At 47.5% G+C, this 1153433-nt stretch overlaps 2 protein-coding genes, 4 long non-coding RNA genes and 1 other non-coding gene across 18 annotated transcripts; 4 read left to right on the forward strand and 3 right to left on the reverse strand.

Annotated features, from left to right (window-relative positions):
- The first annotated feature begins 1012 nt into the window (after positions 1 to 1012).
- On the forward strand, positions 1013 to 8364 carry LOC143845197 (uncharacterized). Of its 2 annotated transcripts, XM_077353404.1 has the most exons (5): positions 1013 to 1489; positions 5949 to 6053; positions 6736 to 7044; positions 7311 to 7516; positions 8074 to 8364. In XM_077353404.1, the coding sequence occupies exons 1-3, from the start codon at positions 1468 to 1470 to the stop codon at positions 7032 to 7034; spliced, it is 426 nt and encodes a 141-aa protein (XP_077209519.1). In that variant the 5' UTR covers positions 1013 to 1467; the 3' UTR covers positions 7035 to 7044; positions 7311 to 7516; positions 8074 to 8364. The 2 variants fall into 2 exon arrangements, with proteins under 2 accessions (XP_077209519.1, XP_077209518.1); XM_077353403.1 differs by having other exon boundaries at positions 6736 to 7516.
- A 2166-nt stretch (positions 8365 to 10530) lies between these two features.
- Positions 10531 to 66333, reverse strand: LOC143845198 (uncharacterized). Its single transcript, XR_013234311.1, has 5 exons — positions 66195 to 66333; positions 57965 to 58065; positions 57189 to 57237; positions 13886 to 13960; positions 10531 to 12315 (listed from the first exon to the last, which is right to left on the reverse strand). It is a non-coding gene; the product is annotated as an uncharacterized LOC143845198 (long non-coding RNA).
- A 27379-nt stretch (positions 66334 to 93712) lies between these two features.
- CDH12 (cadherin 12) lies at positions 93713 to 967005 on the reverse strand. 9 transcript variants are annotated; one of them, XM_077353396.1, is made up of 14 exons: positions 966876 to 967005; positions 871148 to 871236; positions 676047 to 676138; positions 290016 to 290428; positions 219484 to 219778; positions 176837 to 176956; positions 170566 to 170733; positions 149459 to 149646; positions 127975 to 128228; positions 110880 to 111016; positions 107537 to 107658; positions 99990 to 100107; positions 98281 to 98532; positions 93713 to 95050 (listed from the first exon to the last, which is right to left on the reverse strand). In XM_077353396.1, exons 4-14 carry the CDS (start codon positions 290244 to 290246, stop codon positions 94551 to 94553), a joined length of 2385 nt encoding a protein of 794 aa, XP_077209511.1. In that variant the 5' UTR covers positions 290247 to 290428; positions 676047 to 676138; positions 871148 to 871236; positions 966876 to 967005; the 3' UTR covers positions 93713 to 94550. The 9 variants fall into 9 exon arrangements, with proteins under 9 accessions (XP_077209511.1, XP_077209510.1, XP_077209508.1 ...); XM_077353395.1 differs by having other exon boundaries at positions 676047 to 676141; XM_077353393.1 differs by lacking the exon at positions 966876 to 967005 and adding an exon at positions 966156 to 966409.
- On the forward strand, positions 627327 to 644952 carry LOC143844294 (uncharacterized). 3 transcript variants are annotated; one of them, XR_013233932.1, is made up of 3 exons: positions 627327 to 627369; positions 643777 to 643940; positions 644833 to 644952. It is a non-coding gene; the product is annotated as an uncharacterized LOC143844294 (long non-coding RNA). The 3 variants fall into 3 exon arrangements; XR_013233931.1 differs by lacking the exon at positions 627327 to 627369 and adding an exon at positions 632448 to 632545; XR_013233933.1 differs by lacking the exon at positions 627327 to 627369 and adding an exon at positions 643530 to 643642.
- LOC143845291 (U6 spliceosomal RNA) lies at positions 727829 to 727937 on the reverse strand. The gene has a single exon (XR_013234346.1). It is a non-coding gene; the product is annotated as a U6 spliceosomal RNA (small nuclear RNA).
- LOC143844296 (uncharacterized) lies at positions 764244 to 766664 on the forward strand. The gene is made up of 3 exons (XR_013233935.1): positions 764244 to 764339; positions 765621 to 765747; positions 766583 to 766664. It is a non-coding gene; the product is annotated as an uncharacterized LOC143844296 (long non-coding RNA).
- On the forward strand, positions 829310 to 832173 carry LOC143845199 (uncharacterized). The gene is made up of 4 exons (XR_013234312.1): positions 829310 to 829510; positions 830188 to 830496; positions 830758 to 830963; positions 831538 to 832173. It is a non-coding gene; the product is annotated as an uncharacterized LOC143845199 (long non-coding RNA).
- Positions 967006 to 1153433: the final 186428 nt, after the last annotated feature.

The following is a 1153433-nucleotide window of genomic DNA, read 5'->3' on the forward strand; positions in this document are numbered from 1 at the left end:
CACAAAGACAAAAGGACTAGCCGGTTCCTGATTGGTGGTGGGCAGTCGGGGACACGTTCATTGGCCAAACGAGGTCACATGTCACGTTTAAAACTCCTCGGGCGGGAACAGGATCTGCCCCTAATGGCCAGATTGGCGCTCTTATTGTTTGACTTCTCGCATGCGCTGATGAAATTACACACGAGAAGAGCAGCATGGACATGCAGCAGGAGCCATTTTACTGAAATGTCCGCCATTACACAAACGCATGCCGGTGTCCACCCAGAGCAAGTTCAACAGTACTCGACAGTTCCCCAATAATATTCGCCAGCCAAAGCTTAAATCAATCAAACATGACATTTGACTGGCGAATATTCGTTGGCACGCTCAGGGGAAAGTTTTTTAAAATGAACGTGGGACGGCGACTCCGCTAGCCGGAGGTCTAGCCGCCGATGGAAGGGGTTGTCCGCACCCCAGCACAACCACGCACCCGGAACCACACAAACACCCACTACACATAAACCGCCCCTCATGATATCACATCGCATCATATCTATTGAACCCCTCAAAGCTGTACAGGAGACTGCGTTCGGCGAATGTTCGTTGCAACGCTCAGGGGAAAGTTTTTTTAAATGCTCCCTGTACGTTTACTCCGCTAGGTCTGGCCGATGGTAGACGGGGTTTTAAGCTTTGGGCATGTTTTGCGTGACGGTGTGTGCTACTGTGCTTTTGAAATACTATTGTGCTGTTCGGGCACAATTTCCGAAAGTGATCGTGCTGGAAAGCCAGGCGATGTCTCGTTGCCTTGTTGATCTGTGCTCGGTCCGAGAAAAAAAAATGGCGAACAGTTCGCCGGAAGTTTGGAGGACAGGCTCAGGAGGAGGGACTTTGAAGAAACCGCAACAATGTTAACGCACAGGTCTTTATCGCTAGTGTTGCAGATTGTTTGCAAGAGTGTAGCGCTTTCCGGAGGGTGAATCCACTTTTTGGGATTCCCCTAAAAGCGCTACAACGAAGCGCTTTTTGCTGATCGGTTTCAGGAGTGTTGCAGATTGTCTACGACGTCGTGCGTTATGGCAAATCAATAGCGTTACCAATTGGCAACCATTGTGCGATTTTGAAGCCGTGCAAAAAGCCCCTAGGAGTTCTCCAGGCTGCCCACAGAGGCCGGAAACCAAGAAGTGTCTCCCAGGCAGGGGGAACAAATCCCTGCCGAATTCCCCTAATCACCCCTAACTCCTTCTCCCCCCCACCCCTCTTCTATCTCAGGCCAACAGCTCCTGGTTGGTGACTCCTTCTGCCTGCCCTGAGGACCTCTCCTGTCCTCAGCACAGGCCTCTCCAAGGCTCCTTCCTGCCTCTGCCTCACTGGCTGCAGGGTTGCCATGGGGATGGCCCGAACCAGCCTCGCATCACAATCCGTCTGGAGGGACATCCTGCCTCCCAAAACTGGTGGGGGCATTTGCACCAGTACTCTGGAGCTGGAGAGATGTGGCGGATTAAAACGAATGGTGAGTCCAGCTTGGAAGATTTCCAAATCTTCCAAATATTGTTATACCGTTATATTGTGCTGTTATTTTGGTTACAATTATTAGTTATCAGTAATACATGTTACAGACTGTTTTATGTATCGTTCTCTGTTATGATGTAAACCGCCCTGAGCCTCCAGGGAGGGCGGTATATAAGTATGATAAATAAATAAAATAAATAAATAAATAAAATCACATAATTGTAGAATTGTAGAATGAGAGAGTTGGAAGGGACCTCCTGGGTCATCTAGTCCAACCCCCTGCACTATGCAATAACACAATACACAATACCTTTATTGGCATAAAGCAGATTAGCAAAATGAACAGAGACAGTCAGGATACATCAAGCAGTTTAAGTTTAAAAACTGAAGACAAAAATTCAGCCGTAATAAAGGTGACATTGGCATCCTTATCACTCAAGAAAAATTGGCAGATCAGGTCTTTTGAATGATTTGTCCATTTGGGTATAAGCGGTATAACGTGCCTTCGCTGGACAATAAACAAGGGACAATCCAGTAAGATATGCTGCATGGTGTCAGGAGTGTTCAATTCACAGGGACATAGTCTATTTTTGAAAGGAATCTTGCCAAATCTCCCTTGTAATACTTTGGATGGAAAGACACTGAGCCAAGCAAGCGAAAACGCTCTGCAATAAAGGGGATTTGCCAAGTTATAGAAATAAGCCGGCATTATCCCATGCTTCACTTGGAGACCAAGAGCATGGGGAGAGCAAATTGCCGGGACAGAGGGATGGACTTTTTGGAATTCCTGATCGAGGAGCCTTTGTTTAATTTGGCGCATAATGGAAGATTCATTCAGAGATAAGATGTAATTGTAGTCAATGCCAATTTGTTGGAGTGTAGTCAGGATGGTAGAGAACCATTTAAATTTGAAAGAGTCTCTCAATAAACAGGCCAATAGACTATCTGATTGAACCCTAAAATGCAGTTTTAGCAATATTTGAAGGTAGAAATCCAGGCCTTAGTTTCGAGAAGATTATGGCCGATTTCGAGACATAAGGAGGAGTAAGGAACACAATTTGGAGTTCCCCAAATCTGCCGGAAAAAGGCAGGCTGTAACCTTTCCAAGTTTTTGTTAAAAGCTGAGATCCACAGAGGGATGCCGTATAAAATTTGGGGGAGAATTTTTGAGTCAAACACACGACAGGCAGCTGGGACAAACTGATTACCTTTGGGGAAGAAAAAACGGTTTAGATGGCTAGTAGAACATTTAGCCTGCAAAATAATCCTATTTCTATGTTTGGTCCAGTGCAAATTATGTTGGAAGGTGATTCCTAAGTATTTGAACCATTTGACCTGCTCAGTTTGATGACCACCAATACGCCAGTTTAAGGGGGGGGGGGGGCCTTTTGTGCAAAGACCATCACTTTGGTTTTTTCGAAGTTAATCAATAGGTCATTAAGTTGGCAACATTTATAGAAAGCGTTGATATATCTATTCAGACCAATTCTGGAATAGGAAAGCAAGACTGTATCATCAGCATATAGAAGAAGTGGGACTGGCAGTTTCTCTGGTTTGGGAGGATGACCATTGATGAGTCTTAGGGTTTTTGGAAGGTCGTGCAAAAAAAGGTTAAATGAATGAGGAGCAATGAGGACACAGCCTTGTTTAACTCCTCTCAGGATGGGGATTTGCGTAGTTAGATGACCCTTTTCAGTAGTTAGATGACCCTGCTGATTCTCTTCCTAGCTGGATGAAATTGAAAACCTTATCCAGCAACTAAAACTAGGCAAATCCCCAGGCCCCGCTGGACTACCAGCTGAGTTTTTTAAACTAAACTCTAACTGGTGGAAACCACTTCTGGCTATCCTTTTTACAGCTACTGACCATTTACAAAAAAGGTGGTTCTAGCTCTCCAGTAAATTATCGTCCTATTAGCCTTCTACGTATCGCCAGTAAAAGGTACGCCAAACATCTAGAACTTAAGCTACTGGATTGGGTGACTTCAAATGACCTAATAGGTCCCGAACAAATTGGCTTCACTAAAAATTGTTCTACTCTAGACCACTGTTTAGCCCTCTATTCTCCTGCACTATGCAGGACACTCCCAACCGTCTCGCTCACCCACTGTAACCTGCCACCCCCTCAAACCTTCTCAGAATCAGCCTCTCCGTCAGATGGCTCTCCAGCCTCTGCTTAAACATTTCCAAAGATGGAGAACCCACCACCTCCTGGGGAAGCCTGTTCCACTGAGAAACCATTCTGTCACGAACTTCTTTTGAAGGTTTAGATGGAATTTAGAATCCTAGAGTGGGAAGGGACCTCCTGGGTCATCTAGTCCAACGCCCTGCACTATGAAGGACACTCCCAACCCTCTCGCTCACCCACTGTCACCTGCCACCCCCTCAAACCTTCACAGAATCAGCCTCTCCGTCAGATGGCTCTCCAGCCTCTGTTTAAACATTTCCAAAGATGGAGAACCCACCACCTCCCGAGGAAGCCTATTCCACCAAGAAACCGCCCTAACTGTCAGGAACTTCTCCAGATTTTTAGACGGAATTTCTTTTGCATTAATTTCATCCCATTGTTTCCGGTACGTCCCTCAAGGGCAATAGAGAACAACTCTGTTCCATCCTCTACATTAGCGATCCCTAACCTGTGGGCCGCGGACCACATGTGGTCCGTCGACTAATTGGAGGTGGGCCGTGAAAGACGTCTTCTCCCCCACCCCCAGCCCTTTACTTCATCCCCCCCCCCCGGCCCTTTACAACACACTTCGGGTGTCCTTGTCTCCCATGACTCCCAGATGGGACTATCTCGTTGCAGAGAAACAAGCTCAGGGTTCCCATTGATTTGTCATTGTCATGAGTTAAAATTTCCATGAAAATAAAATGTTCCTTATGTTCATTGTTGTGGCGTGTCTGTATATTGTTTTGAAGGGATGTTTAAACATTACCATAGCGATCAGAGAGCGTTAGGGCAGTGGTTGAGAGTAGAGGAGTAAACTACCCCCCCCCCCACCGGGCCTCAGTAAAATTGTCAAGCGTTGAGTGGTCCCCGGTGATAAAAAGGTTGGGGACCACTGCTCTACACGGCAGCCTTTTAAATACTTGAAGATGGTTATCAGATCCCCTCTCAGTCGTCTCCTCTCGAGGCTAAATAGGCCAAGCTCCCCCAACCTTTCCTTATATGTCTTGGTCTCCAAACCCTTCACCATCTTTGTTGCCTCCACGTGACGCTGAACCAGAGCAGAGTAAAGAGCAGAGTACCATCACCTCCCCCATCCTATATTGGTGTAGACGGCTTTTCCTACCTAAATGCAGAACTCTACATTTACTTTGGAGGCTAAGACCACATTTACAATTCATGTAAGACCAGCCAAAGGCTCCATCTCAGTTAATTCCTTGCTTAGAGTCTCTCAGGTCAGGAAACTCCTCTTCCCTCTCCTCCTCCCTGAGAAGCCAGCCTCCGAGGGAAGCCTAGAAAGGGTGTTTCAGGGTCAGTCCCAGGAACTCAATCCTTTGGGGCACCCTTGGAAGGAACTTCAGCCTCAGCACAAGTCCCAAGGAGGAAAAGGTTCAGGGGCGTGGAGAGAGGGTCGCCTGAGCCCAACCTCCACCGGGGAAAACCCCTTTCTGTCCCACTCTCATTCCCTGATTGAGGAACCCAGAAGGGACTCCTGGAGTCTTTCAGAATCTGAGTCGTTCTGCGAAGGGGTCTGTGGAGGTCAGGTCTGGGAAGATGTCTCTCCGTCTGAGTAAGCTGCTCAGGAATGGACAACCTTGTGTTGTGTACTCTGCCATGCACAAGCTCCATTCCTGGGGAGGCCAGACGTTGAGGGGCAGGTTTCTCCTCTGACTGAGGCCTGGAGGAAGGAGCAGCTCAACCGGGGAGGGAGGCTGACAAGGGAGGGTTTCCAGCCGTAGCTCAAGGCCACCCATCCGAAGGGCTTCCTGAGAGTAGCCTGTCTTTCTTCTGGAGAGCCAAGAGATGGAGGGAGTTTTGGGAGTTAGCCCCGCCCATTTCTCCCCCAGGTTTCCACTAACCTCTTGGCTACAGAGGTCTGAGAACTGCTCTTTGGGGTCAGAATTTCCCGCAGGTCATTTCGGGTTAGAATTCCTGTCACCCCCCACAACTTCCTCCTGGATGCTGTCAGGAGTTTCCTCCAAGTGAGCAACATGACTTGGAGTGGTCCTCTGAAGATGAGAGGGTTGCCTGGGTCAAAAGCCTCAGCTCCTGTAGTCAGTCTGCTTTCTGGCAGGAGAGGGTGCATTATCCTCTTCCTCCTCCTCCTCCTCCTCCTCCTCCTTGGAAAATAAGCCAGCTCCTTGGCCGGCAGTTCCCGGGAGGTTGAGGGACTGGAAGGAACAAGGGAACTCTCTAGCGGAGGAAGAAGGGGGACTCCGAGAGGGAGGTCTCCCCCTAGCCGATGTGGGATCATTAGCAAGCTCAGTTCTCATCCAACTCCACTCTTTTTCCAGAAAATGTTGAATTCCTTCTGGAAGGGAAAAGGGTCTACATATATGGCGTAAACACCCCCCTGGATGGAGCACCTGGCCGCCTGCCCCCAATTTTAAAGACCAACGGTAAGCGTTTCCAGCTGCCAGAGAAACAGCAGAAACCCCATGCCCTGGGGAGTGAAGTTTTCAGAGCACCTGCCCCAGCACAAGAACCCCCCCCCAAATGGGCCCATGATGGATTGTGACTGAAAGGGGGGGGTTCAGGAAGGGGGGGTTCAGCTGAGGACTGAAAGAGCAGACAGGCTTAGCTTGACATGCTTAGAGAGAAATAGACACCTGCAGCCAAAGACCCACAAGGTCTCCCTGTAGAGATGACCTCTCAAGAGCCCACCCAGGAAAGGGGCCAGTACTTCCCCTGGAGGGGAGGGGGAGAGGGAGAGCTCAGAGTGCCCCCAGGAAACCCCAAAGGGTTCTCTTTCCACCCCCCACATGAGCAGGACACCAGGGAGGGGGTGTGCCCCAAATGAGAGGAGATCTGGGGTCTGGAGCTGGTCAGAGCCACAAGCTCCCTCTGAGGCCCTAACTCAGCCTGAGGTCCTCCCGCTGCCCCACAGGGGCTCAGCAACAAGAACGGGCTGTGACAAGGACCTGCAGGGGCTGCTGAGATTCCCGCAGTGCAAAAGGCAGAGGGTGGGGGCCACTCGGGGTTTCTTGACTGTGCCCAAGGGAAGAGCCCTGGGAAGAGCTTGGGAGGCTCGTTTTGTCCAGGGACTCCGTTAATTTTGGTGTTCTTGTTTTTAATTTCCAGTGGCGGCCAGGAAGAACAACCCCCCGCGGATGGAGGATCGGGGTGTGGACTGCACTAAGCTGGCGGGGGGTGGGAAGGCGGGCCCTGGCTCAAAGCGGGTCTGTTTTCCACAGCTCGACCGCGAGCCAGGGCCCCCCGCCCCCCCTCCAGCAGCAGCCACACCCCCAGGAAGACCTCCGCTCTTCCCCCCACTGGACAACACCGCCCTGGTGGCTCGACACCAGGGCCTGAGGGGGAAGAGCGGCACCCTCCATCCGCGGCAGGGAGCTCCACTTCCGGGGAGGCAAAGAAGGTGGTAGGCGGGAGGAGGTAAGTACTTTTAGCTGGCCAGAGCCACCAGTTCCCTCCAAGGCCTTAATCCAGCCTGAGGCCCTCCTGCTGCTCCACGGGGGCTTAGCAATAGGCGGGAGGAGGACTCTGACAAGGCCCCATATGGACTGCTGAGATTTCAGCATCCGAAAGGCAGAGGGTTGAGGCCGCTCGGGATTTCTGACTGTGCCCAAGAGAAGAGCCCCTGGGAGAGCTTGGGAGGCTCCTTTCCCCCCAGTGACCCTGTTCCTGTTTTTAATTTCCAGAGGCAGCCAGGAACGCCAACGTGAACGATAGGGCTGCAGGCGGGGGCTGGGAAGGCAAGCCCTAAGAACACCTACACTCTTCCCCCCAGCGAAGAACACCCCCCTAGTGTGATGACACCAGGGCCTGCGGGGGAACAGCGGCTCCCTCCATCCGCGGCAGGGAGCTCCGCTTCCGGGGAGGAGAAAGAGGTGCTAGGCGGGAGGAGGTAAGTACTTTCAGCTGGGAGAGTGGGGGGTGGGGAGGGGGTGGGCAACATGGGAAGGGCTGGGGGTGGGGCAGTGGCCAAGTCGTCCGTCCTTCTGTTCAGGGGACAGCAGCTCCAGAAGGCCGGACCAAGAACAAGGGACGGAAAGGAAACCCAGAGTTTCTGCCTTAGCATCTGGAAGACATAAGGACAGTCGGGCTTCATCGGGAGCGGGTGGGCCCTCCTGGGGAGGGAGGGAGTGAAGCAGAGGCCAGAGGGCTGGTCTGCCCTCACGTAGGTCACAAGCCAGAAAGAAGGCCGGAAGTCCTGTTTTCAGCCTTGTTTTGATCCCGCAAGTGTGAAACGTGATGTTTATTTCCCAGTGTTGCTGGGGAATAGTTTTGTAGCTACAACAGTCCTGGCCAGGGCCTAATGCCCTTCTTGGGGCAGTTCTACTTTTTGTTGCAACTACTCCAGCAAGGAGTTTGCTTTGCCCACTCCGGTTTCTGTCCCACGCTTTCTGTCTTAAAGAGCCCTTTGCCATGGCAGATGCCCAAGCAGCCTCCCTTCTCTCCTAGGTATTGGTGTGCACAACATAATCAGAGTCCAGGAGCACCTTTAAGACCAACAAAGATGTATTCCAGGCGTGAGCTTTCGAGATCAAGCACTCTTCCTCAGACTATGAACTACCATCATGACAGTGGGAAAATAAGGCAAATGTTAAACCTGTTTAATTAGTACACTGTGGAAATTATCTGGAAGGGGTTCGTGGTGACGCAGACCTGTCCTTCTTCACACCTCTGGAACAGTCAAAGAATGCCTTGTTTTTTCTGAAGCCCTTCTGTTTGTCTAAATAAAAAAAACTCATTCTACGAAGGTCTAATGTGTGCATCTTTTTCCCAGGTGAAACAGGCAGAAATAAAATTCATCATCCCTTGAGCAACATACCAGTCAAACGGTGTGAGAAAACTGGTTTGCCCTCTACAGGGTCATGCGAGGCTGATATTGCTGCCAGGTGCACTTTAAGAGCGGAGTCAGGAGTCAGAGAGGAGTTCAGGCAGGCAAATAAGTAAACATCTAATGGAGTGAGCAGGATTCCAGAGTGACGCCAGGTGTTGCTGACCACTCCGCCAACATTAGCCACTTTGCAGCATATGAGGGTCTTGTAGCAGGATGCCTTGCAGCCTCCAAAATCTGACCAACCCTGTCTGCATCAGTGGCCTATTTGCCAGGCTGTGAGGTGGAGGGGATGGGGTTGGGGGACAGGTGACCCTCCCAATGCAGGAGGTCCTCTTGCTGGAGAGGGGAATGTACCTTCCTCGAGGAAGGTGAAAAAGAGACGGGAACCAAGTTTTTTGGGCCCCAAAGGGTGTTATTGCTATGCAGTCTGGATTGTCTGTGCTTTACTTGGTCATCCTTCTGCTAATGAGTCTGAAGGGAGGGAAGGCATAGAAATGGGCTCTTTCCATCTCCTGAGGAAAGCGTCCCCCAGGGAAGCGGGATCCAGACCTCCCCTGGGGCAGAACTGTTGGCATTTTGTGTTGTCGGCAGTGAGAAAGAGTTCTCCACAGTGAGAAAGATCTCCACAGTTGGGATCTTAATCTGATGAGCTCTAACATTCTGTCATCCTCTCTACTGCGACGGCTCAGCCTCATACATTTGACCAGCTTTTTCCTGAAGGTTTTGCATTCTTGGTCAAACCAGCCATTATTGGGGCAGGATAACAGCTTTAGAGGTTTATTGTTGATAAGCAGAGGTTTGATCAAGCTAATAATTTTGTCGTAGGGTCCTATGGCGTCATGGCCAGGCTGTAAAAGGGCTGAATTCAGGGATTTAAGGTCATCACTAGTCAGAGCTTGAGCTATGTTGTTTTGTACCCGCTCAAAGTTGAACATACACAATTGTACCAGAGCTTGCAATACATCCAACATGGTGTCGTGGTTAGGAGCGCAGATTTCTAATCCGGCGAGCTGGGTTTGATTTCTCCTTTTCCACGTGCAGCCAGCTGGGTGGCCTTGGGCTTGCCACAGAACTGATAAAGCTGCTTTGACCGAGCAGGATATCAGGGCTCTCCCAGCCTCACCTACGTCACAGGAGAAGAAAGGGAAGGCGATTAGAAGCTGCTTTGAGACTCTTCGGGTAGAGAAAAGCAGTATATAAGATCCAACTCTTCTTCATATGCCAACTTTGCTACCACATATACCAGAAAATGCAATCACTAGAGCTAACAACATCACCTACACCATCAAAGGGTTATTCATATGCTCATCTATAGAATCATAGAATCATAGAGTTGGAAGGGGCCATACAGGCCATCTAGTCCAACCCCCTGCTCAACGCAGGATCAGCCCTAAGCATCCTAAAGCATCCAAGAAAAGTGTGTATCCAACCTTTGCTTGAAGACTGCCAGTAAGGGGGAGCTCACCACCTCCTTAGGCAGCCTATTCCACTGCTGAACTACTCTGACTGTGAAAAACTTTTTCCTGATATCTAGCCTATATCATTGTACTTGAAGTTTAAACCCATTACTGCGTGTCCTCTCCTCTGCAGCCAGCAGAAACAGCATCCTGCCCTCCTCCAAGTGACAACCTTTCAAATACTTAAAGAGGGCTATCATGTCCCCTCTCAACCTCCTTTTCTCCAGGCTGAACATTCCCAAGTCCCTCAACCTATCTTCATAGGGCTTGGTCCCTTGGCCCCAGATCATCCTCGTCGCTCTCCTCTGTACCCTTTCAATTTTATCTACGTCCTTCTTGAAGTGAGGCCTCCAGAACTGCACACAGTACTCCAGGTGTGGTCTGACCAGTACCGTATACAATGGGACTATGACATCTTGTATAATTATATATGCCATCAAATACCAGCAATGCCCTTCTATTCTCTGCACAAGGCAAACAGGGCAAACCCTCCGCTAAAGGATAAAGAGATACAAATATGACATCAAGAATCACAAGACTAAGAAACCTGTAGGAGACCATCCAGGACATGCAATGGGTCACCTCAAAGTAGCTTTTTTATTACTTAAGGACTTCAAGAACAGACTGCAAAAGGATATTGCTGAGCTGCAAGTTCTTCCAACACTCAAATTCCCCAGGACTCAACAAGAACATTAGTTTCTTATTTCACTACATATTCTAGCCTCATTCGACCCTTATATCTACATTCTTCACAGTTCCCCAGAAGGGAAATATGTCCTCTTAATTTTATTTTTATTTTTTCTGCAATGTTAGAATTGAATAGGAGATTGCAATGTAACATAATGAATAGTAGAATATTATGCAAAAGGGAATGGTAGATCGGTACGTCATTCTCTGGTCTGGGGACAGGGAGAGAACTCGACACAGCCAATCCCTCTGCTTCAAAAAAGAAGATGTTGTAAAAATGATGCCATGCTTGAGAGGAGATGGATGGAGCATAAATAAATTATCAGGTTTTCTGCACCTGCAGATATGGATGAAGGATGCGGGCCTCAGTCCAACATACTGCCTTGTCCTTTATGAGGCTACTTAAAACAGCGAAGCAGCAACATAAATGGAAATCAGATTGGCAGAAAGGCACATTTAATCCCATTCTAGATGATCTGGAGCTCAGCTTTTATTAATATAGTTCCTTTGTGCATGCTAATGAGAACCGAGTTCACGAAGGTGAACTGTCTGGCAATATTTCTACAGCAATGAAACGGCAGGCCAGAATCAGACATTATAAATATAACCATTGGAGCAGAAATGCTCTCTAGTTAAAGTTATTGCCTTATACGCAAAACAGAAAACACAGGAACACTAAAACTGCCGAAATCCATATTTCCCAGAGTGAATAAAATGTTCAAGAACATAAAGTACTGAAATCAACAAATATGCCTTTCCTTGTGGCTCTGAGGCCGCTCAGATATGCAGGCAGCACCCGTTACAAATAATATCACTTACTGAAACGGAGGTGGGGTTTAACAGGTCTCACTGGCTCACGGCATGTAGCTCCATTCAAAGGTCACAAAACTGGTAAAGCCAGACTAAACATTTCACCTCCCTGTCAGTTTGGTTTTTTAAGAATGACTGGTCTGGGAATAGCATTGATTCCCAGATTGCAACTCAAATGGAATGGATAGAAACCCATTCAGAAATCCTGGGTGCACCTGGGTGCACCCTCTCAATCCCCTTTCATTGCACTTTGTGACTGGATTTTATTCTGTGAAATTACAAAATCCACTGGAAAATGGTCACTGAAGTGGATTGAAACGGCATTACTTGGCACAGGCTTCCTTTCATGAAAGAGCCCTGGGGTTTTGTGACAGCCCTGGAAAGCTTTCGCCCATTGGGTGGGAGCCTGGAGGGTGTGGGAAGGAGCGGGACTTCAGCTCTACAACTCTATGCTGGCTTAGGCAACTGGTGTCCAGAGAGATAGTATTCTCATTTTAATTTAACTGTGCAGGGAGATGAAGTGGCATAGGTCTGCTGTGGCCCTGTTTCTGTAGCTGGGGGGTGAGGTTACGGAGCAAGCATAAGCCTGCCCTAGCCCTGTTCCTGGTTGGAGATGGGGTGGGAGCAATGGAGTGCCATAGGGTTGCCCCAGCCCTGTCTCTGCAGGCTCCCACTGCAGGCTCCCTTGGGTGAAGAAGAGCAAACTGGAGGCCAGCCCAGAGGACAAGTATGGTTCTCTTCACAAACCATCTGAAAATATCTCTGTGCTGTCACTTCCTGTGCTGTGGATGTGGACTGGTGATGTCACATCTGATGGGAATGTCTGAGTGGTGTCACTTCTGGTAACATGTGACTTCTGGCGACATGGCAGAAAGATGTGGCCCTCTGACATCGCTTCTTGGAAGCCTGAAAAATGAGATACAGTTCAGAACATTGATGACGTTCATATTTCAGTGGGTTCTATGTTTATTTATTTAATATATGCTTGGGACTTTCTTTCAAGCCTTTCAGGATGGAGTTAATGGCTCTTCCTTGCTGCATTTTGTCCACTTAGAAACCCTATGAGCGGAGAGAGTGACTGGCCCCAGGTCACCCAGCAAGCTTCATGGGAGAGTGGAGATCTGGGTCTAGTATGACACCTTAACAATTACCCTACACCGGTTCAGTGATCTGTGGCACTTACAATGTGAGCTTATGCAGAGTTACACCCTCCTAAACCCAATGCCAGTTTGGTGTAGTGGTTAGGAGTGTGGACTTCTATTCTGTCATGCCGGGTTCGATTCTGCACTCCCCCACATGCAGCCAGCTGGGTGACCTTGGGCTCCAGAATGTGAGCCGCTTTGAAACTCCTTTGGGTAGAGAAAAGCAGCGTATAAGAATCAACTCTTCTTCTTCTTCTTCTTCTTCAACTGACGTAAGAAGAATATAATCCTTTTTAGGATTATACCATCACATAATGTATTTCTCTGCTTGATCATTACTAGGCATGTGAGATTTGATCTAGCCAAATTTTTCCTTGATTCGGGCCCCACTTGGCCAAATCCTGGTCAAATCCAGTCTGAGTCATCATTTCCCAACAAGTTTAAATAGCCAAATCAACCTTGTTCTAATCACCAAATTGCGGTTGGGTGTGATTCAGCAATTCAAGCAAGTGGCCAATTAAACTTTAATTGGAAGAGAAAGGGGCAAAAGTTTCCCTATTTCTCTTTACCAGGGTCTAGGGTGGGGGTTGAGATAAAGACCACAAATGTGCAGCATCAATGCAGAAACATGTCCTCAAAAGAATCCCCCAGTTGCAAAAAGATTGGGTCAGGGAGTTCAATTCCAGGGGCACATTTCATCTCCATTATCTCCTGTGATGAGGGGGGAAGCCGGATTCTCTGGTTTGTTCTCACTGTAGGAAACAATAGAGGTGGAGGGACACTCTTTTTGGGTGCCCCTCAAACTGGACCCCCGGTCCAATCTTTTTGTAACTTGATTTTTTTTTTTTTGAGAAGAGACCCAGACAGTCATACTGAAAGTTTGCCTCCTCCGCCTCTAACCCTCACTCACCCCCCAGATCCTGGAGAAGACCTTACACCGCCAGACTCCCTCCCACTCTCCCCCCACTGCTGCCACCCCAGGAGCCCCTTCTACCTATCAGAACCCGCCAATGCAAGTCCCAGGCTGACCCCCAGCCCATCACCAAACTGCTCACCCCACATTTGAGTAGCCACTCCCCAGGAGTCCTGATGGGTGGGCTGGTGACTAGAGAGGAGGCCCGCCCATCCAACCCACATCCTCCTTGTGCATGGGGAAGGCCAGCAATGGAAGGAGCTCTGCAGCTGGCCCAGAGGAGCGAGAGGCCGGAAGCAGGTGCACTCCATGCTGGCCTGCAGCTTAACAAGCCCCAAGCAATGGGCAGGCGTTGTTGGAAGGTTCAGTTTTCCTAAACTTTATTGGGGAGCCCTTCCATCAGCCCCTGCTGGTGTCTCACCTTTCTGTTGTTGGCAGAATATCCGAGTTCCTCCATATGCTCTTATCTAAGCACGCAGACTTCCTAAGTGAGAGTCTGAAGGGAAGGGAGGGAGACATAACCTAAGCTTTCCTCCCAGCAATGATTGTAATTACTAACAAACACAGCTCGTTTTATGTGCCTTTTCCACATTTCCTTATTTTTGCCCATGATGCTTAAAATACTAAATTACATTTAAACATCCTTAATTGCACTCTTATGAAAGGCCTGCTTACTTTTAAAGCATCACTCTCTTTTCCCCAGGTAATTGGGAAAGGACAAAATTGCTTCTGCTCTTAGACCATTTAATTGCACCACACAAATACCGTTTAATGGAATGGTAGCTTTTGTTCCGTTTTTAATTCAAGACCAATCCTCCCCTTCCCCTCTGCCGTGTGAAAGAGAAAAGTGTACATTTTGTCACCTCCTGCTGACCCCCTTCTTCACATTTTCTCGCTTTAAAACTATTGCTCTAAAAATTGAAGTCGTTTCCAATAAAAACTCTTTCACAAGCTTCACTCGCTAATATTCCAGAGTAGAGAACTGTTTGGAAAGAACATCAAGGACTGGTGTTTACAGAAGGCAGAAAGGTTTAAACTAGGCAAAAGTCAAGCAAAAGTGCTTAAATTAATAATTATCTTTCTTTCCCTCTGTAGGTATGTATTTATAAGTTAGTGTTACCAACCACCAGGTGTTAGCTGGAAATCTCCTGCTAAGACAATTGATCTTTAGATGACGCACATCAGTTCCCCTAGAGAGAACAGCTGCGTTGGAAGGAGGATTCTCTGGCATTTTGCTCCATTGAAGTAGCTCCCTTCTGAAATCCCAATGGCCTCAGTCTCCATGCCTCCAAAGCTCCAGGTATTTGCCAACTCAGAGCTGGCAACCCCAGTGTCTGTGTCCCTCTGTGTGTAGTGGATGGTTCAGCAAGCCAGAAGACTCCCCTGTTGACCTCCATGGGGTACCAGAATGTTGAGTGCCTGAGCTCTTCAGCGCTCCCCTAACCCTCATCAAATGGAAGCTTTCCCCCATGAAGCCTATTCTAACCTGTCTTTGTATTGTTTCTAAGGATTCCAATGGGTGCCAACTTTATATATGAACAACTGCATGGTGAAGGAGATGGCAGGGGGGGGGGGGAGGAAGCAACACTGAAAATAAACACTGAAAATAAACATGACCTCAAAGTGACTACAGAGGCCCATTCCGCACAGGTTAAATGTAGCAGGAGTGTGGCAAATTTTAAAGGCTACTAATTTGCAGTTATGCATGACGTCGCACACAATCTGCCACACTCCTGAAACCAATCAGCAAAAAGCGCTTCGTTGTAGCGGTTAAAGGGAAATCTAGAAAAGTGGATTCACCCTCCAAAAAGCGCTACACTCTTGCAAACAATCTGCAACAGTAGCGGGAAAGACCTGTGCGTTAACATTGTTGCGGTTCCAGCCAAGTCCCTCCCCCTGGCTCTCTCCTCTGAACTTCTGGCGAAGCAATTGCCATTTTTTTTTCTCGGAGCGAGCAGAAAGCAACGAACCGGCGAGCCTTCATTCACCCAGCAAGGCTTCTCCGGCTACAGTCCCTCTACAGAGCTGCTTTAAAGCTTCCCTCAAGTCACCAAGCACAACACAGCCAACAAGTTCGCTTTATTTTCAGCCGAAAATCGCGCCTGTGCAAGGGGGGGATTTTTTTTCACTCGGGGGAGCGTGGCAACGATGAATCAGCATCTCACACGCCAGCTGCCAGCTAGATGGGTCTCTACGTTAGGAGGAATCAAGGAATCAAGGAATCAAGGCATATTCGTTGCAACATGTGTTTTTCTTTAAACCTGTGCTTAAAGGGAAAGGGGCTTTTCGGGAGCATGATAACGGCCGCTCATTGGCTGTTCGTCTGATTGACGGCCAGGGGCGGGACAAAGCACAGAAAAAATCGCTTCCTGGATAGCGATTTTTGGCGAGACCGGAAATCTGTGGGAAACGATTGAAACGCTACTGGATTCCACTACAAAGGCAGGTATGCATAACGAATAGCACTTTTAAAAATAGCGTTTCCGCTTTAAGGAACCAATTGGCAACATTGGTACTTGTGCAGAATGGGCCAGAGTTTTGCCGCAAAACCAGAGCATCACCGCCAGACATCCCCAATGGGCACGCATCATTTCCTGGTCACATAAATATACAGCATTTAATTTTAGCAAACTCCCATGTTTGGAGGGGTAATCCCTCCACCCGCTGGCGAGCTGGTTGGCAGTGGGGAAGTGAGGTCTGAAAGCAGGAGACCCCCACCCTCCTGAGCATGGTATAGTGGTGGGAGACCCCGCATTAAGTCCTCACAGTGCTATGGAAGTTTGCTGGGTGACCCTGACCCCCTCTCAACCTAGTGAACTCATTAAAGTGGTTGGGAGGATGAAATGGATGGGGGGGTCAAGAAATGGAGGAGGGGTAATGATGCTGTTGCTCTAAACTGCGTTGAATGCCCCTTGGGGAGACATATTGAAATGAATAAAAGAGTGGTGCCATCTTCCTTGAATCCGAGTTAGCCAGGAGAGAGGCGTTTTTAGACATTTCTAAACAGAATGATATCAGTGGGGGCATGTTTGTTACTCATAGACCCCTCCCCCCTAGGTGGCTTTCCTGTTATTTATTTGCTTGTTTAATTTGTAACCCTTCCCCCTCTCCTCAACAGAAGCCTCAGGGTGGTTCACAACATGCACAGCATTGCAATAAAACTTAAAGTAGCCAATAAAGCTGATAAATACTAATAAACAAAATAAAATATATTCTGATTAAAATTTCCACTGGTCAACAGTTCTGGAAGAAATCTGCACAGCCATCCAGCTCACCCTTTCTCTTCACTATTTTTATTGATGTTAATCACATTGATGGCTTATTGTTAGTTGTTTTTTAGCTGTTTTATGTTGTGAACCACTCCACTACTACTACTACTACTGCTGCTGCTGCTGCTGCTGCTGCTGCTGCTGCTGCTGCTGCTACTACTACTACTACTACTACTACTACTACTGATATGCTGGACAAAAAGAAGGCAGACTTGCATGCCCTACAGTAGCTCCCACAGGGTATCAACCTTCTCAGGGAGCTGGTTCCAGAAGGCAGAGGCAGCTGCCAAGGAAGAACTTTGCCCTAATGGATGACAAATTGTCTGTTCGTGGATGAGGCTCCTTCAGTAGGCCCCATGGGGAGGCCCAAACAGAGTGAGGACTCCTGCCTCACATGCTGGCACACTGTACTCCATAATCAATAGTACACCGCAACAGTGAAGGCTTGGGAGCAAGCCAGACACAGGAGCACCCTGGCCAGAAACACTGCCAGGACAGAATCAACCTTGGAAACTAGGTCATGCCTCAGCTTGTCCTCTGCTACAGGTTGGAATTTCAGGTACCTTTGGACTCTGACATCTCCCCCCCTTCCCATAGTTTTGCTGACAACGGGTTTGGCCAAGGGCTTTTGGGCAATTTCGTTGTCTTCTACCCATGAGTCACCCTTGGCCACTCTGCCAGGGGTTAATCCCATCTCTCAGTCAATAGATAGCACCATCTCTAGGATGTTTCCTTTTGTCCAGGGCCATCAAGAGCCATCTCAGGCTCCGGCTAGTTCTGCCCAGCACCAGACTCAGTGGAAATTTCCAACTAGCCTCCCAACTGGCTTACAGCACGTAGGTCTCCCTCCCCAAAACCCTATATAAACAGTAGCTTTAGCAGGCCGCCTCATGTATTTTGGATATGAGACCCATTTGAAACACCCTGCGCACTCCCCGTGCAACCTGCTTTCACTTGCCTGTCTATAGGAAAGAGTATACTGGACCTTCTTTTCCTCCCCTATTCTTCTCTATATGACTGCTTGCTAAGTGTGGTAGATATATTTATAATTTTCTTTCCAATAAAGACTATTCTTATTATTTTTACTATATACCTGTTGTCCGCCTTGAGTTCTTAAGGGTACAAGTACCTCGCAGACATAGGCAAATGATCCATTTTCACTATATTACTAATCTCTCGCACAGCTTTCCCCCCCCCCACTGCTGAATACACATGTGTCACCAGACAGGTGTATATGTGGTTCCTGGTAACAGAGGGGATTCATTTCACGAGGGGCACTCCTGAAGGTACGAGGGTCTCAAGATCTTTTGGGGCTTTATAGCGGCAAACCAAGACTTGGCACTGGAAGCTAATAGGGAACCGGTGCAGCTACCTCAAGACTGGAGCTGTATGACCTGATCTTCTCAGCATTTCTGAAGAGGAAATGGCAGCTATTCGTTTGACCTCTGTAGCTTCTAATTTGACACAGCAACAATCTGCACTTTATTGCTCAGTTATATATCTGGCAGTAGGAAGTACGTTTGCGTTGGTGGTACGGGGGTGGGAACCGGAGCTCCCTTTCTAGATAATAAACTCATCTTTATTCCTTCTCCATCTACCAGAAAGCTTTATTCTTGTCTTTTTTATACACACAGCAGCACAGAGCAAGAGAAGAAAGATACAGCAAGCCCCCTGAGAAAAGCCAGCGGCAGACATAGGAATTCGAACATCACCAGCCCTTTGTTTCTTTACACATCCAACCATCATCTGGAAAGCCAGCAGAACTCTAATGCAACAATCCTAAAATATGGAGAATCCTGGGGCCCCACAGACACCAAAGCTACAATCCTGCACACAAAGTCCGAGTCCAGTGGCACATTTAAGACCAAAAAAATTTAATTCCGGGTATAAATTTCCATGTTCCAGAATTACAACTGATTTCCAGAATACGGAGATCAGTTTCCCAAAAGATAACACCAAACAACATCCAACAGGCACCCTCAAGGGAAACCTCCCCATGAAGAATATTATCCATGGACTATGCCGGAAAGTTTGCACTGATTGCACTGAGATGAGTTTAAAGTTTTAATGTTTGCATTGAGATGAGTTTTAAAGGCTTTAATGTTATTAATGTTAATTAAGTTATATTTGTAATTATTGTTGTACACTGCCTGGAACAGGTCTGGGAGGACGAGAGGTTTCTCACAGATTGCCACAACAACAGACCTTGACTTGGTGCTAAGATTACTTTACTGGAAATTACGAGCTGATCAAAACTTTGCTAAAACTGAGGAGAGATGGCAAAAGGGTTCTTGACATCAGGCAGTATATAAATCAAATACATACATCCTTATCCATGGTTCCTCTATATATTTGTGAAACAGCCTAGGGGTGGAACGTGTCCAGCTGTCCGAGTTGGAATAGGGCCAATCCTGCCCCTACAGCTCCCTCCCTCCCTGTACGTTAGTCACATTCCTCTCAGCCATGCCAGAGACAAAGAGAGGCACACAGAGCCCTGCCACAGGGCCCTCATTCCCTCCTATCGCTCCTGCAGCGAGGGAGGCAGAGGGAGACACAGAAAGAGCTGCCCCAAGCTGCTAACAGAGACACAGAGAGAGCCACCCCTGCTGCATTGAAGGGACAGAGAAACAGACAGAGAGAGCTGCCCCAAACTGCACAACAACCCTCCCTCCCTCCTACAAACCATCCCCAATTACCTCCTATGCCTTCTGCTGCGAGGCACACCAAGACATGCAGGGAGAGGGAGAGGGAGACACATACAGAGAGAGATCTGCACCTCCTGCTGTTCCCTGGGTCCTAGCGCCCATTGCATTCCTGCTTGCAATGGGCTTTCTCCCTAGTACGTAGGTACGTACGTACGTACGTACATACATACATACATACATACATACATACATACATACATACATACACACATGCAAGGACATCTTTGGGTGGTGGGCTGTATAGCATTATACCCCACTGAGTTCCTGTCTCCAAATCTGTCAGATCTGAAGCTGGTGACCCCAGGACTCACATTTATAATGCAACCCTAAGCAGCATTAAAACCTCTGAGCCCCACTGGCTCCTCCAGTCTTGGATGTAGTGCTACCAGTTCTAACTTGGGGGATTCTTGGAGGTTCTGGGGTGGTGCTTGGGGAATGCAGAGCTTGGGGAAGGAAGGGAGCTCAGTCGATATGTGATTCCACAGAGACCGCACTCTGAAGTTTCCATTTTCGGCAGTGAATCGATGCTGGTCATCTGCAAATGCTTTGTGGTTGCACAAGAACTCCAGGGATCACCTGGGGCCTTATCGCACAGGGATCTTTGTTGCAAATTGTTTGCGGAATGAAAAATCGCCATTTAAAATAGTGGAATTCGTCGTTATGCATACCTGCCTTTGTAGTGGAATCAGTTGCGTTTTTTAGCGTTTCCCACAGGCTTCCGGTCTCGGCAGAAATCGCTAGAAAGGAAGCGCTATTGCCAAGCTCGTCCCGCCCCTGGCCGTCAAGCAGCCAATGGGCAGCCGTTAGCATGCTCCCAAACAGCCCCTTTCCCTTTAAGAAAGGTTTAAAAAAAAAAAAAAAACGACCCATAGCAATGAATCTAGGTAGATTCGTTGCTACGGAGAGACCCATCCAGCTGCCTAATGTGAGCTGTCGTTTGATTGTATGATCATTTGCACGCTGCCTCGAGTGATAAAAAAAAAAATCCCCCCCCTCTCACGGGCACGATTTTCGGCTGAATTTATTTGTAAAAAATAAAGGGACTTTATTTCAGCAAACGGGCTTTTCAGTTGTTTGTGCTTAGTGACTAAAGGTGAAGGACTGAAGCCAGGGAAGCCTCTAAACAGAAAGAGGCTCGCCGGTGCGTTTATCCCCGCTCGCTCGGAGAAAAAAAAATGGCGATCGCTTCGCCGGAAGTTTGGAGGAGAGAGCCAGGGGGAGGGACTTTGAAGAACCAGCAACAATGGTAACGCACAGATCTTTAGCGCTACTGTTGCAGATTGGTTGCAGGAGTGTATCGCTATCCGGAGGGTGAATCCACTTTTCTGGATTCCCCTGAAAGCGTCACAACGAAGCGCTTTTTGCTGATTGGTTTCAGGATTGTTGCAGATTGTCTACGACGTCGTGGGTTATGGCAAATTAGTAGCGTTTCCAAATAGCAACCATTCTGCTACTTTGAAGCCGTGCGAAATGGCCCCTGGAGTTTAGCAGGCATCTTCAGAAGGGCATAAGGCCTGTATTAGGACTACATAGCAGGGTTGCCATCTCCTGGAGATTTGGGGGCAGTGCCTGTGACAGGCAGAGTTTGGAGAGTGATGTTTCTCCAGAATTTATGCTATACTGGTAGATAACCCTCCTACACTGCCAGTCTCTTTAAGGGGTCAGAATATATAGGTCAGGGATTTATTTTGCTGCCATGAGCTCCCTCCTTCTCCATATACCATAATTAATCCCCTCCAAATCTGACAATGTTTACATTTTGTTGCTCCATGCGTGCCCTATTCAATTGCCTTCATCTAATTTATAATTTCAAAGTACGCTATACCAGGATATATGTGTCATCAGAGACCATGTTTGGGTTCCCCTGGGTTATTGCTCCTGAATCCCTGCTTGGAACCCCTGAATAAATTCCCAGACCGGTGGGTCCTGGAGGTTGGATGCCCCATCAGAAAACCAGACCTTGTAAAAATGTATATAAACTGTTATTGAATCAAAACAAGAAATAACTATGTATCACAGTCTCTTTAGCTCAGCAACAACAAAAAACAAGAAGAGGCTAACTTTTCTTTGATAGCTTTTTACTCCTTGGCATCAGGTGGATCTTGGGTTCAGTCAAGGCTGTTCTTCTCAGGAACTTTCCAGATGATGTTGGCAACTATTTCTATTTTCCCACTCCCATCTAGTTATACAACTAACCTTCGGTTACCAAGATTTGCTCAATTACCACATTCTCACATCCAGCCTTAAAAGTGGTTGCAGGAAGAATGAAGCCACCAAGGCCTGCAAGCCGAACTGGGGCTTCTCATCTTCAACCCAGGAGGGGCAATTAGGGTGCTGAGTATATAACGTCTGTTCCTATTTCCACTTAAATACTATTTGTACGTCTTCAGAGAGGCTCACAAAATATTAAACTCATAAAATCAGTAGCATTAAGTGAAGAATAGAAGCAACATTAAAACAAGATTCAGCAAGAAATGAGCCACTACAGAAGGCCTGGAAAAATAAAAAAAAATCTAAAGAATGTTGTGGCTCTTCTAAGACCAATTCTGCACGGGGGTGGGGGGAGGGGGAGGCCAGGCCAGCACTCTTATGGCGCTGGGACAAATCCCTGTGGCTACATGACATTGGTGCCAGCTCAGTCCCCCTCCTGCCCACACCCAGTTTAGGCCCAACATTGCCCCGTGGGAAAGGAACGCAGCTATTTCCATGTTTCCTAATTCCCCATGAGTGCCAAAAAGGCATGCAGGCCCCAACAGTGACAAGAAACGCTCCATTTGGCTCTGCGGCATTTCATGACACTGCAGGGTCAAATGGAGCATAAAAAAAAATTATTTGCACGAAGGTGGGATTGAATTGTTACCCAATCCCACCTTTGTGCAAATAATCCCCCCCCCCCGCCCACCAGAGCGGAAACTTTCCATCCCGGCTGTGCTGTGGGGCACAGTAAACCAGGGTGGACCGTGTTTGCTGCAGTAAATGGTCCCCCACAGGACACAGGAAGCGGTGGAGTCTGCTGCTCTTCTGCAACACACCAGAGGCGACCTGGAGCAACACGACTGGTGTGGAATTGGTCTAAAAAGAGCAAAGGGCATTCTATAATATGTAGGCTACCCACACGGAAACAGTACTCCTTAGGGATCCTAACTTGGGCTCCTTTTGTGACACGTCTGCATTGCTACCTAACATTGTCAACAAGGGTTGCGCGCTCCAACATGCTCCAGCAAGCACTGAAACCAGAGGTGGCCAGCACCGCCAGTGCCTCCCCTCCCCTCCCCTCCCCTCCCCTCCCCTCGGTCTTGGGTGCTTGCTGAAGGGGCCGAAGCGCGGCAGAGTTCGCAACTCTAGTGTAAACTACATCCCAGACCACTTAACATTTCATGCTCAAAAGCTCACCCTTTTTTCATCTCTGTTTGAGAGTTTGTTTTCAAATCTCTGTCCTCCAAACCCCTCTGCTTGGCTCATTGGTTGTCCAAGACTGTTAATTGTACTTGATTTACACTACTGTGAGTAGATTTTCCCTTTAAATCTAATTATCCTCCCTTACCAAAATCTATCCTGGAGAGGAAGAAGCTCATAAAACCTCATAGAATCATAGAGGCCATACAGGCCATCTAGTCAAACCCTTGCTCAGTGCAGGATCGGCCTAAAGCTTTCATAAGTATCTGCCCAGTTGCTGCTTGAAAACTGTCAGTGAGGGAGAGCTCATCACCTCTTTAGACAGCCTGCGAAAGTTGGACCATAAGGATGGCCAAGCGCCAAAGAATTGAGGCTTATGAACTCTGGTGCTGGAGAAGAGTCTTGCGGAAACCTTGGACTGCAAGGCGAACAAACCGGTCAGTCCTAGAGGTGATTAGCCCTGCCTGCTCCTTAGAAGGCCAGATCCTGAAGATGAAGCTCAAATACTTTGGCCACCTCAAGAGAAGGAAGGACTCCCTGGAGAAGAGCCTAATGCTGGGAGCGATTGAGGGCAAAAGAAGAAGGGGACGACAGAGAATGAGGTGGCTGGATGGAGTCACTGAAGCAGTCGATGAGAGCTTAAATGGACTCCGGGGAATGGTAGAGGACAGGAAGGCCTGAAGGATCATTGTCCATGGGGTCATGATGGGTTGGACATGACTTCGCACCTAACAATTTCGCTGCTGAACTACTCTAGTTGTACATTCCCCCCTCCCAAAAATTCTAGCTGGCACCGTTCAAATATAGTCACTGCTACAGATCCTCTCCTCTGCTGTCAACGGGAACCTTTCCCTACCCTCCTCTAAAGTGACCTTTCAGATACTTAAAGAGGGCTATCATGTCCCCTCTCAACCTCCTTTTCTCCAGGCTGAACATTCCCAAGTCCCTCAACCTATCTTCATAGGGCTTGGTCCCCAAGTCCCAGATCATTCTTGTGCTCTCCTCTGTACCCCCTTAATTTTGTCCACATCCTTTTTGAGGTGAGGCATTCAGAACGGCACACAGGATTCCAGGTGCCGTCTGACCAATGTGGCATACAGCAGGGCTGTGACATCTTGCAGTTTTGATACATCCCAAGACTGCATCTGCCTACTTTACTGCCACCTCACACTGTCTGCTCATATTTATCTTACAGTCCCCAAGTACCCCAAGAGCTCATTCGCACACACTGCTACTCAATTTGAGGCTTTTCTGCTAGCAAAAGAGGCAGTTTTGTTTAAAGATGAGTTCATTCTCATATCAGTCCGTTCACAAACAAAATGTCATCCTAAGTACACCTTGAGTTCATCCTTTATAAAGCAAGCAAAGGGTTAGGGCCTAGTGTTTCAAAGAGAGTTTATCAGTTCTGTTTCCAGCTTGGTGTAGTAGTTAAGAGCGGTGACTTCTCATTTGTGTTGGTTGTGAACTGCAATGTGGCCATGCTACCTTCTAACCCTGCCGCTTCTGCAGAGAATATTCCACTAGAAGAATGAAGGACCATGATTCCATGCTTCTCCATCTGACTGGCATGCAGAAGGCCCCGTGGTCAGTGCCCAGGCAGGTCCCATTACAAGGGTCAAGTGGCAGGTGATATTCAGGATCTGAACCTGAGAACCGTATGACCGACGCTGCTCCCCCAAGCAACGCTGCTTCATTCAATGAGAAATCTTTTTTCCTTCTTCAAAGACTAAGCTGTAGAGAATAGTTGTTTTTCGTGCATTTCTATGATAAAAAGAGACAAGGCCTGAATGCCAGGGGTAGTCAAACTGCGGCCCTCCAGATGTCCATGGACGACAATTCCCAGGAGGGGGCTCCTGGGAATTGTAGTCCATGGACATCTGGAGGGCCGCAGTTTGACTACCCCTGCTGTACGCAATGACAGGGGCAGCCTGAGCGGCTTGTGGCTGCATCTTAAAGGAAGAGCAGGTTCCCGTGCATGATGGCACGGAGCAAGAATTGTGGCGCAAGAATATAATTGAGTCCTGTTCTCCAGCATTCTGTTCAACTGATTAGTAGGCAAATCTTGAAGAAGGAACCCTGAGTGTAGCACCGCAGTAGATTCAAAATGACTTCTTTTATTCCTGTCAAGTCACTTTGCCACGAGTTATTTTCGTGGTCGTGTCTGCTCTGCCTAGGTAATAGGGACACTGTTTGGTTGCATTGTCTGTGCAGCCTGTAAAGATATATTTTTTGCTGGAGACAATTTCGAGAAACATGTCAATATCTCAACGTTTAAACTAGGGTTGTGTGCTTCGGCACAGTTCCGCCACCTCGGTGATCACTGAAGCCCGAGGCAGCATGGAGAGAAGGGGCACCGGCTGGCGCACACACACACCCTCCTCTCTGCACCACAGTGCTGGCTTCCTACATGCCGCTTCGGGCTTTGGTGATCACCGAGGTGGCTGAACTGCACCAAAGCGCACAACCCTAGTTGAAACAACGCCCCCCCTCTCCTCCACAGAGAGAGTGAGAGAGGCACCACTGCTTTGGTTGGCTTTCTCTGCTTAAGAGCTGGGTTGGGAGAACGTCTCTTCGGCTGCTCCATCCTGATCCCACCATTTTCCTGCAGTCCTCATCCTGATAATTAACTGAATCAGAATTCTTTTATGGTCCAAGACCAGTCATAGAAAGGACATATAGCATAACATGTAGGTGCAAACTTAAATGGACTCCGGGGAATGGTAGAGGACAGGAAGGCCTGGAGGATCATTGTCCATGGGGTCGCGATGGGTCGGACACGACTTCGCACATAACAACATAGCATAACATATTACATAAATTGGTAAAACCTCATTCATTAAAAGCCTGTCCTGGTGAGGGCCTAGAAGCCTTGGTCTTCCTGGGTTCAAACATCACCCCTAAGAGATTAATGCTATCTACTAGCTTTTCTTCTCCTTCAGTACTTTGGTCCTTCAGACCCTCTTGCAGGTTTCTGAGGCACTTGTCTCCATCAGCATATTGAAGATCACAGATCTTAAATTTGTCTTCATTCACTTTAGCTCCCATGGCCCTTTTGTGGACCTTTAGATGGATTCTTATTTTCTCCAAGTCTCTTTCTGTTCATCCTATGACGTACGAGTCATCTGCATGGGCCACTGCTTTCAGTACATGCTTACTGATCTTGATTCCTTGAATTTCTGTGTCCCTGTGGATTTTCCTCAAAAAGAGGATCCAGCATCAGTACATGCAGAAGAAGAAGAAGAAGAAGAAGAAGAAGAAGAAGAAGAAGAAGAAGAAGAAGAAGAAGAAGAAGAAGAAGAAGAAGAAGAAGAAGAAGAAGAGTTGGTTCTTATATGCCGCTTTTCTCTAACCGAAGGAGGCTCAAAGCGGCTTACAGTTGCTCAGTCAGAACAGTTTTACCAGTGCCGTGGTGAGCCCAGGGTCACCCCACTTCCAAGCAAATATTGTTTTGTTCTCACACCCCTTAATATGAGCTCCAATGTGCCATTGTTTTAAGATTATGCTTCATAAAGACTGAACCAAGGCCAAACTGTTTCCCCAAACAATTTTAATGATGGAAAAGAACTGTTAGCATATCATCAGAGAGACATCTCTGAACTGTTGTTCAAACCAATACCTAGTTCCCCATTACCTAAGGGCCAATGGAAAGTTCAGCTAACAACTACAATCTTAATCAAAATGTGATTAAGTAAATAGATCAGCCTAAAGATATTCAGACCTCTGTGACACTTAAAGGAAAGACAAATGACTTAACCTATAAAGTGATGCCACATAACATACTAACCAACGCTTTATGAAACTATAGGCATCTAAAGAGATTAGACATTGATAGCTCTACGAGACAGGCTCCGCTCAACCCCTTAGGGATGCCAACTCCAGCCCTCTGGGCTGACTTTCCAATTCCCACATCCAAGGCACTTTGCTCCCACACTGCCCTCTGAGAACATGGGAGTGCAGGAGTTATCTTTGGACCCAAGGCCCAGCCCAAACATGCAGGCGAGATCATCGCTGGCCATCTGCCCCATCCCTGGGAACAGAACACACAATGGACAGCTTCCCCTTCTCAGCGAGGCATGCTGGGAGACGAGCCAAGGCAGTGGCCTAACTGAGCAAAGCTGGAGCGAGGACTTATGGGCAAAACCACAGCTAGTATGTTGAACTACAGAAGCCCTCCAGAAGCCCTCCAGAAGGCCACTGTGCACGAGGTCCAAAAAATCCAGAATCATGACACAAGCAGCTCATCTTCGGAGGGCCAGCTTTGGGTGCCCCAACCATCTGAGATTAAGTGGCTGGCAATGCAGGAGAGGGCCTTCTCAGGAGTGGCACCCAAAGTCTAACACTTTCTCCCCAGGGAGATTTGCCTGAACTTTTCCATTACTGTGTCCTGTTTGTTTGTTTCACTTGGCATTCCCTCAGAGGTCCCTGTTGTGTTTTTAATCTTTTGTATTTATTTTAAGCTCTGATTCTAAGTTATTTTAGTGATGCATATCTATGTTGCTATTATTGGCTTTATTTTTTATTTAAATGTTCTAATTCATTAGCTGCCTTGGTGGCCCTAGGGGTGAGGTAAAAATCATGTGAGGTAAAAAAAAAATATTTCATTAATCCTCACATAGCTGTAGTTTATGACAATCTCTCTTCAGATACTAGATTCAGCGGCGTCCTTGACTTTAAGAAACTAAATATGTATCTTGACTTAAAAGTTCATTAGGATCACAGGATGTGCTTCCCTTAAGCAGGTGAAGCCCCACTGGTTTCCTATGCTTAATTCCCCCATGAAAGTGATGGCATTGAATCTTACCTTAATCTGTGTTGACAGAGGGATATTGAGGCAATTAAAAAAATTAAAACACTAAAATGTTCTTAACAGCATTCTCTTGAAAGAGCCTCCCAAGGCCTATATGCCTCTAGAGGAGGAGATACTAATGGGGGGGGGGGGGTCTATCCCACATTTCCTTTCAGCCATTGGCAAAAACCATAGCTAGTCCATATAGATCAGGGGTAGTCAAACTGCGGCCCTCCAGATGTCCATGGACTACAATTCCCAGGAGCCCCCTGCCAGCATTCGCTGGCAGGGGGCTCCTGGGAATTGTAGTCCATGGACATCTGGAGGGCCGCAGTTTGACTACCCCTGAATTATAGATGGTACCTGATGACTGTTGAATGCCACAGCGAGAGGGAGAGAAGGGTCTTGCCTTCACTGCAAAGGAAGTTCCCAGAGAGACCACAGGTTGACGACATCAGAAGAGCCCTGCTGGATCAGACCTTTGGTCCCTCAAATCCAGCTTCCTGTCTCACACAGTGGGCAAGCAGTTCCTCTGGATGGCCAACAGCTGGGCATAGAGCAGGGGTGGCCAAACTATGGTTGGTAGATGCTCATGGGAACATCTGGAGAGCTTGTTTGACCACCCTGACAAAAAGGCTAAGATCTTCAGAAGAACCCTGCTGGTCAGACCAGTGGCCCATCTAGTCAAGCCTCCTATCCCACACAATACCCAACTAGTTCCTCTAGATCAGTGGTCTGCAACCTTTTCCAGGCTGCGGGCCAGCGGCGGCGGGGAGGGCAAATGCCCGGCCACGCATGCCACGCATGCGGCCACGCATGGCATGAAACGCGCATGCGCGACCCGGCCGCACATGGCGCAAACGCGGATGCGTGGCACGGTGTGGCTCTGCGGAGGCAGGGAGCCATGGCCCAGTGCCAGGGCCTTCACGGCCCAGCACCAGGCTGTGGCCCAGTGGTTGGGGACCACCGCTCTAGATGACCAACAACTGGGTTGAAGCCTCCCCCTGATGCTCTTTCCTGGCTCTGGGTTTTAGCAGTTGAAAATGGGCTTTGAAAGGGGAAGGTGCCGGGAAGACTCACGGTGTAGGAAGGCTGCGTGTCTTTCTCCACTGCGAGTCCCCTGGCGGGCGAGGCTGGGCCAAGCAGGCAATGAGCGCGGCTCCCCATGGCCTCCTTGGCCGTTGAGTGGCACTCGGAGGGGTGAATCAGGAGCCGCTTCGCGGCTCCTGATTCGCCCCTCCGAGTTTTTATCCCGGACAGGGCCCACCCTGTCTCCTCCCCCTTAGGGCTTAGCGCTTTATTTAGACCCCTCCGCAGGAGCGGTTTAAAGATTCTGTTCTAAGCCCCCCGTGGACTAGCAGTGAAAAGTGCCCTAAAAGTCTAACAAACAAACAAATAAATAAATGGCCCTTTCAGCTATGTCCACTAAAATCTACCCCAGTTAGAACATTTTCAACAGTGATGAACAGCAGCACATTTTTAGTGCAAAACACACCAATGCTGAGACTAGCTAACCCTTAGTTAAAGTTTGCTTTTTGCTAAGTGACTGTCCTACAGTCGAGGTTAGCAAACAATGCACTTTATTTCCAAGATCTGGTCTTGCGATTAATCCAATTATCTTCCTTTCTATAGGAAAAGAAGTGATTATATTGGAATGGTTTTGTTTCCTGCAGTAAAGTAATTTTCTGCATGACCAGCAATAATGTAATGGGGGGATTTTAATAAGAGGCAATTATTTTTAAAATTAAACTTTAACCAGAATGCAGATTGTTATAATTTGGCAGAGATGTACACAAAATTAAGAGCCCCTTTAGAAACAGTTAACCTTCCCAAATGCTCCGGGGAGTCCTGTAACATGGTGTCCTCTGTCTATTTACTTGCTATAGTAACCACAAAAGTTCAACACTGCTTCTTTTTTAAAATGTTTTTTAACATACTGTTTAGTCTGTTCGGCCATTTAGAGGCTTACGATATCAGAGGACCATAATTGCTAGAGCAATGGACAGATTAAAAATACCGATAATGCACTGTAATTTCTCCTGAAGAATTGGAAGGCTGAGTTTCTACTAAGTTCTATTTTAATTTGGACATATTCCCTGCAAATTAGTTGACACTATTTTGGCACTATCTGCATGCAAGAGGATTCCCACTTCAGGGAATTTTGTGCCATCCCATCATTTGCCTCCCGGCTTCTCCCGTTTGCATGTTTCATGGTGCCTGCTTGGTTCTCCTATCTTCAGAGACTAAAAAGAATCAAAGTGTTGTGAATGGAACAGAAAAAAGAGTAGAGGCTTTTTCCCTTCAATTTCTGACCGTTTAGCAAAGTTCTCTCTGGGCAGGTGCTTTTGTTTCTGGTGTGATATTCCAGTGTCAAATGGGAGGAAAGCAATTAAGCCCCTTTTGTTTATTAAACTGAACGAGTTGTCACATAAACATCATTTTTAGGCAAAATGTGAATCAAATTTGGGATTTTTTTAATCAGGTGAACCACCAAAGGGATTTTGAGGAAGACCCATGTGAGGGCTCTAATTCCGAACGTGGCCACTCCCTAAATCCATGGATCAGGGCCATGTAAAAATGAAAGACAGCTTTCTACAGGGATGGGAGGTTGCTTAGCAGGAAAATGTGAATTGTAAAAAAAAATTGAGGCATATATAAAAGGTAAAGGTATCCCCTGTGCAAGCACCGGGTCATGTCTGACCCTTGGGGTGGCGCCCTCTAGCGTTTTCATGGCAGACTCAATACGGGGTGGTTTGCCAGTGCCTTCCCCAGTCATTACCATTTACCCCCCAGCAAGCTACCGACCTCGGAAGGATGGAAGGCTGAGTCAACCTTGAGCTGGCTGCTGGGATCGAACCCCCAGCCTCATGGGCAGAGATTCAGACTGCATGTCTGCTGCCTTACCACTCTGCCACAAGAGGCTCTACCTATACCTATACCTATACCTATACCTATACCTATACCTATACCTATACCTATGAGCGGAATGCACAGGATTATCTCATGGGATCTCAGTAGTTAGGATTGCCAAAGCAACTCCAATAATCCAAAATGGCTGCTGCGGTTTCATTTCTACGCTTTGGGTGAGGCAGGGAAAGAAGGATTGAGAAGGCAGGCCAGAAAGGGCAGGACAAGTAAAAAGACGGACATAGGGGAGAGGAAGAAAATACAAAATGGAGCAGAGTGGGGGAACGGGGGCTGGAGGGAGTCAATGAAGGAAGCAAAACAGAAAATCTGCAAGAGCGGAGGAAGGATTGACAGGCTAGAGAGCGATGGGTGTGCAGTTCCCGACAGATTAAAGAGGGATCAAAACACCTGCAGAACAGAAAAGGGAAGTCGGTGAAGCCGGAAGAAAGGAAGGGACCAGGAAAAAGGGATCTGAGCCTCCGGGGAGGGCGGTATATAAGTATGATAGATAAACAAACAAACAAACACAAAGAGCAAAATGGAGAAGACTGAGATGGGAAATGAAGACAGGTTGGGAAAGACAATCAGCTAAACAGACCCCGCCCCCCGCCCCCCCCGGTCATGGGAGAGGGCTTCCAAACTCTGAAACAAATTTGGAGGTTCATCTTGTAAACATCTAAGAAATTTAAAGAGGAGAGATAAAATAAAGGCCCGAGAATTCTTTCTGGGGTGTTCTCACATTAGTAGTTATAAAGTACCATGGATGTTCTTTGATAGCTTGAAAATACACCTGCACTAACATTTGGTGAATGTAAATGAAGTCTCTGTTCAAAGATGACCAATCCATTCAGTATTCTTTCATTTTCTGGCAGTTATAATTACTGTATATTGCTCAAAAACTATTTGTCCAAATTATTCTAGAGTGAATCTAAAAAACACAATGCAATCCATTAATGATGCTTACACTCATATTAATTGACTGATTTGCCTCTAAGATTACCTAGGAATTTATTAGGAGTGAATCATTAGACAAGCACCATTTACTTCACTTGTACACATCATCTAGCCAAGTGCTGACTGAAAAGCCCACTTCAAAGTATAATGAAAGTGTTGCTGCCTTTGTGATAACTTGCCATGGCAGAAAGGAAGCAAGAAGATCACTTAATAAGTGTCAAAAGTATAATTTGTTCCTTCCTTTATGCATATTTTATCTTCTTCACTGATCTTATGTACTACATGGAATAAAGTTCAGGTTGGCACTCGATTAATGAGATATTTGCTACAATATAAATGAGGATGCTAGCTGATCTGCATTGCCATGAGGCACACGATGGATTAATATAATTCCCCACTTCTACCATAAACTCAATTCATCCGTGTTTACAGAAGAAAATGTATTATCAGGATCATGCTTCAGTGGGATTTTGGATTATGCTCGCATTAGGTCAGGATAACGGAAGGCATCCATTATGGGGAGCTATCATGAAATGCAGGTTAAATAGAATCCCTTTTAAGAGTCATTGTTTGGTGGTGAGAGACCTTTTGGTCATTTCAAAGTTAAATATTAGTCAAGTCCTGCGATGCTAGCTAATATTTTTTAAATATTCCTTTAGTTTTACATATATACATATATATTCTTTGTGGTTGTTAAGTTGCCTTTATAGGACCATTGGATAAATATCTGGAGCAGAAGTCCATCAATAGCTGTTAGCTATTATAGGTCTGAGCCTCTTGTGGCGCAGAGTGGTAAGGCAGCAGACATGCAGTCTGAAAGCTCTGACCATGAGGCTGGGAGTTCGATCCCAGCAGCCGGCTCAAGGTTGACAGCCTTCCATCCTTCCGAGGTAGGTAAAATGAGTACCCAGCTTGCTGATGGGGGGTAAAACAGTAATGACTGGGGAAGGCACTGGCAAACCACCCCGTATTGAGTCTGCCAAGAAAACGCTAGAGGACATCACCCCAAGGGTCAGACATGAGATACAGGGGATACCTTTACCTTTACCTTTATTACAGGTCTTTAGGCTATTATAGGCATACTATGTCTGGGGCAGTGATGCTCTGTATTCTTGGTGCCTGGGGAGAAACGGTGTTCTGGCTCCACTGGCAGACCTCCTGATGACCCCTAGATTTTGACCACTGTGGGACAGAGTGGTGGACTGGATGCTTCATTGGCCTGATCCAGCATGGCTTCTCTTATGTTCTTATTGCTTTTTTAGATGACAGCCTTCAGTCCTTCAGCAGACAGAGCATGTGCTTTACCACAAAGTCATACCCAATTTCAATCAAAACAAAAAAGGAGAAAGGGAAGCTTGTGTGTACAGTTAGTTTGTAGTTTCAGGCAGGTAGCCATGCTTTTCTGCAATAGGAAAACAAGAATTGAGTCCAGGGTGTAAACTGCACGGAGCTTTTATTCCAATCCCAGGTCGATTCAGTCCCTGCCCTCTACACAGACTGCGATTTCCGTTTTGATTTGGGGCGATTTAAATTTTCTTTCTGCAGCAAGAAGGAGTGATCCGGAGTGACCCTACCTTTATTGTGCAATATCTTGGAGTGCTTTTAATGCTCAGTATTTTTTTAAATCACATTGTTTTGAATCTGGGCTCTCCTCCGTGGTAGAGAACCCATGATTGGCCATAGGTGGTCCTGTGACAAACTTGCCTTAAAGGAGAAGCCCCTAATTTATCTCAATTTCTGTCCGTCTTGGATTTTTTTTTTCTGCCTTCTTCGATCCTCTCCCCCCCCCTTTAGGAAAAGAAAGGATTTTTTCCTCCCTCCTCTGACTTCTTCGATCCCCCCCTTCAAGGAAACAAAGAAAGAGTCTCCATTTGCCTCCCCCCCCTTCTGAACCTCCCTAACCACGTGCAGAACACTTTCCTGTTTCAATGGGGAGGGGGGGAGGAAGACTCGAGTTCAAATCGATCTGAATTCAACAGGATTGACAATGGAATAAACGAAGTAAGTGCAGACTCTGCCCTGTGGTAGCTTTGACTACAACAAGAAGTCCAGGGTATATATTTTTGACAATAACATCTCCCTTCATCAGATATGTGGGTGGAATGTTGCAAACCATCTTGTCTTAAGACCATATTTCCATTAATGTGGGCTATTGGTGCATCCGGCAGGTCTCTTCTAGCTGATAGTCTTAGATGTGAGTTGCTCTTACGACAGGGTCACAAAAGCCTTTGGTATCCCTTGATAGAGGGAAGGTGTGAAGGCACTTTCCTGCAGCTGTTATTTAGGCAAGCCGAGAGGGAAGCAACCTTGAAAGGGAGAGATTGAAATGAGTAGCTGTGTTGGTCTGAAGTAGCACAATAAAATCAGAGTCCAGGAGCACCTTTAAGACCAACAAAGATTTATTCAAGGCGTGAGCTTTCGAGTGCAAGCAAGTGTCTGACGGAGGGTGCTTGCTACTGGACTCTGATTTTATCGAAAGGGAGAGATTGGATAGGTGCTGACACCTCTCTTTGAAATGCATAGCTGAGGCAAGGGGAGGGGGGAAGTGCTCCTGGGCTAGAGGGTGAGGCCAGAGCGGGGCCCGGGAGGATTGGGAAATTAGCAGCCCATGAAGAGGGTGTGTGGGGCAGGAACCAGGGGCTCATGACGTGACAAAGGAGAATATACTGATAGACAACGTAGTGTTATACCAGGGGTAGTCAAACTGCGGCCCTCCAGATGTCCATGGACTACAATTCCCAGGAGCCCCCTGCCAGCGAATGCTGGCAGGGGGCTCCTGGGAATTGTAGTCCATGGACATCTGGAGGGCCGCAGTTATACTGATGCACTGGACTCACGGTGGGGATCTGAGTTCAAGTGTCGCCTTATCCAAGGAGATCACTGGAAGACCTAGGGCCAATTGATAACTTTTCCATGTAACCCTCACTGCCCAGGTTTTTATGAGGACAAAACGGAGGAAGAGAAATCAACACTCCCTGAGCTCTTATTGCATGGGCCAGAGCTGTGATAGTTTGCTTTCATCTGGACAGACTTCCAGTTTGAAGGATCACAAACAGCCAGCAGAGATGGGCATTTGCCAGGGAGTGTCCATGGGTGGGGAAAGGCTTAAACATTCTCCCACCCTTTGCTTTCCCCTTGTGATGCTGTTCCTTAAGTACAAAAGCCATAGAGCACAAATAGTGCTTTAAAATGGCCTCTATGAAAGAAAATCTACATGTGACACTAATGGGGCTCAGATTGTGTGCTGGCTGGAAAAAAGATGTCACTGCTTATTTCTCCCAGAAGTAGCAATTTGTGTCACATGAAATGGCTGCTATTTTTTGTTGGGGGTGTTGCTGGTTACAATTAGGACTGAAGAGAATGTGTGCAGCAGAGACTGTCTATCAAAGTGATCTTTTTCAAAATTTCCACTTCTAGAGAACCATTTTCACTTTGACAAATCTGCTGAATGACCTTTGCCATTTTTGCGGTGATTCTCTTCAAGCGAGGCATTGAGGCAGAGACTGTTGGGCATTCCCACTGGGTGAACCAGTGACACACTCAAAAATACAATTAATGTTAATACTTTGCATTAGTTATTTGTTTTTATGTTGCTTTTACCCTATTGGTTTTAATGTTGTAAGCCTTTGCAAGTGAACGGCAACCAAACAATCAAATAAATAAATACAACCTTTGGTTATGAACCAGGAGCTAGAGGGATGGGACCATTTGGTGTCTACACTCCAAGCAAACTAACTGAAGTAACTGAGCAGAGACTACTCTGTTTCCCACATTTTGGACCTCTTGTGGCGCAGAGTGGTAAGGCAGCAGACATGCAGTCTGAAAGCTCCTGCCCATGAGGCTGGGAGTTCAATCCCAGCAGCCGGCTCAAGGTTGACTCAGCCTTCCATCCTTCCGAGGTCGGTAAAATGAGTACCCAGCTTGCTGGGGGGGAAACGGTAATGACTGGGGAAGGCACTGGCAAACCACCCCGAATTGAGTCTGCCATGAAAACGCTAGAGGGCGTCACCCCAAGGGTCTAAATCTAAATACAACGGGCGCTAGACCAGGGAGCCCCCGGGAGTCGCGCGGCGAGAGGCTCCGCGCGACTGCCGGGGGCTCCCTGGTCTAGCGCCCGCTGTATTTAGATTACACCGGGCTTGGTTACTAGTCCATTCATGAACACTATATCTCTACTTCTTGAAGGGGTGGATCCAGCAGAATGGAAAGAAAACCATGTGATGTAGGATTTTATTGCAGATTTCTTCAGGTATTGCCCAGTGTGTTATGCCAAAGCTGTTAGATTTATAGGTAGCAGGATGATACTTTCGGAATAAAGCACTTTCCTCACTTGTGTACTGTTACTTCATTCTGCATGTGTTTTTCTCACTCAAGGAATTGATTCTATTTTACACTATTTTATGTCAAGCTGATTTAAACTGCAGGTTTCTATCTTTAACACTTTTGCTCCCTTTTATAAAATGGAAACAATCTTCTGGGAGGAGACTGTCCAGGGCCCTGTCCATCCAGTGCATCCCTTCTGATTGGCCAGAGACAGAGGCCAGAGTCAGGGGCACTGGCCTGGAGAGGGGGTGACCGAGGGGCCTGCCTGCTGCTGCCCTCAATGCCAGAAAACCTCTGCTGCTTGGGAGTGGGCAACGAGGCAACGACTGCTGCTCTGGGTCGGGGGCCGAGGGACTGCTGGCTGCCCCTCAGAGCTCTCAGCCCCACTTCTCTCAGAGGGGGTCTGTTATGGGGAAAGGGAAAAAAGGCAATTTTAACCTGCTTAGGGACAGCTGAGGCCTGCTGGGTGATTGTGGGCCATTCAAGTTCTCTCAGAGCTCTCATTCCCACTTCTCTCATAGGGGGTCTGTTATGGGAAGAGGAAGAAAAGGCAATCTTAATCTTCTTAGACATCTGATGCCTACTGGGTGACTATAGGCCATTCCAGTTCTCTCACAGACCCATTTCCCTATGGTGACCAGATTTTAAGATTAGTAAAGAGGGTCGCCATTGACCGGGCAGTTGCTAATCTCCAGGCACACCCTGGAGGTCTGGAACACCTTGGTGACACCAGGGGGTTGCCAACCTCCAGGTAGGGACTGGAGACTTCAAGGGGTGAATTGAGTTCATGAGCAACACTGACAGTAATTTGAAACAAGGGTGATTTACCAAGTTTTCTTGGAAATTCACATTCTCTGTGAAACCTGGGGCCGTTCCACATTTGTCCAAAATAGCACAATGGTTACAAATTGAAATCGCTACAGTTTTGCCGTTATGCACAACGTCGTTGACAATCTGCAACACTCCTGAAACCGATCCGCAAAAAGCGCTTCGTTGTAGCGCTTTCAGGGAAATCCCAAAAAGTGGATTCACCCTCCGGAAAGCGCTACACTCCTGCAACCAATCTGCAACACTAGCAGAAAAGTTCTGTGCGTTACCATTGTTGCGGTTTCTGCAAAGTCCCTCCCCCTGGCTCTCTCCTCTGATCTTCCGGCGAAACGATCGCCATTTTTTTTTCTCCGAGCGAGCGGAGATCAACGCACCGGCGAGCCTTCGTTTACCCAGTGAGGCTTCCCCGGCTGCAGTCCCACTGTTTAAAGTCACCAAGCACAAGCAACACAAAGGCCCATTTGCTGGTTTAATTTCCCTTTATTTTTCACACTATTTTCGGCCGAAAATCGCGCCCGTGGGGGGGGGTATTTATTTTTCACTCGGGGGGAGCGTGGCAATGATGAAACGGCAGCTCAAACACCACCTGCTAGCTGGACGGGTCTCTCCGTTGCAACAAATCAACGCAGATTCATTGCAACGTGTGTGTGTGTGTGTGTGTGTGTGTTTTAAACCTTCCTTAAAGGGAAAGGGGCTGTTTGGGAGCATGATAACGGCCGCCTATTGGCTCCTTGACGGCCAGGGGCGGGACACAGCTCAGCAATATCGCTTCCTGGCTAGCGATTTTTGCCGAGACCGGAAACCTGTGGGAAACTATAGAAACGCAACTGGATTGCACTACAAAGGCAGTTATGCGTTACGCCGAATTCCACTATTTGAAATGGCGATTTTTCGTTCCGCAAACAATTTGCAACATGGATCCCGGTGTGGAATGGCCCCTGGTTTTTCAAGAGGAATAAAATTATATCCAAGATAAGGCAGATCTGAAGTCCCTGGTCTGGTTTTCTACTAATTTCTGTCTTGTCGGGATTAAGTTTCAGTTTGTTCATCCTGATCACTATTATTGCCTCTAATCATTGATTTAGAATATCAACTGCATCTCTCAGAGTTCTCAGCCCCACTTCTCTCATAGGGTGTCTGTTATGGGGAGAGGGAGAAAAGGCGATTTTAAACTGCTAAGAGACACCTGAGGCCTGCTGGGTGACTGTAGGCCATTCCAGTTCTCTCAGAGATCTCAATTCCACTTCCCTCACAGGGTGTCTGTTATGGGGAGAGGGAGAAAAGGCGATTTTAAACTGCTTAGAGACAACTGAGGCCTGTTGGGTGACTCTGAGCCATTCCAGTTCTCTCAGAGCTCTCAGCCCCACTTCTCTCATAGGGTGTCTGTTATGGGGAGAGGGAGAAAAGGCGATTTTAAACTGCTTAGAGACAACTGAGGCCTGTTGGGTGACTGTGAGCCATTCCAGTTCTCTCAGAGTTCTCAGCCCCACTTCTCTCATAGGGTGTCTGTTATGGGGAGAGGGAGAAAAGGCGATTTTAAACTGCTTAGAGACCACTGAGGCCTGCTGGGTGACTGTGAGCCATTCCAGTTCTCTCTGAGTTCTCAGCTCCACTTCTCTCACAGGGTGTCTGTTATGGGGAAATAGAGAAAAGGCGATTTTAAATTGCTTAGAGACAACTGAGGCCTACTGGGTAATTGTGGGCCATTCCAGTTCTCTCAGAGTTATCAGCCACACTTCTCTCAGAGGGTGTCTGTTATGGGGAGAGGGAGAAAAGGCGATTTTAAACTGCTTAGAGACAACTGAGGCCGGCTGGGTGACTGTGAGCCATTCCAGTTCTCTCAGAGCTCTCAGCCCCACTTCTCTCAGAGGGTGTCTGTTATGGGGAGAGGGAGAAAAGGCGATTTTAAACTGCTTAGAGACAACTGAGGCCTGCTGGGTGACTGTGAGCCATTCCAGTTCTCTCAGAGCTCTCAGCCCCACTTCTCTCAGAGGGTGTCTGTTACGGGGAGAGGGAGAAAAGGCGATTTTAAACTGCTTAGAAACAACTGAAGCCTGCTGGGTGACTGTGAGCCATTCCACTTCTCTCAGAGCTCTCAGCCCCACTTGTCTCATGTTATGGGGAGAAGAAGAATAGGCGATTTTAAACTGTTTAGAGACAACTGAGGCCTGCTGCGTGACTGTGAGCCATTCCAGTTCTCTTTGAGTTCTCAGCCCCACTTCTCTCAGAGGGTGTCTGTTATGGGGAGAGGGAGAAAAGGCGATTTTAAACTGCTTAGAGACAACTGGGGCCTGCTGGGTGACTGTGAGCCATTCCAGTTCTCTCAGAGATCTCAGCCCCACTTCTCTCAGAGGGAGTCTGTTATGGGGAGAGGGAGAAAAGGCGATTTTAAACTGCTTAGAGACAACTGAGGACTGCTGGGTGACTGTGAGTCATTCCAGTTCTCTCAGAGCTCTCAGCCCCACTTCTCTCAGAGGGTGTCTGTTATGGGGAGAGGGAGAAAAGGCGATTTAAAACTGCTTAGAGAGAACTGAGGCCTGCTGGGTGACTGTGGGCCATCCCAGTTCTCTCAGAGCTCACATCCCCACTTCTCTCAGAGGGTGTCTGTTATGGGGAGAGGGAGAAAAGGTGATTTAAAACTGCTTAGAAACAACTGGGGCCTGCTGGGTGACTGTGAGCCCTTCCAGTTCTCTCAGAGCTCTCAGCCCCACTTGTCTCATGTTATGGGGAGAGGAAGAAAAGGCGATTTTAAACTGCTTAGAGACAACTGAGGCCTGCTGGGTTACTGTGAGCCATTCCAGTTAATTCGGAATTCTCAGCCCCACTTCTCTCAGAGGGTGTCTGTTATGGGGAGAGGGAGAAAAGGCGATTTTAAACTGCTTAGAGACAACTGAGGCTTGCTGGGTGACTGAGACCCATTCCAGTTCTCTCAGAGCTCTCAGCCCCACTTGTCTCATGTTATGGGGAGAGGAAGAAAAGGCGATTTTAAACTGCTTAGAGACAACTGAGGCCTGCTGGGTTACTGTGAGCCATTCCAGTTATCTCGGAATTCTCAGCCCCACTTCTCTGAAAGGGTGTCTGTTATGGGGAGAGGGAGAAAAGGCGATTTTAAACTGCTTAGAGACAACTGAGGCCTGCTGAGTGACTGTGGGCCATTCCAGTTCTCTCAGAGTTCTCAGCCCCAATTCTCTCAGAGGGTGTCTGTTATGGGGAGAGGGAGAAAAGGCGATTTTAAACTGCTTAGAGACAACTGAGGACTGCTGGGTGACTGTGAGTCATTCCAGTTCTCTCAGAGCTCTCAGCCCCACTTCTCTCAGAGGGTGTCTGTTATGGGGAGAGGGAGAAAAGGCGATTTAAAACTGCTTAGAGAGAACTGAGGCCTGCTGGGTGACTGTGGGCCATCCCAGTTCTCTCAGAGCTCACATCCCCACTTCTCTCAGAGGGTGTCTGTTATGGGGAGAGGGAGAAAAGGTGATTTAAAACTGCTTAGAAACAACTGGGGCCTGCTGGGTGACTGTGAGCCCTTCCAGTTCTCTCAGAGCTCTCAGCCCCACTTGTCTCATGTTATGGGGAGAGGAAGAAAAGGCGATTTTAAACGGCTTAGAGACAACTGAGGCCTGCTGGGTTACTGTGAGCCATTCCAGTTATCTCGGAATTCTCAGCCCCACTTCTCTCAGAGGGTGTCTGTTATGGGGAGAGGGAGAAAAGGCGATTTTAAACTGCTTAGAGACAACTGAGGCTTGCTGGGTGACTGAGACCCATTCCAGTTCTCTCAGAGCTCTCAGCCCCACTTGTCTCATGTTATGGGGAGAGGAAGAAAAGGCGATTTTAAACTGCTTAGAGACAACTGAGGCCTGCTGGGTTACTGTGAGCCATTCCAGTTATCTCGGAATTCTCAGCCCCACTTCTCTGAGAGGGTGTCTGTTATGGGGAGAGGGAGAAAAGGCGATTTTAAACTGCTTAGAGACAACTGAGGCCTGCTGAGTGACTGTGGGCCATTCCAGTTCTCTCAGAGTTCTCAGCCCCAATTCTCTCAGAGGGTGTCTGTTATGGGGAGAGGGAGAAAAGGCGATTTAAAACTGCTTAGAGAGAACTGAGGCCTGCTGGGTGGCTGTGGGCCATCCCAGTTCTCTCAGAGCTCACATCCCCACTTCTCTCAGAGGGTGTCTGTTATGGGGAGAGGGAGAAAAGGTGATTTAAAACTGCTTAGAAACAACTGGGGCCTGCTGGGTGACTGTGAGCCCTTCCAGTACTCTCAGAGCTCTCAACCCCACTTGTCTCATGTTATGGGGAGAAGAAGAAAAGGCGTGCTGGGTGACTGTGAGAAATTCCAGTTCTCTTTGAGTTCTCTGCCCCACTTCTCTCAGAGGGTGTCTGTTATGGGGAGAGGGAGAAAAGGCGATTTTAAACTGCTTAGAGACAACTGAGGCCTGCTGGGTGACTGTGAGCCATTCCAGTTCTCTCAGAGCTCTCAGCCCCACTTCTCTCAGAGGGTGTCTGTTATGGGGAGAGGAAGAAAAGGCGATTTTAAACTGCTTAGAGACAACTGAGGACTGCTGGGTGACTGTGAGTCATTCCAGTTCTCTCAGAGCTCTCAGCTCCACTTCTCTCAGAGGGTGTCTGTTATAGGGAGAGGGAGAAAAGGCGATTTAAAACTGCTTAGAGAGGCCTGCTGGGTGACTGTGGGCCATCCCAGTTCTCTCAGAGCTCACATCCCCACTTCTCTCAGAGGGTGTCTGTTATGGGGAGAGGGAGAAAAGGTGATTTAAAACTGCTTAGAAACAACTGGGGCCTGCTGGGTGACTGTGAGCCCTTCCAGTTCTCTCAGAGCTCTCAGCCCCACTTGTCTCATGTTATGGGGAGAGGAAGTAAAGGCGATTTTAAACTGCTTAGAGACAACTGAGGCCTGCTGGGTTACTGTGACCCATTCCAGTTCTCTCGGAGTTCTCAGCCCCACTTCTCTCAGAGGGTGTCTGTTATGGGGAGAGGGAGAAAAGGCGATTTTAAACTGCTTAGAGACAACTGAGGCCTGCTGGGTGACTGTGAGGCATTCCAGTTCTCTCAGAGCTCTCAGCCCCACTTCTCTCAGAGGGTGTCTGTTATGGGGAGAGGGAGAAAAGGCGATTTTAAACTGCTTAGAGACAACTGAGGCCTGCTGGGTGACTGTGAGGCATTCCAGTTCTCTCAGAGCTCTCAGCCGCACTTCTCTCAGAGGGTGTCTGTTACGGGGAGAGGGAGAAAAGTCGATTTTAAACTGCTTATAGACAACTGAGGCCTGCTGGGTGACTGTGAGCCATTCCAGTTCTCTCAGAGCTCTCAGCCCCACTTGTCTCATGTTATGGGGAGAAGAAGAAAAGGCGATTTTAAACTGTTTAGAGACAACTGAGGCCTGCTGGGTGACTGTGAGCCATTCCAGTTCTCTCAGAGCTCTCAGCCCCACTTCTCTCAGAGGGTGTCTGTTATGGGGAGAGGGAGAAAAGGCGATTTAAAACTGCTTAGAGAGGCCTGCTGGGTGACTGTGGGCCATCCCAGTTCTCTCAGAGCTCACATCCCCACTTCTCTCAGAGGGTGTCTGTTATGGGGAGAGGGACAAAAGGCGATTTTAAACTGCTTAGAGACAACTGAGGACTGCTGGGTGACTGTGAGTCATTCCAGTTCTCTCAGAGCTCTCAGCTCCACTTCTCTCAGAGGGTGTCTGTTATAGGGAGAGGGAGAAAAGGCGATTTAAAACGGCTTAGAGAGGCCTGCTGGGTGACTGTGGGCCATCCCAGTTCTCTCAGATCTCACATCCCCACTTCTCTCAGAGGGTGTCTGTTATGGGGAGACGGAGAAAAGGTGATTTAAAACTGCTTAGAAACAACTGGGGCCTGCTGGGTGACTGTGAGCCCTTCCAGTTCTCTCAGAGCTCTCAGCCCCACTTGTCTCATGTTATGGGGAGAGGAAGTAAAGGCGATTTTAAACTGCTTAGAGACAACTGAGGCCTGCTGGGTTACTGTGAGCCATTCCAGTTCTCTCAGAGCTCTCAGCCCCACTTGTCTCATGTTATGGGGAGAAGAAGAAAAGGCGATTTTAAACTGTTTAGAGACAACTGAGGCCTGCTGCGTGACTGTGAGACATTCCAGTTCTCTTTGAGTTCTCAGCCCCACTTCTCTCAGAGGGTGTCTGTTATGGGGAGAGGGAGAAGGCGATTTTAAACTGCTTAGAGACAACTGAGGCCTGTTGGGTGACTGTGAGTCATTCCAGTTCTCTCAGAGCTCTCAGCCCCACTTCTCTCAGAGGGTGTCTGTTATGGGGAGAGGGAGAAAAGGCGATTTAAAACTGCTTAGAGACAACTGAGGATTTCTGGGTAACTGTGAGTCATTCCAGTTCTCTCAGAGCTCTCAGCCTCACTTCTCTCAGAGGGTTTCTGTTATGGGGAGAGGGAGAAAAGGTGATTTAAAACTGCTTAGAAACAACTGGGGCCTGCTGGGTGACTGTGAGCCATTCCAGTTCTCTCAGAGCTCTCAGCCCCACTCGTCTCATGTTATGGGGAGAGGAAGAAAAGGGGATTTTAAACTGCTTAAAGACAACTGAGGCCTGCTGGGTGACTGTGGGCCATCCCAGTTCTCTCAGAGCTCTCAGCCCCACTTCTCTCAGAGGGTGTCTGTTATGGGGAGAGGGAGAAAAGGCGGTTTAAAACTGCTTAGAGAGAACTGGGGCCTGCTGGGTGACTGTGAGCCATTCCAGTTCTCTCAGAGCTCTCAGCCCCACTTCTCTCAGAGGGTGTCTGTTATGGGGAGAGGGAGAAAAGGCGATTTTAAACTGCTTAGAGACAACTGAGGCCTGCTGGGTGACTGTGAGGCATTCCAGTTCTCTCAGAGCTCTCAGCCCCACTTCTCTCAGAGGGTGTCTGTTATGGGGAGAGGGAGAAAAGGCGATTTTAAACTGCTTAGAGACAACTGAGGCCTGCTGGGTGACTGTGAGGCATTCCAGTTCTCTCAGAGCTCTCAGCCCCACTTCTCTCAGAGGGTGTCTGTTACGGGGAGAGGGAGAAAAGTCGATTTTAAACTGCTTATAGACAACTGAGGCCTGCTGGGTGACTGTGAGCCATTCCAGTTCTCTCAGAGCTCTCAGCCCCACTTGTCTCATGTTATGGGGAGAAGAAGAAAAGGCGATTTTAAACTGTTTAGAGACAACTGAGGCCTGCTGGGTGACTGTGAGCCATTCCAGTTCTCTCAGAGCTCTCAGCCCCACTTCTCTCAGAGGGTGTCTGTTATGGGGAGAGGGAGAAAAGGCGATTTAAAACTGCTTAGAGAGGCCTGCTGGGTGACTGTGGGCCATCCCAGTTCTCTCAGAGCTCACATCCCCACTTCTCTCAGAGGGTGTCTGTTATGGGGAGAGGGAGAAAAGGTGATTTAAAACTGCTTAGAAACAACTGGGGCCTGCTGGGTGACTGTGAGCCCTTCCAGTTCTCTCAGAGCTCTCAGCCCCACTTGTCTCATGTTATGGGGAGAGGAAGAAAAGGCGATTTTAAACTGCTTAGAGACAACTGAGGCCTGCTGGGTTACTGTGAGCCATTCCAGTTATCTCGGAATTCTCAGCCCCACTTCTCTCAGAGGGTGTCTGTTATGGGGAGAGGGAGAAAAGGCGATTTTAAACTGCTTAGAGACAACTGAGGCTTGCTGGGTGACTGAGACCCATTCCAGTTCTCTCAGAGCTCTCAGCCCCACTTGTCTCATGTTATGGGGAGAGGAAGAAAAGGCGATTTTAAACTGCTTAGAGACAACTGAGGCCTGCTGGGTTACTGTGAGCCATTCCAGTTATCTCGGAATTCTCAGCCCCACTTTTCTGAGAGGATGTCTGTTATGGGGAGAGGGAGAAAAGGCGATTTTAAACTGCTTAGAGACAACTGAGGCCTGCTGGGTGACTGTGAGCCATTGCAGTTCTCTCAGAGCTCTCAGCCCCACTTCTCTCAGAAACTGTCTGTTATGGGGAGAGGGAGAAAAGGCGATTTTAAACTGCTTAGAGACAACTGAGGCTTGCTGGGTGACTGAGACCCATTCCAGTTCTCTCAGAGCTCTCAGCCCCACTTGTCTCATGTTATGGGGAGAGGGAGAAAAGGCGATTTAAAACTGCTTAGAGAGAACTGAGGCCTGCTGGGTGGCTGTGGGCCATCCCAGTTCTCTCAGAGCTCACATCCCCACTTCCCTCAGAGGGTGTCTGTTATGGGGAGAGGGAGAAAAGGTGATTTAAAACTGCTTAGAAACAACTGGGGCCTGCTGGGTGACTGTGAGCCCTTCCAGTACTCTCAGAGCTCTCAGCCCCACTTGTCTCATGTTATGGGGAGAAGAAGAAAAGGCGTGCTGGGTGACTGTGAGCCATTCCAGTTCTCTTTGAGTTCTCAGCCCCACTTCTCTCAGAGGGTGTCTGTTATGGGGAGAGGGAGAAAAGGCGGTTTTAAACTGCTTAGAGACAACTGAGGCCTGCTGGGTGACTGTGAGCCATTCCAGTTCTCTCAGAGCTCTCAGCCCCACTTCTCTCAGAGGGTGTCTGTTATGGGGAGAGGGAGAAAAGGCGATTTTAAACTGCTTAGAGACAACTGAGGCCTGCTGGGTTACTGTGAGCCATTCCAGTTCTCTCAGAGCTCTCAGCCCCACTTCTCTCAGAGGGTGTCTGTTATGGGGAGAGGGAGAAAAGGCGATTTTAAACTGCTTAGAGACAACTGAGGCCTGTTGGGTGACTGTGAGTCATTCCAGTTCTCTCAGAGCTCTCAGCCCCACTTCTCTCAGAGGGTGTCTGTTATGGGGAGAGGGAGAAAAGGCGATTTAAAACTGCTTAGAGACAACTGGGGCCTGCTGGGTGACTGTGAGCCATTCCAGTTCTCTCAGAGATCTCAGCCCCACTTCTCTCAGAGGGTGTCTGTTATGGGGAGAGGGAGAAAAGGCGATTTTAAACTGCTTAGAGACAAGTGAGGACTGCTGGGTGACTGTGAGTCATTCCAGTTCTCTCAGAGCTCTCAGCCCCACTTCTCTCAGAGGGTTTCTGTTATGGGGAGAGGGAGAAAAGGCGATTTAAAACTGCTTAGAGAGAACTGAGGCCTGCTGGGTGACTGTGAGTCATTCCAGTTCTCTCAGAGCTCTCAGCCCCACTTCTCTCAGAGGGTGTCTGTTATGGGGAGAGGGAGAAAAGGTGATTTAAAACTGCTTAGAAACAACTGGGGCCTGCTGGGTGACTGTGAGCCCTTCCAGTTCTCTCAGAGCTCTCAGCCCCACTTGTCTCATGTTATGGGGAGAAGAAGAAAAGGCGATTTTAAACTGCTTAGAGACAACTGAGGCCTGCTGGGTGACTGTGAGCCATTCCAGTTCTCTTTGAGTTCTCAGCCCCACTTCTCTCAGAGGGTGTCTGTTATGGGGAGAGGGAGAAAAGGCGATTTTATACTGCTTAGAGACAACTGGGGCCTGCTGGGTGACTGTGAGCCATTCCAGTTCTCTCAGAGATCTCAGCCCCACTTCTCTCAGAGGGTGTCTGTTATGGGGAGAGGGAGAAAAGGCGATTTTAAACTGCTTAGAGACAACTGAGGACTGCTGGGTGACTGTGAGTCATTCCAGTTCTCTCAGAGCTCTCAGCCCCACTTCTCTCAGAGGGTGTCTGTTATGGGGAGAGGGAGAAAAGGCGATTTAAAACTGCTTAGAGAGAACTGAGGCCTGCTGGGTGGCTGTGGGCCATCCCAGTTCTCTCAGAGCTCACATCCCCACTTCTCTCAGAGGGTGTCTGTTATGGGGAGAGGGAGAAAAGGTGATTTAAAACTGCTTAGAAACAACTGGGGCCTGCTGGGTGACTGTGAGCCCTTCCAGTACTCTCAGAGCTCTCAGCCCCACTTGTCTCATGTTATGGGGAGAAGAAGAAAAGGCGTGCTGGGTGACTGTGAGCCATTCCAGTTCTCTTTGAGTTCTCAGCCCCACTTCTCTCAGAGGGTGTCTGTTATGGGGAGAGGGAGAAAAGGCGATTTTAAACTGCTTAGAGACAACTGAGGCTTGCTGGGTGACTGAGACCCATTCCAGTTCTCTCAGAGCTCTCAGCCCCACTTGTCTCATGTTATGGGGAGAAGAAGAAAAGGCGATTTTAAACTGCTTAGAGACAACTGAGGCCTGCTGGGTAACTGTGAACCATTCCAGTTCTCTTTGAGTTCTCAGCCCCACTTCTCTCAGAGGGTGTCTGTTATGGGGAGAGGGAGAAAAGGCGATTTTAAACTGCTTATAGACAACTGAGGCCTGCTGGGTGACTGTGAGCCATTCCAGTTCTCTCAGAGCTCTCAGCCCCACTTCTTTCAGAGAGTGTCTGTTATGGGGAGAGGGAGAAAAGGCGATTTTAAACTGCTTAGAGACAACTGAGGCCTGCTGGGTTACTGTGAGCCATTCCAGTTCTCTCAGAGCTCTCAGCCCCACTTCTCTCAGAGGGTGTCTGTTATGGGGAGAGGGACAAAAGGCGATTTTAAACTGCTTAGAGACAACTGAGGCCTGTTGGGTGACTGTGAGTCATTCCAGTTCTCTCAGAGCTCAAAGCCCCACTTCTCTCAGAGGGTGTCTGTTATGGGGAGAGGGAGAAAAGGCGATTTAAAACTGCTTAGAGACAACTGAGGATTTCTGGGTAACTGTGAGTCATTCCAGTTCTCTCAGAGCTCTCAGCCTCACTTCTCTCAGAGGGTTTCTGTTATGGGGAGAGGGAGAAAAGGTGATTTAAAACTGCTAAGAAACAACTGGGGCCTGGTGGGTGACTGTGAGCCATTCCAGTTCTCTCAGAGCTCTCAGCCCCACTTGTCTCATGTTATGGGGAGAGGAAGAAAAGGCGATTTTAAACTGCTTAGAGACAACTGAGGCCTGTTGGGTGACTGTGAGTCATTCCAGTTCTCTCAGAGCTCTCAGCCCCACTTATCTCAGAGGGTGTCTGTTATGGGGAGAGGGAGAAAAGGCGATTTAAAACTGCTTAGAGACAACTGAGGACTGCTGGGTGACTGTGAGTCATTCCAGTTCTCTCAGAGCTCTCAGCCCCACTTCTCTCAGAGGGTGTCTGTTATGGGGAGAGGGAGAAAAGGCGATTTAAAACTGCTTAGAGAGGCCTGCTGGGTGACTGTGGGCCATCCCAGTTCTCTCAGAGGGTGTCTGTTATGGGGAGAGGGAGAAAAGGTGATTTAAAACTGCTTAGAAAAAACTGGGGCCTGCTGGGTGACTGTGAGCCCTTCCAGTTCTCTCAGAGCTCTCAGCCCCACTTGTCTCATGTTATGGGGAGAGGAAGAAAAGGCGATTTTAAACTGCTTAGAGACAACTGAGGCCTGCTGGGTTACTGTGACCCATTCCAGTTATCTCGGAGTTCTCAGCCCCACTTCTCTCAGAGGGTGTCTGTTATGGGGAGAGGGAGAAAAGGCGATTTTAAACTGCTTAGAGACAACTGAGGCCTGCTGGGTGACTGAGCCATTCCAGTTCTCTCAGAGCTCTCAGCCCCACTTCTTTCAGAGGGTGTCTGTTGTGGGGAGAGGGAGAAAAGGCGATTTTAAACTGCTTAGAGACAACTGGGGCCTGCTGGGTGGCTGTGAGCCATTCCAGTTCTCTCAGAGCTCACATCCCCACTTCTCTCAGAGGGTGTCTGTAATGGGGAGAGGGAGAAAAGGTGATTTAAAACTGCTTAGAAACAACTGGGGCCTGCTGGGTGACTGTGAGCCCTTCCAGTACTCTCAGAGCTCTCAGCCCCACTTGTCTCATGTTATGGGGAGAGGGAGAAAAGGCGATTTTTAAACTGCTTAGAGACAACTGAGGCCTGTTGGGTGACTGTGAGTCATTCCAGTTCTCTCAGAGCTCTCAGCCCCACTTCTCTCAGAGGGTGTCTGTTATGGGGAGAGGGAGAAAAGGCGATTTAAAACTGCTTAGAGAGGCCTGCTGGGTGACTGTGGGCCATCCCAGTTCTCTCAGAGCTCACATCCCCACTTCTCTCAGAGGGTGTCTGTTATGGGGAGAGGGAGAAAAGGTGATTTAAAACTGCTTAGAAACAACTGGGGCCTGCTGGGTGACTGTGAGCCCTTCCAGTTCTCTCAGAGCTCTCAGCCCCTCTTGTCTCATGTTATGGGGAGAGGAAGAAAAGGCGATTTTAAACTGCTTAGAGACAACTGAGGCCTGCTGGGTGACTTTGAGCCATTCCAGTTCTCTCAGAGCTCTCAGCCCCACTTCTCTCAGAGGGTGTCTGTTATGGGGAGAGGGAGAAAAGGCGATGTTAAACTGTTTAGAGACAACTGAGGCCTGCTGGGTTACTGTGAGGCATTCCAGTTCTCTCAGAGCTCTCAGCCCCACTTGTCTCAGAGGGTGTCTGTTATGGGGAGAGGGAGAAAAGGCGATTTTAAACTGCTTAGAGACAACTGAGGCCTGTTGGTTGACTGTGAGTCATTTCAGTTCTCTCAGAGCTCTCAGCCCCACTTCTCTCAGAGGGTGTCTGTTATGGGGAGAGGGAGAAAAGGCGATTTAAAACTGCTTAGAGACAACTGAGGACTTCTGGGTAACTGTGAGTCATTCCAGTTCTCTCAGAGCTCTCAGCCTCACTTCTCTCAGAGGGTGTCTGTTATGGGGAAAGGGAGAAAAGGTGATTTAAAACTGCTTAGAAACAACTGGGGCCTGCTGGGTGACTGTGAGCCATTCCAGTTCTCTCAGAGCTCTCAGCCCCACTTCTCTCAGAGGGTGTCTGTTATGGGGAGAGGGAGAAAAGGCGATTTTAAACTGCTTAGAGACAACTGAGGCCTGCTAGGTTACTGTGAGCCATTCCAGTTCTCTCAGAGCTCTCAGCCCCACTTCTCTCAGAGGGTGTCTGTTATGGGGAGAGGGACAAAAGGCGATTTTAAACTGCTTAGAGACAACTGAGGCCTGTTGGGTGACTGTGAGTCATTCCAGTTCTCTCAGAGCTCAAAGCCCCACTTCTCTCAGAGGGTGTCTGTTATGGGGAGAGGGAGAAAAGGCGATTTAAAACTGCTTAGAGACAACTGAGGCCTGTTGGGTAACTGTGAGTCATTCCAGTTCTCTCAGAGCTCTCAGCCTCACTTCTCTCAGAGGGTTTCTGTTATGGGGAGAGGGAGAAAAGGTGATTTAAAACTGCTTAGAAACAACTGGGGCCTGCTGGGTCATTCCAGTTCCAGGCCTGCTGGGTGACTGTGAGCCATTCCAGTTCTCTCAGAGCTCTCAGCCCCACTTGTCTCATGTTATGGGGAGAGGAAGAAAAGGCGATTTTAAACTGCTTAGAGGCAACTGAGGCCTGCTGGGTGAGTGTGGGCCATCCCAGTTCTCTCAGAGCTCTCAGCCCCACTTCTCTCAGAGGGTGTCTGTTATGGGGAGAGGGACAAAAGGCGATTTTAAACTGCTTAGAGACAACTGAGGCCTGTTGGGTGACTGTGAGTCATTCCAGTTCTCTCAGAGCTCTCAGCCCCACTTATCTCAGAGGGTGTCTGTTATGGGGAGAGGGAGAAAAGGCGATTTAAAACTGCTTAGAGACAACTGAGGACTGCTGGGTGACTGTGAGTCATTCCAGTTCTCTCAGAGCTCTCAGCCCCACTTCTCTCAGAGGGTGTCTGTTATGGGGAGAGGGAGAAAAGGCGATTTAAAACTGCTTAGAGAGGCCTGCTGGGTGACTGTGGGCCATCCCAGTTCTCTCAGAGGGTGTCTGTTATGGGGAGAGGGAGAAAAGGTGATTTAAAACTGCTTAGAAACAACTGGGGCCTGCTGGGTGACTGTGAGCCATTCCAGTTCTCTCAGAGCTCTCAGCCCCACTTGTCTCATGTTATGGGGAGAGGAAGAAAAGGCGATTTTAAACTGCTTAGAGACAACTGAGGCCTGCTGGGTTACTGTGACCCATTCCAGTTATCTCGGAGTTCTCAGCCCCACTTCTCTCAGAGGGTGTCTGTTATGGGGAGAGGGAGAAAAGGCGATTTTAAACTGCTTAGAGACAACTGAGGCCTGCTGGGTGACTGAGCCATTCCAGTTCTCTCAGAGCTCTCAGCCCCACTTCTTTCAGAGGGTGTCTGTTGTGGGGAGAGGGAGAAAAGGCGATTTTAAACTGCTTAGAGACAACTGGGGCCTGCTGGGTGGCTGTGAGCCATTCCAGTTCTCTCAGAGCTCACATCCCCACTTCTCTCAGAGGGTGTCTGTAATGGGGAGAGGGAGAAAAGGTGATTTAAAACTGCTTAGAGAGGCCTGCTGGGTGACTGTGGGCCATCCCAGTTCTCTCAGAGCTCACATCCCCACTTCTCTCAGAGGGTGTCTGTTATGGGGAGAGGGAGAAAAGGTGATTTAAAACTGCTTAGAAACAACTGGGGCCTGCTGGGTGACTGTGAGCCCTTCCAGTTCTCTCAGAGCTTTCAGCCCCACTTGTCTCATGTTATGGGGAGAGGAAGAAAAGGCGATTTTAAACTGCTTAGAGACAACTGAGGCCTGCTGGGTTACTGTGACCCATTCCAGTTATCTCGGAGTTCTCAGCCCCACTTCTCTCAGAGGGTGTCTGTTATGGGGAGAGGGAAAAAAGGCGATTTTAAACTGCTTAGAGACAACTGAGGCCTGCTGGGTGACTGAGCCATTCCAGTTCTCTCAGAGCTCTCAGCCCCACTTCTTTCAGAGGGTGTCTGTTGTGGGGAGAGGGAGAAAAGGCGATTTTAAACTGCTTAGAGACAACTGGGGCCTGCTGGGTGGCTGTGAGCCATTCCAGTTCTCTCAGAGCTCACATCCCCACTTCTCTCAGAGGGTGTCTGTAATGGGGAGAGGGAGAAAAGGTGATTTAAAACTGCTTAGAGAGGCCTGCTGGGTGACTGTGGGCCATCCCAGTTCTCTCAGAGCTCACATCCCCACTTCTCTCAGAGGGTGTCTGTTATGGGGAGAGGGAGAAAAGGTGATTTAAAACTGCTTAGAAACAACTGGGGCCTGCTGGGTGACTGTGAGCCCTTCCAGTTCTCTCAGAGCTTTCAGCCCCACTTGTCTCATGTTATGGGGAGAGGAAGAAAAGGCGATTTTAAACTGCTTAGAGACAACTGAGGCCTGCTGGGTTACTGTGACCCATTCCAGTTATCTCGGAGTTCTCAGCCCCACTTCTCTCAGAGGGTGTCTGTTATGGGGAGAGGGAGAAAAGGCGATTTTAAACTGCTTAGAGACAACTGAGGCCTGCTGGGTGACTGAGCCATTCCAGTTCTCTCAGAGCTCTCAGCCCCACTTCTTTCAGAGGGTGTCTGTTGTGGGGAGAGGGATAAAAGGCGATTTTAAACTGCTTAGAGACAACTGGGGCCTGCTGGGTGACTGTGAGCCATTCCAGTTCTCTCAGAGCTCTCAGCCCCACTTGTCTCATGTTATGGGGAGAAGAAGAAAAGGCGATTTTAAACTGCTTAGAGACAACTGAGGCCTGCTGGGTGACTGTGAGCCATTCCAGTTCTCTTTGAGTTCTCAGCCCCACTTCTCTCAGAGGGTGTCTGTTATGGGGAGAGGGAGCCATTCCAGTTCTGTGAGCCATTCCAGTTCTCTCAGAGCTCTCAGCCCCACTTGTCTCATGTTATGGGGAGAGGAAGAAAAAGAGATTTTAAACTGCTTAGAGACAACTGAGGCCTGTTGGGTGACTGTGAGTCATTTCAGTTCTCTCAGAGCTCTCAGCCCCACTTGTCTCATGTTATGGGGAGAGGAAGAAAAGGCGATTTTAAACTGCTTACAGACAACTGAGGCCTGCTGGGTGACTGTGAGCCATTCCAATTCTCTCTGAGTTCTGAGCCCCACTTCTCTCAGAGGGTGTCTGTTATGGGGAGGGGGAGAAAAGGCGATTTTAAACGGTTTAGAGACAACTGAGGCCTTCTGGGTGACTGTAGGCCATTCCAGTTCTCTTAGTGCTCTCAGCCCCACTTCTCTCAGAGGGTGTCTGTTATGGGGAGAGGGAGAAAAGGCGATTTTAAACTGCTTAAGAGACAACTGATGCCTGCTGGGTGACTGTAAGCCATTCCAGTTCCCTCAGAGCTCTCAGCCCCACTTCTCTCAGAGGGTGTCTGTTATGGGGAGAGGGAGAAAAGGCGATTTTAAACTTCTTAGAGGCAACTGGGGCCTGCTTGGTGACTGTGGGCCAAACCAGTTCTCTCAGAGCTCTCAGCCCTTCTCTCATAGGGTGTTTGTTATGGGGATAGAAAGGTAATTTTAAACTGCTTACAGAAACCTGAGGCCTGCTGGGTTACTGTGACTCATTCTAGTTCTATCAGAGCTCTCAGCCCCACTTTTCTTTTAGGGTGTCGGTTATGGTGAGAGGAAGGGAAGGCGATTTTAAACTTCTTAGACACCTGAGGCCTGCTGGGTGACTGTGAGCCATTCCCAGTTCTCTCAGAGCTCTCAGCTGTACTTCACTCACAGGTTGTCTACTGTGGGGAGATGAAGGGAAAATGTGTTTGTAAACTGCTTTGTGATTCCTTTTGGTAGTAAACAACAGGGTACAAATATCCATCTTCTAAGAGGCAACAGTGAAAGAAGCATGTGGCCACATAACATTATATGAACAGTTAAAAAAATGGAGGCAGAAGGAGTAGGGCCACAGAACTGGAAGGAATTGGTAGCCATGTAATCTCCCGCTAAGAAGAGTCTCCAGTCTGATTTTCCCTTCACATATCTGAGGACATGGAAAGCTCATCTGTAGCCACTATGCCACAATTCCCAAGGGTCAGTCCTCTCCCACACTCAATGAACATTCCACACCACAGGTTCTTGACACCCATATCTCCACACCCACGCCCTCATTTGCCACCATGCCACCACAATCTCCCACACGACACACACATTCAACCCCATGCCCTTACAGACTGGACAACTCCCCCCCTTCCTCTTCCCACTGCCAAGCTCTCTCTAGCTTAATCACTCTCTTCCTTTCTACCTCCTTCTCTCTTTGTTATTTTCTTCCTTCCCCCTGCTAGCACCCATTGTGTCAGCTACAACGGGCTTTAATTCTAGTGCTGGACATAAAGCAGTGCAAGATTATATTGACCACTAGAGAGAGCAAAGCACCTGTTGAACAGAAAAGGGCTTGTTGCTTAAGAAAGGGAATGAATTGTTAAGGAACTGCATGCTAACGTATTGGCATTCTAACCATCTCACTAAACTAGGATGATGAGAGATCATGAGAGCATATCTTGCCTTCATGGAGGTTAGTCAAAGAGGCAGGAAGAGAAGACGTTAAACTCTGAGATGGGATTGGAAGTGAAGAGCTGTGGGCCTGTCCCGTTATACCAGGAGTCCATATGGGGCAGTTATTATTAAGGGGGATAGGTCAGTTTCCTCTGTCTCTCTCACCACTTGTCTGAGCATTAGTCTCTGTGTTATTTGACCAATGAAGAAGCCCCTGTGGGTCAAAACATGTTTGGTTATTGGTTAAAAATATCCATTTGATCCTGTTGGGCTGTACAAGGATATATGAGTACCACCAACAAGAGTTGTCCAACAAAACGTTTAGTTAAAAAAGCAACAGCTAATCAGAAATCATTAATCATGATGCTGTAGCAAGTATTCACAAGTCTGTCTGCCCAGGAAAATCTAGCTGCAAATTATTGCTACAGCACAACACAGAATCCAATGATGTATGTAAACAGACATATATCTACGGTTGACAAGCTCCAGGTGGGATAGTGGTTTAAGGGCCTCAAACTCTAATCTGGAGTTTGATTCACCACTAAGAATGTGCCCCCCCCCCAAAAAAAATCCTGCCATTTCAGGTTCGGCCAAAACCAATTCAGGCTGAATCCAAATCACACAAATGACCCTTCACTTTTTCAGATTTGGCCGAATCTAAAACTTTTGGTGGGGGTTTCTGTGGAAATGCTCCTCCCCATTCCCAGGCAGCAGAAAGCATCTCAATTATCTGAGAAGGGGGGAGAGCACCCACCAAAGAGCTTGGGAAGCATTAAAAGGGAGTGGTACACCTGTCATTATCAGCAGTTTGGTGGGTTGAGAAAGCAAGGGGCAGGCCTGTTTAAATTTCAGAGATGGATGGTTTGACTCGTACCTGAATCAGCATTGATCACTCATGTCTGTCTCCTCCACATGCAGCCCGGTAGGTATGGCTGAGAGAGCTTGAAGAGAACTGTGATTACACAAGATCAGCCCTACCTCACATGGCGGCTCTTCTGAGGAAAGGGAGAAGAGGCCATTATAAGTCACTTTGCATCTTCTTTGGGCAGTGAATAAAAAGGAAAGGTAAAGGTATCCCCTGTGCAAGCACCGAGTCATGTCTGACCCTTGGGGTGACGCCCTCCAGCGTTTTCATGGCAGACTCAATACGGGGTGGTTTGCCAGTGCCTTCCCCAGTCATCACCGTTTACCCCCCAGCAAGCTGGTTACTTATTTTACCGACCTCGGAAGGATGGAAGGCTGAGTCAACCTTGAGCCGGCTGCTGGGATTGAACTCCCAGCCTCATGGGCAGACCTTTCAGACTGCATGTCTGCTGCCTTGCCACTCTGCGCCACAAGAGGCTCTTGGGCAGTGAATAGCAGGGTATAAAAACCAATTCTTCTTCAGGTGGTACTTGGATGTCTCCTGAGATTGCAGTTGATCTTTAGACAACAAAGATTAGTTCCCTTTGAGAAAATGGCAGCCGTGGATGGTGAACTCTCTAGCTTTATACCACACCGAAGCCCCTCCCCTCCCCAAACCCCACACTGCACAGGGTTCACCCAAAAACCTATATTATATACAAACAAAAATGTCATTAATAACTTAAATCCAGATTAAAATCATGAATCCATCTATGGGATGTTGTATCTACAACTCCAAAGAATTACATTAATGGTGACATGTTATGACCAGTGACCAAATGCATTTCGACTCAGAGGGTCATCTTCAGTGATCAGGTAAATATTGCACACACACAAACCCCTTCAGCATCCCGTATATGATACCATAAAGGCCACGAAGGTATTGTTTGAATCCTGAAATGGATTTTTAAAAAATTATGTAAGAGTACATAATTTTTTTGTTACATGAAAAGTGGTGCCCCAAACAATATTTACAATCCAGTTCTCAGAGGTTATGAAGCTCAGAGTCAGAAATCATAGTTACTAAGAACCACCATTCTGTAAAGGAAAACCATTTCGGAACAACTACTATGCCATAATAAAGGTCAGAAAGATTTCTAGAAGTTTTCAGGTACAGAGTTGTTCTGGGCCCAAGTAAAATTCTTTTTGTGCGTTCTCTTGTGTATAGACAAAAGTGAAGATGTTACAGAAAGTAGATTGAGGTATATTAGATCTATATTATAGGCATTAGGGAAGATGATGCAGTTACCTTAGGAATGAGTAAACAGTCCTATAACGCTGTGAGGGAGAAGAGAGAGAATGGGGCGGGAGGAACCAAAGTGATACTGTTCTGCCAAAGATTATTTAAAAATTTATGCCTGCAGTATAATAGATTGCAGATTATTGTCTTTATCGAAACAAACACAACGAGTCGATTTGCTCACTGAGTCCATCAGTTGCCAAAGATCTGAACTGGTAGATCCAGAGTGACTCTTTCCTTCAGCTGCCAGAAGAGTGGATTGGCAAGAATGGAGACTTCTGCCACCAAGAGGTGTAGCTCCTTACAAGTGTGATTGCAGCTTACAAAGTGCTGGATGATAGGAACCAAAATATTTGTATTCCTAATATATAGCTTCTTTGTTTGCAGATACAAGTTTTAGGGGGTTGAGACTGTAGGGTTGTAAGGCCCCAGGATGTAGGGTTGGGTGCTTCAGCTGCCACCACTCCGCCGCAGCGTCCCCGCCCCAACACCCCCACCTGGCCACGATCCCTCCCACCCAATCCACCCTTCTCCCTGCCCAACCAACCCCGCACATCGCCGCCGTGCTCCCCCCCTCTGCCCTGGAGCACCGAGCGACAGACCTGTTGCCATCTTCTGCCTTCCCCCCCAAAAACTCCCCTCCTCCACCACGGATCCCTTGAGCCTCTCACCCGTTGCCCTCTTCAGACGAACACCCCCCAACACTTCCCACTGTAATTGGCCCCCACTTCCCCCGCGCCGCGCCGCGCACTCACGCACCCACCCCTCTCTACCCCACGCTCTTCCCCCCCTTACCACTCCCCCCCACCCTTCACAACACCCCCTCCTTCCCCCCTCCCCTCCCAGTCCACCTACCTACCTTCCTGCCTTCCTTCCTGCCTTCCTTCCTTCTTCCTTCCTGACTTCCTCTATTTCTCTATCTACTTCCTGCCTCTCTCTCTCCCTCACTTCCTCTCTTTCCCTCTTCCTGTCTTTCTGCCTTTCTGCCTTCCTTCCTTCCTCCCTTTTATCCATCCCTTCACCCGCCCCTTGCCCCCCTTTCTCACTCCCATCCCTCCTTCCCTCTTCTACCTTCCTTTGGTGCCTTATTTGTGTCCTATCCACTAGCACCCACAGTATTTTACCTACAGCAGGCTTAATTTCTAGTAAATATATACAAACTTTCTCTTTTTAGAAGTAAACATGCCATGTTGATGTATAGCCAAAAAAATGCAGGTCTTCCATGTTCTGCTAATATGTCTCAAGATGATCGGCCCGTTGGGCTTCCCTTACCGAATGTCTTAGACAGGGCTGATGCTCCATGATTCGGACCTTCAAAGACCTGTATGAAATCCCAATGTACAATAATTGGCACCAACATATTACACAATTAGTCACATTCCTGAACACGCAGTTTATGGAGGAGTTCACCTTGCTCTTAAATCCATTCTCCAGATTTACAAACTCCTCAAATGGTAACATCATTTTTACATACATTACACGAACCACATTGAAATTTCCCCAAGGTAGCTTTCTTTAAAACGCATTGCTATAAGAACATTATTTCTAGACGCTGGATTTAGGATTGCCAAGCCATACCTTATTTGCGTGGAAAAGAAGTCATAATATTCAAGAACTAGCGACTCTGAGGGTGAGCTATAGCAACCCCCCTCTCCCTCTCTCCCTCTCAGCCCAGGCCATTCCAGCCGAGCTCCCTTTTCCCCAGGGACGGTGTTCTGATAAGAACTTTGTCCATGGTTGCTGGAGGGAGATGGGTGGAGGGTTGCATCTTGCCCAGTGCGACTGGCTGCTAGTTCTGTCAAGGAGAGATTTTTCTGTGGGCTTTCCCCATTTTGGAGAAGGCTGGGAACAAAGACTGTTGGCAGATTTTCTAGCACAGAGCTGGACTGTAAATTACTTTCAGTGAGTCAGAATAGGAGATGTTTTAACTCGCAACGGATTTATTCCAAGAGTGTACTTGTTTCTATTTTATATGCTTTTGCAGGAGCCTTAATAAATATATATTTTATAAGAAATGTATTGGTGTGATTCAGCTTGTACTCCCGTACCTGTGGGACCCTGAGAATTGAGCACGAAACAACAGAATGCTTGATGAGCCATCCCAGGAAACAGACTTGCTGCTGAACTCCCCTTGGTTTTGGGCATGGTTCTGAGGAAACAAAATTAGATTTTGTTTTTAATATTCAGTGATTGCAAATTCAGTAAAGTATTAAAAATGGTCTGGCTTATAAGGAATAAATATAGCCACCGATAATGGGCAATTGTATTGCAAGCAAAATGAGGTTAGTTTCTTATGGTTAATGATCTGGAAATGACTTCAGCATGGCACCGGCTAGCCAATCGATACCTTTATACAATAAAATGCAAATCATATTGCTGCAAGCTGTTGACAAGAGATGCCTCTTGCCCACCTGATCCACCCTCCCAGCACAGAAAAATCTTTTCCTTTCTTGTTTTTCTACAGGAAAATTTATAATTATAATTTATTGAGAGAAAAGATTCCCTTTGGGACAACTTTCCCTTCCCTTCTAGCCATTCAATTTAACATCATTGAAGATTGGAGCTTCTCTCTTTCATGTTTCAGTTGTTTTGCAGTGCTATCCAAGCCCTCTGAATTCAGTGGGCGTAGAAGGGTTCAGCGCTGCTTGGGACTGCACTGGTATGATTGTGGAAAAGAAAGGAAAATAATAATATCAGTAATGTTGTTGTTAGGTGCGAAGTCGTGTCCGACCCATCGCGACCCCATGGACAATGATCCTCCAGGCCTTCCTGTCCTCTACCATTCCCCGGAGTCCATTTAGGTTTGCACCGATTGCTTCAGTGACTCCATCCAGCCACCTCATTCTCTGTCGTCCCCTTCTTCTTTTGCCCTCGATCGCACCCAGCATTAGGCTCTTCTCCAGGGAGTCCTTCCTTCTCATGAGGTGGCCAAAGTATTTGAGTTTCATCTTCAGAATCTGGCCTTCTAAGGAGCACTCAGGGCTGATCTCCTCTAGGACTGACCGGTTTGTTCGCCTTGCAGGCCAAGGGACTCGCAAGAGTCTTCTCCAGAACCAGAGTTCAAAAACCTCAATTCTTTGACGCTCGGCCTTCCTTATGGTCCAACTTTCACAGCCATACATTGCAACTGGGAATACCATAGCCTTGACTAAACGCACTTTTTTTGGCAAGGTGATGTCTCTGCTTTTTAGGATGCTGTCTAGATTTGCCATAGCTTTCCTCCCCAGGATCAAGCGTATTTTAATTTCTTTGCTGCAGTCCCTATCTGCAGTGATCTTGGAGCCCAGGAAAATAAAATCTGTCACTATCTCAATTTCTTCCCCATCTATTTGCCAGGAACTGAGAGGGCCGGATGCCATGATCTTTGTTTTCTTGATGTTGAGTTTCAAGCCAACTTTTGCACTCTCCTCCTTCACCCGCATCAACAGGCTCTTTAGTTCCTCTTCACTTTCTGCCATTAGAGTGGTATCATCTGCATATCTGAGGCTGTTGATATTTTCCCCTGCAATCTTGATCCCAATTTGTGACTCCTCTAATCCCACCTTTCTCATGATGTGCTCTGCATACAAGTTAAATAGGCAAGGCGACAGTATACAGCCTTGAGAACTCCTTTCTCAATTTTGAACCAATCAGTGATTCCATGTTCAGTTCTCACTGTTGCTTCTTGACCTCCATATAAGTTTCTCAAGAGACAAATAAGATGCTCTGGTATTCCCATCTCTTTAATAACTTGCCACAATTTGTTGTGCTCCACACAATCAAAGGCTTTAGCATAGTCAATGAAGCAGAAGTAGATGTTCTTCTGGAACTCCCTAGCTTTCTCCATGATCCAGCGTATGTTGGCAATTTGATCTCTAGTTCCTCTGCCTTTTCGAAATCCTGCCTGTACTTCTGGACGTTCTCGGTCCACATATTGCTGGAGCCTAGCTTGTATGATTTTGAGCATAACTTTGCTAGCATGAGAAATGAGTGCAATGGTGCGGTAGTTTGAACATTCTTTGGCATTGCTCTTCTTTGGGATTGGAATGTAAACTGACCTTTTCCAATCCTGTGGCCATTGTAGAGTTTTCCAAATTTGCTGGCATATTGAGTGTAGCACTTTTACTGCATCGTCTTTTAAGATTTTGAATAGTTCAACTAGAATGCTGTCACCACCACTAGCTTTATTATTGCTCAGACTTCCTAAGGCCCATTTGACTTCACATTCCAGGATGTCTGGCTCCAGGTCAGTAACTACCCCATTGTGGTTATCAGGGATGTTAAGCTTGCTCTTGTATAGTTCTTCTTTATAATTTTGACACCTTTTAAAAATCTCTTCTGCTTCTGTGAGATCCCTACCATTTTGGTCCCTTATCATACCCATACCCAATATCATACCCAATATCAGTAATACAAAATATAAAAACAAACCGTAGCGAGCTTGAAGGCAGAGCATGAATGTGTGAATGACCTAGGAACACTGCATTGATTTTTTTTTAAACCTCGGCACTGGAAAGCAAAGCAAATAATTCCCATCCCCACTCAGCCCTTTGAGCTGCCAAAGTAACCCGACGCTCAACCTCTGTGAGGGGGGTCGGTGACAACAGGGGTGGGGTGAGAGTGCTGAGGGGAAAGACATGCAGTTGACTGGAGGGAGGCTGCCTGAGGGGAGGGGATGAGGATGACACAATTGAGTTGGTGAAGGGGACGGTTAAGGAAATGAGGTAGGGCTTAACATGAGCAAAGATGGGTGGGGAGAAGAGTTTCAAAACAAAGGAAATGACTTGAGGGAGTTAATGGAGGATCTGTGGAAGTTGCTAGGAGAGAAGGGTGAGTAACAGGAAACTGAGGACGTATAAGGTTGCTGCCACCCTCACCCTGGCCACTGGCAGTAGATGGTGGGAGTCGGATTGCCAATTCCAGGCTGGGAAACTCCTGGAGACCTGCAGATAGAGACTAGGGAGAATGGAAACCTTAGCAGGGTACAATTCCATAGACTCCCCCCTCCAAAGCATCCATTTTCTGTTTCTGCTGGCTGCAGAGGACACGCAGTAATGGGTTTAAACTACAAGTACAACGATATAGGCTAGATATCAGGAAAAAGTTTTTCACAGTCAGAGTAGTTCAGCAGTGGAATAGGCTGCCTAAGGAGGTGGTGAGCTCCCCCTCACTGGCAGTCTTCAAGCAAAGGTTGGATACACACTTTTCTTGGATGCTTTAGGATGCTTAGGGCTGATCCTGCGTTGAACAGGGGGTTGGACTAGATGGCCTGGATGGCCCCTTCCAACTCTATGATTCTATGATTCTATGATTTTCTCCAGGGGAACTGCGCTGGGTCCCATGGGGGGGGGGGGGGGCTGGGCAGCCATTACTCCTTCTCCCACTCACTTCCCCAGACTCTTGAGGTCCCACCTCCAAATGTCAAGGAACATTCCTATCCCAGGGGTCACCAACCTCCAGGTGCAGCCTGGAGACCTTCTGGAATTGGAGTTCATCTACAGACTATAGAGATCAACTTCTGAGGGGGAAATTCCCTGGAGAAATGAGATGCTGGGGAGGGGAGACTGTGGCCTTGTGCCCCAGAGAGGTCCAGGGATGTCAAACTCCGGGGAGACCTGATGATCCCCCAGAATAACAGCTCTTTATCAGAATGCAGAGATCAGTTCCCCTGGAGAAAAGAGCTGCTTGGGAGTGGGACCTGCGGCCTTGTACCCCACAGAGGTCCAGGGATGCCAGCCTCCAGGGGTCACCTGGGGATCCCTCAGGACGACAACTCTTCATCAGACTGCAGAGATCAATGAAGTTGGAATTGTTCCAAATCTATGACCAATTCCACACAGAAGCGCAAACCTCATTCTGCTTCCTGCTTGCAAACGCGCAGTTAGAAGCAGCACGTTTATAAGCTTTCTCATGAGAGACCCCTCCTGTGTTTTCTCTCTGCCTCATTGCAGCTTTTTACCTCTCAACATAGCTGTAAGGGGAAACAAGCCGAACTTCTCCCCCTACTGCTTGGCTTGTCTATTGCAGCAAGCCGCCAATCACAGCACAGCGGCTCTCCCAGGGAGTCAAACTCCCCCCCCCCCCCAGCAATTCAGAAGTGCCTTTTTTAAAGGCACTTCTGCATTGCTACTCAGTAATGCCACAACACAGAAACATATTTATTTTAAAAATTAACATGTCCACATTGCTATGGAGAAACACCAGAACGACAAAGCATTCCTCCCCATTTTAGGATTCATGGTGTTTTGGATTCTATTTATGTCTTGATAGATTTGTGAGAGGCTGGAAATGGTAACTGGACCCCAAAGAGTAATTTTGTGTATGCAATAGACTTAAAAACAAAGAGCACACACACCTGGGTGATTGGGAGAGGGCTGCTTCATCACGTGCCCCCTCTTCTTTTCCCATTCATTCCTCACTTCATTCCCATTCATTCCTGCTTAGGGCTAGTCCTGCGTTGAGCAGGGGGTTGGACTAGATGGCCTGTATGGCCCCTTCCAACTCTATGATTCTATGATTCTATGATTCTATGATTCACCGCCAGAAAGCACAAATGGGACTGTGTTTTGTCTGCCTGATCCCCAACAGACCGTGGACACTTTTCAGAAGATTTTATTTTTTGACAAAGTAGCTTTGTGGTCTCTCAGCAATGCAGACCGCGCCATTAAAAAAATTGAGAGGGGAGGGCTGGTACGAGGGTAGGACAATACTACAGAGACTATTGTGCCTTTCCCCCTCCATACGGGCTTGCCCCTGGTTGCTCCCTGATGAGTAGCGCGATAGGAGGTGGCAAATCCAGTTTGGGCAATTTCTCTCATCTTGAGGCAAATCTGGTCAAACTTGAGCCAGCCTCTGGACAGCCTCAGGGTGCAGATGACATCATGTGGAGGAGGCTCTAAAACGCACCAGCAAACAAAAGCTGTCCAGAGACAGATTCCTCATGCAGAAATGGTCTATAATATTATGGCCTCAGTTTCACTGATTCAGCCACACCAATCCACTGAACCACTGGTCATCAGAGGGTGTGCCGTTTTCCTTGGCAAATGCCAATAGAATGCATCCACATTATATGAGGTACTTGGTACAATGAAATAGCCTTCTCTGTTATCGCTTTTGTAATAAGGACTACAAATTGTTATTGAAGCCTACATCAAGCAGTCATAAACAATTTACTTGCAGATATTAATAAGGACATACTGTATGCCCTACAGATTTATCACACAATCAAAATAATGTAAAGCACAGATAAGTTCAAGGATACTGCATGTCTTCAAAAAATTTTAAGGCCAGCTAACCCTTCATAGAACATGTTTTTAAGAGGAAATTCTATCCAAAGTTGTAGCCATAAAGGGGGGGGGGGGACAGATTTGATCCATTCTTAGTTTTTATAGTTGGGGATGAATATGACTGATCTTTTTCCTTAGTATAAGAGGGAGTGGGGAAACTTTGGCAAAAGGTACAATACTTATTGAATTCCACAAAGCACATTTTAATAGTTCAGAATAATATTTGTGGAGACGCAGTAATCTATAGCCTCCTGCATGAAATATGCAAGTTTAGTTCAAAGCATCTTGAACTGGTTACTGTCAAATTTCACTGTGAATGAAGTTCAAGACTAGATGTAGCATTTAAATCCAAGGGTTAGGTTCAAAAGAGTACCTTGGGAAGGAAGTCTTTCTGGAACCATACATGCAATATTATCACTGAGGGAACAGGGCTTGCAGGACCTCTTCCTGGGGCTTGTAAGGGATACGAGGGACAGCCCTTCAATGGCTGATCTCCTTCCTCCAGGATCGTGGACAGAGAGTTGCAACAGGAGAGAAAACATCAGACCGCCAGCAACTTACTTGTGGAGTCCCACAAGGAGCGGTCCTCTCTCCTATCCTGTTCAACATCTTCATGCGCCCTCTCGCACAACTGGTACGGAAGTTTGAGCTGGGTTGCCACCAATATGCAGATGACACCCAGCTCTTCCTCCTGATGGATGGCCGCCCTGACTCTCCCCTGGAAGCATTAGCCAGCTGCCTGGAAGCAGTGACGAGATGGCTCAAGCAGAGTCGTCTGAAGCTCAATCCTTCAAAGATGGAGGTCCTGTGGCTGGGTAGGAAGGGCCCATGCGAGGAAGCACGCCTGCCTACCCTGGATGGCGTGCAGCTCTCCACGGCTCACTCCGCCAGGAACCTAGGCGTGATTCTGGACGCCTCCCTCACAATGGAAGCCCAGATCACAAAGGTAGCGCGGCTGGCATTCTACCACCTCCGCCAAGCCAAGCTACTAGCACCCTACCTGGCCCCGGAACACCTAGCCACAGTGATCCATGCGACAGTCACCTCTAGACTGGACTTTTGTAACTCGTTTTATGCAGGCCTGCCCTTAGTCTTGACCTGGAAACTACAGCTGGTTCAAAATGCAGCGGCCAGGATCCTCACTGCAACACCGTAGAGGTCCCACATCTGGCCCATTCTCCATCAGCTGCAATGGTTACCAGTTGAATTCCGGATCAGACTAAAGGTTCTGGTAATTACCTTCAAGGCCCTACGCGGTCAGGGCCCAGTGTACTTGAGGGACCGCCTCCCCGCCTATGCCCCCAAAAGAGCTCTGCGCTCTACTGCCTCCAATCAGCTAAGGATCCCTGGCCCTAAAGAAGTCCGTCTGGTCTCGACCAGGGCCAGAGTATTCTCTGTTCTGGCCCCTACCTGGTGGAACAAGCTCCCAGAGGAGATCAGGGCCCTGATGGAGCTTAAACAGTTCTGCAGGGCCTGCAAAAAGGAGCTCCTCCACCAGGCATTTGGCCGAGACCAGACGTAATCAATCAGCGACCAAGGGCCCCTGCTCCCCCCCACCCCCCCCTCAGAATCCCATCAACAAGCCCTGGACCTGTTTGTATTACTATATTGTTTACTGTTATACTGTGCTGTTATTTGGTTACAATTATTAGTTATCAGTTATACATGTTTTACAGACTGTTTTATGTATTGTTCTCTGTTATAATGTAAACCGCCCTGAGCCTCCGGGGAGGGCGGTATAGAAGTATGATAAACAAACAAACAAACAAACAAACAAACAAACAAACAAATAAATGGTTGTTGAAATATCAGATTTCAACCTTTCTGCAAAAGAAAAAAATCAATAACAAATATATAGACCACTTTGAGGAGTTAATTGATAATATAGATACAATAGAAGGGGAATCAAAAAATATAAGTTATTATTAGATCAAGGAAAATCAACCACCCAGTCAATTAAAAATGTGGGAAATAGAAAAATACCAAGATTAATTGGAGGCACTGGAATACAATATTTATGCAAGTTCCCAAGTCCATATCAAGAAAAGTCCAAGAACATGGTACTATTTCTGGCCAGATAAACCATGGTCTGATCATGAGCATTTTTGGCTGAGGTTCCATCCCTCTGCTTGTGTGTGTGTGTGTGAGAGAGAGAGAGAGAGAGAAAGAGAGACCATTCCACTTCCTGACCTAGAGACTAGGGACTTAAATTTTGTACTCAGGTGCTAAAACCTGGTTTCTTTCCCCCTCTAGTGTTTTTATAACTGAGGCTCTGAGGACTGCCTAATTTCCACTCTTCAGTGAGGGCACATGGCCTAGACTCAGGGTGCTATCCTGCACTCACTTGGCCTATCTTGAGGTGATCATACGAAGGAACTGCATAGTAGGCCTGATGATAACTACTAAGAATCAGGTTTATTTCACTGGTTTGGTTAGGGGCTTTGTGTTGTCCTTCCCTCCAGCTCTCTCACTATTCTGATAACAAAATTACTACAGAGCTGTGGCCTGAGAAAGCATTAACGGTTACAAATTTGGTTCCTTGTTTGACAAATTCAGACTGGGAATAAAAAGGATTTTAACTGTTTTGGGGGAGAACAATACTGAAAATAACACAGAGCAAATAAGCTTCCTCTGTTCTAATGTTTTGGACAGGAACAGCACCCAAACTCTACCTATCTTCAAAATATCTAAGACCAGTGTCAGACCTCTGTCAAACTCTGAATAAGCAGCCTTGCTGTTAAAGAAAATCTCTTTATGGAAGAAAATAGCAAACAAAGTGCCAAGTGCTTCCTTGCTAGAACTAAAGGGCAAGCTTACAAACATAACTTTTATGTTTTCCATGAGACTCCTCTCCCCATGCGACGTGCACTGTGAAACGTAGGCACTACAAAGCATTCCTAATCTATGCATGTACAAAGTTAGAGCAATAGAAAACACTCTGGGAGAAAGAGGCCAGCTTCCCCTTTCACGTAGGGGTCTGTGGAAACATATTAGACAATGAAAGCATACTAACTTGTCAAAGTGGAAAGGGGACATCAGAACAGGAAATGTGAACATGGTACAACTCATGGCAAGACCATGAGAACAGCTAAACAGGCAACAGATGAACAGGGTCTTGAAAACCCGCTGGCCTCCTAACTTCTCCCACCAAACTCCAACTCTGTCAGTTGATCAGCAGGTAAACTGCCAAACATCTCCTCCCTCCTCCTTTCCCACATTCCAGTCCACCATCTGCAAGTGACCGGATTGGGGGAGGGGAGTGTCCTGAAACTAGCCATCCATCACAGGGGTTTCAAACTCTGTACTTATCCAGGTTTTGTCTGCTCAAAGTTTTTTAAAACAAAAAACAAAAACAGAAAGGTAGAGTATCATAGACTACCCAAGTACAGTGAAGCCCCAAAAGCAATTAGTTTCTCTACCACTTTTAACTTATTTAATTTGATTTTCAATGATAATACCTTTCAAAACATCCTTAATTATAATTAACACAAGTTTGCTATTGACATTCCAGGGTTCAATGTCAAACAAGTATCTTAGAAGCAGAGATTACCTGGATAAAAGAGCTCAGGTTCATGCTGATAAGAAGAAAAGGCTCTAGCAGGCCCCACTTGTAGGGAAACAGCAGCGTAGCCACTCCCCACAACTCTGTGCTTTTATACTTTTGTTAAGGGTTCAGGTTGAAGCACCAAAACACCCAACCCTAGGAAGACTGCATGTTAGCGGACTTGTTCTTGAGAAATGCAGGGCATGTTTTTTTTCCTTTTTACTAAATATGAATTAATGGGGGTTTGAAATATAGATAGAGGTATCTATATTTCTATCAAATAGAAAATACACTTTTTAAGCCCTGAGAGTTTGGTGGCTCATAAAAAGTCACCTTCTCTAAGCCTTTTTCTGCACTGGAGCTAACCCCCAAATGGGCTCTTTTAATGGTTTGTCTCCAACAGGTCCTGGCAGACCAACCTGGTCTCCTTCTTTGGCCAAGCGACAGGCTCACGAGATCATTCAAACTCAATTGATGTTGAAACTCAATTGATGTTGTTTACCTGGATTTTCCACTTTTGCTGCCTTGTCATGGCAAAAGGGTTTGCGTAGCTCAGTGAAGCTATGAGCTATGCCGTGCAGAGCCACCCAAGACAGACAGGTCATAGCCGAGAGCTCTGACAAAAGGTGATCCACTGGAGAAGGAAATGGCAAACCACTCCAGTATCTTTGCCATGAAAACTCTATGGACAGGTTCAAAAGTCAAAACAATATGATGCCGGAAGATGAGCCACTCGGGTCAGTAGGTGTACAATATGCTACTGGGGATGAGCAGACGGCTAGTACGAGTAGCGCCAGAATGAATGAAGCAACTGGGCCAAAGCCGAAAGGACGGTCAGTTGTGGAGGGAACTGGTGGTGAAAAGACAGTCCGATGATGTAAAGACTTTTTTTCCATAGGAACCTGGAGCATCGCATCCATGAATCAAGGCAAGTTGGACGTGGTCAAATAAGAGATGACAAGACTGAACATCGACATTTTAGGAATGAGTGAACTAAAATGGACAGGAATGGGTGAATTTAATTCAGATGACCATCAGGTATACTACTGTGGGCAAGAGTCTCTCAGAAGAAATGGAGTAGCCTTCATAACCAATAAAAAAGGGGTATTGGGACTTTTGGACTAGTCTTTGTCCTAGGTCCCTCCAGAAATAAACAGATCTGCAGAGTAACAGATTGTTTGCAGTTATTAGTTTCCTTTTGTGGATGAGGCACAGACCCAGACTCACAGTGCTTTGAGGTTTAAAAGGAATAATCAATTAATATTTATTTATGGTCATTCAGGTCAAAATTCAAATACATGCAATTTTAAAACTAAGAAAAAGGAATAATCTTTACTGGAAAGATTATACAGAATATATATCATATTCGTTATCTTCAGTCTCCTTACTGAAACAGTGCACGAAGGAACACATTGCAATCCTTTATGGCTGGGCTGCAAACAGAGTATATGCCTACACATCAGAAAATGGGGAGACCTGAAAGTTTAATAGAGGATTCCTTCCTCCTCACTAACAGAGATCCTTCTCTTCCTGAAGAAGGAAGAAATGGGTTGTGGCCCATCTTAAACAATAGGATCTTCCAGGCCATGTGAAGTAGAATTTCCCCAGAATATGGCTCCAGGTCCTGGCATTCTTACCAGTGACTATTAGTTTCACTAGTGAGCACATGGGTACAGTTTAGCAATTTAACAGCTTAACAACAGCCCTTCAAGGTTGACATCACCAAATTACTTGCTGATTGTCATATCCATCCTCCTGTTTTGAACAGGAGAGTTGAGCTAGAGGTTTATTGAGCCCTACCCCCTCCCCTGACAAAATTCCTGAGATTTCTCTGAACCTTCCCCTGCCTCCTTGGCCAGGTATTATAGCTTGGAGAGGCCCTTTCTCCCCCGCTGTGAGAACTCACTCTTATCTACCAGGGTCCTTGGTCTGTTTAGGGGATACTGGAAATTTACTGCTGGGATCTACAGGCAGATGTCTCCAGCTATTTGCGCCTTTTTAGAACAATAGGCTTTTCCTATGTGAACTCCTCTTCCTGCCTAAACTGCCCCCCTATATATGCCACTACGGGGGCTACCATCCTTGTCTCTACCAATGCATTCTGCATTTGCCATGCTTTTCCTGTTTCGCCTGATGGAAATCCTACAATAAAGCCTGACTTCTTAGCACCACATGTGTCTGGAGCAGCTTTGTATGAGGAGGTCTCTTATGGTCGAGCAGACCAGCCCATGGGCCGTGACACTGATTGTAATTCCAGCAAAGAGCATGAAGAGGGAATGAGATGTCCCCTTTCCCAAAGCAAATACAGACACTTTAGGCCCAACATTGGGCCCAACACTTAATGCAGAAGGACAGATACAAAATTTAAATTAAGAAAAGAAATTCAATAAGAAATAACAAGATTTGTCAGTACTGTGGAAATGGTATAACGTAATACAAGCTGTCCTCTCTGACTTCATTTCTTCCTTTTTATGCATAGCTGGGATTGATAGATACTACTCATAGATTTATTAAAATACAGCTGCAAGCCAGCTATAAATCTCACACCATTTGCAAAACCATAATCCAACAAATCATGGTAGTGTCCATCATTAAAAACACTTAAAATCAAACATTTAAAACATCATAAAACTGTAAAAACACGTCAAGATCACCTAAGGCAAATTTCCAATCGCACGGTTTTGCGTGCTTTGCATGCTCTGGCGCAGTCATTGGCTATTTGTTTGGGGCCCTCAGTATTTCCCCCGGAGAGGAGCTCCTAATTTCCCCTTCCTCAGAGTCACCAGGAATCCGGGCAAGAGGGGAGTGATGGTTTTATTTCACACCAAGTGAGCATCTGAAGGGGACATGCTGCACGGTCTCCAATTCCCTGCCTCCACATATACAGATTCTCTCTGCTTTTGGAAATTTTTATAGCACCCCTCAAGCAAAGCAGATGGTAAAGCAGAGCACCTCGCAGGAATAAATGCCCTCCTGTGGTTCTTAATTTCCAGAAAGGACAGAGAAGCTGCTGGTTTCCAAATATATCTGTTTTTGGGGGTGACGGGGCGTGAACTTGGGCCATCTTGACAGGTTTAGTTGGTGCTCTGTGCCATTAATCCTTTTTTGAATGACTTGCCTTGCTTGGTCATTGCCCAGCTCCGGTAAAGCTTGTGCAGAGAATCCAAGGCTTAAGATCCTTCCTTCCTTCCTTCCTTCCTTCCTTCCTTCCTTCCTTCCTTCCTTCCTTCCTTCCTTCCTTCCTTCCTTCCTTCCTTCCTTCCTTCCTTCCTTCCTTCTGTCTGCTGCCGCCATCTAGATTTTAAATTGTCTTGAATAATTAGGGGTAGCCCACCATTTGGGAAATAGTGGGCCTTGAGCTAAACGATAATAGATAAAAAGCCCATTCTGGCATCAATCTTCTGCACGCCAATTTCTAGGCAGATAATAGGTCCATTCCGCACCAGTTAAAAGTAGCAGAAGTCTTACAAATGGTAAACGCTACAAATCTGACATTCCGCATGATGTCCCACACAATCTGCAACACTCCTGCAACACTAGCGCTAAAATTGCTTCATTGTAGCGATTTCCAAGAAATTGGGAAAAGTGGATTCACCCTCAGAAAATTGCTACACTCCTGCCAACAACCTGCAACACTTGCAAAAAAGACATGTGCGTTCTCAATGTAGCAGTTTCAACAAAGTCCCTCCCGCTGGCTCTCTCCTCCGAACTTCCAGCGAAGTGATCGGCATTTTTTTCCCCCCTCCGAGCGAGCGGGGAAAGCAATGAACCAGAGAAACTTGATTCACCCAGCGAGGCTTCTCTGGCTACAGTCCCTCCACAGAAGTGCTTTAAAGCTCCCCTAAGTCCCCAAGCACAACACAGCCCCCTGTTTGCCAGTTCCCTTTAATTTCGGGCAAAAATCGCGTCCATGCAGGGGGGGGATTTTTTTTTCACTCGGGGGAGCGTGGTAATGATGACTCGCCAGCTCACACGCCAGCTAGATTAGGAAGAATCAAGGCATATTTGTTGAAACATGTGTGTGTGTTTTTTTTAAACCTGTGCTTAAAGGGAAAGGGGCTTTTCGGGAGCATGATAACAACCGCCCATTGGCTGTTCATTTGATTGACGGCCATAGCTTCCTTTCTAGCGATTCCTGCGAGACCGGAAACCTGTGGGGAACGAATGAAATACTACTGGATTCCACTACAAATGAAGGTATGCAGAACGCCAAGATTCCACTATTTAAAATACTGTTATTGCTTTGTGAAAGCAATTGGCAACATTGGTCCTTGTGCGGAATGGGCCATAGAGTTAGAGACACATTTAGGGACTTGTATTACAGCTCTAAGAAACTTAGACTGCATATACTTTAACAAGGAAGGGAACCAAAGGAATGTTCCATACAACAGCTGTGCAATTGTTTTGCCTGGAATAGTTTAAGAGCGGTTGGAACAGAATGGGCTCCCTTTCATGGGGAAATGTTTATTATATTGTGCAAGGATCCCATGTACTAAAGGGGGAAGAAATCCCCCAGTGCACATGGTCCACCCCAGAGTTCTGTGTATGCATGCACAACCCTGGGGCATTAAGGGTCCACTGTGCCTCACCGCGGGATAATGGCACAATACTATCCCACCATCGTGGGGGTGGAAAATTGCCCCATTTGGCTCTGCTTCACTGCAAAGCACCATGGAGCAGAATGGGATGCTTTCTGTCCCTATTGGGACACCATAGGTGTGGGGAGAAGCCAGGCTTGGTAGATGCAACTCTTCCCTGTATGCACTGGCCTGGCATAGCCACCAATGGCATCTGCATCACAAAATGGAATGCTGAAATAGCAGCATTCCCTTAACGCAGGGCATTGGAGGCCCTAAAGTGGGCCACGGCTGGGCAGGAGCTGAGCCGGCAGCGATGTCATGCATCACCAGGGACTTGCCCCGCTGTCATGTATACAACGGCCTGGCCTTTTCCCCACTTGCATAATGGGTCATTGAGTTCACACCAGAGCTCCATACCAAGCACTTTCTGCTCCATCATTCTCTTTTGGAAAAGGATCTAACTCGATCTCTCCATTTATTATCTATCATCTATCTAGAGACAGACAGCTAGATATAGATTAGCCAGCCAGTGAGATCAATAGACTGAGATAGAGACAGATAGATGTATCTCCAAAAGAGAGTTAACAGTTGCATTCTAACTGAATGACTGACCAGAAAGTGCCTGGTACAAAGCTCCAGTGTGAACTCCGTAGGTAACCTGTGGCAGACAGCTGTGTCTCAACTTCATCTGTTTACTAGAGATGCCATGAACTCCACAGTGAGCTTGCACACTAACGCCCAACCCTAGTAGCTGTGAGCCTTCAAGTTGCCACTGGCTAGTGGCCGCCCCAACAAGGGGCTTTCCTGACAGTTGAGAAGCAGGGATGGTTTCTCATGCTGCAGTTGTACGTTTTCAGGAAGGATCCGTTATGAATAGAAAACATCTGACCACGTGGGTTGGTCCTTAACTGTGGCTTTGGCCACATGCTCTGGTCCGTCATAGACATTGTTCTTCTGAGCCAGGCAACTGGTCTGTCCAGCCCAGTTGTCCCTCTGGTGGAGGTTCTCTCAGCATCTTTTAGCTGAAGATGCCGAGACTGAAACTAGGATGTTCTTCGGAGCACTTATTCCAGGTGGTGGCTGGAGATTCTTCTTGGATTAAAAACTGGTCTCCAGATGACATGGACAGCTCACCTGAGGAAGATGGATTCTTTGGAAGGGGAACCCTCTGTCATTATCCCCCACTGAAGTCTCTCCTGTCCCCAAACCCCACCTCCACAGGCCCCGAAATCTTCAGAACTGCAACCCTAGATGTTCTTCATGCGTGCCATGTGCTCTCTCGTCAAGCCACAGTTTGGCCACCCTGCTATAGAGGAATCCAATCAGCGTTTGCTGGCAGGGGCTCATGGGAACTGTAGTCCATGGACATCTGGAGGGCCGCAGTTTGACTACCCCTGCTCTAGGGTGTCAATTGCTGTGCCTATAATGAGTAATCTATTAAGACACAATTTTAAAAACTCCCTAGGCAAAGAAACACCAGCTGCATGTGCAGAAATGCTTCCAGAACATCTGATGTCCTGATGCTCATATCATCTCTGAATGGTGGGTTTGTCTCCGAGGGAGTGGGTTATGAGTTCAGATGCTCCAGGCCACAGTCTGCAACTTCCTGGAATGATTCACTTGATTGGGTCCCTGACAACTGGTCAAATGTAAGCAAAAAATGGGCTGTGTACACACATCAAAGGCAGAGGGCACTCATTGGTTTTTCCAAAGCTTTGAAGTTGCTTTATTGCTATGAAGTTTGATCAGGGAATCTGCCTGGAAATGAATCCATTCATGACTCCCCCACAAACCCCCACAAACTGTTCTTAAAAACTTCATGCCAGTTGGCCTGCCATGAACTTCAGAACCAGCCAAAATCCATCACGAATTTTAGTCCATGTCAGTGGTGGCCAAACTGTGGATCTCCAGATTTCTGTGGACTAAAAATCTCATGGGAATTGTGGTCCACGGACATCTGGAGAGCCTCAGTTTGGCCAGCCCTGGTCCATGTGCTGTTCGTGCCCATCCCTAATCCCTGACCTGGTGATTCAGGCTCATCGGATCTCAGAACAGGGTTGGCCCTAGTTAGTATCTGGTTGGGAGGCCATCAGAGAGTATCAAGGAATGCCAGCACCGACCACCCTTGGAGGGCTCTTGTGTTGAAAGCCCAGTGTGGTCACCGGCTGTGACTGGAGGGCACTTTGTGGCTGGTTTCCTGTTGCTACTTTGTAAGCTGGTTTGATCCTGCACTGAGAACTGTGTGTTAAAAGCACTCAAATAAATACATAGAATTCTCTTGAAATTCCCCAGAGCTCTTCCTGTACATCTCCCCTCCACACTCATCGTGGCTCTTCTGACTGATGAAGAGGATGCGTTCATAATTTCTAAAAGCCAAAAAAAAGATGGTATGTGTGTGTGGGGGGGGGGGAGGAGATGGATACACTCTGTCTCTCATTACTTTCTGTGGTGGAGGCAACAATCGGTTTGGCCTCAGCCCCCCCCCCCTTTAAACCGTCAGCTCGGAGAGATGCCCAAGGTGTTTGGCATCTAGCATAGGCCGTGAACTTTGTGGCTTGCCGTGCCGATGTGCCAAGCAGGCCTCTTCTAACTCAGCCTAACAAAAATGCCATCCAGTTTTCTTATCGGAAAATAGACAGCTTCCTTCTTATCATTACGCTTTTCACCGCCTGCTGCGGAATTGGAGGCGAGCAGAGAGGGGGCAGGGAGGAGGAGCGCATAAAGACGGCATCCCAAGTGCTGTTGCTCAATGAGCTTGCGTGGCCCTGCATGATTCCAGCGCAACAGCTCAGCAAACACGGTAGTCCTGACGGGAATCTCTGCGCTGTGGAAACACATGCCAGGGTCTCCCCTGTCACTCCACAGACCTCTGCGGCCTGCATGCATAATTAAAATCACGTGACTACAGAAAATCGGGCACCATTCTGACTGCTTTTGTTTAATTGCTTTTGTAACGGTGGGGGGCAAACCAATCCCCCACCCCCAAGTTTAGGTTATTCAGATGCACAGGTCATGTTGCCCCCTAGGGTTGCCAGGTCCCCCCTCGCCATCGACAGGGTATGGGGGGTGGGGTGGCCAAATCCACGTTTGGAGACTCCTGGAGATTGGGGGAGGAGCCTGGGGAGGACAGGGACCTCAGTGGGGTACAAAGTCACAGTGTCCCCCCCTCCAAAGTAGTGTCCCCCCCTCCCCTTTTCTCCAGGGGATCTGGTCTCTGTAGTCTGGAGAACGCTGCCCTTCCCGGGGATCCCTGGGTCCCACCAGGAGGCTGGCCCCTCTACCTCTCTCCTGCACGGTAGGCCACCTTTACCTCCGTGATCTGCTTACTGGTGGCCCTTGGAGGCTGTGCTGGTGGCCAGGAGGGACCTGGCAGCCCTGTGGCTGACCTTTAAGCTCCCAAAAGGGTTTGAGAACAGTCTGCTAATGACCCTGCCTACAAAGGTCAAAGGTCAGACAAACATGAGAACCCAGGACTTCCCAGCAGGCTCTAGAAAAGCAACAGTGCAGCTTTGAAAACTGTTTGCTGGAGGGAAACGGGGCATCAATTTGTCAACTAGGAAGTGTTAATGAGATCTCTGGCAAGCTCTTTTGACAAGGCCACACACAGGAGACAGACCTTCAGTGCAGTTCATATTTTTAGCTGGGTAAATAAATATAGGAGATAAAGAAGGAGTCTCTGGCAAAGAATTAGCTGCAGGTGCAGAGGCATGAGGGCAATTTTAGGAAAACTCATTTTAGAACAATAATTAAAAAAAACATAATGTGATCGCTGGCAGGTTTGATGCTAGGATGGCAGGATAAAGAGGGCGACTGCAGTCCTGGCAGGGAGAAGAGACAAGCTGCAAATCTTTGATGGTGCATTTGTAATGTTAATAGTGCACAAGGGGCACACACACAAACACACACAGACACACAAAAGCACTGCCAGAATAATAATAATGATAATAAAAATAAGAGTGCCCCACTTCTTACTTCCTGGAGTCTCAAAACAGCTTACCCTTCCTCTCCCAGCTTGATGTCGTGGTTAAGAACAACAGCTTCTAGTCTGGCAAGCCAGGTTTGATTCCCTGCTCTCCCACGTGCAGACAGCTGGGTGGCCTTGGGTTAGTCATAGTCCTGTTAGAGCTGTTCTCACAGAGTAGTTTTGTCAGAGCTCTCTGAGCCCCACCTACCTCACAGGGAGTCTGTTGTGAGGGGAGAAAGGCGACTGTAAGCCGCTTTGAGACTTCTTCGGGTACAGTAAGGCTGCATATAAGAAGCAACTCTTCTTCTCCTTCTTTCCACAACAGGTAAAGAGCTCTGAGAGCAATTGTGGCTGGGCCAAGGTCACTCAGCTGGCTGCATGCAGAAGAGGAGTGGGGAATCAAATCTAGTTCTCCAGATTGGAGGCTTCACACCAGGCTGACTGACTCTCATAAAACAACGTGAAGCCAAGGAAACTAACTGCAACCTTGGAAACTCTATTTTGGGCAATGGTATAATTTTTGTAGTGAGCCTGAGGAAAGCTGCTCACTATTACAAAATGTCAGCTAAGACCTTCTGACATCAATTTAGAGAAGTAGAACAGAGTTGCCAGCTCTAGGTTGGGAAAATCTGGAGATTTGGAGCCTGGGGAGGGTGCAGTTTGGAGAGGGGAGGAGCCTCAGCGGGATCTAATGCCTCCCAAACAGCCATTTTCTCCACAGGTCATCTGGAGATCAGTCACAATAACGGAAGATCTCCAGGTTCTATTTGGAAGTTGGCAACCCCAGTGTGGAAGCAAGCACCCAATACACTTCCTTTTTCTGCCACCTGGATAACGTTAGAAGGCCTGGACAATGGGGAAGAAGTCCAACATGGAGGTCTTTGTTTGAAACATTGGCCATGCTGTCAATAGACTCTTCCAGTGGGATCCAGAGCTTCTGATGCTGCCTGAAAAGTTCAGATACTGAAGTGGCTCCAATGCAAGTGGGGCAACATTAAAGAGACTAATGTACTTCTTGAGAGGTTTAGAATAGTCAACCTGTGGTCCTCCACATGTTCATGGACTACAATTCCCAGGAGCCCCTGCCAGCAGGTTGACTACCCCTGGTCTAGAATACAGGCATGGAGTATAAATATACAAGTCAATGTTCCTGTGCAATGGAGACTCTATGCTTCCTATTAGCCCCTGCAATTGGTAAAAACCCAGGTGCCGTTTTACAGGCCCTGTGGAACTGCAAAAGCTTGTTGAAAGAATTATGAACATGTTCTTGGTCTCTCCTTGATGGGAGGAATATTTTTTGACAAGGACATAAAGACCAGGGTGTATTTTTTGCCATAAGGTCAAGAGCATAAAGGCCAGAGCATATATCCAGCCATCCACAAACCTCATGGACTGGGACTTGCCTACTTTCCTTTCCAGCTCACTGAAGCGTCCAACATTTTGTTCCTGTGGGTCAGTGGAAATTAATGGAAATGCATGGTTAGGCACATGGCTTCCAGACAATATAAGGCTTTTGCAAAGCTGTATGCTCTCTGGGATAAGAAGACAAGCTCAAGAATTGTCTAGCTCCTTTCCCCTAAATCCTTGAAATGCTTGTCCACGGTTCTTTGAAGCCTTTGGGGCTATTTGTTTAGCACTGTTTCAAGGTGTCATTAATGTCTATAACCTAGACAAAATACACGGAAACCATATTCTGCACATAAACATAACTTCATTTTACACCAAATTACAACTTAGATCTTGTCAGTAAAAATAGCCCCCCCCCCCATCGTATGCCAGGGATAGATACAATTGCTAATCCAAATTCGAATAGAACCGAAGGGACATCATTACTTTTAGGAAGAAGTCCTAATTCCAATATGTGACCAGAAACGCACACGTGTAGAACTAGCAGTGGGGAATTTTTGCGAGAAGTTTGGTAACGTAGCAAAATGGATCATTTGCCAATGTTTACGAGGTGATTGCATCCTTTTGAACTCAAGGCAGAGAACAGATAGCTATACTAAAATAATAACAGTCTTTATTGGAAGGAAACCAATAAAAGAAATAGGCAAAAATATATCCAGCACACTAGTATTTGAGCAGATAGGAAAATAAAGGGGGACGGGAGTTGCAATCAGTACATTTACTGGTCCCGTAGAGCAGTGAGGTCAGAGAATGGGTCGACATGACCAGCGCCCATACGAATGGGTTCTGAATCAGAAGCACAATTTAGCTTGGCAAAGCCAGAGTTTTTATGGGTTTTGGGGTCATGCTGAGATTGTAATGGAGGTGTGAAAGGGGCATGGTGAGTGCGTGATGGGATTTTCCATAGGTAAGAAGTTGTGAAATGATCTGCCCAGGTCTGGAGATGGGCATTAATGGGTCTATTCAAAAGGAACCATCCTGTCAGTGGGTTTATCTATGGAGATGGGGGAAGCGATTTCCCCTGGCAGATTGGCCCAGGGTGAGTCACAAGGGTAAGACGAAGGAGCCCAAAGGCAAACAGGACGTTACCAGCCACTGGATCAGCAGTACATTGAGATGTGTGAGTGTGTGTGGGGGAGACGGAGGAGTTCGGTTGAATCTGTCCTTCTGAACCTGTAGCGCAGGGCAGGCTTGTGTGTGGGTGCTAAGATGGAGTCTGGCCCAGGAGGGTCTAGGCCAGGGGTAGTCAAACTGCGGCCCTCCAGATGTCCATGGACTACAATTCCCAGGAGCCCCCTGCCAGCATTCGCTGGCAGGGGGCTCCTGGGAATTGTAGTCCATGGACATCTGGAGGGCCGCAGTTTGACTACCCCTGGTCTAGGCAGACTTTAACAGGGTCTGGCTTTGGCACAAGCCGAGACTATGGAGGAGTGCCAAGGTTGAGGAAGACAGTGAGCCAGTCTGTAGGGCAGGGTCCTGCCATACGTAACAAGTAACCACTCAGGGCTAGGAATGAGTTTGTATTTCTCATCCCATGGTGCTTAGACATTTTTTCAAATTATTTCGATATCAGTAAATCTGCAACATGCATCCACCTGTGTGCTTTGCACATCTAAATGTCGTGTAAGTTGACTACAAAACCATGCAAGAAAATATGCATGCAGTGCAAATGAAGCAAGGAAAGTGGGTCTCCTCAGAATCCTACTAAAATCAGTTCCATAGGGCTTATCCCAAGGAAGTGTCCTTGCTATGGTGCTGTAATTTACACATTCATAGAGAAGGCCTTGATTTCTAAACCTTGTTGTTGCCTGTCCAGGGGAACAGGCTGGCCTCTGTGTGAGACAGGATGCTGGACAAGATCCAGCAGGGCTTTTCTTATATTCTTCTCAGGGGAAGCCTTGGCTTCTCTGCCCTGTTTCTGTCTGCCCCAAGGAAATGATGGGCCACTGTAGGAGGGCCACTGTATGCTGGGCTAGATGGACCAATGGTCTGATCCAGCAGGGCGTTTCTTATGTTTTTGCAATAGACTCTCAACCTAGGAATGTCTTTGGAATGTCTATTTATTGCTCCCTGAGATTAATGAATACTGCTTTTTACTATCAAGAATAATTGAGCTCCCCCATTCTTCATTTTTCTTCAGTTTAAACACTTGGTTCTGGGCTGTTAGTTAAGCAAACACCCAATTATCTTCATCTGGGTTGTTAAGAGCTAAAGCAATAAACTGAATAATGATTTGCTCTGACAGAAAACAGGGTTTGGTGGGGGTGGAAGGTCAGCCCTCTTGCAGGCAAAGCTCATAGCAGGTCGGGTGTGGCTGCTGGCAATCCAGTGGCTTTGCTTGTTTGTCTGTCTGTCCATCCATCTGTCCTGACAGCCATCTTGGGGTGGGGTACATCAAATAAAATCAACATAGTTAAAAAACAGTTCTATAATTATCTAAATTATCTAAAACTTGGTGTCACATACTTCCTATCTCACTCACATTGCTTGCCCCATTAGTTGCCAGAACTAGATAGCACAGGAGGCCCAGCCTCTACCCAGTGCCTGGTGGAAGAGCTCCATTTTACAGGCCTGCAGGACTGAGTTAGTGTCTCTTCCAGGAGCTCATTCCATGAGGTGGGGGTCAGGACTGAAAAGGCCCTAGATGTGGTCAAGGCCAAGTGCACCCCTTGTGGGCTGGGGACCACCAGCCTGTTGGAATTGGCAGACCTCAATGCTCTTCAGGGGTATACTTGGAGAGGTGGTCCCAAGTATGATGGGCCCAGACCATGAATGGCCATAAAGGTCAAAACCAACACCTTGAACCTAATTCAGTTCTCCATTGGAAGCCAAGGCAGTTGTGACCCTGTTGGTGGGCCACCTGACGGCACCTGGGTTTAGCCACTGTGTGACACAGAATGTGGGACTAGGTGAGCCTTTGGCCTGATCCAACACGGCTTTTCCTATGTTCGTATGGGAGTGACATTGCTGCGGAAGATCTATAACGGGTGGGTTAATTAATATGTCTATTTTATTTCATTAAGTCAGATGTGTTGCTGATTCTTTCCCAGAAGAAAAAAGAAGAGTTGGTTTTTATATGCCACTTTTCTCTACCTGAAGGAGTCTCAAAGCAGCTTACAGTCCCCTTTCCTCTCTCCAAAACATACACCCTGTGGGGTAGGTGGGACTGAGAGAGCCCTGATATCACTGCTCGGTCAGAACAGTTTTATCAGTGCTTGGTGAGCCCAAGGTCACCCAGCTGGCTGCATGTGGGGGAGTGCGGAATCAAACTGGGCTCAGCGGATTAGAAGTTCACCCTCCTAACCACTACACCGAGCTGGCCCAAAATTTGGAGGGTAGGTCAATGATTTTCACTTGTAGAGTATGGGTATCTTTTACCAGATTAGCTCTAGTGTCAATGCTCCAGGAAAGGGTATAGACAGATATCTCTTTTGCTACAATACATACAACTTTGTCACAATAGTATCAAATCCAGAACAAGAAATAGCAAATAAAAGCAAGAAGTAAAATCTCTAAAAGGTGTCCTTAGAGAAGAGAAAACATCCTGGTACCCAGTGTTTATCTCTGTGTGTGCCAATTCCAGCGTTAACATTCATGGCTTTTCTGCACGCAGTAAATATAATGAAATGCTTACCTAATTCCAGCCGCTCTGCGTGACGTCGCCCACATCCAGCGTCTGGGCAGGAAACTGCTCGCTACATCCTCCATGAGAAGAGAAATTGCATAAAGTGGATTCACCAACCTAAAAAGCCCTAGCTACTGGAGGACAACCAGCAAGCAACCAGCAGAGTGAAGGTATGGAGGCTCAAATGTGCTAAAGTTGCCTGCCTCGTCCTGCCCTCACACCCGCCTCCCTCTCCCTTGATCCTGGTGATGGGAATTTCTTTTTTTAAATGGCTAATTTACTGGAGCAATGAATAGGCAGACACGCATGCAGGTGATGCCAAAAATCTGTACACAGCCCGTGGCGCCACGGGCGCCACTGACTGTATAAAGGAGTAAGGGGTAGTGGAGAGGAGTTAGGGCGGGACCGGTCCTGGATAAAAACTCGGAGGGGCCAATCAGGAGCCGCGAAGCGGCTCCTGATTGGCCCCTCCAAGTGTCCATCCCGCCCGAAGCAGGCAATGGGGAGCCGCGCAAAGCGCGGCTCCCCATTCCCTGCTTCACTCGCACAGCGACAGGTGAGCGCTTCGGGGGCCGTTCGCCGTTTGGGGAGGGTGGGGGTGGTGGGAGCCGGCCTTCTCTCGGCCTCCGAAGCACCCTCGCGGCAGCGAGGGCGCTCCGGAGGCCGAGAGAACGCCGTTCGCCGCTGGGGGAGGGTGGGGGTGGTTGGAGTCGGCCTTCTCTCGGCCCTGGCAGCGGCCTCGCCCGGCGAGCCCGCTCCCGGGGCCGACAGGACGCCGTGGGAGCCTTTGGGGAGGGGGGGGGCGGGAGCCTCCTTTCCCAGCCCCCCTTTTCCCTCCGGCTTCTGCCGGGGCTGAGCTCTCCCTCGCAATCGCGAGGGAGATCTCCTCCCCGACAGAAGCCTCCTTTCCCAGCCCCCCTTTTCCCTCCGGCTTCTGCCGGGGACGGGCTCTCCCCCCCAGCCCATCTAGCGCCCATTTTATTGCAAATTAAAATGGGCTTGAAATCTAGTAAAATAATATTTCTTTCAAAGTTGTAACACAAAGCATGCCTCTCAAAAGTTTTCTCCCCACCCCCCAAAAAAATCAGGAATGATATTAAATTTTAGATGTATCAAAGGACTCATGATCCCAAAAGAGATGGTGTTAAAAAAGCACTATGCATCTATGATTCAATGCAAAGGCATTGCAACTGAGAAGTATGAATTTTTTAAAAATAGCAGCCATCGCAGGACCTTTAAACTGTTGGAGAAAGGGGATTGGCTGCCTGAATTGATTGACAGGCAGATTCGAGTTGCATCTAAGGCACATTGCTCTCTTCTGCCATTTCTGCCATTTCCAGCAGCATATGTGGAGGGCAAGACACACAAAAAGGCAGCAGACAAAGGCAAGAAAGCAAAAGGGTAAGGAGGGGCTGGGAAGCGCAAAAAAATTAGTGCTTTGCCATTGGTGTAACGCTATTTTTATTGATGTGTGGAAATGGCCTCATGTTATACCAACCGTATTAAATCTTGTGAGAAATAAATAGATTACTTGAGCAAAGTGAAAACCCCAAAGAGTGAGAAACTGCCAGTCATGGTTGAAACCTGCAAAGACCAGTTGTTGCTTGAAGTATCTTTACTAGGCAGTGAAAAGTCATAGCTCTTCCGTTGTTCTTACCTTTCTGTGTTTGTGAATGTGGGTTTATGCTGCATAATGGGAGACCCTCTCTTGTCTGGGTGGTCACTTGCATGGATGCAGCCTTCCTCAGAATTGGAAGGAGCCCTTTAAAGGTGTGGCAGACCTGAAGGATATTTACAAAGAAAGCTGGAAGGCATCTAGAAACCTGTTTGCAACTTTCGAGACCTTACTATAACAGGCTAAATGAGGCCAATGATTGTGCTAAGAAATTTTGCCAAACCTGTGTACATAATTCATTTTTTCTTTTTCTCTATAACTTTCTCTATAACTCCCCCAAGCCCCATTGCTTATACACTGTTTGGAAACAGCTGGCCAGGATCTTTGACCTGCATATAATTGAAAAAGTCCACTCTTGGCCCTTATAACTGAAAATGGCAGAGCTTCCTTCTCTCTCTCCGCTTTCTAATCAAATGTCATCCCTTCATCTCTCCTTGACAAGGACCCCACACCACTGACCCAAGATTCCTGAGATAAATCCTGGCAGGTGTCAGAACCAGGTTGGTTCTGCCAAATGACTGTGGTTTTACCGTATGTTTCCAACCTGTTCCCCCCCCTCTTATCCTGTGTACCTATGGAGCTTTGCTATGCAAATTGCCCACGGGGGGGAGGGGACTGCTGTGTATTGTAGCATCTGTTGGCATCTACTGAACCCTTGATCTGTAAAAGCTGTGGGATCTCCAGTTCTCGCCTGGAGATCCCTGGGCCTGGACAAAGTCTAATAGCCAATTGGAATGTTGTTTCCCTTTCATGTGCATGCCTATGCTATTTAGTTCGTTATGGTTAGCTGCCTCTAGGGAGTTATGGCTGCACCCTAACCCCCCCCCCCGTAGTATCTGTCCTAGGGTTTCACGGAGAGAGGCCCCTTGTTTTCCCTTTGAAGCTTCCCACGGTTATTGGATCCCACAAGGGGATCCCCCCATGTATTTCTGCCATGATATATGTTCTATCGGTTTAGTAGGTATTAGGGTTGGGGGCTTCAGCCCGAAACGGCCATTCGTTCCCAATGCAGCCAGCGCCACATCGCACTGTGGAGGGGGGAGGGAAGGCGTGGGCGGGCCGATGCCCGCACCTCCCCTCCCCCCCATGGCGCAGCGCTGGCTGCATCAAGAATGAACAGCCACTTTGGACAATGAAGCACCCAACCCTACTAGGTATCCTTAGGCATTATTCATAGAATCATAGAATCCTAGAGTTGGAAGGGGCCATACAGGCCATCTAGTCCAACCCCCTGCTCAACGCAGGATCAGCCCTAAGCATCCTAAAGCATCCAAGAAAAGTGTGTATCCAACCTTTGCTTGAAGACTGCCAGTGAGGGGGAGCTCACCACCTCCTTAGGCAGCCTATTGCACTGCTGAACTACTCTGACTGTGAAAAAAAAATGTATGCCCTGATGTTTATTTGTTTATAATATATATGCATACATATTCCTTCACCCCTCCCCCGTCTTTCACGCCCCTGTGTCACCTCGCCCATTTGATCCTTTAGTTCCCAGGAGTGCCTGTTCTATTGATGTCCAGCCTGTTGCATACCATGGTTACATATTATGACTCCCTTTGAAGGGTGCCTGGTTGGATTCCCAGTACCCCAAGTCTATTGAGTCAGACCTGATTATGCTGTTGCAGGGCACTTTCACTTTTAATAAAGAAACTTTGTATCAAGAACAAGTTTGCTTATTCAGAGTCAACCTCACAGCAGGCTTTTGTCACCTGGATCATCCTGCCAAGCCATACGGATTTCAAAAATAGATGTGTGGTAAAATGTTGCACGGAACTCATGGCACGATGGTTTGAGAGAAGTGCCAGCTGCCACAACAGACAGGGGCCAGAGAAGGATGACTGTCAAAACCTCTTATCACATGCTTTGGCCAGTTTCCTTTATTGTACCCTTTGTTGTACCTTTACATCTGCCTGAAGCTGCTTTTGACCCCTTGTGATTCATGGTTGTAGGTATGAAAGAAGCTAGTCTGATGCTGCTGGGATTCCGGCCTCTGGGTTGTTGTCATAACTATGGAAACTTGAAGCCTTAAAGAGAAAACATGCTGACCAAGACCAGCTTTTACTTTTGGTGCACCATGGAGCAACTGGACAGTTTTGCACCCAAAGTTGGGGACTGGCAGCGACCAAGATTATTAAGGGGTAATTTTTCCAAGAGGGATCAGCAAGAGATGTGAGAGATGCTCACATTGTTGTTTAGTCAATAAAGAGATTTTCTTCAATACAACTTGCTTATTGAGAGCACTTGGTTGCAACCTCACAATGACCCAGGTTTGAATCACAGCTTCTACTACAGAACCTTGCTGGGTGACCTTGGACTTAAAATCATATAATCCTAGAATTGAAAGGGGCCATACAGGCCATCTAGTCCAATCCCCTGTTCAATGCAAGATCAGCCTCAAGCTCCCAGGATATCTGTTCAGCCGCTGCTTCAAGACTGCCAGTGAGGGGGAGCTCACCACCTCCTTAGGCAACTGATTCTGCTGTTAAACTACTCTAACTGTAAATCCCCCCCCCAATATTGTTCTCCATGTAGTTTAAACCCATTACTGAGTGTCCTCTCCTTTGCTGCCAACAGGAACCTTTCCCTGCCCTCCTCTAAGTGACACCCTTTCATATCCTTAAAGACAGTGATCCTGTCCCCTCTCAACCTCCTCTTCTCCAGGCTGAACATTCCTAAGTCCCTCAGCCTTTCCTCATGGGACTTGGTCCCAGGGCTTGACCTAAGATCATTCTCATCACTCTTCTCTGAACCTTCTCAATTTTGTCCACGTCCTTTTGGAAGTGAGGCCTCCAGAGCTGCTCACAGTACTCCAGGTGTGACCAATGTGGTAAACAGCAGACTAGGACTGTGATTTTGATGTGATGCCCCTGTTGACACAGCTCAAGAGTTCATTTGCCTTCTTTATTGCTGCATCACACTGTCTGCTCATATTTAGCTTACAATCCACAAGTATCCCAAGATCACGTTCACCCACACTGCTAGCCAGAAGTATATCTCCCATCCAGTAGGCATGCTTCTCATGTTTGTGACCCAGATGTAGAACTCTGCATTTATCCTTATTTAATTGCACCTTGTTCTCATTTGCCCACTTTTCCAGCATGTTCAGACCTTGTTGAACTCTATCTCTTTCTTCTGGGGTGATTGCTACTCCTCCCAATTGGGTGTTATCCACAAATTTAATGAGGAATCTCCCTATTCCCTCATCCAAATCATTGATAAAAATGTTCAAAAGTACTGGACCCAGTACTAGGCTCTCTCACCTCCCTCCCTCTGATGAAATGCCACTGGCAGCCACTCTTTGGGTGTGGTTTTCTAGCCAATTCCGTATCCATAAATCCAGTCTGCAGCCCTCCAGTTTACCCAGCAGAACATCACGGGGAACCTTGTCAAAAGCCTTAGTGAAACCCAGGTAAACAACATCCACTCAGTTATCATGGTCTAGTAAACCTGTTACTTGGTCAAAGAAGGAAACCAGGCTGGTCTGGCAGGACCTGTTGCAGACAAATCCATGTTGACTTCCCCAGAACAACAAATGGTCCTTCAGATATTTTCAGATTACCCCCTTTAAAATCTGCTCCATTATCTTCCCTGCAATTAATGTCAGACTCACTGGCCTGTAGTTTCCCTTTTTTGAAGATTGGGATAACATTTGTTCTCCTCCAGTCTTCTGGCACCTGTCCAGTCCTCCAAGAGACCCTAAAGAGAGTGGACAAAGGTTCTGCAAGCTCCCCAGGAAGTTCTTTGAGCACTCTCGGGTGCATGCCATCCAGCCCAGGGGATTTGAACTCATCCTGTCGCAACTCTTAGTCTGGTCTACCTCAGAAGGTTGTGAGAAAATGGAGGCGGGAAGAACAATATTCTAAAAGCTGCTCTGAGTCCCAACTGGGGAGAAAGATGGAATATTCGTAAATAAACATGTACAAATGCATCAAAGGGTGGTTGTAGATAACCGTGTTACACAACATTCTCTTACCATCTGTACTTGATGTGTGGTAGATAAATCTTTACAGCTGGCCACCTAGCACAGATATGTAGGCCACCTCAGGGCTCAGAGTGCTCACCCAATGGTATTTTTGATCTGTATGGACTCAGGCAACCAGCTGATCAAGTGATGGTATGCATGCTCAGGAAAAGTGCCAGCGTAGGAATGTCCATCCATGGTTGCGGTTTGAGTGGTCTTGGTGAGGACTCCCTGAGGGAGGGGGCCAGCTTTAGTTCACTGTTCATCAAAAGGCTTCTAATCGCTTTGGCCAGAAGTGTGTGGTGATTTGTGAAAGAAACCCATAACAGTAGCCCACCAAACTCCCGTGAAGCCCTCTGTCATTTTAATGCCCAGAAGTTGTATACTGTGTGGTGTGCCATTACCTTACTCCAGGGGTAGTCAAACTGCGGCCCTCCAGATGTCTGTGGACTACAATTCCCAGGAGCCCCTGCCAGCATTCGCTGGCAGGGGCTCCTGGGAATTGTAGTCCACGGACATCTGGAGGGCCGCAGTTTGACTACCCCTGCCTTACTCCTTCAAAGCCACCAGTCCCCCTCCGTAGTCTGCTGGACATCCAGGGAGAAATGCACAAAGCAGTCAATATTTTTTTAGCTATCACAACACCAGCGTCACACACAGACACACAGAGTTCTTGCATGTTGAAACCTATGCGTTCTTATGCGCCACATCACTACAAACTCTATCATTATTGCTCCAGGAGAGGATGGAAGAGTACAGAGACGCATAGCACATTGGGGGGAAAAAGCATTACTTTGGTACATCGCTCCTGTGAATTAGTTTACGAAAACCTAGAGCTCTAAGGCACACGTTAATAGGACATAAAATTCCTCATGTGTGGAAATTATTCTCGTTTATTGGTGATGTTATTACGATTAATAACAAAATTTCACTTCTTTGGGACTCTTCACATTCATCTTTCCCATCTTGAGGAGAGTACAGAGCAAATTGCCTCTCCCCCCCCCCTCAAATAAGTGTCTTTTGAAACAGACAGTTATGAGACGTGTACTGGGGTGTCAAAGTGTGTATATTCATTTTCAAGGTGATCGCATTCAACAAAGGCCATTGCTGCAGAATAGCAGAACAGTGATGTTAATATATTCAAAGTGAAGAAGAGTGCTGGGGAAGGGCTGACCAGGGAGTCTCCAGATTGCCCTGCCCTCGAGTCCGTCCTGCCTCCCAGGCCATTTGTCAGAAGAGGGTGTTGACTGCACCTCAAAAAATGTATGGGTTGTGCCATAGAGTAGAAGCTTGCAGAAGAAGCTGCTGAAGTCCTTTCCTTCTTTGCCTTTCCTTGAAGATCATCCATGGAGAGCTGGTGGGTCTTCAGGCACAAAACGTACAGCCACAGAGAGGGCTGCAGTGAGAAGAGGGGATGGAAAAGGGGGTCTTATTCTCCCTTCTGCTACTACTAGAACAAGTGGAACAGTAAGAGGAGGATGGGATCTCATCCACGCCATTTACGTCACCTTACACTCAAAAGTACTTCCACGGAGCATCATCTGAGCAACTTGTCCTGCTCCGGAGGTTGCCACTTTTGGAAGTTCAAGAACAAATGGTTGTTGCCGCGACTGGGATGAAATAGTTGTTGTGGGATTAGGTCCTAGCCAACCACGGAATGAAGGGATGCTCAGGCCAACATAAAGGAGGCAGCTTCATTTGAAGGCCAAGCTTCCTTACAGCCCTTCCCATCAGTAACATCTCCCACTCAAAAGAGGCGGAGGACGGGTAGGCCTGGCTTAGTGCTTTGAGGGAGTGGAACACAGATACGACCGGAAGTGGTCCCTTGTTATCGCTGCTGTTCTCCTTTTCCAGGAGAGGAAAACTGAGGCTTACCTAAAGCACCCACAGTGTCCTCCTCTTCCCCATTCCTTCTTTGTCAAATGCAGAAAGCAGCAACGTTTCAATTGGGGGAAAAAACAGGTTACATTTGAGTTCTGCCTGTGGCTACTTTCCAACACATAAACAGAAATACTTCTGCTTCTAAGGAACCGGGCCGAGTCCTGGCATTGCACCAGAGGATCTCCCCCCCCCCCCCAAAGCCCACCAGATCTGGCACCCATTCCCAGTGGAAGCAGACTTGGCCTCCAGCTGAACAAGGTGGGATAGGATAGGGATGAATTGGAAGAATATCTGACTCCTTGCTGCCTTTGTCGTAAGGGAGGATTTTATAGCGTTTTCTTGTATTTTAATGTTTTATTTCTGTGAACTGCTGTGAGACCATTGGAGGAGCAGCGGTATACAAATTGAAAAATAAGTAAATAAATAAAATAATCACACTGGGTGGCAAGGAAATGGCTCCCCCATATAGTGTTCACAATGAAGACCGAATTTGTATGCCAATACAATAGGGAAGAAGAGCCAATTCACAATCCTGTCGGTCTTTACTCAGAAATCCTGCTTTGGACAATTAGGTTTACTTCCCAGTAAATGGGATAAAGATGGTACAGTGGGACTTCTCCACAAGGAATTGGGCTATATTTCTACTACAGGAGTGGGCAAATTGTGGCCCTCAAGATGTCCATGGACTACAGTTCCTATGAGCCCCTGCCAGTGAATGCATTCACTGGAAAGGACTCAGGAGAATTGTAGTCCATGGACATCTGGAGGGTCAGTTTGCCCACCCCTATTCTAACTGTAAAGAAATTCATAACATCCCTGCTGGGTTTATTTATGACTACTAATACTACTACAGTTTCCTAAGAGCTGGCAAGTGTTGCCACGCCCCCCCGGCCACTGGCAGGATGGGGGCTAATAGTTGCCACATCCAGGTTGGGAAACGCCTAGAGATTTGGGGATGGGGCCTGGGGAGGACCGGGATCTCAGTATGGCACAATATCATAGAGCCCTGCCATTTTCGTCTGGAGATGAGCTGTAATTCTGGAAGATCTCCAGAACTTACCTGGAGGTTGGCATCCCTGGAGCTTACTGGCTTCTAGACAGCCACACGACAACATTCAGAATAGCGATGGAGCACAGTGAATTTGCTCTGTTCTTCGACATACCCACCTGCCTTGGTTTTTATGTACTTTCCATTCTGGTTGTAAAACGGTGTACAAATTGATGCAGCTTTTGAGGTCAACACAATGTTAGATCTTATTAGTGGTTATTGGCTGTGCATTGTAGTGAAGAAAGGGGGAAATATATTGTTTGTTAAAAAGGAAGACAAAACATATTACTTGCAATAACCAGGAGCACAGTCACAGCAGCTGGTGAATGGTGTGGAATTCTCTTAAAACCAAATCAACTTTGCAAGCTGCAATAAATGTGGAAGTGGGTGGGCAAGGACTGGCATCAACTCTGCTTCTGTTTTGGACAACCTTAGGCATGAACCAACTCAACTAACTGCGTGCTTCTGTTGAAATCCTCAGGGATTAGAATGTCTTATTTTGTTGACTAAAAGCCGAGCTTGTTATTCTTCTCACAACTTATCAGATTCCACATTCCTTGCAGAGGGATCATACACATTTCGAGGTGTATTGTAAAATGGCATTCTTTGTTATTTAGAAGAAAATTATATTCTAAGCAAATGGTCTTCCTGGTCTGAGATTTATCACTGACTACCATGCATGTTAAAGCAGAAACATCTAGGTGGTCATGCCCATGCGCCAGAGGAACTTGCACCCCATAGGAAGCCACATTTGTGGCATCGACATCTGCTGGCAGCAGCCTCAGCACTTATGGGATCAGCCCCACTGCCACCACTGTCAGAACATGTAGAGGAGGAGGAGGGGATGGGCAGCGAGGAGTCAGGGCGTGATCAGCAAGACCTGAGCCCCGATCGGGTGGCCCAGCTGGAGACTAGTCAAGTGGACATGCTGCCTTTTCTACCCTCAACATCATGTGCACCTTCTTCCAGCCCAAAGAGCTCGCTGGAGCACCGAAGGTGGTGGTGGGTTGACTTCTCCAAGCGCCCTCAGAGCGCCCAGCTCATGGCCCAGTCAAGCAGATGGAGTCCTTGCTAGTGCAATTCAGTGGATGATGCCTGAAGCCACAGCTGTGACCACTCAAGGGGGATCAAGGGGATGGCAGGTTACAGTAGATGAGCAACTGGGATGTGAGTGTCCTGCATAGTGCAGGGGGTTGGACTAGATGACCTGTGAGATCCCTTCCAACTCTATTATTCTATGACTAGAATTAAAGCCCGCTGTAAAGGAAATACAGCGGGCCCTAGTGGATGGGGAGGAAGAGGCCATTCCCCGACCCCCTTCCCCCCCCAAGGTTGAGGGCTTCAGCGGGGTGAAAGGAGCAGGCCCGGCGCATCTCTGATGCGCCGGGCCTGCTCCTTTCGCCACACTGAAGCCATTACCTGACCCTCTCCGCTTCCGGACCTGGCTTCCCAGGGCTGTCGGGGTGCGGCAGGAGGCTTCGGCCGGCCTGTGCGGCCCTTAGGGGTGGGTGGTGGGCTGGAAAGGAGCAGGGCCACCGTGTCTTCGACGCGGCATCCCAGCTCCTTTCTCCAGGGGGAAGGGACCCTGGGCAGGAAAGGACCAGGCACGCCTGCTCTGTTCCCTAGTTGGAGGAGAACTCGGCCGGAGGACTCACCGTGCAGGCAGCCTTCTTCATCTGCGCAGTGACTCCCTGGCTGGGCCAAGCAGCCAATGGGGAGCCGTGCAGAACGCAGCTCCCTATTGGCCGCTTGGCCCTGGATGGACACTTGGAGGGCCCGACCCTCTGAGTTCTTATCCCGGACAGGGCCCACCCTTTCTCCTCCCACATTGCTCTTACTCTTATATTACTACTGCTCCGCAGGGGCAGTTACAGATTCTGATTCTATGAACCCAAGTTCTGTGTTTGCTTGTGGGTGCAACCTAAGCATTGAGCCTACCTTTTGCCCTGAACTCCAGTTCATGCCTCACCCTTAATTCAGTGGAGCTCTGCCCATTTTCTGTTTGGTTTCCTGACCTCAGTTTTGGCTTCTGATACTTGGCCTTTGACTTGGCTCCTGGCTCTGATCCTTCGGTTCCTGACCCCAGCTTGTGCTAAGACTCTTCCTTTAGCTCACCCTCTGGACTCAGACTTGCTCAGTTAGTGCTAAAATGCGGACTAGATTGGGATATGGCTTTGGAGAATAACTTGGTTTTAGCTCCCCATCGGAGGGTGTCGGAACTTGGACTTCCCCTGGGTGTGCCCAGGTAGGGCAGCACATATGCATCAAAAGCTCTCATAAGTTACATGCCTAAGGTTTAAACCAGGGGTAGTCAAACTGCGCCCTCCAGATGTCCATGGACTACAATTCCCAGGAGCCCCTGCCAGCAAATGCTGGCAGGGGGCTCCTGGGAATTGTAGTCCATGGACATCTGGAGGGCCGCAGTTTGACTACCCCTGGTTTAAACATTCAGTTATGGTAATCCCTGCTTATTTGCATGTGCTCTTATGTGCCCAGTTATGCATCACTCAGAAGTTTGGCTCCAAAGAAAATATCTAAGCCAAGCTTGCAAGAATGTTGGTAACGTCCACATATGGAGCATTACCTTGGAAACATCACATGCATTTTTTACCAGCTGCTGTGCCCCATTGGAGAGAAAAAGGGAAAGTAAGAAGAGAAACACGGCCAAGGAGAGAACAACATTGTCATTTACACACTGCATTCATTTCCATCAGGTTTTTAAAACTGATTTTCTGCCCTTCAGTGTCATGAATCACGTAAAAAGCTCTTCTGGTGCTATTATAAACCTCGCTTGAAGGCAGCAAAGGCCAAACTCGTATGAGTTACAGAACCAATTTCACAGCCCTGTGCAAAAGTGGGGGGAAATATACAAAAATCTCTAAGATACGAGCCAAATCGTGAAGAGGAAAAAAAACACACTCATGAATAAAATGTTAGGAATTTCCACCAGTTAAATATTTGGGAATTGGCTAAATGACGAGGGAAGATTTTAATGGAACCAGGTACAGCAGGCACTTCCAGGCATGTATTCCTAGCAACATCAAAAGGAACTTGCATGTAAATCAGGGGTAGTCAAACTGCGGCCCTCCAGATGTCCATGGACTACAATTCCCATGAGCCCCTGCCAGCGAATGCTGACAGGGACTCATGGTAATTGTAGTCCATGGACATCTGGAGGGCCGCAGTTGGACTACCCCTGATGTAAATGATTGGATTCCTCTATAGCAGGGTGGCCAAACTGTGGCTTGACGAGAGAGCACATGGCACGCATGAAGAACATCTAGGGTTGCAGTCCTGAAGATGTTGGGGCCTGCGGAGGTGGGGTTTCGGGACAGGAGATGCTTCAGTGGGGGATAATGACAGAGGGTTCCCCTTCCAAAGCATCCATCTTCCTCAGGTGAGCTGTCCATGTCATCTGGAGACCAGTTTTTAATCCAAGAAGAATCTCCAGCTACCCCCTGGAATAAGTGCTCCGAAGAACATCCTAGTTTCAGTCTCGGCATCTTCAGCTAAAAGATGCTGAGAGAACCTCCACCAGAGGGACAACCGGGCTGGACAGACCAGTTGTCTGGCTCAGATGAACAATGTCTATGACGGACCGGAGCATGTGGCCAAAGCCACAGTTAAGGACCAACCCACGTGGTCAGAGATCTCTATTCATAACGGATCCTTCCTGAAAACGTACAACTGCAGCATGAGAAACCATCCCTGCTTCTCAACTGTCAGGAAAGCCCCTTGTTGGGGTGGCCACTAGCCACTGGCAACTTGAAGGCTCACAGCTACTAGGGTTGGGCGCTTCGGCCGCCGTAGCCGCCGTTCCAGCCCGAAGCAGCCAGCGCCATGGCACGGGTGGGGAAGGGCGCCGCCGATGCCGGTTGAAGCGTCCGACCCTAAAACTGCCGTCGCTAACATTTGGTCATCATTACCTAGAAAATGATGTAACTGTCAGCTGCGTTACAATTGCAATATTTCCCCTAGAAGTCTTTCTCTGGTTCATAAATTAGGTTAGGCCCTTTCTCACTTAAAAACCAGCAGGGCCAAAACACAACTGGGAAGAGGACAGAATGGAGAGGGGGATTTACGTGGGAATGAAAATCCCTTTGTTATGGTCAGATTCATTTTTCTCAGTCCATAAACAGCTTTTTTTCATGACCCGTGATCTATATATGGGGATGGGAGGAAAGTACAATTTGGTACCGGGCTCAGAAAAATTGTGTGCAGGCCCAACCGAGAAGTGTTCTGTTTGGGTAGGCTTGTGTGGAAAACGGCATCCCCTGAGGAAGAGCCTATCATGAAAGAGCTAAGCAATTCACACAACAAAAAAAATATATATTTCTGGCTGTTGTTTTGTCGTCAAAGGACATTTTTGTTCAAATCTCATGCACACTAACCAGTGCTTTTGTAAATGTCACCTTAGGGGGACTGTTTGCACGTGCACAGGGAGACCCCAGGATCTCAGAGAGCTGTGCAATCCCTGAGCTTGTTTGACCTAGCTCTGGGAAGATTCTGATGTAAATCACTTGCAATCTACACTTCTTCATTTAGTCTTTTTAAGCCTTCGACTTTGTTTGAGCGTCTCAAAGGCCACACCAACCAACATCCTTCTTCCCCAAAGCTCCATCATTAAATGTGAATTTGACCCGTTTGTTACAGCTCAAATCATAAACATGTTTGACGCTGCAGAAGAATACCAACATCAGGACAGGCCACATATATATATATATATATCCTTAAAATACAACAAATGAAAAAAAAGACTCATACAAATCTAAATAATTGTGTAGCAGCCATTTTGTTTTAGAAGTGGATGTACACAAAAATCCACTCCATCAGACCAGACACCCCGTTCTGTAGCTGGAGGGGAGGGGATAATGAGCAGAGCACCCCAATAAGGAAGATCTACTCGCATCACATCTCATTTTTTTTTAATTCTTGAAAAAAGTGGAATATTTTGATAAACATTTTAAATATTAATTGATTTCAGTTTAAGACCGTGGGCTTTACAATTTTGAATTGGAATAACATCTTTTCATTCTTTCCCCCCATGTGAAGTGTAGGCATAAGAAATGTGAAACCGGGCAAACCTTTGATATCCTTGCTGTTGGTGTTGTTTAAAAAAAAAAAAAAAACAGAACCCAAAAGAACACTCTGCAGTTACTGGACAGAGAGATTCCAGCCATTCTCTTCCAGTTTTGTTTTAGAAGAATCCGATGCCTGCATGTCACTATTGCTCCATGACATAAAGCTAACGTCCTTCCCTTTATGTCTGTTTCTCTTAGCTCTGTCACCACAGTCATTTCCACTTGAAATGGAAAGAGTTTCAATAGGCACTTTAGTGGAATTAAGAAAAATCCTACCGCTCTTCCACCGTGATGCCGGAAAGCTATCTTTTTTTCCCTTTCTACGTTGTCGTATTGATAAGTTGTAGCTACAAAGCCTGAGATTGTCTCAGAGTGACTCCAAAGGAACGATAAAAAAGATCAACCGACAAAAGAAGTAGAAAGTCGAGGATGATCCTTTCTCCCAACAAATAGGTTAAACCGAAATGGACAATATGATAAATATAGGAACTCGCTGGAAACAGCTGCTATCTCTTAGAATCAAAGGAATCTTGTCCTATAAAGCTTGTTTATTTATTTTCAGTTTGCTGCAGATTTACGTTTTGGCCTTCCCTCCCCCACGAGCTAAGTGACTTTATCAGGGTTATGACTTTCTTCTTCTCCGAACATCTCTGCTAGGACTTTAAAGCGAGGTCCCCAGTCACTCAGGTAGTCATAATCCTGATCGGCTTCCGTGGCGAGAGAATCGATCGAGCTGAGAGATTCAGCCACTGATCCGTTCCCTTCGTAAGCATACGTGGCTAGAGAGTCATACGGGGGTGCTGAGGGATCCCCGTCATTTTCTCGCAGCCGTTGATTTATGAAATCTCTGATGTTGGTGTTGTCTTCGGCCGGCGGCCTCGGACGAGGTAAGCGAAGAGCGTCTGGCTTGATGTCCCTGCGCATTTTGTTCTCCTCCACCACTTTGGGATTCCGCAGGGCCCCGATGTCGAAGGCTTGCGTGTCCTCCTCCCCGCCTCCTTCATCATCGTAATGGATGACGTTGTCACGGATGTCTTCCTTAGAGGTCATGAGGGTGTCTTTCTTCTTCTGCCGTCTCAGTGCTACGTACAGAACAACGATGACTAGGAGGAGAGCAGAATCGCCAATTAGGGACGGAGAGACACAGACTTTTTGCCAATAAAATACCTTGTTGGCCTTTGATATTGAAGAACCACAGGGGCTAATTCATAAGATTACTTTTGGACTCGGGTACAAAAACAAACTTTTAAAAAATACAGCAAAACTCTGAATGCCAGCTTTGGGGGTGGCATCATGGGCTGTGATGTGAAACCTGAAACAGGATGCCAGACTAGACAGGTGGAAGCCAGCAGGGTTCTTAAGTGATCTGAGATTCGTGCAGAGACTCCCCCTCCCACCCCACACATATATATCAAACATTATGAGAGTTATACGAAAAGTTCTGAAGGGCCTGCAAAACGGCACTCCTTTGCCAGGTTGAGGCCAAAATGAGCAACAGAGCATCGAAATGGGCTTCCCTCCCCTCCCCTCCCAACGGAAATCAGAACTTGGGAAAAACTTGAGACTAACCCCACCCATGAATTGTCAGAACATTTACTCTGACTTGGTAACAACAACGACTTACTGGTTGTGTGTACAATTTTTATGATTTATGTTTTTATGATTTTAATTTTTGTATGAATTTTATGTTCTTAACCACCCCGAGCCTGTGTCTAGAAATTAAATAAATAAATGAATACTTTAAAAGTAAATTATTTTTTTGAATAGGTATACAGTAAAATGGCATTGTTCACAAGAGTGCTTTAATAAAGAATATAGGACAATAGTTTATTGTGCTGTATTTATACGCACTACACTGTTTTAATGCATTGTTTATTTTTAATTTTGTAACTCAGTTTTGCTGTATACTTCATAGTATGTTTTATACTGTTTTTGTTGTGTTGCTTTCATATTTTGTCATCCACCTTACATCGCAGTGAGAAAGGCAGACTATCTTTACACCGCCCGTGGCGCCGCGGGCGCCACGGACTAAATAAAACAGTAAGCCCTTGGAAGGCGGGCTGTGTCCGGGATGAGGAAGGGTGCCGATTGGCCCCTTCCTCATGACAGACTATCGGAGGGACCAATCGGCAGGCGCGAAGCGCCTGCCGATTGGTCCCTCCGATTCCTTGCCGGAGCAACTGCGAGCCGCGCGTAGCGCAGCTCGCAGTTGCTCCAAGCCAGCCGGCCTCTAAGAACCTCTAAGCCAGTGGTCCCCAACCTTTATTAGGCTGGGGACCGGCAGGGCATCGGGCCGCGCCCGTGGGGGCCGCCCCCGCGGGGGCCGCGCCCACACATCGGGCCGCGCCCGCGAGCCGCGCCCGCGGATCGGGCCGCGCCCGCGAGCCGCGCCCGCGGATCGGGCCGCGCCCGCCGGCCGCGCCCGCGGATCGGGCCGCGCCCGCCGGCCGCGCCCGCGGATCGGGCCGTGCCCGCCGGCCGCGCCCGCGAATCGGGCCGCGCCCGCCGGCCGCGCCCGCGAATCGGGCCGCGCCCGCCGGCCGCGCCCGCGGATTGGGCCGCGCCCGCCAGCCGCACCCGCGGGCCGCACCCGCGGATCGGGCCGCACCCGCCGGCCGCACCCGCGGGCCGCACCCGCGGGCCGCGCCTGCCGCCGCCCAGGGAGCCCCCGGCCTCTACAAACGCATCGCCGGCACAAGAAGATGGCCGCCGGCAAGAAGACCGCGCCAGGGAGCCGCCCGCCGAAGGAGCTGCCCACCGCAAAGGAGCTGCCCGCCGAGAAGGAGCCACCCAAGGAGCTGCCCGCCGCGAAGGAGCTGCCCGACGTCGCTACAGCCCTCTCACTGGTAAGCTACCTTTCCTCACCCTGCCCTCGCCAGTCCCTCGCTCTCCACCCCCCTGCTAGGGCCCATTGTATTTGGAATACAATGGGCTTTTTTACTAGTCAAGACATAAATAACTACAACCAGCTTGGTGTCGTGGTTAAGAGTGGCAGCTTCTAATCTGGAGAGCCATGTTTGATTCCCCGCTCCTCCTCCACATGCAGCCAGCTTGGGCTCATGACTGCCCAGAGCAGTAATATCAGGGCTCTCTCAGCCCCGCCTCTCTCCCAGGGTGCCTGTTGTGGGGAGAGGAAGGAAAGGCGAATGTAAGCCGCTTGGAGACTCCTTCTAGAAAGCAGGATATGAAAACCAACTCTTCTTCTTCTACCAATAAAAGGGCATTGTGGATTTTGGGTATGTGTGTGTGTGGAGTTTGATTTCTGTTCTTCCACTGAAAAATCTCCACGTTGCATTATGCCTGGATGTTGAGGGAGGCTACATCACTCTGTGGGTAGGTGTTCTCTCCTTGAATGGGATGCCTCTCTTTGTCTTCACCTGGGGGCTGTCCTCTGACCTCTCTGCTTTCTCTACCTTTGTTCTCTCACTACTTACAGGGTGTTCCAAGGAGACCCATGTCTCTACAGGTTTCTCCTTTAGAGACAATGCCCTCACACTCCCCCACACATGATGCCAGAAAGGATGGTCAGTGTGATAGGAAAAGGAATCTTTAGATTAGATTTTCGTAAGGGAGGTCCGTGACTGGGGAAAACACTTCCATATCAGTCAAATGTCCCAAAGCACATCATGCCCAGTCCTGGGTGGAGTCTGCACGGAGCTTTTATTCCAATCTCAGGTTGATTCAGTCCCTGCCACCTTCACTGAATGAGATTTTGGTTTTGTCTGATTTTGATTTTGTCTGATTTAAATTTTCCCTCTGCAACAAGCATGATTGGTCCAGAGTGAACCTACCTTTATCCTGCAATATCCTGGAGTGGATATAACTCTCAATATTTGAAGAATCGGATTGAGAAAGAATGAGAAAGCATGCGGAGCCAGTGCCTGCTCTGAATTTGTTGCCGAGCTCTGTGAAAGAGAAGCCCTGATTGGCCAGGGCTGACTCTGTGGTAGAGAAGCCCTGATTGGCCAAGGCTGTAAGCTTTCCTTAAAGGGGAAGCCCTAATTTTCTCTCAGCATAAGCTCTAGAAGCCCTAAGTTCTGTCATGGTTTTTTTCCCCCCTCCTCTGCTTTCTCAAATCCTCTCCCCCCCCTTCAAGAAAAAAGTAGGAGGCTCTGGCTGTGCTTGGCTCCCCCCTCCCCTTCTGAACTCCCCTAACCATGTGCAGAACACTTTTCTGTTTCAATGGGGGGCGGGGAGGGTAGAGGAAGACCCGAGTTCAAATCGATCTGGATTCAGCAGGATCCACAACGGAATAAACAAAGTAAGTGCAGATTCAGCCCTGGTCTTGGGGGAGGCAGTGCAATGAATAGTATGTAAAAGGAAGAACACTAACCTAGAAGTATAACAATGCACAGCAAGATTGCAACCAGAGCTCCTGTGCTGAGTCCAACCGGCAGGAAGATAGCTTCAGCATTGCAAGAGAGTATGGTGCCATCGGAATCACACCTGCAAACGCGAATGGTCATGGTGTTGGTACTGCTCTGAATGGGGTAACTGCCATCTTCTATCACAACCGGAAGGAAATGCAGTTCTTGCTGCCTCCGGCTGTAGCCACTTCTCCTGGCCACGATGCCCGCTGAGTTGTCTGCAAAACAGGAGAGCCAGGATAATGGAAACTGCAGAATAACTCGAACAACACACACGGGAACATTAAAGATACTTGCCCACACAAGACAGGGGAATGAAATGGAGCGGGCCCTGGGAAATCACAGCACAACACCCTCCTGCTAGACATTTTGCATCACACCATGTTACAGAGGGAAGAGGGGGAGGAGACGAGGAGCTGTGGAGCTCTAGCTATCCCTTGTTTTGCCATCACTGGGGGCACCTTCTTTGTTCCATCTGTTCCAAAAGTGGCCCGATCCATTCAGTTGCCGCCCAAGACTGAGCAAACGGCTTCTGCTGGACCACTTCTAGGGGTTCTGGTTCCAGTGCAGGAATCCTGTCCTTCTCGACAGCAAAGTAGCCAGGAAGGAGGAGGGGGGGGGGCAACCAGAGGGAGCAGAATCTCACTCACATTGCCTTTCTCCTGTTTTCCCTGATTCTGCCTCAGCACCCTTTGACTGCTGTGATTTTCAGTCCATTCTCTCATGGGAGTGGGGGGGGGGGGGCGCTGGCTTTCTTGTTTTGCCCATTTCGATGAGAGTTGCCTGAATAAGATAGGAAACCTCTGCCCCTGTTCAGAACTGATAGTTAAGAAAAGTCTCAGCAGAAATCAAAGCAGACACTTGCTACCCTTTGTCCGCTCGCCAGTAATCTGTGGTTTGAAGGGAGCGTCTGTGAGCAGCAGCGTTTCCCGGTAGGAGCTGCATTATCACTGCTTTGAAAAAAGCCGAGGAGGAAGAAAACAGATGTAGAGATTAAAAGGATTAAGCAGGGGGAGAGTTTAGAAGCCAATTTGCTAGCAGGTCCCCCTGGGATTGCCTACAGTGTCTCCTCAAGTTTATGATCTCAAGTTCGCCCAGCCTCTCTCTCAACATTATGAGGCTCTCTCCAGTGGGGCGTGTGTGTGTGTGTGTGTTGTGCTTCTCCCTCTTGGATGTGGGCTGCATCGGGACTGGGAGACAGAATGACCCACCCCACTTTCTTATAGATAAGTTTAGTTCCCACCTGAGGAACTAAACCACCAGAGGTTGGTGTGCATCAGAAGACACCCTTTACTTTAGGGGAAAACCCTCTGGAAGATATTGCCACATTCGGCTAAATTTGTGCCGATGGAGACCCAGTTGAGCTAAAAGCCTGCTTTAGGATGCTTTGGGCTGATCCTGCGTTGAGCAGGGGGTTGGACTAACCCTATTCTCCCAGGCCTCAACTCTGCAGATATTCCTGTCTAAGGCTGGTCACTCACCCAGTCAGATGACCTTCAGCTGGTCATCCTACAGCCGGCAGCGTTGAACCTGAAATGCTTATTCTCCCTCATAATCAGGAAAAAGGCCATTGCACATTGAAACTACACACACACACACACACACACATCATGCATACAGGGTTGCCGGTATAGCAGTAAGCGGACAAAATAATGGACAAAAAAGACAACCTTACTTCTGTAATCATGGACTGTGAAGTTGGGCTTTGCAGTAATTTCAGGCGACAGCCGAAAGGAGAATCTGTGCCCAGCCGGTGACAAATCTTTGTCTGCAGCACCAACAATCTGGATCACCTAGGATACAACCAAGCAATGCTAGGGATGGAACCAGAAGAATCTTAACTTGATAATCAGATAACAAGCTAGATAACAGAGCTAGAGACTATTGAGTGACAATACACAACTCTGGGCCTATTGGAATTCCGTTGTTAAAAGAACAAATCCTAACATTTGAAGTGCAAGTAAAATTTGGATTCCTTGCCAATCCCCCCAGATCTCTGGTTCTCTGGTCTTTGATCTGCACATCTGTTTGCAAAGTCAAAGCTCTCTTTGATCAGTCTGTCCAGGGCACTTAATACGACTGCAGAAATAAAAAGGATTCATTAAATAAAGACATGGATTTGCAGGAGAACCCGGCTGTTGCCTTGGAAAACTCTTTAGCTATTGGCTCAGTGAAGTGAAAAGTGAAGCCCTTTGCCATTGGTTCAGCAATCCAGGTGTTTCTGTGTCTGTAAACACATGGGCCGCTCAGGTATAAGGACAAATGGGCTATGTTCTTTTGGTGGAAAAGGGAATCAACACCGAAGCAAAGAGACCCTCTCAGTAAAGTTCTGAATAACTGTTAGACTGCGTAGGTGTGAGTGCTGGTGTGTGAGAGTGGTCTGTGGGTAGTGTGTGTAAGTTGTGTGGGAATACAAATATGGAGTGTGCATAGTATGGATGGGGTGTGGGGAAATGCGTGGGAGAATGGTTTTACAAACACATCTCTATTTAAATACATCCATAAATGTATGCATTTCTCCATTTGTTCATACATATTTATTCCTTTTTTGTGGCTTCCCCTGTGCTCACTGTGCTACTCTACAAAGGAAGACCAAGAGCCACTATGAGCGACGCATGGATCCAAGGGAGTCCGGGTGGCCCCTCTCATCCTGCCCCTTCCAAGCAGCTTCCTGCTTCTCAAGCGTCCTGCGTACCATTCTCCACCAGCACTGACTGGGATGGCCCAGCTTAGATCTTGTTAGATCTCGGAAATTCAGGGCCAAGACACAGGCGGCAAAACACCTCAGAACATCTCCAGGCTTGAACACCCTAAGGGGGCTGCCATAACTTGGCTGTGACTTGATGCCACTTCCCCCCACCCCCTTTGAAAACTAATTAGTATTTCCTCCTTCGCTTTCTCAGCATACAAGCAGAGGGGCTGTGACTGACTGTAAAGGGCTGTTCTTGAGGAGAAACCCTATTCATCGCCCCAACACAGAGCAATTCAGCCGCGGGCAACAGGTTATTTCAACGGAGTGTTGCAAAGTGTACCTGTGTGCAGACCCAAGGGGTCCCATCATTGACAGGCTGGTCTTTGAGAACCTATCCCACCCAGCACAATGATGGGCACTTCACTGTTTGACATTTAAAAGGCAGCTTCGGAAAAAGGCCAGGAGGGATGGGCCTTTGTGTCCCGAAGGCCATTTCCCAAGCAGGGATTCCCTTACAGGAAGAATGGACCCAACAGAGTCAGTCTCCAAAGGTGCCAAGTGCCAACACCTTCCTGGTGGCATGAGCACACCAAGGTTGGGCATGCTTTGGAATGACCATTGAGTGGTTGCAGCTCAACACAGCCAGGTCACTTCACGTCATGACGTGGCACTTCTTCATCCCTTCTCCGAATCCAGAAGAGATAAATTAAAGTCTAGACAACAATGCCCTCCTTCCACAGAGGGAAGAGGTTGGCACACATAGAAGAAAAAGGTTATGTGCATTTTATTAAACTTGGCCTTTCTCCCGAATGGAGACTCAAAAGTGTCCTACATTGTTCCTTATCTCCTCCGTTTTATAACCCCCTCCCCCTTGAGATGCTGAGAATATGTGATGGGCTCACAGGTCACAGCAAGCTTGCATGGCAGACTTGAGATGCAAACTCTGGTTGGCCACATTCTGGTTGGAGCCAGCTTGGTGTCGTGGTTAAGAGTGGCGGCTTCTAATCTGGGGAGCCCGGTTTGATTCCCCACTCCTCCTACTCCACATGCAGCCAGATGGCTGTCCGTGTGCTAGGCACAGTCCTGTTAGAGCTGTTCTCACAGAGCTGTCCTGTTAGAGCTCTCTCAGCCCCACCTGCCCCACAGGGTGTCTGTTATGGAGAGAGGCAGGGAAGGCAATTGCAAGATGCTTTGAGACTCCCTTGAGCAGTGAAAAGCAGGATATAAGAACTATTCTTCTTTTTCAAACCACTACAGCAGGGTTAGTCAACCTGTGGTCCTCCAGATGTTTGTGGACTACAATTCCCATGAGCCCCTGCCAGCGAACGCTGGCAGGGGCTCATGGGAATTGTAGTCCACTAACATCTGGAGGACCACAGGTTGACTAACCCTGCACTACAGGAGACGGTCTCATAATGGGATTGCCAAAGTTAACGCTTGAAAGTCCCTTGTGCTAAGTGAACAGGTGCCCCCAGGTGATTGATTCTATTCACCCTTCTGTTTCTATATATTTTTTGGAAATTCGGCATGCACGTGTCCGATAGTCAGCACTCCCTTGCCATTGCTGGCATAATTCTCATTTGGAACATTTGCCATAAACATCATGTATATATGTTTTATGTGACTCAGGGAATCATGGCATTTTTCAGGCATTAATTCAACTGAATTCCTTTGGCCACTTTTTCACTATCCGAAATTAATGAGCTGTTTGGGACTCTGTAGCGTTGGGCACAGTTCTCTCCTGCCTTAATATCTGAATCCCTTTGCTTGTAACAGCCTTCCTCCAACCATTTTCTGCTGGTGGAGCTCCGAGTAGGAATTCTGAGAGGGGGGAAATGGGAGAAGCCAATGTGGGGTGGGGGGTGGGGGGTGGTGGAGTTTGGCAGATTCAACTCTCCCTTCCCCTCCTTTTTCTATTGTGTGTGAATTCAGCAAGGCAACCCCAGACCAGACAGAGGACCAGAAATCCACTTTGTCCTCCGGACTCCTCCCTGGGTTAGTTAAAAACTATATATATATATATATGCACCTCCCGACTGTAGTAATGGAGCCAGAAAGTCCCAGGAGGTTTGGTATACCTCTAGCTTCTCTGGACCATTATTTAGAACTGGTTACTGCCTATCTGGAAGAGATCCAGGACATATTTTCACTCTGTAGGTTAATAATTCCAGCAATGAAAGTGCAAGCTCTCTCTCCTTTGGGCAACAGTTCTGAACGCAATAAGGACCCAGCGTTATGGCCTGGGACCTTGACGCTCTGTCCTCAATCCTGCAGAGCTTATATAACAAGACCAACGAGCAAGGCAGTTGCTTGCCTTTATTCCCTTTGAGCAGGAGCACAAGAAAAGTGGAGTTCTCTGAAATTGTTAATGAGGGGAAGAAACGTGTAGGACAAGGCAGTGATGGTTAGCAGAATTTACACTTGCCATACATTTGTGCTTATACTCGACAGTATTTTCCCCTGCCCGGCAGGAAACTACTGAATTTTTATGATTATACAGCCTGACTTCAGTGGACTCCTAAGGCTCACTAGATGGTGACAAACGACTTCTTTCTGAGAGAGTCACGCTTAATTTGTCGAAGAGGGACAACATCAGTTGCTTAACGTGTGCCTACACAGCTTGTGATCCCTAATATTTGTCTTGGCAAAGCCTTGACTTACCATGATTTTTGCTCTTAGGATGCTGTAGGCCTGTCACCTACGGGTGGGTCATGCCTGGTTGACACCCGGGTGGGAGATCCATGAGAGGAAGTCCCTGACTCAAACGTCCTGTCAGTCCGGCATCATAAAGTGGGGATAATCTCATTTACTTATGTTACAGACATGTTCCTGAGGGATTTAGTTATGTATGTATGTATGTATGTATGTATGTATGTATGTATGTATGTATGTATGTATGTATGTATGTATTTATATCCCGCCACTCTCATACAGTGGTTCGTGGCGGGCCACAAAGTCCTCATTAAAAAATCCATTAATCCCCCCCCATTAAAAGGTCATACTAATATAGAAAAACCACGGCAAACAAGGCGATAACTCTATCCCTGCGCCCAAAAGACTGATCCCCCCACAATGAGGGAGGGAGAAGGGGCCTATCTGGCAAGAACCCAGGTGCTAACACCAGCCCTGGGGGGGGGGGCGTGATCTTCCTCACTGCCCTGGCTTCAACCAAAGGCCTGGCGGAAGAGCTCCATTTTGCAGGCCCAGCGGAACATAGAAAGCTCCTGCAGGGCCTGCAGCTCACCCAGGACTGAAAAGGCCCTGGCCCTGGTTGAGGCTCCCTAGAGTGTAAAGCCCTGTGCGGGAGGGCATAGGGTGACAAGCGGTCCCTCAGATATGTGGGGCCCAGACCGCATAAGGCCTTGAAGGTTAGAACCAAAACTCTGAACCTGATCCGGGCAACAACTGGCAACCAATGCAGCTGCCTCAGCACAGGTTGGATATGGGCCCTCCAAGGTGATCCTGTCACGTCCCTAGCAGCCGCCCTCTTCACCAGCTGTAATTTCCGGATCAAGGACAAGTACAGACCGGCGTAGAGTTCCTCAGGGCTTGGAAGACAGGCCTATGATTGCGGCCTAAGAAACATAGGAGCCAGCAACTGTCAGGATCCACCAACCTCCTCAAATCGCCATCTTTATGAACCCCCCTCTTTCCCGTATATTTTGTATATAACTTGATATGTTTTTATCCTATTGTAATCTGCCCTGAGCCTTATGAGATAGGATAGAAAAGAAATGTAACACCAACTACAGCTTGTTCACAGCGGCCTTCTCTTCTGCAAGCGATTCACTCCGCATGGATGGCATCACCTGGCCGCCAACAGGTGGGCCCAAGGGAGTGGCCATGCTGGCTGGCATCCCGGGTATGTAGGATCCGGCCTTGGGTTCTGCACCATTGTGGGCACCACATTTGCAAGGGTAATGGGAATACAGGGTTGGTTGGTACAGCTTTCCCCAACAACTCAGGAATGTACAACAAGGATAGACAGAATCGAACAATAGAAAAAGACACAATCTGTGTATTTGTTGTTGTTAGATGCGAAGTCGTGTCCGACCCATCGTGACCCCATGGACAATGATCCTCCAGGCCTTCCTGTCCTCCACCATTCCCCGGAGTCCATTTAAGTTTGCACCTACTGCTTCAGTGACTCCATCCAGCCACCTCATTCTCTGTCGTCCCCTTCTTCTTTTGCCCTCGATCGCTCCCAGCATTAGGCTCTTCTCCAGGGAGTCCTTCCTTCTCATGAGGTGGCCAAAGTATTTGAGTTTCATCTTCAGGATCTGGCCTTCTAAAGAGCAGTCAAGGTTGATCTCCTCTAGGACTGACCGGTTTGTTCGCCTTGCAGTCCAAGGGACTCGCAAGAGTCTTCTCCAGCACCAGAGTTCAAAAGCCTCAATTCTTTGACGCTCGGCCTTCCTTATGGTCCAACTTTTGCAGCCATACATTGCAATTGGGAAGACCATAGCCTTGACTAAACGCACTTTTGTTGGCAGGGTGATGTCTCTGCTTTTTAGGATGCTGTCTAGATTTGCCATAGCTTTCCTCCTCGGGGGGCAAGCGTCTTTTAATTTCTTTCCTGCAGTCCCCATCTGCAGTGATGTTGGAACTCAAGAAAATAAAATCTGTCACTACCTCCATTTCTTCCCCATCTATTTGCCAGAAAACCTTGAAGAAAAGTTCTTCATCTAGTTGCCAGCTTAGATTTCTTTGTTCCAATTGATTCAGTTTTAATATTCTTAACTGCAATTCTGATCTCCAGTGGTGGTAACAAGCAGCTAGTTTGGCTTTTTCTGATAATTCTTCTTCAGACCCAGATACCTTCACATTAAGGGCACTGTCCTTCTTTTGATCTTCCAATGTTTAAGATCTATTAACGCCAACATCCCTGAGCTAACTATGAAGATAATATTCTGGCATGCTCCAAGTCAGAGCATACTTACCCGAAAAGTCAGGCACAGCTCTCTGCTTCCACCCAGGTTCTTGATGGCTTGGATCATCTTTGCACCCAGGCCCCTTCAGGATGAGCAGGCAGACTCAATGCCTTTGGAGGAGGGAGGGGCACAGGAGGATTGGGAAGGTGGGCAGCTGCCACTGGTCTTAGGTGATGTGGCTCCTTCAGCCTACAAGGATATGGAGGAATCTGGGCCCTTGCCATGGCCCCAGGGGCCACAGTACCCATGGCTGGTGCAGCCCATCCTCCACCCTCTCTTCCATGTGGATGATAATCAAGTGGGAGCGGCTGGTTATGAGTGGCATCTGGTTTTCCCCAGAGGTCCCCAGAGCCTGGAAGAGCTGCCAGCATTAGGGGCAGCAGCTGGAATGGCTGTTGTGGGAGATATCTGGGGCAGACCGATGCACATCAGGAGGCCATGCCTGCAATGCTGCATGCCTCCCCTGCACTGGTCCACCCTGGTGGCCTCCTTCCTGCTCCACTGACAGCAGGGGTGGCCCAGGGTGTCCTCAGCAGCACAGCTGGGCCGCTGTGAGGTGCCTGACTGGGCACACAATCCTTCTTTTCTCCCTGTGCCCCTTTCCAGGTGAATGCAGCCTTCGGGGAAGATGGGTCACGGACCTGCTTGGTGTTGCTTCTGGTGGGAAATTTCTTGGGCCCTTGCCAGCCATGCCAGATGCCCAGTCGCTGTCAGGCAGAGCTCTGTTCCTTTGGAGGGATGCTGTGGACACAGCCCCAAGATCCATGGCCCTGCCCCTTCCTGCCCCTCTGCTGAGATGGGCGCAGGGCTTGGGGTCTGACTCTGCTTGCATAGCAGCAGGGGATGGGCAAGAACCTAAGCATTCTGGCTTGGTTTGGAGTTTGGGCCAAAACCCTGAACCAAACCCTGAAACAAACAAAAATGCCTCAGACCAAACGGGGGAGAGGAGAAACAGGGGGAAGTGAAACGGACTGGTGAAATGACTCACAGCCTAACAACGGCTGAACAACGGCTGAATGGGACTGGCGGGATACACAACAACAACAGCCTAACCGGTAAATTCAAGGCTTGCAAAGCTCAGGTTTAAATGGTCTGAACAGCCACACTGAACTGGACAAAAGCACCTTCCCCAAATATTAGTTTGGGAACTCTGAACTGGGCCAAGTCCGTGCCAAATTTTGGCCCATGCACCAGTTTGTGCCTGTGTGCAATAAGAGTCCTGCCATCACCCTTGGTGACCTGCAAGGGCTGCCACCGCAAGGCCGCTGGAGATGCTGACATGGTCGCAGCCTCTTGGCCTTTCTCCTGCTTCCTAGCCTCGGCCGGAGCCCTTGAGGGAGCACTTTAGCTGTGGCATGGGTGGTCCCGCAAGTCAGCCCTCTGAAGACCCACTTCCACACAGGACTCGCCTCAGTTGCCCCAAGTGCAGTTCCATCTGTAGGAACCCCACTGAGTATATTTAATGCATCCACCGTCACACACGCAAAGTTCTCAAAGTGCAGCAATAACTCCTGTTGTTGCTGAGTCACCGTCGGACGGGATCACGGTCCCTGATTCGGGCTCAAAAGGGAACAGCACACATGAAAAAGGAGCAGATACCTGTCCCGGCTTTGCGTTTTCACACACATGACTCTCGTAGGGCCCTGCAATTTCAGGAGGGAATTCGTTGACATCTAGGACACTTATGATGACATTGACCTTGCTGGTTAATAGCGGATTGCCTATTAAGAAAAAAAATTAAGAAGGAAGAAGTTAGGGAAAGCGGGTGGTCTATGAGCCCAAGCAACACCATATGTCTGCCATAAGGCAGAGGGTGAAAGACATAAGCGCCCATCTCTCCTGACACGTCTTTTTACTCACACAAGTAAGTGCCGATATGAAGGCTGGGTGAAGGACTTTGGCCATGCCTCAAGCGGGATACCCACACTTTCCAGCTCTGGCCCAACACAGTGCCTTGTGTCTCTTTGGTTTACCGACGGGTGCTGGGGATGGTGGGATCCAGTTGTGCTAAGCGGCTCTGCCTGACACACTCCCTTTCCCCAGGCATCAGTTCCCCAGCCACACTGTTTCCTTCAACAGACTGGCAATGGAAGGCTGGAGCCACAGATCGGGTGAACGCAGGGAACCTCGCCCTGACAACAGAGGCCAGCCTTGGAAGGCACGCTCTGTAGACAGTGGTGAATGTGTAGATGAATCATCTTCACCTACCCTGAATAGTCACTTAGAAACTGGAAGGAGTGGGCAAGGGAACTGCCACCCTGGGCAGGGGTAGCCAAAGCTGCTGAGCAAAGAATGCCACTCCATGCAACCCATACACCAAGTAGGCCAGCCCCTCTGGTCCCTGGAGCATGGGCTCTGTATGCGGTGAGATAAATGGATTATGTGCACAAACACCACTCCTCCCGGATGGACAATATCACACGTGGACCACAAAGCGTGACTAGGGTCCAGTGACCCATGCATTCATGGCCTGAAGGGGAACAGCCACTGCTTTTATGGGGTTGCCAGCTCTGGACAGGAGAATTCCTGGTGATTTAGCAGTGATGCCATGTAGAGGGGAATGTTAGTCTTGCTTCTGCCCATGTTCTCCAGTACTGATTAGTTGCAACTCTGGGAGAAATTAAGGTTCTCCTGGAGAGTTGCAGCCCTACGTTTTTATCATCTCATTACAACCAGGCCTAGGTTCCAGGAGTGTATGGCTATGACTCTGATTAAAGAATTCACTAAAATAAAATTAAACTACCAAAAATTCCCTACCCCTGGAATATATTTGTTTGATTTTAAACCAACCACTATACTCTGGACTTCCGTGCACTCTGAGCTGCCAGCAGAATGAAAGGCATATCAATATTTTAAATAAATGAATTCACAGTAGCATTATGTCTGCCGCAGTTACCAGACTTTGTTGAGGGGGAAAGAAAGATGTCTCTGTAGCTTCATTTCTGTTATGCGTTCTCTATCTTGATCCGTTTAAATTGGATGGCATTTATTCTGTTAGCCAAAAAGCCAACTTGATCCTCTGGAGACTTTGGAGGACCTTAAATCACTTCCAGCTAAAGTCAAAAGTCTTTATTAACATGGTCATAGGGTAGAGAGAACAGGGGTAAGTCTCATTGTTGATTTTAAATTGTGCTCCATCTCAAGCCACAGATGGTCTTTGGAATGCCCAAGGGATGAAGCCAGCCCAGCCGATGCAGTTGTGCACCTGTCCTTGACCTTCACCCAATTTTCCACACCAAAGTGGCTAAGTCCAAATGTGCTGGAGCTTCTGAGAGTTGATTGGAGCCCATCTGGTAAGCTTCACTGAGGCCAGAAATGGCAGGACAATTTTGAAACCCATCCATACTTGGAAGTGAGTAGTCAAGAGCTGAGAAGCTCATTGAAATTCATAAGGACATTTGGGTTTTGTATAACTACCAGAAGAGCCTGGTCAAACATCAGTCAGAACCATCCCAACAGAACCCAGGCCAATTCCCAGTTGCCAAAAGTCCTCTACAAACAGCGCAGAGTAGCCAGCAAAGCTGCTGCAAAGCTTCCAGCTCAGCCGGAGTGCCTTGCGGGAACCTTCATGGCTGTTGCAGCGAGCAGAAACATGGGGAACATTAAAGTGCTCTTGGTTTTGATACGGAGAAGCTGGTTCACTAATATTTATTCACATCATGCATACCCCACCTTTCTCCCCAAGGAGGGCCTGAAGGGGCTTCCAAACAGCTTTATCCTCACAATAAACCTGTGGCGGAGGACAGGAGCATGTGAAGGGCCCAGAGTCACCCATGAGCTTCCCTGGAGAAGGGGAGATCCCAATCTGTCCACAGGCTCCCGTTCTTTGGGCGGCATTTGCAAACCCCACATTTATGACCGACTCCGTTCACATTTAGAGTCAATGCATCCTGTTCATAGGAGACCTGCTGTGTTCACTTTCAAGGCAGAAACGCACAACTGCACAAATGTTTCCACAACATTCTCTGTGTAAATGTGGTTTGGGGAGAGTAACCTTAGACCCTGAATTCCTCCACGCTAACAAGTGCAGTCCGCCCACTGCACCAGTCTGCTGTAAGCAGGGTCCATTCCTCCCGTGGGTGTGAAGAGGACAACCTTCCACACACCACTGAATAACACCCTTTCAATCCACATTTGGTGCAACTGGATTTCACAGCACGAAATGGCACCATCCCCTTGCAAACACTGAGGGGGAAGGAAGAGATCAGGCTATCAATGGAGAATGGGGACTCTCCATTTTGCTTTAACTGCTCCTATGAATGCAAAGCCTTAGCAACGGAGGATCCACAGAGGAATTTTCTGCACACTTTCCTCCTCTGGCTACCATTTGCTCTGCACATTTCACCTGTCTGGCAACCGGAGGCCCTTCTGAGGACTCTAAAAAGGGAGGGATTGCTATAACGTAGCCGTGCGATGGCCCTGACCTTTTAAAAGACTACCCTCCAGACAGTATGCCTACACGCTTGAACTGCATTGTTCCCAAAAAGGTCCTAATGAAACACTTTGAGAAAGAGCAGAATGAGGATAGGAGAAACATAGAAAGTGGAGGGTTTATGGAAGGCTTTGTACGGAGGCCCTCCCATCCGGAAGCAAAAACATCTGTGCCCAAAGCAGCCAAACCAGGGGTAGTCAAACTGCGGCCCTCCAGATGTCCATGGACTACGATTCCCATGAGCCCCTGCCAGCAATCGCTGGCAGGGGCTCATGGGAATCGTAGTCCATGGACATCTGGAGGGCCACAGTTTGACTACCCCTGAGCCAAACATTTGTATGACTAGTTCCTGGATTGAATGCATTCCTGCCCTTTGTCCCGAGAAAGCAATGCACATGGCTTCAAAAATGGAGCCTAAAAAGGCAAACACAGTAGCATGTGAAATGAATAAAAGCTTCAGCGTTCTAAGAACTGCTTTCAGAACACAGTTCTTTTCCTGCTGGTACTTACTAATTTTGCTTGCGACGATTGAAAAATTGTACTGTGCCGTGCTCTCTCTGTCCAGCAATTCGTTGGTGGCAATAGTCCCTTCTGTCCCATCTATTGTGAAGAAGTTGTCCATATCGCTCTTCCAGTCTATGAAGTACCTGAGGAGGGAGAGGACAAGGGGGGAAGTGCAGGGCCTATTTATCATCATAAAAGCAGATGGTGTTTGCGTGGTCATTTGGCCTGTCCTGCTCACAGGTCCTTCCATCCCTGCTTTGTTATAAAGAGGCTACGATTGCTTCAGTGCAACGTCCCAAGTGACAGAAGGACGTCAGAAACATGGAACAGGGAATGTAATCAGGGCCAGCAAGGCAATTCAAACATATCCTGTGCTGTCATTCTAATGCCTTCTATCTAGGGGTATGTATGTATGTATGTATGTATGTATGTATGTATGTATGTATGTATGTATGTATGTATGTATGTATATGTAACTTTCAGGTTCAGGGGAATTGGTATTTCCCGATATTCCCTATAGGCTTTTGTGCTTCGGCCAGCTGGCCGACACGGGGCTTGAATGGCTGCCAAAGTGGCTGAAGCACACAAGCCTAAAATCCCAGTACAGACATGGTATGCAGATTTGGTAAATGTTTGGGAATGATGACTGTTTTTCAATGTTGTTGGGATTTTTTGAGCTTGACCATTTTGGATTGCTGAAAAATAGCAACAAACAAACAAATAAACCCCCCAGTGGAAGTAATATCCCTCAAATATCAATTAGGTAATTTTTTTTGGGGGGGGGTAATTGGCTTAGATTTGGCTCAGATTCACGGAATGCACACTCCTAATTCCATTTCCTTTTCCCAACAAGATCATCAAACAGATGAAGAGACCAGGAGCATCTGTCAGTGCTGCTCATGAATCTCCTTACTGCACACCTTTCCCCTGTTTTCTCACTTTGTGAGAAAAGAAGCCTTGGCTGACGAAACACTTTCATTTTCTGCCACAGAAACCCAATTCCTGGCTGCGATAACTTGTGAAATCTTCAAAAGCCGACACAGGCTGTGTTCAAACATTTCTGAAAACAAGCAGAGCAACTTCCACGGGTAAGGACCTGCTTTTTAAGTATTTATGAATGTGTGTCTACCTGTGATCTTAGGCTCCCAGTGTGGAACAGAACCATCTATGCCATTTTTGATGTGTGTCCGAAATAGATAGCAACTGAGGGATAAGTGTCTCAGATGGTCAGGGAGAAGGTTTCCAAATATGCAGCTTAAAAATCACTGAGGATTGGAAAAGCAGTGTGGGTAGGTACAAAGCAAACATCTCATTCAGGGATGTGCATTCATTAGCCATCAAAAGAAAAATGGAACTAGAAAAAGGTCCATTCGTATGACTTGTTTCAGTTATGGAAACAAAGGGGAAACACAGCATATGAACCAAATGTGTGTTCATTAGATTCATTTGCTTCTCCATTTTCTGCCCTCCACTTCCATTTGTATCAGGCTGGTAGTGGCCCAATTTGTGACCAAGATGCTCAGTCAGACAGGTGGTCCCCCAGCTGGTGGTCAGCAGAAGGAAGAGAAGCTCTTTCCCTCTCCCCCAGCTCCAGTACTTTGGATGGTGTTTCTGATGTATCCAATTGGTAGTTCCTTGGTGCCTCCTGGGGGGATGTGATCTTCTGGTTCTTGCCATCTAATGCCCTGCTACAAAGTCCATCTCTCTCTCTCTCTCTCTCTCTCTCTCTCTCTCTCTGCTGTCTGTGCCAGAAATGTCCTTCTGACATTTGCACTGGCCAAACCGGGCTGTCTGCTTGCAAGGGAATACGAATTGGCTGCCCAGCACAATGAAAAGGTATGGAGTCCAAACTAGATGAGATGCTGGAAGATCCATGATTCTATTTTCAGTGTGTTTTCCTGGAACCTGCTAAGCAGTATAGCGCAGTGGTCTCCAACCCCCGGTCCGGGGACCGGTGCCGGTCCGTGGCTCAGTCAGTACCGGGCCGCCGCTCCTCCTCGTCCTCCTCCCTGGCTGCTGCTCATCTCTGATGCTCTCCGGTGGCCGCCATGGCTGAGGCTCTCCTCGGCATGGCACTGCGCAGCTGCTGCTGGCAAGAGCCCCCAGTGGACGGCGGGAAGTCAGGGGCGCCAGCGGGAAAGCAAGTGGAGCAGGGCTCAGGCGGTGGCAGCGACGTCCCTCGGCAAAAGACTACCCCCCCCCCCCGGGCCTCAGTAAAATTGTCAAGCGTTGACCGGTCCCCAGTGATAAAAAGGTTGGGGACCACTGGTATAGTGGCTCAGTGAAAGAAGATGGTCATCTTCTTTGCATGCAGCAGATACGAAGGATTTGTTTGTTTGTTTATTTGAACATCTGCATCCTGCCTTTGCTCTTGGTTTAAGGTAGCTTACAATCATAATTATAGAAGTTCTTATATGCTGCTTTTCTCTACCCAAAGGAGTCTCAAAGCAGTTTACAGTCGCCTTCCCTTTCCTCTCCCCACAACAGACATCCTGAGATGAGGCTGGCGAGGCTGAGGGAGCCCTGAGATTACTGAAGAAGAAGAAAACTTGGTTCTTATATGCTGCGTTTCTCTACCCAAAGGAGGCTCAAAGCGCCTTCCCTTGCCTCTCCTCACAACAGACACCGTGTAAGAGAGGTGTGGCTGAGAGAGTCCTGATATTCCTGCTCGGTCAGAACAGCTTTATCAGTGCTGTGATGAGCCCAAGGTCACCCAGCTGGCTGCATGTGGAGGAGGAGCAGGGAATCAAACCCTGCTCGCCAGATTAGAAGACACCCCCCTTAACCAATGCATCCTTGCCTAAAACTAAACATAAAATAACCCCTCCCCCCTTAAAAGATTCATGCTGTCCCACCCAAAAATAGCCCTGGAAATGGACAGGCCTTGCAGAACCTCCTGAAGATCTCCAAGGAAGGAAGCCCCTCTCACCTCTTCTGGAAGCCCATTCCACGCAGCTATGATGGAAAAGGCCAAGGCTCTAGTCAGTGCCACATGGAACACCTTAAGTGATGGGGCAAGCTACAGAAGGCCACGGTTGGCACACAGGGACACGTGAAAGCAAACTCTCCTTCCAGTCTGTGGATTCCATGCCATGGAGAGGCAGCCCCTTGATTTGGACGCAGAAACAGAGCACTGTTTCAAATGTGCAACGTATCTTTCCGGAAGCTGACATTCTGGACCAGTTGCAGTTCCTGAGTTAGCTTCAGAGGCAGCTTCCCACAGAGCCTGTGGCAGGACTCCAGCTATGAGGTTACAGAAGCATGAGTCACCTTGGTCAGATCCAGCTGAGTGTAGGTGAGGAGAAAGCTGGTGAATCAGATGCAGCTCCAAGAACATGCTCCTTGCCTGCTATTCAGGTATCAACACCCCGAGCACTAGACCTGCTCTGACGATAACAGTGTTAGTCCATCCACGACAAGGGGATCCAGTCCCACTGAAACATCAGTCTTCCCAGCCAGCATTACCTCAGTACTGTCTGGACTCTCTTGGTGTCATGCTATAGTGCCTCTAATCTGGAGAACTTTCTGGAATTTGATTCCCCACTCTCCCACATGCAGCCAGCCGGCTGACCGTGGGACAGTCTCAGTTCTCCCTGAGCTCTCTCTGCCTCACCTCCCTCACAGGGTGTCTGTGGTGGGGAGAGGAAAGGGTAGGTGATCTTGAACCGCTTTAAGACTCCTTTGGGCAGTAAAAAGCAGGGTACAAAAACTCGGCTTCTTCATACACAAAATCAATCACCCTCAATACCAACTTCTTATTCAAATGGGTGGGTGAGAATTCATTAGTCAACTGCATCAAGGGCTGCTGAAGGATCTGACTGTAACAATGCGGAAGACTGTTTTCTGCCCAACTTGGAATAAGATTGTTTTCTGCCCCACCAGTACAACTAAAGCTGTGTCAGTACCTGGCCTGAAACCAGGGCCCAGTCTGCACACATAGGATAATGCACTTTGGCAGCTGGATTTTCCAGTGCAGAACAGGAAAATCTACTTCTAAAGTGCATTGAAAGTGCATTATCTATTGTGTGCAGACTAGGCCCAGGTTGAAACTGGCCAAGGGCTGCTATGTCACAGCCAATTCGTGGCATGGGGTGTTCCAGGCAAGAGGCACACTTGTTGGTGGTTGGGCATTACCTGCCTTGGCATTCCTTCATGGTCTCCCATCAAAACGGGGACTTATGTTCATATGTGGTGGGATTGCCCAGAAGTTAAAGAATTCTGGGGGGAAATCTTTAAAGAAACAGAAGAAATGTGTTGTAAACAAGAAGAATTGGTTAATTTTATGATTGTAGCTGCCAGAATAGAGCCTCTTGTGGCGCAGAGTGGTAAGGCAGCCGCCTGAAAGCTTTGCTCATGAGGTTGGGAGTTCAATCCCAGCAGCCGGCTCAAGGTTGACTCAGCCTTCCATCCTTCCGAGGTCGGTAAAATGAGTACCCAGCTTGCTGCTGGGGGGTAAACGGTCATGACTGGGGAAGGCACTGGCAAACCACCCCGTATTGAGTCTGCCATGAAAACGCTAGAGGGCGTCACCCCAAGGGTCAGACATGACTCAGTGCTTGCACAGGGGATACCTTTACCTTTACCTTTACCTTTAGCTGCCAGAATGGTTATTGCTAACAATTGGTTAACTGCTGATAATTTGGTGATAGATAAATGGTGGAGCAAACTAGAATCATAGAATCACAGAATCCTAGAGTTGGAAGGGGCCATACAGGCCATCTAGTCCAACCCCCTGCTCAACGCAGGATCAGCCCTAAGCATCCTAAAGCATCCAAGAAACTAAAGCAACTTATGATACTAGAAAAAATAACTTACGATATAAGTGGGTTAGAAAAGGTGAATTGGAGACTGGCTACCTCATCCCTAGCCCATGAAGATAATTTGAGCAGTAGCACCTTAATTGCCTCCTTCAAAAGCCTAGGAGATCTAATCAGCAAAACCCCTGCAAAAACAGCACAGCCATCAGCAGCAGGGTCAGACTTAGGTGCTATCAAGTCATGCACCCAGCCACCCACACCACCTTGGACATTGTGTGGGGCAAGAGTTTGGTGATGCAAGGGTGGCAGAGAACAGCTTTCCGAGAGCTCATTCCACCAGGCAGGGGCTGGGAACAACCAATCAGTTGGGCTCCAGGGACTATTATTTACCCCCACCTAGTTTGTCCGTTAAAAACCGCCGAGGAAGCATTTCAAGCTTAAAACAAACTTAAAAGTTGCTGAATTTCAGAAAGGGGGAGAGACTCCCAAAGAACATGTTAGTTGTTGAAGTGTCACAGGACTCTTATTGGGCTGATGCAAATTAAAACAGCTTTTTCTTTGGTGTTTGCATTTAATATATTCATAAGCAGCAGGAGAAACTGCTCTCAAGCTTCATTCACACAATAATTGTGATTCTCTTTCTTGACAGTTTGAATCTGAAACGCTTGATGCTGTCTTTTTCTTTATGAGGTGATTACTACTATTATGGGATGCAATTTGAACCCATTAAAACTGACATTAGCTTTGCGGTGGACCTCAATGGAGGGCTGATTACATGGGAGGCATAATCCCATCAGGCTTGGTGCTCATGACACACAAGGTCGAATCCTACGGAACGCTACTCAGAAGTGAGTAAATGGCATTTATTCCCAAGTAGATAGATGGGCAGCAGAGGCCGTCTTAAATCTCAGCAACTTCCTTTAAAGGCAGATAGCTAGTCAGAAAAGCACAGCATGTCATAAATCAGGATGGTGTGATGGACCCCCTTGTTTTATTTCCTTGCTGCGGGGAGCAGTTCACATCCTGAGCAGAATAGATCCACTGGGCAGTGCCAGACCCTGAGTAGCTGTAGACCAGGGGTAGTCAAACTGCGGCATTCGCTGGCAGGGGCTCATGGGAATTGTAGTCCATGGACATCTGGAGGGCCGCAGTTTGACTACCCCTGCTGTAGACAGATGCTGAGGGGGTGCTCCTTGTGTTCAGGAGCACAGTTTAGGGCAGAGTTGGCCAAAATGATGCCACCTGACTTGCATGACTGAACTAGGCCAGTTTTTAATGGGCTGGATCTTAACGGCAACTACCCTGTGAAAGCCGGGACGTGGAGACCGTTAGAGCTTTAGAGTAGGTGAGTCTGGGAGACGCCGGTTCAAATCCTGGGGAAGATCACACACTTGCTGGGGAAGATCACACACTTTCAGCCTCGCCTCCTTCACAGGCTCTTCTGTAGATAAGAAAGGAGAAGAAGACGGTCCCCACTATGGAGGCAGGTGGGGCACCAATAAAGAATAATATATCTGAAGATCGGGGGCAGATCAAAGGTAGGCTGGTGAATGAAGCAGGGAGAGCATATGGGGATTTCCAAGAGGATGAAGAGAGGTTAGGAAATGCCTAGAAATTTAAGGTAGGGCGGAATCCTTAGGGAAAGGGATCTGAGGAGGAAATAACCTCAGAAGGCTGGAATATACAAGATCTATAGTGTGCATGATTGAACAGGATGTGATGAATATCCTGCTGGGAACATTGGAAGAGATGTGGATTTAGCATAGTTAGAACAGGAATTTCATGATTTAAAAAAATCTCCTTCAGCATCCTGATTGGCTCAATTACTGCTCTTTTGAACACACTTCTTCCCTGCTCACCTCCAGAACAGAGTGAATGCATGAAAAATAACAGTTAGACAGTCAGTTAGGTCTATCTCCTCTCTATATACAAAGATTGTTTCTCTTCTTAATAAAACTATATTATTCTTTTAAGCAGCTGGTGCTCTTTGCGTAAACTCTGCCACAATATAATGCCACAAACTCCACCATCCAAAACAACCATTTCCTCCAGGTGAAATAGGGGTGCCAACCTACAGATGGGTGCTGGAGATCACCTGTACCTTTCCTGTATGGTGACTAAAGGCTGCCCCGCACTTGTCTGGTGGTGGGGCTAATCCCCGCTTCCAGATGATGTCGGTGCCGGCCCAGCCCTGACCCAAATCAGGCCCTCCATTGCCCCATGTGTGGGAATGTGGATTCTTCCCGCATTCCCTTCCTTGCCGCAGGCACCAATGGGGTCTATCTCAGGGCAGGCCTGTGTGGAAGGGGGAAGGCTCTTAGGCCTGGCTCCTCCCCTGCCTATGGCATCCCAGAAGAGACAGAAAATGACCCACTCAGCTCTGTGGCGCTTCCCACCAGCGTGGGGCATCTTTTTAATTTTCACAAAGGTGGGTTTGCCTTGTAGCACAATCCCACCTTCATGAAACTACTCCCCTACCCCTCCTCTGCTGTGAAGCGCGGCTGAACCTCTCCAGCCCATGTGGTGGCAGTAATCCGTGGCGGACCAGGTTCGGTGGGAAAAATCTTCCCCGTCTGCACTCGTGGAGAGGTGGGCAAACTGCTCCATCACAAAGAACCGGCAGCCCTAAAATTACAGCTGCTCTCCAGATGACAGTTTCCCTGGAGAGAATGTACGCTGTAGAGCAGGGGTAGTCAACCTGTGGTCCTCCAGATGTTCATGGACTACAATTCCCATGAGCCCCTGCCAGCAAACGCTGGCAGGGGCTCATGGGAATTGAAGTCCATGAACATCTGGAGGACCACAGGTTGACTGCCCCTGCTGTAGAGGGTGGGCTTCATGGCGTCATTCCCTGCTGAGGTGGCTGCCATCCCCAAATCTCACCCTTCCAAGTTTCCACCCTCAAGTCTCCAGGTATTTCACAAGCTTGAGCTGGCAACCATAAGGGAGACTGATCCCTGCAGTTGGGAGAAATGTTCGGATTCCAAGAGCTCTCCAGGGTGTAAACTGCACGGATCTTTTATTCAAACGCCAGGTCGATTCAGTCCCTGCCCTCTACACAGAATGCAATTACCATTTGGATTTGGGGCGATTTAAATTTTCCTTCTGCAGCAAGAAAGATTGATCCGGAGTGACCCTACCTTTATTGTGTGATATCTTAGAGTGCTTTTAATCCTGAATATATTATAAAATCACATTGTTTTGAATCGGGGCTCTCCTCTGTGGTAGAGGACCCGTGATTGGCCACAGGTGGTCATGTGACGAATTTGCCTTAAAGGAGAAGTCCCTAATTTCTCTCAACTTCTGTTGGTCCTGGATTTTTCCTCCCTCCTCTGCCTTTTTCGATCCTCTCCCCCCTCCCCTCCAAGAAAAGAAAGAGGCTCCCTGCCTGGCTCCTCTCCCCCCACCCTTCAAGCAAAGAAAGAAAGAGGCATGGCTCCCCCCCCCCCTTCTGAACTACCCTAACCATGTGCAGAACACTTTCCTCTTTCAATGGAGGGGGGGGGAGAGGAAGACCCGAGTTCAAAGTGATCTGGATTCAACAGGATTGACAATGGAATAAACAAAGTAAGTGCAGACTCTGCCCAGGACCCACATGGAGGCCAACAATCCTACAAGGAGTGAAGGAAGCAGTAAATAGGGAGAGACTGCAGGGAAAGAGGAAATAGCAGGAAAAGGGGAAGGAAGTCCTTGTGGGTTCCCACTCCAGTTCCATAAGCATGATAAAAACATGCAGTATTGTAAATGCAAACCCATTTTCAGTCACGGAGTTCAATTACAAGTTCTGGTTCTTGAGAAATTGCTGTTTTAAGATGCAGAGAGCATGGAGCAATGCATTTTACAAAGCTGTATTGCACTGACCATAAAGTCAAAGATCCAACTAGGATCATCCAGCGATGACCTTCAATGCTCAACTGTGCAGGACCATAAGAACGTAAGAGAAGCCATGTTAGGTCAAGACAATGGCCCATCCAGTGCAACAGTCTGTGTCACACAGTGGCCAAAACCCAGGGGCCATCAGGAGGTCCACCAGTGGGGCCGCAACTCCAGAAGCCCTCCCACTGTTGACCCCCCCCCCTGCACCAAGAATACGGAGCCTCATTGCCCCAGATGGAGTGTCCCATGGATACCTTATGGCCAACAGCCACTAAATGGCCACCAAGAGTGCCCATACCACGTAAATCCTATTGGGCTTTATGCTGAACTGAGGAAAACAATGAATCGTATGGCAGCAAACCAGCTGAAGTGGATAAAGTATGCCTGGCTGGCCCAAGCAAGTGTGAAGACTAAAGCGGGGTGTGGAGAATCCCCAACAAGCAGGTCAAGGAAATAGCATCTGCAAAACAACTGCTAATGTGTGTGATACCTTCTCTTACAAATGTGCAAAGTGATCTGTAATTGAAAAATAACCACCTTCCCCCTTCCCAGAATCCTTGGTGGTGATAGAAAAAAAAATTCAATGGTGGGCGAAGAATCAAGCTGTGAGTGCCTATTCAGATTTTTAAGGAATTGCTGCCTGACTGATCCTGCTGGAAGCTTCATCCCAACCACGTTTTGCATGATCGCTCTCACTACTTCTGGGGTCTCTGGAAGCCTGAAGAACGTTTCAGGGGTTTCTCAAGCGTAAAAAGGCATCACCGGGCTTTTGCTATCACCTCATTCAGGCTGCATCTCTCATTCCTAAGCCCACATGGAGGTGTACAGAAAAGGGGGGAAGAAGCCCTGAGAAGAATGCGGGTTCTCAGGGGTGGGGGCCTCGGGGGCACCATGATCTGGACGTGAAATACATTTTCCTATGAGTTGCCGAATGCAGAACATGGAAAGACGCTACATTCTAACAAGTCTGCTAGGTTCCTCCCACTTTAATGAGGACAGTTGTGCACAGAGAGACCTCCTCCTACGGTGGCCAGCTTCCAGGTCAGCCAATAAAGCCATGAGCTAGTGCCCTTTTCTTTACAGCACGCAACGGGCTGTGCTACCAGTATTTAGTTGAAATTCTTTTTAAAACAATGAAAAAGGATGGAGGTGAGAGGGACAGCTGCTGCCAGGGGATTGTGGCAGGGAATCTACAGGGAAATCTGCCATGGACCCCCCCCCTTGTTCCTCTGATACATAACAAGGTGCAATCGAGAAATCATGTACCTCTGTCTCCATGTGGGAACCACCTTCCTTGATTTCATGGCCTCTTTCTTCTGTTTGCCTCTCTGTTTCTAGGATCCTGAAAGCTTGGATCAACTCTTGGCTTCTTAGGAACTTCAGCTGATCCATTTCTATCCAAAAAAGCCCCAGTTTTTCAGTGCCTACGAGCAGGCATTTTCCACTGACTCTCTTTTTTACATATGTTATTTCTGCTGTCATTTAGCTATTATCTTCTGATCCCCACATGTCCAAGGCAACAGATTGGAAAGTCTTTTTTTTTTTTTGCTTGATAATAAAGGGTCATAAATTGCTGCCAATATACACCTTTTTGCTAATGTGAGCTGTTTTGGACTGCTTTGTTCTCTGGAGTTGTGCTGGCTGCCTCCCGCATTGTTTTGCAGATTACAGTTCTGTATAATAGGCCTTGTGATGGCTAAAATGGAGCCTGGAAAACATCTTGGAGAAAATGAATTAATTTGCACTGAAACTGCAGCGCAGCACATTCTAGCGGCTACTGGGTGGGAGAGGCTGAGATGGCTTCCCGAGTTGTTTGGAGGGCCTATTTGTCCCCGGCCCCCTCCCCACGCCCCCACTTTATGCAGTGTTAGTTCTTCCTTTAAAATATTACAGGACTGACACAAGCTGTTATTTACCCTGACAAGGCAAACTGGGTTTTAAAGAGCTAACACAGAGTAATCATTGTAAGACACACTGGGAAGTTGTAATCACACACAGCTGTTTGGTAACTAATTTATTCTTTTTCCTCACTTCGATTTATTGATTTTTAGTTTCAATTAGAGGATATAAACCTTATGGTGTGCTGAAGTCTAATCCATCAGTAACTAACAGCTGCATATATTTCCTCCCCTTCACTTAGGCCACTGGATAAATAAGCACAATCTGCTTACTCAACTGAAGCAGGGGAACTTGATAGGGTTGCCACCTCCACGTTCGGAAATCCTTGGAGGGCGGAGATTGAGGAGGATGAGAGGTGGGGAGGGGGGGCTTCTATGGGGTGTGCTGCCGTAGAACTCCCCCTTCCAAAGTGGCCCTTTGCCCCAGGTGGTAAGATCTCCCTTGCTGCGCTACTGGGTGGCCAATCTCTTCCCCTTTGTACCTGTGGAAGGTTTGCCACCCTAGGATTTGACAATAGTCTTTTTTTTACTATATTAGCTCTGTAACAGCCCATATGCATGTGAAAGTATGTAACAGATGTATTCAGAAACAAGCCACATAGCAGTCATAGAGTTGGAAGGGGCCACACAGGCCATCTAGTCCAACCCCCTGCTCAACGCAGGATCAGCCCTAAGCATCCTAAAGCATCCAAGAAAAGTGTGTATCCAACCTTTGCTTGAAGACTGCCAGTGACTAGTAACACTAGTCCCAAGTGTTAATTATGTGGTTCAAATACCCTTCATATAATTCTCAAAAAAATGTATTTTTCTGTTTACTTAAAATCTGAACAACCGAGCCTGAGTCCCTCCTCCTCCTCCTCCTTCTCCATATGCAGCCAGCTGGGTGGCCTTGGGCCAGTCACAGTTCTCAGAGCCCTCTTAGCCTCCCCTCCCTCACAGGGTGTCTGTTGAGGGGAGAGGAAAGGGAAGGTGACTGGAAGCCGCTTTGAGATTCCTTCGGGTACTGAAAAGCCTTATCATGCCTTTTCACCCAGTTGACGGTGAGAAAGCACCAAACAAGACAGAAAAAGTCTTCACTTTGAATGCAAATATGTTTTCATTTTTTAAAATAGAGAACTGCACTGGAACACATTTGGGCAGTGGCAGACTGACAAAGATGCTTTCTACATGGGGAGGAGCTCGTGTGGTTTCCTCACTGCCGGCGTGACGGTGGGAAAAGCACGGCAGCAATGGGGCTTCCACACTGCAGGTTCCCCTGCCCGGTCTCTGGACTTTGGCCACGCCCCTTCCGGATGGCCACGGGAGAGTGTGCTATTTAGCAGTTGCCTCCTTTTCCCGTGTATCTTACAGGATGCAGCTAGAGCAGCCTTTCTCAACTTTTTTACCATTGAGAAGCCCCCGAAACATTCTTAGGTTTTAAGAAACCCCAGAACTGGCATGTTCATGCAGAATAGGGTTGGGAAGCTTAGCTGTAGACATGCCCACCCAGGGTCCCTCCCCTTCCCATCCCCTCCAGGCCCATCACTGGACATTTTGGGAGGGAGGGGCACGTTGACATGACCATATATGGCCATAGCACCTGGTAAATGTTTAACTAATGATGGATGGATGGATGGATGGATGGATGGATGGATGGATGGATGGATGGATGGATGGATGGATAGATAGATAGATAGATATCCCAACCATTTGGGAAACCTTTCGAGGGCCATCAAGAAACCCCAGAGAAAGCCTGTGCTAGATCCTTACAAAAAGGCCATTGAGAATTCAGAAGACCTGTAACATCTGGGGCCTTTTCGCACGGGGATCTTTGTTGCAAATTGTTTGCGGAATGAAAAATCGCCATTTAAAATAGTGGAATTCGTCGTTATGCATACCTGCCTTTGTAGTGAAATCAGTTGCGTTTTTTAGCGTTTCCCACAGGCTTCCGGTCTCGGCAGAAATCGCTAGAAAGGAAGCGCTATTGCCAAGCTCGTCCCACCCCTGGCCGTCAAGCAGCCAATGGGCAGCCGTTAGCATGCTCCCAAACAGCCCCTTTCCCTTTAAGAAAGGTTTAAAAAAAAAAAAACAGACCCATAGCAACGAATCTAGGTAGATTCGTTGCTACGGAGAGACCCATCCAGCTGCCTAATGTGAGCTGTCGTTTGATTGTATGATCGTTTGCACGCTGCCTCGAGTGATAAAAAAAAATCCCCCCCCCCTTCTCACGGGCCCGATTTTCGGCTGAATTTATGTGTAAAAAATAAAGGGACTTTATTTCAGCAAACGGGCTTTTAAGTGGTTTGTGCTTAGTGACTAAAGGTGAAGGACTGAAGCCAGGGAAGCCTCTAAACAGAAAGAGGCTCGCCGGTGCGTTTATCCCCGCTCGCTCGGAGAAAAAAAAATGGCGATCACTTCGCCGGAAGTTTGGAGGAGAGAGCCAGGGGGAGGGACTTTGAAGAACCCGCAACAATGGTAACGCACAGGTCTTTAGCGCTACTGTTGCAGATTGGTTGCAGGAGTGTATCGCTATCCGGAGGGTGAATCCACTTTTCTGGATTCCCCTGAAAGCGCCACAACGAAGCGCTTTTTGCGGGTCGGTTTCAGGATTGTTGCAGATTGTCTACGACGTCGTGGGTTATGGCAAATTAGTAGCATTTCCAATTAGCAACCATTGTGCTATTTTGAAGCCGTGCGAAATGGCCCCTATTACTTACAATGGTATATCCCTTAGGGATGGACACAAACTGGTAAAATGTGGTTCATGATGGTTTATGGCTCATGGCCGAACCATGAACCAAACTGAGTCAGGAGGGTCATTCATAAACCAAACCAGTTCGTGGTTCATGGATTGTAGTCCCTTTCAATGGGGGTTGCCGAAAAAATGACAAACTTCTGAGGGATGGGAAGCAGCTTGTTCCCCTTGACTCAGCTCTTTTGGGCTGTCTTGTGTAGTCCTTTTAAACTCACACCTTTTCCCCTTCCCTCTCAATGTGGAGTGATTAGCAGGCCTCTACCAAACTAGTTTGAATGTGAGGTCACTTTGGCTACCCAGTTTTAAACCTCTATGATTTTCACTGAGTGAGATAGTAGCTGAAAGAGATGCCATGTCTGGTATAAGAGAACATGTTTAATTTTTTTGGCCCCAATGGGGGAAGCTCTCCAGAATTCGATGTCCCCTTTGACAAAATGGTTATATACTGTACCTTCATGACAATAACCCCAAAGCGGTGGGATTAGTTATAGGCCAGTATTTGTCAGCTTACTTTGAATTAATATGGTCCTACTATCAGGACTTCCCCAGTCCCTCAAGTATTTTGGCTTGGTTTCCCCATCTTTCAGCCTGATTTTTGCTTTTCCTTCCCACAGTACATCTTGCCATTAGGCCAAATGAATCCCCCAACCGCATTTGGAATGACTCCTCTATTCATACATTAGGGTTTTTCCCCCAACCATTCTACTTATTGCCTGCTCTGTCTCTCCTTCTTCAGCCCTCCTGTCTCCTGGGGCTTTAATGTTTTGCCTTCTAGGGATCTCCGTTCAATCAGATTCTCAGACTCTTTGCCCACATCCCCTTTTCTTCTTGTTGTTCTTCCTCCTGTTCATAGGTTAGAAGTGATTTTCTCCCAGTTGAATCAACTTCCTGTCACACAAGCGGCTGTTTGCCAGCAAGTCATGGCTGACCTTCACCATATCTGTGATCTCCTGTAGCATCACTGGAGTGTGAATGATAGTATCACCACAGCCAAGGTTAACAAAGAGAGAGGAAACCACAAATCCCTCTTCAACACTGCAGTTGCCTACGGCTGACCATCCTACTCCCTCCAGGTTAAAATGGCAGTCAATTTTCTCAATACTTCAATAGAATCTGAAACAATAAAGTGGTAACTGCTCGATCCTTACTACTCTTTTAATGCTCATGTCTATCACTTTGACCATAAAGTACTTTTCTGAAAATTAACATTCAATGCTTTGGTATAGGGCAGGGGTAGTCAAACTGCAGCCCTCCAGATGTCCATGGACTACAATTCCCAGGAGCCCCTGCCAGCGAATGCTGGCAGGGGCTCCTGGGAATTGTAGTCCATGGACATCTGGAGGGCCGCAGTTTGACTACCCCTGGTATAGGGGAACAAAATCAAACTTTTCATTAGTCCCATTTACCAAAGCAATAATTAAGAATATGCTTCCTGACTGAACCTGAACTAGTGGTTCTGGCAGACAGCTCATTTTTTAAATGTGGCTAAGACATACTATCATAAGCCATTTCCTGTATTTATTGTTTATTGTTCCTTGCCAAACACAGATAACGAACCAAGACATATACAGACAATTAATTTGAATTACTGCTTGCAGTCAAGATTTATTATCAATATATATTCATGTGAATTAGATAGTCATTCAAATGAATACATTGCTGGGCATGTTGATAAAGATAAATATTGCACTGGATCTAAAGAACGGCAAGTGGAGCTCTGCTCAATGGGGCGGCTGTTTCATGCCTCTTTCTACCTTCTTCTGAAATCCAGAAAGCTGTCCCTGAGATCTGAGATCACATGGGAAGTAACACAGGCAAGCAGCAGACTCCTGAGCAGGAAACAACATGCTTCTTCCAAGGACAGCTCTGCACTAATCTCATTTTAATGCCTGGTCATAGAATCATAGAATCATAGAGTAGGAAGGGACCTCCTGGGTCATCTAGTCCAACCCATTGCACTATGCAGGACACTCACAACCCTCTTGCTCATCCACTGTCACCTGCCATCCCCTTAAACCTTCACAGAATGAGCCTCTCCGTCAGATGGCTATCTAGCCTCTGTTTAAAAATTTCCAAATATGGAGAACCCACCACCTCCTGAGGAAGCCTGGTAAGAATTGATAAGCTGTGAAAATGTGTATCATCTGCAGATAATACAGCAGACAGTTTGATCTGTTCCTTAAGGAGAGATTCTTTCCGTGAACAGAAGATGTTTTCCCTAACGCAAGAGTCTCCAAGCATCAGTGGAAGCCTCCTTCTGCCAAAGGAAAGCAGCTTCACTAGCAGAATGGATCCACAGGCTACAGCCATGTGTCTACAACATCTGGGCAGATGTCACTTATGAGTGGGCATCCTGATTTGATCTTAGGACAAGCACTCAGCCGGGTGGTAATGGGTATACACAACCTTTGACTACTACTTTTGGTTTCTGATAGTTCTTACTTTGTGAAGAACATGGTGACACAATTAATTTTATTTGTTTATTTCCTGTTTTGACCATGAATTTCTCATGGAGAACAAGGGCCAGAAGCGTGTAGCTGTTGTGGAAAGCCCTGGCAAGGGTTACCAATATCCAGGTAGCACCTGGAAATCTCTTGCCAATTCATCTCCATAGACCAGTTCTCCTGGAGAAAATGGCTGCCTAGCAGGGTGGAGACTTTGGCATTATACCCCACCCCCAACCATGGGGCCCACAGAACGTGCTACATGGGAGACATGCTCAACCAGTAACATTTTCCCTTTTGGCTAGTGAAGCTTAAGCAGGATTGAGCCTCCCCTCTCCAAGGAGGCCTCTGACTCTGACTTGTACCTTCTCAGAAAGGCTAGATGCAACCGGGAGGAGGGAAGTCCTTCTACAGAGAGATTGTGTGCAGAAATCAGATTCAAACAGGGCCTGGTAGGATTGTTTGCAGTCCAGAGGTCACTTGTGCATCATCAGAGATGAAGAAAATTAATATGTTTCCTCACTGTTTTCTGTGCCTTCCCTTTTAGGAGTAAGAATGGGCAGGGGAGGGCAGCAAGAGAGACACTGCCAGGAAGGACAAAGCCCTGAAAACTTATCCCTTCTTTTCATATGCTACATGAAATATTCAGTCAGGGACTGAAGGGTGTATCAGATTGAAAAGTGGACTGTAAAGTAAATGAGGGCAATTTTTTTTTTCCAAAAAGGATGATTTAAGTAAAATGAGCAGAGTTAGGCTTAAAGCAACAGAAGGATTTGGGATCTCCCCGCAAGCTCCACTTCATTGGCAAAGATGGAAGTCTCAAGCGAAAGCCTCCAGGCAGTGATGGAAATCTCAAGCAAAAGCCTCCAGGCTGAGAGCACCATTGTGGAGTCACAGGAAAGAAAAAGGGCCAGGGATGGATTTCAGCTAATTCAATTAGAGTTGCGCACTCCTGCGTGCTTTGGCCCCTTTGGAGAGCACTGAAGCCCGAGGCGGCCAGCATCGCTGGCCGCCTCGGGCTTCAGTGCTCTCCGAAGGGGCCAAAGCGCGCAGGAGTGCATAACCCAAATCACAATGGTATTGTTCATTTTTCTAAAGCAGAATCAGTCAGGGTTGCCTCGTGAGCTCTCAGAAGCCAAGCAGGGTTGGCCTTGGTCAGTATTTGTGAGTGCTACGCAGAGGCAGGCCATGGCCGACCACTTTGGGAAGCTTCGTGCCTTGAAAACCCCAAGGGATCATCAGAACCTGGCTGCCACCTGCCGGCTTTTTCCATCACCGGTTTTGAATACTTTTTAACGCCTCCTCGGAATTCGTCCGTCAGGATGATTCTGCCCCTGCAAAACTCATTCCGCAGAGGGTATCAAGACAGGAAGTCAGAAATCACCTTCTCACCTGACAGCACTGTTGGCAACATCGAGGTCTTGGGCCGTTACAGCTCCGATAATCGTCCCAACTGGAGTGTCTTCGTAGACCTCCATGGTGTAAAGGGGTTTGCTAAAAACTGGAGGTTCGTCGACATCCAACACGTTGATCTTCACCGTCGCGGTGTCCTTGAACGGGCCCACAGAGTGAAAACGGTGATCCAGGTGGACGTTGGAAGCCTCCACTTTAAAAGTGTATGCTTTCTTCGTTTCAAAGTCCAATGGCTGGAATAGAGAGAGACAGTGCAGAGTCAGACCTGGCAATTAAAGAGAACGATATTGTACAAAGCCCAAAGTCATAGTGAAAAAGACACACGGACAGTTGAACTGAAATCTACATAAAGGATAAACCCTCTTTTCCTATTATCCTGTGATAGATTATATTAAAGATTGTAATCAGAGTCCGGGGGCACCTTTAAGACCCACAAAGATTTATTCAAGGCGTGAGCTTTTGAGGGCAAGCACTCTTCCTCAGACTCGAAAGCTCACGCCTTGAATAAATCTTTGTTGGTCTTAAAGGTGCTACTGGACTCTGATTTTATTGTGCTGCTTCAGACCAACACAGCTACTCATTTGAATCTATATTAAAGATTGTTGTTGATGTTATGTTGTAGAGGCATTTCAGACTTGAGGATGGCCCAATGGGGAGGCTGAGATTTTAGTCTTGGAATCTGCTTCTAACTCTGTTAGGGGGACTGAGAAAGACCTCTGTCATTGCTGGGCCAAATGGTCTGACCCACGACCAGACAGGTCTTCAGGGGGTTCACAGCTCAGAAGCAGAATAGTGAAATATACCAGAACATGACGTAGTTCTCCATGAAGTTCGACTAATTCACGTGTGACAGGATAGCAGCACGCATTCAAATAAATTCAGGGTGGTGATATGTTTTTGAACTGCTTGAATGGGACTTTAAGGGGAACAGGCTCTGCGAAGCATTGCTGGGGAAATCATAATCTTTCCTCATCCCATCTCCCCATGACTTCCATATTATCAAGAAAATATTCTCAGGATTGGAGCAAGATATGCTCAGGAACTCTCTCTCACATTTCCTCCAATGCCTAAAGCAGGGGTGGCGAATGCTGGCAAGGGCTCCTGGGAATTGTAGTCCATGGACATCTGGAGGGCCGCAGTTTGACTACTCCTGGCCTAAAGGGATGAGTTGAAGGATTGTCTATAGGCAGTAATGGACTAGAGGTGGGTAAAGACATGAACATGCAATGGAGATGCCAGTGCTGATCATCTCTGTCCATTGAGATCGGCAGGATATGCCTCTCCCAGACAGGGTTCACATTTCCATTTAGGAATCCAGCTTATATCTTAAAGCTGCTCCTTGGCCCAAGGCTACTTGGGTCTGCAGGTTTTAACTGAATCCAAAATTCAGTTTCCTTAATGGCACAACCACAATTTTAATGGGTGTATCAGATCCACCTTTCCTTGAAACTAAGAGATGGCCAAAGCCATACCTACTTGGTAAGCAGAAATGCCATATAATGCACTTTGGGTGTCCAACTTCAGGTTGGGAAATACCTGGAGATTTTGAGAAAGAAGCCTGGGAGGGCAGTTTGGAGAGGGTATGGGGCCACACAGCCCTGCCCCTGAAGCAGCTATTTTATTCAGGGGAACTGATTTTGGTTATCTGAAGATCAACTGTAATAATGAAAGCTCACCAGGTGCCACCTGGATGTTGGTAACCCCAAATGAACTTAATTTAACTCACGATGACTGATTACGCACGGGGCAGGAAATCTGGTGTGGCGGCAGTAAGGCAGACCCAATTGTGCATGACACTGCTGCCATCCCAGCCCTAGCCCGGAACGCAGAATCTTCCGTGTTGCCTGGGATTCCGGAGGCGCCCGGTCGAGCCAGCACTGTGCATAATCGGCAGGGACACCACAGGCCTTCCGGGGCGGAGCCATGGAGCTAGCCAGGGAATCCCCCCACCCCACCTTGGTGGGAAAGCAGCATGCTGCTCCCCGCCATCATGCGGTGGGGGCCCCATGCCCCCCATTCTCTCACCCGCTGCTGCCACCTCCAGGCATCATATCGGGCTTTCCAGCTCCGGCGTTTTGCATGTGCTACACCGGGGCAGCCTGCATGCGCTGGGGGATTCCCTCCCCCGTGCATATACGGGAAGTGCCAGGACACGCTGCCCTGACACAATGCCTGGCAGCAGCCCAACCATGCATAATGGTTCTTTAAGGCTGAACTTTGAAACAGCTGGAATAGCTTAGCTGACCCAGAATCTATCAGCACATCTTTTCTCTCCTGCTAGCTCTAGACCCTCTCCTGCTGCAGTATCTCAAACTGAAAGGGGTGGCAAGCTGCCCTTTGGGGGATTCTTAATGGAGCATCTTCTCCAGCATCTTCATGGGCTGCGATCTGCTGGAGAAATCCTACTTCGAGTAGCATCATCATTTGAGATAGGATTAGTCTCGATTAAATCGCCTTCCCAGGGAAATTTGCCAAGTCAGCTCACTTTTGGTAAAAGCAGTACAGACATTTTGATTTGTTCAGGGCCTTCTGAGACTGTGTTTATTTTCTGCAGCTGGAGAACTACTTCATGTTTAACAAGGAGCTCTTATGATCGTTTTCACCACACATTATTTCTAAGTGATGTGTGCGATTAGCAGTAACAGACGTTTTATGTGGCAGTTCCCCAGCTCTGCCTCATGAAGGTGCAGATGAAAGGGTCTCCCCATGCGGGGCCAGATATTATCTCTGCCTGAGTCCCCAGAGCTGTTTTCAGCAGAGCAGGCAAGAGTGAATAGTTGAGACAAAGAAAGTCCCTTTGGCCTCCTCTCCTGTCTTGTCCATAAATCTGCTGTTACTAACAATTGTTGTCTTAAATGGGATAGCCTTGAATTTGAGAATGGCAGCCTACTTGTTTGTACACACTGCAGACTATTGATACTAAATGAGGAGTGAGGAAAGAAGATCACTTACAGAGACATTTGTGTTGGCCAGAACCTCAGAAATGATCCTCATGTTAGCAGAGTAAGTAAGGCCGTGAGGTTGCACACCCTGACTGAAGAGTAGGTAAGGGTTTATTCAGGAATTGTCATGCTTGATACTGCAGAGGAGAGGCAGAGGCAGGAGCTGACTACATGCCTGACTAAGAGAGACAGAGAGACTGGAATGGGGCTTCCGAAGAAGCAGGAAACGGCTCCTAAGAGTAGCAATCTGGAGACAGAAGGAAGGACACTCAACAGGAGAGCAGGTCCTGGCCTCACTGTCCTCTATAACAGTCTTCTTCTTGCTGCCCCCTGCAGGGTCTTCTTCTCTTCTTCTTTGGACACCAGACATTGCCTATTCCAACACCTTATACATCTGTTTTCACAGCTGGCACAACACATTAATGCAACATTACTTATTTATTTATCAACTGCATCCAGGCTCGGGGCGGTGTACAACATATATTTCTGCCACAGTATTAAAATCAGAATATAAAAAGTATAATAGTAAATAAAATTATTTATTTATTTATGTATTTACTTACGTACTTATTTATTTATATGCTGCCTTCCCTGGAGGCTCTATCCCAAAACTCTGTCTTAGAATATCTGGGTGGTGCGCGTGTGTGTGTGGGGGGGGAAAATGCAGTTTGTGTGTCCTGGTCTGAGTCATATGTCTGGTATAAGAGCCCCATTTTGCAGGCCTTGGGGAACTTGGATAGTTCTGCCCCGCCCTGCATCTCCATTGGTGGCATCTTCAACCAGGGCGTGGTCAAGGCCAGGTGCACCTCTTCAGGACCAGGGGGCACCAGCACATCCACATTTGTAGACCTTAAAGCAGGGGTAGTCAAACTGCGGCCCTCCAGATGTCCATGGACTACAATTCCCAGGAGCCCCCTGCCAGCGAATGTAGTCCATGGACATCTGGAGGGCCGCAGTTTGACTACCCCTGCCTTAAAGTTTAGCAACTAGATTGTGACCTTGTGGGTAAGCCAACTGTACATTTTCAAGATGGCTCATTCACGGTGTGCCAAGAAAGCCGCTAATCTACAAACAGGGCTGTCAGAGAAGGGCCCTATTCCAAAGGCAGAGTCAAGGCAGCCATTCAGTTCTTCTCTCTTTCCCTCTTCTTGTTCTTCCAAGCACTGCTCTAGCAAGAAGGTTTGGTGTAGAAATGATGGGTTGTTTCACAGATGCTTTCATGAATAATCTCTCTCTCTTCCCATTAACTATCAAGTGTATTTGGTTTTTTACCCTTCCTCCAAGAAGATCAGAGTGGTCGACAAAATTATCTTTCCCCCACTTTACAACTGCCCTGTGAGGTGGGTTAGGGTGGGAGACACCATGACTGGGTGTCCTACTCCTCTATTCTGATCCCTACACTAGCTTTCCCATAATGGCTGCTTGGCTTAGGCCTGAACCAGAAAAGCAGGAGGAGGGCAGGGAACAGTTCCTGTTGGCAGCAGAGGAGAGGACCCGTAGTCATGGCTTTAAACCACATGGAAAATGGTACTTCACAGCCAAAGTAGTTCAGTAATGGAATGGGCTGCCTAAGGAGATGGTGAGCTCCCCCTCATTGGCAGTCATTAAGTAGCATCTGGACAAATACTTATCCTGGATGCTTTAGGCTGATCCAGCACTGAGCAGGGGGTGGGACTAGATGGCCCCTTCCCCCTCTAGGATTTTACGAGTCTAGTTCAGCAGTGGAATGGGTAAGCTCCTCCTCACTGTGTGTCTTCAGGCAGTGGCTGGACAGATCCTTCTCCTGGATTCCTGAGGCTGATCCTGCCTTGAGCAGGGGATGGGACTAGATGGCCTGAATGGCCCCTTCCCACTCCAGGATTCTATAAAGAGGTCAATCCACCCTAGCACTCCATCAGAGACAGAATGGGTCTCAATACAACTGTGAAATTCTTGACTCCTTACGCAAGACCTGCACTCACTTTTTCTTACGATGACCACATTTTTCATGAATTAATCTCAGTTGCCTTTCTTAATCATGCTCATATTCAATCTGCTCCTATACCTTGCTGGCAAAGGACAGAGAATTTCCAGCCCTTGGCCTTCCATGGTGCATCTGTTCCCCGATACTTAGCTCACATTGACATCTTGTGGTGAGCCCTAATAACTGCATGTAGCATTTTGGTTTTAAAATACATGGAACACCAAAGGCACTAGAAGAAATTCAAATACATAATTTTGCAATGTTTTAATTGCAAAACTTTTAATTTCCATTACAATTAGTCATGAGCATCATACCCAGCACACAGTCAATGTTCTTTTGTGCATGGGGCTCTATTATCAATAAAAGGCAGCTTCTTCTGAAATGACAGGAAAGCACTAGGAGCCCTCCTAAAGCGAGGATAATCTGCTTGACTTGGAATGTGATGGGATAATTATTGGCAACAGTCATTAGACTTATTGAAATGCTTTTAATCCTACTTGAAATGTCTCCAGTGCCTTAATTCCTCTCCGCATTCTTTAGATGCGCTCTCTAACGAAAATGTCCTCAAATTTAATTTTGTTCCCCACATCATTCACTAGACCAGTTTTACCAAGCTTAGCGAAACTACTTTTAAGTATTCATCCTGAAAACACTGAGGAAGAAACGCAAGGCAATTTTATCCCAGATAATATCTGGGAAAGGGGAATTTGTGTCTGCACATTTAGAAGAATTTGTTCTAATTCTGCATTTTTGTTTTTTTAAATATTTTGCATGTTTTTAAATTTAAAGAAGAAGAGTTGGCTTTTTGTACCCTGCTTTTTATTACCCAAAGGAGTCTCAAAATGGCTTCCAATTGGCCTTCCTTCCTCTCCCTACAAGTTATCCTGTGAGACAGGTGGTGCTGAGAGAGCTCTAAGAGAGCTGTGACTGGTCCAAGGTCACCCAGCTGGATGCATGTGGAGGAATGGGGAATCAAACCTTCAGATAAGAGGCCACTGCTATTAACCGCTACACCAAGCTGACACTGTCATTTGTGCATATTTTATCTGTACATTTTAAATTTTACTAACTGGATTTTTACAGTGTTGTTGCATGAATGCCTTTTAATCTGAGCTGACAAGGCAGCATAGAAATGTGTTGCATGCCTTAATACAGGGGTAGGCAAACTATGGCCCTCCAGATGTCCATGCGCTGGCAGGGGCTCATGGGAATTGTAGTCCATGGGCATCTGGATGGCCACAGTTTGCCCACCCCTGCCTTAATACGTAAAAGAAACATTGTTTATCTGTATTTTTGAAAGAGAACAGCACTGGTCCTAGCATCCTAGAGTTGCCAACTCTGGCTTGCAAAATCTCTAGAAGCTTTGGAGGGGGAAGGCATTGTGTGGGGAGGGAGCACAGCAGAGGTAAGGCATCACAGAATTCATCCTCTACAGCTGCCCTTTTCTCCAGCAGAATTAATCTCTGTAGTCTGGGGATGAGTTATAATAGGAAAACTTCAGGCCCTACCTTGAAGTTGGCAACTCTATCCTAGGCAGAGTCTGCACTTACTTTGTTTATTCCATTGTCAATCCTGTTGAATTCAGATCGCTTTGAACTCAGATCTTCCTCTTCCCATCCCCCTACCCCCCAGTGAAGCAGGATAGTGGACTGCACGTAGTTAGGGTAGTTCAGAAGGGGGGGGGGGAAGCCATGACTCTTTCTTTCTTTTCTTGAAAGGGCCGGGGAGAGGAGCCAAGCGGGGAGCCCCTTTCTTTTCTTGGGGGGGGGGGTGGAGAGGATCTAAGAAGGCAGAGAAGGGAGAAATAATCCAGGACTGTCAGAAGTTGAGAGAAATTAGGGGCTTCTCCTTTAAGGCAAGTTTGTCACATGACCACCTGTGGCCAATCACGGGTCCTCTACCACAGTGGAGAGCCCAGATTCAAAACAGCCTTTAAATATTGAGGGTTAACAGCATTCCAAGATATCGCACAATAAAGGTAGGGTCACTTCGGATCAATCCTTCTTGCTGCAGAAGGAAAATTTAAATCGCCCCAAATCCAAACGGAAATCGCATTCTGTGTAGAGGGCAGGGACTGAATCGACCTGGGATTGGAATAAAAGCTCCGTGCAGTTTACACCCTAGTCTCTCCAAGTTACAATTTCCTGTGCAAGGTAATTTGGAACATCCTTCTGGGAGGAAGGGTTTAGGCCCTGGAAATCACAGACACCCCTCCCCCCCAAAAGGTAGAAAGCTTGCAATGAGTATATTCCTGTTTAGCACCATGAAAATAGGCCAGGTTTACCACCCAAGTCTGTCTCCATCATTGCAAAGGCAATATCTGCTCCTCAAGACAGCAACTATGATCTCCTTTCCCTGCTAACCTCCATTTCCCTCCCCAAGGTACTTTCTCCCCATGGTCTCCTGCCCCACCTCCTGCTTTAGTGACCCAGTTCTCGAATTCTGCCCCCAAGCTTCCCTTATTAGACTCTTCTAAAGCCCTTTGTTCAAACCAGATTTTCCACAGGTGAAAAAAGTCTCTGTCTAAAACAGGGGTAGTCAAACTGCAGCCCTCCAGATATCCATGGACTACAATTCACAGAATCACAGAATCATAGAGTTGGAAGAGGCCATACAGGCCATCTAGTCCAACCCATTGCTCAACGCAGGATCAGCCCAAAGCATCCAAGAAAAGTGTGTATCCAACCTTTGCTTGAAGACTGCCAGGGAGGGGGAGCTCACCACCTCCTTAGGCAGCCTATTCCACTGCCAGGGGCTCATGGGGATTGTAGTCCATGGACATCTGGAGGGCCGCAGTTGGACTACCCCTGGTCTAAAAAGACGGGAAGCTGTAGGAAGGAAGGAAATCAAGTGGACAAGTTGTAGATCCCACCCTGTGATTCCTCGGCCACTGCTCGCTCCTCCCCTTTCCCCAGGGGTCCTGCTCAGCTCTTTCTCTCAGATCCCTTGTCTTGCACCTTGCACTGTCTTTCAGGCTCACATTTTATCCATGTTCTTCAGACAGACAAACACAGAGATGACGTAGTGCCGTGGTTAGTGTCAGATTAGAACGTGGGAGACCCTGGTTCGAATTCCCGCTCTGCCAGGGATGATCAACTGAACCTACCTCAGAGGCCTGTTATGAAGATAAACTGAAGCTGCTGAATAAGCAATTCTAGGCCTTCGTTTTCTCTGGGGGTGCACTTTCCAGACCTTTACAATCTGGATCCTGAATTTTAATCAAAGGTGCCCTTTTGTGACCCTGAAACCATCAACAAGGTTGCTGCTGATAGCCCAGACCCCCCCCCCCAGTCTGATTTTAGCATTCTCGGGGGGGCGGGGAGCAAACGTAGCTTCCAGTTAAAACTCCTAGGGACTGCACTGCTGGATTGTCCTGACTTTCTCCTACTGCATTATCTTTACTGCGGGGCTGTAATTCACCTTGGCTTGTGCCTCGCCTCCTCTGGTAGCAGAAAGGGTGGGTTAAAGGTGCCTCAATTAAATCAATGCTGGCCGTCTCAGTGGTCAAATTAAAACTGACCAAGTTTACTCAGCACTTCAAGACAGCTCATTCTGCATTTGTTTGCATGGCAGGCCGACTTTGACAGCAGGGGCTTAAAGGCATGCTAGCTTTGCCCGCTCCTGGGGCTAAATAAATAAAAACGATCTCCAACCTCTCCCTCCACACCTCAGGACAGTGTCCTCCTGCAGTTCCTGGAGAATGGCCTTTAATCCTAGATGAATGTGTATAGAGGCAGAAGGGAGAATCGGAGATGGTGGGTGGCAAAGTCAGGCTCCCCAGATGGTTCATCAGCCGTGCCACAGACCGGGGCCTGACCTCCTGAGCAACTAGACTGAATAACAAATCCCATTACGACCGGATTTGAGATCATTTCTGGTCTTTTAAGCGCCTTAGATGAACTTCTCGACTGGTGGCTATTTTGTCCTGCTGGGTGTGCCCATGACTATCCTGAGCCTGATTATCAGAGCCCTCTAAGCCCACTGACTTCTGGCTTAAGATCAGCTCACAAATGCTCAACAATGACTCCATTGAAAGAACTTTCCTTTGGCCTGAAGAACACAGAATGGTGACCGATACCAGAAAGATCTTTAGTTGGTTGCTTTAAACCTTGCATTTGCATATCCATTTTGGATATGGAACAGTCCTATCCTCAAAGTATACCATACCACCATGTCTTCCTGTAAAAGGATGAAACCTGAGAAGAAAGGTTTTTCCATTTCAGCAGGAACTGAACTAGCTGGCCCTGGGGACCGTGGGCTGGGCCCCCACAGAATTGGGAGGGTGGTCTCTATGGCCCAGATATGGCCTTGAGAAATGGAGGTTCCTGCAGAGACATAATCGTGTAAAGTATTTCTGCTCCAAACAGCTTCCTGATGATTTACTGGAGATCCCAGTGCTTTATTAGTCTCTGGTGGTTTGGATGGCTGGCCTAGCTCAGATCTGGATATTGTCTGGCAAATTGATTTGCTGTTTGATGGATGATTCTATGGTTTTATTCTAGGTTTCAATGGCATTTTATAAATAAGCCACCTTGAGCTCCTTCTTTTCAGAAAGAAGATTGGACCTCACTATTCGATCTGTCAGGAACCCACAACACCTAAAAACAAGGCAAGTGATAAACTACTGTGCTTTGTGAGGTTTTATAAGAAACCCTGAAATTTCTGCCATTATTGAGGGACTAGAATTAAAGCCTGTTGTAGCAGATACAGCAGGCGTTAACATGGGCAGAGGGGGGGGGGAAATAGCAAAGAGAGAGAAGTAGAAAGAAAGAGACTGATTAAGAAACAGAGAGAGAAAGAGAGAAAGAGAAAAGAAGAGAGGGAAGAGTGATAGCAAGAAATATAGACAGAAGGAAAGAAAGGAAGAAAGAAAGAGTTGCACTCAAAGAGTTGTTGTCAATGGTGTTTCATCAGACTGGAGGGAGGTGAGTAGCGGGGTACCTCAGGGCTCGGTGCTCGGCCTGGTACTTTTTAACATATTAATTAATGATCTAGATGAGGGGGTGGAGGGACTACTCATCAAGTTTGCAGATGACACAAAATTGGGAGGACTGGCAAATACCCCGGAAGATAGAGACAGAGTTCAACGAGATCTGAACACAATGGAAAAATGGGCAAAAGAGAACAAGATGCAATTTAATAAAGATAAGTGTAAAGTTCTGCATCTGGGTCAGAAAAATGAAAAGCATGCCTACTGGATGGGGGATACGCTTCTAGGTAACACTGTGTGTGAACGAGACCTTGGGGTACTTGTGGATTGTAAACTAAACATGAGCAGGCAGTGTGATGCAGCGGTAAAAAAGGCAAATGCCATTTTGGGCTGTATCAACAGGGGCATCACATCAAAATCACAAGATGTCATAGTCCCATTGTATACAGCACTGGTCAGACCACACTTGGAGTACTGTGTGCAGTTCTGGAGGCCTCACTTCAAGAAGGACGTAGATAAAATTGAAAGGGTACAGAGGAGAGCGACGAGGATGATCTGGGGCCAAGGGACCAAGCCCTATGAAGATAGGTTGAGGGACTTGGGAATGTTCAGCCTGGAGAAAAGGAGGTTGAGAGGGGACATGATAGCCCTCTTTAAGTATTTGAAAGGTTGTCATTTGGAGGAGGGCAGGATGCTGTTTCCGTTGGCTGCAGAGGAAAGGACATGCAGTAATGGGTTTAAACTACAAGTACAACGATATCAGGGAAAAAAATTTCAGTCAAAGTAGTTCAGCAGTGGAATAGGCTGCCTAAGGAGGTGGTGAGCTCCCCCTCACTGGCAGTCTTCAAGCAAAGGTTGGATACACACTTTTCTTGGATGCTTTAGGATGCTTAGGGCTAGTCCTGTGTTGAGCAGGGGGTTGGACTAGATGGCCTGTATGGCCCCTTCCAACTCTATGGTTCTGTGATTCTGTGATTCTAAAGAGAGAGACTAAGAGAGACATAGAAGAAGAGATGTAGGAAGAGGTAGAAAAGAAAGAGAAGAGAGAGAGAGTGGAGAAGGCCTGCCGTGGAGTTTCCCAGATGGGCCGGGGCTTTTTGGAGAGGCAGCAGCAGACAGCCCTCCTGGGCGCACTCCCTGGTGGGCTGCAAAACCCTTCCACGGCCTCGCAAGATGTAAAATCGGTTTGAGCCACTCGGGCACTGGCAACTCCGCCTGTCAAGGGGACTACGGCACACACCTGGGCAGCTCATGGTCCAGTTTCTCCCCCCAGTCTCTTTAGCTGCGTCCTCTCTCTCTCTCTCTCTCTCTCTCTCTCTCTCTCTCTCTCTCTCTCTCTCTGGCTGTCACACAGAGAAAAACTCCACATATGAACGGCTCACTTCCAGTGCTGCGGCTTACCCTGGCCATCAGAGCGGGCCAGCCGGGTGGGAGAGTGACACGCTACCCTGGAAGGGGCGGAAGGATGGCTGAGTGCTGTGGCGGTGGGTGCTCCAGAATTTCTAGGCCATGCCGTGGCAGGCTAGTGGTGAGGGGTGAAGCAGGGCTGGGATGCAGGCACCCCAAGCCAGGCTCAAGGCTTGCAAGCTGTTTCCTGTGCAGCTGGTGCCCAGGAGGCCTGGTGGGTCCCCAAGCTGCCACAGAGCACTCTGCCCCGCTCCTCCCGCCCTCCCTGGAGCGCCGGAGCCAAAGAGCAGGTATTGCCTTTCATTACCCGGATGCTCCTTCCTGCATTCCTCCTCTCCCTCCTCACCTCTGCCCTTTTCACTCCTCTCTGAAACCTTGGGACTTGGGAACCCTCTATCTAGTTGATGAGACTATTTTATGTTCTCCCTCTTTCTCTGGATTCCCATGGAAGGGGAGGAGCAGAGTTGCAGATATATGTGGTGACCCATACTTCTTGCCCCAGTTTTGACCATGCCTTGTGTGTGCTTTCCTACTCAATAAATGAAATTGTTTGTTTTTCTGGATAGTTGAAGATCCTCACAGAGAGCCATGAGAGGTGATGGGGGAGGACTGGGGGGAGGGGGGAACCTGCTTGTCATGAGATTCTGCCACACGGACCGATCCAGCCTTCCTCAACAGCATAATCCTGCACTACCAATATGGTGCCACCACGGATGAAGAAAAAGAAGTGACTTCCTCAAGTCCTGGCTCAGAGACGATGGATCTTAAATGGACCTTTCGGTCAAGAGTAAAAGAAGAGGGCCAAAATGTGTGATACAATGACGACAAAATTCATACCCTTCAGTGGTATGACCCAAAAGTCTTATTATTTATGGAACGGCATTGCAAAACACCAATGTTGGAGGGATAATATTCTTCCTTATCCACCACAGATGTCTCGGGATGGGATTGAGGCTATAAGGGATGTGAGCATTACTGTATCTCCCACCCCTTTGTTTTGACCACCTCCTTCCACCACAATAGTTTCCTCATCCCCCAGTCACTGGGATCCCCAGCCCTTGGCTGACCTCACCACTGTCCATAATGCTCCTTAGCTGTTCTACCCCCCCCATCTTAGCCCACCCCTCAATCTCGGTTTCCCACCTCCCTCCCTTTCCCTGCCCAGTACAGAACAATTCAGTATTTTAATCAACAATACAAAATAAAATTTACATCCTCATGTAAGGTCATCTTTAACTGGTCTTCTCAGCATAGTGAGGAGCCAAGGGTTTTCTTTTTCCTAATCAGCTAACCTTACAGAAAATTCTTGCTGGTTGGGGATTAGAAGGGCCAGATTTAGATGAAGAGAGGCCCTAGGCTATTCCATTTGTGACCCCCCCCCCACTAATCCCCTCCCTCACAACTAAAGGAAGATGTACAAGTCAAGAGTGTTGTGGTGGAATGGGCCACCTGCCCAGCTGATGCCCAGCCAGTGGGCCCTTTTCCAGCCTTCCACCTGCTTTCCTGGGGGGGGCTCTCTCTCCCTCTTTGTCGCTACCACCACTCACCGATTTGAGTAACCCTCCCTGAGGCCAGTGAGACCCCTCAGCTAGGCTCCTAGCATTTTGGGGTTAAAACACTGAATCTTTGGGTCCTGCCTGGAGAGTTGGCAACCACCCGGTTTTGCCTTGTTTTCCTCCCCTGGGCCCTCCCAATGGGCTAGCACAACATGAGCAGGGGAAACTAAGCGGTCCAGAGCACCAGCGACTTTTTTATACCAAAAACTCAAGTTTATTGAACTGTTTACACTTTAAGATTTATAAGCCACCAGCACTCACCCCTGAGATAAAGCGACAGCACTTTTAAACACCCTGTACTCCCTTCCTGAAGTGGGGGGAGAGGAGGCTCCCTTTGCCAGTCACCACCCAGTCTGCTGCGCTTCAGGAGGGAAGGCTCCTTTCTGGCGGCTCCTCCGGCCTCCCCCCACTTCACCCGTGCCTGGGGCAACCGGGGCCCACCTCCCCCCTTGGGGGCTCCAAGAGAGACTGCCCCCTCCCAGGAGGCTGGAGCCTAAATGCCCACGAGCTCCTGCCCCCGGTGGGCCGGACTCCTCCCTCCCCCTCCCCCTCCATCTTCTCCCTTCCCCAAGTCCCCTGAGAAGGGCCGACAGTGGCAGCCTCTCCACAGCAGGGCAGCCACTTGAGACCCGGGGCAGCCATTTTAGGTCCTGTTTTTTGCTGCATAGCTGCCAGCCGTATTTGCGGCACTGTCGAAAGACCGCCCCCAGCATTTGCCAAAGTCAGTTTCAAGCCCAGCAGTGAAATGGTCAAGCGCTAAACCGGCCATGCTTTCTCCTGAGTGGTCTTTGAGCTCACGGAAAGTTTAAAAAAATCTCTCACTTGGTAAACCATCTTGCAGCTAACTATATCTGTGAGCAACTCAGCCAACTGCCCCTGTGGCCTTCTGTTCCCCAGGGCCTAATTCTAAACTAAAATAGAATATTAAAATGCAAATGACGCGGGTTACACTAGGCTCCAAACAGTCGTATTCTGAACTGGAGCTCAAGGGAAATTGCTGAAGGTTGTTTAGACTGGAGCAATATTTTATGGCAGGAAGGCCTATGACCGTGTCAAAAATATTATGCACCTTGGCTGGAGTTGGGGGCCCCTTAGAGTTGGGGGCCTAGTTAGCCTAATGGGGATTCGTGCTTTTAAGTGACCTTTTTTTCTTAGAGAGGCTAAAAGCCAATTTCTTTGTCTGTTGATCAGTCGACTGTTGGAGTGTGTCTCTTGGAGTGAGGGAGTTTTACCTTCTACAGGAGTGAGGGTGGTAATTCCCCAGGAGTGGATCTCTTGGGCACACTCCGTCCCAGGGGTGGATCTCTCGCTCAAACAAGTGAGAGTGTTTACAGGCATTCAAGGGGCCCCTTGTCTGTAGGAGATATTAAAAATATTGAAGATCTCAGTCGTCTCTAACATGGATGGATGAGCTGATAGCAATGGGGTGTTGTTGTGACGTTTCCAGGTCAGCGCTGTTCAGACTGCAAGGATTTCAGCCTGTCATCTGCTGCCTCTGTCCCCCCTCCCAGTTGGGCCAGTGAAGAGAGGCCCCCAGCTGCCCGTTAGAGGCTGGACTGTGGATCTCCAACCTGTCAGGTGGTGGCAGGGCCTCCAGCATATGCAAGCAGAGCCTTTCCTTTCTATCCCCCCCCCCTTCCTAAATCAAATGTTAAAGCCAAGCAGATCGGATCGCCTGGAAATGACTGAATAAATCATTGCGTGGCTCAGGTGCCGAGAAGCAGTGCTGAGAAGGAACGTCTCCATTCATTCACAACCTCTGCACAGCCACATGAGTCACACAGCAGTGTCCGGGATCTGCAGCAACATGCACAGCGAAACCGTTTCTATATTTATCTACAGATCAAGCAGTGCGTGAATAGAAACAGAGAGGCAGTTCCCTGCACTGCATTGTCAATATTCTTCAGCCCCGACGGAGGGGCCAACGGAGGGCCTCCATCTGCTACCCCTGGTTCAGTTCTGGAGAAATTCTGACTTACCAAGCCACTGTTAGCAGGGAGCCAGCAACCCTCTCCCAACCAGGGGTCCAGGGAGCCCTGGGGCTACGCAAGAGCTCCTCAGGTGCTATGTGGCCTTTCCTAGGAGCTCAGATGGCCGCTGACATCACTAGACGTCACCAGACCCCACCTTCCGCTGTTGCTCTACAGGCCGAGTCTCTTTCTCCACAATGGAAAAATGCAGAATGCGGAATGGATTGATTGGCCGGCATCTTACTTCCACTCCCACTTCTCTGAAGGGGCATGGCACCAATTCCAGGAGTCCTCAAGGCCTGGAAAATATTTCAGGAGTTCCTCCACAGACAAAAGGTTGGAAAAGCTGCTTTAAAGAGTCAAACTAAGTCAAATGTACAAGATAACCAAGTGTTACTATACGGATGCCCATCTGCAAAGTTGAAAATATGCACGGGGTGATAAGAGTAAAATGGCCGTGGAGAAGCCACTCTGAGCTCCTTGCAGGAAAGGCAAGAGAAAAAAGGGATAGGAGCAGAGAAAGGACTGAGAAGGGAGCAGGTGATCTACAAGGCTCTTCAGGGGTCAAGAGCAGCGTCTTAAATAGTGCCCACGACAGAAAAACGAGCCAAGATCGAAGCTCAAGCACTGGCTGTGTGCAGTTGGCCATCTCTGACATACAGTGGCAGGGGTGTGCGCTTTGGCTCGGGCCGGCTGCCTCACCGATCACCGCAACCCAAGGTGGCCAGCACTGCAGCGTGGAGAGGAGGCCTGGTGGTGCGCCAGCTGGTGGCAAACCACCAGCCACCAGCCCGCGCACCACCGGGACACACCGCTGCACTGGCCTCCTGCGTGCCACTTTGTGTTTCAGTGATTGCTAAGGGAGCTGAACCAAGCCAAAGCGCACACCCCTATACAGTGGCTTGCAAAAGTACTCACCCTCCCCCACCCTCAGTGTTTGTCCTGTGTTGTCACATTACAGCCTGGAACTAAGTTCGGTTGGGGGGGGATTAGAACCATTTGATTCTCACAACATGCCTACCACTTTGAAGGTTTCTACCTTGTATTGGAGAGCTCCTTGTGGCGCAGAGTGGTAAGGCAGCAACATGCAGTCTGAAGCTGTCTGCCCATGAGGCTGGGAGTTCAATCCCAGCAGCCGGCTCAAGGTTGACTCAGCCTTCCATCCTTCCGAGCTTGCTGGGGGGTAAACGGTAAGGACTGGGGAAGGCACTGGCAAACCACCCTGTATTGAGTCTGCCATGAAAGCGTTAGAGGGCATCACCCCAAGGGTCAGACGTGACCCGGTGCTTGCACAGGGGATACCTTTACCTTTACCTTTTACCTTGTATCGAGTCGGCCCTCCTAGTGAAAGGCATCCCTGGCCATCACGATAGCCTGACCCACAAACTCATAAGTCCGGGCCCCACTGCGGAAGACCTAGTGTGGGTATCTACGTTCTCATGGATGGAGGAACTTTTCCCCAGGTAAAAAAGGAGGAGGGAGTCCTCTTTGGAGGCTACGAAAGCCACATGAAACAGACTAGCAGGGCTTTCATAGGGAGAGGGGTGAGGAGAGATGGAGGAGAAAGGCTGGCTTCATCCAGCTGCTTGTCTCCATATGATGATGTGGATAATGCAACTAGGGCTGCCATCTCATTGTTGGGAAATACCTGGCTGGACATCTGGAGGTGGAGCCTAAGGAAAGCAGGGTTAGGAGAGGAGAGGGACTTCATCCAGGCTCCAAAGCAGCCATTTTCTCCAGGAGATCCGTTGTAATAGCAAGGGATCTCCAGCCAGCACCTGGAGGTTGGAAACCCTGCCTATTGGGAAAGGGCTGCGGCTCAGTGGAACAGCCTCTGCTTTCCAGGCAGAAGGTTCCAGGGTCAGTTCCAAGCATCTCCAGTTAAAAGGACCAGGCAGCAGGTAATGTGAAAGACTTCTCCCTGTTCTTGGGAGAACCTCTGCCAGGTTGAGAGAACACAGCAGACCCTAGAACAGGGGTAGTCAAACTGCGGCCCTCCAGATGTCCGTGGAATACAATTCCCAGGAGCCCCTGCCAGCATTTGCTGGCAGGGGCTCCTGGGAATTGTAGTCCACGGACATCTGGAGGGCCGCAGTTTGACTACCCCTGCCCTAGAACCATAGAGTTAGAAGGGACCTCCAGTGTCATCTAGTCCAACCCCCTGCACCCTGATGGACACTGGTCTGATGCAGTATAAAGCAGCTTCATGTGTGTTCAAGGAAAGCATTACAGGAACTGTGACCTCTGTGCTGTTTCCTTATGTCCTTTACTGAGTATTTCTGCAGCTAGCTGTGTAACACTTTGAGAGGCCATGATTCCCCTGTGGGGGTGAATGGGACAGCCCTTCCATGTGCAGGCTGCATAGAGGAAACCAGCTACTGGATTGCTGGGTTGAACCAGCGGCCGGTGTGTTTCCTGCAATGTGTGGTTTTTTTTTACAGCTACAGTAATTATCTGGATGTTGCTTTACTCAGTCTGAAATGTGTGATGCCAACGTATCACGGGACTGTTCAGCGTGTGATCGACTAGCCAAAGGCAGCCTGGCACCCCTGCAGCAGGAACTGCCAAGGACTTCTTGCTTCTCCCAGCAAGCAGCAAACTCAGGGCCTGCCTGTCCTGAGCATCCATCCAGGCTGGTGGGCTGCCCAAGTGCAGGCAGGTCACAGGCTTTGTAGGCTGGATGTAATGCACGAAATGCAATATTGAACTTTAAAAACTATCCATACATATTCATCTACTTAGAGCTCATAAAATTATATGGATTGCTACGCTAATCAGGGAACCATCTTCCTGCCAGAGATGACATTTCGTTTTGTCTGCTGCTATTTCGGTGCCATCCAGTATGTGGTGCTAGAAGACACAAGATGTTGGGGCCGAGAATGCTGGATGGCACAGAGGAGACGGGGGACGTTTAACAGCGGCTGCAGTCCGGCTTCAAACTCAACGTCAAATTGCCACAAATCGTGTTACGAAACGTGAGATGCGTTCCACGCACAAGCACCCCCAAAAGCACTGGGTTGCAATAACTTATGAGCATAACGAGGAGAAGGGTCCAGTGCATCATTTCTTCCACATAAAACTGCCGGGGGGTTTGCCACACCCCCCCCCCCCCCAATTATGTCCATATATAATGGCAGCCATTTTTCAGGGTGGGGGGCTGGCTACTGTACTTGTCAGTACTCTTCTGATTGGTCAATTTGGTATGGGGCATGATCATTGAAACTTGAAACTTCAGTCTGCTACCTTTAATCTTGGGAGGCCATCTTGCCGGAATGAAATATCACGCCCCCCCCCCCCCGCAACTCAGTGTATAATCTTAACATGCAATCTATGACACCAAACACATGTTAAGATTGTACACTGACTTGCATGTATGTATTTAACAAGCCCTGACTGGTTTTGGCTGCAGCGCTGGCTATTCTACCCGGCACAGAGAATAGCACCTACAACCACCTCTTATTTGTAGTGGCCGTGGCACAAAATTATCGCATACATTGCAACTTTGAAAACATCAGTGTGTTGAAAACAGCTTTCCTCCCCCTTTACTACGTGAAGGAGTCTCAAAGCAGCTGACAATCGTCTACACTTCCTCTTTCGACACCCTGTGAAGTAAGTGGGCCTGGGAGAGCTCTGAGTGAACTGTGACTGGCCCAAAGTAGAGTTAGAGCTGCCAGACCCCCCTGGCGGAGGCACAGGTGCCCCACTGATGGGCCCCACCACAGCCAACCAACTGGCTGGTGGAGGGGAATTTACCAAAGAGGGATGCCGGGCTGATGCTTTAGCAACATGGATATGAGACTGCAATGTGACCCGGAAATAGCACAGGCATGTTGGGAGAGATGCTCTGGCTGTAGGGCTAAAGCTCTGCGGTAGAAGCTTAATTTGGCCTCAAAACCAGACCATTGCCCCAACATCCCTGATGTGCCTGTGTCACTTCTCGGTCCCATTGAAAGTCACGTGGCCATGAAACGCCCTGCTCCTGGTTAACTCACCCCCACCCCCCCAGACCCTGCCCGTTGCCAGGCACCCAGGGTAGGTTGAGTACAGCATCTTAGCTGGAAACAAGTTAGGAAGTCCTAATTCAGGATATCACACTATTATAGCAAAGGAAGCCAAAATTAAGAGCAGTTAACTATGTTTAATATCCTAGCTTCATGTTCTGGGTTGAGGTATTCTAATTAAACACAGTGAGGATGGTGGTGCAGGTTTTAATGACCAATTGAAGTATACTTAGTTTAATCAAGCCACAGTTGTGCATCATGTCTGAATAGGCCCAGTTTCCTTATCTGTCAGGAATGCTTTTTGGTCTTGAGAGCAAAGCACATGCACACAAGTAATCTTTCTTTTTTTTAAGGTTTGAGAGCACACCACTAAAGTTCAGGGTCACCGTTGAATGCATACAATACTAGTTGCAGACTTTCACAACTGCTTTTGTGTCCAATGGAGCAAAGCATTCATTCTGCGTACGTCACCCTAACAACAGAGAGCCAAATGTTACTCCCCGCTATCGAAGAAGGAACAATGGGGGGGGGGGGGGCGGTGGTGGGGAAGGGGGGGGTCTGGATAAGTTTTGCTTTCAGTAAATCTTCAGCTCTTTCTGCACAGACAGCTGAGTCTGGAATTTGAGTGCAGTGGAGTTGGTTTGGCTTAATGTGGATGCATCACTTGCCGGCTTTTTTCTTTAGTTCTTAACAGTAGTTTTGTGGAGAATACGTTCTCCATTCCAAGAAAAGAATTGTCGTTTTTTGTTTTTTTTTTTAATGTGGAAGACATTTTTCGGGGGTGGGGTCTGTCCACTGCACTTGTTAGTACTCTCCTGATTGGTCAATTTCGTACTGGCCATCTTCATTGAAACCCGAAGGAGGAACTTCAGTCTGCCACCTTAAATCTCGGGTGGCCATCTTTACAGGGTGAAACATTTACCCCACCCCCAAACTCAGGGGGTGAGTTGACATGCAATCCATGACACCAAATACAGGTTGAGATTGTGCACTGAGTTGAAGGGTGTGTATGGCTGGGAGTTCAATCCCAGCAGCCGGCTCAAGGTTGACTCAGCCTTCCATCCTTCCGAGGTCGGTGAAATGAGTACCCAGCTTGCTGGGGGGGGATAAACGGTAATGACTGGGGAAGGCACTGGCAAACCACACAAACACACACACACACCGCTCAGTGTAACATGTATTTTGTGTCAGGGATATATAGATAGATATATCTATATATATCCTAGATATATACGGTGTCCTATATAGATGTAGCCAATGTGCATGCCAGTAGTTAAACAGCATCACGGACCAAGCGGCTGGGAAGCCGATCCCAGGGGAGAAGCACTTCCCTTTTTCCAAAGGAGACCGGATGGCTCAAGGCAGAGATCCGGCCATTTAAAATCAACGCAGCCCCCCAAGAGCCATTCAGATTGATCTCCCACAGCCCTGGGCTTTGACCCATGTGAGTGCCGTAGCTGAGTAAGGAACAGGGGACTGCGGTAGAGAACAGACACGAAAGCTCTCCTCTTTAAAAAAACCCTGATATTCTTTTGTATCTTTCAAAATGTTCTCTTAGCATATTTCCTATGGACCAGGGGTAGTCAAACTGCGGCCCTCCAGATGTCCATGGACTACCATTCCCATGAGCCCCTGCCAGCGAATGCTGGCAGGGGCTCATGGGAATGGTAGTCCATGGACATCTGGAGGGCCGCAGTTTGACTACCCCTGCCTATAGACTACTGAGTACTTAATGCTCCTGTACGTAATGCATGCAGCTCCTTAAAGGCTGCCACCTCTACAGTCTTCCTTATCGGAGTTCTGAGAGCTGTCCTTGGTTTCAGTTTGTTTGACTTGAAGAGCTGAAAACGTCACCTCCCCCCCCCCCCGCATCCAATCCATCTACCACCTGCTGCTTGATCCTGTGCTCTCCACAGATCCTTTTCCACTTTTCTCCAGATCTGCATGTTTTGACTGACGTTTAAACCATTTTCATTTGTGAAGCCCCCGTGATGCTGATGGCTTGCTGCTTAGCAAAACTAGTTTATCATCCCACACGCAGCTGCGCCAGACTCTCTCAGCAACTTTTAAAAGGGGGAAATCATTTAATAAATGCAACACTCGGCCCTCACTTGGGACAGCACTCCAAAGAGTAGGGGAGGAGGCCGGTAGGTACTCAGTGGGCAGACACTAATCAAAGCTGGCAGAGTGGCTGGCAGGCATCCCAGGGGCAGAACATGGGTGTGTGTGTGTGTGTGTGGGGGGGGAACGGATGGAAGGATTCTGCTATCAAGAAGTTGGAAGAAAAGGAAAGATCGCAGCAAAAAACCTCATTAAAACCCCAGAAAAACAGCATACTGAAGGCGTGTTATGACCTGCTAATTGGAGAACAAATGCATATAAAGAAAATAAATGACAGCCAACCACCCAAAAAGCAGTGTGAAATGCAGAAGAAAGAGAATAATCAGGCAGGGAAGTGCTATGAAACCAGAAGAAACACTGGCACATATAAGACCTTCCTTCACTTCTGGCAAAAACTCTTCCCACCAGGTAGGCCAGTTTTAGAAGTCCAGGTCCTGAGTTATGTTTGTGGCGTCGCTTCTGAGCAAGTGAAGTGCATGGACTTCAGCTTGAAACCTACCGCTTATTTCCGGTGTGAAAGAGCATCGGTTTCTGAAGTCCTCTACGGATTTATCTTATATGTCTGCCAAGTACCTTTTTCAACTTGATGACCCCTTCTTGTGTGAGCTCATCTGTGCTGATGTCAAATAGGTTCCCTCCATCTCCTGGGACAATCGTATACTCAATCTCTGCGTTTTTCCCAGAGTCGGGGTCCACTGCTCTGATTCTTCCAATCGCTGAACCAACAAGGGAGGACTCAGGCACTTTCAAATGGAAGATACCTATGACGAATCGAGAAACAATAATTCAGATGATATCTAAACAGATTATGGGAAGTAGTAGGGAGAATAGGTGGCCTACGTTATTATAATCAATCTATTAAAGAGCCCCGTATTGGAGTCTGTGCCTCTGTTTCTGATAATGGTTGTGTCCTCCCCTAATAGAAGGAAGGAAGAGTTTCTAATTCTTGTGTTAAGGGGAGACACATTAGCAGAACCCATGGATCCAATCATATAAATTCCTTCTCAGCGACCATTTACGCACTGGAGGTTTCATGCCGGGCTGCAGGCTGGAGTTTTAGTCATGGCAGGTCGCCCCACCTCTTTCTGCACCCACATGGGGGAGCATTTGGCCCAGTGCGCCTCATCCACCCCTGTACGGGAGCTGGGGCAGTGAAATTCCCAGTGCATAAACCATCATTACAATACAATTTCGCCCTTTGTATGAGAGATGAAATGAACGTCTAGTAATTCTAGGTTTGCTATTCAAATTTTCAATGCAAAGTTTTACCCCAAATGTGAATGCTTTAGATCAGGGGTAGTCAACCTGTGGTCCTACAAATGTCCATGGACTACAATTCCCATGAGCCCTTGCCAGCGTTAGCTGGCAGGGGCTCATGGGAATTGTAGTCCATGAACATCTGGAGGACCACAGGTTGACACCCCTGCTTTAGATCACAGAACTGTTGATCTGGGTGGATGTTAAGTGTCAAATGCCAGGCACTATCTATTGTTCGGGTGGGAGAAGGAAGCCTGGGATAGACCAATCTTGTCAGAAGCTAAGCAGGGTGCCCACCAGGGAAGGAACTGCAGAGGAAAGTAATAGCCCTTGCCTTGAAGGCCCCTTGCTGGGACCTCCAGAAGTTGGCTGTGGCCGAACAACCCTTCACACACACATCTGCTGTTAGGCAGCCAATACCATGGCATCCATCAGTCACGGAGCCCATCAAATTGCTTATCCCTGAAGATTCAAATGTTGGTCTGAAGGAGCACAACAAAGTCAGACTCCAGGAGCACCTTTAAGACCAACCAAGAGTGATTCAGGGCAGGAGCTTTCAAGTGCTTGGTTGGTCTTTGTTGGTCTCAAAGGTGCTCCTGGACTCTGGTTTTATTATCCCGGCAGCTTTGACCTGAAAACATCTAGTATGATTTCCCTTCTTTTTTGTGTGATTCAAATACATTTGTCATTATTTTGTACTATTTTCTGTTGTCTTGTGTTGAATTACCCCCATGAAATGTACCTATTTTTACATATTTAAATGACATAAATGAAACAGAAACAACAAACAATGTTGATTTCAAAAGGCATCACAGTGACGGCCGCTGAAAACAAAAAGGAACGAACTTGGCAAGTTAACAAAACCCTCCTGCCAAAGGCAGTCAGATATTAGAGAGTCTTTCAAGTCACCCACTTATTTCGATTGGCCACACGTTCAACACCAGGTTTTAATTGAAATGCGATTGATACCGTAAGCCAGGGGTAGTCAAACTGCGGCCCTCCAGATGTTCATGGACTACAATTCCCAGGAGCCCCCTGCCAGCATTTGCTGGCAGGGGGCTCCTGGGAATTGTAGTCCATGGACATCTGGAGGGCCGCAGTTTGACTACCCCTGCCGTAAGCTATCAAACTATCAAAAACTTAAATCGCATTTCATATCACTGTTTTCAGAAGACAGTTTTTAGAGTAATATGGGGACATTCCCCCCTCCCCCAGTTCTATGTTCACGAACCGATTAACGCTGCATTGCACATGAGTGTCTAAGGGGCAGCTGGAATTTATGACCAATATCTTGCAATTGAAGCTACTTACCATAATAATGCCCAAGACAGATTAGCAAGATAAGGCTAAGCAAAGTTGCAACTCTACTTAGAACTGGCCTCCAAATTCTTGTAAAGAGTATATAATCATATCTTAGACCCCTGACGGGGATGGGCCAGCCAAGCCCTGTCTCAGGAGACCACACAAGCTAAGCAGGATTGGCCTTATTTAGTCTTTGGATGAGAGACCACCAGGGAAGGTCAAGGCAGCCAATGACAAACCGCCTCTGTTCCTTTCTTGCTTTGCGGTGCCAGGCTGGGTAAGGCCAAGTCCCAGGGATCCAAACCTTATAAAGGGCAGCAGTTCCAAGTCCAAGGGTCTTCACTGCAAGGCCCCATACAGGGGAAAACCTGCATGGTGACTAGAGACCCACTGGTGCAGTGCTGGACAGATTTCCCTGTGCAGCCTGGAGGGCACCAACCTGCTCAGCCTGCTACCACCAACAATGCTGTAAGCCAGGCCCCAGGGTAGAAATACAAAGCGGCTGAGTATTGTGAGCTTCCCCTGACCCTGAGCCACCAACAAAGGTGACTGGAAAGACGTTGAACTAACCCCCCTGGCTGCAGAAGCTCAGCCACAAGGCCACAGGGATGGTGGGGCCCAGGCACAGCAAAGCCCAGTAAGCCGAGACACTGATGCAGCAGCCAAGGTTGCCAGATGATCCATGGTGGTGATGCTGAGGGTCCAAGCCACGATCGTTGGCAAGCTGGGAAGCCCATATGTGGCAGAGGCCACTCAAGGCTGAAGGTCACCAGACTGTCTGATGGGGGAGCGGGCACTAGGTGCAGAAGGCCACTGACCAGTATAGCCAGAGGTCACTGGCACTGTTCCCCCATGAGGGGGCAGCCGCCCAAGGCCACCAAGTGTTCCATGGGGAGGGGGAGGCCAGTCACCTTGACACCCTGAGCTGGCCTAAAAGTGGCTGTGGTGGCTCCCAACTGACCACTGAGGCTGCCACTGAAGCTACGGGGTTCTGCTTGACCGCTGCGGACCAGGCTATTCCACTGAAGTGCTAAAGCAGTGGTTCCCAAACTTATCTGGCCTACCGCCCCCTTTCCAGAAAAAACATTACTCAGCACCCCCTGGAAATTAATTCCTTTTAATTTTAATAGCAATTAATACCGGCGCGTGCCGCTTGGTGTCCGATTACCGAGTAGCCGCGCAGAATGGCGTCGGCGTCACGCCATCGCCACTAGCTAGAGACGGCGACCAGCGATTCTCAAATACGTTATTCCCTACAAATAACGGACCTATTCCAAGTAGACGACGGACCTATTTATAGCTGCAGCTGGTGGGGACCGGAGAACCGGTCCGCTTCTCTACAAATACTTTACCGGAGAATCGATAGTTTTCAGGCCTAGTAAAAAGTCTTAAGTAGGGATCAGAAAATGGTTTTAAATAAATAAATTTCCGATAAATAAGTCAGAAATTTTGGTTTTAGACTAAAAACATAATACATATAAAGGATGACGTTTTATATTTATTGGTATGTTTACGAGTTTGAAAAAAAAGATTCAAAAATTCAGAGCGAGACAGTCTCGCTCTTCGGCGGAGAGAATCGAAAGTGCGGACGATGCTGTCTCGTTCTTCGGAGAGAAAAGGTTTGTAAAGCGCATATAATTATTACAACATAAATAAATAATACTCACCAATTATAGTCGCACTATTTGTTAGTTAACTTTAACTTGTACAATATCACAACAATCTAACTTACAGTTATATTACGCTGTAATTTTACCCTAATAATTACGGGAAATCTCCTGATTCATCGCGTGCACCAAAATCTGCTGGTACTACTGCTGCTGCCGTTCCAGACTTTGGCCTTGCGACTGACCAATCGCACGAGTGGCAGTTGCCCGCAGCAATGCTCGTAGTAATCCCGTGTTTTGGAACGGCAATTCTGTGGCACCGCATGAACAATAGCAGTGCGCAATTGCACATATCTCAATGCAAGTGAGGGAGTATGCTGAAACCGAGCTAACGTCCGGTACGTTGTTCAAAGAAAAATTAAGCGTTATGAGCAGAATACATAAATCAATTTTTCTGAATCTTCTCTTCTTTCTTTTATGCTTTCACCGCCCCCTTATAGTTATTCATCGCCCCCAAATGCACCTGTGGCCCATCCCCTGGATCACTGCAGCACCCACCAGGGGGCGGTAGCGCCCACTTTGGGAATCACTGTGCTAAAGTGACAATTGGAGTGGCCCCACCTGCTCGCCTCCCTGAGCAGCCTCCAGTTGCTTGCAGGCTGGATAAGAGCCCTGGATGGGCCTTATGTTGGACACCCTCATCCGGCAGGGTCGCCATGAATTGGCGTGATTAGATGGAACTTCCCACCACCAGTATCATTGCAGAAGATAATGTTGCAGCATTACCACCATTTTTGTTTGGCTGTTCATTCTTACCCCCTGACATTCTGGTGCTCTTATGCCTCACTAGAGGCAAAGTCTGTTGTACTCAGGGTAACAAGGGGCACTAGGATGCACACCTGCACGGTGGCCTTCCTGGGGGACGGCAATTTGACAAAAGCATAAATCATAGGTTGGAGAAGGAAGGAAGGAAGGAAGGAAGGAAGGAAGTAAGGAAGGAAGGAAGGAAGGAAGGAAGGAAGGCAGGCAGGCAGGAAGGAAGGAAGGAAGGCAGGCAGGCAGGAAGGAAGGAAGGAAGGCAGGAAGGAAGGAAGGAAGGAAGGCAGGAAGGAAGGAAGGCAGGCAGGCAGGCAGGCAGGCAGGCAGGCAGGCAGGCAGGCAGGCCAAGCTGGGTCCCATGGTGCTGGCGGGTAGTCTTTACTCCTTTTCCTGCCCCCACAGACTCTTGAGGCCCCACCTCCAAACCTCAAGGAACATTCCTAACCTCCAAGTGTGGGCTGGAAATCTCCCGGAACGAAGTTGTCTGCAAACTATAGAGGTCAGCTCCCTTGGGGAAAATGGCTGTTTGGGAGGGGGGACTCTGCAATGACAACTCACCTCCAGGCTCTGGGAGATGAAAGGCCTGCTTGGGAGGGAGGAATTCTCCTCACTGTGCCCCAGAGAGGTTATGGGATGCCAATCTCCAGTTGGGACTTGGGGATCTGCTGGAACTACAGGTCATTTCCAGGCACAAAGATCAGACCCCTGGAGTCATTGTTTGGGATGGGGGACTCTCTAGCTTTTGATCCCATGGAGGTGCAGGGATGCCAGGCTCCAGGTGGGAAACAAAGAAATGCTGGGTGGCAGAAATTGCTAATAACAATAAACATCAAATATTACATAAACTTGTCACTTTCTTCCTTCAATGAAAATATTTCATTGATTGCAAAATTTGCTTGAAGAAGTAAAACATTTCCGTCTGTACGTTCCACAGTTCAGTTCAATATCAAAGAAAATAAAAAATAGTTGTATGTTACAATTAAGCATAAAAACATTGGCTGGCAAAGAACATAGAGGGTTTCTTAATTACTCCCTCTATGTCAGCTTTTCTCAACTTTAATTACCATTGAGAAATCCCTAGAAGTGGGATCTCCAGGTCCAAGCTGGAGGCTGGCATCCCTGCCACTGTTAAGGGTTGCCAGCCTCCACAGAGACCTGGAGACTCCCCAGAATGAAAGCTTCTCTCCTGACTGCAGAGATCAGTTCCCCTGGAGGAAAGGGCTACTTGGGATGGGGAGAGGGGCTGTGTGGCACTGCCCTCTACACCCACCCACACCTACAGAGAGAGGAAGGGAAAAGAATAGAATCCCATAACAGTCAATGAGCAAGTCAAAAAAAGACTTATACCATCCTGTTGCCTGTGCTCTGGCTACAGCTCTTTAGGGCAATGGCAATTGGTACAGCTTCGGGGAGTGGTTAAGAGCAGCAGCTTCTAATGTGGGGAGCTGGATTTGTTTTCCTGATCCTCCACATGCTGGGTGACCTTGGGCCAGTCACAGTCCTGCTAGAAGCTATTCTCACAGAGCAGTTTCTCTCAGAGCTCTCTCAGCCTCACCTACCTCACAGGCTGTCTGTTGTGGGGAGAGGAAGTGAAGGTGATTATAAGCCACTGTGAAACTCCTTTGGGGAATAAAAAGCAGGGTATAAAACCTAACTCTTCTTCTACTGGGAAGTTGATACTAGGAAACAGTGTCGCCCTCTCGTGGCCTCACGGTGCTTCTGTGCCCCCACTACAGTTTTCCCATCTTCCATGCCATTGATCTCAAATTTGCTTTGTTGTGATGGTCTTGGGAAGATTGGAGCAAGACCAAGGTGGTCTCCATATGGAAAGGGGAAGTCTACACCTTACCAGTCCACCGACATCAGCATTATTTTCCCTGCTGCAGTGGCCTGAGATGGCTACCCCAAAGCATTTTTCCTTTTCCAGATTTCGATTTGCAAACTTCACATGACTTACTCATGAGTAAACATTTCCAGGGCAGCTTTTCTTGGCTGCCATCAGTTCCAGAAGCCGACAGGGAGACATCTCTGCGCCTCCTGCAGCCCCCCACCTCCAGACGGAGGGCAGAGGCTGTCCCAGCTACCCCACCCCCCATGTCCTCTGAGTTGAGAGAGGCCGGGAGGTCAGGGCACTGGCAATGGGGCATGTTCTGAGGCCAGCTCCTCTTCTACCCAGCAAACTTCTGAAACTGGTAAAAAGTTAGAAACAGAGAGCTGACTCCTTATTAAGCCCTTCCTGGCCGAGGTCTACCTCCTGATGGAGAATAAACTACCAAGGTGGGCCTTTCCTGGCTGAGGGCCAATCAGGTAGTGGGTGAGCTATCATTTTGGAAATTAGTAAGGTTTTCTGATGATTATTGTTAAGACCTAGTCTTAGTCTAATCATAGATCTCGAGATACTCAAGACACCTTGTCAACCTGACAGCACTTCTCTAAATCGTTGGCAAGAGCTGGGTGTCTATATAAAGTCCTCACTGCAAGGCCCCATAGGCCTGGGGGGGGGGGGGCTGGGTTGCAAGAGAAGACCTGCATGGGCGGGATGCATGGGTGTTCTTTCTTACTGTCATCCCTTTGCCTGAATAGGAGGTGGAGGACTCTCGTGTGGAAATCTCTCTTACAACCAGAAATCTAGGGAAATATTTTTTGCAACCTCTCCCTCTGTTTCTTACCCCTAGATTGGAGCTATGAGCAGAGATCTTCACCATGGCATTTCAACATGTCCACCATAGTTTTGTTTAAATTTGGCTGGCCTGACACCCCACAAGGACCTTCCCACACCAACCCCTTGAAGTATTTTATGCTGAAAATTAAGAATATGACTGTTGCAGTTGTGTTTTTTACTTCTGCCTTCCACTTTTTCCATTGTCTGGAGCAAGAACTTTTAACAGGTTCATAATTTTGACAAAATGGCTCCCACTGCTACAAGGTACTATAACACTACTGAAGAAGAATGCCCTTAACATTTTGGTTAATTGTGTCAGTAGAGTTATAATTTTGATATTTCATCAAAACGAAAAGTCAATCTGTTTTAAGGAAGTTAATTTTTTCCCCTGCACTTGAAAAGAGGCCCTTAGGACAAAAAGGAAAAAAAAAAAGGGGGGGGGGTGGTGGTTTCCTGTGCATTTCATTTCTCTCGGCTTCAGTGTCCTGTTGTGACTGGGATTCGTAGTGTGCCAAGCCTAGCAAATGCTCACAGACTCATCGAATCATAGACTTGGAATGCACCGCCAGGGTCATCTAGTCCAGCCCTAGAGTTTTCAATGAAGTCAGCAGTGCCGCTGGGACATTTCAGAGGGAAAGTTCACAGCAGCCGTAACCTGCAAACGTGATCTCTACCTTCTGATCAGATGATCCTCATGGGAACATATAAACAACCAATCAAGCAGAATACAGCTCAATGCAGGAATACACACATGGCATCTAAATCAATAGGACATCAGAGGAAAGATGGTTCCTTAACTGACAGGAACGCTGGGTGTAAAGTGGCCCCACAAGCTAATCAACAAAAGCTTTGGACGACTCAACCAACTCAAGCTTGCAGTTCTAGCCAAAGATGTAGCCATAGACCTCCGGAGGGCCCACAATTCCAGGCATCCGGGGGAATCTTACACACATTATTGTTATTCTTGCTGCCTCTCGGCCATGTTCAGAATGCTACACAGGTTGCATTTCTGCAGCGTTTCAGGGTTACAACAAAGGTCCTCTTCCTTTTATTAGTGTTGTAGCCCAGCTTCCTCAGATGGTTCAGTTTTGTACAGTGGTGGGTACATTATTTCATAGACAGCTGAAGCAAACCACTGTGGTGATAACATTCCCGTCTCTCTCTCCCTCTTCAGTATAACAAAGAATCGTCAGGCAGAGTTAGCCAGTTTGCCATATTCCCCGGCCTTCCTTTGGCCCAGTGAACTGACTAGATAATTAAAACGTGCTTATATTTTTCTGTCCCCCCTACATTAATACATATATCCCTTTCTTTTTTCCTCAGTAACATGCTGAACTACATGTTTAAAAAAACACTGAAAAAAGGAATGTTTTATGAGTAATATTGTCAAGGAGAATAGCCTCAAATATTCTAGACTTGCAATTCAACAAATTAATTTGATCACAAAACCTTTTTTTAAAGAGGTGAATGGAACACAAATTAGGGTTACTAATGTAATCCCTTCTGGTACAGGAGGGGGCCCCCAGTTTGGGGCCTGAAGCTGGACAATTCCTTGGTTTCTGGAGCTCCCAAGCAAGGTTGGTTGACAAGCCACTGATGGGTCATTGTCTATCGCTGGTGGGCTGCACTGAAGTTCAAAGCTAACAAATTTCACAACTTCACTGTTTCCACTCGAACGCCCTCTCTTCCATCTCAGCTGTGCAAACGGAGCCCCAAGTCCTTACTTCGGTGCCACTTTATGTTCCACTTTGTGTTCCTTTTTCTTCCTACATGTATGTAATGTTAGCATTATTTCTCTGCTAACTGCAATCATTTATTTAGAATATTTCTATTCCCCCCCCCCATACTTTCCCTTGTGGCTCAATGTGGCTTCCAAAAATGATATAAGCATGGCTATCCACTTGAAAATATAATATAACCTAATTTGCCCCTCTTGCTCAGGAAAACCCCAGCAGCTGAAACCCCATTAACACTCTTTGGAATTAACCTAGTTTATAGAATCTCCCAAAATTTCTAAAAACATTTCCTTCCCCTCATCCCCTCATTAGAAAGCCAAATAGAAGGAATCATTAAGGATATAAGAGAAGCCATGTTGGATCAGGCCAATGGCCCATCCAGTCCAACACTCTGTGTCACACAGTGGCCAAAACTCAGGTGCCATCAGGAGGTCCACCAGAGGGACCAGAACTCCAGAAGCTCTCTGGCTGTTATCCCTACCCTAGTCCAGGCTTTCTTGACCAGGGTTTTGTGAAGCCCTGGGGTTTCTTGATGGCCCTGGAAGGGCTTCCTGAATGGGTGGGAGTTAATTAATTTTAATATATATATTTTAAAAAATGTGTTAAACATTAATTGGGTGTTATGGCCATATACAGTCATGTTGGTGCCTCCAAATGGCCAGTGATGGGCCTGGGGGGGACGGGAGGGGGAGGGGCCCTGGGGGGACATGTCCACAGCTCTGCTCCCCAGCCACATTCTGCATGATCATACCACTTCTGGGGCTTCTCAAAGCTTGAAGAAAGCTTTAGGGGTTTCTCAACGGTAAAAAAGTTGAGGTAGGCTGCCCTAGACAGAGAGTTCCATCTACACCTTACGTCTAACACCTTGTGATTGGTTTCTACTCTGTATATTTATCTGCTGAGTGGATGGGCTTCGGTAGATGCCAACTGAGCCAACTTGAGCAGGAGAACTAGAAGGTGGCAACCAGATGGACATAGATTGTACTAGGGTTGTACGCTTTGGCTGCCGAAGCGGCCTTTCCAGCCATGGCGCTGGCTGCTTCAGGCTGGGACGGCTGCTTCGGCAGCCAAAGCGCACAACTCAAGTTTGTACTCAGGAGGAAACAGTCCTTATGGCAATGGGAAGAGACAGTCTGGGGACTCGCGGTCTCTCCTGGATAGGGTTATACTGCTCTTGAGAAGCCAGGTTTGCAGGTTGGGATTGCTGCTTGGCACAGCGGTCGTCTTAGAAAATTAGGCAGTTTAAGCGGCTCAAGGTGCTTTTGCCTCGTGTTAAAGAACACGGCTGGCTTGGTGTCAAGGGACTGTCATCAAGGTTGCCTCTTCCTTTTCTCAGATTCTCTGAGTGGCAATGTTTTTCCTCTCCTCCCTTGCAAGAACTTGGCATTTTGTCATTTCCCCCAAATTTAGCAGCAATCAAAGCTCGGGGTCATTTGGATTAATCTGAAACTCTGATGGATTCTTCCGCTCCTGCCAAACTCAAATTTTGGAGGATGTACTGTGTAATTAGGCTGCCATCCCCCTTCAGGAACAGTATCTTCGTAGCATATGGAACATCTTAATGGTTCTTACCTTGGCAGCTGGCAGTTCAGGGGGAATAACAAAAAACAAACAATGTATGTCTCTCCACAAACTAAGTGGAAAAAAATGTTAAATTCACACGGCCATTTGCTTTGTCTAAAAATGGTGCCAGGGCAGAGACAAGGACAAATGAACAAATACACCTTTATGCATCTATCCCTATTGGTCAAACGTCTTCTGTCCGTTCTTTCTGCTTTCTCACTGACTAGTTGCTGATGCCCACTTAGAAGTCCCTTTGTGGGACCAAAATTGGTACACTGACGATGTGAAAAAGAAGTCCCAGATTCATTTGCTCCACGTGAGCTTTAGTGGTCGAGTGGGCCCTTTTCAGTGGAGGGATGAAATCACCGTTCTCTAACCTGGGTGATCTGCAGATGAACGTCCGCAGTAAAGGACAGAACTCAGTATAGATTTCTGTTCTCCAGAATGTTGGGATTAAGTGTTTTTTTCCAAGTATCGAGGTGATATTTGGCTGTACTGATATAAATGGCTGTAACAGATCTTTGCAACAGGCTTTTCTTAATTCTCATTTTCCTCACTTAGGTGTCCCTATTGCTTTGGGATTCCCCCCCCCCCCTTTCCCACACATGTTTTACACCCTCTAGTGACCAATTCAATATTACATCACTTTAGGTTTGGCATGTCTCTCTATAGATTTAAACTCCAGGTTTCTAGGATGGACATAAAAATATTTAATATTGAATTGATTACTAGAGGGAGAAAAACACATATGGAAAATAAACAACAAAAACATCAATAAAGCAAGTAAAATGAAAACGTAGAAAAGCCCAATGGTCTGATTAAGAGACAAGGGAAACAAGTTTGGTCCAAGCATAGATTCACACTTTCAGCAGAACACCAGAAGAGCCCTGCTGGATCAGACCAGGGAGGGTCCATCTAATCCAGCATCCTGTCCAACTAGTTCCTCTGATGGCCAACAACAGGGCAGCAAGGCCAAGGTCTTCCCCCAATGTTGCCTCCTAGCTCTGGGAGTCAGAGTCTTAGTGAAACAGACCCAGACAAAAACACCGTTCTTTCAAAGGCTACCCACTCACCCTCAAAATCTGTCCTCTCACAAAGGCAGTAAAACGTGTTCAGTGTGGTGTGTTCCCGCTGATAGAGGGAAGAGAATCAAATAACAAGTGGACCAAAAGAAAAAAAAGTATGAAACACATTCAGGTCAGCAGTGAAGTGATAAGCACAGAGGAATCACAATGAAAAGACCCTAAACTGATTTTCAGCCACCTCTTTTCCAGTGAAATAGTCAAGATAATATTTGTCAGAAACATCCAACTGCAGTGAAGCCAACCAATTTTGTTTGCCCTTGACATTTCAAAAACTGCGATCCTCAGGGAGGGCCACTGTATTGGGGGGAAAGAAGAAAGCCCTGTTAGGCAGGACAGGGACGCAGGACTCGTTTCAAAGACATAGTACAAAGGAGGGGCTGACCTCGTCCTCAGAAGTAAGTGATAGGAACAGAAAAACGCTTTGATCCAGGGGTAGTCAAACTGCGGCCCTCCAGATGTCCATGGACTACAATTCCCAGGAGCCCCTGCCAGCATTCGCTGGCAGGGGCTCCTGGGAATTGTAGTCCATGGACATCTGGAGGGCCGCAGTTTGACTACCCCTGCTTTGATCCTTCAAAAACAATGAACTCAGGCTCTTCCACATTCTCATTTTCCTTGTTTGTTTGTCTGTTCCTGTTCCTTCAGAGTTTCCTTCCAGTTCCACTGATGTCTTGCTTAAATCAGTATTGCCTCGCTTTCATGTCCAGCATAAAAACCTTCACTTCAAATCTGCAGGTCAATATACTGGACATAGAGCGATGTAATGCCAAATAACCAGTAGAGGGAGCAAAATGCCTGGGGAAAAGAAAAGAGAAAAGCCAGCAGAACACACCAGCAAGGAAAATGGGAATGAGGTAGCAAAAGACCCAAATACTTCTTGCTTCTGCATTTTTAATTGACCATCATGTTTGCTCTAAGGATGCCCAGGATGGGCAGTTGTGAGTTCTTTTGCTACCTCTTAATATTCAAGAAAGCCAAATTCTTCCCTCCTTAAGTCCTCTGATTCCCTTGCCCAAAAATCGATTTTGGCTGTTTTGTGATATTTTAATCCATTTTAAATTTTACCCTTGCCATTTTTAGAAATCAGTGCATTTCAAAACGAGTGTAATTTCTTCAAGTGTGAAAAACTGAACAAATGCAAGTGTGAAGCCCCCCCTCCCCTTCCTGAAGATCTGATCTGCTAATCTGTAACACCTGAGCAAACATCCACATTCTGAGCCATCAGCCGGCCAACGCCAAGCCAACAGAAATACTGTAGGAAAGAATGGTATATTTTAAGCCACATGACCGCTAGAAGCTCAGAGAATTCTGAAAGTAGTGAGCAGGAAGGACAAATCTCCCGTTCACCAAAGGTTACTGAGGAAACTTAGCATTAACGGATAGAATTTTGAAGCAATAAAGTAGCAGATGACAACAAATTATTGAGGGAACAGAGAATCCCAAGAGGATTGTAAATCTTTCACTGCTGAGTGAATATTTGGTAGCCAGTCTGGTGTAAGGGTTACAGTGTCAAACTAGGATCCGGTAGACTCACGTGCGAATCCCTACCCTGCCATGGCAGCTTGCTTGGTGATCTTGGGCCAGCCCTTCACTTTCAACCTAACCATCTCACTGGGTCGTTGTGAGAATAAAATGGGGAAAGATGTAAGCAATGTTGAGTTTCCACTGGCGAGAAAGGCAGGATAATAATGAAGTAAGTAAATACACAATTCTTTCCCTTGAACTCTTCTTACCCCCTAGTCTACAACTCAGACGAAATCTGCTGTTAATTCTGCATTATTTATTTATTTAATTAATTTTGTTACCTTTTTATGCCATCCTCCCTTGTAGCCCAGGGCAGGACTAAGTGAAGTCATCAGCATAACTAATTAATAATCAGCCAGCAATAATGCCTGTTAGAATTAAAAAGCTAATAGCCAAACTCTGCATAGCAGGTATGACAAGTCACTCTCTACACCCTTCCCTACACAGAGGTAAATTTCCCTCCCAGTCAGTGTCTGATCTCTGTAGATTTGTACAGCCCTGGAAGCATCTGGGAAGTAACAGAGCTGTCTTTTCACTAAAACTGTTGGAATTGCAAGCAGCAAGTAATCTGATGAAAGTAACCCTAGAGCAGTGGTCCGCAACCTTCCGGTTGCCGCGGACCGCTGCTCCAGAGTGGTGGGAGAGGGTGGCCCGGGGCCCCGTGCACGCGCGGCAGCCCCAGTGCAAACGCGCATGCGCGGCAGTCCGCGCATGCGCGTTTGCGCCGCTGTCATGCCGGCGGCCGCGGCTCCCTCTCCCAGCCCCTCCGGGCCGCCAGCAAATTGGCCGCCAAAGTGGCCGATTAGCTAGCGGCTCGGCAAGCTTCTCTCCCCCCCCTCCCGAAACAAGAAGCTTGCCGGGCTGCGAGCTAATTGGCCGCTTCGGCAGCTGATTTGCTTGCGGCCTGGCGAGCTTCTCACTTCGGGGGGCGGGGCAGGAAGAGGGAGTTGCGGCCCGGCACCAAGGCCTTCGCAGCCCGGTACCGGGCCGCGGGCCGCGGGTTGGGGAGCACTGCCCTAGAGGGTTGCTGTTAAGCTAAGCTGTATCTATGTGCTCCCTAGTGACATCAAGTGGTCACTGGTGATATTGCAGGAGCCTGGAGCCATGTGCTCAGAATATTCCACTCCTTGTGCCTGAAAGATCTCTTTGTTTAATTCGAGCCTCTGCCCACTTCCTCTTTCTTCATGAAGAGAAGCTCTTCTGCTAGCAAGGAGGAAGCGATCCTCCATTAAGCTCTCAGCTCTTTCCATCTGTGGATGTTTAAGCGTGTAGTCCTGCCTGTAGCCCAGCAATAGGGGCTTGAAATGTGTTTTCTTTGTAACTACTTTTAAGTTTTTGTGCACTCCAGTAAGGAGATTGAAGCAAATGAAAATCTTAGATATTTTTGTGTAATATTTCCAATAAAGATCATTCCATTTAAACCTCAAAGCACTGTGAGTCTGTACCTGTGACTCATTCCCAAAAGGTGGCCAATAACAACAAATGCTCTGCTCCTCTGGAGCTCTGTTTTCAAAACAGCTCAGTCAGAATGGCACAGAAAAGCATTTTTATATGTCAACAAATAAAAGATCTTGTCCACAAAGAGGGAAGGGTGGGTGGAATCAAGCTTTTTCTTTATATACAGCCCAGTTCTTCAGTTAGAAGTTACAGTTCTTATTTTAACAGAGAGGTTTCTTTATTCTGTTTATAACTAAAACACCTTGGTTTGACTCTGTTCTACAGTTTTTGGAGTTCAACTGACCCCCCTAGTTCTTAAAAAGTGGACACTTAGCGTGTGCCACAACTTTCTACCGTTCCTTCTGAGGTGGCTGAAGCGCTGCCTCACAAACACTGAACCCAGGAAATTCTCCCCTTCCAACTAGGCAGAGGTCTTCCCTCTAGAAAGTTTCACCTCACATTTTGTCTGACTGAAGTCCGTCCAGCCCACAGCCAGTATTTCAAGTCCTCCTTAGCTGTGGTGAGCCAACCACAGGGCTCAGAGCCCCTCGAGTATTTGAACCCCTCATAGCTGTAGTGGTTGTTACAGCACTCAGAACCTCCTTTTCCATGCGCTGTTTGTCACAGGAGGCCAAGATCTATCAACTTATTCTTTCTGAAATCTTTGTTGAGTGTGCCAGATTCATAGGCATGCATGGATACCACAAGCAGGTCTGCAGGCCCCACTAATGTGGATGTGGTGGCTTAGTGGGATGTGGTCATCAGTATCCAGGTGGTCATCAGTATCCAGGTGGGGCCAGGTGGTCACTGTACTCAGCTGAATCACCTGATGTTTGCTAGCTGCTGGACAGTATTCTGTTTTCTGTTGACGCAAGGCCCTTTGGATTGATAGGTCACAATTTGTGCTCTAAGTGTGTCCCAAACTTGATAGAAACCTACTGTTTTCAGAGTGGAATCATGTATGTCCTCTGAGCTTCCAGTTCTGTTGTAAATGGTTAACTGTCAGAACAGGAGGAAGGATTTAGAAAGTGGTTGGGGATACAATCATGCATAGAATAACACAACGTGTGAGTAAGAATCTTAATCCTTGGACTTCCCCACCAATAGTAATGGAAGCATCAGATTTGTGCAAGGTCTACATTTCTAACTGTAGAGGTAAGAGTCAAATCAAGACCACGGGAAAGGGTAAGCTGAATTCAAATGTCACACACGCTTGATTTACTTAAAGGAAACACACTGTAATTTACACTTGCATAGCCTTTTGCTTAGCTGAAATTTTCCAAAAGGCAACAGTGACTGGGGGAAAATGTCAAATTTCATTATGTTCCCTGCTTTACTTTTGTTTGGAGTGTTTTTTTAAAAAAACCTCCCCTATGGAACATCTAATGTTTGCAAGGTTAATGGAATTCTCATATAGTGGGGAAAGGGACTTTCAAATAACAACTACAGCAGGGCTGAAACGTGTAGAGCAGGGGTAGTCAAACTACAGCCCTCCAGATGTCCATAGACTACAATTCCCAGGAGCCCCCTGCCAGCGAATGCTGGAGGGTCACAGTTTGGACATCTGGAGGGTCACAGTTTGACTACCCTTGGTGTAGAGCCACAACTCAGCATTGGAATGATTCACACCTCATGGGTTAAGAACACGGGGCAGTTCTCACAACCCCTGTGTCACCCTGCAGGCTGGGTTGACTTCATGCCTGGGGGGGGGGAGTGATTGCCGGAGAGATTCCATGGAGTCTGGCAGGTCTCCATACAATGTCTGGGTGTGGGCTTAGGTGGTACAATGGAGGTCTCAAAGGGGACTTGGTTTAAGAGCTTGCACTCTCTTCCAGCTCTCCAAAAAGAGCATTCGCTGACAGGTGTGAAGCAACAATCACAAGCGGTCTGTGGCTTAGTGGTCAAGCAACCACTGTGCAGGCAGAGTGACAGGGCAGATACCTTTGCTTGCTTCCAGGGAGAGAATGCTGGAAGTGCAATCAGCAACTAATTTGGTGAAGTCAGCCCTGAGGGACGGGTAAGCTAGATTCATGTGGACAGCCATGTTGGTCTGAAGTAGCAGACCAATGACTCAAACTGCGAAACGTTTTTTCCTGTTATCTAGACAATATCATCCTCCATATAATTTAGACCCGTTACTGCAGACCTTATCCTCTGCTGCCAACAGGAACCCTTCCCTGCCCTTCTCTAAGTGACATCCTTTCAGATACTTAAAGACAGCAATCATGTCCCTGCTCAACCTTCTCTTCTCCAGGACGAAAATTCCCAAGTCATTCAGCCTTTCCTCACAGGGCTTGGACCCCAGGTATAGACAGAAGACTTTGGAGCAATGATGTTCTGTATTCTTGGTGTCTGAGGGCCAACAGTGGGAGGGCTTCCAGAGTTCTGGCTCCACTGGAGGATCTCTGGATGGCACCTGAATTTTTAGCCACTGTGTGACATAGAGTGTTGTTCTGGATGGACCATTGGCCTAATTCAACATGGCTTCTCTTATCTCTGGGGCAGTGATGCTATGCTCGGGGGCAATCATGGGAGGTCTTCCGGAGTTCTGGCCTCTCTGTCGGACCTCCTGATGGCACCTGGGTTTTGGCCACAGTGTGACAGAGTGTTGGACTGGGTGGTCCATTGGCCTGATCCAACATGGCTTCTCTTATGTTATTTTCTCTGGGGCAGTGATGCCCTGGGGGGAGGGGGGGTCTGGAGTTCTGGCATCACTGGTGGACCTCTTGATGATACCTGGATTTTGACCACTGTGTGACACAGAGTATTGGACTGGATGGACCATTGGCCTGAACCAACATGGCTTCTCTTATGTTCTTACATTTGGGACAGTGATGTTTGAGCAGTAACCGTGGGAGGCCTTCTGGAGTTCCATCCCCACTGGTGGACCTCCTGATGGCACATGGGATTTGACTACAGTTTGATTAGAGGACTCTAATCTCTATTTTAAAAATACCTATTACAAATTTGACCCACCACGCTACTTAACTACCGGCATAGCCTTGTACATGTTCCTATTTAAAGAACTACCCTGTTTCAGCTGCAGTGATCACTACTGCTGGTGTGAAAATATTTACCTAAGTGAAATATGGGGGAAAGTTTCGTTTCCACTGAAGGGCATTCCCAGATTAAATGCTCTTCTGTGCAGCAAAGAATTTTGCAACGTTCCAGTGCACGATAGCCATGAGTCCCTTTTTTGTTTTTTAATATTACTTTTTTGTACCTGTCTGTGTCTCAAATATTTCTCTCCTCTATTCTCACAAAGGGTGACAGAGTAATTATTGGGCTCTCGTGGCATTTGATGTGATAGAGGTGAAAGGGTTTCAACTTCAGCAGTGAGCAGAACAGAAGACCTGGTAGAACAGCCACAAAAATGAGAAAACCAGTTTATATTCACAAATCCTCCAAGATTAGTTCCCTAGAAGTATTTTTAAATGATGCCTTTGTTGAAAAAAAATGGAGTGCTTGACATGTGTGGTGCTTGATCCTTTTCGACTCTGCGATGCCTGACAGCCCAGACCTGAACCAGAATTATTTCGATCCAAGTCAATTGACCTCCGTGGAGTCAGAAAGGTGGAAGTCCACTTAGGATTCCACTGTGAGTCTATTAAGCTACGCAGCCCTATTGCAAAGTAATGTTTGGGGCCAGCCTTATGAGGTAGCAGCAAGTGTCCAAAGCTCCGCTGGAGGGAAAGCTATATGGCTCAGGCAGCTGCCCCAGAGAAGACCTCAGCCTGAATTTTGGGAGGGGAACAGTTCAAGAGAAATATTGGGGACTAATAAATGTTGGCTCTTTTGCTTTCATATCCATTGCTGCTCACAGTGGTTCTAGTTCTTTTGTTCTGTTGTTAATTCATTCATACCATGGAGGCAGGTTGTAGGGATGCCACCCTCCAGGTGGGGCCTGGGGATCCCCTGGAATTCCAGCTCCTCTCCAGACTGCAGAGCTCAGTTCCCCTGGAGGAAAGGGCTGCTCTGGTGGGTGGACTCTGTAGCAGCTTTATCCCACTTGAGGTCCTCCACAGACTCCACCCCAAAATCTCCAGGCATTTCCCAATCTGGAGCTGGCAACCTCGTCCTCCCCATCCCTCACTGGTGGCCGGGGGGGGGGGAGGAGCATGACATGTTGGGTGGCTTGTTTACATTATCTATATGGCATTCATACTTCCAGTGTGTGTTATTGACCTGCATACTTTATGTGCGATACTGTTTGACAGATGCACAGAGAATGCTGAAAAGGTACACAGAAAACAGCACCATACTAGAGAGGCAACAGTCAAAATGGGGCTTTCAGACTGAAGCTGTGGGGCTGAGACATTCAAAATCGCCCCTGAAAGGCCTCTTCGCCACACGCCTTGGAATAACCTGGGCTGCCATTCCTCAAGCCTGACTGTATTTAACGGGCACTTTAGAAGGAGCCTCCTTGCCTCTTCTTTCCACAGAGATGGGATGGCTGTGCTGATTGGGACAAGCCCCTGCATGAATTACGGGCTTCACTGCATGACCCTTCAGGGCCCTGGAGGCAAACGTGGCATTTAGTGTGGCCTTTGGTGTACAGTCGTGTTAAAGGGTAAATCTGGGCTTATTCCGCAGTTTTGCCTGAAGGAGTAAAGCAGGGGTAGTCAAACTGCGGCCCTCCAGATGTCCATGGACTACAATTCCCAGGAGCCCCTGCCAGCGAATGCTGGCAGGGGCTCCTGGGAATTGTAGTCCATGGACATCTGGAGGGCCGCAGTTTGACTACCCCTGGAGTAAAGCATCAGTCATGCTTGGTACCCTGCCCATTTCCATACACATTTATTAGACCATACATCACATTGATAAAAACATTGCTTAAATTCTGGGGATTATGCTATAGGATGATTAGGAGATTATGCTATAGGATGATACAAAAGGACATGATGCCTGATTTTTGTAATTACAGCAATAACCATATTCAGGGGTGGCCAACCTGCAGCTCTCCGATGTCCATGGACTACAATTTCCATGAGCCCCTGCCATTTACAGGGGTAGCCAAACTGCAGCTCTCCAGATGTCCATGGACTACAATTTCCATGAGTCCCTGCCATTTACAGGGGTTGCCAACCTGCAGCTCTCCAGATGTCCATGGACTACAATTTCCATGAGCCCCTGCCATTTACAGGGGTAGCCAAACTGCAGCTCTCCAGATGTCCATGGACTACAATTTCCATGAGTCCCTGCCATTTACAGGGGTTGCCAACCTGCAGCTCTCCAGATGTCCATGGGCTACAATTTCCATGAGCCCCTGCCATTTACAGGGGTAGCCAAACTGCAGCTCTCCAGATGTCCATGGACTACAATTTCCATGAGCCCCTGCCATTTACAGGGGTAGCCAAACTGCGGCTCTTCAGATGTCCAAGGACTACATTTCCCATGAGCCCCTGCCAGTGCATGCTGGAGAGCCGCAGTTTGGCCACCCTATCGGCTAAATGCTGGGAACATACAAAACACTTAAAAACATCTCAAAGCTCTTTGAACTAATATGACTCAGAGACTGACGAAAGATACATTATCACATGCACTGGAAAGCATTCTCCGATTACTAGCATAGGAAACCGCATCTTAGAACTGTTCCATATAATATGGGGCATTTGGGTTATGATAGCGGAGCTTTACCCAGTCAGAGAAGCGAGACAACTAAGTGCAATAAATAAGCCTCCCAAGAAGTAGATTGCCCAAAAAAAGAAGAAGAAGAAAAAAGGAAACATACATTTATTTAAGTAGGTTCAGTTCACATTCCGGTTGAAGTCAAAATAAAACAGAGAAGCTGCATCTAAGGCAGGGGTAGTCAGACTGCGGCCCTCCAGATGTCCATGGACTACAATTCCCATGAGCCCCCTGCCAGCGAATGCTGGCAGGGGGCTTTTGGGAATTGTAGTCCATGGACATCTGGAGGGCCGCAGTTTGACTACCCCTGATCTAAGGAGTGCTGTCCCTGCCCCAGATGGCCAGCATGTCCGGCATAACGTGTGGGGGGAGAATGAGGGCATCGTCTGTACAAGAGAGGCCTGCAGAGACATGTGTCTCCATGGAAGGCCATGAGGAGAGAGGGAGAGGACAAAGTGGAGGGCAATGACAAAATCGGGGTCAGAGGACAGCTCCTATGACAAAGAGAAGCAACCCATTCAACACCTATACATGCCTAGAGTTTTATAGCATACACATACCCAATGTCCAGGCACCCCCCCCCCCCCAACATTGCTCACTCCAACAAATAATTTAACAACATGTTTGCAACCTAGAGTAAGATTCTTTCTTTTCTTTCCACCATCTAATAACAGCCTATACGAAGTATGCAATAGTAACTTTCACTATGGGAGAAATACACAGATTCCACGTTATTAGAAAAATGTATGTTAAGTATGCTAACTATTAGGGTTGTCAACTCCAGATCAGGAAATTCAGATGACTGATACTTTGTACCGCCCCCCTTCCAGATCGATTCATTAAACCAGGGGTAGTCATACTGCACCCCTCCAGATGTCCATGGACTACAATTCCCATGAGCCCCTGCCAGCATTTGCTGGCAGGGGCTCCTGGGAATTGTAGTCCATGGACATCTGGAGTGCCGCAGTTTGACTACCCCTGCATTAGACCATTAATCATGTTGCTATAAAAAGGACATCAGCTTCACCCAAGAACATTATGGATGACCGGCCGGACTTACTCTTGGGAAATCTTGGCGGATTGTCATTGACGTCGGTGAGGGTGATGTTGACAGTGGTTGTTCCAGCGAGCCCTCCAAGCTGCCCTCCCATGTCCTTGGCCTGAATGAGGACTTGGTATTGTTCTTTGACTTCTCTGTCCATGTTTGGCAAGGCGGTTCTTATGACACCTTTTTAGGGAAACAAAAAGTAAGTGACATTGAATGCATGCTGTAAAGCGATAACGGTGCCACCCTGAGTATGTCGATCTGGAATTCTACTCGTTTGTTCCAAGAGGCTTACTCCCAGGATGCTGCGCCGACAGCATCCTCCATCTTTGTGCATCAAGTTACTAGGGACGATTCTGCATGTACTTTGTTTTTTCAAATGTGGATCCTGCTGTATTCAGATCTATTTGAACTCGGGTCTTCCCCTATCCCCCCCCCCCCCTGAACTGAAAGAGAAAGTATTCTGCACTCGATTGGGGAAGCTCAGAGCGGGGAGGGGAGCCAAGCTCAGCAGGAGGCTCTTTCATTCTTTTCCTGAATGGGGGAGGGGGAGGATTGGAGACAACAGCCTCACGGAGAACTAGGAGGGAGAAATAAATCCAACAGGCAAACCTCTGCTGTGAGAAGTGTGGGCTTTTGGAGATCCCAAAATGAGGGCAAAAATAAGTCTTGGGAGGGAAGCCTTGAAACCAGGAACCAGGAAGTCTTTGAAATGACGTCCTGGCTAATCAAGGAAGACTGCTTTGCTATGTCAGTGTTGGATGCATGGGGCAGGAAGTTAATCCACAAAATACAGAACATCTACGCTTATACTGGGGGCTTTAAAAGCCTGGTCTTCAAATATAGCGGCTTATATCTGCTCCTGGGCCTCTTCTGCCTGATGGATAAGCTGATGAAAACTCATTAAATACACCATTGTTTTTCTGATCTCTGCACAGAAGAGTGAATTTACTCTGCAAAACTGATTTTGCTATGCATGGTGAACTGTGCTTTAAGTGTCTTTTAAGCGTTATTTCTGAAAGATGCTTTTCACCAATTCATTTCTCCCCTGTCTGTCTGAGATGTTGTATTTGTCATGCAAAGAAACTCCTTAGTTATGCAGATTAGTGGCTGCATTAGAGAACAAAGCGGAGTTGGCAAAACTACAGGGGGCAGGGCTATGAATTGTTTCATGCAGAGAGCATTGCGACGTAGTTTTTCAAGAGACTATATTCAATGCAGAACAACGATTATAATAAAGCGGTCTAAACGGGTTGTTTTTTAAACTGTTTTATTTGGTTCCATGCAGAATACCTCCTGGATATCGGGGGGTGGGTGGGAAGGTAGGGTCATCGTGGATCAATCATCAATGTTGCAGAGAGGAAATTTAAAGTGCCCAAAATCAAAATGGAAATCGAGTACAGTGCAGAGTGGGGGGGGGGGTCTTTGAGCTGGGAGAGGATAAAAAGCAAAATGCAGACGTGACCCAGGACTGGTCCGCATCAGATGCATTCCACGGAAGATTAGGTTTGCGTCAATTAATACTAATCACATATCTATGAAGTATAGATTATAGGAAGCTCTAGCACCTCCTTTGGGAGGGAAAGGAGCACAATGTAGGCTTTTCTCATCAGATCAGTTAAGCAGGGCCAGTGCTTGAATGGGAGGCCACCAAGGAAGACTCTGCAGAGGAAGGCAATGGCAAACCACCTCTGAGTCTCAGTTGTCTCAAAAGCTGCATTCTGGGGTTGCCATAAGTCCTCTGCAACTTGGTGGCACTTTACACACACACACACACACACACACACAGAGAGAGGGGGGGGGGCTCTTTAGAAAGAAGGATCCTTGCCTGGAAAACTGAGATGTGTCTGTTAACTGGGAACTGCTAGTTTGTAAAAACATGACGCTACTGTTTTATAATACAACAGAAAGGGGGGGGGAGGATCTTTTTCTAGAAGACAGCTTTCTTAGAAGAAAGGAGAGGGAAGAAAAGGCCCATATTCCAATTTACATTTTATAACTGAGCTATCCCTGAGTTATTCCTCAGGCCAGGTGTCTCTGGAGGTCATCTGCCCCCTCTGTTTTTAACAGACCCTTTTATTAGTCTCCCCCGTTTTTATCAGGCTCTTATCAGAGGGGCTCCTTAAAGCCACTGAAATCTTATGCTTGGGGGGGAGGGGGGGAATGCAGCAGGGAACGGAGTGCCTTGTACTGTCATTCCCCGCCTCCAGGCACCCCTTTCTCCAGGGCGAGGTGGGAAGGAGCCCCAGTGCTCTTGCATGTTCTTTCCCCTTGCCTTTGTGTGCCCGAAGAGTGGAGAGGAAGGGGCTGCCTCCTCTACACTGATGCAAAAAGGTGAGGGGGGGGGAGACACACAAGAGCTCAGGCAGCAGCTAGAGCTGGTCTCCAACTTCCTGCCTTACTGTTCAGCAGCACAATAAGGCTAGACTGCATACTTGCGGGGTGGGGGAATGATCATAGCAATCCAATGGAGAAAGTGGATTCTAGCTCTGCAGGCAGTACTCAGAGGGAACCCTCGCCCAAGAGCAGGGGTAGTCAAACTGCGGCCCTCCAGATGTCCATGGACTACAATTCCCAGAAGCCCCTGCCAGCGAATGCTGGCAGGGGCTTCTGGGAATTGTAGTCCATGGACATCTGGAGGGCCGCAGTTTGACTACCCCTGCCCAAGAGTAACCAGAACAGGAAGACCAGCTGCCTTCATGGCAAAAGAAACTGCCCATCACCATTTGTGAAATCTGGAACTTTACGCAAAGCAACATTTCCAGGCCCCCGCACCAAACAAACCCCGCATTTTCTGCATTGTGTGATGAGGTGCTGAGATTTTACTCCCACCACACTGAAGAAAACGACAGAGACAAGGATTATGTCAGCTAAGTAAGCCATTCTTCGTTGACCACTGTCAAAATCTTGAGAAAACACTGAGAGCAGAAAGAACCAATGCTACTTCTGGTGGCTCTGGCTGTGACACTAGAACTTTCCCCTAACTCTATGGTTTTTATCATAGAGTCTGGGAGAATTCCTAGAATGCTCCTTCCTGGGTGATCACCTGGAAGTGACAGGGCTGCATCAGTGCAAGTCCTCATGTTTCTAACACACACACACACACACACACGTTCTTTAATTGCAGGTATTCAAACAACAGCAATTCAAGCAAATTCACAGAAAGTCTGCAGTTTGACCCTGATATCCTTCCAGGGGGATCTTTAAGGCCACCTGTTCCAGCTTTTGCAGTCCTTGGACTGCAATTAATACAAGAGGGATACTGAAAGTGAAGGTTGCAGAAACAAAGAGAGCAGTGGATCCTGGAGAAATCTTTGCTACCAGCGGGCATCTCATCCAGAAATGTGTCGCAGCCGAGATTTTAACAACTTGATATGCCACTAAGATCTAATTAAAGAGGAACATTAAGGCTATGATTTTTATTCCCCAGAATTTGCGACAGGGCAGATGGGACTCATCCTAATTCAAAAATGATCTGTAACCGCTCCGTGGAGCGGTATAAATAAAACAGTAAGGCGTGGGGGAGTGGGCGCTGTCTGGGATGGGGGGGTCAACGATTGGCCCCTGGCCCCGGACTGACCAGTTGGGATCTGCGAAGTGCCTCCCAACCCGCCCTCCCACGTGGCCCACTTTTGCCCAACAGCGGCCATTCCTGTGCTGGCCGCCGAGAGGTGAGGTAGGCCCACAGGCCCCGGGAACCTGGCCCAGGAGGGTGGGGGAGAGAGGCCTTCGTGGCTGGGGAAGGAGCTGGCCCAGCGCGTCGCAGACGCACCGGCCCAGCTCCTTCTCCGGCCACAAAACTGGGAAGATGGGCCAGGAGGGGCCGGAGAGAGCCTGGCCAGGGAGGGGGGGATGGTTTCGGTAGGGGGGGAGGCTTGGGGGGAGCGCCCTTCCCCACCGCCTGGCCACCGCGCTGCCTTTCCCAGCTGCACAGCCACCGCGCTGCCCGGGTGGCTGGGAAGGGCTGGAGCTCGGGGGGGGGGGAGCCCTTCCCAGCGGCCCAGGCAGTGCGGCCGTCGGTGACTGTGCTGCCTGGGCAGCGGAGAACGGCTGGAGCCGAGGGGGGGGGAGCCCTCGCAGCTCCCTCCACCTCACACCCGCACCACGGACCCTTCCCCCCTCCCCCCTATTTCTCTCCCTCTCGCTCCCTTTCTCTACGCCTGCCTGCCTGCCTACCTTCCCTCCTTCCCATGGGTGGGAGGAGGGCCCTCCCGCACCCACCCACTGCCCGCTAGCGCCCGCTGTATTTTTCTTACAGCGGGCATAATTTCTAGTAATAATAATAAAGACTTCAATTTCCAGTTGGCAAAAGACCTATTGTTCAAAAGGGTACATCTGACAGAGGAGGTGGCCTCCGGAGAACACGGACTGACAGGATGTTGCTGTTTCTCACCCCAGCCATTGATTAGCCAGGAAGCAAGGGTTTGAACAGTCCATCTGACATTCAAGTACAGAGTCACTGGGAGAAGAAATCCCATTTGCAGAAGAGGGGGGGGGGGCAGGCTGGGCGATCTTCCTACAGCTGTATTCAAGACGCACAATTGACAGCATTTAGCGTGCAACGTTTGGGTTAAGTCACTGAATTATTAAAGGCAGAAGCCAGAATGACATTTCAGAATACAGGACAAGGTGCACAATTAACTGCACTCTTGTCCCGTGAGGATTTCAGGCTGTTTATGCAACCTTCTCCCTCTCTTGTCCCATATCCACTGATCTCAGAATGATAATCTGACATTCTCCTTGCCTCCACAGCTTTCAGGATTGACCTACCAAAGCAAGCAAACTGGGAGGGGCAGGGGGAGGGCAGATTTCCCACTAATGTGGATTAATTTAATTTATATACAGTCATGATCTTCATGCCCTTGGTCATTTTTGGTTTAATTTCTGTGAAAGAACCCTTGCATAGTTTTATAGTTGGGGTCACCAGAACATGAGGAACTGCATTAAAGGAGCGTGGCATTAGGAAGACTGAGAACTACTGACATAGAGCAAAGGTCCACCAGGGGCTATTAGCCAAAAAGAGTAGATGGAACCCTGTCTCTGGGGCAGAGATGCTCTGTATTCTTGGTGCTTGGAGGGCCACAGTGGGAGGGCTTCTGGAGGTCTTCCCCCATGGGTGGACCTCCTGATGGCACCTGGGTTTTGGCCAATGTGGGACACAGATTGTTGGATGGGTGGGGCCCTTGGCCTGATTCAACATGGCTTCTTTTAGGTTCTTAATGCTCCAAATTCACATTCTCAAACTTGGCACGGGTGAACCATGCAAGTTATCAGACAAGGGCTCCAGAACAGGGAAGGTTTCAGATCTTCTCGGAGCTGCTCCATGTATACTCCTGCTCTAGTCCCCATTGACTTTGGACGTTGCGGGTGCTTCAAGCTTATGCCAATTGTTACCATTCTAAGAACACTCCAAATGGTTTGTTTATTTATCATATTTTTGTATCATCCTTCCCTTGTGGGAAGGGTCTGTTTGAAGTCATTTGATGTCATTCATAGAATCATAGAATCATAGAGTTGGAAGGGGCCATACAGGCCATCTAGTCCAACCCCCTGCTCAACGCAGGATTAGCCCTAAGCATCCTAAAGCATCCAAGAAAAGTGTGTATCCAACCTTTGCTTGAAGACTGCCAGTGAGGGGGAGCTCACCACCTCCTTAGGCAGCCTATTCCCTCGTAGTCCAGCATGTGTGGGAGGCCAATCTCTTGAATGGCTCTGTCTTACAGGCCCTGTGGGATTGCTTCACATCCCGCAGGGCCCTGTCTCAGTTGAGAAGTTGCTTCACCAGCCCAGAGCCGGGGCCAGAAAAAGCCCTAGCTCTGGTTGAGGCCATCTTGACTTCTCTGGGGCCGGGGGTCATCAGCAGATATTGTGAACCTGGCGGTTGTTTTGGAGGGAGGGTATGAGACGTATTTCATAGATATTAGCCATGGCAGCTAATGAGAGTGCAGAAAGACATGTATCTGAATGTTAAGTGCTGGGGACCAATAGCAGGGGAGAGGTCAACACCTTCATGCATCCCATGAGAGCCTCCCAGGGCAGCCAACTCGGGGCTGTCAGGATCCTGAACTGGGTGGACCTTGGCCTGCCCTAACTAGGCAATTGTTAGGTCCCCCCAAATCCAAGGAGGAAATACTATCCCTGCACGAAACGGAGGCAGATGTCATGTGATCTCCTATGAGCACCCTCTGTGATTGGGCGGAGGTTGTCCTAGATGGGCACCTAGTCAGTTTGACCGCGGGAAGGGAAGGACAAGATCACAGCCCCGCACCCAACACTGTTTTATTACCTGTCTTGGGATCAATGGAGAAGTATGGCTGTCCCTGAAGAATACTGTAAACGACACGGGCGCTGTTTCCGTATGTTGGGTCGTCAGCATCTGTCGCTTTGACCTGCAGCACGTATGCCCCTAGGAGAAGAAAACACACACACATGCAAGTGATCATTTAGAAAAGAAAAAAGAATGCGGCTTCCTAGCAAGGGACTCAACTTCATGGGTTATGGCTACACCTGGGTTTAGCTCTGCTGTGGCTCTAAACCAGAGGTAGTCAAACTGTGGTCCTGCAGATGTCCATGGACTCCAGATGTCCATGCACTTTTTATATCTGCATTCGCTGGCAGGGGCTCATGGGAATTGTAGTCCATGGACATCTGGAGGGCCGCAGTTTGACTACCCCTGCTCTAAACCATACATACAAGCACCAGAGCCTGATGGATTTTTGGGAACTTTATATGGAACCACCCAGATTTTATTAAGAAATCATAATCATACCCATGAGCACAGAATGAACCACAAAAACACATCCGAGTCCTTGGGGCCCACTGGGGTCCTAGCCAGCAAGCCCAAACACATGTGTCCAACCTCGACTGGATCTCATCCAGATTTTGTTAGTTTGGCACTATAAGAAAACATGAAACAGACTTCCAAAGATTGTAAGTGGTACTTTCATTTTCTGTTTGTTTTGACTTTGCAGAGAAATGTTAAGGGAGGAAAAGCAAGAATGCAGAGCCTTTTAAGGGAGCCCAGAGGGTATAATTGCATGGCAGGGGGCATATCTAGAGGCCCACAAAGATTTACCAAGTGTACTTTTGGCAGTTAATTAGGCCACGTCCTTATTAACCCTCAGCAAGGAGTCTTTATTAACCCTCAGCATGGGCTGAGCCTGCCATCTTGCGAGGAAGCCTGATCTTGGTGAGGCTACCAGGAGCTGTTGAGCAACTTTTCCCAACCTTGGGGGTGGCAGGCAGAAACCCCCACGGACATGGACCTCCACGGGGCTCCCTCCTGCTACCTGGAAATGCTTCCTCGCCCGTGGTGGCACTGCAGCTCCACCTCCACACAGCCTCTTCTAGAGACCCCCATGGAGGGGAGTCTGTTGCACAGAGTCCAACTCCCCTAAAAGGATCAGCCCCATACTCAGCCACTGCCAGCAGTGACGAAGCAAATAAACATAACAGACCCCAGGTATGCAAATCGCCAAAGAAACAAAACAGGTCTTCCAACAAACCACGTAACAACGACGTATCTGACAGAAGTCATGACTACAGTGGGTTCCTGATCCAAGGGCACGAAGGCCGGGCCCAGGCACAGAGCCCGAAATAAGGGCTCACCTCCATCCCCTTCCTCTTGTGAGGTGCATGGGCATTGTCAGGCATGCTGCACGGCGTTGGGTGTGCCTCCTCCATTGAGCCCCCCCCCTCTGTGCAGCCTCCATTTGTCTGTGGCTGCAATTTAGTGGCCTTAGGTGAGTGAGAAAAAGGAGAGGAGAGGAAGGAAGACAGGCTAAGGGAGGGGCAGGGTGTGACAGAGCGTAATATGTTGAATCCAGTGGGAGGGTGACATCACTTCTGGTGACATCACTTCTGGGGGTGTAGCAGGCCTGCTGACATCACTTCCAGGGTTTCTCGAAACCTGAAGAATGTTTCAGGGGTTGTGAAAGGCTGTATTACAGGGGTAGTCAAACTGCGGCCTTCCCGATGTCCATGGACTACAATTCCCAGGAGCCCCTGCCAGCGAATGCTGGCAGGGGCTCCTGGGAATTGTAGTCCATGGACATCGGGAGGACCGCAGTTTGACTACCCCAGCTGTATTATATCGTTATTCCATCCATCGTACAAGGATTGCACGGTACTGCATATAGTGTTTGCCTGACGAACCAGTCCTGCCCCCCCCCCCGATCTTCTTCCAGCCCTTAAGGTTTGCTCAGTGCTGCATAACCAGTGATGTTTCTCCTCTGCAATGGAAGGCACAGACTCTCTCCTGGCATTTTAGGAGCCGGACCATGCAGTGAGGAGCTCTGGATTTAAAAGAGCAAAAGAAAACGAGGGATCCTATCAGATCCCCCCACCCAGCCACCCAGCCACCCACCCACAGGGTTGCTCTAAAAACGGAACACGCTCCACGGTGATTTCACCCCACGGTCACCTCGGGAGAAGGGCCGCCCTCCGTTCTGCAAGGATGCCGTTTGTTAACTCCTGCTGTGCCCTCCCCTGTGCGGTGTGTTTTTTCTCGCTTTCAGGCGCGGCAAAGGAGGATTTAGGATGTGCTGGGTTGCAGTTCTGATCAGGCGTCCCCCCAGCCTCCTCATGCATCCTCCTAGGCTGTCACGGGCCGCTCGAACAAAGCCTCACTTCCCGGGAGGTGGAGGGAGCATTTGCACAGAGAGATGCTGACAGTGGCCTTGCAAGGGGATCGGCTCCGAGGGGGAGGGGGAAGAGTAGCCATTCATCTTTTGTGCAGTTTTACTCCCAACGCTGACTCCTCCATAAGTAACGCGAGGAAGAAATATTTGATCTAGAGAGGCCTCCTTCGCCTCCCCCTCCTCGGCTGAATTTGTGCCTGGAATGTCCCTGACGATAACAGGAGCTTGCCGGCTCCATCAATATCCCAGATGCTAGAAGCAGAAGGAGAGAGAGAGAGAGAGCTTTTCCTCTCCTCTGCAGGCCTCAGAGTGTGGCGAAAATGCATTTTCTCTCTCCCCCACCCTCCTCACAGAACTAGTAGGCTTCCCAAAAGCACTGCAGCAATGCAGCCCCTGGCAGGGCAGGATTTGAGATATCCATGCAGAAACTCCAGGACCTCCAGAATTACAGCAGATCAAACCGCAAAGATCAGTTCCCCTGGAGAAAACGGATGCTTGAGAGGGAGGCCTCTATGGCAGGGGTGGGCAAACTGTGGCCCTCCAGATGTCCATGGACTACAATTCCCAGGAGCCCCTGCCGGCATTCGTTTGCCCACCCTGCTCTATGGCCTTTTCCCCCTCTGCAGTCCCTGTCCTCCCTCCCCAGGCTCTTCCCCCAAATCTCCAGCGGTTTCCCAAGCCGGATCCATCCCATGGCCAGCAGGAGCCAGGCCATCCTAATCAGACACAGGTTTGCCATTTCAGGTTTTGGACTGGAAATTTCATAACAAAGATCCATTAAACTGTGGATGGTGCCAGTAACTCTATGGCTGAATGAAGAATCCAACAAACTAGCAATACTGCATTTAAAAATTCAATCCCAATGCCACTGCATGGCTTCCACTGATACCTGACCCCAGCCCTGTCGGTCCTTAGATCCAGTCCCTAATATTCTTAGATCACTCAAAGAGTTGTTGTCAATGGTGTTTCATCAGACTGGAGAGAGGTGAGTAGCGGGGTACCTCAGGGCTCGGTGCTCGGCCCGGTACTTTTTAACATATTTATTAATGATCTAGATGAGGGGGTGGAGGGACTACTCATCAGGTTTGCAGATGACACCAAATTGGGAGGACTGGCAAATACTCCGGAAGATAGAGACAGAGTTCAACGAGATCTGAACACAATGGAAAGATGGGCAAATGAGAACAAGATGCAATTTAATAAAGATAAATGTAAAGTTCTGCATCTGGGTCAGAAAAATGAAAAAACATGCCTACTGGATGGGGGATACGCTTCTAGGTAACACTGTGTGTGAACGAGACCTTGGGGTACTTGTGGATTGTAAACTAAACATGAGCAGGCAGTGTGATGCAGCGGTAAAAAAGGCGAATGCCATTTTGGGCTGTATCAACAGAGGCATCACATCAAAATCACAAGATGTCATAGTCCCATTTTATACGGCACTGGTCAGACCACACCTGGAGTACTGTGTGCAGTTCTGGAGGCCTCACTTCAAGAAGGACATCGATAAAATTGAAAGGGTACAGAGGAGAGCGACGAAGATGATCTGGGGCCAAGGGGCCAAGCCCTATGAAGATAGATTGAGGGACTTGGGAATGTTCAGCCTGGAGAAAAGGAGGTTGAGAGGGGATATGATAGCCCTCTTTAAGTATTTGAAAGGTTGTCACTTGGAGGAGGGCAGGATGCTGTTTCTGCTGGCTGCAGAGGAGAGGATACGCAGTAATGGGTTTAAACTTCAAGTACAACGATGTAGGCTAGATATCAGGAAAAAAAATTTCACAGTCAGAGTAGTTCAGCAGTGGAACAGGCTGCCTAAGGAGGTGGTGAGCTCCCCCTCACTGGAAGTCTTCAAGCAAAGGTTGGATACACACTTTTCTTGGATGCTTTAGGATGCTTAGGGCTAATCCTGTGTTGAGCAGGGGGTTGGACTAGCTGGCCTGTATGGCCCCTTCCAACTCTATGATTCTATGATCAGCACTATTTGACATGCGTACCTCACTTAGCTGAGAATGGAACATCTTTCATTTAAAGCTGCTTCCACACTGGGACTCTTCCCCACAGGGGGAGCAAGGACCTCCCAAATGAAGCTGGAAGTTGGGCTGCCAGATCCCCCTCCCCTGCCACTGCTGGGGGATGGGGGCTAGGGAGCCAGGATGGATGGTCGCATTTCCAGGTTAAGAACTCCTGTGGATTTGGGTGTGGAGCCTGGGACGGCAGGGACCTCAGGGGGGTACAAGGCCATAGAGTAAGGTGACCAGATTGTCCCACTTTTGGAGGGATATCTGGGGGCACCTGGCAAATTGTACTTACGTTGAAATTAATATATATATTTTACAATACTATTTTTGCATTTTATGCGTTCTATGAAAAATTGTGTTGCTGCATATATACCAAATCTTTAATCAAGAACCCCCCTGGTCCATGGTGCCCCGCGGGCATGGCGGCGGAGCGGCTCGGAGGGTCTTTGTTGATTGTAATGGTGGGAGGCCATTGGTCGTGCGGGCGTGGCCGCGGTGGCGGTGGCGAAGGGCAGAGACAGGCAGGGAGTCGGTGAGTGGTAAGTTGTGGTGTGGGGGTGGGAAGGGGGCGTGTGGGAGTGGGAAGAGGGCGGGCGGGGGCGTCCGCAGGTGGAGGATCATCGTCGCGTGTGTCCGCCGGAGGCAGGCATCAGGCGTCAGGGCAGTGGTGGTGGCGAAGGGCAGGGAGAGCCAGGGAAGCGGTCCGCGGCAAGTGTTGCCGTGCAAAGGGGTCGGTTGGCGGCGGGGGACGCAGGATCGTGTCTGGGCCGCAAACGGAGGGCGGTGGGTCCACTGGGGACGGAGGGTGGAATTGTGTTGGCGGCGGAGGCGGGCGGCGGCGTTCGGGGAGGGGGGTAGTCGGGGCGAGTGCATCTGTCGTCCAAGGGCAGTCGCTGGGTGGAGGGAAAGGCGTTTTCCTGGAGCCCAGCGGCCTGGGGCAAGGTTCCTCCCCGGCGGCCATCCAGCAAGGATGGCGGCTCAGGAGGACTGAAGAGTTGGTGGCGCGGCGACCAGGAGATGGGCCAAGTGGCCAATAGGGAGGCGTGCTTTGTGCGCCTCCCAATTGGCCACTTGGCCCTGGATTGGCACTCTGAGGAACGAATGACTCAAAATGATGGGTGTGGGGAAGAACTGAATTGCACACATTTCTAGATTCGACCCCACTTGAAAAGATGAAATCCAGTTTTCCAGGGCATCTGAGGGGGCCATTCAGGACTGCACCTGAAGAAACAAGTTTTAGCGTGAAAATGGACAAAAAAAGTTGACCCTTTAAAAATGCAAAGTCAAATGTTATTGCTAGTATGGGGTCTTTTCCCTGGGGGGTTGTGGATGGAACACCCATGTAGACACCCCACATATCTACTATGGGAAGGAGGCAGGGTGAAGTTATGCATTTCATTTTTATTTTCAGGACATCCTACCCACCCACTCACCCCGTTCCAGCCTGCATGGGCCCTTTAGAATGAAGCTGGGAACCAGCATGGAGGTAAATTAAGGTGACCAGATTTTAACATTGGTAAAGCGGAACACCATTGACCGGGGGGGGGGGGGATTCTTGATTAAAAATTTGATCTATATGGAGCAACAAAAAGTTTCATAGAACACACAGAATGCAAAAATAGTATTGTAATATATATATTTTTAATTTCAACATAAGTACAATTGACCAGGTACCCCCAGATGTCCCTCCAAAAGTGGGACAATCTGGTCACCTTAAGGTCAATGTGTGGTTTAGATCGCACATTCAGCTCTCCCTGCATTAAATGCAAAATAAGAACTACTCATTAAACAAATAAAGGGAATTCAGGAGTACTCTGTACAAGCACTGTACATATTATTCACTGTAACTTGTGAACAGGATTACAGTTTTGAAGGGCTGTCGTGGGGGGCGCCAACATCCAGAATTGCCAGGAATTACAATTAAGTGCCATGCTTCAGAGTGCAGATCAGCTGGAGAAAATGGCCACGTTGGAGGGTGGCCACGGAGATGTTATACCCTCCTAAGGTCCCTCCCCCCCAAGCCCCACCCTCTGTGGGCTCCCCTCCCCCAGCCTGCAGGCATTTCCCAGTTTGGACTTGGTCAGCTGGACTGACGGCCTGTCACACTCCTGAGGAGGGAACAAGGCCTGGGGGTTTGTATTCCTGACCTACATAGTGTGAAGGGCAAATCAAGACCAAATTGCTTCCACGGAGCCCTCTCATTACTGCGTTGCCATAGACAGCGCCTCCATCAACTCCATCGCATAACAGATCATTAATATGTCTTCGCCTTCCCCTTCTTGGAGTGGGGGGAGGGGGGATACAGGTCCCTATTCCCACATAATTGTTTTATTTTACAATCAGTTGATCTGATCAATTTACCCTTAAAAAAAATCTCCCCCAACAACTTACTGCTGGCTCTCAGGCATGTAGATTTTTGCGATTTCTTTGAAATAGATGCATAATGAGGAGGGTTTTTTTTTCTTTTAAAAATGCAGAATACTGTGGATGTTTTACAGTTGAAATTCACACAATTACCTGGTTTTGGAAATGTTTACAACTGTCTGAAGAAGATAAGATTGCCCTAATAAGCTGTACCCGAAATGCACACAAAAGACTAGCAGGAATACAGCAACTGAGAGCATGGAGACCCCATCAGCAAATAAAAAGGGCACACAAGTTTGGCTAAGGAGAAAGGCTTTCTGATGGCTGGTGCATGCAGCCTCTCTCAAATCCACAGTTGTTGTGTTGTAAGGCAAAGACTTTGAGAAAGAACTCTAGCAATAACTTTAGTTCTTGCTGGCTGAAAAGAATGTTCTTTGGACTGAATGCAGGCAGCAGAAATGCAAGTGGCTGGCATCATGGGAGAATTGTTTATTTCAAAATGCCGTCTTGTACGTGCTGGAAATACTCACCAGAAGTGACAAAGGGTAGCTCTAGCGATTGCTGGAGACTCTATGGCAAAACCTACAGCTACCACGGGGTTCTGTATTGGGACCAGTAATATTTAATTTATTCATCAATGAACTGGAATTGGGGTGACTGCTGTAGCGGCCAGGTCTTCAGATGGCACCAAATTATTCAGGATGGTGGGAACCAGGGCTGCCTATGAAGGGCTCTCAAAGGACCTCCACAAACTGGGTGAGAGGGCAACAATGATGTTCAATGTTGGCAAGAATTACAGGAAGTGATGCACGTGGGACCAAAAATCCAACTTAACACCATATTTAACACCAGCTAATACCATAATGGGCATGGCGGCCACACTGGACATTTCCCCTGAGGCACTGGGAGGGAGGGGGCTGGATATGGGGAGAGGAGGTTGTGCACACTCGGGGGAAGAGAGGGCTTTTTGTCCCACCGCAATGGAACAGTGGCGGCCCAGCTTAGCTGCTGCTGTGCATAATAATAGGTCTTCAAGGTCAAGGTATCCCCTGTGGAAGCACCGAGTCATGTCTGACCCTTGGGGTGATGCCCTCTAGCGTTTTCTTGGCAGACTCAATACGGGGTGGTTTGCCATTCCCATCCCCAGTCATGACCGTTTACCCCCAGCAAGCAAGCTGGGTACTCATTTCACTGACCTCGGAAGGATGGAAGGCTGAGTCAACCTTGAGCCGGCTGCTGGGATTGAACTCCCAGCCTCATGGGCAGAGCTTTCAGACTGCATATCTGCTGCCTTACCACTCTGCGCCACAAGAGGCTCCTTAATAGGTCTTAAGGAGCCTCAAAGCATCTGTGTCCTTTCCTCTCCCCACAAGAGGCACCTTATGAGCTAGGTGGGGCTGAGAGTTCTGAGAGAACTGGGACTGGCCCAAGGTCACCCAACTGGCTTCATGGGGAGGAGTGAGGAATCAAACTCAGTCTCCCAGGTTAGAGTTTACTATTATACCATGTTGGCCCTACTTTGTGTTATTGAACTGGGATTGGCCACTGATGAAGAGATTTTTCAAATTTGACTTGAGATTCCTACATAAAACACTTGAGATTGTTCTGTTCACTCCTTATGATCTGACTCTTTTGGTACTGCATGACTGCAGCTGCATTTCTCTGTTGGGCTAGCTTCTGCCAGGCTCCAGTTGGTCTGGCTGCTTTACAGCTGTTCTAGATGGAACCGTGTATCTAATTGTAAAGCACAGGACGCCTGGACCTTCAGAGGTCTGTTTTCAATTCCCTCTCTCCCAAATGCAGCAGCAGCTCCAAAGAATCAGAAAATGCTCCCAAGCCAAATGTCCCAGAGGGTAGAAGGCTGTCGCACTTAGCATGATGGGTAGGAACATCAATAGACTGATGTCCGGTGTTGGCACATTAATGCAGCCAGATAGCTGTAATGCCATCCAGAACATGCGGCATTCATAACCACCAGCTCCTTGCATTCCAAAAATTGGAGTAGAAGGGGAGGACAGCCACGCAAAATGTTTTCCAAACTCATTTGCAGACCAAATCACACTCCTGAACTGCTGTGCAGGCTTCAGAAGGAGATCTCCGTGCAGCGTAACAAATAATCCCCAGATGTCAGATGTGGCACAAGGGCACCGAGGTCAGCTTGCCACCATCGCTGCCCCAAAAACTGCATCACCTCCTACAAGCGGCGCTTCTCATCTATCAGCACTCCAAGAGTTAAGTGAAACCACAAGACTCATCGGCAGCATTGTCATTGGTAGAAGAGGGAAGGAAATGGGATTCAGCCCAGAATAAAGTAAAATAGATCAGGTCCAATGGATGCTGCTGTTAGTCAACCGTGCGCATCAGAGTCATAATACTTTCCCCAAGAGAACTGGACCAAGGATTTTGCCTGAAAGCAAAACTGGAAACAAGTTCTCTCACGGTTCCTTGGGAATTGGGCGGGGAGAAGAACCAAAGGAGTGATGAGCCTCATAAAACAAGAGTCAAGGTCAGGGGTAGTCAAACTGCGGCCCTCCAGATGTCCATGGACTACAATTCCCAGGAGCCCCTGCTGTGGCAGGGGCTCCTGGGAATTGTAGTCCATGGACATCTGGAGGGCCGCAGTTTGACTACCCCTGGTCAAGATGGTCGCTGTGTGAGTCTGTCTGCAGCAGCAGAAAAGAGCAGGAGTTCAGCAGCATCTTAAAGACTCCCCAATTGGTTGCAGGGGAGAAGCTTTGGAGAGTCACAGCTCTGGCTCTCTTCTTCTGATAGAGGTATACTTCGGGTATCTGAAGAAGGGAGCAGCAAGTCACAAAAGACCCTCCCTGCCACACATTTTGCTAGTCTTTAAGATGCAAAAGAGGACATGGCCCAATCCAGTTCTCTGACTGAGCGCTGTGCTTTTCACTCCTTCATGTCCTATTTAGTGGTGCATTCAAACTCTGATAGCTAAGTGGCTTTTGAAAAGATTAGGGATGAAATGGAGGCAGCTGAACTGTGACAGGGGGGAAATCTTGCTTTGAAATAAACAGCACAATGAGGGGGGAATGGGGGGGGGGAAGTACTGAGGAAGCCAACCAGCTGCTATGTCGTGGCTGGGTCTTGGTGCCATGGATTCCTGTTGGAGCGCAGATAGCCCGTGTTGGTGGGGTAGCACATGGCTGCAGGGGCATTTTAGGGCTTAGTCTGCTCAGACCATCGGGAAAGTTACCTCAGGGAAAACTGCAGCAAAGGGCAGGAACTCATGCAACAGAAAACCAGAAGAAAAAGATCCCAACTTCTAGGCCCATGGGATCTGACCTTGCTGAGACAGAGGTGGGAAAAGATCTTGGAGTTGCAGTGCATAACACAATATTTTTGTTAGGAAAAAAAGGTTATGGTAGGTTTATTCGGAAAGGGACTGAAAACAAAACAGCCAATATTGCAATGCTCTGGGATAGAATTCCGTTGTGGCTTCATTTGGAATAATGCACTTTCAATGTGCTTTTGCAGCTGGATTTTCCTGTGCAGAACAGGAAAATTTACTTCGAAAGTGCATTGAAAGTGCATTAACCATTGTATGCAGAATGGGCCCTACTTTCCCCTCAAGCTGTGAGAAGGGTACAACTCGTTTCTTAGCCCATGAACTGGGATGCCTCCTCACAAGGAATCCAGTATTTTGTACCTTTCCAAGGACCACAGGAAGAAATGTTATTTGGAAAGCACATATTTCAGCAATCCAACATTCCGTCAGCAGATGGTGCTGTTTTCCTTTCAGTAGAGAATTAGAAGAAGGTTGGTTATTATATGCCGCTTTCTATATCTAAAGGATGAGCCTCTTGCGGCGCAGAGTGGTAAGGCAGCCGTCTGAAAGCTTTGCCCATGAGGCTGGGAGTTCGATCCCAGCAGCCGGCTCAAGGTTGACTCAGCCTTCCTTCCTTCCGAGGTCGGTAAAATGAGTACCCAGCTTGCTTGCTGGGGGGTAAACGGTCATGACTGGGGAAGGCACTGGCAAACCACCCCGTATTGAGTCTGCAATGAAAACGCTGGAGGGCTTCACCCCAAGGGTCAGACATGACCCAGTGCTTGCACAGGGGATACCTTTACCTTTACCTTTATATCTAAAGGAGTCTCAGAGCGGCTTACAATCACCTTCCCTTTCCTCCTTCCACAACAGGCACCCTGTGAGGGAGGTGAGGCTGAGAGAGCCCTGATATTACTGAAATAGAAGAAGAGTTGGTTCTTAGATGCCTCATTCACTCATTCATTCATTCACTCATTCATTGTATTACTGAAGAAGAATAAGAATTGGTTCTTATATGCCGCTTTTCTCTAACGGAGTTCCTGTCTGCGCTCTGTGAGACCGCAGGAGGGCTTTTTGGTCCACCGGGGACTGTGGCCGGGAGGGCTTCCTTTCTTCCCTATATCTCTGTCTTTTCCTCTCTCTTACTTTCTCTCTCTTTGTTTACTTCTCTCCCTCTCTTAATTTCTCCCTTTCATTCTTTCTCTTTCTGTCTTTCTCTCCCTCTTTCTCTGTATATTTGTCTCTCTGTTCTTTTTCCTCTCTCTTTCTTACTCTCTTTCCTTCTACCTACATTTCTTGCTATCACTCTCTTTTCCCTTTTATTATCTCTCTTTCTTACTTTCTCTTTTTCTATCCTCTTTCTCTCTCTTTATAGCTGTTTCTTAATCACTCTCTTTCTTTCTACCTCTCTCTCTTTATTATTTTCCCCTTCCCCCCATGCTAGTGCCCATTGTAACAGCTAAAATGGGCTTCGATTCTAGTATATAAATAAAACATTTATTTATTATCCCTCACCCATGTTAACAAGATGTGGCAAAGAAATAAATAAATAGTACAACCATAGGAAAGGTTCTAGACTAGTCCATCAGCTGCTTGCTACTTACAAGTCGTTAAATGGGGAAACTTTCTGCATAGAGTCCCTGAGCTGCGGTCTCCAGTGGCACCGGTCCATTCCACTCTCTGATTCTACGTATTCTATCTTCATTGGCCTATGAAAGCAGGGCCCCCAAATGACATTCCAGTTAGGGCTGGCAGGACCTCTCTGGCCAACGGCAGGGGCCAGGAGTTAAAAGGTTGCCAACTCCAGGAGAATTGTGGATGGAACCTGGGGAGGCCAAGGACCTTGGTGGGATATGGTGCTATCGGGTCTGCAGTCAGAAGCATCCATTTTCTCCAGGGGAACTGATCTCCCTAGTCTGGAAATAGGGATGTCAATCTGAGGCTGCCCCGGAATAACAGCTAATCTTCAGACTGCAGTGATCAATCCCCCAGGTCCTCCCGATATGGTCTGGAAGAAGAACCCAAAGGCCTTCTCTTGTCAATCCCTTTTTAGAACCATCAACAAACCAAACAAGGTCCTATAATGAGGCAAAGTGCCTGGCTCACGCTTGATAATTAAATTCAGAGAGAAGCGTCAATCAATGGACCTTGAATCAAGTTTTGTTTCCCCTTTAATCTCATGATATCAGAAATGAATTAAATATCCTTCTAAATTTGAAGGCAGAGCCTGTCAGGATAATTTCTCTCTCTATCCCCACTTTTAACTGCAAGCCAAGAGGGAAGGAAGTTCGTGAGTGGGGACAATTGAGCAGCAAGGTGCCACAGGTGCTCAGTACTGGGTCCAGTACTTTACAACATTTTTATCCTTGATCATGATGAGGGTATAGATGGCCAATTCATTAAATTTGCAGATGACACCAAATTGGGAAGAGTAGCCAGCACTACAGAAGATATAGAGTTCAAATGAGAACGAGATGCAATTCAATGAGGAAAACTACAGAGCTCTACATCAGGGACACAAAAGCGAGAAGCTTGCCTACTGAGTGGGAGATACACTTCTGGGGAGCAGTGTGGGTAAACCTGATCTTGGGCTAGTTGTGAGGAGACAGCGTGATGCAGCAGTAAAGGAGGCAAATGCAATCTTGGGCTGTTTCATCAGAGGCGATCCAAATCACAGGATGTCATAGTCCCACTATATACCGCTTTGGTAGGATCGCACCTGGAGTGCTGTGAGCAGTTCTGGAGGTCTCACTTCAAAAAGGATGTGGATAAAATTGAAAGGACTCCGAGGAGAGCAACAAGAATGATCCGGGGTCTGGAGACAAAGCACTATGAGGAAAGGCTAAGGGCCTTGGGAATGGGCTGCCTAAGGAGGTGGTGAACTCCCCCTCACTGGCGGTCTTCAAGCAGCAGCTGGACAGATCCTTCTCCCGGATGCTTGAGGCTGATCCTGCCTTCAGCAGGGGGTGGGACTAGATGGCCTGCATGGCCTCTTCCCACTCTAGGATTCTAATCCTGTAAATTTAAATGGTATGCCTTTTTGTGGTAATCCACCTCTGAGAAAAGGAGGCCAAGGAATATAATCATAAGCAAAATAGATAAGTTCTGAGTCGGTGTGGAGTAGAGTGGGCATATGAACAGGCTGCTTAGTACTGAATCAGACTCAGTCCATCAAGGTCAATACTGCCTAATCAGACTGGCAGCAGCTCTCCAGGGTCTCCGGGGTCCTTCATGCCTGCCACCATCTGCCACTCTGCACTGGAGATGCCACGGACTGAACTGAGGACCGGCTGCATGCCAAGCAGATTCTCCACTTCTGAGCCACAGCCTCAGCCCAGCCTCCTGCTGCACGGATGTCTCCATTCTCTTCATTCTTACCATAGGATGTCCTCTTAGTGGTGGACCTATTTATTCTCATGACCGGGTTACTGATGCAGCCTCCAATTGCAATGGCCTCTTCACTCAGCTGCCTCACACTGATGGACCATGTTCCATCATACCCTGGTCCCTTTCAGACATGACAGACTTCAACTCCCTTGGGCATTAACTGGAAACTGGATATACCAGTCTTTTGCAACCTTGTGACCAGGAAGGACGCCCTGAGATTTTTCAGGATTCAAGGAGCCCTGTAAGTGGTGGCATGCCCCTTCAGGGAAGTGGGTATGGAAGTGAGATGTGGGAGCCAACCAGTCAGTCTATCTATCCCTTACCATTTCCATTGTGGAGAAAGGGACTAGGCCTGTAGAGTAACCAGGGAATTCGGCTTCCGCAATGTCAAGGGATGTCAGCGGCCATATGAACTTCTGTGAAAATCATGTAACCCCAGGGGGGAGCTCTTGCAGAACCCCAGGATTCGGGGAACCCTGCCTGGGAATCCCTGATGTATACAGCTGGCCCTTTCTGCTTAATGAGGAAGCTGTGTTATCTCATGGAGATGGTTATTCTTGTGTCAGAATTTCAAAGGTGCTCTTGGGCTCAAGAATGGTTGAGGATCCCTGGGGATCCCAGAATTATGCCACTTTGCCATAAAACCCACCCCCATTAATGCTTCCTCCCAAATACATTTCGACATGCAGCATGCAATGGCACTCACCAATGAATGATACATGGATGCATTCTAACATCTAGAATTAAGAAGGCCCATTGTTCATGCAAAGAATGGTTTTATTATTTTCAGTAAGCTTACACTGAAAGCTCAAAACATTATTTTGAAGAATGACTGTGGAATTAAACTTTCATTTACTAAAAAAAACCCTTTAATAAAAATGCAAATAATCTTCTTAGTTAATATGTCAACAGTGGTGGAGCATCTCTTTAAAAACATTATTTTCAATTAGTGGAGTCATTACAGTCAACATTAAAATGACAACATAACTGGAAGGTGATACATGAACTAATTTTCTAATAAGCTGGAAATATGGATTAGAAAACAGCTTTGAACGACAAATCTTAGTGATCATTGTAATGATCTGAAGATGTGAGCCATGGGGTGGATACTTACTGCTCCATGGAAGAAAGTGTCCCGCCCCCTTCCAATAGCAGGAGTGGGGAAATGAGTCCGTTTTCCTCCTTTTTTGTCACTGTGAACTATTTCCATCTACTGACTTTCCTTGCCTGGGCATGATCCTGGACTCCTCTATGGAGGCCCAGGTCACAAAAGCTGCCTGTCAGGCATTTTTCACCTGTGTCTCGCGCCTAACCTGGCCACTGTGATCCATGCAACGGTCAGCTCCAGGCTAGACTAATGCAGCTTGCTCTGTGCAGGGCTACCCTTGTCTCTGATCCAGAAGCTCCAACTGGTCCGAAATGCAGCAGCCTGACTCCTTACTGCATGGGTTCCCGGTTGAGGATCAAATCAGGTTCAACGTGTGGGTTTAAAGCCCTGAACTGTCTGGGACCTTGGTGGCTGCAGAACTGCCTTCTTCTCCCCTGTGCCCCTCAGAGGAGCCGGCACTCCGGCACACACAATCTGCTCAAGGTCCCTGGCCTCAACCAGAGCAAGGCCTCTCTCTGCCCTGGCACCATGCTGGTGGAAAAGTTCCTCAGGGCCGGAAAGACAGAGCTGTTCTGCCAGCCTGATGCTCGAGGCCCACAGAATATCAAGGTAGCCGGCCTCCCTTTGCACATGTGGGGGCAGACATAACATCTAGTTGCCATAGAGTTAGATCGGTGTAGGAGTTCAGTCCCCCCTTCTCCATTTGGGAAGGGCAGAAGCTCCAGAGCTTTTAAATAACTACGCTTTTAATATAAACTGGTTTTAATATTTTTAGATGTACAAAGTAAATGTATTCTTAGGTTGTATACCAACCTGAGCCCTTGGGAAGGGAGGTATAGAAGTTTAATAAATAAAGTAACTAATAAAATAAATAATTAAGCAGACAAATAAATAGGGAGGTTGGGTGCTTTTTACTACAATGGATATGTAATTTGTACAACATTTATACACATTATGTTCTCAGGATTGCTGCTTCCCTCCACCAGGAGCAACAATGCGAAGGGGGGGGAGGGAAGTGATTACATGAAATGTGATCTCGTGGCACTCTAGGAATTACCTGTAATAGTAATAGAGAGCCAGCTTGGTGTAGTGGTTAGGAGTGCAGACTTCTAATCTGGGGAGCCGGGTTTGATTCTCCCCTTCCCCTCCACATGCAGCCACCTGGGTGACCTTGGGTTCACCACAGCACTGATAAAACTGTTCTGACCGAGCAGGAATATCAGGGCTCCCACCTACCCCTCAGGGTGTCTGTTGTGGGGAGAGGAAAGGGAAGGTGACTAAGCCACTCAGAGACTCCTTTGAGTAGAGAAAAGTGGTATATAAGAACCAATTCTTCTTCAATAATATCAGGGCTCTCTCAGCCTCACCTCCCTCAGAGGGTGTGGGGAGAGGAAAGGGCAATTGGAAGCCTCTTTGAGACTCCTTCGGGTAGAGAAAAGCAGCATATAAGAACCAACTCTTGTTCTTCAATAATATCAGGGCTCTCCCAGCCTCACCCACCTCACAGGGTGTCTGTTGTGGGGAGAGGAAAGGGAAGCCGACTGTAAGCCACTTTGACACTCCTAGTAGAGAAAAGCGGCACATAAAAATCAGCTCTTCTTCAAACGTTCTAGTACAATAACAAACACTATAATTTCTTTAGTTATTCCTTTTCATAACTGTACTGATAGATTCTACCAGGGCACCATAGCATATTAGCCCTCCTAGCTTTTTGACTCGTACTATCAAAACCATGTGTCCTTGTTTTTGCCAATATAATATCCCTTTTGTGAATTATCTTTGAGTGTTTATGTTGAGGGAACACTGGGATTTTCCCCATCTGTTTTGTGCTGGTGAGCAATTTGGCAAGCCAATAAGTAGGTGATTTATATGCAGAACATATAATGCTACTTTCTTGACAAATATTGATGGAAAATGCCATACATTTTCTGGGCAAATATCAACCCAAGGAAAGAGAAAACAGCTTAAAACTGAAGACTAACAGAACTGATTTGCACAAGGGAGAAGCAAACTTGAAATGGGTATCCTCATACTGACAGTATCCTGAAGTTCTTTTCTAGATCGTCATTTGAAGTTCCTTCCTTCAGTACATATCAGATCTTTATATGTAAGCCAGTGATTTACCGCTTTTTCCTGACCTCCTAAACAAAATTTTACAAAACATAAAGGAAGTGAAGCAGCAGACAATTTTAATTAATTTTTTCTTAGCACAGGAGGAGGGTAAGCTGGGTGGGAAGTCAAATTTTAGGTTGTGTTTGTGATGTTTTTGTTATTTTTTAATGTGTTTTATATTTTTTGGTTCACTGGTGATGTTATTTGTAGATGTTCATAAGCATATGCAAAAAAAAGAAAAAAAGAAGGGTTTCCTCATACTGACAGGATCTCATAGTTCCCATTTCGCTATTCACCTCTTGTTGGGGAAAGATGGTGGACGTACAGGTAGGATCCACACACCTGGCTGGATATGGTGGCCTTTCCTGTTTGGACAGGAGTATCCAGGAATGAGAATGAGAGAGTGATATCCAGTGATGTGTGGGTGCAGCTCTGGAAACTTTCAGCCAACATGGTCAAAACAGAAAAGGAGTCATAATTCGGCATGCTGAGAACTACTTGGGAAACTCCCTACTTGAATGACAGGCCACAAACGGAGCCTGAAGTTTTGCTCATAAGAGATGAGCCAAAAGAACCAAGAAGCAGAAAGTATTCATTTCAGAGAACTGAGCATGCTCCAATCCTAGAATTAATGGTAGAAATTATTCTAGAGCAGAGTGAACAAGAGGAATTCTACGTTATCCAGTCCTGAAGGACATGCACATTCTCCCCATCAGTGGGTGACTTGCATATGAAAATGAATCATCACAAAAGAAGTTCCCCATTACCAGTTTGGTGTAGTGGTTAGGAGTGCGGACTTCTAATCTGGCATGCCGGGTTCGATTCTGCGCTCCCCCACATGCAACCAGCTGGGTGACCTTGGGCTCACCACGGCACTGATAAAACTGTTCTGACTGGGCAGTGATATCAGGGCTCTCTCAGCCTCACCTACCCCACAGGGTGTCTGTTGTGGGGAGAGGAAGGGGAAGGCGACTGTAAGCCGCTTTGAGCCTCCTTTGGGTAGGGAAAAGCGGCATATAAGAACCAACTCTTCTTCTTCTCTTCTTTGCGTCCCTGCCAACAGACGTTTCTGGCAAACACAGTTCAAGCCACCCTCTGGTGAATAAAGCAAATAAATAAATGCATCCTGGGTGACATCAGTTCATAAATGCATTTGTCTTTAAAATAAGGTGACCAGGTTGTCCCACTTTGGGAGGGACATCTGGGGGCACTTGGCAAATTGTACTTATGTTGAAAGTAAAAATATATATATTACAATACTATTTTTGTGTTCTATGCGTTCCATGAAACTTTTTGTTGGACCAACAACCGCCCCCAATCAATGGTGTCCCGCTTTACCAATGTTAAAATCTGGTCACCTTACTTTAAAAACATATTTTACACTAAAAACATTTCAAAATCCAACCCATCCACCAACTAATTAAGTACTGAGGAGGACACCCTTTTGGGGCAGCCCCAATGGATTTCCTCAGGGGAGGCCAGCCCGTTAGGTGTGCCGGGTGTATACTTGAATACTCGAATCTTCCAAATTATGAATATAAACAAACTTCCTGACTCAAAGAAGAAGCGAGGAGAGGAACCTCATTTTCCTTGCCGCTGCTTCTTGGTTCCATTTATGTTCTCAGCTCCCCTGAAAAAGAGAAAGAGCCAGAGTGTGGCGGGGAAACCTCTGGATGCCTGCAGGGCCTTTCGTGCCAAGTACACACCCAGCGGGGCACACAGTTGCTTGGCGGCTGCCATCTGGGTGTGTCTAATTAGAAGCTGCCCGGAATGGCCTCTCACAAAGTGCCATTAAGGAGATGTGCGGCAGCCGAGGCAGTCGAAATCCCCCCGACGGGAAGAGAAGGCAGCCAGAGCCAGGGGATCACGGAGCAATCAGAATATCGTTATCGCCTCTCCCGGAGCTTCCCTTCGGTGAAGTGCCTCTAAAAGGGCCGCACACGGCTTGCGCTTGGAAATTTACACGACACCCAGCAGAGTCCGATGATTACAGGGAGCAGGATGCATCAAGAGAGGGGAACGGCTTTACCAAGCTATTAGGCAGAGGGTACAGCGTCCCACGCTGTGCCTGCCGATGTGTCAGCCCCAGCTAATCCGGTTCTCCCTGCGGCCCACCCTGCTGCTATCTGGCACCCTGCCTGGCAGGCTGCCCTATCTGCTCACTTCCTGAGAAATCCGACATGGGATTGGCTGCCTTAGGCTTCCCGCTGAAATGTGTGCCTAGGGCAGGGGTAGTCGAACTGCGGCCCTCCAGATGTCCATGGACTACAATTCCCAGGAGCCCCCTGCCAGCGAACGGGGGAATTGTAGTCCATGGAATTGTAGTCCATGGACATCTGGAGGGCCGCAGTTTGACTACCCCTGGCCTAGGGAATAGGACCAAACTAAACACCTCTGATCCCCTCACTTGGGTCCCCTCACTTGTGGAGCAAACAGCAACATTTTGAAAGGTTTCCAGAGCAAAGAAATGACTCCTCCTTTGAGGAAAAACAGCATCATTTCCTTCCAGCCTTTTTAGGCTGGATTGCCTCAGTAAGGGTCTTCTAATGTTATCTTTGTGGACGTTACATTCTCTTTGGCTTCTCAAATACATGCGAGGGAGTTAACTGAACCGGCCTGGGTTGCGATGGACAAAGCCGACCCAGCCACCCTGGTCATCCTCAAGCAGCAATTGCCAAATACAACTAAGTTGGACATTTTGCACAGGCCTAACAATACATTTCACTAATATTTAAAATTATTCATGGGATGGAGAGACTTTTTACTCCCGCTGTCAAAATACTATATCTTGGGATATGCAAAATTTGCAATGCGCATGACTGAACAGACTATGAAGATCGTCCTGTACTCAATGGCAGGGTAGCTTTTGACTACCAAAGCTTAGAACCCATGCCTCTGCCAAATGGCGCTTCTTTGGCTCCCCCCTTCTGCTGCAGTCCAAGCAGATCCCTACAATCCTGCACCTGGAAATAGGGGGCACCCTTCCCTCCAAAGAACAGCATGAGGGAGAATCAGAGGTCTGTAGCAAGAAGATGGAATTGCAAATACCACCCCCCTAATATTTAGTAGAAATATTCTGCATGTTCCCACCCCAAATTATGAGGACCAGCCAAAGAGATGGCAATCGTTAATCTATCCTGCTTGTGAAGTTCCAAAGGACATCTGGAATTGGAAGCTTCTCTTCAAGCAAAAGACAAATTGTTGAGGTGGAACACATCTACTAGCGCATTCCCTCAAATGGAAATGATAACAGACGTGACGTCCGTTGTGTCACCTTAGGGAGCTCACTAGTAGGTGGCAGCTGCTGCCAGCAGCAAACCAGGACCTTGGAGCATTGCTGGCAGTGGCGCCGCACTTCCCAGGCCGGTCCCGCCCTTCATGGAATGGAGCAGGCCAAGGTAGCGGGGTTGGGCCTCGGAGCTCTGCTGGCAGTGGTGCCCTGCTTTCCAGCCTGGTCCCACCCTTGGTGAGTCCCAGGCAGCAGCAGAGGCGGCACAGCCTGGCCAAGCCCCGCCAACACTGCCCAGAAAGTCTCAGTCAGTGCTGGAGGCAGCACAAGAGCCCCAAAGATAAGGAGGGGGAAGGGCGGGGGGAAGTCTTAGTATGTGTGTGTATGTGTGTCTGAGAGGGGGGAGGGATCAGGGACAAGGTCGAGGAAGCAACAGGTAAGGGGGAGATGGCAGGGGGAGGCGAAAAAAGAGTGTGTGTGTGTGTGTGAGAGGGGGGGAAGGAGGGAGGGAGGGGAGGGGAGCAGAGGGGGAAAGGCAAGGAGGGCACTGGGGTGGGAAGGAATCTTTCTCCATGTTTGTTCATGTTTGTGGTGCCAGCCCCCCTCCCTTATGTGTGTTTCATATAAGGTACGAGAATCCTTATCAGAAGATTTTTTTTTTGAGGAGATGGTGTAATTTCTCCATACAGACATCTGTATGGTGGTCAGGGATGTCCCGCACATCTGTAGGACTGTAATCAAATTATGAAGTGAGTTTGAGAGTTACTTTTTGATAAAACATTAGCACAATCTCAATGAGAACATAAAAGGTTTCAATAAGAGTATCTATTCCTCCCCCCCAAAACACATGTTCCAAACGTAGCTAGTCCACATGAGCTTTTGCTTAAGCACATCCAATTATTTGATACATTCCATGATTCTTGAACTGCCCAAACACAAAAAGAGCCAATCCAATATTGTCGGCTATCTTTAGAAATAAAACAAGGTCTTAACAAGTAGTGAAGTACTCCAGGATGACCTCATCTCAGATAGTCCAGGGTAGCACAGCGTTTGGACCAAGGTCTGGGAGACCCAGGTTCAAATGGGCACTCTGCCACGGGAGCTCCCAGGGTGACCTTGGGCCAATCACACACTTGCTGCCTCATCTACCTCGCAGGGTTGTTGTGAGGTAAACTGGAGCACAGGAAAACAATATAAGCCAATTGGGGTCCCCTTAAGTGAAATATCTAAATGAAATAATCACCCTGAGACTACCAAATTCCAGTCTCTAAACCTCCAGTGCACGAAACACTTTAGATAAAGAAGGGATTAAATGGATGGGTTCTTTGCATCTCCCAGGGGGTAAGTTCTAACCCGGCCCGTTTTTTTTCTATATGTCTTCGTAAGGAAGGCTGCCAGCTGTTGTTTGCAGGCTTTTAAGAGCTCTTAAGATGCACTTTGTTTTTCTAAGTGCTTCTTCTGAAGTGGGTATTGGTCCTAGGGCCTCAGAACCATTTCCCCATTGATTTTTCTAGCTATTGGCCACAAAACAGGCAGAATAAAGGGAAAGCGAATCGAGTTCAGGGCCATTTGTAACAACCACCCGTGAGCTCGTACCACGGAAATTCTCTGGGATGAATGAAGGATGTCAGACGGAATACACGCTACGGTGAGCACAAGAACCCAGGAGAAAGCAAAGGGAAAAATGTATCTATGAAGAATGACCCACGTGGGGAAAGTCTGGCCCCTTTTCAGTCATAGCTGAAAGCAGTCACTCAGTGCTGGACATGAGAGGAAATCCACAGGGAGGGACTAACCGCTATGAGCATTACAGCAGCCTCTGACATGACTCCACAGAAGTCAAGAGCCCACAGGTATTACTTAGCCTGCGTACAAATCCAGGCCCATAAAAGAGGCACAGGAGTAGCCGCAGTTTCAAAAACGCTCTCTCCCTCTTACTCCCCAGAGGAAACCATTCAGGCAGGGTTTCGCTGTTGTTGTTGTTTTGCCATGAATTGCAGCTGAATTATGGGGACCCTCCTGGGGGTGCCTTGTCACTGCCAGCCTCTCTCTGCCCCCCTGGACTTCCTAGGGGTTCCCATCCAACCAGGGTGGACTTCAGGGTTGCCAGCTCTGGGCTGGGGAACACCTGGAGATTTGGGGGTTGGAGCCAGGAGTGGGGTGAGGAAGGAACCCACTGGAATAGAGACCACCCTGCAAAACATCCTTTTTTCTCCAGAGGAACTGGTTTGATGAGCTATAGTTGCAGGGAACCCCCAGGCCCCACCCTCAGCAGGCTAGGCTGGGCTGTCCAGTTCATGGCTCCCAAATCTAGTACTCTGTTGCACATTCACCTGGGGGAAGGACTTGTTGGCTCTTTTTACATTGTCCAAAAATCTGGCAGCTAATCTTTTACCAAGCAAAACAGACACTGTGTCCCCATTTGTGACGACTGCCCCAACCTTGTATTTTGATGGGGGGCTGGTAAAACAGAGCAAGTCTGGAAATGCTGGGTATGATTGGAGCTCAAGTCTACGCTTCAGACCACAAAGTGAGCGCTGGAAGAGTTATTTGCCACCTAGCCATAGCCTTTCATGGCCTATATCAGGGGTGGCCAGATGATGGCTCTCCCGATGTTGCACGTAGGGGCTCCATGGTAATTGTAGTCCATGGACATCTGGAGAGCCACAGTTTGCCCCCCCCCCTCTGGCCTATGTAGTTCTCCTGTCAAATCGGCACCTGTTGTAGCAAATGGGAACACCAGCTGACATGGCCAGGCTTCTGCATACTAAACCTAAAGGAAAGCAACATGCAAATATGTGCCATCTTTTCTTCACTCTCTCATGGAGGGCCAATGGCGAGTCTATCCTGCCCCTGGCCTCCTCCCCCTCCTTCGTCCTCCAGCTGGGAGAAAAGCCAGCCCCCTCTGCTGCTCCAATTCCCAAAGACAAGCTGGGCCACAGAGGGGGGGGAGACTGGAGGGAGGGAGAGGCTCGGCCTGCCATCCAGACCTAGACACCGAGCATGGACCTTATGCCTGCCCAAGATCGTGGAGGGTGAGAGAAGAGGTCCAGTCCCTCTTGCAAGTCCCATGGGACCAAGCTTGGCCCTTGCGCTCTCCTGAGTTGGGGGGTAGACGCAGGAAAGGCCTCCCTCCAGCCCCACAGGGGCAATCAAGGCCTTTTGGCAACCACTGTGCACCCCCCTGAGGGAAGAGGTGATGGAAGATGGAGAAGACGGAAGATGGGTCCTATAGGGATGTTCCTCTGAGCATCCCACAATTGGGGGTGGGGGTGGGAGAGTATTCCTTCCTCTTTCTTCCTCCCTCCTTCCCTCCCCGTTTCATTCTCTCTCTTTCTTCCTTCAATCCATTTTTCTCTCCCTCCCTTCTTCATTCTTTCTCTCCTTCCATCTCTCTCCCTTTCTTTCTGTCTTTCTCATTTTCTTTCTCTCTTCCTTCCTTTCTCTTTCTCCCTCCCTTCTTCCCTCCCACTCCTACCCTCCTTCCCTCATTTTTTCACTCTCTTCTCTTTTTCCCTTCCTTCCTTCCTTCCTTCCTTCCTTCCTTCCTTCCTTCCTTCCTTCCTTCCTTCCTTCCTTCACCTCTCTACCTTTCTTTCTCTCTTTTTCTCTTCCCTCCTTCCTCCTCTTTCTTTCTCTCTTTTTCTCTTCCCTCCTTCCTCCTCTTTCTTTCTTTCTTTCTTTCTTTCTTTCTTTCTTTCTTTCTTTCTTTCTTTCTTTCTTTCTTTCTTTCTCAGGGCTCACCCAGGAAGGATGCGGGTATGTGTCCTAGCACCCATTGTATGCCTGGCTGCCATGAGTTTGCTCCCAGTATCCAATAATTATATTCCCAAAAAATACTCTAAACTCACACAGGTTATGGGATTATTCATTTGGCACCAATCCCAAACTCACAGGAAACCATTAGTAGCTTTGCACAGTGCTTATTTCAATATTTGTACTGCACATCATCTGTGTCTTAAAAAGATCCATGTAAGGGTGGATTTAAAGGAAAGGGAAGCATAACATTTTAATTGTAAAATACACTAGATAACCATTCTTCATTCACAAGTAGGGTCTACTTTGTTCTGTCCTAACACTTTGCCTGCAATGGCAAATATTTACAACATTGTCTTTCAGATTCACAACTGTCTGTTTTCCACAACCAAAAATTGTTTTTCCTCCAGTATTTCCACTTTGGCCCATGGCAAAGAGGGGATAAAGGTCAAGCTATCACCAAATACAGCTTAAATCGCATTGTTAGAATATCATTTTGTTCATGGAGCTTGGACGGCATCCAGGCCACTGAGTGATTTCACACGCTCTTGAACTTTGCAATAATTTTACACTAGCGATCTGTCTCCTTACACCAAAAGAGCTCTTTCAGTCATGGCTATGCATATTCAAAAGCTTCCATTAAAATCATTTTAAGGTGGATATCCAATATAACATTGTAAAACACCAAAAGTTATGGCACTATCCTGATTAATGGTTGTTCTCTCCTGCATGCTCTTATTCATGTTATCTGCGTTCCATGCTTGATATAATCCTGGGCATTCCTTTCCCCTTTCTTTAGCACGAGATGTTCCCATGGATGCAGACAGGCCTGGGATGCTGGTCATGACTGGTAGAAGGGCCGCTGCTGTCACAAGGGCAACAAGGGCTGCACAGAACCGCAGGAAGCAGTGGTCTCACCAAGGCCATTTCTCTCTCGTCGTTTTTTGGAGAGACAGAGTTTCAACTCCTCCCTGCGAGATATTTTATAGAGGAGTTTCTTCCTTCTCAAGAAGGATTTATAAAAAGAGCAAACTGTAGAAGGCATTGGGTGTTGCTGATTTAACAACATTTTGTATTGAATGAGGAATTGGCCTTAGATGGCTACATTCTTGGTCAAACCGAGCCTTCCTGTGTATGGCATGTGTGACAATTAGAGTTGTGCTCTTGGCTCGATTCGGCCACCTCGGCGATCACCGAAGCCTGAGGCTGCCAGTGCTGCAGTGCGGAGCGGAGGGGCAGTGGTGCACCAGCCGGCGGACGCACACAAGTTCAGAGCTCTGCGCCTGCGTGCGGTTGCCAACTGGTGTGCCGCCACCTCCTCTCCGCACCGTGGTGCTAGCTGCCTTGGGCTTTGGTGACCGCCAAGGCAGCCGAATCGAGCCAAAGTGCACAACCCTGGTGGCAAATTTATATGCCTCTATTCCAGGGGTAGTCAAACTGCGGCCCTCCAGATGTCCATGGACTACAGTTCCCAGGAGCCCCTGCCAGCGAATGCTGGCAGGGGCTCCTGGGAACTGTAGTCCATGGACATCTGGAAGGCCGCAGTTTGACTACCCCTGCTCTATTCGGTTAACATTGATCTTAACATTATCTGAAATTTCTGGCAGGGACTAGGATCATGTGGTGTTTCTTTTGGCAGCGGTTTTTCCATTTGTTACCTTGACGGCTGCCAATTTTATGTTCTCTTTTTGTAATTATTAGGAAAAGGCTTGTCTCCAATGTTACCAATGACTTCCATTAATGGTCTGTACTTAATACTAACCTAATTTTAAATCCTTCTTTTATTCTACATGCTTTAATTTCATATTTTAATACCTGGTGCATATCACATGTTGTTTGTTTTCATGGTTGTTATGGCCGACGGCTTCAACATTAAACCTATCCTACTACTACTATTCTCCCAGTTAAAAGGTTTTCAATTCCATCATGCATTGCTTTCCCACCCTCTCTTCTTCTTGACAGCATCCTGCCTGGGCACCAGTCATGTGATACACTGGTTAAAGAATGACCTAAACCCATCCGTCATATTCACTGCATTGTGCTGATGTGGTAGCATCTTGGCCACGTAGCGTGATGAGGCTGTTATCACAGTTTTGAAATTCAGGCCACGGAGGATGGGAAAATCAATACCATATTTCAACCTGAGACCAAGAAAAAAAGGTTACCTCACTGTTCCAAAAGCGGCAACATCACCCACCGCATCCTGTGTCCTCCTCTTCACAATTCTGAAACCAAAACGGTTGACCCTATAGAGTCACTCCTTTCTGACTGAAACAATGGCACTGGGAACAATTTTGTTCAGACACACACGTACAAATACGTTAGCCATACAAATGCAGACTGGTCAGGGATTCTGTTTTTTGAGGGGAGCATCATCTGGGCATGAAATTGGGGCCACTGTGAGTGGGCAGGTAGTGTGAGTGTCCTGCATAGTGCAGGGGGTTGGTCTCAATGACCCTGGGGGTCCCTTCCAACTCCAGGATTCTATGAAACAGATGCCCTCAAGCTAGTTGGGGGCTAGAAAAGGAGGGATTACTTAACGAAACACATATATCAAAACCCCTTGTACACTACTAGGTGTAGAACAGAAATTATTTCTCTATAGCATCTCCTTCATATCAACCCTCAAGACATTATCTACAAACTACAACAGACCTTCCTTCAGACATTTCTGTCATTTGCTTGAGCTATATGTCTACATTTCTATTGCGTGTTAGATCTCATATATTAAGTATCTTAGACTGTTTTTAAATTTGGGTTTAATCTATTGTATCCCATTTACTTGTGCTAGTCTATGATCGTAATAAAGATCTATCGACTTCAGACATTTTAAATGGCAAACTTCATAACTATGTTGTTGATTTTAGCATTACGATGTGCAGTATTCCAGGTTACATATTTCATCATTTCTACATAATAACTTCCAATAGACTCAATCTTTTTTAAAATATATTTTTGTTCAAAATCTAGTTCCTTAAAACTTTATTATTTTAAAAAAATGTTCCTTCAGCAGCAACTGCCACCACAGCTGGTGACTAGCTCCACCTCCTGAGGCAGCCATTTTGTGGCTGCATCCACTGTGCCACGTCCACATTCTGAATTAGGGTTGTGTGCAGCAGCATCCGAATCGGCTATTTTGGGCCGCCGCAGCCAGCGCCTCACCGTGAGGGAGAGAGAGGGTGCGCAGCCCAGAGCGGCCGATTTGGCAGCCGCCGTGCACAACCCTATTCTGAATGTGCTTGCAGGTGCAAGAGGTTTGGAGGCCCTGGCCCCACTGGGCACGTACCCAGTGCAAGCTAATCTCAAAAAAACCCCAAGTAAAGCACCGAACCAAACCTACCAGCGGCACAAAGACACATGTGAACAGGAACAGAACCTCTCCATGTTCCTAGTACAGTTGGCGGAGAAATGGCGGCTGACATTCAAGATCAACAGCTCTCCTCAGGAGCTGTTGAAATTGAACTGCTGTCTCCTAGCTGCTTGTGGGCTTCCAGCACAATGTTTGAGCCACCAAGCCAAGCACAGCCTGTCAGCCTACCAAGGGCTTGACAAACGGCCTGTTTTCAATCGTTGCCTTGAGCCGCACACACCGAAAGGCTGCCAAGGACCTGGCAGCCCACAATGCATGTCTGGCAGGTGATGTTCCACTGGTTCAAGAACAAGCTGCTGGAATTAAACCACAGGTTGCTGCTGATCTGGCTGTTTAACAACCCTAGGTCTGTCTTTTTAAAGAAAAAATGTCAGGTTATGGCCCAGCAATTCTGTTATCAAACAATGGAAAGTAGGTTAAAATGAGCAGGAAAATTCTAAACAGTGCACGGCAATAAGCAGGATTCCCAAATTCAGATAAGGCTCAAAATTCCTGCCGCTTATTTGTTGCAAAGAAGAGAGGACTCTGGCAGAATCTGTGTTGCCCCACTGGGACAGGGGAGCCTGCCAAAACGCTACAACTCACAACAATGCAAGGAAATTCCTGTGTGCATCTAGGCAGCCTGGTTGCCAGACAAGGATTGCATCCAGCGACTATTTATTCTCCGTCTCATCTAGTTCCCGTCCTCACCACAGCCACATGGCTTTTGCCCCCTCAAGTGGTTGTTGTTGTTGTTATTATCCGTCACTCTCAGCAAAGCCAACTCGTGGCGGGTTACAAGATAAAATTAATCAATGCAATCCCCTAAAAACCCATATATTCTCTTGAAACCAACAATTAGAGAACTACCAACAACTGGTGGCAACCAACCCACCCACCTCGCTGGGAAATCAGGAGAGAGGAGGACCATATGGTGACATATGGTGGGCTACTCCTCCTTTATTTATTTATTTTATGTATTTATTTATTATATATTTATATACCGCCCTCCCCGGAGGCTCAGGGCGGTTTATATAGAACATAGATCCGTTCCATGATCCTCCCCAGCAGAGACTTCTCCTCTCTTTTTTGCCCGAAGGAAATTTGGATGGATCCAATCCCACAATTCCATCCTTTTGAGATGCATTCACCTTTGGCTTAGATGCAGCTACTGCCTAGTGTCTCCCTCTGGCATTATGAGGAAGGCTTCATAGCCAGGCCATAAGGACCTCTGACTTGAGGCAAATGCCAGGGGTCAGCCACACAAAGGACTCCTGGAACTTCGGAAGGAATCTGGTGGAATGACCTCGTCCTCTTCCTCCTTCCCAACTGCTGCCTCGGGGGCTGCCCTGCCACCAGCTCACCTTTCGTGCTTTCCAGCAGCCGCCTTGTGGCACTGCACAGCTGCTGCTGGCAGCGCCCCCTAGTGGGCAGCGGGAAATCAGGGGCACCGGCGAGAAAGCAAGTGGAGCAGGGGCTCAGGCGGCGACGTCCCTCGGCAAAAGACTACCCCCCCCCCCCCCGGGCCTCAGCAAAATTGTCAAGCATTGACCGGTCCTCGGTGATAAAAAGGTTGGGGACCACTGCCACAGAGTACAGAGGCTGGGTCGGAGGTCTCTAAATTGTATAGCAATCAGATATAAGTGGCAGGTTTTCCTCCTTCCCTGCAACTGTGGTGCCCAATTTGGCTCACGGCCATCACCTTAGCCTTTTGCCCAGTCCTATTCTCCTAATCAGAAATGGTCAGAAGAACATAAAAGAAATTATGTTGGATCCGGCCAATGGCCTATCCAGTCCATGTCACACAGTGGCCCAAATTCAGGTGCCATCAGGAGGTTGGCCAGCAGGGCCCGAACTCCAGAAGCCCTCCCATCATTGTCCCCAAAGCACCAAGAATAAAGATATTAAGTTACGTCAATACCTTGAGGCTAATGGCCACAGATGGACCGATGCTCCGTATGTCTATCCAGTCCCCTCTTCAATTAGTCTATGCTTGAAACCACCACCACTTCCTAGAGCAGTGGATGCCAGGTGTTAATGACTCTTTGAGTAAAGAAGTACTGCCTGATATCTACCCTAAGCCTGCTGCTAATTAGTTTCATTAATGCCCTCAAGTTTTTGCATTGTAAGAAAGGGGGGGAAAAGTGTTACTTTCTCTAACTTTTCTATCTCATGTGTACTTTAAATAAAATCCTAGAATGGGAAGGGGCCACGTAGGCCACCTAGTCCCACCCCCTGCTCAGTGCAGGATCAGCCTCCAGCATCCAGGAGAAGGGTCTGTCCAGCCGCTGCTTGAAGACCACCAGTGAGGGGGAGCTCCCCTCCTCCTGAGGCGGCCAATTCCCCTGCTGAACTAGACTCATAGAACCCTAGAGGGGGAAGGGGCCACCTAGTCCCACCCCCTGCTCAGTGCAGGATCAGCCTCAAGCATCCAGGAGAAGGATCTGTCCAGCTGCTGCTTGAAGACGGCCAGTGAGGGGAGCTCCCCACCTCCTTAGGCAGCCCATTCCACGGCTGAGTTACTCTGACTGTGATTCCGCCCTCCCCATATCGAGCCGATATCATTCTCCATGTAGTTCAAACCTATTCCGAGTACACCACGAAAAAAGGATGGTTCAAAATGAGTACCACAACAGAAAAAAGAACCTATCCTAGGTTACAATAAACAATTTCACAATGAATGCAACCAAACGTGCCTAATCTCTTCTTTTTATTTGAACAACCGAAACGGCCTCTAGATTATAACTGTTTTCAAGTAAGTTTTCATCAGTGGTTCTTTTTTGTTTGCTAATGAAGTCCTTCAATAGGATCAATTCTTCTGGGCAGGATTTAAATAATATAGATGTGGCTTTTGGCTCACAGGTACGGGGCAGTCTAGTCAAAGGGAACAGGCCACATATATATTATTTATATCATTAGCAAACAAAAAAGAAACACTGATGAAAACTTACTTGAAAACGGTTATAATCTAGAGGCCGTTTCGGTTGTTCAAACCCATTACAGCAAGTCCTATCCTCTGCTGCCAACAGGAACAGCTCATTGCCATCAATGAACTCCTGTCAAAGCCTCTCAGATCAGAGTCCAGACCAGACAGGATCCAATTCCGTCTTGAGTAACTTACTGCATCCTGCAGGGCTGGCCCCACAGAATTCTGAAGAAGCAAAAGGAGGACTGAATTGAGTGTTGAAAACAGATGTGTGTTGTGGGCTACCAGGGTAGTCATTCCTCCACAGGTTCTACAGGACTCACGCCAATCCGACCATGAAATCTCTTGCATGAAAGTTTTAGCCCACAGCTACATCTGGTAGCCCCATCTGGATGAGGCTTTAGAACGGGAGTGCAAACCATGTGCTCAATGTGAACACCACCAATCGGCACCAGCACTGGCCCCTTCGCATCCCTGGGAATGGCTGGGCAAACCCTGGTTTCAGCTTCATCTAGATTTTGCAGGATCCTTTTTGGGGAAGATGTTCTTGATTATAACTGATGCCCATTCCACGTGGATGGAGGGTCAACCAATGAACTCAGCTGCAAGAAGTGACAAACTTCAACATACTTTTGCTTGTCACGGACTTCCAGTGGTTCTTGTCACAGATAATGCACCCAATTTCACTAGCACAAAATATACAAAAATTCTAAGGGAGAATGGAATTAAACATGTTCAAATATCTCCCTATCATCCAGCTTCCAATAGCATAGTGGGAGGGCTGTCAGAACTTTTAAAGAGGGAATAAAAAAGATAAAGAATGGGGCTCTGGAGATATGACTGGCTCAATTTCTTCTGAAAAATAGAATAACTCCACAGACCCCCATGGGAGTGAGTCCTGCCCAGTTGCTGATGGGGAGAAGGTTACGGACCTACCTGGATTTAATGTGTCCCAATATAGAAGAGGAAGTGCAAAGGAAACAGACTCCCCAAAAGGGCGGCCATGATTATCATTCAAAGAACAGAGACTTGGAAGTCCAGGATCACGACTATACCAAATGTTTTAATGATTTCCAACCTGTCTGGATCCCAGCACAGACAGGGCCTCTATCTTTTAAAATTGGGTTACTGGAGGGCAGAGTGTTGAGCATTTGGGACTTGGCTTAGTCCTGAGTCCCTCCAGAGAATTAAAGCTCCAGAGTAACAGAGTGTTTTGAAAGTATGTAGTTATGGATGAGGCACAGATCCAAACTCACAGTGCTCTTAGGTTTAAAAGAGAGAATCTTTACTGGGAAAGATTATTTACAAACATATCATATTCATCTGCTTCAGTCTCCTTACTGAAGCAGAGTAGAAATCCTTAAAGAGTAGTTACAAAAGCAGTACAGGCAAGCTGTGCTGCAAGCAGACTACATGCCCACACATCAGCAGATGGAGAGAGCCAAGAGCCTAATGGATTCTGTTCCTTGCTTCAGAACATTATGATCTTCTTTTCCCTGAAAAAGCAGGAAATGAGCAGGAGCCCACCTTAAAGAAGTCTCTCAGACAATGTGCTGGTTTTTTTCCACTGCTCATGGCTGCATTTCCAGCAGTGGCCACCCGGCACCACTAGTGAGCACACTGGTACAGCTCAGCTGCTTAAACAGCTTAACAACAGCCCTTCAAGGCTGACTTCACCAAATTACTTGCTGATTGCATTTCCAACACAGAATCCTCAGGTAACATCAGGATCACATCCGCAGAAGAACCAATGTGCAAAAGTCAGTGCCAGGTGTAAAGAAACAGCAATGCCTAGAAAACCAGAGCTCCAGCAATATTTCAGAAGTAAATGGACCATGTTCTTTGATGTCTCCTTCTAGGTCACCAAGGAGGAAAGATTCAAAAGAACCAGAACTTTCCAGACCTGGGGAAAATGAGGCAGAAGAAGAACCCCATTATCCCAGATGTGCAAGAAAACCTCCAGAATACTGAAAGACTATATTCGAGTGATTAGTTAAACAAACAACAACAAAAAACATAAAGGGGGAGGGTTGTAGTAAAATGGATAGCAAAGAGTTCATTGGGAGCTGATTAGGAATGGAGGGAAACTCCCTTCTCAGAATTTGTTCTTTTTCCTAAGCTTTCAGTTCGTAGGTTAGTTGGAGTTGGGTTGCCATAAAGAAGTTGTGTTCTACAGATCTTGTGAACACCTATATCAGTGGTTCTCATCCTGGGAGTCAGAACCCCTTTGGGGGTTGAATAACTCTTTCACTGGGGTCGCAGCAGGGCGAGCAGCTTGGCGGGGGGTGGGGTGCCACTGTTGCCGCTCCTCCTGAAGGCGCCCGCCAATTTATACACAATTTATAACCAATCATGAACAATGGGGACCATTCCACACAGCGCTAATGTTGCTGAAGTCTAACTGTTGTGTAACGCTATTTTTTAACATTATGCACGACGTTGTACGCAATCTGCAACACTCCTGTAACTCTCCCGCAAAAAAGCGCTTTGATGTAGCATTTTTCAGGGAATCGTCAAAAGTGGATTCCCCCTTAAAAAAACGCTTTACTCCTGAGAACAACTTGCAACACATCCAAAAAAGACATGTGCGTTCTCAATATAGCAGTGGAAAGAATGTCTCTCCCTACCTCTTGCCCCTGAGCTTCCAGAGACGTGATCGCCATTTCCCCTCCCTTAAACCACTGAAAGCAATGAATAAGTGAGGGTTTTCCAGCTGAAGTCCCTCCACAAGCAATTCTGAAGTGCTTAACAGTAAGACAAAGCTACCTTCTGCAATTGTCGTTAAAGTTCCCGAGCACAATACAGCCCCCTGTTCAATGATGTCCGTAATTTTGGCCAGAAATTGCACCCATTAGGGGGGGGGGGATTTTTTTTTACTTGAAGAGCACGTAAACGATTAAGCGGCAGCTCCTATGCCAGTGAAAAAGGTCTTTCTGAGACATTGAATGAACAAATATTTGTTGCAATATTTGTTGTTTTCGGGTTTAAAAAAAAACAGTTTTTAAAGGGAAAGAGGCTTTTCAGGAGCACAAACAAATTTCATTGGCGGTTCTGTTGGATTGACGGCCAGGGGTAGGAAGAAGCACAGAAAAATATTGCCTCATTTGTTGCAATTCCAGAGAGTTCGGAAACTTGTGGGTAACGAAAGAGCGCTAGTGGGAAGAGCGCTAGTAGGAACAGCTGAATGTGTTATGAAGACCTGCCACTATTAATTGTATTGCTTTACAATAGCCCTTACATTTGGCTACATAGGCGGTTGTGTGGAATGGCCCTGGATCTTCACGCCATTGGTCAGTTTTGGATTAATTTCTGTGCAAGAATACTTGCATAATTTTATGGTTGGGGGTCACCATAACATGAGGAACTGTGTTAAAGGGTCGTGTGGCATTAGGAAGGTTGAGAACGATTGATCTAGATTAACCTATCCAGCTCAAGATTACAAGTCTGAGTTCCCTCCTGTGACCCAACTGCAGCCCAAATAATCAGAACAAAGCATATCACTTGGCTGGCTGTTACCACACCTATAACAATAAAAAGGGTCCACGTCTCCCTGCCTGTCCATTTGTGTCAGGCATAACCCATGAAATAGAACTCAGAACCTTGAAATTGGCCCACAGCCTCAGGACACTTGTGGCAGTTCCAAGGCCAGGCAGGAAAGGCATCAGACCCTTCTGGCCCAGGCTTCTCCCTCTCCTTGGGCTATCTGCCAGGGAAGCTGAGGCTGTGTGCTGGATCAGGTGTGCTGGATTCATCCACACACTTCTTCCTACTTGATTTGGTCGAGTTTCCTCCCCCCAAAAAACTGTAGGAGGGAATTTGTCCTCCAGACACGGTAATAGCATCAGCTGCATGAGCAGCGAGGCTATCTGTTCTCTGCACAGCACGGTGTTCTGTCTTTCTGGATTATGCTCCGCGATTTTTGTTGGTTCAGGACTAAAAGCCTGTGAACAGAGATCCCCCCCCCCCCCCCCGAGCGCTACATGCAATTGCTACGGCCGAGCCTCTGTCGAAACCTGCCTGGTTTGCTTTCAGGCATGAGGAGATGTAGAGTGGAAATCACAAGGGAAAGAGGATGACTCTGAAGTCACTGAACCAAAGATGGAGGGAGCAAGGTGGCTAATTGGAGTTACAGTGTCTTTAACATCTCTCTTAGGACTAGGGCATTCAAGCTTCCATAGACTACTCCCTGCCAGCTTCTTCTCTAACATTCAGATGGAATGCTCTTCCCAGTTGCAATGTATGGCTGTGAAAGTTGGACCACAAGGAAGGCCGAGCGTCAAAGAATTGAGGCTTTTGAACTCTGGTGCTGGAGAAGACTCTTGCGAGTCCCTTGGACTGCAAGGTGAACAAACCGGTCAGTCCTAGAGGAGATCAGCCCAGACTGCTCCTTAGAAGGCCAGATCCTGAAGATGAAACTCAAATACTTTGGCCACCTCATGAGAAGGAAGGACTCCCTGGAGAAGAGTCTAATGCTGGGAGCGATCGAGGGCAAAAGAAGAAGGGGACGACAGAGAATGAGGTGGCTGGATGGAGTCACTGAAGCAGTCGGTGCAAACTTAAATGGACTCCGGGGAATGGTAGAGGACAGGAAGGCCTGGAGGATCATTGTCCATGGCAGTGGTCCCCAACCTTTTTATCACTGGGGACCAGTCAACACTTGACAGTTTTACTGAGGCCCGAGGGGGGTAGTCTTTTGCCAAGGGACGTTACCGCCGCCAGAGTCCCTGCTCTACTTGCTTTCCCACCACCCGCTGGGGGCGCTGCCAGCAGCAGCTGTGCAGTGCCACACTGAGAGGGAGCCCCAGCCATGGTGGCCACTGGAGAGAACCAAAGGTGAGCCGGTGGCAGAGTGGCAGGGCAGCTCCAAAGGCAGCAGCCGGGGAGGAGGACAAGGAGGAGCCGCGGCCCGGTACCAACTAATCCAAGGACCAGGACTGGTCCTCGGACCAGGGGTTGGGGACCACTGGTCCATGGGGTTGCGATGGGTCGGACATGACTTCACACCTAACAACAACAACTGTGCATTTCCCAAAGTGGAGGATAAAGGACCTGTAGCTGAAGAGGGATTAGACAGACAACAGATTGGCCATAAAGGATGTAAGAAGGGAAAGAGTGGCCTGCACTTACCCACGGTCGCCATTGACGCAGCGAGGGAGAGGGTGAAAAAGGCATGTGGAGAAGCGGCCAGGGTGCAGGCACGAAGCGTGGCATGGGCCTGCCACAATGGACGGGGGGGGGGGGAGCAGGTGGCATCCTTAAAAGAGAGCTGCGTGCTCAGCTTGGCCTCTTCTGATGGGCGACGCCCCTGGAACCGCCCACCCTCCCACCCTAGAAAGGGTGGGCAGTTTGAAAGCCACATGGGGTTATTGCTGAATTGGTTTGCTAGATTTGTCATAGCTTATGGGTTGGCGGGTTGGCAGGGGATAGAGCTGGTTTGGAGGGGAGTCCGTCTTGCCCGGCCAACTCCCCAGCAGGGGCCTCCGTAAAGAGGTAGTGGCCTGCGAGATGGTGCCTATCTGAACAGGGGGCTCTGGAATGGGCCCAGAGGGGGCGTGCACCCCCTCTGGCATTCCCAGGGTCACTTCCCTGGATAAGAGCTACAGCGGCATAAGTGGAACCCCGTTCCTGCTGCAAACCAGGGCGAGATCTGGGGAAGCCGCTGTAATGGGGTTTAATAGTAGCCGGGTGGCTACTTAGGGGCTCCCTATCCCTGCCATGGCAACACTTTTCATGGTTTGTTATATTTAATGAAAGCTGTGGCCTGTTTATATGGCATCAAGCTGGTTGTGTGCGCGTCTTCTTTAGCTAAAACTGCCCCTCATGCAAGTCAATGACCAACCCTGTCCCTATTTCAGTCAGGACAGCAGGGCTATTCCAGGATCCTTCAAAGAACTCCTTTCCCTAAGCCGGAGTGCAAAACAAGAACCCATCAAGGACTTCACAATGACATGCTGATTCCACCTGACATTGGGAATAAATGTTGGCAGCCTTTAAGGGGTCCTTAAAGACCCCTTTAATTTCTATTCTAACTACTGGGAGCAAGAAATGCAATCCGGACTCCGTAGAAGATCACGAGGCACCAGGAAACAAACAGCACGCACCATCCCAGAAAGCTCCCTAGGCCTGAAGTGCATTTTTCCTTTTCACAGTATCTGAGATCAGTGACTTTCTCCTTTACTTGCTCATTAATCAAGCTGCTAATGATTGCTTTTGTTATCGCTCCGTGTCTTCCCAGGGTTTGCTATCTGCTTTGCCGGGGATATTTCTGTCATTAGAATTGAAGTCGTTAATCATGTTTGGTTTACTGATTCCCATTTGCTTAGGATCTGTAAGAACGACTTGCTTCCTTCTTCTGCTCCTTCGACCGCCCATGGTCCCTGGACTCACTCTCAAAATCCGTGTCTGGCTGATCTCTGGAATGGGCTTCCCTGCTGCACAAGACACCTCATGCAGAAAGGGGAGGGGGCGGACAGACACGAGGCTTCCAGAGAAAGCAGCCGGGGTGCATGCCTGATATCCATCGTGCTCCCTTCAGATCTCCGTGGGTTCTCGTCCCTCACTCTGCATTTGGGGGAGTTCGATGACTCGGACAATATTGCTCAACACAAGGACAATGCCCTTTTGCTTACTTCCTGGTTGGAGAAATATAAATAGATCTGACCCTAACCGAAGAAAGAGCGAGCTCAGTAGCTGGAAAGATTTTTTAAAAAACTGATGTGCATAGCCACTCAACTACGGAGGAAACAAACACAGTATCTGCTAAATATTCATGTTTGCCAGCCTTTGGATGGCTCAGCAAAGCAATCCATTTAAAAATCACACTTGGGGTTGAGATCCACTCAGCAGCCTGGAGAGTCATTCGCTTTGCCACGGAAACATCCGTTCAGTTGAATTCAGTGAGCTTCAAGGGGTCTTTAATGGGTTTCTGGACCAGATCCTTGCAATCCAATCCTAAACATGTTTACTCCGAAATTAAACCGGTTAACTCAGGGACTTAAATATCTTTAGAGTAAATATCTTTAGAGTCGCAGCATTAGCATCCTATCGGTAAGCAAAACATTCTGCTATTTAAAAAAACAGCCAATAAGCCCGTTGTAGGGAAAATGCAACAGGCTCAGCCCCCCCCCCCCCAGCATTGGCAGCAGCTCACTGGAAGCCACTGTCGGACAGCTAGCATGCCTGGCGACATCCCCAGGGCCCGTCGTGGAGCACGCAGCATCAGGGAGCCAGAAGAGGGGAGCGCAGGGAGCCGAGTGCTGCTGCTGCCCTGGGCGGCGAAGGCTCATCACGAGGGGCAGGTCGCTGGTATGCTTAGCAGGCCCCTGGGCAGGGTGTTTTGTGCAGGAAGAAGCAACCAGTCAACGTGCAGCCGCAGACAATGCCACAACCGTCCTGCAGCTGGGTGCTTGCGACGACCGCCCACCTCTTAGAGTGGCAAAGACCCTCACCAGACACCCGCCAAGCAAGCGCCCGCCGAGCACAGAGTCAGCATCAGTGATGCGCCCCTGGTGCTGAGGCCGCAGCAACCAGGGCAGCAATGGTGCTCAGCTCGCTGGGCAGCACTCCGCAGAGTCGTCCCCGTCACCTGCAGAGGCTCACTGACGTCACGGGCCTCGCAACGGGCCTGGGGCCGCTGCCATAGATCGGCAGCGTGCTCCCTGTAAGGTGGTGCGGCTGCGGGGGGGGGGGGGGCACAGGAGCTTACCTGTTGCATCTTGGCCACAGGGGCCTGTCGGATGGACCTGCCAGCACCGGCGGGAGCTTAGGGGCCATGGGCAGAGCGCTTGGCACGGCCCTCGCTCTGCCTCTCATGACATCTGTGGCGGGCTTGGCTCAGTGTTCGTTGCCATCGCCGGGGCATCGTCAGTGGAGCCAGGGTCTTCTGTGGGGTGGGCAGAGCGGCGGACAGCGGGAGATTTGCACGGTCGGGCAGGCAGGCATGCATGTGAGGTGAGGGGAGAGCAGGCAGCTGTCATGAATCCAGATCCCTGACCCCCATTTCACCCTCGTTTCCCCAGGAGTCTCCCAGACTGTGGTCATAAAGCCATAAACCCTTCCTGGTTCTTTCCCTCCCTTTGCATACCAAAGAGTCTGGATGAGTTTGTTATCTTTTCTTGTTCTCATCCTGCCTCGAATGGACTTGTAGCATCTGCAATGTATCAACACTTCTACCCTCTCTTCTTCAAAGCGGAGTCCTACTGAGAACCAACGGCCCTTCCTGCATTCGCTGGCAGGGGCTCCTGGGAATTGTAGTCCATGGACATCTGGAGGGCCGCAGTTTGACTACCCCTGCTCTATCTGGTCCAGTGTATGAAGAGCCTTGGGGATTTATTGTTCTTTGTCCTTTCCAAGATGTTTGCTTCAATGAACTTTGCCTGTAGTGCCTTTGTGGAATATTCTTAAATAAAGCTCCCTTCAGGTTTCACCAATTGGTGGTTTACATTGACAAGTGTCTGCAGAGGTGTCTTCTGCCTGGTTCCTAACAGCAGCAATGGAGGGTGGGAGCCGTAGGGGCGGGCCAATCAGGCTTCACTGGCTGCGCCCTGATTGGCCCTATTCCAACTCGGACACCCCGGACTCGCTCCACCCCAGGGCCTATTTCACAAATATTAAGGGGAACCATGGATAAGGATGTGTACTCCTGATCATCAATAGCTAATAATGCAATGGTAATACAGTGTACACAGGGTTAGTTATGCATACACAAATCTGGGCACACACTGACAGACACTCACGTACACAATGCTCAGGTTTCTGTTACATCCAGACATTAAAACCCAAGAAACACAGAGTTGGATCCAGGACAAAGTTTCCATTCATGCTGGAGCTCTTGAACAAGTGAAAAGGCAAGGAGAAGACCCGGGGAGCCACTTGAGCTAAGCCAGACTTATTTGGTCTGCCCTGAAGTTTCCACTTGTGCAACTGTTTGTCAACTAATCTGTGGTCACTCTAGTGTACAGAGCAGAAAGCGAGAGGTGGTGCACAAAGAGAACAAGCAGAACTGTACGAAATCCTTTTCTCTTTCCACTTGCCTCTTAGTGGCCTGCTAAAGGTTCTCTTTACATAGGCCAGACCTCCCCGCCCCTCCTGTGTCAGGTGTGTCTGGAAGCCCTGTCTCAGAGGCTGCTGCCTCCCAGGCTGCTGCCTTTCCCAGGTGGAGCCTGATGACACAAGAGGCTCCATCTGCATGCCACACTCTGCTACTGGGTCTGCAGACTCCCCTGGCCTGTTTGGGGTGCCTGCATGCTGGGGGCTGGCTTTGTCTTAGCCCAGGTGAGTTGTCCCTGCAAGCCCAGGCCTGGGTAAGAAGCAGCATATGGAAATGCAAAAAACCAGCAAATCAGTGATATCGATTAAAAACAACACATGTAAAAAATGACTCCATTCCACAACGTTTAATGTAAACTGCCCAGAGCCGTAGGGAAGGGCAGTATAGAAACCTAAATAAATAAATAAATAGTGAAATAGATAGATAGATAGATAGATAGATAGATAGATAGATAGATAGATAGATAGATAGATAGATAGATAGATAGATAGATAGATAGATAGATAGATAGATAGATAGATAGATAGATAGATAGATGTTGATGTCTAAGTCTGGTAACATTTAGAAGTGTTGGAATTACAATCAGCAAGTAATTTGGTGACGTCAGCTGTGAAGGGCTGTTGTTGAGTCGTACCTGTGTGCTCACTAGTGCATCTAGTGGTCATAGGTGAGGTTGCAATGGAGAAATCTGGAGCACATGTCCTAGGGATTCCTTTGTTTAAGGTGGGCTCCCAGTCACTTCCTCTTTCTCCAGGAAGAGAAGATCAGTGTATGTCTGTCCTTTACTGAAGTAATGAGCAGCAGCCATTAAGGCTCTTAGCTCTCCATCTGCCGATGTGTGGCATGTAGTCTGCTTGAGCCAGCCATAGGGGACTGCAATGTCTTTTCTTTGTAACTCTTTTAAGCATTAGTACTTTGATCAGTAGGTAGACTGAAGCAGATAAATATGATATATTCCTGTAAATAATATTTCCAGTAAAGACTATTATCTCTTTTAAACGTCAAAGCGCTGTGAATCTGGATCTATGCCTAATCCACAAAGGAAACTAATAATTGCATACTTTTAAAACGTTCTGCTCTCTGCAGCTCTAATTTTCTGGAGGGACTCAGGACAGAGTCTAGTCCAAAAGTCCCAGCAACAAGAACAGTAGCTTTGTTATTCTAGGCCATTTGGAATGTCATGCTTGGAAAGATCATACAAGGAACTTCAAGAAGAAAAGGAAGTTTTCATAGGACTTTGTCATCCTTGACTTTATTCTTAATTATGTGTGTGTGGGGGAACTACATAAATAATGTTTGGGCTCTTGTGCATTCTCATTTTTATCGGTTGTGTTGTGCATCCCCAGTGCTTTGTTGTTTTCCTTTTCCATGCATGTTTTCCTCCCCCTGGTGGTCAAGTTAATATTACATCACTATATATCTGGCAACCACCTGAAAAACTTCCATTCTGTGGGAGATCTTCTGATCTTCTGTAGCTTTATTCAGACACCTTAGTGCAGGACTACCACTTCTCGAAAGAGGGGGAAAGTACTTCATGCTTGTACTGCTTTTCTACTGCGTTTTCTTTAGGAAATTCCATATTATTCAGCTGAAGTATAATGTCTTTCTTTGTAATCGCTCCACCGTATGCTCCTCAATTAATAAACACTTTCTTTTACTGCAGATAACACAAACCAAGCTGCCAGCTAACATCTAAGTCAGGCTGGAAGAATCACACGGCAGCAACATCTTCAACTTTAGAGGATCAGATGGGGGGAGGGAGAGAATTTATAGGGACCAAACAGCCTGCAAGGTGCATTAACCAGATGCTATGCAGATCATGTCGCCTTGAAAAAGCCTCTCCAGCCCTGACACAACAAACTGTCAATGCATTTCTTTTTGGTTTATGGCGAATATGGTCTGATGCATGCAACCTGTTCTCCATCTTCCCCACAACATAAACATATGCTCTGATTTACACACAGAGGTCAGACTTGTAAGACTAAGTGGGGAAGACTGGCACTCGCCCAAGAAAAACTATTTCTGTGAAGATTACGGAGAGGGCACGGGCGGAAAACAGTCAAGGAAACCAAGTTTGTGAATAAATAAATAAATAAAAACAACTATAGAACATCGGGAAATAACATGGCACAATGCTTTTAAAACTGCAAACAAAGGACTGGGTATGGACAGCCAAATGTTATAGTGGGAGCGAATCAGTAGGGGTGCCAGCCTCTAGGTGGGGCCTGGGGATCCCCTGTAACTACTGCTCTTCTCCAGACTTCGAAGGTCAGTTCCCGAGGTGAAAATCAATGTTTGTGAGGGTCGTCTGTATGACATTGTACTCCACTGATGTCCCCGTCCTTTCCAGACTCATCCTCAGATCTCCTTCAGCTTTCCAGTCAGGATTTGGCAACCCAGCCATACCCATCTCTCCCTGCAGGACATGTTCTCTTGTCCTGCTCATCAAGGAAAGTCAGCCAGGGGGAAGGGGACTGGTTAGCCTACCCGGCCCTCCCCTCGTTTCCTGCTCCAATATATGCTGCTTTCAGACCTCAGGGCCTCCTACTCTGCAGGTGGAGGAACTGGATCATTGTGAGTCATTGTGCGTACCCTCCGCTTGCCAACCTCCAGGTGGCACCTGGAGGTTTCCCACTAGAATTAGACTCGTTCCCCAGGAGAAAATGGCAGCTTTGGAGGCTGGACTCTACGTCAGTATATGCTGTTGAGGTCTCTCCCTGCCCCCAAGCCCAACCTCCCCAAGCATCTGAGACAAAATAATACCAGTACTTCCCAACCCAACGCTGACAACCGCAGGGTAAGCCCACTGTGAGCAGCTCCACTTTGGAAAGTGAAAAAGTGGCTCCTGTCCCATGTGCAGCACTGGGCCTAATTGCTGCGGTTGGCTTCACCGTGGGATTTCCTGGCTCCTCAGAGGCTCCTGTTGGCCTTTCAACTGGCAAAGGGTGGCCTGTTGGGTCAAACCCCCCCCCTTATGGGGTAAAATGGCCTTATGGCTAAATGGATGCCTTCCCTTCAGAATCCATGGCCTCTTTGTTGCAGACTGTGCTTACAAGAAGGGGGCCGATCCCAGGGGTGCTGAGATCCTGTCATGGCTGAGCAAGAGAGAGAACAGGGCTCTCTGTGGCATCCACACTGACAGAATTGTGTGGTGTAGCCACGAGGAACGTGCCTTGTTCATGGGACAGTCACTCCCAGGCAGCTGCCTGGGCAACACAGGGGCCTGCTCCCTGGGATCCATGTGGGTTGTTTATGGTCAGCTCCACATATGAAAAATAGTGTCTCTATGTAGGGGGTATGTTACCACTAGCATTCCCACGGCTCTGTAACTTGAAAAACGGGATGTGTATCATTGCAGAAGTGCCATCATTAGGAGCATTTCAGGACCCCTTTGTGTGGAGGGGGCAGCTCATATGAATGGACTCCCCCTGGCTCTCCCAAGGCACTCTCGTGGGGGACAACATCCCATCTGAACGGGTACTGTCTTTGTCCTCTACAGCAGGAGTAGTCAACCTGTGGTCCTCCAGATGTTCATGGACTACAATTCCCACGAGCCCCTGCCAGCATTTGCTGGCAGGGGCTCATGGGAATTGTAGTCCATGAACATCTGGAGGACCACAGGTTGACTACCCCTGCTCTACAGTCACATGCAAACATCTCATTTCCACCAGAACCGAAAAAGGATGTAACAAGGTAAAGCAAACCTTACTTACCTACTGGAGACATTTCAGGGACACTGGCAACATAAGGCCCATCAAGGAATTTTGGCTCGTTATCATTAATGTCCTGCACTTTGATGATGAACTCGGATTCGGGTTCCAGGGGCTTCCTCGTCTCTATGTCCACTGCTTGAGCACGGAGGGTGTAGAAAGGCTTCTCTTCGCGGTCAAGGCTCCTGATGGCATGAATGTCCCCTGTCGTCTCGTCAATGGTGAACACGGTGCCAGCTCCGTCTCCCAGTAACGTATACTTGACACTTCCCACTCCCTTGTCCAAATCAGAATGAAGCTTGACAGCAAAAAACAAAAAACGTTAGAGTGTTAGTGGGACCATTCCTGGATGGGAGAACTTGTTCATTTCTAACACTGAACTTTAGGAACGGGCAATGACCTGGGAATGCTTCCCCAAGTCAAAACACGTAGCGTTAATCGTCTGAGAAAGATATAGCGATTGATACTCGCTTGCTCCTACATCTACATGCAACCAGCGAAGAGATCGTTCGGGAGTCTGGAGTGAGGGGCCAACAAGCTGCATCTCCCCCTCCTCAATCCTCTGCCAGCTTAGAGATCAGAGAAGGCAGCCGGGCAGATGAAGGTCAGCAATTTGAACCTTAATCCAGACAAGCCTCAGGCCCTGCCTGATCCTGACCATCCTGGCCAAGGACTGAGGAGTTAGCCTGTCCTGGAGGTGTTTTGCTCCCCCAAAGGACTAAATTCACAGCTTGGGACTAGGGTTGTGCACTTTGGCAAGGTTTGGGTGAGACCTGGGGCTAGTCACGGTTCTCTGAGGGCTCTTCTCCCTGAGCCATTCTCCCAAAGCTCAGCCCAACCTGCCTCACAGGGTGTCTCTTGTGGGCAGAGGAAGGAGCTGTAGAAGCTTTGCTGGCTGCCCATCAGTTCCTACATGCCGTTTCAGAGGTGGGCCATCACGTGCAACATTCTTTGTGGCCTTCAGCCCTTAAGGCCTGTGAGACCCCCTCTCCCCCCATGTCCTGCCATGACCGCTCCACTCATCTCAACAACGCCTTCTGCAGGCAGCCAAGATGCCTCCTGCTCTCCTGCCCTCCCATGAACTCTGCAAAACTGAATTCTCCAAGGTGCTTCTGCACAGGCAATAGGGTTGCCCTGTAAAAAGGCATCACCAAGTTCCTTGGATCAGTTCCTGGGGACTGTGGCCTATACAGCTGTGTACAGATGCTGCAGGATGGAGCCTATAGGGGAATTTAGAATCATTCCATGTGGCGTGTTAGCGCATTTGCCTTGCTTCCATTCTGTCTTTGGCCTGCTGGTTGGTTTTACAGCCCAAATCCTATGCCATGTTTACAGAATGCCCCATCCTATTGATTGTATCAGCTCTGTGTGATCTCCGCTGAGTCCCAAGTGAGAAAGGCAGCCTATCAAAAGCGTGCCTAAGTGGGTGGCAAGGAAGGCCACCCGGCTGCCAGAATACCCCCTGCAGCACCAACCCCTGCTTCACACGCCAGGCCCAAAGGAGGATCAATTGTTTCACATTTCACATTAACTCTTACGTTCTGCTTCTAACCTGAGGACTCCTTTGCAAAGATCATTTCAGCTTTCTGAATGTTCCTTTGCGCTGTTTGGGTTTGGAATGGTTTTGTTAATTTGAATCACTTTATAGTTATTCTTCTTATGTCATCATGTTTCTTACTCTGTGAGCTGCCTGAAGCAAGTCTCTGGAGAGGCAGCTTCTACATTTTTGAAACAGATAATAAACAAAAGAAGCAGGCTAGAGAAAAAAAAAGAAACATCTGCCATACGGTATTATAGAATCATAGAGTTCTCAGTTTTGTGACCCAGATGTAGAACTCTGCACCGCTCCTTGTCAAATTTTATCTTGTTCTCATTTGCCCCCTTTTCCAGCGTGCTCAGATCTCCTAGAACTCCATCTCTCTCCTCTGGGATGTTTGCTACTCCTCCCAATTTGGCATTGCCTGAAAATCTAATGAGGAGTCCCTTCACCCTCTCATCTAGTCTAGTCTAGATCAGGGGTAGTCAAACTGCAGCCCTCCAGATGTTCATGGACTACAATTCCCAGGAGCCCCCTGCCAGCATTCGCTGGCAGGGGCTCCTGGGAACTGTAGTCCATGGACATCTGGAGGGCTGCAGTTTGACTACCCCTGGTCTAGATCATTAACAAAAATGTTGAAAAGCACCAGACCCAGTACCGAGCCCTGTGGCATCGCACTGCCTCCCTCCAGTCTGATGAAACGCCACTGACAAATACTCTTTGGGTGTGGTTTTCTAGCCAGCTCCCTAGCCACCTGACCGCCCGAAAATCCAGACTGCAATTCTCCAGTTTACTGAGTTGGAAACTGGGAAGGGAGTTGCACAGAATACTTGTAAACAATGTCAAGGTGCTGAGCATGCTGTCCTCAGGCTGATTAGAGCAGAGGGGAACTGCTTGGGGGCAGAATATCAAGGGGGAAGAAGAATCACAGAAGTGGCAAACAATAAAGATGTGGCTAAGACTCACTGCGGCCGCTTTTGATGCTGCGGAGGGCTAGCTGGAGGGGGATGCGCCTGTCCCAGCAGCCCCTTTGCATGCACAAGGCAGCATAAGGGGCAGGCAAGACCCACAGGGCCTATAAAGGTGCCAAGTGCGGGGTCCCGTAACTCTTTGCCCCGGATGCCGCGGAGCAGAATCACTCCCATCCACCCAATGTTTATGTGGGAAGAGCCTTGTGGCAGGATTTGAGGTAGGTGTTTCACAGTTCATATTTCATCACAGCTGTGGGTTTGCATGGGATGGAGCCTGTTGGCAGGGAGTCCAGTGTGCGATCAGAATCCCTGGGGTTCAGGCCCTCCATAAGAGGTAGCATGTAAACGAGCACGGCTGACCCGGTTGGGAGGCCAGGGGCTTGTTTGTCAGGGGGGCCAAGGAGCATGTAGGTCACTTTGCTTAGTGGCAGAATCCAATAGGCAAGAGCAGGGGTAGTCAAACTGCGGCCCTCCAGATGTCCATGGACTACAATTCCCAGAAGCCCCTGCCAGCAAATGCTGGCAGGGGCATCTGGGAATTGTAGTCCATGGACATCTGGAGGGCCGCAGTTTGACTACCCCTGGCCAAGAGGATCCCTGTTTGGTATATTGCAGGGCGCCTCTGGACTCCAGGGGTTTTCATGCAGTCTTCTGACTGCTAAATCAGGCTCCCTCTGCCATGCTGTGTCAACACTCCTGTGGGGAGGTAATAAAGCTTTGGCCTAGTTTATACCCAATGTTGGTGTGTCGCAGCTTATTCCAGCCCAAAATGCCCTTCTGCACGTCAATCAAAAAGTTGTGTGATGTTATTGTCTATTTTTATTTTCCAAAAGTGAAGCAAGGCAGTGGCCAAAACGGGACCCTGATATTCACTCACCTGCTTTCAAGCACAAAAGGCCTTTCATGAGTGGCTCAACCTGTCAGACGCACAGGAAACTCACAACAAAACTTATTCAAAAGAAAATAGTTTTATTGATTAGCACTATACGCATTGGACTGAAAGTCAAATCTGACTCGAAGCCAGATTTGCCTCAGCTTATCAATACATTTCTCCCGCCCAAAACTTGACAGTTCCCAAGGAGGGGGGTTAGTGAGAAAAGACATATGTGAAACAACAACAGGATTCCAAACTCCCATCCTTGAGAGAATTGACAACAACCCTGTGTGCCCATAACAAGATAAGGTTAGAATAACATCACGATTCTATTTTATTGCTACAAACTACAAGGCCGGGGCTAGCAGGCGCCAGGTTCAATTAAGCAGTATAACTGACATGGAGGAACTCAGGCTAATTTATGACAGAGATTCTACAATCCTGACATCCCTCCGCATTAAAACTAACTTCACTCCTCCATCTAGCCGGCATCTACCGGGCGAGGACAATCCGGGAATGCTCGATGGAAAGCCCGGAGGAGGCGGGGTGCCTTCACATTCCTTGCCTCCACCCACTCTTTGTCCCCCGAGGGGAAATCTTTCCAATCGACCAGATATTGAAGGCGACCCTTGTGCAAACGAGAGTCTAAAATTTGGTTGACTTCATAGTGGGTGTCTTTATCGATGAAAATTGGCACAGGCTGGTCTGGAGGAGGGTGCCACTCGTCAGGGACCGGAGCTCTCCGCAGCAGGCTGGAATGAAAAACCGGATGCACATTCCTATAAGTCTTTGGTAAAGCTAGCTCAACAGTCACAGTATTAATCAGTTTTATCACTTTAAATGGCCCCACGTATTTAGGGCCAAGTTTCTTTGACTTCTGTTGGCACCTCAGGTTCTTAGTAGACAAATAGGCCAGGTCTCCCACTTTCCAGTCAGGTGCAGGTACTCTTTTCTTATCCGCTTGAGCTTTATAGGCTTGTTTTGCCTCCTTGAGGCTAGCTACAATTTCTGGCCAACCTGTACTGATGGTGGCTGCCCACTTATTTATGTCAGGAGCCTCAGTGGAGTGGAGCTCCCAGGTGGGGGCTGTTGCTAAATCAGTCCCATACACTACTTTGAAAGGTGATACCCCAGTTGAGGCGTGAACCCCATTGTTGTAGGCAAATTCAGCCATCGGTAATAAAGAGACCCAATTGTCCTGCTGGTGATTGATGAAACAACGTAAGTACTGTTCCAGGATTTGGTTTACCCTTTCGGTCTGGCCATTTGATTCAGGGTGATAGCCTGAAGTGAGGGCTTGCTCCACCCCCAAAAGTCTCAGGAGTTCCCTCCAAAACTTAGAAACGAACTGGGGGCCCCGATCCGTCAGGACACGTGTCGGGATCCCGTGCAGACGTACCACGTGTTCAATGAAAAGAGAAGCCAATTTTGGTGCTGAAGGCACCCCCGTGCAGGGAATGAAGTGAGCCTGTTTGGAAAAAGCATCCACTACCACCCATATAACGGTGTTCCCATGGCTGGGAGGGAGGTCCGTAATAAAGTCCATAGTGACATCTGTCCATGGACGAGAGGGGGTGGGCTGTGGTTGCAATAGCCCCTTTTTCTTGCCTCCAACCGGTTTTGAGGCAATACAAATAGGGCATCCCTGCACATATTTCTCCACATCTTTGCGCAGGGACGGCCACCAATATTGTCTCCTGACTAGGTGCAGAGTTTTTACAAAACCAAAGTGTCCAGCAGTTTTTGCGTCGTGGCAAAGTTTCAAAACTTTTCCCCTGGCCGCAACAGGAACAAAGAGTCTCTCGCCCTTAAAAAAGAGCCCCCCCTTCTCAGTCAGATCAGGGCGGAGGGAGCAAAACTCCGGATCTTGTGACATCTCCTTCTGGACCCAGCCCCCTGGGATGGGCGTATCAGTCTTTACGTGGCTGCGCGTCACGGCGGCCATCCCTAGTTGGGCGGGGGTAAAAACGGTGTCCACCAATGGGTCTCGTTTGCTGTTGTACTGGGGCAGGCGTGATAATGCATCTGCCAAAAAGTTCATTTTACCCGGCAGATGCTTTAGGGAGAAGTTGAAACGGGCGAAAAACTCTGCCCATCTCATTTGCTTGGCGGAAAGCGATCGGGGCTGCTTAAGTGCCTGAAGGTTTTTATGATCCGTCCAGACTACAAATGGGATCGCGGATCCTTCTAGCCAATGCCTCCAGGTGGAAAGGGCCAATTTTACTGCAGCCGCCTCTTTTTCCCAAATTGCCCAATTTCGCTCTGCCCCCGAGAATTTCTTTGACAGATAGGCCAGCGGGTGCAACTTTCCGTCCTCCCCCTCTTGGAGGATCACGGCCCCCATTGCTACGTCCGAGGAGTCTACTTGTACAGTAAATTGCTTAGAAGGGTCAGCATGGGCCAGTACGGGTTCGGACGTAAACAACAACTTTAGTTTGTCGAATGCGTTTTGACAGGGGGGAGTCCACAGAAGGGGCGTCCCCGGGCGGCTCGCCGTTTTTCCCCCTTGTTTGGTTTTCAACAAGTCAGTGAGGGGCAGCGCCACTTTGGCAAAATTGGGGATGAAAGTCCTGTAAAAATTAGCGAACCCTAGGAAGCTTTGCAGTTGCCTCCTGGTGCGGGGAGGTTCCCAAGCCAGCAAGTCACGCACCTTGCCAGGGTCCATCTCAATCCCCGCTTGGGAGACACGGAACCCCAGAAACTCCACCGCATCGCGGTGGAACTCACATTTAGACAGTTTAGCAAACAATTGGTGCTTTCGCAAGCGGTTGAGCACTTCGCGTACCAGATCAGCATGACTCTCAACATTCTCAGAATACACAAGAATATCATCAATGTAAACCAACACCCCTTGGTACAATAAATCATGCATAATTTCATTAATCATATTCATGAACACGCCCGGAGCGCCGGCGAGGCCGAACGGCATTACGGTGTACTCAAATTGCCCCAGGGGGGTGTTAAAAGCCGTTAGATATTCGTGCCCCTTCTTGATCCGAACTCGGTAATAGGCTTCCCTCAAATCCAATTTCGTAAAAATTCGTGCCTTCCCCAAGTGGCCCAACAAGTCTTTTATCAGGGGGAGCGGGTAGGCATTGCAGGTGGAGACCGCATTCAACCCACGGTAGTCAGTACACAAACGTAGCGAACCGTCCTTCTTTTTTACAAAAAGGACCGGGGCCGCCAATGAAGATGTGGCCGGTCTAATAAAACCCCTCGCCAAGTTCTTATCCAAAAATTCCCTAAGCTCCGCCATTTCCCGGGGGCTCATGGAATAAAGTTTGGCTTTGGGGAGTGGTTCCCCTTTCTTTAATTCAATGGCACAGTCAGTTTTACGGTGGGGGGGCAGTTGGTTGCACTCTACCTCCGCGAACACATCAGCAAAGTCTCGATACTCAGGAGGGAGCGCTGTCCCCCCCGATCCCAAAGCGGCCACAACCCCCGTCAGTGGGGAATCCCGCGGTCGAGCGTGCTGCTCGCAGGCGGGAGAGGTAAAGTCCACGGTCCCTTCTCTCCACTTCACTAGGGGGTCATGTTCCTTCAGCCAATCCAACCCTAACACACAAGGGAAGGCAGAATGAGGGGCTACCAAAGGCTGGATTTGCTCCCAATGTTTTTTTATGTCCAAGTCCATTGGGCGCGTTTTCGCCGTGGCCTCCCCTCCGGGAGCACATTTCCCATCCAATTGGGTGATGGGCAAGGGTTCCCTCAGCGGCACCTTTCCCACCCCCAAAGTCTCGGCCAGTGCCGGGCTCACTAGGGATTGGGTGCACCCTGAGTCCACGATACACCGGACTCCCACTGTTTTCCCCGACTTGGGGTTGGAGAGCTTGGCAGGTAGGAGTAGTAAGGGGGAATCACTCACCACGCGTTTGCCCCTGTTGGCGGCCTGCTGGCGGGGCGCCTTTACAGCAGACCGTCCTCGTTTCCCGACTGCTCCTCGGCTTGATCCTCGTCCTCCAGCCCGCTTCCCTCCTCCGAGTCGTCCACTGCTGGCACGGCAGCCACTGGCACCAGGAGAGACTTGGCACTTTTCTTGGGAGTGGTTTTCTTGCCAGGCTGGGCTTTCGGTGGGGCGCTGCTCCCGGCCCTCGGGGTCGCTGTTGCTTTTGAGGGGCAGTTTGCGAGAAAGTGCCCCGCTTGGCCACAACCCAAGCACAGCCCTTTTTCCATGCGCCGGGTGCGCTCAGACGGCTCCAACTTGGCTCGGGGCTTGGTTTTCGCCGGGGTGGAAGTTTTCGCCACGGTTTTGCCTGCCAGGACTTGCACCATCGAAGCTCGCTCCAATCGATTTTCCATCTCCCCAGCCAATTGGACCCAACCTTCGACTGTAAGCGGGTCTTCCAGGAGGAGGCATTTGTCTGCCAGAGTAGGATTGAGGCCCCCCACAAACGACAGCACACGTTGGGGCTCCGTCCAGTCCGGCACCGAGGAAGCCAGCTCTTTAAACTCCCTGGCGTACTCGACCACTGACAACTTCCCTTGTCGGTGAGCCCTGAGTTTCTTCTCCGCGGTCTCTCGCTCGAACGGTTCCACGTACATCTGGCGCAGGGCTCTCATGAAATGGTTGTAGTCACGAATGGCTTGGGGGTGATAGCGGTACAAGTCCACAAACCACTTGGCTGCTTTGCCTTCTAGGGCTTGGCCCACGAAACGCACTTTCTCAGCATCATCCTGGAAAGTGAACCCCATTTCCATCATGTAGGCCTGGAGGTGCACCAGAAACGTAGGAAAATCGGAGGGGTCTCCGGAAAACTTAGCCTTGAATTTATAGGTGCTCCGCATCTCCACACCCCGGAGGTGGGCTGGTAGGCGCCCCGGGCCCCAATCCGCCGGTGCCGGGGCCGGTGCTGGGGGTCTTGCACCGCGGCCGATGCCTCGTCCTCTCCCCGCCGCCACTCTTGCTCGTTCCGCCACCCGGGCTGCCTCCGCTGCTCGCGCTGCCGCTCGCGCCGCTTCGCGCGCCGCTGCTGCCGCCGCCGCCTCGGCTCCCGCAACGTCCGCCGCCGCCGCCGCTGCTGCCGCCGCCGCTGCGTCCTCGCCTCCGTCCGCGACGTCTCCTCCGGCTCCATCGCCGCCCGCGCCGCCTTCGTCCTCTCGCTCCTCGCCCTCGCCTTCTTGTTCGCGTTGCTCTCTCGCTCGAGCCTCTGCCTCCGCCTCGATTTCCAGCTGCGCCCTGGCCCTGGCCAACGCCTCAGCATCCGCTGCCGCTTGCGTGTCCGCCATGCCGTGCTCCCGCAGTGCAAGCCCACCACTCACTCGTCGCAGGCTGGTATCGTGCGCACCACCACCACGCACTTCCTTCAGCAGGCGTTGCGTTCGGCGCTTCTCCTCCGGATCCAACCGACCCGAAAGATCCTGCAGCCAGTTAGTCACCCTGTCCAGCTTGTACTGCAAGTCCTGTGTCTCACCCACAGGCTCCAGCGCGTAGCTAGGCAGTCCCAGGTGCTCCGGCCACCTCTCATCCCCAGTAGGGCGGTCGTATTTTGACAATCGCCTGCGCTGGGTGACGTGTCGTTCCAAAAATTCCTCGGGCCCCGGGGTTGTCCCCGAGATTGCCCGCATCATGCCCGAGCTGTGCGGGCCGGCACTCGCGCCGTCGCCCTGGGAGAGGTCCCAATCCAGGCCCTCTCCCTGCTCAGAAAAAGTATGTCCCTCGCCCTGCATTTTGCAGGTGAAAGGAGTTGTGAGATTTGACTTGATGTCAGACGCACAGGAAACTCACAACAAAACTTATTCAAAAGAAAATAGTTTTATTGATTAGCACTATACGCATTGGACTGAAAGTCAAATCTGACTCGAAGCCAGATTTGCCTCAGCTTATCAATACATTTCTCCCGCCCAAAACTTGACAGTTCCCAAGGAGGGGGGTTAGTGAGAAAAGACATATGTGAAACAACAACAGGATTCCAAACTCCCATCCTTGAGAGAATTGACAACAACCCTGTGTGCCCATAACAAGATAAGGTTAGAATAACATCACTATTCTATTTTATTGCTACAAACTACAAGGCCGGGGCTAGCAGGCGCCAGGTTCAATTAAGCAGTATAACTGACATGGAGGAACTCAGGCTAATTTATGACAGAGATTCTACAATCCTGACACAACCCTACGATTAACCATAAACAGAACTTCCTTAATTGTGAAAATTATATGTACAAAATATCATCTATGCCAGTGGTCCCCAACCTTTCTGAGGCTGGGGACCGGCAGGGCATCGGTCCGCGCCCGCGCGGACCACACCTGCGCATCGGGCCACGCCCACGGGCTGCGCCCACGCACCGGGCCCCGCCCCGCGTCGGGCTGCACCCGCACGGGCCGTGAATGCGGCCTGGGAAGTTTTTTACTGCGGGGGGGGGCGGGGAGAGGGAGCCGCGGCCCGGCGCCATGGCCTTCACGGCCCGGCACCGGGCCACGGCCCGCAGGTTGGGGACCACTGATCTATGCAATTCAATGTCCATGTCAATATTTGTACGTTGGAATATCATCCAGACATCTCAATATGAGAATCCTTGAGCACCTATGCCACCTCAGAAAAGGGGTGAGAGAGGCCACCCTTACTGAACATTTTGAGGCAAAAGGACATCAACCAGATGAATTGTGTTTCTTTGGCATTGAACAGATCCAAGTTCGACCTCACCAACATTTGATCATCAACAAAACACTACTGCAGAGACAGAGAGCATCTACCTCTTTGCATTGGGAACTTTGGGTTTGAAAGATCTGGATCCATCTTAGGATTTATTGTGTTTCTTATGAACTGTGCCTTGAATGGTGGTGTGAGGCCCACCGGTCACTTAGCGACAAGACTAAAGAATGCTGACTCAGGATCTCATGATCAGGCTAATCCGCTGCTGGATTCCACGATCTCTTTGAGCCTTTTGGCCACTGGGTATTTTGGAGATATATAGATGAATAATATTGACGATTCAGCTGTTGATTGTAGTGTGTCATGGCATTTTAATTTGATACATATAAAGATTGTAATGATTCTTTGTGCAAATGAATATAACTGAGGGGCTTTCCGCACTCCTTCAAAATTGCACAATGGTTGCCAATTGAAAACGCTACAGTTTTGCCATTATGCACAACGTCGTAGACAATCTGCCACACACCTGAAACCGATCCGCAAAAAGCGCTTCCTTGTAGCGCTTTCAGGGAAATCCCCAAAGTTGATTCACCTTCCGGAAAGCGCTACACTCCTGCAACCAATCTGCAACACTAGCGGGAAAGTTCTGTGCGTTACCATTGTTGTGGTTTCTACAAAGTCCCTCCCCCTGGCTCTCTCCTCTGATCTTACGGCGAAGCGATCGCCATTTTTTTTTCTCCGAGCGAGCGAAGTTCAACCCACCAGCAAGCCTGTTTAGAGGCTTCCCCGGCTTCAGTCCCTCCCCAGAGCTGTTTAGTCACTAAGCACAAACAACAGAGAAGCCCGTTTGCTGATGTATTTTCCCTTTATTTTTTACACTGATTTCGGCCGAAAATCGGGCCCGTGAGGGGGGGGGATTTTTTTTTTCACTCGGGGGGAGCGTGGCAACGATGAAACGACAGCTCAAACACACCTGCCAGCTGGATGGGTCTCTCCGTTGCAACGAATCAACACATATTTGTTGCAACGGGTGTGTTTAAAAAAAAAAAACCTTTCTTAAAGGGAAAGGGGCTGTTTGGGAGCATGCTAACGGCTGCCCATTGGCTGCTTAACGGCCGGGGGCGGGACGAGCTCGGCAATAGCGCTTCCTTCCTAGCGATTTTTGCTGAGACCGGAAGCTTGTGGGAAACGATAGAAACGCAACTGGATTCCACTACAAAGTCAGGTATGCATAACGACGAATTCCACTATTTAAAATGGCGATTTTTCGTTCAGCAAACAATTTGCTACAAGGATCCCAGTGCGGAAAGCCCCTGACTATTATGAAGTCTGATTGAATCTATAGTGAAAAAATGACATTTGCCAAGAGGTGGGTGTGTAGCATTCTGTGAAAAAAATTGTATATATAATTTTCACAATTAAGGAAGTTCTGTTGATGATTGATCATAGGGTTGAGCCACTCACGAAAGGCCTTTGTGCTTGAAAACGACTGACTGAATATCCAGACCCCGTTTTGGCCACAGCCTTACTTCCCTTTTGGAAAATAAAAATAGATTATAACATTAGACAACTTTTTGCTTAACATCTTTATTTTTTGCCGCTTCCACGATTCTTCTCGCTTGGGCTTCTTGCTGAATCGATGGGCCGTTCCTTTTCACACGGGGGCAGAAAACCAGCATCTCTCAGTGACATAATTCACAAGTTTAGAACAATGGACCTCTTTGGGGGGGGGGGGTGAAGAGGTAGATAGGATTCTTATCCCAGGACAGATGCTAATTTTCTGCCCCAAGCATTCCCCCCTCTGCTGCGAACAAGGTGACTACAACATGCTCCTTCTGACTCACATAAAAAAGGCTAATTCCGACTCATGTCTGACAAAGGAGCCTTCAAGAGCTTAAACTGCTGAATGTCTTGTTGGTCTCTATGGTGCTCCTGGGCTCAGACTGAACGTTCCTGTTGCAGAGGACCACGGCCACACTCTGAAACTATCGTTGTTCTAGAAACCCCTTCCTCACCACAGTCAGGCCCTGGGCTGCTGTTGTCTTTCCACTGACCTGCCTTTACAAGGAAATAATCTCACCAGATTGACTGATGGGCCACATTTATTACAATTAAAAGGAAAGGTACCTTTGCCTCACCCCTGCTTCTTATCAGCAATTTTCAATATTTGTGGCATGAGAAGAGAATAGTTCTAGCACAGGGATTGCCAGACAGTGGCCTGGGGAAGCAGTGAGGGAGATGTGAGGAAGACAGGCTGCCTCGCTAGTACCCCCTACGTGCCCCAGAAAGATGCATGACTTAGAACAATGGGTCAGTTAGACCATTTATGCACTGTGAACTTCACTGCCCCAACTCCCGTGCAGAAGCACAAATCGGGGGCAGATGAGGCACACCGGGCCAAATGCTCCCCCACGTCGGTGCAGGAAGAGGTGGGGCGACCTGCCACGACTAAAACTCCAGCCTGCAGCCCGGCATGAAACCTCCAGTGCATAAATGGTCTTACTGATTCACTCAGAATAATTCCTTCAGGACCCAAACTTAACTTTCCCTTCACCCATTACCCTGTATTAAGTGTTGATTAATCTATTCACCTTCCCTATCACCCTTCCTGTCCGGAGCTTGTAGGTGCATCAAATCTCTCCTACCTCTTTGACTATTTCTGGAAGAACAATCAACTCATTATCTTCTGGCAAACAACCTCAGGCTATGTTTTATTCTATAAATATGTCACCTGCTGCCACAACAGGAGGTGTGTGTGTGTGTGTGTGTTCTTGGATCCCCCTCATTTGGGTGTCTTCTTCTCTTTTGCTTCCCTGAACACTGGCCTTGTTGCTCACACAGACTTCTTCAAGTCCAGTAATTATCACCCAGCCCTAGAGCATTTATCCCTTTTCTTCATGATTTCCCTGGTTAATTTTTATATGTGTTTGCTGTCTGCACTCTTGTTTGAGCTTGTTTCCTTTTTATTCCAATAAAAATATTTCCTGTAAATAACTGCCTGGTTATTTTTGAGAGTTATCATAGAGACAATCCCTATATACCTGCCTCTTGATCCTTTCCCAAGCTAATTCTCTGAAACTAAATGGAGGCTGTCCACTTTGGGTAACAGAAAGGCTTCTAACAAAAGGCTCTTTCACACACGTACTTAAGCAATCATTTGCAAGTCGATTTTTCATTTTTTCACAATAAAATCCAGTTCGAAATAGATTGAAAGGACTTTTGGACTTGGCTTGGTCCTGAGTCCCTCCAGAAAAATAGAGCTACAGAGTAACAGAGCATTTTGGAAGTATGCTATTATTAGTTCCTTTTGTGGATGAGCAACAGATCCAGACTTGAGGTTTAAAAAAGAGTAATCTTTACTGGAAAGTTTATTCACAAATAGATATACATCTACTTCAGTCTCCTTATTGAAGCAAAATACAAAATCTTAAAAGATAATTACAAAGAAAACACATTGCAAGCCCCAGTGGCAGGCTCAAGAAGACTACATGCCTATATACCAGCAGATGGAGAGAGCCAAATGGAATCTGCTCCTCGCTTTGGAGCACACACTGAACTGCTTTTTCCCTAACTGAAGAAACAGAAAGTGGGTGGGAACCCAGCTTAAACAAAGAGATCTCCCAGGGTTTCCTTCTAGGTTAAATGACAGAGTTCCTACATAGACCTAAGTCCACTGGCATACCTTAAACACACACACACACACACCACAAAATCTACTTTGATAATACTCTAGTCCTGTTCTCTAGTCTCTACTTTAGTCCTTATGTCATTGTGCTAGTACTAGAACATCACTAGCCATCCTTTGTTCTTGGCTAGCCCCACTTATCTTTCCCACCTTGAGATGCACATGTGGACTCTCCCCTCCCCTCCCCCCTCACGTGTCTCCATTTGGAGCTCTATTACAGCGAAGACTCATTTCAAGGGAATTGAATTCCACAGCAGTAAAAGACAAAAGGCTGCCAGCCAGCTGCACCTCTCTGATTCTAATCTTGCTCTCTGATGGAGCTCCAGATTCATTTCAGCTGGGGAGGGGGGGGAGGCAGGACACACGGAGAAGCAGTTGTTCAGAGGGTAGAACTGTACATTCCCATCCTCCAAGACATCTGCTTGGTGGCAAGGTTATTGTTGACAGCCCCTGAACTAGCTCAGATGGCAGGCGGGGGGCTGGGGGGGGCGGGGGGGAGGAAATCCAGTGCCAGAAAAAGCTAAGCGTTTGCTGGGCTCTCAGAAGGGTTTATTCTTGACTTACTTTTTCCATTTTGATACTTCGAACCTTAGAGGGAGCCTAAAGCATTTGCACAAATCAAGCAGTTGTTTCGTTTCTAATTGGCATGGCACAACCCCACAAATCCTTCTGGAGAACAGACTTTTATCTTGGTTTCTTCTGGGCTGGAAAGTCCATCTGAGTTATATATACGGTAACCATCGCACTTAAATATTGGCTGAACAGCCCCCCCCCCCCTCTGGACCTCTTAGGAAGTATCATTCTGGAACAAAAAAAAAAGGAAGCTTTTAACTGAATTCTCAGCACAGGAACCAAACTAAACTTTCAGAGAGTCTTTTCAGAAAGCTGGAATAGACAAACCCTCACAAAAACTAAACACGGTTTCATAGCAGCGATGCACCTTTTCATTTCCATGACAGCACAGCAATTAAATTGTTCTCTCAACTCTTCCCTTTCTATTTATTTATTTATTTATTCATTGGGCTTTACAAGACCTTGCTCCATTCTACCCCCAAAAGGTTAGGAACCAACAGGAAAACAGAACCCTAAAAGAAAGAGGGGGTGGTGGTGAGAAAACAGCATGTCCAACGCTTTAAATTTTTCAAACAACAGCAAAATGAGAATTCTGAGCAAGAAACATCAGTAATTCTCCTTCCTCTCCCCAACCTCCTTCCTTCACCTCACTTTACACAAATTTGATGAGGAAAGCAGATGAGTCCACCCACATGAAAGGCAAGGATTTTTACACCCTTGGGGAGATTCCCCAGGCTTGCAGGGAGGGGGTGATTTTGTAAATGAATCGCACCATCATTATCCCCAATGGCTGCAGGAGAAATAGAAGTGTTTTAAGAGGCACACAGTGCTGACAGTGGTTGACAACCTGCTTAATGAGGGAAAAGGAGGGGAGGCGATCAGCCAGCATGAGCCCCTGAAATCTTATGGAAGTCTTGGGGGGGGGGGGATTTGCGCAGCAGTTCAGGCTGGAGGAGAGTGACTAGTGGCGTGCCCCAGGGATCTGTCCTGGGGCCTGTGTTGTTCAACATATTTATAAATTATTTGGATGAGGGATTAGAGGGGATACTTATTAAATTTGCAGACAATACTAAACTGGGAGGGGTAGCAAACACAAGACAGAATCAGAATAGAGGATGATCTTGATAGACCCGAGAAGTGGGCTAAACTGAATAAAATGAAGTTCAATAGGGACAAGTATAAAGTTCTACATTTAGGTAGGAAAAACCAAACACATAAATATAGGATGGGGGAGACTTGTCCTGGCAGTAGCATGTGTGAAAAGGATCAAGGAGTCTTAGTAGACCATACATTGAACATAAGTCAGCAGTGTGACTCAGTGGCTAAAAAGGCAAATGGGATTTTGGGCTGTATCAAACGGAGTATCGTGTCCAGATCACGGGAGGTGATGGTACCGCTTTACTCTGCTCTGGTTCAGCCTCACTTGGAGTACTGTGTTCAGTTTTGGGCACCCCAGTTGAAGAGGGATGTGGACAAACTGGAACGTGTCCAGAGGAGGGCAACAAAGATGGTGAGGGGTTTGGAGACCAAGACGTATAAAGAAAGGTTGGGGGAGTTTGGTTTTCACCAAGAAAGCTTCATATCTGAAGGAGGATTTGAACTCAGTTCTCTCCAGTTCTTATCCAACTATTCTATTTCCTTGGAAGATGGCAAGTACTGTCTTCTATCCAACTGAGCCCAGGAAAACCTCCCCTTTCTAAAAAGCACTAAAATGCTGTCATTTTTGTTTTATAATACTACCGCTATAAAATTAGTAATATTTTCAAAATTGGCCAACTTGAAACAATTGTCTTGGATCCCATGGCATTAAATTCCTCTAATAGAACATAAGAACATAGCAGAAACCGTGTTGGATCATGCCAATGACCCGCCCAGTCCAACACCCTGAATCACGCAATGGCTGAAAACCAAGACTCATCAGGAGGTCCACTAGCAGGGCTAAACTTCAGCAGGCCTCTTAACTGTTCCCCTCCAAGCCCCAAGAATACAGAGCATCACTGTTCCAGATGTAGGTCTCCATCTATACTTTGTGGCTCATAGCCATGAATGGACCCCTGCTAGGTATGCTATCCAATCCCCTCTTGTAGCTGTCTATGATTGTTGCACCACCGCTTCCTGAAGAAGAGCGTTCCATCAGCAGAATAGGACTTCTTGATCTTCTCAATTCCTTGCCAGCCCCAAAAGTTCTCCAAACTTTTCCCTGGGTACCAGGAGGTCACTAGGAACACCAGGAGGAAGGAGATGGGACAATCCACAAACATTTCCATCGAAGCCAACCCATTATGGTGCATTGGGAGTGGGAGATTCTTTCAAAATTGACTAGTACAAATCTTGGAGGATACGAGAATCTATCAAATGAGGTTATAGCCCTTCTTGTCAACCATTGGTTCGTGTGCATATTTTAAAGGGTGAAGAGGCAACGTGCCCATGTGCACCCTTTACAGCTGAGGCAGTCTGGGTGTTCTGAGCCGCTGCATGAATTAGCACCATTTATTTCCCAAATCTAACCTTCCTTGCTGCAGAATCTGGGCTACTGTTGTGTGGCATATGGTCTGCTATTGGCACAGAATCCTCCGAGCGGGGCAGGACTGTCGATGAGCACAACGTCTTGTTCTTGCTGACAGCGCAGATTAAAAACTAGGTGACCTGTTAGTGAATGTGCACAGGAATACAGGTGTGTGGTGGAAACTGCACTTTCAGCTGCTCCCTCATGCAACACAAATGACTTTTAAAAAACTGTAATATATCTAGCAAAACTGCTGATCGTGAAAGGAATGTTATTCCATAGGAAATGAACATATTTATAATGCTATCTAGTGCTGGGAAGATTTACAGCTTGATTTCCATTCTACTAATATGATGAGATTCCTAAATGCATGCACTAATCTAGCTCTGCCTGGCAGACACTGCACGTGACAGCTTCCCTGGTTTCCCCCTCACCACTGCAATCATTTCACTCCCCGTTTCAATAATGGAATTGAAAATGGATGTCAGTCCGTGAGCTTCCTCGAGATTCCACAAATTTCAGTAGACAGACACGACTTCTGCATAAGTCTTGTTTTAAGAAGATGGAGCATACCTATATAATGGTTTTGTAACCGAAATGATAGATTCATGGAGTTGGAAGGGACCTCCAGGGCCATTTAGTCCAATACCCCTGCACAATGCAGGAAACTCACAACTACCACCCATCCATAATGACCACAATTCCATGCCCAGATTATGCCCCCCCCCAAAAAAAAACAGAATCCCTGTCCAGTCTGGCCTGGAAGGAATTTGACTCCTGACCCCAAAGTGGCAATCAGCATTTCCCTGGCCATGCAAGAAAGGACACCAAGAGCCAAGCACCCACACAGTCCCTCCTGCCCCCCCCCCACTTACAATCTGCCTAAGTTCACAGAATCAGCATTTCTGTCCGATGGCTCTCCAGCCTCTGCTTTAAAGCTTCCAAAGGAGGAGAACCCACCACCTCCCGAGGAAGCCTGTTCCACTGAGAGACTCAGGAACTTCTTCTGACTGTTTAGCCAAAATTCTTTTGAATTAATTTCAACCCATTGATTGGTTCTTGTCCAAACCTTTGGGCAACAGAAAACCATTTTGCTCCCTCCTCTATATGACCCCTTTTCAAATACTTGAAGATTTTGAATAACAATTCATCTCCCTTGCAAAAAAATGGCACAGGTTATTAAACTATATTAATAAGTAGCTCGTAACACTTTTGTGCACTGAGGTCAATGTTTCCATGCATGAGCACTGCACTTGTGTGTAGAGTGATTTCCAAAGGACTCAGCAGGCCTTATCTCCTTTGGCTCCTCTGTGCAGAGGCCCAAGTCATTGGAGGACACGGGAGACCTTTGCATGTATTGCTACTCAGCCTTCCTTCCTTCCATACCCGATGCTTTGTTCCTGTCGTGGTCCACTTAGGGGTGTCAGGCAGAGGCTACCAGCAGCAGACTTACATTGTGGAGAAAGAGCTCAACAGTGACCATGTGGTATCACTGCCAACATGGCAACTTCGTGTCCAACATGATCTAGAAGTGATATTACAGTGCTGCTTCCAGGTCACACCAGAAATGACATTGTTCCTTCCATTTCTACCAGAGTCCCCCCCTCACACACACACACAAACTGGCCTGCTGAGTGGTGACAGGCACAGCCAGCAGGGGGCAGGAGGGCTCCTGCTGAAATGGGACCGGGCCTCCTTAGATCCACTGTGCTTCCTGAAAAGAAGTTCCTGGTTGGGAAAACCATGGGGTGCAATAGGAGGGAGGGGGCTTTGCAGTAGAATCTGTGAAAGCACTATGTTGCAGAAACATCATTCTTGCAGAAGGCAAATTTGTGGTCTACCTCTGTCAGAATCCCCAGGGTTTCTGCCATGATTTTATTCTGTTTCATTGATTGGATTCAGTTGCCTGCTAAGGTGCTGCTTAGACCTGTCTTGCCCTGATGTAACACAGATGCTGTGGTTTGACACCCCAAGGTCCTTTCCTGCTACTATTTTTATGACTCCCTATCCTCCCTCCACATTCCTCCCCCTCCCTTTAGTTATGATCCCATACTTTCCCAGACGTGTTGTCCAAATGGCTAAATGGTTATCTCTCTGTTGTGACTCCTTTGAACTGTGCCTGGTTCAAATTCCCATGGGAGGAGGAAACGAACCCCTTATATTGGAGCAGATAATGGAGCAGATATTAAAGGGAGCGATCTGCAAACATCTGGAGGACAATTTGGTGATCCAAGGAAGTCAGCATGGATTTGTCTCCAACAGGTCCTGCCAGACCAACCTAGTTTCCTTTTTTGACCAAGTAACAGGTTTGCTGGATCGGGGAAATTTGGTTGATGTCATTTACTTGGATTTTAGTAAAGCTTTTGACAAGGTTCCCCATGATGTTCTGATGGATAAGTTGAAGGACTGCAATCTGGATTTTCAGATAGGTGGATAGGGAATTGGTTAGAGAACCGCACTCAAAGAGTTGTTGTCAATGGTGTTTCATCAGACTGGAGAGAGGTGAGTAGCGGGGTACCTCAGGGTTCGGTGCTCGACCCGGTACTTTTTAACATATTTATTAATGATCTAGATGAGGGGGTGGAGGGACTACTCATCAAGTTTGCAGATGACACCAAATTGGGAGGACTGGCAAATACTCCGGAAGATAGAGACAGAGTTCAACGAGATCTGAACACAATGGGAAAATGGGCAAATGAGAACAAGATGCAATTTAATAAAGATAAGTGTAAAGTTCTGCATCTGGGTCAGAAAAATGAAAAGCATGCCTACTGGATGGGGGATACGCTTCTAGGTAGCACTGTGTGTGAACGAGACCTTGGGGTACTTGTGGATTGTAAACTAAACATGAGCAGGCAGTGTGATGCAGCGGTAAAAAGGGCAAATGCCATTTTGGGCTGTATCAACAGGGGCATCACATCAAAATCACAAGATGTCATAGTCCCATTGTATACGGCACTGGTCAGACCACACCTGGAGTACTGTGTGCAGTTCTGGAGGCCTCACTTCAAGAAGGACATCGATAAAATTGAAAGGGTACAGAGGAGAGCGACGAAAATGATCTGGGGCCAAGGGACCAAGCCCTATGAAGATAGGTTGAGGGACTTGGGAATGTTCAGCCTGGAGAAAAGGAGGTTGAGAGGGGACATGATAGCCCTCTTCAAGTATTTGAAAGGTTGTCACTTGGAGGAGGGCAGGATGCTGTTTCTGCTGGCTGCAGAGGAAAGGACACGCAGTAATGGGTTTAAACTTCAAGTACAACGATATAGGCTACATATCAGGAAAAAGTTTTTCACAGTCAGAGTAGTTCAGCAGTGGAATAGGCTGCCTAAGGAGGTGGTGAGCTCCCCCTCACTGGCAGTCTTCAAGCAAAGGTTGGATACACACTTTTCTTGGATGCTTTAGGATGCTTTGGGCTGATCCTGCGTTGAGCAGGGGGTTGGACTAGATGGCCTGTATGGCCCCTTCCAGCTCTATGATTCTATGATTCTATTGCTTGCTCTATGGTTTGTATCTCAGTCCTGACTATGCCTTCATTGTAGATGCTTTCATTTTTCTTAAATAAAGACATTTTCATTCTATGAAGTTACTTATTTAGAAATAGAAGTTTCTCACAATTTTATTTATAAAGCAGCAGTAAAGCCTGTTGCAGAAAAAGCACAATGGGTTCTAGGCGGGTGGGAAGAGCATTCAACACTGTGGTGCTGATCATGTTAGAGCTGATAGTGACAGCCCTGGGTGATGTCAGCATGAGCTGTAAGGTGAGCGGCCCCAATCCCTTTAAACAGTCCGACCCTCCCTGCCAAGGCAGGACAGGGGAAAGCATTTTAAGGCAGCAGGGCCAGCTGCCTTAGAGCTTATGGGCACAGCTAGGCTGGCCAGGCCCTGGTTAGGGACCCCTTATTTTCTCCCTCCCTCCCTCTTGGCATCTTGAATGTTCTAAAGCCCCCTGGTGGGGAGGGCTCATTATGGAGGCTTCAGAATGTGCAACGTGTCATTGGAATGATCTGATGCTTTTTATGTGGTACAAGTAGTAAAGCCTGTTGTATGCTTTGGTGCAACGGGTGTTAGCTCATGGCTTGATGTGGGTTCAATGCCTTACTTGGAAGCAGGCAACCCTAACAGGAGGTCTCTCTGAGCACAACAGTCCTGAGCCAAGTCAAGTTCATGCACACCTAGGAAATGCGGAATTCCAGAACATGGGCCTACACCAATCTGGCAACCTTACCCCCCCTCTCTGCAATGTTTTCTTGACCTGAAATAGGCTGGGGTGCTATATGGCTCCAGGGGCATTATACCCTTTTGGAGATGCACTTCCAAACCTCAAGGGATATTTCCAGACCAGGGGTAGCTAACTTCCAGGTGCAGCATTCTCATATTTGCATTACATTATTTGTTTGAACCACTTCTGACCATCTCTCTCTCTCTCTCTCTCTCTCTCTCTCCCTCTCCTTCTGCACAGCAGCAAGCTATCTTCATTGTAACAAAGGACAAAATAAGTTCACCAAGGAAGCATTCAGAAAGCAAAATTACCTTCTGTGCAAGCCAAGCATATGGTCTCATATGGTTACCCTGGAAATCTGCTCATAATTCAAAATGAGCAGCATTTCAAGTAGCTTTTTCTCTGTGCAGTGGCAACATTCAGCATGGCAGCTGGCCAAACAGCTGTGGCCGATGCATGCTCACAATCTCCTGGCTTCTTAGGACTATGTACACTTCCAAGGCAGGTTGTGTATTTATTGGAAGTCAACAACATCCGACGCCGGCACCTGCATAGTTAAAGCCATTGGCAGCCTTCGCCTGGTGTAAAAATTCTCAGCACAAATCTTAATGGCACCACGTTGACCTCATGATGATTCCTTTGAGAACTGCACCTCAATCATTGCACACGCACATTCAAGCCCCTATCACAAAAAGCCAAACTGAGAACAGGAAGCAATCATGTACCATTCCCTAAAATGTCTCCAGGTTATCCTGATGGAGGGCAGGGCAGGGCAGGGAAGGCCAATCCATGGGGGTCTAATGGAAAGGACTATGGAACATCTCATGTTCCCCAGCCGCCAAGTTAGGCAATTACTCTCTCCGTCAAGATACTATTCCCTCTGCCGATTTAGTGCTGCAGTTTTTCTGGCTGAGTGGTCCACTTATCACACTGACCGATAATTAGATTTCATGTAGAACAATAAGGCATCTATTTTTAGAACAGTCTCTGAATTGGTTTATTGCTGTTTGGGGGAGGAGGGAGAGACAAACAAACACTGGCTCTAAATTTTGCATGATGAGACTCGTCCTGCAGAAGTTACAAACCAAGCTATTGAAAAACAGGTGCACTTGGCCAAAAACAGTTAAGTCCTGTTGGAATTAATGAGACTGAACGGTTCGCTAACCAATCGTTTCTCCTAAGCGGCTTGTGCCTCTGCATCAGGCTCAACTCCACACAGGGTTACTGCCCTCTTCAGCTGCAGCACATCACATGTGGCGGCCAAAGTGGATCTAGGAACAATGGGAAACGGCATTATACTGAGCCCCATGAGCACCTTGAATAGGCTAGACAGGAGCCTCTGAGAGCAAGCCCCCTGATTCTATTTCAGACCACAAGCCAGCATGCTGGAGGACTTCACGTACACATTGTAAACTCGTTCATTCTACTCATTCAACTACTTACACAATTAACTACCCCCACACAGAGTGTGTGAAAGCCAAGAAAATATCTCCTTATCTTTCTTTAAAAATAAACCAAGAACCAGCTGTAAGCAACGAGGGCTTGACTGAGAGACACCTGCTAAGTCACTCAGTTCTTGCTGACTCCCAGAATTAAACTCTGCGGATCTTAAAGGGGCCACTGGATTCAAGCTTAGTTTGCACGTTTGCTATGAAATCTTTCATTGTATATTTGCTGATTTCCCTCTATCCACAGGCTTCACCAGGCTTTGATAATCCAATCTTAGTTATATTTACTGCTCTACAAAATCAGAGTCCAATCGCACCTTTAAGACCAACCAAGATTGATTCAAGGTGTGAGCTTTCGAGGGCAAGCACTCAAGAACTCACACCTTGAATAAATCTTTGTTGGTCTAAAACCGGGGTAGTCAAACTGCGGCCCTCCAGATGTCCATGGACTACAATTCCCACGAGCCCCTGCCAGCGAATGCTGGCAGGGGCTCGTGGGAATTGTAGTCCATGGACATCTGGAGGGCCGCAGTTTGACTACCCCTGGTCTAAAAGGTGCACCTGGACTCGATTTTTGTTGTGCTACTTCAGACCAACACGACTACCCACTGGAATCTACTGCTGTGTTACTTAGCCTCGATTAGCCCTTCCTGGCAATTAACTCCGTCTCCTCCTTCTGTGTCAGGCCTGGGGAAGTCTGTTCCAGTGTTTCTGCAGAGCTGTGCATCTACACATGCTCTCTTGACACTCACTTATACTCAGGATTGACCCTTGTGGCTCTTAAAGGTGCTACTGGAATCAAACTGAGTTCTAGCATCTCTTGAATTATCAATATGCTGATCTGCTGCTATTCACAGGTCTTACCCACTGCTTTAATACAATCTTAGATATACTTATCACTATAAGTTAGAGGCAAATGATCCTGCCAAACAATTTCAATAATCAAAATGCTTGTTGATTCCCTCAAAATTTCTCAGACAGTTTGCGAAGAGACTTTCAGCTTCTCGTGGGCTGTGCTCTGTTGAGAAGGAGTTGTTTCAGTTTGACTTTGTTTATAAAGCTTTGATATTTTTATATTTGTATTTATTTTGTTTCTAAATCCCTACCTTATGTGAGCGTCCAGATCACTGCTTCCCATAAGCAGGCTTTGTGGAGTTAAAATCTCTTTATTGAAAGAACAATGAAGCAAGTATCTTGTCTGGGGCACCCTGCTGAGGATCCCGACCTTCTTCTGGGTGGCCTGGGAGACGGCACCATTGCAGGATGGGTCAAGGGGCCACCAAACCACCCCACGCCCGGGACCTCAGCAGCAGCCAGGCACCGTCCCCCCACAACTCACCCACAAGGGGAGTTTCCCTGTGGTCCTCTGAAGAAGCTGGAGCAGGAGGGGTCGCTGGAACTGCTGTGCCTCCCTGCGCCGCTCTGGACCCTTCAGAGGGAAGAAGCACCAGCCCCCAACTCACCCTCCTGGAACTTGGGGCATGCAGCCATCCTCACAGCAGACAGCTCTTGGCCCTGCTGCCCACCCCACTCAGCCTGGCCAGATGAGGCTTTGGCTGAGAGCAGCCCCTGGGAAGGGAAAGGTCAGACCTGGGGGTGGGGGAGGAGGGAAGGGAGAGGGATGATGAGGAGGGTAGGAATAAAAGGGGGAATGGGGCAAGCAGAATCCCAGGGGCACTAAACCAGCTACTTTCACACACAGCCTAAGCACTTACAAAGGTTCAAAGACGTGCAAGGGAGGGTACATGGAATCAAAGAGTAAATACAGTACAAAGGGGAACACAACGATGGCAAAGGGAGAAAATGGGCAAAGCTCGTGAATACCTTCTCAGTTTTAGCAGGTAGGGAACCTAGTCCCCAGGTGAGACCCAGACGAAAGAGCTCAGTCCCCCTGGAGAAGATGGCTGCTTTGGAAGGGGGACTCCATCGCATTACAGCCCACTGAGTCCTTTCCTGCCCTAAATCCTGGCTCCACCCCTGAAGCCTCCAGAGCTGGCAACCGTATTCTCTCCAGATGCCGGGGGAGGGAGAACAATTTTGGATTATTTGCTAGAGTTAACAGAGTTTTAAAAACTTATAATTAACTAGTTTTATTTCAACCAGTAATTGAATCTCATTCTGTTTTATTATGTCAAGGAAAATGCCCTCTACTATTGTAGGCTTCCAGCCAATGAACAAACCAAGCTGGATGCCTTCTTTGACTGTAATATTAACACAAGTAATCATTTTTCACCTCTACAAGATAATTCTTCCCCCCTCCCCCAGGCAAATGAATCCCAAGCGAGTTCTTCAGCTCCATTGCCTACTCCCAGTCCTGTTCTGCTCAAACATAAATCATGTTGCCCTCTCCTGACCTACTCACTGAGGGAAAGGACTCATTTGGAAAAGGATACCCTTCAGCTTCTAGCCTCTCAAACCTTTCTGATTGTTGACAACCCAGGAAAGATTTATGATAAAATCAATGCCTTATACCAAGCCCTCTCTATCAAGCTGGGAGGTCATACTTGATCTCAGATTCTATCTGGAATCTATTCCTGTACTCAGTTTATAAAAAACCCTATACAATACTAACTAGGAAGCCTACAGGAACCTCCCTGGTGCTAGAACCCTGTAAAAGATCAGTGTCCATATGTCTCTTTTGATGGAGAACTATTGATTGGGCAGGGAAATTGTGCATTAAGGAGCATTTGGCTTATCTCCTTGATTCCAGGGGTGTTACTCTGAATTGTTTCCCCATCCTTTCTGGCGCTATTAGAGAAAACTAGCTTACATTTACATCTTATTCCTCTCCTGTTCCTGCATCTATTATTGTTGGAATTGCAGTCACCAAGTAATCTGCCAAAAAAAATCTTGAAGGGTTGTTGTTAACCTGTTTAATCAGCTAAGCTGCACTTGTGTGTTCACTAGTGGTGCTGGGTGGTGAGTGCTGGGAACTGCAGCAATGAGCAGTGCTCCGGGGGTCCTTTGTTTACAGTGGCCTCCTGCCCACTTCTTCTTTCTTCAGGAAGATAAAGAAAAGTTTAGTCTGTAATTCCTAGAAGCAAGCAAGCAGCCATTAAGGTTAGCTCTCTCCATCTGCTGATGTGTGGCATGTAGTCTGACTGCAGCCTAGCCACAAGAGGCTTTCCATGTGCTGCTGTTGTAACTACTGTTTAAGTTTTTGAACTCTGCTTAAGTAAGGACTCTGAAGCAGATGAATATGCTATATGTTTGTAAATAATCTTTCAAACCTCAAAGTGCTGTAAGTTTTTATCTGTGCTACATCTACAAAGGTAAGTAATAATAGCATACTTTCAAAATGCTGTTATTCTCCAACTCTATTTCTCTGGAGGGATTCAGTACTGAGCCAAGTCCAAAGGTCCCAACAATTATAAAGAAACTGTAGTGCAGGGGTAGTCAAACTGCGGCCCTCTGTGGACTACAATTCCCATGAGCCCCTGACAGCGAATGCAGGACATCTGAAGAGCCGCAGTTTGACTACCCCTGCTGTAGTGGTTCACTTCACGTTGAATTAGTCCTAAAAGATGTTTCCATTCCCCTTAACTGATACCATTTCCCCCCATGAAACCCTATACCTGTGGCAAACTCCCTACAACCAACAAAGGGAAATAAAACCACCCCTAGGCATTATTCACAACTTTTAATTGATCTGTCTCCAGTAAAAATGATTCATGTTGAAGTCTGATCCAAACTGCTAGAAATTTAGGCTTTGAATAATAAGGAACTGCCTGTGACCCTAAAAAAAACCCTTCCACATTTTCAAACCTATTAACGGATAGGCCCTTGGATAGGGCACACTCCATCTGAATGCAGGTTTTTTTTGTGTCTTGCCAAAAGTGGAACAGATTAACATCATTGACAGACTAGAGAAAGAAAATTTGATGCTGATTACTTGGAACCAAGCCGGTGATTGTCTGTGCCATTCAGCCCACCACCTCCCTGCATAGTACTAAGGATGAGTTGTTAGAATTGATAAACCCACCCCAGTTTAACCCTCTGACGGTGATTAATTCCTACCCAACAAAAAGTAATCTTGTGAATGATCCCTCATAGGCCGAAGCTGCATGAGAGGAAAAGGCTGGGAGCGCAGTGGGGTAGAGCTCCACTTCCATATGGCATTGCTCCTGGAGCAGGCCTTTCCCGGCCCTTGTGCACTTTAAGGGGCCATTGTCCTGAGTTAAAGGAACATGGATATTTTCTTTGCTTCCTTAGCCATCCCAGGGGCCAACAGGGCCTCTCCAATGGCAGGCCAGTATTATTATTGTTGTTGTTGTTGTTGTTGTTGTTGTATTTATACCCTGCCTCCCCCCGAAGGCTCGAGGCGGCTTACATAACCCCATCCCCTAAAACCATAAAATAACAATAAGATCCAATAAATTTACAATAGTGGCAACAACGATGGCGTAATCTACTCATTTGGTCTCTGCATCCTCAACTACAGGAGGGGGGGTGACACTCTCTACCGCCAGTTTGTGAGGGGGGGGCTGATCTTCTTACCGCCCGGCCTCAGCTATAAGCCTGGCAGAAGAGCTCCGTCTTACAGGCCCTGCGGAATGCTGGTAATTCCCGCAGGGTCCTCAGCTCTTCCGGGAGCCCATTCCACCAGGTTGGGGCCAGGACCGAGAAGGCCCTGGCCCTGGTCGAGGCTTGGCGCGCTTCCTTGGGGCCGGGAACGACCAACAGGTTAGCCCCCGCAGAGCATAAAGCCCTGCAGGGGATATAGGGCGAAAGGTGGTCCCTCATATATGCTGGGCATAAACCACGGATGGCCTTGAAGGTCAAAACCAAAACCTTGAACCTGATCCGGAAGGCGACTGGTAACCAGTGCTGCTGCCTCAGAACTGGCTGGATGTGAGCACTCCACGGTGTAGCTGTGAGGACTCTAGCAGCCGCATTTTGGATGAGTTGCATCAAGCCCAGAGGCAGGCCAGTATAGAGCGAGTTACAGAAATCTAGTCTGGAGGTGACCGTCGCATGGATCACTGTGGCCAGGTGTTCGGAGCCTGGCGAAGATAGAAAAATGCCCGGCTAGCTACCTGTTTAACCTGTGCCTCGAGTGTTAGTGAGGCATCAATGGTCACCCCTAAATACCTGGCCTGAGACGCGATATTAAGTTGCGTCCCGGCCAGAAAGGGTAAGCGCGCTTCCTGATCTGCCCCCCTACGGCCCAACCACAGAACCTCCGTCTTGGAGGGGTTGAGTTTCAGGCGACTCTGCTCGAGCCATCCAGTATGGATGGAGGAAGAGCAGGACCTTCCAGGCCCAGCTCTGCCCTCTCCTTTGGTAGCCTGGAGGAATCCAAAAATGCCCATTTGGGTCCCCTGCACTTTGCAGCACTGCGGAGGCCAACTGGGGTATTTCTTTGTTTTTTGCAGGAAGATGGGCTTGCATTGTCACGCAATCCCACCTTCCTGCAAAACAAGACTCTTTGCCGCCCTCCACATGGTGGACCCTTTTCACTGTGGCTGCATCTCCTGTTGGGACACATTTCGGTGGAGGATGGGTCTGCCCCCCAGATGTGTCCCCCATAGGGACACAACGCAGTGGACCAGGTCCGTTGCTGAAATGTGACACTGTGGGGACTCAGAAAGCGGTGGAGTTTGTTGCTCCCCTGCAATGCACCAGTGGTGGTCAGGAGCAGCTGCCACCATGAGGAATTGACCATAAAGAGTTTTCCACATGTGCCTTGTCTGGAAAGAGAGTGGGAACTCATCCTGTTCCTTTGGAACCCACCATCATAATTAACTCCATTAGCCGCAGTACTGACCAAAATATCCAGCCTTTGCCAGCATGCTAAGTTGGAATGTGGCAGGCTGCCCTTCCAAGGTTTCCTTTGAACACACCAGGGCATTCTTATCTGCTTTCGATACCGTATTTATCCAGAAGACCTGGGTGGTAGAGGAGATATGTTCTCCTGGCTATTTGTGAGGTTCTGTCAGTTACTCCCAATGACCAGACTTCATTGAAGGAAAATCTCTTTATTGAAAGAATAGCAAACTGACCATCACCGGGCTCTTGCTAAGGCTAAAGATTCTATCTCTACAGCCCTCTTATCTACCCTCTATGCAACAGTTTGGGCACAATGGCTTTCTCCTGACAAAATGGCTGGGACAGGTACAAGCGCTGGCAAATTCCTGAAGATGGTAGGAAAGATGGTAATTCCCAAAGCTTCAAACATAGGACCCCTCCATAAAACCATGAGCCAGCTAGCTACATTCACACCTATGTTAAATCAATCAACAACCAATCAAATGCCCATACTGGATCACAGACCACAGTAATATGCCGACAGGACAGGAAACAACCCATGGCAAGGCAGATCAATATAGTCAATGCACAGCAAAAGCATACAATATGGTTTTGACATCAGTTAAAGCAATACAGGCAATACATGTCCAAAGCATACTGACAACTGATGGCTAAAGCATAACGTATGGTTTTGATACTATTTCACTTTCTTTCAGAGTGCAACAAAAGTCCCTTTGTGTTGTCCTCAAGGAGGGCTAGCATGTCTGATCTCTATGGCATTGCCAATCCATGATTCTGAAATGATGAGCAGAGCTCAGGGAAAAGCTCTGGAGCAGACCTTATCCCAAATGAATTGTTCAAATCAAATCCATCTTGGTAGGTTGAGAACCTGGTTTCACTGTTTTCATATGTCTGGGGTTGTCCCCAAATTTTGGAGGCACACAATAATAGTTCCTGTCTTCAAGAAGAGTCAGCACATGTACCCAGGCTGCTATTGGGAGAGGAATGGGAAGGCGACTGTAAGCCGCTTTGAGCCTCCTTCGGGTAGGGAAAAGCGGCATATAAGAACCAACTCTTCTTCTTCTTCTTCTTCTTCTTCTTCTTCTTCTTCTTCTATTGTGCAATCAGTTTATGATCTTACTTGGAGAAATTATATTCATATTTGGTAGATGCCCTAATGCAGTGGTCCCCAACCTTTTTATCACAGGGGACCACTCAACGCTTGACAATTTTACTGAGGCCCACTGCCCTAACGCTCTCTGACTCTGATCGCTATGGTAATGTTTAAACATCCCTTCAAAATAAGATACAGACATGGCACAACAATGAACATAAGGAACATTTTATTTTCATGGAAATTTTAACTCATGACAATGACAAACCAATGGGAATCCTGAGCTTGTTTCTCTGCAACGAGATAGTCCCATGTGCGCCTGCCAGATCGTGGATGAAGTAAAGGGCCAGGGGGGGGGGGGAGGCGTCCTTTGCGGCCCACCTCCAGTTAGTTGACGGAGGTCCACAGCCCACAGGTTGGGGATCGCTATCCTAACGGAGTGGCTCAAACAGGGTTTTACCTTGGGCCAGGATCAAATAGGGTTTAGGAGGGGTAGCTCCACCTTGAACTCTATATCATTGGATAGAAAAATATACTAATATGGTAAATGGCATCCTTCATGCGGGATTCATTGATCTGAAAGAGGCTTTTGATACCATCCCTAGAACAAGACTCTTGGAAAAGCTGCATCACACCACAATTAATAAAAGTCTGCTATAGCTGATACTTTCACTAGTGCATGATTTCAAACCTTTCCCTCAGTGAATTTATCGGGTAGGTTAATGAGAAGCTGCAGGAGGGGCGTGTGTATCGTGGTTCTAATCAAGACCTTATTCATTCTTTACTATAGTGACCTTTAAATGACTCCATTTGGTCAAAAATGATCCTAACATTAACTGTGGTTTCAGGCAGGGGAAAAGGATTAGGAGGCGTTTATAGGGGCAAACTTGTTTCCGTCTGTTAGCTTGCTGGCCAACTTCATGTCCTCTTCTGTAATCATGAGGAATTGTTACTAATGTTATGCCGGTGTTACCGATGACATCCATTATTTGTATTTAATTTCAATCTAATTTAAAATCCTACTTTTATTTCAAATGTTTTATTTTAAATTTTGAAACCTTGTATTGTATCAGTTGCATGCTATTAAATGTTTATGTTTGTTGTTTGTTCTTATGGTTGTTATAGTTCAGGGCTTCAGCATTAAACCTATTATTCTTTCACTTAACTTCATGTGGATCTTACAGCTCAGGTTTGCTATGGCCATGATGGTGAGCCGACACCCTTTTGGCTCCCTTTTGGCTTAATATGTATATGAACGATCTCTTGATTTGCTTTAATGAGCTTTGCCATCCATCCCATTTGGCCGGTTGCAATATTCCAGTTCAGTTTTGCTTTATACTGATGACATTTCCCTGCTCCCCCAGACAAGAATTGGTCTGCAGGTCCTTCCTCTACAAAAACCATTAATTGCTATCAATAGCCTGCACGGAAACTACCTAAGTACTAACTTGAGTGAAGTTGCTATCTTCCCTTCCCCTTGTGCTGAAAAGGATATTTTGGAAATGTCTTTGTAAGAACTCATTTTACTATTTTGTTTTCTTTTCTGAAACTTCTGACACAACAGAAAAGCACTGAGCCCCTGCTGATGATCCATATTATTTTTAGAATGCCACATGCTGCAACGGATAGATGAGAGATGAAAAGAGATAAACAAGAAATTTGTTACAAAAATAATAAAACAGGCAGCAGGATTACTCAAGAGTGATGTTCAGAGGTTTCTTATTGGAAAAAAAATCCATGATTTCTTACAACCCTTTTGAATATATTCATGCAAACATGGGTACACAATGGCATTCAATATCAAGGGCCACAGTAGTGTAAATTGTGACCTAAATTGAATTCTAGCTAGCTTTGGTCTACTCAGTATAGGATGAAATGTTGATGATTATAAACTTAGATTATGAGAGGTGGTTTCTTTCAAGAATACAGCAAAAAGTTTTCAAGATTATTTTCATAAAGCTAAGCCATCTGAGCATTATTTTTGTAATTTACAAAGGTCACCTTGTCTACAAGTATACTTTACTCCATCTCTTGGAATGAGGGAGATATAGAAATATAGTTGCATATAATTGGAAACTTAGGCTCAAGACCCTCCCTGTTGGAGCCTGTGGATCTCCTGAAATTAAAGCTCATCTCCAGTCTACAGAGATCACTTCCCTGGGAGAAAATGGATGCTTGGAAAGGTGGACTCTATGGCATTGTACCCCACTGAGGTTCATTTCTTCTCCAGGCTTCACCACCAAATCTCAATGAGTTTCCCAATCTGAAACTGGCAATCTTACCCCCATCCCTGCTGGAAGCTCGGGGTGATCTAGCAACCTGACCTTTCCACAGGTATTGAGGGGCAGGATGTACCCCCAAGCAAAGCCAACCATCATAGCAATCTTCATTTACACTGGCTTCCAGGGCCTTGCCACCTGCTGCTATTGCTTTTGCAAGCCCTGGCTGGGAGTACTAACAGATCTCAGAATGGGAGGGGAGGGGTACAGATTGTCTTCCTTCCCTGCTGGGTCCTGTCCAGGGTAACCTCAGGTGCTCAGCTTGCTTCCTCCTCAATTCGGCTTGAAAGCCCCCTTTTATCCTTCCCCATTCCCATCTATGTTGCATCTATCCCATTCACCCCCTGGGTGCTCAACCCGCCCCTCAAGTCAGTCTGACTCTCCGTACTGAGTCAGGCTGGGCTGACCTCTCATGTCCACCCTGCTCTTGCCTTTGCCCAGTGGAGGGCAGGCCAGCTGCAAGCATCCTAGGCCAGAAGTGCTCAGCATGGCTGTCAGTGACCCACCTTCCCCAGCATGTGCTGTTTCTGTTGTCAGCAGCTCTGGGGTACCGCAGCTGAATGGGCCATGGTGGACTCTGCCAACCTACTTTATCCACATTCATTCCAGGGCTGCCACTGCTGATGGAGGACCTTGAGTGGTTGCCACCAGGTTCATTGTGCTCCTCTCCAGCCCTGGCCCCTACCCAGTGAGTAACATGGGCAGGTAGCTCTGATGCCAAAAGGGCTTGGGTTTGGGGGGTGATTAGGACCACATCAGCTTGCTCCAGCATGCCGGGGGAGGGGAAGGTGGGAGATCCTGAGCCTGGACATAGTTCTGGGGTATTCCAGATGAAACGGAAGGCACTGAGCAGAAGCTGTCATTAAGATTATCACCTCCCCCCTAACTGGTGCAGTATGCCTCCAACAGCATCACAGCAGACACAGAATTGACAGGTGCGCCATGACACAGACTTCCAGTTCATAGAGCACAGAGATGAACCCTCTTTCTCATTAAAAGTATTGATTCCTGTGGGGGCAAGGCAACCCTAGGTATAGGATCATCACTAGTACTTCAATTAATAGAGAAAATGTGTTTACAAACATCAGAAGAACCTTGCTGGATCAGACCATCTACTTCAGCATGCTGCCTCACATAGCGGCCAACCATTTCCACCACATGGCCAGTAACAGGGCAGAGAAGCCAAGGTCTTCAACAGGAAATCAGAAGAGTGTTGGCCTCTGAAAGTACATATTTTAGAGGGTCGGCTCCAGCTCAGATACCTTTACAGTAGAGAGACTAGTTGGAGCAGCACCTAACCGATTTTTCCACCTAGTCCAGCATCCTGACTCATACTGGGCAACCAATTCCTCTGGATGACCAACAACAGAACACAAAGACTGACATCTTCCCCTGAAATTGCATCCTGGCTCTGGGATTCAGAAGAATGGGCTTCTTATGTGTCTTTTATGGAGTTTTATTATGATGGATTATTGCTACCTGCCATGAGCCACTGTGTGGCAGTGGTGGGCTAGAAATCAAATTATGAATGGATGGATGGATGGATGGATGGATGGATGGATGGATGGATGAAATCAGTGCCTCTGAATATGGAAGGTCCCCACATCACCTTGGCTAGTAGCCATTAATAGACTTATCCTCCATGTATGAATTAACTCTCTCGGTACCAATCAGAATGGGGCTCTTCCTGAGCCCCCTCCTATGGCACCCACTGCAGTTCCGCCCAACCCTATCAGTATGAATTACTTTAATTTTTCTACGGTTCCATGTTGCTTGTTGTTTCACTTCATTCATTATTGTTAATCTAAGTTATCTGTATTATTTCTGTTCTGTTATATGTGAACCACCCTGAGCCCTTGGGGAGGGCGGTATACAAATAATGAATGAATGAATGAATGAATGAATGAACATTACAACTCAATGTTTTTGCCTTTGCTTCTATAGAATCTAAATCCCCTTAGCCAGTTTCTTAAAGTCTTTAATGTGCATTGCTCCAGTTATGACCTAGGACTTAAAAGGCACTTTGAAATAATGCTGGAAAATGCAGGAAAATCACCAAAAACCGGGTGGCCATTTTCTCCAGCTCACCTGGAGATCGCTTGTAATACAAGGAGCTCTCCAGCTACTGGGAGGCTGGCACCCCTCTCCCCCGAAAACAAAAGGCTGCACTAACTAACCGTGCAACCTCTATCACAGCAACCTGGAGTTGCACATGCAGCAGATGTTTTGGCTGGGAAGCTGCATGGCGAAGAAGAAATCATGCCATGCTGTGAAGCCTGAAGACCCCGTGCGGCAATTTAGAAAGCAGTTCTGAAGCTTTGTTTTGCATTTTGGTGGGGGGAAAATTAGGCCAGCAACAGGAGAAAGAGGCTGCAGTGGCGTGATCATTAAGTCCTGCAGAGACAGCCGCTATCGGTAGCAGTCGATAAAATACTCTTGTAACGAGAGAGAGAAAGAGAGAGAGAGAGAGAAAGAGAGAGAGAGAGAGAGAATGGGCCTCTGCCACAAGGTTCACTAACACAAGCTCCCTCGCTGAAGGCTTCCCGGTTCTAAGTGGGGAAATGCATGAAAAGTAAAGGAGAAAACAGAGACAGACATCAGGCTTTGGACTTATCAAACAGACAAAAGCAAAGTTACTGAACCTAAGTATGACTTCCAGAATGTTGACATTTTTCAAAGTTTTGCTTTTCAAATACAATTTTGACGGGAACTGCTTTAAAAAAACCCACAAACGTGAATCCTCAGTGAACTGTAAAGCAACCGTAGAGAGGAGGGGTGATTTCAGTGGGGGATGATGCCTTTGGCTCCACTCTCCAAACAGTGACGTTCTCCAGGGAAGCAGAGCAGTTGCAGTGCCAGGAGATCTCCAGGCCTTGCTGGATCTTGGTAGCACTGCCATCCACTGCATCTATAGCTGCTGCTGTTGTTGTTGTTGTTGTTGTTTCCCATCAAGTCACGGCGGACTTATGGGTGACCCTCTAGATGGCGGGTAGCCACCAACTCCTGCCATGATCTCCTGTGGGGACCTGTCCTGAAGTTGTCTGTCTGTTCCCATACTCTGGGCCAGGGGTAGTCACACTGCGGCCCTCCAGATGTCCATGGACTACAATTCCCAGGAGCCCCTGCCAGCCTTCGCTGGCAGGGGCTCCTGGGAATTGTAGTCCATGGACATCTGGAAGGCCGCAGTTTGATTACCCCTGCTCTGGGCCATCTGGCCCCCCATCAGGCGCTCAGTTGTTTTGGATGTTCCCTTCCAACCTAAAGGTGCTCACTGTAAACTGTAAGGTCCTTTGATGATAAGGACCATCCCCATTGCCTTCCTCCCTGCAATGACTCTTATGTTCCTAGGTGATCTCCCAGCCACGTACTGGCTAGGCTGACTCTGCTTAGCTTCGGAGATCCGACGACATTGGTTTAGTGTGGGCTATCCACACTTGGTAATTAATAAAATCAAAATCTGTGGCCTACAAATTCCAAATTTAAATATAATGCAGTCTCCCTGCTGCAAACACTTGAATTTGTCTTGATTCCTAAAAAGAAACAATAAGACAGCTGTCAATTAGGGATGGACACGAATCACAAAAACTTGGTTGGGTTCACGGAGGCATCCTCTGTCTTTTTGTCAGCTCTGCAATGTTGTTCTGGAGATCGGGTGACCAGAACTGTATTCCAAATGAGGCCACACCATAGGTCTACCCCATTGCAGTTTCAGGTTCTGACAAGGTTGTCAAGGTCAACAGGGCATTTCTGTTCTTGAGGGGAGGGGGAGCAGAACAGTCCACGAGATGGGAGATCTGAATTCAGCCCCACATTTCCTAATGACATCTGCAAGGATGTCTTTATTTAAAAGGCTTACCTGACAAGGGAAGTGCTTGGTGGCTTCTAAAACCACAGGACATATCTGCAGCTACACTTTGTCATCTCAAAGTTTGCAAGGACAGATCACTGCAGAGCAAATGGTTATAGAATGGCTTTTGTTTTGCATTCCAGTGTGTCTGCCTGACTTCATCCTGATACATAATGTAATAATTCTGTGCCCAGTCGGTTCACTGAATAATTTCACTTTGCTGGAAATGTTCCTTTCCCTTTCAACGCTGCTGCTCTTTTATTTGTCTGGCTCTGTTGCACGCATGCTCCAAGGTCTTCCTCATTCCACTCAAAAGCACTTGCTATTTCATCCCATGCGCAAGGCCACAGCTTCAGCTTCCCTCACCTTTCCCTGATCGACTTGGATCTTCTTACCAGCATCATTTGAGGAAAGACAGCATAAACTCACGCCGCTTTCCTGATTTGTAATTTCAGAATGCGTGCCTCATTCAAAGTCCAAAAATTTTATTGCATGCTTTCAATAAGGAATTCAATTTTTCTTGGTCTGTCATCAGAGCTACAGGCTATCCTTCACAAACAGGTATAACTCCCAGCTTCAATTTTGCCTGAGTTTCTATTCCTAGACCAGAGGAAGTGATGCCATCTTGCCAGTAGCTTCTGAGTGACAATCTGGTATTTAAGCAAAAACTCTACGGTAAAACTAACTTCTACCATAGAGTTTACCCAAATACCAGAGCTTCGCTGATATGATTACATAATTTCCTGTGTGATGCCTCCACTGGGGACTCTGGCAACCTTAATGCAGCCTTCCCTGGTCTACCATTCCCTCAGCTATCTTGCATCTCCTAAGGGAATTCTCTGCATCAGGTATTTAGATTTCAGCTAGATTTCTGTTCCTGTTTCCTGAAGTCCTTCAGAGCTCTCTCTCTCTCTCTCTGCTCTTCTGGCTGACCAAGCCAGTCCTATTTATATGCTGAAGGGGGACTGGAAAAGAAATTTAACTTTTGATTGGCTCCTATAAAAGTTTGCTAAAGGGGCCAATTGGAGCGCTTCGTTCTCCCTGATGTCTTATTGGTTCCTCTGTAACCAAGCTAAGGAACCAAGAAGAAGAAGAAGAAGAAGAAGAAGAAGAAGAGTTGGTTCTTATATGCCGCTTTTCCCTACCCGAATGAGGCTCAAAGCGGCTTACAGTCGCCTTCCCATTCCTCTCCCCACAACAGACACCCTGTGGGGTGGGTGAGGCTGAGAGAGCGCTGATATCACTGCTCGGTCAGAACAGTTTTATCAGTGCCGTGGCGAGCCCAAGGTCACCCAGCTGGTTGCACGTGGGGGAGCGCAGAATCGAACCCGGCAAGCCAGATTAGAAGTCCGCACTCCTAACCACTACACCAAACTGGCTCTCTGCAACTATTCTATTTTCCCTCCTTCTTCTCAAATTGGTTAACTTTACAAACCACGAATTTGCATGACTACTCGGTTTTTAATACATATACAGACCTTACATTCATGCTGGTACATACACATTTCTATTTACAATTATATGTGAGTGCGCACACAAATATGCACACAAACTTCCATTTCTTCACAGCATTGTGTCCCTACACAGCCATGAAATCACTGGCTGACCTTGTGTTGATGTGAGACCTCAATGCAGGAGGGGAAGAACTTTGAAGACTTTGGAGGAAAGGTGGGATAAAAAGGCTGCAAACTGGATACCATCTGCCACTCAATGCTTCTTTCCATATAGACATTAAAGACCATGAAGCTGAGATTGACCCACAGCAATCCAGCTAGGGGCTTTCAAGGCAAAGCGAGAAGGAGACGTTTCTTGCCATTATCTTCCTCTGCAGAGCCTTCCTTGCATTAGGCCAAATAAATTTCACAAACAGACTTCAGTAAGAAAGAAAGTTTTATGTTTGCCCAAACAGAAGCAAAACTTAAACTCCTTTGGTGAAACCCAAGACCTTACTCAAAACTTGCTGGTCTAAAGCAGCAATTTACCAGGTAAATTCCATCAGCTGTCCCTCCCAGGGTATTCCTGGGCCGGGCTCACACTCTTCCCCCTATGCAACCTTGACCTTTATGCATTGCATGTGCATTAAAATGAGCTCTGTCCACCCAGGGGTGCGGATTCTATGGTAATAAACCTAACTGAGCTTCTGCGCAAGAATCAAAATCTGTCCTATATCAAAACCTTTGTCCTATATCCTCACGTCCTTACAACAGCAGTCCCCAGCCCCCAGTCCGGGGACCGGTACCAGTCCGTAGATCAGTCAGTACCGGGCCGCCGCTCCTCCTCATGCTCCTCCCCGGCTGCTGCCTTGGGGGCTGCCCTGACACTCTGCCGCCGGCTCACCTTTGGTGCCACCTCAAGAACCTCCATCCTCAACGGCTGCATTTTCAATGATTTTGATGGCGTTCTGGACCAAATCTCTTATCAGAACTGACTCCTCCAGAGTCCAACTGCTAGCATTTTCAATATTATTTCGTGGAATGTTCCAGGTTGGACTAACAAATGTAACGATGCAGACTTTATTAATTATCTTTCTAATTTCCACTGTATTTTACTTCAAGAAACCTGGCTGGTTGATGCTCCCAACCTCAAAGATTTCATTGTTTATCATTCTCCTGCAACCAGAGTTCATCGCAAAGGTCGTTGTAGAGCTGGATTAGCATGTCTTGTTAAGCCCAACTCAAGACTCAATAGTTGATTTTTAGGATCTTGTCCCCCGATTGCTATAGGCATTTTGCTATCGCTCTCTGCGGACTACCATATTATCCTGATTAACACATATCTACCCCCAGTCACAACTGAGAGTGAATTGAATGATAACCGGTCCAAACTTTCAGAATTCACTCTAACAACGCAAGGTCAATTTCTCACAACCCACTTAGTTGTCATGGTGCTTTCTGGCGGCCGCCATGGCTAGCGCTCCCTCTTGGCGTGGCACTGCGCAGCGGCTGCTGGCAGCGTCCCCCAGCGGGCGGCAAGAAGTCAGGGGCACAGGCGGGAAAGCAAACGGAGCAGGGTCTCAGAGGCAGTGGCGGTAGACTACCCCCCCCCCCGGGCCTCAGTAAAATTGTCAAGCATTGGCCGGTCCCCAGTGATAAAAAGGTTGGGGACCACTGCTTTACAGCACCGTTCCTAATGTGATTTCAGCTAATATTTGATCTAAGCTGATAATTGGTCATCTATTATCGAAACTATCCTGTTTGCTGTTCCTGTCACCATCTTGTTATAAGGTAAAACTGCTTGTGGTATGCTGCTAAACAAGAAATCCAGCTTTGAGCCTTCACTTGGCCATCTCCCACCCAAGCCCAACGCCAGCAAGGTCAGGCTGCACCATTATCGGTATCGATAAACCTTTCCCCTGATCATGATATATTGCTGTTCTATTGATATCTTTAATTATTAATTGTTTTTAATTGTTAACGTATCATGAACATTTAATGTTTAGTTGTTTTAACTGTATCCATAATTATGTATGTACATCACCATGAACCAGCCTCGGAAAGGTAGTCTAGAAATTTAATGAATAATTATAAATAATAATTTCTTCCTGCTCTGAATGATGTCATAGGAAAAGACAAGAATAATTTCTAGGGTGGCAGAGAGTATGTGAAATAGGAGATGTACTCCTAGACGCAGAAAACAAACCAGCCAACAAACAAAAAACACACTTGAAAAATGACAAAGTTCAAGATTTTGCCAACTAAGAAATAAAATCCATTTCTTATGTCACCCTTTGGATCTTTCCATTTTGTTGTCCATTCAGAGCCATCCCTAAGCGTGGCTACCCTTCACCCACATAGCCCTTCATTTCAGTAAAGAATATTTATTCTAGAAAATGCTTTCATGTAAAGATGCAACCATGAATAAGAAAAAGAAATAAAAAGGTACACCAAATAAATCCACAAGTATAAGAGGAAGCTATATTCAACGGCTAACCTTGTCGGCTTTGCTTTTAAAAGGTTCTCCTTAAACACATAGGGCAATATTGCAAATTGAAGGAACTGTGTCTCTTCTGGGGAACATCAATTAATCTGCCTCCTGGACCGGTAACAGCCAGCCCCACTGGGGCATGGAAGGTGCTGAGAGGGCTGGATTTTATTCTGGCATTAAAAATCACAGTGATGAGTGAATGTCCATGAGCGCAGTCTAAAACAACACACATTCTTGCAAATGTCAAAGATGTTTAGGAGTTTGCGGACATGCAATGGAATACTCACAAAATGTACACATACATTCATGTGCTGGGGGCCATCCTTCTCCACGCCACTTCTCCCTTTTCGCAAGCCACAAATGTTACCTTTCTAAAGGATAGGTCAGAGGAGCACCTGACCACAGGCAATGGTTCTTCGAACAGGGCATGAGATCATGTCTGACCCTTGGGGTGACGCCCTCCAGCGTTTTCATGGCAGACTCAATACGGGGTGGTTTGCCATTCCCTTCCCCAGTCATGACCGTTTACCCCCCAGCAAGCTGGGTACTCATTTTACCGACCTCGGAAGGATGGAAGGCTGAGTCAACCTTGAGCCGGCTGCTGGGATCGAACTCCCAGCCTCATGGTCTGAGCTTCAGACAGCATTTCTGCTGCCTTACCACTCTGCGCCAGCACATTTTTCTGCCAGGACTGATGGAAGCTGTGCTATTTCTGACTGCCCCAGAGAATTGCAGGGTCGCCATTGGCCCACCCTCAGCTGACTTCTGAAGCGGCCCAGCTCTATGGTGGTGCGCCAATGAAACCAAGGTGGAGGGACAGCGTTGCCATATCCATGTTCCTTCCATCAATAATGCCACTTCTGGGTTTTACCTGGAATGGGCCTTGATCAGGTCACAACAGCCTCTTCCCCATGCCCTGACCCCAACCTCTCCTGAAGGTTCGAGGCTCGCAGCTGGCAATTCTATGAGCCAAGGAGTGTGCTATGAAAGTTTCCCTTTCATTTGGCTTCTGAAGTTCTCCGTTTTAGCCCACTGCTTGCCAAATCCCCTCCTCCAGAATTTGGGTAGACAGGTCCCTCCCCCCAGACACTAACAGGGGATCAGGTAACTACTGGGGATTTGGGGATGGAGCCTGGGAAGGAAAGGAACTCAGTAGGGTTCAAGGCCATAGATTCTACCTTCCAAAACATACATTTTCTCCAAGGGTCCTGATCTCTGTATTTTGCCGATAAATGGGAATTCTCGGGGATCTCCTGGCCCTCCCATCCTGTCTCAAACAATGGCCAACCAGTTCCTCAAGAGTTGTTTTTTACCCCCTGCTTTTCCCTAACTTTTGGAGTCTCAAAGTGGCTTCCAATTGCCTTCCCTTCCTCTCCCTACAACAGACACCTTGTGAGGGTGGTGATGCTGAGAGAGCTCTGGTGGAACAGTGAAAGGCCCAAGGTCACCCCAGCTGCCTGCATGTGGAGGAGGGGTGGGGAATCAAACCTTTTTCTCTGTATTAGAGGTCTCCACTCTTAACCACCACACTGGCTGTCTAGTCCCCTTTTAAAGCCCTCTATGAAGGTCAAGCAAGGTTGGCCCTGACTAGCAAAGACCTCTCCTGCTTTGGTGCCCTGAGGGTCCCCAAGGAAAGGCCATCTGAGGGGATCTGCAAAGGGGGTCTTTTCAGCCTTGGGGCCCAAAGTGCATGGAGAAGGGAGGCTCTCACTTTTTGCAGCACAGGGTAAAACTTTTGGTTAAGGAGCCATCTGTCACCGGGACCCTGCTGGCCTTGTTTAGACTAATGTAAAATATGGCTGGGGAAAGCAGCTTTAAAAATATCAAAGACAAATGAGCTTTTGTCTGCCTTAAAAGAGCAGATTTTTCATTTTAATGTTGCATCTACAGGAAACCTGGATTGGTGTTGTGGGATACCAAATACCTGCCTCGGAATGAAATTTGGTGCTCCAAGATGATGACTGAGTTTCCTCCTGCACAGTCCCCATCTAGGATGAGGGATGAACACGAGGTGGGAGGGGGGTCCTCATTTCACCCTGATTCCCCCCCCCAAATGCTTGATTTGAACGCAAAAAAAGTGTGAATGGTTGTCATCAGCTGTCAACTCAATCTTGAGGCCATTAATTAAAACTTGATAATCAGGCCTGTTGACAGAAGCCATTTGGCCCGTCTCTGCTACCCAATGCCTTTGAGGAAGTCAAGTCAGGAATTATTGTCGTGGGAGAGCAAATGTAACAAAGAGGTTTGAACTCAAGATGAAATATAACCTTCGTTAGAATGAAATAGTACTTTAGGAGTCAGGCAAATTTGCCCCTGGGACCTTGGCCCTCTCCAAAAAAAGAGAAAAACGAGTGAGGAAACTAAATCAAAACAAAATTTACCTTTCTCGTGGTATGACACACCAATCATATCAGCATAACACTGTAGCACTTCCATCTTTCATCCTCACGATCTACTGGCAAGTCACAGTGATTTGTACAAAGTCTTCTTCTTTTTCTTTTTAAAGAGCCAGACTCCAGAACTCTGTGCCCGAGACCGCTCTGCTCATTAACCTCTCTTGCCGTTCACCTTCCTGCAGTGACCTTGGGGCTGGGCCATAGATTGCCAGAGATCAAAAGGACCTCTCCGCAGTGAGGTCTCCCTTCATCTCCATGCACATTTCTATTGCCTACACCAGTGAACTTGGTAGAGGTTTGCACATCAAGTAAAACTCATGCTTTTCTTGGCCACAAACCAACCTGTGTTTTTAAAGAGGAAGAAGCATGAACCCATGGCATTTCAGAGATTTCCATTAAGGTTCTTCACATGATGTTCCTCAATATCCAAATCTCCTTCTGCCACAGGGTCCCAGGAAGAGTTGTTAAGAAGAACAAAGTCAGACTTCTTCCCTCTTAGTCTCTAATCTGGCAGCTAAATCTGTCCACAGAGAGCAAGAGTCCAGGAGTACCTTAAAGACTAAATTTGAGGCAGGGGAGGAGCTTTTGAGAGCCCCAGCTCACTTCTTCCAATACTGGACTCACGGAAGCTCACACCATCCACACATTTTGTTTTTTTATGTATGTGATGATTTCTCTGCAGCCCTTCCCATTACAGGCAGTTTGGGGCAGTTTCCAACGTATTTCAACAAAACATTACAAGTCAATTAATAAGATACGAAAACCAGTCAAATACGAAAACTAGAACCAACTGTTACCTGAGCACATGCTACTGCCATGCAATCATGTTGTTATTCTTGGATGGGGGGGGGAGTGTTCATACGGAGAGGGCCCTGCAATGTACTTGTTGGTCCTGTTGCTGGTATTCATTTGTGTTCATTGGCTCCAACAAGACATGTGACCACAAAGTCCAGCCCCCCCCCCCCCCCGCACTCAAAAATACTCCTGAAGTGCTACTATGTGAAGGAGGAGTGGGGAATCAAACCCAGCTCTCCAGATGAGTCCACACTGGAACAGCCCTGTTCCCAATTTACAGTGAACCAATATATGGTCTGAGTTCAGTGTACACTTTATGTATCTTTACGCATGTACTGGGAAACTCTCACATTACATTCAGTATGTGTCCCACTGAACATGCAATTTAAAAAGCACTTCTGTGCATGTATGGGCCCCTGGTTTCATTTCTTGGAAAATTGGGATGCCAGGCTCCAGGCGGGACCTGGGAATTCCCTGAAATTTGAGCTCATTTCCAGATGACAGAAATCAGTTCCCCTGGAGAAAATGGATATTTTGTAGGGTAGACATTATGGCATTTTACTCCACTGGGGTCTCTGTCCTCCTCAGATTCCATCCTCAAATCTCCAAAAGTTTCCAAAACTGGATCTGGCAACCCTGCCCCCTGTCCCCCAACCAGTGGCCAGGGGGCAGCCAGAAACCCTTCTTTTGGTAGACATGTGACGGCCATAATTCGAAGTCCCAGTTCAAGGATAAGAGCACGGATGGTTCAAACCAGCACTAGTGAAAGAACAACCCCCTTATGCCGAAATCTCTTCAGTTGTGTAAATGCCTTTGTTTCTGTTTCCCAGCAATCAGGTCAAGAACTGGCTGCTTCGAGCCCCTAGTATGATGCATTGTCCAGGTTGTGCATTGATGGCCCATGTCGCTGAGCATGTAGTACATGGCGCACGAATGGGAGACAAATGGATTTTACACGTGGAAAGTGCAACGCACTTCCGAAATGCAGCCAACTGCAAGAGGCATGATCTGAAGCACCGTCAGGAACACGACTTCTCTATCAAGGCTTGTGAATAATGCATGCCTCTTTTATCTGTCCCTTGTATTTACCCCTCGAACAGCGCACGAAGCAGAACCGCTTTACCTGTAGAGAACGCTGGGGGAAGAAACGAGTAAACCAGCCAAGACTTTTTCAGGGGAAAGGATTAACATTTATGCATTACAGCACTTCTTCGTTACAACTGAGTCTGCTGTGATCCTCGTTATTTTTATCTCCTTGCCCTTTCATTTTCGAGACCTTCACGAAGCACAATGTCTCCTACTCTTTGCAAGGGTTCGAGATATTGGCCACTGGGCTCATTCGCTCGCCGGGGGTGGGGGTGGGGGTGGGGGTGGCAGGGAAGCTTAACTCACCTACAACCACAGGCGGTGGCGATTCACCGAGGCTGGCATTTGGCGTGCTGAAGGGCGGGCAGGAGAGACGCAGCATGAGCAGCCGGGCAGCCCCAGCATCATCAACCAAGATGTGCCGCCACACTCATGGCATGGGAAGGTGGGGCCAAAAGGCGCCTTTATAAGGCGCTGCATGCTCGGGCCCCGGCCTCTTTACCGGGTGCTTGAATAGCAGATTCTTCCCTCCCTCCTTCCCTCCCTGTGCTACTTGGTTATTGTTATTGTTTGTTATTGTTATTGTTAAGTGTTTGTTTTGTCACAGCGGGTTTTAGGAACATGAGACTGAGCCTGTTTGCAGGGAGACTGGTGTGTGATGGGACTCCCTGGAGGGTGGGGTTCCGTTAAGGGGTGCTTCAAACCAGTGGGGTAGGCAGGCGGGGGTTGCTTGACCAGGCGGCATTTGCTGGCTGGGGCTCCTGGAAATTGTAGTCCATGGACATCTGGAGGGCCACAGGTTGACTACTCCTGCTCTATAGGCACTGCCCCTGATCCCCAGGCATTTCCAACCCAGAGCCAGTAACACCACTTGCAGAAACACAATGACCCCCCCCCATATATTTGTCCTCTGATTCATAACAAAAGGGATACAAAATTATCTCTAAACTGCAGAAACTTGAGGCTATATATTATAACTTGATAAGAATAAGACCTGACTCCTTTTTATCTCCTGAGGAAAAACGGTTTCTGGAGTAGAGAGAGAAACAGCACAGGAGGAGGAAGGAAGGGGTGCTCAGCCCTGTCCCCACAGTCTGCTTTGAATGCCACAGACTCCCTCCTCCCAGTCAGGCGTGACAGACCCTTCCTTTTAATGGCCAGAAGGATTGGCCCCCAGAGGCATCCCTCGTTGCCCCATAGAAAGGCAAATTGTCTTGCAGTCGGGAATCTCTGGGTTCAGAAAATGAAGGCTGGTTTTGGATAAAAATGCATGAGGAATTGCAGAAAATTTTCGCTAAATCTGAAATATATGTTGTCGGGTATTTTGTCCTGTGAATTTGCCTGCCTTAGCCAGAGAATTTTGCCTCCATACTATGACTGCAGCCCCCGTCTCCCTTCAGGCAGCTCCCTTCAGGCAGGGAGCAGCAAGGATAATCCGGCCTGCACTTGGAGTTGGAGAAACTCAAAGAATCTGTGTTGGTGGCGAAACTCAACAGTTTACGGAACAGAAGACCACCTGCAGAATTTAGCCAGCGCTGAGACTTCCTTATAGAATATGATGATAGATAATCTTTTTCTTTATGTTTCCTTGTCTTTATGGAAATCAATAACATGTTATTTAAAAAAGAAAAACAAAGAGAGTGCAGACCGAATCAAACAAAGATGGGGCATGCTGGGACAACAGTTTCTTCCTGACACTAGGGTGTCACAAGGCTGTCATGTAACACCCCCCCCAAAAAAAAACTCGCAGCTGCACTAATGGGCCGTCAGGACAGGCAATCACTCAATCTCTCCTCTCTGCCAGCATCTGCCGCATCCCACTTTTCTATATCTTGGGTTCATTAGTCAACCTTCTGCCATATCATTTCATAAAGAGTTAACTGGGATTGTCTTCTCCTGGGCAACTTCTGGTCCTCAGGAGCAAGCCCATCCAGCTTCCAGCATGCAGCAGGCTGCCTTTTGCTATAAAAAATAGCCCTTTGGCCCCACTTCACTGTGCTCAGTAATTGAGACAACTTGTGCTTTTTTGCTGACCCCGACCTCAACTTCTGCTGCTCTGCTGGTCATGTGACAGTCCCATCTGATCCTCACCTCTTCAGGGATAGGTCAATATCACCTGACCCTACTCTGAATTAGGGTTGTGCGATTCGGCCGCTTCCTCGGCCGTTCCCTCTGGGCGCAGCCAGCACCGTGCCGCGGGGGGAGGGCGGTGCCGGCAGCGGCGTGACAGCGGGCGCAACCACACAGGTGCGGAATTCCGCGGCTGCATGGTAGCGCCCTCTGTCACGCCGCTGCCGGCACCGCCCCCCCCCCGCGGCACGGTGCTGGCTGCGCCCAGAGGGAACGGCCGACGAAGCAGCCGAATCACACAACCCTCCTCTGAATCTCCCGTTTTTCTCTATTATGGTGCTTTGGAACTTGTATATTTTGTTCTTGCATGTGTTTTGAGTGTACCCCAATGTTCCCCCCCCCCCAAATTTCCTTGAGTGCATGTTGTTGTCACCATTATTTTAAAAAATTTCTACCTGGGAAAAGGACCCCGTAAGACTTGGTAAAGACCCTGCAGTAACCCAGTCTCTTGCCAAAGTAGATCATGATGGAATCCTGGGTTATAGAATCATAGAGTTGGAAGGGGCCATCCAGGCCATCTGGTCCAGCCCCCTGCTCAACGCAGGATCAGCCCAAAGCATCCTAAAGCATCCAAGAAAAGTGTGTATCCAACCTTTGCTTGAAGACTGCCAGGGAGGGGGAGCTCACCACCTCCTTAGGCAGCCTATTCCACTGCTGAACTACTCTGACTGTGAAAATTTTTTCCTGATATCTAGCCTATCTAGGGTCAGGAAGGTTGAAGCAGTCACCTTAAAAGAACTGACGCCTGCTGGGTTCTCCATCCTCCATCAGTCGCGGACCACAAGGTAGGTAGGAGTGGTGGCAATTCTAACCCAGGAGAATTGCTCCTTCAGAGCCCTTCCTGCACCATTGATACCAGTCATGGAATGTGTTGGCCACAAGTGGGATGCAGCTGAGAGTTTGGCCACGTGGGGAGTGTACCATGCACCCAATGCACCAACAGATGCCCTACCAGCCCTGCTGGAGGCAGCAGCAGCCTGGCCACTACTGCTCCTGGGGGACTTTAATGTCCATGCTGAGCTACCATCCCCTGGAATCGACTGGACCTGGTGTCAGCCATGGTGACACTGGGACTCTCATCAGCCCCACTCCTCAGGAAGGCTGCACCCTGGATCTCATCTTCAGTGTGGGACTGGAAGTGGAGCTGATAATGGCTAACCCCGTTCCATGTTCAGACCGCTGCACCCTGAAGGCCTGGCTAAGAATTCACCTCCCTCTCCAGTTGGGTATCGAGCAAGTTTTGACTCGTCCAAAGAGATCCCCGTTCCCACGTGAGGACTGGCAACCCTAATCCTAAACAATTCCCTTCTGGAGCTCATTTCCATAGAAGAAAAGGCCATTCCCCTCCCCCCTCCCCCTGCTCTCGGCTTGTAAAACAATGCCCGGGTGGTTAATAATGAGTCCGCATTGTTTGTAGAGCTTGCCTTTTCTGATACGTGTCACTAGTTCAACAAAAACCAACCACCGTAAAATAGAATTATTGAGCATGCTCGGGGGAGATAAAGCCCTCCCTATAAAAAAAGTTGCAGGATCATTTCCTTAGGGTCAGCATTCTTTCCGATACAGGTAAAGAGAAGGCTACTTTCATCAGGTGCAGAGCAAGAGCTGCAAAATGCCTGCATATAAGTGGTGGGGAGGGGAGGAGCAGGTGACCCATGTGCATGCTAAAAGGACAGGCTGCCTGGTTTTCTCCTTGGGGTTTAACCTGGGATGGCTCCGTGTGACCCGTCCCTGTAGAAACAGAGGCCAAGCTTGGCTGCTGTGCTGGCCCCCTTTCCCCAAGTCCCCAAGCAAGGACCTTCTTCTTCCCCTTCCAGCTGCAGATCTCAGAGTGTTAGTCCAGTGTGCCTGGGGGCCCAGCACAAGAGCCGCAATCACTGGAAAGGCCTCATCAGCGAAGCTTTTTACGGGCTTTCTACAGAGCGAGTCTCAGCCCTGCTGGTGTCCCCACCTCTGCCTAATGGAAAGCTTGCCTCTCCGCTGCAAAGGCTCTGGGGGGGATAAGACTCTCCCATTACGGAGCACTCCACTTAGATGCTGGCTTTATTCTGTTTAGTATTGTTCAACTGTTTGTTCTGTTTACAATAGTCACACTTTTCTGTTCCCACAGTGGCAGCATCTTGGGCTCGCTCCTGATTTCTGTGGCCTCATCCAGTTCGGACTTCTGGTTTGGTCTTAGGGGGAACATCCTTCACTGTTCCTGCATGACCTCAGAATCACACAGAGCAGGAAGAGACCACCAAGGGCCACCCAGACCAGCCCAGTCCCCCTTCCCAGGGACTTAAAAATCACACACCTGACTAGAGTTGTGTTGAACATGTAGTACTTCAATGTAGGCTATACGATCAATTCAGAAGAGAACTTATACCATCCCTACAGAATAAGTCCAACTCAGAGGCGATCACAGACATGTTGTCAGACAAAAGCACCGAAATAACTTCTGTTGTGGCCAGATTTGCTTGGAGAGCAATCAAAACAAGGAAGAGCTGGGTAGATTCGGAGCAACTTAGGTAGAGATAGTCTCAATTGCTTGAGATAATGCTTGTGAGTTTTAAAAATAGAATGTTGATTCTTATAGCTGGAATGTTTTCAAATTTTATACTATTTTAATTATCAATGATTCTTTTGTGTACTTTGTAAATGCCAGATGTTTTTATGTACTTTGTAATTTGATTACTGGTCTAGTAATAACAAAGAGAGAAAGAGTGACTAGAGTTGTGCACTTCCGTGGGGTTTGGCCACCTCGGTGACCACTAAAGCCTGAGGTGGGCAGCGTTGCAGCACAGAAGGAGGGGCGGCAGCCATGTTGGTGCACCAGCCGGCGGCCACCGCTGTCCCTCCTCTCTGCACCACAGCACTGGCCGCTTTGGGCTTTGGTGATCACCGAAGTGTCCCATCATGCTGGGGTCAACATAAAGAGCCGAAATGAACTCCCAGTGTCCTGGTCTCTGGACCCACGGATCTAGCACTAGGGACCACTGAAAACTGAGGACGTCAAGAAAGGGAACCAAGAGCCCTGGCATATGCAGGGACAGGTGAAGCTGCCTTATCCTGCATCAGTCCTTCAGTCCATCAGAGTCAGAACGGCCTGCTCAGACTGGCAGCGGCTCTCCAGGGTCTCCGGAAGAGTCTTTCCCATCACCTCCTCCCTGGCCCTTTTGCTGGAGGTGGCAGGGAGGGAACTCAGGACCTTCTGCGTGCAAAGCAGGGGCTCCCCCACTGAGCCCCAGCCCCTCCCCTGTGTGGCAGAGCCTCTGAGGCAGCAGTTAAGCCGTATGCCTGCTGGCTGCCAGTTTTCGTGAATCTTCTTCTGAATTCTCAGGGTTAGGGTACAGAAGAGAGGTGAAGTCTATACAGGACTGTGAAGACCTGCTTGAGTCTGGGAGGTCCCTGCTGGCTGAGACTCCTCCCGCAGGCCTCAAAGAGAGAAGGAAGGGGGTTCTGCACCCTTGTCCTTTGCCTCTCTCCCAGCAGGTATGCCCAGTGGGCTTGTCTTGTAGGATTACAAGCTGGAACTATGGAGAAAGCAGGTGGTGGGAAAAATATTATGGGCAAAGGGGGAGAAATGCATAAATACCGGCTTCTTTTGGCTGCTAACCTTCCCTCCTTGGGCTGGATCTCATTTGGCCCATGCAAACAATTTGCCCACACAATTTTGCCAATTATTACTGACCAAGCCTGCCAGTTCATAGGTCATCATGGAGTTGGGGATGACTTGACAGCACATCTCATGCAGGCCCCCAGGCCCCCTTCTTCCATACATGGTTGATTCATTTGTCTTAATTTCATGGTGCTTCTCCAGGAAACTGCTCAAAGTGGTTTACAGACCATTAAAAAAATCCACAATTCAATAGAGCTAAAAATAATTTACAGACAGATGAACTTAGGAATTTCTCCCCCACGCTGACTGGCGGCTAAAGGTCTTTCCATGACAGCAGCCCTGATGGAAAAAATTGGGAGGGGGGGATTCACTGTTGCGATCTAACGTGCCCTCTAATTTCTCACAGATGAAAAGATTTAAAATGCTGCTATTAATGCTCATGCTAAAGTCTGTGAGCCCAGAGATGCACACACACACACACACACACACACACACACACACACACACACAGACAAACAAAATGCACTCATTTACCGAGCAAAAGCTTACCTTGCACTAATTCAAAAGCCAAAACAGTTGACTGCTCTTTTTGTTGGAAAATCAATTGTCCATAATGTTTCCAGTGATATAAAATACACCACAGATATGGCAGCATGTGAAATGGTGGGCTGTGTACTTCAAAGTCATCATGAAGAAGAAGAGTTGGTTCTTATATGCCACTTTATTCTACCCGAAGGAGTCTCAAAGCGGCTTACATTTGCCTTCCTTTCCCTCTCCTCAGAACAGACACCCTGTGAGGAAGGTGAGGCTGAAAGAGCTCTGATATCACTAAAGAAGAAGAGTCGGTTCTTATATGCTGAACACTAAAGGATAACAAGTGGAGAAACACAACCCCCCCCCCCCCTCCAGTTTGGGTTGTTCGTAATTTCTGAACTGATATATATGCTATTTTTTGGCTATCAGTTCAATAGTTCATCTGTAAACCGCTTGGGGAGCGGTATAAATAATTTGCTAAGGCTAAGGGGGGTGGGCCCAGTCGGGGATAGGAAACAGGGGCCATTGGCAACAGGGGGGCCAATTGGAAGGCGCGAAGCACCTTCTTATTGGCCCATCAATTGACTGCCTCCACTGCAGGGGGAGGCTTCCCTGCAGGTCTCGGAGCAGGGAAGCCACGTCACCGACACAGTAGCCCTGCTCCGAGGCCCGTAGGGAAGCCACGGACTCAGCGGGGAGGCCAAAGACAAAAAAGGCCAAAGACCGAAGCCCTACCACCTCCAGAACAATAGAATCATAGAGTTGGACGGGACCTCCTGGGTCATCTAATCCAACCCCCTGCACTATGCTGGATGCTCACAACCCTGTCGCTCATCCACACAGCCCCAATGAGGTCTACTGCCTTCCCACTCTTGCTCCATCTCTGCAGGCAATGCTTTAAATAGACAGCTCACCAATCATAAAAAATCAGCCTTCAGTAAACCCTGTGTTTCAATAAGGACCTGCCCTTTGGTAGTTCTTAGTGATGCTCACAGCTAGCAGGCAGTTTGACTCAGCAGTCGTCTTGTGCATAAGCAGGTTTGTGGAAACCGATGGACACTGATATGACAGGCATTCCTGGCCGCTTGCACAAACCAAGCAGACCAAATGATCAGCTCATGTCTCATTGCTCCTTTTGAACAGAATACATTCCACCATCGGAGGGATTCATGGCGAAATTTCCAGCATTCCTAATAACAAATGTATAGCCCGCATCAATCCTCTTAGAGGCACAGCATGCTGCAAAAACACCCCCCAGGAATCAGAATTTGCCCTTTACCCCATGCGGCTGTGGCAGGGTGACATCTTGGCCGCTGGGAAAGTGACAAGTCCCAGGGGAGCTTGAAGTGATGCGGTCCAGGTTGCCAACTCTGGCTTGGCCACTCCTGGAAACTGGGAGGTAGTGCTTGGCAAAGGTGAAGTCTGGGGAGAAGAGGGAACTCCTGGAGACCACCCTTGGAGCCTGCCTTTTCCTCTACAGGAGCTGATCTTGGTAGTGTGGAGGCCAGTTGAAATTCAGGGAGAATTCCCAGATCCCTCTTGTCTGGCAACCCTATGCAATAGCAGTACCTTGGACTCCACTGAGATTCGCCAGGGATACCAGAGACAGCCAAAAAAATCCAAATAAGAAACCAAATTAAGCCTGAATGCTCCCTAGAAGCTAAAATGACTAAAACTGAAGCTATTGCATTGTAGTCACATGATGAGAAGCCAAGAGTCATTGGAAAAGGCAATAATGCTAGGAACAGCTGAAGGCAACAGACAAAGAGCCCTCAGCTTGCAAGACTTGACCACGTAATAAGATGCTTTGGAGGACATTAATCTACGGGGTCACAGTAAGTTGGAAGTGACATGATGGCACTTAAACCCCCCCACCACCACCAATATTGCAGATCCAGTGGTTTTCCCCTCCCAGCTACCCAAATCCTTTCCTACTGAAAATGCTAAAGATTGAATTTATGACCTACCTCATCCAAATCTTGTGCTTGGTCCCTGAGCTTTCCTCCATCCCCTCCCCAATTTTCCCTGACAGTGTTCTACCCGGTATCAGAAGACTGCACTAAAACTACAGCTGCAAGAACAGGGTGTTTTTCACTTTTATTGTTCAGCCCAATATGCCATAACAATGGAATACAGAAACAGTGTGAGAATATTAATCATAGAACCAAATTAATAGAACTTTCCATAGAAAACAGGAGAGCCATAAATAAATTCTTAGCATAATTAAACATAGGAGATAGTGAAAGAGATTAAATGCTCTTTAACCGTATATTCAGCCACCTCCCCTTGCAGAAAAATCCCATAACTTTTGAGAGAATCCTCCCTCCATGTTGCTATAATCATGCAGGTTTACAAAATAGTAATATTAATAATAAAAATGCTTAACTGTTTTATGATAGTGTAAAACCCAATGAAACCTTCTTGAAGATAGAATCCAGTGCTTCCCATCTGATTGGGCCACAGGAGGGGATTTGAACCCGCACCCAAGATGGTAGTTACAGTATCAGACTAGGATCTGAAAGACTTAGGTTCAAATCACCAGCTCGTGGAGACTTTGGCCCAGGCTGGCAGGGAGGTGTGCTTGGAGAGAGGAGGGGCAAGGTGGTTAAAACCCCTCCCCAGTCTAAGGCACTGCTTGCATGAGCAGCCACCAGGGACCTCCCTCAACTGGATATTAGGGGTAGTGGTAGAGATGCCATCCTACAGGTGGGACCTGAGGATCTCCCAGAATTACAGATCCTCTCCTCTCTACAGAGACCAGTTCCATGGGAGAAAATGGATGCTCTCGACAGGAGATTATATGGTGTTGCCCTCCACTGAGGTCCCTGCCAACCCTCCCCCCCTCCTGGGATTGGGGGAGCATTTACTGGGTGTAGGAGGGAATATGGAAATTAACACCATATGATTAATGTGAGAGCATCTTGTGGCGCAGAGTGGTAAGGCAGCAGACATGCAGTCTGAAAGCTCTGCCCATGAGGCTGGGAGTTCCATCCCAGCAGCCGGTTCAAGGTTGACTCAGCTTTCCATCCTTCCGAGGTCAGTAAAATGAGTACCCAGCTTGCTTGCTGGGGGGTAAACGGTAATGACTGGGGAAGGCACTGGCAAGCCAACCCGTATTGAGTCTGCCATGAAAACGCTGGAGGGCGTCACCCCAAGGGTCAGACATGACTTGGTGCTTGCACAGGGGATACCTTTACCTTTACCTTTTTATGCTTAATGTGACCCAGAGGCACATTGAGGGATGATGCTCTGGCCTTTGGGCAAAAATTCATTTGGGCAAAACTAGGGTAGAATTAGCTCCTCCCATAGAGTTTCTCCCCCCCCCCCCACTACCATAATGTTTCTCCCTGATGCCCCCATTATGCCTAATGCCACTTCTGAGTCACGTAGGCATGTCGTGTTAATTTTCAGTATTCTTTTCTTTTGGGGGGAGGGTGACATTCACCCCCAGTGACTGGTGATGGAGAGGTGAAGCCCGAAAGCAAGGGCCCCCACCCCCACTTGGGTGGGGCCTGGCATCCCTACTCCTTGCAGATCCCACGGAGGTATCATGAAGGCCCTCACCAGGACTACCTTGTGGTGGGGTTGTAGAAGCTATTCCGGTAGAGAGAGGCGATAGAAGGGGAACTGCAGCCCAGTGTCTTCCTGGGCCCTCTCTAAGGCAGCATTCGATGCTTAGGGTGCCTGGGAATGTAACGTCTCCCTTAGAAAAATGTTTGATTCAATACTTATTCAACACAGATGGAACTGTCTCCACACAGAGAGATTATCCAATTTCAACTGAAGCATGTATCTGAGCTGTGCAGAGTCTACGGAAATTTTAATGCACACTGAATAACTGTAAAAGTTGAGTCCCAATCTGATTTCATCAGAACAAGCAGCTCTTTATTCCAAGTACTTGTGGAAATGTTTTCATGAATAAAACAGTTCTCCAGCTGCCCGGGGGCTGCAGGCATCAAGGAAAACGCACCGAGGCCTCCCTTAGAGGTCCAAAGGAGAATATTGGAAAAGTAGCCCAAATCCACTTCTTAGCCAGAAAAGAGCTTGCGGAGTCCTTGCTTCTCCCTGCCTTGCCCCAAAGGTCTTTCTTCTGGCTTTCGGTTGCCAAAGGACTACAGCTGGGACACAGAGGGCGTGAAAACCACTTTGGAAATTAATGATTCAAAAGGCAGAGTATCCATTTTTAAAAAATAAGCAAAAACATGTCTTGAGTGATGTGTAGAAAATGGTCAAGATGGATCCCCGTGCTAGTCTGAAGCAGCGGAACAAAGGTCCATTCCGCACAAGGACCAATGTTGCCAATTGCTTTCACAAAGCGGAAACACTATTTTAAATAGTGGAATCTCGGCGTTCCGCATACCTGCATTTGTAGTGGAATCCAGTAGCGTTTCATTCGTTCCCCACAGGTTTCCGGTCTCGCAGGAATCGCTAGAAAGGAAGCGATTTTTTTCTGTGCTTGTTCCCGCCCCTGGCCATCAATCAAATGGAACAGCCGATATGTGTTGATTCATTGCAACGGAGAAACCCATCTAACTGGCATGTGAGCTGGCGATTCATCGTTACCATGCTCCCCCGAGTGGGAAAAAAATCCCCCCTCCCCGCAAGGGCGCGATTTTTGGCCGAAATTAAAGGGGGCTGTGTTGTGCTTGGGGACTTAGGGGAGCTTTAAAGCGCTTCTGTGGAGGGACTGTAGCCGTAGAAGCCTCGCTGGGGGAATGAAGCCTTGCTGGTTCGTTGCTTTCCCTGCTCTGAGTGGAAAAAATGGTGATCGCGTCGCCGGAAGTTTGGAGGAGAGAGCCAGGGGGAGGGACTTTGTTGCAACCGCTACATTGAGAACGCACATGTCTTTTTTGCAAGTGTTGCAGGTTGTTGGCAGGAATGTAGCGATTTTCTGAGGGTGAATCTACTTTTCCCGATTCCCTGAAAATCACTACAACAAAGTGATTTTGGCGCTAGTGTTGCAGGAGTGTTGCAGATTGCTCACAACGTCATGCAGAACTCAGTTTTAGTGGCGAAAACGAAATGTAAGACTAGTGCTATATTAAAGATGTGCGGAATGGCCCAAAGTTAGCGTCCAAGGACACCTTTAGGAGCCACCAAATTTAACTCTGGCTACAAGGTTCCCCACTAAAGACAAGATGCAATTCTAACTCTCCTCCACACAGTACACCCTGGATAACGCTCAAGAGTGGGAACTTCTGGCTGCCAGAAGAAGTTATGAGAATGACAACAAAATCTCTGCAGGTGACTGAAACACTTTAATTCAGTCAAGGGGAGGGGAGGGGAGGGGAGGGGAGGGGATTCTCATGTGAGCATGACAGAGGTTTATAAAACCGGGCATTTTACGGGGGATCCTCTCCTTCTCATCTAAGGAACTGCTTAATGATACGGAGAGTAGATTTAGGTCACGTTTCCTGTGCTGCACCCTATTTTAAGTGGATGTCTGATATGAATATGGCTCTGGACAAACCTAACTCAAACTATAGGGAGAAATGCAACAAAATTAGAGTCCGATAGCACCTTTAAGACTAACAAAGATTTATTCAAGTTGAGCCTTGAATAAATCTTTGTTGGTCTTAAAGGTCCTATTGGACTCTAATTTTGTTGTGCTATTTCAGACCAACACGGCTGTCCACGTGAATCTATAGGGAGAAGTGGCAACTATCAGTCATAAAGCTCCCCACAGATCAAGATCCTTTCCAGGGAGGAAGCCCCACTGAACACATGAGGAATTGACTTTCAAATGGACACAGGATTGCATAGCTGTCATAATCGCCCTCCCAATCTCCTGGGGAGTGTTAATTTAGAGGTTCGAGGGATCCACCCATCTCTAACCCCCACATTCCTTTCATTATTCTGTACCTTCCCTCCCCTCCTCCATCGCACACTTTATGACCCTTGGTTAACATAGTAGGGGTTGGAAATTTACTGCCAGGGAGAGCAGGAGGTGCAGACTGAATGTCTCCTGAATGTGCACCTTTTAGATCAAAAGCCTCTCTATGAGAACGATTTATCCTGCTTAAACTAACCCCCTATATATAGACCCAAGGGGGCTACCTGTCCTTGTCTCTGTCAATGTTCTTGTTCCTGCCAAGCTCTGTCTCACTTCACACCATGGAACTCCTCAATAAAGACTGATTTCTTTGCAACACATGTGTCTGGAGCAGTTCTCTGCAAGGGGGTCTCCTATGGTCAGCCGGACCAGCCTATAGCTCGTGACGATAGTGTGGTGCACTCAGCTTTGAATTTATGAATGGCAGGCTGGGTCACCCTTGAGAATGCTGACCCAGCATCATAATCTTGGACACTGTGACACAGTGAGGAAGTAGTGGTGGCTACAAGCTTAGACAGCTTCAAGAGGAGACTGGAGAAACATCTGGAGCATTGGTCCATCAGTGGCTATTAGCCCCAAAGTACAGAGGGAACACTCTCTGGGGCAGGAATGCTCTCTCTTCTTGGTGCTTGGGGGAGTAATAGAGGGAGGGCTTCCTGGGGTCTGACCCTACTGCTGGACCTACTGATGATTGCTGGGTTTGCGGCACTCTGTGACATAGTGTTGGATTACATGGGCCATTGGCCTGATCCAGCATGGCTTCTCTTATGTTCCTACCATCATTTGTGGCACCATGAAAGAACCAACCCCAATGTTACTGTTAATTGTTATTTATAATGTGGTTTATGTTACATACTGTTGGTACTATACATCGTTCCATGTCATTTGTATTATTTAATGTTCAATGTAAACCGCCTAGAGCTGCAAAGAAATGGGCGGTATAAAAATCTAAATAAAATAAAATAAATAAATGCGTGTTGTCTGCTGGAAAACACTGCTCTCTCTCTCTTCGTCAAGCAAACATGTCCGGTCCCTTTCAGAGTTCAAAGTAGTTTAGAAACTTGTTGGCCATTTGATTACCCCGACAAAGATTCCGCCCTTGTGCAAGTTTTGATGGCTGCTTTGCAAAGAGCCACAAAGACATCCGTTAGTTCCACCTCTGAGTTTGTTCCTAAAGGCTTCTCAGAGCCCCCCTCCTCAACTCATGCCTCCTCCTTCCCAGCCTGCTCCTTAGCCCTGAGCCCCATCGACAGCCACCCTAGGAATCAAAAGCAAAGGAGAAGCCGGATGCAGTAGGGAGGGATCGTTAGCGCCTCCGACAAAAGCGTCTGCTTCACTGTCTGCAAGAGACTAACCGATCCTGAGCGCTATAAAGAACAAAGAGGAGCTTCCCTCCTCCATTCCCCCACCATTTGCTCTTTATTTTGTTTGCCCATCAAGCCCTTCTATCATCAGCATCCCCAGTGCCTTCCGAACGCAAATAAGAGACTGCTGAACTGGCTCTAGGCTGTCAAGACAATTTCGTTTCTGTATTTTTCCTCCACTTGCCTGTCTTTCTTATATTGCTCTTTTTTTATTTTACGTCTGAAAAGCTACAATTGTAGCCTACTAACTCTCCGAAATGGCAAGATTTGTGGGCACTTTATTCTGCTGAGCTAGAGAGCCCTAAAAGTTTACAACCTCTTGCTGAGAGAGCCATCTCCTGTTCTCACCAGTTTCACCCTTAAGGTCAACCATTTCATTATAACCTAACAACAAAGAATGATGACCTCACAGAGATAGCAGAGGGAGCGAGGTAGTCAGATCCACAGCCCAGTTAAGCAGAATGACTGGGGATAGAATCATAGAATCATAGAATCATAGAGTTGGAAGGGGCCATACAGGCCATCTAGTCCAACCCCCTGCTCTGCGCAGGATCAGCCCTAAGCATCCTAAAGCATCCAAGAAAAGTGTGTATCCAACCTTTGCTTGAAGACATCCAGTGAGGGGGAGCTCACCACCTCCTTAGGCAGCCTATTCCACTGCTGAACTACTCTGACTGTGAAAAACTTTTTCCTGATATCTAGCCTATATCGTTGTACTTGAAGTTTAAACCCATTACTGCGTGTCCTCTCCTCTGCAGCCAGCAGAAACAGCATCCTGCCCTCCTCCAAGTGACAACCTTTCAAATACTTAAAGAGGGCTATCATGTCCCCTCTCAACCTCCTTTTCTCCAGGCTGAACATTCCCAAGTCCCTCAACCTATCTTCATAGGGTCCCTTGGCCCCAGATCATCTTCGTCGCTCTCCTCTGTACCCTTTCAATTTTATCTATGTCCTTCTTGAAGTGAGGCCTCCAGAACTGCACACAGTACTCCAAGTGTGGTCTGACCAGTGCCGTATACAATGGGACTATGACATCTTGTGATTTTGATGTGATGCCCCTGTTGATACAGCCCAAAATGGCATTTGCCTTTTTTACCGCTGCATCACACTGCCTGCTCATGTTTAGTTTACAATCCACAAGTACCCCAAGGTCTCGTTCACACACAGTGCTACCTAGAAGCGTATCCCCCATCCAGTAGGCATGCTTTTCATTTTTCTGACCCAGATGCAGAACTTTACACTTATCTTTATTAAATTGCATCTTGTTCTCATTTGCCCATTTTTCCATTGTGTTCAGATCTCGTTGAACTCTGTCTCTATCTTCCGGAGTATTTGCCAGTCCTCCCAATTTGGTGTCATCTGCAAACTTGATGAGTAGTCCCTCCACCCCCTCATCTAGATCATTAATAAATATGTTAAAAAGTACCGGGCCGAGCACCGAACCCTGAGGTACCCCGCTACTCACCTCTCTCCAGTCTGATGAAACACCATTGACAACAACTCTTTGAGTGCGGTTCTCTAACCAATTCCCTATCCACCTGACTATCTGAAAATCCAGATTGCAGTCCTTCAACTTATCCATCAGAACATCATGGGGAACCTTGTCAAAAGCTTTACTAAAATCCAAGTAAATGACATCAACCAAATTTCCCCGATCCAGCAAACCTGTTACTTGGTCAAAAAAGGAAACTAGGTTGGTCTGGCAGGACCTGTTGGAGACAAATCCATGCTGACTTCCTTGGATCACCAAATTGTCCTCCAGATGTTTGCAGATCGCTCCCTTTAATATCTGCTCCATTATCTTCCCCACAACAGAGGTCAGACTCACTGGTCTGTAGTTTCCCGGGTCATCCTTCCTCCCTTTTTTGAAGATCCAATGCAGAAGGGAGAAATCAACAACTGTACACATATCTTCTCTGTTATGGTTGCTACATTGTGGAAGGGTCTGCTTGAGGAAGTCAGGAAGGCTCCTGATCTTATCCCTTTCCACAAACTATGCAAAACTGAATTATTCAATAGTGCCTTTCTACGCAAAGAATGGCATCACTCCATATTAAAGGGTTCGCAAAGGGCTTTTCCTCATTCCTATTCTCCTCACTTGTGCCTTCCTGTTTCTCCGAATGTCAAGGAATGTTCCAAATGTGGCTTTCTCCTCTACTGTTACATTGCTTTATGTCCAGCATATCTCCTTGCAGATTTAAACTGCCGGTTTTTATGGCAGACACACAGTGATGTAATATCAAATCAACCACTAGAGGGAGAAAAACATACAGGAAAGAATGTCCCTCCCCTGAAGCAACAAGGAACACATAAACAAGGGAAGTGAGAATATGGGAAAGCCCAGAGTTCGTTGGTTCTACAACCCTCATCCTACTGCATTGGTCACTGAATGTCCCATCCATGAACTGTCTCGACTCATTCTGTGTAACCCACCTGGAGTCCATATGAGAAAGGAGGACAATAAATAGTGTAAACTTGTTTCTGGACTCAATTCAAAATGCTGACATTGAGATGTCATCTTGGTAGACTGGAATTGGCTGAGAAGGGAAGGCGAATGTAAGCCGCTTTGAGACTCTTCCAGGTAGAGAAAAGCAGCATATAAAAACCAACTCTTCTTCTTCTTCAGTAATCTCAAGGCTCTCTCAGCCTCACCTCCCTCACAGGGTGTCTGTTGTGGGGAGAGGAAAGGGAAGGCGACTGTAAGCTGCTTTGAGACTCCTTCGGGTAGAGAAAAGCGGCATGTAAGAACCAACTCTTCTTCTTCAGTAATATCAGGGCTCTCTCAGCCTCACCTCCCTCACAGGGTGTCTGTTGTGGGGAGAGGAAAGGGAAGGCGATTGTAAGCTGCTTTGAGACTCCTTCGGGTAGAGAAAAGCGGCATATAAAAACCAACTCTTCTTCTTCTTCTTCTTCTTCTTCTTCTTCTTCTTCTTCTTCTTCTTCTTCTTCTTCTTCTTCTTCTTCTTCGTGCCTTTTGCTCCAGTACCTTAGTCTGGCTCAGTGACAATCATCTAGAGTAGAAAAGTCATTTGAATACACAGAAGGTGGTACTGGAAAGAATTCAGAACTCAAACTACAGAGAAGTGTTCTTTTATGGTCTCCTCCTAATTTGTGGCAAATTATTGAAACTGAAAGGTTCGATCTAGCACATGACAAGGTAAGGACTAATGCTGAAGCCCCAGAACCTATTTGTGTTTTAGAATTCAAAGCATACCTTGGTCTTTTGAAAAACTGTCATAGGGTTTTACCTAAATTGTCCACTAAATTGGCCCCATTTCTCAAGTTATTAAACAAGAATGTTTCATGGAAATGGGAAAAGGCTCAAGAAGTAGCATTGCAAACCTCAAAGACTCTGTTGTAGATGCTAACGTGTTTTGACACTAGATTATCCCTGGTGCTGGCTGGTGATGCTTCGCAGTATGAGTGGGAGCAGTTTTGTCCCCTGTATACCCAGACAGCTCAGAGAGACTAATTAGATTTGCATTCTGTACTGGGGCTCCAGCAAAAAGGAATTATTCTCTACTTGACAAAGAGGTTTTGGCAGTTATTTTTGGACTCAAAAAGTTCAAGTGCTATTTGCATGGCCATGCATGCACCATTCTTACAGACCATTAACCATGACCCTCTTGGTTGAAAATAAACCAGTACATCTGATGGTCTCAAGAAGGATACGGAAGCAGTGGTCACTAACAGGAGCACCCAAGGAGACTTACTTGGAGAGATGCTCAGCAGAACATCTGTGACGGTTGAGTGTGTCTGCAGAGCCAAATGCACTTTGCATGGGACAGTTTTTGAACACTTTCTGGAGACTACATTTGGTGCAAAATGTTGTGGCCAGAGTGTTGTCTGGGGTAAATTGAAGAAACCGCATCGTTCCTGTCTTGTTCTGCTTATACCAACTTATGGTTATTTCCGGGCTCAATTCAAGAGGTTTCCCCTTTTTCTCACCCAGCTAAAACCGTAACCGTGAAACCGTACTTGCAATGTCCAGTCTAGAGCCCACAACTGAGCAATGGATGATTTCACCCAGAGCTCAACCAATTGTCCATGCACAGATCCTCCTGCTACAGATCCTCAAAGGGGGCTTCATATGTACGAACTAACGGGGACAACTCACTGCTCTTTGGATTTCCTTACGAAGCAGTGGGTCTGAAGCTGTGTCCGGAACTGAGCACCAAAACACATACAGGCGTCTGTGGAAAACATCAACCAATTGCCACTTGCACATGTGAGGAGGTACACCTTATATGCTGGCAGGGGCTCATGGGAATTGTAGTCCATGGACATCTGGAGGGCTGCAGTTTGACGACCCCTGCCTTATATCCTTTTAAATACTATTGGCATCCCATGACATGCAACTCTCACTAACCTGCATCATCATACAATTAATAACCTCACATTAAAGGTAAAGGTATCCCCTGTGCCAGCACCGAGTCATGTCTGACCCTTGGGGTGACGCCCTCCAGCGTTTTCATGGCAGACTCAATACGGGGTGGTTTGCCAGTGCCTTCCCCAGTCATTACCGTTTACCCCCCAGCAAGCTGGGTACTCATTTTACCGACCTCGGAAGGATGGAAGGCTGAGTCAACCTTGAGCCAGCTGCTGGGATCGAACTCCCAACCTCATGGGCAGAGCTTTCAGACAATATATCTGCTGCTTTACCACTCTGCGCCACAAGAGGCTCACAACAGGCCACAAGAGAACCTCACATTGGATTAATGTGAGGTTTTTATAAGGATTAAAACAAGGCAACCCTGCACATCTTGTCTAGGGGAACTGATCTCAGTGATCTGGGGGGTAGGTGTCATTCCGGAGATTTCTATGCCCCACCTGGGAATTGGCAAAGCTACCCCACTGCCTCAACCCTGCTTGTGTTAGTTTCTTACACTGTTGAGACAAGTAAGAGTTTGTTGGCTCTCTTAACATTATGTTTTGGATATCCGATTATGCTTCCTTAGTTCTGTGCTGCATTGATCAAAACAAGGAAAACTGATAGCAAAATCAGGACACCTATTTGAAAGTATAGATCTGCCAGTTCTTTAAAAAGAGTGTCTGCCTCCTGTCATTGCAACCTGATGGCTGCTGCGACAATCCAGTATCACAGCATGATATGAAGGAAGACTAGATCTGACGCTTTGATTTACAGTTTGGGTTACAATGGCCCACGCACGCTGTCATGAAGAGTTTTAGTGATGGGCTTGACAGGGGTAGTCAAACTGCGGCCCTCCAGATGTCCACGGACTACAATTCCCAGGAGCCCCTGCCAGCGAATGCTGGCAGGGGCTTCTGGGAATTGTAGTCCATGGACATCTGGAGGGCCGCAGTTTGACTAAGTATAAACCTGAGGCAGTATTTCAGGATCGGTTGCTGTGTGCTTCCCTAATCGCCATCAGTTTTGGCACGCTGGCATTGGTTAAGATCTTCTCCAGGGGCAAAAAAAATCAAACAGAAAATGGATTGAGAGTTTTGGCTGATAACATCTGACAACACTGTTGTAAATCTCTCTGGTGCTCTTCCAGGTGGCTTCCAAAATTAACTAGTCATCCCAAAATGTTTAGTAAAATTGACAGCTGATTTAATAGGCCCATTAAGGCTCTATTTATAAATTAGAGAGATATTGTTAGTGCTCTGGTTCTATTATAAGATATGTAACCATTACAACACCTGTCAGAGTCTCAGTCCTTGAAATCTTGATTAAGGGGACATATATAAATATATAAATTAGTCTGTCACTGAAAATCTATGATACTCTTAAGCAATTGTATAAATTCTGGACATCATGATAATAGATATAATGCAGCTGAAATATAATAGACTGTAAGCAGAAAATCAACCTGCCAATGAAATTGATAGCAAAGCTCCCATTGATCATAATGGTATTGGCTTGCTTGTAAATTGCTTTCCAGCTGCATGAGTTAAGAGCCTTAAACACATGCATAGGGATGGTTTCAAATTTCTCATCTCTGATGTTTTGATACCCCCCAAATTTTAATTGCTCTTCCCTCTTCTACAAATTTAATTTATATAACTCTCCACTTTTGCACCAGTTTGCTTCTTTGCTCTATTATTTCTGGCAAAATACACTCACATCCTTATCCATTGTTCCTCTTAATGTTTGTGAAACAGCCTAGGGGGTGGAACATGTCCAGGATGTCCGAGTTGGAATAGGGCCAATCAGGGTGCAGCTAGCAAAGCTAGCCACATCCTGATTGGCCCTGCCCCTACAGCTCCCGCCCTCTGTTCCTGAATGCCACTTTGTTCTCAGACGTGGAGCCAGCAGCAGGTCAGGAGAGAGGGCCCTGGGTGAAGGGTGGTTGTGGAGGTTCAAAAGCCTTCCGGGCCGCTAACGAGCAAGCCCTGCCCAGGCTGCTAATGAGTAAGCCTCAGCCTGGGCTGCTAACAAGCAGCTCCGTCCTCCATCGGTTCCTGCCCTACTAAGGAGCTCAGTCCCACAAGCTGGCCAGCCCCCACCCGTGCCACTTGCTGTGAGCGGCCCAAGGCCCACTTACGTGGCATGGCTGGGGGAGGGCAGGGGGGGCCCTTTCAAAGCACGTTCTTAGGAATGGGCTTTGCAGCTAGTTCATTAATATTTGTGCATCAGTAATTCAATATTATGCACCATGTGTGTATTTCACATGCAAGTATTTGTGCATCAATAATTTGGAAGGGTGGGTTAGAAATAAACAAATATTATTATTATTTATTATGCAGCATCTGTGTATTTCACATGCACCTTTGTCATGTAGTCTGCTCTAACAGGCCATGTAGACAGAAGTTATAGATATTTATTTTGGTGTGCAAATCGTGGGGGTGTTTAATGGCAGCCATGGCTAAGATGTGCCGACAGTACTATGTGGCCACTTCATTTGCATGTTTATGGCCGCAGTTCAGAGCAATAGCTTGTTACTTATTAAAAGAAACCAGGCAGATAAATTATGACTCCAAAAGAGGGGAAAGAGTACATTTGACCTTGGAAACTAAACTGCAATTCAAAATTCCTACTAGTATGAATCCTGTTTTGATATAGTCAGCTATAAAACTGGTTCAGTACCGGTGCAGCAGATAGAATTTCCATGGTCGGCACAAGATCTCTTATCTATGCATCCTGCCTCTTTGTTAACGAGGCATTCGCTGAGCATTCATTATGCCACATTCTATCAGCCAGAAACCCTCCATATTTTATTTTTATCATCGAGACAGAAGAGGTACACGAGGGACACATTTGCCTAAAGAGGATGCTTAGTACTCAAGGATGCATCAATACTGCTTATCTCAAAGTGAAATTGTACCCATGCTGCACTTGGGCCAAAAAGCTCCTTCTTCATTGTGACAACTCCCAACTCTTCCTAATAACATGCCCAAGTAACAACTAGGCCATGTTAATTTGAGGTCTCATATAGTCCTGCCTTGGGTGCCTAGCAGTTTGCTGCAGCCAGCTCAAACCAGCTAGTGACAGATGGAGAATCTGGGCTACAAATAAAATCCTCACACAAAACCAGCCCTCTTTCATAAAATCATAGAATAACAGTTGGAAGGGACCTCCTGGGTCAACTAGTCCAACCCCCTGCACTGTGGAGGACACTCACATCCCAATCGCTCATCTACTGTAACCTGCCACCCCTTTGCCTTCACAGAATCAGCCTCTCCGTCAGATGGCTGTCCAGCCTCTGTTTAAACATTTCAAAGGATGGAGAACCCACCACCTCCCAAGGAAGCCTGTTCCACTGACAAACCGCTCTAACTTATAGGAACTTCTTCCAGATGTTTAGATGGAATTTCTTTTGAATCAATTTCATCCCATTCGTTCTGGTCCGTCCCTCCGGGACAAGAGAGAACAACTCTGCTCCATCCTCTATATGGCAGCCTTTTAAATTCTTGAAGATGGTTATCAAATCGCCTCTCAGTCATCTCCTCTCTAGGCTAAATGGACCAAGCTCCCCCAACCTTACTTCATATGTCTTGGTCTCCAAACCCCTCACCATCTTTGTTGCCCTCCTCTGGACACGTTCCAGTTTGTCAACATCCCTCTTCAACTGGGGTACCCAAAACTGAACACAGTACTCCAAGTGAGGCCGAACCAGAGCAGAGTACAGTGGTACCATCACCTCCCGTGATCTGGACACGATACTCCGTTTGATACAGCCCAAAATCCCATTTGCCTTTTTAGCCACTGAGTCACACTGCTGACTCATGTTCAATGTATGGTCTACTAAGACTCCTAGATCCTTTTTGCACATGCTACTGCCAAGACAAGTCTCCCCCATCCTATATTGGAATAAATTGGGGGTCAGCCGCACCTGCCCCCCCCCCCCACAACTCTAATCCCTCATCCAAATCATATATAAATATGTTGAACAACACAGGACAGATCCTTGGGGTACTCTACTTGTCACTCTTCTCTTTGTTAAGAGTCTAGAACAAGCTTTCTCAACCAGGGTTTCCTGGAATCCTGGGTTTCTTGACAGCCCTGGAAGGGAGGCTGTTACTTAATTGTGTGTGTGTGTGTGTGTGTGTGTGTGTGTGTATTAAGGAGATGTGGTTTGCCATTGCTGTCCTTGCAAAGTCTTTCTTGGTGTTCTCCCATCCATGTTTATCTTCTGAGATCTGATAAGATTGGGCTATGCTTTTTCCATTCCACACCCTGTGGACTATTTATTATTATTATTATTATTATTATTATTATTATTATTATTATTATTATTATTATTATTATCTGTCCCTCTTAATAAAACAGTAAGGAGGGTTGGGGTGGGCTGAGTCTGTGATCAAAACAACCGGATTGGCCCCTTGGCCCCGGACTGACAAGCGGAGGCCCTCACCAGGACAGACCAGAGTTCCAGGGTAATCTGGAGACATGGCTGCCAGTCTGCCCCTGACCACTGCAGGGAGAGGAGGTCAGTAGGGCTGCCAAGGGGGATGAGAACAGAGGCTGTGCCAGCCCTTTTCGCCCCAAGGCTGTCCTAACTGTCATGTCCAACTGCAAATTGCCTCAGAGCCCTGACAGAGCTGGCCGGAGGCTGCAGAGTGCTCCCCCTCGCCTTCAGGCCTGCTGCGAATGAGCCTCTGACAGGCCCCGACTGAGGGGAGGGAGGCCTTTCCAAGAGCAACGCAGGGGAGACTGAGGGGCCTTTCTTTTGAGGGGGGGGGACTTTCCCCTTCTGCCAAACAGTTGCCTGACAGGGAGGCCACAGAAAAGTCTTTTCTCACTTAAAATACTGCTCTGGCCAGGGGTTAGACACAGCCAAGCCATGTGTCTTTCTTCTTTGCAACTCTCTGCAGATTTGAGGCCACTGCACAGCATTATTCTGCAGATGAAACTGGCCTTTTTGTCTCCTGTTTCATCTGCACAACAACCCTGTGCAGTAGGCCTCAAGTCTTTCATTTCAACACCAACCTGTGTGGGAAGCCTTAAATGTTTCTTCTCTACCACAACCCTGTCCAAAGTAGCCATTTCTGCCTGGGGAGCTGATCTTTATACTCTGCAGGTGAGCTGTAATTCCAGGAGCTCTCCAGGCCACACCTGTAGGTTGCCTACCCCTGGGTTGGAAATTCCTGGAGGTTTGGAGGTGGGACTTCAAAATCGTGCAATGCCTCAGAGTCCAGCCTTCAAAGGAGCCATTTTTGCCTGCAGTTGGTAGGGAGTGGTGCAGGAGTGTCCCTCCTGGGCTATGGGTTATGGCCAGCCCTTATCAGCAACTGTTTGTATTCTGGGGCGCAGACAGGCAGACCAGCATCAGTCCTGTGAGTCTGGAAAGTGCAGGAAGATCTAAATAAATATTTACAGCCTTTGGGTAGTAAACAACAGGGTACAAAAATCCGTTCTTCTAAGGAGCAACCATGAAAGAAGCATGTGGGCACATAAAATTTTACCAACAGTGAAAATATGGGAGACAGAAGCAACAGCGTGGACACCTGTGTACTGTGACTACCCTATGTGTATTAGGGCAGAGGGGCATTTCGGTGAATGTGGCCTAATTCACACAAGAAGGGAAATGATGCAGAACTGGGAGGAATTGGTTGCCATGTAATGTTCCCCTGAGAAGAGTCTCCAGTCTGATTTTCCCTTCACATATCTGATGACATGGCTCTGGAAAGCTCATCTGTAACCACTATGCCACAATTCTCAAAGGTCAGTCCTCTCCCACACTCAACGAACATTCCACACCACAGGTTCTTGACACCCATCTCTACACACCCATGCCCTCATTTGCCACCACGCCACCACAACCTCCCACACAACACACATGACAACCCCATGCCCTTACAGACTGGACCAATCCTCCCCTTCCTCTTCCCACTGCCAATCTCTATTACTTATTGTATTCTTGGATACAACGGGCTTTGCCCCTAGTACTAACATAAATGTATACCTTCAGCTGAGTCCCAACACTCATCCTGACATGAAAAAATGATGTGCCTCTGTGACGGATTGCACTTTTAAAAGCTTAAGTGTGCCGTGTCAACAGATAAAGTGCTGTGTCAACAGAGCCTGAGAGTCTCGAGTGACAGTCTGTCACAAGATATCTGATTGGCCAGCATCAGATGAATCCTACCATGTCACCCTGATTTGATTGTGTCACTTCCAGCTACCAATTGGAAGTGACGTTGTCCACCAGCACTCTTGTCGCCCCCCCCAATTCCCCCCAGAGGTTGTCAACTGCATCTGGTAACTCTGGCTGTCATCATCCGAAATAATTTCACATGAATAGATTTATTAGGAACTAGATGAAAGGAAAAGTAATGTCACATTCTCCCTCTTTCTCTAGATCCTAGGGCAGGGGTAGTCAAACTGCGGCCCTCCAGATGTCCATGGACTACAATTCCCAGGAGCCCCTGCCAGCGAATGCTGGCAGGGGCTCCTGGGAATTGTAGTCCATGGACATCTGGAGGGCCGCAGTTTGACTACCCCTGCCCTAGGATTTCCCACACCTGACGAGGGTGTCAAATAGGGTTGCCAGTGTGGGATGGGGTTTTAGGATTGTGAGCTCCAGGTGAGGAAACCCCTGGAGATCAGGGGGTGGCGTTTGGAGAGGACAGGGACCTCAGTGGGGGACACTGACACAGAGTCCACCCTCTAAAGCAATCCATTTCCCCCAGGAGAACAGAACTCTGCCATCTGGAAACGAGCTGTAATTCCAGGGGATCCCTGGGTCCCACCGAGAGGCAGGCATCCCTGGCGGCTAATGAAGTGTGTCATGGACAAGAAAATGCACAGCATAAGCAGATCACATCACAAAATTAAGTAAACTACGTGCTAAAAAGAGAGAGGTGAGGAATGAGTCGAAGTCCTATTTTCAACAACAAACTGTCTGCACACCGCTAGGTCATTTATACTTTACTTTTTCGTTGAGGAACAAGATTTCTTTGTTTACGGGGAAAGAAAATGTTCTTCCATATTGCACACATCAAACTGTACTGATGTCTCCATGCAAACCATCTACGTACACATCAGAAGGTAGAAGGAAATATTACTGCATCCTCCAACCAATCATGGGATGGTGGGAAATAATGCTCTTTCAAAGGTATTTCCTGAGTTGTGAAGAAGCACTGTCTCTCTCTTTCCTTCCCAAGAGACAGTTCTTCACTTATGTTTCATGCTCATTCATAGAATCATAAGAGTCAGAGAGCTGGAAGGGGTTCTCCAGGGTCATCTAGTCCACCCCCCTTCACAATGCAGGTGACTCTCCCCTATCTGCCCAACCTGTGTGGGGAAGCATTCTTGCGCAGAGATGGTAATCAGGGCTATTCAACCTGTAATGGTTGGAGGGGGGGGGGGTGGAGAGACATGGCAGGGGAAACTGCCTCTCTTGATCTCCATTATGTTGTTCAGCTTTGTCAATAGTTTGACACGCAATGCCACTTAAGGGTCAGAGACAAGCTAATTTTGCTTGATAAGGTTCTGTGGATTTCCTCTCTCACACAAACAAACATGGTCTCCAAAGTACCTAAATGACAGACAACAAAAATGAATGTTTCCATCTTATTCACGGGCTTTACAACCAAACACAAGCTCTCAAGTACTCACACAAAAGAACCAATTTTGTTTGATTAAACTACCCAGGAGGAAACAAACAAAAAACGCAATCATTCTGTGATACCAGTTTTACAGCCACTTCTTCTTTCGGGAGAATAATTTTGGACATCTCCACAGCAGAATGCAAAGTGCGGGAATAAGACGAATATACAGGAGCCAATATACTTCTGTGCCGCTGTCAATAATGTGGAATAAAAGAAATTGTCCCCACGCTATGGCTACCTACATTCTTCTTTAATTAGCAATTGGATATTTGAATCTAGAGGGATGGCTGCTTGCCACTCAGCACCGTTAAGAAACAACCCAGATGTCCCGTCCGTAAGTCATTCATTCCACTGGATCCATTAACTGCCATGTCACTAACAGAATACAGCAGCTGGAAATCCTGGTTGACAAACAGGCCATGGATTATTGATTGGAACATGGTCTTGTAGGAGTCCGCCTGCATCCTGCACTTGCCCTGCATCGTCGGAATGCCACACGCTGCGGTGCTCACACTCCGCTGGCCTGGGCAGCTTCCTGGTCAGACGGTCATTTGACTGTGTATTCTTAGTCCTACCGCACCCGTCTATGGGCTTTCAATTTTGGATTTGTCGCTCTGTTGCATTGATCACAGTATATCTCGCCTTGAACATTCCTACGATTACTCACATTGGCCCTGAATTTGTGCTCCTGGCCTTATTTCAGTGCTCATTCAATATCCCGATCATTTTTTGCTCTCTCTGCACTCTGTAATCCACCTTAAGTCTCTCTAAATATCTGTAGAATAGGTATGAGTGAAATAGCTCCCACAAACTCAGCCACCATCTCTCTGAGGAAATGTGCGTTCCCACAAAAACCTCTCCCCAGAATTCAACCTTGTTGGGCTTAAACGATGTCACTGGATTCAAACTTTGCTCTGTTGCTTCAGACCAACATGGCCGCCCACCTGAATGGTGTAAGAGATGTGCTATTGATCAGAAACCAAAGAAAGACATAAGCTGTACTTCAAAACCAATCTAAATGATTAAAAACATAGTCTGTAGAAAAAAATACTCACAGGACGATGACTTGCACACTTGTTCTAAGATTTCCAGGCATTAAACATTTTGTCAAGCTTTTAAAATACTGAACGGTCAAAATCTGAACATGAAATGCTTTCATTTATGCAGTGTTTTTTTACTACCTGTGGAAAACTCAGTGACAGTTGACCTAGCCAACTTAGTCATTGGAGACCCTTCCTCCAGAAAGTCCTTATGATACCCTCTTCTGGTCTAAAGGAAACCAGTAAAGAGAGACTGATAAATCAACAGGTAAGTAGAAAGATACATACCAACATAGACATAGGGGTGTGTGTGTATAATGCCATCAAGCTAAGGTGTGAAAAAGATGGGCCACTTTAAATCCGTGACATATAAACAACCGGCTTCCGAAAGCAGAACCTTTAACAAGAGGGAACATTTACCTTCCCCACATACTGGGGCTCGGAGCCCATGTATTCCTCCAGCACAAAGAACTGATTCCAGACCCAGCCTCGCTTGACCCGCACGGTGGACATCTTCCCCTCTGCTCCGGTGACAGCATTTCCCCTTGGCTCCGCTTCGAAAGTCTGCCGTAGATGTGGGCGAAGTGGTGTTAAGAGACCTCCATCGAACAGGACCCAGAGAAGCAGGGATAAGCAGTTCCGTGTCAGCATTGGCAATGCTTTCCCCGCAGCAAGTAGTTGAAAATGCCAACACTGAAGGATCCAGGTTTGAGGCTGTCTGTGGGCCGCCACGACTTGGCTGCAGATCTTCTCTTTACTGCCGGAATGCTGACACAGGCATTAATCCTTCGGACGACCCGGTTTCTGCCACATTAAATTCCATCTAAAGGGACCTATAAAAAAATGTACATGGCAACGTGAAACTCTATACAACTGCCTCAAAGTATGCATGCAAGCTCTCTCACACCCAGCTAGTTTCCAAAGACAGGGAGCCAAGACGCAGAGCTGGGAGTCATGACTCTCACGCTGCACAGGAGCTATAGGGACGCTTCCTTCCTCTTTGCAGTCTTTGCGTGTCTGCCTGGAGAGAGGCACGCCACCTGCCCTTTATGGCCCACTTATAAAATGAAGCCATTACACACCAGTGAATTCAGATATTATTTACTCAGGATTCACCCACGAGGAGAGTGGACCATATTTTCAACAGGGGCAGTAGAATCGTTTCCAGCATCACAGAACATAAATGTTGGGAAGAATCGACTGCTCTGTGCAGCACGGGCTCAGCAGATGAGGTTTTGCAAAGAACGCCGGCATCATTTTCATGCTTCTGGAAGCCTCAGCGTGGGATTAGACCTGGTAAATGCCAAGCTGCAAACGAGCAATGGAGAGCTGTGTTGTAGCCCCTCTTTGCAATGTGTGATCATGGTAATGCACAAGGTGGCACAACTGTGGCATGGATTTCCCCGGTCCCAGAAACTACCAGTCATGTGGACAGGTACAGTGTTATGTACAGGTTAACAGGTACAGAAGTTGAAGGGTAACATGTTTCCAAAATGAAGAATTATGGGGAAGGGGGGGGGATTCCCGCAGCAGCTGCATGTTCAGCATGATATCTGGTTCTGCCCCCACAATCAAGGGATTGGTTTGCATGAAAACAGGACAGTGGGGTCTAGGGGGAAGCAGGAGGTAGTGGCTGAGAGCAAGCAGATCTGGTCCCCTTTGGCTGGCGAGAGTTAAACGTTTGACAAATTCCACATGATATTCTTGTTAACAAGTTGGTAAAATGTGATATGGCTCCTATTGCTGTTAGGTGGACCAAGAAGTGGCTGACAGATCACACCTAAGGGGCGATAGTTAAGGGTTCAACATCCTCTTAGAGAGAAGTAGAGTGCCTCAAGGATCTGACCTGGGTCCTGTGTGGTTCAACTTATTCATAAATGATTTGGATGAAGGAATCAAGGGGGCGCTTATTAAAGTTGCAGCTGATACTAAACTCGGAGGGGTACCAAACACAGCAGAAGACAGAATTAGGATACAGGATGATCTTGACAGATCTTGCGATTGAGGGGAGATGACCAGTGGGGTGCCACAGGGCTCAGGACTGGGTACTTTTCAACATTTTTATCAATGATCTGGATGAAGAAGTGGAGGGACTACTAATTAAATCTGCATATGATTCCAAATTGGGAGGAGTAGCAAACACTCCTGAAGATCAAATCCTTCTCCTGGATGCTTGTGGCTGATCCTACACTGAGCAGGGGGTTGGATTAGACAGCCTATATGGCCCCTTTCAACTCTATCAATCTATCTACATCCAACCATGCATTCTTTCTTTCAATTTATATACTGCCCCTCACTGTGGTGTCTCAGGGCAGTGTACTTGGAACAGCAGATCTAGTACACAAACATATCACTAAACATTATAAAGTTGAACTTGTATGCAGTCAACTCACTCCCCACCTGATTGGCCCTGCCTTGGGGTATTGCCACTAATAGGGAGAGAGCACTCTGCCAATGAGGGCCAATCAGGTCAAATTGCACTCTGCCAATGAGGGCCAATCGGGTCACATTCCATGCAGATAGCCAAGAAAAGCCTCTCCCCTGGGAATGTGTACTCATCAGTAAGTCATGGCCATTGCCCTGGGAATGTTTACATATGAGTAATCCATGGCCATCAACCAGGATAATTTAGCCCCGATCAGGAGGGCTTTCAGCCCTGGTATTTCAGACCCAATCAGGAAAGGCTAATAAGGCATCAGCTCTCCATCTCCAACATCCGGCCAGTTTCAGATGTTTGCTGCGTAGAAGAGGATCTGGACTCAGCTCATGCCCTGCTGCCAGTAAGTTGCCCTGGCCTCCTGGCCACTATCCATTTGGAGGACATGGGGGCAGGGAGCGAGCCACCTCCTGGTGTAGCCTCTGCATGCCTGCTGGAGGGGGGGGGGCTGTGGAAGACGCAGAAACTACCCCCTGCTGGCCCTCTGGGGCTTAGGGCAGGCAGGCAAAGCCTCTGTCATGGGGATGTTTACTCATTAGCAAGAGGCAACCAGTTCAAATTGCACTCTGCTAATGAGGGCAAATCAGGTCAAATGGCATGCATACAGGCAGGAAAAGCTTCTACCTCGGGGAATGTTTACTCGTGAGTAAGGCATGGGCCTCAGCCAGGAAAACCTAATAGTGATCTGCTCTCTGCCTCCAACTTCCTGCCAGGGTCAGATGTTTGTGGGGTGGAAGAGAGGCTGCCCTGATGCCAGTAAGTTGCCCTGGCCCCCTGGCCTCTTTCCACTTGGAAGACAATCGTGGCAGCAAACTGCCTCCTGAGGCAGCCCCTTGGCGCCATCTGGAGGGGGGACTGGGGGAGGCCCAGAAAAGCCCCCATGCCAGCCCTCTGGGTCCCAAGAGAGCCAGGAGAAGCCTCTGCCCTGGAAATGTTCATTAATGAGTAAGTCATGTGAGTGTCTCAGTTGCAATCTGAAATGGGAAGAATGCTTTGGGGTTAGCCCTTAAAGGCAATTGCAGCAGGGAAAATAACGCTGATGTGGGTGGGACTGGGAAGATGTAGACCAGGGGTAGTCAAACTGCGGCCCTCCAGATGTCCATGGACTACAATTCCCAGGAGTCCCTGCCAGCAAATGCTGGCAGGGGCTCCTGGAAATTGTAGTCCATGGACATCTAGAGGGCCACAGTTTGACTACCCCTGATGTAGACGTTCTCTTTCGATATGGAGATCACCTTGCTCCAGTCTTCCCAAGACCATCACAACAATGCAAATTTGAGACCAATGGCATGGAAGATGGGGAAACTTTAATGGGGGCACAGAAGCACCATGGGAACATGTGGAGACACTAATTTCCAGTAGCCCCTTCTCAGTAGATGAACAGTTGGAATTTATACCCTGCTTTTCACTGCTCAAAGGAGTCTCAGAGTGGCATATGTCTTCCCTTCTTCTCCCTACAACAGACACTCTGGAAGGTAGGTGAGGCTGAGAGAGCTCTGAGAGAAACTGCTCTGTGAGAAGGTCACCCAGCATGTGGAGGAGCAGGGAGTCAAATCCAGCTCCCATATTAGAAGCCACTGCTCTTAACCAGTCCACCAAGCTGTACAAATTGCCATAGCACGAGATGTCGCACGAGCACACGCAGAAGAAGCTGTCGCAGGACGAGGGTGTAAGTCTTTTTTTATTTGCTCATTGACTGTGAAAAAAAGAAGTGAATCTTGAATAAATTCTGTTTGGATATGGCTGTTCAAACACACCCACACTCAGGAAGAAAGCACTGAAGGGTTTTGAGCCAATGAGCTCTCTCGGTCTAAGAGCACGGATCTCTAGAACAGGCTGATATGTGCTTCATTGTGAAAGTGCTGTGCAGTGCCTATATGTTGGAACTGGACCAGTACCGGAAAAGTAACTGGTGGGTTCTGCCCATAGACCAGGGGTAGTCAAACTGCGGCCCTCCAGATGTCCGTGGACTACAATTCCCAGGAGCCCCTGCCAGCATTTGCTGGCAGGGGCTCCTGGGAATTGTAGTCCACGGACATCTGGAGGGCCGCAGTTTGACTACCCCTTCCATAGACATTTTACTACATTCGTCCATGAATCTAAACATGATGCACAACTTGGCAAGAAAACAGCACTTTAATTAGAGATGTATTGTTTGCTCCATATTTATGTTTTTTTCCTAACTAATTGCAGACATTTAGCGAATTGATACTCCTAAAAGGATGTAATTAAGCAATTCTAGAACTAAGGGCAAATATAAGAGATTTCATGTAATTTTGGACTTAAATTAATGAGCACAGCAGACATTTGCCTTTAATTTATTTGATGAAGGAATAAATAGCAGTAAACAACAACAAATTATTATCACCATCTACACAGCCGAGTACTGTACAAAATTAAAACCTGGGTGAATCCTTCTTACAGATTTGCAATTTTTAAAAAAAGAGAGGATAAAATAAATTAAGGAATTTGGGGAGAGGGGAAAGGAGACCCACTTAGGCAAAAGATGAAGGAGCTTTGCCCAGCAAGATGACTTTATTTTATTTTATTTTTGAATGTGTATACCGCCGCTCTCAAATTGACTCACGGTGGTTCACAGTAAAAAGATGAAAACCAGTACAACCCCTAAAAAAAACCCTTTAAACATTAACGTTAAAAGATGGCAATGCAAACGTTCTAACTCCTGCCCCCTGTCCAACTTGCAGTCAAAAACTCTCTCATTGGGTCTTGATCTAACCAACGCTACCGGATCCCCCATTGGCAACTCTGGGACCTCACCAAGCCCTCAATCATACGCTTGGCAGAAGAGCTCCATCTTACAGGACCTGCGGAAAGCTGACAAATCCAACAGGGCCTGTAGCTTTTCTGGGAGCTCATTCCACCAGGGCTGAATCTGCATGGAGCTTTTATTCCAATCCCAGGTCAATTCAGTCCCTACCATTTCCACTGAATGCGATTTCCATTTTGATTTTGTCTGACTTAAATTTTCCCTCTGCAACAAGCATGATTGATCCGGAGTGGCCCTACCTTTATCCTGCAATATCCTAGAGTGGTTTTAACCCTCAATATTTGAAGAATCGGATTGCGAAAGCATGAGAAAGCACGCAGAGCCAGTGCCTGCTTTGCATTTGGGAGTCTCAAAGCAGCTTATGGTCGCCTTCCCTTTCCTCTCCCCACAATAGATTCTATGGACTCTATGTCCCCCATATCCCAATGTGGTCCTTTCCCAGCCCAAAACAGCACCCTCCACTGGCTCTGTCCCCAAATCCACAGTAATTTCCTAACCTGGATTTGGTAACCCTGGTTGAGAATCAACCCACTGCAAAATGCCGTTTCAGAACTTGATTTGATGCACCCTTAACCAACCACAGTTAGTGGAACAGTCAAATAGTTCCTTACATCACATTGCTTTGCCTGCAGATATCACAAGTTTTTCCACCCATCCCCTGCTTAAAAATCAATATGCAATTACCACATACAGTAAAGGCAGTGGAATTACTCTATTGAATATATTTTCCTCTGACTTCAACTATGCGCAGAAGTTCAGTTTTCCTTGTTAATTATGTTGTTCTTATCAGTAACAATTATGTGAATATCGTTTGCTAGTAACAGACTGGCTTCTTTTATCATCAAGGAAATATAATTGGGAACTGGTCTAAATCCTGAGAAAGGAAGAAAGAAATGTAATCTCCAATGCCGGTTATTTCCTCCCAGAAATAGGAGAAAGGTTTTAATTTCAAACAAAAAAGGGCTCCGGTTGATTTGACTCTTTTTTCCTCAGTTAAAACTGGCTTGTTTCAAGATCTAAGGGGCAAACAAAAGCACACGGGGAGAGGGGGAGGCGAGAGATTAATACCATGAGAGATTAAAGAGCAGCAAAAAATGTGTTTAGTTAAAGTGAGTAGCTGTTCCTTTTATTGAGAAAGGATTAAAGTGAGATACATGCGGCAAAAGGAGGGGAGAGCACGCATCTCTTCCACAAAGTTGAAATTTCATAGAAAGACTTTTCCCAACATTTTTGCAAGTAATTTCTTCTACCAACCAATGTTTATCGAGGCCTCTCATGAGACCACAAATGGATAATACACTAACACATGCCCACTTGTTGTCAAGTTGTCTCCCATTAAGGACAGGCATGCAAGAAAGAAGACGTTATATCTCCCCCCCCCCCAGTGAAAGTGCTTGGGCTTGCTCTATTAAGAACACACTTCTTTTAACCACTTTATTTATTTAACAGGTCAGAGGGGCTTTCGTGCTTCCTCCTTTTAATGCTCATGCACACGTGTGCACTGTACGGTATTACAATAAGACTGCACTCATCAATAATGCAGTTTCAGGTCCAATGGATTAACAGATGCCTTTAGGCAGGGGTAGTCAAACTGCGGCCCTCCAGATGTCCATGGAGTACAATTCCCATGAGCCCCTGCCAGCGTTCGCTGGCAGGGGCTCATGGGAATTGTAGTCCATGGACATCTGGAGGGCCGCAGTTTGACTACCCCTGCCTAAAGGCCTTTAGGCCTGTGGTTTCTGCTCTCTACGTCTGTGGGTTGGCAAAACGGCCTCCCTAGCCAGACTGGGGTTGCCTCCAAAGTACTGTAGATTCAGTGGCAGAGCACCTCCCAAAGAGGCTGAGACATAATGCTTCTCTCCGTAGATCTTAGCCTCCGGCCATGCCTGTCAGCCAAGGGAGCTTTTAAAGTTTAATACAAAGAACCAAAAGTAATGTAAAGAGATTGATGGGCTTCAGCGAAATGGGGCATGATTCCCCCACCCCCTGCCCTGGCTGGAAGATAGCATTCGCGTGGAAAAATATAAATCACTCTAAACTCATTCTCTGTTGACAAGATTCTCTGCTTATGCAATGGATGTCGAAAAGGGTTCTAAGATAAGAAAAAGAGGCTATGGCTGAATCATAGAGTTGCGGGGTCCTTTCCTTCAGTCTGCACACCAACAACGGACCAGAAGGCCTATCTGGAGGATGGGAGAATCATACGACTGAATACTGGTGCATTGGTGAAAAAGACTGAACAGCAACTCTTTCCACAGCCACTAGCTTTGGATAGGCAGGGAGTTTTGATTATTGGGAACTGATAGGGATATCTACTGGTTTCCAGCATTCAGGGGTGGCCTGGAGTTTTCCTGGAATTACAACATCTCTGGACTACAGAAATCGCCTGGAGAAAGTGCTGCTTGGAAAGAAAAAAAAAAGAGCTGGGCAGAGTCTGCATTTACTTTGTTTATTCCATTGTCAATCCTGTTGAATTCAGATCGATTTGAACTCAGGTCTTCCTCTTCCCCCCCCCCTCCCCACTGAAACAGAAAAGTCTTCTGCACATGGTTAGGGAGGCTCAGAGGGGGGGGAGGCAAACGGAGCCTCTTTCTTTGTTTTCTTGAAGGGGGGGAGAGGATCGAACAAGGCAGAGGAGAGAGAAAAAAATCCAAGACTGACAGAAATTGAGAGAAATTAGGGTCTTCTCTTTTAAGGCAAGCTTGTCACATGGGCACCTTTGGCCAATCAGGGCGTCTCTACCATGGAGGCGAGCCCAGATTCAAAACAGCCTGCTTTCTCAATCTGAGTCTTAAAATATTGAGGGTTAAAAGCATTCAAAGGTATTGCACAAAGATATCTTTAGGGCCACTCCAGATCAATCCTTCTTGCTGCAAAAGGAAAATTTAAATCGCCCAAAATCAAAACGGAAATCGCATTCTGTGTAGACAGCAGGGACTGAATCAACCTGGGATTGGAATAAAAGCAGTTTACAACCTGGTTCTTATATGCCACTTTTCTCTACCTGAAGGGGTTTCAAAGTGGCTTACCTTCCCCTTCCCTTTCCTCTCCCCACAGCAGACACCCAGGCTGATTCTGCACTTGTTTTTTCCGTTATGGATCCTGCTGAATTCAAATCAACAACCAAGGTTTATTTAACAGAAATAAACAGAAATATGTATCAGGTAAATGTGATGTGTGGATAACCTAAGTATAAAAAGTACAGATGGCTCTCCAATTGAGTAAATAACCCCTGCGGGGAGATATGCTTGACATTTCTTTGGACATGGTCCTGCAGCACGTTCAAGGAGTTGGCAGAGTTTGAATATGCAGAGAGACCGCCGCACCAAGATGCTTAAACAATAAGGGTCTGCTGCACCCCCCTTTCCCATAGTCAGTCCCCCCTTATTCCCTGCTGCTTTTCAGGGGGACCTGGCAACCTCATCCTGAATCCAAATTGTATACTGCCGGCCCTCCTCAATGTAAGTTGCCAAAACACCTGGCACTAAAGCTATAACATGAATACGAAACTGTGATATTTCTACTCAGTTTGTACCTCTGAAGAAAGCCCTAGCTGCCAAATAATCATTTCTTTTAAAGACAAACCTTATGCTAAACAGGTTCTGTCTTAATGAAGGTGGTCACTTGATTAATGTACCCCTCCTCTCATATGGGGATGGTACATCAATGTCTGAGTAAAGCTGGTGTCTTATTTCAAAATTACAAATTTTTGAAGGCAATCTATATTTACTATGCCGATGATCTATAATCTTGACTTGCCGGGGGGGGGGGTAGATTACAACCCTCCATTTGGTGACAAAAATGTATCAGTGTCACAAAGTCTGAGACCAGACATCCAGGAAACGATCCTTCATTCAGTTTACCCGGCAGTGACGTGGGAGGGGAGCATCACTCAAAGCAAAATGTCCTCAGCATGCTAATGAGCCACAACTGAAGGATTTCAGACGGTGATTGAAGCGCAGTCTTCCACGTGTCAGTGGGAAACCCTTCGGAAATGAAGGTGAGTCTGTTCCAAGCTTGTTATCCATCTTGCTAATCTGAGATGCCTTACCTCTCAAAAATTGCTTATCGCAGTTTTGTGAAGGAAACTGTAGCTGTACTTGCAAGTTATTTTATCAGCTAACAATAAAAAATGGCTAACATTATTACAGCATGACTGCAAAGCGGGCCTTCACATTTAACCCCCCCAAGAGACTACAATGTGTATTATCTCCAAAAGTAAAGTTTTTATACACCGCTTTTCATTGCCTGAAGGAGTCTCAAAGCAGCTTACAATCACCTTCCCTTCCTCTCTGACAGAACAGCTTTGTGAGAACAGCTCTAATAGGACTGTGACTAGCTCAAGGTCACTCAGTTGGCTGCATGTGGAGGAGTTGGGAATCAAACCTGGCCCTCCAGCTTAGAATCTATCATTTTAAACCTGATGTGCCATTCAGTATAAAGGCAAAGGGTGATGTGAGGGTCTGTTGATTATTCCCAATAAGCAAACTTCATTTGGGGAAAATCTCTTTATTGAAGGAATAACCAACTCAGAATCACGAGGTCTTTGATAAGACTAAGATCCCACCTCCACAGCTCCTTATGTATCCTCATGCTCCCTTATGTAAACTGTGATATGCAGATAGAGTAGGATACAAGGCAAAAGTATAAAATATGGTTATAACATCATAACATCAAAACAGCCAATGGCAAAGCAGGTCAAGCAATACAGACAATATATGGCAAAAGCTTTGCCTGAAATCAATATATCAAAGTCTCATTGCTACCATATATGTGGATACTTAAATCTGGAAACTGCCACCATGAACAGACAAGACAGATCATTCTAGAAACCTAAGAAAAGCCCTAGTATCGCACCAACAACAAAATCTGAAATGTTAAAAAAACACTTCGGTTAACTCCCCCCCCCCCGAAACAACTCCTGTAACCTTAAGAAACAAATGCCTGATTTAGTCTTAGCAAAGCTTCCCAGAAGCCATCATCATTGTTCCTTTCAATAAAGAGATTTTCCTGCATATGGGGTTTTCTTATTGAAGGCTGAAACCTCATACCTCAATGGCCGTTGCTAGGCAACCACAACAGAATTATTAGCCTTTAAAACTTGGTTTCTGTCAGTAGGGGAGAAAGCTCTTACTAAGGATATTTTGGCCTTTCAGAGAGGACTCAGAAGAACCAGGCCCAAGATGCCATGTGAGTTCTATGACTCACCCAGGCTCAGCTGATTGCTACGGTTCAACAGTATGGGACGGTAGTTAGCATTTCAGACTGATCTGGGAGGCCCAGATTCAGATCTCAACTCTGCTATGGAGGCTTGCTGAATACCCTTCAGGCTGCCACAGAGCCTTAGCCTGAACTACCTCACAGGGTTGTTGTGAAGATCAAATAAAAGGAAATTATATAAGCTGACTTAAGTCCAGGCCTGAGAAACGGAGCTCTTCCACCAGGTCTATGGTTGAGGCCAGGACAAAGAGAAGATCTATGCCTCCCCCAAAAGAGGAGTATTCCACCACGTTCCATCTGTGGTGGTCAGCTGTTCCCCTGGTCCCCTGTGGGGGTAGGTGGGGTGTTGGTTGCCACCATGCTTTTCTGGTAGACTGTATTTTTAACTACTGATTTTAGGGGATTTTTAGGGGATTCTGTTTACCTATTTTATCTGTAATCCGCCATGAGCTGGCTCTGCTGAGAATGGTGGGCAATAAATTCAATAACAACAACAACAATAATAATAGAGAATAGGGAGGTATAAATGTGTAATATAATAAATATAAAGTTGGGGAGGTCAAATAAAATGTAGCTTGGTTGGTGGATGGGAAGGAGAGAAAGAAGCAGGGAAAGGTGAAGATATGGAGTTTGCCAGGAGATGGGAAGCGGGCACGTATAATCCGTTGCCTAAACAGTTTTGCCAGTGGCAGCCATTTCACTTTGCTCCACAGACCTGAGTTGGAGCCATAAAGAACTGAAGGCCTCCCGCCCCCCCCCCTTCAAGACCACCACTTTTCTTACATATATTCTTGTTCCAGTTATTGAGAGTTGCACCTTTACTCGAATCATTGGATTACTAGAAATAAAGCCCATTTTATTACTGAAGAAAATGGGTGCTAGAAGCCGGTCTTCTCTCGGCTCCGGGAGCAGGCTCACAGCAGCGAGGCAGCTCCCGGGGCCGAGAGAAGGCCGGCTCCCGCCCCCCCACCCTCCCCAAAGACTCCAATGGCGTTCTGTTGGCCCCGGGAGCGGCCCTGCCGGGCGAGGCCGCTCCCAGGGCCGACAGAAGGCCGGCTTCACGGCTCCTGATTCGCTCCTCCGAGTTTTTATCCTGGACAGAGCCCGCCCTAACTCCTCCCCCCATGGCCTTACTGCTTTATTTAGTCCGCAGTGCCCGCGGCGCCGCAGGCAGTTTTAAGATTCTGAACACTCTGAAGTTTCTCTAGACAGACCAAGCAGAAAACGGTTCTCCAGAGTCCTGAGTTCTGCCTGCAGTGAAACACGGCACACCTCGGGATTTCTTTACCACTCCCGCCCCCGCAGCATCGTTTTCACTTGAGTGCCTCTTTTTACTCAGACACAATATGCCAGTTGTTTAGATGATGATTTCCCTCAATGTCCCACATCGTTCCCACCTCCTTTCCCCATCGTACCTCCTGTCCTTCCAGAACTCCCTCCCAGGTTGTTCTGCTCACTCCCTTCTAAGGGAAGACGGTTGGAAGCCACTATGAGACTCCTCCGGGGGGTGAAAAGCAGGGTAGAAGAGCCAACTCTTTTTCTTCTTCTTCTTCTTCTTCTTCTTCTTCTTCTAACAGGCACCCCATTTGTGATAAAGCAAAGGGATAAAGGCATTTTCAGTTTCAACCGCATGAGGTCACCAGCAATGCCACTCTAAGCAGAAGGCAATACCCTTTGGGCAGAGAAGCCTCGTACCCGGAATCCGTGGCATCATGAAATCACAAGCCCAGCCACTGTTTCCTCATGCAGCTTCTTGTATTCATCAATCCAACTCATCCCAGGGTCATGCAGCCTTGCATGGGAGAAGGGCCCGGACACAGCAGCCGGCTTATGGAATGGAGAAGAAAGACTGAAAGCGGAGAAACCAACCCTTGAATGCTTGCTGCTTATTCTTTTTACCGGCAGAGGCAAACAGGACCTCTACTGTATGGGCTGCCCCCTGGGGTTTCAGCTGGGGCAGGTTGCCCCACCTCTTCCTCCTTCCGCATGGGGGGGGGCAGTGGGCCCACTGCATCTCGTCCACCCCAGGTTTGTGCTCTCGCATGGCAGCTGGAGCAGTGAGGTTCTGCCACACTGCAGGGCAGTATGAGCCTTTTAAAACTATTTGTAAGAACATAGCATCGTGTTACAATGCAATACCCCATTCTTGAAAATACACAAGGCCATGGATGGGGAAGAGCTGGGCCAGGACCTCCCAACTCTTCCCTTCTGGACAACACAGGCCTGACATGCCCAGGATAAAAAAGGGAACACTGATTTGTCCATGTTCCATTTCCGTGGGGCAAATGAGGGCCTGAGCCAGGCTGGCACCAACGTCATGCAGAACCAGGAATTTGCCCCACAGCTGAACAAGTGGTGAGTCAGGCCAAATTCCTGGTGTGGAAAAGGTCTAGCTGTGCTTTAGAACAAGGGTAGTCAACCTGCCGTCCTCCAGATGTCCATGGACTACAATTCCCATGAGCCCCTGCCAGCGTTTGCTGGCAGGGGCTCATGGGAATTGTAGTCCATGGACATCTGGAGGACCACAGGTTGACTACCCCTGCTTTAGAAGACTCTGGAGTTGAATTGGAACAACTCTTTCTCCTTGCAGAACTTCCCTGAGGGACTGCTCCAGCATTTCTAAGTCAGATTTAATTGTGAAACACATTTGAAAAAAGAAATGTACTAGCTTCCTAAGCAGGATACAGCAGGTATTTTGTTTGACCTACATGTTCGGTGGAAAAAAACAGAACAAAAACAACTCAAGCATTTCCAGTGTCTCTGCATAATTCCCACACTTGTGACTAATGAGTTGTGTAATTTGACAACAAATGCTGACCTGGCGTTCAGTACACAGGGGCTTCGGCAGGTCTGAAACGCAGCTACAGTGTCTACCAGGTCCTGGTAGTATCTTGCTTTTGGGAATGGAAGACGACAGGTGGGACTGCCTCTTGGGTGGCTCGCTAAAATGCCCTGCTCAATTGTCCAATGTCTGATGGCTTCAGCTTCAGATTGTTGTTGTTGTTAGGTGCGAAGGCGTGTCCGACCCATCGCGACCCCATGGACAATGATCCTCCAGGCCTTCCGGTCCTCTACCATTGCCCAGAGTCCATTTAAGTTTGCACCGACTGCTTCAGTGACTCCATCCAGCCACCTCATTCTCTGTCGTCCCCTTATTTGAGTTTCATCTTCAGGATCTGGCCTTCTAAGGAGCAGGCAGGGCTGATCTCCTCTAGGATTGACCGGTTTGTTCGCCTTGCAGTCCAAGGGACTCACAAGAGTCTTCTCCAGCACCAGAGTTCAAAAGCCTCATGTACAGCTGCCCCACAGATATTTCTGTAAACCCTCTCTCCGTTTTCGAAGGTTCTTGGTGGAAAGGTCTCCCCCCTCCCATTGCCTTCTCTTGCTCTACCTCCAACAATATCCTCATAACGCCAGATCTGATTGCTGGCATAGCATCCATATTGTCCACATTCAGAATCAACTGAGATCAACCATGTTTCTAGCCCAGAAAAGACAGAAAAAAAGAAATTAAGGGAAAAAATACTTTGGGGAAAATAAAGAGCTGATAATAATCGGGGAAAGGTTTTTGGGGGGGAGGTAAGGGGGGGGAGACAATCGAAACCACTATTTTCAGCTTAAATTTCCAAAACAGAAATTTTTCAGCAAACTGCGGCCCTCCAGATGTCCATGGACTACAATTCCCAGGAGCCCCTGCCAGCGAATGCTAGCAGGGGCTCCTGGGAATTGTAGTCCATGGACATCTGGAGGGCCGCAGTTTGACTACCCCTGAGTTACAGCGTAAATTGAGTTAGCCGTTTCACCAACCCGCTCCTTTGAATTGTACAAATGCAGCCACACTCAATGAATTTACGAGAGTCTGTTTATTGTGTTGAGCCATTGACAAGAAGCATAAATTTGTCTCCTCGTCGTAGCTTGCCAACATGTGGTCAGATACAAAATCAATGATACATTTGTAAAGTAAAGCTTCCCTGAAGCCAAACATTGACATGGTCCATGATGCCATACTATCTTTGCGAAACCCACCCAAGAGTAAATGGCATTACAGCAAGAGGTAGTGCCACCACCTGCAGAAGACCAGCTAGAGATACATCAAAGGGCAAATGCACAATGTCTTTTGTACTTAAAAAGTAACCCCTAATAAATTCAAATCGAAAAGGAATGGACAGGACAAGACAGACTTACAATGAATTGTGCGCTATCGTAAGGAGGCAGGAGTCATGGGAGAATCATAGAGTTGGAAGGGGCCATACAGGCCATCTAGTCCAACCCCCTGCTCAACACAGGATCAGCTGTAAGCATCCTAAAGCATCCAAGAAAAGTGCGTATCCAACCTTTGCTTGAAGACTGCCAGTGAGGGGGAGCTCACCACCTCCTTAGGCAGCCTATTCCACTGCTGAACTACTCTGACTGTGAAAAACTTTTTCCTGATCTCTAGCCTATATCGTTGTACTTGAAGTTTAAACCCATTACTGCGTGTCCTCTCCTCTGCAGCCAACAGAAACAGCATCCTGCCCTCCTCCAAGTGACAACCTTTCAAATACTTAAAGAGGGCTATCATGTCTCCTCTCAACCTCCTTTTCTCCAGGCTGAACATTCCCAAGTCCCTCAACCTATCTTCATAGGGCTTGGTCCCTTGGCCCCAGATCATCCTCGAAGCAGAACTGGAAGTCACCAAGAGCCTATTTAAAAAGATAAATCTTCTACTGAGTAGATTTTAATGCCACTTCAAGGTGGGAGACGCAGTTCTCCTCCCCCCCCCTCACAAGAGTCTCTCCAGGTGTGGGTATGCTGGCCCCAGGGTCATCCAGCCAGCAAGCTTCATGACAAGCGGAGGATTTGAACTCAAGTCTCCTAGATTGTAGCCCAGTACTCTAACCCAGGTTTTTTCAACCTTGTGGCCGTGAAGCAGTGACATACCCCTTCAGAGGAGTATGAGGTGGGAGGCAGCCAACTGATCAACAGGCCAACACATTTACTGTTTCCACTGTGGAGAAAGTGGCTACGCTTGGAGAGCAAGAGGGAGGTGGGCTTCGGTGATGTTTGGTGATATCAGCAGCCGCCAGAACTTCTGGGAAAGGCCCTGTGACTCTTGGGGAGCTCTCATGTAACCCCAGGGCTATTTCCCCCAAATCCCTGCCCTAACTGCTGTATGATCCTGATGGACCTCATACTGAAGCAAAGCATTCTAGGCTTCAGAACTGTGTGGGGGGGTGATATATATGTTCCCCCTGCATAGAATACGGCCGGCACACAGAATATTTTATGTCCTGGACAAAGACAGCAAAGAACTTTCCCCAGGAAGATGCTAGTTATATAATTTAATGTGGCAAGAAGCACCTTCTTCCCAACTTTCCTTCTTACTGGAATTCTTCCCAGTCTGTCTGCCAACTGTTGAGGGAAGCTTTCTCTCCACACCATGCTTATCCTTATGTAAACTGCAAATTCTATTGAATGTTTCTCCTAGGATTGAGCCAAATTGGTTCATGAACACAACGTACGGAGAATGCCTGCCTTGCCACTCTTTCAGAAGGGCTTACAGCAGGGGTAGTCAAACTGCGGCCCTCCAGATGTCCATGAACTACAATTCCCAGGAGCCCCTGCCAGCGAATGCTGGCAGGGGCTTCTGGGAATTGTAGTCCATGGACATCTGGAGGGCCGCAGTTTGACTACCCCTGGGGTGAGGGAATGGCCCCAGGGGCCCACACATGCAGATGGCAATGCTACCTCAATGCTACCCAAAAGAGAAGGGCCCCCTCCTCCCACGGCCATTTGCCCCCCAGTGGTCTCAGCACCCATTTCATTTCCTCAGCTGGTGCGTGGCTGGGGGAGCCGCAGTCCCAGTCAGCTGGGGCCTCTGTCTCCTTTTATTTACCCTCGCTTCCGGGAAAAGAGAAGTTGTCACAAAGTTCATGAGATCTGGCAGAGAAATGAATTCTTGTTGAGGAGAAAACATTCCCCCCCCCCCTGCATTCACTGCATTTGCCATCATGCTGTCAAAATGCAGAGTATGTGACAATTTGCAGGATGATAAAAACATTTTTAAAAAATCCTAAATGAGGAAAATGCAGCAGACAACTGGGTCTGCGAAACCCAGCAAACAGATGCAAAAGAGACCCCTTTCTAACCAAAAATGTTAGCCTATTCACCATGCAACTCAGCTCTAGTTTCATTCACAGAAATGCTAATCTTTCCCCCATGCAGCAGCAATTCTCTGAATCATTAGTGCCACGAACATCATGAAACCCCAGGGCACATGTGGTGACATCTTTCTAGTTCATTCATTCTCTCTTTCCTTCTCATTTTCCTTCTGAGCTATGTTGGTGCATGCCACCTGCCAGGATCATGGCCACAACTTAATATTTTCCCTCAGAAGGGCAGTTGGGAATTACTTCCTCTCCTTAATGTACAGAACACCCGGTAGAAGGGCGGGAAAACTCCTCAATTCCTTTTTTTTTCTTCAGAAATTTACTCCGCTTCTGGGTGTCAGACTTTGACATTTACATTTTGTTTGAAATGGCAGACATGTAATTATTTTAGGGGAAAGAGGAAGGAAGAATAAGGTCTTTGTCACCCCAGAATTCCAGCAAAACTTGTACAGAAATCCCTGAAAAGCCAGGAGCGGTGTGGTATTTCAAACGTCCTATTAAGCCTCAAGCACTTCCATTTCTAGGCTGCCCCCACCCCAATTAAACCTTTCTCAGGGTTTGTCTGTATGGCTTTTCTTAGATACCACTGTTTGAAATGTTTCCCTGAACATTATTTAGAATAGGAAATAATACTAGAGAAAGGGAGAGATCGTCACCTGCCGGGGAATGATCAGATTGGGAGCTGGGGGGGGGGGGGGTGTCTCAATAATGCATGAAGCATTTGAATTACAAAAGTAAAAATATTATGTTGGATCCTACACACTGTGAGTGGAGGCAGATTTCTTCCTGCTTCCCTTACAGCCCCTTAAAATCCCTTAAGAAGGAAGGAAGGAAGGAAGGAAGGAAGGAAGGAAGGAAGGAAGGAAGGAAGGAAGGAAGGAAGGAAGGAAGGAAGGAAGGAAGGAAGAGAAAGGAAAGAAGAAAAGGAAGGAAGGAAGGCAGGCAGGCAGGCAGGCAGGCCAAGCTGGGTCCCATGGGGCTGGCGGGTAGTCTTTACTCCTTTTCCTGCCCCCCAGACTCTTGAGGCCCCACCTCCAAACTCGAGGAACATTCCTAACCCAGGGGTCACTAACCTTCAAGTGTGAGCTGGGCCCATTATGCACGGCCGCCAAAACGGTGATTTCGGGTCACAGGGAAAACACGGAAGCGGAAGATGCGAAGCACACCAGTTATGCACGGGACAGGACACGACGGTGGCAAAATCCAGAGTAACCGATTATGCACGCGGCGATCTGGGCGCCGCTTCTGGTTGTGCCCCAGTCACCCGGACGTTGCGCTTTCTTCCGCGTTTCGCTAACATGGCTTTTTCGGCGGCATGCACCGAATCTGCGGCCAGTTGCAGCTGGCACCGTGCGTTATCGGTGATTTTAGTCGCTGCCATTCCACCCTGAATGTGCGCTATTCCCCCCATGCATAATGGGCCCTGGAAATCTCCGGGAATTAGAGTTCATCTGCAGATTGTAGAGATCAGCTCCAAAGGGGGAAATGGCTGTTTGGGAGGGGGGACTCTGCAATGACAACTCATCTTCAGGCTCTGGGAGCTGAAAGGCCTGCTTGGGAGGGGGGAACCCTGTGGCGCTGTGCCCCAGAGAGGTGGTGGGATGCCAATCTCCAGTTTGGACTTGGGGATCCCCTGCAATGACAGGTCATCTCCAGATTGCAAATATCACTAACCCCGTAGGAAAGAGCAACTTGGGACAGGGATGGAGAGCTGTGTAGCACTCCCCTCCATGTAAAAACACATGCACACGGGGGGGGGGGGGAGGGAACGCACACACAGAAGACAAAAGCATCCCTTCCTTCTGAAATTGCAAACCTTATTAACCTCACAATCACTCCTCCAAGTAGGAAATACCTGAGTGCCTCCCTCCTTGGATTGTTCTGAGAAGCCATTGGCCAGAAGGTCAAAATTTAAAGGAAAAGAATCCCATAACAGTGAATGAGCAAGTCAAAAAAAGACTTACAGCATCCTCCTGCAACAGCTTCTTCTGCCTGTGCTCCAGCTATGTCTCTTTCAGCCAATGGAAATTTGTGCAGCTTGTTCCTCCCCATGCTGGGTGACCTTGAGACAGTCACAGTCCTGTTAGAAGCTATTATCACAGAGCAGTTTCTCTCAGAGCTCTCTCAGCCTCACCTACCTCACCAGGTGTGTTGTGGGGAGAGGAAGGGATTATAAACCAATCTGAGTCTCCTTTATGCAATGAAAAGTAGGGTATAAAATCTAACTCTTCTACTGGGAAGCTGATATGGGGAAACAGTGTCTCCCCCCTTCTTGGGGAAATTGGAGCAAGACCAAGGTGGTCTCCATATGGAAAGGGAAAGCGTACGTGTTCTCAGTCCCACCCATAGCATTATTTTCCCTGCTGCATTTGCCTTTGATGGCGACCCTCAAAGCATTCTTCCCTTATTACGCCCTTCCTGGCCGAGGGCTGCCTCCTGAAGGGGCTAAGCTGCCAGGGTGAGCAATTCCTGGCCAAGGGCCAATCAGATATGGGATGAGTCGTCACTCTAGTGCAGGGGTACTCAAACTCGAACGCTGGCAGGGGCTCCTGGGAATTGTAGTCCATGGACATCTGGAGGGCCGCAGTTTGACTACCCCTGCTCTGGACATTATCAGGGTTTACTGATGACTTATATGCCACTACTTTGTATGGCTCAAGGCAACTGGGGCGGGGGGAACGACAGGTTGGGAGTTTTAACTTTTAGCATTGTTTTTAAAAATTGACTATGGATGTTTTATTTATGATGTAAACTACCCCGAGCCTGCTTGCAGAGAGAGGGGGATTCTATAAAGCTAAAGAAATAATAATAACAACAACAAAAATTTACAAAATACAACCCAAAACACCCCAAATGCAAAATAACACCCTCGACTCCCCCCCCCCCGCCGCAGCCTATACCCTATTAAAAGCCCTTCATGGCCTTGAAGCACTCCTCATGTTTTTAAATATAGCCCCCCCCCTCCTAAATTTACGGGGGGACAGGGACAAAGGATAGGGGAGGCCAGGCCAGCTCTTGGCAATGGGCCAACGGGAAAGGAGACTAGGTGTGAGGCTCCGAGGCTACAGAAGGCTTGGAAGGTCAGAACTAGCCCCGTAAATTAGTCTCCGAAACAAACCTGCAACAAATGTCATGCAGCCGCTGCAGCCCAAAGCAGAGTGGAGCTCTACTAATGGGGTCAGTTGAGGCTCATGGACCATTTAGCTGCAACATGTAACTTACAGCCTCACAACCTATTTGCATGCTCAGCCACCTGGAAAGATGTAACATTTGTTGGTTTGTCATACCCAATGAGGCAGAGGCTGGCTGGGAAAGAAGGAGCTTGTTTCTGGCTGCGGAAGCTATTAGAGGGAGGCCGAAAAGAGAAAGAACCATGGCGGAACTGGTGAAGCAAAGATCTTCAACCAATTTTGGTTTGTCACTTGGCCTGCAATCACCGATGACACTTCTCATTTCTTTCCAGCCTGTGCAGCAACACAACCGCATCTGGTCTCCCCACCCCCCAAATGTTATCGGAACCTGAACAGTTCTGCGCCGCCTCGAGGAGATGACTGAGAAATGGGATCAGCAGAAATTCAGCGATGGTTTCACGACAGCGGGTAACGTACAGCTTCATATCTTGTTCGTATCAGGCCCAACCGCCTGAAATCCAATATGCTCAACTGCCTTGGCAGAGCCATCTGGACCATCTTGTAGGCAGGACGAGGGAGAAAACTGCTGTAGACACACTCAAGCCATGGCCAGAAGGGACGTACATGCTCATGTGGCATTAAAAATGTGCATTTGTATACCTACACAACACTAGTCCTTAAATGCTAATCGATTGGCAGTGCAGTCTTATACTGCAGGGGTAGCCAACCTGTGGTCCTCCAGATGTTCATGGACTACAATTCCCATGAGCCCCTGCCAGCAAATGCTGGCAGGGGCTCATGGGAATTGTAGTCCATGAACATCTGGAGGACCACAGGTTGGGTATCCCTGCTATACTGAACTACTCCAGAGTAACTCCACTGGTTTCAGTGAGTTAATCTAGAGAAACTATGCACTGGATTGCAATATTAATGTTGCAAAGGTTTTTGGTGGTCAGAGGCCATTGCATCTGCCGCAGCCTACGGACAGAACTGCAATTCTAGACTGGGACACAGAACAACTGTGCAAAATAATGGAGACGTTTCTGCTTATTTATCCCCAAACATGAGACTGTTCCCCACACGGTGCTTCTTCTCTCTTGCCTGCTTTCTCCCCTTGCCTTCTTCAGTCAGGGACGGTTGTCTGTTTTTTGTTTTAAGACAGTAGATTTTTGGTGGATTCCTCTAACTCAAAATACTGCAAGTGGTATTTGCCAATCAAACTGGGATAGGGCGCTCTCTTGGGAAAGGGGGCTCCTTGCCCAGGAACTGCAGGGATTCTTCAGCTAACGACAAACATGAATCAAGTGCATCAAAGTGGTAAAAGCCTTTGATGCAATTGAATCAAGCTTGTATTTAGCTGAAGAAGCCAAGACTTGCAAAACCAACAGTTATACCAGCATATTGGTTCTGGGATTAATTGAACTGGAAATAATTGAATATATTCAAAAATATGTTTTAAAAGGATATATTACAATAGAGCAAGAAGATGTGGCTAAGTTTTGTCATCATCATCATCATCATCATCATCATCATCATCATCATCATCATCATCATCATCATCATTAATTAGATTTATTTCCCGCCACTCCCTGTAGGCTCGTGGTAGGTCACAACAGTCCTATCCCCATTAAAATACCCATTAAAAGACTTTAAAAACAATCCCAACATGGCGTAAGCTCTCATTATTCCCACCCCTGCTATCAGAGCGGCAGGGAGGGTGGGGAGGAGATCTAACTTACTAGGTCCGGGGGGGGGGGGATGCTGGCACTCATTCGCTGACCCCGGCCTCAACCAAAAACCTGGCGGAAGAGCTCCGTCTTGCAGGCCCTGCGGAAAGCTGACAAATCCCGCAGGGCCCGCAGCTCACCCGGGAGCTCATTCCACCAGGTAGGGGCCAGGACTGAAAAGGCCCTGGCCCTGGTCGAGGCCAGGCGCACTTCTCTAGGGCCAGGAACGATCAGGAGATTCTCCCCCGCCGAGCGTAAAGCCCTGCAGGGGGATATAGGGTAGTAGGCAGTCCCTCAGGTATGTGTTCTTCTTCTTCTTCTTCTGGGGCAGGAACAGCAGAAGCTCTCCCACTTTTGTTCCCCAAGCCCCGAGAATACAGAGCATCCCTGCCTCAGACAGACTGTTCCATCTGTACCTTGTGACGAATAGCCACTGATGGACCTCTGCTCCAGATGCTTCCCTAACCCCTCCCTCTATGTTAGGATACTTCAATGCTGCTTCCACAGAGACGAATCCCTGAGACCAATTTTGGAGAGGGATGAGTTAGAAATCTCAAAAATAAATAAAATAAACAAATAAACAAGCCATACAGGATATAGCAGCAAAAAATGTGTATACGGATGTGGATGAATATTTAGGAAGAATGAGAAGTCTATCTAGATGAGCATTCTGCCAGAGAATTCCCAGGGAAAGAGGCTAAAGAACCATGGGGAACACACACTCTCAGTCACTGAATGTCTTTTCCCCTCTAAATGCGTCTGCAACCGGAGAAGTCAGCTAATCAAGTCCACATTATTTGCACACTAGATCATTATTCCGAAATACGCTGTGAAGGAGGGAGGGGGAATGAATATGGAAATGGAAAGCCTTCACTCAAATTACTGGGATTTGCATATTTTAATATTTCCAAAAAAATCATCCAGAGAGTAATTAGGCAAGTGAAACCCCAGAAAATGCTTGGGGAATTGCATAATTGGGAGATGAACTTTCGCTTATGGTCCATCGCTGCTCAGTATCCCGACTTTTCAGCTAAATGAGGCAACTGAGTATAAGGGCAATATATATACAAACATGTCTTAAAATTGCTAATGCAGCCCTGAGGAGGAAACACAAACTATGAGCTGTGGCAACATGAAACCCAGAACAGTCTGTCCCTATATGAATTTGAAGATGAGTCACTTGATTTATAAACAACAAAATCTAAGAATAAATCTAAATGTTCTATGCATATAAAGAACTCTTCTTCAGTTTCCTTCCTGTTGAAATCTAGCATCACCCTTTCATGTGATTAACAGTGCCATCCTAAATGGAATTATACCTTCAAAGCCCATTGACATCAATGGATTTTGAAGGATGTGATGTGACTTAGGACAGCACTGCTAGAAATAAAGCCAAGGACAGGCCTATGCAGGTTATAGAGCTGCTTTACCAAGATAAGAACATGCAACATTCTCAAGGACTTCAACTAATGGGCAAGTCCATGGCTCGCAACAGGCAAATTGACTGGGGAGAAGTAAAACTTGTTCCCACCGAACAAGTGGAATCATCACTAGTGTGTGGTACATTTATGGTGTACAGCAGCTGTCCCCAATCCCCGGTCCAGAGACCGGTCCCGGTCCGTGGATCAGTCAGTACCAGGCTGCAGATTCTCCTCCTCCTCCGCCCTGGCCGCTGCCTCAGGGGCTGCCCTGCCACTCTGCCGCTGGCTCACCCTTGGTGATCTCTGGTGGCCGCCATGGCTGGGACTCCCTCTCGGCATGGCACTGTGCAGCTGCTGCTGGCAGCGCCCCCCAGTGGGCGGCAGGAAGTCAGGGGCACCGGCAGCAAAGCAAGTGGAGCAGGGGCTCAGGCAGTAGCAGCGACGTCCCTCGGCAAAAGACTACCCCCCCCCCGCTGGGCCTCAGTAAAATTGTCAAGTGTTGACCAATCCCTGGTGATAAAAAGGTTGGGGACCACTGTAGCACTTAAACAGAATTACACCCTTCTAAGCCCACTGACTTCAGTAGACTCAGATGGGCATAACTCTCTTTAGGATGGTGCTGTTAGAATCTAACTAAAGATTTATGCCCGAATTAGTATGGTTCTGTTTCATATTTTCATCCACTTGCCTCACTGTAGACCATTTATGCACTGGAGGTTTCATGCCAGGCTGCAGGCTGGAGTTTTCAAATATCTGCCCTCCCCAGGATTCCAATATTGTTTAGCTTACCTATGAGGAATCTTTCCTGGGTGGCAGAAGAGCTGTTTTTAAAGTTACTGGCACCAAAACTGGAGCACAGCTGCAGGGACCTGCCATTTAAATAATCCCCAAATATCAAGTGAACTGGACCAAGAGGTCTTATTCTGTGGGCCCCTAAATGAGGCCTTCAGTCATCCTCTGTTGGTTGCGACAGGGGGAATATCAAAAACCTAACGCCTGTGAATCCGTGCCATTGGACCACTTGAGAACCATCCAAACCAAATGGAAAGGGAATATTGTTTCACACCTAGAAAATGTAATCAGATCATCCAGCCAATGTACAACCTGAGAATCTACTTCAATATCAAATCTAAAAATCCAACAAAAAAATGCAATCCTGATATGAAGCAACCTGAACAAAGAACGCAACTTTGCAAAGCCAACAGAAACCGTTTTAAAGTGTATAATCTAAGACAAATCAACCTGACTATCCAATTGCAAGCCTGTGGCAACAACACAGGAAAGGAAGAAAGGAAGAAAAGAAGGAAGGAAGGGCCTTTAAAGACGGGCTCCAAATACTCCTGGTTAATCTTGAACATTCCCATGATTTTTCAGGAGTCATTAACTGGTATCCTAGAAAATCCCAATTACCATACAGAGACGTGACTATATCTGAAACATACCAATATATAGTTTGCGGGGGATATATATTCACCTAGATTATATTAAAATGCATATCCCTACTCTGTTGTCAACATTTTCAGTAATCTTTCCTGTTTCCTGTGGATACAGTGTCTTGTTCCCTGAATGTACACAATTTAACAAACCGAAACACTGTTTTTCTGTAACGCAGGCCACAAAGGCACTTTGCATTTTAATCCCAATTCTGAACATACAATGCATGTTCTAAGAATACAATCTTTCTCTGATTATTACTATCTAGTCCACAGAGAGCAGAGGTCCAGGCCACGAAGACTAGGTTTAAACTGGTATACAATCCAGGAGGTCTCTCAGTCTAGACAGCTCCCCCAATCCCATAAATTTTCAGTCCTAGAAACAACTTCCTGGAATCAAATTTAGGATTGTTCCTTTTCTTTCGATATCAATACATTATAATACACCAACAAAGCCTGTACATCCATCATCTATGTATCTATTATCTCTCTATCCACTAATCCAGGGGTAGTCAAACTGCGGCCCTCCAGATGTCCATGGACTACAATTCCCATAAGCCCCTGCCAGCATCTGGAGGGCCGGTTTGACTACACCTGGATTAATCTATCCATCATCTTTCCATGCATTTGTTCCTCTGTCTGTCTGTCTGTCTGTCTGTCTGTCTGTCTGTCTGTCTGTCTGTCTGTCTGTCCAAAGTGTCTTTGCTGTCCCTAGATGGCTCACATTCAAAACAGCCAGGTCCATTGACAATGAATTATTAAATTATTAAAGATCTCGAGGCGGTGATGATTGCACTGGAACTTTTGTCCCTGCTCTAGAGCCCTATTTCTCAAGCTTCACGCACTTTCTGTCGCAGTGCCTTCCTCTGATCCCCACACATCCAAGATGCCCAAGCGTCCAAGCGTCCTTCCTCCTCACGGGGTCCCTGGCCATTACTCCATTCATCTGTAAATACGTGGGCAACTAGATCCCTTTCATATGGGTTCTTTAACTTGCTGTGGCATCTGAAGCACACTTAAAAAAATTATTTTACTGTTCTGCACACCTTTCACACACGCACACAAAATACAGAGGAGAACATTTTTTTGAAAACTTGGATTAAAGCTTCATTCACTGTTGGAAGACAGTGTTTTATCCTCTATAAAAATGATCCATTTCCCTTTGATAGCCAAAGCAGGCTTGATCCTTAAGAGAGAACTTGAAAAGGGAGAAACTAAATTTTTGAGTTTTGATTTTTACCTTGAAATGAAAGAAAACCACCATCCTACTGTAGTCCGTGTGTGCCTTAGTCCATAAGCAGCACACAAAAATCACACCGTTACTGCTTTGTGTGGCTGAAATGGCACAAAAGAAGTCATAGCTATGCACAAGTCCTCAGGGTTTTTGCAATACCTCATCCCAGTGTCACCATCATATCACCCGTAATGTCGATTGCCACAGGCTGCATAGCAAAAATCATGGGTCTGCTTCTTCATGGCACCATAACAATACAAAAACATGGTCCCAATGCACAGGTCCGCATGGCTCCTCAGGGGTTTCGCCTTGGGTCACCCTGATGACATCATCATCAAACTCATATCAAATCAATGGGGAGGGTACCACCAAAATCATGACCCCCCTGCTTTGTGGCATCCCAGGTGAAGCTGAATCCATCTGAGACAGAGGTCCTCTGGCTGGACCGGCATGCCTTAGATGGGCCACTACAACTCTGGGTGTGACTCTGGATGCATCCTTATCTTTGGAGGCCCAGGAGAAGAATGCTGCCTTTGGTCACCTTTGCTAGGTTCAACAGGCAGTGCCCTATCCTCTGTCATCCATGCAATGGTCACCTCCAGACTAGATTACTCCAACTCACTGCATTCAGGGCTACCCTTGAAACGACTCTGCAAACTCAACTGCTCCAAAATGTGTCTGCACAAGTCCTTACAGGGACACCATGACAGGTACATATGCCACCTGTACTCTCCCAGCTGTATTGGCTTGTGCTATCTTTGCTTGACTGGAGTCCCATGCAAACTATGTTATTCTAACTTTGTGGCCCTGGGGATGCCGGCTGTTACATTCTACCTGTCTCCTCGGAGCCCCTTTGCTCTCTCTCTCTCTCATTACCTTGTATAGCAGACAGCACTTAACTTCCTTTCACTTTTGCGGGCAGGCAACTGATTTTGGGGCTGCTGCAGGAGGGGGACTGGGAACATTTTAGAGCCGGGCCATTGCTTGTGAGCCTCAGTTTCAGCAAACAGTTTTTGTGTGCCTGTTTCATTAATCCTTTAATAAAGAAATATCTCCAACCAAGAGTCTGCTTATTGGGGAATCTGACTGGAACATGACACATATGCCTTCGTTACCCATAAACAATTCATGCGCAGAGCTGACATGACATTTGGAGACACAGAAGCATTTCAGACAATGGGCTCTATTGCAGATTGTGAAAGTTTCCAAAGGGTTCTGTACCACTGAGAAAATGAGAAATTAAATGGCAGACCAAGTTCAGCACAAAATGGCAAACACCAGGGAAAAGAACCTAATTAAACATAGATGATGTTGGGTTGCACATTACTAGTTGTTAGCATTTGGGGGAGGGAGGAGTGATTTTCGGATCATTATGGAAAGTTTCCTGCAAATGTCAGCTCAACATCCTTCTCCTGTCAAAAACTACCAAGAAAGAATGTTCCAGAACAATACTGACCTTTCAGTGAAGGACCCCCCCCAAAAAAAAAGAAAAAGAAAAAACTGAATTGGTTGACAGCAGGGCATTGCTTATTAGTGAGACCAACAATTTAAACCCACCCAACACTATTTAGAACACACAAGGATTTAATATGCCACCTAGTCCAAGTTGGATATGCCAGATGTGTCATGTGCATGATTCAACAACATATGAAGAATATCCTGCAGGGGGCATAGGAATTTCCTGGCATTTTCCAAATTATCTTTTCCTGTGTCTTTGGCTCAATTGGAGAATGTTCACCAGTTAGACTGTTAGGGCTATCTCTCTCCTCTTTCTTTACGAAGTCGTTTCTCTTCTCAAGGAAGCTGTTTATTCTCTAAGCCGCTGTTTCTCTGCTCCTCTTTTGCATATTAAACTCTGCCAATGGGTCCAAGAGTTTGATCCTTCTGACATGTCTTGCTTAATTCAGTGAGCTGATGAAATGTACAATCAATTAAAAAGGGAGAGGGGAGGGCAATATTGAACTGCTGGAATGGTTCGTGAGGATTAAGCAAGACGGAACAAGAGCGACTGCTGGTCACATCCTGTTTATACCCCTGCAGGGTGAAGGGTGTTGGGGCTATCTTTCAAGACGACTCTGTTGTCCCTTTCATAGAACCTACTTTGGACTCTGAAGGAAAATGGAATGTTTTCACACACCTTAAGGAAAAGAAGCAACAAAATTAGAACTAGAATTTGAATTATAAGCAGATTTTTATACCCCCCTTTTCTTTTTTCTTCGGGAATCTCAGAGTGACTGACAATCACATTCTGTTCCCGGAATCAGAATCACAGAATCATAGAGTTGGAAGGGGCCATACAGGCCATCTAGTCCAACCCCCTGCTCTACACAGGATCAGCCCTAAGCATCCTAAAGCATCCAAGAAAAGTGTGTATAGAATCATAGAATCATAGAATCATAGAGTTGGAAGGGGCCATACAGGCCATCTAGTCCAACCCCCTGCTCAACGCAGGATCAGGCCTAAGCATCCTAAAGCATCCAAGAAAAGTGTGTATAGAATCATAGAATCATAGAATCATAGAGTTTAAAGGGGCCATACAGGCCATCTAGTCCAACCCCCTGCTCAACGCAGGATCAGCCCTAAGCATCCTAAAGCATCCAAGAAAAGTGTGTATCCAACCTTTGCTTGAAGACTGCCAGTGAGGGGGAGCTCACCACCTCCTTAGGCAGCCTATTCTACTGCTGAACTACTCTGACTGTGAACATTTTTTTCCTGATATCTAGCCTATATCGTTGTACTCAAGGTTGACTCAGCCTTCCATCCTTCCGAGGTCGGTAAAATGAGTACCCAGCTTGCTGCTGGGGGGTAAACGGTAATGACTGGGGAAGGCACTGGCAAACCACCCCGTATTGAGTCTGCCAAGAAAACGCTGGAGGGCGTCACCCCAAGGGTCAGACATGACTCAGTGCTTGCACAGGGGATACCTTTACCTTTACCTTTTTTACCCTATTGATACAGCCCAAAATGGCATTTGCCTTTTTTACCGCTGCTTTTCCCCTCCCCACAAGAGGCACCTGGTGAGGTAGGTGGGGCTGAGAGAGTTCTGAGAGAACTGTGACAGGCGCAAGGACACCCAGTAGGAGAAGCAATGCAGAACCAAACTCAGTTCTCCACAGCCCACCACTGTCAACTACTACACTACACCAAAGCCACAACAGATAGATTTTAAAGAGCCTGCACTAAGGCTTCATTAACTGCTGGAGGATCGTGTTTTATTCCTAAGGGGTGTGCTAAATCTTTACAAACACTGGTTTGCCTTCAGAAACCCAAGCAGGCTATACGGCCTGTACGGAAAGGGACCTGGGGCTGCAGCTGGTGCTCAGCACCCAGGAGGTACCCCAAGTGGGCCTTCCAGCAGCCAGGCCAAAGCGCCAAACACTCTCTGCCACATGGCCACTACAGAAGAGAGGAGAAGGCCAGGGAGATCGGGATCCAAGCTCTACACCAGCTTCAAACAACTAGGCCTCATCAATAAGACTAGGGATCCATTAAAGATAAAAGTAAAGGTATCCCCTGTGCAAGCACCGAGTCATGTCTGACCCCTGGGATGACACCCTCTAGCATTTTCATGGCAGACTCAATACGGGGTGGTTTGCCAGTGCCTTCCCCAGTCATTACCGTTTACCTCCCAGCAGCAAGCTGGGTACTCATTTTACCGACCTCGGAAGGATGGAAGGCTGAGTCAACCTTGAGCCGGCTGCTGGGCTCGAACTCCCAGCCTCATGGGCAGAGCTTTCAGACTGCATGTCTGCTGCCTTACCACTCTGCGCCACAAGGGATCCATTAGGACACCTCAGATTAGGGTTGTGCACCCGGCCGGCCTAATCGGCCACTTCGTACCCCTACAGTCAGCGCCTCACCATGGGGGGGGGGAGGGAGGCTGCATCGGCCCGGAGTGGCCGATTCTGTGTTGAGCAGGGGGTTGAACTAGATGGCCTGTATGGCCCCTTCCAACTCTATGATTCTATGATTCGGACAGCCGCGTGCACAACCCTGCCTCAGATTTTGCAAAGGCTGCCTGTGCAGTCTGGACCCCCCTGCCCCCAATGAAATAGACTCACATGCAAACATATTCTTCAGTTGATAGCTGAATAAAAAATTATTATTAAAGATTTTACCAGTTGTGGTTCAGCTATCCCCTTCAGGGATCCCCATAAGTCAGTTGTGAAGTGCCCTCGAGTCACAAAGGACTTATGGGGATTGGCAAGAGATGAGCAGAGGTGGTTTGCCATGGACTGCCTCTGCAAGGCAGCCGCTCTGCCAAGTACCAACCCTGGCTAAGGTGGTGAGAACCAAAAATGCAACCTGGGGTACACTGTGTATTGCAGTTGAACAAAAGAAGAAAAACCACTGTGTAAGGACAACACAACTAAATCTGCCGGGGGCTCCCTTGCCTAGCGCCCGCTGTATTTTTATTACAGCGGGCTTGATTACTAGTATATATATATAAATTAATGAACTCCCACTCATTTGGGAAACCTTGCCAGGGCATTCAAGAAATCCAGGGTGTCATGAAACTCTGGTCAAGAAAGCCTGCCCAAGAGGCTTCTAGAGAACATTCTAAGGATGTCCTAAGGATTAACTTCATGGTTTTATTGCAGAGTAACATCTCCTAAAACATGTCAAGGGATGTAAAGTAGGTGTCTCCATGTCCCTTTTGAATGTATACCCTGCCTTTTGGCGAGAGATGGGACCCTAAGGAGCTTATAGGTAACTGCGGCCCTCCAGATGTCCATGGACTACAATTCCCAGAAGCCCCTGCCAGCAAATGCTGGCAGGGACTTCTGGGAATTGTAGTCCATGGACATCTGGAGGGCCGCAGTTTGACTACCCCTGGGTTAGAGAGAGAGAGAGAGAGAGAGAGAATAATGTTGATAGTGCCTGTTGGGAATTTCATTGGCAGAATGGATGATTTACATCTTTGGGAGTTTAATACAATCTGGGGGGGGGGGTAGATTATGTATCCATTGTATAGACTGCATTGTCAACCCTGGTGATGTGTAACTAAAATTTTAGTTCAGAAAGGAACTGAGGAATTTAGAGTATCATACAGATAGCAATACAATTAGTAGGGGGGTGGATTGAGACATACATTTTAAGAACAGTATACAATATTTGTTAACACACAGCCAAGGGAAGGAACATTTTTTATATCTTGCCTTTCAAATGTCTTTTAAGGTATGAGAAATGGCGAACTTTTATCACCAAAGACTGGGATGATCGTCAAGAGAGGACCACTCCGTTACTCAAAGATAAACGCTGGTTTTCTGCAAGCAAAGCCAAAGCTAAATATTACACATTCCCCATCCCCTTGCTTATTGATTGTTCTTGTGATCCTCGGAAATCGAGGAGAAAAAGCCGCAATTTAGCTGAGAGATGAATCACCCCTGGCAGTTTGTCCATCTCGGTCCTCTCCCTCCTCCCACCCTTTCACCTTCTGACTTTGTTTTCCAAGAACAGCAGCCAAGATTTTTCCAAACAAGATTCACATTCAATGGCACCTTTAGGACCAAGAAAGTTTTATTCAAAGTACGAATATTCAAGGTTTTGTGCACCAAATTCTAGTTCTCTGTGTGGCTGAAGTATAAGGTAAAGGTAAAGGTATCCCGTGTGCAAGCACCGGGTCATGTCTGACCCTTGGGGTGACACCCTCTAGCGTTTTCATGGCAGACTCAATACGGGGTGGTTTGCCAGTGCCTTCCCCAGTCATTACCGTTTACCCCCCAGCAATCTGGGTACTCATTTTACCGACCTCGGAAGGATGGAAGGCTGAGTCAACCTTGAGCCGGCTGCTGGGATCGAACTCCCAGCCTCATGGGCAGAGCTTTCAGAGTGCATGACTGCTGCCTTACCACTCTGCGCCACAAGGGATCCATTAGGACAGTGGTCCCCAACCTTTTTATCACTGGGGACCACTCAACGCTCAACCCAGTGCCAATAGGGTACTGGGTCCAGGGTAAGCATTCAGGCTGCAAAATAAGACATCGTTTTTGATAGGCAAAAAAGACACAGAAAATGACAGTTTTCAGCAATACTCAAGCATAACTACCTAATTGATAGGCTTACTGAACGCAACTAAATGATCTGGAAGGAAAGAATGAAGAGCCACCTGATAGAAATGAGAGTGGTATGCTGTTAGAGATCCCTGACTGAGATGGCCAGCAGGCAAGATAAAATACTGTGATTCTGATAACAAGAAGGCAAGAGGAACCCTGATTAAAGGTTTGACAGACATATATGTTTTGAGAGTGATTCACATGCAGACAGCAAAATTAGTCTTGCTGGAATTCAAATGGCTATATGTTAATTTGTCTCTGAAAAGCCAGCTTTAATTGCAAAAGAACCTAACCATGGACATAGAGATAACCAAAGGTAAAATTGAAAAAGTCTGTATGTGCATACATACAAAAATTCAGTATATTTTTTATTTGAACTATGGTAAATGCGGGTGGATTTTTGAAGAAAAATCCCAGAACTTTTTAGAAGAAGAAGAAGAGTTGGTTCTTATATGCCACTTTTCTCTACCCGAAGGACTCTCAAAGTGGCTTACATTTGCCTTCGCTTTCCTCTCCCCACAACAGACACCCTGTGAGGTGGGTGAGGCTGAGAGAGTCCTGATATCACTGCTCGGTCAGAACAGCTTTATCAGTAGTGTGGCAAGCCCAAGGTCACCCAGCTGGCTGCATGTGGGGGAGTGCAGAATCGAACCTGATTTGCCAGATCAGAAGTCCGTACTCCCAACCACTATACTAAGTTGGATCAGAAGATGAACCTAAACTTTTTACACTAGATCTTCAAACTGTGCCTTTTATGCTGTGGGTTGTATTCCTCAATAAGACAAAGTGTTTGACTTTGAGCAAAATAAATACATTGCAAAGGATATATTGCAAAAGATAAAATTTAACTGAGTATGGAAATATGTACTAACTGGGGGGGGGTATCTTATGGAGTACTGACAGATTGATTTGATCCCTCCTCCCCACTGAGTGATTCCTTCCCCCCAGTGTCCATTAGTGCTGTCTTCCCCCCCCCCCCACCAGCTTTGGAAAGGCAAAAGCTTCCCATCCGATCACCTCATGCGGTAATGAAGCCTGATTGAAACCGTCCTTCTTCCTTCAGGCTCCTGGTTAACTCAAAGCACGGCGTTTTCATTCGCAGGCACTTCTTTAACAGACAAGCGACGTGGATAACAGCCCTCCTCGCCCTGACTTTGGACTTCTACGGCCGCTCTCAGTGGAGATGGAATGGCCTTTCCTCACATGGCCCGGGACTCGGAAGACAGAGGTGGGGGCCCAGGCCCACCACTAGCACAACAGACCTCCCCCATTAGGAGCCATAACTCTGAAGCCAGCGGAATTAGTCCCTTTCATAGGATGGAGAGCCCAGGAGCTTTAAAACAAATCAGAATGACGAGCAGATGAATTGCTGACATCCTTACACATTTATTTCCGTTACAGCATACACAGGCACATAAAATTCACGGTGCACAAAATCACTCACACCGTGGGTTTGCTTCCCATCCTGGATTTTACTCTCTGCTACTGAATGACTTTATTGCCACGTGGAATATAGCAAAAGACTAGGTGACAAAACAGGACGTTCCTGCAAATTGCACTGAGATGATCAAACGGGAGGTGCGTGGGAGGAGAATCCCAAAAGCCCGCTCCAGGGAATCCAAACCATCCCCAGTGGTGCAAAAAGCCACAAAGTACTCCGCACCTTTTCCTGAGCTGGAAAGTGGGGGGCTCTGACAGGCTGTCACTGCCTGAGACATAAAAGGCTTGCATGTCTTAGCAAAGGACAAAAAAAATGAAAAGGCAGGAGGCTGTTCCTTCAGGACACGCAAGTCCCACCTCCTACGCATGCAAGGGATTTCAGTTCTCTGTAGCAACTTGGCGCAAAGAGTTGATTCTCTCAGGATTTTGTCTCAGTCTCAAAACTCCGCTCCGATCTCCTCTGTACCGAGTGCCATCGCTAGCTGATGGCTGTAAACAACCCCAAACACAGCGGCCGTCCCACCGCAGCTTCCTCTAAACGTCCCACTGATAACATCTGCAGGAGCCCCCACACATCAGCAGCGTGCTGGTCCTGCCCACGGAAGAAAATGCATGAAGCCCTCGAGGACTAAGCTGCATCCGAGACAGAGGCCTTTGACATCACTTTGCCGGTTGATCTTTCTAAGCAGAGATGCTGGGGGTTGGACCTGGGGCTTTCCATGTGCAAAGTTGTGCTGGTGAGCCCACATTTCACTACCGGAAGGAGCCTCAGAGCAGCTGACCTTTCCTTTGCCCCTCATTTCCCCGCAGCAGATATGCCTTGAGGTAGGTGGGACTGAGAGAGCTCTGAGAGAAATGTGACGGGCCCAAGGTCACTCAGCAGGGGGAGGAGGAGGAGAGAGGAATCAAACTCCATCCTCCAAATTAGAGGCGGCTGCTCTTAACCAGGACACCAGGCTGGCTCTTGGGGTAGAGCAGGGGTAGGCAAACTGTGGCCCTCCAGATGTCCATGGACTACAATTCCCATGAGCCCCTGCCAGCGAATGCTGGCAGGGGCTCATGGGAATTGTATTCCATGGACATCTGGAGGGCCACAATTTGCCTACCTCTGGTGTAGAGTCACGTCCGCTTCCTAGCAGTGAAGATACATGAATGGGAACCAGTTGCTCAACGTTCAGCCAATGAGCAAAGCAAATATTCATCTGGAGGGACGTCCTCTCTGTGTTGCAGGTCTTATCCTACTGATGGGAAACAACGGATGACGCCCCCCTCCCCAACCCGGGCCATGCGCTTTGGGGGCCACAGAGAGCTGGTGGAGAGCTGGTCTGGTCTGGTGGTCTAGGAGATCTGGATTTGAATCACCTGAAAAGAACCAGTTCATTAAAAACACAAACAAGCCCCCTGTGATTCGTGCTCTCCGTACCCAGGGGCCTGCCACAAAAGGCCATGGACAACCAGCTAAAAGTGGGTTAGGCTCCCCTGGCTTGCACCCAAACACTACGATAAGAGAAGTCAGAAACGTTCTTCTGCCCTTAGGTCCTTAGGCAACTTAGGAAACTTTCTTCCAGCCCTTAGGCAACTTACCCCGAGTGAAGTGGCCCCTCCCCAGTGGGGATGCCCGGTCCCCCTGGCCACCCGCAAGAGATGGGGCAAGGGGGGGGTCAGGTTGGCAGATCCAGGTTGGGAAACTTCTGGAGATTTGGAGATGCAGCCTGGGGAGGACGGGGACCTCAGTCAGGTACAATGCTGTATAGCCCACCCTCTGAGGCAACCATTTTCTCCAGGAGAATGGATCTCTGTCATCTAGAGATGAGTTGTAATTCCAGGACATGTCCCGTTCCCACCTAGAAGCTGGCATCTCTCTCCAGCTTGCTGTTCATGGTTAAGCGTGGCAGCCTCTAAGCTGGAGATCCAGGTTTGAGTCCCATGTGGCCAGCTGGGTGACCTTGGGCCAGTCACAGTCCTGTTAGAGCTGTTCACATAGAGCAGTTCTGTCAGAGTTCTCTCAGCCCCATCTGCCTCTCAGGGTATCTGTTGTGGGGAGAGGAAGGGAAGGCGACTGTAACTACTTTTAGATGCGTTTGGGTAGTGAAAAGTAGGATAAAGAAACCGAATTTCCTTCTTCCCCCTGGAGACCATCCACTTACACTGGAGGAAGACTCAATTCAGAGGAAGGCTTCAGACATCACTGACCGGACTGGGCAGGACACCAGCCCCTAATTAAACAATTGTGTGGATTCACAAATTACAGGGGCTCATAAAGGGGCTCCAAACTATTTTATTTTATTCTTATTTAGTATCGTATTTATTAGCCACATGCTCTCAGCCAACTGACTCACAGTGGTGTACAACAATATAATAGCAATAAAATCCTATAAAAACAACACAGCAACCCCCCCCCCCCAGCCCCAATCCCCTTAAAAAAACCAATAGTCCCCATCAACCCAGGGCCTTTGGGGAAGTTAGAAGAAGGGGGTAAGAGTCCCAAAGACCTTCCTTGGCCTGGCCTCAACCAGATGTCTGGTGGAAGAGCTCTGCCCTGCAGGCCCTGCGGAAGTGAGGCAGTTCCGACAGGGACCTTAGCACTTCCGGGACCTCATTCCATCGGGGGGGGGGGGGGAGGATTGAAAAATAAACAAATAAATGGTAAAATCAAATGTGATAAAATTATAAATACGGTAAATACATTAAAACTCAGCAGAAGCTAGCAGCACAATAGTTAGCAGGGTATTGTCCGTGTTCTCCTGGGCATTATGCCTGGTTCTGCCCAGAACCAACTCCAGAGCCACAGTTTCTATACAGCAAAGCCACGGTTTCTATACAGTTTTGGGGTTTCTCCCATCATGGAGTGCTGATCTCTGGGATGCAGAATGTTGTGGCGAAAAGTAAAGATGGCGCAACAATTAAAAGGCGTCAAAACCCAGGCAACAATTGCTGGGTAAACATTTTGAGTCCTTCTGCTCAGTCAGTCAGAAACGCATTAAGGGTAAACCTTTCAAAAGTATGTCAAGCAGTCTTCATTTTGAATGCATCCTTTGGCTTTTTATGTCTTTTGGGATTCCGAAACCTTTTTGTAAGATCTTCCCGTTTTTTTCCTAGGGAAAAAATCCTGCATGGATACAAACAGCCTTCTCTTGAACAGTCAAGACGATTTTCATCACAGGCCTCCCCCCAGTGAGACATTTTATGGGATTGCGAAAGCGTCCACAACAACTCAGATGCCTTTTGAGAGCCTTCCCCGCTTAGATTTTCACACAGACTCCCCCCCCCCTTCAAGGAGACGGAGGGCTGTCTGTCATCCTGCACCCATCCTCACGGCCGCTTCTGGAAAGCCGGACCTTCCCTCATTCAGATGCGCCAAAGCCAAGGCCGGCAGGACACCTGCTTCTCACCTGGAATGAGCAAGAGTCCTTGGGCATGGGCTTGGGCTAATGTTTCTGTCAAGATTGCAGAGTTTTGCATGCATTATTAACGACCAACTGGTAGTGGAATTAGCTTGGCTGAGCAGAAATCAGTCAAGGGAGACCAATGCTGTGCATGTATTGTTCATTTTTTTGGGGGGTGGGGAGAGGATTGTTCATGTCATAGTGCAAGGGTGAAATGTACTCCTCAGCAAGATCTCCCCCCCCCCAATTGTGCATCCAACTTCCTACCAATGGCTATATTATTCAGTTATCTCAGTAATTCTATGAAGGCCTTTTTTGCTAGGACATGACCAATCGGTACAGAGCACAACACCTTTTATGGGGGGGAGGATTCATAGAAATTGGCACATTATCGGCACAGTACCTCCCAGCTATGTAAATATTATAGATACTGGACAAACTGGCAAGAATACATACTTACACATACATATATGCGTGTGAAAATATCTTTAATACCTTTAATAATTGAGCAGAGTCCTCCTGGGTGGAGAGTGTCCGGTCTCTGTTTCCAGTCCCCGTGGACTGGAAATGGAGGCCAGACCAGCCCCCAACAAACCCAGCAAGTGGCAGTTTGGTACAATCGCAGCCAATCTGCTCCTGGCCACTCCCCAGAGATCACTCGGGTTTCCCACAGGAGGGGGAAATCAGTAAAAAAACCCACACACCCCTCCAGAATTTGAGGTGGGATCGAAGCCTTTCTTTGCACCTTAAAACTTGTGGGGAAGGGGCGACTTTCTCATTTGTTTCTAAAGGCTATCTTTCTATTCTGTTATTCTGTCTAAAAAGGTAAAGGTAAAGGTATTCCCTGTGCCAGCACCGAATCATGTCTGACCCTTGGGGTGACGCCCTCTAGCGTTTTCTTGGCAGACTCAATACGGGGTGGTTTGCCAGTGCCTTCCCCAGTCATTACCGTTTTATTCTGTCTATAAAGATAAAATTAAAATAGTCTATTAAAAATGCGGGGGGAGTTTTAAAGAGGCCAAGGTGTGTTGTCGGAGTGTGTTCTGTGTCCCTGTCCTTGCTGACCCTCCAAGCCTTCCTCCAGCCAAAGGAGCCTCCCTGTAAGGGTGGGACAGCCCTTGCGGGAGGAAGAGTCACTTCCATCACCGGGAGGCTTCTTAAAGTGGAAGAGCCGAGCCGACTGGACACAAGGCCTGAACTTGTTCTGCAAAACAGCCTGTCAGCATGCTTAGAGCCTCCGGGAGGCAGAGCCAAGGGAAGCCAAGGGAAGCCTCACAGCCGGCACCCAAGGCTCCATCGCGGCTGCAAATGAAACAGGGTGAGTTACAGCTCCCCAGGTGGATAGAGGCAAGGAGAACACTAAAGAGGTGAGGAATGGGGAACTGGTTTCCTCTGCAGAACTAAGAGAAGCCATGCTGGATCAGACCAGTGGCCCATCCAGACCAACACTTTTCGTTACCCAGTGGCCAAAATCCCGGGCCCATCTTGAAGTCCACCAGTAAGGCCAGAACTCCAGAAGCTCTCCCACTGTGGCCCCCAAGCACCAAGGAGCCAGAGCATCCCTGCCCCAGATGGAGTGTCCCATCCACACCTTGTGTCTAATAGCCACCGATGGACCAAAGCTCCAGATGTTTCTCCAATCCCCAGAAACTCAGATTCTCCCTGTAAAGCATTACTCCAAGTGCTCTGCACATGGAGAACTCATCTTCTTGTTCATGAAGGACATGCTCATTTCCGCGTGACACTTCCCGGCTCTTCATAAATAGCAACAGACTTGGCACTTCATTATTAATTAGAGGTATAGCAAATTGCCTGTCAAATGCTGACAGGTTTGTCTCTACAAGCATGCAAACTCCAAAGCAATTTGCCAGCCATGTTTTCGATGATCGTGCTTAAAAATGTGCAAAGCCACATCGCCTCTGATCTCAGAGGGCAACTGCCATAAAACCAGCGCATTTCTTTTCTCAAGACAAGCAACGTTTTGTGCAACTTGGAACATGGCCACAGCATTTAAGCTTTTAAAATTAAAATTAAGCTAGAATAGTATAGCTTTTTAAAAACTATATTATTAGCTGTCGTTTCTATATCCCGTTGCATTGGTTTTCATCTGATGTTCCTGGAATTCTCCCATCCCCTCCCCCAAAAAGTGGTAAATGATGGCATGTTTCTTAGCCCCACAGCTTGCTCACCACTATCAATTCTCCTGCCGCATACAACCACGGGAGAAAAGCACATGAGTTCTCTGCCACGAATGGTGAATGCCTGCCCTCTCACAGAGCCCTCTGTTTTAAAGGAAGAGAACCAGGAGGCAGAAACCCCACATAAATTGAGGGGGTGCTGTCTTCCTGATTCATGATCATGAGGTGCACAAGTCTGGACACAGCAGCACAAGTTGTGGACCCCCAAAGACCCACAGGGCATGGCAAATCCCATCCATCCAAGCAGTTCTTCTCCACGTGCTGGCCCCACATCCCTCACTTCCTGGTTCCCACTCCCCCACTGCCTAGTACTCTCCCTGCCTCCCGTCTCCCTGCTGCCTTCAGCTACAGTTTCCTTCCCTGACACTCTATACTCTACTTCAAGGGTGGCCAACCTGTGGCTCTCCAGATGGCAAGGGCTCATGGGAACTGTAGTCCATGGACATCTGGAGGGCCACAGTTTGGCCATCCCTACTCTACTTGCTCCAGTTCTGCTCCCTTTCCCCATGGCATATGAGTCCTAGGGCAGCCGGCCTCCACCTGGTACCTGGAGCTCTCCCACTATTGCAGTTGATTTCCAGACAACCCTGATCTGTTCCCCTGGAGAAAATGGCTGCTTTGGGGGTGGGCTTTATGGCACTGTACACCATTGAGATCCCTCCTCTCCCCAAACACTGTTCTCTTTACGTTCCACCCGCCCTCGCCCCTGAATCCCCAGCTATTTGGTGTAGTGGAGAGGACACTGGAGAGCCAGTTTGGGGTAGTGGTTAGGAGTGTGGACTTCTAATCTGGTGAGCTGGATTTGATTCCCTGCTCCCCCCCCCCCACGTGCAGCCAGCTGGGTGACCTTGGGCTTGCCACATCACTGATAAAGCTGTTCTGATTGAGCAGTAATATCAGGGCTCTCTCAGCCTCACCTTCCTCACAGGGTGTCTGTTGTGGGGAGAGGAAAGGGAAGGTGATTATAAGCTGCTTTGAGACTCCCTCAGGTAGAGAAAAGCGGCATATAAGAACCAACTCTTCTTCTTCAGTAATATCAGGGCTCTCTCAGCCTCACCTCCCTCACAGGGTGTCTGTTGTGGGGAGAGGAAAGGGAAGGCGACTGTAAGCCACTATGAGACTCCTTCGGGTAGAGAAAAGTGGCATATAAGAACTACTACTACTACTACTACTACTACTACTACTACTACTACTACTACTACTACTACTACTACTACTTCTTCTTCTTCTTCTTCTTCTTCTTCTTCTTCTTCTTCTTCTTCTTCTTCTTCTTCTTCTTCTTCTTCTTCTTCTATTTTTCAACCCTGAGCTGGAAACCGATTGTGTCCATTTCTCCTGCTGTTATGAGCCACTTGGATCCCTTCCCTTCTCTCCTTCCTCCTTGCAATCTCCACAGTCCCCTCTCCCCCTGCACAATCTCAGCACACCATTGGGAGAGAATATTGATCACCATCGCAATTGCAACCCAAATGTCAGCCTGCCTTGTACTCTTTGCTTTTCTCTTTTGGTTTCCCTTCGTTTGCTTCTGCAGTTTCTGTCCAGCATCTCTCCCTGTAGATTGAAAGTGCAGCTTTTTACACTGGACAAATAGCCAAGTAATAGAAAATCGACCACCAGAGGGAGCAAAACACATAGGGAGCAAGAAAAAACAGAGAGCAACAGGAACACACAAGGCACACATAAGAACACACAATGTGGTAAAGCCCCTAGATTCATCAGATGAAAAGACACACACCCCCAAACCTGTGGAGTGAAGAGAGTTCTTAGCTCACTCCTGGGGAGAAGCTTGCCATGTTCCTGTATATAGCAGGCTCCCCCTTCTCCTGGGCTCCAGTTCCTTATCTTCAAGAAACAGAGAAGCAAAATGGCCAGGGAATGGTTTCCATGGTGACACAGTTGGGGTCTCCCCATCTCTGTGGTCTTTAGAGATGAGTTTAAATTCAGAGTACTGTCTGAAAGGAGGGTCATTCCCTGCTCAAAGTCTAACGTCCCCCAGGTCCCGCCCTCAGGGTCTCTTCACATGGGCTGAGGCCCTGCTGGCAGTGCTGCCGGGGGTGACTTTGGGGCTTGTGGAGCATCCTTGCAGTTTCATGGAAGTGGGAATGGTGACTAGACCTGCCACAGTTGGCATTCCTGAACACAGGAGCTGCATTAGACTCAAGAAGCTCAATGCTCTGCTTGCCAGCCCTGATCCAACGTCTGACCACTTGGGGAAGCGGCTGCACTTCAGGGCACTGGGATATGCTCAGCCTGCATCTTGTTCTGGACAGAGACATGTTTGGGTTCACTCTCTTCGGGCGTTGACACCTGTGGGCTTGAACGAAGAAGCGGACTGGACTTGCTGGGTTTGAGGGTGGTGGCCATGCCTGGGGCTACGGGCCTGCTGTGCTCTGATCCTTCCCTCCTTTTGGGAGCAGAATTGCGTATCCCATGGAAGGTATCATGTCATCTTTTCCTTCCATCATACAGCCGAGTCAATCGCGAGAAATAGGCCATTGGGTTCCATTTGTATTTTATAACGTTTTACTGTTTTGGGGTTATTTTACTGATACTGTTGTAAATCACCGTGAGCAAGTTTGTGGCAGTGATGGTATAGAAATACAATAATAAATAAGTTTGCAAGTTGACGGCATGCAAACCCAGAAATACTTGGAACTTTACGCCAGGTTAGCTTGTATTTGCTTTTCGGAGGTTTACATGTTCATTTGTATATTTATAACAAAGCATAGCTCATATAGAATTTTTCTCTTATCATGGAATCCTAGAGTAGGAAGGGGCCACACAGGCCACCTAGTCCCACCCCCTGCTCAGGGCAGGATCAGCCTCAAGAGTCCAGGAGAAGGGTCTGTCCAGCTGCTGCTTGAAGACGGCCAGTGAGGGGGAGCTCCCCACCTCCTTAGGCAGCCCCTTCCCCTGCTGAACTAGACTCCTAGAATCCAAAAGTGGGAAGGGGCCACGCAGGCCACCTGGTCTCACCCCCTGCTCAGTGCAGGATCAGCCTCAAGCATCCAGGACAAGTCTCTGGTCAGCCGCTGCTTGAAGACCACCAGTGAGGGGGAGCTCACAGAGGTGGAGCTTGATACATTGCAATATCAATGGATGAATTCTGTATTCCTGTATTTTCAGATATCCGTATTGATGAACACTGTTTATTTTCTGGACGTGTTTTTAAAAACTGTGGAAGGTCTTTGTGGGTATAACGCATAAAGCCTGGTGTTCATCATTTCATATTTTCATCAATTTGGCATAAAAATCATCATAGTTTATGTAAAGCTTATTCTTGATGATTCTTAATGTAGTCTGATATTTGGACTCCACATTTTAAAGTTTTAAATTATATTACTGTGTACAACATATAATAAATACATTTCCTTTGATAAAAAATTTATTTCCTGTTGCTGGGCACCTGAGGTGTTCTTAATATAGTTCAGGTTGGGTCCCCCCCCCTTCTTTGCTGTCTAATTTGGGGATGCAGCCGGGGAGCACAGGGACCTCGGATGGGGGGGGGGGTACAAGGCCAGAGTCCACCCACCAAAGCTTCCTTTTTTTCATGTGAAAGTGATCTTTGGAATTTGGAGACAAGCAGGGATTGCAGGGGGTCCCCATTAATCCTGCCCCTGAAGCGTGCTGGGTGACCCTGGGCCGATCACCCTCCTTCAGGTTGACTTGTCCCACAAGGTTTTTGTAGAGATGAAAAGGAAAAGAGAAATCATATATGTTCCCTTGAGTGCCCTGGAGGAAGGGCACAATGAACACATAACAAATAAATATGAAATATAATGATTAAAAGCTATAGAGAGGTTTCATCTCTACAGGTTTGTCTAATCTCCTTTAAAACCATCCCCACATCACATGGCAGTGAATCTTTTTGCTCTGCCTAGGGTGAAGAAATATTTAGTCTCTCCTGTATGGAATGCAAAGGTAAAACATAATGCATTTTTAAGTCTTGAAATCGTATAGCTTCTATAGACAGTGCATTCTGTCATTTAACTTTTCTCCCCATTATGGGTTTTATGCCCTATAAACCGAAAGAAGCTTTTTTATGCTCTGAAGACGCACTATCATTAAAAAAGGGGGGTTAAACTCCTCCCCTGAGAAATAGTGCTTCCCCCCCCCATTTGTTCTGCTTCCGCAATATCTCTGCTGATAACAATTAAGGTTTAGTAGCGCTATGAAATGTTATTGGCTGTGACATGTCATGTCTTTAACTCTAATGCATAATCCCAGTAACTTGGCTCCCATTGCAAAGAAGTTTGAGAATCAAGGGAAGATAACTCTTTTTACTCTGCCTCTTTGAGCACTTGAAGATTGCACGCTCCGACGCGGTTCGGCTGCTTCGGCGATCACTTAAGTACGAGGCGGCCAGCGCCGAACCACACCGGAGCGTGCAACCCTACGAGAGATTATTGCCGCTTCCAGAATGAACGTGCTCCAATAAGTTACGGAGTAGCCTGGTAGTGCCACTAACAGAACCACATGCTAACCAAACACAGGCAAGACTCCAGCTTGGGATAATGAAGCCATCCGTCTTAGGTGTTTTGGAAGGCCCAGCCGCAGCTATGTAAATATGACAAACACCAGCCTTATTTGTGAGAACATATACTTATGAACAATCATCTTTATTAAAACGATAATTTAGCTAAAGGGCTTGTTAAATTATTAAGGCTGCAATATTCTTAATTACAAGCAAGCAACACTGAACGTGCACAGTATCGGACTGTGAAGGGATCAACAAGGAATGGGGTCCTTGCCAAATTCTGGAATTATTGGGCAAGCCCAGAGCAGCTTAGTTGATTAAAGTTGTGGGAAGTCGCCCACAGAGGGGGAAGAAAGGGAGAGAGTCAGCTCTTGTTGTCTTTGGTTTTAACAGGAGATTAGAAAACAAACAAACCTACAATTGTAAGCCTTGAATCTTGAGGAAAAGAATTGTCGTCCCTTCCTCTCCCCACAACAGACACTCCATGAGGTTGGTGGGATGGAGAGAGCTCTAAGAGAATTGGTGTGCAAGAACAACTCTAAGAGAACTGGGTCATGTGGCTGCATGTAGAGGAGGAATGGGGAATCATACTTTGTCCTCTAGAAGTGTGCATGCACACGAAAGCTCAATAAAACTTTGTGGTCTAGATTTGTTCTGAGTCATACACAGACTGTTTCACATCAGCATCAATGATATTTTGGAATGTGTGCCTCTGAACTGATTACGTCCTTAGGTTTAGTTTACAGAAGTGTTGGAAGAGTTGAAGAGGGTCTCATGGACAATCCTCAGTCCCACAACATCCCCTCCCCATCCAAACAAACACTGCAGGTTATGCTATTATCAGGACATGGATAATGATGATGTTTTTATCGTATATAACTTATAAACAGGGAAACAGAGCGCAGATCACCCCATCAAAAGGGATATATGCCGCAGAAAGGCGGTGCGAGAAAACACCAGTCCAGGGCTGGGGGAACCCCGGGTTCAAATCTCTCCTCTGCTGCAAAGCTCACTGGGAGACTTCCAGCCAGCCCATGGCTCCCTGACCTCCTTGAGAGAATCAAATATGAGGAAGGGTCTGCATGAATGAACTCCTTGGAGGAAGGCTGGGATAAAAATTAAGTGGACACCAACCGCGGGGGAGAGAAGGGGCAGCTGGTTGAGAGGACAATTTGGGAGGCCAACCAAGAACAGGAATTTGCCTTCAAATAGGTACAGAAGCTACTGACAATAAGCAGACCAGCCTCCCTTTTTGGTAGGATATTTGCAAGTATTGTTCACTTTCCACCATGGAGGGGTTAAATTGAAGCCTTTATTAGCTAGTTTAGCAATGAGCCAGCTTGGGCGGGGGGGGGGGGGGGTGCGCCAGTCCCTTGGTCCTGAGCATTTGCCCTAGTCTCCATTTGAGTCTTGAAGAAGAAGCACAGAGAACAAGATGCAGTCGGACAGAGATAGATTAATTTGTTGGGCTGTCGTTCTTTTTCCTCCGTGTAACTCTTCCCACTCTCCCTTCTAGAAAAAGCTAAAGAAAACACATGCCTGACTGAGTTATCCAAACTGCACAACATTTCACTTCGCTTAAATTTCAATTTCTCCAACCACTGCAAAAGCTTGGGGGGGGGGGCAGTCATGAGACCCACACGTTAAAGCAATTCCGCAGGGCCTGCAAAAGGGAGCTCTTCCGCCAGGCATTTGGCTGAGGCCAGACACAACCAACAACATCCTGCTCCCTCCCTCCCAGAATGCCATCAATGCGCTCTGCTCCTGGACCTGGATTAATGTTACGATTATTTATACGTTATGGATTGTTCCTTGTATTGTTTATACGTTTTATGTAAACCACTCTGAGCCTCTGGGGGAGGGCGGTTTATAAATGAATAAATAAAAACAAACACACAAATAAATAAAATCAACAGAAACTGGATGGGACATGGGTCACAGTGAGAAAGGAAATCAGATGAGACCAAGAGGAAAAGGAGATACAACCCAAATATTGACCTTTTGAGTCCTCCTGGGCCTAATCCAGCCTTTAAGATTCTACGGGACTGTCTGTTAATGTTACATAAAGCTACTACGGTATTTGTTGTATGACTCCGTTCCCCCCGTGTTGCATGTGATGAATGCTATCTGCATATGTTGGCCCTGTGGGGAACAGCATCCTTTGCATCCCTAGTTGTCCCTTGCTGTGTTTCCATTTTTCAGTTTCATGTCACTTTTGGGGGTTTATAAAGCCTTTATGGTTTCCCGCCAGCAGAGCCAAAAATATCCCTCGTGTTGTTTTTCTCCAATGGAGGCAGGTGCCTTGACATTGCTGCATTAGCTACTGCCTGTTGCGTGAGATATGGGCCTCTTAGATCATAAGAGAGGCTTCACTGCAAATCAAGAGGAAATTAAGTTCTGGATGACTTACAGCAGGGGTAGTCAAACTGCGGCCCTCCAGATGTCCATGGACTACAATTCCCAGGAGCCCCTGCCAGCGAATGCTGGCAGGGGCTCATGGGAATTGTAGTCCATGGACATCTGGAGGGCCGCAGTTTGACTACCCCTGATTTACAGGGTTCCCAGGCATAATCCGACTCTGCGTCTGTTCGACAATTTCTTCATCTGATTCCCTGACTATGTGGTACGCCATACAGGTAAACGGTGGAAGAGCTGGGCCAACATAGATTCCAATGTTTATCCCACCTCTCCAAAATCTTACTCAAGGCAGAAAGTCTGGTTGTACCTTTTCCTACCACATGAACTGATTTGGTATTCCATTTTACTACCAGAGAATTTTTATTATCACAAAAACATGGCCCAAGTGTTTTTTTAACATTTGTCCTGTGGCATTGTCCAGAATGAGCAAATTTATTATTATCATTTTAAATCTTGCAGAAAGCCTGAAAGGGGGAAAAGGAATACTAAACGCAGGATCAAATTTACTTCAAGCAAATGTAAATCCTTGGCATTTTTTTCAGCAATAAAATCCATGGCTTCCTGGAGAAATGCTGAGCACCGTACCCAGTTGTAACAGCTCAGCTGTTTCCAGGAGAGGTCAGATGGTGCTTAATAATTTTATATTTATATTTATATTATTTATATATTAAAAAAATTATATTTATATTTAAGATGAGCCTCTTATGGTGCAGAGTGGTAAGGCAGCAGACATGCAGTCTGAAGCTCTGTCCATGAGGCTGGGAGTTCAATCCCAGCAGCCGGCTCAAGGTTGACTCAGCCTTCCATCCATCCTTCCGAGGTTGGTAAAATGAGTACCCAGATTGCTGGGGGGTAAACGGTAATGACTGGGGAAGGCACTGGCAAACCACCCCGTATTGAGTCTGCCATGAAAACGCTAGAGGGCATCACCCCAAGGGTCAGACATGACCCGGTGCTTGCACAGGGGATACCTTTACCTTTACCTTTACCTTTATATTTATATACCGCCCTCCCCCAAAGGCTTGGGGCGGTTTACAGGGAACAGGAAACAGATACATATAATCATAAGAAGTGTTCGGTTTTACCTGGATTATATGTATTACTAGCTTCAAAGCCCATTCCAAAGAACGGGCCTTGAAGGAGCGCCCTCCCCTGGCCCCCGGCCCCCGGCAGCTTAAGGTGGCTTTGGGCCGCAGCTCGCAGCCGGATAAAGTGGGGCAGGCGGGGGCTGGCCAGATCGTTAACAGGCCTGGGACAGAGCTACTTAGCAGGCAGTCAGCAGGCTGAGAGGCCATCGTTAGCAGGCCCAGCCTAGCAGGGCAAGAGGCCCTCTTTAGCAAGCCCTCCCCCCCCACCCTTTGCCCAGGGCCCTCTCCCCTTACCTGCTGCTGGCTCCAGACACTGAGGCATCTGAGAGCAAAGAGGCTAGAATCCAGGGACGGAGGGCGGGAGCTGTAGGGGCAGGGCCAATCAAGCCCTATTCCAACATGGACAGCCGGACACGTCCCACCCCCACAGGCTGTTTCACAAATATATAGAGGAACCATGGATAAGGATTTGCTAAGTACCCATTAAATCTATCAGAGTTCAGGAGAGGGACTTCAGTGGGGTACGATGCACTCAAGTCTATCAATGGCTCCAGGGGAACTGATCACTAATGCCTGGTGATCAGCTGTAATCCCAGTACATTCCCAGCCACCACCTACTCTCCAGGCTAGTAGTTCCCACCTCTGAGCTTAGAAATACCTGGAGATTTGGGGTGTGGAGCTTGAAAAGGGCAGGAATGATATGTAAAGCCAGAGTTCCCTTTCCACAGCACTCATTTTTCCAGGGGAATGAGGGGTAGGCAGGAGCAGGCCAGGCCAGGCCAGGTCCCTCCTTTAGTGGCAGAGCCTGCTGGCAGTTCCTCCTCCTTCCCATGCTAGGAAAAGTCCAGTAGAAGGAGGTCTTCTGCCACTGAGCCAAGCTGGATGGCTGTGCTTCCTTCCCTCCTCCCAATCATCTTCCTCGCACAGTTCAGTGTCAGTGAGCCTGGGCTGGCAAAGAGGGCTGGGGCTGGGCTGGGGCTGGGGCTGGGGCTGCAACAGCCATCCACCCAGGGAGACCAGTGCCGAGAGGACAGTCGAAGGAGGAGGCAGCATGCAAAATGCAGCCCAGAGAAGACAGCTGGTGCTCCGCCACTCAGTGGGGTGGGGGGTTGCATGTAATGTCACTTCTGCAACAATTTCCATTGCATTTTACTCCTAGGCAACTGAGGCCTAGTGCAGATCAAAAACAAAAACTGATCCAGTCCAGCACTTTCATATTCTAGCACTGAAATATGACATGACCATTGCTCTTAATAATACTATTTTTAATTGTTTCAATCAGTGACACATACACAAGAAGAAAAATAACACTGTGATTCAGACATGCTAATTTTTCTAGGTAGCCTCATCTTAAAAAAAAAAAAACCTGGTGAATCAGATGCAACATAAACGTCTCTTCCCCTCTGGACCCATGACCTTGGGACTAAGAATAGTCACTAGATTTTGTGCAACTTCTACTATCTATTGTAAATCGTTGCTTATTTAACTAATTAGATTTTCAAATTTTTATAATCCATGCATCGATTTTGTATGTAACTATTATAGTTTCCTGAAAGTCTCTGAGGGGGAGGCAAAACAAAGAAAAGAAACACAAAAGTAACGTGGGAGGAGAGATGCCTGCCCACTTGATCTGCTCAATTCTCAGGGTATTCAGAAAATGCGTGGGTGATATGAGTGAGTTTTAGGAGGGTCTTTTATTTACTACTACAGATGCCACGGGCATTATCCAGCAGGCTTGCCAGCTCTGGGTCGGGAAATATCTGGAGACTTTGGGGGTGGAACGGAGTGGGCGGGGCTTGGGTTGGGGAGGAGCTCAACGGAGTCTAATGCTGAGGAGTCCCCCCTCCAAAGCAGCCCTTTTCTCCAGGGGAACTGATCTCTATTGCCTGGAGATGAGCTGTAAAGCCAGGGGAATGTCTCAAAAACAATGTTGTGGTGTGAATGTCGCCTTAATAATAGTTGTAGAAACTGAACGCCATATTACCAAACCTTAAATAGCGAGAAATAACTTCTACAGTGCCATTCCAATACATTTGACCAATTATGTAACCCAGGGGTAGTCAAACTGCAGCCCTCCAGATGTCCATGGACATGGCATTCGCTGGCAGGGGGCTCCTGGGAATTGTAGTCCATGGACATCTGGAGGGCCGCAGTTTGACTACCCCTGATGTAACTGGTCAAATATAATGACACTGCAAAATTGTTTTTGAAGCATTCGTTATTTGAGCAGACTGGATTCCACGATTCTCTGGCATCCTATTTACCGTTTCGGCTTGGTTTGTGTGCTCTCCCTCCTTTTTTGGTGGTTTTCCCACCGGGGGACCGGCACCCTATAAATCAGTGGGCCCCTGCAAATGAGACATATACCCTGATGTCCATGGACCACTAACCATTACGATTGATGAGTAGCAGGAGGGAAATTGTATTTTCTCAATGACCAAATACGACCCACCTTGCGCAGGTCAGAAAAGCACTTTGGCAACAGAACTGCTGCTTTGAGGATACATGTCGAGTCCCTTAATAACGAATGAAGAACAGCCATACTTTTATGTTCCTGAAAGGCCCAGGAACTTGTTCTACTCAATGTTTATTCTCTCTTCAAAGCAGACTAGAATGCACCCCCCCCACACACACACACACACTGGGAATCAAACTTCAGGACAAGGAAAAAAATCAATTTACATTTTCCTACATAGCAGTCTGATTATTTTTAGGCCATCGATCTTACGTTATTAAAACAAAATGGCAAAATCCATACCTCTTATCCCCGGACCGTGGCCATTTAAAGCAGCTAGAACATTAGCCATACTTAATTTCAAATCTAAAATTGCTACCTGGGGCTGCGTTAGATTCCTGTGCTAATCTAGGAATGCGTTGCTCTCCTGCACATTGGCAGGGTGGCTTCACTTACAGGAGGGTTGGCTCGACTGGCATTCCTGGAAGAAGTGAGGCTCTTCCAAAAGCATCTCCTTTTAAAGTCCTAATGGAAGATGTCTCCCAAGAGGTCTCATTGACTGAAACCTGGGCCACAACGAGAGACTGCGACAGTGTCCGTGCCAACCTCTTCCAGAACTCGTTCTCTAAAATAATGACACTTACAGGAAACAACTCTTTTGTGACTCCTCAAATGTGGTATCTTAGGCACTGGTGCATCACAGCCCTGGGGATGTTTATACTGGAGGAGGACTTCCATACTGCAGGGCTTGGTAAGTAGGGTTGCTTACGTAGCCATGTGTGTGAGTATAGATCAGCATTTCTCAACTGTTTTACCAATATTTTTCAGGCTACTAGAAACAATGGTACGATTGTGCAGAATGTGGTTGGGAAGCAGAGCTCTGCCCATGCCCACCTGCCCCCCCCACCCCCCCAGGCCTGTCTTTGGCTATTTTGGGAGGGGGGAGTTGAAATGACCATATTGCAATGCTCCAGCCGTATATCGATATTTTAGTGCCTCTTTAAGGTGGGGGTGCTGTGACAACACCAATGACAACAGCAAATGCTCTTCATCCTCCTCACTCCTGAAGGCACAGGCAGAAGAACATGGCCTGATTCCACAACCACGAAAAGGCACAGGGAGGGCAAATGTTTCTGTGGTGTGCTTATCCAATTTCAACATGACCCAGGTCAGGGACATCGGGGCAATTGAGGCAACTATTTGGTTTGATGGGGGGGATGCTAATTCTACCACAGAGTTTTTGCCCCCAAACCAGACCATTGCCCTGATGTCCTCGTGTCATGTGGAGAGTCACTTGGGCACATCAGTGTAATACTCCCCTCAGTAAGTCCACCTCCACCCGGTTGACCTGGCAACCTCAACGTGCCCTTCCACTGGAGACCGAGAAAAGGGGGGAAAGCCTGGGATTCTTCTCCACGGTCACTCTTGACTGAGAACCAAAAAGTTCCAAGATGTTGTTTTCTGTTAGCTAGACAAAGGCAACTGAGGCCTAGTGCGGATTACTTTTTAAAAGGCCAAGCCACTCACGTGGCCACCCAGATGCAATTAGGCACAAACTGGCTTACGGGAGGCCTCCAGGAAGACATTAACCCCAAGCTTGAATGGGTTGCGACTTGCCCCCAAAGTAAGCTCTGCGGCAGACCTCCAGGCTGACACCGACCTGCCAGCCGATGAAACGGACCTGAGCTAACTCAAAGGGAAAGATGAGTTGAACGCACGGAACATTTCTCACTTGAGAAGCCGATGGAAATGCCTCCTGTCTCTCCCGTCATAAATAATTCCTGCAGCAGCCCACTCGGTTCACTCCATTGGCTGCGAGAGCTTCCCCGGTCTTGCTCAGAATAGGAAGAACACAAAGTTGGGCCTTTTAGAAGCTACCCAAGGTTCATTCTTTCCTTTCCCAGCTCTGCCACAAGCTCAGGGATTAAGAGGCGGATATAGTTTAGTGAAACTGCACTAGAGTAATGTACTTTGGCGGCCGAAGCGTCGATCAGATGCAGACTCGGATTATGCCTGGGAACCCTGTAAGTCGGGGTAGTCAAACTGCGTCCCTCCAGATGTCCATGGACTACAATTCCCAGGAGCCCCCTGCCAGCATTCGCTGGCAGGGGGCTCCTGGGAATTGTAGTCCATGGACATCTGGAAGGCCGCAGTTTGACTACCCCTGGTCTAGGAGAAAATGGCCGCCTCGGGCTTGATTGGCCGCTTCGGCCGCCGAAGTACATAACTCTAGTGCAGTTTCACTAAACTATATCCAAATGGCCACCTCGGGCTTGAATGGCCACTCCAGCCGCTGAAGTGCACAACCCTAAACTGCACTGCGGTTCTGAAGGGCATTTTAAATACAGCCAATGCTTCTATGATTTGCCACTGAACATTACTGATATGATCATAGGCTTCGGGGGGGAAGGGTTGTTTGTCATGAGCCACCTTGCTCCTTCTGACTGTTTCCGCACTAGCGATATGATTCGGATTTGCATTTTTAACGGGTTGACTTTTTCATCACTTTCCACACTCAGATCTGCTTCTTCTTCAGGCACACATCCAATGACATTCAAGGGCACAGAATTATGTGGTTAAAAGCGCCGTGAAAAAAAAGGTGCAAGCAGGCATCGTTTTGCAAAAAAAACCCACGTTTTTTGAAAAGGGGAAGGGAGCAAAGCACAATGGAGGCTGTCTTCATCAGACTCAGTGAGGAAAGCATATTGCGAATTTCAGCCTGCGAAATGAGGGGAGGAAAGTCCAAATGCGGAAACAACAGAGACGGCTCGTAGAATCCAAAGGAAACACGAAGTGAGGCTAAAACAAGGTACGTCTCCTAATGCGGAAATGGTCTCACTGTCACCCAATTCCCCTCTGTTCTTTAGCCTCACCTCACCTGGCTTTTGTCTGTGCACCATCAGAGCCTTTTTGGTGACCAAAAGCGACCCCAGCTTTTTTTCACCTTCAGAAAAGGTGTTTGTTACGTTAGGAAAACAGCAGAAGGTTTGAAGACAAGAAGGCATTACATTGTGTATATTACTACATCACTTCTGTTGAAAACCTGGAAATGGCATATAATAGATCTAGGAATTGCCAGAAACTCGGTGGTTTTGCCATAGAGTTTCTGGTGCTTCCTAGAGCTTACCAACACCACTTCTGGATTTACCATTTCAAGGGTTCTCTTGTTTTCTCCATTTACCTTTTCAGGAGTCAAAAATATTAGTGGGGTTGCTTCAGCACTTGATATGGCAATGGGGGAAAATCCACAATGCTCTGGACCTGGTCAGAATTGGTCCCTTGTAGTGTTTTTAAGTTACTTTAAAATGGTGCTGGCATCTTTACGGGTGACACGAGGAAGTGGTTACCTCTGACATGGCCTTCAGTATGGATCAGAATAAATGCACATAGATACTTCTCCATTCCCAGCTTCCATATGATCCCTCTTCAGACTAAAGGTTCTTGACCCAGAAGGTTCTTACTAAAGGTTCTTGACTCCTGTGCACCTGCAGCTCACTCCCACACCTCGTTGCATATTTCAACGGCATCCCATGGCTGTGTGATCTGAACCACAACACAAAGGAATCCATCTGCTTTCAGTGCAAGATTATGTTTCTGAGCCTCTTTCAGCAGCCTTCAATGCACTCATAAATGTAACAGCTTAGCTGCCATGGGCTTTGATAGTTCTGTCACTTAATCTATTAAGAAGACAAACTATTTTTGACCCAACCTCCTCAAAGCCATTTCCTTTTATCTCATCTCATTTAATAGGAAAATTGCAGCCTATTACAAGTCTAAGTAAGTATCCTGTATAACATTCATGTGGTTCTTAAGTATATCTTTCAGTGTTGACAGCCAGATTCGTTACCTTACTTCCAGCACATAAACCAAAAAGACATGTTAAGTCTGGGAAGACTTTAATGGGAAAGCTGATGCCTTCTTACTATCAAGAAGGAAGGAGAAAAGAAAGGAAAGGAAATCCTGGTAAGCAAATCCAAGCAATTGCAGAATGACAAAAGCCCTCTGCCAATGTGCCAGTCTAGTCCCATGAACTGGACACCTGCCCAGTATTGGGAGCACATGGGTCCCTGGGAGTTGCCATCTTGTGTGCTCTGGGCAACACAGAGACAATTTCTGCATGGAGGTGTAAAATGTGGCCTCCAGCTTGCAAACGCCGGATGGTAAACCTCGTGTTTGCAGCCCTCCTCATGGGAGACCCCTCCCACATTTTCCCCCATCATGACTTTTTGCCTCCCAACAAGGCTGCAAGAGAAAGCAAAACAAACTTCTCCCCCTGCTCCTTGGCTTGTCAATCACAGCAAGTCACCAATCATAGCACAGAAGTTCTCTAATGGACTGAAGCTTTCTTCCCCCCGCCCCGAGCCCAAAAATTAATTAATTATTTAATATAAAGGTACTTCTTCGTTGCTATGTGGTAATGACACAACAGAGATGCATTTTTCACGAAAAAGTAACACTTGTGTGTTGCTATGGAGAAACAACAGAACAATACAGTATCCACCCCCCACCCCTTTTTGGGATTCGTGTTCTTTTAGACTTTATTTATGTCTGGGTGGATTTCTGAGATACTGAACATGGTAACTTGTGTAAACAGTTGGCTTAAAAACAAAATGCTCAGGACCCCGTATGAACGGGAGAAGGATGATCGATCACCCGCCCCCCCCTCTTTCCAAGTTCATTCCCCACTTCCATAAAACACAAACGGGATTTTTTTTGCCTGCCTGACTTATGAGAAGGCTGAACGTGGTAACTGAAGCCCAAAAAGACATTTTTTTGTAAACGGTTGGCTTAAAAACAAAATGCAAATTGGGAGAAAGCTGCTCGATCACCCCCACACACCCTTTCCCAGCTCATTTCCCACCTCCAGAAAACAGAAAGGGAACTGTGTTTTGCCTTCCTGATCCCAAAAAAGTCTGTGGACACTTTGCAGAAGATTTTATTTTACCTTTGAAAATGTAGATTTGCGGTTGTGCTTAAAAATTAATTTTTTTTTTTACTCAGAGTGGGAAATGGAGAGGGGAGGGCAGTTGCAAGGGCAAGAAAATGCTGCAGACACTATTATGCCTTTTCCCCTCCATACAGACTTGCCCCTGGTTGCTCACTGGTTGCTCACCGATGGGATGCGAGGTAAAAAGTGGCAAATCCACTTTTTGCGATTTCCTTCTTCCCAAGGCAAATCTGGGCAAAACATGAGCCAGTCCACGGACAACCTCGGGATGCAGGCAATGTCATGTGTAAAAAGGTAAAGGTATCCCCTGTGCAAGCACCGGGTCGTGTCTGACCCTTGGGGTGACGCCCTCCAGCGTTTTCATGGCAGACTCAATATGGGGTGGTTTGCCAGTGCCTTCCCCAGTCATGACCGTTTACCCCCCAGCAAGCTGGGTACTCATTTTACCGACCTCGGAAGGATGGAAGGCTGAGTCAACCTTGAGCCGGATTGAACTCCCAGCCTCGTGGGCAAAGCTTTCAGACCGCTGCGTTACCACTCTACACCACAAGAGGCTCTTGATGTCTAGGGGCCTCTAAAATCAGCCATCAGAGGCAGTCCAGGGGCAGATTCCTTGTGCGGAAACAGTCGCAAATTTTATCTCACCATGGGGCTTTTATTCATGTGAATCATTAACCTCGGAGAAAAAATCCAAGTTCCATTTTGCATGAATGAAAACAAAAGTTCTATTTCACTGTATGTGTTCCATCAAGTCACAACTCGCTTATGGGGCCTCCTGGTGGGATTTTGAAGGCTCAGAGGTGGTTTGCGTCATGATCTTTCTCTTCCACAGAGGTCTCCTGTCTGAATACTAGCCACAGCCAACCCTACTTGGCTTCCAAAGTCTGACAGATCAGGCTAGACTAGGCTTATTTATTAGACTTCTATACCACCCTCCCAGCAAGCCAGCTCCAGGCAAAAAAATAATGAAAATAATACAACAGAGGAGGTACCCAGTACCAAAGGTTACAAAAAGGCACAAAGCCGTTTTGTACAAATAACAGTTACTACAAAGCTGTTTTCTGTTTGGGGATTCTTCACAGAAGTTATCTTTTATTTATAAACTGGTTGTCTTTGGATTTTTTCATAGTAGCTGTTATTAATTCAAACATCTTTGTCCCTTTCTTTTTTGGCAAGACAAAAACATTGGCTCTGTAGAAGCAGATAATTTCCCCACATCGTTTTACCTTCGGGGAGGGCGGTATATAAATCTAAATAAATAAATAAATAAATAAATAAAGATTAACTGAGGGCTCAGGCGAGGATTAGGTAAAACCAGTCACAACGTGGTGAAACGTTACCAGGTTTAGAGGCAGTGTGTCTCTGAACACGAACTCTTGGAGGGCAAAGAGCTGTCCTTCCTAGCAGCATCGGGCTGGCAACGGATTGGCCCAGGTGGCCTTAACCCAGAGGGATCATCTGATTCTCTGATCCAGAAGGCAATATTAAGGCAAGCACGTAGCATGTAGACCCAGTGCCGGGGGAAGAACGGAGGGACATCCTTTGGAACCACTAGATGAGCTGTGCTGCAAAAATAGAAGGTCAACAAAAGGTTATTGCTTCTGCTACTGCCACAGTGTGGGGAGACTAGCGCGATTCACTTCAAAAAGGACATGGGCAAAATTGAGTGGGTTCAGAGGGGAGTGACAAGAGACCAAGCCCTACCAGGAGAGGCTGAGGGATGTGGGAATGTTCAGCCTGGAGAAGAGGAGGCTGAGAGGGGAAAGGATTGCTGCCTTTAAGCATTTGCAAGTTTATCACGGCGGAGGGCAGGGAAAGGTGCCTGTGGGCTGCACAAGATAGGACCTGCAGTAATGGGGCGGCGGTGCCATGACAATGGCCGCCTCCATGTGCCTCGATTGGTGTGCGCTTGCACACGAACGGACACGCCACTCCCGCACGCATGCACGCTGCAACCACACTAGCCACCATTGAAGTTGGGTCACAGCGGAAAAAAGGTTGAGACTATGTGAAGAATGATATGGTTTAAACCAGGGGTAGTCAAACTGCGGCCCTCCAGATGTCCATGGACTACAATTCCCAGGAGCCCCCTGCCAGCGAATGCTGGCAGGGGCTTCTGGGAATTGTAGTTCATGGACATCTGGAGGGCCGCAGTTTGACTACCCCTGGTTTAAACAATGTGGAGAATGATATCGGCTAGATATCATGAAATTATTTTTTTTACAATCCAAGTAGTCCAGCTGAGATGGGATGCCTAAGGAGGTGGGGAGCTCCCCCTCACTAGCCATCTTCAAGCAGCGGCTGGACAGATGCTTATCCTGGATGCTTGAGGCTGACCCTGCACTGAGCAGGGGGTGAGACCAGATGGCCTGCGTGGCCCCTTCCCACTCTGGGATTCTAGGAGTCTAGTTCAGCAGTGGAGGGGGCTGCCTAAGGAGGTGGGGAGCTCCCCCTCACTGGCCGTCTTCAAGCAGCAGCTGGACAGATCCTTCTCCCAGATGCTTGAGGCTGATCCTGCATTGAGCAGGGGGTGGACTAGATGGCCTGCAGGGGCCCTTCCCACTCTAGGATTCTAGGAGTCTATTTCAGCCGTGGAAGGGGCTGCCTGAGGAGGTGGGGAGCTCCCCCTCACTGACAGTCTTCAAGCAGAGGCTGGACAGACCCTTATCCTGGATGTTTTGGGCTGATCCTGCACTGCACAGGGGATGAGACTTGGTGGCCTGCTTGGCCCCTTCCCACTCTAGAATTCGTGATTCTACTTACAAGTCTCGTTTTCCTATCAACGTTTTCCTGGGTGTACACAAACATAAAACATGCCCTTCACCCTGGCACTATTGAAAAAAGGCCCCTGTTTATACTCCATTAAATTAACCGAAGTTATTTTTCCTTAATTACCAATTAAAATGGGTGCCATCACTGACTCTTCTGGAGTCCAAAAGTGTAAGCAGCTGGTGTAAGAACGACATGTGCCTTCCATTTTAATTGACTAAAGAAGTGTGTATCAGCTGTTTGGAGCTCAGAAATGCAGTGCAAACTAATCTACAGATGAAGGGAAAACAATGGTGCAGAGGGAATAAACACTTATGCCACAATGTTAAGAACCCCTACATTTGGGTTGCCACCCTCCAAGTGTCACCAGGAGATTTCCTGCTCTTACAAGTTGATCTCCAGATGACTAAGGTCATTCTCTAGGACAGGGGTAGTCAAACTGCAGCCCTCCAGATGTCCATGGACTACAATTCCCAGGAGCCCCTGCCAGCGAATGCTGGCAGGGGCTTCTGGGAATTGTAGTCCATGGACATCTGGAGGGCCGCAGTTTGACTACCCCTGCTCTAGGAGAAAATGGCAGCTTTGGAGGGTAGATTTCAATGCCTTATACCCTACAAAGGCCCCTCCCTCCCCAGGCTCCACTCCCAAAATCTCCGGACATTGCCAATACAGAGCTGGGCACCCTACCCGTACTCATTTCATGCTGAAGTCTCTCAGGGCGATGGGTGGAATCCAAAAGCCATTGTTGTTGTTGTTGTTGTTATGTGCGAAGTCGTGTCCGACCCATCGCGACCCCATGGACAATGATCCTCCAGGCCTTCCTGTCCTCTACCATTCCCCGGAGTCCATTTAAGTTTGCACCTACTGCTTCAGTGACTCCATCCAGCCACCTCATTCTCTGTCGTCCCCTTCTTCTTTTGCCCTCGATCGCTCCCAGCATTAGGCTCTTCTCCAGGGAGTCCTTCCTTCTCATGAGGTGGCCAAAGTATTTGAGTTTCATCTTCAGGATCTGGCCTTCTAAAGAGCAGTCAGGGTTGATCTCCTCTAGGACTGACCAGTTTGTTCGCCTTGCAGTCCAAGGGACTCGCAAGAGTCTTCTCCAGCACCAGAGTTCAAAAGCCTCAATTCTTTGACGCTCGGCCTTCCTTATGGTCCAACTTTCGCAGCCATACATTGCAACTGGGAAGACCATAGCCTTGACTAAACGCACTTTTGTTGGCAGGGTGATGTCTCTGCTTTTTAGGATGCTGTCTAGATTTGCCATAGCTTTCCTCCCCAGGAGCAAGCGTCTTTTAATTTCTTTGCTGCAGTCCCCATCTGCAGTGATCTTGGAGCCCAGGAAAATAAAATCTGTCACTATCTCCATTTCTTCCCCATCTATTTGCCATGAATTGAGAGGGCCGGATGCCATGATCTTTGTTTTCTTGATGTTGAGTTTCAAGCCAACTTTTGCACTCTCCTCCTTCACCCGCATCAACAGGCTCTTTAGTTCCTCTTCACTTTCTGCCATTAGAGTGGTATCATCTGCATATCTGAGGTTGTTGATATTTCTCCCTGCAATCTTGATCCCAATTTGTGACTCCTCTAATCCCGCATTTCTCATGATGTGCTCTGCATACAAGTTAAATAGGCAAGGCGACAGTATACAGCCTTGCCGAACTCCTTTCTCAATTTTGAACCAGTGATTCCATGTTCAGTTCTCACTGTTGCTTCTTGACCTGCATATAAATTTCTCAAGAGACAAATAAGATGCTCTGGTATTCCCATCTCTTTAAGAACTTGCCACAATTTGTTGTGCTCCACACAATCAAAGGCTTTAGCATAGTCAATGAAGCAGAAGTAGACGTTCTTCTGGTACTCCCTAGCTTTCTCCATGATCCAGCGTATGTTGGCAATTTGATCTCTAGTTCCTCTGCCTCTTCGAAATCCTGCCTGTACTTCTGGAAGTTCTCGGTCCACATATTGCTGGAGCCTAGCTTGTAGGATTTTGAGCATAACTTTGCTAGCATGAGAAATTAGTGCAATGGTGCGGTAGTTTGAACATTCTTTGGCATTGCCCTTCTTTGGGATTGGAATGTAAACTGACCTTTTCCAATCCTGTGGCCAAAAGCCATAATGCTTCCCTAAACTGGCTTTGAAAGCAGTGGGACTATTATGTCAAAAACCTCTTTATTGAAGGGCCAACAAAGGAGGTACACGGAACACTTTGCCAAAACTAAAGTTAGCAGAAGCTATAAGGCTACACCCAGCCACTCCCTCAGCACCCTTTGGCACCAAGACCCAGGCACAATCACTCACGTTCCCATGCCACAAGCCTGCGAAAGCAGAGCGGATCAAGCTCTGTCCCTGTTGCCCACAGTCAGAAGATCACGAGGCACCAAACAATCCAGGGTCACCAAGAAAAGCAACATAGTTCATATTTCTCAGCTGCCCCTGTTCTTTGGACAAGTGCAGCAAAAATACGAGGGCTGACATGGGGCATAGAAATGCACAGGATAAATGCAACATAGACATCAAGAATATCACACAGGTGTGGAAACAGTATGGCAAGAATAGGTCACAACAGGATCTTGAAGCTCTGCTGCTTTTAAAATCTCCTTCTTTTTGCTCCAACTGGTGCAGCCTGTTGTCTTCTTCTGACCTCAGGCAAGCAACCCTATTCCTGCTCACATGTGACAGGGAGCGTGTGGAGAAGCCGCATGAAAGAAAGAGCCAATTCAGATTCACTGTAGAGATGCTGTGCTGGAACAGGCCACCCGCTCGACAGATGCCAAGCCTGTAGGCCGTGGTCCAGCCCTCCATCGCTGCCACCACTCACTGACTGGAAAACCCCTTCTGGAGGGGCAGTGAGACCCCCTCAGCTGAGTGCGTAGTGTTTTAGTGTCGAAACCATAAATCTTTGGGTCCCTCCTGGGGAGTTGGCAACCACCCGGTTTTCCTCCCCTGGGCTGTCCCAACACACTAGTAGCACCTGAGTGGTGCAGAGCACCAGTCCCTTGTTTAGGTTAAACTATTAACAATAAAATTGGCAACTTTACACTCCCTCCAGCACACCCTGTGAAATCAGCCACAGCACCCATGCACCCTCGGGCATGAACATAAAGGGGTGACAAAGCGCACTCCTCTTGCTGAAGAGGGGGAGAGGCGCCCCTGGACCCTTGCCCACCAGCCTCCCCTTCCGCCTCCCGGAGGGCTGCTCCTCCAGCCTCCCACCTCCTCTCCCGTGGCCAGGCCAGGCCCCGTCCCTCTACCCGGGGCAACCAGGGCCTTCTCACCGGAGAGGGGATTTGCCACCTTCCCCCTTGGAAGTTCCAGGAGGGCAGGAGCCTAAATGCCCCCAAGCTCCTCCCCCGATGGGGGGCGGATCCCCCATTCTCACTGGGCAGGTGACCCTCTCCCTTCCCGGAGTCCCCTGGGAAGCACAGGCCGTTCCAGCCTCCCCCCACCCGGCAGCCCTCTTAAAATGCAGTCCCAGGGAAGCCCTCCCAGGACACCAATCCACCTCCAGGACTCATTCTGCCACAGATGCAACCGGGGCCAGTCCCTCCATGAACGTGGGGCTTCAATCACAAGTTCAGCTGCTCACCTAGCATATTTTGTTGTATGCAAAATGACATTTACATTTCACCAATGAAGGGTGCAATAGATACGGATTGTGCCCGAGTTCCCTGCAATATGTGAACAAGGCCCACCTCTCTCCCAGACCCAACCCCCAATCTGTCACAGAGGCTTTGCTGAGATACTGTAAGTGAAACGAGAGGATGGAGAAGGATTCTGCGAATACTCTCATGCCAGTTAGACAGAGAGAACGCGAAAACACGAAGAGGAGGAGGTAGCTGGGAGGAAGAAAGAAAGTCCCTGAGAGCAGCATTCTGGGTAAACAAAGAGAACAGCAGAAAGGACAAGGGAGGGGTATGCAGAGGAAAACGGCCAGCCGGCCTTGCCAGTTCTTCTGCCCCTCTGGAATACAGATGTATTGGATTTTAATTATAAGTATTTGTTTCCTGAATTATCTCCTGAGACTCAGGAAGGGTTCCATCACAATAAAATTGCATCTAAGATAAAATACAGATACACTCTAAAATTACTCAATAAACACCGATAAAATTTAAATTCAAAGACTTAATTCCCAGTTGTCTAGCTCTTCTGCTACTGGGGGGGGAGGAGGGGGCAGGGTCATACTAGCCCTACTTGGCACAAAGAGATGTTGACCAGTCCTCCGTGTGCGCGTGATGTGCCGACACTTCCCCCCCCCCCCCCGATGTGTGTTTCTTTTTAGAATCTGAAGCCTATCTGTATTTAATGCAGTGAAGGGAAGTACACATGCATAGATTCTTGTTTGTATCATTTTTTAGATTTTGTACCATTGTTCATAAGTGACCAAGGAATCAACATAAGAAAGCCACGTAATGCTTTAGGACAGGGGTAGTCAAACTGCGGCCCTCCAGATGTCCATGGACTACAATTCCCAGAAGCCCCTGCCAGCAAATGCTGGCAGGGGCTTCTGGGAATTGTAGTCCATGGACATCTGGAGGGCCGCAGTTTGACTACCCCTGCTTTAGGACCTTGCTGTTCATCTTATAAAGTGAGAGAAGCCAGGGAGGTATCATTTAGGTCAGGGGTAGTCAAACTGCGGCCCTCCAGATGACCATGGACTACTGTTCCCATGAGCCCCTGCCAGTGACTGCTGACAGGGACTCATGGTAATTGTAGTCCATTGACATCTGGAGGGCCGCAGTTTGACTTCCCCTGATTTAGGTGCCCAGATTCCAAATAGTGTTCCTCCAAGGAAAATATTTTAAAGCAGATTTGTAGTTTAAAAACAATGCAGGATAACAGCTTCAGTAGGCAGCTGTGCTGTAGGATTCTCTACTCCCTGTTCAGCTACAAATCTTGCCAGCTGCAGAGTGATCGGAAGTGGAATGTTCACACAGAGCCAAAAGGGGTTTGCTAACATAGGAACGGTGCTCCTTTTAGATGCTTTATGTGTCACTGGAGTTTTCTGGGGACAATGTTAATTTCTTAAAATGTTTCACAGAGGATCTAGGAGTCTTAGTAGACCGTACATTGAACATGAGTCAGCAGTGTGACTCAGTGGCTAAAAAGGCAAATGGGATTTTGGGATGTATCAAACGGAGTATCGTGTCCAGATCACGGGAGGTGATGGTACCGCTTTACTCTGCTCTGGTTCGGCCTCACTTGGAGTGCTGTGTTCAGTTTCGGGCACCCCAGTTGAAGAGGGATGTAGAGAAACTGGAACGTGTCCAGAGGAGGGCAACAAAGATGGTGAGGGGTTTGGAGACCAAGACATATGAGGGAAGGTTGGGGGAGCTTGGTCTGTTTAGCCTGGAGAGGAGACGACTGAGAGGAGATCTGATAACCATCCTAAAGATCTGCTTTAGGATGCTTAGGGCTAATCCTGCGTTGAGCAGGGGGTTGGACTAGATGGCCTGTATGGCCCCTTCCAACTCTATGATTCTATGATTCTAACCATCTTCAAAAATTTAAAAAGGTGCCATGTAGAGGATGGAGCAGAATTGTTCTCTCTTGCCCCAGAGGGATGGGTAAGAACCAGTGGGATGAAATTAATTCAAAAGAAATTCCGTCTAAACATCCGGAAGAAGTTCCTGACAGTTAGAGCGGTTCCTCAGTGGAACAGGCTTCCTCGGGAGGTTGTGGGTTCTCCATCTCTGGGAATTTTTAAACAGAGGCTGGATAGCCATCTGACGGAGAGGCTGATTTTGTGAAGGCTTAAGGGGGTGGTAGGTGACAGTAGATGAGTGATTGGGATGTGAGTATCGTGCATAGTGCAGGGCGTTGGACTAGATGACCCATGAGATCTCTTCTAACTCTATTATTCTATGATTCTATGATTCTATTATTCTAAATATAAGTAATAGCACTCATTAAACAGATCAATGCCTGAAGAGTCCAAACCACCTATAAGACAAAGTAAAGGGCCGGGGGGGGGGGGGGGGGGGAGAGAAGGCGTCCTTCGGGGCCCACCTCCAATTAGTCGAAGGACCACATGTGGTCTGCGGCCCACAGGTTGGGGATCGCTACTCTGGGGCAAAAGAAAACAACTCTGCACCATCTTCTATATGACAGCCTTTCCGGTATTTGAAGATGGTTACCATATCACCTCTTGGTCATCTCCCCTCCAGCCTAAACAGACCAAGCTCCCTCAATCTTTCCTCATACGACCACCCCTCACCAAACCCCTCACCATCTTCATAGCCCTCCACTGGATACGCTCCAGTTCCTCTACATCTTTCTTCAGTTATGGTGTCCAAAACGGAACACAGTACTCCAAGTGAGGTCTAATCAGAGTGGAGTAAAGTGGCAACATCATCATGTGTGATCTGGACACTACACTTGTTTTAATACACCCCAAAATCTCATTTGCCTTGTTAGCCACTGAATCACACTGCTGACTCATGTTTAGTGTATGGACTACTGCCAAGATAAGTCTCGCATTTCCTATAGTGATGCATATGATTTTTCTTAACTAAATGCAGAACTTTACATTTTCACCATTGAAATTCATTTTAGCCCATTTTCCAGTCTATCAAGATCATCCTGTATTCTGTTGCTGTCTTCAGTTGTATTTGCTACCCCTCCAAGTTTAGTATCATCTGCAAATTTAATAAGCTCTATTCCTTCATCCAAATATTTTATAAACTAGAATTTATATTTAAATAAAATGGGTGCTAGGCTTCCGTCCCTGGGGAACCTTCGCAGGGCGAAGTCTTCCTAGGACTGGCACGCCACGGCCACTGTCCCGCAACCTGGGGTATTCTCCCAGCTGCGGGCTGGTCCCGGGGCTGGGAGAAGGCCCCCACCTACCGCGTGGCCCCCCCTGCGGTAAGGGACCTGGGGCGGGAAAGGAGCAGGGAGCTGCTCCTTTCCCTAGATGAAGGAGAACCCGGGCCAGAGGACTTACCGTGCGGGCTAACTGCTCTGTCTGCGCGGCTTGGCCCTGGATGGACACTCGGAGGGCCCAATCAGGAGCCACTTCACAGCTCCTGATTGGGCCCTCCAAGTTTTTATCCCAGACAGGGCCCGCCCTAACTCCTAACCAGTAGCCCTTACCCCTTCATTTAATTCGCTCCGCAGGAGCAGTTAAAGATATGTTGAACCACACAGGGCTCAGGACAAATGCCTGGGGCACTCCGCTTGTCACTCCTCTCCAAGAGCATGACTAACCATTTACAAACACCCTGTTGGGTGTGATCTGTCAGCCAAGTTTTGATCCACCTGACAGTAATGGGAGCCATATCACATTTTACCAACTTGTCGACAAGAATGTCAGGTGGAGCTTTACTGAATACAGGGCCCAGGACAGATCTAACAATACTTTTATGTACCTCTTTTCTGGAATTTGGGGTCTGTTTTGATCAATGGGAAATTCAAGAAGAAAGTCATATACTATAAAGGAGATATCACCATTGTTGTATAGAGCAGTGGACCCCAATCTTTTTCGGTCTGGGGACCGGCGGGCAGCGGAGAGGGAGGCCTGGGGACCGGGGGGGGGGGAGAGGGAGGCGCAGGCACCGGCCCCCACCGTACACCCTGGCAGCCCTTTCACCTTGCTCGCCACTCGCCAGCCTCTCCTCTTGGAGCAGCCCCTGTGCTCGGCCTGGAGTAATCTGGCGCTGGAAAACTAGCACATGATTTCTCTCAGGCTAATGGGGAAGGGCTCCTCCTGGGCTGGAGGCGGAGGGGGCAGGGACAGTGGCTGGCTCTGCGCAAGGCGCTGCACGCTGGGAGGACTGGGGCGTCGTGATGGCAGTGGCGGCAGCAGGAGCGCTGGGCAGGGAAGTGTGGTCTGGTACGAAATGCTTCCCTTTTAGCTGACACAGAGCACGGCGCGCTGCTGGATGAGCTTTTCCAACTCAGTGCGGGTGCGCTCTGGCTCTGGAGGGCAGAGGCGGGGGCTGGGCCATCATGCTGCTGCCTTCCCCGGGGCTTCGCTGCCCCGTGCGCCACACCGCCTTGGCCTCAACGCTCGCTCGCACTGCGCCAACTGGATCCTCCGCCTGCAGGCGCTGCTGTTGTTGGAAGCCGCGGCACGCAGGCTAGTCTGGGCAGCACAAGCTCCTCCCTCCCTTCCCCAAGTCGCTCACGCCGCCGCCTCCACCACCACTCCCGTAGCCTCTCTAGACTTGGCGGCTTAAGGTGGAGCAGGGGAATTCCCTCCGTCCCCTTCACAGCCGCACCACAGAGTGCTTTCTGGTCGCCTTTGTCAGAAGCAGCCCTCGGAACGACGCAAGGCAGCTCCATTTATAGCAGCAGGAGCGGATTTCGACAGGAAGTGGGAGAGAAGTTAGTTTCCTCCTCACCCGCTATTCTTCTGCCACACTTAGGTTTGCGCCCTTGGCCTCTTCTTAATTTCTCCAAACGGCAAAGCCTTGCCCCTTTCCCCCGCGCCCCCACCCACAGCCGATGCAAGGCGGCAGCCGGCCCCGGTTGGTTTCAAAACCACAGCCATGCCCATCTGCCCCTCCTTACTCCCCCTCTGCCGAAGCGGCCAATCGCCCACTAGCGTGCCAGTGCCTCCCCCCTCTGCAGCCCGGTACTGAGGGCTTCACGACCCGGTACCGGCCCGCGGACCGGTGGTTGGGGAACACAGGTATAGAGGTTCCAGGAAAAAATATTTATCTTGTTAACAATCTCTCTGTTGGTTCTACAGCAGTGGTCCCCAACCTGCGGGCCGCGGCCCAGTGCCGGGCCGCAAAGGCCATGGCGCCGGGCCGCGGCTCCCTCTCCCCGCCCCCGCCCCCCCGCAGTAAAAAACTTCCCAGGCCGCAAGCTTGTGGCCCGGGAAGCTTCTTACTGCGGGAGGGCGGGGAGAGGGAATCAGGGCCGGGCCGCGCCCATGCGGGCGTGGCCCGATGCACAGGCGCGGCCGATGTGTGGGCGTGGCCCGCGCGGGCCGCGGGCCACAGCCCGATGCCCTGCCGGTGCCCAGCCTCAGAAAGGTTGGGGACCACTGTTCTACAGTACTAATGAGTTACAGTAACATCTATTTCCAGCAAAGAACAAAGTTGTGGAGAAGCGACAATGATAGGCTTGAAGGTGATATTTTTGGATAGTTTTTCCTTCTCCAATTCTTGTGTACGTAATATGGTTTATTTGTACCTTCTCACAAAATCAGTTTTCTCTTTCTGTAAGATCAAATGCAATATTACTTCAAGGGTGAAGGAGGGAGAAACAAGGTTTGCAAGTCCAAACTTGCTCAACTTTTTCTTGTCAAACTTATGAATGTTAGAATGACCTTCATGTCGGCTGATTTAAGACTACACCTCTGTCAATGGTCTCCATTTTGTATTTCAGATGGAGACTAGCCATTTTCATGGGGGACTCCTTTAAAAAATGGGAACAAATCACTTTCTTTTTACATACTGTAGATTTGAGAGGATTTCCCCAGTTGTGTTCATTTTTAAAGAGGAGCACAAACAAGTTCACAAACTAAAAGTTTTGGCCATTTTGTGGTTCACAAGGCAATGATGGAAAACTGAAGATCAGCCAGAAACTTCCATGAATTTTGACACAGTTTGTGGCAGTTCATGAAGAATAGAAAACAACAACAATATTTCTAGCCCACCACTCCCAGACTAGCTGGCTTGTGGTGGGTTACAGGGTAAAATATTCCAGAATAAAATCCCCAGTAAAACAATATAAACATTTATCCTCCCTGGTGGTGAAAAACTAACCTCCCCCTCTCTGCTCAACAGACTTACATAATCTCATGCTTCAGGGGATAGAGTAGCCCGCTGTTCTAGCTGTCTTGGGGAGGGCCCAAGATCTTAACTGCCCTGGCTTCAACCAAAGACCTGTCGGAAGAGTTTTGTTATTCAGACCCTGTGGAACTGAGAAAGTTGCGTCAGGGCCCTCAGGTCTCCTGGAAGTTCATTCCACCAGGTTGGGGCCAGGACCAAAAAGACCCTGGTCAAGGACAGGCATATCTCCCATGGGTCAGGGACACCAACAACATGTATGTATGTATGTATGTATGTATGTATGTATGTAGGTACGTACGTACGTACGTACGTACGTTTATATATTAGCCCCTTAGTAATGAAAGCTTTCCTCTTTCCCTTTTCCTCATTGCTGATGTATTGTTTCAGAACAGGCCCATATCCCAAACTTCTGAGAAATAACTGAGCCACGTCAGATGCCTGGTGGAACATGGCAGAACTTGCTACCTCTTTTGTTCCTGCTTTCAGTCCTCATTACTCCTTCTTTGCTTTTAATTACAGTCGAATAAAAGGCAGGCTAAACAGACAAAAGTAACAATTTCCCCTCAATGGCACAGTTTCGGAAATGCATGCCATTCCCTCCTGGGAGCCAGTTTGGTGTGGTGGTTAGGAGTGCAGACTTCTAATCTGGCGAGCCAGGTTCTATTCTTTCCTCCCCCACATGCAGCCAGCTGGGTGACCTTGAGCTCGCCACGGCACTGAGAAAACTGTTCTGACCGAGCAGCGATATCAGGGCTCTCTCAGCCTCTCCTCCCTCACAGCGTGTCTGTTGTGGAAAGAGGAAAGGGAAGGCGACTGTAAGCCGCTTTAAGACTCCTTTGGGTACAGAAAAGCGGCATATAAGAACGAACTCTTCTTCCTTTGCTTTGACATTTTAATTTGAGTTCTGTTTCCCCAATCTGTTTGCAAGAAGGCATTTTGATTCAATGCAGTGATGATGGGGTACACATTCATATGGATAAATCTGTACAAATATCTGTTGGGATAATTACTGTAGCAGGCAGGGGCCGAACGGCTCCAGGAGACCTGTTTTTGCAGAGATTGGGTCAGTGACTTAGCTAAGGATTGTTGGCCCTTGCAGGAGGAAGGATTGAAAAGATGGGCATTCTATGCAACAAGAGGGGGCAGAAGTTGGTAAAAGGGTTGGGCGCTTAGGCGGCCGAAGGAGCTGTTCCAGCCTGAACCAGCCAGTGCCGCCCTAGTTGGTACCTTCAAGTTACTTCAATCAACCGCTTTAATGAGGGGAAAATGGATTTGAATTAACCCTCTAAACTTGGTAGTTGTCAATAGGCTTTCATGAGAGCCGTGAGCAGTGGAGTGCCACAGGGCTCAGTACTGGGTCTGGTATTATTCAACATTTTAATCAAAGATCTGGATGGGGGGGGGGTGAAGGGACTCCCCTTCAAATTTGCAGATGACACCAAATTGTGAGGAATAGTGAACAACCCAGAAGTCAGGGATAGAGTCCAACAAGATCTGAACATGCTGGAACAGAGGGAAAGTGACAGCAAAATGTAATCCAATAAGGAAAAGTGAAGAGTTCTACATCTAGATCACGAAAATGGGAAGCACGCCTTCTGGATGGGAGATACATTACTGCTGTTCTTTAAGCAGTGGCTTGGCAGATAGCATGGATGCTTTAGTCTGATCCTGCACTGAGCAGGGGGTTGGACTAGATGGCCTATATGGACCTTACAACTCTAGGATTCTAGGTTTCTAATTTCCCTTTGTCTGTGTGGGCCATGTAGAGTTGATGCGATAGTCTGGGGGCTGACCTGCCCATGTGAAGGAGAAATAAAGCCGCTCAGGTGGGCCTATGAGAGGGGATGGCTGAGCGGTGCGCAGGACCCTGACTTTGCCCCTTTTGTAGCCTAGCAATTGGATCTGTCCGCTCACAAGTGCTGCTGTGGACATCAGGGCACTCCAGCATCTCTTCGCAACCATGGGTTGCTGGACACAATTCTCTCCGACAACGGAACTCAGTTCAAGGACTTCCTGGATGAACACCTGATCTGAAACATCACATCAGTGCCATTCCAGCTGTCCACCAATGGACAAGTGGGACAGATGGCCTGCACCACAAAGAACACGTTATTTCGGATGTCACAGGGAGATTGGCAGCAGCAGCTCAAACAGTCCCTGGCACACCAACACGTCACACCCATGTAGGCCACTAGTAAGAGCCCCATGGAGCTCCTTACAAAAGTGGTTCTGAACCTGGGGGTCGGGAACCCTTTGAGGGTTGAACAACCCTTTCACAGGGGTCATGGTAGGGCAAACAGCTTGGCCGAGAGGGAGGTGCCATCTACAAAACAGCCTTGTAGGGTAGAACGAGATAGAATGTTCATCTGTCTGGAGCAGTGGAAAAGAGAGAGATCACCATGGTCAGACAAGAGGCAAAAATGAACTGAGAAACTCCGGAAAACAAACAAACAATTTATATACAATCATGAACAACTAGTAATCAAGCCCGCTGCAGGCTGAATGCAGCGGGCGCTAGCATGGCGAGGGAGTCGTGGGGGTCGTGGTGGGACAGGGCCGGGAGGCGAGGGGAGGCTTGTGCAGTGTCTACCCTCCCCACGGCGTGGCGTACCGTAGCGGTGGCGGAGGGGCTTGAGCAGGCGAGGGTGCGGCTGTAGAGGGTTTGGGGCCGTTGTTGACGTAGCGAGGCTCCATGGAGGTGACATAGCGAAGGCGGGCGGGCGGAGTGGCTGCGGGGTCGATGGCGCAGCTGCAGGCTGCGGCCGTGTGTAGAGCGACGGCAGGGGGCGGGCTTGGGGAGGGCGTGTAGGCCGGGATAAGGCGTTCTTGCTGCGGGCGTCTGGAGGCGGTGGAAGGACGGCGACGGGCGGCCATCCCTGGCCGTGTGTGGATGTGGATGTGGCTGGAGGCCGGCGAGGTCAACGGTGAGTGGCCCAGAGTGTTCAGGCGGGGATGGCTCGACCGCACAGTTGGCAGGGAAAGGTGGTAATGGCGGCCGTGGGTGCGATCATGCAAGGTGGAAGGGGGGAGGATCGGGAGGTGCTTTGCGCCTCCCGATTGGACCCTTGGCGCAGGACTGACAATCGGAGGGGCCAATCGGCAGGTGCTTCGCCCCTGGCGATTGACCCCTGCGATTGTCAGTCCAGAGGAAGGGGCCTATGGGCACCCTTCCTCATCACGGACAGGGCCTGCCTTGGGTACCCTTACCAAATTATTTAATCCGCTCCACTAGGAGCGGGTAAAAGATGGATCTTTACACCACTGGTCAGCTTTGGTTTAATTTCTGTGCAAGAACACTTGCATAATTGTATGGTTGGGGGTCACCCCAACATGAGAACCTGTACTAAAGGGTCACAGCATTAGGAAGGTTGAGAAGCTCTGGTGAAATCATTCCCATATTTGTCTGTTTAAATTATATGGCAATCAAATGAGGAACCCTTTATTCTTGGGGGTTCTTTACTTCCCTGTTAAAGAGATCTTGCCAGATTTTAATTATTTGAATAGAGTGTTCCAAGATGGTATCAGGATGCCCACCAACAATTATATTATTTCGAAGGTGAAGAACATAATCAGAATTAAGAAAATCTTTGGTGTAAACCCAAGAAGAAGAAGAAGAAGAAGAAGAAGAAGAAGAAGAAGAAGAAGAAGAAGAAGTAAAATTGGTGCTTAGATGCCGCTTTTCTCTACCTGAAGGAGTCTCAAAGCGGCTTATAGTCGCCTTCCCTTCCTCTCCCCACAATAGACACCCTGTGAGGTAGGTGAGGCTGAGAGAGCCCTGATATAACTGCTCGGTCAGAACAGCTTTCTCAGTGCCTTGGTGAGCCCAAGGTCACCCAGCTGGTTGCATGTGGGGGAGTGCAGAATCGAACCCGGCATGCCAGATTAGAAGTCCGCACTCCTAACCACTACACCAAACTGGCTCTCAATAATGAAATAAAGTAAAAATTAAATTATCTGCCTAAGCTGAAATGACGCTTAGCAGCCCCAACCTTCCCAGCGTTGGATAGTGATGTGTAGGCCGGGAGTCCCTATCCTTTCTGACCCTGTGGGGGCCTTGGAATTCTTATACGGGACAAGGGGGAAGCCTGGCTGAGGAAGCGTCCATGCGCACAAAATCTCACACCTCGAAATCACACATGCGTAGTTAACCTGGGTTACACCTGGGGTTATGCCATGTTTTTGCAACCAATCCAGGGAGACAGGGTGATAAGGAATGGAATGGAAGGTATAAAAGAAAGGGATTATCTTCGCTACATTGAACAAAATTGTTTCTTGTCCAACAGTAGAGGTACTTTTTCTGCCTTTCGCTAACAAAGTATTTCACCTTTTAGCTATTTAAGTGGTCCCTCCTCTTGATTCTCCACTTGCCTGGGAGGGTGGGGGGCACCCCCTTTTGCGTGGAACTCCAGGCCAACCACAGCAGCCTCCTGGGGCTAGACAGGCAGGGGGAATGTGAGCCCTGCTGAACAAGGAAGTCCCTTCCTTGCTTGAAGGATTTGGAGAACATGCCCAGAAGATGCCAAGGTGCGCTCACAGAAACATCTGCCCCACCTGGCAGACACAGCAGGAAGGATGAGTTGCAGATAACTGTTCTCTCCTGACTCATTGCAGGGTGTGAAGAGGGAATGGGAGAAGCCCCCTGGCTGTGCCGCTATCCCCTCCGTCATGCCATGAAGCCAGAGCTTCCTGGACTGCAGGAGAGAGCTCTCGAGGGGATGCAGGATCAGGACTTGGGGAACTGGCAGGCCCAACCGGGGAGAGGGGGCTGGCATGCTGGAACCCTGATGCTCGGGACCACACCACAGGGCCTGCCCTTCAAAACGGCTTGGTTCTCCAGGGGCAATGAAGCCAGAGAGCAATTGGAATTCAAGGAGTTCTCCAGGCTGCCCACGGAGGCCGGCAACCAAGAAGTGTCTCCCAGGCAGGGGGAACAAATCCCTGCCGAATTCCCCTAATCACCCCTAACTCCTTCTCCCCCCCCCACCCCTCTTCCATCTCAGGCCAACAGCTCCTGGTTGGCCACTCCTTCTGCCTGCCCTGAGGACCTCTCCTGTCCTCAGCACAGGCCTCTCCAAGGCTCCTTCCTGCCTCTGCCTCACGGGCTGCAGGGTTGCCATGGGGATGGCCCGAACCAGCCTCGCATCACAATCCGTCTGGAGGGACATCCTGCCTCCCAAAACTGGTGGGGGCATTTGCAGCAGTATTCTGCAGCGATGTGGAGATTTCAGACGAATGGTGAGTCCAGCTAGGAAATTACGAATCACATAATTGTAGAATTGTAGAATGAGAGAGTTGGAAGGGACCTCCTGGGTCATCTAGTCCAACCCCCTGCACTATGCAATAACACAATACACAATACCTTTATTGGCATAAAGCAGATTAGCAAAATGAACAGAGACAGTCAGGATACATCAAGCAGTTTAAGTTTAAAAACTGAAGACAAAAATTCAGCCGTAATAAAGGTGACATTGGCATCCTTATCACTCAACAAAAATTGGCAGATCAGGTCTTTTGAATGATTTGTCCATTTGGGTATAAGCGGTATAACGTGCCTTCGCTGGACAATAAACAAGGGACAATCCAGTAAGATATGCTGCATGGTGTCAGGAGTGTTTAATTCACAGGGGCATAGTCTATTTTTGAAAGGAATCTTGCCAAATCTCCCTTGTAATACTTTGGATGGAAAGAAACTGAGCCAAGCAAGCGAAAACGCTCTGCAATAAAGGGGATTTGCCAAGTTATAGAAATAAGCCGGCATTATCCCATGCTTCACTTGGAGACCAAGAGCATGGGGAGAGCAAATTGCCGGGACAGAGGGATGGACTTTTTGGAATTCCTGATCGAGGAGCCTTTGTTTAATTTGGCGCATAATGGAAGATTCATTCAGAGATAAGATGTAATTGTAGTCAATGCCAATTTGTTGGAGTGTAGTCAGGATGGTAGAGAACCATTTAAATTTGAAAGAATCTCTCAATAAACAGGCCAATAGACTATCTGATTGAACCCTAAAATGCAGTTTTAGCAATATTTGAAGGTAGAAATCCAGGCCTTAGTTTCGAGAAGATTATGGCCGATTTCGAGACATAAGGAGGAGTAAGGAACACAATTTGGAGTTCCCCAAATCTGCCGGAAAAAGGCAGGCTGTAACCTTTCCAAGTTTTTGTTAAAAACTGAGATCCACAGAGGGATGCCATATAAAATTTGGGGGAGAATTTTTGAGTCAAACACACGACAGGCAGCTGGGACAAACTGATTACCTTTGGGGAAGAAAAAACGGTTTAGATGGCTAGTAGAACATTTAGCCTGCAAAATAATCCTATTTCTATGTTTGGTCCAGTGCAAATTATGTTGGAAGGTGATTCCTAAGTATTTGAACCATTTGACCTGCTCAGTTTGATGACCACCAATACGCCAGTTTAAGGGGGGGCCCTTTTGTGCAAAGACCATCACTTTGGTTTTTTCGAAGTTAATCGATAGGTCATTAAGTTGGCAACATTTATAGAAAGCGTTGATATATCTATTCAGGCCAATTCTGGAATAGGAAAGCAAGACTGTATCATCAGCATATAGAAGAAGTGGGACTGGCAGTTTCTCTGGTTTGGGAGGATGACCATTGATGAGTCTTAGGGTTTTTGGAAGGTCGTGCAAAAAAAGGTTAAATGAATGAGGAGCAATGAGGACGCAGCCTTGTTTAACTCCTCTCAGGATGGGGATTTGGGTAGTTAGATGACCCTTTTCAGTAGTTAGATGACCCTGCTGATTCTCTTCCTAGCTGGATGAAATTGAAAACCTTATCCACCAACTAAAACTAGGCAAATCCCCAGGCCCCGCTGGACTACCAGCTGAGTTTTTTAAACTAAACTCTAACTGGTGGAAACCACTTCTGGCTATCCTTTTTACAGCTACTGACCATTTAAAAAAAAGGTGGTTCTAGCTCTCCAGTAAATTATCGTCCTATTAGCCTTCTACGTATCGCCAGTAAAATGTACGCCAAACATCTAGAACTTAAGCTACTGGATTGGGTGACTTCAAATGACCTAATAGGTCCCGAACAAATTGGCTTCACTAAAAATTGTTCTACTCTAGACTACTGTTTAGCCCTCTATTCTCCTGCACTATGCAGGACACTCCCAACCGTCTCGCTCACCCACTGTCACCTGCCACCCCCTCAAACCTTCTCAGAATCAGCCTCTCCATCAGATGGCTCTCCAGCCTCTGTTTAAACATTTCCAAAGATGGAGAACCCACCACCTCCCGAGGAAGCCTATTCCACCGAGAAACCGCCCTAACTGTCAAGAATTTCTCCAGATTTTTAGACGGAATTTCTTTTGCATTAATTTCATCCCATTGTTTCCGGTACGTCCCTCAAGGGCAATAGAGAACAACTCTGTTCCATCCTCTACATTAGCGATCCCCAACCTGTGGGCCGCGGACCACATGTGGTCCGTCGACTAATTGGAGGTGGGCCGTGAAAGACGTCTTCTCCCCCCCCAGCCCTTTACTTCATCCCCCCCCCCCCGGCCCTTTACAACACACTTTGGGTGTCCTTGTCTCCCATCACTCCCAGATGGGACTATCTCGTTGCAGAGAAACAAGCTCAGGGTTCCCATTGATTTGTCATTGTCATGAGTTAAAATTTCCATGAAAATAAAATGTTCCTTATGTTCATTGTTGTGGCATGTCTGTATATTGTTTTGAAGGGATGTTTAAACATTACCATAGCGATCAGAGAGCGTTAGGGCAGTGGTTGAGAGTAGAGGAGTAAACTACCCCCCCCCACCGGGCCTCAGTAAAATTGTCAAGCGTTGAGTGGTCCCCGGTGATAAAAAGGTTGGGGACCACTGCTCTACACGGCAGCCTTTTAAATACTTGAAGATGGTTATCAGATCCCCTCTCAGTCGTCTCCTCTCGAGGCTAAATAGGCCAAGCTCCCCCAACCTTTCCTTATATGTCTTCGTCTCCAAACCCTTCACCATCTTTGTTGCCTCCACGTGACGCTGAACCAGAGCAGAGTAAAGAGCAGAGTACCATCACCTCCCCCATCCTATATTGGTGTAGACGGTTTTTCCTACCTAAATGCAGAACTCTACATTTACTTTGGAGGCTAAGACCACATTTACAATTCATGTAGAATCATAGAATCATAGCATCATAGAGTTGGAAGGGGCCATACAGGCCATCTAGTCCAACCCCCTGCTCAACGCAGGATTAGCCCTAAGCATCCTAAAGCATCCAAGAAAAGTGTGTATCCAACCTTTGCTTGAAGACTTCCAGTGAGGGGGCGCTCACCACCTCCTTAGGCAGCCTATTCCACTGCTGAACTACTCTGACTGTGAAAAACTTTTTCCTGATATCTAGCCTATATAGTTGTACTTGAAGTTTAAACCCATTACTGCGTGTCCTCTCCTCTGCAGCCAGCAGAAACAGCATCCTGCCCTCCTCCAAGTGACAACCTTTCAAATACTTAAAGAGGGCTATCATGTCCCCTCTCAACCTCCTTTTCTCCAGGCTGAACATTCCCAAGTCCCTCAACCTGTCTTCATAGGGCTTGGTCCCTTGGCCCCAGATCATCTTCGTCGCTCTCCTCTGTACCCTTTCAATTTTATCTATGTCCTTCTTGAAGTGAGGCCTCCAGAACTGCACACAGTACTCCAGGTGTGGTCTGACCAGTGCCGTATACAATGGGACTATGACATCTTGTGATTTTGATGTGATGCCTCTGTTGATACAGCCCAAAATGGCATTTGCCTTTTTTACCGCTGCATCACACTGCCTGCTCATGTTTAGTTTACAATCCACAAGTACCCCAAGGTCTCGTTCACACACAGTGCTACCTAGAAGCGTATCCCCCATCTAGTAGGCATGCTTTTCATTTTTCTGACCCAGATGCAGAACTTTACACTTATCTTTATTAAATTGCATCTTGTTCTCATTTGCCCATTTTTCCATTGTGTTCAGATCTCGTTGAACTCTGTCTCTATCTTCCGGAGTATTTGCCAGTCCTCCCAATTTGGTGTCATCTGCAAACTTGATGAGTAGTCCCTCCACCCCCTCATCTAGATCATTAATAAATATGTTAAAAAGTACCGGGCCGAGCACCGAACCCTGAGGTACCCCGCTACTCACCTCTCTCCAGTCTGATGAAACACCATTGACAACAACTCTTTGAGTGCGGTTCTCTAACCAATTCCCTATCCACCTAACAATCTGAAAATCCAGATTGCAGTCCTTCAACTTATCCATCAGAACATCATGGGGAACCTTGTCAAAAGCTTTACTAAAATCCAAGTAAATGACATCAACCAAATTTCCCCGATCCAGCAAACCTGTTACTTGGTCAAAAAAGGAAACTAGGTTGGTCTGGCAGGACCTGTTGGAGACAAATCCATGCTGACTTCCTTGGATCACCAAATTGTTGTCCTCCAGATGTTTGCAGATCGCTCCCTTTAATATCTGCTCCATTATCTTCCCCACAACAGAGGTCAGACTCACTGGTCTGTAGTTTCCCGGGTCATCCTTCCTCCCTTTTTTGAAGATCGGAATAACGTTTGCTCTTTTCCAGTCCTCCGGGACATCTCCAGTCCTTAAAGAGGTTCCGAAGATGATGGACAAGGGCTGTGCAAGTTCTCTGGAAAGTTCTTTGAGTACTCTCGGGTGCATTTCATCTGGACCAGGGGATTTGAACTCATCCAGTGCAGCTAAATGCCTCTCGACAACCTCTCTATCCATGTTAACCTGCCACCCAGACACTATCCTTTGGCTACAGCCATCTCTAGATGTGCCTAAACACTTTGACCTGTGGGAAAAAACAGATGTAAAATAGGCACTAAGCCTTTCTGCTTTCTCTGCATCTTTCGTTAGAGTTTGTCCATCCGCACCCAACAGCGGGCCTATTGCCTCCTTTACTTTACGTTTGCTCCTCACGTAAGTGAAAAATCTTTTCTTGTTACAATGGGCTTCCCTGGCCAATCTTAGCTCACTCTCAGCTTTGGCCTTTCTGATGATTGATCTACAGTGCCTAGTAACCTGTAGGTACTCTTCTTTAGAGCTCTGTCCTTCCCTCCATTTCCTGAACATTTTTCTTTTCTTTCTTAGTTCCTCTTGAAGTTCTCTGTTCATCCAAATAGGCTTCTTAGAGCTCCTGCAGTGTTTGCGTATTTCTGTAAGACCAGCCAAAGGCTCCATCTCAGTTAATTCCTTGCTTAGAGTCTCTCAGGTCAGGAAACTCCTCTTCCCTCTCCTCCTCCCTGAGAAGCCAGCCTCCGAGGGAAGCCTAGAAAGGGTGTTTCAGGGTCAGTCCCAGGAACTCAATCCTTTGGGGCACCCTTGGAAGGAACTTCAGCCTCAGCACAAGTCCCAAGGAGGAAAAGGTTCAGGGGCGTGGAGAGAGGGTCGCCTGAGCCCAACCTCCACCGGGGAAAACCCCTTTGTGTCCCACTCTCATTCCCTGATTGAGGAACCCAGAAAGGACTCCTGGAGTCTTTCAGAATCTGAGTCGTTCTGCGAAGGGGTCTGTGGAGGTCAGGTCTGGGAAGACGTCTCTCCGTCTGAGTAAGCTGCTCAGGAACGGACAGCCTTGTGTTGTGTACTCTGCCATGGGCACACTCCGTTCCTGGGGAGGCCAGACGTTGAGGGGCAGGTTTCTCCTCTGACTGAGGCCTGGAGGAAGGAGCAGCTCAACCGGGGAGGGAGGCTGACAAGGGAGGGTTTCCAGCCGTAGCTCAAGGCCACCCATCCAAAGGGCTTCCTGAGAGTAGCCTGTCTTTCTTCTGGAGAGCCAAGAGATGGAGGGAGTTTGGGAGTTAGCCCCGCCCATTTCTCCCCAGGTTTCCACTAACCTCTTGGCTACAGAGGTCTGAGAACTGCTCTTTGGGGTCAGAATTTCCCGCAGGTCTTTTCGGGTTAGAATTCCTGTCACCCCCCACAACTTCCTCCTGGGTGCTGTCAGGAGTTTCCTCCAAGTGAGCAACATGACTTGGAGTGGTCCTCTGAAGATGAGAGGGTCAGCTGAGACAAAAGCCTCAGCTCCTGTAGTCAGTCTGCTTTCTGGCAGGAGAGGGTGCATTATCCTCTTCTTCCTCCTCCTCCTCCTCCTCCTCCTCCTCCTCCTCCTTGGAAAATAAGCCAGCTCCTTGGCCGGCAGTTCCCGGGAGGTTGAGGGACTGGAAGGAACAAGGGAACTCCCTAGCTGAGGAAGAAGGGGGACTCCGAGAGGGAGGTCTCATCCTAGCCGGTGTGGGATCATTAGCAAGCTCAGTTCTCATCCAACTCCACTCTTTTCCAGAAAATGTCCAATTCCTTCTGGAAGGAAGAAGGTGTTATATATACGGCGTAAACACCCCCCCGGACGGAGCACCTGGCCGCCTGCCCCCAATTCTGAAGACCAACGGTAAGCGTTTCCAGCTGCCATAGACACACGGGAACCCCATGCCCTGGGGAGTGAAGTTTTCAGAGCACCTGCCCCAGCACAAGAACCCCCCAAATGGGCCCAGGATGGATTGTGACTGAAGGGGGGGGGTCAGGAAGGGGGGGTTCAGCTGAGGACTGAAAGAGCAGACAGGCTTAGCTTGACATGCTTAGAGAGAAATAGACACCTGCAGCCAAAGACCCACATGGTCTCCCTGTAGAGATGACCTCTCAAGAGCCCACCCAGGAAAGGGGCCAGCACTTCCCCTGGAGGGGAGGGGGAGAGGGAGAGCTCAGAGTGCCCCCAGGAAACCCCAAAGGGTTCTCTGCCCACCCCCCACATGAGCAGGACACCAGGGAGGGGGTGTGCCCCAAATGAGAGGAGATCTGGGGTCTGGAGCTGGCCAGAGCCACAAGCTCCCTCTGAGGCCCTAACTCAGCCTGAGGTCCTCCCGCTGCCCCACAGGGGCTCAGCAACAAGAACGGGCTGTGACAAGGACCTGCAGGGGCTGCTGAGATTCCCGCAGTGCAAAAGCCAGAGGGTGGGGGCCACTCGGGGTTTCTTGACTGTGCCCAAGGGAAGAGCCCTGGGAAGAGCTTGGGAGGCTCGTTTTGTCCAGGGACCCTGTTAATTTTGGTGTTCTTGTTTTTAATTTCCAGTGGCGGCCAGGAAGAACAACACCCCGCGGATGGAGGATCGGGGTGTGGACTGCACTAAGCTGGCGGGGGGTGGGAAGGCGGGCCCTGGCTCAAAGCGGGTCTGTTTTCCACAGCTCGACCGCGAGCCAGGGCCCCCCGCCCCCCCTCCAGCAGCAGCCACACCCCCAGGAAGACCTCCGCTCTTCCCCCCACTGGACAACACCGCCCTGGTGGCTAGACACCAGGGCCTGAGGGGGAAGAGCGGCACCCTCCATCCGCGGCAGGGAGCTCCGCTTCCGGGGAGGAAAGAGAGGAGGTAGGCGGGAGGAGGTAAGTACTTTCAGCTGGCCAGAGCCACCAGTTCCCTCCAAGGCCTTAATCCAGCCTGAGGTCCTCCTGCTGCTCCATGGGGGCTTAGCAATAGGCGGGAGGAGGACTCTGACAAGGCCCCATATGGACTGCTGAGATTTCAGCATCCGAAAGGCAGAGGGTTGAGGCCGCTCGGGGATTCTGACTGTGCCCAAGAGAAGAGCCCCTGGGAGAGCTTGGGAGGTTCCTTTCCCCCCAGTGACCCTGTTCCTGTTTTTAATTTCCAGAGGCAGCCAGGAACGCCAACGTGAACGATAGGGCTGCAGGCGGGGGCTGGGAAGGCAAGCCCAAAGAACACCTACACTCTTCCCCCTAGCGAAGAACACCCCCCTAGTGTGATGACACCTGGGCCTGCGGGGGAACAGCGGCTCCCTCCATCTGCGGCAGGGAGCTCCGCTTCCGGGGAGGAGAAAGAGGTGCTAGGCGGGAGGAGGTAAGTACTTTCAGCTGGGAGAGTGGGGGGTGGGGAGGGGGTGGGCAACATGGGAAGGGCTGGGGGTGGGGCAGTGGCCAAGTCGTCCGTCCTTCCGTTCAGGGGGCAGCAGCTCCAGAAGGCCGGACCAAGAACAAGGGACGGAAAGGAAACCCAGATTTTTTGCCTTAGCACCTAGAAGACATTAGGACAGTCAGGCTTCAGCGGGAGCGGGTGGGGGCCCTCCTGGGGAGGTACTGCCACAGGGCTGCCACGGATGACACTAACCCTGCACCTGAGGCGAATGGTTCCCCATGGACGTCACCCGGGATAATAAGACTTGGGAACTTGCAGTGCCCAGGTGGCCGCCTCCTCCAGCAGGCCCAGCAAGGCATCTGCCGATGCACCGGGCAGCAGGCACGCCAGCCACATGGCCATGCTCTCGACCCAATCCAGCCCCCTTACAATGGGCCATTAATGGGCCATTAATTCCCCAACCTATCAGAATGTGAAACCAGAAGCCCAAATCAGTCCCTGCTGGATGAAAAGGAAAACATTCTGCTTTTGTTTGTTTGTTTGTTTGTTCTGCCTTTATACAGTCCAGCGAGATAGCAAGTTTTGGTCCACAAGGATCTGAAGTTTAAAAAAAGAAGACAACAGTAACAACAAAAACTGATCTTGTCAAGCAGACAGTCTAGGATGTCTAAGCCTCGCGGGGAAGCCAGGAGCACTGGGTTAATAAAAGAGGAAAGCACAAAGCGCCTCTGAATAAAGTGGAAAAAAAGAAATCTAGTAGCTATTCAAGGTCTCTTCTCTTTATAAGATAGATCAATCACTTGGCAGGGAAACAATGTAAACACACCATATTTCCCTGGGAAAACTCACTCCATTAGTATCTGGGAACAGGAAGCCATAGTTTCTCCACATCGAAGAGTAATAATATCTCACTTTTGGACTTTCTTCCTAAACCTCTTCCATCTATTCCTTCCTCCTCACTGAAAGGTTAAGGACAACTCAATTTATCTGACCCCACAACAGGGAGAGAATGCTTAATACTATGAACACAGAGATCTTTTTTCAGAGATTCTGTTAGGCATATTTCCCCACCCCCTTACTTGGCCACAGATGCACAAAAGCATTAAATACCCCTTCCCACATTTTGCAAAGACTGTGACACACAGCAAGCTTGAAAAAAGCTGCAGGATAAAGATACCAGAGTCAAATACTGGAAATAAACAAATTCTCTCACTGGGGGGGAAAAAAGGAGAATTAACAGCAGCAGGCAAATCCCTTAAACCAGCAAAACAGATCTAGATGGGTGGCTGTGTTAGTCTGTCTTTGCAGCAGAAAAGAGCCAGAGTCCAGGAGCACCTTAAAAGCTAGCAAAATTTGTGGCCACTGCTCAGACACAGCTAGAATTCTAGATACGTATCTGAAGAGGTGACAAGGGACTCACGACCAGTTCCACATGGGGCAAAAAGGCCAGGCTGAGGCCTGCATGGTAGCGGCACTAATCCCCACTTATGCATGACGTCAGTGCTAGCCCGGCCCCCTCCCGGTCCTAGCCTGTTTTAGGGCCTCAGGTGCCCTGGGGCAAGGGAATGCAGATGTTTACACTTTCTTGTTTTTGCCACAGGTGCCATCGGTGGCCATGTCAGGCCAGGCCGGTGTGCACAGGAAAGAGCTGGCCATTCCAGGCCTGGCTCCTCCCCGCCTATGGTGTTCTGGCAAGAACAGAAAATGCCCCATTCAGCTCTGCAGAGCTTCACAGCATTGTGGAGCCAAAAGGGCATCTTTTTGACTTCCACAAACACCAGCCCACCTTCATGAGAGTATCCCCCCCACACACACACACCCACACCAGGACAGGAAAGCATAGCGGAACCTTTCCAACCCAGCTGTGTGTCTGCACGCAGAAATTCGGGGCAGGTCGTGTCCCGTGGGGGAAATGTTCCCCCATTCATATATGAGAAGCAGTGCAGCATGCTGCCCAACAGGGGCCCAGTGCAGGGGCTGCTGTGCATCTCACAAAAAGTACGATCCCTTCCACAGACTTTGTTAGTCTCCAAGGTGCTCCTGGACTCAGACTCTTTCCTACTTAAACCAACAGTAGACCTCACCCACCTGCTGAAGCAAGAGAGGGCCCCACAGATCTGAGTACCCCACAGACCTGAGTATCCCCAAGGTTTCTGCCAAGATTTTATTCTGTTTCACTGATTGGATTCTGTTGCCTGCTAAGGTGCTGCTTTGACCTGTCTTGCCCTGATGTAACACAGATGCTGTGGTCCTTTCCTGCTGCTATGTTTATGACTCCCTCTCCTCCCTCCACATTCCTCCCCCTCCCTTTTGTTATGGCTCCATACTTTCCCAGACCTGTTGTCCAAATGGCCAAGTGGTTATCTCTCTGTTGTGACTCCTTTGAACTGTGCCTGCTTCAAATTCCCATGGGAGGGGGAAACAAAACCCCTATACGGCTTGCTCTATGGTTTGTATCTCAGTCCTGACTATGCCTTCATTGTAGATGCTTTCATTTTCTTAACTTTCATTTCTATGAGTTTAGTTATTTAGAAATCAAAGTTATCACAGTATGCAGAGAAGGTCTTTCTTTCTCTCTTTCGCAAAAAATGGAATGGATTCCTTCCACTTTGGGTGGCCAACCTCCAGGTGGTGGCTGGCAAACCATCCAGAGGCGGCACACTGAATATCTGCCACAACTCTAAGCTACATGAAAGTGGAGAGAATTAAAGCAGCCCTCTTTACAAATGCCCAGCCCAGAAGCCCTCTCCTCACAATCCCCTTCATGCATGCTTTGACTGCATGGGCTCTGCCTCTTCCTTGCATGCCTGGTTGCCTAGAGCAGGGGTAGTCAAACTGTGGCCCTCCAGATGTCCATGGACTACAATTCCCATGAGCCCCTGCCAGCAAACACTGGCAGGGGCTCATGGGAACTGTAGTCCATGGACATCTGGAGGGCCGCAGTTTGACTACCCCTGCTCTAGAGAATCCACCTGTGTAGAGGAAGTGTCTGTGTACACATACACACACACACACCATAATCTAAAGGGGTGCCAATCTCCAGGTAGGGACTGGAAGCCAGAATTTCTTCTGATCTCTAAACTAAATAAATGGCTAACTTACTTAATTATTGATTTATTAAAATGCTTTCAAAAAGTGTATCTGAAAACTAAGATGGCTAGCACTGAGAACAGAAGCAAAAGCTTTGTGTGTGAAGGAGAAAATTAGTGGTGCAACTTTCCATGATTTATTGGCCCTTGCTGTTTATCCTGGTGTGGAATTTCCGGGTCAAAATTGGCGCATCACCGCCACCCCTCTTCTCCGCGCCTTGGCACTGGCCACCTAGGGCTCGCTGAGGTGGCCAAATCACGCCGAAGCTCACAACCCTATTTCAGACCAACCTGAATCTACTTTCATAGATGTGACATAGCCAGTTCTAGGGATCACTGGAAACTCTGTGGTAAAATACAGAGTTTCAGGGGATTCCTAGAGCTACACCTGTGTACCTTCCAGGTGTTTTACTCGAAGTGATGTGATGTTGCAGCTGACCTTGTGTTTGCTGGTTTCATTTTTTCTCCTGTCATCACTGAGACCAGCAATAGGAAATGGGAGCAGGGGACCCAAAATTCCCTGCCCTGACCAGAGACATGAAAGTCTTGTTATGAGGACCCAGGATCTGCCTCTCATCCAGTGGACATTGCTAACTGGCCCTTATAGCTAAAACTTGTCAAGACCCTGAGCGAACAATGCATCGTTTCAACTCCTGACCTACAAGAACACAACAAAACGAAACAAAAGCTCTGATTTCAGACTTCTATGTGGACTGCATTCCATCTCCCCAAAGATTTCTCATTGGAAGCCACCAGTGCTTATAAAACAAACACCCTCCCCCCAACAAAAAAACGGGCATCGGCACATGTACCTGAAATGGCCACATCAAATACTCCCATTGGTGCTAATTACCTTCAATACTGAATCTGGTTTGGATTTAAAAAAAAACAGCAACTGAGACTTCACTGCAGTTGATCCCGGAGAAACGTCAAAGGTTGAAGAAAACAATGAACGCGCAGTTGCATTGGGTCTATCCCAAATCTCCTTCAGTGTCCTTAGCCGTAAGCAGTCAATATTTCTATTGTTCACTACATTCAGGAATTCTGATTAAGGCCACAAAGGAAGAAATAAATCATTAGCATGGGTTAATGGACAAGAAGAAATGTTATCGGAAATGCCCAAAGCACATTTCGGGCACCCAAAACAGATATTAAGAGCTTGGTTGGGGGAATTTAGTGATGTGAGAGAAGCAAAGGCGGAATCTCCACCTATGCAGACTGGGTTATTCCTCTGAGAGACCCATGAAGAAGAAGAAGAAGAAGAAGAGTTGGTTCTTATATGCCGCTTTTCCCTACCCGAAGGAGGCTCAAAGCGGCTTAAAGTCACCCTCCCTTTCCTCTCCCCACAACAGACACCCTGTGGGGTGGGTGAGGCTGAGAGAGCCCTGATATCACTGCTCGGTCAGAACAGTTTTATCAGTGCCATGGTGAGCCCAAGGTCACCCATATGGGGCAGCGCAGAGTCATATCCGGCATGCCAGATTAGAAGTCTGCACTCCTAACCACTACACCAAACTGAACTGAACCAGTCAGGAATAACGGGGAGGTTTTATTTCAAAAGAACTTAAAGACAACTTACAGACATCCACACTCAAAATGCTTGAAACACACATACAGGAAATTTTGCTAAGGAAAGACAGGAATCGTTTGAGGAAGCAGGGGATACTATAGTTACTGTCACATCATGGAAAAATCTACAAAAAAGACCAACATCTTGGAGAAGAAAAGGTGTGAACACACTCATATGGACTGGTGGTAGGTGATCTACTTTTATAGGATACGAGAATTAAAGCCCGTTGCACATGTAAATGCAACTGGCGCTAGCATGAGGTTAGGTGATGCTGCGGTGCTTTGGGGGTCAGGGGGAGGTGACAGCCAGCACCCTCTCCCTCCCCACCACCCCCAAGAGCCCCAGTGATAGCCTTGCAGGCCACGGCAGGGCTTTAGGGGGAGGTGGGAGGTGGTGGGCTATACCCTCTATATACCCTGCCACTCCCAAGAGTCCCACCATAGACTGCAGAGGTAGTGGCAGGGCTTTAGGGGATGGGGGAGGACGTTGCCAGTCCCCTCTCTCTCCCCGCCACCTCCAAGAGCCCCATCGAAGAATGTGGAAGCCACTGCCAGATTGCCCCTGGTTGGGTTGTTGGGGATGGATACCAGTAGGGCTGGGCCAATTGGCTTGCTGGCCAGAAATGAAGTCCAGAAAGCCTCCACTTACCAGGGCCTTACTCAAATATTTTAACAGTGAAATCTGTTACAGATGTGTATGTTCCCATAGCACTGCCTTGGCCCCCATAGCACTGTGCTTGGTCATTTCTTTGGTATAATAAAGAAACCAGAAGGCAAGAGATGAGTTTGTCGGGACTGAAGACAGAACTCAGGATGAAATCTTGGAAGTTTCCCAGGAACCAACCAATAACCATGATGGCTCTACTTGGGTAGAACCAGAGATTCTAATGTGTTTTGACAATCCCCAGATTGCAGGCTGGGCAACTGCTAAAGTGGGGCATGCTTTTAGTGATCACTAATTGAGTTTTGTAGGTGAGAAGGGAAGGGGAGACTGGGAGTTGATGAAATTAGTAGCACCTTTTCCAGAGCGCCTATTGGCCCAGTGATTGCTGCCTTGGGTGGGGAGAGAAAGCCCATTAGTGTAACAACCCCTGTAATCCCACTAATCTAAAGAGTCCATATAAACTCTGGAAACTTGACATCTGGCTGGTGTCCGTGTTTTCTGCTTCATAGCAGACTGGGTACCTTTCATTTTATTTATTTATTTATTTATAATTTGATTTATACCCTACCACTCCTGAACCAGATCATGGCAGCTAACAGAGGATAAAACCCCACAATAACCCCCTCCCCCCAAAAAAAGAACAAAAATCCAACAATCAGTAAGAATAAAACCAGAAAACTAGAAAGACTGGCAGTGGACTAAAAACCCAACCCCAACCCCGCACACAGAGAACGTAAACAACGTAAAAATGCCTCAGGGTGTTAATAGGGGGGTAGCCAGATCTACTTGGCCAAGTGTGGGGGGAGCCCAGATTTTAGCCCTGGCCTCAACCACAGACCTGGCAGAAGAGCTCCGTCTTGCAGGCCCGGTGGAATTGCGAGAGCTCCATTAGGGCCCTCAGATCTCCTGGAAGCTCATTCCACCAGGTCAGGGCCAGGACCGAAAAGGCCCTGGCCCAGGTTGAGGCCAGGCAAACCTCCCTCAGGCCAGGGATCTCCAGTAAGTGGTCACCTGCAGAGCAAAGTACACTACGGGGGGGGGGGAATAAGTGGGTAAGCGGTCCCTCAAATCAAATGCATTTAGTTGCATTTGTCCTCCAAAGTCCATTTCTACCAGACAGTGCCATGCAGATGTAGTATCTGGGGTGTTTGGGAAGAGTGTTGATATTTGTGCTGTCTATCCCTCAAAATGAGGAGGGGTCTGGCTAATAACATTTTTGTGACTTTCAGTGTTGTTTTAAACTTGCTGTGCATTTCAGGTTAATCTTGCCCATCCTTCTCTAAGGGGAAAGGGTGGGGGCTAGGTTCAGAGCACAGAGTGCTGACTTCGAATTCCTGTTCATAAATATTCACGAAATAGTCTTCAGTCAGCAAACTACCACCGCATCTGTGCGCTACTTTGGGCTCACGATATAAAGGGTGGGATTAATCAAAGACAGACAGATAGACAATTGGGGGTGGGATTGTGGTCGGGCTCCTAACACCAAAGGGTGTTTGTGACCTCCTGAGGTTATAGCTGATCTCCAGGCAACAGAGATCCATCCCCCTGGAGTCATTAAACGATTGCTCAGCAGGTGGACTCTAAACCAGGGGTAGTCAAACTGCGGCCCTCCAGATGTCCATGGACTACAATTCCCATGAGCCCCTGCCAGTGGCAGGGGCTCATGGGAATTGTAGTCCATGGACATCTGGAGGGCCGCAGTTTGACTACCCCTGCTCTAGGACAGGGTTAGTCAACCTGTGGTCCTCCAGATGTCCATAGACTACAATTCCCATGAGCCCCTGCCAGCAAATGCTGGCAGGGGCTCATGGGAATTGTAGTCCATGGGCATCTGGAGGACCACAGGTTGACTAACCCTACTCTAGGACATTAGAGCTCACTGCAGTCCTTCCTGTACTCCACTCCACTCCCCCCTCCCCAAACACATGTTCAAATTATTTCCCAACCCAGAACTGGCAACCGATTCAATCTAGGGTTGGGTCTAGCTCTGCACCTGCATGAGTGCACCTGCCAGCACGCCACCATCCACGCCTCCCCTCCCCCCCCTGCACCGCTGACTGCTTTGGGCATGAACAGCTGCTTCAGACGCCGAAGCAGCCACCCCTAATTCAGTCCTTGTTCAAGCCATACAAAAGCCATACAAAGAGAGATTAGCAGCTTCTCCCTAATGGGAATGGAGACCTAAGAGGGATGTGGCAAAGTCCTCTCTCTATTCAGGTTCATTCATGGCTTACTGCAACAGGGAGAGGCAAAATAAGAGATCGGCCTTGTCAGTGTAGAAGGTCCAGCTCCGTTCCCATTTCATCGTGCAAATGTGCTTACATGTCCACGTATTTCATTTAAATGAAAAACAATATTCCCCAAATACAGTGAACCTAAATGCTGCCCCATCTGCACTTTCGGCCACGTGAATGCATAAGAAACCTGAAAGCCATGCAAATGAAGTCACTGACAAATATCCACAATAATAACATATATTTTTTTTAAAAAAATAAACTAGGTCAAAAGTGAATACATTAGTGCTGGCTATAAGTCAGCCACTGCTTTTAACATTCCATCTTTATTCCTGCCTTGCTGCCGATTGATTACCTTTCAGCAAAGTTTACGTGCTTGCATTAAATGTTAATAACACATTAATATTAAGCATGCTGCCATAAAGTTAGCAACCCTATTAATATCCTCAATCAAGGACAGTCATATTAGGAAGTACCAAAAGTGGTTTCAATTGTCAGGGATATAAAAAACCCACCCTGAGATTCTGGGTTTCATAGCATTAAACAGGTTTAATTACAGTTGCCAACTTCCAAGTGGCACCAGGGGATCTTCTGCTAATACAACTGATGTCCAGACGAACAAGATCAGCTCCATGGATGGAAATAGCTGCGTTGGACTACCATGGCAGGGGGTAGTCAACCTGTGGTCCTCCAGATGTCCATGGACTACAATTCCCATGAGCCCCTGCCAGCAAATGCTGGCAGGGGCTCCTGGGAATTGTAGTCCACGGACATCTGGAGAGACGCAGTTTGACTACCCCTGATTTAGCTAATGCACTCGAAGAAAAATTGACTGGTGGGAATTTTGAAAGCAGCAGCTCTATGGTATTGCGCCTGCAGAGGCCCCTCCTCACCCCGAACTCTGCCCTCCCCAAACTCCACCCTCCAATATCTCCATGAACTGGGAACTAGTTTTAATATGCAGTTGATATATAGGTTCCTCCCTCTCCCACCCAAAACTTGTAGGGTCAGAAGAAACATGTATTTGAAAGACAAAAATAATGCTCTTTGAAAGTCAGAATTCTACGTAGCTGTTTGTGTGCGTCCCAGAAGACGTTTCACTTAATAATCACTCAGTGTCTTCTGTTCTGCCTTTCCATTATCTAGCAGCCATGTCATATTCTCCACTGTGAACATTCTCAACAAAAAGTACAACCACAAGCATCTGGCTTTTGTCATTCATGCCTTGGCTATAGGGATGTGCACAGTGGCATCTGAAACTTCCGTTGCAGTCCGACGCAGCCAGAATTTCAGTTCACAATAAAGCAATACTACTACTACTACTACTACTACTACTACTACTACTACTACTACTACTACTACTGTTTAGAGAGCACATGAGGATGAGGAAAAAATGCAGTACTTATCAGATTCAAGTTTGGCTGATTCGGGGAAACTTGAACCAATTCCGCCAAATCAGCTGCCAGACAGCTGATCCAGATGCAGAGAGAAGCCTCTCCAGGGATCAGCAATTTGATGGCTTGGGAGGCACTTAAAGGGCCTGACGTTCCTTTTAATGTCTCCAGCCGCCCCTTCCTGCACAGCCCAGGCTGTGCAGTGATGGCAGCAAACAGGATTGGAGTCTGCTGAGCTGTCTCCAGGGATTGGGGAAAGTGGGCATGGGACGGGCAGATCAACTGCCTTCATCCCTTAACCCCAGGCTGCAGGTGGCTCCAGCAGGGTGAGGAAGAAAGACCCTCCAAGCAGCAGGTCCTGATAACTGCTTCCCCTGCATCCCCCTCTGAGGCTGCAGAGAGCTCTCTCCACAGCTTCAGGGAGGTGTGTGGGGAAGAAAGACATTGCCAATCAGCTGGTTGTTAGGCTCAGCTGCTTGGTGGGGTCTTTCTACCCTTCTGAGGCTGCAGAGAGAGCATTTGCTGCAATTATTTATTTATTTATTATTTATTAGATTTGTTTCCCGCCACTCACAGTAAGCGGTCTCGTGGTGGGTTACATAATAAAAGCCCCACGTAAAACAACAAAACCCCAATAATATTAAAACAAGTTTGGTGGTAAAATATCACCCTTCCCCACAGTTGGTACGACTGCCACTTAGGTGTGCCAGGGGATGGAGGGTTCTTCTCAGTCAGCATTGATCAGAGTATTTTCAGGCTTATCATAGTTGACCCACCTATCCCTACACATGGAAATATCTCAGTTGGTTTCCTGTTTGTTTCTCAGATACTGGTGGGAAAATGTGGAATACATTGAATATATTGATGATTTCCTCTTTCTTGGTGCTACGATCAATCAAAGTGGTGGATGCAGCCGTGAAATCAACCAGAGAATAACGCTGGGCCGGAACGCAATGTTAGGCATGAACCGGATATGGAAGAATGAGGATATCGGCCTTAATACAAAGTGCTGGCGAGTCAACGCTGTTGTCTTCCCCATAACAGCCTATGTAGGCGAAAGCTGGACCCTGAAGAAGGAAGACAGGAGGAGAATAGATGCTTTTGAGTTATGGTGTTGGAGACGAATGCTGCGAATACCATGGACAGCCAGAGTTACCAACAAGATAGTTTTAGAGAGGAGCAAACCAACTATGTCATTAGAAGGCAAGATATTACGGCTAAAGCTCACTTACTTTGGACACATCATGCGATCAAACTCACTAGAAAAATCATTAATGCCCAGCACGGTCAGCAGCGAAAGGAAACATGGTCGCTGAAGGATCAACACAATCAAAGCCGACACAGGGAAGACCATGAGCCAACTAAAAGAAGTAGTCACAGACAGGGGCGCATGGTGAATAGGATAATCTTCGCCGAGGGTCAGTCACGACTGAACGGATAAAATCATCAAATGTGAACACAATAAGAACATGTGAACTTGAGAACAGGGTCTTGAGACAGAGACGGAAATGGATCTAAAGCAACTGCAAGGTATTTAAAGAGGCACGTGGAAATCTTTCAAAAAGCACCTGAAGACAGTCAAATAACTGGGGCTGTAACCAATCCTAGCAATTGGCAGATGTAATCTGACTGTAGAGTGTATTTCATTTGTAGTCCAGCTTTCTTGCTGAGACTCTCAAGATGGACACGTACATTTTTTTAAATGTAATTAGAATTGTATGAGACAAATGAAAAGCCCTGCTGTGTACTTGGGGATGTTCAGCCTGGAGAAGAGGAGGGTGAGAGGGGGCTTGATGGCTCCCTCTACATACATGAAAGATTGTCCCTTGGAGTGGGGCAAGGAGCAGTTCCTGTTGGCAGCAGAGGAAAGGACCTGCAATCATGGCTTTAAACTGCACATAGGATGGACCGGCTAGAAATCAGGACAACAAATTCACAGTCAGAGTAATTCAGCATTAGAATCAGCTGCCTAAGGAGGTGTGAGCCCCCCCCCCCCCCGCCCTTTTGCTGGTGATCTTCAAGAGACAGATACTTATGCTTGAGGCTGATCCTGCACTGAGCAGGTGGCTGGACTAGATGGCCTGTACAGATTAGAAGCTTTTTGTTGACTGCTTGTTGCAATGTACAATTCACTGTGCTTTTAAAATACCTTTGTGTGTGTGTGTGTGTTTGTGTGTGTTTGTGTGTGTGTTAAACTCAATGCATTACCTGCCTTTGGTCCCTCCTGGAGAAAACCAAGTTAGTAATTTCCAGAACAGCCACAGGCACTGATGTTCTAGCCAAAGTCTTCCATTAGGAATCTATTTTGGCAAGCAGGATGCTGTTTGAGATGCAACTGTGGTCTTGCAACATGCGTCGGGCTGTCTTTTAAGTCCCAGCCAGTGACAAGTGCTTGTTATGGAATCTGCGTGCAAGAAGACTGGCAGCTCCCCGGGTGTGTACAGCCCTTGCGTTGGCTCAAACGTGTCGTTTTTGAAAAGTCTGTTCCTGACTTCCCAGCTGCTGTGTTGACACTTCCATCCGTCCGATGCAACAGATGCGTTCGCTGGCACACAGATGCCAAGTAGCCACCCAAGTTTCACATTAGCCTGGTGTTCCAAACTAATTGGGCCAGCACAGTTGTAATTAAGACTTGAATAATTGGAAAACCAACGTGATTATTTTCATAATGAATCCTCATTTCGAATCGTGATCTTTGGGGCCAGATTGTGGCTGCTTAAAAACCTCTTGCTGCTTTGCAGCTCAAACCTTCCTCAAACCTACAAGACAGAGAGACTCATGAATCTGAAATTCTTTTTCAAGGAAGAGACGATTCAGTTCCCAAGGACACCAGAAGGCTGCTTGAATACGTTTGGTGCCCACAGAGACACATGCACACCATTCATTGTTCTTCCTCCCTTTCTATTACTTTCTTCCTCCCCACTTAGTTCTTACAAATATTTTTTAAAAGAAAAAAGACAAGAGAAAAAGGACATTTTTTAATATCAGGGTTCAGTTCCTCAGGATGCCGTGTCAACTTCAGACTGTGCAACCACATCTATTTAGAAAAGTGCATCTAGAAAAATCCTGTTGGAAGAGTTATTTGAAAAGCAAAACTATAGCCAGCTAAAGTGTTACATAACAATCTAATTTTTTAAAAGTGACTTAAGCAATCCAGGGGTTGCTGGAATCGGCCTCTGAGCACGGTAAGGAAAATGCACTGCATTCTACATGCAGAATGAAACAAATTGTTGCTACCAGGAAAGTGATCTTGGGGGGAAAACAGCCTTGGTTGCCTGACTCAAACCAGGTGGTTTTATAACAGGGTGCAGGGTGAGAACTGAAAAGGGCTTCTGTATTGCAAGTCCACCATAAATGTCAGTTTTGTGTGGCTTGCAATGGCAGCTCAGCCCAACTATTTTTATTTATTCATTTGATTTCTATACCGCCCTTCCATGTGGCTCAGGGCGGTTTACATACAACATCATAGGGGGATACATGGAACGATTCAACATACAACTATGACAAGCAAACATACCAAACCCCCAGAAGGGTCTAGTGCAGGGGTAGTCAAACTGTGGCCCTCCAGATGTCCATGGACTACAATTCCCAAGAGCCCCCTGCCAGCGAATGCTGGCAGGGGGCTCCTGGGAATTGTAGTCCATGGACATCTGGAGGGCCGCAGTTTGACTACCCCTGTGTTCCTCTCTCCAAAGATAACCAGCCCATGGAAGGAGGGGGGCATGAGACTATAACATTTTTGCCAGGGCTTGAATTATGGGGCGAGAGGTAAGGAAGGATCTTAGGTTAAGGTCCCATTCTCAGAACCCGACCCATTTACCTCCCTGCTCGATTACAGTAGCTAAGGGAGCCGCCCCAAAAGAACAAGGGGCTCCTACAGCCTCCATGGCACCCAGGCATTAATTCCTCCCCCCCCCCCCAAATCAGGCATTTTTTTCAAAGCTTCATCCTAAAAGGACAGAACTCCATTGTAATCAGTGAAGACCACCTATTCCACCTAAATGCCCTTTGTTTGCTACAGATGGACCCAGGCACTTGTTATTGTACCTGCTTTTAACACACAGGATTAGGTAAACATTTAGTGGGCACAAAGCTGAGCCGGATTTGATAAAAGAATAATAAAGATCACAAAGATCTTCTAACACAACCATTTCCCGCTTCTGACATACGTATTTGATGCACAAATCAATAGTGGAACGGAGAAGAAAACGGAGGCCAATATCAGACACCATCTAAACCAGGGGTAGTCAAACTGCGGCCCTCCAGATGTCCATGGACTACAATTCCCAGGAGCCCCTGCCAGCGTTCGCTGGCAGGGGCTCCTGGGAATTGTAGTCCATGGACATCTGGAGGGCCGCAGTTTGACTACCCCTGATCTAAACTTTGGTTGTGTGATGTGGCCACCGAAACGGCCATTCCCACCCATCGCAGCCAGCCCCACACCTCTCCCTGCCCCCCCCCCCCAGGGCATGGCGCTGGCTGTGACAGGTGGAAACGGCTGCTTCAGAGGCCAAATCGCACAACCGCACTCTGGGGGATGGGGGTGACGATGCAGAAACACAGATTTTCAGCTGATGCGAGCTTGATCTAATTTTAACCATTTTTAACTGTTTCAGCTTATTTAATTATTATCTTGCTTTTAAATGATGTAAACCCAAGCCAATAATATCAGGAGGCACAGTATAAGATTTTAATTATAAATAATTAAATATCAAACAGTAAAATCTAAGCTGAAAAGGGGGAAAAAGTGATTTTCCGACTGTATATGCTAGCTATGCAGATAGAGCACCAGTTTGATGCAGCGGATAAACGCAGCAGCTTCTAATTTGGCAAGCAGGGTTTGATTCCCTACTCCTCATCCACATGCAGCCAGCTGGGTGAACTTGGGCCAGTCGCAGTCCTGTTAGAACTGTTCTCTTAGGGCTCTCTCAGCCCCACCTACTTCACAGGGTGTCTGTTGTGGGGAGAGGAAGTGAAGGCGATTATAAGCTGCTTTGAGGCTCCTTTGGATAGTGAAAAGCAGGGTATACAAACTAACTCTTCTTCATAATGCTATGTACAGTGATATACAAGAATTAGACATGAATTGTTAGATATAAGAAGAAGAGTTGGTTCTTATATGCCCCTTTTCTCTACCCGAAGGAGGCTCAAAGCAGCTGACATTTACCTTCCCTTTCCTCTCCCCACAACAGACACCCTGTGGGGTGGGTGAGGCTGAGAGAGCCCTGATATCACTGCCCGGTCAGAACAGCTTTATCAGTGCTGTGGCGAGCCCAAGGTCACCCAGCTGGCTGCATGTGGGGGAGCGTAGAATCGAACCTGGCATGCCAGATTAGAAGTCCACACTCCTAAACACTACACCAAACTGGCTCTATGAATAAGCTTTATGAATATTCTTTTTAAATAGTAGGTTTATAGTATATAATAATAATAATGTGTATTTTTTCTTCCTTTCTATGTATCCTTTTATTCTTTAAAAAAAACTGATTTAAAAAAACCCAATGTTCGGCTAGATATCCCGGAGCTTCAGAGATATGATCTGTAATGGTAGACAAACTATCCGGGACAGGACCAGTTCTCTTGACTGCCACAGAGCTCTGGTAGCAGACATGATGGGAGTTATGTGCCTCTCACACAAAGAGAGACCTGATTCTGGTCATGGTCACAACCACAACACTTCTGCCTTCCCCCACTCCATTTCCACATCCTGAATTGGTTCCTCTGGTGGGGGAAACTTAGACTGATTCCGCATGAGGAATTTGTCTCTGGACAGCCTCTCATCGCTTGTGGGTTTTAGTGCTGCTTCCACATGATGTCGGCAGCAACCCACAGATGTGCAGGTGGTGGTATGAGTTTTGACCAGATTTCCTTCACGATGAGGGAAATTGCCAAATCCCAATTTTCCCCTTCATGTTGTGCTGCAATCTAAGGCACAAATGGGGCAAGCCTGTCTGCAGGGAGAAATGCATGTCAGACCCGGTAGAATTTTGCTTGCCCTCGCACCCTCTCTCCCCTCTCCATTTCTGGACCTAAAACTTTTTTAAAAAAGCGCAGTTCACATTGTTGCAGGATTGCAAACCTAGGTGCCCTCAGTACAAATAAAAATGTTCTCTTCATTGTGCACAGTAATTTTGGGATCGGGCAGCTAATATACATTCCTGTTTGTGTTTTCTGGTGATGGGGTATGAATGGGGAAAAGGGGGGGGGAGTGTGATGAAGCATCCCTTAACTTGGCATCCTGCTCTGTGCTTTAAATCTTTATTGGGGACAAACAATCATCCAATTACCACGGCCAGCCTATCACAAATCTACCTGAACATAAAGAGAGAGCATTATACAAAGAATCCCAAAAAGGGATCTAAGGAACTGTTTTATTGTTCTATACTTACACTCTATACTTAACACAGAACTTCCATTACCCTTCCAATAACAAAGGTGGCCAGAAGAATTTGGTGTTGTGTTAGTTTGGTCTCCGAAGGACAGCTTGTTCCTTCTACGGAGTATTTTGCAAATTCTAGAATGTATTCTTAGTTTACGAGGAGAATGGTTCAATTCAGATGCATGCTCAGCAATCCATGTGAAAGCTAGAACATTCCCAGAAGCCTCTGCAATGTCCTCAACAGAGAGGCATACTCAGAAAGACTATATTTCAGGGGGCGGGGGGAACAACTTTGCATTTTTATTTAAACTGTAGTTGTTGGGGTTTTTTTTCTAAAATAAGTTTAGCTTGATGACATCTTATCTTTACCGCCAAAGGCATATCTTCATTGTGCGATCTATCATATTGAATTTTCACTTCTGAGATTTGGATTGTTATCAGCAAGGGTGTAACTTGGCCTTTCAAGATAATGCAACGGAGTGATGTGAAAACCGTCCTATCTGCAGAAGGAAAAAAACTTGGCATCTAATTAGCTTTCAGAAAGGACACAGAGTCTAACAAACAATAACGTGTTTACTTTTCCCCCCATTTCTGACAAGAAATATCACTCTATTATCTTTGTATTATGTTTATCCTCAAATCTGGCGGACAACATTTATCTTGCTGTTATGTTCCCCCCCCCTCCTTTTCAAATGTTTGCCTTGAGGGCCACCGAAGCTGCTAAAAGACATTATATTTGCATGCCTTTTCAATTGAAGGGCTCCTTTCCCTTTTAAAATGCATGGCTGAATCGTAGTGCGGTCCTAAACAGAGCTATGCCCTTGTCTCTGAGGCCAGCAGGCTGAGAAAGACCACTCTACCAGGACCTCGTCTGCCCAGCCCTGGTCACCAGCAGGGGATGTGGGGAGGGTAGCCAGATCCAGGTCAGGAAACTCCTGGGGATTTGGGACTGGCGCCCAGGCAAGACAGGGACCCCTGTGGGGTACAACATTATACAGTCCGCCTTCCCAATATTCCTGAACCGTACGGGAGGGAAGTATAAAAATCTAATCAATAAATATTTTCTCTAAGGGAACTGATCCCTGTCGTCTGAAGACAAGCTGTATGTACTGGTAGACTCATTTGATTCAAGAAGTTTCTTTTTTGCCATGCATGCAATTTGTGCTTCAGAGCCTTATAAGCAGGGGTAGTCAAACTGCGGCCCTCCAGATGTCCATGGACTACAATTCCCAGGAGCCCTTGCCAGCATTCGCTCCTTCCCCTCCCAGGCTTCACCGTCAACAATCCAGGATTTTCCCAAACTGGGGCAGGCAACGCTACCCCCTGGGAACATTTAGTGGAACCGATCTATTTTGGCAAGCCCTTCCATCTCCCTATAAGGTGACATCACATCTTTGGGGCACATACCTGTAAAGTATGGGTGCCCTTTTAAAAATGCAGGCCTCATCCCCATCCATGAGTGGCTGAACTGCACATCTGTTTGTGCATAGTTGCCACATGTGGAAAAAAAGGAATCCTTAGGTAATGTCCTCACAGATGTTTGTCTGCCGGTAGAATCCTAAAAACACTTCCCCAGGAGGAGGCCCCCTTGAATAGGAGTGAGTGGGATGCTGAGCAGGCTGGCTCTGAATCCTTAGTAGACCTCGCACTTTCTGTCACTTTAGCTGCCAACAGTGAATAAATGTTCCTTGCGCAGGAAGCAAAGAAACATGAGTATTTGCGGCGTTCCTGCTTTCTGAGTCAATCTTCTGCTTAACTGCACTGAGAGGAGCGTTGCATTTCCTTGGTGAATTTCACTCACTGCTGAAAATACAAGGGTAGAGGGGAATAATGGAAAATCCACGGTCAACACTCACCCCCTACCGCAGAGCCATTAATTAGCCTCTCAGAACTGAACAGAGGAGTCCAACAGAAGTCACATGTATTACAGGAATGTACTACGTTACATTTAGGCAGCAGTAGGCAGAACCGGTAAAGAAACGCATCAATGTGCTTTTAGCTTGCCTTTCATAAAATCGTAAACTCAAGGAGTTGGAAGGGGCCACACAGGCCATCTAGTAAAGAAAGTGTGCCACCCTGCTGGCCACACACAAGATTTGAGTATTTATGTTACTGGCTGATAAGCAGAGACTAAATTGTGGTCCAGAATCACAGAGTCACAAACCAAAACAAGCCAGGGGTCGAACCAAAAAGAGCAGTCCAACAATCAGGCAGGAACTGAGCAAGGTAGGGGCAAGGTGGGACTTTGTCACTGGGAGGAGGGCAGGGAGAGGTTTCTGTCAGCCACAGTGGAGAGGACCTGCAATAATGGCTTTAAACCAGCGGTCCCCAACCTTCATCTGGTCGGGGACCGCCTTCGGGGGTGGGGGAGAGCCAGCGGCCCGGCTGCCGCAGTTGCTCAAAAACGCGTTAGGCCTTTGGGGCTGGGTGGGGTGTGCACCATTACTGTAAGCCAGAGGTATGTAAGCGAGGGTTGCCAGGCTGTCCATGGAAACCGATGGGACACATGGGTGGGGTTAGCATTGTGAGTATCATGATGTCACTCCCAGGAAAATCCCAAAATGGGGTCCCATCATTTAAGGAACAGCAGGAAATGCCGATTTCTAGGCTGAGGTGATCCTGGCACTTTGTTTCGTTTTTCTGGCCCCTCCCCAGGAACAGGCAACAAAGGCTTGGAGGCAGGAGGTGCCCCACCACAACGGGAGGCCCGGCAACTCGAGTGTAGAGCGGCTGCCAGGTCCTTCCTGGGTGCCAGTGGTTGCTGATGATGTCATTTCCAGGGCACACCAGGATGCCATCGCATCACCAGCAATGAAGGCCACGCTGGCATTTGGACAAAAACTCTATGGTTTGCTCCTTTTCAACCATACAGTTTCAACCATACGGCCCCCAAATTCAGTGTCTGTTGTGAGTCAGCAGAGCAAAGTGACACAGCAGAGGCTTCTGAGTAGGGTTGGGCCCTTCGGCCGCTTCGGCAATCGTGGAAGCCCGGAGAGGAGGGGCGGCAGCGGCTCAGCCAGTGGCTGCGTGCAGGTGCAGCTGCGCCTGTGTGTGGCTGCCAGCTGCTGTGCCGCCATGGCCCCTCCTCTCCATGCCACGGCACAGGCCGCCTCGGGCTTCGGTGACCACCGAGGCTGCTGAACCAAGCGAACCCCCCCCCTGCTGAACCCCCCCCCAGTGTCTGTTGTTGGGAGAGGAAAGGGAAGGAGATTGTAAGCTGAGGCTCCTGGTAGAGAAAAGTGGTGTATAAAACCAGCTCTTCTTCTTCATATTCTTACTCCGCTCAGGAGTAACGCAGGTGAGGTAGAGCTGGCCTCTTCCACCAGAAGGGTTGGGGGGCTCTTATTATACCCGCATCTGGAGGCTTGGCTGTCTGTCTCACACTGACCAGGCTGGCCTCCTGCATGCTGCTTCAGGCTTCAGTGATTACCGAGAAAGCTGATCCGAGCCAAAGCACACATCCCTAACCAACACCCTGTTAGGTAGGGGAGGCAGAGAGACTGAGACTACGATTTAAGAATAAGGAGAAGTGGGCTCTCTCTGTGGAATAGGGTTGTCTCTCTCTCACACACACACACCATCCACTACTGGGCAATTGATTTCTTTAGTCTGTAGGTGAGCTGCAATTCCAGATCCCAAGGTTCCACCTGGAGGTCGGGGAATCATAGAATCACAGAATCACAGAGTTGGAAGGGGCCATACAGGCCATCTAGTCCAACCCCCTGCTCAACACAGGATTAGCCCTAAGCATCCTAAAGCATCCAAGAAATGTGTGTATCCAACCTTTGCTTGAAGACTGCCAGTGAGGGGGAGCTCACCACCTCCTTAGGCAGCCTATTCCACTGCTGAACTACTCTGACTGTGAAAAGAGTAGAAGAGAGGTAGAAGACTTATCAGAGTGTTTCCCGGGTCTATAAGCACTTCCAGACATAAATTTATTCAGTGACAAGTCTGAATGAAAAATACTAAGCTTAAGTAACAAAGATAATTTATCCCTGTATTATGTGCCATAAGAAGTAAATTAATTAAACCTCCTTACGGTCTTTTTATAATAGCCAGAGGATGGAGAAGGGATCTAACATAGCCACGTGAGGAGTACTTTCCACCTGCACTTTCACGTGCGGAAGAGAGGGTGGGAAGTATGCCCCAGAACAAATGGATTCAACTTCCAGGGAGGGCAAAAAGTGTTGGCAGAGTTGAAATATGCAAGAGAGTAAAGCAGCAAGCTTCTTAACATAATAAAAGAGTTTTCTTATGAAGAGAAACAGCTTTGTAAGTAGGAAGAAAGAGAGAGAGAATCCTGTCTAACTGTTATTCAGTCTGCTCTGGAGTCAAGCAGGGAGGAAGTGAGCTCAAAGGAGCAGAAGTCTCCAAATGAGCCAGACAGGACACAGAGAAGATTATTTGGAAACCATCAACAAGGTCCTATTCTAGCCATGCAAGAGACACATTAATTCTTATGCCCCCTGCAGGACATTCTGCATAGACTGTTGAGTCATGCCCACTAAGAGGTCTTGTCCAGCCCAACAAGAGGGCTCTCCTTACGGTGCAATCAGAGAGTCTGTCCTTCTAAGCCAGCTGGGTTCCGTGGACTCCGTCACTCTGCTGGGCTGCTAGTTTCAGTCTGCAGAAGAAGAATGCGACGTTTGACACACATTTGCTTGGACTCGCACATGGTGCTTGAGCTGGAAAGTCAGAAGTTATTCAGTAACTCCAACTGTCTATTTAGCTCAGGGGTAGTCAAACAGGGTCCCTCCAGACGTCCGTGGACTACAATTCCCAGGAGCCCCTGCCAGCAAATGCTGGCAGGGGCTCCTGGGAATTGTAGTCCACGGACGTCTGGAGGGACGCAGTTTGACTACCCCTGATTTAGCTAATGCACTCGAAGAAAAATTGACTGGTAGGAATTTTGGAAGCAGCAGCAATTAGATTTGTTCTCCCTCCCTCCCCTCTCTCCCCTGAAAATTAGGCCACATCGTTGCAGCCAACTCTGCTCAGGAAAGGTGGGGTTCCGAAAGGCACTCAAATGCCTAATTTTCTGATTTGAAACAGGCACACACTCATTGGTCAGAAGTAGGGCACAAAAATGTCATCTAGTTTTTACAGAGATAAGAGAGATGATTAAAGTACGCGACCTTTCTGTAGCGTTTGTCTTAGAAGGGGACAAAATGCCGAATGTTTGTCAGAAGATAAAGTCTGCAAAATGCTCAAAACAATAAACTGGGTGGGGAAGGGGGATTATTTCATCCCCAAATGAGAACGGGTAAAGATGCATTTAAGCTGCTCTTTGGGTTGAGAATTTTAAATGAACTATAAAAACTTCCAAGATGGCAGTCTGCATTGTGTTCGGTTCCCAAACGAGGAGCCAAAGACACTGGCTTTTCCCACCGGATCACTGGCGTGCCTTTCTTGGGGTCTTAGTGCTGAAGAGCATGCCACGTAGATCCAGGCATTCTAGCACGAATTCAACCGTGGGTTTTACTTATGGCTGCCATCTTCCAGAGATCTCCAGGCAACAGAGATCAGGTCAGCCGGAGAAAACAGAAGTCCCTCCCCAGGCCCCACTCTCCTCAGGCTCCACCCCCGGAATCGCCAAGTATTTCTCACCCTAGAGCTGGCAAGCCTAGTTTAAAAAGACAATATTTGGTTCCAAAGAGGTGAAGCCTCGACCTCACCTGGACCCAACCTGGTGGAATGAGCTCCCGGAGGAGTTATGGGCCCTGTGGGAGCTTTCGGTGTTCAGCAGGGCCTGCAAGACAGAGCTCTTCCGCCAGGTCTATGGCTGAGGCGAGTGCAGAGAGGAAATCTAATGCCCCCCCCCAAAGGAAGATACTTCACCACATTTTTGCTCCATCCGTGGTGGCCAGCAGATGCCGCCTTGTTGCCCCAGTGGGGGTCAGTAGGTGTGTTTTGCTGCCGTGCTTGTGATGGTAATTTGTAATTTTAACTGGGTTTTTAAGGGGGGGGGTTATTATATTGTGGGTTTTTTAAAAATTCTGTAATATTCATTATTTAAATAATAATAACAACAACAACAACAACTAAGGACGCTAATCCTATAGGATGCTTCCAAGGAATGGAAGGCAGAATGTGGGTTAGCAGATACTACAAAGCACACGAGGACAGTAAAAGCAGCAGGTCCATGGTGGTGCTTTCTTCTCCTGCGTAGTGGTCAGTACAGTTTCATTTGTGCCGTCAGTATACTACTGAACTAACCAATTCCCCACCACCAGTACTCTTGCTAACTCTCTTGATTCCTCTTTACCCTGACATCCAACATTCCATTTCTTTCCCTTTTCCCTTTTGGGTCTTTTGGATTCCTTTGCATTCCTCACCATTCCCTGTTGGTGCAGCTGACGAAGTGTCCAGGCCCATAAAGGCTTCTACCCAGAATTAAACTTGGTTGGTTTTAAAGGTGCCCAACTTGGCCAGGGCCACTTCCTGTTTAAAACAATGGGGGAGGGGCCCTGGGGGGGGGAACATCTTCTGAGGCCGCAGATGCAGCTGAGTGACTCCATCTTCCCTCTGTGTCAGGATCTGGGCAGGACGCTGGCTATTCCAACACAAGGGGAAAAATCTCTGCACAGGCTTCATCATCCCATTAACATAAAAAGTAAGCCATTTGGCTATTTTTGTCCAGGCAGGCAGCATCCACGGAGTGCAGAGAGTAGCCGCTTATATTCTACCAAGCAATAAAAGTGCAAATCTGCATTCTGAGTTATGAAAATTATAAAAGAGCCTGAAGGGGGAAGGAGAGGTGCTCTCCGGCAATTTAGACTCCTGCAGGGGCTCTAGGGAAAACAGCCTCCCCCTTTCCATAACTTACTTAGAGTAACAGCTAATCCTTTCCTCTCCCCACCTATTCATCACTCAGACTTAAAATGTCGTCTCCTCGGGGGAAAAACAACAAAAAGAAAATATCCCATTGGCATAGAGATGTATTCCTCCGAGGTAGCCTGCACCTGACTCCCCCGTGTCTTCGGAGGTGAGAAGGCCATTGTTTTTTGGTGCAGGCATGTCGGAGAAATGGGAAATGTTCACTCCCAGGGCTTTCCCCCTTGGAAAGGGAAACCAGAGCCTTGAGAAGTCCTTTCCGGGTGATTCTGCTAGCACAGTCTTTCAGAATTCATGCTAAGGCTGTCTTTTTGGAAGAGGATCGGGGGGGTGTTGCCTCTGTGACAACCAGGGGGACTGTCTCAGGCACGTGCTGGGTTGCCAGCTTTGTGTTGGAAGACGCCTGGAAACAGCTAGAGAGAATGGGGAGGAAGCCTTGGGACAAATCCTTACGGGTATTTTTAAAAGAGACAGTACTTTCCCACCACCAGTGGAGGAGGCCAGTGGCGGCCAAAGGCCTGTTGAGATCTGGCTTGCAGAAGATGGTAGGATGCTTGGAGCCCCACAGTGAGGCTGTGCTCAACACTCTGCAGCTGACGTCTCTCACCTCTATTCCGACATGGACTCCACAGTTGCAGTCGAGTGGCGCCATGGAGTTGGCTTGTCCAGCATCCTATTTATTCAGTCAGGGGATGTGGACAGGTCCCTTGGACATCTGAGGCCTACCCTTGCCCTCCCTGGATACTTAAATCTGCCAGAGGTAGTGATGGATAAATGGGTCTGAGACAGAACTAATATCTCCTAGAGAGGACAGGAGCTGCCGCAGCCTTGAAACAAGAACCCCAAAGTTGACCTGCAAAACAATATTAAAAAATCACTACAAATATTTATTAAACAAAGTGCACTAATAACATATTAAAACGAAGTAAAAACAACCTGCACATGACAGAATAGACCAAACGCATTTCGACCTCCAGGGGTCTTCCTCAGAGGTCAAGATATTGTGTGAGATGCTCTTTTGTATAAGATCAAAATCTAAAAGCCTTGCTGAGTGGCAAAGGAAAATCTGTCTGGTGTAGCTCCAATTAGTCTTTCTAAAGTATCTGGTTTGGAGCCCACCTTCCAAAATATGTCTTATCTGAGGCCACCACTCTCAGCTTTCCCTAACTTTGCATCAAGAATGCATTTCCATATGTGTCAGAAAAAGCTCTTCGCTTTTGTTCTAATGCAAGAGAGCATTCCACACAATATCTTGACCTCTGAGGAAGACCCCTAGGGGTTGAAACCCATTTGGTCTGTTCTGTAATGTGCAGGTTAGAGATGTGTTGTTTTTACTTTGTTTTCATATATTACTGGTGCACTTTATTTAATAAACATTTGTAATGATTTTTAATATTGTTTTGCAGCTCAACTTTTGGGTTTCTGACTTCTGTTCAGATTGGGTTTGGGTTTCCTTTTTGGTTTTGCAGCCTTGAAGCAGGCCATGATATGTCTGTCTGAAGCTCTGCCAATGAGGCTGGGAGTTCAATCCCAGCAGCCAGCTCAAGGTTGACTCAGCCTTCCATACTTCTGAGGTCGGTAAAATGAGTACCCAGCTTGCTGGGGGGTAAATGGTAATGACTGGGGAAGGCACTGGCAAATCACCCTGTATTGAGTCTGCCATGAAAACGCTAGAGGGCATCACCCCAAGGGTCAGACATGACCCGGTGCTTGCACAGGGGATACCTTTACCTTTTTTAATACCTATTACTAGAGCCTCTTGGGCACAGAGTGGTAAGGCAGCAACATGTAGTCTGAAGCTCTGCCCATGAGGCTGGGAGTTCAATCCCAGCAGACTGCTCAAGGTTGACTCAGCCTTCCATCCTTCCGAGGTCAGTAAAATGAGTACCCAGCTTGCTGGGGGGTAAATGGTAATGACTGGGGAAGGCACTGACAAACCACACCGTATTGAGTCTGCCATGAAAATGCTAGAGGATGTCACCCCAAGGGTCAGACATGACTCGGTGCTTGCACAGGAGGATACCTTTACCTTTTAAAGCAGCACACCTTGGATAAGTCATTACCTATTAGTCTCTCATGTTCCACAGGTGAACAGGCAGTGGATGGACAATCTGAAGCTTTCCTGGGGGAATGGGATTGTTTGAATCCTTTCCAATCTGGGTTTAGGTCTGCTTATGGGGCTGAAAGGAAGCCTTGGTTGTCCTGGTGGATGAATGTGCAGGACCATGGACAGAGGGAGTGTGATGCCGTTGATTCTCCCAAAACTTTCTGTAGATTTCAGCACCATCAGATATGGTATTTTTCCAGACTGGGAGTGACAGACAATGTAAGAACACAAGAGAAATCAACAACCCATCTGGTCTAACATTGTCCCACACCATGGCCAAAACCCATGTGCCATCAAGGAGATCTCCCTGTGGGGCCACAACTCCAGAAGCCTTCCCACTCTTGCCCCCCAAGCACCAAGAATACAGAACATTTCTACCGCAGAGCTTTTCTCCCCCAGTGTTCCCTCTGTGCCTTGTGGCTAAGACCCACAGATGGATCTCTGCTCCAGATGTGTACCCAACCCCCTCTAGAAGCTTGTAGCTGCCACCACTTCCTGGGCCAGTGAATTCGACTCCCTAATTACTCTTTTACATCATGATTTGATCCTAACTAGCGGGTGGGTTTCTGCAGGTGGTGCTGCGCGGTGCTATTCAACCCATTGGTGTTTAGCCTGTGGGATTCTCCAAGGCTCCATCTTATCCCCTATACCAGGGGTAGTCAAACTGCGGCCCTCCAGATGTCCATGGACTACAATTCCCAGGAGCCCCTGCCAGCGAATGGCCCTATACCTCATGGCCCTATACTCTTCAAGGACCACATGAAACCATGGGAGGTAGTCATCCCATTACTGGGGCTGGGCTGTCCCCAGTAAGCAGATGTCACTCAGCACTACCTTGAGCTTCTGGCTGGTGGCAGAGGAGCTCTAGAAATTCTCGACTGGTGCCTGGAGGTGGTGTTTGAGTGGACGTGGGCTCATCAACTGATGTTCAGTCCTGACCAGATGGAAGTACGGCTGCTGAACGGGAACTGGGATTTTGGGAATCAACTATGCAGGATGGGGCTGCATTCTCCTTGAAGGAACAGGCCCGGAGACGGGGAGTTTTCTTGCACCCAGGCCTACAGCTGTATTAGCGTTTATTCAGATCCGGTTTTTCTATCCCACTGACACTCTAAGCAGCTTAGGGCAAAATTCTTCCCGGTTCTGCCCTCACAAGAAGCCTGTGAAGTGGGTCAGCCTGACCATACATGATGGGCACAAGGACACCCAGTGAGCTTCTATAACAGAAGTGGAGATTTGAACTCAGGACTCTCAGGAATCTAATCCAAAACACCAGCTTGCAGGAATTCTTTGGCCACATTGATTTTTGAAATAATCATTCAGGTATTCATCAATTATTGGAAGCTGATTTTAGTTTTGCATTGATTGCATATTGGCTTTTTCCTTTTCTGTCTGGAGGAATCCTTCTGCTTGCTCCTAACTTTTCTCCCACAGCAGAGCCAAGAAAACAGCCCGTGCAAGGCCTTATCTCAAGCAAGGTTTGAAGGGTTGGGCGCTTTGGCGTCCAAAGTGGTCATTCGTGCCCGTAGCAGCCAGCGCTGCGCTGCAGCGCTGGCTGCTTCGGGCACGAATGGCCACTTTGGACACCAAAGCGCCCAACCCTAATTGAAAGCATCTTCAACATAGCTTTAAAACATTTCAGCCAAACATTAAGGGTCACTGTAACTTCACCTTGTAACTAGAGCTGAGCCTGACATGAGCTGTCACCATAGACATGGGTATGCCACCGGGGGGGGGGGGGGGCTGAAGGCTGACCCAGTGACCTCTTGACACATCGGAGATTCCAGGGCCGGCCTGGAGACTTTGGGGGATTGTCTTGCAGATGGAATGAAAAGGGGGAGGATTGTAACATTGATCCAAGGGATGCTGCCAACCCCCCGAGGTAAAGGTGGATCGTCCTGTGTAACCCGATTGTTCTTTGCATAGCCTTGCAAGACAACCCCCTGAGCCTGCTCGTGGACAAGCTGCAGCTAAAATAAAAGCATTAAAAGGTTTTCTAGTCTGGCATGTATTTTGGTAACGTCATGTTGGGCCAAAGAAAACCTGTCTGAGCCAACAACATCACTCTCCTATCTTTACCGCACTCTTCTAAAGAGATGTTGTCAGTATTGTAAAGTGCTCTATACTTTCGTCCTGCTGCTTCTAGTATCCCTTAGGAAAGTCTATCTGTCATTATTGCTCAGCCCAGTTTCCTCCACAAATACAGAGAGGAGTTTCTCACATGGTTAGAAGCGTGCGTAGTTTTCCCATTGCTGCTGCTGCTACAATAGAATAGCAACAGTCCACCCCATGGTAGGAGTTCCTCCTGGCCTACTCGCTCCAGCCCCCTGGCAGCAGCAATCCCCCCCCCCTTCTCCCAGGGCTATTTCATTTTTTAAAACCTGCAAGGCCATAGCTCCTTCCACGGCAGAGACACAATTTTCTCCTTATGGGCACTCTCTCATGCACTGCATAATGCACTTTCAATCCACTGGATTCTACTGTGTGGAAGGGCCAAATCCACTAGCTAGCATATGGCCGCTGAAGTGGCTTGAAACGCCATGGTTTAGCCATCTCCGCACTGGAGGCTTCCCCCTGGGCTGCAGCCTGGAGTTTGAGCTGGGGCAGCTTGCCCCGCCTCTTCCTGCCCCTGCACAGGGGAGCATTTGGCCTGGTGCAGGTTCCGGATTTGTGCTCCCGCATTGGAGTCAGGGCAGTGAAGTTCCCAATGTGGAAACTGTCTGATGAAAGTGCCTCGATCTGTGCAGTGAAGGGGGTTAGAGACTTCCTTTAAAAAGAATGCTGGGAATTCAGAGAGCCTGATGCACAAGTGACTATTCTGTTACAATGACAGGGCAGCTCTGATGTTAAGAAGCCCTCTGGTGGCAGGGAGAGGAAATGGCCATTTTTGGACAGGGGCCAGGAAAACAGCAGGGTCCAGAATCATCCAAATCTCCCCCCCCCCCCCCAGTGCATGCTGCAGCCATCCCGGCCTTGCTGGGACTTCCAAGTGAAACCGGTTTGAGAAATAGCAAAGAAAAGCAGAGGAAACCCCAGGAGGAGCATGACTGCAGGACAATGCTGAGGGGAAGATTCGAGTGGGTGGCCATGTTGGTCTGAAGCAGCACCACAAAACGAAACCAGAGTCCAGCAGGGGCACCTTTAAGACCAAGCAAGATTTATTCAAGGTGTGAGCTTTTGAGTGCAAGCACCCTTCCTCAGACTATGAAAGAAAAGAAAAACACCCTCCCTCCCGCCCTCCTAGCAGAATTACGCCAGCAACAAATACCCTGTGTGGAAACAGACGCAGGAAGCTACTCAGAAGTAAGTCCCATTTTAGTTGAGAGAATTTCCCCCAGGAAAGCGTTCTTAGGCGTGTGGTCCCAGACACTGGGCGGAAAGAGGCTGAGCATGCCTTTGTAAGGGACAATAAAAAAAGATGTACTGCATCTGTCATGCTCAGTGCGCTCAGGGGAATGACTAGGAATGCACAATTTTGAATGCGAGCGAGCAAGACATTGAAGCGGGTGTGTGTGTGGGGGGGGGGGTCACGTTGCTCAAGACATCTACTGACATCCCAGTGACGCACGGCACCGAGCTGGGGATCAAGACGACCTAATGGAAGGTGTGCCCCTGAATCGCCTCCCACCAGGTACGTGAGACAGGTGTCCTCAACCAGAGTTTTGCCAAACCCCGGGGTTTCACGATGGCCCCAAAAGGGTTTCACCGATTGGGTGGAAGTTAATTAAAATATGTGTGTGTGTGTGGTGAATATATGGTTTTGTCTACTCATCCACCCCAACTGAGATAAAGGGACCCTAACCCAAGGCTGGATTACTGTAATATGTAATTTATACCATGACACATTACCTTATTCTACTTATCTAATAGTATAAATAGGCCATCGGCTCCCCAGGACCGGGGACAGTTTGGTACTGTAGAATAAGGCAATTTGATAGAAATAACCTTTCACAGTGGAAAGCTTTCATCCTAATTATCATAGGAGGACACAACCACTGACGGAAAGCAATTGGAAACGGCATTTATCTAAAAAACATTATGGTTGGTTCTTTATTGGTGATTAAATATTGAAAAACAGATGGCCAAACTGTTACTTTATTTGGAAAATTGTATATATTATATATTATAGTAATATAGCTTTGGGTTAGGTTCTCTGCTGGAATTCTATTGTGAACCTTCCCCCTTGTTTTCATGACTCCCCCACCCCCACAAATGGGGAATGATGGGCCGGGGAGGGGGGTGAGAGAGGCCCCAAAGGCTCATCAATAGCAACTAGAGTCCAGAGAGGCAAGTTCTCTCGTTTTCACTTAACTGTGTGTGTGTGTGTTTAGGGGGGGGGGGGTGATGACAGAGCAGCATGGGCCTGCCCCGGCTCTGTTTCTGCAGGAGCCCTTTGGTGAAGAGAGCAAACCGGCAGCCAGCCCAGCGTGGTTCCATTCACAAATCAGTGAAAAAATACTTCTGTGTTGTCACTTCCTGAGTCGTGGAGTGGCCTGTTGATGTCACAGCTGGTGGGAGTGTCTGGGTGATGTCACTTCTGGTCGCATGTGACTTCTGGGGGCATGGCCTGCTGACATCTTTTCTGATGTCTCTCAAAGCCTGAAGACGGTTTCAGGGGTTTGTTAATGTCAAAAGCTTGAAAAAGGTTGATGTAAGACAGTAAAGCACAGCACATGACAATCCACCCACCCAAAGGGAAGAAGGGTCACTCTAACTCAGGGGTCGTCAAACTGCGGCCCTCCAGAGTCCATGGACTACAATTCCCAGGAGGGGCTGGCAGGGGCTCCTGGGAATTGTAGTCCATGGACATCTGGAGGGCCGCAGTTTGATGACCCCTGCCTAACTCATGCCTATGAGAGGCTGGCCCTCAGTGACGTACTTTCTAATTGAGAATGTCCTGCTCTGGACCCTCCAGGCTACAGGTAGTGCTTGTTGGGGCAGCAAAAGCAAACGAAAAACAAAGAAACAAAAAAAAAAAAGGGGGGGGGAGAATTCATCATCACAAACTCTATGGTAAAACAATACGGTAAACTCCATGGCAAAACCATAGAGTTCCTGCTGACTCCTAGAGCATCACCCTGCCATAGTGATGTCCTTTCTGGGCCTGGGCCTCAGCGTGATGCTTGGATGTCCACCCTCTGCCCCATCGACTGGCAACCCTCGCTCTTATCTGCGTGCCAGAGGGAACGTGCATCCACTCAGCTCTCCTGCCACACGCTGCTATCTCCACACCCAGCCAGGCAAGGAAAACATTATCTTGCCCTGCGATCTGTGATTGATTGTCATCCCGGGCTGCGCTGAAGACGCCTTAACAAAACCAAATTATATGCAACGTTCAGTGCCATGCATCTTGTTTCATATCCACTCAGTCCCGCAGCTCCCTCACGAGATGAAATAGATCTGAACCATTAAACCAGAAGCTTTATATAATTAATGCGCACACGTAGCAGAAGATGCAGAAAATATTTCCTGCTTGACGCTTAGAACAGCACAGTTCCACCCACAGATGGCCGCTCACTCTTGAAGCCTGGATCTGGTTTCCTAGTAAGGGGATGATGGATCAACTTTTGGGATGGTCCATAGGCACCAGTCCTGTTGGGGGGAAACATGGCTTGATGCATGCAGATTCTTACAAGGGGAGCCAGCTGGACTAAGGGCAGCACCCCCAGCAGAGTTATGTCTTCCCAATGGACTTCACCAGTTATGACTCGAATGAGGCTGGCAAATTTCTCAGCGCAAACAGCGAACATTTTTAGATGTGAGAAAGGAAAGCAAATGCAGCTCCAGATATTACTCTTCCCCTAAACCTCCAGGCACCGTAAGTATTTTTAAGCCGTCTTCCCAGCAACTCAATTGAGTCCAGCTGCCATGACCATTTTGCTGCAGCTTTTCTGCCATTACGTCTCATTATACTTTTGTATTTTATTGGTCCGTGACCGCGAAATAAATATTGATTGATTGATTGCTGCAGCTTTTATTACAGTGATCATGATATTTTATTAAATATTAACGGATATTAATCACCGTTTTTGTTCTCCAGCAGCTCAAGGTGGCAAGCGGCATCCTCTGCTTCCCGAACGAACCCGCAGGTCGGAGGCCGCCGTCCCTGACATTCCGCTACTGTCCCGTCTCCACTGCTGCCTCCACGTCCTGGGAGGCTGAGCCTGAACACGGTCAGAAGGGACGGCGATGTGGAAACACACAGCTGGAAAAGTCCCTCGCCAAAAGAGCCTCTGTGTCTGGTTTCCACAAGGAAACTTTCCATTTTTGGAACAGTTCACCTACAAACTGAGAAGCTTGATTTCTACACTTCTATAGAATCAGATTTTTTGGGGGGGGGATTATTTTAAAACATTGCCGGTACATTGTTTTAATGTATTTTGGTGACACAGAAAAAACTGTAACACGTGGACCAAACCCATGTGCAGAATGGAAGATTTAGGCCGATGCTTCTTCTAGCAAAGCCAGCCGGAGGACTCTAGCGACAGAACAATTTGTTTTAGGATCAAAATGAAATCACAAAAATGGGAGCAAAAAGATGCCCAACACCCAAGCGAGTGGGAGGAAACTACCTTGCTCATTTTTAAAACATCTGAAACACAGGCATCAATTTACTACATGAAGGATGGTTCTCTTAAGGGCACCACAACTGACAGCAACTAGTTACTTACAAGCCACACAGTGTCCCGAGAGCCACGGAACTCCCCGTTTCTCTCTCTCCCTTCAGCTGCCTCCTTGCCAGCCTCCCTTGGGCAAGCCAGCCGTTCCTTAGACATCTCCACACATCCAGTAACGAGAGGATAATGCCCTGGCCTAATAATGCCCTGGCCTACTGGGCAGGGCCGTTGTGAGGGTGACCGTGAAGCACCATCAAATACGTCCTACCAATACGAAGTCCCAGCTAGTCCTCATTCCTTAGCTAGTCAATCTATTTAAAAGAGCCCCGCAGAAAAGTGAGTCAGCCTGATGCTCAATTGGCTAAGCTTGTGCTGAACGTACAGAATTAGGTCCCCGTTAAGAACCCCCTCCTCTGGAGCCAGGTCACCTGTTGGGGCACCGGTAGACTTCCGCCTGGAAAAACTCCCCAAACTGCTTGCCACTTCCCGGCTCTCAGTGCAAAAGAAGGCAGAACAGGGTGGACTAAAATCAGCTGGGGGTCCCCCCCTGCACCAAGGGCGGCAGGTTCCCCCAAGCAGCCTTGCCCTGAAGCCTCCACGTTTCCTCCAGGGAGGGAGCCCCCCCCGGCCCCCTTTGCAGCGCCTGCCTCCTGCCACCCCCCCCCCCCCGCGCTTGGACCCGAAGGCGTCTCGGTGCCAGGGGCCACTCCTGCTCCCGCCTGGCGGTCCCCAGCCCCGCAGGGCGCCGCCGTCCCTTCGCACGCTGACCCTGCCCCAGGTGGCTCCGGCCGCCGCAGCCTTCCCGGGACCCCCCGGACTTCCGCGGCCCCGAATGAGCGCTGCCCGCCGTGCCCCTTGCGGGGAGCGGGAGAGCCCCTCTCGGCCCGGGCTGGGCGCCTGCTCCCCCGGAGCCTCTCCCTGGTCCTTCGCGGCCGCGGGCCCCGCACTGCAGGAGAGGCCGCGGGCGGAGGGGCTGGGCGCGAACTTGGCGGGCCGGCGGGCGGGTGCGGAGGCTGCCGGCCGGGCGGCGCTTACCTTGATCGCAGCGTCTGGCTCCGGCGGGCGGGAGGGCTCCACAGGCGCGGCGGCGAAGTTTCCCCGGCCGCCTCCCGGGCACAGGCGCAGCGCCAGGCGGGGAGGAGGGGCCCGGGTCGGCGGCACTCCTGGGGCCCACCTGGGCAGCGGCGGGCGGGCGAAGCTCCTCCGCCGAGCCGCAGGATGACGGCTGACCCGCTCCGCACACGCCGCGCCGCCGCCAGCCTCCGAGAGCGCCGCCAGGCTGCGGGGGGCGCCGGCCGCCACTTGGGGACGGTCGCTGCTCGCCGATTCAGCGGCTGCGGCGGAGGGAGGGAGGGAGGGAGGGAGGGGGCCGGGCCAGCCAACCCCCCCGCCTCTCCCCGCCCGGCAACGACCCCCGCCGCCGACGCCTCCGGCCGGCCACGCAGCCCCCGCCGCTGCTGCTACTGCCGCTCCTCCCGCCGCCGCCGCCGCCGCCAAGACGAGGCGAGCCCCGCTCCCCCCGGGACGCCTCTGCCGCCGCCGCTCGCCGGACCTCCGGACCTCCGGCGCCGTCGTTGCCAGCCGCGGGGCGGGGGGGGGGGGGAGGCTGGAGAGCGCTCGGGACTGCGGGGCCCACCTGCGCCTGGGCAGCCGAAAGAGAACGCAGGCGAGCCGCGGAACCCACGCTCCAGAGAGCAATGCGCTGGGGAGGAGGGGGGGGCGCTGAACTCCCGCCCCACCTTCCCAAAGCGCCGGGAGTGTCCCGGCCTGAGGCTGGCAACCGGCCCAGTGGCTGGGGGGGGGGGTTAGCAGACCGAGCCGTTAGCGCGTGGGCAGCGAGGGAAAGGCAAAAGGCGGCCGCCCGTCTGTGCCCACTCCGGTTGCCGGACCGGGGTGGGACGTTGCTGGCGATTTGGGGATCAGAGGCGGGAGAGGATGAGGTCGGAGACAGGAGGGACCAAAGCGGGGTACAACGCCATAGAGCCCCCACCCCCCAAACAGCCATTTCCCTCCGGGAAGCTGATCTCTGCAGCCTGGAGGGCTGTGGTGATTTCCAAAGATCTCCAGGCGCCACATGGAGATTGGCAACCCAGCTCCCAGTGGACCACTTCAAAACATCGGTCTCTTTGATGAAACACAAGTTTAATACCTCCACTATTGAAACTGTGCTCGTGGCTGCTAACTAGGATAAGGTGACCAGATTGCCCCACTTTTGGAGGGACATCTGGGGGCACCTGGCAAATTGTACTTGTTGAAATTTAAAAATATATGTATTACAATACTATTTTTGCGTTCTATGAAACTTTTTGTTGTTCCATATAGACCAAATTTTTAATCAAGACCCCCCCCCCCCGGCAATGGTGTCCCGCTTTACCAATGTTAAAATCTGGTCACCTTAAACTAGGACTATTTGTAACCTCCCTTGAAACAGCCATATTAACTGATTTCTTTAGACCTGGTGTCCTGTTTGATTCCCTGGATCCTTGGGCTAGTTACAGTCCTGCTACAGCTGCTGCATAGAGCTGTTCTCTCAGAGTTCTTGGCCCTGCCCACCTCACAGGGTGTTAGTTGTGGGAAGAGAAGACAACTGAAAGCCACTTTGAGACTCATTTAGGTAGTAAAAAGCAGGCTATAAAAAGCTTCTTGCAGGTCTGGCCAAACTGTGGCTCTCCAGATGTCCATGGACTACAGTTACCATGAGCCTGATTCAGCTCTTATACTGCAGTCCTTACAATCCCCTCTTCATTCTATTTCATTTGGGGCAATAGGACTGTAACGTTATGTCACTTAGGATCTAACTCTCTGGTCTTAGGACAGCTTATCATTTATGGCAGGGGTAGTCAAACTGCGGCCCTCCAGATGTCCATGGACTACAATTCCCAGGAGCCCCTGCCAGCAAATGCTGGCAGGGGCTTCTGGGAATTGTAGTCCATGGACATCTGGAGGGCCGCAGTTTGACTACCCCTGATTTATGGGATGCCTCCATGCTTGGGTGGAGACGGTGAGCATAGCAATGGGTCCCTTGCAAGGACTTCTTTTCACAACTGGGAAAGTGTCTGTCATTCATCACTAACCTTAACCTTTTTATTCCCCCTACATTTTTCTGAACAGCAAAGGACTGATATTTTAGCAAGATATTATGCTTTATATTGGTGGGATACCTTCATGATGCTGTTTACTAATTTCCTGCTAATTTACTCTGTCCTTATAGCTGCACGATGATCATTCCTGTTTCACTGTCTGAAGAAGTGTGCATGCACACAAAAGCTCACACCTAGAATAAAACGTTGCTTTACTTATTTATTCACTTATCTATTTGTTTGTTTGTTTACAGGACTGTGACTGGTCCAAGGTCACCCAGCTGGCTGCATGAGGAGGAGCAGGGAATCAAATCCTGCTCACCAGATTAGATGCTCTTAAGCATGACAGTATGCTTTATTTTTACAGCCCACCCTTCCTGGTTGGCTCAGGGAATCTCTAGGCTGATCACCTGAAACCATATTAAAATAGAATCCAAAAGGCTTTCCGCTTCCAGGGTCCTCTTCCCTGGTCAAATTTCCGTATGCATGCACAGTATAGAGTGAGGCTGGCAGACGCCTTCCTCTACGGCCAGCAGGAGAAGCTCCTCCATTGCCCTGATCCAACATGGCTCCTCTTATGTTCTTATGCATGTGAGAGTGATACTTGGGGGGGGGGGGCGACAGTGGGAGGGCTTCTGGAATTCTGACCCTCCTGGTGGACCACTTGATGACATCCGTGTTTTGGCCATTGGCCTGATTCAACTTGGCTCCTCCCATGTTGTTATTTCTGGGGCAGTGCTGCTCTGAATTCTTGGTGCTTGGCCGGGAGGTGGGGGGGGGGGGGGAGAATGAGAAGGCTTCTGGAGTTCTGGCCCCACTGGCGGACTTCCTGATGGCATCTGGGCTTTTGGTGTTGGACTGGATGAGTACCTTGCTGGTGGACCTCCTGATAGCACCTGGGATTTGACCACAGTGTGACACAGAGTACTGGGCCAGATAGGCCACTGGCATGCCTTCCCTTGTGTTCTTCAGACCTCTTAAGTAGCAAGTGACAGGAAAGACCTTTCTTTGCTCAGGACCTGAAGATCTACTGCTGGCCAGGGAATACAGTATTGAGTTGGGTGGAACAGTACTTGTTAGTGCTTCCTGCTTTTGCCATAAACAGTTCCTTGGAAGGGAAATTGGGACACTAATAAATAGGCTTGAGGCTGGGTCTAGGGCCAGAAATCTGGGGAGGGGGTGGGGGGAATGCAGACTCTGAAGGCCACCACCATGACCTTGGGGGGGGGGGGTGAGCTATGGAATCTGCCTCTCTTTTCCCCTCAAGAAAGGAAATTGTGAGGGAGTTGTGGACTCTTTCTCCTCTGCCATTAACATGGCCTCTGTCATTTGGACTTCAGCCCAGGACATCTAGTTGCAAAGATGAAAACGTTGCCAGTGAGTGCCACCATCTGCTACACCTGCCAAAATCTACCAAGTCTCTCCTTCCCCCGGACTCTGCCTCCCCCAAGGTGACGGCAACCTGGGCTGCATCTACTTGATCAAGGGCACTCAGTCCTCAATGGCTGCGGAGGGGAGCTGAGGACAGGACTCCTTCATCTCACCTCAGGTTGTGGTGGCAGAACTTTTATGGGGGTTGATTTTATGCTTCTCACAAGAATGTGGCAAACATGGTGAGGGGCTGGACGCAGCGGCAGATTCTTTAGGTGGAGGGTTCTGTGACACTATACCCCACTGAAGTTCTTCCCCTACCAAACTCACCTTCCTCAGCCCCCCCCCCCCGCCCCAAAATCCAGGTTTTCCTGGAGTTGGCAATCCTAGGGGAGGGTCCATCAATTTCATCAGTTTTTCAAAAGGGTATATTTCCCCCCGCAAAAAAAGGTTAAGAACTACAACTCTAGATATTAGATGTCCTCCCCACCTTCGCCCCTAGCTAAGTCCCTGGAATAGTTGCCAGCCAATCAACCAGTAGCCTGGCCTCCAGATGATATAAATCACTTCTTTATTTATTAGTAATTAATCTAAAGTATTTATTCCACTTAAGGAGAAAATGGCTGTACTAGAAAGTGGACTTCACAGCATTATACCCGACCAAGGTCCCGCCCTTCCCTAAACCTCAGGCCCCATCCTTAAATCTCCAGATATTTCCAAACCCAGAGTTGGCATCCCTTGCAAGCCGAGTGCTAATACTCCTGCTTGATTTTGCTTCTTTTCTGCTCCAAACCACTTTGGAATTAAAGGGCTGTTTTCCATGAATACTTAAGCCATACATTTAGGCTCCCTTTCAGCGATGCATTTTGGAGAGGCTCCTACTGAGAGCTGCTCTATATTCAAGGCCTATCTTAATGCATAAAACACTACAGAAACTCCAGGGCAGCTTGTATGGCAGCCCTACTGAGGGTCTTTCCTTAATGCAAAAGTTATACCGCATCTGGAGGGGTGGGGGTGGGGAACAGCTCTTTGACTTCTCTATGCGATGAAAACAAAATGAAAACCATTGGAAAAACTTCCACGCAAACAAAAAACCCAGCCTTTCTCTACACTCTCCAAGAGTCCTCTATTATGCATGTCTGGGGGGGGGGGGAACTAACTCTAGCTTGATGGTGCAATCCATAACAAACATAACAGAGACACAGCCTACTTGAACAGGTGAGGTTTGAGGAGGAGGGCAGGGAGAGGTTCCTGTTGGCAACAGAGGAGAGGACTTGGCAGTGATGGGTAAACTCCATGGAGAATGGCACTGGCTAGAGATCAGAAAAACATTTTTCACAGTCCAAGTAGTTTAGCAGTGGAATCAGCTCCCCTAAGGAAGTGGAGAGCTCCCCCTCACTGGCAGTCTTCAAGCAGCGGCTGGACAAATCCTTATCCCAGATGCTTGCGGTTGATCCTGCACTGAGCAGGGGGTGGGACTAGATGGCCTGGATGGCTCCTTCCCACTCTAGGATTCTAGGAGTCTAGTTCAGCCGTGGAATGGGCTGCCTAAGGAGGTGGGGAGCTCCCCTCACTGGCCATCTTCAAGCAGCAGCTGGACAGATCCTTCTCCTGGATGATTGAGGGTGATCCTGCATTGAGCAGGGGGTGGGACTGGATGGCCTGCATGGCCCCTTCCCACTCTAGGGTTCTATGAGTCTAGTTCAGCCGTGGAAGGGGCTGCCTAAGGTGGTGGGGAGTTCCCCCTCACTGGCACTCTTGAAGCAGCAGCTTCAGACTGATCCTACATTGGGCAGGGGTGGGACTAGATGGCCCGTAGGACCCCTTCCCACTCTAGGATTCTATGATTTTGTTTTTTTTGCAAGAACCAAGCTTACATGAATACAGTGATTCTTAACACATTTGAATTTTCTGTGCCAGGTTAATAACCTCTCTAGCAAATTTGACCCAGCATGAGTCTCAAGGTAACTGGAGGAGTCTTACACAAATCATGTTCTACAAGGGATGCCAAAACCCGTGACCTTTGCTTGATTCTCCAAGAGCTGCGGAGCCTTCCTAAAGCATCCTCCGCTAAGGGAGGAGCTGTCTCAGGGATTCAGGATCGCTTCCACCGCCTGGGTGAGAAAGGTCAGGAGTGCATCATCCCTGCTTCTAGCCTGCTTGCAAAAAAAGAAAAAAAGGTACTAAATTCACTTCAGACTTATGCATGCCCCCAGGTTCAACATTAAATCTGGAATGTTTTAATTATAAGGTGTGAATGTGACAATCCCATGTTTGCAAACAGGAGCATAGCATGGCGGAGTCACAACTTTCTGAAAAGAGCTTTCTTGGTTAGGAGAAAATTAGCAAAGATGAAAAGATTCACTCAGCCCCTCCCTTTTTTTTGGGGGGGGGGGTTCTGTCCCTCTCTACTCCTGTGGTTTCTTGATGGCTCTAGGAGGGTTTCCTGAATGGGTGGCACAATCATACACACACACACACTTGCTAAACATTTGTCAGGTGATATAACCATATATGGTCCTGTCAGCCCCCTCCCCCTCCAAATGGCCAATGATGAGCCTGGAAGGGTTGGGGAGGGGAGGGGCACCGGGTGGGCGTGTCCACAGCTCTGCTTCCCAGCCATATTCTGCACAACCACAGCACTCCTGGGGTTTCTGGAAGCCCGAAGAATGTTTCCGGGGTTTCTCAAGGGTAAAAAAGTTGAGAAAGGCTTCTGTACCCACTGGGACAAGGATCACGTCCCAGGGGCTGAGCTTCCATGATTCCGCAGTTCAAGGAGGGTTGAGAAATTATACCTCAGATATGGGTGCTCTCCTTTGGTAACTACCCAGTATGGATGGGGGGTGGGAGGTGGGGTGAGGTCCATTTCCACAGTCCCAGCATGCAGGGAAGACTGCATCTGGACAAGGATCCAGGCTCAAATATCTGTACTTCCCTGAAACCAGCCTTGCCCAGTCCACTCCCCCTCAGCCCAAGCTGCCACACAGGGCTGCTGCAAGAATCACACCTGCGCCTCCCCTCTCCCCCCCCCCCCACACACACACCTGCTGCTTCAGACACCAAAGTGCCCAACCCATCACTCTTCCCCTTCCCCAAGTCCTCAGGACGGCTTACGGGGCATCATGTCATAAACCGGTTATTAAAACATGGGGGTGGGATGTTGGGGGGGGGGCATGCCCAGGTGGCCTCTGCAGATGCCTTTGTCCTGGAAGTGGAGTGCAGGTTTCTGCTCCAGTCTCTCTGGCACATTCTTTCCTCAAGCCAGGTGTGCCTGGTTTCACACACCCCCCCGACCCAGCAGGTGGAGGCACCCCCAACCGGCTGTCAGGGCCCCCTGCCGTCCCTCCCTCTCTAGAGGCCAGGCGGCGAAGCAAGCAGAGAGCCACAGTAGGGGGACAGCTGCCACATGGGGGTGGCGGAGTGGGGGGTGGGAGGCCCAGGCCACGTGCCCCAAGGACAGGGCAATCAGGCACACTGCCCTGAGCCACTTGGAGCCACGGCGGGATAAAAATACAGACTAGCTAGCCAGATAAATCGAATAATCTATGTGGAGCGCCACTAGAATTCTTTCTCCTAGGATGTGTATATTGTGGATTATGAAAATCGGAGGGGGCGGGAGGAAGCCTGAGATTGAAACAGGAAGGCTAAAGAGACAAGAGTCATGCAAGCAGATTGAAGACTGATAATTCCCTAACAATTATTTAGGAAACTTCAGAACAAAATCAGATGAAAACTAGGTTGTCAGTCCGCCTGTCATTGAGAGAGACCGTTAAATCGTTGGCTGACTGGCAGCGGAGCCAGAACGAGGCAGTGAATTTAAGAGAAATGTTTCATAGGGTCATGGCCAGAGTTTAAATGGATTGTATGAGACTAAAAGCCAGAGAACACGGGCAGCACAGCCGAAATTGGGGATCCCTGGAGGAGGACTATGGGGGGGGGGGGGATTTTACCTCAGGGAGTCAAAAGAAATGAGCTTCGCTTCCTCAGGGGAAAAATCTCAGAAAACCAACCCTGCAAAGCAGACTCCTGGAGGAACTGAGATAATTTAAGTGTAGAGAAAGAGGACAGGTAGGATACAATTGCCCCAAGTTAGTAAAGCAAAATAACTCAGGATCCATGAAGCAACTCAATGCAGTTACATGAATCAAGGCAGTTCAAAACAGGCCTTGCTCTGGCAAATAACCACTAAAGTTCTGCAGAAGGATTCAACATGACCAGAGCAGAACAGGAATTGCCAGCAAAACATTGCCAAAAATTGGATTCCGCAAAATGTAATGTGTCCATTTTATTTAAAGTACTCTTGTGTTCCCTTCCTTTGCCACCTCGGTCATTGGGGTTGCCAGCTGCAGGTCAGTGAATGCCTGGAGATTTAGGGGGGGGGGAGGTTGAGGAAGATGGGTTGGGGGCACTGCACCATAACGGCAGGAAATCTCCAACGGCCACCTGTAGGCTGACAACACTATTAATCGTCATTTTGTTAAAATGAAAACAAATCAGATATCAGCCAACTTGGCATTTCCTCATAACGAACACATTTGCCAGTTGGCTTCTCACCCCTGAACTGAACGCACGGCACAGTGGCCCCCCTGCCCCTGCCCCACAGCATAAATTGTAGGACACAGTTTGAGTCCGGTGGTACCTTTAGGGCCAACAAGCTTGATTCCAGGCATGACCTTTCATGTCTTAAAATCTGTCCGATTGCTTCAGACCAACACAGCTACTCATCAGAGGTGAATATGAATAGGACAAGAGTTGAGATTTCATCTCCTTTTCAAGAAACCGATTTCTGACACTCAGCTTTTTGGCCAAGAGAAATATGCCTACTGATATCACTAGGGGTTTCTTTGTTCATGACAACCCCAGTATCTATCTGTGAGACAGAAAATATCTCACCAATAAATCACCTATATATTTCCCCGTGTAGAAGAAGGCCAGTTGTATCTTGCTGCATTTTATATTTATTAGATGAAATATGATTTACACAAAGAAGCCCTCTGTATTTTCTCAATTTGATGTAGGGCTGTCAGACCCCCCCCCCCGGAGTCACCAGCCCCTGCCCCCCAACCACAGATCAACTGAGCAGTAAAAAGAAGAAGACCTAGAAGGTCCCACTGTGGCATCACAAAGGAAGTGACAACATCACACCACTGACATGATCCCATCCAAGACAGTGGTTCCCTGGTTGGGCCAGCATGTGGAGAGACAGATAGTGCAGCTCCTGACTCTTAGCAGAACCCAGCTAGCACTGGGGCCTTCTGTTAGGAGCCTAGGCATGATTCTGGATACCTCCCTCTCAGTGGAGGCCCAGACCATGCATGTGGCCCACCTGTGGCATTTCCCCCAACTATTCCAGGCACGGCAACTTGCACCTTATCTCTTGGCAGCGGAACTGGCTAGGGTGATCCACCACTAGATTAGGCTTCTGCAATTTGCTCTATGCAGGGCTTCCCTAGAGACTGCTCTGGAAGATCCAACTGGTCCAAAACGCAGCAGCACAAGCGGCCCTATGAGAACCCAGTGTCCTATGAGGAACACATGTGACACCATTGCTCTCCCAGCTGCATTGGCTCCAGATTTATTTATTTAACTAGGGGCAAAGCCCGTTGTATCCAAGAAGACAACGGGTGCTAGAGCTTGGCAGTGGGAAGAGGAAGGGGAGGAGTTGTCCAGTCTGTAAGGGCATGCGGTTGAATGTATGTGTTGTGTGGGAGGTTGTGGTGGCGTGGTGGCAAATGAGGGCATGGGTGTGGAGATATGGGTGTCAAGAACCTGTGGTGTGGAATGTTCGTTGAGTGTGGGAGAGGACTGACCTTTGGGAATTGTGGCATAGTGGTTACAGATGAGCTTTCCAGAGCCATGTCCTCAGATATGTGAAGGGGAAATCAGACTGGAGACTCTTCTTAGGGGAACATTACATGGCAACCAATTCCTCCCAGTTCTGCGTCATTTCCCTTCTTGTGTGAATTAGGCCACATTCACCAAAATGCCCCTCTGCCCTAATACACATGGGGTAGTCACAGTATACAGGTGTCCACCCTGTTCCTTCTGTCTCCATTTTTTCACCGTTGATACCCTAACTAAATACAAACAGCAGGAACCCAGAGAAAGAAACTCCTGGTCTCATGAGACTGACTGCAGAAGTTACAGTTCCAGTATCCCAGTTTTCCTCGGCCCATTCAAAAACTGCATTATGTTTTTGCTAACACTTGCAGTCCGCTCGGTATAATGAGGGAGGTGTGAACTTCACTTTTAATAATATATCGTGAACCTCCTTGAGCCTCAAGACAAGGCTGAATATCAATGCAATCGGACTGAAAACTTACATTAGCTGTGCCAGAGCGTAATAAAATGCTTTATAAACATTAATTCCACTGTCTTCACCGTGATCTTGTGAACTAGATGATGACTATTTCTATTTGAAAGGTACTGAGAGCCCTGAGAGAAGATGCTGTGGAAAACCTAGCCATGTAGAAGTGGTGGGAATATTTCCTATTAGATCCATAGTTTGTAGGAACAGTAATTGTCATCATGTTGTACTAGAAAATAAGCCTGCTGTAATCAAAATACAGCGGGCGCTAGCAGGGCTGGTGAGTTTGGGGTTGCGGTGGGGCCAGAGCACATACTCGAGGCCAGGCGGTGGGCGTCCGGTGAGGCGGCAGTGAGTCGTCCTTCCCCCCCCCCCCCGCCCCGTGGCCTACCGGAGTTTGTGGGTGCGAGGCAGGAACTGGCGGCGGGCGGGCTGGAGGGCAGGAGACAGCCGCTCGCTGGAGTCTGGAGCGGCTTGGTGCAGCTCCTCCGGCACTGCTCCCCGAGGTTCGGACGCTTTGCGCCTGCCGATTGGGCCCTCCTATTGTCAGTCCAGGGGAAGGGGCCTATTGGCAACCTTCCTCATCCCGGACAGGACCCACCCTCGGGGCCCTTACTGCTTTATTTTATTCGCTCCTCTAGGAGCGGTTAAAGATAATAGTTATGGTGAATCATTACTAGCATGCATTCTGGCCCAGGCTGACCAAAATTAACAAAGCTCAGCCAGAAGGTCAGGAGGTGCCATAGTGGCAAAGGGAGACAGAAGGGACACGGCGTGCCTCCCGGAATCCGATCGCATGAAAACAAAGAAGCCCATGAGGTTCCAGGGAGATGAATCACTGTTATTGTTACTAACTGAAGATCAAAGATGTGCCCATGTGTCAATTCCATTTTAATTATTTTGAAAATGATTTTATGATGGCCACTCCCAACACCAGAGTGAGAGATCTATTGACCAGAATCCAAACAATGGATGTAGAATCTGAGCAAAACCATCCTAAATATTTAACATCTGTGTGTGTACCAGTCAGCGATGGATATGGTAAAAGCCTGGGAATGCAAAGTATACATATAAGAAATTCATGTCTGCAATCCCAAACAGAGTCTGATCCTTCTTAATCTATTGAAGTCAATATAATTAGAAGCCCAAAAGAGGATGGACAGAAAGCCATTTGTTGAAAAGAGGCCATCTGTCCTGGAACTGGATCGTAAGCTAAAGTCTGCTGGGATGTGTATGGTTTCAATACATTCAGTGAGCATCATCTGCACAAAATATTTCTTCAGAAGCTACAGGTGGTGAAATCACTGTATTCACAAAGAAGGAATATGTGTCCAGATATATGTAACTTGACTGCTAAATACACTGAACTGATCTCTTGTAAAAAGGGCTTCCAACTCTGGGTTAGAAAATCCCTTGGGATTTGGGGGTAGAGCCTGGGGAAGGGAAGGGAGGGCACAGTGCCACAGATTTGGGGGGAGGGGTTACAGTGGTACAATGCCATCCAAATCTTCAATTTTCTCCAAGGGACCGGATTTCTGTAGACTGCAGTTGACCTGTAATTCTAGAACAGGGGTAGTCAAACTGTGGCCCTCCAGATGTCCATGGACTACAATTCCCAGGAGCCCTTGCCAGCATTCGCCAGCGAATGCTGGCAAGGGCTCCTGGGAATTGTAGTCCATGGACATCTGGAGGGCCGCAGTTTGACTACCCCTGTTCTAGAAGATCTCTGGGCCCTGCCTGCAGGTTGACATCCCGACATATCAATCCTGGAGCATCCGGAAACTAAGGAGATGAGTTTGAGAGCCTCAGCCATCTACTTGATTTATGTCCTTCCACTGATTTCCCAAATGACAAAACATAAAATAGTTTCAACAACCAGATCTCATCAAACATCTCCACTATCACTTGAGTTAATCATTAATGATTTTCGTTATTCAAACAATCTTCTGATGCTATTCCTAGCTTTGGGATCTCAATTAGATATTGACAATTCTGGACTGTCTAAACAAAAAGGTATGGTGCATATTTATTATTTTGTCTAAAGAAAAGAGCTGTCTTGAAAATTCTAGTTTAATAATGGCCCACACAGTGCCTCCCCCCCCCCCCATGGATAAAGTCACATCCACTCTCCTCTTCCCCTTTTCTCCATTTAAGGACACTCAGCATGATAACCCTTTCCACTGAGGGGTTAAATGCAGTGAAATGCTCACCTTACACTATATTACGGCTGCTGCACATGACGTTGCCACCATCCAGCATCTGGACAGCCGTCAGCTCACCACATCCTCCATTTTAAAGAGCTAATTGGGGAATCGCCTAAAGTGGATTCCCCAACCTATTTAGTGCTAGCTAAGGGGGAGCAACCAACAGGCCACCAGCAGAGGGAAAGTATGGAGACTCAAACTAAAGACACCTGCCTCAAGCTAAAGACACCTGCCTCATCCCACCCTCGTACCCGCCTCCCTCCCTTGTTCCTGGGGATGGGAACGTCTTTCTTCAAATGGCTAACAGCCTAGAGCAACGAATAGGCAGGCAAGCATGCAGGTGATGCCAGAAATAATTGTTCCCCAAAGTTAGAATAATAGAATCATAGAATGTTATTCTATGGGGCCTCATAGGTCATCTAGTCCAACCCCCTGCACTATGCAGGACACTCACATCCCAATCACTCATCTACTGTAACCTGACACCCCCTTGAGCCTTCACAGAATCAGATATTTGTGTCAGATATCTATCTAGCCTCTGTTTAAAAAATTTCCAAAGATGGAGAACCCACCACCTCCTGAGGAAGCCTGTTCCACTGAGAAACCGCTCTAACTGTCAGGAACTTCTTCTGGGTGTTTAGATGGGAATTCTTTTGAATTAATTTCATCCCACTCGTTCCGGTCCTTCCCTCTGGGGCAAGAGAGAACAATTCTGCTCCATCCTCCATATGGCAGCCTTTTAAATACTTGAAGGTGGCTATCAGATCCCTTCTCAGTCGTCTCCTCTCCAGGCTAAACAGACCAAGCTCCCCCAACCTTTCTTCATATGTCTTGGTCTCCAAACCCCTCATCATCTTTGTTGCCCTCCTCTGGACACATCCCAGTTTGTCAACATCCCTCTTCAACTGGGGTGCCCAGAATTGAATACAGTACTCCAAGTGAGGACGAACCAGAGCAGAGTAAAGTTGTAACACAAAGCACACTTCTCTAAAGTCCCTCCCCCCCCCCAATCAGGATTGTGATTAATTTTTAAAAGTTTCAAAGGACTCGTGATCCCATAAGGGGTGGCGTTCAAAAAACACTATGCATCTATGATGATCTATGATTAGATGAATAGGCATTTAAACAGAGAAGTATGAATTTAAAAAAAATAGCGGGCATGGAGAAAGGGATTGGCTGCCTGGCTTGATTGACAGGGGGAAGAAAGTCGCATGTAAAGTGCATTGCTCTCTTCCGCCATTTCCAGCAGCACTTGTGGAGGGTAAGAAGTGTGAAAAGGTGGCAGACTAGAGTGAGACAGCAAAAAGGTGAGGAGTGGCCGGGAGTTGCGATAATATTTAGCGCTACACCATTCAGCTGGCATAATGCTATTTTTACCAATGTGCGGAAATGCCCCCAATTCTGGGCCATAGTTTTGATCATAAAATCCCTGCCTGACTCAGAAGCTGCTCTAGCAATGTCCTCTCCCTAGTAAAACTAACCAAAATTGGAACTGGTAAAACATGAATGAATGCCAATGAAGCCCAGTATACAGTTCCTTCCTTGCTATGATATACATATTTATTGCCTAAGTCACTGCCAAAAAGCTATCTAAAAACAAAAATAAACCACAAGTAACAGAACCCAGCGGCCTCACTATTGAGGCTTGCACAAAATTCAACAGATGAAGCTGCTTTACCCAGAGTCAGACCGTTGGTCTATCATGCTCAGTACTGTCAAGTCTGATTGGCAGGGGGGTCTCAGACATGGATTCTTCACATAGCCTACTCCCTGAACCTTTGAGCTGGGCGTTTACTGCACACTCAAGCAGTCATGTGCACACCCATTTGTTGTGAGAGGAGGGATGCTAATTAACTTTGAAAATAAAACCTGTGCATGGTTGCTTCCATTTTTATCCTACCCAAATTGTGTAAGTTTAGTTCCACAGACATTATTCTCAATGGAACACATGGCAGAAGGGGTACAACCCAGCAAGAAAGAAAAGAAGCAAACAGTTCAGAAATGCCAGCATCAAAATTGGGCAAAGCAAAAAAGGTTCACAAAGACATTTGACAACAAACAACGCTTCTCTGAAATGCACACAGCCATTCAACATTTGTGAGACTTTGGGCATGTTGTGTGCATTATCAATACAGATAATATAAAAATTGCTAAATATTCGGTCATGTTCTTCATGTCAGACCAAAAGAGATGGAGAGAAATTTGTGATTTGAAGCTATGCCTGCCAGGTTAGCCAGCAAATCAGAGTGTTCACATGACTCTTATTTGTTTGTGAGACTTTGATGTTGCCTTTCCATGGTCATGCTTGAGAGAGTTTACAAATAAATCCATCATCAATTATCCTTAAAAAAAAAAAAGAAGAAGACTAACAGCCTTCCTCATTGGGACCCCAGGTAGAGAATGCAGGGGGTATCAATATTATCTACAGGATGGGACATTCAATCACATTAGGGTTGTGGATCCAGCTAGACTATTTTAAACATTAAAAGGCAAAATGACACAAGAGGATCCAACCCACAAAGGGTTAATGGGTCCTTCTCAGCCACGGGTAGGGGGTGGGGAGGATGGGGTTGCCATTTCCAGGTTAGGACATTCCTGGAGATTTGAGACTGGAGCCAGGGGAGGGTATGGGCCTCAGTGAGGAAAAATGCCATAAAGTCCACTCTCCAGAACATCAATTTTCTCCAAGGCAGGTGGTCTCTGTAGTCTGTAGGCAGGATGTAATTCTGGCATCCCTCAATATTCACAGCAGAAGTCCATCAGTAGGTATTCGTCACAAAGCAGTGATGCTCTGTATCCTTGGTGCTTGTGAGGCCACAGTGGAGTTCTGGCCTTGCTGGTAGATCTCCAGATGGCAGTTGGGTTTTGGCCATTGTGACCTTTACTGCACAGAGGCCACTGTGCCAGGCTGCTGCCTGGTGTTTGGGCCTAGGCACATTGCCCTGCCTCTTCCCACTCCTGCACAGGGAAGCACTTGGTCAGCTGCACCTCATCTGCCCCAGATTTGCTACCTCATGGTAGCTGGGGAGACAAGGTCCTGCTGTGCTGTGGGGCAAATAAGGCTATGAGTTGGGCCATGCCTGGGACGTCCCTGGACAGATGCCAACGTCATGCAGAAATGGGAATTTGGCCTGCCAAAGTCGCACCAAATTCCTGGCACAGAAAAGGTACAGAAAAGTGTCCGAATGGATGGGCCATTGGCCTGACTAGACACAGTGGTATAGAACACAGTCCTCAATAATTTATCCAAGTAACTTTGTGCATCCCTATATCTCTCTGCTGTAGCAAATTCGACTGAGCCTCCCTTGATTGGAAGGATGATGGGACTAGAAGTCACAATGACAGACTTTTTAGAGGCTTATTTGATGGCTTCTTGGTCTCTTGTGCTGATAGAATGTGATGAATGCTTCAGAAAGGAAAGACTGGCAAGTCCACTTTTCTTCCCTATTCAGCAGTCATAATAGATAAAGAGACAGCGGAATGATGAATGCGTGCATACCCGGCGCAGGATAATGGCCACTGTAATTGAAGGCAGGGAGCAGGACGGCTGGCTTCGGAGGAGGAGAAAAACAGCCCCCGAGCATCACGGGATCCTGTTTTTAGGTCGGAGCAAGTTCCTGCCCAGTTCCCGGACGCATTTAATACGCTGCTTGTCACGAAAGGAGAGAAAGCGTATAAGGAAGGCCTTCAGACTGGATTTCATTTAAGGGGAAAAATCCAAACCACCAAATTTTCGGCTGCAGATCACAGGCTGATAAATATAAAGGCCTGCCTTCATGACTCCATTGCTGTAACAGGAAAAGCGGTTTAATTATTGATCTTTTTTTTCATAAGCAACTCAAGATAGAACACCGACTGGAACTACTTTCCTTTTCTTTTTTTTAAAGAGAGGTCTATATATAGTTGCTATTGTAGCTATTTTTAAACAGAGGGCATTAAAGGAAGGTGACAGAATGACTAAATGTTCTAAGACGCTGCAGGCCAGTTCCCCTTGCCAAGTCCACAGTCACCTTCTCCTGTGTTGCCTGCCGGTCATTTGGCGGAGGCGGAACCGACCCCCACGGCTCCAGAGTCTATTTTCACATTCTGCCTCCGGTCTCCTGACTGTCCTTCTCAGCCAGGGAGCCTGCTGGCAACAGGTTTCCGTGGGGCAGGCCAGCACCCCAGTTCTGCAAAGCAGGTCTTCCGACAGCAGCCGTTCTGTCCTTCCCAGGGGCAGCCAACTGAGCCTTGGACCCCCCAGTTCCCTGTAGGGTTGCCACTTTGGCTTGGGAAATACCTGGAAATTGGGAGGGTGGAGCCTGGGTAACACAGGGCTTGGGAAAGGAAGGGATAGTGTCTACCCTCCACAGCAGCCACTGTCTCCAGGGGAATTGATGAGGTCACCCAGAGATCAACTGGAATAGCAGGAGACCTCCTGGTGCCACCTAGAGGTTGGCAACCACAGTTGCCAGTTCTTACCATATTGCCTAATGGGGTATAAATTTCTCTGGTTTCATAAGGGGGGGAGGGCAAAGGCAGACTGCACATTAAGCTATGGCATTTCTCATCTCTGTTGGTTCCCCGTTTTCGTTTTTACAGGGCTGATCCATGAATCAAAATGGCAAGTCGGCTTCTTTGTGTTGTTTTTTTCAAAATTTCCTTATACCAAATATTTTTCCTGTGAAAGTTAGCATCATTTTTCAGTGTTATTTCTGCATCACTCAGATGAAACGGCACACAGATAATGGATAATGTATAAACAGGGCAGGGATTCTTAACGTTCGTTTCTTCTACTCTACCTTCGGCTGTTCTATACGGGAGATTTCAACAGATCCCGCATTCAGCTAGGTTGTGCCCCTGTGGACAATGCTGTAATCAATTACACAAGTTTTTTTTTCCATTGTCCATTTTATTTCTTGATCCGAGCTAAATTTCTTAACTCACTGCTGTGTTAAAGAGAACTGCATTCGGATGAACGCAAGATTCAGTTTCTTTTGACATCCCAGAACCCTGATATAATTGAACCAGTAGCAAAGTTTTTCTATCTTGCCATGAGAATGTATTTTGTCCTACTCCAAAGCATGATCTCTGCCTTTGTTGTCTCTGTGTAGCAGTGGATCCTTTTGCACTTTCCCTCCTTATATTGTACTTTTAGATGCTATGAAAGGCTTGTTGTTGTTTTGGGGTTTCTTCTCTTTGATCAGTCTGCTCAAGAGGCCGGGTCCTCACAGCTTTTCCCAGCGCTCTCTCCAGCTGTGTTATTCTGGGGGTCTGGGATGGGCTACCTGACCGAGCGAGACTCTGCTGCCCTCAGCCATGCGCAAGAGAGCTTCTGCAGCTAATTCATTCCAGGGGGTGACGGCTGTTCTGTGGACAGTGACCATTGTTGTCAGGCTACTAGTCATTGCTGCTCTTCTCTCATGGGCTCTCTGGTGTTATTGTTGGTGCATATTTTGGAAACTGCTTTCAGTCCTCATTGTGGAGAAATGTGTTCTAAAATGTTTTGCAGATAATATTAAATAGCTTATAAATAATGTAAAATGTTTTAGAACGTCAAAAACCTAATACATCAGACAGGTTGCTCTGTTCCAGAGGGTTTCTGGTGCAGAGTAAACAGTTTTTTGGTTGTGTTTTTGAAAACCTGCACATTGGGGGGTTTAATAGCATTCTACCAGACAAATGTTAATAGTTTTTGGACCTTGGAGCTTTTAATGGCTGCTTTACATATCTTATACATGTTAAGAACTGGTGTGAGTGTAAAACCAGACTTTTGAAGAAGGCCCTACAAGGGCTGAAACATGTCAGTCTATCGGTTCACATAACATGCTGGTTTGCAATAGCCTATGAGCTGGATAAAGTCCTTAAGGGTTTTAATAAATTGTGCACAATAAAAGGAATATAATTTTAACAAGAATACAGACATTCAACCTTTGGGCTAACAGTTACCAGTTGGGGTTTTATGGTTCCATTTCCAGTCCCTCATCTTTTTCATTTTATTCTCTAAAGTCCCCTGGACTCCAATCTTGCACTTCTACTGAAGACAAACATGGAGACCCATCTGAAACGTTACATCTATAATCTATATTTATGTCCAGTGGTAACTTTATGACCAGCAAAGTTTTATTCAAGGTATATACATACATTTGTGTGCAAGCACACTTCTTCAGATACATGGAAATAGAATTTAGGGTTTGAGGAGGGGGGGATTTCTGCAACGGACAATGCTATACAGTCCGCCTGTCAACATGTTCGCTGGCAGGGGCTCATGGGAGTTGTAGTCCATGGACATCTGGAGGGCTGCAGTTTAACTACCCCTGACCTAGAAGGTAGCAACTCTTTTGATACTTGTTATAGATGAACTAGCTGTTTTTCTGATGATGTGAGGAGCCAATCAGTGCTGGTTCTAGTTTTTGGTAGTCTCCCTCCTTCCCTAGAGATACATAGTTTATTTTCTGGTATGGAGACTAGTTTTTAAGCTGGGGGTCCCACAAATGGTCAACTATTTTTGTTTATAAACTGCTGCTTCAAATATCACTCAGCAGGGCTTGTGGCTTGCACTTCTGCAAGTTCTGCCACTCCTGGAATGTCCAACTCAGTTTTGGAGCAAAATGGAAACAGCGTGTTTGAATGACTTTATTGAGGGTTATGATAGCTGTACTGAAGGCAGCATGTCGTGTTCACAAGTATGACTCTACCAGTAGGGTTTCTAAATAACAAGGTCTATGAAGAAGAAGTACAATGCCTAACGCTCCGGTATGCAAATTCAACAGTGCTCCAAACGTATTTTACAAAGGCCATGTGACTCCTACAGTTACAGAGCTACATATCTATAGCTCAATATTTAACTGTCGATAGACAAAGTCCGCTGGTTCTTGGGCTTCAACACCTGAAATGAAACCTCTGTCTCAGCACATTCCATAATTGAAGTTTGTTAATACAGTCGGGATGTTGCTGATGCCTCTCTTTCCAAGAATGCAAGTTATTTCAAGCTCTCAACATGAACATGGCATTATCCTCATCCGTCATGTTGCCCCCCCCCCTTGCAGAGAGAACATAATTTGTAAATATGTGTGTGGGCATGTTCTTATTGTGGATACTCTTCTATGGTTAATTATAGCTATGTACCCCTCCACACACACACATAAACACACACACAAAAAATGGCGAACAGTTACTCCCAGTTTGACATTTGGATATTATCCCACCAGCAATCATCTTTTTTGTCCCATACCATTAATGATATAAAAGACATATATTTACTTATTTATGATTAATATGAATCATGAAATATTCATCCTTGCAAGAAAAATGCAGCATCCATAATATATAAGTTTGGCCTCAATGTGACCGGGATCAGATTCCTCTAAAACACGTTTTTTTTTGGGGGGGGAGGGGGAATAAAACTGTCACCAAAGCAACACATTTTGAAGGGATGTTTCCAGGAAAATATCTGAACAAAACAAAACAAGCAAATGAGCAAACAGAAAAACCCCCTTCTACAAGAGTATTATTTAAAATGCATTGTCTTTCAATATACTTTTACAGCTCAAGGTCTGATACAGCCAAAGTTAGCCTCTGAAATCCATGGATTTCGCATTGTAAAATCAGCCATGTTAAGTCTCTTACTGAAATCAGTGGAACCGAAAACATTTAACTCTATAATCTCTTCCATCTTTCTTAATGCTCCTTTCAAAATAATTATTGTAAAACATTTAAAATAGGAATGTTTTCATACTTTATATTAATCCAAACTATGTTTAATATTGATTCCAGCATCAAATAGTTATTCAACAGTATTTATTATCTGATGGGACAAGCATCTTTTTATAATCTGTTCCACATAATATATTTCTGGTAAGGGCTTGGAGGAGGAGCATGTCTCATGACTTAAGTGCCACTCAACGCTTAACATCCACTCAGGGCAGCTGTCCCGCCCCTGAGTGCCTCCCTCCTCCAACCGGCTTGCCAGTCTGTCCAGCAACCAACCAATCGCCTTCCGTCGACCACCCCGACCACCCCCTCCTCCTTCCACTTCCCGCAGAGCCTTGGGAGCTGCAGATCCCTGCTGCATGAGAGCTGCCCCTGCCAGTGAGTTCCCTAACAGCTGCCTGCAGCCCAAAAAACTATATATTCTATAAGCAGGTAGTGCTTTGCACCTCCTTCGTGTATTTATACTCTGCCAATAGGCAGGCTAAGCATCCATGGTCTTGTGATACCTGCTGCTTCTTTGCCTCACCTGAAATAGAACTTTGGGACCTAGATTTAATTTAATTTAATTCTGTGCAAGCTGTTCCTGCCTGGGGAAGTTATCATTCCCCTGCTGTTCCCTTTCTGATGCTCAAGGTCAAGGCACATATGGGAACGCCAGCAGTCTCAGTGTCAAAATGGAGAGTTAGAGTGTCTGAAGTTAGAAAAGGTAGGGAGGATGCATCGGAAGCCTGGTAAAGCAGTAATGGTGACGGGAAGCCATTATCCCCAGTTGTGAAATTTAGAGAAGGAACTAAGTAGGTCACACTGGCAGGGATATTGCTGAGTATATCCAAGTGGTCATGGAGGACAATCAGCTACAAACCCAGGGGGGGGACAAATTCAGTCTTGGCATTCCCATGGGTTCAAAGAGTACTCTAATATGAGATAAATCACAGGCTCAGGCAAGAGAGAAGTGGTTGGTTTTGCTTATCCTCAGTGCATGCAAGTCTAGAACCAAAGTAAATATCATTCCACACCCAAAATATGTAGTGAAAGGGTTAACTGTTGCAGATACCTTTTTTGTTTTGTTTTTTTGACATTTTTCATGATGTCAGCATCCCGCGTCCCAGCAGCAAACCGGCAGCTACATCCTCCATTTTAAAGTGGTATATGAGGAATCAAATAAAGTGGATTCCCCCAATTATATTGCGCAAGCAGGAGGAGAGCAACCAGCAACCACTAGCAAAATGGCTTTGCGTAACCAAAGTGTCCAGAAGTAGTGTGATCTCTGTCTCCAGCGCCCACCCTCGTTCCTGCCTCCCTCTCCCTTCTCCCTGGAATGGGGCCTTTCCTTCTTTCTTTCTTTTTGTTTGTAGCAAGCTGCCTGGAGCAATGAATACTCTTTGGTCCATAGAGGCAGAACAAAAAGAAATTTCCACCCACCAGTTGGCACACAAAGCATGCCTCTGACCCCCCCCCCCCATCTGAAAAATTACTTCTGTTCATCTTCAAGTGTCAAACTTCCAAAATGGGGTGGCATTAAACTATGCACTATGCACCTATGATTATTTGCATAGGCATAGCAATGGAGAATATTTACTTTTAAAAAAAAGGTCACTTTCCCTTTAAAGTTTGGTCACTTTCCCTTTAAAGGTCACTTTCCCTTTAAAGTTTGGAGAAAGCTGATTGGCTGACTGCCATGATTGACAGGCAGAGGGAGACTTGCTAGTATTGAGAGTCCCTCTCCGCAGCCAATTAGCCGTGAAGAGTACCTGGAAGCATCAGAAAGTGGGAGAGGAAGGCGAGAGAGTGAGGTGAGAAAGGGCGGGGTGTGTGGTTTTTTTTATAGCGTTAAGCCATTGTGGTTGCTTAATGCTATGTTTTTAGAGGTGCAGAACCAACAAGAGAGGATCACTTGACTGATTAGTCAGTGGTGGTCAGGTATTGATAAATATAACTCCTGCACAGACTGTGTTTGTTCTCACCTTTAAGACTCTCCCTAGCCTGAAGGACTGTCTCCTCCCATGTTATCAAGAAAGAAAGAAAGAAAGAAAGAAAGAAAGAAAGAAAGAAAGAAAGAAAGAAAGAAAGAAAGAAAGAAAGAAAGAAAGAAAGGTGTATTATGTGCCCAAACAAACTTCTTTTGGGGGGTTTAGTGCCCAGTATCTAGAAATTTATCCTTAAGAAGAAACTTTGAGACATACAAGTTTCAATTGATCAAAGACTCCCCCCCCCTTGTCTTTTCAACTTTTGTTTGTTCCTTTTAAAATCCTTTCTTAAGCAAAGTCTTGACATTACCAAAGATAGATAGCCAGATATCCTGGCAACAAAACTGTAAATCTCTTCCAAACCAACGTGATATATACCTGTCTCACTATTCCCATCCTTTATGTGTTTTGGTTCGCCTGGACGATGGATATGGAGTGGGGTGGGGCGGCTGGGGGGTGTCTCTAATCTATCTCATTGAATTGGTCAGGGAAAAGAGTCCCTGTTTTGGTTTTTGGTCTAAGGGCAGGAGCCTTCAAATGCTGCACATGGAACACCCATAGAAGTTTAAGAGAGTTTTTATGGTGGAAATTTTAATCTAAATAAGATTTTGTCTTTTAGAATTCTATTTATGTTATTTTAAGTATATTGTGATCCACCTGGAGGGTGTTAAGAGGAGGAATAAAAGTCTAAATAATAAATAAACAAATTAAAACTTGTCCTGGCATAAAAATAGAGGAGGATGAGGAAAGAAGTGTCACCAGTTGAACTTCTGTCAAGATTAGAAATGCTACATTTTCAGGCAATGCAACTAACAAGTGTAGAACACCCTTTTGACAGCATTACACATTTCCCCTTAAAAGCCACTTAATGCTGAATTTTCTTTGGCCATAATCGATTTAAATGGCGGGCTTTCCAGGCCTCATTGCAAGATGGGAAATGTCCCACCACAATACATTAATAGTCAATGTATCCAGTTATGACTCAAGAAATAAGTCAGTTGACTTTGGAAATCATTCTGTTAGTTTCTAAATTAGACTTGCATAAAGAAGGGGAAAACATAAGCAACTTCTGAAGGAGACAAGCAGGTTAGGGAGCAAAATCCACGCACGAGTGCAATGCTAAAGCATCTATTTGTCACATAGAACTAGATCCCCAGTCCCCCTATATCCTGATGGATGCCTGACCAGTCCCGTCCCGTCCCCGTCCCCCGTCCCCAGACCTTTGCCAGCTGGTTGGGAGCAGTAACAGTTTGGCTCAAGCAGAGTCACCTGAGACTCAAATTAAATGCATCCATAAGCTACGTATAAATTAAGCAAAGGGAAGGAGCCATTTTGTACCAAGGATTGTGTCCAATTCCCCTACCTGTCCAAGGGTGTGTTGCCAAGACCCTGAGAGGTGTGGGGGCTTCTGACAGGAGCATTCCTAAGGGCATCCAGAGACTATGGAGGGCCACCTCGTCCACGTATTTGAAACATGATCCCAGTTATTTACTTTGTCTTCAGTGGCACTACTTCAGAGCAAACTTAGGTTGCCAGCCTCCAGAGGGTGCCTGGAGATCTCCTGGCATCACAGTGTTTCTGCTGATGTCACCCCACCCCCAAATCTCCAGGTGTTCCCCAACCCACCCCCAAATCTCCAGGGGTTCCCCAACCCAGAGTTTGCTAGAGTAAAGGAACTCAGGGCCGGGGCATTCGGGATACAAATGATTCTTCCTCTTCCCTCTAATCGTTCCCCATTGCAAAATCCCATCCGGTATAATGACTATTACATTTAATTTTGAAAAGACAGTGAGAATTGCTATGAGGCCACGTAGGAGAGATAAAAGAGCAATATGCGATATTTACACGTGGCGGGGGGAAGGATGAGCTTCGTCTGCATGGTTGGTTCTGCCTCCCATGTGGCCATTTTGTGGTTTTGCCTGCATTGGAAAACACAGGCTCAAGTTGTGCATGGCACACCTTGGACAACTGTTCGGCTTTTAAAAATCTACACGGGATGACAGCCTTTGCCGGAACAATTTCTAGCCCTTAAGAGGGTTTCGGTTTAGACATTTATTACGGTCACTGGCCAGCATGGGCCAGCATAAGAAAATGAGGGACACTCATTTAAGATCAAAAGTTTAAAAACAGCCTATAGCACAATAATACAAAGCACGGAATAAGAACGCAGACCCGCTGTCCGAGCAAACGAGGAACAACCGCAAGGTCTCACCGCTCTCCGTCATTTAGCACAAATCATCCTACTAGGAATTTTCACCGCAGCTGCACAAAACCTGGCAACATGAGATGTTATAATACCTTAAGAAGGATTTATCATTGAGGGGGCTGTGTGTTGGCCTTTCAGCTGTGGCTCTGAATGGGCATCCTAAAAAGGGGAGGGGAAGGGGCTCTCCCTGGAAGGCTTTAGCCAATACAATAAATGAATATAGAACAAAGTCTGAGTCCAGGGGCATCTTTAAGATTAATTCTGTGCATAAGTTTCTGTGGGCAGGCATTCTTCTTCAGACCAACACAGCCACCCACCTGAATACATAAATATAATACTTTAAGTACTTTTAAATGAGATGAAAGCAATCTTCTTCTAACCTGGGTTGAGGGAGGGGGGGGGTCTGCGACTATTTGACCCATTTCAGACTTTGACAAAAGACCAAGATGTACGCACAAGGCCCCTGTTGGCACATGCAACTTTATCAGCATCCTGCTCTGGGAGGCCACGCCTCCACCACTGACATGTGATCAGGTTCAGGCAGGGCGTGCCTTATGAAATTGAAAAGAGAGATTCTTAAAGCTGCTTTCACTTCTGAGTAGCCATCTTATTAGAAGGTTGCCCCACCCTCCCATCTTATCTAAGCTCCAGTACTGTTTAACCTAAGCTCTCTTACGTCTGGTGAGACTTAAAAAGGGGATGTATGGATTCATGGAGAACCAGTCTAACAATGCCTACTAGCCTCAATTGCTGGTCCTCCAAAGGAGCTGGTGAGACAGGATGCTGAATTAGATGGACCGCTGGTCTGATCCAGCAGGGCTCTTCTTAGGTTCTCATGAGGAGAAGGTCTCAGCCTCTATGACCTGTTGTTGGCCATCTAGAGTAGCGATCCCCAACCTGTGGGCCACGGACCACATGTGGTCCGTCGACTAATTGGAGGTGGGCCCCGAAGGACGCCTTCTCCCCCCCCTCCGGCCCTTTACTTCATCCCCCCCGGCCCTTTACAACACACTTCGGGTGTCATTGTCTCTCATCACTCCCAGATGGGACTATCTCATTGCAGAGAAACAAGCTCAGGATTCCCATTGATTTGTCATTGTCATGAGTTAAAATTTCCATGAAAATGAAACGTTCCTTATGTTCATTGTTGTGGGGTGTCTGAATCTTATTTTGAAGGGATGTTTAAACATTACCATAGCGATCAGAGAGCGTTAGGGCAGTGGTTGAGAGTAGAGGAGTAAACTACCCCCCACACACACACCGGGCCTCAGTAAAAGGCGTTGAGTGGTCCCCGGCGTTGAGTGGTCCCCGGTGATAAAAAGGTTGGGGACCACTGATCTAGAAGAAACAGTTGGCCATTGTGTGACAAGATCCTGGACTAGATAGACCACTGACCCTATCCGACAGAGTTCTTCTGATGCCCTTATGAAGGCCTCAGCCTCTGTGTCCTGTTGTTGGACCTCCAGAGAAAGCGATTGGCCTCTAAAATCAGAGTCCAGTAGTGGCACCTTTAAGACCAAGAAAGATTGATTCAAGGTGTGAGCTTTCAAGTCAAGCACTCTTCCTCAGACTCTCTGTAAGACAGGATGCTGAACTGGGTGGACCATCAATCTTACTTAGCAGGGCTCTTCTTACATTCTTACACCTTCAGGAATAGTTCAGTTTTGCATAGTTTGTGGAACGCCAGCAGAGTGGGCGCTTTCCTGACTGCCTTGGGCAGATCATTCCTCCAAGTGAAAATCACCACATTGAAAGCCCCTGCTCAGGCAGTTATTGATTTTGCCCATTTGTAAGGTGGTACCTGCAGAAGCCCCAGCTGACTTAAGGTTACAGATAAAAGCTGGCAGATGGTCCTGATTCATATTGATTGTGTTTACACACCAGAAGAGTGCTATCCGAAAGGTCATTCCTCTGATAATCCAGGAGTATAAAATACCACATTTTGTGCTCCCTCTGTTTGGATCACTGTGTAGCACAGAGTACTTTCTTTAGATCAATAAGCTAATTAGGGTAAAATAAGTGCTCCTGTGGTCAGACTCACTCCCAAAATAATCTGTTTGTATCTAAAAGTGCCCCTGCAGTGTGCTGCTGAAGAATGCACTCCTCCATTTAAAAGGACCACAATGTACAAAAGATTGCACTCTGTCCACAAATCTGTCGACTGGGCAGCTACAGTGCCCACGCAGAGGGCAGGAATATCCTTGATGGGCACAATGGTAAATAGGGTTGTGCCACGTGACTTCAACAAAACAATACCTGACCAGGATACCCATATATTACAAATAAGCTGAACTGGAAAATTAACAACATTGGTTAAAATTATAAAGAACATAAAAATATAAGAAAAGTCATGTTGGGTCAGGTCAGTGATCCATCCAGTCTACCACTCTGTGTCCTTCAGTGATTCAAGCCCAGGTGCCCTCAGGAGGTCCACCAGCAGGCCAGAACTCCAGAAGACCTCCCACTGTAGCTCCCCAAGAATTGGGATCAGGCAGTTATTCTGATGCATGGCTAATTTAGAATTCAAGAAAGTCAGAGGGACAAGCAGCATGGGGAAAGAAGACCGCGTGTTGCTGTGACTTCATTGCTGGATTACGGTGACATATGCCAGCGGTCCCCAACCTTTTCCTGGTTGAGGACTGCTTCCGTGGGTGGGGAAGGGCCGGCGGCCTGGGCGCTGCGCATGCTCAGCAGTACTGTGCAAACGCGCCATACTGGAAAAGGCCCAGGCTCTGAGTGAGAACAGATGGGCCACCCAAAATGGGGACAGTCCATAGAAAGCAGGACCATAACTGGTGCACAGAGACAGGCAAGACGGTGGTCCTTCACATATGTGTGTAATGGAAAAGAAAATCAAGGAACTTCAAGGTTTGAGTGTGTCAATGCAGATCCCTACCTATAAAGGGTTAATATCTGGAAGACTCTGTGCCCTTGAGTGACAGGCTAAAATGGGATGAGGTGGGAGACACAAAAAGAGAATGGAAGGAAAGCTCTCAAAAGAAGAAGGGGTTGGATTCAAGGAAAGGGGACAGATGAGTTCTAAAGAGCTCAGGAGGACAATCCAGGGCAGGTTGGGGAGGGAGTTTGGGGAAAGGACTAGACTCGGGTGCCAGGAGGAGGGCAGCCTGCTGGGGGAAGAAGAATCTAAATTCAGGGAATCATAGAATCCTTGCCTCATTCTGCAACCATTGGATAACGCACTTTCAATGTGCTTTGGCAGCTGGATTTTCCTCTGCGAAACAGGAAATCAACACCTAAAGTGCATTGAAAGTGCATTATCCAACATGTGCGGAATGGGTCCTAGAGTGGGAAGGGCCATCCAGGCCATCCAGTCCCACCTCCTGTTCAGTGCAGGATCAGCCTCAAGCATCCAGAAGGATCTGTCCAACTGCTGCTTGAAGACCGCCAGTCAGGGGGAGCTCCCCACCTCCTGAGGCAGCCCATTCCACTGCTGAACTACTCAGACTGTGAATTTCTTCCCCTGATATCTCGCTGATATAATTTTCCATGACCGATTATGCACGGCAACAGTTGCGCTGGGCCACTGCCGATGTGTTGCGGCGGAGCAGCACACTCTGCCATTTCCTGTGTCCCCACGGGGGACTCATTTCAGCAGTGCAGCTGGACTCCCGCTTTCTGTGTCCCTGCACAGGACACGCTTTGACAACAGAGCAGCTCTGCTGCTGAAATGCATTCTCCTGGGAAATGCAGCTGTGGCAGAAGGGTTTTTTTTTGTGGGCTGAGGGTTTGTTTTTTTGTTTTTTTTGCAGGGATTGCATGTGAATGCAATCCCACCTTCCTGCAAAATAACATCAACAACAGGGAGCCAAGTGGGGCATTTTGAGTTCCCTCCTGGCCACCATAGCACCGGCCTGGCCTGGCCTGGTTGCCAATGGTGGCTATGGGAAATAAAGAAACGCTGGAAAATGAACATTCCCTCGCTGTGGGCCACCTAAAGCAGGACAGGGCCAGGAGGGGGCTTGAAGCAAAGGGCTCCAAAGCTCATAACCAGCAGTACTTTGAATTGATGATGTGATCCATTCAGTCGTGACTGACCCTCGGCGAAGATTATCCTATTCGCCATGTGCCCCTCTCTCTGACTGCTTCTTTCAGTTGGTTCCTGGTCTTTCCTGTGTCAGCTTTGATTGTGTTGAGCCAGCAGATCCTTTGGTGACCACGTTTCCTTTGGCCGCTGACCATGCCGAACATTAATGATTTTTCTAATGAGTTTGATCGCATGATGTGTCCAAAGCAAGTGAGCTTTAGCCGTAATATCTTGCCCTCTAATGACATAGTTGGTTTGCTCCTCTCTAAAACTATCTTGTTGGTCACTTTGGCTGTCCAGGGTATTCGCTGCATTCGTCTCCAACACAATAATTCGAAAGCATCTCTTCTCCTCCTGTCTTCCTTCCTCAGGGTCCAGCTTTCACATCCATAGGCTGTTATGGGGAAGGCAACAGCGTTGACTCGCCGGCATTTTGTATTAAGGCTGATATCCTGACTCTTACTCTTATCTTAGTCTTACTCTTGAATTGAACTCTGACACAAATGTAAGCAAATGCAGCCATTCCAAAATGGGGAAGTATATCACCATCAGTTAGCCCCTGACAACAATTTGGCAGCCACTTTTCAGACCAGCTGCAGTTTCAAGATTGTCTCCAAGGGTAGCCCAAGATGGTCCCCAACCCCCAGTCAATGGTCCCCAACCCCCAGTCTGTGGCCCGGTGCTGGGCTGCGAGAGCCTCAGTGACGGGCCACGGTTCCCTCTACCCACCCCCGATCCCAGCAAGAAGCTCTCCAGGCTGCGAGCCAATCGGCTACCAAAGTGGCCTAGCAAGCTTCTTGCTGCGGGAGGGGGGGGAGAGGGAAGCATGGCTGCTGGCAAGCCGATGGCGCAAACATGCATGCACAGAGCCGCCGCATATGTGCGTTAGCCCCCCCTGCTGGGAGTGCAAATGAGCATGCGTGGCAGGTCCGTGAATGCGTGCATGCATGAAACTGCCACGTGTGCGCGTTTGCGGCCCCTCCGGGTGCAAATGCGCATGTGTGGCAGTTCTGCGCATGCATGTTTGCGCAGCGCCCCGGGTTGCCCTCTCCCCCCACTCCTTGGCACCGGTCCACAACCAGGGAAAGGTTGCAGACCGCTGCTCTAGCTAACTGAAGGATGGCATCCTGGAACCTTTGTGCCCAAATGGGCTGGGGGGAGGGAACAGGGGGGTCTTGGAGGTTAAAGCAGGGCTATGGACAGCGGAGGTTAATCTTAGCAAAGCTTCCAGGTAGCTAGCATTGTTGTTGCATTCAATAAAGAACCTTTCCTGCACATTGAATTATTGAAAGCAAGTGGCTAAAACCCCACAGTCCCTCCTGGCAACTGGAGGGGGATGGAGGGGCAATAATAATTTTAAAAAGAAGAAGGCTTAGGCTTCCCTATGGATGTCACACTTCGCACCAGTGGCTTCTGGGCAACACTCTGGGCTCTGGCCAAAAATGCTACGGTTAACAGGAGAAGAGGGGCACTTTTTAAAATGAACCAGGAAAGGGCGGCGAGAGACTGGATATAACCAATGCTCCCCAAGCAGCGTCGTTTTAATCTGCCCAGGCAACCTGATCACCAAAGGCCTAACGGAAGCTGCGCTGGGCAACGCTTCCACCTGTCCCCACCAACTTTCTGAAAACACCTGGCTGCCATGGGCACCAGGTAAAATTCCAGCAGGTCCCATGCCACTCACAAGCATGGCCCTGTGCAAGTCCCTCTGAATATTTTTAAATCGCTAGCCCTTTTCGTAGTGGAAATATGGCTTGTTCCTCATATCTCTTCAAAGAAAGGTGAGACCGTCTCTCCCTGCATGGGACTGGCAAACAGAAGGTGAGCTGACAACCAGATGCTTAAACATCTCTAGGGAGCCAGCGTGGTGTCAGGGTTAGCAGCAGCAGCCTCTAAACTGGAGAGCCAGGCTTGGTTCCCTACTCCTCATTCACATGCAGCCAGCGGGGTGACCTTGGGCCAGTCACAGTTCTCTAGGGGCTCTCTCAGACTCCTTTATCTTATAGGGTGTCTGTTGTGGGGAGAGGAAGGGAAGGAAATTGTAAGCCACTTTGAGACTCCTTCACGTAGTCAAAAGCAGGGTACAAAAAAAAACAACAGCTCTTCCTGCTCTTCTAATTCACTCCACAGGTTCCAAAAATGTAAAGAATTCTTCTAAGAATAGAGAGTTAATTCCTCCTCCCACTGTACTTTTCCCCTGACTTGGCCCTCCAGTAAGTTGCAGTGGGCGGAGAGAGAGCAGCTGGAAATTGTAACCCCCTAAGATCTGTGTGGTTCGATACAGGATTAGAACTGGTGCATTATAGTGATTAAGAATGGTGGACTTTAAACTGGAGAACTGGGTTCAACTCCCCTACTCTTTAGCCAGATGGGTAACTTGGGGCCAGTCACAGTTCTCTCAGAAGTCTCTCGGCCCCATCTACCTCATACATTACCTGTTGTGTGGCGAGGAAGGGAATGAGATTGTAAGCTGCTTTGAAACACAAGAGACCTGCTGGGTACTCTTTGGTCAGTAACAGTTCTCTTAGAGCTTTCTCAGGCCCACCTGCCTCCCATGGTGCTTGTGGAAGGGAGAGGAAGGGAAGGTGATTGTCAGCCTCTTTGAGACTCCTTGAGAAAAGTGGAGTGCGTTAGGTGGTCTTTCAAAATGGGGTATATGAAATACTCAATATTGATAATAACTAAGTGACTCAAGGTATAAATTGTGATGGTTCATGTAAAGAGTAGGGGGAGACCCCTACAACCACCATTTTTTCTTCCTTTTCATAATTAATGTATATTCGTACAGGGGTAGGAAATGTGAGAAAACGTTATTGATTATGCTTTTGCGTGTTGCCATCAATCTACGAAGCAGGCCAACGGGAGCTTTGACCAGGGAAAGAATATTCTCTGTGAAGGGGAGAAGCTCCTTGCTGAGTGAGGCCGTCTCATTACTCCACAGATTGTAAAAACCAAGTTTCTCTCCCTTCCCGTCCATCACTGTCAACTCAAAATGCAATTTCTCCTCCTGGACTCCAGGGCTGGACTTTTTAAAACTGACTCCCTTTTCAGGTTCACTGACTAACAAAACAGTCAATTTTCTGTGAGAGAAAATATCAACATCTCCTTGATTAGTTTGGGGAAATTTATGTAGGCATCATCTTAACAATTTCTGTCTATCTACCTCCCCAGGACTCTTGAGAGGCAAGCAGATTCATCAGTTAAATGCTTTCTGCCCAGACTTTTAAGCCAACCAAAATTCCTCCGACAGGCTCCTGCAGCCCAATTCAAGATATGTTGTTTACCTGTCACCCCTGGGTTCAGAAGGACTTAGTTTATATTGTGGTTATTTAGAACTGAAAACTTAAACTGCAGTACTCTAACAAAAAAGAGAATAGTAAATGTTAAAGAGGAACAAACAAGGCCAGTATCAGTTTACATTTTTTCCTGGGGGCATCTTGTTTGAGGGGCTGTAACTTGGACCCCATAAATCCAACCCTCAACAAGCATGGAGGACAGAACAAAATCTGAGTCCTGTTTCACCTTTAAGACCAACAAAGTTTTATTCTAGGGGCGAGCTTTCGAGTGCAGGCACACTTCGTCAGGCAATGAAATAGGAATCATCTTCAGATATAAGTACAGGGTAAGACTCAAATGGGTGTTGGTCTGAAGAAGCACAATAAAATCAGAGTCCAGTATAAGTTGACCAGGTATCTGGCCCTGCAAGGCGGGACGCAGCACCACCGCTGCCGGGGTGGTGGCGGAAGGCGGGCCCTCCCTTTTTTTTAATTTAGATTTTTTTTAAAGTATGCAAACAGTGCAGGACATTTTGAAAATGCCGCAGAACACGGGGCAAATGCCCCAAATGTGGGACTGCCCCGCCAAAGGCGGAACAGATGGTCAGCTTAGTCCAGTAGCACCTTTAAAACCAACCAAGATTTATTCCAGGCGTGAGCTTTCGAGTGCAAGCACTCTTCCTCAGTCTATGAATTTCATATTCTGAGGAAGAGTGCTTGCACTCAAAAGCTCACGCCTGGAATAAATCCTTGTTGGCTACTGGACTCTGATTTTAAAGGATAGAGTAAATTAGCAGGAAATTAGTAAAGAGCATCATGAAGGTCTCCCAGCAATATATAGCATAATATCTTGCTAAAATGCCAGTCCTTTGCTGATCAGAAAAATGTAAGGGGAATAAGAACACTAAGAGGCTCAAAGACTGCTCTCAAATGCCACCTTTCACAAACAACTGGACGCAGACCCCACACAGGAATACAAAAAAGAACTATACAAGATTATCAAGGAATTGCCCCCATGCACTCAGGAAGAAATCCTTTCAGACACACCAGAGGAACCGCGTCCAGGTACCTTTTATCTTCTACCCAAGATCAACAAACCTGGCAACTTAGGACGCCCAATTGTATCAGGCATAAACCCTATCACCACGGGGGTGTCTGGCTATATGGACTCTGTTCTAACGCCCTATGCCAGCGGTAGTCAAACTGCGGCCCTCCAGATGTCCATGGACTACAATTCCCAGGAGCCCCTGCCAGCGAATGCTGGCAGGGGCTCCTGGGAATTGTAGTCCATGGACATCTGGAGGGCCGCAGTTTGACTACCCCTGCCCTATGCCATCAACACTTCTAGTTATGTTCAAAACCTCACAGACTTTCTGAGGAAAACACAATCTTTGAACAACTTCCAGAGAATACCATTTTAGCCACCATGGATGTGGAATCCCTGTATACCAGCATCCCACACAAAGATGGATTGCAAGCCATTAGGAATACAATTTCTAACAACACCACAGCTGACTCAGCCACCAACTATGCCAATTTGTTCTCAGCCATAACCACCTCAGATTTGGGGATGACTTGTTCCTTCAGATCCATGGTACAGCCATGGGCACCTGCATGGTGCCTCAATACGCGAACATCTAACATGGCAGACCTGGAGGTACCACCTGGAGGTTGGCAACCCTGTGTATCTGCCCTGTGATGTGGCTGATCCCTCTCAGATATTGTCAGCTGTTTCTCATCGACCCTGGAGTTCCAAAGTACTCAAGCAGCATGACCACGGGATATCTTCCTGTAAAGTTGGAACGTCCTTGCTTCAGTTCACCTGTCCTGTACAACAATAATTAGAGGGGTTGTGTGGAGGTTTTGGGCCATGGCTCACCATTCCTTTCCTTTCCCACCCTCAGGAATTTTCTAGTATTTCTCCATCAAAAGCCCACCCCAAAGGACTCGTGGAGTCTTATTCTTTCAACGCACAGCTATGGACTGTCCATATCCATGGCCTTTGGCCCCGGCAATAATAAAAGTAATGAATACCAGTCAAGGGGCTGCCTTCCTGCTTTCCCCAGCTTATTGCTGCATTAGTGAGACCAAAGCAAACTTCAGTGAGTTGGATTCGATTAAAAATGGCCACCTTCAAAGACCTCTATGTTTGCAAATGTTTTTATGGCATATGAAATATGCAATCAGAGAAGGACGGGGGCTCCCAGTGAGGCACATGAAGCACTTTCAGAAAACGAAATTTGGACGGCAAGGCCTAGAGTGATGCCAAGTACAAATAATTGTCACACGGATGCCAGCCATCGCAAGCCTCTATAGGTCAGCTGCCATTAAAGTAGATTCCTCCACAGGCAGACGCTGAAGTTCGGCACGGGAGGCTTCAGTATCGAGGGTCTCTCTGTTTTTCCCTTTTATGGACCAGAGCAGTTCACATCCGGAACAGAACTCAAACTGGGCAATGGGCCGTTCAAGACCCAACGTGGCTCCAGACTGCTGCTGAGGGGGCTTCCTGGGCCAAGGAGTGCCACTCACCCACACAGCTTCCATGTACAAGCATAGCTGAAAGCCAGGGGTAGTCAAACTGCGGCCCTCCAGATGTCCATGGACTACAATTCCCATGAGCCCCTGCCAGCATTCGCTGGCAGGGGCTCATGGGAATTGTAGTCCACGGACATCTGGAGGGCCGCAGTTTGACTACCCCTGCTGTAAGCAAACAGAAGTTACCTGGGCAGTATCTAAAGAGCCAAGTCTTGGGATTTTTGTAAAAAGGAATACTCGGGGAAGAAGAAGGCGATCCCTAGGAGATCAAACCTCAAAGTACTTTTTTGTTTTTGTTTTTTGAATAGTGAGACTTGAATAGAGGTACCTGGCCTCAAACATTAGGGTACTAACAGTATCCAGAGAGTATTCTACATTGAGATATTTTTCAGCCATGAATTTAGAGGGCGGGAGGCGTGTCCTCAAGGAACTGTTAGGGTTGCCAGCTCTGGATTAGGACATACCAGGAGATACTGGGGGTGGAAGCTGAATAGGGTGGGGTTAGGGGAAGGGAGGGGCTTCCGTGAGGTAAAATGCCACAGAATCCGCCTCCCAAAGGGGCCATTTTCTCCAGCTGAACTGATCTCTGTGCCTGGGGGTCGGTTATAACCACAGGAGGTTTCCAGCCACCAACTGGAGGTTGTAACCTGGCAACTATCCATCAACCTTATTTCCTCACACCTCTCCAGTGGCCACTGCTGCATGCTGGAAGTGAGGCTGCCACACTGCTGTTGTAGGCCAGACATAGTCCTCCCCCCACCCCACAATCCTTAAGTGCCCCTGGATGGTTGCCAGGGCGGACCCGGAAAGCATAGTGGTCTTCTGGGTCAACTGAGTCCACTGGGATCCATTGACCAGGCATGCAGTCTTTCCTTTTCCTTTCTCAATCCTTCTCCTCTGCATACATTACATCTGGCCCTGCAAGCTTCCCCGTCCTGAAGGGGAGGGAAAATGGACAGGTCAATAGGACAGTAGGACATGGTTGCTCAGTTGGAATATGGAGACTGGAATGTGGGTAGATCAAACTACATCCTTCCTGCTTTGGTATTTCCGTTTTGCTTCTCCTTGATGTAAACCATGTCAGTCTTGGCCAGCTGAAACGCTGAGCCAGAAGGTGTGGACTGGCCCTTCCCATGCTGGCCCAGCGTCCATATCTAGTACCAATATACAAATAGAAAAATATTATTTTTAGTCTCCAAGACCTGTGCAAGCCGGTGATATGACTATCAATCTAAGGAAAAGATAGAAGAAGGGATGGTTGTTAGTGCCCTGCTCTTGACTATCTAAAGGAATCTAAAAGTGGTTTACAATCACCCTCCCTTCCTGTCCTCACAACAGGCACCGTGTGAGGTAGGTGGGGCTGAGAGAGCTCTGAGAGAACTGTGACTGGCCCAAGGTCACTATTCTGCATGCAGGAGAGAGAGAGAGAGAGATCTGCACATAGGGTTGCCTTCTCTTGTTTGGGAATCACCTAGAGATTTGGGGGTCGACTTAGCATTGAAGGTTACAATCCAGCACGGAGATTCCTAAATCTTGATTCCCTGTGAGCATAAGTCTTAGAAAAAGATTCTGTGACTCTGATAACCACCAGTTTAGAACTTATCCTAACACGACTGCAGATGCCTCGTCAAAGCAGCTAGCAGCGGAATGTGATTTTCAGCCCTGGCGTCTTTTGTCCTTTGACCCTTCATTGTCAAATTGGTTAAAGCGAGACTAGCCTGCTAGGACTGTTTGTCATGATTAACAGTAAAGACTGTCATCAAATGGCGTAATAGTTTCATTTGTTTGGTACCCTGGGACTTGTTCCCACGCCACTCCTGACCACCTGGAGGTTGGCAACTCTATCTGTGCAGGATACTGTGACAAGGGTCAATGCTGGGCTCTGATTCTCACCCCAGACGTCTGTCGCTGACAGGGGATGACCCCCAATGCAAAAATATCATTTTAGCACACCAGATCACAGATTCATCCAATGACAGGCGATGTCACTTCGCCATGTTTAGAGACAGAGAGTTCCCTCCGATTAAAAATATATATATATATTCCCCTGGATTTTCAGTGAGAATGGCTGGCCGGTTTCAATCCATATTTCATGACTAATGGGACAGATGGATGAACGGATGGACAGGCCGGCCGGCACACTGGCGATGCTTTCTTTTCTGAGTGTATGCCTGCTCTTTATGGCTACGAAGCATAAGGAGGAGGGAAACTTAATCCGGAAATAAATATTGCTGACATGAAATAGACCTTTCGGAGAGACTTCTACATGGTATCTGGTTTTAAGAGATAAAAATCCTAACGGCTCATGTCCTACCAAGAAAAGCTGCCCATTTAAATTGCTTATTTGTGGGAAATTCTTCCTGGGCTTCAAATGAGATTTCACCCACGACCGAGCCACAAAAATTTCATAGGTACTGCTGACTCCTGGTCATTTTCGGCCATCTCCTCCTTGGGAGGAACACAGCCAAGGGAAGCCCCTGCCCACTTAAGTTTCTCTAAAGCACCAAAGTGAAATGAGGATGATTTACCTTTTGGGGAGTTGGCTCAGGTGGGCTTTTTGGGACTGACATTTGGGTGGAACTGGGGGTATGCCTCACGGTGCTCCCTTGCAAGGATTCAAACCTATTTTACTGGCTAAAGAAGCCACTTCAGTTCTTGGAAGCACCCACCCACCCAAATGTGTCTGTAGTATATATTTCCCTCCCTCCCTCCCTCCCTCCCTCCCTCCCTCCCTCTCTTTACCTGCCCGTCTGTTTCATCTAACTGCTATTCAAGAGTCAAACTTATTTTTTTAAGTAATTGACTGTTCAATCTCTCATCCTTCACGCTGTTTCTATTCTCACCAGAAGGAGATAATTAGTTTTAAAATGCAGAACTGAATGAGAAAGATTCAAATGGAGGCTTCACCCCTGATGGGAATCAATGGTATTTTAAAACTGGATTGTCCCATGCTTGAGGCAGTAGCCCTTTTCCCCACACACCAGAGTGACTCCTGATTTTCTGGGGAGTCAACCCACACGTACCAGAATAGGTTTGGGCAGAGCTTTTCTGCACATCTGCCCTCTGTGTGCATTTTTCCAATTGTGGAATCTGTACATTTTCTCCGCATGCATATTCCTGACTGCCTCAACAAACCCCCACACCTCCAGTCCAAGGCATGTTAAAACACTTCATTAATAAGATTTACACTATATATGTGTGCATGTACACACACACACACACACACACAAATGTTCTCGGCCTAACCTCCCTTTTAGGGCTATTCTTGGGAATGTAAAGTGGAGAGACATGAGGACCTCAATGGGTCCCCTTTGGGAGAGAAAAGAAGGCTTTAAATAAATAAATAACCATGTATATACATGTGAGCACCTATATAAGATGTAAAGGAATTCTCTCTTGGGAAATACCAAATTAAAAAGCTTTATGCACCATGAAGCACTTTGTAATAACAAACACAGTCATCTACAGGCTGCATTAATATAAAATAATCTTGAAATTAAAGTTGGGGAAAAAATCTAATGGAATCTCTCTATTTTCAAAGGCAAGTGATATGTTCGGAATGATTTAATTATGTCTTCTCATCTCTCTATACATTTTCCCCCTGATGCTTGCACATTCCGAATGAAGCAACGGCATTGTCATGTTTTATTCATAGCCTTCCTTCTAACAAGAACAATGTTCATTTTCTAACACGTCGTCTCCTATAAATGAATCTATGCCCTCTGCCTCCTCTCCCTCCTGCTTCATTATCTTAACTCTAATGACCTTGCTCTCCTTTTACCTGTGGGAACAGGCACCTTCCACCATTCCCAAAGCAGCCCCAGACATCTGGACCCTGGCTTTTACTTTATGTCACTATGGTATCATTGGAAATTTCGAAGCCACATGGACAAGCTAGTTGCATGGGTCCTCCCCGCCCTCTCAATGTATTTATTTCATTATACTTCTTCCACACCCTTCCCCAAGGAGGTTTTAGTGATTGGTTAGTGGCTTGGGGTGAAGCCATACAGAACTTGTCCCTACTTGTCTTTATCTGGCTCAGCGCATGCAGTAATTATAGAGTTGCCAAACTTCACTTGGTGTCGGGAACCCGCTTGCTAACTGAAAAAACAGGGTGCCCCTTTGAAGAAAACGTCACGCCAGGCCTGGTGAACGATACAACAGGAACAAGCTTTATTTCAGCAACGTGGAGTCCGCTGGTATGGAGTAAGAGCTTCCACCGAACTCCAGGTGGAAGCTCCCTTTTATACAAAACCCACCTCCTTAGGCTGTATTACCCCACCCAGTACTTGCGGAGGGAACATGCTGATACAATCATGACTCATGCACATATGCGAGGTTTTCCGGAGTTCCTGATGGCCCATTTTCCTGGAACAAAGGGCCATCTCCGGGCCCTTGTCAAAAGGTGGAGGGGGACATTGAGGTTCTTTAGCGGCCATTGCCACCTCAACGATCGGGTGGGGCGCCCAGCTGCCGGCTTGCCTATGATCACCCTGCCCTACCTCCGTGATCGCGGGCGCCTCTGATGGCGGGGTTCGGTCCCGTTCCCAAGCCACCAAGGACCGAACCACGACATTCTGCCCCCCCAAAGGTCCATTCTCCAACCCCCCGGGACGGCCAGGATACCGCTTGTGGAAACGTTCAGTGAGTCGAGGCGCAAGGACGTCCGCTGCCCAGACCCATTCCCGGTCCCCCAAAGCGAAGTCCTTCCATTCCACGAGGTACTGCAACTTCCCCCTGTGGAGTCTAGAGTCCAGGATATCCGCCACCTCGTGGTGCTCCCCCCCCGGCAGGACCTCGGGCGCTGGCGGGGAAAACACGGGGTGCCAAACGTCACCGTCCGGAGTTTTTTTTAGAAGGCTCACGTGAAAGACGGGATGGATGTGCCGGAGGTTCTTGGGGAGCTTGAGCTTGACCGAAACTTCGTTGATCGGGGCCAAGACCTCGAAAGGCCCCAAAAACCGAGGGCCTAGCTTCTTGCTGGGCAAATTCAACCGTAGGTTCCGGGTGGAAAGGTAAACTCGATCCCCCGGTCGGATCTCCTCAGCTGGTCGTCTCTTCCGGTCGGCGTCCTCTTTCTGCGCTGCCTTGACTTTGTGGAGCTGCTCCTGCAGCGACTTCCAGCAGCTCCCGGCACGCTTCCCCCACTCGCGAAGGTCGGCCGATTCCCGGGCGGGGACCTCTCCAAGCTCCGGGAAGTGTCTCAGGTCTGTCCCGTAGACGACGGCAAAAGGCGACATCTCCGTGCTGCTGTGGTCTGCGTTGTTGTACGCGAACTCGGCCAGGGGGAGCAGGGGCACCCAGGTGTCTTGATGATAGGAACCGAAACACCGCAAGTACTGCTCCAGTACTTGATTAACCCGCTCGGTCTGCCCGTCCGTCTGGGGGTGGTAAGCGGAGCTCAGCCCTTGCTCGATGTCTAACAGGCGCAGGAAAGCTTGCCAAAACCGGGACACGAATTGTGAGCCCCGATCGGAAATCACCTTGTCCGGCAGCCCGTGCAGTCGGAACACGTGATCCAGGAACATCCGAGCCAACTGTGAAGCACTGGGGACACTGGCGCAAGGAATGAAATGGGCCTGTTTGGAAAATAGATCTACCACCACCCAGATCACCGTTTTCCCCTTGCTGGGAGGCAAGCTCTTACGATGTCGGGAACCCGCTTGCTAACTGAAAAAACAGGGTGCCCCTTTGAAGAAAACGTCACGCCAGGCCTGGTGAACGATACAACAGGAACAAGCTTTATTTCAGCAACGTGGAGTCCGCTGGTATGGAGTAAGAGCTTCCACCGAACTCCAGGTGGAAGCTCCCTTTTATACAAAACCCACCTCCTTAGGCTGTATTACCCCACCCAGTACTTGCGGAGGGAACATGCTGATACAATCATGACTCATGCACATATGCGAGGTTTTCCGGAGTTCCTGATGGCCCATTTTCCTGGAACAAAGGGCCATCTCCGGGCCCTTGTCAAAAGGTGGAGGGGGACATTGAGGTTCTTTAGCGGCCATTGCCACCTCAACGATCGGGTGGGGCGCCCAGCTGCCGGCTTGCCTATGATCACCCTGCCCTACCTCCGTGATCGCGGGCGCCTCTGATGGCGGGGTTCGGTCCCGTTCCCAAGCCACCAAGGACCGAACCACGACACTTGGCACCTGAAGATCTCCCACTATTCCAGTTGATCTCCAAATTCACAAGGTCAATTTCTCTGTGGAAAATGGCTACTTGGAAAGGCAATATGCCCATCCCACGACTCCATTCCAGTCTCTACCTCCAAAAATCGGCAGGTGTTTCCCAACCCACAACTGGAAACTCTAAGTAATTAGCAGGTGATTAGTCCTCACTTGAGCAGATGGGGACTGCAGCAAAGAAATTAAAAGACATTTGCTCCTGGGGAGGAAAGCTATGGCAAATCTAGACAGCATCCTAAAAAGCAGAGACATCACCCTGCCAACAAAAGTACATCTAGTCAAGGCTATGGTCTTCCTAGTTGCAATGTATGGCTGCGAAAGTTGAACCACAAGGAAGGCCGAGCGTCAAAGAATTTTGAACTCTGGTGCTGGAGAAGACTTTTGCGAGTCCCTTGGACTGCAAGGCGAACAAACCGGTCAGTCCTAGAGGAGATCAGCCCTGACTGCTCCTTAGATGGCCAGATCCTGAAGATGAAACTCAAATACTTTGGTCACCTCATGAGAAGGAAGGACTCCCTGGAGAAGAGCCTAATGCTGGGAGCGATTGAGGGCAAAAGAAAAAGGGGACGACAGAGAATGAGGTGGCTGGATGGAGTCACTGAAGCAGTCAGTGCAAACTTAAATGGACTCTGGGGAATGGTAGAGGACAGGAAAGCCTGGAGGATCTTTGTCCATGGGGTTGCGATGGATCAGAAATGACTTCGCACCTAACAACAGGTCTTCAATCAGATCTATCAGCTCCTGTTAGAATCTTGTATCTAAGGCTATATGTGGCCTGGGCCCTGCATACCTATGGGACCACCTCTCTGAATATATCCCTAGAAGAGCCTTGTGCTCAGCCAAAAACAACAGGCTAGTGGTCCCTGGCCCCAAAGAAATCTGGCTGGCCTTGACCAGAGGCACGGCCTTCTTGGCCTTGGCTCCTGCCTGGTGGAATGAGCTCCCAGGAAACATCAGGGCCCTGAAGGAGTTCCTCAGGGCCTGTAAAACAGAGCTCTTCCACCAGGCCTATGTGGAGGCAAAAAAAAAAAGTCAACATATAATTGGCCTCCCTCATATATTACACCCACACCCTGGGTTCTGGTTCCATACCCACGTGTGGAATTTTTAGAATTTTAGAATTAATTTTAGAATTATCTGTTTTTAAGTGTATTGTTGAACGTGCATTGTCCACCGCCCTGACTCCACTCCGGTAGAGAGGATGGTCTATAAATTTAAATAACTCAATCTCAACTGGTAGCCTCTATCACATATAGAGGTCCCAAGGGGGAACAAATTTCACAAAGTTTGGCAAATCCTACAAGACCGTGGGAAAGCTGGTGTCCAAGGTTATGAATTTCTATTTGAGCTCACTTACTGACCACCTTTAAACGAACACTTCCCAAGGCAAACTCATAATGCAAGAAAAGACTATAGTACAGTCCTCCCCGCTGATACACAATGTTTACTCTTCCAAACAGGAAACTCTCTTGTTGTAAGATGAAAAGCGATGTAACATGATAGTTATATCCGTCTATGAGTACAGAAGACCAAGATGCACAATTAATGAAAATGCCCTTCCAGCTCTGTGAGCAAAATTCAAATGGACATTTGTAAACAGTGTAAAATATGAACCAACAAACTATTAATTGTGCTACACTAAATGGTTGCATCAAGCTATGAAGGCAAATCTAGTAGATGCCTCATACTCTGTGATACCACCAAAGCTAGACAAAATAAATCTAGGAAATGATAGCATCAAAGCAAAATAAAGGAAATCCAGGAATTCCAACAGGCATACAAAGATTATATAAAAGTATAAAATAAGCAGCTAAGGGAAGGGAATCCACTGGCATTGCCCCAATGCTGTAAGCTGTAAGACTGCCCCCTGGTGGACTGGAGGGCACACCACAAAAAGGCAGCACCTGCAGATGATACATGCCAGACCCACACCCCAAACCTTGATGCATTGGCCGTACTTTATGCACATAATCTACTTAACTTCTTTAGGCCTAGCCTACAAGTTTTTACAATTTCCACGCTGAAAAGTCTATGCCAGGGATTATAGAATCATAGAGTTGGAAGGGGCCACAGAAGATCTCTAGTCCACCGCCCTGCTCAACGCAGGATCTGCCTCAAGCGTCCAGGAGAAGTCTCTGTCCAGCTGCTGCTTGAAGACGGCCAGTGAGGGGGAGCTCCCCACCTCCTGAGGCAGCCCATCCCGCTGCTGAACTACTTTGTGAAAATTGTTTCCTGATATTTAGCTAGTAGCATTCTATATGTAGTTTGAAGCCACTTCTGCAGGCCCTGTCCTCTGCTGCCAACAAGAACCACCCAGTGGAATCTATTTTTTCAGGAGTTAAGGACTTCCTCTGCTTTAAAAAGAAAAATAACTTCCATAAGAATCAGAGTGTGTGCAGGGGGAGGGGGAGGAACTGAGGGTCCTCCAGTGCAGGGTTAGTCAACCTGTGATCCTCCAGATGTCCATGGACTACAATTCCCATGAGCCCCTGCCAGCGACCACAAACACTGGCAGGGACATGGGAATTGTAGTCCATGAACATCTGGAGGGCCACAAGTTGACTACCCCTGCTCCAGTGCACCAAGTTCAGCATCCCAGCAACAGATGTGATGCGCAAGGAAGGCAAAGGACTCTGCGGAGGGGCTGGCACATTCTTCTCTCACACACCCTGGCATGTGCACCTTGCATAAAAGTATATACGAATATGATCTTGCCAGAATGACTTCCAATCTGGGTCACACCAGGAGCACCGGAGCGTTCCCATAATGTCAGTTTGAATTTGAGTGTGATGTGCGAAAGAATGACATGGTTCTAATCTGGGTCACTTTATTTATCTGAAACCGTTTAAATCCCCTTCTCCTTCGTGACGTGGCTGACCTACAAACTGGGCAGGCTCACTTGTGGTGTGCACTCCGGACTCATTTGGCAAAACCATGACTCTGTGCAAAAATGCTTCGGAGAAAGCACCAGTTAATGAGCGGCACGGCTCCTGTGTTAGAAACGGAGAGGAGAAGGAAAGACTGGCGGGCACGCATGCAGGGGCAAAGGCAGAAAACACTCAGTGAAGAAATGGAGGGAAGCCTCATGCCGGGTGCAAAGACAGGAAGGAAGCTGCTGGACACCAGATCAAGGTCATGATTGTCTGGAAAGGAGCAGCGGCCCACATTTCTCAGGGAGAGGTACATCACCCCCCCACACCCCCCGACTGTGTTTGTTTGTTTCTTGATTTATATACCACCCCTCTCAGTCGCCCATCTCAGGGCGGCTTACACAGTGCAAAAATTCCGTAAAACAGCAGCACATGATAAAAACCAGATTAAAATGATACGAGGCACAATGGCACACGGTTGCATCACTTTAGGTATTGAATCAGGTTGTTGACAGCAATACAATTTCCGCGCAAGGAATTATTTGCGTCACAGCCTCCCAATGTTGTTGGCTTATTGTCCAAATGACGCTGACAACGTTCGGAGGCTGTTTCACAAGGCGGCCATTTTAAAAGAGCAATGTCGTAAATCCAGGGAAGTGGAAAGCGTGTCCACGGGGTGAGCAAGCAGCCGGCAGCCAGGGATAGGAACCCATGGAGGGGGAAACACGCTAGAGCAGGGGTAGTCAAACTGCGGCCCTCCAGATGTCCATGGACTACAATTCCCAGGAGCCCCCTGCCAGCGAATGCTGGCAGGGGCTCGTGGGAATTGTAGTCCATGGACATCTGGAGGGCCGCAGTTTGACTACCCGTGCGCTAGAGTCTCTTGAGCAGAGCCCCGCCCTCTCTGCCGCCTTCTTTATCTCCGGCCGTCCCAAGTAACCGTTGCCATTGCTCTGTTGGAGAATGAAGATGCTGGACCATATTCAGAGAAGCAGACCCCCAGATATCTGATCCTTTTTTCTGATCATTTTTATCAGAAGAACTGCCAACGTCCATGTGGGGGACTGGAACTCTCTGAGAAATGGCAACTGATCTCTGGACCACATAAATCAATTATTTATTATTTATTTCTTTAGTTAAAACATTTATTCTGCATCTCCTGGGGGAAATGGCTGCTTTGGAAGGTGGACTCTATTAAAGCGCACCCCTCAAATTCCCCCCTCCCAGCTCTGCCTTCAATCTCCAGGTACTTCCAAACCCTATTCCAAACCCTATTACAGAGCCTCTTGTGGTGCAGGGTGGTAAGGCAGTTGACATGCAGTCTGAAGCTCTGACCATGAGGCTGGGAGTTTGATCCCAGCAGCCGGCTCAAGGTCGACTCCGCCTTCCATCCTTCCGAGGTCGGTAAAATGAGTACCCAGCTTGCTGGAGGGTAAACGGTAATGACTGGGGAAGGCACTGGCAAACCACCCCGTATTGAGTCTGCCATGAAAATGCTGGAGGGTGTCACCCCAAGGGTCAGACATGACCCAGTGCTTGCACAGGGGATACTTTTACCTTTACCTTTATTAACCAAAGTTGCCATGGACTGAACCTGGGACTGCTGGTGTGCCACATGGGACCCATGGATTCCACATGATTTGAGGATGACAGGGCTTGGGTCAAGTGCCCAGGCCAGTGCAAGCCTTCCATGGGGACTGAAAGACAGAAGCTGTGGTGTGGTGGAAGGAAGGAATATCACATCTGGTTTTATTCCTGGGTCTGTTGCTATTTCTCAGCCTAATGTATCTCACAAAGACATAAAGACAATTGCAGATGCAGAATACTTATGTGCTACTCTTTTTTAAAGGTGGAATCTTTAAAAAATGGCTTGAATTAATTAATTAAAATGATAAACAGAAAACATCACTGACAGAAATCAGAGCGACTGCACTGGCCTGAAATGTGGCTGGGACACTTCCAGTGTATATTTGGGTTTTGGTGCTTTACATTCTGTCACTTTAAACTTTATACAACAGGGGGGGGAATGTGAAGGCAGTCTGCATGTCTAACTACCAAGATATCACTGGTAAGGATTTTTTTTTGTTAGAATGCATTTGCTTTTTGCATGTAATGCTTGAAAAGATTCCTGTTAGTTACATTTAAATTGTTGTATGCGCATTCAATTTATCGTTCAAGAAATTCCAGAGTTTGATATAGTTCCAAACCAGCTAGTAATTTTCTTTTACTTAGTCCCAAACTATACAACACTTTATATTTTTGTTGTCTTCCTCCCCACCCCACTGAGGGAAATGCCATTTTTAAAAAGCCTGTGGGGACCCAGTTTCGCTCAGGAACATGGGATGGCGGAGAGGGGGCTCCTGCACCACATGAGGACCCAAAATGTCCCCAGTGGGGAATATTTTAAAGACCCCATCAGGTACCCATCAAGGACCTGGTTCATTGGGGGAAAATGTGTTAGCTAAGCATTTTGCTTCCACATTCAATTTTTATAGAAGTGGGAAGGGACCACACAGGCCATCTAGTCCCACCCCCTGCTCAGTGCGGGATCAGCCTCAAGAGTCCAGGCTAAGGATCTGTCCAGCTGCAGCTTGAAGACCGCCAGCGAGGGGGAGCTCCCCACCTCCTGAGGCAGCCCATTTCACTGCTCAACTACTTGGACTGTGAATCCCCTCCCCATATCTAGCCTATATCGTTGTACTTGAAGTTTAAACCCATTACTGCATGTCCTTTCCTCTGCAGCCAACAGAAACAGCATCCTGCCCTCCTCCAAGTGACAACCTTTCAGATACTTAAAGAGGGCTATCATGTCCCCTCTCAGCCTCCTCTTCTCCAGGCTGAACATTCCCAAGTCCCTCAGCCTTTCCTCTTAGGGCTTGGTCTCCAGCCCCCCCCCCCCAGATCCTTCTCATCACTCTCCTCTGAACCTTCTCAATTTTATCCATGTCTTTTTGAAGTGAGGCCTCCACAAGTACTCAAAGATTTTATCTGCACACACAGCTACCCAGAAGACTATCTCCCATCGAGTATACATGTTTTTCATTTTTGTGATCCAGATGTAGAACTCTGCATTGGCATATTTTTCCAGTGTGCTCAGATCTCATTGAACTCTATCTCTATCTTCTGGGGTGCATGCTACTCCTCCCAGTTTGGTGTCATCTACAGATTTAAAGAGTAGTCCCTCCACCTCCTCGTCCAGATCACTGGTTAAAATATTGAAAAGTCCCAGACTCAGAACTGAGCCTTGTGGCCCCCCACGGCTCACCTCCCTCCAATCTAATGAAACACTGTTGACCACTACTCTTTGGGTGCGGTTTTCTAATCAGTTCCATATCCATCTAACCATCCAAAAATCCAGTCTGCAGTCCTCCAATTTACCCACTCAAACATCATGGGGAACCTTACTGAAATACCTTGCCTGCTACCATCCCTAGAGTGTCCATATTATGGGGGAAAACGGAGGCAAAATAGGTACAGAGCTTTTCTGCTTTCTCTCTGTCCTCTGTCAGTGTCTCTCCGTGTTCACCCAATAGCAAGTCTGTTGGCTCTTTTACCTTCTGCTTGCTCCTTCCATATCTGAAGAAACTTTTCTCGTTATAGTGGTTTTGGTTTTGTTTCTTTTGTCTGTCGGCTTGGTTCAGAATTCTTTCCCCTTTCTATCTTGATTTTGTTCCATAAAAATCAACACGTCAAGTTCTTTGCCAAGTCAATATACTCATTCTTTGCTGAAATGTTTCATAACAGGTCTTTGAACACTCTGCCATTTATACCAATCAGAAAGGACATTCATATTGTAATCCAATAGGTTCTTGTTTGATTTCTTACTTACCATATATACTCACATATAAGCTGAGTTTTTCAGCATAGTTTTTAGCTCCTTGGTTTATACGCGGGTAATTGATTAACAGCCTGCCCCCAGCCAGCCAATCGCAACATTGCATCTGCAACCTGAGCTGTTTGCAAGTGAGCTGGTGGCCTCCAGTTAACCTTTGCCTTCAGCTAGTGGCCTCCAGTTAACATTTGCCTTCTGCAAACATCTTAAAAACTAAGCTCTTTGCAATTGCTCCCAGCTAACCATTGCCTTCTGCAAAGATCTTGAAAGCTTACTCTGGCAGCTTGTAGGAGATCAATGGTTTGACTGAGGGGTTCTGATATTTTCCCTAATCACTTCTTCCAAACTGTTCTTTTGGTTTCTGTGGGTGGGGTGGGTTTTGGGGATGCTCTGAGATTTACTGTTTTTTTTCCCAATGTTTCTTCTTTTACCTGAGAGGCAGCATTGTTTGCCTTTTCTTCTTGGGGTTGTATTTCTTTTACAAGTTGATTTTTACAGTTCTTTCTTTCAGCTTTCAGTTTTTCAGTTCTTTATTTCAGTGTTTTATTATGGGGGGGCACTGTAGCCCCCAGTATGGTAGCTGTTGCACTTGTTTTAGTAGTTTGCCAACTTTGGGTACTATTGTTCTGCTCTGATTTGCTGGCCAGGGGGCACTGTTTGGTTCTCCTGCTAGAGCTGTTCTCACAGAGCTGTTCTGTCAGTGCTCTCTCAGGGTGTCTGGCATCAAGAGAGGAAGGGAAGGCAATTGTAAGCCGCTTTGAGACTCCTTTGGTTAGTGAGATGCGGGGTACAAAACCCAGCAGCTATTCATCCTCTTGGCTTTTCTGTATTTGTTGGGAGGGAGGCTGGATGGGAGAGCTTGTGATGATGGAGCCTGGATTAAGTGCTTAGGCCACCCTGAAAATTCACCAGTAGCCTGCTGCATTTCCCACCCTCGGTTTATATGCGAGTCAATACATTTGCCCAGATTTTGTGGTCAAATTAAGGGCCTTGGCTTATATGTGAGTATATACGGTATATAAGGTAATTCTTCCTCTAGGCCTGACTGCACTGTGACTCAGTGGCGGAGCATTAATTTTGCATGCAGACTACTTCAGGTTCATTCCCCAGTCCAGGGATGCCAGCTTCCAGAAGGGACCTGGAGATCCCCCGGAATTACCGCTCCTCTTCAGAGTACATTTCCCTTGGAGAAACGGATGCTTTGGATGGTGAACTCTATAGCACTGCAGCCCGCTGGGATCGGTGTCCTCCTCAGGCTCCATCCCCAAATCCCCAAGAGTTTCCCTCCGTGGTTCTGCCAGCCCTAACCCATCCTCTGCTTGCGGCCAGGAGAGACCTGGCAACCTTACCCAGCATTAAAAGGATCACAAAGCAGGTAATGTGAAGGATCGTTATCTGAGCGAGACGCTGGACCAGGGGTAGTCAAACTGCGGCCCTCCAGATGTCCATGGACTACAATTCCCAGGAGCCCCTGCCAGCATTTGCTGGCAGGGGCTCCTGAGAATTGTAGTCCATGGACATCTGGAGGGCCGCAGTTTGACTACCCCTGCGCTGGACTGTGGACAAGACTATCCAGGACAGACCAATGATACGACGCAACATGAGGCAGGGTATATGTTTTCAGGTATGACAAGACCAAAGAGCCTTAGGGGGATGAGGCAAAGAGAGCGGTCGTGGGGTCATTCAAAATTAGATTAGTAGGAAAAGACTGCCTGACTTGGGTGACGGTCAGAGAAGCAGCACAGCCCTAGGTACACCGCTCTCCAAAGCGTAGGGCAATGGGACGTGCAAACTACGGACAGAAATATAGACACAGAAGACACGGTGTATTCAAACAGCCTGAATGTTCCAGGCTCATTTTGTATCACTTCCGTGTTCAATTCAATTGACTGAATTAACGACTGACCCAGATTCTCCACCCCTCCCAGTTAGCTAGCAGGAGATTCCTTGCCCTTCCGTGAGGCCTGAGCTCTAATGCCACGTTGCCTCTCTGCGTCTCCTCTCTATTCGACATTTACCATTAAAGATATATGAGTCATTTGCCAGTGCAGACAACCATGGCTGCTGCCTAACAAAATTATAGCCAAACCGTTCACCCAGCTTATGGCTAAGGTGGCATCCGTACTTCTGCAGTAAGAAGGGGGGGGGGGGCACTGCACTTCCTAAGGTTTATAACTCAACCTTTTTGAAATTTGTTCTGCTCTTTAACTTGGCATGGAAGGTCATGGCCCAAGTCGCTCTCGCTTTATCCCTTTCCAAACCAATTCAACCTGCCATTTCGACTCATAAAGCAAAAGCCACGGCTGACAGGGCAGATTCATTTCCACTCGGGCACCACCGGATTCAGCCACGGAAGGGCCGGGGCCCTGTTGCTTCGCTTCTTGTTAGTTATTTGTCACGCAGACTTACAGGCACAAAGGATCCGGGGGCACTGGCATTTCCTTCAAGGGAACCCAGAGGAAGGTACCGTGGTGAGGAAAGGGACCGTGTAGATGGCACAGCCGCGGTCAGATTTTATGTATCTTCTGGGAACCTGTCCCACACTGACTTCACACACGCACAGGGGATTCCAGGAAATGTTCTAAGGTAGTGGTCCACAACCTTCCGCTTGATGCGGACCGCTGCTCCGGAGTGGGGGGAGAGGGTGGCTCAGGGCCCCGCACATGCGCGGCAGCCCCAGCACAAACGCGCACGCACGGACTGCCGTGCACGCGCATTTGCGCCTGGCAGGGGCGCAAATGCGCGGGTGGGCAGTCTGCGCATGTGCGTTTGCTCCCGGCAGGGGCGCAAACGCGCGGGCGGGCAGTCCGCGCATGCGCGTTTGCGCCACCGCCATGCCGGCGGCCACGGCTCCCTCTCCCGGCCCTCCGGGCCGCCAGCAAATCGGCCGCCAAAGCGGCCGATTAGCTTGCGGCTCGGCAAGCTTCTCTTCTCCCCCCTCCCGAAACAAGAAGCTTGCCGTGCCACGAACTAATAGGCCGCTTCGGCGGTCGATTTGTTCACGGCCTGGCGAGCTTCTCGCTTCGGGGGGGCGGGAAGAGGGAGCTGCGGCCCGGCGCCAAGGCCTTCACGGCCCGGCCCGCAAGTTGGGGACCACTGTTCTGAGGAATGTACTGAGCTGACACATGGTACTGCCCGGCATTGTCACATTGCATGAATTGAAGATGCTCCATGCTGCATGCCATGCTCTTGTGCAATTGAAATCTTTAAGTGCTCCTGCGGAGCGGATAAAATAAAGCCCTAAGCGCTAATGGGGAGGAGTTAGGGCGGGCTCTGTCCGGGATAAAAACTCGGAGGGGCGAATCAGGACCATTGACCACGAGGAGGATTCAGAAGCCGGTGAGTGGGACGCGGGTTCCGCCTCGCCTTGTCCCAGGTGACCGCGGTAACGACTTTTCGATGAGTGGGTGCGGGAGCTGGGGATGGGTGGGTGCGTTCCAGCGTGTCCTTTCCCCTTCCCCTTCTCCCCTTTCAAAGACCATTTTTATAAATGGGCTTTGAAACTAGTAATAATCATAATTACACTGCAAGGCTGGCCATGGGAAGAAAACCTGATCTATCATTACTGTAATTAAAGCACCCAAAACCTGCTTCTGAAGAAGGGTCCCCCAGTGCAGTTTGGAAACCACTAATCTAGGTACAGAATGTTAGACTTGGACCCCCCCCCCATTGAAAAAAAAACCTATGTTTAAATCCCCAAGCAATCCTGATTCTGAGGGCTATTTCAAATATTACAAGAAGAAAGGAGCTGGCTTTTTATATCTCACTTTTCACTCTGCAAAAGAGTCCAGAAAGGGTGTACAAACATGTTTCTCTTCCTCTCCCCACAACAGATACCGAGTGAGGTAGGTGGGGCTGAAAGGGCTGTTAGAGAACTGCACTGTCAGTACAACTCTAAGAGAACTGTGACTAGCCCCAGGTCACCCAGCTGGCTGCATGTGGAGGATGAGCGGGAAATCAAACTTGGTTCTCCAGATTAGAGCCTCCCCCTCTTTCACCACGACACCATGCTGCCTGCAATAGCAACCCTGTTTTAAGTGCCTTCTTCTTAAATTTTACTCGGCAGAGAGCCAAATATGTTCTTGCTTCTCATCTAAATAGTCCTAGACATCTCTTTGCTCCATTTACACACACGCACACACACACCCTTTTGGGAGGGTATGAAGACCTCAAAGGGCATCTGACTGCCATTGGCTCATTAACAGTTGTACCAACCTCAACACTGGTTGTTGTCAAATTAGGATGACCTAGATCAAGGGTAGTCAAACTGCGGCCCTCCAGATGTCCATGGACTACAATTCCCAGGAGCCCCTGCCAGCGAATGCTGGCAGGGGCTTCTGGGAATTGTAGTCCATGGACATCTGGAGGGCTGCAGTTTGACTACCCCTGAATAGATATTTCCAGTCATAACTAGCAAAAGATCATGGGGTCCTTTGAGATGGCCCCACATCTCCCCCCCCCCCCATTTCTACCCCAGAGAAAATGGCTACTTTGGTGTGTGGACTTTATATAGTGACAAAACAACGAACAGGTCTTTCAGGTGGGCCCTTGAAGAGCCAGCTTGGTGTCGTGCTTAAGAGCAGTGGCCACTGGGATTTATTCGCCACTCCCCCCCCCCCATGCAGCCAGCTGGATGACCTTGGCCCAGTCACAGTTCTCTCAGAACTCTCTCAGGCTCATCACGCAGGATGTCTGTTGTGGGGAGAGGTAGGCCATTGTAAGCCACTTTGAGACTCTTGTGAGTAGTAAAATAGACTTTTTTTAAAAACCCTGTTCTTCATCTTCTTCTTCTTCCTCAGTCTGATGTACACACATGGATTTGCACAGATGGTTTCTGGCTGCGTTTGTACTGCATCGGCAATGAAGGAGACTTTGGGAAAGGTTCACCCAGGTAAGAAATGTCCAGAGCAATAAATCTCCAAAGCTCACTGGGTAAGCCAACTCGGATCATTTCCAGAGTGAAATCCCCCTCTAGGACTTCCTGGTTCAAAGCTCTCAATCAATACATGTTAAAACAAAACAAAACAGAGCAATAATTCTCTCAGCATTTATGCAGCCATGTTTTAAGATCCTCCGGTAATCTTAGTAACAAGGATGTACATGCTAGGGGATTGCATGGAGGAAGAATATTAGAAAATACTCTTTCCATGGTGGATTACCTCAGAGGCTGAGGCAAGGAACTTCTGCAGAGCTGTGTCACTCAAGACAGGTGAGTCTGTATGCATGTGCTAATTGCCATAGCTTCTGGACATTGGGAAAGTGACACTGATGACATTTTAGCTTGCTGAGCTTGATCCATGCTATGCAGGATGCTTGCACTTAACTTCACCCTCTCCAGACAAACCCCCCACCCCCAAAAAAAATATCCTGGCATTTCTCAACCCAGAGCTGGCAACGCTGCCTGCACCAAGACCTCAAAGCCCCAGATATGACATCACACAGAAGCCTGTAACAGAACATGGTGTGAGGTTGGTGGAAGATGGTCCCACTCATAACCACTCCCTAAATCAGCGTTTTTCAACTTTTTTCCTATTGAGAAACCCCTGAAACATTTTTAAGGCTTCAAGAAAGCCCTGAAGTCATGCGATCGTACATAACAGGGGTAGTCAAAATGCGGCCGTCCAGATGTCCGTGGACTACAATTCCCAGGAGCCTGGGAATTGTAGTCCACGGACATCTGGAGGGCCACAGTTTGACTACCCCTGGTACATAATATGGTTGGGAAGCAGAGCTATGTCCATGCCCACCCGGGGTCCCTCCCCTCCCCTCCCCTCCCCTCCCGACCCATCATTGGCCATTTTGGGAGGGCCGGGTCAAGATGACCATATATGGTCATTTCACACAATACATGTTTAACAATTTTTTAAAATATATACAAAATTAATTCACTCCCACGCATCGAGGAATTCCTGTTTGAGAAAGCCTGCCCTAAATGGTCACTGTTTGAATTCTACTTAACGTGGTCTCCCCTCCCCCTTCTTCATAAAATGCACAAAAGTCTCTCCTCCTCCCCTCTGCCGAGTCATGGACCGTTTGCTCCATTATTACAGCTCCCCTCCTGCTCTCTTTTCTGCCAAATTCCACCCATTCCACCTGCACCCCCACATATTCAGCCCACATTGCACAATGCCCATTATCCCACCCGCCATGAAGACCGATTCAGGAGGACTGGCATGTTGGTTTGAAACAGGGGTAGTCAAACTGCGGCCCTCCAGATGTCCATGGACTACAATTCCCAGGAGCCCCTGCCAGCATTCGCTGGCAGGGGGTTCTGGGAACTGTAGTCCATGGACATCTGGAGGGCCACAGTTTGACTACCCCTGGGAAACAACAAGGGAAAGTCTGTCCAGGGACACCTTGAAGATCAACAGACTTTAATTCTGGGTATGTCTGGAGAAATACGCATGTGCACGAAAGCTTACACCCAGAACTGAACTTTGTTGCCCTTAAAGATGCCCCTGGGTGCAAACTTTATTCCACCAGCCCTAGGTCTGCCTGCTGCATAATAACAGCCAAAATGAAGTTAGAGTAAATAGATAAATAAAAGGAAGGAACCATGTTTTGCTGAACAGACGTGGAGTTAAACTCTGATTTGCAATCTGTTTCTGTTTGAGAAAGAATTTCCTACAGATACATTGAATTCAAAGTGTGAATTGCGTGTGTTGTGTTGGGGGGGCCTCCTGATTACGAGGAAGCATGCTGGGAGTAAAGGAAGAAGATTCATTTGAAAGTACAAATGCAAAGACACAATGCAAATGTGAAAAGCTCATGAAACAACAGACACACTTTCCCTAGAAAACATGACCTTTGCAAATACAGTTGCAGGTATGATCATTGTGTCTACTAATGTGCACAAGGTCGTCAGGACGGCCAGCAAAGGAGCCAGGATGCCAAGGGCCTCTGTTAATCCCTGGGAAGACTCTGCATGCCATTTCCAGCAATAGGAGGAGAGGGGAGGCCAACAACTGGGATTCAGAGGCACAGGAAAAAATCGCACAGAGATGTGTCCCTGACACTCTCTCAACCTGACAGATCAGCCGTCTAGTTGGAAGGCAGGTTGCTGTCTCCGCGACAGCAATGATTCATCCCTTGCCCATCACTTTACCAAGACGGGTTTGAAATGAAGACAAATCTCTGGCCGTGAAGGAGACTTGCAGGGTGATTATGGGGTTTAGCTGCCTACTGGGGTTAAAAAAGAAAAAGGCCGGTGAATTTCCAGCACGAAAGTAGCTGGAAAAAGGAGATCTCAGAACTCTGATCTATTGGATCCTTTGGATCCTACGACCCACAAACTGTTCACCTCACATCTTGGATTTTCTCCTAATAGCAGACTTCACAGCTATGTTGACTGTAAAGGTAAAGAGGCAGAATACAAAAACAAAAACAAAAAAAAAGTTAGAAGATGGGGAATGAAGGTTGCCACTTTATTATCTCCTACTAAATTAATCCTCCTATAGCCCTCCTTCAATTAATCTGTCTCTGGATACAGCAAAATAGAAACAAGACGTTACCAGACACCTCCACTGAAGGTTGCTCTCAAACCCCAAGGGCCCATTTTGCAAGCATGATTTAGCATCTGTGCTGCAGAATTACCTGTGGGCTGCGATTACTCTTTGGAGCCGGCCAGTGAAATCAACAGCGGCCCTTTCAAAATGCAGCTGCAGCAGGACCGTCCACTATGGAGAAGCAGAGGACATCTGGGGCCAACAGACAGAGGATCATTGCTGATGGTCTAATATGCGAATCTCCTCTGCCCAGATATATTTTGCAAATTGTTGGGTTTCCCTTGAAGCTACTAAGAAGATAGTTGTGAGTACCCCCCCCCCCCGATAAAAACATTTTTATTTCAAAGTTTGAGTCCAGTGGCACCTTTAAGATCAACAGAGTTCAATTCCGGGTAGAAGATTTCATGTGTATCTGAGGAAATGGGCAAGCACTCAAATGTATATGAGTAAACCTTATAAAACCCAAACTGACAAGTTGCCAACTACTTGATTAGCCCTCATCTAGGAATGGCCCACCCAAGTAGTTTAGACCCAATCAGGAGACAGCCCTAGGCAGCATGGGCTTAATAAGGAATCAGCTCTCCATCCCCATTTGAGAAGTCTGCTTGGGGGGGGGGGGGGGGAGGAGGAGCCAGCCTCAGAACATGCCCTGCTGCCAGTAAGTTGCCCTGGCCCCCTGGCTTTTCAACTGGGGGGGGGGGGTTCAAAGGTGTCCCTGGACTCAAACTTCGTTGATCATAGAATCCTAGAGTGGGAAGAGACCATGCAGGCCATCTAGTCAAACCCCTTGCTTAGTGCAGGATCAGCCTCAAGCATCCAGGATAAGAATCTGTCCAGCCACTGCTTAAAGAACAACAGTGAGGGGGAGTTCACCAACTCCTTAGGCAGCCCATTTCACTGCTGAACTACTCCGACTGTGAATTTTTTTCCTGCCCACCTGAATCTATTTTAAAGAATCTTTCAGTTTCAGTTATTGTAGGTAACCACACTACAGTATAGAGCTGCAGCTTAGATTGCAACTCAAGTCAAATCAAGAGACTTGGTTGCCAAAGGAGGAAGAAGGGCTGGTGAGAAATCCAGGGAGGAGATGATTGGCAGCAGCTCTGGTTGCCTTGATTAGCATTGCACTGAGAGATCTTTTGTCTAGGCCTCAGGGTAAGAAGTCCTATGAGAATTAACCACCCATCTCCTCCTGTGGCCCGTATGAGGAAATAGAAATTAAATGACAATTACGGACTGGGTGCTGCTGTGTGAGAGGACTACCCTTCCTAGAGGGGCTGCAGTTTGTTCCCACTCCTTGACAGGCAGCTTGATGTGGTGGTTAGGAGTGGCGTCTTCTAATCTGGAGAGCTGGGTTTGATTCCCCACTGCTTGGATCAGCTGGATGATCTTGGGTCAGTCTCAGTTCTCTCAGAGCTCTCTCAGACACTACCTCCCAGGGTGTCTGTTGGGGGGAAGGTGATTGTGAGCCACTTGGGGACACCCTCAGCTAGTAAAAAGCAGAGCATAAAACCACAGCTCTTCTTCTTCTTCCTCTTCTTCTCTCTTTCGCCTATTGCTGGCCTGGAGAACAGCTACCATCAGACATCAAACGCCATGCTCAATGCTTGAAGGGGAACGCAAGAGCGGTTCCTGCATGACTTGACATAATGTGACAGCCAAGGATGTCCTCCTTAGTAAGTGGTCATGTATATACTTCATGTTCTGTCTTACTTCATGCACTCTTGTCATAATTAACCTTGCAACAGTGATATATGAAATACAGCAGGTGCAGATGAGGAGAGAGAAAGTGAAAGCTGCAGAACCATTTCCAGGAAGAAGGGAAAATACAAACGGTAATTTGTGTAGTGTGAAGCACAAATGAAACCTTACCCCACACGGGCAGCTGATGTCTCCATTTTTCTTTACATTCACGAATGTCATTACTTTAAAAGGAGATAAACAAACAAGGTTCACACTGTAAAGTACCATGCACTGTGAATAATGGCTACTTTGTTTTATAATAAACTAGTAATAAAGCCCGTTGCATGCTGTAATGCAATGGGCACTAGCTCATGGTTTGGTGTGGCTGACTTGGAAGCTGGCAACCCTAAAAGGAGGCCTCTCTGTGCATTTCAGTCCTGACCCAAGTCACACCTAGGAACTGCGGAATTCCTGAATATGAACCTACACTTATCTGGCAACCTTACCTTCTCTCTGCAATGTGTTTTTTTTTAAACCTAAAATAGGCCAGGAGCACTATGTGTCTGGTTGGAGGGGCTGTGGAGGAATTATACCCTTTTGAAGCCCCACTTTCAAACTTCAAGGAACATTTCCAACCCAGAGGTAGCTAACCAACAGGTGGGGCCTGGGGATTTCCTAGAATTACAGCTCATCTCTAGACTATAAAGATCAGTTCACCAGCTAGTAATGGCTGCTTTGGAGGGTAGACAAGTTTATTTTTTGAGGCCTCCCGCACATTGTTGTGGAGATGAAACACTTGAAGCCTACTGTACAGGGTTGTTGTGCAGATGAAACAGGAGGCAAAACAGTTTCATCTGCACATCAACCTTGCGTAGTACACCACAAATGTTCAGAGAGTGGTGGAGAAGAGACACACATGGCTTGGCTGCGTCTTCCCTCCAGCAGTGAGGCCGGCCACAGCAGTATTTTAAGAGGCTTTAGGGTGGCCTCCCTGTCAGTCAATGTTTAGGCAGAAGAGGAAATCTTTTCCCTTCTCTAAAGTTGTGGCCATGTATGCCCACAGACTCCCTTGTGTTGCTCTTGCAAATGAGTCCCTGCCAGCATGCAGGATAGTAGTCCACGGACATCTGGAGAGCCACAGCTGGGCCAACCGTGTTCTAGGGGTACCCTGCTTTGGAGCAGCTGACCCAAGTACTAGGCTTTGGACCATAAACAGAGTACATCTTCTAAAAGGGGAGAGTCCCCACCTTACAATTCCCACGCCCAGGCTCTAGCACCCATTGTATTCCTGGATACAGTGGGCTCTACCCCTAGTTAACCATGAATCAGGAACAGCAGCAATGAAAATGAACTAAATGAAAAGGCTAACAGCATTTTTTTAAAAAATGAGAAGGGACATATTCACACCCCCTAATTGTGGGGGTGTGAATAAAACTGTTGTCTGTCTGAGACGGGAAATACAAGAGAGGTTGATCAGCAAGGTTCTGGTAGGCTGCACAACCACAACACAACTGGCATGAAGTCTTAGATTCAGAGTACAATACCCTAGAGCAGGGGTGGTCAAACTGCGGCCCTCCAGAGGTCCATGGACTACAATTCCCAGAAGCCCCTGCCAGCATTTGCTGGCAGGGTCTCCTGGGAATTGTAGTCCATGGACCTCTGGAGGGCCGCAGTTTGACTACCCCTGCCCTAGACTATCCCCCACTTGTTATCACCACAATTACGTATTTATTAAGAAACCAAGGGAAATATGCCAGATTCCTGGCTTTTAATCTTTTTTTGTCTGAAGAACTGGATTTCATTTCTTTCTGTGAAGCTACACAGGGTGGAGGGAAAGGGGCAGTGAAGGTTTAGCAATCTTCTCTCCATTCTGTGCCCCCTACTGAGCTGGGCAGTTCATATTCTGATCAGAGCAGAACTGCTGAAACCTTAAATTGAAAAAAAGTCAAATATCTGTTGGAGGCAAAAGACAAAAATAATTTCAATATATAAGGTACACGTCTGCCTGCCTGCCTGCCTGCCTGCCTGTCTGTCTACACACACATTGTATTTTTTTATATTATAGAAAATGTCCTGATGAAGACACAGGATGAAGTCGTCTCTATCCCGGAAGTTGCTTGAGAAAATGTTCATGTATTTTTTTTTTCCTGCCAAATTTATTTTGACTTGAGTTTTTCCCTCCGTTTCTGAAAGGCTGGGTTGAAAAAAGAAAGTTTTGCCTACAGTGTTTTTTGTTGTTGTTGAATTCTTATACACCAAGATCACCTCTTTTGACACCCAGAAAGAGAAAAAGCAAAACTCTGATAGAATGGAAGTAACATTCACTTTTAACGGGATGTAGAAGTACATCAAGGAAACCACTCACAAGCTATCTGGTCTTCCCAGATGCAGGGATCCCCTTCTCTTTGCTTATAAAAGATCTGGGAATGTCCAAGACATGTGAGTCAGAAGCAAATTAAACATCAATGACACAGGCCAACACTATAGATCGGTGGTCCCCAACCTTTTTATGAAAGGGGACTGGTCAACACTTGACAATTTTACTGAGGCCTGGGGGGGGGGTAGTCTTTTGCTGAAGGGCGTTGCTGCCGCTGCCTGGGCCCCTGCTCTGCTTGTTTTCCTGCCAACGCCCCTGTCTTACTGCTGCCTGCTGGGGGGTGCTGCCAGAAGCAGCTGCGCAGTGCCATGCCGAGGGGGAGCCCCAGCCATGGCGGCCGCTGGAGAGCTCCAAAGGTGAGCCGGCGGCAGAATGGTAGGGCAGCCCTCGAGGCAGCAGCTGGGGAGGAGGACAAGGAGGAGCTGCAGCCCGGTACCGAGTGATCCATGGACCGGTATCGGTCCCCGAACTTGGGGTTGGGGACCACTGCTATAGACAATGAGAAGGTTCCTCAGGGCAATGTCAGTTGGGGCCACTGTTCAGGAAATGCCTTGTCTGTAAAAACAAGTTGTGCATTTAGGAACATTGCAAGAGATCAGACTTTTTTATAAATTGTTTTGCTGATTGTGCAACTAGATCTGGTGAGGCACTTTACTTCTGGCCACACAGAGTTGAATTTTAAATTCTGGATGATAGGACATGTTCGGGCTCCAGCTGGCATCAAGACTGCTTAGAAAAAGAGAACTGTTCTGGATTCATAAACTGAACAGCATTTCTCCATATGGTTTGAATGAGGAGACTGACTAGAGTATTGTTCTTTAAAATACTGAACTGTTTGTTGATGTGACAGCAAGGTGTTGTTCTGGACAAGTTTTTTTCTGTTGCAAATTTCTTTCTTTTGTACGTTCTCGTCAGTGGCCTCAAAGAGTTTTATTGGCCTCTTCCTTCAGCAACCTTTCCTCATACCCTCAAACAAGTTGCAACCACATAGTCAGGCAGTTAATTGACTTCAAGGTCATCTTACAGCAGGTAGGATTTAAACATTCCCCCCACAATTTCACTACATTCATGAGACACATGAGCCAACACACTGGCAGTAGCACCAAAGTCGTGGTTGAAAACGAGAACATTGAATGTATTGATGATTTCATCTTTCTTGGTGCTACGATCAATCAAAGTGGTGGATGCAGCCGTGAAATCAAACGGAGAATAACACTGGGCCAGAACGCAATGTTAGGCATGAACTGAATATGGAACAGTAAAGATATCAGCCTTAATACAAAGTGCCAGCTAGTCAACGCTGTTGTCTTCCCCATAACAGCCTATGGATGTGAAAGCTGGACCCTGAAGAAGGAAGACAGGAGGAGAAGAGATGCTTTTGAGTTATGGTGTTGGAGACAAATGCAGCGAATACCATGGACAGCCAAAGTTACCAACAAGATAGTTTTAGAGAGGAGCAAACCAACTATGTCATTAGAAGGCAAGATATTACGGCTAAAACTCACTTACTTTGGACACATCAAACTTGCTAAAAAAATCATTAATGCTCGGCATGGTCAGTGGCAAAAGGAAATGGGGTCGCCAAAGGATCTGCTGGCCGACACGGTCAAAACCGACACAGGGATGACCATGAACCAACTAAACGAAGCAGTCAGAGACAGGGGCGCATGGCGAAGACTTTCCTATAGAATCGCCGAGGGTCAGACACAACTGAACATCAACATGATTGTGTTCCATCCATACCTTGTGGCTAGCAGCCACTGATAGACCTCTGTGCCACATGTTTATCCAGTCCTCTCTTGAAGCTGTCTATGCTTGCAGCTATCACCTTTTCCCATTCCATCTGTGAAGAGCCCACACCATCAGAAAATGCTTCCCATGTAGGGAGGGCTTTGTGGGACCTCCCATTGCTCCTAGTCCTTGTATCTAAAACTCTGGTTAAAAAGTTGGTCCCGTCTCCAAATGTCTACCTCAGGGGTAGTCAAACTGCGGCCCTCCAGATGTCAATGGACTACAATTCCCATGAGCCCCTGCCAGCGAATGCTGCCAGGGGCTCATGGGAATTGTAGTCCATGAACATCTGGAGGGCCACAGTTTGACTACCCTTGGTCTACCTTTTATGTCACTAAACACAGCTGTAGTATCACCCCTGGCCCTCTGCTTCTCCAAGCTTCACATACTGAACTCTCTCAACCATTCCTCCTGAGGAAAGGATTCAGGACAGAGAGGAGGAAGGAACTGGTTACAGCGTGAGGAGGGAATAGCTGGAGGATGAGGCTGGAAAGTCTGTTTTCCATTCTTTACTTGCCTCGGCTCAAGACTGATAGTGCTCCAATCTGGTTGGTCAGGAAACGAAGCACACATCAAACTGGAATGAATGCTGCTGTAAGTTGAGCCAAGAGAAGAAGCGATTGAAACCTCCTTCATTTTCTCCAGAGGCAAAGAGTGGAAAACTGAGTGAAAGACAGTGAGGTGGTTTATGTAATTGGATGCAGAATGAAGTGTGGCAGATCCCTAATTAAGCTGCTTCCTCAGGCTGAGCAAGATGTGTGGAACACACAGGAGGTTCTCAGAGACGGACGACACTGTGGAATTCAACTGGCTTAATTTGCCCCGTCACTTGGGAACACGGGGAGCTGTAGTTCTTGCGGATCTTAGCATCTTCGTTAACTCCACAGCTCAAAATTCTTTACAGGAACCCATGGCACAAATAGGTTTTGTATATGGTTGGCATAAATCTACCTTGAAAATCAAACAAGTAGTAGAAAATCTGTGATCGGGATCTCTTCGTTTTTTAAAAAGCTTGAAAGCAGCAATGAACATGGAAGGGCCAGCCGACTGGGTTAAAGTTATGGAATCTGGGCTTAATCCCTTTTCTCACAGGCTGTTTCCCCGCCCTCCACCCCTGGCTCTGCATCCTGTCAAGGAAAACATAAAGGTATCCATCCAGTACCTGCGTGTTTTCCTGCATAGGGCTGTTGAAGACTGGATATTTAAGGTGGAGAAGGGACATCAGAGAGAAGGTGGTATGGTTTAGGCCAGGGGTGGGCAAACTGTGGCCCTCCAGATGTCCATGGAGGCAGGGGCTCATGGGAATTGTAGTCCATGGACATCTGGAGGGCCACAGTTTGCCCACCTCTGATGTAGCCGAATCCTTTAAATTCTCGTAAACTAAGCAGGGTCAGTACTTGGAAGGGAGACCACCAGGTAGGGATGCCAATCCCCAGGTGGATCCTGGGGATGCCCTGGAATTAGGGCTCCTCTACAGATTAAAGAGATCAGTTCCCCTGGAGAAAATGGCTGCTCTGGAGGGCAAAGGCCAGAGCATTTTGCTCCACTGAGGTCCCTCCCTGCCCCAAATCTTGCCCAGTCTTAGTTTACCCTCAAAAAAGTACCCAGGTCTTTCCTAACCCAGGCTCCACAGAAGAAGGCAATGGCAAAGCACCTGATTCACCTTGGAAAGGCCCTTGCCAGGGCTGCCACAGATTGGTTGTGATACACACACACACACACACACACACACACACACACACACAGGGAGGTGAGGTGAGGAGGGAGAGGGAGAGAATGAGAGCGTTTTCCCACCGTTTATGGTCCTGGTCAATCCATCCATGAGTGCTTATTTTGTTTGTTTTTCATGAGAAAGCCTGCCCATTGATCTCCCACTGAGTGTCCCAGTGAGAGACCTTCCTTGTGGAAAGAAATGCACAATCACTCTTGTTACCAGATGCTAACGGATCCTTCTCATTCATCTCAACCACCTCAACTGCTGGAGGATGAGGGGAAAATCATGGATGGAAGGAAGGGGGGGAGAGGTGCTTGGGTTTCAAATATCCTAAGGAGAACTTTGTGATGAATTTGGAATGTCCTGGGTGTATTCATTTTTTTTGGGGGGGAAAGTACCTTGCCAGTATTTTTTCAGCGTTTTAAGGACAAATACAGATTAGAGAATCTGTCTTAGCTACCAGTTAATCTGACCCGGATGAAAGCTGAATTTTCCCAGTTTTTATTTAGGGATATACCGATCCTGTTTTGCTCCTTCGCTCTAAGAAAGGGGAAGAAAGCAGATTGCTGAAATGGCTGTCAGGCATTTAAACCTCACAGTTTAATGGATCCGCCCTGCTGTACAGCTGGAAGGGTTGCCAGCTATTTCAGGGTCCCTTTTGCTTCCCTCCATTTAAAGGGGGAATTGAAACAGAGGTTTTAAATAGCCATTTAAAACTCCCAATTGATGGACGGACCTGCTGTGAGGCTAGAATGGCCGCCAACCATTTAAAACCATCCCTTTTGCTTCCCTCTGTGTAGAATGGGGGTAGGTGGGAGCAAAATGGCTGGCAGAAATAGATGCCAGCTGTCAAGCACTGACAAAACTCACAACCAAAACTTCTATAAGAAGAAAGCTTTAATTGGCAGCAGATCAGTTCACTATAACATTTGAAGTCAAGTCTGTTTGATACAAGAACAATAGGCAATTATCAATACTTTTCTCCCGCCCAAAATTTAGCATTCCCAAGGGAGGGGGGGACCCCCTCACCCAGGTGCTATCCCAGCCTTCCTGCCAAGGTGTTGATGTTAGCGCGGCCTTGGTCAGGCCCGCGCCTCAGGCTAGCTGATAAGATGTTTACAGGAACCGGGCAACATTGTTTCACAGCGGGGAGAATATGCAGTGTGAAAATGCAAGGATCAAAGAAGGGGGAATCAAAGGAAAACTACAAGCAGGGGGTTTGGTTACATGGGAACGTTTCAGCAAAGACACAGCATACAAGATGGAGTCAGACAGGTTCACTGAACTAATCATGGCAGAGAGCAGGGACTGATCCTGACACCAGCCATTGGACACCTCCATTTCACTTCCCCCTTCCAAATCGAAAGAAGCAAATCTGCCCAGACCTGGTTCTTTTGCCTCATTTTGCTTCTTCAGAACTCCAGACAGATCTGCTAAACAGGATGTCTTTTTCAATGCATGCACTGTTTCTAGTCATACCGTGAACACCCTTGAGCTGTGGCAGCAGCTTGGGATGTGCACTTGGATATCAGTGATCCCCCAAATACATTAACAGTAATCTTTTTAGGGTGGGATATTCTGAATATTTGACATCTGGATACACTTTAAAGAATATTGATCCATACTGGCATTGTGATCCTGAATAGTCCCGGTAATATCTGAGGCCAGCATTTTAAAGTTTCAAACTGTTGCCCCCGTCCCCCAAAAAAGCAGGCTTTCTGGGCCACAGGAGGGAGGGAGGGAGGGAGGGAGGGAGGGAGGAGGGAGCTCCCACTGACAATTGGGATCTCTTACCTTGAGCTCCTTATTTGATGGATTCCACCTCTGCTTTAACAGAGGGAGGAGGGATCCCTGTGGGCTCACCTGCCCAGACAGCCTGGTACCTGGGAAAATAATGATTCTCTTTGCTACAAACATTCCACCGGTTTGTATCTTCAGTCCGAACATGAATAAGAACCCGTTAATTTTAAATGCCAAGCGTCGCTGTATAACCAGTATCGTAATACACTGCAGGCTGTGATTCATTTCAGATGAGCCATGAGGGACCTGAAGGACTGCATTTTCTTGGCCAGCCCCCCAGGGGAGCCTTCCTGCCTATGCTCCAAAGCCAAGGCCTCCCAACCTGCACCAACCCTTGAGTGTTCATTTGAAGCCATTGTAAATGTACCTGGCAGAGACCGTTTTCAGGTGAGTGACGAGGACTGTGCTAAAGTTATTCCTGAAGTGATTATCCCTGCTGAACCCCTTGAACTCGAGACTGGGGCGAGGGCAGGTGCTTTAGGAGCACCTGAAGTTATTACATAGGGACACCTCAATTGGACAAGAAATGACCTGACCTGGATAGGCCAGGCTGGCCTATCCAACTCATCAGATCTCAGAAGCTAAGCAGGGTCAGACCTGGCTAATGATCCATGCAATGGTCACTTCCAGGCTTGATTTCTGTAACTCGCTCTACGTGGGCCTACCCTTGTCCCTGACCTGGAAATTGCGACTGGTACAAAATGCAGTCACACGGGTCCATACCAGGTCTTCCTGGAGGGCTCATGTCGAGCCACTACTTAAACAGCTGCATTGCTTACCAGTTTGCTTCCAGAGAGATGGGGGAGGCCCAGGATTTTAAGCGCCCCCCTCCCCATTGTTCCTGAAAATCCTCTAACCCTCTGGATCTGTGTTCTGGGGGATAAAGTAGGCTACGGGGACAAAGTGAGAGGTGAATTCAATGAATTTGTTCCCTCTACAGCAGGGGTAGTCAAACTGCGGCCCTCCAGATGTCCATGGACTACAATTCCCAGGAGCCCCTGCCAGCGTTCGCTGGCAGGGGCTCCTGGGAATTGCAGTCCATGGACATCTGGAGGGCCGCAGTTTGACTAACCCTGCTCTACAGAGTATAAGATCCAGTTTTTCATGCTTCCAGAACCAGAGAAATCTTGGTACTTTGATTATCATCCCCCTCCCCAAAAGTCATACATTTAATTAGTGTTCTTGTATACTAATATAAAAACAAGTTTGCTATATTTGTTACTTCAACTTTTATATTTAATCCAAGCAGACAACAGGTTATACTTGCATTTTTCTCACAATTCAATCTGAAATGACCAGTGTTCCATATGTCTTTTCCTTACTTGGGTGTTTCCCAGAACTGCTCCCTCAATACAACTCCTCATGGAAAATCTGTAGTCTATTACTATCAAAATAATGCTCAGATAATCTGGTAGATACCCTGTGGAATCTTTAAACTGGTTTAACATGCACACCAAGGTGGTGTGAGCAAGAGAACGCTCAAAGTGCTATGAGATGCCATGGGGCTGCTAAGGGATTCTCTTGGCTGTTTTAGATGCTCAGCTATGTCGTTGTGAAGACCATGTCTCCAGAAGGAGTGAGTAGTAAGATATCACTGAACAATCTCTGGATAAATCGACTGAAAAGAAAACACACTCAAATGAGAATGCACAATTAATTCTTTACTCAAAGTATGTGGCAATGATAAGAAATTCACTCAGGCCCTATCTTTGACTGTTTCAGAAATTAATGTTTCAGTTCTGAATGATTATCTTGGTAATTCCAAAATACAGTGAGTGTGTGACTTGAATATTCATGAACATTTATTATTTGGAAACAATGCAGTATGCTATGATTATTAATCCAGATTACTGTGGGGAAAATCCAACATGACACTCCAGCCTCAACACCACACTGGCTCTCTATACGACTCCCTTCTGCTTCTACAACTTTGTATCTACAAACATACTCGGTCCTCTTTTCTATATGCTCACAGCAGAAATGATAAAACACTTCAAAAGTCCTAGAAGACAGAATTAAGACTCAAGGGATCAGATGAGTTAGAAATGGTTGGGACTAACCCCCTCTATTAAAGACTGATCACAGAGTGATATTTGGAGCTGTTAAATAAACAATTTGTTCCGAGCAAGGCAGGGGAGGGGTCAGGATATAAATCTGAAAATAATTAAAATAGATGTAGGCCTGTTAGGGCCCTGGGCCCTCTCCCTGGGTGCAAGGAGCACTGTCAGCAAACCTACTTGTATTAATATGTCTGGTGTACTTAAGCAAAATATTCCTGGGCCAGTGAGCTTGTTCAGGCATGTTTTGAGCATCAGAAACAGGCCAGGTTTGCTCTGGTGGTTAGCCATATTTTCTCCAAAGGAATCTGGCTATCACAGGACTGGGTCATCAGTTCCTTCCTCCCAAAAGAATCAATAGTGTCTGGCAGGTGGCCCCGTCTCCTCAGTGCTACTCCACACCTGAAAGTATTGTCTCCCTTTAATGCCTTTTCCAATGAAGCCATCCTTCCTGTGATTTTTCTCCATCCTTAATTGCAGGACAAGCAATTGAGGTGAGTCTGTCCCATCTAAGGCACCCATTCAAGTCATAATGTAAACATAGTCAACACCAGAATAACCCTTTTCATTCCTATAAGTCAAGCTAGGTTTTTTTTGTCAAGAACTATAGTCTCTGCTTCTTTGTCTCACATCAGCAACTAATTCAACCACATAGTCTTAGAAACTAGTCACCCAAATCTGTCCCAGGACACTTGGCACAGTCTTGTGTGGTGTTTTGGACCTGGCACTCACCCAGCACAGCACACTGGCTCATTCTTTGCTGCCTTCCCACACAGACCTCTCTACGGGATATCTGCCTGCTGGAAGGTAGCTATTCTAATCTTTGCTGCCCCCAAAGCTAAATCCTCTTTTGCACCTTAAAAAAATTGGTATTTTTCACATTTGCCCCCAACTGGTTTCCCTTTAAATGCCTCTGAGCCTGCCAGACAGCTGATCCTACTGAGAGAAGTCTCTCAGATGGGTCAGCTGTTTGTTGGGCTGTGGAGGGGGTTCAAACTGCCCGACAGCCAGCTGATCCAGGAAGATACTTCTCTCCCTGCATTAGCTTGGGCTGCGTGGGGGGTGGGTGGGTTGGGTGGCTTGGATCAGGTGAGATGGGCATGAGCTGACATTTCAACCCCACATCCAGCCTCCTTGACCCAGCAGCCAGCTCCATAAGGGTCATGGAGGGCAGGCAAGCCTTTCTTCCCCAATCCAAGCTGGCAGCCATCTCCTTAAGGGTCAGGGAGAACAAGTATGGGGTTCCCCATGCCTCCCCTCCCTGATCCCAGATGGCAGCCAATGCCAGAAGACTTAGGTAGGGCTAGCACAAGGATGATATGTGTCTATCCCATGCTCACCTCACCTGATCCCAGCCGCCCCCTGCCCATCTTTCCCATGCTAAGGTGAGCTGGCTCTCCTTAGCCTTGGAATGATTGGAGAGGCAGTTAAACAGTGTGCCAAACAGCTGACTCTAATGTTCAGCAGTGTGGTGCACACTCTCTCCACCCCATCCTTCCCAGGCTCAGGTGAGTCCACTCTTCTTTTCCTGGGAAGGATCTGGGGAGTCATTTAAATGGCCACTAAACAGCTGGGCCTCAGGATCAGCTGTTTGGCAGGCAATTTCTCAACTGAATCAGCTGAATCAAGCCCGTATTGATTTAGGCTTTTTTTATTTTAACTCAGCTGTTTTATTATTATTATATTATACTAGATCTAAAGCCCATTATATATTTAAATAAAATGGGCGCTAGAGGCCCCCCCGCTCCCGAGTCGCAAAGGCTTCTGCATTCCTTGGGGCGGCGTGCATGGGGACACAGAAGCCTTCCCCCCCCGTAGGTGGTCTTAAGGCGGCCTCCCTGTAGTGTGGTCTGGCGGGTGAAGAGCGTCTGCAGTCGGCGGCGAGTCTGGGCCGTCGGTGGGTGTGATGCGGCCGGGCCTGTGCGGCGCTGAGGGTGGCCGGGGCAGGTGGCGACGGGCAGCGGGATGCTGGGGGCCGTTGGGCGTTGGAGGGGAAACGCGCATGCTGCGGATCCGGCGCATGCGTGGTGTGTTGTGGTCCTGTGGGCGGGGGGAGGGTGGGGGGAGGCAGGGACGCATGCGCAGGCCTCCGCACATGCGTGGGTCAGTTGGTTGTTGGTCGGGCAGGCGCTCGGGTCGCGCGGCCTGCCGGCAGCGTCGACACAGGCCGGAGGACGTCAGGGAAGAAGGGGCCGGTGATCCAGGGGGTGAGTCAGGTCTTCAGTGACTGTGCGGGTGGGTGGTGGGATGAAGGGTGGTGTGTGTGGGGGTAGTGTTTTGGGGTGGGAAAGGCGGCGGAGTGTGGGTGCTTGTAGCGCGGGGTGTTGGGGCGACTCGGGACGGAGGAGGGCTGGATGTCGGTGAGTGTGGCTCGTACCGCAGCAGTGGGGAAGGGGTAGAAATGGGGGGATAGTGAGGGGATGGGGGAAGCGGCGGCTGGCAGTTACCGGCGGGCGATGACTGGCGTGTTCATGGCGTCGGCAGGACGGTGGTGAAGGTCGGCAGCAGGTAGCAGTGAGGCGGAAGGCATCGTGGGAGGCAAGTAATGCGGTGCCGGCTTGCCGTGGAAGCGTGCAGGGTGTGTGGCTGGAAAGGAGCAGGGTCGCTGCGTCTTCGACGTGGCGTCCCTGCTCCTTTCCCTGCATTGATGTGTAGTCGATGGTGGCGAAGGAGGCAAACGCACGCCTCCCCATTGCTTCCTTGGTCCAAGACTGACACTCGGTTGGGCGAATCAGGAGCCGCTTCCGAGTTTTTATCCCAGACAGAGCCCACCCTAACTCCTCCCAACTTTCCCTTACTCCTTTATTTAATAACCGCGGAGCGGTTTACAGATTACTATTCAGCTGGTTTTATTAGATTTGGTTGTCCATCCCTAGTCCCTAGTAATAATAAAATTATTTAAACACTGGACTGTGTTCTTCTGTCTTTTCAAACAAGCCCAAGCATAGACTCTTGCTACTTTAAGGGTAGTTTTGTGGAAACAGTTGGCAAGAAGAGAAAAATAAACATAATTTGATCTACCCACATACTTTCTCAGAAGTCACTTCTTGGGAAACACCAGTAGCACAAGAGTGGAAAGACCTATTTTGTGGAGTTTAAAGTATGGAGTACATTTTAAAATTTTGCCCCTTTGTCTATGGAGCTTAGAGTTGCCTATGGTTCTCCCCTCCTCTGTTTTATCTTCGCAGGAACCGTATGGAGCAGGAGAAGAGGAGGGCATGTGTGGTCCAAGGTTAACCAGCAAGCTTGAACAACAGACTCACAATTTTACCCGGGCTTCCCAAGACTTTGTAATGATTGACATTGGAAATATATATATTTTTTAAAGTTCAAAAAGAGAACTAAATCTGATATTTTATTTTTATCAAAAAGGAAGTCTATCATGCCTGATTTCAAATATAATGCTACTTTTCATCCAGGAGATCAGAAAAACACATCTCAAGAAGAATACATCAATCATGCAGGTATTTAAAAGCCCTAAAAATGTGTATAGAAAGCTTTATCATCTGGAAACTTAGAGCAAAGGATGCATTGCAAGACTAAGGTGTCATATAGGAATACACTTTGGAATAACCTGTGGGGGGGATCCAATCCCTCTGGGATAAAATTTAGGTAATCACTGATTACCTTTCTTCTTTCTAGAGGTCTTTACCCGAAGAGAAAATATAAAATATGTATGCTAGCTCTTTTTTGGGGGGGAATGTAAATTACTTCAACTAACTGCTTAATAAAAAAGAAACAAGGAGACAAAAGAATTTCTTACAAGAAGCAGAAGTAAAGGGGCTGGATTCTACTCTTGCTTTCCACTGGCACTGGAGCATTGCTCTGGTGTGAGAAAGATCTGGACTTCTGTATTGTTGAATGTTCCACTTGCAAGAGAAAATCAATGCCAGAATGGACTGGTAGCATCCAGCCACTAGAAACAATTCCATCTTTTTCTGTACTATTCTGTAGGCAGAATCTCCCTATGGTTTTATTATTTATGGTGTGCCGTGCCAGGTCATTGCCTGCCTCCACATCATGACCCCTAGTGGTCCTTCCAGGAACTCCATCCAAATCCCTAGCAATCTCCCATCCAAATGCTAGCCTTGCTTAGCTTCCAAGATTTGACAGAACTGGGCTGGCCTGAAATATCCAGTTCAGGAATCTCTCTGTCTTATAAAGAGACTTCCCTCATGAGTATCCATACAAAAATTCCCATTTTTGCACAGTTAAATGTTTATTTGTACTCTGTTGTGCAGACATTCATTCATTCATTCATTCATTCATTCATTCATTCATTCATTCATTCATTCATATTTGGCATTATATACTGCCCATTACATTATGTAATTACATTATGTAATGACTGGGGAAGGCACTGACAAGGCCACCCTGTATTGAGTCTGCCATGAAAACGCTGGAGGACGTCACCCCAAGGGTCACACATGACTCTGTGCTTGCACAGGGGATACCTTTACCTTTACTGCCCATCCCAAATGTTGGCTCGGGGCAGTTTACAACAGGATAAATACACTATCACAACATGATAAATACATTAAGAATACATGATAAAATAATAATACAATACTATTAAAACTATAAGACAACTAGAATTCCCAATTCCGCATAGCCTACTTGCTGATAATAGATCCCTCAGATATTATTTATTCCAGGGGGATCTCTTCTGGAGTTTTTATGGGAGGGACCAGAAAGATGTTATACTGCAAGTCATTCATTGGCTCAAACCAAGTGCCCCCCAGCAGAGCTACATTTTGTAGGCCCTTTGGATCTACGAGAATTCCTGAAGGGCCCATGGATCTTCTGGGAGCTCATTCCACCAGGCTGGGGCCAGGACCAAAAAGGCCCTGGCTCTGGTTGAGGCCAAGCATATGTCTCAGGGGCCTGGGACCACCAGCCATTTGGAATTGGCGAAGCTCTACGCCCTGTGGGGGATGGTAAACTAAAACTACCTTTTCAGTCATCAATAAGTTATGGTCCAGGGTTCCCCCCGTCTAAGCTTTAAGTTGAGCTACCTGGTTGGCCAGTTCATAAGTTAATGGGATAATGGGCTCGAGAAATGGGCTAAACTGAATAAAATGAAGTTCAATAGGGACAAATGTAAAGTTCTGCATTTAGGTAGAAAAAACCAAATACACCAATATAAGATTAGGGAGACTTGTCTTGGCAGTAGCATGTGCAAAAAGGATCTAGGAGTCTTAGTAGACCACACATTGAACATGAGTCAGCAGTGTGACTCAGTGGCTAAAAAGGCAAATGGGATTTTGGGCTGCATCAAACGGAGTATCGTGTCCAGAACGTGGGAGGTGATGCTACCGCTTTACTCTGCTCTGGTTCGGCCTCACTTGGAGTCCTGTGTTCAGTTTTGGGTACCCCAGTTGAAGAGGGATGTTGACAAACTGGAATGTGTCCAAAGGAGGGCAACAAAGATGGTGAGGGGTTTGGAGACCAAGACATAAGAAGAAAGGTTGGGGGAGCTTGGTCTATTTAGCCTGGAGATGAGACAACTGAGAGGGGATCTGATAGCCATCTTCAAGTATTTAAAAGGCTGCCATATGGAGGATGGGGCAGAATTGTTCTCTCTTGCCCCAAAGGGACAGACCAGAACGAATGGGATGAAATCAATTCAAAAGAAATTCCATCTAAACACCCGGAAGAAGGTCCTGACAGTCAGAGCAGTTCCTCAGTGGAACAGGCTTCCTCGGGAGGTGGTGGGTTCTCCATCTTTGGAAATTTTTAAACAGAGGCTAGATAGCCATCTGAGGAAGAGGCTGATTCTGTGAAGGCACAAAGGGGTGGCAGGTTACAGTAGCTGAGTGAATACACCTTCCAACTCTATTATTCTATGATTCTATGAATCAACAGAACACAGGAATTTTTCGGGTGGCACCAGGAAGCACAGCTCTTATGCACTTTCACACACAAGGAATAATGCAGTTCTAAACCACTTCACCAAATGTTTGCAAGTGGATTTTGACATTTCACACTGGAAAAATCTGGGGATTTCCACACATCGGTAAAAATCGCGTTACGCCAACTGAATGATGTAGCACTAAATGTTATCGCGCCTCCAAGCCCCTCCTCACTTTTTGCTGTGTCACTTTCTTCTGCCGCCTTTTCACACTTCTCACCTTCCATATTGGCTGCGGGATATACTGGAATAGAGCAACACGCTTTATACGCGACTCTCTTCCACCTGTCAATCAATCCAGGCAACCAATCCCATTTCTCCATGTTTTAAAGGGGCCATGATGCCCGCTAATGTTTTTAAAATACTTCTCTATTGAAACATCTTTGCATCTAATCATAGATGTGTAGCGCTTTTTGAACACCGCCCCTTATGGAATCAGTCTTTTGATACTTTTGAAAGGGGCTCGCTTGGCGGGCAAGGGCCAGGCACAGGCCACTGGTGAGAGTCGGGAGGCTCTGGAGGGATTAGTGAGGGTGAAAGGGAGGGAGGGAGGGTGCATGCATGACAGAGGAGAAGATCTATGGATATCTAAATCTATGGACTCATAGAATCATAGATAGAATCATAGAATCATAGAGTTGGAAGGGGCCATACAGGCCATCTAGTCCAACCCCCTGGTCAGCGCAGGATCAGCCCAAAGCATCCTAAAGCATCCAAGAAAAGTGTGTATCCAACCTTTGCTTGAAGACTGCCAGTGAGGGGGAGCTCACCACCTCCTTAGGCAGCCTATTCCACTGCTGAACTACTCTGACTGTGAAAAACTTTTTCCTGATATCTAGCCTATATCGTTGTACTTGAAGTTAAAACCCATTACTGCGTGTCCTCTCCTCCGCAGCCAACAGAAACAGCATCCTGCCCTCCTCCAAGTGACAACCTTTCAAATACTTAAAGAGGGCTATCATGTCCCCTCTCAACCTCCTTTTCTCCAGGCTGAACATTCCCAAGTCCCTCAACCTATCTTCATAGGGCTTGGTCCCTTGTCCCCAGATCATCCTCGTTGCTCTCCTCTGTACCCTTGATGGCATTTTATTGTATTAACAAACCATCAAGGAGCACATCAATTTTACTTTTCTTTGAGTGAATGAGTAATTTGAGTCACATTACATCCATTTTTAAAATCATAGAATCATAGAGTTGGAAATGGCCATACAGGCCATCTAGTCCAACCCCCTGCTCAAAACAGGATCAGCCCTAAGCATCCTAAAGCATCCAAGAAAAGTGTGTATCCAAACTTTGCTTGAAGACTGCCAGTGAGGGGGAGCTCAGCACCTCCTAAGGCAGCCTATTCCACTGCTGGCCCAAACTGACAGAAAACAGATTGGGAGACCTGCCTTTTGCATAGAAAAACTACATTCTTAAACATATATTGGGAGATTGCTGCCATCCTGTCAGCACAGAAAGAGGCATACCATGTGAGCGTGCTTTGTGGCATGTCTCCTTCTGAAGAGGACCCCTGCGCCTTCCCGGTCTAAGGCAGGGGCGACAGACAGTGTGTGGGCTGGGGAAGGATGATGGACGTGAAGGGAGTTGCACTGTGCCCAAGGTCCATCCCACACACCCAGGTGTCTGGAGCCTGTTAGGAGCAGTGGCGGCAGCTGCATGATAGGCCAGCGGGTGGGGACAGCAGCAGCAGCCAGCCAGCCAGTGGAGATGAGGCACAGCGGCAAGAAGGAGGACAGAAAGGTTGGTCCCCAACTCCATGCCCTCTTGCCCCTCTTGCCCCGATGGGTTGCCCCGCACCCCGAGGAGGAAGCCACAAGCGAAGGAATGGATGGGGGGGGGGGGGATGGAGGGGAGGAACATGAGGCAGCTGTACCTTGCTTGGGACTTGCATTGCCTGGCTTGGCTTTGGGTCTCCCTAGCGTGGAGGGGGTGCGTGGGCTTCCCTCCATAGCTTGCTTGGAGGTGGGTTGAGGCAGGGCCAGGTGGGGCTGTTCTTGGAGACTTTAGAGAGGGATACTTAGTGTTAGAACTTTTGGGAAAAAACCTTTTATTTCTGGCATCACCTGCATGGTTGTCCACCTATTCGTCGCTCCAGGATGTTAGCCATTTTTAAAAAGACATTCCCATCCCTGGGAAGGGAGAGTTCGAGGGCAGGATGGGCAGGCGCCTTAATCACATTTGAGCCTCCGTACCTTTCCTCTACTGGTTGCCTGCTGGTTGCTCTGGTGTAGCTCGGGCTAAGTAGGTTGGGGAATCCACTTTATGCAATTCCCCACTAGCGCTTTAAATGGAGGTTGTAGCCGGCCGGTTACTGCCCAGACGCTGGGGATTGACGATGTCGCATGGAGGGGCCACTATATAACAACTACATAAGGCAAGCATTTCACCACACTTAATGAAAGTGGATTGAAAACTGCTATTTAGTGTTGTGAAAGTGAAATTTCTGTAGGCTTGAGGATCATAGTTTTCCTTCAGGTAGGATGTGAGTGATGATGACATTTTGAGCATGGAGTCTAACTTTTCTTTGAGAGGGGTTTGCGTTTGGAAATTTGAAGATTTTTAAAATACAAAACCAACATTCTCCAGATTAGAGCCCTCCTGTTAATTTTTACTCAGCAGAGAGCCAAATAGATTCTTGCTTCTTATCTAAATATTCCTAAACATCTCTGTGCTCCATGTACACATCCTCCTTTTTTCCTGTGAGAACAGCTGTGCAAGAACAGTGACTTACCCGAGGTCATCCAACTGGCTGCAAGTGGAGGAGTGGGGAATCAAACCCAGTTCTCCAGATCAGAGGCCTCCGCTCTTAAGCACTACCCTGTGCTTGCTCTCCGACACCAAGAGGCCTGATCTCTTAAAAAAGATTAAAGCTTGGAATTCAGAGAACCTGCTTGAACTAGTATCACCAACCTCCACTGATATTTTGGTGTTTTAGGGCTTTGAAAAAAAGATGGGACACTCTGATGCCACCAATGACAACACCCTCTTGAAAAATCACCATTATTTACGGATGCATGGAAGAAAATAAACTGACTTCACAACTGTCAAAATGCACAGGGGAAATGCACAGGGAAAGAACCGTGCTCAAATCAATTCTAGTGTGTGTGTAAATTGACTGCCAAGAAAATCAGGTTAAGTCAATTGTGTGTTGAAAAGGTCACACACCGAAACAGAATTCTAGAGACTTAAGGACAATTATGCCTATCTCTTAATTCACTCCTCATCAGGAGGTAAGTTTTAAGCAGAGAGAAAGGGTGGTGGTTGGGGGGGGAGTGATAGAATTATCAATGACCTTGCAGGCTGGCATGTTCCAGGCTACACAGAAAACACGGTCACCATACTTCATTTTGTCATAAATTCTGGCCACAGCTTTATTAATGCACATGAGCATTGGCACCACCAAAGGGCGGATCCAGATTTCGAGTGGCCAGCAGATCAATCAAAGCCCCCCACCACCACCAGCAGGTGACCATCAGGGACTGAGTGACACCCAGGTCAAGCTCCCCTTAACCACTAGCCCTGTTGCGCCCATGGGAGGGGTGGTATTTGTGAAGGCCCTAAGGGCGTCAGACTCTATTAGAGCACCCACCATCACCTGCATAGGCCACCCCTCTCCTTTCTATCGGGGAGCCATTGGCGGCTCAGTGTGCACCCAGGCTCTTTTGAAGGCCCCCGATACTAGCAGAGCCAGGCTTGGGCTTCCATATGAAAAGGATCTGTCCCATACCATAGCGGCCAGCTGTGACAAGGTAATAACACACAAAAATGCAATGTACAACAAAAGTGAAAGCCACAATGGGGGTACAAGAGCATAGGGGGGGGAGGGTGTAAAAGTGGCTCAATCCAGGGGTCACGAAAGGCTGGCTTGGGCATAACCCCAGTTAAGCAGCCACCAGGGTCACCCCTGCCCAGCCTGCACACCTCGTGCCCCCTCGTGAGACCAGGCGAGCACCACATTAGCTCGTGCGAGACCTGGGCCAGCCATGTCGTTTTTGCTGATCGACACAGCTGCAGCAATAATTTTTGGTCCACTGCTGGGCCAGTGACCACATTTCATACCTCCGTCGCCAGTTGGACTGAGGCGGGTCGGCACTGCTGGTATTACTAGACCTCTCAGCAGCGTTCGACACAGTCGATCATGAGCTTCTAGCTCGCCGCCTCATCGATGCCGGAATACGAGGGACAGCCCTTCAGTGGCTGATCTCCTTCCTCCGGGATCGTGGACAGAGGGTTGCAATAGGAGAGAAAACATCAGACCGCCGGCAACTTACTTGTGGAGTCCCACAGGGAGCGGTCCTCTCTCCTATCCTATTCAACATCTTCATGCGCCCTCTCGCACAGCTGGTACGGATGTTTGGGCTGGGTTGCCATCAATATGCAGATGACACCCAGCTCTTCCTCCTGATGGATGGCCGCCCTGACTCTCCCCCAGAAGCATTAGCCAGCTGCCTGGAAGCAGTGACGAGATGGCTCAAGCAGAGTCGTCTGAAGCTCAATCCTTCAAAGACGGAGGTCCTGTGGCTGGGTAGGAAGGGCCCATGCGAGGAAGCGCATCTGCCTACCCTGGATGGAGTACAGCTCTCTACGGCTCACTCCGCCAGGAACCTAAGCGAGATTCTGGATGCTTCCCTTACAATGGAGGCCCAGATCACAAAGGTAGTGCGGCTGGCAATCTACCACCTCCGCCAAGCCAAACTACTAGCGCCCTACCTGGCACCGGAACACCTAGCCACAGTGATCCATGCGACGGTCACCTCTAGACTGGACTTTTGTAACTCTCTGTAAGCAAGCCTGCTCTTAGCCTTGACCCGGAAACTACAGCTGGTTCAAAATGCAGCAGCCAGGATCCTCACAGCAACACCGTGGAGGTCTCACATCCGGCCTGTCCTCCACCAGCTGCAATGGCTGCCAGTTGAATTCCGGATCAGACTAAAGGTTCTGGTAATTACCTTCAAGGCCATATGCGGTCAGGGCCCAGTGTACCTGAGGGATCGCCTCCCCGCCTATGCCCCCCAAAGAGCTCTGCGCTCCACTGCCACCAACCAGTTAAGGATCCCTGGCCCTAAAGAAGTCCGCCTGGCCTCGACCAGAACATTCTCTTTTCTGGCCCCCACCTGGTGGAACGAGCTCCCGGAGGAGATCAGGGCCCTGACGGAGCTTAAACAGTTCCGCAGGGCCTGCAAAAAGGAGCTCCTCCACCAAGCATTTGGCTGAGACCAGACACAATCGACAGCAACTGAAAGGCACCTGCTCCCTCCCTGCCCCCCTCAGAAGTCCACCAACATTCTCTGGACTTGTTTGTATTGTTGCATTGTTGTACTGCCTATATTATTTATACTGTTACATTGTTATACGGTTATTATTGTAAAGTTATTCACAAGTTTATAGATTGCTTTATATACTGTTGTTGTTCTTATGTAAACCACCCTGAGCCCCCGGGAAGGGTGGTATATTAATATAATAAATAAATAAATAAATAAATAAATAAATAAATAAATAAATAAATAAATAAATAAGTAAATACAATAGTTGCTAGGGAAAAATTCTGCTCAAATATGTATATTTATTTATTCATTTATACCCTACCCTTCCTGGGAGGCTCAGGGCGGCTTACAGAAGGTTTAAAATACACAGCAAATCAAATATTAATTTAGGTTTTAAAATACTAAAAATTAGTAATTAAAATTAATAATCAAGCCTATTAATTCAAAGCTTACGGCCACCCTTTGTGAGAAACTTATAGAAGGTTACTGAATGGGGAGGGGGGCATGGAGTCCTTAGAGCAGGGGTAGTCAAACTGCGGCCCTCCAGATGTCCGTGGACTACAATTCCCAGGAGCCCCTGCCAGCGAATGCTGGCAGGGGCTCCTGGGAATTGTAGTCCACGGACATCTGGAGGGCCGCAGTTTGACTACCCCTGCCTTAGAGGGCTTGTTTAGGGATGGACTTTTGAGAAGCTATCTGGAATCAGTGACTGGAGGTTTAAAGATGCTTGCCAAGATCTGCATTCCTCTTCTTAACACGTAAGATTCTCCAGGTTTCATCCACATCTTTAGTAATCTGGAGCAGATTACTGAGAATATCCTGGGACTCTTGACTTTTAAGAAGAGTCTTGTCGAAAACAGAAATGGGAAGTCCAGGCTTAGACAACTAGGCGGAAATCTCTCATATTGTGAATGCAGCAGCATTTCTGATTTGTGTTTTTTTTGGGGGGGGGGCTACTGTGCAATGAGACTGGAGAGGTGAACTCCTCATTGGACAGTGGTCTCCAACCTTTTTATCACTGGGGACCGGACAAAGCTTGACAATTTTACTGAGGCCCAGGGGGGTAGACTTTTGCCGAGGGACGTCACCACCACTTGAGCCCCTGCTCCACTTGATTACTTGCCGGCGTCCCTGACTTCCCGCTGCCCACTGGGGGGCGCTGCCAGCAGTAACTGTGCAGTGCCACTCCAAGGGAGAGCCCCAGCCATGGCGGCCACTGGAGAGCACCAAAGGTGAGCCGGTGGCAGAGTGGCAGGGCAGCCCTCGAGGGAGCAGCTGGGGAGGAAGACGAGGAGGAGCCGCGGCCCAGTACCGACTGATCCACGGACTGGTACTGGTCCCCAGACCGGGGGTTGGGGACCACTGTCATTGGAGACCAGGACCACTTAACTGAATTCTGCATCCCCACTGGCAGAATAAGATACCTGCAGGTCTGTTTTGCCACTCTTCCTTCCCCTTTCTTTTATCTATCTAACAAATGCATACCTCATTTTTCTGCCCTCATTACAGCCACCAAGATGGTTGAGAAATTAAAACCCAAACCATAGCTTAAAAACCATGACAATTGATGAAAAACGCATCATTAAAACAATTAAAACCATCAGCTAAACCACAAAAACAAAACAACAAAACCCTGGGCAGGAGGAGGGATCACTGAGGGAACCCTGGGAAGAGAGTTCCAGGCTTGGCCAATAAGGCACCTTGACCAATAGGGCTTTCTTCATGCCCCTGTGTGAGAAAGGATGCTGGACTAGATGGACCACTGGTGTGATCCAGGAGGGCTCTTCTCATGTTCCTTCTCCCAAAGGAACTGGCTGCACATGAAACATTGAGCCAGCAAGCTGAAATGAGCCAATGGGAAGAGCCAATGATAGGTAGACTGACTACCAGATCCTGAATTAACTCTACCAGGGTGCAAGTGGAAATCCCAGAATTAACACCGAATCCCTCAATCTACAAGACACTTTCAGGAGACACCCCTTCAATGCACCTACTCCAATTTTACATAAAATTTTGCATACATTGAACCAAATGCTTTATTAATACCCTCTAAGAATATATATATATAAATGCAGTGGAAATGAACAACAACAATAATAAAAAACAAATAGGAAACTAAAGCAAAATTACCAAAGAATTTAATGAGTTGGGAATTGAAAAACAAATCCACATCTGGAAAATAGACCAAAGTATGAGAGGTTGGCAAAATGCTATCAATTATTTTTGAATCCTTCTGCCTTCCTATTAATATGGATGGCAATGTTAGCAGTCCTGGGGGGAGAAAAATCCATAGACTTATTTCTTGCCTACCAATGAAGGATCTAGGATTGAGCAAGGGAACAATCAACAACCCGTTGAAATGATTTGCCATGCTGTCATATTCTGTAATGGAGCTGAATTGCATCCCGTATTAATAACTTCACACATTAACCGCCATTGCACGGAACAATTTAATACCGTAAACTGATCAGGAAGGATGTCATGAATGGCTGAGAATAGAAGCAAGGGTGGCGGGGAGGCTCAGGGCAAAACATGTCTCATAAAATGCGTCTTGAATAGACTGGGGATGAGGGATCCGTTCTCTTCTCATTTAACTAATTGGCAGATAGGCAAATGTCTGAATCAAAGCAAGTCAAACAATACTAAGATCATCTCTGCATGCTGGGGAGAGTGTAACTTCATTCTTACAACAAAGAGAGGGTCCGTCGGAATACGATGGGCTGACCACAGCATTTAAGCAGGAGCTGAGAAAAAAATATTAAAATATTAAAAACACAACGTGCTTGATTGCAAGGTCTCTTTCCATCTCCTGCACCACTGGGCAGCACAGAAACCTCCCAAGAGAGAACACTGACCAGGACAGAAACAAAACACACAAGCTTCATTCATGGTAAATCTGGAGATCAATATGGTACCCAAGCATCTTATGCGGAGCCAAACTAGACTTCCTCCGTGACCAGAACTGACCCTGAGATCTGCTCAGATCAGGCTAGCCAGGGCTGCTTAAGGGATCAGGGAATCCCAACAGGAGATTGGTGGAATCCAGGGCTTCCAAACATTCAATGAGCATCTGTTCCTTCTGGCATTGTCCCTCCAAAGGCCTTGCAGATGCTCACATCAGGGTATCTGAGCCTGGACTCTTCGATCCTAGTCGGCCTCGCCACTGCACAGCCCTGGCATCCCCAGTCCACAGTGGAAGCTTCCTGGGCAGGAACATTCGCATACCCTCAGCTGAACCTGATTCACAGGGGGGCTGTGAGGCTAAAATGGAGGAGAACAATGCAAGCTGGATGAAGGAGATCAATCTACCACACTGGCTCTCTCCCTATTCATCCCTGACATCTCCACCTATCATGCTTCTTCTGTTTCTATACCATTGTCTGAAATCCTGTATAAAACCATTTTGAAGTGCTACCGTCTTAGCGAGCCCTAATACAAAAACCATTTGAGCAGGATTTCATGGAGGCAAGAAGATTTCCACAGGTGACAGGCACAAACATGGCCTTTATGGCATACTTATGCACTACCCTCTCTAGGCCTTTCATGCATGGAGCAGGATTAAGAATTTCTTGGTCTGGAGAAGTTTTGGTTGGGCTTCATGAATTCCCTGTCCCCAACTGCTGTTTGTCTGGGAGGAATGTTGGCAATATGATCTCTAGTTCCTCTGCCTCTTGTATATCCCACCATATTTATTATATGGATATGCAGGGAAATAATACAGATAACTCCAAGTTCAGAATTCTGGGAAGGAAGCGAACTCCACTTTCCCCAGGTTCCTACACCGATACTGGAACGGTAGCTAGAATTTCCCAGGTGGGTACATACTTTCCACCAGTTTTGTGGTTGTACAGATTTCTGCTGACCTAAAAGACTTGTTATTACCCTTCCCAAGCATAAATTACAGATAACTTCCGGGAAGTTGGCTGTTTGTCTGCTCCAAAGCCCGTCCTTCACTACTGGAGATAAATAAGTTATGAGGCAGCAAAATCAGAGCAATTAGATATTGCAGTGACATTTATTCAGAAAATTGCTGCAAACATTGTGATCTAAATCCTATTACCTCAGGAAGGCAGAAGTGGGCAAACAGCAAGAATCAGGAAGGGAAAATAATTACTCCAGAATGATTGCATAATGATACATTATGGATAGATTCATTTCTCAAAAATATGGACCTCGTCTGTGTTAGAAGACAAAGAACGGTTGGTATTACGCGAATCATTGAAATTACTCACTGAGATGTACAGATAAAGTATTTGACACGTTTGTATGGGCAGTACCTACATTTTTATCTTTGCATTTGGTCACTGGGTTTTGGGAGGGCATAGCAACAGTCTGTTTTTTCTAAATGGGAAAAGTACTAGTTTGGAAGACGTAAAGGTCAATGTTTTGAATTCTGTCTTTAAAAGAACAAACATGTTATTTCAGCTCCAACTGATAACCCCATCTTCATTGACTGTAGGAGTGTTTCTTCTGGACCACACAAAGTTTTACACCAAAGAAATGGATTTCCTCAAAAGAACATGTTGACAATATTTATTTATTATATTTATATGCCACCTCCCCAAAGGCAAGAACAATACAAATAACTCCCTTTATAATAATGCAATAATAACAATAACATCATGAGCAATGTTCACATGACCACCAGTTTGCTTGCTTGACTAGTCAAGGTTAAAAATGCTAACGTGCATCTTCCCAAGTCAAGAATTGTCGTGCCTGCAGTTTTGACTCAGGCTTGGCTCCCTGACAGACTCTGCAGAATGCTGCTTTGTTTTTTCTTCCCACAAAGGGTGACACTGGAAAGCATTGCTGTTTTGCAGACACATGACAAAAAACAATCCTACAACATTAATCTAAAGCCTTTTTGTTTCCCTTCCTTCAGCCTGAGAAACACAATGTTCCATGGCTTTAAATCAGGGGCAGTCAAACAGCGAATGCTGGCAGGGGCTCATGGAAATTGTAGTCCATAGACATCTGGAAGGCCACAGTTTGACTACCCCTGCTTTAAATGTTCACAGTGAGCTTTGCTTCCTAATCCCCCATCACCCCATGCTATATATTCTAAACCAGGGGTCCTCAACCCCCGGTCCGCGGCCCGGTACCTGGCTGCAAAGGCCATGGTACCGGGCCGCAGCCGCACCTTCCTCCCCCCCCCGCAGCGAGAGGGGGGAAGAAGCAGGCACGGCCACCGGCACGCCAGCGACGCAAACGCGCAGAGCTGCCGTACGCACATGTTGCGCCCCCTGCTGGCGAAAATGTGCATGCGCGGCAGCTCTGCGAATGCTCATTAGCGCCACCTAGTGGCGAAAACGCACATGCGCGACAACTGCGCGTGCTTTTTTGTGAGCGGTGGCGGCGGCCAGGCCGCCGGCTCTCTCAAACCCTCAGAGGCGTTCCCCAACTATTAGAAGGTTGGGGACCGCTGTTCTAAACCCACCAACTTCTATGGACTTGAAATGTTGCAACTTTGTTTAGGATTTCACTGTGGACCCGTAATTCATAAGGTACTTTCCTGGGAGTAAGCCCTATTGCATTCGTATGGTCAATGAGACCTGCTAAGAATGGTTCCCTATGGAAACCATCTAGGGTTGCCAGACTGCTGACCCCTCTGCCTCCCTGGGGAGGGGGGACGTTCCCCACTGCTGTCAATTAGCTGGCTGGCAGGAGGGAAATGAGGGAAATCCACTCAACTACCCACATGGCCCAGAAGTGATGTCATCAAGTACAGGATGTTGGGGTCATGTTCTGGTACTAGGGCAAAAACTCTATGGTAGAAGCCAAATTGACCAGAGTCTTTGCCTGAATACCAGCACACCATCTCATCATTCCTGACATGATGTCACCTCCAAGTTATGTGGAAGTGACATAGGCATTGTCATGCTTGCCCCTGGTACACCTCCAGTTAAGCCCCCAGAGGGCGCTTCAGAGGCCATCGTTGACCTGAGTGCATTGCCCAGGCCCAGCACACTCCCAATGCCACCTGGAGATCCTGCCATCCAGGATCAGGGCTCATATCCAGCCCTACGTGCCAACCTACATGAAACCATTGGACGAGACCCCACCAAGCCCTGAGGACTCACCGGAGTGGCAGCAACGGTGACAGTGTGCAAATCTGACAGCTGTCAGAAGATCAGCACAGCTGTCAATACGCTGTCAATCTAGATAAGGTCCAGCTGCAGCTGTTTCCTCAGATGAGGGTTCTGCCCAGCTGCAAGATGAAGGCTACCTCACCCAGTCTTCGTGTCCTTTAGGAGAGCCTTGAGGCAAGGTTCTCCATGGGTGCAGTGCATAGCCCAGGGGTAGTCAAACTGCGGCCCTCCAGATGTCCGTGGACTTCAATTCCCAGGAGCCCCCTGCCAGCTGGCAGGGGGCTCCTGGGAATTGTAGTCCACGGACATCTGGAGGGCCGCAGTTTGACTACCCCTGGCATAGCCTGACTGACTCCTGGTTCCTGACCCTGGCTTGAAGTCTGACTTCATTTCCTGGTTCCTGACTTCGGCTGTGACTTCTGACTTTGTTCTTGGTACCTGACTTCGGCTTGGTTTGACTTCGTTCCCGACTCCTGGCCTTGGCTGGTTCCTCAACTCTGCTCCTGGCTCTTGATCACGGTATAGTTTTGGCAGTCCCTCTGGCAAATGACACTGACCTGACTAACTCTGCTCACTGCCCCATCCTCCTTGGTGAATTGTCTCCCTCGGCTTAGACTCTTTGGACTGGACTTTGGACTGGACTGCCTTCTGATTCGGTCTCGGCTTCTAGGCCAATTAACCAGTACCCAGTGTGTGGTCTGGCAGGGCAGCACAGATATGTTCATGCATGTCATCTGGGCTTCCTTCCTGTTCATAGTAAATCCCCCTACCCCTCTGCTTTCTGCCAGGAAGCACCTGACAACCGTAGAATCATCCAAAGTAAGTTAACTCAAAAGTTTCCTATTATTTGATGGGCTACCTCCCAGGAAAGCGGTCTTGGGGCTGAAGCCTAAGCCTATCAGTTTTGAACTGAACAAAATATTTCACTGTTTTATCTATATACGCATTTTATATCAATAAGTAAAATACGTTTTCCTTTAGAACCAGCAGGTGACCTATTTGAGGCGGCTCCTTGTGTGGGAATTCAAATCCTTTGGGTACCCAACTGATACCCAAGCAGACCTCCATTTGGCTTTATATGAACATAGGCTGAAATATTAATTCTTGGTAATTAATATTTTCTAATCCTTAGATATCTACTAGACACTAGACAGAAGAAAAGTTGGATCTGGCCAAGTCTTTAGTTTCAGGAAATGAAATCAGGCCAACCCAAAAGGCTGTGCTGGCTGTAATCAAATAAAATCTGACTTTAATATATTTTGCCTGATGAAAATGATCAAACGGTGTACCAGGTGGCTAGGTTTTATGCCCAGGTCCTCAGATATAAGGAAAATGTGGAAATTTGTAAGTCAAGGAAATTGCATGAGGCAGGATTGGTAGGATCTTTTTTAAAAATATCAGTATCTTTGTACTTATTTTGATTTAATTACCCAAACTGCTGCTTGTTCATCAGTGCTTTTGTCCATTTTTACTTTGATTGAGACTGTCCTTGAATATACAAGGTTGTCTGAGTTGTATTGGATTTGGTCAAAGACTGCAATAAATATTTGACTTGGCTTGCACTGGGTGTCATGGGACCTGCATGCACAATATTTAAATGGGATTGCAGATATGGTAAAGAGCAGAACTAGGGAGGAGTGAGTAAAAAAATGATTTAAAGTACATTTAAGAATCTTCAAAGAATGGAATTCTACAGGTGGCCGAGAAATAAACTATCTCAATGTCCTTTTTTCAGGAGGTTTTTGAAGAAAAAAATATTTTTAATACATTTGAATCTTTGAGATGGATCTCATGTCCTGTTATATATGATGGAACCCCTCATTGCTGGACTGGCACATGGTGCCCAATGACCCATGGCATCCACTACCAGTCTAGGGTTATGCCAAAGCCAGACCCCAGGTGCTCTAGTCAGCCGGGACTCAGGCCAGGCCAGACTGCATTTTCAGCTTGACCAAAGCCGCCGTTCTGACCTGACAACTGCAGCCCTCATGCTCTGCATTCATTCCTCCCCTCCCCCATTGTATTGCTAATCCAGTGGCCAACTGAGTCCATTGCACCTGAGCGCTCTTGCCCAACCTTCAATGGCTTCACATGTGTGACCCAACCTAAGATACTGCACCAGGAGGGAATTTCCCTCCCCCCAGCTGGCCAATGTCACAAACTGAGGGCTGGTCTGCTCGATGACAAGAGACCCTCTCATACAAAGCTGCTCCAGACACATGTGGTGCTAAGAAGTCAGGCTTTATTTAAGGATTTCCATCAGGCGAAACAGGAAAAGCATGGCAAGTGCAGAATGCATTGACAGAGACAAGGATGGGTAGCCCACGTAGTGATATATATAGGGGGCAGTTTAGGCAGGAAGAGGGGTTCACATAGGAAAAGCCTATTGTTCTAAAAAGGTGCAAATAGCTGGAGACATCTGGTCTGCCCTGCTTGTTGTTCCCAGCAGTAAATTTCCAACATCCCCTAAACAGACCAAGGACACTTGTAGATAAGAGTGATTTCTCATAGTGGGGAAGAAAGGGCCTCTCCAAGCTATAAAACCTGGCCAAGGAGGAAGGAGAAGGTTCAGAGAAATGTCAGGAATTCCATTTGAGGGGGGGGGGTAGAACTTAATAAACCTCTAGTTCAACTCTCCTGTCCAAAACAGGGCGGATAAGGTAAAGGTATCCCCTGTGCAAGCACCGGGTCATGTCTGACCCTTGGGGTGACGCCCTCCAGCATTTTCATGGCAGACTCAATACAGGGTGGTTTGCCATTCCCTTCCCCAGTCATTACCGCTAACCCCCCAGCAAGCTGGGTACTCATTTTACTGACCTCGGAAGGATGGAAGGCTGAGTGAACCTTGAGCCGGCTGCTGGGATTGAACTCCCAGCCTCATGGGCAGAGCTTTGACTGCATGTCTGCTGCCTTACCACTTTGCGCCACAAGAGGCTACTAAAAACAGGGCGGATATGACAGCTAATCTCCTGTGATCCCTGGAACAGTCCCATTGGATGGTTTTCTTTCTTCAGAGCATCAAGCCCCACCTGCACCCATCTCCTGAGTCATTAGCACCCATTTTACTCATTGTCTCAATCCTGAGACAGGCCACCCGGTGTAGGTGCAATCTCTAGCATACACTACCCTCCTACTTGGTATAAAAGTCCCTGCTCTGGCAAGCTACTTGGCTGACTCTGGAACCCTGGATCCATCCAGAGGGCCCAACACGCTGCTGGACTCCATACCGTCCCTGTCTCCACCTCTTCAGGAACTGGTAACTATCCTTCCATTGATCCTCCATCCCAGACACTTTGCTTTTCAATCCTTTATTTTCCCACCTGCTAGACTGAAAGTGTGCTTGTTATATGTTTGCCTATGTCTATTTATTTTACTTTCCAATAAATAAAGACTGCTTATTTTATCATATATCTGCTGTGTGCCTACGGTTCCTAGGGTGCAATTACCTGGTATACATAGGCATTTTAATCTTTTAAAGTTACCTGACCTCTTGCAGGCCATTCCCCAAACTTGGCACATGTCTCCTGACTGGGCCAATTCAGGTAACAGTCCTAGGAGCAATAGGTTAGAATAATAGGAAGAGTGGGGTTTCCGGGAGCTTTGCTCTGTGGGTATGAATCTCCTGGTTGTCCCGGGCCCCCAGGATGTCTGCCTGGCCTTGACCAGGACCTTTTTGGCCCTGGCCCCTGCCTGGTGGAATGAGCTCCCAGAAGAGCTATCAGCATGCTGCAGGGATTGTAAGACAGAGCTCTTCCGCCAGGCTTTTGGTTGAGGCTGGGGGGGGGGGGAATCCTGGGGTTGATCGATCGATCTGTGGGTCCCACCCTATAACATCTGACTGCCTGTTCTTCCATCATACGCCGTTAATGGCATGATACGGGTGGCGGGATGGGAATTGGGGAGTGGTTTTTGAGTTTTGTCCGCCATCTGCCTTGGTTTGTCATTTGTGAGATTTAATTGTTATGTTTTAATGGATGTGTGTGTGTTGATTTTAGTGTTTTTATTGTATTTATTATTGTACCGGCTGTTTGCCTTTTATTTGTAAGCTGTCCCGAGACGACTTGTTGGGAGGGGTTTGGTATAAGTTTAATATAATAATAATACCCCAGTTTTCTCTATCCAAAGGAGTCTCAAAGCAGCTTACAATACCATTTCCTTCCTCTTCCCACAGCAGGCATCTTGTGGGGTGTTTTTGTGTATGTGTGTGTGGGGGGGGGGGGGCTGAAAGCTATGGGAAAACTGGCCCAAGTAACCCAGCAGGCTTCCTGTGGAAGAGCGGAAAATCAAACCCAGTTCTTCAGATCAGAGTCTGCCACTCTTAACCGGTAAACCAGGGGTAGTCAAACTGCGGCCCTCCAGATGTCCATGGACTACAATTCCCAGGAGCCCCCTGCCAGCATTTGCTGGCAGGGGGCTCCTGGGAATTGTAGTCCATGGACATCTGGAGGGCCGCAGTTTGACTACCCCTGCGGTAAACTGTGGCTCATGGCTCTCACTTCCTCTCCCCACACCAGACACCCTGTGACTGGCCCAAGGCCACCCAGCAGGGGTCATGTGGAGAGGATTCAAGCCCAGTTCTCCAGATGAGAATCTGCTGTGCTTAACCACGACACCACCCTGGTTAGAGGTCATAGTGCAAGATAGTTAGACACACTTCCGTCTTCCTAGTGGCAAGCCGTCTTAGATGTTACATCTGGGAATGTTCACCCCAGGGAGGATGTCCCCAGGGAGATCCTGTGGAGATCCACAAGTGCTTCCATCCTTTGAGTCAGAAATGCATGCTCATTAAGAGGCGTCTCTCTTCACCCACCAGATAATGTTTCCTAGATCCTTTTCTTCCCAAATCCTGACATTTCACAGTCAACTACCTGAACTTTAACTTCCCTCAGAATTTTCAGTGCTATTTCTGCACAACTCATTGGACAAACAAACTACTGACCGTAAGTCTTGTCCCTACATAAAAGCCTGGTTTTCTCCCAGTTAGTGGCTTATAATGCGTTATTAGCACCACAGTAGGGCAGGAGGTTTTTAGATGACTAGCTGATTGCATCAAAGCATAAAAGTTAGGCTATTAATAATCAGATCAATGACTGGACAGCATAAAAACTGTATTATATTTCCTGACCAAGTCCTTGGGGAATTCTAATGGGGTCCTTTGTTACTCTTGCATTGCTAAAATAAGTAAAGCCTTCACATTTAGGGCTGTTGCAATTAAGCACGGACCAATATTTTACAGTATTTCATCTCTTTTGCCCTGTCTAGGTTAAGATTTATTCTCCTCATTGTGATTTATGCTGATATTTTAATGAGTATGTTTTGAACAAGCAGTGCGATTGCAAAACAAAGGCCCAGCAAAGACAGAACCAAGAAGTGTAGGTAACATTTTGTTTACTAAAGCCATCAGATTGCAATTGGCAGAGTGGAGTGGGTTCAATAGCATGGACTTCCGCCCATGGAGGGTGACCTTCTTGCTCCTCCCTTTTGCATCAGGCTCAGATGGGTCCCCCCAGTCATCCTCAACCCCTGGGTACGGAGACTGGTACCGGTCTGTGGATCAGTCGGTACCGGGCTGCACCTCCTCCTCCTCCCCAGCTGCTGCCTTGGAGGCTGCCCTGCCTTTCTGCCGCCAGCTCACCTTTGGTGCTCTCCAGTGGCCGCCATGGCTGGGGCTCCCCCTCAGCATGGCACTGCGCAGCTGCTGCTGGCAGCGCCTCCCCCCCAGTGGGAGGCAGGATGTCAGGGGCGCCGGCAGGAAAGCAAGTGGAGCAGGAGCTCAGGCGGCGGTGGCATCCCTCGGCAAAAGACTACCCCCCTGGGCCTCAGTAAAATTGTCAAGCATTGACCAGTCCCCGGTGATAAAAAGGCTGGGGACACTGGGTCCTCACACAAACACACACACACACACAAACACACACTCTCCAGGTGCCAGGAGAAGGACTGTGAGACATTTTGGGTTGCCATGGGAGAGAAGAGCCATGAAAATCACACTCTGTAGATTAGCGATCCCCAACCTGTGGGCCGCAGACCACATGTGGTCCTTTGACTAATTGGAGGTGGGCCCCGAAGGATGCCTTCTCCCCCCCCCACTGGCCCTTTACTTCACCCCCCCCCCCTCGGCCCTTTACAACACATTTCGGGTGTCATTGTCTCCCATCACTCCCAGATGGGATTATCTCGTTTCAGAGAAACAAGCTCAGGGTTCCCATTGATTTGTCATTGTCATGAGTTAAAATTTCCATGAAAATAAAATGTTCCTTATGTTCATTGTTGTGGCGTGTCTGTATCTTATTTTGAAGGGATGTTTAAAGTGGTCCCTGGTGAGTGGTCCCCGGCGTTGAGTGGTCCCCGGTGATAAAAAGGTTGGGGACCACTGCTGTAGATGGACATAGTTATATCTATGTTCTTTCTGAATTCCTAATAATATTTTTTAAAATCCTGCCTATATTACTTGGTCCAAAAGGGAATTAGATAGATGCATGGAAGAAAAACCTTCAGTGACTACTAGCCATGGTGACTGAGAAGAACCTCACATTCAGAGGCACTAATCTTCTGAATCCCAGAGACACAAGGCCTCAGCCTCTACGTCTTATTGTTGGCCTTCCACGGGAAATAGCTGTCCACTGGTTGCTGGACTAGATGGACCACTGGTGTGATCCAGCAGGGATCTTCTTATGTTTTTATAACCTGCTTATGTTCTTATGATTTGCTTGCTAAAACATGCTAAATTTATCCACATCGCAATTAAGAAAATTGATCTTACCCTCCAACATCATAAAATATTTGGGGAGTGTGGGGAAGTCTTTGCATATTTAGAAATGTACCATTGGATTGAGTGTAATCTGTTGGTTGTCTCAATGAAATGGCAGCTTCTGCAAAAAACAAAACAAAACTCTGATCATACATGTAGCCTAGCTAAAAAGAAAAGAGGTCCCCAACTGGATCCAACCACTGGTCCATCTAGTACAGAGGAGCAGCGGTCCATAAGTGGGTATTGGCCACAAGGTATTCATGTCTTGGGCAGTGATGGTCTTAGCGCAACAATGGGAGGGCTTCTGGAGTTCTGGCCCTGCTAGTGGACCTCCTCATAGCACTTGAGCTTTGGCCACTGTATGACACAGTGTTGAACTGAATGGGCCATTGGTCTGATCCAAAATGACTTCTCTTATGTTCTTGTATGTTCTTATGATGTCATCTCCTAAAATTAGTGAATGTGGACTTTCCCTTTAGCCATCTTGCCTAATAACTACTGATAATCTATCAACCACGAAACCCTTTAATTCCCTTGTAAAACTAACTGCACTAGAAGTTATTGTTACATTGTGAAGGTGGTTCAGTTCTGCCACTCTTTGCTATGGTGTTGTACCCAAAGAGATTTCCCAGGCCTAAGAGCAGGGTATGGGAGAGGGGGTTTGCACCAGGCTCTCTACCATGAGAGAGATGATGTAGCCTTTACACCAGGCTCAGCATCTCTTCACTCACCCCTGGCCTGATTTGGGAGCCTTCTTTTTACGCGTCCCCCTGGCCTGTACTCCACCCCACGCTCGAGCATGGATCACATCCACCCCATTTTTTTCTGGCCTTTAGCTTGGCCTGACCAAGGTGTGTTCCTTCTCCTTTCCTCTGCCATTAGTCTTTAATTGAGCACTCTGCCCAGTGACCAGAGATTTCCTGTTGTGGATACGCTGCAGGCTTTTTGTTGCCAGTTGAAGGTGTCACCAGCAGGAGATGGCTATTGTGAGGGCTGGTTCTTGGGTTTTCCAATTGGCATGGGGCTCATCAGTGGGGCAGAGCAGTGATGCAACATCCTTCCCAGCCCTTGCCCTTCTGGAGCAGGTATATGCGGTGGGTCCAGAGTTGTTGCTGGGGCAGGGGAGCTACACCCAGACATGCATCTCATGAAAATGGGTTTCACAATTTAATTATTTCTTGTGAGAAGAATAGTCTGCATGACAGTATGAGTGTCACAATCTTGTGCAAGTTTGCAGCCCCCCAATTAGTCTGTTCATACAAGCAGAATGCTTCTTTGGAGAACATATAGAAAAGCCATGTTATGTCCGACCACTGGCCCATCTAGGCCAACTTTCTGTGTCACATACTGGCCAACACCCAGGTGCCATTAGGAGGTCCACCATCAGAGCCAGAACACCAGAAGCCCTCCTACTATGCCCCTCTCCCCATAGGCACCAAGAATTCAGAGCACTGCTGTCCTAGACATAAGAACATAACAGAAGGCATGTTGCATCAGGCCAGTGGCCCATCCAGTCCAACCCTCTATGTCATACAATGACCAAAACCCCGCGGCCCTCAGGAGGTCCACCTGCAAAAGCCCTCCTACCTTTGTTCCCCAAGCACCAAGAATACAGAGCATTCCTGCCCCAGACAGAGTGTTCCATCTATTCCTTGTGGCTAAAAGCCACTGATAGACCTCTGCACAAGATGTTTCTCCAATACCCACTTGAAGCTGCCTCTGCTTGTAGCAACCACCACTTCCTGTGGCAGTGAACTCTACATGTTAATTACTCTTTGGGTGAAGAAATAAGCCTTTTTTTCCCATTCTAAGTCTCCTCCTCATCTATGTCACTGAATACCTACGAATTCTTGTACTGTGAGAAAGGGAGAACAGTACTTATGCTTCTACCTTCTCTATCCCCTGAATAATTTTATAAACCTCTCTCATGTCGCCTCTCAATCACCTTGCTAAAAAAAAAAACCCTTTACCTAATATGTTCTCCAGTGAAAGCCTGCAGCACTGTTCAAACTTCCATATGGAATAAATCTGTTTGAATCATAGAATCATAGAATAATACAGTTGTAAGGGACCTCATAGGTCATCCTGCACCGTCAATACCAGGCATTGAATGTGTTGGCCTCGGATGGGGATCAACCGAGAGCGTGGCCATCTGCCTAGTGTACCGCCCGCCCAAAGCACCACCATATTCCCTGTTTGCCCTGCTAGGGGCGGTGGTGGCCTGGATGCTACAATTCTCCAGTCTATTAGTCCTGGGGGACTTTAAAGTCCATGCTGAGCTACCGTCCTCTAGAATCGGACAGGACCTGGTGTCAACCATGGCAACACTAGGGCTCTCGTAGTTTGTTGTTGGCCCCACCCATCAAGCAGGTCACACCCTGGATCTTATTTTCGGCGTAGGTCTGCATGTGGATCTGGTCACGGCAACTGCCATGCCATGGTCAGACCACTATGCCCTAAAGGCTCGGCTATGGCTACCACTCCCACCTCAGTGGGGCGCCGAGCAAACTTTTGCTCGCCCGCGGAGACTTATGGATCCAATTGGATTCCTGAACGCTCTGCGGGAACCAATGGCTCCCAGCACTTCTCTCAATGGCTTGGTCAACAACTGGCATAATAGACTGCTGACTGTCATTGATGAGATAGCTCCCCAACGCCCTCTCTGGCTCCGTCTCAAGCAAGCCCCCTGGTACACCAAGGAGCTCCGCAACAAGAAATGGGAACTGAGACGGCTAGAGCGAGTTTGGAGGAAGACTCATGACAAAGCCTCGAGAACATCTTATAGAATGCAGATGAAAGTCTATGAGATGGCGGTGAAGTCAGTAAAATGCAATTTTTACTCGGCTACCATCGCATCTGGAGACTCACGCCCGGCTCAATTGTTTAAGGTAGTTCGATCCCTCACCGCCCTGGGTGAAGGGCAACAAAACAGTAGCCAATTGGACATCAGCTGTGAGGCATTCACGAGTCATTTTGCAGACAAAATCTCGACACTCTACCACGACCTCCCACCAATCTTAGATACAAAAAGTGAACTAGAGGCCCCTTGGCCGTCTTTGGAGAAAACTATGAGTAACTTCAGATGACTCAGGCTGACCGAAGTGGACAGCAACAGCAAGGCCAACCACATGCCCACTAGATCCTTGCCCATCCTGGCTCTTAAAAACAGCTAGCATAAGGATAAAGGGCCCCCTCCGGGAGATAATCAACCTATCTCTCACAATGGGAGAATTCCCGGAGGGATTGAAAGAGGCAATGTCCACTGCTGAAAAAAACATCTCTAGATCCGTGAGAGCCTAACAACTACCGACCCATCTCGCATTTAGCGTTTCTGGAGAAGATGATAGAAAGGGCAGTCGCAAACCAGCTGATGGAATACCTGGAAGAAGCTTTAGTCCTAGACCCATCCCAGTCAGGTTACCAGCCTGGCCATAGGGTAGAGACAGCACTAGTCGCCCTGACGGATGATCTCCGTCACCAGTTGGACCGAGGCGGGTCGGCACTGCTCATATTACTAGACCTCTCAGCAGCGTTCAACACAGTTAATCATGAGCTTCTAGCTCGCCGCATCATCAATGCCGGAATACAAGGGACAGCCCTTCAATGGCTGATCTCCTTCCTCCAGGATCGTGGACAGAGGGTTGCAATAGGAGAGAAAACATCAGACCGCCGGCAACTTACTTGTGGAGCCCCACAAGGAGTGGTCCTCTCTCCTATTCAACATCTTCATGCGCCCTTTCGCACAACTGGTACGGAAGTTTGGGTTGGGTTGCCATCAATATGCAGATGACACCCAGCTCTTCCTCCTGATGGATGGCCGCCCTGACTCCCCCCCAGAAGCATTAGCCAGCTGCCTGGAAGCAGTGACGAGATGACTCAAGCAGAGTCGTCTGAAGCTCAGTTCTTCAAAAACGGAGGTCCTGTGGCTGGGTAGGAAGGGCCCATGCGAGGAAGCGCATCTGCCTGCCCTGGATGGTGTAAGCTCTCTACGGCTTGCTCCGCCAGGAATCTAGGCGTGATTCTGGATGCTTCCCTCACAATGGAAGCCCAGATTACAAAGGCTGGCATTCTACCATCTCCGCCAAGCCAAACTACTAGCGCCCTACCTGGCACCGGAACACCTAGCCACAGTGATCCATGCGACGGTCACCTCTAGACTGGACTTTTGTAACTCGCTCTACGCAGGCCTGCCCTTAGCCTTGACCTGGAAACTACAGCTGATTCAAAATGCAGTGGCCAGGATCCTCACAGCAACACCGTGGAGGTCTCACATCTGGCCTATTCTCCACCAGCTGCAATGGCTGCCAGTTGAATTCCGGATCAGACTAAAGGTTCTGGTAATTACCTTCAAGGCCATACACAGTCAAGGCCCAGTGTACCTGAGGGACCATCTCCCCGCCTATGCCCCCCAAACAGCTCTGTGCTCCACTGCCATCAACCAGCGAAGGATCCCTGGCCCTAAAGAAGTCCGCCTGGCCTCAACCAGGGCCAGAGCATTCTCTGTCCTGGCCCCCACCTGGTGGAATGAGCTCCCGGAGGAGATCAGGGCCCTGACGGAGCTTAAACAGTTCCGCAGGGCCTGCAAGGAGGAGCTCTTCCACCAGGCATTTGGTTGAGACCGGACGCAATCAACAGCAACTGAAAGGCACCAGCTCCCCCCCTGACCCCCCTCAGAATTTCACCAACATGCTCTGGACCTGTTTGTATTGTTGCATTGTTGTATTGTCTATATCATTTATACTGTTACATTGTTAAACGGTTACAACCATTAGTTATTATTGTAAAGTTATTCACATGTTTATAGATTATTTTATGTATTGTTGTTTGTTCTTATGTAAACCCACCTGAGCCCCCGGGGAGGGCGGTATAGAAATATAATAAATAAATAAATAAATATAGTCCAACCCACTGCACTATGCAGGACACTCCCAAACCTATCGCTCATCCACTGTAACCTGCCTCCCACTTAAGCTTTCACAGAATTGGTCTCTCTGTCAGATGGCTCTTCAGCCTCTGTTTAAAAATTTCCTAAAATGGATAATCCACCACCTCCTGAGGAAGCCTGTTCCACTGAGAAACCGCTCTAGCTGTCAGGAACTTCTTCCTGATGTTGAGATCGAATTTCTTTTGAATTAATTTCATCCCATTGGTTCTGGGCCGTCCTTCCAGGGCAAGAGAAAACAACTCTGCTCTATCCTCTATATGGCAGCCTTTGAAATATTTGAAGATGGTTATCAGATCCCCTCTCAGTCATCTCCTCTCCAGGCTAAACAGACCAAGTTCCCCCAACCTTTCCTCATATGTCTTCATCACCAAACCCATCACCATCTTTGTGCCCTCCTCTGGACATGCTCCAGTGTGTCTACATCCCTCTTCAACTGGGGTGCCCTAAACTGAACACAGTACTCCAAGTGAGGCCGAACCAGAGCAGAGTAAAGCGGTACCATCACCTCCCGTGATCTGGACACGATACTCCGTTTGATACAGCCCAAAATCCCATTTGCCTTTTTAGCCACTGAATCACACTGTTGACTCATGTTCAATGTATGGTCTACTAAGACTCCTAGATCCTTTTCGCACATGCTACTGCCAAGACAAGTCTCCCCGATCTTATATTGGTGTATTTGGCTTTTCCTACCTAAATGCAGAACTTTACATTTGTCCCTATTGAACTTCATTTTATTCAGTTTAGCCCACTTCTCAAGCCCATCAAGATCATCCTGTATTCTGATTCTGTCTTGGGTTGTGTTTGCTACCCCTCCCAGTTTAGTATTGTCTGCAAAATTAATAAGTATCCCCTCTAGACCCTCATCCAAATCATTTATAAATATGTTGAACTACACAGGCCCCAGAACAGATCTCTGGGGAACTCCACTTTTCGCTCTTCTCCAAGAGGATGCTGAACCATGAACAAGTTCCCGTTGGGTATGATCTGTCAACCAGTTATCGATCCACCTGACAGAATTAGGATCCATACCGCATTTTACCAATGTGCCAACAAGAATATTACGTTTATTTTGCTTGGTTTTGGTTTTAAACAGAAGTTAAATAATTAAAATACAAGATTCTGCGTGATGGTGGTGGGGAGACATTCTTATCCTTCAGATGCTTTCAGACCAAAATTTGACAACTTAGATCCAGTCAACCTAAGGGTGAGGGGGATTTCTTCTTCTTCTTCTTCTTCTTCTTCTTCTTCTTCTTCTTCTTCTTCTTCTTCTTCTTCTTCTTCTTCTCCTTGCAACTGCTGCTTTCCCAATGTCCCACAAAGAGCACAAAGATCAAATGGCCTCGATCTGGCCAAAGAGATAAGATTGGCCTTGAACAGTCAGGGCTTTTCAGCCCTTGCCCCAGTGTGGTGGCATGTTCCTCTTCATGATATCAGGACCCATCAGGGCTTTAAGCAGTTCCGCAGGGCCTGCAAGACCAGGCTATTCTGCCAGGCCTCTGGTCAAGGCCCGAAAATGAGACCAAACAGATGCTGACCTCCCTGCCTGAAAATCCATCCACCCAAGGAAAAAACAAAAACTAAGAAATCCATTGAGTGCTATTTAGCCCCCTCAGTAAATGATTAACTGAAGAGGAAGTGGCTTTCCATGAATTTTTAAAACATAAAATTATATTTAATGAATGTTTTATATGACTGTATTGACTGTTTTTAAAACCTGTTGCTACCTGCCCGAGCCATCTACAGAAGGAAGGTTATAAAAATAAAATTGAATTGAATTGAATACATCCGTAAAGAAACTATTTTAAAAATGGTCAACATTCATTCCATCAGGGGAAAAAAATAAAACAGCAAGAATTGCTATGTCAACACAACCCTTCTGAACCTGTGTGTGTATGCGTTTCGGGATTTCAAGTATTTAATGCCCTGCAAAACATCCTGTCTCACCTCCAAAGATGGGGGCACATAGAGCATGAATGTCTAGTAAAAGTTTCACTGGTTGGGCAGATTTGTATCAGAGTAAGGGGCCCTACCAGAGCCTCTTGTGGCACAGAGTGGTAAGGCAGCAGAAATGCTGTCTGAAGCTGTCTGCCCATGAGGCTGGGAGTTCGATCCCAGCAGCTGGCTCAAGGTTGACTCAGCCTTCCATCCTTCCGAGGTTGGTAAAATGAGCCCCCTGCTTGCTGGGGGGTAAACGGTAATGACTGGGGAAGGCACTGGCAAACCACCCCGTATTGAGTCTGCCATGAAAACGCTAGAGGGCATCACCCCAAGGGTCAGACATGACTCGGTGCTTGCACAGGGGATACCTTTACCTTTTTAAGGGGCCCTAAACCTACAATGGTGGAGATGTCCCTCACTTCTGGTGCTGCATGGTCCACTTTGGTTGCATTTATCTGAACGGACTAATCCAATGCCTTGCCCTTGGAGAAAGAAGCTGGACTGTTATGGTTAATAGCCACCTGGGTGAGCTTGGGCTTGTCACAGCCCGGACAATGCTGTTCTCACAGAGCGGTCCAGTCAGAAACTCTCTCAGCCTCACCTCCCTCACTGGGTGCCTGTTGGGGAAGAGGAAGGGGAGGTGATTGTAGGCTGCTTTGAGACTCCTTCAGGCAGAGAAAAGTGGGATATAAAGACCAACTCTTCTTCTTGCCAACCTTGAGGTGGTGCCTGGAGATCTCCCACTATTACAGTTGCTCTCTAGATCAGGGGTAGTCAACCTGTGGTCCTCCAGATGTACATGGACTACATTTCCCATGAGCCCCTGCCATCTGGAGGACCACAGGTTGACTACCCCTGCTCTAGATGATCAACATCAGTTCCCTTGGAGAAAGTGGCTCCTTTGAAGGGTGGACTCTGTGGCGTTATGCTCTACGGAAGTCTCCTCTCTTCCTAAGCCCAGCCTTACTCAGGCTTCACCCCCAAATCTCATGTTATTTCCCAACCCAGAGCTTGCATGGTGACCAATTGGTCAGCCTCAGGAAATATCATGTATTTCCCAAGCTGATCCTAACTGAAGTGGGCATTGCATGAAGAAGGGTTTGTCGGCTGCTTGTTCTGTCTCGAGTCTTCTGCCCACCAGCCACACAAGAGTCCCGCAGTCCATCAAGGCACTTGCACACTTCAAACATTCACAAGCATAGCTACATCCGATGGTGGTCTCCCTGTGCAATGCAAGCGTGACACATACTGTTCAACCCTACGTTTCTAAAATGTGTAAAAATCATGTGCATAAAATCAGTATATGTTGCCTGAGGTTCAGCCTGACTTTCTTAGCTAGAAGGGACTGGCATAGAAAAATGCCTTTGTCCCCAGAAGACAACAGAATTCAGTCTCTATGGGGAAAGGGGAAAGTCAGACTATGGACTTGCTCATACTTTAGAATCACAGAGTTGGAAGGGACCTCCTGGGTCATCTTTATTATACTTAAAATAAAAAGGGACTTTGTGGCAAAGCAAACCATTCCTTTTAATCAGGATCTCCAAAATAAAGGAAACACATATCCCTCTTGGGACTACAGCTCAGGCTAGGGATGCCAGCCTCCAGGAGGGACCTGGAGATCCCCCAAGATCCCATCTACTATCCAGAGTACAGAGATCAATTCCCACGGATAAAATGGATGCTTTGGGGAAGGGGCATTCTATGGCCTTGTACTCCACTGAGGTTCCTGACCTCCCCAGGCTTCATCCCCAAACCTTCAGGAGTTTTCCAACCTGGATCTGTCAGCTCTACCAATCCCACCTCCCTTTTGCACCAAGTCAAGGATTCATGTTTTGTGAGTGATCTGAAGAAAACTTACACCACCTCACCACTGATCAGCCGGCTAGCAGGGAGCGGGGAGGAACTTACACAGAAATAGGTTAACAACATGACTCAAAAGTGATATCATCACATCAGCAATGTTGGGGCAGCACTCTGGTATTTGGGCAAAAACTCTATGGTAAAAGCCAAATTTACCATAAGAGTTCTTGCACAAATACCGGCGTGTCATTCCGGTGCTGCCGTGTGATGATGCCACTTCCGGGTCACGTGGAAGCGACAAACACATTGCTACAATGTCCCTTGTCTCTCCTTCTCAATCCTGGAAAGTCCCCTCAACCATTTCTGGTTTCCAGGAGGGACCTGGTAAACCTAGCTAGGAGGCAACATTAGGGAAAGGCCTTAGCCTCTGTTTCCTGTTGCTGACCCTCTAGAGCAGGGGTGGTCAAACTGTGGCCCTCCAGATGTCCATGGACTACAATTCCCATGAGCCCCTGCCAGCGAATGCTGGCAGGGGCTCATGGGAATTGTAGTCCATGGACATCTGGAGGGCCACAGTTTGACCACCCCTGCTCTAGAGGAACGGGCTGAGTGATGGTGAATGAGATCCCACAAAGACCAGTTTATCAGAGATTACCAGTAATTACCAGTGATCTCTTTGGTCAAGGCTGTTCTGGTATTTGGAAGCTACTCTAGAATGTCAGTCTCACACATACAAAACTCTGACGAGGAGTATTTTCAATTAAGATTTAGATGTGTGTTTATACACATGCTTAGGGTGTAAATTTTTGAACTCAAGGTGCTTAGTGTTCTTTCAAGCAGGGCAGAAACAATACCGTCAGAAACCAGAGCATCTCAGGGGTCCGTTTTCATCTTCTTTTCTTTGATCTCATATTTCAGCTACAATCTCTCAGCAGATGCTTCCAAATATACCTCTGACTTCAGTCGATCTATTCCTTTGTCTTTATATTCCCCTCGAGACATCTCCTCTTGGGTTGGCCTTGATGTGTTTTCAGGTTTACTGCCCCCAAAATGGAATTTCTTGCAGATATTGATATATGTTTCCTGAAACCATGGGAAGTATGCCAGCACGGTACAAATGAAGATTTCCCCCATTATCACCAGGCCTCAGAAGTGTTCTTTCTTATCCGCAGGGTCTGTTTATATCCCAGTACTACACTTTTCCCTTTAAATGTTTTCAAATTCCTTTCCTTTGATAGCAACGAAGCTAATAAAGGAATGTATTATTACAGAAGACTTAGCAGCACTTCCCTCACCTGTGACCTTTTCCTTGGTGGAAATTGCTCACCTAGGCATGCCACAAAGACTTGCCAGCCTATTCTGAAACATCAGTTGTAGAGGCGTGTGAGCTGGCAGGCAGACGGACTGTGGGTTGCCCAGAAGTAGGATTGCCAGCTTTCTCCGAGCCACTGGCAGGGGATGGGGTAGGGGCAGAGTTGTCATAGTCAACTTGGGAAACTCCTGGAGATTTGGGGATGGAGCCTGGGGACGACAGGGATCTCAAGGGCACACTGCCAGAGATTGCCCCTTCCCATGCATCCAATTTCTCCAAGGGAACTGAACTAGGGATGTGCGCTTGGGCTCAGTTCGGCCACCTCGGTGATCACTGAAGCCCAAGAGGGCTGCGCCGCTGGCCTCCTATGCGCACCTCTGGCTTCGGTGATTGCCGGGGCGGACAAGCTGAGCCAAAGCCACATCCCTCAACTGAACTCTGTAGCCTGGAGGGGAACTGTAATTCTGGGGGATTCCAGGTCCCATCTAGAGACTGGCACCCTGAGTAGGAGGCACATTATAGATCCCAGGGACATGGATCATAGATAGATAGATAGATAGATAGATAGATAGATAGATAGATAGATAGATAGATAGAGAGAGAGAGAGAGAGAGAGAGAGAGAGAGAGAGAGAGAGAGAGAGAGAGAGAGAGAGAGAGAGAGAGAGAGAGAGAGATTTGCTCTTTGGGTCATTTGTCCATTTGTGCCATTTGTCCAAGAAGGCCAGCAATGTCTCCTCTGATCGGTGGTGGCTCAACCAGGGTTTCATGAGCTGGAAGCTGCGTGACGTCTCTTGCCTCGGCCTGCCGGAGGAGGCGATTCCTTACCACGCCTCATGCCCAGAAAAGCTACTTCACGTCTCCTCTGCGGATACTTCTCCCTCCTCCACGACTGATTTCTGGTGCTGCACTCGGAGGCATACTGACCTGCGAGGAGACTGTAAACCCCCTCTAAACCGGTGTTAACTTGTGGGCCTGGAGACCCTGGAGGAGACAGGGCAGCTGCTGGATCCTAAACTGTCAGCTTCAGGCAGGACGCTGAAACACACACCCATAACCTCTTAACCAGGGGTAGTCAAACTGCGGCCCTCCAGATGTCCATGGACTACAATTCCCAGAAGCCTCTGCCAGCATTCGCTGGCAGGGGCTCCTGGGAATTGTAGTCCATGGACATCTGGAGGGCCGCAGTTTGACTACCCCTGCTCTACCCCTGTGATTCCTCATCTGATTCCTCAGCTCCAATCAGCTGGTAGCTGCCGGCACCTACTTTAGAGGAGTCAGAGCTGCAACCAGTGCCTGGCTGTATCATGGCAGACACCAGCTGCCTGGTCCTTTTTGAACTGGAGGTGATGGAGATCGAACCTGGAACCTTCTGCATGCAAAGCAGAGGCTCAGACACTGAGTTCCTCCCAGGGAAACCACATCTGAGCTACAGGGAGCCTGGCTCAAGTCCCACAACATCTGCCAGGAGCCAAGACATCCACTCCCAAATATCCAGGGATTTCCCAACTCAGAGGTGGCAACCCTGTTGGGGCCCCCATTCCCTGCCATTCAGGCCCTCATATCCAGAGGAAGAGGGATGATTCATGGCTGCTAGGAGTTTCTTGAGCCTTTCTGCATCTGCAACTGTCGGGCAGCAGTGTGGGTGGACAACTAGGCACTGAATTCCATCAGCTCACAATAAAAATGGAATTGTGTTGGCCTGTGACATTCATTTTAGAGCATTATTGTGGCTTTTTTGGGGGTTGGTGTTTCTTCTCACCAGTAAGCTTCCACAAACAGTGCCTTGACTTCCTCGAAGATCGTGAGATACTGTATTTATCTGGGGAATTAAACAGGGGAAGGGAAGGACAGCACACACTGATTCAGATTGTGTGACTATTCACAACAGCCAAGATTCGTGATAATTTTGGCACCTTCATGAAGATAAACTAATTTCACCTCTGCAGTGGGTGAGAAACTCTTATAAAGAAGAAAATTCACTGTTAATACCCTTAAATGCAATCTGCCAGAAAGGTACAATTTCATGCAAAGAATTAATAAGCCTTATACTTAATAATAAGAGCCTCTTGTGGCGCAGAGTGGTAAGGCAGCCGTCTGAAAGCTTTGCCCATGAGGCTGGGAGTTCAATCCCAGCAGCCGGCTCAAGGTTGACTCAGCCTTCCATCCTTCCAAGGTCGGTAAAATGAGTACCCAGCTTGCTGGGGGGTAAACGGTAATGACTGGGGAAGGCACTGGCAAACCACCCCGTATTGAGTCTGCCATGAAAACGATGGAGAGCACCACCCCAAGGGTCAGACATGACTCGGTGCTTGCACAGGGGATACTTTTACCTTTACCTTTTTATACTTAACTAGATATTAAGCCCACTGTGGCCAAAATGCAGCGGGCCCTAGCATGGTGGGTGGGTGGAGGGATGGGGCGAAAGAAGGAGGAAAAGCAGAAAGAGAGACAGAAAGACAGAAAGAAAGGGAGGAAGATAGAGACAGAAGAAGAGGGAGAGAAACAGGTAGCCAGAAAGAGGCAGATGGAAGAGAGGGAGGAAGGGAAAAACAAAGTGAAGGCTGGGAGGAAGGGAGGAACAGAGTAAGGTAGGTAGCCTTGGGACCTTCTGCCGGGGCCAGGGGCAGGCTCGGCTGCTCCAGGGCCCGGCAGAAGGCTCCCTGGGCGAGGGGAAGCCGGCCGGAGGACTTACCGCTGGGGAAGGCTTCTTCCTCTGAGCGGTGACTCTCCGGCCGGGCCAGGCGAGGCTGGGCCAACCAGCCAATGGCTGCTTGGCCCCTGAGTTGCACTCGGAAGGCCCAATCAGGAGCCACTTCGCGGCTCCTGGTTGGGCCCTCCGAGTTTTTATCCCGGACAGGGCCCGCCCTAACTCCTCCCCACTTGCCCTTACTCCCTTATTCATCCCGCTCCTCCGGAGCGGGGGGAGGTTTAAAGATAAGCATTTAACACAAAGTAGAAATCTCATAGGAGCCTCTTGTGGCACAGGGGACACCTTTACCTTTACCTTAGAAATCTCATAGGGTAGTTTTAATGTATGCACATTGAGCCATGTACTTGAGTGAGTGTCTGTCCCCACCCACTTGCAAGTCAGACCTCATGTCTGCTGCACATGGGCACTTTGCACGGAGGCCGCAGACCGCTGGTCTAAGTTGCATGCCTTGCAGACATCATTTTTGAACGATGGAGACTGCATAGTTTGGATGCAGATGAGGTTCTCTGCAGGCACTTATACAAATAGGATATCTGGTGTGGTGTAGGCCTTAGAGTGTGGGACTATCTCCGCAAGAGCGGTCGTCTGGATTTGCATTTTTAAAGGGTCAACTTTTGTTTCTGTTTCCGTACTAAAATTTGCTTCTTCGGGTGCAGTCCCATATTACCCCCTCACTTGCCCAAAGAAAAGGAATCCAAGAAGACCCTACACATAGAGGCCATCAAATACATGCCAACAAAGAGGGGAGAACGTTCCCTCTATTCCCTGCCTGCAATAGTCCCTCTTGGGGAGAGGGCTCAAAGCAGACCTTAGAGCAGGGGTAGTCAAACAGGGGCCCTCCAGATGTCCATGGACTACAATTCCCAGGAGCCCCTGCCAGCAAATGACTACCCCTGCCTTAGAGGTTCCCCATAGGGGTCCTTTCTTCTGGAGACTAGTACCAGCTCGCCCCAGCATACTTTCATCCGTCCTTGCCTACACACTGAATGAAAATGCCGGCAATGTTTCCTTCGCTTCCTCTGCAATTAATCTGTCGGTGTGTCTATCTACTGCAACGGTCACATCGATAAAGCCCTGTTTGCAAATGACAGACTTGTGGTTTTAAAATCACTTATGTCTGCAGCGCCTTCCGAGTTTGGTTGAAGAACTGGGGGAGACAAAATCCCAATCGATTCCGTGTCCCTCCCACTTGGCTTTGCCACATCTAGAGTGGGAGATAACAGTCCCCGCTAGGGATGTGCGCCTCGGCTCGGTTCGGCCACCTTGGTGATCACTGAAGCCTGAAGCCTTTGTTCTCCTTTTATTGTGTGCATGATTGAACAGCATATGAAGAATGTCCTGCAGGGGGCACCAGAGGAGAAGACTATTTAGCATAGTTAGATTAGGAACTTCCTGTTAAGTTTTCAAATATTTTCTTCCTATTTCCTTATTAGCTCATTTGGAGACTTCCAGCTCCTTTGGACACACTTCCTCCCTATTGGCCCTCTGAACTGACAGAATGAAGACAACAGAACAGCTAGACAGGACTCTCTCTCTCCCCCCCCCCTCTTTCTATAGTTGCTTTTCTTCTAAATAAAACTATTTTATTTGTTTAAGCAGTCTGGTGCTGCAAGCTCTTTGCCTATTTAAACTCTGTCAACAAAAAGACCCCCCCCCCCTTACTTCTTACTTCTTCTGTTGTTTGTTAACCATACAGGCCTTTTCTAACCTGCGGTATAATTTTATCTGAGCTTCCAGAACTGTAGTTTTAAATGGTCTCCAAGCTTCCTGAAGGGATTTGACCCTTCCTTCCCTTCCCTTTCAGTTTCTTCTTCACAAGCCTGCTCATTTGAAGGAAGTTACCACTTCTAAAGGTCCCCCCGCCCCCACAAACCATATTTCTAGGACAGGGGTAGTCAAACTGCGGCCCTCCAGATGTCCATGGACTACAATTCCCACGAGCCCCTGCCAGCAAATGCTGGCAGGGGCTCGTGGGAATTGCAGTCCATGGACATCTGGAGGGCCGCAGTTTGACTACCCCTGTTCCAGGAGATATTTGGAGGAAGGAAAACCGTAGGCAGCTGAGGGTCTCCCCCCCTCCTTCTAAAACCCCCCTTCACTGCAGAGGAGGGAGCTCTCATGAGGTCTTGCAATCATTGCGCCTGGCGTGAGCTAAAGTGCAGAGTGTGTTGCAGCCTAACCCATCCCTCATGCTCGGGAAAGATTAGCCACTCGGCGCAGACTGCAAAGTGAAATTGGCAGGGCTCGATGGGAGTAGAAGCGGCCCTTGCCAAACGCCTCCAGCCATCTTCATGGGCCACAATTCTCCAGATAAATGGCATTCCAATAAGCGCCTCTTTTTCAGCACAGACAAAGGAGGGAGGGAGGACAGGGGAGCGTGGAAGATGAAAAGGGAGGCACACCAATGCCTCAGAAGGGAACTGGCAGCCGTCACCCTGAGAGATCTTGTCTATTAAGATGGACACTGCTGGAGGGGGGGGGGGGGGAGAAGGCTCATACTGAGGACACTGAGTTGAGAGTATCAGGCTAAGAGACCCAGGTCCCCACTCCGCCATGAAAGCATGCTGGAAGACCTTGGGCTACTCACACACAAGGGTTGCCAACCTCCAGGTTGAGCTTGGGGATCTCCTGGGAATTGAAAGTGATCAGTTCCCCTGGAGACAATGGCCAGTCTGGAAGGGGGACTCTCTGGCAATGCACCTCACTGGATTCTCTCCCTGCCTCACACCCGGCCCCTCTCAGGCTCCATCCCCCCAAATATCTAGGCATTCCCCAACAATGTGTTGTTGTTGTTGTTGTTGTTGTTGTTAGGTGCGAAGTCGTGTCCGACCCACTGCGACCCCATGGACAATGATCCTCCAGACCTTCCTGTCCTCTACCATTCCCCGGAGTCCATTTAAGTTTGCACCTACTGCTTCAGTGACTCCATCCAGCCACCTCATCCTCTGTCATCCCCTTCTTCTTTTGCCCTCGATCGCTCCCAGCATTAGGCTCTTCTCCAGGGAGTCCTTCCTTCTCATGAGGTGGCCAAAGTATTTGAGTTTCATCTTCAGGATCTGGCCTTCTAACGAGCAGTCAGGGCTGATCTCCTCTAGGACTGACTAGTTTGTTTGCCTTGCAGTCCAAGGGACTCGCAAGAGTCTTCTCCAGCACCAGAGTTCAAAATCCTCAATTCTTTGATGCTCGGCCTTCCTTATGGTCCAACTTTCGCAGCCATACATTGCAACTGGGAATACCATAGCCTTGACTAAACACACTTTTGTTGTCAGGGTGATGTCTCTACTTTTTAGGATGCTGTCTAGATTTGCCATAGCTTTCCTCCCCAGGAGCAAGCGTCTTTTAGTTTCTTTGCTGCAGTCCTCATCTTGGAGCCCAGGAAAATAAAATCTGTCACTACCTCCATTTCTTCCCCATCTATTTGCCAGGAATTGAGAGGGCTGGATGCCATGATCTTCGTTTTCTTGATGCTGAGTTTCAAACCAACTGTTGCATTCTCCTCCTTCACCCGCATCAAGAGGCTCTTTAGTTCATCTTCGCTTGCTGCCATTAGAGTGGTATCATCTGCATATCTGAGGTTGTTGATATTTCTCCCTGCAATCTTGATCCCAATAACCTATCATATACTCTCAGCCTAACCTACCTCACAGAGTTATAATGAAGATAGCTTGGATGAGGGGGGGACTATGCTTTAAGCTGCTAGGAGAGTCATTGGGAAGAAAACTGGGGTATAAATTTCCAAATGAGACATCTTTGTGCTTCAAATCCTGTTCCTGGTTGCGTCCCCCCATCCCCCCACCCCCATGCAGAAAGCTCTATAGGAGTTACAGGCAAGAGTTGGTGGATGAGGTGAAGGAGGTGGGGACCCTAGGGGGAAGTGACCATGTCCTCATAGAATTCCTTTTGAGATGGGGAGCCAAGGAAGCTTGTAGCCAGACGCGGATGTTGGATTTTCGTAGGGCAAACTTTAATAAACTCAGAGACATGATGAGTGTCATACCATGGACGAGAATGCTGGAAGGGAAGGGAGCATGTGAAGGGTGGGCGCTACTCAAACAAGAGCTATTGCATGCTCAATTCCAGAAATACGAAAACACTGCAGGAGCTCTAAGAAGCCTATTTGGATGAACAGAGAACTTCAAGAGGAACTAAGAAAGAAAAGGAAAATGTTCAGGAAATGGAGGGAAGCACAGAGCTCTAAAGAAGAGTACCTACAGGTTACTAGGCACCAGACCCCGACGCATATCAGGGTAATATAATGTGTTGGGAAATGCAAGATCTACCGTGCATAAATACAGAACCAGGACTAGAACATCCGGAGGCAGCATAGCAAGGTCAGGGACTTCCCTCTGTTTCAAATCGTTCCCTCCCTGTCTCTTGATTGCCTTGTTGAGGTGTTCCCTGTTCTTCAGGGAATTGTTGGCTTTCCTTCCTCTCTCCTCTTTCCTATGAAGTCTGTCCTGTTCTTTAATAAACCAATTTTATTCTTAAGCAGCTTGTGCTCCGCATTACTGCATTTTAGGACTCTGCTAACAAAATGTTCTGTCCCGCTGATGCCGTTTTGTTGGCTTATGCCATGTCTCTCTCAGAGCCTGTTTCAAGGACCTCAAGGTGGAATAAGTTGAAAGAAAGAAAGAAAGAAAGAAAGAAAGAAAGAAAGAAAGAAAGAAAGAAAGAAAGAAAGAAAGAAAGAAAGAAAGAAAGAAAGAAAGAAAGAAAGAAAGAAAGAAAGAAAGAAAGAAAGAAAGAAAGAAAGAGGCACCTCTCTTGAAAATTTAGGAACAAAACTTAGGTTGCAGTTTTTTTTTTCCATGTTTTTTCTTCTGTTTGTAGTAATGTGACTTAACAGGCTACAGTGTAGGCTACAGCCACTGCAGCTCCAAAATGGGGCAGAGGACCCCATGTGGGTACATTTAGGCTCAGGAAAACAACATGGCTTGGAGGTAGGGGGGCAGGATCCCCCTCTTCCCTCCGTGCCATGAGCTGGAACAGGATCAGGCCCGTGTAGGTCATTCAAAAGCCACTATCCTCAGCTCCCTCATGGCTGTTGGGAGCACAAGACGGGTTCAGGAAAAGAGGCTGAGCCTAAATCCGAAGAAGCACTTCTCCACCTTCCATAGGTACGTTGGCTCAGCAGCACATCTCCCTTTGTGGAGTGGAGCTTCCTCCCAAGTAGCCGCTTATCCAATGCAGACTTGTATCTGCCTGATTCCCCTGAAGCCGAAGGGCACAGGTGCCCCGAGAGCATCCAGCTTCGGCCCCCTTGGCCCATCCCTCGTACGTACCAAGCGAGCTCTCCCCTCCCCAGAATGCCAGCACAGCAAAAATGTGCAAAGTAGAGAGATGGATGCAGAAGTCCTCATTTTGCTTGTTGTAAAGAAGCGAACATTTCCATGAATAATTTAGCTGATGAATATTTCCTTCTCTCCCTGGTAATAGCAGAGATGAGATCGTACTCATTTTGTTATCTTTTTTCTTCCACCCTGAAACTTGGATATTGATCTTCTCACAAATGAAATTCTTATTCCAAAGGCATTTGGAAGGGATCTTAATATGTTATAAAGGTATAAATATGGAAATGCAAGAAAAGAGTACATCCTTTGTAGGCTAAGGAGATATTAGCTAGGTTCATGCCCCATGTTTATGGTTGCCAGCTCTGGGCTGGGGAATTCCTGCAGATTTGGGAAGCAGAGAGTAGGGGGAGGGTAAGGATCTCACCAGGGAATAATGTCAGAGTCCACCCTCTGTGGCTGCCATTTGCTCCAGGGAAACTGATCCAGTTCATCCAGACGTTAACTGTAAGAGTGGGAGATCTCCAGGTGCCACCTGGAAGGTAGCAACCCTAAGAAACATTCTGTGCGGAAATCCTGGCACAGCTGAACACAGATACCCATGGATGAGTGCTACGGTTGAGTTCAGGAGTGTCTTAGGCCCGGGTCAATGTGAATGGCCCCACTTTTCTATATGGCCCTCCTTACATGGGGACAGCCTACTTGTAAGAAATGAAACCTTCTGCCACCTCTCCCTCTACAGAGTTGATGTGACGTCAAGCTAGATGCGGCATCTGCCACTGGTTGGGTTGGGCTTCCTTGACTCAGCTCATAAACAGACTTTACATCAGCATAAACTGAGCTGGGAAAATACCTTGTTGGCATTTTCTAGGTGTTGTTTAACCCAGATACTGATCAAAGAATCTGATTGGCCACCAGTATAGCTGAGCCCAAATAAAAGCCTTTTTTCCTACCTTCAGCCATATCACAGAGGAGCTAGCCCCAACTGAGTATTACCAAGCATGGGGTTGTGCTGAGGGGGGCTCTGAAGAGAGGGGGAGGATGAGCTCACATCACCAAAATCTCCCCAACTCCAAACAGCTCATGGTAGACCTGATCCATATGTAGTTTGGCCTTTAGGTTCTAGAACTCATGATTTCTGTTTTCACAGTGGTTTGATCTCTTCCATTGCAACCCCCTAAAGCAGGGGTAGTCAACCTGTGGTCCTCCAGATGTTCATGGACTACAATTCCCATGAGCCCCTGCCAGCATTTGCTGGCAGGGGCTCATGGGAATTGTAGTCCATGAACATCAGGGCAGAGTCTGCACTTACTTTGCTTATTCCATTGTCAATCCTGTTGAATTCAGATTGCTTTGAACTCGGGTCTTTGAACTCCTCTTCCCCCCCTCCCCATTGAAACAGGAAAGTCTTCTGCACGTGGTTAGGGAGGCTCAGAAGGGGGGGGAGGGGGGAGGGAGCCCAGCCTCCTTCTTTCTTTTCTTGAAGGGGGGGGAGAGGATCCAGACAGGGAGCCTCTTTCTTTTCTTGGAAGGGGAGGGAGAAGATCGAAAAATCCAGGACCGACAGAAGTTGAGAGAAATTAGGGGCTTCTCCTTTAAGGCAAGCGTGTCACATGAGCAGGTGTAGCCTATCAGAGGTTCTCTACCATGGAGCTTTCTTTCCCAAATGGATATTGAGGATTAAAAGCAGTGTGAGATATCGTACAATAAAGGTAGGGTCACTCCGGATCAATCCTTCTTGCTGCAGAAGGAAAATTTAAATCGCCCCAAATCCAAATAGAAATTGCATTCTGTGTAGAGGGCAGGGACTGAATCGATCTGGGGCTGGAATAAAAGCTCCGTGCAGTTTACACCTGGGTCTCTGAGATCTTCGTCTGACACTCTAAACTCAGGTTCCTCAGCGTGAGCCTTCTATTCCAAGCAGTGTCCATCTTAATAGTGAGAAGAAGAAGTGGTCCTTGCCAAACGCCTCCAGCCATCTTCATGGGCCACAATTCTCCAGATAAATGGCATTCCAATAAGCGCCTCTTTTTCAGCACAGACAAAGGAGAGAGGGAGGACGGGGGAGCGTGGAAGATGAAAAGGGAGGCACACCAATGCCTCAGAAGGGAACTGGCAGCCGTCACCCTGACAGACTTTGACCTTGGGCCAGTCACACACTCTCAGCCTAAACTAAGCTAACCAGTTAAGAGGAAGGGAGGACCAGGAACACCACTCTGAGCTCCGTGGACAGCGGGGGGAATAAAAACGCACAAGATAGACACTTCAGGTATGCATATGTGTGCAAGCTCTGGGCAGGGAAATACCCGGAGATTTGGGGGGGGAGACACGTGACTGCCCCACTATATCCCACAGGGGCCTTGTCCAGGGGGTTGACGGGCAACACACGTCTACTTATTGTGCTCGGAAACAGCCCTGAGTTTCCCTCTGCACAGCTGGCTCGGCCCTCAGTCCAAACTAAGACGCATTCTGATCGCCTGGGCTGGGAGGGAAGGCATCTTGCCTCTGCTCAAACTCTGCCGCAAAAGGGGAGAAAATCTCATAACTGCACCTGATTACGAAACTAATACTAGAAATAAACTGCCAGCCAAGAAAGCAAAAGGATGAATAAATCCTCGCCCGGCATCTCCCGCTGAGAAATGCCTTCTGCTACTGAGCGAGGTAATCCAATAGTGCCTGGCCCTGCGGGATTGGGACTATCCGGCAAATGGAGAGGGGGATGACTGGTGACAGTGACAAAGAGGCCTTCGCCTTGGTGGTACCCCAAGTGGCCCTTTCTTCATAAAAGGATTCATAGAAGGAAGGGGCCCGTGGTGAGGCTCGGACTTAGGGATTTGTTAGCTTTGCTTCAAACTGCCTCCCTGATCCAAGTAGAGGAAACAGCACAGAACAAAACAGAAACGCCTGCAGGTGCCTTCCACAAACGACAACACCCCATTCCAGGAGAATCCCCACAGGTATGAGGCTGCAATGGGAAGGCAGCGGCATCAGTGGTGTTCTGTCTTTCCTGGCCTGGGAGAAATGGATGATAAAATGCAGGAGGAATAGAGCCAAGGGACTGAGGAATTGTAGGATTCCAGCGATAATGAAAGTGGACGGGGGGGGGGGGTGTAGTAATGCAAGCAAAGAGGTGGTACACAGCACTCTCCTCTGCTTCCTGGCTAGGGTTGCTCACAAACAAAGCCGTGAAGCAAAATGTGCCATGAGTTTCATCCTGTTCATGGTAAGTGATGTTGAAGTTCATGTTGGGTCTCCCATCATGATTCCCTTTGAGCCCATGTTTTCTGCTCCCTGTGAAAGCAACAGAAAAAAAAACAGTTTGGGGCAGCAGGGAACACTCCCTGCTGTTCAGCTGTTTTTTGGGCTGCCTTATATAGTCCCTTTAAAGCTAAACGGGGTGCACAAGACAGCTGAGAGCAGGGAGTAGGCTACTCCCCATCACTCAGCTGTTTTTCGGGCTTTCTGGAAACCCCATTCAAAAGGAACAGTAAAGGAAAAGGAATCCCATTCAATGGGATTTGCAGGGCTATGAATCACATGAATCACAAACCATTTCAGTTTGTGAATGAACCTCCCAGTTCAGTCCATCACTTGGTTTGCAGTTTGACAACAAACCATAAACCACATTTTTCTGGTTTGTTCCCATCCCCATTTCTGGCCTGTATCAGTCAAGAAGAAGTAGTATGTGTGTGTATGTGTGTGTGTGTGTGGGGGGGGGGGGAACAGGATAGATGCCCATTGTCCATACCCACCAACTTCTCCAAAACACAGCAAATGCAACACCTGACATATAATGTCTGGCTGCATGCCAAGGGTGCTAGGGGGCAATGTGGGCATTGTATGTGAGCATTTGGAGAAATGGGTGCTTGGATCCCCCTGCTGTGGCAGAGTCCATTTTGAATACGGGTAGCATTCCGTTCCAGGGGACCTGCGCCTGATGAGTGTGCTTTTGCTTTTGCTGATGCCCTATCTACATGTTACAAGAAGTGCCACTTCATTCTGCAGGCCGATCTGTTTGCAAGAGAGAACCTGGGACATTCCTTGCTCACTTGCATGGAGTGCCTACCACCCCCTCTGACCTCTCTCACAAGTTGTTATTATTATTAGATTTATATCCCGCCACTCCCTTGCGGCTCGTGGCGGGTAACAATATCACAAATCCCCATTCAAACCCCATAAAAACAATAACATTGCCAATATTACCGGCATGGCAAGAACGGCAGCTCAACTTCCCCCCCCCCCTCCCTCTCACTACTAGCAGGTGGAGAGGAGGTCCTGATGATGTTTTGCTTCGGGTCCAAATGAGTTATACATAGGCCAGGACATCACACAGTTCCTTTCTTGTCTCTTCTAAAAGTTAGAGCGAACCAAGACTATTTCACACTTCATATCCTCTCTTTCATTCCCAGAGACAGTGCAAGCCCCTTTCATGACAGGCCCTCTTTAGAACAGTCCTACTCTCAGACATTCTCCTCCCCCGCATGTCCTGAGCTGCCAACTCCTCTGCTACTAACTCCTACCTGCTATTCTTATTCTTAAGTGCAATGTTTCAGCTCTCCCTCCCTCGACATTCAGCCAGCTCCCATTGGTTGCCCTTGGCCCGTCTATCACAGACCCATTCCTTGCTCACTGTACCAAGGAAGCCAGGGGTCAGGACCCGGATAAAGACACCGTTTGAATCACACATTCAGCAGCACGTGCATTGCATGTAGGGCAGCCAGCACTGGGCTGGGGAATTCCAGGAGATTAGGTGGTGAGTCTGAGGAGGGTGAGGTCTTGTGGCTGAAGGGGCTTCGGCAGGGTATCACGTCAAAGAGACGATCCTCCAAAAAAGCAATTTTTCTCCAGGGGAACTGATCTCTGTCCTCTGGTAATCAGTTGTAATTCTGGGAGATATCCAGGCCTCACCTGGAGGTTAGCAACCCTGGCTGAATGTAATTAGCTTAACAAATATAAAGAAAAATGAAAGGTGCAGTATACGCAGAACATGCTTGCGCCCATGTCAATACAGTACATGAAGAAGAAGAAGAAGAAGAAGAAGAAGAAGAAGAAGAAGAAGAAGAAGAAGAAGAAGAAGAAGAAGAAGAAGAAGAAGAAGAAGAAGAGTTGGTGCTTATATGCCGCTTTTCCCTACCCGAAGGAGGCTCAAAGCAGCTTACAGTCACCTTCCCATTCCTCTCCCCACAAGAGACACCCTGTGGGGTGGGTGAGGCTGAGAGAGCCCTGATATCACTGCTCAGTCAGAACAGCTTTATCAGTGCCGTGGCGAGCCCAAGGTCACCCAGCTGGTTGCATGTGGGGGAGCGCAGAATCGAACCCGGCATGCCAGATTAGAAGTCCGCACTCATAACCACTACACCAAACTGGCTCTCTTCTTCATATGAAGAAGGCTGAAAGTACAGACTGACAAAACCATGCCCGATTTGGCCATTGGTTCTTTTACTGCTTTGCTCTGTTCTCTGTCCATATAACTGATTACCTTTAGATGCCTAGGTGTGTGCTATAGCAGCAGGGGTTTAGTTGGCTAGTGGGGAATTTCTTGTCCTGTCCATTACCTGGCACCGCTATTTCTGCTGTGGCCTTGAAGGGTGGCTGTGTCTCTCCAGCTATGTGAAGGATGGCATTGGGGAATCTTTGCACCCAAATGGACTGGTGGGGGAACTTGGAGGTTAAGGCAGAGCAATGGACAGCAGAAGTCTTAGCAAAGCTTCCAGGTTATCTTTGTTATCTTTAATAAAGAGACATTCCTGCAAATGGAGTTTTCTTATTGAAAGCAATTGGCTAAAACCTCACAAAGACTGGAGACCGAATACAGCCATCTGCAAAATGGGTTTCTGCTCATATCATTCTGAATATCATTCACAAGCCAACAGCATTTGCCCCCTGGGGATTGGCAGGCTGCTCCTGTCAGGATCATTAGGATCTCTGCCATAAATTAGCCTGGGTGCTTCCATGACAGTTATATTGCTTGGTGCCTGGCAGTTTCAGGTCCTGTATTCATGCTTGTTAGTTAGAGGGAAATATATGTTTTGGGTAACTCTTATCTGTGCTTCTCGGCTGGGGCCGGCTTTGCTATCACCCGGCCAAGGCCATGTGAACGTTCTGTTGTTTTTAATTGCCTGTGTCTTCTCCCTCCTGCTCCCCTCCTTTGGGAACTTTCAAGTTCTGGGCGGGAGAAAAGGTATTGAAAAGAAGAAGCAAATCTGTTTAGCCTCAGATTTGTCTTCGCCAGTCTGGATGTTTGTAGTACTTCTCAATAAAGCTTTCTTATAATTAAGAAGCTAGTTGTGAGTTCTTTCAACGTCTGACATTAAGACAAATCTCACAACGCCTTTCCCCTGCCAACATGCAGGACGAAGGCAATCTTTATACTGAGCAGGAAGAGGGTCTGGAGTGGGACTTTTCTCAGGGCGAAGTGGCCGGCGCGGGCTCATTCAGCTCGGGCATGGCCAGAGCCCTGGGAGAGGCGACCACCGGCCATGCAGATTTCCTGGAAAGGCACATCACCGAACGCAATCGTCTGTCAAAGTACGACCACCTGACGGGAGATGAGCAGTGGCCTGAACAACCGCCTATTGGGGTGCCGAGCCATGGGACGGTGTCTGCCCTCAAGGTGCGGGAGTTGCAGCATAAACTCGCCAAGGTGACCGACTGGCTGCAGGGTGTAGCGGGACGGTTGGATCCGGAGGAGCAGCGCGAGGCGAGACGTTTGCTGCGCGAATTGCACGTGGATGTCCGTGAGCCTGGTGGCCATCGGCAGGTGAATCTTCCTACTCTGAGGGAGCGCAAGGAGGCAGCGATGAATGCCGCCGCGGAGGCCGAAGCCGCAGCTCTGGAGGCGGCCAGAGCGGCAGCGCAGCTGCAGGAGGAGGAGGAGGAAGACGATGGTCTGGGTGAGGACGGCGCTGGATTGGGAGCGCGGCCCCGGGGCCTGGATCAAGTCGTAGTCCATGGACCGGCTGTGGGGGCCGGTGGATTACAAATGCTGGCCGCAGATGGTGCTGGGGCAGCGGATCGAGCAGCGGATGGCGCAGGAGCGGACGGAGCGGCGGCGTCGAGAGCAGCGGTCGGAGTGGGCCGAGGTGTCGGGCGTGGAGCGCAGGCTCCACTGGACTGGGGCCCGGGGCGGTTGCCTCCCCATCTCCGCGGAGTAGAAATGCGGAGCACCTACAAGTTCAAAGCCAAGTTCTCGGGCGACCCGTCCACTTTCCCGTCGTTCCTGGTGCAGCTTCAAGCCTACATGATGGACATGGGGTTCACCTTTAATGATGATGCGGAGCGCATTCGGTTTGTGGGAGAATCCTTGGAAGGGAAGGCGTCGAAGTGGTTCATGGACCTTTACCGCTACAACCCGAGAGCTGTCCGCAACTACAATCACTTCCTGAGAACCATGCGCTTAATGTACGTGGAGCCGTTCGAGAAAGAGACCGCGGAAAAGAAACTCAAAACCCTGAAGCAAGGCAAAATGTCCGTGGCTGAATACGCCAGGGAGTTCAAGGAGCTTTCGTCTGCAGTTCCGGATTGGACTGAGCCGCAGAGAGTGCATGCGTTCGTGGGGGGGCTCTCCGGAGACTTGTCCAGCAAGTGCCTTCTCTTAGACGATCCACTGACCGTGCTGGGCTGGGTGAAGCTAGCAGGCGAGATGGAGAGTCGGCTGGAGCGGGCGGCGGAATACAAGGGTCTTGCTGACAAAACGGGGGGAAAGACTTCCACTCCCGTTAAAAAGGCTAAACCCAAGGCGAAGCTGGAACCGAGCGAGCGCTCTCGGCGCATGGAGAAGGGATTGTGTTTGGGTTGTGGCCAGGCGGGCCATTTCCTTGCCCAATGCCCCAGCAAGACCTCGCCCGGAACCAAGCCAGCTGGAGAAACCCCCGCCAAAACCTTCACATCCAAGAAAGGGGCCCCGAAGAAAACCACCAAGTCCCTGCTTGCCCCGGCTGGGGCTGCAACTGTGGTGGAGGAATCGGGAGGCAGCAGCCAGGATGAAGAAGTGCAATCGGCCGAGCAGTCGGGAAACGAAGACGACCTGCTGTAAAGGCGCCCCGCCAGCAGGTCTCCGGCAGGGGCAAATGCGCGGTGAGTGACCCTCCACTGGTCCTGTTGCCCGCAACCCTCACAGAGCCCAACTCTGGGAAGACATTGGGGGTTCGCTGTATAGTGGACTCGGGGTGTACAAAAACCCTAGTTAGTCCAGCGCTAGCCGAGACTCTGGGGGTGGGGAAGGTGCCGCTTGGGGAGTCCCTGCCCATTACCCAATTAGATGGGAAGTGTGCCCCAGGAGGGGAGGCCACTGTGAAAACGCTCCCGATGGACTTGGACATAGAAAAGCATTGGGAGAAGATTCAACCCTTGGTAGCACCCCACTCAGCATTCCCATGTGTGTTGGACTGGTTGCGAAAGCATGATCCCACAGTGAAGTGGAAAAAAGGGACAGTTAAGTTTTCGTCGCCTAGCTGCAAGCAGCATGTGCGGTCCCATTCCACGCAAGGCTGCCAAGCTGTGATCGCGGTGGGGACGGCCCCGGCGCCGGCTCTTCCAGCGGAGTATCGGGAGTTTGAGGATGTGTTTGCTGAGACGGAATGCAACCAACTGCCCCCCCCACCGTAAAACAGACTGTGCCATTGAGCTAAAGAAGGGGGAGCCCCTTCCTAAAGCTAAACTGTACTCCATGAGCCCTAGGGAAATGAAGGAGCTCCGAGAGTTCCTGGACAAGAATTTAGCCAGAGGATTTATTCGGCTAGCCACGTCTTCCCTGGCTGCCCCTGTCCTCTTTGTGAAGAAGAAAGACGGGTCCTTGCGCCTCTGCACGGACTACAGGGGGCTGAACGCTGTTTCCACCTGCAATGCCTACCCTTTGCCTTTGATTAAAGACTTGTTGGGACATTTGGGGAGGGCCCGGATCTTTACAAAGCTTGACTTGCGGGAAGCCTATTACAGGGTCCGCATAAAGAAGGGACACGAGTACCTGACTGCTTTCAACACCCCCTTGGGGCAATTTGAATATATATCATGCCGTTTGGCCTCGCCGGCGCTCCGGGCGTGTTCATGAATATGATAAATGAAATTATGCATGATTTATTGTATCAGGGGGTGTTGGTTTATATTGATGATATTTTGGTGTATTCAGAAGACTTGGGCGAACACGCAAAATTAGTCCGCGAAGTCCTCAGCCGGCTGCGGAAGCACCAGCTGTTTGCCAAGCTCTCAAAATGTGAATTCCACCGAGACGCGGTGGAGTTTCTGGGTTTCCGGGTTTCAAAAGAAGGGATTGAAATGGATCCAGGCAAAGTGTGTGACTTGTTGGCATGGGAGCCTCCCAAGACTAGGAGGCAGCTCCAAAGTTTCTTAGGATTTGCAAACTTTTACAGAACCTTTATTCCCAATTTTGCCAAAGTGGCGTTACCACTGACTGACTTGTTGAAAACTAAGGAGGGGGGAAAATTGGCCAGCCGACCGGGCGCCCCGCTCCAGTGGACCCCTTTGTGTCAGGAGGCATTTGAGAATCTAAAACTCCTTTTTACATCCGAACCGGTGTTGGCCCATGCTGACCCCAATAAGCAATTTACAGTGCAAGTAGATTCCTCGGATGTAGCAATGGGGGCCGTGATCTTACAAGAAGGGGAGGATGGGAAATTGCACCCCTTAGCCTATCTGTCAAAAAAATTCTCGGGGGCTGAACGGAACTGGGCAATTTGGGAAAAAGAGGCAGCCGCAGTAAAATTGGCGCTGGCAACCTGGCGACATTGGTTGGAGGGATCCGCCGTTCCGTTCGTGGTTTGGACGGACCATAAAAATCTCCAAGCTCTCAAGCAGCCCCGTTCACTGTCCGCTAAACAAATGCGGTGGGCGGAGTTTTTCGCTCGTTTCAACTTTACACTTTAGCATCTGCCGGGCAAAATGAACTTTTTGGCGGACACCCTCTCTCACTTGCCGCAGTACAACAGCAAATGTGACCCATTGGTGGATACAGTTTTCACCCCCGCCCAATTGGGCATGGCCGCAATAACACGCAGTCAAACAAAAAAAGGAAACCCGATTCCGGGTGGGTGGGTTCAGAAGGAGGTGCTACAGGACACTGAGTTTGCTTCCCTCCGCCCAACCCTGGAGGACAAGGGGGGCCTGTTTTTCAAAGGGGACCGCCTTTACGTTCCAGCGGCGGCGCGAGCTGACGTTTTAAAACTTAGCCACGATGCAAAAACTGCTGGACACTTTGGTTTTGTAAAAACCCTGCATTTAGTCCGGAGACATTATTGGTGGCCAACTTTACGGACTGATGTGGAGAAGTACGTTCAGGGGTGCCCCACCTGCCTGGTTTCCAAATCTCCGGGAGGAAAGAAAAGAGGGCTGCTGCAGCCTTTACCGACCCCAGACCGCCCCTGGTCCGATGTCACCATGGACTTTATTACTGACCTGCCTCCCAGCCAGGGCAAAACAGTGGTTTGGGTGGTGGTGGATGCTTTTTCAAAGCAAGCTCACTTTATTCCTTGTGCAGGCTTGCCCTCAGCGGCCAAACTGGCCTCTATGTTTGTGGCTCACATAATACGACTACATGGAATTCCTAGACGTTTGCTCACGGATCGGGGCCCCCAGTTCGTTGCCAAGTTCTGGCGGGAGCTTTTGAGGTTGCTGGGGATAGAGCAAGCCCTGACGTCAGGCTACCACCCGGAGTCCAACGGACAAACTGAACGGGTGAACCAAATTTTGGAACAGTACCTGCGTTGTTTCATTAATCACCAACAAAATGATTGGGTGTCCCTATTGCCTCTGGCTGAATTTGCTTATAACAATGGGGTGCATGCTTCAACTGGAGTGTCTCCTTTTAAGGTGGTGTACGGGACAGACTTGATTGCTGCACCCACCTGGGATTTGTGTTCGGCTGAAGCCCCGGATGTCACCAAATGGGCGGCAAATCTCAGCGCTGGTTGGCCTGACATTATTTCTAGCTTGGAGGAGGCCAAACAGGCATATAAGTCACAAGCTGACAAAAAACGGGCACCTGCACCGGCTTGGAAAGTTGGCGACCTTGCCTATTTGTCTACAAAAAACCTACGTTGTCAGCAGCAATCCAAGAAGTTGGGTCCCAAATTCGTGGGGCCCTTTCCCATTGTTAAATTGATCAAAGGGGTGACTGTAGAATTGCGTTTGCCTAAGACTTACAGGAATGTGCATCCGGTTTTTCATTCCAGCCTGCTGCGGCGAGCCCCGGACCCGGATGTGTGGCACCCTCCGCTCTCAACGCCTGTGCCTGTTTTTATTGATAAAGACACCCACTACGAGGTCAACCAAATCTTGGACTCTCGTGTACACAAGGGCCGTCTGCAGTACCTAGTGGATTGGAAAGATTTCCCTTCAGGAGAACGGGAGTGGGTGGAGGCGGGTAATGTGAAAGCCCCCCGCCTTCTTCGGGCTTTTCACCGTGCATTTCCTGATTGCCCTCGACCTGTGGATGCCAGCTAATGTGGGGGAGGGTCCTTTTAGGGTGGAAGAATGTCAGGATCATTAGGATCTCTGCCATAAATTAGCCTGGGTGCTTCCATGACAGTTATATTGCTTGGTGCCTGGCAGTTTCAGGTCCTGTATTCATGCTTGTTAGTTAGAGGGAAATATATGTTTTGGGTAACTCTTATTTGTGCTTCTCGGCTGGGGACGGCTTTGCTATCACCCGGCCAAGGCCATGTGAACGTTCTGTTGTTTTTAATTGCCTGTGTCTTCTCCCTCCTGCTCCCCTCCCTTAGGAACTTTCAAGTTTTGGGCGGGAGAAAAGGTATTGATAAGAAGAAGCAAATCTGTTTAGCCTCAGATTTGTCTTCGCCAGTCTGGATGTTTGTAGTACTTCTCAATAAAGCTTTCTTATAATTAAGAAGCTAGTTGTGAGTTCTTTCAACGTCTGACAGCTCCCTGGCGAGTGGCAGGGATTGGGGGACTTACCAGGAGGAAAGACTGGCCTCGCAGCACAGCAGACGCTCTATGGTAGAAGGCTGGGTTTTTTAACCAGAGAGTTTCTGCAGCACTGCTGGTGATGTGGGCATAAGCCGCCACCTGCTACTGTTGTGTCCCCCCCAGGCCAGTGATCAGCCCCACAAGGAGGGGTTCCGGAGTGAAGTCTTTCAAGTGGGGGTCTAACAAGGATAATTTTGATATCTGAATATAGACCATTGGTGCAAGTCTCCATTTGCCGCCACATTCATCTGACTGCCTTGAAAACTTTCCAAGTGCTTCTGTTATGCAACTTGACACTGATTCGCACCCCAGATGTTGCATTTCTTGAGTTCTTGTTTCCTTAACTAACTTTGAGCAGCTGCTGGGCCTTGACTTGTGCTTATTCCTACTTGCTTATCATTTCAAGTGTCTTCACAGGGTCTTCACAGCTAGTGAAGTTGGCCTCCATCAAGGAAAGATCACAGTAAACAATCCACTCCCCCGGAGACTTTGGCATGAAGGTTCCAACAATTGCAAGATGCCAGCAGTCAAGAGTAAGGCTGTTTATTTTAGATTCATATGACATATGCTGTTTCCGTCTTGTCAGCTCCTTGTCAAATGTACTGCTCATTGTTGCCCATTTTCTCTGAGTCGTTCTCCTCCTCTTAGAGCTGTTGTGGAACCTTCTTCTCTCATGTTCATCTCCCTGGACCAGCTCCTCTTCAAAATCTGCTTTACATTCCCCCCTTCTTCCCTTCTTCTTGCCTTCCCAGCCCCCAACCTTTTGGTTGCTTCAACATCAACTTTATCTGTTACTTATGGCTGCCAACCTCCAAGTGTCACCTGTTGATCTCCTGCTATTACAATTATCTACGAAGGAGCAAGATAAGTTCCCTTGCAGGAAGTGGCAGCTTTGGAAGGTGGACTCTACCCCCCTGCCTCCATCCCCCAAACCTCCAGTTATTTCCACACCCAATCTGAGCAATTCAGCCAATGATAGCAAAAGACCCTTCAATACCTGATCCTTCCATGGAATTAGAGCAATCTAACCAATCACTAACTAAAGAGTCAGCATCCAACAAAATTGTTTTCCGTATGGATAATATTTACATTCCAAAGCCATATTAATCTCTTAAATGGATACTTCTAACAGATATGCAAGGGATATTGAATAAAACAACAACAAGTTTGCAGTTACACTGGATAACAGAAGGAGCATGCAGTTTATAGAGGCACAGAAGGTCTTTTGCCTGAAACACTAAACACTCCCCAGGATACTTTCTTCATTTGTTCAGAAAGAATCTTAATACCAGTGCAGAGGAACAAAACCATAACTCAATTTGGAATTTAAGAGCTTGGCAATACTCTATAATACTCTGATGTGTTGCAGCTCGTGCTCAGAAGTGTAGCGTTTTTTTCAGGGGGAATACACTTTTCTGGATTTCCCACTAAGCGCTATAAAATTCCGATTGTTGCTGGAGTTTGGCAGTAGTTTTGCGGTTTGTTTGTGACGTCATGCGGAACGCTAAATTAATAGCGTTTACATAAGGTAAGACTTTGGCTACATTTAAGTCATGCGGATTGGCCCACAAAGCTGTCATTCTAAATCAGACCATTGGTCCATGAAAATCAGAACTGTCTACTCAGTCTGGCAGCAGCTTTCTGATATCTCAGGCAGAGATCTTTCAGGCCATCCCATGATCCTTTAACAGGAGATGTTGGGTTGGATTGCAGATGAAAGCCAGCTGCCTGGGAAGAAAAGCTGTTGATACATAGATTGTCCAGGCCTCTGTGATTTTATAAATCCTTCCATGGTGTCATGACTGGGGTATTCTGTTAATATTGCAGAATCATGGTCCTGAATGCAGTAAATAAATCTCCCAAGAAGAATTTTGCTAAAAAGGTAAACTTAACATTTAGGGCCATTCCGCACTCATTCAAAATAGCACAATGGTTACAAATTGAAATCGCTACTGTTTTGCTGTTATGCACAACGTCGTTGACAACCTGCAACACTCCTGAAACCGATCCGCAAAAAGCACTTTGTTGTAGTGCTTTCAGGGAAATCCCAAAAAGTGGATTCACCCTCCAGAAAGCGCTACACTCTTGCAACCAATCTGCAACACTAGCGGGAAAGTTCTGTGCATTACCATTGTTGCGGTTTCTGCAAAATCCCTCCCCCTGGCTCTCTCCTCTGATCTTCCGGCGAAGCAATGAAATGGCAGCTCAAACACTACCTGCTAGCTAGATGGGTCTCTCCATTGCAACGAATCAACGCAGATTCGTTTTTTTTAAAAAAACCTTCCTTAAAGGGAAAGGGGCTTTTTGGGATCATGATAACGGCTGCTCATTGGCTGCTTGACAGCCAGGGACGGGACAAAGTTCGGCAATATCGCTTCCTGGCTAGCGATTTTTGCCGAGACCGGAAACCTGTGGGAAATGATAGAAACACAACTGGATTCCACTACAAAGCCAGGTATGCATAATGATGAATTCCACAATTTAAAATGGCATTTTTTCGTTCCGCAACCAATTTGCCACATAGATCCTGTTGCGGAATGGCCCTTATTGTCGATCGAACTAGTTCACATCCAGGTTGCAGTCAAAAGGAGAGAGAGAAGCCTGACCTAAGAACTCCTTTCCCCATCACAAATAGCCAGCTTGTCTAAGATTACGTGAGTGGGAGGATGAAGGCATGAGAGACCTTAAGTGAGATGTGTCTCCATGGAAGGCCATATGAGGAAGGGAGAAGACCAAGAAGGGGAGGAGGGTTCAGAGGGCAGGTCCCAGGTTAAGGCAAACAGAGGCAACCTATTCAAGGATATAAACGTAGACACCCTTAGAGTGATATAGAAACCCCCCCCCCCTCTTTTTCAGGCCGGCTGAATCATTCACTCCAATAATCCAGTAGGCAGCATTGATAGACAGCTGGAAATATCCTAATAAGATCTGCCTGCAGGACAGCTACTTAGCACACAGCTGAACCGCTCCAAATCCAAACAGAATTATTTCTGATATGCAGAAGTGCCTTGCAGGAAGGCTGCCAATCTGAAAGTTATTCTGGCCAATTCAGGCTCAATTCCTAGGAATATGGCCTCCGTTTGACGTCAATGGGAGAAGGAAAGCCATGAACTCTTAAAGAGATGGCTTAATTTCTCAAAGGACGAAACCTTTTCTGACGGCTGAAAAAGCAGCGGATTGGGAAGACAGTGGGTTGCTGCTGTTGTCATAAAGGGAAGGGGAGCTGAAAGAGGGGAAAGCCCGGCAAACGAACCAGTTGATACAGAACAAGCAAGGCGCCCTAAGCGGCGTGTTAATGCCCCCTGGGAAGCAGAGTGTCCTCTAGAACTGCTCGGTGTGAGAATGAAACAGAGGATCCCACAGGGACTAGCCATCCCAAGCGAAACACGTTAAAAATGGAATCATGGTGCTCTAATCCTTTCTTTTGCTGCACTTATAATGTTGCTTTCGGAAGAACAGAGACGGGGTTAGCACAGCCTAGCCTGATCTCAGAAACTAAGCAAGGTTGTTTTGTTTTGTTTTTTTGCCAACCTCCTGATGAGGACTGGTGATCAGAGTTGTGCGCTTCGGCGGCCGAAATGGCCGTTCCAGTGGCGCTGGCTGCTTCGGCCGCCGAAGCGCACAACCCTACGTGGTGATCTCCCACTATTACAAGTGACCTCCGGGAGACAGAGATCAGTTCTCCTGGAGAAAATGGCTGCTGTGGCAGATGGGCCAAAGACTTTGTTAAAGTCCCCCCCCCTCTCCAAACCCCGCCCTTCTCAGGCTCCACCCCCACATCTCTAAGTATCTCTCAGCTCTGAGCTGGCAACCTGGCTGGTTCAGATCATTTGGATGCTGGAATAGCAGCATTGTGATCCAGGGGCAGGCAATGGCAAATCTCCCCCTTGCCTTGAACTCCCCCCCCCCTCCTGGGCTCCTATCAGTCAGCCGTGACTTGATGGCAACAGGGAAAGAGGGTCATAAGGAAAGTGGAGTTGGCATCTAGTTTATGTTATTTTTTAAGTCTCAGGTCTTTCTTTATCACAAACCCTGGAGAGGGAAACTTGTCTCCCTTAGTCTCTTCCTTAGTAACTCTTAGAAGATGTTGTGACGACAAATGGGTTTGTGGCAGGTGTCGGCAAGGACAAGTTCTCTTGTAAAGGCACAAATCAGATCCATAATTCCTTTATTTAGATTTTGACGAACAAGAAAGTCTGTCCAAATGAGGAACATTTCACTCACACAGATTTTTCTTACCTAGAATCTGCCTCCTGTGGTGGAATTTCATTTCTATTTAAATTTTAAAAGTTTTATGATTGCATAAACATTAAGCCATAGCCCTGTGATGGGAAGATGCCCCCCCCTCACACACATATGCCCCCCACCCCAAGGTTGCCAGGATGGAGGCTTGAGACAGGACTTGTCAAAGTTCTTGACCTTGTGATAGAATGCTGAAGTAGGAGCGGACAATGGGATTTTTGTGGTTCATGAACCATAAACTGAACAAGGAACCAACACAAATGGATATGCCAGCTCACAAACCAAACCAAACCCGCTCATATAGGTTTCTGACCCAATTAAAGTTTAAAGAGCCAACATGGCGTAGTGGTTCAAAATAGCAGCTTCTAATCTGGTGATTTGAGTTTGATTCCTTGCTTCTCCACATGCAGCCAGCTGGGAGACTTTTGGCTCATCACAGCCCTGATCATCCTGCTCTCACACAGCAATCCTGTCAGAAGCTCTCACCTCCCTCACAGGGCGTCTGTTGTGGGGAGAGGAAAGGAAGGCAAATGGAAGCCACTTTGAGACTCCTTTTAGCAATGAAAAATGGGGTTCTTCGTCTTCTAAATCCCTGTTTTCTGCTCCCCGAGAAAGCAGCAAGGAGCTGATGCAGAAATGTCTCTGAGTGGATCTTACGACTCAGCTAACAGGTGGAGATGGCTCTGAGCTTCAAAGCAAGGAGGAGCAAAACCAGAGGGTTCAGGTGCCTCCATTAAACCCCCCAGCTTTGCTCCCCCTGCAGAGCGATGGGGAGCAGATTGACAGGGTTTAATCTAAGAGCTGTGCCAAAATTTGTGGTAGTTCATTGCAGGTCTTCAGTTCACCAAACCCCAAACAGACCCAAACTGGTGATCAACTAGTTTGTGCCCTTCCCTATTTGGAGGCAAATAAGAGATTATACATGAAACAAGTCAGGACTCTGATGTCACACGTATGAACTGTGCAACTACACTTTAAAGTGCTCTATTGACACATTTGGTAGATACGCCAGCTCTAGGCTGCAATATTCCTGGATATTTGGGGCTGGAGCTCAGAGAGGGCAGGAATGGCGCCACCCCTCCCCCACGCACCGCGGTGCTGGCCGTTTCGGGCTCAAACAGCCGCTTTGGCGGCCCAAGCGCACAATCCTAATCCAAACCTGTTGGTGGTCCCTGGCTACAAGGAAGTGACACTGGCCTCAAGCAGAGTCAGGGCCTCTTGGCCTTGGCACCAGCCTGGTGGAATGAGATACAGCAGAGATCCCAGCCCAGCTCCCAAGGGCCTGAATAATGGTGCTCTTCTGCCAGGCATATCGCTGAGGCCCAAATGAGCAATGCAACACCCGTTGGGCCCTCCTTCGTCTTCTCTTTGCTTCCCCATCATGGGAAATTAGACACTAGCTCTACCAGTAAATTATCGGAGCGCTTACACTTGCCATGTGTTAATAACTACTTACTGGTTTTGTGTACTGTTTTTATGACCAATATGATTTTAATCTCTGTATTAATGAGGTTTTTTATGTTGTTAACCACCCTGAGCCTGCTCACAGGGAGGGGCGGTCTATAAATTAAACAAACAAAATAAATAAACTATAGACATGTTGAGAAAAATCTGCAGAGTTTGGGTGAAAGAAGCTGAGCCATCTCTGAGCTGGTCTGACCAAATTCCAACTAGCTTTGGGGTTACTGGTCTGTTGCTGTCCCCCACCCACTTTGCCTTCTTGACCTTAGAGTTTACCTACAGAACTTTCCAGCCATGAGCCTCCAACTTAAATGCACATGGAAATTATTGAAATGGGTAGCTCTTAGGAAAGGCAATGAACTTTGGAAACCGTATGGCCATACCCCCAGGCACAGGGACTGTTGTAAATCTATCCTTCCGACCACTGGGGAATTGCACAACTTGAATGTTGACAAAGAAGACATTGAAATTGTCTGAGATGTCCTATTCCTCAGCTCCATCATCAGCCAAAAGGGAGACTGCAATGAAGAAATCAGAAGGAGATGGAGACTGGGAAAGCCAGTCATGGAGAGACTAGAAATGATCCTTAAGTGTAAGGATGTCCTGCTGGTGACCGTGGTCAAGTTAATTCATGCCATGGCATCTCCCATTACTCTCTGTGGGTGTGAGAGCTGGGCAATGAAGATAGCTGGCAGGGAGAAAGTTTCCTTTGACATGTGACATTGGAGGAGAGTATTACAGATCCCATGGACCACCAAAAAGACAAATAATAGGATCTAGACCAGTTGGGCAACCAGAACTGGTTCCCATGGAAGGCGGACACAATGGAGGGTACAGAGTGGACAATATTAGTTTACATTTTGTCGAGTGGGTCAAACTTCAACAAATAAAATAAAATAACAAATTAAATATTTATTATATTGTGTGGACATATGTAAACATTCAGAAGGTTAGATATCTGAATATCAGACTTTACAATTTACAAGCATTCCTAGCAGATAAGTATGTCCTTTGAGTTACAGGAACATTCCAATCTTTACAACTTTCCTTAGTGGTTAAAAACAAAAACATTAAATATATAGGACACATATCAGAGAGTATTCCCACCCATCCCCAAAAGCAGGTGACATTCTCTCCTATGCTGTGTGGTCAGGTGAAGAATTTGTGATGTCTAACAGGCCACGGCTTCCTCCTCATGATGCCTGTATTCAAACAAACATCTCCAATCTGGCACAGAATTCCCAAGAGCTCTGGAAGGGTGTAGGTAGCATCAACCAGTCGCCAGAGTCTGCCAAGGCCCCCTCCCTGCCCTGCCCAGGCTCCCCTTCCAAAATCTCCAGGTATTCCCAGCCCTGCCCTACAGCCACCTGGGCCATCAGCCCTCCCTCCCCTTTCAGCTAGCGGCCTCTCTCATTTGCAGCGTGTGGATACACGATTCCAAATGTGAAAACCATCCTGCCTCTCTGAGTAAAGGGACCCACCAGCGCTACAAACTCAATTATTATCCATATGAATATTTTATGTATAAAATTGCATAAGTTATACTTGAGCGAACAGAGCAACTGAATTAAAATTTGATTTGTAATTAAAAACTTATCAATCACCTCAGGAGCCCAGGGTCTTTTTTCCCCGTGATTGCATTTGACACTCATTTACAAACTGAGAGGGGAACTTGTCAGGTAATCGCAGCCACCCGTTCTGGGCAGGAAACAATTGTTTGCCGTGACACAGGGAGCGTTTGCAACTCATCAGCAATAGCAGAGTGATTTATTGCATTCATGATACGTGTAGTACACCAGAAAACAGCAGATACACTGCGGTGCACGAAACCTCCACGTTAAATAGATTTCACATTTAAATGGTTTGCCACGTTGAGAGTTTGGCTGATTCCCGCCTCCCCCCCCCCCCCAATCATTAAAACAATGTGGAAGGAAACCAAGAAGAAAGGGAAGGAATATTTGCAGCCATGAATGCATAATCCGTTGAGGTCCTTTGTACTTATTGTAAGCATCACCAAATCCCATGGAGATCATTGTGAATGCGGGGGAACTTCGACCGTCCGGTCAGTCGACGGAAGATCCTAGGGCTTTGGTCCTCTGACAGCAGCACGTTCCACCAGGGCAACAGCCCTTCTACGGAGGCAGGAGGCTCTCCCACTGGCGGGAGTATTCGCTGTGTTCGTGAAAGGCTCCTTGTGCCATAAGAAAGGACTGGCGATCCCTTTCTTCCCCTGGTAGACCTTGCTGTGACAGACAGTCAACCACGAAGGCTTTAACGGGTCTGAGAGGGATGGGGTCTGTAGTAGGGCAGGGAAGTAGCTGACATTGAGGGAAATGGACGCGTTTAAGCTGATCCTGCATCAAGTAGGGAGTTAGACTAGATCAGTGGTCCCCAATTTTTTTATCATCAGTGACCAGTCAATGCTTGATAATTTTATTGAGGCCCTGGGGGGGAGTAGTCTTTTGCCGAGGAATGTCGCCACTGCCGCCTGGAAACTTAAGTTCCCATCCCTGCTGGGTGGCCTTATGCTGGTCACAGTCATGTCAGAGCAGTTCTGCCAGAGCTCTTTCGGCCCCACCTACCTCACCGAGTGTCTGTGGTGGGGAGGAAAAGGGAAGGTGATTGGAAGCCACTTTGGGGCTCCTTCAGGAAGTGAAAAGCAGGGAATGAAAACCAGCTCTTCTTCAAATAAATTAAATCTAGAGTATGATTAGCTGTGTACAACAGCATAGGAGATGGGAGGAAAGTTAATGAGAGACATCGGTTTCAAATAGTGTATTTATTTATTTCCCTTTAACATATTTATTTTCCCTATTAACATAAACTTCTCCTTGGATGCTTTTAAGGACTTGCACATTTGTTTAAAAAGTATATGGGAACTTAGTAGGCACTCCCAGAGTACCTGGTCTAATGGCTGGATCTTGTTTCTTTGTCATTGCTACGGTGTAGGAAAAGGGCCATAAAAGTCAGCAGAGACCCCTAAAAATGAGCCTGTTAATCATTCTATTAGGGAGTTATATCAAAACACATGCTGGGCTTTGGCATGAAAGCCAAACTGACGGTTTAAGTGAAAAGACTCAGCCAACTGGTCATTGTCCATTTAGATTGGGAAATTAATTTTTTCATCTTTTAAAAAAAATATCTAAAATCCAAAGTGGTGTGTGCATTTCTGGGGGGGGGGAGCTCAATTAGGAGAAACAGCGGTGGACAAAGGGGAGCCAGTCCTGGTGTTTGGCTTCTGTTGGGCTGAGACAGATAGCAAATATGGTGTCCTTTATTCGGGCAAGAACGGAAATGTTCCCACCGAGAGACCGAAAACTTTGACCTGCTGGGCCAACAAGAAAGTGTTCTCACAGTGTGACCCTAAATAAGGTCACTTCCTTCTAAGCCCAGAAGAGAGTTGTTATTCTGTTTAGGAGGTCACGGTTAGAGAGGACAGCCATAACACCGAACACCAGCCACAAAGGTAGATTAAGAGCATTAAATGTTTCAGATGGGGTGTTTGTGTGTGTGTGTGTGTGTGTGTGTGTTAGAATGTTACCATCCATTACAGGGGTAGTCAACCTGTGGTCCTCCAGATGTCCGTGGACTACAATTCCCATGAGCCCCTGCCAGCGTCTGCTGGCAGGGGCTCATGGGAATTGTAGTCCATGGACATCTGGAGGACCACAGATTGACTACCCATGAGTGCCTTTTGCAAGGAGGACCCCTCTGGAGTTAAAAGCTAGTAAGAATTCAATGCAAAACTAAAGGAATTGTCCTCCAGTTGTGGTGGGGGGTGGGGGCTGGAGTCCTAGATCCCGGGAAAGAGACAAGGGAGCTGAAATGTTCAGCTCACTGTGCAAAATTTGTATCGAGGCCTATTCGGAGCCTCATTCTCTCTCCGGCAGAGGCTCTGTAGGGATTTCAAAGAAAAGTTTAAAAGTATTCCAGTTAGATTAGCAGGATTTCCCAGAGGGTCTGTGCACACTGTCAAATTTGTATCTATGAAAAAATAATCCCATAGTTCAACATTTATTACAGCCATGGGATCCAATCTTAGGTGTGCCCCCCCCCCAATGCAGTAAGTTTATTATGCAAGCCACAGACATGAAAGGGGTCGTGGGGGAGGGTGTTTCCTCATAAGGATTTTAGTCTGATTTAATAATTTTATTGTGGCGCAGAGTGGTAAGGCAGCAGTCATGCAGTCTGAAAGCTCTGCCAATGAGGCTGGGAGTTCAATCCCAGCAGCCGGCTCAAGGTTGACTCAGCCTTCCATCCTTCCGAGGTAAAATGAGTACCCAGCTTGCTTGCTGGGGGGTAAACGGTAATGACTGGGGAAGGCACTGGCAAACCACCCCGTATTGAGTCTGCCATGAAAACGCTGGAGGGCGTCACCCCAAGGGTCAGACATGACTCGGTGCTTGCACAGGGGATACCTTTACCTAATAATTTTATATTTTTAATAACTTAATTCGCGTACATGGTAATGCTGGATCTATCCACACTCTCCCCTCCCCATCCCATGCCAGGGACCACGGGGGAGAGCAAGGACACAGGAAACACCTGCGTGAGGATGCTACCAAGTTAATTAACAAAAACCTCTCATCACTTTTCCTCTCCTTTGAGGTCCAGCCAGAATGACCTCTGGATTTTATTTCATTTTAAAGGATCTTTCCCCAGTGGCTAGGACTGCAGTCTCAGTTAACGTCTTGAGCTGTTTAAAGTGCCTTCATGGCCTCTGGACACCCCTATTGGGTAAGCAAAAAGCTTCTCTCCCTCCTTCTCTCTGAGAAGCCAGCCTTCAGGCGAAGTCTACAAGGATGCTTCTGGTCCTCCAAATGGCCACTGGGGATCTGGCAACCCTAAGGAATCATCTGCAGACCATTCAGAGTTCAGCATGAGTTTTGGGGTCTACACTGCAGACTTCCCATCTTGCCATAGGATAGCTGCAGAGGAAAGAATCTTCACCTCTCTAGGGTTGTGCGCTTTGGGTTGGAACGGCCGCTTTGGCGCCTGAAGTGCACAACCCTAAATTAGGAACACTCCTCCAAGCCAGTACTCTTTGCCTGTTACGTCGGTTGTTTTGGAGGGGCCAGGTAACGGTACAATCCTTTCATTCTCGCTTTGAAGCCATTTCTACGGAAATCAAGAAACTTTGCTTCCTAGTATGTTTAGGATTTTACCCTTGGTGGCCTGATCCTAAATGATACTGAAATCAAGGCTGCTCACCTGATCTGTGTGACTTACTGTCAAATGCATATGTTGGAAATTGGGCTGCCAACCTCTGGGTGGCCCCTGGAGATCTCCCGCTATTACAATGGACTGAACAATCAGTTCCCCTGGGGGGAAAGTGCTTTGCAGGGTGGACTCCATGGCATGGTACCCTGCTGCCCAACCCCCCCCTCCTTGGGCCCCCCCCCCAAATCTCCAGGGGTTTGCCAACCGAGATGGCAATCCTTGCTGGTGGCATTCGTTACTATTGTTCTCACTCTTGGCCTCCATTAGTGGTCTTTAGGAATTTAACAATATTGTAACCTGAATATTTAGGGTTGCCAGCTCCAGCATGAGCAGTTGCTTGTGGAATCAGGGAAGGAGAGCCTTGGGGAGGGGCGGACTTTCTGTGGGGTTTAATGCTCCAGAATTCACCTTCCAAAGGGGCCATTTTCTTCAGAGGTATTAATCTCTGTCACCTGGAGATCAGCTGTTATTTTAGGACAGTGGTCCCCAACCTTTTTCTGGCTGGGGACCGGCGGGGGCAACTGCCCCGCCCGCACAGTGCGCATGCGCAGCTAAAATCGCGAAAGTGCCGCGGATGCGTGGTTCCAGCCGCGCATGGCGCATGTGCGGCCCTGATTCCCTCTCTCCCCCTCCCGCAGTAAGAAGCTTCCCGGGCTGCAAGCTTGCGGCCCGGGGAAGTTTTTTACTGCAGGGGAGGGCGGAGAGAGGGAACCGCGGCCCGGCGCCCTGGCCTTCGCGGCCCGGCACCGGGCCGCGGACCGCAGGTTGGGGACCACTGTTTTAGGAGACCTGCAGCCACCACTAGGGGCTTGGCAGCCCTATGCATATTCTGTGTACATTTGCAATGGTGGTCCCCCCCCACACACACACACATGCACACAACAGCACAAAAGCTATGCTGGAATACATGCTGCTAGTCTTTGAGATGCCACTGGGCGACTGCTTGACCATTCCACTTTACTGCCATCCACATTTGTTTTCTAATTGTGCCGCAAATAACCCCCTTTTTCTTTAGGGCTAGAAGGGATGTGTCTTTCAAGTGTCCTCCTCCACAATTCAGTTTCGTTCCTAATGTACTTTCCTGTCTTGCTCAGGAGTCTATGAATCATCTCACATTAGAGCCAGACATAAGAAACAGTGGTGGCTTAAGACAGCGCAGAGCCTGTGAAGTCACAATGCCGTATTTATACTTGACAGCCCGTAGTGACGTGCCTGAGACGAAGTACCCTTTCCCCTTTCTGAGGTACTCACACGGCTGATTATTATTCTCCACAGACTCTCTATGTTGTTTCCTGCTGTTTGCATTAATCTAGAATTTGTTTTATTCTCAGCTTGACTTAGCGCTGTCTGATTTCTGAATTTCTTATGCCCCATGTGCTCAATTGGTTCCCATCAATGCCTCCTCCCTCCACATCCATGCTCTAGACAAATGCAGGCAGTACAATAGAACAGTGAACCCCGGACAGGCGTTAGGCTTATGCAAAGCATGAATCATAGAATCACAGAATAATAGAGTGGGAAGGGACCTCCTGGGTCATCTAGTCCAACCCCCTGCACTATGCAGGACACTCACATCCCAATCGCTCTTCTACTGTAACCTGCCACCCCTTTGCCTTCACAGAATCAGCCTCTCCGTCAGATGGCTCTCCAGCCTCTGTTTAAAAATCTCCAAATATGGAGAACCCGCCACCTCCCGAGGAAGCCTGTTCCACTGAGGAACCACTCTAACTGTCAGGAATGTCTGCCAGATGTTTATATGGAATTTCTTTTGAATTAATTTCATCCCATTCGTTCTGGTCTATTCCTCTGGGGCAAGAGAGAACAATTCTGCTCCAGCCTTTTAAATTCTTGAAGATGGTTATCAGATCCCCTCTCAGTTGTCTCCTCTCCAGGCTAAACAGACCAAGCTCCCCCAACCTTTCTTCATACGTCTTGATCTCCAAACCCCTCACCATCTTTGTTGCCCTCCTCTGGACACGCTCCAGTTTGTCAACATCCCTCTACAATTGGGGTGCCCAAAACTGAACACGGTACTCCAAGTGAGGCCGGAAAAAAAAAGAGTAAAGCGATACCATAACCTCCCGTGATCTGGACACGATACTCCGTTTGATACAGCCCAAAATACCATTTGCCTTTTTAGCCACTGAGTCACACTGCTGACTCATGTTCAGTGTGTGGTCTACTAAGACTCCCAGATCCTTTTCGCACATGCTACTGCCAAGACAAGTCTCTCCCATCCTATATTGGTATAGATAGTTTTTCCTACCTAAATGCAGAACTTTACATTTGTCCCTATTGAACTTCATTTTATTCAGTTTAGCCCACTTCTCGAGCCTATCAAGATCATCCTGTATTCTGACATTTGCAAGAGTCTGTTATGTAGAGGACTCGTTTGTCCCAGCTATGGCATTCTTGTCTTGTCCCAAAATATTTCCCTACAAGAAATACCAGAGGGGTTTTGAGGGAAGTCAGAAAGGGGGCGGGGTTCTGCACATTCCTAGAAAGATGGCGTTTTCCCACACAAGAAATAATGCCTTTCACTCCACTTTTCATGCACTTTGCAACTGGATTTTCCTGCGTGAAATTACAAAATCTACTCGCAAATGGTAGCTGAAGCATGTGTGAACTAGGGATGAGTGCTTCAGCTTGACTGTCTTGGCAATCGCCGAAGCCTGCGGTGGCGCGTAGGAGGCCAGTGGTACCAAAGCACACATCCCTAGTGTGAATGTGCATGAAACATTTTCCTGAACAGAAATGAGAGAAAGTGAAGAGGTTTCCTCTTGAGTTAAACAGTCAAGGAAAACAAACAAAGAAGTTTGATTGTACTTCCGCCATTTCCGCCATTGGTTCCAGGTGACTCTACGTAATTAGCTTTCCATGTTCCTGGTACTGGCGGGAAAATGCCTGCTATTAGTTTCTTCTGTCTGCCAACACCAGTTGGCCAGTAGGAGAAAGGAAATGGCGACACTCTGTCAGTTCACCTCCATAGTCACTATGGCGAGCATGTTAGGGTGGCCTGACTCTCCAGGTTGTGGCTGCAGATCTTCTGGGATTCCAACTGACCGAGATCAGTTGACCAGGAGAAACTAGCCACTTTGGAAGGCAGACTCTATGGCAGGGGTAGTCTAACTGCGTCCCTCCAGATGTCCATGGACTACAATTCCCAGGAGCCCCTGCCAGCGAATGCTGGCAGGGGCTCCTGGGAATTGTAGTCCATGGACATCTGGAGGGACGCAGTTGGACTACCCCTGTTCTATGGCGTCGTAGAAGAGCCTTAGTTCCAAACCCCAGACTCCACCCCCAAAAGCATCAGGTATTTCCCAACCCAGAGCTGGCCACCTCCTCTCCCTTTGGGTGGGAAGGCTGATGCGTGCCCTAACAGGAAGTGAGCCTCCTCTCACTAGCAGCCTCTCTCAACCTTTTTCCCCACTGAGAAACCCCTGAAACATTCTTAAGGCTTTGAGAAACCCCAGAAATGATGTCAGCAGCCCACACCTTCCTGCCATGCTCCCGGAAGCCATATGTCATCAGAAGTGACATCATCCAGACACTCCCACCAGAAGTGATGTCACAAGGCCACTCCCACAGCACAGGAAGTGACAGCACAGACATATTTTTCACTGATTTGTGAATAGAACCACGATGGGCTGGCTACCAGTTTGCTCCTCTTCACCAAAGGGCTCCTGCAGAAACAGGGCCAGGGCAGGCCTAAGCCACCCTGTGGCCCCCATCTCTCTCACACCAGAAACACACAGTTAAAATGAGAGAACTTGCCACTCTGGACTCCTGTCACTACCATGTGCAATGAGCCTTGTCCAGTAAGAATTTGTATGACTCAGGTCCCTCCCCTTCCCAGCCCCTCCAGGCCCCATTATTGGCCATTTCATAGAGATAGAGATAGAGATAGAGATAGAGATAGAGATAGAGATAGAGATAGAGATAGAGATAGAGATAGAGATAGAGATAGAGATAGAGATATATAAATTAACTCCCACCCAACTGGCAAAACCCTTCTGGGGCCATAGCATGAAACCCTTGTTGAGAAAGCCTGGGATTACAGGGGAGAAAAATCAAGTGGTAGGAGATGATACTGGAGGAACGAGAATTTCTGGCTGAAATAGCATCTTTCTTGGGATTCCTTCTGTATGTGAAAGGGTCAGCTACTTCAGGTTTACCCATGTTACTTCACTCTTGAGCTAGCAAATAGTTTAACTTTTTTCTGTATTGAGAATTTAAATGTCATCTAATCTAAGTAGGGATGCTGGTGTCAGGTGGGGAATGCTTAGAGATTTGGGGGGTGGAGCCTGAGGAGGACAGGGATTGGCTCAGCTGGAGACTTCCTGCTCCTTGGAGCCTACTTCCTCCCTGCTTGCCTCCAGATGGAGAAAGTTAGCCTGCTAGAACTCTTTCTGTCCTCTCCCTTTGGGCTGCTGTTTCTCTTTTGAATGCTTTAAGCAGCCAGTGCGGAGATCCACTGCATATTTAAACATTCAACCAAATGGAATGTGTTGTGACTTTTGAATGTGGATATGCCACAGTCAGTTATCCAACTTTCAGTTCTAACCAACCTATTGCAACATTGCGAAATACTAAACTTTGTACGCCAAACAGTTTTGTTGTTTAGTTACAGGATATGAAAAGCAAAGACCCATTCACTGAAGGATGCGGCTAATAATATCAGCCTTAGAGAATATTGTCTGTACTGTTAGCTCACTGCATCAACTGGCTGGATTTCTTTCTTTCTTTCTTTCTTTCTTTCTTTCTTTCTTTCTTTCTTTCTTTCTTTCTTTCTTTCTTTCTTTCTTTCTTTCTTTCTTTCTTTCTTTCTTTCTTTCTTTCTTTGCGAGATCTAGGTTGGGAAACCCCTGGAGATTTGGGGGTGGAGTTCCTTCCTTCCTTCCTTCCTTCCTTCCTTCCTTCCTTCCTTCCTTCCTTCCTTCCTTCCTTCCTTCCTTCCTTCCTTCCTTCCTTCCTCCTTTCTTTCTTTCTTTCTTTCTTTCTTTCTTTCTCTCTCCCTCCCTCCCTCCCTCCCTCCCTCCCTCCCTCCCTCCCTCCCTCTCTCTCTCTTTCTTTCTTTCTTTCTTTCTTTCTTTCTTTCTTTCTTTCTTTCTTTCTTTCTTTCTTTCTTTCTTTCTTTCTTTCTCTCTCTCTCTCTCTCTCTCTCTCTCTCTCTCTCTCTCTCTCTCTCTCCCTCCCTCCCTCCCTCCCTCCCTCCCTCCCTCCTGTTGATCTGCCAGCTCTCAGTGTTACACATGTGCTGTGGCTGGCTCCTTACCATTCCATGCCAACCAATGCAAAATGAAAGGCATGGGGACTGGCACTGTGAGACACAGGGGCAGTAGAGAGGATGCCCAAGGAGGAAAGAGATTGGGCATCAGGTATTGTAGGTAGTGATCAATGCAGTATTCTGATGGGGACTAGAAAGCTGCACATTGATTTGTACAGTGAGAAGTGTTAAGAACATAAAAACAGCCCTGCTGGATCAGACCAGTGGTCCATGTAGTCCAGCATCCTGTCTCACAACAGTGGCCAACTAGTTCCTCTAGAGCAGTGGTCCCCAACCTTTATTAGGCTGGGGACCGGCAGGGCATCGGGCCGCGGCCGCAGGGACCGCGCGGGCCACGCCCACGAGCCGCGCCCGGCCGCGCCCGCGAGCCGCACCCGCAAATCGGGCCGCGCCCGCGAGCCGCACCCGGCCGCGCCCGCGGGCCGCACCCACGGATCGGGCCGCGCCCGCGAGCCGCGCCCAGCCGCGCCCGCGGGCCGCACCCGTGGATCGGGCCGCGCCCGGCCGCGCCCGCGGGCCGCACCCGTGGATCCGGCCGCGCGGGCGCGGCCCGGCCCTGATTCCCTCTCCCCGCCCTCCCCGCAGTAAGAAGCTTCCCGGGTCGCAAGCTTGCGGCCTGGGAAGTTTTTTACTGCGGGGGGGGGGCGGGGAGAGGGAGCCGCGGCCCGGCGTCATGGCCTTTGCGGCCCGGTGCCGGGCCGCGGCCCGCAGGTTGGGGACCACTGCTCTAGAGAGCCAACAATAAGGCATAGAGGCTGAGGCCTTCTCCTGATATGGCCCCCTGGCTCTGAGATTCAGAGGATTAGAAGGGCATTAGAAGAACCCAGCTGGATCAGACCAGTGGTCCATCTAGCCCAGCATCCTGTCTCATCCTGTGGCCAGCCAGTTTCTCTGGAGGGATAACAACATAGAGGCCAAGGATTGCCCCTGATGTTTCCTTCTTGCTTTGGGATTCAGATGTTTAGTTCCTCTGTATGTGAAGGTTCCCCTTGGTCATCATGGCCAGGAGCCATTTATAGACTTATCCTCCAAAAAAAATATCCAATCCCCTTTTCAAGCTGTTTATACCTGCGGCCAGCAAATCCCACATGTGTGTAAAGTACTATTTCTTTTTGTCCATCCAATTTTGTTCTGTCCTGGACATTGTATAAACAAGCAGATCCGATGAGATGAGTTCCATGTATAAAATGAAGCTAGATAGATTCATAGAGGAGAGATAACTCAATGACTACTAGCTATTGCAATTAAAAGGAAGCTCCACACAATAAGCCATTCACTCCAATAACCTTGATACACGCTTAAGAAGGGTAACATTGTGATTTTCAAATATGGTAAAACACCAAAGAATTTTCTATTCCCAGAAAGAAAATTTCCATCCTGTGTCATGAAATGGTCTCATGGACAAAGCCCATGGGGGTGTTCCAAAGCAATCCACTTTCTTAATACCATTCAATCCAGTCCAGTCATTAGATTGTATTTTACTGGGACAAAGTAAATCCATTCCCCGTTACAAATTCATTCTCACCACTCCTAGTTCTGACCCGCATAAAATTGCTGACAATGCAGTGGGTTATGCCTTTAGAACAGCACCCTATTAAACTCAGGAATGGCGGCCTTGGCATTTGCTGGGCTACTGTGAAATCCCCAAAACTCACCCCCTGGCAGCTGAACAAATTTTGAGTCCCATGGCACCTTTAAGGCCAACAACGTTTTATTCAAGGTATGAACTTTCACATGCAGAGACAATGCCATGGAATGGAAGCAATCAGTCCGTACTTAGAAGCAAAGTGTAGGCCAGGGGTAGTCAAACTGTGGCCCTCCAGATGTCCATGGACTACAATTCCCAGGAGCCCCTGCCAGCGAATGCTGGCAGGGGCTCCTGGGAATTGTAGTCCATGGACATCTGGAGGGCCGCAGTTTGACTACCCCTGGTGTAAGCAGTAAATTAACATATTGTGTGTGCACACAGAAGCTCATACCTTGAACAAAACTGTATTGGTCTTAATGATGCCACTGGACCTTCATCCAGGAGACTATTTTGATCCTTCCTGATAACTTCACACCCTCACAGTAACACAGAGATGGACATAAAGATGCGTTCTATCTTTTGTGTTCATCACATATGCCTCATGCTACCTCAGGACGTCTGAGTGTGAAACACCTTTTCTTCTGAAGGTCACAGCGGCTTATTTGTCCTGCTCTGAGCAAAGTAGGCTAGGTTTCTAAAAACAGCATACATGTTTTCTTTTGAAAGAAAAGCACGTTGAACACAACCCACGATTTCTTGATGGATCTAATTGTATATTCATTATAAAACAAACATTATAAAATAATTTCAATACTAAGACATCACAAAAACGTTAAACACCTAGGTGTACAGTTCTTGGAAGATGGGAATAGAAGGGAAATCAGGTTCACATTTAGAGTTTTCCTCCATTTGGCTTATTTACCTGTTCCTATAGCCCACTCCTTCCCACTCCTGCAGAGATTTAAGGCACTTTGACGCATCCTGAACAATGTACTTTTGATTCATTTTAATGTACTTTGCAACTGGATCTGACTGCGTGAAACAGAAAAATCCACTTGAAAATGCATTGAAACTGGATTGAAAGTGCATTATTCAGGATGTGTGATTATTTACCAGAGGGTGGCTGGAATTGACAGAAACCTTGTGTGCATCTGTGTAACAACAACATTTTAAAAATGCACACCCAACCATCCTCCACATATGGCAAGACCACGGCACACGTAGCCCACCAATATCTGGCTGTCTCCGCTGCCACTTGACAGTTTTCTTCTCGATCCGGTACAAATCAGCCCGGCTCTGCTCACAAAACATACCCAGCTATCTTTGAATTTGTTTTGATTCCCGGAGACAACGCTGAGTTTCTTCCCTCTTCCCTCACACAGGCCTTTCTAGTGTTTCCTGGTCTTTCAGTTAACCTTAAAAAAAAAACGAGGTAAGAAATCGAGAAACACAAAGGTTTTCTAGCTCCGAAAGGGTTTGGTCTTGACCGTCAAGTACTTTATGCTCAACACAGCGGCTGGCAGAGAAATTGGCTCTGGTCTTACCTCCCACAGTTTCTTGTAGCTCAGCGGCGTCTGTTGGGAAGTTGTTTATTTCTCGTTTCCCTTTCATATCTCTGACCTTATTTTTTTCCTCCCTAAGAAGTTGTGCAGTGTTTGGTGTCACAGTGATGAACGGGATGCGAGGGTAAGGGTTGCAGCATGTAGAATTGGGGGTGGGGGGTGGGGAGCATCCACGGCATAAAGGGGCCGCGGGAGGAGAGAATGTGGTATTCTGAAAGGATGAGTTGGCTGACAGCCCATGTTTATAGGATCAGCGGCGAATACAGATGAGAAAGAAAAGGGAGGCGGTGAGGAAGATGGACAATATAAATCTCAATCGCACCATTTCCCATTCACCAAGTAAACAAATAAAATAAAGTTTGAACTCTGTTCGTGGTAAATCTATCACACAATGGAACCCTTATATCTCCCACCGCTCTGATTGGAAACTGTGATCTGAACAATGAACTGCAACATTTGAAGAGCAATCCTAAACAGAGTTGTGCCCTTCTAAACCCAAAGATGTCAATGGGCTTAGGAGGATATAACTTTGCTTAGGGTGTCACTGTAAGTCTCATAATAAGAAATTAAGACAACTCTCCCATGCTGTTTCCAGCCACTGAAGAACATGTTGGATCACGTCAACGGCCCATCCAATCCAATAATCCACGTCACACAGTGGCGGAAACCCAGGTGCCACCAGAAGTTCTACAAGTGGGGCCAGAACTCCAGGTTTGCTCCCCAAACACCAAGAATACAGAGCATCACTACCTCAGACATGATGGTCCTTCTCTACCAGTGGTGGGTCTCTGCTCTAGATGTTGTCATAAACCCCGGTTACTGCCATGATTTACTGTGTCTTAGCCTTGCTGTAGCCATCTTCTTTGTCTGTCCTTTAGCCTTAAACGGTCTGCCAGCTGTTCAGTGGGGTAACAAATGTTGTTATCAAAGTAAGTAGCAACACTGGATGCTCCAAGGTCGAGTCTGTGTTTGCTGTCACTGATGGACACTTTCCCAGACAGCACCTGCAGTTGGAGGCCTCTTTTGTCTGATGTGTGCGCGAACATATTTGTGCAGGAAAATTGGCGATAAGAGCTGCGTTTTGACTCTGTAAGCCAGTTTCGGCTTTGAATCGTCCTGGATAGATCTGCTAAGAAATAAACGCTTCCTTTTCAAAGAAGTTGTTGTTTTCTAGTCTGTTCTCTTGACAGATGTTTGTCCAGTCCACCCTGGAAACTGTCAGTCTGTAGTGGCTGCCACTTCCTGCCCCTGTGAATTTTGTGTGTCATCGTCAAGTATTTAAAAGGCTGCCAAGTATTTAAAAGGCTCCCCGGCTGCTGCTGTGGGGGCTGCCCTGCCACTCTGCCTCCGGCTCACCTTTGGTGCTTTCCAGAGGCCACCATGGCTGGGGCTCCCCCTTGGCATGGCACTGTGCAGCTGCTGCTGGCAGCGCCCCCCAGCGGGCAGAGGAAAGTCAGGGGCACTGGCGGGAAAGCAAGCAGAGCAGGTGCTGAGGAGGCAGCGGCGTCCCTCGGCAAAAGACTACCCCCCCCCGGGCCTCAGTAAAATTGTCAAGCGTTGACTGGTCCCCGGTGATAAAAAGGTTGGGGTGTCCACTGATATAGAGGATGAAGCAGAATTGTTCTCTCTTGCCCCGGAGGGACAGACCAGAACGAATGGGATGAAATTAATTCAAAAGAAATTCCATCTGAACATCTGGAAGAATTTCCTGACAGAGCGTTTTCTCAGTGGAACAGGCTTCCTCGGGAGGTGGTAGGTTCTCCATCTTTGGAAATGTTTAAACAGAGGCTGGATAGCCATCTGATGGAGAGGCTGATTCTGTGAAGGCAAAGGGGTGGCAGGTTACAGTGGATGAGCAATAGGGTTGTGAGTGTCGTACATAGTGCAGGGGGTTGGACTAGATGACCCATGAGGTCCCTTCTATTATTCTATGATTCTATTATTCTAGTTACTCTTGTGTGAAGAAATATGTCTTTCTATCTGTTCTAGGCCTACTGCATATTAACTTCATCAAGCGCTCATGAGTTCCTGTACCATGAGAAAGATATAAAAGTAACCGATTCGCTAACCTCTCTATAAATGCCCACTTAATTGAAATATGCAGGTGGTCATAGAAGTGTCCTTGTTTTCCCCAAGAGTGTTATGATCCTCAGATCCCCGGCCCAAGAGACGGGCAACTGGCCTCGACTGGGGTCAGGGCCTTTTTGGCTCTCAGGATTGATCGGGGCATGGCAAGACCTTCCTCGGTTCCATAGGGCCTGCAAGACAGAGCTGTTCCGCCAGGCTTAGAGTTGATGGCCACAGTATCACCGAAACAGCTGGCCTCACTGCTAGAAGGAGAAGGAGAAATCAGAAGATAGCTCCCTTCTAGAGCACTCCCTAGTCTGGGCATGTTAGAGCTGGGGTAGTCAAACTGCGGCCCTCCAGATGTCCGTGGACTACAATTCCCAGGAGCCCCTGCCAGCATTCGCTGGCAGGGGCTCCTGGGAATTGTAGTCCACGGACATCTGGAGGGCCGCAGTTTGACTACCCCTGTGTTAGAGGAATTGACTGTGTATGTTGTTTTAAACTATTTGCTGAGCATTCGGAAGGTTGGAGTACAAATGTAAAAATATATAATAATTATTACTATTATTATTGCCTATATTTGGTACACATAGGGCTTTCTGCTTTAAAACATAAATTTGTTTAATTATTACCATCCCTCCTGATAATCATATCTTCCTTAGGACAAGGGCATAAAAAACCATTAAAATCTGCAACACGTTTAAATGTCATATTTAGCATATTATAAAACACCACTAACTTCCTGTTCAGACAACTGCAATTCATTATGAACATTTTAGAGGAAGACATGTATGAAAATCACATTAACAAACATTTAACTCTCTATATCTTACCCTTAGGTGATTTGTTATAGAATAAATGTGGGGGGCATTCTGCACCAGGATCTATGTAGCAAATTGGTTTCAGAACAAAAAAACACCATTTTAAATAGTGGAATTCGTCGTTATGCATACCTGCATTTGTAGTGGAATCCAGTTGCGTTTCTATCGTTTCCCACAGGTTTACGGTCTCGGCAAAAATCGCTAGCCAGGAAGCGATATTGCTGAGCTTTGTCCCGCCCCTGGCTGTCAATCAAACGAGCAGCCAATGGGCGGCTGTTATCATGCTCCCGAAAAGCGCCTTTCCCTTTAAGGAAGATTTAAAAAAAAACACACGTTGCAACGAATCTGCGTTGATTCGTTGCAACGGAGAGACCCATCTAGCTAGCAGGTGGTGTGTGAGCTGCCATTTCATTGTTGCCACGCTCCCCCCCCGAGTGAAAAAAAATACCCCCCCACACACACGGGCACGATTTTCGGCCGAAAATAGAGTGAAAAATAAAGGGAAAATAAATCAGCAAACGGGGCTGTGTGGTGCTTGGTGCTTGGTGACTTAAAACAGCTTTGGGGAGGGACTGCAGCCGGGGAAGCCTCGCTGGGTAAACGAAGGCTCGCCAGTGCATTGATCTCCGCTCAATCCGAGAAAAAAAAAGGCGATCGCTTCGCTGGAAGATCAGAGGAGAGAGCCAGGGGGAGGGACTTTGCAGAAACCACAACAATGGTAACGCACAGAACTTTCCCGCTAGTGTTGCAGATTGGTTGCAAGAGTGTAGCGCTTTTTGGAGGGTGAATCCACTTTTTGGGATTTCCCTGAAAGCGCTACAACGAAGCGCTTTTTGTGGATCGTTTTCAGGAGTGTGGCAGATTGTCAATGACATTGTGCATAACTGCAAATTAGTAGCGATTTAAATTTGCAACCATTGTGCAATTTTGAACGAATGCGGAATGGCCCTGGATTTTTACCATTCGTTAAGGTTTGGATTGTGCGATGATCAGGGGTAGTCAAACTGCAGAAAACGCTGGCAGGGGCTCATGGGAATTGTAGTCCATGGACATCTGGAGGGCCGCAATTTGACTACCCCTGGGCTAGGCAGATGTCCGATAGGGCATCCGGGATGAAGAGGAGTGAAAGACTACACGTCCTGGCCCTAGCCTAATAGGTCCTTGTGCTTCACTGAAGAGCTACAGAAATCCCTAGGGGTGTAGAAGTGTAAACATGCAGGGCCTTCCATGAAACTGGAAACATAAAAGCACAGGGCACTTTGCAGGCATTCAGCCAAACATGAATGTTGGAGATGGAGGCAGTGGGCAGAAACCCACCTGCCTGTCTGCACATTTGAATGTCTGTTCAACACTTTGGACAAAACTGAAGAAGAACAACAAAATTTATTCCCGATCTGTGTCCCACAGGAATATGTAGAACAATAACTCATCTGTTTTCTGAAAGTCATGCATCTTCACGCTCTTAGTGGAAAGAGCACATACGGAATGCCTGGCTGTTCAAAGTTGGGGCTCTTCTGGACATTGGGCATTATCGCTTTAGTCTTGTTGCGCTTTGGCCAGCCAACCAATCCCCTCCCGGCATGGCTGATTGACACAGGAATTTCTGGTGACCGCCGAATATTTTTTAATAGACTTGTTCATTTAAATCTCCAAGCGAACCATCAATTCCTTCTGGTAACACCAGTCCAAACAAAATGTAAAGGAATTGTCCAGGCTGTTTCAAATAATTAATGGATCTTTTTATTTCTTCTTTTTATAATTAAAAACTTTATAAATCATCCAAAATCAAAGGTTTTTCACTACAACCTGGAATGTGTGCCACTATATGACAATGTTTCATAATTATATGCTGAATTTCCTTCGAGTAATCTGAAAACTCAAAAGCACAGGTGATTCTATTAGATGTACTACGATGCCTATATGTTGAAAGTGTTTGTCTTTCCTCCCTGTCCACAGGGCTCTCGGCAGCTACAATGTAATTGGTCGGGTAGCGACACAGAACGCGATTTCCGTTTGGATTTGGGGCGATTTAAATTTTCCTTCTGCAGCAAGAAGGATTGATCCGGAGTGACCCTACCTTTATTGTGCAATATCTTAGAGTGCTTTCAATCCTCAATATTTAAAGGCTGTTCTGAATCTGGGCTCTCGTCCGTGGTAGAGGACCCATGATTGGCCACTGGTTGCCATGTGACAAACTTGCCTTAAAGGAGAAGCCCCTAATTTCTCTCAACTTCTGTCCGTCTTAGATTTTTTTTCTGCCTTCTTCGATCCTCCCCCCCCCCGCTTCAAGAAAAGAAAGGATTTTTTCTTTCCTCCTCTGACTTCTTTGATCCTCTCCCCCTTCAAGAAAACAGAGAAAGAGTATCCATTTGCCTCCCCCCCTCTCTTCTGAACCTCCCTAACTACGTGCAGAACACTTTCCTGTTTCAATGGGGGGGGGGAGAGGAAGACTCGAGTTCAAATCGATCTCAATTCAACAGGATTGACAATTGAATAAACAAAGTAAGTGCAGACTCTGCCCTAGATGGCTGCCTGTGGAGGAGTGGGGAATCAAACCCGGCTCTCCAGATTAGAAGCTGCCACTCTTGACCACTACGCCAAGCTGGCTCTCACAGACCTAAGCAGAGCACAATGCTATACAGCCGGCCTGCCAAAGCAGCTGTTTTCTCCAGGGGAACTCTCTCTTGTAGGAGAAAGAGATCTTTAGGTGCCACCTGGAAGATGACAAGCCTGGTTCTAGGGTAGCCTTTCCCCAGAATACATTTTTTAAATGTTCATTCTGTATGTGTGTGTCCCATTTAAAGGTAAAGGTATCCCCTGTGTAAGCACCGAGTCATGTCTGACTCTTGGGGTGACGCCCTCCAGCGTTTTCATGGCAGACTCAATACGGGGTGGTTTGCCAGTGCCTTCCCCAGTCATTACCGTTTATCCCCCAGCAAGCTGGGTACTCATTTTATCGACCTCGGAAGGATGGAAGGCTGAGTCAACCTTGAGCCGGCTGCTGGGATCGAACTCCCAACCTCATGGTCAGACAGCTTCAGACAGCATGTTGCTGCCTTACCACTCTGTGCCACAAGAGGCTCTTCGTGTCCCATATGGAGGAGCATAAAAAAAAAAATGCAAACCCTACCTGCTGAATGGTAAATCCCAAGCAGAAGAAGTAGAAGCTCTTTATTACGGTCATAGACCAGCATAAGATGATACAGAAACATCCATTAAAACCAGGAATTAAAACATCTTAAAAGATAACAATAGAAAATAGAATAAGGTAGATAAACACAGCTGTCCAGTTCACTTAGAACGGACCATTCACTTAGAACAGAAGTAAATCTCAGGCAACCTTCTGAACATAACTCCTCTAAACCTCATCCCCACTTGTTTTCATGGCACAGAAGGAATTCTTAAAAGGCTGCCCCGAACTAACTGTAGTCTTCATTAAAGGATTTAGGGGCAAATGCAGATTCTAAGATAATTAGGGCTAAGAATGCATCCCCCATGCCCAGGGCTAACGGAACCCAAAGCAGCCGGTCTCTCCCAGCGCAGCCCGCACCACACTGCGGGGGGGGGGGATGTGGGGCGGGGGCCGCGCCCCTCCCCCAGCATGGTGCTGGCTGCGCTGGGAGAGACCAGCCGCTTCAGGCGCCAAAGTACCCAAACCAAGTTTGGATCCAGTGGCACCTTTAAGACCAGCCAAGTTTAATTCTGGATATTTTGTGTGCATGCACATGAAAGCACTGAGTGGCACTTAAACCATGAGACATTCTCCTCCTCCAAGCCCTTACCAGAAATATATATGTGGAACAGACGACAGTAGACTTCAGTCATTCATTAAGAGCAAAAGAGGCAGGACAATGACACACAACGCAATATACTCTTAGTAGCCCTGCCTGGAAGCCACAAAGCCACGGAATCAGGCCAGACACATTCTGGCCACAAAGGCCAGTTGAATACCCCTGGCACACTGTATGCTGGAACCTGGACTGCAGTTTGCCATTTAGCCATTTAGGGAGGCTTTCCAAAATATATTGTGACATGTAGAAATTCCAAAATAAATATTGTGGCATATAGAAATGAGCAGGAGTCCAGTAGCAACTTAAAAGATTAACAAAATTCACAGAAGGACTAGAAACTTTTGTGAGTCACTGCAGACTTCTTCGGAGACCAGGAATCTGGTAGCTCCTTAAAGGTTCACAAAATGTATGGCAGGAGAGGAGCTGAAGTGAGCTGTGACTCATAAAAATTCATTCTTTGCCCCACGTTTTGTTAGCCTTTACGGTGCTCCTGGGAGACAGAAATACTCTGGGGGAGACACCACATCTGGCTCCTGATCATTACAGCCGCACCAAAAGGAATGAGAGAAGGCAGACTCCCATTGGACACATCAGTTCCTTCCCTCACAGGGTGCATCACCAACGGCCGTGTGTAATGTGTACTGTAATGTGCAAAGAGTCTCCTGCGTTGCGAATTGCACCGTAGGTGTGACGGCCCTTGGAAATGTCATGATAGAAGTATGTTAATGGCCTAGCTTGCTTGTAATGAACTCTTTAAGTGCATTGGAACATTTGGCTTTATCTTTTCATGTTTAATCTAGGCTTGTAACCACAGCCTTTTAGGGATTCAATTCCCCCTTTGCTGTGGAAGCTGCCAGGGTGACCTTGGGTCATTCACATTCTTGAGGATAAAATGGTGGAGAGGAGAAGCTGCTCTGGACCCCCTCTGGGGTGACCGGGGAGGGAGGCATAAAGGAATAGATGAAGAAAGCGGTCCAGACAAGGTATGAGCTGCTGGAGGCAGCCTTCAAGTACAGCCAATTAAGGCTGGCATCGTACTGGTTTCATTTATGCTCAAAGAAAAGAGAAACCTTGGCCTACATCGGCCATCTGTTCCCCACCTCCACGTCCAGCTAGCCTAATGCACCAACTGAAGTGCAGACAAGGAGAGACTGACCCAGTGTCCTCTGGGCCTCCAGCACATCCACACAGGGCCCTGAAGGTGTGTCAGGTAATTCCATTGTCAAAGAATCAAATTTTGCCCTGCAGGAATGGGCAAAGGCCCAAGAAACCATACGCGAGCCATTCTGAGCTGCGATAGATAGATAGATAGATAGATAGATAGATAGATAGATAGATAGATAGATAGATAGATAGATAGATAGATAGATAGATAGATAGATAGATAGATAGATAGATAGATAGATAGATAGATAGATAGATAGATGAGAAGCAATGAGTCTGGACAAATTCCTGGTGTGGAAAAGGTCCAGGAGACAGAGATCAATTTACATGGGAGGTGGACCAAACCGTGACCCCTTCAGTCTCTGCCCCCCAAATTCCCTGGGGATTTCCCAACTCGAAGCTGGCAGCCTAAAGAGAGTAGAATGCAGGGAAGTGAAATGGAAAAGCCCCACTGTTTTCAGTGAGAGAGAATTCCTCATCTGCTTCACTGTCCCACCAAAGTCAATAGGGCCTGAAGCTTGGTGGCTTTGGAGCCGATGCTGTCCAGTGGTCTTGCCTTCATGTGGTTTATATCTGCTCCATATTTCCAAGCATCTGCTCCACATTTGTGACCTGCTGATGTCTGCATTTTACAAAGAAAATGACCATTTCCAGTCCAGGAACAAAGGCAGAAATTCACTCTGGAAAGTACCAATGCAATTGCAATTGGGGGGGGGGGGGACACCTCATCTCTTGTTATTTCCAATTCCAAATATTTCCCCTAACAGCTTTTCCTTCCCTGGCCCTGAAGGGAGCAATTCATCTCACAGCACAGGCCTTCCCATTGTCCTCGCGTCTCAGCCATCTTTATGCTCCTGGAGCTTCAGCGTGGCTGTAAATTTAATAGCGAGCCATTCAGCATAGAAATAGTTTATATATTTTAAAAATGCCAAAGAATATGATCGGAGGCGAGGGTCATTTCCTCCCCAAATCACTCTGATCATCACTGCCATTGGCAGGGTTGGGGGAAGAAGATCTGTTATGACATGTTCATACAAAGGTGGAGTCAATTTATTAATTACTGGAACTTAGTCAAACCAAAAGAGAAAGTTTATTTGGAAGTACTGAAATGGTCATAGGAAATTATAGGTAGACGCTGGCAGGTGTCTATGGGAGGTGTATAATCTGCTTATTGCATACCTTTATGGTTTATGGCAGGGGTAGTCAACCTGTGGTCCTCCAGATGTCCATGGACTACAATTCCCATGAGCCCCTGCCAGCAAACGCTGGCAGGGGCTCATGGGAATTGTAGTCCATGGACATCTGGAGGACCACAGGTTGACTATCCCTGGTTTATGGCATTGTTATCTGGAGTCTGTTACTCTCACTCAAAGTGGTGCATTCCTGTGATTGGATTGGAGATTTGTGTTAAAGGGTACAGGAGTCCTTACAATTATTTTTTTTTTCTTTTAAAAAGATGTCCCTTAGGACAAGTTTCAGGAGTCCTCACCCTTTTTGTGCTCGGGGGCACCTTTGTAATTCTTATAAAGGGTGGCGGTCACAATCACAAAATGTCTGCCAGAGGAGGAGGAGTCAGGCACAAAATGGCTGCCTCAGGAGGTGGGGCCAACTACAAATTGTCAGGGATCATGGTCATGCCATGGTGCCTGCTCCAAAACGATGGCTGAAAATATTTCATGATATGCACTGAATAATACATTTGTATGTGTATGCCCACGTTCATGCTACATATTTGTAATTAAAAATCAACTGCCATATTTTATGCTTACTTTATATAGGATTATGGGACAAATTGTCTATTTCCATGGCATACCTGCAATACTAATATCTGGTTTTGATGTAATATGGACAGACGGCCTTTATTGTTTTCCCCGTATGCTGGCTGACATCCATTCAGCGTCTGCATTGTGCAGAACTAACTGCTTCTGTCTAACAGGGTGCTCAAATTGCCTAGTGGCTTCAGAGGAAATCGTGATTTGTGTTTTAAGGACTTCGGAAGGGAATCTAAGCCCACGGACTTCAACAGAATTGGATGGCTGTCCCTGCCCTTGGGATGGTACTGCTAGGCACTTGGGATAGAGTAGAAAATTGAGACTGATTCCTTGCACTTTTGTGACCTTCCAGCAAAAGGGCTTCAATCCAAAGCCAGTAATACCATCAGCATTGTGCAGTGGTTAGAGTGGGATTGATTCAAGAAAGTGAAATTATAACAGACTAGTAATCAAGCCCGCTGCAGGGGAATGCAGCGGGCGCTAGGTCCTAACCTCAGTCGGCGGCGGGCTGGTCGTCGGCGGCGGCAGGCTGGTCCGCGGCGGTGGTGGGCTGGTCTGCGGCGGGCTGGTCTGCGGCGGCGGCGGGCTGGTCCGCGGCGGCGAGCTTCTATCGTTGGCGGCGGGCTGACGCGGCGAGAGGCGCTTTGCGCCTCTCGCCGCGCCAGCCTGCCAGGCAGGGAACCCCTGGGGGCTCCCTGGGTCGGTGGCCTGACGTGGCGAGAGGCGCTTCGCACCTCTCGCCGCGTCAGGCCGGGAGGAACTGCGAGCCGCGCGCTGGAGCTGGGAATCGGAGGGACCAATCGGCAGGCGCTTTGCGCCTGCCGATTGGTCCCTCCGATTGTCTGTCGTGAGGAAGGGTCCAATCCGGACCCTTCATCATCACGGACACATCTCACCTCGGCAGGCCTTACCGAATTATTTAGTCCGTGGCGCCCGTGGCGCCACGGGCGGTTTAAAGATGATGAAGAGAGAGCTGAACTGCTTAACTCCTATTTCTCTTCAGTCTTCTCTTGTGAGGGAAATAGTGATCAATGTGGGGAAAACATAACACAACACGGGGGACGGGAATGGTGGCCTAGGATCACTGTTGGATGAGTCCACAAACACCTAGTTTCTTTAAGTGAAACAAGGGCCAGATGAACTGCATCCAAGGGTACGAAAAGAACTTGCAGATGTCATCTCTGAACCTCTGTCCATTATTTTTGACACTTCTTGGAGAACAGGTGAGGTGCCAGACGATTGGAGGTGGGAAAATGTTGTCCCCATCTTCAAGAAAGGGAAAAAAGGGGGTCTGGGTAATTATCGACCCATCAGCTTGACATCAGTAGCTGGAAAAAATTTGGAAAAAATAATCAAACACTCGGACCTTGAGCAGCTGGAACTGAGAGCTGTAATTTCTAAGACTCAGCACGGGTTTTGCAAGAACAAGTCATGTCAGACCAACCTTATCTCTTTTTCTGAGAAAGTGACTACCTTGCTGGATCAGGGGAATGCCGTGGACATAGTTTATCTGGATTTCAGTAAAGCTTTTGATAAGGTTCCACATGATATTCTTGTTCACAAGTTGGTAAAATGTGGTATGGAACCTAATTCTGTCAGGTGGATCAATAACTACAGTATTTGCTGGCGTATAAGACTACTTTTTCCCCCTGAAAAACATGCCTCCAAGTGGGGTGCCCTTCAGTTGGGATAGACATAGCTGCCCATAGTGGCCTCCCGATGCCCGCCCACCTCATTCTACATACCATCCAGTATCGTGCGGTATCCAGCGCGGCCGCAGCGGTTCATCAGCGAGGCTGCGGCGAGCATCAGGTGCCAGGCAGGGGTGCCAGGGGTGCAAGCTCCAGCCCACCCCTTGTCTACCCAGATCTCACACATGCGCACTTGCACACTAGTGCCGGTCACAGGGAGATGCAGGGGCGGGCCGGAGATGCTGCGGTCGCGCTGCAGCCGTACAACGGTGACAATGACAGGTACTGTAATGTAATGTGACAAACTCTATATTTGGAGTGGAAATGTTGGGGGGTAGTCTTACATGCCCAGTCATCTTATACGCCGGCAAATACGGTAGTTGACAAATCGTACCAAGAGGGTAGTTGTTAATGGTTCAGCATCTTCTTGGAAAAGAGTGACAAGTGGAGTACCCCAAGTATTTGTCCTGGGGCCTGTGTTGTTCAACATATTTATAAATAATTTGGATGAGGGATTAGAGGGGATACTTATTAAATTTGCAGACGATACTAAATTGGGAGCGGTAGCAAACACAACTGAAGACAGCAACAGGATGCAGGATGATCTTGATAGGCTCGAGGAGTGGGCTAATGTGAATAAAATGAAGTTTAATTAGGACAAATGCAAAGTTCTGCATTTAGGTAGGAAAAATCAAACACACGAATATAAGATGAGGGAGACTTGTAGGATGTGCGAAAAGGATCTAAGAGTCTTAGTAGACCATACATTGAACATGAGTCAGCAGTGTGACTCAGTGGCTAAAAAGGCAAATGGGATTTTGGGCTGTATCAAATGGAGTATTGTGTCCAGATCACAGGAGGTGATGGTACCGCTTTACTCTGCTCTGGTTCGGCCTCACTTGGAGTACTGTGTTCAGTTTTGGGTCCCCCAGTTGAAGAGGGATGTTGACAAACTGGAACATGTCCAGAGGAGGGCAACAAAGATGGTGAGGGGTTTGGAGACCAAGACATATGAAGAAAGGTTGGGGGAGCTTGGTCTGCTTAGCCTAGAGAGGAGACAACTCAGAGGGGATCTGATAACCATCTTCGTATTTAAAAGGGTGCCATACGGAGGATGGAGCAGAATTGTTCTCTCTTGCCCCAAAGGGACAGACCAGAACGAATGGGATGAAATTAATTCAAAAGAAATTCCATCTAAACACCCGGAAGAAGTTCCTGACAGTTAGAGCGGTTTCTCAGTGGAACAGGCTTCCTCGGGAGGTGGTGGGTCCTCCATCTTTGGAAATTTTTAAACAGAGGCTGGGGAGCCATCTGACGGAGAGGCTGATTCTGTGAAGGCAAAGGGGTGACAGGTTATAGTAGATAAGTGAGAGGGATATGAGTGACCTGCATAGTGCAGGGGGTTGGACTAGATGACCTATGAGGTGCCTTCCAACTCTATGATTCTATGGCTCCCCATCTTAATAGAGCCTGTAGGGCAGGGGTGGGCAAACTGTGGCCCTCCAGATGCCCATGGACTACACGTCCCAGGAGCTTGTAGTCCATGGACATCTGGAGGGCCACAGTTTGCCCACCCCTGCTGTAGGGACTTCGGGAAACTTAAAACCAGGGGGTGTCCAGTAGCACAAAATGTCTGTCGTAGTGGAAACATGGGGTGCTGGGAGGCTGTAAGTCGAGCACTGTGCTAGGAGGTGAGCTGCAGTCCCCTTCAGCCCTGAGTCTTAATTCTGAAGCACCTCTTGCTCCATGATGTGGAAGAAAAGGGGATTGACTGTTGCCTTTGGGGAACGGTTACTAGAAAATCCATGGTGCTTTGGCGCCCAAGGGCACCATGTTGAGGATCACTGCCCAGACATTCTAAGTAGGAGTGGGAAGACACAGTTCAAATCTCTGCTCCCCTCACGGGGCCCCTCATGTTCAGCCCAAACTGCCAAGTAAGATTGCTATCAAGAGAAAATGTGTGTTTGTGTGTGTGCCATTGTGATCTCCTTAGAGGAAGAAAATGTATCGGCTTATGGACAGATCAAAAGGTATCCCTGACCCATAGATCACAATGGTAGAATGAGCAGAGTGGAATGGGACCGACATATGTCAAGCATGTCACAGTATGGAACTTACTCCAAAATGCAGATGACTGACGGGCCAAAAGAACTGAGCTCTCAAATTTCGATCATTTTAGCCACTCATTCCCTTGATCTATTTTCACGAGTCCTTCCTAAACAACACGCCAGAAAACGATGAGGACCCAGGATGGTTAAAACTCCAGCATGATCTACAGATAATGAAGGACGATGATTTCCAGCATCATTTGTATGTGCAATATGCTCAGCGCATCCCCCAAAGAGGGATTTGGAAGAGTTACAATTTTTGTCACAGGACAGAAATACCATTTTCTCACCAGCTTGTATCTAATGATGTCAAAGTGATTCACAGGCATCACAAAGGGCTTGCAAATTACAGCAGGGACCTGTCGGCTTTACCAAATGGCAAAGAGAGAGAAAGGTCAAGGTCTCTCTTGTCAATATTCCAGAAAAGAACCCGGGATGCTTAATTTCCAATACAAACCAGCTTTGGTCACTGTTTCCTGTATAATGCAATACATCATTATCGACTCTTATTGCATTTGCTTCGACTAATGGCATTTTCTCCTCCCTGTAGAGAAGAGATTATAATTGCAGCGCAGGGCACTGGTACAACAAAAGCAGGATTATATATCACCAGTGAGAGCTCTTGTGATCATTTTCGGCACCAGTCTATTAAACTGCTCCTTCTCTCCCCAGAAAGGAGGGAACGGAAGAAAAGACAATAAATGAAAGAATGCAGGTGAATAAATCAAACGGATAAGGGAAAACCAAGCAAGGGAATCGCTGGGAAAGGCAGGACAGAGAGCAGCCATTTTCTCCGAGAGGACAGATCTCGTCCTTATTGTCAGTTCAGTCAGTCGGTGCTAGAGAGAGTTCCCCTCATTGGCTTTATCCATCTAAAAGTCAGTTTCAAGCTTCTTGTCTTGCTCAAGCATCAATAAAAATAAGAACTTGTTGCCAGAAAATGTAGATGGGCTGGTTTGGGACGGAGTGTCATGCCTCCACTCCCGCAGGCCGCCCTCAGAGTACCTAGCAGGGGTGGCAGGAGCAGGATAAGGTCAGCAAACACACAGGCGCCCTAGATGGGGGGTCCTCAACCCCCGGTCTGCGGCCCGGTAGCGGGCCGTGAAGGCCATAGTACTAGGCCGCCGCCGGACACGGCTGCCTCCCCCCCCCCACAGTGAGAAGCATCCGCTTCGCTCGCAGCCTGACTAGCTGCTTGCTGCAAGGGGGGGGGAAGAGACAGGTGCGGCCGCTGGCACGGCAGCAACGCAAATACGCACGCGCAGAGCTGCCATGCATGCGCGTTGTGCCCTCTGCTGGCGAAAACGCTCATGTGTGGCACCTGGGCCGCCGGCTCTCCCCCACCCCCGGAGGCGGTCCTCGACCACAAGAAGGTTGAGGACCGCTGCCCTAGATACATCAGAGGAGGGGGTTAATTGCATCCTTGTCTCCAGTGTCACAACTCCACAGCACCTGGTACCAAAACGAAACAGAATTCGGTTAGGAGATGAGCAAGGCCCGGTCTGTGCCCTGCTAGGCCCTAGGAGGACATAGCCAGCAACAGACAACCCAAGCAAAAAGGGAAACTAAAGCAAAACTTTGTTGTTTGTTTGATTCTAATTTAAGGGATCATGTTGAAGAAAGAGTAAGGGACTGTTAGCAAATTCACAACCGCGACCATCTCAGTGATGTCCCCCCCCCCCCCCCAAATACTCCTTGTGGTGACTTTCATATGGCAGGCAATGGAAGCAGCGTGCGCCTGATGCTACAGAATAAAATCAAGCTCCAGGCCTTGATGAATTACCTCTCTGATTACCACCGACTGTAATTAACTGCACAAAATCTGAGTCCAGGGCGTGAGCTTTTGTGTGCATGCAAGTTCCTCAGGCAATGAAACAGGAATCACCAGAGTGCAGATATGCATGCACACGAAAGCTCACACCTAGAATAAAACTTGGTTGGTCTTAAAGGTACCGTTGGACTCAAATCTTGTCCTGCTACTTCAGACCAACACGGCTACCCACCTGCATCTGTCATTAACTGTGCCATCCTAAATAGCATGACTTCCATAGACTGTGTAGGAATCCACTATAACAGGGGTAGTCAAACTGCGGCCCTCCAGATGTCCATGGACTACAATTCCCATGAGCCCCTGCCAGCATTCGCTGGCAGGGGCTCCTGGGAATTGTAGTCCATGGACATCTGGAGGGCCGCAGTTTGACTACCCCTGCAATATCCGTGTAAATCTATGAGAGGGACAGATTTGAGAGGGAAGCCACTTCGCAGAGATCAGGAGGTGCTCCTCTTGGAGAAATCCCTGAGGCACAGCTTCACCTTTCTCCCCAGTGAAGACCCAAAGCAACTTCCATTATGTCTTCTTCTCTGTTAAATCACTTGGACCGAGAGAGAGTGACTGGCCTAAGATCACCCAAAGAGAAAGGACCTGAACCTGGATCCAGATCCTAGCACCGTGGTCCCTGAATCATTTCAGGATGCCGCCCCCTTGACTCCCAGACCACGTCCCTAGTGCCCCTCCCCCCACACACACACATATACAAGCACAGAACTCTGTCCTGGTGTTTGTCTGCTGCAAATTCAAAACACACTATATACTTCTTTTTGTTGTTGTTGTACAGCAGCCATATTTTAGATTGGGAAGAATATATATTCTTTGTAATAGTTATGTATAAGAGTCATTTCAGGTCCTCATTGAGAAGAAAGACAGATGGGGAAAGAGAGAGAAAGAAGCAAGCAATGGAAAATCCCATGGCTAGGAGAAAGCAGTGGCTCTCCAACAGATTTCAGGATATAAGATTGGCTTCCTGTAAACCATGGTTCACAGACCCACTTCTCTCTTGGGGTGTCTGTTATGGGGAGAGGGAGAAAAGGCGATATTAAACTGCTTAGAGACAACTGAGGCCTGCTGGGTGACTGTCAGCCATTCCAGTTCTCTCAGAGCTCTCAGCCCCACTTCTCTCATAGGGTGTCTGTTATGGGGAGAGGGAGAAAAGGCGATTTTAAACTGCTTAGAGACAACTGAGGCCTGCTGGGTGACTGTGAGCCATTACAGTTCTCCCAGAGTTCTCAGGCCCACTTCTCTCATAGGGTGTCTGTTATGGGGAGAGGGAGAAAAGGCGATTTTAAACTGCTTAGAGACAACTGAGGCCTGCTGGGTGACTGGAAGCCATTTCAGTTCTCTCACAGCTCTCAGCCCCACTTCTCTCATAGGGTGTCTGTTATGGGGAGAGGGAGAAAAGGGAATTTTAATCTTCTTAGAGACCTGCTGGGTGACTGTGAGCCATTCCAGTTCTCTCAGAGCTCTCAGCCCCACTTCTCTCATAGGGTGTCTGTTATGGGGAGAGGGAGAAAAGGCGATTTTAAACTGCTTAGAGACAACTGAGGCCTGCTGGGTGACTGTGAGCCATTCCAGTTCTCTCAGAGCTCTCAGCCCCACTTCTCTCATAGGGTGTCTGTTATGGGGAGAGGGAGAAAAGGGAATTTTAATCTTCTTAGAGACCTGCTGGGTGACTGTGAGCCATTCCAGTTCTCTCAGAGCTCTCAGCCCCACTTCTCTCAAAGGGTGTCTGTTATGGGGAGAGTGAGAAAAGGCGATTTTAAACTGCTTAGAGACAACTGAGGCCTGCTGGGTGACTGTGAGCCATTCCAGTTCTCTCAGAGTTCTCAGCCCCACTTCGCTCAGAGGGTGTTATGGGGAGAGGGAGAACAGGTGATTTTAAACAGCTTAGAGACAACTGAGGCCTGCTGGGAGACTGTGAGCCATTCCAGTTCTCTCCGAGCTCTCAGCCCCACTTCTCTCAAAGGGTGTCTGTTATGGGGAGAGGGAGAAAAGGGGATTTTAAACTGCTTAGAGACAACTGAGGCCTGCTGGGTGACTCTGAGCCATTCCAGTTCTCTGAGAGCTCTCAGCCCCACTTCGCTCAGAGGGTGTTATGGGGAGAGGGAGAACAGGTGATTTTAAACAGCTTAGAGACAACTGAGGCCTGCTGGGAGACTGTGAGCCATTCCAGTTCTCTCCGAGCTCTCAGCCCCACTTCTCTCAAAGGGTGTCTGTTATGGGGAGAGGGAGAAAAGGGGATTTTAAACTGCTTAGAGACAACTGAGGCCTGCTGGGTGACTCTGAGCCATTCCAGTTCTCTGAGAGCTCTCAGCCCCACTTATCTCAAAGGGTGTCTGTTATATGAAGAGGGAGAAAAGGTGATTTTAAACTGCTTAGAGACAACTGAGGCCTGTTGGGTGACTGTGAGCCATTCCAGTTCTCTCAGAGCTCTCAGCCCCACTTCTCTGAAAGGGTGTCTGTTATGGGGAGAGGGAGAAAAAGCGATTTTAAACTGCTTAGAGTCAACTGAGGCGTGCTGGGTGACTGTGAGCCATTTCAGTTCTCTCAGATCTCTCAGCCCCACTTCTCTCAAAAGGTGTCTGTTATGGGGAGAGGGAGAAAAGGCGATTTTGACCTGCTTAGAGACAACTGAGGCCTGCTGGGTGACTGTGAGCCATTCCAGTTCTCTCAGAGCTCTCAGCCCCACTTCTCTCATAGGGTGTCTGTTATGGGGAGAGGGAGAAAAGGGAATTTTAATCTTCTTAGAGACCTGCTGGGTGACTGTGAGCCATTCCAGTTCTCTCAGAGCTCTCAGCCCCACTTCTCTCAAAGGGTGTCTGTTATGGGGAGAGTGAGAAAAGGCGATTTTAAACTGCTTAGAGACAACTGAGGCCTGCTGGGTGACTGTGAGCCATTCCAGTTCTCTCAGAGCTCTCAGCCCCACTTCTCTCAAAGGGTGTCTGTTATGGGGAGAGTGAGAAAAGGCGATTTTAAACTGCTTAGAGACAACTGAGGCCTGCTGGGTGACTGTGAGCCATTCCAGTTCTCTCAGAGTTCTCAGCCCCACTTCGCTCAGAGGGTGTTATGGGGAGAGGGAGAACAGGTGATTTTAAACAGCTTAGAGACAACTGAGGCCTGCTGGGAGACTGTGAGCCATTCCAGTTCTCTCCGAGCTCTCAGCCCCACTTCTCTCAAAGGGTGTCTGTTATGGGGAGAGGGAGAAAAGGGGATTTTAAACTGCTTAGAGACAACTGAGGCCTGCTGGGTGACTCTGAGCCATTCCAGTTCTCTGAGAGCTCTCAGCCCCACTTCTCTCAAAGGGTGTCTGTTATATGGAGAGGGAGAAAAGGCGATTTTAAACTGCTTAGAGACAACTGAGGCCTGCTGGGTGACTGTGAGCCATTCCAGTTCTCTCAGAGCTCTCAGCCCCACTTCTCTGAAAGGGTGTCTTTTATGGGGAGAGGGAGAAAAAGCGATTTTAAACTGCTTAGAGTCAACTGAGGCGTGCTGGGTGACTGTGAGCCATTTCAGTTCTCTCAGATCTCTCAGCCCCACTTCTCTCAAAAGGTGTCTGTTATGGGGAGAGGGAGAAAAGGCGATTTTAAACTGCTTAGAGACAACTGAGGCCTGCTGGGTGACTCTGAGCCATTCCAGTTCTCTCAGAGCTCTCAGCCCCACTTCTCTCATAGGGTGTCTGTTATGGGGAGAGGGAGAAAAGGCGATTTTAAACTGCTTAGAGACAACTGAGGCCTGCTGGGTGACTGTGAGCCATTCCAGTTCTCTCAGAGCTCTCAGCCCCACTTCTCTCATAGGGTGTCTGTTATGGGGAGAGGGAGAAAAGGCGATTTTAAACTGCTTAGAGACAACTGAGGCCTGCTGGGTGACTGTGAGCCATTCCAGTTCTCTCAGAGTTCTCAGCCCCACTTCTCTCATAGGGTGTCTGTTATGGGGAGAGGGAGAAAAGGCGATCTTAAACTGCTTAGAGACAACTGAGGCCTGCTGGGTGACTGTGAGCCATTCCAGTTCTCTCAGAGCTCTCAGCCCCACTTCTCTGAAAGGGTGTCTGTTATGGGGAGAGGGAGAAAAAGCGATTTTAAACTGCTTAGAGACAACTGAGGCCTGCTGGGAGACTGTGAGCCATTCCAGTTCTCTCCGAGCTCTCAGCCCCACTTCTCTCAAAGGGTGTCTGTTATGGGGAGAGGGAGAAAAAGCGATTTTAAACTGCTTAGAGACAACTGAGCCCTGCTGGGTGACTCTGAGCCATTCCAGTTCTCTGAGAGCTCTCAGCCCCACTTCTCTCAAAGGGTGTCTGTTATGGGGAGAGGGAGAAAAGGCGATTTTAAACTGCTTAGAGACAACTGAGGCCTGCTGGGTGACTGTGAGCCATTCCAGTTCTCTCAGAGCTCTCAGCCCCACTTCTCTGAAAGGGTGTCTGTTATGGGGAGAGGGAGAAAAAGCGATTTTAAACTGCTTAGAGTCAACTGAGGCGTGCTGGGTGACTGTGAGCCATTTCAGTTATCTCAGATCTCTCAGCCCCACTTCTCTCATAGGGTGTCTGTTATGGGGAGAGGGAGAAAAGGCGATTTTAAACTGCTTAGAGACAACTGAGGCCTGCTGGGTGACTGTGAGCCATTCCAGTTCTCTCAGAGTTCTCAGCCCCACTTCTCTCATAGGGTGTCTGTTATGGGGAGAGGGAGAAAAGGCGATTTTAAACTGCTTAGAGACAACTGAGGCCTGCTGGGTGACTGTGAGCCATTCCAGTTCTCTCAGAGTTCTCAGCCCCACTTCTCTCATAGGGTGTCTGTTATGGGGAGAGGGAGAAAAGGCGATTTTAAACTGCTTAGAGACAACTGAGGCCTGCTGGGTGACTGTGAGCCATTCCAGTTCTCTTAGAGCTCTCAGCCCCACTTCTCTCATAGGGTGTATGTAATGGGGAGAGGGAGAAAAGGCAATTTTAAACTGCTTAGAGACAACTGAGGCCTGCTGGGTGACTGTGAGCCATTCCAGTTCTCTCAGAGTTCTCAGCCCCACTTCTCTCATAGGGTGTCTGTTATGGGGAGAGGGAGAAAAGGCGATTTTAAACTGCTTAGAGACAACTGAGGCCTGCTGGGTGACTGTGAGCCATTCCAGTTCTCTCAGAGCTCTCAGCCCCACTTCTCTCATAGGGTGTATGTAATGGGGAGAGGGAGAAAAGGCCATTTTAAACTGCTTAGAGACAACTGAGGCCTGCTGGGAGACTGTGAGCCATTCCAGTTCTCTCCGAGCTCTCAGCCCCACTTCTCTCAAAGGGTGTCTGTTATGGGGAGAGGGAGAAAAGGCGATTTTAAACTGCTTAGAGACAACTGAGGCCTGCTGGGTGACTCTGAGCCATTCCAGTTCTCTGAGAGCTCTCAGCCCCACTTCGCTCAGAGGGTGTCTGTTATATGGAGAGGGAGAACAGGTGATTTTAAACAGCTTAGAGACAACTGAGGCCTGCTGGGAGACTGTGAGCCATTCCAGTTCTCTCCGAGCTCTCAGCCCCACTTCTCTCAAAGGGTGTCTGTTATGGGGAGAGGGAGAAAAAGCGATTTTAAACTGCTTAGAGACAACTGAGCCCTGCTGGGTGACTCTGAGCCATTCCAGTTCTCTGAGAGCTCTCAGCCCCACTTCTCTCAAAGGGTGTCTGTTATATGGAGAGGGAGAAAAGGCGATTTTAAACTGCTTAGAGACAACTGAGGCCTGCTGGGTGACTGTGAGCCATTCCAGTTCTCTCAGAGCTCTCAGCCCCACTTCTCTGAAAGGGTGTCTGTTATGGGGAGAGGGAGAAAAAGCGATTTTAAACTGCTTAGAGTCAACTGAGGCGTGCTGGGTGACTGTGAGCCATTTCAGTTCTCTCAGATCTCTCAGCCCCACTTCTCTCAAAAGGTGTCTGTTATGTGGAGAGGGAGAAAAGGCAATTTTAAACTGCTTAGAGACAACTGAGGCCTGCTGGGTGACTGTGAGCCATTCCAGTTCTCTCAGAGCTCTCAGCCCCACTTCTCTCATAGGGTGTCTGTTATGGGGAGAGGGAGAAAAGGCGATTTTAAACTGCTTAGAGACAACTGAGGCCTGCTGGGTGACTGTGAGCCATTCCAGTTCTCTCAGAGTTCTCAGCCCCACTTCTCTCATAGGGTGTCTGTTATGGGGAGAGGGAGAAAAGGCGATTTTAAACTGCTTAGAGACAACTGAGGCCTGCTGGGTGACTGTGAGCCATTCCAGTTCTCTCAGAGTTCTCAGCCCCACTTCTCTCATAGGGTGTCTGTTATGGGGAGAGGGAGAAAAGGCGATTTTAAACTGCTTAGAGACAACTGAGGCCTGCTGGGTGACTGTGAGCCATTCCAGTTCTCTTAGAGCTCTCAGCCCCACTTCTCTCATAGGGTGTCTGTTATGGGGAGATGGAGAAAAGGCGATTTTAAACTGCTTAGAGAGAACTGAGGCCTGCTGGGTGACTGTGAGCCATCCCAGTTCTCTTAGAGCTCTCAGCCCCACTTCTCTCATAGGGTGTCTGTTATGGGGAGAGGGAGAAAAGGCGATTTTAAACTGCTTAGAGAGAACTGAGGCCTGCTGGGTGACTGTGAGCCATCCCAGTTCTCACAGAGCTCTCAGCCCCACTTCTCTCAAAGGGTGTCTGTTATGGGGAGAGGGAGAAAATGGGATTTTAAACTGCTTAGAGATAATTGAGGCCTGCTGGGTGGCTGTGAGCCATCCCAGTTCTCACAGAGCTCTTAGCCCCACTTTTCTCAGAGGGTGTCTGTTATAGGGAGAGGGAGAAAAGGGAATTTTAATTTTCTTAGAGACCTGCTGGTTGACTGTGAGCCATTCCAGTTCACTCAGAGCTCTCAGCCCCACTTCTCTCATAGGGTGTCTGTTATGGGGAGAGGGAGAAAAGGCGATTTTAAACTCCTTAGAGACAACTGAGGCCTGCTGGGTGACTGTGAGTAATTCCAGTTCTCTCAGAGTTCTCAGCCCCACTTCTCTCATAGGGTGTCTGTTATGGGGAGAGGGAGAAAAGGCGATTTTAAACTGCTTAGAGACAACTTAGGCCTGCTGGGTGACTGTGAGCCATTCCAGTTCTCTCAGAGCTCTCACCCCACTTCTCTCATAGGGTGTCTGTTATGGGGAGAGGGAGAAAAGGCGATTTTAAACTGCTTAGAGAGAACTGAGGCCTGCTGGGTGACTGTGATCCATCCCAGTTCTCACAGAGCTCTCAGCCCCACTTCTCTCAAAGGGTGTCTGTTATGGGGAGAGGGAGAAAAGTTGATTTTAAACTGCTTAGAGACAATTGAGGCCTGCTGGGTTGCTGTGAGCCATCCCAGTTCTCACAGAGCTCTCAGCCCCACTTTTCTCAGAGGGTGTCTGTTATAGGGAGAGGGAGAAAAGGGAATTTTAAACTTCTTAGAGACAACTTAGGCCTGCTGGGTGACTGTGAGCCATTCCAGTTCTCTCAGAACTCTCAGCCCCACTTCTCTCATAGGGTGTATGTAATGGGGAGAGGGAGAAAAGGCAATTTTAAACTGCTTAGAGACAACTGAGGCCTGCTGGTTGACTGTGAGCCATTCCAGTTCTATCAGAGCTCTCAGCCCCACTTCTCTCATAGGGTTTCTATTATGGGGAGAGGGAGAAAAGGCAATTTTAAACTGCTTAGAGACAACTGAGGCCTGCTGGTTGACTGTGAGCCATTCCAGTTCTCTCAGAGCTCTCAGCCCCACTTCGCTCAGAGGGTGTTATGTGGAGAGGGAGAACAGGTGATTTTAAACAGCTTAGAGACAACTGAGGCCTGCTGGGAGACTGTGAGCCATTCCAGTTCTCTCCGAGCTCTCAGCCCCACTTCTCTCAAAGGGTGTCTGTTATGGGGAGAGGGAGAAAAGGGGATTTTAAACTGCTTAGAGACAACTGAGGCCTGCTGGGTGACTCTGAGCCATTCCAGTTCTCTGAGAGCTCTCAGCCCCACTTCTCTCAAAGGGTGTCTGTTATATGGAGAGGGAGAAAAGGCGATTTTAAACTGCTTAGAGACAACTGAGGCCTGCTGGGTGACTGTGAGCCATTCCAGTTCTCTCAGAGCTCTCAGCCCCACTTCTCTGAAAGGGTGTCTGTTATGGGGAGAGGGAGAAAAAGCGATTTTAAACTGCTTAGAGTCAACTGAGGCGTGCTGGGTGACTGTGAGCCATTTCAGTTCTCTCAGATCTCTCAGCCCTACTTCTCTCAAAAGGTGTCTGTTATGGGGAGAGGGAGAAAAGGCGATTTTAAACTGCTTAGAGACAACTGAGGCCTGCTGGGTGACTGTGAGCCATTCGAGTTCTCTCAGAGCTCTCAGCCCCACTTCTCTCATAGGGTGTCTGTTATGGGGAGAGGGAGAAAAGGCGATTTTAAACTGCTTAGAGACAACTGAGGCCTGCTGGGTGACTGTGAGCCATTCCAGTTCTCTCAGAGTTCTCAGCCCCACTTCTCTCATAGGGTGTCTGTTATGGGGAGAGGGAGAAAAGGCGATTTTAAACTGCTTAGAGACAACTGAGGCCTGCTGGGTGACTGTGAGCCATTCCAGTTCTCTTAGAGCTCTCAGCCCCACTTCTCTCATAGGGTGTCTGTTATGGGGAGATGGAGAAAAGGCGATTTTAAACTGCTTAGAGAGAACTGAGGCCTGCTGGGTGACTGTGAGCCATCCCAGTTCTCTTAGAGCTCTCAGCCCCACTTCTCTCATAGGGTGTCTGTTATGGGGAGAGGGAGAAAAGGTGATTTTAAACTGCTTAGAGAGAACTGAGGCCTGCTGGGTGACTGTGAGCCATCCCAGTTCTCTCAGAGCTCTCAGCCCCACTTCGCTCAGAGGGTGTTATGTGGAGAGGGAGAACAGGTGATTTTAAACAGCTTAGAGACAACTGAGGCCTGCTGGGAGACTGTGAGCCATTCCAGTTCTCTCCGAGCTCTCAGCCCCACTTCTCTCAAAGGGTGTCTGTTATGGGGAGAGGGAGAAAAGGGGATTTTAAACTGCTTAGAGACAACTGAGGCCTGCTGGGTGACTCTGAGCCATTCCAGTTCTCTGAGAGCTCTCAGCCCCACTTCTCTCAAAGGGTGTCTGTTATATGGAGAGGGAGAAAAGGCGATTTTAAACTGCTTAGAGACAACTGAGGCCTGCTGGGTGACTGTGAGCCATTCCAGTTCTCTCAGAGCTCTCAGCCCCACTTCTCTGAAAGGGTGTCTGTTATGGGGAGAGGGAGAAAAAGCGATTTTAAACTGCTTAGAGTCAACTGAGGCGTGCTGGGTGACTGTGAGCCATTTCAGTTCTCTCAGATCTCTCAGCCCTACTTCTCTCAAAAGGTGTCTGTTATGGGGAGAGGGAGAAAAGGCGATTTTAAACTGCTTAGAGACAACTGAGGCCTGCTGGGTGACTGTGAGCCATTCGAGTTCTCTCAGAGCTCTCAGCCCCACTTCTCTCATAGGGTGTCTGTTATGGGGAGAGGGAGAAAAGGCGATTTTAAACTGCTTAGAGACAACTGAGGCCTGCTGGGTGACTGTGAGCCATTCCAGTTCTCTCAGAGTTCTCAGCCCCACTTCTCTCATAGGGTGTCTGTTATGGGGAGAGGGAGAAAAGGCGATTTTAAACTGCTTAGAGACAACTGAGGCCTGCTGGGTGACTGTGAGCCATTCCAGTTCTCTTAGAGCTCTCAGCCCCACTTCTCTCATAGGGTGTCTGTTATGGGGAGATGGAGAAAAGGCGATTTTAAACTGCTTAGAGAGAACTGAGGCCTGCTGGGTGACTGTGAGCCATCCCAGTTCTCTTAGAGCTCTCAGCCCCACTTCTCTCATAGGGTGTCTGTTATGGGGAGAGGGAGAAAAGGTGATTTTAAACTGCTTAGAGAGAACTGAGGCCTGCTGGGTGACTGTGAGCCATCCCAGTTCTCACAGAGCTCTCAGCCCCACTTCTCTCAAAGGGTGTCTGTTATGGGGAGAGGGAGAAAAGGGGATTTTAAACTGCTTAGAGATAATTGAGGCCTGCTGGGTGGCTGTGAGCCATCCCAGTTCTCACAGAGCTCTTAGCCCCACTTTTCTCAGAGGGTGTCTGTTATAGGGAGAGGGAGAAAAGGGAATTTTAATCTTCTTAGAGACCTGCTGGTTGACTGTGAGCCATTCCAGTTCACTCAGAGCTCTCAGCCCCACTTCTCTCATAGGGTGTCTGTTATGGGGAGAGGGAGAAAAGGCGATTTTAAACTGCTTAGAGACAACTGAGGCCTGCTGGGTGACTGTGAGCCATTCCAGTTCTCTCAGAGTTCTCAGCCCCACTTCTCTCATAGGGTGTCTGTTATGGGGAGAGGGAGAAAAGGCGATTTTAAACTGCTTAGAGACAACTGAGGCCTGCTGGGTGACTGTGAGCCATTCCAGTTCTCTCAGAGTTCTCAGCCCCACTTCTCTCATAGGGTGTCTGTTATGGGGAGAGGGAGAAAAGGCGATTTTAAACTGCTTAGAGACAACTGAGGCCTGCTGGGTGACTGTGAGCCATTCCAGTTCTCTCAGAGTTCTCAGCCCCACTTCTCTCATAGGGTGTCTGTTATGGGGAGAGGGAGAAAAGGCGATTTTAAACTGCTTAGAGACAACTGAGGCCTGCTGGGTGACTGTGAGCCATTCCAGTTCTCTTAGAGCTCTCAGCCCCACTTCTCTCATAGGGTGTATGTAATGGGGAGAGGGAGAAAAGGCAATTTTAAACTGCTTAGAGACAACTGAGGCCTGCTGGGTGACTGTGAGCCATTCCAGTTCTCTCAGAGTTCTCAGCCCCACTTCTCTCATAGGGTGTCTGTTATGGGGAGAGGGAGAAAAGGCGATTTTAAACTGCTTAGAGACAACTGAGGCCTGCTGGGTGACTGTGAGCCATTCCAGTTCTCTCAGAGCTCTCAGCCCCACTTCTCTCATAGGGTGTATGTAATGGGGAGAGGGAGAAAAGGCCATTTTAAACTGCTTAGAGACAACTGAGGCCTGCTGGGAGACTGTGAGCCATTCCAGTTCTCTCCGAGCTCTCAGCCCCACTTCTCTCAAAGGGTGTCTGTTATGGGGAGAGGGAGAAAAGGCGATTTTAAACTGCTTAGAGACAACTGAGGCCTGCTGGGTGACTCTGAGCCATTCCAGTTCTCTGAGAGCTCTCAGCCCCACTTCGCTCAGAGGGTGTCTGTTATATGGAGAGGGAGAACAGGTGATTTTAAACAGCTTAGAGACAACTGAGGCCTGCTGGGAGACTGTGAGCCATTCCAGTTCTCTCCGAGCTCTCAGCCCCACTTCTCTCAAAGGGTGTCTGTTATGGGGAGAGGGAGAAAAAGCGATTTTAAACTGCTTAGAGACAACTGAGCCCTGCTGGGTGACTCTGAGCCATTCCAGTTCTCTGAGAGCTCTCAGCCCCACTTCTCTCAAAGGGTGTCTGTTATATGGAGAGGGAGAAAAGGCGATTTTAAACTGCTTAGAGACAACTGAGGCCTGCTGGGTGACTGTGAGCCATTCCAGTTCTCTCAGAGCTCTCAGCCCCACTTCTCTGAAAGGGTGTCTGTTATGGGGAGAGGGAGAAAAAGCGATTTTAAACTGCTTAGAGTCAACTGAGGCGTGCTGGGTGACTGTGAGCCATTTCAGTTCTCTCAGATCTCTCAGCCCCACTTCTCTCAAAAGGTGTCTGTTATGTGGAGAGGGAGAAAAGGCAATTTTAAACTGCTTAGAGACAACTGAGGCCTGCTGGGTGACTGTGAGCCATTCCAGTTCTCTCAGAGCTCTCAGCCCCACTTCTCTCATAGGGTGTCTGTTATGGGGAGAGGGAGAAAAGGCGATTTTAAACTGCTTAGAGACAACTGAGGCCTGCTGGGTGACTGTGAGCCATTCCAGTTCTCTCAGAGCTCTCAGCCCCACTTCTCTCATAGGGTGTCTGTTATGGGGAGAGGGAGAAAAGGCGATTTTAAACTGCTTAGAGACAACTGAGGCCTGCTGGGTGACTGTGAGCCATTCCAGTTCTCTCAGAGTTCTCAGCCCCACTTCTCTCATAGGGTGTCTGTTATGGGGAGAGGGAGAAAAGGCGATTTTAAACTGCTTAGAGACAACTGAGGCCTGCTGGGTGACTGTGAGCCATTCCAGTTCTCTTAGAGCTCTCAGCCCCACTTCTCTCATAGGGTGTCTGTTATGGGGAGATGGAGAAAAGGCGATTTTAAACTGCTTAGAGAGAACTGAGGCCTGCTGGGTGACTGTGAGCCATCCCAGTTCTCTTAGAGCTCTCAGCCCCACTTCTCTCATAGGGTGTCTGTTATGGGGAGAGGGAGAAAAGGCGATTTTAAACTGCTTAGAGAGAACTGAGGCCTGCTGGGTGACTGTGAGCCATCCCAGTTCTCACAGAGCTCTCAGCCCCACTTCTCTCAAAGGGTGTCTGTTATGGGGAGAGGGAGAAAAGGGGATTTTAAACTGCTTAGAGATAATTGAGGCCTGCTGGGTGGCTGTGAGCCATCCCAGTTCTCACAGAGCTCTTAGCCCCACTTTTCTCAGAGGGTGTCTGTTATAGGGAGAGGGAGAAAAGGGAATTTTAATTTTCTTAGAGACCTGCTGGTTGACTGTGAGCCATTCCAGTTCACTCAGAGCTCTCAGCCCCACTTCTCTCATAGGGTGTCTGTTATGGGGAGAGGGAGAAAAGGCGATTTTAAACTCAGAGACAACTGAGGCCTGCTGGGTGACTGTGAGTAATTCCAGTTCTCTCAGAGTTCTCAGCCCCACTTCTCTCATAGGGTGTCTGTTATGGGGAGAGGGAGAAAAGGCGATTTTAAACTGCTTAGAGACAACTTAGGCCTGCTGGGTGACTGTGAGCCATTCCAGTTCTCTCAGAGCTCTCACCCCACTTCTCTCATAGGGTGTCTGTTATGGGGAGAGGGAGAAAAGGCGATTTTAAACTGCTTAGAGAGAACTGAGGCCTGCTGGGTGACTGTGATCCATCCCAGTTCTCACAGAGCTCTCAGCCCCACTTCTCTCAAAGGGTGTCTGTTATGGGGAGAGGGAGAAAAGTTGATTTTAAACTGCTTAGAGACAATTGAGGCCTGCTGGGTTGCTGTGAGCCATCCCAGTTCTCACAGAGCTCTCAGCCCCACTTTTCTCAGAGGGTGTCTGTTATAGGGAGAGGGAGAAAAGGGAATTTTAAACTTCTTAGAGACAACTTAGGCCTGCTGGGTGACTGTGAGCCATTCCAGTTCTCTCAGAACTCTCAGCCCCACTTCTCTCATAGGGTGTATGTAATGGGGAGAGGGAGAAAAGGCAATTTTAAACTGCTTAGAGACAACTGAGGCCTGCTGGTTGACTGTGAGCCATTCCAGTTCTATCAGAGCTCTCAGCCCCACTTCGCTCAGAGGGTGTTATGTGGAGAGGGAGAACAGGTGATTTTAAACAGCTTAGAGACAACTGAGGCCTGCTGGGAGACTGTGAGCCATTCCAGTTCTCTCCGAGCTCTCAGCCCCACTTCTCTCAAAGGGTGTCTGTTATGGGGAGAGGGAGAAAAGGGGATTTTAAACTGCTTAGAGACAACTGAGGCCTGCTGGGTGACTCTGAGCCATTCCAGTTCTCTGAGAGCTCTCAGCCCCACTTCTCTCAAAGGGTGTCTGTTATATGGAGAGGGAGAAAAGGCGATTTTAAACTGCTTAGAGACAACTGAGGCCTGCTGGGTGACTGTGAGCCATTCCAGTTCTCTCAGAGCTCTCAGCCCCACTTCTCTGAAAGGGTGTCTGTTATGGGGAGAGGGAGAAAAAGCGATTTTAAACTGCTTAGAGTCAACTGAGGCGTGCTGGGTGACTGTGAGCCATTTCAGTTCTCTCAGATCTCTCAGCCCTACTTCTCTCAAAAGGTGTCTGTTATGGGGAGAGGGAGAAAAGGCGATTTTAAACTGCTTAGAGACAACTGAGGCCTGCTGGGTGACTGTGAGCCATTCGAGTTCTCTCAGAGCTCTCAGCCCCACTTCTCTCATAGGGTGTCTGTTATGGGGAGAGGGAGAAAAGGCGATTTTAAACTGCTTAGAGACAACTGAGGCCTGCTGGGTGACTGTGAGCCATTCCAGTTCTCTCAGAGTTCTCAGCCCCACTTCTCTCATAGGGTGTCTGTTATGGGGAGAGGGAGAAAAGGCGATTTTAAACTGCTTAGAGACAACTGAGGCCTGCTGGGTGACTGTGAGCCATTCCAGTTCTCTTAGAGCTCTCAGCCCCACTTCTCTCATAGGGTGTCTGTTATGGGGAGATGGAGAAAAGGCGATTTTAAACTGCTTAGAGAGAACTGAGGCCTGCTGGGTGACTGTGAGCCATCCCAGTTCTCTTAGAGCTCTCAGCCCCACTTCTCTCATAGGGTGTCTGTTATGGGGAGAGGGAGAAAAGGCGATTTTAAACTGCTTAGAGAGAACTGAGGCCTGCTGGGTGACTGTGAGCCATCCCAGTTCTCACAGAGCTCTCAGCCCCACTTCTCTCAAAGGGTGTCTGTTATGGGGAGAGGGAGAAAAGGGGATTTTAAACTGCTTAGAGATAATTGAGGCCTGCTGGGTGGCTGTGAGCCATCCCAGTTCTCACAGAGCTCTTAGCCCCACTTTTCTCAGAGGGTGTCTGTTATAGGGAGAGGGAGAAAAGGGAATTTTAATCTTCTTAGAGACCTGCTGGTTGACTGTGAGCCATTCCAGTTCACTCAGAGCTCTCAGCCCCACTTCTCTCATAGGGTGTCTGTTATGGGGAGAGGGAGAAAAGGCGATTTTAAACTGCTTAGAGACAACTGAGGCCTGCTGGGTGACTGTGAGCCATTCCAGTTCTCTCAGAGTTCTCAGCCCCACTTCTCTCATAGGGTGTCTGTTATGGGGAGAGGGAGAAAAGGCGATTTTAAACTGCTTAGAGACAACTTAGGCCTGCTGGGTGACTGTGAGCCATTCCAGTTCTCTCAGAGCTCTCACCCCACTTCTCTCATAGGGTGTCTGTTATGGGGAGAGGGAGAAAAGGCGATTTTAAACTGCTTAGAGAGAACTGAGGCCTGCTGGGTGACTGTGATCCATCCCAGTTCTCACAGAGCTCTCAGCCCCACTTCTCTCAAAGGGTGTCTGTTATGGGGAGAGGGAGAAAAGTTGATTTTAAACTGCTTAGAGACAATTGAGGCCTGCTGGGTTGCTGTGAGCCATACCAGTTCTCACAGAGCTCTCAGCCCCACTTTTCTCAGAGGGTGTCTGTTATAGGGAGAGGGAGAAAAGGGAATTTTAAACTTCTTAGAGACAACTTAGGCCTGCTGGGTGACTGTGAGCCATTCCAGTTCTCTTAGAGCTCTCAGCCCCACTTCTCTCATAGGGTGTCTGTTATGGGGAGAGGGAGAAAAGGCGATTTTAAACTGCTTAGAGAGAACTGAGGCCTGCTGGGTGACTGTGAGCCATCCCAGTTCTCACAGAGCTCTCAGCCCCACTTCTCTCATAGGGTGTCTGTTATGGGGAGAGGGAGAAAAGGGAATTTTAAACTTCTTAGAGACAACTTAGGCCTGCTGGCTGACTGTGAGCCATTCCAGTTCTCTTAGAGCTCTCAGCCCCACTTCTCTCATAGGGTGTCTGTTATGGGGAGAGGGAGAAGAGGCAATTCTAAACTGCTTAGAGACAACTGAGGCCTGCTGGGTGGCTGTGAGCCATTCCAGTTCTCTCAGAGCTCTCAGCCCGACTTCTCTCAAAGGGTGTCTGTTATGGGGAGAGGGAGAAAAGGCGATTTTAAACTGCTTAGAGACAACTGAGGCCTGCTGGGTGACTGTAAGCCATTCCAGTTCTCTCAGAGCTCTCAGCCCCACTTCTCTCATAGGGTATCTGTTATGGGGAGAGGGAGAAAAGGCCATTTTAAACTGCTTTAAACAACTGGGGCCTGATGGGTGACTGTGAGCCATTCCAGTTCTCTCAGAGTTCTCCGCCACCACTTCTCTCATAGGGTGTCTGTTATGGGGAGAGGGAGAAGAGGCAATTCTAAACTGCTTAGAGACAACTGAGGCCTGCTGGGTGGCTGTGAGCCATTCCAGTTCTCTCAGAGCTCTCAGCCCGACTTCTCTCAAAGGGTGTCTGTTATGGGGAGAGGGAGAAAAGGCGATTTTAAACTGCTTAGAGACAACTGAGGCCTGCTGGGTGACTGTGTGCCATTCCAGTTCTCTCAGAGTTCTCAGACCCAGTTCTCTCATAGGGTGTCTGTTATGGGGAGAGGGAGAAAAGGCCATTTTAAACTGCTTTAAACAACTGGGGCCTGATGGGTGACTGTGAGCCATTCCAGTTCTCTCAGAGTTCTCCGCCACCACTTCTCTCATAGGGTGTCTGTTATGGGGAGAGGGAGAAAAGACGATTTTAAACTGCTTAGAGACAACTGAGGCCTTCTGGGTGACTGTGAGCCATTCCAGTTCTCTTAGAGCTCTCAGCCCCACTTCTCTCATAGGGTGTCTGTTATGGGGAGAGGGAGAAAAGGCCATTTTAAACTGCTTAGAGACAACTGAGGCCTGCTGGGTGACTGTGTGCGATCCCAGTTCTCTCAGAGTTCTCAGCCCCACTTCTCTCATAGGCTGTCTGTTATGGGGAGAGGGAGAATAGGCCATTTTAAACAGCTTAGAGACAACAGAGGCCTGCTGGGTGACTGTGAGCCATCCCAGTTCTCTCAGAGTTCTCAGCCCCACTTCTCTCATAGGGTGTCTGTTATGAGGAGAGGGAGAAAAGGCGATTTTAAACTGCTTAGAGGCAACTGAGGCCTGCTGGGTGACTGTGAGCCATTCCAGTTCTCTCAGAGCTCTCAGCCCCACTTCTCTCATAGGGTGTCTGTTATGGGGAGAGGGAGAATAGGCCATTTTAAACTGCTTAGAGACAACAGAGGCCTGCTGGGTGACTGTGAGCCATCCCAGTTCTCTCAGAGCTCTCAGCCCCACTTCTCTCATAGGGTGTCTGTTATGGGGGGAGGGTGAAAAGGCCATTTTAAACTGCTTAGAGACAACTGAGGCCTGCTGGGTGACTGTGTGCCATCCCAGTTCTCTCAGAGTTCTCAGCCCCACTTCTCTCATAGGGTGTCTGTTATGGGGAGAGGGTGAAAAGGCCATTTTAAACTGCTTAGAGACAACTGGGGCCTGCTGGGTGACTGTGTGCCATCCCAGTTCTCTCAGAGTTCTCAGACCCACTTCTCTTATAGGGTGTCTGTTATGGGGAGAGGGAGAAAAGGCCATTTTAAACTGCTTAGAGACAACTGGGGCCTGATGGGTGACTGTCGGCTATCCCAGTTCTCTCAGAGCTCTCAGAGCCTTTTGGCAGTAAACAACAGTGTACATCCATCTTCTAAGGGGCAACCATGAAAGAAGCATGTGGACATATAACATTATATGGACAGTAAAAAAAATAGAGACAGAAGGAGTAGGGCCACAGAACTGGGAGGAATTGGTAGCCATGTAATCTTCCCCTAAGAAGAATCTCCAGTCTGATTTTCCCTTCACATATCTGAGGACATGGCTCTGGAAAGCTCATCTGTAACCACTATGCCACAATTCCCAAAGGTCAGTCCTCTCCCACACTCAACGAACATTCCACACCACAGGTTCTTGACACCCATCTCTACACACCCATGCTGTAATTTGCCACCATGCCACCACAACCTCCCACACAACACACATGACAACCCCATGCCCTTACAGACTGGACAACTCCTCCCCTTCCTCTTCCCTATGCCAAGCTCTCTCTAGCTTAATCACTTTCTTCCTTTCTACCTCCCTCTCTCTTTGCTATTCCCCCCTTGCTAGTGGCCATTGTATCAGCTACAACGGGATTTAATTCTAGTCTTTAACCGCCCCTCGCAGAGCAGAAGAAATAAAACAGTAAGGGCCCCGAGGGCGGGCCCTATCCGGGATGAGGAAGGGTGCCGATAGGCCCCTTCCCCTGGACTGACAAGCCCCTTCCCCTGGAGGCAAAGCGCCTCCCAATTGGGCCCCCTGCTTGTCAGTCCAGCCCCAAACTCCCAAAATGGGCACGGCTGCTGATTGGCTGTTCGCCCGGCCAACCACCAATTGGGAGCAACGAGGCACCTCCCAACCCGCCGCACCCCGAGAGCGAACCTTCGCTCCACGGCGGCCATTACTCTGCTGGCCGCTGAGAGCGAAGGCAGGCCCGCTGGCCCCCGCCCTCTACCCCACAACTGCTCCCTAGACCCCGGGAAGGCCGCTGACCGCCTCACCGAGCCCCCCCGCGCCCTCCCCGGGGCCTGGGGAGACTTTTCGCTTGATGGGGGGAGCCAAAACGCTCCCCAGGCCCCGGGTAGCACGATCCGCACCTCCGCGAGCCGCGGAGCGCCCTCCCGGGATCTGGGGAGCGTTTTTGCAAGCCCAGCCCTGAAGAAAAATGCTCCTCAGGCCCCGGGGAAGCCGATCCGTGGCTCACTCAGCCGCGGAGTGCCCTCCCCGGGGTCTGGGGAGCGTTTTTGCAAGCCCTGCCCCGAAGAAAAATGCTCCTCAGGCCCCGGGGAAGCCGATCCGCGGCTCACTCAGCCGCGGAGTGCCCTCCCCGGGGCCTGGGGAGCATTTTTGCAAGCCCAGCCCCGAAGAAAACACTCCCCAGTGTCCAGGGAAGGCGCGAGGGCCCTCCCCAGGACCCAGGGAGCGTTTTCCCTCCACCTGGACTCTATGGTAGACCATAGAGACTACCCTCCAATACTGCCAGATTCCCCAAGGAAACGGATCTCTTATCATCTGGAAATCAGTGGCAATTCTGGGAGAACTTCAGGCCTCGTCTAAATCTTAGCAACCTTGAAGTCCATGTCTCATATTATGCCAAACACGGAGCGTCTACCTTGATTGGCAACTGCATTAACGCCCCCCCCCCCATTTTGTACACCTTCTTGTTTTGCCATCTAGCAGAGCTTGCAACACAAAGGCCTTGACAAGCCACCCATCATATGGTGCCTGGGGACATGGTTGAGGCCGTCCACTTATCGGTGCTGTACAGTGCTGTACTGTGGCTCGTTGACTCATTTTAAAACCATTATGATTATGATTTACTAGTAATGTTATAAGTCTCCTTCAGCTGTTTGAGGAATACCATTGCCAGGTCTATTCTGACAACCAGCAGGATATTGGGTGGCGGGTTGGGGGGGGGACTTACCAGGAACCTGGGTAAGATCCTGGTGATATTGCCGGTGATTTGGTCTTGTCACTTACAATGTGTATTGGAAGTGATGTCATCACACCATGATGTTGGGGCAGCACCCTGATCACAAACCCTGTGGTTCAAATGGCTTCTAACATAAAGTTTTTGCCCAAATACCAGATCATTGTCCTGGTGTTGCCAATGTGATGATGTCACTTCTGGTGATGATGTCACCAGCTGACTGGCTGTGGTAAGAGTGGCTTGTTGATGGGGGAATCCCCCCTCCCTCCACTGGGGGGGTGACAAACTTATTGGGGGATGGAGGAATCTCTGGCACGTATTGGGAGATAATGGAAGAATCTTGTTCTCTAAACATTCCCATACGACCTAAAGAAACAAAAACATAATTTATCCTCTAATTAGCCCTGTTAGGATGGACTCCATTTGTTCCCATTTTACAGATAGAAAACTGATCTTAAATTTCACTCGATCAAGGCCATCCAGAGCATGTATATCTGAGGCAGCCATAGAACCATGTCACATGGCAAGCTGCCATCTGCAGGACCCACATGGCTGTCCTTCACTCCTTACTGGGGGGGGGTGCAGCGTATAGACTTGGGATGATTCCCATACATAAGGCTTTCTCAAGTCTAGGGTTCCTTGATAGCCCTAGAAAGGTTTCCTGAATGGGTGGGAATTATTTTTACATATTTTTAAAAAACGTTAAATATTTATTGGCCGATATGACCTGATATAGAATCATAGCAACATAGAGCTGGAAGGGGCCATACAGGTCATCTAGTCCAACCCCCTGCTCAATGCAGGATCAGCCCAAAGCATCCTAAAGCAATCAGGTTGACCATCCACCCTCTCCAAAAATGGCCAGTGATGGGCCTGGAGGGGGTGGGAAGGGGAGGGGCCTCGGGTAGATGTGTCCAGAGCTCTGCTTCCCATCCATATCCTGCCTGATCTCTCCACTTCTGGGGTTTCTTGAAGCCCGAAGAATGTTTCAAGGGTTTCCCAATGGTAAAAAAGTTGGGAGAAGGCTGCTCTGCATAAATGCGCACACTCACTCTGCAGCTCCAGTCCCACATTCTCTGTGTTTATTTAATTTTTAACAGGTTTGTCTGGGTTGGCTTTGAATGTTTGAATGTTAGACACTTGTGAGAAGAAGACATCATTAACACTTGTACTTAATTTTAAGAACGAAAACAACACCCCCATTTGACCTTTTCAGCTGAGATGTGATCCTATTCTGTTAAAGTTAATTTCGTAAGTGCTAGATTAAACACTTCTCCCCCCCTCTCCCCGCACCAATCCCCAGGTTCAGTTCTCCCCTGACAGCTGATGCTACCAGCTAACGGAACAATGAGAAGAACACAATAGACTTGCCACCCCCTTGCTATACGAATGTCACAAGGGCAGGAGATGCTGCACAGAAATGAGAATCCTGATCTGAGAGCAAATCAAAAGAATTTAATTTTAAAAGGGACAGCTAGATAACTTCCAATTTTTAAGAAATGGCTTGTACTTGTATGTTTTATTATGGTTAAAACTAGTATCAAAGTGTTGAAAGGCTTCCCTTTGGGCAGGAAAGCCCTCTTGCTGCCTCTCCAAGGTGGTGAGAGGGCTTTGGGGGCCGAAGGGAAGGGCATCCTCCCCCCTGCCCCACGACCGCTTCCCTTTGGCTCCCAAAGCGTTCTTGCCGCCTCTCGGAGGAGGAGACAGGGCTTTGCGGCCCAAAGGGAAGCGAATTGCCTCCCCCTTCACCGCGTTTGCTTTCCTTTGGGCTGCAAAGCCCTGTCGCCGCTGCTGGTGAGGGAAGGGCGACTAGCCCCACCGGCCCACCAAGCCCCCCTGGGACAGAGCTACTCCTCGCCGGCCAGGAAGCTTCTGGCAGCGAGGCTGGGCGTGTGGCTCAAGGAGGCGGGCGCTCCAGGGGCCGGCCCGATCCGGATGCATCTGGATTGGCCCACTGTACGGGAAGTGACAGCACCCGGACAGGAGGTCCCTGACCCCGACAGAGGTTCATGACCCGCACAGCACCCGCACAGGACTGCCCAGATGGCCATTTCCATATAGAAGAAGAAGAAGAAGAAGAAGAAGAAGAAGAAGAAGAAGAAGAAGAAGAAGAAGAAGAAGAAGAAGAAGAAGAAGAAGAAGAGTTGGTTCTTATATGCCCTACACAAAGGAAGCTCAAAGTGGCTTACAGTCGCCTTCCCATTCCTCTCCCCACAACAGACACCCTGTGGGGTGGGTGAAGCTGAGAGAGCACTGATATCACTGCCCGGTCAAAACAGTTTTATCAGTGCTATGGCGAGCTCAAGGTCACCCAGCTGGTTGCATGTGGGGGAGCGCAGTATCGAACCTGGCATGCCAGATTAGAAGTCCGCACTCCTAACCACTACACCAAACTGGCTGTAAGAGGAACTATGGTAAGGATTGAGCCTCTTGTGGCACAGAGTGGTAAGGCAGCTGTCTGAAAGCTTTGCCCATGAGGCTGGGAGTTCAATCCCAGCAGCCGGCTCAAGGTTGACTCAGCCTTCCATCCTTCTGGGGTCGGTGAAATGAGTACCCAGCTTGCTGGGGGGTAAACGGTAATGACTGGGGAAGGCACTGGCAAACCACCCCATATTGAGTCTGCCATGAAAACGCTGGAGGGCGTCACCCCAAGGGTCAGACATGACTCGGTGCTTGCACAGGGGATACCTTTACCTTTATGGTAAGTATTAAACTTTATATCCCTCCCAAAGCAGCTTACATCATTCTCCTCTCTGTCAGCTAATCATTTACCATATAAATTAACCAACCAGCCAACCAACTTTCAGTTTGTCCTCACAAGAACCCTGTGAGGTAGGTCAGGCTCACAGTCTATGACTGGCCCAGCAAGCAACTATGGTGCGAGTGGAGATTGAAACCGGGATTTCACCAGATCCGAGTCCGGCACTTCAGCTACAAAAACAACAGAAAAGAAGGAAAACTAAAAACCCCACCTGAAAAACAGGTGAGAACAAAGAGGTTGAGGGGCACAAAATTTTAAAAAGAAAGAACTGATTAAACAGAGCTCAGGGTAATAAAAATATTATTAAAAAACCTAAAAAGGGAACACATCTTTATAGGTCACAGAGAGAGAGCAGTCAGACATGAACACCATGAGTACAGAAAACTTGAACCTAACGCATTTCAATTGATAATATCTTCATCAGAGGTTAATACATATTGACAAATATAATATGAGTATAAACATCATTTTTTCAACCAGGGGGTAAAAAATTCTTTACTTAAGTAAAATGCCTTTACATTTCCAGGGTCTGCAATTTGTTATTATTGGCTGTTGTATGACCAGGTTCATTTTTCAACAGCATCTATGGAGAATCTCCCCTGAGTGGTCTCTCTCCGTGTAAAAGATCAGAAGATAAATACCATTCAGTCTACTTTCCCCCAGATCCAGACTGCTGTGTGTGTGATCAGTATGGAAAACAAGAGTTCCCTTTTTATGGTTTTAAAATATTTTAATTACCTTGAGCTCCATTTAATAAATGGCTTATTTAATATATTGTTATACTTTTGTATCCTTTGGTTCTCACTTCAACTATTATACTATGCTGGCTCTCATGTCACAAAAGTTGGATAATGCACTTTCAGTGTGCTTTTGCTGTGCGAAATAGGGCTGGTTCTGCACATACTTTGTTTATTCCACTGTCGATCCTGCTGAATTCAGAACGATTTGAACCCGGGTCTTTCTCCTTGCTTTCCCCCAAATTGAAACAGAAAGCCTTCTGCACTTGATTGGGGAAGCTCAGAGCGGGGAGGGCGGGGGTTCTTTTTGTGTGAAGTCCAGCTTTTTTCTTCTCTTTTGACTGATGGGGCTGCTCGTCTCTTTCTTTCCTTTCCTGAATGAGTGGTGGTGGAGGGGGTGGGGGAGCTGAGCCAGCAGCAGCCTCGCAGAATGAGGCAAATCTCTGCTGAGATAAGTGTGGGCTTCTGGAGCGCAGTCACTTTTAAACAGGGAGTGAAGACTTGCAACCGGGAATCAGGAAGCCTTTGAACTGACGCCCAGCCAATCAGGGACAGACTGCTTCTCTACCTCAATGGGGAAGAAGTTAATCTGGCAAAATGCAGATCTGAGAGGCTGAGAAAGCTCTGAGAGAACTGTGATTGGCCCAAGTTTGCCCAGCTGGCTGCATGTGGAGTAGAGGGGAATCCAACCTGGTTCTCCGGATTAGAGATCACCGCTTTTAACCACTACACCGTGCCAGCATCAAGGCTGATGGCTAGCAAGCCTTCTGACCCTGTCAACGCTTCACTATGCTTCCACAGGCTATAAGCTTTGGTAGTTCCCCACTTTCTTGCCTGGCTGATTCCATAACTGCTGCAAGGCATCGTTTGATCCTTAAGAGCCAGCATAGTGCAGGGGTTAAGAGCGGCAACCTCTAGTCAGGAGAACCAGGTCTGATTCCCAACTCCTTCACATGTAGCCAGCTGGGCAACTTTGCGCCAGTCCCAGTTCTCTCAGAGCTCTCTCAGCCTCACTTACATTACAGGATGTCTGTTATGGAAAGAGGAAGAGTAGGTGATTGTAAGCCCCTTGGAGACTTCTTTGGGTAGTGAAAAGTGGTGTACAAAACACCAGCTCTTCTTCTTATCCATTGTGCTGTTTAACACCTACCTGAAACTGCTGAGAGAGGGCACCCAGGGATGTGGAGTGAGGTGCCACCTATATGAGGATGACATCCGGCTGATTTCGTGTCCCTCTTTTCAAAGGCTTCCTTATATGATAATTTATGGGGTGCTGTAAACAATTGGATGGTGTGGTTCTTACTTGGAAGCCGGTCAGGATGTGACATCCCAAGTCAGAAGATTGGGAGTTACAGATGTGTTGAAAACGCAGTTTCACTTTTCAATTCTTTTAAATAAAAGACTTTGGGATTTTATATCCATACCACTCTCTCTTTTGTTCTTTAAATCGGCGATCATACAGCAAAATAAACTGCTGCATTAGGAACAATGAACCAAATTTGGCAGACAAAGAGGGAAATTGATTTTTTTTTAAATTGATTTTCCTTTAAAAAGTCATTTGCATTTGATTTTTAAAATCCACAGGTACAGCATTATTTCTGTGCCGGTACTTAGCTGCATGGACCGAGTCCAAACACACAGCACCAGGGATTTTGTGTCTTGCTTGAAGCATCACAATGGAGGAAAAGGATCACAGTTGCAACCCTTTTTTCCACTCGCCAAGATTGGGCTCCCTTCCTTTCTTCCATGCGGATCGAGGGGAATTCAGCCAAACAAAGCGCAATCATTTGGAAGAAAGGAAAGCAGCGGAGCTGACATTCTTTAGATATTGTCGCCTGTTCCCCAATAGCACCTTGATTCTGCTCTGGCTCCACTTTGGGTGTGTGGGTGTGAGCTTAAATATGCTAACTGGATTTAAAAAAATTAGGAATCGGGTTCATAATTCTCACCGGCAGCCAGCAGAGGTGTTCCTAATGATGGTGTTCATAGTGGCAAGGAGAATTCAAAAATAGCTTCGGTGAACATACACCTCACAAGCAACAGCCCTTCGTTCAAACAGCTGGGGACCGGGTGGGATGGCAGTGTAAGAATTGGTGATTGATCGATTTTTGTCAAACAGTTCTGGATTCTTGAGTCATGTTCCAGTTGCCAGCTTTGGCATGGGAACTACCTGCCAATTGAGGGGGGGGGGGATAGAACCTAGAGAAGGCAGAATTTTAGGAAGGGAGGGACCTCCAGCAGGCTATAATACCCCAGTCCACCTTCAAAATCAGCCCTTTTCTCCAGGAGATCTGATTCTGTTGTCTGGAGAGCTCCAGTCACTAGCTGAAATTGGTGACTTTGGTTCTTGTCAAAGCCTCATCACATTTCTCACAAGCAGACTCCTTGGTGTGCAAGAAATCTCTTTATTGAAGAAATATATCACCAGGCACAAGGAGCTTCCTTGCTGAAACTGAATTACAATTAAGCCAGCATACCTACGATCCCTCCCCCATTTCAAAGCTTGGTGCACAAGGGCCAGGCACAAGAAACGTCCGACAGCATTCCCACACTAAAAGCCCATGAAAGCAGTGTTCATCTACAAAACATTCCAAGCTGCTTACTTCAGCTACCCAAGGCCAGGGGAAGAGATAACGTGTGAGAGAATTCTGTGGAAATTCAGTATGCCGCTAATTGGGGGCAGCACAGAGGAGCTTGAGAACATCAAAGGACAGAACTAAAGAACCAGGCCACAAAAACAGGTCAGTGCAACAGACGAGGACATAAAAACATGACAGTTCAGTTAAACAGCATAACAACACAAGGCAACAAAAACACCCACCCCAAAACTCTCATGGCATGAACTTGTGAACAGGGCCCTGAGAGTTATACATATGGATGACATGTTTAGAATTCTCTTTGTAAGTAAAGACTAATTTGGGAAGAGGCCCTCAGATTAACAAAACAATGACACTTGGCAGACTTTGTGTATGTTTAGCTTTACACTCCTGATGGCTGGCCTTCACTTCACTGTTGATACCAATTTGTGGCCATGTGCAGTCAAAAATGTCCCCATCATGAGATGACCTGAACCACATTTGTTCATTAACATAATTCAAATTTAAACAGAATTATCCTAAGATTCAGGAACATCCAGAACCTTCCATTTTAGCACGGATTAAGGGGCTCGATTGGCAGCTTGGTATCCTGTGTCCTTTTCCTGGTCGATGGGAGTTGGGAGAGGCCAAGAAACGCACTGACTGACTGACTGACTGACTGACTGACTGACTGACTGACTGACTGACTGACTGACTGACTGACTGACTGACTGACAAGAGAGAGTAACTCTGCAGCTGTTTAACTGATAGGGGAATGGGCAAACATTTAAGTCTGACTACTTTTACCTCTACCATTATAGCATACAAAGGACATAAAAGAAATCTGCAATGGCCACGTACCCAATTATCTATCAAGGTGAAAGAAAACCAGAACTTTGAACTGAGCACAGAAACAAAATATAACTAGCTTTATTTTCAATATCAAGAGCCTCTTGTGGCGCAGATTGGTAAGGCAGCAGATATGCAGTCTGAAAGCTCTGCCCATGAGGCTGGGAGTTCAATCCCAGCAGCCGGCTCAAGGTTGACTCAGCCTTCCATCCTTCCGAGGTCGGTAAAACGAGTACCCAGCTTGCTGGGGGGTAAACGGTAATGGCTGGGGAAGGCACTGGCAAACCACCCCGTATTGAGTCTGCCAAGAAAACGCTAGAGGGCGTCACCCCAAGGGTCAGACATGACTCGGTGCTTGCACAGGGGATACCTTTACCTTTACCTTTTATTTTCAGTATCAAGGAACTCGACTCACATTTTTGAAATGAATCAAATCTAATGCAGACTACTGATATATTTTGCACCCCCACAGCAGTTCTTAGCAGCCAGTATCCTCCAGCAGAGGGGGTGGGGTTATTAGTTTTTAATATTGCTTCTTCAAATTATACCCTTTTACCAAAGAAATTCAGGGGCAAGACTAGACAAGACAGGGGACTTTGAGCTTGTCCTGGGGATTGACAGCCATTTCAGGGAATGACTTCCTGCCAAGTATTCTTTGCCTGAACCCCATGGGTTCTCAGAGCTAGTGCACACAAGAAACAATGCTTGTAAAATATAAATTATTTGAATAATATTCAAAAATAACTTTCTCTCACGCTGTCAAATCATGCTGCAAGGAAAACAAGAACATGTAGCTTAACTATCAAACACATTTGAAACTTGCATTAGATGGCACACTCTTAAAATCCCAAATCCAAAAGTTGTAGCTCAAGTATTCTCTATGCTGCTGTTTGTTGCAATATAAGCACATCACAATCCACCACACCTTTAGTCCAACAGAATCCAAGCTAGCATTCTTCTGTGCATTTGCATTTTGTTCACCTAAACTAGAAACAATGCCTTACTCTTTTTTGTTTTAGTTTTGGTTTTTGGTGTTTATAAGCTGAGTGCAGATTCTCTAATCTGATTTGGCTACTGGTGTAGCTGACCTGAATAAAAGCTGAGGGTTTTTTGGTGTTTATTTGGGCATATTCAGGAGCCATACTACTGAAATGGCCACCAGCCATTCAAATCCTTCCTTTGGGACCCCTGAAATGGGCCCCGCAGCACAGCACAGATGGATCCTCTGCAGGCTCAGTTGTTCAGTAAGCATTTAAAGGGATCTCAGTCTCTTTAAATGCCTGGGAGCTAGAAAAAAAATCAGCTTTCCTGAATATTTTCTGAAACCCAGTACCATATCATTATTGGAATCTGGGGATACAGGGATATTTCCTGTTTCAGTACACCTGAACACAAATAATACTGTTTTGTTTCTTCCCACATGCTTAATTTCTTCTCCTGGTTCTTAGCCCAATTATAGTTTTTTGGCCAATCGGTATCAGAAGAAGAAGAAGAAGAAGAGTTGGTTCTTATATGCCGCTTTTCCCTACCCCGAAGGAGGCTCAAAGCGGCTTACATTCACCTTCCCATTCCTCTCCCCACAACAGACACCCTGTGGGGTGGGTGAGGCTGAGAGAGCCCTGATATTCCTGCTCGGTCAGAACAGTTTTATCAGTGCCGTGACGAGCCCAAGGTCACCCAGCTGGCTGCTTGTGGGGGAGCGCAGAATCGAACCCGGCATGCAAGATTAGAAGTCCGCACTCCTAACCACTACACCAAACTGGCTCTATCAGGTGATGATGACAACCCAATCAGGATGTGTTCTTGCTGGAACCCTTTAGAAAACCACCTCATCCCTCTTGGTGCTCGGCCCGGTACTTTTAAACATATTTATTAATGATCTAGACGAGGGGGTGGAGGGACTACTCATCAAGTTTGCAGATGACACCAAATTGGGAGGACTGGCAAATAGTCCGGAAGATAGAGACGGAGTTCAACGAGATCTGAACACAATGGAAAAATGGGCAAATGAGAACAAGATGCAATTTAATAAAGATAAGTGTAAAGTTCTGCATCTGGGTCAGAAAAATGAAAAACATGCCTGCTGGATGGGGGATACGCTTCAAGGTAGCACTGTGTGTGAATGAGACCTTGGGTACTTGTGGATTGTAAACTAAACATGAGCAGGCAGTGTGATGCAGCGGTAAAAAAGGCAAATGCCATTTTGGGCTGTATCAACAGGGGCATCACATCAAAATCACAAGATGTCCTAGTCCCATTGTATACGGCACTGGTCAGACCACACCTGGAGTACTGTGTGCAGTTCTGGAGGCCTCACTTCAAGAAGGACGTGGATAAAATTGAAAGGGTACAGAGGAGAGCGACAAAGATGATCTGGGGCTAAGGGACCAAGCCCTATGAAGATAGGTTGAGGGACTTGGGAATGTTCAGCCTGGAGAAAAGGAGGTTGAGAGGGGACATGATAGTCCTCTTTAAGTATTTGAAAGGTTGTCACTTGGAGGAGGGCAGGATGCTGTTCCCGTTGGCTGCAGAGGAAAGGACACGCAGTAATGGGTTTAAACTTCAAGTACAACGATATAGGCTAGATATCAGTCAGAGTAGTTCAGCAGTGGAATAGGCTGCCTAAGGAGGTGGTGAGCTCCCCCTCACTGGCAGTCTTCAAGCAAAGGTTGGATGCACACTTTTCTTGGATGCTTTAGGATGCTTAGGGCTGATCCTGCGTTGATCTGGGGGTTGGACTAGATGGCCTGTGTGGCCCCTTCCAACTGTATGATTCTATGATTCTATGATTCTCCCCCTCCCATCTCATGATGACTCAATTATCCCATTCCCAACTCTGCCCTGGAGGGGGATGAGGGCCCAGCAGACAGAAAGGCCCAGTAAGCAACACCTGCAAGATGGAATGAGCCCCCATTGTCACACAAATCAGCCCACGGCATGGATCAGGAGTGATTGGCCCCACACTTCCCTCCTGGGAACTGTGTTGTGCAGACGGATCTGGTCAGGACCCACACAGCGGAGGGGGGGGGGATCCACTTTATCACCGTGCGGTTTTTCTGATCGGTACGGTCACATAACTACCCTTGTGTCATAATATTGGTGGAAAAGCAGTTTATAAACTAATATGAGACATTTATTATTAATAAAAATGGTAATAATTGTTAAAGGAAATCAATTTACATTGTGCAGAAGAAGAAGGTGTGAGGGAATGAAAGCAACCCTCAAAATAGATTCTTGCAAGGCCAGTGAAGTCACAAAAAAGCAATCAGCGGTAATGGCGGGGCCTCTGCAGAATCGTTTTATACAGTCTGTTAAGCAAATGATCCCTGTGGGATGCACAAGGAGGGGACCATCCTGAGGAAAACTAGAGCAAAGAATCTGTGTCAACGGGATCCAGTTAAAATGCCCAAAATAAAACGTGCCAAGAGCCTCCCAGTGCTTTACCCACATTATAAGACATCACTCAGAGCTGGCCTCTTGGGAGAAGCTTCCTCAGAGGTGCCAAATCCAAATTGAAGCAAGTTCTTCTTTCCTGGGACCCAACCTGAATGGATCTCAGTGGATTAGGGTTACCAGCTCCAGGTTGGGAAATACATGGAGGGGGCAGGGTTCAGGGAAGGGAGGGACTAACAGGGGTAGTCAAACTGCGGTCCTCCAGATGTCCATGGACTACAACTCCCATGAGCCCCTGCCAGCGAATGCTGGCAGGGGCTCATGGGAATTGTAGTCCATGGACATCTGGAGGGCCGCAGTTTGACTACCCCTGATGTAGTATAACACCATATAGTCCACCTTCCGAAGCAGCCATTCTCTGAGAGAGATATGACAAGACTGCTTGGTCAGAACAGTACTATCAGGGCTGTGTCTAGCCCCAGGTCACCCAGTTGGCTGCATGTGGAGGAGCAGGGAATCAAACCCAGCTCACCGGATTAGAAGCTGCCACTCTTGAAAGCCCTATGGAATGCCAAAAGCTCCTGCAGGGCCTGCAGCCCTTCCGGGAGCTCATTCCACCAGGTTGGGGCCAGGACTGAAAAAGCCCTGGCCCGGGTTGAGGCCAGGCACAGTTCTCGGGGGCCTGGAATCACCAACAAATTACCACTCACAGAGTGTAAAGCCCTGCATGGCACATAGGGCAATAGGTGGCCCTTCAGATATATGAGTCCAAGACCACGTAAGGCCTTAATGGTCAAAACCAGACCTTGAACCTGATCCAGGCTACAACTGGTAACCAATGGAGCTGCCCCAGCACCGGCTGGATATGGGCCCTCCAAGGTGATCCTGTGAGGACCCTAGCAGTCGCATTTTGCACCAGCTGCAATTTCCAGGTCAGGGGCAAGGGCAGGCCCACGTACAGCGAGTTACCGATGTCAATTCTGGAGGTGGCCGTCACATGTATCACCATGGCCAGGTGCTCAGGAGACAGGTAAATGATGGAGGTAAAAGCGAAATGGCCAGTGGAACCTAGAACTTCCCATCATGACCCTGCTGCAAGATACACATTCAGTCCTTTGCTTGCAGACTGGTTTTCAAAGGCAAGGAAGGATATAGAAAGAGAGAGGGGAAAATCTTATACTAAGTACCTCAAACTTAAGCCCCTTAATACACCTTTCCTATCGCTGTGAGTGTTCTGGTCTTTTTTGTTTAATGGGCCAGGTACCTATGGCCTCTAACAGTTGTCAGGTTCCTTATAAGATACAGTGAAAATTAGATGCCCCATTGCACCGTTCAACTTGTCTTCTGGGAATCACCATTCTTGTATTAATTCTTTTAAAGATGAATATTACTTGAGGTTGCAAGGTGCACACGGGGTGGGGGGTTATGACTTTTAAAAAAATGAGAAATAAAAGAGAAATAAAAGAACAGAAAATAAGAGCCTTGCTGGATCACACCAGTGGTCCATCTAGTCCAGCAGTCTGTTCCTCCGGAGGGCCAACGCCTGGGCATGGATGGTAAGGCCTCCCCCTTATGTTGCCTCTTGGCTTTGTTCAGAGGATTATTTCCCATGAATGTGGGAAGTCACCACGGCTAGTAGCCTCAGTCACCATGGCTAGTAGCCACTGATTGATTTAGCTTCCCTTAATCCTATTATTTCTTCCTTTAGCCATTACACCATCCTCTGGCAATAAATTCCACATTCTTATCACCCTCTGGAGCCATTTTCAAATTGCCTTGGTACTCTGTTTTAGTAACTCATTGCTAGCAGTAATCAGCTGCTAGCAGAATTTACCTGTTTAGACAACCCCACTTGTATCGGGTTAGCAAAATTGGGTTGAACTGCAATTGATGTTTTTTTTTTTGGTTTTTGGGTTTTTTTAACATTTTAAGTTGCATGCTATAGTGTTATAGTGCTACCACTTTTTCATTGATTAGAGTTATTGTATTTATAGGACCAACCCTCTCTGCACAGCCATCATGGGGAAGTGTACAACAATTATAAAACAATTGACAATAAACAATACAATTAATTAAATATTATCCCAGTCAGCAGTCAATGTCTTCCATTCACAAGTCTGATCTATTTTTATATGTTCTGGAATGTTCTAAGGGAGGGGGTGGGCTTCTGGTGGTCTTTATAGCCTGGTCTCAACCAAATGCCCAGCAAAAGAGCTTCATCTTGCAGGCCTTATGGAACTCAGGAACACTTTGATCTTAGTGGTTCATTGATCTCAGGAGCACTGCTATATTGCTATAGCGCTCAAGTTAGAACATTCATGGGGAAACCCCTTGGAGGAAGATTGCATGGTGAAAAAGGGCAAGCAAAAGGTGCTCCTGTGGGACTGGAGCAGCAGAACACCCTGAACCTACTGCCCATCCACTTCATTGGAGGCCCTCGAGTTCCAGTGTTTTGGGAGAGGGAGACAGAGTGCTCCTTGCCCACTCTTTCTACACATACTCAGAAATCTCACTTCGATTGGCATTTGAATCCTAGGGAGGATAAAACTCATGTCATATTCATCAAGTGTCATGTTGCAGGATCCAGATCAACGGGTTTTATATAGCCCACCTTGGTTTTAGTCCCAAACACAAAAACATCATATATGTCCACCATCATTGGTTTATTATTACCTAAGTAGTGATGTTGGGTAGGGAGACAGAAAGAAAAGACAGAGGCTAGCACTGGATTATGGCTTCATATTTTGGAGGTGTTTGTTACGTAAGGTCTATAGATTCAAGTGGGTAGCCGTGTTTGTCTGAAGTAGCACAACAAAATTAGAGTCCAACAGTACCTTTAAGACCAACTTTGCTGGTCTCTAATTGTGAAGATCTGTAGTCACCTTTGCATGTATTCCTGAGGAATATATGGGCTGTGCCAAAAGCCAATTCCTCAGTTTTCCCAAGTCTCTTTGGCCCCTTAGTTGGAGCGCTTTGCAAGATTTGGGAGTGCATTGATCATGACAGGGAGAAGAGCATTAATCTCTCTATATATATTTTTAAATGGGCTTTCCCCAGTGCACATATCTCAGCAATTTCTGTAATTACTTTGTAACTTCCAAAGATGTATATGTGATGCTTAATTCAATTTAGCGGGATGGTTTTTCACATATCATAAACTTTGAGGCATGAGGCAGTGATGTAATGAGTTGCTGATTTTTCTAACTGTGCTGCTGATGCTCTTGATGTTTGCCACTTGCTATATGATAATTGCTTTTTAAGACACACACACCAAATAGCTCTTGCTGCTCCGTCTGGAATGGAAAGAATGCTAACAACTGTGTAGGCCCAGCTTATCATCTGTCATCATAGAACTTGGATTGTGTCTGGCTGGCTTTTCTAACGGTGGGAAAAGGAGTGGCCCGTCTCAACCATCACAAAGGCTGTGCCAGGGATCACAAGAACTTAACAGCCCTGCTGGGTCAGACCAGGGAGGGTCCATTTCGTCCAGCTTCCTGTCTCACAGATGGGCCGGCCAGTTCCTCTGGAGGGCCAGCCACAGGGCAGAGAGGCCGAGGCCTTCCTAAGAACATCAGGAGAGCCCTGCTGGGTCAGACCAGGGGTTCATCTAGTCCAGCCTCCTGTCTCACACAGGGGCCAGCCAGTTCCTCTGGAGGGCCAGCCACAGGGCAGGGAGGCCGAGGCCTTCCTAAGGACATCAGGAGAGCCCTGCTGGGTCAGACCAGGGGTCCATCCAGTCCAGCCTCCTGTCTCACACAGGGGCCAGCCAGTTCCTCTGGATGACCAACATTATGTTGCCTCCTGGCTCTGGGACGGAGGGTTAGTGCCTCTGAATGTGGAGGTTCCCCTCCGTCACCATGGCCATAAGCCCCTGATGAACTTGTCCTCCATTATTCTATCTAATCCCCCTTTCAACATGCTTATTCCTGTCGCCATCATGACATCTTCCAGCAGCAAATTCCACATTTCAGTCACTCTCTATGTAAAGTCGTATTTCCTTGGGCCCATCCTCAAGCCCATCAGCTTCATTAGATGAAGACCTGTGTGGACAAAAGCCACATGAGATTGGTGAGACTGAGCAGAAAGTCCCGCTGTATGCAGCCTACCGTATATACTCGCATATAAGCCAACCCAAATATAAGCCGAGGCCCTTAATTTTACCACAAAATCTGGGCAAACTTATTGACTCGCATATAAGCCGAGGGTGGGAAATGCAGCAGGCTACTGGTAAATTTACAGGGTGGCCTAAGCGCTTAATCCATGCTCAGTTATCACAGGCTTTCCCATCCAGCCTCCCCCCAAACAAATACAGAAAAGCCAAGAGGATGAATAGCTGCTGGTTTCTGTACCCCACTTTTCACTAACTAAAGGAGTCTCAAAGCGGCTTACAATTGCCTTCCCTTCCTCTCTTGATGCCAGACACCCTGAGAGAGCACTGACAGAACTGCTCTGTGAGAACAGCTCTGGCAGGAGAACCAAACAGTGCCCCCAGGCCAGCAAACCAGAACAGAACAATAGTACCCAAAGTTGGCAACCTACTACAACAAGTACAACAGCTACCAAAATGGGGGCTACAGTGCCCCCCAGAACAAAACACTGAAAGAAAGAACTGTAAAAATCAACTTGTAAAAGAAACACAACCCCAAGAAGAAAAGGCAAACAATGCTGCCCCTCAGATAAAAGAAGAAACACTGAAGGAACAGTAAATCCCAAAGCACCCCCAAAACCCACCCACTCCAACCACAGAAACCAAAAGAATAGTTTGGCAGAAGTGATTAGGAAAAGGAGGAGGGGAAATATCAGAATCCCTCAGTCAAACCATTGATGTCCTAAAAGCTGCCGGAGTAAGCTTTCAAGATATTTTCAGAAGGCAATGGTTAGCTGGAAGCAATAAGTTCACTTGCAAAGAGCTTAGTTTTTAAGATCTTTGCAGAAGGCAAAGATTAACTGGAGGCCACTAGCTCACTTGCAAAGAGCTTAGTTTTTAAGATCTTTGTAGAAGGCAAAAGTTGAGGCCACTAGCTCACTTGCAAAGAGCTTAGGTTGCAAAAGCAATGCTGCGATTGGCTGGCTCGGGGCAGGCTGTTAATCAATTACCCGCGTATAAGCCAAGGAGGTCTTTTAAGTGCTAAAAACTGTGCTGGAAAACTCGGCTTATTTGCAACTATATATGGTAGGTTTTCCAGGTCTCCTCTGGACACTGTCAGGGGATGGAAGGGCAGGGTTGCCAGACCCAGGTTGGGAAACTCCTGGAGATTTGGTTCTGAAGGCTGGAGGAGACAGGGGTCAAATCTGGATGCAATGCCACAGAGTCCAGCCTCCGAAGCATCTATGTTCTCTACATCAGTGGTCTCCAACCCCTGGGCCGCGGCCTCGGCAACGGGCTGCGGCTCCCTCTCCCCGCCCCTTCCCGCAGCGAGAAGCTCGCCAGGCCACGAGCAAATTGGCCACCAAAGCAGCCGATTAGCTTGCGGCCCAGCAAGCTTCTTGCTGCACGAGGGGGGGGAGAAGGAAGTGCAGCCGGCAGCATGCTGCTGGTGCAAACGCGCACATGCAGAACTACCGCGCATGCGCATTTGCGCCTGGCGGGGCTGCAAACACACACGTGTGTTAGTTTTGCGCATGTGTGCATGTGCAGAGCCGCCGCTCATGCACGTTGGCACCCCCGGGAGCGCATACGCGCATGCATGACTGGTCCACACATGCATGTTTGCTCAGGGGCTGCGGTGCATGCGCAGAGACCTGGGTCGCCCTCTCCCCCATCCATCGGCACCGGTCCGCACCGCAAAAAAGGTTGCTGACAGCTGCTCTACATTCTCTGGAGCCTGGATATGAGTTATAATTATGGGGGAACTCCAGGGCTCACCTGGAGGCTGGCATCCCTATCCCAGCCCGATGGACGGGTGGACAGGAGAGTTCTTTCCCCAGCCACTTGTTTCCTTGGTCTCTTCTGCCTGGACGTCCAGCATCTGTGGTCACCCGTTCCTGTCTCCCTGCTGTTCCGCTCACTCTTTATCAGATTCGACAAGTGGGGGCTGCGTAATCACTTTCCTGTAATTCAGCCCTGATTTCCTGAAGGTATAAACGCACAGGCCACTTAAAGCATTAGAACTCACAGATGCCTTAATTGATCTGAGGTTCACTGACCTCTAAGCGATGTGAGAGCTACTCTCTACCCCCCCCCCCCGCACTTAACATGTAAAACATTTGATGTTCATTCTCCTTCCCCCCTCCAGATCCCCCCTGAGTTGTTGGCAGCTTGTGACAGGGAAGGATGGCAACGCAGAGGGAGACATGATTTGTACAAAGAGGTCAAATCTCACTGCATGTTCTAGAGCTGACCTAGCACAGAGTTGCTTAAACAGGCTCGAATTCTACATGCATGACTTGGCTACATCTCGTTTCATAGGAGGTGTGTAACCAAAGGAAGAACATGAGCTATTGTTTGAAAAGAATGTGTTACAGGAGGTTCAGAGTGGAATGCCCAGGAATGCTGACTCTCTCTTCAGCCTGGAGAAGAGGAGGCCGAGAGGGGACAGGGTGGCTCTCTCTGGTATTTAAAGGTCTGCTCCTCAGAGGAGGTCAGGGAACGGTTCCTGTTGGAAGCCAAGGAGAGGACTTGCAAGAATCGCTCAACATTTGGGGAAAGTACTTTAGGAGTACTTTAGCAGTGGAACCAGCTACCCAGGGAGATGGGGAGCTCCCCTTCCCCCTGCCCAGGCAGTCTTCAAGCAATAGCTGGACAAATGCTGTCCAGAGAAGCAGAGAAGCCCTGCGTTGAACGAGATGGCTTCTCTGGCCCCTTCCACGTCTATGATTCTATAATACAGGGGTAGTCAAACTGCGGCCCTCCAGATGCCCATGGACTACAATTCCCATGAACCCCTGCCAGCGAATGCTGGCAGGGGCTCATGTGAATTGTAGTCCATGGACATCTGGAGGGCCGCAGTTTGACTACCCTTGCATAGAACCACCTGTGATCACCATTTCTTCCCGAAAGGGGCAACGCATATGCCCCTGCTTTCTGAACACGCACGCCAAACCCCAGATTAAGCTGGATTCCAGGATGTGTGCACCGAAGCAGAAAGTTCAGGTCCCTTCCAGAAGAAATGGCACCTGGCCGCATGGGTGCATTGCAAGCAGCATGATGCTCCATGCGCCTGGCTATAGGGCCAGGAATGTTAGATTTTACAAGGGCTGATTCTAAGATTTTCTACATCTGTTCGTATTCTCTTTTCTTAAATACGATGATGACAACGTGCTGTTTTAAACGTTGCATTGCATTAAGAGGATTGTGGGATGGGTGGGAAGGAAAGGTACAGGCGGTACAACGCAATGAGAAGGGTGGGGTGAGAGAACACAGTAACGATTTTCTGCCTCTTAGATCCGCCTTGATTTCCATACCTCCTTCACCATCGAAACCGAATAATGTGTGCATGTATGAATATAATTGTTTCTAGGTCAGCTGTATAATATGATTTATTTCTGTAGGGGAAAAATATATGAACTCGGAAGAATGGGAAAATATCCTTTTAGCTCACTGCTCTTCGGTACATTAATGTAGATCCCCACCCCCAGCCCCGGTTTTAATACCTTCCTTCCCACATCATTGGGGTTTAGCAAGAGCGCACCTGGAGTTTTAATATTACGTACTGCAACATATGAGATTTCCAGGAACTGCATGGTTAAATCTCAACCCTCTTGGTAAAAAATAATTCAGAATTAAAGCACGTTCCATGTATGAATGGCCCCGGAAAAAAATCAAACTGCGAGTTGCATTAATCTTGGATGTCAGCTCTGTTCTACCTTACGAAAAAAAGACTACCTGAAGAAGAGGAAGAAGAAGAAGAAATGTTCAGAGAGGGCAAGAAAGAGACTCAGCACTATGAAGTTGGCTCCGAACTTGAAGCGGTGGTATTGAATTGTTGATTTAGTGCTGAGCCTTATTAAATTGCTAGATCCTCGGACTTCAGACGGCTAATGTATCGAGCCTCCACGCAAATAGCGAAGAATAAAGCTAATGAAACAGATTGCCACTGAGGCAGGGCAAGGAAAGGGCTTTAAAAGAGTCAGTCTCTAAAAGTCAAACTATTAAAAAGGCTTTTCAGAGTTTTGAGATGGTGTGCATTGCTTTTGGAGAGAGCGCTCGCCATAATCTGTAATGGTTTAAATGTTTTATACTCGATTGGTTGGGATGCTGAGGAGAGAGACAGTGTGTGTGTGTGTGTGTGGGGGGGGGGTTAGATATTTCCAACTCTTCACCTGCAAGGACCGTTAACTGACCACTCAGGCCTGCAAAAACTGTAGCCCATCAAGCTTGAGGAAATGCCTGATTTTTCCACGTCTTGAGAAAGTCTTCCAAGTCTTGAGAGAACTTCTAATTTTTATTTACACAGCTGGAGCAACGCTACATGTGGATGCCCCATCAAGTTGTAATGAGGGATGTACGGCTGAGCTCACATGCCTAGGTTCTTATATGCTGCTTTTCTCTCCCTGAAGGAGTCTCCAAGCAACTTACATTCGCCTTCCCTTTCCTCTCCCCATAACAGACTCCCTGTGAGGGAGGTGAGGCTGAGAGAGCCCTGATTTTACTGAAGAAGAAGAAGAAGAAGAAGAAGAAGAAGAAGAAGAAGAAGAAGAAGAAGAAGAAGAAGAAGAGTTGGTTCTTATATGCCACTTTTCTCTACCCGAAGGAGGCTCAAAGTGGCTTCCATTCGCCTTCCCTTCCTCTCCCCACAACAGACGCCCTGTGAGGTGGGTGAGAAGGAGAGAGCCCTGAAATTACTGAAGAAGAAGAAGAAGAGTTGGTACTTAGATGCTGCTTTTCTCTACCCGAAAGAGTCTCAACGCAGCTTACAGTCGCCTTCCCTTTCCTCTCCCCACAACAGACACCCTGTGGGGTGGGTGAGGCAGAGGGAGCCCTGATATTACTGCTCAGTCAGAACAGTTTTATCAGCGCCGTGGCGAGCCCAAGGTCACCCAGCTGGTTGCATGTGGAGGAGCGAGGAATCAAACTTGGCTCACCAGATTAGAAGTCAGCACTCCTAACCACTACACCAAGCTGGATCACCATATATTTAACCCATTGCAAGCCGACTTGCCAAAAATGGTGAGGAATAAATCTTACAAGCAAACATGCATAAACACACACACACACACATGTACTTCTGCTTAATTGGTAAAACCCTTCTAGGGCTGTTGCAAAACCCCGGGGTTTCACAAAAGCCTATCGTGGAAAGCCAGGCTTAGAGGGCAGACTTTATGGCCTTGTACCCCACTGTCCTCCCCTGGCTCCACCCCAAGCCTCCAGGAGTTCCCCAACATGGATCTGGCCACCCCACCCCCATCGCCTGCTAGGGTCCAGAGGGGACCTCATAGCCCTGTTTCTGCCACAGGATCTTTGCAGTGTTTATTCACCTCCCATTTAGGGTTTCTTTAGAGATCTTTAAGTATCCTTAGAGATCAGGCTGCATCTGCACAGGGAGTTGAAGAAGCAAGGCTGACTTGCTGTGAAAACACCATAGCCAGAGGCTTGTATTTATCCTGCATATTGAGGGCAGGAAAAGTTTGCATGCGAAACTGCCAAATCACTGTTGGAACTTAAAGAACCGGCAATCATTTAAATGTCTTCCTTCGTCCCGCAGTCTTCTTTGCAAAGCCTTTTAAAGATGGCTGGAGGGCAAACAAGGTTGATTTTCAATTTGCAGCCTGGCTGACACCTGCAAAGGGCCCCCACCTACGGGGTGGCTTAACCCTCAAATGGATGCCCATTTGTTCTGTTCTGCTTGGGGGGCTTTGAAGCCCATTGCCCTCCAGCTGCATTAGGTGTGCCTGAGACTCATTAGCACAGCAAGCAAGGAAGTGAGAGGGCTCTGAAACAAGGGTGGCCAACCTCCAGGTCAGACTGAGAGATCTCCTGCCACTACAGCTGAGCTCCAGGCCACAGGCAGCTATTTGCCTGGAGAAAATGGCCCCTGTGGAAGGTGGAACCTCTGGCACCTCACACCATCCACGTCCCTCTCCTGTCCACACCCTGCTGTTCTTAGGATGCTTCCTGGACATTTCCAGATACTTCCCAACCCTGAGCAGGCAACCCTACCTGAGGCAGGTTCTGGGTTGTGCTTTCTGGTTTGGTCTAGAGTGGGGGTGGCCAGACTGTGGCTCTCCAGATGTTCATGGACTACGATTCCCATGAGCCCCGCTGGTCTTAACCAAGACTCCCTGCTGGCTCTTAGTGTACTTGCTTTGGTTTGCTCTTGCCCCTTCTCAGCCTGGCTTCTCAACCATCGCTTCTTTCTGCGGTCCCATACAACAGTGGTCCCCAACCACCGGGCCGCGGCTCCCTCTCCCCGCCCCCAGGTCGCAAGCTTCTTTTTGTGGGAGGGGGGGAGAGGGAAGCGCGGGCGCATGTGCAACCACGTATGCGCAGCCCGGCTGCACATGCACATTTGCAGGTGCGCATGGCGCAAATGCGTGGACCAGCTGTGCATGCGCAGAACTGCCGCACATGTGCATCTGTGGCCACGCATGGTGCAAACATGCCGTTGGATCGCCCTCCCATACCCACCGGTCCACAGCCGAAAAAAGGTTGTGGACCACTGCCATACAATCATACAAAAGGCATCTCAGGTTTTTCTGCTTTGCCATGGTTGTTGTTTTCCCTTGTTCCTCACATGTTTTGGTCCCTCTAGTGGTCTATTATATATTATGACACTTTATGTCTGGTATATTGCAGATTTCAATGGCAGGTTTTTAGGCTGCCGATTAGCCAATGTAATATTGAATCAACTGTTGGAGAGACATGTCCAAAATAGAAAATGAGCCCTGAAGCAACAGGAGCACACAAACAAGAAAAATAAGGATTCAGAAAAGCCCTCCAATCCCTTCAGAATTGGCCTGCTAAATGTTCATAGTAGAGTAACCTTCCCAGTCCAGTTGCCACTGCTGCCTGGTGAAACATCAGGAGAAAATAGGGATGGGGATCGTCATTGTATGCACATCAGACATCTTTGCACCTAACATGAGACTGCGGTATTGGTGCAATGGTGTTTGTTGCAACTCCACCCTCCCGTCTGGGTGGGTTTCCAAGTTCTGGGCTCACGAACCTCCTCCAAAAACAAAGGAGGAGGAGGAGGAGCAACAGGCCTCTTTGTCTCTCTTGCAGACAACCTCCCACAGGAGTCAGGAAGCAGCGGAGTGCAGAAGGAAGGAGGTATCTATGTTGGCGCTGGGCAAGTCTGGGCTGACATATAAAACATTTGGTCTGCAAGAGTCAAATGAAGCACCTGAGAAAGGGAAGTTTGACTCTCAAAACCTCATGCCCTGGAAAGGTTTTGATCTTTTCAGGTGTGATGGGGCTTGAATCTAGCTGTTCTACCACAGACCAAAACAGCTACCTTCTGATGAGATCCAGATGGAAAGCGGAAAAACAGAATTAGCCAGGCCCACCTTGATTTGGAGGCCTAATTCATCTCGAGCAACAAATCATTTTTGTTGTTGTTGTTTTTATAGCTGAATCCTAGAGTGGGAAGGGGCTGTCCAGGCCATCAGGTCCAATCCCCTAATCAGTGCAGGGTCAGCCTCAAGCATCCAGGATAAGTCTCTGTCCAGCCACTGCTTGAAGACTGCCAGTGAAGGGGAGCTCCCCACCTCCTTAGGCAGCCCATTCCTCTGCTGAATTACTCTGATGTGACAATTTTTTTTCCTGATCTCTAGCCGGTATCATTCTACACATAGTTTAAACTCATTTCTGCAGGTCCTATTCTCTGCTGCCAACAGGAACCTTCCTTGTCCTCCTCCAAGTGACAAACTTTCAAATCCTTAAAGACAGCAATCTTTTCCCCTCTCAACCTCCTCTTCTCCAGGCTGAACATTCCCAAGTCCCTCAGCCTTTCCTCACAGGGCTTGGTCTCCAGGCGCTGGATCATTCTCTTCACGCTCTTCGGAACCTTCATCCATTTTGACATGAGGCCTCCAGAACTCCAGGCACTGTCTGATCAATGTGGAAAATACCAATAGGATATTTTTTTTTCCTGACATATGTTTGGATGTGATATATCCAAATGTGTGTCTCTGAAAGACATTGCACAAGGTGCATTTCAGCACCTTCCCCCATGATGGCCTTCCATTACAAATTGGACTAGACCAGGGGTAGTCAAACTGCGGCCCTCCAGATGTCCATGGACTACAATTCCCAGGAGCCCCCTGCCAGCATTCGCTGGCAGGGGGCTCCTGGGAATTGTAGTCCATGGACATCTGGAGGGCCGCAGTTTGACTACCCCTGGACTAGACTGACAACTTATGATTTAAGTACACAGAAGCATTCCTTGGAAAAGAAAAAAACAGAACTTTACCGTACCGTAATTCTTGATCAAGATTTTGAACAAATGGGAATTTCTTGAGCAAAATGTCCATCCCACTCCCTCATGGCAGGAGCCAGTCCATTATCCCCCCCCCAAAAAATAGCAACAGAGATACGGCCGTTGCTATTTTTGGGGGGGGGGGGACTGGACTGGCTCCTGCCATGAGGGAGTGGGATGGACATTTTGCTCAAGAAACTCCCATCTCCAACATAGATGTGGCCGTCGGGGCACCCAGGTTTACACTTGTCATCAAATGGGACTTAGGACAGAGTTGGTTTTGTTTTTATAAGTTTCTTGTTATTCACAAGGATTTGTGTCCAGAATTGTAGGCAAAGTGCGACTGAATCACATGAGTATATTAAAAGGAAGAAAAAAAGCCACTCTGTACTTGGATGTTATTGGGCCTTTGTAAAATATATACTTGATTCATGCCATCATAACCAGCACGTCATTTGCTACAAGTAAAATGAATCTCATGAATCAAGGTAATGACCGGGCCCTTCGCTTGATAGATAACACACTACGGGATCTTGAGGAATGAGTGCTGTTCGCATAATAGTGCTAAGGAAATACAGGTAGACAGTGTGCTTGTAAAACATGAATATTCCATTATATAAACTTTGCTCAGAGGTATGGTTTCCTGACTATGTCCAAGTAAAAGGAGATGCTTGTAGGAGCAGTGAAGGAAATCTTAAGTGAGGCTAATTTTCTTTCTTAACTAGCTTGGGGTTTAGATTGCCCCTTCCCTCCTTACAGCTGCAGTGGTCCGCACCTAATTGCTCTAATCCAGCCTGGCATGACATGCCCATTCTGTTCCCATTCTCTCTTGCTAGCTGCGGATCAGCATGCACAAATAATTCTCCCTAATCCAGCTGCTGAAATTACGGGCATGAAGGCCTTTCGACGAAGCCGGGATCTCAAGGCTACATGTAGAGTGCTTTCACACATGCCGAATAATGCAGTTTCAATCCACTTCAGTGGTCGATTGCAAGTGAATTCTGCCATTTCACAAAGCAAATTGCAGTTGAAAGGGGCACTGAAAGTGCATTATTTAGTGTCTGTTAAAGAGCCTTTAATTGTACAGCCAGAGTTTCTTGGTGCATTTACTGGTTTTTGAAGAAAATACCTGGTACACAGCTTTGTCTTTCTTCAGCCCGTTTATCCAGGTTCCCTCCTAGGTGCCCCAGATGTCTCCCACCCATTCCAGGAGGCCCACCCCACCTGGCCGCAGACCCCAGGGACAGAGGGTCCCCAACTCACAGCAGTCCAGTGGGGAACCCTGAGATGGCTCAGCCCCACAGGAGAGAGAAGCAGCAGCAGTCACCAAGCGCCAATAGGATGCTGGCCACACTCAAGCCCCAGTGTGTCCACCCACAATGACGCCAAGTGGCAGCCTGCACTGGAGAAAGGGCCAGGGGCACCAGAGTGCAGCAGGGGAGGTGAGGTGGGCACGCATGCAGAGTTGAGGGGAAGGGAGCCCCTAAAGAGCAGAGCCAACCCAGCCATGGGGCCAGTAGGGGGACAGGAGCCTCAGCGATTGAGGGTTCCAGATTGTTCCAGACCTTTGGACAAGCCCCAATGCCCTTCCGACACCAGGGTGAGATGAGCAAAGTCCCATCTTCATGGTTGGCATCCGGGCATCCCCAGAAGTTCAGTGTCTGGTGAGCTACTAAGTGGAGCTGCTGCTGGGCCTTTGAAGCCTGGAGGCAGGGAAATGGGAGGGGCCAGAAGCAAAGGAGGAAGAAGGTGCATGGGTGACTAATGGAGGAGCTGGACAGGCAGAATAAAGGAGAGGGAGGGAGACTAGAGGGAGGAGAAGAAAAACATCAGAGGAGAGTGGAGGAGGGTAGCATCTGAGGAGCGCAGAAGAGAAGAGAGGCAGCGGTGGCTGGAGGAGAGGCGTGGCCAAGGAGAACAGAGGAGGAGGAGGAGGAGGAGGAGGAGGAGGAAAGCTGGAGACCCCAGGACATTATCTGGCGGGGGTAGGGAGGCCACTCAGGTCTTAACGCCTCCTTTAAGAAAATACAATTTGAACTGAATGATTCTCCAAAACTGTTGTTCCATTGCAAATCAGAAGTATTTACCTTTGAATGACAAAAGATTACTTGTTTTAATTCCTCCTGATATTTATACCCTAATGGGGATCGAATGTTGTTTATGTGTTGTTGTTGTTAGTTGCGAAGTCGTGTCCGACCCATCGCGACCCCATGGACAATGATCCTCCAGGCCTTCCTGTCCTCTACCATTCCCAGGAGTCCGTTTAAGTTTGCACCTACTGCTTCAGTGACTCCATCCAGCCACCTCATTCTCTGTCGTCCCCTTCTTCTTTTGCCCTCGATCGCTCCCAGCAATAGGCTCTTCTCCAGGGAGTCCTTCCTTCTCATGAGGTGGCCAAAGTATTTGAGTTTCATCTTCAGGATCTGGCCTTCTAAGGAGCAGTCAGGGCTGATCTCCTCTAGGACTGACCAGTTTGTTTGCCTTGCAGTCCAAGGGACTCGCAAAAGTCTTCTCCAGCACCAGAGTTCAAAAGCCTCAATTCTTTGACGCTCGGCCTTCCTTATGGTCCAACTTTCACAGCCATACATTGCAACTGGGAAGACCATAGCCTTGACTAGATGCACTTTTGTTGGCAGGATGATGTCTCTGCTTTTTAGGATGCTGTCTAGATTTGTTATAGCTTTCTTCCCCAGGAGGAAGCGTCTTTTAATTTCTTTGCTGCAGTCCCCATCTGCAGTGATCTTAGAGCCCAAGAAAATAAAAATCTGTCACTACCTCCATTTCTGTTTATGTAAAGGTAAAGGTATCCCCTGTGCAATCACCGAGTCATGTCTGACCCTTGGGGTGACGCCCTCCAGCGTTTTCATGGCAGACTCAATACGGGGTGGTTTGCCAGTGCCTTCCCCAGTCATTACCGTTTACCCCCCAGCGGCAAGCTGGGTACTCATTTTACCAACCTCAGAAGGATGGAAGGCTGAGTCAACCTTGAGCCGGCTGCTGGGATCAAAGGCCCAGCCTCATGGTCAGAGCTTCAGACAGCCTATCGGCTGCCTTACCGCCCTGCGCCACAAGAGGTTCATACTCTGTTTATGTAGTTCTCCTCAATTTCCTGTGCATAAGAACCCTATTTTGTTCAAATTTTGAAATACTTATACCCTATACTTCTTGTATCAGTTTGGTGTACTGGTTAAGAGTGGCGGCCTTTAATCTGGAGAACCGGCTCGATTCTCCACATGCAGCCGGCGGGATGACACTGGGCTAGTGGAGAACAACAACAACTAAACATCAGGTCTTTTCCAGCTCTTCTTATTCTTTGAGGAGATAATTTTGAAAATATGGGGGGGGGGGGAGAGAGAACCCTTAAAGGATTTAGTTCGTAATTCTCTGAAAACAAACATAAAATGATGGCAAGTCTGGTGTAAGTCAGGATGCTGCTGAGAATAACATTCTTTAGCGGTACAATAAAATCAGAGTCCAGCAGCACCTTTAAGACCAACAAAGATTTATTCAAGACGTGATCTTTGTTGGTCTTAAAGGTGCTGCTGGACTCTGATTTTATTGTGCTACTTCAGACCAACCCATTTGTATCTTTCTTTACTGGTGTTCTTTATTGGTGTGATCTTATTTTAAGATAATATCTAGCTGTCACCTGACCTCCTGGTGTTTCAGAAAGCTAACTGGCTTCAAAGTAAATATATCACATGCCAAACATACTTTCATATGTCCCCAAATCAAAAGGTGTCGTCATGACACTGTAGTAGAAAGAAATGCAGTGCCATTCATATGCCCCTGAAAGGAAAAGCTTGAATTTGATCATTAAATAAAATAGTGATTGTTGCTAAAACTTGCATCTCAAATGTATGGAGTTTGGCTGCTGGCCCACAATTTATTCTGTGATTTGTTTCTAACGGATGGGATCTTGAAATAATAGACTATATTATCATCATGGCTCAAAGGAGACAGTGATTATTGTATTTGGATAAAGTTATTACAGCATTATGCATGTTTTGAATTGAGGCTTTTGAACTCTGGTGCTGGAGAAGACTCTTGCGAGTCCCTTGGACTGCAAGGCGAACAAACTGATCAGTCCTAGAGGAGATCAGCCCTGCCTGCTCTTTAGAAGGCCAGATCCTGAAGATGAAACTCAAATACTTTGGCCACCTCATGAGAAGGAAGGACTCCCTGGAGAAGAGCCTAATGCCGGGAGCGATTGAGGGCAAAAGAAGAAGGGGACGACAGAGAATGAGGTGGCTGGATGGAGTCACAGAAGCAGTAGGTGCAAAATTAAATGGACTCCGGGGAATGGTAGAGGACAGGAAGGCCTGGAGGATCATTGACCATGAGGTTGAGATGGGTCGGACACGTCTTCACACGTAACAACAACAAAATGCCTGTTTATTAATCGGGGGGGGGGGCAGCTTTCAGGCTTGAACACAGATGTGTACATAAGGAAGGGGAGGTGGAACATTTTTTTTCAATATTGTCAGTCATTGATAAATTATATTATTTATTTTTAATTAAAACTGCTTATGTCCTGTCTTCCCAAATATATTTAATATAGCCCACAATGATACCAATAAAATGATTGCTTGACATCACTAAACCAAATAGTAAAAAGCAGAGAAGAATGAAACAGGAACAAAAAATAGATAATACAGCAGAGATATAAATCAGAAGGTAAAATCAGAAGATTACAGCCTGGTCATTTAAGATGAACGGACACAAAGAAATGTCCAGTAATGTTCAGTGACAGGCCTGACGGCCTCCAGATTCTCCTAAATTTATACCCCATCTCTGTGCTATAGAGATCAGGTCCCCTGGAGACAATGGATGCTTTGGAGGGGGGACTGTATGGCACTGAACCCCACTGAGGTCCTCCCCAAACTCCACCCCCAAATCTCCAGCGGTTTCCCAACCTATATCTCGCAAAGAAAGAAAGAAAGAAAGAAAGAAAGAAAGAAAGAAAGAAAGAAAGAAAGAAAGAAAGAAAGAAAGAAAGAAAGAAAGAAAATATCCTGCCAAAGGCCAGGGGAGCCCTGGCAACCCTACCCAGTGAGTCTAAGAAAGGAATAGGACTTGTATTGTCATATATAAATGAATAAAGTGTGAAGTGGACTTCCCAAAGGAGGCTGTTTCAAAGAAAAGTGGTGACCACAGAAAAGGCCCTCATCCAAACTTTGCCCCACCAACTCCAGACCGTGACTAGTTAAACCTTAATTTTCAGTGGTGCAGGAGCTGTGAATTATTGCAGTAGACAGTCAGTCATTGTGGGAAATCTCTGCTCTGCCCAATCACTATGGCACCACTATCTCAAGTGTGGCCTTGAAGGATGATTGTGGCCAACTGAAGGAGGATATCCAGGAATCTATATGCTCAAATAGACTGGCAAGTGAAGCAAAGAAGACTGGGGATTAAAGCACAGAAGTGCACACCTAACATTAGTCTTAGCAAGGATCTCAGGAAGTAAGTGTTGTATTTTACAATAAAGAAACTTCGTTGCAAATGGAGTTCTTATTGAAAGCAATTGGTTGACCCTCACAGGAATCTGCTAACTATCCCATTACCCATACTGGGAAAACAGGGCAGGAAGATCTGCTTAAACTCCCTCTTCATGTGCCCTGACACCCCCCCCCCTTACACACACCTGAAAATTATGTTCTTAAAAATAGCTCCCAGCCCTTGTTTGGCAAAGGTCCTGTTGGGATATGCTGATGCAGACTGGGCTGGAGAGAAATCTAAAATCCACAGGCAATTATGTATTTATCTAGGGGAGTGGTGCTATAAGTTGGACAAGTCATAAGCAGGAAATTGTTGCCCATTCATCTACTGAAGTACAATTTGTATCCGCTCCTGAAGCATGCAGAGAATTAGAACAGCTTATAATATGTTACTGGAGGATTTGGGTATTTAAAAAACCCTTGCTAGGCTTTCTCAGCCAAGCTTACATGAAACATCCCTGGAAGGGCTTCCTGAATGGATGGGTGTTAATTAATGTTTTATTTTTGTTATTCATCAAACATTTATCAGGTCATATAGCCACATATGGTCATGTCAACATGTGCTTCCTCCCCAAATGCCCAATGATGGACCTCTAAAGGGGAGGGGCCCTGGGTGGGCGTGTCCACAGCTCTGCTTCCCAACCATATTCTGCAGGATCACACCATTTCTGGTTTCTCAAAGCCTAAAGAATATCTCAGGGGGTTCTCAATGGTAAAAATGTTTAGAAAGGCTGTACTAGAGGATAACCAGAGTTGTATAATCCTCTCTCTTCCAGAAAGGAAAAACATGGGAAACAAAACAGACACAAATGTAATGTGCAAACTACATTTTGGCACTTACTGCCAGAGGGACATGATGTCTGCCACAAGCATATATGGATTTATCCATGCAGGGTAGGACCAGTAATGGTGTGTCACAGTAACTAAAGGAAACTTCCATAGCCAGTTTCCTGGTCCTTCAGGCAACTGGATGGTCACTGCCTGAGGTACCATGCTGGACTATGTGGACCACTGGTCTGATCCAATGGGGTGGTTCTTATGTCCATTGATGAACTAACTGCAAAAGGTTATTCACTTAGGGCGTTATGATTGCCCTCTTTCATTCTTAGTCAAACTGTGGCCCTCCAGATGTCCATGGACTACAATTCCCATGATCCCCTGCCAGCGAATGCTGGCAGGGGCTCATGGGAATGGTGGTCCATGGACATCTGGAGGGCCACAGTTTGACGACCCCTGATTTAAACGGCCATAGAGCAGAACAATAGTAAATCGTAAAATACGAAGCACAGAGATTGTCCTCTTTTGAGAATCAGGGAGCTGAACAAAATGCCTGCAGAAACTGTCCCAGTGTGCTACTTTTCTGTTCCATTACTAAGGAGAACGGTGTAACTTGTTCTCCTTTCTTTAACTTTCCCCCTGCTTTAGGCAGGGATATTTACATTTAATTAAACTGCTTCTTTTGCATTTCCCACGGCAGTGTTTGATCTATGTGATATCAGTAACATACATGCTCAGGCCATGAACATTGTATCATTAGCTTGTTGATAGTCTTCAGCACCTTTCAGCGACGATTTCATTACCGGGAAATGGAAATTGACTCTTTGTTTTAGACAGGCTAATTGTTATCCAGAGAAATTTATAGAACACTAAATATTAAACTCATCAAAATGGATGACACTGAAGCCATTCATACGAAACAGGCTCGACATTTCTGATATACCTACCTGGAGAGTGCAGTGCAAGCACTATGTGCCAGTTACGGGGTTAGGTGGTCATCTCTGCCTTCTGGACGGCCCCACTCTGGCCTTTCCTACAGATCTTTTATACCCCAACTGCCCACAATCAAATACAAATGGGCCCACAAGCTTTACATTAAAGATGGATAGTGTATAAGCTCCACGCTCCCTAAAAGTCTCATATTTGGAAACCTGATAGATGAAGGCTGTATCTTCAGTTAAACAGAGACCCTTGATTCATTGTATTTTCACATGACAGACAAGACAACAGGTAAAGAAGAAGAGGAAAGATTTAACAGAAAATAAAGTATTTAATATGGTAAATGTGGTGTGTGGAGAACTTAAATATATACAGTGAAGTTGACTCCTGAGAGGAGCTGTCCTTCCCCTTTCTCCGGACAGGTTCAAGAATTCCTATCTATCCCACTCAAGGGAGGAAGGAAGGAAGGAAGGAAGGAAGGAAGGAAGGAAGGAAGGAAGGAAGGAAGGAAGGGAGGGAGGGAGGGAGGGAGGGAGGAAGGGAGGAAGGGAGGAAGACTCTTCCCTCCCACAATCAGGAGGACCATGACTGGCCTTTCCTGGGCCTTCTGAAAAGGACCACTGACAAGAACATGGAAGTCTTAGATAGTTAAGATGAGGTTCTGATAGGCAGTCTCTCTCTGCTAAAAGAAGCAGTGATATTTCCCAGTCCTCCACACCAGCTAGTACTTCACATGCTTACTGATGGATGAAATGGGATGTACTGATTGACAGGGCAGCTTCCCTGTGATGCTAGTTCCTGGTTGACTAAAGCTGTCTTGCTATCTTCCTTCTGAAGTACTCCTCCCATCTCTTCAGAGAGGTTCAGTCGCAGATCTTTCGGCTTCTTCCTCGGCTGTCTATCCTTTCTCTTCACATGTCTTTGAAGGGGAAGAAAAGTTGGTTTTTATACCCCACTTTTCTCTGCCTTAAGGAGTCTCAAAGAGATTTGTAATCACCTTCCCTTCCCAGAACAGGCACCTTGAGAGGTAGGTGGAGCTGAAAGAGTTGTGAGAGAACTATGACTGGCCCAAGGTCATCCAGCAGGCTTCATGTGCATAATCAACCCCAGTTCTTCAGATTAGAGTCCTCTGCTCTTAACAACTACTCTATGCTGAGAAAACAGCTCTTTGAAGACTTTAGCTGGTAACCAAAGACCGGTTGATAGCTATCTTCTCTTTATGTTCCTGGAGGTCTTCCGACTCACACAACCATGTTCCAGTTGCCTTCTCAGGACCTAACAAGGTAAGATGGGCATCCCCAAGTTCACCCCAGAAATGTGCCACCATATTAAGACCCAGTGGGCAAATCTTCTCCAGCTTCCTCCATTGGCTTGAGGGACGGACTGGCTGGCCATTAATGGTGTCTGAGAAGGGAGAGACCAGGTGATGGGAGGGGGGGGAGCCAAGTGAGTGTCTGTGGTGTCTTTATTCTGCCAAGCAGATCAATGTCTGCACCAGGTGGATTGCTGTCTGGAGAGGACCTGGGTGGTCTGTATTGCCTTCAAATTGCACCACAAGGACCCAGCTCTAGTTGGGATGACCACAGCCCAGATAGGATCTTGCCTCCTTCCACACCACAATGCAAAGGAGTTCTGGAATTCCAGACTCTTCAGGTGTTCCTCCTAATCGATAACCAATTCTGAATTTGAAAGACCTTTTTGTGACTTTGCAATGTCCCTCAAAAAATCTATACAAACTGTTGGATATTGTCACTTTGCCTGCAAGAGGATCTGGGAAGGAAAGGGTTAAGAGAATTCTCTCACGGGGGGGGGCTTGGCAATCCCCCCCCAGCTCATGGTGTGGCCGAACTGTGGCTCTCTGGATGTCCAGGGACTACAACTCCCATGAGCCCCTGCCAGCACACGCATCCAGAGAGCTGCAGTTTGGCCACCACTGAATTAGATGTTGAGTCTCTTTGGCCCTGGCTTGCCTTCTGCCCCATCTTCTCTAGGTCCTCTTTTTCACTCTCTTTCCTGGGCCTGGAGCTGTAACAAATTAACCTTTTAAAAAGTTAATTGTTCACAATAAAATAAATGTACCTACATTAATATGTCATGTCAGGTGCTCTTTTTATACGTTATAATTTCTTTCTCTTGTTCCCGTTGGAGTCAAATCATCCTTGTAATTGGTTTGAACAGGGTTGGGGACTGTGGAGAATCGGGGACCCTGCAAAACACGCCCGTCCTTCCCAGTCAAGCTGTCTCCGTTTTCACATTTGCATTTAGCCCAACGGAAACATGCACGAGCCAGGAATGCCACATCCCGAAATTATGCTTCTGACAACATTTGTTTTCTTGTCAGGGGACTTGTTTCTCCCGAGGGGCCGTCAGGGATGCTCCTCCTGCTGGCATCTCTCCCACGCCTTAGCCAGAGAAAGAAATGCCCCCTCGTTCTTCAAGCAACTTTGCTCACAGTCTGGCAAGCCATCTGTGCCCAGCAGGAGCTTCCTGGGCTGTTGCTAGTCGCTGCCGTCCCCCGGAATTTACAACCTGAGTCTGCTGCCTCATCTCGGCCCCTTATTGGATTGAACGGGACTGTGGTGCTAAATGACTGTTGTTATGAAGCAGAATTTTATCAGGGATCCTTCAGTGGAGAGGGCCAGGAACAGCAGAGCAGCTCCAAAACACATTCCTCACAGCTCCTCTCTCCCCCGCTGAGAGGGAGACAAAACGGATGGCTTTGCTCTTCTAACAGTTGCTCTTTCTTCCCCTGACGGAAGAGGTTCTTCCACTGCCAGAATAACCTCTTGTGCTGGGAGAAGGTCCCCTTGCGTGGGAGGGAGGTACGATTGTTGGTGGGAAAATTCCATAGACTCAAACCCATTGGGTGCTTTTTCTCTAAGTACACACGATCCATTCCTAAGGAGTGGCAGAGCGGTCCAAGAGGCCGGGGATTTACAGCTGGGTAAATTAGCTGTGCCCAGAACCCACAACATGGAGGGTTTCTTTGGTGCAAACAGAAGGCAAGTAGATAGAGGAAGGGGCTCTTGCAGGCAGAAACCATGGTTAGAAACAAGAGAGGTCTCAGGTTCAGCTGATATACAATAGAGCAGGGGCAGTCAACCTGTGGTCCTCCAGATGTCCATGGACTACAATTCCCATGAGCCCCTGCCAGCGAACGCTGGCAGGGGCTCATGGGAATTGTAGTCCATGGACATCTGGAGGACCACAGGTTGACTACCCCTGCAATAGAGAACTCCATTGACAGTGTATGTAGCTGGCAGGGGGGGTGGGGGGAGGAATCCTTTATGTTTCACAAATAAATTTCACAAATAAATACAGCAACAAAAAGGATTCAACTAAGCTTTCAGACATCAGTTGGAACTGATTTTCAACACCGCACCTGGAGTCCTGTGTCCAGTTCTGGAGGACTCACTTCAAAAAAGGACGTGGACAAAATGGAGAGGGTTCGGAGGAGAGCAATGAGGATGACCTGGGGTCTGGGGACCAAGCCCTGTGAGGAAAGGCTGAGGGACTGGGGAATGTTCAGCCTGGAGAAGAGGAGTCTGAGAGGGGACAGGAGGGCTCTCTTGAAGTATTTCAAAAACTTGGAGCAGGGCAGGGAACAGTTCCTGTTGGCAGCAGAGGAGAGGACCTGCAGTAATGGCTTTAAACTACATGGAAAATTATATCGGCAAAGTATCAGTGATTTTTTTTTTCACACCCAGAGTAGTTCAACCATGGAATGGGCTTCCTAAGGAGGTGGAGAGCTCCCCCTCACTGGTGGTCCTCAAGCAGCAGCTGGACAAAAATAGCCACTGCCCATACTGGTGACTTGTGCCTCTAGATGGGTGGATGGGCAGATCCTCCTCCTGGATGCTTTGGGCTGATCCTGCCTTGAGCAGGGGGCTGGACCAGATGGCCTGGATGGCCCCTTCCCACTCTCAGACTCTATGGTTGTATGAAGTCTGATGAAATGAAATTGATTTTGTCTTCTCTTTCATCATTCCAAAGAGTGTGACAGATATCAGCAGGTTCTAGAACGAGGCAGATTTCAGTCCAGATCCAAGGTGAGAGGTATAAGCAAGGTTCTGCTCCTCAGAGGTTTATTTCATATTTAAAAAGCCATCTGATCCACAACAAGAAGGGAACCGGTGGTGTCTGTCAGAGGAAACAGAAGCGACAATCCAAAGGCCTGACATGATCTTTCTTTTATCTTTGGCTTCTTCCTCCAGGGCTGTTTCTGCACTCTTTGATCTGAAGTGGTGGTGGTGGTGGGGGGGGGGCTCTGTGTCTCTTGCAGCAGATCGAAAGAGGAGGCTGCAAACTGAGGAGCAGAGTTCTTATGGGTCTAAGGATGCCTGACGCCTCCTGCTGGCTGGGCAGTGTTGCCTTATTACAGCAGGCTCCAAATAATCCGTTCTGCGTATCGTCAGTGGGATTAGCAGGGGGTTCCCTCCAAACTGTGTGGGTGAGTTGCTCATGAACAGAGGCAGCCCTGCTTAGCAGCAATATGGAGCAGTGAAGGGTCCCGCAGAGGCTGTGGCCCATTTCAAGATTACGGCAGTTGTGTTCTGCTCAGGAAGTGAACTAGGGTTGCGCACTCTAGCACACTTCAGCCACGTTGGCGAGCACCAAAGCCCGAGGGGGCCAGCGCCATGGCACCGAGGGGAGGGGTGGGGTGGCGCACAAGCTCTGCCCATGTGTGCAGGCACCGGCTGGTACACCAGCACTGCTCCTCTCTGCCGCGATGCTGGCTGCCTCAGCTTCTGTGGCTGAAGTGCGCCAGAGCACGCAAAGACAAGGGACTTAAAAGGGTGTAACTCCACTTAGGCCCGCACTGCAAAAGGAACAAGCCTTAGACAGGTAAGCAGGGTGCAAAATTGGGGGCAGAAACGGTTGACTGAGTCCTTGGATTGTATCTTTTGAATATTAATTGTTGAAGTTATATACTTTTTTCAATAAATCAGAACAATTATAGATAAAAACAGATTACTTTTTTGATAGCCAGTCGGTCACTTTTTTTCTATTTTGGATACTTCCGTTCAACCAGCCCCCTTTTATGCTCCCTGGAGACTGGCAATTGTAGACATGCAAACACGGACTGAGATATACCACAGTCACCAAAATACGACAGCTGGCATCGCTGGGTGTACGTCCAGCAATCTAAGAAACAGCATCTGGCTTTGGACACAGTCATGGTCATCCAGCATGATTCACACGATTCATTCATTACATGTTACCCCTTCTACTGACACACCCAGACACAGACTGAGGAGCCAATCTGATCCTCACTTTGAAATTACACATCTGGCAAAGAAAGAACCAGGACACTATGATATCAAAAGTGTTAATAAGAAATAAAGGCATAGCTTAAAGAAATAGGAAAGCCCATCTAGACAAATTGCACGTTCTAATTGGTATGCATTTGGTCATTTCCAGTCAACAGATAGCTTTGAAGGTTGGACAGTCAGAGCCTTTTAAGGCTCGGAGGATACTTGTCTAAACAATCAATGCTGATATCCTCGGTTGAATCAAATGGACACCAACCCAAGCAGTTTAGCCAAGTCGTTCAATTCTGCACTTATTTGATTATCAGTGGGAAGCAGAGTGATCTCTTAGACACACAACATTAACCTTCAATCAATAGCCACTTTAATGGGAGATGGACCTCTCTTCCGCCAGTCTCCTCCATTGCATTATTGTGGCGATGCTGTTTTGAATAATGATTAGCATGTTCAATATGTCAACGTTTTAATTCCTGTTTACACGGAGAGGCCCTGCATTAGGAATGCTACAATTCTACGCACCGTTCCCCATCCAGAGCCGGAACCTGTCAATGGCGGCCTTTTGATTGCTTTCTGCTGCAGAGAAAGCTTTTCACCCATGCAAATCAATAAAGGGAAGAACTGCACAGGACACCTTGAGCTATTAGCTAGTGGGCAAGAACTTTCCAAGGCCCGGCTTTCCGAAAGAAAAAGAACCAAGTACTTTCCCAGCCAGTGGGCCCTTCCTTTCTAGTGCATTTCAGACTTAATGAGCTGATCGTAAAGGGAGAAGGCAGGATCCCCCAAGATCCCTCTGAGCATCCCGACAGTGTTTTCATGGACAAATGGGAACTTCTGTTTTCCACTGCTCCTCTGCAGCTCTCCCGTGCTTTGATTTCGGGTATAAATGTGAAGCAATAAATAAATCAGGTGCTGATCTAAAGGGTGTTTAACCTTCAGGAGTACTTTGGGGTGCTGAGATTTGGTGGTAGAGGAAAAGAGGTTTGCACTTGGGCAAATGTCTACACCTTTTGGAATGCAGAACAAATTTGTTTTCCCTATCTGGAGTATAGTAAAAAAAAAGAAAAGAAAAGAAAAGAAAAGAAAAGAAAAGAAAAGAAAAGAAGAAGCCAGCTTAGTAAATGGCCATGTATTAAGGGGGGGGGGGGGGAGACACAATTTCCAACAATAGATAGAGATAAAAGATACTGCTTCTTTTCTTTTCTTTTATTGCAAATGATGATGGAACTCCATGAAATGACTGGAATAAAACCAAGAACAACAGACTTGAGACATAAACCTGCCATGAAGGCAATTATAGCCATGGGGGTTGCGTCCTCACCCGCATCTCCATTAGGAGACAGAAGAGTGAGGTGGTGGTGGAGGGGGAGGAATGTGGTTTTACAGAAAGGCATGAAGCAAGCCTCTTTGTCACACATGCATTCAAGACAGCAAATGTGACCCTGGTCTCAGCGTTCAGTGGTTTCATGCTAAGTCATGTCTGTGGGCGTCTTGAGAAAGCGACTGGTGGGAGATGGGCTGTCAAGTTGCAGATGGCTTGTGGTGGCCTCATGGGGCTTTCAAGGCAAGAGACATTCAGAGGAGGTTTGCCATTGCCTGCCTCTGCATGGAGACCCTGGACTTCCTCAGTGGTCTCCCATCCAAATACCAACCAACAGAGCAGAATTGCTCTCTCTTGCCCCGGACGGACGGACCAGAACCAATGGGATGAAATTAATTCAAAAGAATTCCATCTAAACATCCGGAAGAAGTTCCTGACAGTCAGAGCGGTTCCTCAGTGGAACAGGCTTCCTCGGGAGGTGGTGGGTTCTCTGTCTTTGGAAATTTTTAAACAGAGGCTAGATAGACATCTGACGGAGAGGCTGATTCTGTGAAGGCTCAAGGGGGTGGCAGGTTACAGTAGATGAGCGATTGGGATGTGAGTGTCCTGAATAGTGCAGGGGGTTGGACTAGATGACTCACAAGGTCCCTTCCAACTCTATTATTCTGTGATTCTAGTATTCTATGATTCTAACCCTCCTGTTTCTATCTGATGAAATTGGGCTAGCCTGGTCTATCCAAGTCAGAGAAACAGAGAATATGACCATGTGGAGACAATGAGCCAGCCACCGGCACTGCAAGAGTGGTGTGTGTCCGTATGTTGGAACTGCAATCAGCAAGTCATTTGGGGAAGTCAGCCCTGAAAGATTGTTGTTAACTTGTGAAACTGCTAAGCTGCAACCTATGTGCTCACTAGTGACACCAAATGGTCACTGGTGAGATTGCAGGAAACTGAAGCCATGTGCTAGGTAAATTTCACTCCTCATCCTGGGAGTTCCCTCTGTTTAAGTGGGGTTACCACCCACTTCCATTTTCTTCAAGAAGAGAATAATCTCTGCTAACAAGGAAGAAAATGCCTGTGAAATTCTATCGATTATTCACAATAAGCAGACTTCATTGAAGAAAATCTCTTTATTGAAAGGAAGACAAATTTAACATCACAGGGCCCTTGCTAAGATTAAAGAGAATAACTAACCTGACCCTTATCTCCCCTTCACCATCAGTTACATTCACACTTAATATAGACAATAACAAGGATTCAAGATGAAAAGAATAGGCTACAGATCAAAAGGCTGCATAAAATGCATGCTTAGATAATAGACCAAAACATATGAATAGCAAGAACCAGGCTATCTGGCAAAAGCATAAATCATGGTTTTGACAGAATCATCTATTAAACTCTCAGCTGTCTCTTTCTGCTGATGTGTGGGCATGTAGTCCTGTTTGCAGCCTAGCCACAGGGGCTTGCAATGTGTTGTTTATATAGCTTGCAATGTGTTGTTTGTGCTCTACTTTAGTAAGGAAACTGAAACAGGTGAATATGATACATTCATGTCTAATATTTCTAGTAAAGATTAAGCCTTTTAAACCTCAAAGCACTGTGAGTTTGGATTTTTGCCTAATCTACAAAGGTACTCAATAACTGCAGACACTGTTACGTTGCAGCTCTGTTTTTCTGAAGTAGGGCCAAATCTAGTCCAAAAGTCCCAAAACTGTGTGATTTTAGTGGCTTGAAGTGCCATCCTAAGGAGAGTTACCACCTTATGCCTACTGAAGATGAACTCAGAAAGGTGCATGCCAGCCCCTGCCCAGGACAGCACTGTTAGGTACAATACTAGAGAGTAAGTCCCACTGAATTCAATGTAAGTATAGCTGCTTAAGACTACCAGCGTGGCCACATCTATTCTCAATTAACAACATTTAAGTACACACATGCATGAAGAAAATGGGCTTCATCCACCTATGTAGTCTGGCCCACGAACTTTACAAGATTATAGGACTCCTTTGTTAGAATTGTATACCCCTTGGTATGCCTTATTTTGAAGTGTGTCTAATGTCCCTTTCAATAATGATATATCCTTCTTCAGCAACAGGAAATCACAGATAACCCATGCGGAATTAGCACTCTGCATACATTCTAATCATGTGCCACAAGTGTTCATGGGGATTGTAACAACAAGCTTCTCCTCTAATTTACAACTCCTCGTTGGAAAGAAAGTCTTTGGAGTTCATGTACTGTACGTGTGCTTGTTCTCTCTCCATAAGATTGGGAAATGTGCTCTTTCTCATTTCTTGATATTAGGAGGGGAGAATCTGCATGCATACATCTGTAGGCTCTATGGAAACTTCATAACCGAAAAACATCAGTCAAGGCAATGGGGCCATCAGTGCATTCCTGTTCCTTCAGTAGAGGGGTGGCCTGGAATCTAGCTTGGTGAGGTGTTGTAATAGCTAAGCCTCTATGGAATCAGGATTGATCCCACATTCCTCCTCCTTTGGAAGCCTGCTGGGTGACCTTGGGGCAGTCACAGTTCTCTCTGAACTCTCCCAGCACCACTTAGCTCACAAGTTGCCTGCTGCGGAGAGAGGAAGATGATGTTTGTACAAAAACAGATCTTCTTCACCAGAAGATTCCTTAGGCAGCTAATTCCATTGTTAACCCTTAGACCAGGGGTAGTCAAACTGCAGCCCTCCAGATGTCCATGGACTACAATTCCCAGGATCCCCTGCCAGCAAATGCTGGCAGGGGCTCCTGGGAATTGTAGTCCATGGACATCTGGAGGGCCGCAGTTTGACTACCCCTGCCTTAGACGGTGCCAAAGGAATCGGTGAGCTCCTCTTCACTGGTGGTCTCCAAGAAGTGGTTGGATAGATCCTTATTTTAGATGCACTAATCTCTCTTAAAGTCGGATGATAGCAGTGGTCTTGTACCAGGGATGGAGCCCTCTCCTCTTCTCCCTCCCTAGTCAGTCCACTTACCTGCCAGATCTGCCTCCTAGAAAAGCCTACCTTCAGGGTCCTTCTCCAGAATACCTGAAGCAAAGCCAGGGGTCTTCTGAAGGACACCTGCCCCAGGACAGCACTTTCTTCCCAAGAGTCATTTTTTATTTACAATCTCTAAAATCAGTTTTGAAGAACGGTGTAAATTAGATCCACATTCACAGATTCGCATGATGCCGAATGACACACACGATCCAGTCCAATTAAAATCTGAGTCCAAGGATGAGTTCAAAACAGACGCTGCTTTCAAACATTGGATCAAATTGAAAGATCTGTTCCCAGTTCTTATTACCGGCAGAAGCGACTAGCAAAACAACATCTAATTAGTTGGATTTTGTAAGCATGCTTCCCCCCCCCCCAATTAGGCCAGCTGAATTTGCAGCCAATCACTATGGGATGCACAACAAACATTGTATCTGAAATGCATGGGACCTGCGAGCAATAGTTGCCATTGCAGACAGGTTGGTTTATCCCAAATCTTTTACACTCGCCTCTCAACAGGGCATTTCCCAGCCAAATGATCTGAATACAGATATAGTTTAAGACGAAAAGAGAAATAGACCCTATGAGCAAACAATGTTCATGGCCTGCCAATAGAGAGGATCCGACACTGTAGTGGGGAAATACAGTCCAAGAGTCACCTGTGGCCAAAGATGGAATGAAATTTGAGTGGGAGAATTGATCGTGAAAGGCAGGCAGGACGGCAACAGTTCCCGGAAGGGCTGGGTGCGGTGGCATCCGAATCAGCCGTTCCAGACCGATGCAGCCAGCGCTGTGCTGCGGGGCGGTGGGGGGGGGGAAGGGAGGTGTAGGCGCTGGTGTGTAACGTGAAACGCGTGTGCCAAGTTATGCACTGGTGCCTGTGCTCCCCCCCCCCCCCAGCAGCGTGGCACTGGCTGCGTTGGCCTGGAATGGCCGATTCGGACGCCACCACGCACAACCCTAGTTCCCAGGCATTAGCTCAGGTGACATTAAGATCAGCAGCACCTTCTCAAATGGTTCATTTTTTACTGCATATGCTACTATGGTCGGTCCTGTGTTGAATGTGAAAAGCATAATTATTCATCACCACTTCTGCAAGAGAGCATTGGATTAACTTGAGCGCTGGAGAGATCTAAGGATGCAACTGAAAGCTGCACATCAAAGCAATAATTAGGCTAAGCACCGGAGTACCAATTAGTACAAAAAGAGGGAGGAGAGACATGGCGTTGGCCTCGTTAGTCAAGGAGAAGCAGAGATAGACAATGAGTGCCCATCTTGTCAGTGCTCAGTGGCAGCTCCAGGTCCATTTTGTTCAATGACAGATCAGGCCAATACAGGTTAGAGCAGGGGTAGTCAAACTGCGGCCCTCCAGATGTCCATGGACTACAATTCCCAGGAGCCCCCTGCCAGCATTCGCTGGCAGGGGGCTCCTGGGAATTGTAGTCCATGGACATCTGGAGGGTCGTAGTTTGACTACCCCTGGGTAGAACATCCCAACAACTGCCTACTCCCCTATGAACCCACTGGCCGCTCCAGTCATCTTCGGATGCCCCAACTTCTGGTGCCCCAACATCTAGAGCTAGACACAGCTGTCTTGTTTTGGGGGGGGAGGCACTCAACATTTGGAAAGCCCTTCCCTGGGAGCTTCATATGTCTTGCTGTAGCATTGTCTTCCCCCAGTGAGGAGACTTTTTGTGTTTACTTTAATAGTCTCTCACTTTGTCTTATTAGCCCTCCTTCCTGTTGAGTATTTCTATATTTAGTTAATAGGTTTAACTTTACATTGAGAGCTGGGTTTTTGGTACCCCACTTTTTACTACCTGAAGGAGTCTCAAAGTGACTTACAATTGCCTCCCCTTCTTCTTCCCACAACAGACACCCTGTGGAGGCAGTTGAGGCTGGGGGAGCTCTGAGAAATCTGACTGGCCCAGGGTCACCTGACTGGCTGCACGTAGTAGGGTGGGGAATCAAACTCTGCTCATGACACCACGATGGAAGCCATATATGTTATAATGTTTGGAAAGTTTTGGAATATGTTTTGTGTTTTTAATATATTTGGACCATGTTTGAAAGTTTGGATTTAAAAAAATGTTTGGAAACCTCGAATTAGGTGGAAAGGCACCAAAGAAATATTTTAAACAAAACAAACAAATAAATCATCACATACCTTATGTAATGAGGATTAAACTTGGTATGACTGTATGGATGAGGCAGTGGATTCTCAGAGTAGACTTGGCCATGATGTTCTCTCTCTATTTCTCTCTAGCCCTCACACACACACACACACACACACACACACCAAGTCTTCCATTTGCTATGGGTAATCAGACCTAGGATCCTGTTGCTGTCTGACATCAAGAGAAGGACCAAGAGTGTGAAATGGCAGGTTCACTTAGAGCAGGGGTAGTCAGACTGCGGCCCTCCAGATGTCCATGGACTACAATTCCCAGGAGCCCCTGCCAGCGAATGCTGGCAGGGGCTCCTGGGAATTGTAGTCCATGGACATCTGGAGGGCCGCAGTTTGACTACCCCTGACTTAGAGTCTCAGCAGCTTCCAGGATCAAGATATGCTTCTGAGATGCCTCACAGAATTAAGTGTTGGGACATGGCATTGCATGGTTTGTGCTCTTTTGGGAGGCGGAGAGCTCCAGAAGTTAAATAACTCTTCTGTTCTATGGGGAACTTCCTATGGGTTTTGCAAATGTCCTCACTGTTCCATTTGAAGCATCTGTGAGACGAAACGGGGTTGCACCTACCTGTAACCGTTGTTCATTGACGTCTTGTGTGTAGACACACATTGGGACTGCACAAGCGCAGGCCAGCCATGGAAAGCCTTTTCAGCTTAGCTCCTATAAGAGGGCGCTACCACCCTAACGGTGGGCATGCGCGCAGCTTCTCATTGGAACGCACATGTGACTAGAGGTGGAGCGCCCCACCTTTCCCTCAGTTCTGAACAAAATTCAAGAGCCCAGGACAGAAGACCCAAGCCAAGACCTCCCAAGGCAGAAGGTTCACAGTGGGGACGGAGGGAGGGAATGTGTGTCTGTACACAAGACGTCAATGAACAACGGTTACAGGTAAGTGCAACCACGATTTCATTATCTGTCTTGCAGTGCAGTCCCATATTGGGACCTTCACGAGCTGAGTACCTGAGGAGGCGGGGTGAGTTCTTAAGAGAAGAAGGACTGGAAGACCACTCTCCCAAACTCCGAATCCCTCCTGTCTTGGAGGTCAATGGCACAGTGCTTCATGAAAGTCTCCTCTCCTGCCCAGGTAGCTGCCTGGCAAATGTCCTTGAGATGAATGCTCTGATGGAAGGCAGCAGCAGAGCACATCGCCCGGAGGGAAGGAGCCCAAACTCCAACAGGGCAAGGAACCTTCAGAGACAAATAAGCTGTCTTGATCGCAGAAACCATCCACCGAGAAATAGTGCTGGGAAAGGCCTTTTTACCCTTATTAAAGGTAAAGGTATCCCCTGTGCAAGCACCGAGTCATGTCTGACCCTTGGGGTGATGCCCTCCAGCGTTTTCATGGCAGACTCAATACAGGGTGGTTTGCCAGTGCCTTCCCCAGTCATGACCGTTTACCCCCCAGCAGCAAGCTGGGTCCTCATTTTACCGACCTCAGAAGGATGGAAGGCTGAGTCAACCTTGAGCCGGCTGCTGGGATTGAACTCCCAGCCTCATGAGAGCTTTCAGACTGCATGTCTGCTGCCTTACCACTCTGTGTCACAAGAGGCTCTAACCCTTATTAGGACCCCAGTAAAACACAAAGATGAAACTCAAAGATGAAGCTCAAATACTTTGGCCACCTCATGAGAAGGAAGGACACCCTGGAGAAGAGCCTAATGCTGGGAGCGATCGAGGGCAAAAGAAGAAGGGGATGACAGAGAATGAGGTGGCTGGATGGAGTCACTGAAGCAGTCGGTGCAAACTTAAATGGACTCTGGGGAATGGTAGAGGACAGGAAGGCCTGGAGGATCATTGTCCATGGGGTCGCAATGGGTCAGACACGACTTCGCATCTAACAACAACAAAAAAATACAAATAGACAATTTGTTTTTCTAAACTCCCATGCTCTGTGTAAATAATATAAAAGGGCCCTCTGGACATCAAAAATACAGGTATGGCAATGGATTGGGACATGTGGAACCCAGAAACCACCTTGGGAAGGAAGGGAAGGAAGGAAGGAAGGGTGGATCAGGACATCACCCCAGATCAGGGTGTCAGTGGCAGGCAGTCTCAGAGTCCGGCTGTCTGCGCGTCCTCCGTTTTGTAGCATCAGGTGAGAACAGTCCCCCCCCCCCCGTACTTTTGCTTATATATTCCCACTGTCATGATGGTCAGTTCTTAGTTTGACGAAGAGTGCAAGCACTTGAAAACTCACGCCTTGAATAAATCTTGGTTGGTCTTAAAGGTGCCCCTGGACTCTGATTTTGTTTTGTTATATCTGAGCAAGTAAACGTTATTGTTCCTGAGACTTCTTGTTCCTGTGCCCTATGCCTAAAAGATCCAGGGTAAAGCATATTCTGCTCTCTCTCAGGGTGTGCTACAGAGGTGGAGCCTTAAGCAGTGAGTAGGGGCAAAGCACCTACTATTTTTATTCCTTGATTACTTTGGCCAGCACTTCCAGAGGGGTGTGCAACCGCTGGGCAAGTGCAAAAGGTTTATTGGGACCACAGCCAGATTTTCGACATTTTGGCAGCAGAGGGTGTGGGTTGAATTCTGGTGTGGGTTGAATTCCCCTGACAAATATGATACCTCTTTCCTGTTTGTAGGCCATAATGGAACAAGTTTGCTTTTCATTTTATTTACTAATTGTTCAGGGGTATAAGCCTCCCTTCTCCTTGCATGGGAGGTGAACCCATTTAAAGACTATGTTGCAGAGAAAGATAACAAATGACCTTATTATTATAAAGGAGAGCTGTGAATTGAAAATACCTTCTCCAACCTTCTGAACATTTAGGGCCGTTCCGCATTCGTCCAAAATAGCACAATGGTTACTAATTGAAATCGCTACAGTTTTGCTGTTATGCACAACGTCATTGACAATCTGCAACACTCCTGAAACCGATCCGCAAAAAGTGCTTCGTTGTAGCGCTTTCAGGGAAATCCCCAAAAGTGGATTCACCCTCCAGAAAGTGCTACACTCCTGCAACCAATCTGCAACACTAGCGGGAAAGTTCTGTGCGTTACCATTGTTGCGGTTTCTGCAAAGTCCCTCCCCCTGGCTCTCTCCTCTTATCTTCCGGCGAAGCGATCACCATTTTTTTTTCTCCGAGCGAGCGGAGATCAACGCACCGGCAAGCCTTCGTTTACCCAGTGAGGCTTCCCCGGCTGCAATCCCTCTGTTTAAAGTCACCAAGCACAAGCATCGCAGAGGCCCGTTTGCTGGTTTATTTTCGCTTTATTTTTCACACTGTTTTCGGCCGAAAATCGCGCCCGTGAGGGGGGGGGTTCACTTGGGGGGGAGCGTGGCAACAATGAAATGGCAGCTCAAACATCACCTGCTAGCTGGATGGGTCTCTCCGTTGCAATGAATCAACGCATATTTGTTGCAACGGGTGTGTGTGTTTTTTTTAAACCTTCCTTAAAGGGAAAGGGGCTGTTTGGGAGCATGATAACGGCCGCCCATTGGCTGCTTGACGGCCAGGGGCGGGACACAGCTCAGCAATAGCGCTTCCTGGCTAGCGATTTTTGCCGAGACCGGAACCCTGTAGGAAACGATAGAAACGCAACTGGATTCCACTACAAAGGCAGGTGTGCATAACGACGAATTCCACTATTTAAAATGCCGATTTTTCGTTCAGCAAACAATTTGCTACATGGATCCCGGTGCGGAATGGCCCTTAGAGTTATGCAAGTGCTTTTGAACATCATCGAGGAAGTGTTGCAGCTGAAAAAAATGTAGGTGGCGCCACAGTAGCTCTCTTGGGGGAAGGAAGAGAAACTGTTCCTGCTGGGTTTCAGAATGCCCTTTCAAATATTAAGCACGCAAGTTATACAACTGTCTAAATTCAGTCTCTGCCATTTTAGATTGCAATCTGAATTGCTTGCAATCTGCAGTAGTCATCCTTTGGCATTTAAAAATAATCAACCATTAATCTCAATGGGGTTTTGCCTGGAGCAAACACTTTGTGGTTAATACCTATTAATAGTCTCATAGACTTAAATTAACAATGAGAAAAAAAGAGCCCTGCGGGATCAGACCAATTGTCTATCCAGTCCAGCCTCCTGTCTCACACAGTTGCCACCCAGTTCCTCTGGATGACCAAGAACAGGGCAGAGAGGCCGAGGGCTTCATTAGAGCATCAGAAGAACCCTGCTAGATAACACTGGTGGTCCATCTACTTGGTTTATTAATTTACTAGTTTCAAAGCCCATTTCTAAAAATGGACCTTGAAAGGGGAGAAGGGGCAAGGGGAAGGGACAGAGGAGGGCCCACCTCCAGCCCCGCGACAGCTTACCTGGCAGGGGCCTTCTGGGGTGGCAGGGACAGGCTCTCCCTGGGCTGGGCAGAAGGCCGTCCCTGGGCCGGGCAGAGGGCCGGGCTGTTGAAAGGCCACGCAGGCTGCTACGGGCTTCTGGCAGGCCCAGGGACCTCCCCGGCGTGTTGATGATGCGGCGAGGCTGTTCCAGGGCCCGGCAGAAGCCTCCAGGCAGTGGCGCAAGTTCCCGCAGCCTTTTGGCAGGCTCAGGGGCAGCCTCGCTGCGTCCAGGACATGGCGAGGCTGCCTGTCAACCCGGCAGAAGGGCGTGGTGGCGGCCAGCTCTGGAGGCTGCCCCAGGCTTCTGGCAGGCCCAAGGACAGCCGCGCCGTGTCATTGACGCGGTGGGGCTGTTCCTGGGCCCGCCAGAAGCCATCAGGCAGCCAAGTAGTTTCCTGTGGCCATCTGGCCGGCCCAGGGGTAGCCTCTCCATGTATAGGGCGCGGTGAGGCTGCCCCTGGGCCCGCCAAAAGCCTGCGGGGGGCTGCAGAACTTACCACGGCCTTTTGGCAGGCCCAGGGGCAGCCTTGCCATGTCCAGGATGCTGCGAGGCTGTCCATGGGGCCAGCAGAAGGGCACGGTGGCAGCCAGCTGGGGCTGGCAGAAGGCTGCAGGAGGCTGGCCAGTCTCCCACGGCCTGTTTGCAGCCTGGGCTGCTGGGCCACCTCTCTTGACGGCCAGCACAGAAATAGGGAAGGCAGGCCACGTTGGGGGGTGGGGCAGGTGGGGGCAGTGTGACACTCGGAGCGGCCAATCGGGAGCCGCGATCAGAGTTTTTATCACAGACAGGCTCCACCCCTTTCTCCTGCCACCTACCCCTTAGGGCCTCTTAAGAGCCTCTTGTGGCGCAGAGTGGTAAGGCAGCCGTCTGAAAGCTTTGCCCATGAGGCTGGGAGTTCGATCCCAGCAGCCGGCTCAAGGTTGACTCAGCCTTCCATCCTTCCGAGGTCGGTAAAATGAGGACCCAGCTTGCTGCTGGGGGGTAAACGGTCATGACTGGGGAAGGCACTGGCAAACCACCCCGTATTGAGTCTGCCATGAAAACGCTGGAGGGCATCACCCCAAGGGTCAGACATGACTCAGTGCTTGCACCTTTACCTTTACCTTTTTTACCCCTTAGGGCTTTATTTCTACCACTCCGCAGGAGCGGTTTACAGATTACATTCATATACCACTCTCCCCTGGGGCTCAGAGTGGTTCAGCATCTTGTCTCACACTGTAGCCCAGCAGTTCCTCTGAGGCCTGCCCTGTTCTTGTCTCCTGGGTCTGCGATTCAGAGGATCAGTCCCTCGCAATGCAGAGGTTCACAATGGCAGGTAGCCACTGATACACCATAATCTATCCCCATAAATCTTTCTGTTTCAACCACCACAAGAGATAACTAAGAAAAGCTCTGTGCCTGAGTGCGGCTGCCGCCTGGCGTGTTGGCTGCGGTGTTGGTCTCTGAACTGCTGGCCTCTTATGTGCCCCTTTGGGCTCTGGTGATTGCCAAGGTGGCCTAACCGAGCTGAAGTGCACAACCCTAACTCATATTCTAGCTAAATCTGAAAAAGTGTGCCATGGCTCACAAAAGTGTATCCCTTGTCACAAAAGTTTATTGATCTTAAAGGTGCTACAGGACTCTGGTCTTTTCTACTTCTTCAGCATCAGATGACATGAGCAGAGAGTCACGGAAGCCACAACTCCCTGTCTTTAAGGTTCTCCTGGATTCTGGGTCTTTTCTGCCAGTGAGACCGAGTGTGTGAATGAGCTTGGTGGAACTAGTGTGTTAATGAGAACATTGTGTGGGAGTAGCAAAAATGGGACGGAAAGGAAACCCCAACGGAGTACATTCACAGTTTCTCCATGGCGGCAGGGGGGGGGGCACAGGTTTCTTATAGTGGAATCACGCTATACCTCAATGGTGGTTGCTACAAGATGTCAGACATGGAAGACATTCTGTATTCACAGACAGCAACATGGCATGGGCAGATTATTGGCTGTTGTTCCTCAACTTCAATGTGGAGGCAAATCTGGGGGCTCAAATTGGGGACAGACAGGCGGCAAAGGGGGCCAAAGGCTGCTAAGGCAGACATCTGAAAGTTTCCACAGTGCATTGCTGAAATTTAAAAACAGGAAGTAGCATGATACGATGGCTGGGTGAGTCTTCAGTGCTTACAATCACCTACCCCCTCCTCTCCCCACACCAGATATCCTGTGAGGCAGGTGAGGACAAGAGAGCCAAGGTCACCTGGCTGGCTGTATGTGGAGGAGGAGAGGGGGATCAAACCTGCTTCTCCAGATGAGAGTCTGGCCATACTTAACCACTGCATCAAGCTGGCTGTCTACGCAGTATATGTCTGTGGTCAAATAGTGCTCTTAATGTGTGTGTTTTTTCATTCTCCGTTCATCGGATTATACAGTACTGAAGAAGGAGTATTTCTTGTGCATTCTAGTCCAAAGCAGACCCTGCGGAGTGAGATAACTGACATCTCTACTTCATCAAGGTCATCTTTCCACAGTGTTCAAACATCTGCACTGCACTGAATTCCCAGGAGAAAGGGGAGGAAAAAGATTTGAGTGAGTAAATAGCCATGATATAAATGAATACCGATCTCAAGAGTCATCATGAAGGCTGAGCTTAATGGATCACTCACAAAACAAAGGATATTAAACTGTCTCTGGTGACTTCCATCAGAGACATGACAGATGGCCAAGTTAACATAGATTTACAACCAGGGTGAGTATTACGCCACAAGTATTCTATTGCTTTCCATAAGATCCCACCTGTATTTCACAGCTGAAGATATATATATATATATTTTGAAGGGGGGGGGGAATTCTAGTCAAATTTTTCTTGTGCAATCAAATCATGCTCCCCTGGAGCATTTCACAACAACATGCAGGAAGAAGCAAACACCTCTTCTCTTCTCCTAGGATCTACATGATCATTATTATCTCTTGATGACCCAAAATTTGCTGCAAATCAGTTATGATTTGTTGACTTGTTATTGATAATTTTATCACAGGCAAATGTCCTTATCCTAAACCAGGGGTAGTCAAACTGCGGCCCTCCAGATGTCCATGGACTACAATTCCCAGGAGCCCTTGCCAGCATTCGCCAGCGAATGCTGGCAGGGGCTTCTGGGAATTGTAGTCCACGGACATCTGGAGGGCCGCAGTTTGACTACCCCTGTCCTAAACTATATTCAGACCTGGAGGTCAGAAAATGGTAGGACTGAGTAATGCATCCAGTTTGAATGAGCAGGTTCACTTGCAGTTTCTCTGCGGGTCAGCTGGCAGCCCCGGCCAGCATGGCTGTTGTCATGTTGGGCTCATGAAGCTGAATCAGATCATGGGTCCATCAGGGTCAGTATTGTCTCCTCAGGGTGACAGCAGCTCTCTGGGTTCTTAGGTCGAGGTTTCTCATGTCTCCTACTCCCTGGTCCTTTTTAACTAGAAATGCCAGGGAATTGAACCTTCTGCATACCAAGCAGATGTTCTTACCGCCTATATTTACCACCTATATTTGTGTGTGTGTGTGTATAATTTTCAAAGAAAAATCGTCAAACAGATATAAAAATAAAATTATACATAACAATTTAAAAACTGCTATGCCTTTTGCATTTACCTGCTGAGGTAAAAAAATACAACAAGGCCAAGAAAAGGCCACCTAGGGCAGGGGTAGTCAAACTGTGGCCCTCCAGATGTCCATGGACTACAATTCCCAGGAGCCCCCTGCCAGCGAACGCTGGCAGGGGGCTCCTGGGAATTGTAGTCCATGGACATCTGGAGGGCCACAGTTTGACTACCCTTGGCCTAGGGCTTCGGTGATTGCTGAGGCGGCCGAACGGCACCAAAGCACACAACCCTCGAAAGGAGTGACCGGCTACCTGCAGCTGACATGCCTGCCAGAATGCCACTTTAAGAAGCTGGAAGAGGGCAAAGCTCTGCCCCTCAATGCAAAAGAGACGGGGGCAGGCAACCAATCAGAAGTAACGTGTGGTGTCGCAAGAGGAACTCTGGGTAAAAACTGAGTTCGCAACACAGTTAGCCAATTAGGTAGAAGCGAACTAGTAATAAAGCCCGTTGCATGCTGAAATGCAATGGGTGCTGGCTAGTGGTTTTGTGGAATTGCTGTTTGGCGACATGTTTGTGGTTGCAGAAGTGTTCACAGGATAGTAATCCTCCCGGGGCCAGAGACGGCCTGCTGAGATGGTTCTGCTGCTGCCAGTGGAGGGTCTTCTGAGGAAGTGTGCGTGCACACGGAAGCTCACACTTTGAAGAAAACTTTGTTGGTCTTATAAGTGCCACTGGACTCAAACACTGTTGAAGTGCTTCTTGTTATGTTTTGGTGGATTCCAAGCAACTGGAATCTTTTTCTTATTTTTCTGCCCACATCCCTGAGGTGATCCCCATGACAACTGGAGAAAAAGCCGACATGGCTGTCCAGAGACTGTCCTCTGCCACTGGAGAAACACTGCAGCTCAGAGGATGATGGATATTCTGATAAGAGGCAAGGGAGAGGAGGGGGAGGAGCTCTGGTGATTCACAGCTCACCTGCATTCAGGTAGCAGAACAAACTCTGTCCAGTGGCCATTTAAGAGCAACAACATTTTATTCAAAGTATGTGTTTTCAAATGAAAGCTCATTTCTTTACATACAATATTTCTTGCTCCACTGTTTAAATGCTTCCTCAATCCACCCTTTGGAGCTGCAGAGAGCGAGCCTCAGAAGGGGGTGGTGAGACCCCACCAAGCATTTGATGACCCAGGGCTTATCTGCACGTGATAAATATAGTGAAACTTTTACCTAATGTAAGCTTTATATTCTAGCCGCTCTGCATGACGTCATCCACATCCAGCGTCTGGCCAGCTGACAGCTCACTACATCCTCCATTTTTAAGTGCGAGTTTGGGAATTACATAAAGTGGATTTCCCAACCTATTTAGTGCTAGCTAAGGGAGACCAACCAGCAAGCAACCAGAAGAGTGAAGGTATGGAGGCTCAAACACGCTAAAGGGGCCTGCCTCGTCCTGCCCTCGCACCTGCCTCCCTCTCCCTTGTTCCTGGGGACGGGAATGTCTTTTTTTTAAATGGCTCACTTCCTGGAGCAATGAATAGGCGGACAAGCATCTAGGCAATGCCAGAAATAAAAGAATATTTATTTCAAAGTTTTAACACAAAACATGCCTCTTGAAAGTTTTCTCCTCCCTCCACAAATCAGGAACAATATTAATTTTTACATGTATCAAAGGACTCATGATCCCATAAGGGGTGGCGTTAAAAAAGCATTATACATCTATGATTCCATTCATAGGCATTGCAACGGCGAAGTATGAATTCTTAAAAAAATAAAATTAGCTGGCATCACAGGACCGTTAAGCTACATCAAAATATGGAGGAAGGGGATTGGTTGCCTGAATTGATTGACAGCCACGTATAAGGCATGTTGCTCTCTTCCACCGTTTCCAGCAGCAAATGTGGAGGGTGGGACACGTGAAAAGGTGACAAAGGTGAGACAGCAAAAAGCTGAGGTGGGGCTGGAAAACGCAAAACAATTTAGCACTTTGCCATTCAGCTAGCATAATGCTATTTTTACTGATGTGCAGAAATGACCCCCGTTTTTCCTGAGGTGCCCAAACTTTATTTTTCTTGATAGGAAGTCCCCTTCAATCTCATCTAATAAACTGCCAGCTTCAGCCACTGTTTTCAGGGTTTTTTAAAATCCCTCAGGAACCATCTAAATTGTTATTGTTTTTTTTTTACATTTTATTATACTTATCCACCTACAAATAACAACATCACCACTGACCAAAAAATAACAAACACACAAAAATAACACAAACATCTCTTCACAACCTAAGATTTCACTTCCCACCTAGTTCACCCTCCTGGACAAATAAACCCTCTTCCTGTGCTAAGAAAAACCAATTAGAATTGTCTGCTGCTTCACTTCCTTTATGTTTTGTAAAATTTTGCAGAGTCCAGAAAGATTTTCTTCATGTAGCTCCAGAAAGGAGCCCACTGTTCATAATATTTCTCCAGGCTTTCATCCTTTAATAATGCTGTTTGCCTGGCTGAATCTGCAGTGCTCAACATCTTCTTTATCCAGTCTTCTACAGTAGCTGTTTCTGAGCGTCTCCATTTATCTGCATGCACCAGTCTTGCTGCTGATCCTGCATAAAGAAGGAGAAACCTCCCATCTCTAGGCATACCCCCCCTCTACAAAGCTCAATAAAAATAATTCCGTTATTTTTCTCCAAGTCACAATTCATAATTTGTGAGGGATCTTGCCTGTAGAAGTGTTGTAAACATATTAGTTATTTCAGTTCTTCAGACTTTTGGACTTTACTCCCCTCAACCCATCTATTCAAAGGTCTATCTAAATGACCACCTAGCTGGGCTTGTTTCATCTGGCTTTCTTTTAATTACCCTAAAGACTTTTCTACTTTGTTCTAACCTAGGCATGCCAGCCCCCAGGAGGGACCTGGAATTACAGCTCATCTCCAGGAAAAAAAATGGCTGCCATAGCCTTGCGCCACCCTGAGGTCCCCGGCCTCCCTAGTATCCCTGAACATCCAGGAGTTACCAGCCTGAATCTGGCAGCCGTCCCCACTCATACCCTGCAGGCGGCCAGGGGGACCTGGCAAGCCTATCCTAACCCCATCAAGCCTTCAGTGCCATTCAGCGAAGATGGTGGGGAGAATTTTACCTACATACCAGCTGCCCAAGAAAAAGATGCAACAGCCAAGAAGCTGCCCAGCAATTGCCAGAAGAAACAGCCATTAGAGCTCTTGGGGCCATCCCCCAAAATCCCACCTCCCCTCCAGGGCTTTGAGCCAATCACCTCCAGTTATAAGAAGTGAGCTGTCTGGGGCCATGATATATGTTTTATTATATGGAAAGATAAAAGTTAAGTTGATTAACATCTAAGTATTCTCACTCTCCTCTTCATCCAATTATTAACATAATTCTCCTCCTCTTCTCCTCATCCAATTTTTAAACAAAATGTCATGTTTAACAAAGGTTTGCTGCTAAATTATCACTATATTAATACTTTCAGTAGTACTGCTTATTCCATTATACATCACATTATTTCCACAAATCCACACTAGTATTAAATTTCTTTAAAAATGTATACCATTCAGGACAAAAATTCAGCATGTCAACGGTCAAGACAAAGACAATTAATATTATAAATTATTTTGGTTTGTCCTTCCACTGTATTGATACATCTTTCATTGCTCATGGGCAATAATTTTGGAGGGAGGGAATAATTTATATGCCACCCTAGCTGGTCATATCCTTATCCATTGTTCCTCTTAATATTTGTGAAATATTTGTGCATAGGGGGTGGAACATGTCTTGGGTATCTGAGTTCGAATAGGCCCTGCCCCTGCAGCTCCCGCCCTCCGTCCCTGGACTCTAGCCTCTTTGCTCTCAGACGTGCCTCAGCGCCTGGAGCCAGCAGCAGGTAAGGGGAGAGGGCCCTGGGCAAAGGGTCGGGGTGGAGGGCCTGCTAACGAGGGCCTCTCAGCCTGCTGACTGCCTGATAACAAGGGCCTCCTGGCCTGCTGACTGCCTGCTAAGGAGCTCTTTCCCAGGCCTGCTAATGAGCTGGCCAGCCCCTGCCCGCCCCACTTGATCCAGCTGCGAGCTGCAGCCCAAAGCCACCTTAAGGTGCCTGGCTGGGGGCCAGGGGAATGGGCCCTTTCAATTACAAGGCAATCCTGTCTTCTTAAAAATAAAAAGAAATGCCCCCAGTAGCTCCACGGCATTGTGCAACATAGCAGAGCTGCCGGGGGCATTTGTGTCCCTTCTGGGATGCCATACTTGGCCACGGGTGAGGAGACGTTGGTCTAGGGTGGCCTGCCTGTTCCCTACCCGATGGCCCTGGCCTGACATAGGCCCCAATGATGCCTGCGGCAAGGAAGGTAATGCAGAAGAATCTGTGATCCCTTGCCATGGGCCAACCAAAGGCCTGAGTTGCACCAGGCCCAGAACCGCCCCAGGCCGGCATCAACATCTTCTGGAAGAGGGCAGTAGCTCCATGACTGGATGAGGGCTGGCCCAGGCCGAATTCCTTATGCAGAATAGGTCTAGGTGCCACCTCCTTGGATGGGATGCCTCTCATTGTCTTAACCTGGGACCTGCTCTCTGACTCCTCCTGTCTTTCTGTGTCCTTGGGATGGGTTCATGCCCATCCCCACTCCTGATTTTCCATCCAAATTTGATAAAATTTTAGAGGGAGGGACTATAGTATTCCTTGGGGACATCCACACGGCCAAATTTCAGACAGACAGACTAAAGAAACACCCTTTTGGAGACAATGAAAGGCAGTTAGGTTTAATATTATGTGTGCTAACTGATAAGAAGCATCCCAGACATCAGCAGACTGCCCTGTGTCAGAGTGCTCGATTTCCATACAAGCAAACGTCTATTTCAGAAAGTTCCTTTAATCAGGAACGAAGACATCCATTCAAAGTATAGACCAGTGGTTCTCAGCCTGGGTGTCGGGACCCCTTTGGGGGCCGAATGGCCCTTTCACAGGGGTCGTGGCAGAGGGAGCAGCTTGGCCGGGGGGGGGCACTGCCAGTGTTGCTGCTCCTCCCACAGGTGCCCACACTCGGCTGTCAGCCGCTCCAGCGGTGCCTCCAGCGCAGTTTCTCACCAGGCGCTCCAGATGGCAGCACAGCTCGGTGGGACAAGAGGCAGAGCTGAACTGAGAAACCCCGGGGAAAAACCCAATTTATACACAATCATGAACAATGGATCTTCACGCCATTGATCAGTTCTGTTTTAATTTCTGTGATAGAACACTTGCCTATTTTTATTGTTGGGGGTCACCACAACGTGAAGAACTGTATTAAAGGGTTGCGGCATTAGGAAGGTGGAGAACCACTGGCATAGACAGAGCTGGGCTTACAAGCATGAGGCCACACACATAAAACACCAGTACACCCCTCTTTCCCCCCTCCCATGGGAAGGCGGGACCCGCATTTCAAAGGAAGATCAAACCTTGCTGTAATCTAACTACAAAGGTGCGGGGGGGGGAGGGAAAGCAGGGAGGAAGGGAGGCTGTGAGAGCAAAACCATAAACCACCAGTGCTGCTGGAATTGGGCCTTGAGGTGTGAAGGGGAGCAGGAACTGGGAAGCATCCCAGACTAGGTATAGCTGACAGCTTTGGGACTCCATCGCAATCAACATGGCAGAAGTTCTGAAGGGATTCTGACACATTGCAGCTACTGGGTTTGGGGAACAGGAAAAGGAGACTGAGGACAAGGGCAGTCAGTGGCACAAGGAGGGCCAGGCACCTGTGCAGATGACTTGTTTCCAGATGACCAAGGACTCTTCCCCTGGAGAAATTCGCTGCTTTGGACTCTCTCCTCCTCTTCCCAAATCCAGCCTCTCTGAGGGTCCCCCTCCAAAATCTCCAAGGATCTCTCTCGGGGTTAAAGGGCAATACGCTTCAAAGAAGAAGCTATCTGGGGTTGTTTTAAAAGAATAAGAAGAGGAGGGGGGAATATTGCTGGTATGGATTCAAGGAAGACGCAGACCATGGTGTTTATATAAACGGATGGGGAATTTAAGACAGAAAAGACTCAAGGCAATGTAATCTGTTAGCAAGCTGAAAGTAAAAACATAAAAAAGTATACTCAATTTCTCATAAATGCCCCCAATTGCAAGCAAGGAAAAGGGGAAACACTGTTGAAGTCACAAGGCAGATGAGATGCTGAAAATCAGGGAATCAATTTAATGGTCAGAAGAAGGCATGTTACAAAATGATGTCCCTTACTGTAACTAAATGAGAAGGCAAGAGAACATAAAATCACCCATTGTTATTTAAAGGAATCCAGTCCTTGATACAACTAATCAGACCAACTCTTTTCTAGGAGTAAGTCCCATTGAATAGAGCAGGGGTAGTCAAACTGCGGCCCTCCAGATGTCCATGGACTACAATTCCCATGAGCCCCTGCCAGCATTCGCGAATGCTGGCAGGGGCTCCTGGGAATTGGAGTCCATGGACATCTGGAGGGCCGCAGTTTGACTACCCCTGCTCTAGATGGCCTAACCAAGGTGAAGCGCACACCTAGAGTTTCAAAATTCAAATGCCAGATATGATAACTGAGTGTATGCTCTGTTGTCATTCATTTCTGTGTTTATTTCTATGTTCCTATACGCTATCATTTCATGTTCAGGACACTTATATCTTTCCAACATAAATACGAATCACCATTGCACATAGCTTGACAGTACATCATGTTTCCCCATTTGAAAATTACCATTCTCTCTAGGCACTATAATATATCAATATAATGGAGCATTCTGGCTTTTGTCAAGCAGAGAATTATGCTGGGCTGGAACACACGTGGAGGATGTGAGGCGGATGCCCAGCAAAGGTGGAATGCCTCGTGGTAAGGAGACTCGGAGGTCACCTCAATCTCTGCTACGGCACCATAGCCAGGACTAAGAGGGTTTGACACTGTTAAGTGCAAGTAGCAGCAGCGTCTGGTGCCATAGCCCTGTGGCCGATGAAAAACAACAGGCTTTGCCAACTCCACAATGGGCATAAGCGTGAAGAGCACATCAGGCCTCCTTCCACCTTACCGATGGGCAACATCCGTAGGGTTGTGCACTTCAGTGCAGTTTGGCTGCCTCGGCGATCACCAAAGCCTGAAGAGGTGCATAGGACAGGGGTAGTCAAACTGTGGCCCTCCAGATGTCCATGGACTACAATTCCCAGGAGCCCCTGCCAGCGAATGCTGGCAGGGGCTCATGGGAATTGTAGTGCATGGACATCTGGAGGGCCACATTTTGACTACCCCTGGCGTAGGAGGCCAGTGCTGCTGCAGAGAGAGCAATTAGGGTGGTGCGCCAGCCGGAGGCCGTACGCAGGTGCAAGGCTCTGCGCTTCCATGTGGCCACTAGCTGTCACCCCTCCTCTCTGTGCCACAGCGCTGGCCATCTCAGGCTTTGGTGATCGCCCAACCCTGCAGCAGCCACAGGGATAATTATTCAGATTAATGAGTCATCCTCCTGAAGAAGGGGCATCACGTATACCACAAGTGGGATATACACCTCTAGTCCTGTCCACGTATTCAGGTCAGGTGGGAAGCGGCTCAGGTGCAGAGCACCTGTTTGGCACGCATAAAGTCCCAGGGTCGATCCTCTGCCTTTACAAGGAAGTTATGTTGGGGAACTGCTGCTAGTCAGACTATACTGGCCTTTTTCAACCTTTTGACTGAGGAGGAGCCCCTGAACTAAATTTTCAGACTTTGAGGACCCTGAAAGTGAGTCAGCTGGACATGCCTCCCTATCACGCCCCTTGGAAGTGACATGTCAATGGAAGTGACATCACCACCTGCACACTTCTCCCCCCTTTCGCTCTCCCACACACCTTTATTACTACTACAGAGGTTCTACCTAATATTGACTTGAAAGAATGGCAGGAGCTGAGCAGACAGCCCAGGCCCCCCATACCAGGACACCACCGACTCTCTCCCCTTTGATTTTTATACCCACAGCTTAACCCCTAAACCCTCTGGGCAGAGGCAGCCAGTTCTTTACCTTTTGGCCTAGTCCATTAAAGTAGAAAAGGCTGTGGACCCCCTTTGGAGCTCTCAGATTGGGAATCCCTGGTGTCCGGGCGAGGATGGAGGGTTAGGGACCAACGGATACGAACGCGGGGAGGGAGGCTGTAGAGAGGCGCCCGGACTTCAAACCTGGCATGAGGACGCTAAACGCAAGGGACTTATAGCAGCCAAACCGGTCCTCGCGTTGAGTGCCCGGCCAGCCCGGGAAAGGGGCGGGGGAAAAGGGAGTTGTGGTCAGTGGCACCTCCCCACTTGCTCACCCCGAGGAAGGGCCCGCCCGAGAAGTTGCCGGCGCTGGAACCTAGAAAGAAACGCTTACCTGAAAGTCGAAAGTAACTTCCGGACGCCGACGAGCGACTAGGACGGAAGGGCGGCGGCGGCAAGACGGGTTATGTAGGGGGGCGGGGTCCAAGGCGGGAAATATAAGGTGGGGAATACACTGGGGTGGTGGTTGGTGTGGATGAGAGAAAAGGACGTTGCGAGTGTACGGGGAAGAGAGAATAAAAGACGGTGTTTGGAAAATCCAGCAGACTTTGTGGTTCTTGGTCGGAAGAAGAGGGGACGCCACGGCTGAGAAGGGTGAACCTCGCGGAGGGGCCGGGAAGAGCCCCACACCTGGACTAGACAATGCTTGATGATGCTGGCCATGACGGACCATATGAAGAAACACCGTTGGTTTCTTGTAGAAATACACCCAAAGCAAATGAAACCAATAGGCAAAAGGTTGTGTCTTCTTAAGATTTATCAAATCCTAAATGATTTTGCAACCAGAACGTGGTCCCAGGTATTCTATCCCGCTTTCTATTTCTTCTTCAGTGGCTGCAATTATAGTCTTAATATATCATCATATAACATCACCAGTATTACAGGTACAGGATGTCACATAGGCAATAGCTCTTCAGTAAAGGGGTCACTTCTTCTAGGGGTCACAGTTGAAGTGACCCCATTACTGAAGAGCTATTGCCTATGTGAGGCCAGATGAGACCCCAGTGAACCTGGCGAGGGGCAATCTGTCACAATCGCCGCCAGTCTGCCCCTGAATGCTGCCGGAAGAGGTCAGTGGGGCTGGGGGGAGGGAAGAAGAGAGTTCTCTGATCCGAAAATGCCTGCCGAGTTTTGGAGAGGCCAGAGCAGGCCTTTTTGGGGCAGGGGGGAGGGCTGGGAGTGAAAGGGATGCTAGCTGCCATTGTATTTTCATATGCAACGGGTTTTAAATCTAGTATAAATATAAATATGACTAAGCATTGAGGATAGAATAGTAGTAGTTGGGAGGGTGACACTAAATGAACAGCAATAGCGGCAAGCAGGACTGGGGGGAGAGGTGATGTGCCTGATTATATACCTCCCCCTCCCCCCAGTCAGGTCAGGCCAGGCAAACTCTCCCCAAACTTCCAGCAATCGCGACACTGTTTAGCCCAACCTGAAATGTAACTTGAGTTAACAATGGGATAGATTGCCTTCCTCTCTTATCCTCCCCCCTCGGTGCAGCCCTCTTGTGATTAGAAAGGGGAAAATAGACCTGATAAAAAGGCATTCTTCTAATTGTGACATATAATGCACACCCTTGTGAGCCTCAATCAGAAAGAGTCATACCTTCATAAGCAAAGGAAGCCAACCATACCCAGCATTCAGTGGTTCTCCCTAGCCGGCAGTAAAGGGCTAATATATTTGTTTACGCTGTTAACAGTATTTTTCTGTGCTAAAAGGCAAAGATGTATCTTAGGAATCTAGCAAAGTAAAATGAATAAATTGTCTGTTGCCCGTGCCAAAAGTAAAAAAATAACCATTTGCTACCTTTAGTGAAAGAATAAAAAAACAGATAGAGAATGCCTGCATAATAAAACAGATAAAGGACAAGGAGTTTCTGATTTACTGCAAAAACAAGTAATCCCCGCCACACAGGAATAATTCCCAGAGACTGTAGGGAACTTATTCATCTGCACAGTCTTCTCCAGCCATTGTTTGCCTATTAACACATGCAGGACACCAAAACACTAGAAAGAGTGAGAGTCTGGGAGCAACTTAGACTAACCATGTAAAAGGATGAGCTTTTGTGAGTCACTGCTCACTTCTTCAGATACCTAAAGGGACTCTGTCTCTTTTCTCCTGCAACAGACAGACTAATAAGGTGGACATATACAAGGGCATTTCGGGCTGGAATAAGACACAACATACCAATATTGGGAATAAACTGGCCACAGCTTTATTACCTCCCCATGGGAGGGTTGGCACAGCATGGGAAGAGTTGGCACAGCATGGGAGGAGTCCCCCCCCCCCAGAGGCGCCCTGGGGATCCACACCATTCCCAGCTGGCAGAGCAGAACCCCTTGCCTCCTTGAGTCCGTCACTAAGGGAAGCGACCTATGTGGGGGAGCCAAAGGGTGCAAACCTCAGCAGGCTGCCCCAGGCCGCCTGGCAAAACAAGCCCTGGGCTTCCCAGCTGGGTCAGCCATGCTGGTTTATGTGCTGCCCCTTCTGGAGGTCCTGCACCCCAGGGAGTCTGATAGCAACTGAACTTCCAGCCAACAGGGTCCATCCCATGCAAACCCACAGCTGTGGTGAAATATTAACCATGGGACTTCCAACTCAAACACTGCAACAAGGCTGTTTCCACATCAACGTAGGGGGGTGGGAGGGAGGGACAAAGAGAGTGGGACCTGACACATGGTTACTTTTATAGGCACTGTGGGTCCTGCCTTGCCCTGTGATGCTGCTTGCGCTGCTACCACACAATGTGCATCATAAACAGGTCACCAGGGTAATCTTTTCCACCTTCAGCCAGCCCTCCACAGCATCAACTGATGGCTGTGCATTTTCCTTCATATCTCCGTTCAAAACATTAGATGTAGTAAGGATAGTTGCCAGTTGTTTGGTATTGACCAAGTCTGGTATTATTTTCACTGACTATTCAGGAAACAAATATAGGACATTTAGATGTCTGACATTTCCCCACGGTTTTTCTGAACAACCAGACAAAATCCTGGACTATCCAGTTCAACTGGCCACCTTACCAGGCCTAAACTGCAAGAGACACAGTTTGGGTCTGGAAAAGGCTGTGCCAAGGCAGCCAAAGTGCTGAGCAGCTGCTTCACATTGGATTTAGGTGCTCTGGCCAGAGCAAACAGCATGCCATTCCGCACACTTTGAATAATGAACTCTCAACATTCTTTTGCAGCTGGATTTTCCCATAAAAAACAGAAAAATCTACTTCTAAAGTGCATTATCCAATATGTGCGGAATGAGGAGAGGGTGATCTTTACTGGGAAAAAACCCAACTTGTACAGCAAGGTTTTGTATGTCTGCCCCCCCCTCCCCACTTCATCCAGGCCCATCACTGGCTATTTGGGGGGGGGGGGCGGGTCAACATGGCCGTATATCTCCCAATTTCTTTCTCTTTTTATAATTTAAAAATATATAAAACAATTAAATCTCATTCATTTAGCGAAACTCTTCCGGGGCCATTGCAAAACTCCAGGGTTTTGTGCTAGGCTGGTCGAGAAAGACTGCCCTATAGGTTGCCATATGTCTGCTGGGACTCGACACTATTTTCCACCCCTATGGACTTCGTAGGGTTGTGCGATTCGGCTGGTTCGGCGGCCGTTCCCTCCCAGCGCAGCCAGCGCCGCACCGCAGGGGGGGGAGGGCGGTGCCGGCAGCGGCGTGACAGCGGGCGCAACCACGCAGGCGTGCCTGCGTGGTTGCGCCCGCTGTCACGCCGCTGCCGGCACCGCCCTCCCCCCCGCGCGGAGTGGCACTGGCTGCGCCCGGAGGGAACGGCCGCCGAAGCGGCCGAATCGCACAACCCTACGGCCTTACATCTAATTACCATTGTTATCAGTTAACAGGATTTTTCAATATACTGTCGTTAATGACTGTGCAATCCCTAAGCAAAGTTGCACGCTTGTCAATAGGTTTAGAAGAGTATAATTCTGCTTACAATTGCAACTTCCAGTTTTTTTTAAAAAATCCAAAATATCATAATCTACAATCAGTAGTATCATCTGCTTTGGAAGTAGAAATTGTACCATGATTTATCAAACTATAGTATCCAGTAAATGATCTTTGGAAACCTTCAATGATTTTCTCACATGACCTTTGTCCCTGAGGAAATTTGCAGATCTTAGCAAAATTCTTTTGACATGAATTGCAAACAGTACAAATCTTTCACCTTCCATATTTGCCTTAGATTTAAGTTTAGATAAAATGTAGTGGTGAATTTAAATGCCAGGGGTATGGGTGAGGGTGGGTGAACCCTGGAACAATTTAACGTAATTGTGACAAAATGCCTGTAGCTTTCCTCAGCAATCCTCACTTTAATGACAACCTTCCAATTTTCTTGAAATGTTCTTTTTAGGGTGAAATTCATTGACAACATTAATTCTCTTATCAGTTTGAGATGAAGCATCTTGGCTTTCTAAATCACCAAGATGTAACACCTTGCATCCGTTGGGACAGCTGCAGAAAAATATATTTAATCAGGAGTTTCAAGAACATGTGGTCATAGCTTAGACATGGCAATGATCATGCACCAATGCTCATAAACAGCAGATGCCGTGACCAGCCACCACTGGATGGAAGACGGACACCCTCATGGACAAAAGTTCCTCACAGAATCACAGAATCACAGAGTTGGAAGGGGCCATACAGGCCATCTAGTCCAACCCCCTGCTCCACGCAGGATCAGCCCTAAGCATCCTAAAGCATCCAAGAAAAGTGTGTATCCAACCTTTGCTTGAAGACTGCCAGTGAGGGGGAGCTCACCACCTCCTTAGGCAGCCTATTCCACTGCTGAACTACTCTGACTGTGAAATTTTTTTTCCTGATATCTAGCCTATATCATTGTACTTGTAGTTTAAACCCATTACTGTGTGTCCTTTCCTCTGCAGCCAATGGAAACAGCATCCTACCCTCCTCCAAGTGACAACCTTTCAAATACTTAAAGATGGCTATCATGTCCCCTCTCAACCTCCTTTTCTCCAGGCTGAACATTCCCAAGTCCCTCAACCTATCTTCATAGGGCTTGGTCCCTTGGCCCCAGAACATCCTCGTCGCTCTCGTCTGTACCCTTTCAATTTTATCTACGTCCTTCTTGAAGTGAGGCCTCCAGAACTGCACACAGTACTCCAGGTGTGGTCTGACCAGTGCTGCATACAATGGGACTATGACATCTTGTGATTTTGATGTGATGCCCCTGTTGATACAGCCCAAAATGGCATTTGCCTTTTTTACCGCTGCATCACACTGCCTGCTCATGTTTAGTGTACAATCCACAGGTACCCCAAGGTCTCGTTCACACACAGTGTTACCTAGAAGCGTATCCCCCATCCAGTAGGCATGCTTTTCATTTTTCTGACCCAGATGCAGAACTTTACACTTATCTTTATTAAATTGCATCTTGTTCTCATTTGCCCATTTTTCCATTGTGTTCAGATCTCGTTGAACTCTGTCTCTATCTTCCGGAGTATTTGTCAGTCCTCCCAATTTGGTGTCATCTGCAAACTTGATGAGTAGTCCCTCCACCCCATTAATAAATATGTTAAAAAGTACCAGACTGAGCACCGAGCCCTGAGGTACCCCGCTACTCACCTCTCCCGATGAAACACCATTGACAACAACTCTTTGAGTGCGGTTCTCTAACCAATTCCATATCCACCTAACTACCTGAAAATCCAGATTGCACTCCTTCAGTTTATCTACCAGAACATCATGGGGAACCTTATCAAAAGATTTACTAAAATCCAAGTAAACGACATCAACCGAATTTCCGTGATCCAGCAAACCTGTTACTCGGTCAAAAAAGGAAACCAGGTTGGTCTGACAGGACCTGTTGGAGACAAATCCATGCTGATGTCCTTCGATCACCAAATTGTCCTCCAGATGTTTGCTGATCGCTCCTTTTAATATCCGCTCCATTATCTTCCCCACAACAGAGGTCAGACTCACTGGTCTGTAGTTTCCCGGGTCATCCTTCCTCCCTTTTCTGAAGATCGGAATAACGTTTGCTCTCTTCCAGTCCTCCGGGACATCTCAAGTCCTTAAAGAGATCCTGACGATGATGGACAAAGGTTGTGCAAGTTCTCCGGAAAGTTCTTTAAGCACATTTCATCCGGCCCAGGGGATTTGAACTCATTTAGTTCAGGTAAATGCCTCTCGACAACCTCTCTATCCATGTTAACCTGCCACCCAGAAACTGAGCTTTTCTGCTTTCTCTGCATCCTCCATCAGAGGTTGTCCATCTGCACCCAACAGTGGACCTATTGCCTCCTTTACTTTATGTTTGCTCCTCACATAACTGAAAAATCTTTTCTTGTTACAATGGGCTTCCCTGGCCAATCTTAGCTCACTCTCAGCTTTGGCCTTTCTGATGATTGATCTACAGTGCCTAGTAACCTGTAGGTACTCTTCTTTAGAGCTCAGTCCTTCCCTCCATTTCCTGAACATTTCCCTTTTCTTTCTTAGTTCCTCTTGAAGTTCTCTGTTCATCCAAATAGGCTTCTTAGAGCTCCTAACGCACAATCTCTCCCCCTCTGGGGTCCTGTCCCAATGGGCCTATCCCTGTATGGTTCACTGTTGCTTTACGAGCAGAAAAAGGCGATAAAAGTCTTTGTCGTCCTTATTTCAAAACACTACGAGGCCCGGAGCAGATACCATGGGGGCTTCTCGTGTTTCCCACTGTGGATGAAAAATTATTGTTCCTCGCCCAGCCGTGTGTTTCATTACAATCTCAAAAGGAGGATCCAGCAGTGCACATGGCCTAAAGACAGCCCTTGCAAAATTAATTTCACTGCAAGAACTTTCCTAAGCTGGCTTGCTCTGTCTTTCGTGTAAGAGTTTGCACCAGATGATAAAGAATCAAAGGCCTCTGAATTGCATGCCAAGCACCAATAAACAGAAAATGGAGTCAGTCACCACAGCACACTTAATTTATCCGGGAAGTGCAGACAGGCAATAAAAAGGCCATGAAATAATCTAGACATTATTGATTACAAGCTCTGTTCTTACCTCCTTCAAATTCATTTCCCATAGATTTTCCTAAACGTCATCCAGGAAGCTTCCTTCGTTGATCTCCTCTCTCTTATACTATTTATAGTAATTAATGTCATTGGTGGCAAATATATATTTGATAAACACAGAATGCTGTCTTTGCATAATAAAGAGGGAGAGAGCAGATATACATTCTGATTTCATTGCAACCATCTACTCTAGCTTCAGAAATAGCAGCTGTGAGTCATGTCTGTTCTACAGGATCTCCTTTCGGTTGTGGATTATGTATTGACACCTGAAAATCTATTTTGCTTCAGCAGCCTGCCTTTCCCTGGTTGCGGTTGGAGTTGAGAAGAAAGTCTCTTTCACCCATTCCAGCTATATGTCATGGCAGCGTTGGTGACAAAGAATCCCCTGCCTGGACATTGGAACTAGGGTTGGGTGCTTTGGCGCCCAAAGTGCTCAACCCTATTTGGAACAATCAGGTAACTGGCTTTGTGGGGTGGAGGACAGGAAGGGGAGAGCCAGTTTGGTATAGTGGTTAGGAGTGTGGACTTCTAATCTGGCATGCCAGGTTCGATTCTACGATCCCCCACATGCAGCCAGCTGGGTGACCTAGGGCTCGCCACGGCACTGATAAAACTGTTCTGACCGAGCAGTGATATCAGGGCTCTCTCACTCACCCACCTCACAGGGTGTCTGTTGTGGGGAGAGGAAAGGGAAGGCAACTGGAAGCCGCTTTGAGCCTCCTTCGGGTAGAGAAAAGCAGCATATAAGAACCAATTCTTCTTTTTCTTCTTCTGACATTTGGGTTACACTCTAAGCCAGCCCTTCTCAACTTTGCTACCATTGAGAAACACCTGAAACATTCTTCAGGCTTCGAAAAACCCCAATCATGCAGAATATGTTCAGGAAGCATAGCTGTGGACATGCCCACCTGGGTCCTTTTCTCTTCCCACCCCCTCCAGGCTTGTCATTGGCCATTTAGGGAGGGGGTGAGTGGGTTGATATGACCATATGTGGTCATATCAACTGATAAACATTTAACAAATTTTAAAAATATATTAAAATTAATTAATTCTCACCCATTTGGGAAGACCTTCCAGAGCCATCAAGAAACCCCAGGGTTTCATGAAACCCTTGTTGAGAACGCCTGCTCTAAGCAATGGTGGGATGCCAGCCCCCGGGGGGGACCCAGGGACCAGCCAGAACTACAACTAACCTCCTGTAAACAGAAATCAGTTCCCATGGAGAAAATGGATGCTTTGGAGGATGGACTCCGTGACACTGTCCTCCCAAATATCCAGGAGATTCCCAATATGGATCTGGCAACTGTACCCTCATCAACTATTGGTGGCCAGTAAGGACCTGTCAATCATAGATAAGAAGTAGACATTATCCGTTTCCAAGAAGTAACATGGAGGATTCTTTCTGTTCTCTTCATCCTAAACAAACACCAATAGACTTCCGCAAAGAATCTCCCACTAGATTATTCTCATCATTCCTCAGACGTAGACCAGAAAGAGAAAAGTGGTTTCAGAGTTGCTTTAGACTCTTGCTTATGGAACAAGGTTTATATTTTGCCTGGTAGACTACTGAAACCAATTATGAATCTCTAGTATAATAACTCAGTATACATTGAATTAAGCAACTCAGGATCTGGATTCACTTGAATCCCTGTTCAGAGAGGAGTACAGCAGGGTTGTACCCTCCAACCCCATCTTCTTTAGTTTCTAATGACATGGAAAGCCATTATCAATTTCAAATTTAGACTGCCTAATGCCAGAGATCTCCCTGTTTTCACTCAATTAGCATCCCCTCATCATTGCTGGTCTTTGTGGAACATAATCATGGACTATGAAATCACTCAGTTGAGTCTAAAAAAGGCCTACAGACCTCTTGGCAGAGAAGAAAAGAGTAACACTCTTTTGGAGAAACTTCTCAAACAGGGCTGGATCTGCACTTACTTTGTTTTTTCCATTGTCGATCCTGCTGAATTCAGATCGATTTTAACCCAGGTCTTCTTCCTTGCTTTCCCCCAAATTGAAACAGAAAGCATGCATGTGGCAGAGGGAAAATTTAAAGTGCCCAGAATAAAAATGGAAATTGAATACAGCGCAGATGGGAGGGATTTATTCTGTCTGGGAGAGGATAAAACGCCCCGTGCAAACTCGACCCAGGATTGGGATTTGTTATTTGTAACCTGCTACCAACCGTTCTGGGAGTGGCAGGCTATAAATCTAATCAATCAATCAATCATTTAAAGATGCTGGAAGGAAATGACCCCCACTTTATGTGATAATCAAAGACCAAGCTGAAGTTGAAGCCCTGCAAGATCTCCACACACTGATGGTTCCCAAGCTGCGGAGTTCATACACGACAGGGTGCTACAATGCCCTGCCCACAGCTCAGATGAAGGGTCCTTTCCTTAAGATACCCCCAGAAATGCACTTTTGCGGCTGTCCTTTGGTGGTCAGTTCATCATCACATCTCTTTTTTTTTAATTCTCTATAATAAAATAATGTGCCACAGCCAGGGAGAAATACTTTGTAAAGTGGCTTGAAAATATTTGAACACTTCAGATGTTCATACATTAAGATTATTTTTTAAGTTGTAACAGCAAAACTTGCATGACTTATATAGCTAAATTCATCATTGTTATTTCCAATTCCTAAATGCTCCTTGCTGTGTGGCCCATGACTATTAAGCCTGAATAAAGTATGTCTGCGTAGACTGAAGAGGAAAAGTGTGCTACAAGCTAGCACTGCAGGATCAGCGCAAATCAATGGTGCCAACTTTTATTGATTGAGTGATTGATTGTATTTGTTGCCCACCGCTCTCAGGCAAGCTGGCTCGCAGCAGGTTACAGAATAAAAGATAAAACCCCACAATAAAACCCTGTCTTTAAACAAATAGTTACAGTCATAAAATGTTCCCTGGTGGAGAAAAACTGATAACCACCACCCCCCGCTCAACAGGCCTCAACCATCCTGTATCATAGGGCAGCGGTCCCCAACCTCTTTCTGGCTGGGGACCAGCAGGGCAACGGCCACGCCCGCGCAGCGCGCATGTGTGGCCGCTGCCGAGCATTGCGCACGCGTGGCCGGGCCGTGCATGCGCACATGCGCGCTGCACAGCCGAAATCGTGCACGCCCGGCACTTTCACGTGCGAAAGTGCCGCGCGTGCGCGATTTCGGCCGCACAGCACGCATGTGCGCATGCGTGGCTGGGCCGCGCATGTGCGATGCACGGCACGGCCCTTATTCCCTCTCCCCGCCCTCCCACAGTAAGAAGCTTCCCGGGCCGCAGGCTTATGGCCCGGAAAGTTTTTTACTGCGGGGGGGGCGGGGAGAGGGAACCGCAGCCCGGCGCCCTGGCCTTCGCGGCCCGGCATTGGGCCGCGGACCGCAGGTTGGGGACCACTGTCATAGGGTATTGATATTAGTGGGGGTGGCCAGACTATTCTGGCCATTTCAAGGAAAACCTTGATCTCAGTTGCCCCAGCCTCGGCCAAATACTTGTAAGATTACCTAGTTTCGTCAGGGCCCCCAGTTCTTCCAGGCGCTCATGCCACCAGGTTGGAGCCAGGATCAAAAAGGCCCTGGCCCCGGTCAAGGCTAGGCATACCTCCTGTGAGCCAGGAAACACTGACAGATATGCACCCGCAGAGCGAAGAGCCCTGAGGGGGGCATAAGGAGATCGGCAGTCCCTCAGGTATGTGGGGCCTGGACCACAAATGGCCTTAAAGGTCAACACCAAAACCTTGAACTTGATCTGAGCTGCAACTAGCAACCAGTGTAGCTGCCTCAGCGCCAGCTGGATATGGGCCCTCCAAGATGTTCCCGTGAGGACCCCAGCAGCTGCCTTCTGTACCAGCTGCAATTTTAAGACCGAGAACAAATGGGCCTTGGCTCATTCATTGTCTCCTCTCGCAACTCAGGAGCAGTGCAGGGGGTGGTATTTTTTTCTTCCCTGCATACACATGTGATCAAGGAAAAATGTATCCTGATGGATGGTAGATTGGGTTTCTTAGAAGCTTAGGGGTGAATTAGAGGGAGGAATGGAGAACAGTTGGGTTTTAGGTCCCATATATATCTACCCTAATGAGTCTCAAAGTGGCTTAAAATCGCCTTCCTTCCTCTCCCTACAAGAAGCATCTTGTGAGCAGTAGAGGGGGCTGAGAGAATTCTGAGAGGGTGCTGACAAGCCCAAGGTCAACTAGAAGGCTTCATGTGGTGGAGGAGTGGGGAAATCAGAACGGGTTCCCCAAATAAGAATCTGCCGCTCTTAAGCATTACAGCACCCTAGCTCAAAGGTGGAAGCTGGCCAAATGTTGGACTGTAACCCGCCCCCTCTCCCCCCACACACGCAAGGGCTGTGTATATCAAATTGCCAGTTGCTTGGTGTTGACAGTAGGAACACCTAGTTAGCTTCTGTAGAAGATGGAATGTTGAGCCAGATGGGTGCCAAAGTGGCTGATTCGCTGGGTGCCAAAAACCCGGGTCAGCATACCAAGTCGATTTGGACTTGTGTATCAGCATCCTGAAAAGTTGGATACCACTACTTTAGCTTAGCTCTGTTTGCTCCATGCTAACCGTAGCCCTCTGGGACAGCGATCACCCAAGACATTTGCCTGCAGGTCCAGCGGCCGGTTCCACCAGGTCATCACATTCACTCCATGATTCTTCATCAACTATAAACCCTCTAAGAAGGACAAATAAAGTCTGTGCATTGGTTTCGTTTGATTTAAAAGTGCAGCAGTGAAGGCGAAATATCACAGTGAATAAGATCAAAACCAGGTGAACACTCAGGTTAGGAGGCTTGAATACTTGTTTTATTTATTTATTTGCCTAAGGAAATATCCTCACTGCCAATGCATTTTCATGCAGTAAACTGAAATGTGGGCAGATTTGGCGTGCAGGAGTGAAGGGTCTAGCTCCGTCACATGCATCCTCAACCACCAGGTGGTGCATAAACATAGCTCTCATGCCCAGGAAGAGGCTGCCTCTTCTCCTTCCAAGTGTCTCAGCTCAGCTCAGTTCAAACAGAGAAAACCATCCTGCTTAGTATTCAATGCATTGCAACAAACGACATCAGAAGATTTCTTAACAAAACAAAGCACCATCAAACCATGCTCAGAATTTTGGACATATGCAGTCAAATGTAAAGTTGGTATCTTAGTGCCAATTCTTGTTTCTCTCATATCTCCAATGTAAAATGTCTGCCTGGGAGCATCCGGCTTGGGGGGGGGGGTAATTTGGTTTTTAAGTTGCCACAAAAGTCTTACTTATTTTTGCTGCAGGAAACTGCCACGGTTACCTTCCAGAGGGCTTGAGGTCAGAGCCCAGCGCAAGGCTGACCTTTCCCCAGATTGACAGCTTTTAAAGAACGGAAGAGAAACGGGCCTTGACGCTCGGTTGCAGAAAGGCTGCCCCCTCAATAATGCCATCCATTCACTTCTCACAGGTATTTTTAAAATTTCCTTTACATCTTGGGGAGGGGGGAGATGAAAGAAACTCCTGAATGTGGTCAATGTCATTCACAAAATTCCTTCATTTTCAAGATGATTGTCTGTTATCCATATTGACATTCTTCAGGTAATACTATATGTATTTGGTTAGTGGTGTCCGTTCATTTTACAGGAATGATCAAAACACAGTAATAATAGTAATAAAATAGTAATAATGAATGAATGAATAAACAAACTATTTAACTGGAGAGATTTTACTGAAGTAGGGTTTATAATCCCAGAAAAGGAAGGATCGTTGAATATTTTGCCTGTGCCCCTCCCACAGCCTCCTTCAAACTAACCCGTATACAGATGCCAGGCTCTAGGGCAGGGGTAGTCAAACTGCGGCCCTCCAGATGTCCATGGATTACAATTCCCATGAGCCCCTGCCAGCGAATGCTGGCAGGGGCTCCTGGGAATTGTAGTCCATGGACATCTGGAGGGCCGCAGTTTGACTACCCCTGCTCTAGGGGGACCTGAGGATCCCTCAGAATCACAGCTCTACACCAGACTGCAAAGATCAGTTCCCCGGGAGAAAATGGATACTTCGGACGATGGACTCCTACTGAGAACCCTGTCCTCTACAGGCTCCACCCCCCAAACCCCAGATCTCCTGGAGTTTCCAAAACTGCATCTGACAACCGTACCCTGCAAACCCTGCCCACCAGGTGACCTGGCAACCCTACACTGACAATAGCTGTCCTTGGAAAAGGAGAAATTACTTTACTTGAGGTGTTACAAACATCTGTGGAATCCTTATAAGGGTTTGAATGATATTGGGCTTTTCCTGCAGTGCCTCAAATCTTTCTACTTAATGTTGACATACTCCAATTTCTTTTTAATTTACAGAAATGGCCCAGGGCATTATGATGCCTAAGGCAGAAATCCAAGCGGTGCAAGTCCAAAAAGAAAAAGACAGTACGTAGCCCTTCAACACACTTCCTCTCCCTTTCCCAGCACATTTTAGGGGGGACAAGGAACTTCCACTGTTTATATTATTCAGTGTGTCTCTGCACTGGTTAACTGCATTTTATAGCATCTTACCTTGAACACAGTCAAGATCATTAACTTTACTACTGTAATTATCACATGATGTTAAGCGGTACCTGTAGCAAATTGAATTAAAATCTTTATCTATTCCCTCCCTGCCCATCAAAGGTGCTCAACAGGGGAAGAGGGAATTCTCAAGAAGTAGATGCATTTAACTGTCTTTTGAGCAAGATAACTCATCTAGAAGAGGTCAGTAGTGAAGAACTACAATCCCGCCTACCTCCAACATTAATTATTACAAATGGGGACCCAAATGGCTTAGGAGGAGAAGACTGGGGGGGGGGGGGTACAATTGAGCCTAAAGTTCTCCTCTTCTGGTGCTTGACCTGGCACAACTACTAGCAACCTCTTCAGCTGCCAGGCCTAGTCTACCATCGTGGCCAGGCTACAGTGGCTGCCAACAATCCTTTCCCACCATTGCCAGGCTACAGTGACTCCCGGCCTTCCTCCTCCATTGCAGCTGGGCCCAGTGTGGCTGCCGAGTGTCTTGCACCACCCCAGTTGGGCTGCAGTGAGTCACCAAAGCCCAGCTAGTGCAGCTGCCAGAGCCCTTTGAAGCTGAAACTGGAACGAGCACAGCTGCCAGCATCGACCACCAGGCTGGACTGAACAGACAGCAGTATCATCTGCATAATTGTATCGGGGGAAATTTAAACCTATTTATATACCTTAATATTGGGAGTGACCCAAATTTGCAGAAAAATCTTTTCAGCCTCCACGTGGTCCCAATATGTAGATTTAGCTATCCACAGATGGGGGCCACAGGTAGCTAATTATACACACACTCATACTCTCAATGGGAATGTGATGCTAGTTTCCAAGATTGATTTTCTTCACTGAATACGGACAGTACCTTGTGATCTTTTAGCTGAAAACGCAGAGAATAAATATTTTAAGTAAAATATCTATACATTAAAACATACTGTGGGAATGTACAATATTATATATATATATATTTATATATTTTTGATAATCCCATCAGCAGAAATCCAGTGGGACTTCACAGGACTAAAAAGGACAAGTCACATGCACAAACTATCCCTACCGCACGTACAGACGTCTCCCATGTTAATGCACAATCCCTTCTCCATGGCCAATTCACTGTCCAGATTATTCTTTTGCAGATCCATCTGTTATGGTTTTTAATATATTTTAACAGTGCTTGCCTATATACATTGCTGCCCTTTATAAATAGACAGACAGCCTTTGTAGTCCCAGGTTGCCTCCTATAAATGGCATATTACACATTATGCATTTCTTGTAATTCAGCTCTTCCTGTGGGGCACACAATGTAAATGCTAACTTTATGAGATTTGGGCTCCCAGCTGTCACAGAGGCAAAAGAAGTGTGGCACACCAGTAGGACTGTGCCCAAGCTAACACCCAAAGAAAACTTTGCTATGGAGAACATGATCAAAGTCATTACGGATGCTGAAAAAGAGGCTGGTCTACCGAAGTGTAATGGGAATTGGGCATTCTGCTGCAGCCTAAACACCACATCAGAAACACTCATGCATTGTTCCATCTGCCAATTCCAAAATCTCTAGAGCTTCCATCTTGGAAAAAATAGATGTTGCATTGTCTTGGATCCATAGAAAGTCTCCATTGATGGAAGGGAGTCCCCTCAGTGAGCAGAACATATTCCTGTTGCAGACTCCGATGGCCCATGAATGCTGTTTCCAGGCACAGGGGATATCCAGGAATTACATGAAGGGGGAGACGGAGGTCTGCGATGGGAAGGAGAAAGCCAGTAAGAACTGCTCCCCCCATTTCTGTTAGTGGAAATGTTTTACTAGATCTGAGCCACAGATTTGACAATTGCTTCTCTTTTTTCTTTTATTTGATATGTAAGTATTCAGTGTATAATCAGTAGACTGTGCAAGAATCTCTCTATCATGGTGTCATTTTTGCCTACAGAATATTGTTTCCTGCGGTGAATGCTTCTTTGACAAACACAGATATGCCCCTTCTGCCCTCGGCAGTTCTACAACAGAAGACCATATTTTAGGACTTCAACAGGCAGAAGTATGACATATGGTATTTCTGCAGAATCAAGAGTTTTAGAGAAAAATGGAAAACCGCAGTGATGGACGTTCACCATGAAGACCATTCACAGATGAATCATAAGGTCCTGAGCTGGTATAAATCAGAACTGTCCACTGACAAGCCCAAGATGTTTGCAACCTATGAAGTATTTGTTTGCTACCCATCCCCTCACTTTCCCTCCAGTTGCATCTCCACAACCACAACCAGCTTGGCAGCAGCTGCTGTTAGAAATGGTTTAAATCAGGGATAGTCAACCTGTGGTCCTCCAGATGTTCATGGACTACAATTCCCATGACCCCCTGCCAGAGCTTGCTGGCAGGGGCTCATGGGAATTGTAGTCCATGGACATCTGGAGGACCACAGGTTGACTACCCCTGGTTTAAATAATTAAAAGCCAGGGTTACACCTAGGATATATCCTAAAGTGATATTCCACGGAGCGGTCTGCATGCGCCGGGGGATTCCGTCCCCCGTACATTCTCGGGATGTGGCGGGGCAAGCCACCCCTCCACAAGGACCCAGCAGCAGCCCAGCGCAGCCGCTGCCTTGCATAATCAGTCTAAGAGTTGCATCCTATGGACCTTATGATTCCCTTCCAACAAGTCTTCCTCTAAAAGAAAAAGGTTTCCTTCAGCAAACAAAGAGGGTTCTCCATCAGAAGAAGCCTTTCTCCACTAAAGGAACACAGCAGAAGAGAGAGAGAGAGGGGCCAGCTGGGCCAAACAGTCACGGCATCTAGCCATAAGGATTTTAGGCAAGAGCCACATGCTGAAGGGGTCACATGACTGCTAATGCAAATCTGTTTAACTGACATTCAACAAAATGGTTTGGTTATTCTTCTGCTTGTTAACCAGAGTAGCATTCAAAATAAATCTGGAGCTCTCATAATGGGATATGGCTTGGGATTTCTGAGGGAAGTCGGAAGAGTTTGAACTACGTTTTCTGTCCCCGCCCCTACTTGGTGGAATGAGCTCCTGGAAAAAATCTGGGCCCGGTTGAAGCAGGTACAGCTCTGCAGAGTTCTTCCACCAAGCTTTGGGTTGGGACCAGTGAACTGATAACAAGTACTTGGACCTCCGTTAGAAAACCCCATCAGAAATGGCCACTCAAAGACAGAGTCAATCATTCACTGGACAACTGCTGTATTATGGTTTTAAATGGTTTTAATAAATGTTTACTGTAAATTGTTACATTTGTATTGAGAATTTTGTGCATGTGGTGTTCACTGCCCTGAGCTGACTTCAGGAAGGAAGTATACATATCAGATAGATAGATAGATAGATAGATAGATAGATAGATAGATAGATAGATAGATAGATAGATAGATAGATAGATAGATAGATAGATAGATAGATAGATAGATAGATAGATACTTGAAGATGGTTATCAGATCCCCTCTTAGTCGTCTCCTCTCTAGGCTAAACAAACCAAGCTCCCCCAACCTTTCTTCATACGTGTTGGTATCCAAACCCCTCACCATCTTTGTTGCCCTCCTCTGGACCCGCTCCAGTTTGTCTACATCCCTCTTCAACTGGGGTGCCCAAAACTGAACACAGGACTCCAAGTGAGGCCGAACCAAAGCAGAGTCAAGCGGTACCATCACCTCCCGTGATCTGGACACGATAAACCGTTTGATACAGCCCAAAATCCCATTTGCCTTTTTAGCCACTGAGTCACACTGCTGACTCATGTTCAATCTATGGCAGATAGGTAGGTAGGTAGGTAGATCAACGACAGTAAAAAAACACAGTAGGTGTTGTAGTAAAGGTACATCAGTTCCAACTGCGGTTCTTTCTGAACCAAAACATGAAAAAAGTATGAAGGAGTTCCATTGGAGATCACAAGAGATTTGATTAATCTTGTGAAATCTGTTAGGGAGGACTCCTGGTGCCATGCATGGACCCTAAGCCACATTCCTTTCCCATCTGCAAGACAGGGATTAAAAAAAAAAAGAATCAAGCACAATACATATTTCCTGTAGGAAACTTTCCATTGCTGGTGGCCTGATGACTTAAAGCAAAATGGGCTGCAGGGAGGGACAGAATATCCAGAATTTTTTATGCGTTTGTGCCTGACAGTGACAGTTTATCATTTTAAGCAGGCATTTCTAGACGGAAACATAAAGCAGGAACATAAAAGTAGAATTTATAAGGACATTTTTCTAAGAAATGGCAGAATAAAAGATTCAGGAATTACTGGCTTTACGAAAAGAATGGACTGCTTCCACCGGTCATTGTCACTACCCCTAAGCACCCCATAGATAATGCCTTACCAAGAAAGGCAACAAAGCACATGGCAATTAAGAGCTCATGATGCTAATGGATACAATTATGCATGGGGTGGTGAGAGCGGGAGGGGGGGCATGCTCTCAAGGCTCCGCCTACTTAGGGCAACCCTTAGAGCAGGGGTAGTCAAACTGGGGCCCTCCAGATGTCCATGGACTACAATTCCCAGGAGCCCTTGCCAGCATTCGCCAGCGAATGCTGGCAAGGGCTCCTGGGAATTGTAGTCCATGGACATCTGGAGGGCCTCAGTTTGACTACCCCTGCCTTAGAGGGCTTCCAAGGCAAGAGATGGACAGAGATTCCCATTGCCTGCCTCTGCATGGGAAACCTGGGTTTCTGAGCTGGTTGCTCATCCAAGTCCAGTCAAGAGCAGGCTAGTGCGACCGTGCGTGGTCTTTTAAGTGAGTGACCACGGACTGCATCTCTAGAATGTAACTTCCTGTTTCCTTATTTTTGCTCAACTGTTGTTGCACTTCAGCTCTCTGAGCAAGAGTAAAGAATATGATCAAGGTGGGTACCACACAGATGCCTCACCTTGCTGCTTCAAGCAGAAGTATCCATCTCACCTCTGCCAGCAGCCCTGGACATTGTATATATATATATTTTAAGTCAGCCTTCAAAGCTGTGTTATGTCTCACATTTTACGCCAACAAGATGAGTCAACGAAGCCAAATAGAACATTACCTGGAGATGGGAGGAGGAAAGACCTGCTGAGGATCTATTGCAGAATGGAGTTACTTTGTAGCAAGATGGAGACTTCATTGGTCATTGAGTCTAATTAATAGACAACTGTTTCTTGTTTTTTTTCAAATGGACTCTGTCTCAATTGCCGATCCTTTGCACGTGCGACCGGGAGAAGGCTTCGCTACTGACTGATTTTTAACAAAATCCTTGAGACGCACGGGAAAGTTACAAGTGCAACTCATAAGTGTTCTCAGTTGAATCAATCTCCTTCACTGAAGGAACGGTATGGTGCTAGAACATAACAGGCACTGTACGTTTTGGGGTAAAAATATATCCACACCTTCCGTGCTCCGCAAGAATTACAAAATTATAAAGACGAGAAAGGGGAGACATGAGGATTCAAGAGAGGGGCATCTCATTCCGCCATTCCCTTTCTCCTTCCTGCTCTTCCTCTTTGTCTCATCTCGTAGTTCAGGGGTAGTCAAACTGCGGCCCTCCAGATGTCCATGGACTACAATTCCCAGGAGCCCCTGCCAGCGAATGCTGCGAATGGACATCTGGAGGGCCGCAGTTTGACTACCCCTGTCGTAGTTCACGTAGCATCTCTCTTTCTCTCTTCCCCTTCCTCCTTCGTTCCATCCCCACATTTTTACGTTTCACCCCCAACATGGAAGTCTCAGCCCCCACCGTTTCTGCTCCCCTTCCCATCTTCAGCTTCTCCTGTTGGCCTTTCCTGTTCTCCTCTCTCCAGCTTTTCCTTCACCCTGTCATTTTTTTTTTACATTTCTAATCTCTCTCTATAAGGACTAGAATCCTTGGCAATGTTGTCTGCAGGTGGCCATCAAGATCTCACATTTTAGATTTCAGTGGCACATTTTTCTTAAAGAAACAGACATTGCTGTAATGTCTTCTTATTGACCATTTAAAAAAAAAAAAATCATATTTATCTGCAAACCTGCAGTTTACCAGTCTTGAAGAAATCGTTTGCTCCCCGGCTGTTCCTTCCACTATTTTGTGGCTTTTTAAATCTACACTCAGAATTAGAAATATAAACTAATTAACAACAAGATGACCAGACCCAATTCCAAAACAAAACATCCTTCAAGAAACTCTCACCCAACAAAGACTGAAGCAATTTGCAAAAAAGGGCCATTCATTGTCAGGAGAGCCGGCCACTCAAAAAGTGGAATGGCCTCGGAGAACTTCCTGAACATAGCTGGACATATGTCAGGGAGTGTAGCTCTTAAAACCTGTATGCGGGGAGGGCACGCTGTCCCAAATATCATGTTCCAGTTTCTTGAAATCAGATTAAAAGCAATATTTGCCAAAAAAAAGCCCCCACGCAGTTTGCTGTAGCTTCAACGTGACATGTAAGGAACATAAATATAACTGGTTGAAAGCAATCACAATACAAGGTATTAAAAACACATTAGAATCAATCTGAATGAAAGAGCACAAGTGAAAACATCACAGAAGTTTAAAAAGCAATAATAAATATTACCACATGGCAGCAACATAGGCATATACACCCCAGCAAAACAGTATAGAGCTTTTTACACCAACACAGTCCTGAGCTTCAAATATCTGTAAACCGCTCCGCGGGAGCGGTAAAGAATAAAGCAGTAAGGGCAATGTGGGAGGAGTTAGGGCGGGGCGAGTCCGTGATAAAAATTTGAGGGGACCAATCGGGAGCCGCTTCGCGGCTCCCAATTGGTCCCTTCGACTGTCAGTCTCCACCTGGAGCAGGCCTGCCAGCTCTGAGCACATGGCTGAAGCCTCGGGCTTGCAGGGAGCCGAGGTGAGCGTTTCTCTTGCGAGGGGGGTGGGGGGAGGCAAACGAGCCTTCAGCTGCACCTGGAGCCGGCATGGCTGAAGCTTTTAGCATGCAGGGAGGCTGGCCGAGGCTTCTTTGGTGAACTGCTGCCTCAACCCTCTGCATTGTGTTGTGCACCTCCTCCAGACACACTCCTTGGTGAGTTTCAATCCCTCCCTATCCCAATCCTACAATCCTTGCCTCCCCTATTCCTACAGTAACCCCATCACCCACCTACCCTCCACACTTATGCCTTCCCTCCTCTATACTCAGCCACCCACAGCTTGGTGTAGTAGTTAGGAGTGAGGACTTCTAATCTGGCATTCCAGGTTCTCTTCTGCGCTCCCCCACATGCAACCAGCTGGGTGACCTTGGCCTCGCCATGGCTCTGATAAAACTGTTCTGACCGGGCAGTGATATCAGGGCTCTCTCAGCCTCATCCACCTCACAGGGTGTCTGTTGTGGGGAGAGGAATGGGAAGGCGACTGTAAGCCACTTTGAGCCTCCTTCAGGTAGGGAAAAGCGGCATATAAGAACCAACTCTTCTTCTTCTCCTCCTCCTCCTCCACCACCTCCTTCTCCTCCCAGACGCCACCTCATGCATCCCCCTTCTGTCTCCATCCCACAGCTCCCTGGGTACCTGCCAGCCACTACAGCTACTGTCCAGTCTCCCAACACTCCTGATCCCAGGACTCTTCCAGCTACCATACTCCCCCTGAAACGGGGTGTCAGCCTCTTCCTAACCCACCACTTAGTAAGTGATGTTACCTGCCAGTCCCTGTCCTTACTGAAGTATTGCCTCCTCGATGCTCTACTTCACCTTCCTAATCCCAGACCCCACCTCTACCTTCTTCTGTCTCCATCCCACAGCTCCCTGGGTGCCTGCCAGCCATTCCCCCTGAAACGGTGTGTCAGCCTCCTCCCAACCCACAGCTACACTTTCTAGCGCCCGTTGTATTTAAACGTACAACGGGCTTTAAATCTAGTCACATAATAATGCATGGGGCTACTGGTTGGGGGAAGTATATGAAATAGAACTGGCCTCTAAATATGTTTATCTACAGTGAAAGAGGAAAAAGAAGGCAGAATACAAGTGGTCTTGTGTCTAGGTCCCTGTAAGCGATTTGGGTTTTCATTTGGTTCTTTATGGGTGGAATGAAGACCTGGATTGCTTGCAGCTAACATGCATAGGCCCTAGACAAGAGGCATTTTGTTCCATCACCACTGTACTACTGAAGAAACGAACGCTGACTCACAAAGGCTCATACCCTGCCACGAATTTTGATAGTCTTTAGGGTAGTACTAAACAACCCTTTTCGACCAGTCCTCTATGGGCATGGTCTTTGCCTCCTTTCACCACGGGGTGGGACCGCACATATTTCATTCTAATTCCATCTAGCATCCCTTGTTCCCAGCCAGAACAATGATTTCCATGAAGTTTTGTATATGTCCACTAGTATATATCATTTATATTTCTGCCCAAACATCCACATAGTTTTACTGGAGCAATGATGAAAAGAGCAAATTCTACCACACTATAAATACTTATTCTCTATCCCTTGTGATGAATCCATTGGAAACCTATCCAGTTCATGACTAGGTTGTGTATTTGGGATTTATGTCCCCTGTATACAAAGAAAAGTCTCTCCTGGAGCAACTGAATTTGAATTTTTTTTTTTATTGGTGCTATATCCCTTTACACTCTAATACCAATAAAGTCAGGGGTAGTCAAACTGCGGCCCTCCAGATGTCCATGGACTACAATTCCCAGGAGCCCCCTGCCAGCATTCGCTGGCAGGGGGCTCCTGGGAATTGTAGTCCATGGACATCTGGAGGGCCGCAGTTTGACTACCCCTGAATAAAGTATTCATAAAAGAGCCAGATCTGAAGAACTCGACCTGGTCAGCTAAGCCAGTACGGCCCTGGCTAGCATTTGGGAGGGAGACTTCCCAGAAGGCCCAGGGGCAAGCCATGGCCGCCACCCCTGAACATCTCTAGCCTTGACAACCCCACGGGATTGTTACACGTCAGCTGTGACTTGTCCGCACTTTCTGTACCTATCAACAAAATAAAGAAAGTAACAATGAAAGAAAGCAGCAATAAATGCAAAGGAAGGAGGACGTTTTCTGGGAAATGTCAAGCATGGGAATTATTACAGCTTCAGCCAAAACTCCTCTGAAGTCTTGCCTGAGCAACAACAGGTGTACTTTTTATTGCCGACCCTCCTTGGGTTGTCCTGGAATTTCCTCAAGCGTTACCAAGCAAGGCCCTAACCAGATGAGACACCATCCTGCCGTTTGACTTATGGAATCCCCTCAGTTTTCAAGGGCGGCAGGGGCCCAATCTTGCTGGAGACTGCAGCAGAGGTGAAGAGGGGGTCCTGTCCTACCCCTAGGGCCAGAGTCCCTGGTCTTTGTGAATGGAAAGAATCCCAGAATCCTAGTGCTGTATGGCATCATCTAGGGGTTTTTTTATAATTTTATTATTTGTTATTATATAAAGCATTTACAGAAAGGTAAAAGAGAAAAAAGCAACCAGCTGATAAGTAACTATTTCATTGTCTATACATCGTCTATACCATACTTAGTGTAGTCTAATATTATCTCAAGAAATATATAGTCAGTTCCCATCGCATATTGGTCCTAACCTAACAGTTACTGCTGTCTATCTTAAGAAAGTCCAGGTAATCGCTCCACTGTTCGTCATATTCATCCAGTGGTTTCTTATTCACCATGTTAGTGAGTCCTGCCATTTTTGCTAAGTCCGCTAATTTGTCATGTAGAAATAGTTGGGGTCTCAGTCGCCTTCCAGTGCTTCGCCCACACCAACCGTGCCGCCGTTGTTGCATGGAAGAAGAGGATTCTAGAAGAATTTGATAAAGCACTTGGGTGGAAACTTAGCAACATAGATTCAGGCTTCATTGGGTATCACATTTTAAATATTTCCTGTAACACCATATGTATTTTAGCCCAATACTTTTTTGCTTTCTCACAATTCCACCACATCATCATCTAGGTTGGCTCCGAGGAACCTCAGATTTTCCAGTCTCAGAAACATTCATGGGGGCAAAAGGATATTTGCCAGTCAGGATTGGTGGTGACCAGCTTCTGGAGGCTGAAGTACAAAAGTTGGAATTCTGGAGCTAGACTCTACCAAGCCTGGTTTTCCAATGTGACTCTAGAGCAGTCTACTCAGCAATAAAACACGTGACCGACAGCTTTATGTATTGTGTTGATCTCGATCACTGGTCTGTATCAATTTGCACTGCAAGTGACAGATTGTATGCTCTGGAATGAGCAGAAGGAGGTTGTTGTCAGCCAGGCTGGACCCAAAGAGCAACCCAAAAGCCCAAAGTACAACCATAATTAGGGCTGCCAGCTAGAGTTGAGCACTTTGGCTCAGTTTGGCCACCTCAACAGTCACCCAAGCCCGAGGCCATATGTAGGAGGCCAATGCCACAGCACAGAGAGGAGGGATGACGGTGACAGTGGAATGTTAGCAGGTGCAGAGCTCTGAGCTTGCATGTGGCCACCGGCTGGCGCGCATCACTGCTGCCCCTTCTCTCCGCACTGTGGTGCTGGCCGCCTTGAGCTTTGGTGATCGCCAAGGCAGCCAAAACACACTGAAGCACCCAACCCCATGAGAGAACCTTGAGGTGGCATCTAGTGATCTCTTGCTTTTACAGTGGATCTCCAGATGACCAAGATCTGTTTCTCTAGAGAAACATGGCTTCTTTGGAGGGTGGACTCTATGACAATATATCTGGATCAGTCCCTCCACTCCCCAGGCTCCACCCCCCAAATCTCCAGATATTTCCCAATCTGGAGCTGGCAACCCCAATTAGTCACCTTAGTTCTTGGTCCTGGAGACCTATGGACATTCCCTATCCCCAAAAAAGATGTGTATTCTAGATACCCCTTTCTCATTCCATAGATTCTTCATATCACAAATGATGTAATCATAGACTAGTACAGATCTGAAAGAGATAAGCAAGTGTTATCTCTATAAAGAAGATAAACCCGTGCTAGAATTCTTAGTAAATTCTATTTAATGCTGTAAAGTCTAAGCTTTATTTTCTTTTAATGTGAAACATTAACTCTGTGCCTAAATAACTCCGACCACTTGGCCAAGAAGAAAGGGGTGCTGGATTTGCATTCAGCTGCATCTCCAGGAGATCGTGGGCTTTGATTAATAGCCTGCATACCGCTGTTCAATATCTGGAGTGCGAGCTGATCACCAGCAGCTGAATTCACATCAGTTAAGTGCTAGCAGTATGAAACAGCAAACAATAACTTTCTCATCTACCACTTGGGAATAAGAAACTGCCAAATGCTGCTTGGCAAAATTTCAGGGAGAAAGAGCTCAATTAGTTGGTGTGAGTTTAGCTCCCAGGGAAATACAGATGACCATTTCTGCGTGAGGAATCTGCCCCTGGACAGCCTCTGGTTGCTCGTGGGTTCTAGAGCAGGGGTAGTCAAACTGCGGCCCTCCAGATGTCCATGGACTACAATTCCCAGGAGCCCCTGCCAGCATTCGCTGGCAGGGGCTCCTGGGAATTGGAGTCCATGGACATCTGGAGGGCCGCAGTTTGACTACTTGCAGGGGCTCCTGGGAATTGTAGTCCATGGACATCTGGAGGGCCGCAGTTTGACTACCCCTGTTCTAGAGCCCCCTCCACATGATGTCTGTTGCATCCCGAGGCTGTCCAGGGGCTGGCTCATGTTTTGCCCAGATTTGCCTTGAGATTGGGGAAACTGCAAAAAAGTGGATCTGCAACATTTTATCTTGCATTCCATCAGTGAGCAACCAGGGGCAAGTCCGAAATGAGGAGGAAAGTTACGATAGTCTCTGCAGTATTGTCCCACCCTCCTCCCGCCCTCCCCTCTCCAATTCCTGCTCCGAGTAATATTTTGTTTAAAAATGGTGTGGTCTGCGTTGCAGCACAACCACAAAGCTACATTATAAAAGGTAAAATAAAATCTGCAAAGTCTCCACGGTCTTTTTGGTATCAGGCAGGCAGTACAGCCCTGTTTCTGTTTTCTGGAGGTGGGGAATGAACTGGGAAAGGGTGATCAAGCATCCTTCTCCTTATCATACAGAGGTCTGAGCACTTTGTTTTTCAGCCTGCCATTCACACAAAATGTCTCTTTGGGCTTCATTTACCATGTTCAGCTTTCTCACAAGTCAGGCAGGCAAAAACTGTCCGTTTTGTGTTTTCTGGAGGTGGGAAATGAGCTGAGAAAGATCGGGTGGGGGCAGGTGATCAAGCATCCGTCTCCCGATCATACAGGGGTCTGATTGCTTTGTTTTTTAGCCAGCCATTTATTTTAAAAAAATGACTTTTTGGGCTCCAGGGACAATGTTCAGCATCTCAGAATTCCACCCAGGCAGAAATAAAGTCCAAAAAACATGAATCCCAAAGCGGGGGGGGGGGATGCTGTATTGTTCTGGTGTTTCTCCATAGCAATGCAGAAGTTTTACTTTTTTATTTAAAATGCATCTGTGTTGTGGCATTACTGTATAGCAACACAGAAGTGGCCTAACAAAATTGGGGCACACGGGGGGGGGGGTTCATTCCATGAGAGAACTGCTGTGCTGTGATTGGTGGCTTGCTGTGATTGACAAGCCGAGAAGTGGGGGAAGAATTTTGACTTCTTTTCCCTTGCAGCCTCCTCTGGAGGCAAAAAGCTGTGACAGGGCAGAGGGAACACGCAGGAGGGGACTCCCGTGGGGAGGCTTGCAAACACGTAGTTTACAACCGCGAATTTGCATGCAGGAGGCCTTGCGCGTTTCCCCCCTCGACGCGGAAACAGTCAGATGCCTTCTCAAACCTGCTGGCATCAGTCGTGGGCAGGATTTTGTCTTGCCAGGGCCCTGGGTATTATTGAGGATTTCACAACACATATTAGGTGACCTTTTCCTTGCTAGGTCAGGGTGCTCATGAGTACCATGTGCCCGTCATGTGTTTTAGGAAGTAGGTGGGATGGAGTAAGGCTTTTGCCCAGCAAAGCTCCTGATTTCTATTGGAGATGTGATTAGCTGTACAATTTTTTTTTTTTAAGCGTTGCTTTGGCAGCAGCTTGGTGTTGTGGTTAAGGGCAGCAGCTTCTAATCTGGCGAGTCGGGCTTGATTTCCCGCTCCTCCACATGCAGCCAGCCGGGTGGCCTTGGGCTCATCACAGCCTTGTTAGAAGCTCTGAGACTCCTTTGGGCAGAGAAAAATAGGGTATAAAACTAACTCTTCTAAAAAATAAAATAAAGAAAAAAATATGCTATTAAAATTCTTTATTGTGATTTGCTAGATCTGGATCAAATGATACTGAAAGCAAAGTCGGAAGTGACCCAGGGGAATCTTCCGTAAGCAAAACATTAAAGAACTGTTGAGAGGTCCCCAAAAGAGAGACCAGCAGAATTTATTGAGGTATCGGGGTAATATTTGTGGGTTGGCCAAACTGTGGGTTGGCCAGGGTTGGCCAAACTGTGACTCTCCAGATATCCATGGACTACAATTACCATGAGCCCGACCCACTGCTGGCAGGGGATCATGGCATTTGAAGTCCATGGTCATCTCTAGAGAACCACAGTTTGGCCACCCCTGATTTTAAAAGTGTTCAGACTCAGTTAAACACATAGTTGATTCAGGAATTCTTACTACCAGGCTTAGTTACTCAACTATGTATGATAATTCTCTGCATGGATAAATAAGAGAGATGGCAGAATTAGGGCTGATGGACTTTCACTTATTGTGCATTATGCACTTTTAGGAATTATTTAAACTGGCATTTCCATGATGGACTATTATGGGTATTCTGTCCGCTATGGTCCATTGAGTACATATTATGTCCTATAAAAATAGCAATAAAGCTTTATGGAACAAAAAATAGAGATTATATAAAATGGTGTAAAACTCTTGAATGCCTTTGGTGAAAGATACAGCTTGTCATCAGCACTCTTTTTCAAAGTCCAACAAATAATGCTATCTGAAAAGCCATACAGGCATCTATAGAAATGGAAATTAAAAATATACAAGCTATAAATTCACATGAGTACATGGTTGCTTTCTTTGGTATTATTATGGCTTCAAAATATATGTGTTGTTGAACACCCTATCAAGTCCTCATTTGGAACAGCAATGCCGATTTACATCGACTGTTGTCGGAATCTACATACACCAGTTTGAGCCGCTGTGAAATTACTATCTGCTATAAACAGACGTTTCCCCCCCACTATACACTGAGGCTACAAGCATCATTGTTACTTATTAGTGAGGACAACAGAATGAAAACAAAATATTAGTGAATCAGAAAGTTGCATGTTGCTGAAAAATATCTAATGGGCAGAATGATCTCAAAATCCTTCCAGGACTGTCCTAGGACTGGCCAGTTGAGGTTTGACATAAGGGCTGGCCAAACAGTGGCTCCCCAGAGGCCCATGGACTACAATTACTATGAGCCCCTGCCATGCAGTCCATGGACATCTGGGGAGCCACCACATGGCCACCCCTGTTCTGGACTCAGGAGACAGGAAACAAGATAGTAAGCACAGCTGAGAAGGCCTGATTCGTGGGTGTCCATCAGACCCAATGTGAAAAATGGGTGTGCGGGGGAAGCCCCTGGAGTGGCAAAACTACAGAACATGGCTAAGCAGGAGGGGCACATTGCTCCCATCTCTCAGTTGTTTCCCCTTTAAAGGGACTAATTTAAAGGCTAGTTTAAAGGGACTGGAAAAGAAAGAGGAGGAAAGCAGCTCAGATATGTGGAGCAGTCTCTCCACTGTTTCTCCCCATTGTTTCTGCAGTCCCTTTAAACTAGCCTAGTTTAAAGGGACCGCTGAAGGTAGCAGAGAGGGGAAAGCTGAAATTTGGGGAACAGTCTGCCCACCTCTCTTTCCATTTCCCCAAAATATCTGAGAATTTTTTTTTTGATCCGCCCCCCAGAAAAATTTCTCGAAAAATCTGGTGGGATGCTGAAATATACCCCCAAAATGCCAATAAGATATTTTTCTGGTATATTTTCTGCTTTGGAATGTCCAAATGTCCAGATCCACATGCCTGTTCTCTTTTAATTATCTGAAAGGCTGCCCATTAGAGGAAGGCAGGGAGCTTTTCCTGCAAGTAATAGAAAACAGGACCCACAGTAACAGGCTTAAAGATACTGCTGGATATTAGGATATATTTTTAACAGCCAGAGTAGTTCAGCAGTACCTACCTGCTCTAATCATCACCCAAATAGACTCTTCTCCCTGGAGACTGGAAAAACCTGGGGCCATTTCGCACGGGGATCTTTGTTGCAAATTGGTCACTGAATGAAAAATCGCCATTTAAAATAGTGGAATTCGTCGTTTTGCATACCTGGCTTTGTAGTGGAATCAGTTGCGTTTTTTAGCGTTTCCCACAGGCTTCCGGTCTCGGCAGAAATCGCTAGAAAGGAAACGCTATTGCCGAGCTCGTCCCGCCCCTGGCCATCAAGCAGCCAATGGGCAGCCGTTAGCATGCTCCCAAACAGCCCCTTTCCCTTTAAGGAAGGTTTTTAAAAAAAAAAACACACCCATTGTAACGAATCTGGGTAGATTCGTTGCAATGGAGAGACCCATCCAGCTGCCTGGGGTGTTTGAGCTGTCGTTTGATTGTTTGATCGTTAACACGCTGGCTCCGAGTGAAAAAAAAAAAAATCCCCCCCCCCTCTCACGGCCCGATTTTCGGCTGAATGGAATGTGTGAAACTGAAGGTCACTTAGTGACTGAAGGGGAGGGACTGAAGCCGGGGAAGCCTCTGTTTGAGCTGTCATTTGATCGTGGCCACGCTGCCTCCGAGTGGAAAAAAAAATCCCCCCTCCCCCCCCTCACGGGCGCGATTTTCAGCCGAAACAGTGTGAAAAATAAAGGGAAAATACATCAGCAAACGGGCTTCTGCTGGCTTCTTGTGCTTAGTGACTAAACAGCTCTGAGGAGGGACTGCAGCCTGGGAAGCCTCACTGGCTAAACGGAGGCTCGCCGGTGCGTTGATCTCCACTCGCTCGGGGAAAAAAAAATGGCGATCGCTTCGCCGGAAGTTTGGAGGATAGGCTCAGGAGGAGGGACTTTGAAGAAACCGCAACAATGGTAACGCACAGGTCTTTATCGCTATTGTTGCAGATTGGTTGCAGGAGTGTATCGCTTTCCGGAGGGTGAATCCACTTTTCTGGATTCCCCTGAAAGCGCTAAAACGAAGCGCTTTTTGCTGATCGGTTTCAGGAGTGTTGCAGATTGTCTACGACGTCGTGGGTAATGCCAAATTAGTAGCGTTTTCAATTAGCAACCATTGTGCTATTTTTAAGCCGTGCGAAATGGCCCCTGATTACTGAGACTTTTTTCTCCCCCCTCCCTTTGTTTGATTGGTCTACTGATTGGCTGGTTTCCAGCAGGAGCAGCCCCTTTAACGTCTGGTGGATCTATTGCAGGGCTTCCCCCTTAAGGGAACTGATCAGCATTAATATCAGAAGTAAAGAAGTTGATTCCTTCATGGGCGTCATGGTGGCCAGGGCTGCACTCTTTCTGGCCTTTTTCTAAAAAGCGGAAGGGATGTTTTACCCTGGAATTTCTTTGTTTAAAAAACAACTCTGTGGAGGTACTTTGTCCCTTCTCCCAATCTGCTGCACGAACGCTTGCAAAAAGTCAGTAAGTGATCCGAATAGGGCCACAGGCAGCCAGCTCCAACATAGCCAAGATGGCTTCCTTAGTAAGCTACTTGCCTTGTAGCCACAACTTTATGAGTTCACTTTATGAGTTGTGGATCTTTCCCCACCCCCCATGAAGTTTTATTTGATTTTTTTTTTACTTTTGAAAATCACATGTTTTTAACGTGGTGCATTTTAAAACCATGAGCTGTTCAAAAGCAAAATAAATAAATAAAAACTCCTGTATGGGGAAATAAAGGCCCACAGCCAGACTTGAACTCATAAAGCTAGGGCTTCAAGGAAAGCACTTTACTCACTGAACTATCTTGGCCAGGGGTAGTCAAACTGCGGCCCTCCAGATGTCCATGGACTACAATTCCCAGGAGCCCCTGCCAGCATTCGCTGGCAGGGGCTCCTGGGAATTGTAGTCCATGGACATCTGAATTGTAGTCTATGGACATCTGGAGGGCCGCAGTTTGACTACCCCTGAGCTGCCTGTGGTCCTATTCAGAACATCCACTGACATTTTGCAAGCATTACCCACCCACCTTGCCCAAACACCTGCGGCAGATTAGAAGAAGGGACAGCAGCTGAAGCCAACCACAGGCTTGTCTTTACCTCCTTCTGATAGGAGTGATTAATGCATGACTTAGGGGCCAGGAAAAGCAGAAAAATACTTCCACAGCACAGAAGTTTAGACACAACCAAACAATCAGGAAAAAAAAATCAGGACAACCTCAGTGTTGGACGTGCAGCTGCAGTGGGTGGGGAGTGGAAAAGCCGAACAAAGCAGTCCATCTGCACCAGAATGGACTTGTATCTCTCTGATGAAGCAGGAAAAATCTACCCTTGGATATGCTGGGGAATAAATAAGTTGACCCTCGGGTCAATGCTCGCCTGTACAGAAGAGGGGGGAAATCCCAACTGGAAATCAGTATCAAGTGCAGGCGGCTTTTTAAAATCTGAAGCCAACCAGCTTTAAAAGCCCCGTCCAGATAAACCCCAGGCCAGCCTCGGGTATCAAGGTGAGGGTGGAACATTTTTAGCTGTTAGGAGCCAGGCGGAGGCTTTCATTTCATTGCACATACTTAGTGACACCAAACAGCTCATCAGATGGGCTTGTGGACGCTTAGGTGCCACAAAAGGAGAAGACAGTGAAACCTTATTAGCAGGAGTCTCCTTCTCAAGGCATCTGGGGATTTGCATAAACTCATATTTGCTTGATCGGGTGCTGACTTATGCAGTATCATATTATTTTGTTCCCTTGCCTGAATTTCCACAATGGAAAATCCAGAAGACTTCCTTCTTGGAAGCCCAAAACGGTGGCACCATGCTGAGCGAAGGGAAGAGCTCCAACTGTTTCTCGCGCCGAAGACATGATCAAGAGGGTTCTTGGTGAGAACACTGGGAAGTCTGCTGCTTGGATGGAGAGACTTGGCGATTCATGCTGCTCCGTGGTGCCAAAGGAAGTAAGCCTGCTGCTTCTCCTTCCTGATGCAGCCTGCGAGTTGACTGTGAGCAATGGTTGCTGCCTTCATGGTGAGATCTTTTTCAAAAATGAGAAACCTGTTATGAAGGATGCTGGAAGCCGAGTACCTCTGCAGTGAGGACACTTGGTCTGGGCAGAAAGTGAAGCTGTCTTGGGAAGTGGTCAAGGCATGTGTGGTCAAGGTCAAGGACAGGTGGGAGGACTCGTGACACTGCAGAACGAATGTTAAGAGACTATATTGCAAAGAAATGTGATGGTAGGGAGATCAAGACCCATGGCTAACTAGGCCTAAAATTGAACTGCAGTTCTCTTCCTCCCAAGAAAAGAGGGACCTAGGAAGACTGTAGTCTTCAACTGTGCTGTGTGGTCATGGTCTGGAAGATTTAGTCATTGATTTTTCACCAGTAACTGTGGCTTGCATCTTCAGAGGTAGGACACAACAAGATGAGAACCTCTCTGTGCCACATTCTGTATGAAATGTGTGAACAGTAGCTGGGCATTTTATTTGCTTTTCAGTGTGTGCTGTTATTCCTGTTTTATCTGGGAGTCTTCCAGGGGATGGACTGGAACTAGGAAATGCTTTTCCTGTGTCTGTATGGAGTTCATTAGCAAGTCCACTAGGAGGCATTTTCTTGTGTTTTGGTATAGTTCATTAGAAAATCCATTATTCAAGGTCTTGCCTGTATATCTGATGAACCATGACAAGGTGCTTTTAGAGTCTTGTTTTTTTATTATTCTGGTATTTTTTTAAGGGCTGGTAGTGAGGCCTGATTGATTTTCAGCCTCTTTTCTTTTTTGTTGACCTGGAATAGCCACATTCAAAAATGCAAAGCCTCTTTGTTTACGTGGAAAATCAATGATGTAGTAGAAAGACATTTTTATTCCATAATATTTATAACCTATGTGCATTTTGTGTTAAGCTTCCTCAGAGGGAAAGCTGGTTTCATGGAAGCATTGCTGTGTTTATATTCCACAGATCCCTCTGAGGAAGCTTAACGTTAAATGTGTAGGGGCTATAAATAATTTCTAATATTGTTTTTCTTCCCACTGCACCATTGTTCTTTTCTTTGTCCTGTTGCTTCACTGAGTGCAGCCTTTCATTTTCTTCTTGCTTACACATAAATTTACCGTTAGAAAAACATGATATGAATCATGCGACAACAAAACAAAATAGAAACAAATGTAAATTTCTTATAACAATGTCTATGGAAATTAGTTCAAATGCAAACTCAAAGACCTTTTAAAATAAACAAAGCAGTGTACTAGGCAAGAAAGTAGGTTTATGTCATGAATACTGTCCGTATGCTACTGGGCTTACATTTGTATATCCTGGTATACTGTGTTTTCTTCCCAGTAAAGGTCCCAAACCAGCTGATTTAATTTCCCAAAATACTAGAACTGGAATGCATCTAATGAATCTGTTGGATAGAAAATTCAGGACAGACAAAAGACAATCCTTTTTTACACAGGGAGTGCAGTGTGGAATTTCCTGCCAGAGGATATAGTCATGGGCACAGGAATAAAGAACCAAGGGGATGAAATTAATTCAAAAGAAATTCCGTGTAAACCTCCAGAAGAAGATCCTGACAGTTAGAGCGGTTCCTCAGTGGAACAGGCTTCCTCATGAGGTGGTGGGTTCTCCCTCTTTGGAGATTTTTAAATAGAGGCTGGAGAGCCATCTGACAGAGAGGCTGATTCTGTGAAGGTTTGAGGGGGTGGCAGGTTACAGTGGATGAGCGAGAGGGTTGTGAGTGTCCTGCATAGTGCAGGGGGTTGGACTGGATAACCCAGGAGGTCCCTTCCAACTCTATGATTCTATGATTCTAAACAGCTTGGAAAGGGGATTCAATGAATTCATGGAAGATACGTATGTCAATGGCTCTTAGCCACTGTGACTGAGGGAAACCTCCACATTCAGAGGCACAAAACTTCTGAATCCCAGTGCCAGGAGGCACCATCAGGGGAAGATCTCGGCCTCTATATCCTCTTGTTGGCTATCCAGAGGAACCCACTGACCACTGTGTGAAACAGGATGCTGAGATAGTGAGATAGATGACCCATTGGTCTCATCCAGCATGGCACTTCTGATGGTTTTCTGAAGGTCTCTGACTCAATGCCCTATTGGTCCTCTAAAGGAACTGGTTGTCCCCTGAGTGAGACAGGAGGCAGGACTAGATGAACCATGGGTCTGATCCTTCAGGGCTCTTCTGATGTTCTTCCATTCTCTCTTCTACCATTTTACCCTTACAGCAGCAATTGTGTGAGGTGATTAGGTCAAAAGAGAATGCTGGGCCCAAGCTTCCGTGACTGAATGTGGGTTTGGACCTGGACATCACAGACACCTGTTTGACTCCTGAGCCACTTCACTATGCCAATGGGCATTTCTCTCCCCAGACTTGTTTAATGCCTTTTCAGAATGGTGGGCACCTATGCTGTTCAAGGTCTTTACACAAATAAATGAATTGGGTTTAATGCCATCTAGAAGAAGAAGAAGAAGAAGAAGAAGAAGAAGAAGAGGAAGAAGAAGAAGAAGAAGAAGAAGAAGAATTGGTTCTTATATGCCACTTTTCTCTACCCAAAGGAGGCTCAAAGCAGCTTACAATCATCTTCCGTTTCCTCTCCCCACAACTGACACCCTGTGAGGTAAAGGAGGCTGAAAGAGCCCTGATATTACTAAAGAAGAAGAGTTGGTTCTTATATGCCGCTTTTCCCTACCCAAAGGAGTCTCAAAGCTGCTTACAGTCACTTTCCCATTCCTCTCCCCACAACAGACACCCTGTGGAGTGGGTGAGGCTGAGAGAGCCCTGATATCACTGCTCGATCAGAATAGCTTTCTCAGTGCTGTGGCGAGCCCAAGGTCACCCAGCTGGCTGCATGTGGGGGAGTGCAGAATCTATTTTTAAGAAAGGTGATAGAACAGATCCATAAAATTATAGACCAATAAGCCTGTTGGATATATCAGCAAAATTGTATAGTAAATTTCTATTATATAACCTGGAAGATTGGGTGAATGAAAATCAGGTCATATATCCCCAACAAGCAGGTTTTAGAAAAGTTAACCACTGTCGAACTTTATATCAATTAGCCTTTTGTGGTATAAATGGCCCAACAAAATCACTATATGTAGTATTTGTTGACCTGGCGGCAGCTTTTGACTCCATCGACCGAAACCGCCTATGGTCAAAGTTAGCAGGAACAAACATAGACAGATGGCTACTCTTCTTATTACACGAGCTACATGCAGATACCCATGCTCAAATCAGGGTAGGAACATCAGGATCTTTAACTAATGGAATTCCAACTAATAAAGGAGGGAAATAGGGTTGTGTACTGGCTCCCCTCCTATTTAATCTGTATATAAACAACATAGTTGAGAGGCTTTCTGGCCCCCATTTTTTCCCGCCATCCCTTGGCCAACAAAAAATCCCCATTTTATTATATGCTGATGACATGGCCTTAATTTCCTTCACTAAAATCATACTAAGAAGATTGCTGCAAGAACTAGGTGCATACTGTAAGGAGGAGTCACTCACCATGAATTACAAGAAGACAAAAGTAATTGTATTTTGAGGGGCTTGTAAAAGGAAGCTCTTCCACCAGGCATTCGCTTAAGGCCAACTAACTTCGAACATCTGCTGGTCCCCCCCCAGACACCCTTCCATGACTGAACAATTTGATCTCCCCACTGTTGTTACTCATGTTGTGTTGAAATTGTTACCAATAGATTGTTGTGATGTTCTATCGAAAATTGTATAATGCTATAGATAGTTATAATGTTCTGTGTAAATTTATACTTACATGGGTTGGAGCATCCTGTCCAAGCCTCTGTTCTCACCCCCCTTGGCAGCCCTACTGACCTCCTCTCCCTGCGGTGGTCAGGAGCAGACTGGCAGTGATGTCTCCAGATTGGCTGGGCTGACTGGATGGAACTCTGGTCTGTCCTGGTGAGGGCCCAGTCGGAAGGTGCTCTGTGCCTTCCGATTGGCCCCCCAACTGACTGGCTGGAATTCTTGTCAGTCCAGGTGAGGGGCCAATCAGTGCCTTCCACTATCCTGGAATAGCCCTGCCCCTTTCTCCTCCCACTTAGGCCTTAACCAATTATTTATACCGCTTCCAGTGGTTTACAGATTTGAGATGTTTTAAATCCTTTTATATCTTCTTTTATAGTGTAATGGCCTATGGCTACAGAATGGCTAAGGCTATGACTAAGAATGTTATTGCTTCTCGCCCTTTGTCCACAGAGGTAAAAGCTCTCCATGACACTCAGGACATGTTTGAATCAGAGTCTGGCCTCACAAGAGTGTGGAGAAGAAAAGAGGAAGCACAACTGGAAGAAGGGCTGTGCTATAAACAGAGCAAAGCATGGGAGCTGGCATGTGGGGAGGGGATCATGTACACAGATGGCGCGCCTGGGGTGGGGAATGTTTTCTCCACCATCCAGTCTGACAGCTGAAATGGCAAACTACCTTTTAAATTGAACAAAGGGTGGGGGAACAATCAGGAAAAGACACAAGCATCACTTATGACTAAATAGAGCTTTTTCGTGTAAATTTTAATGCTCAGCTTTCAACCCTGCCATCTTATCTGCTCCTCAGAGTAATATGTAACATTTAAAAAGTTTTATACCTCTGGCTCCAATTACATAGGACTGTTCTATTATTTATGACCAGTTTTACAAAGCTTACAGTAAGATGAGGAAGTAAATAGATGGATATTCTTGTCCTTCTAAAAATTCTGGTATTGAGCATATACTACTCAGCTCTCAACACATTTGGCTGTTATCTGATGACCTTCTCAGGTTGAATATAACAGACAAATCTCATAATATCTCCTCTCACTGGACTTTTCCAATACTGTCATAGAATCCTAGAGTTGGAAGTGGCCATACAGTACAACCCCTGCTTAATGCAGGATCAGCTTAAAGCATCTACGATCGCTGCTTAAAGATGGCAAGTGGGGGGGGGGGTTTACTACCTCCCCGGGCAGATTATTCTACTGCTGAACTACTGCTGAATTGTGACCCCCCACAAAAAAAATCCAGCCTGTTGGAATTGCATCAGCAATTTAGACTTGAGGGGCTGTTGTCAAGCTATTTAAGCAGCTGAGCTGTATCTCTGTGCTCACTAGGAGGATCAAGTGGTCACTGGAGAGGCTGCAGGGAATTCTGAGCCATGTGCTCTGATGATGTCTTTGTTTAAGGTGGGCTCCCACCCACCCACTTCCTTTTTTTTCTTTTTTTTAGGAAGAGCAGATCAGTGTCTGTGCTTTCTTTCAAGCATGGAGAAGCACCCGTTAAGGCTCTTGGCTAGCCACAAGAGGCTTGCAATGTGCTGGTTTTGTAATTACTCTTTAAGTTTTTGTACTCTGCTTCAGTAAGGCAGCTGAAACAATGAATATGATATATTTCTGTAAATAATCTTTCCCAATAAAGATTCTCTCTTTTGATGCTCAAAGTGCTGTGAGACTGGATCTGTCCCTCATCCACAAAGGTAACTAATAACTGCATACTTTCAAAACACTCTGTTACTCTGCAGCTCTATCTCTCTGGAAGGACTACGACCAAGTCAAGTCCAAAAGTCCCAACAGAGCCGAAACTGTTCTACAAATAATTCAAATCCATTATTGTGGGTCCTGTCCTTTGCTGCCAAATGGAACCGCTCCCTGCCCCTCATGATAAGTATCTGTCCAGCTGCTGTTTGAAGACCAGTGAGGAGGAGCTCAACAGCCAATTCCATTGCTGAACTATCCTATAAACACTTTCCCCCCTGATATTTAGCCAGTACCATTCTACACGTAGTTTAAATACATTAATTCAGGTCTTATCCTCTGCCAACAACAGAAACAGCTCCTTGCCCTCCTCTGAGTGACAACCTTTCAGATACTTAAAGAGAATAATCATGTCCCTTCTCAACCTCCCCTTCTCCAGGCTGAACATTCCCAAGTCCCTCAGCCTTTCCTCATAGGGCTTGGTTTCCAGGCCCTGGATCATCCTTGTTGCCCTCCTCTAAATCCTCTCAACTTTGTCCATATCCTTTTTAAAGTGAGGCCTCCAGATCTACACACAGGACTCCAGGTGTGGTCTGACCAATGCGGTATAAAGTGGGACTATAACATCTTGTAATTTTGTTGATACAACCCAAGACTGTGTTCGCCTTCTTTACTGCTGCATCACTCATAGAATCATAGAATCATGGGCCATCTAGTCCTGCACTATGCTGGACACTCACATCCCAATCACTCATCTACTATAACCTGCCACCCCTTTGCCTTCACAGAATCAGCCTCTCTGTCAAATGTCTATCTAGCCTCTGTTTTAAAATTTCCAAAGATGGAGAACCCACCACCTCCCGAGGAAGCCTGTTCCACTGAGAAACTGCTCTGACTGTCAGGAACTTCTTCCAGATGTTCAGATGGAATTTCTTTTGAATTAATTTAATCCCTTTCCTTCTGGTCTGTCCTTCTGGTGCAAGAGAGAACAATTCTGGTCCATCCTCCATATGGCTCCCTTTTAAATACTTGAAGATGGTTATCATATCCCCTCTCAGTCATCTCCTCTCCAGACTAAACAGACCAAGCTCCCCCAACCTTTCCTCATATGTCTTGGTCTCCAAAAACCCCTCATCATCATTGTTGCCCTCCTCTGGACACGTTCCAGTTTGACAACATCCCTCTTCAATTGGGATGCCCAAAACTGAACACAATACTCCAAGTGAGGCCAAACCAGAGCAGAGTAAAGTGGTATCCTCTCCTCCCATGATCTGGACACGATACTCCGTTTGATACAGCCCAAAATCCCATTTGCCTTTTTAGCCACTGAGTCACATTGTTGACTTATGTTCAATGTATGGTCTACTACAGGGGTAGTCAAACTGCGGCCCTCCAGATGTCCATGGACTACAATTCCCAGAAGCCCCTGCCAGCATTCGCTGGCAGGGGCTTCTGGGAATTGTAGTCCATGGACATCTGGAGGGCCGCAGTTTGACTACCCCTGGTCTACTAAGACTCCTAGATCCTTTTTGCACATGCTACTGCCAAGACAAGTCTCCACATCTTATATTGGTGTATTTAGTTTTTCCTACCTAAATGCAGAATTTTACATTTGTCCCTATTGAACTTCATTTTATTCAGTTTAACCCACTTCTCGAGCCCATCAAGATCATCCTGTATTCTGTTGCTGTCTTCAGTTGTGTTTGCTCCCCCTCCCAGTTTAGTATCATCTGCAAATTTAAAGCTAAATATGAGTAACTCTGTTTACTCATATTTAGCTTACAGTCCACAAGTACCCCAAGATCTCGTTTACACACACTGCTAACCAGAAATGTTCCTCCCATCCAGGATGCATGCTTCCCATGGCATCTTGTTCTCATTTGCCCACTTTTCCAGCATGTTCAGATCTCATTGAACTCCATCTCTATCTTCTGGGGAGAATTCTAAGAGGACCAGGACTGGTTGAAGGCCACCCAGCAGGCCTCACATGGAGGAGTAACTGGGAATCAAATCCGGTTCTCCAGATTAGCTCTTAACTAGGGATGGGCATGAACCTAATGAGTGTGGTTCAGTTTGGGATTCAGGTCTGAGGGCGGCCCACAAACCAAATCCCCCGCTAAACCAAACAGGCCCTGCAGGCATCAAACTTCTCCAGCAAGCCTGATTCCCCCAGGAAAGGGTTTCATTGATTACCCCTCCCCCCCCCTTTTTGAAGCGGCAGGGAGCAAAACCAAAGTCATTAAAACCTAACAGCTGAGTAGTGGACCCCAGCAGGTGGCTAGATGCATCTTCCCTGAACATCGGTTCTCAAGCTCCACACCAGTCCCAGTTGGGCCTGAATTTTGTCTTCTGAGCAAATTGTGCCCATCCCGACTCTTAGCCAACTACACCAGGTTGGCTCTCAACCCAAATATAATGCTGGTGCTTGCTCTGTAACAGGATACAAAATAGACTATTAAAAATACCAGTGTTTGAATCAAGCAGGAACAATTTATTCCTTTCCTAATTTGGGAGAATGCCCATCAAACAGCTGGTGATGACAAGTGTCCCATCCACTCCCCTTAAATCCCTTTCCCAGCTGGGTGAATCGCGATTTGACCACCCTGAGTTGGACCATTCAACTGCTCAGCTGATCTGGAATAAGTTCTTGAATCAGCATTGATTCAGCTTTCCGGAACTGAACCGCCTGTGCCTAGCATCCACCATCACAGAAAAATATGGGAACTTCTGTTGTAACACGATGGTTAAGAACTACTCAACTGATGCATTATGATTATGGGTATTTATCATTTTCTCAGCCGAGGTCCTGATATGACTTGTCACCTTCTGTAGGATGACTGTGTTTACCACTGCAATGCCTGTTGAGATCTCGATATGGCCCTGCATCCTTAAGTGTCTCAGAGTCCCCTTCCCTCCTGGAAACAATAATTGAATCAAGGCAGAAAACTAAACCTACAATATTGGTTTAGAAATATTTGGTGTCTGTTAATAAATACAATATGCAGGGTTTTAGGGATGGATAGAATAAGGGGCTAGACTGCCCTGTTCTGCCAAAGCAAAGGGTTCAAGTTTATTTATATCTGCTCTCTCCATGGAACTTAAGTTTTTTAGCAAAAAATTCTGCTTAGGATGCACTGGTAACCACGGCAACACTTCAGCAAAGGACTGAGTCAAGTGTCTAATTTGGGGATGTCAGCGTCCAGGTGAGGCCCTGGGACCCCCCAGAATTAAAGCTGATCTCCAGAGCACAGAGATTACTTCCCCAGGAGAAAATGGATGCTTCGGATGGTGGACTCTAGGAGATTGTCCCCAGCTGATGTCCCTGTTCTCCCCAGGCTCCATCCCCAAATGTCCAGGTGTCTCCCAACCTGGATTTGGCAACCCTACTCCCCCAATGGCCAGAGAGGACTTGGCAACTCTAGTCTATTTGATGGAGTCGTAAATTACAGGATGTGTCCCTTAAGCATACGCTTTGGGCATGTCTGGCCATTGGCTTTTCTGGGAAGTGGTTATTACTCAGTTCAATTTTATGTCCATTGATTTTTGAGGATACTTATGTACTTTTAAACTATCTACCCTTCTCTTGGAGGCTAACTGATGGCTAACGAAAACAGATACCCCATGCCCTTATGACAACAAAAATGCTTGTATTACAACACTGGAAAGATAAAAGCCTACTTCCTGTGAATCAATAGATTGAGGACCTTAGAACTCTATTAAGGTCTGAACACATGACTTATAGATGGCAATTGTATATGGACTTGTTTTTATATACTGTTTTTGTATATCTATCTCTTCTTCCTATGTCTTTTTAACTTATTTAGTTGCCAGATTTAAAATTCTTCCTTCCTTCCTTCCTTCCTTCCTTCCTTCCTTCCTTCCTTCCTTCCTTCCTTCCTTCCTTCCTTCCTTCCTTCCTTCCATCCATCCTTCCTTCCTTCCTTCCTTCCTTCCTTCCTTCCTTCCTTCCTTCCTTCTCAGTCCACTTCCAATATCCTTCCTTCCTTCCTTCCTTCCTTCCTTCCTTCCTTCCTTCCTTCCTTCCTTCCTTCCTTCCTTCTCATTCCACTTCCAATCTCCTCCCTCCCTCCCTTCCAAATAAGGAACTTGGAAGAGTTTTTTCTTATGGGGTGTTTGACTCCCACCAGATTGTTTGGAGAAAAAAGAGCTACTAAATATATTGCCAGAGGCAGATTTAAGAGTGACATTTTGGGTGTGTGGGTGAGCAATTAACATCCCAGGTAATTTGGGCCCTCAGGGACTGTCACTGGGTGGTAGATTGATACATTTCCTTTTAAAAAGTAATCATCCTGGTCTTTTCCCCACAGTCATACATCACTTTCAATTGAGAAGACCATTTTTAAGGGGTGGGGGGAAGGAAAAACAAACCGAAACATGGGATCTCTTTTCTCCCTGAGTGGAGATGACATGCACGGCAGGTGGCCATCTTTGGCTTTGGGGTGCTGCTTTAGGAGGTTAAGAAGATGAATGTCCACGGCTTTTAATCCTCCCTGAGATTGACGGGACTCCAGGTATGCTCCCCCCCACCTCCGATATCTACAAGGGGGTGGCTGTGGCAGCGTCATCTGTGACGCCCATGGTGGGTTGTTGTCCTGCAAAAGCAGCATCACCTGGATGGGAACGGAGGGATTTGACTTCTCTGCTCGGTTCTTAACACCCGCAGGCTTCCTTGGGTCCTCCCTTCCTTTCACTTTGTCAGAGGGGGAGGCATTAGGAGGCCCTGGACGGCTGCTTGTCATGCTAACTCGAAAACCACCAGACTGTAGCAGCAGCTGCAGAAACACAAGAGTTTTAAAAAAGGAAAACAAGCCAAACCCCACCGGCTGAAACCTCCGTTCTTGCACTAAATGAGAGGATAATTAAAAGTTAAGCAAGATTTGCCTGATGTAAAGAAACACAGGGGAGTGCAGCAGGTCTTCATCGTAGTTTCTTATCTTGGATTAACCATCTATCCATTTTATGTTCGGCTTCCTGGGGTTTCCACCCCAGGAATTGCAAATGAGAAGCAGAAAAAGCACACGGGTGGGTTGTCTCTCAAATGCAAGGGGTGCGGCAGGCAGAGGAAGGAAACCAAAGGGCACGATCCAGCATGTGGGGCTCACATGCCTCCTGCTCTGCTGCGTGAAGCCTGCAGACTCCCCCACTCTTAACCCAACCGAGGCTGCTTACCTGAATTAAAATCAATAAAATACAAGCAAAATATTTTACAAACCCAGAAAGTCATCATAAAAAACTACTGGCAAGCATCTTGATTTTTTAAAGTAACAAGACTAAAAGCACAACACAGTGAAAGAAGAGTCCATAAACATCTGAACATCTCTCTTTAAAAGCATCTCACTTTAGCAGCATCAAAACCGAGCAATGAATGTAGCCAACGAGCCCCCCGTCCTAGAAGCCGGCATCTTTCTGTGCACAGCTGCGTATCGCTTTGCATCATCCCACTTTTTAGCACAGGAATCCGTACACTTGCAGGACCGGGGTTCTGAATCCGAACGTTCCACTCCGCCTGCACGAGGGGCCGCCACGGATACTCCAAACCACCCTCTACCTGATGCAGCCCATCAGAAACCAAAGATGGAACCTGGTCAATAGTTCATGCAGTCCAGAATCATCCAAACAAGCAGAAGTCATATTTTGGTTGAAAATAAAATAAAAACAGAACATCAATGACCAACACCACCACCCCTCAACAAACCAGCCAACATTCATGAAGAGGACGGAGGTGACAATCCTTTTTGCTTGACTGGAACTCTCAACGCCTTTCTCCAAACAAGGCATCCCCTAATCCATGCGGGAAGTGTTTCAAAGGAGAATGTGCTAGCTCAGCAGCTGAGTGGCAACCCTGCATGCAGTTGTCTCCACGTTTAAACTCCTGCATCTCCATGGCGAGGTCTCAGGTAACAGGAAGGGAAAGTCCCGGGAGTTTGAAGAGCCACTGCCTATTGGATCAGACAGTGCTAGGCTACATGGGTCAGCATCGGGGTTGGGCAATTCGGCGCACCACACCTGCTTCGGCGATTGCACTGCGGTGCTGGCCATCTTGGGCTTCCGCGATCACCAAAGCGGCCACGACGCACCGAAGCGCCCCACCTTAGGATTCAGCATCTTTGGGTGCAGTGTGCAAATTCACTTCATGCACCCAATCCCTTTCGGTAGGGGGAAGAGCTAGGCCTTTTGTAGAAATCCTAATTCGGTTGTCTCACATTAGAGGTCACTTGAATGGTGCCAGAAGGGCATGATCCCAAAGCCACATCCCAGTTTGGTGAGGAATGTTGCTCAAAGGCTGGGATCAGGAAAGGGTCTATTTTTTGGTCTCTAGAGCAGGGGTAGTCAAACTGCGGCCCTCCAGATGTCCATGGACTGCAATTCCCACGAGCCCCTGCCAGCGAATGCTGGCAGGGGCTCGTGGGAATTGTAGTCCATGGACATCTGGAGGGCCGCAGTTTGACTACCCCTGCTCTAGAGTATGTTGCATAGAAATGGCAAAATATGCCTTTTAAATATTTCAAAAGAATGGTCACACTCCAAAGAAACATGCCTCAAAGTTCAAGACTAAAGAGAAGTTTCTTGACTGCCTTTCAGCATGACACAGCTAACCTCCTTCACAAATGGGATTTCAAATCAAGTAGAGGATGCCTGCTGCTGAAAGAAAAAAAGAAAGGGGGGATCCCTTAAATTCCATGGTGTGGCCACACACTTTTCTGACAAACTTAGCACAACACTTTGCATCTCAGCATTTATAACAACAATTTTCCCCATTAACCTTTGGCTTTTCAATTTCAGCCCATGAGGACTCACTCCTTTGACCTGCTGAGATAGTTGCCGATCCACATGGTCTTTGACCAAGTTGGTGAGCTTGAGCTTTTCCCTTCACTTTGTTTTGAAAATGGTGGATGAGCAGGTCAAGAGAGTCTTAAAGCAGAGGGTGACAGACACTGAGCGTCCACTGGATTCCTAGAGGACACCACATTTCCTGTCCACACAGTACTCTAGGTATGTAGTTTCTCTGGCTGCATCCCTCTCTCCTGATTGGAGATTTTTAGGAAGGCTAGATGCCAAGTACTCCCTTCAACAGCTTTTGAGGAGCAATACAAAATGTCCCCAAGGCAGACAGGCTAAGTCCCTGTGGATCAGGGAAGACAGAAACGACGGAACATGTCTTCTCCATCGCCCCAGATACCAACAGCATCGTCCCAAAGATTATTCCTCCTCTCTTAGTAGATTCTCCGGGCGATCAGACTTGGCGTACACAAAATTGCTACTAATCCACGGAAATCCACAGGTATCAGCATTGGTGGCAATGTCCTGCATGGCGGTTTTTAGAATTCCCCAGTTATTGGTGACTTCAATTTATTTATACATTGCAGTATTCTAATGTTCTTTTGTGTATTCCCTTCTGAACATGTATCTCCCATGGAATTTTATCGTAGACTAATTTATATTATATCATGACGGATGGGAATCTGGTAAGATCTGTGCTGGTCTGAGGCCATAATAACGAAGACTCAACATGATAACAAACTCTTTTTGGTCCTACCTCAGAATGTGACTCCAAATCAGCCGAGAGCTCCGAAGTGCAGTCAGATTCCTCACTTGCCAAAGTCATTAAACACAGGTGGTAAATGTGATCTGCTGGGAATAAGTAAATAGATGCGTATTAACTGCAGGGCAGCTTACTAAAAACAGCACAATGGAGCATTGATTTTAATTTCAGTGAGCGAGGAACCTGTGATAGTGCAAAGAGAGAGATGCAAATTTCCGCTCCAGCTCAGGGCATTTCATCAGTCTTGCTGAAGCCCTGAGCAACCCTGGGAACTCCCACAGATGGTTCCCCTGGGTCAGCTTCTCCAAGTTACCCCAAAATGTCGCTTCAGGACAAAATCTCGTGACAAGAGGGGTTTCTTTGGGGGGATTCTGCCAGAGAACAGCCCACCCACTTTGTTGTGAATCGGGCTCATCTAAAAGCCCAGCGGCTGTTCTGTGCTTTACCCGTTTTTATTTTAAAAGCCGTAAAGTGATTCGGTGGGAATGACAGCCCTGAAAATCAACAGGCAGCATTCTAAAAATCCACACCACAGAGTGGAACACTACACAGAACTACGCATAACAAATAGCCCAGTGTAATTTCATTGCTTTAATGACCCAGTTTGAACTTCCATCTTGCTTCTCACTTATGAGGACAAACCCACAAAGCTTCATTTTTGGCCTACTGTTTAGACCAGGGGTAGTCAAACTGCGGCCCTCCAGATGTCCATGGACTACAATTCCCAGGAGCCCCTGCCAGCATTCGCTGGCAGGGGCTCCTGGGAATTGTAGTCCATGGACATCTGGAGGGCCGCAGTTTGACTACCCCTGGTTTAGACTCTATTTCTTTGGTTTCATTCCCCCCCCTTAAAGATGCACATATCCCATTAAACAAATGGAGGGAGGTGGGTCTCTCACTCCCCCTTTGCCCAGCATTTTCTCCTGGCCCCAGAAGGAGGATGGCTGGAGCTCTGGGGCCTCTCTGTGCCAAGAGGGCTGCATCTCACCATGTGGCACCAAACACTGGCGCTTTCTCCTATTTAAGAAATTGTCCTGACAGCCTGACTCTCAGAGGTATGTGGGGCAGATACCTGTTCTGGAGCGACTTAGTCAGGCCCACCCTCCCTCCCTCGCAAAGTCACACACATACAGAGACATACAGAGACATACAGAGACTCCCTCCCCCAGTTTCCCCCTTACTTGTGGGTTGCCCCACCTCCTCCCTGCTTCCTCTCCCCTCCCTCAGTCGCAAACACAGAGAGAGACTTCCCCCCTCCCGTTTCCCCATTTACCTATGGTTTTCCCAAGCCCCCTCCCTCCAAGCAAGCAAACACGTGCACACACACACACACTCCCTCCCCCCTCCACTACTGCCGAGACCCCCACACGTCGCATGCGCGCACGTAGATGCACACATGCAAGTGCTTGCGCATGCACTCTCTCCCTCCCCCCCTCCCGCTTAACTGCTCTTCCGCCGCTGCCTTGGCCCCTGTGGTTGCACAGCAGGTGTTCAGGCCCCAGGGGCCACTGCAGCCCCTTCCAACACTTTGGGGGTGGCAGCCACTGCCTCGGCCCCAACGGGTCTCACAACGTCTGCCCATGCCCCTGGGGCCACTCACTGGGCCCTCCATCTTCTGACCCACTTCATGGGCAAGACGACGGACATTGCGTCTGTCTACATTTCTTTTTGACAAGGCACGCCAGAAGATGTGTCCCACACCAAAAATTCTCTCCCAGACATGTCCACACTCCCTCTCTCTCTCACATGAACTTAGCAGCTCAACAGCATCTCAACGTTCTAAATATATTTTTTTAAATCGTGCCTTCAAACATAAAGTCTCTTTCACATATTAAGTCAAGCGTTCACACATTCTGTTTTTCTCACATGCATGCACGCATAGAGTGCATAATGATTCTAATGCGGACACAGAGTAGTATCTGAAGAAGTCCCCCCTTCCTTTTGTAATCTGCACCCCCCTAGGCCAACATCGCCTGGGTCATCTATTCTGACACTAGGGCTAAGCAGGAAAGGTGAGGCTTCGCAGGGAGGAGCTGGGTATTGACAGTTGCTGCCACCAAATTGTCTTGATGGCATTAATTGTATTAGTTTTAATGGTTTTTATATTTTTAATGTTAAGTGCCATAAGCTGGTCGTAAATAAATAAGTCAATGTCAGGGAAAGGCCACAGTCTCTGTGTCTGCTATTGGCCATCCGTAGGAATTGGTTAATATGTGTGACAGGAGCCTGGACTGGAAGGTCTGATCCAGCTGTTGGAAAGGTTTAAATTTGCAAAGAGGTGTGAAGTATCAGTTTCATTAAGAATAGAAACAGACTTTGTATAAAAAGAGGAGAGAGAAACCTAACTGACTGTCCAACTGTTATTCTGCATGCATTCACTCTGTTCAGAGGCAATCAGGGAGGAAGGAGCAGGAAGTCTCCAAATTAGCCAATTAGGATGATGGAAGATATTATTTGGAAAAAAATCAGGAAGTTTCTATGCTGACTATGCTAAATATCCATGTCCTCTAGTGCCCCCTGCAGGACACTCTTAGTTCAGTATGCACAGTGGAGACCCTGAATATTCCAACACAGACAAATGGAAGTGCCTTGTCATCCGTGCAGTCCCTGTAAATGGCAGTGTTTGTATACTGCAGCAAGGATCAATTCATTAATTGGTTTGCCTCAGTTCAGTTTACAGTCCATTATTCCGTTTACTTAGTTGAATGGGAAAAAAATAAAGTACATCAAATGGGATTCTTGGAACCGCTTTCATAGCAGTACTTGTAGAATTGAAAGAAAAGTCATGATTAAAATAACACTGCAATTGAAGCCTGAGGGGGGTGGGAGAGAGAGAGAGATGGAGAGATAGAGACAGAGTAACAGAGACAGAGTGCATATCCAACTGCCTATCAATATATACATTAAAACAAAACAGATTATGTTTGCCATATCAGTAGTCACTGGATAAGGATAATGGGTGGCAGGGATGGATTTTGATTGTGGGGGGGGGGGGGAAGGTCCCTTCACTTTTTCTTCCTTAATATTCCTGACCTTTGACATCCCTGGAGTGTTGGGATAGCAGTCTCCAGAGGGGGCCTGGGGATCCCCAGAATTACCGGTCATTTCTACACTACACAGATGGTTTTTCCTGGAAGACATGGAAGCTCTGCAGGGAGGTCTGGGTGGCTTTGTGCCCCGCTGAGGCCCCTGTCTCCCCAGACTCCATCTCCAAATTTCCAGGAGCTCCCCGGCCTGGATCTTCCCTATCGCCTGCCGGCAGCCAGGGGGAAGATGGTGGCACTGCGGCAATGAATCCCCCAAGAACAGAGCGACCTCAAACCCCAAATGGCCAGAGTGTTCGCAGGACCTTCATATCTAGGCAGCACCTCTGGATTGTCAAGAACTGTACCTGGACTAGTAGAGCCATCCTAGGAGCATTGTCCTGAGGTGCCATTGGATCACACCTGAGTAGGCTCGCTTAGGACTGCAAAGTGACCAGATTTCTGCAAGGAGGGAGGCCAGCCTCAAGGCGGGACTTTGAGATCCCCCCAAAGGTCAGCTTATCTCCAGGCTACAGAGATCAGTCCGCCTGCAGGGTGGACTCTTTGGCCCTCAACCGCATTCAGGCCCCTGTCCGCCTCAGGCCTCACCTCCCAAAAACCAGGGGTTTCCCAACCTGTAGTTCGATGGCCTGAGGGGACTGGCAGCCCTGTCTGTAAGGCCAGTCAAAGTTTTTGCTTCTGTTGCAGGAAAAATGATCCCCTATGCCAGGGGTGGCCAAGCTGTGGCACTCCAGAGGTCCATGGACTACAACGACCATGAGCCCCTGTCAGTAACTGGGGTTTGGCTGCTGTGTGACAGAGTGTTCATGCCCGTGGGCCATTAGCCTGACCTAACATGGCTTCTCTTATGTTCTCTTGCATTCTGTATTTTGGGTGCTTGGGGGTCAACAGGAGAGGGGCTTCAGTAGTTTTGGGCTGAGAGACGCTTGGCAATATACTAATTAGACATCCTCGGTGCCCCCTGTAGGATTCTGGAGATTTTTGGTAGGGGCAAAATTCCTGAGTAGGCTCGCTTAGGACTGCTTGGGCAGGAAATTCGGATCACTGTGGGTGGGCAGGAAGTTGTGAGTTCCTGCACTGTGCAGGGGGTTGGACTAGATGACCCTGGAGGTCCCTTCCAACTATGATTCTATGATATTCTTCATAAACTCTTGAATCATGTACACTGCAGATCTTGCACATTTCAGCTCGTAGGAGGTTTGGTGACAGGAATAATGGTTTGGGGTATGAAGTGCTGATCAGTTACGGCTTATTTATGGTGACCCCAAGAAAAGATTTTCAAGGAAGGCACCATGCTGAGGTGGCTTGCGGTTAGGGTTGGGCGCTTCGGGGTCCGAAGCGGCCGTTCGCTCCCAACGGAGCCAGCGCCGCGCCATGTGGCGCGGCGGTGGCTGCGTTGGGAGCGAACGGCCGCTTCAGGCCCCGAAGCGCCCAGCCCTACTTCTGTTGTTTTCCTTGGGTTTCCTGGTGGTCTTCTGCCCATGCACTGATCCTGCTTTTCTTCCAAGATACCATTCTACCTTCCTGACATGCTGCACCATTAATACGGAGGAGAATGTTAAGTCAAAGACGAATTTCCCCCTGAAATTATGAGAACTGTGCAAAAGGCAAAATAAAGAATGTTACAACTATAATTTTAAATATTTTTTAAAGGACCTAGGTAGAATTCTGATACTTCAGCCTTGCTCCAGTAACAAGGGCCTCATAATCCACAATTTCAAAATCCAGGAAGAATTTCAAAGCATAGTGAATTGGAGAAGCAGCCCTGTTAAATATAATCTCTAAAGCCACAAACCCAGATGCTGCACATTCCATCAGCTTACAGATTTATCACAGAAACAGGCTTCTTTAAAAAAAAAAAAAAAAGGAAATGGATGGAGTAATAAATTTTTATAAAGACACATTTTATTTGAAGTCACAGATTCAGAATCCGAATGCTGAAACCTCAAGACAGCTAGCTATTTTCCATGCTTGAAAAGCATTTTCCTTGGCTTTCCGCTGATTCCGTGAAATTAGTATTAAAAACTGCACTCCGCAATCACAGGTAATCAGTCCACAGCGGACCCTGTCATTAATACGGCGTTTTGCATTCCTGCTGCTAATAGTCCCAAGTGGGATTCACTTATTAGAAATTGCCATTTATTTATCATTTTGCACAGCCCATCAGAAATACGATTATTAGGACATTTAATGGCACAAATTAGCACGTTTTAAAAAGCCCGCTGCCAATGGCACTCTAATGACCAATTTCGTTTGCAATGATAACACCGATTCAATTCCTCTTCCTGGGAATGAGTGACCCAGTTTCAGCCCGAAACATACGGAAAGCTACTTTCCCAGGCAACCTGCTAGTTCAGTGTAGTGGTTAGGAGTGCGGACTTCTAATCTGGCATGCCGGGTTTGATTCTGTGCTCCCCTACATGCAACCAGCTGAGTGACCTTGGGCTCGCCACGGCACTGATAAAGCTGTTCTGATTGAGCAGTGATATCAGGGCTCTCTTAGCCTCACCCACCCCACAGGGTGTCTGTTGTGGGGAGAGGAAAGGGAAGGCGACTGTAAGCCGCTTTGAGCCTCCTTCGGGTAGGGAAAAGCGGCATATAAGAACCAACTCTTCTTCTTCTTCAGTAATCTCAGGGTTCTCTCAGCCTCACCTCCCTCTCAGGATGTCTGTTGTGGGGAGAGGAAAGGGAAGGTCACTGTAAGCCTCTTTGAGACTCCTTCAGGTAGAGAAAAGCGGCATATAAGAACCAACTCTTCTTCTTCTTCTTCTTCTTCTTCTTCTTCTTCTTCTTCTTCTTCTTCTTCTTCCTCCTCCTCCTCCTTCTCTTCTTCTTCTTCTTCAGTAATATCAGGGCTCTCTCAGCCTCATCTTCCTCACAGGGTGTCTGTTGTGGGGAGAGGAACTTTCAGCCTCCTTCGGGTAGGGAAAAGCGGCATATAAGAACCAACTCTTCTTCTTCTTCTTCTTCTAAATAAGGAGCTGATCTCCCTACAGCAGTGGTTCTCAGCCTTGGGGTTGCGACCCCATTTGGGGTCGCCTGGCCACTTCTGTGGGGTCCCCAGATTGTTAGCTGTCGTAGCTGCAGCAGCAGCAGCAGCAAGCGGCGGCCGGAAGTGGTGGAGAGCAGTGGCCAGCAACTGTAGTAGGCGGCGGGCGGCATGCTGCAGCAGCGGGCGGATGGCGGTGAAGGAGCCATGGCAATGGCTGCCTCCACGCTGCCCCGACTGTTGTGCGCCTACGCGCACAACAGTCGGGGCAGCATGGAGGCGGCCATTGCCATGGTTCCTCCACCGCCATCCGCTGCTGCAACCTGCCGCCTGCTGCCGTCGCCCGCTGCTACTTCTGGCCACCCTCACCTTCCCATGTAGGTACAGGCTGGGCCCACCCCAGCCTTCTCTGTGCGGAAGGGGCTTCTCTGTGGGGGAAGGGGCCAACTGTTGTGTCCTTACGCATGCACAAATGTGTGCGCATGTGTGCCAGCCCTGCCGCTGGGGTCACCGCATTGAAGCGGTTGAGAACCGCTGCCCTACAGGTTATTGTATCTATGGAGAAGCAACGGCTGCAGGCAGATGTCAGCCATTTTAGAAATGACAACAGGACAACTGGTCATCTGAAATGACTGTTGTAGTAAACTAGATAGTAAAGAGTTAACTGGAGCCTGATTAGGAGTGGAGGGAAACTCCACCCCTCAATTTATTCTTTTTCCTTGCTTACCTTTTCCTAAGTTAGTTGGAGCTAGGTTGCAAATAAAGAAGTTGTGTTCTGCAGCTCCTGTGAGTATCTGGATTTGTCGATTACAGAAACTGTGACAACAGTCAAATGTGTGTCTGCAACACATTTCCAGCCTTATAAAAATTAAGATGCCCACGAAAGCATTTGGGCAGTTGTAGTCACTGCCGCTTGTGGATGCTACAAGGGATCAACCACCAAATTGTTTCATGGGCTACAATATTTTGAGAACGAAGGGGCACCTTTAAGTGCAACAAAGCTGTTTCCAAAGTGTATGGTTTCATGTGCATGCATGCTTTCTCAGGAGGGACATGGCCACCCTGTTGGAAATACAGTAGCTGCGTGTGATGACATTACGAGTCATCAATCCACAGAAGTCAAAAGTCCATCGCAGGAGGCCTCACTGGGAGGAGAGAAAATGCCCAGCTACAGTTTTCAAGGACAGACTGGCAGTTTCCGTCCCATTCCAGCCTACGGGTCAAACTAGACGATGCTGCATCCCTGATGGGGGTGCGGTACCATTTGAGAAGGTTTATTCCGGTTTGCAAGATGCTATGCAGAAGAGGCTCTTGTTCCTTCCCCCTCCCCCCATCCCAAGCTGTTTCGATGATGAAGAAGGAGACAGAAGGAGAAAGGAGAAAGAAGGAGACGGAGGAGGAGGAAGAAGAAATAGGCGGAGGAGGAGGAGGAAGAGGGGAGAGGAAGAAGAAGAGCTAATTTCTGTACCCTGCTGTTAAGAATGACCTGTAGCTGGAGTATTGAAACTCCAATGGTTGAACCATTGACCCATTTCACAGAAACATCTGTCTCGAACTTTTAAACTTGTGTTTCTAAGAAACATCTGAGCACCCCTGCTTATGGTTCTGGTATGTAGACAGGGAGGAAGAAGGGGGCACAAAATATTGTCTTAGCAAAAAGACAAACATGGTAAAGCTTGTCAAAAGGGGAGCAGAGCCTCTGCGTAATGCTGTGGCTTCCTTTCTGGGCACAGTTGAAGTTTCTACCTTTTCCAGAAAAGTGCAGTTTTGGTGACGCAAGTGTTTTGTTTTTGTTGTTAGACGACTTAGACTCAAAAGGTTCGTACCATGTCAGATCTCGCCATTCATTTGTCATTTATTCACCGTTATCACAAATAAAGTGAATTTCCTATGTTCCCATCACCGCTTTTTACTACCTGAAGGAGTCTCAACGTGGCTTACAGACACCCTGTAAGGTAGATGAGGCTGAGAGAGCTCTGAGAGAGCCCTGCTTGGCCCAAGGTCACCCAGCTGGCTGCGTGGGAAGGAGGAGGGGGATATCATGCCCAGTTCTCCAGATGAGAGTTTGCTCAACCATTCCATAGAGGCAGAAGGGCTCCCCATTTCAGCATTTCAGAATGGAACATGGGGAGACAGAACTCTTTAGCCACCCTGGTTCCCAGCAGAATTGGGCAACAAAGACATTTTGAAAAGTTTTAAAATACTCTAAGATGGCGTTGCTAGGAGACACAACATAGTCTCGTAATGGCTGTCAGTGTGTGTGTTATTTTTGTCCTTCTGGAAGCTCTCCAATGCCATGGCATTTCTGCACTAACCTTCTACTGAGCTGGGACGGGGCCATGCGTCACCTGTAAGGCTAGTTGTGCATTAAGATACATCACTGGGAAGGTAAAAACGGTGTGACTTCACCAGCATCACAAAATTCTAATGGATATCATTTACCCCAGCTAAAGGAGAAATCAATATTACTTTTCTTCTCTAATTTGATGCGATGGGAATTGAATGTGAAGGCTTGGAACAAAGACTGATATTATATTATTCATATTCATCCCAAAAAATAACTCATAACCAAGCAGAAAATATTGTTCTGGCCAAGGAATGCTTTGTTGGGTATTGGCTAGCTTTCTTTTATTAATCTAAGGTAGGAAAGATCTTACAACAAGCCTGTGGCCACATCCCTCCATCCCCCCCAGGACATATATTACGGCACATGGATTTTTTATTTTATGGCATCTATATTTACACACTAGCAAAGACTTGACAAGAATTATAAGAGAATCCTCTCCCATAAACAGATATTTCAGCTGGATCCTTTTCTCAGATGCTCAAAGCAGTTGCTTTCCATTTAATGTTTGCAATATAACTCAGTTTAAAAATTTAAATTTATATTGCATTTGAAGTGGTAACTTTCCTGCCTCCCCTTCCCAATACAGTCACACCCCCTTACTATTGTGGCTCCATAGGACAGGAAAGCCTCAGGAGTATCAAGGCCTGAAAAAAATATCTGGCTATCTGAGGGGCACATCCTGAGGAGATCAGGATTTGGGGAGGAAAGGACAATGCCAGAATCCTCCCGCCAAAGCAGCCTTTTTCTCCAGGGGAAAAGATCTGGCTGTCTGGCACTCAACTGGAATAGCGGGAGATCTCCAGTTGCCACCTGGAGGTTGGCAACCCTGGACATATCACGGGGGTTCCAGTAGGAGGAATCAGCAAAAAACTGCCCTGTCCTCCTACAAGCAGCAGTTCTAATGCATGCGGAAAGGAAGAGGAGGATCTCAGCCACAGTCATCATGAGAATAAATAGCTGGCCTTTCCTTCCCAGGTCTCAAAATCTTAGTCAAACTGCGGCCCTCCAGATGTCCATGGACTACAATTCCCATGAGCCTCTGCCAGAAAACACTGGCAGGGGCTCATGGGAATTGTAGTCCATGGACATCTGGAGGGCCACAGTTTGACTACCCCATCCTAGGCAGCTCCTGCTAATAGGAAACGTTGGTTTTCTGTGCGTCAATTCCAAGTTCCCGAAAACAGAATGTCCATCAATTCCGGAATATAAACAAAGTCACTTCAGTCTACCAGTTTTATTAACATTTATCTGGCGGGCTGATAAAAATTGGGGCCATGTTATCTGACTGGAACACACAAGGACCTCAGTGGGCACAAGGCTAATTAATTCCCTTTGGCATTTTATTTAGAATGAAATGAAATATTGTGATGGCATTTTTTGTAACCTGCCTGAGGCTAACCAGCATACTAACAGGAAGGAAACGCTCCAATTTCTACCTCACTTCTGACATCCGTGTTTCTTCCCAACCAAGTCACTCATATGGGGGCTTCATCAGCACACAGCTTTGCTTCCGGAGGGAAACGAGCAGAAAACCTTTTTTTTAAGGCAAGATACACCAGGGGAGTTAACCCAGCAGATTAGGTTACAGAATAGTGTTAGTGTTGTTAGTTGACAAGCTTTGTGTATCTGTCAAATGTTTGGAACCGTGGTGTCTGAAGCAGAACGGTCAAAGCCTGAAGTTGGAATCTATGGCTGAACTGTCCACAAATTAGTCACATTCATATGTAATTTTACTAGAGATATGTATTTTACTAGAGATTAAGCCCACTGTAAATACAATACACCAGGCACTAGTCTCCCCTCCCCCGGTTGCAGCCGTTCCCAGGCAGGCGGGCAGGGCGATCGGCAGCTCTCTGAGCTGGCAATCACCCTGGCTGGCCAGCTGGGAAGGTCTTTCTCCCCACCGAGCCAGTGGCAAATGGTGGTGGTGGGGAGAACACTGTGCACGTTGGGGAGTGGGCGGGTCAGGAGGTGCAAACAGCCTCCTGACTCGTCAGGTCTGAGGCCAGTGGCCAATCATCAGCCGTGCTATGTGCGGCTGGCGATTGGTGGCTTGTTGCCAGAGTGACACACGGAGGGCCCAATTGGCAGGCGCTTTGCGCCTGCCGATTGGGCACCCCGCTTGTCACTCCAGGGGAAGGGGCCAATGGCCACCCTTCCCCATCCCAGACAGGGCCCTCCTTGAGGGCCCTTACTGCTTTATTTATTCCGCTCCCGCGGAGCAGTTACAGACTAGGGGCAAAGCCCGTTGTATCCAAGAATACGATGAGTGCTAGAGCTTGGCAGTGGGAAGGGGAAGGGGAGGAGTTGTCCAGTCTGTAAGGGCATGGGGTTGAATGTGTGTGTTGTGTGTGTGTGGGGGGGTTGTGGCGGCATGGTGGCAAATGAGGCCATGGGTGTGGAGAGATGGGTGTCAAGAACCTGTGGTCTGGAATGTTCGTTGAGTGTGGGAGAGGACTGACCTTTGGGAATTGTGGCATAGTGGTTACAGATGAGCTTTCCAGAGCCATGTCCTCAGATATGTGAAGGGAAAATCAGACTGGAGACTCTTCTGAAGGGGAGATTGCATGGCAACCAATTCCTCCCAGTTCTGCGTTCAATGTCATTTCTCTTCTTGTGTGAATTAGGCCACAGACACTGAAATGCCCCCCTGCCCCAATCGATATGGGGTGGTCACAGTACACAGGTGTCTGCCCTGCTCCTTCTGTTTGCATTTTTTTTACTGTTGATATGTTATGTGCCCACATGCTTCTTTCACGGTTGCTCCTTAGAAGAAGAGCTGGATTTTTGTACCCTATTGTTTACTACCCAAAGGAGTCTCAAAGGGGTTTACAGATACCTTTTTCCTTCGTCTCCCCACAATAGACAACCTGTGAGGGATGTGGGGCTATGAGAGGTCTGAGAGAACTGGGTATGGACAGACTTTCCATTGGATATAATGGAGAGATGGGGCACCCTCTTTGGGAGCACCTAAAAGTGGACACATCATTTTGAAATTTGGAGAAGAGTCAGGGAAGAGCCTCCCGGAGCTACCGAAAGTTTGGAGGCTGTAACTCAAACTCCCCAGGCCATGGGAAAGGCAGGAACACTGAAATTCCCATTATAGTCTATGGTGCCATTGACTTTCATGGCCGCTGAAGCTGAGGCGGCAGAATCGGGCCCTTCATGTAGAAGTCTACTCATGATCCCAAAAGGAATGGCGTTCAAAGGCACTATGCATCTCTCTGATAAAACGTGGTAGATTGCCCACAGAGTATGAAATCCAGCTCTGAGAAAGCACTTCCAAGGATGCAAAACTATAAAGTCTGCCATTAGCTTTCACAACCTGATTTGGGAAGGGTGGCCACGGAGGGGTGCAGAAAGCGCGGTTTGAATTATGCATAACTGACATAACTCAGATGTATGAACTTCTATACGTTTTTTAAAAAATCTTTTAGACTTCACCTGTGCTTAAAGAGTTCACTTTAAAAAAAAAAAACCCAAATCCTGAAATATTGCTTCACCCAATGTTACTTTATGGCTTTGTACCCATCATTTTTAGCATGCAGCACTTCCCACAGAGAATGCAATGGCTCCCAAGATGTAAACGGTGCCAGCTTGCTCTAGTCTTAACAAGCAAACCCCACGGAGGACTAATAAGCCAGCAGTCTAGATCCTGAACAGCAAACACAAAATCAAACTTAAGGGGGGGGGATTTAAATAACCACCAAACCCTGAAGCAGAGGCATCAGTACCTACAGTGTATGTATGCTTGCTAGCTTTTCAACAAATTCTGGAAGGCTATTCAGATCAAAATTCCCCTTCACAAAAGGGAAGGGGGGAAAGTACAGAAAAGAAAACCTAAGAAAAAAGGTAGACGGGGTTGGGCGTGTTGGCGCTCAAAGCAGCCGCTTGTGCCCAGCCCTAGATGAGAGTAGAAGGTTAGAAATCGGGAAGACTTGCTGGGTAGAGTTCCTAGTGGAAGAGAATAACAGCCCTGAATATTTGTATTGTGAAGCATGCTCATTAATTCTTTTGCAGTTAGTATTGGAATCGAGTAAAAGGGACTGCAAGGAGTGGTTTAGGATAGAAAATCCCAAACTGACGACAAAGAGCTTTCACTTAAATCACACAGTTCCAGATTGATGGAGCCCTTCCCTAACTGAAAGTCTGAGCGCTTTCCAAAACGATGAGAAAACTCCTGATCTCTGAATGAAGGTTTCTCTCTTCCGGCATCTTCTGGGAAACCATCTGCTGACCGTTCTGAGACTTCAGAGCAACAGAGCCGGGGGGGGGAGAGGGGGGGCTTAATCCCAAAGCCGACAGAGACATCCGAGGTGAGGCCAGGCGCAGAATTATCTATGCATCAAACATTCCTGGTGACTGAGCATCAGCTCATGTTACTATTTGGTGTGTCATGGGGTTGGTATAGTAAGAATCGCTAAGAACTGAGTTTATTTCGTTTGGGCTGTCCCAAGTCCTCACAAATATGATTGCTTATTTCAGGCCACATTCATTCATTCATTCATTCATTCATTCATTCATTCATTCATTCATTCATTCATTCATTCATTCATTCATTCATTTATATTCCCCACCACTCTCAGCAAGCTGACTCGGCAAACCCCACAATACAATATAATTCCCATTAAAACCCCAATTAAAATTACAAATTACATTAGTGCAAGCATGGCAGCAAAAAGAAGCCCCTCCCCCTGTGATTACGCTCTGAAATCCGGTCTTACCCAAATTCAACTGTGTAGGGTCCTCGGTCAAAACCATTAGCTGTGTGGCAGAATGAGTCCTGGAGGTGGATTGGTGTCCTGAGAGGGCTGCCGGGGGGGGGGGGGGAGGCTGGAACGGCCTGTGCTTCCCAGGGGACTCCGGGAAGGGAGAGGGTCACCTGCCCAGTGAGGATGGGGGGTCTGGCCCCCCCAGGGGGAGGAGCTTGGGGGCATTCAGGCTCCTGCCCTCCTGGAACTTCCAAGGGGGGAGGTGGCAAATCCCCTCTCCGGTGAGAAGGCCCTGGTTGCCCCGGGTAGAGGGACGGGGCCTGGCCTGGCCACGGGAGAGGAGGTGGGAGGCTGGAGGAGCAGCCCTCCGGGAGGCGGAAATGGAGGCTGGTGGGCAAGGGTCCATTCAGGACCTCAATGGCAGCTTCTGCTACACCCAGGCTAATGAATTTGTTTTGTTCCATCCATGCTACTGATATCTGCTCCTCACTCCTAGATGGCCTCATGGAATCCGTCAGATTAAACAAGGAGACGACTGAGCTGAAGGTGTGCAAAACGGAATTCCTAGACCAAAAATAGACACAAACACGTGTGTTTCAGACAGTTAGAGCAGTTGCCAAAATGGTATTAGAAATCTAGGCTTCTCAGTGAAATGAAACCACCCTCCCTGCTGCTTTTAAAGTCAGGGGTATGCTTTTGAATCAGCCATTGATTGATAACGACAGGCCTGGGAATCCAGAACTCGAAAACACTACACAAATTTCTAACCCTAACCAGTAACACCCTGCCCAAAAGGAGACAATTGGAATGCAAATTCTCTCTCCCCGAAATTTGGCTCTGAAAATGTCAGGTACATTCTCAGCACGGACCCCTAGAATTAGGGCAGCGGAACACGGTACTGGATTTCCAGACTGAAACAAAACATCAGTTTTGCAATGTCACTATTAATGCCTCGTTTCCACATTGTCTGCTTTTGATAAGCAAACAGTCCAGGCAACATAATACATGGGTGGCAAACGTATAATCATAGCCAAAGACCCCATCTGGAAGAAGGAAAAGCATGACGGCAGAGGAGTTAGGCAGGATGGCTGGAATATCTGCACACCCCAGCAGAAGTGGGGGGCAAGTCTGCCCAGCCAGGGGGACACATGCTATGGACACATGTGCTAGGCACCCCGGCGCTAAGTGGTTCAGCAGCAGCATCAACATTTTATTTTAACCTACCCTTCCCCTAAGGCTCAAAGCAGGTAACAGCATATATAAAAAACAAAAACATTTGCTTCAAAATATTCTATAGTCAGATTAATCTAACGCCACCTTAATTTCCCAGTGGGGCAGTGCAGGTGACAAGTGCAGGGAAAGTTTAGCTGATGCTTTGAGCAGGGAGACCAGAATCCAGGGCCTCAGTTTCAGGCCTGGGGAAACAACTTTGTTTTAGGAGCCCTGCGGATCTGGCCCAAGTCCTGATCTCTCCAGAGAGAGCGTCCGACCAGGCAGCGGCTGAAAAGGCCCTGGCCCTGGTTGAGGCCAGCTGGACATCCTTGGATTTGCCAACTCCAGGTGGTTTGCCAACTTCAGGTCAGGAAGCGCCTGGATATTTGGGGGGTGGAGCCTGGGGAGGGATCTTAGTGTGGCCCAATGCCCTCCAAAGCGTAACTGTGGTCTGGAGGAAAATTATAATTCTGGGAGATCTCCATGCCCTGCCTGCAGGTAGGCAACCTTACTGGAACAGCTTGATGGTGAAATATCCATGGCCCAGCTTGGTGCAGTGGTTACTGTGTTGGACTATAAGCTATGAGAATCAGGTTCAAATCCCTAGTTTACCGTGGAAGCTTGTGGGGTGACCTTTGGGCGGTCATGTTCTCCCAGCTTAGCCTATCTTGTAGGGTTGGGGTTTAAAGGGTATAAGGGATGGAGGGGAGAATGATGTTGAGAGCCGCTTTGGGTCCCCACTTTGGGGAGAAATGTGGGATACAAATGTTAAGAATAGAGAAAAGAATCCAGCTGCATAGAAGGAGTAACGTCTGACTTAGAGAGCCTGCATTGGCAGCAGATACTCTGCATGGAGAATTATGACCCACAGCCAATTGCAGAACAATTTTGTTTATCAAAAGTTACCCCTGGTTTTCAGCTGAAATAGTCAGAACCAGGATCCTTCCTTTCTTTCTGTGTGATAGAATAATAGAATCATAGAATCACAGAATCATAGAGTTGGAAGGGGCCATACAGGCCATTTAGTCCAACCCCCTGCTCTACACAGGATTAGTATTGCAGATAATGCAATACTCCCCTATCATGAAATTTGGCTAGGTTTGCCACAGGAAGTCTCTGTAATAGATTCACAACAGACATTTCAGGGCAGGGGGGGCCATCTTTTTGAGTCTCCAGATGCATTTAAAATTTTGATGTGGCATGGCTAACAGAGCAACGATTTGGCTTCCACAAAATGGCTGCCAAAGGAGGCGGAACCAGCTGCAAAATAATTGCCATAGCTTACTGGCATGACCACACTGTGTAGATCACTGTACTATGATGGTAGCTGATGCTAAAGCAGCATTAAAAAAAATATCTGCACAACCAATCACATTGCCAAGTCAATCAAGAGCCTTTCTGGGTAAAAGTCACTCAGAAGCCAGGCCACATCCACTTCCTAAAAACAGGAGGCGGGCCCTGGGAAAAGTGTCTGTGGGTACCGAGCCCCACTTTCACTACGTTGTGTATGCCTGATTTACAGGGGATTGTTAGATAGCACACAGAGGTTCTCGGATAAATAAAATGGCTCTTTATCATAAACTGCCCATGATAATCTTTGCACATAGAGCTAATTGCAGAGATCTTCATCCTCCCATAAAAGCCAACTCTCCCCCCCCCCCCCTTTGTGGGTCACCGTTCGGGTGAGAACTCCGGCTGCTCAGGTAGTAAAAGGCATCACCCTTCATTACCCTTGGAATCCAAAGGAACTACAGGACACAGGGTGGCTCTTTTAAGAAAAAAGAACACGCAGCTGCAGCCTTGCTTGACAAGAGGATTAATTGCTGCTTACTTACTCACTAACCCTTCAGAAAACTCCCAGCTCCTGCTGCGAGCGAACAATGGAATTAGGCACTTGAATGGCGGCTTTGCTGTCAAGCAGCATAATGTCCCACCTGGCAGAACAGCTGGCACAGGGCACTGGCAGCCCGCCAGCACATCTTATTTCCATGGACTGCCTTGCACTGGGGACCCCAGAGGGCCAGAAAAGGTAAGGTCTCCCCCAATCCCATGTGCCTGGTTTCGACCTCTCTTTCTCTCCTTCATCCGGTTTGGTACATCCCTCCGGGGACTGGGGAGCACCCTACCGGGAGTCCTCTGGGTCTTGAAAACACAGTTTCCTTATGCGGCAGCAGAAAAGAGCAAGAGTCCAGGAGCACCTTAAAGACTAACACCACTCAAGGCCATGGATGCGCTTCCAAGTATCTTCAGATGTCAATGGTAAGAAGTGAGAATTCACACTCGAAGAAGAAGAAGAAGAAGAAGAAGAAGAAGAAGAAGAAGAAGAAGAAGAAGAAGAAGAAGAAGAAGAGTTGGTATTTAGATGCTGCTTTTCTCTACCCGAAAGAGTCTCAAAGCGGCTTCCAGTTGCCTTCCCTTTCCTCTCCTCACAACAGACACCCTGTGAGGTGGGTGAGTCTGAGAGAGCCCTGAGATTCCTGCTCGGTCAGAACAGCTTTATCAGTGCTGTGGTGAGCCCAAGGTCACCCAGCGGGCTGCATGTGGGGGAGCGAGGAATCAAACTCGGCTCGCCAGATTAGAAGTCAGCACTCCTAACCAAGAAGAAGAAGAAGAAGAAGAAGAAGAAGAAGAAGAAGAAGAAGAAGAAGAAGAAGAAGAAGAAGAAGAAGTTCAGCGGTGGAATAGGCTGCCTAAGGAGGTGGTGAGCTCCCCCTCACTGGCAGTCTTCAAGCAAAGGTTGGCTACACACTTTTCTTGGATGCTTGAGGCTGATCCTGCACTGAGCAGGGGGTGGGACTAGATGACCTGTATGGCCCCTTCCCACTCTGAGATTCTAGGAGTCTATTTCAGTTGTGGAATGGGCTACAGAACTGTGATAGCTCCAGCAGGACCCTAAGCTTTTCCAGGAGCTCATTTTACCAGGTAGAGGCCACGACCAAAAAGGCCCTGGCCCTGGTTGAGGCCAGGCACTCTTCCCATGGGCCAGGGATCACCAACCTATTCAGATTTGCAGAGCAAAGAGCTCTGCAAGGGGCAAAGGGACTCAGACAGTCCCTCAGATGTGCTGAGATAGGAATGGGAGGTGAAGATGATAATCCCAATGTTAACACAAAGTTTTGTTTAATGTCAGATTTCGAGGTGAATTGAAGGAAACCTCTATGGAGTGTGTAAGAAAGGAAGAGTTTCATAAGACTGGCAAAGATTCTTAGGAAATCTCTTATGTTCACCCCTATTTCTTCTACGCATATGTTATTAATGCTCAACAGAGCAAAGGAAATGCAACCAACACAATAAAAGGGAATTATAAAGTAAGAACATCGAGTAAGGGCTTGAGCTTAAATATTAAGTTTAGTGCTGTCAGGTCCCTCCCAGCAACCAGTCCGAGGAGGGGACTTGCCAGGAGCAGCAGGGAGGCCCAGCCTACATACCGTGATGTGTCTCTATTACTGGGATATCAAGGTGGCACTCTGGTATTTGGGCACAAACGCTATTGTAAATTTGGCTTCAACCATAGAGTTTTTGCCCACTTACCAGTAATCATGTCACTTCCATGTCATGTGGGGAATGATGCTGAACCTCCCTCTTTTTGTGGGTCAGCACCCCTCCCACCAGCCAGTTGGTTGGCAATGGGGAAGTGGGGCTTGGGTGCAGGGGACCCCCACCTTCTCCAGGGGATCTGGCAACCCTAAATATGATGGATGATGCACAAAGTGACAGAAGGTGCATATCTAAGTTTCTGATTTTCTGAAATTCTAATTATGTATGGGGAATTTAGCAGAAGAATACAAAGTTCAGTACTTAGGTATGTTGCAGTTCTAGAATACAACTCTACCAAATTTATGCTTAAGGACACTCAAAGCATGGGGCCCCAAGCACAACTACTGCAAACATCTGACAGGATCTGAATTGTTTACTTTCTCCACAGATGTCAATGTATAGTATTTAGTATGTCAATTTAGTATGTCAAGGTATCCTGCGTCCATCTCCGTGGTGCTAATAGCACCAGCTGAGCAATTCAAACATTCAAGGTCATGGACCTGAAATAAGACTGCAACCTCCAGCTTCAGCTCCTCACTCACCTGGTGAGTGGTCCGCCACATCGCTGTTTTCCTCAGACAAACCATTCAGATTTCAAGTGGTTTCCAGACAAATGCCAATAGGCCATTTCAGTCTAGCTGATAGACCCTTGCCACAGTGCAATTACTGGGGGCACCGTTCAAGGGACTTCAACATTCCTTCTGCTGACTTGTGTCTGGTCAGCCAGAAAGGCTCTAGGCTAAAAACCAGGCTGTTCTTGGCGGGGCTAGGTTGCCCTTTAATCAAAAGTCAGTTGTGGCCATATATAGCTAACAAAATGAGTGTGCTGCCTGCCAGGCCACACCTATTTGGCCACAGTGTAGAGCCACATTGGGGGAAGACAAGCCAGAGTCCAGTCCACGGGAACCACAGTCGCGGGCATGACCATGAGTTTCTGGTGCCAGTCCATCCCAATTCAAAATGGCCATGTGCAATAGCAGAGGGTGGCTGTAGTTCAAAAGGATCACTCAAGGAGATGCAAAATTAGTTAAAACAGGGATACAAGACAAATCCCTTGGTATTTTCAGCATCAGGAATCACTCACCTGACCACCTAAATGCTTCTTGTTCATTCATTAGATTTTTTAGGAATTACTCACCCAGGTGGTCTTACGGCAACTTACAACATTAAAACCAATAAAGTCTAAACAACATACAATGTAAAATATTAATATTAGAATATTAAACTATATGGTTATACCACTATTAAAACAGCCAACATGTGTGGTTACCCTCAAAAGGTCAACCTAAACAATTCAGCGTTACATGCCCCGTGGAAATGAAATAAGTCTGGAAGGGCATGGGTTCCATTCATGAGTGCTGGGAGCCACAGCGTAGATTCTGAAGGCCCTTCCCCTGAGGACAGGTAACTGAGCCATCCTGGGGCCTGCAAGGATGCCCCTGGACAAAGACTCCACAGAATGTGTGGGGGTTGCATTAAAGGCAGTCCCGGAGGTATGAGGTTTCCATACCAATAAGGGCTTTATAGGTTGACACCGACACCGTGAATTGGGTCTGGAGGCTAATTGTGATTATAAAATCAGAGTCCAGCTACTTCAGACCAAGATGGCTACTCATTTGAATCTGTGATTATAAAAGCCAGTGGAACGAGGAACTAGTAGGGAGAACTGGGATCAAAAGCTGTGCAACTCAAACAGCTCTTCAGTGACCCATGGCCATCTACTCCCTCTCAGCCTAACCTACCTTCACAGCATTGTGATGATATTATAGGAGGGAATGGCTATTTATGTTATCTTGAGCTCCTTCGAAGACCACACAATGAAATGTGATGAATCATATCCTCTGATGAAAAGCTGTGCGTCTCAGAATTCGTTTGCATTCATACGGTATATCTTTTGTATCCTTCACAAGAGTCTTAGTAACTCCCAGACTAAACCAATGCAATAGTCTCTGTGTGAAACTACCTATAGAAACAGCAAGTTCTAAGTGCTGGAGGCCACTGTTAAGTGGAGTAACTCATAGGGATGTTATACCCGTTTTGAAAGAACATAGCCCAATTTTATTTTCAGGCCAACTGCTGGGGCAGCTGTGGCCAGGAGTAACTTTCACTGGTTTTGACTGGTTAGCCCCTGCAGCCATTCCTGGACAGAAAGGATCTGACCCCTGTTGTCCATGGCCTGGTTACATCTAGATTAGACTACTGCAATGTGCTCTGCATAGGGCTGCCCTTGAAAAATGTTTGGCAGCTTCAACTGGTACAGGATGTTGACTGGAGCGGGTCACAGGGACCAGATCATGCCACTCTTGTCCCATCTGTACAACAATAAATGTCCATACCACTCCTCCCCACATGGGCTTTGGGCAGTTTGCAACAATAAATAAAACTTTCAATAACATCCTTACCACAGTTCCTCTTAATATTTCCAAAACGGGCATATTGGTGGTCCTGTCCGGAACAGCGGAACCCGCTGTCTGGCCTGCGCTTCCACTCCAGCGGGCCAGTCTGGATTGGGTCCACCCCTGGAGCGACCACCTCCACAAACCACATGTGAGCCACTCACCCAGTCTTGCCGCCAGACGCTTCCTGGACGGCGAGGAGGGCACTCCCGCAGCTTGCACCCTTCCCCCCAGGCTACACCTGGCCGCCAGCAGCCGGCCCGGCCCACACGCAGCCTGGCCCAATGCCCCACGCCACAGCGGACCTCCAGGCTCCGACAACGCACCACCACTACACTTTCTTGCTAGTCAGTTAATAAAATAAAGATAATCTACAATAAAATACAATTTAAAACCCCATCCCCACCAACCACCCCTTTCTCCAGACTGGAGATGACATAGAGGTTCCAAGAAGGTGGAAGGAGACCGATAGAACTTCCGACTGCCCTGGCCTCGGCTATAGGCCTGGCGGAAGAGTGCTGTTTTGTAGGCCCTGTGGAACTTTGACAGCTCACATAGTGCCTGGATCTCAACTGGTGACTCATTCTACCTGGTTGGAGCTAGGGCCAAAAGGGCCTTGGCTCTGGTTGAGACCAGTTTTGGGTTTTTGGACCATGGATCACACTACCGTGATGAGGCTCTTCTATCGGAAGATGGCTTGCACCAAAAGTCTTTGTGAAGAGTCTGGCAGACCAGGTGAGGAGGGCTTGAAACTAAGTCCAGTGGGGGAGCGAGATGTACATTCAAATCCTAGTTTGGTGGCGATAACTGTAGATGGGAAGACTGCAGATTTAAAGGGAATGGCACATATACAGGGAACTATTAACTTACAGGAAAGTTCAAAAACTAAAAGCCTGGGGTACTTGTATGAAGGATTACAATGTCTCTACATTAATGCACAGAGTATGGGAAACAAGCAGGAAGAACTAGAAGTCCTAATAAAGAAAGAGGACTATAATCTAGTAGGCATTACAGAAACCTGGTGGGATAGCTCTCTCAACTGGAATAATAGGATTGAGGGTTACAATTTATTTAAAAGGGACAGACAAATAAAGAAGGGGGGAGGAGTAGAACTATATGTTAAGAATATGTATACTTGTTAGGAAATATATGTACCTGAACATGAGAGTTCAGCTGAGAGTCTTTGGATAAAAATAAAAGGAGTAGGAAATAATAGTGGTATTATGGTGGGGGTCTGCTATAGACTGCCAGGCCAGGCAGAGGACTTGGATGAGATGCTCCTAGACCAGATTACAATGTTCTCAGAGAGATGGGACCAAGTGGTCATGGGAGATTTCAATTACCCAGATATCTGTAGGAAGACCAGCTCTGTTAAAAACGAAAAGTCCAATACATTATTCACTTGTCTTGCTGACAACTTCATTTCCCAAAAATTGGAAGGGGCAACCAGAGTGTCTGCTTGTTTAGACTTGATTCTTATCAATAGGGAAGAACTGGTTGATGAGGTAAAAGTTATGGGTGCGCTTGGTAGTAGTGACCATGTGATTTTGGACTTTATGATCGTGGGGAAGAGAAAAGCTGCACGTAGTCCCACATACAGGCTGCAAACACAGCAGAAGACAGAATCTGGATACAAGATGATCTGGCTGGAAAACTGGGCTAAAATGAATAAAGTAGATTTCAATAGTGAAAAATTTGATAGTTCTGCATTTAGGTAGGGAAAATCAAATGCATTGCTATAGGATGGGTGAGCATTGTCTTGGCAGTAGCACGTGTAAAAAGGTTCTGGGGGGTCTTAGTAGACAAAACACTGAATATGAGTCAGCAGTGTGACTTGATAGCTAAAAAGGCAAACAGGATTTTGGACTGTATTAAAAGAAGTATAGTGTCCTGTTCATGCGAGATGATGTTACTCTGCTACTCTGCTCTGGTAAGACCTCACTTGAAGTACTGTTTTGGCCACCACAAATGAAGAAAGATGTCAAGAACTAGATCATGTCCAGAGGAGGGCTACTTGAAGGGCTGTCATATAGAAGATAGAGCAGAGTTGTTTTCTGTTGCCCCAGAGGGTCAGACCAGAACCAATAGGTTGAAATTAATTCAAAAGCATTTTTGGCTAAACATCTGGAAGACGTTCTTGACTGTTAGAGAGGTTCCTCAGTGGAACAGGTGTCCTCAGGCAGATTGTGAGTGGGTGGGCAGGAAAGGATGTACAACTGTTTGTCTCTTGTGGCCCTTCCTTGCATACTCAAGGAATAGCTATCACCACTGTGGAATGGCAGGTGAATTTCCTCCAAGCCAGGCTGGTTTCTGGATAACTTTTTTGGTGGGGATCACTTGGGCATGAAATTGGGGTCACTGTGGGTAGGCAGGTAGTTGTGACTGTCCTGTATTGTGCAGGGGGTTGGAATAGATGACCCTGGAGGTACCGTCCAACTCTATGTTTCTATAATTCTATGACTCTACGATCCTTGGGGCCAGGGATCACCAACAAATTGGGGTGTGCTGAGTATAGTGCACTTCAGGAGACATGTTACTCTGTTCCAGGTGCTCCTGCGTTCTGAGATTAGCCAGGGGCATCCCGGAAGCAGGCTTTCTCAGTCATGGCTCCAAAACTCTGGAACCTCCTCCTCAGGGTGATTAATCTACCCCTTCTATTCTCTTCTATAAGTGTGGTGAAGATTTCCTTTTTGTTTCATTTGGCATCCCTTAGCCTGTTTATGCACTGGGAACTTCCCTGCCCCAGCTCACATGCAGGAGCACAAATAGGGGGCAGATGAGGGGCACTGGGACTAATGCTGCCTTGTGTGGGTGCAGGAAGAGTTGGGGCAACCTGCCGCAACTAAAACTCCAGCCTGCAGCCTGGCATGAAGCCTCCAGTGCGTAAATGGTCTTAGAGATTCCTGCTTCCTACCTAAAGTTGTAATTGCTGTTTTTATATTTTGTATTTATTTCAACTTTTAAATTGTTTTAATAATGGGTAAGTGTTTTTTTTGGGGGGGGTTAATTTTAATGGTTTTTAAAATGTGATTTTATCATATATGTTTTAAATGTAGCCGCTTTGTGGCCCTTATGAGGGTAGAAAGATGGAATATAAATTTTGTATTTTTTTTTAACGAAGGTGCTGGCTTTGACCTTTTCAATCTTCAAGACTCAGTCAGAGTATTTCATGGCATGTCTCATCCTAGGCAAGCTTTTCTGTGTATCAAAATTTTCTAGCATTGTTTTAAAACACACAAGAAGTCCTGCTGGATCAGACCAGGGGTCCGTCTTGTCCAGCATCCTGTGCACACAATGGCCAGCCATTTCCCCTGGAGGGCCAATAACAGGGCAGAGGGGCTGCGGACTTGCCTTGATGTAGCCTCTCTTTAATCACTATGACTAGTAGCCACTGATAGACATCCTCCATGATTCTATTCCTGTGGCTGTAACGACACTCTGGCACTGAGTCTCACAATTCAATCACTCTCTGTGTAAAACAGCATTTCCTTTTGTCCATCCTGAACCGACTGCCCATCAGTTTTATTAGATGTCCTTGAGTTGTAGACTTTGTGGGGAAGATAGAGAGAAGGGTGTCCTCAGCAGTGATTATTGCTTTAGGGAACTTTCTTCCTAGAGGAAACTGATTATTCTCTCTGGGAAATCACAGGAGAGAATTTTATTTCTGCAAACCTACGGAAATTAGTCCAAAATGTACACACACACACACACACACACACACACACACACACACATCCTGTTTCAAAAAATATCATAATCGCTGCTCTTCATGTTGCTCTTAACAAGTTGCATTTTATAAGTGTGATGGGGGTATTGATTCTCTGTTTGCAGTTTGCCCAGAGGGCTTTATAAAGCTATATTTGCTCTGTTACATGTTTAAAAATAGATAAATAGATGGATAGATAGACATGGAATGAAAGTATCCCTTAGCTACCAGATCTAAGCTCACCTATCTAGGAATTATTTAATACCAAGTATGCAAGTTCCGATCATGGTGTTAGAGCATCCTACATCATACAACTGCCCAGATTTAGCTTTATATATTTCCCTTTAAAATAAGATTACTGTTACACAGGATTTCAGAGGGGGTTTTTTTTGTTGTTGTTTAAAGATGACAAATATTTTCCAGCAGCGTTTTGTGATGATTTATGGTAAACCCCCATGCATATATATCCGCCCCTGAAGCAACACTGAAGAACCAACAGGGCCTGAGTAGAATAAAATATAGGGTTTCCTCTAAGGGATAAGTCAAAGATTAAAAAAAACAGTCCCAGTTTGATGGTCTGAGATTTATAATTCCTGTCATCAAAAGCATCATGACCCCACTGCATTTTTAATATAGACACATAAAATGGCAGGACAATCATGTCTCGTTTCTGGCTTTAAAGAAGGAAAAGAAAATTTCAGGTATATTGCCTTACAAGATCAAACAGCAGAGCGAATTACAACCAGCCATCAGTGGAACCAGAATTCCTTCAGGCACATATTTTTCCAGTCTGTCCTTTGAACCTAACTGATTTGAAACCTTCATAACCAGAAGAAGGAAAGGCGACGGTGACAACAAGACTTCAGCCAGGAGACTGAGGCTGAGAAGGGGAGCTCTGAAGGAGCCTGAAAAGATCTGGAAGGGTAAGGATGTCACTGGCAGTCAAGTCCCAGTAAACTCATGCCATAGCATTCCCCATTACTATGTATGGTTGTGAAAGCTGAACAATGAAGAAAGCTGGCAGGAAGCAAGTTGATTCATGTGAAAGGTGGTGTTGGAGGAGGGCGTTCTGGAGACCTGGAACTGCCAAAAAGACAAAGAAGTGGTTCTAGGTCAAATCAAGCCTGAACTGTCTATAGCAGCTCAAATGACTAAACTGAGACTACTGTACTCTGGTTGCATTATGAGAAGACAAGAATCACTGGAAAACATAGTAATGCTACAAAAAGTGGAAAGCAGCAGGAAAAGAGGAACACCCAACATGAAGGAGCACCCTTCAGGAAGGAAGCCAGGGCCCTAGACCCAAGCAAGGCTGTTGACAATAAGATGTTTTGGAGGACATTCATATGGTGGCCATAAGTCAAATGTGACTTGATGGCATTCAACACACACACACACACACAAATGAGATTTGCTTCACAGTCTGTATTTGAGTCCTCACCACCTCCCAGAGCCAGAATTAACACAATCACATGAGGACTGAGAGTTCTCCTCAGTTCCTGATCAGAATCAAGGCCATGGTGCACCGGGATTTGGCCTCCTCTCCCTCCACCCCAAACATTTTTCCAACCTGAAACAAAGGCAATGCTAAACCCATGCGTTCTTTAGATTATACCAGCAGGCCCAACTGACAGAAGCCCCCTTTCTATATGTACTGTAGTCCTGATCCGGCACATGTCCTGGTTGCAGACAGACAGAAGTAGTTTCTCAGGATCAGAAAAGTGGAAAACAGAAAAGTTGCTTCCATGCAGCCACTCCCTAGTTTGCTTCTTATATTTATTTATTTTATTTATTATGCATCACGCCAAGCCCCTGCCTCAGCCCTGCTCCTGCAAACACTCTTCCTCATGTTTGATTTGGAGCTGGGGTTGTGCTGCCCATGTGGCACTGCACCATCTGTCTTGCAGTTTTCTCCTTATCTTCCTCCTATATTGTTCCTGGTGACAGGGAAGGAGAAGTGACTGGCAGATGACTCTGTTGCCAAAAGGGCTGACGGGCCATTGTACTGGTCCTTGGCTGCAAATTTATATCTGGCTCCTTAGGGACCACCTCCTCCTAGAGGGTCTCTGTCACTGGCTGAGGCTCTGTGTCAGATCTGCTGACTGCCTCTTCCTCAGAATCTGCATCACTTTTCTCTGCTGGAGGTGGTTGGTCCATGGCATGCAGGAATGGTTCCCTACTCATTCACTTCCTGGGTTCCCCCCGCTTTGCTCCACCCCTTCCCAAACAAGTGTGCTTGCCTATGTCAGAGTCAAAACACATCTGCTTGCTTTGTGGCTCCAAGACGAATCAAAGCTGCACCCTTGTGCAAGTAGCCTTTTACAGATGGGCAGCGATCAAAGCTTACGGGGTTATTGGGCCAGTCACACTCTCACTACCCACCGTAACTCCAAAAAGCTTGTTATTTTCGATGAAACCATTGTTAGAGGGGGTGACAAAATCACACAGTGGATCTGAACTTCTGGAAGGAAGGACAAGATAAATATTTAGCAATAATGCCACCGTAATTAACACATCCACAATGGTGTTTAAAATAACATTAGAGACGTTTCACAGTTTATTGAGCAAGCATGCTTTCAGGAACAGCCCTGGCATTACACTTCTGATTCCTGCACTAAAAATAAATAAAAATAACACAGCTGGATTCCGTGCATGTTTACTCAGAAGTCCCACTGAAATCAAGCCGTGCAAAGATTGATGCAAATAATTATTCACTTACAACGATGCCAATCAGTACTAAAAGAAAAATGAGCTTCCCCAGAAATTATTTCTTTAGTATAGTAACTTTTTTGAGGTGACAATTTCTTTAACAACAGTATGTTCTCTTATCTCTAGAAGGCCATCTCTAGAAGAGTACCCAGCAGGCTTCCTGTGGAGGAGGAGAGGAGAATCAAACCCAGTTCTCCAGATTAGAGTCCACAACTCTTAACCACGACACCACTCTGGCAATCCGTGGGATACTGTGGCCTCAATGGCAAATGGGGTAGAGTTGGAAAGGACCTCCAAGGTGATCTAGTCCACCCCCTGCACAATGAAGGACATTTACAACGGATTGTACAGTTGTACCCACAGTGACCCCAATTTAATGCCCAGATGGTGCCCCCTCCCCAAAAAAACACAGAATCCCTGGCCAGGCTGGTCCAAAGGAAATTCACCTCCAGACCCCAAAGTGGTGATTGGCATTTCCCTGGGCATGCAAGAAAGGGCCATGAGAGCCAGGCATGGGCACAATCCCTTCTGCCCACCCACTCACCATCTGCCTAAGTTTACAGAACCAGCATTTTTTGTGGGGTGGCTATCCAGCCTCTGCTTCAAAACTGCCACGGAAGTAGAACTACCTCCCGAGGAGGCCTGTTCCACTGGGAATCTGCTCTAATTGCCAGGAACTTCTTCCGGATGCTTAGCTGAAAATTCTTTTGAATTCATTCCATCTCATTGGTTCTGGTCCTATGCTCTGGAGCAACAGAAAACAACTCTGCTCCATCCTCCTTTTGACAGCCCTACAAGGACTTGAAGATGGCTATCATATCACCTGTTCTCTCCATATCATCTCCTTCTCTCCAGGCTAAACCAACCAAGATCTCGCAACCTTTCTTCATATGCCTCTAAACCCTTCACCTTACTCATTGCCCTCCTCTGGACACGCTAATTGCAGTGCCCAAAACTGAACACAGTATTCTAAGTGAGGCCGAACCAGAGCAGAGTAAAGCGGTACCATTACTTATCACTATTGAAATTCATTTTAGCCCAGTTTTCCAGCCTGTCAAGTCTTCTGCTGTGTTTGCTACCCCTCTGAGTTTAGTATCATCTCCAAATTTAATAAGCACCCCCTCTATTCCGTCATCCAAATAATTTATGAATATGTTAATCTGTCAACCAGTTATCGATCCACCTAACAATAATAGGATCCAGACCGCATTTTATCAAGTTGTCAACAAGAATATCCTGTGGAATCTTATCAAAAGCTTTACTTGAAATCAAGATAGATGCACTATATCCACAGCATTCCCCTGATCCAGCAAGGATGAGGGGACATTAGCTTTTGGGTAGGAATTAGAAATGAGCCTACTTCAGAAACATTAGTCCAGGGGTAGTCAAACTGCGGCCCTCCAGATGTCCATGGACTACAATTCCCAGGAGCCCCCTGCCAGCGAATGCTGGCAGGGGCTCCTGGGAATTGTAGTCCATGGACATCTGGAGGGCCGCAGTTTGACTACCCCTGCATTAGTCTAATGCTGATGTTTGGTGATCCTGATAGCATGACCAGTATGCCACCATGGAAAATGGGATAACTACTTGAGACCTATTTATTTATTTATTATATATTTATATACAGCCTTGCGGCTCAGGGTGGTTTACATAGAATATGGAAGAATGTAAGAATAAATACACTACATTTCAATATAATGTCAGATGATAACAGTGGTAGTAGTGGTATCAATAACATTCTAATACTAATGGTAACAACCTTTCCATGTTAACTATGACCCCATAGATTTGTCGGTTCAGGATTGCCCTAAAATGTGTTTGGTGGGCATGTTTGCCCTACATGAGGTATTCTGCATGGAGCCAAATAAAACAGTTTAAAAAACAACCAGCTTAGACCGCTTTATTATATTACAATCGTTGTTCTGCATTGAATATCATCTGTTGAAAAACTATGTTGCAATGCTTTCTGCATGAAGCAATTCATAGCCCTGCCCCCTGTAGTTTTGCCAACTACGTTTTGTTCTCTAATGCAGTCACTAATCTGCATAACTTAAGAACTTCTCTGCATGGCTAATAGGCCGTCTCAGGCAGCCAGGAGAGAAATGAATCGGTGAAAAGCATCTTTCAGAAACAACGCTTAAAAGACGCTTAAAGCACCGAAGAAACAGTTCACCATGCAGAGCAAAATCAGATTTGCAGAGTAAATTAACTCTTCTGCGCAGATATCAGAAAAACAGTGCTGTATTTAGTGAGTTTTCATCAGCTTATCCATCATGCAGAAGAGGCACAATCAGAGAACTAATAAATTAAAACAACACAAGCTCTTCAACAAGAAGTGTGACTCTTTGTCCTGAAGCTTACAAAAGAAAACTTAGAGCACAGCAGCTTGAAAGAACAGTTCGAGGGGGGGGGGAGTTAAACCAACTGGTGAAATGGCTCGCAGACATTTCAGCCTGATAATGAGGAAGGAGTGCCGATTTACAGTTTCATCTTTCCCCCACCCGGAACTTGGAAGGGGGGGGGGGAGCTCACAGCACGGTCATGCCATCTCCCTGTCTCCCTTACAGCTTCCATCACCCTAAAATGTTGTAGACAGTGGATCCCAGTAAGACTTGAAATGCGGAGAAACGGCAGGAAGCAGAAAGGGCTGGAAAGACAGGGGAACGTTTCTTTTTACCTTGGAAATGCTTATTTGTGCAGAAATGACAAACAAGCAATTCCCCAGAAAAAAGTCTTAATTTTGAAATTCACTTAATTCAATCACATTTTGGAACACGTTTTCCCCGGTTCAGTGAACACTGAGCTGATCTAAGCACTAACAAAGTGTTGCTGGAAGACATTAACTGAGATGGGGTGGGGAGAGAGTGAATACTTGTAAAAATGTTTGGAAAAGCTACATCCTTAACTTGGGTTGTACAAATAAGCTTTCTTTCTTTCTTTCTTTCTTTCTTTCTTTCTTTCTTTCTTTCTTTCTTTCTTTCTTTCTTTCTTTCTTTCTTTCTTTCTTTCTTTCTTTCCATGTGCCTGGTTCAGAACAGCCAGTGTTGTGTAGTGATTCAGAACAGCGGACTCCAATCTGGAGATAACCATGTTTGCTTCATCACTCCTCCACCACACAATGCCTTCTGGGTGAGCCTTGCCCAATCACAGCTCCCTCAGAACTCTCTCAGCCCCACCCCACCTCACAAGGTGACTGCTATATGGAAAGGAAAGGAAGGTGATTGTAAACCACTTTGAGACTCCTTCAGGTAGAGAAAAGTAGGGTACAAATATCAACTCTTCTTCTTCTTCTTCTTCTTCTTCTTCTTCTTCATTCTCATCTCCTCTATTCTCCTTGGAAATTTTCTTTTTTGGGGGGAGGGGAGGGATTTTCACACCTTATTTATAGAGCTGCCTCTCTGGAAATCAGCGGGGGTCGGTGGGACAAAAGAAGCGAGAGGGAGGCCAAGGCTATGTCGCCAGCGATGGGGTGACGTCACTTCCAGTATGTATCAGAAGTAATGTCAACACACGATGGCATCATGATATTTGGGCAAAATGAAAAAATAGGTTTCTACTGTCAAATCTTTGCCCAAATACCAAAGCATTTTCACAACAGCACAGGCATGATAAATTCACTTCTGGAAGGGTTGTTGGTTGCCATGCTGCCAGCTTGGACCTCCCTCCCTCTCCCAGAAAGCCCCCCTGCCAGGCAGCTGATTGTTAGGGGGTGAAGCCTGGGGGCAGGGGATTCCCTCCTCCTGAGGGGGGCTCACAACCCATTTGCTTATGTCATGGTTATACCATATGCTCTCCAAATAGCAATTTTGACAGTAATATTTCTAATTGTGTTGTGGGGGTGGGGAGATGTCTGCAGTTTCAACGCAAGCAGGCATGAGTAATAAAAGCGACTGAAACTCTCAGACTGAACGACCCTGTTAATTTGGTTCCATCTCTAAATCAGAACCAGCCTAAGAGGTCAACCTTTAGATCCAACCCCAAAGTCAGTGCTTTCCAGCGAGAGCAGAGCAGGATCAGACAGCCGCTTGTCTACACATCAAAAGTGATGGGTTTCCAAGGCAGGAGCTGTGCCCAGAGTTCTTCACACCTACAGGCAAGGACACCCAAGGTGGCAGAGGAATGATGTAGGGTTGCCCCAGTCCTTCTGCCTCCCAGCCTCTCTCTGGTCCCATAGTTCATTGCCAGGAGCTATCCCCCTTGCCTTCCCTCTGACACAACAGATGGCACCTTTCCTCTTCTAGATTAAAAACCTATAACTCAGTGGTGAAAAGTTGCAGCACTAACAAATGTCAGTCAGGTTCCTTTGAGTGCCACATTGGCACACCAGGGGTTTGGACAAACAGCACTCGTTCCACTGTGACCTGCCAAGGTTGCTCGTGTTTGTTTCTCCAGCACCCCATCCTGGCCAGAGGGGAACAAGGCAGGACCAGCTGGAGCAGCCTGCTGCCAATGGCCTGCGTACAGCTGAATTCATCCTTGTCTCTGCCGTCAAAAAAGCAGTGCAGTCCAGGGTTGCCAGACACACCCCCCTCCAGTGCTGGCATAGGTTCCCCACCACCAGGCCCCCACTAGCCCACCACCGATCAGCTGACTGGGAGGGAAGACTTCCCAGAAAACGAGGAAGTCCAGTCAATATTGCTGTGATGTTATATCCTGTTATTTCTTGTGACCCATACGTGACATCACCATGTAGGCACATCAGGGTGACATCTCTGGTATTTGTACAAAAACTCTATGGTGGAAGCCAAATTTACCACAGAATTTTTGCCCAAATAGCAGAGCATCGCCCTGCCATCAATATGTGATTAGTGTTCCAGGTCGTGTCAGAAGTGACATAGACATGTCCCTGCCACGTCAGCTGGACCTCCTTCCTGCTCCCCTCTCATCCTCCATGGACAGCCGGGAAGAACCTGATAATCCTAGGGCAGTGTCTCCTCCAGATGGTGGGCCTGCTCAAGAGATGGGGGGCATACCTGAGCCAGAAATGCCTGGGGAGAGAGCAATGGCCGCCAGGTGGAGCAGCCATGAGCTTTAACGTGCTGGCTGACAGGAAGGTGGGGCAACCGTTAAGAGGAGGTGGAGGGTGAAGCTGGCCTGGCCTAGGTGCACCGTACTGGCAACTGAGGGGGACAAAGGCTGGAAGAGGACAGGGTGGGCATAGCCCAGGGAGCCTTCCTCATATGAGCAAGGCATTCTCCCTCCTGCCAGCAGAAAGAGAGGATGGAGACTGCCATTAACCCCTGCCTCTTTCAAGCCCACGGCTTGTTGAGGCCACCACAAGATGACAATGGAGGGTGTGCGAGCACTGGCAGTGTGGCAGATGTTCACATTGTGTTAAGTGAGTTTTATAAACTGGATTGCAAATATTTTTATGCACTGCGGCCTGAGGACCCAATCCCTACAGAGCACAAAGCACACCAACAACAGCATTGTTAGGAGAAAGTTGCTCCATTTCACTATACCCAGTTTCTGCTTGAAATTCAGCAATCCATTTATTGCTTTTTTAAAGAAACCAGGGACTGTTTCAAATCAATTCCCTTTTTGAGAGGGGTGGGCAGAGAAGAGATTTAAAGTGCAAAGGGCCGAGGGAGTTTCTACAAAAGTTCAGGTTCCCACTCTGCAGAGACATTTCTTCCCCAACCATCCTGTCCTCCTGCTAACCTTTAAAAAAAACCATACAAAGGACAGCATTTTAAAACAGTGGCAGAGTTGGAATGGAAAAGTATGAAGAAAAATCAAAGAGAAATGAAAGACAATTTTCCCTTTTGAAAGAAAAAGGAAGATAATAAAAGGAATCAATGTTTATATATTTTAAAAAATGAAGTTTGGAAAAAGAAATGCCATTTGGTCTAAAATTCTTCTGCCACCTGGAGAAGTGAAAAAGCATCACATGTCAGTGAAGGTTGCACCGAAGAAGAAAATGCCGCACAAGCACGGATACACAGTCCTAAGCAGGCAAATGTATGCCAATGTCCAAGCAGCTGCCCAGTCAGCCGCCATGCTGATGATCACTGACCAGAGACGGAGCCATCCAAAATGCTGCACCCTTTAAAATGTGGACCAGTAATTAACGGCAGCCTATGAGAGGCTCAGCCGGAAAAGAAATGTGCCCTGTGAACAAGGTTAGCTCCCTTTTTAAATGAGCCCCCAGAAAGTTTGTTCACCAACACACCTTTGTCAACATATAGGGGAAGGGGAAGTCTGCCTTCCCTCTTCTGCAAACAAACAAAATTATTTCAGAGGAAATGGATCGTTTAGGCTGATCCTGCATTGAGCAGGTGGTGCGACTAGATGGCCTCTATGGTTCCTTCTAACTTCTAGGATTCTAGTTCAGCCACGGTATGGGCTGGTTAAGAAGGCAGTGAGCTCCCCCTCACTGGCAGTCCTCAAATAGCGGCTAGACAGATATTTATCCTGGATGCTTGAGGCTGATCCTGCCTTGAGCAAGGGGTGGGACTAGATGGCCTTTCTGACCCCTTCCCACTCTAGAATTCTGTAGCTCTATGAAATGTATTGTTGGACACATGCCAATACAGCTGTAGACTACCTCCAGGGATGGAATATGCACAATCTATACAGAGCATGATTTATCAGCCTAAGGAGAATATCCTTTCGGGGACATGGAAGGAAAGATGCAATTAGCATATTTAGATTAGGAACTTCCTGAGATTTTCAAATTCCCCCCCCCCTTTTTTTTGTCGAGAATTCTGCTCCTCCTTCTCTGTGCTCAGGGAAGTTTCCCCTCTGACTGGAAACGCTATCCTGAAGCAAATCTGACTCCTGCTGGCTCTGCAGTCCGAGGAGAAAAAGCTACAGTTCTCATCTTTCTCGGGTTATTTCCCCCGTTATGCAGTTTTACATGCGCCCGGCCAATCTATCTTACTCTTATCTTAAGCGCCCGCAAAACAAATAAGCTAATACATCCCGTATTTCACCTGCCACGGAACCGGGGAAGCAGAGATGCATTTCTAAAACGGGAGAGCTCCCCACTGCTGAGGGGAAAGTATCAGTGGCCAGAGTTGCTGCCGGATAAATCTCTTTCCCTGGCATTGCACAATTTGTCATCGGAAACATTTAATGAAATCCACAGAACACACACGGCAGCACATTTGTTAAGTGTTAATATCAGATAAGAGGCTCCATCGAGTGAAGCCATCAGTAACGCAGCGGGGCACGGGAAATGCTGAACAACAAGAGGCACAATGGAAACCTTCGTCTTAAGATGCCCCGGGATGTTGCAACAAGGGTCGGGCAAGGAGGGTTTTTTAATGCTTGTGGAAAACAATTTAATAGACATTATTCATGTTCTGAAGCCTTCTGAGATTTAATACATCGTTGACTTCTAAGTTTCTATAACTACAGAGACAAGGGGGTGAAACTTAAATAACAGTGCATGGTTTGACTTTACCAGGATGGCACCCACTGCCCCAAAGGACATTTTTTGAATGCATTCAGACACCGGTTCTTCCTTTACAGAAGGCAACTTGCGAGAAGAGTATTTTGATTATTTTTCATTACAGCATAAAAGAATGCCAACAAATGCAGACTAAAAGCATATTAGTGCAGGAACTATGCATGAGAGACAAAATATATTAAGATGCAACATAGAGCTAAAGAACATTTTAAAACAAAAGTAGAATTTCTGTTTCTATATTTAAATGGAACACAGGGTAGGCTGCTGCAGTTGGATGATTTCTTTTATTTGCTTCCACAAATAGCTTTTTTAACCTCATGTTTACATTTAGTAACAATTCCTTCCCGGGGGGGGGGGAAACCTAATTTTTTCTTGGTTGGCGTTGCAAGTTACTTCCCTAAGGAGAAGAAACATTATGTTAGAGCCAAGTGCCCCTTAAAGAGGACATCTGAGAAAGGCATGCTCTAGCCCAGGGGTAGTCAAACTGCGGCCCTCCAGATGTCCATGGACTACAATTCCCAGGAGCCCCCTGCCAGCGAACGCTGGCAGGGGGCTCCTGGGAATTGTAGTCCATGGACATCTGGAGGGCCGCAGTGGGACTACCCCTGCTCTAGCCACTCCAGGCCCCCCTGCCTACGTGGGCATAGCCTCTCAGCTCCGGGAGGTTCTTCAAGCACCCCTCCAATGCTGCCGGTGGGAGGACATCACCCCTCGCTACAGTGGAGGCCCTCCTTTGGCTTTCCATTTCCAACCCGGAAAAATAATCTGTTTGGGCTTGAATGTATCTGGAGCTGGAAGCAGCAAGGAAATTTGGGGAGCTCAGAAGGTCTAATTGGCACTCTCTGTTTAACCGTGAGTCTCGCTTGGGCTATGCTGAAATGGCAGAGGAATAAGGTGGGGGAAAGCCAAGGCTTACTGTTTGTCTTTCCATGGCAAACAACCATTGAGATCTGAAATAATAACAATAACAATGACAATGACAATGATAATGACAATGACAATGACAATGACAACGACGACAACAACAACAACAACAACAACAACAACAACAATAATAATAATACATTATCACAGAGGAGCAGGGGCAATAGCCCATCAGTGGCCCAATTAATTTTCAGCCAAAGATTGATTAAAGCTATGACCATTCTGGCCTCCATCTTTACCGATCCTGTTTCCAAAGTGATCCATGAACTCGAGATACACTTAGGCGTCTGAAAGACAGATCTAAGACACGAAGGAGGATGCCCTAACCACCGGGAGAAGGCAGCTTACACCTGCTGAACAGGATGCTTCCTGCCCAGGCCCTTAGCAAACCCACCCTGGCTTAGTTTCAGAAAATGTCAAGTCAGAATTTCCAACTCCTGCTCAGTCTCTTTCCTGATCAGTCTAGGAATGCAGGAACCAGAACAATGTTTGCTAATGCAATTACATCATTTCTAGATGCAAAACCAGAAATTATTTCACTGCACTGCTGGACAATCTAGGATCCACCTGAAACTCTATGGCTTTACGTTTTCTGTAGCCATTCCCTGGTTTGCTAGTCAACGTAGAGACATATGGACACACTGATCACGTGGATTACCCAGGTTTTCTCATCAGTTCCTCTAGCAGTGCCAGCAGCCCTTACACGTGTGTAACTCTGGTATGTGATGTAACCAGGTGATCCAAGCAAGCCATGTGATTGGCAAGATTTATTGTTGCTGCAATATTAAGCTTCATACAGAGTCCGCCCACCCCCCAGCAGATATCATCTTTGCAAGATTAACTTGCCTGTTGAGTGGCATGGTCTTAGAAAGTTTGTGTTGATTTTTGCTTTTTAAAATGCGTAGTTATTTCAGTTAAAGTAACGCCCAGGGTTTGAGTGTGACTTCATGACTGAGCGGTCAATGTGTCACAGGGTTTAGTGGGACGCCGTGTTGGTCTGAAGCAGCACAACAAAACAAAATCAGTCCAGTAGCACCTTTAAGACCAACAAAGATCTATTCAACAAATGAGCTTTCGAGTGCAAGCACTCTTCCTCAGACTATAAACCGGGGGTAAGTCAAACTGCGGCCCTCCAGATGTCCATGGACTACAATTCCCATGAGCCCCTGCCAGCGAATGCTGGCAGGGGCTCCTGGGAATTGTAGTCCATGGACATCTGGAGGGCCGCAGTTTGACTACCCCTGATATAAACTGACCATCATAACAGTGGAAGTACTTTTGCTTTATATTCCTACTGTCATGATGGTCAGTTCATAGTCTGACGAAGAGTGCTTGCACTCTAAAGCTCACGCCTTGAATACATCTTTGTTGGTCTTAAAGGCTTTAGACTTTAGCCTTTCCCCTTCTTAGTTCTCACATCTGTTTGTTAACTGTTTTATTTGATTTTATTTAATTTGATTTGATGGCTTTCACAGGACTATTCTTATCGCTCAGTTACTAATGCATCTTGACTCTCCCTTCCTGGCATCTGACTTCCCATCCCACCCTCTCTCTCCCTATATGTAGGGCTGGAGGGAACTGCTTCACTGCATCTTAAGTGTGCATGCACATGCCTACACTCAGAATTAAACTGTGTTAGCCTTAAAGGTGCTACTGGACTCAAACTTCGCTCTGCTGCTTCCTACCAACATGGCTTCCCCTTTCTTCCAACCCTGTATGCTTCTAGAAATTTTAAATGATTATTATGAATAATAAGGCTGCTGCAAGATTGCAAACTAAACTCCAATAGTTGTGCTACTTCCCTTGGCAAAATAGTTTTGTATACATTTTGTTGGTCCTAAAAAAAGTATGACATAGATTTCAATGTGTGTGTGTGTGTGTGTGTGTGTGTGTATACCAGTATGGTTGCACAACTTCTACTTTAATGATATTTAATTTCAGCCCACAGAGAGGGAATTATCAAAAGACAAAAAGCAGCGTTGGTTAAAGACTGTGTTCTCAAAGCAAGGTAATCCCACCTAATGTGGCTTTAATTCACTCTCTTGCCTCGTGCAACACCTTACATTTGTCTCAAACATTGTTAGTATAGAGACTGTAAGGTGCTTTCTAGGGCTCTCAGCTTGCAAGAGAACTGTGTTTCTCATTTGGCACTGGAGAGTATTGTAAAAAATACTTGTGATCGCTTTAGATGATTGCAAGAATTATGCACATCTAATTCTCTAAAATTGCATATCTAATTTGTTATATCTAATTCTGAATTTGGCAGTAGACTGTCAGTCAGAAATCCACACAATTGGGACAGGGACAAATAGGATGGAATTTTCTACAGAGCTGAGGGAAGCCACAGGTTAGTAGAAAAACCTGAAATCTTTAAAACAATTACACTGGCAGGTCAAAAAATGCCACATAATAGAAGCAGAAACCCATACTTTATTGCCTACTGAAATCTTTTGAGGCTGTGACTGTGGCTGTTTCTGCACTAGTGATATTGTTCAGAGTTGCATTTTTAAAGGGTTGACTTTATTGTCCATTTCCACACAGAGATTCACTTCTTCAGTCTCAGACCAGAATTTCCCTCTTAGCAAAGGAATCCCCAGAAAACCTGATTTCATCTTTTCAAGCAGGGCCTAATGGGGTCTAATTCGGGGCAGAAATGTGTGCATTCAGATTTTTTGCCATACCCACCATTTTGAGTCATTTGGACACACCCCTTTCCTAGTCACTGTCTTCCTTTCCCTTCCCTTTGTCCCCATTCCAAAAAAATCTGCCTCTTTTAAAGGTATAATGATGTTACAACTCTGTTTCTAAGTTTTAAAAAGCAGCCTTGCACAGCAGCATTATAGTGTTATAAACAAGGTTTTGTTTTTACAAAAAATTACATTTAGAATACTTGGGAGAAAAAGGTGATCAAGGGCGAAGAATGGTGGGATGAAGGGGCACAACGAAAACAAAGATGCAAGCAGGTACCACTTTGCAAAAAAAACAAGGGGAAGGGAGCAAAGCATAATGGGAGGCTGCCTCCATTGGACTCGGTGCAGAAAGCATATAGCTAATTTCAGCCTGGGAAGTGAGGGGAGGAAAGTCCAAATGCAGAAAGGCGAGAGTCAAAACTTGTGCCATCCAAAGGAAATCTAAAGCGAGGCTAACCCCAGTTTTTTTAACGTAGAAGTTATACTGTCACAGCTGTGAATGGGAAGATCTCACGAGAACTCTGTTCCAGCACGAGAATATCTGACGTTATATGCCTGTGCCGGAATATTAGAGGATAAAACAGAGGACCTCTACTGGCCACTTGCATGTTGGCTGTTGTTTTTTAAGTCAAAAACATGTCTATGTTAAAAAGATTGGCTCATCTAATAGAGAAACAAACCCAAGATTTCAAAGTATTTACAGAAGGATTGGTCAAAAATATCTTCAAGGAGATCCAAGATGGCAAGGAAGAAGTCTCCAACAGGAATGATGGTTCAATAACAGTGGCTGATGACAGCTCTAAACAAGGTGGAAAACCAACAGTAGAAGAGAAATCTGAAATTCTGGAGACGGAAAAGGGGATGCCGGAGTTCTGCAGCCCAGATAAGGACACCCTTTTTTAAAAGACATACAGCCATCTCAAAGCAACAGTGTACAAAAATCAATCAAAAGAAATATGGATCTGTAGTAAAAGTAACCGATTTAAAGGAGCTCTTTGGGGAAAAAATTGTATTGATACTGGAGTCCAGGAGGTGCAACGGCCTCAAGATTTATCGATGCATATTCTGCGGGAAAGAGTACAACTGCACTTTCTACGCCAAAGGCCAATGGGACAGAATATAAGTCTACGGGAACGACAAGATGTAGCAAGCCTCAAGATGAGACCCCCTTAAGAAGACCGAAAGCTCATATTGTTTTATGTTTAATGTTATACTGTATTCTATATTTCTATTTGTATGAAAAAGGGGAAGCAGTATCTCTTTCTCTCTTGTTTCTTTTCCTTTGTAGGCATATAGGTAATAGAATCATTAGTGTTGGAAATATAAAATGGGGTTCTCCCCCCTTATTTTTTTCTTTTTTCTATTAACAACATATACTGTATCCTATACTGCTATTTTTATGAAAAAAGGAAAGCAGTGTTTTTTTTCTCTCTTGTTTCTTTTCCCTTGTAGGCATATCTGTACACCGCCCGTGGCGCCGCGGGCGCCACGGACTATATAAAAGAGTAAGGGGTTGTGGGGAGGAGTTAGGGCGGGACCAGTCCAGGATAAAAACTCGGAGGCGTCCAATCAGGAGCCGCAAAGCGGCTCCTGATTGGGCCCCTCCGAGTGCCACTCCCTATTGGCCACTTGGCCCGCTCCGGACTCCTCACACACACCACTGGCAGCACGCACCTCAGGTAAGTGCGAACCGCGAAGTAGCACCCGGGGCCAGCAGAGGCCTTGCCCACCCACCGCAGCCGGCTTTCGGGAGGGGGGGGGCGGCGGCAGCCGGCCTCCTGTCGCCCCGGGAGCGGCTAAGCCGTTTTGGGCTTTCGGGAGGGTGGGAGAGGGGCCCGCAGGGTTCTCTCTGACTTCTCTCGGCCCCGGGAAGAGCCTCACCGCCCTGAGGCCGCTTCCGCCGCCGAGAGAAAACAGGCTCCTAGCGCCCATTTTATTCAGGCATAAAATGGGCTTAATTTCTAGTAGGTAATATAATCGTTAGTGTTGGAAATATAAAATGGGGTTTTCCCCCCTTATTTTTTCTTTATTAGTGTATTGTTATAGGGCCAAAGCTCACACTGATCTGTAGAAAATGCAAAGCTCTCAACTTACACCTGTCAGGATGGCTCTTAGAATGGGTCAAGTATAAATTGTTTTGTAGATGTATCTGTATTAAGGATAATCCTCTTGTAATTTTTTTTTGTACATTTTTAAGGCAAAGCCCTACTTTCCTTTCCCTTCATTAGGGTATTGATACAGGGCCAAAACTCATACTGTTCTACAAGAAATGTTTAATGTTAAGCATCTAACTTAAACCTAGAAATATCTGTCAGGATAGCTCTTAGATTGTATCAAGCAGTTAACGTGAGGTCTACGATCTCTCAAATAAGTTGATTAATAACAACTTTTCTTTTGTATATCTAAATAGGCCTTTTTTAATGTAGTGGAAATGTGGATGGCTCTTAGACTCAGTTTTGGGCAAAAGTTTATATCACTGTGTAGTTAATGTGGAGTCATATATTTTCAAATGATGATTATATTTTATTTACTGTTTTTGTATTAATAACTCGTATTGCATCCTATATTTCTATCTTTATGAAAATAAAAAACGTCTGTGTATGTATATATATATATATATATATATATATATATATATATATATATATATATATATATATATATATATATATATATATATATATATATAAATTATACTGTGTCTAAAAGGTTCATTGCCTTGGAGTCTCTGTTCAGCCTGCAGTCTTCCACAGGACAATGGCCACCTTCACCAGGAGCACATGCAGAATCCAAAACAAAGGTATCCCTTTTTCAGCAATTTAAATAAACCGAGGCCCACTTCACACAAGCACCAGCTGAGACATGGAAGTGTTTCTAGACTTTAGGGTTGCCAGCCTGCCCCCAGTGGAGGCAAGGTCCCCCTGCTGACAGGCCCCACCTCTTCACCACAAATCAGTTGGCTGGTGGGGGGAACTTCCCCTGAAAAAGAGGGAGATCCATCCAAAGTGTAGAGATGTGTCTATGTCACTGCCCACATGGGCCAAGAATTATGTCATCACGTCTGGAGCATCAAGGCAATGCTCTAGTATTTGAGCAAAAACTCTATGGTAGAAGTCAGATTTACACAGAGTTTTTTGCCCAAATACCAGACCATCACCCTGACATTTGAGGGTAATTCAGTCAGTGGCCTATGTCTGTGTTCCCAAGGAGAAAGAAAGCAAAATGGACATGAGAACTGAGCAAGGCATATTTGTAGAATATGCTTTAGGACAGGGGTAGTCAAACTGCGGCCCTCCAGATGTCCATGGACTACAATTCCCAGGAGCCCCTGCCAGCATTCGCTGGCAGGGGCTCCTGGGAATTGTAGTCCATGGACATCTGGAGGGCCGCAGTTTGACTACCCCTGCTTTAGGACGTAAAGGATAGAGGATTCTTAAGCCAAGAACCGAAACTGCAAAGATCTGCAACACAGTTCACATTGACGAGAAACAAAAACCTAAAACACAGAAAGAGTTAACGTTAAAAAGAATCCACACTGCTGGACAGAAACAGAGTGCAGCAACCCAAAGCAGTGCAACTGGGCACCAGGAATTTTGCGGGTAAAGTAACAACAGAACCCTGAAGGGGGTGCAAAAGCTGAAGTTAGAAGAGTAAATAAGAGACTGGTGCCAAAAAGGACTCTCCAGTCTAACCAAATCGAAGGCTGTGCAAATAAGAGAGAAGTGCCAAGAGGAGTCTCCTGTCTAACTAAATCAGAGGCTGGGCAAGAACCTTCCACATGGCAAGACACAGAGAAGATGCCCAACAAACAAGCAGGAAGGTGGAAGATGACTGCAGAAGAGGACCCTGGAACTCTGTTTGAGGACCAAACATGGACATTCACAGCCCTGCCTCCAAGCAACAGAGCAGCAGGATGCAGATGGGTTTTATAAGACGAATCCGAGAAGACTTTACAGATGAAGATGAACTTCAACGATTTTGCGCACTAGATCTTGAGAAAAGGTGTTGTAATATGCAAGATCTGGGGTGTGCATGATTCAAAAGCATATGGGGAATATACTACTGAGGGTATTGAAATATGTATTTAGCATGTTTAGATCAGGAACATCCTGTTATATTTCAAATCATCTCCTCCTATGTCCTGATTGGCTCAATTGGAGACATCCAGGACCTTTGAACACACTTCCTTCCTGTTTACCTTCAGATGAAGAAGAACAGTTAGAAAGTTAGGTTTAGGACTATTTCCTCTTCCTTTACAAAGTCATTTCAGTTCTCAGTAAACTTTACGACATAAGAAACAACCCTACTGGAGCAGGGAAGTTATCCAGCACCCAGTTCCCCCACAATGTTCCATGGTGGAGGTTTACAAAATCCAAACTATCATACCTGGACCATAAAGTTGAGTTTTGGCCTTCTGTAAGTACCCACAAACCAAAGCTGATCTCAGAAATCCACTAAACTTGGGCTGGTTCTGCACTTTTCCCCCCATTGTTGATCCTGCTGAATTCAGATCTATTTGAACCTGAGTCTTCTTCCTTCCTTTTCCCCAAATTGAAACAGACTGCCTTCTACACTTGTGTGACTGCTCTCTCCTCCCCGTTTGACTGGGGAAGCTAAGAGGGGAGAGGGGAGCGATGGTCACGAAGCTCCAGCCAGCACTAAAGGAGCACAAGGCTGGAGAGGGGTTTATTCCCTGCCATTTTCCTCCAGACTCTACAATCAAAGCAAGCGGAGAGAGGAATGGAGCATGAGGCAGCTTGTTTGTTTTTCTTTTGCTGAACGAGTGGAGGGGGGAGAATGAGAGAGGAAAGACAATCCAAAAGACAAATCCCAGCACACAGAAGGGTGAGCTTGGAGCATAGTCGCTTTAGAAGTGAGAAGTGAAATAAGTCTTGCGTGGGAATGGCAACCGGGAACAAGGCAGTCTTTGAATTTGACGCCCTGACCAATCACAGACTAACTGCTTCACTATGTCAGCATTGGAGGCGCAGGGGAAAATGCAGAGATCTATACTTAATACTGGGGAATTTGGAGTGGTATTCTCAAATATGATGAGTTATAAAGGTAAAGGTATCACCCGTGCAAGCACCAGGTCATGTCTAACTCTTGGGGGTGACACCCTCCAGCGTTTTCATGGCAGACTCAATACAGGGTGGCCTTGCCAGTGCCTTCCCCAGTCATTACCATTTAACCCCCAGCAAGCAAGCTGGGTACTCATTTTACCGGCCTCGGAAGGATGGAAGGCTGAGTCAACCTTGAGCCGGCTGCTGGGATTGAACTCCCAACCTCATGGACAGACAGCTTCAGACAGCATTTCTGCCGCGTACTACTCTGCGCCACAAGAGGCTCTTTGATGAGTTATATCCACTCCTAGATACTGCGGGGAAAAGGTAGTGTCACTTCGGATCAATCACAAAAGTTGCAGAAGGATGCTTTTCTTGGATGCTTTAGGATGCTTTGGGTTGATCCTGCGTTGAGCAGGGGGTTGGACTAGATGGCATATATGTCCCCTTCCAACTCTATGATTCTATGATTCTATGAAAATTTAAAGCGCTATATATCAAAATGGAAATCAAATAACGTCTAGAAGACTTTTTAAAATTCAAAGTCACCGGGGATAAAAAGCCCAGTGCAGATTCATCCCTGGTCATTTGAGGTTAAAATAAAAGTTGTGTGAAGTGACAAAGAGACTTTTCTTCCCAGCATATCATTAACAGCGTGCCTGCTATCCATCGGCAGGGTGCTCGTGTGCATTTAATTAGTTTTCGGTTTGTGAGATTTAGGTCATCAGCACCAGCAACGTCAAGGAACGCGGCATGCTTGTGAAAGTTAAATCTTGAAGCACACGTAGGAATAAGAAGGGAAGAAGATAAAGTAAGACAAAGCACTGCTACCAAACACATACAGAAAAGCAATAAGAAAGTCTCTCGGTAGATAGTCCGAAGATAAATTATCGGGGATTTATCATGGACAACAGTCATATGGCAAGAAAAGAGCCACTGGCTCACTATTCACAATGTGTTGTAACCCATGGATGCTGGAAGAGAATAGAGAGGTGGTTACATCCTTTCTCCTCCACTGCAAAATGCTTCTTCTCAACTCCCCCCATCTAGAAGAGTTCTCTGACTTTCCCACCCTGTACTTTGGTGTGTGTGTGGGGGGGGGGGGCACATGGAATGCTGTTGTGTCAAAAGTTACTTCTATCACATTTTCTTACATCCCTGGAAAATCCACAGTATGCAATACGTTTTCTTTGTTTGCCATCCAGTCAGAACTGACTGCTAGTGATCCTATATAGCAGGGGTAGTCAACCTGTGGTCCTCCAGATGTCCATGGACTACAGTTCCCATGAGCCCCTGCCAACATTTGCTGGCAGGATCTCATGGGAATTGTAGTCCATGGACATCTGGAGGACCACAGGTTGACTACCCCTGCTGTATGGGGTTTTCAAGGCATGAGAAATTCAGAGGTGGTTTGCCATTGTCTGCCTCTGGTATTCTTTGGGGATCTCCCATCCGAATACTAGCCAGGGCCAATTCTGCTTAGCATTCTAGATCTGATGAGATCGGGCTAGCCTGGGCAATCCGAGTTGGGGGGATCCATAACCACCATGCTAAAAAGGACACCAACCAGCAATGAGGATATATACTGAAAAGTTAAAACTAAATGGATTGGTGGAGGGAGGCTAAAATGGAAGACAGAAAATAGTGTTATTTCAAGAAGCCTCTGGTTCACCCAACTTCCTTCTCAACTCACACCCTGAATTCGATTAATTATTAGAAGGAACATACTGGCCTGTGTTTGAGAGAAAAATAAATAGTATCAATAATTTATGGAACTAATTTGTCAATGAGAACGGATCGATTTTCAAAAATAAAAATAAAATCAGAGATAACATGTTAAAAGGTAGACAAAGTTAGCATAGTTTGATTCTCCAATAAGAATTTTTCCTTAAAGGTGTTTTTTTTTAAAGAAATCATAACTTAAATTAAAAGAGATTACAGACTTTGAGAAGTTTTAAGTGAAGACAACAGGTTTTTTAATCTGTAAAATCAATTTAAAAACTTAAAAACCCAACTATGAAATGTAGCAAGTACATGAATATATGGGTGGAAAAATATTGGAAATCCACTATTATTTCATGTATGGATGTGCACACAGAAACACATTCTATTTCTATTTACACTTTATTATTGATGAAAATGGATCAAAATAATGGCCCGCTACTTCAATTAGGAATAATAGTATAAATGTTAATTATAATCCATCTGCTGGAAGAGTAAAAAGCACTGATTTTGTTCATGGCAGATACATTCCAGTGAAATCAATTACTGGTCAAGAATCCAGAACTGAATCAATTCCATTGCAAGTCTAAAATTGAATTTAATCCCATTTCCCCCCTTCCTTATAGAAACAGGGAGATTGTCTCTTATACTACAGAAACATTTTATGCAAAATGTTAGAGATCTGACATAGTTCCAAACAATCTAGACAATAGCTAAATTAATTTGTTTTATAGCTCGTGGTCTGAATGTGCATGATGGCACCCCTGCTGAAACGAAACATTGACTCAGCCAAGCAAATATATTGTATTGTTTCTTGTCTTGTTTAATACAATACAAATGTATTGTTTCTTGTATTGTTTATACATTTTTATGTAAACCGCCCTGAGCCTCCGGGGAGGGTGATAGATAGATAGATAGATAGATAGATAGATAGATAGATAGATAGATAGATAGATAGATAGATAGATAGATAGATAGATAGATAGATAGATAGGTAGGTAGGTAGGTAGGTAGGTAGGTAGGTAGGTAGGTAGGTAGGTAGGTAGGTAGATGATAGATAGATAGATAGATAGACAGACAGACAGACAGACAGACAGACAGACAGACAGATAGATAGAATTTGCTTTAGCTTAGTTAGGGTTACCATGTTTTGTACTCTGGTGCTGGAGTAGGCTTCTGTGGATTCCATGGATGGGAAAAGTCACAAACGAAGAAATACTAGAACACATAAAACCTGATATACCACTGGAAGGCAAAATCATGAAACTCCGGCTCACTTATTTTGGCCATATCATGTGATCCAACACAGTGTGGAAAACAAATGCTAGGAATGGTCAGTGGAAAAAGGAAACCAGGCCAACAAAGAATGGAGTGATTAGAAACTGGTCATAACATTATATAACTAAAAGAAGTGGTGCAAGATTGACAGACATAGAGACAGCTGAGCCCTAGGAGAGCCAAGAGTTGGACATGACTGAATGGCTAACATCATCCTCATCCTCATCATGTTTTGAAAAACTAAAAAGTGGACTTATTTCCCTACTGACTACTTCAAACAAGTGATCATTGTGACAAGCCTCATCTTAAATACCTCTACTATTTAAGTTTTGATAATTGCTATTAACTAGAAATATCCCTTACTTTCCAATAAAAAAGACGACATTTTCATCGGGGTTTTTAAAAACGAGCTCAAAAGGGGATGTGCCCACACACAAAGAGGACATGTAAAAAGAGAACATTTGGTAGCCATAGCTGGGTAATTCTAATATTGGCCAAGAAAAGGATGCTGGGAGTTTGAATAAGAATCTTATTTGTTATCATCTAACTTGCTTCAAATGTCTTTTGTTTGATACATCTTGTCCAATTTTTCAATCATTACCTTGGCTTTGCTCATCGCTAATCTGTTAAAAGAACTTCCAAATTAATCTGAATCTTTGGTGTCTACCCGTGCTTGCTTCATGGAGCTATTCACTGAAAGAAACTGCATTCGCAAAAGGTTTCTGATCTGGATTTTTCACTGTAAACCTTCACTTTTAAAATGTAAGCAAAAACGTTATTCTGATTTGCTCAACTGGGGAGTTGGAAGGGACTTGGATCCGGGGTACCGTTCATGAACTCGAGTGGCCGGATGACCTCCCTCCCCAGTCATTTTTTTGAGGCTTGCCTTCAAATGACTGGATTCTGCTTTGGTTCCATAAAATCCCCCCCCCCACTCCCAAGAAAGGTGTTTCTTGTAAACATTTGAGTGACAGCCTGTCACTCCAGGAACGGAGCTCTGCCTGCAGCACCGCGATCAATAACAGATTGCTGCTGAAGGCATTTCAGCTCCTTCCTGCCCCCGGTGCCTTGAGACTAGACAACCAACAGAAACCGCCTGGCTGTTTCCTGCCCAGTTTCAAGGCTAAAGATAACGAGGCTGTTGGGGGTGAGCGTGAAGATGACAAGCTGTGAGTAGGGAGATCGAGCCTTAAAAAGGCCTCGTCAGCAGTTAGCGCAGAGAGTGCAGTTATCTGGTATGTTAAGGAGATGCTTTTCTTTTTAAATTACAGTAGTTATGTGATCTGGATACTACTACTGCTACTACTACTACTACAACTACTATTATTATTGGACTTATGTCCTGCCACCCACTGTAAGCCGTCTCATGGAAGGTTACATATTAAGCCAAAGTAAAATACAATCCCCATTAAAAACCCATTTAAACCATAATCTATACGGTATATAATTAATGGCGGTAATGGACACCCTCTCTCCCAAGTGGTGTGGCTGCTCGGGGTACCAGAGGGATACTTAAGCCAACTACCACCAGCCAATGATCTAGGAATATGGTGGAAGTGTCTCCCTAGGGGGCTGTCTGGTCTTCAACGCCCTGGCCTCAAGCATTTACCTGGTGGAAGAAGAGCTCCATTTTACAGGCCCTGCAGAACACCGAAAGCTCCCACAGGGCCCTCAGGTCTTCCAGGAGCTCATTCCACCAGGCCCTGGTGAAAAGGCCCTGGGCCTGGTTGAGGACAGGCAAGCTTCCCTGGGGCCAGGAATGACCAATATGTTGGTGCCCACAGAGCATAAGGCCCTGTGGGGGGTGTAGGACGACAGGCAGTCCTTCAGATATGTGGGTCCCCAACCGTGAATGGTCTTAAAGGTCAAAACCAGAACCTTGAACCTGATCCGGGCCATGACCGGTAGTCAATGCTGCTGCCTCAGCATTGGCTGGATATGGGCCCTCCAAGATGTTCCTGTGAGGACCCTAGCAGCTGCGTTTTGAACCAGCTGTAATTTCTGGGTTAGAGACAAGGGTAGCTGCATACAGTGAGTTACAGAAATCAATTCTGGAGGTGACTGTTGCATGGATCACCATAGCCTGGTGTTCTGAGGACAGGTAGGGTGCTGGTAGCCTTGCCTGGCAAAGATGGTAAAACACCCAGTGGGCTACCATCATGACCTGCACCTCTATGGTCAGTGAGACATCCAGGATCACTCCTAAGTTCCTGGCCTGGTCCACAGTGGTCAGCTGCAATCCTGCCAGAATGGGTAAACATGCTTCCTGTCCTGCAACCTTCCTTCCCAGCCATAAGACCTCTGTCTTACAGGGGTTGGGCTTCAGGCGACTCTGCTTGAGCCAGGAAGTTACAGCTTCCAAACATCTGGCTAATGATTTCGGGGGGGGGGAGGAGGGAGTCCAGATGGCCGTCCATAAGGAGATAGAACTGGATGTCATTGGCATATTGATGATAGCCCAATCCAAAGCTCCGGACCAGCTGCACCAGAGGGCATATAAAGAAGTTAAACACAATACAGGACAGCACTGCTCCCTGAGGGACCCCACAAGGGAATCAATAGGGCTGTGCCAACTCATCCCCCAATGCTACTGCCTGGTTCTGCAGGAAGGAGCATAGGCAACGAAGAACTGTGCCCCATATTCCTGCCCCAGCCAGGTGGTGGGCCAATAACTCAGAGTCAACCAGATCAAAGGCAGCCAACAGATCTAACATAATGAGCATGGCGAAACCAACCTAATCTAGCTGGTGCTGGAGATCATCCATCAGGGCAACCAACAAAGCCTCCATCCACCCTGTGGCCAGGACAGAAGCCCGACTATTAGGGGTCAAGTGCCAAAGTTTCATTGAAGAACATAAGGATCTGGTCTGGGACAGCCCTTTCCACTACCTTACCCAGAACTGCAAGATGCAAAACCAGGCGGTAGCTGGCTGGGTCCCGTGGAACCAATAATGGTTTTTTAAGGCTGATCTCATAAGATCTCAGAAGCCTAAGCAGGGTTAGTCCTGGTTATTGTTCGGACTGGAGACCATCAAAGGAACCAAGGTCTCAACGCAGACCCAGGCAACAGCCAACCACATCTGCAGGTCTCTTGCCTCGAAAACCTCACTGGCCTCCATAAGACTACCTGTTGGTTGGTTGGTTGATTGATTAGATTTCTAAACTGCCCTCCTGGAGAGCCAGCTCACACCAGTGTACAAATGATATATAAATACAGTGTTTAAAACAAATTTAAGTTTTAAATTAGTTTTACTTAAAAATTAACTGCTTAAAAATTAACAACAGCAGTTTCTGCACAGCAGCTATTTTAGGGTTGTGCACTTTGTCTTGGTTCGGCCGCCTTGGCCATCATCAAAGCCCGAAGCAGCGTGTAGGAGGCCAGTGCTAGGGTGCAGAGAGAAAGGGTGGCAGCAGTGGTGTGGCTGCCAGCTGGAGTGCCACCAGCGCTGCTCCTCCTCTCTCTTGGGCTTCGATGATCGCTGAGGCAGCTGAATTGAGCCCTTATTGAGGTTATTCCAAATTGATCAGGCTGGTCTGGGGGTGTACAGAAAGATGGATTGATGGACAGACAGAATCAGGGAGGGCTGCCTTGAAAACCCTGTGGAGTCATCATCATTTGGTTGTGACATGCACTTTCCTCCATCAGTTACACACAAATTTACGTGCGAAAATCAGCATATACAGCCTTCCCCCTCTTTTAGGGCCATTCATAGATAAGCCACTGCAGGTTGAAGAGGCCTACTCTATCCCTGAACAAACTGAGATGGTCCCACTGCCAAGCTCTAGTGCAGGGGTAGTCAAACTGCGGCCCTCCAGATGTCCACAGACTACAATTCCCAGGAGCCCCCTGCCAGCAAATGCTGGCAGGGGGCTCCTGGGAATTGTAGTCCGTGGACATCTGGAGGACCGCAGTTTGACTACCCCTGCACTAGTGCCTGTTGTATTCTTGGATACAATGGGCTTTGCCACTAATAATATAAATAAATACACAAATAGAAAAGAGTAACTGAATTTGTGTACATGTATACATACATGTGTACATGTATACATACATATATAGAGACAGGCAGACAGAAAGAGACAGAGGGAGAGAAAATGAGCGAGCTTGAGATTGTGTTTTCTTATTATGTGGACAAGATGACAACTTTATGGACAGATATCACATCTAACTCTGACCTGGCCCTTGCATGGATCAAACCCCCAGCAAATGAGGCCAAGTATAATGCTGGATTTTTTTGTCTACAAACCTAGGGTTTGCATAAAAAGGCAAAAGAAAAGAGATCTGAACTTGGGACTTGGGAATGTTCAGCCTGGAGAAAAGGAGGTTGAGAGGGGACATGATAGCCCTCTTTAAGTATTTGAAAGGTTGTCACTTGGAGGAGGGCAGGATGCTGTTTCTGCTGGCTGCAGAGGAGAGGACACGCAGTAATGGGTTTAAACTTCAAGTACAACGATATAGGCTAGATATCAGGAAAAAGTTTTTCACAGTCAGAGTAGTTCAGCAGTGGAATAGGCTGCCTAAGGAGGTGGTGAGCGCCCCCTCACTGGAAGTCTTCAAGCAAAGGTTGGATACACACTTTTCTTGGATGCTTTAGGATGTTTAGGGCTGATCCTGCGTTGAGCAGGGGGTTGGACTAGATGGCCTGGATGGCCCCTTCCAACTCTATGATTCTATGATTCTATGAAAAACATATCGTTTTGTGGGAAAGGCCAAGATCTTCTGAGCTATGTTACATGAGCTCTCTGTCCCCATTTTCAGGGAGGAGGGTAGGCCAGCATGGGAATTGCTGCCGCCACTAAATCAACTGGGCAAGTCAAGGTGGTGGCTCCTGTTGGCAGGAGGGAGAAAGAAAAGGTCAGGGAAGGAGGAGCAGGAGCCACTGCCACCCCCCCCCATGCTCTCTGCCCCCAATCCCTCTAGCAATGCTGCAGGCAGCCTGGAGGAGTTGGCACTCTCCCCACCACCTGCACACACAGAGGAGGCAACCTTCTTTCCTCCTCACTACATCGTTACAAGCCAAAAGGCTTCCCAAACTCTTGCACGGAGTAGGGGCTTCCTAGCTAGAGCCACCAATTTTCTTCAGCATAACAAATGCCACGTGAGTTGCTATCAGATTCTTTTTACTGGAACGAGAGTTGCAGCCGATGATGCCCCCGGTTGACCTCCAGTCCTCACTGAAGTCCACCCCTGGAATCCATCCTCCAGTTTGGGGGTTTTTCTCACAACATCCCAGCAAGTCACGAGGAATGCCACCTTTATTGCCACGACAGCAGGCTGGAAGGTAACGACTTGCACATCCCACATGCATATCTTTCCCCAGGGGCACGAGTTCTCCAGAGAGCAAGCATGTTTGTTCTTTCTCTTTTGATCCTACCCTCATTTCAAGCCCCTGAGGAACGTAGTTTAACAGTATTACATGGGTTGCTGGTTGAACACCGGTTGAACACTGGCACGGCATATGTGCATGACATCTAGTCTTCTGCGGGTTTTTTGGAATCTCATTAGCCGTGCCGTAACCGGCAACTCACAGGCAAACTATGCTGCCAGAGCAGAGCAGTAAATAAAACCCTCTTTTGCACAGATTTTCTTGAATTGTGGAGAAGAGACGAAAGACAGAGACAGACGCTTCACATTTTATAGAGTATTTAAATTAAATGAGCTGCCGGTGGGTCAGAATCAGGGCAGCTATTAATGTCTTGCTCATTTGTCTTGAATGGGTAAAACAATGTTTAGGTATGCGCCACCCTTGTAGCTCTCATCAATCTGCTGAAAGCACCTCTCCCTGGAGTGATTGAGGCGTGGGCATAGTCACACAAACAATTCTCTAATCTAGGGGTGGGCAAACTGTGGCTCTCTGTAGCCCGTGGACTACAATTCCCATGGGCCCCTGGCCAGTGCTGGCAGGGGCCCATGAGAATTGTAGTCCATGGAAATCTAGAGAGCCAAAGTTTGGCTGCCCTTGCTCTAACCCAATAGGAACACTTATGTGATCAATTGCCTTATTATATCGTGAAATTATGCAAAATGCAATGAAGAATTCAGAATTCGTTTCACATATTTGCATGACATCCTTGCAGGGGGGGCATGCTAATCTTCTCTCTGTTGCTGCCATTTTAGCATATGTGCTGCTGAGGTGAGCACCAAAATGCAGTGAATTATTGCACAATATTATCACACCCTCCTCAAAACTCTAGACCTGCTGCTTGATAGAACGTAGCAATTAATTCCCCAGCATTTTTACCAGTGGGGGACTGGCAAACATGGCCATTTGGTGGAAGAAAGGCAGGTCTTTACTATGATTTCGAAGGAGAGTAAATAACATTACCAAATGCGATGAATTATTGACGGGTGCTTAGTAGATGCAGCACCAGTACATAGATGGGCTCCCTGGTGCCTGAAGCGACTCTCTATTCATCTCAATACTATCAGTTCAACTGCAGCTCCAATAAGCTTGATAGAAACAGAAGGTTTCCAAAAGATAAGCAATTTAAAATCCCACCACTTTCACCAGGAAAGAACTGAGCATGCGCTTCAGTTTCTTCTTTGGATATAATTACGCCAAGAGGAAAAAAGTCTTAGACTTCGCTGGGTTACACAAATGCAACAAGGTACCTTGTTATAAACCTGCAAATGAGGGCATGCAAATGACTTGTGGGGAGGGGGGAATCTCATTCCCCCGACCTTTGTTTTCTCTCTTCTCCCCTACCTCTTTTCCATCACTCATGTCCTCCCCTTCTTCCCCCTCACTTTTTCCTGTTCCTCCTCCCTCTTCTTCCCCATTTTTATTATTTGATTTGATTTCTATGCCTCTGAATTAAGATCCACCCGCCCAACCACCCTCCAAAACCCTCAAAAAACCCAACCCCCTCACCAAGCCACCAGTTTACTGCCATATGTGATGAGGAAGGATGTAGCTAAGACAGGGCAACAAAAGGCAACGGAAGAGGGGCCAGATCTTCCTTATACTGGCCTCAACCAAACACGTGGTAGAAGAGCTCCATCTTACAGGCCCTGCGGAACTGGAGTAGCTCTCCTGGGAACTCACTGCACCAGAGAGGGTCCAGGGCTGAACAGACTCTGAACACGGTCGAAGCCTGCCTGCCATGAGTGACAGGCGGGGGGAGAGGCACGTGTAGAGCGCTTCCCTCTCCTCAGCCATTTCAGGCAGCCGCGTAGAGTGCTAGGAAACAGCAAAAAGTGGCAGAAGAAAACGGGAGCGCATGAAGGTGAGAAATGGTGGGGGGCTCGATTTTTAATAGCATCACGCAATTTTGCGGGCGTAATGCTATTTTTTAGATGTGTGGAAACACCCTCATTATAAATGTTGTCGGTTTTATGGAGACTAAACATGAGCCACAGGAATTGTTCTGTTCCAAATTTCCCACCTACTCCACTGCACCAGGGTTCCAGTGAGATTTTTTTAAGTTCACAAAGATAGATTCTAGGTCTGAGGATAAACCAACCCAAGCCTGGATTGATAACTGAGGGATAATGAGATAAACTGACAAGACCTTTAATTTTACTCTACTTTCTTAAAGTGAACAGGGAGAAAGTTTGTTTAGGAAGAAACACGCACAACTGATAGAAGAAGAGTTGGTTTTTATACCTCATTTTCTCTGCCCAAAGGAGTCGCAAAGCATCTTAAAATCGCCCTCCTGACTAAGTTAGAAAAATCTAGTATTGCTTTATTAGAAGAAATTCAAGAATTTAGTTAAATTTCAGGTTAATAAACTAAAGATAGAAAAATCAGAGATATTAAAATCTGATATAAATTCAGAAATGAAGAAAATCAAGGGATTAGGTAATATGAAGGTAGTTGATAAAGTTAAGTATTTAGGTATTTGGCTTGATTAATCTTAATAATAAATTAGAGATTTGAATTGTAGCCCAATTACTAATGAGATTAAGAGTCAAATACAAGGATGGCATAAGCTAAAATTATCATTATTAGGGTGAATAAACCTAATTAAAATGGAGATTCTTCCTGAGAGAGTTTATTGTTCACTAATTCATACATGGAAATTCCAAGAAAAATAATAATTGAATTGCAGTGACTATGTAACAAATTCATTTGGCAAAATAATAAAAGCAAAGATTAAAATAGAAAATCTGTATGATGAAGAAAAAAAAAATCTATTACCAAGCAGCTAGAATAAGCTGGCTAAATATGTGGTATAACATGAACATGGACATAGCATCATAGAAGACAGAACAGGAATTTGTGCAATTTCTTCTAAATAAAAGGCTTTAGATAGATAAAAAATAGAAAATCTTTTTATAAACAAGACAATATGATAATGAATAGTATTCTACAGACTTGGGACCCAATTAAACACAAGCTAATAGCAGAGAAATCTTTATTAGCATCAATAACAGCAGACATGACAACTCAGAGTATTGGAAACCAATCATGGCTTAGATAAAAATATGGAAGAACAAGATACATACTTTGCCTGGATGAAAAAAGAACAATCACATATGCTGACTTATCAGAAGAAAATAAAAAACAAATTTCTCTTTTCAGTTACTATCAGATTAAAGTCTATATTAGTGCTCTAATTAGGAAGAAAAGACCCATCAATGGATTTGAAATAATACTTTGTTTACATACAATCTCTCTCCTCCATCTTAGTACAAAATTGTTTAAAGAGTTCTAATAGCTATCAGTTGAAATGGAATAAAAAACTGGGGAATGTCCTAAACAGAACTGGGACTTCGTTTTGTTTAAAGGAATGAACTTTAAAGTAAGTTTTATGCTTAAAGAGAATGGATTGGAAATGATATATACGTGGCACCTTTCACCAGAATGCAAAAATATTTAAATTAAAGGACAATGTTGGTACTGCAATAAAGATGGGTCTGATTTTATTCGTATGTGGTGGAAATACCGTATAGCTTGTTTATACTGGCACAAAGTGTTTGAAATTATATCCTATAGTTTGAAAATGAAAAGAACTGGAAAGTATCTACCAGGTTTGCATATGAAACCAACATCCATAATTTCCCACACACACACACACACACACACGGCACGGTGAGAGAGAACGGTTGCTTCGGGTGCTGAAGCGCCCAACCTATCCATGTGCTAACATTATTAAGAATAAACTACTAAATGTTGGAAGGTAAAGAAATCTCCTAGGTTAATTACATGGTTTTAGTAACATTAAGGAAACATATTACATTAACTTATCTGCAAAATGATAAGGAGATATAGAATTTAGAGAAGTTATGGTGCCCGAGTATCTCGAGAACAAGAAGTCTGCTTGCGGTGATGGATTTTGAGGAGGAGGCAGGATAAATTTGAAGCTGTTGGAGACTGTAATGCAGGGGTAGTCAAACTGAGGTCCTCCAGATGTCCATGGATTACAATTCCCATGAGCCCCTGCATTTGCTGGCATTGTAGTCCATGGACATCTAGAGGGCCATAGTTTGACTACCCCTGCTGTAATGTGTGGGAGGTTTTTATGGAATCTTAGTGAGTAGTGCTGACTTATTTATTTATTTATTTATTTATTTATTTATTTATTTATTTATTCATTCATTCATTTATTAGATTTTTATACCGCTGCTTCCAGCAAACTGGCTCATGGCGGATCACAATAAAACATCATAAAACAGCTAACGACAATTAACAATATAACATTATCTCCACAATATAACAGATGAGATGGCAGTAATAAGATTAAGGTGACCAGACTGTCCCACTTTTGGAGGGACATCTGGGGGCACCTGGCAAATTGTACTTATGTTGAAATTAAAAATATATATATATTACAATACTATTGTTGAGTTCTATGCGTTCTATGAAACTTTTTGTTGCTCCATATAGACCAAATTGTTAATCAAGACCCCACCCCCTGGGCAATGGTGTCCCGCTTTACCAATGTTAAAATCTGGTCACCTTAAATAAGATATAAAAACTCTTTCCCCCAACACTCGCAGCCATGGTCACCAATAGGGTTACAATCATAGTGCATTTGTATTGGAAAGAAAGGATATTACCAACATCCGGGCCCGGTCTAATACCAAGCCCAGGAACCAGGGGGAGGGGAGACCCAATCTTAGACCCCAGGGCCTCCTCCTGGCCTCAGCCATATCCTGGCAGAAAAGCTCCGTTTTGCAGGCCCTGCGGAACCCTGAAAGTTCTGTCAGGGCCTGCAGCTCTTCTGGGAGCTCATTCCACCAATTAGGGGCCAGGACCAAAAAAAGTTGAGCCCAGGCACTCCTCCCGGGGCTCCTGGACCATCGGCAAATTCATACCTTTCAGAGTGAAGTGCCCTGTGGGGGGCATAAGGAGGTAAGCGGTCCCACAAGTAGGTAGGGCCTAAGCCGCATATAGACTTAAAGGTCAAAAACAATACCTTGAATCTGATCCGGAAACAAATTGGCAACAATGCAGCTGCCTCAGCAATGGCTGGACATCAGCCATCCAAGATGACTTGGTGAGGACTCTCACAGCCGCATTCTGTACCAATTGTATTTTCCAGGTCAGAGACAATCGCAGGCCCACATAGAGTGAGTTACAGAATCTAACCTGGAGGTGATGGTTGTATGGATCACAGTAGCCAGGTGTTCTGAGGACAGGTAGAGTGCTAGTAGCCATGCCTGGCACAGATGAAAAAACTACTGTCTAAGCTACCTTCATGACCTGAGCCTCCATGGATAGTGAGGCATCAACGATCACCCCCAAAATCCTGGCTAGAGGTGAAGATGTCAGTTGCACCACATCCAGGCAGGGGAGACATGCTTCCTGATCCTGCCCCCTTCGTCCCAGCCACAGGACCTCCATTTTGGAGGGGTTGAGTTTCAGGCAGCTCTGGAGGGATATCGGTCCACCAGGAGATAGAGCTGGGTGTCAACTGCATACTGAGCACATATCGATATTAAAAAGTGTAGGGGAGAGTCTCACCCCTTCTGGCACCCCGCAAGGCAGTGCAAAGGAGCCAGATAAACTCTACCCAAGCTGTGGTCTTGGGATGGGGAGAGGGGGGAGGGAGGCCCTACCCAGGGCTCCTGCTGCCCCGAGCAGCTTCAGCCTCAGCCTTGCCAAGCCTTGGTGAGGCTACTGGGGCAGTGGGAGGAGGGCTGCACTGCCTGCCAGCATCTCTCCCCCAAAGCCCAAACACCGTCTTCATGGGGTTCTGCACGCAGCCAAAGGGGCCATGTCCTGGCCGGCCCTTCCTGCCCCGCACTGCCAAACGCCCGCAGAGCCCCCTGTGGGATTCAGTGGCAAGAGGGGCCAGCTCCCTGCTGGTGCTTCCCACCCTGCCCCACAAAGCACCCACTGAGGCTTCTGCAGGCTTTGGCGGGCACTTTGCGGGTGGCGGTGGGAGGGGAGGGCTCCCTGCTGGCACTTCCCCTCCCCTCCCTGCAAAGTGCCTGCCAAGGCCTGTCCCAGGGCGGTGGGGGGGGGGGGGTGGCAGCGTTAGCGCCCATTGTATTGTCACATGCCGTATAAAACACAGCACTCTGCGGCACTGTTGGAGTACTGTGACATCTGTTTTGTACTACATCTCCTTCCTTTTCACTGCAACTAATTCTTGTCCCTCACTCCTAGTGTCCATATTAGGCTTGGGAGGTGTGAGACAACCTGAGCCAGAGAGAAGCCATTTCGCCTCAAGCCAAAGGTCTGGACAAGCCTGGAAAAATCTTTGTGTAACGTTGTCACTTCATGATGAAACACACTGGCAGAGACTCCCTCGACCACCACGGGCTTGAGGTGGATAAAAACAAATGCAACAAAAATGTGAAGCTGCCGCCAGGAAAAGGGAATGAGACAATGTATATTTTGGCCTTCAATAAAACCCTAATCCAAGAGATGAGCAAAAGGGCGGGAGGATCCCATATCAGGCATCTTAATAACGCAATGATTTCCCCCCCTCCTGACCCAACAAGCCAGGTAGATGGGTCCTTGAGAAAGGCAGAGCTGGTTAATAATCAATTAAGCTGATTTGAGCTGAAGTTCCCGAAAGAGAGGAAATGTTGCATTATCCTCAGTCCAGCCAAACCAGAAGGAATTTTGCCAGCTTAGATAAATTTGATCCAAGGGAAATGTTTAATAGGGAACGTGCAATGTTAACTAGAATCAAGAGGACAAAATTCCATTCATGAGACAATAAAAGGCTTTGGCCCTGTCTGTAAAGGAGGCCCAACAGTCCAGCAACAAGAATTGGGAATAAAAACCAGGGAATAGGATAAGGGTATCTGAAGCAGGTTGGACACAGCTGACACTCTGTCAAGCGGCTGAAGCAACAGCAGACACACAGAAACCTTCCCTCATGTCCTTTTGAAATCTTTCTTTTCTACAGTACATTTTGATGTGCTTGCATGTAACTATGAAACTATTCCATGCTACACAAATTTATGTCATGTGTCTGTACACATCTGTGCCATGTATCCAATATCCGTTACTGCTAGTAGCCAGAACAGTGACATCTTTTTTTTTGGGGGGGGGGGGGCTGTCAGAGAAGGTTTGATTCTAAGGTGGATTCTTTCAGGAGGTATTCTTTCAGGAGGTAAATCACATAAGCAATGTTGTTGAGCCTGTTACAGAAGTGATTTTGGAACAGAATTAAGTTTGAGCCCACTGACTCTTTTAAGACCAACAAAGCTTAATTCCGAGTACAAGCTTTCACATGTATGCGCACTTCATCAGATACAATACAAGCTCACAAACTCTTATACCCACAATTACACTTTGTTGGTTTTAAAGGCATCATTCAACTCAAATGTTGCCTTTTTGCTTCAGACCAATCTGAATCTAACTTTGGAGCAGTTACCATTTGCAATGGCCTGACCCAGCAATGCCGGAGATTTTTGACTAGGAAAAACCCAGAAAGAGCATGCATTTTTGAATGATCATCTGACAGTTATTGTCAAAATACCTATGGAAAGAGCCTGTCAGCAAAATGGTAAAAATCCAATTTGGGTTGGAGAATTCTGATTGTTTTAGATCAGGGGTAGTCAAACTGCGGCCCTCCAGATGTCCATGGACTACAACTCCCAGGAGCCCCTGCCAGCATTCGCCAGCGAATGCTGGCAAGGGCTCCTGAGAATTGTAGTCCATGGACATCTGGAGGGCCGCAGTTTGACTACCCCTGTTTTAGACGCTAAATAAAGTATTAAAACAAGGGGTCTCCAGCAGAGAGTTAGTGAAAGAGGATAAAATCTCCTCTCCCTCATTCTTCTCTTTCAGGCACAAAACTAGAAGTACTTTAAAAAAGAAAAAGGAAAAAGACCTTTCTAACAAATGTTCTCTTGAACATTTTTGTGTGCAATTTTCTGCCTTCTCCTGGTGAGATTACTTCTTTTTATTCCTGTCATTACTGATTTATGATGGGTTACTGGTTTTATCTAAATTAAATTAATCTAGATTAGATTAAACCGTATCCTCCAAGAATTTCTCTGTGTTAGGATACAGTCTGAGAAATTTCTCATATAATTAAAGGAAGGTAAAATTCTTGTTAAAGCATATGAACCGTTAACATCTCATAAAATTATATAACCTGGTATTCAAACTGGAAGCATTAATCCCTGCATAAGATTCAAAAGATCCTTCTTGCAACACACATTTTGCCTGAAAATCATGCAGGTTACTCTCTCTCTCTGTTTTTGACCCCTAATGCTCAGCCGTCAAACTGTCTAAACCTCCCCATCATGGCCTAACCTTTCCCAGCTCCTATTGATTGGTTCACAGCCCTGATCCCACTGGGTCCCCTGTTGCTGGGCTCTGCCTCTCACAGTAGCCTTCTATGGTTGCAGGATAAGCCAACATACATAAGTAAGCATGAAGTGAGAACACTTAGGGTTGGATCCAGACTCAACTGGCAATTTCCACGGATTCTCCCTTACTTCTGCAGACCACTCGCCTCATGTCATCCCCTTTTCCCTATGAGCAGCATTTTATAGAGACCAGTGGGCTTCACTGGGAGGCAGGGAAACTTCATCTGGATCCAACCCTTATTCCACATACAGGCATGGGTGTTCTTTCCTTTTACGTTTTTCAAAACTGTTACACCTAATTTACTAACCCCAAGTCAGTAATTTTTACAGCAGCCCTGAAGACATTCTCTGTGTTGGGGTGTGTGTGTGTGTGTGTGAGAGAGAGAGAGAGAGAGGGAAGAGCCATGAAGTTACTTCTGACCTTTGGAGGAGACCCCACAGGGTTCCTGGGGTAAGAGTTGGTCAAAAGTGGTTTGCAGCTGCCATTTCTGCAGTGCTAATTGGGGTTAGCTAAAGTGGACCAGTTGTTGTCTAAGAACCTTCCGCTACTGCTGCTGCTCGATGTCTCCCCCTCGCAGGTCCCTCTGCCCCCATCCCCAGTGGAACTGTCCCTTCTCTTCTGCTGATTCCGGAAGTGGGTGGATGCCACTTGGCCTGGTGTCACAGCTGTGGCCTTTCTGTCTCGAGTGATTCTGCAAGGCATTTAGACCCATTATGTTATCATTCACCGCTTTGCTGACACACATGAATCCCCTCACCCCATTTAGGTGTGTGTCCAAAAGGAGGTCCCTAAAGCAGGGGTAGTCAACCTGTGGTCCTCCAGATGTTCGTGGACTACAATTCCCATGAGCCCCTGCCAGCATTTGCTGGCAGGGGCTCCTGGGAATTGTAGTCCATGAACATCTGGAGGACCACAGGTTGACTACCCCTGCCCTAAAGGACAGGTCAGGTATTATCACCAGGAGACAATGGGAAGGGGAGAGAGGAAGAGGAGAAGGAGTGGCCTGCTTAAAGCCACCTGAGAACTAATATCTGAGGTATGCTGAACCTGAGGACTTCATCCCCATTTAACCCAGTATCTCCCCATGAAACTATTTTTGAAAGCACTGTGACTATTCTAAGAATATTACAAGGGGATGAAACAAGAAAGGGAAATTATCCAACACTAAACCCAAAATGACTATAATTGTGGTGCCAAAAAGGAAACACAATCCCCTGTTAAGGAAGTTGGCCAACTGATTATCTTGACTAATTGGGGCCAGGGGAGCCAAACATCAGCCACCGAAGACTCCTCTTTTGCAGAAGTCCTTGTTTTGCGACTTTGTTTGGTTTGACAGAAAAACAGAATGCTGAGAATCTGAAGCTCATGTTAAAGTTTACTCCTTTTGGCAGGAAGACCGAAAATTGCATCAGTGATTGTTACACAGGTCATGTACAATTACAGCAAGCAGATTTATTCTTCACTGTGAGTCAATTAGTAATTGAATTTCAGACTTACATCGGCCATCACCTAATGATGCAAAGGGGTAATATTCAGAGAGTCAGCAAGTTTCAGAGAAAGAGACTCAAGGAAAAATGCAGGCCTTAAAAAACCTTTCCGTGTGACACCTGCTTCCTGCAGGGCCTAATTTTGTGTCTATTCTATATGCCTGACATGTTCTCCAAAGTTAAGATTTGCAATTGGCTACCTTTGATCTGGTGTTCAAAGGTGACCAGAGTCTGACCCCGATCATCTGCAAAGTGTCTTGATTGCATCAGAGGGCTTTGCAGCACCTTAAATTGAGGGCTGCCTTTGGGGGAGGCTTCCAAGAGGGAAATACGGGAGCACACTGCACAAGATCCTGGGGCGTGTTCTATGGCCAAACTGTGTCTCTTCAGATGTGCATGCTGGCAGGGACTCATGGTAATGGTAGTCCATGGACATCTGGAGAGCCACAGTTTGCCCCCCTCATGCTATGACATGCACAGCACAGTGTGCCCCAGGCAGTCTGCTGCACTATCGTTCCGGGTTACACACACACACACACACACACACACACAAACACACACACTGCAGTACTCACATTTCCCTGTAGCTGCTCATTGCCGGGGAGCATGAGAAACGGTGGTCAAGCTGTATTTCAGGGAAGAGTATCTTATACAACCTTTTTGCCAAGACACCCCAGCATCTTAAAAAGGAAGCTGAAGTTTCACCAAAACCATTCCACAGAATGTAAGCAATAATAATAATTAGAGTCAAATGAAGAAATTGCATTGCCATATGTAATCATATTGCCGCAAGCTACCCAGACCAATTCAGCATAATTATTTATATTGCTGCCAGTCCATTAGCTGTTCCAGCAGCTGCTTAGATGTGGGTGAGCCAATTTGGTCATTCATGTAGACGAGTTATTCATTTGAGCTTCCCCCACGCGCACAGCAATGGACAAGCTGGAGCAGACTTCTGAGCTCCTAGGGCTACCGAGGCCGGAGATAGGTCAGAAGGACGTTTTTAAAAGGGTGGCCAACATGGTAGAAAAACTTTAGGCATCAATATCAGTTACTTTCTTGTCAGAACAGAGAACATGATACGTGGGATGGCTCAGCAAGGTACAGATTACAAACTGACTTGGCTTGATATTGTTGGTAGTCAAGGAATCTAACAATATACAGTTGGCAGGAGATATTTTGCATGCAACAAAGAGAATTGATTCTGGGAAATGGGGAACAAGAGCTGGAGGCTTTTGGAGAAAGCTCAAATGAATAACTCGTCACCCGCAAGGAACTGCAGTAGGTATCGCCTTTCCCCTTCTCTCGCTTCTTCCTCTTTCCCTCTTTCAAAACCCCCCGCAATCTCTCCCCTTTTCCTGCTTCCTTCTCTCCTTCCTACCTAGCAGCCGACCTACCATTATCTTCCTTGACTCCCTTCCCTGTTCCTGGCAGCCTTCCCCTACGAAAACTATGGCCCAGTTCTACAGTTTGAGGTCTGTTTTTACTGGGGGGAACCTGCAAGGAGGGGAGGGGGGGTCAGGTTGTCCTATACCCTCACTCTACACCATTTCCTTTTCCTCATTCCAGTAACTCCCATATTGTCACCTTTCCTTCTATCCTTCCTACCCACCCAACAATGCACCTTTTATCTGTCCCACCATCATCCCTGCCTAGAAGGGTTAATTTCTTGCAGAGTCTGTGAATCTGACTAAGAAGGCTGTGAGACATGGAGAGCTCTCAAAACAAGAAGGTTGGATTCAAGAAAAGGGATTCAAGACCTATTCTAAAGAGCTCAAGTAAACAATGAAAGGGCAGGTAAAGAGGGAGTTTCAGCATAGTTTCAAAACATGGATTCATTCGATATATATAACACAGAGACACAACAATTTTATAAACTGTAATTTTATAAGCTATAATTTTTATTATGGTAAGCATTTACTATTAACTTCTATTCTACACAGGCCCTTAATCTGATACTAATCCTTATCCATGGTTCACTTTAATATTTGGAAAACTGCTCGGAGGGTGAAGTGTGTCCAGTTCCTGGACATTTTCTGGAATTGAAACCGGCCCCTAAGCACCCTGCCCTGCCTCGCCACCCGCTCTCCTCTCTGGCAGCCTGGCCAAGGACACGCCTGGCGGCCAGAGCCTCATGCCCTCATGGGAGCCGGTGCGCAGCCGGTGGCCCTGCCATGGCCTCCCACACGGTCACCCCCGCAACCGGCCTGCCCGCACCATTTAACCTTGATCCGCCAGCAGGCCTCTCTGCGCCTCCCCAGGCCTGCCTGCCCCCTCTTCATCCTGCTAGCACCTGCTGCGTTTTTTACTGCGGCAGGCTTGACTACAGTTCTTATATATAAAATCTGATTCCTACTTCCGACGATGAGCTCAACGTTCTAAACCTCAAGAATGAGCCCCGCCCATCCCTGGAGGCTTAGAACATCCAACTCACGGGGGTGGGGGGGGGAGAGAAGGCTGGCCCCCAAGGGAACCCAGACGCTGGCTGGTGGTGGCCACATCACACAACCCTAATTACTAGTGATCTCCATGCTACAGAGATCAATCTACATGGAGAAAATGGCTGCTTTGGAAGGTGGACTTTATACCCCTTGACGCCCCTCCCCTCTCCAAACCCCTCCTCCTCAGGCTCCACCCTAAAATCCCCAGGTATCTCCCAACCCAGAGTTGGCATCCCTACTCTTCGAGTGTTGCTCAGCTTGGTGGTCTTGTGGGCATGTCTCTAATCCTCTCCCTTCGTTTCTCTCCTACTGGGTCCCCTAGGCCAGGGTAGTCAACCTGTGGTCCTCCAGATGTTCATGGACTACAATTCCCATGAGCCCCTGCCAGCAAATGATTACCCTGGCCCTAGGCTGTAATCCTTGGGCCCTGCTGAAGCCATAATCCAAGCCCTGACGTGGCATGTTGGGCATCAGAAAGAGAAATTGCAGTTCTGCCAGGATGGCACGACACAGGAAAACAGCCACAGTCTGTAAGTTTTGTCTGTGGTGAACCACAGGGAGAAAGAGAGGAAGAGGACACACACAGCAGCATTCTTCGTAAACACAGTTTACTACAATGATATCATTACAAGGGCTGTAAGGCAGGCCCCTTTTTTGTTTTCATCTTACAGATACGATTTCAAAAATACCCACAAAACACAAACACAGAAGGCAGGAGTAAACAGAAAATCTCTACGAACCAGATATCTCCCTGTAAAGCAGCGGGCTCCCGGGAGAAAGGAAACAAGAAGGATTTTAACCTGCTGCACTCGATGTGGAAGATGAAGATGAAAACTGCTTCACAAAACGCGGCAAAGCATGAGGGTGGGAATGAAAAGGATTTCGGGACTGGTGCCATCTGTGAACTGAAGATGTGTCAAGGGGAGCCGTACAGCTGCAGAGAAGCCCAAACCCGGATGCTCTGCCTCAACCCTAAAGTGGTGAATGGTGGGGGTTTTACCGGTTGGTGTCAGGAACCAAGTGCTTGAGACCCAGAAGATTCGCCCAGCAGGCCACACTCTTGGGCTTAAGGATGAAGCTTTAAGTAAAAGTATTTATATGGAAAATCAGGACAAAGATCATCACATAAGCTCTTAGACAGGAATCTTGACAAACACGCAGGGGAAGGCGGCTGCATAGCTTATATGCCTTGGCTTGGGGGGGGGGGGGCACAGGAGAAACATTTGGTGGGAACCTGATTCACACAGAAAGGGCAATGCAGTTTCCTCTGATCTACAAGGTGACAAAACAACCCATCCTGCCATCTGGTATTTAGTCTAAGTTCCTAGCGAGGCCAGCCTCGTGAGAAGAGATAAGGGAAGGAACGGGGATGGGAGGGGCACTCTCAAGCAGGTCCAGGATGGTGCCAAAACTCTGTGGGAGATCCAGGAACATCAAGAAATGAAGTGAACCTCAAAGGGGATGAAAACCATGGGTCAGGAACTCGGGGTTAGTGACAGTTGGTATGCAGCATGGGGAGCAGACGTCTGAGCCAGAAGTTGGATAACACGTGGGAAATGCAGCTCTGCAGGTTCTTAAGAGTAGCGATCCCCAACCTGTGGGCCGCGGACCACATGTGGTCCTTCAACTAATTGGAGGTGGGCCATGAAGGACGCCTTCTCCCCCCCCCCCCCCCGCGGCCCTTTACAACACACTTCGGGTGTCATTGTCTCCCATCACTCCCAGATGGGACTATCTCGTTGCAGAGAAACAAGCTCAGGGTTCCCATTGATTTGTCATTGACATGAGTTAAAATTTCCATGAAAATAATATGTTCCTCATGTTCATTGTTGTGGCGTGTCTGTATCTTATTTTGAAGGGATGTTTAAACATTACCATAGCGATCAGAGAGCGTTAGGGCAGTGGTTGAGATTAGAGGAGTAAACTACCCCCCCCCACCGGGCCTCAGTAAAATTGTCAAGCATTGAGTGGTCCCCGGTGATAAAAAGGTTGGGGACCACTGCTTAAGAGGACCCCCTGGAGGGCACATATGCAACCTGCCCTACATCAGCTGCACTGGTGGCTGGGAGAGTTCTGGATTGGATCAAGATCAAGGTGCTGCTGTTAACCTTCAAGGCCTTACATGGTCTGGGTCCTGCTTACCTGTGGGACTGCATGTCCCAGTATGCCCAAGAAAAGGGTTATGTTCTGTCAATACCAACTTGCTGGAGATCTCCGGCCTCAAGCAGAGCCTGGTGGATTGAGTCGCGAGGAACAAAGTTCCACAGGGCTTGTAAAATGGCAATCGTCCACCAGGCCAAGAGCCTCTTGTGGCGCAGAGTGGTAAGGCAGCAGACATGCAGTCTGAAAGCTCTGCCCATGAGGCTGGGAGTTCAATCCCAGCAGCCGGCTCAAGGTTGACTCAGTCTTCCATCCTCCCCAGGTCGTTAAAATGAGTACCCAGCTTGCTGGGGGGTAAACGGTAATGACTGGGGAAGGCACTGGCAAACCACTTGTATTGAGTCTGCCATGAAAACGATAGAGGGCGTCACCCCAAGGGTCAGACATGACCCGGTGCTTGCACTGGGAATACCTTTACCTTTACCTTTTACCACCAGGCCTACAGCTGAAGAACAATGACTGGCCTTCCTACCTGGCTCCCCCTTTTGCTGCCCTCCCCCACATTGGTTTCCCCAGGGCTCTGGAATTCCATCAAGCTGCAGACAAGATAATTCGAGGGTAAAAGGGCTGTGGAAGCAGCAATTGGTATGTTAAGCATTTTAAATTGCTTTAATCTATTTTATGTTGTGAGCTGCCCCACTTGTGGGGAGAGGCGGCATAAAAATTGAAATATAAATAAATAAAATTAATTTATTAAAAGATTGTGTTGATGTGGCATGTGGAAATTTTGCAACGAATAATGGAGCAATGCATAGATTTTTTTGCAATGAATAATGAAGCAATGGGTAGATTTCAGCTGTGTTGTGAACAAGGGTCAGGACACCCAGCTTCTGAAAGACCTAGGAATCTTCTGCTATTGCGACTGATTTCCAGATGACAGAGACAGAGAAAATGGCTGCTTTGGAGGGCGGATTCTATGGAAATCTCCACATATTTCCCCGCCCAAAGCTGGCAGCCTAAACAAGGCTGTGGCTATGAACACAAAATGATAAAAACCGGTGCAAGCAACTATGTGTTTTTTGGTGGGGGGAGAAATATCTCAAATTAAAGGTTACTAAACCCTTTACTTAAAATGAGTACCCAGCTTGCTGGGGGGTAAACGGTAATGACTGGGGAAGGCACTGGCAAACCACCCCGTATTGAGTCTGCCATGAAAACGCTAGAGGGCGTCACCCCAAGGGTCAGACATGACTCGGTGCTTGCACAGGGGATACCTTTACCTTTACCTTTTAAACCCTTTACTACAATTTGGAGAAAAAGGGAGACAGACTCTTTTTAACTTGCATGGTACTAATGGTATGTGGTGGTCATTGACCATAACATCACACCATGCCTCCCCTTGAGGTTCCTTTCAATAGAAGTTGCCACAAGCAGAAAAATCCATGAAGATCTGGAAACGGCAACCTAGTCTCTATTGTTGTTGTTGTTGTTGTTAAAATTTCTCGTCCATTTTCCTCCTTGGACTCAAGGCAGATTACATAATGAAACCCTATAAAACCCTCAATCTTAAAACCAAGAACCTCAGATGGTAGGAAACCCCTCCAGTCCTCTACAGATTCGTCCACAAAGGGTTTGTCTGATGATATAACGTAGTCCATGGGGAGCCCAGTGATCTTAAAAGACCTGGCCTCAACCAAAGATTTGGCAGAAGAGCTCCATGTTACAGGCCCCACAGAACTTTTGTAGCTTTGTCAGGGCCCTCAGCTCTCCCAGGAGCTTGTTCCACCAGAAATTCCACTACTTTAGAGTTGCCATTTCTTCCAGGAGATCAGTTGTGAGACTGGGTAAATGCCAGACCCCACCTGGAAGTTGGTAACTCTAAAAGCAACCCATTGTCTAGAAAAGAGAGACAAGTTTTGCACAGGTTGCACTGTAGCTTCCAGAGTACAGTGTTGCTCTCAATTGCATTAAATGACAGACTTTCACGCATAAATCAGAAAAGCCATTCCAACGTAGCCTCTGCAGCTTCTGTTGCCTTTCTCTGGAAGGTAAAGCCAGAGCAGACAATACAAGTCAGGAAACAGGGGCCTAATCCAACCCACAGGAACACCAGATCCAACAAGCATCTCCAGAAAAAAATAAAATCAATAACACTCAACAAAATGTACTAACCTGCAATGAACAACTGGACTTGACCAGCAAAATTGAACTCTTCTGCCAGGCATTTGGTTGAGGCTGGGCTAGGAAGAGCAACTCCCTACCTATATAGGCCTGGTCCAGACCTTTTAAACATCTTATAGTATTATTACTGTTTTCTCTTTTTTAAAATTGTCTTAGTTTTTAATTACATGTATTTGAATTTTGGTCTGAATAACCATAAATAAATATTGATTGATTGATACAGACCTGGTTAATCCTCTTTGGCCAGATATCACTTGAAATTGCCCCCCCCCCGGAAAGCTGTCAGCTATGTGAATGGGGGCTGGGGTGGTGGTAGTAGGTCCTGCAGATGGGGATTATTGCAGCTGTCTTGGATCGTTGTGTATTGTTTTATGTGGGATTTTTAGATTTTTATGAAAACCGCCATGAGCCAGCTAGACCCAGGAGTGGTGGTCAACAAGTACAAATATTAAATAAACAAACAAACAAACCCTGAGATGCCATAATTGGCGAACAGGGTCATCCTTCCAGAATCAAAATCAATCTAAACAAAAACGATTACCCAATCCCAAGGAGCGAGTCAGGGAACAAGAACAATTCACTGAAAGGAAAAGGAAAACAAAGGAAAACAAAACACTTGAAATCCCTTAGGGAAATTCAGTTGTAATCAAAACATCAATATGAGTGACCCACAAACACCAGGTGATACCAAAGGACAGTCAATAATGGAGGCTCAAGAAGGTCAGGGATCTCAACAATACAAGGAAGAGGCAGAGACAGCAGTGGGTAGAGGTTGGACAAAAAAAGGGGCACAGGATATGGCTATTCTCAGGCCCCATCTTGCCTCCACCCCATCTCTCGAACCACTAAGGTAGAGGCAAAGGTGAATAGCCTGCCTCTGACACTGATGCTGTGCAATGCCAGATCAATTAAAAAGGCCTCTACTATGCAAGCATACTTTGCAGAGCACAGGTTTGACATGGCTTCCGTGACAGAAACCTGGACCAGGGAGGCTGAAACAGTCAGCCCTAAAGAACTGGTCCCAGCTGGGTTCTCCGTCCACTACCACAGACTGCGGTGTGGGAAGGAGTGGCAAGCCTAATCCATGAGGATTCCTCCTTCAGAGCACTTCCCATGCCATCAGTTCCAGGAACTGAATATAACTGGGGAATCCAGTCTCCAGATGAGACCTGGAGATCCCCTAGAATTACAGCTCCAGACTAAAGACAATGCATGCTTTGAAGGGAGAACTCTCTGATACTGTAAATTTTTTATCTATCTATCTATCTATCTATCTATCTATCTATCTATCTATCTATCTATCTATCTATCTATCTATCTATCTATCTATCTATCTATCTATCTATCTATCTATCTATCTATCCATCCATCCATCCATCCATCCATCCATCCATCCATCCATCCATCCATCCATCCATCCATCCATCCATCTATCTTATCTTTATATTTATATTTATATACCGGCGCTCTCAAAAGTCTCATGGTGGTTTACAAGGATTCATAAGAATAATAGAATCCCATAAAAGGCCATTAAAATGTAATTAAAACACAATATCACTATGGTGGATAATAAATATATAACCCACTCCCCTCCCCGTCCAGCAAAGGTCTATTTCTATCTCCAGGTGGAACCTAGGGATCCCCTAGAATTACCCTCCCTGCAGGACGTTGTGCCCAATTTCCTTCCATTACAGAGGAAAGAGAAGACTGCTTCCTATCCTTACCTTTGAAAATTGCTGGCATCAGATGGGGTTAGTAGTAAATGAGGTTGCAGTCTGTCCCAAGATTATTTTAAGGTGCATCCTTGACCCAGTGTCCTCCTGGTTGTTCTAGGACAGGTGTGGCCAAACTGGCTCTCCAGATGTCCAAGAACTACACTTCCTATGAGCCCCTGCCAGCCCTTGCCAACTGTTAAAGAACACCCCCATCACAGGGTGTCTGTTATGGGGAAAGGAAAGTGAAGGTGACTGTAAGCAGCTTTGAGCCTACTTCAGGTAGAGAAAAGCGGCATATAAGAACCAACTCTTCTTCTTTAGTAATATCAGGGCTCTCTCAGCCTCACCTCCCTCACAGGGTGCCTGTTGCGGGGAGAGGAAATGGAAGGTGAATGTAAGCCACTTTGACACTCCTTCGGGTCAAGAAAAGCTGCTCTGAGACTCCTACGGGCCAAATCTTCTTCTTCTTAAGTAATATCAGGGCTCTCTCAGCCTCACCTCCCTCACAGAGTGTCTGCTGTGGGGAAAGGAAACAGAAGGCCGCTTTGAGACTCCTTCAGGTAGAGAAGAGTAACATATAAGAACCAATTCTTCTTCTTCTTCTTCTTCTTCTTCTTCTTCTTCTTCTTCAGTAATCTCAGGGCTCTCCCAGCCCCACCTCCCTGACAGGGTGTCTGCCATGGGGATAGGAAGGCCTTCCCTCCTTCTCCATCTAACACCCCCCCCCCAGGAACCAACCCACCTCCCACTTACATTCCCCTCCCAACTTTCCCTAACCAATCTAATGCAACTGGGCCCTGAACCGCTTTCTCCAAGAAGATGCTGCCATGGGCTCCAAGATGGGCTCCTTGAGAACTGCACGCTGCCCTGCCCCGCCGCCCCCCTCTCTGCAAAAGCCATACCCACCACCCTCTGCCACCCAGCCTCCTTGAGGCCAGCAACCATTCCCATCTAACCTTTCCTACTACACTTTTTTCACACCCATGTCACCACTACCATGTCCGCATTTGCCACCACACCATCACAAGCCCCCCATCAAAACACCCCTTCATCCCCATGTTCTTGCTTGTGGGACAACCCTCCCCTTCCTCTTCCCATCCCCAAGCCCTAGTGCCCGTTTTATTCCTGGAAAAAAACAGGCTTTACCCCTAGTAGAAATATAGTCAATAAATAAATAAATAAATAAATAAATAAATAAATAAATAAATAAATAAATAAATAAATAAATACATACATACATACATACATACATAAATACATAAGTACATACGCACATACATACATACATACAATGTTTATTTTTACACCCCACCCTTCCAATATAAGATCAAGAAAAACAATCCATTACAATCATAAAATTATCCTATAATATACCCCAATTAATTAGATAAACAGATGAGGGAGTCCAGATTTTTCCAAGCAGATCTTTCCTCAATTTCCAGTAGTGAGGCCAGAATCTTGTGTTGGTCTCTCCGGGCCGCAACTTTAGATCTGGCAGAACAATTCTGTCTTGCAGGCCCTGTGGAACTGGTTAGGGTCCCCCAGCAGATCCTAAGCAGATGCTGATCTGATGATCCTAGTGCTCTTTGTGGGGTGTAGTGGAAGAGGCAGACCCATGGATACGTTGTCTCAGACTATCTAAAGTTTCAAAAGTTAATCCAAAACCGTGAACCTGATCTGATCTTCAATTTGGAGCTAATGTTGCTGGTTCCCTGTAAGGACAAATCTTTTACTTACCTAAAAATACTCCATTGTCCTCCATTAGAATAAGAGTTGGTTCTTATATGCCACTTTTCTCCACCCAAAGGAGTCTCAAAGCGGCTTACATTCTCCTTCCCTTTCCTCTCCCCACAACAGACACCCTGTGAGGGAGGGGAGGCCGAGAGAGCCTTAATGTTACTGCTTGGTCAGAACAACTGGCTGCATGTGGGGGAGTGGGGAATCAAACCCGGTTCGCCATATTAGAAGTTCATGCTCCTAAGAGAGCCAGTTTGGTGTAGTGGTTAGGAGTGCGGACTTCTAATCTGGCATGCCGGGTTCGATTCTGCACTCCCCCACATGCAGCCAGCTGGGTGACCTTGGGCTCGCCACGGCACTGATAAAACTGTTCTGACCGGGCAGTGATATCAGGGCTCTCTCAGCCTCACCCACCCCACAGGGTGTCTGTTGTGGGGAGAGGAATGGGAAGGCGACTGTAAGCCGCTTTGAGCCTCCTTCGGGTAGGGAAAAGCGGCATATAAGAACCAACTCTTCTTCTTCTTCTTCTTCTTCTAACCACTACACTAAGCTGGCTCTCCAGATTGCTTGGGGACTTCGGATTGCTTGGGGATGGGTTCCACCTTCCTAACTGTGCTGCTTTCACTCATGGAAATAGCCAGTGGGGGTCTGTTTGATCTTTCTCTGATCTACTTGTATAATACCCAGAAAAAAAAAACATTAATTTTGACAATGTCAGGGCAGGCCCCTGTGTTCCAATTTGAATTCATGCCACTTTTTACTTTTCATTGGATTCTTCATTCTAAAGCAGCCCTTTTGGTAATCACCTTCAAGGCCATACGTGGTCTGGGCCCAGCGTACCTGAGAGACCACCTCCCCGCCTATACCCCCAGAAGAGCTCTACGCTCTGTCACCTCCAACTGGCTACGAACCCCTGGCCCTAAAGAGGCCCGTCGGACCTCAACAAGGGCCAGAGCCTTTTCAGTCCTGGCCCCCACCTGGTGGAATGAGCTCCCCGAAGAGATCAGGGCCCTGACAGAACTTCCACAATTCCGCAGGGCCTACAAAAGGGAACTCTTCCACCAAGCATTTGGTGGGGCTGACTGACCCATAACATCTACAGGTCCCCCCCCCCCCCCAGACTGAGAGATCAAACCTACTGAGGGATTGTCAAAGTTATTGTTGAAGTGCTGTTCTAATCGTTCCAGTTGGTGTGTTGTTGTTATTGTTAAATTGATTTTGACAGTGTTCTATGTAAACGTTCCAAAATGTTTTATGTAAACCGCCCAGAGCCATAGGGAAGGGCGGTATAAAAATCTAAATAGATAGATAGATAGATAGATAGATAGATAGATAGATAGATAGATAGATAGATAGATAGATAGATAGATAGATAGATAGATAGATAGATAGATAGATAGATAGATAGATAGATAGATAGATAGATAGATAGATAACATTTCCAGCAGTCTGAAAGCATTTCCCATCACATTTGTGTCCTCAGCTTGTCCTGCAAGTGCTTAACAAATTTTTCTTCTCAGCTCCGCTGTGTCATTTCATATCTGGGTAAAAACTAACGAGCAAAAAAATAGAACCCAACAATTGAGAAAAGAAACAATCCAAAAATAATATAATACAACTATTGATTCCACAGTCCACACATTTGTAGGACAGAAAACAACATAAAAAGGAAACATTAAAAATTAATACCCTCATCTATAGCATGGCTCATAGAGACGCCATCCTTTAGGTGGGCCCTGGGGGTCCTTCAGAATTACGGCTCAGTTCCAGAGTCCCCCTGGAGAGAACTGATTCTTTGGAGGGTGAAAGGCCTCCCTGTATTCCCCAGACCCCACCTCCCATATCTCCAGAGGTTTTTCAGCCTAGAGCTGGCAACCCAACCCTCCCACCACTGTTGGTGGTCAAGGCAAAACTGACCACCCAAATGGTTTGCCTTAAATTCTTAGAAACGCAAGCAGTTTATCCAGCTAGCCTGCTGTTTAAAAAAGACAGATTCCACCCCCACCCCCAGTTTTGTCTTCCAGGGAGTTAAAGATCTCATCATACGTCCTCTTGTTGGCAGTTCCTTCCATGTTTATTGCTCCTCAATGTCGCAACCCACAGGAAGAGCATTAAATGTATATCAATGATTGCTGTTATGATTAAGTATTAATTAGGCTTACTGTCACATTTAATTGAGCAATGGTTTCAGCTCTAGCTATTCAGGAGCTGCCTAAACTTAATTGTGTAATTGCCATAAATGGCAAATAGAAGTAAATCAAGCAGCTTTCCAGTTATTTCATAATCTTGATTTCTTTAGGGGAGGCACACTGCTTCATCTAACAAACCACGTGTGCACCATTAACTTTGGAATCCTTTGGAATCGTGTTTTAAATCGTGCCCGCATTATTGTCCAAGTTTATTACAGCATATCATATATTGAGTCGCCAGGTCCCTCTGGCGAATGGTGGGGGTGGAGGAGATTTACCAGGAGCTGCAGGGAGACCCACCCTACAGCTAGCGGCTATAGTTATGCAAGTGACCTATTGTGGAGGTAAGTTTTTAGTGCAGCCACTCTGTATAGATCAGGGGTAGTCAAACTGCGGCCCTCCAGATGTCCATGGACTACAATTCCCAGGAGCCCCTGCCAGCGAATGCTGGCAGGGGCTCGTGGGAATTGTAGTCCATGGACATCTGGAGGGCCGCAGTTTGACTACCCCTGGTATAGATCGTGGGTGTTTTGAAATGCAGTGTTGGAGGACAGTTTTACAGATACTGCGGATCACCGAAAGATAAATAAGTAGTAGTAAAAGTTTTATTGCAGACCGGTAGGTCTGTGTTTTCCCCAGAAACTAAATGGGCTAAAACAGAAAGGCCCACCATGAGGAAGCTATGGCCCTCAATCCGCACGACCTGAGCAAGGCCGTTAAGTTACAACAAGACATTTTGGAGGACATTAATGTATAGAGTTGTCATAATTTGGAAGTGGTCTTACAGCACTTAACACACATACAACCAAGATGGTAGGGTCCAAAACAAGTGCAACATAGCAGCTGTTGCAGAGGTCGATTATAACTCATCTGTCATACTCATATATGTGTCCCCTAACAAGAAACCTCATAACTACTTCCCTGTATGGAATACACAGTTGCTCCCTAACTCAATCCTCCAATAAAAACTGGGTGGGTGGATGAGGCAGACAGACAGCTAAAGAGCATATGCAGTGCACAGTTGCTATCTGCCACAATCCTCCAATGAATGATGCTCAAAAAGATCTCTGTGTCTCGGACAGAATCCTTGGTTTTTAAACATTATGGTCTTCTAAAAATGACCTCTAATAAGCACAAAGCATAGTCATCATCTTTCAAAACAATGATCTCATAAATGAAAAAAAAATACAGCAAAAACAAACCTTCCATTTTTCAGCCTGTCAGATGTATTTTAAGGATTCCTGATAAAGCAAAGCATCGCTGAATGGAATAGTAATGTTCAAGAACTTCAGTGAGTCATTGTTTTGACATTTTCTTCATAGAGACATAAGCATTGAGTCAAGACTCCTTGTACAGTGTTTCTGTTCACTCTGGATTACCAAATGGTAGGATCTAAAGGCAGAACTAAGTATTACAAGAGACATGGGTGTCCTGACGTACCAATCTTCCCTACAGTGACCAGTATAACACATTGTGCGAAATTACAGCATCATGCACTGTGTTTTACTACCTGAATTAAGATCCCATGCAGACCAAGAGCTGTGGGAAAACATGGTCGTCTTTGATAGGATGTGATAAACCCCCTAGTTAAAAGCCTGGGTAAGCAGAAACGTTTTGGTAGGACACCGAAAAAAACACGAAGGAACCAGGTGAGCCTCAAAGGGACACACATTTAACAGACAAGATGCCACCGCTGAAAAAAAGGTGAACATTAATAAAAGCCTTTGGGGCCCTTCTAAAAATGATGGTTTTCATTCCCGGATGCTCAGTGCAATGGCAGCGTGTCCTTAGTAAACACGTCTGTTGTTTTATTTATTTATTTTGGTACATAGTCAAACTGTGGCCCTCCAGATGTCCATGGACTACAATTCCCAGGAGCCCCTGCCAGCAAATGCTGGCAGGGGCTACTGGGAATTGTAGTCCATGGACATCTGGAGGGCCGCAGTTTGATTACCCCTGTAACAGAGTGTGGCTGGAATCCTTAAAACAGTGGTCCCCAACCTTTTTATCACCGGGGACCACTCAACGCCTTTTACTGAGGCCCGGTGGGGGGGCGGTAGTTTACTCCTCTACTCTCAACCACTACCCTAACACTCTCTGATCGCTACGGTAATGTTTAAACATCCCTTCAAAATAAGATACAGACACGCCACAACAATGAACATAAGGAACATTTTATTTTCATGGAAATGTTAACTCATGACAATGACAAATCAATGGGAATCCTGAGCTTGTTTCTCTGCAACGAGATAGTCCCATCTGGGAGTGATGGGAGACAATGACACCCAAAGTGTGTTGTAAAGGGCCGGGGGGGATGAAGTAAAGGGCCGGGGGGGGGAGAAGGCGTCCTTCGGGGCCCACCTCCAATTAGTCGAAGGACCACATGTGGTCCACGGCCGACAGGTTGGGGATCGCTACCTTAAAACATTTTCCTAGTAACAAACCCTATTGAATAAAATGGGACTTGCTTCCAAGTAGACCTGATAAAGATTACTCTCTGAGCACTGTGTACAGCCTGTCTTGTTTCTAGAATGCAGAAGGTGTATACTACAGATTCATTCCCTATTACTCCCCCCCCCAAAAAAAGAAAAAAAATAATTCTTCTGTTACCTGTCTACATGTGTACTATATGGTGCAGAAATAAAACAACCTTTCTTTCTTTTTTCTTCACATTCTTTGAAGTCTGCATCTCATCTGCCTTGGAACTGCTATATACAGAGATAGTAAAAATATTGGCAGTGTTCCAAAATTGGACATCTCTGACTGCGAAGCCCTCTTTGAAATCTGTGAGGCTTACAACCTTATTTATCGCCTGCTGGGCATAATAATGTCTCAGGTGTGCCGTGCAAACATAGCTGAAAGCAAATTTCTTTGGCAGTTAAAATAAAGCAGCCTAGAAGTCACTGGGTTTTGTCATGAAAAAGTCAGAGCATGGAGATTTAGAAATGTTGTTATCTCCTGTTAGCATACACAGATGTACAGATGTAAGTCTAATATGCTAAAAATGCTGATGACCCATAGTTTCGTAAACAATGTCAGTTCTTCCCTCTGTGCTGTGTATGTGCATTGCATAGTACTGTTGCATACAATGTTGTATATCATTTGTATGTATAATGCTGGTTTACCAAGGCAACCTAAGAAACCAGGGATTGGGGAGGGGTGGGGGCTGAAATGGGAAGTTTCAAAATGCAGAGAAGATAAATCTCAAATTATTTCCATTTAGGGCATACTAGAAAAATGCTTGCTAAGTGTTTGGAATGTGTTTGAAGCTTCCATACTGGCTAATGTTTACCTCTTGGCAATCACTTTCATTCTTGATCCTTTGCGTTCAAGGTTGATATGCACTGACTCCATAGTGCGAAGTTCAAAAAGATTCTCATATGAACTTAAGAAGAGCCCTGCTGGATCAGACCAATGGCCCATCGAGGCCAGCATCTTGTCTTACACAGAGGTCTACCTGTTCCTTTGGAGGACCCACAACAGGGCACAGAAGCTGAGGCCTTCTCCTGATGTTGCCTTCTGGCTCTGGGATTCAGAAGTGTACTGCCTCTGAATGTGGATGTTCCCTTTAGTTACCATGGTTAGTACCCACCACACCACACTCCCAGGTGTATAGCACCAGGACCTGGACACTGATTGTTTTTTTTAATGATAGAATCATAGAGTTGGAAGGGGCCATACAGGCCATCTAGTCCAACCCCCTGCTCAACACAGGATCAGCCCAAAGCATCCTAAAGCGTCCAAGAAAAGTGTGTATCCAACCTTTGCTTGAAGACTGCCAGTGAGGGGGAGCTCACCACCTCCTTAGGCAGCCTATTCCACTGCTGAACTACTCTGACTGTGAATTTTTTTTCCTGATTTTTTCCTAATTTCCCTATTGGGTCTAGAACGTCATCTCTTGTCACCTCAATTTGATTCAGCTCTTCAAACTCACATCCCCACACTTTCCAGTTCACACAGGAGCAAAAGATTAAGCTTCTTTGCCATCTCCCCACCTTCCTTTAGTTATTCTTCTATTCCTCAGTCTTCCAAAGGCCAAAATGATTCTCTGGCTGCTTGGCTGCTTTGGATATATTTAAAGAAATTTGTTTAATTCTTTAATGCTTTTAGCAGACTGCTTCTCAAGTTCTTGGCATGCCTAATTATTAACTTTTTTTTGGGGGGGGGGGTTCCAGAGCTTCTGGTTCATTTTGTCCTGTTCATTGAGGCAGACCCTCCACTTTTTAACCCTTCTGCCTTTTACAGCGTCTGTGGATGGATGGATGGAGGGAGGGAGGGATGGAGGGATATCTTGGCTTTAGTGTGATGGATGGATGGGCAAAAGGATAGATGGATGGACCACAAACACTTGACAGGCCAGTTTTGGTCAATAAAGCCGCATGTTAAGGAATGCTTGTTTATTTCTTTTTGAGTCTGCCTGATGAATGGGGGGAAATTCTTATTATAGGCTTTCCTTCAGACAATGATGGTAGCTTTGTTGTAAGGTGCATGATACTTCCTTCCTTTGATTCCCTTAGAAACACTTTGATTAATAAATCTGGACAGCAGAAGGTTGCCATTCCTAATTTTTTGGGTGCAAGGGTGAAAGGAATCAAACACATTTGCTGTTGCAGAGTAATCTTAGGATTCTTATCACAAAGCAAAGTAGACCGAGTTTCCAGGGTGTTGGGGGCGACTGACCAATTAGTGGCTTAATATAATGACCTCTTATATCATTAAAAAGAGGCTTTCAAGTCACACATGAAAAGATGTACCAATACCACAAAGGCAAATTCTATCATAACACTTCCTATTCAGACATCTCCCCTGTAGAACATAGATGGTTTAATATTCAATCATCTTCCAAATGAGAAAGCACCGCAATATCATGGGTAGGGATGGTCACAAACCAGAACATTCAGGTTCAGTTTCAGGTTCATGGTGTTCCTGAACCAAACTCCCAAACTACACCGACAGCCTCAAAACAAACCAACTGGTTAAGGACATTCCATTTTGCTTATCCCATCCTAGAAGCAGAGAGAAACAGATGGCTGAAGTGGCTGGCAGCTAACAGATTGGCAGGTCTGCCCATCAGCTGGTATGGGTCTAGGACCAAAGCTTCCTCCAAGAATGCCAAGAGCTGGTCTGCTGCGGCCTGCTCCACTACCTTGCACAGAAACACAAGCTGTGAGACTGGGCAGTAGTTGGCAGAGATGGTTTCTTCAGGAGAGGACGAACCACTGCATCCTTGAGCCCTTAAGGGAACTCTCCCATTGTAAAGGAGAGGTTCTCAGTCTCCCTTAAAGGGCCTCCCTTCCACCTGTTGCCCGGCTTGAGCAGCCAGAATGGACGGGGTCACTCTCACTGAATCCAGCAACTTGTCCACTTCGGCTGATGAGAGCCATCTGAAGTCATCAAACCTCATCCCCTGCAATGGCCATGGAGCTTCCAGTTGACAAACTATATCAATCCTGACCAGAAGGTTCCCAGTGGAGTGACAGGACTTTGTCCACAAAAAAGCTTGATAAGGCCTCACAGCCCAAGTCCAATTCCTTAACATTTTGACGCCCTTCCTCAAGGGCCGTAAGAGACCTGATTACTCTAAATAATTGTGCCAGGCATGAGCTAGCGGATGCGATTTCTGCATTCTGAAGAGTCCTGTGCATCGGTTCCCGCAGAACATTCAGGAATCTCTTAGATTCCATAAGTCTCCGCGGGTAGACTAAAATATGTCCGTCACCCATCCGGGGAGGGGGCCGTCTCCTCAGTCGGGCCTTCAGGGCATGGTGGTCTGACCATGGAATGATGATATTTGATGTTAAAACTAAGTGTTAAGTTCATCACACAAAATGTGTACTCGAATTTAGTTGTGTATCAAAATTACTTTTATCTTATCCATGGTTCCTCTTAATATTTGTGAAACTGTCCTGGGGGTGGAGCGAGTCTGGTGTGTCTGAGTTGGAATAAGGCCATACAGGGTGTGGTCAGTGAAGCTGACCACACCCTGATTGGCCCGGCCCCTACAGTTCCGGACATCCATCGCCGGACGCTCACTGCCATGCCACCCTGCATACACACCCACACACACACACCTGCTGGCCAGCCCAAGCACGACTCTGCCGCTCCACCCGCCAGGTAGCTGCTGTGGACCGTGCCTGCCGCCCGCACCACATACTCTGAGCAGCCTGCCTAGCTGCCACTTCACACGTGCCCATGCCACCATCAAAGTCCCGTCCCTGCCGCCCACTAACACATCAGGCCCATCACAGCCTGCCAGCCCACTACCCACCAACAGGCACCCACAAGGGAGCCGCCCCATGCCCAGATCCCACACTCCACGTAGAGCCAGGGACGGCTGCTACGCCCACAAGCCGCTGCCACGGCGCCCCGAGCACACTGCACATGAGGAGGAGGCGGCCTCACAGCCGCACCACCTGCTACAGTGCCATCCACCACCTCAGTCCACACCCAAGACCCTGCACCGCCAACTTCTAACACCACCACATCTACGATGACGCCCGCCAGACTGTGCCCTGCCCGCCCCAGTGGCCACAGAGCCGGCCGGCGCCCCACCCGGTCACCTTCGCACCTTGGATCCCTCTGAGGCGCCGGCAGCCCTCTCGCTGGCTCCCGTGCCCTGCTTCCCACCCCCACTCCAACCCTGCCTGCCGCTAGCGCCTTCTGCGTTGAGACTGCAGCGGGCTTGAAAACGAGTTCCTTGATAAGTCATGCACTGCTGTTACTCGCACCCGGCCACAACACATTCCACCAACTACCTCTGCATAAAACTCTAACATCTTGTTTGCTCTTCCTTCTGAAGAGTCCTGTGCTGGCTGTCGCCAGAGGCAAGGCACGGGGTTTGATGATTAACTCTCTGATGCGGCAGGGCAAAGCTGCCCTCCCAGGGAGACTGAAAGAGAAAACATTTACTTAGCAAAGGTTCCCGAAATGCCACCCAAGTATATTTGGCCTAAAGGGTCTTATGAATGGAGCGTTTCAAATTGCAGCAACAATGGCATCGATAAAGAAGAAGAAAACAGTGATAATGTTTTCGACATCACATCGGCAAGGAGGGCCAAACAAGGCACTTAATTCCACAACGAGCCGCTTAACCACAGACGGGTCTGTCACTGGATATGGTGACGGCATGGGAGAATGAAACGCAACAGGGAGGCCACTCCGGAAAGAACGGACACGTTGAGCAATGAATCCGAGAATCATACAGTTGGAAGGGGATCCAACAGGCCATCTAGTCCAACCCCCTCCTCAATACAGGATCAGCCTCAAGCATCCAGGATAAAGATCTGTCCAGCTGCTGCTTGAAGTCCGCCAGTGAGGGGGAGCTCCCCACCTCCTGAGGCAGTCCATTCCTTGGCTGAACTAGACTCCTAGAATCCTAGAGTGGGAAGGGGCCACACAGGCCATCTAGTCACACACCCTGCTCAATGAAGAATCAGCCTCAAGAGTCCAGGAGAAGGATCTGTCCAGCCTCTGCTTGAAGACGGTCAGTGAGGGGGAGCTCCCCACCTCCTTAGGCAGCCCATTCCACAGCTGAACTACTCTGACTGGTAATTTCCCCAGCTGATATCTAGCCAGTACTGTTCTACTCTGCTGACAACAGGAACCTTTCCCTGCCCTCCTCTAACTGACAACCTTTCAGGTTCTTCAAGAGAGCCATCCTGTCTCCACTCTACCTCTTCTTCTCCAGGCTGAACATTTTCAAGTTCCTCAGCCTTTCCTCATAGGGCTTGGTCCCCAGGCCCTGGATTATTCTCATCACTGAGAATAATTCTCGTCCTCTGAGCCCTCTTAATGTTGTCCACGTCCTTTTTGGAATAAGGCCTGCAGAACTGCACACAGTACAGTACTCCAGGTGGGGTCTGACCAATGCGATATACAATGGGACTATGACAGCTTGCAATTTCAGTGTGATGCCTCTGTTGATCCAGTCCAAGACTGCATTTGCCTTCTTTACCACCTCATCATACTGTCTGCTCTTGTTGGGCTTACAGTCCACAAGTACCCCAAGGTCATGTTCACCCATACCGCTACCCAGAAGTGTATCTCCCACGCGGTAGGCATGCTTCTCATTTTGTGACCAGATTATTGTATTGCATCTCAATTTTCATTTGCCTGTTTTTTCAGCATGATTGGATCTCACTGAACTCTATCTTTGTTTTCTGGGGCGTTTGCTATTCTTCCCAGTTTCTCCACTCCTGGCACAACACTTTGAAGTGGAATCCTCTCAAGAAGCATCTTTTTACACATGGATAACTGCTACTGGACCACAGTGAAAATTGTTTTACAGAATTGTGAAGCCTGGCTTGTCCCATCACTCCATCCATCAAGGCTATTCTGATTCTGTTTTGACTTTCTTCGTAACATATTTGGCCCAAGAAAGAAACTTTCAGAAAAGGTTTCAAATCTCACTTCAGATGAAAACCTCATGACACTATAAAAATTTGCAAAACTTCCTGAAATGTTCTGCTGTCCTTTTCCGAAACAATTTAGTTGATCGTTGCTATTTTTAAGATGGTCTATCTGTGAAGGAATCCCACGATTTGCTGTGTTCACTTCAGACACTGCACTTCCATTAAAAGTCCACACCATGGAGGAGGGAGGTGCCGAGGCCTATCTGCCCTTGGTCAGGAATTCCCTAAATGAAATGTCTCCTGGGTTACAACAGAGTGGCCTTAGGTATGACCTACATCCCACTCTTAGTCCTCAATCTGTGATGAGTGGGCAGTTAGACTAGTTTAGTACAGGAACACCGAAATAATATGGGTGAAATTGTTTTTAAAAGTCTGTTGAGCTACAGACGTGTTTTCATCGTCAAAGAGAATCTGCTCCCCACCATAAGTACAAAGGGAATTCTAGCAATGGGGACTCAGGTGTGTCCTGCTCATTGAGCTACCGAAGCAACTGATTACAGGAAGGAGCTGCTGGCCTCTTCTTTGCACTAGTGATAAAAATGACCAGAGTGTAGTCGGGTTGTGCAATTCGGCCTCTTCGGCAGCCATTCTCACCTGTCACAGCCAGCGCCCACCGAAGCGGCCGCATTGCAAAACCCTAAACATAAGCACGTAAGAGAAGCCATGTTGGATGAGGCCAATAGCCCATCTAGTCCAACATTCTGCTTCACTGTGGACAAAAAACAGGTGGCATCAAGTGGTCTACCAGTGGAGCCAAACCCCAGAAGCCCTCCTAATGTGGTCTTTCAAGCACTAAGGGTGGGGCTCTCAGCATCCAGGTGGGAGCTGAGGATCTCTCAGGATTACATCTGATCTCCAGGTAACAGTGATCAGTTTCCCTTGGAGAAAGGATCTGCTAGATAACATTATACCTGGCTGAGATCTTTTTCCTCCCCAAACCACACCCTTCTGGTTAGAAGAGGAGGACTTCTTGCAATGTCTCTTAGCCTCAGACTCCAGGGGATGAATTGGGCTGGGACACAGAAGTTCCTTTCCTGTCTCTCCTTCATGGCTATTCCTTTGATGTATAGATCTTAGGAATCAAAATTCCTTCCTCCTCCTTTTATTGCCCCCCTCACACACTGTCCCTTCTCCACATCCACACACATGAGAGCAGAGGGATTCCTGCATATCCCTCATCCTACCCATCCCCTACTAATGGATCTCCTACTGTACAGTAGACATATTAGATGGGGGGGGGAACAGACCACATGGCTTCTGCTATTGCTTTGGGCCTTTGCAATATTCCCAATCTTCCAACAGTCCCCAGGCTCCATCCCATAAATCTCTTGGCATTTGCCAAATGGGAGCTGACAGCCCTATGAGAGGGTGCAACTCAGCCAGGATCAGATGCTATGGAAGTCCAGCAGGGTTCTACTTCCATGGAGAGAGATCCTGCCCTTGACTCCCCCACCTGACACTCAGGCCCAGCAATGGCTCATTTCTAGGAGAGTTCTTGTTGCCTGGTGATGTATCTCAGGAACGCATCCTATCCTTGGATCAGCATCTGTGTCCACCTCAAGGTCTGGCATTTCAAGCCATACGTGTCAGGCTGGTCTCATATTATGAATAAGAAGAATGGCAAAATGTGCACACGCACCCCTTTCTGCATTTTTTGCTCTCTCTGTGTTGGGTCAAGGTAGAAGAGGAGATGATACGTTGCCCCTTCATTTATAATCCTTGCAAATACCCAGAACACATAAACGTCAAGGGAACTGCTGACAAGCTCAGAATGACAGGCGGCATCTCAGCTCGGATGCCTACGAAACAAATGTGTCACGTTTTTCTGCAACTAAACAGAAATATTTTTTCCCTGAGGATGCGGCAGTCTGATGCCAACGCAAACCCATCATCCCTGAGTAATTATGAACAATCCAGCAGGTAAACCAAGTGCAGAAGAAAAGGAGAGAGGAAGGGGCCCAAGCAAGGATCTGACCCCCGTGATGTTGGAGAAGCTGGCCATTTGTGACACTCTTTAGATGAGGCTTCTATCCCGCAACTGCAATATCCCAATAAGTGATAGAGGGGGAGCAGCAGAAAGGAAGGATGTTCAGAGTCCTGTCTCTGTCTCTGTCTCTGTCTCTGTCTCTGTCTCTGTCCCTGTGGAGTCCCCTGCTGAAGTCTGAGGATAAGAGAGAGCCCAAAGTCCTTCACTTCCAGCACCAGCTTCCTTGTCAGGCAGACTGTTTGCGCACAGGGGAGCATGACCCTCGCAACTAGGTGCCAACCATGCAGCATCAGGCACAAGGCAACACTGTCAAAAAGTTATGGCTAAATCAATTGCCTCGTGTTCCTTCCTGGGGGCCAGAGCCCTACGGTCTCCTCTTTCTTCAACCCTTGCCAATATCCAGCACCTGTATCTGCAGGAACACCGCTGAGGAATGGAGGCCAAAAGGACAACATCGCACAGCTTCCCTTGAGCGCTGGGGCAACTGACAGTGCAATACGGCGGGCTTGGGCATTCCTTACGGGAAGAGGGGAAGGGGCCCTCAGGCAATGACAGACGATGGGAGGCTGCTGAGGGACTCTGACGAAGCTCCTCATTGGCCTGGCTCCTGCCCAACAAGAGAGCAAAGAACAGCGCATCGGGCAAGGAAGTCTTGTGCAGCCACAACGACCGACAGACCAAGGCTGGCTTGGGGGGGGGGGGGAGATCATGGCCAGGGAACGCTTGTCTCTTCTGTGGGTGCTCATTTCTCCAAGGCAAGGGCATTTTGTCAGCTCTTCTCCCAAGGGCCTGCCAGCGGTTTTCAGAGCCTCCTGGGAAGCAAGAAGAAAGATGGAACCTAAACCACTAGTCAAATCCTCACAATTCGTTGGTGGGGGTCAGAAAACCACATCTTTGTTATTGGGGCTGGGCTGGATTAAGGCCAATTGATGCCCATGGCACAGGCTAAACAGAGCTCCTTGGCACCAAAGCTTACCTTGCTTGGGAGCAGTTAGTTTATATGAAAAACCAGGAAACCAAATCATATAATAAAGGTCCCTCATGCAGATCAGGTGATGCATTAGATCAGGGGTAGTCAAACTGCAGCCCTCCAGATGTCCATGGACTACAATTCCCAGAAGCCCCTGCCAGCGAATGCTGGCAGGGGCTTCTGGGAATTGTAGTCCATGGACATCTGGAGGGCCGCAGTTTGACTACCCCTGCATTAGATGGTAGCCGGACCCAACCAGTTGTGTTTATGCTAGGGTGGGTGCTTCGGTGCCCAAAATGGCCGTTTATTCCGGACGCAGCCCGCGCCGTGGCACAGGCTGTGTCGCGAGCAAATGGCAGCTTCGGATGCCAAAGCGCTCAACCCTAGTTTACGCTCAACAAAAACGGAATTCTCATGCCACAAGACAAAAACTAGGGCCTATTCTGCACACAACAGATAATGCACTTTCAATGCACTTTAGAAGTAGATTTTCCTGTTCTGCACAGGAAAAATCAGCTGCCAAAGCACTTTAAAAGAGCATTATCCTATGTGTGCAGAATTGGCCTAGGTGATACCAGACAGCACTCGTAATACGAACTCTTAGACTTTAGTCACTCACCATGATAATGATTATAATGATTCCTTTATTGGCATAAGGAAAGTGAGGGACGGATACAAATAGAGTGAATCATAATTTTTAAAAAATCATTTAAAATATCTTGGATCTAGCACGATATGCAGCCATGCCAAAGAAAACTTAAAAAAAAATCACAGTGCAGATGAAACATGGCAGATCAGGACAATGACCCAAAAAATCTAACTACCTTTGAGTGTGGCAGTGAAAGAGTTAAGGTCATGATAGCTGTGGGGAGGAACTCCCTTCTCTTGGTGCTCAAAGCATGTGCTGATTTGCCTGAATGGTTAATCCAGGGATAAGCTTCCCAAACAGTGACAGCTCTGAGAGTCCGACTGCTGATTTGTTGCACGGGGAAGCCAATTTTGGATGTGATCTGCCATGGCGATGGAGATCTACGTCAGTGGTCCCCAGCCTCCAGTCCGGGGACCGGGACTGGTCCATGGATCAGTTGGTACCGGACACGGCTCCTCCTCATCCTCCTCCCCGGCTGCTGCCTCGGGGGCTGCCCTACCACTCTGCCGCTGGCTCACCTTTGGTGCTCTCCGGTGGCCGTCATGTCTGGGGCTCCCCCTCGGCGTGGCACTGCACAGCTGCTGCTGGCAGCGTCCCCCAGCAGGTGGTGGGAAGTCAGGGGTGCCGGCGGGAAAGCAAGTGGAGCAGGGGCTCAGGTGGCAGTGGCAACATCCCTCGGCAAAAGACTACCCCCCCCCCCAGGCCTCAGTAAAATTGTCAAGCGTTGACCGGTCCCCGGTGATAAAAAGGTTGGGGACCACTGATCTACGTTACTCGGTTTTGAGGGAACAGCATGATGTTCAGCAAGGCAGTTGCCAATAATGTGCCTGCTATAATCAGGAACAATTCTGATGTGCCCTGCGGGTACTGCAGAGTGGTTCCCTCCGATGCCAGCCTCAAGACACAATATGGAAAGAACGGATCTTACAAATACATGCAGCTGACGTACTCCACACATTCATTTGGCAGGGTCAAATAAAACCAGAGTCCAGAAGCACCTTTAAGACCAACAAAGATTTAATAAGGGCGTGAGCTTTCGAGTGCAAGCACTCTTTGTCGGCTGCGTGAATTCCCTTGGAGCTCCCTGAGGTCTGCTTGTGAGTAAAGAAGCATTGGATCATGCCGTAAACCTTAGCCCAGATTGGCATGAGATTGCTCCACTTTAGCAATCCTCTCCCTGGAGGGAAGCGGCTGGAAGACACTCTAAAGCCAGTAATTACACATCGAGACAGATGACTAGTAAACAGACTTGTCATTCATCTGGAGTTATTATGGAGTTTGTCATCTCTCGGATGCCGGCTCCCTTCGGGATTACAAGATACCTCATTACATGAGTAAGTGTTTTCCCGATACTGCGTCAGAGGTTATTGTGCATGGCAATCGAGGAGAAAAACACATCCTCAATGAGTAGAGGTTCTTCTACTCTACATCAGGGGTAGTCAACCTGTGGTCCTCCAGATGTCCATGGACTACAATTCCCATGAGCCCCTGCCGCTGGCAGGACATCTGGAGGACCACAGGTTGACTACCCCTGCTCTACATGATCCCACCATCCCTGTAACTTCACGGGAAATACAGATGGCCTTCGTTTTCTTCCCAATTAGCACAGGCCATCGTTGATGGCCATTATGTTCTCAAGAACGGGCTCCTGCACCCACCCATTTAGGCGCGTTCCCTCCAGGCCCAAATCACTTTTCAATTAGACTCCAAGACGACGGCATGTTTTATTTAACAGTAATTGTTTCTCACTAAATAGAATTTTCATTGTTCGATATAAGTAATATGTCTGTTCATTAGGCCAATGAAGCTTGATGGCTTTTTGGAAAGTAGCTTGTGGAAAGTCTTGCATTATTCATCGTTCAAGAGAAACTAGATGCGGCTTACGAAAGGAAATTGGTTCCAGAATGGACAAGGAGGGGGACAATCGCAGCAAAATGACACTTGGGTCACAGGACAGATTGGGATCAATTTCATCCATGTCGTGCTGCCAATCTCCTGCTAGTGGCTGAGGACTGGGTAAGCCTCTACAGCTTGGCCCTAGCGGCCAGTGCATGGCGCAGGGGGCACTTTGGGCATGAACGGCCGCTTCGGTGGCTGAAGCGCACAAGCCTAGAGCAGAGGTCCTTCCCTGGTATTCGCCCCGAGATGGAGGTGGAACACTGTGCCTGGAGCAGTGATGCTGTGTATTTGTGAGGGGGCCACAAGGGGAGGGCTTCTAGTCCTGCTGGTGGACCTCCAGATGGCACCTGGGTTTTGGCTACTGGGCGACACAGGGTGGCAGGCTAGATGGGCGGTTGGCCTGATCCAGCATGGCTTCTCGGATGCTCTTTTGATCTCCTGGGATTGCAACAGAGATCAGTTCCACTGAAGAGAATGGCCACTTTTGAAGGAGGACTCTACGACATTACTAGTATCAAACCCCCTTTTAAAAACAGTCTCTAGAAAGGGGTGGTGGGCAAGAGAGCTTCTGCAGGGGGGTGGGGCTGGTGAGTCCGGCCACCTGGGATGGCATGGAGCCACGGAGCATGGCTGGCTGGCTGGCTTCTGCTCCCCAGTGGGCAGGCGGCCTTGGAGCGTGGTGGCCCAGCCAGCACTGCACTTGCGACATCACAGAGTGTGGCCAGCCAGCCTCCTCCCCACCTTCCCAGCATTCCTTTCTGCTGGCTCTACCTCCTCCCTGTCAAGTGCCTGGAAGCAGCATAAAGGAGGAGGGGGAGAAGGAAGATCCACAATTGGCCCTCAGTGGAAAAGTGCCATCTCCCTATTGGGTGTATGTCCCCTACTGAGGGCCAATCAGGGCAGCTTTTACCCAGTGCATTGTCCACACACAAACTAGGGATTAGGGTGACAGATATCCTATTGAGCCCCCCTATGGGAGTGATCGCAGCGGCATTAGCGAATTCCAAAAGCGCCTTCTGTCTCCCTCCCCTCTAGATTGGCTTCCTCAGGTTAGGTTGGTGGGATTTGTGTTTTACTGCCTCATCTTATTCTGTGATTAGAATCTACTGAATTGTTATTTTATTCTTTGTATAGGGTTTTTACTGGGAGTTTTAAATGTCGTAACTCACCTCGAGCCTTCAGGGGAGGCGAGTAATAAATAATAATAATAATAATAATAATAATAATAATAATAATAATAATAATAATAATAATAATAATAATAATGTTAGAAACAATTACTGTTAAATAAAAAATATTTCAATAGGGTATAATGCCATACCCCAAACTCTGCCATCCACAGGCTACAGCCCTCACATTCCCAGGCATTTCCCTCCTCTATATCTATGCCTGAAATACTGCAACTTTTGAACTATCAACATGTGGCAGACCATTTTCATGCACAATGCATATGAAGAAGAAGAGTTGGTTTTTAGACCCCACTTTTCACTACCTGAAGGAGTCTCAAAGAAGCTAACAATTGCCCCCCCCTCCTCTCCCCGCAACAGACAACCTGTGAAGTAGGTAGGGCTGAGAGAGCTCTGAGAGAACTGCTCTAAGAGAACAGATCTAATTGAACTGTGACTAGCTCACGGTCACCAAGCTGGCTGTATGTGGAAGAGCAGGGGATCATACCTGGCTGTCCAGATTAGAGGCCACTACTGCTCTGAACCCCGACACCAAGCTACATTATCTAAATGCATTATTGAAATCATGCTGAGTTGCTGATGCTGTAAACTCCATTGCAGAAGTATACATATTACTGGGAGAAACCAATAAAATCAGAGTCCAGTAGCAACTTTAAGACCAAAAAGGAACATATTACTGGGAGAAACCAGTTAAAGCTTACAGAAAAGGGTACATCAATTCAGACATACTGCTAAGATTCACATAGACCATTTACGCACTGGAGGTTTCATTCCAGGCTGCAGGCTGGAGTTTTTGTCGTGGCAGGTTGCCCCACCTCTTCCTGCACCCAAATGGGGGAGCATTTGGCCCGGTGTGCCTCATCTGTCCCCGATTTGTGCTCCTGCACGGGAGCTGGGGCAGTGACGTTCCCAGTGCATAAATGGTCACAGAGTGGAAATTGCCACAATGAAATGGCAGGGATGAGAATGTTGACAATCTCCCCAATCTCTGTAAGTGCTCCCCATTTACGATGGTATCTTTCTTGTCCCATTGCCTCCCCTAGTTCCCTACAAGGTTATACGGCGCACAGTTCAGAACTCCATTCAAGACAGGTTCCTGCTGTCACTTCTATTGTGGCTAAATGTGGTTGTTTCCTCTTTTATTGCAGATAATTACGGACCATCTCCGAGCTTCTAAAAGGCCATTAACTGAATTCTCCGGTTATCAGTGGCTGCCAATGCAAGCCACGGAAATGAAGACTCGCCCTGGATAAAATGCGCCTTCAGGTTTCAAAGGTTTTGTACAAATAAATTAGCTCCCCCACCAGGACTGCTTTTGGGTGTTTTTCCCCCAATGGGAAAGTCTGGCCTTCTGCCCTTGAAGCCGTCTCTTTCCAGCTGGTTCTGCCTTAATTAACACTGCCTTGAAGAAACCACATATTTGAGGGATATTTTATTGCGGGAGGGTTTTCTTCTTCTTTTTTTCCAAGAGTAATTTGTTTCAACCAAAATGGGGACTTCAAAAATAAATGGGTAGTCAAACTGCGGCCCTCCAGATGTCCATGGACTACAATTCCCAGGAGCCCCTGCCAGCATTCGCTGGCAGGGGCTCCTGGGAATTGTAGTCCATGGACATCTGGAGGGCCGCAGTTTGACTACCCCTGTCATAGAGAGTAAGGTGGTAGTATATTAGGAAATTTCAGGTGGGGGAAAAAAAAGGCTTTAGTCTTTACTACCAGCAGGGGGGGGGGGCAAACTGTGGCTCTCCAGATGCCCATGGACTACAATTCCCATGAGCCCTCCCACAGAAGCCGTGCCACTTCACCGGTGGCCAGTAGAGTTGCCAGCTTCCTCCTGGTCACCAGAGGGGGAGGCAGGGTAGTTCCCAGCTCTCAGTTGGGAAACTTGTAGAGGGGGGGGGGCTGGGGAGGATTTTTGGGTGGCATTTGGGGTATAAATCCCATAAGGTCCACCCTACCAAAGATCCTTTTCTCCAGGGGAACTTATCTCTGTGGTCCCGAGATGAGCTGGGATTCCGAAGGAAACCCAGGCCCTACCTGGAGGTTGGCATCCCTAGCAGCTACTTAAAGCTTTCACTATATAACTCCATGATCTCTTCTTCTGCCTCCAGCTCAATGTCCACCTCCTGAAAGCCATGGCAGCATTTTCTCTTCTCCTCCTCAATTGATCATGGGACAGCAACACTAACAGCACAATCACTTAATGAGAGTTATTCCAAGCGGAACCCCTTGAAATCAACGGGTTAAAACTGCACTTACTCTTCCTTGGCACAAAGTCCTAGAATTTTCCCCCCACTCCTAATTGTTCTACTATTAAATGTTAATAATGATTAATATCAATCCTTTCTTACCTTAAATTTGTGAGGGGGGAGTAATCTGACTTGATGAGATAGAGGCAGTGTTATAAAAGTTTTATTTGGGTATTTATATTTATTGCCAGCCCTTCTTGAACCAGTCATCTCAGGGTAGCTGACAGCAAGCTGGTGCCAGTGTTGGACAGGCCAGCCACCTGGTGGGACCCAGGCATCTCCCCAGAATTACAGCTAATCTCCAGCCTAGAGAGATCAGTTCCCTTGGAGTAAACGGATGAGTTGGGCACTGTGTCCCAGTGAGTTCCCTGTCCAAATGCCTCACCCTCAGATCTCCAGCTGCTTCTTGATCTGGATCTGGCAACCCGGCCTCCCCGCATCCTCTGCCAGTGGCCGGGGGGCGGCGGTGAAGGGCTGGCAAATCTAGACTGTATTAACATGCCTTAATGTAATACAAGTATTTGACCACAGCTTCATTTAGGTTTTAAAAAGAAAAGTAGACTTCTTCATGCTATATAAACCAGGGGTAGTCAACCTGTGGTCCTCCAGATGCTGGTGGACTACAATTCCCATGAGCCCCTGCCAGCAAACGGGCTCATGGGAATTGTAGTCCATGGACATCTGGAGGACCACAGGTTGACTACCCCTGATATAAACTGTTCATACATCCATTATAAACCATACTCTAGTTTGCGAACCAATAGCCACAGAATGTGTCTTGTCCTGAGGATTCTTCCACCTTCCATCCAGCAGAGTTATGGTTGCTAGAACCCCGCCACACACACACACACACACACACACACACACAGTTCCCCCCACCTCTCCACTGCTGAGCCACCGGCCAGTGGGGGGAACTTGCTCCTCCTGAGAAAGGAGGAAGCAGCCAGTGCTTCGCTGCCATGCCTACATGACTTTTACCTGGAAAGGGATGTTGGGGACTTTGGGACCACACTCTGGTTTGGGGGCAAAAACTCTATGGTAGAAGTGAATCCTGCCATAGAGGTTTTGCCTCCAGTCCAATGTGCCTGTGAGGAAGAGTGCCTGCACTCAAAAGCTCACACCCTGAGTAAGTCTTAAAGGTGCTCCTGGACTCTGATTCTATTGTGCCACTCTGGACCAACCCATTTGAATATGTCCCTTCCTGGTCCTGTTGGAAGTCACTTGGGAATGACTCTGATGTGTCGGGTGAAATGTCCTGATCATGCTAAGCCTCCCTCCCCTCATTCCCCGCCAGCTGCCAGGAGGGAACTGGAGACCCTAAGGAGAGGTCAAGTGTGTTGTTGTCACGATCACAATTCGCTGACCTGCCAGTCGATGGCACCCCAAGTCAATATTTCCAGCAACAGATCTATAAGCGAATAGATCCAAGAGTTCCAACAGTCTGCCCAATGGTCAGGCCAGTCCTGCTCCCAGCTCAGAAAACATTTAAATCTTCTGGCTGATGGTTCAGACCCTTTGTTTTTATACCAAGATTTAGGGATGCCAGCCTCCCGGTGGGACAGGAAAGGAAGAGGCAGAGCGGCTGGGCATTATAACCAACAATAATATTCAAAACATCAATTAGTATATTAAATGTACACAGAAAGGCCATTCAATAACAATATCCAAGTATGCCTGAAGCTACATACAATCATAAGCAACATGTGTTGAAAACGAAGGAGTGGGAAACTACAACTTGTGTCCTGGGTGTAAACTGCACGGAGCTTTTATTCCAACCCCAGATTGATTCAGTCCCTGCCCTCTACACAGAATGTGATTTCCGTTTGGATTTTGGACGATTTAAATTTTCCTTCTGCAGCAAGGGGGATTGATCCAGAGTGATCCTGCCTTTACTGTGCGGTATCTTACAGTGCTTTTAACCCTCAATATTTAAAGGCTGTTTTGAATCTGGCCTCTCCTCCGTGGTAGAGGACCCGTGATTGGCCACAGGTGGTCATGTGACAAACTTGCCTTAAAGGAGAAGTTCCTAATTTCTCTCAACTCCTGTCGGTCCTGGATTTTTTCTCCCTTCTCTGCCTTCTTAGATCCTCTCCGCCCCCCCCCCCAAAGAAAAGAAAGAGGCTCCCTGCTTGGCCCCTCTCCCCACCCCATTCAAGAAAAGAAAGAAAGAGGCTTGGCTCCCTCCCCTTCTGAGCCTCCCTAACCACGTGCAGAAGACTTTCCTGTTTCAACGGGGGGGGGGGGTGGGAGAGGAAGACCCGAGTTCAAAGCGATCTGAATTCAACAGGATTGACAATGGAATAAAGAAAGTAAGTGCAGACTCTGCCCTGGAATCCTCAATAAATGGAACACAATTAGATGAATGAATACATAACAAACTCGTAACGGATACAGTCATGGATGCTGAGAAGAAGTAAAGAGCCAAAGAGACCCCCCAGAGTGGCAGCTCATCTCCAGCCTAGAGAGATCAGCTCCCCTGGGGGAAAGGGCTCCTTGGGAGGGTGGGCACTGTGGCCTTGTGCCCACCGAGATCTCCCCAGGTGCCACCTCCAAAACTCCAGGAAGGACCCGGCAGTCAGAATGTCTTTCTGATTCCAAGCTGCTTATACCTCCCTATGGGCAGCAGAATATCCCCAGAAAGACCGGCCCAAGGAGAAGCCGTTGCCTGTGCCGCCCGACAGCTCTGTTGGCGCTAATCCCTTCCTATCCCAGGCTGCTTCGCTCGAAATCAGACCTGCCGGTATCCACAGAAGGAGAAACGGCCGAGAGACGGAAAGGCGCTCTCTGGGTAGCTCCCTCCCCCTCCTGCCCTGATTGCACAAACACCAAGTGCTGCCTCTGTCCCTTTCCCAGCAAGCCAATAAACGGGAATATATTGCCCCGTGCGGGACAGTAAGCGGCTCTAATTGTGGCTCTTCTCGCATGGCCATCTGATGATTAAGAAGCCTTTTCTCATTAAGGGGGCTCCCGGCGGCGGCTCTCCTCCCTTGCCTTTGGTTTGCTCATTAAAGAACAAGCATGTTCCCCCCTCCTCCCAATTGCAACTGCTTAGGAACGCTTTGGGCACTCTGAGAAAAACACCAAAGCGGGTTCCTCACTGAGCAAGCAGTTATTGTTCTGGACTAGAGGTTCCGGTCAAGCAAACGGGAGGGATTGCTGGGAATGTGCAGTGGGTAGAGTGTAGGTAGGGGTGGGGCCTGGCCCCACTGGGTTGCAGGGCCCTTCCCGGAAGACTTGAAATGATGAGGCCATCCTTAGCTCACAGGGTGAGAAAGAGCCCTGACGGTGATGCTTTGGGAATTTTCCCCAGCCTCTACAACGAAGTCCACTGGCAGTCTTCAAGCAAAGGTTGGATCCACACTTTTCTTGGATGCTTTAGGATGCTTTGGGCTGATCCTGCGTAGAGCAGGGGGTTGGACTAGATGGCCTGTGTGGCCCCTTCCAACTCTATGGTTCTGTGATACTATGATTCATAGAGATGGGGGGTTTCCTAGAAAGTCTCATGGCAGTGACATTATAGCCAGCAAACCTAAGAACAAGGTGCAAAGGAGAGCCATTTATTTAATCTTTTAGATTCCAACATATTTTGCAAAGAGCTTCGACAGGGGATCTAACTAAACAAAGTTAAAACAGACATAACTACATCCAGGCATGTTATTACCAATATTGTATAGTTTAGAATAAAACCACACGAACGGTCCCCAAAACTTTACAGTAAAGGCCATAGGGGTTGGGGAATGTCCTAGAGCAGCGGACCGCAACCTTTTCCAGGTTCCGGCCTGTTGCCAAGGAGCGCGTGTGCAGACCTCCCAGTGAGGGCGCAAACGCGCACTCGCAGCAGTTTCACGCATGCTTGTTTGCGCTCCCAGTGGGGGCGCAAATGCGCAGGCACGGTGGCTCTGCACATGCGCGCATGCTCACATGCACGAAAATGCCTAGCGTGTGCATTTGTGCCAACGGCATGCCAGCTGCCGCACTTCCCTCTCCCCCTCCCCCCGCAAGCTAATTGGCCATTTCGGCGGCCAATTTGCTCGTGGCCTGGCGAACTTCTCGCTGCGGGGGGGCGGGGAGAGGGAGCCCTGGCCCGCTGCCAACGCTCTTGCGGCTCGGCACCAGGCCACGGACCAGGGGTTGGGGACCAGTGTCCTAGAGTATCAGACGGAAGTGACATCACAGCCAGGATCCCACCCACTAGGAATTTCCCCCAAGTTCTACAGAAAAGACCACCGAGGTCAGGGGAGTTCCTGCAATGACCGTCAGAAGTAGCATCAGCAAACGCCCTCCGCCCAGATGCAGCGGCACTTTCAGATGATGCTTTAGAAATTCCCCCACTCTCCAAGGCAGCCTTCAACCTTTTAACCACTGAAAAACCCCAGAAACATTCCGCAGGTTTCAAGAAACCCCAGAAGTGGTACAGTCACAGGAATATGGTTGGGAAGCAGAGCTGTGTATACACCTACCTGGAGCCCCTCCCTTTCCCACCACCTCCAGGTTCATCATTGGGTAGGTGAGTCAATATGACCATATACGGCCATATCACTCGATAAATATTTAACTTTTAAATTAATTAATTAATTAACTCTCACTCATTCTCACTCGAACAGTTCTGCAGGGCCTGCAAAAGGGAGCTCCTCCACCAGACATTTGGTTGAGGTCGATCCAAACCACCACTCCCCACTGCCCCCCCCCCCCCAAGCCTCCCTCCGACAATCATTACAGATCCACCCAAACCACTGGGCCACAGGACAAGTTAATCAAAGTTCCAAGTATTCTACTGGTTTACAATGGTTATTATTATCATTATCTTGTTGTTACTATTACTGCTGTTACCACATTACTATGAACTGAGTTAATTGCATTGTTCCCATTTCATGTAAACTGCCCTGTTTGGGGAGGACGGTATATAAATAAAATAAATAAATTCCGGAAACCCTTCTAGGGTCATCAAGAAACCCCAGGGTTTTACAAAACCCTGGTTGAGAAAGCCTGCCAGATGGCAAAGACCATAGAAATTGGGGGTATTACTACTGGGGCATGGAGAAGGGAATATGAGTCCCCCCTTCAAACTCTACCTTCCCACAAAAAAATCTTATGCCAAAACCTTCTGGCATTTGCCAGAGCAGGTTCTACCAATCCTAGTTCTGAGTACCAAAAAGACATACACAAAGATGCCAAATGAGAAAGAATAATAGTAAGACTGATGTTTTAGATTTTGAAAGTTGTAGAGTTATTTCCTAGGATCAGTAGGGATCATTCTTAGGTGAGGGAGATAATGCCTACAGGACTATGTTTTGAGGCTATGAATACCAAATCCAACAAAGATCCAGCTCAAGACACAAATTCCTCAATGCAAGGTGAGCACAGTGATGGCTTGCCCGACCCTGCTCATTGGAAAGGACAATCCCTGAAACTCTTCCACTTGATGAGCTGTATGGGCAAGACTGTAACAAATGGAAGAGGTCTTCTACCACCAGGATTAAGTGAAGGGAAAACAAACCTCACTTGCCTTGATTTTTTTAAAAAAATTGGTTAGTGGCATGGTTCATGCCCATCACCAGCAAGGAGTAATTTTAATGTTTCTACCTGGACATTCCAAAATCTTCCACTGGATCCAGCCCACTGCAAAAGAACCAAGTGTCAGTTATGGCCACTGATCAACATCAACAACACCATGGTCGTGTAAAGGGCCAAGTCTAAGCCGAGAGAAATACTGATTTTAAAGGAAAGTTGTATGACAAAATTTCTGTTTCATAAAAGATAACTGAAACCATTCCCCATAAAATTCCCTCCTATAGTCATTAGTATTAATAACCTATACAGCGGATCAGATTCTAACTACTTTGCAAGGACTGGCAATCTTGCCATGGTATAAAAGAAACTACTTAAGAACTAGGAAATCAGTCTTCGGTGAAGAGATCAGTTCTGAGTGTCAATGTGGTATAGAGGAATCATCTGGAAAACATAGCTTTAAATAAATCCATTACGTTGCCTGATAGTAAACAGATTTTTCTCACTTCCTTGCTTAAAGTTAATAAAAACCTAAGTATGTATGTTTCAATCAACGCAGAGTCCCCAGAGCAGCCCTCTTCAACGTTTTGACTGTGGAGGCATATCTGAAAACATTTTCAGGCCTTGAGGCACACAGGAAGTGACGTCAGCTGGCCATGCCTCCCTGCACTCCCTCTGGAAGTGACATAACGCTGGAAGTTACATCATTAAGACATGACTGATCTCAATACAGTTGCCAGCTTCCAGGTGGGATCTGGAGATGTCAAATAACTACAGACTGATCCACAACCAAGGTCCTGCATAACAGAGAAAGAAAGCCATCTAGACGGGAGATTCACACACAGGAGAGACCTGCAAATATATTGTCCCTCCATGGAAGGTCATGTGGAGTGGAAGAGGGGATAAAGCTAGATGGGATGGCCCAAAGGGCAGCTCTTAAGTTAAGACAAAGAGGGGCATCCAATTCAAGGAGATCACACCTAGACACACTTAGAGAGATGTAACATCCCCAACTGTCCAGGAATGCCACCCCTGGACATGTTATTTTCCCAGCCTACCGGCAGGGATCTCAAACCCATATAAATGACTCTCCTGTTACCATTTTAGCCTCACAAGGCTAGCGAGCCTGAGACCCCCAGAGAGCTTCATGGCTGAGCAGAGACTCCAATCCTGGAGTCCAACTCGGTAGCCATTAATCCCCTAGTAAAGTGGTAGTCAAACTGCGGCCCTCCAGATGTCCATGGACTACAATTCCCATGAGCCCCTGCCAGCAAATGCTGGCAGGGGCTCATGGGAACTGTAGTCCATGGACATCTGGAGGGCCACAGTTTAGTAGCTCAGTCTAGTTCTTGAGGAAGAGCAGATGCTTGACTCTGGAACCGCCTCTGATTAAAAAGTGCGACATGATTAAATGATTTAAAGAGCTAGTTAATTGAGGGCTGAGTTTACACAGACAGCAGAGATCAGACTAACTTTTTAAAATGAGATATCAGGGGGGGGCTCATACATTTCATGCAGTGCAGACAGTCAAGGCAAGGACCTGTAATTCTGAGCCAATCAGTTCATTATCCCTTTTGATTTGCACCCAACATGCCAATTAAGTGTGCACACAGCAAAAGGACACAAGAAAGATCTAAAGAATTTCAATGGGCCACATTGCTTGTGGAGACCCTGGGCGCTCATCCGTCTGTGTTACGCTGAGGCTGTTGGACACGGGGCTTCCAGCAGCCGGCAAAGGAGGCAAATCTGCAGCAGAGTCACGTTCTTGTTATGTGGCATCCCATGGCCTGTACACTTTATGACAGCTACTGTGAAGGGAAACATGCGGTTTCATTTCATGCTGATGCACTGAAAATTCACCGTCTCCAACGGCATTTGGCATTTCTCAGTTTATGCCTGAGATTTGGCAGGAGCAATAAAGTATAGATGAATCTCCACCTCAGCCATTTAAAGGGGCTTTTATTCACCTCCCTTCCCTGGCAGAATATGCTGGTTGGTCGTTTGTGTGTTTCAGAAAAATCACTTACCTGCATCTTTTCTGCATTTGGCCCATTGTTACAGGGGGTAAAGGCAGGGAAATTTTACAGGGCATGCCGGACGACCTCCCACCCAGCTTTCTGAGACCGTAGTTCAACTATAGCGCACACACCCCATTTGTTTATGAGCTGTAGATGGTAACCTATTAAACACATTATCTAGTGGCATTTGATAAAACCAGGGAGGAGGTTAATTGTGTAACAGATTTCACCAGCTGGGAAGAAGTCTGTGAAACAAATGGGCAAGTTTTTATATGTGGATAAGATCACTCAGTTAGTAGAAATGACCAAGAGTCCAGTAGCATCTTAAAGACTCTCCAAAGCTCCTACCCAGCCACAAATTAATCTTGAAGGTGCTAGGATATTCCTGTTTTTTTCTATGGCTACAGACAGACTAATATGGTGCCTTATACCCCCAAATCCCCCCAAACAGGCAGGGCTTTAGGAAAAAGGCTCATGTATTTAGAAGAGACTCATGTTGTTTATTTAGTATCACGACATCAGGGGAAGCCCTGCAGTGCTTAAGACGGAGGTCATAGAATTTCAAATAACATAATTATCGAGGCAAATCCCAGCCCCATCCAACAATACATTATTCGAGTTCCCCAGAACAGTGCTTATCTTCAAAGGAAAGTGCAGATTGCAACTAACACTTTCTAGGCGTGAAAGGACAGCCTAAACATCCTTAGCCCTGAGCCTGTCTGGCTGAGTATGGAAACAGCTTTCCACTTCTGCCTAGTGGTTGGCTGACAGGGAGGCCACAGAAAAGCCCCTTCTCACTTAAAATACTGCTCTGGCCAGCCTTGCTGCTGGAGGGCAGATGCAGCCAAACCATATATGTAACTTCTCTGCAACTCTCTGAACATTTGAGAGCTACAAGGCAGATGAAACTAGACGCTGTTGCAGAGGTTCTTTTGCCTCCTGGTTCAGCTGTACAACAACCCTGTGCACTAGGCCTCAAGTGTTTCATCACCACAGCAACCTGCGTGGGAGGCCTGAAATGTTTCTTCCGCACAAGAACCCTGTCCACCCTCCAAAGCAGTCCTTTCTGCTTGGGGAGATTATCTCTGCAGATAAGCTGTAAATTCAGGAGCTCTCCAGGCCCCACCTGGAGGTTGGCTACCCCTGGGCTGGAAATATTCTTGGAGGTTTGAAGGTCATAAAATGGTACGATGCCTCAGTCAACCCTCCAAAGTAGCCATATTTGCCTGCAGAGCTGATAATTATGATCTATAGATGAGCAATGAGAGAAGAAACAGTGGTAGAGGCTTGCAGGCTGAAGTTGGGGGGAAGTGGTATGGGTTTGTCCTGCCTGGGCTTTGGTCAGCCCTTACCGGTAACTGTTTGTATTTTGGGACGCAGACAGACCAGCATGGTTCCTGCAAGTCTGGAAAGTGCAGGAAGGTCTAAATGAAGAATATTTACAGCCTGAAACTGTAAATGGTGAACAAGTAAATGGTTGGAGAGACATGGGAACTGAAGTTATTTTTCTCAAGCTTGGCCTGGAAAATAAAAGTCAATATTTGCCAGGAAGGTCCTATGAAATCAAAGGCATAAGTGGCCTAGAATTTCAAGTGGAGTTAGCTTTACAGGAAAGTTGACAGTGAGATTGTGGGGAACTAGGTTTTCCAGCCATGGTTAACCATAGTGTTCTCAGGGGAACAGAAGATTGTTAAAATTGTTAAACAGATTACAGATCATTGGGAGAAAGAGTGAACATGAAACACCCAGTATCCTAATGCCGTGGCCTAGATTTGTAGTGCAGCTGTCTTTGGAGTGCTTAGGACAGTTCTGAGTGTATTATGCAGGATGGAAAACCCTGAAAATGACTGCCAAAAATGACGTTTTATTTTTTAATTCTTAATGTGGCACCGTTTACGCAGCACAAAACCCATTGTATTATTTTTGTTTTTGCATTGCAAACGCTGCCCACAGTTCCAGCAGCATTTTTTTAGTGAGGCTTCTGAAACTAGTTTTACGGCGACCTTTCTTGTGTGATGGCACTGAGGATAGTCTTTTTTTGATGCATAAAATACATGTTTTTGGTCTCCTCCCCTTTTCTACTTGCAGTCTTCCGTCTAGCAATGGGAACTCAAGATCCTGCCATTGATACTCAACCTTTGTCAGCGATAACGTGAACAAGTCATTTGTCCTTGAAACTGTATTGCTACGTAAATTAGTAGAAATTACCCTGTGGTATACATGACATTTCCTCTCCACAGCCTTCTGCGAACACTCCTGAGAAGACAAAGCTCTACCTCCAAACAGTGACCATGGGGTGGGGGGCTTGCTTGAAAGTTTATCAGGCTGGCAAAGCAAAGGTGTCTGAAATGCCAGTTCTGGGTTGCAGGAGAATGAGGTAGCAGAGCTGCTTTAGGCTATGGGCAGAGGCTCCTGTTTTGGGTTCACTAGTGATTAAAAAAACTTTCATGGGGGAAGGGGTGGTATAGTGGGGGCTTTACATCTGCATAGGAACCTAAGGCCTGCTATGGTTCATTCTGCCCACTCTCTATGGAACAGTATACCTCAGAGGGGGAAAGGTGATAGTTTTCACATTCAGAAGCCTGTGTATCCCATGGAAAAGTCTCCATATCCATGAAGTACAATGCCCAAAAAGCCCTGCCAGGTGACTTTGCAGCACAATGGAGGCAGTTCCCCCTCCCAGTTACGGTCAGAACAGTTTAGAATGCATAATCACTAAAAAAAAAGACAAAAGAAAACAGCGTAGCATCAGAGCACATGCATAAATGGGAAAATATTTAAAACTTTTTTCAAAGGACACTTTAAAAGGGTCAGTGAATTGACTGCAGAGGAAAGCAGTGTGTGCATAATAGGCCCTGGTTTTCCTGTCTCAAGACAAGGGGGTGCAGAGATGGAACAGACATAGAAAAAGGCAACCCCAATAATCAAGGGGTTGGAGGTCATTCCCGAAGAGTAAAAACTATGGAACATCTTTTATGTAGAAGGGAAAAAAACATGGAGGAAGGTAACAAGAGGTTTATTCCCTCTTCCAATTAGAGAATCTGGATGAAGCAGTTTCAAAAGGCTGCCCGGATACACCATTTAGCAACACAGTTCTCCAAGATTTATCTGCTAGGGGACAATTAATAAGCACTCAATCTGATAATACAAAAGAGCAAGGAGGTGAATTTAGTTCTATGAACTATCCCCAGTACACCAGATTGAAAACCTGCAGAGATTTTATTTTCTTTATTGAGAAAATAAATTGTTCTCTTTATTATGTAAGACAGAACAAGAAACACAGACATGAAAAAGATAACCCTACAGTTACTGTAAATATAACTACTAAAATATTCAGTTTCTATTACAGGACATGCTTTTGGCTAAGCCCCCCCCCCCCCCCCCGGCAAAAAAACCCCTAGAAATTACCTGATTAGTATCATGTGGTTTTAATTCAGCTTGATGTTTGTTGCTATTTTTCAGCTATCCAAGACTGAAAAATCCTGCAGATATTTGGGATTTTTGGGGACTGCTGGATAGCTGTATTTAAAGTGCATTTAAATGTGTCATGGGTCTACCTGTAGGCTCTGAAATGAGGCAGAGGGAGATGAAGAGTACTGGAAGGAGGCAGGCCAGCTGATAACGGCAGAACAAGGAGGAACAGCCAGGAACTAGTGAAGAGGTTCAGTGAGACTCTTGAATAAAGGAATCAGCAACAGAGGTGAGAACAAAGCAGCAGGAGGAGGAGTGTCAGACTGGCTGCCCATGGCGGCAGGAGAAATAGAGGAGATGATTCCTCACATGATGAGGACTGAGGAACAAGGACTCCTTGAGTCAAGCCATTGTAGGATCAATGCTTACTGCTCAGGCATGCCTGTCTGAAATCAGGGGTGTAATGACTGTACTTATGCTTCCCTCTGCCTTATGCTTCCCTCTGCCTCATGGCAACTCAGTTACGTTCTGCTTTTCCTTGAATTGGGAAGGCTGGGGTAGGCATCCTACAAGGCCACAAAGACATAACTTGGGATGGCTCTCAGTCCCTTTAAATTCCTTAGGCGTGAACTCTGAGCTTGGAGCATTTAAAGGGACTGTGAGGCCTTTAAATGGCTTCAAAGCTTATTCCTGTAACCGTGGGTAACCAAAGGGAAAGCATTCCTTTTAAAATTTAAATGCTCGCCCCCCCACCAGAAACAATGCAAGATGGCGGCATGTTCTTTGGTATAAATTCTTTCAAACCTGAGAGTTTTGCTCGTTCGTTTGATGAGAGGTTCCAGCAGCTTTGCTGCAGATCTGGTACTTCTGTTTTTGTTTTGTTTTTTAAAAGACAAGCTCCCAGAGCTCCAGAAGTCCCAGAATTATTCTCCATTTTAGCTTATGGGGATTATTGCCTAAAATGGTCCCCATTGGTTACAATGGAACCTAAACATTTTGGCATTCCTGAATATTTATTTATTTATTTGATTTATATCAATATTTATTTGATTTATATCCAGCAAATCAGCTTAGAGTGGTGTACATTATGCTGAACAATATTGACAGGTAAAATGGATTTGGATTCATGAATACTCAGAGTGGAAAACTACTCTGTGTGTGTATGTGGTGGGGGGGGGATGTTGCATACCCCTGGTTCCTAGCATAGCTTAAACATATTAAGTAATGTTAAAAAACAAACCATGTTTGACTCCCTACTTTTAGAGATCATAAAAATATTCAAGTTATATACTAAGAAATTTTGCCTAGTTCTCTTCTGAAAATTCTACCCAGAGAAATCTGATTTGCTTCTCACAGTACTACATATTTACAGGGGAAAAAACCTGTCCTATCATAATCATATGAGTATTATCTAGATAAGTGATTATCTCAGTTAGTTATGAACCAATCAACCCAAATGCAAATAAGCCAATCAGCATGTACAAATTACTTACATTTGATATAGCAAGACAAAAAAAACTATCTCAGCTTTCAACCTCTCCTAAAAAGCTAGTAATTTATTTTTTCTGTGACTGCTTCAGTTGAATGTTCCAAGATGAAAGTAACTTGAAGCAACCATAATGCAGCTGCCCACTCAACGGAGCCCATGAGAGCAGATGTGCAATATTTAGATGGCCTCCTCCATCAACCAGCCGCCACGGTCACATCCGGCATGAACCAAACTGATCACAAAGCTCTGGTTAAACCGAAGCCACTCTTATGAAAACTTTTACAGTTTGCTGGTGCACAAATTGAAGCAAACCAAGTTCACTTACAGTTGAAAAGTGCTTGAACTCAAGTACAAACTCGACAAGAAAAAGTCAGTAATGTAACAACTACCAGGACAGAGAGACTAAAAGATCACCTAGTTGAGAGGTATATAATTATCCACTGAATACTCTTCTTATGACAAGAGTTCAGGGTCAGCCAATAAAAACTCTTGGTAGTGGATTCAAAATTGATAAAAACAAAGTTCTTCCTCACATAGCAGATCTATTAATAGATGAAATCCAGTATGTGCTGATGGCCACCTCCTTAGATGGCCTTAGAAGGGAGGAGACTCTGAACCGTGTCAGACAAGGGATTGCCAGGTTTTATGCCGATGGCACCCAGCTCTATCTCATCATGGACTCCTCCCCAGAGCCATCTGCCAGATGTTTGGAAGCTGTGGCTGGATGACTTGAGCAGACTTGTCTGAAATTCTACCCCTCCAAGACAGAGGTCCTGTGGCTGGGGAGTAGGAGAGCAGAATAGGAAGTGTGCTTACCCCTCCTGGCCAGGATGCAACTTACCAGCACGCCCCAGGCCAGGAATTTGGGAGTGACCATAGATGCCTTGCTGACTATGGAGGCACAGGTCAAAAGAGTAGCACATGAGGCGTTTTTCCACCTGCACCCTATCTGTCCTCTGAACACCTGGACATACAACGGTCACCTCCAGTATAGACTTCTGCAACTCGCTCTACATGGGCCTGCCCTTGTCCTTGATCCAGAAGTTGCAGCTGGTACAAAATGCAGCTGCTAGGGGCCTCACAGAAACACCTTGGAGGGCCCATATCCAGTCTGTGCTGAAGCAGCTACAATGGATGCCAGTTGCGGTCCGGATCCGGTTCAAGGTTTTGGTTTTCCTTTAAGCCCCTTTGCGGTCTAGGACCCATATACTCTCACCCTATGCCCCTTGAAGGGCTCTGTGCTCTATGGGTACCAACTTGTTGGTCATTCCCAACCCCATTCTAGGCCAGGGCCTAGAATCATAGAATCATAAGAGTTGGAAGGGGCCATACAGGCCATCTAGTCCAACTCCCTGCTCAACGCAGGATCAGCCCAAAGCAGGCCTTTTTAGTCCCGGCCCCCACCTGGTGGAACAAGCTCCCAGAAGAGCTACATGCCCTGCGGGAGTTTTTGGAATTCCACAGGGCCTGTAAGATGGAGCTCTTCCGCCAGGTTTATGGTTGATGCTGTGGAGAGAAGATCAGTTAGGGCCTCTCCCCTTGCTAAGAAGCAGTTGCATCCATCGAACCTCTCTGGCATTTTGCTATGGTTCCCCTACTGGGTGTTGTGTTAGGGGGAAGGGTAGATGAGTTATACCACCATGTCTTATTATATTTTTATATCCTGTATTTAATGTTTTAATGGTGTTTTTATTGATATTTTAGTGTACTACTATTGTACTACTACTACTACTATTGTAACCCGCCATGAGCTGGTTCCCAGGAGTGGTAGGAAACAAAAATCCTAATAATAATGATAATGATATATTTCCTACTCTGCCCAGCAGCACCCTGGGAGTCCTTGGCCCAGCCACCCACTTCACATATCCTATTTAGTTGTGAAGATAAATGAAGGTGGAGATGATACTGTTTTCAGCCTCTTTGAGTCCCCACTCGGGATAAAAGTGGTGTCTAAACCTGTAAATAAATACAGTCATCTGAAAGAAGTTTGAACAATTCCCACTAAGCCCCGGAGCAACAAGCTGATCCCATAATGCAAGAGGGCTGCCAAGCAAAATGCCAGTGCACCAAACCTGTGCTGGCCACTCCAAGCCACAGGCCTAATTGGCTGGAACACAGAAATTGCTCAGGAGACATCCTTCCCCCCTCCAGACTTTCCTCCTCCATCATTTCTACAAAGAAGGGGCCTAGTGTTGCTATGGATGCCAGCCTCCAGGTGCCCCCTGGAGCTCTTCTCCCATGACAATCGATCTCCAAGTGACCAAGATCCATTCCCCTGGAGAAGACGGTTGCTTTGGAGAGCGAAGTCTATCCCATTTATCCTGCTGGGGTCCCTTCCCTCCACAAACTCTGCTGCTCCCAGCCTGCACTTTCAAAATCTCCAAGTATTTCTCAACCCTCCGATGGCAATTAAGTGTTGCCAACCACTCAGTGGTGGCTGAAAAATCTCCTGGGACTGCAACTAGTCTCCAGGGGGCAGTTGACTTGGAGAGAAGGGCCACTTTGGAAGATGGACTTCATGGCTACATTGCCCATTGAAATCCCTCCCCTCCCAAACCCCACTGTCCTCAGGTTCCACCTCCAAATCTTCCGGTCACGACTGGCGATCGCCAGCAGTTACAACAGGTCTCTAGCCAACAGGGTCCAGTTCCTCGGGAGAAAATGGCTGCTTTGAAGGGTGGACTCCCGGGCATTGCACCCTCCCCGAGCCCCACCCCCTAAATCTCCAGGAATTTTCCGACCCAGATCTACCAACTCCATCTCCAGGTATTTCCCCCCTGAACTGGCAATCCTTGTGGGATCGAAAGCATCTGAGACGGTTAGGAAAAGTCACCGCTTCAGTGGCCCTTCACGAACGGACTGCTACATTTGTTCTGAGGACACACCCATGGTGGCACATTCATGGTGAAAACCCATCCCCACATGCAAGTCACCATGCAGCGGTCACGCAGGGGTTAACTTGTAGGTGTGAGCAGACAAGAAAAACTGCCCGTGGGGACAGAACCCCGCCAAACGCGGCTCACATTAGCTCTCACTGACTGTGCCTTACCAGATGTTGCCCCCAACTCTTAAATGTAAATGGCAAGCCATAATGCAATGCATTAAAAAATAAGCAGGTGACATTTCCTATATGAACTCCCTCAGGCCGAGACCATTGTTTGAGAAGAATAAAACTTTCACTTGGGAATGCGGAGCTCATTTGTGTGTGAAAAGGGGGGGGGGGAGATCCCCTGAGAGAGTTTGGATGAAAGAACAAAACAGTTCAGACTTTTTCAGCATATAGATGTGAAATGGAAAAGGCAAACAAGCAAACAGTTATTAAAATGAAAGTTTTGCCGGTGGGAGTACTGGAAAACAAGGTGCCAAAGGACAGCTTAATTTCTTTAATTAGCAGCAAGCGTTTGGAAAGTTTGTACTTAAAAGTCAGGCTCGGTGAGAAAAAAGAAAACCGAAATGAAAAACGTTTGTGGTCCCTGGCGCTGGCTTCTGGCTCAGGGTTTTCTTGTGCTTCTCAAGGACCCCGAAATTCCAGTTGCGCTGAATTTGCACTTAGGAAGCCAGCTATTGCTCTCCATTAGTTCAAGGGGAGGAGAAACACACTAAGCCTTGAACCTGTTAATTTGTTTAATAAGGTGCCTTGGAAATGTCATGTTTACATTTAGCAAGAAAGAGGTGGCTAAACAGAGAAGGGTTTAAACACAATTTGTCGGCCATCTATGCTAAATGAATGCTTGTTTTTTAATGGTGGGAAAGAGCAGGGCTTTGGGCCTCTTTTGCAAAAATGTGTTGCCCCAGAAGACGTTTCTTTAGGAGGGGAGGGGTCACAGGGGGTGAAAGTGCTCTAGAGCAGGGGTAGTCAACCTGTGGTCCTCCAGATGTCCATGGACTACAATTCCCATGAGCCCCTGCCAGCGAATGCTGGCAGGGGCTCATGGGAATTGTAGTCCATGGACATCTGGAGGACCACAGGTTGACTACCCCTGCTCTAGAGTCCCCCCTACAAAGCAGCTGTTTTCTCCAAGACATCTGATCTCTGTCATCTGGGAAGCAGTTTTAATTCCAGATCCCCAGGCCCCACCAGCAGGCTGGCAACCCGAGGCTGGGACATTAACCCCTGAACTGCACACAAATGGTGCACAGCAGGCTTTCTCAGACAGGGTTTCATGAGACGCTGGGGCTTGGGAGGGTTTCCTGAGTGAGTGGGAGTTAATTAATTTTTAAAACATTTTAAAAATTTGTTAAACTTTCATCGGGTGATATGTGACCATATATGGCCAGGTTGACCCACCCGTTCCTCCCCAAATGGCCAATGATGGGCCTGGAGGGGGTGGGAAAGGGAGGGGCTCTGGATGGGCATATCTACAGCTGTGCTTCCCCATCATATTCAGCAGGATCACGCCACTTCTGGGGTTTCTCGAAGCCTAGAGAATGTTTCAGGGGTTTCTCAATGGAAAAAGAAAAGGAAGCAAGGAAGCAAGGCTGCTTTAGAGCATACCATACCTGTCAATCCCCCTTTATTGGGGGGGGGTCTCCTGAAATCTCCTCCCTTCTACACTTATCTGTTGACCTCCCAAAGCCCTTTAAAGACCTTTCATTCTAGCCAGACTAAACCTCACTCCTCAGCAGTTACGAGGGGAAGGTTCATGGTTGTTGTTAGGTTCCATCAAGTTTTCCGACTTAGGGTGATTTCTGAGCCAGCGCCCGCCATCCAACTTGGCCTGCAGGTCAATCCACATATGTCCAGCCATCTTGTTCTTTGTCTACTTCTGCTTCCTTCAATCTTACTAAGTATAATAATCCCCCCCCCCCAATCCACAATTTGCACACAGTATGGGACTGAAGTATGTTTACAGATCAGTGCCCCAAGAGAGCAGTTGAGTTTAATTGGGTCCAGAACAGATTGATTTGTTCTTCTTGCAGTCCACGGCATTTCCAGACATCGTTTCCGGACTCGTATTCCAAAGGCCCTTTGTTGTCTTGATCTTTGTTGTCTCCCACTTCCTGAGGGTCCAGCTCTCACATCCAGGCATTCCCAGATGAAAACACCCTGCTTTGACCATTCAGATCTTTGCGGCCAGTGAAATACCTTTGCCCTTCAAAACCTTTCCCAAGACTGTGAGAGCCTGTCTTCCTAGGATGAGCCTCCTCATACGTTCACCTTACTCTGAACGGATTACCTAATACGTTTCATACGCTTACCTTATTCAGAATCAACCTGGCTCTGTCCTTTAGGCCCGTAGCCTTCTGGAGTGACCTTTGTATGCTAAGCTCAGGAGATGTTATATAGGTGTTTGCAAACTCACTCTGGCATAGATTTCTACGCCTAATGACGTCTCTCCTTGCCGACAGGGATCCAATACGAACTCTCTCTCAAGTAACCAGCGACCTAGGGTCACCCACGGCAAGGGCCCTTCTAGGCCGGTGAGCAAGCAGGGGTGGTTTGCCCTTGGCTCCCTCTGCCGCCCTCCCAAATACCAACCCTGCCTGATTCTGCGATGCCAGCTTACCTTCCCTCCTTTTTCGGAAGAGCTCCAGCAGCTGCAATATTTTTACTCCTTTTCCAACTGGGAAAGAAGAGCATGGCAACAATTATCCACGGCTCAAGGGCCTGTATTGCAGAGCTTTCCCTGGATGAAAGGAAAGGAAGGGATTTCCTGTCCCTCCACAGGAAGGCTGCTGGGGGATCCCAGTTCTCAGAGCTCTCTCAGCCCCACCTGACTCTCAGGGGCCTCTTGTGGGACAGGAAAGGGAGGCCATGGTCAGCCAATGGAGAATCCTTAAGGAAGAGGAAATCAGGGTACAAAACCTGCTCTTTTCCTTCTGTCGCTGATGTATTATTTGACCATATTTACTTCTGGACCTGTCTATAATGCTTGGGGAGTAATCTCCAAGACTGTTTCCGCACAGGAGATATCGTTCAGATTTGCATTTTTAAACGGCTGACTTTTCCCATCTGTTTCTGCACTAAAATTTGCTTATTCAGGTGCAGTCCCACATTGCCCCGCAGCAAAGGGATCCCCAGAAAAAAACGGATTTCATCTTTTCAAGGGGGTCTAATTGAGGGCTGCAGAATGCAGAAAATGCACACAATCAGTTTTTCCCCCACACCATGTTGAGTTGTCTGGGAATGCCCAATTCTTTGTTGCCTCCTCCCTCTCCCCTTCCTTCCTCCCCCTCCCTCCCTCCCTCCCTCCCTCCCAAAAAGTTTACATTAATAAAAAGGTATGATCCATTACAGCACTGTAAGGTGTAGAACGGCAGCCCTGCAGTCTTGCACAGCTCTGTTTCTGGCTTCACTTTTTAAAATTATGTTTAGGACACTTTGGGAGGAAGGGAGGAGGTGATCAAAGGTGCAGAACGGATGGATTAAGGAGCACCATGAAAACAAAGGTGCAAGCAGGCACCATTTTGCAAAAAAATAAAATTTGAAAAGGGGAAGGGAGCAAAGCATGATGGGAAGCCGCCTCCATTGGACTCAGTGGAGAAAGCATGTTGAGAATTTGAGAGGAGGAAAGCTCAAATGTGGAAAGACTAGAGTCGATGTGCAGCACCCAAAGGTTATCTAAATTGAGGCTAAAACAAGGTATGTTTCCTAATATGGAAACTGTATGTAAAAGCTCTCTCTCTCTCTCTCTCTCTCTCTCTCTCTCTCTGTCTCTCAATTAATTGTTCATGTCAACCCTGTAGAAAGAGCCGAAGGTGGTGCATGCAGGCTTCATTTTAATCTGTTTTCCACCCTGTGAAGCAGGTGAAGATGCTTGCGGTGACCTAGGGAGCGTCACAGGGATTCAGAAATTGGGATCTAGGTCACCTCGCTTCAGTCCAGCCCTATCCAGGGCTACACAAAGCATCCGACCATGGCTGGCTGTGTTTAAAGTAATGTTTGCAAACTTTACCCCAGTTCTGGAGTTCTGCAGAACCAGCGGAAATATTAATCTAATGAACAATATTTGTGTGATTGAGTCTAAACTCTAAAGCACTGTACATTTTGATAAGTTTCATCTCCCTGCCTTCCCCAAATAAGGGACTCCTGTGACCACATATCTCTAATTGCAGGGTCACTGTTCTTTCATTTTACAGCATGCCACAATTAGGTATTATTTCATTTTAGAGCTGGATATTTTGTGACCCTTTATATGTTTTTACCATTATTTATTTATTTATTTATTTATTTATTTATTTATTTATTTAGATTTATATACCGCCCTCCCCGAAGGCTCAGGGCGGTTTACATTAAAACTAGTCAACAATACATGAAACAGTCTCCGTTAAAACATACAGTAATTAATAACAGTGGTTGTAACCATATAACAGAATAATGTAACAGTATAACAATATAATAAAATAATATAACGATGGAACGGTGCAATACCACAACAGGTCCAGAGCGCTCTGGTGGAGTTCTGGGAGGAAGGGGGGGAGGTAATCATCATTAATCATCAAGGGGGGGATAATCATCATTATAATTGGGGTTTCAGGTACTGCAATGGCTGAGTAGAAGCAATGTAAGAACAAAGTAAACAAAATTACTCAATTTATTGTTCAGTGCACTTAAAATACGCATTTAAACACACAGGCCTCTAGACCAGAGGTAGTCAACCTGTGGTCCTCCATATGTTCATGGACTACAATTCCCATGAGCCCCTGCCAGCATTTACAAATTGCTCCCTTCTTGTCACTGATTGGCTTACTGAGGCTTTCCTGGTTCTTTAAAGAATAGTTAGACTCTTCCTCTCTCCCAGCTACGACAGACAGGAAGGTTTCTGTCTCTTCTCTTTCCTCTAAAGCAGGGGTAGTCAAACTGCGGCCCTCCAGATGTCCATGGACTACAATTCCCAGAAGACCCTGCCAGTGAATGCTGGCAGGGGCTTCTGGGAATTGTGGTCCATGGACATCTGGAGGACCGCAGTTTGACTACCCCTGCTCTAAAGTGTTATTTCCTCAACTTTTTTACCATTGAAAAATCCCTGAAACATTCTTCAGGCTTCCAGAAACGCCAAAAGTGTTGAAATTGTGCAGAATATGGCTAAGAAGCATAGCTGCGGACACGCCCACCCAAGGCTTCTCCCCTTCCCACCCCCTCCATCATCACTGGCAATCTTGGGGGGGGGGGGGGAGGGTTGACATGACCATCTATGGCCATATTACAATAAATGTTTATATATTTAAAATATATATTAAAATTAATTAACTCTCACCCTTTCATGAAACTCTGGTTCAGAAAGCCTGCTGAGAAGTATGTTCTTTTCTTCAGTAAATCTCTTACATGAGCAGGTGCTCAGCTTTTTTGCATATTTAATATTTGCCAGCAGGTGCCACAGAATTGGAGGGAACAGTACTCCCAAGCCAAGTGATCCAAAAGCTGCGTTGAAGTATACAGCCTCCAGGAAACACCTGGCTGAAGTGACCGGACAGTCCTGCATGGGCTTGGGGGGAGGGGGCCAGTGGATTCTATGCCCTTATCCAGCTGGCTGTGACCTGCAGGACTACCGGTCACCTGGGAGGTGCCTGGTCCTGTCACACAGCCCAAACATGATTCTAGCATATCCTGACGGATAATCTCCCCTTGCTCATGGTGTATGATTTGAAGAAGAGTTGGTTTTTATACCTGCTTTTCACTGCCCAAAGGAGTCTCAAAGTGGCTTACAATCGCCTTCCCTTTCCTCTCCCCACAACAGGTACCCTGTGAGGGAGGTGAGGCTCAGAGAGCCCTGAGATTACTGAAGAAGGAGAAGAAGAAGAGGAGGAGGAGCAGGAGGAGGAAGAAGAGGAAGAAGAAGAAGAGGAGGAGGAGGAAGAGGAAGAGGAAGAAGAAGAAGAAACCCTGTGAGGGAGGTGAGACTGAGAGAGCCCTTATATTGCTGAAGAAGAAGAGTTGGTTCTTATATGCCACTTTTCTGTACCGAAAGGAATCTCAAAGTGGCTTCCAATTGCCTTTCCTCTCCCCACAACAGACACCCTGTGAGGTGGGTGAGGCTGAGAGAGCCCTAAGTTTACTGAAGAAGAAGAAGAAGAAGAGTTGGTTCTTATATGCCGCTTTTCTCTACCCGAAGGAGTCTCCAAGCGGCTTACAGTCGCCTTCCCTTTCCTCTCCCCACAACAGACACCCTGTGAGGGAGGGGAGGCTGAGAGAGCCCTGATGCTCAGTGAGAACAGCTCTTACAAGGGTGTGAGGAGCCCAGGGTCACCCAGGGGGCTGCATGTGGAGAACCAGGATATCAGGCCTGGCTCGCCAGATTAGAAGCTGCCGATCTTAACCACTACACCAAGCTGGGGACCCCCAAAACATATTTCCGGATGCAGAGCTATATCACATTCATGAATATGAGCCTCGGGCTGGGAAATGTCTTGCTCCTCTCTGCTTTGGTTTCAGCAATGTGCTAAGCGGCAACTAGAAGTCAAAGTGGTAGAGCTGGACCTCTGGACCTAGAATAAAGGTAATTTTGAGAAGCAGAAACATCCAAATTAGGTTTGGGCACTTTGGCGCCCAAAGCAGCCATTCACTCCCGACACAGCCTGAAGCAACAAATAAGGAACTAAGAACCAGCCTTAGTCTTGTCAAACTTGAGCTCAATGGGCCTGGGGGACCTTGGGCCATTCCTAGTTCTCCAAGAACTGTCTAGGCCCCACCAGCCCCACCACATGCCTGTTGTGGGGAGAGGCAGGGAAGGAGATTGTAAGCTGCTTGGAGACCCCTTATGGCAGCAAAAGGTGGGGTATGAAAACTAATTCTTCTACCCCCCCACTCCCAAGCCCAGCAATTCTCCTATCAGTTGCCAGCCAGTATATACAATAGAACATATCCCTGACAGATCTGTTGATCATATCATAAAGGGGATGATGACACTGAGTTATAAATGTCTTCATTTTGCACTTCACATTTTTAACGTTTGTGCCGTAGTCACGAAGTCTTCTTTTCCCTGGTGCCCAGCAAGATCAAACCAGTCCTCCAGCTGCAGGTCCATCTCATCACCCATAGATAAGAAAGAAAATATGCTGACTCTACAGAGCTTACGGCAAAAGTTGCTCCTTCTTCCTCCTCCCCAGGGGAAAAAAAAAGACGTCTTATTGGGGGGGGACGGGGGACGGGGGGGTACCAGTTTAATTAGTTGCTTTCAATTAGAAAAAAAAAGAACACTCAGGGTAGCAGACTCCCCTCCCCTCAAGAAGCACAACTCTAATGACAAGTTTAAGTCCCAGATGCTTTATGAAATGGAAAGGGAGATGCCTTTTCTCTTCTGGCTTGGTATGTAAAAACAGCTCCCCTTACCAGTAAGACAGCAGACACACACACACACACCACTTGTTGTGTTACAGATGAGAACCCTCAGGGGTAGTCAAACTGTGGCCCTCCAGATGTCCATGGACTACAATTCCCATGAAACCACACTTGCTGGCAGGGGCTCATGGGAATTGTAGTCTATGGACATCTAGAGTGCCGCAGTTTGACTACCCCTGCCCAGTCCCAGGGAAGGAGGAAATTTACTCGCCTTTCTTCCAAGGGGGAGACCCAACTGACAAGTGACCCCATGGTGTGGGGCTTGATAAATCAGTCTTTTTTGCAGGTTCTTGGAAATATCAATGGCTTGTTAAGGAGGGCTTGTTGCCAATAAGGTCAGCCAACCCCAACCGATCCTTTTTCTTGTTATCCTTTTTTTAAAAAATCAATCTGGATTCAGCAATCTTTGCAATATTTTGGACTCCCCGAACTAGCAGTTTTTGAAGTCAGCTTTCAATATATAGTGGTAAGAGGGGACCCTCTTTAAAACTTTATGGCTTTTGGAGCAAGGCTTCTGGTAAACTTTGATCTTTAACTACAGCTATTCAGCAAGAGATTTATGTAACCAGTTTTAAGGTTTATTTTGGCAGAACGGCACTTGGCTGCTTTCCAAGGAAATTTCAGCTTCGATAATAGAATGAAAATACAAAGTGAAGCTCTTTTTAATATTATCTACTCTGTGGAATATATAATTAGTTATTTTGATTTTTGCTTTCACTCTGTCTTATCATTTTTAAATCATTGATGAAAGACATTTGTTTGAAGTGTTGAGTGTTTTGCTTAGGACATGGTGCCGCAGGGATTAAAAAACCCTTAATTTTGCCAGACAATGTGCTCACTGGAAAGACAATATTTATTTTCCTCTACGGCAGGGTAGTCAACCTGTGGTCCTCCAGATGTCCATGGACTACAATTCCCATGAGCCCCTGCCAGCATTTGCTGGCAGGGGCTCATGGGAATTGTAGTCCATGGACATCTGGAAGTCCACAGGTTGACTACCCCTGCTCTACGGTATATTTCCCTGTTTGGACGATTGAAATCCCACTGGAATGAAAAATAAGAAGAAAACTTCAGAGTTTTTTTGTTTTAAGACCTTAAATTATCAGCATACTGGGGGGGGGGGGAGCTAGCATGCTGCTTCCCCCCCATTTCCTTGCTGTTCCCCCTCCCTTTCCCCCTTTTCATTTATCACCTTTCTCCCCAGTTTTTAAAAATAATTTTAAAGAAAAAAATTGTTCTGTTGGTGAGAAACTGGTGTTTGTGACTTAACAATCAGAATGATGAGATGATAAGCTACCCTTCTCATTTATGCTAGATTTATTCAGAACAATCATTACTTGCTACATTTAGCCCTCTTTATAAGAATTGGGGATATCATTTTTCATTTTAATGGACATGTTTTAGCTGAGTTAAGTAATTTGATATATGCATAGAAAACAGTATACGATAATGATATCTGGAAAGTGTGTATGGCAAAAAAAGGAGAATGGCAACAGGAACATGTCAAAAAGAGAAAGTAGTGCAGATGAAACATGAGAAGTGAAGAAATGGGATGGGGGAATTATTGCAAATATTGGTGCACCAAATGTAACAATTTAAGGACTCAGAATATCATTCAAGATTCAGTTAAAAAAACCCAAATATATAAATTTGTTGTTGTTGTTAGGTGCAAAGTCATGTCCGACCCATCGCGACCTCATGGACAATGATCCTCCAGACCTTCCTGTCCTCTACCATTTCCCGGAGTCCATTAAAGCTCTCCCCAACTGCTTCAGTGACTCCATCCAGCCACCTCATTGTCTGTTGTCCCCTTCTTCTTTTGCCCTCGATCGCTCCCAGCATTAGGCTCTTCTCCTCATGAGGTGGCCAAAGTATTTGAGTTTCATCTTCAGGATCTGGCCTTCTAAAGAGCAGTCAGGGTTGATCTCCTCTAGGACTGACCGGTTTGTTCGCCTTGCAGTCCAAGGGACTCGCAAGAGTCTTCTCCAGCACCAGAGTTCAAAAGCCTCAGTTCTTTGATGCTCGGCCTTCCTTATGGTCCAACATTCACAGCCATACATTGCAACTGGGAAGACCATAGCCTTGACTAAACACACTTTTGTTGTCAGGGTGATGTCTCTGCTTTTTAGTATGCTGTCTAGATTTGCCATAGCTTTCCTCCCCAGGAGCAAGCGTCTTTTACTTTCTTTGCTACAATCCCCATCTGCAGTAATCTTGGAGCCCAGGAAAATAAAATCTGTCACTACCTCCATTTCTTCCTCATCTATTTGCCAGGAATTGAGAGGGCCGGATGCCATGATCTTTGTTTTCTTGATGTTGAATTTCAAGCCAACTTTTGCACTCTCCTCTTTCACCCGCATCAAAAGGCTCTTTAGTTCCTCTTCACTTTCTGCCATTAGAGTGGTATCATCTGCATATCTGAGGGTATTGATATTTCTCCCTGCAATCATAATCCCAATTTGTGACTTGTCTAACCCCGCCTTTGTCATGATATGCTCCGCATACAAGTTAAATGTATACACACTTTTCTTGGATGCTTTAGGATGCTTAGGGCTGATCCTGCATTGATCAGGGGGTTGGACTAGATGGCCTGTATGGCCCCTTCTAACTCTATGATTCTATGATTCTAAATAGGCAAGGTGACAGTATACAGCCTTGCCGAACTCCTTTCTCAATTTTGAACCAATCAGTGATTCCATGTTCAGTTCTCACTGTTGCTTCTTGACCTGCATATAGGTTTCTCAAGAGACAGATAAGATGCTCTGGTATTCCCATCTCTTTAAGAACTTGCCACAATTTGTTGTGCTCCACACAATCAAAGGCTTTAGCATAGTCAATGAAGCAGAAGTAAATGTTCTTCTGGAACTCCCTAGCTTTTTCCATGATCCAGCATATGTTGGCAATTTGATCTCTAGTTCCTCTGCCTCTTCGAAATCCTGCCTGTACATATTGCTGGAGCCTAGCTTGTAGAATTTTGAGCATAACTTTGCTAGCATGAGAAATTAGTGCAATGTTGCGGTAGTTTGAACATTCTTTGGCATTGCCCTTCTTTGGGATTGGAATGTAAACTGACCTTTTCCAATCCTGTGGCCACTCTTGAGTTTTCCAAATTTGCTGGCATATTGAGTGTAGCACTTTTACTGCATCGTCTTTTAAATTTTTTTTTATAATAATTTTATTGTTTATTGTTATATAAAGCATTTACAAAGAAGTTGTAAAGAAAAAGCGACCAGTTGATATGGTTTGCCATCTCTTTTAACATAGATATTTAGTTCCCATCACATATTATTCCTAATCTAGAAGTTTTTACCATTTTTCTTAGCCAAGTGATTGTTAATACATATGAGAGTATGATCTGTTATAGGAATACATTCTGTTATTATCTTAAATGATATTAGGTCAGTCTCCTTCATAAATTGGCCCTGACCCAAGAATTACTACTGTCGTCTTGTTAATGCCTATAAAATATGGTTTGTCATCCTCTTTTAGCATACATATTAACATACATATTCAATTCCCATCGCATATTAATCCTGATCTAGGAGTTATTACCATCTTTCTTAACAAAGTAGTTGTTGATACATAGGAGGGTATAATCTATTATAAGGATATATTCTATTATTGTCTTAAATGATATAAAGTCAGTTCCCTTCGTATATTGGACCTGTCCTAAAGGTTACTGCTGCTATTTTTCCCACAGGAAGCCAGGAGAGTACTCCATTGTTCAGCTCATCTTTCAGGTGGTCGCAGAAAATGAAATTGTATTTTTTTCCATAGTAGAGTATTTCTGATTGTCCTTCTGTCAGGGCCAAAGAAATCTCTTACTTGATTCTTGCTTGTAATCGCCTTTGAGGGGGCTCTGAATCCTTTGTCAATCTGGATCTCTTCCTCTGGTCGCACAGAAATATCTCCTGATAGCTTCCTAGTTGCTGTCGCTTTTGAATAGACTCTTTTTATTTTGCTGATCCAAGTCATTTCCTGCTCTGAATAGACTTCCAGGTTTTCGGTACTTTCCTTCCTTGAATCTGTTTTCGCAGGTTCTTTAAAGGTACTTTGGGTTTTTACATCTCTGGCACTCTCTCCCTCCAGTTGATTAACTTCCAGACATTGAAGTTTCACTTGATTTACTGTTAGCTGAGCTACGTCATCAGCTGGTCTCTCCGGACCTTGGGCTCCATCCAAAAGCTCCCCCTTAGTCCCACGAATTTCCTTTTCCAGCTTATTGACTGCTTTCAGTATCTCTGAAAGTTCCCGGTTCCTGGGGCGACCGGTGAGCAGATTTGCGTATCTGCTCAGGTCAGCCAGGTGCAGAAGCTCCTGACCCTCGGCATGGCTTAAGAGCTGAACAGAAGTCCAGCTTTTTTTATGGCGCCATCTTCAGTTCTCTCCAAATTGTCATCTTCTGTCTGCATCGTCTTTTTAAGATTTCGAATAGTTCAACAGGAATGCTGTCACCTCCACTAGCTTTATTGTTGCTCAGACTTCCTAAAGCCCATTTGACTTCACATTTCAGGATGTCTGGCTCCAGGTCAGTGACTACCCCATCATGATTATCAGGGATATTAAGTCACAAACATCAGTCTATCACCAACAGAACAATTTTTTCTTTAAAATTATTTTTAAAAACTACCCTAAATTTTTCTCTAAGCCAGCTTTTTCAGTCATCAATTTATCTAATTCCCAACATGGAAGCATAAGTCTGGGGATTGGGGCTTCAAACAGAAAAAGAAACACATGTTTTTACAAACCCGTGGAAAGCCCCAGATTTAAAGCAAAATTACATTGGGAGCGTTAACCATCCCCATCCCCAAATAATAGAAGCAGTGCCTGGGCTTTAAGAAATTAAAACCCTCAGTGACTGTTGCTAGGCAACCAGAACAGTATTGCCTTCAAGTCTTAATTCTTGCCAGTATAATGCAGGGGTGTTTGTGTGTGGAGGACCTTATTTAGGACTGTTTGGGTTTTGGAGGGAAGATTCATTGAGGCAGCAAAAACCTGTTAGCGTTAAATTTACAGGTCTCAGCCAGGATTGGCTGTTTGCTACTGGACAATTGAAACCACCACGTGGAAGCCAGCATGGTGCAGCAATTCCAGCTTCTGATTATAACCAGGGAGAGCCAAGCTCAAATCCCTTCTCCACCGTGGCATTTCATGGAGTGACTTTGGGCCAGGTGAACATACACGCAGCCTAATCTACCTGAGAGGATTGTGGTGGGGTTAACTGGCGGAATGTTGAAGGATGTAAAAGAATAAGGGCCTTCCTTGTGGAGAACGGCCGAGTATAAGTGAAGTCAAGGAGACAAGATAGTTGAAGATGCAGGGGGCGAATGAAAATGAGATTGGTCTTTGGATGGGAAGGAAACCAAGAAACCTGAGGATACCTGAGAGGTGGTCAGGAGGAGAAAAAGAAGAAAGATGGCTGAGGGGGTACCTGGGAAAGTGAGGTGTCCCACCCCCGTCCTTGCAGGCCCCCCCTCCCCACAACTTGGCAACTCAGACAGAGTTTCCCTAGCCAGGGGGAGCAAAGGTGGGAAAAGGGGAAGACGGGGAGGGAGTGCGAAGGTTGGTGGGCTTGTGGGTTGGAAGAAAAGAAGGAGGCAGGAAAAGGGGAGAGGCTTGTGGGTTGGAAGAAAAGAAGGAGGCAGGAAAAGGGGAGAGGCAGGAAAAGGGGAGAGGGAACAAAAAGAGGGAATGAGAAGCCCTCCACAAGACTTTGCAATTTCCCCACTTGTTCCTTCGTGATTTCCCTTCCTACATCCCTGGTCCAGATGGCTTTCACCCATGCAGGTCTGATGTTCCCCAGAAAAAGGGGACCCCACCCTCCCCTCCCTTCTTTACCTGTGAAAAACCTGATTGGATCCAATCTGATGTTTTGTGTTTGCTCTTATCTTTAACCCCCCCCCCCGTTCCGGAGGAGCGGGAGGAATAAAAGAGTAAGGGCATGTGGGGAGGAGTTAGGGCGGGGCCTGTCCGGGATAAAAACTCGGGGGGCCCAATCAGGAGCCCCATTGGCCGCTTGCCCAAGCCTCGCTTGCCCTGGCTGGGGAGTCACCGCACAGACAGAAGACGCTGTCTGCCCAGTGTGTCCTCCAGCCGCCCTCCTCCCACTAGGGAAAGGAGCAGGTCCCTGCTCCTTTCCCACCCCAGGACCCTTCCTCACGAGCCTTCTGCCAGGCCCAGCCACTCCCTTGCTGCTGCGAATGAGCACCTGGGCCCGGCAGAAGCCTCGCCCACCCTCCCCAGCCCTTTTCCCGGCTTCTGCCCGGCCCGGGCGCTCCTGGCCCGAGGGTGCGCCTGGCCCCAGAACAAGCCACCAACCTTCTTAGGCGGGACCCACACAAACGCATGCACACACACACACCTTTTACCCACACAAACATGCACACACACACACACACACTGCCATCTCCCTCCCACTTCCCCCCTGCCAATCCCCCTTCACATATACCCCTCTCCCACCCCATTCTATCTACCTCCCTACCTGCCTTCTTCCCTTTCTTCCTTCTTTCCTTCCTCCCTTTCTCCATCTCCTTCTTCTCTCTCTGTCTCTCCCTCTCACTTACTTCCTCTCTTAATTCCTTGATCCCTTCCTGTTCTTCTCCCTTCTATCCATCCCTGCAAAATCCTCTTCCCCTCCTTTCTCCCTCCCACTCCTCCTCCCCTCTTCTACCTTCCTTTGCGACATTCTTCCTCCCCACGCACTAGTGCCCGCTGTATTTCCCTTCACAGCGGGCTTTATTTCTAGTAAGAATATAAGAGCCTAGCATCCTGCCTCAAACAGTGACCAACAAGTACCTCTGGATGGCCAACAACAGAGCATAGAGGCTGAGGCCTTCCCCTGATGTTTCCTCCTGGCTCTGGGATTCAAAGACTTAGTGCCTCTGAATGTGGAGATACCCCTCAGTCACCATTGAGAGACGTATCCTCTATGAATCCATTTAAAGCTGTTTATGCCATCACGACAGTGAATTCCACATTTTAATCACCCTCTGTATAAAGTAGCATGTCCTTTTGTCCATCCTGAACCTACTTCCCATCTGCTTCATTGACCACCCCTCCTTTTGGGAGAAGAAGGAAATTGGCTCCTTGTCAACTCAGTCCGTCCCATGCATAATTTTATAAATCTCCACCACGTCCCCTCTTAGTTGCCATCTTTTCTAAATGGAAGAGCCCCAAACTCCTCAGCCTAGGGAAGATGCTCCAACTAGAATTGAGCACTTTGGCTTGTTTGGCCACCTGGACAATCACCGTAGCCCGAGGCGGCGTGTAGGAGGCCCACCCAACCCTTGCTCCAACTCCCCTCCAGCCCTCTCCTGCATTTTTTAAAGCTCTGTAAAGTCCTTTTTAGGAGCCTCTTGTGGTGCAGTGTGGTAAGGCAGCCGTATGAAAGCTTTGCCCATGAGGCTGGGAGTTCAATCCCAGCAGCCGGCTCAAGGTCGACTCAGCCTTCCATCCTTCCGAGGTCGGTAAAATGAGTACCCAGCTTGCTGGGGGGTAAACGGTCATGACTGGGGAAGGCACTGGCAAACCACCCCATATTGAGTCTGCCATGAAAACGCTGGAGGGCGTCACCCCAAGGGTCAGACATGACTTGGTGCTTGCACAGGGGATACCTTCACATTTAAAGTCCTTTTTGAGATAACGGTGACCAGAAATGCAAACAGTACAAAAGTCATTTCATACACTCAACGGGCAGTCCAATATATGCATCCGTGTGTGAGCTGGAAATCAGTGCTAGACCATGAGCATGCTAGCTGTTGGTTTTCCAAGTCACTCCTGCATTCTCTCCTGCTAAACTCTGCATTTCATTGTGTCCTTATCAGACCAAAAGAGCGACACAATGTGCAGGAGAGGCCTTTGTGCTGAAGAAGGCAGAGGCATTGTGATGCTTGAGCGACTCAATGCTAATTAGACTTTACAATCATTTCTTTTCTTCATCGGGCCCTGTAATCATGGCTGCCCAAGCAATTAGGCTTCCCTATTCTTGTTGTCTTTTTAAAAAAATAAAATCTGAGTATTTGTTCTGAAGGATTGTAATTAAATCTGGGAAAAAAACAAACACACCAGAAACTGGTTTGATTACTTATACCTTCTTTCCCCACAGACAACTGTAGAGGGGGGAATCGCATTCAGTTAGATAAATTGGGAGCATTTCCAGAGAGCCAGAGGTGCTCCAGATGGCAACTGTTTTCCTATTGGATTTTAAATATCAGTCGTGCAGGTAAACAACCAGTAGCGACTTAATTCAATAGAGCAGAGATTGCGGCAAATGCATTCAGAAGAGTTGCAAGGTCCCTTCAGTGAGACGGCAGGGGAGGGAGGGGGCTGGGCTTACCGGGAGCTTATGCTCTGTTTCAACGACACACCCACATGAAAACAAAATCAGAGTCCAGCAGGGGCACCTTTAAGACCAACAAAGATTTATTCAAGGCGAGAGCTTTCGAGTGCAAGCATGCAAGCATGCTTGCACTCGAAAGCTCCCGCCTTGAATAAATCTTTGTTGGTCTTAAAGGTGCCCCTGGACTCTGATTTTGTTTTGTTGTGCTGCTTCAGACCAACACGGCTACCCGCTCGAATCTCTCTTTATGGAAGACACCCACATGACTTTGATGTGACCCTGATTTGGGCCAAAATCTGTCCCGCTGTACAGTTTTTACTCCCAAGCCACAGTATCATCCCGGCATCCCCAGCGTGGCCACGCCACTTCCAGATCATGTTGAGGTCACCCTGGCATGTTGCTGAAATGTCCAGGGTTCCTCCAGAGTCAGTGTGGAGTAGTGGTTAAGAACAGTGGACTCTCACCTGGAGAACTGGGTTTGATTCCCCATTCCTCCACACGGAGCCAGCAGGGGGGTGGTGGGGGAGAAGTCCCCAAGAACTACCCCCCAGACAATTTAACGTTGGTACCCAGAAAGGTTTTGGAATAGATGATTAAACAGGCAGTGTAGGAGCCAGGGGTTCCCAACCAGGGGTTCATGGACCCCGAGGGGTCCAGAAAGCATCCACAACCTTTCCGGCACACCTGGTGGAGCCGGCACACCTGTCTCCTGTCTCTCCCCCTCAGTCCTCCTGCCTGTCAATGCAGGTGATGACATCAATTCCAGTGACGTGCCACTTCCACGGGGAGGCATGGCCAGCTGACGCCACTCCCAGGGCTCATCAGAACCTGAAGAATTATTTCAGGGGCTCCTCCACTGTGAAAAGGCTGAAAAAGGCTGTAAGGTGTAAGCAGTTAGAGCAGGGTTTCGTGAAACACATCAGTAGATGGAAAGAGCTGAGAGCTTAATGGAGGACTGCTTCCTCCTTGCTAGCAGAAGAGCTTCTCTTCCAAAAGAAAGAGGAAGTGGGTGGTGACCTGGCTTAAACGAAGAGATCTCCCAGCTACAGATGCTGGGGAATTTCTACTCCTCATGACTGCAATTCCATCAGGGACCATTTGGTGTCACTACTGAGCACTTAGGTGCAGCTTAACAGTTTAACAATAACAGCTCTTTAGGGTTGACTTTACCAAATTACTTGCTAATTGCAGTTCCAACATGTAGTTTACCTTCAATGACACAGCGGAGATTCTTCTGCCGTGATAGCTGCTTCTGCCAAAGCAAAGCCTCTTGAATCTCTTATAGCCAATCAGAAGCCCTCCTGGTCAACCCCCCCCCCAGTCCCACCCAATTTCTATTTTAAACAAATGGAGGACCCCAGGTGTCTGCAGGCGCCATGACACTCATTGGCCTGGAAGGGCCAATTTGGATGCCACTGCGCACTTGCTCCTGTTCACCCTTCAGAACCCAACAAGAAAAGGGCAGAATTCATCTTAATTGGATGCCCTTTCTTTGCAGCCTATTGAAGACGAATCCCATAAAACTAAACATTATTTTGATTTATTGAGCACTTGACACGCATATTTTTCACATAATTAGAAGAAATCATTTTCTCCTAGGAAGTACAGAGGAAGAAAAACTTTCACCAGTCAAGTTTCCCGGGTCCCCAATCACCCAAGCCCTGAGATCTCAGCAGGAGTCTATCTGCAGATCACCGGTTCATTCCGCACACTTCATTAGGTTGGAGGCCCCTTTGAACTACAGATGCTTGGGAAGGTCACAGGGGAGCCACAGGCCCCTTCCACAGAATCTTGTTTCCTGAAAGAGGATGGAGAAATAAGGGAGCATACACTCTGGTGTTCACTTGACAACTGTGGCATCCACAAGGCCAATCTTAACATGCCTAAAGTCAAGCGGGTTGCCTGAAGTGGCCACAGTTGGGGGGGGGGGGCTAAGACTGCATTTCTTCTTTCCATTTTGCTATTTCAGTGTATTGCCCCCCTCCCCCCCCCCCACCACCACCACCATGTTGGAAATTCTCAACCGATCAAGTGGCCCATCTACATTTCCCTCGCAGCATCCCTGAAAAATGTTGGGACCATTGGCTAAGTCAGTAAAGTCCAGACTGAGAGAGGGGCGGGAGAGAAGGGTGGCAAGCCCATGGGAGGGTATCCATCTCAGCACTGGGGCTTGGTGATGGGAGACACACACCCCCTCCACCAGGTGTGTGTGTGCAGCTAGGCCAAAGCTCTATTCCATGGTTTATGGTGAGGGCAGCAGAGCCGCTGACTCATCCAATTTCCCCAAGAGGAGAGTTAAAAGGGCCAGCCGCAACTTCCTGCTCTGGGATGACAAGAGAGGAGACATATGAGAAGGACATTTAGGGTGGTCAGCTCTGGCCTGGAAAATTCCTCTACCGCTACCGGGCCATGGCCCGGGGTTTGACGACCCTCGATATAGAGGATGGAGCAGAGCTGTCCTCTCTTGCCCTGGAGAGACGGACCAGAACCAATGGGATAAAATTAAGTCAAAAGAAATTCCGTCTAAATATCCAGAAGAAGTTCCTGACAGTTAGGGCGGTTTCTCGGTGGAATAGGCTTCCTCAGGAGGTGGTGGGTTTTCCATCTTTGGAAATTTTTAAACATAGGCTGGACAGCCATTTGACGGCAAGGCTGATTCTGTGAAGGCTTAAGGGGATGGCAGGTGACAGTGGGTGAGCGAGAGGGTTGTGAGTGTCCTGCACAGTGCAGGGGGTTGGACTAGATGACCCATGAGGTCCCTTTCTGCTCTATGGTTCTAGGGGTTTCTCAGTTCAGTCTTGCCTCTGGTAGCACCATGCTGAGATCACAATCAAGAGCAGTTGGACCCACGGATTTAACACACGATACAGCCAGGTTTAAAAAGAGAGAGAAAAGTTTGAGAATGAAAAGGCTAAGGAGGACTCCTTTTGCCACCAGCTTGCTCGGGTGATTGAGACTCCTGTGGGGTGTGTCCTGCTGCTCTCAAGGCCCTTGTTGGAGACAGACCTTTTATTGCTGAGCCAGATCCTATTTATTTTAAGCCAGCCCCTGACGGCTGTAAGAGAGATCGGTCTGGCCCCCTCATCTTTTTCATTTAGATCTCTACCTGACACCCTGACTTTAAATCTATCAGGCTGAAAAATAAGAAAAACCTTCACCTGTGCACATTTGTGACAAATATAAATCCAACCGCAAACTTGACAAGATTAAGAAAATATTAATCTCTTTACACAGTAATGGAATCACACTGGGTTTCATAAATCAATACTTGGCCAAGCCTGAACTGCAGAGCTGAGCAAATGCCTTATACATAACCCACACATTACAGCGGGGGGAGAAAATGTATACTGGAGACTGGGGGAGGGGGGGACACCTTAAACCTCAAGAGAGAAATCAAATGAACATATCAAAATGCAGACTACCCGAAACAAAACTTTTGCTGAAACTTGCTGGGGTCTGCTTATGATTAGAGGAAAACAGGAAGGGGGGGATATAATTACTAACCAGTGGGGAAAGGACCCAGGTGCTACCAACATTTTAAGTGACAGAAAGAGGTCCTGCCATTGCCTAGACCAGGGGTAGTCAAACTGCGGCCCTCCAGATGTCCATAGACTACAATTCCCAGAAGCCCCTGCCAGCGAATGCTGGCAGGGGCTTCTGGGAATTGTAGTCCATGGACATCTGGAGGGCCGCAGTTTGACTACCCCTATCTTGAGGAAGGCCAACATCTTTTTTAACTCGCCTGTCTATTGCCTCATAAGCAATCCTAGAATGAACAGATACGATGAAGCAAAAAGAAATAATAAAACCATCAACTGAAAAAAAATACTAGCGGTTATGACGCTTTTAAAATAAAAAAAACAAAGAACAAAATTTGAGTCCAAGGGCAGCTGTTAGCCCAATCCAGTTTTATTCAAGGTACTAGATTTAAAGCCCGTTGTACTTGTAAATACAACGGACACTAGAATGGGTGGATGGGAGGAGAGAGTTGTGTGAATGAACAAGACAGATCTGCAAAGAGGGAGAAAAGAAGGGAAGAATGCAGAGGGGGTGGAAGGCAGGTAAGGAGGTGGGCCAGAGTTGGCTGAGTTGAAGAGTGAATGGAGAAGAGAGGGAGGAAGGTAGCAGCAGATGGAGAGAAGTGAGGGCACAAAAGAAAGAGAAAGATAAGGGTTTGAAAGGGCTCCTTGCCCATGCCCAGCCCTGGCAGTGGTGCGGCCTTTCCCCCCGGCACCCCTGTCCTCCCCGGCCGTGCTGCAGCCTTCCCACCGGGCCCAGAAGTACACCTGGGGCCTTTGAGAGGCCCCGGGTGTGCTGCTTTGACAGGGGTAAGGCCTCCTTTCCCCCCTCCCCCGGCAATGGAGTGGCCTTCCTGCTGGGCCTAGAAGCACACTTGGGGCCTCTTTGAGGCCCCGGGTGTGCTTCTGGGCCCGGTTGGAAGGCCTCCCCCCCCCGGTGACAGCGTGGCCTTACTGCTGGGCCTAGAAGCACACCCGGACCCTCTTCGAGGCCCCAGGTGTGCTTCTGGGCCCAGGGGGAAGGCCTCCTTCCTCCCCCCCCAACCATGGTGCGGCCTTACCCCTTCTTCGAGGCCCCGGGTGTGCTTGGACCCAGGGGGAAGACCCCCCCTCTGTACTCACGCTGTCGCACCTGGCTGGAATTCTGTCCTGGTGAGGGCCCGTCCACTCTCCGCCCTCTTAGCCCTTAACCAATTATTTATACCATTCCCCGAGTGGTTTAAAGATGTTTAGGGGATGCACCGTTAGTTAGCATGTCAGAGCTTTGTTCATTGTATGGCCTTTCCTAGTTGGTGGAGCAACATGTCGGCTGAATTCTGTTAACAAATCAGACTCTGGCATGTTAGCTAGTTATGCATCCCCTGAGCAGACCTTGAATACAATTTGTTTGGTCTTTAAAATGCTCTTGGACTCCAACTCTGTTCTTCTACTCCAGACCAACTCGGTTACCCACTGAAATTAAAAACACCACCACAGACACACCACTTCACCTGAGGAACAGTGCAAAACATTCCAGGAATGTTCCAGAAGTCATACCCACCAGCACTACAACACTCAAGCATTTATGTGAACTAATCAAAACATGATATGGCAGATTGGGCAGATTGAGCTGGGCATATTCAGAATTTATGGCAGTCTCTCTCAGCTTTTTTACCACTAAGATATCCCTGACACATCCTTCTGCAGAATATGGTTGGGAAGCAGAGCTATGGACATGCCCAGGGGCCCTCCCCCCCCCTCCAGGCCCATCAGTAGCCACTGGGCAGGTGAGAGGGTTCACATGACCAGGGCCAGCATGAAGCCCCTAGTTGAGAAAGCCTCATTTATGGCGACAGAAAGTCATGTGCCAGACTGTTGTCTTATTTGGAGGAAGTATCACTGGCCGCAATGCTTGCATTTAATTTTTTTTTAAAGCATATTTACCATCTGATCCCACAAAAGTTAAACATAAAAAAGATCAAACAATATACCCCCAAATAAAACAATCCAACACATATGGCCAGTCCCTTAAAACTTGTAACACAGTGGGGGTCTTTCTGCAAACGCTGCTACTTGATCTTCTTTTTAAAATCTTGGCCCATTAATATGTTGGGTACGTTTAAAAAAAAATAAAACAAAACTCCATCCTGCTGGGTAACAGATTCTGAGCATTTCCTTCAGATGCCTGGATGTCGATCTGGCTTGTTACTGAACGAGGACACCCCCCTGCCCCTTTTTGGAAGCTCCAAAGTGTTGAACTGCAGGAACAGCAACAAACAAGATGGATTTGCAGGAATGGCCTGACTGGGACCCTGGCCTGGCTTGCAACAAAAATGCCTCATGCTGGGTCGACAGTTAATAATTCCTGTAAACACAGGCCCATTTTGTTAATTCATGTCTGGCCCTGTCTGAGGAACTCCATCAAAAGATCTGTGTGCCAGGAACCTGCTGGGTACAGGCATCTGCTGGAAGGTAAGTTAACCCCGAAAAATTCGGGCACTGTGGGTGAGTTCACGCAGAACCTCCAGGCTGCTTTTGATCTTGTACAAGTGGAGACTTTGAAATGTTCTTCTTCTTCTTGCCATCTTTTGCTGTGTATCTAGACCTGCATCTAGGGTTACCAACCTCTGGGTGGTGCCTGGAGATCTCCTGGGTTTACAACTAGTATCCAGGCAGCAGAGATGAGTTCAGCCGGAGAAAATGGACACTTTGGAGGTGAGCCGGGTGCCTTTATACCAGTGGTCCCCAACCTTTTTATCACCGGGGACCACTCAACGCCTTTTACTGAGGCCCAGTGGGGGGGGGGTAGTTTACTCCTCTGCTCTCAACCACTGCCCTAACGCTCTCTGATCGCTATGGTAATGTTTAAACATCCCTTCAAAATAAGATACAGACACGCCACAACAATGAACATAAGGAACATTTTATTTTCATGGAAATTTTAATTCATGACAATGACAAATCAATGGGAACCCTGAGCTTGTTTCTCTGCAACGAGATAGTCCCATCTGGGAGTGATGGGAGACAATGACACCCAAAGTGTGTTGTAAAGGGCCGGGGGGGGGGGGAGAGAAGGCGTCCTTCGGGGCCCACCTCCAATTAGTCGAAGGATCACATGTGGTCCGCCGCCCACAGGTTGGGGATCGCTACTTTATACCACACTGACATCCCTCTCTTCCCCAAAGCCCACCCTCGGCAGGCTCCACCCCCTAAAATATCCAGGAATTTCCCAACCTGGAACTGGCAGACCTATACGAAATCCTAAACAGGGCTACACCTTTCTGGTGAATGAATGAATGTGATCCCAGTCTTCAAAAAAGGGAGGAGAGATGACCCAGGAAACTACAGACCCCTGAGTCTGACCTCAGTTGCAGGGAAGATAATGGAGCAGAGTTTAAGGGGTGATCTGCAGTCCTCCAGAACAGTGGTCCCCAACCTTTTTTAGGCTGGGGACCGGCAGGGCATTGGGCCGCGGCCGCAGGGACCGCGCCCGCGCGGGCCACGCCCACGCTTCGGGCCGCGCCCGCGGATCGGGCCGCGCCCGGCCGCGCCCGCCGGCCGCACCCGCGGATCGGGCCGCGCCCGCCGGCCGCACCCGCGAGCCGCGCCCGGCCGCGCCCGCTGATCGGGCCGCACCCGCGGGCCGCGCCCGTGGATCGGGCCGCGCCGGCGCGGCCTGCACGGGCGCGGCCCGGACCTGATTCCTTCTCCCCGCCCTCCCGCAGTAAGTAGCTTCCCGGGCCGCAGGCTTGCGGCCCGGGAAGTTTTTTACTGCGGGGGTGGGGGGGCGGGGAGAGGGAGCCGCGGCCCGGCGCCATGGCCTTTGCGGCCCGGCGCCGGGCCGCGGCCCGCAGGTTGGGGACCACTGCTCCAGAACAGTGGTCCCCAACCTTTTTATCACCGGGGACCACTCAACACCAGGGACCACTCACCGGGGACCACTCAACGCCTTTTACTGAGGCCCGGTGTGGGGGGGTAGTTTACTCCTCTACTCTCAACTACTGCCCTAACGCTCTCTGATTGCTATGGTAAGGTTTAAACATCCCTTCAAAATAAGATACAGACACACCACAACAATGAAGTGTGTTGTAAAGGGCCGGGGGGGGGGGGAGAAGGCGTCCTTCGGGGCCCACCTCCAAATAGTCGAAGGACCACATGTGGTCTGCGGCCCACAGGTTGGGGATCGCTAATCCAGAGAACAATTTGTTGATATGGAGAAGTCAGCAGGGATTTGTCTCCAGCCTGGTTTCCTTCTTTGACCACATGATGGCTTATTAGATCATGATGACTCAGTGGATGTTGTTTACCTGGGTTTCAGTTAGGCTTTTGACAAGGTTCCCCGTGATGTTCTGCTGGGTAAACTGGAGTGCTGCAGGCTGGATTTATGGATACGGAATTGGCTAGAAAACCACACCCAAAGAGTGGCTGCCAGTGGCATTTTATCAGAGGGAGGGAGGTGAGCAGTGGGGCGCCACAGGATCCAGTACTTTTCAATGTTTTTATCAATGATCTGGATGAGGGGGTAGGGGGACTCCCCATTCAATTTGGGGTGACACCAAATGGGGAGGAGTAGCAATCACCCCAGAAGAGTTTAGTGAGATCTGGACATGATGGAAAAGTGGGCCAATGGGAACAAGATGCAATTCAATAAGGATAAATGCAGGGTTTTACATCTGGGTCATAAAAATGAGAAGCATGCATACTGGGTGGGAGACACACTTCTGGGTACAGGGTGTATGAATGTGATCTTGGGGAACTTGTGGACTGTAAGCCATCTATGGAGTTTTATATAGGGGTTTTTATGACTGCTTTTATGGGAATGTTATTGTTGGGACAATCTTTTGTTGCCCTCCACAGGAGAGTGGCAAGCTATAAACATGAACAAACAAACAAATATTGTGATGCAGTGGTAAAGAAGGCAAAGGCAGTCTTGGGCTGTATCAACAGAAGAATCATGTCCAAATCCCAAAATGTCATAATCCCGCTGTATACTGCATTGGTCACACACTACCCAGGGTACCATGCGCAGTTCTGGAAGCCTCACCAAGAAGGACATGGAGAAAATTGAGAGGGTTAACAGGACAGTGATATGGATGGTCCAGGTTCTGGGGACCAAGCCCTGTGAGGAAAGGCTGAGAGAATTTGGAATGTTCAGCCTGAAGAAGAGGAGGCTGAGAGGGGAAGGGGACTGCTGTCTTTAAGTATTTGGAAGGATCTTTAAACTATTCATTTTTTTGGAGGGGGGGGGCATAGGAAACAACTATTTTTGTCCATGGCAAGCCTCTCCAATCTGCAGTTCAAAATGCCACAATTCATTGTATCACCCCACACGGCACTGTCGGTGCACATCTAGCTCTAAAGCGTCAGAATTCCACAGCAACACTGCAGAATGAGAAGCCCAGTTCTTCCCTCTCTCTGAACGGCACGAGGCCCCACGTCCATTCAGTGGGGGAAAGAATTTGTAAACAGAGCTCTGTCTATAAAAATAGCTACCCAGAAAGTTAGGCACATTTTTGCCCCTGTTTTCTAATGATAATGAAAGTTTTATGATCCGTCTTTTAATTCCACCCAGGTTTCTTTGAACCCTTACTGTGATCTATTGTTCTCTGAGCCATGGTGAAACTGCTATCACTTAAACAGATAGCGCTTATTGGAAATTAAACCTCTACTAATGTATTATAATTATTCCTTCAGGGTAATTTGGTGCTCCAGTAGGGAATCAGAGCTCATCTGATAGTAACGGTTCTTCCAAGGCGCGCTCTCTCTCTCTGTCTCTCTCTCTGTGTACATACATATATATACATACATACACACACACACACACACACACACACATATACACACATACATACATGCATACACATACATGCATATACATACACCCTTATTTTTTGTGTTGAAATTCCCCCCTAATGTTTCTAGCCTCTGGCTGAAACAGGTGATTTGTAGCTAAACCAACTCACACAAGAGGCGATTTCGGGGTTGTTTCAGTCAATACCATTAAATAAGTTCAAATGGTTACTTCTGTTAGCACAAAATGTAATCCCATAAAGGGGGGGGGGGGGTGGGAGAGGAGGAAGCAACAAAGAGAAGCAACTAATACTGCTGTTTTGAGGTGCATGTGAACAGCTAAACATGATCCATGGCCTGTGGCTCAGTGGAGGAACATCTGCTTGGCATGCAGAATTCCCAGGCTCAATCCCTGGCATTTCCAGTTAAAAGGATCAGGTTGAAGGAACAAAGAGAAGCCATGTTGGAGTGGGCCATTGGGCCATCCAGTCCAACACTCTGTATCACACAGTGGCCAAAATCTAGATGACATCTACCAGTGGGGCCTACCAATGGGGCCAGAACTCCAGAAGCCCTCCCAATGTGTCTCCCCAAGCACCAAGAAAACAGAGCATCACTGCCCCAGACAGAGTGTTCCCTCTATACACTATGGCTTATAGCCACAGATAGACCTCTGCCTGAGACCCTGGAGCAAAGGTAGTCAAACTGCGGCCCTCCAGATGTCCATGAACTACAATTCCCAGGAGCCCCCTGCCAGCGAATGCTGGCAGGGGGCTCCTGGGAATCGTAGTCCATGGACATCTGGAGGGCCGCAGTTTGACTACCCCTGCCCTGGAGAGTTGCTGCCACTCTTAGTGGACAATATTGACCTTCATGGACCAAGGATGTGATTCTGTATAAGACAGGAACACCCTTTTTTTGTCCTTAAAATAATATGCAAACAAAACTGAAATAGCATAGACTCAGTTTCTGCTCCACCCACTGCTTCATGTGACGACTAATCCACAAAGGAAGGGTTACATAGTGCTTAACATAACCCCTTTTCAGAGGTCATTACCATGCATCCCAACTGCATGTGCCTTACTAAGAAATCTCCCCATATGGATGGTCACTATGTTGTGTCACCATGTTGTGTTGAACAGGGGTTGAAAATAGTAAGGATAAATCCAGGTACGTGACCTCCGAGCCATGGGTTCTTCTGTGTTTATGAAAACCTACAAATCCATTTTGCCATAACTACATTTTCCATAAGTAATTGCTCACACTATGACTATACTGAAATATTTTTGTTTGCTTGGATTTTTTTTTAACTGCCATACACAATAGTGGAATTTGCACAGTGATTTTTGCTGGCACAATCCAGGCCTCACACACATCCCACAAAAGACTGCATTTGCTCGTTATGATTCTGACACTCTCATGTTTACAATTTAGACACACTGAACTAGGGTTGCCAGATTCAGGTTGGAAAACTCCCAGAGATGCAGGGATGGAGCCTGGGGAAAATGGGGACCACAGAGGGGTACAATGCTCCAAAGCAGCCATTGGTCTCCAGGGACCACCCTCCAAAGCAGCCATTGGTCTCCAGGGAAACTGATTTCTGCAGTCTGGAGATAGGCTGTAATTCCAGGAGATCCCCAGGTCCCACCAGGAGGCTGGCATCCCTGCACTGAACTGAGGCAAACACTTCCTAACACTTATGCTGGGAGTGTATACAACACACCTCACCAAGGCACTACGTGTGGCAGCTACAAACTCATATGGCCAAACAGTTCTTGGATTGGACCACACTATGGACAATCCAAGAATTGGATGGGCAGACTGCCTAGTTAGGAGCACGGGTATCCCCTTCCCCCAGGAGAATGGTAGAAATTAGCACAATGTGCTTGTTGTTGTTGTTGTTGTTAGGTGCGAAGTCGTGTCTGACCCATCGCGACCCCATGGACAATGATCCTCCAGGCCTTCCTGTCCTCTACCATTCCCTGGAGTCCATTTAAGTTTGCACCTACTGCTTCAGTGACTCCATCCAGCCACCTCATTCTCTGTCGTCCCCTTCTTCTTTTGCCCTCGATCACTCCCAGCATTAGGCTCTTCTCCAGGGAGTCCTTCCTTCTCATGAGGTGGCCAAAGTATTTGAGTTTCATCTTCAGGATCTGGCCTTCTAAGGAGCAGTCAGGGCTGATCTCCTCTAGGACTGACCGGTTTGTTCGCCTTGCAGTCCAAGGGACTCGCAAGAGTCTTCTCCAGCACCAGAGTTCAAAAGCCTCAATTCTTTGACGCTCAGACTTTGACACTCGGGTGGGGGGGAGTGTGGGAGCGGCGGCAGCCATGGGAGGACGTCGGGGATCGGGGTGGAGGGCAGGGACGGGCGTCCGGGGTGGCCGTGGGAAGGGTGGGTTCATCGCACGGCGGGCAGATGGAGGATGATTGCTTGCAGATGGCGGGGAAGGGCATTCCGTGGGTGGAGGGGAAGCGATGTCCCCGAAGCCCAGGGAAGTGGGGCGAGGGTCCTCCCTGGCAGCCATCCGTGCAGGATGGCTGCTCGGGAGGAGTGGGCGCCTCCCAATTGGACACTTGGCCCTGGAGTGCCACTCGGAGTTTTTATCCCGGACAGGGCCTGCCCTAACTCCTCCCCACCAGCCCTTACTGCTTTATTTAATCCGCTCCACAGGAGCGGGTTAAAGATTCTATGATTCTAAGAAATACATTTTCTGAACACTACTGTACAAATAAACAAATGGATGCATGGAGACCACCTTATACCAAAAGCCTTCTGACCGACAAATGTATCTGCATGCGTCTAGCTACCATCCAAAACATACCAAACAATCCATTATATACAGCCAGGCCCTGCATTACAACTGCATCTGCTCCCATCCCACAGACAGAGATTCTAACCTGAAGGATCTACAACAAACCTTGGAGCTAAAGTATCTCCCCTCCCCCATGAGGTCAAGAAACAGATCGACAAATCCAGAAGGATCCCCATAGAAAACCTGTTGGGAGACAGGCCCAAAAGAGACAATAACAGAACACCACTAGTGGTTACATATAGCTCTCAACTCATAGAATCATAGAGTTGGAAGGGGCCATACAGGCCATCTAGTCCAACCCCCTGCTCAACACAGGATCAGCCCTAAGCATCCTAAAGCATCCAAGAAAAGCATCCTAAAGCATCCAACCTTTGCTTGAAGACTGCCAGTGAGGGGGAGCTCACCACCTCCTTAGGCAGCCTATTCCACTGCTGAACTACTCTGACTGTGAAATATTTTTTTCCTGATATCTAGCCTATATCGTTGTACTTGAAGTTTAAACCCATTACTGTGTGTCCTCTCCTCTGCAGCCAACGGAAACAACATCCTGCCCTCCTCCAAGTGACAACCTTTCAAATACTTAAAGAGGGCTATCATGTCCCCTCTCAACCTCCTTTTCTCCCCTCTCTCTCAAGACAGTACAGCTCATCATCAGTGACTTGTAGCCTCTACTGGAAAATGACAGTTCTCTTTCCCAAGTTCTGTGGGGCAAACTTTTTCTTGTGTAGAGACATCCCCCCAATCTCAAACAACTCCTACTCACAACATTGCAACATCCAATTTGAACATGGAGACTGGTACCAGAGCTTGTAACAAACCTAGATGCCAACTTTGCTGCCATGTACACTCCAATAACACAATCACTGGACTTAACAACATCACCCACACCAGTGGTTCTCAACTTTGGGGTACTGATCCCAAGTGGGGTCACCTGTCCCTTCCGCAGGGCCGCCAGGACAGGTTGCTGCCACTGTGGTGGTCGGTGGCAGCTGGTGGTGGTGGCCGACAGTGGCAGAGCCATGGCACTTGCCACCTCCATGCTGCCTCCAGATTGTTGAGCATGTGTTTGTAGGCGCACGTGCGCATGCGCACATACCCGCAACACCCCCATTGCCACCACATTTGAGGTTGCAACCACAGTCCTTACAATCTCCTCTTCTTTTTATTTTATTTTATTTGGGACAATGAGACTGTTATGTCTTGTGAGGTTTTTATCTTGTGGGGCTTTTAGGATCTGATTGTGATCTATTGGGAGATGGCCTTGAGAGCAGCAAGATATAAATTGAATTCTTCTTCTTCTTCTTCTTCTTCTTCTTCTTGTTATTATTAATGTGATGTAAGTATGTGATGCTATTTAGAATCTCTGTGTTCTCAGTACAAGATAACATTCTCAGCAAGGCTTGCCACTTGTGAGGATTCCTCCATGTTTGGGTGGAGACAGATGGAGCTAACAACCAGTCACTTTTAATGACTTCTTTTCACAACCGGGAAAGTGTCTGCCATTAATTGCTGACTTTACATTTTTATTGAACCCATAGAACTGATTGGCTTTTCTAGCAAAGAATTATCATCATACTGCATAATTTGGATATTATGACATACTAATTTGCTACTAATTTACTTTCTCCTTATATCTGTACCCTTATGATTCCTGTTCTATTATCTGAGGTCGTGTGCTTAGACATGAAAGCTCACCCCTTGAATAAATCTGGGTTGGTCTTAAAAGATGGCATTACTCACTCACATTTGTTTGTACTCCTTCAGACCAACATGGCTATCCACTTGAATCTATCTAGTGTTTAGGGCAGGGGTAGTCAAACTGCGGCCCCCCAGATGTCCATGGACTACAATTCCCAGGAGCCCCCTGCCAGCGAATGCTGGCAGGGGGCTCCTGGGAATTGTAGTCCATGGACATCTGGGGGGCCGCAGTTTGACTACCCCTGGTTTAGGGTTTATTGAATGTTTTCTTTTTTTGCAGTTTGGTCTGCCTCTTTTTGCAGTTTGGTCTGCCTCTTGTTTCTTTTCTTTTTTTCCCCCAGCTCTGTTTGGGTGTGATGGACAGCGCTTAGCAAAAGGCTCTAACTGCAGAAGCAGCAGCACCAGTGAGGGAAGAGTTAAAGGTCCTCACTAGGCTCTTTGCCCTGCAACTGGCCAGCCACAGCTGAGGGGGAATGAATGTGCTGGGCTGAAGGGAGTCCGGTCAGAACAGAGAGATCCGATTCAGAGCCTTACCTGAAACACTCCTCTAAGGAGATTCTCTAGTGTAAAGACAGAGATTTTGGGTGAGAGATAATCCACACCATGCCTGGTCAACAAGAACAGTCATTTTGGCAGGGAAAGAATTTGGGGATTCTACCCAAAGTAGCCCAAAGTTTGAGGTGAAACTTCCTAAGGAAGAGAAAGTGGAACCGTGGTTAGTTGTAAGGTGAAATCAGGGATGTACTTCCTAAGGTATGTGTGTGTGAGGTAGAGAAGCTAGTGGGGCATTAGTTTTTCCAGGAAAGAAGAAAATTGTGGCACAAGCAGAGAACTTCCTAAGAACTGAAGGAGTTCTGAAGGAGATCAAAGTAAAACCAAGGTGTTTGGGGGATAAATGTGATGAAACCTGTCCATTTAAAAAGAACTTTTAACATCGGTTAGAAATGTCTGTGAAGAACTAAGAACAGCCTGTAACTTAAAAACTATAAACTGTAAACTGATTTGTAAAACAAAAAGTGTTTCCTCCATTCCAACATCCTTCAGCACTTTGTAAATAAAATCTTGTTGGTTTCAAATATTCTCAGTGCCATTCTGGCTGGAGGGTTGTGATAAAAGGTGCTGTACCCATTCCCAAGGCTGAATAAAGACACATAAAATCACTCAGTGACACGGTGGGACAGGAAGCTTCATTTTGGAGGGGGAATTTGTCTCTCAGTGGGGAAGGGTTTAGAGTGGTATCTGTCATATTAGTATGTATTAGTGATTGCACTCTGTTGCCTTCGTGGCCTGCAGTTAGTTATTGTCTTTTTGCAAAATCCTGTAGCAGTTAATTCATTGACAGCAAACTCCAAAGCATGGATTGGATTCTTTCCTGCCAACAAGTGGAGCGCCACAATTGCTGTTGCACCCGGGAAAAATGGGGAGGGGGAGCAGAGATGGACATGTGACTCCAAAGTGTTTTGGAGATGGGCATGTGCGGATGCAACTCCCATCCTGCCAGACATTTTTGTCATGGCATTTGGGCTAATAAACAGCAGGGTAGAAGAGCCCCTGGTGGGTGAGAGATCTAGCCCAGGAATTCTGGATCAGGTTGCACACCACTTGAGCTAACAGGTCTGTACTCAGGGGGTACACTTGGACTAGGGCGACTGGCCTTTAGGTGGGGGGGTGGGGATTTCCTGGAATGCCACATGATCTCTAGGCCAGTGGTCACCAACCCCCGGGTCGCGGCCCAGTGCTGGGCCGCGAGAGCCTCGGCAGCGGGCCGCAGCTCTTCCCCCCCCCCCCAACGAGAAGCTCACCAGGCCACAAGCAAATCGGTCGCCAAAGAAAATGGCTGCTTTGAAAGGTAAACTCTATGGCATTATATCTTGGTATGGTTTCTTCTACTCCCCAAACCATGTCATCCCATGACTTCACCCTCCAGATCTCCAGGATCTTCCCAAACTAGACCCAGTTTCTTGAACCCAGGCCTACGGCTGGATAAACAGGTGGCAGCTGGAGTCAAGACCAGCTATGGCCTTTCCAGGGAGAAATGTTTTAGCCACTGAGGTGCCTGTCCTGGTAATATGAGATTACCGCAATGGGGATGTGAAGTGTCTGAAAAACTTCCAATTGGTATAGAATTCTACAGCCAAGATTGTAGTGACCATATCACTCCATTCTTGGCCCATCTACACTGTCTCCCAGTTTGTTTCTGGGCACAATTCAAGGTGCTGGTCTTGAACTTTGAAGTCCTATATCAGGGGTAGTCAACCTGTGGTCTTCCAGATGTCCATGGACTACAATTCCCATGAGCCCCTGCCAGTTTTGCAATTTGCAGTCTGAGAAAGGAGGAATACTATGGGATAGCCATCACAGCATTTCTCTGTTTCCCAGCTGTATCCTTGGTAAAAGGGTAAATAGGTGGGGGAAGGAAGGAAGGTAGGAAGGAAACAGTAGATAAGCTGGGTCCCATGGGGCTGGTGGGCAGTCTTTACTCCTTCTCCTGCCCCCCCCCCCAGACTCTTGATACCCCACCTAAAAACCTCAAAGAAACATTCCTAACCCAGGGGTCACCAGCTTCTCTATGTGGGCTGGAAATCTCCTGGAACTGGAGGTCATCAGCAGACTATAGAGATCAACTCCCCAGGGGAATACGGCTGTTTTGGAGGGAGGGACTCTGCAATGACAACTCATCTCCAGGATCCTGGAGAAGAAAGGGCTGCTTGGGATGGGGGGGGGGGGAGGGGACGACGACTCTGTGGCAATATGCCCCAGGGAGGTTCCAGGATGCCAATTCCCAGTTGGGACCTGGGGATTTGCTGGATTTGCATGTTTCCCGGCAACAAAGATGGAGAAAATGACTACTTTGGAGGGGGGACTCTCTGGCTTTGGATTCCATAGAGTTGCAGGGATACCAGGATACAGCTGGGAAACAGAGAAATGCTGTGATGGCTATCCCATAGTATTCCTCCTTTCTCAGACTGCAAATTGCAAACTTCACATGACTTACTCATGACTAAACATTGCCAGGGCAGAGGCTTTTCCTAGCCACCATGGGACTCAGAGGGCATTTCTGAGCTTCCTCCAGCCCCACACCTCAGAAGGCATGCAGAGGCTGCCTCAGTTCATGTTCTCCTAGTTGAAAAAGGCCAGGAGACCTGGACAACTTACTGGCAGCAAGTCATGCTCTGAGGCCAGTTCCTTTTCCACTCAGCAAACTTCTGATAATAGCAGAAAGTTGGAAGGGGAGTGCTGAGCCCTTATTAAGTCCTTCCTGGGTGAAAGCTGCCTCCTGATTGGGGCTAAACTACCAGGGACTGCCATTCTTGGATGAGGGCCATGACTTACTAATGAGTAAACATTCAGAGGGCAGAAGCTTTTTCTGGCCACCCTGGGTTCAAGAGGGCCAGCAGGGAGCAGCTCCAGCTGGATATGGGCCTTTCAACATGGACCCATGTGGACCCCAGAAGCCGCATTCTGCACCATCTGCAATTCCCACATCAAGGACAAGGGTAGACCCATGAAGAGTGAGTTACAGAAATCCAGTCTAGAGGTGACCATTGCATGAATCACTGTGACAAAGCATTCCAATGACAGATAGGGTGCTAGTAGACTCACGTGGCATAGATGGTAAAACACTATACCAGTACTCCCATGACCTGGGCCTCCATCAATAGGGAAGTATCCAGGATTGCCCCTCAAGTTCCTGGTCAAGAGTAAGATGTTAAACTGCACTGTGGCCAAGGTGGGTAAGTGCACTTCCTGATATGTCACTTTCCTGCCTTCGTCTTGGCAGGATTGAGTTTCAGGTGACTGCTCCAGACCAGCTAGGACAGAGGGTGCATAAACAGAATCACAGAATCACAGATTCATAGAGTTGGAAGGGGCCATACAGGCCATCTAGCCATCTAGTCCAACCCCCTGCTCAATGCGGGATCAGCCCAAAGCATCCTGAAGCATCCAAGAAAAGTGTGCATCCAACCTTTGCTTGAAGACTGCCAGTGAGGGGGAGCTCACCACCTCCTTAGGCAGCCCATTCCACTGCTGAACTACTCTGACTGCGAAAATGTTTTCCTGATATCTAGCCTATATCGTTGTACTTGTAGTTTAAACCCATTACTGCACGTCCTTGTTAAACAATGTAGGGGAAAGTATCACCACCTGTGGGACCCCACAAGAGAGTTGGAAATGATGCAACAATTCCTCCCCCACTGCCACCCTCTGTGTCCAGTTCTGGAGAAAGGAGCACAGACACTGAAGGACTGTCCGCTGAATCCAAGCCCCAGCAAGGCGGTGGACTAACAACTCATGGCTGACCACGTCAAACGTGGTTGATAGATCTAGCATCACAAGTATAGCTGAACTTCCCTGATCCAGCTGGTGCCAGAGATAATCCATCAGGGTGACCAACACTCTTCCAACAAATTATGTAGAAGGATGCAGAAGGACATCTTAAAGGAGAAAGGAACGGATCAGTTGCCCCCAAATTGGCCTTATGATTGTGCCACTAACTTGGTACCTCATGTTCCCTTGCCTCCTGGAAAGTTATACTCCCTGTTGGAACCCAAATGGGAGACCCTGAAGGCGTTTTTAGCCAATAATTGCAGAAAAGTTTAATTCCCCTACCAACGTGCCACTTGACCTGCATAATACCCCATTCGTATTCAGGCCTTTTATGAATGACATTTTTCAGAACTTGCTGGATCACTTCATCATAACCTCTTTAATAACATTCTTCTTTTCTCTCAGGACATTTTGATCTTCTCTCCCAGATGAATACTCAAATGAACGCCTCTGGCAACATGGTTTGTATGCTAAGCAGGAGAGAGATGTGTTTGATCTGGATGCTGAGGAATTCCTGGGACACCTCATCACCCCACAAGAGATAAAGGTGGATGCTCAAACTGTGAAGACTGTGTTGTCCTGACAGGCATCTTGGAATCAGAAGGGCATCCAGCAATTCCTGAGCTTTGCCCACTATTATTGCCAGCACATCCCAAACGTTGCCTCTCTAGCTGTGTCCCTCACCAAGTTTGTATGGTTTCCAGGAGCTGAAGACCCAGTTTACAACCAAGCTGCTGCAACATTACCCAGGTCCAACCCTACCATTCATGGTGGAGCCTGATGGAGCCTGATGCCAACAGAGTAACAGCTAAAATGGTGTTATCCTAGCAAGACACCCTTACTGGAGTCATACAATCTTGTGCCTACTACTCTTGATCATTTTAAAGACAGTAATTGAACACTGGGAATTTTCTCAGTATAAACTGGATAAAAGATTAGGAGCAGAATCCAAAAAACGAAATAGGCAAGTGGTATGAAGCACCAAGCCGCTTAAAAGAATAAAATAGCCTTATTAAGAAGTGAAATAACTTTGTAGAGAGACACCTAATTAACTCATTAAAAATGGACAACAAAATCATAACAAAGATGGAACAACATGGCGGTAATTCCTCAAAACTCCCAACCCCCCAGCCAACATCTGGAGGGGTGCAAAGACGGGCCACAATAACTAACTGCTGCCTCACACTAAGGGGGGGGATCTTCCTCACTACCCCAACCTCAACCCTAGACCTGGCAGAAGAGCTCCCATTTCGTTATGGAATCCCACCTTCATGACAATGAATTCTCCCCACCCCACCACTTCAAAGCACGGTGGAACCTCCTTGCCCCGGCAGCCTCATGAGGAGGCAGTAATCCGTGGCAGACCAGGTTTGGCAGGGGAAATATTCCCCCGTCTGAACTTGGGGAGTTCCCCGTCTGCCCCATCACAAAAACCGGCAGCAGCCAGGAATGGCACCGCTGTCACAGAATGGGCCTTGGTGGGCAGTAGGGAAGGTATTGGCAGGCACCAGGTTGAGGACCTCTGATCAAAGGGGCTCAGAAGAAAGCAAACAGGGATGTTCACTGCACAACCACCATTACGCTGGGCCACAGCACGGTGTTTATCTTGGGGCAGGTTGCCCTGCCTCTTCCTGCTCTGGCACGGGGGAGCATTTGGCCTGGCACTCCTTGTCTACCCTGGATTTTGCTCCTGCACAGGAGCCAGGGCAGGGAGGTTCTGCCACCCTGCAGGGCAGCATGTGCCTGTTTTGTTTTGTTTTGAAGAATGTGGTATTGCATTCCTACACTATACAGTGTTCTTTAAAAAATTAATGCTTCAGGTGGCTCCACTGCGCTGTGCAGCACGGCAGAACCGCCTGGCGAATATTTGTCCCTTCTGGGACCCTGTAGTTGGGCAAGGATGGGGGAAAAGTCAGGCCAGGATGGCCCTGCCGCACAGGCCTGCCCCAACATAGGCCCCGTTGCTTTCCAGGGCATAAAAGGATGTATCTGTGTTCCTTGCTGTGGAACAAGGGAAGGCCAGGGTTGGGCCATGCCTGGGATGGACCCAGAGTGGTGCCAACATCAAGCAGAACCAGAAATTTGCTCCTCCACCAGACACGCAGGAAAGTGGGGTGGATTCCCAGTGCGGGAAACAGGTTTTCACAACTTGGAGTGAGTTGCTGAGAATTTGTGTTCCTACTATGATTGCAGAGTGGGAACACACCACTGCCTGTGGCCTTCCCTTGCTTCACTGCCACCCTGAATCGTGGCATGGCCTGACCTTCTGTTTAAAACCTGGAGATAAATGTCCTTATAAAGGGTTCCTTTATCATGTTTTAAAGTTCTGATGCAGGAAACAAAATCTGGTTTTATTTATACTCTGTCATGTTTGAGCACATAATTCATATTTAGGCCTTTTTTTGCTATTGTTGGTAATTTATGTGAAATCCACAAAATGCCACAGGGCTGCTTCCCGTGTTATTAAATATTTTATGCTTAATCAACCAATAGTTATTTTAGATGTTGTGCCATGAATACAATGCTTTTGAAGAGGCTAAATCAGACTAACCTTGAAGGGGAAAGCCTGCATGCTTTCTGCTTAGGCTTGCCAACCTCCAGGTGGCACCAGGAGATCTTCTACTATTAGAATTGATCTCCAAATGATCAATTCACCTGGAGAAATGGCTTTGTATATATTTGTAGACAGAAACATAAAAACATAGAGTTCGATGGGGCCATACAGGCTATCTCATCTGATCCCCTGCTCAACACATGATCAGCCTGAAGCATCCAGGAGAAGGATCTGTCCAGCCGCTGCTTGAAGACTGCCAGTGAGGGGGAGCACATCGCCTCCTTGGTTCCATGGCTGAACTACTCTGTGAATTCTCCCCCCCTCCCGCCATATCTAGCCAGTATCATCCTGCATGGAGTTTAAACCCATTACTGGGGGACCTCACCTCCATTGCCAACAGGAACCACTCCCTGCCTTTCTCCAAAGGACAACCTTTCAAATACTTTAAAAGAGCCCTCCTGTCCCCTCAGCCTCCTCTTATCCAGACTGAGCATTCCCAATTCCCTCAGCATTTCCTCACAGAGCTTGGTCCCCAGGCCTCAGATCATTCTCACCACTCTCCTCTGAACCCTCTCCATTTTGTCCACGTCCTTTTTAAAGTGAGGCCACCAGAACTGCTCACAGTACTCCAGATCCAGTCGGACCAATGTGGTATACAATGGGACTATGACATCTTGAAATGTGATGCCTCTGCTGATACAGTCCAAGACTGCATTCGCCTTCTTTACCGCCCCATCACACTGCCTGCCCATATTTAGCTTACAATCCACAAGTTCCCCAAGATCACATTCATACACCCTGTACCCAGAAGTGTATCTCCCACCCAGTGTGCATGCTTCTCATTTTTGTAACCCAGATGTAGAACTCTGTATTTATCCTTATTGAATTGCATCTTGTTCTCATTTGGCCACTTTTCCAGCATCTTCAGAACTTGTTGGTAATATTTGTTTCAAGTTCAGTAGAACTATTGAATCTTGGATTCTGATTTCCTTAACCTTTTGGTTCTTAATTCAATTAATATTGGGTCAACTTGTCTCCCTCTTTTTGTCTTTATTGTCAGCATGTGGTCTGGAACCTGGGTTTCCCACATTTTAGCCCAACTACTACACTACAAATTCACAGGTGAGTGGAGAATGACCAGGTACTTCCAACCATTCTCAATGTCACCAAGAACTGATCTCTTTGCCTCCTGGCATCTCTCTTTCATCAACACACCCTCAAGTCTAAGGAGACCAATGCCATCATCAGTACATGCTCCAGACCAGGGGTAGTCAAACTGTGGCCCTCCAGATGTCCATGGACTACAATTCCCATGAGCCCCTGCCATAATTCGCTGGCAGGGGCTCATGGGAATTGTAGTCCATGGACCTCTGGAGAGCTGCAGTTTGACTACCCCTGCTCCAGACTATTGAGTACGTATTCCAGACCTTCTCTTGGAAGGCAGGACAACCTACGGTGTAGGCCTTTCCCACCATTCAGAAGGCGTCTGTGCACCTGGTGCTTGCTTTTGGACTTTAGTAGGGTTCCCAGCTTCTCGATGGCAGCTGGAGATCACCTGAGATTGCTCCTGATCTCCAGGTAACAGAGAGTGGTTCCCCTGGAGCAAATGTCTGTTTTGGAAGCTGGACTCTCTGGCATAATGCCTTACTAAGCTCCCTCCGCTACCCAGACCTCACGCTTCCCACGTTCCACCCCCCCCAAATCTCCAGTTATTTCCCAACCTGGAGCTGGCCACCCTAAACCTTCATTTTGTCCCCAGCTTCACTGTGCTGTGTGATTGTCAAGGTTCTGACATCTCCCCTTTAACCCCAACCTTCTTACACGCATCAATGCTCTTTGCCATCTGGTGCCCAAACCCAGCTAATATTCTCCACGTAGCCCCAGCTCGCCTGAGGGCTTCAACAAGATAATCCGCACACCCATGTGAGATCTCCGTGTCACGCCAAGAGCATTCTGTGTATGCACAGTGATCCTAAATTCTGCTTCTCACAGTACAAACCTAACAAGAGTCACCCCGTTCTAAACTCATTTACTTTGATGGATGCAGAAGGGTGTAGCTCCGTTTAGGATTGCGCTGTTAATCAGCGGCGTTTTATTCAGCCGCACAAGTCACTTCATGATAAAGAGCCATAGAGCAGTCATGCTCTCTAATGGACTGCAGAACCGTTCTTCCCACTGCATAGCATCTCTTTCCTTGCGGCCAGCCCCAAAGACAGTCAGGGATAATGAAGGAGCTCCATCGTATCACCTTTGTAACCGAGAGAGTCCCTGAGCCACGGAGACCGGGAGTGCTGGAATTGGGTATGCTGCCTGCGTGCGTCACTCACAGCCTTGGCAGAGGTTCAGGTTTCACGCATTAAGACTCAGGCCAAAGAAAGTTAATGACCTATATTCCATTGTCTCTCTTAATTTCTAAAACAACTGATCACCAGACTCCGTCAGTCTAGTGCTTCGGAGGAGGAGGATTTCTCCAGGGTGAATATGTTGATAATAATAATAATAAAAAAGCCTGATCTATTTTCTGTGCCGCAGTTCCTCCTGTATGAAATTGCAAAGAAGATTATATTAAACCATCAGGAAGAAAATATTCAAGGTGACATCATGTAAATGGGATGCAGTGCATAACATCTCTTCCCCAGGCATAGTTTAAGCGGGGCCCATCATTTGCAAGTGCAAAAACGAGGTCTCAGATAGGAACTCGAGATCCCATCCTGCATTATCCCACCTTCAGACCTTTAATTCACATGAGCCCCGCAGGGGCTGCAAGATGGAGCTCTTCCACCGGGCGTTGGGTGGATCTCTGGGTCCCCCTCCCCCTCCCCTTCCTTTCAGTTTTAAATGATATTCCATCTTCTGGCACCCTCCCTTAGTTAAGCACAGGACAGCGTCTTTGAGGCCTGCCAAGTTTAGGTAAATCCTCACTGTCTTTTGCTATTTTGGGTTGGAGTTTTAAACTGGGGTCTCATCATTTTAGAATGCTGTATTTTCTATTATATGTAAGCCACCATGAGCCAGTTCTCGAAGTGCAGCAGCCAACAAATCCCTAAATAAATAAATAAAGAGACACAGACAGACAGACAAACATATATATTCAAGCCAAGAAACCCTGAATTTGGGAAGCAGCCACAGCAACAGCAATTGGATATGGGATCATCTGTATTAGAAAAATGATCACTAAAAAGATGGGCACTATCAGTTCGGAAGGAACGGTCTGTTGCAAAAGCCCTGCTTGATCATTACTATTAGGGATGGGCACAAACTAACTCACAAATTATAGTCTGGCACCAATTCTGGCTGGTTCATGGCTTGAAGGCGGAATCAGAATCACACAGAGCCAGAAGACATCACCAAGAGCCATCCGGTCCAGCCTCCCATCTTCTTGGGGATTTAAAAATCACACCCTCCTGGCAGGTGCTCATCTACCTCCTCCTAAAATCTCATTGGGGTTCAGTCCTTCGGTTTCACGGAGAATTCTCAGCCACCCAGATTGTTTTTCCTTTGAAGCTTCACACGTTAATTTGATCCCATTAGGGGAGTTGGGCAATATACTGTGTAACTGCACTGAAATTTCAGTGCTGACAATGTTTATGTTTGTATTCTCTTTCTTGATTTAGAATAAAATCTGTCTTTTGCATCCAGTCAAAGACTGTGTTTTCTTGGCGATGAAGAAACCTGACAGAATGAAAGGATAGGTCATATTAAGGAACAGAAGGTTGTTGGAACTAGAAGGACATGATCTGAGGTATGAAAGGCATGGTAATTTGTGGTATGACAAATGCAAGGTAAAATAATTTTATTAGACATGCCATTTTAAGTATACAAGTATAAATTCAGATTATGTCAACAAGTGGGGTTGTATGAAGTTATATAAAAAAACACTTATTTTGGTGAAAAATGCTCCTTAATGGTCTGGTTGAAATATTGGAAATAATAGGGCCACTTCTGCATGAAGAAAATGTTCCTGGACAGCCTTGGCATGTATAGAGCCCCCCCCCCCCCCATGATGTCGCCAACATCCTGAGGCTGTCGAAATTCAGCCATTTTTAACTTGTGATTTCAGGAATCCAGAAAACTGGACTTGCCACCCTAAATCATGCAAACCATTGGTGGGCAACCAGTGATAAGACTGTATGGAGGGGGAAATGTGCATTAGTTCAGCAGATTTATCCTGCTCTCACATCCACCCTCCCCTCTCCATTTCCTGCTTTTAGTAAAAAAAAAAATTAAATGGCGCAGTCCATGTCACTGCATAACCACAAACCTACATTGTCAAAGGTGAAATAAAATCTTTTTAAATTTTTTAACATGTCCACGGTCTTTTTGGGATCAGGCAAGCAAAGCACAACCCGTTTTCTGGAGGTGGGAAATAGGCTGGGAAAGGGGTGTGTGATCTGGCTGCCTTCTCCCAATCATACAGGGTCTGAGCACCTTGTTTTAAAGCCAACCATTAGCACAAAATGTCTTTTTGGGCTTCAATTACCTGTCCAGCCTTCTAATCACTGCTGCAGGCAAAAACAGCCCCATTTGCATTTTCTGGAGGTGGGAAATGAGCTGGGAAGGAGGGGGGGGCATGTGATCTGGTTGCCTTCTCGCGATCATACAGGAGTCTGAACACCTTGTTTTTATCCAACCATTAGCAGGAAATATCTTTTTGGGCTTTAAATATAATGTTCAGGGTCTCAGAAATCCACCCAGACAGAAATAAAGTGAAAGCCCAAACTCAAAGTCTATTCTTCTATGTGACAACGGCAGCAAGACTAGTTCTGGCCAAGAAAGGGAAAATGCAAGAACTACCTTCGATAGAAGACTGGTTGAACAAAGTAGCGGACTTTGCAAAGATGGCCAAACTGACACTGATAGTCAATGGAAAAACAGAAGAGCAATGGGGCTCTTATCTGAATTATTTAAACTAAAAGGAAACACGAAAAGGGGACATAAGTGTAACAAATGAAGAGCATAATCTATCTTTCTTTGTATTAACAACTTATATTATGTGTTGTTTTTATATTTTTATCTTTATGAAAATAAAAATATATATTAAAAAAAGGAATAAAGTGAAAAAGAACACGAATTCCAAAAAGGATGGGAGGGATGCTGTATCATTCTGGCATTTCTTCACAGCAACGTGGCAGTGTTGACTCCTATTTAAAAATGCATCTGTGTTGTGGCATTGCCACAAAGCAACATGGAAGTGCCTTTACAAAACAATAATTCCAGGGCTGGGAGGGGGGAGAAAGTTTCAGTCCATGAGAGAACTGCTGTGTTGCGACTGATGGCTTGCTGTGAGCAGAGAGAGAAGTTTGTGTTGCTTTCCCTTGAAGCCTCAGGAGGAGGCAAAAAGACTTGATGGGGCAGAGGGGAAATGTGGAAGGGGTCTCCCCATGAGGAGGGCTGCAAACAGGAGATTTCCCATTCCAGGTTTGTCAGCAGGAAGCCACTCACATTCTACCCCTCCCTGCAGAAACGGCCTAGATTTCTCTCAAGAAGATTGTGAAATAAAAGCCAATGAAGGTGATAGCAGAAGCGTACACCTGTCATTTTTTTATTCACAATTATCAAAAATATTGAAAGTGGATAAAAAATCATGGTTTTGTTCAACATAAGACTGCTTTTGAAGTAGAACTACGTACAAATGATGACGATATTATGGGTAAGATGTTATTGAAATTTGAGATGGGAGAAGAAACTATAAGAATGCATGATAAACAGTTGAAAAATGTTAGACATGATATACAAAAGGAACAAGGGGAAAACATGTAGACAAAATGTCTCAAATTCAATGCAATCTTGAGGAGAACTTTTATAAAATTGTTGGTATTTGTCACCTGTGAGGTTATATAATTTTTTTTTAATATTCAATACTTGCTGAAAATATGATTCAGGTGAAAACTGTGTTGGTCTGGATCAGCAGAAGACAGTTCGAGTCTAGTGACACCTTTAAGACTGGCAACACTTTATTCAAGTGCACACACACACTTCCTCGGATAAAATGATATGGGAATTACCAGGCTGTACATATGGCTAGAAGGTGAGCAGTAAATTCATACAGCATGGCAAAGATGTTTAACAGATTCAATGACCTTACAGCAGTGTTCCCCAATCTTTTTATCACCGGGGACCGGCCAACGCTTGACAATTTTACTGAGGCCCGTGGGGGGGGGGGGGGGTAATGTTTTGCCAAGGGATGTTCCCGCTGCTGCCTGAGCCCCTGCTCCGCTTGCTTTCCCACCGGCGCCTCTGACTTCCCGCCGCCCACTGGGGGTGCTGCCAGCAGCAGCTGTGCAGTGCCAGGGCATGGGGGAGCCCCAGCCATAGCGGCCGCTGGAGAGCACCAAAGGTGAGCCGGCGGCAGAGTGGCAGGGCAACCCCCGAAGCAGCAGCCAGGGAGGAGGATGAGGAGGAGCCGCGGCCCGGTACAGATTGATCCACAGACCGGTCCCGGTCTCCAGACCGGGGGTTGCGGACTGCTGGTCTAGAATGTTAATGTCTAGTTTCATACTTGGACCAATGGCCACTGGATGAAAGGTGCAAACTGTACTCCCCACCCTAAAAAGGAAGCATCAATGTATAATAAGATTTCTTCCTCTTGGACCCCAATGAGAATTCCTCTAGATAAATTTGAGGGAGCAGCCAATGATGGAAGAGATCACAAAACCAATCTCAGAACTGAAAAATGCTTCCAACCCTGAATTAGGTGAGGCCTAAACACTCATGAAAACCATAATTTCATCCCATTGCTTCTGGTCCATCCTACAAGAGAAAACAACTTTGCTCCATCCTCTATATGCCATCCTTTTAAATATTTGAAGATGGCTATCAAATCCCCTCTCAGTCATCTCCTCTCTAGGCCAAACAGACCAAAGTTCCCCCAACCTTTCCTCATACGTCTTGGTCTCCAAACCCCTCACCATCTTTGTTCCCCTCCTCTGGACACGTTCCAGTTTGTCTACATCTCTCTTCAACTGGGGGGCCCAAAACTGAGCCAAGTGAAGCCGAACAAAAGCAGAGTAAAGTGGTACCATCACCTCCCGTGATCTGGACACGATACTCCATTTGATACAGCCGCAAATCCTAACTCTTACTCTCCCCCCCACCTCTGTCTCAGGCCAACAGCTCCTGGTTGGCCACTCCTTCTGCCTGCCCTGAGGACCTCTCCTGTCCTCAGCACAGGCCTCTCCAAGGCTCCTTCCTGCCTCTGCCTCACGGGCTGCAGGGTTGCCATGGGGATGGCCCGAACCAGCCTCGCATCACAATCCGTCTGGAGGGACATCCTGCCTCCCAAAACTGGTGGGGGCATTTGCAGCAGTATTCTGCAGCGATGTGGAGATTTCAGACGAATGGTGAGTCCAGCTAGGAAATTACGAATCACATAATTGTAGAATTGTAGAATGAGAGAGTTGGAAGGGACCTCCTGGGTCATCTAGTCCAACCCCCTGCACTATGCAGGACACTCTCAACCCTCTTGCTCCTCCACTGCCACCTGCTACCCCCTCAAACCTTCACAGAATCAGCCTCTCCGTCAGATGGCTATCCAGCCTCTGTTTAAAAATTTCCAAAGATGGAGAACCCACCACCTCCCGAGGAAGCCTGTTCCACTGAGAAACCATTCTGTCACGAACGTCTTTTGAAGGTTTAGATGGAATTTAGAATCCTAGAGTAGGAAGGGACCTCCTGGGTCATCTAGTCCAACCCCCTGCACTATGCAGGACACTCACAACCCTCTTGCTCATCCACTGTCGCCTGCCACCCACTCAAACATTCACAGAATCACCCTCTCTACCAGATGGCTATCCAGCCTCTGTTTAAAAATTTCCAAAGATGGAGAACCCACTACCTTCCGAGGAAGCTTGTTCCACTGAGAAACCACTCTAACTGTCAGGAACTTCTTCCAGATGTTTAGACGGAATTTCTTTTGCATTAATTAACAAGGTGCAATTTAATAAAGATAAGTGTAAAGTTCTGCATCTGGGTCAGAAAAATGAAAAGCATGCCTACTGGAAGGGGGATACGCTTCTAGATAACACTGTGTGTGAACGAGACCTTGGGGTACTTGTGGATTGTAAACTAAACATGAGCAGGCAGTGTGATGCAGCGGTAAAAAAGGTGAATGCCATTTTGGGCTGTATCAACAGGGGCATCACATCAAAATCACAAGATGTCATAGTCCCATTGTATACGGCACTGGTCAGACCACACCTGGAGTGCTGTGTGCAGTTCAGGAGGCTTCACTTCAAGAAGGATGTAGGTAAAATTGAAAGGGTATAGAGGAGAGCGATGAAGATGATCTGGGGCCAAGGGACCAAGTCCTATGAAGATAGGTTGAGGGACTTGGGAATGTTCAGCTTGGAGAAAAGGAGGTTAAGAGGGGACATGATAGCCCTCTTTAAGTATTTGAAAGGTTGTCATTTGGAGGAGGGCAGGATGCTGTTCCCATTGGCTGCAGAGGAAAGGACATGCAGTAATGGGTTTAAATCAGATCTCTCAAGACCTCACATACCTCACAGGTTTATTGTGGAGAGACGAATGGAAAAGGTGTTTGTAAACCGCTTTGAGACTCCTTTGGGTAGTAAGCAATAGGGTACAAAAATCCGTTCTTCTAAGGAGCAACCATGAAAGAAGCATGTGGGCACATAACATTTTACCAACAGTGAAAACATGGGAGACAGAAGGAACAGGATGGACACCTGTGTACTATGACTACCCCATATGTATTAGGGCAGAGGGGCATAATTCACGCAAGAAGGGAAATGACGCAGAACTGGGAGGAATTGGTTGCCATGTAATCTTTCCCTAAGAAGAGTCTCCAGTCTGATTTTCCCTCCACATATCTGAGGACATGCCTCTGGAAAGCTCATCTGTAACCACTATGCCACAATTCCCAAAGGTCAGTCCTCTCCCACACTCAATGAACAGCTCAAACCACAAGTTCTTGACACCCATATCTCCACACCCATGGCCTCATTTGCCACCATGCCACCACAACCTCCCACACAACACACATGACAACCCCATGCCCTTACAGACTGGACAACTCCTCCCCCCTTCCTCTTCCCACTGCCAAGCTCTAGCGCCTGTTGTATTCTTGGAGACAACGGGCTTTGCCCCTAGTCCTTTATATCAGTGGTCCCCAACCTGCGGGCCGTGGCCCGCTGCCGGGCTGCGAAGGCCATGGCGCCGGGCCGCGGCTCCCTCTCCCCGCCCCCCCCCGCAGTAAAAAACTTCCCAGGCCGCAAGCTTGCGGCCTGGGAAGCTTCTTACTGTGGGAGGGCGGGGGGATGGAATCAGGGCCGGGCCGCGCATGGCGCATTCACGCATGTGCGGCCTGTGTGGGCGCGGCCCAATGTCCGGGCGTGCCCTGTGTGGGGCGTGGGCCACGGGCGCGGCCCAATGTGCGGCAGTGGTCCACGCAAGCGCGGCCCGATGCCCTGCCGGTCCCCAGCCTCAGAAAGGTTGGGGACCACTGCTTTATATGGCAGCCTTTTAAATAGGTTATCAGATCCCCTCTCATTCGTCTCCTCTCGAGGCTAAACAGACCAAGCTCCCCCAACCTTTCCTCATATGTCTTGGTCTCCAAACCCTTCGCCATCTTTGTTGCCTCCACGTGAGGCTGAACCAGAGCAGAGTAAAGCGGTACCATCACCTCCCCCATCCTATATTGGTGTAGACAGCTTTTCCTACCTAAATGCAGAACTTCACATTTACTTTGGAGGCTAAGACATTTACAATTCATGTAAAGGTAAAGGTAAAGGTATCCCCTGTGCAAGCACCGGGTCATGTCTGACCCTTGGGGTGACGCCCTCCAGCGTTTTCTTGGCAGACTCAATACAGGGTGGTTTGCCAGTGCCTTCCCCAGTCATGACCGTTTACCCCCCAGCAAGCTCGGTACTCATTTTACCCACCTCGGAAGGATGGAAGGCTGAGTCAACCTTGAGCCGGCTGCTGGTATCAAACTCCCAGTCTCATGGGTGTTTCAGGGTCAGTCCCAGGAACTCAATCCTTTGGGGCACCCTTGGAAGGAACTTCAGCCTCAGCAAAAGTCCCAAGGAGGAAAAGGTTCAGGGGCGTGGAGAGAGGGTCGCCTGAGCCCAACCTCCAGCGGGGAAAACCCCTTCCTTCCCACTCTCATTCCCTGATTGAGGTACCCGGAAGGGACTCCTGGAGTCTTTCAGAATCTGAGTCATTCTGCGAAGGGGTCTATGGAGGTCAGGTCTGGGAAGATGTCTCTCCTTCTGAGTAAGCTGCTCAGGAACGGACAGCCTTGTGTTGTGTACTCTGCCATGGACAAGCTCCATTCCTGGGGAGGCCAGACGTTGAGGGGCAGGTTTCTCCTCTGACTGAGGCCTGGAGGAAGGAGCAGCTCAACCGGGGAGGGAGGCTGACAAGGGAGGGTTTCCAGCCGTAGCTCAAGGCCACCCATCCGAAGGGCTTCCTGAGAGTTGCCTGTCTTTCTTCTGCAGAACCAAGAGATGGAGGGAGTTTGGGAGTTAGCCCCGCCCATTTCTCCCCCAGGTTTCCACTAACCTCTTGGCTACAGAGGTCTGAGAACTGCTCTTTGGGGTCAGAATTTCCCGCAGGTCTTTTCGGGTTAGAATTCCTGTCACCCCCCACAACTTCCTCCTGGATGCTGTCAGGAGTTTCCTCCAAGTGAGCAACATGACTTGGAGTGGTCCTCTGAAGATGAGAGGGTCAGCTGAGACAAAAGCCTCAACTCCTGTAGTCAGTCTGCTTTCTGGCAGGAGAGGGTGCATTATCCTCTTCCTCCTCCTCCTCCTCCTCCTCCTCCTCTTCCTTGGAAAATAAGCCAGCTCCTTGGCCGGCAGTTCCCGGGAGGTTGAGGGACTGGAAGGAACAAGGGAACTCTCTAGCGGAGGAAGAAGGGGGACTCCGAGAGGGAGGTCTCATCCTAGCCGGTGTGGGATCATTAGCAAGCTCAGTTCTCATCCAACTCCACTCTTTTCCAGAAAATGTCCAATTCCTTCTGGAAGGAAGAAGGTGTTATATATACGGCGTAAACACCCCCCCGGACGGAGCACCTGGCCGCCTGCCCCCAATTTTAAAGACCAACGGTAAGCGTTTCCAGCTGCCATAGACACACGGGAACCCCATGCCCTGGGGAGTGAAGTTTTCAGAGCACCTGCCCCAGCACAAGAACCCCCCAAATGGGCCCAGGATGGATTGTGACTGAAGGGGGGGGTCAGGAAGGGGGGGGTTCAGCTGAGGACTGAAAGAGCAGACAGGCTTAGCTTGACATGCTTAGAGAGAAATAGACACCTGCAGCCAAAGACCCACATGGTCTCCCTGTAGAGATGACCTCTCAAGAGCCCACCCAGGAAAGGGGCCAGCACTTCCCCTGGAGGGGAGGGGGAGAGGGAGAGCTCAGAGTGCCCCCAGGAAACCCCAAAGGGTTCTCTTTCCACCCCCCACATGAGCAGGATACCAGGGAGGGGGTGTGCCCCAAATGAGAGGAGATCTGGGGTACGGAGCTGGCCAGAGCCACAAGCTTCCTCTGAGGCCCTAACTCAGCCTGAGGTCCTCCCGCTGCCCCACAGGGGCTCAGCAACAAGAACGGGATGTCACAAGGACCTTTAGGGGCTGCTGAGATTTCCGCAGTGCAAAAGGCAGAGGGTGGGGGCCACGCGGGGTTTCTTGACTGTGCCCAAGGGAAGAGCCCTGGGAAGAGCTTGGGAGGCTCATTTTGTCCAGGGACCCCGTTAATTTTGGTGTTCTTGTTTTTAATTTCCAGTGGCGGCCAGGAAGAACAACACCCCGCGGATGGAGGATCGGGGTGTGGACTGCACTAAGCTGGCGGGGGGTGGGAAGGCGGGCCCTGGCTCAAAGCGGGTCTGTTTTCCACAGCTCGACCGCGAGCCAGGGCCCCCCGCCCCCCCTCCAGCAGCAGCCACACCCCCAGGAAGACCTCCGCTCTTCCCCCCACTGGACAACACCGCCCTGGTGGCTAGACACCAGGGCCTGAGGGGGAAGAGCGGCACCCTCCATCCGCGGCAGGGAGCTCCGCTTCCGGGGAGGAACGAGAGGAGGTAGGCGGGAGGAGGTAAGTACTTTCAGCTGGCCAGAGCCACAAGTTCCCTCCAAGGCCTTAATCCAGCCTGAGGTCCTCCTGCTGCTCCACGGGGGCTTCGCAATAGGAACGGACTCTGACAAGGCCCCATATGGACTGCTGAGATTTCAGCACCCAAAAGGCAGAGGGTTGAGGCCGCTCGGGGATTCTGACTGTGCCCAAAAGAAGAGCCCCTGGGAGAGCTTGGGAGGCTCCTTTCCCCCCAGTGACCCTGTTCCTGTTTTTAATTTCCAGAGGCACCCAGGAACGCCAACATGAAGGATAGGGCTGCAGGCGGGGGCTGGGAAGGCAAGCCCAAAGAACACCTACACTCTTCCCCCCAGCGAAGAACACCCCCCTAGTGTGATGACACCTGGGCCTGCGGGGGAAGAGCAGCTCCCTCCAGCCGCGTCAGGGAGCTCCGCTTCCGGGGAGGAGAAAGAGGTGCTAGGCGGGAGGAGGTAAGTACTTTCAGCTGGGAAAGTGGGTGGTGGAGACGGGAGTAGGCAACATGGGAAGTGCTGGGGGTGGGGCAGTCCTTCCGTTCAGGGGGCAGCAGCTCCATTTTAATATAAGAATTCGGATAGTGAAGGAGCAGGGATTCTATGGTATCAGCCAGGGAGTCCTGGAGATCGTCTCCTTGGCTCTTACTACTATTAGGTGAAATATACACATTAATACATATTAATATTCTGGGGAAAAGTCCCTTGACTGATAGGACCTGGAAGTTATTATACTGACTGTTTTCTAAGATGAAAACATCAACTTGAAACAAAGGTAACCAGGCCTTCACGCCCCCGTCCCTTTGTGTGTATCCTGGTTGCTGGGACTGAGAAAGCCTTGTAGCCCTGAATAGAAAGGAAATCCTGTTCCTGGATCCATGTTTCCTGCAGGAAAATAATGTCATGGATTTTCAAAAACTGGTGTCGTGGAGTTTGTTCTTCCACACCCCCAGGATTCCAGAACAAACACTTTAATTGTCAGGGCTCACTCGTGATCTTATCCAGGTCTCCCTCTTCTGCTGTTTTTGTGCAGGCACACAGTTGCTCCAGATGGGACCCCTCGTCCTCACCTCCACAGGTTCCGTCAAGATGCAACACGTGTGCAAGGGGCCTATCTACATCATCTGTCTGTGTGAATCTCTCCTGGGGCATCAGGATGGAATATTGCCTGCAGTGATTTCCCACAGCAATATGATTTCCTTCCATTAAATATTACTGAGTCAAGCATAAATTTGCGGAGAAGACTTCAACACAAATCCAAGCAGCCTTCAAAGAGCCAAGAGAGAGCGGGATGATGGACAGGAGGAATATGTACTTTCTGTCTCCTTGACTCCTCTTGTCATTCACGGAAAAAGAAAACCCTTCCTCGAATCAATGCCATCGACACCCACGGAATGTGCCAGCATCAGCTTCGCAGAGCACTGTCTCCGACATGCCTTTTGCCAATTGTTGTCCGACAGATGGTTGGGATTTTGATGAGAACGGAGTGGAGAAGGGGGTGGGGAGCGGGATCCACAGCCATTTTCCTATGCAGAATTACCTCCCAGGCCAAAAGGGAAAGAAGAAGAAAACAAGTTACAGTTTCTCCTCCTAAGAGCAAAGGGAAGGAAAGAAAATGAAGTCAATGTTTGGAAAGAAGAGGGACTAATAAATAGCTATCTCTGTGTCACCCAGTGCTGGAGGTTGTCTATGCTCTTCCCCCTTGGTTCAATTTCCTGTGGGGTGGGAGATAAGATAGTATTTGGCTGAAGGAATCCATTAAAATGGCATACGTTGGAAGGATAGTGCGGGGGAATGACTTGTGCAGTGGCAGTGCAGGCACACAACAGGGGATAACCATCTGACTATCTCCTCGTGGGCCTATGGAAATGGTTTCAGGACTCCCAAACAGTGATTCCTAGAAACTGGCTCATCACAGTCTTTGTCATAACTAAAGGGGCTTGCAGATTGCCCACCTATAGCAGCAGCCTCCCTGCAGTGTTTCAAAGTAGAAAAAACTGTATAGAAAGGCACTAACCAGCGAATGCTGTTACAGGCTAGCACAGGGGTCTCCAACGTAATGCCCATGGGCACCATAGCCTGCCAGTGTGTACAGAAAGTGGACGGGACTCGGTAGGCTTTTCATCCAGCAAGGATTGGATTTCCTGTGCAGATTTCTTAAATGCTGCCTTGCCAGTTACCAAAGTTAAGCTGGGATGCCCTTGACTCTCATCCGAAAACAACAGTGGGTCCAGAATGTGGCTGCCAAGGACCCCATGGAGAGCTCATATGCAACCTGTTCTCCAGCAGCCACCATGGCTACTGGATCAGATTTAAGGTGTTGATTTTAACCTGTAATGCAGCCCAGGACAGAACTGCAGAATGGTGCTCTTCCAACACGATATGGAGTCGGGACCTGGCTCCGAGTCCCGTCTTAGTCAGGGAGCGCTCTGGAAAGTCACCGCCTCAAATAAGGAATGGAACGCATTTTGCGGGATGTTGGTGAAATGCACAGTTGTGTCGAGGAAGAGATCAGCCAGACCGGTGGGATGTTAGCCGTAGACATCAGGGACTCCCATCTCTGTAGTCAGCGTGGCCCCGTCCTGGGGAGGGAAGAACAACAACCCTTGGCTCGTACTGGCAGCCTGCCCTGGTCCCCGGCTCTTCCCGCCTGCCACACGACATCGCTCCAAATGCCTTGCTATTAATACCAGGCACCTTCTCTTACAAAGGAACAGCAAAGTGTGTCAGAGTGTGGCCCTCATCGGGCAAAGAAGAGCGATAAAACAAGGGGGGGGGGATGCTGACTCAGCTTCCATCGCTCTTCATAGCGGGAAGGCCGACTAGTCATGACTTCAGTGACATAAACAGACCACAGAAGGGCACCCACCACACATCCGTCTCCCTCAAAGTCAGTCTGGAAGCACCCACTGGTGGCAGGGAGGCCAGTGGTGGGGGATGGGGTGCACTTTCCAATGCCAGGAATTAACACCAGGTGCCCACGTGACCCAGAAGCAATCGGGGGTGGGGAGTGGGATGGCCATCCTAGATGCTGCAAAATGTTTTGTTTGTCATGCTGTATAAAGCAGCCTTTCCCAACCTTTGACCACGCAGGAGCCCTGGAAATAATTTTCAGGCTTCAAGGAGCTCCAGAAGTGATGTCACGACTCCTGTAGTTCCATTTGGGAAGGAAGGAAGGAAGGAAGGAAGGAAGGAAGGAAGGAAGGAAGGAAGGAAGGAAGGAAGGAAGGAAGGAAGAGGGAGGGAGGGAGGGAGGGAGGGAGGGAGGGAGGAGATTGGAAGTGGACTGAGAAGGAAGGAAGGAAGGAAGGAAGGAAGGAAGGAAGGAAGGAAGGAAGGAAGGAAGGAAGGAAGGAAGGAAGGAAGGAAGGAAGGAAGGAAGGAAGGAAGGAAGGAAGAGGGAGGGAGGGAGGAGATTGGAAGTGGACTGAGAAGGAAGGAAGGAAGGAAGGAAGGAAGGAAGGAAGGAAGGAAGGAAGGAAGGAAGGAAGGAAGGAAGGAAGGAAGGAAGAAAGGAAGGAAGGAAGGAGGGTTTCAATCATCCCAGTATCCTGCTACATCTTCAGACAATGCCAGACTTTAAGCAAAGGCCAAAACTGATCAGGAGAAGAGCTTCATGTCTTATGAATCTGCTGACGCTCTTGCACATTCAGAGATCATAAACACTTAGATTCAATTGAGGTTCATTTCAGTAAAACATTTCGAGGAGTGGAGCTTTAACAACCCTCATTCTGGAAAGTGCCTAAAACACCTGTTTATGTTTGGCTGGCTTCACAGGAGCTTATGAGAAGTGCCTTGCTGAGAATCCTAAATGGCACAGTAAAACAATTGGATCGGTCGCTTCATCAAAATGATGGCATTGCACCCATGGATTGGGTGCGTCGTGGTGTCTCTCAGTGCCTCATCGTGAATTGCTTTCTATTCCAGAGTTTTACACAGGACTGTTACCTAAAAGTACCAAAAAGGCATCTATCCTCCTCTGCAAGCAGGCAGGCCTTTTCCCCACCAAATAAGGATGGCAGCAGCAGAGAAATCAAAGTTTCACCCATCTCCCAATTGGCCATGGGATTGGAGTTGCCAGCATCCAGGTGGCACCTGGAGATCTCCTGACATTGCAACTGACCCCTAGAGCAGTGTTCCCCAATCCCCAGGCCGTGACCCGATACCGGGACGTAGAGCCCTCGGTACTGGTCCACAGCAGGAGTGGGCGCCAGCACACCAGTGGGTGCGCCTCCCTCCTCCCTGCAGCGCGGTGCTTGCTGCGCCGGGAGCGATTGGCCGCTTCCGTGCCTGCATGAACTGGCGAGTGCCCCTCTCCCTCTCCCTCTCCCTCTCCCTCTCCCTCTCCCTCTCCCTCTCCCCCCCTGGTCCCCAGCCTGAAAAAGGTTGGGGACCACTGCTCTAGAGTAGCGGTCCCCAACCTTTCTGAGGTCAGGGACCGACTCCGGGGGTGAGGGGAGAGCCGATGGCTCAGTTCTACGTTTCTATGGATAATGCTGACTAATTTGATGTGCGAACCATGTCAAGAAATTGGAAAGTTTTTGCAAGAGAAAAATGAGATGAAGAAATCGAAATTGGAAATTGAATCATGTCTGATTCACACAAGAGAGAAGTCAAATCAAAACAGGGAGTTGGGGGTGAAAGAAGCAGGGATGAGAAAATCATCAAGGGAATGCATTGTAGCTGGGTGGCTTGTAGCTGGGGACCTGCTGGGTTGGAACACTCACCAAATTGCCCCCCCACACACACACACACACACACACAAACCTTCTCCTTGTGCAACTGCCACTGGACTGAAGCCTTGTTTGTTTTGTTTTTTAAAAGCTCAAGAGGTACAAAGGACTCTAACAAGTCCTCCAGCACAGGGGTAGTCAAACTGCGGCCCTCCAGATGCTGGCAAATGCTGGCAGGGGCTCATGGCAATTGTAGTCCATGGACATCTGGAGGGGCACAGTTTGACTATCCCTGCTCTAGCACGCGGAAGCCTTTCAAGATTGCAAGTGTTGAAACAGGGCGGCTTGCAAATGACTTTTCTTTCCCCTCCTCCTAAGTACTTTCCTTTCTACTTTGCTCAGAGCTGCGCCTCACTTGTTCTAAATGGAGACAAGGAGAATGAAAGGGATGGCCCAGCTTCAGCTTTCAAGAGGCTAAATTCATTTGAAAAGGAGACGGGTGGAAGGAGATTAAATTACTGATCATTCTGAAGTGCCTCAGCTATTGAACTGCTTTTAACATACCTGCCTTTAATACGGAAAGAAAACAGGACAAAGCATTAAGGACAACTATAGAACAATGAAGGCCCTCTCCATGGACTGGCCAAGGCCGCCATTTAAAGATCTCCCGTGTGAACGATGCTGGGTGAGAGAAGTGTCGGGGGTTGGTCAAGTGAAGGTTGTGTTAGGAGGCATAAGTGGCTCACACACAATAGGACAGGGGTAGTCAAACTGCGGCCCTCCAGATGTCCATGGACTACAATTCCCAGGAGCCCCTGCCAGCATTCGCTGGCAGGGGCTCCTGGGAATTGTAGTCCATGGACATCTGGAGGGCTGCAGTGACTACCCCTGCGATAGGAGGTATTCCCCACCACCCCAGGAATCCTCACGGGTGAGAGGTTGCTGGTTAAAAGTTTACTCACATGCCCTGTTTGATAGGATTGCCAACCACCATCTCCCACCACTAGAGCTGATCTTCAGAGAAGACTTCATCAGGAGAAGATGGCCACTTATGGCATCATGCCCCAAACCCTACCACTTCTGGCACTTCCTAACACACAGAGGAGAAGCCTACTGTTGAGGATTCTGTAAGCACTGAGGCAATCTTTGGCATGACTAGACCTGGGCCAAAACGTGGGCATGTTACAACCAGAGCTTGTAGGAGGCCAGAAGTAACATCTGAACTGGTCTCTCTGCCCAACTCCACCAGAAGAAGAAGAAGAGTTGGTTCTTATATGCTGCTTTTCCCTACCCAAAGGAGGCTCAAAGCGGCTTAAAGTCACCTTTTATTATTATTATTATTATTATTATTATTATTATTATTATTATTATTATTATTATTATTATTATTATTGAATTTATTACCCGCCACTCCCTTGCGGCTCGTGGCGGGTTACAACAGTATAAAACCCCATAAAATACATTAAAAAACCAATTAACATATCAATAGTTAATAACTACCTGGCAAGAGCGGCTAATCAACTACCCATTCCCCCCCTAGCAAGTGGAGAGGGGATACTGGTGGTACCCGTCTCTAATCCCAATCCTCAGGTCCCGGGGGGGCATAGATGTTAAGCCTGGTCTCAACCGTAAACCTGGCGGAAGAGCTCCGTCTTGCAGGCCCTGCGGAACGATGGAAGGTCCCGCAGGGCCCGCAGCTCTCCCAGGAGCTCATTCCACCAGGCAGAGGCCAGGACCGAAAAGGCCCTGGCCCTGGTCGAGGCCAGGCGTGCTTCCCTAGGTCCGGGGACGACCAATAGATTTTCTCCCGCAGAACGTAAAGCTCTACGGGGGGCATAGGGCGATAAGCGGTCCCTCAGGTATGTGGGTCCCAACTCGCGTAAAGCCTTGAAGGTTAAAACCAAAACCTTGAACCGGATCCGGGCAGCAATTGGCAACCAGTGCAGCTGCCTCAGCACTGGCTGGATATGGGCCCTCCAAGGTGTACCAGTTAGGACCCTAGCAGCTGCATTCTGCACTAGCTGAAGTTTCCAGATCAAGGACAAGGGAAGGCCCGCGTAGACCGAGTTACAGAAATCTATTCTGGAGGTGACCGTTGCATGGATCACCATGGCCAGGTGTTCGGGGGACAGGTAGGGCACTAGTAGTCGGGCCTGGCGAAGTTGGAAGAATGCCTGGCCTGCTACTCTTTTGATCTGTGCCTCTTGATCTGTGCCTTTTGATCTGTGCCTCCAAAGTTAGGGAGGCATCAATGATCACGCCCAAATTCCTGGCCTGGGACGCGATGGTAAGATGCGCCCCTTCCCATTCCTCTCCCCACAACAGACACCCTGTGGGGTAGGTGAGGCTGAGAGAGCTCTGATATTATTGCTCGGTCAGAACAATTTTATCAGTGCTGTGGTGAGCCCAAGATCACCCAGATGGTTGCATGTGGGGGAGCACAGAATCAAACCTGGCATGCCAGATTAGAAGTCCGCACTCCTAACCACTACACCAAACTGGCTCTCAGGCTGAAACTGTTTCTGAAACTTTCTCCATAATGCCTTTCCATGCCCACGAGAAACAGGACATGGGGCATTTTGAATATTTTACTATTTAAATTGGAATTTTAATATTTTAAACCTTAGATGTTACACTTAGTTGAATTGTTAAAGTGGCCTTTTCCTCATTCTCATTTTGCTCGCTGCTAAGTTCCTGTTTCTTGGGAGAATTTCTGTTCTGCAAGTGTTTGGTTTCTTCTAATTGATTCAATATCACACTGATTTACACCTGGTGTGAAAACTTGCAACTCAACTCTGCAGGGAGACATGTTGGAGATAAACCAAGTATGACATCAAATTGACCACTAGAGGGAGAAAGATGTTTGTGGAACTGCATTATTTATTGTGTGCAAAATAGGCCACAATAGTCTCTTTAGCGTTGTCCTGCCCTCACTGCTTGCTCACCTCTCCATTTCCTGCCCGGTGAGATGCTTTGGGCTGATCCTGCGTTGAGCCGGGGGTTGGACTAGATGGCCTGTATGGCCCCTTCCAACTCTATGATTCTGTGATTCTGTGATTCCACCCCCCCCCCCAAACTTCTGGGTATTTCCCAACCTTGAGCTGGAAACCTGAAAGAGTCCTTTCTGCTTTGGGATTATTTCTCCTGTATAAAACACAGCGGAACAGATGATTCAGTATGTATTTTTAAGCGTGAACGATTTTGACATGCACTTCGATGTAAATTATTTAGCAACATGAATATTCTGCAAAAACACTAATAAGGGAACATTTGAGGACGATTTTTCCCCCTCCAACTTGACTTTATCTGCTGGGCTTCCACAAATGAGGAGGAGAAGGGAACCCTTCAGTTATTAAAATGTTAGTCAAACAAAGAGGCATGTGGGGATATTATAAAAGACTAGTTGTTGTCTCATTACATAACCTTAATTAAATTAGCAGACAGGCTTACTGAGAAGTGGGCAGGCCATTTCTTGTCAGTCAAACACCCTCCTGGACGTGCAAAAGCTTCCTTTCAAATGACCCTGCGATATAGACTGTGCTTCGCTTTCATTAGTGAAAGATTTCTTCATCTGCTGAATAAAAGGCGGCTGGGTACTTACCCAAGCCGCAGTTGACGCGGCGGGCGGGCGGGCGAAGGAGGACGCGACGGGCGGCTGGCGGCGTGCGTGCGGACGCGCGCACGTGCGTCTGGACGCTGCGTGGGGCGGGGCCGCGAGCGCGGGCCTATTTAAGGGGCCTCGTGCTCGTGGCTCGCCCCCTTTCGCCCGCAGCCGAGCAAGAGCGACCCACCCTCCCGTTCCCCCCCCTTACTTGTTTTCTTGTGATTGTTGTAGTATTAATAATGTTGGACGATGATGTTCATGATGTTCTTTATGTTGTCACAGCTGGCGGGGCGGCACAAGGAGAGGAGCCAGTTTAGGTAAGAAGCAGGGCACGGTACCTGCTAGCTTAAAAGGGACCTTCATTGAGGTGGCCAGAAACTGCGAGTCAAGCTGAACCCGGATGGGGAATGCTGTCACGACTCGCAGGGGCCGGATGGCTCGGGGTGGGGCCAAAGAAGGTTTACGCCTTCTTTGGCACCCTGAGTGGGGCATCTCCCTTAAGTAAAAAACGCCCATCGGCCAGGCTCAGGACTGCATGAAGTAATGCAGTCAGGCTGAACCGATGGGTAGGGGTGAGTGTGGTCGGCTGACCACCAACTGGGGCATCCTCTCCTTGGCCTGGCCAACATTCTCAGGTATTTGTGTTTTCCAATAAAGCTGTGGCCAGAATGTTTAAGCCATACAGGTCTAAGCGTCATTCATGAGTACAGACATGCACGACCTGCAAGTCAATGTAATGTTGTCTCTAATGCAAGACGAACTGCAAACAGAGAGACACGCTTTGTGGCAGCATAACCTCCGCAGCCTCTCTTCTTCACCGCAGCCTGTGCTACCTGTGACAAAAGGGTCTTAGGCAGACATGAGGGGGAAGGTGCTGCTCAGCCAAGTAGGCAGTACTCAGCTTGACAGGCTGGATCTTGTAGATCTGCATTCGGGGGCCCTTGAACACACTATGACAGGAGGGAGGAAAGTAGAAATAAGGTGGTGCATATCCTTAAACCAGTGGTACTCAGCCTAGGGGTCCCAACCCCTGGCCCCTTCCGCAGGGTCACCAGGAGAGGTTGGTGGCGGCCGGTGGCTGGTGGCAGTGGCAGGTGGCGGAAGGTGGTGGCAGGCAACGCCAGTGGAGCCATGGCACTGACTGCCTCTATGCCGCCTTCAGATCATTGTGCACTTGTGTGCATGCCCACACACCATCCCCGCATGTGCATGCGCTGCCCTGCCCCACGGCGTTACAGCGGTTGAAAACCACCACTATTATCACAATGGGCTGGATTCCATGGATCTGCTCTGCTAGTATTGGTTCCTTCCTGCTTTGGGAAACACAACAAGAAGGGCACAGATACAACACAGAGGCTTGGCTTGCAACAAATACTTCCTTCTGGACATGTGCCACCACCCAGCTGGATCCAAACTAAGCCACTGCAGTGTTGATATTTAGCTAGGAAGGCCAGTCTTCAGTTGGGACATGGGGATCTCCTAAAAACACAGCTTATCTTCAGACTACAGAGATCTGTTCCCCTGGAGAAAATGGAGGCGTTGGAGGGTGGACTTTATGGCATTGTACCCCACTGATGTCTTTGTCCTCTCCAGCCTATTTTCCAAAATCTCCAGGAGTTTCCAAACATGGATCTCACAAACCTACCAGCCATCCTCTGCTGGTTGGTGACAACCCTAGTTGCAACACAGACTGCATCTGTCCACTGTTAGTGCAGGAAAAGACTGAGCATGTACCTTATTGGGAATGACAAGATCAGCTTGAATGGGCACATAATGGACACCCAGCCGTGTTAGACTGGTCTAAGAACTTTAATTGACAGGGGGTCCAAAGGGAATTATACTGTTGACAAAAGGGAGGGGTAGTTGAAACTGGCAGTTAAGAACAGTGAGGGATCAAAGAGGATCCTGTAACAGGAAAATAGGACCAACTAAGAGATACGGCTCCTAGGACTGATCCTAGGACAGCTTCTAGGACTCCTAGGACGGGTTGGTGGCTGATCCCTACTTAGTGTTAGAGAAGGAAAATTGGAACTTCTGTGTATATTTTGCCTCCATGGATTTTAGTAATTTTGTAACAAATAAGTTTATGCTTATTTAGCTAAGGAAGGTCATCCAAGTAATTTCTCTCTCAATAACAACATATAGAGCAAAACAGCAATGTTTTTGTGACAAACTGCCCATCATATCATATATAGTTATAACAAGTTTCCTTCATTCCTGCTGCCTTTTCTCCTGCCACATTCCTGACAATCTGACTTGACCATTTCCCCATCCTCATCGCTATCACTTCACTAATCACTAATCATCACTAAAAATAATAAAGCTCAAGTTGCATGCAAACAACTCCCTGGGAGTGTGCCACCAATAGAGAGAAAGCACTGTCCCAATGAGGTCCAATCAGTTGAAATTGCATCCAGATGTGGAGAGAGCACTGTCCCAATGAGGGCCAATCAGTTCAAATTGTGTGCAGATAACTCACTCCCTACATGATTGGCCCTCCCTGGGAATATGCCACCAACAGGGAGGGAGGACTCTCCCAATTAGGGCCAATAATGGGGCTTATCTGTCCTCATCTTCCTGTTGCTTGCCGGGTGAAAAAGGTGACAGCCTCTCTGGTAAGTTGCCCCATCCTCAGCCTTTTCCCACAATCCATCCTCCCAAGGCAAGAGAGGGAAGTCAGATGCTTCCATTCTGTGTTGCTCTCAGGTTTCAGCTGTCTGCTGGAAAGAAGCACAGAGCTGACACAGGAAGGCAGACAGAATCTGTATTTCAAAAACAGAATGCCAAGTGACAGACAGAATGCGATGAATGGCTTAACTCAGTTCAGGAAGTCAAGGGTTCATTCAGGCAGTCCAAGGGCATCAGCAGAAGGAGAAGATCCACAACCCACACCTCCTAGCTTCAAGTTAATAGTGGCTCTCAACAGCATCTCAGTCCTCACTCTGTGCTGACTCCCAGTCTTCTGCAGTCAACAACTGTCATGCTAATGTAGTGTGGTGCCTTTTAGATTAGAGCACTCTTCCAGCACATAGCTGGCATTGCTTAATTGGCTCTGGTGAGCCAGGTGGTATGATAAGGCAGGGAGCTGCAGCTGGAGGCTGGGCAGAAGAATGAGGAGCTCCAGCAACAACTTTGGAATCTAAGCCCTAGTTTCTCTAGAGAAAAGCGGCATACAAAGACCAACTCTTCTTCAAGGCTAAAGGAAACAAAACACTTTCACACACACTCAATAATGCTCTTTCAATCCATTTCCCATACACTGGACTTTAATGCATGAAATGGCCAAATCCACTTGCAAATAGTTGCTGTTGTTGTTGTTAGGTGCGAAGTCGTGTCCGACCCACCGCGACCCAATGGACAATGATCCTCCAGGCCTTGCTGTCCTCTAGTTGCTGATGTGGACTGAAATTGCATTATGTAGAATATGTGAAAGTGCCACACACCACAGCTACCATGCAGCTGCTGTGCTGCTTGGAACACTGCACCAATGTGATGGTTACAAGGAGAGGAGCTTCCAGACTCTACTCACAAGTTCCACAAGTCCTCTGTTTGCCTGAGAAATATACTTTTGGAAAAATCCTCAGCATTTTTCATCTGGCTAATCTGACCATGTGACCTAAAGAGGTTAGGAAAAAAGGCCTAATAACAGGATAAGTTCAGTTGGGATACAGTATGTTTAATTAACAAAGCCTGAACACATTATGAAGAATAAATTTTAAAAATACATTAAAACTGGATGCATTCTGGCCACAAGCCTTTCCTCAGTGGTCCAATTTATTAAAATGCGTACCATAAGAGTGTTTCGAATGCAAAATGCAACATTTCTGGCCTGAGCTTTAAAACACACAAAAAATTAGGGCCAGTTCATTAACTGGGTAAGTCCCACTTTATTATTGAAATAAATTAGGGCCACCAGAAATCTTTTTCCCCCAGATCGTTATTTAATACTTAATGCCCAAAACAAGGTCAGAATAAATTGTAGCTCTGTGCCATTCTATGGAGTGTGTCTCAATTCTGGAGGCCAAAACACATTTGGTTTTACTGGAATTGTTTCATTATTTAATCTTTGTAATGCATTCAAGTTTTGATAATTAAACATATTGTATCCCATTAGAAAAGAGCCTCTTGTGGCGTAGAGTGGTAAGGCAGCCGTCTGAAAGCTTTGCCCATGAGGTTGGGAGTTCAGTCCCAGCAGCCGGCTCAAGGTTGACTCAGCCTTCCGAGGTTGGTAAAATGAGTACCCAGCTTGCTGGGGGGTAAATGGTAATGACTGGGGAAGGCACTGGCAAACCACCCCGTATTGAGTCTGCCATGAAAACGCTAGAGGGCGTCACCCCAAGGGTCAGACATGACCCAGTGCTTGCACAAGGGATACCTTTACCTTTTTATCCCATTAGAAAGAGCCTCTTGTGGCGCAGAGTGGTAAGGCTGCTGACATGCCTCTCTGAAGCTCTGACCATGAGGCTGGGAGTTCAATCCCAACAGCCGGCTCAAGGTTGACTCAGCCTTCCATCCTTCCGAGGTCGGTAAAATGAGTACCCAGCTTGCTGGGGGGTAAACGGTAATGACTGGGGAAGGCACTGGCAAACCACCCCGTATTGAGTCTGCCATGAAAACGCTGGAGGGCGTCACCCCAAGGGTCAGGCATGACTTGGTGCTTGCACAGGGGATACCTTTACCTTTACCCCATTAGAATTTATCCTATTTTTAAGCTTTCTCCCCCCACCCCTGGGTTGAAGAGCTCTCCTCCTCCTCCTCCTCCTCCTCCTCCTCCTTATCCTTCTTGGTTTTGTTAATTTGACCACTCACCTGATTTGGGCTGACTGGAGAAAATGCAATGCACCTTTTTGCCTGAATGAATAAATGTGCAAGGAAGCCCCGGGGGTCAGCTGTGGCCGGCTAGTCTCATACTTTCCGGCTCCATGGCTGTCTGCGATGCTGGGCTGTGCTTTTCTCCAAGCATTAGATCCCCCGACCCTCCCCACTGGCCACTCAAGCTCTTTCTGTGTGCTGCCTTTTTATCTGCTTAGGGCCAGGAGGACAGGTTAAAGGCCAGAGATCTCTGAATCCACACCGGGATGTGGCTGCTCTTTTTTAAAAGCCCTGAGAAAAATGAAAAAGGTATAAATGGAATGGAATCCTTCAGAAAGGTGTTCTCAGACCAACCAACACCCCCCCCCCGCCCCACCCCATCATAAGGCTTCACGTCCCCAGCACTCTGCAGGCTGACATCGCTCTTTCTGCTACACCAGGGGGAGCATTTGGAAATTGTTTGATGGTCTGCTCCAGGGGTAGTCAAACTGCGGCCCTCCGGATGTCCATGGACTACAATTCCCAGGAGCCCCTGCCAGCATTCGCTGGCAGGGGTCCCAGGAGTCTGAGTCCCAGGAGCATCTATGATGCCTTTTGGTGTTTGATACCCTAGCAGGGTTTAGAGATGTATTATTAATGTTTAAGCCATTTTATTGATTTCTGTTATGCTCTGCGTTACGAGCCGCCTTGAGCAGGCACTTAGAGAGCTGGCATATATTTGCAGTGAGATCTAATTTCCTCTCCTAAGCATCGCCAGCATCATCCCAAGTGGCCTTTGTCCATGCAACTCTGGTATCCCCAGGATGGTCCACCTCCCTTTCCCCCCTAATGGTTAAATGATATTCCATTTCCCATTCTGTGGCCAGCCTTTTGTTGATCCAAGCCAATGTTTTAATCATCATCATCATCATCTATAAACAACAACAACAATAATAAACAAAACAAAGTAATGCCATATGCCTGAGATAGCAAAATTAAGGAGGGTAGAATCATAGAATTATGGAATCATAGAGTTGGAAGGGACCTCCTGGGTCATCCAGTCCAACCCCCTGCACTATGCCAGACACTCTGTTTACCAGTCTGTTTCTGGGTCAAGTTCAAGGTTTTGGTACTGATCTTTAAGGCTATATGCGGTCTGGGTCCTGCCTACTTGCGGGACTGCTTGGTTGCTTATGCCCCCCGCAGGGCTCTTTGCTCTGCGGGTATGAATCTACTGGTAGTCCCGGGCCCTCAGGACATTTGCCTGGCCTTCACCCAGGCCAGGGCCTTTTTGGTCCTGGCCCCAACTTGGTGGAATGAGCTCCCGGAAGAGCTAAGGGCCCTGATGGTGTTGTCAGCTTTCCGCAGGGCCTGCAAGATGGAGTTCGTCCGCCAGGCACACGGTTGAGGCCCAACATTCAATCTGGACTTCCTGTGTCCATCTGATTGATCTGATGCCTCACTCCCACAAACAGAGCAGCAGGAAGGTTCACCCTTGGCTAGTGAGTCTGCAGGGGGAAGGACTAGATGACCCTGGAGGGCCCTTCCACCTCTAAGATCCTATAGTTCTAAATTGCTTCTGGCATCTGACAGTTATCCAAGGCAGCAGCCTACCAGGAATTATCCTTTAAATCAGCGGTCCCCAACCTTCTTCTGGTCGGGGACCGCCTCCGGGGGTGGGGGAGAGCCAGCGGCCCGGCTGCCGCAGTTGCTCATAAACGTGCATGCCCAATTGCTGCGCATACGTGTTTTGGCCACCAGGTGGTGCTAACACACATGCGCAGAGTTGCCGTGCATGCGCGTTTTGGCCACCAGGGGGCGCAAACGTGCATGCGCGGCAGTTCCGTGCGTGCGTGTTTGCGTAGCTGGCGTGCCGGCTGCTGCGCCGGCCTCTTTCTCCCCCTCTCACTGCAGGGGGGGAGGCAGGCGCGGCCGCTGGCGGCCCGGTATGATGGCCTTTGCGGCCTGGTATCGGGCCGTAGACCGGGGGTTGGGTACCCCTGCTTTAAATGACATGGCCCATCAGCTCTTGCTCCTTTTGCTCAGATGACTTTCATAGTTTATAGGGTTGCCAAACCCCAGATGGTGGCTGGAGGTCTCCTGCTGTGACAATTTGTCTCCAGGGGACAGAGATCAATTTCCAAGGGGAAGATGGCTGCTTCAAAAGGTGGACCATATGACATAACCCATGGAAGTCCCTCCCCTTCCCTTAACCCTGTCCTCACCAGGCTCCACCACAAATATCTCAGGTATATCCCAACCCAGAGCTTGGCACCTTAATGTTTTAGCATAAAGGTAGTCAAACTGAGGCCCTCCAGGTGTCCATGGACTACAATTCCCATGAGCCCCTGCCAGCATTTGCTGGCAGGGGCTCATGGGAATTGTAGTCCATGGACACCTGAAGGGCCACAGTTTGACTACCCCTGTTTTAGCATGTGTGCCTAACAGGATAGGTCCAGCAAAGGTCTTAAAAATTCCTCCCTTAAGTTCACAGCTTGACTTTGCTAAAGGACTCTGTAAACGTGATCCCTCAGGACAGCGTGGCGTGTTCTGCATTTGCACAGACATATAAAACCGGAAAATATTCATGCACGCAACGCACTAAAAGTACAGACTAGCTGGCATCTACTCCTCATGTTCTAAGAAACTCCTCATGTTCTAAGGAGCATAAGATGACATGTTTCCACTGGATTTAAATGCACAAAAAAGCTGTTAACAAGACTAAGTATTTCAGTGCGGGTAGTGGTTTTAATGAAAACAACCCCACCCCTCAGGCATTCAAATATCTTGTCACTTCCCTGAAGGAAATAAAATATGAATGTTTGATATGGTTCATTGTTTTAATTACTTGCATGCAAAGAACAGAAACAACACGTCCTGCCCTCGAGGTCCCTTGTTTCAAGTGCAGAAGAAGGAGATCATTAAATTTAAGCAAAGGTTATCATCTCAACTCCACATGAATCCATATTTCTGTGGATTCTCTCGCTTGCGGGCGGAAGTGCAACGAAGAATCTGACTGGAGACACAACCCCTCCTTGTACCGAGAACTCGGGACGCCCGTTTTGGATTTTATTTTGCACTTGAGAAATCACCCAGGCAGAAACATGCACGAAATTGGGCTCAGGTTCAGCACATTCTCTTCATTAAACATTTTGTCTGGGAATCATTTATCATAGCTCGTCATTGGGGTGAATCAATGCAACAGTGACTGCCATTGATCTCAATGAGAAACACATTATGGGGAGCTAGGCTTGCCTCCCGCCCAAGTGGGTGGATATTCTGAAGAACTGGACCACTCGTTTATTGGATTTCCCCACTCTTGAAATTTCGAGAAGATGGGAGAAAGTGTCCTTGTTTGGGGGCAGTGAAAATTAGCATCAACAGAGGCATCACATCCCATTTGCAAGATGTTATCGTCCTGATCGTGCACTGCATTGGTCGCGCCTCGCCTGGACTGATTATACACTGGAGTTTTTCATGCTGTGCTGCAGGTTGCAGTTTTAGTCGTGGCAGGTTGCCCCACCTCTTCCTGCACCCACATGGGGGAGCATTTGGCCTGGTGCACCTCATCCGCCCCCTATTTGTGCTCCTGCATGGGAGCTGGGGTAGCGCAGTTCCCAGTGCATAAACGGTCCTGGAGTGCCTTTCTGGAGGCCTCCCTTCTATAGGATGTGGACAAAATGGAGTACATGCAGAAGGCAGCGTTGAGGATGGAGGAAAGGCTGAGGGGCTTGGGGATATTCAGTCCAGAGAGAGGAGCTTGAAGGGGGACAGGACGGCTCACTTTTAAGAATGGGAAAGACTGTCACTTAGAGGAGGGCAGGAAGCTGCTCTTGTTGGCAGCGGAGGACTCACAATAAAGGGCTTAAGTTACAGGGGAGAATGTACCAGCTAGATCAGGGGTAGTCCATCTGCGGCCCTCCAGATGTCCATGGACTACAATTCCCATGAGCCCCTGCCAGCAAATGGACATCCATGGACATCTGGAGGGCCGCAGATGGACTACCCCTGGGCTAGATATTAGAAAAAGCTTTTCTTACAGTGGAACCAGCTGTCGAGGGAAGTGGTGAGCTCCCCCTCACTGGCACTCAAACTCTCTGGATAGACACATATTAGGGTTTGGTGTCATGATTAAGAGCGGTGGCGTCTAATCTGGCAAACCGGGCTTGAATCCCCACTCCTCCACATGCAGCCAGGTGGGTGACTCCTGTTAGAAGCTGTTCCCACAGAGCAGTTCTGTCAGAGCACTCTCAGCCTCACCTCCCTCAAAGGGTGTCAGTTGTGGGGAGAGGAAAGGGAAGGTGATTGGAAGCTGCTTTGAGATGCCTTCAGGTAGTGAAAAGCAGGGTATAAAAACGAACTCTTCTTCTTAGGCTGATTCTGCATTGAATAAGGAGTTGGACTAGATGGCTGGTAAGACCCTTTCCAACTCTTGGATTCTATGAAAAGACCATCCACACGTGACAGAAATTGTGGCTCCGTTCCAAGTCACAGCAAAACCTCCACATACAAACCAAAATCTGAAATAAAACAGCTCAGGTGGTGGTGGTGGGGAGAGACCCTGAAGGGCAAAGACCTGGGAGGGGTTTCAAGCAACATTTCAATCAACATTTGGTTAAGTCCGGCTGACTCAACAACATCTATTGGTCCCCCAAACATCCCCCTCCACGAACTGAGCCATGCTGACCTCTCACGGGTTCATGTTAAAAGTTGAGAATTGTTGTCACACTGTCAATCTGTTATAGTGTTTTGTTATAACCTGCTATGTTCAATTTTGGATCCTCTCTTGTGTTACTATCACTAGATTTCGATGTATACCCATGACGTTTTGGGTAAACTGCCCTGAGTCTTATGGGAAAGCGGCATATAAATTCAATAAATGGATGGATGGATGGATAAGTAGAGAGTACTGAGGGATGACAGCGTATGACACGCATATGGGATAATTCTTCTGGTTGCATGATGATGAGGAAGATGATGGTGATGATGATCATAAATATTTAATATCTATCCTGCCCTTTCCTGATTGGCTCAGAACAGGTAACAACCAAATTCAAAACAATCACACAAAATTAATTTTAAAAATTGATGAAAACATTAAAACCATTGAACTCTCTCCTCCTAATGATAGTGAACACCCTTCTGAGGTTGGTCACAGCTTGAAGAGCCTTCTGCTGGTTGGGGGGGGGGGGCTGGGAGGCCAGCGTCTTGATGTTTATACTTGGCCTGGCAGGACAGCTCTGTCTTAGAAGCCCTGCAGAAGTTTTCGGAGGACCCCGATCTCCACAGGCAGGGCTGAAAAGGTGCTGGCCCTGATCGAGGCCAGTTTTACCACTTTAGGAGACCCTGAGAAGATTTTGATTGCTCCATCGTAATACTTGCTGGGGGGTGTAGAGGATAAGGTGATCTCATGCTTCTCATGGCAAAACTTGAGGTGAAGCTGGGAGCTCTGTCTTGAGGGGCTTGACTGATTGCAGAGTGACATGAGAGTCACCCCCACGCACCATTCCCCAAAAGCCCCAGAAAACCCATTGGCCCCACTTGGGAAAGGCCTGGGAATAGCAGCTCTTCAGAGGCATTTCAGGTCAGGGGGATCATGGGGGAGAAGGCTTACAACTTCTGTGCCTAGTCCCCAGGTGGGCACTGGAGCTCTCCCAGAGTTGCTACTGGATCCCAAACATGAGGGATCATCAGATCCCCTGGAGAAAATGGCATCTCAGGAGAGCAGGCATTACGTCACTGTTGAAACCGTTACCAGCTTTTGGTTGAGAAACACCTTCAGATTTTTTGGGGGGGGGGATTTGGGGAGGGGGTGAATTCTAAGGGGGTATCATGCCATGGAGTCTACCCTCCAAAGCCACCATTTTCTCCAGGTTTATTGACCTCCGTGGCCTGGAAATCAGTTGTAATGTTGGGAGGTCTCCCACCACCACCTGGAGGCTGGCAACTCTTCCCTCCCCAACCCTTCCCTCCCCAAACTCTTCCTTTCCCAGGTATCTCTGCCCTGTCTCTCCAGACGTTTCCCAACATGGAACTGGCAATGCTACTTCTATCCTCCAGAGCACAACAGGCCTGATCACTCTCTACCTCAGCCATTAAACCCCAGGTTTAATCCAGAGCCCCAGAGTATTTATTCCAGCTAGGGTGGGGATTTAAAGCAACTAACGCAGGGAGGAGTCAGGAGGACCAAGGGGCTTTCTGTTCATCTCTCTGGCCTGCAGTGGCCTTGTGGAGTTCACACACAGTGGAAAGGAATGGGAGGGGAGAGCTGGATCTGCCACACTCCTCCCATGGCCTTCTCCCTTTTCCCCTCCTCCCAGAATTCCTTTTCAGAGCCCCGCTGGCTGAACACGGCTGGAGGAAGGTGGTTGGAAGCACAGGGATCCAGATCTTCAAGCAGGAGAGGACTGTGTCCAGTGCCTCTGGCTCTACCCTCCAAAGCAGCCTTTTTCTCCAGGGAAACCAATCTCTGTTGTCTGGAGATGAGCTGTAATTCCAGGGGATTTCCAGGTTCCACCTGGAGGTTGGCATCCCTAGCCAGTGTGCCATGCACACTCTAAACTTGTGACTTCTGGAGGGATGGCAGGGAGGCATGGCCAGGTGGCATCACTTCTGGGGTTACTCAAGTCTGCAGAATATTTCAGGGGTTACTCCATGGCCAAAAATTTGAGAAAGTCTGGTCTATCTTGTCCTGGAACGTCTGAGGCACATATGTTCTGAGTCTTTTTCACTCCTCATTGCCCCTGCCCCTGGACTTGCTGCCTTTAGAAAATGGAAAGTTTTGTCTTTCCACTGGATCCCCAACCTGCAGCCAGAATTACAGGTGATCTCCAGACTACCAAGACCAGTTCCCCTGGAGAAAGCGGCAACATCACATCCCTACAGAGCCCCCTTCTGTCTTCAGACTCCGCCTTTGCCAGGCTCTGCTCCCAAAGGTCCAGGAATTTCCCAGCACAGAGCTGGCAATCCTATTTCCCACGAGGAAAGAAATGAAAGGGCTTTCAGAACCACCTTCAAAAAAGTGCACGGGCCGCCCTGTGAGGACTTGCACAAACAAGCCCAAACAGACAGGGAAGGGGGCTCCAAAGGGGATGAAACGGAGGAGGAGACGTCACCTGCTGACCAAACTCAGTGACCAGCTCTGTCTCTGAAGTGCAGCTTTAGAGAGAAAACTGTTTAGCAGCCTTCAGGATTTCCATATGACAAGTAAAATTCCCTGGGGAGAATAAGAAGGTTCGGCATGCCTACTCCTTTATATCGCGTGAGGACGAGATAAAAGCACTCCCAAAGAATAATGTGATGGCTCCGAATTCAGGTGAATGAGAGAAATGGCCCTTTCCTAAGCCAAGAACAGCATTCCTCAGCCAAAAATACTTCACCAGCTATGCATGACAGTCCAAGGCAGGGGTAGTCAAACTGCGGCCCTCCAGATGTCCATGGACTACAATTCCCAGGAGCCCCCTGCCAGCAAATGCTGGCAGGGGGCTCCTGGGAATTGTAGTCCATGGACATCTGGAGGGCCGCAGTTTGACTACCCCTGGTCCAAGGTCTTGATAAACATCCAAGTTTTAACAGCCTTCCCAGAATACTAAAACCAGGGAGTTTCGTAGGGTTGTGCAATTTGGCCGCCGAAACGGCCGTTCCGGGCGTGAATTGTACTTTCTAGCAACAATGCACTACTTGTCATATTGAGGTGCAGGGATTTAATCGCAACTTGTACGGACTTGCGGAAGGTTTGTGGCTCGGTGGTAGAACATCTGCTTGGCTTGCAGAAGGTCCCAGGTTCAATCCCCGGCATCTCCAGGTAAAAGGATCAAGTATTGGGTGATGAAAAAGTCCTCAACCTGAAAACTTGGAGAGCACTGGCATGCCAAATCTCATCCGATCTCATCAGCTCAACAGGGCAGGTCTTGGTAAGTATTTGGATTTGAGACCTCCAAGGAAAACCAGGGTCCTGACGTGAAGGCATGCAACGTCAAACCATCTCCTAACGTCTTTTGCCTGCCTGACAAACATTCCTGTAATTGTAGGATCTTCTGGGTTCACTGCACACACACCCCGTTAATAAATAACATAAATAAATAGCTGGTATTATGAAGAGATTTCTGACAATTAGGGTGTTTGCTCAGTGGAACAGGCTTCCACAGGAAGTGGTGGCCAGCTGAAAGTAATGCAGATTCCGTGAATTTAAGCGGATCATGAGAGGGAGGGAACTTTCCTCCAAGTCAGATTGGCCCACGGATTCTAGAGGGTTCTTGGCCTACCTCTAAGTATAGACCAGGGGCCACGGAGGAGGGGGTGGGGGGTTGCTGCGAATCTCCTGCATTGTGCAAGGGGTTGGACTAGATGACCATTAAGGACCCTGCAGGCTTTATGTTCTGTGTTTCCTCAAAGTCCCTCCTAACAACAAACAAGCTGACTTTCTTGCGTGAGCACAGACAGAGGGACCTGCTGGTACTGAAATGGTTTATTTTGAAATTCTGGCCCAGGAAAATAAAAGTTTTTACTTTACATTTTTTGTGACATCTAAATGAGTCATCTGGTCCGTTTTAATTATTATTCTTGAGGAGGTTTACACGTAAGAATAAATATGGAAACACAGAAAACAGATTTTTCACCACAGGAAGCACTCCATTTTCAATTAGCTCTCTCCTAATTTGAGTTTGATCCTGGGTAACTGATTTACATTGCCTTTCCCCATGGGCAAGAAAACAAAGACAAGATATCTAAATTCTTGGCAAGGACAAAATAAATAATGAAAAACATATTTTAGAAAGCTATATCTGGAGTAGTCACTTAAAGATGTAATTCTAAAGAGAGCCATCTTGATGTAGTGGTTAGGATTGCAGACTTCTAATCTGGTGAGCTGGGTTTGATGCCCCGCTCCCTCACGTGCAGCCAGCTGGGTGATCTTGGGCTCGCCAAAGCACTGATCAAGCTGTTCTGACCAAGCAGTGATACCAGGGTTCTCTCAGCCTCACCCACCTCACAGGGTGTCTGTTGTAGGGAGAGGAATAGGAAGGCGATTGTAAGCCGCTTTGAGATTCATTTGGGTAGAGAAAAGCGGCATATAAGAACCAACTCTTCTTCTTCTAAAAACCAAAAAAACTAAAGGATATTGCTAATAATCTCAGATCCAGGAGAAATTTCCACTGATTGACTTTCCCTGGATAGATTTGTTAGGAGCTTGCATCAATTCCTGGAGAATTGGAAACAGCATCTCGGAAGGGTGGTTTTTGAGACTGGGTGGGAATGTGGTAAGGTTATGATGCCACTGGGTCTCACTTTGGAAACAGCCATTTCCTCTGGAACTGGGCTCCATGGTCTAGAGCAGGGGTAGTCAAACTGCGGCCCTCCAGATGTCCATGGACTACAATTCCCAGGAGCATTTGCTGGCAGGGGCTCCTGGGAATTGTAGTCCATGGACATCTGGAGGGCTGCAGTTTGACTACCCCTGGTCTAGAGATCAGTTGTAATTCCAGGAGAGAGAGGTTGTAATTCTTGGTGCTTGGGGTGCAGGAGTGGGAGGGCTTCTGGAATTCTGGCCCCAGTAGCGGATCTCTTGGTGGCCCCTGCGTTTTGGCCACTGCGGGACACAAACTATTGGTCTGGATGGGCCAATGGTCTGATCCAACACGGCTTCTTTTCCACCATGCTACATATTCCAATTTGGCCACCTCATGAGAAGGAAGGACTCCCTGGAGCAGAGCCTAATGCTGGGAGCGATCGAGGGCAAAAGAAGAAGGGGACGACAGAGAATGAGGAGGCTGGATGGAGTCACTGAAGCAGTCAGTGCGAACTTAAATGGACTCCGGGGAATGGTAGAGGACAGGAAGGCCTGGAGGATCATTGTCCATGGGGTCACGATGGGTCAGACACGACTTCGCACCTAACAACAACAACAACATATTCCAATGCAAAAGGCTTTAGAGCAGGGGTAGTCCAACTGCGGCCCTCCAGATGTCCAGACGCTGGCAGGGGCTCATGGGAATTGTAGTCCATGAACATCTGGAGGACCACAGGTTGACCGCCCCTGCTCTTGTGTATAGTTTAAATGAGGATCCTGCACCCCAAGCAAGCATAATAAACGCGGACAGCTCAGCGGCTACGGATGACACAGAGAAACGGCTTCGAAGCAGAGTGAAAGTGGCTGATCCGAGAGCAGAAAACTCTCTTTGCTGAGGCAGCGTTTTTCCAACTAATTAAGCACAGGTCCAATGGATACGCCTGGGCAAAGAGGAAGAAGCACGGCCAGCAACAAATTGAGCCCACTTGTGGGAAGATTAAGCCTCAATCCTCTGGGGCATTAAGGGGCTGACAGAGAGAAGAGACCATGAAGGCAAACCCTGGCTTTCATTAAAACAATCTTTGGAAGATTTAAACTTTTAAGGAGCCGGAGAGCAATGGGAGGCAGCTGCCTCTTGTTCCAGGGGCCAGCCGAGCTCAGGCAGAGGCGGCCACCTCTCATTCACGCCCGCACAACTCGCCCAGCCCTCCAGTCATCTCCAGTGGCTCTTCCAGGGTCCACGCCCTCCTTCCCAGTCTGTGAAGCACCTGGGCTGGCTGGCTGGTGCCATGAGATATTGCTGGGGCTGCCAATGTCCAGGGGGAGGCTGGGGATCACTTTACTATTTATTTATGTAAACTATGTATTCTCCTGGAGAAAGTGACAGCTGTGGGAGGCGGACTGCAGAGACCAGGCATTCCCAGGCAAGCCTTGGCATAAGAGGTCACAGTTAGGCAGCCCAGTTTTGACTAAGGCTGCTCACCCCCCAGGCAGTGGCTGGAGATCTCCCGGGATGGCCTCCAATCACCAGGTGGCAGGAAGCAGCTCCCCTGGAGCAAATGGCTGCCTTGGAAGACACTCTGTGACATCACATCCCACTGAAGTCCCTCCCCTCCCCTCCCCTCCCCCAACCCTGCCCTCCCTAGGCTTCACCCCCAAATCTTCCACCAAATCTGGCAACCCTAGTTACGTCAGGCTCCCCCATCACTCTTTCTATGCTATCCAGTGTCCTTTCTGTTCAAATCACAACACATTGGTAGTCTTTAAAGTGATTACTGCAATATCACAGGTTATGAAATTCCAGGAAATTTGGGAATGCAGCCTGAGAAAAGTACAATTTAGAGAGGGAAGGGACCTTGGCTTTGTGTGTGTTTGTGTGATTTAAAAAAAAAACAATACAACATTTATTTATGACTGGTATCTATGATTTTTGACTGGTTTAATTGTATATTAAACAAGAGTCTGGAAAATACAGCAGTGGCTCAGCAAAGATGGGCAGGGGGGGTAGAAGAGCAGGCTTCTGTACCCCACTTGTCACTGCCTGAAGGAGTCTCAAGGCAGCTTCTAATCGCCTTCCCTTCCTCTCCCCACAACAGGGACCCTGTGAGGGAGGTGGAGCTGAGAGAGCTCAGAGAGAACTGTGACTGGCCCAAGGTCACCTAGCTGGCTGCATATGGACGAGAATGTCCATTTGCAAAAAGCCAGCTACAAAAAGCAAACTTTTAAAACAGCTTTATGCTTTCATGTGCCGTTTGCAAGAAGCAGATATAAGACAACCTAAAATTCCCCAAAATCACTTTGTGGGGAGGGAGTTCTCTGGTCTCCTTTGGAAAATCGAGTTACACTCTACCACTCACTCCAGGTGGTGGTGGTGGGGGTGGCTATTCATTGATTTTAGGAGGAAGCTGAAAAGAAGATGTTGCTAAAAGCCCTGTTTTCAAATTACGTGAAAATAACAGGATGTCTCAGATGCATTTCTCTACTGCCGACGGCTACCTGAATGTCACAAAGAGGGTACCTGGGGGCACAGTTTGTAGGTGCTTTTAATTATTTCCCCTCTAGTCACCGTGTTCAAAATATTGACGACTGAAGACTTCAATAGGGGGCCAAAGGAAGAACGTTACAATAGCAACGTTAATAATCTCTCAGTTCTTCTTTCAGCAAACAGCAGTTAATATATTGATTTCCACCCAATGCACACAGATTAAATCATCTTTCCCGTTCGTAGCATAGCTGAGACAAGGAAGAAAGTGTTGCTTGCAAGACAGGGTCAAAACGGATGTAATACCGGGAGGCCCATGATCCCATCTGCCAGACATCGTTTAATTACAGCAAGGAAGGAGGGAATCAGGAGATTAACCTTCCCACCCCAAGGCTGTCTTCCAAACAAAAAAGGACTTTCCCTCTTCTTACATTATCCACTAAAAGGAAGATTGCACCAGACCTGAATAAACCATTAAAATTTAAACCCTTTTGGCCCTGTGGGAGGGTCTTCTAGGAGCTAGCTGCAGGGGCAGGAAGATCAACAGCAGCCTGGAGGAAGGTCTGAAGGGTCCCAGGCATCACTGAAGAAGAAGAAGAAGAAGAAGAAGAAGAAGAAGAAGAAGAAGAAGAAGAAGAAGAAGAAGAAGAAGAAGAAGAGTTGGTTCTTATATGCCGCTTTTCCCTACCCAAAGGAAGCTCAAAACGGCTTACAGTCGCCTTCCCATTCCTCTCCCCACAACTGTGACTGCTCCTTGTTAAGGAGCTGAAGAGGATCCAAAGCAGAGGAGCAGGTAGTTAGCCAGGAGTAGTCTAGTTAGCCAGGGGGTTGCTGAGGGAGTTCTGACCCTTGGAGAGCCCCTGTGAAGAGAGGGGTCCGGGGGGAAATCAGCCCAGTATCTGATAATTAGTTGTAGTTAGTGAGGGTAGGGAGGGGGTGGGGGACCGGATTGGATGGGCTGTGGGGGGGGGGGGTTGGGGGGGTTTAGTACAGGTAGGAGTCTGGGGCTAGTTAGTGGAGGAGTATGGTTGGATATCTTCTGGGGAGTTTGCCAGGGAAGGGGGAGAGGCTTGGTGGAAGGGCCCTACCAGGGTTGGGGATTCCAACAATATTGGACCAAGGGAGATATTGTGATGGGAGGATGTTGCACAAGTGGGGAGCTATGAAGGCCCATTGAGGCTCTAGCCATGGGTACTCCATGTTTGGAAGCCTGGATACACTCGCCACTCTTCTAATCTCTGTCCCATCCCCAGACATGTGTGGGAGGAGGCTAGGAAGGATATGACACTGACCCAGTGCAACAGCAGGCCAATTAACAACAAGTCCTCCACCCTGTGAGACTACTTCGCTGGGTAGGAGGTGGACCTCGTGTGCGTGACCGAAACCTGGGTACAAAACGGCAAAACAATTGCTCTGAAAGATCTGGTGCCGCCTGGGTTTTCAGTCCTCCACCAGTCCTGGCTCCATTGGGGGGGGGGGTGATCCTTATCCAGGCTCTCCCAGGGCCATCAATCTCAGGAGTGGGATGTTTCGGCATAGAGTGTAGATCGGTGGAAAGTTTGACCATTTGAATGGTGTATTGTCCCCCTAGCTCCCCTCCAGCTGTCCTGTTGATCCTCTTGGAGGCGGTGATGGCCTGGGCATTGTAGTACCTAAGACTTATAATATTGGGAGACTTCAACATCCACACTGACTCACCATTCTCTGAGTTTGGCTCGGACCTGGTGTCAGCCATGATGACAGTGGAGCAATCCCAATTTGTTACTTGCCCCACACATCAGGCCAACCACATCCATGACTTGATCTTTGGTGCTGGGGTAGAGGTGGATCTGATGGCAACTGATGTCATCCCATGGACAGACCATTATGCCCTGAAGCCCCATCTTAGGGTACCAGCCCCTCCCTGCTTGGGCAGTGGGCATATTTTTGCCTGCTCACAGAGATTGATGGAACCCAGCGGATTCCTGAATGCTATGCAGGATCTGATGCCACCTGTTGACACGTTGGCAGCATTGGTGGAAGACTGGCAGTCCTGCCATCTCAGGAGCATACGTTTGATGGCTTAAGGTGGCTCTCAAAAACTGAAGTGGACAAGTTGCTGGGGTCAGTGAGGGCAACCACTTTTCCTCTTGACTCCTGTCCATCTTGGCTGCTCAAGACAAGTGATGGATAAGGAGGGCCTTTGGGGGATATTGTCAACTGCTCCCTGTCTACTGGGGAGTTCCCAGAGGTGCTGAAGGAGGCGATGGATCATCCATTGCTGAAGAAACCATTGCAGTACCCCTGGTACCCAGTATCACACCCTGTGTCTTTGGCCAAGATGGTTTGAAAGGGCTGCGGTGGACCAGTTTCTAGCATACTTGGAGGAAACATTGGTGCTCAACCTATACCAATTAGGCTACCATCCCAACTGGGTGGGACTGGAAAGATGTAGACTTTCCCTGTCCATATAGATGCCCCTTTGGTCTTGCTACAATCTTCCCAAGACCATCACAGATCATTGGTTCAATTTTAAATTTTTCAATTTTAAATCATCCTTTGAGGCCTGAAGCAGAGGAGGAAGCCAACAAAAGACTTCTGAGGTTCCACTTTTGGTAACTACGAACTCCCATCCAGGGAGTGGGGAGGAATCCAGTTTTACCAGCATTGGCAAATTGTGAAGCAAACAAGGTACACATTTGGAGCAGTGCCTGTGCTGCAAAATTTTTCCGTGAAATGCTTGTAATTCCATGGAGCGTTCAGAGGGCCAGTACGCCATGTCTTGCAGGTTTGGAAACAGTTTTTGAAACTGTGTGTCTGCTGAAAAAAGTATGCGTAATTTCAATTTTCTGTGAGGTATTCTCCAAATACTTCCAAGCAGAATAGAATTGCCAGTCTCTCCCGGACATGGGCAGAAGATTGTGGAAGGAGGAGAATTCCCAGCTCCAGTTTGGGAAAATCCTTAAGGTTTAGGGATGAAGCTTGGGGAGGACAGGAACCACAGTGGAGTCCATCCTCCAAAACATCCATGTTATCCAAGGTAACTGATCTCGTAGTCTGGAGGACTACGTAGTCTGGGGGGATCCCCACGTCCTACCTTGAGATCAGTCTTAAAGTTTCATGCCAGCATTCTGATTTGGAAGATCAATGACCAGTGTATTTTCTGCCTTGTTACTTCGGAAGAACGATTAATGTTTTGAATAAATAGGACCTCATTTCATGGTGATAAGAAAAGCTGGGAATATGCACTGTGCAAAAATTTTTTTTTTAAGTCTCCATGTATGAAGATTTTTAAAAATCTTATCACTTTGTGTCCTTCAACAGCTTAAAATATTTTTAAACATTCTTCAAGATGTACGTTTGTATTGGATTGCCAGAGCTATTACTCATTGTTCTTACCACTTACATAACTTATGCCTTCATTAGAGCAAAAGGACCTACAGGTTCCTGTGGAATCAGTTATTCAAAGTCACCTCCATCTCGAGCTGTCCAAAGAGCATCCTTATTCAGTTCTTTTATTTATTGTTTTGGTTCAATCCTCAGAGGCCTGTGACTCATCCACAAAATTCTGCACAACTTTCCCCAACATGTTTGAAGTCTCCTGGAATATTTTGAATCCTGTCTTTATTAATATTGTAAGGCAGGGATAGTCAGCAAATGCCCCACACGCTGAATTCACGTTTTGCAGCATTTTATCTGCATGCCCCTTCTCTCCAAGGTTGCCAGCTCCAGGTTGGGAAATACCTGGAGATTTTGGGGGTGGAGCCTGAGGATGGAAAGGTTTGGAGCGGGGAGGGACTTCCATGTCCTCAAAGCCTGTAAAATCATTTCAGGGGCTCCTCCAAGGCGAAAAGGTTGGGAAAAGCTGTCCTTATGCCTTGGATGCAATTCATGAATGATAGAGCATTCGTGTAATTTTCTACTGGATGACTCAATTCACAGCATTTCTACCAATTACTCTTTAGTGGGGTTTTCCTCCAAAAGGTTGGGGGGGGGGGGGGTGAGCGGAAAATGTCTATAGCTTTTTAAAAAGCAAACCTTAAATGGGATAAAAATAAACTCTTTCTCCCACCTAGCTGAGAGTAATGTCGCAATAAAGAGGGTGCCTAATGCCTACAAATCTAATCTTTGCTTAGGAGGCTCCGGCGTGTAAACTGAAGAATTCATTATAAGCGTTGTGGGAAGCCCCACTGGGGACACGCGCAGATTCAAGTTCCATTATAATGTATCTCTACATCCCAACACCTCCCCAAGAAATGCCGTGTCGCACATAATTATACAGAAGCCGGCGAGAACACAAAGGACCATCTGTAAGCTGTGAACAGATGTAGCTTCGGAAGGCTTGAGCTTATCTTGCTCTTGAAAACACAAACCTCGACAAGGGGGACTAACCAAAATATCAGAGGCGGAGCCATTGTTGAAGAGAAGCCTGATTGGCATTTCTCTGCATCGCACAGAAATATTCAACATTCCTTTATTTCCTTAGTGTGATTCGGGTCCTCTCCGTTACTGTTTGGAATCGGTGCTCAGCTGGTGAAATGGAGATCTGCTCAAATTTATGCAACGCATTTGGTTTTTCCAGGATTTATGCCTAACGCAGTTCCTGTACCTGGGAGATCTTTGCCTGGGCACCCTTTCCAAGGTCAGGATAAAGGAGCCAGCTGCAGATTTAGTAGCGAGGCCTGCGTCTAGTCCAGGGCAGGTCTTCGGGGATAGAAGTTCTCAGATCTCAGCTTTGGCTGTTCTGGAGATCTGTACCTTCAAGCTTAGTTTCACACATACACACACACACACACACACACACACACACACACGTCAATCAGGGTGGTGATTTCCCCCTACTGCAACTTTGCATCGATGTTCCAGACCAGCAAGCTGTGCTAGCTAGATTGTGAGGTGGGGTTACCAACTTTGGGCTAGGAAATTCCTGGAGATTTGGGGGAGGAACCTGGGAAGGGAAGGAGTTCAGTGCCACTGACTGCAACTATCATGCCATGAATTACACAAATTACAACTATCCCATCCACCCATTTTTTCCCTGTATTCCAGAGCTCCACTGTAATTCCGGGGTATCTCAAGCCCCCCCCCTCACCAGAGGTTGGCAACTGTACACCTCAACGCATAATATGGGCTCAAAGAAAGGCAAGAGTGATCTTCTGGGGGAATACAGGGCATTTCTGCGCATTGCCCTAAATAGCAAAATGCCTGCTGAATGGTAAAGTGCAATAGTTTATCGTGCCTCACTGGCCCTTTGCACCTTATAGCTGTCTTGCCTTTTTCAGCTGTTTTTTGGCGCACTTTGTCCTCCATATTTGTGGCTTGAAAAGTCTTCCTTCTTCATCCTATCTGCAGTGCCCTGAGCCACCTAGTCCTGAGGGTCTGAAGTCCTTGGGAACCGTGGCCATGAAACTTTCAGATTCTTCTCAAAGGAAAGTTTAAGTGCTGTCTGCTCAGGGAAGGGCACCTTTGGGTCAAAACCACAGCCAATTTATTTACTTCTTTTCCTTTCATCTGATTAAAGCCCTTTTGATCAAGTGTCTCGAGCAGTCATCTACCCTCCTCTGATAAATATCATCTTTGTGCTTTCAAGCCCACCCAATTAGAAAAACAAAACTGGCAACAGTGAGGGCAACATTAGGAGATCTATCAGATAAAAGGAGTCAGGTCGCCTAATGGAGGGGTGAAAATGGAGGGGTCCAAATAGTATGTTAAAAATCTATTCCTAGGAGTCACATGCAGAGGACATTCCAATAAAATATTCACCAGTGTACATAACAACAGTCATGTTGTTGTTGTTGTTAGTTGCAAAGTCATGTCCGACCTATCGCGACCCCATGGACAATGATCCTCCAGGCCTTCCTGTCCTCTACCATTCCCCGGAGTCCATTTAAGTTTGCACCGACTGCTTCAGTGGCTCCATCCAGCCACCTCATTCTCTGTCGTCCCCTTCTTCTTTTGCCCTCGATCTCTCCCAGCATTAGGCTCTTCTCCAGGGAGTCCTTCCTTCTCATGAGGTGGCCAAAGTATTTGAGTTTCAATTTATATTTATATTTATATTTATATTTATATTAATTGTAGTCCGTGGACATCTGGAGGGCCGCAGTTTGACTACCCCTTGTTGTTGTTGTTATGTGCGAAGTCGTGTCCGACCCATCACGACCCCATGGACAATGATCCTCCAGGCTTTCCTGTCCTCTACCATTCCCCAGAGTCCATTTAAGTTTGCACCTACTGCTTCAGTGACTCCATCCAGCCACCGCATTCTCTGTCGTCCCGTTCTTCTTTTGCCCTCGATCGCTCCCAGCATTAGGCTCTTCTCCAGCGAGTCCTTCCTTCTCATGAGGTGGCCAAAGTATTTCAGTTTCATCTTCAGGATCTGGTCTTCTAAGGAGCAGGCAGGGCTGATCTCCTCTAGGGCCCATTATGCACGGCCGCTGAAATGGCGATTTCGGGGCACATGGAAAACGCGGAGGCGGAAGACGCGAAGCACACCGGTTATGCACTGGGCAGGGCGCGACGGCGGCAAAACCCAGAGTAAACGATTATGCACGCGGTGATCCCGGCGCCACTTCTGGTTGCACCCCGGTCACCCGGAAGCTGCGCTTTCTTCCGCGTTTCGCTAACGCGGCTTTTTCAGCGGCATGCACCAAAGCTGCGGCCGGTTGCAGCCGGAACCGTGCGTTATCGGTGATTTTAGTCGCCACCATTCCACCCCGAATGTGCGTTATTCCCCCCGTGCATAATGGGTCTAGGACTGACCGGTTTGTTCACCTTGCAGTCCAAGGGACTCACAAGAGTCTTCTCCAGCACCAGTCATACAAGCACGCTAAAAAAGTGTCCTCAGTCTACAGGGGTGAACTGCCCACTTAATGGAGTCAGTAAAAAGGCTCAGACAAAATTTATGACGGACAACTGGAAAGCATCAGAAGGTGATGAGCGTGTACAACAGCCGCTGGTCCCCCAGACACCCCCTACATGACCTGAACCTCAGCTAACCTCCCTACAGGTTCATGTTAGAAGTTACAGAAGTTATAAACAGTTATATTCCCGCTGTTCAACTTTGAACACACTGTAATGTTTGTTATTGTTATTATTGTTATCATGATTCAGTGTATATCCTCCGCGTTTTGTGTAAACTGTCCTGAGCCTCATGGGAGGGTGGTTTAAAAATATATTTAATTAATTAAAAATAAGGAAGAAAAACTCTGTGGGCACAAAAAGGATGGGCTCTAATAATCCATCTCCTGGATAGGTTTTCTAATGACAGAGTTTACTGCAGGAAGACCACGTCCCTGAATAAAATCAGAGCTTCAACTAAGAAAAAACCTGGAGTCAAAACTGTTAACTCAGGAGGATTCAAAGGAACATGCTTTCATCTATATTTGGAATAACTTAAAAAAAAACAACAGATTTCAGAAGAGAACTGAAAATTTAGGCCTGCCGTCTCTGGGCTGGGAAATACCTAGAGATTTGTGGGGGTGGAGGCCAGGGGAAGGGAAACGGTGACAAAGCAGCCATTTCCCCCAGGTGATCTGATCTCTGTGATCTGGTGATCAGATGCCCGCGCCTCCCCTCCCCCACTCCGCAGCGCTTGCTGTGCCAGGAGCGTCGGGCCGCTTCGGGTGCCAAAATGCCCAACCCTAGTTGTGATAGTGGGAGATCTCCAGTCATCTTCAACAGAAGGTAGGAGGGCTTCCTGGCCCAATAGGGGCCACAGGGGGGGAGTGGCCTTCGGTCCCCCTTGGCCCAGGAAGCCATTAAGCCACCTTGCAGTGGCAGCATAATGGCTCCCCAGGCCAATGGGATGCACGGGGGGGGGGGGGAGGAAAGGGGGTGGCTTCCCTTCCCCCTTGTCTATCTCTACTTCTCTCCCTTCCTTCATGTCTCTCTCATACATTCTCCCTCTTTCTCTATAATTCTCTCTCTGCCTTCTTCTCCCTCTCCTACGCTCTATATTTCTCTGTCCTTTCTATCTCTCTCTCTTCCTGAGTTTCTTCCCTTCCACATATATTTCTGGCTAATACTCGTTTCCCTCTCTTTTTTCTTTTCTGTCCTATGTCCCTATATTTTTTTCTCTCTCTCTCTTTGTCTCTCTTTATCTTCATTGATCTCTTCCTTTCTACCTCCCTCTCTCTCTGCTATTTCCTTCCTCCCCCCATTCTAGCGCCTGTAGCAGGGGTAGTCAAACTGCGGCCCTCCAGATGTCCATGGACTACAATTCCCAGGAGCCCCTGCCAGCGAACGCTGGCAGGGGCTCCTGGGAATTGTAGTCCATGGACATCTGGAGGGCCGCAGTTTGACTACCCCTGGCCTGTAGTATCAGCCACAACCGGCTTTTTCAACGATAACGATAACAATAAAATTCAGTTTCCTTCCAGGTCAGATCCCACTACCATTTTAAATATGAAATGTGGAGTTTAGGGTCCCCCACTGACAGCCCCCCCCAACTGATCAGCTGAATGGTTGGGTGGAACTTACCTTGAAAAAGAGAAAGATCCACTCAATGTGCAGCAATGTGTCTACATCATACCTCCCATGATCCAGAAGTGACATTAGCACAGCTGTGTTGTTGAGGGCAATGCTCTAGTATTTATGCAAAATTTCTATGGTAGAAGCCAAATTTGCTCTAGAGATTTTTGCCCAAATATGAGAGCATCTCTTCAAAATCCTGGAAGGGATGCTGCCGCTTCCAGGTCACATGGTGAGTGGTGTGGACAGATCATTGCATGTAGCATGGGCCTCCCTGCTGCTTCCAGTAAGCCCCTCCCCCCATCCCCTGCAGGTTCCCAGTAGGAATCCAGCAAGGCTACTTCTCTGAGCTCCACAGATCCTGCCTAAGGGACACAGGGAGACAGGGGGGGGGGGGGGAGATGTATTTCTCAAGTAGATGGGAAAGAATCAAGCAGGGGCCCAAGGTGGACCATCCTCGTCTAAAACCAATTCACCCCCATTCTAAAATACTGCTAGGTTCCATCCATTCTCACAAAAGATGTGACAACTAAGAAGAATAAAGGTAAAGGTATCCCCTGTGCAAGCTCCGGGTCATGTCTGACCCTTGGGGTGACGCCCTCTAGCGTTTTCATGGCAGACTCAATACGGGGTGGTTTGCCAGTGCCTTCCCCAGTCATTACCGTTTACCCCCCAGCAAGCTGGGTACTCATTTTACCGACCTCGGGAGGATGGAAGGCTGAGTCAACCTTGAGCCGGCTGCTGGGATTGAACTCCCAGCCTCATGGGCAGAGCTTTCAGACTGCTGCATTACCACTCTGCGCCACAAGAGGCTCTTAACTATTGCCTTAAACAAGGAAACAGATTATCTGGGTGAAAACAAATCAGTTCAGAATGATTCCCTTTTTTAAAAATATAGAAGCTACATGGAATGAGGCCAGAGGAAAAAATACCAAAGTCTCCCAGCCAGGATTGATTTTGAAGAAATTATTTGGAATGAAAGCTACACCTGGGGCTTTCTGGGAACCCCGACTTTATTCACTTCCTTCCTTTAAATCCCATTTTTTTTCTTCCAATGGGTATCCAAAGTAGGTTGCATTGTTCTCTGTTTTATCTTCACAACAACCCTATGAGGTAGGTTATGCTGAGAGTTTGGGACTGGCCCAAGAACATCCAGCAGGATTCCATGGAAAAGAGGGGGTAAAAACCTAGTTCTCCCAGATCCTAGTGCAACAGGGTAACTATCACAGCATTCTGGCTCCCCGAAATAAGGGCTTATTTTTTAATTAATTTTATACACACAAAGACAAAAGCCCCTACAGAAAGCATAACAACAACAAAACTATCTAATAGCTCACATGTAACATAGAGACAACACACCATACCATGGCAGTGCTTCAACTAGTAAAGAGACGACAGGCACACATGAACACACAGGAGCCGAAAACAGAGAAAAACGGGGGTGAGGTGGGGTGAACGGATCTTCCATTGGAATTGGACACCATTCCACCCAATTTCATTAAATTCATTTCTAAAGGACAACATCCTCCAATATAATTATTGAATATCTTAGTCAAAATGTTCAAACCAACCTGATTACACACCTGACTATCTTTCCGATAAGGATCTCCATCCAATCAAAGAACATTTTTAAAGGAGCTGTTCTCTGGAAATTGCATTAAGTAAATTATAAATTCATTCCAAATTATCTTAAAGCCTTCCAGCCATTTCATGCTGACAGCTGATGAGTGAGATGCCCACTGTCAGGCTCAAATGGTAGCAAGCTATTTTGGCACACCAGACTGCTTCCCTCCCTTTGGAAGGTGGGGTGGGGGGAGGAATGATCAAGCATACTAAAAATGACATTAAAAGTTTCAAACGACATCAAATGTGTACACATGACCAGGGTTCTATCAGAGTTGGCCCAGTTCCACAGGGCCTGTAAGATGGAACTCTTCCACCAAGCCTTTGATCGGGGCCAATGACCAATAACATCTATGCCCTCCCCCCGCAGAGATACTTAATCCAGGAAAGATCTACCAGCAGTGACAAACTTCTGGGGAGTAACCCGACTACTATTTTTAATAGGATTTCAATTGTGTAATGTTATTGTTAATGTTTTATTGGTTTAAGTGCTGCATTTATAAGTTGTATATGGGCACCGCCCTGAGCCAGTTCCAGAAGTGTGCTCTAGAAATCTAATTATTATTATTATCAACAACAACAATAGTAATGCCACAGAGTCCACCTTCCAAAGTGGTCATTTGATACGCACATACAAAGAGCTGGTCCAGCCAACTCCAACTCCCAGGCTCCTCCCCTCTCCCGAAGGCCAGAGTTTTTATTGAAACATGCAAATAATCACAGCACTTGCATATCATCATACAATGCTGCCTTCTTGTGCAGCTAAAGGTTGATACTTTAATAGCCATTAATCTTCGCAGGTTAGATTCTCACGGTAACCACATCATGTTAGCCACAAGTCCCTATTGTCTAATGTTGGAAAGTTAAACATCAGGAGGTGATCATGCAAGATTCTCATGTGCTTGGACAAAGGCCAGGAGGGTGTGCCCAGATCAATGAAACCTTAGTCAGAACAAACACAGAGAACCGTACAAGGAGACCTGGGCCTATTCTGCACACAATAGATAATGCACTTTCAATGTACTTTAGACGTAGATTTTCCTGTTCTGCACAGGCAAATCGAGCTGCCAAAGCACATTGAAAGTGCATTATCCTATGTGTGCGGAATGGGCCCTAATCTCTGTCACCTAGAGGTCAGTTGTAATCCCAGGAGATCATAGAGTTGGAAGGTACCTCCAGGGTCATCTAGTCCAACCCCCTGCAGAATGTAGGAAATTCAACACTATCTGTCCACCCACAGGGACCCCCAATTCCATGCCCAAGTGATGCCCCCCCTCAATCCCTGTCCAGTCTGGCCTAGAGGAAATTCGCCTCCCAACCCTGGGCATGTAAGAAAGGGCATCAAGAGCCAAGCATGGACACAATCCCTTCTGCCCACCCACTTACCATCTGCTTAAGCTCACAGCATTTCTGTCAGATGGCTATCTACACTCTGCTTGAAGAATTCTAAAGAAGGAGAACCCACAACCTCTCAAAGAAGCCTGTTCCACTGAGGAACCTCTCTAATTGCCTGGAACTTCTTCTGGGTGTTTAGCTGAAAATTCTTTTGTATTCATTTCATCCCATTGGTTCTGGTCTGACCCTCTGGGGCAACTGAAAACAACTCCATTTGACAGCCCTTCAAGAACTAAAGATGGCTTTATATCACCTCTTAGTTGTTTTCTCTCTAGGCTAAACAGACCAAGCTCCCTCAACCTTTCCTCATAATACTTGGTCTCCAAACCCCTCACCCTCCTCTGAACACCCTCCACTTTGTCTATATCCTTCTTCAATTGTGGTGCCCAAAACTGAACACAGTATTTTAAGTGAAGTCTAACCAGAGCAAAGTGATACCATCATTCAGCGTGATCTAGGCACTATACTTCTTTTGATACAGCCCAAAATCCCATTTGCCTTTTGAGCCACCGAGTCACACTGTTGATTCATGTTCAATGTGTGGTCTACTAAGCCCTCTAGACCCTTTTTGTACATACTACTGCCAAGACAGGTCTCCCCCATCCTATAATGATGCGTTTTATTTTTCCTACCTAGATGCAGAACTTTACATTTTTCACTATTGAAATGCATTTCATTCATTTTAGCCCAGCTTTCCAGCCTGTCAAGATCATCCTGTATCCTCATTCTGTCTTCTGGTGTGTTTGCTTCCCCTCCCCGTTTAGTATCATCTGCACATTTAATAAACATCTCCTCTATTCCTTCATCCAAATCACTAATAAATATGTTAAACAACACAGGGCCCAGGACAGATCCCTGAGGTACTTCACTTGTCACTCCTCTCCAAGAGGATGACGAAACATTAACAAGTACCTGTTTAGTATGATCCATCAACCAGTTAGCAATCCACCTAACAATAATAGGAGCCATATCACATTTTACCAATTTGTCAACAAGAACATCATGTGGAACCTTATCAACAGTTTTATTGAAACAAACTATGTCCACAGTGTTTCCTTGATCCAGCAAGGTAGTAGCTTTCTCAAAAAAAGAGAAAGTTTAGTCTGACATGACTTGTTCTTGAGAAAGCTGTGCTGACTCTTGGTAAACACAGCCTTCTGCACTAGCTGCTCAAGGATTAAGTGTTTGATGATTTGTTCTAAAACATTGCCAGCTATAAACATCAAGCCGAAGGGTCAGTAGTTACCCAGATCCTCCTTTTTCCCTTTCTTGAAGATGGGGACAACATTTGCCCACCTCCAATCTTCTGGCACTTCTCCAAGAATTGTCAAAAATACTGGACAGAGGTTCAGAAATAATATCCACAAGTTCTTTTAGTCCCCTTGGATGCAATTCATCTGGCCCAGAGGACTTAGATTCTTTTGAGTTTATGGACTAGCCCTATGGTGGTCCTAGGCTGCAATTCCCTTCCCTCATCAAGTGATATGATTTTGCCACATTGAGCATGAGTTCCCTTGTAAGAAAACACTGAGAAGTAGGAATTGAGCACTTCAGACCTCTAACCACCACCTAGAGCAGGGGTAGTCAAACTGCGGCCCTCCAGATGTCCATGGACTACAATTCCCAGGAGCCCCTGCCAGCGAATGCTGGCAGGGGCTCCTGGGAATTGTAGTCCATGGACATTTGGAGGGCCGCAGTTTGACTACCCCTGACCTAGAGGTTAGCAACTTTTCCCACAGATAATCCATTTACATAAATTACCAAAGATTTAAAGATTGATTTCTTTTTTCTACCAAATCCCTTTTCCAATGAGATTTCAGTAGCAGCTGGGCAGCTCTGACCCCATGCTGCAAACCTAATACTGCTAGAATAAATAAGTTTGAAAGATGTTATTGACTTTATTCCCTCCTTCCATTCATAGCAATATTAGCACATGATGGCCAGTGGTATAGGTTTGAACCTCCAAGCCAATATTTTTGCATTCTTTCTTAAGGACATGCATCTATCAAAGCCCCACATTCATTTGCCACATGAAGCACCTACAGGATTTGAGCACAGAGAATTTCACTTAGCATTTCATTGAAAGTTCTTCCACCTCAATTCTTCCACTACAGTTCAAACACAGCAGAAAATCAGCTTTCCCCTATTCATGAGTTCACAGAGACACGGTTAAAAGCCAAGCCCTCAACGCAGGTTCCTGTGCAAAGATCACAAAGGATAATTCAGCTTCTACTACCTTTTTTACAACCCTGCCTACTGAGTCACATCAAAGCTTTCAAGATATCTTAAACTAACTCTCTTCATAAGTGTTTAGCAATATGTTCATCATGGAGAAGCACTCCAGAAACACAAACAGATGACTCCGTCTACCGACTAGGAAATTACAAAAGGCTTTATTTAGATAAGACAATTGTTCTTAAAAGTGCTGCCACTGACACTCATGTCCCATGTGCTCCAAGCAGGAGTTTAAGTGTCTCACAATACTCGGCTTCAATGCAAATCAAGCATAACCAGCTTCCAGCCATGTCCTCTAGCTCTGAAGAGGCACCTGAGTCGGAGAGAAATCATCTTCCACTTCCCCTCACCAATGCATACCTAAAGCTCTGTTATGATGGTATGCTTTATAATGTTTTAAAAACAGTGGTTTTACAGCATTTTTCAAGAACGTTTGATCTATATTCAGAACATAAGAAGAGCCCTGCTAGATCAGAGCAATGGTCCATCTAGTCCAAAACCCAGGTGCCATCAGTGGGCCAGAATCCCAGTAGCTCTCCCACTGTTGCCTCCCCCCAGCACCAAGAATACAGAACATCGCTGCCCCAGAGAGAGTGTTCCATGTAGACCTTATGGCTAGTAGCCATTAATGGACCTCTGCTTCATCTTTTTGTCCCGTAACATCCAGAGATTTTCTATGCTTGTAGCTGCCACCACTTCTTGTAACTGCCTTTTCCTAATGCTGCCTCCTGGAACTGCTATTCAGAGATTGACTACCTCTGAACATGGTCGCCATGATTGTTAGTAACACCATGGTTAGTATTAACCTATCTTCCTTATATGTATTTAATCCTTGTAAGGTTTCAGCCAATAGCTTTCAATAAAATAACTCAATTTGCAGGAAAATCTCTTTATTGAAGAGAACAACAATGCTTACTACCTGGAAGCCTTGCTAAGACTAACTTCTGCTGTCTGTTGCCCCGCTTTAGCCTCCAAGTCCCCCCTGTCCCCCCCCCTGGTCCATTTTGGCATGAAGATTCCAGGATACCATCCTTCAGATAGCTGGAGAGACACAACGACCTTTCAAGGCCACAATATAGTGTCTTCTAGCAACAAAACAGGAAAGGATATTCCTTGACTAGCTAGCTAACCCCCGTGTAATTCACCTCTAGGATATCTAAGGTAATCATTTACATGGGGAAAGAACAGAGCAAAGCTATAAAAAACAAATAGCAAAATCAGGCATGGCTTTGACATCCCCCTTTTCAGGCTGTTTATTCCTCTGGTAGCAGAATCCACATTTTAATCACTCTTTAACCCATTCTGTACAGCGGGAGCTGTAGTGAGCTGCTCACACTTTCTGTGGACATCGTAGTCAGCCCAGGGTGGGAGGAGAAACCGGGCCTGCCAGACGGGCCTGGCCTGGCCTGACATAGGCTTCGATGGCACCCCTGGCAGGGAAGGGAATGCTGGGAGAATCCATGTTCCCTTGCCACAGGCTAAACAAGGGCCTGATTCAGGCCAGGCCCGGGCCAGGACCAGACCGGCATCATCTGGAAGCAGGGATTAGCCCATGTGGAAAAGGTATCTGTGTTGTAAATTCCAAAATTTAATCACTCTCCATGTATTGTAAGCCATTTTGAGTCCTGCAAGGGAGAAGGGCAAGTAGTAAAACTTTAAAATCAATCAATCAATAATAAACAGCTTTATGGACAATATCAACAGGCCCCTGGACAGCCCAGATGAAGAAGCCCCTAGTGGTTTAGAAAGATTTGTGGACGTCAGCTCCAAAGTGACTAAAGGAAAACTTCACATTCAGGCCCACAAAACCTCTGAACACCAGACCTGGGAAGCATCACTGGGGATGGTCTTGGCCTCTGTGCCCCATTTTTTACCTTTCCAGGGCAGCTGCAGATCAGGAAGTCAGACCAGAACTGTGGCCCTCCAGATGTCCATGGACTACAATTCCCAGGAGCCCCTGCCAGCGAATGCTGGCAGGGGCTCCTGGGAATTGTAGTCCATGGACATCTGGAGGGCCACAGTTTGACTACCCCTGTGTTAGACCATCCATCTAACCCCGGCACAGTTCTTAGGTTCCAACTGTTCATACACTTCTCCTCTACTCACAGCTATGGCTCAGGTAGGCTTCAGACGCAGAGGAGACAGTTGCTTGGCTGGTCCTGTAGTAAATCCTTGTCTGGCTTGCTCTTGAACAGCTGCAAAGTAATTTGGAGAAAAGACATTTTAAAGATGTTTGCACTGAAAAACTAAGCGAGTCACGTATTGTCTGCATTGCTTGGGCTGCAGTTCTAGTGATACTCCAGCTGACAACCATGTTCCCTATCTTCAGCATCTCAAAATAGAATATTAAAAGGCACGTGGCAAAAGAACCTGAACAAAATAATCATACATAGCCTAAGGTAGACAAAGGTATATCCAAAAGGAAATATGGGAGGAGCCTGAAGCCAGCGTGGCTTTCAAAAGATCTGAGTAATAAAAAAGACTTAATGCAAACTTAAAAGGACTCCAGGGAATGGTAGAGGACAGGAAGGCCTGGAGGATCATTGTCCATGGGGTCGCGATGGGTCGGACACGACTTCGCACATAACAACAACAAAAATAAAAAAGACTCCTTTAGGAAAGGGAGAGAGAGTCTTGTAACCAAGGAGGAATATAAACAAATCACCAATGCCTGTAGGGAGAGTGTTAGAAAAGCTAAAGCTCAGTATGAGCTTAGGCTAGCAAGAAAGGCTAACAACAACAAAAAAGGATTCTTGAGTTATGTTCTAAGTGAGGAAAAGAGTAAGGAGACAGTAGGACCATCGTGGGGACAAAAAAATGAAATTGTAGCAGGTGATAAAGGGAGGGACGAACCACGTGTATGATATGCAAATGTTATAAAACTACCATAAAAAGGCATAAAATCATGTGAAATGTCAAGCAGCAGATGAGGAAACAAAGAAATGGGGAAAGAATTAAAGATAATAGGCAGAATCGAAATGCTGACAGTGAATGTAGATATGAAATCTAAAAGAGATCTAAAATCAACGTATCTGTACTGAGACCGGAGCATCCAGAAAGGGAACCCCGCTATTTCTGGGAAATTAAGATGGGGCTCCAGCAAGGCCTTTCCCAGCATGACAGCCGGGATAGGTCGCAAATGCCGCTCAGCCTGAAGGTCCTTGCCGGCATAGCAGAAGGGAAACCGCCTGCATAAGAGACCCTTACCCTCTCAGAGAGGCAGGAAACATTTCAGGGATTCCATAACACACCTTGAATGCACGGAAGGCTCAGGTTAGCTGTCAGCCCCATCTTAAGCCCCCTTGTTTCCCAGCACAGTGACTGTCAATTCACACCAGGTTCTTTGTCTACCTAGATCAGCCTTTCTCAATCCCTGAAACATTCCTCCAGCTGCAAGAAACCCCAGAAGTGGCACAATCGTGCATAATGTGGTTGGGAGGCATCACTGTGAACACGCCTACCTGGAACCCCTCCCCTTCCCACCCCCCTCCAGGCCCCTCACTGACAATTTTGGGAAAAGGGGAGGGTGAACTGACATGACCATATATGGTCATATCACCCGACAAATGTTTAACACATTTAAATAATATATTAAAAATTAATTGGCTCCCACCCATTTTAGGAAACCCGTCCAGGGCCATCAAGAAGCTCCAGGGTTTCACGAAAGCCTGGTTGAGAAAGGCTTGACCAAGACTGACCAGGGCAGGAGCAAGAAGAATGCCTGCCCCATGTCACCAGCAGGGCCCATGAAGCGATGTCACCGTGCCAGCAGCACTATGGTAACACTGCCTTCTCCCATACAGTTTTTCCCCAAATAAAATAGCATCACCCAGAAGTTACTGGCTTGATGATGTTATTTCCTGTGCAACATAGCCAAGACCTTCTTTCTCCTGGCTAGGTGATTGGCAGCTGTGGAGGGCAGGGCCTGGATGAGGGGAACCCCTGACGTCTCCGCTACATACTATAAAAATGCAGACATCTACCTAACAACAACTCTAGATAGCTGAATTTCCTCCAGGCCAAGCTGGATTCTAGAGCTTATTGGTGGGGGGATCACTGGGGCATGGAATTGGGGGCACTGTGGGTAAGAAGGTAGTTGTGAATTTCCTGCATAGTGCAGGGGGTTGTCTAGATGACCCTGGAGGTCCCTTCCACCCTGTTGGGGTGGATCTGGCAACCCTAAATCCATAGACCAGCCAGTGACCAGTGACTCCCCCACCATGTTTGATATATCACTTTTCTGTCTATAATTTTCCTTCCTGGCAGGTAGAATCAAATAGGCCACTTGGGGTTCCAAACCAATCCTGATTTTTGAGTCTACATTCTGCTAACTTTCCAAGATTTCCACAGTATAAATATAGCCCCCCCACCCAGAAATGTGCCCCAACTGCCCCCCTTAGCTCCTGTGTAGCTTGAATATAGGAGATTAGAGCTGGCCTCAGTCTCTGCTCCGCTGCTCCTTTCTCTGCCCTCCTTCCATGCAGGACCCCTGGCCCCTTGAGGCAGCTTTGGATGTTTCCATCTGCCCTGCCCCCTCCCCCTTCATTTTGTACTTGTATTGCTTATGTGTTAGGTTGTCTAGGGATAGGATTTGCTGTCAGTGTGTGTGGGTATGCTCCCCTGAGCCTGCCATCCTGGTTTCCTTGATACTTTTGTTTTTAATAAAGATTCAGACTTTGGTTCTCTGTTCCGTCTGTTGCATTTCTGGGAATCTTCGCGTTCCCATAGTGAAGTGCTACTGGACCTTGCTACAAATAGCCACTGGTTCCTAATTTAATTTTAACTAGATTTATATATCCATAATTATATTTCTATGCCATCTCTCCAAGTATAACCTGCTTGTAGAGGGTCACATCATCATTAAAATCAAGACTTTCTATCTAGACCAGGGGTAGTCAAACTGCGGCCCTCCAGATGTCCATGGACTACAATTCCCATGAGTCCCTGCCAGCAAATGCTGGCCATGGACATCTGGAGGGCCGCAGTTTGACTACCCCTGATCTAGACACTGGCCTCTACCCAATTCTGGCCAAGTGACAACAATTTGGGGGGAATGGACCTAGTTTTCTTGCTCCACCCATCTGGGACTGGGGCTGATCCTGGGGCCAAATGGCTTGTGAAGTGTGCTCCAATGACCTGATATTTTGGTACGTTGCTGGCAGAGTGGATGCCACGTGATCAGCTTCGGTGTTTATTCATTCCGACTTTCCCATTCTCCCAGCATGCCACAAATCATAGACACATTTCTTTGATTCATTTAATATCACTTTAGGGCTCTTTCAGCGCTTAGATAAGAATTCTATAGCCAGACCAAAGCTCCATATTGTGGTTGTGTACAGTTTCTATTAACCTTCAGAGATGACCTCCTTTACCTCTAAGTCCACCATTTATTTTGTGCAGATTTACCTGTCATTTTTGACTCACTTCTTTTTTACGGTTTTATCTTGTGCATCATAGTTACTTTTACATTCAATACATAGCAGTATTGTTGTATTTCTGGTGAGAATCTGGAGAATCAGGTTTGATTCTCTGCTCCTCCACATGCAGCCAGCTGGGTGACCTTGGGGTAGTCACAGATCTCTTAGAACTCACAGGGCATTTTTCTCAGACCACTCTCAGCCTCACATAACTGTCTATATTGTAGGGAGAAGAAGGGTAGGCGATTGTATGCTACTTTAAGATTCCTTTGGATAGTAAAAAGGGAGGTATAAAATAACCCTTCTTATGAAAACTGCTTGCTGCCCTCTCTATGAGTCAGGTGCAATTTAAGGTCATCTACATAGATAGAGAAGAATATTTATGCCACTAATTTGTGGCAAAAAGGGGGTGTTAACTAATTGTCCACTCTGGGCACCCAGTAGGCACCCAGTAGGCGACATATGCCCCTGTAGGGATGCGATCCTGCAGGGGGGACCTGTGGAACCCCCCAAATTACTGCTTATCTCCAAACTATGGAGATGAGTTTCCCCTGGGGAAAATGGATGCTTTGGAAGGCAGACTCTACGACACTGTATCTCACTGAGGTCTCTGTCCTCCCCAGGCTCCATTCCCAAAACTCCAGGAGTTTCCCAACCTAGATCTAGCAAACATATTCCCCCATCCCCTCTCAGTGGTCAAGGGGACCTGGCAACCCTACTGCTGCAGGAAGAGTAGCCAGCTTACTTTCAGTCCCAGAACTAAGACCCTTGTCCCCACCCACTTGGCCGACTGTGTTCTGGCAGGTGCCATGAGGGTCATGGGCAGTATCAGGGCTGGTTTATCTACGTAGCACAGGCAGCATGTGCTATGGGCCCCATTCTTCCAGGAGCCCTGCCCTGTGCCTTTCTCCCCATGGATCAGGACTGTACCCTCTCTCCTTCCCCCCTTTCCCTCTTTAAGGTCACCTGGATTGTGTGTGGGTATTTGGGTCACCTCTCTTACCCCAGGAGTAGAGCCTAAGATCAAAATGCCCCTTCTGGGGGTCCCACGGGATGCAGAGAGCCAAAAGAATCACACTGGAGCCAAGTGTTTGCAGAAAGAGGCGTTAAAGGTTAGCTTCAGGCTACAACTGTATGGTAGGAAGTCATGTAAAAACCCAGTGTGACAGAGTTCAAAGGAAAAAGCCCTAACTGTTTCTCATCCCTTCCCCATCCCCATGGCTGGGAGATGAGCAGAGTCCAGGGGTTCTATCTTGTCTAGAGCAGAGGTAGTCAAACTGCGACCCTCCACATGTCCATGGACTACAATTCCTGTTAACTGGCAGGGGCTCATGGGAATTGTAGTCCATGGACATCTGGAGGGCTGCAGTTTGACTACCCCTGGTCTAGACAATGATCTTACCCATGCTCACAATTCAGAGACCAAAACAAAGGGGTCCTTACCAATGGAAGTAAGGCCCACAGTGAGGATGACGAACAAATTAGACTTGAATTTCTCAGCCATCCCTCCACATGTCATTTGGAAACTAGTTTTACATTGTATAACATTTTCTCATGGTTACCTGCTATTTCCATGGGATCAAAGTTTTAAAAGAACATATATTGACATCCATAACCAGCTATTAGTAGAGTTGTCAGCTTCCATGTTAGGCCTGGAGATCACATAAGAACAAAAGAATAGCCGTGTTGGATCAGGCCAATGGCCCATCCCATTCAACACTGTGTGTGACATAGTGGCCAAACTCAGGTGCCATCAGGAGGTTCACCAGTACGGCCTGAACTCCAGAAGCCTTCCCACTGTTGCTCCCCCCAAACACCAAGAATACAGAGCATCACTGCCCCAGAAATAATTAGAGAAGCCATGTTGTATCAAGCCAATGGCCCATCCCATCCAATACTTGGGGCCGTTCCGCATTCGTCCAAAATAGCACAATGGTTACTAATTGAAATCGCTACAGTTTTGCCATTATGCACAACGTCGTTGACAATCTGCAACACTCCTGAAACCGATCAGCAAAAAACACTTCATTGTAGCACTTTCAGGGAAATCCCAAAAAGTGGATTCACCCTCCGGAAAGCGTTACACTCCTGCAACCAATCTGCAACACTAGCGGGAAAGTTCTGTGCGTTACCATTGTTGCGGTTTCTGCAAAGTCCCTCCCCCTGGCTCTCTCCTCTGATCTTCCAGCGAAGTGATCGCCATTTTTTTTTTTCTCCGAGCAAGCGGAGATCAATGCACCGGCAAGCCTTCGTTTACCCAGTGAGGCTTCCCCGGCTGCAGTCCCTCTGTTTAAAGTCACCAAGCACAAGCATCGCAGAGGCCTGTTTGCTGGTTTATTTTCACTTTATTTTTCACACTGTTTTCAGCCGAAAATCGCACCCGTGAGGGGGGGGGGTTTCACTCCGGGGGAGCGTGGCAACGATGAAACAGCAGCTCAAATATCACCTGCTAGCTGGATGGGTCTCTCTGTTGCAACGAATCAACGCATATTCGTTGCAACGGGTGTGTGTGTGTGTTTTTTTTAAACCTTCCTTAAAGGGAAAGGGGCTGTTTGGGAGCATTATAACGGCCGCCCATTGGCTGCTTGACGGCAGGGGCGGGACACAGCTCAGCAATAGCGCTTCCTTCCTAGCGATTTTTGCCGAGACCGGAACCCTGTGGGAAACGATAGAAACACAACTGGATTCCACTACAAAGGCAGGTATGTGTTATGCCGAATTCCACTATTTAAAATGGCGATTTTTCGTTCAGCAAACAATTTGCTACATGGATCCCGGTGCAGAATGGCCCTACGTGTCACACAGTAGCAAAAATCAAGGTGCCATCAGGAGGTCCACCAAGCAGGGCCAGAATCTTCTGGAATCCCAACTGAATTCCAGTTCATTACAACTAATTTCTGGAGATCAGTTCCCTTGGAGAATATGGCTGCTTTGGAGGTGGAGCCTATGGAATTACCTGCCAGGGTTCCCCAAATTCTACCTTCCCCCGTGTCTACCCCCCCATATTCAGGCATTTTCCAACCCAGAGCTGGCTACTTTTGAGCTACTTCTCAAAAGTAGCTCTCTGGCTCCTGACCAATATCCTCATATGGGGAGGATGATGGAGGGCCAAGTTTTCAAAATGTTTTCTTTGACACATTGCTCATTAGAGAAACCACACGAGTTCAAAAGAACATTGGATTTGTGTCTCCTTTTGTTCTCTTTTTTTCTCCTTGCTTGATGCAGAGGTCATCTACAAAACTGGAGCATTGATTTCTAATACTGGCCCATGAAAGGGGTTAGAAATTTGACTCCATATGAAAATTTTTTACATAGTGCGTTAAATAGAAGAAACCTGCTTTCAAGTGGCATCATGCTGCTTTGCCAGGAGTCGAAGAATACGTTTAAGAAAATGGCTTTTTGGAACAAAGAGAAAAGGAAGAGAGCAGAACAGATGATGAAGATGATGCTCTCTTTGAGAACGGCCGCCTTCTCAATGCTATATAGCCAGGCAGAGGCAATGAGCATAGCCATCCAATCAAAAGAGGAATCCCACCAGCTAGCTCCATCCCTGCCTCTGAGCAGCCAGCCTAATACTGAACTTACATGCATAAAAACTGTAAAGAATTGGATTTGCAGACTCTGGTTCTCCAGTTGCTTAGTGTAGCGACTGTGATATAGCAGCCTTTCTCAACCTTTTTGCCATTGAGAAACCCCTGAAACATTTTTCAGGCTTTGAGGAAACCCGAAGTGGCACAATCCTGCAGAATAGGGTTGGGAAGCATTGATGTGCACATGCTCACCCGGGGCCCCACCCTTTCCCACCCCCTCCATTGGCTATTTTGGGAGGGGTGGGCAGGTTGACATATCCATATATGATCCTATCACCTGATAAATGTTTTAAAAATATACAAAACATTAGCTCCCACTCATTCAGGAGACCCTTCTAGGGCCAGCAAGAAGCCCCAAGGTTTCACAAAACACTGGTGGAAAAAGCCTGTGATGTAGCAATAGTGGTGTAGCCACTTGGGGATAGTGTCCCAAGGGTTTGACTAAGGGGCTGGTTCCCCTGCTTCAGATCCCCACAATGCCATGAAGATCGCTGCGTTGTTCTCATTCAGCAGACAGGATTGTGGTAAAAATGAAGTGAAAGAGGGGTCGTGGGTCGTGGGTCAATGGCAGAGCAACTACTTGGCATGCAGAAGGCCCCAGGTACAATCCATGGTATCTCTAGTTAAAAGAGCTGGCAGTAGGTGATGGGAAAGACTTCTGCCTGAGACCCTGGACCCCAAGTAGACTAGAATCATAGAATCATAGAGTTGGAAGGGGCCATACAGGCCATCTAGTCCAACCCCCTGCTCAACGCAGACTAAATCAAGGGTAGTAAACCTGTGATCCTCCAGATGTCCATGGACTACAATTCCCATGAGCTCTTGCCAGCGTTCGCTGGGATCTGATTCAGCATACGGTAGTTTCATGTGTTCCTGCGAGGGAAAACCACAGAGGTTGGTGAGGTTCCCAGAGGTCCCTGGTGATGTTGCTTTGTTTTTTGTTGGCAGGGTTTTGGCTACACGTGGCATTGTGCAACAACATTGGGCAACAACTACATCATCGACAACAGCTTTAATCTTATAGCTCTCCCTTCCCTGGTAGGTTCTGGGCAGGAAACAAACGGTCAAACATTCCGATACAATTCCAATAAATAAACAAATCAACTGGGTTTCAAAATTAAAGTAATTTAAATCCAATGGGGAGGAGAAAGAGAAAGACACGGGCTATGTGGTTGGCACTGCGCAGGAAGTGATGCCATCATCATATTTGGGCAAAAACTCTATGGTAAAAGCAGCTTCTACTATAGAATTGCTGTCCAAATATCGGATCATTACCCAGAAGTCACTGGTGTGATGACATCACTTCTTGTGGAATGCCAACAATGTGGCTTAGGTGAGTCCCATGTCGGCCAGCTGATCAGCAGCTGTGGGCAGAGCCTGATGACGTGGGACCCTCAGCGGAAGTGGGGGAAAGTCTGGTTGTTCCTCATGGTACAGTAACTAGTTGGTTGGATGAGAAGTTGGAAGATTCTCTACCCTGTCATGGGAAGCATTCGAGGTGACTTGGGTCATCAATTCTCTCTCTCTTTCTCTCTCTCTGCTCAGCCTCACAGGGTTGTTGTTAGAATGATGTGGTAAACTGCCTCACATCCCCATTGTGGGGTGAATCAGGGAATAAACACAGAGACAAACAACCTAGTGGGGTGCAAGTTGTTCGGGGGCCTGTGTTAAAAATTTCCTTCATTGCTACCCATATCAATTTGCTAAAGACTTAAATCACATGACAACAAAATTACATTGCTGAAAATGGGGGGGGGGGGTGAGCAGTTAAGAAGGAGAATCTGTTCCTTGGCTTCTTTTTCCCCCTTTTGTAGGAAGAGGAATATGATGAATACTCTAAAATTGTCTTTTCATCCTGACTGTGAAAGTTGTGCTTAGTCAGTACCTAGCATATTTTCATTACCCCCCATTCCACGTCTTGTTCTTTTCTCCTATATTGCAGCTTTCCTAGCTAAAATAATGCATAATTGCAGAAAAGGAAGCGCTCATCATGATTTGAAAGAACAAAAAATGAGGGAAACCACTCGCAACGTATAGCTTGTTGATTGCACGAACCATCTTTCAAACAAGAATTGTCTCACTCTCTGATTTGTCTCTACTCAGAAACAGATAATGCCAAAGGGAGGGAGGGAAGAATATTTCAAATGGTTTTCTGAAATGGTGTCCCCTGGGGCACTGGTGTCTGGGGTCTTCTAGCCTATATATTTCCGAGGGATACTTTCTAATGTTGATTGGCCTGTAAGGGAATGCCTTGTACATTGCAAAGGATCCTGGGAAATGTCCCTTGGCTCAGGCCAAATATTTTGTGTCCTGCTGTTTTCTATGACCGACCACATGAACATAGGAAGATGCCTAACAATAAACGGGACCATTGGTCTGTCAGGATGCTCTACTTGCCCTGGCAGGAGCTTTTCATGGTCTTGGGCAGAAGTCACCTACTGTCGGAGAAGCCAGGGATTGAACCTGGGGCCTTCTGCATGCCAGGGAGATGTTCTACCATTGAGCTTTGGCTCTTCGGAGGCACCTAGCAACTTTTTCTTCCTGCAGCTCAGAGGAAGATTCATCGTGGTGGCATGGTCCCTTTGATAGAACGTTGGTCACTATTACATGGCACCCACCAGTACATCCCTAGGTGCCCACCAAGCTTTTCAAAAAGTGAGCAGAGCTACTGTAAGGCTACCCTGCTGCAAGGGAAAGGGTTTCCCATGGCTGCCAAGTGGGAAGGGAGGGGTTGCCCTGGGCTCCATCTCCTGCAGCAGCCCCTGGAGGGCGGCATTCTCCGCTCCGTCTCCAATCTTATGGGCTGTGTGGATGGGTGCTCTGAAATGGCTGCCTGGGCCTGCATGCTAAAATGGCTGCTGGGGGTACAAAGGCTGTGACTGGCTACACTTCCCAGGAGACTCAGGGAAGGGAGAGGGTCACATGCCCCAATGCGAATGAAGGAGTCAGGCTCCACCAGGGGGAGGAGCTTGTGAGTATTTAGGCTCCAGACCTCCTGGGAGGGCGGAGTCTCTCCAGGATCTCCAAGGGAGAAGGTGGTAGATTTGCTTACCCCGGGCAGAGGGACAGGGCCTGGCCTGACCACAGGAGAAGCAGACACCAAGCAGGTGGGCAGTGAGCCTGGCAGGCAAGTTCTGAGGCCTCTACCCTCTCAAGTAGGGAGTGTGGTGAAAGAGGATTACGTTTAATCGTCCATTTAAGTTCTTGCCCCAAGTGTGCTGTGGCTTGATTCCATAGGGTGTGCTAGAGGGAGTGTAAATGTATCTATCTGATTGTAAATAGATCGATAAACTTGAGTTTTCCATATAACCAAGTGGCTGGTACGATTTCCTTTCCCATTGAAGGCTTTTATACCGGCCGCTCGGTTGTTACAGTCTCAATCTGGTTTGCATTCTGCAAGCGAAGATCCATGCCCTGGGCTGATGCCAGAAATTCCCCTTGCAACTGTGTGGCCCAAATTTGACTTCCATGTAAGGTTGCCAGCTTTGGGTTGGCAAATACCTGGAGCGGGTGGGATTCGGGGTGGGGACTCCACTCTCCCAAGCAGCCGCTTTCTCCAGGGGAACTGATCTCTGTCACCTGGAAATGAGCTGAAACACTGGGGGATCCCCAGGTCCCACCTGAGGACTGGCATCTCTAGTTCCCGGTATGACGTGGTTTGCTCTGTATGCTTCTATTACCAGTAGGGTTGCCAATCTCCAGGCAGCCTCTGGAGATCTTCCTTTGTTACAATTGATCCCTGGACAATCAACATTACTTCCAGCCGTCATGGCCGCGCAATCAGCGGTTACAATGGCAACACTGGCCCCCAAATCCCTAGGCATTTCCCAATCCTAGTTACGAGGCATATTTAATACTTCGAAATGTAGAGTGGAATTAATTGACATACTTCGAAAAATCTCTAAAAGTCTAATTAGCAATGGGGAGTCGTGTGTTCCGTCCGTCAGCCTGGGCTGAATGAAATGCCGGCTCCAGGAGGAAGCAGACGAATGCCAAAGTTCTGAAAACCGGCTAGACTCCTGTTGGGGCTGGAGCCACCCTTGAACGGTTCGGTCCATGGAACCAATGGGTAATGCGCCCATGGTCACATTTTTATTAGATCTTCCTGGATACCTGTCTATGCTTTTATGTCTTTTTCTTTTCCTTTGCAAATCACCTCTTCAGTGCAGAGTGGCTGCCTATTATTAGGGATGCCAACCTCCAGGAAGCACCTGGAGATCTCCCACTATTACAACAGATCACCGGACAACCAAGAGAAAATGGAGGAAAGGGCTGCTTTGGAGGGTTGGGCTCTATAGCTTTGCACCTTGCTGAGGCCCTTCCCCTCCACAAACCCCACCCCCCAGGCTCCAACCCCCACAAACCTCTAGGTATTTCCCAACCCAGAGCTGGCAACCCTATTTATATTGGGAAGACAGCAGCTTGGAAACTGAACAGGCTCCCCAACATTGATAATCCCAATGGCAGAAGAATGATCAGAGGAACAGAAGGAAGAAAATGGATCTATTTATTCATATGACCACTCGGGGCCGTTTACAACATGGTTACAGAATGAATTAAAACCATTAAAACAGTTAAAAAATTTAAATAATCCAGTTACAATAACCAGTGCCTAAAACCTTGACTTCTGTCCCACCTCTCCCATTCCGAGGCACAGGGAGTTTGTCTAGGAGGGGCCCATCTGTGATGTTTTTCTTCAATACATTGCTTCCAACCAAATACCTGGTGGAAGAGCTTCATTTTGCAGGCCCTTTGGAACTGAGCAAGCTCCTCCAGGAGCTTGTTCCACCAGGTGGGTGCCAGGACTGAGAAGGCCTTGACCCTGGTTGAGGCCAAGCATACATCTTGAGATCCTGGGATCTCTAGACAGTTGGCATTGGTGGAGCAAAGTGCTCTTCGGGAGGTCTAGTCAGCTAGATGATCCCTCAGGTGTGCAGACCGTGAATGGCCTTGAAGGTCAAAAACAGAACCTTGAACCTGATCCAGTATTCCACTGGGAGCCAATGTAGAACATGATATGGGCTCTCCATGCTGTTCTCAAAATCTGCAAGTGTCATACAAAGAGAGACAGAGACAGAGACAGAGACAGAGACAGAGACAGAGACAGACAGACAGACAGACAGACAGACAGACAGACAGAAAGAAAGAAAGAAAGAAAGAAAGAAAGAAAGAAAGAAAGAAAGAAAGAAAGAAATCTTACTATATGATGGGCTTGTGTGTTTCAAATATTATTACTAATTGGTTGGCTCAACGTACACGAAAACATATCCTGGTGCAAGATCTGCCCCCCCCCCTCCTGCAGATCCACATCAAGAGCTATGAGAAAACATATCTAGAGCTCTTACTCTCATAATGGATTTGTCAGTGTGAGATCCATTTAGAGCAGCCATTAAATCCCGTATCAGGCACCACGGTTGCCCTTTAACGTCGGCCAGAAATTTTACATTAGCAGGTGATCATAATGGTTGGGGTTGGGGTTGGGAGATGTATGCTCAGAATGTATGAGGCATGTTGTCTGTCATTAAACCGTGTGTAAAGCCAAGCGGGTGATGAAAATATCCTCAACAGGTTTGGTGCGTTCCATTTAAAGAGGTTTTTAAAAATTAAACTGGAGTCGAATCCAAAAACTACATATAAATGGAAGCTCCTCTCGCCAGCCTCCTTTGCTTTCTGCAGCCTCCTGTGTATCATCCAGGAAGACAGGGTCAAGAAACGGGAGTCTTCCCATCCTGCCTCTGAGCACTCCGTTGGAACTTTGAGCATTGCAGATCCAGGGGCACAGGAAACATGGCACTCCTTGATGCAGGGGTAGTCAAACTGCGGCCCTCCAGATGTCCATGGACTACAATTCCCAGGAGCCCCTGCCAGCGAATGCTGGCAGGGGCTCCTGGGAATTGTAGTCCATGGACATCTGGAGGGCCGCAGTTTGACTACCCCTGTTGCGTTCAAAGAATATTTATTACCCTTATTCCAGGGATGAGCATCTCAGAGTGAGTCACATGTGTGCTGTATAGCAGGGGTAGTCAACCTGTGGTCCTCCAGATGTTCATGGACTACAATTCCAGCGAATTCTGGCAGGGGCTCATGGGAATTGTAGTCCATGGACATCTGGAGGGCTGCAGTTTGACGACCCCGGTCTACATCATTTCCAGATTATGTTGAAGTCTTGCAGGTATGTCGCTGAAATGGGGGGGGGGGGGTAAGGTCCCAGGAAGTGCAGCCCCCTGTTCCCCTCCATCTGCCTCAAGAGACTGGGCAACCGCAGTGGTTTTGCCTGCCAGAAAACTGGCCCTGCAATCTGGCCCCATCATGGCCCCACTTAGAAGGCCAGGATTATTCTAGTCAACCTTCTGAGATGCATGAGACTCTGCAGTGCCTGACTCGGAGGTCTTCTCTAAGAAAGAAACAGGAGCAGAAAAAGAAAAAGGTGGTGGGAGCGGGGGGGGGGGGGGGTCTCATAAAAAACTTAAAATGGTAATTCACATCTAGGTAACGCTTGTTTATTCTTTCTCACCTCTCATTAAGCCCAGGTTTTATCTGTTGTTTTATGGTCCTGCCCAGTGCTGTGGGTATCAGGTCCTTCCTGGCCACTGACGGGGGATGGGGGAAGGGTTGCTGGATCCAGATTAGGAAAGTCCAGGAGATTTGGGGGTGGAATGTGGACGGACAGGGCCCCAAGTCTGTGTTTCTATGATCTGACATCCGTAATTCTATTGGGTTCAAGTGCTTAGATGCAAAACCATAGGAATGTGGCTTTAAAGTGATATTTTAGTACCTTTGAATGCACAATTTTTAACCATAATAAAGTTCAAGTTCCCTGAGGGCAACTCACACCCACCTGCTTGGCCCTCAGGAGTGCCCACTTCTCATGGAGGGCCAGTTGTGAGTCTGTCCTGCCCCCAGCCTCTCCCTCCCTCCTCTTCCTGCTTGAATATAAGCCAGCCCCCTCTGATGGCCCACTTCCCAAAGGCAAGCTGGGCCAGAGAGTGGGGAGTCTGGGACGGAGGGAGAGGCTGGGCCTGCCGTCCCGGTCTCATAAACCAAGCGTGGCCTCTCCGCCCATTTGAGATCATGGGGTGGAGGTGGAGGCCTTTTGCAAGCCCCGTGGAACTGAGTGTTGCCTTTGCACTCTCCTGAGTTGGGAGGGGAGACACAGGAAAGGCCACACTCCAGCCCCACAGGGGCCAGTGAGTCCTTTTGGTGCACCACCATGCACCTCGAAAGGGAGGGTCACGGAAGATGGGGAAAATGCCACCCATCAACCCCATAGCATCCAGGGCTGCCTTTGGGTGCTCCTCTGCACCACCCCAATGGCAGAGACGGGGGAGCCTTCCTTCCTTCCTTCCTTCCTTCCTTCCTTCCTTCCTTCCTTCCTTCCTTCCTTCCTTCCTTCCTTCCTTCCTTCCTTCCTTCCTTCCTTCTTGCTTCCAGCTGTTTTCTCGAGGGGAATTGGTGCTTGCAGAGCTGTTGTTTTCCCTGAAGGTCTCCAGCCTGGCAACCCAGCTTCCTGCTCATGGTGAAGAAGTCAGGCATCAGTCCCTGCCTGTGGGTTTAGAGTCTGCTACCCTTTAACCACTTCACCGTGCTGGGTCTCGCGTTTGAGCAGGGAGCAGGGCGAGGAGGACCAACTCCCTGAGAAGACACAGTGCAGGCATGCGCCCTAGCTCCATAACAAGTATTCCTGGGTGCAACAGGCTTTGCCCCTTAATCGATTATATTTTGTAAATTAGAAATGTGTTCTCAGTTATATTTTACTTATAATGTTTTTGTCTCAACCTTTTTGGTTACCTTCCTTTTACAGAATGACTTAAATAGCTGGAAATATAGCAGACATGTCCATGCCCAACTTAATAGGCAAAAAATCTTGCAGAGCAAGAAAACTTTGTATTAAACGGGATTATCTTTTGTGACTATGATCAACCGTAGAGTTTGGGGTGCATCCTAGAGTGTCACTCCCATGCAAGGACATCCCTTTTGGTTTTGTGCTAGAAGTGACTTCCCACCATGGACGATTCCCCCCCCCCCCATTTCCTCTCCCTGGTTTAGTGAGTTCCAGCAGGGAATTGCAGGACAAGGCCCCAACACTAGCAACGGACCCCCTAAATGGATCCACAAAGGCCAAAGATAGATCAATTTATATCAGGAACAATTAGGAACAAATCAGGACCATCCCTAATAAATAGTCTTCCTGCTGTAATGTAAGAGTTTCAAATTTGGAGAGACACTTTTTGAGGTATGCTGAGCCCAGGGAACAAAAAACTTTGAATGGTCCCCAAAACAGTAACTGACCCATTGACATGTATCCTATGCAGCTCTTTCGTTGGCCTTGCACATGCTTGCTGTTAACTTGCACATTGCCATAGCAAACCGCATAAATTCTGGTAAAGAAACGTAATACTAACAAAACGGCCACTTAATTGCCATGTGCATTTTTTGGTACAAAATCCATACCTGCCCCTGAAATGGTGCATTCATTATCTCAATGTTCATCTTTGTTCTGATCAACTCCCCCACAATACTTGGGTCCATGGACCTTCCTGGGGACTTTGCAAATGAACTCAATTTGGAAGATTCTGTCATGCATTCAGCTGTCAATCACAGCAGGAGTATCCCTTTCGGGCTCTGCAATTAGTATTCTGCAGCGGGGGCCCTCTCTCTGCTACAAATTACTACAACGTAGATCATGGTAGGAAGGAGGGCTTCTCAGCAGATCTTGCTATGACAGGCTGCACAAATCAATTTTCGTTAATTCTGCCTCTTCAAATCTGACTCCTCTTCTGCAAAGGCATTTGTCTGCATCAGACGAGCATGGCAAGATAATTAACAGAAAAATAATGTACAATGTCCTCCCACGTGAGCTAGGCCACCAGAAATTCAAGGGGGTTTTGTAGGGTGACATCATGTCCAATCCAGAAATAGTGATGCCAGCCTCCAGGTGGGACCTGGGGATCCCCTGGAATTATAGCTCATCTCCAGACTAAAAGAGATCAGTTTCCATGGAGAAAATGCCTGCTTTCAAGAGTGAACTCCTTGTATCACGCTGAGGTCCCTGTCCTCCCATGCACCACTCCCAAATCTCCAATAGTTTCAAAACCTAGATCTGGTAACCCTACCCCCCATGGGCCCTAGGGGTGACCTGGAATGGTCAGACCACTATGCTCTAAAGCAGGGGTAGTCAAACTGCGGCCCTCCAGATGTCCATGGACTACAATTCCCAGGAGCCCTTGCCAGCATTCGCCAGCGAATGCTGGCAAGGGCTCCTGGGAATTGTAGTCCATGGACATCTGGAGGGCCGCAGTTTGACTACCCCTGCTCTAAAGGCTCAGCTAAGGCTCCCACCACCTCCTCAGTTGGGCGCTGAGCAAATTTTAGCTCGCCCATGGAGACTTATGGATCCAATAGGATTCCTGAACGCTCTGCGGGAACCAATGCCTCCCGGCACTTCTCTCAATGGCCTGGTCAGTCACTGGCATGACAGACTGCTGACTGCCATTGATGAGATAGCTCCCCGACGCCCTCTCTGGCCCCGTCTCAAGCGGGCCCCCTGGTACACCGAGGAGCTTCGCGACAAGAAACGGGAACTGAGACAGCTAGAGCGAGTTTGGAGGAAGACTCGTGACGAAGCCTCGAGAACATCTTATAGAATGCAGATGAAAGCCTATGAGATGGCGGTGAAGTCAGTAAAACGCAATTTTTACTCGGCTACCATCGCATCTGCAGACTCACGCCCAGCTCAATTGTTTAAGGTAGTTCGATCCCTCACTGCCCTGATTGAAGGGCAACAAAACAGTAGCCAATTGGACATCAGCTGTGAGGCATTTGCGAGTCATTTTGCGGACAAAATCTCGACACTCCGCCACGACCTCCCCCCAACCTTAGATACAAAAAATGAACTAGAGGCCCCTTGGCCGTCTTTGGAGAAAACTATGAGTAACTTCAGAAGACTCACGCTGACCGAAGTGGACAGGATACTAGCGACAACAAGACCAACTACATGCCCACTAGACCCTTGCCCATCCTGGCTCTTAAAAACAGCCGGCATAAGAATAAAGGGCCCCCTCCGGGAGATAATCAACCTATCTCACACAACAGGAGAATTCCCGGAGGGATTGAAAGAGGCTGTGGTACGTCCACCGTTGAAAAAAACATCTCTAAATCCACAAGAGCCTAACAACTACAGGCCCGTCTCGCATTTAGCGTTTCTGGGCAAGATGATAGAAAGGGCAGTCGCAAACCAACTGACGGAATGTCCTAGACCCATCCCAGTCAGGCTTCCGGCCTGGCCATGGGGTAGAGACAGCGCTAGTCGCCCTGACGGACGACCTCCGTCACCAGTTGGATCGAGGCGGGTCGGCGCTGCTGATATTATTAGACCTCTCAGCGGCGTTCAACACAGTCGATCACGAGCTTCTAGCTCGCCGCCTCACCGATGCCGGAATACGAGAGACAGCCCTCCAATGGCTGATCTCTTTCCTCCAGGATCGTGGACAGAGGGTTGCAACAGGAGAGAAAACATCAGACCGCCGGCAACTTACTTGTGGAGTCCACAAGGAGCGGTCCTCTCTCCTATCCTATTCAACATCTTCATGCGCCCTCTCGCACAACTGGTACGGAAGTTTGGGCTGGGTTGCCATCAATATGCAGATGACACCCAGCTCTTCCTCCTGATGGATGGCCGCCCTGACTCTCCCCCAGAAGCATTAGCAAGCTGCCTGGAAGCAGTGACGAGATGGCTCAAGCAGAGTCGTCTGAAGCTCAATCCTTCAAAGACGGAGGTCCTGTGGCTAGGTAAAAAGGGCCCATGTGAGGAAGCGCGCCTGCCTACCCTGGATGGAATGCAGCTCTCTACAGCTCACTCCGCCAGGAACCTAGGCGTGATTCTGGACGCCTCCCTCACAATGGAGGCCCAGATCACAAAGGTAGCGCGGCTGGCATTCTACCATCTCCGCCAAGCCAAGCTACTAGCGCCCTACCTGGCCCCGGAACACCTAGCCACAGTGATCCATGCGACGGTCACCTCTAGACTGGACTTTTGTAACTCGCTCTACGCAGGCCTGCCCTTAGCCCTGACCCGGAAACTACAACTGGTTAAAAATGCAGCAGCCAGGATCCTCACAGCAACACCGTGGAGGTCTCATATCCGGCCTATTCTCCACCAGCAGCAATGGTTACCAGTTGAATTCCAGATCAGACTAAAGGTTCTGGTAATTACCTTCAAGGCCCTACGCGGTCAAGGCCCAGTGTACCTGAGGGACTGCCTCCCCGCCTATGCCCCCAAAAGAGCTCTGCGCTCTACTGCCACCAACCAGCTAAGGATCCCTGGCCCTAAAGAAGTCCGCCTGGTCTCGACCAGGGCCAGAACATTCTCTGTTCTGGCCCCTACCTGGTGGAACGAGCTCCCGGAGGAGATCAGGGCCCTGATGGAGCTTAAACAGTTCCGCAGGGCCTGCAAAAAGGAGCTCCTCCACCAGGCATTTGGCCGAGACCAGACGCAATCAACAGCAACCAAAGGGCCGCTGCTCCCCCCCAACCCCCCCTCAGAATTCAATCAATAAGCCACCCCCCTCAGAATCACAAGCCCTGGACCTGTTTGTATTACTATATTATTATACAGTTATATTGTGCTGTTATTTTGGTTACAATTATTAGTTATCAGTTATACATGTTTTACAGACTGTTTTATGTATTGTTCTCTGTTATGATGTAAACCAGCCTGAGCCTCCGGGGAGGGCGGTATAGAAGTATGATAAATAAATAAATAAATATAAATAAATAAATATCCAGCACGTATACGTATACTAAAATTGGATTATGTGTCTCCAAGAAGGATCAGTGGGCCAGAGTTTCTAATAAGCAACCTTAAAATCCCATGGCAAAAGAAAAAGAACGAAGATTCCTGCCTAGTTGAACAGGAGAGAATTCAGAACTGTTCTCTTTTGCATGCTGCTTGACATTCACCTCCAGCCAGCCGTTCTCTATAACCCCGGTGCCCCTCAAGTCATTATGTCTCTTCTCCGTGATGCAGTTTCATTTCCTATCAACGCCGTAGAGTAGACTATGAAGCACAGCCAGTTCTGCCCAGTCACGACATCCCCAATAATCCGGCATTTGCCTGACATATCCCATTAGCACCTTAAGTACTGAAGTCTCTTATAACAAGTGTGCGATCCACATACAGCCTCTCTCTCCTCCTGAGTTTGTATAGGGCACAGCTAGGAAAGAAATCTGCCCCAACAAAGTGACCAGGAAAGAGCAAAACTGTTTGTAAGGCCAGATGAAGTATTGCTTTCTGAATTCTGCAGCTGTGACTTAACCCCCACTCCCAAATCTGGCCCTGGGGGCAAAGAGACCCCAAGACATTTCGAAATACAAAAGGTGATGGGCCATTACTCCTCCCACTGACTTCAACAGGAGGCTTAACTCTGGTTAGGGCTGGGCTCCTAATGAACCTACGAACTTCAGAAATGAAGACTGTGACTCCAGGGTGCAATTAGAGAAGTCGTTTTAGGGGGTGACAAGGACCCTCAATATAATTGGGGGATTTTTTTTGACATCTTGGCATACAAACATCCAAAGAAAAGAATTTGGAGAAATACTGTATAGTTAACACTATCTTGACTACATCAAAATAAGACGACAAAAGAATGTTCATGGTTTGGGGATCATTTAAGACCCCAGTTCCTTGGATTTTCTGTCCTTCCTTTGCTCACTGAGAGACCCCAACTGCTTTAATGGCAGCCATCCACTTTTTAAAAAGGTGCTAATACATGACAGAATATTTGACCTCTTCAACATTACTGCAGAATTTTGTAGTCAACTGAGCAGTCCAAGTGTATTCAGCAGATACGGACCAGTAACCAAAGGAGGGAACCACGTTACCCTGTTGTTGCTTTTTCATGACAATAAGTCCATGGTAGAGCTAAAAAGAGAAAGGTTCACAAGGCTCACTTATTTACGGAAGCACATGTGAAGCTGCCTTGAAGCATATCAGACCCTGGGTCCACTTCCAATCCCTTCTCAGTCCACTTCCAATCTCCTTCCCCCCTTCCTTCCCCCCTTCCTTCCTTCCTCCCTCCCTCCCTCCCTCCCTCCCTCCCTCCCTCCCTTCCTTCCTTCCTTCCTTCCTTCCTTCCTTCCTTCCTTCCTTCCTTCCTTCCTTCCTTCCTCTTCCGGCTTGCCTGCCTGCCTGCCTCCTGTTCTTGCTGTTTCCTGTCTGGATTTTCCTGTATGAAATGGCAGAAACCACTTGCAGATTGCACCACCCACCTACAAGCTAGGAGACTGATTTCTCAATTTCTCAAAAACAATACCTTTCACATGTTCACACATACGAAATAACTTGCTTTCCGTCCACTTTCCAACTGGATTTTCCTGTGTGAAATGGCAGAATCCACTTGCAAACAGCCGCTGAATTGGATTGTAAGGGCATTGTTTAGCATACATGGAAAGCATCCTGTATCTAAGAATAACCTGCCAAACATGGCTGTATCCAGACAAGACTGAGGGGGCAAAGATGCTGAAAGAACGGGGAGTCAGCCTGTCCTCACGGGAGAGGGGAGTAATGCTGGATTCTCACTAGAGATTGGCGATTCAGTTCAGATAAGCCAAAAAGTACCCAAATCAATGCTGATTCAGTACTTTGGGGCCATATATGAGCCGAATCACTCATCCCTGAATCACACATCTGAACCATGATTCAGTTCAATTATAATATTGCCTCCCCATCACACTGTTTATGTAAGGAGACCACCCATGTGCGCATGGACCACATCTCAGGATGGCCTCCTTTTAAAATTTCCCTGCCCTCTTCGTTGCCGTGTGTCGGTGTTTCCACACTAAACATTCATTTTTTTAAAATCCCCCAGTACTTATTCGGAATGATAATTAGTGACAATTGTGGAGACGTTTCAGAGAAAGGACATTATTCAGGATTACGGATGGAATCCTTGGGGCATTCTTGATTCCTATCTGTAAAAGTTCTAGCGAGACTTGGATTTCCCCCCTGAAATTCATTGCTTTGCACAGGGTCAGATAAAAAAAAACCAAAACAAAACATGAAGGCTTTGATGGGAATGGTTTTGATCTTCCCCAATAATGAGATACAGAAACCCTCCTCTTTTCCTTAGCTAGGAGTGGAAACATCCAGTGCAGTTAGCATGAAGTGTGCATACCAATTTGTGCTATTTACGTCAAGGCTTTTGAGCAGGGGGAGTCAAACTGCGGCCCTCCAGATGTCCATGGACTACAATTCCCAGGAGCCCCTGCCAGCAGGCAGGGGCTCCTGGGAATTGTAGTCCATGGACATCTGGAGGGCCGCAGTTTGACTACCCCTGCTCTTGAGACTTTATTGCTTGGATCGTTCAGGACTGCGTAGCATAAAGACGGAAAGGGAACTTGGAGAGGAATGCATGCTTCCTCCAGAGGTCTTAAAGGCATCTGTGGAATCCCACAGACTGGGATGGATCCAGCAAGTCATCACCAGAAAGGAAAACGGATGTAACACAATTCCACGATTGTAACCGATAGCGCAAGTCCTACGAGGAAAGGCTAAAGGACCTGGGAACGTTCAGCCTGGAGAAGAGAAGAGGAGGCTGATGGTGGAACATGACGGCTCTCTTGAAGTATTTGAAAGGTGTAATTTGGAAAAGGGCAGGGAGCAGTTCCTGTTGACAGCAGAGGAGAGGACTCATAATAGTAGGTTTAAATTACAGGTGGAAAGGAACCATCTGGATATTGGGGTGGGGGATGCATTAAGTGCAGGGAGTTGGAATTGGAAGCCCAGGGAGATGGTGAGGCTGAACAAATATCAATGAGGCTCTGTCTAGGCTGATCCTACATTGAGGAGGTAGTGGGCTCCTTCCAACTCTGTGATTTCATTAAGAGATATCAATTCAGTATAATTGCGATGAAATGACAATGGGTGAGATCCACACAGCTATTCTGCTGGTGGAAAAGGAATAAGGGGGGGGGGGCTTTGATCACTATGGGGCTGGCATGGACAAAAGCCATGTAATAAAGAAGGGAATGAGGTGAGACGGAGTGAAAAAAGCCGGCTGGATTCAACCCAATGTGCACACGGGGCAACGGAAGGTATGGCTTTATTCCATTTGCTTTGGAAAGCATGTCAGATTTCCTTGCTTTGTGCACAGGGAAAAGGCAGTGGCAATGCAATCAGCACAAGGAGACAGCAAAGAGTAATTTCCCTACTTCCCTTTGCGCGAAAACACATGGAGGTCCGCCACAGAATCCAATCTATGAACTCCAGTCCAAAGAGCTATTGGTCTATACAGGATTCCTACTCTTTTAAAGGGACCTAAAGGAATGCGGGATTAGAGGAGTCACAAATTGGGATCAAGATTGCAGGGAGAAATATCAACAACCTCAGATATGCAGATGATACCACTCTAATGGCAGAAAGTGAAGAGGAACTAAAGAGCCTGTTGATGCGGGTGAAGGAGGAGAGTGCAAAAGTTGGCTTGAAACTCAACATCAAGAAAACAAAGATCATGGCATCCGGCCCGCTCAATTCCTGGCAAATAGATGGGGAAGAAATGGAGATAGTGACAGATTTTATTTTCCTGGGCTCCAAGATCACTGCAGATGGGGACTGCAGCAAAGAAATTAAAAGACGCTTGCTCCTGGGGAGGAAAGCTATGGCAAATCTAGACAGCATCCTAAAAAGCAGAGACATCACCCTGCCAACAAAAGTGCGTTTAGTCAAGGCTATGGTCTTCCCAGTTGCAATGTATGGCTGCGAAAGTTGGACCATAAGGAAGGCCGAGCGTCAAAGAATTGAGGCTTTTGAACTCTGGTGCTGGAGAAGACTCTTGCGAGTCCCTTGGACTGCAAGGCGAACAAACCGGTCAGTCCTAGAGGAGATCAGCCCTGACTGCTCTTTAGAAGGCCAGATCCTGAAGATGAAACTCAAATATTTTGGCCACCTCATGAGAAGGAAGGACTCCCTGGAGAAGAGCCTAATGCTGGGAGCGATCGAGGGCAAAAGAAGAAGGGGACGACAGAGAATGAGGTGGCTGGATGGAGTCACTGAAGCAGTAGGTGCAAACTTAAATGGACTCCAGGGAATGGTAGAGGACAGGAAGGCCTGGAGGATCATTGTCCATGGGGTCGCGATTGGTCGGACACGACTTCGCACATAACAACAACAACAAAGGAATAGGGGCTATCCCTCTCCCCGGACATGGATGAGAAAGTCGTTCGGGCCAGGGGCTGCTAATGCAATAAGATGCCTGACATTTCAGGTAAAGGAGTGGCAATATTGTCAAGACCCTGTGTTCACATGCTCAGGTCAATACTATTGTACCATCATTTCCTCTGTGTATTACATTGCTTATCCGTGCCTGGTACGTCAGTTGCCTGGAGTGTTAATTGCTTGCATTTCTCTGTTGATTTATATGTCAAGGTCTGTACATTGGGGCCTGGTAGGTATATCTGCCAGCCATCCCATGCCTTTCTCCTTTGAAGCCAGGAGAGTTATCATCTTGACCTTGGCTCGGCTGCCCTGCTGTGTCTGGAGACCAGTTTGTAACTAACACTGAGGTGTGAGAACACAGGGGGAAGGCGACATCTGGGGATTTTGCACCTAAGTGATGGAATAAGGGTGTGCGTTGGTAATATAGGAGTGTAGTGCTAGGCTATCTTTAGTCTTAGCAAAAGCAGAAAAGTCCTGTAAACTTCCTTCCTAAATAAAAAGATTCCCTCAAGTTGAAGAGTCTGCTTATTGAGGACTTTGACAAGAACCTCATAACTATCTGACACTCCCTATTCTGATATTACCATTCCCGATAATATTGAAATTATCCTTTTGGGGAATTATCGTTTTTGTTCCTATTGTTTCTTTCCCCCCCCCTTCCCCTTTAGTGATATTACATAGATGTATGGTTGGCATACCTCCCTGCAGTTTAAATCTGCAGGAAGGTATGCTAGACATACAGTAATGTATTTATTTATTTTTTAAAATTTTTATAATTACATTTATCACCCAGCCCTCTTGGTCCTGCCATCTCGTAATGTAATATTGAATTGACCACTAGAGGGAGCAGAACAAATGAGGAAAAGGAGAAAGAACGGCCAAAACGGCAGGGCCATGCCAGTGATGAAAAAAGGGGTGTGGAAATGCCCAACTGTCTCCATTCTGCAATGACTGTTGCTTCAAGCATGGGGAAGGGAATTGTCATCAAATTATGGCTGAGCAGAGGAGTAATCACCCATCACTCACTGCAGCTCCTTGGTGGGCACTGATTAGGCACAGGGATCAGGGCAAGTCCCTGTTCTCATTATGTTTCTGCCAAAGAAATGTCACGTCTGTTTTGAAGGCACAGATAAACTTGTAGCAGGGATGCCATTCAGAGGGAGAGTGCGATATGCCTGTCCTGTGTTTTAGACCAGGGGTAGTCAACCTGTGGTCCTCCAGCTGTCCATGGACTACAATTCCCATGAGCCCCTGCCAGTAATGCTGGCAGGGGCCCATGGGAATTGTAGTCCATGGACAGCTGGAGGACCACAGGTTGACTACCCCTGTTTTAGACTATGCAATTATTCCTTATGATGATGAATGTTGCTGGGATGCATGGTAATTGTAGTCCATGGACATTTGGAGGGGCGCAGTTTGGCCAACCCTGGTTTAGGTGGCTTTGTGCTCTGTCAGTTGCTATAAAACATTCGCTGGCAGGGGCTCCTGGGAATTGTAGTCCATGGACATCTGGAGGGCCGCAGTTTGACTACTCCTGCTATAAAACATTATAGACACGGATGGACTGGATGTGAATGCTGAATCATAGAATCATAGAGTTGGAAGGGGCCATACAGGCCATCTAGTCCAATCCCCTGCTCAACGCAGGATTAGCCCTAAGCATCCTAAAGCATCCTGAAGGTGCAAATGCGTTTGCTTACAAAATAGAGGAGTGCGGACACATGCAATAGGATTCAATCTAAGATGGTTGTGCAGCTTTAGGGGAAAGAACACGCTTATGCCAGCTGTTTCTTGCTTTGAGAGTGCCTGGAACCCACCTCCACCAATGTCTCTTTGCAGCTTCTCACCAAGAAGGGGGGCCAACCATTTCAAAAATCACCTCGTCCTCCTTTGAAACAGCATTATCCCTTCCCTTGTTATCGATGCAAAAATCAAGGTAGCCCAGCCTCTTCTGATACATTATGGAACACAGAAGCCAGAAAGAAAGCAGGGAGAGGAACCCTTTGAAATCCTGTTGCTGGAGAACTGCTAGAAGCCCCGCTTCAAAGAGAACGTGTCCTTCCTACCTGGTGGTAGCCCTTCAGAGAACACTAATTTACCTTCCACAGCAAAGTCAAGACTCTGAGCAGCTTTGCTCCCTGTGAATCTACAGCTGGTGGACAGTCGAACCAGGCGGCAGTGCCTTTGAAGTCTGCCCATTGTCCTCATTAGCATTTCACAGGTGGCGACCTTAAGGTGTTTTGCAAAGTATGGGAATCTGCTCAGATGGCTGGCTTTGGAGGGCTTCTGGTTTCACTGGTGGGGGAAAGGCTCTTCCCCTGGAGACTTGCCTAGCTTTCTTTTGTATGCCGGGCTAATTCATTTTGGTTTGCCCTGGCTTTTCATTAAGGGTGAATCTTTCAAAAGCATTTGGTGGCCTGCTTTTGGTCTGAAAAGTGTTCAGATCCGTTAGAGCTTTTCATTTATTTTCATTTATTTTTTTGTAATTCTCTTACTGGCTTTTTCCCCCCATGCCGAGTTTTAATTTATAATTCTTTACATCTGTGTTTTGTGATGTGATTTTCTAAGCCACCTTGGGAAGGTTGCCCAGGAGAGGCGACATGCAGATTCCTACCTAAGTTAATAAAACTTGGCTCATTTGAAATAAACATAAAAAAAACAGATCTTTGACTGACAAGGTGGTGCCAGCCTCCAGGTGGGGACTAGGGATCCCCTGTAATGACAGATCATCTCCAGACTACAGAAATCAGTTTCCCTGGAGAAAAGGGCTGCTTTGGGGGAGGGTTTGGGGGCTGGTGGTCTCTATGGCAGTATACTCTGATGCAGTCATTCCCTTCCCCAAACCTCACTCTATCCAGGCTCCACCCCCACCCCAAATTTCCCCCCAAGTATTTCCCAACCCAGAGGTGACTACACAGATTCATTCCCAAGGAAGAAATGGCATCATCAGAGGATCTACTAGATCAGGGGTAGTCAAACTGCGGCCCTCCAGATGTCCATGGACTACAATTCCCAGGAGCTCCTGCCAGCAAACGCTGGCAGGGGCTTGTGGGAATTGTAGTCCATGGACATCTGGAAGGCCGCAGTTTGACTACCCCTGTACTAGATGGTACACTATGACACCCCCGAGAAATGAAAATCCTAGAGCAAAACCGGGGTAATATAACGGTGCAAACACTAATCTGGAGAACTGGGTGTGATTCCCCACTCCCACACATAATGCTTGTTGGGTGACCTTGAGCCAGTCCCAGTTCTCTCAGAACTCTCCCAGCCTCACAAGGTACCTGTTGTGGGGCAAGGAATTGCAAGCTGCTTTGAGACCCCTTAGGGTAGAGAAAAGTGGGGTGTAAAAACCTCCTCTTCTCCTTCTCTATATCGTATTCCTGCTGAGCTTTGTCCTCAGACATCGCTGCCGCAGCTCCCAAAAATTTCACCAGCTGAAGTTGGCACCCACACAGTCCAATATGAAAGCTTGGGGAGGTGAAAATATTCTGCATTCTGCACATTCTCCATGCTTGGACTGTTGGGGAACAGCGATGTTCTGTTTGCATGCCACTGACCCATCAAGGTCACAGTCCCTGCACTCAGAATGACCAGCCTGTGCCTGGCTAGCCGTGCCCCATCCAAACTCATTTTCCTGTTGGCACACCTGGTTTATAAGATTTGGCTCACATGTGCATGTACATTACCTGACCATTAAACATTTGATTGCTCCATATTTTGCCACAATTTACATTTGAGGCAGCAGAATAGAAAGGTGATACAGTACACTGGACAGCCAAGGACCATTTTAAATGTTTACTCATTTAAAAAAATATCTGGGCAGGTTTCTTTTTTTAAGTGTGGCTTGTACAGTTCCCCTGTCTTCTAATTCTAGGAAGGAAATAGACAGTATAAGCTAATGTACTGCCCCTTCCTCCAACTTCTGGCACCATGTAATATTTCTGGGTCCACAGGAACCACCATCAGTGTGAGAAACAGCTTGAAACATATGAAAAATATAAAGAGCAGCTAAAGTGTCTTGTACAGTAGATAAGCCCTGCTCCAGAACCATCTACAGTTAGTGGTTTTCAGGGAAACTTCTCATATGACCGGCTGTTAAATACTATAAAGTAGCGATCCCCAACCTGTGGGCTGCGGACCACATGTGGTCCTTCGACTAATTGGAGGTGGCCCCGAAGGACGCCTTCTCCCCCCCCCTCCCCGGCCCTTTACTTCATTGATTTGTCATTGTCATGAGTTAAAATTTCCATGAAAATAAAATGTTCCTTATGTTCATTGTTGTGGCGTGTTTGTATCTTATTTTGAAGGGATGTTTAAACATTACCATAGCGATCAGAGAGTGCTAGGGCAGTGGTTGAGAGTAGAGGAGTAAACTACCCCCTCCCACCGGGCTAGTCCCCCTCTAGTAGAAATTTACTAAACAAACACATGCTGCTACAATATAGAACAAGGGTAGTCAACTTGTGGTCCTCCAGATGTCCATGGACTACCATTCCCATGAGCCCCTGCCAGCAAAAGCAGTTCCCATCCCCTGTCAGTGGCCAGGAAGGACCTGATACCCACAGCACTGGGCAGGACCATAAAACAACAGATTAAACCTGGGCTTAATGAGAGGTGAGAAAGAATAAACAAGCGTTACCTAGATGTGAATTACCATTTTAAGTTTTTTATGAGACCCCCCCCCCCGCTCCCACCACCTTTTTCTTTTTCTGCTCCTGTTTCTTTCTTAGAGAAGACCTCCGAGTCAGGCACTGCAGAGTCTCATGCATCTGATAAGGTTGACTAGAATAATCCTGGCCTTCTAAATGGGGCCATGATGGGGCCAGATTGCAGGGCCAGTTTTCTGGCAGGCAAAACCACTGGGGTTGCCCAGTCTCTTGAGGCAGCTGGAGGGGAACAGGGGGCTGCACTTCCTGGGACCTTACCCCCCCCCCCATTTCAGCGACATACCTGCAAGACTTCAACATGATCTGGACATGATGTAGACCGGGGTAGTCAAACTGCAGTCCTCCAGATGTCCATGGACTACAATTCCCAAGAGCCCCTGCCAGCATTCGCTGGCAGGGGCTCCTGGGAATTGTAGTCCATGGACATCTGGAGGGCCGCAGTTTGATGACCCCTGATGTAGACACCCCAGGGGTTTCAAGGAAACACTTTGGCTGGGCACAAAAACTCTCAGATAAAATTTGCTTCTACCAGAGTTTTTGCTCAAAAACCCAGAGTGTGGTCCCAACATGCCTTCCTCCCTTCCAGGTCACACTGAAGTGTCGTAAGCATGGCGCTGCAATGCCTGGTGCTCCTCCCTTTTGGGGGAGTAAATTCCCCCCCGCTGGCCAGCTGATCAGTGGTGGGGAGTTGAGGCCTGGCTGCAGGGGACCCCTGCCCCACTGGGGGTCTCGCATCCCTAAGAACCACTGCACATTTCTTGTGCAGACAGGTTCCCATCAAAATGTTAGTGGCATTAATCAGCAGATGGAACTGGAAACCCACATGTGGTAGATTGTCTAAGCGGCATTTTTGGGTGTGCAAAGCTTCCAACCGCACATGTGCTCCCAGAGGTGGTTGTACTGAGGCTTCTGTTTGTGGGTTCAGGCCAAATAGTTCTGAGACAACAAATCCTCTCCACTTTGGAAGTGTCGTCTCCAGCCAAACCCAGCAATTTAGGGCTCATTAGGACTGATCTCATAATGAAAGCAGCAGAAGTCACTACAGCAGACATGTTCATTTCTGTCATCTTGACACTTATTCATCCCTTCTGAGATCACATGGGGGAAGTTTTAATTAAAACGGGTGAAAAACCAGTTAAAAAAGAGGGAAAAAAATCCAATAAATTATCTACAGTTTACAGACTGTTTAAAAAGACATTTTTCAATAGATTAAACGGAGGTTCTTTACGTTTAAATTAATAGCATTAGGACCCTCCAGGGTATGTTTTATTGGCCGATTAATACATACCTCTGTTGGCTAAAGCATTTGGTCACAAAAGGAAACAAACAAACAAAAAAAACCTGGATTAATTGACCAATAAAGTATGCTCCATTGAGTCTGCATACACGGCGCAATGACAAAAGTTAATAAACATAATTTTGCTTATAAAAGATCCCCAGACAACTATTGGTAGGCCACAGAAGCGGTTTGCACAATGATGAGGTTAGCATGCAGAAAAGAAAAAAAGGAGACGGTATTCAATATTTAAGCGCACACACAGACAAATGGCTAGCCCACCTGAGGAACGAGATATTCTCTCATGGTTTTGGACATCAGTTACAGTTCTACTGTAGCTCTCTCTGTGAGCAAAGGATTTTTCCCTTTTGCTGTTTCCTTGCATATTACGAGGGCATGCAAAGGAAACAGGGTCATGGATGGAATGCATTATCCGCAGTTGCAGAAAGAATGAAAATGTCATCAAGTTAACATTTATTAATCAAAAGCTTCTGGGGGGATTCGTTTCTTGATGACAAATAATTGTATACTCCAAAAAGGTCATAAAAAGCTTAGCCAAGGCAAAAGGACTGCCCCTCATTTGGCAATAAAATTACTGATCTGATTCAGATACCTTTTTTGGCATGTGTATTTGATAAAATTATTGTTAAAAAAAACTAATTGCATAAGCCAAGCTTTCTCAACCAGGACTTCCTGGGGTTTATTGATGGCCCTGGAAGCATTTCCTGAATGGATAGGAATTAATTAATTAATTTTTTGTAAAAAAAAAAATCTGTTAAAAATTTATTTGGTGATATGACAATATATGGTCATTTCAACCTTCTGCCCCCCCCCCCGGCTACCCTCCCAAAATGGCCAGTGTTGGGCTTGGAGGGGGTGGGAAGAGGTAGGGCCCGGACACAACTATGTCTCCTCACTATATTCTGCCTGATTGCACCACTCCTGGGGCTCCTTGAGGCCTGAATAGTGTTTCGGGGGAATTCTCAACGGTGAAAAGGGAAAACATCGGAGGTTCCAAAGAGGAAAGAGAATCCAATTCCTTTTCCAGAACCATCCTAGCCCCTTCAAGGGAAATGCTAGTACAAAATGAATTTAAATCAAGAGAAACTAAAAACAAACCCACAGGAATGATTCTTCCTTCCACCTTGGAAATGAAAACATTGGACAATTTCCGCAAAAAGAATCTGTTCCTGGACAGCCTTCGAACACTGGCAGCTTTCAGAGCCCCCTCCACATGATGTCACCGGTATCCCGAGGCTGTCCAGTAGCCAGGTTGCGATTTGGCCATTTTTATCTCATATTTTCGGGAATCGCCACAACTGGATTTACTGCCCTAAATCGCATGTCCCATCGGTGAGCAACCAGGGATAAGACCGTATGGAGGGGGAAACGTGTGATAGTCTGGGCAGCTTTCTCCCACCCTTGCACCCGCCCTCCCCTCTCCATTTCCTTCTCCAAGTAATTTTGTTTTAAAAAATGACATGGCCCATGTTGCAGCTCGACCGCAAACCTACATTGTCAAAGGTGAAATAAAATCTTCTTTAAAGTGTCCGTGGTCTTTTTAGGCCCCTTTTCTGTTTTCTAGAGGTGGGAAATGAACTGGGGAAGGAGGGGGGTGATCTGGCAGCCTTCACCCAATCATAAAGGGGTCTGAGTACACTGTTTACAAATTTACACAAAATGTCTTTTATTGGCTTCAGTTACCTGTCCAGCCTACTAATAACTGGCGCAGGCAAAAACAGCCCCATTTGCATTTTCTGGAGGTGGGAAATGAGCTAAGAAAGGGGGGTGGGGGTGATCTGGCAGATCACCCCCACCCCCCTTTCTTAGCTCATTTCCCACCTCCAGAAAATGCAAATGGGGCTGTTTTTATTTTTATTTATTTTAAAGCCAACCATTAGCACAAAATGTCTTTTTGGCCTCCAGGGACCATGTTCAGCATCCTAGAAATCCACCCAGACAGAAATAAAGTCTGAAAAACCATAAATTCTGTATCATTCTGGCATTTCTCCCTAGCAATGTGACAGTGTTGTTGAGGGAAAAAGTTTCAGCCCATGAGAGAACTGCTGTGCTGTGATTGGTGTCTTGCTGTGACTGACAAGGCAAGGATGGGGGGGGGGGGAGTTCAGCTTGTTTTCCCTTGTAGCCCCGTCAGGAGGCAACGGGGCAGAGGGAAAATGTGGGAGGGGTCTCTGCATGAGAAGAGCTGCAGACATGAGATTTACTATCCTGCATTTGCAAGCAGGAGGTCAATCGTATGCGAAAATGGTCTCTGTGTCTTTGCAGTAGAAAAGAGCGAGAGCCCAGGAGCACCTTAAAGACTGACTAATTTTTTTGCAGGGGATGAGCATTTGTGAGTCAGTGCTTTCTTCTTCAAATACAGAAAGACTGACATGGCAAACCTCCCCTCTTGATTTTGCTTTCACTGTTTGCTGCCTGCCTCAAAGCACTGCTTGTACCTGCCTCTGTACCTGTGCAGCAGGTGAAATCCGTTCCTTCCCAGCATCAGGATTGGGTCAGATTGACAGTGCCATCTGAAGCAGAGCTATGGCCTTCAAATTCCGATGAAGTAAAGCAAGGGTTATTTTCTCAGGATGGGTTGGACTCCTCCCCATCCTACAGTGGCCCAGAGGGGACAAAAATGCCCTGGTTGGCTTCAAGGTGTTTCACCATACCACGGGGTGGACCAGGGCATTATTTTTATTTTGGAGAAAGGTGGGTTCCCCCCTCCCCATGAGGTGGAACCAATATGCCACCAGTGTATTTCCTGGGGGACACATTTCAGCACAGGAGCAGCCATGTCGTGCACAGAAGTCTTAAGGCAGCTTACAATTATGTATCCTTCCTCTCTCCAAAACAGGCACCGTGGAGGTAGATGAGGTTGAGAGAGCACTGTAAGAACTGCTTCTGTGAGAGCAGCTCTAAGAGGGCTGTGACCGGCCCAAAGTCATCTAGCTGACTGAATGTAGGGTTGCAAAGTGGACTGAATGTGTATTATTTAGTGTGTGTGAGAGCACCCAACGAGAATGTTTCCTCTGTCTCCCAAAAGACTAGAACGCAAAGGCATCAAATAAAGGTGAGGAGCCATACGTTCAGGCTGGAAGAAAAGAAAACACTACTCAGCTTGGAGACTGATCAAAACATGAAATCTACGGCCAAAGGATGTGTAATAATATATAATATTTTTTTATTTTCATCCCTAGTGCTCAGGGCGGGTAGCAGCATGAAAACAAGATACAAAGATTAAAAGTTTAAAAGATTAAAAAATTCACACTTTAATTGTGACTAATGCCCCCAGTGAAGTTACCCAGTTGCCCACAGGAATTTACCCACAGCTTTAAATAAATGTAAACAGCTTTAGATAGGTTCATGACTGGTAAAATGAGTACCCAGCTTGCTGGGGGGTAAACGGTAATGACTGGGGAAGGCACTGGCAAACCACCCCGTATTGAGTCTGCCATGAAAACGCTGGAGGGCGTCACCCCAAGGGTCAGACATGACTCGGTGCTTGCACAGGGGATACCTTTACCTTTACCTTATGACTGGTAAGTCTGCCAATGGCTCCTAGCCATGATGGCTGAGGGGAACCTCCACATTCAGAGGCACTAAACCTTTGAATCCCAGAGTCAGGAGGCAACATCCTCCTGATAGAGGGGAAGGCCTCTATGCCCTGCTGCTGACCCACAGGGGCTCATGGGAATTGTAGTCCATGGACATCTGAAGAGCCGCAGTTTGGCCACCCCTGGAACTGGTTGGCCACTGTGTGAGACAGGATGCTGGACTGGATGGACCCCTACTTCTTCTTATCTGTATGCACTGAAAGTAACTCAGCAAGCAGGCTTGAGTAGCTCGCCGTTTAAGAAGCACACTGGGAGAGGGGAAGAGTTGTTCTGACATTTCCTCTCAGGCATAAACAAAACCCCAAAGACCTGAACTGTGACCGAAGCCATCCTTTATAGCTGAGTCAAGACATGAACTCTTCTGTCTTGCATCTCAATCCAGGAAAATTCTTTGCCTCTCCGGCATAAACTCTCCACAAAAACAGCGTTCAGTAATGCTGCTGACGCACTTCTCTGCGCCACAAGGGCAGTGACAGGACACCCTTCCCAATGGCTCATTCATAACCCTGTTAAGGAGACAGGAGGTCAGAAGTTTCTAACGCACCATTTGGGAAATCATTCCTGTTATTTACCTCCCCGTCTAATGAGGAAAGAAATGTGGGATATACATTGAGTAATAAGAAAATAATTTAATCCCCCAAAATTATACACAATGAAAAGCAGAATGCATCAGCTGTCCTTTAGGTTGGGATTTTTTTTTAAAAAAAAAACATCTGCTGTCAGGAAGATCCTTCAGGAATCGTTTCACCTCCCTTTCTTCTGTTTCTGGTGCTAAAGTGCTGCCTGCACCGAGGCTGGTTTAAACTCGGGAATGCTGCTTGCTTCATTCTTTTGAACTATGTCTCCACACAGCAGAAACCTTCATTGAGCCCCATTACCAGCTTCTCAATATTCCTTCACACTCCACTTTATTGCTGCATGAAGAGGCTCAGAGAAATCGTGTCTCCTGATAATGGAACAGGGACGGATAATACCTAATTGCTAGCAATTTTTGCAACTTCACTAGCATGCCTAGCTTTGTCACAGTCTCTATTTGGTCCTCCGAGAGCTACATATTTTCCAATACTTCATGTGCAGTCTTATTCAGAGACCGATTCTGCATGAGGAATTTGCCCCCAGGACAGCCTCTCATTGCTCTCGGGTTTTAGTGCTGCTTCCACATGACGTCGGCAGCAACCCGGAGCTCTCCAGTGGCTAGCACACGTTTTAGACAAATTTGCTCCATGATGAGGGGAATCACCAAAACTCGATTTACCACTTCTTGCTGCACAACGATGCGGGGAACAAACAGGGGTAGGCCTTTATGGAAGGAGAAACGTGCAACAGACTCAGCAGCATTTTGCTCACCCTCACCTTCTCCATTTCCTGATAATGATTAAAGAAAAAAAAAATAATGGGATGGTCCATGTTGTTGCCATTTTGGGATTGGGCAGCCAAAACACGTTCCTGTTTGCATTTTCTGACCCAAGGTCACATAGCTGGCTGCATGTGGAGGAGGAGCAGGGAATCAAACTTGGCTCGCCAAATAAGAAGTCCACGCTCCTAACCACTGCACCAAGCTGGCATTCAATATGCACATGGGCACTTCCTCTGCACACTCGCACAGTGCAGGTGACTCAGGGACTGGGCCAACCCATTTGCGCCCACTTTCTGTGTCCTTCTCCAAGCCAAGATGCGGGTGGGTTAGCTGCAGGGGCTTCTGTCATGGCGACATGAGAACTCACCTGCTCTGATTCCCCTGGCTCAGCAGCATCTGTGGAAGGCAGGCCTGGAGGAATCAGGCTTCTACTCACTGTTGTCTCACATGAAGTCTTACATCAGGGGTGGGCAAACTGTGGCCCTCCAGGGGCTCATGGGAATTGTAGTCCATGGACATGTGAAGGGCCACGGTTTGCCCACCCCTGCCTTACATGAAACAGTGTCACGGTGCTGAGCTCAGAGCCTGAGGAGGGAAATGGACTCCGAGGGTCAGGTATGCAAAGAGCTCACATTTTCCCTGAAAAATGGCGGCTGTGCTAAAAAAGATCCTGGCCACTGTCCCAGAGGTAAACAAACAAACGAAGCTGAATTTCCCCCCATGTTTAGTTGGCAGCCCGACGTGAGGAATGAATGGATTTCCTCAAGAGGCAGCTTGGCAGGGGCAGTTCACTTTGCTAGGAGAGCTAGCAATACAATTCAATATATAATTCAATCCATTTGAAATGCAGTCTCATTGTTTCTTTTCTTTTCTGTATAATTTAAGCCAAGCTCTCCCTTTTTTAAAATTTCGCCATCCAAACAATTGAAGCAAACTTTGTATCACGGCGATTTATCAGACATGTGCAACACAAGCTTGTGATTATTTACTTGGAAGTAAATTCTACTATGTCCTGTGAGATTTACTCCAGTGTGCATAGAATTGCAGCCTCAGTTTGCATTCAAAATAATGTCATTTGTAGAAGGAGAGGGGCAACTAATGGGCTTGCATCCAGACAGCGTTTTAGTTCAATTTCGCCCCATTTCCTTCCTTCCTCCACTACTGGCACTGCCTGGCATTTGTCAATACAGGTCTTAGGATCACTAGCATAAGTGTTTGGAGGGTCAAAAGGACTCCCTCCTCTATTTGGCACCAGCCCCAAAGGCAGGTGGGACCCATCCCATTGTCAAACGCTGGCCCCAAGATAGGCCTGTTCTACATTTTCACGGCACACAAAAGAGCCTCAATATCAGGTTTCCATACTAGGGATGGGCGTGAAGCTAAACATTCCAGTTCAGCTCAGGGTTCAGGGCAACCTCCAAATTGAACCCTGAATTGAACTAAGCTGGAATTGAACTAAGCTGGGTGGGAGAAAGAGGGAGGATCACACATCCATTTCCCCCCTTCCCCCACCACCACTTCAAAGCACATGTATTACACTTACTTGTCTTCTGATTTCATATACACATTTTATAAAATAGTAATTTGTTTACTGAGGATTTCACATGTTGTGGCTTCCCGCTCCTTTTCTCTAAAAACTGAACACAACTTTATGCATATTTGAACTGTGTCATTGAACTGCCTTCTGTTTGTATAATCTCATTATACTCAATGGCCTTCTGGATACTATTGCTGATATTTATACACAGTGGCTCTTGCCTCTTTTTTCAGTTCTAAATGCTGTACATCTCCTTTGTATTCTAGTGATGCTGAGGCAGGCATGGCAGAGCTGAGAGCCAGCTGGGTGTCGTGGTTAAGGGCGGAGGCCTCTAATCTGGAGAACTGGGTTTGAGCCCCCACTCCTCCTCCACATGCAGCCAGCTGGGTGACCTTGGGCCAATCACAGTTCATTCTTAACTTGTCTTGCCGACAGCTTCATTTCCCAGAAAGTAGAGAGGGGAACCAGGGGCTATGCTATTTTAGGTGTGGGGAGATGGGTGTCAAGAACCTGTGGTTTGGAAAGGTAGTTGAATGTGGGAGAGGACTGACCTTTGGGAATTGTGGCATAGTGGTTACAGATGAGCTTTCCAGAGCCATGTCCTCAGATATGTGAAGGGAAAATCAGACTGGAGACTCTTCTTAGGGGGAGATTACATGGCAGCCAATTCTTCCCAGTTCTGCGGCCCTTCTCCTTCTGTTTGCATTTTTTTTTACTATTGATATAATGTTATGTGCCCACATGCTTCTTAGAAGAAGAGCTGGATTTTTGTACCCTGCTGTTTAATACCAAAAGGAGTCTCAAAGCGGTTTACAAACACCTTTTCCATTCATCTCCCCACAATAAACAACCTGTGAGGGACGTGGGACTGAGAGAGGTCTGTGAGAACTGAGAATGACCCACAGGCACCCAGCAGGCCTCAGGTGTCTCTCAGCAGTTTAAAATCGCCTTCCCTTCCTCTCCCCATAAAAATCACCCTGTCATGGAAGTGGGGCTGAGAGCTCTGAGAGAACTGGGAATGGCTCACAGTCATCCAGCAGGCCTCAGGTGTCTCTCAGCAGTTTAAAATCGCCTTTTCTCCCTCTCCCCATAACAGACACCCTCTGAGAGAAGTGGGGCTGAGAGCTCTGAGAGAACTGGAATGGCTCACAGTCATCCAGCAGGCCTCAGGTGTCTCTCAGCAGTTTAAAATCGCCTTTTCTCCCTCTCCCCATAACAGACTCCCTCTGAGAGAAGTGGGGCTGAGAGCTCTGAGAGAACTGGGAATGGCCCACAGGCACCCAGCAGGCCTCAGTTGTCTCTAAGCAGTTTAAAATCGCCTTTTCTCCCTCTCCCCATAACAGACACCCTCTGAGAGAAGTGGGGCTGAGAGCTCTGAGAGAACTGGAATGGCTCACAGTCATCCAGCAGGCCTCAGGTGTCTCTAAGCAGTTTAAAATCGCCTTTTCTCCCTCTCCCCATAACAGACACCCTCTGAGAGAAGTGGGGCTGAGAGCTCTGAGAGAACTGGAATGGCTCACAGTCATCCAGCAGGCCTCAGTTGTCTCTAAGCAGTTTAAAATCGCCTTTTCTCCCTCTCCCCATAACAGACACCCTATGAGAGAAGTGGGGCTGAGAGCTCTGAGAGAACTGGAATGGCTCACAGTCATCCAGCAGGCCTCAGTTGTCTCTAAGCTGGTTAAAATTGCCTTTTCTCCCTCTCCCCATAACAGACACCCTCTGAGAGAAGTGGGGCTGAGAGCTCTGAGAGAACTGAAATGGCTCACAGTCATCCAGCAGGCCTCAGGTGTCTCTCAGCAGTTTAAAATCGCCTTTTCTCCCTCTCCCCATAACAGACACCCTCTGAGAGAAGTGGGGCTGAGAGCTCTGAGAGAACTGGAATGGCTCACAGTCATCCAGCAGGCCTCAGTTGTCTCTAAGCAGTTTAAAATCGCCTTTTCTCCCTCTCCCCATAACAGACACCCTATGAGAGAAGTGGGGCTGAGAGCTCTGAGAGAACTGGAATGGCTCACAGTCATCCAGCAGGCCTCAGTTGTCTCTAAGCTGGTTAAAATTGCCTTTTCTCCCTCTCCCCATAACAGACACCCTCTGAGAGAAGTGGGGCTGAGAGCTCTGAGAGAACTGAAATGGCTCACAGTCATCCAGCAGGCCTCAGGTGTCTCTCAGCAGTTTAAAATCGCCTTTTCTCCCTCTCCCCATAACAGACTCCCTCTGAGAGAAGTGGGGCTGAGAGCTCTGAGAGAACTGGGAATGGCCCACAGGCACCCAGCAGGCCTCAGTTGTCTCTCAGCAGTTTAAAATAGCCTTCCCTTCCTCTCCCCATAACAATCACCCTGTCATGGAAGTGGGGCTGAGAGCTCTAAGAGAACTGGGAATGGCCCACAGGCACCCAGCAGGCCTCAGGGTCTCTAAGCAGGTTAAAATTGCATTCCCTTCCTCGCCTCATAACAGGCACCCTGTGAGGGAGGCGGGCGTAGGGGCCAGCCTAATCAAGATGCCCAATCAGGGGCCGGCCCAATAAGGAGCGTGTCCCGGGCATCTGCGATCCAATATGGGCCAATCAGGGTGCGGATTTGCAGACGCCCAGGACACACTCCTCCCACAGGGCTGTTTCTCTACCCGAAGGAATCTCAAAGCGGCTTACAATTGTCTTCCCTTCCTCTCCCCACAACAGACACACCGTGGGGCAGGTGATGCTGAGAGAGCTCTGACAGGGCTGCTCAGTCAGAACAGCAGTATCAGGGCTGTGACTGGTCCAAAGTCACCCAGCTGGCTGCATGCAGAGGAGGGAGAGGGAGAGAGAGGGGATTTCCTTTCCCCCAATATGCTGTTCTTATTTCCACTGAAAACATATGCCAAGGATCTTATCTTCTGGAAAGTACACATCTTGGCCCAACAACTAAAATGCCCAAAGCTCTAGTATTTTCAGTGCCAGTTTCATAGACTCTCTTGCCTTTTCTCCCTCCCCCCCAGTCTTGCTCTCAACATTAGTTCTTTATCCCCTATGGCCAGCTGCAGCCTCTTATGGATTTATATCCAGATTCACCAACAGGTAGCAGGTTAATGCTTGTTTATTAGCTGGGTTCCAGCCATCTGCCTCTGTATGCAACAGCTTGTGCTCCACACATGTTCCCTGCATAGACTGGCATTTCACAGTGCATAGCAGCCCTTAAAAGGAACATCTTCCCCGAAAACTTCTACAGGCACAGGGGTAGTCAAGCTGCGGCCCTCCAGATGTCCATGGACTACAATTCCCAGGAGCCCCTGCCAGCAAACGCTGGCAGGGGGCTCCTGGGAATTGTAGTCCATGGACATCTGGAGGGCCGCAGTTTGACTACCCCAAAGGATTCTTTTCTCCTCTTTCCCCATGCCCCCCCACCCCATCACAGAAGCAGGAAGGTCAAAGAACTGAAGCATCTGCACAATTCAGATCTGCTCCATTTCTTTGTGGATGAAAAGAGCATTGAACTGGTTTACATTCTTAATTTTTTTTAAAGACACCAGTATTAAAGACTACTTTCCATCTGCCAGGGCTAGTGCAACCAATTTAATCAACTACAACCTACAAAAAATCTTTTGCTGTAATAAAATTAGATTTTGGAAACTTACTAAAACTTAATCTAGTGCAGATACACAATTAAAAGCAACCTAGGTGAATGGATGAATGCTTTTACAAATGAATTTTAGTATTCCAAAATTCCATTTCTCTCTCTTCCCCTCCCTCCAAGACCCATTGGACATTTTGCACTTGTGCTTGGTTCTCTGACTGCTTAAACCTGAGGTCACTAACCTTTTAGAGCAGGGGTAGTCAAACTGCGGCCCTCCAGATGTCCATGGACTACAATTCCCAGGAGCCCCTGCCAGCGAATGCTGGCAGGGGCTTCTGGGAATTGTAGTCCATGGACATCTGGAGGGCCGCAGTTTGACTACCCCTGTTTTAGAGCCTGTGTAGATGCCTCTGAAATTCTGTTGGGACTTTGGGACTAGGCTTGGTCCTGAGTCCCTCCAGAAACATACAGCTGCAGAATAACAGAGTGTTTGCAGTTATAAATCACCTTTTGTGGGCTAGGCACAGATCCAGACTCACAGAGCTTTGAGGCATAAAAAGAATAATCTTTACCGGAAAGATGATTCAGATATATAATATTCATTAGCTTCAGTCTCCTTACCAAAGCCTAAAAGCAGTTACAAAGAAAACACATTGCAAGCCCCCATGACTGGCTTTACAAACAGGACTACATGCCCACACATCAGCAGATGGAGAGAGCTGAGAGTTTAATTCAAGCAGAGATGCTTCCCTTCCTGAAGAAAGAGGAAGTGAGTGGTGACCCCACAAACAAAGGGATCTATCTCTCAAGCCATGTGCTCGGGATTCATCCACTGCAATCCCATCCATGACCATACAGTGTCACTAGTGAGCACATAGCTACAGTTCAGCAGCTTAACATCTTTACAACCACAACCTTTCAGATCTGATTTCACCAAATTACCTGCTGATTGCAATTCCAACACTAATATAGCATGGTGAGTACAGGCACAAAATGTATGCCACTAAAGGGCTGCTGCAGGAGGTCGAGCCAGCCGCAAAATGGCTGCCCAGAGATTACCTTCAGTCACACAGTGAAGATCCTTCTGCAGTTGTGGCAGTGAAAACAAAAACCTGCACAGCCAATCAGGCCTTCCAGAAGTCTTGCTGGGTAAAAGCTCTACCCATTTTCTAAAAAGCTTCGGCAGGTGGCGGCCAATGTGTTGGCAGGCACCGTGGCACTCGTAGCCACCAACTGGGCCCCCCGGATTTAAACCTGGGTTTGGGTTCAGCAACAAGGTAGGTTGTAAAATGACGGGTTGGATGCTGCCAGTTCTTCCGCAAAAAAAGGAAGGAACAATGCCCTTTGAACACTCAAAAAGGCCATGCTGTGGATCATGAAACCTACCTGCACAGAAGCTATCTGAGAGGGAGACAGCAGCGGGAAGGGGAACCTAAGTGATGCTTCTCGCGGAATGCCACGCGGCAGCTTTTGATCTACTCCTGCTCCTGTGACTTTGGGAAGCAATTTAGAGTTTGTGCAGGTCGGAGAAGTGACTGGTTAAAAGCCCTCCCTCTGTCTGGCAGTCTCTAATGGCATTGTTAACACAGAGCAAATGTCTTCGGCGAGTGCAACAAGCAAGGTCATGCTTCTAGAAGACACTGCAAATGAAGCTGTTTTAAGTTGCTTGCCCTGCGCACAGCAAGAGGCTGGAAGACAATTTAAATGAGATGCTCAGTGCAGGAAAAGCTTTTCCCTGTATTCTTCCTGACCCAGCAGAACTTTTCAAGAGTTTAACCATTCCTCAGCCACAAGACTTGCACGGTCTGTGTGTCACTGACCTGTGACCCAGGGGGAAACTGTGCTAATATGTGAACATTGTATGCATAACAGCCGCTGTATTATTAAGAATTCTGCAGTTATAACCATTTGGCACATCCAGCGGCCTTATTTAAATCACTCTAGTTCACCATTATTAAGAGCCTTACCACTCTTGTGGTACAGAGTGGTAAGGCAGCAGACGTGCAGTCTGAAAGCTCTGCCCATGAGGCTGGGAGTTCGATCCCAGCAGCCAGCTCAAGGTTGACTCAGCCTTCCATCCTTCCGAGGTAGGTAAAATGAGTACCCAGCTTGCTGCTGGGGGGTAAATGGTAATGACTGGGGAAGGCACTGGCAAACCACCCCGTATTGAGTCTGCCATGAAAACGCTGGAGGGCGTCACCCCAAGGGTCAGACATGACCCAGTGCTTGCACAGGGGATACCTTTACCTTTTACCTTTTTAGCTCACCATTGTTGAAAATATTGATGGTTTTCCAGCAACCTCTTAACAAGAATAACACTGCATTTAAGATCAATCTGAGAGGCATAGTCAAATTCTCTATTTAAAAAACCCTTCTACTAAGTAGATATAATCTCTTGAGGGGCCCCAGAACTTAGAAAACCCATTTCCTTGGCATTCCTGCAACAAGGTCCTATCAGGTAAGACTCTAGGAAGAGTAGTCAGTGTTTTTCTTTTTTTGGGGGGGGGGGGGAGTGAATCACAATTCTGGTGACTTCTCTAGGGCAGCTGTTCCCAGCTCTCTCACTATGGTGGCCCACAAGTCCAAATTCACTTGATATAGTGACCCATCCAGGCAGGTGCAAGGTTCCTTTGGTGCCTTTGGCAAAGTATGAGCTTGGCACCCATCTAGTACAGCATTCCAGCTGTTAGAGAAACAAATCAACGTTACACAAATGGTGAAGCTGCCCCAACTATGTATTGGGATATTTGGCTACTATAGCAGAGTTCGCCCAGTCATAGACGCACAATCCTGAGTACAGTAAATTAATCTCCCAAGAAGAATATTACAGAAAAGGTAAGCTTATGTTTCTTCAAGTAGATCCAGGTCACATTCAGATTGCACTCAAAAGAAGAGGAAGAAGCCTAACCTAAAAAGACAAATGGCCAACTGCTCTGACATCATGTGCGTGGGATTATGAGAGCATCACATCTACAGAAGAGACCTGCAGAGACACATCTCCACGGAAGGCCATGTGCAAGATGTGAGAGGGAAAAGGGTGGAAGGGTCAGAGGGCAACCCTCAGGTCCAGACCAGGCATCCCATTCAAGGAGATAACACCTAGAGATACTGAAAAGGAATGTAACACAATGACCAGGAATGCTGAGTTGCTCCGTCTAATATGAATGCCTAGCAAGTGGCATTCCAAAAGAGTGAACCTTGCATACGTGGGTGCCATTTCTGTCCCCTCCTGCCATGTATGGATTTCCCTGCTATTCGCAAACTAGCCTTCCTGGCTGCCCACCTACCTAGTCATAGAGCATCTGCTTGGTATGCAGAAGGCCCCAAGTTCAATCCCCAACAGCTCCAGCAAAAATGATCAGGTAGTAGGGATTTGAAAGAACTCCACTAAGACCTTGGGGAGCTGCTGCCTGACTGAGTTTGGCAAGCAAGAGGTCCAGAGTTCTATTCCTGGCATCTCCTGTTAAGAACCAGGTGAGGAGAAAGACCCTGGAGAGCTGCTGCCGGTCGGAGTAGACTATACTGACCTCGATCGGCCAAACTGTGGCCCTCCAGATGTCCATGGACTACAATGTGCTGGAAATGGGCAGCAGGCAGAGCGAAGCTTCCCTCTTGGAATCAGGAGAACAGCAGGGGGGCATTAAGTCATCCTCCTGGATTCTTGTCACTGAGCTGCTCATTAACCCTCAGCCTCCTGGACCTTTGGGATGGCTAAAGAGGGAATGGGGGGGGGCTATCCTAAGACCTAACTTTGTGCCAAGGCAGTTTTCGTGTATCCGAGAGCTGTGCAGATAGCTGTGTGGTCTGAAACTGCAGGACAACATTTGAGTTCAGCAGCACCTTCAAGATGGATCCTAGAGTGGGAAGGAACCATAGAGTGGGAAGGAACCAAGATGGATCCTAGAGTGGGAAGGAACCATCTAGTCCAACCCCCTGCTCAATGCAGGATCAGCCTCAAGCATCCAGGTTAAGTCTCTGTCCAGCTGCTGCTTGAAGATGGCCAGTGAGGGGGGTCCAGTGGCCCCTTTTAAGACCAACAACAGTTCGTTCAAGTTAGAAGCTTTCGTGTGCATGCACGCTTCCACAGATACAATGAGATGGAAATTACCAGTCCACACATATAGGTAGAGGGTGAGCGGCAAATTAGCATACAACATAATGAAGATGTTTAAGAGATTCAAGGATCAAACAGGAATTACAAGAGGCTTTGTTTATATGGTCAACATAAAAGTTCAATTTCAATGTACCTGAAGAACTGTGCATGCACACAAAAGGTTATGCGTTGGATAACACTATGTTCATGAGATCTCTGAGGTCGATGCCATCTTGGGCTGTATCAACAAAAGGATCGCATCAGAATTGCAAAATGCATAGTCCCACATTGGTTTAACACATTGGTCAGACCCCACCTGAAGCCTGGGTGTGGTTCTGGAGGCCTCGCTTCAAAAAGGACATGAACAAAATTGAGAGGAAGCAGAGGAAAGCAATGAGGATGATCTGGGGCCTGAGGACCAAGCCCTGTGAGGAAAGGCTGAGGGACTGGGGAATGTTCAGCCTGGAGAAGAGGAGGCTGAGAGGGGACAGGAGGGCTCTCTTGAAGTATTTGAAAGGTTGTAACTTGGTGGAGGGCAGGGAGCTGTTCCTGTCAGCAAAAGAGGATAGGACCACAGTTATAGCTTTAAAATATGTATAGAACAATACAGACATTAGGAAAATGTCTATTCATTAGGAAAAAATGTTCACAGTCAGAGTAGTTCAGCATTGGAATGGGCTGTCGAAGGTGAACTCCCCCTCACTGGCCGTCTTCAAGCAGCAGCTGGACAGATGCTTGAGGCTGATCCTGCATTGAGCAGGGGGTTGGACTAGATGGCCTCTATGGTTCCTTCCCACTCTAGGATCCATCTTGAAGGTGCTGCTGAACTCAAATGTTGTCCTGCAGTTTCAGACCACACAGCTATCTGCACAGCTCTCGGATACACGAAAACTGCCTTGGCACAAAGTTAGGTCTTAGGATAGCCCCCCCCCCCCCATTCCCTCTTTAGCCATCCCAAAGGTCCAGGAGGCTGAGGGTTAATGAGCAGCTCAGTGACAAGAATCCAGGAGGATGACTTAATGCCCCCCTGCTGTTCTCCTGATTCCAAGAGGGAAGCTTCGCTCTGCCTGCTGCCCATTTCCAGCACTTTAATCAATGTTACAGTGCAGCTGCTTCTGACCTTTCATGCCATATGCCCCAATGCCACAATATACTTTATGGGAACGCGACAATTGGTTCATTAATCACAACGATCTGCAGGGGGAAATGGAGCTCTCTAAAGGAAGAAGCTGCAAGGAGAGCTGGGAGAATGAGGGTCACAATATTGATAAATTAGCCAATTATGGTACCCACACATTATATCATGGCTGGTCAAGGAAGAGGGATTTTTAAACCAGTAAGAAAGGGTGGTTTTTGTTTTTTTACACATCTTTAACACTTAGCTGCTCTTAATATTTCAGCAGTTTCAAGGCTGACAATGAAGATACTGAAACTGTCCCAACTTTTTCTGTTTCTCGGTTCAGCTGTCAACCAAAAGGGAGACTGCAGCCAAGAAATCAGAAGGGGACTGAGACTGTGGAGGACAGCCACAAATGGATAGGGATGCCTGCCTCCAGGTGGGACCTGGGATCCCCTGGAATTACTGCTCCTCTCCAGACGACAGAAAGAGTTCTCCTGGGGAAAAGGGATGCTTTGGAGGGTGGACTCTGTGGCATCAGACCCCGCTGAAGCCTTTGTCCTCCCCAAGCTCCATCCCCAAGCCTCTAAGCCTTCATCTGGCAACCCTTGCTCCAATCCCCACCTGGCATCCCAGGAGCAAGAAAAGATTCTTACTTTTAAGTATGTGCTGCTGGTGACCAAAAGCCAGATAATTCAGGCCATAGTAGTTTATGGTATATGGGTGTGAAAGTTGGATAATGATGAAAGCTGACAAGAAGTTTGAAAAGTGGTGTTGCTTAAAAGAAGAAAACAGTTTCATTATTAAGATAAACAACTTTGTACAGAGAGAGAGAGAGAGAGAGAGAGAGAGAGAGAGAGAGAGAGAGAGAGAGAGAGAGATTCCTAACTGCCTAACTGCCCTGTTCATTCTGCTCAGTTCTGGAGCAGCACAGCTCGAAGGAGCAGGAAGTCTCCTATTGTGCCAATCAGGACACAGGAAGAGATTACTTGAAAAATGCCAGTTAGTTCCTGATGTAAATATGCTAAACATCCATCTCCTCTGATGCCCCCTGCATATCCTCTTAAATCATGCACACTGCAGATCTTGCACATTCCAACACTTTGGTCACGTCTGGAGACGGCATTCATGGTAGGCAAAGTCGGAGGCAGCAGGAAAAGAGGGAGGCCCAACAGGAGATGGATGGACTTGTTCATGGGAGCCCCTGGCCCTCGGTCTGCAAGGCCTGAGCAGCACTGTTAAAAACAGGAGGGTTGGGTGAACATTACTCCATAGGGTTATCACCAGACACACACAGGGCCATTTCCGGTCAGGTGAAGCGCCTTCTCCATGCACACTATGACCCCAGTCCAAATCGTAGATGCCTCCAGGAGCTACAAGTGGGGTATTGAAAGCAGCATTTGCCCTTCTGCAATTCTGCCTCCCCAGCTGCAGGTTTTCAGCATAGATTGCCTTTGAATATGGAAACCGAACGCTTGTTCTGCAAGATATCAAGAATAATGGTGCTTTAAATCCTTTCTTTGCAGTCTTTTCTTTTTAGCCTGCTGGAATCAATTTGGGATTAGAAAACAGACGAGAAACAGGAAACGTACTGAGCTGTGTAAATATCTCCTGCATATAAATAATGCAACACAGTCAGTATCAATTCAGCACTGCCTCAGGATTATGGGGAGGGGGGAGTTTGAGGTTCGACAAGAACCTAAGAAGAGCCAGTTGGTGCAGTGGTTGGAGTGGCAGAGTACGAGAGCCAGGTTTGGGTCCCCCCTTTTGCACAAAAATTTGCTAGGTGACCGTGGAGCACTAAATCATTTCTAGCTGTACCTCACTGGTGGGGAAGGGGAGGTGCATTTAAATAAAACTCTGGCTTGGGGAAGTCTTGGAGATTGGGTGCTTCTGGAGAGTGGAGTTTAGGAAGAGAGTTAAGGGGGGAAATGATGCCTGCCTTCTCAAGCTGCCCTCTCCTCCAGAGGAAGAGATATCTGTAATCTGGAAATCAGTCGTAATTCTGCAAGAACTACAGGCACTACCAAAATACACTGATATGGGTAGCCCAAAATACTCCAAAAGTAGCCTGCTTACCCCTTCGCTGTTTTTTGAGCTTTTGCAGGGAACAGAAAGCAGGAGTTTAAAGGGACTCCTGCTTTCTGCTTTAACCTCAACCCCCCACAAGCTACTTTAATCATAAACAGAGGTTCAAGAACCAAAAACAGCGTCAAGTTCATGATGAATTTTGCTTTGTGGTTCAGTTTGTGTCCATCTCTAGATACAACCAAGGCAGATACTCCCCACAACAGACACCCTGAGAAGGAGGGGAGGCTGAGAAAGCCCTGATATTACTGAAGAAGAAGAAGAGTTGGTTCTTATATGTCGCTTTTCTCTACCTGAAGGAGTCTGAAAGCCGCTTACATTTGCCTTCCCTTTCCTCTCCCCACAAAAGACACCCTGTGAGGGAGGTGAAGCTGACAGAGACCTGATATTCCTGCTCGGTCAGAACAGCTTTATAAGTGCCCAGCTGGCTGCAGGTGGGGAAGGACTGGGGAATCAAACCCAGTTTGACAGATTAGAAGTCCACGCTCAAACCATTATATCAAACTGGGAAGGAAGAGGGGCTAATTCCTGCCTCCACATGATGTCGCCGTTGGGCCTGGCCCTTCCCAAACCTAAATATGCAGAAGCAAAAATAATGTACTGGGAGGGGTGGGTCCCAGTGAAGAATCAAATGTAGAGAAATATAGATGCACTGGGGAACCAATATGGCAATAAAATATCCAAAATGGACATATAGTCTTCTATCTTCAGTCATTCTTTATTCTTTATAATTTCACACAAGTCCCAACAAGTCCTGAAATGATAAAGAATAAAGAATTCCTGAAGATAGAAGACTCTATATAAGTCCATTTTGGATATTTTATTGCCATATTGGTTCCCCCATGCATCTATATTTCCCTACCAAACCTGGCAGGGATTGGGGCCCTCATTTGTTCTGTGAAATGAGAATGCAGAAGAACCTACACTCTCTTTTTTGCCTTGGAGGCCAACAGGACCTGTCCTACAGAGGTCTGGAGGGGACAAAAAGTGCCCTTCCAGGTGGCCATTTCCTCCAAGGAAAGCAACCCCTGTAGTCTGGAGATTGTTGTCATTCCAGGAGAACTCAAGTCCCCACAAAGAAGTTGGTAACTGCAGTCACTGTATGCGTTGGGGTCAACGGCACTCTTAAAACTCTTGAATCCCTTGGCCTCCAGTAGGGCTGCTAGATCCAGGTTGGGAAACTCTGGTAGATTTGATGGTGGAGCCTGAGGAAATCGGGGAGCCCTGTGGGGTACAATGCCACAGAGTCCACCCTCCGAGAGCTAGCTTGGTGTAGTGGTTAAGAGCAGAGACTTTTAATCTGGCGAGCTGGGTTTGATTCCCTGCTCCTCCACCTGTAGTCAGATGGGTTACCTTGAGCCAGCCACAGTTCTCTCACAGCCCTCTCAGGCCCATCTACCTCATAGGGTGTCTCTTGCGGGAAGTGGAAGGGAAGGCCATTCCAAGTTGATTCCGGATTCCTTTGGCCAATTAAAAGTGGGGTATAAAAAAACAACTCTTCTTCAAAACATTCATTTTTTCCCCAGGAAAACTGATCTCTGTAGTCCAAGCCCCCCCCCCCTAGAGGTTGGCATCTCTAGCCATCAGTAATTAATCAGGAATAGTGCTTTATCATTCTTATTTCTGGTAGTAGTAAAACAGTAGAATACAGTAGGTAGGTATTCTTGTATGAGTAGCTGTTGAGACAGACTGTTAATTCTATGCATGCCTTTTTTTACAAAAAAAGACTCTTCTAAATATAACACAAAACAAGGTTCCCTACTGAGACAACAGAATTGCACAGGGGATTCTGTTTGCCCAACACTGATTTTGCAATGTGTTTGATCTCTTCAACACACAAACACTGCATTTGCCGCTTGCAGGGAATTCCCATCAACAGCTACAAGAGAGCAGCAACAAAAACAATTTGACTCCCCTGTCCCTGCCACCTTGTTATTTAGGGGCAGGTTCTTTCTGCAGTCCCTTCCATGTTGACACAGGTGTGAAAGCTGAAACTTGAAGAGCATCCTTTAGGTACCTGGTCATCTCAAAGACAGAGGAAAAAGAAACACTATCATTTATCCCCCCCCCCCCAAGTCTCCAGCTGGCTTAGACCCAGCTGATCTGGAGAGTACCGTATATACTCGCATATAAGCCGACCCGCATATAAACTGAGGCCCTTAATATTACCACAAAATCTGGGCAAACGTATTGACTCGCATATAAGCTGAGGGTGGGAAATGCAGCAGGCTACTGGTAAATTTACAGGGTGGCCTAAGCGCTTAATCCATGCTCCATCATCACAGGCTTTCCCATCCAGCCTCCCCCCCCCAACAAATACAGAAAAGTCAAGAGGATGAATAGCTGCTGGTTTTTGTACCCCGCTTTTCACTAACCAAAGGAGTCTCAAAGTGGCTTACAATTGCCTTCCCTTCCTCTCTTGATGCCAGACACCCTGAGAGAGCACTGACAGAACTGTTCTGTGAGAACAGCTCTGGCAGGAGAACCACACAGTGCCCCCCAGGCCAGCAAACCAGAGCAGAACTATAGTACCCAAAGTTGGCAACCTACTACAACAAGTTCAACAGCTACCAAACTGGGGGCTACAGTGCCCCCCAGAACAAAACACTGAAATAAAGAACTGTACAACTGAAAGCTGAAAGAAAGAACTGTAAAAATCAACTTTTAAAAGAAACACAACCCCAAGAAGAAAAGGCAAACAATGCTGCTCTTCAGCAAAAAGAAGAAAGAAACACTGAAGAAACAGTAAATCCCAAAACACCCCCAAAACCCACCCCACCCACAGAAACAACAACAAAAATAGTTTGGAAGAAGTGATTAGGAAAAGAAGGGGAAAAAATATCAGAACCCCTCAGTCAAACCATTGATGTCCTACAAGCTGCCCCAGGAAGCTTTCAAGATCTTTGCAGAAGGCAAAGGTTAACTGGAGGCCACTAGTTCAAGGCAAAGGTTAACTGGAGGCCACTGGCTCACTTGCAAAGAGCTCAAGTTGCAGATGCAATGCTGTGATTGGCTGGCTGGGGACAGGCTGTTAATCAATTACCCGCATATAAGCCTAGGAGGTCTTTTAAGTGCTAAAACCTGTGCTGAAAAACTCTGCTTATATGCGAGCATATACGATAAATTATTGATTTCCCCCTCCTCAATTCTGACCCAGGAAACATTTTTCAGGCTTTGAGAAACCCCAGAAGTGGTGCAATTGTGCAGAATATAGCTGTGCCCATGTTCACCCCAGGCCTCTTTCCTTCCCACCCCCTCCAGGCCCATCATTGGCCATGGGAGGGGGAGGGTGACATGACCGTATAAGGTCATATCCCGCCCATTCAGGAAATCTTTCCAGGGCCACCAAGAAACCCCAGAGTTTCATGAAACCCTGGTTGAGAAAGACTGCTCTATCCTAAAGCTGATCCCTACCTATTTCCCCTCAAAAATGAAATAAAGTTGTATGTTCATTCTGAATTGCCATCAGACAAAAGAAGGATTTTAGTTGGTCCTTCAGATCTCTAGAGAGAGCCAGTTTGGTGTTGTGGTTAGGAGTGTGGACTTCTAATCTGGCAAGCCGGGTTTGGTTCCCTGTTCCCCCACATGTAGCCAGCTGGGTGACCTTGGGCTTGTCACAGCACTGATAAAGCTGTTCTGACTGAGCAGGAACATCAGGGCTCTCTCAGCCTCACCCACCCCACAGGGTGTCTGTTGCGGGGAGAGGAAAGGGAAGGCGCCTGTAAGCCGCTTTGAGCCTCCTTCGGGTAGAGAAAAGCAGCATCTAAGAACCACCTCTTCTTCTTCAGTAATCTCAGGGCTCTCTCAGCCTCACCCACCTCACAGGGTGTCTGTTGTGGGAAGAGGAAAGGGAAGGCGAATGGAAGCCGCTTTGAGCCTCCTTTAGGTAGAGAAAAGCAGCATCTAAGAACCAACTCTTCTTCTTCTGTACTTTCAGGGCTCTCTCAACCTCACCCACCTCACAGGGTGTCTGTTGTGGGGAGAGGAAAGGGAAGGCGATTGTAAGCCGCTTTGAGCCTCCTTCGGGTAGAGAAAAGTGGCATATAAGAACCAACTCTTCTTCTTCAGTAATCTCAGGGCTCTCTCAGCCTCACCTACCTCACAGGGTATCTGTTGTGGGGAGAGGAAAGGGAAGGTGATTGTAAGCCACTTGGAGACTCCTTCGAGTTGAGAAAAGCAGCATATAAGATCCAACTCTTCTAGACTAGGCCAACATTTATCTATATTTAAACTAGTGGGACTGCAAAAACAAAGAAGAAAGAAAAAGAACTGCCCAGGCAAGAAGACAATAAAGGGATCCCGAGGGGAGCTGTCATAGTGCCCATCTGTAGCATATGTACTGGGATTGCTATAGGTTTGCCTGGCCACTGCTGGGGGATGAGTCTAGAGTTGACAGATCTGGGTTGGGACACTGCTGGCATTTTAGGGATGGAGCCTGGGAAGACAGGGACCTACATGGGCTACAGTGCTATTGAGTCCAGCAAAGTATCAGTTTTCTCCAGGGGGACTGGCCACTGTAGCCTGGAGATGAGCCGTCATTCCAGGAGATCCCCTGGTCCCACCTGGAGGCTGGCCTCCCTAAAATGTACTCCCACTATCACTGAAATCAATATTCTCCTGAAGCAGTGAAGGCTTTTAAAATAACATTTCTTTTCTGTTTTGGGCCTTGGCATGAAAAGAAAATTGACTGGGCTTTTGAAAAACACATCTTTCAAAGTGGCACAGAAGTGGCAGCAGGCTTTTTACAAACTCGATGAATCACAGGAGGTCACTTTTCCAATTCTGGCACCTAAAATTAGGTACTGAGGCTGACAAGAGAGAACTGCTTACCCTGTCTTTGCCAAAATGGGCAGTATTGAAGATTTCTGCATCTGAAACTCTTATTTCAAGCTTTACTTAATCTAGTCTCTGGAATACACATAAACATGTTTTGTGTAGGAATTACTCTTGGCTGTAGTTTGCAATTTTGGTCAACTTGGTGGGGGAAGGGCAGCAGTTGGGACAAGAAAGGCACACAACAGAAGGCTGGAATTCTAGTGGGGTATTCAAGCCAATGATTCAAGGTGCAAAGTTCCCATGGCCTTTTGGGCATCAGGCAGGCAAAACACTGCCCCGTTTCTGTTTTCTGGAGGTGGGGAATGAGATGGGAAAGAGGGGGGGCAGGGGATCGAGCATCCTTCTCCCGATCATACAGGGTCTGAGCACTTTATTTTTAAGCCAACCATTTACACAAAACGACTCCTTGGGTTCCAGTTATTATGTTCAGCATCTCAGAAATCCACTCAGACATAAATAAAGTCCAAAAGAACACGGAACTCAAAAGGGGGGGGGGAGGGATGCTGTATCATTCTGGCGTTTCTCCAAAGAAATGATTTCTCCAAAGTGTTGATTTTTAGTAAAAATGCATCTATGTTGTGTCATTACCACATAGCAACGTGAAAGTGCTTTAAAAGAAAATTCAGGGCTTGGGAGGGGAGAGAGAAAGTTGCAGTCCATGAGAGAACTGCAGTGCTATGATTGGCGGCTTGCTGTGACTGACAAGCCAGGGAGCGGAGGGGGGGGGGGACATTCACCTTGTTTTCCTTTGCAGATTCGTTGGGAGGCAAAAAGCCACAATGGGGCAGAGGGAAAACACAGGAGGGGTCTCCCATGAGGGAGGCTGCAAACATGAGGTTCTAGAATCATAGAATCATAGAGTTGGAAGGAACCTCCTGGGTCATCTAGTCCAACCCCCCTGCACCATGCAGGACACTCACAACCCTATCGCTCATGTACTGTAACCTGCCACCCCTTTGCCTTCACAGAATCAGCCTCTCCATCTGATGGCTATCTGGCCTCTGTTTAAAAATTTACGAAGATGGAGAACCCACCACCTTCCCAGACTGAAAACTGATGTAGGCCTTCCTTTACTTGATAAGTTAGATTCTGCATATTACTATTCCCATATATATTTAATGAATATATTTATTCTACCTCAAAGTCCTTGTGAATCTCTCTCTCTCTCTCTCTCTCTCTCTCTCTCTCTCTCTCCCATTTAAACTTCATTTGTGCAGGTTGTCTGAGCATAAGTAAAAGACATCATGGAATGCCAAATTTCTCAAGATTAACCCCCAATATGTCCAGTTCTAAGGGATTTCAAATAGATGAGCTAAGAGAGAGCAGAAAGAAGGACCATGGATCTGCCAACACCTTTCCTGGCTCCTGCCAAGTGTCTTTAGGAAATGGGTGAGGCCAAATTAGGGCTTTGCCTTGCAAGGCTTCTTATTGAGTACTGGAGGACTGATTGGCTGTGCAGATTTTTTAAAAAATGCTTCACAGGCAGACGCTGCCTCCCATCACACCACAAGGACCCACATTGTGTTACCGAAGATAAGCTGTGGCAATTAATATGTGTCCATCTCCTGGGACAGTGGTTTTGGGGCAGCCATTTTGTTGCTGCACCCAGCATGCTATGTTAGAATTCCAAATGTGCCCTCAGCCTCAAAAAGGCTAGGACCCCTGTCCTAGATGGGAGAGATGCATGAGAATACTATGCTAGGCACAAGAATGAATTTACATCACATTGCTGATATCAGGGAGAAATTATATACCCCCATGTCACATCGGACTCCAGACAGAGGGAACGCACAAGGCAGAGAACAAGGCATGTGGCCCAGACCAATTCCCAGGTGGGAAACCAAACTCTGCACAATGAAGGAGATGCCTGGAGCAGTTGCTCAGGATTGGTGTGCTGGGTCTTGTATTCTCATTAGGAGGCATGACCTAGGGTGGGCAGGGTGTTTGGCCCATTCTTCGGGCTATTTTTTGATGTGGAACACATCTACTGGTGCGGTCTCCGTAATGGAAATGATATCAGACGTGACGTCTGTTGTCCCATCTAAGGGAGCACACCAGTAGATGGCCTGAAGTGGTAGCAGCCAGAGCAGCATGGCCCAGCACTGAGGCCCACTCATTGCACTGGTGATGCCACCACCACCAGTCTTCCAAGGTCACTCCTGCACTCTGGAGAGCAGGACTGGCCTCAGAAGACACTTGTAAGTAGCAGTGGCACCAGAGCAACGAGTGGGCCTCAGTGCTGGGCCTCATTTCTCTGTCACTGCAACTCCTGCCAGTCTTCTAAGGTCGGCCCCACCCTCCAGAGAGCAGGGCTAGCCTCGGAAGACATCCAGCAGCGGGACCAGAGCAATGAACAGGCCTCAGTGCTCTGGTGCCCCCACCTCCAGTCTTCCCAGGCTGGTCCCGCCTTCAAGAGAGTGGGACCGACCTTAAGAGGGGAACTGCAGCCAGCAGCCGCAGTGCACTGAGACCTGGCTCTGAGCCTCACTGGGTGCTCTGTCGCACTGCAGCCGGAGCCCCGAAGGAACCCTGAAGCTGTCAGCCACTGCAAGAGGTAAGGTGGGGAAAGGAAAGGGGGAGTGGGGAGAAGGAGTCTGTCTGGGCGTGTTTGAGAGAGTTAGGGGGATGGACCAGGAAGGAGAGGTAAGTGGGAGAGGCAAGGGTGGGAGTGGGGGGAGGAATTGTTTGTGTGTGTGTCTGTGTCTCAGAATGAGGGACGGGGGAGGGACCAGGAAGGAGAGGTAAGTGGGAGAGTTAAGGGGGAGTGTGGAAGTCCAATCAATCTTCAGTCTCCAGCGATCAGTTTCCATGGAGAAATTGTATCATTGTTGGGTGGCATTGTACCCCACTGAGGACCCTGTCCTCTCCAGTCTCTATCCCCCAAACGTCCAGGAGTTTCACAATTTGGAGCCAGCAACCCTACTCCCCAATGGTGGCCACAGGGACCGTGGCAACCCTATAGAAAGGGGGCAAGGAAAAGTCACTCTGAAGTAGAAATTAGGGCTGCCACCCTCCAAGTGGGGCTTGAAGGTCTTTCAAAATTACAACAGATCTCCAGACAACAGAGACCAATTCCCCTAGGGAAAGTAGCCACTCTGAATCTTGGGCTCTATAGCATTTTAACCTGTTGATGCCCCTCCACTCCTCAAACCCGGCCCTTCTAGGTTTCACCTGCAAATTTCCAGTGACTTCCCACCTTAGAGTTGGCCACCCTATTCCAAAAAATAATTTAATTTCCCTCCATCAATCCAAGGATTCTGTTGCTTTGCTCTCTGTCATTTGCCTGCTTTTTAGTGAACAACAAAAAAATTAAAAATCTGTAAGCAGAACGCTACATCCTCTGTGGGAAATGGGTATTTATAAATCCACAGATTGTGGAAGGCAAACTTATCAAAGTACCTCGGTGTGCCTCTACGCACCGTTATGGCAGGGCTTAGCAAACAATGCGATGTTTACGTTCACAATTAATTGCATTGTTAACCTCCCTAAATGGGCAAAAAATAGCAGTCCTAAATTGTGTGACTCAATAAAATATTTTTTTTTTCCAATTGCGAAGATGGGTGGCAGCTAATTAAACCATGTAATAAACTGATTTTTATCTAATGTATTTATAGCCGTGAGGCATGCTGCAATCCCCAGTTTTCTTTATCATGTATTTTCATGTCTTTGTGGTTGAATAAAATTTCAGACCGTGTTGAATCGGAAAGAAAGGCAAAAAAACAAACAAACGGAAAAAAAACAACAACATTGCAATAAACTGCCACATGAGTCATTTTATTTATTTATTTATTTATTTATTTATTTATTTAGATTTATATACCGCCCTCCCCGAAGGCTCAGGGCGGTTTACATTAAAACTAATCAACGATACATGAAACAGTCTTTGTTAAAACATACAGTAAATAATAACAGTGGTTGTAACCATATAACAGAATAATGTAACAGTATAACAGTATAATAAAATAATATAACGATTTTAGAATGTGTTTTTAATTGTAATCCTTGCTGGTCTCTTGACTTATTTATCATTAGGCATTTTTGCTACTGGGAACTTTAATCAAATCTGTCAGAAAATGATCAAAAAGGTCATTGAAACGGAAACAAGAAGAAATGATAATTAATGGACAAAAATCACCCTGTGTTATGAAATGCTTGCTGCCTGCCACTGAGAGTGCACCCCCCTCAAGATTCAATAGGGTGCCCTACGGTTGTGCGCTTCGGCCACTTCGGCGGCCATTCAAGCCCGCGGCGGCCAGCCGCCGCGGGCTTGAATGGCCGCCGAAGCGGCCGAAGCGCACAGCCCTATGTTGGGAGTATCCCTGGTTGTTCTTGTTTCGATTTTTATTCTGCCCTTTCTCACAAAGACTCTGGGTGCATTAAAATGTTAATAAAATACACACATTCTGGAAATATACAAAAATTAAATGGAAAATGAGTTGAAGGCGGTTAAACATCTCAAAATTGCATAACTAATATCGCCTTTAATGCTCCCCACTTCTCCCCAAGTGTCACTCCCGTCACCTCAATCTTGTTTTTTATCAGAAAATGTCCAACTGTGTTACAATGCAATTCCAAAGTCATGAAATAGCTGCTGCCACCCCCACCCCGGACCTGCAGCCACGTTTGGTCAGCATTTTTCCTTAATTTTATTCTTGGTTTTACTGAAATCGGGGATATTCTGCATGTTTCTGTGTGCGTGTGGGGGGGGGGGATGGCACAATAAAAGATGCCACATTTTTTAAATCCCCTTGTTTGTGTTGGTTTTGTGCTACAATGCAATCATGGCAAATAAATTATTTTAGACTTGGAGAGGGGGCACTCAAATTACTCTGGAAGGTGACTGGAGAACTTTCCCCACATGACAATGGTTGCTGAGTAAAACAAATGGTGGGAAAGTTCAACCTCCTGTCCCTTGGCTATCCCATATGTACAAAAATCCTGGGGGCAAAGCACGCCAAAGACTCCTCACGGGGTCATGGGAAACATCCTCAGGCCAACAACCAGGGGGCAGCACGGCATAAGGCCTCCAATTCGGCAGATGTATCAGAATACTGATGTGATAGAACAATTAGTTGACTCAGTGTAGTTCAGCTTCCTGGCCTTCCCTTGCTCTTAGGTTAGTTGGCTTAGAATTTTTCATCATTTTCTTGTTCTCACTTGGAGAACTATAGAATCTGTACAGGTGCTCCCCGAGTAATTTCACAGGCTCTTCTTCCACTTGTTCACAGCTCTGCCTCAAACAGGACTGAAGCCAATGAGCTATACTACTCTGGCACTTATTAGCCACCTTAGGGAATTCAAGGCAGCTTAGAATGTAGATAAAATACATATAACAGACCATATGAAATACATTTCTAAAGTCAAAATTACATTTCAGCAGGAAAGCTAATCATATGTAGTCTTAAATAAAACCAACTTTAACTGCCTCCTACATTCCCCCCTTCCTCATAATCCTGGGTTTTGACCATTGGCACCTGGGTTTTGACCATTGTGTGACACAGAGTGCTGGACTGGATAGGCCACTGGCCCAATCCAACATGGCTTCTCTTACGTTCTTCTCAATCTCAAAAGTGAGGTTATCAGGCAAACCTCCCTGAGGAGGCCATTTCATAATTGTCAGATTGCCTCCCAGACGGGCCCTGTCATGCTATTCACCAAGAAATCTTCTTTGATGGGATACTGAAGAACGCCTCTCCTTGTTATCTTAATTCCCATAAAGGAACATAATGATATAAGATGCTGTGGTCTCAAGCCATGTAGGGCTTTAAAGGTCAAAATCAGCATCTTGAACTGGGCTTGGGGGTGGATTGTTATCCAGCATAATTGCTGTAGTCTTGGGGTAACATGGTCCTGACAGCTGTCCCCAACCAAATGCTGCCATGTTTATTGTAAAAAGCAGGGTATAAATCTTTAAATACGTCAAGGATGGATTTGATGAAAATGTTCAGTAGTTGGGTGTGGTGGTAAAAGTGAGTCAAACTCAAAGAACCACTGGATTCAAGGGAGAAGTTCTGAAGCACCCTGAAGGTGCTAGTGTGCTGCATATTGTTGCTGAATATTATCAGGACTATTCCACACCCAATTTAAAAACTGAGAAGCTTACCGTTTGCACACACCATATTTTTCACATTTTGCATGACATAAACATCCAGTGTTACAGCAGCTACATCCTCCATCATAAAGCACTTGCAGGGGAATCCACAAAACTGGATTACCCCTGCCATGTAGCACTAACAGGAAGAAAGCAGCCAGCAAGACAAAGTGGCCAAAGTAGTAAAATCTCCACCTCCAGTACCTACCCTTGAGCCCACCTCCCTCTCTCTTAATCCGGAACAGGATTTTCTTAAAAAAAAAAAAACACTGCATGGAGCAACGAACAGACACACAATCGGCCAGGCAGAGCACAAAATAATTTTTCCCCACCAGTTTTCCCATAAAGCATGCCTCTTACCCCCCCAATCGCCCCACCCATTTTTTTCCCCTGGAAGCTTCAAGCCTCCAGATATGCATTTAAATGAACAAGTCATTAAAAAAAAATTATCTCGCAGTCCCTTTAAAGGAGGGAGAATGGTGATTGGCTGCCTGTCTTGATTGACAGGGGGAAGTAAGGAACATGTATAGCATGTGACCCTCTTCCGCCATATCACGCAGGCATGCGGAATGGCAGGAAGTGCTAGATGGCGGCAGAGGAGCCAGCAGGTGGGAAATTCCGGGAGGCGTGCTTTCTCTTTTAGCGTTTAGCCATTGCACTGGCTTAACACTGCTATTTTTTCTGTGTGGAATGGCCCTCATTGTTGTCGCTATTCAATATGCAGGAACAAATGAAAAAGTGAAAAAACTATTATATGCACAACAACAGATTTGTTGATTTCTGTTAAGTCTACTTTGGAAAGTTAGTCACGCTGAAATCAGAGAGAATTTACTTCCAAGTAAACAGAGATATGCTCAGACAGCCACTGTTCCTGTCCTGCTTCAAGGTCTATGATTTCTGCGCAATATTTTTACGATGCTCTAGGATCTGTTATAAGGTGTGTTAAGATGTGTTCATCTGCAGTGAACTGAGAGGCACTGCTGGGAAGCAAAACACTACCAGCACTTCAATCTGTATTACTTAAACTGCATGAAATGTGGAAATTCACTGCCGGAAGACATAGTGATGGCCATAGGAATTAAAAAAAAATAGTAAAAGAAGAAGAAGAAGAAGAAGAAGAAGAAGAAGAAGAAGAAGAAGAAGAAGAAGAAGAAGAAGAAGAGTTGGTTCTTATATGCCGCTTTTCTCTACCCAAAAGAGGCTCAGAGTGGCTTACATTTACCTGATTACCTGATATCACTGCTCGGTCAGAACAGTTTTATCAGTGCCGTGGCCAGATTAGAAGTCCGCACTCCTAACCACTATATCTAACTGGGGCTAGATACATGGAGAATCAGTCTATCAATGGCTACCACTCATGGTGACTCAGGGGAACCTCCACATTCAGAATCACTAAACCTCTAAATCCCCAAGCCAGGAGGCAACATCATGTGAAGGACTCAGCCTCTATGCCCTGTGGCTGACCCACAGGGGCAGCCAAACTGTGGCTCTCCAAATGTCTGTGGACTACAATTCCCACGAGCCCCTGAATTGTAGTCCATGGACATCTGGAGAGCTGCAGATTTGCCAATCCTCGAACTGGTTGGCTGCTGTGTGAGACAGGATGCTGGACTAGATGGATCACTGGTTTGATCCAGCAGGGCTCTTCTGATGTTCTTATAAAGGCCTCAGCCTCTATGTCTTGTAGTTGGACATCCAGAAGGACTGGTTGGACATTATGTGAGACAGGATGCTGGACTAGATGGACCATCAGCGGTCTGATCCTGCAGGACTCTTCTGTTCTTAGGAAAGTCTTGGCTTCTATGTCCTGTTGTTGGCTGTTCAGAGGAACTGGCTGGCCACAGTGTGAGCCCTGATGCTGGACTAGATGGACCACTGGTTTGATCCAGCAGGGCTCTTCTCATGTTCTTATCCCAATGATTACATATATCCAGAGATTTCCTTCAGGGTCTTTCCCTCTACCACCACCTCCTGCAGTATTCACTTCTGCCCCAGGCACAGTAATTCAAGGTTTTCTAAAATGGTATGCATTTTACAAAGCGATTGTATTTCCCTTTCTCTCTCCCTTCCCCCCTTTTATTGCAGCAGTATTCAAGACAGCACAAACGCTGCGTGCAGGGAGGGAATGCACTGTAAACAAGCTGAGATGAAAGTGATAAGAACTATAGCTCATAAGTCCTGGAGATCCATTCAAATTCTGTCTTTGAGCACAATAGAGACAAAGGGATGCCTTTGGACTGAGGATAAAGATGGCATTTAGATCACCTGAAAGTGAATGCCAGTGTTGTGTAGTGGCTGGGTGGTGGACACTAATCTGGAGAACCGGTTCAATTCCCTACTTCTCTGCAATAAAGCCCACTGGGGGACTGGGGGCCTGTCACAGTTCTCTCAGAGTTCTCTCAGCCTCACCTATATTAAGAGGTGCCTGTTGTGGGAAAAGAAAGGGAAAGGCCGCTGGAAACCACTCTGAGATTCCTCAGAGTAGAGAACAGCAGGTAAGAACAATCTAGTCTTCTTCCAAGGACTTTACTGTGCATTCTATGGCAATAAGAGAAGCCCAGAAAGTGTTTGCATTTTGGAAACCAACATAAGAGCCTGGAAACATTCTCGTCCATGACAGATGATGAGTTTGGTGTAGCAGTTAGGAATGCGGACTTCTAATCTGGTGAGCCAGGCTTGATTCCCTACTCCCCCATGTGCAGCCAGCTGGGTGACCTTGGGCTCACCAGGGCACTGATAAAGCTGTTCTGACCGAGCAGTGATATCAGGGCACTCTCAGCCTCGCCCACCTCACCTGTTGTGGGGAGAGGAAAGGGAAGACGACTGTAAGCTGCTTTGAGACTCCTTCGGGTGGAGAAAAGCGGCATATAAGAACCAACACTTCTTCTTCATAGCTTGCTCATACCAAGTGAATTTGGACTAATGGGTCCCACCATGCTGAAAAGTTTGGGAACTGCTGTTTTGGGTCACCAGCATCTGTATACCACTAAAAATCAAAGACTATCCAGCAGTTTGGCCAAGTCCAATGGGCCAACTGTAATTGTTTTTAATATTTAAGTTTTGCACTCAGCATCAAAATGCCACAATTAAGATGTAATAGCCCCGAGATGCGGCGTTATCACAGCCTATTTGTTCTATTTATTGTATTTTGATGTTAAGCAAAGTATGCAAAATGTATCTTAATGCATGCCAAAACCAAGATAAATGTTTTGCTCTCTAGCACAGTATTGATCTATGCTGTACTTCAGAATAGCATATGCATAAATATTAGATACTGAAAAAGTACTCTGTCATTGCACATGAGAAGCATTTCATTGTGCTACAATAAATTACTCATCTGACAAGAGAGAACATCCAGGACTGTTTACTCCCCCCCCCCTCCCCAAAGCTGCTTTAACTTTTTTCGGATGGCCTGAATTTATGCTCTCTCTTTAGTCTGTTGCGATGATGCTAAATCACATCTAGGGTCCATTCAGCCAATCAAAGGGCCTGATTACTTGCAGTCTAATTAGTGGATAATAAATGAGGGAGTGCCAAATTTCCTCTTCCTCATTTATTCCCGTAATTAAATGGCATAGTACCCATCAATCAAATAATCTATGCCATTAGGATTCACAAACTTGGGGTGGGGATGGGAGCTCACGTTTCTGCTTTGTTGGCAGGGGTCATTCATCAGGGTTTATGGCCACCTGTCAGATAATCAAAGAGCACTAACTAGCTAATAATGACCTCCAGGTAGGGGGGGAAATAATCTTCCAGACGTCTTGCTAAGAGATTTCAGGGCCCTGCTCTTCACCAGGCTGAGCAAATTCATGGATTTATGCAATGTTTTATAGAGAAAACTCTGGACAGCCAGCTGTCTCACTCTGGGAGCTTTTGGGGACAGTGGGGGGCATCGGGAAAAGAGGAAGACCCAACAGGAGATGGATTGACTCAATCAAGGGTGTCACAACCCTCAGTCTGCAAGACGTGAGCAAGGCTGTTAAGGACAGGACGTTCTGGAGGTCATTATTTCATAGAGTTAGAAACAACTTGGCAGCACTTAGCACATTCACAACATGAGGGAAGTATTGTTGATGCGTCCTTGATGTGAGGTCACCGTTGCATCCCACCTGGGAATTCTCTCAATCTCTATGGCAAAGAAGGGTTGGGAAAGTGGCATGGCATAGACCAGGGGTAGTCAAACTGCGGCCCTCCAGATGTCCATGGACTACAATTCCCAGGAGCCCCCTGCCAGCGAATGCTGGCAGGGGGCTCCTGGGAATTGTAGTCCATGGACATCTGGAGGGCCGCAGTTTGACTACCCCTGGCATAGACCCGCCTCATCAGATCCTGGAAGCTAAGCAGGGTGGGTACGTGGAGTGGAAAGGAGACCACCAAGGAAGAGCCCACAGAGAAAAGGTAAACTACCTCTGCTTCTCTCTTGCCCTGAAAGCCCCTTGCTGGGGTCACCATAAGTCAGCAGCGACTTGATGGTGCATTATGCATACAGACACCATGGTGAAGATTATAGAGAGAGAATTCCTAGAAAGGTGCAGACATGACCAGAAGTGATACATGATGTCATCCCCGTTTTTCCCCCTCTCACTGCTAAAGAAGGCAAGAGTGGGCAGGCGACCTTACTCTGGAATCCTGCCAAATTATCATGAAGATGGCAAATAATGATCCTTGGTCTACCACGAAAAAGCAATGAAAAACGGTTTCATCCTTTTGGACCCTTCAATTAGTCTATGGTGTGGAAGTATACGTATTTATATATGTTATACTTGAATGGATCCCCTTTGTAATGGCTTGGATTTCAGCCACTCAGGAGGAGGCTGACCCCAACTTCTGTCCGAGTTGTGGCATAGTGGTGACAGATGAGCTTTCCAGAGCCATGTCTTCAGATATGTGAAGGGAAAATCAGACTGGAGACTCTTCTTAGAGGGAGATTACATGACAACCAATTCCTCCCAGTTCTGCATTCAACATCATTTCCCTTCTTGTCCCCCTGCCCTAATACACATGGGGTAGTCACAGTACACATGTGTCTACCCTGCTTCTTCTGTCTCCATTTTTTTACTGTTGATAAAATATTATGTGGCCAAATGCTTCTTTCACGGCTGCTCCTTAGAAGAAGAGCTGGAGTTTTGTACCCTGCTGTTTACTACCAAAAGGAGTCTCAAAGTGGTTTACAAACACCTTTTCCCTTCGTCTTCCCACAATAATCAACCTGTGAGGTATGTGGGGTTGTGAGAGATCTGAGAGAACTGGGAATGGGCCGCAGTGACCCAGCAGGCTTCAGTTGTTTCAAAGCAGTTTCCAATCGCCTTCCCTTCCTCTCCCCATAGCAGACTCCCCATGAGGAAGGTGGGGTAGAGAGCCGCACTTGGAAGATGGCAACCCTAAGAGGAAGACTCTCTGTGCACAGCAGTCTTGACCTTAGTCAGGGTTATGCACACCTAGGTAGTGTGGAATTCCAGAAGATGAATCTAAACCAATCTGGCAATCTTACCTCCTCTCTGCAATGTTTTCTTGACCTGAAATAGGTCAGGGGGGTGCTAGGTAGCTGTGGGGGATTACACACTTTGTGGCCCCACTTTCAGACTTCAAGGAATATATTCAGACCAGGGACAGCCAACCTCCAGGTGGGGCCTGGAATTGCTGCTAATCTCCAGACTATACAGACCAGCTCTGCAGGCACAAATGGCTACTTTGGAGGGGTGACTGTGTAGCATTGTATCCCCCTGAGGTTTAGGGAAGCCAGCCTCCAGGTGGAGTCCGAGAATCCCCTGGAAGTACATCTCATCTCTGTACAGGCAGTTAGGCTGAAGGGAAAGCTCTCTCCCCTCACATGCATCCTTTCAAAAAGAATGCACGTGGCCCCAGTTGCTTGGCTGCTTGGCTAGTGATGTCTGCCCTTCTGAAGCCTGAGACACACTGCTGGCACCTTTACTTCCTGTTGCTGTCTGCAAGGCCAAGTCGTTGCCTAATAAAAGTGGATCAACTTGATTTCCCCAAAGTCTCACTGTCTACTTTCCTGTAAAGCTAACCACACTTGAAGTTCTGGGCCACTTATGTCTTTGAGTTCATAAGAGTTTTTATTTGCCAGGCCAAGCTTGAATAAAGTCCCTTCAGTTCCCATGTCTCTCCAGCCATTTAGTTGTTCACTATTTACAGTTTCAGGCTGTAACTATTCTTTATTTAGAGCTTCCTGAACTTTCCAGACTCACAGTATTGATATTGGTCTGTTTGTCTGTCTCTCTGCACTCCAAAATACAAACAATTGCTGGTAAAGGCTGGCCAAAGCCCATAGTCCAGGAGGGACACACCCGCAACCATTCCACCCCAACAACTGTCTGTGAGACTCTACCATCCTCTCTAGATCACTGCTCATCTCTAGATTATAATGATCAGCTCTACAGGCAAAAATGGCTACTTTGGAGACCGGACTCTGAGGCACGGTACGATTTTAAGGCCCTCCTCCAAACCTCCAGGAATATCTCCAACCCAGGGGTAGCCAACCTCCAGGTGGGGCCTGGATAGCTCCTGGAATTACAGCTCATCTGCAGATTATAAAGATCAGCTCCCCAGGCAGAAAGGGCTCCTATGGAGTTTGGACACGGTTGAGGAGAAACATTTAAGGTCTCCCACACAGATCGTTGTGGAGTTGAAATACTTGAGGCCTACTACAGGGTTGTTGTGCAGATTAAACTGGAGGCAAAAGAACCTCTGCAACAGTTTCCAGTTTCACTTGCACAACAACCCTGTGTGGTAGGTCTCAAATCTGCAGAGAGTTGCTTGGCTGTTTCTTCCCTTCAGAAGCATGGCTGGCCACAGCAGTATTTTAAGTGAGAAGGGGCTTTTCTGTGGCCTCCCTGTCAGCCAACTGTTTGGCAGGAGGGGAAAGTTCCCCCCCACTTCAAAAGGAAGGCCCTCAGGCTCCCCTGTGTTGCTCTTGGAAAGGCCTCCCTTCCCTCAGTCAGGGCCTGTCAGAGGCTCCTTCGCAGCAGGCCTGAAGGGAGGGAGAGGGAGGGAACGCACTCTGCAGCCTCCGGCCAGCTCTGTCAGGGTTCTGAGGCCATTTGCAGTTGGACATGACAGTTAGGACAGCCTTGGGGCAAAAAGGGCTGGCACAGCCTGTCCAAGCCTCTGTTCTCATCCCCCTTGGCAGCCCTGCTGACCTCCTCTCCCTGCGGTGGTCAGGGGCAGACTGGCAGCGATGTCTCCAGATTGCCCCTGGGTGGGCAGGCCCTGTCAGAACTTTGGCCCAATGATTGGCTTCATGCCTCCCGACCGGCTAGAACTCTTTTCTGTGCTGGTGAGGGTCCAGACGGAAGGCGCTTTGTGCCTTCCGATTGGGCCCTCACCTGGACCGGCCCCTTCCACTCTCTGCCCACTTAGCTTTTAACCAAATATGTCTACCGCTCCTTGAGCTGTTTAAATGTTTAATTTCTAGACCACTCCTCCCTGTGAACAGGCTCAGGGTGGTTAAAATCATAAAAAACATATAGAAAGCTAAAATCTTAAAACATCAGTCATTAGAAACAAAATACAAGATCAGTAGGTAGTTGTCAGTGCAAGGTAGAAGTAAGAACAACAATTCATTACTGGTAAGATCGTATTGATCCCAATTCTGATTTCCCATGGTGGAGGAGAGGAGGGGAGAGATGCACTGGCCGCCTCAGCTCTTGGTGTTTGCTGAGGCAGCCAAACTACGTCACAGCGCTCACTCCTAAGTTACTCCACTTTCTAATACATAGATGGACTTATATTTTTGCTATACACATGAAGAAGTGAGCAGTCACTCATGAAAGCTCAAACTCTGCCACAAATGTTAGTTTGCAGAGGTACCAGGAAAACCCTGCAAGAGCCCCCATTTTCACTGTGACTTCACAGACTTCACACTCAAAAGGAGAGGGAGTATCAAGGGTTAAATGAAATCCATTAGAAATAAGTGAGGAAAAGGAAAACGGTCACTTCTTCATTCATTCTCCCATAATTAGATGGCAATTAATCAGGCTCTGGGATTGACTAAAGGGATTCTCAACATAATTTATGGTGGCTTCCGCATGCAGCAGAGGGTGAGATAGAAGCAATGCGGGTCGCTAGATGCACAGCTCTAAATGGCAGGTGCTTCCTTGAGCAAATACCTTTTAATACAGGTCAATTTAAATAAAAGGGTTTTCTTTTCTTTTTTTAAATGTAATGCACACCTCAGTGTTCCAAGTGGCTTTGTACTCGTTGGACAAAGAGGAACACATTCGCTTTCACATACGCAAAAGCAGGGGTAGTCAAACTGCGGCCCTCCAGATGTCCATGGACTACAATTCCCAGGAGCCCCTGCCAGCGTTCGCTGGCAGGGGCTCATGGGAATTGTAGTCCATGGACATCTGGAGGGCTGCAGTTTGACTACCCCTGCGCAAAAGAATCTCGTTTCATTCTACTTCAATAACGGTTTGAAAATGGATTTTGCCATTTCCCACAGTAAACGCATTGAAAATGGCTTGAAAGGGGGCTACTTGGCCTATGTGTGAAAGCAGCCATTAATAACCTCAACTTTATTTTTATAACCTACCCTTCCCATAAGGCTCAGGGCGGGCGACAACAAAAATCAAAAACATACAAACTCATAACCTTTACATATTTGAAATAGTTAATATATAATTTATGTTAAAATTATAATCCTTAAGCAGCAGTACTGGTTACATATCAGGATGTTTTCCCACTGCCTGAGTAGTTCAGACTGGAAGTCCAGACTGGAACTCAGACTGGAGTAGCTCAGACTGGAAGTCCTCACTTCCAGTCTGTGTCTTCAAGCAGCGGCTGGACAGATCCTTCTCCTGGATGCTTGAGGCTGATCCTGCACTGAGCAGGAGGTGGGACTAGATGGCCCCTTCCCACTCTAGGATTCTAGGAGTCTAGTTCAGCAGGGGAATGGGCTGCCTAAGGAGGTGGGGAGCTCCCCCTCACTGGCCATCTTCAAGCAGCAGCTGGACAGATCCTTCTCCTGGATGCTGGAGGCTGATCCTGCATTGAGCAGGGGGTGGACTAGATGGCCTGCATGGCCCCTTCCCACCCTAGGATTCTAGGAGTCTAGTTCAGCAGGGGAATGGGCTGCCTAAGGAGGTGGGGAGCTCCCGCTCAATGGCATTCTTCAGCGGCTGGACAGAGACTCATCCTGGATGCTTGAGGCGGATCCTGCACTGAGGGGGTGGGACTAGGTGGTCTATAAGGGCCTCTTCCAACTCAAGGATTGTATTACTTTCTTTAAAACCACCTCCTAGAAACCTTCTGGAGGGAGTGGTTATTCTGGGAATTCTTATGCAGAGCGGCCAGCATATCCTCCAGGTCTGTTAGTTTCCTGGCCTCAAAGTAGGCCTAGCACAACAGCTCTGTCTCTCAGGCTCTCCAGGACTGTTGGCTTGGGGTGGCCATGAAGGCATGCTGAAAGGGAAGAGCGAGGCCTGGGATTTCCACAGGAGGCCCCAACCCACATCCCTCTCTCACTGTTGCTAAGAGCTGGCCTGGCTCTTCCTGCTTTCAGGTTCTGCCAAGTGGGGAGGAGGCGTGTGACGTTCTGGGCTGAATTTGGATTTTGGCGAATGTCCTGAAGTCCATGCTGAGCACTAAACCATAGCCAAGCACAGTCTCTAGTGATTTCGCGTCCACATCACTGGCTTGGCATAGAAAGAGTCCGCTGTCACCACACAGGGTTGTGTGAATTAGCCCTCATCATGGAAGAGGCCGACTGGAGAGTCACAGTGGTGTTGTGGTTAGAGGGCTGGACTAGAATCTGGGATCAGGCTTGAATTTGAATCCCTGATCTGTCATGGAAGTGTGTCGGGGAGAGCCTAATCTACCTCACAAGATTGGTGTGAGGACAAAATGGAAGAGAAGGGAATGATGGGAGCCCCTTTGGGTCCCCATTTGGGAGACAGGCATGGCAGCAAACAAATGAAACCAATAAATGCAATTAAGGGTACCATGAGCTGGTGTCAGAGCTGTAGACTTGGGAAAGGCCTCAGAACATTCTTTCTGGAATCCAGGGTAGGTCTGAAGTTGAGCCACAAAGCTTCAAGGTGGGGACTGGAGATCCTCCAAGAATTACAGTGGATCTCCAGAATACAGAGATCTGTTCCCCTGGAGGAAATGGCACCTTTGAAGGGTGGAGACTGCAGCATCACAGCCCCACTGAGCTCCCTCCCCTGCTCAGACTCCAAGGCTCCCAGGTCCCTCTCCCCAACTTTCCAGATGTTTCCAAACGAAAACTACCAAACTAGTCCCTAACTGACATGCTGTGCCTATGTGCTTTGCCTAATTTGCTGCTTTGAGATCTGATACACTGATAGGGTCATCTGTTCCCTCCTGGCAACTGGCAGGGAATAGGTAGTGGAGGGTGGGGGGGGGAATGAAGAAGAAGCAGAAGAAGCAGAAGAAGAAGCAGAAGAAGAAGAAGAGTTGGTTCTTATATGCCACTTTTCTCTACCCGAAGGAGGTTCAAAGCGGCTTACAGTCGCCTTCCCTTTCCTCTCCCCACAACAGACACCCTGTGAGGTGGGTGAGGCTGAGAGAGCCCTGATATTACTGAAGAAGAAGAAGAGTTGGTTCTTATATGCCGCTTTTCTCTACACAAAGGAGTCTCAAAGCGGCTTACACTTGCCTTCTCTTTCCTCTCCCCAAAACAGACCCTGTGAGGTGAGTGAGGCTGAGAGAGCCCTGATATCACTGCTTGGTCAGAACAGTTTTATCATTGCTCTGGCTAGCCCAAGGTCACCCAGCTGGCTGCATGTGGGGGAGTGCAGAATTGAGCCCGGCATGCCAGATTAGAAGTCTGCACTCCTAACCACTACACCAAACTGGCTCTTACTAAGGATTTACTACAAGCAGGAACAAGGCCCAACTGATGTGCAGCCTACGTCACTGCCCGCATGACCCAGAAGTAACATCATCCATACCTTTTCAGCATCGAGCTGATGCTGGGTGTTTGCATCGGGGTCTTCTGGCGTGCCAATGAGGACCATTTTTACCAGCATACCCAGTCAACCCCAGATTTCTGCTTCTGGACAAGGCAGCCAGGGCAGCCAGCTTCCACAGAGCTCTGTGGTGGCGCAGGGCATTTGTTTTCATTTTTAAGACAATGGAATGAAAAAATGCTGCAAGTTGGCTTTTGTCCTTTCCGGGATGCTGTAGTCAAGGGAGGAGATGGGATGGCCTGACTCTTCCCCTTCTCCACGGGCCTGCCCCGACTTAGGGGCACAAAAAGGAACATGGAAATATCTGTATTTCCTTGCCACAGGACATCTCCTGGGGATTCCTTTGTTCAAGCTTCGCTCCTGCCCATTTTCTCTTTCTTCAGGAAGAAGCAGCTCAGGGGCCCTGTGCTTGCAGAAGCAAGGAGCAGCCATGGGGCTCTCTGCTCTCTCCCTGTGTAGTCTTAGAATCATAGAATCATAGAATCATGGGTCATCTAGTCCAACCCCCTGCACTATGCAGGACATTCACATCCCAATTGCTCATCTACTGTAACTTTCCACCCCCTTGAACCTTCACAGAATCAGCCTTTCCGTCAGATGGCTCTCCAGCCTCTGTTTAAAAATTTCCAAAGATGGAGAAGCCACCACCTCCCGTATAAGCCTGTTCCACTGAGAAACTGCTCTACCTGTCAGGAACTTCTTCCGGATGTTTAGATGGAATTTCTGTTGAATTAGTTTCATCCCATTCATTCTGGTCTGTCCCTCTGGGGCAAGAGAGAACAACTCTGCTCCATCCTCCATATGGCAGCCTTTTAAATACTTGAAGTTGGTTATCAAATCCCCTCTCAGTCATCTCCTCTCTAGGCTAAACAGACCAAGCTCCCCCAATCTTTCTTCATATGTCTTGGTCTCCAAACCCCTCGCCATCTTTGTTGCCCTCCTCTTGCCTGCAGCCTAGCCATAGACGCTTGCAGTGTATTTTCTTTATAGCTATCTTTAAGCCTCTGTACTCGCCTTTAGTAAGGAGTCAGGAGCAGAAGAATATGATGTACTTTCTGTAAATAACCATTCAGTAAAGATTTCTCTCTTTTAAACCTGAAAGCATATGAGTCTCAATCTGTGCCCCATCCACAAACTAATCCAAAAAATCCAAAAATCCAAACAGTCCAAATAGACTCCAACTGAGATTCCTCCTGTCCCCAAACCATGCCCTCCCCAGGGATCGCTCTCAAATCTCCAGGCATTTCCCAAACTGGAGTTCCCCACTCTAGTTTCCCAGATGTGACTAGTATGAGGAGTTGGCAGCGAAAGGAAAAGTGACCCCCACCCTCCTTCATCTCAAGCTCCAGAATGCTGGAGGCAAATAGGGCAAAGGCTGCAGTGAACACGGGCACCTTCACACTTGTTGAATCCTGCTGTTTCGATCCACTTCAGTGACCGTTTGCAAGTGGAGCTGGACCTTTCATGCAATAACACTAGTGGCTTGTTCCCTTCCCCAAGCTCTACCCCTCCCCCTAGTCTCCAGGAATGTCCCAACCTGGAATTGGCCATCCTGGGGAGCATGGGAAGGATGGGGTTTGGGGAGGGGAAGGACTGTAGGGTCCACTCTTCAAAGCAGCCAATAGCTCCAGAGGAACTGATCTATATCAGTTCTCCAGGGCCCACCTGTAGACTGGCAATTCTAGCTTGGTGTAGTGGTTTGGAGTGTGGACTTCTAATCAGGTGAGCCAGGTTTGATTCCCCGCTCCTCCACATGCAGCCAGCTGGGTGACCTTGGGCTCACCACAGCACTGATAAAACTGTTCTGACTGAGCAAGAATATCAGGGCTCTCTCAGCCTCACCCACCTCACAGGGTGTCTGTTGTGGGGAGAGGAAGGAAAGGCAACTGTAAGCCCCTTGGAGACGCCTGGTAGAGAAAAGCGGCATCTAAGAACCAACTCTTCTTCTTCCGTAATATCAGGGCTCTCTCAGCTTCACCCACCTCATAGGGTGTCTGTTGTAGGGAGAGGAGGGGAAGATGACTGTAAGCCCCTTTGAGACTCCTTCAGGTAGAAAAAAGCGGCATATAAGAACCAACTCTTCTTCCGTAATATCAGGGCTCTCTCAGCCTCACCCACCTCACAGGGTACCTGTTGTGGGGAGAGGAAAGGGAAGGCGACTGGAAGCCCCTTGGAGACACCTGGTAGAGAAAAGCAGCATATAAGAACCAACTCTTCTTCTTCTTCTAGCTGCATGTGAACAAAGCTAGCATACAAACTTCAGGGTGGCGAGGGACCCAAGACACATGCAAATGCATTCGGAGCTGTCACTCATCTGCACTGCCGGCTTAGAAGTATTCTGCCTGTTTGCAGCGGTCCCCACAGAGGTGAATGCTGGCTGGCAAGGCAGAAGAAAGAAATGCCTGGACCTCCCCTGTAGTGAGTCCCCCTTCTTTTGGGCGACTGGAACCAATGCAAAGTGACATCTGCAGCCAGGAAGAAAGGGGGAGGGGCCCCTGGAAGGTGCTGATGCATTTTCTCCGTCCACGTGGGTGGCATTCACGTGTCACCCACGCAAGGCCCTCTGTGGCAGTAAGGCAAAAAAAAAACTGCAGACTGCTCTCCGGATAGATAATTTGCCACCACAGTCCGGGTCAGCTCACCTTCTCTACTGGCAAACTATAAGAATAGACGCTGGGAGCTGAAGACCAAGCAGGAGTCGGAGGTCCCATTCCTGTGAACAGCCTGGCCTTTTGCTCCTCCAGATGGCCAAGTGGAGCCAGCGGAGGCCGGGATCGCTGTAACGCCTGAGTCTGGCCCATCGCTGTCGCCACTCAATGGTTTACCAGCGAGCCCAGAATGCTCAGAGACCCCACGCCATGGAGACCCAAGCTTTCCTGAAATCATCGGCTCTCTCCGGCAACCTGGGGTGGCTCTGCTCATTATTTGGAGGCAATCAACCTGACCCACGCAAACATCGAGGGGACTGCAATGGGTGAAACGGCACGGCACAAATCAGATCCATCATTAACCTTGCCGAGCCATTGCATTCGTGGAGCAGCCCTCTAAATGTGTAGGCTGCAGTCTATTTAAAAGCTCCCAAATTTGTTAATGCTCCAAGGCTTATAAGCTATTAAAATGTACAGCTGAAGTATATGGGGGGGGGGGGAGTGTTCTCGGTATTGGGAGGGCAGAGGGTTGATTGACTTTTACTGCTGTTAGAGCTAATGGACAAATGATATTATGGACATGGGCCCAAGCTCTTCCAGACTCTGTTTTCTGGGTGAAATCTGTCATTGAGAGAGACAGAAACATTCCCCCCAAACTCACTCTGAGGGTATGAATATTCACCTTCCTTTTTTCCTCCAGTTGTGTTGTGGATCATTCCTTCTCCCCCACTGCAGGCTTTTACTCCCTGGCCACTGATTCCCTTTTTCTGTTTTCTGGGGATTTCTGGGGATTTCTTTGCTGTGGGGCAAGTGAAGGAGCAAAAATGCATATTTCAGTGCAGCAACATGAATATGTTGCTGCACATTGGATGGATCTCCCTTTTGGAGGGGGGTAAGTCCCTCCTCACACCCACACTGGCCATCTGATCAATGGTGGGGAGGTGGGTCCCTTCAGCAGGGGTTCCCCACCTCCACTGGAGAGTCTGGCAATCCTAAGGCTAGCTCTACCTCCTCCAGCAGCCATTTTGTAGCTGCCATTTTGTTGCTGTGTTTACCATGCCTTGTCGGAATGCCAAACATACCCAAAGGCTCCAAAAGGGACCCCGTGCTAATCTGAGTGGCAGCCACTCTCCAGGGACTTGGAGAAGAGCTCTTTCACATCACCCACTACCTGATCTTTTTAACTGGAGATGCCAGGGACTGAATCCGAGACCGTCTGCATGTCCTGTAAATTCTCAGCTGCTGGGCTATAGCCCCTCCTCAGCCTCCTGTTCCCCATGTCTAGTCACAGTGGTGGTCCAGCCCATGAGGTCAGGGGAGTATTAAGGGAAGGTCCAGCCAGTTAACTGGAAAACATTTTTTGCAATTATTGTTAGAAAATCATCAAAAGAGAGAGGTAAATTCCAACAGTGCCAAAAAGTTCCCCAAATTGTTCCCTACATTTTAAGAAATGAAGCTTATTTGTAAGCCCAACTGTTTGTTATTAGTGCTTGCTAAAAGGTGGGGGGAAAGGTTTCAAGGCCCAGCAAGGAACTTGGAGGAGAATGCAGCACCCACAGAACCGAAATTAAAACAGCATCAGCTAATGTGAACCAGCAATTCCAGAAGAATTAGCACGGCCCTTCAGAGCAGATCTGGTGAATTGAACCTAGAAGGGTTTTAAGATTAAGCCATTTAATTGCAGCTTTAGGAACTCTGGATTTTACATAGAGATGAGTCTAGGTGTTAAGACTGATGCTTCTCTGTTCAGTTCTGATAACAGGGCCGAGTCTCAGAACCAATTAAGAGAAACCTCTCAAAGATTTATTCCCAGATTTTAATACATCCTGAGGCTTTACTTTAATTGGGGACACTGCGGGAATTTGGGGAAGAAGAAGCCAAATACTACCTTCTTATTGAGGTGAGGCGGTTGCCCCCTGTGAGTCATCCCCAACTTGAGACATCAGTCAATTATTTCCTTACTGTCCCTGTTAGGAGGTTAGCTTTGATTTTTAAAAGACTAATTTCAAAATCTGGGTATGCAGTTGATGCTACAGGTTGGGCTTGGTGCCTTTCAGTGGCTTTCTCCAGTTTCCAGGGCATGCTCCCCACATTATTGTACTACCCCCATTTGTAACCATGGAAAGCTCTCAGAAATGTCACCTGGCCTCCACTCAGCATAAACTCAATTTTAATGTCTTGTTAAGTGACAGCAAGACAATAATTTGTGGAGTATTGTTCCCTCCACCCCTGCCTCAGATAAATATCAATGACATTTCCTCTTTTCATTGAAATTCTTATAAATTGTCTTTGAAATCTATATTCTAATAGCCATATTTGAAGATACTACAATCTGGAGACTGGATCCATGAATGAAATGCCCCAGGTTTGCAGAAAAATGTGAAATCTTTTTGCCTTCACACAAGGATTTTTTTTTAATCTCCCAAATGATAAAAGAACTGTCTGTAATAGGTCATTGGGGAAAGGCTGGATAGTCCACAGTTGACAGAAGCCAACTAGCATGGGAATGAGGTCTAGGCATTCCCTGACTTGCAGCCAAAACCTGGTGCAAAATCACCTCTGCCATTCAGCTCTGATCCAGCAGTCAAAGATCAGCCACCTGCCCCTCTGGAATATTGCCGAAGAAAGCTCAGAAAATGCTTATAGGAGAGCAGACCGTGCTACTCAGCACTCAGTGCCTGCATAAAATGGAGACAGGTTTTCACAGGACAGTCACCAAAACGCTGGCCGCATGCATGCCATCTCGGCCACTTGCTCTAAAGCAGCCGTTCTCAACCGTTTTACCATTGAGGGACCCCTGAAACATCCTTGAGGGACCCCAGCAGTGATGTCAGCGGGCTCCCAGAAGTCACAAGAAGTGGCATCTCCCAGCACTCCCAGGGGATGTGACATCACCAGGCCACCCCCACACATTTTCAGATGATCTGTGAAGACAACCATGCCTGCACTCTGGGCTGGCCTCCAGTTTGCTCTTCTTCTCCCAAGGGCGCCTGCAGTGGGAGCCTGCAGAGACAGGGCCAGGCCAGGCCTATGCTGCTCCATCGCCCCCACCCCCCGTGGCAGTGTTAAGTGTGTACCAACATGAACAGTTTTAAATTGAGAGAAGGTCCCAAAGTCTACAGACGTCTAGATAGCCTTGGCCAAGCGACAAACTTGAGAGCGGAGTCTCCAATATCTTTAATAGGATTACGTTGTCTTAAGCCTTTGTTGTCTTTGGAGGCATTGAAAATTCATCTTCTCAGGGGCTTCGTCCTTTGGGACCTTCCTTCAACTTAAAACTTCTACATGAAAACAGTCTTTTATTTAGCCCTTGGGGTGGAAGCAGCCTGCTTCCCGCCCTTGCCCCCCCTGTTGTGGTTGGTTGCCAACTCCAGGTGGGGGACAATAGGAACTCTCTGGGTAACCTGTAAGGCAGAACTCTTCCACCAGTTCTTTGGTTGAGGCTGGGGCAGGACAGTTACCATCTGGGTCGCTTCCCGAGCCACCGAGGTCATCTGGCTGCTCCCTATTAGGCCCCTGAAGTGATGACATACCCTCCGTTGAGCGGGGTTGGGGGAGGGCATTTTATTCTGCTGCCTTCATGATGTTGTAAGGGTTTTTACAGCTTTATAGGGTTTTATTGTGGGGTTTGAAATGTTGTGATCCGCCATTAGCCGGTCATGGGAATGTTGGGATATGAGTCCAATTATAAATGAATGAATGAATGAATGAATGAATGAATGAATGAATGAATGAATGAATGAATGAATGAATGCTGCCATCACCTGGCTAAAGGATAGGGTTGCAGCTGAGAGAGCCAGAACCCCTCACTGCCCCTTCCCCATTTGTGAGGCCTTGCCTTTGAGGTCTCCCAAAGCCCCAGCACCTGAGCACTATGGGGGGCAAGTTACTGCAAAGGGGCACCCCTCTCTGGGTCTCCCCTTTAGACTAGGCTAGTGTTTCTGCCGCGGAGGAACACGATGTGGATCAGAGAACTATGGCCCACTTCCAATTTATAAAAGATTTTATTAAAATAACAAGAAAAGCGAACTTTAGCACAGCTGAGTTAAGCAAAAAAGGCAAAAGAAACAGGAGGAAATGCAGTCCTCCTGTCCCTCTGCTGAACTTACCCTCTCTGGTGTTCAGTACAGGGCAGGCCCCTTTGCTTAAAGAGGTCCCAAAGTCTCCCTGCCTTGCTCAGATGTCCAAGAGGGCTGCTCACCTCTTCTTCCAAGAGCTGGCTCCTTCCCTGAAGTTCAGCAGGCCAAAGACCAAGACCCAAAGACCCCTCCTTCCTGTGATCAGATATACTTTCCTGTCCCCTCCCCCAGGAAGCCCCTCATGTTGGAATCCTGGGAAGACGAAGCTCTCCCCCTCCCCACTCCAGGTGCCAGCTTCCTGGCCAGGCCAATTTCGTACAGGCAGAAAAGGCCGGGGCATTATCGGTATGGCACCAGGGCTAATCCTTGTGTCCAGATGATGTTGCCTCCAGGCCACTGCCATCCCAGGCCTGGCACGAATCGAGCTTCAGAAGCCCCAAGTTAAGGGAACGTGGATTCTTCTGCATTCCCTTTTGGCATTGCGGGAGCCAATGGGGCCTGTCCCACAGCAGGCCGTCTGGCTGCCTGCTCTACGATGCCTGCAGGGGGCAAGAAATGCCCTGGACACCTTTCCGGCGCTTCATGGTGCCACAGGGCAGACCAGGGCATTTTTTAAAAATTTGCAGGAAGGTGGGATTGCATGAAATGCAATCCCACCTTCCAGCCAAATATACACACGCATCCCACAAATGCACAGCAGAACCTCCCTGCTGCCACTGTGTTTCCTTGGGGGACTCATGTGTCCTGCTAGGTGTCCCGCTGAAATGTGTTCCCCATGGGGATCCAGCAAGCTGTGGAGCGTGGAGCTCCACAACAATGCATGAGTGGCAGCCCAGAGTGGTGCCTCTGCAGGTCAATCAGCAGGAAAGGGAAGGTGAACAGGGGCTTAGCAGACCCTCCCCTCCCTCCCCAGGCCAGGAGAAAAAACTGTTCTTTGGAAATAGCAAGGGAGGCATTTCGTCACAGGCCTCATTGATAAAAGTACCCTCATGTAATTCCTAATACAGACTGCATAAGTCAATCTTGTTCATGATGGTACACGCTTTACACTTGAGAAAGCTCTAGTGAAATAGGGTCTACAAGTAGCTGGCTTGCCCATTGTGTTTTTCTTTATTTAGCTTTCGGTGCTGCTATTTGTATGACATGTACTTTGGAGAAGCCTTATTGGCTAGCCCAGGGGTAGTCAAACTGTGGCCCCCCAGATGTCCATGGACTACAATTCCCATGAGCCCGCCAGTGAATGCTGGCAGGGGCTCATGGGAATTGTAGTCCACGGACATCTGGAGGGCTGCAGTCTGACTACCCCTGGACTAGCCTATGCTTTAAACCAGTTGCTTCTCTGCTTCTCTTCATAGCATTTATGATTGTGTCTCTTCTAATTCCAGGTATTCATTTCATAAAATAGTACATTTTGTTTAAAAATTGCATGTAGCTTTATGCACAGTTGAATTTTGTTCTTGAACTGCCTTCTGTTTGTATAAACTAAGTATCCTCAATGACCTTCTGGATACTACTGTTGATATTTATACACAGTGGCTCTTGCTTCCTGCTTCAACCCTGTAGCCGTACCTGGCCCACCCAAGACCTGCAGGAGATGGGAAAAGCAACCACCCAGCTAACAGGTTGGGCAGGTGGCCTCTTCTCTCCTCCCTCCATGGGGCTGGTGGTCAGTCTTCACTCATTCTCCTGCCTACTGACTCTTGAGGCTCCACCCCCAAACCTCAAGGAACATTCCTAACCCAGGGGTCACCAATCTCTAGGTGTGGGCTGGAAATCTCCTGGAATTGGAGGTCATCTGCAGACTATAGAGATCAGCTCCCCAGGGGAATACGGCTGTTTTGGAGGGAGGGACTCTGCAATGACAAGTCATGTTCAGGCTCCAAGTCCAGACGGGAAGTCTGTGGCACTGAGCACCAGAGAGGTTGTGGAATGCCAATCTCCATTTGGGACCTGGAGATTTGCTGGGATTGCAGGTCATTTCTGGGAAACAGAGATATGTTCACCTGGAGAAAAGGAGTACTTGGGAGGTGGAGCTCTCTGGTTTTGGATCCCATGGAGTTGCAGGGATGCCAGGCTCCAGGTGGGAAACAAAGAGTAATGCTGTGAGGCAGCAATCGCTAATAACAATAAACATCAAATAGTTCATAAACTTGTCACAGTTTCTTCCTTCAATGAAAATATTTCTGGGCCTCCTGCAGCCCCCCATGTCCAGAGGCTGACCTAGGAGGAAGTGGCTTGCTCTCCCCCTCCCCATGCGCTCTGAGTTGAAAAAAGCAAGGAGGCCAGGGCAACTTACTGGCAGCAGGGCATGCTCTGAGGCTGGTGCCTCTTCCACCCAAGAAACTTCTGAAACTGGCAAGAAGTTGAAGGCAGAGAGCTGGCTCCTTATTAAGCCCTTCCTGGCCGAGGGCTACCTCCTGATTGGGGCTAAACTACCAGGGTGAGTGATTCCTGTAAGAGTGCAATCAGGTAGTGAGCGAGCAGTCTGATGTGTGTCCTGCTTTTCCAATGGCTAAGTGGTGATATTTTTTTAATGTGTTTTTTAGCCAAAAATGTATGCATGAATTATTAGGGATAAGGCAGGTCAGGTTTTTCAGAGAAGGCTCAAATATCTTTACAGAGAGGACTGGGGAGGAGAATAATCTGAACAGCAAAGCTTTATAGCCCAAACACATTTCCTTGAAGAAAGCTGGCTCATTGGAGCATAAGGATCAGGCTGACATTTCAGGCCAGGTGGGTCAAGCTGATAACCAAGCTGCCTGATGAAGGGGGAGAGGGTGTGAGGGGGGGGATTGCTCACACAGAAAACTCAGAATAGGTCAGTACGTTGTTTCAAATGCCAGCTTGTATCTAGGTCAGCTATAAGTCACTGCACGGGAGGTGTTATGCTGTGCTGCCACCTGAGATTTGGCCCAGGGCTAATTCCCCTGATTTTCCCCACAACCACATGTGGAACCTTGGGCCCACTTTACCCCCTGTCCACCCCGGATTTTTGCTCCTGCCTAAGGTAGCCTATGGGCAGGAAGTGTTTGTTTCAGCCATTGTCACATGACACAAACTCCCCTGTGGCACCAACTTCCAGAGCCCTTTTCTTGCATTTGAGCCCCCCCCCCTCCAAGCCCAAAATCGGTCATTTTCTTAATGCTCCAAGCCACTCTGCAGCATGGCAGAGTCTCCCCGACAACACCACCTCCTTCAAAGTCCCTTTGGGTAGGGGATATAGTCTGCATAGGCGAGCACAAAAGTGCAGCAGAATTGGTTGACATCTTCTATACCTCTCTGTTCTTCCTGGGGGGGCTTATTGAAGAGTCAGCAGCCTGGACTGAGCACGGGGCTCACAGCCCCCTCCTCCTCCTCCCATGGGCAGCTCCAGTGGCAGATGCAACACCAGAGCCCCAGGGGCAGTGCTGCCAGGATTGCACCAGAGGGCAGAAGAAGGATCATTACAAAATTCTCCAGGCCACCCTGCAGTGTGGCAGTGCCTCCTTGACACAGCATAGTGCTGTAGGCCGGCATGGGGCATTTTTAGAACTTTTAAGAGGAGCCAGCACTGGGTGCAGGGAGTGGGTAGGGAGGCAGCTGGGACCGAAGCCATGAGCCACCACTGACACCTGCAGGCGAGGTCCTCCTTCCATGTTCCAAAGCAACCCCAACAGTGCCTCCAGTCCAGTGAGAGAGCTCTTGCTGCCACCCTTGGGGCCCCTGCATTACATCTGCAGCTGGCCCTGCCTATGGGGATGAGCAGCCCTGCAGAGGAGGCCACGAGCCCCGTGCCCAGCCTGGGCTGCCAGCTCTTCAAAGAGCTTCACAGAAAAAACAAAGAATTGTAGAAGACTTCAGCCAACTCTGCACTTTTGTGCTAGCCGACGCAGGCTATATCCCAAGCCCACAGGTACTTTTAAGAGGGTGTTGTTGCATCTTTATGCAATAATACCTTCTTTAAATATATTTAAATGCCCCACCCCACAGCACGACAGAGTAGTGGGAGGCATTTCCCCCATTTTTTCTATACTATTCCTTCTAAGAAAATGGCAGGAGCTGGTGGAAGTGACGCTGGGCAGGGGTGGGGGTGGGGGTGTTGCAATGGTGGGGAAAGCTTGCAGAGACAGTGCGAGTTTTCCCAAACCCAAGGCCCAACGCATGCCTTGCTCTAGCCCAGAACAAAAACGGAATGCAGGTTTCTCCGTGTTCCCTTACTGCAAGACATCTGTCAGGGCTGGGACTCCTCCCGACTGGGCCCGATTCCGTCAGGACGTGAGAATTAGCCCCGTGGCCAGGCGAACGGTGAGGGCAGCCAAACCCCTCTTGCAGAAGCTGTCTCAGTCTAACAACAGTCTAACCATGTTGTGTTCTGGGCAGCCTGAAATGCTCCTGAAAGAACTGACCTCATCCACTCTAGATTGCTATGTTGTGTGCTCTGTGCGAATGTCGCCTTGGATTTTCTTTTCCTGCTCCTGGCTCTATTACCAAGGAGCCCTGTTGTCTGGTACCTAAGAAAAGAGCTGAGCTTTCCAGAAAGCATTGTTGTTATTTATTGTTCGCAGACCACCCCTCACCCCATGGGGGACAGTTTGCAACATAATACAACTGATAATAAGGCATTGTTGCCATCAGCATCAATAAAACCATCATAAAAACCTTAACACCAGCAATTATTCCCCATTCCCACCCTGACGCATCTCTCACCACCTTCAGGCTGGTCATTCATCCCTGGGGAAGGCATGTCATGGAGCTTATGTTTTTATTGATTACTGTTAGACACATGGCCTATGTTTTGGCTTCATAAGAGTGCTCAAGGTGGCCAAGATCTTATCCAACAACAATTAGAAGAGCATTTATTCTTGCTTGGTTAAACTCTTTTCTCTCAGCCATACTGGGAAGCCAGTTTGCAGGTATAGCTTATTTGTATGCAGGGGTAGTCAACCTGTGGTCCTCCAGATGTCCATGGACTACAATTCCCAGGAGCCCCTGCCAGCGAATGCTGGCAGGGGCTCCTGGGAATTGTAGTCCATGGACATCTGGAGGACCACAGGTTGACTACCCCTGGTATAGAGTTTGCAAATCTGGATCTGGTCAGCTTGAGGCCTTCAAACAGATTTTATTAGAGTGTGAAATCTAGTCTGGCTTGAGAGAAAGGTCTCTGTCATCCCTCTTAACAGGCCATGTGAATGAAGCATCTTAAAATGCGTGTCCACTTCTGTTTTTCTTGTAGATTTGGAAAACCATCATAGCAGTTGCTGAATGTTTAGTTGTGGCAACTGCCTATAAAAAGGCTGGATCGCAAGGTGTTCAAGATCTTTATATCAAAAGAAGTGTAACATAAGAAAGAAAACCAGCAACAACCAACCACCACAAGAACAGATTGTTTGCAATGCACAATTCCTGCTTACACAGAGTACAGATGGGAGCACAGCCAACAAGAGTGAAGAACAGGATGCGATTTGAGTGCAGTTTTACCTTTAAGTCCCATAAGGTCTTATTCTGGGTACTAGCAAAATAGCCTGTTGTAATTTAAAACAGCGGTCCCCAACCTTCTTGTAGTCGGGGACCGCCTCCGAGGGTGGGAGAGAGCCGGCGGCCCGGCCACAGCAGCTGCACGTAAAAGCACACGGGCAGTTGCCGCGCATGCGCGCTTTCGCCACTAGGTGGCGCTAACGCGCATGTGCAGAACAGCCACACGTGCGTGTTTTTGCCAGCAGGGGGCGCAAACACGCATGCGCGGCGGCTCCGTGTGTGCGCGTTTGCATCGCTGGCATGCCAGCGGCCGCACCTGCCTTTCCCCCCCTCGCTGCGGGGGGGGGAGGCAAGCGCGGCCGCTGGCGGCACGGTACCATGGCCTTAGCGGCCCGCTACCGGGCTGCGGACCGGGGGTTGAAGACCCCTGATTTAAAATACAGTGAATGTTAGCCTTCTCTCCCCCTGCCCTGGGCAGGCCTGCTGAGACCCAGAGAGGCCACGGTGGGCCTTTTAGGGGCGGGAGGGAGCGCTGCAGAGGGGAGCAGCCTTCCCTGCGCCACACATGCCAGTGAGGCCAGGCTCTGGTCCCAGCTGCAGTCCCAGGCCCTTCCCCCTCCCAGCTTGCGCTCGCAGGCTGTCTTACCTCTTGCAGCCAGTCAAGTGGAGTGGCTGGCGGTGAAGGGGGATGTAGCCAGGTTCGGGACAACCTACCTGATCAGCCATTCATTGGATGGACGGCCAATCAGGTACGTGATGAGTCCCGAGTCCTCCCACCATCCCTGCCCAGCTTTATTTATGGTACAGAAGATAAGCTTCCTTATGCATACCCACTTCTTCAGATACATTGAAACAGACTTCCTCAAGTCTTGCATATTGATAGAAAGAGTGAAGATGGGGGGGGGGGATTCATTGCCAGGTAGTGCTAGACAGAGTCAAGGTTATCTGATATTGGATTAAAGCAGTCGGGAAGACCTGTGAATAGCTGCACAACAACAATTATAGACCCATTGCACAGTTGACCTGTGTTTTTGTCTTCCAAGAGAACACCTGCTTCTCCTTCCTCCTCCATTTTCAATCACTCTGTGTGGTGGGTTAGGCTGAGACAGAATGACTGGCTTCCTGGGCAAGTGGGGATTTGAACCTGGGTCTCTCTGTGTGCCCCAGTAGCCAGGGGACTACATAAAGATCTGTGGTCAAGGCTGCTGTTTTTGCAGCTACAGAGCAGGGGGATATCGGTGAATCAGATGTATGTGAATGATGCTCAGGGCAAGCGTATATAACTGAGTTATTCCAAACGAGGCCTCCTTAAAAATCAACTAATTGGTTTCAAAGATTGGTTTCATTCCAGTGGGTGGCTGCAAGACCCTGAATGGCAATTTCACCTCCTTTTCATGCTTGGCATTTTGGATTCATTTGCTTAAGACTGAATGCAGTGGTTATGTATTTTTGTATAGTTTGAGTCTGAAATTTGTCTTGCAAGTTTGTGCATCCGCCTGCATATTTATCTGGCAATGTCAACACTTGGCTCATTCTTCATACCCAGAAAAGGTGTGATGTGAATTGCCTTTTACCAAACTTCCTATTGTGTGTTTGTGTGTGCTTGCATACAAATGTATGTTTGCACATAATTATGTTCCCCTTGCATTGTTATAATTACAGAGTCAGTTGCGCTTTATAAGTATTTTCTTTGGATGCACATTGGTAGCAATAGAGTTGGTCCTCAACGTAGCTCCTACAGGCTTGTCCATAGAAGCAAAGCAGATTTAAACAAAATACAGGGAAACTGATGAGGTACAGATGCACCCGCTGCCAAATTTATAGGGCTCTGAAGAAATTTATTTGAGAATTTGTATATTGGCTTGTTGCGTTTATAGAAGGAGCACGGCACATACGAATGAATGGTAACCGTCTCTAGGACAGAATATATTAACTCAGTTAATAGCAGCAAATAGCTATTGAAACTCAAAGCGGAAGAGTCTTTTAACCAGCAGAATGTGTGACTGTCAATCTCATCAAAACATTCCAGTATTATTATATATTGAATTTCTATACTGCCCTCCTGAGACTGGCTCAGGGTGGTGTACACTATACGGTTTATAGTTAACAATTAATTAAAAGCAACATAATAAAATCCTGAACATTCAACAATATCATATCAGCAGCATTTAGAAACAATAGCAGCATCAATTTATTGTCCTCCTACTACCCGGAGATGAGTTAGGTTTAAATAAATGTGCATTATTGCCAAAGCTTCACTTTCAGATCCATGTTGAGATACTGGGGGAAATACAAGACAGCAGACTGTCTGATAATCACAACATTTGCTATCATATGGGGGAGCAGCCGTCTTAATTTTTTTAATCCTCCGTCATAGGGAAAGCCAGAAACCAAATGGACTCAAAAGAGTAAGAGAGCCTGGCCGTGAATCACGACCCCTTTCTGTAAAATTTGCACTCCCTGGTCCAAATTGGCCCCTGCCAATCAACGGACGCGCATTTCCATCAATCCCCTGATTAAATTAGCCAGCCCGATTAAACCGATCAGACCTTTGCAGATCTGGGGGGCAGCCAGCGTGAGGTTAGACAACAGGAGACAGCGGAAATCACATGACTCAGCAGCTCCCCATTGAGCAACTCCTGCGTTTTAACGGCCTGCTGTCTTAGGTTGCAAAGTTCTCTTCCATAAACCTGGATGCAGGAAATACATTAAGGAGAACCAAAGAATGTCCCCGGCCTTGAGTGGCTGGATTTTTAGCAGTCACATCTGATTAAAAGAACTCAGTTTGGAAACAAAGCATCCATGAGCACACGCACACCCAAGGCTTGAAACCTCGACTCAGGAGGCAGGGAGACAGGGCCACGTGAAGAGATGCTGAGGCTTTCTCAATTGGTATTTCAAGAAACCCTGGGGTTTCTTGGTGGCCCGGGAAGGGTTTCCTGAATGGGTGGGAGTTAGTTTCTATCTATTTTTTAAATTTGTTAAACATTTATCAGGTGACATGACCATGGTCTTATCCAGTTGTCCACCCCCCATGGCCAATGATAGGCCGGGAGGGGATGGGAAGGGGTGGGGTCCCAAGTGGGCATGAACACAGCTCTGCTTTCCAACGATATTCTGCACGGTTGTGCCACTTCTGCGGTTTCTCGAAGCCTGAAGAATGTTTCAGGGATTTCTCAACGGTAAAACAAGTTGAGAAAAGGCTGCTTTAAGTGATGTGAAGCTTATGAGGCCTATTGCTTTCTCCCCCCCAAGTAGTAATTTAGTCATTGGGTATTTTTTCCTGTCTCCAGAAGCCCCTGTTATCTGAAGACTTAACTCTATTTTACTTGGGTTGTGCTCTGGTAGTAGGAGTAACAAAGGGCAGGGTTGCCAGCCTCCAGATGATAATTGGGGATCCCCTGGAATTACAGGTCATCTTATACTGTCACATGGACACATTACGCTGCTTCATACTGAATCAATTTGTTGCCTCGTCAGGGGGAGGACTGTCTACTCATGTCAAAGTTTTTCATCACACTTGCAATCTGGTTATTTCAACCAGACATATCTGGGATTGAACTTGAGTGCATCTACATGCAGTGGGCGCAAACTGTATTTTTGATGAATTACAAATCAAACCACCAGTCTGTACCAATTGTGAGGGTGGTTTGTGAACTAAACCAGTTAATATCAGTTTGTGGCCCCTGCTTTCTGCACCCCACTGCATTTCAGAGGGAGCAGAAAGCAAGGGTTTAAATAGCACTGAGCCACAGTACTCCCGACAGAATGACACAAAATTTAAAGAGCAGTGTTTTAAATGGCTCAAAGCTGAATCCAAGACAGCCTTTTTAAACAGCTCCAAAGATCTGAACCACAAGAAAAGCCGTTTGTGCCCATCCCTATCTTTGACTCAGCAGCAGAGAATATGCTTTGAATACAGATGAACTTAGGTATCAGGTATCCCAGATATCTCCAGTTGAAATGACCAGACAGCAAGCTATTTGCTCTGTGTGGCTTAGCTGTTTAAAGGGGCTTTCCTGGGCAGTGCACAAGAAAAATCCTTTAAACAACTCAGATGCAGAAGCAGGCACAGTTTTTTTAGAGGTCAGAACAGTTGAGCCAAGGAAGGAGGTTTCCCCTGAGTCTCAGCTATTTCTGAACTGGTGGCTTTCATGGGGAGGAGAAAGCAAGGGTTAAAATCCCTGCTTTTTGCTCCTCATGAGCCTCCATGAACTGTTTTGTGGAGGTTTATAGACAGGCTACAGTTCATGCACTTCAGCTCGCAAACCATAAACCATCCCAAATACATCATGAACAAAATGTCATGAGCTGGACGATGCCCATCCCTAATCACAGCCCCTGCCCTGTCAGTCAACTAACACAATCGACCTGAGAGCAATACCAACAGGCAATGAGGTATTAGTGTTTATAGAAGCAAGAATGCTGGGAACTCAAGTTTGTTCTGAATGTTGCCTGTAATCTTTTGTGCTGAGGCCTAGTTCCCTAATTCCGATTGTCAGCTGAAGTATAGTGTCAGTACTTGGAGGGGGTGGGTGGTAAGGAACAAGAAAGAAGCTCTACATGTGAACACATGAAGCCATCTTGTGTGGGATCAGAGCACTGGCCTGTCAAAAATCAGCACTGTCTGCTCAGACTGGCAACAGCTCTCCAGGGGCTCAGGCAGAGGCCTTGACACCATCTGCTACTTGATTCTTTTAACTGGAGATGTCCAGGATTGAACCTAGAGTTAGCTGCCCATCCATCTCGAAAACCGCGGGACACTCACGCTTTCCTGGTCTTTGTCCCGGGTTCCACCTGGGTCCTTAAAAATCCTGCCAGCGGGTGCCCCCTCCCTGCCTCCCTCCCTCCCTCCCTCCCTGCCCCCGGCCAGCAGGATGGCCATCAGTGTTGCTCTGCCCTGGCTGCTCTGCACAGGCGCGCCCGCCAGAGGCCCTCCCTTGGCCCCCCCTGGCCTGCGCTGACGCCACGCAGGCACACAAGATGGGAGAGGTGCGCGGGAGGCTTGTGGGAGAGGCGCACGGGCAGCGGGGTGAGCCCAGTCAGTTAGAGAGAGGGAGGCCGCTGCCGCGCCCACCGCTGCACCACCACTGCGGCAGCGGCAGCGGTGATGGCTTGTCCCGCCTTACGGTTTCTAAATTCTGGTCACCTTAACCTAGAGCCTTCTGCATGCCGAGCAGATGCTCTACCACCTAGCCATGGGCCCAGCAAGCGGGGTTTTATGGGCCTAATGCTCATATATAAGATGCAGACTTCCAGTTGACTGTGTTGTTGTTGTTTTGCAGCTCACTCAAGGAGTAAAAACTGAAGATCACAAGCTGCTTTTCAAAAAGACTAGTGCAGGACCCTGGAACTTTGGCTGGCATTCTTCTTCAAAAGCATTTCTCTGTGCAACCCCTTTTGCTGGCACGGATCATAACTCATGCACTAAGCAAACTGCTTTGGAATACTTTGAGCATGAGAGGTGCCATATAAAACCAAATTCTAATCCCCATTTAAAAAAATGACTCATAAAAGTGTCACCCATTTAAATGTGTGTGTATATAGAAATACACATGTGCATAAATATGCTTAAAAATGGAGGGTTTATATACTTAAAGTAGAGGCAAATACATTTCAATTGTATATGCATATTATTCACAATACACTGCATTCATGAGCAGGAATCCTGTAATTAAACCACAGGACTCCGGATTTTGCTACACTGATATTAATGGATTTTCCGCCTTGCTTTCTAACACATTGAAATGTCTTATACTATTTTGGACTACTGGCCTATCAAGAACAAAACTGTCAATTCTGGTTGGCAGTGGGTCTCCAGGGTCTTTCTTGCCATATTCTACCTGGGCCTTTTAACTGGAGATGTTGGGGAATAAACTATGGATATAATAATGGTGGTGGTGGTAGTAGTAGTAGTAGTAGTAGCAGCAGCAGCAGTAGCAGTAGTAGTAGTAGTAGTAGTAGTAGTAGTAAGAAACAATGCAGAATCACAGAATCATAGAGTTGGAAGGGTCCATACAGGCCATCTAGTCCAACCCCCTGCTCAATGCAGGATTAGCCCTAAGCATCCTAAAGCATCCAAGAATAGTGTGTATCCAACCTTTGCTTGAAGACTTCCAGTGAGGGGGCGCTCACCACCTCCTTAGGCAGCCTATTCCACTGCTGAACTACTCTGACTGTGAAAATTTTTTTCCTGATATCTAGCCTATATCGTTGTACTTGTAGTTTAAACCCATTACTGCGTGTCCTCTCCTCTGCAGCCAACAGAAACAGCATCCTGCCCTCCTCCAAGTGACAACCTTTCAAATACTTAAAGAGGGCTATCATGTCCCCTCTCAACCTCCTTTTCTCCAGGCTGAGCAGACGCTCTGGTACTGAGCCACAGCCCCCTCCTCAAAACTTCTTATCTACCTAGCTCTGAATTGAAGCCCACAATGGCAAATGTATAACAACATGAGAGAAGCCATATTGGATCAGGCCCATGGCCCCTCCAGTCCAAAACTGTGTGTCAAACAGTGGCCATCAGGAGGTCCACCAGAGGCCAGACCACCATCAACTGACCATATATGGCATCCCAACAAGTATGTAATAGATTTCTTGTTTCTGCTGCTTAGCTGGGATTGCAAAACCAGGAGTTAAATATGTAGAAAGCGACCATGTAGGGCATGCTGTTTGTTGGGCAAAAGTTCAATGCTCCCAGTTGAAGCAAACCAACACACACACAGAGTGCAAAAGGAGATGTGATAAAGCAAGTGACCTAAGGCTGATAGATCCATGTTATCCTTGTAAACTGCTTCCCTCTAGCGCAGAGGTGGCCAAACCGTGGCTCTCCAGATCTCCATGGATTACAATTCTCATGAGCGGCCTAAGCGTGCCGAAGTGCCCAGCCCTTAAAAAAAAAACACACAACACTACAGTTCAATGGTTGTCCCCTATATGCCATGGAGGAGTCAATAGCAGTCTGCAGATCAATAAGAGGAAGGAATACAATTTCCCCAGATGAATATAGTGTTAAAGTGAGATATTTCATGGGTTTTTAATTCGGGGGGGGGGGGCGCCTATAAAGCAGAAATGGCTACAAAGCGATCGTTGAACTTCCGCTAGTAATAGACGGATTCAGTTCCTGGGTTCTCTGCTTATGTCTTGGGTTTCCTTGGGCTCCTTATTCCCTTTGACGTTTTGCTCCTTTATCTGCAAAAATGGAATGAGTGAGAACTGAGCTGATGGGGATTATTCAAAGCTGATCAGGACGGAAAGTGTCGAACTCTCTGGCTCCCCTCAGCAGTGATCTTCAGCAGGTCAACTTGAAACAGAATTCAGCTGAAATGAAATCATATCCCAACGAAGTGTGTACATGAGAATGACTTCATTAGTCTCCGGGGACTAGAAGTCCAATGTAAAATTTTGACTGAAGTCAAACTGGGATTTCCAGAAGGTGGTTTTTCAGGGAGTACCACGTGGTTCACATGGATGAATTTTGTCAATGGACAGGAAAGGCACCAGGATGCCACAGGCTACCTTTGAAGTCTCTAAGCTCTTCTGTATGAGCTGGATGGCATTGCTGGGAATGTGGCTGAGCAAATGGTCTTCATCCAGCCCGCAGAATGGGCCCCCCACTTCCCCATTCCTTCCATATGCTTTGCATCCTTGAGATAGGCTTCCCAATTGCCCAGACACAACGGGGAGCTCCCTGCCCCAGGCCCAATCAGCTGTGCTCAAAAATTGAGGAGTAGGAGAAAAATGTGTGTCCCCCCCCCCGTGGTGTTTTAGGATTTCCTCCTAGTCTCTATGATCTTTGTCATATAGATTAAGGGGGATTCCTAGAACATCACCAGGAAATGACATCATATCCCTCAACTCTAACCTTCCCAGGCACTATTGTTCCCCCCTCCCCCAGTCTCCTACTGTTTGCTGAAGCAGTGTTAGGAACTGTAGCAGTTGACATAGGGGTGGCCGAGAGGACTGAATCACGCTGGGGAGGCAGGGACCCACTGCCTCCCCAACACTGAAGATGGAGTAAGCATCATGGACTTTGGTTCAGAAGCGTATAGACACCTGGGCAGAGTCTGCACTTACTTTGTTTATTCCAATCCTGTTGAATTCAGATCGCTTTGAACTCAGGTCTTCCTCCCCCCCCCCATTCAAAGGGGAAAGTCTTCTGTACGTGGTTAGGGTAGTTCAGAAGGGGGGGGGCAAGCCTCTTTCTTTCTTTTCTTGAAGGGGAGGGAGAAGAGCAAAGCAGGGAGCCTCTTTATTTTTTTTGGAGGGGGGGAGGATCGAAAAATGCAGAGAAGGGAGAGAAAATCCAAGACCGACAGAAGTTGAGAGAAATTAGGGGCTTCTCCTTTAAGGCAAGCTTGTCACATGACCAGGTGTGACCTATCAGAGGTTCTCTACCATGGAGCTTTCTTTCCCAATCCAGATTTGAAAAATCTTGAGCATTAAAAGCACTCTAAGATATCGCACAATAAAGGTAGGGTCACTCCAGATCAATCCTTCTTGCTGCAGAAGGAAAATTTAAATCGCCCAAAATCCAAACGAAAATCTCATTCTGTGTAGAGGGCAGGGACTGAATCGACCTGGGATTGGAATAAAAGCTCCGTGCAGTTTACACCCTGGTGACCTTACAGGGTATTTAAAGGGGACTAAAGGGTATGTCAGCTGCTATCCAGATGCTCAACAGATACACTCCCAAACATAACTTTTGACCCAATCAAGTACTACTTAGAGAAAGAACTGGGTTACTATATTTGTACTGGAGGAATTCTTCAGAGACAACTGTTTTGCACAGTTTGTAAAACACATATTTGATGCAACCATGAAGGTAGAACATGTCTCCTAGTTAGCATGTTCTATTGCACACACCCATGGCTCCTGAACCAATTTCATGGTAAGTAAAGAATCTACATGGAGAGAGACAGTTTCCATTACCAATGATATAAACATTTTGCAAATATGCTCTTCAATAGGATATAATATTTTTACATCAACCAAGAGACATCGAAGCCTATGACAACTGAGTCACCCCTAGTTGGCGGGTAGAATTGTTTGGAATCCACTAAGTAATCATATGTTACTAATTCACAACACTTCATGGATGCTCCAGAGAACCCATGAAAGCTAATGCCACAATGCATGTGCCAGCCGTCTGCGTGCCACTTTGTCACAAAGATACTACTCATGGCCCTGTCGTTGGGAAGGAGTTGCTCTTGTTTTTATCGCCATGTAAGTTGCTGTATATTGTATAAAAGGTAAACGTAAAGGTATCCCCTGTGCAAGCACCGGGTCATGTCTGACCCTTGGGGTGACGCCCTCCAGCGTTTTCTTGGCAGACTCAATACGGGGTGGTTTGCCAGTGCCTTCCCCAGGTATATTGTCTACTGGAGTTTTATTGTATGGGGGTTTTATGATTGGGATTGTGTTGTTTTTATCTGTTATTGTGAACTGCCACAAGCCAGCTTGCTGGGAGTGGCGGTATACAAGTTTAATAAACAAACAAACAAACAAACATACAACAAACGAATGCATGGCTGATGTGCTCAGCAGCCGACCTATGAAACTTGGATTGGGCACAAGCTAGCTCAGAAACTACAGTTCATTATGAATTTGGGCTGATTCATAGTTTATAAAGCCATGTTGGAAGAATCACCATAAACTTCCAAGAGTTTTGATGGAGTTTGTGATGGTTCATGAAGAGCACGAAGCATGGCTTTAAACTGTGACATTATGTATCAGTTTATAGTTCAGCCATGGATCATGAACTGAACCACAAAAATGTGGCCTCTGCCCATCCCTAAAGGCAACCCCATTTGGTTTTCAAGGCAAGAGACAAACCGGCGGTTACATAACAGCCCTGGACTTTCTCTTTAGTCTCCCATCTCAGTAATAACCATGGCCAACCCTGCTTAGCTTCTAAAATCTGTAGGGTTTTCAAGGCAAGAGTTGAGCAACATTGGGTTGGCATTGCCTGCTTCTGTGTATTGATCATGGATCTTCGTAGTGGTCTCCCACTGAAGTCCTAACCTGGGCTGACCATGCTTCTGAGATCCAGGATTACGCTAGCTTGAGCCCTCCAGGTCAATCCACAGCATATGCAACAGGCAAGAGATGGTGGATGGGGTGAAGGAGGTGGGGGTGGGCGGAATGACCATGTCTTCCTAGGAATCCTTTTGAGGTGGGGACCAAGGAAGTTTGTGGTCAGACGTGTATGTTGGATGTTTGTAGGTCAGAAACTCAGAAACATGATAAGAGTCACCCTGTGGACAAGAATGCTGGAAGAGAAAGGAATGAGTGACAAGTGGGCTCTCTTTAAACAAGAGCTATCGCATGCTAAGGCATGCAATTCCAGCAAGAGGGGAACATGGAGAGAGATCCAAGAAGCCTAACTTCAGGAGGAGCTAAGGAAGAAAAAGGAAATGTTCAAGAAATGAAGGGAAGGACAGACCTCAGGATATGAGTATCTGCAGATTGCAAGGCCGGCCATCAGAAAGGCCAAGGCTGGGAGTGAGCTGAGACTGGCCAGGGAAGAACATTATAACAAGAAATGTGAGGAGCAAATGTAAGGTAAAAGAGGCAATAGGCCAACTGTCGGGTGAAGAGACAGAGAGGAAGCAGAAAGGCTCTGCATCTTATTTGTCTCTCCCCACCCCCCAGAAGAATATGGACACTCTAGGGATGGTAAGGGCCAGGTATCATATCTGGGTGGTGAGTTGACATGAGCAGAGAGGTGGTTGAGAGGCTCCTGATTGCACTGGATGAGTTCAGATGCCCAGAGTACTATATCCAGGTCACAAAAATGAGAAGCATGCCTACTGGGTGGGAGATACACTTCTGGGTAGCAGTGTGGGTGAATGTGATCTTGGGCTAGTTGTGGACTATAAGGAGAGGAATGGGAAGGCGACTGTAAGCCGCTTTGAGCCTCCTTCGGGTAGGGAAAAGCAGCATATAAGAACCAACTCTTCTTCTTCTTCTAAATATGAGCAGACAATGTGATGCAGCAATAAAAAAGGCAAATGAACTCTTGGGCTGTATCAACCGAGGCATACTATCAAAATCTCAAGATGTTGTAGTTCCAGTGTATTGGTCAGACCCCACTGGAGTACTGTGGACAGTCCTGGAGGCCTTACTTTAAAATTGAGAGGGTGCAGAAGAGAGTAATGAAGATGATCTGGGGGACCAAGCCCTGTGAGAAAAAACTGTTCAGCCTGGAGAAAAGGAAGTTGAGAGGGGACAGGATTGGTCTATTTGAAAGGACATCACTTAGAGGAGGACAGGGAAAGGTTCCTGTGGGCAGCAGGGGACAGGACCTGCAACAATGGGTTTAAACCAGGGGTAGTCAACCTGTGGTTGCTGGCAGGGGCTCATGGGAATTGTAGTCCATGGACATCTGGAGGACCACAGGTTGACTACCTCTGGTTTAAACTACATGGAGAATGGTACCAACTAGATATCAGGAAACAATTTTCACAGAGTAGTTCAGCAATGGAATCGGCTGTCTAAGGAGGTGGTGAGCTCCCCCCCCCCACCAGTGGTCTTTAAGGAAGGGCATTGCTTGCTTCATTTGCTAAGCACACTTTTAATGCAACCACGTGGGAAGAAAGTATACCCCACCTAGCATGGTGGCAAACATGCAAGCACACCAGTGTTGCCCTGGCTTCTGGAAGTGATGCTGTTGACTGAGCAATTTAAAATATCTTATGCTGCTTTACTTTTTATATGCTCAAAGTGGTTTATAAGTCAGTCACAATCTAAAAACCACAGCAACCAAAGCATCAAAGCCACACTGGACGAGCAAACCGCAGAAGGCTCTTCAAATCCTACATATTGTACAGTTGTAATCATGCATGTTAATGATTTGTGTTGGAAAATAATTTCATTTGCTTCACTGGTACATCCTCCCTGGAAAGGGGGCCCAAGGCAGTATCTTATTCTGTCCCCCTTTTAATTCCATCAACAATCCTGTCGGCTGATGGCAGGCCCAAGGTCTGTGGGAATTCGGTGCAGGTGCTCCCAGACTCCTAGCTCAAGGGTGGCCAAACTGTGGCTCTCCAGATGTCCACAGACACAGTTTGACCCCCACCCCTCCTAGTACAACATTCTGATCACTACATCCCACCATAATGTAATGGGAGGCTGCCCCTTGCAACTGTGTTCTTGTAAAACCACAGCATCTACTTTTCTGCTTGGTGTAGTGGTTAAGGAGTATCCAGTCTGGAGAGCTGGGTTTGATTCCCCACTCCTCCTCCACATGCAGCCAGCTGGGTGACCTTGGGCTAGTCACAGTTCTCCTAGGACTGTTCTCTGTCTCTCAGCCCCATCTACCTCACAGGGCATGTGTTGTGGGGAGAGGAAAGGAAAGGTGTCTGTAAGCTGTCTTGAGACTCCTTGGAGTAGTGAAAATTTGGGTATAAAAAACAGCTCTCTCTCCTCAAATCAATGCTATCAGAGGCTTATGAAGCGTAGCTCCTGGCTGATCAGATAGTTAAAGCTCCTTCCAAATATGAACTTGGATGAAATCACATCTCGTTTTCATTTGTTAGGCTCCTCTCTTTTGTACGCTTTGGCAAATGAAGTGAACGTCCGTTCCAAGATGCAAGCGACAGGATGGCTTTGCTCATCAATGCAACAACTGGGCTCCGTCCACTGCCACGTACCCTGGGCGTTTGCCCGAAAGACCTGGGCATCCTGGCAGAGCAAAAACATCCTTCTTCTGGGACAAACAGAATATAAGATGAAGAACAACTCTGTCTCTCGCTGCTCCGAAGTCTAACAGAACTTGTCAGGACTGGCAAATGCTACGGTTATTTTGCACCCTAATCCAAACCACAAGCACAAAAACAACAACACCGAGGAGCAAACTAGCCATGGTGTGAGTGGTGCGTTTGAGGGGCAGGGAAAAAAGTCCTTCTTGGTTGCATCTCCCCCGGTTAACCTCTTGCCTTATTATGAAGAAGAGAAGGAATATATGATCGAACTGCCTTCAGCAGCTACTTTCATCTCTGTACGGAGGAGAACGAGGCGACTGGTTTGATCAGCCACAACGCAAGGCAGAGTCATTCAGGGGCTGAGACACTCAGAAGAACTGTGGATGGGTTCCCAGATCAACTGCTTGCGATTTTGGTGATGCCCCCACTCCCCTTTCTGGGAACATTAACGGACTCCTCTTTGCCAAGAGCAGCAGGCCCCAAAATATTTAATAACGTCTTCATGAGGACAAAATAAAGAGACCTCTAGACCAGTTCGTGAATGTCATGCACAACTGAATTCCAGACACTTGCTTGCCTTCTTTGCATAGCATTTAACCTTAATGCCACCGAACCTCACATCCAGGGAGGTGTACGCTGTAAAAAACTGCCTGGCTAGCTGATAACACCTGCCCAGGTAGCTATAATGATTGCGCTTTCCTTGGGCATGCTGGAACGCCATAGAGCCACAGACATTCAACTCTTTTGGGTTGTCACCCAATATTAAAGCAGTGCTTATTTTTGTCCTAAGCAACCCACAGATACATTTCACAATCTATGGAAAGGGGGGGGGGGGGTGACAGCCTGATCGTCTTGCAGAAGATTACAAATCCTAGAATCCCAAATCTGTCAGCCACCGATGCCTTCCCTGTGGGAGATTCTCTAAGTTTGAACAGTTATGTGCCCCTTCGCCGAGAAAGCTCCGAAGAGAACCCTAACCCAACAAATCGCAGAATCGTGAGTCTCATTTCTAATTCAGTAAAAGCAGAGTCCAGGAGCACCTTTAAGACCAACAAAGATTTATTCAAGGCATGAGCTTTCGAGTGCAAGCACTCTCTGAGGAAGAGTGTCTGACGAAGGGTGCTTGCACTCAAAAGCTCACGCCTTTAATAAATCTTTGTTGGTCTTAAAGGTGCTCCTGGACTCTGATTTTATTGTGCTACTTCAGACCAACACGGCTACCCATTTGAACCTATTATTTCTAATTCCGGGGAGGCTCTGCCTAGAGGGAGAAGGCAGACGGCTCTCCCTCGGAAAAGACAAGGCTGCCAGGAAGGTCCCCTCGCTGAACGTCTCAACAGATGCCAAACCTGAGCAAGATCAAGAAGTTGTGGCAATCCCAGACTGGCATTCCCTTGGGAGGGATCCGTCTGAAAGACATGCAATCCTCCGGTGGCTACTTGGCTGGCAAAAGAACAGGTAGGAGGCGCACAGGTCGAGCGCGGGGGGTGTCTGTCCTCCCCCTGGGAGGTCCCTTCTTGCCAGCGTGCCCTGCCCGCCCCCAAAGGGAGAACAAACTTGAGGCGGCACCAGGTACCCTCTCCCACTCCGGGGCCACGCCGCACCTGCCACGGGCACACCTGCGAGGCCCCCACCCCACCTGCGCCCCCTTGCCCCAAGAACTGGGGGGCTTTTAGTGTGCCCCCCCTGCCCCGCAGCCCCGGCCGGAGAACTTGGGCAAACAAGTCCCCCCCACCCTGGCCGAGGTGCGGCTGCCAGGGATGCGCGCCCACCTGTCCCGTCCCGTCCCGTCCCGCGTCCGGCCTCGCTCCGTGGCCGCCTTACCTGCTCCGTGCAGCCGCGCCGGGGAGAGGCGGCCGGAGCGCGGCGGCTAAGGGGACAGCCTCGCCTGCGCGCCACGGCAGCAGCGCCCCTGCGGCCCCGCGGGCATCTCCGGCGTCCTTCAGCCGCGGCGGGGCGGGCGGAGCGGGGGCTGCCTGGCGGAGGTCGCCGCGCTGCTCACAAGCGCCGGGATCGCCTCCCCGCTTCCCCTGCCGAGCGACGGAGCCGTTTAGCCGCGGCTCGAGCCGAACCGCAGCTGATCGAGGGCAGCCAATAGGTGCGCAGGACCCCCCCCCCCCACCCGCCGCCCCCCCCCCGAAAGACACGCGCCGAGCAGGCAGTTTAAACTGGGAAGGAGGGGGGGCGCTTAACCCTTTGCGGGGAATCCAAGCAGACCAGACCCCCCCCCCCGCCATGCGGCCCCCGTGGCAGGCAGCGGCAGCCCCCCCCCCAGGGACCTGGGCTGGGATTGCGCAGGGGGGGGGGCAGCGGAGCCTCCCGTGAGTCCCGTCCCGCCCGCCTCTCTGCAAGGGGGGAAGGGGTCTGCCTGCATGCCCCACACGGGGGATTGCGGAGAAAACTCTCCTCCGCGGAGGGCAGCCGGAAGGGTGATGCGCTCAGGAGGAGTGCTGCTGAAGGCGCAAGCGGCCACTGAGAGCTCGCTCCCAAGCGCTGGGAGGCAGATCCGAACAAGAGCCCACGAGCACCTCGAGGTCTCACTACCTGTGCGGCTCCCCGGAGTCACTGGCCCCCCTCCGGCCGCGGGTGCTGCGGGGCTCTTGCGCTTCTGCCTGCTCTCACTTCGGAGGGTGGCTGTGCGGCCCCTTCTGCAGACCCAGCAGGGGGGAGGGGGAGATCTGAGCCCTTCCAGCCTCGGCTGAAGGTCGGAGGGGTGTCGGAGAGGATGCAGAGGTCCGATGCCGCTCGCTTTCCCCTTGGTTCTGTTGTGAGCTGGCTCTGAGGCAGACGCACCTGTTCACACGGCTGCTTTATCCGTGGAAATACAGGCGCTATGCAGGACCCTTCTAGGAGACCAGGCTCTTGGAATACAGAACCCAGCGTCCTCTCTCCTGATTTGTAGAGCATTGCCATGGACAGAAACAAAGATTCGTCCCAGCTCTACTGTATGAGTCCAAAAAAACAACTGGAAACATGACTTCTTGTAGTGTGAGAGAGATGGTATTTTGTATACTGCTTTGTACTACCTGAAGGAATCCCAAAGTGGCTTCCAATCCCCTACCCCTCCTCTCCCCACATCAGTCACCCTGTGAGGTAAGTGAGGCTGAGAGAGCTCTGAGAGAACTGTGACTAGTCCAAGTCACTCAGCTGGCTGCATGTAGAGGAGTGGGGAATCAAACTTGGTTTTCCTGATTATAGGCCACCACTCTTAACCACTACACCAAGCTAATTTTCAAAGGGATAAAAATTTTTCTTTGGGCTGATCCTGCGTGGAGCAGGGGGTTGGACTAGATGGCCTGTATGGCCCCGTCCAACTCTATGATTCTATAATTCTACCTTCCCTATCCCATGCATGATTCTGTAAACCAGGGCTGAATCTGCACTTACTTTGCTTATTCCATTGTGGATCCTGCTGAATCCAGATCGATTTGAACTCGGGCCTTCCTCCCCCCCCCCATTGAAACAGAAAAATGTTCTGCACGTGGTTAGGGAAGCTCAGAAGGGGAGTGGGGAGCCAAGCACAGCAGGAGCCCCTTTCTTTTCTTGAAGGGGAGGGGGGAGGAGAGGACTGGAGACTGCAGAGGAGGGAGAAAAAGAGGCAAATCTGTACTGAGAGACGTTAGGGCTTCTGGAGCCTCTGCTGGGAGAAGAAGAAGAGTTGGTTCTTATATGCCACTTTTCCCTACCCAAAGGAGGCTCAAAGTGGCCTTCCCATTCCTCTCCCCACAACAGACACCCTGTGGGGTGGGTGAGGCTGAGAGAGCCCTGAGATTCCTGCTCGGTCAGAACAGTTTTATCAGTACTGTGGCGAGCCCAAGGTCACCCAGCTGGTTGCATGAGGGGGAGCACAGAATTGAACCTGGCATGCCAGATCAGAAGTCCGAACTCCTAACCACTACACCAAACTGGCTCTCATGGAAGTTAGGGCTTCCCCTTTAAGGCAAGCTTGCAGCCTAGGAACAAGGAACTTAAGCTTGGCCAATCAGGACTTCTCTACCATGGAGCTCAGCAGCCAGTTTGGAACATGCAGAGCTCTGCATGCTTTCTCACACCGATTTTTCAAATATTGAGGGTTATATCAACTCTTGGATATTGCAGGGAAAAGGTAGAGCCACTCCGGATCAATCATGTTTGTTGCAGAGGGAAAATTTAAATCAGACAAAATCAAAATGGAAATCGCATTCAGTGGAGATGGCTGGGACTGAATCGACTTGGGATTGGAATAAAAGCTCTGTGCAGATTCAACCCTAGCTCTGCTTCCTGTGACTTTGTGAGAACAAGTAATCAGAACTTTCAGTCCATGCTCAGGAAATCGCCTCAACAACAAAAATTAGACTCTCAGTGAAGCCAGTAGATAAGGTGTGGGGCATGCTGGGAATCTGGGAAAACTCCTCCAGGTCAGGAGGAGTTTCTGGTGGAAACGGTTTCTGGTGGAAACGGCTGCTGCCTCTTCCCTGTGAGCCTGCGTGTGATGTGGCCATGTCGTTACATGCATGGATCACAGCAGGTCTGCAGCCCATTGGCAGGTCTTCATCATGGTCTGTCATTAGGATTAATTCCTTCCTTCTTACCAAGCATCATCCTCACACAACCTACAGCATTTTGATTGCTGCTCTCAGTGTGAGGATTTTATGGCATATAGCAGGAGTAGTCAAACTGCGGCCCTCCAGATGTCCATGGACTACAATTCCCATGAGCCCCCTGCCAGTGAATGCTGGCAGGGGGCTCCTGGGAATTTTAGTCCATGGACATCTGGAGGGCCGCAGTTTGACTACCCCTAGCATATAGAAACATAGAATCATAGAATCATAGAATCATAGAGTTGGAAGGGGCCATACAGGCCATCTAGTCCAACCCCCTGCTCAACGCAGGATTAGCCCTAAGCATTCTAAAGCATCCAAGAAAAGTGTGTATCCAACCTTTGCTTGAAGACTTCCAGTGAGGGGGAGCTCACCACCTCCTTAGGCAGCCTATTCCACTGCTGAACTACTCTGACTGTGAAAAACTTTTTCCTGATATCTAGCCTATATCGTTGTACTTGAAGTTTAAACCCATTACTGCGTGTCCTCTCCTCTGCAGCCCGCAGAAACAGCATCCTGCCCTCCTCCAAGTGACAACCTTTCAAATACTTAAAGAGGGCTATCATGTCCCCTCTCAACCTCCTTTTCTCCAGGCTGAACATTCCCAAGTCCCTCAACCTATCTTCATAGGGCTTGGTCCCTTGGCCCCAGATCATCTTCGTCGCTCTCCTCTGTACCCTTTCAATTTTATCTACGTCCTTCTTGAAGTGAGGCCTCCAAAACTGCACACAGTACTCCAGGTGTGGTCTGACCAGTGCCGTATACAATGGGACTATGACATGTTGTGATTTTGATGTGATGCCTCTGTTGATACAGCCCAAAATGGCATTTGTCTTTTTTACCGCTGCATCACACTGCCTGCTCATGTTTAGTTTACAATCCACAAGTACCCCAAGGTCTCGTTCACACACAGTGCTACCTAGAAGCGTATCCCCCATCCAGTAGGCATGCTTTTCATTTTTCTGACCCAGATGCAGAACTTTACACTTATCTTTATTAAATTGCATCTTGTTCTCCTGGGTCATCCTTCCTCCCTTTTTTGAAGATCGGAATAACGTTTGCTCTTTTCCAGTCCTCCGGGACATCTCCAGTCCTTAAAGAGGTTCCGAAGATGATGGACAAGGGCTGTGCAAGTTCTCTGGAAAGTTCTTTGAGTACTCTCGGGTGCATTTCATCTGGACCAGGGGATTTGAACTCATCCAGTGCAGCTAAATGCCTCTCAACAACCTCTCTATCCATGTTAACCTGCCACGCAGACACTATCCTTTGGCTACGGCCATCTCTAGATGTGCCTAAACACTTTGACCTGTGGGAAAAAACTGATGTAAAATAGGCACTAAGCCTTTCTGCTTTCTCTGCATCTTTCGTTAGAGTTTGTCCATCTGCACCCAACAGTGGGCCTATTGCCTCCTTTACTTTACGTTTGCTCCTCACATAACTGAAAAATCTTTTCTTGTTACAATGGGCTTCCCTGGCCAATCTTAGCTCACTCTCAGCTTTGGCCTTTCTGATGATTGATCTACAGTGCCTAGTAACCTGTAGGTACTCTTCTTTAGAGCTCTGTCCTTCCCTCCATTTCCTGAACATTTTCCTTTTCTTTCTTAGTTCCTCTTGAAGTTCTCTGTTCATCCAAATAGGCTTCTTAGAGCTCCTGCAGTGTTTTCGTATTTCTGGAATAGTCATTGATTGAGCATGCAATAGCTCTTGTTTGAGTAGCGCCCACCCTTCACATGCTCCCTTCCCTTCCAGCATTCTCGTCCATGGTATGACACTCATCATGTCTCTGAGTTTATTAAAGTTTGCCCTACGAAAATCCAACATCCGCGTCTGGCTACAAGCTACCTTGCCTCCCCATCTCAAAAGGAATTCTATGAAGACATGGTCACTTCCCCCTAGGGTCCCCACCTCCTTCACCTCATCCACCAACTCTTGCCTGTTGGTCAGTATTAAGTCCAGTATGGCTGAACCTCTTGTGGGTTCATAGAGCTGGAAGAGACATCAAGGGTCACCTAGCCCACCCACCCCTGCAAAATGCCAGAGATTCACATCTACCCACCCCCAGACTTACCTCGTCACCCCTTGTGATGGACAGTAGTCCTGATTAAGCCTGCACTCTCAGTTATCTGATAGCACAGGAGGGTATGAACATTTTTTGACATTTTTTCTTTTCCTGACTCAATATACTGCATTGTTTCTTGGATTTATTACACTGCCTTTATCCTCTGATTGTGAAATCTAGTTTATGGGATGTATCATACCATTTTCATTTCATGTTTCTATGATTGAACACATGAGTCCGGATGCTGGACTAGCTAGGCCACTGGTTTGATTCCCGAGGGCAACCATGCTCAATGGGTCTCATGGCACATTTGAAGAGGACCCCAGACTGGAAATTGAGAAGGGAAGCCCAAAGGGTTTATGTGGGCCCTGATAACTGAACCGATGAAATACCCTTTGTCATTCATTGCTAGAAAGTTCAACCTTCATCAAGGGAAAGAAATCATGTAATTAATTCCTTTTTGTGTGCTTGAATTAATGCATTCTAGAAAAAAACACACATGCTTCTCTTGGTTGAATGTTCTAGAAAACTGTCTTGCATATATTATATAAGGCTATAAGGCAAGGTACATCGAACATAGTTAGTTTGCACTTAGCGTAGGTATTTTGTATAGCTCTTTGCACAAGTTGCCAACCGGCTGCAGGGAGCCTGGAACCAGAGAAGAACGCCAAAAAGGGTCATGGGCAGAAAAAGGTTGAGAATGGCTGCCAGGAGCACCTCTGGTGTTCTTAGGACTTATCTGCAGCTTTACAAGAACACGTTTTCTATCAGCTGGTCCCAGAAGCTAACAGGCTGCCTCATACTAGAGCCCCATCCCTTTCAGATCACTCCTACTCGGAAATAAGCCCCACCACTTCCAAGAAAGCATGCTAAACATTGCAGCCGAAATGAAATGAAGTTTGAGTCCAGTGGCACCTATAAGATCAACACAGTTTCATGCTGGGTATGAGCTTTTGTGTGCATGCTCCCTTCTTCGGATACAGAAGGCGTATGCCTGCACAGGAAAGATTACACCCATTATGGTATTGTTTCAGACCAATCCATCTGAACCTAAATGAAAGAAAGAGGGGGGAAGCTATTATCCTTCAGTGTATAAAACCAACCAATATATACTGTGCAATCGGTACAGGGCACACAGTTCCAGCGGCTGTCATATAAAGTGCACAATGCTGAACTGCAGTCCCTATGCACTGGGCACGATCCTGATTCCTGACTGCTAGTCTGAGTTAGTCCCACATAGCATTAGGCCTCTTTAGATATTTTCTTTCCAGGACTCCACTTTCGGTGTGGCCTTATATGTTGCAGGATGCATGAGCTATTTGCCTCAGCAATGTGCAACGTCCTTGGGACAGCGCATGCTATGAATTTAGAGCGCATCGATCCCGGGACTGTAGCACTTCAGGTTGTCACTGTGCTTTTCTGGCCACATTTTGCGGCTCCACCAGCTTTTTCCACATTTGCGTCTACATGTGCTGTTTCCGAGGGTGGTAGGATCATTGTTATAATAATTGGTTGTCAAAACTGTGCTGCATCATGTGCTGATGTGCCGCATCCTGGCCCGTCATTATTGTTCAGTTTGACAACGCAAGTCTTCTGCCGTTCCAAACCTGCCTTCTGTCAGAGCCATTCGCCCGCATTTCCCTGCCACCGCAATATCCATTCTTCGGTAACCGCTTCAAACAGCCGATGTGTTTGGGGTTCAGAAAACCTGGCGTGCTGTGACTAAGTCAGACGACCCCAGGGAGTCTGTCAAAATTATACAGCCTGTCCATCAAGCCAATCGGGTATGAAAATTGTATTGCTGGGGGTGGTACAGGAGGGGCGCAGGGAAGCATTGTCAACATCACCCTCATTCTATAGGCTGAAATCACATGACGGGTTTTTTTCATGGATGTGGCTTGAGGAAGAGGAAGGATGGCGCTGATTCACTTACCTATAACCACCACTAAATTGCTTGACGAATCATAGACTGGTGTGTGAGCTGATTCCATTGACAGGTCTTGCATGAAAGTACTATCTTATTTATTTTTATTTAGATCCCCGCCGCTCTCTCCCAGCTTATTATTATTGCCTCCTTTTTAGCCTTAGAACCACAACCCTCTGGGGTAGGCTAGGCTGAGAGAGAATGACTAGCTCAAGGCCATGAGCCTCGGTGACAGAGTGGAGATTTGAATTTGGATCTCCTGTATCCTAGCCCAGCATTCCAACCCCTCCACTCTGCTGAGGTATAGAATGCAAGACACAGAATCATAGAGTTGGAAGAGATTTCCGGGGTCATCTAGTCCAACCCCCTGCAGAACGCAGGAAATGGCCACAAGAGCCAAGCACCTACACAATCCCTTCAACCCACCCATCCACAAAAATAAAATCAGCATTATTGTCAGATGACTCTCTAGCCTCTGTTTAAAAACTTCCAAAGATGGAGAACCCACCACCTCCTGGGGAAGCCTGTTCCACTGAGAAACCGCTCTAACAGTCAGGTACTTTTTTTCAGGTGTTTAGCAAAAAGTTCTTTTGAATTGATTTCATCCAACTGGTCTGACCCTCTGGGTCACCGATAAGTCACCAATAAGGGAAATGCAGCATTCAGTTAAGTGAGTGATTAAGAATGTATAGGTCTTATCCCTTTGAATGGGTTACCTCTCTTATCCTGGGAGCTGCTTTCTCTCTGCTTTGTCCTCTCCCTCTCACTCCATGGCCTTGCATGGTGACCCCCCCCCACACACACACACACCTGATACTGGACAGGCTGGCCATTGGTGAGAGAGAAAGGCCTCTCTCGATAAGGATGCTCTCTCTCCTGTCGACTGCAACCAGAATGTGAACTGGATCTACTTCAATAAATGCAAGTCTATGTTTTTTACAAAGTATTGATTGGGAGACTTTTTTTAGTGCCTTCAGGATCATGTTTCTATGGCTGGACAAACTCTGCTATATTAATAAAATCTCCTAATAAGATTCATAACTCATGTAACCCTCTTGAGCTCTTCAGCACGACATTTCCCACTCAAAGCCACACTCCCACAACTGATTCCTTTGCCTTGGCGGCCATGGAAGCCCTAATGCAGGGGTAGTCAGACTGCAGCCCTCCAGATGTCCATGGACTACAATTCCCAGGAGCCCCCTGCCAGCATTTGCTGGCAGGGGGCTCCTGGGAATTGTAGTCCATGGACATCTGGAGGGCCGCAGTCTGACTACCCCTGCCCTAATGGGTCACATACGTACAAGCTAGAACGGGTAGAGCTGAAGAAAACCCATCCTGTGAATGACCCGTCTGTCACCCAAGGAATTCAGTCATGGGAGGGACGCAATAATGAAACGTTTGAAAATTATTGTTTTGATCTTCCTATTATTGTTTAGATCTTACATTATCTAACTGCTTCATCTTATTTTAGATCTTACATTATCCAATTCAAAATAAATCCCCAAAAGATAGAGTATGACCCTTCTTACCCGCAGTATAATATCTGCTCTCAGGTAATAAAATTATACAGTTGTTTCAATTTCCCATCCTGGCGCCTGCCCATCAACCATTTCAAGGTATGTTTACTTTTAAGATCAGGTTTATACTGTAATCTCCAGCTCCCAATTTAAAAAGAGCAGTTATATCTGTCCTCTGTGTCCTGAGAGAGAGAGAGAGAGAAAGAAAGAGAGAAAGAGAGAGAGAGAGAGAGAGGACTGCTGGGTTTCATTCCTCGCTTCAGCATAATTGTTACCACTGGACATGGTACAAAAGACGAAAGCTTGTTTTGTAACACGATTTTGTCGAAACAGCTTTTCTTCACTAGCACTCGATGGAAAGAAATGTTCTACTCTTGAGCATCGGAAGCTGTCTTCTGCCAGGCCAGACCACTGGTCTATTAAAGGACAGGTTCCTCTTCTCCGACAGGCATCATCTCTTTAGGTCAGGGGGAGTCAACCTGTGGTCCTCCAGATGTTCATGGACTACAATTCCCATGAGTCCCTGCCAGCGTTTGCTGGCAGGGACTCATGGGAATTGTAGTCCATGAACATCTGGAGGACCACAGGTTGACTACCCCTGCTTTAGGTGACCATATTACCTCCTGCTACCTGAATCTTTTAATGGGAGATGCCTAGACTACAGCGGGGACCTTCTGCTGGCAAAGCAGCGCTCAACTAGTCCCCCCCCCCCGAGTTAAATAACCAGGAGGGGCAAAGGTCATAGAAGCAGGCCGTAGATCCCAGGACCCCATCCACATTCTGCACAAGCTGCAAAGTCTCTCCCCATTCCAGGGGTCATCCAGAGGATCAGAGGGAGCGCTAACCATATCAGTGGAAAAGTCTCCGCTATGCTGTTTGAAAACCAGTGGGTCTCAGGGCTACGGGGGCAATGTGGTGTGGTGGTTAAGAGCCGCAGACTCTAATCTGGAGCACTGGGCTTGATCCCCACTCCTCCCCCACGTGCAGCCAGTTGGGTGACTTTGAGCCCATCACAGTTCTCTCAGATCTTTCTTGCCCCACCTGCCTAACATGGTGTGCATTGTGGGGAGTGGAAAGGGAAGGCGATTGTAAGCTGCTTTGAGACTTCTTCAGGTAGAGAAAAGCGGCATATAAAAACCAACTCTTCTTCTTCATTATCCTCTTAATTGCTCCCCCACGCCTGCAAAGTTTTGGTACCCCTATAAGTCTAAACATCAACAGGTAATGATATATCCATGACAAGAGGATTGTCTTCAGTCTCTCCATCTTTAGATCATCTTCTTCCTGCCAAAACAAACACCAGAGCAAGCACAGTCTGCAGAGTCTGCAGGGCCAGCCCTTGCCTGAGACAGGCCCATGGTTGTCATGGAGACAATGAAGGCCTAAGCCACTCTCAACAAGGTAGCCCTGGTGTGGTTTTAAAGTCCCCCAGAACAGCAAGCGCAGGAGCCTTCCACACTGGGTCTAAGACCACCTCCACAAGCTCAGGCAGCAGGGTGTATAGTGCACCAACAGAAAGCCCCATCTTGTCTTGCATGTGCACCACTGGATACACGCTCTCAAGCCCAGCAGAGTCCTGGACAGGGTACCGAGCCAGGGGGACAGAATCCCAATGGACCATAGTGACCCCACCTCCCTACCCCCTAGGCCTATAATGAGGCATTACTGAGCACCCTGGGGGCATAGCTGGGAAAGGTTAACACCTTCCCTCCCCCAACCAGGTCTCAGAGGGACATGCCAGGTCAGCTTTCTCATCCAGAATTTGGTTGTAGCTACCTGCCCCTTGACCTATAATTGACCTAGCAGTTAAAAGCAAGATGTTAAATCCCCACAGGGTGTTGGCGTGGTCATCAACTCCACCCTTACTAGAAGAACAGAAAGGGAAACAGCGTGGAAATTTTGCTCTCTCTTCCCCTGGACGGGTCTGCTCTTCTCCCAATACCGTATATCCCTTATCTGAGACCCCACTGATTACAGCACCATTTTCTTCCCTGTTCTGCTCCCAAAAACACATCCTGTGAGGAAAGACTGAAGAGCCTGGAATTTTCCAGTTTAGGAAAGAGATGACCAAGGGAGGACATGAGAGACATTTATACAAATATTCATGTGATGGAGAGAACTGAGAAGAATAATTTTTTCTGCTTCTCCCGAAATACTTGAACTCAAGGACATCCAGTGATGCTGATGGATGGTAGGAGGTTTAGGACAGACAAAAATAAATATTTATTTATACAGAGAATGATATAAAGGATGACCCTCACTGCCAAAGGATGTAATGATGGCCACTAAAGGGGTGGAGGAAAAGAGGATAATTTCTTTACATAGAGCATGATTAAAATGTTGATTTCTCTGCCAGAGGATGTCACAATAGCTACAGGAGGATCAGCGTATCAATGGCTAACAGATTTGGCGCCCAAGTGGGGCAAAGCCTAGATTGGGGAGGAATAGGCTCCCTGACACCCCCTTTCTGTTGACGGTGCACCTGGACATATTTTGTCTACAATGGCTGGACGGGACTTGAGGAGTGAAGAAGAAGAAGAAGAAGAAGAAGAAGAAGAAGAAGAGTTGGTTTTTATATGCCGCTTTTCTCTACCTGAAGGAGTTTCAAAGCGGCTTATAGTCACCTTCCCATTCCTCTCCCCACAACAGACACCCTGTGGGGTGGGTGAGACTGAGAGAGCCCTGATATCACTGCTCGGTCAGAACAGCTCTATCAGTGCCGTGGCGAGCCCAAGGTCACCCAGATGGTTGCATGTGGGGGAGTGCAGAATCGAACTTGGCATGCCAGATTAGAACTCCGCACTCCTAACCACTACACCAAACTGTCACCAAAGGTGACAGTGCCCTTTGGAAAACCTCAGGCCTGACTGGGAGCGGACAATTTCTCTCTTCAGAGGTGAGTGGTTTGCATTCCTTTGGGAAAGGGAGAGGCAGGTTATAATCTGGCACGATAAGACTTCCTGAGGGGTACAGGGCAGCACATGACGTAGGTGTGTTTTGCTCTGTTAAAGGGATGACTACGGGGACAGCACTGGTGATGGGCAAGAGAGCCCAGGGTGAGACAATGCAAAGTTCTGTAATGTTTTGTCTTTGTATCTTGGCTCTGTAACTTAGCTTCTGGCCTTGTGAGGAGGATGTACTTAACCATCTCTTGAAATACTGCCAAATAGTGCCAGTGTTTATGTACCAGGCCAGCCTACTTCCAAGGCCAGTGGAAGCAACTAGAATTGTTGATATTAAACCATTGGGGTTGGGCGGAGGGCTGAGGGCTGAGGGGAACGGAACGTTGCCTTTTGGGGTCTTTCCGGTGACTTTGCAAGTTGGCAATGGGTGGTCCAGGTGGGATGTGCGAAGGGTGGAGATTTTAGGTTTGACCCGTAAGGGCATCACCTTTACTCACCTCCAGTGGAAAGTTATTTAATCTCATGTATCTCTATTGTTCGACACACAGGCTTTTTTGGGACAACCCCCCGTGTCATTTTGTTCTGCTGCAGTTGAATAAAATTATTAAAAGGTTTTCCAGTCTAGTGGTCACTCTGTTTGGGTGCTGCACACTAGGCAAACAATCCCAAAATGCCCAGACCAGGCCCTAGGCTAAATCTCTGAATCTCAGAGCCAGAAAACACCATCAGGAAAAGGCCTCAGCCTCTATGCCAGTATTAACAGTCCGGATGAACTGGTTGGGTACTGTATGAGACAGGATGCTCGATAGGATGGGCTAATGGTCTGGACCGTCTTATTCGCAGTCAGGACAGACAACCATCTTAGACAGCAATCCAGAAAGGAACTCTCATCTGGATCTGGACAGGACCTACAAGCTCAGACACCATCTCTCACTTGGCTCTGGAAAGGACACAGACATTGAGTCTACCAGCTCTTACCATGTCTTAATTGATATAAAACAAACAGCGGAAAGGTATACCCCCACCCCATCCCTCCTGACCCAGGCTCATCTGTTTTCCGTATGCAGGAGGTAAGATCCTCTCTTCCATTGCAGCTAATCACAGGATTACCACTAGTCCGGTCTCTCATCTGTGAGACTCTGGGCTTGAGGTCTTGGGCTTTCATCCTTTAACTTGCACTTCAACTCAAATACCTGCTTAGGCAGTCTGGGTACCTGCTGGAGAGTCAAGAGCTCTTGCTAGTCCTCCCTGTATCCCTAGACTTTGATTTTCTTTTGCTAGGAAAAACCAACACTCAACAATGTCCACTAAGCAAGTGAAGCATAAGGTAAAGGTAAAGGTATCCCCTGTGCAAGCACCATGTCATGTCTGACCCTTGGGGTGATGCCCTCCAGCGTTTTCATGGCAGACTCAATACGGGGTGGTTTGCCAGTGCCTTCCCCAGTCGTTACCGTTTACCCCCCAGCAAGCTGGGTACTCATTTTACCGACCTCGGGAGGATGGAAGGTTGAGTCAACCTTGAGCCGGCTGCTGGGATCAAACTCCCAGCCTCATGGGCAGAGCTTCAGACTGCATGTCTGCTGCCTTACCACTCTGCGCCCCAAGAGGCTCTTAAGTGAAGCATGGTACCAAGCTTTTCAGCACATGGTTATAACACCATTAAATATCATTTTTAAAATGTGGAACACATCTTCTGGCATGCCCCTGGGATGAAGATGGATACAGACATGCCGGAAGATGTGGGGAGGCCACCAGCAGAGAAGACTGAAGGGCTGGCTGTGAAGCTGGTGGAGCACTAAAGCCAGCTGGGTCCACCATATAAGCTGTACGAAAGCTGTGGGTTGAAGCACCACCCATGAAGCAGGCTAACCCAGGGGTTAGAGAGGCAAGGAGGGAGGTGAGAATCAGAGTGTGTGTATTCGTGTGAGAGTGTGTCAGAGGGGGGGGGGCAGGATCATGGAGTCCCACAGCAGGTATGTGTTTCACATACCCTGCGACAGTTGGATTCCCACAATAATTCATTTAATGGAAGAAGACAATGCTGAGGTCTATCTAATGAACTTATGATGCTCTCTAGTTCGTTGAGACCCTGACATTTTGGGTTTTCTTTCTACTGTACAGTGGATGGCATTCTATTATTAACGGGCTCTATGTATGCCATCCTACTTCCAGCAGTGGCCCATAATTGATTCTTCAGAAGAAGCACAGAAGTTTCTATAAAGCACGTGAGCCATTGTTCAGAGCTGACAATTGCAGGGCATTGCCTTCTGACTTTATGCCCCAAGGTCTATGGCTTCAGCTTTAGGTCTTCACTGAGAGAGGTGGCATTTAGTATTTTAAGAAGAAAAGAAATTGCTAGAGTGACTGATTGCTTCCAGAAACCGAGTGACTATACAGGGGAAGACTGGAAATAGCCACACATTTAACTTTCATTTTCTGTAATTCCATATATTTAACTGCAAATGCAGCCTTGAATGTGATGAATTTCCCATTATTTTATCCATACAATATTCTGTTCTTTTCAATTAATGGTTTGCTTCTCAGTTCTTGAACTCCGGGGCTTTTGAGAAATGCATTGGCATCTATTCATTTCTGTTTTATGTTTTATTTAATTGGTACTTAAGTCCTCCAAAGCCTTTGAAAGCACTTGTAACCAAATAAAACACATGGGATTTCATCTGTTCAAGTGGTCTGTATTTCAACTTGTGAAATATCAATGGTGGAATATGGATTCTGAATTCAATCCTTTGTGTATGAAATCAAGATTGGATTCAGTTTCTGTTTTTGGGGGGAATGGGGGTTTACAGCTGGAGAGGACAATTGCTGGAGAGGACCCTCTTCTCCTCCACCAACCAACGCCATTCTTCCAGCAAATAGCTCTTCTGATTTTAGAAAGACGTTTTGGATCCAATCTCATATTAGGATGTTCTTCCTGCCATACATGAATCCTTCCTCCTTGTCAAAGCAAGATACGCAGGAATCCTGCCTTTGTTCAAAGGCTAAACTTGAGGGGAGATTCTCCACTTAGTATAAGTGTTCCTTGGCACATCTTCCTTTCTTGCTTCTGTTACGGGACAAGATGAATTTTCTGTGAACTGAGAATCTTCCTAATCCCCAAATTCATTTCCAGAAAGAATATAGAAAAGAGGAGTCCAGGAGCACCTTAAAGACAAACTGTTGGGATGAGAGACATTCAAACACACACGCAGGTATCCGAGTGTCAGGGAAGTCTGCCGACTTTCAGCTGAGCTCCCCCCTAAGAACAGCATCTTTTATTAACGTCACCTGCACATAACATGTATCCATGTATCTCTTTTGGCCTTCAGGCCGGTACTCAAACACAGAAGCTTCTTGCATGTAAGCGTACAAGCAGCTATTGTTCTTTGTGCTTTCTACTTGCATTGCGATAACAGCGTGTTCAGCAGTTCACTTTAGCAATACGCACAAACACACACTAGGCCTGCGACTTTTTTTTTTTTGGTGTGGAACAAAAGGTAGGTGGGAGTGGCAAAGTGGGAGTGGGGGGAAGGTGTTTGTGTGTGGAGAGGAGGGACCAGGGTAGAGAGACAAGGAGGTAGGGGAAAATGAGTGTGCATCTGTGTGTGTGTGTCGGGGGGGGGCAGGATCATGGAGTCCCACAGCAGGTATGTGTTCCATATACCCTGCGATTGTTGGACCCTCACATAGAGCTATTGTGAGTTAATGCCCTTTTCTTTGGATTCAACCAGAATGAGAGTCCATCCATCATCATAGCTTGGAGAGTAGAGTAATTTCAGCTGCCAAAGGACAAAAGCAGGCAAATGACAATAGCATTGGATTGGATTCAGTGAGATATGTAGAGGGGTAGTAGGTTAAGAGATGTCAGCATTGGTAATGAGACAGGAAACCTAGGTCCCAATTCAGTCCAGGAGTATGTATTGCCTTGAGCTTCATTATCACTTGCAATTCAGCAGTCTCTTATTCTAATCAACCTTTGAAATTCCTTTGAAATTCCCATGCCTTCACATGTCAATAATGCCCTTTCACCCTCTACACCGGACAAACAGATAAGTCCCTTCGACAAAGAATTAAGGGACTGATCTTTCTGACAACAGAACCCACAATATTCAAAAACCAGTGGGGGAACATTTAACTTTTCAGAACGTTCAGTGCCTGACCTAAAAGTAGCAGTTATGAAGAAGTGGTTCTTATATGTCACTTTTCTCTACCCGAAAGAGTCTCAAAGTGGTTTACAATCACCTTCCCTTTCCTCTCCCCACAACAGACACCCTGTGAGGGAGGTGAGGCTGAGAGAGCCCAGAGATAACTGAAGAAGAAGAGTTGGTTCTTATACGCCGCTTTTCTCTACCCGAAGGAGTCTCAAAGCGGCTTACAGTCACCTTCCCTTTCCTCTCCCCACAACAGACACCCTATGAGGGAGGTGAAGCTGAGAGAGCCCTGATATCCTGCTTGGTCAGAACAGCTTTATCAGTGCTGTGGCGAGCCCAAGGTCACCCAGCTGGCTGCATGTGGGGGAGCGGAGATTCAAACCCAGTTTGCCAGATTAGAAGTCAGCACTCCCAAGCACTACACCAAGCTGGCTCTCTGTGTAGTTTTTTTGAACAGAAGTAAAAATCTCTGAAAGAATTCTTCGCTGTAAGTTAATTCTCAAGAAGCTTTGCAAAGAAGCCATGGCAACTTAAACTGATAAAAAGCTATTATGTGGTCACCGTCTGGTAAGACTCAGCATTGCAAAGAGATTCCGTACAGGAAACAAATCCTTATCAGTTATCAGTGGCTCTGTTGGCTCCACTGTGCTAACAAGTAGCAGTAACATCTATTTTCAGTCAAGAACAAAGTTGTGAATGACAGCCAAGAAGTTCAATGTCATGTCTGAAGGTGATAGTTTGAGGCAGAGATTTTGTCTCCAGCCCTGGTGTTGTGAATAAGGTTTAGTTGTACTTTCTTATAATGTGTTTTCCCCCTCTCCCTGAAAGATCATTGGCAATGTTTTTTAAAAAGGGAGGGGGACGAAACTGAACAAGGCTTTTGACTCGTTTTCTTCTTTTCAGACTTAAATATGTTGGACATTAACAATGGGTACCATACTTGCTCATGGGTCAGACAAGTGCTAGTTATAGGGCCTTTTCGCACGGGGATCTTTGTTGCAAATTGTTTGCGGAATGAAAAATCGCCATTTAAAATAGTGGAATTCGTCGTTATGCATACCTGCCTTTGTAGTGGAATCAGTTGCGTTTTTAGCGTTTCCCACAGGCTTCCGGTCTCGGCAGAAATCGCTAGAAAGGAAGCGCTATTGCCAAGCTCGTCCCGCCCCTGGCCGTCAAGGAGCCAATGGGCAGCCGTTAGCATGCTCCCAAACAGCCCCTTTCCCTTTAAGAAAGGTTTAAAAAAAAAAAAAAACCGACCCATAGCAACGAATCTAGGTAGATTCGTTGCTACGGAGAGACCCATCCAGCTGCCTAACGTGAGCTGTCGTTTGATTGTATGATCGTTTGCACGCTGCCTCGAGTGATAAAAAAAAAAATCCCCCCCCCTCTCACGGGCCCGATTTTCGGCTGAATTTATGTGTAAAAAATAAAGGGACTTTATTTCAGCAAACGGGCTTTTATGTGGTTTGTGCTTAGTGACTAAAGGTGAAGGACTGAAGCCAGGGAAGCCTCTAAACAGAAAGAGGCTCGCTGGTGCGTTTATCCCCGCTCGCTCGGAGAAAAAAAAATGGCGATCGCTTCGCCGGAAGTTTGGAGGAGAGAGCCAGGGGGAGGGACTTTGAAGAACCAGCAACAATGGTAACGCACAGGTCTTTAGCGCTACTGTTGCAGATTGGTTGCAGGAGTGTATCGCTATCCGGAGGGTGAATCCACTTTTCTGGATTCCCCCGAAAGCGCTACAACGAAGCGCTTTTTGCGGGTCGGTTTCAGGATTGTTGCAGATTGTCTACGACGTCGTGGGTTATGGCAAATTAGTAGCATTTCCAATTAGCAACCATTGTGCTATTTTGAAGCCGTGCGAAATGGCCCTAAATATTCACCAGTTCATATTTCTGACAGAAAGGAGAAATAGGTGTTCATCTAGATCAGGGGTAGTCAAACTGCGGCCCTCCAGATGTCCATGGACTCCAATTCCCAGGAGCCCCTGCCAGCAGGGGGCTCCTGGGAATTGGAGTCCATGGACATCTGGAGGGCCGCAGTTTGACTACCCCTGATCTAGAAAAATGGGTATAATTACCATAAAAAATCAGACCCAACCCATGATTATCTATCTGTCTCATTAATGGGTGCTATTTTTGCTTGGATGCTGCATCTTTCTTTATCTTTGCACTGACTGCATAGGTGATCCAACCAATCAGGGAGCAAGCATGGAATGGGACAGTATCACAGGACCAAACAGCCAGTCAGACTGGGCTATGTGATGATGTCTGTCATGGCAACTAAGGGCAACCTGCAAGATGCAGTTGTGTCACTGAGGACAAGTGATGGTGATGCAAATGTATAAGTGAAGAACTTCACAAGAATTGATGGAAATTCACTGAAAGGGATGTTTGTTTATTTTAGATTTCTCCCTCCCCCCTCCCCTGGGTCATGGGGCTTGGGGTATTAAAACAATACTGAAAATATTTACAAAAACTCTATTCCTGGAGTCGCCAAGTCATGGCACCCTCTAACACCCCTCCTGGTGCCCACCAAATGCTTTTAGAAAGTGGGCAGGGCTAAGTAGTTTTTTTTCTCTCAGTAGGACTTCTGATTGGCTGCGTAGATTAAAAGGCATCCTGGCCAACAGAGTTGAAGAGCTATTATTATTATCATTATCATCATCATCATCATCATCACCACCACCATTACCATTATCATCATCATCATATGATTATTATTATTATCATCATCATCATCACCACCACCATTATCATCATCATCATCATAATATGATGATTATGATTATGATTATGATTATGATTATGATTATGATTATGATTATGATTATGATTAAATTTATATCCCACCTCCCCCCGGAGGCTCGAGGCGGGTCACATAAAAACCCTAAAACAATAAAAGCACAATTAATACAATTAATACAAAAGTTAAGACAAGAATAGCGGCAAAATTCGATATAGCTAACCCAATTCCACACCCACTAAGAAGGGAAAGGGAGGGGGAAGATGTCAGACGCAACCGTCACATTTGTAAGGAGGCCTAGATCTTCTTGCTGCCCGGCCTCAACCAAAAGCCTGGCGGAAGAGCTCTGTCTTGCAGGTCCTGCGGAATGATGACAATTCCCGCAGGGTCCGCAGTTCTTCCGGGAGCTCATTCCAGCGGGTTTGGGCCAGGACCAAAAAGGCCCTGGCCCTGGTTGAGGCCAGGCGAACTTCCTTGGGACCGGGAATGACCAATAGGTTAGCCCCTGCAGAGCGTAAGGTGTAGCTACTATCAGAATTGTATATAACCTCATTCCCTGACATTTTGTGATAGGCCCCATCTCCTGTGGTAGCCATTGAGTGACTGTCTCTGCTTCCTACGGCATCCATTTTATTATTGTGCCCACAAGCACAAAATGGTTGGCGACTCTTGCTGTATACAGTTTCCTTTCAGAAATGGAGCTATGCTTTCATACTGGCTACTTCAGAGGGGTTTCTAATCCTGTTCCAGACAACTAACTTTGGGGAAATTGGGGAAAAAACAGCCTGGTAGCAATCAATTGCAGAGAGCTTGTTTCTTGCCTTGATTTGTAACTGACAGTTCAGTGTAAAAAACAGGGAAAGAAACCTCCTTAATTGAGGGCCAGAAAAGTTCAGACAATTGATAATGAGCTATGGACAGCTCTATTCAAAGGCTGTGTGTAGCTCAGCTGACTTTGACTGAGCACCGTTGCTATCTTGTAAATGTTCAGCAGAATAGCTTTGTACTGTCAGACCCGTTTCCAGCTTATCACAGTGACTTCTGGCGTTCATTACATCTTATCAGGACTACTGGCATTAATTAGTTTTTGTGGAGGCCACAATGGGAGGTGTTCCTCCCCCCAATATAGACAGTGTGGAAAGACTTTGCATAGCCATACATTTAATGATAAGAACATAAGAGAAGCTATGCTGGATCAGGCCAATGGCCCACCCAGTCCAACTCTCTGGATCACACAGTGGCCAAAACCCAGGGGCCCTCAGGAGGTCCACCAGCAGGGCCAGAAGCCCTCCCAATGTGGCCCTCCAAGCACCAAGAATATAGAGCATCAATTAGGGAATATGAATAGACAGGCATTAAGGTTATTAAGTCCTCGTCATGCCAAGCCCTGAGACTCACTGGGCACAGTGCCACTGTGTAGGTCCTGATGATATCATATGGTATACCAACAGTAATAGAGGTAACTGTTGGAATAGACCATTTCTGGTGTCTAAAAAAGAAGAGAAGAACCTGCAAGGGGCAGCAAGAAGAAGACTGTTAGAGAGGACAGTGAGGCCAGGACCTGCTCTCCTGTTGAGTGTCCTTCCTTGTCTGTCTCCAGATTGCTACTCTTAGGAGCCGTTTCCTGCTTCTTCGGAAGCCCCATTCCAGTCTCTCTGTCTCTCTTAGTCAGGCATGTAGTCAGCTCCTGCCTCTGCCTCTCCTCTGCAGTATCAAGCATGACAATTCCTGAATAAACCCTTACCTACTCTTCAGTCAGGGTATGCAACCTCACGGCCTTACTTACTCTGTTGACAGTACCTTCCACTCAGCAATAGGGATTGTACCAGATGGTATATATTAAATCCACGCTCAGCTCCAAAGTAGGATTCTATAGCCTTATGCCCTCTTGAGGCTTTACCCTCCAAATCTCCAGGTATTTCCCATCTTGAAGCTGGCAAGCTTCTGTTGTTAACTTTTTCTTAGATTTCATTCATTCATTCATTCATTCATTCATTCATTCATTCATTCATTCATTCATTCATTCATTCATTCATTCATTCATTCCCTGTTTGCCATTCAATCTTGATCAAAAGTCCAGGCAAACACGCAGGCCTTGCAGCATTTCCTGGAGATCTCTGAGGAGGGAGCTCTCCCCCCCCCCCTTCATGGAGCACAGTCCACAGAGCAGGATGGAAGAGACTCAGGGCCATTCCGCACAGCGCTAATGTTGCTGAAGTCTAACTGTTGTGTAACACTATTTTTTAACTTTATGCACGATTTTGTACACAATCCACAACACTCCTGCAAAACTCCTGCAAAAAGTGCTTCGATGTAGCGCTTTTTGGGGAATCGTAAAAAGTGGATTCCCCCTAAAAAAATGCTTAACTCCTGAGAACAACCTGCAACAGACCTAAAAAAGACATGTGCGTTCTCAAAATAGCGGTAGAAGGAATGTCCCTCCCTAGCTCTTGCCTCCGAGCTTCCGGAGACATGATCGCCATTTCCCCCCCTTAAACCGGCAAAAACAACGAATAAGCGAGGCTTCTTTGGCTCAGCTGAGGGGGGGGATTTTCTTTCTTACTTGAAGAGCGTGTAAACGATTAAGCCCCAGCTCCTACACCAGCAAAAAAGGTCTTTCTGAGACATCGAACGAACAAATATTTGTTGCTACTGGTGTTTTCGGGTTTTTTAAAAAACAGTTTTTAAAGGGAAAGGGGCTTTTCGGGAGCACGAACACAACATTTCATTGCTGTTCTGTTTGATTGATGGCCGGGGGTGGGAAGAAACGTGGAAAAATATTGCCTCCTTTGTTGCGATTCCGGCAAGACGGAAAACTTGTGGGTAACGAAAACAGCACTATTGGGAGAGCCTTTTTTCCGCTAGGAACGGCTTAGTGCGTTATTAAGACCTGCCGCTATTAATTTTAGTGCTTTACGGTAGCGCTTTCATTTGGCTACATAGGCGGTTGTGCGGAATGGCCCTCAGTGCCAGATGGGACACCATCACTAGTGAGATAACCAGCGGATGGCTGCCTGAAGACAGCGACATAAGGAAAGAGACAATCCTTTGGATATCTGTGTTCCAGATCATTATATAGGGATTTTATAATTGTTTTAGCAGATTTTAATGTTTTCTGTTACCCACAACGAATCACCTTGTGAAAATGGCAGGTTATAAATTATAGCATAAATAAATAAAATTAAATAAAATAATTGAAGGGCTTTTAATTGTTGGAAGTTGAGCCCTTTTGCCTCAGCCTGCAGGAGATGATTCTTCCTCAGCTTTTGTACCATTGAGGAACCCCTGAAACATTCTTCAGGCTTTGAGAAACCCCAGAAGTGGTGCAATCCTGCAGAATATGGTTGGGAAGCAGAGCTGTGTCCATACCAACCCAGGGATGGCAGTGTTAAAGTATAATGAAGTGTTTTACTAGATCTTCCAGGGTAGAGGACCTGGGGTACAAAAAAATGCATATTTTCCAGGCCCTATAGTTCATTCAGGAGCTGCTAATCTTGGATTTTACATTGTGAGAGTCTAGTATGGATCTGCCCACAACAGTTCAGAAACACAGGGAGGAAGGAGCATTACCTTATCTTCCGGTTATAGTTGCTTGCCTGAGACAAGACACGTTGTCAATGAAGAAACAACATTTTACATACCAATAAACAAATCACATGACCTGTTCTGCCTGTTCAACTAGCAATAGCAAATATTAATTTGTCCACCTCTGGTTGACCATAGACTTTTGGGTGACTCTTAGTGTCATGCTGATGTAACGCCATCACTTCCAGTTTGCACTAGAAGTAACATTGGGGCAACACTGAGGGGCTTTCCGCACCGGGATCTTTGTAGCAAATTGGTTGCTGAATGAAAAATCGCCATTTAAAATAGTGGAATTCGTCGTTATGCATACCTGCCTTTGTAGTGGAATCCAGTTGCGTTTTGTAGCGTTTCCCACAGGCTTCCGGTCTTGGCAAAAATCGCTAGAAAGGAAGCGCTCTTGCCAAGCTCGTCCCGCCCCTGGCCGTCAAGCAGCCAATGGGCAGCCGTTAGCATGCTCCCAAACAGCCCCTTTCCCTTTAAGAAAGTTTTTTTTTTTAAAAAACCAGACCCATTGCAACGAATCTGTGTTGATTCGTTGCAACGGAGAGACTCATCCAGCTGCCTGGTGTGTTTGAGCTGTCATTTATTCGTTGCCACGCTCCCTCCGAGTGAAAAAAAAAAATCCCCCCCCTCTCACGGGCCCGATTTTCGGCTGAAAACCCAATGGGCAGCCGTTAGCATGCTCCCAAACAGCCTCTTTCCCTTTAAGAAAGTTTTTTTTTTAAAAAACCAGACCCATTGCAACGAATCTGTGTTGATTCGTTGCAACGGAGAGACCCATCCAGCTGCCTGGTGTGTTTGAGCTGTCATTTATTTGTTGCCACGCTCCCTCCGAGTGAAAAAAAAAAAAATCCCCCCCCCTCTCACAGGCCCGATTTTCGGCTGAATGAATGTGTAAAAAATAAAGGGAAAATACATCAGCAAACGGGCTTCTCTTGTTTGTGCTTAGTGACTGAAGGGGAGGGACTGAAGCCGGGGAAGCCTCTAAACAGAAAGAGGCTCGCTGTCATTTCATTGTTGCCACGCTCCCTCCGAGTGAAAAAAAAAATCCGCCCCCCCTCTCACGGGCCCTATTTTCGGCTGAATGAATGTGTAAAAAATAAAGGGAAAATACATCAGCAAACGGGCTTCTCTTGTTTGTGCTTAGTGACTGAAGGGGAGGGACTGAAGCCGGGGAAGCCTCTAAACAGAAAGAGGCTCTCTGTCATTTCATTGTTGCCACGCTCCCTCCGAGTGAAAAAAAAAATCCCCCCCCCCCTCTCATGGGCCCGATTTTCGGCTGAATGAATGTGTAAAAAATAAAGGGAAAATACATCAGCAAACGGGCTTCTCTTGTTTGTGCTTAGTGACTGAAGGGGAGGGACTGAAGCCGGGGAAGCCTCTAAACAGAAAGAGGCTCGCTGGTGCGTTTATCCCCGCTCTCTCGGAGAAAAAAAAAATGGCGATCGCTTCGCCGGAAGATCAGAGGAGAGAACCAGGGGGAGGGACTTTGTAGAAACCACAACAATGTTAACGCACAGGTCTTTTTCGCTAGTGTTGCAGATTGGTTGCAGGAGTGTATCGCTTTCCGGAGGGTGAATCCACTTTTGGGGATTTCCCTGAAAGCGCTACAAGGAAGCGCTTTTTGCAGATCGTTTTCAGGTGTGTGGCAGATTGTCAACGACGTTGTGCATAACAGCAAATCAGTAGCGTTTTCAATTGGCAACCATTGTGCTATTTTGAAGGCGTGCGAAAAGCCCCTGAATCCCCCCATTTCCCTCCACTACCCAGCAGAAAACGGAGAATTCAGGGCAGAAGGTCTCCCACCTGGCAGCCCTAGTTACACAAGTTATTATCACTTGCTTTATTCAGATTTTCTTTCTTTTTCAATGCTTAATAAAAAATAGAACTCCCAAATACTCCTTAACTCATCTTCATAGAGTCCGAGAGGTGGAAAGGCCCTTATAGGTGATCTAGTCTGACTCCTTTCTCAGGGCAGGAAGTTCAAAGCTATAACATTCCCAACAGATGACCATCCAAGTTCCTCTTGAAGACGTCCAGCGAGGAAGAGGACCCCGCAGTACCCGTCTCTGTTGTTAAACAGCTCTCCTAATGTTCAACTGACTCCTGTCCTCTTATAATTTAATTTAGTCTTGCCATCTGGAGCAGAAGACAACAAGTCTTTGCTTTCTTCCCTGGTGATAGCCAAATGGCCTAATTAGGGTTCTTTGCCCAGCCCAAATTAATCGCACTGAGAGAAAAAACATTTTTATATTTTTACTGCAGAAGAAATATAGACACAGGGAGGTCCCCAAATCTAGGCAGAGAACAATATGATTACATAGTGTTGAATGCCCTTTCCTTGGAGGCTGGGAAAGATGATGCCTTGGCAGGATGAGCCAATAGCCTGGGGTCTCTACCTCCCCACTCCATCTCCTGGGAACACCCTACAGCCCTTACGCCAGCCTTCCAGGAACTACTGACAGGGATCTTTGTCTGGCATCAATCCCAGCCCCAAAGGTTTGCAGATTCTAATGGCTTACTCATGCCTTCTGGCCCTGGCACATAAGACCAGCTTGGCCCTGCTCTAAAGATTCCCTCCTCCAACTCATGGGAAGCTACATTCTGGAGAGGAACATACTGCTGTCTTGATCAGAACCAAGGGTCAAAAACAGTCAAACCAATATGCAGAACTATAGTCAATTTCTAAAAACTGTATGATCAATCAGAATGATCAATCAGCGTTTGCTGGTATGGGTTCATGGGAATTGTAGTCCATGGACATCTGCAGGGCCACAGTTTGACTACCCCTAGTCTAGACAGCCTCATTATGACTGCCAGAGAGCAAAATGGAGATAAACATAGTTAGATTCTATATGACTTTGATGAAAAGTAAATCTGCCTCTCAGTCTTCTTTTGAGAGCCAGTTTGGTGTAGTGGTTAGGAGTGCGGACTTCTAATCTGGTATGCCGGGTTCGATTCTGCGTTCCCCCACATGCAGTCAGGTGGGTGACCTTGGGCTCACCATGGCACTGATAAAACTGTTCTGACCTGGCAGTGAAATCAGGGCTCTCTCAGCCTCACCCACCCCACAGGGTGTCTGTTGTGGGAGAGGAAGGGAAGGTGACTGTAAGCCGCTTTGAGACTCCTTCAGGTAGAGAAAAGCGGCATATAAGAACCAACTCTTCTTCTTCTTAGAAAGGGTTTCTATTCCTTAGAACTACACAGGCAAGGATTAGGACTCTGAGTTCTCCCAGGAGCTCACCAAGGTAGCTTGTCAATGGAGTTCTTGTCTAATGGGAGATGGGATAAATTTGCTCACCATGGCTTGAAGTCAGAAGAAGGTAGGTCCGCCAACTCTGGGTTGGAAAACTTTTGGAGTTTTGAGGATGGAGACTGGAAAGAATGGGGTTTGGAAAAGAAGGGACCTCGGCATGGTATAATGCCTTGTAGTCCACCCACCAAAGCAGCCATTTTCTCCAGGAAACCTGACCTCTGTAGTCCTGAGATGTTATATTTCCAGGACATTTTAGGGCTTCTAACTCTATGTTGGGATTTGAGGGGAGAGGGAAGCCTGGGTATGGCAGGGTCTGGGGAGCAGAGGGGCCTCAATAGGGTATCATTCAATATCCCCTATGTTCCAAAGCAGCCATTTTCCTCAGGGAAACTGATCTTGGTCCTCTGAAGAGCCACCACAATAGTGGAAGGTCACTGGGCACTCCCTGGAGGTTGACAACTCTAGGAGATCACCAGCCCCCATGTGGATGTTGGCAGCCCTAGGAGAAAACTCTTTTTAGCTTCAACTGCCCCTTCTGTAACAACGCAGTGATTTATGAGAAGGAATATAAACTGCACTCTGGTCTCTCTCTTGTTTCATATGTATTGCGCTCACAGCAGTCAAAGCATCGTACAAATACATAACTCAAAGCACAGTCGGACTTGGAAAGGACAAGGTGCTGCACACATGGCTTGGAATTCAGTCTGACTGAGCCCAGCGGAGTCAGACTGAAGCCTTTAGAAGTCAAGCCTTGTGGAGGGTCTCTTGTCACTGACACACCTTTGGTCCAAATGTTCCATGTTTTTTGGCAGCTGCTTAACAACAACAACAGCAAAAGCAATCAGGTCAATTTGCTTGTTAACTATCAAAAGGGAATATTTTGGAAGCCCTCGTGGGTAAATTGTGGCATCTGTTTGCGAAACTAGAAAAGGAAGGATGTGACTCTTTTCAGACCAAGTGTGTATTCAGTCTTGTCAAGCTGTTTAAATTTCATTTTGTCCTGCAAGTGTTTCAGAGGTTAAAAAAAATCTGCACGACAGTAATATCATTTTACTGTGTTAAAGACACCTATTAGTCATGTCCTGAGCAAATAGGGATTTATGACTCAGACATAATTCTTCCAAATATGCTGGCTGTTCATAAAAGGCAAAGATATATGACTCAAAAATAACATTGAGACAGGAATAATTTTACACTTCACTTTGCAACATTGACTTTCCTCCAAAATGTATGGGGGGGAATCTCTGTGCCTTATGAATAGGTTTCTGTCAAGGCTGCAGATTTACAGCGCATACTTCTAAATCAAGTGAATCTCCTGAATAAGAGATAGATCAGCACAGATATGAACAAGAGGCACATGTGCTACATGGTTGTCACTTCAAGTAGTGATACACATCTCATCATTGAAGAACATGCCATGGTTTTTGGATGTTGGCTTCAGTTAGACGTCCTTTGTGGCATTGTCTGGTACAAAGTGACAGGAATCCTGTGGTTTGAAAAAGGAAAGCCTGGGGCCTAGCCTAGCGGGTAACCAGGGATGATGATGATGATGACGATGACGATGATATTAACCATTCAGTTGTGTCTGACTTTTGGTGATTCTATGGCTCAACTGTTTGCTTCCCAGAGAAGCGTGTCAGACAAGGGCCAGAGCCTTCTCGGTCCTGGACCCCACCTGGTGGAAGGAGCTCCCTGAGGAGATCAGAGCCCTGGCTGAACTTCCACAGTTCTGCAGGGCCTGCAAAAGGGAGCTCTTCCACCAGGCTTTCACTTGAGGCCGACCAAGTCAGAACACCTGCTGGGCCCCCCAGACGCCCCCCATGACTGAAAGAATTAACCTCCCAATGTTACTGTTAATTGTTATTTATACTATAAAGGTGATATTGTAATCTTTTGATGCTTTATTGAAAGTTGTTTTGATGTTACAGTCAGTATAACGTTCCAAGTAAGTTATATAATGTTCAGTGTAAACCGCCCAGAGCTGCAAAGAAATGGGCGGTATAGAAATCTAAATAAATAAAATAAAATAAAAATAAATAATTTTTCAATCTTGCACCACTTCTTTTAGTTGTGTAATGTTCTGGCTGGTGTCCATTTTGATCATATCTAACCACCACATTTGTCGGCCTGGTTTCCTCTTACCACTGATTATAATTATAAAAGTTAATCAATATGAGTTGTGAAAAAATACAAGAGTATTGCTACATTAAAATATTAAGATAATAAAACAATGTTAAAACAATGCATTATTGGAAACAATTGTAGGAAGGGGGGGAAGGATTATAACATGTAAAGGAGAAGAAGGGGGAAGAAACCTCAGGGAAGTTAACTGCAGGGACAAGGGATCTTCTTGAGCAGCCCATTAACCCAAGTGATAAAATGGCTTATTTTTGATCTAATTCTAGTAGAGATGTAAAGGAATTTTGCTTCCATGTTAGAAATAAGTGGGTCTTTGTCCCTTAGCCAAAATTTAACTAGAGTATCACTATTATGGGAGTATAAAGATGAATATCTGGTGTGGTGGGATAGTAAAGGTAGGATTAGATATTTTCATAAAAAGGACAATATAGTAAGGGATGTGAAATTGTCTCAGGTCAGGCATTATCACAGGGGCATTAACTTAGCTCCATTGAGCCATTATAGGAGTCACCTGATTTCCCTTCCGGGGATTGATGTCACACCATCTCTGCCTGAAGTTGAGTTCTGTAGGATTCAGAAGTGTGCATGTTCAGAGGTGTCATCTGGTTGGCCGGAATTGAAGGTGTTATGTAGGTTGTATTCTGCGGCGTTGGATCAGACATTAGACCAGAAGCTGGTAATTCATTCCCACTATGGAATATTTTACAAATTCTGTTAAGTATGTGGCAAATTCATGTGCCAAACCTGCTTCCAGAAGCCACAACTGGCTGAAACCTCAGAGTAGCATGCAAATTCCCTTAAAGTCTGGAAGTAAATTAGTGATTGGCCACTGATGGGAACCTGAGAATAGCCCTGCTGGATCAGACTAATAGTCCATCTAGACCAGCATTCTGTTTCACACAGAGGAACCAACTGACCAACAACAGGGCATGGAGGCCGAGATGGTGCCTCCTGGCTTTGGGATTCAGAGGCTTTGTGCCTCTAAGTATGGAGGTTCCCCTCAGGCACCAAGCCATTGACAAACATTAAACTATCCAATTCCCTTTCAGAGCTGTTTATTCCTATAGCCAACACTATATCCTTGGGCAACAAATTCCACATTTTAATTACTCTCTGTGTCAAGTAGTATTTTTTGTCTGTCCTGATCCTACTACTTATCGGCCATCCAAACTTCAAGTTAAATAGTCCTGCTGTAGAAAGCACCTGAAGTACTATGTGCCGTTCTGGAGGCCTTCTTTCAAAAAAGATGAGAGAAGAATGGAGCAGGTAGAGAAGAGAGCAACAAGGAAGACTGGAGGTCTGGAGACAGGTCCACAAGGAAAGCCTGAGGGACTTGGGAACATTCTGCCTGGAGAACAGGAACTTGATGGCTCTCTTGAAGTATTTGGAAGGTGGTCACTTAGACTAGAGGAGGGATGGGGAGCTGTTTCTGTTGGCAGTAGAGGAGAGGACTTGCAAAAACAGGTTTAAATTATGGGCAGAAAGGCATCGGCTGGATATTAGTAAAAACATTAGTTACAGTAGGAGTAGTTCTGAAGTGGAATGGTGCCTAAGTAGATGGTGATCACCCCACATTGGCAGCCTTCAGGCTGTGGTGGGCAGAACACCTGTCACAGATTCTTTAATCTGATTCTGCATTGAGCAGGGGTTGGATTAGGTGATTCGTTGGGGACTTGACTATAATCCAGGCTTTCTGTGTGTTACTCTACTCCCTGACGTTGTTCCAGCATCTTTTTTCACTGAGGGAGAATTGGTGGAAATCAGCACAACCTTATATATGAACACTGGCATCCTTTTTGCTTACTGAACCAATACAACTCCCCTCCCTGCTATAATATATTAGTTCTCGAGGAACACCCATAATTCCAAGGCAGGACAAGACCCTGGGGCCGATGGGACCTTCTGTTTCTACAGACCGGGTAGGCATCCATAAGGGAATCCTCATATTCCCATAAAATTCAGATGGTGATCCAGCATGGCATTTCCCAAAATGACAATAGGGGAACTTGTTAATAAGTAGAAATGTCATTCTGTCTAAAACACTTCCTAACGTAACAAAAGGAAATAGGGTTGCCAGCTTCCTCCAGTTCAAGATCCAGATTGGGAATCTCTGAAGATGCTAGGAGCTGAGTGTTGCATTCAACTTTATGCCTGGTATTTTTTGACACAATCTTTGGAATACACACAGGCAACAATAATAAATCAACTCTTATGTTCAGGCCAGCAGTTGATGCTTTTATTCTGCCCTGGAGTTTCTAGGAGGCCCAGAGGCAATTACAAGGTAACATGGTAATAAACAAAGCGGAATTAGCTAAACAGTTCAAAACAGGTCTGGGAGCCCGGTGTTCTGTCCAAGGAAGCAGGGAGGATTGGGGTTCAAGGTTCACAGGCATTAGGAAAGACCTATCTCTGAAAATAAACAAAATATTAGTAACAAGGTACAGACAATACCCTGTTTTACCAAAAGTCTTGGAGGGCAAAGTGGTGGTTGTGAATGTTGCTCCCACATATTGACTCTTCCTTGGAATCCTGCTTGCATCAAGCTAATTAGGTGAAACCCAGGTGTTCTCACTCAGACATCTTCCGCACAAAGGATTAGGCTGCAATACGGGGCTAATTACACGGTATCAGGACCAGTTTGGGGCGGTCCCAGGCCTAGCCTGACTTAGGCCCTTAGTTGCCACACAGCCCTGCACTGACACACACACCACTGGCTCCCATGGCAAAAAAGGGAACGTGGATTTCTCCATGTTCCCTTTTTTGCCATGGGATCCAATGGTGTGTACGTCAGTGCAGGGCTGTGTGTAAGAGGGAAAACTCAGGCCATCCCCAGTCAGCATTGTTCCCCCTCCCCCCAAGCATCACTTCAGTCATCTACCCTTGCGACCTTTTTTTAACTTCCGATAGCATTCCGTGATTCCAAAGCAATGAAATAGCAAGCTCCCCCCACCCGCCGCCCCGTTTGGTCTGCACCTTTCCTTCTTTCTATTTTTTTTTCTTGGTTTTAATGAGATTGGGACAGTGTGCCTGTGTGTGTGTGAGGAACGGCATGATAAAACAGCCCACATTGTTTATCCTCTTGTTTTGTGTTGTAGTAGTTTTGTGATACATTGCAATTATGGTACGTTTTTTTAAACAAAAACTATTTTGGATTTGGAGGGGTTTGCTCAAATGGTGTTGGAAGATCATTGGGGACTTTTTGCCATGTGACAAAGATTGCCGAGTAAAACAAACGGCGGGGAGTTTTGACTTCCTGTTCCCTGGCTGGGGGGGGGGGGTGGGCCAAAGGCTCCCTGTGAGGTCAGGGCAACTATCAGGGCAACTATCCCCAGGCCAAAAAACAGGCCAAAAAGCAGTATGGCATAATGGCTGGCTGAGTCCTCCATGCAGAAGACATCTCACCAAGGCCTGTGTCCTGCACCAACCTTGTGTCAGAAGTCAAGACTGAGTGATGTTTTGCAAATAGTCTCACACTCCTGTGCCTTTCCTGACCTGTCAATCTTATCTTTCTTCTCCACCTCTCTGCTGGCTCAGGAGATCCTGGAGGTGAGAGATAAACTGATTTCTGTCCTTTTGTCCCCTGCCAGAAAGAACAGCCCCATCCTGAGGCTTCTTTTGTTGGTTCTGTGTCTAAATCCAGCTGCTCAAATGGGCCTTCCACTGCTGCAGCCCCTGATTCCTTCATCTCTGGTTGTCAGAGGAAGAAGCAGCTGGCTGACTCATGACAGGAGGGAAGGGTACAATGCCACAGAGTCCACCCTCCAATACATCCTTTTCCTCCAGCAAAACGGATATCTGTAGTTTGGAGATTAGCGTAATTCCAGGGGATCCCCAGGTCCCACCTGGAGGCTGGCATCCCTAAAAAGGATAGCCCGGACTGGTCAGATCTCATGAAGCTAAGCCGTGTCAGCTCTGGTCAGTATTTGGAAGGGAGACCACCAAAGAATACCACCAGTGTCTTGACTTCACGTGGCTGTTCTGACCTGAAAATCTCCCATTTCAGTTTTTCTTCTCCCTTATACAAATTGACTCAGTGGTCCCTTATTTCCCCCATCATTTTCTCCCTTCATTGCAACAAGTTATTTGCCGTAAAATATATTTTCTGTTTTTCCAAACTTATTGTGCTGGAGAAAAACAAGTGGGGATCAGTTAATACAATCAGTAGACAAATTGTAAGTCTAAGAACTTCTGTCATGTTTCTTATAACTGTAACTTGATAAAGGGTATAGAGAAAACTTATTGTAGACAGCTTTGAATATTGATTAGAAACAGGTTAATGCAAGATAAGGATATCAGTGGCTAGGAGCCATGGTGTCTAAAGAAAACAACTGTTGGATATTGTAGCTCACCACAAAAAGAAAGGACGGTTCACAATTATTGAAACAGAAAACAGAACCTATCCTGGGCTATACTAAGCAATTTCACAATAAATATAAACAAACGTTTCTTATCTCTTCTTTTATACACACACACACACACACACACACACACACATATACATTAGAACAACCAGAACGGCCTCTAGATTAAACCGTTTTCAAGTGGGTTTTCCTCAGTGGTTGTTTTTCAAGTTTTCCTCTCAGAATTTAAATCATATATGTGTGGCCTTTGGCTCCCAAGTTCGGGGTGGTCTAGTCAAAAGAAGAGGGGACTCTGTTCCTCCCCACACCATCCCGGGCAACCCTGCCAAGGCCTGGCAAGACACTGGCAGGGGCTCCTTTCCTCCTCCCTCCACCCCCATCCCACTGCCCCCTTTGCAGTCCCTGTTCCCCCGCCCACCTCCCAGCTCCAGCTGCCTGCCTACCCTACCGGGGCTGACACTTCTTCCATATGGAAGAAGTTGGAGGGGGATGCAGCCAGAGGCTCTCCCCACCTAAAAACTCTCAGCAAATAGTAAACTACCATATTAGAGAGAGAACCATGATAACAGATGAACTACATGTATTCCTCTGATACTTTATTTAAAAAAAAAGAATTATTTAGACCACTTCTGAGACTGGAGTTTCCTACTGAATACTCCTACCTTAACTATGGTTGCCAACCTCCAGGTAGCAGAGAATACAGAGAAAGTGACCTGTCAGTCATTGCAACTGGCTGGAGATCTCTTGGGATTACAACCAATCTCGAGACAAGAGAGATCAGTTCCGCTGGAGAAAACGGTTGCTTTAGAGCAGGCTTTCTCTTTTTCTTGGTAGCCCTCGAAGCATTCCTCGTGGATGGAGACAATTTTTTATATACCGTATATACTCGTGTATAAGCCGAGTTTTTCAGCACAGTATTTGCACTAAAAAAGTGCTCCTCAGCTTATACATGGGTATATACGGTAATTGAAATAACAGCCTGCTCCAGCCAGCCAATCGTTACATGGCTTCTGCAAACCTCCTGCAAGCTGAAGCTTTCTTGCTCTGGCTGCTTGCAGGACAGCAACGGTTTGACTTTTGCCTTCACTTCTTCCAAACTAATCTTTTGGGTTCTGGGGGTGGGGTGGGTTTTGGGGGTGCTTTGGGATTTACTGTTTCTCCTAATGTTTATTTCTTCTTTTATCTGAGGGGCAGCATTGTTTGCCTTTTCTTCTTGGGATTGTGTTCTTTTAAAAGTTGATTTTTCCAGTTCTTTCTTTCAGCGTTGAGTTTTACAGTTCTTTCTTTCAGTGTTTTGTTCTGGGGGGGGGCACTGTAGCTGTAGTGAGAGTAGTCCATTCTCCCCGTTTGGTAGCTGTCGTACTTGTCGTAGGAGGTTGCCAGCTTTGGGTACTGTTGTTCTGCTCTGGTTTGCTGGCCCTCTTTTGCACTGACAGAGCGAGCTCACTGTTTTTTCTTTGAAATAAGTATTCAGAAACATTTAACCTACTGGTGCCTCAATTAATGTACATTTACCAGTAACTGCTGCATTTTCCACCCTCGGCTTATATGAGAGTCAATAAGTTTGCCCAGATTTTGTGGTAAAATTAGGAGCCTCAGCTTATATCCGGGTCGGGTGATAGGACCATATGTGGTCATAGGCCTGGAGGGGGTGGGAAGGGGTAGATGTGTCCCCAGCTCTGCTTCCCAACTATATTCTGCACCATAATGTCACTGCTGGGGTTTCTTGAAACCTGAAGAATGTTTCAAGGCTTTCTCAGTGGTAAAGAAGTTGTGAAAGGCGGCTTTGAAGGGTGGCCTCTATACATTCTACCCCAGGGGTAGTCAAACTGCGGCCCTCCAGATGTCCATGGACTACAATTCCCAGGAGCCCCTGCCAGCGAATGCTGGCAGGGGCTCCTGGGAATTGTAGTCCATGGACATCTGGAGGGCCGCAGTTTGACTACCCTTGTTCTACTCTCTCCCAAACCCTGCCCTCCTCCAGCTCCGCCCCCAAAGCTCCAGGTATCCCCCAATCCAGAGCTGGTGTCGTGGTTCGGTCCTTGGCGGCTGGGGAACCGGACCGAACCCCGCCATCAGAGGCGCCCGCGATCACGGAGGTAGGGCATGGTGATCATAGGCAAGCCGGCAGCTGGGCGCCCCACCCGATCGTTGAGGTGGCAATGGCCGCTAAAGAACCTCAATGTCCCCCTCCACCTTTTGACAAGGGCCCGGAGATGGCCCTTTGTTCCAGGAAAATGGGCCATCAGGAACCCCGGAAAACCTCGCATATGTGCATGAGTCATGATTGTATCAGCATGTTCCCTCCGCAAGTACTGGGTGGGGCAATACAGCCTAAGGAGGTGGGTTTTGTATAAAAGGGAGCTTCCACCTGGAGTTCGGTGGAAGCTCTTACTCCATACCAGCGGACTCCACGTTGCTGAAATAAAGATTGTTCCTGTTGTATCGTTCACCAGGCCTGGCGTGACGTTTTCTTCAAAGGGGCACCCTGTTTTTTCAGTTAGCAAGCGGGTCCCCGACATCGTAAGAGCTTCCCACCGAACTCCAGGGTCGGCATCGCATCCGAGCGCTTATCGGGACGGATCCAGAGATGGCGTTTTCAAGCAACGGGGCGGTCTCGACCCCCACGAACCCCGGGAACATGAGTTTAATGTCCCCGGGAGATTTCCTCTGAAAATCGGGGGGCCAGGAGCAGCTGTCCGGGACCCCGAGACCCTCGGCAGCGGCGGCCAAGGGAAGGCGCCGGGCCATGGGGTTCCCAAGCACGGCGGGGAGCGCGCCGAGGTCTGGGGGGTTGGCCCCAACCTGGGACACCCAGCTGAGGCAGGCGCTTCGCCCGGTAGGACCTGAGGAATCCCTAGAGGACCTGCGGCGGGCCATGGCGGACTTGGCCAGGCGCTTGCAGGCAGCTGAAGCCCGTGAGCAAGCTCGGGCCGGGCCCGGAGGGACTGGTAATACAACGGCGGAGGGGATCGCGTCGAGTGAGGACGTCTCCAGCGACGAGGACGAGCCCGGCACTGGTGAGCGGGCCCCGGACCCCGACCCGGAGCAGTTTTCAGTCCCGAGTAGGCGAGACGGCCAGCGGAGAGGCGAGACAGCAGAGGATCTCGGGGGAGCGGGTGAGCCGACGGGGCGGCGAGAGCCGGACCAACGCAGGAGCGACGTGCAAGGCAGGGAGCGGCACGGCATCGTTGGGCAAGTTGGTAGCCGGTGGAGCGGAGCAGGACGAGACGGCGGACGCCGAGAATCCCGGATCCGGAGGGGGTCGGACTACTCTCCAAAACGTTCCCCCCCAGAGCTTAAGGCGCGTTTCGACGGGACGCCGGACGACCTCCCGCAGTTCCTCCTCCACGCGCTGACGCATGCCCGGAGGTATGGAGACCGGTATGAGGACTCCGAGGACTTGGTCTGGGGGGTGGCCTCGTGTCTCCAGGGCAAGGCGGGTCAGTGGTACCTAGGGTTGGCCGAGCGCGGCGACCCGGCAACTCGGGACCTGCAGGACTTCGTGGTCGCGCTCCGCCGACGATTCCAGGACCCCCAGGCTGAGGACAAGGCAAAGAGTCGGATCAAGGGACTTCGACAGGGTACTAGGGGGGTTATGGACTATATAGACATTTTCCGGAGGGAAGCAGGCAAGGTGTTCTCCTGGAACGAGGAGACCCAAATCGAGTACTTCCGGGAGGGCCTTAACCCGAAGCTCAGGGAATGGGCCGTGATCAAGGGGACGGAAGAAGATCTGTCTACACTGGAGGGGTGGTGTTTTGTGGTCGCCAAGCTGGAAGCCAGCCTGGGTTGGGCCGCCGCACCCCCCCGGGAGGCCAAAGGCGGGTCAGCCGAGGCGCCGAGACCGGGCCCCGACAACTCTCGCCCCAAACGACCCCCGAACCCCGAGCGGGAAAGGAGACGCCGGGAAGGTCTGTGCCTGAAATGCGGGGGGTCAGGACATTTCGCAGCAGCGTGCCAACGGCAAGGGGGGGAGGACCGCGGGCTCTCCCAGGGGGGAGGTGCGACACGCCCCCAGCAGGCACGCCGGGCGGAGGACCTCCGCAACGAACCGGGAAGCGCCCAGGCGACGGGAAACGGCCAGGACCTGCTGTAGACGGCGCCGGGCAGCAGGTCCCGCGGTGCGAGGGAAAACCCCTACAGCATGAGGCGCGACCTCCGAACGTGGTAATTTTAGAGCTCCGGAACCCGGAGAACGGACTAAGTTGGGTGGGGGAGGCTCTTTTGGACTCTGGATGCGACCACAGCATGGTCCACCCCCAGATAGCCCGGGCTTTGGGGCTACCGAAGCGCATTCGGAAGGTTCCCCTGGTTTTCGTCCAGATGGACGGCAGCCCGATTCAGGGGGGACCTTTCGGGGAGGAGGTGGGTCCTATCGCCATCCACATAGGGGACCACCAAGAGCTGCGGTGGCTGATCCAGGTCCCCGTAGCGGGATATCGGGCGGTGTTGGGCCTGGATTGGCTGAAGGAACACAACCCCGTGGTGGACTGGCGGGCGGGGACCCTGAAGTTCGACTTGACGGTGGGTGCACGGCATCGGGTCCCCCACGAGAATTCCAGCCACAAGAGGACGGCGGCGCGTCCCAGGGGAGCGGCGGCGGCGCAGCAGGAGATACCAGAGCCCAAGGTCCCGCCAGAGTACCGAGACCTCGCAGCCGTTTTCAGCGAGCGGGAAGCGGACGAGCTACCCCCACACCGCCGCACGGACTGCGCTATCAACATCCCAGAGGGGGCGGTACTACCCAAAGGGCGCATCTACAAGATGAGTGAGGGTGAGCTCAAGGACCTCCGGGAGTTTTTGGGTAAAAATCTGGCCCGAGGTTTCATCCGGCCCGCTTCCAGTCCCATGGGAGCTCCAGTCTTGTTCGTCCGGAAAAAGGATGGGTCCCGACGGCTGTGCCAGGACTACCGGGGCCTCAACGCCATCGCAGCGGGGAACGCTTACCCCCTCCCGCTGATCCCGGATTTGCTGGCCCGGCTGGGCAAAGGGACTCTGTTCACTAAGCTGGACCTAAGGGAGGCGTACTACCGGGTACGCATCCGGGAGGGGGATGAGTGGAAAACAGCGTTTAACTGTCAATTGGGACAATTCGAATTTAAAGTGATGCCGTTCGGTTTAAGCGGGGCACCTGGGGTTTTCATGAGTCTAATTAATGAGGTGTTGCAGGACCTTCTGTTTCAGGGGGTGGTTGTTTATTTGGATGACGTCCTGATCTACAGCCAAGATCCCCAAGAGCACGTGACCCTGGTGAGGGAGGTGTTAAAGCGCCTGCTGGCAAACCACCTATACGTGAAGCTGGCTAAGTGCGAATTCCACCGTCCCTCCCTGGACTATTTGGGCTACCGCATCTCAGCCCAGGGCATAGCTATGGACCCCGAGAAGGTGCAGGCGGTGCTGGCCTGGGAAAGGCCCCGCACCCGGAAACAGCTACAAAGCTTCCTGGGGTTTGCTAACTTTTTTAGAGGCTTCATCCCCAGATACTCCTCCGTAGTGGCTCCCCTCACGGACTTGCTAGGTACCAAGGGGAGAGGTCCTCGCGCCACGCGGCCCAGCGCAGCGCTCGGCTGGAATGAGAAATCGGAGGCAGCGTTCCTGGCCCTCAAGCAAGCTTTCGCGTCTGAGCCCACGCTACTGCACGTCGACCCAACCCAGCCGATGGTGGTACAAGTCGACGCCAGCGACGCAGCAGCCGGGGCGGTTCTCCTGCAGCGAGACAAGGCGGGACAGCTGAGGCCGGCGGCCTACCTCTCACGAAAATTCGCCGAAACGGAGCGGAACTGGTCTACCTGGGAGAAGGAGGCGTTTGCGATTAAGTTCGCCCTCACCGAATGGCGGCATTGGCTGGAGGAAACAGAGGAGCCGTTCGAGGTCTGGACAGATCACAAGAATCTGGAGGCGCTCCGGCAACCGCGATCCCTGAACGCCAAACAGATGAGGTGGGCGGAGTTCTTTTCGCGGTACAATTTCAAGCTTGGTCACATCCCCGGCAAAGAGAATTTCCTCGCGGACGCCCTCTCCCGTCTGCCGCATTATGGGGAAGGGTACGCTCCCTGCACCAGGTCCGTGTTTGGTGAGGAGCAGCTGGGACGGGGGGTCGTCACTAGGCGTCGGGCCAGGGAGGAATGGGAGCCCGACCCGGCGACCGCCCCGCTCCGAGACCGCCTAGTGGCAGCCTACGGGACAGACGAGGAGCTGGCTGAGCTCCGGGACTCTTTGATTTTGGACTCCGGTCTCTGGCGGAGGGGGGAGGCTGTCTACGTCCCGGAAGGGCTACGACGGGAAGCCCTCAGCCTCTGCCACGATGCTAAGACCGCCGGGCACTTCGGTTTCGTAAAATCCTGGAAGTTGGCCCGGCGGCGGTTTTGGTGGCCCAGTCTGCGGCGGGACACAAAAGCTTACGTCAGTGGTTGTCCTGTCTGCCTGACCTGCAAGCCGGGGGTTGGCAAGCCGAAAGGTCTGCTGCACCCGCTCGAGGTCCCGACCCGGCCGTGGTCAGTGATCTCCATGGACTTTATAACAGACTTGCCTCCCAGCAAGGGGAAAACGGTGATCTGGGTGGTGGTAGATCTATTTTCCAAACAGGCCCATTTCATTCCTTGCGCCAGTGTCCCCAGTGCTTCACAGTTGGCTCGGATGTTCCTGGATCACGTGTTCCGACTGCACGGGCTGCCGGACAAGGTGATTTCCGATCGGGGCTCACAATTCGTGTCCCGGTTTTGGCAAGCTTTCCTGCGCCTGTTAGACATCGAGCAAGGGCTGAGCTCCGCTTACCACCCCCAGACGGACGGGCAGACCGAGCGGGTTAATCAAGTACTGGAGCAGTACTTGCGGTGTTTCGGTTCCTATCATCAAGACACCTGGGTGCCCCTGCTCCCCCTGGCCGAGTTCGCGTACAACAACGCAGACCACAGCAGCACGGAGATGTCGCCTTTTGCCGTCGTCTACGGGACAGACCTGAGACACTTCCCGGAGCTTGGAGAGGTCCCCGCCCGGGAATCGGCCGACCTTCGCGAGTGGGGGAAGCGTGCCGGGAGCTGCTGGAAGTCGCTGCAGGAGCAGCTCCACAAAGTCAAGGCAGCGCAGAAAGAGGACGCCGACCGGAAGAGACGACCAGCTGAAGAGATCCGACCGGGGGATCGAGTTTACCTTTCCACCCGGAACCTACGGTTGAATTTGCCCAGCAAGAAGCTAGGCCCTCGGTTTTTGGGGCCTTTCGAGGTCTTGGCCCCGATCAACGAAGTTTCGGTCAAGCTCAAGCTCCCCAAGAACCTCCGGCACATCCATCCCGTCTTTCACGTGAGCCTTCTAAAAAAGACTCCGGACGGTGACGTTTGGCACCCCGTGTTTTCCCCGCCAGCGCCCGAGGTCCTGCCGGGGGGGGAGCACCACGAGGTGGCGGATATCCTGGACTCTAGACTCCACAGGGGGAAGTTGCAGTACCTCGTGGAATGGAAGGACTTCGCTTTGGGGGACCGGGAATGGGTCTGGGCAGCGGACGTCCTTGCGCCCCGACTCACTGAACGTTTCCACAAGCGGTATCCTGGCCGTCCCGGGGGGTTGGAGAATGGACCTTTGGGGGGGCAGAATGTCGTGGTTCGGTCCTTGGCGGCTGGGGAACCGGACCGAACCCCGCCATCAGAGGCGCCCGCGATCACGGAGGTAGGGCATGGTGATCATAGGCAAGCCGGCAGCTGGGCGCCCCACCCGATCGTTGAGGTGGCAATGGCCGCTAAAGAACCTCAATGTCCCCCTCCACCTTTTGACAAGGGCCCGGAGATGGCCCTTTGTTCCAGGAAAATGGGCCATCAGGAACCCCGGAAAACCTCGCATATGTGCATGAGTCATGATTGTATCAGCATGTTCCCTCCGCAAGTACTGGGTGGGGCAATACAGCCTAAGGAGGTGGGTTTTGTATAAAAGGGAGCTTCCACCTGGAGTTCGGTGGAAGCTCTTACTCCATACCAGCGGACTCCACGTTGCTGAAATAAAGATTGTTCCTGTTGTATCGTTCACCAGGCCTGGCGTGACGTTTTCTTCAAAGGGGCACCCTGTTTTTTCAGTTAGCAAGCGGGTCCCCGACAGCTGGTTAACCTAACCCCAGCCCAAGATGATTCCAGTGGGGAAAATGTTGCAAGGGGAAATAGTTGTTAAGTCCTCCCCCCAATATGACCCGTACCAGTTTATTCCTTCAAATCAGAGCCCCAGTAGCTGTACTAAATAACATTGTAAAAGGCTCTCCATGGAATCATGGAACATACATGCTTGCCCTAATCCTCATTCTCATGTGCTTGCTTCTTGCAGGAGGTTTTTAAAATAAGACTCTCCCCCAGAAGTTTGCAGTGGCATGGTCCACAGTTCTACCACCTTGTTCTTGCTGCTGCAGAGGGAGGGTGATTCGGATTGACGGCTGGGGATGTTTATCTTCTTCCTTCCGTACAAGTCATCCATATAAGTTTGCTTTGCAGCAGGTGCCAGAGTCGACACAATGAGGTGAGCCATTTGGCCGTGGAATTTATAGTCAAAAACCAAATGCCAGTTTGGAAAGGTCAAGTACCACCGTCAAGGCTGAAAAGCACTGAATCAACGGGATTTTAAATCTTCAGTGTTAAATTAATTGCAGCCCTAGTAACAAACATTTATGCTTCAGAAGACTGAAGGCTGGCTCTGCCAGACATTGGGAAAAGCTAGCAGATGACTGCCAGTTATCTTTCAATTTAATTGCATCTCCTCACCAGCCTTCTCTGGCCCTGTTATTTTCGAGACCCCCGTCTTGAAAATCTGCTGCATTAAAGATGCCACCACTCTCCGCCTTCCTGTCCTGCCTCCCGCACCTCGTTTGCACTCTATGGCCAAGACGGGTCGCTGGGTTTGCCTGCCTGTAGCTGCAGAAGGGATCCAGGGTCCAGGAGCACCTGAAAGACTAACCAGACTGGAGGCAGGGACTAACCAGACTGGAGGCAGGCAGCTTTTGTGAGCTCCTTCCCTGCCACCAGCTTAGTTCATCCTCAGGGGCTCCTGGACTCTGGCGCTTATCTACTCTACTGCCAGATTCCCTTACTGAATTTTCAAGAAAGGCAAAAGAATTTTGGCACCAGAGATTTTCTTACACTGAATCAGGCCTATCAAGGTCTACTCCGTCTCCTCTGACCAACACGGGGTCTCAGGCAGAGGACTTTCTAATCCCCTGGTGCCTAAATCTTTGAAACTGGAATTGCCAGACATTGAATTTCTAGGAAAAACAGATGCTCTACCACTGGGCTGCAATTGCAGGAGATCTCTCAACCTCTCTCATACCTGTTCTGCACTGGCACCGCTGCGCTTTGCCCTGCCTCTTCCAGCATCCTCATGGGGAACATTTTTGTCTGGCACACCCTCTGCCTTGGATTTCTGCCTCCAAGCAAGGCTGGAAGAGGACACAGCCAGAAGCTGTCCAGGCGACCTGATTGGCCAGTAAACAGTGAAGCCCAACTCCTCCTAGGACCCCTTGCCGCCTTTTAATGCTAATGGTTGCAGATAAGGCCCTCCTCCAAACCTCCAGGAATATTTCCAACCCAGGGGTAGCCAACCTCCAGGTGGGGCCTGGAGAGCCCCTGGAATTACAGCTCAGCTGCAGACTATAAAGATCAGCTCCCCAGGAGGGTGGACAGGGTTGTTGGAGAAGAGACGTGCATGGCTTGGCTAAGTCTTCCGTCCAGCAGGGAGGCTGGCCACAGCAGTATTTTAAGTGAGAAGGGGCTTTTCTGTGGCCTCCCTGTCAGCCAGCTGTTAGGATGGGAAAGCTTTCCCACTTAAAAGGAAAGCACAAGTATGTCCATAGACTCCTCTGCATTGCCCTCCCTCCCCTCAGTCTGAGGTGCTGTCAGAGGCTCCTTCACAGCAGGCCTGAAGGGAGGGGGGAGTTAGCTGCCAGGAGCAGCTAACTAACTGAAAGAACTGTGAGGTGAAAGAACTGTGAGGAGACGGTCAGGGGCGGGTCACACAAGCTGACTGGGTGGACGCTGGGCAGACAGCCAATCAGGCTGGAGGAGGACACCCAGGGGCTGTACGAGTGACCTGATTGGCCAGTAAACGGACCAACTCCTCCTAGGACCCTTTACTATCTTTATTATAATGCTAATGGTTCCAAATGGTTCCAGATTGGCTTTGTAGTGATGACCTCATAAATAACAGACCACACCCAAGGCAAAGGACTGCCAATGTCCCAGGAAAAGTCTGAGCCTTCTGCCCTCCCTGGCCAAGGATGACCAGGAGCCCTCAGGGTAGCTATCTCCTCTGAGCCACTTGTCAGCTTACAGTTCCCTGTGAACAAGCAGCCCAACCCCATTGAGCTCTTCTGTTTGCCTTTCAAATGGCTTTGTTGTAATATCATGCCACAGCCGTTTCAATCTGCAGGGCTCCCACCAGACGCCATTAGCTATATTTTGGGTTGAGTGTCTTCCTTGCCGCCCTGTTTTGCTGGTGCTTAACAACCATCATTATCACCAGATCTAATAGACCCTCACTTGAGCTGGAGTGACTGCGTTTATCCTGCCTCTCCAGCTAGAGAGAGCTGGCTGTGCCTTAGCTGACCTGTTCCAAGGCTGTTATTAATTCTTCCGGTATCATAACTAGCTCGAGGCTGGCCACAAGAACACATGCACAAAGCCATTTATTCAGGAAAGCTTATTAGAGGCACAGGTTTTTCAACTACAAACACAAGCAGAGCAGACAGAGGTTTTATGGGATTAGAACGCAAATATCTCCAAGGAAAATTAAGCCGGTTATGCATCGCTCTGTTAACGCACGTTTTTCACTCCAGCTCTAGTGTTTAGAGCGATGACGTATTCTCAGAGCTGCTGATTTAGAAGCGGCTGAGGCTTTCTCGCCTGCTGTCGCCAGCTTCCCAAATCATTCAGCTCTCTTTCCCACAGCGCTGCGGGAAGATTGTAGTTAAACACGGCGACAGCCCTGAATGCCTTGACAAGGAACAGACTGGTAGGGACCCAGAGTGATGGGAAGGGAGGGGGCCGGATTCAACCTGCATGGTTATTGCACTCCACACTCATGCCAGCCGATACATCCAAGTATAAGATTTTCACACACAGTGGAGGAAAAAGAAGACCTACAAGATGTACGAGGCAGGAGGCTTGGAAGAGGCTGCTGGCATCCAAACCGGGAAGCAGGAGAAAACAATTTTTGTACATCTGTGTGATCCAAGAGGATTTGGGTTCCAATTGTATTAGATTATTCAGTGCTATATCTGTCGCTCATCCTGCCCTTAACATACTGGAAATGTATATGTATAATAATATAAATAAAATCACAAGGACTCAGGTTAGAGTTTGTGGCGTATATCACAGTGCAAAGCACAAATATAGATTGAGAAGAGTAGCCCTGTTAGTCTGTCTTGAACATTACAAAAGAGCAAGAGTCCAATAGCACCTTAAAACAGGGGTAGTCAACCTGTGGCCCTCCAGATGTCCATGGACTACAATTCCCATAAGCCCCTGTCAATAAATTGAAGATCAATTCCAGATGGGATAAAGGTGCTGCTGGTGAGTGGAAAGTCAGACCCAAGTGGTGAGATTTCTTCTGTTCTAGTTGGAGATGCATTCCCCCTAAAGAAGCAGGTTCAAGGCTTGGAGATCCCACTGAACCTTGGCCTTCTGTTGGGTATAATCGGAGGGCAGTGGTGTTCAGGAGCACCTTTCAACAAGATCTTTTCACTGTGATACAGGCCCTGATGGCATCTGGGTTACTGCAATGCACTCTATCCTGACCTGAATAGCCCAGGCTAGTCCAACCTTTCTCAGATTTTGGAAGCTTATCAGGTTCGGATGGGAGACTTTCAAGGAATACTAGGGTCATGACGTGGAGACAGGCAATGGTAAGTCTCCTTCACATGTCTGCTGCCTTTAAAGCCCTATAGCAGGGGTAGTCAAACTGCGGCCCTCCAGATGTCCATGGACTACAATTCCCATGAGCCCATGCCAGCGTCTGCTGACTGGGGCTCATGGGAATGGTAGTCCATGGACATCTGGAGGGTCACAGGTTGACTACCCATTCCTTAAAGACTCACCACATCGGTGGCAGGGGATAAACTTCTGCGAGTCGACTTCTACAGGCAGAGTAACACGGCTATCTAACTTGCTCAAAAGGTTCAAGAAAGTTATTTATGGCCACGATCCACAGATTGCTTATTCACGCATACCTTTTCCTTGTTGTTTTCACTTATGCATAATGTTCATGGGGGGGGCAAACTGTAATTTGTTGAGATGAGTAGCAACAGAAGCTATGATTCTCTTACCTATTTGGCAAATAAATTGTGTTTCTCTCTGCAGCCAGAGTCCCCGGTCAGGTTACCAATAAGAAAATGCCCTATCTCAGTGAATGTTACTTCATTTCATTTCCTGTGTTTGTAATCATGACCCTTCCCTGGCAATCAGGGCTCGGGGCAGTTAACTTATATAACGAGCAGAAATAAAATTACAGATATTCTAAAAACCAGTTTAACACATTGGCACTCTTGCATGGCAATAGGAAAAGCTGATAGTGGGCCCAGTAAGATTACTGGAAGAATCATTCCAACTTGCTGGCCTCACAGGGCATGAAACTCTTCAGACAGGGCATCCCATCAGATAGGGGGCGCTATTGGGGGGGAAAAAACGTTGTTCTGGTCAAAGTTAAGCAAGCTACCCAAGGGCCCAGCGCTACCAGATGTCCTAGGGAAGTGATACACAAGCAGCGGTGCAAAAAACTGTTCCAATTAGAAGAAGAAGACGAAGAAGAGTTGGTTCTTATATGCCGCTTTTCTCTACCTGAAGGGGTCTCAAAGCAGCTTCCAATCACCTTCCCTTTCCTCTCCCCACAATAGGCACCCTGTGAGGGAGGTGGGGCTAAGAGAGCCCTGATGTTACTGAAGAAGAGTTGGTTCTTATATATGTCACTTTTCTCTACCTGAAGGAATCTCAAAGCAGCTTACGTTCACCTTCCCTTCCTCTCCCCATAACAGGCACCCTGTGTGGGAGGTGAGGCTGAGAGAGCCCTGAGATTACTGAAGGGTTGGTTCTCATATGCCTCTTTTCTCTATTCAGAGCAAGGGGTTATCCTCATAGAATTATTCAACAGGCATTTCAAAGGGCCAATGATAAAAACAGGGATGATCTCTTTATACCAAAGTTGAAATCTCCTACTAAGAGACTGGTATGTTCTTTTGATTTTTATCTTTGTAGTAGTAAGATCAGGATTATAATTTTGAAATATTGGCCACTTATTTCCCACATTCCAGGTGTGCTGTATTTGCATGGAAGCGTACTAGAAATATAGGAAACTTGTTGATACGTTCAGATTTGTTTCCCCAAGTTTCTAGTTTACTCCCTGGACATCATAAGTGTGGTAATTGTGCTGCCTGTGATTCCTTCTTAGAAGGATCCAGTTTCACAGTTTCGCATAAAAATATCACGTTACATAGTAACTTCTTTACCAACTGTACTACTGCCATGGTTTGTCCTTATCTTGTGGTTTGTCCTTATCAAATGTTCTATGTGGGACGTAGTTCTCGACGTATAAAACTTTGGGCCATTCTGCACCAGGATCTATGTAGCAAATTGGTTGCGGAACAAAAAAACACCATTTTAAATAGTGGAATTCGTCATTATGCATACCTGCCTTTGTAGTGGAATCCAGTTGCATTTCTATCGTTTCCCACAGGTTTCCGGTCTCGGCAAAAATCGCTAGAAAGGAAGCGCTATTGCTGAGCTGTGTCCCGCCCCTGCCATCAAGCAGCCAATGGGTGGCCGTTATCATGCTCCCAAACAGCCCCTTTCCCTTTAAGGAAGGTTTAAAAAAAAACACACACACACACACACACACGTTGCAACGCATCTGCATTGATTCGTTGCAACGGAGAGACCCATCTAGCTAGCAGGTGGTGTTTGAGCTGCCGTTTCATCGTTGCCACGCTCCCCCCGAGTGAAAAAAAATACCCCCCCCCCCGCATGGGCGCGATTTTTGGCTGAAAATAGAGTGAAAAATAAAGGGAAAATAAACCAGCAAATGGGGCTGTGTGTTGCTTGGTGCTTGGTGACTTTAAACAGCTCTGGGGAGGGACTGCAGCCAGGGACGTCTTGCTGGGTAAACGAATGCTCACCAGTGCGTTGATCTCCGCTCGCTCCAAGAAAAAAAAAAGGCGATCGCTTCGCCGGAAGATCAGAGGAGAGAGCCAGGGGGAGGGACTTTGCAGAAACCGCAACAATGGTAACGCACAGAACTTTCCCACTAGTGTTGCAGATTGGTTGCAAGAGTGTAGCGCTTTCCGGAGGGTGAATCCACTTTTTGGGATTTCCCTGAAAGCGCTACAACGAAGTGCTTTTTGCGGATCAGTTTCAAGAGTGTTGCAGATTGTCAACGACGTTGTGCATAACAGCAAATCAGTAGCGATTTCAATTTGCAACCATTGTGCAATTTTGAACGAGTGCGGAATGGCTCTTTGCATTCTTGAACACAAGTCCAGATTATTGAGACAGGTGGAATCTGCTCCAATGGTTTCACATGGTATCCAAATGAATCATCAGTGGTCTGACTTAAAAATTTTTGTTTTTAAACATTTCAGATCACTTCCTTACCAGAATACCAATTTGTAACTACTTTTACAAAAACAGGAAGCATATTACACATCCTCTCTGGATACTCTTGTCCCCTGTGGACACAATGTCGCAAATGAAATGAGAGCATTTGTTTAGGGCCCTCATAATCTACACCTGTTGGACATCATGACCTACATGCCTTTTCTCCATTTATGGTTCCTTTAAATAGTAATAGGTGTTTTAGGTACCATTTCCCTTTAAATTTTTGGATTTTCACGGGTGAAGCTTTAGTCTCTTACTATTTAGCAGTGTAATTTAGTTAGAATACTTGGCAGTTGTGAGACATGATGTCTTATTTGGTAGCCCATGCTTAAACCTTTTTTGGCTGAAGAGTAGCAGGTATATATTTTCTTATTTTGCTAAATAATCCAATTGCCTTATGATCCTACTTTACATCTTGAGTAATTGTCTCTTTGCCTCCTAGAAGCCTTCTTATGACCTGTTTTTGGCTCTGACAACCAACAAAGGGCTTGTGTTCCTTCTTCTACACAAATTATAATCCACTTCCTATTAAAAGAAAATTTTGGTCAGGTATCTAATGATAAACAATTGGTATCACATTACTCTTTCCAACACTATGTTGTCCCATGCTGCTTTAAATATAATTGGGCTTTATTATTATTCTTTGTAGCTGTTTGTTCCCTGGCAGAAGCTGTTGCGAAACAGGCAGAGCTCCTGGGTCCTGTTGGGAGTATCCACAAAGTGGGAGTTACTGTCCATTTATAAAGAAAATAGAACATTGTTAATTGTGTACCTTTTGTATAACTTTTTCTAATTGTAAGAATATTTGTATACCTGTTCTTTCTACTTGTATAATTAATTTGATATTGGCCATTCCATTGTGGGGAGTTTATTTATTTCTTTTCTCTACCAGCAGTCTCAAAGCGGCTTACAGTCGCCTTCCCTTTCCTCACCCCACAACAGACACCCTGTGAGGTGGGTGAGGCTGAGAGAGTCCTGATACTACAGGTCTGCGCATGTGCGGGGCCCCGGGTCGCCCTCTTCCCCCACCCCTTGGCAGAGGTCCGCAACCTGAAAAATGTTGTGGACCACTGCCCTAGAGGGTTAAATGACAACTGTAGCTGGCAGTCATTCCTGTAGATAAGGACTGACACCTGCCTGGACAGCTCATTCAGATTAATACGCAAGTCACCTTCTACTGAGAATCTAAAGGTCAGTGGCTTTAGGTTATTTCATTTAAAAGCCTAAAATTAATTGCAGATGAGTAATATGGAGAGCTGCTTTATCTGGTTCATCAGTATGTTTATATTATATATATGCTGAGCTGAGTATCATACCACATAAAACCTTACCATCCTTCTAACGACGTGCTGAGCCTCTGATTGAGTCTTGCGGGGAGAGGAGGAGCAGGGGATGGGGAGGAGGAGGAGGAGGAGGAGCAGCAGCAGGGGATGGGGAACAGCCTCTGACTGGCCTCAGTCAGGAACTGATGTCACCCTATTGGGGGGCTGAGGCCAGTCAGAGGCTGTTCCCCATCCCCTGCTCCTCCTCCTCCTCCTCCTCCTCCTCCTCCCTGCCACTTCCCAGCACTTGCTGTGAGGAAGAAGAGCAGCCAGGAGGTAAGCCCAGGAGCTCGGGAAGGACGTCCAGCCGTGCTCCTCAATCGCTGTGCCACCCTCTGTGCTTCTTGGGGGATTTCTTTACTGCACTCAAGAATATTATTATTATTATTATTATTATTATTATTATTATTATTATTATTATTATTATTATTATTATTAGATTTATTTCCTGCTTCTTCTGACAGGCTTGAGGCGGGTCACAACAACTAACCCCATTGAAATTCCCATTAAAGCATCAATCTGCTAACATGATGGCTAAAAATCCCATCCCTCCCCAATTACCAAAGAGGTGAAGAGGAAAGGGTAGGAGAGTAGCGTACACTCCAACTCCTAGGGGGGAGCGATGTCCCTGATTGGCTGACCCCAGCCTCAACCATAGACCTGGTGGAAGAGTTCCGTTTTACAGGCCCTGCGGAAAGCTGACAAATTCCGCAGGGCCCGCAGCTCACCCAGGAGCTCATTCCACCAGGTAGGGGCTAGGACCGAAAAAGCCCTGGCCCTGGTCAAGGCTAGGCGCGCTTCCTTCGGGCCGGGGGCGACCAACAGGTTCTCATCCGCGGAGCGTAAGGCCCTGCGGGGGACATAGAGCGGTAGGCGGTCCCTCAGGTATGTGGGTCCCAACCCGCGTATGGCCTTGAAGGTTAAAACCAAAACCTTGAACCAGATCCGGGCAGCAATTGGCAGCCAATGCAGCTGCCTCAGCACCAGCTGTAGTTTCCGGGTCAGGGACAAGGGTAGGCCTGCGTAGAGCGCGTTACAGAAATCTATTCTGGAGGTGACTGTCGCATGGATCACTGTGGCCAAGTGGTCAGGGGACAGGTAGGGCGCTAGTAGCCCGGCCTGGCGAAGATAGAAAAATGCCTGGCCCGCTACTCTCTTGACCTGAGCCTCCCTAGTCAGGGAGGCATCAATGGTCACACCCAAATTCCTAGCTTGGGGCACGATGGTAAGTTGGGGCACGATGGTAAGTTGCACCCCTGCTAGGGTGGGTAAACGCGCTGCCTGTTCCCGCCTCACGCTTCTATGACTGGGCAAACCTCTGCTATATTAACCAAATACCCCACTACTTCTCAGCTCTGGTTGCTGCAAGACCTCTGGTGTCAGTCAGCTGGCCAGCAGGAGACTTATAAACAGGAAATCTAGGTCTAGGTCAGCATAACCAACGATGCAGCAATGCGATTTTTGGTGCACAACGTGACATCATCATGTTGCTGGTGATGCAGGGATACTCTGGTATTTATAGGAAAACTCTATGGTAAAAATGACTTCTACCATAGAGTTTTTGCCCCAATGCCAATTCTTTCCTGTATCACCAGTCATATGATGACATCACTTCTGGCTCATGCGAGAAATGATGTTGCTAAACTACTAGCAAAGCAGGCCCAGGCCTAGGTTTCCTATTGAGTCCACCCCCTCCCAGAATACTTGGCAACCCTCTCCTCAGCTCTGTTTACGTTTTAGCGTGGCTGTGCTCTTTTTTTATTCCCCCGGCTGCCTTAAAACACTGCTAACACCAAGGGAAAGAAGCCAATGCTGTTATTCCCACCTCTGCAAAAGAAAAAAAGGAAGTGAGAAAGAATACAATAAATCTGCTGGACGTCTCCCAAAAATTGCTTCTCTTGGGGATTCCAGTTTAATTTCCAGAGCCAAGCACGACTGCTAACGCGCTTCAAAGACAGCATCTGAACTTTGGGATGGTAATAGAGAACAAAGTGAATATCAAACCAGCTTTGATCCTCTCTCCGTAGTCAATATTTTAGGGATGTGTTAAAACAAAACACCTGGCAAGATGGTACGAGAAGTCCAGCAGAAATCTAAAAATACTGAGTTTTTTAATGGAGTAGAGAAGAATCCTTTTAGTTTCCCAGTGACTATTCCTGGTAGGAGTGTTCAGTTGCTAATTAGCTCAGCATTGACTGACACTCCACAGCAAGGACTTCTGCATTGTTCTAATTCTCTAAGTATATTTGAGAGCAGTTATGCTTGAAGGTGAACATTCTTGAGAGGCAGGTTGGTGTAGTAGTTAAAATGCTGCACTTGGAGCCGGAGGACTCATGTTCAGATCTCTTCTGTGCCTTGAAGCCTGTTGAGTGACCTTGGGCCAGTTACTCCCTCTCAGCCTGACACCCCTCAAGGGGTCATTTTTGAGAGGATCAAAGAAGCAAGAGAAGAATACATGTCTTCCTGAATTCCTTGGGGAAAGGGTGGACCCCGAGTAGTCAAACTGCAGCTCTCCAGATGTCCATGGACTACAACTCCCATGAGCCCCTGCCAGCGAATCCCTGTGGTAGAACGTGCTGCTGAGTCACAGCAAACTTATGGCCAACCCATTGGGTTTTGAAGGCAAGAGATGAAGAGAGATGGTTGGCCAGTGCAGGTCTCTGCATTGCAACCCTGGGCTTCCTGGGTGGTTTCCCATCCAAGTAATACTAACCAGCACTGACCCTGCTTAGCTTCTGTGGCATCCAGGGATCCAACCCTCTTGGCTCTGCCCCCTTCAGCCGTCTTGCTGGGTCCCTCTCCAGTCATCAACGGAAAGAACTCCAACCCAGCAGTTTACCCCAAGTGCTGTTCAATTAAGTTATCTAACAGTACAGCATATATTCTCTCTGTTCTCCCCTTCCTGCTTACTCCAAACAACACCCCCCCCCCAGTGTTTCCCTCTTCTCCTTTTTATCTTCCCCGGTGGCTTCACCCTTTCTACTTAAACCTCAGTCCCCACTTCCTGTTCCCCTTCCCGCTTTTGCTGGGCATTGTCCGTTCCCTCCTTGACAGCCTCTGGTAAGTATGTCTCTTTTGTCCTCTGCAGGTTGCTGCTCCAGATTACCAACTCCCTGGCCCATATTTGTGGAGCGAGGGGTGGGGTGCTGACCTCCCGGTCCCCCCCACCACCTTCCCCTCTATGGGCTGGGTGAGGTTCCGCATCTGCTCCGAGTTTGCCTCCTTCAGAGCTCCACAGACCCAGGCAAGTCTCTTCCCTTTCCTCTGCCTTTTCCCCCTTCAGCCAACTGCCTCAGATAGTCTCTTGCCTTGAGAAGCCTGTAGAGCTGGCACAAGTCAACCGTGACCTGACAGCAAAGAATATTTATCTACATTTGATGTTTGATTTGACATTTGTCATTCATATTCCAAACCTGCAGGGACCATACACCTTTGCTAGGGAGTGAATCCCACTGAACTGAAATAATCTCTTGAGTGAGATTTGAATGCAGGAGAACCGTAAAGAGCAAGACTGTTTCCAAGGGCAAGCTTTCAAGATCTGACAAAGGGAGCCTGGACTCTTGAAAGCTGCACCCTGGAAATCTTGTTGCTATTTAAGGCGCTACTGGACTTAAATCTTGCTCTTTACTGCAGACCAATATGGCTGCCCACCTGAAACAGTTTCATTATAGTATCTCCGTCCCTCACCTGCCCAAAACACCCCAGCAGGGACTCATGCAGAGCGATTCCAAGAAAGGGATGCCGTGAAGTGGAGCAATCAGTCTTTGATACTATTCTCACCCAAATGATCCACCTTGAGGTTTTCAACCAAGCCTTGCTTCAGTAGCAGAAACTAGGCACTAAACTGCCACAGCTTTCTGAAAACGCCCCCCCCCCCATGTGAGACCTCCATTGCAACGAACAGATGAAGTTATTCACAAAGCTGCTAATCATAATTTAACGAGATCCTTTCATCCGACATGAAAGGTGACTTGCTTAACATTTCAGGACAACCTTATTCATCCTGTCAAATAGCTCCATGAGCAGGCTGAAAAACAACGGTGAAAATGTTAAAACACTCTCCTATAAATAGAACCTTGGTTTTATTTATGTGGTAATGCCCACTCTTCTAACCCCTTGAACATTCTTCGATTCTCATGGCTTGCAGTTTCAGTTCCACTATATTCTTGATACTCCGTGTTGTAGATACTTTGAGCATCCAGCCCTGGTGCCCAAACAAACAAACAAACAAAAAAGTCCCATTTCACCACGTTTACTGCCATCTCATATGCCCTCATAAGTGTGCTATGATATGTTCTTGTTGCCTCATTGCGAGTTTTCCACCACACTTGCTTTAGTCATCTCACTTCCCGTTTCTTCTCCCAAAGCTCCCTGGTATACCAAGGATCCTGTTTGAGTCGAGGGTGGAGAGGACGTCTAGGGGCGATCTCGTCTATGGCCGCTGACATATAGGACTTCCAGTCCTCCACCGGGGCCATCAATGCGTCACCAGGAGGCATCGGGACCCACAGAGCATTCTGGAATCTGATTGGATCCATTAGTCTCCAAGGGCTGGCTAAAATATCCCCATTGGCTAAATAGGGAAGGGGTGGCAGCTTGAGCCGAGCCAACAAGGTTGTGGTCTGACCATGGAACGACCAACGTTGCTACCAGATCCACCTCTACCCCAGCACCAAAAATCAAAAAGAGGCATGATGGGTAGTTCTGGCAACCAGCTTGTGAGAACCTCACTGTTGCCATGGCTGACACAAGGTCTGAGCCAAAACCTGAGGACAGCACATTTGCATGCACATTGAAGCCCCCCCCCCCCGATACTATAAGCTTGGGAAACTGCAACGCCCAGGTGACCAGTGCCTGCAGGAAGATTGACAGGACATATGGTGGTACATTGGGTGGGCAGTACACCAACCAGATGGCCAACCCCTCGACCCAATACTGACCCGCTCCACACCAGAGATCACCAGCACCGAGAGAGCCTGGTAGGAGAAAGCCTTCTGGACAAGGATCCCCACCCCGCCCACCATGGACCCTAGACTGGTGCAAGACTGAGAACACAGGCAGGGCTAGTTCTTTCAAGGCCACTGTCTCACCTTCCCACGCCCAGATCTTGGTTATGCAAACAAGATCACCCCCAGACTCCTCAAAATAATCCCACAGTTTAGAGGTCTTGTTGTTTATCGACCTTGCATTACATAGCACCAGGGTCAGGTCCTCCCTAGCTTCCAGCCTCAAACACCTGGGGATGGGATGGAGATTAGAAACGGAGCAAGTGTGCCTGGATCCATGGCTGTGTTTCCACAGCCAGGGTCCATGTAGGATCACAGCGCGCCCCACTCATTTATTGTCCAACCTCCACCCCCACCATACTGACCCTTCAGGTCTCCCAGGCTCTCTGCTCCTGGTGCCACACTGCAGCCTGGCTCTGCTACCGCCAGGCTGGGTAGTTATGGCTCCTTTGGCAGGACTAGCCCCCACCAGCCCACAACTGGCAACAAGGGGTTTACAATCAGACTCAGGCCGTCTGTGATGTTGGGTGAATCCGGGATTTTTCTGTACAGCCTTCCATGCAGTGGAGGGGAAGGGTGAGGAGTGGAGGGGGGTGCACAAAGTTGTCCCACAGCTAATTTCCCTTCACTTCAATTGGACTTCTGTAACTTACTCTATGTGGGCCTGCCCTTATCCTTGCTCTGGAAATTGCAGTTGGTCCCCAATGTGGCAGCCAGGGTCCGTACAGGAACACCCTGGAGATTGCATATTCGACCTGTGCTCCAGCAGCTGCAGTGGCTCCCAGTTGAATTGCGGATCAAGTTTAAGGTATTGGTCCATAACCATAGGGCCATTTGTGGTCTGGGCCCTGCTTACGTGAGAGATCACTTTCCTTCTATGCACCCTGAAGAGCACTTTGCTCTGCTAACACCAACAAATTAGTGATCCCTGCCCCCATCCTTGGTTATGTACTACTGCCACGATAAGTCTCGTATTCCCTATAGTGATGCATATGATTTTTCCTACCTAAATGCAGAACTTTACATTTTTCGTCATTAAAATTCATTTTAGCCCAGTTTTCCAGCCTGTCAAGGTCATTCCGTATCCTGATTCTGTCTTCTGGTGTGATTGCTACTCCTCCCAGTTTAGTATCAGCTGCAAATTTAATAAGCACTCCCTCTATTCCTTCATCCCAATCATTTAGAAATATGTTGAACCACACAGGCCCCAGGACAGATCCATGAGGCACTCCACTCATCACTCTTCTCCAAGAGGATGACGAACCATTTACAAGCACCCTGTTGGGTGTGATCTGTCAACCAAGGATTGATCCACCTGACAGTAATGGGAGCCATATCACATTTTACCAACTTGTCAGCAAGAATGTCACATGGAGCTTACAGAACAGGACAGATCTAACAATACTTTTATGTCCCTCTTTTCTGGAATTTGGGGTCTGTTTTGATCAATGGGAAATTCAAGAAGAAAGCCATATACTATAAAGGAGATATCCCCAATGTTGTATAGAGGTTCCAGGAAAAAATATTTCTCTTGTTAACAATCTCTCTGTTGGTTCTACAGTACTAATGAGTTATAGTAACATCTATTTCCAGCAAAGAACAAAGTTGTGGAGAAGCGACAATGATAGGCTTGAAGGTGATATTTTTGGATAGTTTTTCCTTCTCCAATTCTTGTGTATGTAATATGGTTTATTTGTACCTTCTCACAAAATCAGTTTTCTCTTTCTGTAAGATCAAATGCAATATTACTTCAAGGGTGAAGGAGGGAGAAACAAGGTTTTCAAGTCCAAACTTGCTCAACTTTTTCTTGTCAAACTTAGGAATGTTAGAATGACCTTCATGTCGGCTGATTTAAGACTACGCCTCTGTCAATGGTCTCCAGTTTGTATTTCAGATGGAGACTAGCCATTTTCATGGGGGACTCATTCTTCTTTAAAAAATGGGAACAAATCAGTTTCTTTTTACATACTGTAGATTTGAGAGGATTTCCCCAGTTGTGTTCATTTTTAAAGAGGAGCACAAACAAGTTCACAAACTAAAAGTTTTGGCTAGTTTGTGGTTCACAAGGCAATGATGGAAAACTGAAGAGCAGCCAGAAACTTCCATGAATTTTGACGCAGTTTGTGGCAGTTCATGAAGAATAGAAAACAACAACAAAAACAACAACAATATTTCTAGCCCACCACTCCCAGACTAGCTGGCTTGTGGTGGGTTACAGGGTAAAATATTCCAGAATAAAATCCCCAGTAAAACAATATAAACATTTATCCTCCCTGGTGGTGAAAAACTAACCTCCCCCTCTCTGCTCAACAGACTTACATAATCTCATGCTTCAGGGGATAGAGTAGCCTGCTGTTCTAGCTGTCTTGGGGAGGGCCCAAGATCTTAACTGCCCTGGCTTCAACCAAAGACCTGTCGGAAGAGCTTTGTTATTCGGGCCCTGTGGAACTGAGAAAGTTGCGTCAGGGCCCTCAGGTCTCCTGGAAGTTCATTCCACCAGGTTGGGGCCAGGACCAAAAAGACCCTGGTCAAGGGCAGGCATATCTCCCACGGGCCAGGTACCTGCGAATCTAAGAACTGTGCAGGGGGCATAAGGAAGTAGGCGGTCCTGCAAGTATGGCTCTGAGACACTGAATCCTGTCTTGGAAACAGTTTGGTTTTAATGGCTGTTTGGTTGAAATGGATCAGAGCAGTGGGGTACAGAAGGGGAGGTGCCATTGATGCCCCTTGGCTCTTTCACCCTCTTTTTGTTCACCAGCAAAAAAAAAAAAAAAAAAAAGCTGTTGAGTAGAAAGCTGCGGGTGAAATGAATTGGAACCATTTAAGCCCCTCTTTTCTGTTTCCTGCCACTTTTTTGCAGGGAGCAGAAAGCAGGCGCTAAAACTTTAAATGGCTCACAAACCAATACTAACCAAACTTCAGAAATGTGTTCCATGTTCATCCTATCCATTATCATTTTATCACTTCACTCTGACATGTTTCAGTCCTCCCGAATGCATATAGAGTTTAAGCAGGGGTAGTCAAACTGCGGCGCTCCAGATGTCCATGGACTACAGTTCCCATGAGCCACTTCAAGTGAACGCTGGCAGAGTCTCATGGGAATTGTAGTCCATGGATATCTGGAGGGCCGCAGTTTGACTACCCCTGAGTTAAAGGATGGCTAACATTGCTTCGGAAATCAAAGCCCATGTACTTAACCGCAGCTTTCAGTGGTACCAGAACTCCAAGATTAGGACACAAGACACCTTGTAGGTTAACTAATTTATTAATGGCTGCCTCTCAGCCCAGCAACTGGGTTAATGCTCCTTAACCACCAATGGTGCAGCCCCCCCCCAACCCACCCAGCGGTTTGACTTGATAACCATCTTCAAGTGGTAGCAGGGCTATACCCGGGCACAGGTATAAGGCATGAAGATGAACTCCAGATCATTCCAAGGTGTCTTCGGGTTTCCATTCATTTAGTCACAAACACTCTGGCCGAGGACTATCAGTAGCTATTTCAAGCACCATTTTCAATTCAGAGAGCAAGAGAATTACAATCAGGTAATGAAGTGAATCAGCAATATGGTATGCTGAGCAAAAATTGTAAAATGTAGCCACCGTTAACAATTCCCAGCAGACTGTTCTTGTTGCCTTCAAGCCACTGTCAGATTATTGGTGTGCTCCTCTGTTTCTGGTGGTGGTGCGGGGGGGAAGGGGGTATGCCTCCAGACTCCTTAATTTTATCTGTCTGACTGTCTAGTTATTTATTTAGTTATTTAGTAAATTTCTTACAAAAGTTAATTGAAACTTCCTAGTGATGTTTACAACACACAGGACACATATACAGTGACAGCAGAGGCATAACGTCATCAGTGCCCCATTGTGCCCATGCACCATCTAATGTGCAGTGTACACCTCTGAAGATAATGGCCAGGCCATGAGCCATGGCATGCCACTTAAGGTTTTACTGCTGAGATTTGTGCCAGCCCTGTCTAGCAGGTAGAAGGGGTAGACTGTTGAGTTTCCCAATCAAAATGGTGTGTTCATTTAAAGCCAAGTAGCTTATCCTGTGTCCTAACCGGGACTCAGAAGCTAAGCCTGATTAATATTTGGATGGGAAGTCCCCAAGGAAGTCTCGGGTGTCTGCACAGAGGCAGGCGATAGCAGGCCAACTTCCAATGTGTCTTGCCTTGAAAGCCCTTCAGGGCCTCCACAGGCTGGCTGAGATTTTGTGGCACTTGCTGTTGTGTTCTGGCTATCAGGCTTAACCCGAGGTGTCAGGCTTCATCAGCCATCCAGCCAGGCCAGGTTGGAAAGACTGATGTTCAGTATAGCAGGCAGGTGAGCTCCAAACAGGGTGGTCGGTGGTCCAGTCTGAGGTCACAATGTTCAAGAGGTTTGGCAGTATTTCAGGCAGGGGTCAGGCAAGGTGGGTGTCGGCTTGAGCATCGCTTCCACTCAAGTCCAAAGTCTCAGCTCCACTAATATATATTGCTGAAAGTTTTAAAAAATGCAGATTTCAGAAATCGTGCTCCTCTCTTGTTTTTATGTGATTTATCTGTCAGTGAGCTGGTCACCATATTAAAATCACCAATTATTAAAGAGTCGGTGTCTGAAAATTCCTGATATGAAAAAGTACAATCTAAATTCCTGGACAAAAGCTTTATTGAAAGTATGGCATACATATGAAAAAGGACTATGCTCATCTACCAGCCTATTGAAATCACCTGTAGAGGCTTATTTATCAAGGCCGCAGGATAAGGATCTCTTAAAAAGGACAGGAAAAATGAACTTGTAGACATACGCTGGCTGGAATATAATCAACTATTATCTAGAGATTCAACAGAATTTGTCGAACAACCAGATTTGATTGCTCCCCTCTCTGAGTTTGAAAATATTCTTCTTTTGAATAAACCCCATAAAGGTAAAGGTAAAGGTATCCCCTGTGCAAGCACCGAGTCATGTCTGACCCTTGGGGTGACGCCCTCCAGCGTTTTCTTGGCAGACTCAATACGGGGTGGTTTGCCAGTGCCTTCCCCAGTCATTACCGTTTACCCCCCAGCAAGCTGGGTACTCATTTTACCGACCTCGGAAGGATGGAAGGCTGAGTCAACCTTGAGCCGGCTGCTGGGATTGAACTCCCAGCCTCATGGGCAAAGCTTTCAGACGGCTGCCTTACCACTCTGCGCCACAAGAGGCTCATAATAAACCCCATATGCAAGGGCAAATATATAAACTCCTCTTAAAACTTGACACTGAAGAGGAACAAGTCAAAGGCTGCTTGGTAAAATGGATGCAAACCTTTGGAGCAGTCCATGGAGGATTGGGAAAGAGCGTGGTGTAAAATCCCTAAACAAACAAATAGTCAGATGTTACGGGGAAATTGGTACAAAATGTTTTACAGATGGTACATCATGCCCAAAGTTATAGCCAAAATATCTAAAGGGTACAATAACAAATGCTGGAAGTGTAATAACAGCGTTGGTTCCTTCTTTCATATGTGGTGGAATTGTGAGTCAGCGAAAAGCTACTGGGCTAAAATTCACATGATACTGCAGGAAATATTCAAGGTTGGCTTTCCATTAAAGCTGGCATCCATGCTGCTGAGTATGCATCCCGAGGAGCTGCCACATACTGCATGGAACTTATTCTTCCACACTTCCACCGCAGCGAGACTGATCTGGGCGAAAAACTGGAAATCGATGGAGGCCCCCTCTATTGTGCAATGGCTTGATAAACTATCTGAACTTGCTAAAATGGCCAGACTTACCTGCTTGATTAATCGAAGGTCAACGGATGTATTTGATGAACAATGGAGCCAATATTTGGACTACCCAAAGAAAGGTAGCTAGAGGTATAATAATACCATTACTAAATAGAGAAAGCTAGGAGTGTCATGTATCTTAGATGTAGTTGCGAATTATTCAGGTATCCTTCTGTTATATTGTTTCTTTATCAAATAAAATAAAAATCCAAATACTAAAAAAAGAAAATTCCTGATACCTTTGAAAGAATCGTTGAAAAATTTATTCTTAGCATTGTTGGGAGCATAGTTAATATAAAGTTCTGTCCATCTGGTAATTTCATTCTTAAAGACAGAAGACCATCCGGGTCATTTATTAACAGCTCAGCTTTGACGTTATGGTTGGTAACATAGAATACGGCTCCTCTTTTCTTGACTTTTGCTGATGCAATACAATTAACTCCCAGTTTTTTCATCTGTAGCACATGTTGATGCTTTTGCTTAATATGAGTTCCTTGCAAGTGAATGATGTCTGCTTTAGATTTCTGTAAATGGTTAAATAATCTGGACCTTTGGGGGGAAGCATTTAGGCCAGCTCTCCTAATAAAACTGAGACCAGAGTTTCTTGCTCTCATTCTGCAAACACTATTCCAGTTCTGCTAATTGCCTGTGAAATCACACAGGGGTGTTCCTTCTGTGTGCTGACAGTTCTTTCTGTCCCCCTGGTGCCAAGCTGTCAGTCTGATCACCAGCAGCTGGTCCTGAGCAGGGCGGATCCCTGGGAGAAGAGGCTTCTGCTCGTACTTCTGGCTCAGCAGCCCAACTCCTCCCTCCTGCTCCTCTTCCAAGGAGTCTGCAGTCTGCAGCTGACTCAGGACACAACTGGTCTCCAGGTGACAGGGACCAGTTCACTTGAAGAAATGGCCACTTTGGAAGTGGGACTGGATGGCATTCTAGGCCACTAAAGTCTCTCCCCTCCCCACACTCCCCCTCCTCAGGTTTGATGGACTGGTTGCAAAGAAAATGCAGCCTTCTGATTGACCATACAGTTATTGGAGATTGGCTATAATTTTGCATTCTGCAGACACAACCGGAGAAGTTGCAACAGCCCAGGTGAGGCTGGATCCTGGGGGGGGGGGGCTCATGGAGGGGCTGACTGTCCCATCCAGCCCAAGAGAGTCCATGATCTGGCAGGGCTTTAGGGGGGCCTGCTATCGAGTTTGGCCTCCCAAGAAGGACTCCGATAAGGGCTGGACATGTAGAATATAGAGAATGTAGCTTAGTGATGTATATTGCTTTCATTGCCTACTCTGGTTCCTATCTGGTTTCGCAACCTTCCCCCATAAGTCTTCTCTGTGTTCCGGGAATATAGGCAAGTGTCCTTGATAGTTATGTGTTGTGGTGCTTGTGGCATTTAAAGACCTCCCGTCCACCCCTGGATTCCCATGGAGAGGACATGGTTAAGAGGATAAATACAGTTGCTACATTGCTTGCGGCCAGTTCTGACAATGTATTGATCTGGTTTACTTGCCTGATTCAAATAAAATTGATCTTTTGCACTAAGTCAAGGATCCTTTTCTCGAGCAATCTGCAGAAGCACCACATCCAGTGGACCTGGCAACCCTATGAAATGATCTCTGTCACCTAGAGATCTCCAGCTGCCACCTGGAGGCTATCCAATATGAGCAACAGGTAACACTGTGTGAAGGCCACATCATATTAATTAGGAGTCACTGTGTGGTGTGCGGTTGTTTGCTGTCTGACAACCAGGAGATTGGCAGTTCTGTGTGTCCTACAGCTGAGTAGATTTACTACCAAGGATATCTTTATACTGAAAGCAACCTCTACTCCCAATAAAGCTAATCCCAGCCAGTTTAGCCTCCCCAGCCTCTTCACGGGCCTTCAGCAGGCCTTCTCCTGCCAATCAGCTTCTCTTGGGGCTATTCCCAGGCTACCCCACTTCACACCCCACCCACGGACCCCTTGGAGTCAGACAACTGGTTCTGTCTTCTAAGGCAGTGGTCCCCAATCTTTTTATCACCGGGGACTGGTCAACGCTTGACAATTTTACTGAGACCCGGGGGGGGGGGTAGTCTTTTGCTGAAGGACGTCACCGCCGCTGCCTGAGCCCCTGCTCCACTTGCTTTCCTGCTGGCACCCCTGACTTCCCGCTACCCGCAGCAGCTGCGCAGTGCCACACCAAGGGGGAGCCCCAGCCTTGGCGGCTGCTAGAGACCACCAAAGGTGAGCCGGCAGCAGAGTGGCAGGGCAGCCCCCAATGCAGCAGCCGGGGAAGAGGATGAGGAGGAGCCATGGCCCGGTACTGACTGATCCACGGACCGGTCCCGGTCCCCCAACTGTGGGTTGGGAACCACTGATCTAAAGGCTTCTATTGGATATAGAGTCAATAATTCTGATCTGGTAAGGGAGGGGTTTTCACCCAACAACGAAAGCCTACTGACTGAGGGAAAACTTCTCCCCCAGAGGTAAAAGAGATCTTGGGTATTTTCATTTCTCAGTTCAGGGAGGCAGGATCACATTTTTCCTATTCCTGCTTCCTTTGTAGGCATGCCTCTCTGCTCCAGTTCTTGCTTGCCTCTGATAATGGAGAGCACATTTTTTCTAGCTCCGCTAGCAGGCCTTGATCCTAAACTTATCTACTTACCCTTTCTTTCCCTTTTTCTTACTTTCTCTCTCTGCTTGCCCTCCTTACTTGTGCTTCTAGTGGATGGGGCTTTATTTAGTCCCTCAAAGTTTAAATTGAGTCCACGGTTTCCTGCACAGACTCATTCTCCCCCCCCCCGCCCCGCCCCCTCGATGGTGTTCCTGCATGTGGGAGCAAATTCAGCAAGAAATGGCAAGAAGAGAGGAGGAATTCCTCTTGGAAGAGGACACTGCACCACACATTCTGGCGGGCAACGAACAGCTGCCTGGGCTGGCAGGCGCACCTCCTAAGGCTACCCTGTGTTTGGTCAAAGCAGGGAAATCTGAGGCTCCTGAAATGGTGTCGTTTGAAACCGATGCAACAGCTCATGACCCAGTAAGACCCGATGGGCAAAACCTTTTACTGGCTGATTTTTTGGAGGCCATTAATAAATCTATTTCTAGACAGCTCCACCCTATCTGGTGCACCCTGGGAGATAGAAGCAGGGGCCATTCTGACTCTTGCCCCTCTCCCCCTACCTCTAGGGGTTATGAATCAGATATGTCTCAACCGAGACGATCCTGGCCCACTGAGGCAGCAAGAAAGAGACTCTATGCTCATACTGAGGTTGGATCACAGCATTCTTTTGACTCAGATTCAAATAAAACTTCCAAACACGATACAGAGTTCCTTACAGATGAAGAGCTGGAAGTTGATATTGAACTTCCTGAACCCTCCAAATGATTATTTAAGATGGAGGATTATTCTTCTATCAAATCATCTATCAAATCCCCTAGAGTAAGGGCCTAGCAGACCAAAGCACCCCAAAGAGTAATCTGAGTTCTTCCCACCAGTAGATTCTTCCCTCAGGAATTTTCACTTCCCTGACTATTTTAAAAGACAGCTTAAGAAGGAATGGGTCAAACCTATGGCCAATAAACAATTTCCCTCTTATGCTATGAGTGGTCCTTCTCCCCAGAGTTATAGGGAGACATCTTCATTGCCCCCTAGAAGTTGTAGATTCTTTCCTCATATTGTTTACTGTTTGCCTGTTAGCGCTTTTTGCTGTTACTGTTCCTTTTCCTGTTTTTTTTAGTATGATGTTTGAATAGTGAGTTTTTAGGTATGATACACTGATAGGTGGAATTCCTAGTACAGTGTTTGAAGTCTCGACTTGGAGCAGAGAGGCACAGCTGCACAGGAAGCAGGAAGAGAAAAAAAGGGAGCCTGCCTTCCTGAACAGAGGAATGAAAACACTCAAGATGTCTTCCTATACCTCTGGGGAGAAGGACCCCTCATAAGTAAGACCACTGCTCATTCTCAGCAAACAGGAGTTGTTGGATCCAACCCATCACGAACAGTAGTCAGGAAAGTATTTGCAAACTTTTTGGAACATTCAAGATATTGATGACACACTGCAGGATGATACAGCAGAAAGTTTTGCAATGAGTTCTTGCAGATGGAATGCCACTTACTCTGATTATTCAAAGTGAAGAGGCAATTATTTCAAAATGGCAACCTTAGTGGCACCCCGTAACACAAGAGATTCGTAAAAATCTATGTATTATAATATCCTATAATAATATTTCTCCCAAGAGGTGTAAATGCAAAATGGCCCAGAAATATTGGACGATGATGAATGAAGAAATTAAGGAAATGATACATATGCAGCCCAGTTCTTGACTCATTGGTTTGTCTTTTAAATTTGATAAAGTCTGAAGTGCTGGGATAAATGTCTGATATGGCAGTAAACCTGCCAGTCGCTGCAAAAATAGCATATGGCAGACACTGGAAAGCATGACCAGAGCTGTCAAAAGGGGGATGGCTTGTTAAAAAAATATGGAAGATAATTAAATCAATAACCTTGACAGTTTGCATGAAGTCAACCTCTGTTCTCCAATTAACTGATGAAATGCAATGGTGTCTCGTGAGGGGGGGCTGTTCACTCTATCTGTGTAGGAAATGTCATACAACTATGTCTGGATCCCATCAGCTTTTCACTGAATCTAGATTGAAAAAACATTCATTTTGATCTTTCAAAGGAGGAAAAATCAAGTGAGATTGTCCCTTTTTCCTTTTGTGCCAGATAAAAGAGCTGGTAGGGTCCAACCCTAGATGTGCTTCCATCGTACTCTGTATTCACTGATCAAAAAGTTGTGTTACGGTGCCATCCTCAGTAGAATTATTCCAGTCTAAATAAATCGAGCCCTGACCTGGGTAGCCCAGGCTAGCCTGATATCACCAGGATGTCAGAATCCTGTGGTTTCTGCCATTATTTAGGATGGTTATATAACTAGGATATGTAGAGTTTCATCCCTCTGTAGGAGATAGGGCTGGGTGCTTCAGCTGCTTTGGCGATCACAGAAGCCCAAGGCAGGCAGCGCTTTGGAGGGCAAGGGCGGTGCCAGCCAGTACCGCCCCTTCCCTTGGCGGCACTGGCCGCCTCAGGCTTCCATGATCGCCGAAGCAGCCGGAGCGTGCTGAAGAGCCCAACCCTAGCAGGAGATGGGGGTAGCTTGTCTCCTTCACTTTAGTTTGTGTTCCTGATGTTCTACCCTGCATTTCCATTCCCCCCTCCCCTTTCTCACCTCTAAACTTTGTTCTTTTTCCCTTCTCCCTTGAAGCCCAATTCTCATCTGCTTCTTAAAACTGTTTGATGTTTCCCTGTTCATGCTGGATTCCTGAGTAACCGAAGATCCTCAAACAGATCTTGGAAGCTTACCCAGGCCTGCCGTGACTTGTTATTTGATGGGAGACCTCCGAGGAATACCAGGGTTACGACACGGAGGTAGGCAAAGTTGGACTGCCTCTGAATGTTTTGGCTTGAAAACGTTATGAAGGCACCATAAGTCAGTTGTGATTGGCTGGCAGGAAAAAAAGATCAATTGCTGGATTCACTCTGTAGGATTGTACTGGCCATGCTTGTCCAGGGGTATGCAAATGTGCCTCCCTGGCCATGGCCCCAACTGGGTGGAATGAGCTGCCCATTGAGACTGGGGCCGGATGGAACGATCTAACTTCCACAGGGCCTGCAAAGCGGCACTCCTCTGCCAGGCATTTGGCTGAAGACAGAGCCGGTCACCATGTAGTACAGCCAACAAAATCTAGGGGGCTCCCTCCCTCCCTCCACCTCCAGGTCACTCCTGCTATTAACACTATAAGAAATGGACAAAGAAACAGACAAAAACAGAGCTTTTCAAGTTTTAATATGGTGTTAACTGTGATTTTATAAAGTACTAGGAACTTTAGTGTGGTTGAAATACAGCGGGCGCTAGGTGGGGGATAAAGTGGCCGCGGGAGGGTGTTGGACGGTTCCTGGCTTGGAGGGGTGGTGGCTGTCGGCCTGGGACCCCCCTCCCCATCCTGGAGACTCACCAGGTCCCAGGCATGCAGCAGCATGCAGGAGCGCAGGTGGGCAGTCGGGTGAGTGCGGGCTCCGAAGGCTTCGCGTGTCAGTTCAGTGGCGGGATGCGTCAGCTAGGAGCTAGGAGCAGCTCCGCGGCGTTGGGCGAATCATGGCGGCCATCTTGTCCCCTTCGAGTGAGCATGGGCGGCGGTCCAGTGGCAGTGGCACAGTGGTAGCAGCCCACGCAGTGTTGCCATGTTGGGGCGTCGGAGGGAGGCGTCGGCGTGGTGGTGGGCGAGGAGCAGGTCTGCAGGGGTGGCCGAGGAATGGCCACCATCTTTTCGGCATTGAGTTGTCATGGGCGGCGGCTGCGGCGAAGTGTGTTGTTGGAGTGGCGGCGGCAGCAGGGAATTCCGGGACCAGGCGGGGAAGCGGGAGTGTGTAAGTGGCGGTTTGGGGGTGGGAAAGGCGCGGTGTGGGTCGTGTGGAAGCGGATGTTCGGGGTGGGGTGTTAAGGGCTCGGGTGGTGGGTAGGGACACTGGGGGTGGGGGTGGGAAGGGCTGGGGTGGCGTTTGGGGGGGTAGGAAGTCCGCAAGGTGCACTGGCAGGGAAGGGCAGCTGCTGGGCAAAGGGGATGAAGTTCCCCTGGAGCCCAGCGGCGTGGGGTAAGGCTCCTGGCCGGCAGCCATCCGGCAAGGATGGCTGCTTGGGAGGAGTGTAGAGTTAGCGGCAGGCTGTTTGGGAGACGGGCCAAGTGGCCAACAGGGAGGCGCGTTTTGCACGCCTCCCATTTGGCCACTTGGCCCTGGATTGCCACTCTGAGGAGCTCCTGATTCGCTCCTCCAAGTTTTTATCCTGGACAGGTCCCACCCTAACTCCTCCCCAACAGCCCTTACTCAATTATTTAGTCCACGGCGCCCTGCGCCGCAGGTTTAAAGATTATATAATCTTCCATATATATATATATATATATATATATATATATATATATATATATATATATATATATATATATATATATATATATATATATATATATATATATATATATATATATAAAGGTAAAGGTAAAGGTCAAGGTATCCCCTGTGGAAGCACCGAGTCATGTCTGACCCTTGGGGTGACGCCCTCTAGCGTTTTCATGGCAGACTCAATACGGGGTGGTTTGCCAGTGCCTTCCCCAGTCATTACCGTTTACCCCCCAGCAAGCTGGGTACTCATTTTACCGACCTTGGAAGGAAGGAAGGCTGAGTCAACCTTGAGCCGGCTGCTGGGATTGAACTCCCAACCTCATGGGCAGACATGGAACGTATGTTGTAATCCACACTGAGCCACATGTGGGGTCTAGAAAGCCAACTAATAAATAAAGTAAATACATGTTTACATTTAAAGAAATATGTGTTTGAGTTTGCATTTGCATTTGCATGGTGTAGTGGTTAGGAGTGGGGGTCTCTAATCTGGACCACTGAGTTTCATAATTTATTCCTCCACGTGGAGCCAGGTGCATGAACTTGGGTTAGGCATAGTTCTGAGACCTCTCTCAGTCCCACCTCTCTAACAGAGAGTAAGCTTGGTGTACTGGTTGGGAGTGTGGAATTCTAACCTGGAGAGACAGGTTTGATTCCCCACTCCCCCACATGCAAACAGCTGGGTGACCTTGGGCTTTCCACAGCATTGATAAAGCTGTTCTGACCGAGCAATAATATCAGGGCTCTCTCAGCCTCACCTAACTCACAGGGTGTCTGTTGTGGGGAGAGGAAAGGGAAAGCAATTGTAAGCCACTTTGAGACTCCTTCAGACAGAGAAAAGTGGCATATAAGAACGAAATCTTCTTCTTCTTCTTCTTTTTCTTCTTCTTCTTCAGGGTGTCTGTTGTGGGGAGAGGAAGAGAAGGCAAATTTAAGCTGCTTTGAGACTCCTTCGGGTAGAGAAAAGTGGCATATAAGAACCAACTCTCCTTCTTCTTCAGTAATCTCAGGGTTCTCTCAGCCTCTCCTCCCTCAGAGGGTGTCTATTTTGGGGAGAGGAAGAGAATGCGATTGTAAACTGCATTGAGACTCCTCCTCCTCCTCTTCCTCCTCCTTTTTTATAAGATTCATTTTTTTAAAGCAGGTGGCTTGGTTTAACAGCATAAGGCAGAGACTGAGAATCATATAGCCCAAGTTGATTTGTTCACTGTTTCTACCTTGAAAAAGGAGCAGCACCTTTTCTTTCCTCCCCCCCCCCCCACAAGTGTTTTAAAGATCCATCATTTTGTGCCTTTTCTTTATTTTACTGCCCAGTTTCCCTTGTGCAGGCTGGTGGGCTACCGCAGAACACGCATTCCCTTGCTCTTTCTTCATTGCGAGATCTCTTGACTTGCAAAGCCCCAGAGAAGCCCGATGGCCCTGCACAGGAAGGAGACCATAATTACTTCAGAGTCATGTGCCTTGCTTATATCACCCTCTGTATTCTGGTGAGGATTAGAACCAGCACTGGGTCTCTTGATTTGATTAGAAAGTGTGACATGTGCATTACTTTCCGAGTCATTTTTATGTGGAGCAAGAGGGCAAGTGGAATGCATAAATGAATCATCATGTGCAGAAAATACACTCCCTTGGGCCGTCGTCTAGGAGACCTATGGGTACACGTTTTATAGATACTGAGGAGGTTTATTGTGCGCCTCAGCCTCAAATTATATATTGGCTACTATTTGCTATTAAAGTCAGATCTTATTAAGATAACAGAGCCATTACAGTCTGCTTGGTTATTTACGGCTAATAATGTTTCCTTAATGTTCTTTATGTTCTAACCAAGAATGAGGTCTTTTTTATTAGTACACAATAAAGTGAATACATGTTGCCAAGCCGTGGTTTCCTTCCTCTCTTAAATGCAGACCTCCGTAGACGTACCTCGCAGGGTTGCTGCTGCCACGCTCTCCACCTAGGGACAAGCAGCCCTCTTGTTAAAAGCCTTGTAGTCTGTCCAGGGAGGCAGTCTGTGAAATCATGGAGGGCACTGAGAGAAAACTTTCCCCAGCTGGCAAGTTGCGCTGATGTGTGACGGCTGGAAGCAAATCCACCAGAGAACCTTTTGACTGTGTCTGTAGAGATGGAAAAGAACTCTGCTTGCTTGGATAGTTTCCCTCAAAAAAATCTTACTGGAGTGGAATAATCAACTTCTAATACCTGGAGATTTTGGGGGTGGAGCCAGGGATGTGCAGGGCTTGGGGTGGGGAAGGACCTCAATGGAGTCAAAAGCTACAGGGTCCTGCCTCCAAAGCAGCCATTTTTCTCCAGGGGAACTGATCTCTGTTGCCTGGAGATGAGCTAGGAGATCCCCAGGAGAGATGGGATAGAAGGTCCCCACCTGGGGAGTGGCATCCCTACTTCTAGTTCTGATTCCAGCAATCGGAGCATGTAAGAGCAAGCAGAAGACTGGAACCACCAGTATTGTGTGTGATTAATCCTGAGCAATTCCAACTAAGGCAGCAATCTTCAGCTTTTCCAGACCTGGGACCCACCTTTCACCTGTGGGCAACTGTACATGGCCCACCAAAGTAGAAGGACACAACAGGAAGTCAGAGGATCTTAAAGGAACATGACAGGAAGAGGAGGAGTCTGAGTTATGTCCTCACCAAGAGGATTCCATGCCTCAAATATGAAGGCTATTAAATTCTGGTAGACTTTTGATAAAGTTAATATCCTGAAAGTTAATAGAATACCTAGTTAGGCTGATAAGTGCAGCGTGCTGCTGAGTGCACATTCTCCAAGGTGGTACTTGACTAATATTGAAACTATTTATTAGTGCACTTAATTCTACACATAAAGAGGTAAAGAGAAGATTCCTATTCTAATCTAAATAGCTGAATGGGGAGAGATACTAGAGGCATCCCTGCATCCATCATGTTGCAGTCTTGAGGAATGTTGAAGAGAGAACTCAGGAAACAGGAAATTTCCCTCTAGGGATAGGTCAGAGAGATCAAAGGTGAGTGACCATTGTTCCTATCGATCTCACTAACTCTATGGTGAAGAGAGTTCCTGTTAGAGGCAGGAGAGGATGCACAGAGAGTTTTATCCAGCCAAGTATATGTGGAAGACTGGGAGGTGGAGCTGGAACCAGCTGTGACAGACAGGAAAGGAAGAGAGAGAAACCAAGTGAGAACTTTTTCAGGGTCATTACCAAGTCATCTATGGAAGTGTGGTCCCCCCACTACTTGTGCCTTCTTTAGAGGGCTCCACAGTTAAGCCAGCAGAACTTTCACACAGAGTGGAATCGAACAGTCCTGGCATATTTTACCACAACTGTTGTTTTGTGAAGTAGGCCCACATGGTTTTTAAAAAGCACACACAACTCCCACCAATGGCACTGGAGGCTCTGAAGGGTAAAACTGTGCAATCGATGCCAGACCGTGGACATTGGCCAGTTGCGAGACTGGAAATCATGGAGGCAGTGGTGCCGTTCATGGCTCTCCCACGCGACCCGAAGAGAAACCAATCCGTGCCACGACCACTTCATTCTAGCTGTGTGGAAGTGTAGATGTATTGGAAGCCACAATGTGTATAGATCTGTCAGAATAAGGGGCTCTGGAGGATGTTTGGTCGCTTTTCTTAAAGTCTGTTTAAACAGGAACGGCCCATGCATGACAGTTCAGCTTCTCTAACTTCCCATTTCATGGATCTTCAGGGCATAGAATAGCTCTAATTAAATTAATTGCAAACTGGGGAGTACTCCCCTATTCCTTTTACATAGATATGCATATAGCAAGTCATTTATTATTACAGCCATAATATCCTTTCTATCATGTAGGGTTGCCATCCTGAAGGTAGGACCTGGAGTTCTCCTGGATTTACAAGTAATCTCCAGATTATACATATCTGTTCCTCTGGAGAAAATGGGATCTTTAGGAGGCAGGTTCTATGGAATTACAACCTCACTGAACTCCCTCCCCAAACTCCTCCATCCCCAGGAATTTCCCAACACAGAATGGACAACCTTAGTTTCATGGAAGTCAGGGCAGTGAAAACAAGGTTGCTTATAAGCCATATCTTGAACTAGATCCAGACCTGCTTGCCTGACTTGAATGGCCCAGATCTCAGCAGCTAAGCAGGGCTGGCCCGGATTATTACTTGGATGGGAGACTGCAAACAAACACCAAGGTCACTCTGCAGAGGAAAGCGATGGCAAACCACCTGTTTGTCTCTGGCTTTGAAAAACCTACCGGATTGCCATCACTTGGCTGCCACTTGATGGTGGATTCCACAGAGAGACAGACCTGCTTGGTCATTGCAAATGATGCGACATGGTTTTCCTGTGGAACCAGAAGGCATAATGGAGAGAGTAGATCTGGGAGACCCACGTTTGAATCCAGATTCTGCCCTGAGAACTTGCTGGGTGGCCAGCTTGACCTACCTGTTAGGGAGTGATGTACTGAGGATACCAAGAAGAAGAGGATAGTGATGCTGTAAGTCCCCACAGGAGAGCAAGGCAGGGCAGGGTAGACACAAGTAAGGAAAGAATGCCTATGGATTCTACCCGCAGGCTGGATTGAGGAATACTTTCCAAGTAGGGTCTATTTGTCAGCCGACTGGTAATATTTTGGCACATTTGCAAGTCTGAAATATGCAACCCAAACACTTTGTTTGAACCCCACTTATTAAGTACAATATAGCATTTACACAGGGCAGGTTAAGGGGTTATGAATCTATTACATAGGTTCATCTTTGTAGTGTTTGGGGAATATCTCCAGAATGGCTTTATTTTGAGAAGTTGCAATCAATTCAGGTAATGGAAAAAAATGATCTGGCTGCAGGTTATAGGACACCAAACTTATTTTATGTGGATTCTAAAATATTGATCGATGCGCCCACATGTGCCTTGCAGATTTATCAGTCGCGCATAAAATTAATGCCGCTTCCAAATTGATCTTTAAAATCTATTTCGGGGCACGTGTCACTTATTGAAAGCATAGCACTGCTTTTAATTTTGCTCCAGGGGAAGAAAAACATTTAAAGCCAACATTATTACTTGTCACAAAAAGCAAACAGATTTGATGTTTGCGCCCAAAAGAAAATGCAAAGCTAGGCCAGCTGTTTGATATAATGTTAATATCGTTCGATTCAGGATTGCCAAAACCAGCTGAGAAAATTCCTGGAGATTTGGGGAAAATACTTGTGGAGAGTGGAAACTGAGGAGGGGATGAACTCATCGGGGCTGTGATATCATAGAGCAGGTGTGGCCAAACTGTGGCTCTCCAGATGTTCATGGACTCCAGTTCCCATGAGCCCCATTTTCTCTAGGGAAACTCATTTCTGGAGTCTGGAGAACAATTGCAATTCTGGGTCACCACCAGGTCATCACCTGAAGATTGGCACCTGTAGGTCTATTCCGTACAGTCTAGAAGAAGCTGAAATTCCAGAATGACATCCCATCTACTGGCCTCCCTCCCTCTCCACCCATCCCGAGCACTTATCCAGGATCTTCACAAGACAGAACTGACATCCCTGTTATGTAGGCGTGCCTGTAACAAGCCTGATGTGTAAAGTTTTAACCAGCTTTTGTGGCCAGTGCTACTCAGCCACTCCGCCATCTAAGTTCGGTGGTCTTGATCTGAAGGTCTGGAGGCATCTGCCAGAGCCCGTGGTCCTGACCTTCAGAATAATTGCCTTTCCACAGTCAGCTGACATTCCAGGTTCTGTCCCTGGAATCACCAGTAAAAAAAGAAAAGACAAAAAAGTTCTGGTGCTCTGAAAGACCCCGGTGCCTATGACCCAGGAAAACTGCTGCCCGTCTGAGTAGGTGATACGAACCCTCATGGACCAGAGGTCGGGTTCAGTCTGGGGAAAAAAAGATACCTTCAGGACTCACAATCTCAAGCACGACACCCACAGCTTGTACATGGCTCATTTTTTAAATCAGACATTTGTATGGGAGAAACTTCTCCGTCTGGAAACTCTGCTGTTAGGTTTAGGATGAATGCACATGATTGCTTTCCAGCATTCTAATCTCATAGTAACAAGCACATTGGGAGATATGCATTTTGAGGCCTTTAAAGAGTTGTTCAAACAAAGGCAATTACGCAAGGAGTGTTTGTTAATAATATGCTTGACACACAAACCGTAATAGCCTACATATATAAGCAGAATAACAGAGTGCGACAAAAAACATCCCTCTCAAAATGTTCATTGATACTTTGAAGTATCTTGGATTTAATTAGTGTGAAAACAGATTGTTGCTTTTTTTTTTTTAAGCTGAATAACCATTTACCTTCCTGGTGGGTATATAACCTGTACCCGCTGCCATTTTGGAAAAAAAGTGCTATATTTTAAATCGACTCTGCCCACGTTGAGTTTGCCTAAAGTCCAATATCACCTTTAAGCAAACAAAGATTTATTCAAGGTTTAAGCTTTCAAGACATTTTGTCTGACGAAGGGTGCTTGCACTCGAAAGCTCACGCCTTGAATAAATCTTCGTTGGTCTTTAAGGTGCTCCTGGACTCTATTTTTGCTGTACTACTTCAGACCAACATGGCTACCCATTTGAATCTTTGCCTATAGAGTCAGTCTCAGGTGATATAAAACTAATAATGAACTAGGGGCGGGGTCATGGCTTATTGATAGAGCACCTGTGTTATGCGCAGACGGTCCAGGCTCAGTTTGCAGCATCTCTAGCATAAAGTCGACGTGAAAAGACATTTTTGCCTTGGATGCTGGAGAACCGCTGCTTTACAACCATTACTAATTGTAATGGGCCATTTAAGCCTGTGTACCCTACACAGTGTGTGTAAATGCCAACTCAGCACAAGATAGCTTCAGACAGAGTCCTTTTCAGGTTTTCACAGTGATCTGTCCTGTGGGATTCTCTTGCCTACACAGGGATATACAGTTGCCAAGTGTGTCTATAGCAGGGGTAGTCAACCTGTAGTCCTCCAGATGTTCATGGACTACAATTCCCATGAGCCCCTGCCAGCTGACGCTGGCAGGGGATCATGGGAATTGTAGTCCATGAACATCTGGAGGACCACAGGTTGACTACCCCTGGTCTATAGCACAATGTATAATACTAAGGGCCACAGCGCTCTGCAGGAGGGGCATTCCTTGTTAAACATTTTACGTCTCAAAAACTAGAGCCCTTGATTCTCTGTTTTTCTTCTTTAAACAAAAAAAATTCTCTCTTTCATTTCTCTTTCCGAGAGAAATCAATGCACCCTTCCATACAGTTCTTTTGTATTACCCACCGGTGGGAGGTGGGTGCTCAAGTGGAAGTTTTGGAAAGACATTGGTTTTGGTTCTCCTCACTGGCAGTCTTCAAGCATAGGTTGGATGCACTTTTCTTGGATGCTTTAGGATGCTTAGGGCTGATCCTGCGTAGAGCAGGGGGTTGGACTAGATGGCCTGTATGGCCCCTTCCAACTCTATGATTCTGTGATTCTATGACATTGTTCACCTTTGAGCCTCGACAGCAGCCTTTCTCAACCAGGGTTTTTTGATGGTCCCGGAAGGGTTTCCCGAAGGGGTGGGAATTGATTAATTAAAAAAAAATATTTTTATTGTTGAACATTTATTGGGTGATATGACCATATACGGTCATGTCAACCCCCCTCCAAATCTGGCCAGTGATGGGCCTGGAGGGGATGAGAAGGGGTGGGTGTGTCCACAGCTCTGCTTTCCAACCTGTTTTGCACTTCTGGGATCTCTCAAAGCCTGAAGAATGTTTTAGGGGTTTCTTAATGATAAAGAAGTTGAGAAAGGCTGTTCTCCAGTGTGAAATTCTGAAGCACCTCCCTTCTTGCCCCACCTCTCTTTGATCTTCTCTTTGATCAAAACAGAATCAGTTGAAATAGAGTCCAAGGAAGAAGACGAAGAAGAGCTGTTTTTTATACCCCACTTTTCACTAGCCAAAGGAGTCCAAAGTGGCTTCAAACACAACAGATACAACCACTACAACAGACACAAACATTGACAAGTTAAGTTAAACCTCTGTATACTGCCTTTTACCCAAAGGGAGTCCACAATGTGGCAAAGGTAGAACTGTTGGTTCTTGCCTGGAGCTGGATCCTACCCATGAACTTTTCTTTCATGTTCCTCAGTTTCCATATCAAAGCATCGTGTCCCCTAACAAAGCCGTTGAGCAATTGGTCTGCAGGAATGATGCATACAGTTGGTTTTGTTCTTGAATCCAGGGTCCCTATGCAAAAGACATGTTACTGGACAGAGTGCAATTCCCATCAGTCACCCGCTACACTTTCCATGTAAGATAATCCAAGAGAATGACTCCAGTAGCTCAGGCTCTGTTACATATAGACCCTGCCACAGAATCTGTTGCTTTCCTCCCCACCCAAAACCATAGAAACACACAGTCAGAAGAAACATCAAGGAGCATCTAGTCTAACCCCGCTGCACAATGCAGGAAATTCACAACTCCCCAAGGCTGAATATTGACTGATTATTCTGAATCCTACAGGTCCTTCAATGCCCCATGGCAATATTCCTTTCAGGCATACTATTTGAAGCTGACAGGGACATTTTGAAGACTTGTATGTACTAAACTGTTACCTGCACTTGGTTAAACTGGAAACAGATATACAGGGATCATTTTAGTCATATAAAAATGTAGTATTTTCAGTTTACATTGTACTTTATGTAAAAAAAAATTGCAATGTGAGAACAAAGAGGGTTTTCCCCTGATCAGAATTGAGTTTTGGCTAGGGTTGTTGGCTGAAGGCTGGTAATGGTTGGGCAGCTTTGCAGATGACGTGGTGATGTCACCAGCAGTGTATCACCATCACTTCCTTTGTTGACAGGAAGTGACATCAGGACCTCGCTGGTGACACTCTAGTATTTGCAGTTTTGACTGAATGCTGGAATATCCCTGATGATATGCTGATGTCACTTCTGGTCGCACAGGAAGTGATGCCACTGCACTGGGATGCAGGCAATTCCTCCCACTGTTTTCACCACCATTTTATTCCTGCCGTCCAGCTGAGCAGCAGAAGGAAGATCCTGCTAGGTTTTCCTAGTGGGGAAATGGTGATCCTAGTTTAGGCCTGTGTACCCTATGCAGCATGTGTATATATAAGCAGAATAAAATAAAGATTACACACATATTGGAATGCACATCCATTTATGACAATATTTTATTGCCTGAAATAAGATGCTGCTTTAATGAGGATAAACACTTCTGCATTTTGCACATTAAAATGAGGACTATTAATTTAACTAAACAAATACGAGACTATTTGTCTGAAGAATGCTTAATCACATAAGCTATTTATCAGCGTTTGCAAAGGAAATACTGGAAACAACAGTGACATGTCACTAATGTTATAATTCCTTACTGGTTGGGGGTGGGGAATGCCAGGAGCGGGCCCATTTTAATTTGTTTTACATTTTTTCAAGGGAGGGGGAGACCATTTTAAATGCAAGATCTCTTCCAAGGCGTGAGACTTATTGTTAATCACCCAGTGAACACCAAAAGTATTCTATTAGTAGATATTGTGCAGAACATGTGAGTGATGTTCAACATAAATCAGTGAGGTGCATCCAGGGAGATTTCCTCCAAGTTAAGCAGCTGTGATTGGAGCAGTAAAAGAAGGAAGGCCTCTTAGGCTGGACGGGGACTTCATACTGTCATGGTCTGGCTGACAGCCTAGGCTGGCAGGAGCTCCTGGGAATGCTGGCAGGGGCTCCTGGGAATTATAGTCCATGGACATCTGGAGGGCCGCAGTTTGACTACCCCTAATCTATAGGTTAAGGAAAGGGCTTGCAATGCAAGCTGAAGTTTGGGACAGTTCGTTGTCTCCCACTCTAGGTATGTAGGTTTGTCCCTGCACAATTCAAGTGAATCTGGATTAGCCTTTCTCAACCTTTTTACTGTTGAGAAACCCCTGAAACATTCTTTGGGCTTTGAGAAACTGCAGAAGATCATGCAGAATATAGGAAGCAGAGCCACCCAGGGCCCCTCCCCTTTCTACTCCTTCCAGGCCATCATTGGCCATTTTGAAAGGGGTAGGTGGGTCCACATGATCATACATATTCATATCACCTGATAAATGTTTAACAAATGTAAAAAATGTATAAACAATTAATTAACTCCCACCTATTGGGGAAACCCTTCCAGGGCCATCAAGAAACCCCAGGGTTTCACGAAAGCCTGGTTGAGAACCCTGATCTAGATTGTGGTCTCTGTTGTGGATACAGCTAGTCATAAGGTGGCTTGATGCATGGAAGGTCACACTGCTCTTTGCTTCATTTCCACTGCTATAGGGAAAGTGCATGAAATCAGCCAATATTTGCGGGCACAGAGACAGCAAGCATGCTTGAGAAGTTCCCAGGAAGAGCCTCGGGTCTAGGGGAAAAAAAGAGACCACTAACGAGCTTAATTGGCACCCCACTATTATTTATTCCATTTTTCTCCTTCCTGTTTTTGTTTGTGCCTCATGCAAACAGGACCCAGCTGTGAATTTTCTGGAACATCTCAGAAAATGCCAGAATGACCAATTAGCTTCAAATCCCTTCCCCACTCTTTTTGTGAAGGAGTTATGCGGGGAGTTTTCTTTGCCTTTAGAATACATTTATTTCCCGTCATTCATATAATTTTTCTGTGGGGACGGTTACTGCCTCGTTTTTTAAAATGCAGGCCGAACTGAACATTTCCATGACGTCACCCTGGCTGCCTAGAATGGCAGGGACTCCCTGTAAATACCGGCAGGGCTATTCCACCGTGCCATTCTTCAGAGTCCTTCATCAGATTCTTCTCCGAGGCACCTCAGAACTTGAAGAAAAGAGAAACCGCAGGAGAGCCAAAGGGGCCATTTATTATGCTGACAAGCGCTGGCTCCTCGCATCTTTTGTTCCCTGCGCCTGTCCATTTTCATTGTTGCCAGTGATCGTGCATATGAATCATCATCGCTTGGGAGCCAAAAACTGTTCTTTCTAATGTGCCTGTAGTACATTGTGCACTAGGCTTCTTACTCATTTCCGAACTGCGCTCTGGAGTACCCTGGGGTTCCTTAATGTTCTTGCTTATTTCTGTGAGAAGTTTAATAAAGTTAGACGTACTTCCTTGAAAGTGAGGTGGTCTCCTGGTGTCCACCTTCTGCTACAATGGACATCCGAGAGTCACTTCACACAAGCTCCCTGAGTCTTGGATCTTCTCAGTTTTCCATGGGGTAAGTAAAGTATGTTTACATGCAAATGCTTTCTCACATGGGGTAGGGTCAGTAAAGGTCCTCTCAATCCATCCTTAGCTCTTTTGGGCAGCTTCTTGTCTGGTGGAGTCGTTAGATGGACGAAAGACAGGGGGAAAGAGATACTGTGACAGTTAAAGTGATAGAAAGGGACCCTGAGGGGGAAAAGGTACCTGTGGCCAGATAGGGAGCATCCCTTGCCAACTGAGAAGGAAACATACTAGCCCTTTGATGTGTTAGAAGCTCTTGATTGGAGGATCCAGGTCACACCTGGGATGGGGTCATAGAAGGAGAGTGATCCCAGTAATTAGTACAGGTTAAAAGATATGCCTGATTATATAAACCTGACTTTCTCTACCATAGTTTCGTGAAACCCCAGGGTTTCTTGTGGGACCTGGAAGGGTTTCCTGAATGGGTGGCTCATTGCTTTTTAATATATTTTTAATTAGTTAAATGTTTATTGGGTGATATGACCATATATGGTCATGTCAACTTGTTCCTCCCTCCCAAAATGGCCAATTATGGGCCTGGAGGGAGTGGGAAGGGGAGGAGCCCTAGGTGGGCGTGTCCACAGCTCTGCTTCCCAACCATATCCTGTACAATGGCACCACTTCTGGGGTTTCTCGAAGCCTGAAGAAAGTTTCAGGGGTTCCTCAGTGGTAAAAAAGTTGAGAAAGGCTGATATAAACTAAGATCAGGAAAATCAAGTCCTTCATTAAATGGGATTCACATCCTTTAAAAAAAAATCCATGGTTGTAAGAAATTCCACATCAATTTCTGAAATAAAGTATTAATTTTATGAGCATATCTATAAGGTATATGAAAAGGAATTGCACATAAAACATATATAATCTGCTGTACAATATTCATTTTGGGTGCATCAGTCCAAATCTAAGGATATGCCAGTGATCAACTTGCTAAAAGTTAGCATTATCATGAACTTAATATCTCTGGAAATCATTTTCCAAGATAAGTAATGACATTTGAACACCACCCAGAATATGTTCCATGATAAATACATGGCATCAGCTCTCCCAGTGGCATCAGCTCAGGTTTTGTCCAATGAATCACATAGCTAGACAAATCATCAGAGGCGATAATCACGTTCATTAATATACAAATGGGAGACCCCACAGTAAACAATAAAAGGTCATCTGCGTACAGAATAATTTTAAATTCCAAAGAAGTACATACTAAACCATGATTATTATTACTATTTAATTTAATCTGATAGCACAAGAAGGGATTCCAAATACAACTAAAAAATAAGAAGGCAACCTTGAGAGCAAGTTTGCGGTGTAGTGGTGAAGAGTGGCAGAATCTAATCTGGAACACTGTGTTTGATTTTGCACTCCTCCATATCCGGCCAGCTGAGAGACCTTGGGCTGTTTGCAGATTCGGTGGTCTGTTCTCACCACAGGAAATGATGGAGGTCGGATGGACCCCCTGTTTTTTCCAACTTGGGAGTTCTTTTGAAGACAGGTTCCTGCTGTTACACTGCAAGTTTGGTGCCCTTACCTCAAACCCCCACCTCCAGAACCTGGGAAAGACTAAAAGGGGAATCCCCCCCCTTTCCCCTTTCCCTTTAAATTTTAAATGGCCACATGCTCAGACTGCTGGATCACACGGAACTGGAATTTCTCAATTCAAACAAGTTTGATTTGGCCATTTAAATTTATTGGGAAATGACAATTCAGCTGGTCCAAATCGTACATGCCCCAGTTGCTTCACAAGGTGACTATGGAGAAGGAGATTGTAAGCTACTTCAAGATTCCTTAAGGCAAAAGAAAAAAGAAAGGGATATAAAAAGGCACTCCCCCACTTCTTCGCAGAAGGGAATGGCATAGGGAGATGACTTTAATGAGAATCCTAGATTTGGGAAATGAGTATAGGATTCTAATCTATTTGAAAAAATCACAAGGAAAGCCAAATTTAGTCAATTTAGCAAAAATAAATTTCCTGTATGTTTGTCAAAAGGCTTTTTCAGCATTGAATGCAAGGATGATAGCTTGATAAGACAGCTTACTCTATAAGGAAAATAAAGCTATGACCAACCAAAGATTATCAGAGCCTTGCCTACTGTCAAGCCTCTGTCAAGTTCCCAATAAGCAAACTCATTGTTGACAAGAAGTTTCTTTATTAAGAGAAATGGAGAACAGAAGCAAGGGTTTTCCTTGCTGAAACTGAAATGCAAGCTTATAAGCATACCTTTGTACTTCCTCTGCAACCTTTCCCTCCCGTTCGAATCTTGGGGCATTACACAATGTACCACATCCTGCAGTTTCCCAAATCCAGATTCCAATGCAAAAGTACGTGTAACAACCTAGATACTACGAGCATTCCTAAAAGAATATATCAGCCAAGCAAGGTCAAGAGAAGAAAATACTCTCAATAGATATAATGAAAAAGAGACCTCCTAATCTAAAAAAAATTACACAATTAAAGCAAGGCAAGAAACAGTTCAAGGGAATATCTCATGGTTACCATGGTCAGGTCAAAGAAACATTGCGTGGCAAGATCATGAGAATAATAGACATGTGAACAGGTATAAATCCTTGTAGAAATCCTACCTGGTACAAAGGCTTTAATAATCTTTTGATGCCTGTTAGCACAATGCCTTATTGCTTTTTCTCTGTTGCTTTTCAGTCTCTCTGAGAAGGAAAAGGAAATATTTCCATACTTTAGGGGAAGCTTTATGGTAAAACCATTTTCTAAAACCAGCCACTTCATTGTTCTCTGTCATCAGCATTGATGATTTTGTCCAATGAATGTCGTACCATGAAGCTGGACTCCAGGGCAGCAAAGCAGACATGGATAGTGTCCACGTTGTCAGGAATAGTCCTAATAACCACCAGATGCTTTCAAATGCAAGAGTTCGAAACAACTGGCTGTTCCAGATAATTGGTCAGCAGCCGACATAAAGCCAACAATTTATGGAACATGGGCAGAAAGAGTGAGTGAAGATCAGTGAGGCTTTCTCCACACCAAAGAGCAGGGGCATCTTAGAAGAGAGTGATGGAGTCATTTGACTGCCTTTTATCTCTTCTGAGTAGGAGGCCATAAGAAGAGGGTGAAGATGCTACAGATGCCACAGAAGCTCTGGGTTTTTACAGCTGTCATTTTTAAACCAGGCCGCGGCATTCGTTTAGAGCAAATGCTGGCAGGGGCTTATGGGAATTGTAGTCCATGGACATCTAGAGGGCCACAGTTTGCCCACCCCTGGTATAGAGCATGAATTTGATGCTGGGAATTGGGTTGTCAGCTAGAAAGGGCTACTAAAAACGAAGGGGAATGAAACATCTGCCTGCCATCCATCCCCTCAGGCTAATCCTTCAACTCTTGTCTTGAGAAAAGTGAGCACAGTAGATGCTCGTTCACACTGCAGACGACATTATCTGTGGATGTGTTGTGGGGTCATACAGAGAGACATACCTTGTGAGCGTTGGAGTGAGCAGCACAGAATGCCTGGATGTTGGCATCACTCCAAATGTGATTGGCCAATCAGCAGGCCGCACCCTAATTAGCCCTCCCCCTCCAGCTCCACCCTCCTTCCTTGCCTGCTAGCAGCAGCGCTGCAGCCTCCAGACAGGGCTTTGTGGCTGAAGGGCCGCTGCCGCTGCATAGGATCCGGGGGTGGAGGGGAGGCTTTCCAGCATCCTTTTGGCTGCAAGGCCCTGTTGCCACCTCGCAGAAGGTGAAAACTGGGAATTCAAAGAACCTGATACACAGATTGTTGTGATCATATCACAACAGATTGTTGTGATCAGCTTACTCAACTGGACAACAGTGGGATTCTCAGCCATTATGTGGAACACGTCCACATAATGGCCAAGATGGTGGCTGCTGAGGCCTGGTGCCAAGCCCTGCTGGCTGCACCGCTGCCTGTGTTATGAGGCCATCCCTGCTCTCCAGAGGGCAGGAATGGCTTTGGAAGATGGTGGCGGTGGCACAGTGAGCAGAGCTCAGCCCCAGGCCTTGCCCCCCGCCTCTAACTCTGCTCTTCATATTCTGAGGCTGTTCCCACACTCCTGATGGCTGAGATAGGTAGCAGCGGTGGCAACACAGTGAGTGGGGCTCAATGATGGGACTCCTCAGTTGCCATCTACTGATGTGCTCCCTGTGGCAGGACAATGGTCGTCACATCCATTATCAATTCTGTTACAGGAAGCGAGGCAGTTGATGTGTTCCACCTCAAAAACAAAGAGCCCCCTAGTGGCTCGGGGAGGAAGCAGCAGCCTCCAGGATGGGGGCAGAGGAATTGGCTACCTTGGGAACAGGACCAGGAAAATCCAAACTTTCTATCCACACAGCAGCTATCCAGGGCTTCATGTCAAATCACGTTTGGAAAAGATTAGAGGAACCCTGGGAGGTTCACAAATTAACCCTTTTATTTGAGAAAGCAGGGTAAAATCCAATTCCAACAGTTATCAAACCTTGTGGGAAAAGTAATTATTAGATCCCCTTGTATTGTATGTTATATGAAATATTTGGATAGGCAGTAAATATTTGGGGTTAGTTACATGTTTAGCCTAGAGATGACCCTCATATTTATGGTTCAAGTTCAAGGCATCATAGATAGAATATTAACCTTAGATGGGAGCGATTTTGGTTGAAATTCTTAGTCAGCTCAGAAGTTTACTACCAGAGTCAGAGTTTACTAGCAGTGCCATCCTATGCAATATTCCTTCGGAAAGGGGGGAGTTGAGATGCCCAGCATGGTTTAATAGAGGTAAGATTCATAAGTAACTGAGCAATAAATACAGCTAAGATTGGAATAACACATTTGGTAAGACTTCTGCATAGCTGCCGGTTGGCAAACAGATAATGAAAGAATTAACAGCCCCTTCCACATTTCTCTACCCACATGTACTGTTTGAGGAAATCCGTTTCAATGTATCTGAAGGAATTTGCGTCTACACAAGGCTCAATCTCTCCGTTCTCACTTATACCCAGACTTGAACTTTGTTGGCCTTGGAGGTGCCAGTAGTCTCCATTTGTATGCTAATTTGCTGCCATTCACAGGTTTTACCAACTGGGTTAATCCAATCCTAGCTATATTTATCCCCCAATTATGTATACATCTTGACTTAACTAGCCAGTTTGGTGTAGTGGTTAGGAGTGCGGACTTCTAATCTGGCATGCCAGGTTCGATTCTGCGCTCCCCCACATGCAACCAGCTGGGTGACCTTGGGCTCGCCAAAGCACTGATAAAGTTGTTCTGACCGGGCAGTGATATCAGGGCTCTCTCAGCCTCACCCACCCCACTTGCCCACCCTGACCTGAATAGCCTGTTCTTGTCAGATCCTGAAAGCTATGAGGGTCAGTCCTGGCTAGTAGATGGATGGGAGACCACCAAGGGATACCATGTCCATGGCACAGAGGCAGGCATTGGCTAACCACCTCTAAAGCCAGTTTGGTGTAGTGATTAGGAGTGCGGATTTCTAATCTGAGTTTGATTCTGCACTCCCCCACATGCAGCCAGCTGGGTGACCTTGGACTCTCCACAGCACTGATAAAGCTGTTCTTACCAAGCAGTGATATCAGGGCTCTCTCACCCACCTCACAAGGTGTCTGTTGTGAGGAGAGGAAAGGAAAGGTGAATGGAAGCCACTTGGAGACTCCTTCGGGTAGAGAAAAGCAGCATATAAGAACCTCTTCTTCTTCTTCTTCTTCTTCTTCTTCTTCTTCTTCTTCTTCTTCTTCTTCTTCTTCTTCTTCTAGCCCTTCCTGGAAACTAACCCCAACCTACCCTCTCTCTCCCTATATGTCACCCTTGAGGAAGTATGTTTCAGTTAGGGAAATTAGGCAAATGCCGCCCCTCCCTTTCCCTCCACGCAGCGGGCGCTGGCTGCCTTGGGGTGTGGTGCTCACCAAACTGGCCAAAGCACGCCAGAGTGTGCAACTCTAGTTTCAGTGTATCAGAAGAAGGGTACAGCACATGGAAGCTTCTACCCAAAATCAAACTGTGTTGGTCCTAAAGGTGCCCCTGGACTCAAACTTGGTTCTGTTGCTTCAGACCCTCCTGCATTATTTGAACTTTCATTGTGAAAAAAATCACATTTCTTCCTTTGTTGACTGAATCATAGAATCATAGAGTTGGAAGGGGCCATATAGGCCATCTAGGTGTCAATTTGGTGTAGTAGTTAAGAGTGGTGGCTCTTCAGAGCAGCATATAAGAACCAACTTCTCCTCCTCCTCCTCCTCCTCCTCCTCTTCTTCTCTGGCAAGTTGAATTTGATTATCCACAACCTCTGTTTACAGCCAGCCAGGTGACCTTGGGCTAGTCACAGTCCTGTTAGAGCTGTTATCACAGAGTAGGTTTTTTTCAGAGCACTCTCAGCCTTACCTCCCGCACAGGTTGTCTGCTGCGGGGAGAGGAAAGGAAGGCAATTATAAGCTGCTTTGAGACTCCTTCAAGCACGGAAAAGTAGGATATAAAAACTATTTATCTTTTCTGCCCGCCCCAAACAGTGTATGGGAATTGTATAGGAAGGGGGAAATATTTGCCTTGAGGAGAGAAACAGCTTTGTTCATCCCCGATAGAATGGATTGCCAACAAAAATGGGGTCAGGTGGTGGAAAAGGAAAACCTCTATATAATTCCATTACAATTTATCCCCTCAACATTAATTCTCTAGTCAGCAAAGGAAGGAAATGTAGTGTTAAGGTGCCGACGTCCACACCAAAAGCTCTGCATCTTTGTCATGCGTCATTTCATTTGTGAGTCTGAGAACTGCAGATTTCACGTTTTTCACAGGCAAATATAGAAAGTGGAATAAAACAAGATTTATGCATATATTGCCTTGCAAATAGAAAAATCCCGCCAGAATAAATGCAAGTCGGCATAGAAAATTGTCTTTCATTATATATATATATTAATTTTTTTTATGTCTGTGTTCAGAAACCAAGACAACTTAGTTGCATGCCAGATGTGGTTTAATTCACTGTTTCCAAGCATCGTTCTCTCTCTCTCTCTCTCTCTCTCTCTCTCTCTCTCTCTCTCTCTCTGAACACAAAGGAGGGGAGAGTTGTGAATTTCCTCCATGGTGCAGAGGGTTGGATTAGGTGAACTTTAAAGAAGAAGGGCTGTTTTTTATACCCTGCTTTTCTCTACCTGAAGGAGGCTCAAAGCAGCTTACAGTCACCTTCCCTTTCCCCACAACAGATCCCCTGTGAGGTGGGTGAGGCTGGGAGAACCCTGAGATTACTGAAGAAGAAGAAGAGTTGGTTCTTATATGCCACTTTTCTCTACCCGAAGGAGTCTCAAAGCAGCTTGCATTCACCTTCCCTTTTTACAAATTCCTAAAATTCAACAAGCATCTTTGTAATATAAGCCCATTACTGTGGGTCTCTCCTCTGCTGCCAACAGGAACTTCTCCCTGTCATCCGCCCAGTGACAACCTTTCAGATACTTAAAGAGAATTGGAATCACACACTGTGTGTGGCAGGCAGTTGTGAATATCCTGTATTCGGCAGGGGGTTGGACTAGATGACCCTGGATGATCCCTTCCAGCTCTATGACTCTATGCACATCCCCTCTCAGCCTCCTCTTTTCCAGGCTGAACATTCCCAGGGCCCTCCATCTTTCCTTGTAGGGTTTGGCCCCTGTGCCCACGATCATCCTCATCGCTCTCTTCTGCATTTACTCTATTCTGTCTACTTCTTCTAACATTGTACTAAGAATCACCTTCTATTCATTAGAAGCTGGAAATATAGAACAGAAGAAAGAAATGAGCCCAGTGGTTTTTCTCCCCCTGCACCGAAAGGGGGAATTTTTCTTGCAAGTGGGTGTTGAAGGCAAGTCCAGAACCTGACCTTTAAAATCCCTTGCCACTGTTTTGAATAACAATGGCATTCTAATCCCAGTCACTTATTGAAATGCAGAGTCTTTTCTCCTGCTTTTCCCGTAACCCTCCAGTAATAATGCAAAATGGCAGGTTCCCACCAATCAATCACAATTCCTGGTCCTGCAACAGCAGTAAAGTTCAGACGTCATGGTACAGTGCGCCCAGAGAGTTATTAGAATAGCAATGTGGATCCTGATCCTCTTCCCTGCACGTCGGCCACAATCTCAAGGCAACTAAATCTGCAGATAAAAGATGTCGCCCAGCTCTATACCTTTGGGTGAAAGTCAATGCTATTAAGTTATACCAGGGTCCAATGTATCATGCCACCCGAGCTAAAACCCTGGACACGACAAGCTGTTGATTTAATCAAATCTGGGGGATTTTATTGTCCTATTTAGTGCCACATTCCGGCAGTCCCACAGAGGAGATGGGCTTGCCACGTTCCCCGTAACATTTTTGCTATGCTGAGCCAACAATTCTTTCCTTGTAAAACATGAACCAGTTAATTTATAGATCTTTATCTCTGAAGGATGTGTCTAGCTTTGAGATGCCTTTGTAGGACAGGTCGAAAACACAGCAGCTGTAGAAGTGAGCAGTAAAAACCAAGTAAACAAATCAAATCGCTCTTTATTTTTCATGAGACAAATGTGTTTTGCTAGTGATATGTTCCGTCCTTTTACAATTCTTCCTCTGAATGAAGGTATTGAATTAAAAAAATATCAGGTATTACAGCACAAATTTGCATATTTGGATCTAGGATTGTGTCAACAACCAGTTAGTTTTATTACATACATTATGAACAAAATACTCTTCTAAATGAATTCGTTGCAGGAATCTTCCTTAATAATTCAAAACTGCTGAGGGGCAAACAGTTGAAAAATGCCAAATGATTTGGATCCTACCGGCTTTATCACTTAACTAGGGGCAAAGCCCGTTGTCTCCAAGAATACAACGGGCGCTAGAGCTTGGCAGTGGGAAGAGGAAGGGGAGGAGTTGTCCAGTCTGTAAGGGCATGGGGTTGAATGTGTGTGTTGTGTGGGAGGTTGTGGTGGCATGGTGGCAAATGAGGGCATGGGTGTGGAGATATGGTTGTCAAGAACCTGTGGTGTGGAATGTTTGTTGAGTGTGGGAGAGACTAACCTTTGGGAATGGTGGCATTGTGGTTACAGATGAGCTTTCCAGAGCGATGTCCTCAGATATGTGAAGGGAAAATCAGACTGGAGACTCTTCTTAGGGGAAGATTACATGGCAACCAATTCCTCCCAGTTCTGCGTCATTTCCCTTCTTGTGTGAATTAGGCCACATTCACCGAAATGCCCCTCTGCCCTAATACACATGGGGTAGTCACAGTACACAGGTGTCCACCCTGTTCCTTCTGTCTCCCATGTTTTCACTGTTGGTAAAATGTTATGTGCCCACATGCTTCTTTCATGGTTCCTCCTTAGAAGAATGGATTTTTGTACCCTATTGCTTACTACCCAAAGGAGTCTCAAAGCGGTTTACAAACACCTTTTCCATTCGTCTCTCCACAATAGTCAACCTGTGAGGTATGTGGGGTTGTGAGAGATCTGAGAGAACTGGGAATGGGCTGTAGTGACCCATCAGGCCTCAGGTGTCTCAAAGCATTTTCCAACCGTCTTCCCTCTCTCTTCCCATAACAGACTCCCCATGAGGGAGGTGGGGTAGTGAGCCTCACAGGGAAGCTGGCAACCCTAAGAGGAAGACTCTGTGCACAGCAGTCTTGACCTTAGTAAGGTTTTTTATACTGTTTTTTTATTTGCCAGGCCAAGGTTATTTGCCAGGCCAATAAGACATTTCAGTTACTATGTGTCTCCAGACATTTACTTGTTCTTTATTTACAGTTTCAGGCTGTAAATATTTATTTAGATCTTCCTGCACTTTCCAGACTCACAGGACTGATGCTGGTCTGCCTTGCGCCCCAGAATACAAACAGTTGCTGGTAAGGGCTGGCCATAACCCATAGGCCAGGAAGGACACTCCTGCACCACTCCCTACCAACTGCAGGCAAAAATGGCTGATTTGAAGGCTGGACTCTGAGGCATTATATGATTTTGAAGTCCCACCTCCAAACCTCCAGGAATATTTCCAACCCAGGGGTAGCCAACCTATAGGTGTGGCCTGGAGAGCTCCTGGAATTACGGCTCACCTGCAGAGTATAAAGATCAGCTCCCCAGGCAGAAAGGGCTACTTTGGACAGGGTTGTGGTAGAGTAGAAACATTTAAGGCTTCCCACACAGGTTGTTGTTGAATTGAAAGACTTGAGGCCTACTGCACAGGGTTGTTGTGCAGATGAAACAGGAGACAAAAGAGCCAGTTTCCTCTGCAGAATAATGCTGTGCAGTGGCCTCAAATCTGCAGAGAGTTGCAAAGAAGAAAGACACATGGCTTGGCTGTGTCTAACCTCTGGCCAGAGCAGTATTTTAAGTGAGAAGGGGCTTTTCTGTGGCCTCCTTGTCAGCCAACTGTTTGGCAGAAGGGGAAAGTCGTCCCCCCCTCAAAAGGAAGGCCCTCAGGCTCCCCTGCGTTGCTCTTGGAAAGGCCTCCCTCCCCTCAGTCAGGGCCTGTCAGAGGCTCCTTTGCAGCAGGCATGAAGGGGGGGAGGGGGAGCACTCTGCAGCCTCCTGCCAGCTCTGTCAGGGTTCTGAGGCAATTTGCAGTTGGACATGACAGTTAGGACAGCCTTGGGGTGAAAAGGGCTGGCGCAGCCTCTGTCTTCGTCCCCCTTGGCAGCCCTACTGACCTCCTCTCCCTTTGGTGGTCAGGAGCAGACTGGCAGCCAGACTGGGCTGGGTGAATGGAATTTTGGTCTGTCCTGGTGAGGGGCCAATAGGAAGGTGCTTTGTGCCCCCCCCATTGGCTGCTTGGCCCTGGATGGACACTGAGAGGGCCCAATCCAGAGCCACTTTGCGGCTCCTGATTGGGCCCTCTGAGTTTTTATCCTGGACAGGGCCCGCCCTAACTCCTCCCCAGGTGGCCTTACCCTTTTATTTAATAGGAGCGGTTAAAGATTTTTCACAATTCATTTATTAGCTACAGTTTTCACCCCAGATACCTTTTGTCCATGCAAGTCAAATGACTTGGGGGGGGGGTCAAAAGGACCCCCTCCTCCCTTTTTCACTCACGGAAAAGCTGGTTGGGTCCAATTCAACATGATTTTCTTCTGCAGGGCTACCAAGCTCATTGAGACAGCAGGATCTTGGAATTCTTACAGCCGATGATGAATGCAGCCTCCGAATGGCTACCACAGGGGTTGGAGTTAACATCAAAATGGCCGCCATAGCTTGCGTTCAGTCACATATACCTTTTCTGCATGGGGAATTCAGCCCGGCCCAATGCTTGTATGGTTGCGGGGCTAATGCCTTCTGAGACAATCTGAGCCGGGGCCTTCTCGGTCATGGCACCAGCACTTTGAGCCTGTCTGCCCAGGAGATTCATCTTCTGTCGCTGTCTTCTATCTACTGGTGAAGCATGCTTTGTTTCATTTGGCTATTCCTCAGTGACCTCCTACAGCTAATATTTTGCCTATAAGTGTGGACTGATTGCTTCCATGCCATGCCATTGTATTGGAAGAAGTATGTATACACATGAAAGCTCCTACCTTGAAAAAAACATTATTGCCCTTAAAGTTGGCATTTATTCTGCTGCTTCGGACACGGTTACCCACCTGATTCATCATTCCAGTTAGTTTTGTTTGCTTCCTTGGGTTTTTTTTTAAATCCTTTTCTCATATGTTAGTTGACGGGGTTCACTTGTGGTCCAATAACATCCTGGGACCTAGGTGGGGAGGGAAGAGCCATACAAATCCTTGCTGGCCTTGTAGCAACTGGAGTCCAGAGAAATGAGTATTCTTATTTCTGTATAGGGGAGGGGGTGGAGGAAATGGAGCAGCATAGGCCCGCTCCGGCTCTGTCTCTCCAGGCTCCCACTGCAGGCTCCCTTTGGTGAAGAAGAACAAACTGGCAGCCAGCCCAGAGTGCAAGTACGGTTCTGTTCCCAAATCATCTGAAAATATTTCTGTGCTGTCACTTCCAGAGCTGTGGGAGTGGCCTGGTGACATCACATCTTGATAGGAAGATGGTTGGTGTGAACTGTTCAGCATGTCTCAACAATGTGGGGAATTGGATTACTCTAAGTCTGTCCAGGTGACATCTCACTGAATAGGATGCCTCTCTTGGACGTATTCTGCACTAGTGATGCCGCTCCGGGCTGCCATCAGATATTTCAGCTGAGGCAGGTTCCTGGGTCCAGATGGTGGAGCATTTTCCCCTCTGGATTGGGTCCATCCCAGATTTGTGCCTCCAGAAGAGGCAGCCAGGGTGGCGAGGTTCTGGCATGCTGCTGGGTGAAAGAGGCTGCTTTTGAGATTTAAGAATGGGGTATTGCGTTACAACCAAGAGCCATGATGTCATCTGGAATTGGGAATTTTCCCCACCACTGGATGAGCAGGGCAAATTTCCGGCGTGGAATAGGTCTGGTTGTTAACCTGGGAACTGCCCGCTGACCCCCCCCCCTCTCACTCTCTTTCTTTTTGTCCTCTCCCAGTCTTCACATGGCCTTCCATGGAGACATGTGTCTCTGCAGGCCTCTCCTGTAGAAGCAATGCCCTCAAGCTGGCCATTAGAGGCAGGGGAAAAGGGCTCTTTAGATTAGGCTTCTCTCTTTCCGCAACCTGAAGATGGGAACACTGTAGATTTAAAGGGAATGGCACATATGCAGGGAACTATTACCTTACAGGAAAGTTCAAATACAATAACCCTGGAGTGCTCGTATGAAGGATTACGATGTCTCTATACTAAAGAGCAGAGTATGGGCAACAAGAAGACTGAGCTAGAAGCCCTAATAAACCAATGGGACTATGATCTAAGAGGCATTACAGAAATCTAGTGGGATAACACTCACAACTGGAGTAATAGGATAAGAGTTACAACTCTTTTTAAAAGGGACAGATAAATAAAGAAGGGTTAGAAAAGCTAAAGCTCAGTATGAGCTGAGGCTAGCAAGAAATGCTAAAAACAACATAAAAAGTTTCTTTAGTTATATTCAAAGTATGGAAAAGAATAGGGACATGGTAGGACCATTGAAGGGACCAGAAAGTGTCATAACAGGTGATGGAGAGAGGACTGACCTGCTCAATTCCTATCCCTTCTCAGTCTTCTCTTGTGAGGGGAATCATGCTTAATATGGCAAAACCTCTCTATGGAGGCCCAGGTCAAAAGAGTAGCCCATACGGCCAGGTGAGGCTACTAGTGCCCTGTCCTTCCCCGGACTGTCTAGCCACAGTGATCCATGCAACGGTCCCATCTAGGCTGGATTTCTGTAACTTGATCTACATGGGCCTACCCTTGTCCTTGTCCCATAAACTCCAGTTGGTGTAGAAGGCAGCTGCTAGGATCCTCACTTGTACACCTTGGAGGGCCCATATCCAGCCTGTGCTGGTTGTCTGTGCTGGCCCGGATCAGTTTCAAGGTTTTGGTGCTAACCTTTAAGGTCATTTACAGGTTGGGCCCTGCCTATGTGAGGGACCACTTGTCTCCTTATGACCTCTGCAGGTCACTTTGTTCTGCGGTTGCTAATCTACTGGAGGTCCCTGGCCCCAAAGAAGCATGCCTGGCCTTTTCGATTCTGGCTCCGACCTGGTGGAATGAACTCCCAGGAGAAGTGAGGGTCCTAATGGAGCCCTCAGAGTTCTGCAGGGCATGCAAAACAGAGCTCTTCTGCCAGGAATTGGGTTGAGGTCAGAGCCAGGGACAATAGGGGATCCTCCTCAGGATACGGAGTAACATCCAGCATACCCCACCCTGGGAGGTGCCTGCAGGGATGGGGGGAGGGATTAAATGGCCAATTTTGTTTTATCCTCTTTTATCTATGTTTTATTGTTTTGTTATGGGATGGAGTTTTAGCATTTTGGGGGGTATTTTATAATGCACCCTGCCACGAGTCCCTGGAGAGTGGTGGGCTAAAAACCTAAGGAATAAATACAATACAATACAATACAATACAATACAATACAATCTTTATTTTTACAATCATTCAGACCAAAATTCAAATACACTTAAAAACTGAAGCAATTCAGAAAGAGAGAAAACAACAATAATAGTATAAAAGATTAAAAAGTCTGACATCACAAGACCTTTAGGGTGTTAAATCAATATTTAAAATATACTTTAAAATACCAATGGCAAATGGATCTTTATAGTATTTGATTCATCTTAAATCAAACAGAAACTTTCTGATCTACATCCAGAGTACGCAATTCCATGGTGGCAGGGCAAAATTTAGCTGTGCAAAAAGTTATTTGCCTGTTTTCATCTTGAAGCAGCATCTCGATTTTCTCCTTTGGGGAAGTTCTTGGGTAGTTGTTCAAAACTGGCTTGATGAAATTGCATCTAATGGCATTATCAATGGGGCAGAACAAAAGCACATGTTCATTTGTCTCTATCAATCCACTGGCACAATCTCTGAGCAATGTTTTTTCCTCCCTGTAATGCCCCTCCAACACAACTGTGGGTAGAGCTGAACATCTTGCTTGGGCATAGGCCCTTCTGTGGATGTTAAGTTCTAAGTCTGACAAATAAGGGAACGGAGCAAGCTTATATCTGATACAGAATCTGGATACAGAAACTCTGGTGTATTGGCTAGATCCCTTTGCCGGCTAATTTCCCTGGCCCTCCTTTTGATTATGGATTTAGCTTGATCATGATGTAAATTGATTAACCATTGTTCCATAAAGCCAAGCTGTGATAGTTTACATTTCACAGTTTTTAACCGGACCGACTGAAAGTTGTCTCTTAAGACCAAAGCAGACAAGCACTTCAGGTCGTAGGTTAGCTTCAGCCAATAGAGGATCAATAACCTGCAAATCTTATCCTCCACACTTTGCATACCTGTTTCCAATCTCACTCTAGCATTTGAAACTCACTTCGGGAACTCGAGAATCATCCTTAAAATTTTTGACTGTACCCTTTCCAGTAACATAATACTAGAGGTTGGGGCACTTAAAATGGAGCCATATAACAACTGAGAAAGTGCCTGGGCTCTGTAAAGCCCTAGGGTGCCTGGCACAAAGTGTTTCCCCTTGGTACAATAAAATATAACAACGTTGCTGGCTGATTTTTGGGCTTGCTCAGCAATTAAGGAATGAATGAATGAATGAATGAATGAATGAATGAATGAATGAATGAATGAATGAATGAATGAATGAATAAATAAATAAATAAATAAATCATTTCAGGTGATGAGGGATGGGAGTTGTGGCCTAGGATCACTGTAGGGGTAGACCAGAAACACCTATTTTCTTTTAATGAAACCAAATCCTCTGGGCCAGATGGTGAGATTTATGAAGAAAGGCTGGGGGAGCTTGGTCTGTTTAGCCTGAAGAGGAGACAACTGAGAGGGGATCTGATAACCATCTTCAAGTATTTAAAAGGGTGCCTTATGGAGGATGGAGCAGAATTGTTCTCTCTTGCCCCAGAGGGACAGTCCAGAACCAATGGGATGAAATTATTTCAAAAGAAATTCCTCCTAATCATCCGGAAGAAGTTCCTGACAGTTCGAGCGGTTTCTCAGTGGAACAGGCTTCCTCGGGAGGTGGTGGATTCTCCCTCTTTGGAAATTTTTAAACAGAGGCTGGACAGCCATCTGACGGAGAGGCTGATTCTATGAAGGGTCAAGGGGGTGGCAGTTTACATTGGATGAGCAATAGGGTTGTGAATGTCCTGCATAGTGCAGGGGGTTGGACTAGATGACCCAGGAGGTTCCTCCTAACTCTGTGATTCTATGATTCTAGGTTTGGTATGCCAACAGAGGGTAGTGCTATGGTGCTGTGATCTGGAATGTCTCTGGTATCTCTTCATAGTCTACTAGAATGCAAACAACCATTTGGTTGTTAATATTTAACATACAATTAACAAAGATTTAAGTCCAAGAATCCCAATCAAGGAAAGATAAGGGTCTTCCTCCTCTGCTCCCCCACCCAATCTACATTTCATAATGAATTACAATCAGTTTTGAAATGGATGAAGTGATTTAACATAATAAGAAAATATTAAATTAGAGGGAAAAGGGCGGCAAAAGGGAGCTCTTGGCACAGGAATGAGAGAGAAGGAGAAGATTAACATTCAATTAGAGCACAAGCCAAGACACGGTGGCCAAGTCCCTTGATTTATTCTTCCTGAAATTTGTGGTTTGTTCTTTAAAGGGCAAGTCTAAAAAGTTTCCAGTCCATTTCCAACTAAAATGGGAAAGAACTGGCCAGGGGACCTATTTTGAGCACTCCAACTTGGATGCCACCATTAGAAGCTGAAAACCGTCCACCAATTCAAATGATTAAGGGGATGGTGCATGCCTTTCCTATGAAGACCGTTTAGAGCAGAGGTAGTCAAACTGCGGCCCTCCAGATGTCCATGGACTACAATTCCCATGAATTCCCAACTCATGGGAATTGTAGTCCATGGACATCTGGAGGGCCGCAGTTTGACTACCCCTGGTTTAGAGGTTAGGGCTTTTCAGCTTGAAGAAATGACAATTGAGGGGAGACATGAGAAAGGCTGACAAAATTATGCCTGGGACAGAGAAGATAAAGAAGGACTTTTCTCCATTTCTCATACTGCAAGAACTCCTGGTGGCTCCATGAAGTTAATGAGCAGTAAGGTAAAGGTAAAGGTAAAGGTATCCCCTGTGCAAGCACCGAGTCATGTCTGACCCTTGGGGTGACGCCCTCTAGCGTTTTCTTGGCAGACTCAATACGGGGTGGTTTGCCAGTGCCTTCCCCAGTCATGACCGTTTACCCCCCAGCAAGCTGGGTACTCATGAGCAGTAAGCTTAGAACAAATAAAAGGAAGTTTTCCTTTAACCCAGGCCCCTTCTGCATGCCCAATTGGGCTCTGATTTCCATTTGTTTGCCTGCATCTTTTTCCCCTCATTCTACATGGAATCCCCTTTGGGGGCGGACCCAGGGCTGGCCAGACTTGCCCTCTGTTGACCTGCGTCACTGAGAAATCTGTTCCATTTTTGACATAGGCTGGTCACGTTACAATGTAATTCCAGTGTACTGAGATTTTTTGGAGGGTGGGGAGGGACAGTAGAGGCGGAGTAGAGGGGTATGCTGTGCAGGCTGGCCTTGCCTCATGCCCCTGGTTTCTTAAAAATTTTAGGCTTATTGTGTAATGGCGCTGTGGTGTTTAAATGAGCAAGGACTTTTTTTTTGGTGTCCCTGGAGGACCGAAAACTAGAAAAGCCAAGCCTCTGTGTATAATTTTCCCCCCAAACCAAGTATAGCAAATCAATAACTATTTAATGTAAAGGCAAGCCAGAGTCCTGATTGCCATGCTGGAAGCTGGGAGTGAGGTCCTACGAGCTAAATAAAGAACACAAGGGGAAAGCCAGCAAAACTGTTGGCAATGTTGCCAGCTTGCCCCTTGTGTTCTTTATTTAGCTTGCAGAACCTCATTCCCAGCTTCCAGAATGGCACTGAGGACTCTGGTTTTGAAAGAAATATATACACACTGGTTTGGCTTTTCCAGTTTTCAGTCCTCCAGAGACAAAAAAAAACAAAACTCCTTGCTTGTTAAAATGCCGCAGCATCATAATGAAATAACCATGTTTTTATTGTTTAAGTCCAGCCGGTGTGTGTTTGCTCAAATGTGACAAAATGGCACTGGAGAAAGATTGGGAGTTTTCACCATGTGACAATGACTGACACATTAAAAAAAGGCACGGAGCTTGACTTCCAGTCTCCCAGCTATCACTTGCAGACACAGATCTGGGGGCAAGCGGGACAAAAGCTCACCCATGCAGATGTGGGAAAAAACTGGGAGAGCCATCCCATGGCAAAAAACCAGGGGACAGCCCCACATAATGGCTGGGAGAGTGCTCCGTGTGGAAAAGGTCCCAAAGAGTCATTGACACATGGAATTCACTGCCACAGGAAGGGTTGGCAGCCACAAGCAGAGACTGCTTCAAGAGGGGATTGGAGAAACATTTGGAGCAGAGGCCCATCAGTAGCTATTAGCTACTGTCTACAGCAGGGGTAGTCAAACTGCGGCCCTCCAGATGTCCATGGACTACAATTCCCATGAGCCCCTGCCAGCGAATGCTGGCAGGGGCTCATGGGAATTGTAGTCCATGGACATCTGGAGGGCCGCAGTTTGACTACCCCTGGTCTACAGCATTGATGCCCTGTATTCTTGGGGCTTGGGTGGCAACAGTGATGGGGCTTCTGGCCCCACTGGTGGACTTCCTGATGGCGCCTAGGTTTTGGCTGCTGTGTGAGATAGATTAGACGCTGGGCAATAATTGGTTAGCTCATTTCAATCTAAGGAGGGTTTCTTCAAGGAAGGTATAACACTCACCTCCTTAAGGAAGTTGGAGAAACAGCCCTAGGAGAAAGATGACTTAATCTGTCTCAAAGTTCCACTTACCACTTCGTGGCACGACTTTCCCAGCCACATGGGACAAGGATCCCAGGGGAAGGTAGCTGGCTCCACAGCTACCAGGATCCTTTCCACACCTTCAAGTGTGAGCAGGCCAAGAGAGTTCAACAAAGAACCAGGCGGTGCAAGTGGAGCCTTCACTCCAATACAACAACCTACTCCAGGCAGAACTTAAGAGACTTTATCCCCCCAAATCCGCAAATGAATCACAGCAGAGAGCCAAATTGGGATCACTTTTTAAAAGGTAAAGGTAAAGGTATCCCCTGTGCAAGCGCCGAGTCATGTCTGACCCTTGGGGTGACGCCCACCAGCGTTTTCATGGCAGACTCAATACGGGGTGGTTTGCCAGTGCCTTGCCCAGTCATTACCGTTTACCCCCCAGCAGCAAGCTGGGTACTCATTTTACCGACCTCGGAAGGATGGAAGGCTGAGTCAACCTTGAGCCGGCTGCTGGGATCGAACTCCCAGCTTCATGGGCAGGAGCTTTCAGACTGCATGTCTGCTGCCTTACCACTCTGTGCCACAAGAGGCTCGGGATAACTTTTAGGGCACACCAAAGGGATGTTTTTCCCCCCTCAAACTAATCTGTATAATTAAGCTGGTGGCAAGCTTGCAGACATGATGGAGGTGGTAAAATAACCTCTTTTCGCCTTGTCCCATCAGGACACAGGAATGAACAGCTTTTAGAAAGGGATTAGATCGATTCATGGTGGATAAGTCTGAATCTAACCATGGTGACTGAGGGGACCCTCCACATTCAGGGGCACTAATCTTTAAATCCCAAAACCAGGAGGCAACATTAGGGGGAGGCCTCAGCCTCTGAGCCCTGTTCCTGACCCTCCAGAGGAACTGGAATTGGTTGGCCACTGTGTGAGGCTAGATGCTGGACTAGATGGACTATTGATTAAGTCCTATGAGTGTATCAGTGAAATCAAATAAGCATTAGTGCTCAAGCCAGGCCTAAACACTTATTCGGGGTTTCTAAATAATTTGTTTCTTGCAAGAGACCCTTTAATTCAACCCTCAGCATGCGAACAAGGGAGAGGCTGAAACGAATTCTGGAATCATCTCCATATTATTCCGTGAAACTTAACTGACATCCATGTATCATATGTAGCCCAATATAAGCTGCTGCGTAAGGTGCAGCTGTTTGTACTGCAAGAAACTTCAAGCAATGTTGATCCATTCCTCCTCATCTCGCACGGACACCTTTCTTCTTTAGCACGTAAATACGGATTTTTATTCATTTTAACAAATGCAAACATTATCATACCAACTGCATAATATTGATTCAAGAGGGGAGGGGGGGGGAGAATAAAACACATTCTACGTAACCAATGAATCATTCATGGGCTGTCTGCAAATCTGAGCAGATGTTTTAATTAAGAAAGACTCTGTGATAAATTTGAGCTGCACTTTAATTTCATCAGAGAACTGGCAACAATAGGAATGAAGTATAAATATTTATCTGTTCATCCCTAGCTCCATTTTCCATTCCCCCCCCCCCCCCAGAACGTGAAAGGCTGCTGGAGAGGGCTTGCGTTGTGTTTGGTCTGTCTCCCAAGAAAATCCCCCTTCTGCTTGTGAATAATACATTTCTTCTGTCATCACAGTTTCAACAACTCCAATTGTCTGCTTTATCACATATTCAGTTCTGCAGCCAACAAATGTTCAGATATCGCCAACTGTTGGGAAATAAGGGGTGTTTGTGTCTAAATCCCAAGCACTAAAGTGGCCCATTATTCTCTGCCTGTGACAAAAAATAACATTTTTTTTCTAATTTATTATTGAACCGTAGATGTGACTGGCAAAAACAAAGGTAAATGGCATGTGATTTTGTTGCAGAATATAATTGACTTTTCTCTTGTGCCTCCTGTGGTTGGTTTGGATCAAAAAATTAACAGAAGATCTTTTTGTCTGCATTTATATCATGAACCATGTTGTTTCTCATCTTCCTTGAATGCGCACCAGAAGGATACTATTATGTGGTTCAAGAGATCACATTTGAAGATATCCCTCCCTGTTTTACCTACGTGTGAACACATGAAACTAAATTATACCGAATCAGATCATCTGTCCATCAAAGTCAGAATTATCTGCTCAGGTAGCAGCAGCTTTCTAAGGTCTCAGGCAGAAGTCTTTCATATCTCCTCCTTTCAGACCTTTTAACTGGAGATCCTGGGGATCAAACTTGGCACCTTCTGCATGCTAAGCAGATGCTCTACCACTGAGCCATGACCCCTCTCCACACAAAGAGGCCTGCTATGACTACCATACACAGGCCAGCCTATCAGAGAAGGGTACCAGAAAAATTGAAGATTTCCATGGGTATTTCCATGGGTATTGGAGAGCTAAAAAAATATCAGCGAGCTCCCAATTATTGGCTACAGGGTCTGAACAGTTTCTTTTCTTTTCCTTTTTTTTTAAAGAAAATAATTATGGGGGGGGATTCTCTCCAGCAGGGACCCAAAGCGGCATATAACATCATTCTCCATGGTGGGTCTGGCTCCAGGTTCTTGTAGGCCCTGGGTGAGAAAGTAGGGATTGTTATGTAGGAGAGCATATACCAGGGGTAGTCAAACTGCGGCCCTCCAGATGTCCATGGACTACAATTCCCAGGAGCCCCCTGCCAGCATTCGCTGGCAGGGAGCTCCTGGGAATTGTAGTCCATGGACATCTGGAGGGCCGCAGTTTGACTACCCCTGGCATATACCAATGGCCTGCCTGGGAAGGATGGGTCAAATAGAACCAAAGGTCAGAGGGTCCAGGTGCCTGTATATCAATGCCCAAAGCATGGGCCATAAAAAGGAAGAGCTTGAGCTTCTCAAGAAGACAGAGATTGAGCTACTAACGAGGTAGGACGCAGGGCGGCTCTCTCTCTACTCAGGATTATAACATTAACAGCTGAGACTTTTATCTTAATTGAGTCAGCACAGTGATATGTTTTTAGGAGCTCCGTCTTCTGCTTTGGAATTTTAACTATTTGTTTCGGCTAGCTGAGTACAAAGATAAGGACTCCCTACCGAGACCTTCCTACCTCTCGTTCTCGCTTTCCACCCCACCCACGTATGCCGTAAAACCTTGCAAAACCTTGCAAAACCTCTATAGAAAATATTTCTGGAAGCTTAGTCTGGAAGTCTGGAAGTTTGAATGCCGGAAGATATTAGTAGTTGCTGATTTGTAGTAGGATATTTTACTTTAATGAGCACTGCAATGGGTGGAAGTAAGAGGAGAAGAGACGCAGAGGGGGATAGCAAAGAGGAGGAGGTGGTTTTGCCAGCTAGCAAACAAAAGAAAATTGATGATTTTTTTAAAAAGAAAGGATCCACAGCATTTAACGTGCCAGTCCCAAATCACTATTCAACTTTGTCAGTAAGACAAGACAACTCCAGCGGACCACAGCCCCAAATTGAGAGGAAGATTGGGAATGAGAAGCCCGAAATCAGCTATGAGGAGATAAGCTCTGAGGAGACTGGAGCCAGCTTAATAGCAAGATATGCAACTCTGACCGCAAGTACTGTATCGAGTATTTTTGATATGGTAGGAGATATCAAAAAGGATTTGAGAGATCTCTCTCTAAAAATTGAACCATTAATAAATGTGGTACAGTCAATACAAGGAAGTAATGCCCAGCACTTCACTAAGCCATTAGAGAGGAAGCCTGGAAGTATTGGTTGGTCAACAGCTCAGACTACCCAACCACTGTCTCATACCCAGAAGCTTATTCTCCAAAAAGAAAAAATTTGCCTGACAGTCTGCCCACAAGGAGGATTCCTACCACCATGGGCCCCTCTAAGAATAGCAATAAGACATCTGAGCAACATCTTAAGGAGACCACTATATTCCATCAACCTGATTGCAACGGAGTTGCTAAACAGCCCGAAACAAACAACGAAAGTAGTATTAACTTTTAGTTCTGCAGCTATTCCTAGGCTGTTGATGAGGCAGAAGGAAAGGCTAAATAGGATGGGACTGTTCCCTTGTAGGGTATTTAAGAACAATGATATCATGCCTCTTTTAATCTATAAACATCAGCTGAAAGAAGAATCAGTTCTGAAACATATCCCAGCAGCTTTGAATAAAAATTTATCAGAACAGACACTGACTAATCAAAGTAAAAATAATGGACAAAAAGAGACAGAGAGTGGGACATTTTATCTGGAAAACTCGATAGAAGAAGATCTTTTAAAGTCTTTTGGAAAACTGCCCAAGGTTGAACAGGATGTAATAACATCACGCTTGAAGGATCTTGGGGCTAAGTTAGAAGAAGTAGCGACCAGCGTAAATAGAATGGAAACGGCCTATACAACCCCTTATGAAAATGTTAGTACAGTGATGGAATCAGCTCAGCCCATTGATGTGAATCTGGATGTGCCTTCCATACATAAGAACACCAGTGACTGTGTTGGACAACTACCCCAGATGTTGCCTAATAATAATTCGCCACAGAAACATCAACACATCATGGGGAGCGAATCTTTGCCACCAAAGAATGGATGTGTTTTCAATGATCAAGATGGTCAACTGGATCTTATCACTTTGGACTGACTAGATAAACAAGAACTGAGGGAAGAGGTTGTGGGAGGGCAGGACCTTACCTTGATATCATGGAACACCAGAGGTTGGATTATTAGGAAAACTGATCCACAAGTCTCCAAGTTTCTTAACTCCTTTGATGTTATCATGGTTCAGGAGACATGGCTTCTAGATTCCCCATATTTACCTGGCTATAAGTCATTTGATCTTCCAGCACAGGCTTCTTTGCATGGTAGGGCAAAAGGGGGGCTAGCCATTTTAGTGTCCACTCAGCTAACGATAAAATCAGAATCATTGTCTAATTTTGGACAGCTAGCCATGGCTGTGATCTTGTCATTCCAACAGATGAAATACTTGCTTGTAAATGTATATTTTCCCCCAGGGGGAACAAAAGCAGAAGTGGAGACTACCTGGGAGGGCTTTGAGAATTATGTAAGTCAACTAATGCATGCTCATCCCTTTGCTTTTTTTATACTTGGAGGAGATTTTAACGCTAGGATGGGTTATGATGATTGTGCCCTATATGCTGGCTATAATTTACATGTACCTGAAATTGACATACCTGAGCCTTTACTCGCAAGAGTGTTCAAAGACACCAAATACAACTATGCTGGACTTATGCTGGCTCAGATGGCACATAGATTGGATTTAGTTATTTTAAATGGTGCAGCAATTGAGGACCATCCAGCTGAGTTTACATTTTGGGCTGGGGATAAAATGAGTACAATTGATTATATAATTGTCTCTAAAAATCTGATACAAGGTCTGAGGTCATTTGAGGTTTCATCCTTCTATGATAGTGACCATTTGCCCTTAGTAATATCTTGTACTCTTCCATTTAATCGGCTTCGGTTAACCCAGTGCTTTGAGGGTCTTGCAGCTGATGAGAACTGTCTACCAAGAATTAAATGGAACATCAAGACAGACAAAATAATTAATGATCTGTTTAGCCTAACATCTTTTATTAACAATACAAAAGAATTTCTCTCTAACTCTGAAAGCACCTCAATCCTAAACAGGTACGAAAGCTTGATTGAGGTCTTTCAGGATGCATTATCTAATGCTATGCAAGGTAAAAATAAGCAGACAAACAGCCACAACAATACTTGGTTCGATGGAGAATGTAGAGCCATAAAACGGGCCCTAAGAGATAAATACATATATTATAGAACCGATCCCTCTGATGTTATAGGAAATGAGATCAAGCAATTAAAACAGAAGTATAAAAGTGTGATAGTTGTTAAAAAGAAGAAGGCTGCTAGAGAAGCCTGGGAACAAATCAGGCAAGCTGTTCTCGATAAAAACTCATCTTGGTTCTGGAAACTAGTGTCTGATTGTAAAGTAAAATCAGTTTCAGCTTCAACCATCCCACCGGGAATATGGGAAGCACATTATAAGGCGCTATACTCTTCATTAGAGATAAAGCTAATTCAGGCAACAGATGTGGGAGAGCTGACCAGGATACCGGAATGGCCACAAGTTAATCACTCTGAAGTCAGGAAGCTCATTGGTACCCTTAAATCAGGGAAAGCCCCTGGCTATGATTTAGTACCTCCTGAACTAATTAGAAGGAACATAGAATGGTGGGTGCCAGTATTGGCTAAGTTGTTTACAACAATTGATAGAACAGGTATCCTTCCAAAAGGTTGGGAAGTAGCAGTGGTGGTACCCATATACAAGAGAGGAAATAGGAAGGAACCCCAAAACTACAGACCAATAAGCCTCCTCAGCACCATAAGTAAGCTCTATGCTAGGCACCTATGCTGGAAATATAGAGACTGGCTAGAAGAAGAGAACATCCTAGCAGAGGAACAAGGAGGCTTTAGGGAAGGACATTCCACACTGGATCATTGTATGCTGGTAGATCACCTAATAGCTAAATACTCCTCAAAGAAATCAACCTCCCTTTATATCTCATTTATTGATTTTAAATCTGCATTTGACTCTATTCCAAGAGATCTGTTATGGGCCAAATTAGGCAGGACCTCCATAGACAGGAGGCTACTTGTGCTTATTAAAAAACTACATGAAAATACTGCCATAAGAGTTAAATGTAGCCCTCAAGGACATCTCACAGATTTAATCAAGACAACAAAGGGAGTTAAGCAGGGATGCATATTGGCCCCCCTTCTATTTAATTACTTTATTAATGACATAGGCAGCTATCTCAAAAACCCAAATTTCCATCCTCCAAAAATCAGTGGAAAACACATTTCATTTTTGCTTTATGCCGATGATCTAGCCTTATTCTCTAGGACTCCCATAGGAATGAGAAGAGCTTTGAGTGCCTTAAACTTGTACTGCCAAGCAAACTACCTTGAAGTGAACCACAATAAAACTCAGGTGATGGTTTGTGGAAAGAGGCCAAAATCTCACATTTGGAGAATAAATGGGACCCTGATAGAGCAAGTAAAACAATACAAATATTTGGGAGTCATAATTCAGGCCACACAAGCTAGAACTGCACATATAAATTATATCTCATCAAATGCGCAGAAAAGCTCAAGTGCAATTCAGAAATTTTTTTGGCAAAAAGGTGGAAGATGCATACAAGCGGCCATCAACATCTTTAAGGCCAAAGCTCTTGCACAACTAACCTATGGGGCCCCAATAAGCATCTCTGGTAATCTATCTAACCTAGAGAAGGTCCAGTCTAAATTTCTGAGAACTATTCTCCAATTGCCAACTAACATCTCCAACATCGCAATTAGGATAGAGACTGGAATGGTTAATGTTCAGACTAGGCTCTGGATGGCAACCCTTATGTTCTGGCTTAAACTGGTATTTCGGCAGAGGGGTCTTATCAGCCTCCTACTGACAGATTCATTTGTCGCACCCTGGTTAAAAGCACTACTAGAGAAGCTGTGCTCCTATGGTCTGTCCTATCAATTTATTCTGGGCCTGGGACATGACAAAGCGAAAGAACTAATAAGGAACAGAGTAATAGATGTAGAAAGACAGCATGATATCAATAAGATATTAGACCCACTTTTTGGGAAAGACCTTCTTAACAAGGCTGTCTCAATGCCATATTTAACTGATCTTCTAAATTCTGAACAAAGAAGATCTTTTACTCTTCTCCGCTATAATGCCCTCCCTTCCGCTTTCCTTGAAGGAAAGTTCAAGGGGCTACCGATAGAAGCACGTAAGTGTGTCTGTGGCGAAGGTCAAATAGAGACAGCTGAACATGTCCTATTTGAGTGCAGGCTCTATCGTCACCTCCGTATAAATACACTGGCCTCATTGCTCGCAGAATGCCCCAGAGGTTTGAGGAAACAGCGCCTTAAGCTACTACTTTCAGACACAAATAAAGATCTAACAAAAATTATTGCTAGATTTGCTTGGGTAGCTATAAAAATAAGGCAGAGCTGGACCAACTCTGTTCCCTAGTGCTTTTATATTGGATCCATATACAACTGTTCTTATTTCTTAGTTTTTACCCATTTATAATTGATGTTATATTTGTAATTTTATGTTTTTTACTGGCTGGTCTATGACCGTAAATAAAAAATTGATTGACAGAGATAAATGATTTAGTAGACATTACAGAGACTTGGTGGAATGATCCCCATGACTGGACTGTAGTAGTGGATGGATATGAATTGTTAATTAATTAATTAATTAATTTTAAAAACAGAAAAGGTCAAAGTGGAGGTGGAATGGCATTATATGTAAGGAGAGGGCTTGCCTGTCAAGAAATACTAGAGGAGGAGAGTGACACTTTGGTGGAAAGTATCTGTGTGAAGATAAGGGAGGGAAAAACAAAGAGCATCGTGGTTGGTGTCCGCCACAGACTGTAGGATCAGGGTTAGGATGTGGATGCTACCTTCTGTGAGCAACCTCACAGAATATCCAGGCAACAGGACCCTGTAATTATGGGTGCCTTCAATTTCCCTGATGTGTGCTGCTAATGTGTGCTGGGAAACAAATTCTCCTAGGTATCCAGAATTGTGCAAGTTTCTGAACTGCCTGACTGACAATTTCATTTATCAAATGGTTGCATTTATCAAATGGAGAGGTGCCAGAAGACTGAAGGAGAATGAATGTTCTTCCGGTCTTCAAAACAGGGAGGAGAGAAGACCCAGGAAACTACAGGCCATCAAGTCTGGCCTCAATTGCAGGGAAGATAATGGAAAAGATGTTAAAGGGCAAGATTTGTAAATATTTGAAGGACAATTTGTTGAACTGGGGAAGTCAGCACAGATCTGTATCCAACAGGTCCTGCCAGACCAACCTGGTTTCATTCTTTGATAGGCTTACTAAATTGTGGAAACTCAGTTTAGTTTCCTAGATTTTAGTAAGGCTTTTGACAAGGTTACCCATGATGTTCTGAAGAATAAACTGGAGGACCGTAGACTGGATAGGGAAATAGTTAGGAAACTACACCCAAAGAGTAGTTGTCTATGGTATTTCATCAAGTTGGAGAGAGGCGAGCGGTGAGGTGCCCCTGGGCTTGATACTGGGTCTGGTACTTTTCAACATTTTTATCAATGATTTATCAAGGATGAGGGGGTTGGGGGATGCATTAAATTTGCAGATGACACCAAACTAGGAGGAGTAGTGAACACCCCAGAAGACAGATATTCAACAAGATCTGAACATGCTGGCAAGTGAGAACAAGATGCAATTCAATAAAAATAAGTGCAGAGTTCTACATCTGGATCACAAAAATGAGAAGCACGCATACTGGATAGAAGATGCACTTCTGGGTAGCAGTGAGGGTGAACATGATCTTGGAGTACTTGTGGACTGTAAGCTAAATATGAGCAGACAGTGTGATGTGGTGGGAAAGAAGGCAAATGAAATCTTGGGCTGTATCAACAGAAGCATCACATCAAAACCACAAGATGTCCTGGTCCCACTGTATACCACATTGGTCAGCTCCCACCTGGAGTCCTATGTGCAGTTCTGGAAGTCTCGCTACAAAAAAGACATGGACAAAATTGAGAGGGTGCAGAGGAGAGTGATGAGGATGACCCGGGGCCTGGGGACCAAGCCCTATGAGAAAAGGCTGAGGGACCTGAGTATGTTTAGCCTGGGGAAGAGGAGGTTGAGAAGGGACATGATGGCTCTCTTGAAGTATGGGGTCTGGCAAACCCAGCTGGTAGTGCCCACTGCCTCTGACCATGCATCTCCCCTGCTGCCACCCACCCTTCCTCTTGCTTGCATATGGGCAGGTGGTGAGAGGGCTCATGAAGGGGTGAGGGAGCAATGCACAGGCATGTGGGTCAACGGGAGGGAAAGGAGACATGGAAGAACTGGTGGTAGGCAAAGGAGTGTGACAACAGTACTTTCTGCCCAATCCCCATCTGGAACTGGCCCTGAAAAGGGATAAAAGAATGAAGGAAAATAGGTTGTTTCCTTTTGATCCATGTAATTCCTGTCTCAGTCTATCATCTGATAAAGATGAAGGTTGTCAGGCAACATAGAGAGCCCTACAAGAGAAGGGTGGATGAATCATCATCCCTGGGCCAAATTTCTTGCTATATGATTTGGTTCTTCAAGATTGTGCGACAGTCTCTTCCCACAATGCATTTCATCATGCCAGTTGAGGGACTATGCCAAGGCTGGTGTAAATGCCATTTGGTTTACCTTTAGTTTTCATTTCCAAAAAATATTTTTGTTCTATCCATGAATATATTAATGTGATTTCAGCTTTGTTCCTAGCAACATGGTTTCTGGAAAGACCATAGAAAGAAAAACTTATCAGCAAAATTCTCTTCTCCTGCAACATCGATTTTATTGTGATTATTGCAGAGATGGCCAAACTGTGGCTCTCTGGATCTCCATGGCCTACAATTACCATGAGCCCCTGCCAGAATGGTGCTGGCAGGGACTCATGGTAGTCGTAGTCCATGGACCTCTGGAGAACCACAGGCTGGCCATGCTCTATGCAGGCCTACCTTTATCTCTGACCTGGAAATTGCAATTGGTGTCAAATGCAGCTGCTAGGGTCCCCACAAGATCATTCTGGAGGGCCCATATCCAGCCTGTGCTGAGGCAGCCACATTGGTTGCCAGTTAGCTTCTAGATCGGGTTTAAGGTTCTGGTTCTTAAGGCCATTTGCAGCCTGGGCCCTACATACCCGACGGACCGCTTGTCTCCTATGTCCCCCACAGCAGTGGTCCGCAACCTTCCGGTTGCCGCGGACCGCTGCTCCGCAGTGGTGGGAGAAGGCAGCCCGGGGCCCCACGCACGCGCGGCACCCGGCAGGGGCGCAAACGCGCGTGTGTGGCAGTCCGTGCATGCGCGTTTGCGCCACCGCCATGCCAACGGCCACAGCTCCCTCTCCCGGCCCCTCCGGGCCACCAGCAAATCGGCTGCCAAAGCGGCCGATTAGCTTGTGGCTCGGCAAGCTTCTCCCCCCCCCCCGCTCCCAAAACAAGAAGCTTGCCAGGCCGCGAGCTAATCGGCCGCTTTGGCAGCTGATTTGCTCGTGGCCTGCCAAGCTTCTCGCTTCGGGGGGGAGGGAAGAAGGAGCTGCGGCCCGGCGTCAAGGCCTTCCCGGGCCGCGGCCCACGGCCCGCGGCCCGCGGGTTGGGGACCACTGCCCCGAAGGGCTCTTCACTTTGTGAGTTTGAATCAGCTGGTTGTCCCTGGTTCCTGGGAGGTATGTCTGGTCTTGAGCAGGGCCAGGGCCTTTTCGATCCTAGCCCCAATCAGGTGGAATGAGCCCCCGGAAGAGCTTAGGGCCTTGATGGTGCTATCACAGTTCCAGAGGGCCTGTAAGACAGAGCATTTGGTTGAGACCAGGCTAGGAAGATCGGGTCACTCCTGGTATAGGCCCCATAGGCAGGCCATCACCAGGAAATCCCCTCCTCTGGGGCGTGGCAGTGGCTGTTACTAAGGTATGGATGGGTGGGAGAGGAGAGACTTATAGTTGGTTTATTGCCATCACTATTATAATGATTATGTATTGTCTTATTGTTAAATTGTACTGATGTGTATTTTATGTGGGTTTTAAATGTTTATTGTAAACCACCACAAGCCGACAGGGTTTGGGAATGGTGGTGAATGAATGAATGAACAAACGAATGAATGAATGAATATGTGTGGCCACACCCACCAGCCTAGCATTCCCAAGGTGCCATCCAGTTTGAAATGGATGGGGACCCCTGCTTCAAACTCCCTCTCAAGTCTCAAAAGTGGGCATGTTTGATTTCCATCTGTTTTCACTCGAAACAATGACAAACCCTTTCTGTTTCGTTGCCATTATTTCCAAAATGAACGCACACCCCAGATTTATATTTGAGAGAGGAGGAGCTTCCTAAAAAGACATTTCAGGCTGGCACAGATGGAACATATTGCAGCAGGATTACAATACCAGACACTTAAAAGTTTTCCGAGCATCCTTTAGAAAACTGTGAAGGGAAAGTGTCATCTTCCTGACTCCTTCTGTCATAATGTTTGGAAACATGACGGGAAATAAATTTGTGTCTGTGCAAATCAAATCTAGCACCAAGACAAACAAATTGCAGTAGCTCCCCCCAATATAAAACTCAAAGTGGAAGTGATTGTGTAAAAGAACTGGAATCATACAATGCGATACACACCCAGGCTCAGTTTTTAATCACACACAGGAGCTGGAAAGTTTATATATATACTAGAATTAAAGCCCGTTGTAGCTGTTACAACGGGCGCTAACAGGGGGAGGGAGGAAAATAACAAAGAGAGAGGGAAGTAGAAAGGAAGAGAGTGATTAAGATAGAGAGAGCCTGGAATTGGGAAGAGGAAGGGGAGGAGTTGCCCAGTCTGTAAGGGCATGGGGTTGAATGTGTGTGTTGTGTGGGAGGTTGTGGTGGCATGGTGGCAAATGTGGGCATGGGTGTGGAGATATAGGTGTCAAGAACCTGTGGTTTGGAACATTAGTTCAGTGTAGGAGAGGACTGACCTTTGGGAATTGTGGCATAGTGGTTAAATATGAGCTTTCAAGAGCCATGTCTTCAGAAATGTGAAGGGAAAATCAGACTGGAGACTATTCTTAGGGGGAGATTACATGGCAACCAATTCTTCCCAGTTCTGTGGCCCTACTCCTTCTGTCTCAATTTTGTTTCTGTTGATATAAAGTTATATGCCCAAATGCTTCTTTCACTGCTGCCCCTTAGAAGTTGGATTTTTGTACCCTGCTGTTTAGTACCAAAAGGAATCACAAAGCTGTTAACAAACACATTTTCCCTTCCTCTCCCCTAACAGTCACCTGTGAGTGAAGTGGGGCTGAGAGCTTTGTGAGAACTGGGAATAGCGCACAGTCACCCAGCAGGCCTCAGCTGTCTCTAAGCAGTTTAAAATTGTCTCCTCTCCCCATAACAGTCACCCTGTGAGGGAAAAGGGGCTGAGAGCTCTGAGAGAACTGGAAATGGTCCACAGTCACCCAGCAAGTCTCAGTTGTCTCTAAGCAGTTTAAAATTGCCTTCCCTTCCTCTCCCCAGAACAGTCACCTGTGAGTGAAGTGGGTCTAAGAGGGCTGAGAGAACTGGAAATGGTCCACAGTCACCCACCAGGCCCCAATTGTCTCTAAGCAATTTAAAATCGCCTTTTCTCCCTCTCCCCATAACAGACACCCTATGAGAGAAGTGGGGCTGAGAACTCTGAAGATGGATTCCTGTACAGTGCTGTTTACTACCAAAAGGAATCACAAAGCAGTTTACAAACACATATTCCCTTCATCTCCCCACAATAGACAACCTGTGAGGGATGTGAGGCTGTGAGAGCTCTAAGAGAACTGGGAATGGTCCTGAGTCTCCCTGAGTCACCTCAGGTGTCTAAGCAGTTTAAAATCGCCTTTTCTTCCTCTCCCCATAACAGATACCCTATGAGAGAAGTGGGGCTGAGAGCTCTGGGAGAACTGGGATGGCCCACAGTCACCCAGCAGGCCTCAGTTGTCTCTAAGCAGTTTAAAATCGCCTTTTCTTCCTCTCCCCATAACAGGCACCCTCTGAGAGAAGTGGGGCTGAGAGCTCTGAGAGAACTGGAATAGCCCACAGTCACCCAGCAGGCCTCAGTTGTCTCTAAGCAGTTTAAAATCGCCTTTTCTCCCTCTCCCCATAACAGACACCCTCTGAGAGAAGTGGGGCTGAGAGCTCTGAGAGAACTGGAATGGCCCACAGTCACCCAGCAGGCCTCAGTTGTCTCTAAGCAGTTTAAAATAGCCTTTTCTTCCTCTCCCCATAACAGACACCCTCTGAGAGAAGTGGGGCTGAGAGCTCTGAGAGAACTGGAATGGCCCACAGTCACCCAGCAGGCCTCAGTTGTCTCTAAGCAGTTTAAAATCGCCTTTTCTCCCTCTCCCCATAACAGACACCCTCTGAGAGAAGTGGGGCTGAGAGCTCTGGGAGAACTGGTTTGGCCTACAGTCACCCAGCAGGCCTCAGTTGTCTCTAAGCAGTTTAAAATCGCCTTTTCTCCCTCTCCCCATAACAGACTCCCTCTGAGAGAAGTGGGGCTGAGAGCTCTGAGAGAACTGGAATGGCTCACAGTCACCCAGCAGGCCTCAGTTGTCTCTAAGCGGTTTAAAATCGCCTTTTCTCCCTTTCCCCATAACAGACTCCCTCTGAGAGAAGTGGGGCTGAGAGCTCTGAGAGAACTGGAATGGCTCACAGTCACCCAGCCGGCCTCAGTTGTCTCTAAGCAGTTTAAAATCGCCTTTTCTCCCTTTCCCCATAACAGACTCCCTCTGAGAGAAGTGGGGCTGAGAGCTCTGAGAGAACTGGAATGGCTCACAGTCACCCAGCAGGCCTCAGTTGTCTCTAAGCGGTTTAAAATCACCTTTTCTCCCTCTCCCCATAACAGACCCCCTCTGAGAAAAGTGGGCTGAGAGCTCTGAGGGGCAGCCAGCAGTCCCTCGGCCCCCGACCCAGAGCAGCAGTCGTTGCCTCGTTGCCCACTCCCAAGCAGCAGAGGTTTTCTGGCAGGGAGGGCAGCAGCAGGCAGGCCCCTCGGCCACCCCCTCTCCAGACCAGTGCCCCTGACTTTGACCTCTGTCTCCAGTGACGTCCAGTGGCCAAATGTCAGCTACTGGCCTTGCGGGCTTTGTGGGGGATGGGCCGTTTGGTCGCTGGCCAATCAGGAGGGATGCACTGGACAGACAGGACCCCGGACAGTCTCCTCCCAGGAGGCTGTTTCCAAAATATAAAAGGGAGCAAAAAGTGTTAAAGATTGCTGTAGATAGATATATTTATTAATACGGTTGAAAACCAGAAAATTACATTTGAATATATTACTATTGATATACATCAGATAAAAATGAATACATGATACAGTATAAAATGATACAGTATAAAAATACAGCAACAATAAAATTCCCCATTTGGTTTAAATAGACCTTTTCGTTTTCTAAATGCTAAGAAGCAAAATTTTGCAACTGCATTTGAAATCACCTTTGACCTGCTATCCAAGAGGAATTTTAGCAGGAACCCCACTGCATATTTTAGGTTGTTATCTGGGGGCTTAAAGCGAGAAAGGGTGGTCATTATCAGCTTGTTCCTTTCCACTTCATATAATGCATAATAGAACAAGATATGGGAGGTTGTCCCTACTACGCCTGCACAGGAGCAATATCTCAGAGGTAGAAGCTGATGGGGATACTTCCCATAGAAAACTGCTGTGTGGAGAATGCCCTGGAGAATGCCCATCTATGTTTGCAATTGTTGATGTTCATTAGGTGAGGCGCAATGGCGATATTTGGCCTGAAGGACTGTTGTTAAGCTGTTTAAGCAGCTGAGCTGTACCTGTGTGCTCACTAGTACATGAAATGGACACAGGTGAGATTGCAATGGAAAGATCCCGAGCACATGGCTAGGGAGTCTTTGGTTAAGCAGGGCTCCAGCCTACTTCCTCCCCCTTCAGGAAGAGAAAGAGCTGATCAGTCCCTGTGCTTGCTGAAGCAAGGAGCAACCAGTAGGTGCTCAGCTCTCTCTCTCCCTGGGTAGTCATGACTGTAAAGCTAGCCATAGAGGTTTGTGATGTGTTTCTTTTGTAATTACTCTTTGAGCCTTTGTATTCTGCTTCAAAATATGGGATATATTCGGCAAGGCTGTATACTGTCGCCTTGCCTATTTAACTTGTATGCGGAGCACATCATGAGAAAGGCGGGATTAGAGGAGTCACAAATTGGGATCAAGATTGCAGGGAGAAATATCAACAACCTCAGATATGCAGATGATACCACTCTAATGGCAGAAAGTGAAGAGGAACTAAAGAGCCTGTTGATGCGGGTGAAGGAGGAGAGTGGAAAAGTTGGCTTGAAACTCAACATCAAGAAAACAAAGATCATGGCATCCGGCCCTCTCAATTCCTGGGAAATAGATGGGGAAGAAATGGAGATAGTGACAGATTTTATTTTCCTGGGCTCCAAGATCACTGCAGATGGGGACTGCAACAAAGAAATTAAAAGACGCTTGCTCCTGGGGAGGAAAGCTATGGCAAATCTAGACAGCATCCTAAAAAGCAGAGACATCACCCTGCCAACAAAAGTGCGTTTAGTCAAGGCTATGGCATTACCAGTTGCAATGTATGGCTGCGAAAGTTGGACCATAAGGAAGGCCGAGCGTCAAAGAATTGAGGCTTTTGAACTCTGGTGCTGGAGAAGACTCTTGCGAGTCCCTTGGACTGCAAGGCGAACAAACCGGTCAGTCCTAGAGGAGATCAGCCCGGACTGCTCTTTAGAAGGCCAGATCCTGAAGATGAAACTCAAATACTTTGGCCACCTCATGAGAAGGAAGGACTCCCAGGAGAAGAGTCTAATGCTGGGAGTGATCGAGGGCAAAAGAAGAATGGGACGACAGAGAATGAGGTGGCTGGATGGAGTCACTGAAGCAGTAGGTGCAAATTTAAATCGCCTCCGGGAAATGGTAGAAGACAGGAAGGCCTGGAGGATCATTGTCCATGGGGTCGCGATGGGTTGGACACGACTTCGCACCTAACATTATCAACATTCTGCTTCAGTAGCTGAAGCTGAGGCACATGATATATTTCTGTAAATAATCTTTCCAGTAAAGATTGTTCTCTCTTTCAAACCTCAAAGCTCTGTCAAGCTCAGCCAAGTTAAATAATAAATACATACTTTCAAAATGCGCTGTTATTCTGCAGCTCTTGAGGGACTCAGGATCCAGCCAAGTCTGGAAGTCCCAATACTTTCTCTACACAAAGCATGTGCTCTCCCACTGGAACAGGATCCCCCGCCCAGAACATTAATGTTAATGCATGTGTACAAGGGCCAATCAAATATTCTGACTGACTACAAACTCTTTAATTATGTAAAGGCAACGAATGTAAAAAGGGAGCACATGGACTGCCTAGTCATATATCCATTTTCCCTGGGAGTCATGCCCATGACACATACGACTAGACACTTATGGTAGCACATTAATGCTTTTATCACATAAAAAGGAATGTGTTAAAAACGCATGTCAATTGACTCTAAAGTTGGAGCACTACAAGATCCTCCCTGCTTAGAAAGCTGATGAGGAGGGACTGGTGATTTAAATGAGGGGATGTCATCTGAGGGAAAAATAAAAACGGCTTTAGATTTGTGATACAAAAAATGAGTTGCAGGGAGGAAAATGTGATATGTCATGAAAGAGAAAGATTATAAGAAATTATATATTCATAATTCTCTGTTCTCATTCTTAAACACACTTATGAGTCAGTTAATGCTGCCAGCCTCAATGGAGGAAGTATGTTGAGGATTATTGACTGCACATCATACAACTCTGGTTTGTCTCTGACAGCACAAAATATGAGTCAAAATAAATTGCCATCTTCCAGTTTCTGCTCCAGTGTAAACTATTTGGAGAAAGCTGACATTCGTCAGAATAGTTCAATAAATTAATTATTGATGCTCATGGGGACCCAGTGGAGGGCGTACATGACACCAGTGCTCACCCAACTGCATTGGCTCCAGATTGGAGACTGGATTAGCTTCAAGGCCCTAAATGATCTTGGACCGCCTCTCCCATTATGTTCCCAAAAGAGTATTGTGGTCAGCAGACCAAACTTTGCTCAGCATCCCTGGCTCCAAAGAGGTAAAACTGGCCTAAAGAAAGAAAGAAAGAAAGAAAGAAAGAAAGAAAGAAAGAAAGAAAGAAAGAAAGAAAGAAAGAAAGAAAGAAAGAAAAAGGGAGGGAGGGAGGGAATTGGAAGTGGACTGAGAAGGAAGGAAGGAAGGAAGGAAGGAAGGAAGGAAGGAAGGAAGGAAGGAAGAAAGAAAGAAAGAAAGAAAGAAAGAAAGAAAGAAAGAAAGAAAGAAAGAAAGAAAGAAAGAAAGAAAGAAAGAAAGAAAGAAAGAAAAACTGGTTCTTATATGCCACTTTTCTCTACCCGAAGGAGGCTCAAAGCGGCTAACAGTCGCCTTCCCTTTCCTCTCCCCACAACAGACACCCTGTGAGGGAGGGGAGGCTGAGAGAGCCCTGAGATTACTGAAGAAGAAGAAGAGTTGGTTCTTATAGGCCGCTTTTCTCTACCCAAAGGAGTCTGAAAGCCGCTTACATTTGCCTTCCCTTTCCTCTCCCCACAACAGACACCCTGTGAGGGAGGTGGGGCTGAGAGAGCCCTGATATTACTGAGTGGTCAGAACAGTTTTATCAGTGCTGTGACTAGCCCAAGGTCACCCAGCTGGCTGCATGTGGGGGAGTGCAGAATTGAACGCAGCATGCCAGATTAGAAAGTCCACACTCCTAACCACTGCACCAAACTGGCTCTCCACAATGAATGTATCAATTTGGCAAAGGCATGGTTGGTAAAATGGTTTAATTTAATTTAAGTTGTGTTTTCGAAGCAGAAGGAGTTTCAAAATGGCTTACAATTACTTTCCCTTGTGAGGTCGGTGGGGCTGAGAGAGCCCTGACAGGCCTGCTCTTCAAAGAGAACAGAACTGTGACTAGCTCAAAGTTACCCATCTATCTGCATGCGGAGGAGGAGCGGGGAATCAAACCCAGCTCTCCAGATTAGAAGCCATCGCTCTTAGCCATTACACCAAGCTGACTCTTTAATGTTATTTATAATTGCATTTTACTGTTGATGTTTCCTGCCCTGAGCATCACAGCAAGGTTGGGCTGCAAGAATAAAGATGGGGACTGGGACGATTTCAATAGACTCACCTCAGATTCCTTGTTCTTACTTGTTGTCCTCATAAAAACAAAAGAACATAAGAGAAACCATGTTGGATCAGACCAATGGCCCCTCCAGTCCATCACTCTGTGTCACACAGTCGCCAAAACCCAGGGGCCCTCAGGAGGTCCACCAGCAGGACCAGAAGTATGGTGGTCCCTAGAGATAAGTAACCGTGTTCCCCACAATGTTACTAGTTTAACTGAAGTTCTTCTCTGGAATTCCCTGTGGAGGAACCAATGCATTCACCTCAAACTCCTCATAAATGACAACCATACAATGTATGAAAAGTACCCGAGAAACCTGTTTATGGCTTTATTGTATATTTTGGTTCAGGAGGAACTCTCAAATTCTCTTGGAATAGCAGATTAATAATATTCTCTTGGAATAGCCGTGCTGGTCTGAAGTAGCACAATAAAATCAGAATCCAGTAGCACCTTTAAGACCAGCAAAGATTTATTCAAGGCGTGAGCTTTCGAGTGCAAATCTGAGGAAGAGTGCTTGCACTCGAAAGCTCGTGCCTTGAATAAATCTTTGTTGGTCTTAAAGGTGCTCCTGGACTTTGATTTTATTGTAATATCAGATTAGCCACACACATCTTCTGAAATATATAGTCTGATATTGATGACATATTGATATCATGTTATCAGGTTTAGCAACATGTGTGATAGCAGATTGAGCCTGATAATATATTGATATCATACTTTGGAACCAGTGGGGTATACTGGTTAGGGAGACAGACTAGAACCTAGGAGACCTGTTTGATTCCCCACTCTGCCATGGAGGCCTGCTAGGTCACGTACGCTCAGCTTAACCCACCTCGCAGGGCAAGATGTCCAGTGTGCACGATTCAAGAATGACTGAGGAATATCCTACAAGGGGCATTGGGGTGGGGGGTATGTAATTATCATATTTAGACAGGAACTTTCTGGTATTTTTGAATTAATATCCTCCTATGTCAGGGGTAGTCAAACTGCGACCCTCCAGATGTCCATGGACTACAATTCCCAGGAGCCCCTGCCAGCATTCGCTGGCAGGGGCTCCTGGGAATTGTAGTCCATGGACATCTGGAGGGCTGCAGTTTGACTGCCCCTGTCCTATGTCCTGGTTGGCTGAGTTGGAGACTTCCAGCTCCTTTGAGCATACTTCCTCTCTGCATTGCTGTCTCAGCAGTTGGGCAGTTAGTACACTCTCTCTCTTCTCTCACTTAGAACTTGTTTCTACTTTCAATAAAACTATTTACTCTTTAAGCAGCTGGTGCTCTGCCCCTCCTTTGTGTATTTTAACTCTTTGGATCCATATTAGGAAGAAAGGAGGGGTATAAATGAAGTTTTTTTATTAAAAAACCCTACTTCAAAATATGACCTGTCTTCGAGCAGCATAAGTTACTGTGCAGCATTAAGAATTTAGTCTTAAACAGATTAATGTTCTTGCTGAAGTCAGAGAAACAGTTTCCTAGGCAATGTATTTGGAATTGAACTGCCAGTGGATTAAGTCAATCTATAAAATATTTGATATTTACATATTGAATAACTGGTATGCAAATCTCATATTGTAATTTACTGCCTTGGGTAATGATGTAAGTAGCCTTAAAAATAAAAATGGATTCTCCATTAATAGAGTTGCCAACCTCCAGGTGGCACCTGGAGAGCTTCGGCTAATGCAGTGGATGTCCTCACAGCCCTGACCAGTTCCCCCGGAAAAAAGGGCTGCTTTGGAGGATGGACTCCATGTCTGTACGCTGCTGAAGTCCTGTTCCTTCCCAAATCCTGATCTCCCCAGGCAGCCCTTCCCAAATCCAGGTATTTCCCAACCCAGGTAACCCTACATGTATGAAATAGTGCACTTTTGAAAAGAATCATTTTTAAAAGGTGCACAACTATTAACCTTATTGCCTGGAACATCATCACGCTACATAAAATGTGAAGGGCCCTTCCGACAATATGCTGGTCCTTTGACTGGTCCACCTTTCCAAGAGTGGTTGGTTTGTTGAGCTCATGGCTGTAGGCCAAAGAGATTTCCACCCATGCAGTTGGCTTCAAAAGGAGATTTGATGAACTCATGCAAGATGGGCCCATCAGTATTTCCTAGTCACAGTCACTCTCGAGCTCAAAAGTGTCTGAACACCAGGGACAAAGGGTGTCTGGGGCTTCAATTCCCTGTTTGTAGACCTTGATGACGCATCTGTTTGGCAGGGCAGCAGGAAACAAGGGGTTTTCAGGGGCCACGTAACAGCTGATTAGGACAGCCATGTGGCAGCATGGGGGGGGGGGCAGGCATCTGGAATGTTCTGAAGCCCCCAGGTGTGGGTGGGGCTCTGACTGGAGGCTTTGGAACATTCAACACATTGGTGAAAGTACAAACACTTCCTTCTATTGTATAGATAGCAGAACAAGATGACTATCACTCTTTCCTGTTGTAGAATGCCTACTGCAGATTTTTCCTGATGGGGCATCTATTTTCCCCCATCTCAATCCAACCCACCTTCCATATTGAAATGATCCTTTGAAAATTATTTAGCAGAATCATATCTGTGGCACTTACATTCTTTGGCATCCTGTTTCTATACACCAAACCAAGAAACAGAAGCAGGGGGGAGGGGCGGAGAATCACCTTTGGAGGTTTTCACTGGAGTGCAGGCAGTTTGTCCAATGCTGCAAATACAGAATCGATGAAAACAAAAGGGATCCCAAGCAAAGGAAAGAAAGACAGACTGGAGAAAGAAATTCCCGTTTATAGAAGGCGCTTCTTGTTCTGGAACCGTTTCTTTCAATTAACTATAAAATCAGAGTCCAGTAGCCCCTTTAAGACCAACAAAGATTTATTCAAGGTGTGAGCTTTCGAGTGCTTGCACTCGAAAGCTCACACCTTGAATAAATCTTTGTTGGTCTTAAAGGGGCTACTGGACTCTGATTTTATTCTGCTACTTCAGACCAACACGGCTACCCACTTGAATCTATTCAATGAACTAGACAGTTTTCATTGGATGACTTTAGCTGCTTCCCTTTTATTTGATGAAGTCCAGCTTTGCTCCGATCAAATCCATGCCCCTGTCCCCATGCTTTTCTGGGGTAATGCAGAACAATCCAAGAATCATCTCTCCTGCCCCTTACTGGCAGGGGGCCAAATGGTCAGCTCTATCCATACGATTTGTCTTCATAAAGGAACCTCATCTCCTCTCGTCCTGCAAACGGGGGAGTGCATTGCTTCATCTCCTGGAAATAATGTTTTCTTGGTGACCGGAGCCTCCCTACGCACTCATCCAATGCCTTCTGCAATTCCTGTATGATAACAAGAGCATCGACACCTCTGGGGGGGGTCTCAACACAAACGCTTGATTCACGGCCATTTAGATCAGTACGATATTTACAGGCATTTAGACCGGCACGCTGGGAATTGGGAGAAGGCTGAATGCATTTAAAAATATGAATCATAAAATCACAATTAAACAGTAATTTACATACGATTTGTAAACTTATGACTATTATAAAAATGCACAAAGATTTATTTCCCTGTGAATTTTTTGTGCATCTTAATGGCGGAAGAACAGAATTTAGCAATACATGACGTGGTTTTGGGTTCCTAATCGTTTAAAAGTTTCTTTCTTTCTTTCTTTCTTTCTTTCTTTCTTTCTTTCTTTCTTTCTTTCTTTCTTTCTTTCTTTCTTTCTTTCTTTCTTTCTTGCTGTCAGAGTACTTCTCCCATGTGACCTGTACTGTTTTGCCACATAACAAATTATATAGGGGGCACCTCTGGTGGGACTTAGCTTAAAAAAGGAGCATAGATGATGCGTTTCCTCTCTCTTCTGGGAGGGAGAGCAACTCCTGACCTTGCCTCCTAAATGTGAGCCGACATCAGCTGGGCCTGTGATCAGTGCCTAAAACCTCAACTAACTGCCAGGCTCAGCTTGCTCCCAATGGCAACGGGATGCAGGAGGCAATTTTAGAACTATTTGCTGTTAAGTCAAAACTGACCCTGTTGGGGTCTTCAAGGCGGGAGACAGACTGAGGTGTTTTGTCATTCCCTGCCTCTGTGTTGCAACCCAGGTATTTCTTGGTGGGCTCCCACCCAAACATTTGCCAAGGTTGACCTTGCTTAGCTTCTGAGATCAGAGGAGGCTGAGCTAGCCTGCTTACACAAGTCATGGTGAACTCTGCCTGTGACCCATCAATATTTCTGGGAATTATAGCTTTTAGTAGTAGTTTGGGGGCTGCAGAGTGCTCGCTCCCCTCCCTCACCAAGACGATAATTCCCAAAGATCTGCCTCTTAAGCTCATTCAACTTGTTACAGAAGGCCTGTCCTCAAAGAAAATCGTAACTGAAGCAAAAACAACGCAACGGGTCTGCTCATAACACATATTCTCCTTGAAATATTGTCCTCTTCGCTACAGGGAAAGGCGAGGAAATAAATGCCAAATCTGTCAATGTAGCAGGTTGCCTTTCTTCTTCCTCTTTTTAATGTGAAGAAAGTTGGCAGCAACATTTCTAAAGTTAAAATGTGTCAAGCACGTCAACATGTGTTCCTCGCTCGTTTATTTGGCAACGCTAAAGGAACGCTGGCAGATCGCAGAGTTCTGGAAGCCAGGCCTCATGTCTTAAAAGACGCATCCAATGCTGAGGAGTAGCTGGGATGGGGAAGGGGGTGGGGGGAGAGAAATGGTGACAATGACCACGCCCTGGTGCAGCTCGCTAAAAAGAGAGCCCACGGAGGTCAAAGCGCTTGCGACGCGTGCCGAAACTTCCCACCTTTTCATATTTTATACAGTACGGCATCTTAGCGGCAAGCACAAATTGGCAAGCAGCAAAGACCACCAGATTTCTCTGATCAGCTGTCTGTCAAACAACACCTGCTGAAGGTAAAATAAAATCCAGTAATAACATAAACTTGAGGACGGCTTCAGGCAACCTACACAGTCTGCAGTTAGGCACTCCGTCCCATCCACCCACCCCCAGCTAATCTTTGTTATTTACCTCAGGGACAAAACACTTACTAGGCAATATCATGGCTAGAGGATTGGACTAAGATTGGGAATCCCCAGGTTCCAATTCCCACCCGTGGCAGGCTGTTGGGTGACGCTGGGCCACACACAGGGAGAAAATAGCTGCTTTGGAGGTGGACTGTACCTCCCCTCCCTGGGCCCCCCCTCCTCATGGTCCAATTTTAGCTACAGCTAATTCAATGAAGTGTGATTGATGCAGGCATGCATGAGAGGGGTTTTTGTTGCCTGCTAGCCATTCAGTGCTTCACTGGTCCTCCTTGTAAACTCTTAGGCACCGAGCCAGTGAATGTCTGTGAACATCTTGCAGCTACGCCCCAAAGGACACTCACAGTCGCAACAGAGGTTCTGGAGGAAGGCAAAGGACAATCGCTTCTCAGGGAGGTTCTCTCCATGAAAGACTTCGGGCAGGTAGGAGGAAATGATCTCTCCTTCTTGCCTTAGTTGCTGGTAAAAACCTGTTTTGTTCCCATTTGCTGTTTGGGCAAAGCCTGGTCAAACATATTTCTACAACCACATGAAGCTGCCATTGGTCTACCATGGTCAGAATCATCTAATTGGCAGGGACTCGAGAGGTTTTCCACCACACATAATACCTGATCTTCTCAACTGGAGATGCTGGGTGTTACCTGGGACCCTCTTCAGGGATGCTTTAGGCAGGCCTTTCTCAACTCCGTTACCCTTGAGAAACCCCTAAAACATTCTTCAGGCTTCGAGAAATCCCAGAAGTGGTGCAGTTGTGCAGAAGAGGTTTGGGAATCATAGCTGTATACTGGGCCTTTTGCAGCCCCCCCTTCCAGAAGGCACATAGGGGCTGCCCCAGCTCCCCCCACCCAATGTCTTCCGAGTTGAAAGAGGCTAGGGGGCCAGAGCAATTTACTGGCAGCAGGGCATGCTCTCAGGTTGGCTCCTCTTCCACTCAGAAAACATCTGGAACTGACAGGAAGTTGGAGGCAGTGAGCTGACCTCCTGTTAAGCCCTTCCTGGCCGAGGGCTGCCTTCTGATTGGGGCTAAACTAACAGGGTGGGCCATTCCTGGCCGAAGGCCAATCACTTTGGACTTTTTAAAGGTTTAATGATACTAATAAATTAATTAACTCCCACCCATTTGGGAAACCTTTCCCAAGTCGTCAAGAAACCCCAGGGTTTCACAAATACCTGGTTAACTGTGGGTTACTGTCTTGGAATATTTTGTAGTCTGTGTATGGTCATTACAGAAGGTGACAGTCACCACTCTGAGTTAACGGATTACTCCTTTGGTGTGCTGCCCTGCCCGGCTGAACCTGCATGGCCAGGTGGTTGTGCTGGAGCAGAGAGCTTGCCTCAAAGTCCAGAGTCCAGTCCAGAAGGTTGGGAGCCTTGAGAGACAGAGTTCATAGGCATGTGGGGTGGGGAGCAAAGTGAAGCCATAGTCAAATCCAGAGAGAGCAGGACAAAGGCAAAACATGAACCAAAACAGAGTTGAAGCCAAGTCAAAGAATCAAAGAGCCAGAGCAGGAACATCAGACAAGCCAGAGGACGGAGAGCCAGGAGTCACAGGAACAGAGCTTCACTGTGGTGAACCAGAACAGGAGTCTCAGGAGACAGGCAGAGTAACACATGCATTGACCCCACAAAGAGCCTTGTCTCAAGGCCCCTCTGATATAGCCAGAAGCCGGGTGGGGCAGGCCTCACCCAGAGACCTAATCCTCATCGGAGGAAGGAGCTGCACCTGGACCTCATCTACCTTGACATTGAGCTGCCAAGCGTGCCTCCTCCAAAGCTGCTGTTCATGGCCTGCTGGGGCCTTTACCAATGGTGTCTGAAGTTGCTCTTCTGGCGAGGCCTCCAGACTGGTAGCTGCCTTGTCTAATGGTTTAACACAATAAGTATGGGTCTCAGCATGGCTGGACCCAGGCTGCTTGTCCTCAGGGAAAACAGGCAGGTCCGGTTCTGTGACTGACAGTCTCCCGGCAGCTCCAGGAGATCCATGACCTCCAGAGCACCCCTGGTGCCAGATTGGTGAGTGCAGGCATAATGTTTGGTGGATCTTGTTTTAAATTGTTGTGAACACAACAGCATCAATCTGATTGGTTGATGCACCAATGCCAATGAACTGAGCTCTGATCCATGAAAACTTATGCTGGAATAAATGTGGTATAATTACTTTAATTTTTAATATTTTTCTGCTACACAACTGCAAGTCATCAAAGGCTGCCAACTCCAGCCTAGGGAATTCCTCAAGGTTTATGGGTGGTATTTGGAGTGTGCAGAATGTGGAGAGCGATGTGATGCCACAGAATCCTCCCTGAAAACCTGTTATGCCCTCTAGGGCAGGGGTAGTCAACCTGTGGTCCTCCAGATGCACATGGACTACAATTCCCATGAGCTCCTGCCAGTGTTTGCTGGCAGGGGCTCATGGGAATTGTAGTCCATGAACATCTGGAGGACCACAGGTTGACTACCTCTGCTCTGGGGATCTCAGTCTTTAATCTAGTGATCCGATGCAATTACAGGCCTTTCCTTGAGTTTGAGGACCCTAACATGCTACCACCTCCATTCTCTTCATTACACCAGAGGAAGTAGAAAATAAGGATGGAGTGCAGAAATGGAAGCTGAAACAGACTACAAACACAGGGTCACTCCAAATCAGTCATTCTCAACCAGGTTTACGAGTGACTGCAGGGGCACTCAACAGTGGTGGTGGGTATTATTTTATACAGGCTGACTATATATATACTATATATATATATACTAGAAATATAGCCCGCTGTATAAGGGATACAGCGGGCTCTAGATACTTACAGTTTCTGGTGTCCCACGGCGACGGCTCTCGTTGTCGGCTGCGTGTAGTGAGCGGCGGTGGGGGAGGCAGGGAGGGTCCAGCAGCCGCGTTCCGCGCGACTGCCGGGGTCTTTGTTTGGCAGCGGCCTGACGCGGCGAGAGGCACGAAGCGCCTCTCGCTGCGTCAGGCCGCTGCCCGAGGGAGCACCTCTCGCCGCGTCAGGCCGGGAGCAACTGCGAGCTGTGCTGTGCGCAGTTCGCAGTTGCTGGGGCTGGGAATCGGAGGGACCATTGGTCCCTCTGATTCTCTGCCCTGAGGAAGGGTCCAATCCGGACCCTTCCTCATCACGGACAAATCCCACCTCAAGAGCCCTTAACGATTTATTTAGTCCGTGGCGCCCGTGGCGCCACGGGTGGTTTAAAGATGATTTGGCAAAGTCAGCCTTGAAGCTATGTGCTCATTAGTGACCTAATGTGTCTGAGGTTGCAGGGAATTCTGAGCCTTGTGCTCAGGGATTACTTTGCTTAAGCTGGGCTCCTGCCCACTACCTGCTTCTTCAGGAAGACAAAGAGCAGATAAGTGTGTGTGTTCTGAAGCAAGGAGCAGACTCCATTAGACTCTCTGCTCTCTCCTTCCACTGATGTGTAGGCATGTAGTCTGCTTGAGCCAGCCAAAGGGGCTTGCAATGTGTTTTCTTTGTAACTATCTTTTAAGCTTTTGTCCTCTTCTTCAGTAAAGAAGTAAGGGAATATGACATATTTTGTAAACAATCTTTCCTAGTGAAGATTTATTCTCTCTTTTAAACCTCAATGTGCTGTGAGTCTGGATTTGTGCCTCATAACTGCATACTTTCAGAATGCACTATTGCTCTGCAGCTCTGTTTCTCTGGAAGGACTCAGGACTAAACCACATCCAAAAGCCCAAACAGTAACTAATAGGGTTGTGCACAGCTGCGTCCGAATCGGCTGCTCCGGGGTGCCACAGCCAGCGCCTCACTGCAGGGGAGGGAGGGAGGGTGCGCAGCCACGTACCCTCCCTATCCCCCCCCCCTGCTGTGAGCCCTGGCTGTGGCACCCCGGAGCAGCCGATTCAGACGCAGCCACGCACAACCCTAGTAACTAACCCAGGGAGGAGCCAGGAGAACAGAGTGGCTTTCTACTTATCCATCTGGTCTGTAGAGTTCACACAATGGAAAAGGAATGGAAGAGAAGAGCTGAATCTACTGTACTCTGCCCACTGACTACTCTCATTTCCCCACGCTCAGAATTTCTCCACAGAGCCCAGCCGGCAGAAAATGGCTGGAGCAAGACTGTTGCAAGCAAAGGGATTCAGGTATTCTGCCCAGAGATCTCCCAAAGTTGTAAGTGATCTCCAAATCACACAGATCACTTCCCCTGACAAGAATTGCTGCTTTGCATGGTGGGCTTTAAGACAGCTGAGCTGTCTTATTTTGCTGGTTTTGCACAGGCAAAACAACAAAAATGAAACCAGCTTCTTATTTCACAAGCCTTTTATTAATGAGGCCACCCACACATGTGACTTTTAAGGGCATGGCAGGGGTGCAGTAGGCATCATCACCTCTGAATAATATTTCAGGGATGATGTCAAAATGTTGGGAAAGGCTACTCTAAACAGGGAGGTGGAGGGGAGGAGACATTTAAAGAGCCACCCAACTGCTGATCCTGAGGCATTTAAAGATCCTTACTGAAAGTCACAAGTAATTTCATTTGGATTAGTGACCTTTCCAGGACTGGGGAACAGGGCACGTTGGGAAAGGGTTTTGATGAATTATGTTCCAAATACACTTTTCTACTTTCCGGTCACCATGCCTTTTTGCAACAACATTATTTGGGTTAGGTAAATCTATCAGTCACTGCACAAACGCAAGCTTTGTTCTTGGTGGGAAAGCATATGTGCCAACACATTGCCAGTTGATTAATTCCCCCACCCCGAATCCCCCCTCTTGAATGAAAGAAAATGAAAAAAAAAGTGGCTAAATTCAAATTAAAGGGGGAAAAAAACGAGAAGGTACATAGCAATTGTATTTTCTTTGGTATGGGGATCTCCCCCCCCCCCCGAAAAACTCTCACAGGGTTTATGAGGTAATTTCTGAAAACAGGGATGTTTTTAAAGAAGGAAGTTCTCCCTCCCCTTAAGAAGAAAAAGTTTGTAGATTTTGATGGGGAAATCACTTAAAGTAACACGAAGGCACATGGAAAACAGCACACAGCAGATGGATAGTAGGGTAACATCTTGAGTTAATTTATTTTTGAAGTACATATTGAGCTTTCATGATACAAGTGAATTACAGAGTCAGTGTGTGTTTGTGTGTGTGTGTGTGGGGGGGGGGGAAATCTGCACTCCTGGTATGTTAATTTTGTTCAGAAACTTTCCCCGGAATTTATGCAGCTTTTCAAACTCATTTCAGAAAGGGAAGAATGCACCTAAAGGCTCACATCTTAAACCAGGTGTAGTCAAACTGCGGCCCTCCAGATGTCCATGGACTACAATTCCCAGGAGCCCCCTGCCAGCGAATGCTGGCAGGGGCTCCTGGGAATTGTAGTCCATGGACATCTGGAGGGCCGCAGTTTGACTACCCCTGCAGTTGGTCAGCAGCGCAAGTGAATCTAAGTCAAGAGAGCTATTGCCTAAACATTTAAAGGCTTCTATTTCTCAGCATACGAGGAATGAAAGAAGCGTCAGAGCGGAGCATGCTACTGTGGCCACATTGTCCCCTGGAAGACTGCAACTCTTGTTAAAAAAGGAAGACCCTGCTGTAGGCTTTGTGTGGTGATACTGAGGTCCCCGTGAACAGCCATGGACTTATGAACAAAGAGGTTCTGCTAGAGGTTTCTTGCTACTTGAGGCAAACCTGGGGTGAATCTGCACTTACTTTGTTTATTCCGTTGTGGATCCTGCTGAATCCAGATCGATTTGAACGCAGGTCTTTCCCCCCTCCCCCCATTGAAACAGAAAAGTGTTCTGCACGTAGTTAGGGAAGTTAAGAAGGGAAGGGGGGAGGGAGCCAAGCACAGCAGGAGCCTCTTTCTTTCTTTTCTTGAACGAGGGTGGGGGGGGAGGATTGGAGACAGCAGAGAAGGAAGAAAAAAAAAAACAAGAGGCAAATCTCTACTGAGAGAATTTTAGGCTTCTGGAGCTTCTGCTGAGAAAAGTTAGGGCTTCCCCTTTAAATCCTGGAAACCAGGAACTAATGCCCTGGCCAATCAGGGCTTCTCTACCATGGAGTTCAGGAACAAATTTGAAACAGTCAGAGCTCCACATGCTTTCTCAATCTGATTATTCAAATATTGAGGGTTATATCCACTCTAGGATATTGCAGGATAAAAGTAGGGTCACTCTGGATCAATCATGCTTGTTGCAGAGCGAAAATTTAAATTGTGGAGATGGCAGGGACTGAATCGACCTGGTATTGGAATAAAGGCTCCATGCAGACAACACCCTGGAATCATAGAATAATAGAATGAGAGTTGCAAGGGGCCATACAGGCCATCTAGTCCAGCATCCGTCTCAATGCAAGATCAGCCTCAAGCATCCAGGAGAAGTCTCTGATTCCACTGCTGAACTACTCCAACTGTGGGAATTGTTTTCCTGATATCTAGTCAATATTGTTCCCCATGTAGTTTAAACCCATTACTATGGGTCCAATGCTCTGTTGCCAACAGGAGCCTTTCCCTGCCCTAAGTGACAACCTTTCAAATACTTAAATACAGCAATCATGACCCCTCTCAGCCTCCTCTTCTCCAGGCTGACCATTCCCAAGTCCCTCAGCCTTTCCTCATAGGGCTTGGTCCCCAGATCTTGGATCATCCACATCACTCTCCTCTGCACCCTCTCAATTTTCTCCATGTCCTTTTTGAAGTGAGGCCTCCAGAACTGCACATGGTACTATGGGTAGTGTGTGACCCATGCAGTTTACAGTGGGACTATGACATCTTGTGATTTTGTTGATACAGCCCCAGACTGCATTTGCCTTCTTTACCGCCCCATCACACTGCCTGCTCATATTTAGCTTACAGTCCGCAAGATCATGTTCACCCTCTGTCAGAACCAGGTTGGTTCTGGCAAAGGCTTGTGGTTTATTGAATGGGCTTTCAGCTCCCCCCCCCCCCCGTTATTGTATGCTTACGGGATGCGTATTGCCAGAACGTATTTTGCTTGTTATGGATATCAGGTTAAGCCTTAGTGAGGAGATCCCAGTCCTCGCCTGGAGGTGGGACCCAGTTTGTGTCTGGCTCTGTTCTCTGTGGGTCGCCTGGAAACGATAAGAGCCCAGCCAAATGACCTTGAGGCTGCAGCTGCTTCCCACGTAAACCCGTTCACACAGAAACCCTCTTTGGCACCAGCTGGGTCGTAATGGAGTAAGGGTCATGGTTCAAAGAAAATTATATTTTATTGCTCAGCTGTCTGTAAATACGTAGCTCTCACTATATATGTATGGCCATATATATGTATATTCTATGTTCCCTATATATGTGTATCCGCTGTTTGTTAAGAAGTATGATATGTAATGTGTAGCCTTGTAGTTAGATAGGAGGCCTAAGCAGAGGTGGGCAGCTGACATTCCTGAGGGCGGGGCTCAGCATGTCTAACCTCCTGCTTCTCTGAACGTAACTCAGAACCGACAATGTTGGCCCTGGATACTTTCACTTCTTAAAATGAAGAGCTTTTGTTTCATAAACAAGGTTGCTTATTCACAGAGTCGGAGATCCTGACACCCACACTGCTACCAGAAGTGAATTTTCCATCTAGTATGCCTGGTTGTCATTTTTGTGGTTGTGGATGATGTTCCTCCCTTTGTGTTGTTCCCCACTCATCTCTTTTGGCCCCACTTTGACCCCATTAGTTTTCTAGAAGCTGATTTTGACTTGCCTTTCTCCACGTGGAATATTTCTGCCAGGGGTTTTGGTACCGCCCACTTCCGTGCGCTTCTAGCCCACTTTTCAAGGATTTCACGGTCGTCATCATCAGGCCACTCCCCCCTTCCTCCTCCTGAAGACAAGGGGCTTGTTTTTTGTAAGTCACTAAAATATTGATAGTGTCAGGATTTTAAAGGGAGGGGGCTGCTGCCATTGGGGGCACAGTCCGGCATATCACAGCACCCTCATTTTAAATTTTCTCATGCATGCTCAGAGTGACAAATTGATATCATGGCTGCATTTTTTAATGTTACTGAAGCTGCAATATACCTATATGCAGCTATAGTAATATATCACAAAGGCTGTCTGAATTCAGTTTTCCTTTGTAAGCAACAACAAAAACAAGTAATTATCTTCTTCCCTTGCGGAGATATGTGTTTTTCTTACATTTCTGAAAGAAAGAAAGAAAGAAAGAAAGAAAGAAAGAAAGAAAGAAAGAAAGAAAGAAAGAAAGAAAGAAAGAAACCGAGAGGACCTGTTCGACATATCACTTTAGATGTTCATAGAATCATAGAATCATAGAGTTGGAAGGGGCCATACAGGCCATCTAGTCCAACCCCCTGCTCAATGCAGGATTAGCCCTAAGCATCCTAAAGCATCCAAGAAAAGTGTGTATCCAACCTTTGCTTGAAGACTTCCAGTGAGGGGGAGCTCACCACCTCCTTAGGCAGCCTATTCCACTGCTGAACTACTCTGACTGTGAAAAACTTTTTCCTGATATCTAGCCTATATCATTGTACTTGAAGTTTAAACCCATTACTGCGTGTCCTCTCCTCTGCAGCCAGCAGAAACAGCATCCTGCCCTCCTCCAAGTGACAACCTTTCAAATACTTAAAGAGGGCTATCATGTCCCCTCTCAACCTCCTTTTCTCCAGGCTGAACATTCCCAAGGCCCTCAACCTATCTTCATAGGGCTTGGTCCCTTGGCCCTAGATCATCTTCGTCGCTCTCCTCTGTACCCTTCCAATTTTACCTACGTCCTTCTTGAAGTGAGGCCTCCAGAACTGCACACAGTACTCCAGGTGTGGTCTGACCAGTGCCGTATACAATGGGACTATGACATCTTGTGATTTTGATGTGATGCCTCTGTTGATAAAGCCCAAAATGGTGTTTGCCTTTTTTACCGCTGCATCACACTGCCTGCTCATGTTTAGTTTACAATCCACAAGTACCCCAAGGTCTCGTTCACACACAGTGCTACCTAGAAGCGTATCCCCCATCCAGTAGGCATGCTTTTCATTTTTCTGACCCAGATGCAGAACTTTACACTTATCTTTATTAAATTGCATCTTGTTCTCATATGCCCATTTTCCCATTGTGTTCAGATCTCGTTGAACTCTGTCTCTATCTTCCGGAGTATTTGCCACCGAGCCCTGAGGTACCCCGCTACTCACCTCTCTCCAGTCTGATGAAACACCATTGACAACAACTCTTTGAGTGCGGTTCTCTAACCAATTCCCTATCCACCTAACTATCTGAAAATCCAGATTGCAGTCCTTCAACTTATCCATCAGAACATCATGGGGAACCTTGTCAAAAGCTTTACTATCAATTATTGTGTTTATCAATTATTGATACTTGAGAGACTTAATGGCATGAACACAGACCAACCTTTCTCAAACTTTTATATCACCGAGAAACCACTGAAGAAACAACGGTGCAGAATATGATTGGGAAGCAGAGCTGTGTACATGCCCACCCAGGGCTCCTCCCCTTCTCACCCCCCTCCCCCCAAGCCCATTATTGGTGACATGACCACACATGTTCATATCACCTGATAAATGTTTAACAAATATATTTAAAATTAACTAACTCCCAGCCATTTGGGAAACCTTTCCAGGGCCATCAAGAAAACCCAGAGTTTCATGAAACCCTGCTTGAGACAGCCTGACCCAGACTAACAGCATTTGTGGCAGGGGATGAGTTTTTGGGAGGCATTGCTCACTTGTCCAGATACATCTGTGACTCATGAAAGCTGCTTTCCTGCCACACATTTTGTTACCCTTTAGAGTGCTACTGGGCTCTGGTGTAGAGCCAGTTCGGTGTACTGGTTAGGAGGGCAGACTTCTAATCTGGCATGCCGGGTTCGATTCTGCGCTCCCCCACATGCAGCCAGCTGGGTGACCTTGGGCTCGCCACGGCACTGATAAAACTGTTCTGACCGGGCAGTGATAACAGGGCTCTCTCAGCCTCACCCACCCCACAGGGTGTCTGTTGTGGGGAGAGGAAAGGGAAGGCGACTGTAAGCCGCTTTGAGACTCCTTCGGGTACAGAAAAGCAGCATATATTCTTATTCTTCTTTCACCATGCTACTTGCAGAGAGGCACATGACAAACCATCTTGACCTAAAACGTGTCTGTGTATGTCTGATGTCAGTGATGACAACAGCCTCCTCCATGGATATCCTGACTATTTACAGCATGTAAATAAAATAAACTGACTTTTTCACTGGGGAAATTCAGATAGAGGGCAAATGTACAGAAAAACCATTCCCAAGCCCATTCTGGCTCTTGTGAATTGCCAAGAAAATCAGGAGTCAGTCAATTGTGCAGAAAAGCCTCTAGTCTAAGCCCATGGAAACCTATGGGCTTAGATGGGAGTCACACTGCATAGGGCTGCATTCATATATAAGTGACCCTTGTCTCTTCTTGAGAGCCAGCTTGGTGTAGTGGTTAGGTGTGCCGACTTCTAATCTGGCAGGCCAGGTTTGATTCCCTGCTCCTCCGCCACATGCAGCCAGCTGAGTGACCTTGGGCTCAACACAGCACTGATGAAGCTGTTCTGACCGAGCAGGAATCTCAGGGCTCTCTCAGCCTCATCTGCCTCACAGGGTGTCTGTTGTGAGGAGAGGAAAGGGAAGGCAATTGGAAGCTGCTTTGAGCCTCCTTCAGGTAGAGAAAAGCGGCATATAAGAACCAACTCTTCTTCTTCAGTAATATCAGGGCTCTCTCAGCCTCACCTCCCTCACAAGGTGTCTGTTGTGGGGAGAGGAAAAGGAAGCTGATTCTAAGCCGCTTTGAGACTCCTTCGGGTAGAGAAAAGTGGCATATAAGAACCAACTCTTCTTCTGATCCAGAAGGTATTGCAGATTTATAAAACAGGTGAACAAAAGATTGCAAGATCTGTTTCTCAGAGATGAAAATTGACACACAATGTAAGTGCATAAGTGAGAACCACACTGAGAGTGTTAGACCTACAGTCACCACCACCACATGCACTCTGCCTTCATAGTTCACCACAACATGGGCATAGGATTGATGTGCACAGAGTTGGGATCTCGATTGGGATTGAATTAATGCCAATTTAATTTCTTCAAGCATAGACCTTGGGGATACACATTATCTTTGGCCACCCTTGTTGATGGTGGGGGCATTTGAAGCCAGTGTGCTTGATTCCGTTTTCTCTCTCTCTCTCTCTCTCTCTCCCTCAATGCCGGCCGGTTCCAGACCCCTATTCTTTGTCGGTGCATTCAGCTTTCTGAACAAAACTGCTGTCTGTCTCCAGTCTTATCACCCTTGTCTGCCAGCTAGCTAGATATTTCCCTGGAAAACGGTCTCGAGAAACTATCGACAAGTTCATTGTTTCCTGTGCCAATCTTCTGTGGCATTGAGTAAGCTGTAACTCTGTGTTTTCAAGGACACAAGGTGAATGGAGTTAAAACAGTCCTTTTTTCCTCCCACAGGAGACAGTGAAAAAGACGTGCACATCCAAGGATCCATCATAACCTGTCCAGCCGATCTCTTCCCACGACAGACTGCTTGCCACTGCGTGCATTCATTTCCTTCCTCTTGCTGCAGTTTGGTCGACCCAGGTACTTTCCTTTGGCATCCTTGCTGAGATAACAGAGCGATCCAATCAAAACATCTCCTGACAGAACATTTGCCACTTTCAAATTTGCCATCGACATATGGCCAGGCCAGGCCAGAAGATGGAGTGATCATTTCCCCTCGCCCCTCGCCCCTTTTGTTGTTGTTTTTGCTCGCTGAAAGGTGTCAGAGATTTATGAGAGCCAAAATTCATTAAATGTCAAGAAAGCCATCCCCAAATTTCAAAGCAGTTTCTACGATGAAATCAGAGTGTTTAGCAGAGAAGAAGTCTCTCTTTCTTTTTTTTAAAAAAAGCCTCCTACTCAAAATCTGTCCTCTGGTGCAATCAGCCTTGAGCAAAATTGAGTGGGCAGGCAACTCCATCAGGCCCCAAGAGCCAAAACACATTGGCCACCATTGTTTCACTTCTCGCCAGGGATGGGTAGCTGATTACACAAGAACTGAACCGCAAATCCCAACTAGGAATGCCAGCCTCCAGGTGGGACCTGGGGATCCACCAGAATTACAACTCATCTCCAGACTATGGGGTGGGGTGGGGGAAATAATGATTTGGAGAGTGGATTCCATGGCCATGCGCCCCACAGGGTCCCTGTCCTCTACAGGCTGAATCCCCAATCCTCCATGAATTTTTCTGGATTCTACCACCCTACCTCACATCCCCCACTGGTGGCCGGTGTACTTCAGGGATTCTATGGTTTGACATTAGTCATCATTTGCTTGCATTGATGCAGCTACAGGAGTCTATGGAGCAGCTCAAGAGCAGACCAGGGACATCAAACTCAAGGGAAAGTTCCCACCTTTTCTTTGAAGTTTGGTAAACATCTTCATTAAAGGCACACAGTCTGTCTTGAAATGTATCCCTTTATGAGCTCCTGTGAACTTTCACTAACAACTTTAATATTTGTGAAAATTTCATTTGGGCAAACTGCCCAAACTTCATCACAGACTTTTTTGTGTGAGCTGGTTCATGCCCATTTTCAGGAGTGTCCGATATTTCAGGGACTCTTGTCTGTCATTTCTGAGCTCCTGATTGTGGAACTGCGTTTAGGAACCCCTTGTGGTTCACTGCTACTCTGTAATTTGCACTTTGTGTGGTGTCAAGTGCTGTCAAGTTGATTCCGACTTATGGTGACCATATGATGTAATGATCTCCAAAATTAATGACCTCCAGGGAGAAGGGGGAATAAAGCACACTGGCTCCAAATTGTGAACAGGCTTGTTCAGATCTTGCATGCTGAGGGCCATGGCTGCCTTTACACAATCAGTCCATCTCAGTGGTGCAAATTGAGGCAGAGTGAATGGAGCCAAAGGGATGAGAAGTACCACACCGATAGTGAGCAACATCAGGAGGAGATAATGAATCATTGGATTTACCCAGCCATGGGAAGCAGGAGCAATGTGATCTTCTGCAACTTAACTGCAGTCTTTTAATCAGTCGCCCAATAAATGTAAGCCCAATGTTTTATTCAGTAATCAGCCATCCTTCTCTGTAGTTAATACAGTTTACATGACTCCTCACGTTGGCTTGTTAATTAAATGTCTTCTAATGGCGGATGCTTTTTGTAATTAATTTGGTGCCTGGAGAATAATTAGAGGAAGAAGAGTCACAGTTTCCACAAGTTAAAAGACTTAGTTTGGGAAAAAGTGGCCCTCGTTAATCTTAAAAAGCGACGCTGTAAATACAACAAAAGGTACTTCTATATCCCCACTAAAAAGAGCCGTAAGAACACTTGGATGATCTAGAGATTCTTAATCAACTCTTTTTATTGGAAAACCTGGTTCCAATATAGATCATTAGTCTCCTCCGGCAAGGAGCTCTTCAGCACTTCCATCATCTCTCAAAACCTGACCGTCATCATGGGAAAATGAGAGAGACACGGAGAGAAAAATAATTTGCCCACGCAGGAAGAGAGTACTCCTGTCTCATACCAGCACTCCAAAGCTGCACCAGTACTAGAATATCCTGCACCTCAGGAAACTGCAAGCATGTACGTATGGAAAATATGTATCTAGACGAGATCAAAGCCCGTCCCTAAGGACAGGCTTTGAAAGCCCCCCCCCCGCGCCTGGGCAGCACACCCGGCGGCCCAGCATAGAACTTCCATGTCCAAGGGCAGTATACTGTGGTCTGCTGGAGGGTGTGGTCGCCGCCGCTGGGCTTGTCGCAAGGGTCGCTGGTGGGCTCCAGGGAGGCGGCATGTGCTTCCGAGGGGGCGGTGCATGGCATTCTCCCATCATCGGTGTGAAGGGTGGCAGGCAGGCACAACTCCCGTGCCTGGGCCATGGCTGGTGCCCTGGCTCTCCTTCCGGATTTGCTGCCCTTTGCGGCCAGCGAGAGCAGGTTGGGCATGGCGGCAGGTCAGGCGTGGTGGCAGGGTGGGCGTGGCAGCCAGGGGAGGGATGGACGGAGGCCACTGGAGGACACCGGGCCTCCCCATCTTGCTGTGGGTGCATTGGCCACCTGGGCAGTCTTTGGGCCGCTGGAGAGGGAGGTGGGCGAGCGGGCGACTTGTGGGTGAACAAGGAGGGGTGCAGGTCCCCAACCCCACCTGCCTATAGGCCAGAGAGACTGGGGTGGAAATGGGAGCTGTCAGCCAGCCAGCCATGCAGCCAAGGCAGCTAGCCAAGCAGGCAGGCAGCCCGGCAGCCCCACATGAGTGGGATCTGGGCCACAACAGTCTGGGTGGGTATATCGGGTAGGCAGCTTCCGGTGCTCCAGGCCTAGGCATAGGCGCGAGCACTGTCTCCGCCACTGCAGAGTCGGCCAGCAGGCTCCCGGCCAGGCAGCCATGGGTGAGCCGGTGGGATGGGTTGGGGTGCGCTTTGAGGCTGGATTCTGTGTGGAGGGGAGAGTTTCGTCCGGCGCTGGCCACGGCGGTCGTGTGCTCTGTCAGCCAGGAGAGGACCCACCGGCCCTGCAAAGAAGTTGTATGCAGGAAGGGAGCTGCGGCTGGTGCTTCCTCGGTGGGGGGCGACGCTGGCTTACCCGGCAGCGGCTTCTGGCAAGTGGGCTTGTGGCTGGAGCACTTGCTTCTCCTGGAGAGGCCTTCCCTGCGTGGGCGGCCTGTCCTAGAGGCAGCAGCTGAGAAGTAAGAGACGCTTACTTGGGAGCAAGAGACTGGGAGGGTCGTGACGAGGGCGGCAAGGAGGCAAGTTCACGTCCACGATCCTGAAGCAAGTGTTGAAGGCTGTAAGTGGTCACCGGGGCCTTGGGGTGGGGGGGGGGCTGGCTGAAACTGTGGTCAGTCTTGGTGAGGGCCTAATGGGAAGGTGCATTGGGCCCTTACCCAATTAGCCAGAACTGCTGTCCGTCCGGGGTGAGGGGTCAATCGAAAGGCGCCTTGCGCCTCACCCGGACTTGTCCCGCCCACTCTCCGCCCACTCAGCCCTTAACCAAATATGATAGCAGGACACTGTGGTAAGATTATGCTCTACTTATAAGCCATGATGGTACACATAAGCTCATGGAAATGCACACATCGTTATTCATCTTCAACATTTATTATGATCAAGGGGTCACTCAATAACTGTTTAACAACACAGTTTACAAATACAAAATTAATATACAAAGATTAAAATTAATAGTTTGGGATAGGTGATTTCACTCGAAAGAACCTGGACCAATGCTGATTCAAGTACTTTTCAGACCCACCCGAGCCAAATTGCCAATCCCTTTTGTTTCAACCAACTGAATCTGCTGTATCCAAATCACAGTTTAGTGATTTAGCGGCAGTTTGGGCAGTTTAAACTTTAAAGGGAAGTGGTGTGTGTGTGTGTGTGTGTGTGTGTGTGTGTGTGTGTGTGTGTGTGTGTGTGTGTGTGGGAGGAGCATGCCAAATATTTGGTCTGCTGTTTGGTGTCCCTTTAAAAACTCCCTCCACCAGAGACTTCCTGTGAAGGCTGGGGGAAGAGCCACCAAACAGTTGATCCATTAGAATCAGCTATTCGACAGCTCTTTAAATGCCTCCTTCCCAGCCCCCAGCTCTGTAAATACCTCAGGATATGTTGTTTGGTGGCTCTTTAATTATCTCTCCCCCCCCCCCCGCCCACTCCAACCTTCTATTTAGAGAACAAGAAGTTTGGTTCTGATATGCCGCTTTTCCCTACCCGAAGGAGGCTCAAAACGGCTTACAGTCACCTTCCCTTTCCTCTCCCCACAACAGACACCCTGTGAGGGTGGTGAGGCTGAGAGGGCCCTGATATCACTGCTCCATCAGAACACCTTTATCAATGCTGTGGCGATCCTAAGGTCACCCAGTTGGCTGCATGCGGGGGAGCGGGGAATCAAACCCCGCTCGCCAGATGAGGAGTCTGCACTGCTAACCACTACACCAAGCTGGCTCACTGCCTGGGAAGGTTGGGGAAGGGGGAAGGAGCTGGCTCTTCACTGCCTGGGAAAGGTAGGGGGAGTTGCCATTAGGACCAGGTGTTTGGCAGCTCATTAAATACCTCCCCCCCCCCATATACTGAATCATTGATTTGGTTGATTTCAGTTGTACCGAAGCAGGAAACCCCAAATCTGAAAAAATACGAATCCCCCCCCCATGCACATCCCTATTCATAGCCTCATTGTGCTGTTATTAATTATACATAAAAGTCATTAAAATGTTTGGAAAAATCTGCTTTCTTCTAGACATAGCCTCAAGCTAGAATCTGGTGGCTTTAGAGGTGGTTTCATTGGAGTGGTCTGCAAGGAGGAGATTTGTGTAGAATTTTTCAGATCTTCCTGGTATATTGGAACAAGCAGGGGCGAGATGTGTGCCCCTAGAAAACAGACAATATCCCCTGTTTCACTGTTCTGACAATTGGCAAGGACACAGATGTTAAGGGCTGGGAATATGTAAGTATCTCCCTTCCAGCTGGAAATTAAAATGGGCTATGGTGAAAGTAGGGATGATTTAGGCATAAGAGATAACTGGGGAACGGGGATGTTTAAACCCCTGCTGGATCATCTCACAGCTTGCTTGCTGGTTGTGAGACTGGAGCCAAATTTTCAATGAGTTTGGTTTTGTGAACAGTTTGAGCCTGTTTGTCGGCATTTCCGTAGTCAAACCTTATAGCACAGCAGCGCAACCAGCCGTGTTTTATGCATCTGCATTCTTTCATAGCCTGATGAATCCTACACTCTTCTCATACCTGTGGTTGCTGCTCATAGCTCAGCCTCCAGTCATAGAAACAAATCATGAAGAAAATCAGTTGGTCAGTGATTATAAACAGTGCATTGGAAGAGTGTAACCATTTCGTGCTAGTTTAAGCTTGTGGTACTGAAGTTATTTCACATGTGTACATTTTTTGCGAAGTCTTATGGGAAAGTTCCCACTTCATATCATTTCATTACCTGACCTGACCTGACCATCCATGCCCATGGGGGAGAATCATCTGAGCTACTACAAAAATGTAGAAAATCCTGCAAGGGAAGGGAACAAAGCTCTAATGCCTCAAGGAAAGACAATTCCACCACCAGAGTTACTATGCCAAGTTCTTTGACAGCGCCTGACAGTAAATGGCAGACAGGTGAATAGTTCAGACATTTGAATTATGGATGATTGCAGCTGTTGAACATAGTCTGCTCACCAATCAAACATGACCACCACAAAATCTTCAGCATTTGTATTGGAAGAAAAGGAACTGCAAAAATGTATTGCTCCATAGTCTAGGACAGGGGTAGTCAAACTGCGGCCCTCCAGATGTCCATGGACTACAATTCCCAGGAGTCCCCTGCCAGCGAACGCTGGCAGGGGGCTCCTGGGAATTGTAGTCCATGGACATCTGGAGGGCCGCAGTTTGACTACCCCTGGTCTAGGACATGACCATGCCTTTTTGTTTGTTTGTTTCTTTTTGGCTTTGTGAGTCTTTTCATTTCCTCTGTTACTGTTGGGGTTCCTGGATGTCTTTTTTGTTTTACAGCATCTAGATGCCTTTACATACCACACACCATTCCTTCAACGAAGTAAATTGAGCCACAGCCAGCCCCGAGACGCTAAAGACGGCAGAAGGCACCCGCCAGCCCAGACAGCTAACTGATGCCCCAGGCTATATCAGCAATGCCAAGTGACAATGCAACTCCTGGAGTAGCAGGTCTGGAGAAAGGACCAGGGGAAGCTCTGCATGGCCAGCTAGCACTCCCTTGGCGTGAGGGTGTCAGAAGGGCCTTTTCTGCCATATGTGACGTAGTCAGTAGGGAATGTAGAGTCAGAAATGTCTGTCAATATATATTGCTTCATGGCCTGGTCATTGGGACGCTCTGCCTGGCTCTGTCTTCACACCACCCCTCATCCATCTTCCAAATATTCCTGGGAAGACAGGGGGGTATCCATGATAAGAGCCTGTGGATTTCACACTGCCCTGTTTGTTTTGGCTTTGATGGTCTCCCACCCAAACCTGGATTCCCACAGGAGGAGGGTGTGGAGTACTGGGAGAAATGTTGAAGCTTTAGGGTTACAGGCCAGTTCTGGCAATGTATCAATTTGGTTGACTTCCATTACTTTCAATAGATCAATCTTTTGCATCATGCCAAGGATTCATTATTGGAGCATCTGCAGAAGCCTCACAGAGGGAAGGGTGTGGCCGTGAGATGGGGGGCCAGGGGCAGGGCTGGCAGAGGTGCCCAGGGGGGATAATTATGCACTTGCTTGGGGTGGGATACCTATTAGGCTACCTGGATGCGAAAGGAAGAAGATGAAGGGCGGAGGACAAAACACAGATATGGAGGAAGGAGATGGAAAAGGAGAGTGAGAGACAGAGGAAGGGAGAAAAGAAAGGGTAGAAGGACAACAGAGGCTGCAACATCTGAGGCATGAGGGGAGGGGCTATTGAAGTCCTGGACCCCAGGAGAGGCATCAGGTGAGTACGGGGTGAGAACTGAAGGGGGAGACCAGGGAGGGGAAGCCTCGCCCCCCCCCCCCAAGGAACCTCAAGAGCCACACAATCAATCACAAAAAAATCCAGATTTTTAAAAATGTAATCACCACCACTATGATATATGATTCATTTTTTTAAAGGTTCTATTTAATGTGTAGAATGTATCTCCCCCTGAAAGTGCCAGTCCATTCTTATTTTCTTCTGGCTTCCTCAATCTGTGATTTACAAATTTAGAAGACAGGATAGTTCCCTAAGTGCTAGACAATTAGGGCTAAGGAAAACAAATGAGAACAGGAGGCCATAACACTCCAAGAGGAGCATTAAATTGAAATAGCAACTGTTCAAGCTCATGGTTTTAAATATACACAACAAACCGTTTAAATTTTATATATTTATTTCATGCCTTGTTTGATCTGAATGTGGAACAGACCACCCTGGGCTAACTCTTGTTTTGTTTTTGTTTGTTTGGCAATGATTGAAACACACGGAAAGCAGAGCAATTTATTCTGGGGGAGATTAGGGATCAGAAGAAGAGCTATAACGTTGTCTTGTCTAGTTTGTTTTCACGGGACAGTCAAGGAGGTGCACATATTTACATTCTATGTTATAAATGGAGCACTAAAAAAATAATTGCACATGAAAAACACTTTCAGCCTCACCTCAAGTTGTCAAATATAATGGACTGGCACTGAGCTATAGGATTTGCAAAAGTGCAGGGATGAGAACACCAACGGCTCTCTTATTCTGGGTCAAACCCAGGTCCATCAAGGTCAGGATACCCTGACTGGCAGCAGATCTCAGGTGGTCTCCTGTAGACATCTGCCATGTTCTCCCACATATAGTGCCATTTTCTCCCACATATGGATGCTCGAGCATTTGGCAACTTGGCTCATGTCATGTTCATTGCAAATAGGCACCTGGATTTTTGAAGGATGGTTCAATAGCCCATAGGAGAAGTCTCACCTCCCCATTCATGATGCATGACTGCTCGGCTCCACATGCAGTTGTTGAAATGGACCATTCACAAATCATATCAAGTCTACCTCAGTCATAAACAAATGCCATGTTTCCAAAAAAATCATACACTTTAGTGTCTGTCTAAGTCACTCTTAGAGATGCTAATGTCTGCCACTCAGTTTGAATTAGCAGCATCTTTGTGCATATTCAGTAGGGATGGGCATGAACCAGGTCACAAAATTCATGATGAATTTGGGCCAGTGCATAGTTGATGAACTGAAGAGCTTCTGTCAAACTTCCACACATTTTCATGGCAGTTTGTGGTGGCAAAAAGATAGCAGGTAGTTAAATGGCTCTGAGCCATTTAAACCCCTGCTTTCTCCTCTCTGCTACTTAGCCATTTTTCACTGAGAGCAGAAAGCAAACATTTAAATGGCTTTGAGGTATTTAAACCCTTGTTTCATCTCCCCACCCTTTTTGAGGGGAGAACCCCTGCTTTCTGTCAAAAGCAGTGAGGAGCAGAAAGCTGGGCTCACAGACCATTACGAACTAATGCAGTTTGTGAACCCATCTCCCAGTTCATTCCAGTTGGTGGTTTGGTCCATGATTCAGTCCCAAACCATGAACCAAAATGAATTGCAAAAAGTGGTTCTTGCCCATCTCAAGGTGCATTACTGCAAAACCCCAATAAAAACACTTGGGCTGGCCACTCAACATGGATGACACTGATCAGATCAGGTGGGATCAACTTCTTTCAACATGGAGGTTCAACTGCCAAGTGTGTTTGTGGCAAAATTTGTAGCAGCTCTGTACCCTAATCAATCAGTTAGGATCATCCACAGAAGACTTACTTCATATATCCTCAGCTCTAGAAATAAGATGGTCAGTAGCCTCAGTATCTTTAACCACTCCTGCAGTTAAATAAAGCCCTAAGGGCTATTGGGGAGGAGTTAGTGCGGGCTCTGTCCGTGATAAAAACTCGAAGGGGTGAAAAACAGTATAAAAAAACCTTACTAAGGTCAAGACTGCTGTGCACAGAGAGTTTTCCTCTTAGGGTTGCCAGCTTCCCTGTGAGGCTCACTACCTCACCTCCCTCATGGGGAGTCTGCTATGGGGAGAGAAGGGGAAGACGATTGGAAAATGCTTTGAGACACCTCAGGCCTGCTGGGTCACTGCAGCCCATTCCCAGTTCTCTCAGACCTCTCACAACCCTACATACCTCACAGGCTGACTATTGTGGAGAGACGAATGGAAAAGGTGTTTGTAAACCGCTTTGAGACTCCTTTGGGTAGTAAGCAATAGGGTACAAAAATCCATTCTTCTAAGGAGCAACCATGAAAAAAGCATGTGGGCACATAACATTTTATCAACAGTGAAAAAATGGAAAAGAAGGAACAGGGTGGACACCTGTGTACTGTGACTACCCCATGTGTATTAGGGCAGAGGGGCGTTTCGGTGAATGTGGCCTAATTCACACAAGAAGGAAAATGACGCAGAACTGGGAGGAATTGGTAGCCATGTAATCTCCCCCTAAGAAGAGTCTCCAGTCTGATTTTCCCTTCACATATCTGAGGACATGGCTCTGGAAAGCTCATCTGCAGCCACTATGCCACAATTCCCAAAGGTCAGTCCTCTCCCACAATCAATGAACATTCCAGACCACAGGTTCTTGACACCCATATCTCCACACCCATGCCCTCATTTGCCACCATGCCACCACAACCTCCCACACAACACACACATTCAACCCCATGCCCTTACAGACTGGACAACCCCCCCCCCTTCCTCTTCCCACTGCCAAGCTCTAGCGCCCGTTGTATTCTTGGAGACAACGGGCTTTGCCCCTAATTAAGTAGCATAAAACTGAACTATGTGTTGCTTTCCTTCCTTCTAGGAACTTTCTAGGATTGTTTCTAAACATACTATTTTGGTCAAAGACAGATTCAAAGACAAGAGGAGCAGGACAGGGGGTTCTGCCAAATTTCAGAATGTAACTCTGTAGATGCTCAGAACAGGACAACGCCTTCCCAGATTTTTCTGTCCTCCTACTAGATCACCACCTTGTGTTGTATAACACCAAACAACTGAAAGGGCTGAAGCTACAAACAGGTGCGTTAATTTTCTACAAAGAGAAATGAGGAAGAAATTCCTCATTTAAAGGGGGGGAAAAGAATAATAAGAGGAATCAATGGCTATATACATAAAAAAGTGAATTTCAGAAGAAGAAATTCCCTTCCCAATAGTTACTAGGAATACAGTCTTCTTGGTGGTGGTATCTTGCCTCTGGAGCTCGCTCTGTCCCTTGTGTAGTTGTCAGTCAGTAGAATCAGGTTAGAAATTAGCATGACTGACTATTGTGTTAAGAGTAATTAATAGAATCATCATGACAGACAACCAACTATTACTATTAAAAAGTAGCGTAAAAATTGGTTAATAAAGCCAAGACATTATAAGGTTGTCACAAAGTGTTTCTAGGTTTGGGCACTGGGTGAGGAATATGCTTTTTATCGATTTTTTGTTCGTGATTCTTAGTCCCCCATTACATAACTGAACCAATTCCCAGTGGAGAGAGTATGACTGTTAAGCCTGTTTAAAGTCTGTGTGAAGGGGGAGCACTGTGGTGCTCCAGATGTCCATGGCCTACAATTCCCATGAGCCCCTGCCAGCATGCTGGCAGGGGCTCATAGGAATTGTAGGCCATGGACATCTGGAGAGCCAAAGTCTGGCCACCCATGGATAATGGTTAAAAGCAGTGGACTGTATTTGGGGGAACCAGGTTTGATTCCCCACTCCTCTGCCCCGTGAAGCCTGCTGGGTGACCTTGGGCCAGTCCCAGCTCTCTCTGAACCCTCTCAGCCTCACCTAATTCACCAGGTGACTGTTGTGGGAAGAGGAAGGAAAAGGTGACTGTATTCCACATAGAAGCTCCTTGGGACAGAGAAAAGCAGGGCATAAAAACCTACTCTTCTTCTCTAGCATAGGCATGTCCTTGATATTTAAAGACTGTTCTACTTCAGATAAGAAAAAGGATACAAACTGTCTCTTATGAAATCTTCAAAACTGAAGGTCAAGAAGTGTGAAATAATGTTAGCAAAAAATCTGAGCTGTTATGTAGGTTTCAAGTCTCACATTCACAATAAACTTCAGTATCTGCTCCATAAAGTTTCCTGGGTTGTTTTAGTGATATAAGGAGTAATGTTCTCTATATTACCTTTTATGCACCCTTTTTGTACTTAACTACATTTAATTTTCTCTTAGATTTTGAGAATTATGGGGGAAGGATTATACGGTCTTTCGATTGTTATAGGGCTGAAATCTGCTGAAGAAACGTATACTGCCAAGCAAAGATAACTTATTGGATAAAAAGTTATCTGAGACATGCAGAGTTTTGCCATTGGAATGAATTGTAGAGGAAGAAATTTGCTGCAGGTTTTTTCTAAGCCGATATTTTCTCTCCTGCGTTAGAGATACCTCAGTTCAGGGATCCCTAATGTGGCACCAGTTGGTGCCAGGTGCACAATAGGCATGGGAACAACCTGGCTCATGAAGTTTGGTGTAGTGGTTAGGAGTGTGGACTTCTAATCTGGCATGGCAGGTTCGATTCTGCACTCCCCCACATGCAGCCAGCTGGATGACCTTGGGCTAGCCACGGCACTGATAAAACTGTTCTTACCGGGCAGTGATATAAGCGCTCTCTCAGCCTCACCCCCTCACAAGGTGTCTGTTGTGGGGAGAGGAAAGAGAAGGCGACTGTAAGACGCTTTGAGCCTCCTTCGTGTAGAGAAAAGCAGCATATAAGAACCAACTCTTCTAAAATTTGTGATGAATTTTGGCCAGTTTCATGGCAGATCAACTGGCATGATCTTTTCACAAACTTTTGAGCTGTTTGTGGTGGTTCTTGGTGGTTTGTGAAGGGATACATTCCCAGACAGACTGTATCGGCTCAATCTAAATGTTTACCAAATTTCATAGATATGGGCGGGGGGAGTGTAACTTGGAAAGCCCCCGGAGATCGTGTTGGCTATGAAGACCTGCTAAAGTGATGGTTTAGCAGCAACTTCCACCGCAGCACTGCATGACTCATGGTAAGCTGTGGGAATGCAAGAAAATATTTTAAAACAATATTTCCATTTTAAAAGACATCCTGGTGGCAAAGCTTCTGGCTGAAATGTCAAAAAGTTACTAGTAGAGTTATTCATAACCTCACTCCCTGACATTTTGAGGCAGAATCTGTGCTTGTGCTCACCATCCTACATCAGATTCCTGCAAGCCCAAAATCACAGTTTAAGGTCCGTCTGTCATCCCATATGGTCTAGGGAAGGGATAGTCAAACTGCGGCCCTCCAGATGTCCATGGACTACAATTCCCAGGAGCCCCTGCCAGCGAATGCTGGCAGGGGCTCCTGGGAATTGTAGTCCATGAACATCTGGAGGACCACAGGTTGACTATCCCTGGTCTAGGGTGTTTTTACAAACCTTGTTTCCTGGTATACTCCCAAGCATCTGTTGTAGGCATGCCAGTCTCCAGCTGGGACCTTGAGAGTCTCTGGAATTAAAACTCTTCTCCAAACTACAGAGATGAGTTCCCCTGGAGAAAATGGCTGCTTTGTACCCCACTGAGGTCCTTGTTCTCCCCAGGCTCTGCCCCCAAATCTCCTAGAGTTTCCCAGCCTGGATCCAACATCCCATTTCCTCTCAGTGGCCAGGAGGACCTTGCAACCCTAATCTGTTGTGCACTTTGGACTACTTCTCTTCATGGACTGTCTGGCCAGAAACATTCAGGCTGTAGGTGCCTCCCCACCCCCTCTCGCCCTTAGTCAGAACCACTCCTTTGGAACAGATAAACAGAGGGATAACCAGAGGGCTGTCAAGTGTTAGAAAGAGGGAGGAGCCAGGTAGGGTTGTTGCCCAGGAGGTATTTTGCACGGAGCCAAATAAAACAGTTTTTAAAACAACCAGTTTAGACCACTGTATTATACTACAATCGTTGTTCTGCATTGAATATAGTCTGTTGAAAAAATACGCTGCAGTGCTCTCTGCATGAAGCAATTAATAGCCCTGCCCCCTGTAGTTTTGCCAACTCCACTTGCTAGACTCTATTCGAAACTCAGTGACATGCTTTCTTCTCTTATGCCGTGACTAATCTGCATAGCCAAGGAGCTTCTCTGCATGACTAATAGAGCGCCTGGACAGGCAGGAGAGAAATGAATCGGTGAAAAGCATCTTTAAAAAACAACGCTTAAAAGACACTTAAAGCACCGAAGAGGCAGTTCACCATGCAGAGCAAAATCAGTTTTGCAGAGTAAATTCACTGTCCTGTGCAGAGATCAGAAAAACCATGATGTATTTAGTGAGTTTTCATCAGCTTTTCTATCATGCAGAAGAGGACCAGCAAGGCTTCTGATAGACTTTTGGAGATCTGCCTGACTATGCAGAATTTTTAACACATTGCTTTGTCAGCACCAGCCACCACAGCACAACCACCTTCACTGGCTGATGGAAGGTAAGGGCCTACAAGACAGAGTTCTTCTGCTAGTCATACAGTTGAGGCCAGGGTGGCATCCCATCAAAATCACATCACAGGGGCATCACATCAAAATCACAAGATGTTATAGTCCCATTGTATACGGCACTGGTCAGACCACACCTGGAGTACTGTGTGCAGTTCTGGAGGCCTCACTTCAAGAAGGACGTAGATAAAATTGGAAGGGTACAGAGGAGAGTGACGAAGATGATCTGGGGCCAAGGGACCAAGCCCTATGAAGATAGGTTGAGGGACTTGGGAATGTTCAGCCTGGAGAAAAGGAGGTTGAGAGGGGACATGATAGCCCTCTTTAAATATTTGAAAGGTTGTCACTTGGAGGAGGGCAGCATGCTGTTTCTGTTGGCTGCAGAGGAGAGGACAGGCAGTAATGGGTTTAAACTACAAGTACAACGATATAGGCTAGATATCAGGGAAAAATTTTTCACAGTCAGAGTAGTTCTGCAGTGGAATAGGCTGCCTAAGGAGGTGGTGAGCTCCCCCTCACTGGCAGTCTTCAAGAAAAGGTTGGATACGCACTTTTCCTGGATGCTTTAGGATGCTTAGGGCTGATCCTGCGTTAAGCAGGGGGTTGGACTAGATGGCCTGTATGGCCCCTTCCAACTCTATGATTCTATGATTCTATGATCCCAGTGTCACATCTGTGGATCTCCATCTGAGTCCAACTGAGACAAGCTAGGATCCTCGCTCCCAGTGAGATAGTGAGGAGAAGTAATTGACCCACATGCTGAACAGAGGGGAAGGTTGATATATTTTTATTGTTCACCATCTTGTTTACATTGTTGTATGTTTATACTGTTATATTTTTAAGGGTACTGTTAGGGGATTTTATTGCGTTTTTATCAACATCTGTAAACATTGACGAGATATTCATGAGTGATGGTATACAAATATAATTATAAATAAATAAATAAAATAAGATGTGGCATGCATTCTGTGACTGGTTCCGCTTTCTTTAGGCTTTCTTTTAAAGAATAACTTTGTTGCTGCTTGAGTTCAGGCATTTAACGATGCATTTAATTGGACACTTTCCTGGCTACTTTGTACAGCTCACTGCTCCTTTGGGGCTGGAAGCCACGTGGCAAGAGAAGAAGTAAACAGTTTTGTTTGGCTTTGCCTGTACTGCGAGTCACTTTTGGATCACACCTTGTCTTTGTTAATCAAGATACAATAGCCCAATTAAATCATTCTGATGATCGCCTGTGTTAAGCTAGAACTTAAATGTTTTTTGAATAATTGATAGTATAATTATAACTTGGATAATTATAGCAAGTTAACTATCCCTCTGGAATTTTGGTTTGCCAAGTTATATTTTCCTCTGCGGTTTAGAGCAAATGCCGTTTATTTGCTCAGCAACTTAACTGTGCCCAGCATTTTTATGTCCTCCCTTTCTGTCTTCCCAACGGCACCATGAATTCACTTGAGTTTTCAGTTCCCTGTGAAAGGGTCTTGAGAAGACCCTGCCAAGGGCCGCACTAGAAGGACCCTGGGTGTCCTTGGGCGAGCATAGTCTGCCTCCCAGGGGTGTTGTGAGGATAAAAACATAGAAGAAAACAGGGGTGTAAGCTGTAACTGGGTCCCCATTGGGGGAAAGGAGGAGCATTAATAATAATAATAATAATAATAATAATAATAATAATAATAATAATAATAATAATAATAATAATAATAATAATAATAATAATAATAATAATAAGAGTTGGTTCTTATATGCCGCTTTTCCCTACCCAAAGGAGGCTCAAAGCGGCTTACAGTCGCCTTCCCTTTCCTCTCCCCACAACAGACACCCTGTGAGGTGGGTGAGGCTGAGAGAGCCCTGATATTACTGAAGAAGAAGAAGAAGAGTTGGTTCTTATATGCCCCTTTTCTCTACCCGAAGGAGTCTCAGAGCGGCTTACAGTCGCCTTCCCTTTCCTCTCCCCACAACAGACACCCTGTGAGGTGGGCGAGGCCGATAGAGCCCTGATATCCCTGCTCGGTCAGAACAATTTTATCAGTGCCGTGGCGAGCCCAAGGTCACCCAGCTGGTTGCATGTGGGGGAGTGCAGAATCGAAGCTGGCTTGCCAGATTAGAACTCCGCACTCCGAACCACTACACCAAACTGGCTCTCTAGCTGGGACCTATTAAATTAACTAAATAGCTGAAATTACAGGTTCCAGTCTAGATGACATGCCTAGTTATGCACTGCTCTGGCCCAAATGAGAAATGAAGACAAAGGGGGAAAGCTCTCACTGCTTAAAATGGCGAACAAGTTATATTATGGTGAGATGGAGTTCTTTTGCATGAGAGAGAAAGGGGATTTCTCAGATCTTTCTAAAACTGGAGGGTGATTAAGGGGGTCACTTAACAAAACAGGGGCCCTCTGAAGAGACTGTGGCCCAGTCCATACACACTGGGTAATGCACTTTCAATGTGCTTTTGTAGCTGTATTTTCCTGTGCGAAACATGAACATCTGAAGGCACTGAAGTTGCATTATCCACTTTGTGTGGAATGAGCCTGTGGGGTAGGCTAGGCAGATTTAATGTAAATCTGTCTGGTGGTGTCCAAAGCAAAATTATGAGGTTCCTTCTGGGGGAAACACCAGAGGAATCTGTATCTATAATAAAAGGCCTAATGACCTTTTGGACCTCACAATTCAATGGCCAATGAATGCTCCTGCCTGTATTGTCCTGCTGCCTGAGTGGCCGCCTAACGGCTGGCACCCAATGAGGCTGTGTCTCCTACCTTTAACTGTCGTATCTCCACTCCCTTTGCCTCAGGCCGCTGACGGAGCTGGCGGGAGCCTGGGGAGAGAGCCGCCAGGGTTGCAGGGGCCCTTCCGGTTGGGCTGGTCTCATCTGGTCTCCTCTCTCAGGGCCCCCCTGCCTCAGTTCTGCAGGCACAGACCAGGCCTGAGGGGCCATTAGGGATCCCAAGCTGTGCTAACAAAGAGGCCAGCGGGTTTTGTGAACACGTTCGCAAATATTCCCTGCACTTTTCCTGATAGAATATGGACTTTCCATAATCCCCCCACCCCCTGTGCTTCTGGCCCTTCGGGTCCCTTGAGGGGGTCTGATTCCTTCATGTCTCCCTCCCGGAAGGCCTGCCCAGCAAGGAGCCGCCCACAGAAGTGGCCCCTGCAGAATAAAATGGCCCCTGAGAAGCCCGAAGGGGCTCTGAAGCCCTGGGAGCTGGTCTCAGGGAGGCTCCCTGCAACAGGCGGCGAGCAGGGCCAATGAGAACGTGGGGAACGGAGGGTCAGCCAATCGGAGGGAGAGCCCTCTAAGGCCCGGCATTCTGCGGGGAAATCCCTCCGCTTGCGGGTGCCTGGAAGATTCCCTGCCAAAGATTTAAATGTTGGACCCATTTTGGCAGGACGAAACAGCTGGTTTCTGAGAGCCATTGTGGTGTAACAATTAAAGAGCAGCAGCCTCTAAACTGGAGAGCAAGTTTCCTGCCAGAAATGAGCTGTCTCTGAAGTGCTATGGTCATTTCAAACAGTGCCACGCCCCCCGCCCCCATACACCCTTTTCGTTGAAGAAGCAGGAAGTGGGCTGCAGCCCCTCTTAAACAAACGGATCTCCCAGGCATGCGCTAGGCAGCTAGGATTTCCTCTCTGCAACCTCAGAGTGACCATTAAGTGCACTAGTGAGAACGTAGGTGCAGCTCTGCTGCTTAAATACAACAGTCCGGCAAGGTAGACTGATTTCAAGTTCAACCATTTTAACCAGCAAACCACAGTGATCCACAATCCCAATGAGGGGGGAGGAAACGGAAGAAAGTCGTTCTACCCAAAAGCAGCTGAATGACACTTTGCTAACTTGATGCAAGCAGGTTTGGATGAACAGGTAAATAAATTCTGCTAGCAGCCAGTTACTAAACTAGGTCTGTCTGAAATGGCAAGGGGGGGGGGGGACATGAGCAACCAGTTACTCAAATGGAATCCAAAGGCAGTTTGAAGATGGCCACACACAGACGTGTTCTGAGTTGAATTTCTTCAGTCAAAACACAACGGAAATCTTGATGCAATCATACAATTGCATCGAGATCCCACTGTGTACTAAAGTCCCGGTAGAATCCGATCTGGGGAAAACGAGCAGAACTAAAGGGCACTGCCGAGAATCCAGAATGGTATGGTGGTCACAGCATGGGACTGGGACCTGGGAGACCCAGGTTCGAATCCCCAACTCTGCCAAGAAAGCTCACTTGGTGGCCTTGGTCCAGTCATTTGTTCCCAGCCAAACCCAACACCACAGAACTGTTCTTGTGAAGACAAAACAAAGAAGAGGCAAACAATGCTGTAAGCTGCTATGGATGTCCATTGAGCAGGGCAAAGCAAGGTTTAAGTATCCAAAAATATATAAAACTCTATGCACAGGGCTTGGAAGAAAGTTTGGAAGGGAAGACTGGAAGACTGGCAGATGGCTAATATGCTGGTAGCATGCCAGAAGAAAGATTTATGAGTTTAGAACACCAAAAAAGGAGGGAGGACATTGGGCAGGATTTCCCCCCCCCCAAGCATCTGTATTCCTATCTCTCAAGCTCTCTCATGGGCTGGCCCTTTGCACTGGCCACATTCAAAGGGCACTAATTGCCCTTTGTAGTCCCACCTGCTCCAGGAATAGGACGGAATGCATTTGCCAGGCCATCAGTATGCTGTCAGACCCATGGACATGGGGGGGGGGGGGCTTGTGATTCTTGTGGTTGGTTTGTTTTCTTAAAATCATATTGCATATGCTGTGGGTTTATGGAATTTTAAAATGAGCATAATAACTTTCAGTATTTAAGCATGGAAGCATGGCAAGATACATAGAAAGAATACCTCATTTTTATTTTTAAAGAAGTATACATTTGTAGTGATGGATGTGTTATCCGGGCAATGAGTAGGCATTATGAAAACGATATGTTCTAAGTGGTAAACATATGCCTTTAAATGAACATCTGGAGCATCGCTGAGCGCACCTCTTTGCAGTAAAGCTGACTTGAAGTTAACATGTAGCTTGGCAGTATTGTAGAGGAGATGCAAGCAGGGGTGTGCTTAAAAAAAAAAAAACAGTACTTTTATTCTCAGAGCTTCGTCCCTGAAAATTTTTTGTGTTTCTGAAAAATCCCAGTTCCCAGTACTGGTATGGTATTCAGATCTGGGGTTTTTCAGAATTCTCCATTTTTTTTCAGGCCCAAAAGACCTGAGAAGAAAAATATGGGTATAGGGGGGGAAAGTCCAACAGAATCCTGGGACTACGGTGGACAGTTTAAAACGCACGGCCACGGGGAGGTCTCTCCCTGCCACACACAGGCCTGGCTCAGATGGCTTCTCCTACGGCACAAGGATAGTCACTGTGTGACTGAAGGTAAAATGCAGCAGCCATTTTATAGCTGTCTCCACCCCCCGTGGACGCCATTTTGGGTAAGGTGACCAGATTGTCCCACTTTTGGAGGGACATCTGGGGTACCTGGCAAATTGCATTTATGTTGAAATTAATATATATATATATATATATATATATATATATATATATATATATATATATATATATATATATATATATATATATATATATTACAATACTACTTTTGTGTTCTACGTGTTCTATGAAACTTTTTGTTGTTCCATATAGACCAAATTTTTAATCAAGAACCCCCCCCCCCCCCCGTCAATGGTGTCCCGCTTTACTAATGTTAAAATCTGGTCACCTTAATTTTGGGGCAGCCATTTTGGGGCTGCACCCCCCATGCTGTATCGGAATTTCAAAGATACCCGCAAGCTCAAGAAGGTTGGGGACCTCTGGACTGCACACAGAGAAGCAGAAATAAGTGAGGGCCTTCCTATACAGGCCTAGAAACCAAAAATGGAAACGAGCTTGTGACAGTTCACTGAAAGGCATACACACATATGCATTTCATACCAGCAATGGGAATTCATTGAGGGTCAAGCTATAGCAAATGAAATTTGTATTAAAAGAAATGTATGTATTCTATGGTGTACACCAGTGGTCCCCAACCTTTTTATCACTGGGGACCGGTCAACGCTTGACAATTTTACTGAGGCCCGGGGGGGGGGCAGTCTTTTGCCAAGGGATGTCACCACCGCCTGAGCCCCTGCTCCACTTGCTTTCCCGCCGGTGTCCCTGTCTTCCTGCTGCCTGCTGGGGGTGCTGCCAGCAGCAGCTGTTTAGTGCCACGCCGAGGGGGAGCCGCAGCCTTTACGGCCACTGGAGAACACCAAAGGTGAGCCGGCAGCAGAGTGGCAGGGCAGCCCCCGAGACAGCAGCCGGGGAGGAGGACGAGGAGGAGCCGCGGCCCGGTACCGACTGATCCACGGACCGGTCCCGGTCCCCGAACCGGTCCCGGTCCCCGAACCGGTCCCAGTCCCCGGACCGGGGGTTGGGGACCACTGGTGTGCACAATAAAATAATTAAAACACAAAGGGTCTGATTATCATATTAAGAGACATCTAAAAAAGCTTAACACAAGCTTTTGATGCACCTAGCTTCCCTCCCTTCCTTCTCCCTCTCACATCTTCTCCTGCCCATCCATCTCCCCTGTCTCTAGAATGCTGCATCAGGGCCTTGAGCACCACGCTATCTTCCTGGTCTGTTCCCTTTGAAGCTCTCCCGCATTTTGTGGGTTCTCAGGGGAGGGGGTGCAGGGGAAGTGGTTATGTGCTGTGTATGTTCTATTGTACCCCAGTTCCGACAAGGTACTTATCAGGTTAAATTTCTTGCTTTAGAATAAAAGCATCTTTCACACAAAGTTAGAAACTGTTTTCTGGGTAGCTGAAGAAACTTGACACAAACACAAGCTAGTAAAAATAGCATTTTTAAAAGCCAAAATGTTTGGAGACCAACAGAAGACCAGACGTGTTTTGGCTTCAAAGACCTTCCTCTCTGGTCATTGAATTTTACTTGCCAGTCGATGATAACATACTTCCAAAAATACTTGAAATTAGATACCAGATTTTAATATCAATGGATGAATTATGCATGAGTACAGTTATCATGTGAAAGGATCGATGGTCTGTTTATCAGCTAAAAGTTAACCATATATATATAACACTAGCAGAAAAGCCCATTGCACAAAAAAAATACAACAGGATCTAGGCAACTTGTGCTCCCTTTCAATAATTCCCCCCAGCCTGTGAAGGTAGGAAGGAGTATTAAAAAGGAGAGCAGAGAACACTCCCTTCTTGCCTGCCAAGGTGGGGAGGGGGCGTGTTTAAACAGAGCAGGGCACTATGCACATTATAGCTGGTCATCATGACCGCTGGGTTGCTGGCTTGATCAGTTGTTTAACGCATGCGCAGGGGCCAGACCCTTTAAACACTCCCTCCCAGCCTGCCAAGGCAGGGGAGAGTGTTTAAATGGAATGGGGCTTCTGTTGCCATCCTGTCCTCATCCTGTCCTCATCCTCAGTGTCCCCAGGGGATTCCTTGTTCCTAGCCTCATGCACAGCCTCCTGGGTGCCAAAGCATGTCACCTCTGCCTCTCCTTATTGGCTGGCCATACGAACCCTCCCCTATCAGCATCTCCCTGCCCCCCACAGCCTGACCAGGTTTTCTTCTGGTCAGGCTGCCTGGATCTTGCAGACTTCTTGGGAATCCACAACCTCTAATTCTCTTAAGTGGCTCCGGCTGAGCTGGGTTGTCTTATTGGTTGAGGCTGCTGGAGGCAAAACATGCATGTAGTTTGACATTTTAGGAAATATATTTGTAAGCCTTGCCTTCTAAGTATTATGTTACATTAAAAAAAACCCTCTCCTACTCTGCACCCATCGCTTTAAAATTAAAGCCTATAAAATCAGATCCCCACCCCCACCCCCCAAATCTTGACGACTCCGAGATGAAAGCAGCTAAATCCTAATTTGGAATTCACACAATCATTTCCCCAGACAAGATAAGCACAATACCCAGGAGCCAAATGATGGAAATGTGGAGTACTAAAATAATATTTTATATTGTATCTTTTGCTCCAAAGAAACACTAAAAAGAGCTGTTTAGTATTCCTCTGCATCTTAGGAAACTAATTGGACAGTTAAAAAACCCCTCTCCTCCTTTCTTATGTTGCCTTGTAAGCTGCTCCAGTTTAAATCGTGCATCTAACGGTTCAGGTTTCTACCCATTCCAATCCCGTGCATATGTTGTGGATGGTTATTGCTAATCATTTTACGGCTTTTGAATATGCAAAGCAATTTGAAGACAGATTTGCCTCTAGAGCTATTTCTTTGAAGTGGCCCGCTGGTGTCACCATTTTACCAATGAGGAGTAAGAACAGAGCAGCCAAAGAGCAAGAATTTGAATCCAGGCCTTCTGTGTCCAAGCTACACCCGCTTGCTTCTAAACAAGGCATCCTATGGAAGGAAGGCCTCTTCTGGAGCTGTAATAGCTGTCAGTAGAATCTAATAGAATAGAATCCTAGAGTGGGAAGGGGCCATCCAGGACATCTCTTCCCGGCCTCAGTCAATGCAGGATGAGCCTAAAGCAGGGGTAGTCAACATGTGGTCCTCCAGACTTTCATGGACTACAATTCCCATGAGCCCCTGCCAGCAAATGCTGGTAGGGGTTCATGGGAATTGTAGTCCATGAAAGTCTGGAGGACCATAGGTTGACTACCCCCTGCATCCAGGACTAAAGGTTGACTGCCCCCTGCATCCTCTGTCCAGCTGTTGCTTAGAGACCACCAGTAAGGGGGAGCTCCCCACCTCCTGAGACAGCCCATTCCACGGCTGAACTACTCTATGAACTCCCCCCCCCTTCCTGATGTCTAGCTGATACCTTTCTACACGTACTTTCCACCCAGGACTGCAGGTCTTCTCCTCTGCTGCCAAACAGGAGCTATTCCTGGCCCTCCTCCAAGTGACAGCCTTTCAAATACTCAGAGAGAGGCCTCCTGTCTCCTCTCAGACTCCCCTTCTCCAGACTGAACATTCCCCAGTCCTTTGCAGGAAAGCGATCTCACCCACCTTGCTGTTGTACTTGGGAATATGCTGCAGGTAAACAGTAAAACAATTCGGAAGGGACAAGATTAAATTTAGTTATGTTTTCCCCTCTGATTTGGCTTTTGCTGGTAGTAGGAAGGAAATCATTGTCTGGACCCAATTCCCTCGTTGCCTTGTCAGAGATGCTCCGTTGCGACAAGGCTGAGTAGCCCCAGCCACAACTCCTTCCTTGATCAAGTTGTTGGATGAATGAGATGACTTAGAGGCCAGAGAAAGGATTTTGGCTGCTCTGAGCAGAGAACTAGAAGGGAAGCCACTGATCCCTACCCTTGATCAGCGATTTCCTGCTCACGTTTGTTTTAGTGCTGCTTTGAAACCACTCTTCAGAACTGTTGTATCCGACATTTCCTGTTCTTTTGGGGTTGATTTGTTGGTTTTCATTCTGTTTTTAATGTCATGAACTGTTTTGAGCACGGTTTTTCCTCCTGGCCACAGACACGCAGCTAAATAACATTTCAAATACATAAACAAACAATTGAGTCTTGCGTATCCTTATTTCCCTTGCTTTTCTGCAGGTATGTTCTCCCTCTAGTGCTCCCTTGAACATTTAAACGGCAGGTTTTTATGCTGGACATACAGCAATGCAATACTGAACCAATTCCTAGAGGGAGCAAAACATGTGGGGGTGGGAAATATGAAGCCATAAGGACCCGCCTGTGACAAAAATGAAAATGTGGAAGAGGCTAGTGACACAAATCTCAAGGAGCTATGGTGCAAAATCAGCGGGCTTTTGAAGCCAGGGGGTCAGTTCTCAAAGCCAGCTGTGTGTTAAAGGCTCTGCTGAACTTGCAGCACGAAGGCTGTAAGGTGCTCTGCTGGTTCTCCCATAGGGAACACACGAGTGTGTGTCTTGCTAGTGCAGAAGGACAGTGAATGTTCAGGAGATACAACCCAGGGTGCAACAGGGATTTCCCAGTCCTGTGGAAATGGCATATTTGTAGAAATCAGCAAGTATATCCCCAAGGCTGCAAAAGGCCCTGATGGATCCAGGCGAGGAAGTGCTGACTTTTTGCATGTGCTGTTGTGCAGCTGGGTGTGCACAAGGCTCGACAATGACTCAGATCTACTTCAACTACTAAGCTCCATTTGTGGGAGGGGAGTGTCAACCAATGTCATGACTGCATAGCCCAGGCTAATCCTATCTCGTCAGGTCTTGGATGCTGAGCAGAGTTGGCCCTGGCTAGTATTCGGATGGGATTCCTTCAAGGAATACCAGGGTTGCTGGGCAAGGGAGGCAATGGCAAACTAACTCTGAATGTCTCTTGCCCTGAAACTCCTACAAACTGTGGGCAAACTGTGGCCCATTCTGCACAACGGGAAATACACCACGATCAGCGTTGCATGGCCCAGTGCTTTTTCTTGGTGCATCTCACTGTCATTTCACACCTCATTTCACACCTCATTTCTCTGTTTTCTTAGCGTGATCCTTACCTGTTTCCGGTTAAGGCCGAGGAGGGAGGAACATGCTACAAACTTGCAGTACCGCCCCCAGCCCGTGCCTGCACCTCACTCCTGACGCACATAGAACCCCAGACTGCTCTGGAAAAGAAAGCACATTCAATTTTTCTCTAGGACCACTGAGATCACTAGTCTCTGGCTTCAATTCCTCCAGGATTTCCTGGGGGGGGGGGGAGGCTTTGACTCCTCAGCCCGGATGCTTATCCTGCCTTTTCTCTCCCCTGCCCCTCGCAACTCCTGTTGGCAAGAAGCCTACATCACTGCCTTCTCCCAGAGCCAGCTGGTGTTGAGATGCAGGGACAGTTTGCATCAGCTGAAGAGGACTGGGGGGGGGGGGGGCGGAGGTGCAACACCAAGGGAGGCTCAGAAGCTGAGAAGCATTCCATGTAACCGCAGGTCCAGATTTGGGGCCCAAATTGTTTTGTTAGTGCTAGAGATGAGCTTGTGTATGAGGGAGTGCGGCCATGTTGCTTGTCCTGGATACTTCAGTAGCTTCTGATCCTGGTCTTATGAGGCAGGATCTTGGTCTTATGAGGTTGGGAAGATGAGGCAGCAGCCACTGAGGCTGAAAGATGAGTCCGAGTGGGATCCAAGCAGCTTCTCCACTCACAAAAAAGTGGCCCAACAGCCACTTTTGGCTTCCATCAACGAAATGTATGGTGAGGGTGGTCCCAGTGGGTGTGTGGTGTGTAAAGTGCAGTTGAACCACAACTATCTTATGGTGGCCCTTTAGGGCTTTCAAGATAAGCGACATTCAGACGTTGTTTGCCATTGTCTTCCTGGGAATGCCTTCTGCCCTATGCCCCCCGCAGAGCCTTATGCACTGTGGGTACCAACTTGTTGGTTGTTCCCAGCCCCACAGAAGTATGCCTGGTCTCGACCCGGGACAGGACCTTTTCGATCCTGGCCCCGCCACTTGGTGGAATGAGCTCCCAGAAGAGCTGTGGACCCTCCAGGAGCTTTTGGCATTCCACAGGGCCTGCAAAAGAGAACTCTTCTGCCTGACATATAGTTGAGGCTGGTGCAGCAAGAAAGATCTGTTTGGGCCCCCCGGTGTTAAGCGACGGCTTGGCTATATGTTACTTGTGCCCCCTCTTCCCACATCCTTTATAAGATGTTATTGGGGGGGGGATTAGGAAATTGAGTTCACCGTTGTATTCCTTTGGGATTTTTTACTTTTGTTATATGACTTGTATGTCCTCGTCTGTTTTAATGGGGTTTTATTGTGGACAAATTGTACCCCCCCAAGAGCCAGTTTTAGGAGTGGTGGGAAATAAATCTAAATAATAATAATAATAATAATAATAATAATAATAATAATAATAATAATAATAATAATAATAATAATAGCAATACTTGAATTCCTTGGTGGCCTCCCATCCAAGCACTAACCCCGTCTGACACTGCTTAGCTCTTGAGATGAGATCGGGCTCTCTAAATCAGGGCAGTGGGTGTTGTAAGGAGGGGTCCTGGGTGAAATTTATCTGCAAAACTGACTGGGCCTAACCAATAGGCATCCTCTCCTACCTGATGATGCTCATACCCTTGGAGAAAAGATGGAATCAGATCAAAGGAACTGTAGTGTATCTGCTTTCTGCTGGCCTGGCAAAAGCCCCATGGCTAGGTACAGAGTAACTTTTTTCATTCTGTCAACCTTTGTACTCTTTCCAAACTAGACTGGAGTGTTGCCGGAACCTTTGGTGAATATTTAAGCCCCGGCTGTGTGGGTGGAAGGGAGTAAAATGGCATGGAAGCATCATGGGTCCCACACACTGCTGCAAAGGTCATTGTCCCTGTGTGCCATTGAATTATCACTCTCTTATCCTAGAGACACCAATGAATTAGTAATGTCTCCTAAGAAGAGCTTTTTGGGTTTTCCTCCCAATTAGAATAGGTCAGGCTGGGTTTTGATCCCCATGATCTTATTCAGTATGATAAATCAAGCTGGTCCCAGGATTCCTGCAAAGGAACCTGATGGAACACAATAGACTCATTGGCTCTTCTCTGAATACATCCTTAAAACAATGTGCTATGTTTGCAAAGCTCCCTGTGGAAGACCCTATTTTCTTGCCATCCCAGGTATACAAACACGGTGAAATTACCTGTGTCTGTGATGTATCTCTTCACGGCCCCAAAATGCAGCGAATGCTAAAACTTCATGACAAGAACTGTCATCCGTCCTCCTTTATTTATCTTCCTAAGAGGACATATATTTTATTTCCCCATACACAAACAAAAAAACTTCAGAACAAGTGCCATAATCTTTTATTACTCAAGTTGAGACACCGCACAGTATGAGATACAGCACAGAGATTTCCAGCACATATGCACACATTTCAGGATGGCAAATTTGTACTTACTGGGCAAAGATACGGGCCACAGGCCAACATCTTTTTTCATCAAAATGGAGGTAATTGAAATCCATAAAATGAAAGCACATTTCAGTGACGTTCTTGGTGTTTTGCTCATCATGCTGCACCCTGCAAAGATATACATCCAGAGGCTGATTGCATTTCCTTTTGCTTGTGTGTGTTATAATCTCTTACATTCATGCCTGTGTGTTGCATTCAGTGGCAACGTGTGGATATGAATGGGCCATCGTATATATCAGGACTGGACTTCCAGGTCCCTTCTCACTGGCTTGGATCCAGGCTAGATTTTCTGCTAATGGAAGAGATGGCATGACTGCCACCCATTCCTTCTTCCTGTTCCAAGCCCTGTCTCCAAGGAGCAGCATTTTGGGGAGTAAATGTGAGCAGGAGTGGGAGGGTGAGAAGGGAGGAATGGTCTGTTCCATGAACATCAATGCCTTCTGTGAATGAAACATGCAGCCTGGATTCAATCCTTTCTCACCAGCATCGTTCCTGGGATCTACTTAAGAGTGACAATTGCATGATTAGATGATGTGTGAAAATGACCGTACGTGAAGAGTGTTGCATTATTTTCCCTGATCCAGTTGGTGAGGTTGCATATATAAAACCCTGGTGCAATAAACAGCCCCTGTAAACACACCTATCAGCATTCTGCTGGGGGGGGGTCAGCTTTTGGTCAGACAATTGGTTTTTATAAATATTTATGTGTCTGCAGAGCTTTGGATATACACGTTGTTGAATGGAGCAACATTAGTACTTGATTTGCATACTTGGAAGAGTACAGGAAGTGAGTTAGCTCAATAAAAACAAAGAGGTTGATAGGTTCTGGAGGAGCAGGAAGCCTAGTGGTTCTTCTCCAAGTAGAGAGTTGCTTAAAGGTCTCTGCTGAAGTTTTGTCTGATGCAGGCCCTCCCTTTGACTTGCATGGAGGGGGGGGGAGTTCTAGGCTTAAGAAGATACGGACAACCATTGTTGGCATAAATAGGCCACGGCTCTTTAGTAACCAAAACATGGGGAATATTGGCCTAGCAGAGGATTAAGAGCCACTCCATAACTTTCTGCCTAATATTATCCCTGCTACAGCAGCTCCCCCATCTCCCGCACTGGTTTCCAGCCAGGCACAAGAGTTCCCCATGCTACTGTATCCCCTAACTAGGGAAGTGTCCGCCTGGGATGCCAAAAGGGGTGCAAAACATCTCTGGTCCCATCCCAGACCACCCGGCCCTGAGAGCCTCCTAGCCTTCCCAGCCAGGTGGACACCTGCTCACAGATCAATACCTCATTAAGGAGGCTCCTCATTTAGGGGAGTCAGCCACACAGGACGGACTCCCCTCCAAAAGGCTCTGACTCCTGCTAACCTGCCATCAGAACAGCCCACCCTGGTGCTGTTCTCGCCGAAATCCCCACAATCCAACCAACGTTGCCCATAGTTCATGGAGCCATAGGTTATAACCCCAAACCGACAAGTGGATCCCATCCGCCCGGTATAAGGCCCCCATCTTGGGGTCAACATTAAGGTGATTAACTACCATGCCCCCCAGTCCAGCCAATATCCTAGAGACTGCCTTGTTTACCTTTCAGGCCACTAAGTTGACCTTGCTAGGCATACACGCATTCTGCCAGGCCCGGCACTGCACAATCTCCAACAATCTCCAACCAAATTACCCGCAGCACTGGAAACTGATGAGCAATGAAGGCCAGATCCTGTGACAGCCAGTTGATGAACTGGATGCTCTTGGTTGATTGCAAATTGTTGCCACCCAGGTGCACTGGGATAACCGCTGGTGGGCCATTCTGTTGAACTTCAGCAGAGATGACCCCTTCTAGCACCGGCTACTGCATCCCTGAGCCTCTTGTGGTGCAGGGTGGTAAAGCAGCTGACATGCTGTCTGAGCTCTGACCATGAGGCTGGGAGTTCAATCTCAGCAGCCGGCTCAAGGTTGACTCAGCCTTCCACCCCGGTAATGACTGGGGAAGGAAACACCCTGTATTGAATCTGCCAAGAAAATGCTAGAGGGCATCACCCCAAGGGTCAGACATGACTCGGTGCTTGCACAGGGGATACCTTTACCTTTACTGCATCCCTCAATGCCCCAACCAGCTGATCCTGATGTGATCCTCCAGGCCCAGATGTATTCCCCAACCAGAAGGTGCAGTGAATTGTGCAGTCCAGTAGATACAGCTCTGTCCAACTGCCAGCATGTATCAGAGAGCCGACTGTAATCTGTTGTGGAACGCTTGTGTTGCCACCCCTATCCAAAAGGATTGCATCCTGTAACCTCCAGGTTCAATCCCCAAATGTGTAAGACATCCCCGCAACACCGCTACAAACTGGTAATGGGAGAAACACTTCCCATCCTGCTACACAAACAGCACCCTGGACACATCTGGCTACAAAGCCAAGTAGGACTTCATGTATCGCACAGGGCATGGACGCGATTCCCCCGTCTTCAGCATTGCCACTACCGTACCCTGCCTCTCTGGTTGGTCTTGGATTTCTGTAGCCAGCCCAACCCCTTGCTATCTGTCACTATGATATCCTCCCTGTTCAACGTGCCAGTCCCTCTGGCTGTCCATGAGGCCGCCAAAAACTCACAACTCTTGAACACCCCGGCACACGCTAGACTGAAAGCTGCTTGGGCCATGACCTTCTCATAGCTGTCATAACAGACAGCCCTTGCTGCTGCCATCAGGTGCTTCAAAAGTCCCACTGTAATGGGACGCCTGATGTCCAGCAGCCATGGATCCATCCCCCCCCCCCCAGGACAGGTCTTCCAGCTAAGATGGAGGAATCAGGGTCCCACATAAGAAAATTTTAGGATTCTTTAAAGACTTGCCAGTGTGTACTGTGCTATATTGCTTGATTGCCATATATCTATTTCCATAGAACCACTATAGCTCACTACCGCTACAGCAGGAGTCCATCCGCTTTTTGCAGCTGTCGGCACCTTTGGAATTCTAGCCCAGGGTGTTGGTGTGACCTCGAAATGTCTGCCAGAGGAGGTGGAGCCAACTGCAGAATGGCTGTGTCAGGAGGCGGAGCCAACCACAAAATGTCAGGGAGTGACCTGGTGCTTAACTCTGATAATAACTCTTCACCATTACAGAGAGGAGCTTTGTTTAACAGGATCCCTTTTCAAATGGACTTGTTTTAAAATATATTAAAATACACGCAGTTTACCTTCAGTCACACTTTGAAGATCTTCGTGCAGGGGTGGCAGCTGCTGTCAAAGTACTGTTTCTTAACATTTACATGTCAGTCATATCTCCAATGGCCAATCAGAAGCCCTGCTGAGCAAAAGTGCCATGAAAGTGCCACTTTCTAAAAATATTAGGTGGCCCCGAGGAAAGGGGTGAGTGGATGCTATGGTCCCCACAGGTGGCACATTGGGGAACCCTTCCCTAGAGTGCATGAGTGAAGAAGAAAGGGCAGCAGGAGCCAGCTTGGTGAAGTGGTTAACAGTGGCAGCTTCTAATCTGGAGAGCTGGGTTTGCTCCCCTGTTTATCCACATGCAGCAATCAAGGTGACCTTGGACTACTCACAGTCCTGGAAGAGCTATTCTCCCAGATCAGTTCTCTCAGTGCTCTCTCAGCCCCACATACCTTACAGGCTGTCTGTTGTGGGGAGAGGAAGGGAAGGGGATCACATCTCTGAGAACCAAGGGAAGGCAACTGTAAGCCGCTTTGAGCCTCCTTCGGGTAGGGAAAAGTGGCATATAAGAACCAACTCTTCTTCTTCTTCTTCTTCTTCTTCTTCTTCTTCTTCTTCTTCTTCTTCTTCTTCCATGTTGAAGGGGAAGATTGGCAGGGGGAGGGGGGGAACGCATGAGGAAATGTGTGGATCTCAGTCTCCAATACTTTCTCTGCAGCCATGAAAGCAACAGGGAGAAACCTGAGCACGTAGAAGCCACTTTACTGCACTCTTAACAACAGCCCTGTGAGATGGAGCTCATTCCTTATATATCCGATGTGGGGAAGAGCTGAAACACGGCTTGTCTAAGATCACCAAAGGAGCTGACGGTGGAGAATAAAATGTACCATTTCTGATTCATGGCTCAGCCTCTTTGCCGCCACACTGAGAGAGTAACCCCAAGCTCTTCTTCTTCGCAGAGCCCCCTTTGGTGGTGCTTCCTCCCAGGAAGATGTTCTGAGGATTGCATCGCAGTCCTCACAATTAATCTCGAGGGATCCTTGTCCAGAGGGCAGCCTGCCGCATAAGAGCACATCAAAGCCAATGATTTTCAATGTAGTCCGTGTGGCAGAAATCCTCTTCCTGTAGCTTTGCATACCGTTTGTTTGCCAAAGCAGACCGATCCCAAATCCGACTCCTTGTCTTATTTTAAAATTTCACTTTGATCAGGACAGAATGGCTTCATACATACAAATTGCCTCTCCCATGTGAGTTTGACACAGTTACAAATTTTAATGTATCTTTTTGGATTATAAGTTGCGTGCTCTTAACATCAGGGCTCCTCTCCTTGACAGGTCTGAAGCCCTTCCAACTAGGGGTGAGCATTTCCACACGGTTTGGCCACCTCGGCCATCACCAAGGCCTGAGGCGGCCAATGCTGAGGCGTGGAGGGGTGGCGTCGGTGCACCAGCTGGCGTGCTGACTCTGCCCCTCCTCCCCAGTGGCGCTGGCCACCTCGGGCTTCAGTGATTGTCGATGTTTTGGCTGAACTGCGCCAAAGTGCTCACCCCTCCTTCCAATCCTAGAAGTCCTGTCAAAATCCTCCCTGATTATGTAAAGTTTTCCTATAACAGGACAGTTCTGGTCAAAAGAGGAGTTAAAAGTTGGCAGTTCTACTGCTGCGCTGGTTTAGTCAGGAAAAATGAAATTCCCAGCTACCACTTCTAAAGTGTTGAAGCCTTCCCTGAAGTAGCATTCGTTGAAGATATTAAACACCATCATTTTCACACTTCATTAAGCATATAATGCAAGGGGGAAATGGCTCAATCGCTTCTCTCCTGACTGCAGACAGGGTTTGTTGTGCTTTGGTGATATCTTGTTGACCTCGGTAATCTAAGTGGAGGGACAACCCCTAACATTTAGTGAGAATGGCGCAGCATAATGAAAAATCTAATATTTACACCAGGGGTCGTAAAATATACGGCCATTTCCGCACAAGGCATCTGCCACTGGACAGCCTTTGAAAGTTAGTGGATTTTAGGTCCCCCTCCACATGACGTTGCCTGCATCCTGAGGCTGTCAAAGAGCTGGGTCATTTTTAACTTGCGATGAGGGAAATCTCCAAAAGTGAATTTAGCACCCTCAATCGCACATCCCATCAGTGACCAGTTAACAACCAGGTGCAAGTCTGTATGGAGGGGGAAAGGTGCGATAGTTATCCTGCCCTTGCACCCGCCCTCCCCTCTCCATTCCCCTCTCCATTTCCTGCTCTGATTATTATTTTTTTAATGGCACAGTCCATAAAGCTACATTGCCAAAGGTAAAATAAAATCTTCTGCAAAGTGTCCATAGTCTTTTTGGGATCAGGCAGGAAATCAAAGCCCCTTTTCTGTTTTCTCAAGGTGGGGAATGAGCTGGGAAAGGGGTGGGGGCAGGTGATTGAGCATCCTTCTCCCGATCATGCAGGGGTCTCAGTGCATTGTTTTAAAGCCAACCATTTACACAAAATGTTTTTTTTAGGCTTCAGGGACCATGTTCAGCATCTCAGAAATCCACCCAGACAGAAATAAAGTCCAAAAGAACACAAATCTCCCCAAAAGTGGGGGGAATGATGTATTGTTCTGTCATTTCTTCATAGCAATGCAGCAGTGTTGATTCTTATTTAAAATGCATCTGTGTTGTGGCATTACCGTGAAGCAATGCAGAAAAGCCTTTAAAAAATTAATTTCCCTAACTTCAGCTCAGTTCTCCCCCCCCCCCCCAGACATGATGGTTAATCTGGATTACAATGGAAATGAGCCCTTTTAAAAACAAGCAATTTGGAGCTTGTCCAACTGAAACATTTCTCTCTGCACCAGTGTGGTGTAGTGGTTAAGAGTAGCAGGCAATATTATGGAGAACCAACTTTGATTCCCCACTTCTCCTCTGCAGGAAGGGTGCTGGGTGACCTTGAGCCAGTCACAGTTCTCTCAGGATTCTCTCAGCCTCACCTACCTTATAAGGTGCCTGTTGCGGAGAGAGGAAAGATGGTAACCTGCTTTGAGACACCTAAAAGTAGAAAAAAGTAGGGTATAAGAATTTTGTGATCCCTCTGAAGGTATTGTGTATTGCAGGTTTTATGTATTGGGGAAGCCCAGGTGAAAGAATGGCCTCTCTTTCTCCCATCCCACAGGTGAAATGTGCAGGTGAAATATTTCCTCAGGGCTAGTGGTTAGTACTACTGGCACGAAGCACAACAAAACCTGGGTGTATGCAACAATTACCCCTGCTCACCTCTCTAGAGTCTTCCCTGCCTGTCTTCCCATTGATTTATACAACTAAATAATTTTCTTGCTGGTTAGCTCATCTGCCTACTGCATGGTTAGGGGAGAGATCAAGTTGAATTCTCCCTGCCACTACTTTTCCATGTGCAGAACCTCAGGGAACAGACAAGCAGGATCCACGGCTATACTGAACCCAAAAATAATATCCTCAAACTAATGAGATTGGCAGAAAGTAGAAAAACCCAGCACAAAAAAACGGTGCAGATGATTCAGTCTGGGGAGATCTTTTCCAGTTCAGTGGCCTTGCTACCATGTGTGTATCTGCTTATGCTGTGTCACTCATGCCTATTGAAGTTTCAGCTTCCCTGCTGTCTGGAGAAATTATACTGAATAATAAACTACCCAAAGAGACATGAAACAGGAAGGTTTCTGACGACTCTCAGATGGTGAAAATAATTCTAGCTGCCTTAAGAACCTTAAAAAAAACCCAATTTTTCAACAGAAGTTCAGGTTGGATCTTCAAGAGTAAATCCCCTAAATCCTGAATTAGCCACCATTGCTACACCGTCTGGAATGACATGATACTCCTCATATTACAAGATCTATTTGAGTAACTCTTAAATAGCCTTAATATTATGTCAACATTGACTTCATCACAAGGCTTAGATGGATCAAACTAAACATGGTTACATCCTCAAAGTTGATATAAAATAACACAGGCTATATTGATTTTTTTTAAAAACTGTTATCTTAGGCACTAAACAGTAATTTACACTTTGCAAAAAAATAAAGAGTGATCTAATTCATTCAAACATTATACAATGGGATGTAAACGAGAAATAATGCAATTCCCCAATATGGACTTCCCAGTCAAAAACATCTTCAGTGTGGTCTTTCTCAATGCCTTCATTTAATGCACAAATTAATCCTCCCCAGACATTTCCTCTCAATTAATACCCGAGAGAGGTATAGAATTTGAAGCAATCTGAGAATCTGAACCATTTTAAAGCCTGGGACTTACAACCATCATATAGCACCCCCCTCGTAGAGTAGTCCTAAATTAACTATTATCACTAATGCACTATCAAAACACCTGGCAGCAAAGGTACATGGACTGGACATAGAGAGCCTTAGAGTTCAAAGGGGCCATACAGGCCATCTAGTCCAACCCCCTGCTCAATAAGTATCTGTCCAGCTGTTGTTTAAAGACTAGCAGTGAGGAGAGCTCATCACCTCCTTAGGCAGCTGATTCCACTGCTGAACTACACTGAATCCCCCCCCCCCCCACGGATATTTAGCCAATATCATTCTACACATAGTTTAAACCCATAATTGTGGGTCCTATCCTCTGTCACCAACAGAAGTTGTTCCCTGCCTTCCTCAAAGTGAAACCTTTCCAATAGTTAAAGGGCGGAATTGTGTCCCCTCTCAGCCTCCTCCTCTCCCTCAGCCTTTCTTCACAGGGCTGCCTCTCATTTTTGTGACCCAGATGTAGACGAAGAAGAAGAAGAAGAGTTGGTTCTCATATGCCGCTTTTCCCTACCCAAAGGAGGCTCAAAGCGGCTTACAGTCGCCTTCCCTTTCCTCTCCCCACAACAGACACCCTGTGGGGTGGGTGAGGCTGAGAGAGCTCTGATATCACTGCCCGGTCAGAACAGTTTTATCAGTGCTGTGGCGAGCCCAAGGTCACTCAGCTGGCTGCATGTGGGGGAGCGCAGAATCGAACCTGGCATGCCAGATTAGAAGTCCGCACTCCTAACCACTACACCAAACTGGCTCTCTGTGATATCAACTTCTTATGTGATGTTTTGATACAGCTTCTATATAGTGATTAATTTCCTGCAAAAAAGGGGGGAAGTGATCTTTTGAAGTACAGAAGTTCCTGCTTTAGTGAAAAGTTTATACACTCCCCCACCCCTGAATTGTAAACTATTTAATCAGTATCAATTTTTAAAAAATCTGAAAGCAGGGACCTTTCTTTGGATTAATCACCAGCGGGGCTTAGTGAACACACAGGGGTACTCAAACTGCAGCCCTCCAGATGTCAATGGACTACAATTCCCATGAGCCCCTGCCAGCGCTGTCTGCTGGTAGGGGCTTATGGGAATTGTAGTCCATGGACATCTGGAGGGCCACAGTTTGACTACCCCTGGTGAACGGCATCCGGGCCGCCCATGCCTTAAAAAATCCCCGGAGAAATGACTTGAATCCCGGTCATTATTGCTAATTGAAAGATTAGTACAGAATCAGCATTTGGAAAGATAATTATATTTTATCTGATCTCCCGGCAATATGGACAGAGTTTTCATTAAAGAGATAGTAACAAGTCGTTAAAATAAACCTGCCCCCCAAATGAGGACCTTAGGTAGCCAATTTGCAAAGATGAAATACCAAATGCTGAAAATAAGATAGAAAAGATACGGAGTTGCTACACCATGCTATGCCTTTCTTCTGACTGGGAATTTAACTTCTTTTCACCTGTTCAATGGAATCCAGTGCAAAATGTATCGACCGAAAGAAACTCTGCTCCTTTTACAGCAACCCCCGCCCCCAACACATCTGGTACATTTCTATTCTGCCTTTCCTCCAAAGAGCTCAGTGCAACGTGCATGATTATCCGCTTTCTATTTTATCCCCACAACCACCCTGCGAAGTAGGGCAGACTGAGAGAATGAACAAACTGACCCAAGGACATCGACTGTGCTTCAGAGTCAGAATTTGAATTTGGATCTTCAAGAGTCTCCTCCGGCTCAATCTGTTCAGGCGTCCCCTTCTTCCACGGGATTAGTGGAGAGAATGAATCGTTTTTGCTCTGTTCTGGGTAGCCCAGGCTAGCCCGATCGTGTCAGATTTTTGCAAATAAGAAGGGTGGGCCTTGGATCGTGTTTGGATGGGAGACCACCAAGGCAGGTAATGGCAGAGCACCATATTGAGCCGAGAAACCCCTCGGGGCCATCCTAAATCAGCTGTGACTTGATGGCAAAAAAAGGTTTTAAAAAAATCATTGCAGCCAGTGGGCAAGTCCATGGCAGATGATGGCAGGCTGGATCCTTCCCTCCCTTCTCCTTCGCAAGCAGTCTGCTAGTTGCTCCAAATGCACAACCGCCGACATCAACAGCAACTGGATCTGCGGGGTGGGGGAGGCGGTGCAGAAAGAGAACAGGGTGTTCTGGCCGGCTGAACTCCTGGCATGGCGGGAACAGGCTGTCACAAGCTGTGTGACTCTCATAGAGGTGAGTCAGGCAGTGGGGCTCGATCCAGCTATAAAAGAGCTGCCAGATCAGGCTGGCATCTTCTTTCTTCTCACCTTGCTTCAGCTTGCTCCCCACCCTCTCTCCCCTTGTTTTAAGTTAACTTTGGATTTGTTTGTTTTAGTTCTGTATATATCATCAGAGCTGGCGTTATGTTTTCGGGCAGATAAATTGGGGTGGTTTCTGTGCTTGTGTGCTGGACTCCTCCAGGGTTGGGGCCTCCCTAAGAGGCTGGTGCCTTTGGGCCTTCTCCTAGGCTATGCCCTCCCAGGGTCCAGCAGGCCTGATGGTTAGGGGGAGCTTGACCTGGGTGTCACTCGGACCCTGCGGGCAGGCCTGCTGTTGGTTTCCCTCCTCCACCTGCCCAGTGGACAGGTAGAGTTGGGGAGGTGGGATGATTGGATCCTCCAACGGTTTGCCCATTATGATTTAGATCGCAATAAAAGCTGTGGCCAGTTTTTTGCCAAAGAATATATCATTGTGTCTGTGTTCTCTGTATGCCCGGTCACTCTCCCCCTGCCCTGAAAATACTCTTGGAAGGACAAGAGAGCATCAGGAAGAAAATGTACCATGATACAAACTACGATTCACAGGAAATCTCCACTTTGAAAGGGAAGGCACTTGTAAGCCGCTTTGAGACTAGGGATGGGTGCCTCAGCTTGGCTTTGCTGCCTTGGCGATCACCAAAGCCCGAGGCAGTGCTTAGGAGGCCAGTGCCTCAGCGTGGAGAGGAGGGGTGTTGGCAGTGGAGGCTGGCATCCTATGTGCCTCCACTGCCACCACCCCTCCTCTCCACATTGTGGCTCTAGCCTCCTATGCTCCACCTTGGTCTCCGGTGATTGCCGAGGCAGCTGAGCTGAGGCGCACATCCCTATTCGAGACTCCTTTGGATAGAGAAAAGTGGCATATAAATACTCTTCTTCTTCTAACAGAAGAGGGAGAACAATTCCCTGATGAGGACTGTTCCAGGTGTAATCGCCAGGTGTTAAGATCCTCCAAACCAGGGGTAGTCAAACTGCGGTCCTCCAGATGTCCATGGACTACAATTCCCAGGAGCCCCTGCCAGCATTCGCTGGCAGGGGCTCCTGGGAATTGTAGTCCATGGACATCTGGAGGGCCGCAGTTTGACTAGCCCTGCTCCAAATCATTCTGATTTTTTTGATCTGTTTTTGTGTGGTTCTGTTCCCTCCTGTCAGGTTTTCTGTGTTCTCAATTCTCTTTCTTCATTGATCCTCCATCTCCTAGCCATGCAGGTGATGGCCTGGCCTACATATAGGGCTGCCACCTCTGGTTTGGGAAATACCTGGAGTTTTTTTTGGGGGGGTGGAGCCTGAGAAGGGTGGAGTTTGTGGAGGGGAGGGACTTCAGGGGGGAATAACACCACAGAGTCCACCTTCCAAAGTGGCCATTTTCTCCAGGGGAAGTGATGTCTCTCACTGGAGATCAGCTGTAATCTCAGGAGATCTCCCGCCACCACCTGGAGGTTGGCATCCCTATCTACTTGTAACCCTGGAACTGTTGTGGAGGGGGACACGTATTGTGGAGGGGGACACGTGAGAGCCAGTTTGGTGCAGTGGTTAGGAGTGCGGACTTCTAATCTGGCATGTCAGGTTCGATTCTGCGCTCCCCTACATGCAGCCAGCTGGGTGACCTTGGGCTGGTCACTGATGAAACTGTTCTGACTGATATCAGGGCTCTCTCAGCCTCACCCACCCCACAGGGTGTTTGTTGTGGGGAGAGGAATGGGAAGGCGACTGTAAGCTGCTTTGAGCCTCCTTTGGGTAGGGAAAAGCGGCATATGAGAACCAACTTCTTCTTCTTCTTCTTCTCTGTGTGAGAGAGAAAGGGTGCATCACAAAAGATGATTCAGACATTTATTGGTAGTGGATGTGAACAAGTCACAAGTTTATGAACGCGTCGCACACCCTGACCCCTCTCCTGAATGCTCAGCCATCTTTTGAAATGCAGATTTGCGATACTGGCCTGTGGCTGCCCGGTGTGGTGACATTCAGGTGGCATTTCCTGTGGGGGCCGTTACTTACCTGTAACTCCACCGCGTGTGGAAAATGTGTCTCTGCTCATAGAGTTGGACAGTCGTAAATTTTTTTAAAGATGCCAGCTGCTCCTCACGACTGAGTTATTTGAGCTTTCGCTCAGCCATGAGGGAACTGCCAAAAGATAAACGGCTCCCACACAGCTAATGGTGCCTGTGAAATTGGGACTCAGAAAATTTTCGGCAGTCACCCTTCGGAAAGCCTTGCTGCTGCTGCTGAATGCATAAGGTGGGAGGGTTAATGTCGCAGCTAAAGGTGCGGACATGAGGCAGAGAGTCCCTGACTTGGATTTCACCTCAGCTTTATAGCAACCTGCTATTTCCTTAATTGCAGCCTCTCATCTGTAATATGAGGATAATAATACTGATCGACAAAACCAGAGTCCAGGGGCACCTTTAAGACCAACAAAGATTAATTCAAGCTTTCAAGTGCAAGCACTCTTCGTCAGTCTAAGAACTCCCTGTCTATACTCATCTACACGGATCGACGTTACAAACTTGCTGTAGAGATTTCTCAGATATTGTATGTGAAGTGGATTGGCCAAACATAAAAGTAGTTTTAATATTGTTAAATATGTGTAAAAATTGTCTTTAAATATCATTCTGCACTCCCCCCTTCGGGTAGAGAAAAGTGGCATGTAAGAACCAACTCTTCTTCTTCTTCTTCTTTTTCTTCTTTTTCTTCTTCTTCTTCTTCTTCTTCTTCTTCTTCTTCTTCTTCTTCTTCTTCTTCTGTAGAAACAATTCCATTTATTTACTTCCTTCATTTATACCATTCGCTGGCAGGGGTTTCTGGGAATTGTGGTCCATGGACATCTGGAGGGCTGCAGTTTGACTACCCCTGATTTATACCCAAAAGGGACCTAAAGCAGCTTCCATCTTCTTCTCCATTGTATCGTCAAGGAAACGTTAAGAGGTGGGCTAGCCTGAGCATCTGTTACTGGCCCACAGTCACCCGGCAAGTTTCCATGGCCCAGTGGGGAGGTGAACCTGGATCTCCAAGATCCTGGTCTGACATCCTAATGCCACCAGCCATCTCATAACAACAATGCATCAGCAGAGCCCTTAAGCCGTCCTCTGAGTTGCTGTGATGTCACAGAATGTGCACAGATGTCCCAACTACTCAGAGGAAATTTTCATTAGTAGAATGGCGAATGTGGAGGGAAGTATGGGGGAAACTTGTGTCAGGCTTAAGCACCAGCTTCTGGAGAGGGAAGGAAGAATAGAGGCTGGGGTGGTGACCCCTCCACAGGTGGGACGCTAAGTGGAACATGTACACGCTGCAGCCCGGCTTGGGGTTCAGAACCTCAGGACTGGCTCATATTCCGATGATCCAGGAGGGAGTGAATGGAGCAGTGGTGCAGACAGATGCCTTGCCATCAGGCTAGGAGCCTGACTGGTGGGGCATGCCATATTCATCCAGTGCCTTGCCCACAAGTGACAGGAAGGAGGGACGCAGCAGAACATCGAGGGTGCCTGACAAGACTGACAAAAGGTATGCTCAAAAAACAAATGTTCATAACTCTCTGTCCCTTTCTCTTTTTTTCCCATTCCACAGACTTTTTCCTTCCCTCACCTTCCTGTGGCCTGCCCCTGCGAGAACTCAACCCGGCTTTCTCCCCCCACCTCCCCCCCCCAGATCCTGCCTCTTACCTGTCCATGCACCTGAAGCCATGGGCTTATATTCTGTGCTGGGCTTGCTTGCCCTAGTGCTGCTTTTGGCTGCTCCTGCCTTGTTTCCTTGCAGTCTTCCCAGGATCCCTTTTGCTCTTGGCTCCTTCTCCTTGGCCTCGTGTTGGGCTGACCCCCTCAGCCGGCTTGGAGTCCCTCCACACTCCAGCACCTGCATCAGACCTGGCAGGCTGCTGCTTCTGCTTCAGGAGGTTGGGGTGAGGGAGGTGGGGCTGAGAGAGCCCTGAAATTCCTGCTCGGTCAGAGCAGCTTTATCAGTGCCGTGGCAAGCCCAAGGTCATCAGGCTGGCTTCATGTGGGGGAGGAGCAGGGAATCAAACCTGGCCTGCCAGATTAGAAGTCCGCACTCCCAACCACTACACCAAACTGGCTCTTATAAGTAGGTTATAATATTCTAGCTGGCTGGATTCTACTTTTTCTAGACATCACAGCTGGTCTTGCTATTTATTGAGAACCTATGATGCTAGGGCTCCCATCCTCCAGGTGGTAACTGGAGATTTCCTGCTATTAAAACTGATCTCCAGGTGAGCAGTCCACCTGGAGAAAATGGCCACTCTGGAAGGTGGACACTATGGCATTATACCCCACTGAAGTCCCCTCCTCTGGCTTTATGCTCCAAATCCCCAGGTATTTCCTGACCCAGAGCAGGCAATGCCACATGGTGCAGAAGACCCCCCTCCCTTGAAAAAACTAAACCCACAATTAATAAAAACGACAGTTCTGGGTTTTTAAGGTTGCAAAGATGATAGTGGTCAAATTCATGTTTTGATTCACTGGATAATTGTTTTGCAGATTTGACCTGAAACGAATAAATCTGAGATGTAAAGTTACACATTTAGGGCACGATCCAGCCACGTGAAGTATGTCCAGGCCCTATGGCTTTTATTGGGCGAGATCAATGCCTGCATAACTCTCTCCCCTGGAAATCAATGGGACTTCAAAGTGTTTAGCTGTTATTTAGTCTCCGCTGATTCCCTTCCTCCCCAGGCCCATTCCATTTTCTATGACTTTTCAACGAGGGAAACAAACGGAAAACAAACAAGCAACCAGATATTGGCCTAAAGTGGTTTCTATGTGAATGCAATCAATTTAGCTGAATAGCGTGAAGAGCAAGTGAATTTTAAAGCATAACATTTCATATGAATTTTTGTGTCGTGGAATACGAACGATCTATTATTATTCTCCATCGGAGATCAGCTAGCGCAGGGGTAGTCAACCAGTGGTCCTCCAGATGTTCATGGACTACAATTCCCACGAGCCCCCTGCCAGCGTTCGCTGGCAGGGGGCTCGTGGGAATTGTAGTCCATGGACATCTGGAGGACCATAGGTTGACTACCCCTGAGCTAGCGCATTCGGCTGCATTTCTCTATTTGTATCCATTGCCCCTGTTCACCTTTCTTTTTCCTTGGAAGGAATGAGGACTACATTTGCTGGAAGTGTTGGGCCATCTGTGACATTTTCATCCGTGGTGAGAAATGGGAACAGACACACAGAGGAGCAGACACACGCAGGGGGCTTAATTGTCTAGGAGGGCCACTCGGAGTGCTAAATGAGGTGAGGACATTAGGTATAGTTCCAATAATTCTTAGTACCTGAACAGATGGAGAAATCGGTCCGTGGAACATTCTATCTTGATTAATTAGGTCGGAGTCTCACTCATTTGCAAGCTATGTGAAAATATGCCAGTAAAGAGCCATCAGAGAATTATGTCTGGATTTTTAAAATCCTTGGATTGTGTCCTTTTCGAACCCATGAAGTTGCTGTATACTGAGAGTCAGACCATTGATCTATCAAAGTTAATATTGTTTGGGGTTACCAGACCTACTGGCAGGGGATAGGGTGGTGGGGCTGGCAGATCCTGTCTGGGAAACTCCTGAAGATTTGGGGATGGATCCTGAGAAGGACATGCCCTAGATAGAGCCACCCTCCAAAGCATCCGTTTTCTCCAGCGGAACTGATTCCTGCATTTTGGAAAGGAGCTGTAATTATGGGGAATCCCCAGGTTCCACCTGAAGGCTGGAATTCCTAGTATCATCTATTTGTGTGTGTATCAGCAGGATAAGGTTCTTCAGAAAACAGAAATGAAGTTTAATGCTAGACCAGGGCAGAGTCTGCACTTACTTTGTTTATTCCATTGTCAATCCTGTTGAATTCAGATCGCTTTGAACTCGGGTATTCCTCTCCCCCTGTCCTCCCCATTGAAACAGGAAAGTCTTCTGCACGTGGTTAGGGAGGCTCAGAAGGGGGGGGGGAGCCAAGCCTCTTTCTTTCTTTTCTTGAAGGGGCGGGGAGAAGAGCCAGGCAGGGAGCCTCTTTCTTTTCTTGGAGGGGATCGAAAAAGGCAGAGGAGGGAGGAAAAATCCAGGACTGACAGAAGTTGAGAGAAATTAGGGGCTTCTCCTTTAAGGCAAGCGTGTCACATGACCAGGTGTAGCCTATCAGAGGTTCTCTACCATGGAGCTTTCTTTCCCAATCTGGATATTGAGGATATTGAGAACAGCACTCTGAGATATCGCACAATAAAGGCAGTGTCACTCCGGATCAATCCTTCTTGCTGCAGAAGGAAAATTTAAATCAACCAAAATCCAAACGGAAATCGCATTCTGTGTAGAGGGCAGGGACTGAATCGATCTGGGATTGGAATAAAAGCTCCGTGCAGTTTACACTCAGGTAGCCTGCCCTAAAAAAAGTGGAAATTCTAGCCTTTCTGCACCCATTACCTGCTTGGCAACCCTAACTTTGGCAGTGGCTTTGGCGGCAGCGTGTGTATGCGTATGGGCGGCGTGCGTGTGGGGGGCGGGTGCTGTGTGCACGCGCAGGCACACAACACTAGAGGCAGCATGGAGGCAGCCATTGCCATGACTCCGCCGCCTCCATCTGCCGCTGGCCACCGCCTCCACCCACTGCTGCCTCCGTCTGCTGCCACCACACGCCCCCTCACGCTGTTGCCGTCACCCACTCCCGCTGCCCGCCACCACGGCCAGCAACCTGGGGACCCTGGGGAAGGAGCCAAGCAACTCCAAATGGGATCCTGACCCACAGGTTGAGAACCACTGACTCATTATATTATACTCATTGTATTCTGGCTGCTCCACATGACGCCACCATCCAGCATCAAGGCAGCAAATGGCTGACTACATCCTTAATTTTAAAGCACTAGTTGGGGAATTGCATAAAATGGATTCCCCCAACCTAAAAAGCCAAAGCTGTTTTACAGGTGTCTCCACCTTGATACACTGTTTCTTTTAAATTGTAACTCAGTAGCCCTCATCTACAATTTTATGTACGCAATATTGGAGAAATATTGTTTTATCCATATTTGTACGATATTGTTTTTAATTACATTTTGTAATGGCCTTTGGCTAAACACAATAAATGGTATCGTATTGTACCTAAAAAGCGCCAGCTAGAGGAGAGCAACCAGCAGGCCACCAATAAAAAAAATGTGTGGAGGTGAAGAAGCGCTATCTTTGCCTCCGATGTCCTGCCCTCACACCCGCCTCCCTCTCCCTCCTACCGGGGATGTTTTTGTTTGTTTGTTTTAAAAGGAACAGCCTGGAGCAACGAATATGCGTACAAGCATTCAGGCAATGCCAAAAATGATTTCCCCCCAAATCTGTCACACAAAGCATGCCTCTCTAAAGTCCCTCCCCCACAAAAAAAATCAGGAATGAGATTTTTTTAAAAGTATCATGACTCGTGATTCTATAAGGGGTGGCAAAAAATAGCACTATGCATCTATGTTTAGATGCATAGGCATTTCAACGAAGTATTGATTTTTTTTTTGTTTAAGTAGCAGGCATTTTAGGCCCTTTAAAACATAGAATCACAGAATCATAGAGTTGTAAGGGGCCATACAGGCCACCTAGTCCAACCCCCTGCTCAACACAGGATCAGCCCAAAACATGGAGAAAGGGGTCTGGTTTCCAGGATCGATTGACAGGTGGAAGAGGGTCGTGTAAAGCACGTTGCTCTCCCCCACCATTTCCAGCACGCAGTGTGAAGTGTAAGGAGTGCAAAAAGGTGGCAGACAGAAGTGAGACAGCAAGAAGGTGAGGGATGGCTGAAGGCCTGATAATATTTAGAGCTATGCCATTATGCTGGCGTAACACTATTTTTTTCAAGGTCCAGAAGTGCCTTTCCCCAAGAACTATGAAACCACTGGGATTCAAAGTGATCTCTTGTGAAATGCAGAGGAAGCAAAAGTGATCCCGTCCTTCAAGATTTATGCAGGAGGGTCATTTTATGGGGATCTCTTTGCGTCCTGCTAACCGTGAGCTGGTCTGTGAGCTATGCACAAAACGGGCAAGATTAATTCTGTCATAACAGACTCATAATTAGTTTCTGTTTACTTAATATGATCTTGGAGCCAGAGAATAAGTTAATTAGAAATGTTTCCAAATAGTGATGGTTCCCACACATTGCCTTGAATATCAATGTGTTGGTCTTGCACGGGGGGAAATGATTCTTTGCAGCAGCTGCAGCTGCTTGAACAGGGCCTGTTGGTGCCAAGCTGTCAATTTAGAATCTTCACCCCAGAGGGTCATTCTTTGCACAGAGAGATGAAGTGGGTGAAAACTTCTCAACTTCCTCCTTGAATAATTTATTTTTATTTAGTTTACTGTCAAATCACAGCCAACTTATGGAAACCCCAGGAGGTTTTTCCCGGCAAAGGACACTGAGAAGTGGTTTGCCGTTGTTTGCCTTCCCAACATGTCCTTGCAGGGCTCCCACCCAAGTATTAACCAGGGTTGACCCTGCTTAGCTTCCAAGACTTGGTAAGATCAGGCTTGTCTGGTCTATCCAGTTCTGAGTCTTCATCTCATAGCATTTCCATAAACTATTGTATCAGAAGAAAGTGCCCTTGGAGGACATTGGTCTACCAAATTCTCAGTGTTTCTTTCAGGCAGCATTGACAACCTAACCTAGCTAAATACATGTACCGTTCTCTCCTCATCTGTTCCCTTGAGAGTCTCCCCGCACATCAGTGTTTTTCACTCTGCTGTTCCCACATATCAAAAGAGGTGGTTGAGGATCCCCTGCAGCTCTCTTTGGAATAAGATTATCAGGCACATTATCACAAGGATGTGCATCTAGAGGTAAGCCCCTCCTCATGTGTATTGACTTGCAGGTTTAGGCATTTTAGGCTCAGAAATGACATGTCTGGGGATGGTCCTGGTAAGACTTGTAGATCTGCCTCTTCTGCTGGCCCTTGATATGAGGGCTTAAAGCAAGAAAGGTGGCCCCATTCCATGCCAGTGGCCCCACTCTGAGCTGCCACTGGTGCGTTGTGGTGAAGCAGCATGCCCAGCCTCTTCCTGTGTCCCCACGAGGGATCGTTTTCAGTGGTGGACCCTTTCTGCCCTGCATTTCTGCATCCCCACAATGTAGCCAGGGCAGTAAGTTTTTGCCAAACAGGGGAGGCTGGGGGGATTTGCACAAATGTTGGTTTGCATAACAATGCAATCCCACCTTGGTGCAAATTGTTAAAATGCCCCAATTGGCCCTACACTGTCGTGAAGCACTGTGGAGCCAACTGGGGAATTTTTTCCGCTGCTGGGACGTCATAAGCCTGCAAAGGTGGGGAGAGGCCCCATTCTGCACACAAAGGATAATGCACTTTCAATGTGCTTTGGCAGCTGGGTTTTCTTGTGGGGAAAATCTATTGTGTGCAGAATGGGCCCTGGATAGGCCTCTTTGGCCCCCACGGCAGACCGGGGAATGTGGAAATATCTGTGTTTCCTTCCTGCGGGGCAATTGCCTAAAGCAAGCCAAGCCCGGGATAGGGCAAGGCCAATGTCATATGGAAGTGAGGATTAGCTCTGCTGCCATATGAGTGCTGGCCCAGCCTTTTTTGTCCATGCGGAATTGGTCCCAATGGGCATTATCAGTTTCTTTCTTTCTGTTTTGTATAATGCAAAATAGAACAAAATATGGGAGGTTGTCTCCACTAGCCTTTATTTATTTGTTTGTGTGTTTAGATTTTTACCTTGCCACTCCCAGACAGGCTGGCATGTGGTGGCTTACAACATAATAAAAGTATAAAACACCCATAAAATACAATCTAAAACAGGTAAGAAAAGCAGAAACAACAAAGATGGCATTCACACAATCTCTCATTAGGCCCAAATTCCTCCATTCATCTGTTCCCAGCTATGTCCGTCAGGTGTAGATCAGATGTAAATCTGGGGGATACAGGACAGCTGCTCACAAGAAAGGAATTAGACCAGAGGGCTGTAAATGGATTTTAATCCAATAATAGAATATGTACAGCCAAATTTTAATTCCGACTGTCCAAAGTCCAGCCTCCTGTCTCAACATCACATTTGGTGTGCATCTGGCTATATTGAAAAGTGATCTTAAGAATTTGGCTTGGATCTCTTCCAAAGGCTTATAATTATCGGAAATAAAATTCTGAGATCCATACGACATCTGGGCAACTACATTCGCAGAGTATAACTTCAAAGATGCAGGAATGAATTTTGCCCCATCTGTCCAAAAATATCTTATAATGGCATTCATGCTTCTCTTTGCAGCTAGGGCTACAGTTTGAAAGTGGGTTTTAGAGTTATCGTTATACCAAAAAGTCACTCCAGATATCTAAAATTTTTATCTTGCTCAATGCGGAGTCCATTGATTTTCCAGGCCCATTTTTAACATTTAGTATGGAAGCGTGTGATTCTAGTTTTGTCAGAATTGATTGCCAATGATTCCTCCAGATGTTGAGTACTGAACAATTTGAGAACCCGATTTGATCCTACTCTGGTCAGTGATAATAACACAGCAACATCCACACACATAAGAATTGTGAGCTTGGAGAACTAAGTGGGGATTTGGCCTCTGAGTGCTCTAGTATGACACTCTAGCCCAGCCTTTCTCAAACAGGGTTCTGTGACAGTCCTGGAAGAGTGTCCTGAATGGATGTGTGTTAATTTTGTCTGTATATTTTAAGTTTGTTAAAAATTTATTGGCTGATACAGCCATATGCCCCCTCCCAATGGCCAATGATGCCATATATGGCCATATACCCCCCCCAATGGCCAATGATGCCATATACGGCCATATACCCCCCCCCAATGGCCAATGATGCCATATACGGCCATATACCCCCCCCAATGGCCAATGATGCCATATACGGCCATATACCCCCCCCCCAATGGCCAATGATGGGCCTGGAGGGGTTGGGAGGAGGAGGGGCCCTGGGTGGGCATGGATACAGTTCTGCACCATTTCACCACTTCGGAGGGTCCTCAAAGCCTGAAGAATGTTTCAGGGGCTTCTCAACAGGAAAAACGTTGAGAGAAGCTGCTGTAGCCATTATAGCACATTGGCTTTCTGTCATCCAGAAACTCAAGACAAGTAATATTAGTCTGGTTGTCTGGACAAAGGGGATGCCTTTCCTGTTCCCTGCCTTCAGAGAGAGTGAAACAAGACAACTTCATTTACCCTGTATCTTGTTACTCCTTCGACATCATCCGACCCTTAGCAGATCAGGAATGTGTTCAGATTACATCAACCAACACAACAGCAGCAGAACAAGTTTATAGCTGTCTTTGGGTCTGAAGGCAACTCACAGTTGATTGGGGGGGGGGGGATCAGGCGGGAGTCAGTTCGAATCTACCCACCCACACAACAAAATAGCTGCAGGTGAAGTTGTGAAAGGGAGAAGGAGAAAGCACTGTTTTTTCTTCCTCTCACTTGAAACTTGTGAGGACAGAATCGATTTTTTTTAATCTTCAAATTTCAAAAAGGGAGACGAGAAAGTGCTCACATCTCTCTGATCATCTGTACTTCTGGTGGCTGCAGGTAAACTGTTCCTGCAAATGTACACAAACAGGCTGCAAGAAGAAGAAGAAGAAGAAGAAGAAGAAGAAGAAGAAGAAGAAGAAGAAGAAGAAGAAGAAGAAGAAGAAGAACAGACACCCTGTGAGGGAGGTGGGGCTGAGCCCTGATATTACTGAAGAAGAGTTGGTTCTTATATGCCGCTTTTCTCTACCTGAAGGAATCTCAAAGCAGCTTATGTTCACCTTCCCTTTCTCTCCCCAAAACAGAAACCTTGTGAGATAGGTGAGGCTGAGAGGGCCCTGATATTACTGAAGAAGAAAAGTTGGTTTTTATATGCCGCTTTTCTCTACCCAAAGGAGTCTCAGAGTGGCTTACATTCACCTTCCCTCTCCCCACAATAGACACCCGGTGAGGGAGGACGTGTTTATCCGTGTTGTGGCCAGCCCAAGGTCACCCAGCTGGTTGCATGTGGGAGAGCAGGAATCAAACCCAGCTCACCAGATAAGAAGTCTGCAGTCCTAACTACGACTCCAAGCTGGCTCTTGGAGACAAAGCACTTACTGACTGTCTGCCTGACCATTGCTGGCGAACAGGAAGTGAGCCCAACCGGTAGGTGCTGGGGTAGCCCTAGTTATGAACCCTTTTCACGTGCAAACCAATGGTGCTGGAGCAGCAGGAGATCAGAGCTGCTTAGATGTGGCTGGTCGGGCTTTCTCACGGACTCTTTCCCCCTTCTCCTCCCTCAGGCAACGTCCACCTTGAAAAGTGCAGCTTGCAAAAAATGAATATCAATATCAGTTTCCGCATGCTTCCCTACTGCTGGGCTGTCACCACCCGAGAGCCCTGTCAGAGCTCCACAAGAACATCAACAGGCTCTGTAAGCCATCAAATAAACTCATGAGAGGTTTCACTTTCAATAAATGCAAAAGGATAGAAATGAAGAATGTCATATGGAAAGACGAGGCTCTCTTTTTAGAAGCCTGTATATACAAATCCAATCGACTTTCTTTTTGCTTCCATCTGAATGCAGGCTTCAGTTTTCGAGTGCTTTGGGAAATGCAGAGTAATTAGTTCTGAGGAAATGCAATTGCTTCTTGAGCAGGTTAATTTGATAAAGTTGCTCTCCCCTCCCCCCACCAAGTGACAGTTTATATTGCCAAATTGATTTTTGGTTAACCCCTTGCTGCTTGGAGATTCATAGGGTCCCAGAATGCAGGACTGCAGCAAGGTTAAGGAGACTCAATAAATTCATGGGAGGATGTGGTGGCATTTCCTGTGCAAAGAGGCTGTAAGTAAGCGTCACACGGGTCAATGGGATTGATATACTTAAAGAGCACAAGATCAAAACAGATCATTCACCTTCTGAACAAGGGAACATAGCGCCAATGCAGGACAAACACATGCCATCAATATTAACTAATGCTGAACTTTTGGTTTCCTCAGCTCATCTAAGACAGAGCGAGAGAGAGAGGGAGAGAGAGGGAGAGATAGTTTTTTATCCACTGGCTCCTTAACAGATGTAGCTTCTTGCCCCAGCGATTCATTCAAAAGATCAATGGAAGGTTACTTACAGATTATAGACTTTTCAATTAATTTTATTAAACAGTGGTGGGAAAACATTCTGTCCTTTTTCTCCCTGTAAGGAACTACTTGTTAGAAGCAGCTAAATTATTTGTGGCAAGGCATGGGAAATGTGCAAAAAGGCTGAATTATTGGACACCGGATCCATAAGGGACAGGATTTAGTGTTCGTGGAAAGGCTAGCTGAGCAAGAGCAAGCAGCTGGAGGCATATGGTAGGAAAACAGCTGGGACACACACTACTTTTAAGGCCAACTAAGTTTTATTCAAGGTGTGAGCTTCTGCGTGCAGGATGGTCTAAAATAGGGGTAGTCAAACTGCGGCCCTCCAGATGTCCATGGACTACAGTTCCCAGGAGCCCCTGCCAGCATTCGCTGGCAGGGGCTCCTGGGAATTGTAGTCCATGGACATCTGGAGGGCTGCAGTTTGACTACTCCTGGTCTAAAAGGTGCCATTGGATTCAAATTTTGCTCGTGAGCAGGCCCAGCCTAGCAGGCCAAGAGGCCCTCGTTAGGAGGCCCTTCACCAGGACCCTTTGCCCAGGGCCTCTCCCCTTAGCTGCTGCTGGCCCCAGGCACTGAGGCGTCTGAGAGCAAAGAGGCTAGAGTCTAGGGATGGAGGGCGGGAGCTGCAGAGGCAGAGCCAATCAGGGCAAAGCTGGCTGCACCCTGATTGGCCCTATTCTAACTTGGATAGCTGGACACGTCCCACCCCCCGGCTGTTTCATAAATATATAGAGGAGCAACAATGGATAAGGATGAATCCAATTAGATCTTTATGTAGAAAAAAAAAGAGGGCGGCTGAACCGCACCAAAAGCGCTCAACCATAATGAAGAATTGGGGGGGGGGAGGAAACATACTTGTATAAGTTTCTTTTCATATAGCAGACAGCAATTACTTCTGCCTGTGGCAGCTTCCCCTGGACTTGGGATAGTTCCCTCACTACTGCCAGCTCACATCTCCTCTTCGGCCAATGTCTTTCCCTTCTAAAGAGCCTTCTCCACTCCCAGGCTGCACCCCTGAGAGCTCAACAGGCCTCCTGGCTCTGCTCGAGTCTGCCTGCCCACTTCCGGATGCCAAGCCCAGTTCTGGAGCCACGCTCCTGTGCTACCACCTTGCTGGCTACCCGTCAAGAACAAGAGGATGAGAACAAGAGGGGGCTGACAGAAGGAATCATTGAGACCAAAACAAATGACGTTCCTATTGTCTTTTTTTGCAAGAAAAGGACAGGATGAACAGCAGTAGATGGCGCCTCTTGAGGCAGAAAGAACAGTGTGGGTATCAGGGAAAATGCCCTGAGGGTGCTAGCAGCAGAGAAGCAGGTTGGAAGGCTGCAGAGAAAGAGGTTGGTGGCCTCATGTGGCCTGCGGGCCTCAGGTTGTGGATCCTTGAATTAGAGGGCTATTCTGCACCCAATTAAAAAAGTGAAATACACACCTTTTGCAGACACCATATTTTTGGTGTTTTGTATGATATTGCTAACATCCAGCGTTCCAGCAGCAAACCAGTAGCTACAGCCTTCATTTTAAAGTGATAGCTGAGGAATCCCAAAAAGAGGATTCCCCCAGCCATGTTGCGCAAGCGGGAGGAGAGCAACCAGCAAGACACATGCCAAGGACATGTGCATCACCAAAGTGGGCAAAGTAGTGCAATCTCCGCCTCCAGTTCCCGCTCTTGAGCCCACCTCCCTTTCCTTTCTACCCAGTTTGCTTTTTTTTTTTTAGAGCAAACTGCCTGGAGCAAAGAATATTAATTGCTTAACTTAAGCATACCCCCCCAAAAAAAATTGTTAATTTTTTTTCTTGAACTTCAAGACTGGGTGGTGGCATTAAAATAAACACTACGCATCTATGATTAGATGCATACGCATCCCAGCTAAGAAGTTTCACTTAAAAAAAAACAACTCTTGCATCAAGGTCCCGTTAAAACATGTAGAAACATGAGTGACAGGCAGGGGGAGAATTGCATGTATAGTGCTTCCTTCTCCTCTGCCATTTCAGGTAGGCGTGCAGAAGCAGCAAAAAGCGGCAGAAGAAAGCAGGAATGCATGATGGTGAGAAATGGTGGGGGGCATGATTTTTAATAGCGTCATGCAATATTGCTGCCGTGAAGCTATTTTTTTAGATGTGCGGAAAAGCCAAGACTGTTCTGACTGTTCAGACTATCTTTCTACTCTCTCAAGTAATTGTTTCTCTTCTCAATAATGCTATTTGCTGGTCAATAATGCTGGTGCTTAGTACCTTTGCATATTTAAAATCTGCCAACACTTATAAAGACAGAGAAACTTTATTGGTTTTTATTAGTTTGGGAAGGTTCTTTTTTTAAAAAAATGAACAAGTTTTCTACTATCCCACAGTTCAAATTGGCCTTGGGATAGCATAATTTTGTGCCTAGGTATGACTGATTTCATGCAGTGTGTGCTTGCTAACAAAAGCAGGCAAAAATCTAATCAAAATAGTGAGGAATGAATGAAGCAGTCAGATTCCCCCCCTCCTGAAAGTCTGCCTGAAGCTGCCTATTACTTGGTCACCATTTCATATTAATGTTTTGTGCCCGGCACTGAATACCTCAGCTACACAATAAGCCCTAGGCAAACCGGAGAGTCAGTTTCAGATGTGTCAAATAAACCTGGTAGGGTGACTCCCTTTCGTTTTTAAAATATGCCAGCTCTAAGGAAAAGATCATTAAAAAGAAATGTGAGCACTGAATAATAAGAGTAATGCTAGCACTGCCAGGCTAGTTAGTAAACAGAAGAGTATCAACCTTAGTCCTGCATGCCTTTTGTCCCCTGTGGATTCTGCTTGGGAAACTGTGACCCCATGAAAGAGCAGTAGACATTGATGAGCAAAGGCAGCATGGGACTGGCCTGCCCTGGAGCTGCCACCCTTCAGGTGGTGGTCGAAGATCTCATGCTGTTACAGCTGATTTCCAGGAAACAGGGATTAGTTCACTGGGAGCTTTTCCTCACTGGGAATTTGCCCCGATTTACGGCTCACCCGGTGGCAGGGCAAATTACAGCCCTTTGGAGTTATATCAGGTCCTTTGATCTTCAGCCCCATAGCCTTGGTTTTTGCTCTTTTGGTACTGACTAGGGTAAGTATGAATGGAGCTAGCCCTGGACCTTAAGCTTCCTGCTTCCTTAATGTGAAGAGCCTGGGAACTATTATCTTTCCAACGATACTAAATTCCAGTGAACTCCTTCACACAATGCCTGTCTTTGCACCCAAACTATTTGACACAGGGAGGGTCTGGGGCAAAGGATAGATAAAGGAGTCAATTGATTAGGTTCTGATCTAATCGAATCGAATCGAATCGAATCGAATCGAATCTAATCTAATCTAATCTAATCTAATCTAATCTAATCTAATCTAATCTAATCTAATCTAATAATAGAGTTGGAAGGGACCACATAGGTCATCTAGTCCAACCCCCTGCACTATGCTGGACACTCACATCCCAATCGCTCATCTACTATAACCTGCCACCCCTTTGCCTTCACAGAATCAGCCTCTCTGTCAAATGTCTATCTAGCCTCTGTTTAAAAATTTCCAAAGATGGAGGACCCACCACCTCCCGAGGAAGCCTGTTCCACTGAGAAACCGCTCTAACCATCAGGAACTTCTTCCAGATGTTTAGATGGAATTTTTAAAAAATTAATTTAATCCCATTCATTCTGGTCTGTCCCTCTGGGGCAAGAGAGAACAATTCTGCTCCATCCTCCATATGGCACCCTCTTAAATACTTGAAGATGGTTATCAGATCCCCTCTCAGTCATCTCCTCTCTAGGCTAAACAGACCAAGCTTCCCCAACCTTTCTTGATATGTCTTGGTCTCCAAACTCCTCACCATCTTTGTTGCCCTCCTCTGGTGACACACTGCTGACTCATGTTCAATGTATGGTCTACTAAGACTCCTGGATCCTTTTTGCACATGCTACTGCCAAGACAAGTCTCCCCCATCTTATATTGGTGTATTTTGTTTTTCCTACTCAAATGCAGAACTTTACATTTGTCCCTATTGAACTTCATTTTATTCAATTTAGCCCACTTCTCGAGCCTATCAAGATCATCCTGTATTCTGTTGCTGTCTTCTGCTACCCCTCCCAGTTTAGTATTGTCTGCAAATTTAATAAGTATCCCCTCTAATCCCTCATTCAAATCATTTATAAATATGTTGAACAAAGGGCCCAGGACAGATCCTTGGGGTACTCCACTTGTCACTCTTTTCCAAGAAGATGCTGAACCATTAATAAGCACCCTCTGGGTGTGATTTGTCAACCAGTTATTGATCCACCTGACAGAATTAGGATCCATACCACATTTTACCAACTTGTGAACAAGAATATCATGTGGAACCTTATCAAAAGCTTTACTGAAATCCAGATAAACTATATCCACAGCATTCCCCTGATCCAGCAAGGTAGTCACTTTCTCAAAAAAAGAGATAAGGTTGGTCTGACATGACTTGTTCTTGCGAAACCCATGCTGAATCTTAGAAATCACAGCTCTCAGTTCCAGCTGCTCAAGGACCGAGTGTTTGATTGTTTGTTCCAAAATGTTGCCAGCTACAGATGTCAAGCTGACGGGTTGAAATTACCCGGATCCTACTTTTTCCCTTTCTTGAAGATGGGGACAACATTTGCCTGCCTTCAATCGTCTGGCACCTCACCTGTTCTCCAAGAAGTGTAAAAAATAATGGACAGAGGTTCAGAGATTATATCTGCAAGTTCTTTTAGTACCCTTGCATGCAGTTCATCTGACCGAGAAAACTTTGTTTCATTTAAAGAAACTAGGTGTTTCTGGACTGTTCCAACAGTGATCCTAGGCCACCATTCCCGTCCCCCATGTTGTGGTACGTTTTTGCCACATTGATCACTATTTCCCTCACAAGAGAAGACTGAATAAAAATAGGAGTTAAGCAGTTCAGTGATGTCTAGTCTGTTATTCTTCCAATAAAGAGCAGTCATTTTTATAAATGACGTCTGTTCATTGGGAGTTGTCAGGGTCCGCCGGGTCTTTGCCACGCTTCGGGTCCGCCACGTTGTTCGGTGAGGGAGACCCGGGACTAGACGGCTTTATCGTTAGGAAACAGCGTCTCAGAACGGAGTCGGTATTCTCTCTCCCGCTCCTGGGTTCAGGGTAGTTCCTTCACTACACCTCCAACCCCATCTCCTCATTGACGCTTCCTTAAGTAGCCTCTCTAGCCCCTGTCTCCACCCTCCGGGCTTCTCCGGCGGACCTCGCCCTTCCGGGACTCCGCGTCTCTCCGCCACCGCCCCGCCCTGGGTTTCTCCCTTGCTCTCCCCGCTTGTACTGACTGCCCCTGTGCTACCGTTTCCCCCACCCCTGGCGAACTGATTCCCCACATCCCTTTATTTAAGTTTCGTATCCAAAGAGGGTCTGTCGGGATCTCTTCCTCTGTATCTTCCTTTCTTAGGTTTCCGCTCCTGTTCGCACACTCCTTCTCCGGACCCCCCGCGCTGCCCAAACTAGTTGTTCTCGAGAGGAGTAATCGAAGATCCTCACACGCTCTGGTGGGACCGAGGGATCCCCTGGAATGACAACTCATCTACATAGTACAGAGATCGGTTCTGGAGATAAATGGATGCTTTGGTGGGTGGACTCTCTGGAATTGCATCCCACTGAGGTCTCAGGCCTTTTCAGGCTCCATCTCCAAATTATTATTATTATTATTATTATTATTATTATTATTATTATTATTATTATTATTATTATTATTATTAATATTATTATTAATATTAATATTAATATTATTAATATTAATATTAATATTATTATTATTATTATCTTTCGATTTATTGCCCGCCACTCCCTTACGGCTCGTGGCAGGTTACAACATTTTAAAACCCCCAATAAAATCCATTAAAAACCCTCAGCAACAATTACAATATAACATTATCGGTTAGCAAGCTAACCTGGCAAGATAGGCTAATCAACCTCCCCCTCCTACTACAAGCAGGTGGAGAGGGGATACTGATGGTACTAATCCCCAATCTCAATCCCAGGTCCCGGGTCCCTGGGGGGGGGGCATAGATGTTAGCTTGAAGTGTTTCTCAATCTTGAAGTGTTTCTCAACCCAGCTCTAACAACTCATCTCCTCCCATCCCCAGCTGATGGTCCAAGGGGATCTGGAAACCCTACAAGAGAGCCATGCACACAGCCCCTGGAGGCTAGTTGTAGCACTTACTCTAATCATGCATCCTCTATGTCAGGGGTAGTCAAACTGCGGCCCTCCAGATGTCCATGGACTACAATTCCCAGGAGCCCCTGCCAGCATTCGCTGGCAGGGGCTCCTGGGAATTGTAGTCCATGGACATCTGGAGGGCCGCAGTTGGACTACCCCTGCTCTATGTGTTCTTCAGAATTGGAGGGGAGGGGAGCACACATTTTCACATGCAGGCCCCCGGTGGCTCTCAGCAGCTCTGGCTAGGAGTTGGCTGTGCACCTTTGGAACTCAAACCATATATAAATATTGGGCACTGGAATATGTCGTATATGTATACGTATAAAATGAGGTAAACATACCCACTACAATTTAACCAGTACAAAATTACAGTAAAACAGTAAAACACAATTTGGTATACATGCCAAAAAAATGCAGGCGTGTTTTTTATTGGTTGTTACAAAACAAAACATTCCTGTCATGGGAAAAAATGTCTTTACAGGTATGGACTTACACAGTTCAACAGTGATTGCCGTATAAGCCAAAGAGTTCCCAATTCCATTTTTTTTTTGTCCACAGTTAAGAACTCAAGCTTAAAATTCTGGCTTTTGCTGTGGCTTCTCCATATCCTTGTAAACTGAACGAGAATCATAATTCACTTCAGCGTTCAAAGGAAAACGTCATTTTTTCCCCCCACACCATTCTTCTCAACCGGCCATTCGAGGAAGGCCTCAAACTCCCAGACACAGATGTTTGGTGTACCTGCAAGCTAGTCTGATTAAGGAACCTCATAAACTTTATCTTCTGGTGCTAGAGAGACAATGAAGCTTACAAAACGTGCACAGAGTGACAAGAGAACCAGAAAGGCTAGGTTGGCCAGCCGAAGAACGGATGGCATCGTTTCAGGGAATGTGTTCCTGTCTATGTTTTGAAACACCAGCATGCTGAAAACAGAAATGAATCAATAATCACCTCTCACTATTAGATGAAAAAGAAATAAAAATCCAAACAAGTACACAAAATATTTGTAAAACAGCACTTCCCTTCTTAATAAAGTTGTACAACCAGCATCACAGATAAGCAAGCCAATGTCACTTACTTACAATGTTAACGGGAAGAAGGAGAAAAGCTGGTATTTTATACCCTGCTTTTATATACCAGGAGGAGTCTCAAAGAGGCCCTGTGAGGCAGGGGGCTCTGAGAGAGAGCCCTGATATTCAAGCTTGGTCAGAACAGTACTATCAAGGCTGTGACTGACCCAAGGTCAGTCTGACCCAAGGCCTGCATGTGGAGGAAGAACGGGGAATCAAACCCAGCTCTCCAGATTAGAAGCTGCCATTCTGGAGACATCGCTGCCAGTCTTCTCCTGACCACCGCAGGGAGAGGAGGTCAGTAGGGCTGCCAAGGGGGATGAGACGGAGGCTTGGACAGGCTGAGCCAGCCCTTTTCACCCAAAGAAGAAGAAGAAGAAGAAGAAGAAGAAGAGTTGGTTCTTATATGCCGCTTTTCCCTACCCGAAGGAGGCTCAAAGCGGCTTACAGTCGCCTTCCCTTTCCTCTCCCCACAACAGACACCCTGTGGGGTGGGTGAGGCTGAGAGAGCACTGATATCACTGCCCGGTCAGAACAGTTTTATCAGTGCCATGGCGAGCCCAAGGTCACCCAGCTGGTTGCATGTGGGGGAGGGCAGAATCGAACCTGGCATGCCAGATTACAAGTCCGCACTCCTAACCACTACACCAAACTGGCTCTCCTAACTGTCATGTCCAACTTGTAAATTGCCTCAGAACCCTGACAGAGCTGGCAGGAGGCTGGTGAGTGCGCTTCCTCCCCCTCCCTTCTTTCAGGCCTGCTGCAAAGGAACCTTAAACAGCCCCTGACTGAGGGGAGGGAGGCATTTCCAAGAGCAATGCAGGGGAGTCTGGCATGGGTGTTGGCCTTCCTTTTTTTGGGGGGGGGGGACTTTCCCTTTCTGCCAAACAGTTAGCTGACAGGGAGGCCACAGAAAAGCCCCTTCTCACTTAAAATACTGCTCTGGTCGGGGGTTAGACACAGCCAAGCCATGCATATTTCTTCTTTGCAATTCTCTGCAAATTTGGGGCTGCTGCACAGTGTTATTCTGGAGACGAAACTGGATGCTGTTGCAGAGGTTCTTTTGTCTCCTGTTTCATCTGCACAACAACCCTGTGCAGTAGGTCTCAAGTCTTTCAATTCAACAACAACCTGTGTGGGAAGCCTTAAATGTTTCTTTTCTAACACAACCCTGTCCAAAGTAGCCCTTTCAGCCTGGGGAGCTGATCTTTATACTCTGCAGATGAGCTGTAATTCCAGAAGCTCTCCAGGCCCCACCTGAAGGTTGGCTGCCCCTGGGTTGGAAATATTCCTGGAGGTTTGGAGGTGGGACTTCAAAATCATACAGTGCCTCAGAGTCCAGCCTTCAAAGGAGCCATTTTTTGCCTGCAGTTGGGAGGGAGTGGTGCAGGTTTGTCCCTCCTGGGCTAT

Source organism: Paroedura picta, chromosome 9, assembly GCF_049243985.1.
Source record: "Paroedura picta isolate Pp20150507F chromosome 9, Ppicta_v3.0, whole genome shotgun sequence".
Classification (NCBI taxonomy): Eukaryota; Metazoa; Chordata; class Lepidosauria; order Squamata; family Gekkonidae; genus Paroedura; species Paroedura picta.

What these genes read in the sequence shown, in the direction of transcription:
- LOC143845197 (XM_077353403.1), top strand. Translation starts at nt 1,468, where the DNA reads ATGTGGCGGATTAAAACGAATG. An exon ending in GTGGCGGATTAAAACGAATG is followed by an intron (nt 1,490 to 5,948) that starts GTGAGTCCAGCT and finishes CTCTTTTTCCAG; the next exon opens with AAAATGTTGAATTCCTTCTG. An exon ending in CCCAATTTTAAAGACCAACG is followed by an intron (nt 6,054 to 6,735) that starts GTAAGCGTTTCC and finishes TTTAATTTCCAG; the next exon opens with TGGCGGCCAGGAAGAACAAC.
- CDH12 (XM_077353396.1), bottom strand. Translation starts at nt 290,246, where the DNA reads ATGCTGACACGGAACTGCTTATCCCTGCTTCTCTGGGTCCTGTTCGAT. An exon ending in CTCCATTGATCCCAAGACAG is followed by an intron (nt 170,734 to 176,836) that starts GTAATAAAACAG and finishes TTCCCTAAAAAG; the next exon opens with GTGTCATAAGAACCGCCTTG. An exon ending in AATCGTCGCAAGCAAAATTA is followed by an intron (nt 107,659 to 110,879) that starts GTAAGTACCAGC and finishes TTTTCTTAATAG; the next exon opens with GCAATCCGCTATTAACCAGC.